Source organism: Calonectris borealis, chromosome 3 (genome assembly GCF_964195595.1).
Source record: "Calonectris borealis chromosome 3, bCalBor7.hap1.2, whole genome shotgun sequence".
In the NCBI taxonomy this organism is placed as follows: Eukaryota; Metazoa; Chordata; class Aves; order Procellariiformes; family Procellariidae; genus Calonectris; species Calonectris borealis.
Window position 1 is genome coordinate 89,026,821 of NC_134314.1, and position 1,081,177 is coordinate 90,107,997.

At 40.5% G+C, this 1,081,177-nt stretch overlaps 11 protein-coding genes across 31 annotated transcripts; 4 read left to right on the forward strand and 7 right to left on the reverse strand.

Moving 5' to 3' along the window:
- The first annotated feature begins 245 nt into the window (after positions 1 to 245).
- On the forward strand, positions 246 to 304,298 carry KIF26B (kinesin family member 26B). The gene is made up of 15 exons (XM_075146579.1): positions 246 to 308; positions 572 to 973; positions 93,921 to 94,454; positions 123,134 to 123,300; positions 196,860 to 197,043; positions 239,825 to 240,031; positions 241,617 to 241,710; positions 243,757 to 244,019; positions 246,858 to 247,041; positions 251,668 to 251,827; positions 280,295 to 280,457; positions 281,587 to 285,019; positions 298,524 to 298,726; positions 300,120 to 300,270; positions 302,092 to 304,298. The coding sequence occupies exons 1-15, from the start codon at positions 246 to 248 to the stop codon at positions 302,238 to 302,240; spliced, it is 6,357 nt and encodes a 2,118-aa protein (XP_075002680.1). The 3' UTR covers positions 302,241 to 304,298.
- A 16,605-nt stretch (positions 304,299 to 320,903) lies between these two features.
- On the reverse strand, positions 320,904 to 758,162 carry SMYD3 (SET and MYND domain containing 3). The gene is made up of 12 exons (XM_075146580.1): positions 757,854 to 758,162; positions 704,036 to 704,099; positions 696,811 to 696,918; positions 695,663 to 695,720; positions 690,210 to 690,346; positions 408,159 to 408,226; positions 405,568 to 405,670; positions 396,903 to 397,013; positions 374,019 to 374,106; positions 370,374 to 370,548; positions 328,031 to 328,139; positions 320,904 to 321,622 (listed from the first exon to the last, which is right to left on the reverse strand). Exons 1-12 carry the CDS (start codon positions 758,015 to 758,017, stop codon positions 321,521 to 321,523), a joined length of 1,287 nt encoding a protein of 428 aa, XP_075002681.1. The 5' UTR covers positions 758,018 to 758,162; the 3' UTR covers positions 320,904 to 321,520.
- Positions 758,163 to 768,560: 10,398 nt separating this feature from the next.
- TFB2M (transcription factor B2, mitochondrial) lies at positions 768,561 to 779,587 on the reverse strand. 2 transcript variants are annotated; one of them, XM_075146591.1, is made up of 8 exons: positions 779,190 to 779,587; positions 778,114 to 778,202; positions 777,027 to 777,180; positions 776,480 to 776,628; positions 774,846 to 774,935; positions 772,439 to 772,501; positions 770,989 to 771,140; positions 768,561 to 769,585 (listed from the first exon to the last, which is right to left on the reverse strand). In XM_075146591.1, the coding sequence occupies exons 1-8, from the start codon at positions 779,512 to 779,514 to the stop codon at positions 769,399 to 769,401; spliced, it is 1,209 nt and encodes a 402-aa protein (XP_075002692.1). In that variant the 5' UTR covers positions 779,515 to 779,587; the 3' UTR covers positions 768,561 to 769,398. The 2 variants fall into 2 exon arrangements, with proteins under 2 accessions (XP_075002692.1, XP_075002693.1); XM_075146592.1 differs by lacking the exon at positions 772,439 to 772,501.
- Positions 779,588 to 779,615: 28 nt separating this feature from the next.
- CNST (consortin, connexin sorting protein) lies at positions 779,616 to 832,591 on the forward strand. 9 transcript variants are annotated; one of them, XM_075146582.1, is made up of 13 exons: positions 779,616 to 779,775; positions 780,470 to 780,628; positions 781,645 to 781,741; positions 793,907 to 794,344; positions 801,183 to 801,388; positions 805,977 to 806,007; positions 808,583 to 808,669; positions 809,145 to 809,259; positions 811,811 to 811,832; positions 812,010 to 812,106; positions 817,488 to 818,365; positions 826,184 to 826,319; positions 827,631 to 832,591. In XM_075146582.1, exons 4-13 carry the CDS (start codon positions 793,957 to 793,959, stop codon positions 827,834 to 827,836), a joined length of 2,166 nt encoding a protein of 721 aa, XP_075002683.1. In that variant the 5' UTR covers positions 779,616 to 779,775; positions 780,470 to 780,628; positions 781,645 to 781,741; positions 793,907 to 793,956; the 3' UTR covers positions 827,837 to 832,591. The 9 variants fall into 9 exon arrangements, with proteins under 9 accessions (XP_075002683.1, XP_075002684.1, XP_075002691.1 ...); XM_075146583.1 differs by having other exon boundaries at positions 779,652 to 779,775; positions 780,385 to 780,628; XM_075146588.1 differs by having other exon boundaries at positions 779,653 to 779,775; positions 780,547 to 780,628.
- A 22,306-nt stretch (positions 832,592 to 854,897) lies between these two features.
- Positions 854,898 to 865,213, forward strand: SCCPDH (saccharopine dehydrogenase (putative)). The gene is made up of 12 exons (XM_075146597.1): positions 854,898 to 855,159; positions 855,413 to 855,525; positions 856,441 to 856,521; positions 857,002 to 857,131; positions 858,455 to 858,504; positions 860,071 to 860,201; positions 861,042 to 861,159; positions 862,299 to 862,418; positions 862,536 to 862,592; positions 863,124 to 863,235; positions 864,050 to 864,131; positions 864,598 to 865,213. The coding sequence occupies exons 1-12, from the start codon at positions 854,949 to 854,951 to the stop codon at positions 864,701 to 864,703; spliced, it is 1,311 nt and encodes a 436-aa protein (XP_075002698.1). The 5' UTR covers positions 854,898 to 854,948; the 3' UTR covers positions 864,704 to 865,213.
- A 126-nt stretch (positions 865,214 to 865,339) lies between these two features.
- LOC142080715 (saccharopine dehydrogenase-like oxidoreductase) lies at positions 865,340 to 871,005 on the forward strand. Its single transcript, XM_075146598.1, has 5 exons — positions 865,340 to 865,599; positions 865,853 to 865,965; positions 866,881 to 866,961; positions 867,442 to 867,571; positions 868,895 to 871,005. Exons 2-5 carry the CDS (start codon positions 865,924 to 865,926, stop codon positions 869,005 to 869,007), a joined length of 366 nt encoding a protein of 121 aa, XP_075002699.1. The 5' UTR covers positions 865,340 to 865,599; positions 865,853 to 865,923; the 3' UTR covers positions 869,008 to 871,005.
- Positions 869,931 to 887,670, reverse strand: LOC142081228 (protein ELYS-like). The gene is made up of 17 exons (XM_075147918.1): positions 887,617 to 887,670; positions 880,363 to 880,453; positions 880,187 to 880,276; positions 879,884 to 880,024; positions 879,006 to 879,110; positions 878,145 to 878,238; positions 876,479 to 876,602; positions 876,303 to 876,359; positions 875,627 to 875,773; positions 874,655 to 874,842; positions 874,338 to 874,482; positions 874,112 to 874,243; positions 872,803 to 872,950; positions 872,566 to 872,716; positions 871,927 to 872,034; positions 871,248 to 871,428; positions 869,931 to 869,984 (listed from the first exon to the last, which is right to left on the reverse strand). Exons 1-17 carry the CDS (start codon positions 887,668 to 887,670, stop codon positions 869,931 to 869,933), a joined length of 2,010 nt encoding a protein of 669 aa, XP_075004019.1.
- Positions 887,671 to 887,879: 209 nt separating this feature from the next.
- LOC142080713 (protein ELYS-like) lies at positions 887,880 to 938,216 on the reverse strand. Of its 3 annotated transcripts, none has more exons than XM_075146596.1 (36): positions 938,110 to 938,216; positions 930,764 to 930,890; positions 929,291 to 929,544; positions 925,976 to 926,156; positions 925,023 to 925,230; positions 923,616 to 923,732; positions 922,551 to 922,635; positions 918,037 to 918,187; positions 915,951 to 916,083; positions 915,682 to 915,863; positions 914,671 to 914,732; positions 913,602 to 913,730; positions 911,386 to 911,476; positions 911,210 to 911,299; positions 910,907 to 911,047; positions 910,029 to 910,133; positions 909,168 to 909,261; positions 907,501 to 907,624; positions 907,326 to 907,382; positions 906,650 to 906,796; positions 905,700 to 905,887; positions 905,383 to 905,527; positions 905,157 to 905,288; positions 903,848 to 903,995; positions 903,611 to 903,761; positions 902,972 to 903,079; positions 902,295 to 902,475; positions 900,825 to 901,022; positions 899,118 to 899,550; positions 897,165 to 897,267; positions 896,150 to 896,256; positions 895,305 to 895,489; positions 891,342 to 893,184; positions 890,421 to 890,554; positions 889,909 to 890,015; positions 887,880 to 889,260 (listed from the first exon to the last, which is right to left on the reverse strand). In XM_075146596.1, exons 2-36 carry the CDS (start codon positions 930,882 to 930,884, stop codon positions 889,068 to 889,070), a joined length of 6,828 nt encoding a protein of 2,275 aa, XP_075002697.1. In that variant the 5' UTR covers positions 930,885 to 930,890; positions 938,110 to 938,216; the 3' UTR covers positions 887,880 to 889,067. The 3 variants fall into 3 exon arrangements, with proteins under 3 accessions (XP_075002697.1, XP_075002694.1, XP_075002695.1); XM_075146593.1 differs by lacking the exon at positions 938,110 to 938,216 and adding an exon at positions 937,964 to 938,091; XM_075146594.1 differs by lacking the exon at positions 938,110 to 938,216 and adding an exon at positions 932,946 to 933,458.
- Positions 938,217 to 961,808: 23,592 nt separating this feature from the next.
- Positions 961,809 to 990,119, reverse strand: SRD5A2 (steroid 5 alpha-reductase 2). The gene is made up of 5 exons (XM_075148144.1): positions 989,836 to 990,119; positions 966,848 to 967,011; positions 964,828 to 964,929; positions 963,630 to 963,780; positions 961,809 to 963,058 (listed from the first exon to the last, which is right to left on the reverse strand). The coding sequence occupies exons 1-5, from the start codon at positions 990,117 to 990,119 to the stop codon at positions 962,992 to 962,994; spliced, it is 768 nt and encodes a 255-aa protein (XP_075004245.1). The 3' UTR covers positions 961,809 to 962,991.
- A 45,370-nt stretch (positions 990,120 to 1,035,489) lies between these two features.
- Positions 1,035,490 to 1,063,584, reverse strand: MEMO1 (mediator of cell motility 1). 5 transcript variants are annotated; one of them, XM_075146599.1, is made up of 10 exons: positions 1,062,823 to 1,063,044; positions 1,051,180 to 1,051,261; positions 1,048,773 to 1,048,841; positions 1,047,394 to 1,047,507; positions 1,046,741 to 1,046,853; positions 1,045,240 to 1,045,351; positions 1,044,135 to 1,044,277; positions 1,042,879 to 1,042,955; positions 1,037,270 to 1,037,374; positions 1,035,490 to 1,035,933 (listed from the first exon to the last, which is right to left on the reverse strand). In XM_075146599.1, exons 4-10 carry the CDS (start codon positions 1,047,441 to 1,047,443, stop codon positions 1,035,802 to 1,035,804), a joined length of 732 nt encoding a protein of 243 aa, XP_075002700.1. In that variant the 5' UTR covers positions 1,047,444 to 1,047,507; positions 1,048,773 to 1,048,841; positions 1,051,180 to 1,051,261; positions 1,062,823 to 1,063,044; the 3' UTR covers positions 1,035,490 to 1,035,801. The 5 variants fall into 5 exon arrangements, 4 of the variants coding, with proteins under 4 accessions (XP_075002700.1, XP_075002703.1, XP_075002702.1 ...); XR_012673091.1 differs by lacking the exons at positions 1,035,490 to 1,035,933; positions 1,047,394 to 1,047,507; positions 1,062,823 to 1,063,044 and adding exons at positions 1,038,867 to 1,038,965; positions 1,039,486 to 1,039,590; positions 1,063,393 to 1,063,554 and having other exon boundaries at positions 1,037,285 to 1,037,374; XM_075146602.1 differs by lacking the exons at positions 1,047,394 to 1,047,507; positions 1,062,823 to 1,063,044 and adding an exon at positions 1,063,393 to 1,063,584.
- Positions 1,063,585 to 1,071,868: 8,284 nt separating this feature from the next.
- On the reverse strand, positions 1,071,869 to 1,079,454 carry DPY30 (dpy-30 histone methyltransferase complex regulatory subunit). Of its 6 annotated transcripts, none has more exons than XM_075146621.1 (7): positions 1,079,294 to 1,079,454; positions 1,078,699 to 1,078,770; positions 1,078,567 to 1,078,614; positions 1,077,085 to 1,077,227; positions 1,072,792 to 1,072,839; positions 1,072,565 to 1,072,601; positions 1,071,869 to 1,072,163 (listed from the first exon to the last, which is right to left on the reverse strand). In XM_075146621.1, the coding sequence occupies exons 2-6, from the start codon at positions 1,078,732 to 1,078,734 to the stop codon at positions 1,072,586 to 1,072,588; spliced, it is 291 nt and encodes a 96-aa protein (XP_075002722.1). In that variant the 5' UTR covers positions 1,078,735 to 1,078,770; positions 1,079,294 to 1,079,454; the 3' UTR covers positions 1,071,869 to 1,072,163; positions 1,072,565 to 1,072,585. The 6 variants fall into 6 exon arrangements, with proteins under 6 accessions (XP_075002722.1, XP_075002725.1, XP_075002724.1 ...); XM_075146624.1 differs by having other exon boundaries at positions 1,078,458 to 1,078,614; positions 1,079,294 to 1,079,318; XM_075146623.1 differs by having other exon boundaries at positions 1,078,334 to 1,078,614; positions 1,079,294 to 1,079,318.
- Between the last annotated feature and the right edge of the window lie 1,723 nt (positions 1,079,455 to 1,081,177).

Below are 1,081,177 nucleotides of genomic sequence, written 5' to 3' on the forward strand. Positions count from 1 at the left end.
TTCTGTGAAAACAAGGGTTGTAAGGGAATGAGAGGCAAGACAATGAGGAAAAACCGATCGGGAGAAAACCCCGTCCCCAAGCGTTTTCCCGAGAACTGAGGGTGTTTTAGGGCTGAGCGATCCGTCGGAGGCGGCGGAGGGAGCAGCCTGCCCGCTCCGCGGGGGACTTCCCGGGACCGGCTATTCCCTTCGGATGCGGACTGGGAAACCTGTAGGAAATTCTCCCGCCGCGCTGCGAAGCCACCATGAATTCAGTGGCTGGAAATAAGGAGAGGATTGCGGTCACGGCGCGGAGCCGAAAATACGGGGTAAGTTGTCGGCGGAGGGGCGGCTCGGAGCGGTGCCTGCCGCCGTGCCGGGGCTCCTGCGTCCCTCGCCCGGCGGCTACTGGCGCCGCCGGCTATCGCCCCTCCCGGCCCCGCTCAACTTCCGCGGCGTGGGGCTGCGGCTCTGGGCGCCCCGCGGGGGCGGGCGAGGCGCGGGGGCCGCCGCGGGCGCGGAGCGTCCGAGCGAAACTTGCCGGCGCCACCGGGCCTCCCTGCCTGACCCGCTGCTCCTTCTCCCGCTCCAGGTGACCGACCCCTGCTCCCCCACCAAGCCCGCCGCCCCCTTCTCCCCCGAGAGCTGGTACCGGAAGGCGTACGAGGAGTCCCGGGCGGGGAGTCGCCCGGCCCCGGAGGGAGCCGGCTCTGCCCTGGGCTCCTCCGGCACCCCGTCCCCCGGCTCCGGCACCTCCTCGCCGGGCTCCTTCACCGGCTCGCCGGGACCCGCCTCGCCCGGTATCGGCACCAGCTCCCCCGGCTCGCTGGGAGGCTCGCCGGGCTTCGGCACCGGCTCGCCGGGCTCTGGCAGCGGCGGCGGCTCCTCGCCGGGCTCCGACCGCGGCGTCTGGTGCGAGCACTGCAACGCCCGCCTGGCGGAGCTGAAGAGGCAGGCGCTGAAGCTCCTCATCCCCGGGCCCGTCAGCAGCAAGGTGAGCGAGGGGCCGGGGCGGACAGCAGCGGGGGGATCCGTGTGTATTTGGGTTCGCCCCTTCGTGTCTTGTTCCCTTTTGCCATCCTCTCCTCCTGCTTCGTGTGGAGCAGGGTGCCTCCGTTTCCGGAGGGCTGCCAGGCTTCTGGGGGACCTCTGACAGTCCCTCAAGCTTGCTCCTTGCCTCCCCCTTTCATTGCATTGACGGTGGTTTTGTGTTGTTATTTCCCGTGTACTTGTTCTTGTTCCCAGTGAGGGGCAAGCAAGGGTGGGAATACCACGTGGGAGTCATTGGTCCCTTCCCCTTTTGCCCTCTTTGATCCCTACAGGATGGATTTACAAAATACCCTGGGACTTGGCAGCCGACTTGGTGGTAAGATGTGTATGGTCTGATGCCCATGGTTTGTACTTCCATTGTGGGGACAGGTGCAGCAGAGACCCTCCTGTAGCTCCAGGTTCAGATGAGGCATTGAAATGCTGTGTGAGTCCTAAGGTTGCCCAGGGAGGCTGTGGCAGACCATGACATTGAACCTAGCTCTTCCGGGTGCCGTTAACATACGGACAACTTGGTGATGCTTCTCTCTCACAGAGAAACACTAGATTTTTTTTTTTTTAATTCTTTTTTTTTTTTTCAATAAGACAACTTAAAAATACTTGAAACTGCTGGACCCTGAATATTGGGTTAAATAATCCTGTGCCTAAAGAGCATGTAAGCATTTCTGAAATCTGGCCTCAGGTTTTAAGAGTTGGCTGATCATGGATAGAGTTGGAAGTCTGCTTTTTGCCTCTGTTGGGGAATCTGGTACCTCCAAAGGCATACTCTGAAATTCCTTGGTTTTGTTTTCTTTGGCATTGTTTTCTGTTTTCCCTGTTTGTTGTGCATATAAAGATTAAGGCTAACAGCCCTAAAAGAGTGACCAGCAGCCTTTGGCTGACCCTGTGCTACCAAAATAGTAAGCATTGGGCTCCTCCATAGCAACCCTGTGAGTGTTGTATTGTGAATGGGTCTACAGCTCCCAGAATGTAATACAATGCAATTTTGTTTGCCCTGTTGGGTCCAGGTACTATCAAATGATAATATTTACTCTTCCACTTCAAAGAGTTTTCATCAGTGGTTATGATAAAGAGGTATCATGGAAAAGAGCCGACTGCTGAGAAAGAGTCCCTGGTATTGCTGTTGTGTTGTACTCTCCATTATTTATTTATGTGCCGTGTGAGTGGGAGTTGGTGCTCTCTTGAACAAAAGACTAAAGGGCTGGTTGTTACCTTGTCTCAAGAGCTGGCTTAACTGAATTATTCATGAAAAGGGAAAGGTGAAACCACCAAAAATTAATAGTCAATTTAACCATATTAATACATGGTTGATTCCCTGGAAAGTGGCCCTGTACAAAAATCTTCACGAATTTCAGGCTGTGTGATTTGGCAGTCATTACCAGCTGTTGGGTATAGGTGGGAAATTACTGATAAAGATATGGCAGCCATCAGAATAACTGAGATTGGGAGTGTAGGGAGGATAAAATATAAGCATCAAGGCTTTATATCCCTTGCACAGTGTTAGAAATTGACAGATTTTGCAGTCATATAAAGATTTGTACAGGCTTCTCTTATTGTAATAGTGGTAGTTTTTGCCCATACTAGCTGTCCTGAGATGTTAGCCTCGTGTTACTATTGTTAATTTTTCTATTCTGTTGTTCATGTAGTGTAGCTGATGGTGTTGTACAGGCCAATCTTTATTCACGTCAGTAGTAAGCTTTGCTTCTCCATTTTTAGCCCCCTTACCTGTGCTCTTTTTCTTGTCTAACACCTCCTTTCCAAACCTTCTAGTTGTGTAGTAATGCCATTTACAAAACCATTGCTATCCAATGTGTAGATGTGGATTTAGGGGAAAGAAGAGAGGCACAAGTAAGGTGGTCTTTGCGGAGCTATGGTGACCTTCTGCTCTATTTACTTTGCTTAATAGTACTTGCAGGCTCAATACCGTTGAGCTACTCCAGCCTTTTGCACACAATTCCCTTCCGCGGATGGGTGCTACCTGCCTGTGGCTATTTGCAGAAGCATCCCTTTCTCTCATCTTTTCTGGCTTATTTATAACTGTTAAGAACTTTCTGGGCTTGTGATTTCTGCCTTTAGCAGACACTGCCGAGCACAGTGAGGCTTTGGTGTGGGTGATACAGGGTACAAGTATCATGGCTAGTACCATCGACTTCTTTGTATTGGGTATGCTGTGCTGGTCTTGCGAGTTTGTTGTTGCTGGTATCCGTGGGGTAGCCTTATCAGTGTTTGCTTAGGGGAAGGCAGGGTGTTGGCATGGGCTCTGCCAGCCAGCTCAGCCAGGGCCTGTGAGCTGCCTTTGCAGGTGCGTGCCACAGTAATGCACTGAGGTTGCCCTCTGAGGGTGAGATGTACAGGGTCTCTTGCAAGGATGTGGAAACCTGACACATGCCTGGGGAAAACTTACTTCAGTTTGGATTGAGGCTGGAGTCTACCACGCTGTGTTAATGTAGCTGGCGTTTTTCAGGGTCCTGTAAGGTTTGCTCTTGATTGCTGCTATGGGAATAGGTTTTCGCGGGGCTAGAACTGATCCTGCCACTGAGTTCAATGGAAGAAGGAGCAAATCACATTCCTGGTTCTGGATATTCCCTCAGAACTTGCAAAGCATCTTACAATTCAAGACTGTGTGCCCAGTAGGGCGCAGCTAATTGGTGATATGCCTTTATTAGATACATTTTTAAATGTTCCATTTAATTGTTCAGTCATCTTCTGGTCAGTTAGATTTAGCTGACTTACACGATGATTTTTGTTAGTGCTGTTGAAAACAGCCTAGAAATTTCATTAGCATTATAAATATAGTCTGTGGCACCTGTTTCACATTTATACTGTATTTAGAAATGCATATAACCCTGGGTATTGTGTATTGCAGAACAAGCAGCATATGAGGGTATCTGTGTTTTGACACGTATCTAGTAGGATACTGGAATTTGCAATAACTTACCTGAATGTGAACCTACATTGATGTTTTCTACAGTGTGTAATCATGTAGAGGTTTGTGTATATCTGCAAAGTGTAATTACTGCATAAACAGACCAGGCTTTATGCATGAAGCTATGTACTGAAGCTTTTCATTTGATACAGAAAAAGCCACACTTAACCTAGAGCAAACTGCTTCTGACTAGCTCATTGTTAGTGTTGAGGTGTTGAGCTTTCAGTTTTAAATAGAAGCATTCTCTCCTAATACGTCATCAGGATGAAAACTTGGGATTTGGGGTGTTTTTTTGGTGAGGCACAAAGGTGAGGAATATAAAATTATAGTTGTGCTACTTTATTTTAACCATTTAAAATGCCAGCTTCCCTGCCAATTACAAAAACGCTAAAAGCTTGTTTTTTTCCCCTCTTGTGATACAGATGTGACTTAATGATGTACAGCAATTATCTGCATACAAGGGGTTATGTTTTATGAGAATGAAATCTTATTGTAACCCCTATGCAAAGCACGCCTGTGGGAAATCACTAGCACAAGTGGTTGTTATAGTTGCACATTGCAATTCGTGACTGAAAGGATCTTAGAGCATTTGGTGGCCATTGTTTTTGGGGTTTTTGTTAGTGTCAAACATTTGCATGATGATAAGGATTGTCTCAAAAATTACTAATATTAATTTTTTTTTTAATTTTAAGCTTTTTCTTAAGCTATATTTTCAGAAGGGCATCAGACAAAGTTCTAGCATAGAAGTTTATGTCATCACACTCGCTGTTTATCAGAATTTGTGTGAAATCTGATTGCCTTGAGTTCAAACCTGTGATATCATCTGGCTTCAATGGAACAATAACCTAGCAGGCATCTGACAAAAAAATGATCACTAAGTGTAATTGAAGAGTTGCTATATTTATGTGTATCAAATTATATTGTGTGTAAATAATCAATTGAATGCTAGTAAGAATAGTCTCAAGCTGGCAATTATAGATTTGTTAGTACAGGATTCCGAAAATCCTGAATACAGCCTTTAAACCAAGAGGTAACTTGAATGTGTAGACATGAATATCTGCTTGGGCATGTTGTGATTGGGTCAGGAGGTAAGGATACTATTTTAAGTGCTAGAGATCGATAGCACTGATGTTCTTAGGTGGTTTATATTCTGGACTATCGCCCTAGCTAAAAAGTCTATGCTTCCGAGTATAAGAATTGGGTAAATTCTGGTTTAGTACAGTGTGTCTGAGAAAGGGGGAGGGGAGGACTTGCATTCAGGGTACAGTTTTGTTTTCTTTTTTCACAAATTTACTGACGCTCTATCTTACTTTTTGTTTGCATGTTGCTGAATTAGCTGTTTCTATTTCAGAGGTGTTCAGTAGTCAAAGACTTGACTGATAATTATTAATAATGAAGAAAGCCCTGAAGCTGATCTAATGAAAAATAGGTTCCTTTTAGCTTGTAGCTACTTTAGAAACATTCCCAGTAGAGACAGGACAGTAATGAACTCTTCCTCAAAGCTTAGCAAGTGGCAGAATAATGGAATTTCATTTCCGTCCAGACCTTTAATTTGTGAACAAGCACGGCCAGTCTGTATGGTGACTTAATTCACTGTGCAAAAATCTCAGGCACCTAATCATTTCATCCCAACTCATTGTAATGCAGATAGGATTATTGCATTAGAGATGTGATTTTAAGTGGCCTGAGGCAGTAATTTGTCAGCATTTGGAAGGATTAACTCCATTAAAGTTTAGGCAACAACAACCATTCTTTTGTGTTGCATCACAGATCACAATACCAAACATTAAGCATAACTCATCTGCGAATCGTCTTACAATTGTATGTTTCCTGGCAAGTTGGGAAACCACAAGCTACTTCAGTTACCTTGGAATTACAGCTGCTTACAGAGGTCCAGAGGAGACAAACAGATATGCCTTCACCTCTGACGAATTAATGTAAACCCTTCTCTAGGAGCAGCTGGAAGTCTTGCTGTCTTGCTGCAATCCACAGTGTCAACATGTGAAATGATATAAATATTTCTTTCAAGCTGGCAAATGTCTTCCAGGTAAGGATGAAGATACTGTATATTAAAGACTGCTTTTTGGGAAGCTGTCAAAACTGTTAGCTCTGCAACTTTCTCCATGAGATCAAAAAGGCTCACCATTTCTGAGTGCCCTGGAAATTAGGAACAGGCCTATGATTATATTTAGTGAATTGAGACTATGGTGTTTTTCCTATCAGAAAAGAAAATACTTTTAGGAGACCATAGACAGAGCTGTTGGGGTGCGTGGCGGGGGGGGAGAAGTATTGACATTTTATCTGAAGTAAATCTCTAGGGAGGAACAAAATTTTGATCAAATTGTTTTTTTACAGAGACTTGGCTGTGCATCTGAAAACATTGTGTTCAGAAATATACAGTTAATGCTTAGTCTGTAGCTGGCCTCTTCATGCTGGGCTATTATTAAGTGACAAAGTTCCTTCAAGGTGCTTTATACATGCCATGAACACTGCACCGATCTCTAAAATCATCTTGTATCTTTAGATAGTCATCTTATTTTCCTAGAAGTAAATGTTGTAACATCACTAGCAATCTTGTATAACAAGCGCAGGATTTTGGCATATAATTTTGGAAGGGGAGGAGGAAGAAAGGGAGTCCGTGCTGACTTCCCCAGACAGTGTTAGAAAAAAATGTCACACGTTACGGGCCATTGGCATGTAATGGGATTCACGCCTGCCTCAGCAGATTATTAGAACAGTCCAGCGCTGTGTACGTAGGGTTGAAAGACATTTGCAGTTTTGCCACATCAGCAGCACATAACCTTTGACATCATATAATTGGGGTGCTTCCAAGCACTGAACTTGCAGCCTGCCACTGCAATAAACTTGACTGTCATGCTCTACATAACGATGTAGTAGGAACTGCAGCATTTTGTGACATTGGTCTGCAAGTCAAAAACGTGAGAGATGTTCTAAGTTAAATTGCTAGCTTAGATCTTAGCAAAGTGTCATGCTGTAGCTTGAGAGGCATGTATGTTAATAAAATGTGAAGAATACAAGCATATGGGCCTCCCCCCTGCCACTGGATAAATAATTCCTAGTCCATGTTGTTTGTTGCTGAAGCTGCAGTTCAAGAACTACCCCCAATTGCAGAAAAACAGATTGCACGTTTACTTTGAATTAAGCAAGCTGTAGTATGTAACAGCACCCTGATAAACAAAGTAGTATCCCAAGAGTGGAAAGTTCTAGAAGTGTCTTCCACAGTCTTTCCCATTACTGGACCAAATTTTGGTTGCACTGTGACACTGGTGGAAGTCACAACACTTAATTAAGGTATTGCTCTTCTAGAAAGCAGTGATAAATAACTGCAAGCAGTCTGTTGTAGTCACACATTGAAATGCTGCTTTTCTTTGGAAGCTTCAGCTTGCGTGTTTGAAAGACACGGCAATGTTTCGTTGAACAGTTTCTGTTAACATGGGGTGGTCGCTGGAGCGAGGTTGTTTTAGATGATCATACCATGGCTGCATTCTTATTCGTAGGTTTATGGAACTCAAATCCCTGGTGACTTTTGTTGCCCACTTTTATTTTCAATTGCCTTCTATGCAACTTTCTTGCATTAAACCAGGGTTTAAAAAAAAATAAATAACTATGAGCATAATTAAGCTGCTAAGAACTGTGTTTAGATCTCTGGTTTTGAAACCTGAAATATATATATAATCAGACACCTTCTTGGTACAGTTGTAATATCTTGTAGCATTTACAACAGGAATATGCATTTGCTTATGCTTCTTTTCCCTCCACTACCCTCTTTAGATGATATTACCGTATAGCTTAGTAATGTTTTGATGAGAGCGTTTTTGAGGTTTCTCCAAGTAAAAGCACAGACCAACACAAGATACTTAATAGGGCAGGGAAATGTTGACTGGACTGTCCTGAGCTTGGGATGGAGGCTGTTCAAAAGATCCTGCAAGAAATGTCAAATACTGAAAACTTTTCCTTGTAATAACATGAACTATTGCTGGTTACTTATAAAACCAGCAAAGAAGTGGAGAGGGAGAGGGAAGAGGTTGGGATGCGAACCTTGTCAGTCTATTGACTTACATGAAATTGGTCCTAGTCACGGGGTTCTTTCTTCAGTGAAATCAGCATGATTTCATTTAGGCCACAGGTCTACCTATCATACACCTCTAACCAGGGAATACTTGCATGCATATAAAGCAGCAGTCAGATGTGCTGCTTGGGCGGAGGAGGGCTAAGACATCCTGGCCCCTTGTGGGCTTCCCAACGTGCCTTTTCTTTCTCCTCTCCATATGAAGGTCATAAGTTAGCATCCCTGCAGGTCTCCTGTGTGAATATACAGTGGTTGCTCCCTGCCTTAGTTCTTATCAAAATGATAGATAGTGCAAACACTTTCAATAGCACTGCTTTCTAAACTCCGATCCTTTTGACTGAAAGGTCGGGGAGTGACTAAATGTGCCATTACAACAGGAGATGCGAGGAGGCAGTGATCTCTGATGAGAAAAGTACTGATGAGGGCAGCACAATGCATCCAACCATAACCTCAGCTGTAACTAGTAAAGAATATAGGGACTACTTTTTAATTACTTTATGAAAGAGAAAGTAAAGGAAAATATGATACCAGCTATACAAAATAATCAGTTTTAAGAAATTAGTGTGTTCAACTGCAGCTTGGATTTATTGTTGTGGTATCAGAATTCAATTCATTTTATTTGAAATAATACAGCGTAGTAAGGTTGTTAAAAGCTACTTACCACTGCAGCATTGGTGTGCTGCTTAAAATTTATTTTCATTCAACTGTGTTTGCTTTTAGTTGTCACTAAGACCTGCTATTCTGTTCAATCTGTACTATTAAATCATATAGTCTATGGTTGATCTTGCATTTCTTATATATTATAAAGTATTCTGTGTTTTCTGGGAGGGAAGAAAAAAGATTTCAGTCTGAAGAAACCTTCAGACTGGTTTCCTCTTCTCAGCTTTCCTCTGAAACTGTGTTCAGTAGTAGTCTTTGTAGAGGGGAGAGGGGGGGGAAATTGCCAAGGAAGTTCTGTTTGAGAGACCTGAGGGAACTGATGGGGTACTAAATTGGACGGTTTACAATTCATGATGAAAACAAAAGACTTCCCTCTTCCCAGAAGGAACTGGACACTTCTAGATTCATGTAAGTAAATCCTGTGTTGGTATAAGATTTTTTTTTTGTGTTGCATATTTAAACTTGTTGTGCTTGCCTATTAAACAAAGTAGGGCTAAGTCTGCTCCTTTTGTTTCCCTACAAGTAGGAGAACTTAACTTACAGGCCCTAAGGTATCTGCTTTGTTAGTGGCTGGTCAATGATCTTATTCAATGGATTTGGTGATTCAGGAAAAGAGTGTCAAATGCCTTTTAAAAATTATTTTATTCTAGTAAAAAAAATACTGCAAGCCAATGTGAGCGTGGCTCTGGAAAACATTTTAAATTTCTTGCTGGTGCTGTGTGTCAGAGGAACTGTGTATGCTGGAGATAGGATATCTGTATCCAGTGCAGTATGACTGATATAAAGCATCCATCCAGCTCTAGTGTATGTAGGAAAATCTTAAATTGGGAATACAGTCTGTTTAAGTGTCTTAGCTTCCAAATTACCTTCAAGTGGAACTTGCTTTATATGTCTTTGTTTTTTACAGATGTGTTTTAACATGCAGATTTTCTGTGATCTATTAATAACAAACATCTATTCTAACTTAATATTTCACCATGCCCCCTAAATCATAAATACTTTGACATGGTCATTTATTTGTGCCTGAGTATTCATAACAGCTTCTCTATTCCACGGGCTTGCACGGGAACAAAATTCGACTCACATGAATGTTTGGGGAAAAGCAAATGAAAGGAGACTTTGACATCCATCACAGTAAATATTTTCTTTTTCTGAAGAAAAAATGAAAATTCACAGGGGTTTGGGGGCTTCAGCTTTGTTCAGAACTGTCTGAGCAGACCCACCTTAGCAATGGAATTAATTTTCCCCAAGTTGTGTGTGTTTCATCCCCTCTTTCTCTCCCACCCGCATAATTAACTGAAGATAAATGAGGATTCAGGAATACAACCCCTCAATTTCTGTGGGCTGCTGTGTGGTTCTGTTAGGAATTGCCCATTCCTTTTATCATAGGCATACCTGAAGATATGAAAGAGATTCCTGCAGTGCTGAAGAAGATGGTTGCTCTGGAGTCCTTTGCTAAAAGTGGGGCAGAACTTGGCCTTTGCCAAGTTTGACATGTTTCTGTCCTGGCTCCTGTAAGAGTCATATGGGCAAGCTTCTGTCTTACCAAAGCCAAACTCAGACTTGATTACACTGAAGTTATTCAGGAAAGCGGGCTTCTGCCTTCTAACTGATAGCCTGAATGATTGTATGCTACTATTTCAGTTGGACAGTTTTATTTTTCTGTGCCTCTCAGCTAAATGAACCTCTGACCTGTGCCAAATGCTGAAAGAATTACCTGTTTACTCCATCTACCTGATGGACTCCAGCAGAAAGCCTAGTGAGCAATAAGGCAGTCTTGGCTTTAAGGTGCTGAACAGTAAGAATAGAAGTCATTACTCTTCATTTCTCTATTAGTTTCACTGCTTATTTAATAGAGCCGGGCAAAGAAAAACATTAATATCCTATTCAGCAGCCAAATGCACCAAATTGGGAGTTGTGACTTGTGCGTTTTCCTCTTTTCTAATGGGTATCATTAAAATTTAACAAGTCATCTAAATCATGTTAGTATTCCCAGGGTTAATATTGCTGAAATTGCTGGCATCATTCCCACAGGAAGAGTTAACAGTGGCTGAGGCTGTGTGGCTGGCATTTGTTGCTTGGAGGGAGGTGTTGGGACTGTAGAAGCCCTGGCACCAGAAAGGCACAATGAAGTCTTGGTGACAGGGGGCATTTGCAATACACATACATATTCTTTCCTATTCACCTCTGCCTTTTCACTCCCTCCCCCCTTTTCTCTCCCCACTAGTCCTAAAGCTGTCATTTCAGCTCATACTCGTCAGATTTCTAATGGAAATTCTTGACAATAAGCCTACATACATGTGAACCTAGAAGGAAGGCATATAAGTGTGCTAGTCAGTGTGAGTGTCAGATTTAAGAGATTGTTAGACCATAGATGGCTTTTACGGGAGGTGGAGAAGGCTAACAAAGCCGGAGATGCAATTAAAATGGTATTGTTAGAGAGGAATAGCTAGCTGCCTGGGCAGACTGAACATGGGGAAATGATGGGTAGCTGGAAGGCCATTAGTGATGGCTTTGTAAGCAGTTCTGCAGGGTGGTAAGCCTAAATCCAGAGCTGCTTTTTTAGCATGCCTAATAAGACTTCCTTTTTTTCCTGTGTGCCATATCCATTTTTGAATAACGGATTTGACAAAAATTCTGTGTATTTTGTTTTAGATTTAGAGGTGGGAGAAAGAAGTTATGGTGGGTGGGGTGGGGAAGATAAGAAGTTGGCTTAAAGGAGCTTTTGGGTACACTCTCCCATCACCATGAAAACAAAGCTCTGCAAGATTTTGCAAAGTTGGTTTTTGTAAAGTCATTGATCCAGTGTTCCTGAAAAGAGGCTGTTTGGCGAGGAATATGAGATGGGACAGGCAGCTCATTGAAATGCCTTCTCATTTTAAATGAACAGTTGGGATCTGGTTCTTATAAGTTCTTGATGAGAGCTCTGATATTTAAAAAAAAAAAAAAATCTTTTCAGAATTACTTTCCCCAATGCAATCATCTCTAATTGTTAGAGGTGTCTGATCACATGTCTCCTTTATCCTTGACTGGTGAACTGTTGGGTATTTGGCTTTAACATCATCATCAACCATAGTTGCAAGGGATGGGGGTAGGCGCTTACAGCAAATTGGCCAATATATTTTGGTGTCCTAAAGAACGTAAGCTGCTGTGAGAATAGGAAAGGCACACTGCAAGGAGAAGTACAGGGCTTTGAGAGGAGGAAGACGAGCTGTGGAGACAGAAATGAAGTGGGGCATGAAGTGTGCCTTGGTTGGTCCAGGCAGCAAAGGAACAGTGCTTCCATGGGAAAGGTGGCACACTGGAGAAGCAGGGAGAAATGGGTGATAAACCTGAGTTCTTTAAAAGGCTGAGCTCACTGCCACTGCCTTTAAAGCTTAACAGAAATACTTCATATGAAGGTTGTGTTTTGTTTTGGGTGGTGGTTGTTGTTGTTTTTCTCTTAAAAAAAGCCATCCCTATTGTTCTGCCCCCACCCCACCCCCAATAGAAACCAGCAAACAGCCAGAAGAGTAGAAGGCAGTTAAACCAAAGTTGCCTTTGGTTTAAAGCACTTCAGTATTTTTCGTTCTGAAATTAGGTTTTCCAAAGACTAAGGTACTGGTGCATCCTGTGAGCTAAGGATGTGGCTACATTTTCTTTCTTATATCAAATTCATTTGTTTGTTTTGTGTGAACATATAGTCACAAGGACCTATATGTTCTATACTGTCAATTTGAGATTTGGTATGAAACAAGGACTCAACTCATTACACTAACAGTTTCGCTCAACATAGCAAATAAATGACATACATTTTAGTGCACCAGCAATAGGGTAGAACTTGGTGTTCTGGAGTGTAGTTATGAATTCAGCCTGGCTTCTCCTTTCCCTGTGCCTGTCTCTGAAGGAAAAAAATGTTTGATTTTAATTTTTATAGTGTTGAGCTTACTAATTCTGTAGTATTATTATACTGGACACTCTAAGGGTGTGCTATTAAGTAGTAGTACTTGTTCCAAATACTTTGAAAGTAGAATAGAAAAGACTTAAGGTGTGAGAGGAGAGCTAAAGGTGGGGGGGTATACACGAGGGCTGAATGTACTGGCACTGATGGCTCTAAATGAAGCACTTCACAGACTGAAGTGCTTTAAATTGCCAACCTTCTTTGTCAGTCCTAGTTACTTAGTTCTTTCTAGCTTAGTCTGCCACTGTCTTGCCTGTTTAATATTCCACTTAAGTATAACAAGAGATGAAACATCCAAGATGCCTGTATCCTCCAGGAGTCAGCTCTACTGATGTGAATACTTGTGTTAGCTGTTTATAAGCAATGAGCTAAATAGGGGTATAAAGAGGAGGGGGAGAAGGGGAAGGAAAACTGTTGTGACTTCTCTTAATTTGCTGTTCTTTTTATCAGCAAAGGAAATAAATTCTGTCCCTTTCCTACTCCAAACGCATGCACTTTGGATAATAGGAATCGTTTCAATAAGCATACACTGCTAAGGCCCAGATAAGGGCTATTTCTGTGCCTGAAATATCAAGGACCAGAGTGTGCTATGTGGGGAGCTGGTGTGGGATCATGCTGCCGAAGAAGCAGTGTATAGTAATGTGCATGGATGACACTGATAAATGGCTCCTCTAAGCAAGCATCTGCAGCAAACTGTCAGTCTGAGACTTCCCAGCATACCCTAGACCTCTGCATGAATGAAATCTCTGTTGTGCCATTATTTACCCACCTCCATGTGAAATGAGAGGATAGGATTCATTGCTTCAGTGCAGCTTTTATATGACTTTGCTCTCTTTATGTATATATATGTGTATGTGTGTATATATTTCTTTTTCTGCACTGCTTTCTGCAGCAATGGCTGCAGAACTCCCCATGTCCTCTCACTGATTAGCCATACAGCTGTTTGAAATGGGACAAAATGGCTTTCAGGTAAAGGACAGGTCTTTTACTTCTGGAAGCAGAAAATGAAAGGTGTTCTATGTATTCTGTTCTCTGGCCAGACACATGTATAATTAAGGTAAGTAATAAGCATGGTTTGTTTTTTGTTGTTTTATTTTGTTGTGGTTGTTTTAGCAGAGGTTGTGATGGCTGAGAAAGAAAAGGGAAAGGTCTTGGATTCTTTCTTTTTCTTTTAGAATAATCATGATTACTGTCTTCAAAAGGCAGTGAGACAGTCTGCAAATCTATTTTGCACTGAAGTAAAGCCTCTCATCTTTTCCTTGTTACCACTGGACATCACTGATGCATGAAAAGAATTGGACTTGCTCTTTGCCTTTCTTCAATATGTATTTTTTTTACTTCTTTGAGGCGATTTTCTAGAATAACTTGTCATTGAAACTGAAACTCTGGTAATTTAAGCTTTGATGAAAAGGTCTCTTGAGATCAGGGTAGAATTTCTGGCCAACCTAGAAAAAAAACAATGTTTGGGAGTATATGCTAACTACCAGTACATAAAGATCCAGATAAGTTCCCTGCTCTTCTTAATTCAGCCAATACGTCAAACCTCAGGGCTCTGAGGAATGAACTTCTGGGGGTTTAGCTGCAAGGATATAAAATGGTAACCTCTGACAGAGCAGCAGAAAGGTAACACTGTGTGTCAGGGCAGAAGGACTTATCATGCACACGTAACTTAGCTACCAGATTACACTAACAAGCACCTTAGCCGAAATTTGCTTTCACTGGCAACGTAAATAAATCCAACAGGAGTCTGGGTGCAGCTGAGGTGAGGATATATGTCCTGTCCCACCACCCTGCTGTGGTGTTGATGGCTGTCCACAGCTGTCTGCTCCACCCTGCTGCCGCAGCCCTCTTAAATTGTTGCTTGACTATTGGAGCCCTTAGCTTCTTGCTATCTTAGCCTTTGCCCTCAGGCTATTTCTGTTTGTCTTGCTGGTTCTTTGTAACAAGCTTTAATATTTGTTTGCTCGTGATGTGGAATGGGACTTCCCCCCAGGAGTTTCCATAGGAAAAGACCTTTTTTAATCACTCAGTGGAAGAAGATGGATGCTCCTAGAGGTAGTCAGATGATTTGTGACACTTAAATGCTCATGGAAGTAGCAGGACTTCACACAGTTGCAAATACTCACATCAATGTGCCCATTACAGCAGTACATGCATAGATGTCATCTCAGTGAAATGTCTGCTTCTTCTGTTTTTACAGCTGAGGAGAGGAGATAGAGAGGAACTTGATGTACTAATTAGTTGCATAAAACAGAGTCCAGGTTTCTTACATGTTTGTGTTCTTGACTAATGGGCTTTTTCCTTTATTGCTAATGTTGCCCATCTCATTCTGCAACAGCTCTTGTATGCTGGCTCAGTATTGGCTCTTCTGACTGTACAGAGAGGAAGAAGGGAGTTGTGGTTTGCATTTCAAAGCTGTCGGCCTTAAAGGGATTGGAATATGGCAGTTGAATATATGGTAACTAATTACCCAGTTATGACAAAAAGTCTTTTAGAAAGACCTTGACTTCTGATTCTGTGATTGGTACCAGAAGCTGGCTGTTAGTTTAACCAAAAAAAAAAAACAACCCCAACCCCAGCTAACAGGGCTGGGTGTGTTTTTGTGACATTCCCCCACCCTCCCCACTCCCCCCCAAAAGAGTGTTTATTAATTCTCTTTCTTTTTTCCTTCTACCTTGGACAGTTCATATCTATGAATAATTTAATTGTCACTGGCTGTCTGCTGTTGTGAATGGCATGCTGTTAGGTATTCTGTATTCATGTGGTATTTGTTAATGTTTGTTTTGTATTCTGTCTGCCTCTCTGCCTTTCCAGAGATCAAATGGATGATGCAAGGCTTGACAACATATAAATGCTATTAAACTGTATCTGAAAGAACAGAAAGGGGGCCTTTGTCATTTCATTAGTTAGAACATTAATTGGAATAGATTGTTCAGTCTTTTTCTTGCCAGTGGAGAAGTAAATGTTTGTGAAAGCATTTTTCTACTTCTCAAAAAGTTTGTTTTGAGAATATGTCTAGAATTTATAAGTAACAGTTTGTACTGGCTTACATGGTATCTCAAATGTGTTCCTTCTCTGTGTTTCCTATCCCTAGATGTTCTTTGTTAGTGTCATTATTCACAAGGTTTAAACGGCAGAAATAGCAGTTTTCAGACTTTAATTCTCTTCCTCCTCATTGAGGGGATTGTATTGCTTTAACTGCTCTTGTCATGATACTTGTCAAGCAAAGAAAAGCATCTATAACTTTTTTCTGATTATATCCCTTCTGATCCAAACATAAGCACTATTATTAGTATTCCAAACATTTATTTAGGTCCTGTCTGTAATCCTCATGACCCTCAGATTGAGACCCTGAGAACAGTAAGCAGAAAGCACACCCCAAGCTACTCTGCAGTTTTGCCAGGTGAATGGGAAACCAGGCTAATGCTTTACTGCAATTCTATAGAGTGATCTCAGGGATGAATGTCCCTTCTGAGAAAGCTTCATCCTTCAGAAGAAACATGCTAAGAACAAGAAATAATAACATTTGCTATGATGGGTAAATCTCTTAATGCCTGCTTTCCTGCTGGCTGTTACATTAATAGTAACTTTTTAAGGTAACATTGAAATTTTTAATCATCCACAATTAAAGAGTATTTGAGCGTATGCTGCTGCTCTAACAGCCTCCACTTTTGTAGATATTTTGGCCAAGTTCCTCAAAGTCTCTCAGCTGCTGTTTATCATTTTATTTTTCTTGTGGTGCCTACCAGAGTCTGCTGCATGTTGCTACACTTCATAAAACTGTTGCATAGCCCTGTAGGCAGCAGAGGGTCTCTTGAAATGCTTCTGATGCTAGGTGCACCTAATGCAGAGGAGAGTAACTTTCTATAAAGCTGACCCCACTGTTGCTGGACGGCTGGATTGCAGGTACATGCTTGCTTTGCTTGGCCGATGCCTTGAGAGTCCAGTCCTGTAGTTCTTGTTCCTGGATGTCAGCCAAGTGGCTGTGGGTTCTGAGACTGGGCATCAGCTCTGCAATGTCTCTCGAGGCAGGCATGTTTGGAGACATGGTTCTTATTGTGGGCAGCACTGGATGTGCTGCCTCTTTGTCTGTGGAATGGCTTGTTAGGGTGCCTTTAATTTGAACCATCTGTGGCAACCTGCACACTCTGTTATAATACTGTTTTTATGTCAAACCTCCATCAGCATGCTGTGAGTGAGCTGGAGACCAGCATAGGAATTCAGGTAGAAAATCCACTGGAAACATTGCAGTGCCTGTACAATTAACTGGAAAATAATTATGTTCATTGTAAACTGTACATCCTGCAACCAGGCTCCATCTTTGTTTTTATCCTGGCAACTGTAGTGACTCCGGTGAAATTACAGGGTGTAAAAGGAGGGTGAAATGTATCTAGCTGTTCCAGTGTTTGTTAGAGGCCTCCCCTGTGTTGGGTGAAACAGCATTGGAGTTTGTGCTTCCCTTCATCATTGTCTGTTGAAGGATCCTGTCAGGCAGTCTGAGGCTTGTTAGAGCACCCAAAACATGGAGTTGCTAATTGGCTACAGCCCTGTGCTTTCTTTACATACTGCTGTTTCTCCTCCTGGAACCAACAAACACACTGTATACCTCTTCCCTTTAAAAAAAACTTCTATGCTGTTTTAACCTCTCTACCCCATTTTCTGCTCTCTGTTGATAATTTTCTTTTCCCTAACTAATGACTCACCTGCATAGGATTGCTGCTGGCTCTGTGATTATAGTAATTAACTCTCACCCTAAGGCAATGGCTTGCTGTGTTGCCTGGCAGCCAGGGTTTACAGAATGGATCAGACTTTACTTTTCCTTCATTTTAATCTTGTTATTGATTAGCAAGGAAAGCAACTTACTGTGAAAGATCTTGTCAATTTTCAGGTTGGCTAAGATATTCCAAAATCTGTTGCCCTGTTTTTCAGAGTTGCTGTGAATTCCTTACAACTTCTAGCAAACAGCAAACGTTTTGGTGGTTCTGTAAACAAGGCTTCTTAAGCCTGGCTTAAAGGAATTGAGAACTACAACTGCAATCACTGTCATAACAAATTTTTCTTCTGCAAGTTAGACTTGATTTTATAGTGGTGTTTAGCCAAGCCTTAGTATTGTCTTTTATTTGGTCGTAGAGAATAATAAAAATACAGTTTTAAGTGAAGGTAGGGCCTTGGGAATACATTATTGTCTTTAGCAAGCTTGCTCACACATTAATAACTAAAAGCAGATGTGCAAGCAAGAGTTTTGAACATTTAACAAAATGGGAGCAAGCAGTGCATATGTAGGTATCTCAAAGCAGGCTTTACTCTGCGTACCAGGTGTTATCAAAGAGCACCTCTCAACTAAATCAGAGGTGATAATGTGAACAAGCTGTCTGAATTGGGGTGACATGGCACAATCAAATCTTTATAGGGCTAACCACAGCCTGCTGAATTGGCTGCATGAGAAGAAAGGTAGATCTGCCTACAAACAAACACAGGGCTAATAAAGCTACAATTTGTTTTTGTACCCCCACCACCCCTTTTATTCATTCATTTACCAAATGTCAGCACAGATGGAAAATTCAAGTCAAGCTCACAGATCCAATTCTGTGGAATCGGAAAGGTGCATAGTACACCAGTGCAGCTCCCCTGGGCTGGAGTGTTGCCAGGCTTGATGGTAGACGTTTTAGGTTGGAAGAGACTCCTGGAAGTTACCTAGTCCAGCCTCCTCTTCAAAGCAGGGTGGACTTCAGTGTTAGATCAGCTTGTTCTGGGGCTCATGCAGTGAAATTATGAGCATCTCCAAGGCCAGAGATTGTACAGCCTCTCTGGGCTCCTGTTCATAGAATCATAGAATCATTAAGGTTGGAAAAGACCTCTAAGATCATTGAGTCCAACCGTCAACCCAACACCACCATGCCCACTAAACCATGTCCCTAAGCGCCTCATCTATATGTCTTTTAGATACTTCCAGGGATGGTGACTCAACCACTTCCCTGGGCAGCCTGTTCCAAGGCCTGACCACTCTTTCAGTAAAGAAATTTCTCCTAATGTCTTCTAATCTGTTGCCTTGCTTCTGCAGTCCTGTCCTCTCAAGTGCACATTCTTGCCCTGTCTCTTGTGCCAGTACTTACTTTTCTGACCTTGTGGTGAGCTTGTTAGGGAGCTAAGCTGGCAAAACCAACACCTTCCCCAAACCACTGGTACTAGCAAAAAGGGGACTCAATGCATAAAATGTTACTTCGTAATCAAACCTCATTTCACCTATGTTCTCCTTCAGTCTGGAGGTATTTTTGTTTTCTAGAGCCAAATATCTACACCCAGCTGAGTGATTAAGACATGAACTGCTCATCTGACATCAGAATATTTGTAAACACTATGACTACATATAGCCACAGGCAAATGATTTCTTCCCCACAGTTTATGACTGCATGATGAAAAAATGTACTTGTAACTAGAGGGGAAAAAGCCAGCCTTTTCATATACTGCATCTTAGTTATTATACTTCTGTTAGCATTCCTTATTTTTTTTTTTTGGTAGGTGATAGAAAAATGGGCAGAGGTGCTAATTTAATTAAGAGAATGCCTACCCTTAGAATTGGACTGAAGGCAGTGAATTGCTTGCTGCAATGCAAGCAGATGGACAAGTACAGTATTGACAGTAGTAACAGTCTAAATATAGTGTTTCATGCTCTACTTATGTGTGGCCATGAGTTTGCAGTGACAAACAGTGGATTAAATACCTTCTAATTGAAGAAGGTCTATAAGAAGGGAAAGGTGCTTGAAAACCATAAATGCATCTTACAGACACATCTGTGTTCCCCCTGTGCAGACTGAAAAGATGTGATTTAACCCTGCTGAGACTGAGGTGTTTGTGCTGGGCTGTCCTGGTGTCTGTCTCCTTAACAGTCAGTCCAATGCAGAAGGTTTCTTTTCTGCAGCTGTACATCATGGAGGCCTTCTACCTTGAGCTGCTTTTCCTAAATGGCAAAACAGTCTACTGCAGGGCACGTTGCCTTTAGGAGGGAGTGTGACAAGAAGTGCGTGGGGCTGCTCTTAGTTCTGTATTTCTGGTCAGCACTGGTAGTGAGCCGTTAAGCTCCTCTGAGACACGTGCCTTAGGTGTTGAGTATTCTCCTTCACCCCTGCCATGCTGTGCCTATGAGCAAAGAGGAATATCGACTTAATGAATCAAACACTGCATCTGCATTGCAACAGAATGAATTCATATTTGAGTGAGCGCTTGCAATTATAACAGAAATCCAGCATCACTTCTTAATTTGCAGTCACTGAAAGTTTCTGCCTTATCCTTTTAGTGTTCAGCAAGGCTGAAATCTGTGAGGTCTGGATTGCTACTTGGAAAGTATCAATGGCTCAGCAATTTATGTTCAAAATATGAATGGATGTGTATTGTAAAAGATGAGGACTTTTTGCTAAAGCACCATGAGACTTATTTAAGTCATCTGCATTTTAATCATAAGTGGGTTACTGAAAAAAACAACTTATTAGCCACAAAATAACACGTCTTGGTAATACCAGTTTCTCCCTGGGTTGTGAGTTTATTGTGGGATACCACTGCACTTCTCAAAATTATATCCTGGGCGCTTTACTGTGCTTCAAAACTTAATTTTGTTATAGCTCTCCAGTAGCCACAGCCCTTAAAGCTGATCTTGTGGTCCTGTAGGTTAAGATTTCTCTACTGAAGCTCATGGTCTTCCACTGATGCAGGGAGTAGATAGGAAAAGAAATTAGATTTCTGTCTTTTTGTGGCTGTTGTGCTGTTAATGAACTTTCTCTTCATTCAGCTGTGGTGGGGAAAAACGAACTAGTTGCAAGTCCCCTGGCTGTGACTGCTGATCATACTTTGGGGTTTAATACAAATACAGTGCTGCTTCTACCTGTTAGAGGTATTTCAACAAGCTCAAGGAATCCTAGGAGTAGAGTAAACATCGCTCTATTTCTCTTGCGTCACCCACTGCCCTTTTGTTAACACTTCTGCCCCATATACCCAGTAACTCTGTCTAAGTCCTTTTTGGAATTGTAGCTATTTTGACAAGCTTACAAAAAAAAACCCCAAGTTGCTTTGCAGAAGCTTCTTGGTAAAAATAAACTCATACCTCTAATTGTCAAATTTTAAAGAGATAGTGGGACTAATCTCAGACCTGTGTGCCAGGCACCAAGCAAGCATGCTTTTGAATTCACGTGATTCTGAGCTTGCTCTACCCTGTCCAGTCCAAGGAGCGAATCTGAAAGCTCACTTACTGCAACTGTTTCTTGGGCCAAAATAGTAACTCTGGACTGGCAAGGTAGAAATGAGCCCTGACGATGGCTTTCCCACTCTGAGTAGAGATGGATGTGCTTGCAGTGGTGGGAGCACTGATGTGGTAGAGGAACAAGGGTGCTAGGTACCCATTTTCTACCTGGCCAAATCCTCTAGAGCCGGGTCACCTGGGTTTGCTGGCAGAATTGACTAGTGTTGTTCTGGTTCCACAGCTGGCTGCTGTCCTGCACTGTGGGAGCTTGCCAAGCATGAGTGATGGGAAGAGAAAAGGCCAGGGAAGGATGGGGCGGGGGAGAACCCTGATGTTCTCTGAGCTGCCTACTTGTGCCAATGAGAATCATACTTAATAGGAACCTTCCCATGTTCAGACAGTTTAATTATTCAACATGCATTAAGACTTTTTTTAATATCTGGACTTAGTTCTAGTAATAAATACACTAGTTCGGTTTTGAAAATGCACTCAAATAATTCACAAGTATTAATGAATTATCCTCCAGCCTTTCGTCTGGTCTGGGGGATATATAACTAGAGATCAAAGGTATGGAGGAATGAAATGACTTGTCACAGTCGCACGGAGCCTGATAGTTCAATTCCCAGGACCTGTTTCTAATGACAAAAAGCAATGTGGCACAGTGAATAGTTGCTAACCTTCTATGTGGAAGCTGGAATTCTCTTTCTTGCAGTACCATAGGCAAATCATATGGCCTTGAACAAACTGCTACCTACAGGTTATTTTTACCTTTGTTTCTTTGCCCTGACTCCTTTCTCTCTCTACTAGGACTGTAAATTCTCATTGGGAAAAAGCTGTCTGTCTTTGTACAGTGCATGGCATAAGGGATCTTGATGTTTTTTGTTTGTTTGTTTTTAGCTGTTGCCTCTAAGTGCTACCAAAATATGAAACAAAAACCAATAAATGTAGAAACAGATTTTGTGTGTTACATTCTTTCAGGTTTTACTTTCTTTAATGTATTTTTGCATTGCTACTTTAGCTCTGTGGATGTCCGTAGACTTCCATAAAGCTTTATATTCTACATACTTGCATACAAAATTACTTTTTCCAGTCTAGTTGCTGGTATTTTACAAATTAAATGCTCAACAACACTCTTCCACCCTCTCTTGCTTACCTTCCTCTTATTTTGGATTACAGAAGAACCAGGGAGATTCTGTTTTGCTAGTCCTGCTCTGTGTTTTTCTTCTTTTTTTTTTTTTTAATACACTGCATATAAATACACTGGCAAATTTAAATTAACATTGACTGTAATTTACTGTTGGACCAGGACTGACTCCATCCTACTGCATCCTTTACAGAAAGAAGTGTGTGTTAATGTCACAAACACATCTCTCTAAAGGCTCTGTAGTTTTAAGCAGCCTGGTTGCCTGTGTAATGCTTGCTGACACTCAGAACTTTGTCTTCTAATTGTAGCAGGGCAAAATACAACCTCTGTCAGAGTCAGTGGTGGGTCAACGGAGAACAAAGGCAGTAATCAATCCAAGGCCTAATTAAAGGCAGTGGTGCCAGGAAATGATAGGGAATTCAACAGCCTGACACTCAAACTTCCCTAATTGGACTAGTGTTCTTTATAACTGCCCTGTGCCTCACTCTGTATTGCCCCAACTATGATAGCAGTATCTCACTCTGTGTTTAGTGTTTTGCTTTGCTCTCGAGTTCAAGGCAGAGATGGATAGAGGGATCCATTAGCAGTGATTGCTGTAGCTTTATATTCTGTCACTTCACTTTTTTTGTAAAAGCTCAGTTGCTGAATGATGGTTATAAGCAAGTTGATACTCTATCATAGTTGATACTCTCGTAAAAAGAGATGGTATGGCTAAGAGAGGAACATGCTGAGGCTGCTGCTGTTCTCACATTCTTCAAATGAGAGCGCAAATAAGGGAAATAATACTTTTGGATGGAGAGGATGACTTTGGTTCATTAACAATTTCATTTGAAGTGTTGTGGTTTCTTCTACTTCATGAAATTAAAAGGAACTCCCTCTGAAGAACTTCAGGCCAGAATAGGAGCTTAAACAGCAAGTATTTGTGACCAAGAAACAACATTGCTTTCTACATCCTGTGACTGTATGATAAAGTGTAGCAGTTGCGACAGGAATCTGAGAAAAATCCTACAAACCAGTTAGGAGTTCTCTGTAAGTGTCAGTACAATAAATATCTGTTAGCTTGAGATGTGCAATATGTTCTAGTTAAATAACATTTAACTAAAGTTCTGCGGAAAAGGATCCTGAAGAGCACCTTAAGCGCAGAAAAGAAATCCTGATGGAGTCTTCAGTAGCTTTGCAAAGAAACGTGTTTTGAGCATCAGACTGATTTGTTGTACTTCTGTGGAAATTTCCCCTCCCACACTTGATATTTTCTTGTCTATTAGAGGTTTCTGTACAACAGTGAGAAATAGTTAATTCTGAATTTCATGTTGAGAAAAAACTGTTTGGGAATAAAGTGGAATGAGTGTCTGGAAAAAGAATGGCAAGACCTAACCTTTTTTTTTTTTTTTGTACATGAAGCTCTACAGCTGGGGACAGGGAGAAGAGGAGACTGTAGGTGGTAAATTGCAGCGTGACAAAGAGTTGATATATAGTTGATAGCACCGTGCAGGATTTGATTCTGAATTTTTGCAGCTGTATCACTTTTGATATTCCCTCCTCAGCTATATAATAAAATGTCATAATACAAGCTAGTCAACCATAAGTAACTTCATGGACTTCAATGGAATGTTGCCCATGTAACATACGCCAAGATATTTTTGAAGGGCTGGGCTGTAGGCTAGGCTGTGGCATTAGTGTGTGCCTGGTAGCAGGGTGGCGAGACAGAAGCCTTCCTGTGTGCCAGCTGCCCATCAGTATCAGTGAAACATGTGCCCATTCAGTTTGCTTAGTAATGTGAATGCCATGTATAGTGGAGACAGAGATGTTTCCCTGTAAACATAATGAGTTGAGATATTTTTGTTTTCTTTTCAGAGAAATTGCAGGAATATAACCACATCTATCTAGTTACTCACTGGCATAGTTAAGTGAGCTACCCCTATGACTCTTATTCCCAGCTATGTTTTAATGGAGAATTGGATGTCATTGAGTAAAGGGATTCTTCACTGTGAAGTGGAAAGACCATTACAAAACAATATTTAAAATACAGAGAAATGCAAGCTACACTATTTGTGTTAATAGCACTTTTTTCATCCCAGAGCCATATAAATGTTTCAAGAAGAATTTAATTTTGTGTATAGGTGAAACAGAACCAAGGGAACTAGATAGTCTCCAGACACAAATGAAGCCAGGTCTGTAGTCTTTTTGCCATGTCTGCCACTCCTGACTGCAGAATGAGCTCTGTAGATGAAAGGGTTTGTTTTTTTTTCTGGTATAACTGGTGTTGATGACACTTCTAAACACTTTTAAATTATGCAAATCTTAAAGCAACAGAGCAAGTCTTACTTATACCAACAAATTTGAGCAGAGTTGTTCTCTAGTACCTAATGACAATAATGAAAGTTAATCCAAGTTTGAACTTCGAACCATTTGAAGAATAACCAATAAACACAACTAGTGAGTGGGCTTTCTGTATATACTAGAAACAGTGTTTCTTTATATGTTACTTTAAAAACTTGGAAATGTCTCAGTTGGTTGTTATAGGAGGTGTGGAAAACTCTCCACAGACTCGCCTGTCTCCTAAGCCGCCCAGCCTCCTGCAAATTATGTACCTTGCAGAGAAGCATTATTAATTCCAGTGGACTAGCCTGTGGCTCAGTCCAAATCTGTTTATAATCTTTCAGTACTGTGATATTGCCTACACCCATAACAAGGAAGGATCAGAGGCATGCAGAGGGGGAGAGATGGACCCACGTTTCAGTGTCATAAGTACTTTGAAAAAAGAACTACTTCCTATTGAACCTCTACTGTTTAACCTAGTCTAGTGACATAGGAGTTTTATCATTTTTCACAAGTAAAAAAACTTTAATAAATAGACCTACCCAACCAGCCTCTTCTCAAGAGATGGGATGCCGTTTTTTTGGTTCTACAGGGTATTCTGATGTTCTTGGTGAGATCCTTTTCACTAAGAAGAGTAAAGAATTTTGGGGGGGAAACAAACCCCAAAATACAATGAAATCATAATGTTGTATCCCAGCTGTCAAAGGCTGGTGCATCATTGTTTATCTTAGACTGATGATCATATTAGTATCTTTTTGTGGGCTCTAATAGGTCGCCATGTACTGGGACTTAATAGCATATTTGTGCTGTCAGCAAGATACTTAGCTACAGATCTAGCTGAGTAGCAGCTCCTTTGAGCAGAAGGACTATCTAAATTTAGGACTCTTTCTAGCTGGCAGGTCAATAATACAGCTCTGCTTCTATCAGGCAAGATGAGTTTTCCCGGCCTCATTCTGTTTTTCTTTGGTGCAGCGTGTGGCAGACGGATTTGAACTACAAGGTTGGCTGATGTACAGTATAGAATGCAGCACAAGATACATGTCTGCTTAAATTCTCCTAAATTTTGTGCAGAGAATAATGCTGACTGGAGGAAAACAGGATGAGTAGTTTTTTGGATAGACTTTAGAGGGTTTGCCAACTGCAAATGGAGAATTTTCTCTGGCTTTTGCGTGGATAGAGTACTTCTTCAATCGCAACTGAGTTTCTCCGATGCAGTGGTTCAAAGGCATCCATATTATGATTACTGCTTATTATTACTTACAATCTTTACATGTGAATTAAATCAGAAAGCCTTCTGATGGAGTGATGATTTGTCATCAGCAGCCTGCATCTGAGAGTCATGCACAATATTTATTTGATAGATGCTATTGTTTTGTGGTGTTAGGAAGACCTGCTGTTGCAAAGAGACCATATTGCTTTCTGCTGTTGCAAAGAGTCACCGGTTGCACTTCAAATTGCACTTTGACTATTTACATGGAAGGTTTGGGTTGTAACTGAATTTTCCATGGGCTAGTGGCTGTTTACCCCCTTTCTGGCACTGAGTGAAAGTGGGCAAATAAGAAATTTTCAGTGACAGAATGTGTTAGGTGAAATGCAACACAGGACCGAGGCTTTTGAGTGCCAGGACTTGGCCTCATGCTGGACTTACATGTTGGAATGACATTCACACAGGGCTATTAACTTATGCCTACCTTCTTCTGAAATCTTCCTTTTGAACTGGAAAAACTGACAAAATTGGTATCTTCTTTCTCATGTGTATTCAGATTTCCACTACATGCCTCCTAACCTGTATCCATTGCTGATGTTTCAAGCTCATCTGATTCCAATAATGTTTCTCCTTTCATTTGTGTTTGCTATTAAAAATCAGTATTTGCTGACACCTAGCCAACATTCAAAGCTGAAGTTCACTGGTGTGAGCTATGAACACTTGCTGTCTGTCAGACACAGTAGGGCATTAATTAAAGGGAAATGACAGACTCCTTAACAATGTTGTTATATTTTCAAGGCCAAGCTTAATGTTATCTAGCATGTTACATGAGATTATGTCATATTCGTAATAGGGCAGGTTAAGAGTAGAAAAAATACAGCTCATTGAAATTATTTACAAAAGTTTGTATACAATGTCATGTTCTTTCTTGCTTCATTAGTACTGGTTGAGTTGTCTCCTGCTTTGTTTTACCTTTTTACGCCTCTCAGGCTCCATCATGTTGGCTGTTGTATTTCATTATTTGCATCTCATGCTAAATGCTAAGTATCTGTGGAAAGCAGGGTCCCATTATGGTGTGCACCATGTACACAAAAGAAAGGACCGCTCTCTGCTCTTAAACAATAGCAACATCATTTAAACTAAGCAGAAAATCTGAGGGTGTCCCTCTGAGTATTTATTCTCTTGCTTGTGACATGGGAATACTGATTAATCATGTTACATCAGTAGTCATCCACCTAGACAGCTTTCTGTTTTGAAAGATTAGGATTATATTTCTAACACTTCTAAATACTGTGTAGCCCCAGAAAAGGGGTTACCAAACCCAGGATATGGTGTCTCCCTATGTTTCCAGAGCATGCAAGAAGACCTGTAGAAGGATTTTAGGACTGAGGCCATGAGATGGAGATGCAAATTTCACAGACTTGCCATGTAACTCTCTGCAGATTCCAATGCCTGAGTTTCACTATCTGAAGTACTACAAGCGAAGGACAGATTATACAAGGGCCACAGGAAACTTTAGCAGTTTTATGTTTTCTACAGAAATCTTCAGGTGAAAGGTGGTGTAAAACTTCAATGTGCAGTGGTTAAACAGTTTTATCACTCTTAAGTTATCACCACAATTGTAATAGCATAAATGGATTTGACGATTAAGTCACCATGAATAATTTGACATGGTAATTTAAAAAAAAAAAATTCTAAGTTGCAAACTGTAAACTCAGCTGCTTATTCTGCTTTTATTGTAGAAGCAAACGAGAGAAAATGCTGTTACGTAGATATAAACTTTCGCCCAAGTCCCTGAACTTTCAACGGGTAAGATATTGGAGGGAAAGAAAATGTTTCCTCAAATATCTCTGCTCCTTTTTCTCTTCCTCTAGGCAGCTGTTTTTATGACCATAGGGAAATTCTACCCTGCAAGGGTTATTCACCACCTGGATCATTATAACACTATAACTTTTAGGATGTTTCTACCCAAAGGCAAAAGGAGGTAACTTTGGTAAATGGCCTGTAATTCTAGGTCTTGCATCTTTCACCCTGCCCTGTGCTTAGTGCTCTCCTCTGTAGCCATGGGTGGGGAGAAGCCATTGGACTGAGAAATCAAAAGCAATGAAATGCTCTCACAGGTTGTTACCTTGTTTTCAGATTAGCTAGAAGTGGCAACACAATCAAACCCTTGTGTTTGTATTGTGACAACCTTTTTCTGGGGATTGTTCTTCAGTGAATAGTCAGTGTATATGGCTATAGCTCTGATCCTGCAAGCGATTGAACTGGCAGGCTGATTCTGTGCCAATGTGTCTGCAAAGGTCAGTAATGGTTCCTGGGTGTAGGTAAGTGGTTCTCATGCTGTAAGTGTGACTGCCAGCTTGACATGCCAGCAAGCACTTCATCTAGCCTTCCCCCTTCCTTGCTGCGGTGCTTGGAGCTTACACAATTAGTGCAGTGTGCTTCTCTTCTAGCAGTTCCACCATTCTTGCTGGCTCTGGGCTAGCTGTAATGTATGGGGCTTCCCCATGAAGCACTGGGGGGCTGGTCTGTATCCATATATGTATGCCAACTTGGTACCCTGTGTTCAGAGGCAGTGTAGTGCTGTGGCATCTGTTTTGTTGTTTGATACATCAGTAAGGTACATGGTGTGTGTGATATTCATATGACAGAAATGCACAAGCCCCCTCTCCTGCTTCTCGCTTTTGTGTGAACCACTGCATGGCATTTCAGCTAAATTCTGTAGTCTGTGGTCATAGGCGCATGACTCTCTTCAGTCTTTTAAAACCCATGGTAGGATGACTGTGTGAGGAAACCTTTGATTTGTGAATCAGTTTGCCTAGACTCAGGCACAGCTTGGTTCTTAATTCCCTGTGGTCACTTGGGCTAGAGCAAAAGGAGTGCAAAAGGGTGGAAATCATTATTCCATGTTTTGTTTGACACAGTCTGGTCCTAGTGCAAGGCAGCAGGGAGCACAAGATGCTCTCAACTTGAGCTGATTCTGTCATCAATGGTGTCATGTAATTACATCAGATTTTAATATTCAGACCTGCTGGATTTTCTGTGTTATTTTCTTTCAAATACCTACAAAATAGAGCCTTTTTTTTCCTAAAATCAGCACTGTGCTGAGCTTAACACCTAGTCTGCTGTTCAAATAATGTCTGGAGAAATTCTTAGGGCTTCAAAATAAGTTTTGCTTGAATGAGGATATCAGCATTTGGTCTGGTAGATATAGCTATAAAAGAAATACTTTGGAGGAAAGGTCACGTGAGCAGGGGATGAGTTGCCTTTGCCTGTGCTGTTTAAAAGAGTATTTCACATGCAATACTTTATCTGTGTTGAAAACAGCATTAAGTGCTTTATTGCCGTTATGGTGTGGGCAGCAGTAGAAAAGAATTACAGGGACTGGTAGAAGTGAGCTTTGACTTGACTTGCTGTGAATCACTAATCAGGTGTTGAGTGTGGGACTAAATATTAACACCTTTCAGGACACTAAGCACTTATAAACTCTGCCTTAAATCCCTGTAAAGGTACTTGGCATGGAGAAGGCAGAAGCAACTTGTTATCAGGGTAGGCATGCATTTGAAAAGGATTCGTTGATTTGAGAGGCAATTCCTAATCAGGCCCAATGGTGAGCTAAATTTCTAGTTCAAATGCAATTGTACGTCAGTAATACTGAACAAATGCTGTTTTTCTGGATGTTTGAAAGGAGTAGGTGATCAAATTGTACATGCATCCCACTTCTAATCTTCCTTGACCAGTAGAACTGCCACCTAGCAAGCCCCTCAGTGGTGGGCTGACCCCAGCTGGAAGGTAAGCCCCTAACCACTTGCTCGCCCCGCTCCAGCAGGCTTTTTGTATGACTGTTTTTTGTTTGGTTGGTTGTTTTTTTTCGTTTAAGTTAGTAAAACAGGAAATTGTGTACCAAATGCTTAAACAGATGTAGGAGATAGAAAGGAAAGGATGCAAAGCTTTATATGTTTTGTGTTTTTATGTTTTATTTTGGTTTTTTTTTAGTGTGTTTTATTTGAGGTTGCTTGTGGGTACAGATTGTAGATATCTGGTTTGTACAGCAAGTATAGGCAGAAAGCACATCTCCTATCTCTTTCTCATCTCCCCTTTCAAATATTAGCCAAAACTTACCCTTTACTACTTCCTTACTTTAAGTCTTGTAATTCAAGTAACTCCCATCGCATTTCTAACCCTCACTGTTGAATGGCAACTGAAGAACTTGGTACAGACAGGTATCTTGATCTGTCCATCTGCTCAGGTACTGCTACTTTGTGGAAAAAATAAGGCATATGAACACCTGTATTTGGAGGCACAATTTTATTTTTATCACCAAAACTATGTGAACAAGTAGAAGTAAAAAACCCAGGCCAAAGTCCACACTCAGTAAACCTACTTATCCCAAGCTGCTTAAAGCATTTATTTTGGGTGAACTTCTCTCACTTTAGTCCAAAGTTTGAAAAATGAGTAACAAAACTGTAATTGCCATTCTTCCTGATAACAGAGAACTAGCTGCAATTGCACAGAAAATATTGAGTGTGCCTGTGGGCTTTCTCAACATGCAAAATAATCCTAAACTATAGCCTGCCTTTATAAACATCAAATGCTATTACTGGAGAATCTATATTCTTTAGAATAAGCAAGAGGGCGTAAGAAAGGAAGAAAAGGGTCAAATTGCCTACAGTAAGTCTTGTGCTTTAGGAAGTGAAGGACTGGCAGGTTGTCAAAACACAGACGGATGCTTCTGTAATGTATGAACAACATGGCATCAGAATGAATGAACAGTGTTCTGCTTTTTCAGCCTTCTTCCACCCCCGTTGCGTTATTAGCTGCATTGCATAATTTGTGTGTGTGAAACATTTTATAAAGTCAGTATGGTGCTTGTCAAACTACCTGTCATTATCCCCCTTGTAAAGCAGTTATTCTGTCTGCTCCTGCTTTGGTCTGCTCTCTTCCCCTAGGGAGGTATAGCACAGCTGACTCAGATTTCAGTTTCAACTGCTGCCTAAAATTGTCCCTTCCAAAAAGCATTGATTGACTTTTGGTGAGAGCATCATTTGTAGAGCTGGAGATAGATCTATCGATAAGCCAAGACTTACGTGCTTTTGGACCAGTGAGAGAATGCTGGTCACGTTTTCTTCTTCACTTGAATGAGTCTATTAACTTCATTGAGTTAATTGAGTGCTGATAGGAGAGATGACTCTCTCCCTGATTTTATATGTCCCTTTTAATTTTGTTGTTTATTTTTATATCTTTAATTTTTTTTAGTTCTCTTATAAAAGTACTGTAAATTTTTGTTTAAAAACATGTATATTTTATGCTTTTTGTTGTCTTATTAGGAAATCCTGTTGAATGTGTTTGGGTTTTTTAAAAGTATTTAAACTCATGCTTGCAAAGACAAATTTTCATTACTGTTAAAATTTATAAGACCAGATTTTTATCTTGCAAAATTAGCAAGTGACAGTTGAGGAAAACTCCCTGCATTCTTTCATGTGTCTGGTTGTATCTAGGAGGGAATAGATGGCAAAGGCTGTGAGGCTTTACTGCTGATGAAACAGTTAGATGCAGAAGGTGAGTTTTCAAGTAATGTTTACTGAGTGTTCTAGGAGAGGGTGTTCAGTTGCAAATATATTTCATGCATCTATTCCCCTATAAATTACACCTATCATCTAAAAGCAAAATATTTTTACTTTCTCCTGAAAGTAAAATGCAGCTGTTTAATTCAGTGGCCTGAAGTTGCAGTTCTGAATTGCACAAAGATGAGCAGATTGTATTGTAAATAAAAAAAGATACAGCAAGACACACACAAAAAAATTGTAGGCAAAATTAAGTACCAAATAAATGTTCATCAAATTTGCCAGGTCTAGTTACCTCCATCTTTCCACTCTGACAGGTTTCAGGTGGCCTACAATGTCGCAGGCACTCGAGGACAGCTCCTGTCAGTGATGTGGGCAAGCCTCTGTGTGTTCCCATGTATGTGCAGGAGGTGAAGAAGTAGCCAGCTGCTCTCATTTGAGTTTATGCTTATTTCTGCTGTTGCTATTTCTGCCTAGGTGGGCATAACTCTCTGCAAAACCAGGGTTGGAAGTGTGTTTCAACTGAGGAGATTCTGACATTGTAGTGTATTAAAATCACAGAAATAATTGTCACTAACTCTGTGCCTGTAAGACAGATGCGTGCCAGCAACAGCCCAGGAGGAAGTAGGATGTGAGGGTGTGCATAAGGTCAAGGGGAAGGATAGGCTATGGGAATCTTCAGGGAGGTTGAAGGGACTGATGGGGTTATGCCTGGAAGGGTGAAGTGAAGCATAGAGCTAGGATATGTGTGGGAAAAACATTGGGTTTGGATGCAGCGTATGGGGAGAGGAGACAGAGGACATCCAGGTGCTATAGGGAATTTTCAGTTGCAGGTTTCATGTGCTGGCCTCTGCCCAGATTGCTGTGCCCCAGGCTAAGCTCTGGCTCCATTTGCTATAGATAAAAATAGACAAGCACTGCTTGTGGCACAGTCTCCATAGTAATCAAGGAAGCAGTGTTTGATCTTGTTGGGTAACTAGGTGTACTAGGTTGCAGGAGAGCTGATTGTTGCTTATGAGCTGAAGTACTGTCCCTCCAAACATGCCGTCACAGGGACTGAGCAGTTGGGGCTAGTTATTCCCTCGCGCTGCTGCAGAACTAGTGTTTTACTTGCCTGTTGCAGAGCAGCTTGTCAAGGTAATTCACAAATGGGCGTGCAGTGCTCAATATTATGAACCAACCAGAAGATTAAAGCTTAGGTACAGGTATTCTTGAGAGTTAAACCCAGCTACAATAAACCTCTTGAGTGAAAACAAGGCCTGGAAGACGCTTTTCTAGACCTGCTAAAATCAGTTTATGAAAGTGGCCCATCACTCTGTTTGTAAGTGCTGTCCTTAGTCTTTCAAGAACATTTACTAGTCTTCTCTAGCAGCAAGTTCATCTCCGAACTAAAGTTTCCTTTTGCTGGTGTGTGACACTTCTGTGTTAGTGTGGTACAGTTCCAATTCTCTCCTATAGGCAGGATGATTTTCTTGGCAATCTGTGATACAATTATATGTTGAAGCATGCAGTGAGGGACTATTTTTGGCCAGTGATAAAATGGCAACGATTGCACATAATTGCTGAAAACAATTTTGAATTTTATTAATGAGATACTCCAAACAACATCTTGTAGACTATTGTCTCAGTTAACAGCCAATTCGTAAGAGTTAAGTGTTATGTAATTTGCATTTATTTCCCCTATTTATATTGAAATGACACTTGCTGTCCATAATTACCCATCCTCCAGATACAAGTTGTTGCTTTTTAGTTGCTGTTTCCCTTAAAAGACGTGGAAATAAACACACCATTTAGAGTTGTATTGATTAGCCTCATCCAGGGTATAAATAGAGTTTTTACTATGCATCTGTTTCCCTACATTTTGGGAAGAGTAGCTGCAGGCACCAAAAATAATTCTAATAAAGATTTAAAAAGTGTTAAGGCTGATCACAGGGAAGTGTTTTTTAAATAGCATGAAATGGTGGTAGGGATCTCTCTGGTCCTGATCCAGCAAAGATTTACATATTTAACTTTCTGTATTGTGCTATCATTGGGATGACTTAGAGTAAAGAAAAATGTCTAAAGAATGTGCAGTAAAGAAAATAAAGTGAACAAATCTTAACAGAGAGGAAAATTCTAAATTGTCGTGTTGATTTGGGTGTGGTTTGGCTCTACTCATAGGAGGGACAAGCAAGTGTGTCTGCCAGTTACAATGAGGTTGTTGTGGAAGTTCTGAACCTGGTTGCTTGCATATAAGGTAAGGTCAAGAACATTTAACTCTCAGAAGTCTGTCAAGGAATAAAAAATTAATTGCATGTTCTACAATGAACAATTTCTCCCAAAACTTGTAATGACTTTACTGTTTACTTTCAGGGTGGGGCAGAGGGATAACTGCTGCTGATTCTTCACGTGTCCTGATTTCAGGTAGTAGGGCTCATCAGCACCCCCCACCCCTCTTTTTTTTTTTTTTTTTTTTAATTCCCTTCTATCTTCCTTGCAGTGAAGGTATGGAGGTACTATCCTCAGGGTGGCTTGGTCCAAATTGGTATGAGAAATACTCCTCAGTGATAATGAAATCAGCTCAGCTGAGTGTACTCCTATCAGCTGGCCCTGCTTTGGGAAGGAGGTTGGATCTGAGGCTTCCTGAGGTCTCTTTCAGTCTGAGGGGTTCTGTGATGCTATTCTGTGATTAATGTATGCTTTACCCACATGTTCTAGTGATGCTGAATCCAATCTGAGGAACAGGAATTATTCTGCTAGGTTATATGTAATGCTTCCCTCTTTTTGTAGCATTGCTTTAGGAAGTTTATTTTAGGTTGAAGTCGTAGTAGTCATCTGGGATCAAAACACTAGAAAAGCAGTTCTCCTCCAGCAGATCAATAAAGGAGCCTTTTATGTGCATTGTTTCTTCCCATAAATATTTCAAAATACTATAGGTGTGAGGAAATATAGTCTATTGCAGAAAAATGGAAGGAAGATGAACATTTCCACTCTTTTTCTGGCTTTGTTCATCAATACTCTTTGTTTCAGGATAGAGGAAACATTGAGGTAAACTTACTGTTTTGGGCTAACCCCCTGCCCAGTTGTTGCAGATTTAATAGAAATGCATATGGTCGAGAGATTTCTAGTTTGGTTTTGTCCCTCTTCCCATCAAATTGCTTATCTGCTTGGGGAGGTATTACTGTCGGTTTCCTGTAGGTGGTGTTAAGTGTTGTATAATGATGATTTATCTGACTGCAGGGGACATGAAGAGAAATTTCAATTAAGCAATTAATTTTTCATTTGTGAAATCCTAATGCTAACAGATACCTATCCAGTGCTAGAGGAACTCCATCCACAGCCTTGATGTTACTCTCTACAGGGAAAGAGCATGCAGTAAACCTCTGACACAGATCTGTCTCAATTACTGACCCTTCTTCAGATTTCTGTGTCTCTAGGTAATTGAAGTTGTGTATACTTCTACAAATCATATGTGTCTAAATAGTACCATAAGGAGTAGTTTATGGAATAATCCAACTATTTGCTTAATCAAATAAGTGATGATATTCAAAGATATTTTTTTTTTCCCAGAGGAAATGCTATAATCTTCTGATTCCCTAACCTCTGCAGGAGGAGCCGATACCTTAGTTGCTGTGGAATTCATAAGCTGAGTAGTATAGGCTGAGGAAAAAGAAATGAAGAACGTCTTTCTCACTTTCTTCAATGAGGTGCAAATAGGATGTGTCACTATGCAGTTCTGGTGAACAGCTATGTAGACAGCTGAATTTGTTGCTTATCTGATGAATTACAGGAATGTTTCCACAGATGCTACCCAGTGCAATTAAATATGGAAGGTACATCTCTCTCTCCCCTTTCTTTCCACTCTTCATTTGCTGCTAGCTTTGCCTTTGTGCTGACTTGCTCAGGAGGAGCAGAAATATGGGATTCAGAAATGCATTGCTCAAAATAAAAGCGTTCCACATAGTTGTTACATCTTTGAAGCTGATGATAAAAGATTTGTTGTGACTTTTTTTTTGCTTGTGAATGTGTGAATAAATTTGTTGATGAATTCTTGTTTGTGCTATCTCCCAACAGTGAGTTTAACAGCTCTTGGCCCTTCCCCTCTCCTTTAAACAGGACCTCAAGAGAGAGTAGATCTTGAATGAGCAAAAACGTAGCTCTTGTAGAGGGCTGGACTGGTGGAAAGAATGGACTGAAGCACAAAAAGTCTGACAATAGGGATCAGTTGATCAAACTTTAAACTTATTAATTTAATCATAGCTTCCTTCAGCTTTTCCAGAGGGCTGCAGTAATCATAAAAATAAAGGATTTCTTTCAACTTTGCAAGTAGCAACACTGGAAACACTTTAGTTTTTGAGTCAGCTTTGAAGAAACAATGCTATTAAACAGACCTGTAATCAAACAGACCTGCAAATAGTAATCACTGGGTGAGAAATTATGGTCTCTTTCAGGCATAGGGAATATCTAATTAATCCCTGAAGCTATGGGTGGGCTAGAACACACCTGCTGTGATGTCTGGAAGACGACACCTTAGGTGTAAAGGGGCAGGAGAGCAGGGGGATTAATCCTCTAGTTAAAAAAAAAAAAAAAATTAAAGCAAATCAAACCCCAAAAAATCCAAACAAAAAAAAAACCCAAACAAAATACAAACCATAGTATAAACTTTTTTCCAAGTTTATTGTAGAATTCTTACTCGTTTTTCTTTTGTAAAGGTCTGTTTTTGTCAGTTTTTGAGGAGAGGATTGCACCCAGATGCTACTTCACAGCATAAATATCTGTTTATCAAGCAGGCTTTAGGATTATTTTTATTAATAGACATTAAAGGCTATACATAGTAAGCACACAGTTATTGGTACTTGCAGGGGAAAATGGTAGTCTTCTGCACAAGGGACCTCTTTGATGCACTTACCTTAGTGTGAAGTGTGGTTTGGAGCCTTTCAATCTGTGGACTAGTTTTGACTCCTAAACAGACATGTGTATGCTTGCCTTATTTTTTTTTTTTTTCTTTTCTTTTTATCCCCCAAGTCTTTATTATGTACTCATAATATGAGTACATAGTATTATGTACCTCCTCAGGAGGTTTGCAGGTGCCAAAATGGCTTGTGTCAAACAGGAATTAACTAATGTGTAAAACACGAGTCTATGCCTTTTCATAGAAAATCTTAGTTTTTCTGTTTCCAAGAATAATATTCTTGGTCATCTAGTGTAACGTCATCTTGTCAAAGTTGAAAACTATTTCACTATTAAAGATAGAAACATCATCTTATTTGCAAGACTATTTCAGCTGTACTTGTGTTTGGATATGAATGTAAGACAAATCAGAAATTCAGAGGAATTTAATTCCTTTTGGGCAGGTATGCACTATTCATTCTGTGGTACACACCTCCTTTCTATCTCTGTATGTAGTGTTTAAAACAGTTCCTTGGATGCTCAGATCTGTAAGTTAAGCCATTACCAGTGATGGTATGAATTTGGAGTGAAGTAGGAAAGTGAATACGGGAATTGCAATTCAGGGGAATATATTCTCCTTAGTCTTTGTACTGTCGGACTGTCGTGGTTTAACCTGGCAGCAGCCAAATACCACGCAGCCGCTCACTCACTCCCCCCACCCCCAGCGGGACGGGGAGAGAATCGGAAGGGTAAGAGTGAGAAAACCTCGTGGGTTGAGATAAAGACAGTTTAATAGGGAAAGCAAAAGCCGCGCACGCAAGCAAAGTAAAACAAGGAATTCATTCACCACTTCCCATCGGCAGGCAGGTGTTCAGCCATCTCCAGGAAAGCAGGGCTCCATCACGCGTAATGGTTACTTGGGAAGACAAACGCCATCACTCCGAACGCCACCCCTCCTTCTTCTTCACCCAGCCTTATATGCTGAGCATGACGTCATATGGTATGGAATAGCCCATTGGCCAGCTGGGCCAGCCGCCCTGGCCACGCTCCCTCCCAGTCCCCTGCACATCTGGCAGGGCATGGGAAGATGAAAAGTCCTTGACTAGCGTAAACATTACCTAGCAACAACCAAAACATCAGTGTGTCATCAACATTATTCTCACACTACATCCAAAACACAGCACTATACCAGTTAATAGGAAGAAAATCAACTCCATCCCAGCCCAAACCAGGACAGTATCCACCCCTTATTCCATACCATTTACATCATGCTCAGGTCCCACACTATCCAATACATTCTCATTACCCACCATCCCCCTTCCCATCTTTTGATATAATACACAGATATAATTCCCTTAGTCTATGGACCACCCCTGTAAAATGTCCATAAAATATCCATAAATGTCCACAAAATGTCCACTGCGTTCATTTAGTCCATGACTTTGGGCTCCATCTGTTATGGTGGTCACTCAGGTCAGCAGAGGTGGTGTGTTGCGTGGAGTTACTGGGCACCAAAGCCAGCTCAGGTCGGGTCACTGCTGCACCTGCGTTGCTTCTTGTAAAGTTTGTCCTCCATTGGTTCAGGTGGTTCCTGCTATAGTAATTCCTATAACATGCAACTCAAATCATGGGTTACAACAATTTAAAGGTATATCCATTACAATGTCCACCCCTGGTCCCTTTGGGCCAGACCACAGGTTTAACATTGCAATGAACTCCTCCCCTTGCCCCTGCTCCGGCTTGGACTTATCCACAGACTGCAGTCCCTTAGGGTGTACCTGCTCCAAGTGGAGCCTTACCTATGAGCCACAGTCTCTCCAGAGGTACACCTGCTGCGGCACAGACTTGTCCACAACCACAGTCGCTTCGAGGTGTACCTGCTCTGGCATGGGCTTATCCAGTCACAGACGCCTCGGGGTGTCCTGTCCCGCATGGACTCAGCCACAGGTCACAGTCCCTTCGATTCGAGTTCATGCTGCAGTTCCAGCCTGTCCAGCACAGCAGCACAGAAGCAGCAGCGATGCCCTGGCCACCTGCCAGCCCAGGCACATCCCCATTGCTGTTATCAGAATGTTCCCAGGCACAGCACAGTAAGACGATAAGCAGTGCAGCAGTACAGCAAGCAGCGAGAGCAAAAAAGCAGCCACTAACGAGCACAAGACTCTAATACACATTAAGGCAAGCAAGCCCCATGGCAAGCACAAGAGCCTGCGAATTAATAGCTAAACAGCAATAACAGCTATAAATTCGATCTAGCACATTCCAATCAAACCTGTCGTTATCTCGAACCCTTCGTGCCCCACGTGCACTTCTGAAAAGCAAGATTTTCTCCCAGATAATCCTGTTGTACTGTTTTGTTTGGGAGAACAATTGATGGCTTGTTTACAAGTAGTAGTGTGCTGATATTTCTTTTAATTTTGCAATAGTTACATGCTCTATAAAGTTTAAAAAGGTTGGCACTGAGTAGGAGGTACAGCACCTGAAAATAAAGGAACAGCCCTGGATAGAAGCCCCATCGAAGCCTGCTATTCCAAAAACAGACTGGTCCCAAGAACTAAAGAAGTTGTAGGTTGAGTGATAAGACATCTACTGTACCATCTGTGGCCTGCTGCTGCAGGTTACTGTATCTGAGCAGTATAAAATAAGAGTTTAATTTCAAAAGCTTTAGTCACACTTTTTTTGCTATATACTCTATGGTTTTTTCCTTATTTTATAGAGTAAACTATTGAGGTTTTGTGTGTGGCTGTCCTCAAACTGCAGGTTCTGTGAAGGCTTGGGATTACTGTTGTGAAGTAATGTGTCCCTTCCCTAAAATCTTGAATCACAAATCTTCAAGAGCCTAAATCTGTAGTGGAATTGACAGTCTAAATCAGTTCTCCCTTTATTTATTGAAATAGCGTTATCTATTTGTCTTATAGCCATGAGGTTGCATACAGAGTACGTTTTCCTCTCTTCTTCCTCTGCTTTATTTGCTGCCCCAAGGGAGATGCGGGACCTTGAAAAAGAGGATTTGATTACATGAGCGAAGGAGAACCTGACCTTCAGATGTTGCATCCTCCATAACTAGGGGATGGGAAGTAATGGTTTAAGCATATATTTGATGGAAGAGAGATGTGCAAATCCTGCTTAGGGAGGCAAAACTCTTGTGCTCAATTACCGTTTTACCTGAAAGAAACTTGATGGCTTTGTCCCTGCTGTTTCGTTTCAGGAACAGTACCTGATGTGGCGGACAGAGTAATAGGAAAGAAACCCTTACAAAAGCTTTCCAGAAGCTGACATTTCATTCTGGGCTTTTTTTGTCTGGTTAGCAGCTGGTTTGCCAGCTCGCAATCTTGAGCTCCGGGTGTCGCACCACCTTCTTCTTTCCAAAACCCATCCTTTTATTCTACCTCATCTCCTCTAGCTGGTGATGTGTTTCTTGAGGTACAGAAGTGCTTACAGTTGCTGCTAATGATTGAGAAGTGAGACAGTTCTGGTGTGCTAGCTGTTATCTAGACGTAGTTGACATTTGAAATGAAGCTTTGTGATGTCAGCTCCAAGTGGTCATTAATCTCTGTGAGGTAATCCTCTGTGCACCAGGTCACCATTGTTCATGTGAAAATGAGCGCATGAAAGATGGTTTTGCAAGCATACTTCTACGTGCCCTTCAGAGCTGTTTTGATGCCAGTTTCAACCCCTTCATGACCATTAATGTGTGGATGTCTCTGGAGACTTAACCCTCATGGTTTCAAAAGTGTGATGGAATTATATATGTCTGAGTATTTCTGTTCAGCCTGATAGCAGCTCTCTTAACATGTGTTTGGGCCTAGGCAGTTAATCTATTTGTCAATACAAGGATCAGCCATTATTAATTTTCTGAAACTTATATACTCAAGTTTTTATAATAAACCATGACTCAGTACTTAAGTCAGGTTATCGTTACCACTGCCTGACAATGATTTCCAGACTTGAGCCTATCAAACACTGGGCTTCTCAGAGACAGCAGCTTGAAGAACAGCATTAAATCAGCAGATGAGAGTGCTAAAAAGTGTTAGACTCTTTCTTCTCTAAATACTGCAAGGCTACTGCTCAAGCACTTGTACCCCTTCTTGAATCTGAGGGCTTTCTTTTTCCATTTACTGGATCAATTACTTTTAGTTGGAGAAATAGTGAAATGTCTTTATTTGGAAATGGAGAAATGGTGTTGCATGTTAGCCTTGTCCTTTAAGGTGCCTGTAATGCTTCTCCTGGGCTGGTAAGCTCCACAAAATCTGCAAGTGTCCTCAATCTTTCATCAAATCACTGTTAAAAATATTGTGTAATACCGGACCCTGAGTAAACCCTTGTAGTGCCATGCTTCATGTTTTCCTAGCTTGATAGGGAATTACCAAGAATGATTGATCAAGAATCTTTTCAGCCAGCTGTGTGCTTCTTTGGCTGTAATTTGATATAAACCATACTTCCTTAGTGTACTAATGAAATATCATGTGGTATTCAGGCAGTTAAGTTGCACATCTACTAGTTTTCTGTCATCTTTTAAGTCATATATTGACTTGACATTATTTGCTGTCTGAGTGTTGTTATTCCCTACATGATTCTAAGTTAAATTTTCTTCTTTCATTTCAGTATTCTCATGGGTATGAAAGCTATACTGACCATGCCTTTTCATCGCTTCTTTTCTACAGCTAGTAATTCGGTTTGTCCTTTTGGGATTCTACCTATCCTGTATGAATTCTTAAAAACTACTTTATTCTTTAAGTGTTCTTGGTACATCTCATTAAACCATGCCAGCCTAAATATATTCTGTGTATCTACCTATATATTTTTTTTTCTATTTTTTTCCTGTTTTACAATTCCTAGTTCTTAATTCTGATAATGTGAAGCCTAAGGTAAAAGTAATTCAATCTGTGCTGTGCCATTGGGTTTTTCTCCACATTCTCTATTAACAGAAGACTTTCCGACAGTAATGGAATCTGTCTATTCTGCATCTTTTAACATACTTCTAATTATTAATCTAACTTACTTATTGTCATTTTTAATTTCTTTTGGTAGTTGTGACTCATACTGTGCCTTAGCCTTTTTGGCTTTTGTCTCTCTCTGCTTGTACTAGTCTCTTTACACTGACCCTTATCAATGTATCTTTGTTTGCATTTTTGTACCACTCCTTTTTTTGACTTTTAAGATCCTGAAAGAGCTCTTGATGAAGCCTTCTTGAGCTCCTGTTATATATCTTGACTTTCATTGCCAGAAGAACATTTTGCTCTTGGGCCTTTTAATGCTACCCTCCTACAGAAAAGAGCAGCTTTTCATTTTTCCCTTCTGAGTTGCTTCCTATGGGATCACAAACTCCTTTGCCTCTTTTTCCCCCCTTTTTGTACTCATTGTTGCAGGATCTCTTCAATCTAAAATGCCTTTTATGCTTAGAGTCTGGCAACTAGAGGCATTTGTTGCAAAGGGGGTTACAAATGTGATCACTAATTTTGATATAACTGACAAACTAGGGTGACTAGAGGCTGAGGGAAACTTGAGCCCGGAAGGGCTCATGTTACTCGAAATCAGATTAAATATCTAGAAGGGGAGAAACTCTCATGCATCAGGGCACAAATGAACCCCTAAATGAATTGGTATAGAAGAGATGGATGGACCATTACTGTGATCAGATACAGCTATTTCTGTGCTTTGCTGATAACCTGAGGGGTGGCAGATTGGTGTATGGTCTGTCAGAAAGAGGAGAGAAAACAATTGGTTCTTCCACTGTCTGTCAATATGTGTGTATTTTTGGGATAAGGATTAAATAATCATAATAAACATCAGTGTTGCTACTGGCTGTGATAGGGAATTATTTCGTTTGGGTATGTGTGAGCTGCATATGGGATCAGATGCCAGTATCTCTAATGGTGGTGTCTGTAGAGAGGAATTTCTTTCAAGGCTGGTGGAGTTATTTTAAATCTATCCTTGTAATAATTCATTTGGCTTATAAATGAAATATATGCAGCTGTTTCTAGAAAATACATATGTGTGGGGACAGATAATTAAAGATGCAGTAATTTTCACGGGGTAGTTGGCCTGTGTTTGCCAGCAGGATTGGCTTCATGCTTATTGTCCACTCTAATATTCATGTCACAGACAACTGTAGTTGCATGACTACTTAGAGCACAGAGAAGCTGAGCTTCCTCAGTTGATGCCATGTCTGTGTTTGTCAGTATGGCAAATAGGGATGGCAGCTTCAGCCACAATACTGCTCTGAAGTTCATTATTTTGTCAAACTCTTTTCTGCTTAAAAAAATACCAACAGTCCTTCAGCTGCTTGTTTGTTTGTGTTTTTGTTTTTAAAACTGTTTAAATCATGTTCTCATAATACCTAAAGTTTTTTTAGTTTTGTTTTTGTTTTTTTTTGTGTGTGTGGTTTGGTTGGTTGGTTTTTTTATTGTTGTTTTTGGTTTTTTTTTTCTTTTTTTAAATCTGTCACTTGGTATATAGTACATCACAAACTTCAGAAACTAGGAAATCGCTTTCCACAGGACCACTTTTTTGTTTTGGAATTTCTGTTTGATTTCATTACCAATTAACAAGATGTTTTGCCTATGTTTTTAAGGGCGTTGCTGTGGATGAAGGGGCGTTATGCTTCTTAAGCATGGTCTACTGTGAGGCAGACAGACCACCCATTTTCAAAACGTTCCAGAGAACAAAAGATGTTCATACTGACAGATCATATGTTCTGTCATTGTAACACCAAACTATTAAGTAAAACTGTCCCTTAAGGCAAAGCATTTCATTTATTTTCCTTTGAATGAGTGACTTGTTTATTAAGATATACTAAGTGGCTAAATCCAGATTGTACTGCAGGCAAGGAAAATTGATTTATCACAGCTCTTTGATATTGGATGTTTTATAGTTAGTGGAATTATCTTTAGTTTTAGATTAAGGAGAATACTTTGATAGGAGCAGTTGGATGAAGAACCAAGTCCTGCTCTAGAATATGCAATGTGTTGTTTTTAAATTCTTTCACTCAAGAAGTTGTAGTGGTGACTGATGAGATTCTGACAATGGATGCTGGCAGGAATGAGCAAGGCACATTGAGCAGCACGTGCATACCTGTCTTCATCAGAGCTCTTATACTGAGTAAGGAAAAAACTTGGCATTCTTATGCAGATACTGGATCTTCTTTTGGGGAACGAAGACAGACGTGATCATGCTGAACTCTGCTTAAGTACTCTCAGTAGGGGTCATCTGGTCAACATGGACTGTCATTAGAAGATATGACATTACTTTTCTTGGACTGATATTAGTTGTTTCACTGAGAGGTCAGAAGAGATGAAGGGGGAAAAGGGTGAACTGAAGAAGGCAAAGAAAGGAATTCTGTGTAAGGCATGGAAGTGTTTGAGAAATTACGTGCTTGTGAGTGATTGTGGAGGTGGGAGGTAAAAACGTTCTCTGTGTCTGCATTTATGTCTATATGTGGGATCTCGATCTGTCAGAAGAAGGGACTGAAGCTCAGGGAGACAGTGGGCACACAAGAATTAGTGGTAACAGTTAAAAATCAAAAGAAAGTAAAAACCCAGCACCAGATGGTCTAACCTTGTGCAGTGCTACTCAGTCATCTCGTGGGGACACATGGTGCTGATTAAGCTTAAAACTGCAAATAATGATATAAATTAGCTGGGTAGTGGTAGACTGTTTATGATCCCTAGCTTTGCAAGATTTTGTTACCTCATCTGAAAAACATCAACTCAGACAATCATGTCTAAAGTTTTTGGGAAATGGTTTAAGGAAAGCCAGTGGTAACATTGCTAATAACTTCTCCTCCCCACCCCGAGACCTCCCAATCTTCCCCTTTCTCTCTTTCCCTTAATTCTCCTCTGTTACTCACTTTTACACATTCTGTAGCTCTTGGCACACTGTAACTGCTCATGGGTTTTCATTCCATCTGTGGACTTGGGCTCTGTCCTCTAGACTCTTCACGTTTGGTTTGGGCATGGCTTTGTGACTGAGCTATGCCACCGAGATTCGGCAGTAAAACCTTCTCTGACAGGCTGTGAAGCTGAGAAAGCCAGCGGTGCTCAGCCTCATTTCCTCCATCTGTGAAAAGCTGAAAAAAGGGTGGAATGAAGTATTACCTGTCCTGTTTTACAGGGATTGCAAGCTGCCCAAGGAAGGGGTGGTCTTTAGCTGAGTGCTTGAACAGTACGTAGCACATGTGCTTCTGGCTTTAGCTGATTTCTCTAAACCATAATATAACTGATGATGATAATTTGTATCCCTTGGTTCTAGATAGCAACAAGAATTATCCAAGGAGGGATGAGATTTAGAAGTCCCTGTTTGCAGACAGCTAATACAGCCCTTCAAATATTGTTGTAAAATCTTTCTAAAACTTGGACCAAAGTCGACACCCTAGCTGTGCTGTGTGCTATATGTTGGAGCCTGTTAATTCTGACCAGTATGTGCTGGGTATCTTGCTATGTAATCCCCCCCGACACCTTAGCAAACAGAGGTAAAGCCCAAATCATTTGGCTGACAGCGAATATGTCCACAGCAATTGTGTAGAAATCAGGAACACGCTCGTTAGTGAATACTAGTAGGCTACAGCTTAGCTTCCCATTCGAGACATTTCCCTGTAGCCCACATGTATTTTATCTTTCTCATTTGTTCCTTTGGGGTGGTGGGGGTGGTGGTGGTGGGAGCAATAATCTACAGAGCCTCCTGAATCCAATTTTTTTTCTCCTCCCCCTTCAAAAGTCTTATTTCCCCAGTAGATGCAGACACAGCCACGTGGTCTAACTACAAAATAGATTGTAGTCAATTCTGCCATCTGCTGATCTTCTGGCTGCTTGCCACCATGCTTGTAATATGTGGCTAAATCCAAATCAGTTGAGGACATCAGTAGGATTCGGCCTGTGCTATAGGTAAAGAGAGGCAAATTGTGGCCTGGCTTTTGATAAAACAATTATTTTTGTGCTACTAGAATTATTCTTCATGTTCTAAATCAGGATTCACAGGCAAGAACTGTATGTGTTCCTGTTACAGCTTTATTAACTATGTCTTATTAATCTCTTAATTACTGCTGATTGCAAAAAATGGAAACTGGCCAGCGTTTTGAATCTGAATGTCCTCAATTGCTGGGGAATATAGGCAGTAAGAGGGGATTTAATTAAGGGAGTTAAACTTTGCCTGTATTGGTCTCAGGACATACTAAACTTGCTTCTATTGCAGTTTGGGTACAGCTAAAATTTCAGCAATATATTATTTGTGTGATGATGATTTGGTGAGGGGGGCCTTCCAGAAACAGGAGATCTCGCAGTATTTGCAATATTTGTGGTTTTGTGGGAAAAAGTAAAGAACAGAGTGGAACTGTATCCAGCTGTTGATTTGTATCTGCATTCCTAGTCCTTGCCTTGCCCTGGGTCCCCAGTGCTTTTCTGAATGTATCCCAGCACCAAAACCTACCTTTTGGGCCAATCTCTCCCAAACCATTGAACCATGAAGATGACAAAGATGAGAAGAGGAAACCTACAGTGAGCCTGCAGTAGATGACTTACGGAACATGCTATAAAGATACAATACTGAAACAATCTCTGAAGATACACCTCCTTCTTTTTTTTTTTTTTTTTTTTTTTTAGTTTTTATATTAATTTTTCATATAAAAGAAACTGCTACTGTGGCTGCAGTAGTCAGGATGGAAATGTTCTCAAATAAGCTATGTGATATCAATCCTCATTTTTTAGGACAGGCTGATCAGTAGAGGAGGGAGGAGGGGAAAAAGTGACTTCTGGTATATTGCACATCAGGCTGCATTTTAAGGGTTTTGCATCTTCCTCAAGAAGAGTCAGTTGGTTAGAGCAGAAGTTCTAGCCATGTTTCTGGTGTAGCATTTCTTACATGGTATTTCTAATGCTATATTTTAACTCCTTTTCAGTGGCTGAATGTGTATAGAACATAGAGAAAGGAATGTCCACTGGAATATTTAAAACATATGCATGCTGGTGAGTAGGGTGTGAGAAGGATTTCAAAGAAATGGGGAGTACAGTGATATTTTAATAACAAACTATACCCAAGGAACATGCTTATTGAGGAATCTATCTATGAGATCTGCTTAGAAAGTGATATCTTTTAGTCTTGAATTCCCGTATCTTGTCTTTCTTGCTGCCATGTTATTCTTTAAAGTATCACCAATAACTGCAGGTAACTCCTGCCTTTGGAGAGTTGAGGCTAAGATTAGAGATGCTCATCGATGCTTTTTCTGTCTTTTTTTACATACTGCAGTTTTCCAGCAGAGGCACCTGGAAACTCAACAACAGGCCTGGCAGATTTTCTTTCCCCTGGATTCCTCTATGAGTTGTACTGTGACGGCCTCAATTTCTGCCAGGCATGCCTTACATAAAGCTACCAAAGATTAGTGTAAAAGCAGAAGGAAGGCTAGAGAAAGGTCTGAGTAGGCATCAGATAATGACAAAATCATTAGAAATTTTAGCCTCCAATCCTGGAAGTACTTAAGCACATGTGCTTTATTTTATGCACCATGACTAACTGTAAGAAAAGCAGTGGGACTCCAGAGACCCTGATGCAGTGCAAGGGAGAGACATTACATAGCTTCGATCTGCAGTATGATTTTGATCCGTTAAATGGCACCTACTTTGCAAAAAGTTTCTCTACCTTCTTGCATCACGCCATGCTGATCCCTTTGTGTTTTAACTGCAATTCAAAGAGGACCTGGAAGTTGAGGAAATACAAAGCAGGGGAGTGTTTCTTCCCAACTGTGGCTTTCCAAAGACACTTTGTGCTTATTGCTTTCCAGTTCTAGATAGCCCCTCTCTTCCCCCTTCTTGACTGGAGAAGCCGAAAGTTACCCATTTATTAACAACAGTTCACATTCCTGGTGAAAAGACCAGATGTAAGTTAGGGTGAGGGAAGAGAGCGAGTGGGTATGAACTGAAGAGGTTCTTGGGCTCTGCAGTAATTCAGGCTCTGGCTTGGGTTACTGCCAGCCACTGGGGGTTACAGTGCTGTGGGAGGAGAAAAGGGGTAGGTATACAGATTTATTCAGCAGTTAATTCAAGTGGTTTGTAAGCTTTTGAATGGTGAGCAATCAGCCCAGTAGGGGAGCTCTTCCACTGTGTCTTGTGATGCGCGCTTGCTATTAAGTGTTTATAACAGAATGAAAGCATGTTGTGTTAAAACACTGTGTACTTAACAAGCAGCATGCCTCTTAGCTTATCTAACAGACATCCTGTGTTTGGTTGGAGAAGTATAAGAGGTCAGCATGGCCTTTTTTTTTTTTTAATAATGTTGTTTAAATTCTTGTTGACCTCCATCCTCTTATGAAATAACTGAAAAGCTCAACCCACAAATTCAGCAGCTTTTCTTAAAACTTTAAGTGGTTCACTGACACAGACATTGAGAAAGAGGGCATCAGTGTCTCCTTACCATGCCTGAATGCCAGCCAGTATGCATAGCTTTTATTTGAACAAGGTTCTAAATATAGAATAGATTTTTAAAGTGGCCTTTAAATAATTGGGACTTGTGCCTTTTCATTATTATTTATTTATTTATTTCTGTTTGCAAGTACAAACTTGTTTGTCCTATTCTCTTCTGTGTCCATACTCTTGGGTTGTGTCAGGAATATTGAGCTTATGACTTGTCTTACCAAAGCCAAGCTTGCGAATGTATGATCTGGGGTGGCGACAGGATACATTAACTGAAGGTATTAAATCTTAGCCAAAGGTGCTTTACCTAAAATTTTAACTGTACTGTTGTGTTAAATGAATGTAAATAAAACACAATGTCTTCTAAAGTAGTGTGACCTGAAACATCTTCCTTTCTTGACAGATGTTTATGGCTGTCAGGATAGGTGGTGGCAAGATGCATATCTGGGATACAGGAGAGATGCAGTGTGCTTTATGAAGTATTTTAGTGGTGAAATGAGTAGGTGAGGTGCTATATAATTGTATGTCCCCAAAGATGGTTGATATGTAAGTTTGGAGACGCAGGGTAACAGGAAGAGTTCTCTAACTAAGAACTTAAAAGGTACAGCGCTAGATGCGATTAAAGAGGTGGAAAATAGTAAATGGATTTTTGCTGGTTGGTTTGTTTTGTCCTGCTACATCTTGTGGGCTCCTTCCTGCTATAAGCAAGCTGAACAAAGGAAAGAGTAGTGGTCAGCCCACCAACATCTCCTGTGCTCAGATGGGGAGTTTCAAACTATTTTTCTAGACTTTCCTTCAGTTGGCTGCGGGCACAAAGCAATTCTTTAGCTATAAGACTGGTGTTTAAGGACTGGGAAAGGGGCTGAGTTTCTGGGAAAAGGAGAGACCTATTTCTGCAGAGGAGTTGCCCCAGTGCAAGCTGGTCTTCCAGCTGTGCAGCTGCCAGGACTTGTGTGTGTTGTGAGGGAGGAAAGAGAGGCTCATGTCTTCTGACTCAAAGATCGCAGGTTTCTGTTTTGTTGTGGGAACAGGCTGGCAGGTCCTGAAAAAGTACAAGTCCCTGCTCAGAGGGTCACCGTCATTTCTGGGACCATGGCTGCAGCAGAGTCTTTGTCACCTGGTGCAGGTAAGAATTGCATTTGACCCAAATCTTTGGAAAGCACTACTGCTTCAGTGAATACTATGTGAAATCTGTTTCGGTATAGATCAGGTATACAAGGGAAACGGCTTTCTCTTGCAAGCCTTCATTTTGTTCCCCATGCAGCAAATGTTATGTTCCTACTAAATGCTAACACCTGTTGATAATAGACAGGTATCAAGCCTTCCACTGGTTCCTGTACAATGTGAAGGTATGTTCAAGGCTGCCACACCAAAGCACCAACCATATAGTAAAATATTTACCTCCTTACAGCTGTGTTTTTTTAAGAAGTATCTACTTTTGCCTTCAGAATCCATGTTTCCATCATACTGAATTGAACGTTTCATAGAATAAAAAAAAAAAGAAAAAAAAAGAAAAAGCTGTTTCAATACAGCTTTCCAAACAGTAGGTACCAAGCCCACTCCTCCTTCTTTTATCTGTAATACTGAAATACTTTCTACAAGTCATTGGTGCCAGTCATGTCTTTGCACTCTTTAACCTCTGGAGAGCTTATTATTGAAAGTCTTTTCAGTAGACATGGCAGCAGCTGCTAAAGAAAGTACGTTTTTCTTGCAGGTAAATGAATGTTTACCTGCAAGAAAGTCAGTCCAGCATTTCAGAGCCAGAAGAGTCTTGGGTGTTAATAGCAAGAGTTGTGAAATATGCAGCCAATCTCTGAAATAATTCCAGATCAAGGCTGAGCATATTGAACACTGTATGTAAACAGTAGTATTTGTGTTGGAGCTGGATCAAAGCTCTCTTTTCCCCTGTTTTAAATGGCTAAAGAATGAACAGGCTAGTGACTAGAGATTAATGTTCATTTTATTCATTTCAGGTCTGCTTGATTAGCAGCGGGCCTTTTTTCAAACTTCACCTGTTTCATGTGGGGCTACCAAACTGCAGGGTCTGCAGGTTCTGCAACTGAGTTTTCAGGGTAGCAACAGACAGCATTCAGTAAATATGATTCTAGGGATTCACTTGCAGGAGAATATGCTTCAAAATAAGCCAACGTACTTCTTCAAAACTTACAGCTGATCTTTTGCTGTACTGAAAAGCTAGCTGCTTCTTTTTTGCCGCCTTTTTGTCTCTTGGCTCATTGCTGATCCAAGATATTTTACTTCTTACTCAGTGATTTAGTTTCTTTAACAACCTTTACTAGGAAACTTTCCTGACAGTGTTTTTAGAAATATAAATAAATGAGAAATTGCTTGCAATTCATTCACTATTTACATGCTGAGGAACTTGAATAGATGGCAATAGTAGGCCTTGCATGGTCTGTATTGACTAGCATGTTATGCTGTACAGCTCTTCCTGTAGTCTTCCTCCTGCTACAGAATACACTTGGGTCCAGCAAGCCAGCGAGAAGTGTTTTCCTATGTGGGTGGAGATCTCCACAGCTGACGCTGCTAGCAGAACATATTCCCGTATTTATCTGGGGAATCTGATCTTGATCTGAGGTATTTGTGCAGGGCAGATGTGTGGTGCAGCCTCCCAGTGCTGAGGCTCAGGACGAGCCTGTAGAATGGAAGCTGTGAAAGTCACATAGCACCCATGGCACACCTATGGATAATGCTACGCAGAGTCAGGATCAAAACCGGGACTAGGACCTGGGGTAATGTGTGAAACCTGCAGTGGTCCCTGAGGTAAAGCTTTGTGCACTGACTTTTGTTTCCCTCTTGGTAAGGAATGGAAATAGGACATGTGATAGGTTAAACTGCACACAGTAACTCCATTATAGAGTTCCTTCTAGACTTAATACTGGCTTTACCTGGTATTTCTACTCCCTAAAACATTCTGGCATTGGCTCCTCCTTCAGAAAGAGATTGCTCTCCTTCAGTGAAACCCCAGAACCACCATAGCACCAATTCACAGATCTGGTTTTTTTGCTAGTTTATGGTTTTGTGTTTGGAGGTTTTTTTGTCCCCTCAGCTTTTTCGTTCTTGAAGTTATAAAAGGAGAAAAACAAACTATGTCAAACAACAACAAAAAATTAAAGCAAACCACAGTTGGTTTTGTTGGCCCTTTTTCTGAAGCAAACCTGGCATGCCTTCTACCTTTGAGAAATCTACGTGTCCTGCAGAAGTCTAGGTTATAGATTTTTTTTCTTTTTTATCAGCAAGATTTACAGGTATTGTAACCTGTTGGTGCGAAATATAGATCCTAATGATCAGTTGGTCTTTGATTAAATATGAAAGGATTTAGTCCCTCCTGTGTTAAGAACATTGGTATTGACTACTAAGCAGAAATACTATTTTGATTTTGTTTAAAAAACCAACCAACCAAACAAACAAAAAACAAAAAAAAACCCCAGAACCAAACCAGTCTCTGTCCTTAAGACGTCCTCTGTTACTAGATATAGCACTGGGGAGCATCAGGAACTAGTCAGTATCCCAAAGGCTTGCCTGCTGGCATTTGAAAAAGCAAACCACTCTGCAACAGTTATCGTACGTCTAAATCCCCTTTTTCTAAAGTAAATAAGATAGTTTGGCTTTCATTAGCAGATATAGGGAAAGGTCATAATGGAAGTGATAAAGGGATGGTTTTTAATGGATTTTCTTTCACTGATATGGTTCTATATAGGTTTTTAGAAGGGAGAGAAGAGGAGTGCTATAAGTCAACTGTAACTACCAGGTTGTAATTCGGTGGGAAATGCCACTGATGGATCTTTTTCCTTACACACATACTCTATAGTTGGAACAAATCCTGAAGATAAATTTGGCTTCCTGAAGGGAAGTATAAAGATCTGAGGGCTGATTTACAGGGCAGCCATAAAATACTTGAGCTTGTAGAGTTTCAAGCATACTCACAATTGTTCAGAGAGATCTACCAGGTGGTGGCAATGTCTTACATGGAAAAGAACTAGCTAATTAAAAATGTGACTCATGGCAATCCATAAGATATTCATATTTGTTTAGAAGAGTTGCTGTTCGTAACCTTTCAAAGAAGAGATCACGAGAAGGAAGTAAAAGAAAATATGTTGAAGATCTGATGTTTCATCTACGTTGTACCTGTGAGTTTTATGTATTTTTTTTTTAAATCAGAGAACACACTGAAGGTATTATGTTATTTACAGACCATACAAATGCCCACTTGCATGGAGGTTTCTGTTAGAACTGTTTGATAATTAGGTACAGTTTTGTGCTTGTCAGTACGGACTTTTCTCAACATAACTGCTGGGATGTAAGAAACAGGATAATAAAAAGTTGTTTTGAAGTCAGTTATTTAAAACTACATTCTGTTTCTTTCCATAAGGTTCAAGAGTTCAGAGCATTCTTGAGATAAGTGTAATACAAGTAAGATACGTTGTACATAAATGTGCTGTTATAATGCTGTACCAATTATTGTAAGTAACGAACTGGAGCAGAAGAAGAGATAGCAAGTAGCATGGAAAACATAATTTAAATATTCAAAGGAAATTTATGAGACGTTCTGGTCACAAAGTGTAAAAGGATGTATTTCTACTGGATGTTTCTTTCAAGATACTATTCATTTATAGCACTTACTTTCACCTCTTCAGAAGAAGAGGCATCCTATTCCTCATAGAAAGAGAGGGATTCTGATGGAGCACGTTGTCTCTACCAACAGAGAAACTCTTATGTAATGAACTGAGCGTGTTCAAGGATCTCATCTAGTTGAAATGCTAAGTCTGCTCAAGCTTGTTATAATGAATTCAGAAAGGTATTTTGGCATATAGTTCTCTGAAAACTGGTGGATCTCGGGTGCCTGTATGCTGGCAGTTTTAATGGGGATCTGTGTTGGAGGACTGAGCAGAGTTTGGATTTGAAACCCACGCTTGTGGCTTGTCCTCTTTTCATTGGAGGTAACCAGTAAGGAGCTGCCAGTACCAGCATGGTGAGAGGGGGAGGTATAGGTTCACGCGGTACAAGAAACAGCATCTTGTAGTAATTCTTTATCACTCAGAAAGCTGTTCTCGATCTTTGCTTTAAACTCTGGGTACTATCTTACTGTAGTAAAACCTTCATTTGAGGAGAGGAAATGGAAACCTCTGAACTAGTATGGTATTTTCTGCTTAGAAATAAGATTGAGAAATAAGAAGTAAGACCAAAGTCTTTGGCACATTAATAAGTTACTACACGTCATCTGCTCTGCAGTGATTTTGCACATGTTCTCACCAATGCATCTGTCTTGTGGGAAGTGCCGGTAGGGTATGAGTTAAACCCAGCAGTGCAAGGTACTCCCAGTACTCCCATGAAGAGACCTCAGAAGAGCTGATTTGTGATCACTTTAGGCCTCCCTTTAGCAGCTTCCCCCCTTCTCCAGCAATTTGTGATAATATGGTGTCTTGTGCGTGGGTAAAAATCTGGATATAACAAAATATTAAACCTGGAAAAAAGTTATTTAACTGGTGGTTTCAGGGTCTCTTTTGGAGTTTTCTCATCATAGCTGGAAATGTTTGGCAAGACTGGATTTCTGCCATTTCTGCTCTAGTGGCTCAAGTCTTTGAACTATTTATTGATGTTTTCTTGTCCCAAAGAGGATGGTCCACAAGTGAATGTTTATTGGAGGCACCCACGGTGTCCCCTGGCTTGTGCTTTCCCAGGTTGCTGTGACTTCTGCTTCCAAGCTCTGAATCCCTGTTTTGTGTGTACTAGGCGAGTTCCATTTTGAGCTTTTGTTTGAATCTTAACCTTTCATTCAACATTCATGTGGGCAGGTTGACGGGGCCTCCAAAGTGACTTTTTGGGAGTGGAGTTCCATAGGAAATAGATTGGGCTGACTAGGACGTGTCTGAAGTCCCCTGGTTGGGAGAGCAAGACTGGGGGAGGGAACCCTACTATGAGAATGCAGTCAAAATCATTCTCGGCAGAAGGTGCCCGTAGATGCGCTCTGTGTGGATGGTAGGAAAAAATACTTACTAAAACCTCAGCAAAGGATTCTACTGAGTTGTTATTACAATGGCTTTGGTAGATTTAACCTTGAAATTTTGTGTTTGAGAATGTAAGGCTAATTTGTAGGATTGAGAGAGACTTCAATGACACCTATCTTAACTCAGCTGTCAAAAAGACAAATTAACCCCTTTCCAAAATCTTTCTTATCATTCATCACTTCTGGTTTAGTCTGAGAGCTCAACTACTCACTTTCAGTTGCCTACAAACACACTGCCTGTGTATGATAAGGAGGCATTTGCTAAATCATTTTGGGAAATGAAAGCTAGAGAGATTAATTTTGGTAACCTTTTGGTTAGTTTTACAATCAAGTGTCTTTTTTATTCCCAAAATTACAAGTCTCTTACAATACACAATATTTACTGAAAAAGTTACAGTAGTTCTTAACATGAATGAAATATATGTCAAACTAAATTAAATTTATTCTTTGGATATTGCAAGCCCATACCTATTCCTTCAGGGCCGAAGTCTAGGAATAGATCTAGGAGTAGAAATAACTTGTGAAGTTCCATAGCTGGTTGAGTGTCCAGCATTGGTCAGTACAGGCTCTTGTTGGTTAGTTGTTTGTATCTGAAGTGGGGAAAAATAATTCCATTGTATGTAACTTTTCCCACTTCCTCTGTTTCTCCCTTATTGGGAATGAGCTGCATTGAAGAACAGTTCTTATTTAGGGCTGCGTATCGCTCAGGTTTCTCATGGAGCAGAAGCAGATGGAGGTGGGTTTTTTATTTTGTGGTTTTGATTTTTTTGTTGTTTGTTTTTTTAACTATGAGACATTTTTTAGTACTGCATAAATTCACATTTTCCGATTAATTTCTAGTAGAGTGTTAGATGTTAGTTTAGATCTCCCTGTTACTATGGGCTGCTTCTTAGTCTTTTTACATTTTAATAGTGTATATGAAGGTATAGTTCTACTTCTTTGCTCCTCTGGTAAGGAGGCAAGCTGGGAGTTGCTTTGTTCTTTGCTGTAGTCTTTGGCTATTTTTGAGCTAATAGACAGGGAAGCTAGAAGCAACAAAAGTTTAAGTTTGTGGAGAGTTTTACCACATTAAAACCAGTGTAAGAAGAAAATAAAGTCTCGGAAACTTAGCACGTGAGTATATTTGTTTCTAACTTGAGGGGCGAGAGTGTGGTTTGGGCAAATTACTTGCTATGATCATGCATTGCTCTTTTGATGCATCGGAACAGAAGCTCAGAAAGACAGTTTAGAAGAAAAGTGAGATTATTCAAGTTTGAAAAGAATGGCGGTGTCAGGAAAAATGATTGTAAGAGCAGTTCAAGAAAAAAAAAAATCAAAGAATGAAATATTACTGAATTATAGTGCTGTAATTTTTTAACCTATTGCCACAGACTGCATTTCAGTCTGTGCATAAATTTTAGTGCAACCCTCTTCATATCTTTTATGCAGACAGGTTTTCAGTCACCCGAGTTGATTTAATTATCGTGGGATAACATTCTCTGTTCATTCCACTCACTCCCAAATATTGCTTTTTAAAGTTGCACTTAGCCTTACAGGTAAACAGCAAACTGTATGTTTCATGATACCTCTTGCATGCTTCATGCTATACTGATTTCATTGAATCTGCTTGCACAGATAAGTACTTGTCTGTTTAGGAGCTGCTGTAGGTAAGCCCAGAGCATTTGGCATTTCAGACTTCAGACTTCCGCTGATGTACTTATTTGGACGTGAATATGAAGTTTTGAAGTCAGTAAGCATTCTGGATGTGGTTTAAAAAAAAAAAGTGAGGACTCCTGCTCTTAAGTTTGAGAACACTTTAGAAAAAACCCTGAACTGCTCTATTTTAGAGGGCATGATGTGTTCTAAAAGACTGTTGGCCCACTAAAGATGCAAATCTCTAACTCCTGTGTTAGAAGAAAGATAGACAATGTCTGTGAAAATGGACAATCAACGGAGCTTGCATGGGACAAAACTTCTTCCCTGATTCTGTTATTGAAGGTCATAGGTTGCTTTTTAACCACTTTTGCACAGTGTCCTACCTTGTAACATGAATGAGAGAACAAATAATGTCAAGAGCTGCTGTACCAATGACTTATTTCCTTCTCCATAGTTCCAAGCAGTTGGTTTTGGGTTTGTTTTTATTTTTCATTGTTTCCCTTCTTTAGTATTTGAATACATGAGCTTGTTCTGTTTATAAACTCTTGGATTTGGAAAATATCCTATGTCATAGTTCAGAGGCCCTAACTTGTAGCTGACAGAAACTTAAGAATAAAGGAGAAATAATTCCTTCAGTTTTGCAGTAAGAGAAATATTCTTGGCTATTATTGATGGAGGCTTATCTCAGGAAGTTGTACTGGAAGAAGTTTTAAAGTAGGCAAAAACTTTCCACAGCTTGATGTCATGATGACAAGTACAAAAGTCGCCAAGTCTTCAAAAATCAAAAGGCTGACACCATGAGTACCAACATCCATAATATGACACTTTAATTATTAAAAATCTCTTTAAAATTTTGCTGTTTACCAGTGTTTGTGTGTGTGTGAGGAGGAGGGGTGGGGATAGTGTTTAGCTCTTCTGGAAGTTTAGTACAGTGACTCTGAAATAGCTCTTACCACGTCCTGGTAGTGTCACCACGTTAGTCCCACACAAGCTCTAACAAATGCCGTTCTCCCCTGCAGCCTCCCCGCTGCTCTCCCAGAGCTTGTTGAGATCTCAGGAGGGGTGGGCAGCCACTGGTTGTTCCTCCTCTGGCAAACGACAGGGCTGAAGGGAGTTGTCTTTAGGCAATCTTCCTTGTCCTGCTTCCCCTGGCTGGCTCTGCTGGGCAGAGAAGAGGAGCGCATGTTCTTCCCTTTTGCAAGAAGGGAAAAAAGCACTTCCCAAAACCTGGACAAAGGATCAAGTTCTGCTGGATCAAAGTGTCTCTATTGACTTAGTGTGTTTAGGGGACTTTTTTTTTTGAGGGGAGAGTTAACAATGTGAGTGCTTGAATGAATAAAATACCTTTAAAAATCACAGGACAACTTCACCAAAGTCGTCTGACAGCAGCTGGAAACACTGATGTACTTGGCTTTACAGTTACATCAGAGGCTGTTCCTTGCTGGTGGCTTGCTCTGGTTTCATGATTAGGAGGCTATTAACTGATTGTATAGTCTCTGGTCAAACTTAGATTAAAAAACCAAACCAAAACAATTCACCCCCCCACAGAAAAAACCCCACCCTCAAACAACACTTTTTCTGTTTCACAAAGAAATGAGTCAGTTGTATAATGAACCATTTTTGTCACTTTTAAAAAAACTTTTTCTGCTTTTTTATTTCTCTTCATTTTCCTAGTTTAATGTAACGATTGTAGCCAAGACAGTTTAACCAGGTTTGCTTGAGCAGTGAGATGATTCATTAATAAGTAGGTGGGCTAGAGAGTCAGAAAGCTACTAGGGGAATGGGCAAGGACCTGAAGAATACCAAGACAAATCTTTGCTTATTAACATCAGGTGAGAGAAAGAGAAATCAGTTTCTGAAGAAGCAGGTCCTTCTTAGGCCCTAGGTTTGTTTTTGCCTCTTACTCACTGGAGGTGATAATTAACCCAGTCTTAAAAGGACAGTAGTCATCAGATCTAGCAGAGAAATGGCTGTCATATGAGTGTGGACACTTTGTTCTAGGTGGGGAGACACATTTGTCAGAATGTGTCTCGCTTGAGAACTAGTGGAAGTCTTCATTGCCTGCTCTGGTTGGGCCATCTCCCCTATTGCCCCATGGTTTCTTTAGTGCCTGAATAAACCTAGTGCTTTAGAGTGTCTCAAGACAATTTGGCATCAGTAGTCTGTTCAGTGAGTCCAGTCCACACAGATAATTTCTCCAAATAGCCACATTTCCCTCGGGATGTAAATTCTGAACCTGAATTTCCCATCATCTCCTAAGCATTGGTGTGCATATGTGTACGTACTGTGTGTGTCTTTGTGTATATGGGTGTTTATAAAATTATCAAATGGATAAGAACAACAACAAGAAGAGTATATATATTTGTAGTCTGAGCAGAATTACCTACAAATGGAAGATCCAGGGATTTTTTTCGTATTTGTTTGCCATTAGTGTTTTCAAGAAAATACTGTGTTCTAGTGAAAACCTACCAGTTGGTTTTTCATATGCATACACATAATCCACTCAAGCTATTCCCTATTCACCTCATCCGACTCTGTTCCCTCCTTCCATTTAGGAAATTCAGTGTTCTCTAAAGCCCAGATAGGGGTTATCAATCATGTTCAATATTAGGTTACTTGCAGAAGAGAGTCATTACCTTTAATGTGTAATAACTGCGCCGTGAAGCTAATATAATAAAATCCAAGAAATGTAATTTAGAAAGGCTTCCTGCTCAAGCTTTAGAAAAAAATATGTTATAATCCCATCCTTAGGGTCACAGAAAATCTTGTTTATTTTATTCCTTCTACTTTGTTTGTGCCTTTTGGGGCTTCTTGCGGAGTAATGCATCATCTGCCTGGGATGGTTCTCAGTGTGGGTCTGCTGCATTCAGCTATTTCTGTAGAAACACCCAAGAATACTTTCTGTTGTAGTATAGCTGCTGTGCTAAGGGCTGCTGCAGCATAGAGAGCAACTATTGCGTTGGATTGTGATTGTAATGGTCCTGCTAAAAATCTTATGATTTGATGAATTGCAGGGAATAGGACTATGCTGTACTTCTGACATAGGCGTGAATGGTGCCCAAATGGAGATACTGGAAAACTGGAAAAATAAAAAAGCTTTTTGTGTTCAAACATATTCCCAGGGAAGCAAATGGCTGTTTTTTGGAGTGACTTCAGTGGGAGGGAGGGTCAGGGTGTGGAGCTGCTGTTACTGCTTTTGTGCCTTTTCCTTTGGCTTTGTTCTCCAGTACTGACACACTAGTGTGCCTGGGTGTCCCACCAGAAGGGAATAAGATAGTGTCAGCTTTAGGAGGTGGAAGAGTAATAAGGAGATAAGTAGCAAAGGAGACTTCTCTGTCTTGGGAAGGGCAGTGTAGCCCATCTCACTTTTGTGAGAGATTCCCAGCTCTGACTGGATTTCTCAGGAACAGTTTAATGCAGTGGTTCAAATTTTTTTTCTTCTTTTTTTTTTTTTAAAAAAAAAACCAACAGTGGCAATGGCAGATCCTAGCTCTGTAATTTTAGATTTTAACAGTGTTTCTCCACTCCTACAGATATGATTGGTAGGTGTCCTTGAATGAGGGGATTATTCCTTTTTTTTCCCTCAGCATCTTGGATTAATATTCTGACTCAGCTCCCACAATTCTTCTCCCTTCATTTACTTTTGCCAAATGTTTACCTTTTCAAAAATTCATTTTAATTTTATTTCACTATTTCTCCCTCTTCTGGTGTCGTGGTTTAACCTGGCAGGCAGCCAAGGTTTAACACTATCCCAGCCGAAACCAGGACATCTGGGTACCTCCCCACTAGGCTATATGCAGTTCTAATTACTATAATCAAAATCTGAGCAACAGCAGTTTCTGCTAACTTGATAAATTCAGTTTTCCGTGGGGGAGTTTTCAATAGGTATAGGGCTTCCATGAACTATTCTCTGTAGAATTAAAGACTGTAGCCTCCAGTTAGTGTGTATGTCTTTTGCTGTGATATATTTTGATGTTAAGCTTTTAATGGGGAGCCTATTCTTTTCTATTGGAGTATGTTTCCTCCTGCTGTTGTCTCCAATTGTACATATCTTGGAAAGCAAAGCAGCCTTGTTAGGTAAAGATGACCTTCTTTAGACTTAGTCCTTCATTTCCTTTAGGTGTGCATACTTATAACTAAGTGAGCAGCCATGCGAAGTAATAAAATCAGTCAACTGAACTCAAGTCTCTTTAAATCTAAAATTATAAGTAAACAGTTAATGGAGTTTACAGTACTGGTTCTCTGTATTATTAGCAGAGGTAATGATCAAGGTTTGAGAGGGAAATCTATTTATTGAGGATTTTACTCCAGAAGAGGACAACGAAAAGCATGAAAGCTAACCAAACTTCTGACCCATTCCTGCATGAAGGCTTTGGTCAGGTTATGTGGTACCAAGGTGCCTGAGGTAAGTCCCACTGGAAAGGAGTGGACTGGTGGTAAAGCTTCTAACAGAGTTTTGCCACTTCAGCTCACTTAATATTAAACCCTGAAACTTGATGTTTCAGCAGGCAATATTAGGAATTCTGCTTCTTTAATAGTCTTACTTGAGTACAGTGGTATAAGTTTGTAGTTTCACTGAATATTTCTTTATGTAAGTAGTTTGAAAGAAAACTGAAAGAATCTTGGATTCTCTCTGTCTATGGGAAATGTCTCTCCCCAAAGCTCTGAAAAAATAGATATCAGTTAAAAATAGAGGCAGATGAATATACAGAAATCTCCCCTCTTCCTTAGTTGTAGTTCTTCCCATATGTGTAGCCAAAACTTGGAATGAACTTGCTCTTAATATTCTCATGATATTGATGTTGCATTGTCTCTGGACACTGAAATAATCCAGTAAATGTGCTCTTTGCTTAAGTGCAACTTTAATTTGAAAATCACATCCATAGCAGTTCTCAGAAATCCTATTTGAAATTATTAAGCATGATTGCTCATGCTGGAAATGCCCAGTCAGACACTAGAAGCTATTTCAAGTGACTCTTCTAGCCAATCTTTGTTACCCAGCACGGGTCAGAATTAGAGTCTCTGGACATCAAATACAGTCAATACATTGTGATTATTCTGTGGATAAGAATCCTGACAAAGCACTATGGAATAAATTCTAAAAGGAAATCCTAGCTGATATACCCTAGAAAAATGTGAAGTAGATTTGTCAAATTATATCTGTTGTGAATTAGTGTCTTGGCTTGAATTAATAAGAGAAAATTATCTAGAGACTATTATCTGGATGAAACTTGTTGATGCAATGTCATATTTGATCTATTAAATATCTTTTTCCTAATACTGCACCTACTGCTAGTCAGCAGTAGTTAGATGTTTCTTATTTTTCTAGGCTAAAAAAAATTTCTCTGAAACTACAAGGGCCAAACTTTGCTTCTCACTGTAATAAAATAAATGTTGCATAAGTGAGAGAGCAAATCTGCTGCCTATGTATACTCGAGTGGTTGGCTATCAGATTTTGCCTAACTAGAAACTGCATCTGGGTAAGAGCACTAGTGTTCGGGAAGATGTTGCCCTGTGATGAATCCTGACCCAATACTGGGGGAGGGGAGTGTGTGCGTGCGTGGAGGGACAAATCAAGATAGCTCTATTTTGCAGCAAATTGAACAGGACTGTGACTAAGTCTGTATTTCCTTCAAAGATATTCTGAAATTTGTCTTAACTGCTTGTTTATGTCCACTGCTCTTACTTGTCATGAAACCAAGTCACCATAGTCGCCTTAGTCTCAAATCATTTCAGTTTGTCCTGGGTTTTGCCTGTGTGCAAGTCAGAGAAGATGATGCCATCCAGTGTATCCTGCGGCTGTTTGGACTAGCGTTGATTTAGCTCCTGTTTCCATGCCCCATCTTTAAGATTTCTTATCTTTCATATTACGTTGTGAACCAGCTGAGATAGCTCATCTTTCTCAGAATAAGTCCCTGCTGAACTGGTTGGGATATCCCAGTGCTTAGATGGGTGGCTGGTACTCAGGCCCCCAACAGACAGCTTGAATGGGAAGCAAAAAGCCTTCAATGAAGCTACAAGTTGGTAGGAGATGATGCGAAAAAGTTTAATCTAAGAGTAAATCGTGCAGTCAAGCATGCAACTTCTGCATCCTGATTTCTGACTCATAGCATCTTTCTGTGGAAGTATTCTATAAGCCATGAGTTCTCCGAGGGGACTGAATGTGATCACAGACAGCATTATTATTATTAGCGCTGCAATTTAGGAGTAACATCTCTCACTTCAGTACTCCTCTTTGGAGAGAATGAAGTTCTAAAGTGAGATACACTGTCAGAATACTCTTGAATTGTAGTGGTAACTGGAGATCTTTGCTCTACTGACACCCATTTTAGCTCTGACTTTAATTAGGGCTAGAAAGAAGATGGATGTAACCAGTTTAGATGTTAAATCATTAATAAGAAGAATGAGATTAACTGTGCTTTGTAAAAGAATGTCAGTCTGGAGGTTTGCCATTTGATGTGTTGTTGGAGAATTTGCCCACTGTAGTTTGAAAATTAGTTTGCTGTGGTTTTAGTTTTTAAAATTAAAATAGCTTGTTTGCAAAAAGACAAACCTTGTAAATAACTTTCCTTAAAGGGATGTTTCTTGTTTTCTTCAGGCTGCTGCCTATCACTTTAAAACTGCATAGTGGAGGATAGTGTGCCTTTTTGTAAGTTTATTTTATGTGGAGTTTTACTTACTGTGTACAAACCCGCAGAACAAAACCAAGACTTGTGTAAAACTAGATAGCCCTTGTGTTCATGTATGTGTGTCTGTGAGGTTTTGTGGTTTCCTCTGAAATGGAAACTGGACGTAGAAGCCAGTATGCTCTACTGCTGTAACTTGGCAGCAGGGTGTCAGGCAGGAGAGCCTGTGAAACTGGGAAATAAAATTTTTCTCTGAAGGGAGAGTAGATCTAGGGTTCCTACTCTCTTGTTCTTTTAATATCATTCTGCTTTTGTTTTGCTTTAAGAAAATGATCCTGTGGTCTGTTTACTGTGGCCAGAACTTCAATCAAGGAGAGATGGAGGACTGGTAGAATGCCCACCTATGGTGCTCACAAACACAGTTTGGATTTGTGGTAAAACGCAAATGACACTAAAATTCTAAGTCTTAAAAGTACACTTACTCAAAGAGGATGGCTTTTACTTTGGACTCTTAATGGAACTGCAATGGCTTAAGCAAAACTGGTTTAGTTGCATAGTTTAACCTTGTCTCTGCACCTTACAGTTTCTTTTAGCTTTGTGTTTTCTTGCAATAGTTTTGCACAGTGCTGGTTAAGATCTGCACTGGGGATAATGGGAATGGAGGCATCAGTAGTGTCAGGAGATGTGGGCACAATATAACCTAAGGCAGCCAAAGAAATGTTAAGTTGAGCTGGTTGCCTGATTTTTATGTTGTTAGATATCTGTGGCTAGACTTCAAATATATACACACACAAAGTGGTTCTGCTAAGCTGAGTTTATTATTTTTATGCAGGTCTATGTAATGTATTAGTTCATTGTCTTAAGATCACAGGAGATCTTAAACATATGGAGCATGACAGGGTAGTGTTAGCAAATTCTTCTTTTCTTTTGCTTTTGTTAGGTTTAAATTTGACAGTGATTCCTGAGCTGTGCCTCCCAGTGTACTTGTTAGTGATTAGAGTGGAGCGGTACAGTTCTGTTGCACTGTCTGTCTCCAGCTGCCATTCACATTAAGAGAAAGCCACACACATGATGTGCTTGCCTAATGTCAATCTGTGGTTCTCATCATCTCTGGGCTGTTACAAAATTATGGCTTGGAGAGATACCGACTTTGTGCAATAGGAACTGGGTAGGGAATGTGTCTTCAAGATCCTTCCAATAAGCTATGGACTGTCCAGTGAAAACCTTTTGGAAGCCTTGAATTGCTGCGTTTTATATTTCTCATGATATGGAGTTAAAAAAAAAAAAATTATTCCTGTGAGTTTCACCACAAGATTTATTTGAGCCGTTAGCTGTTGTGATGAAGGTGATCCCTGAAATCTTCAGCACAAGCTTGGTAACAGATGACTTTGTCAGGACGGTATATTGGATCTGTTACAAGCAAATGATATATGACTTGAACAGATCGGGTTTGTCTTGGATTTTTGTTCTCTTGTAGTGCAAATCTTGTTGCACAGTCCTTCACCTGATTATTTAATAAGGACAGATACACTGGAAGTATGTGCAACATGTTCACTAGGGTGCAACAAACATTAAAGGTTTAAATTTTTCTAATTTAAATCTAGATTTTCATTTAAATCTGTTGACAGTGGAGTTCTTGACTGGGAGACAGAAAAAGAGACTTGTCATGCAGTTGATACTGCTTTTAGTAAAGCCCTGCTGTCCCATTGGGCTGATTGATCCATTTCTTGCAAAGAATAGACATGCAATGGGCCTGGGCTCCTTGCTCTCTGTTTCTCAGTAGTGGCTGTCTTGTATTTCTTATTGAAGGGAGCTGGGGTGTTGGAGTGGGCACTGCTTTGGCTCTTTGTTACATTTTAAAAATATGACAAAACAAGAAAGAAATACTGATTTTGTATTCCTCTTAGAAAAGTGTTGTTTTCTTTGTTTGTGTGGTAGTCCAAGGGAAAACAGCAGGACAATGTTTGTGAGCCAGGCAAATGGGATTTGTTCTTTGAATTTGTAACAGAAATACTTATAGCTTGAGCAAAACCAATTAAAGTATCTGATCTGCTTATGGAGTCATCAGATTTTTTTTTTTTCTTAATTGATAAGTAAAGCTTGGAGCAAACTTCAAGTTTGGAAAGTATCATGGGAACTGGAATGAATATAGCTTTTGGTAGGAACCAAAATGTGATTTGATCTAGTAGCCTTTCTTTCCTATTATTTTAATTCTCAGTATTGCATTCAGGGAACAAAATGAGTCTTCCTGTGGGTTATTCATCACCTGTAATTTTCCATAAGTGTTTCTCAAAGTCTCCTGGAGTAACTGTTTTTGTTTCACATATCAAAGGAAGTGAGATCAAATCCTGTTATGGTGTTCTTTTCCATCAGGTTAGCTGAGTTTTCTCATTTTGGAATAAAGTTATGGGGGGGATGGGCAAAAAAAAAAAGTAATATCCAATCAGCAATTGTTTGCATCTTAAATATTCAAAATAAAATTGCATCTTGCTAAGATGAAATAAGAAGGGAAATCTTGGAGAAGATTACATATGAAAGACATCCCACAAATATTATGTGCATGTAAATGTGCTCCATGTGAACATTGCCATTAATGGGCTCAAGCAAAGAACCTCACTTGTGCAATAGTGTGTAGGTCCTCACTCTAGCCCTTAAATTCTCCATTATAGAAGAAACTATTGTTTCTGTAGCCATAAGAGGGCAAACTGCTCATGCACAACCCATCTGGCCCCTGACTACCTGGGGACTGCTGATTTCCTTCCCCCCTTCCCCATACAGTCTTTTTTTTTTTTTTTGAGCAAACTTTTTGTGGGATAGTGCCATCGTCAGAGCAAACTTGCTGTAGGAGGTGTTGACTGAACTCCTTGGTGTTGTGGTTTAACCTGGCAGGCAGCTAAACAACACACAGCCCCTCGCTTGCTCCACGCCAGAGGGATGGGGGAGAGAATTGGGGGAAAAAAAAGTTAAAATTGTGGGTTGAGATGAAGACAGTCTAATGGGACAGAAAAGAAAGGGATAATAATGGTAAAAGAATATACAAAATAAGTGATGCACAATGCAATTGCTCGCCACCCGCCGACTGATGCCCAGCAAGTTCCCGAGCAGCGGTCGCTGTCCTCCGGCCAACTCCCTCCAGTTTATATACTGAGCATGACGTCATATGGTATGGCATATCCCTTTGGCCAGTTTGGGTCAGCTGTCCCTGGCTGTGTCCCCTCCCAGCTTTTTACTGGCAGAGCATGGGAAGCTGAAAAGTCCTTGAGTAGCGTAAACACTACTTGGCAACAACTAAAATATCAGTGTGTTATCAACATTATTCCCATTCTAAATCCAAACCACAGCACTATACCAGCTACTAGGAAGAAAATTAACTCTATCCCAGCTGAAACCAGGACATTGGTTGTTGGCAATTCAGTGTGAATTTTATCACTGTCTTGGATTTGCTGTGTCCTTTTGGAAGTCCCATTCTTGAGGGAAGCACAGCAACCTAGATTTGTCTCTGGCTCTGGTCGCTTTTGTACTGTTCTTGTGACATATAGCCATAAGCCCAGTTTTAACTGACTAGTAAAACTAAGTTTACAGCTGTGTTGTTGAGTGGGTGATGTGCTAGCAAGAATGCCTAAAATACAGTCAAATCTGTTTTTTTTCTTCTACAGCCTGTTCAGAGACTCAGTGTTTGAGAAATATTCAGTGAAGAACTGGAGGGCACATGCCAAAGAAGCGCTGTACCTGTTTCCTTCAAAGCTCTTCCTTTTCCCCCCTTGCCTCTGATCTGTCCTAGTATTTTGTGCAATAAAAGGAAGGCATTTCTTTGTGAATTAGAATTTTGCTTCTCATTACTGACATTTTCTCTTTAAATTTTAATCTGGTGAATACGTCCTAAGAAGAACCAGTCTGATACCCAGTTGAGTCCTAGCCTGCACATCACAGGCTGGCTCTTACATTGGGACAACAGTGGTTCCCAGGTATTTATGGTTTTGAGAGAAGTCAAAGGGCCAGACCAGAACATGTAAAGTAGAAATGTAAAGTAGAAAGAGTGGTGGTGGTGGGGATGAAATTGCAGCTTAACGAACTGTGGGAATCTTGTTGACTTTTCCCAATGATGTGGCAACTGCCTGTTGTCTCAGAGCAGGGGCAGGACCCCCTGCCTTCTGAGCCGAGGCATGTCCACAGGTGGCCGGGCTGTGTTCGGCATGTGGTAGAAAACAGATTCTGTGAACTCTTGTGCCGTTTGCAAAGTACCTACTTAACTCAAAGTTGATGGCAATTCAGTGCTGTTTCTTGAAGTCTTTTGCCAGTTACGTTTACAAGAAGAAATCTCGGAGACTGGCTGTCAGTTAAATCCCCCACAAACCCCCCCCATTTTACAGCTAATCTTCCTGTTTCAGAGGCATGTTTCTGTACCCATTCCTTCTCCCGCTTGAGAGACAGTCAGTAGCTGCCAGATGCTAATAAAATTGTAAGGGATGGAGATGCTGAAATGGCATCCCTTTGGTACAACTAGTGCATCCAGGGGCAGCAATAAATGCTATCTATCAGAGGCAGGGAACCATTTCACTCTAGCACAGATGGTTTAGTGTAGCTAGAGGAGAGGGGGGAGGATAAACCCCACCTGAGGGCCGACAGGGGAATTGTGGGCATTGTAGCCTTGCAGTTGGGATATAGGATAGGGCAACATCAGGGAGATGTGACCTGCCACAAATAATGCTCCTAGACTTTAGGTGGGATTTACAGCTCCGTATTTGTCTGCCTGGGTATATGATGTTCAATGTAAATAGTAACCTATTGAACTGCAGGAGACAATGTGTTGCTTGGCTGTGCTGCTTGCTCAGTTTTCATAGGAAAAAAAAAACCACCCCAAAACCAAACCAAAAAACCACCACCACAAAACTCCTCTTTTTGGCCATGTGCCATGCATAACAACCAGGCATGAAAGCAGCTTGGCACCAAGGACTGAGAGTTTTTCGTCTCTCGCCAATCCGTGCATTTTGAGGTTTCTTTATTATAATGTCTTTTGTACTCTGTGAGATAATTACTATGCTAACTTTGTTAAAAAAGAAAGAAAGGAAAAAAAACCCAAACAAACAAAACCCAAACAAACAAAAAAGAAAAATTCACACAGTGACTCCTTTTAACAGGATTACAAGGAGCAAGAACACTTCCTTTTTGTGGCTGAAAACACTCTTTTTAGCCTCCTCCTCTGCCCACTCAGGGAGGACAAATTAAAGAACATCTACCAGGCTCCATGCATCCTTCCCAGATCTGATTCCTGAGACCTCTCTCGAGACCTTCTGTGAAGGGTCTCCCTGCTGCAAGGGAGCCTGATTACTCTGCAGAAATGTTTCATGCTTCCAAAGTCAGGTGCTAAGCCTCCACCACTGCAGGAGAAGACGACTTAGAAACAAATGAGTTTTTAGTGATGAATGATAGAGACCAGGCTGATGGGTTTCCATTTTTATCTGCGCTTCCCTCCCACCCTTTCCCCAAATTTTTGCTGCTGTTATCGCCCACATCCAGCTGGGATTTGTGAACAATTTGGCTGGCTCTCAGCCCACCGTGGTAGGTATGGCTGAAGCCAAGAGGAATGATTTGAGAAGAGGTGCAATAAGAGGAGAGGCTGGTGTGTGTAGAGGTATTTTTCCAGTGGGAATTATTTCTCCTCTGCTTCTTTCTTGTGCCCTCTTCCATACTTCTCTCGTATTTTTGGCGCCTAGAGATCTATGTCTTTAAAGCCACATACAAACATGGACAGCCACTCTACTCCAGTAGCAATTCAGCAAAGCCCTCTTCATAGTGCTTTTTACAATTCTGTAGATAACCCTCCTTGATTAATTTTCCATTTCCATTTCAGAATTTCAATTGAGCTGCAGTTGGGTATAGAGGTAGCGGCCTACTTGCCAACACTTTGCCTTCATCCTCTTATATACCAGAGCCAGTCTATCTTCATTTAACTTTGCTATGTTTTATTTAGACTGCAACATAACCCTGCAAATTCCATAAAACAGGCATGTTTTATTACCCTTGTGTACTTCGGGATGCTGCATTTTAGCCAGTGGTAACTATGTGGTGCTGCTAAGAAAGCAGGGCAATGGAGCAACTTGATGAGAGTATGTGGGTAAGTTCACAGACAGGGTGGACACATAGGCTGATTGAAAGAGTATATTTTTATTATTTAATTTTAACTTCTTGTTTTCAAGTGTGTAGGGCTGTATCAAATACTGAACTAGCAGAGACACCATTACGGCCGAACTCAACTAACTTTTCATACTAATAGTTGGAGGGTTCATTGTCCTGACCTCCATCCTCTGTTTTTTGGGGTAGCTGAGCTCTGCTGGGGAAGGGCCCAGGGTTGCAGGTATCATGCTGCTCAGTAATAGAGGGGAGCTCTGCAAGTAAGCATGGAGGATGTGAGATCTTGGGCTGCTGAGCTGGCAGTAAAACTGTCCCTTAGGAAAGTGGTGCAGGTTGCTTCTTTCTCTTAGCCTTCTCAGCACCAATTAGTTGCCCTGGTGCCACATTTGGAGAAACGTGGGGGATAGCAATTTTAACTTTCTGCCTTTTCTAACCATGCCATCTATCCATAAAGACGAGTAGAATCTCGATCCTTAATGTTGCTATGTCACACTTCTGGTCCTTAATGCTGCTCTTCCTGTTCTAGTGTGGCAAAAATGATAGGCTTAGGTTGTAAGATGTCTGAGAGTGCAATGCTCATCTCCCTATGGCTAAATATGCCATTGCACACAGATAATTTCAGTTTTAACTCCTATTCATCAGGTCTTCAGTGGTGACCCAATATTCAGTAGCATGGTTTTTTTGTTGTTGTTGTTTGGTTGGTGGTTGTTTTTTTTTTTCTGTTCCTTTTCAGTACCTTGGATTCCCAGGTTATTTCCCATCTGAGTATTAGCTAGGCCTGCTCTGTTTCTAAAATCAGGTAAGTTGGTGTAATTTGCCCAGCCGTAGGCAGCACTGGGTTGTAGGCTCTGTATAAAGATGCTTATTAAATGCCATTTTTCCCATTTCCAAAAGTATTCCACTGTGAAATTGAATTATTGAAGAGCTGCATATAGTCTGAGAAATAACACCCAAACTGTAGAAACAAAAGATGTAAGAGATGTACTGCTGAAGTTTGGCCAACAACATTTTTAATACGAGGATGTTGTGTCACTGTAGAAAGATGGAGTGGCTATTCCTTGCAGTTAATATCAGCCTTATACTAGGGGATTGTTACCAGTATAATGCTGTCTGTTCTTCAGAAGGTGTGTAGTCAGAAATGTATTAGCTGGGAGCTCTATGTGCTAGTTGAAAGGATCTCACTTAGTCCTGCAGAACGCACGTTTTCATAATGGAGGGCTGAGTGGGTCCTCAGAATTTCTTTGGGATATGGGAAGGCTGGTTTGCTTTACATCTCTGTGGGGCAGGTCAATTAAAACTGAGTTTTAATTGAAGCTGTACCAGCTTTTCCAGGCAGGGCCTCCCCCTGCTGCCCCATACTTACACTAAAAATGACGCTTGATTGTTTTACATCATGTGCAATTACCAATATCTATATCAGATTTGCACCAAAGGGTGACAGTGTTTCTAAATCAGAGTGGGAACATGGCAAAACTACCTTGTCAGTCAATACAAAGGTGCAGAGAGACAGAGTAAAAAGCCTAACATCACCCAAAAAGTGTTCTGTGTATTCAGAAGCTGATAAAGATGATGCCATAAATGGTCATCTACTGAGCAGAAACTGGGAAATGCCAGTATCAGTCAGAAATGTGGTGCCAAACAGAAGCATGGGTGAGTTTTTTAGAGCTAGTTATTTACGTCTCTTCCCTCATTCCCTTGATGTTAAACTGAGGTTTGGTCTTAGTCTGATCTCTCCTGTCACGTGGATTCCTATTCTGGCATCCTGCCTTTTGAGGGTGATCTAACCGTCCCGTGACCTAAACTTTCCTCTAATCTGTATCAGCACTGTAGTTGTTAGAAATATGTGGATGCCTATCTTTTCGAAAGCTTTTGAGATTGGGATCCAAGCTTCTGGTCTGAAGGACATCAGCACTTAGTGGTATCCCTGCAGCAGAGGCACAGGAGTACTGGCATCTGCTTGTGCGATTCATGGGCCACGTGGCTCCCAGTCACACTTGCAGGTTCAGTAACCACACTGAGAGCAGGGAGTGATGTGCAGTAACAGAGAGGGGCAAGGCTGGCTGCACCTTCAGCTTTTTTCTCAGCCTGGGTACCACTTAAACTGCAACAAGGGACCAAATGGCCAAGCAAAGGCTGTGGCTGTACAGTGAAATAAAGGGGTGGCTGTATCAGAAATGGTGTACCTGCATTGACTTTGAGCTAGCTAGTCTGGAAGATGATAACCAAGGATAAGTAATAGCGTGGACTTCAGAGATTACTGCCCAGAGATGTGGGGGATCCTGGTATGTGCTTGGCTTTATAACCCTGGTTAAACACTGCAGGTCCATGAATCATACTAATTTGAGGCACGTAACTAAATTCTGTGCTTGCATTAGTACAGTCTTTTTACTGGCTTTCTACAGTCGGTAGGAGGACCATGTCTGTTGGGTAACTGAGTTTAAGGCACCTTCTGAAAATGATTCAGAAGACCTCACATCTGTGTGTGCTTGTTTGAGGAGCCGGGAATGATGATGTTCAGTACTTCAGTGCATGCATCCAGATTTGACAGGATGAGCTTTAACTGAGGTTTGTGCTGCTGCTTCTTCGTCAGACTGAAGGCCTGTGCTGTTAGCATTGGGGCAATGTAAATATCTTGCCTTTGTTGCTGTGAGTCACTGTGAATAGCAAGCAGGGTATATATGCTATGAAACAGAACACACCTGCCTACATTTTTATCAAGTGTTGTATGAACAGCTTTGCTTTTTACAACTGGGACAGGAAATTACGGATGGCTGTTAATTTGTGTTTGCAAGTTTGATGAGGACAAGCAGGTCATCAGTAAATTTCAGATCAAAATGCTAATCTTTTTCTTGTCTTCCTGTAAGTAGATGCTGAAGTCCCGACATTTGTAAGGGCTCATCCTGTGAATGATGCTAAAGCTGAAGCAGCTTCATTGTGCTGAAGAACCATGATAGGCTGTTAATCCACTGCTTTTGAGGACAGGAGTGAAAGAGACCCATTCAGAAAGATATATTGCTTTCAAGGATAAGCCCAAAGAAAATCAATCCACAGCCAGCAGAAAAGGCCACTTCCATGTTGGTTGGAACTGCGTTTATCCCAGAAGTTTTAGGCATTCTGGTCTGTAAATTACTGTAAATTTTCGATTTTACAGTGATGCTTTTTATACAATAGTGCTGTTTGCTTTACTGTTTTTGACTATTGTGAGGGTTTTTGTTCTATGGGAGTGTGTGTGAGGGGTGTGTGTGTGTTTTTTGTTTGTTTGTTGTTTTTTTTTCCTTCTTCTATGCTCCTATGTAATGTCTATATTACCTGGTATGTGTTTCCACCTCCCAGGGAACCATCACCATCTCATACATCAGATTTGCTGTGAGACTATTGTTTGCTTCAGAATTCAGAAATCTATATTTAATTTTAAGGTTTTTACTGTTTTCACAGTAATTATTTTCTTTTAGCAAATTAAATGGCTTTGGTGTTAACGAACGGTAAATTCAGAGAGGACAAAGAACAGAAACACTCAATTTCCTTGTTGTTTGGTATTAACAGAATAATCTTCCTACCTTAGCTGAAGACAATTGATGACCTTGTATAGGATTTGGAATATATGGGTTTGGTTCCTGACTCTGAACAGGCTCTCAGTTTAATCTGGCTGTGATCTCTAGATGTTTCTTGGATATAAATAAAGCTGCCAGAGCAATGGCAGGTTCATCCTCTCATGACAGAGACTGTGTTCCTTCTCCTGTACCTGTCACTACTTACTTGGACCAGAGGAGCAGGAATGCCTGACTGTGCTTTATTTTCTAATCTTTTTTCAACGGGAAGCCCAAGGTTGATATTCAACCTGCGGGCTAATGGAAAAAAAAATTACAAGTGTGGTGTTTTTCTGTCATCTCAAAGGTGCTGCACCACTTCTATTATTCATGTTGGTTATTCTGAGCACTTTAGTGGGTATAGTTTTTTGGAATAGCCTTCTGGTCATTTAGGAACTGGGTAAGTGAGCCTAGCCATAAACCATCCTGTTAGCCATTGTTCTTCTACTGAGTAGTAGGCGGAGTTACACTTTAGTGACTAAGCTGATTTAAAGAATGAGAGCTAACAGATAGAAATCACGTTTCTTTTGTACCTAAGCTAAGTTGCCTCTTTTCTGATTTGTGTTTCACAGTACTGTATGATTCTTCAGAACATAAACATATGCTTAGTGTAGTGTTCTCAAGAGCCCCTTTATCTTGGTGATGTCTTTCAAAGTGAAAAAATGGTCAGAGAATTGTAAAGTAAAAGTCTGAACTGAAATAAATTGGCATAGTCATGGACTTTATCTTGTGCTAGGCTGATTCCTAAAGTTTTATCTGTGCTTCTTTTAAAATTCCCTGTGGAAGAAAAAGGTATACTATTTCTTTTATACTGTATTGTTTTGTGAAGTTTTCTTCTGTGAAATAAAGTAAGTACATTTTTTCTTTTTCCTTGTATTAACTTTGACCTTGTGTCTGCATAGATGCTATGGGAAGTCATATGGAATGCCCCTACTCTGGGACAACATAAGCAGAGCTGATCAAGGCAAGGTCTTTGTGCGTTCCTTTCCTTGTGCTTAAGGAATTCCAGGCTGGGGGTTTGTATTAGGAATTCATGTAAATAAACCACCAGCAACAATTTTGCATTTTCTGTGGAGAAAATGACTTAGAATGTATCTCAGTATTTCAACCATATTATGCAAAAATTACTTGCAGTATTATGTTCATTCAAACCATTTGATGGATTTAGGGTATTTTTATAGCCAGTGGAGAAAGGCACAGTCCTCCAAAGGTGACTACAAACTCACTCACTCTTAAAAGTAACGTGTCTTCCTCCTCTAACTGTAATGTGGGCTTAAGCTCAAGTGATGTTAGAGTATCCCATCTTTGTATATCCCCTCTTCTTATGGCTTTATGATGCTGTCCAAATACTGTTCAGATATGAACTGAATTGAAAGCTTTTGAGTCATGTTGGCCCTTTTAATGCCTGTTGTTACCTGTCCAAATTCTTGGTTATACTGCTGTGTCACTGAGGAACTGCTAATACTTTTAGATGTGTCTTTTTGAGAATATGTGTAGTTGTCAGCCTTTCAGGAGAGGTGAAAACTGTGGTAACGGAACTATGAAAGTCACAAAATCATTCAACTTCACTTGCCACTGTGCCCCAAAGCCTGCTAAGTGTGTGAACTGCTATGATTTAAAGATACGGTTCTCAGACTCAGCATTAGATGAAAAGTGTGCTTGTACCAGTAGAAACCAGTCCCAGGTATTCGTCTTTTATTAGCGCTAATAAAATCATATCTCCAAAGTAGATGGACTTGTTATTGAGGGATCCCTAATTGAAGGAGCTTATCACAGATTCCAGGTCAGGAAGGCTAATGCTTTCTGTGCTGAACTTTTTATGTAACGAATGAGCCTTTCCTTTGTCAATAAAGTTTCACCTTGCTGACTGTTTTGATTTTCTTTTCCATTTACTTCAACTTCCTGCATCAATTCCATTCACACTTGCTTCTTGTTTTCCCCTCACCATGTTGAGTTTCTGGTCTTCTATTAACAGCCTGCTTCATAAGACACTATAAATCTTACTGTGGATGGAGAAAAGTGGATATCTCATCAGTTCATTCAGGGAGTCTTGACAGGGGGAAAAAAATGTACTCACCCCACACACATAAGTGCTAGCTGATTTGCCAGCTGGGCAAGATCTGCCTTTCAAGTGAGGTATAATTACTTCTAGCATCTAGTTTTGTGTGTAGCATGGTCTCCCTCTGTTTCCTGATGCCTGAGCTTTGGTCACTTGTCAAATGCAGTGATGATCTATATGGTAACATAAGAAAGAAGAACTTGCAGTGTACCCTTGTTAGTCTGGGTTTGTGAGACACTTAACTTTATGTGAGATCAAAGCAGAGAACTAAAACTTTATTTTAAGTTATGAGTGTTTATCCAGTAGAGGAAATAGCAGAATTTGAGGGGTATCTGTTAGCTAGTCTGTACTGCATGGAACATAGCTTGGGAGGCATAAATCTGTATCTCTCAGCTTTTATATATACCTTAAAGGTTTAAGTTGGGCTTAATTTTCTTCAAATTAAAAGGTGAAATGGTGTGCATAGAGAAGTGCACAATGCACAAAGCCTTCAGTCTGATTTATTTCTACTATTGCAGAAGCATTTCTGCTACTGCTGAAGCATAGCTTCTTGGCAATGTAACCTGTCCTCCCCTCTTTGCAACAACTTCTGACAAGATACCATATCAAACCTGGAGTGCTCAGTGCGTGGACTTAGCATAACTACAATGTTAATTAAAACTCTGGAATAAAAACTGAAGATCCAAGACTACTCTTTAGAGTGAAACTACAAAAAGTGCTTATTTTTGATGGAGACATAGCCCTTGCGCACCCAGCTTGAGGATGTCTCAGTAAAATTCATTGCAAATCTCCCTGCAACCTGTTCCACATACAAAGTCATTTCTTTGACTTGGTTTTCTCTAATGAGTATATTGCGATTTGTATGGTGGACTTCTGTTGGTATATATACCTGGTATGTCAAACGAAATATTCATACTCTATTTCATGTGCTCCTTCATCTGGGGAGAAGATGAAAACTAACAGTTTAATTCACAGCTGAAAGATGCTTGCATACTGCTCTGGCGAGTGTAGTAGAACTTAGGCAGAACAAAATGTCCAAATATCCATTTTCATAATGTCTGCTCTCTAGTGCTTGTGTTTCACTTAGATCAACACCCTTCATGTATTAATGGTACTGTTTCTGTGCCATACCTAAAAAAATAAATTATCTGTTAAAATCTTCATTGTGCGCACAGCTGAGCTGGCAGGATGTTGATTAGAAGCTGTATTAGTAAAAATGAAAATCTTGAGCAGCAGCACTTCCAAAGTTATGGAGCTCTTCAAACTATGCCCCAATTGAGAGGTTGATATTCATGAGTGGTTTTGAAGAAGCAGACACTGAGGAAACAAATAACTAACTGGATGGGATTAATTTGCTCAGATATTTGATCAAAGGTTGCTTATGTAAGGAGAACCTGGTGAAAGAGAGGGCCCCAGGAATTTGCTTTTCTATTTGTTCCTTTTGGAAAGGGAAAATAAAACGCTCCAAGAACCTAATTTTTCCCAATTTAAACTTCTCTAATTTTAAACGAGAACATGATTTTCTCCATTTTGCAGAGAAAGTGGAAAAGGGAGTTAATTCTTAGCATGCAGTGATCTTCTAGCATTTCCTTGTGTGTTCCATTCGCTGATAACAGTTTTAAGTGCCATATACAAAGCAATCCTATGTTTTATGGGAGGGGTTTTTTTCATTGACAAAAGGCTGGAAAAAAGTAAAGTTGTTGCATATTTGTGCAGTACTTATAGAAGAGTGGAAGAGTAAAGAAAAACTTGGGGCCTTTGTGAGGGGAAAAATGGAAATTGATGCAGTCCCAGAATTTGGTTCTAATGAAATTAGTGTGAGCAAGACCAGGCCCTGAGCGTTTAAAAGGATATAGAGCACTTTAAAGACCTAAAAACCTGCTCTTGTTGTCTGACTGCAATGCAAGTTGTTTATAGTTAGAGGCAAAAAATTGGATTCTTTCTTGCTCTTGCAAGATTTAGTTTCTTTCGGTTAGTATTTTACATTAAAAAAGACTAATGTGTTTCAAATTAGGGTAATTTGAGGTTTTGGATAGGAGCTCTCTAATAAACATAATCAAGAAAAGATGTTCCATGGAGTAAGTCACATAATATCTGGATTTGTTACTGTGCTTTTCTTCCCTGTTTCCCCCACCCAACCAATGCGAGAATAGTTTACAGTTATTTTTAGCTTTATAGGGTTTCTATTTTATTTTAATTTTTTTAGCCACTTACATATTGCAGTGGTATCTTGACTTCTGAAAAGTTTCTGGTAGCTGGAAACCCTAGGGAGCTCAGAGGGGCAGGAAAGGGGGGGGCGGGCAGTAAAGGGAGGGTGGGGGGGTTCAGCACCCACAGCTGTTTGTCCATGTGGTGCTCCTGCGCTCTCCGAGAGCAAAATTGAGAGAATGGTATAGCAAATATCTTTTGAAAACTGAATTTTGTACTTTGACATCAAGGCCCACTGGTCCAAGTCAGGGAGCTCCACAGCTGTGAACAGGGTGCCATGGGTCTGCAGCGTGGGTACCTGGGCACCTTGTTTGTTGGCCAGTCCTTTCTACAGCTCAATGGTAGGTATGACATCCATTTCACTCCCATGGGATTTTCTGCATACAGGACTGCTGTGACACCACTTAAAATTATCATCTTGGCAGTTTCTTATACTATTTACTTATGTTTTCACAGACTTGTCTTAATATGAAATGAATACAGAAGACAAAGGGACAAAATTTCTGTAGGTTACTGCATGTTATGAGCCATTACAGCTAAAATACGTCCCTCCGTGTAGAAATGCTTCATAGCCTTGTACAGCTACGTGAGGAATCACCAGATTTCAGACTACTTGCTTTACCCTAAAAAATTCTTTCTATTTTAGACATTGCACATAGCGGCCTAGGCAACCTGTTTCTTGGATTTATCTCAGGAGTGATGTACTAAAAGCTGCAAATGAAACATGACATAGGATTTACTTTCTGGGGATGAGACCTGAAAGGCATTTTAATGCGTTGAATCAAGAATAGGCTTAAGACTTAAGGCAGTGTCCCAAATCTAGTGGGATCTGTCAGCAGGACGATGGCTGCTTCCCACCCAGGCAGAATATTTACCAAGGGGCTGTACTGCACCAGTTTGTACATTTGCTCCTGTTTTGGAGTGTGCCCCAATGTATTTGACAGTAGACATGATCATACGTGTTCTGAGCCCAGTTTGTACTGTATATAGGTGATCTCTGCTTTGTCACTGTAAAGGAAGCCTGAGGATTTCCTCTTCCAGGGAAGAAAGGGAGAATGGCTTTTAGTAGTGGCGATTGCTGTGATGAGTCTTCACATTGGCCTCCTGGGTGCTACCATAGCGAGTATGCCTAAAGACAGGGAATCTCTAGGAATCATGTCCCAAATGGTGGTTTGAACTCTGGATGGGTTTTGCACCTTGCTCAGTTTGCTGCATCTGTTCTGCCAGGTACCATAGCCTACACAGAGATCTGGATTGCTCCAAAAGAAACAAGAAAAAGTGTTAGGAGCTTCCATCTGAACATCAGGAAATGCTTTCACCATGTGGGTGACAGCCTTGGCACAGGTTGCCCAGAGGGTTGTGCAGTCTCCCACCTTGGAGATACTCAAAAGCTGTTTGTCTGGACATGGTCTTGGGCAGCTGCTGTAGGTGACCCTGCTTGAGCAGGGGGGTTGGATGAGACAACTTCCAGAGGTCCCTTCTAACCTCAACTGTTCTGCGATTCTGTCGTTTTGCTTCCCTCACTCAGATTCTACCAAGCATTCTTGGCTCAGTCAGAACTGGGGACTGGGGCAAGGAGCGTATAGGAAGTCGATGTTTTTGCGTTTTCTGTTTGGGGCTGGTGTTGTCAGGAAGGAGCCAGAATTATTTCTTCATTGAACTGCAGATTCCCTTCTTGACGTTAAAAACACTTCTAAAAGTGATTAAGAGGAATAACTTGTACTGTCTTCAAACCTTTGCAATATATTTTTGTATTGTCCTCTGAAAGCTGACTTTATATATTGTTAAGTAGCAAAGGAGATGTTCTGCGTCAATTTTTTAAATGCTAATATGAACACGAGGAAACTAGCCATAACAGAGTTCAGGACAGAGACGTTTCAATGCTTATTTGTCTGTAAGAGCACTGGGAACACCTTACGCATCTGACATGGCTGACATTGCTGCCAAGAATAAATGTGAAAACGATTGCTTACAGAGCCTGGCTGGGAACAGGGACAGGCGGTGGGGTGGGGAATCAGAGGTTCACATCTATTCTGGAAGATGGTGTAAAATGTTTTAGCTGTGCAGGTATAACTCTCCCTAGAAATAAAATGACCTTAATATGCAGTAGTATATTCAATGTTTAGTTTAAAAAAGAGAAGCCATAAAAACTCTGAATGTGTATAAACACATCAAACTTGTTACAGTTATATTTGCACTGGATACCAAGTGATGTCTCTGTAATCCTTCTCTTTCTGTGTCCCTTAAGTTCTGCATAATAAATTCACAAAATGCTATAGAAGTGGATGCCAAAAAAGGTCTCTGGTGGAATTTTGTGAGCATGCCAGAAAACATTCTATGGATGGTAACATGGGAGAGTGAGTTAAATTACAATACTAAATGCAGGGTTTAGTTGAGAACACCAAAAGCATTTAAAATTGGGGGAGAAGGGGAGGGAGGGGGAGTTGGACTTCCCGGTAACTCTAGACTGCCAGTCCCTATGGTAATCAGTGGAGTCCTCAATGCAGACTCTGTAAACATTAATAAAACGAAAAGATTCCAGTGTTCTAGTATTGCTTCCGGAAAAACCTTGAAGACCTTACATCTAGCTTGTGTAGTGTTGATAAAACGTGAAATAATTTCAGACACAGACTGTGAGCTGGAGCCACAGTTCCGTTTATTAATATCAAACTGTACAAATGGTTACAAAAATAGCTAAATTAAAAATATAGTGAGCGATTTGATTGTGCAATGCAACTATATTTCTACCTGTAAACTTGAAGTATGGGTAACAAAAAAAACCCTCTCCACTTTAAGCATACTAAGTAGGGCCACAGTATGCTTCCAAAATGATCTGTTGGCATATAGGAATCAGGTCCTCACATACAGCTCCCAGTTTGCAAGTGCAGTTTGTTTTTCCTGTGGGACGTATCTAGTATTCCTGCTAGCTTGAGTAGTGCAATGTCCTAGGGCTCTTGTGCCTGTGATACTCTGCTCATAAGGAAAAGTAAATACAAAGTAATGAGTGGATTATTATAAGGCAGTCTCTATCCTTTGCCCAGGTCCTGACTAGAAGGGCTGACAATGGGAGATTCTGTTCCAGTTTTTAAATATTTTGATTACTTGGTGACTGCCTCTTTCTTTTTTTTGTTTTTTTCTTCTTCCCCTTTTCTCCACCCCCCCCCCCAATGTAACAAAGCCTGTGTGATCTTTGAGGAGAATTTGTTTCTTCTAACTTAACACATGGAGTATCTAAAGCTAGGCCTCAGGCTTAAAGGTAGTGGCGGTGAATTTCAAGAAGCCGTATAAGGTGGCAGTCTCTGATTTCGAAGTCTGGTCTTGGATGTATTAAATTAGGTCAGCTGAAGTGGGGGACTTGTCTTTGGTTGTGTTGATGCCCCATGGTGACTGATCATTTCCCGTGCAAGATTGGTCATGTTCAGAGGTGCATGGCAAGAGCCAAGTAAATGACACTCCTGTGCCAAAAGGGGGACTTGTCCTTCTGACTGGTGGTGCTGCTGCACTTATCAGCCCTGGCATAAAGCAGCCTATACGTGATGGTGTCCAGCAAGGCCTGGAGAAAGTCAGGTTCCCTGCTCAAGCCACTGCCCTCAACAATTAAGATGGATTTCTATGAGACCATTGGATTAAGGCCATAACATCAAGGCATGCAGAAGGTGATTTCTCTCACCAGCTCCGAGCTCTGCAGCCTTCCCCCACCTTTCCTGTTGCAGCCTTCATACTTGCCTTGCTCCTCAGGAGCTGCCTAACCTCGGCTGCATGGAGAAGGAAAGGTGGTGGTGGCAGCACTGACTTCACCTGACCCAAAACTCCTTCACGCCCACATCTGCTTGTGGTGAGCTAGACTTTGGGCTCACAAGTCACACAGTGATGGCTGCTCAGCAGCACACCTTCTGCAAGAGGAATAGATAGTATGTCTTGTCTTGCCATGCCTGAAGGTAGACAATGCAGCTTCTGAGGAGGTGGAAAGCTGCTCTGCTAAGTCCTGTTGGCCTAAAGGGGTGCAGCCTTACTGCTGTGTGGAGACAATGGTGCAGCTGCCTTGGCGGTTGGGGAGGCTCTAATAAGTGAATCCTGGTGGAACATGGCTCTGGGGGTTTATAACCGCAAGATACAACCTCATGTTTGGCAGTCTTTCTTTGTGAGGTTATGTGGTGTCACTGCTGAAGTGTCCATGTTGCTCCTCGTGGCTTATGTGAGGGCTGCAGGCACCACGGCCAGGTTCCAGATAATGCTATGGGAGCTGGCTGCAAAGGGCAAGCACAATGCTTCGTATTGCCGTGCTTTGTGAACCTAGCCTAAGGCCACAATGGCACCTTTAATCATTGCTGATCTGCTCAGTCTCCTTCTGCCCTTCCACTCTTGCTCTGTCTCCATCTCAGTGCGGCTCTTCTGCTGCAGCATTAGAAATAATGAAGTTTGGTGCTAATTCCAAGACACTGTGCTCCTTAGCCCATGCCTCATCTGCTTCAGGGAAGAACAAAGCAATCTCTGAAGGAACTGTCCAGGTCTGTGTGAAGCAGAAGGAGTAGAGGTATCGATGAGAGGTAAATAGAGACTAATATTAAATTTAAATTAATGAGACCCAGACTCTGGAAATGAAACTAAGGAAAATAAGGTAATGCAGTGGTAGGAGAACTTTCTATCTCACAATTTAAGCTGGATTTCTTTACTCTTTTCTTTCTGGATATGTAGCTTTCAGCTATTCCGACAAAAATAAATTTAAGCTAGTACAAAAACAACTGCTTGTTTACCCCTTCCCTGCACTGTTCTTCCTTGAAACGTCTTTCCAGGGTGATGTTGACACTATTCTTTTTTTCTTTTAGAATCTAAATCCAGATGTCAGCTTGTCTGTCAATAAATAACAAAGTAGATTTTTTTTTTCAGGTTGCATGAATTACACAGGTATGTAGATTTTATAACGTGTTTACTAATCAGTGGTTGCTGAAATTCTTACAGGGTGTTTTAGGAGGCTACTGCGTTACTTTACTGATCATAAATAATTTTTGTTTAAGGAGGTATATCTAAGTTTTCTTAAATTGGGTCTGATTTCTGAATCTATAGAGCTGAATCAGTACGGGAGAACCTGGAGCCTGAGTTTACAGAGGGTTGCTCTGTAAATAAATTGCAGGAGATGCCCTTAGGTAGGGAGAGAGGGTGGGTAGCCTTATTCACTGTATTTCAAGAGCAGTGCCATAGTGGCAGTGGCTACCTCTAGAACTAACAGCTTCATCCGTTCAGATGCCATTCCCGTTTCCCTATTGATTGTGTATGACTGGGTACACAAGGAGCCCTGTATTAGTCTGAAGTCATGATCAGTGTCTTTGATCTTTGCAAAGGTTGGAAGTCCATTCTCCTCCCCCCGGTTAGAGAGCTTTTCAGCTGACACTGTAACCTGAGGAACATTGTATTTTGGTTTGAGGCTGGCTAATGTTACCAGGCTCTACTGGAAGCTTTTTCTCCCTCCTCCCCCTTCTTTTTTTTTTTTTTTTTTTTATTTTTTTTTATTTTGCATGGCTCACTTGGGGACTATTTGGAAAAAGATTTGTAATCTTAGCCTTCATCAGACCACACAAGTCAAGAGGCTGATCCCCTCTTGGGCTTGTCAGCAGTCGGCTTATTCAGGATAGAACGTGAGCTGTGGTGAGAGTGGGGGAGGCATGTTTTTAGCCCACACTTGTAGATTGGTGTCATGGGGGGGCAGCAACACTGTGCTGTTTGGCAGTGAGGGCTCATTATGTGCCTGTCCCCTGTGGTCCCACAGCAAGGGCTTGAGGCTTCTGTTCGTGGTGAATGGATGCGGGGAGGGGAGTGCTTGGCCTCCTTCAGCTCTGAATACTTTCATTGAGACCGTGGTGAGAATGTTTTCCAACTGAGCCCTGTCGCATCCTCCACCATTTGAATTGCTTGGGAATTTGTGAGGGTGTGGAGGACGGGATACAGGCTGGGGAGGCTGTGGCAGCCTGGGGTTGCACAGTGTGAGTTCTTTTGAACAAACCCAATAGTCCTGAACTGAAACAATGCCTACTTTTTGAGTTTGGGATGTTCTTTTTTAATAGGTGACAACAACAAAGAGGTTATTAGCTATACTCCAAAGCTCCCCTAATGTCACAAATCTGACTGTAAAGATATGTATTGAAACAGAGCATTTACCATCCTGGAGAAGTGTCATGGTAAATGTTAGACCATGTTGCTTGCTCCTGGCTGTAAGTGTTCAGAAGCAGCAAGGCTCCTGACCAAGGCCCGCACAATCGTATTGTACTCTATACCAATTTCAGTTGGCTTCAGATCCATGAAGGTTTCCAAGTGATTCCATGCCCACATCACCAGATGCCTGGCAGCCAAGTGTGACCCATCAGCCTCTGGACCCAAGGCAACACCTTCCCTCAGAGCAGCCTTGCACCATGCAGCTGTGTCGGCTTGAGTCACTGCTGGTGTGGTAGGTGCCTTCTGGATCACCTTGCAAGGGAGCAGCCAAAAGCAGGTCCTTTGGCATCTGCAAAAGCTACAGTGAGTGGAGTTGGAGCTCTCTTCTTCTCATGTAAAGCCACACTCAACAGCCCGACAGCTTCCATCCTGACCACAGCTTCTTATCTTCCCCACGCATCTTCCTGCACTCACCAGCCCCTCAAACCCAGTCTCTGTCACCTACCCTTGGCACAAAATACCAAATCCACTGCAATCTCTGCTTCAGCAGATGCAGATAGAGTCTGCTGAATTGGAGCTGAACATATGCTGAGGTATACAGATTTGTTTATAGTTTGTGTAGAAAGTCACATATAGACACAGTTTAATGAAATTTAGCAGACTTAAGAGAAAAAGGCTGTGTGTTACGGGCTTGTCATAACACACATTCTACCACTTGAACTGTGTTGGCATAGTTAAGCAGTGCAGCTGCCCCAAGGCTGCAGAACAGAGCTTTACCTGGCGAAAAGGTGTCCCATGCACTGTAGTTTATCCTCATACTGTATGTAAGACAGTCATGACAGTGTAATTCTGTTCCTAATGAGAGTTGGCAGATTCTTGTTACTTTCATTAGTTTTTTCAGGATCTTGTTTTTTCTTCTTCCTCCCCTTTGCATACTCCAAATATTTATACCATGCTAACCAAACATAAGCTGATCTTGCAACTGGAGTTGAAACCTGCAAACAACTTTACTCCTGAAATTATTCTGGGCTGAAAAGCTGAGGTGTGCTCCTGCTTCCTGCCCTGTATACCAGGTGGAATAAATGTTCTTTCATGGCTGCTCTAATGCCCTGAGATTTCTTTGATGGCATGGAGGTTGGGGGCACTCAGCACCCTCTAAGATAAAGACTTTAACTTCTCTGGTGCTTTTTTGTTTGTTTTCATATGTCTGTAATATTTTTGTACAAACATAAAAATGGTATCAATATATCTACACTATTGTACATGAGAAATGTGTAGAATATGGGGGCATCAGAAGTGATAACATTCTAGAGAAGTGTATTTACATATACAAATTTCTCTTCCAAAGAAAAACCTTTGATATGTTACATCTCATTTTAAGGGTTCCAGGGATCACAGGCAGGAATTACAAGTGATTCCATGCGCACAAAAGAAATTAAGCAAAACCATAATTAGACAATTTGATAATGAGATCATTAACAAGCTCTTAATATAACTGTGTTAATGGAAACAGCTATAAATACAAAACTATATCTCGTTACCGTCTGCTGTTACATCAAAGCTGAGGAGCTTTCACATCCAAGCGTAACCCATCCTGAGATAACGTAGAACTGTTAGAATAAAATTTCAATGGGTTGCGCTGGCATTTTTCTTTTCTCAGTTCACATTATTAATAAAGACAAAACCAAGTGCTAATAAAAATAATGAGTCATGTCATGCACATCCAAAGTGGTAAGTATGGTATCAATTAACCTGAAGCTGGGATTAGTGCACAGAGTGAGGTGGAGCATCACGGCTGAGGGGCAGGAGAAGGGTCAAAGGGTATCTGCTGGGTTTGGGAGCTGTGCACCTGATAAGCCTGGTGAGCCTGAGGCTGGCCTGTAAAAGGCTGTGCGAACCAGGGGAGGGAGCATGGGCATTGTATTGCTGGCAGGAAAGGAACAGGATGGTCGTCCTTTTCCCTCTCTGAGGGAAAAAGGGTATTTCCAGGAGACTGAGTCACTGAAATGTAGTTTCATCTTGGATACGATGGGAGTTTGAAGAATCCTGAGGCAGGAGCAAGCAGGGTAGCCCCTTTGTGGGTGAATGGCTTGGGGTGAGAAGGAGGTGGTAAATGGTAGCGGGCCAGATGTTACTGAGGGGGAAAGATTCAGCAGATCGAAGTGAGACTGTGAGAGCCTGTATGGCTAGACAGCAGGGGACATTAGCTGCCTGTGGAGCAAGTGGCTGTCGGCACCTGGTATGTGGCTACTGTTTAAAGCAGCAGCCCGCTGCAGGCCTGGTATGTGTCAAGGAGGATGTTTCAGACAGGTGCTATCAAACCTCAAAGCTGCTTACAGGATGCTCTTATGCAACTTCTGACCACCCAAAACACAGCATGAAGTCTTTTGGGAAAGCAGGGTGGCATACAATACATTAATAGAAATGTTGTGATCTTCCTTCTAGGTCAGCAATTCCATATCTTTGCTGACCCCATCAATAGACCTTCAAATTATTTGTATCAGAAATTAGTTGGGAAAAAAATAATCCTTTCACAGATCATTGCTTTGATTTCTCCTCTCCCCCTCCTTTGTTCCCTCCAGTTCGCACCATCAGCTTCAAGTAGGTATCTCATCTCTCCCTGCAACCTCAAGGGCTGCACAGTGATCTGGGACTGTTCTCCATGGTCTTAACTAACCCTGCAGCTTTCACACTGCCCACTTACTTGATCCTGGGTGCATTCACATGAAGGAAATAGCTCCTAAAGAAGGCATGTAACAGCTCTGCAGATGTTGTCTTTAGTTCAGTCAGGATAAAAAGCTGGTGGAAATCCCCTGTCAATACTAGCGTGAGATGTGACTGCTGCTGAGTGATAAGAGCAGGTTTGTATGCAGCTTGGAATGCTCCACATGTACAAAGATTTGAGAATCAGTGCAGAGGGGAGACTCGATCCTGTTTCCAAATTACATTTTTAACAGTGTTATCTATCTAATACAAAATAGAAACACAGAGAAGAGGCAAATACATTTCAATTTGTCACGTGCCTCTCACTGTGAATGTGCATGGGAAAGACTTCATTATTACTGTGAAGTGACTGTTGTCTTTGTGATATACTTTCCGAGTGGTTAGGAAAAAAAATCATTCTCTGTTTCCTAGATGTCACCCAGATAAGCTGCATCTGATTTGAATGAAGTGGGCAGGATTTTACTTTTACTTGCAGTTTTGCAAGATTAAGATTACTTGGGTTGCCTGGTGTTTTCATATTCAAGGACATGAAAGAAAGTCAACTTAAAGTGTGAATTTCAAATAGCTTTGTTAAACTGCAGTAAAACTCTTCAGGTTTTAACTGACCATAATAAGTGCTATACTAAGGCTTGCAATGCTCTAATTCTAGTCAATCCATATCCTTGACCTTCCCACCTCCTCTTCAGTCAAGTTGAGAAGAGTGGAAATCTGGTAGTGGCAGAAAAGAAACTAAAGAGACCCCTAATGAGTGTTGCTTAAGGAGATCATACCCAAGATGAATGAAAGGTAGCTCTGCTGAGCCAGGTTGGAACCTCAGTGTGAAGTGGAGAAATTGGTAAAATTGTTTCCAAAAGCTGAGTGAATTTAAAAAAAAAAAAAAAACAGACAAACAAACAAACAAAAAACCCCCAAACCAAACAAAAAAACCCAAAAACAAAACAAAAGGAAGATTGGATATGCAAAGGCAAAGCTCTTTACCCATTGTAAAAGCCACCAATAACTCATATCAATCTATTGTTTTTTTTTCTTTTTGTCCTCCAAAACAGTGATCTTGCATGCAGTTTAAAGATACTGACGTTTCTTAGAGCGGAGAGAAAAAAGTAAGAGTGAGCATGCAGAAATGTTTTGAAAAAACAGGGTACAAAAGCAAGCTGAATAGGACAGAAAATTTTTGATTCTCTGATGCATGTCAATTGTAGATGTGCTGAAGCCGAACAGATTTGATAAAAAATGTTACATACTGAATAGCTCTTTTGAGAATGCTAAGTTATGAAATAAAAAACACAATAATTTTTCTAAATATTGTTTGACTAAAATAAAAGGGATATGATTCTCATGTTTGAAAAGCAATTATAAGAGGTTTCATCTTGCTACAAACCCCTTTGTAAATCAGTAGAACAGTTAGTATATAGGTGTCACAAATACTGTCCTGACCTTCACGTTTGTGATGTTTAGTTACCATTCTTTAGGTATGACAACTGTTTGAGAAATCACTGGTTACAGTGTCAATAGTAGCTCAGTGCTGGCATTGATCAAAGAACGGTAATGCTCTTCTCACAGGAAAAGCAAGCTAGACTTTGAAAATGTGGAGGTGTGTCAGAACAGTAATTGCTGCTGTAGCCTGGTTACTCAAAGGGGTTCAAGTGATCTGTTGATTTGATGCTTATCAAAGCTTGGAATAATGGGGAAGTTTGAAAGGATCAAAGAAAAACTAATGTTATTCCAGTATTTTAACAGGTCTGGCCCATGTAATCATAGGTCAGTCATGCTTCGTGCTTATCCCAGATGGGCTTGAAAGGGTGGGTAACAGGATATCAACAATAAAGAACATTTTTTTTGTGAATGGCAATCAGAAGGATTTTATGAAAAAAAGATATCGTCACATTTGCCACATTGGTGAGGAGTGAGACTAAATATTTGGTTGATAAAGCTAACCGTTCATAAATTCTTGAAAGCATCTCATTCTAACAATAGTTAGGTCAAATCTGTAGCCGGCCCCTAGTTGACTGAAGAGGCAGCAATAGCAATTGAATTCTGTGTGGTGACTGGAAACCTGAGCAAAAATGCATCTGTGATACATCTGGGTTGCATGCATGACACAAGACTGCTTATAGCAATGATGCAGAAAAGTACTAGGGGGCTAAGGTGAATAATCAGTTGAACACAAGCTCATAGTGTGCTCTGGTGGCTAAGAAAGCAAATGCAATCCTTCAACATTCAGGCAGGAAAATACAAAGCAAGGAGGAGAGAATGGAGTTGCTGCTTTTTAGAGCACAAGAGGCAAGGCTTCTGCAATTCTGTATTTGTTTCTATTCTTTGTGCTATAAAAAGGGTGCTGACAAATTCTGCCCCATCGGCAGCAGCTGAGTTTGTCTACCACATAGCTGTAGAAGCTTCCCTCCAGGATACCCTATACATGCTGTGGCCACAGATTCAGTCTGGGTTGCAGAGCTCTAGACCACTGCATAGCAGAGCTCATTGGGAAAGGCTTGGATTTGCACCACTGAATGTATATTTAGATTTTCCTGCTGCTATTTCATCTCTTCTTCCCAATCCAATTAAAAATCTGGCTGCCGTCTAGCTATCAAATGCTAACACAAACACCTGTGTGCCAGATGTGTACAGCTGTAAGTCCGTCAATGCTGATCCATCATCAGAGCCATAAGCCAATCCATGGAGCAATTAGAAAATACTTTTTGTTTTTCCCCTTCTTCTGTCCCTCCTCCCCATTTTTAATCCTCCTATTTCTTCAGGGTTTTCTCTCTTCTGCTTCCTGCTGCTGCAAGTTTGTAAGGTGAGCCTTGCTCAGACTTTCTGTCTCTTTCAGATAAGAAAACAGAGAGCCTAAACCAAAGTAGCACATTTTTCTGGCTGCAGAGTGGCTGGTTTGTACTGACAAATGTTAAATTATAAAAGTCCAAATGTCAGTAGTATGTGCCAGCTCAAGAAAAACACCTTGAAAATAGTAATGTTGTGAGAGCTATGCCAGACAGGATTAAGATTTGATTTTTCCTTCTCCCCGTTCCCTGAAAAGAACTGGTCCCCTAGACATGTTCTGGAAATACTGACTGTAGGACAGGGAGCACTCTCATGGCCTTTTTGGAAGTTGAAGGCTCAAGTCAGCAGCAGAAAGCAGTTCTTCAAGTTTGAGGGACAAAAATGGTAATAGTTAAGAGGTAGGATATGATAACACTGCAGAGGTTTTTACTGCAGTTGGTAAGACCGTCTCTTTGCAAGGGCTTGCTGGAAACAGGCTAATGTAAAAAGCCTCTTTCTTATTCCACTATGCTTTCCTCATGACCTCTGTCTCTTCTTTTGCCCACGTTCCCTACTTACAGCTCTCCAGTCCAGGACTGCCTTCTCTCTTCTCTCCCCCATGTAATAACATTGCTTATGGGGGGACGTTTCTGCTGGGGAAAGGAGAGAGTTAAAGAAGGACAAGAGGGAAATATGTTCTCCTTTTCTAGCAAAGGAGATGGGATAGTTTCATTTGCTCAGCTGGGAGTGGTAATGGATGGCTTATATGAAGAAGACATGTTTGGCGTGAGGGAAGTGGCAGAGAGAGTAAGGCAGTGTGGTCTTGCCCAGAGAAGGTGTCAAATGCTATGTCAGAGCAATAGAAAAAGGGAGGCCACCTCACTGCCCCCTTGGTCTTGCTTATGTGCAATTTTTGCTTTTACTTACCAAAACACTGCTTGTGCTAGCGGAGATCCTGCCACCTTAGATAATTTAGATGATTCAGTATTTATTTAGCAAAGCTAACTGATTTTTATCCAAGGGTTCCCAGCTTAGTTTGATGGTACAGTGCTACTAATTTATAGTCCTAGTAAGTATCCTGTCATGCTTATTTGGGGAAAAACTCCCATTGACTTCAGTTTATTTGAACAAACTTTTGCTTTAACAGAAGTGGTGCCATTGTAACAGTGAGGAGCTGTTTTTCAACTGTTGGGGCTCTGGAATGCTGAAAACAGCAAATTTCTGAAATGTACCCTAGAAGATGATAGGATATGTTTAAGTTAGGGTGCAGAGTCACTTGGAAAATAGCCCAAGTGCCTCTGGAAAGTATATTTACAAGTATAATCTCTTTATTGGGCTGGACAGTACACCCTCAAGAGAGAAAGGAGAACAAAGGAGGTTTTTTTTTTGTTGTTTGTTAGTTTGTTCTAAATAGAGATCAACCACAGACTAACAGGATTGTGTTTAGAGCAGAGATGTTTGCACAGTCATGGAAAACCATGTGTTTTTTATCAGGGTTAAAGCTTCCCTCCTACTAATGTTTCTTAATTAGTTCTTCTACTGTGGAGAGTGAGTGTCTGGAAAACACACTTCTTCCTGGGCAGAACTTTGATCGTTGCTTTCCCCTACTTCTTCCCTCACCTTGTGTGATGGATTACATACCAGCAGTCATTGCTGTCTGGACCCTTTCAGAAACAAAAGAACTCCATAAGTGTTCTGTGAGCATCTTCAAGTGGAAGCTGACCTCTGTGATTTAGTTGGTATTGACTGCTTTGTTTTTCCCTGAAGAGCTATGAATAATATTGGTGTTGAAGAACACAATTTGATAAGACAGTCTTGAGATCGATTGTATAGTTCGGTTTTCTCTGAGGTAGAGTAATGACATAATGTTACAATGTCTAACTTGTGTAGGCTATAGTCGACCAAATCAAATACAGTTGTGCACAGAATCTTAGAGAGTATGTCCTATATTAGTGTCTGCCTGCTGTATGTTTGCAAAAAAGTAGTACGCGTATGAGGTATTTGTATATGAATCTATAATCAGCTAGGTTCCATGTAACGTTGTCGTGGTTTAACCCCAGCCAGCAACTAAGCACCACACAGCCGCTTGGTCACTCCCCGCCGGTGAGATAGAGGAGAGAATCAGAAGAGTAAAAGTGACAAAACTCGTGGGTTGAGATAAAGACAGTTTAATAGGTAAAGCAAAAGCCGCGCACGCAAGCAAAGCAAAACAAGGAATTCATTCACTACTTCCCATCGGCAGGCAGGTGTTCAGCCATCTCCAGGAAAGCAGGGCTCCATCACGTGTAATGTTTACTTGGGAAGACAAACGCCATCACTCTGAACGTCCCCCCTTCCTCCTTCTTTGCCCAGGCTTATATGCTGAGCATGACGTCATATGGTATGGAATAGCCCATTGGCCAGCTGAGCCAGCCATCCTGGCCACGCTCCCTCCCAGCCCCCTGCGCACCTGGCAGGGCACAGGAAGATGAAAAGTCCTTGACCAGCGTAAAGATTACTTAGCAAAAACTAAAACATCAGTGTGTTATCAACATTATTCTTATACTACATCCAAAATATAGCACTATACCAGTTAATAGGAAGAAAATCAACTCCATCCCAGCTGAAACCAGGACAAATGTGTAAAAGTGCAAATTGCTCATCCTATTTCTTGCCGGCCTCTCTGTCCACCAGTTGAGCTCTGCCTGCTTGCATCATGTCTCCTTGTGAGCTTTGTGCAAATGTATGTGTGAAGCACTGTGCTTCATGCTGAAAGTTGGTTGTTTGCTTCCTCTGTTGAGGAAGATGGGCACCAAGCTGGGTAGCAGGAAGAAAAGGATTATTCTGTTTGTAGTCTGCTTTCTTAGTGATGGAGTTAAAATGTCATCAAAACTATACAGCAAGGTACAGATTCACGAATGGAGACAAAAAAGAGGAGGATGCTTCTGCATTACCTTACATGATCATACAGTAGTGCCGTTCCCTCTCCTCCATGAGGTCAGGACTGCATTTACCCTGGTACAGCTCTCTGTGTTCTTAAGTGTTTCTTAACCAGTGCCTGTTTGCTGGGTACATTTTCACTGGGTAAAGCAAGAATTCCTCAGCATACCTGTCTGACGGGTCTCTAAAAAGCAAAACTTCCTTCCCTCTTCTGTCTTTCCCATGTGGGCTTTTAATTCAGGACCAAAGACGAGGGATTAATTACTAGCTGGTTACAGAGGAGAAGATGAACAACCAAACATAGCTGGAATTGGTGTTTACTTGAGCTTGAAAACGCAAAGGTAATGTGAAAAGGCTCCTTGCAACAAAGCTTGGAGTGCGCTCTGTTTAGTTCACTGCTTGCCTTGTGCATTTGTGCTATGGTCTGTGTTGTGACTGATCTCCTGAAGCTTTCAGACCTCTTACATGCCTTCATTTGTTTATTATAGGAATAGGAGTTTATAGTAATGCTGTTTATACTAAAGATGGGTGAACCATTACAGCAATAAGAGAAACCATCGTGAACCTTTGCCCTGAACTCAAACCAAACTCTTTTGCGATTTTTAAAGTTCTTTTTCAGTTTTCAGTGTCACTGTGCTTTTGTTCTGTCAGGACTGCAAATGAGTGCCAAAATATAAATGGTATTTCCAGTGTCAACCTCAGGCTTCACAAGCAAATCTGCTCTCATGCCAGGGAGTGTGGAGTTTCTTAGACCTCACAAGTTTCAGTAGCGAGTATAATTTTTCCAACTCCCGCTGCTTAGTGCAGCTAACTCAAAGCGCTTATCCAGTGAGGTTGGCCCATTGCTGTTTCATATGGGACAAGATACTGTCGTATGCCTATGGGACAAGATACTGTTTATTGAACTAATAAGCATTCCTAGGGGAATGTGTGCAGATGATTGCTTGCAGATGAAATACTGAAACAAAGTGCAGTGTAGCTGCATTTCCCTGCTATTCAAGCAAGGGTGTAGTGACTGTCCAGCTTTGGCCTCCTTCCTGCTAAATGTGTTGCAAGCCTGTTAGCTGATTCTTCTGTGAAATTATAGTGGAGCTGCCCAGTGCAGAATAAGAAAGTAAACTCTCTTTTAGGCTCTATCAGTTTTGTTTTGAGAACAAAATGTGATTAATGTGTTTCTGGAACCTGAGTTTCTCCAAATTTATTTGCTGTCCTGTAGGCTTTTCTGTTTCATGTTCCAGACTTGGATCCAGTGTTGAGCTATCCATCTAGCAGAGTCTGATAGATTAGTAGGGCCAATCTTGGGAGTAATCAATTCAGGTTATGCCTGTATTCTTCCTTTCTGCTCCTGAGGAGGAACAGTCTTCCTTCCCTCTCTCTCTCTGTTTATTGTTGTATCAGAGAATGATCTGATGTTTGTTTTAACACCGAGATGAAGCTGAATTCACTGCTGTCCAGCACTCTTTAAAGTTGGTGTGCTACTTGAATATTTATATCATGCTGACATTTGCTTACTTTAGAGAAGGCTTTATTTCCTTGGAGTATTTATCATAGTACCCAGGAATTTCCATGTTGAACTGCTGCTGGATCTGAATATTGTATATAATTACCTGGGTTCAAGCCCAGTTGCCTAAGGGCAGTTAACTTCCATGGAACAACAGCTAGCTCTGTGCCATTAGCTGGCTGAAGGAAGAGCTGGCAACGATTTTTCCTGGACTGATGTGGAGCAGCCTGGAAAGAAGACGCCTCACAACACCTCACTTCAGCTATATAGGTAGCTTTGTCTAGCTCATTATGGTAAAAGTACTGAGTCCTTTCCCTGCGTACCTGGCGTTACGGATGGGGTGCCTATATCTGATGTGATCTGTTGACCTAGTTATGGTCTGGGATGGAAAATAAGATTTGACATCTTTTACATCCTGTTTTTTCCCCTTGATTTCCACCAGTCCCCTTCCCGAAGGTTAACGGGGGAGGGTTGGTGCAGAATCCAGTTCCTGCCTTCCTGACATACTTTGATGCTCTGACCCCCTTGTGCATAGAATAGAAATGACCAGGTTGAGGCTTGATCAGATCTCAGCCTCCTGTTGTTTCCCATCAGCTTATATGACTCTCTTGGGCTTCTAGGGCTAGAGCTGCTCTTTTGCTGCTGTGCATAAAGAGGCACCATGATTTATGAATCAATTAATCACTGCATGCTGAGGAGCTGTTCACGGTAGTTAAACAGTGAAAATAAAATGCTTGAGTATATAATAAAGACGGATCATCATGAATATGACCCTCTACCAATGAATTCTCTCCCTCCCTATATTACAACCCCCTACCCATTCTTTCCCAGCACAGCCAAACTATCAAGACATGAAATTTGTCTATCTTGGATGGCATGGGGGGTTCATCAAATTACTTGATAAGGGTGGTGTCTGTTTGTGTGATTTCCACCTACACACACACACACTCTTCCAGTCTGATTTTAGTTCGCTGCTAACGCTGATAAAGCCACAAAGATGAAGGGGGGAGGGGGAGATTTTGATACTACTGACTGTAAATCTCTTTGAGCAGTCACAAGAAAATCCACCAATAAGTCTCCAAAACTTAAGGAGGGGAAGGTGAAATCTGCCCGGCCTGGTCTGTAAAACCACAAAAATGTGGTGTGAAATTTCCAGGAAATATTTCTATCACATAACTGTCATTTGTTTGTTCTGTGTAACACACACATCATTGCTGTGCATTTCTAAAACTGCACGGTACTGTAAGAACTAGGCAAGTTTGGTAATAAGCCCCTGCTAAGACTGCTGTTTGGCTTCACAGCTTACTGAAGCACTTTGCAATTTAGGTCAGCATTCAATGACTGTTGTCAGATCAGGGTGGCATATTGCTCTGTGGAGAGCACCACTGACATTCAAAGATCTACCTGGGAGGTAAGGATGTGAGGAAGAGGTTTTTAAACTGGATCACATGGTTTGGACCAAAACTATGCTTTCCATGAAGAACATTATTCATTACAAATTATTGATCCTGTACATGTTCTATTTTCTAAATAAAATTATTGTTTTATTTTACATTATCAGTAGATACACAAAATAGTGGTAGAATATTTCATTAACAGAAAAGGTTTTTTCCTGGCTGAAAAGTGTGTTCTTGGTAAATGAAATGCTGAAAAGCTCTTGAAAACTTTATTAAATATCCATCTGTTTTGAATTCTGAAAAGGCTTTTGGGAGAGTGATGGTACTTCTGTTTTTTTCATTTTTTCTTTATGGGCAGGCATTTTTGTTGCAGAGTATTTCCTGGATTTTCTGAGTACCAAAAGCTGGCACTGATGAGTAGATGGATTTGTGAACCTTGCTACAAGCCCACTGGTTTTAGTAGGGTTGCTCTTGATCTCACCTGTGTAACTAAGAGTAGATTTCATTCAAGCCAGAAATTAGGTGCAGTGGTGTGAAGCAGGTTAATTCATTCTCTCTGCCATGCATTGAAGCTTGCAGTGGAATTATAATATTTGCCACTTATCTGTAAAAGAATTTTTTCTTTCCAACACAGTCTAGTTTCTCATTTTTGTTCAGCTCTGCTGCTGGCATATGTTGACTGTATCTAATGACCTTTGTTTGCATTCTAAGCTTATCTCATAAATTGGCTTTTGAAATGCACAATCAGCAGTAATAATGTTTCACTGTGGTGACCATGGTTAAACATTTCTCTCCTGTTCCCCCCCTCCCTTCTCTGTTTGATTTTTAGGACCCAGGTTTCTCTTCGGTGATTCATGACAAACTCCAAGTTCCCAATACCATTCGTAAGGCATGGAATGAGAAGGACAATAGATGTGATGTTTGTGCCACACACCTGAACCAGTTGAAGCAAGAGGCCATTCAGATGGTGCTGACCTTAGAGCAGGCTGCCAACTCAGAACATTACGATGCCTCCCCAGGCTCTCCCCCACCTCTCTCCAATATCCCCACGCTAGCGAGTCCCCGACACATGGGCAGCCTGCAGCCCAGGGACTGGGCATACATGCCTGCTCCTTATGCTACATCTAATTATACAGGCTTTGTTGCCAACAAACACAGTGGAAAACCCAACAGTCTAGGAATTGTCAATGGGGTGGAGAAGAAAAATGGCTCTCCTGGACACCAAGCCAAGGTCAGCTTTCAAATGGCCACCAGCCCCAGCAACGGTAATGTTCTCAACTCTGTGGCTATCCAGGCTCATCAGTACCTTGACGGCACCTGGTCTTTGTCAAGAACGAATGGCGTCACTCTATATCCCTACCAAGTAAGTATTTTAAAATAACAAAACATGTTCATTTTCTTCCCATCAAATTTGCATTGGCATGCTAACACTGCTTGCTCCTCTTGGGGAGGAGTAGAGTCATTCACATAGTGAGCACCAGAACGAGGAGTGCTATAAATTCTGTTTTCCCTGATAGGGGATTGAGCTGGGGGAGACACAGATTACAACCAGCATTAATTAGAACACCTTTTATTAATTCAGCTGCTCTATTAATGATAGAACCAAACTGTTGTTTTTGTTGATAGCAGATAACTGCTCACACTATATAGGCAATTATTCCCTTGCATGGTTCACACTCACTCTTGCTCATAATAGTTGGTTGGAGCAACAGCTGGGAGGCCAACCATGCTTGTTTACTCACAAGAGGAAAGCATCACTGGTGCACCAGTGACTTCTGGGTGAGTGTTCAGGAAGTTTGGTTCATCATGTGTGCATATGACCCTATAGCTTTTGTCTAATTATAGCAGGCACTACCTTCGTTGATGTGTTCTAAGTTACATACATTCTTACCGATGCTAATGTGTGCTGGTGGCCTTCTGCAGATTCGGCTGATTCTTGGTGTTTTGATTTTTACCAGTTCTCATGGATTCACCAGGTCCACTAGTCTCCAGAGCTTAGCAGTTCTGGGGAGATTTTCAGGTACTTCTCAGCATGTTCTTTTCTTCCTCTTTTTGGCCTGCTGTTTTCTGGTACACCACACCCATAAGCACCTGTAGAACCCATCCACACCAGCTTGCACAAGGGGCTTTTATGACAGGAGGTAGGCTTTCTGAGGCACTTAGCTGCAGGTGGTGGAATTTTCTGAGTGCCCAAGCACTGGCAGATTGCAACACAAGCCTATTCTTTTGAGTTCTCCCAGCCATCCCTGCTGGCTTCCTTAGGCACATAAATATGTTTGGAAGTTGGTCTTTCTACTGAGTTATGAACAGATTGCAAGGCAGATCCCTAAATTAATATTTAACATTTATCAGTATGAGAGCAACTGACATTGCAGCCAGAAAAAAACAATGGTATTCATAAACATTAAGATATTGTCATGCACCAAAGAAGACTTGGTAAAACCAGAAGTGAACTACAGTTATTTTATCTGGAAAATATGTGACTTTATAGTTTTGTGGATCTATGCTCTAATGAACCTGAATCACATTTGAGCAGGTCAGTATGTGATCATAGTTCGATCTAAGAAAAAAAAATCTGATCTAAGTTTGATCTAAGAAAAAAGCCTAAACAAAGAATGCACATTAAGAAAACTGAATAATTATTATTTGTATTAGGAAAATCAATTCAGTTTTATTGCATTCACAATCTTTTAGGTTCATCTCCTATGAAAATGTGTTTTGTTTACTTTTTAATAGTGGTTCATTTTGTCTTAAAAATATTCACTAAGGAGAATCTAATATTCAAAACTTTCCAGACTGATCCTGTAATTTGGCTCTAGTTAGATTAAGGGCTGTTCCCTACCATTTCTCTCTCCTTTCAATAACCTTGAAATAGAAAAGTGAAAAGATAGCACCTGGATTCTGGTAGCAGATTCGCCCTCTCCCCTCCCCTCCCCCTTCCTCTCAAGCAACCAAAAAAAAACAACCTCAAAAAAGCAAACAAACCAAAAACCCCCCAAACCTAGCAATGTTGGTCTGTGATGGACTGTGTTGATAGTAAGTTTTACATTCTCTTTAAGATGGCAACCTTCAAATGTTGAAATTCTTACTTTACTCAAGTGTCACATTTAATTGTCCAGTCAAGGAATAATAATGATAGCTTTTGTCTTTAAACATGTTGAAAGAATTTAGTGTTTGGTTATGTAGTATCCGTATCAGACTGGGAAGTAAGAAGAAAAATTTTGGGAAGTAATTTATTTGAGATTTGAAGTAGTAGGGAGAGGCAAGCTTTGCTTTTTCTGCTTTTGTGTAGAGAAACCAATCTTATTTGCTACACATTTTCAGAACATCTTAGATCTCTCTCCCATATAAATATATTTTTTGTTATGCACTTACTGTTACAGTTACAAAACTCTGCTAGGGAAGAGCACTAGGAAGATGAATCTGTTATCTCATCTTAATTAGAATCCTTCTTGATTTGAATGTGAATTAAAAAAGAAGTACTAGCTACTTACTTGTGAATGTCTATATATTAATTACATTTTCTTGCCTTCTCTTAAGAACAGTGATTAGAAAAACCTCACTGTGCATTAGCTAAGAGGAATAGAAAATAATTTATTGGGATAAAAAGCCTTGCACTTCACACAGAAGTACAGTACCCTTCTACATCATAATCTTGTTAAATTGATATCCAGGGAGAAGTCAGTCTCATGGCTCTAGACTTAATGGCGTCTGTTGTAGACACCTCCCATTGTAAATTAGCTTTTGTTAGACAGTCTAGATAACTTGGCAGAAATGGTTGAGTATCTTGAAAACTGACTGTATTTTCTGCCTTGAAGTATCACCAAAAAGAGGAAACATTAGTTTGGAAGTGACATTTTGTGACTCAGAATTGACTCACAGCAATATTAGGTACCAAGAAGTATTCCTACTGTTGTAAGTTCAAGGATGTTGCTCCCTTCCTAGGATATTCCCCTCCAGACTGCCTAAAATTAGAACGCTGTTATGGGGGATGAATGACAACTTTTGTTTCAGTTCTGGCGGATAAAAATAAACATAAAAAAATAAAAGGAGTGTTGTGATATTGTAGGGCTCAGCTGTTGCAGTAGTGTAGGGCAAGTCTTAAATTACATGCCACTATTCAACTACTTTTGCAGAAAGCATAATTGCTTGGAGTAAGTAAAACAAAATGTGAATACTACCAGATTTAGTAATTTATTATATGTTTACAGCCTGAAAAATAGAAGTAGTAATAACATCTTTAACTGGAGATGCATGTCAGATGTAACAGAACCTTTCTAATAATTTCATGGAGGCGTTATGGGAAGTCATCAATGGATTCTCCTAAGGATAAGTCAGAGAAATAGCTGCTAAGAATTTGTTTAGGCAAAACTGGTCCCACCTGGAGATTAGGAGATGGAGTAGATGACTCCATCGGTCCCCAGCGGCCCTGTTTTATGTGATTCCATGTTTAGCCACTCCTTCACTAGACAGAAACAAAGATCTAGTTTCAAAAACCTGTGATATCCCCTAGGCCTGGCTCACAAATGAACAGCTGATGCTGTTTTCTGTAAGGGGCTGAATCAAATTTTGCTGGTAAGTGGTCCTCTTGCAAAACAGGGAATCAGAGGCAGGGAAAGGGAATTGACTGAGCTTAAATAAAAAGCATGGCCTGTTAAAACCCTCCTACAAACACTGGAATGCTGAAATGGTTACCTCGTCAGAGTAGAAGTGACCCTTTCTGTGGAATACATGTAGGAAAATACCAGCCAAAATTTCAACAGAATTTGATCGAGAGTCTGAAAATTGTGCTCTTTCAGTCATCAGCAGGTAGCGTTTGTATTCCCTGGGGATCTGTCATGGTTTAACCCCAGCCGGCAACTAAGCACCACACAGCTGCTTGCTCACTCCCTCCCCGGTGGGATGGGGGAGAGAATCAGAAGAGTAAAAGTGAGAAAACTCGTGGCTTGAGTTGAAGACAGTTTAATAGGTAAAGCAAAAGCTGCGCACAAGCAAAGCAAAACAAGGAGTTCATTCACTGCTTCCCATCGGCAGGCAGGTGTTCAGCCATCTCCAGGAAAGCAGGGCTCCATCACGTGTAATGTTTACTTGGGAAGACAAACGCCATCACTCCGAACATCCCCCCCTTCCTTCTTCTTCCCCCAGCTTTATGTGCTGATTATGACATCATATGGTATGGAATATCCCTTTGGTCAGTTGGGGTCAGCTGTCCCGGCTGTGTCCCCTCCCAACTCCTTGTGCACTCCCAGCCCACTCGCTGGTGGGGTGGGGTGAGAAGCAGAAAAGGCCTTGGCTCTGTGTAAGCGCTGCTCAGGAGTAACGAAAACATCCCGGTGTTATCAATGCTGTTGCCAGCACAAATCCAAAACACAGCCCCATACCAGCTACTACGAAGAAAATTAACTCTATCCCAGCCAAAACCAGCACAGGATCAGACCTTGTTTTAACACTTGTAAAGGCTTCTGTTGATCTCCCTATCACTCGAAGGGATTTTAGTCCTTCCCTGCTCAGAAAAAACTCATTTAAATTGGTGAGGTTTTACCTGAGAAGGGCTGCGATTATTTGTGCAGCTGCTAATGCGAATTACAGGATACCACAGTGTTAAGTACATTTCTCTTGCCTACTGGTTTTTACTAACACTTCTAAAGAAGAAGAAACCTTTGAACCTGGGGTACTAATGTAGGAGCCAAAAGTCCAAATACCTTGATGAAATGTTTGCTTCTTGTAGTTTTTATACAGAATGTGATAATAGATTGAATGCACAACATTTTTATTACTTTATTATCCAAAGCTGCTAAAGTAGCTAAAACAAAACCACCACATTAAAGAATAAGATAGATTAAGATAGATTTGAGTCCTTAGTAGTTCAGACTGATTTAGGGTTTGCTTTCAAAGGGAAAGGAGTTGAAAATGGTGACTAGATTAAGCAGGTTACACTAAATCACTTCTTCTGGAGTAAAAGCGCTCCATTATTTAGAAGTAGTTGTTCCTCTTTAGAATGGGCACCCTCTTTTAGCCTAAATTAACTGCATGGTTCTCGCATGTTGGTGTGCCTCTAAACCAAAAGCACGGCATTAACTGCATTGTGGTGTGAGATGCAGAACATAAAACAGTGGGCATTTCCTCGGTCCTCTAGTTACTTTCCTGGATCTGCATAAGAATCTTTTCATGTCTTTAAATAGATTATTTAAAAAGACAAACCAAAAAAATTTAACACAGCGTGTTTGGTGGATTTGAGTGACAGGAAGGTAAGAAAGAAGCAGAGAACTGGAAAAAGCCAACTGTTCCAGGAACAATGTGGGCCATGAAAAGGAAGGATGGGTCACAGAAAACGTGGCTGTTGATGTGGGTGAGCACCTCCTGCTCCAGACCTTGAGGCTGTGAAGTTTGAATTTGGTAAGGAAAAAGATAGTGCGTGTAAGGATTTGAGTAGGGGTATTGTGAACATAATGATACTCAAAGAAAAAGTGTTCCTTTCTCCCCTGCACTTAAAAAGACCAAAACCTTTTGACCAAAAGTTTGGAAAATGAGATCTTAAACTACTGAGAGCCTCTTGGCCCCAGGCGTAATGATCTCAAGCCTATTCAGAGAGTTATCAAAGGCTTTGTTTGTGTACAATTCATGAAAGCCTACAATACGTGCTTTCTGTTTCCTCTTTATGTATAATGTATGTTTAGAAGAACACTGTTCTCTAAGAAAGTACCAGCTTGTTCTGGAGTTTTGCAGTGATGAATGATTTGTTTGGAGTTTGCTTAGGTCATGGCTGTCTCATAACACATCAGTTCTTTCAGGCACAGGCTTTTAAAAAGAAACTGGTAATGATCAGAGTTGGGCACAAGATGGATAGTTCAGATACAAAGCCAACGCCTGTGTGGGGGGTATTCTCATCCAGTATTTTGATTCCAAGCTTTTTTCCCAAGTCTCTGATGTCCAATTTATTTCTCTTCCACTTGCTGCTGCTTCTGTCGCTTCTTAAAGCGTTCAGCAGGATAAAGCTAAAATGTTAATGATTGCTACAGCAGTGCCAGGGTAATTTAAGTAGCTTCTAAACCATATAATGCAAGGTACAGAAATCAAGTTATTGCTCCATCTGTAGACTAACAGGTGTCTTCTATAATTATTCCATGCTTCTGAGAGCCAGACCTATTTTGCCAAAGCATCTTAGCAACAAAAGAAAAGGAGATTTGTATACTGTCTCTTCTAGTACCGTGTTCTTATGTGACCACACACAATTCAGTACGAGATACCTAGTGCAGGAGGTATTTTGCCTTTGTGCAGTTAGGTTTTGGTCCAGAATTTTTTGGATGGCTTATGTTTCAATAGCAGTTCAGTCACTGAATGTATGAGATCCACATTTGAGTGTGATGGCTCCCTAAACATAGTAGAAAACTTTGTTCCTATTACTGCGAGCTCATGAATGATAATGCTGAACAAATGTGTGCAAACTCTTGCACTGGTGTCTTTTTTTCATTGTGACCTGGACTCCAGCAACAAAGTAACTCTTTAGTGAGACTGTAGGCTGAAAGTGCAGGAATTTTATTTTCAAAGTTTGTTTGACTGGGCCAAGAAACAGATTGTCAAACAAATTCATTGGCACTGAAATTATATCCCTGCTTAATTATCTCTGTTGCTCTCATCCCCCATGCATTAGTTATCTCTGAAGTAGCTTTCCTCTGACTAAAAGACTTTTTAAACCACATCGCTAATAATTAGATATGACCCTGCTAAAATCAGTGTATGTCATCAGCTGACATTTTGCCATGATTGTTTGATCATTCGATTTGTATATTACAGGAATCGGCTATTTGTATTTCATTCCTCCTGTCCACCCCCTCAACTAACAGCCCAGTTGTATACTGATTCTCTAATAACATCAAGAGGGGAAACTGAAGTCTATGTGAACTGTAGGAGGGGTTTCTTTTTTGCATTACTCTGGTGTGATTTGATCTCTTACGGCATTTTTATGCATGGCTTAATGACCTTAGAATCATTACTTGTCCCCTTCATGATACTGGGGTGACAAAGGGAAGAAAGAGGTAAGGGGTATCCCATGGACTGAAAAGAGCTAAGTAGGCTTATCCTATGAGTATGAAAACCCCATGACTCAACTGTGATGTGAAGAAAAAGTCTGTGGACTATTAGAGGAGTGAGTTAATCCTGTAAATTAGCAAAAGCTAGAAGATCACAATTAGTAAGGATTTGGAGTCTTGGTTTCCTCCCCTACTCTGTAGCCTAGGGATTTTGTCCATGTGTGAGACTAGTTTCTTTTCTGAAATAATGGCTGTGCTGATTGCTTGCATCATTGAACAAAAGTATAAACTGAGAGGAGGGGAGATGTTTTAACAGTGGGAAAAATGATGTAGAGATGGGATGGGGAGAGGGAGAAGACAAACTGATACATCGACACAAAATTGTCCCTTTGTTTCCCACTCTGTAAGTAAGGTGGCACAGAATCAGAAAAATGTTCAGCTTCTGCTTTATTTCACAGTTCAACAACATAGAGAGTTAAGTTAAAAGATAGCCAATTTGGAAGTGAGAAGAGGAAATATGCTTTTTATGCAACGTATAGTTTTGTGGAACTTATTGCTGTGGAAATAGTATTGAGGCCAAGAGCTTAGGAAAATTCATAAAAGGATTAATGCTTATATGGGCAATAAAAAAAATCCCTTTTTTCTGATATTAGGAGAAAAAAAAAGTAAAAGATAAATTTCCATATAGTGTAAGGCAATTGGTATCTTCTATTCTATGGAGAAGACTTCCTTTAAATACATCCAATATATAGCTAAGGACTAGAATTCCTGAAACTACCACTGAAGCTTTCCAGAACAGGTGTAACTGGGCTGACTGGGAGAAGGGTACTGATGTACTTAGTCAGCTCTTAGACTCTGTCTCTCTATTCTGAAAGTGGCCCTTGAGTGGCAGCTGGAGACAGAGCCTAGATAAGAGGCTGAACCTGGTGAAGGATAAACACCAGATGACTGGTGCTGTGTTTTGGATGGAGGCCTGTGATGAACAGATTAGTGAAGAGAGCTTTTCCAACAGTTTCAACAACATTGCCAGAGTTCAACGTAAGTGTTGTACATTTCAGAATTCTTTTAATATTTTTTTTTTTATTTCTTACTCAAGTGTGTGAAAATTCATGGCTTGTAAAAACTCTCTTGGGTTGAATCATTTATATGAGCAACATGTTGGTCTTTAAAGCTGCATAACGATTCAGTCCTGTGGCTGATATTCCTCCTGTATCCTGCTGTTGTTCAACATCTGTTGCAGGAAGAAAGAAAACAGAAATGTACGAAAACAAGGGTAACTCATTCTAACTGAGAAGTGGAAGGGAAGGAGGGGATGACAAAAGAATTAGGAAGCAAATTTTTAGGAGTTTCCCTTTAGATTCCCAAAGGGTGCCACTCGAAGACACAAATCAATGTATTGTCTCCTTGACTGAGTCATTTATTTCTCACATCATTTTACATAAATGGGACATAGAATTAAGAGTAGATTTAGGAACATCATCATAAATATTTTCTTTGTTTGCTTTTTGTAAAATCCTGTTCTAACCTTTGATTTTGCTTAGAAAAAGATTTGGGCTTTTAAATATGAAGAATTGTATTAATGTGCAAAAAATAAATTGACAAAGCCTTTTTCTTTGATGCTATGCTGTGCTTTTGGGAAGCAAGGAATAAATAGCTAGAGGCTGATGTAACTCTGAAATGTGATTCCACACAGCTATCATGTAAAACCATTGTTTTCTTTCCTCTAAAGTGTTTCTGAAATGGCATCAGAAATGGAGCATCAAATTCTCTGTTGGGACAGCTCTCTTTAATTCAGGTGGATCTGACTTAAAGTGATTGGTTGTTCCCTTATATTCCAGAGTACTGTGAACTTGAAGTGGGTGGTGTTAGATAAAATATAGTCGAGGCCAGATTCTCTTCTGTCTCACTCCAGGATAATTGCTTTACAGTTGTGACATGGCTACATCGGTGTAATAGAGATAATAAAGAGACCAACATCAACCCTGTAAGATCTGACCAGCCAGAGTGTGAAAACAGCTGTGGTGATGGGAGTGAATATGGTGTCTGGCACTCCAAGTGGGCTCAACTGCCCTTTGGGCTGGTGGGAAGCTTTCTTTTTCCATACACTTCTGGTCTGACCCCACGCTGAAGAGTCTGTTGGAACTGCATCTCTTGACAAATGAAAGCAGAAAGTCTGATTGTCCAGCAGCCTTTGAACTTTAAATGTGCCTAGCTGTATTTTATGAAGAATAAGGAAGGATTACATCTGTAACGTTTCTGCATTTCTTACAGGGGTAAGAAAAAGTCCCTCCAGCTAATGAAACCATCTTTTAAATCTACAAACTGCTCTGAGGAGAAATGAAATGCACTTCACCTTTCACTCCCACCTAACCTCTCTAGCTGAATTCAGAACTGCTCCAAAGGGGAAGGGAAGGTAATGAGCTCTCATCTTCCAAGAGGTTGGTGCTCATTGTGCTTAATGTCACCAGCAAATCTCAGCTGGAGCATCTGTAGCTCTTCCTTGTATGGGAGCACAAGAGTCACCATCACTTATGCCATTAAGGTATCTGAGGACTTCGGTTTTATAAGCCAAAAAAGTCTCATGTCTGATTGGTAGATGTGAACGTCAAGTGACTAAGTTGCAACCAGTGCAAGGTAACAGTTGTATGGGTGGGAGTGCAAGTGAAGCGTTTCTGTTGTGATAGCTCTTTGAACCAAATACGTATGTCTGTCACGCTTTACTTCAAATTGTTTGATTCTTTTTTGAATTTGTGAAAGTGGAATAGATATGTGTTTATAAAATAGCGGCTAAATTTATGCACAGGCTTTTGGCTAATGGGAAAGACAGAAAAAGAATTAAAGGTTGGAACTATGCTTGATGAAATCACTTCTGCTTCTCCTAACTTCATTGTGGCTGCATAGATCTACAATGAGTGCAGCTTGGTGTCCCTGGATAATTATAAAACACACCTGTGATGTGAATTCTGTAATTTCTTTACACCTTTTACTGCACTATCTATTACTTTGCAAGAAAGTCAAGGCTATTACTAAAAGCAGAGTTTAGGCCTAGTTTTGAAAAAGATTTCTATTTTAAAGCATATAGAGTGGTATTTTCTTTCCTGTAAGAGACAGATAGCTGATAGATAGGGTTTATTATGGCTTTTCTTCCTTACAGGTTTTAGGCTGCTGGAGCTAGACAGTGTTGCTGGATGTAAACACAAACCATAAGCACAATCATCTCCTTATTCTTGTACATTTTATTCTTATACATTTTCTCAGTTACTGCAACATAAAAGATGGAAAATTAACTCAAGCATTATTAAAGAAATTATACAGAACGCATCAGAAGAAAATGTATAGTAATGAGATATCATCAGTTCTTAATTGATCCATCTCTCTGATCCCTGAAGACTTTGTCTGAAGTTCATTGCCAACGTGCAGGAGGTGAAAATGGATGCGACACGATTCTCAATTGTACCATACAGGTATATCACGGCAGCGATCACAGACAGGACTGACAGGGCAAATGTGCTCAGAAAGCTTTGTGTACATTTGGACCAGCTTCTATAAAAGTCATTGTGAAGAGTCTTGCAATGTTAGGCAGGTTTAGCGGAGGCTTAGTTTGAAAGCCTGTGGAATATTTCGGATTTTTTTGCTTTGATGTAATGTAAACCAACACTATCATTGTTTGTCCTGTTCAGCAAATAATACAACCAGCTACTATTCAGGTGACTTAGGAGAACAACACAGCTAAGGGTTCCTGGCCACCAGGCCTCTCTGACAAATTACAAGAGCATCAGAGGGTGTCCTAAAGCTTATCTATTTTATTTTATTTTTAGGTGTAAATGCTAAACGGTTCAGACTTGGTGATCTTAAAGGTCCTTTGCAGCCTAGATGATTCTATGATTCTGTAAATAAACGTTCAAGTTGTTTTCATGTAAATAAGTGCTTTGGCGGGAAAAATCTAGTTCTCATGTTACCAGCTTTTCATTATTGTCTGCCCTAGTCAGTCATCATAAGGGTCTTCACCTCTGTAATCCTAAATGCTTGGAAGTGCCATTTGCAGCCAGGATTTAGTAGTGATGCTGATTATCTCCTGAGTGTTGTCTTGCACTTCAGAGCCTTTGTAAAGATCCTTTTAAACATTGTCAGAGACCAGCTTATCAAGGTTTATTCCCACTTCTATACAAGTAGGTGAAAGGCAGACACCTGGCGTGATGGTAGCTAGGGCTAGATCAAGGTTTCTGGAAAGGGGCTTGAGACAGGGGTTATGTATGTGTAGGTTATGTAGGTTATAAGATTTTTTCCCAAACTCAGTAATGTGGATTTCTCTGCATCCTTTTCCATTCACTGCTCAATGACTTTAATCATATATTGTGAGTATTTGCCTCTTCTCCCTGCCCCCTCTATACTTTGTCTCTGAAGCAGGGAGAGTCGGCACTGGTTCAAGGGGCTGTTAGTTCTGGGGCCTCTAGGCGTTTTATGATATAATGAATATGAATAATATGGCACCTTATTCCTCATATGTTCTCCAGTAAAGGTGGTTTCAAGTGTGGCAGTGGAGGCTTATTATCGCTTGGTTTCCTTTTGAGTGTGAGAGAGTGGGAGGGCACCTATTAGTTACAAATACTTAACAGAAATACTGGAAAACAACTGATTGCTCCTCAGTATCCCATTTTATCTGCTGGACAATTTTATATTATTCGTGAGAAAAAAAGATCTCTGTTAATGCTATTGCTACTAGTATTCTTGTGCCCAATTTGAATACATTGACTAGAAATGTCTCTCTGTAATTTCTTGGAGAATCCATAGATGGTATCACAGAAAGCCAAAGGATCCGTCAGTAGCCACAACTCTACTAGAGCAAGAGAATGGTTTGTGCTTAGGTGATTAGAGAATTTGTTCCAAGACTTTTTAAATGTTGCATGGACATGGACTGGGGAAAAATGAAATTCTACCAGGAAATGTAATGTGAACTCAGTTGAAAGAGAGCTGGAGTGGTAACTGTGTCATATTTTGGAGACTTTAAAGTCCATTCCTGTAAAAGGATCCAAAATACTTTGAGCATCAAAACTAAACCTTGGCCATACATTTGAAGGAAACAAACTTTATTGTCCCATGCAGATGTATAGGAAAGTGGAAGGATATGCCTGAGCTGGGTGGTCTACAGTTTGCAAAGAGTTGAGAAAATAACCTTTTCTTCTGTTACAGTCAGGACAAAAAGGGCCATCTTATAATTTCATACGTGGAAGTTAGATTCCCCCCCCATTCCCTTCCCCTGTGCCTGCCTGGAAAAATCAATATCAGAGTGGATTATGAAACAAAGAAATTATAAGGGTTCACAACAGTTTGGAAAAACTCTGGAAACAGAAGAGACTGACTGAAAATATCTTGCTGGTTGATTGTTTTTTATCTTCAAATATGGCTTAAGCTGGAATTTTTATTCAGAGTTCATACACTTTACCATTTACAACAAGCTGCTACTGTGCTTTCTGAAAAGAAAAAACTTAAAAACAAGGGCTTTGCTTTAGAGGGATTCACTTGAAAGCATGCCCTTGGGAAAGAACAAGACTATAGAAGTTTTAAATTGACCTCTGAAGTTTTTTAGGTTTTAGCATCATGGAAACCTATTCTTTCAAAAACCTTCCAAGTCCAGGATATATCTCCCTTGTTGTTTGCCTTAATTCCTAATAAAAATAGTTCCAGCAAATACTAAAATCCTGTCATCCTTGTACAGTGCTCTGTTTCCTCCTAGGAAACCTTCCGTAATACTATTTTGCTGCAAAATCGAGCTTTGAAACTGTAAACTTTTTTTCTTGAACTTTCATAATCATCTATTTCTGTTGAATAGGACTGAACCCTGTGTGCATGAAACCCACTGTCTGTAGGGGACCTATGCAGGAATGGGTATTTCACAGTTCTAGTCCTCCGGGTTGGTCACAGGATAAAATGCACCCGTTTCACGTGGCTTCTGTCGTCATTGTGAGCAGAGCAACTTAGTGGTGGGAAGTATTTGGAGAATTATCCCTGAATTTTTGGTTTAATGCATAAATAGTATGGAGAATTTAATGGTTTAATGCATAAATATATTCATTCCACTTATGATTTTTTTGGGCATGCTTGGTCTGGTTCTTTATTTGTGTGTGCTTGTATTTATGTATATACACACACAAATACATCTTTTTCTTCCACTTCATTTCCTCTAGGAAAGATTCCTATGTTGCTTTTCCAAAGGAAATTGATAAACTTCAGGATAGATTCTGATCTGAAATCAAGTTCGCTCCATTGGTGACAGAGCATCATCATGCCTTTTGCTTTTCGTAACTGTGTGTCATTTTGCTGATAGTAATAAAATCAAAGAATCAGAGTACACCGAGTTCTGAAAGCTAATGTTCTAGAAGGGGGAGTGTTTCAGCCCCTCTTAGGAATACACACTAAGCAGCAGTTCTAGAAGTCTTTCAGGCTTGGTTCGTTATTATCCTACATATTGAATAGTGCTCTACATTTTGGAGCTAGTTCATGCCCGGTTGTATTCCCTTTGTCCTAATGTAAATGACTGCGCAAGATGACTTAGTAAATGCCTACAGTATACCTTGTGAAGAGATCGTGAGACCTTTTTCTTCAGTTATGCAGATTACAACACTGCGCTTCCACTGACCTGTCATCAGTGATCCTTCTTTTGGCATGTCACTGTGGAGCAGAAAATCAGTCCATGATGCTGTATTAAAAATGAATTAAAATAGAATAAAGACTTCCTTTCAAAAATTGATTTAAAAGTAACTTCTGAAATGTTTACATTACCAACCCAATAAACAAGTTGAAGGGGAAAAATCCAAAAAATTTCATGTGCAAATAAAAATTCTCTGTGGAGTGCTGAAAGCCAAAATGAAAACTGAAGATAACCATGAGGCATTTATTACAGTTCAGAATGGTTTACTAGAGTTTAGGCACCATTTCAGATGATGAGCCTGTTTGTTGTTCTTATATTTGGACTTCATTAAATGCATTTAATTAAATCTATTGTAAATCTGTTTTATTCCCAAGGGGCCAGTTAATGTAAGCTTGCTGTTTGCTTATAAAAAATATCAACCAACAGTTCCTGCACTAAATTTAATCACTATTTATTTTTAGACCCTAGTGAAGTGTGTTTTGTCAGTTTATTTAGTTTATTGTGCAGACTCCTTGGGGCAATGACTTTTTGTCTTTGTTTGTGTCCTATGTAGAAGAAAGTATATATTCATTGTTGCTGTGTGTACAAAAAAAAAAAAAAAAAAAAAGGGGGGGGGGAATAAGTGGAGAAGTGTCGTTTGAACGTTATTTACACTGACTTTTATGAGGAAGCAAGAAATGTAGCTATAAGACTTGACTGTATACTTTCAGACAATTTTCTTAAGCTGATATTCTCTCTTAACCTTCTGGCTTTTGACTGTTAAGATATTTTAAGTTTTCCAAGTAGTTTGTTTTATTGTTCTCTCCTGTCACTTAAGCTGCCAACAAGAAAAGTGATCAGGGTATGTAAAGGAACAAGAAGAAAAATTAGCAAATGTTAGTGGTAAAAATTAGGAAATAGTAAGGCTACAAGGAGGCAGAAATTGAGAAAATTACAAAGGCCTTAAATGATTCACAAAGTACAGGTCTACCTGAGATTAATGTACTACAGAGACACACAATAATTATAACAAAAACTGGAAGAAAGTGCTGTATATGTACTGTGAACAAATTTTGCTTTGAAAAATATACACAAGGTGTATCTATGAGTAAAGTGTAAATAATTGGCAGTATTTACTGTGCGCACTGCATTCTAAAGTTAAACACATTAGGTAGTAAGAAGCCTAAGACTTTGCATATGACTGTCATTTATTTGTCTTTTACAGCCCTTCTTCTAGACAGGAAATGGCTGATACAAGATCATTAAAGCTGTATGATATCTACCCTTGGTTTGATCTAAGTTCTGTTTTACTGGAAAATAATCCTTGATGAATCAAGTGGCTATTTATTTGTTCACCCAAAATTCTCATGATAGGTTATAGTGATGGAAATTTAAAGAATATCCTCTTTTGAGGAATGGTTGCCATTTGCTAATGCTGCAGGTTATGGATGTTCAATTGTTCCCTCTCCTGCCTTTTCAGAAAGGGCTGCAGAGCACAGCTAGACTAGAGCCAGTGCCTCTTCTGCTCTATTATTCACTTTTCAGAACTGTACAGTTCTGAAAAGATGCATGTCTGTAGTTCATATCTTCCAAACTGATCACTGATTTTTTTTTTTTTAATGCCACCTGAGAAAAATAAAGCAGTTATGTGTCTCTGTGTTGTCTAAAAAGAAGAGTCATCTAAAATCAGTGGTGAGGAGAAAATACTGTTTTTCATCTGACCTTATTTAGCTGGTCAGGAGACATGGGGATTGGTATTAATTACTCGGTCTGCAAGTGAATGTGCGCTAAATTCCAGCTGAGAATGGACAGTCAGCATGCTTAAAGTTCTCAGTGTACAAGGGTCCTGAGGTGAAAAGTGGGAGTATGATCTTCATACGGTAAAGCACTCATAGTGAAGATGGGTTATGATGGTTCCTGCAGACCAAAATCCAGATTACCTATACTGGGGAAAGATCATGTGTGCGCTTGAATTAAATGCTAGGTCAGCTTCAGCTAATGAGATGTTCATCTAGCTCCTGGAAACCCATGCTCGGTTTGGATTCCTTCAAGACTTGCAGATTGAAAATGACTGACTGAAACAAACAATTTGGACTGAAAACATGATAGAAGTTGCAGCAAATGAGATGATGCAAAGCCACATTTAGCTTGGAAAACAGAAGTAGACTAGGAGTATATGTAAAAAGCTGAGAACATGTTTAGTGCTGTGCAAGAAATATCCATCCCATTCAGAAGAGTACCGTAGCAAGTGCGTAGCCTGATGCTCACAAGCTGACCTCTTTGCTGTGCCGTTGAAAGGTGACCAGAACACAGAGAGGCCCAGTTCCTAACGGTTTACAGTATGCACCAACAGAGCTTAATTCAGTGTTCAGTTAAGGATCTGCTCCTCTTTTTGCTTTCATTAGCTGAGAGGGCAGTAAATCTAGAGCAAACAGAAGACAACATAACTTGGCACCTCTTCAACCTATAGAATTCACTGCAGGAAGTAGCCTCCAAGTCAAACGCTTATAGTTGAGTGATTTTTATGACTGCTAATAACAGCTGTAGCTATGCAAACTAAGGTAATAAGGCATTCAAACCTATGCCTTAAGGCATTCACCTTCAGGGCCAGGAAGGAACTGTTTCTGTCCAGCTAGTGGTCTCATTTGAAGGCTCTTCTGGCACCTTTTGAATTCTTTTCATGTATTCCTGTTAAAAATGATGGTGGTTGCTGTCATAAAATAATTTTAAAACCTCAGCAGGACATTTTTATTATTAACATGAAAGTAAGACAGGTGTTCGTGTATTGTGTCAGAGATTAGAAAGACCAACCTTGTTAAATTTATAGAGAGGTCACTCCTGCTAATGCATAGCTTCTGCAGAACTGTGTGTTTTGGTGGGGTTTTTTTTGTTGGTGTTTTTTTTTTCCTTTAGCAACTGCATACTGGCTCCTCTGGAAATTAGACAGTTTCATGGCAGCTCCCATTAGCACTGATAACTGTGAAATTAGCTATTGCCACATCCCCATGTTGGTACCATGAAAGAAGGAACACCTGCAAGGGACTATTAATAGGAGGAACAGAAAAGGGGAAGGCAACTACGTAAAGCCAAAGGGCAGTGCAATTCAGCATGACTGTTACATTGTGAGATGGTGCAAAGGTGGAAGTTTTCAGCCTGGAAGTCGAGGCTCAATGCTGTTTCCCTGTGGTGAAAAGAGGAACGCAGTATTGTTAGGCTTTTGACTTGAGAGGTTGGCTGGTGTCGAGGTCTTGCAAGGTATTAGCATTGAAAGAATATGCTGTTGACTTCTGAAGAATGTATCAACATCTCTGCTTGTGGGAATGAAATAAGAGCGTTTCCTAGGTAAGTCCAAGGCTCGCAGCTGGAATTCAACCCCCTAAAAGTGCCTTTCTTGCAACAGCACTCTGCTGGTACTTCTCTTGTTTTCACTTCTGCACATCTCCAGTGCATTTTTGGACCAAGTAATAGCCAATCTCTTGTGCTTACATTTAGCCCCACTGAACCCTTTTGAACATACAGGGTAACTTTGGAACAGATCTGCATTCAGCCTTGTATAATGGCTCCTATTTCGGCTATCCTAGCCTAATCGAAGTCTTAGGACTCAGACACGTGATCAGCTTGATTTTACTTTTTAGCAAGCTTACTAATACATGGTAACTGTGAATGCATGTTCATAGTCCACAGCAAATTCAAGATAATTTGACTTGGTTTCTTTGACTTAGGTCTAGAAAAGTGATTGTAAGATAAATCATTATTACCTTGCATTTGCCACAGGCTAAGTATGTGCATGTGGACAGCTGTTATGACTCAGCACAGCAACTTATTTCTGTGCCTGAGCCTTCATAACAATGTCAGTTAGTCAGCATTCGGAAAGCAAACTGCCTCCTAGACAGCATTACAAATGAAGAGTTGAATGGTTCACCTGAATATGTGCAACTTCAATGATACTCATTTCATCGTGAGCATTTAAGCTGATATCAACATTTTAAGAGCTAAATTTCTTGCAGAAGACTGGGTACTTTGCAGTTCTAAACGCTTCCTGTGGAATCGACCCCAAACAGAGGAAGCAGAAAAGATGCTTTCTTCTTCAGGAATGAGACAAATTGCTCTTTTTAAGATGAGCGATCTTACTGGAATGCAGGGAATACACTGGAAGATGTGTTGTATGATGCATTGGTTAAGCTAAACTGAAATGGAGGGAAGGGACACATCAACTTAATGACTAGACACTAAGATCTGAACACAGTATTTCTTTTTTAAAGATTTCTTTGCTGCCTGCAGGTTTCAGTGGATTTTCTGAAGAGCTGAGAGTACTTGGAGCCTTAGCCTTGTCTTGAGAGATGCAAATTTAACAAAGCATTCAAATGTGCACCTTAAGTTTTATTCCATTAAAGGATGGATCAGGATATACAAGACTCTCCTCAGAGTCCTTTCAGATGATGATTTGTTAATATTTTATTGAGGCAGCAAAAGAGAAAGCTGCGTAAGCAGTATTAACAATCATTGGTGTCGGAGGTTAATTTTTATTTAATCAGTTTTTAAAAATGTACTTGTATGTGAAGATGATTTAGGGAAGTGTATGGAAAAGAATACTACAGAATAATTCTTCAAACTTAGAATATTTGATGAGTTGAGAAAGATTTCTCAGTCTCTCTCAGCTTAAATTTCCCAGGTTTCTATATTGCTTGGTCCCAAATGTGCCTGGCTTCTAAATGAGTTGACTCTGCCCTGCAAGCACCTCTTTTCTGTTTGTTCAAAAGTTCATGCCTCATGCAAGATTCAAGTCCTCTGATTCCTCCCTTTATAAGGTACATTACTGATAGTCTTACAACCTAACATACAGAGAAAACAATTTGTATTATTGTGGTATCTGCCAGCTCTAATATAATTAAACCTTTGGCAGCAGTTTATAGAAAAGCTGATATTCATAATTTCTTTCTGATGGGGAAGCTACTGGAATGGTACCAGTTTCTAAATAGATTCAAGGCATTTGCTAGGTCCCTGGGGATCAAACCCATGCACCTTTCCATGAGCAGCTGGGTAAGAGACGCATCAGACATTTACTGATCTTACCCCCCAAAAAGGTCAGATCTTGAAGTGATTATGTGTGTGGGCTGAATTTGCGTTATGCCACATTCTTAAGCAATAATCATTGCAGGAATCTCTAAGCCTGTCAGATTTTTTTTGTACTGGAAATGAAGTAGTTCTCCCCCCCCCCCCCTTTCTCCTCATGTTTTCATGGTAGAACTTGATCATATGTCTTTTAAATAAAGACTAATGATCCGGTTCATACACCTATGTGTGGAAAAACTAATGGTGTTTTTTATTGCTTACTGTCTTTCTAGCTATAGAAAGAGGTTGCTTTCTGGGTCAATAATGCCATTTAAGTTAAGCCCACATGCTGACACACTCTGGTAGCTTCTAAAGCTGTTCTTGTCAACTGACGAGTGAAAGGTCAATGGCTTACAGATTGTTGTTTGTGATAGGGAAACAGCTACAGTAAGATTTGAACTTCTTATGATGTCTTGACGTTGCTGGCAGGTTGGTAACTGATCAGAGAAATGAAAGTTTGTTTTCATAACAAATGTATTACTCTTGCAGACAGTGAACTAGAGAGACTGGTGCCTCAGCTTCAAAAGTACAGTCACTTCATTTAGCTGCTGCCCCATGTGTACAGACAGGCAGAAGTCAGACGTGCTCATCTTTTCATAGTCTGCACACAATTTTCATTGCTACACTAGTTATTTGAGTATAATTAGCCTGGCCACTGAGGTCTTAAAAGGTAGCTGATTCAACATGGGATTACAGCGTGGTCGCTGAATCTGGATGTATGAAATCAACTTTAAGCGAGCCACACAAAAGAAAGGCCTTTTCTCTTGTAAAATGTTACTAATCTGATAGCAAATAAAAGTCAGAGTAGAAAAAGATCCAATTCATTTCCAGCTGCACAGCTTTATAATGTAGCAGCAGGATATACAGGTAATTAAGAGAATTAACAACTTTATTAAAGTAGATTTAAAAAAACTTCTGAAAGCTAGAGGCAGCCTCAGCTTTCCCACAGATTGCCATGTTATTGTTGTCTTCTTGACGAGAAAGGAAGCAGTTTTATTGTGTTGCTGCACAGTATCTTTTTGCGTTGCTGAAATGCCTAGAGGCACAAAATTGAGACTAGAACCTCCTTGCTAGCTGCTGTTCCTATTTTTAATTTGCGGAGTAAGTATGGGAGTATGCCAGCTGGGAAACCTTACATTGCTGTTCTGCCCGCAGAGACTTGGCTGGTGGAGCTTCATGAATGAGAGGCATATTTGGGTCTAGGTGATGGTGCTTTACTGCTTTACTCACAAGGAATAGCTCACAGGGGCCTGCCCATGGGGAGTCTGCTTTACTGGGAGAGCTCTGGGGTATGGAGGGTGAGCAGACCTGCACCTCAGGGCAGGTGTCCTGCCTGTGACATCTTTGGGGAGGAATAGGAGAGGCTGGCGTGACCCTGAATGGACATCAGAAAACACTGAGGGTGTTGAAGAAGGTGAGTTATGATAGCTATTGTGTTTCTGTAACGAGGTAGGGCCTTTACCTTTCAGAAAACAGTTTAATAATGAAGTAGTATCCAATAAATAAAATTTGCAGGCTATGTCACTCAGGCTAAAGGAGCGCTGCAGACTACAATCTACAACTTCTGTACAATGGTAAGTTCACTCTAGGTAGATATTTGCTGTCCTGAATGCTTCAGATCACATAATTTCTGCTCCTCTCGTATTTTTCCACTTCTTTGTTTGCCTTTCTGCGTAATAAATATATCAGCACAAAATGAGAGAGCAAGAAGCAGGCTTGATCAATACCATTTCAGACTCAATATACTGATTCCTTTTGATGTAGATAGAGTACTAACTATTCCTTCCATGGATTACTTAATTCAGGAGGGCGTTGGCAAACTGAGAAAAGTGAATTCATTGCTAAGCCAGATCAAAATGAGCCTATATCCTTCGCGTCCCGGTGGTGGAGGTTGCTTGGGAATGTGCATCAATTTATGTTTACCAAGTTATGGTCTGTATGGGAATTTGCTGATCAAGCAAATGAACCATTGTCACAGGCTTAATAGAGCAGATTTCCTGTTTTATAATAAAGCTTTCATTGTTGCCAATGCAATTCTTATTTGGTATTGTTTTTGAGGAGAGTGTACTCAATAAGTAACTCACAGATTTTGAGGCAATACTGTTGCTCTGTATGTTTTTGATTTTTTTTTTGCTTGTTTTGCTTTGCTTTTCAGTTCAAAAGCTAAGGCACGAATGTGCACTGAGTGAATAGGCGAAAGTAAGAGGGAGAATACTGGATGGCTGAGAAAATAGTGTCATTATTTACAATGGAAAATACAACATAAATTTAAAAAACACTGTTTCGTAAGGCAGAACTCAGGAGGAAGAATCAGAGGAAAATGTCTTACAGTAGAGAAATCCATCACTATTTGGATCTCTGATCAGCTGTTGGATCAGCTTCTAAGTAGCTGTTCTTAAGATTAAGTGATTTGTTGTAAAACATTTCATTTAATGGCATGGGCTCTTGATTGTGAAATGGAACTAACTGTATCATAGCAGTTTTGATGTGCCCATGTCTGCACAAATTGGGATTTCATCTCTGCTGAGGATTGCACTGGATCAGTGTTAGACAGCTATCTTGTTTATAGAGGGATATGGGATGTGTCTGTAACAGTCAAAGGTCATCTTTCTTTTGGACAGTAGGAAGCTGGAGGTTGTAATTAAGCTCTAGGTTCTGTGATGGTAACTAAATAATGTTTAAGTAAAAATAGTTTATACAGTCTGACTCTTCCTTGTTAAATGCAAAGCATAATCAGCATTCTTGCCATCCCAGTGATTATCCCTTTGAAAAACCTCACTCACTCTAAAGGTGTACTGTTTTTTGTTTCAATACAAAATCTGTATTATGGTAGCCCCTTCTGCTAGATCAATATTTCAGATTTTGTTTCAGATTTGCAAATTTGAATAAAGCAGCAGCAAAGCACACCCAAGGACCCTCCCTAGAGTTTCAGTATTCGCAAAGAATAGTGAGTTGCCTTTGCTAAGCAGTATTCGGTATGTCTACATCCAAGAAAGAGACTGAATGCAGCAGACATTATGCATGTCCTTTTTCAGCCTGTTCCTTGCAGAACATATTCTTTTGACAGGAAAGGACTATCAGGAATTGCTGTGTTGCTCTTGCTCACACAGTGTCTGTATCAGCGGTTGCAGTGATCTCGACCTATAGCAGCTTAGTATTCTGCTATGAGGGAAAAGGTCATAATCAAATGGCAAGATGCTATGACTATGCCAGTGCCTTTAGCTACAAGAACAGGCTACCATTCCAAAATTATTTCTTCTAAAGGACAAAATTGTCCTGAATAATTCCTTAAATGTCACCTCTGCTGCAGTGACTGATTTGTGACAGATGCAGAGTATGTCCTTGTTACTTTGTGGTATATTATAGATGACTGACTTAGCAAATCCTCACCACTTTCAAGTGGCTCTGATTGAATGGTGTAATTGTTCCTTTTTGCCCTGTGAAGGATGCATTAAAATTCACTTGATAGTTGTGTGGGCAGCATGAGATTCCTCTTTCCCTCTACCCCTCTGCCCCCAAACCCCTACTTCAGTTTACTGGCAGTTCAGTAAACTCTCTACCAGATTTACCTCAAAGCATTTGAAGCTGTATTTAACAATGACATTTGAAACTGACTCTTAAGTATTTCCCTTTCTATTTTCATATGCTAATCTCTCCCAACAACACTCCAAAATTATGAAAATGAAATATAGTAAATGTCAAATTATCCACATTTCTCTTTTTCTTTTTGGCACTCAGCACAGTGGATCCGAGCTGTCACCTTGTCCTTTGAATGCTACCATAAATAAATTTTTGCTGCACTTTTTTGTTACTGCACAGAACTTAATGCATAACTTGCATGTTAGGCAAAAGGGATAAAGTCAGTATTTCCAGAGGGGGTCAGATAAAGTAGCCAAGTTATAGGAAGAGGACCTACTACTTATTGATACATTCTCTTGTTGAGAGATGCCTTCTCTAGGTGAAGTAGGACTTTGATATTCCCTTCATTAAACTCTCTTCTGCTGAAGAGACTCAAGAAGTGTCAGCTCTTGCTTCGTTTGTTTTCTGATGCTGCTTCCTATAGGCAAGTTACTGTAATTCCTCTGAAATTTGTAGTGGCTGGCAAGGTTGTGAAGACTTAAGATTTTTATCTTGTTCTGCAATCTACCACACTATCACATCAGACAGTGAGCTCTTATATACTAAAGAAAGTGGAAAATTCTTTGAGTTTTCAAAATTAATTTGTAAATTAGAGTTCTTGCCTCAACCTGTAAGAATTGGTAAGAGTAGGTCAAGCCCAGGAAAAATAGGGTCATGTAGTTTTCAGGAAGGATTTGGTATTCTATACATGTGTCGGAAGAAAGACACATGTGAATGATATATTGTGAGATGCCTCTCCCAGTGCTTGTTTCATCACTCCCATAGACCAGAAACTAGGGTCCTTGAGCCAAACAGGAAGAGTAACTTTATCTTGTTATGACTGAGAGTAAACTGAGGAGCCAAAAGGAGTTGGACAGAAAGTAAAAGATTAATATTTTAGAAGAGTCGGAACACCTGATTGTGCGTAATGGAAAACTTGAAATAAAGCTGCTAAGTTTGTGTTCGAAGCAGGTTTATAAGAATTTATGATGTTTTTGGTGTGCTAAAGCTTTGAGAGAGGTATCCTTTAGAGCTTCCCTCAACTCATCCTTTAAAGAGGGGGGGTATCTTTCAGAAGAAGCTTTTTCTTGGTTAAAGTAGACATTTGCTGTCTAAAATAAGTCAGGAAGTAATTTCGTCAGTATTTATTGGGCAGAAAATTCAATGCTGCTCTGAATCGAGAGTGGACTGCCAAAGAAGTCATTCATGAGTGTGTGTGTGTTTATGAAAGAGAGCTTTCTACCTTCAGTTTCTTGTACCTAGTGAGCTTCTCTCCTGAGATTTAAGATCTCTGGACACTGAGGATTGCTTTACAGTGAATTTGGACACAGATTTGTATCTTTAATTTGGCTTCAGACATGGATACATTTCATACATATCTGCATCCAGTTCATTCATCAGTCATTGACGTTAACTAGTTTTTGGGGATGTTCCTGAATGCTTCACTACCTCCAGAGCAAAGAGTGTTTCAAATCTTTCATAAATGCTAACTTCCATTTGTACAGTAATTTCAGTTGGGAGTCCTCAGTTAAGAGCGTTAGAAACATTAACGATCTTGGCTGTAAAATGCCCTTACGTAAATATAATTAACCTCATACTGCATGATGGCAAGTCTTATGCACCCAGTGACTAATTGGAAAAGGAAGAGAATCTAGCCTGACTGACACCTGTGGTTTAACTGCAGAGCCATCTTTCTCCTATGAAGTAGAGTATTTTAATCATGACTTATCTCCAGCTCTTGCTGTATACTGTCGGAAAGCAGTGAAAGAGGAGGTTAATGGATGCCTTGCTTTTATGAGACAGGAGAAAAAAATGGGGCCTTGGGAAGGACATCTGTCTCGTTCCATGTGCACTTAAAAGGTTTTTATTGAAGCATGAAAGGTTGCGTTGTTCCATGCTTTGTCTTTTTGTTGCTTATCCAGGCAGTGATGTGCTGCCAACAATTCAATAAAGGAATTTCTCAAAATATATCCTATTAACTTATCTTAAACCTCATGTATATGGTATGTGGGTACTCACAGAAGAGAAGGGAAAGAGAATCGAGGAATCTATTCTTCTTTTCCCCGTTAAATCCAGAAACACTATCTAGTGAGCGAGACAGTGACACTGAAGAGGCAGATTTACGTGAACTGTACTTGTCAGGCATACATTTGGGGGGGGGGGACGGACGACGGACGGGAAGGGAGGGGGGGAGGAAAAAAGAGCCCAAGTTTGTTAATGTTCAAAATGTGATTTTTCAACTGTCTTTTGAACTGGGATGGTAAAAAAAAGTAGTTCTCTGAGAGCTTTGGAAAAGTCTGTTCTATGAGTGTTTTTCCTTAAATGCCTGATATATGCTGGGTGCATTTACTCAAGCTGTGTATGTGTGAACTTCAGTGAGCAATGTCAGAGGAGAAAGGGATAATTTGGTACTGTGACCTGAGGACAAAGTAAATGAGATGGTAAGATTACCTCCAAAGCCCACTCTTCAGTTCGGTATAATAGTTTAAATGATTTCTATACTCTCCAATCTATGAGGCAAAAGAAAGAAATGCAATAGAACTGACTCGAAGTCAGTAGTCTCTGGATGTATGAATTATCTGGACTTCTTTCTGCCCACTACTTTATGTATATGTTTTGAACTCTGGGAATAAATGAGGATTTATTAGTCAAATATTGTGGACGCATGTCTAGGTGTCTAGTGGGGTACTCTGCCTGTCGATTGACCCAGATGTACAAATTTGTGCAGTATAAACAATACTCTGGTAAGTACTGGACACAAAAAAGTCTCCAAGCCTGGCCCAGAATTTGGCATAGCACTGTCTTTGCCCTTCATCTCCACTGGCTGCATGACCAAAGGAACAATTCCATAATTAAACATCAAGTTCTAGTTTGTTATCCTGTTCTTGCTTTGATATAAGGAAAAGATAGCAACAGAGTGAGAGTGAGCCCACAGAAGTAACTTGTGATACTGCAACACTCAAAACTCAAGCAGAACATCAGTATCACACGGTACTTCTGTGGGCTTTGACCTGTATAACATCAAGTGGTGTTGCAGGCTTCCCATATAAGGAACAGTAGAATGTTTGAAATTCAGGGAAATATTTCAGCTTTCATTGCTTCTGGAGACATTTCACTGTTGAAAAATCCCACTCTGGCAGACAAAGTAATCAAGTGCTAAAACTGGAAACCATTCCTGGACCATGGCTTAAGCCAGTTCTTATTTTGTCTTAATTTGTCTATGTCTTGTGTTAGGTAAACCTGTTTCCATTTTGGTAACCCTGTAATACACTGTCAACTAACAAGTGCCCTGCTGAGGGCAGACAGTAGATCAATGGATCGCAAGGACAGACAGTATGTGCATTTGGGAGTTTAGTTCTGAGAGAGCTCACGCTGGGAAATGGGTTTTTGCCCAGGAAGTGTGCCAGCGTGGGTAAGGAAACCAGGCGGTGGTGCTGGACCCTTAGGACCGAGAAGGAGCTCAAGAAGCCCAACATGCCCCATTATGAGTGTCCATCCAGGGCAGCTGTGGGAGGGCTCTCTGACAGAGAGAGAATGCTCTCTGACAGCATTCATGTTTACACTGGAATGCTGCTTTTCACAGATAATACGTCAATATCAATGTCAACAGTAGCTTCCCGTTTTCTGCAACAAAGCAAGCTGTGTGAACCAACAGGAAGGAGAGCTGCTGCCTCTCCAGCAAGCTCTGGTGGTCAGTACCACACAGATGTTTTGCAGCTCCCAGTTTGAGCAGCTGACCATCCCTGTAGTACTTGGACTGTTGTGTAGGACACATGATACCATAGCAGTACTACTGAAAAGCCTAGATTTATATAGAAACAACCCCATTCTGCATTTGTCCATAGTATATGCAATTGCTAAAATGAATTTTATTTATCTCTCTTCTCTCTCTGTCCTATGGTTAGTGTGGTACTCCACAAATACAGAATTTGTAAATATGTTTGATTATTTCCAGCTTCTTATTCAGTTCCTTTGCATTTTACTATAAGAAAACGTGACCTAAATACAGGCTTTATAAGATCTTCATCCCCATTTATTAAAAAGCATTAACATTCCATTTGCTGACTAATATCTATTTCTCTCTGATATCTATTTCTCTCTGAGTGCATAGGTGAGGGCGAGTGGTTTATATTTGTATCTTTCTAAAAGAATCTCATGTCTCTCTGGTGAGTGAGTATTTGATAATTTTGGAGTGCTTGTATTTAAGAACTAGTTATTCAAAAGCTCATGAACCAAGCATCAGCTTTTGAGGAAGCTTGAGAGTAATACCTTTCAGGAAGTGTCCACAATCAGTTTGAGGCTTTTTATTGCTGTTTGCTCTGTGCTGTTCATATTAATAGGACTTGTGGATATGGGCATGGATCACCTGAAAGTCCCTATAATTGCAGAAACCACTTAGTTACTGCTTTTATGCCCACGTCATGATGGATGTTTTCTGGATGTCCCAAACACTGAGATGCACAAATCCGTTCCTGTTTTGCAGTTGGCTGAAATGCCTCTCTCAAGCCTTACCATCTTGCAACTTTAGCGTATCTGACACCAATAGAAATGTGCTGCTCTGGCTGTGGAAATTCGTATTTGGAGCTGCAAATCTTTATTTGGCAGAAGATGGGGAGATTATGATTGCAATTGAGATTGCCGTTGAGATAAGTCAACTCATCAACTTCGTAACTGCTATCAGGTTGCCATGGAAGTGAGTAGCACTTCCTGGTGATGCTGTCAGCAATGGCAATTGGTTAATGATGGTCCATCCCTAATTTCAGATATATGAATTGGATGGACTAAGATGAGCTTAGGTTCGTAAGTGTACTCTGGTCTGAAGGGAGAGCTTTTTAAATCTGTCTGCTTAGCAGTTCCCAATGTGGTAGATGATTAAATTGGTTTCAGGATAATTTGAGGGGATAGGGAAGAATCTTGTGCTAGTTCACTGCAAATATAAATAACTGACTTAGCAAAAATTATGTAAAATTTGAGGAAATTGTTTAGTGCATTCAAGTGTATTGGATGCCCCAAGTGGACATACTTAGGTTAGCAGAACACTGAAGAACAAATGTGTGTTTGCCTGCATGCTGGAAATGTAGGGAGGTATCCTGGCAGCCGGCCTAAATTCTTGTGTTTTAATAGTAGTATGAGATGATTTAAGTCCAGGATTTCAGCTACAGCCTTCTGAGAGCACTGCTCATTCAATATAGTGAATCAGTAAATTAGAAAGGCTCAGTCTGTGACTGACATGATAGGGGCATTTTCAGCAATTTTTACTGGTTCCTCATAGCATAGAGTGGCTAGTTTAGCATTCCTGTTACAGTTGATTGGCCTAAAAAATATGTAAAATAAGGATAAACTGTTAGATTATCTTCTCAGCCATAGTAGAATGGGTAGCAATCCTCTATAAAAGAAACAGAGATGGCTTGATAGTTGGTCTAAAAAATGTTGCCATATCACATGTCTTTTCCCCTCCCAAACACAAATCACAGTTCTTCAACTTTGCCTTTAATAACTGAAATGTTTAACAGCTGGAAAAAAGCAAGCCTAAGCGGAAAAAGAACTACAGGATGATCTCAAGTACTTTTCTCGTGTGCCTCGCAAGGATGTTCTGTTGTTACTGTGGTGATAAGGATAAGCATGAGAACTGAAATCAAACAGGTGAGAGGCTGGTTCTTGCAAACTTTTTGCAGGGGGAAGGAAGCAATGCCTTGGACGATTGCTAGCAATAATCTGGGAGGATTCTTTTTAGGCATATGTTGCAATTTTGTGACAGCGCATTGGTGAACAAAAACTATTTGTGGTTGAAATGAAGGAAAGAGGAAAGGGAAGTTGTTAGGAATTGCATGAAGTACAATAGATGACATCACACCATTGTAAATTCGTGCAGAAGTAATAGTCAAGAAACTGAAATAAAAGTTTTTTGGAGGCGCTTCGATAGGGCCGACCCAGCTTTCTCCGAAGTCAATCAAGATCTTTCAGTTAATTTGAGGAGGGCTGGGTCAAATCTGACTGAACTCCATTTCTTTTCCCAGACAATGAAAGGCTGAGATGAGGCTTCCTAACGGGAAAAAATGTTAAATGGGCCATCAGAAGAATGAAATCACGGGATGTTTAAAACCTTTTAAGAAAGCCAATGAAAGTGAGCGGTAATGATTCCAGTTTTCCAGAGAGATGGTATATATTCTAGGATCCCAAGGGACTCCTTCCTATGCTGCATGCTGGCTTTTCTGGAGAAAGGTCAACAGAAAAGCTTAATACACTAGTGCTGTATTATTTTATAAAGGCAAACAAATGTATTTTTTTCCCCTGAAGTAAAATATAAATATCTTGTACATATCTAAGCTGTCTCTCTTATACCCTGAGGTAAAACCGAGCAAGGATTATGGTTTACTTTTTCTTTTCCATATGGATGGAAAGCCATAGACACTATTGACGTTTCTAGTGACGGGATGAATTTATCCCATTAGTTTTAATACAGACAAGGTTAGAGCTGAGCCAAAGTACTGTAGATTAGCGTGACAGAAGCAATAAGCTTGTTCACAGAGCAGCAAAGATGTAGTGAATGAAATGCCTCTCTTACTCCATCTGCAACCCAGAGGCACTTCTAGATGAGGAGGGGTCAGCTAGTGAGCTTTAGCTGATGACACTTTTGTTTTTTTCTGTCTTCAGATATCTCAGCTTATGACAGAGACTAGTCGAGAGGGCCTGACTGAAGCAGCATTGAACCGCTACAATGCAGATAAACCTTCCTTGTACAGCTTCCCTGCTTCCCAGAGCACATATGTTGCCAGTGAAGTATCCACAGGCACCTCGGTGGCAGCATCATTTTTTGCCAGGTAAGAGAGATTTCTCAGATTTTCCTTCTCTGGAAACATAATTTCTTTCAAAGGAGATGATTCTATAGCGAAGAAGTGGGGTTGACAGTCTATAGCACACGTCGAAACATGGCGTGTTTGTGATAGATATAGATCTATCACAAACTTGCTGAGTTACCATGAAAATGTTGTCTAATCCACCTGTATGCATTTGTCTGTAAGATGGGGATGATACTTCTACCCTCTTCTGTAAAATATCTCTTCAACTCTTGCGTTCTCAGAATAATACCTGATTTAGTGACATTTTTAGAGGGGTGTATCCCTGAATGAGAAGGGCCCATCCAAGTAATTTTCTGAGATAGGCAATTAATTGTAGACCTAACAGGAGGTGGATAGTTCTGTTTGGCGGGCAACCTTCAGGCTTCTTAATTGAATTGTACTTCCATCTAGGGGAATTGTCAAGATTTCCACTTTCAGACTGAAAAGTTAAGGTTTCTCATTTCAGTTTCTGGCCCTGTCATGCCGTTGAATTGACCTGAGGGTCTAAACTCAGCCTTGGAACACCCTTTCTGTTGAATATTCAGCCAATGTTTCAAAAAATCTCGATGAGATAAAGTTTCATTAAAAACATCTTCTGGCTATCTTTATTAATTTCTTAGTGAAAATGGTTTGTTAAATGGGCATAGCAGCTAATAAGTGAAATATCCATTATCAACAACAGAAATATTTTTTTTGTGCAGAAATATGCTCTTTGCAGAACATAATCTTTTTAGCCCACTTGAATCCTTATGTAACTGAAGAAGTTGAAATAATCCTTGTCTTTTAATGCTTTTCAATAATTAGAAGATTGACTTGGGAAGAGTCGTGGAAGTAATGAAATAGCAAGAGAATAAGCTGTTTTTACGGCACTTTCAATCCACTCTAGTGAGAGATCTGAATTTCAAAACATGGAGTGAACTTTTGAGTGAACGCCTCAGGCATATTCAGATTAACTTCCTACCCTTTAGAGAGCCAACTATTAGGAATTCCACATGATTCTATTTTATTTTAAAGGTGAATGGAAAACTTACAAAGTTCTTGGACTCTGTAAATCTGGAAAGAAGATTTTCCTCTCTATGTCTCCTCGCAAACATGAGGACTGCATATGTTCAATCAGTGTCACACAATAAGTGAATAGTGTAAGAGGATTAATGGTAGTATTTCAGAAGACCCAGTGAACGTTGTTTGGGGCAGCTCTGCCATTTTTTCTTTACAGATGTGATGCTGCAATAGCAAATGTGAATGATGACAGTGGTCTTGATTTGCTGCCCTTTTCTGTTTAACTGCAGGCAGTTTAAATTAAAATTGCTGAATGTACTCATATGGTAATATCTAACCGGAGTGCAGATTGGGATTAGCACATATTTTAGCATGAATTGATTTATGAAGATGGCTTAACTCATTTGTTCTTCATTGTTTCACTGTTTATGCTGAGAGAATTCATTTGCTCTTAATATACTCTGCTCAAATGTAGGAAACTAATTAAATTTACTCAAAATCCCTAGTGTAAATCACAGCATTTTAAGTAGAACTCTGTTAGTTTCTAGCTTATGGTGTGAATTCTTGGGTATGCTTGGCCCAGCAGAGATCTCATGTTTAGGCTGTTTATTTTTAAACTGTAGTAAGCAAGACAAAAATGCCTGATTTAGTTTGGGGTATTGCATAATTAGATTAATATCACTTATATAAGTCAGTTTTGTTCTGCACTTCGAGTTATATCATCTGCTGACAGTTCAAGCAGCAAATCCAAGTCACTTGTTCACTGCTTGACCTTTTAACAAGAAAATCCACAACTTGTTTTCAAAATGTGGATCTCTCATTAACTTGTGTTTTGCATCTTATGTGTCTGTTTGCGTTTTTGTAAAGTTGGGGTAAGAAGCGTAAGAACCCACATGTATGCGTATTACAAAATACGAAGTAGAAGGCAGTGGTTGTCAAACTCATTAACATGGTGCACTGTTTACAATATGAAACAGTCATTCCTACCAGGCATATAAATTCTAAACTTTTGCTTTTTCTGATTGTAAGTGGCACACGGAGTGGTGACTACCAGCTGTGCCTGTTTTTTTTTGAACGTGTGTCACATACAATGTTTTCATGGTCAGTAAGTAAGAAATCATTACACAGCCAGGGAAATTTGCTAATATGAAGCTGAAGCTGGAAGTAGAAAAGTAGAAAATATTCTCTTGGAATTTGAATAATGTTCCACAGTATTTCACTCTAAGTTCCCTAACAAGCAAAGCAAACCTCGGATGAGGCTCAGATATAAAAGTCATCCATCATCAGGAAAAAAACCCAATTAAATAAAATACTATAGTATGGAGGAAATGTCAAGGCATCCATGGGAACTTTTGGTTGTAATTACTTGAGAAACATCAGGAGTGGAATACTGGGAGCTCATAATTTTTCTGTTCTCAGGCACTATTAGTCCAATAGGGATACTCACTTGACTGGCCTACAGCTGGCATTGAGCCATGGAGAAGTGTCTGAAGGCCACAGTGACTCTCAATCTTTTGGAAAGCCAGGAGACTTATCAGTTGTCTCAATACTTGACTGTTATGTTTCATGATCTATAGCTGACATATTTCAAAGCCAGCTAAAACGGCTGCAACTTCTGTGAATTGTCATTTGTCGGGACATCGCTGCAAGAGAACTTATGATATGTCAGGATTCCCATGGGACAGAACTTTTGCCTCCAGTTTGGATCTTTGTCATAAAAAGCACTGCATTTTTGGGCCATCGCAGTCTAAGGTGTATTAGCCTCTTGCCTTGTGTCCTCCAAGCACAATGTAGGAGTGTGCCACCTCCAGTTAAGGGAGAAGTATATACCGGTGCTGATGCTGCCAAAGAACCGAGGGAAGGACCTTCTGTTGCTTGTCTCCCTGGTGTCTCTGTGAAGCTCTAGCAGGTCAAGGGGTATTGTACTGAACCTTGTTCCTATCTATGTTGGTTTCTACATGGAGAAAATGTCTGGGACTCCTGACCTCAGCTTTGGCCTGACGACTCCATAAATAAACCTGCTCTTCTGAATAAAACTGCTCTGTTGTGACTGGGCTGTAGAGTTGCAATAGTCTCTCAAAGGGTGATAGCACGGTGCAGGAACTAGAAGTCAAAACTTGGACCAGAGCCTTTCAGTTGCCTTATGATACCTAAAGGGTATCTTGGTACTGTTCCTTGTTTGCCCTGTCACAGTAAGCTTGCTTTCTTGAAGAAAAACTTTTATTGCATCAGAACAAAGGAGAAATCTTGGGATCTTGGTACTGTTCCTTGTTTGCCCTGTCACAGTAAGCTTGCTTTCTTGAAGAAAAACTTTTATTGCATCAGAACAAAGGAGAAACGTAAAAGCCCATTTCACTTTGGACCTCAAAAAAGGTAAAAATTTTTGAGGAGGAGATATTTTTAAATGGTAGTCTTGAAAGTTGTTTCCTGTTGCTGGTCAGGAAGTGTAACAGTGTATCTTGAACAAAAGCCCGCCTCAGTCTGAAATCAAATATAGTCGTGTTTGGATTAATTGAGCCTAATGGGAATATAGATAATCTTGAAAGTAGGCTGAAAAATCTGTTCTAGGGATCCATGTGTTTATACAACTTAAATACGAAGCAGGGCCACACAATGCTCCTGTTGTAGATGTAGCAAGGCATGTTTTTCAAATGAAATGCAGAAATGTCCAGATTTTTTAAAAACTTCTTATTTTGAAACAAACTAAAAATAGAAAACCTTAACTTCATGTATAACTGACATGTAGCTACTCAGCATGGGATAAGCTCTAGTTACAGTTACCTCCATTCTTGGAAAAACTGCTGATGACCCTTTCCATGCTCATTCCCCATCCCCGTGTGGTTTGGCAGTTGGGGGAGGAAGAGATGAGGCAGTGCCTTACTACCAAGAGGTATTGTGAATGTTGTGTTCAAAATGCTGCTGAATGCTCCACAGATTTCCCTTCCACTCCTGAGAATCCTTTTTGAATTTTTTTAAAAATTCTGGTACATATTGCATGAACTACAAAGCTTATATGAGGACACTATTTGTGGGACCCTCTTGTTAAAGCCACTGTGCTGTTTCAATGACTTAGCACGCCAGAGACCCCAGAATCTCATACGTCACTGTTTTTTGCACACACGTGATAAACTATCAGCTTATCACACAACTTTTTGATGTTTGCTGTTTTTCCTTATAGGTGCAATATTATGTGACTTTTGTTGAAACTTAAAGTAAGGAGCTAGTCTGCACAACGTTTCTGCTTATGGGGAAAATTTTTAAAGCCCAAAAGCTTAGAATCCAGGAACACCAGGGCTTTTTCTTAAAGACTGTATATTGTTTTAAATTAATCATACCATTTGGAGGTCCTGGCTTGAATTTTTTGGAGGTCAGGGGGAAGTTCACAAAAACGAACTTTTCCTGGCATTGCAACAGAGGGTTTGTCAGAACATGCACAGCAAAAACCGGTAAGAAACAGAGGCAGCAGCTAGTAGAGAAGGAAATGGGTTGGAGTGGGTATTCCTGTGCCACAGAGCCTAGCTTTGGCTTGGGAAGCTCCATGGGAGAGACATTTGATTTGTGTCAGTAGCCCGGCTGTAACTGGCGTAGCTGAAGCATTACACTAGCAGCTGTGGAGCCAGGTCAGGAATCTCTTCTGATACTCCTGTAACTTGTGTAGGTGCACAGCAGGCCGTGTAGACACACCCAGGGCATCAATGCTGCCAAGGCCTGAGAGACCTCTCAGGAAAGAGCCTGTGAACGTTATCAGAGAGTGAAAGCTGCTTGTCCCACGCTCTGTGCCTTTCTGAAGAAAGTTCTGTTGAAGTTTTGAATGTTTTTAAATGGTCTGAACTGCAGATGACTCAGATGACAGTGTTTCTTCATACTGAAGAGTGGTGGATGCAACAGCTCTTTCAAGCCATGCAGTGGTTCCCTAGTTTAGGGACTGCTTGAGAAGTCCTTGATGTCAAATAGTGGTGACCTCAACATCCCTAAATGAAAATTCTTTTATGAGACTTAGGTGAAAACATATTTTTGGTTTCTTGCTGTCTAAACTATGCGGTACCTAACAGGATTTTCTTTCATTAGCTGAACAAACTAAATTTAACGATTAAATTGTGGCCAGTCTCTCAGACATTTTGAAGAACTATACATTAACAACTCTGATCAGAATTTCTACTCTTTTCCCTCACCCTTATCATATACTGCATAAGAAATATGTAAAAAGAAGAATGTTAAGATAAAACATCCATAGACTGTCTTTCAGTAGGAATGCTGGCAGCAAGTTTTAAAACATCTGTAAATCATTTTCACAAATATTTCTACCTTCAAAGCCTGTCTTGGGGCTGATTAGTAGGGGAAACTTCAATCACAATGATCTCAGTCAACCTCAAAGACCACGAAACAAATATTTAAAATTGGCACCTAGGTTTAAGTGCACAACTTCGGGGGCTGTTTTTCATACTTGCTCAACATTCATCAGAAATGTAGGAGATCTATGTTCATAGTCACTGCTTTTCTGTGCTCCCCATTGCTGTGAAAGCCCTAACTAAAAGGCCGTTTCTACTTCCTGTTATTGGTGTTATTTCATGTGTATAAAGTAAATGCCAATCAAAAGGGAATCTTGACTCTCCTGAGCCGAAGGTGGCTGGCAGTTAGGGCATAAAGAATACTCTTTTCTATGGTTCAATGTAAACAAAATAAAAATGTCCTGGCAGGAAAGGCTGTGTGAGCTACATGCTTACAGGAATAGCCAGTGCCTAGTAGTGGAGACAATGATCTGATATGCAATAAAAAAATTAGGACTTAAGTGCCACATCTGGACGAGGGAAAGCAAAGGTATTTGAATGATTTCTATCTTGGGTCCCAAACAATTTCCAGTGATTTTTTTATTTTTCAAAGCTGACACATTCCCCATGGCACTTTTGTTTGAATCAGTTCCTATCTTTTGATTACAAAAAAGTTTAGCAACAAGATTCCAGACTAGGTCCATTTCTAACAGGAAGTGTGTAGGGTACATGTCTGAAACCATGGTGTCTGAAGCTTTGGATACTTGCATGCTGCCGTTATTTAAACAAAAACTTAAGAAAATGTATGCACTTTTAGACCTGGGTTGGAAATCTAGTTGTGATATGTTTAATTTGGCATTGGGCTGTAAACAGAAATAATTTGAACCTTCATGCCAATTAGATCCACTATGTGTTGGCTGCAGATTAATAGCTTTCATTCACAGCTTAAAATACAGATAATGGACCTTGATTTTTAAACAGGATTTTGGGAGTGATCCATGGAGCTGTAAAAAGAAATAAGCTAAAATTACCCTTAGATTATTGTAGAATACTATACTTGCAGGGGCATGCCATCTGCTTAGCCTCAAAGCACGTAACTGATAAAAAGGATGTAAATCCTCCCTCATGTTCCTAGTATCAAAGTAATCCACTTTAGATATAAGAGGCGTTTACCTTAAGTTAAGAAATAGAGTTTTCTGGACTAAGCATGTTTGAAAACTAATTATTTAGAACAATCTAAAGTAAAAGATTACTATGCAGGAACAATTTATTGACCATTGAACAGAGAAATTAAAATTCCAATCCACAAAAGGTATGCTACTTTGATGTTATGTCTGTATTGAAATATGCTACACCTGCTTCCATGCACTGCACAAGGCGAGTGTTTTCTGATCTGCACTTGCCCCACATATGGTATGTTTTGTATTGATGGTAATGGCAATCACTGAATAATGTCATTATTAAAATGGTCATCAAGATTTGGAGTTTCTTGTGTAACTAGCCTTTCACAGTCTTGAGAAATCTTGATAATTTTCTAAGTAAAGTTCCCCTTTCCTCTCTTTTTCTTTAGAAAGTTTTGAGATATTGTGTTGTTTTTCTGTGATGCAATCCCCAAGTCCATCTTATGAATATCTGGTTCTGTAAAGCAAAGGACACATACCATGAAAGTTTTTTTGCTTAAGAGATTATTTTAAAATGGATGTCTTGTCTCCTAAGTATAATTCATTATATTAATTGTTTCTAACATATATTGCCTGAAAATCAGTATCTGAAAGTTTTTCTGATTCCTGTAAGAATCTGTGATGCTTAGTTACAACTTTTTGTTTCTGTAAATGTGAGTGCTTTGCATCATTTTCATTTTTACTTTTCTATGTACACAAGTTTGTGAACTTGTGTCTAGAATTCATTTGCCCTATTAATTTTTACATGATCAGTTATGTTCAATTTTTAAATTAAAAAAAATCATCTGGGAATACAATACATTTATATATGCTTTTCCCTCCTTTTTTCTGTCTGCTTATTTTCTCAAGTACAACTCCATGAAAATTTATGGTAACCAGGGACTCCATTAGCTAGTAAGCAAACACAGTCATCTCTCTCAGATCCTAGAGGCAATAACTGATTATATTACAATGAAAAGGGCCAGTAATGCAAACACTTACTTAATCTGCTTCATGCAATGTACATGCTTTGTAGAAGCTCTAAGTGCTACGTAGCCTCTGTCGAGGCAGAAGGAGGTAACCAAGACACTTCCTATCTTCGGTAGTTAGCCATGGGCTTTGTCCGACGTTTCTGAGATGTTACCTTAGCTTAAAGTTTGCTTTCTCTGTTTGTACCTCACTGACTGCTGCTGTTACAGATAAGAAGCTTTAGACCTGTAAATGACTCTGCTGGCCCTATTCTTGCTGCAACTTTCATGTCTTAGATGTTGTATACCGATAAATGCTTTGCATTGCTGGGAAGAATATTGGATGCTGATGATATGGCACTGACGCACTGATTATTTTAGTGGTTTGCTAAGGAAGGAGGCAATTTTTCATGGATTTGTATTCCTAATTCTCCTTGGTGATTTCAAGCATTCAGTGTAAAAGTACCTAGGTGTATGGAAGCTGAACTCCTGCTGCTCTCCATACACTGTGCTTAACCAGAGGTAACTTCTTCTCGCCCCATCTTGTGATTTCCTGCTGTTTTCAATAGATCGCGAAGGGGGAGGCTAACTAAGGGTAGGTTTGGCCTTCTGATTTCTAAGAGGGCTTCTGAGGTGCCAGAGTACTTGCTACATGAACACCTGCTCCCCACTGATTTAGGAAAACTTAAAAGGAACTGAGGCTATTTCCTTCCCTCGGCACTGCCTTTCCCTGCACCTGACATGTACGTTGAGAAAAATTGCTAGCAGCATATGCAGTAATCCCTCAGCACCTGTTACCAAAGATTCCTGGTGTTTAATCTTGCCTTTTACTGTTAGGGCAGTGGAAATAAAAATGGTCAGCATTAATCTTCTGACTTCTAGTATAGTTGTGACTGCTAACTATAGTATAGGCAACCTCATGTTGATTTACTGTTTTGCATATTTCTTTCTTCCCTTAAACCTTGACATAAAAGTTCTGATTTATAGTGTCTCTATCTTGGCTTGCGGAGAGAGAAAGATGAATTGATGTAGTTGCACTGTCTATAGCAGAAAATTATGTGCACCACCAGTTGTTTTTTCCCTCTGTTTTTAACACCATCAAACTAACCTTCGCTCAAAGAGATCATAAATCCATAGTAACAAGACTTTTTCCTAAACACCTGGAAGTTCAGAATGGCAAACTTTTTATTCTGCTTTCCTATTACAAGAAGTACTGTTACAGTGCTGCCCCAGCAGCCTTGAAATTCCAGCTGTGGTTTACCCTGTCTGTAGAGTTCTCCACCGCCTGCTCAAAGAGTCAGTGTTTTCTTAACCTTGAGAGCTATCTGTTCAACCGCTGAATGGCTTTTCCTTACAATTACCAATGAATACAGACCATTTCAGTTTTCCTTGCTTATAGAATCAAAACTCCAACAAGAAAATGGGTTGAAATGTTGAAGTATTTGTTTGTTGCCAAATAATTTAACATTAGGTAGACAACTGCCAGTTGGGCTTGTATATATGCATCCCTGTGATGTGGTTATAAAATATGATAAGACCACGGTATACCTGTACACATGACTAGGTGGATTGTAGCAAATAGAGATTTAGATCCTCACCTCTTTGCTCAGCTGTAGATCGAACATGATGCCCATCTTAGAACTGCTGTCCATTGGCATAGTTCAGTCAAACTATTGGTTTGGTCTCTTCTGAGTAACTCAAGTTCAGGATTACACGCATGCATTGCATGCAGGACAGGGGCTCCAGACCTTTCTAGCACGCATCTTGATTTGACTCTACTAGTTGTCTTTCAGGAGACAGACCTATTAAAGGATAAAAAAAGAAATGAATGTACACATTTAGGAAATAAGTAATTACAGGAACATTGCAGCTAACAGAGACAATTTTCCTTGTGAATGCATTTCTTGAGATTTCATGACTTTGGGGTATAGCTTTAGAAGTTTTCTTATGATTGGGGAGTTCTAGAGGCTTTTTCCTCAAGTGCATTTTCTGTTGTTTAATAAAGAATTGGCAGCGATTTCCTCAGTCAAAGTGTTGACAGGGTCTGCCTCTTCTATTCAGCTGTCTATTTTCAGGAAATCAATAGAGACTTCATTTCTTTAAGATCTCTATTCTTCTGGCTAAAATTGGTCAATGGATTCAAATGTCCTTTTAGGGTATAGTCAGAGAGATTCTCGTAGATTGTTTATTAGTCATCCTCATTTCTTTGAATAACCAAGCTAAAGACTATTGCTGATAACTAGTGAAGCAATCTTTGATTTTATTATCCCAACAGTCATGAGAGAAAGGAACCAAGCTAGTTACTCTGTTGTGAGAATTACAGCAATAATCTCTTTGAATCTAAGAAAGAATGCCGAATAAGTGAAAACTGTGGAGATCTAGTCAAAGACAGAAAAGACAATATTAACAGAAATTTTGTCTGTTTCTTTTCTGAATACCTCTTTGTATGCAAATACAGGGAGAAATCAGTCAGCCCTTCATTAGAAAGGAAAAAGTACACAGAGAGAAATTGGACAGCATTGTGTCTCTTGTTCAAGCCATCTGTAAGCAAGCTGAGTTACTAACCTGTCCAGGATGGTGCATATCAGCACTGTATGAAAGTTCAAAGTTGCCTATTCCTCCTTTTGCTTTTTATTACTGAAAGAGAAACAAATTATGTGAATCTAAGCTTTCTCATTGCAATAGCTATTTCTTTTCCAGCTCTCCTATTCCACCATGTTTGTCCCTTTCCACAGCAGCAGCAACCTTTTATTAAGACAGAACTACTTTAATTCTGCTATGTGATGTTGTGAAAATATCTGACTAGTTGTGCAAGGTGAAAGATGTTGTGAGTTATGTCCAACTATGTATTTCTAAAATGTGCCAAGATAGCACTGTTCAGAGATTCCCAAGGGCCCCACGGCCTTTAGTTCAGGTCAGTTGATTAGCCTTGGACTTCCTGTTTGAACCCTGCTTATTCTGATTTGTTTTGGTTGTCTCCATAGGACACTACGCAATAGGGTGTGTGCTCCAAAGCTGGCATTTCTGTCGGCCCCAACTATTACCTGTCACGAGTGAGACACAAACCATCATGAGATAAAGCAAAAGATAATTTCTTGGATCTTTGAGTTGTAAGAATCTTCAGGTTTCACACACTCAGATTCTTGGTTGGTGTTTTTTTTTCCTCTCTGCATGCATGAAGGTCAGAAGTGGACTTGCATAATGAAAGCTGAGAAAAAGAATCCTATGATTCCACAAGTTGAAGAGAAACATTTTGTATTACAGAACTCAGGAAATAATGTTGAGAACTGATACGAATGAGGAATACATGTATCTTCTGAATCAAGCTATGCATGGGAATGGGACTAGAAGGAAGGAAAACAAAATAAAACTCTGAAAAGGAAATAGAAGTATTTCACTAAGTCATGAAATTCTGGGAGCATCAGTGAGCTAATATGCCACTATTTAAGGGTTTAGTGGAACAATCCAGGTCTCCAGGAACAATACTGGACATGACACTGATCCAGGGCAAACAGGAAAAATACCTGCGATGGGATACAATTAAAAAAAAAATTTAAATATTGCAAATGAGTTTAGGATTATGGAAAACAGGTGTTGGTCATACTGGCTTGAAGTGTTTTTGCTGAGGTGATTACATGTTTAGTTAATAAAGTACAACTGATACAATACAATATATGTGGATTTCACTGAGCTATTTGGGTTAACACCCTGTGAATTATTGATTAATACTTCACAGCAATGCGAAACAAATTGGAAATGCATTGAATAGACTAAACTAGATGAAATTATGTATTATGTTAAATAACTCTGCTCCTGTTGGGATTCTGTAGAGATACAGAATGCCATAGGGCACTAACTGGAAAAATATTGTTAAAACTTTCAGGTAGGGTTGGGAAGGTTGTTAGTAACAGATTGCTTAGTCATCTGGGCCAACAATAGGTGTTACATCTGTGTCAAATGTAATATCATAAATCCAATAGTAAGGAATGTAGACCACAGAATAGGGGCCTATGTACTGAGAAGCGCTTACTGGAAAGGATCTGTGTGTCATGGTTAATTAGTTGCGTATGAGCACACAGTGGGCAGGAGGGCAAATGCAACTCTTGAATATCTGCAAGAATAACAACATACGAAGAGAGACTGGGAAGTTGCTTTAACTCTGCATTAGGAATAGACACGGCCACTGCTAGAATACTCTGTCTAGTTCTGATGTCCACAGTCAAGAAAGATGCTGAAAAAATGGAGAAGCCTCAGAGAAGAGACATTAAGATGATTAAAAGCTTGGAAAACATGCCTTCCAACAGCTTGACTTTAGTTTATCAAACAGATTTAGAGAGAGATGTGTTGACAGTGTGCAGGGAACCTCTGCAGGGAACAGAAACGTGATACTAGAGGACTCCAGTCTAGCAGACAAAAGCATGTCAAGATGTAATGGCAGGAAGTTGAATCTAGACAAACTCAGAATTGTAATGAAATGTGCATGGTTAGGAAGCATGTTTAGGAAAGGGCAATGACCTGCTGAAATGAACAAGAGTAGCAGAGAGTTCTCTTTTAGTGTATGTTTTTTAAATTAAAATTGATATTTGAACAAAAAAGGCTGTAGTTATCCACAGTTTCGGGGGCTTTAAGAGATTTAATGTAGGGAAGATCCATTGCTTTTGCTACGTGGGAAGTTACATTAGAGAGTCATAATAGTCTCACTTAACAATCTGGAAAGATATACTCACTTGTGTGTGAAGGTGCAGCAACAAGGAATAGTATTTCTGCTCCTCTTTCAGACAGCAATGCTGTAACAAAGCACAAGAAAAAATTGCCATGAAGAAAGAAGTAAACTATTCATTTTCTTAATTTAGCTAGAAGTGATTACGAAGTAAGTCTTTTAATTGATGTGTTTTTTGCAGATGAACTTCCGAGGTTTTTGGATTGGTTTGTTTGTTTGTTTTTAAACTGCCAGTATCTGGAATTTTCATTTTTGCTTCTTTATGCAACAAGATGTGGGAATCTTTGTTTCTTTCATAGCTTCTCTGGGCACACATCTGCTTTAGTGGTACATTGTTTTCTTGTTCTTTTGAGATTCCATCCATTTCTTGTCTGTTTCAGAAAGTACATCAGTATATATAATTAAAAAAAAAAAAAAGCCTTCCTAAAGTTATAAGTGCTTTACTTTTTCCTTTGCCTCTGGGGTTGAGGATGTCAGTCAGCAAAGGTGGTGGGCGTTCATTGCTGACACAAGTAGATCAGTAAAAATCATATGAGTGGGAAAAGAGCATCCGAATATTTTGACATATAAATTAAGAGGAGAATTTAGCAGCCAAAGCTGAAATAAAAAACATATTGTATCTGAAGGCAAAGGCTTTGGGGCAAATGTCTGTGCTTTAAAATTACTGAATTGATGAAACCAATGCAAAAAAACAAAAACAAAAAACAAACCCAAATAAAACAACCAACCAAAAAAAATCCCAGCTGTTCCACTTGATGGCTCATAAAATCTGAATAAAGTCCTTCAAGGGCTTTTTTTATAGGGAGAGACTATTCTTTGTATGTGTAGTTATGGTAGCATCTGGTTCCCATCTCTGGGAATTCAGAGAATCCACAGGCACCGACATGCTGTCTGCTGCCGAGAAGTTCTACAACACAGATAAACGCTTCAGACAAGTGTGCAGTACGTAATGTAATTGTCTGCAAGCTGGAAAGATGTCGGGGTTTGCTGGGAGAAGGCAAAATCTGAATCAGTAAAGTTTGATTAACATAAGCATCCCTTGCATAAAATTTCCTTTGTTCACCTGTGAAGAGTGGACTGATAAGCTAGCAACACCTGAGTCAATAGGATTAATCAGTCAGAGAAGGTAAGCAAGGCATACCTAAGGCAAGAGGAGTCCGTGAGTTTTCACAGAGGCTATATCCTTCACAGAGGGTTCAAACAATGGCATTGGTAAACTAATTGTCAACAAATTTGAACAGGAAATATAAAGGGCCTTTTATGAACAATCACATTGGATTTAGTAACTGTTGAATGACAAAGGAAAGCAGAATTTGTCTCAGTTATTTCTGGCTCATCACATTTGTCATTCTAATGCCTTATCCTTTCTAAAAACAGGATTTGTATGTAAGAAGTAGTCACATTGTTATCTTATGTGAAATTATATTACATCGTGGTAAGGTTTGTTACACATTATTGACATCTGGTATCACAGAAAGCAAAATCTTCAGGATGCCTTGAACATGGGCACAGCGCTGATTTTTTGGCTTATGTTGTGCTCAGCACATTGTTTTTGCTTGAAGAGTAGTATGATAGAGCAAATAGAAAGGACATAGAAAAATTTTGCTTCTCTTATGGCTGGAGATGGACTCAACCTCAATAAGAGTCAAAACCAAAATGCATTTAAGTACAACTCTGTGCTTGAAATGAAGCTTACCTTCATGCCAGGACACCTGCTTATGCACATATATATACAGAAGAGGTGATATCCTTTGTGCCTCAGGGAACCACCATTGTACTGTGTGAATATGCTTGACCTTTGTATAATAACCTAGAGGTCAGTGCATTTCTCCAGGAAACTGGAGAACTGGGTTCTAGGCATCCCTGAACCTAAAAAGAGTAAAAAATGACAGCTCAAGCAACCCAAAGGAATGTCTCTAAATAATATGTGAGGGTGGAATAGCTCCTCACTCCAAATAACGTCAGCTGAGGATGCTCCACTATGTAGGGAGGGGTGCGGGATCCTCAGGTCCGCTGGCAAGATGATCAAGGGAGCAAGCAAGCCCTTCCCTGGAGAGCAGGGCTGGGCAGGTGCTGTAGCCGTCGTTCTCTTCCTCCAGCAGCCACATCTAAAAGAAAAGAGAGGTGCCAGTCATTATGTGTGACTTTATGACTACACCCAGAAAGAAATTTGGGGCTGTGACTCCCTTTTCCACACAGGTGCCTAGTTCTGTGCTACAAAAGTGCTGTGGTCTAGGAAAGAGACATTATTTCAGAAATGTCTGTCTTCAGCACTTCATGTGGTTTAGCTTATATGTTTGCAGCATGCCAAGCTAGGCTGATGTTGAGCCAAGTGCCTTAATCTTACTACACTCTGTGTATAGAAATTTGGTACTTAATCTGAGGTTTTGACTTTCCCGTTAATAGCGTTGCTAAGAAATTGCCATGCTTAAGGATGGCATGGATCTAGGCTGAAGTTTACATCTGAATCTGAAGGGTATGTTCAGACTAAAAGTTTCAGGTTTAATTTGCATTAAAAATAACAAGTACATTGTGAATACAAGAACCAGATATTCCTAGAATAAAAAATTCAAAATTGCTGAAGAGACCAGTTTTCCAAGAGCACTGAGATGGGGATGATTCAGGAGCCTAGGTCCCATTTTCAGAAATTATTGAAGTGCTTGCGAGCTTAAGTAACAGTGACTACCACTGGAATCTAGATTCCTGCACATCTAGGTAACTTCTGAAATTGTACCTCTGAAGTGATTTTTCAGTACTTTTTCAGTATTTCCAGGAGGCAGATTTTATAGCTGTGTTCTGATTCACATTTATCTCTGGTTCTGCCATAAAGCACTATTCTTCAATTTTGAAAGTTATGTTTATTATTTAATTCCTAACAAATAACTACACTTAAACCCCAAACACATTATACAATGTTAGCTCCAAGGGACAATATCCTAAATGAAAACAGATCCTTTTCTTTTTCTTCATGCCAGCTCTTTGTTTAGCAGTATGGCAATTGCACACACATAACCCAGATGTTCATGGAAACAAAATTCCTCTTTAATTTACAGCAGAATCTGGTTTTATCCCTTGCTGGCTTTGTATTTGTCAAACACACAAATGTGTAAAGTCTTATACTCAGATATGCTACAGTAGTATTTTGCATGCCTCTTAAAAGCTGATGTTTGTAAAATCACAGAATAATTCAGATTGGAAGAAACACCTGGAGGTCATCTAGTCCAACTCCCTGCTCAGAGCAGGTCCAGTTACATCAGGTTGCTCAGGGCTGTGTCTCATGGAGCTTTGAATATCTCTGGATGGAGTTTCTACAACTTCTGACTCCCTGTTCCAATGGTTGGCCATGTTCATGGGGGAAAAAAATCTTTATGTATAATTGGAATTTCCCATGTTGCAATTTGTGTCTTTTGCCTCTCCTTCTGTCCCTGTGCATCTCCAAGAGTGAGTCTGGCCCTATCTTCTCTAAATCCTTTCATCAGTTGTAGACAGCACTAAGAGCTCCCCTTCACCTACCCAAGGCTAAGTAAATCCAGTTGTCTCAGCATCTCCTCATACATTACATGCTCCAGCCCCTGACCATCCTGCGTGTTCATCGCAGTGGACAAGGAGATCATTGTCTCACTGGAGAGAAGATCATGGAGATACGCCTTCAGTGAGATACTGTTCTAGAAGTATAAACTGCTTATATAGGAAATCTGATTATTGTGCAATTCAGCTTTTGCTGGGACTGGTCTTGGAGGTCACGCTCAAAATCTGAACTTTAAGATTCAGGTTTTAATCTCCGACGCTAACTATATTTTCCATTGTTTTTACCTGAGCAATAATAGTCAGGAGAGACTGAACTGATTATATAATTGGTACGAAGAGGTGTGATTTCAGATTTTAGATGTAGTGATTTCTATAGCTGATGTTTTCTCTGCTCTTCTCATAGTGAATATGGGTAATACTGTGGAACACCCATGGCAGTTCATTCGTATTTGCTTTGCAAAGTCTTTGGCTGGGAGTCAAACAGCATTGACAGCCCGAGCCTCTGTTTCACATACTCAGGAACTATTAAACATTGATGTTTCATGGAAAAAGCCATCATCGCGGACTGTGCCGACTGGGGCACCAGATGATTGTGCAGGCCGCAAAAGGGTTTTCCCCTGGAGAGCTTTTTTTGTGCGGGCTGCTGCTGAGGGCTAAGGGGGGGGATGAAGGCTCAGCCAATGCCAGGGTCTTGTCAGGGGCTGGGGGGCTCCCCGTGGCGGGGGGCAGGGCAGGGGCGGGCAGCCAGGGCCTGTCCCACCGCCCAGCCAGGAGCAGCCAGGGACACCAAGGCAGCCCTGTGCATTGGGCTCCTCCCCGGGGACAGGCTGAGGCCAGGCCAGGGTGGGGGCCCACGGGTAGGCCCCGGGCAGCGGGGCCCACGGCAGGACAGGGCTGTGGAGAGCTGGAGGCTGGCCCTGCTGTGGCATTGCTGGGGCAGGGAGTGATAGCCCCAGGGGCTGACATGAGGTCTTGGGCCGTGGGCGGGGAGGGGAGCTCCAAGGGGGCTGGGCAGGACCTGTAAGGCCTGTGGGTGTCCTCAGGGCCCTGACAGACCTACAGTTGGGGCTGGGGTTAGGAGAAGGGCAAAGCCCAGACCTGCAGTGGGTGTGAGGCTGGCAAGGGGGTGCGAAACAACAGTGCAAGCTGTGAAAAGGTTTCTCCCCTGTGAGCTTGTTCATGTGGGTCACGGCGCTGGGGGAGCTAAAGCTTAGCCAAGGCCTAGAATTAGGGTTAGAAGGCGAAAGCCCAGGGCTGCGTCTGGCATGGGGCTGAAAAGGGGCTGCAAAATCACAGAGCAGCGTGCAAAAAGATTTCTCCCTCTGAGATTAGCGGAGAAATTTGGCTGAGAATCCAATTAATATAGGGAAGGGGAGGAATTGCTTCATTGCCTGCAAAAATTACCAGACTGTAAGCATCTATAAGATTCTCAGGGCAAATCTCAGTCCTGTGTCTGTAGCATGTGAGAAACAGGCCAATAATTAGACCTGTCTGAACTGTGATTTTTGTTGGGCTGCTTAGTTTGTTCAGCACTCTTTATTTTTACGCTGGAACTAGTATAATTTCAAACTTCTTTGACTCCCACTATGGAGGGTCAGCAGAGATGAATACAAGAGTGACATTCATCTCCATGAACCTTACTGCATTGGCAACTAACTAGTACCACTCTAGTTTTCTTATTGCTTCAGCTACTAGTGAAAGGGGGAATAGAGAAGAGTCAGGAAATTCAGCCCAGGCACAAATCATTTTGCACACAAGCCACAGAAAAACAGCAGCAAGTGCTAATTATGGTTTTTAAGTTGAGCATTTCCTCTTTATGTGTCTGTTTGCAAACAGCAAATTCCCTCCACACCCACATAGTTGGAGACACAGAGGTTATACTGGAGCATGCAAATACATACTTGTCTATAAATTGACTTCAGACTTTCCTCCTTAGGATGGGTATCAGAATAGGAGATTGTTTAACTTGCTCAGTGAGTCTCTTTTGACTAGCTCGATCTGCCTAGTTTTACCCGATACATTCTGGCCTGGCAAGCACAGGAAAATAAATGCAAAGTGGTACAGTGCTCACAGAGCATCCCTGTTCACCCTCAATTCTCTTCTTCCCTACTTTGGGGAGCCTGCTGTCTTCTGGCACTTGCTTTTACATCTTTATGAGCTCACAAGTCTTTAGTCAGTGCCCCACCTTGAGCTGGAATTTTACTGTGGACAATAGTGGGCATAATGTTATTATTTAGAATTTTTCCGAGAAGGGAAAAAGTCGTCTTCTCTTTCTTCAGTCTGTTGCTTCAAAGTTGATGTTGCAGCACCTGGTAAGTTGTACTTGTGCCCATGAGACCTGGCTGGCACCATCTACTCCCTATGCCCTGGTTTTTCAGGAAGAAAGGAACACAGAGTGCTCCCACCAGGCCCCTGGTCTGGATGCCAGCACAAAGGGCTGAGACAGCTGGAGAGATGAACTGCTGGGTTAGGGAGAGCTACCTGGCTTGGCGGCCAGGTGACTCAGCAGAGGAGCTGTGCTCAGCTGCGCGAGGACTAGAGTCTGGTATCCTGTAATGTATGTATTCTCTGGAAATGTGCAGGGGATGTTCTGATTCTCACTCCCTTTCCACCAGCGTGGATACAGCTCCTGAGAAAATGTAGTCGTCTGGCCATGATATTCCCTGTATTTTACTAAAAAGTCTGATAGAAGAACAAAGCATGGTCAAGTAAAGGACAGCTTTAAACATCCTTAGGAGCAAAGAGAGGATGCGGTATTTTGTGCTCTCCTATATAAGCTAGGTCTTGGGGATTCAAGGGCAAAAGAGCTCTTTTGTCTCCAACTACTTCCTCTGTGCTTTGATAGGCAGAGAATGATTTTTTTGTTGGTGCTTCTGCACCACTTTCAGTACATTGATTTGAAGTTCATAGTGTTCGTAGCAATATGGCCAACAGCATTTCATTAGAGCCCAGTACAGATGTCTAACAGTTTGACCTTTTCTGATTCATATGATGCTCCCATTACATAAATCTTCCTCCTCTGAAAGGATTTCCCACCTCTGAAGGTTTCTTATGGCCTGTGGGGATTTTTCAACCTTTTGTGGTTCCCCAAAGTCATATCTCCCAACTCATCTTACTATTTGCTCCTGTTCTGCTGTTACTGTTCTTGGCTCCTTCTCCATTGGTATTTACTTCCGTATGGCTCTTAGTTCATTAACTTTAGGACACTGAGAATCAATTTTTGCTGTGTAATCAAGTTAAGAAATTCCTATCCCTCATCTTCCCCAGATGCTTACTCTTGCCTTGCCTTGGCTCTACACCTTCCCGTTGATGGTGCTGATGAACCTGTGGGCCGGCCCAACATGCTACACTATTGAATGACCAACGTTAAGAATAGCCCTCCAGCAATGTTAAGGTTTTTTTTAACCTGAATCATCCAGGGATTTTGTTTACAGCACTGTACTACAAATGGTTGTTTCAGTACAGCTGAAAGGGGCAAAAGATTGCGGTGGGGGCTAAAATGAGAATCTTGTAGGAGAGAAGAAGGGGTGTTATCTCTAACTCCATCCTGAGTTATACTGTTTTACCTTCTAAGGCATGAACCACATGCCAAAACATGTATTGTTTCGTAAAAGCAACACAAACATTTGGATGGCTATTTGTATATCTCAAAACATGCATGCTACTTGTTTAAGTACTGAAGTGTAATAAAAAAAATCACTTGGTTGTTAAATTGTTGATGCAAGCTGCACAAGAAAGGATGTTAGCCAATTGCCAACCTCCAGTTTAAGATTTGGGTTTGTCTAGATCATAAAGTAACTGAGATTTGAATCCCACAATACCTGATAATTTGTGTATCTGTACAGAAAGGCTATCTTGGCTTTGTTTGTTCAAAAGAATTTGTAAACCACTGTAAACAGTAAAAGCTTGAGAACTGGTGCTTTCAGTCATATGTAAATTCTCATGGTCTTGTTACAATTTATGGTTTCTAAATATGTGCAAATTATGGTTAGCAAACAAGTCTCTAAATGATGACTGGTGAGAGAGAAGAGTGAGCCAAAAACATTCATGGAGCTTATTGAATTAGTCATTATAAATCGTATACATGTCAAATGTTGAGTTTTGAGTTTTTTAATTCATCAGTCAAGACAGTGTTACCCTGATTGTTGCTGAAAAAGCAGTATTTTAAATGACTCCTGTGATATGCCTAGGTAGCCACAGGAGGTGTTCAGAGTGGCACTGAGTGTTTTGTGGGATCAATTTTCCTATCATTTAGCACCAGAAATTAGTCTTTTCCTTCTTTCTGATTTTTTTTTCTTTTTCCTCTCCTCCTCAAATTCAGTAGGGTTCTATCCAGCAATAGCAAAGCTTGCCAAGAAGGTGGATGTGTATGGCAGTGGAGTCCTTCAGGTCAAATTGCGCATGTGCTCAGTATTCTGGTGGAGTTTTTCTGCAGGGATGTGGCCGGGGAACATCAATGCAGGTTGTGCCCCAGAGTCCTCAGGGACATCGGTGCACTTCAGGCATTCTGCAGGCTGGCGGGGATTCACCCCCTTGCCTTGGTGAGGGACGCTTGCCTGTTCCTCATGTGCTGTGAGGATTCTCGCTCCTGTTTTGCATCTTCCCCCCAGCTCTGTCCACCCAGCAGCCATTTCTGCAAGAAGCTCTCTGCTCTGCCAGGGGGGGTTGACTTGCTTTGTCAGGACTGAACAGTGAGCTTAAGGGTAGATGATGTTTGGTTTTGACCTGCAGCTTCTACAATGCAGTTCTTCGCTGTTTTTTCCAAACTTCTCTACCATTTTGAAAGCACACTGTTGCTCATGGAGATCCAGTTATGCACCCTGTAAAACAGAGCAGCATATTGAAATTAATAAAGATTAATTAATAAAGAATTAAAAGAAGGCAATATAATTAATGCCAGTCAACATGAACTTATGGAAAATAGCTCTTGTCAAAATGACTTGTAATCTCATCAAAAAGAAATATCAAGTAGAGTTGATTAAATATAATTGCATTGATGTGAAATTGGGTAGCTGAGGACTCTTAAGTCTACTGGGTGTGTAAAGAGAGGCAATGGCTGGGAAATAAAGAAAGGCTCAGAGTTGAAATAAGGTCTTTACTATGAGGACAATTAACCTTTGCACACTGAAGACTGGTAAAAGCTTATTAATGGTGATTTCTATAAATGTGGAATTTCTATAAATGTGGAACATCGTGGCCTGTTATATAAGAGAGCAACCATGGTGATCATGATGCTCTTTTCTGGGCGTATAAACCAGCAGATCTCAAAATGAGGAGGCACTGAATGTAGGCTGGGGGAGGGTGAGAGGATGGTGGGCGCATCTTGCGGAAGCAGCAAGGAAGTTGTAACTGTGAGTCAGGGATGGGGCCAGGAGAAAGAGCCGAGCTGAGAAGCCGTGCACTCTGAGGAACGGTGGAGCAGTGTATGTGCTTTTCAGTGAATAGGCATTTATGTTAAAATTTATGAAATATTCAGTTTGCAAGAATGTTTTTCTAAATGTCTCTTAATTGCACAAATTCTCAGTTGCGAAATTATGGATCTCACACTTCCACCTATTGCCATGATGCACAGTGCTTGATATTTGACCATTTGACTTCTTTTCTTTCTTTTTGAGTGATGCTATTTGTATAGAAAGTTTCTGCTGAACAAGGGACATACCAGTTGCACTAAAAAGATAGAAAAAATCATATATCTAAATATTTGGTTACTGCCACTTTTTATTTGCATTAAATAGTACCTTTTACTACTAATGCACCATTTAAATCTGTGGAAAGACGTTGGTCTGAGTAAGACATGGTATTCAAGCTTCATCACTTTGAGAACAGCTACAAGAAGTGTTGCCCTAGGATAAACTTCAGTGAAATTGAGCTTGGGAGAGCTATGGAGATTCCTTTAGGGCACAATTACTTCCTTTCTACGCCCTTATTCTAGGTCAGATTTAGAAGCTTGTAACTTACTTCTGACTAACTTCCAACATCATGTTTTAATATCCCTTAAGCATTTCAGTTGCACCAACTAACACAAAGGGGATAAGCAGTCCTGGAAGCAATCCCTTTCTTCCACCTTCCTATCTAGTCCTTGCTTACCTCATCTGATGAAAATAATTTTTTTTTTTTTTTTAAAAAGCTTTCCCAACAGAAGTCTCCTGTACTGAATGCTGACTTTGCATCAGTGTGAAGCTAGTTAGATGACCTGCCGAGAACAAAACAAGCATAATTGGTCTGCACTGACTGGGAACTATACAAATTGCAGCCTTAGTGTGGCAAGAGGAATCTGAAACACAAACTGTAATGTTTAAAACGCAAATTGATAGGCTTGCCGTGTTTTGCTAGGTGTGATTGCCTTTTACTAACAGGTTCTGAGGAAGGGGAGTCAGCCGGGTGCGCTCTCTGCTATACACTCCATCTTTTAGCAAGCTCAGCACCTCAGTGCCACACCACTCAGGATGATGGGGGGATATTTTTTGTTTATGTTTTTTTCCCCTGCTGTGGTAATAAAGATGGCTTCTACTCACCTGTAATATGAGCAACCTCATTCAAAGGTTCAGAGAGAAAAATATTTGCCTGTCAAACAGTTTAAGACAGTTTTGAACCTAGAAATGGTGCAAAGCCTTTCTTCATTTCCGATTTTAATACATCTAATGAACTGAAGCACCTCAGAAGTATCAAGCCTGTCTTTAGCAAGGCTGTTATGCTCCTCTCATGTTTCCAAATGTTGTCGCCCACTTCGCCTCCCTCTGGTCCCTCCCTGCATTACCCAGATGGCAGAGTGCCTTCCACACTCCTCAGGACCTCAGCAGAAGTGCAAGAGGGTGCTACTGGGCCTGTGTCTGAACATCAGAGCTATTCTAATTTCTTACTGTGTGTAGTATGTGGAGTAGAGGCCAAGGGAGATGTCAATTATAAATTATTAATAATAATAATTAGCAGACAAAATCTTACCCTATTTTGATATTGATATGAGTTTTGATATCAGCTTCACTGGTCAAGTTTTAACCTAACAAGAGGGCAGACCTGTTTGCCTGTTGTTTCTTAATCCATGAACAGCAATACTGATTGTTACAAAAGGGTACTGTGGCCAAACAGGTGACTAATGACACTGCCATCTAACAGTGGAAAGGTGATGTAAAATGCAGTTTATCATTATAGCTCATTCACCACGCTGTGGGCTCTGCTGCTGGAATCAATGAGGAGTCAATGAAATTTAAGTCCTTCCTTGGTATTACCTCAGTTCACATGCCAAATTGCATGTGTCTCTCTTGCTGCTGAACTTTATACTGGTCTTGCATTATTGCCATCATTGCCCTGCTATTAGGAGTTCATGATTCAGAAAACCTCCTGTAAAGACAGGTTTTCTGAACTTAAAAGGATGTGAAACATGCAAGTTAGTCAAATCAGTTCTGAGATGTTTTTGATTATTTTGTCAGCTCCCCAGTTGCCTATACAATATCTGTCCCTTCTTTTTCAACTGAATGAATTAAAATAATCAGTAATCAGCTCAAAATTGTACATGGGTTCAATTTTAATCTTCTTTAATCATCATAAATCTTCATTCTTGATGTTTCCCAAGTAAAATCAAGAAAACTAATACTTGTGGTAAAAGGCTTTTGTCTTTTAAATATAGCTGTGGACAAAATTGTACCTCTGGAATAAATGTGCAGTTTGTCCAATGGTATTCTGTACTTGTCTCCAAAAAAAGAGCAGAAATGTTCCATCTGGGCTCTGTACTTCAAGAGTTGCAATAAAAATGTATATTACTCTAACCTCAACCTGAAAAAGTAAATATGCCGTGTAGCCCTTCTAAAGCTATTTCTTTTAACCTCTGTGTAGCATATGCATATAGAGATATTCCTGAAAGCTGTATCAGCTGCACTCTTTTAAAAAATATGAAAATGCTGAAGTTTTAAAAAAAAATGCACATTGTCGTTCATTTTCGTAAATAACTGTTTAGTATGGGAATGTGTTTTCTTTATAGAAAAAAGGTATTACTGGGTTTAGTATTTCTGTTTGATTGAAGGTTTTTGAATCATTTCAGGAACGTGGCCCTAGACATCTGATATCAGGATAATTAAAAAACTAGGACAAAATTTGAACCAAATTTTTTTTCTCTCTGCATAGTATACTGGTGCAAGCACAGACATTATTAGATATGAATTATCATCCTGGAGTTTTGATCATCAGGATGAAGAGGCTGATTCAATCGTCTTTGAATCTCATAGTTTGTAAATGGCAAAACATCCTTTAGTGTGGCAGCCCACCCAGTGTGTTCAGGCATTACTTCTGGTCTTTGACCTGGATGAGCATCACCTCAGAAGCACCTTTTACATGAAACTTTCAGCAATTAAGTATACTTGGGTTTACATATTGGTATATGTGCTTATGCTGGGGGTGTGAACAAATGCATTTTGCTTCTGTGGGAAGTGAGTAAATGTTGGTTTACTTATTAGACTAAATCCAGAATTTTTAATTGAACAAATATCACAGATTATTTTTGGCAGTACCTGGACAGGTATTACAGAGTGATCCATTTCCCACTGAAACCAATAAAAGTCTTTAATAAGATGGAAGCTGGGTCATGTTCTTTGTAAGGTGTCTGATAGCTGTTAGGTGATATTTATCACTTTTAAAGTAACATCAACAGATATTGCACTGCTTTGGATAAGGTAACCTCTTAGCCAAGGGCTTCATCTTTCTGTTTTAACCTACATGGACTAAGTCTTTCTTTACTTGCAGAGAAAGAAGGCTTTAACTTTGCAGAAACATTGTAAAAGAACACTCTCTGAGGCTATAGCTGATAATTAACTGGATGCCAGACAAGGTAGTTTAGATAATAACATAAGAAGAATTCGTACTCATTAACTCCATATTCCTATTAAAATCAAATTTATTTTCTTTCTCTCTTTTTCTTTTTGGCATTTGATTACAAATTGTACACAATGTCATGGGCCACTGGACAGTCATCTGAGTGCAGCTTGCTCTGAATAAATGATGCTGAACACCATTAGGCAAGCCTCATTCCTTTACAGAGATAATTTTAATTAAATTTCAATTGACCTAAAAAAGGAAAGAAACTAATTAAAATTATTAAGAGGTATTTCAGTTGACATAATCTGTCAGTGAGAAAGAAAGAAAATCAATCTGCTACAGAGTTTTCTGGCACCGTTTGTACTCAAAGCCTTTGCGTTATGATCTTTATTGACAACTGGAGGGGAAGGAGTTACCTAATCAGTAGTATCAAATCAATACTTTTATGCACAAAGCATTTCTGAATAGCATTAGTGGAGTGCCTTTCTCTGTTAAATAAATGTTAGCTCAGTGTTTTCTTAATGCATGATTTTCATCACGTATATTTAATGCTGTTGACACAATTCTCTTTGCTGTTCTTATGCACCTCCTAAATGTCCCTGAACCAGTGGCCATGGTAACCCTTACTCACTGTACATTAGGTTATCTCCAACACTGCCTTACTAGGGCTGGTTGTTAATGAGCATCATTTGCTGGTTCACTTGTACAAGGTCATTCTTAATTTCCTTCTGGTTTTAGTATCAGCTCAGCACTGAAGAATCTCAGCCCTAGCATCCCTAGGGTGTTTTTTTTGTCTAGGGAAAAAAAAGAATGTGTATGTATTTAAATATAAATAGTACAAATATAAATAGTATGATGTTTAGCATTTCGCTGATGTGTCATCTTATCTGTTCGCTATTTATTTATTCATCTTTTTATTGTTGAAATATGAAATTTTACCAATTCATGGCTCTGCACTACATGTCTGGGGCCTCTCTGTATACATTCTAGTTCTGCAGATAAGATCTGAAAAATGCTATGGATTTATTGCCATCTGTCTGCCTGTGGGCTAGTGTATGGTAAATGGAGTGCTATTTGTGTATGATTATATAGTTCTACCCTTGTTGTTAATACATTAATTGTGCATCATTGTTCTACTAACTGACAGACCCCTATCTGACTTCTACAACGCTTCTAGGCAGCGCTATCTGTATCAGTATGGCTTTCAGCAGAGCCTCCCTCGCAGCTGGGAGGTGACTTACTGAGCAGCAAGAAACCGTGGCCAGAACTGCTGAGTAGTTGGACATTGTTTGCTTTTTAAAAATGCAGTAGCTTGGAATTAAGACTAAAACTATTAAGTCTTCTGCTGCATTGGGAACTCAATTCCAGTTTTGTGGGTGAGGCTCTTGCTGTTTAGTCAGCTGAAATGAAAATTAATGCAAAGCATGAGAATTTAGTCAAACACCTTGTTATTTTAAGGGTCATTTTTCCTCCCAGAATCAACAGATTTGCAAGTTGCTAAATGGGAGATGACCGTAGAAAAGGGCTGTTTGGCCCTTTTCTATCAGTTTACAAATGTACAATATTTTTTTGTAATTGTGGAGCCTGCAGTTTTTGATGGTCTTAAGAAATTGTAACTTACACCAAATGACAAGTTTCAGATTTGCACAGCAATTGTGACTGAGAGTATTAGTGTTTGCCATATGTGATAGTCACTTATTTTTGAAGTCATCGTCAATATATTTACCATGTTAAGTAACAACAGGCTGATTCTCTGTCCCACATGAGTAAGGTAGACTGTGCTTTACATTAACAAACTATATTAAACTATATTCTTGCTGGACTTCCTCTTTATCAGTGCTTGCTCTTTGTGTGTATTCCAAATCAGAGCCATTAGCTGTAAAGAAAGAAATATATTTTTACTACTTTTAAGTCCCATTAGCATTACAGAACCCATAGAGCCATGGGAGAGTTTCTTTGGCCCACGCATTCCTGTTTTCCTCCAGGAAGCACAGAGCTGTGTGTGCACCCTTTGCACGAAGGCAGTAGGCACAAGGCAGCTCACCTACACCAGAGCTCCCCTTGGCACTGAACAAGTGAGTCAGAAAGGACACAGTTTTCTTTCAGCTTGAGCATTTTGGGTTGGCAATAGGAGAATAAAATCTTGTGAATTTGAAAGCAGGGTTAATTTGCTCAGGATAATTGAAAGACAGTGAAAAAGGAACTTCATGCTGCCTCTTTTAGCAACATTTCAGAGTGGAAACAGCTGGGGGGTTCAGGGCTTACCAGTCTGAATGATATGCAAAGAAATTAAATGGTGCTCGAAACACCCTGGATAGCTTGTCCTTTTGTGGTACAGGATATTTGTTTGAAAGTTATTTACTGGGCTTCCTCCTCCAGCCATTTCAGTCCCAACTCAAAAATTACTTACGTAACCATTTCTTAAAGGGAATAAGAAACCACTTTTGGAAATTAAATTCCTAAACAGTGCTGCAAATAATTGGGTGAGACATACTGCGTCCTCTAGTTCTGGCTGGGTCATGAAACTAATTAATAATTCTGTTGCAAATGACATGTCAGCTGGAGAAAACGGCACTGAGAAGCTGGTTACAGGTTAAATATTTTTTATCCCTAAACGTCATGACAAACCTGCAGTAACATGAAGTAATCAGGCTGGGTTATCACTACTTTGTGAGCAATAGAAATGTGGTTTCTGGACCAAAGAAGAGAAAGACAGACGAAGGGTAATGTTTAGACCTGTTTTTATTGCATCTGAAGAGAAAGCTGCAATTATACTTAAAAAGTTGAAATTTTCACTTTAATTAGCAGCAGAAACTGATTCATGCTTCTTTCCATGTCATATGGTGGTATGTATGCCATATGCAGTCATCATAGTTTTTAGTCAGTGATCTTTGATCTTTAAAACTAAAAAGACTAAGTACAAGACAGTGAAACCTGACTGGTTTGTGAAGTCACTTTGCAGAAAAGTGGCTAATTCTCTTGACAAAGAAAGGACATGTTTCAGTGTATATATAATGTCTGCTCAAAAAAACCCCATGTCATATTTGTAAGGATAAATAGTGTCTGGAATGGAATGTGTGAAGTAGTGATCCGAGTTTTTAAAGAATAGGCGTAAAATGGAAAAAAAATTCCAGCATGCTGCTACTTTGTGCTGTTTTCCATCCATAGATGGTGATGGAATACTTCCACAATGTGCCAGTGTTGGCACAGCAGCGTATACCACCCCATTTCAACCACCATCAAAATAATCAAAATAAGTATTTGATTCAGTGTCAAGCGATGGTTTGGAAAGAATCTTCTCTATGTCCAGAGGGTGTCCAAAGATTAGTTTTAGATGCCTACAGAAAGCCCACAAATTCATGAATGGCCAAGCCATAAATAATAAAAACTGTATTTGTTTCAGGGTAATGAGTCTTTTAAAGACAGAAAGAAATCACAGAATAGTTGGTTGGAAGTGCAAAGTGCTGTGTTCATTTCTCTTTGTAATGGCTGCTGCCTTAGCATTGAGCTGTGTTAGCAGAAAGCTGTTGACTGGGTTTATTTAGGTCTGCTGGTGAGCGTGAGTTGAACAAGCACCAAAGTCAGTGCTAGAGAAGAGGAGGAACTGCAGAGTTGGAGTCAGGGGAAGGAAGAAAATAATACTTAAAATCTGCAGTGAGAGGTGCTGAGGGCAGTTGGCAGTTGTCTGTCATGAAATGCCCAGTGTCAGGTGACTTATAAGCATGGTGGCAAACATCATTAACCTGTGTCCAGGTGGGATCCTATGGTTCAACCCCGCCTAGGGGTGCTCCTTGGATCGAGGCCTAGCTGCTGCTGCCTGTGATAGAGGGACATCTTGGTTGTATTAGGCACGAGAAGCATCTTCCTGCTGAGAGAGTAGGTTGACTGTGACCCAGAAGTATCCATTAAGAACAAGTATCTTGTTCATTCACATAGCAAAAAAGGAGATAAAACAGCAAAAGATCTCTAACTGTATTCTTACTGAGATCTCCTTTCCTTGCAAATCTTTTAAAGTTAGTGGCTTATCCTCCCACTCATAAGACACAGTCCAAGCTGCTGCACTGTTCACGTGATGATATTAGGATCTTGCTCAGGCAGCTGCTGCCATTTGTCTCTGGCTCTCTTTCTAGCTTGAGGGCTTTCATGCATTGGCTTCCCCTGCATCCTACATTCTGGATTTGCCGTGGAAAAGAAGCTGCATCTGAGGAGACTGGCATTTTTTCAGTAGGTAGCTCCTCTTTTCTCTTGTTCTGCTAAAAACCCTGATGTTCTTTCTGATAACACCTTACCCCTGTTTGTTTCCTGCTTCTTGCACCTTACAGCTTCCCGTGATTTAATTCTGTAGGGTCAAATAAATTGCTGTCTTGATCTACCTTCAGTGTAAAACTGATATGCAGAAAATGAATAGTGATCTGATCACCCTTGTTCTCTGCAGGACAACTGTGGAGAAAAATGTTTCTTATAATAATGCACTCTGTACAGAACAGAATGTGGTTTAAAGACTGCTCCAAATATTATGAACAGCGGGGTCTTTGATAGCTGAAGTTCGAACTCTTGTGTTGCCCTACTTTTGGGTGCTTTAACCAGATAATCCAACTAATTTTAATGTAGTTTTTAAAAAAATGAAATATGCTGTACTATATATTTGGTACCTCTCTCAATGACAGCAGTCAGGTTCCCAAGACAATTCAACAGACGACAAATCATTCTATCAGCCTGCTGCAAGGTGATGCCTTTGGATCTGCGTGTGTTGCTGGAATTGTACGTGAGCTGAAGTACTTGAACCTCTGTCTGTGTGAGCTCACATTTTTAGTTTCCATTGAACAGATGAAACCAGGGATATGTATGCACTTGCCTCTGTAGTTGTCTTATCTTGTGGCTTTGTAACAGTTTCACACTGGAGTATCTTGTGTTCCTGGTGTTCCCATTCTCTACTTAGCATAAGCATGTTTGAGAGGAATAAAAGCCAGTTGCTTTTATAGTATTTTCTTAGTGAAGCACACTCTGCATGACTCAGTAAGGCACTACTTATTTTTTATACCTCAGGCTACTAAAGCATGGACTTACATTAAACACTCGTTGGAGTTTGTAGTTGGACTTTAAAATGTTGAGCACGTACCTCAGTGATTTCTGAACTGGCATCTTTCAATATCAAAAGTGTTCCTTTCAAGGGGGACATCAAGTGAAAAAGAGCATCAGGCAATGGTTTCACAAATTGGTAAATTTGTTTTAAGGCCGTCTAGAACCAGATGAAAAACACCAGGTAAATGGTGCAAATCAGTGAAATGACGTCACGCCATTCTGCCAGTTCATGTTTGTTTAAGGTACGTGAAGGTAAGTAATTTGCCCTTGTAGGCTTTTTCAACTAGATCGAGTATAATCTGTCCTCCCAGCATTCACAGAAATGCCAGCATGAACACTGTATCTAGTGATTTAGCGAGGTCAAGAGAAATTGTATGTTTTTCTCCTAGTTAGAGCAAATTGTACTGCTGGGTAAACTGGGAATATGCAGACGTGGTATTAAAGGTTGTAGAACCATGACTGTAATCTTTGAGGATTAGAGTAAGAAAATGTGGAGGCTCAATTATGATGTCATAGAAAAAAATAACTTGATGAGCTGACTCAAACTTTTGTGTTGTTCACCCATTCCCAGTTGGGACTGCATGCCATCCTGGTGGTACACACCCACAGAGGAAACTGGATATGTCGCAAAGCCCAGGCTAATAAATCTGCTGGGCTTATTAGCTTGGGCTCTACAGCGGCACCACAGGAGGCAGCAGGAGGGATGCAGGGGTAAAAGGATGCTGATGAATCAGCAACATGACTCTTGTGGGATGAGGAAACATCTGTGAAGCTTTTCTGAAAATAAAAGGTGAGAAAACCAATACCGTCATGGATATTTGCTGACATTATGAACTTTCACACACCATTTTGTTTTTTCTTTGGTGTGGGTCATGGTCTGCTGCTATCACAGCAGGGGTGTTTAACAAGTCCTAGTAAAAGAGAACTGTGTTTGTGGAAGCTGCGGTGCAGATTTGATAGGATGTTAGGATGGAGAGGCAGAACAATCAATACACTGAGACATACCGTTAGGCAAAAATGAAGTGAAGATAAATATATTTTTTCTCTTTGATACAGAGTGAATCTTTGTACTGGGGAGCTCAGCTGTTAAATAACTTGCATTTTACTTCCAGGATAATGTCTACTTTTGACCATGATGGTTTCAGAACAATCTCTCTAATACACTGTAAGACACAGTGGCTGAAAAGGCAGTGCTAAGAAATTGGTAATCCTCTCTGAATTGCAGTCCTACTGTGATAGTGTTTAGCACAGTGCTCTTGCTTTACATTTTTTCCTTTGTAATATATGCTTCACTGGATTTTGAAAAATGCAGCAAAAGCTTTGAAGATGGATAACACGATTCCTTTTTCACAACACCACAAGCCTGCATTGTGGATGCAAGAGGCAATGAAGTATTCAAGCAGGAAACACATTTAGTGGATAAATGGGCAAGACATCTGTTCAAATGTGTTTTTAACAGTTGTCCAGAAGAAGCAGGATGACAATGCCATAGTACTGAGACTTTTATTGCTGTCAGACCCTATCCTACAGGGTCCTCTACTTCTGGTTTTTCGCAGTGGCTATTTGACTTGGCAGCCTCATAACAGGCCAAATTAGTTCTGAATAAGACTATGAGAAAGTGCCTGTACTGCCACATAGATTTTCTGGTACTCAGCCTCGCGAGTTCAGCATAGACAACTTGTGTGGGCTAGGCCAGAACCTCACAGAGACGTTGCTGAAGGTTGGGTTAGCAGTTTCAAACACCAGAACCAAAATTGTCAGATGCTATTTTTTCTATTACAAGGCTATAGTAATTTTATTAACAGTTTATTTAAAACATAACTTAAAGACTGCAGTTTGATTTCCAAAGTCAGAGACTAAAATGAGAATGCTTGATCATTTTGTCAATTTACAGAACATGTCAATTATTAATATACATGGAACAGAGATGTAGACATAGAAAAATATACTTGTACACCAACTGAGTTATTCCCTTCTGAGTTCTTTTTGGTGGGAAATTATACAAGATGTAATGAAGTCTTGGAGTGGAAATCAAAGAAATGTCACCCTATATGATTGGGTGTAATGGCACCAAGGGAGCCTGAAAGTATTGTCTCAATTTATCATTTCCAAGACAAGCGCCTTGTATTTTAAATGAAGCAAGAAAGCCTTCAGAAATGTTCTTTCAAACAGCTCCACTTCTGCATTTGTTATTTTCATAGTATATTTGAATTCTTGGCTTTTAAAATATCCTTCTGGTTGCATTGACTCACTGCTGGTCAATCATATTTTTCCAGCTAAAGAAAGAAACTAAAAGTTCCCTTCCCCATTCCCTTCCACTCTCCACCAAATAAAAACCGCTGACCAAAAATGTTGATTCTTCCTTAAGAGTTTTGTCTGACTGAGACCCATAGAATAAGGGTCAGCATGAACGCCTCTGGTTTTTTGCCAGCTCAGTATTTTCTTGTGCTAGTATACCTCATATCTCATTGTGTCCTCCTTTTCACTGGTAGTTTTCCATCCTATGGTCCATTATGATAAGAATATTTTAAATTATTTTGTACTTCATCATCTCCTATCAGCCACTAAGGTGTAAAAAGTGAGCTTTCATGATTGTCTTTTCCTCCTGCTTCCCTTGTGCCTTCACTTGCACTTCTCTTTATAAAAACCTACTAAGATATGAAGCTAAAATGAGTTATTTTTCTGAAAACTTTCCACTGCTCTTGTGCACATTCTCCTCTTGGATTGCTTCTGGGGAGAGCTGGGGTATTTGTTTCATTGATTAAAAAGTCCTGTAGAATTTGGTAGAGGGCTATCTCCTATTCATAGACTTCTTAAAGCAGCTCATGGGATTTAAATAGGTAATGCCTCTCTGCTATAGAATTCAGTTAGTTACACAAATATTTTTTTGAACTTTCCTATGACCCATATGTTGTTTAGAGTAATTTCTATAGAGTTTGTTTAATTTCTTTAAGACTTTTATTGGTTTCACCCTTATTATATTTGATGGGAATTTCCCATGAGAAGAGGATAAAAAACCTAATGAAGTATGACTTGAAAAAAATACCCTCTAGTTGTATACATTCTTTGTAGAAGAAAAGTAGAACTGTGTCCTTAATTGGTAACATAATAAATAGATGTAACTGCCTGCATTCTCTTAGGCTTATACTGTATTTGGGAAAAAATGTGAAATTACAAATGTTTTTCAAATTTTAAAAAGCTTACTAAAAGTAAGTGGTGAATTTTGTGGTCTGTTGCACTTTCCTCTGAATTTCTGAAAGCACAGCATACAGTGTCCTATCCAGTTTGAAGCTATTACTGACTTTTTAAATTTAGTGAGAACTTCGAATTGTGGATGGGAGCACAAAAGAAATCTTTATCATACGGCCCCTCCATCCCTTGATACAAATGTACTCTGTCTCCTGTACTCCTAGCTTATATTGCGCCTTTGTTGTACATTCAAGTAATGTACAACCAAGCTACATCTCTGGAGCTGGAAGAGCAGTGTTTTCTGTTAAAATATTTCACATATATTTGTGCATTGCAGCCAGTGATAATCTGTGACACAATAGTTAGTGCTTTTCGTTGATCTAGGATATGATAATCATATTTTAGATACCATTAACATAAAAGCATAATTTGTTTGGCTTTGCTTTCTTTTTAAGAGAACTAATTAAGGGTTGCTGTAACTTTCTTTGCATCTTGGACGTTGTGCAAAGCCCGCCATTCGACTGTGCATGTGGGCTGAAGTAGAGGTCAATATGCACATACTGACTTGTTTGAACTGTAAGTACGGCTTTCCCATATCAGGTTTAGAATTTCCAAGGCAAACCTGAGTACTGAGGTCCAATGACTCAAGACTCTCTAAAGTTGTCAGGGCATTAGACAGTTTTTGATACCTTATAGAAACATATCTAGTAGAGGAAAACACATAAACTTTACCCCTCTACCCTGTGTTTTCTGTTTATGTGGAGACTCCAAACCCTGTGCTTCTCAACACACTTTTTATACAACACATAGGTAGTGTTTTCACATAATTTACAGTCCCTTCAAGTAATAAGGTTGCATGGCCAATTAATCTGGAAGAGAAAGGAAGAAACTTACAGAACATTTAACATGATAAAACTTTACAAAATCTACAGGTGTAGGAGAACATTAAGATTTCTCAACATATATGATACTAATTCAGTAAAAATGTAGAAGACAGTTTTGTATAGATCCTATATGGAACAGCCAAGCACAGAAAGATCAGCAGTTCAATATATCCACCTTCTCTCATGGGAAAGAAAGCCTTTGAACAAAGAGAAATGCAATGATTGCAAGCCTACTGATACTTTAACATGGGTCAATTGGGAGACTAAAATGAAAATGTGCCTGTATCTCTGCTGGTTGAAGTTCTTTTGTCTCGGGTTTTCTCCTTTGATAGGATTTTGTTTCTGCCACCTACGGCTTACCCTCAGTACTGAGCATTGCTGAGGATGTGTGCCATATTGCACTACTTGCATTTTCAATGTCAGTATTCTTATGTGATTGGAGAAGCTAGAAATTGAATTGGAAACCTCAAGTGAAAAGTCAGGCAGAGATGCTAACATTATCACTATCAGCTCTGTATGCTTAATTAGAAGTTCAGTAGCAGATTATCATTTACTTTACCAGTGTCAAAACCTTCATTAGAAATGAAACTGTGATGAAGAGGAGCGTGTGGCAAACAGAGTCTGTGAACCATAACTAAGGCCTGTTTATCTGGGGCAACCATTGGAGAGAATGAGAGGAGAGAAATGCTGGGGCTGGCGTTACACTGCATGAAGGAAATAATGAATTTAAGTTGGTACTTCTATGGAGCTGTTGAAACGAGCCTTCTAGGGGGTGGGGGTAAGGGGGAGGGAATGGTTTTCAAGACATTATGCTTTTCAGTTGCTGCCATTTCCTTTTTCCTTAAAACAAAGAATTTAAAGATTGGACAGAAACAATAGTACAAAAGTCCAATGTAGACCCAGTGCCCAGATACAAACAGCGGGATCAAGGTGAATAATGTTCTGTATCTGTGAACCGTGGATGGGATTGGGTGATTTTCCTCACTACGGGGATGCTATGTCACTTTCCCCCAGTACCATATTTGTAGCTGAGCTCCATCTTAGATGTTCAGATATGTTCATATCACCTTAAAAAAAAACCCACCCCGAGCTTTAATTGTGAGAACGAAGGAGTACGGTGTGTTGGGGCCTGACGTGACAGAGCATTCCCAAGCCTCAGTGAGCAAGTCATCCCAATGTGCATGCAAAGGCTTGCAGACAGGCTGGCTCTGTTAGCTCTGATAACCACAGCATTTGCATTTTCACCCTCAACTGCCGAGTTACTCCAGTGCTTTTACATCAGGTAACTTATTTAAATAATGCTAACAGACAGATGAGGAGCAGTCACTAAAGAAGCTGTAATGGCTTAGGTGGGTAGAGGGAGATTTGTGGATAAAGATATTTAAGGAAAGCAGATTTTAGTTAATATCATTAACCACTGGATACAAAAGAGATGTACTGCCAGGCAGTTTTCATTGTGTTTTTTAGTGTCTCTTCTATCTATGGTAGATCTCTGGTGTATGTTAGCAACAGCAGGAGATTCCTGTTTTCCCTTAGCACGGACTGTTATATAGCGAAGCAATTCTGAACAACAGGAAATGCCTTTTCAAAATAGTGAATGGCAAGAGCTGGGTACATGATTTGGATTTCAATTCTGCTCCTAATGCTAACACTGCTACTAGCTTCAATGGGAGCATTTTAATACAGACCAAAATAGAGGAGATAAGACTTTCTTCTTCTGAATGAAGCAGTGCACGTGGACGAAAGTCTTGTGGCAGTGTTCTGTGAGCAGATGTTGTGTAACTGCGTTAGGCAATGTGAGAAGTAATGGCCTTACTCATTCTCATTGCTTGTTGTTCTCAAAAATCAGCCTTTACCTGAATACTACTGAGATTACTGTTAAGAAATGTTGTCCCAAATAAGCAAGCATGTGTTCTCCAGCCCTGTTTGGGGATTGCCTTTAGTTATCCCCAAAGTGAAGTGAATTATCATTGGAGCTGTGGAGATCTAAACTTACTAATTTTTTCCCACTAATTGATTTAAGCAAGCAAACTTAAGTCCTCCTCTGTACACTTCTGTTCCCAGAGAAGGCTTTGCCTACAAATGCATCAAGAATATTAGCTGAAGCCTGTTGACTTGCAGAGAGATTTGGTTGTTCCCTTTGCTTGTACCAGCGTGAGGAAGACTGAGAAGAGCAGACGACAACACACCAAGCAGGCAAAAACCTGTATCCAAAAGCTGTATCATATCTTGTTGGTGCCTGGATAGCAGCGATGCCCATTCTTTTTTGCAGGTACCTGTGGCCTGAGGTAGTGTCTCCCCTCACATGACTGAACACGTTTCCATCCCAAGATCAGCCTGTAGGTTGCACCCATCATTTCACAATGCCAACCTGTGTCTTGTTCATATAATGGATGTGCATCAGGCCACGTGACAGGGAGAGGCAGCAGAGCCCTTGGGGAAGAGAGTGGCCAGGAGTTGGCTGATGATGCCAGAACAATTCATCTTCCTACAGCCCACTCCCTGCCCCTGGCTGAAGGCCCTGGAGGAAAACAAGTGTGGCAGGAAATCATCTGTAGGTGGATGCATTGTCTTGACAGCTTGGCCCTTGCCTGCGGTCTGTAGGTGTGGTGTATGCTGATACCCTGGGGATCATTCCTTTCTTAGGCTTTTTGAAGTTTCTGGATTGGTGGCAGTGGTGTGATGATGAGAGTGCTGATGATGCTGGTGAGGGGAAGAGTATTTTTTGCTGAACTAATAGTATCAAAGGTAAGTTCAACAGAAGTAATATGAATAGCATCTGGTCTACAACCTGTTAACATATTGAATGGCTTGAGCATGTTGGCAGTGCTTTTGATATTATTGCCAGCAGCTTGTCAAAACTGACTTGATTTTCTTTTAGAACCCTAAGAAAAATATCCAGGAGTACCTTGTGGCTTCTGTCGTCCTCAAACTTCATCACAGTAGAGACAGGCTCCTGCCCAGCTCTGGGATAGAAAAGCTAAGTTGTTACATTTTCAAGCATCTGTGAGCTCCTGAAAGTGCATAAAGATGCTCTAGCCCCAAGTGATAGAGTAGGTAATTTCTTCATGCTTTATAAGCATGTGAAGTGGATGCCAAGGATGTCAGCTTTGCTGGCATGCCCCTGCCTTTGTTTGTTTGTTTATTTATTAATTTTTTTTGTTACTGCATGCTGCATAATCTGTACACAGCTGGGACTACTAGCCATTTTCCTTAGTCTTAGCTGTGAAAGCAAGCTCTTCAATGAAATTTCCCTTTCCATTGGCAAGTTTTTCAATTTTTCCATTTAATGAAAAAAGATCCCATATGTGGAGAGGAAAACATTCTCCATGCGAATGTGTTCGGTATGTTTTGTTACAGACCATATATAGATGGCTCAAAATGTTTTTTGGACATAGACACTTTGCTGTTAAAATTATGATTTTTTTATCATACAAAAAAATATCTTAGGCAAATATTTGAGCATGTTTAAATGCATGTCTAGTGCATTTTATGGTTCATGCCCAGTAAAATTGCGTTTTACAGTCATCTTCTGTATTGCAGTAGATACTACTTGTAAGCAAGTAGTGCTTAGTAGTGTCATATTGTGACTGATTTGGTTTTCATGCATGTTATTTAGCTATCTGGTAACATACGTATCCTGTCAATGTTCTGAGTACCTGCACAGGGTTTAAAAATGAGGCTTAGAGCTGTCAGCCTTAGAAGACTGCAAGAGACTTCTGCAGTGAATGAATTTTTTTTCTCTAAAGTATTTAAACAATACATGATATCTCAACAGAAGGTGTGGGCTCATAGCAGTACTTGCTGAGTGAGTTTCTGCGGCCTGTGTTATGCAGAAGGTCAGACAGGATTGCAGGATGATGCTTTTGACTTTAATACCAAAAAATCCCCTCTATAATATAGCTTCTTCAGAAACTTACTCAACTCCTCCCTTCTCTTTTGCAGAATTTCACAAATTAGGCCTGTATTATTGCATCCCACTGTTTTCATACAAGCTTTAAAAAGGCAGATTCATGCACAGACTGTGCTTTGAAAGGAGTGTTTGTATGCTTTTTATACATTTGGCAGTTGCCATGGTTAGTTATTGTCAGTATAACTCAGTTTACAATATAATGAGCTATTTTTGGGAAAATTCATTTGCTGCAGAGCATGAGTAGGTGCATATGAGCTTATGCACACACACACACACGCCAGCATATGCCGGCACATAGCCATTTACACCTGTATGTGCTCCTGTCCCAAACACCCAGTTTTAATGATAAGTTCAGTGAACTGGCCTGTTACTTTATGCATACGTGTTTTGAAAGGAATAACCATTGCTTGCTGTATTTGGAAACTGTCCCTGTCTTACAGCAAGAGGTATTATGTGGCTCATGAATGCTTCTACCAGCATTTAACATAATTCTGTGTTATAGTTGATTCTCCATTACACAAGATAAGAGGGGAACTGAAACACCCTGAAAACCCAGATAATGCAGTACTAAGGGGAGACAGCTGAGTGACCATTATGCACATCCACGATTTGGATAGCTTTGTGCTGGAGCTACTAATCCAATGCTGACTTTTGCGGAGCAGATAGGAGGCCAGGGTTATTTGCTCAGGCAGAGTGGGCTGCTCTTCATTGCAGCTAAGATGATTTCCGAGAACCTACAGATCTAGGAAGCCTTGCCTGAGCAGCTCATGTGGAGGCATGTCAACTTGGGTCTAGCTTGTCTTGTTAGCTCCAGGTATCCTTCTGCGACTGGGTCCAGCAGGAGCTAATACCTTGTACTGTACTTGAAGGGCACTCATGGTTGGTGTTATGTGCCTAGTGGAGCACCAGGGCTTGTAGCTGAGGTGGGCCTGGGGTGGCAGGGCAGAAAGTCCCTTTCAGAGTCTCTGCATCTGTGCTACTATTGATCTGAGATGGTTAAATAGTCCTGAAATACTGAAAGATTGACTGAACTTAGAGTGGTGGACTAAGCACTAGCAGCTTTGGACTCAGAAAGCCCATTTTGTTACTTGAGCTAAAGGAATTAGTCCATTAACTGTATATAAGTGATAGGTTTTAATACTTTTTAAATTCAGCCACTGGAAGGAGAGATGTGATCTTGTGTATTAAAGCAAGTATAGAACAGAAAAGATTTCATTTTGGACGTTTTGTAGCATGCCTTTATTTCCAGAGCAGCTGTGAACAGGGCTTGTCTGAAAATCAATGTGTGTAGATGTTTTTGATGAAAATTTAAAACATTTTATTGCTGTCTAAATTTTATATTAGATTTTATACTTTATATTAAGCTTTTTTAAAGAAGTAGTAACCCTTCCTCTCTCTTCCTTTAAAAAAAAATATAAAAAGAAAGATTTGGGTCAAAAAATTGATGCTGGAAACTAATTGGAACTTTGCCTGCGTCATCAGAATTGTGATTTCTTCCTTAATCTTTTATGTGGGCTAAGTTCTCTACCTTGACTAGGTATTATTGATAGTACAATGCTATGTGTGCCTTCTGTGAAGGAAAGATGTCCAGTAAAAGACCGCAACCATTTACATTTCCGTAAAATAAAATTTTGTGTTAGATCTCTTACACAAGAATTGTTTTTGACCAGCTGTGCTTACAAAAGACATGGAAGAAAATTTAGGTCCTCCCAGGAGGAATTTCTCAGGCATTCCCTGACTGCAAGGAAAGCTGAAGGCATTGTACCAAATAGTGCACAATTGCAGGAAAGGGGTAAAGAGCCCTATTTTTTGTCTCTCTCGAGCACTTCAGAGGCTTTAGATGTTATGTCCTTGGCAGTCCTTGACACTTTAGATATTCCCGGCGCACACAGGCTGTTCTGGAGAGCATCCACTCAGTGATAACTGCTGAGGATCCTGGCAGTATTGTTCAGTGGAACAAGGCTACAATTTAATCTGAAATGAGATTTCAGATCATTTCTCCATATGCGTGTTACGGATCATTCCACTGTATTGGTTAATTGTGGTCTAGAGATGTAATTGGAATTCTGGAAACATAAATTAGTGTCATCCTCAAAAAGAACCAGAGCAAAGTGACATGTTTTACTGGTTATTCCATTTAGATGTAATGTAATTTCAGATACTTGTAGGATTATAACATTGAGGCCTATAAGTGGCCTCAACATAGATTCTGTAAGTGGCTAGATTGGATGCTTGATAAAAATTAATATTGAGGCAGGCCTTTCTTATTATTATTTTGGTCTGAGGCAGGAAAGATCCTCTCAGACTTATGTCTGAAAATTCCCCAAAATACTGGTATTACTACTTCACCGATCATTCAAACACAAATCAAACAGTATTTTAAAATTTGAAAAATTAAGAGAGTAATACAAACAGCTTAAATAAATGTTGTGGTTTTTTCCACTCTTTCTTTTCTTACTATGGCATGTAGTCTGAGCTCTGTGTCCACTGAAATAGACTGTCATGTAGTTAACATAAGAAATAGAAGTTGTCAATCCTGCTTCAAATTCCAACTCAAGTTAACGAAACAGATAATTATTTAAAGAAAAATATAGAAAAGAAGTGAACAAGTAGACAATGATGTGCATTCCTCCGATTGGTTTCCCTAGTTCCCTTTCTATAGTATATTTGATTGCGCTGTCCATCAAGCACGGTATGACAAGAGGAACAATTGGAAATGAGAGAAGAGGGGACCTGGGAGCACTGCGCACGAAGGTGACTGGGAGAGCCAAGGGCAGGGAAGTGAGTTCAGTATTTTCTTTGTGTGGTTTCTGTCAAGCGGAGTTCTGCTTAGCGCGCTGCCGCGCTCCTGACAGCTCCCAGGATTCTGCTCATTCTCATCCTAAATTGGTTTCTGCAGTTACAAATCCAAGAGGAAAAGTAAAGCTACTAATTGAATCTAGAGGCTTTCTGAGTTGGCTCACAGCTTACTCCAGGGCTGCTGAGTGTCTACTTGCAGGCCATAAGTAGGAATGAGCTTTCTGTTTACAAACAGTGCATTTGGCTTGGCTGAGACTGCCTGTTTTTAAAAAAAAAAAAAAGTTGAAACGGTAGTGTCATGACTTATTTGAAACATTAAATGGTATGTAATCCATGGAGGCAAGACTGAGATTTTACCACAGTGGGTTATGCTGCAGTCTAAACTCACTGTGCTTGCTTCATAGGCACATTATCAAGGAAAAGATGCAGAGTTGTTTTTAATCTTAAGAGCAGCAACTGTTTTCTGCTTCTAAGATTTACTGTCTTGAAGCCCTGAACAGTGCAGGTAGTATTTTCAGAGTTCAAACAGCTGGCTTGAAAGAATAAGATAACACTCCAGAAGTGGGAGTAGGAAGAAAACCAAAGAAAAAAAACCTCAGTGATGAAAAAATAAGGCATCATTTTTGCTTAGTTTCACATGAAGTATATGGTCTGATTATAGGTTTTAAGACTCTCGCTTCCCTTCACTGAAGCTCCCCTGGCATCAGTGCCTACCGCTGAGCCCTGTGTCCTGCCGTGGGGACAGGGGACTGGTGGGCGCTGGTGGTGGGTGGCTTTGCAGGGCAGCTGCCCCTGCCTCCTTCCTCCCTATCCTTTCCTGCCTCTTCTAACAGAAGGCGCTTTCTTCCTATTTTTTGGGCTAAAAGAGGCAGCGCTCAGTGCTGAGGCAGGCGTTTCCTATCCGCCATGTTGAATTCTCTCTCTGGGCGACCAGCTGGGGTCACGCCAAATTGATCTGAATGGGAAAAAGTGATATTTTCACATGCTTACAAACTTTGTCCTTTGGCATATATTACCAAATCCTTAAAACCTCCTGACACCCCCATCTCCCACAGCCTGCTGTTTCCTTATGGACCTCCTGACCGTAGCATGGATGTGCACGGGCCCGAGCAATGACAGGCAGTTGCCTGTGCTGCTCAAGAGTTAGCGTGGGCATTTGGCACTCCCTCAGAGAAGGCCTAGGCCTAGTTCACGGGTTAGCATAGACCAGAGATCATCCCCAGTGGCTGTGATTGGATACAGGCGCCCTGTTTTAAGGGCTGAGAGCGTTTAGCTGAATGCTGTACCAGCTGGTCTTGAGGCCAAAATACGATTCCTTGCCCATATTATGTACAAATATAGGCACAGCGGTGGGTTTCAGTTATCTAAGTGCAGGTGACACTGTAAGACTTGTGCTGACGCACCTTCTGCATGTGCTGCAGGAGAGGACTTTTGTTCTGGTCCTGGCCTGATTCGGCTCTGGCTGAAGTCTCTGGTGAAATTCCCTTTATCTTTGTGGTGGAAGCGAAGTTGTACCACAACCAAAAGCTTAAATCAAAATAGCACCCTCATCTGCCGTGTTTGTCACTACAAGATTTTTTTGTTTTTAAATTCCAAAGGATTGTCAGGGTGTTCTTCAAATGTGGAATAAGCACACCGACTGGTGAATGCTGATGCTCAGCAAAACACCTGAAACTGTCTTTTGGCTGAAAGAATGCTTCACTTAAGAGATAAGGACTGGATTTCTAAAGGTTTGGTTTTAAGTACTTAAAACAGCAGATTTAAAAGGGTATACAAGTGTGTCCTAAGCATTTTTGGAAAAAACTCACCACTTCCATATTTAGTGCTAGCCACTTTTTACCTCTTGTGAATCTGAAAATGAGGGTTGTGTTTTCTTTCGGTATGTTTACAGTGCAGTGAGGTACACAATAGCGCAATAGAAAAAGAATTAGTAGTTACAACCAAACCTTTGGCTATGGTGAGAGCGGTCATGTGCCTGGGCTCTTTGCTTCCAGCAAGAGGTGGACAAACTGGGAACAGGACAGAGGAGAGTGGTGAGAACGATCATATCTAGAAAATAAAATCTCCAAGGATACACTGAAAGAAACAGGGCTATTTAAAGAGGAGACTGAGGAGGGATTCGATAATGCTTTAAAAAAAGTAGACGATAACATTTCCACCACGTTTGTGATGAATGGGACAAATTATAGCAAGGATGTTTCAGATTGCACATTTGGAAAACTTCCTATATAATAAGGATAATGGAACACTGGGGTAGATGGCCTAGGAAAGTTGTGGAGTTGCTATCATGGGATGTCTTTAAGAGTAGAATGGGCAAGCATGTGTCAAAAATGGCATAGGTACAGTCAACTGTGGTTGGAAAACTTGGATCTGTCAGTACAGAGAAGATTAAAACTTTTTGAGCCAGTTTTTCACAATACAAAATAAATAAATATGTTCTATCCACTGAAACTGTTATTCATGTAAAGAAGTGACTGGAATATGAAGACATAACTGAGGGAAGCTTGTGCTTAAGAATAACATTATTGCAGCTTTTATTTGGCTTTGAGTGGTTTTACACTGTGGCTGTCTAGAAAGAATGATTTAGATGATGCAGATAATTGCAAATGGAATTTTCTGCAAACTTTTGGCAAATCTGTTCATTCACCATGAGTGGATTTTGCTGCTGAAAGGTTTTTCCATGTGCAAAGGGAGTTCATGATGAAAGATTTCTGTGTGAAGGAGTTTCTGCAGAGGGGCTGCTCTGTTTTTCAGTTTTGGGAAAGCTCTGCACAGAAAGTATCTTCCGACAGTGAATTGACTGTGGATGCAATATGCATTAGAATTTCAGCAGATAAATAATTCTGGATCAGGCAGGTAATGTCAGATCCAGTGGAGAGTAGGGTGCTCAACAACAAATGGCATTTCAACACACTTTCAGTGCTCCTTCATGATTTCTTTTTCAGTCAGTTGTCTCTATTTGCCTCTACTGTGATTTATAATTCACATCACTACACTTCTTACCCTGGTTCTCTTCATATGTTGTTGTTGTCTCCTTGCTTTTGTTCCTTTTCCATGTCCCCAGTGTAGTAGGCTCCGAGTCACTGGCGTACCAGATGCCATGATGTCCCCCTGTCCCTGCATTTTCTCTGAATACTGCTTGATTCCAGCGCTAGCACCTGCAATCCAAACCTCAACGGGACTGGATCAAGCTGTGGAAAAGCATGTACTAGGTGAAGACGACCTCTATAGTTAGTTGTGATGTTTTGAAGTTATAGAGGGCTCACTTGAAAGTTCATTGTTTAGTTGTCAGTGGCTCAGGAATGGAAGTACTAACTAGGATAAAAATCAGTGATTATGTATGTTCCTGTTCCTGGTGGGTGCGCTTATGAATAAATATTTGGTTGTCTAATCATGAAAACTAAATATTTTACTTCTTGAGATGTGGGCATATATTTGATTAAGGAGCCAATATGAAAGAAAAAATTAATTTTGAGTCAGAAAAAGAAAACCGTTTTCTTGAAAGACAGATGTTTTGGAAAAATTATTATAAAGGGCAGCAGATACTTAGAGGTGCTTCTGAATTTGAAGATGTGGAGAAAACCTGCATGTGCAACTAAGAACAGAAGTGACAGCCTTGTGATGTTCTGCAAGTCTCTGGAGGAGGCCATATTAGTTGTATGCTGTAGTATTAAACTAATTTGTGTGTAATGAAGGATGTTCTTACTAAACCAGCTGCTGAAATTCTCAATCTGAGAAGCTGAACTCATACAGGCGTCAGCTTAGAGTAGGAGCCTAATATAGATGCTCTCAATGTCTTTTAGAGGAGTTTCTCTCTCTCCACAGACTTCATAGAAGCTAGAGATACTATTTGTTTGGACAGCTAAATCAGGTTCACGTGGTTCAGTATTATGTATATACCTAATTGTTTTCTATGCACTTCCCCTCACTGGAGGTGACATAGATGTGAATTTATGGGCAAATCTGAGAAGGGAAAAGAAAGTTCAGCATTTGGCACTCTAATTATTTGTTGCTGCTGTCAGAACTGCCCTTCTAAAAGGAGCCTGACTGTGACTTTTGGTATTGGGCTTCTTTCTGGGTTAGAGCATGTCTGTGCTGCCTGAGGGAGGGCCCTCCTCTAGTTGTATATAAAGCCCTTGCCCAAACAGCACTTTCACCCTTTTAAACTCAGACAGTATAGTGAATTGTGTGGGTCTGGTGAATTCACTAATAGACCAACCAACATACAAGCTAGACCCAGTCTAGTCATACAGTGTAGCTGCTGTTTTAAACCTAAGGCATTCCCAAATGAAAATATTAACAATTTTAATGAAAACTCTTAAATAATGTTCTTCACAGATTGTAGTTAGAATAGTTGCCTCTAAACAGTGTCTCCAGTCATTGCTGCTACATTACTCATTGTAAATTTTCTTTCTTTTCCTACATTCTTTTCAGAATGTAAATTAATTTAGATTATTATAATCAGTTGCCTCAGATCCTGCCAATTAAAAAAAGAAGAAAGATGGAATAGAAGTATTGTTTTGCAAGTCACAATTAGATATCTTGCACTGCCTTAGGTTGCATTTCTGTTTGTTTTCCTAATTTCCTGTGAATACAGTTTCACATTTCTCTTTCTTTTCACCTCTTTTATCTTTCAGAGGGATTGTCAGCAGAAAATTCTAATCTAATTATTCCTGGATCATGTTCTTGCCATGGAATGCCTTCCTTGCCACAGAGCCCTTTGATAGGCTCCCCGTGGTATTTCTGGCTGACATCTTCCTAGCCCTGGAGTTTTCCTATCCACATCCTGGTCATGTTGTTGAGGAGAAAGTGTAGAACAACCTCTTTCACTAAAAGACCTTCAAGATCCATACACGTTAGCTTTTATGTGGCTTGACTGGTGAACATGAAGTGCTGCCTGTACCCCCCTGCAATACAAAATGTCCTAGGTCCGCTATGGACTGTGGCTTAGAACAGCATGTCTGAGTAGCCAGATGGTGGTCACACTGTTACAGCGCTGTCATGACTTACTAGGTATTGCTGTGGTCATGCCTGCCAAATCAGAGCTATGTTCTTATGACACAAAAACTGCATCAGCTGATGAAGCAAAGGATGCATCACTACTTAGGCAGAGCCAAAGTAGTATCAAATGGTAAGAGTTCCTGCAGAACAGGATACATGCTGGCATGTTACCAAGTGGTGGTGAGTTGGTGTGTTAGGCAGCAGTTGTTGCAGAACAGAAATAACTTCTGGATCAAGTTCACGCTTGTTTAGTTCACTGTCCTCTTTATAACGAGCAGCTTGCAGCTTCTGAGGAAATGCAAGAAATTTTGTGGGGGCCAGGCATAAACACATCTTCTGACTGCTAGTACAGCACTGCATGCTTCATTTGATCTAGGAGTCTTGAGTAAGTAGCAATCTGTGCATCAGCAGCTTGGCCAGTCAAGTGGTGCGGTGTCTTCCTGGCCAAGACCAGTGGCTGCACACTGTGACTGTTCTCTAACGGACCAGGGCAAGGGAAGAAATACCCTGCAGAAATGAAGGAAATATTGTGCGTGCAAGTCCTCAGCTAGATTGGAATGGCATTTCTTCAACAGTCTGGATTTAGTACCAAGGTTTGCCATTTCAGTAACTCAACTGTAAAGAACGTGTTAAGCTGTGAACGGTACTTAATGGCCTTTCTTCTTGTTTCTTAACCTTCATTATTTAATATTCTAGTTCACAATAGATTTTCAGCAAATAAATTACCCAAAATTTTGATAGAAATGTTGAAAAAAAGCTGTAAACATTAGTTGGAACAAAAATCTTCATTTTGGAAAAAGCCTTTTTTTTTCCGCAAACAACAACAAAGCCCAGATCACTTTGTCAAAAGGACTTCTGCAACTTAGCCAACTGCAATAGAACAATTGCTGGAATATATCTGCGTTGTATATTACAGTTGGCCACCTCATACTTGTAGACAACTCCAGTCAAATTGGAGAAAAATTCTGTAGACCTGGAAGGTAGGATCTAAAAAAACCTTAAGAGATTTTTTTACAGAGACAGAGACTAGCACATGAAAGATAAAATATGGCATGTATCTGAAGGTAAGTCAGAGGTTAGTGACAGTGAGCACAGGCACAGGGTATGTCACTAACATTTGGACTTTGTAATATAAATGGCCAGAACAGTCAGGTTTCTGCTAGAGAAAGAAATGTTACGCCAGCAGAAGAGAATATTTGGTTGATCTTTGACCCACTATTAGATAGTGAGTAAAACATTAAGAGTGTCAGTGAAAAACAAGGTCCTTCACTGAGGGAGTAGTCAAGGCTCCTCTAACTTTGTCATCTTTTTGGCATACTCTGACATTGTAGCACCTGGGAAAGGATCTGTTGACCTGTCAGTTAACTTTGGATCCAGTAAATTTATCCTAGGTAGTGCTTCGTCATTTCAGCCTTGTCAGAGACATTTTAGTAGCTATGGACACCTGTGGACAAGATACAGCTCCCATACTCTTAGCCAAAGCTGCTCTGTAAGAGTGGGAGTTGTTTGTTTGATAAATGTTTTCCATTGACCACGAGGGCTGCTCAGCAGATGAATATTTATGTCACCATCTCCCGTCTCGCCAGGCTTGTGATTTGCCTTCTCTTGCTACTTACGTTGCAGAGGTCTGTCTAAGCTTTATTTACGTAGGTGTGCGCCGAAGCTGTGGGAGGAATGGGACAGGATGCTCCTTTGCCTTCACACACTGAAAGGAGAGAAGTTAATTCACATTCCCTGCTCCCTGTTTACCTCTTCAAGGGTACAAAGCATCCCAACGGGTGAAGAAAGGGATAAGAACATGTTCTTCACTCACTCTCTCAACATGTGCTGAGCCACTAAGAAGGATTGATTCTGTGGGAGGTAGGATGTGCCCCATAAATATGTGCTGTACCTGGTCCCCAGTCCTTGCCCCTATACCCATCTTCCGAGTTAGTGTGATTCAGAGCCATCTCCTTAGCATTTCAGAACTTTTAATGGTATGAGCCAAAGCCACTGATACCAGCAGTGAATCCCTGTTGTTTCAGTGAGGCAGATACTAAAAATCAGTATTTTCGTTAAATACTAGCTGATTACTAACAGCATTAGTTGCAGCAGGGTACTACTGTTATTTTTAAAAAGTCAGGGTTTTTTTACAGCCAACACTTACAGAAGGCGCCCATGGTGACAGAACTGTTGCATTTCTAAAAATAAAGTAGGGCAGTAGTGAGACATAATTATGCCTACCTTGTTATTCGAACTAAAGTATACAGCACTGAAAGTGCTGTACTTGGAAAGAAAATTGATTCCTAAATATCAGCCTATGAATTGTCTCAAACGTATTGGCTTGAGCACAATACATTGTTAATAGTATTTAAGCCAGATTTTAGGTATTTCAATGCTTAACATTCAGTAGCTTTAGATACTACTGAAACCTTGTAAAAACCATTCAAAATTTGGCCCTTTTATTACTGCAAAAGTGAACATTGAACTAAATTTTGAAAGAGACCAATGAATTTAAAAGAAAAAAAAAAAGACTAAGAGAAGTGAACACAGTTTCAGATGGAGGAGAAAGCCAGCTCTTAATCCTATTTGTGGGCTTTGCTCCAGTTGGGTTAGCCATGTGGGTAAGGGAAGCAGGATTTGGCACTGGGAAGCAATAACGCCGAAGAAGACATAGGGACGGAGAGATGCAGTATGCAACAGCTAAACTATATTCTGTATTTCCAGAAACACTGGGATGCAGAAAGGAGAGTTCCCCTCTCCAGTGTTGTGATGCAGGAACATGGGGAATACTGGCTGCAGTGTTGTGAGAGAGACTGAGAAATCGGGGAGTTCAGAGGACGGGATTAAGAACAATTAACGAGTCCTAATAAAAAGGACTAAATGTGTATAGTTTGGCTAAATGGTGACTAATGTGGCCTGAGGGATAGAACAGCCCACAAATATTTGAGAGATGTAACTCCCCCAAAGAGGGAGAGAAGAATAATTATTTAGCATAAAAGATGAGTTGTAGCTGTAAGTAAATGGAGGAAATAAAACAAAGAAAAACTTAATCTGAATATTGGGAACAATTTCCTGAATGAGAGTTCAGTTATTACCCCCTGGAATAATCATCCCAAAGAAGTGTGGGAGCCTGACTTTTCCCTGTATTAAACACTTGGCAGGAAAAATACCACACACTGGAGCAATCTTGGTCTTAGCGTGAGAGAAGACAGGAGGTCTAGGAGTCCACCAGCCCTAGGCTCTCTGAAGGAATAACACGTTCCTGGGCCCGTTTTTCTTCCCTGATGTTTGGGGTTATTTCCTCTGAGAATCAGTTCAAATTTCGAAGTGTATCGGCAGATATACCTGTATAGATGCAGCTGCCCTGGGCAGGATGAAGCCCTCGTGTCACGGCAGGCTGGGCCCTGGCTGCCTGGGGAGCAGCTCTGCAGAAGAGGACCTGGGGTCCCGCTGGGCAGCGAGCGGGCACGGCCCGCAGTGTGCCCTGGCAGCGGGGGAGGGCAACAGCGTCCTGGCCTGTACTGGAGCAGAGCTACAGGTCGAGGGAAGTGATTATCCCTCTTGCCTCAGCGCGCATTAGACTGTGTCTAGGCACTGTGTCCAGCTTGGGGCCTCCCAGTGCAAGAGAGATGAACAAGCTGGGGGGAGCTGAGTGGGGACCACCAAGGCCCTGGTTTGAGCAGGGGGATGGACTAGAGACCACCCTTCCAACCCGAATTATCCTCTGATCCTATGCAGTATCAGTCTGGTTTTGCTAGAGACAGTGATGCGCATCAGACAACCTTTAGAAGTTTTTGTAAGAACAGTTTATTCCAGTTTGTTTTACAGAAAAGTATGAGATGTTGTACAAGCTTAGGAAAAAGATGAAGAACATTATTGTGGTTTTTTTAAAAAAAAAAACCTGTAAGTGTCACCATCATCTTGCACTCCTAATAATATGTACGATAATAATGTCTTTTTTTCTGTTGATCAGGTCTTAATGTCTTTACTTTGAACAGAACTTGTGCTATTGGGCTACACTGATACACTTTTTTTCTTGGGAAAGAAGGGAGCCTCAGAGAAATTGTAAACAGCATCAAATCCTTGAGACAGTTCTGTCTGTCTAAGCCACAGTTGTGTCTGAGGAGTGTGTGGCTTCCCCACTGTCCTGGTGCTCCCTTAGTGACATATTCCTGACGCTGCTTTCAGTCACATCCCCTTTGTGCTGGTGATGCCACTGGCAATGCCTTTCTTCTGAGCGGACTGTGGTGTGCTTGCTGTGCACGCTGCATGTGATGTGATGCTACTGGGAGCTTACGCAAATGCAATCACTCGAGGTTCTTGCAGCTGTAGGGAGATGGTGCGGTGTTGCTCAGAGTGTCTCTTTGCTGCTAGGAGGGCATGCTTCGCTTGCTCTGACATTCTGCCTCTTGTGCAAACATTTATAACTAAGCCAACTGAGTTTAAAATGCTTTAACATCTGAATTTTATGCAGGTGTAAACAATTAATGAGTTTGCAAGCTAGTGAAAAATCAGGCCTCAGGTCCTCAGGCCTGCCTGGTATATCAACGCTGAGCAGGCTCCATCGTTATTTGAATAAGGAGACATGCAACAGTGCTTCTAAAATCTTAGGAGAGTTTTTGCTTTGCAAACACTCTTAGATGAAACTTAGTTAGAGAAATGAAATTGAAAGTCACATTATGGCAACAGCTGGGAGAACATTAATGGGCTGGTGAGAAGATAAAAGAAAGGACCATGGTGGCACAGAAGAAGAGAGAGGGGACACAGGGAATCACTCCTCATCACTCTTCTGGCTACACTTTGATTTCATGGCACAGTTTACTGACCCCTCTCCCCCTTCCTTCCCCTTGTTGTGCCAACATAACTCTTTGTGGGTCTGTGTTGTAAATTGGATCACTGGTAGGCTAAAAAGGCAGCTCTTCAGGGGTGTGCTTGCTCTCCTGACGTGACAAGCCGTGACCAGCAGGGCAGCAGAGATAAATGCAGTTCATCTTGGCTGTTACATGTGAGCCTTGGCTTTGGCACTGAAGTACTTGGACTTGCCCTTTCCATCAGCCATTCCAACAGCCCAGGTTTGCATGTATACAAGAGAAATACATGATACAGCTACTTATGTTTATGTGTACTTTGCTATGTAAATTATATTACCTCATTTCATTACAGAGGTAAAAAGTACATTCTGTGCATGTGTGTATAGTGTACATTTTAAAGGCTTAACGTCTTCAGCTCTCTGCAAGGGAATCGGTGAGTTACAGGTTAAATGGAGTCCCAGCAGATGTTCGCATCTCTCTCTGCCTCTCCCAGTTACACACATGCTGTGCGTCTTGGTCTTTCACAGCCACACTCACACGTTGGATAGCACGGAAGAGAGAAACGGATGCAGTTTCTTTCAGAAAGCTGCAGGGAGAAGTTTATAACGTGCTATTCAAAACCTCCTATAAATGAGAAACTTATTGCTAGAGCAGGTACTTTGTGGGGGGGAAGTTACCGTGAAATTCAGTCAAGATGCCTTCTCTGATGAAGTCTGTTTGGCAGTGGTAGCGTGTGCCCGGGGAATCATGACTCTTCCATTCCTTCTGGCTTTGCACCATCCCTGTGGATTTGGGGATCTTTATGGCTGTCTTTCTTCACCTCCATACTATTGCACTTCCGTGAGGGAAGCTGCAGCTCTAACCAGGAACATCTGAGCAAAACATTTTATCATCAGACATGAAGAAAAGTTTCTTGCATTTGATTATTTAGCCATAATATTGTAATGATAATGATGGAATGCAAGGCAATGTAAGTAATGTGATTACAGTTATTTGGATGGCGAATCCAAGGAGTTTTATTACCTTCTTTGCTTCTTTTATAACTTTCAATATGCCCGTTTTAAAAGTATAATCAAAACAATATGTTTCCTTGGTTTATACATTAGTCACTGTGAAAAGTCCCTAGCATTGAGATATGCAGATGTTTTTTCATGAAGGGAAGGCTTAATATTACATGTGAAAGACGTGCCTAAATGGGTCTTTCTCTTTTTGAATCAGCATACCAAGGTCTAACCAGTAAAGCATTACATTAACCTTCAGTAATATTCAGTTATTGTAATTTGCTATATTTATTTAGATTTTTATTAGCTGACCTAACTTTCATCCTTTCATCTTTTTTCTCCTATTTTAACAGTCATTTGTGGATTAGGAGGCTTTTAGTTTTGTATCTAATCGGGATAAAGAGTGGGATAAATTTCAAGTTCTCCATGAACCAGCTGCTATGAAATCATACAGAAGTATGTGGAGTGACACTAACTTAGATTTCCTGAAAATCTGCCCCAGATGTGTTGTGCACAGTTATATGTTAGTGCCTAAATTATGTTTTTTTTCCTTGAGGTTTGCAAAGTTTCTCTGTGGCATTGCATTTCTGGATAAGTACTACTTCTGATCTATACACCTGAGCAGCATTGGGAGAACCAGGCAGTGGTTGGTTGGGGTAAAGCTCCACACACCTGGGTGGAGTCCACACAATTCCTCTAATTCTCATCAGGTTAGTAACTAAAGCTGTATGAACAATTGTTTTTTGGTTTGACATCGGAAATGAAAGCAACAAAATTCTGGTTTGAGTTAGACACAACATTCTTTTCAATCTGATACAGATAATTTTATTTCTCTTTCCATGTATGCTAAAGCTTAAAAAAATTACGCATATGTGGTTTTAAGGCCCTGGTCTTTTCGAAATTCTAGTACATTCCACGGGTTTCACTGGTCTTTTCGAAATTCTGGTACATCCCTTCATCCTAAATACTGTTTGTGACCAAAGCTATTAGCCAAATTCTAACCCCTAACCTAGAAACCTAAGAAACTGAGGACCACGTACTGCCCTGTGTTACGTGTCTGTGCTAGTAGAGAGAAATGACAGAGGGAGCGTGTTACCTCTCTGCACCAGCAGCTCTGGGCAGCACTGTAGCACTCGCAGGCTAAGCTGGGGTAGTGGCTAATGAGCTAGCTGGTATACCACAACCTTGAGGGACCCTTCTACGGTTCCAGCTAAATTGTACATAGATAGCTGATGCTTCACTCATTAGCTTTTGGGCAGAAAATGCTCCTTTGCCAAGGAGCAGCCACATGTCCCCTGCCTCCCTGAAAGTGTCTATTCCTGCCCTGAAGAATTCAGACCAGTGTTAGCGGCTAGTGCCTGTGAATACCATACACTGACTGCCGCCCTCATCTCTGAGCTTGCCATTTGCAGCGAAAGACCTATTTTCCCCTTAGCTTTGGAATGATTTAGAAGTTATGTAGGCTTAGTCTCCATGGCACTTTCTTCCTCTAATTCGACGTGCAAGAACTTATGTAACCAACATTATTACAGACTAATTAAAACTAACAGTCTTCAAATGGTCACACATACTTCTTTATACTTCCTTTGCTTGTGGCAATGTGACAGACGGTGTTCAAGCATCCAGAATAACTGTGCTTGCTTCCTGTTATATAAGCTGACTCCTTAAAATAGACTACTGAGAGATTTTTTTGTGTTGGTGCTTTTTTTTTTTCCTCCCCCCAACCAGCTTCACAATCTCACAGCACTGTCCTCATATAAGGCAGCGTGACTGCCCTTCTGCTTCTGCTGTAATCTTACTTAATCTTGGTGGGAAAGAACATGAAAATGAGCTTTGTTTTTGTCATTCCACTTTTTCCTGTGGCATCAGATAGAGAAGGGGAGATGGCATGGTCACATGCCCTATATTTATACTTCTTTCATTACCAAATGCGTTGCTCTTGAATTTCTCATGATAGTGAGTTTATCTGCAGCAATGGCAGCCAGCCTCTCTGTGCTTGCGAGCCATTTTTACTCCCAGCCAGGTGTTCAAGGGCTGATGCAATTCAGCCATGCTTGAAAAAATTCTGCACTTGCTTGGTAAATAATGATAGTGTAATCATGTCTTGCCCTCCTAACACACACCATGGTAACCCCAGTTTGGCTGACCGCTCCACCAGCCAACTTCCCTGTGAGCCTCCTAACAGTCATGTTGACAAGCTCCATTCACAAGCTGGTTGTCTTCTGTTCTAACATTAGGGCTTTCTGTAATCTCCTCCTTCAAGAGAATGAATATTTTCTGCTTCCTTCAGCAGCAATACATGTCATGTATTGCAGACATATGTCATGGTATGGGATCAGGTCCACAGACAGGAATCCCTTTAATAACTCGGAAAATGCCTGTTCCTGAAATTTGGTCAGCCCCTTCAGGTCCCATTAGTCTCCATAGGAGCTAGAGGCATGCAGCACACATCACAGGAGGTGCTTAGGTCCTTGCAAAACTGAACTTGCACAGCAAATTTATCATACATTCAGAAACAAGTGATCTAAGATTGGCCTCTGTGAGCTTCAGAGCATGATCTTATCTCCTGAGATTCATTGAAACTACCCCTAACATTATTGATTTGTATTCAATGTGATCAGAGTGTGTCTCCATGCAGCGTTAGAGATGTGAAATATAACTGTGCAAAAAGGCCCTGCAGATACACTGTTCCTCCTGGTACAAAATGCTGTCTAATTACGTGTCACATAGTCCGTGGGTCTTCTTTCCAGAGTTAGAGAACAGAAAATAAATCCAAAGGGGAGTATTAACGTGCTCTAGCCCGAGGAACAGAACGGCAAATGAAAGTCTAACTTAGTGCAGTGGGCAGGAGCTAATAATAGAGTAAGGACTGTAACATCACCCCCAAATGGGCATCAGCGTGTTAGTGATGAGCTGAATGCATTTCGTCTGCCTGCTGTGTTTCCAATATTATTTGATTATGGGGCAGTAACCAGACAAAGCAAAAAATAGGTAACACGACATATATGTAAAATAGCTACAAGAGCACATAATGAAATGAAAGAAAAAAGAAGTCCGTGATATTGATGACTGAAGGAGAGAGATCTGTGGGCTGGTAGCTTTGTCTGGCGCAGTGTTGTGCTGTCCTAGCACAGGTGTGAAGCAGCGTGATGATGTTTGCCCGAGGTAACAAGGCCCCGAATTGACTCCCTGTCCTGTGCTCCACAGCGCTTCTGTTCTTTGGTTTGTGCATGCAGCACTGGTGTGGGTGTTGATCTGTACAGGGGAAAGTGAACTGGCTGTATTGCATGTGTGTGTTTACATATATCTACAGCAGTCATTTTTGTTGTGGGGCATATTTCTTCTTGCCAAAATAACTGTATCAGTACAGCTGCTCTTGTATAATTGCAATTTTATCATTAAGTGGTACTTTACATTATATTCCCCTATTCCCCTTGCTGTTTGGGAATAAACTGTAGCAGAATAAATACCTTCACACTAAGGTTATTTGCTATAACCATACTGCTGAAATTACAGTGGGATAACTTATGTTTAGACAAGGACAAAAAGGAAGGTATTTATATGGCATAAGTTAAGGCTTGTCTGTCCATATCAGCTTTACAGTGCTTTTGCACATTTCTTGTGGTGTAAAAAGGTTGTGTTATTAGCTACTTTAAGCTAAAGTATTTCCCCCCCTCTCCGCCCCCCAATATTTGTAGCTTTCTGAGTTGTAACATTAATACTTGAGTGAGGCTACTTCAGTGATGCCCACAGTTTATGGTGATGTTGCAAGTGGACAAAACAGAAGATTTACTAAAAATAACCTCGGTTCTGAGAGCATAGGAGGCCGTGCGGCTGTGTGCAAAGCTGTGCAGAGGAGTCCCCTGGCTGCTCTATCAGCCTCGTTCTTCACTGGAAGTCTGATGGGTCCTGTTCAAGCCAAAGGACTGGTTTTAAACTCTGGCTCTGTGAGAGGATACAGAGTGGTTTTTTTGGTTATGAGAAAGAAAGGTGGTATGATATGCTGGTATCTGCACGCAACCTTTTAGAGAGGGCTGATTGCAATCTACATTTGCTGGGTATTAGGGCACAGAAGAATCAAGGTGGGAGGATGAAGAGAGAGTCTGCCTGAGGCTCCTCAGAGAGTACTGCACAGTTTTGTTTTGAGCCCGGGAGGCCCGAACTGATAAAGCTAGGCAGCTTAAATAAGTCTCAAATGGATCAATACCTTACAGATAGAATGTAGTTTTTATTTTGATCCTCCTTCAAGAGGAGAACGTTTTACTCCGGAGGAGCTGGAGAGTTCTTTCATGCAAGGAGGTGGCCCCAGACATGCCAGATCAGGTGGGCTACTTCATTTTAACTACACTACCCACTCAGTAAGTTTTCCATCCTCTTGTTTAAATCAGATAAAAGCATTTCAAGTGAAAGCAGAGTCTTGTGACACTGGAAACTAAACTCCAAGTTTTATTTTCTGGCTAGCCATTGTGTTAAGGGGTTTATGATTATTTAAAATGACCAATATATTGGATGTGTCAAATTTTCAGAGCATAGTGATCAAATTTTCAGAATGGAAAACAAGGGCTTCTCTTGCTGCAACCACAGGGTGAGGGAGCATGTGGACTGCTTGTGCCTTGCTGCAGGTAGGACAAAAGGAATAAATTCATCTCTCTGTTATCTTCTGGTCTGGAAAGCAAAGTATACTCAAATTTTTCTGTATGCAGGCTGTGCTTTTCCAGATAACCAACAACCCAGACTGCAGGGCATCAAACATACACAATGTATTTTCTCAAAAAAATGTGAAAAGCTACACTGCTATAATTCTGATATCAGCTGATGGGTTTTGGTCCTTCCCCAAGGCCAAACTGATTCCTTGTAGTATGCTAGGCAGTATAAACTCTAGGCCTTCTTCTATAAAGCCCTTATTCTGAAAAAATGTCCCAAAAAGATGAACTAGCATTCTTGAGAGGAACCACAATGAAAGAAGTTTGACTAGAAAGCTCTATCCATGGAAAGATGAGGCAACTGAGCTTAGAAGATGGACAATTCTGGAAGAAGATTGCATCCATCTGTTTCTTGTAAGTAGAAAGAAGAATGCTTCAGTTTCCAAGGTCAACAGTAACATAAATTGTGCAAAATTGGATTGATTTTTTGAGTTAGCTGTATAAAACCATTTAAGATACTTGAATCATAACCTGTTTGGTGGTGGGTTTGTAAAGAATATGTTGCAATGTCATTTACCCTGTAATGGGATGCATAAGTCGTCTTTGATCAGTGAACAGTTTCTTCATTCAACTCCATAAAAAGTTGGATGCAACAAAACTATAAGCCTCTGTGAGGTGTGGAAGCACAGTAAATGATAAGGTGACTTTCCCTTGGGTACCATCCACTCTCTGTAGGAACTGCTGTGGTGCATAAGCTATTTGCTGACCTCCTCCCGTATTTCTCTAATCTAAGGTAGTCTATATTGTTCCTGGTATGGCCAAGGTTTTGCTTTGAATGTGTTGCAGTAGTGCACAAAGACATCTGTGAAATCTGGAGTTCTGTCTCATTGTATTACACAGCACTTGTCAACAGTGTCAAGTTAAGCTACAGTATTTGATCAAGGGCCCCATTGATTTAATGGGGTGCCTAGCCAATGTCCAGCTGTATGCTCATAGAAGAAGCCACAGCATGTGACTGATTTTCAGAAATTCAGCTTAAGTGTTTTTATCTTTGACATTACAGAGATACTGTTTTCTGCACCTTTATAGGTGATCTCCCTCTCTCTTTCTCTCTCTCTCTCTGCTTTTCCTGCCTGTGCATTTGCATCTTCAATTTCAGGGGCTGACTTCTACAAAATGCATCATTGTACTCTCTTCATTGCAAAGGGCTTGATTTACCACCACTGAATTCCAGGCTTCTGTTGATGTATTCCTTTCAAAGCAGTAGAGATCTACCATTCAGAACTAGAGTACTGCAGTGCTGAGATTGTCCCAGGTGCTGTCTTTCTCCAGTTCTTCTTCTCCTGTTCTCTGTCTGGCATAAAAGAAATATAGCAAGAAATACAATTTTTGTCTTATTCTTAGGGTGCTATATGACAGGGGCCAAATTGCAGCTGTTTGTTACAGAGAAGAGAGATGGTAGGATCTGGCTGCAGGCTGCCCTGCATCTTACTTCTTGTGTTCATAAGCTTTTTCTGTACAGCAAATGGGAGAGCAGGATGAAATGTATTGTAGAATCATATAGGTGTACTTTAGCAACTACAGGAATTTCTGAGGTAGGTGTGCAGAGAAAGAAGTACTGGAAATGTTTTCCAAGTCCAACAGAAAACTGTCCACAAGATTCCTAGCTTGACATTCTGGTTTCCTGACTATGGGATATTTATGAAGGAGGTAGATGAACCAATTTTCCAGACCTTCTCATCAAAGAAAGAACTTCTGATGAAGGCAATATAGTGACCTGATCTCTTGTGTCAGGGAGCTGCATTACTAAGTGAGAGGTCTCTTTTGTAATTTTGTTCCTGTTTTTTCAAGTATTCTTGGGGTTGTTGGTAGAGGTAATTTTTAGTCTACTGTTTGCTTTGATGATGAGGACCGGGATTTTTAGAAGAATATGCTTCGTACCAAGATGCTGTAACATAGGCGATGTGCCTTTTCATAGGATTGCACCAAGCAGTAGGTGCTGTGGGTCAGGAACCTATGGGTCGTTGGAGAGGGAGGAACCAGAAGACCCCAGCGCTGAGACAGCTGACCCAGCTTTCAGTAGGCCAGCTGTCCAGGAACAAAAAGCTTCAGGTGCAGACATCTCTGGGAAAGCTTCAGGTATTTATTGAGCATGATTTGTCTTGTGAAAGACAAGGAACAGAAAGTTTATCATGCTCCTAACCCTTGACTAGAGAATGGTGGAGAAAGATGATAGGATGGCAAGAGGAGAGCTCAGAGTTACGGCTGAATCTCCCTGCTTGGGAAATGAGCTTTCATTCTGACTGCACCAAGTGAAACATTCATGCCTAGCTCTCATTAGAGCAAACAGCAATATTCTGGCCTGCAGGTGATAAAAATACATCACAACAGCAAGGTCTGTCTCTAAAAAGAAAGAAGACGATTAGTTTTCTGTGCATTTTAAGAGGGGAAAGATTTTTCTGGCTAATATTATTGCTTGTATTGGTCATACCTACCATGGACCCATGTGTAATGGTTTAACCTGGCAGGCAGCCAAATACCATGCAGCCGCTCACTCACTCCCCTCCCCGCCCCTGCAGTGGGACGGGAAGAGAATCGGAAGGGTAAGAGTGAGAAAAACTCGTGAGTTGAGATAAATTAATAGAACAGAAAAAGGGAAAACAACAATAATAATGATAGAATATACAAAATGAGTGATGCACAATGCAATTGCTCACCACCCGCGCTGACCGATAACCAAGTAGCGATCGGTACTTCCTGGATCACGCCTACCATTCATATACTGAGCATGACGTCACATGGTATGGAGTATCCCATTGGCCAGCTGGGCTGGCTGTCCTGATTATGTTCCCTCCCATCTTGTGTACCTAGCTCAGTCAGTAGGCAGGGGAGCTGTCCTTGGACTAGGAGGGCACTTAGCAACAACTGAAAACATCAGTGTGTTATCAACATTCTCCTCATACTAAATCCAAAACACAGCACTAGGAAGAAATTTAACCCTATCCCAGCCGAAACCAGGACACCATGACACTCAGAGACTGCAGTCCCTTTGTGATCTGGAAGAGCAGACAAGACCCTTGCTAATTCCTCTGATTTCCCTCCCCCCGGCACCCGTCAGTCTTAGCTGTATTTTATCAATACTGAACATGAGTTACTGGCACTTTATTCAGGTGAAACAGGTGCGAATATGGGTATTATCAACAAATCACAACAGAGATTGAGATCCAAGTGAAATCAAACAGCAAATACATTTCTCTGTCTTCTTTATATGTGACAGGTTGCATTTAGAGAAACACTTTTGGCATAAAGTTTTGAGCCATTGTAAATAAATTATTTCTTCATTTTTAGAGGTATTTTCAAAAATTTACTTTTGCTAAGAAACAAAAATACATGTCAAATACTTGTTCAGTTTAGCAGTATGCCCAACTGTCTGAGAAGTGCTTTCAGAACTGAAAATTAATTGGCTTTCACTGAAATTTGTACAGGTAATAAGCAAAAAGCTGCAGACTAAAAGTTTTATACCTCTTAAGTTCTGCTTGTTGGTGCCTGTGCCCACATCTGTACAGTTCATTTCTTTCTGGCAATGTCTTACTACTTTGTGTGGTATATTTAATTTCATGTTCTTTTCTATTTCACTTTACTGGAAATAGAAAAACAAGAACAAAAGTTTTGTTTAAAAAATAACGGTAATTGCCAACAGTAATAGTGTTTTCCAGTTTCATAATTTTTCATAATAATTCATTCTGCAGCATGATTAAAGTAGGTTAAATATTAAGGTCAGCTCCCAAAGGAGGTCGAGTCTGAGCTAGCAGAATGCTGAGCATTCCTGCAAGAGGCTGGGCGCATAGGACTTCCCCTGCAAATGGTAGGATATGAGGACATTTAGTGTTGTGTAGAATTGCTTCCTGAATCTTCAGTAGATAAAGATAGAAGGTCTTATAACAAAATACTGACGTGAAATTGGGTGAAATTTTTGACAATTTTTTTTCCCAGCAAGAAATGTGGATTTCATTCAAATTAAATTACTTTATCAGCTTCCTCCAATTTAGCTTATGTCCTCCCAGAAAGTAAATAAGAATCAAGAAATTTTTTAATGTGTTTTGGTTACACCCTTGCAAAAAGAAGTAGTTATTAACATTCTCAGTTTGAAATTGTCATTTGACATTTGCTTCAATTATATTTAAATTAATATTCCAAAAATGAAAACTTTAATTTTGGATTGAATAAATTGCTGAGACTGATGCTAAGTGATTTTGTTGAAACTTTTCAGAGAAAAGATATTTTGAAAGAAAAAATAAAGCATAATATTTTACTGCTGTCAGAATTTTACTAGCATTTCTTTCATAGCATCATTGGATCAGAGAGACTGGAAGGGGAGAGGCTGGAAGGGACCTCAGAATGTTTCTAATCCAGCCTACTCAAAGCAGGCTCAACTCTGAGGTCAGAGAGGTTGCCCAGGACTTTATCCATTTGGGTCTTAAACCTCCCCAAGGACAAAGACTGTACAACCTCGCTTGGCTGTCCTCAGGGTAAAAAAACTTTTCCTTATACCCTGTCCAAACTTCTCTTTTTACAACATATGCCCATTAGCCCTTGTTCTACTTCCATGCCCCAGTTTGAAGAGCCTGACTAAGTCATCTTGGTACCCTCCTCATAGATACTGGGGGGATGCTGTCAGGCACCTCCAAAACAACCATAAAAAATTGTGTGAATCTGCTGAGGAGATCTAGATTAAATTACTATTTGCCACTGTTCATTAATTTCTTTGTGCTTCAGCATATCTCCATGAAGGTGGGATCATAAAATTTCTTCTTTTGTTTTGTCTGTTTTGCTTATAAGCTGTTGGGGCTGGACTGATTTTAGCATGTGTGCAGTCTGTTAAGAGGGGGACCTCAGTCTTGGACCTTAGCATATTATACATAGTAACGGTGATAGTCTCCAGTAGTTGAATACAACTTGTCTCAAAGAATTATCACTATCTCATGGTAGTGACTTAAATAAGTACAAGACAAGACTAACAGGAACTCTTAGAGGAAATATTTTTTACTACGACAGGAGATTGCTTGTCAGAGCTGGGCTTAAGTGCGTTAAATTTCAGTGCATCTGCGTTGTCAGAATAATTTACCATTTGTATGCTGGTGTTATTTTAAATGTGCTGGCCTCCAAAATATTGATGAGGCAAAAAACCTGTAAAGCTTACCTGCCTTTTGGCCTTTTTATGTATCTGTTTAATTGTTCTGCCAATGGGAAAATTAAACAATGACAAAATGGACTGTGTATCTGTGTGCTGGCTGTTTTTCCTCCCGGTGTTATGAGATGTTTTTGCTGAATGGGACAGAGATGAAGCAAAATAGCTTCACACAGTGTGACCACACAGTGTGTGGTCAGGCTTTAGCATCCAAGGTAATAGAATAACTGTAATCGTATAAGCTCCATAAAACTTACAGTTAAAGAAATTGCTTTATGTGATTTTAAGGACTGTTATTAAACGGCCAGCAGTTTATGGGCCTCTGATTGCAAAGCTTCTGTTAGTCACGTTTTTGAGTTGTCTTAACCATCATTACTTCTTGCTTGAGGAGAGTCAGCTAGGGGCTGGCTAACCAGGAGTCCTGTCCCATGGTTTGAAGTTTGCTAGGTTGTCTCAGACATGGGGAAAATCTGTTTGCCAGCCATCCCTGGTGGTACTTTCAGGAGAAGACAGTGTAACTGTACATCTATGCCCCTAATATTTTCCAGCTAACACTTGAAGACTGACAGATCTGCGTGTGTTTCTTGTTTTACACAATAATAGTACAAATATAAAACAGTGCACATCTCTTTTCTTATTACTTGGTAGCAATGCCGTTATCTTGCAATCTAAATCTTTAGTATATATAGGCAATACTTCTTAACACCCAAAGCTTGAGCTGGACGGAGCTTGTTTCTGACCTTTCCTTGAAAGATCCTAGTGCTCTTGCCCTCAGCTCTGTGTGACTGAAATTAAGGCTATTCTGGTCTGTGGTTGTCAGTATCCTGCCTATGCAGTTTTCCCACGGGACTTGAAGATGCATTGCCAAGTAACCGTGGCAGTAATTGGTAAGTGCTTACATTTGAATTTGTTTGAGTTATAGTAAATGTAGCTGGTTTTCTTCCCATATTAACTAGTGCTAAACATCTGATTTTATTTTATCCAAGTATAATGGTTCAGCTTGTTTCATGCATTAAGCATGCAGTGACACATATCCGACTCATCCTCAGAGCTTTCCAAGAACGGGATAATGCTGTGAGCACTGTCATCTGTCTGACTACCATTTCTTATAAAAGCATTTTTCAGAGAAAAAACTAAGCTAAATTAAAAAAAAAAACAACCTCTACCCACTCTTTAAAAAAAACCTGACTAGTGATTTGTCTTTTGTGTTTGAGTGCTGAACATTTTCTTACAGTTGGGTCCTTCTGCTAGTCACCAAAATCACTCTTTTCTCTAAAAATGCAGGTTGATTATGTGTGTCTGCAGTCAATAACACAGCAGGAGAGGTGAATCTGGTCATTTTTATAGTGTGTGTAGTGACCTGGACCAGTAATGCCTAAAATTTAGGAATACTACTAAGAGGAGAAGAGAATGAGGAGAAAAAGAAATGGAAAGAAAGTAGAAATGATCTTTCTCTAGCTAAACGTATCAAGCTATTGAGTCAAGATGTAGTTTTCTTGATAGGTACTATTGAAGGACAAGGGTATGATTTCTTGTAGAAATTCCAAATGTGATAGTTCATTTGATTTGTTACTTTTTTGGCCAGCATTACCTCTACGCATGAGAGCTAATTAATGATCCTGTTGCTAAAGACAGAAGGACATCTCTCACTGAATCAGGGTTTTTCAGGAACTTTTAGATTACGTAGAAAGATCTTTACTGGAATACAGTGATACCTGGTGAAGAGAATCTTGTGGACCAAACAGTAATGGCATGAGAAGTGGATCTTGTCATATCCTTCTCTAAAACTGGGAGTTTCACCCAAATAGAATATGTGTCGAATATGAGTCCTCTGTCCTGCAATATGTACTTGTGTAGGACTTTGAGCTTCTCATTAAGCTATCATTCTTCAAGCATATTTATCTTCTTCATTTTGGTGCAACTGAGGAGCAGCTCTGTTGCCAGTGGATGTACACAAGTTTGAATGTAAGAGCAGGTCTGAGCTGTTAATTTCACTAAGATTGCCTGTGTGCAACAAGCCTCAGATTTTATAACACCTGTCCTGAATAAAGTTCGAAGCCCTGTTTTGACTTTGTTGGAATTAAATAAGTTAAAAATAATGAGTTTCTGGACAGTTAAAATACTGTTCCAGGGGAGAGCACAGTCACTAAGGCACCGTGGCCAAAACATCTGAATTAACCACCCAAGAAGTGAAAGATTGCAGCCTGGGACAGCTTTATTGTTGCTATGAAATTGAATGCATGCATAAAAATAAAGAGAACAGTAAGGGGCAAGCGTTTACTGGGCATTAGAGAGATGTTTATTATACCTTCTACAGCATAAGCAGAAAGCTCAAATTATCTCCAGATTTTAAAGACATTGTAAAATAATTAAACACAAATACTAAGAATCTTACTAGAACTACAAATCCAGGAAATGTTCCTCTGAGGATTCTTATTTCATTCTTTACATATCTTACTAGGCTGCAACACCACAGCCCTGGGTTTGGCCACACAGAGAATTACAGTGGAGTAAAGTTGCCCTGATTCTCGTTCGCAGCTTGAAAGTCCCGTTGGAAGGCAGGGAATGTGGGCTAGGAAGGGACATGGCAAGCCAACTGCAAGATTTGTCTCTCTGTCTTTTTGCTTTCAGTCTGGATGAGAAAAACTGTTCCCTCTAGAGGTACGAGAAAAAGCCCTTGGAGGTCATTCTTGCTCTGCGATGGAGCATGCTTCTCAGGTGGCACCCCGGCTTTGCAGCAGATGGTGGAGAGGCAACCTGTCCCCTTGCAGCAGAGCACAGCTGCTAGCTTGTTGGTTAAACATCCTGTAAAGCATCTCTGTTCTCTTTGCTTTAGAAGATGCGAAAAAAGGCATGGCACAAAGGAAGCCATGGCTTCTGGCCAGATCATTGCCCTCCAAATAGAAAGATGAGATTTTGCAGGAACCCACATTTAGTACTACGTGCCTCAGATTTTAAGGTCGGGGAAGTGCTTGCCACAGTAATTCAGGCATATTAGCCATGTCACATAAGTATGATTTAGAGCACCCTTTGGCATGAGCCAGTTCAGGAGGTTACAGCAGTAGCAGCCAAGCCAAAACAAATGTGAGGAAAGAAGCAAGGGAGGGGAAGGAAGTATGCAGACAGGGCAGTGGCAGGTATGGAGCCTCCCCTTTTGGTGGTAGTACTCAGGTAAACTTGGCTGTAATGTCACCCTAGTGAGCCTGCATCACCTATACAGGTGATTGGGAGAAACAGAATCACTTTTGGTGATGACTCAGAGAAGCTAGCTTGGATCCCTAGAAAATTAGAAACTGTGAACATCCCATTTAGTGTCCTGTGTCCAGTTTGTATAGGCAACATATAACTGACATAATTCAGTAACTAAAGATCCTGGAGAAGAAGCAACTGTTGAGTGACCCTGTGTAACTGAAAATCAAGACTGGCTTTTCTCATAGAAAAAAAGCCTGCATGGTTGTAATTTTGCTGTATCCCATTTGTTTTTACCTTACAGCTACATGTGGACCTATATGATATGATGACTCATTTTATATAAACATATTTACCCAAAACAGAAAATACACTGCGAACCCATATTTGCAAACATTTGAGTTGGAAATAATCAAAACTAATGGCAGGCTTCCAGTATATTTTTGTTTGACATTCCATCAGTTAACTAAAATACTATGCAGACTACATTTTACTTAGTAGGTGACAGTCAAGAATTTCGACTTTTTCTACAGGAAGAATTATGACTAGAGTTTAAAAAAAAAAAAATCATCAGTAGGGCTTTTGTTTTGAGGGTGAGACTAGGTAATGGTGTCTTTCGCTTTTAGGTGCCCAACCTGAGACCATACGATATGAGTGTTTCACACTGGGTAGCCAACACTGTTGGTCACAAATGTAGATGTATTTTATAACTAGTGATATATCTGCACAAATATGCCTAGAGAGTTTGTTCAGAAGACTGATTTCAAAGCTAAACTTCTATCTATTTTTCAACCCAGCACTAAGATACAGCAGGCAAGGCAGTTTTGGGTAAGTAAAGATAGTGTTTTAATTACTGGGGAAGATCATTAATCTCCTTTTGGGCTTGTCAAACCAGAACATCCTCTGGTAAGCTATCCCTTGCATATAAAAAGTTCATAGCTTACTCCTTGAACAGTGCACGCAGCGGAGAGTATTTGTCTTAAAATGAAATTTATGCCTTCAAACATAAAAGAAAAATAGATTTTTAGTTTTAATGAAAATTGCAGATATTTACATTAAAGTTAGCTAGTACATGCCTGCTTAGCCTCCACATCTTGACAGCCATTTTCTCTGTGGCAAATATGATATGAAAGTGAGCATATTTTCAATTTTTATTTTGACACAGAAATTGATATGCCAGCTCACTGGCCCCTGTGATCTGGAATTCTGTTTCCAAGGGTGATAAGTACTGGGTGCATCATAGTGTAATATGAAACTCCAGTAATGAATAATTATACAGAGATATGCACCTAAGGAAATTTCTTCAGATGTCAGCAGTGAAGGGGCGTGTCAGGTACTGAAGCATGAGAGTCAGTGTAACTTATCAATGATGATTTTTGCTGACACAAGTGTGAATAATATTTTAATTATTCACTTAAATGTCTAATCTCCTTCTGAATCTAATGAACCTGCTGGCCTTACGACCTCTACTTTGACAGTGTGTCGTAATGTTTTAATTTTGCCTTAGATGATGTGTTGGTGAAAAAATAATTTCCTTTATCAAGCTAAATAGGTGTCCCTTGAATTTTATTAGCAATGTCTGTTTTCTTACTTAAGTGAGAGGAAGTAAATATGCCATGAGTTGGCATAGCCAGGCTCGCTGAAGTTCATGATCTCATATGAAATTTTGCCAAATGAGGTCCCAGTCTACTCTGTTTGAGCTGGAGGCACACGAGCGTTATGTATTGCAGGGAGGCTTTATTTATTGTTCTTTTCTTTAAGTGCTGTATCACATCATTTTGTTTTGTTGTTTTGGTTTTTTTTTCCTACCCTGACTATTGCTTAGTAACAAGTGGATGTATGGATTTGTCCTCAGTTTTTGAAGTTGCTTTTTGTGAGCAGCCAAAGTTAATTTAGAAACCATGAATTTTCAAATTGTTCCTTCCACAGTGCTTCCTTATGTATGTTGTACTGTTACCATTGCCCAGTGACTTCTCTAAGCAAGGTATTTACAGAGCTTTCCATAATGCCTTTTATTTTGTCTAAAGGGTTTCACCAACTTCATTCTTGTATTGCTTATAAGCAGTATGAATAATTTTCTTAGCAGAGATCTTTGCATCAGCCCTAGCAGTGCCTTTGTTCTGTATTAAAAATGGATTATTTAATCCATTTCTGTTCATTCCTCTTTCTAGACGAGTTTCCAAAGAGCATACTTTGCCCCCTCACGTCTCAGATTCTTCATTTCTTCAATGAATCCCACAGAGGATTTTCAGCTTTCAGGAAGTTCATATCAGTCATGAATTGGCTTCCAGTGTAGGGAGTTAGCTCTGCAATGAATGTGTTTGAAAATCCCAGCCTGCCCATGGATTTTTAAGGGAAAAAATGTATCACCATTTCTGCAGAGGCAGGAGGTGAAAAGCATTCTGACTGCCCAAAGATATACCTTATTAAACTTGTATTTTAAAAAACAAAAAGCAGACAATGTCATTCCAAGAAATGACTTCAGTCTTTGCTATGGATCAGGTGGACATTCAAAGCAGTTCCCCTTTCCTGCCAGCAATCCATCAGTTGTATTTGGATTGAACTTTAATCATCTTTCTAATGTGCCTCCTGCAATCTCAGATCTTGATCTTGTGATTATTTCCTCTGCCACAGATCTTGTAAGCTTGCAAAAAGTCTCCAGCTGCTTCTTTACATAGGGACTCTCAGAAAAAAATAATTGAAATTAACTGAAGGTGTGAATCCAAAGTATATTAGCTAAACTGGATTAAATCTGCATTACTTTGGAAGATAATTCAGTAAAATGACATTAAAGACAGTTCTGTTGTGAATGAGTGTGTCCACACAGTGGCCTAATACAGTTTAAATTACGCCCTTCAAAAATTTAATTTGGATCAAGTTCCTTGTGTGTCTCTGTGGACACAATCCCTACCACAGCCGTACCGCGCACAGCAGGGAAGTGGTTTGCATTGCACTGGTGCCCACTGCGCACCCCTGCATCGTTCATAGCTGATACCACTTGGCTCAAGTGGGCTGTAACGTAACTTGGAGTATGATCAGCTTATTCTAATACATAAAGCCATGCTGCCATCATCGCCATTACCATTACTGCAGTAGTATGCATAGTCTCAAGTGGAAATCAGAGTCCTATTATACTGGATATTAAATGAAAACACATTAGCTGGCTCCTGTACAAAGAGCAGAGTCTAAACAGCTGCTGGCTGGGCTGGGCAGGCCCTGTGCTGCAGTGGCATCAGGTCTCCCAAGGTCCAGCCTGGAGCTTTGCCTGAGAAGTCTGGTGGTCCTCAGAGTCTGCATGGGAGAGCCAGGCCTCTGACTTGCCTCGAAAAGTAAAATGTGAGAATTTCTAACCTCCTATGCTAGATCACAGGGCCAAATCAGCTTCAGCTGGCATGGCCAACTGTGTTCAGAGCAATGCTAGCCACCCAAGCCGAATGATTTTACTCACACAAATGTGCTCACAAGAAAGCCACACTGTATATGTTTGTGTCATATTGCAGCCTACATCTGGTTAAAATATCCTTCTCTTCCCAGATAAATGCTGTGGGAATTACCTGAGGCTTATTGCCTTTTTGATCCCCTTCAAAATTCAGGGCTTGTAAATTATTTTCTAGCCTGCCATGCATTGATTTTCTCTCCTTGGGGAAAAACAGAAAACCCCATGAAGCTGTGAGATATAGTTTATTGCTTTTTTATACATTTTGCCAGTTGCAGACCAAAAATATAAAGGAAAATGCAGGTTCTTCCATTTGAATGTAATCTCAAAGGTTATAACTGTCAAACTAGAATATAGTTCCAAGGTTTTGAAAAGGCCAGGTACCTCCAACAATGTTTTTTCTTTTAAGAAAATGCCAGCTATGGGCTTGGTTGGGTCAAGAACCGACAACCAGGCGAACCCCCGCCTGGCCTCCCTCACCTCAACCTTCCCAGTTGCCCTTACAGAACAGATACGGGGCTCTGGAACTTGAGGGCCAGACAAACGAGGACGCAGATGAAGGCTCATCCAGGGGGTTGCCCGAGGCGAGGCAGTCAGCCCCACAAATTACGACTGCCTCTGCTAAGAAAAAAAGGAGGTAATTGTCATAGGTGACTCCCTTCTGAGGGGGGCGGAGGGCCCAATTTGCCGGCCAGACCCATCCCACAGGGAAGTCTGCTGCCTCCCTGGGGCCCGGGTGAAGGACATTACTAGGAAGCTCCCTGGTCTGGTACAGGCCTCCGATCACTGCCCGCTACTGGTTATACAGGCTGGCAGTGAGGAGGCTGCGGAGAGACGTCCCGAAGGGATCAAAAGGGACTTCAGGGCACTGGGGCGACTGCTGGAAGGATCGGGAGCACAGGTAGTGTTTTCCTCGATCCCTTCAGTGGCAGGGAGGAATACTGAAGGGAACAGGAAAACTCATTGGATAAACACGTGGCTCAGGGGCTGGTGCCATCAGCAGAATTTTGGCTTCTTTGACCACGGGGAGGTTTACACGGCACCGGGCCTGCTGGCGACGGACGGAGTTCAGCTGGCTCACAGGGGGAAAAGGATTCTCGTGTATGAGTTGGCGGGGCTCATCGAGAGGGCTTTAAACTAGGTTCGAAGGGGGACGGGGATAAAACCAGGCTCACTAGAGAAGAGCCTAGGGGTGGCATGCCATTGTCGGGGGAGAAATCGGCAGCCCAGCTCAAGTGCCTCTACACCAATGCACGCAGCATGGGCGGCAAACAGGAGGAGCTGGAAGCCACTGTGCAGCGGGGTAGCTATGACTTAGTCGCCATCGGAAACATGGTGGGATGAGTCGCACGATTGGAGTGCTGCAATGGATGGCTATAAGCTCTTCAGAAGGGACAGGCGAGGAAGGAGAGGCGGTGGGGTAGCCCTGTATGTTAGGGAGTGCTTTGACTGTCTAGAGCTCGATGATAGTGATGATGAGGTCGAGTGCTTGTGGGTAAGGATGAGGAGGAAGGCCAACAAGGCAGATATCCTGCTGGGAGTCTGTTATAGACCACCTAGCCAGGATGAGGAGACAGACGAAATATTCTACCAGAGGTTCGCAGAAGTCTCACAGTCACTAGCCCTTGTTCTCGTGGGGGACTTCAACTTCCCGGACGTCTGCTGGAAATACCACACGGCAGAGAGGAAACAGTCGAGGAGGTTCCTGGAGTGTGTGGATAACTTCCTGACACAGCTGGTAAGCGAGCCCACTAGGGGAGGTGCCTCGCTTGACCTGCTGTTCACAAACAGAGAAGGACTGGTGGGAGATGTGGTGGTCGGAGGCCGGCTTGGGCTTAGCGACCATGAAATGATAGAATACTCAATACTTGGTGAAGTAAGGAGGGGGGCCAGCAAAACCGCTACCATGGACTTCCGGAGGGCGGACTTTGGCCTGCTCAGGACACTGGTCGAGAGGGTCCCTTGGTCCTCAAGGGCAAAGGGGTCCAGGAAGGCTGGACGTTCTTCAAGAAGGAAGTCTTAAAGGCGCAGGAGCGGGCTGTCCCCATGTGCCGTAAGAAGAACGGGCGGGGAAGACGACCGGCCTGGCTGAACGGGGAGCTCTGGCTGGGACTCAGGAAAAAAAGGAGAGTTTATCACCTTTGGAAGAAGGGGCAGGCAACTCAGGAAGAGTACAGGGTTCTCGTTAGGTCATGCAGAGAGGAAATTAGGCAAAAGCCCAGCTAGAACTCAACCTGGCCACTGTCGTGAGAGACAACAAAAAATGCTTTTACAAGTATATTAATGACAAAAGGAGAGCCAAGGAGAATCCCCATCCTCTATTGGATGCGGGAGGGGAACGTTGCCACCAAGGACGAGGATAAGGCTGAGGTACTCAACGCCTTCTTTGCCTCAGTCTTTAATAGTCAGAGCAGTTATCCTCAGGGTACTCAGCCCCCTAAGCTGGAAGGCAGGGACGGCGAGCAGGACAAACCCCCCATAATCGAAGAGGAAGAAGGTTAACTGGGGAGGTCCCGGACGACTGGAGGCTTGCCAATGTGACGCCCATCTACAAGAAGGGCCGGAAGGAGGATCCGGGGAACTACAGGCCTGTCAGCCTGACCTCGGTGCCGGGGAAGGTTATGGAGCGGTTCGTTTTGAGGGCGCTCACGAGCCATGTCCGGGACAACCAGGGGATCAGGCCCAGCCAGCACAGGTTCATGGAAGGCAGGTCCTGCTTGACCAACCTGATCTCCTTCTATGACCAGGTGACCCGCCTAGTGGATGAGGGAAAGGCAGTGGATGTGGTCTACCTGGACTTCAGTAAAGCCTTTGACACTGTCTCCCACGGCATTCTCCTAGAGAAGCTGGCGGCTCACGACTTAGACAGGTACACTTTTCGCTGGGTAAAAAACTGGCTGGACGGCCAAGCCCAGAGAGTTGTGGTGAACGGAGTTAAATCCAGTTGGCGGCCGGTCACGAGCCGTGTTCCCCAGGGCTCAGTTTTGGGGCCGGTCCTGTTCAATATCTTTATCAATGATCTGGACGAGGGGATCGAGTGCTCCCTCAGTAAGTTTGCAGATGACACCAAGTTGGGCGGGAATGTTGATCTGCTGGAGGGTAGGAAGGCTCTGCAGAGGGACCTGGACAGGCTGGATCCATGGGCCGAGGCCAATTGTATGAGGTTTAACAAGGCCAAGTGCCGGGTCCTGCACTTGAGTCACAACAACCCCATGCAACGCTACAGGCTTGGGGAAGAGTGGCTGGAAAGCTGCCCAGAGGAAAAGGACCTGGGTGTGCTGGTTGACAGCCGGCTGAACATGAGCTGGCAGTGTGCCCAGGTGGCCAAGAAGGCCAATAGCATCCTGGCCTGTATCAGAAATAGTGTGGCCAGCAGGAGCAGGGAGGTGATCGTGCCCCTGTACTCGGCACTGGTGAGGCCGCACCTCGAATCCTGTGTTCAGTTTTGGGCCCCTCGCTACAAGGACATGGAGGTGCTGGAGCGTGTCCAGAGAAGGGCAACGAAGCTGGTGAAGGGCCTGGAGCACAAGCCTTATGAGGAGCAGCTGAGGGAACTGGGACTCTTTAGTCTGGAGAAGAGGAGGCTGAGGGGAGACGTCATTGCGCTCTACAACTACCTGAAAGGAGGTTGTAGCGAGGTGGGTGTTGGTCTTTTCTCCCAAGTAACTAGCGATAGGACGAGAGGAAATGGCCTCAAGTTGCACCAAGGGAGGTTTAGACTGGATGTTAGGAGAAATTTCTTTACTGAAAGAGTGGTCAGGCCTTGGAACAGGCTGCCCAGGGAAGTGGTTGAGTCACCGTCCCTGGAAGTATTTAAAAGACGTGTAGATGAGGCACTTAGGGACATGGTGTAGTGGCATGGCGGTGTTGGGTTGACGGTTGGATTCGATGATCTTAGAGGTCTTTTCCAACCTTAATGATTCTATGATTCTAAGAAGTGGTTTATATTACACCTATCAGCTTTGTAAAAGGAACAGCAAATGCTGGAGAAGCATTTAGTGGCAAGAGCGGTAATGGCTCTGTCAGTTAACTTAGAAAATAGTTTTTAGGAAATGTATTTTCACCCGAGGTGAGTCAATGAGACCAGATGTATGACCAGAGTGGGTGGAGCCACTGCCTATATGTAAGATTGGACTACTGAGCTTGACAACAGGAGTAAATTTTTCAGTATGTTTGGCCAACATTTGTATTTTCAGTTGTTGCACGTAGTACAAGATTTTGCTTAAAATAATTTTATAGTGAAGCTATGATATACAGAAGATCTTGATTCAGCATGACAACATAAAAGTATTAGTGACAGACAGTGTGGAAGCTGAAATCATTGAATCCTCTCAAATCATTGAAATGTTTCTAGGAAAAGGAAACATTGATGCTTTTTGCTTTGGTTTTGACCAACACATTTTGATTATGTTTTCTATGAAAAAGAAAGCAGACTCTTAAAAGAGAGGGCCAGGTTATGTACTGCATTCGGTAGGCTTGAGGGAAGGACAAGGACAAGGAGGTGGTACAGAAGCTTCTGAGTCGTAATTCTCTGGTAGGTCAATTAAAATCTCCTAATGTTTTTCTTTTATTAAAAACTAATCTATCTGGAACTGCTTTGCACTTGCCATAGTCTAAAAGAATACACACTGGCAGTGCACACATGACCACCTGACATATGGCAACTTCATGCCCAGCAGTAATTTGTTCATGTGTCTGAGACATCTGATACAAATACAAGGTACTTGCATACTGAAATGAGTCTATATATATATATATTCAGTCTTTTTTCCCTGACTCCTTGGGATAAAAGAATGTAATTACTTTTGTAAGTTCAGTGTTGGGTAATATATACTGATACCAGTGTAATGGAGCTAAAGCTTCTTAAAACTTAGGAGGATTTAGAATTATTGGTCTTGACTGCCACACTTCAGCAAGGTAAGAACAGCTACTGTCAGCACAGACTACTTTTATGCCTGTCTTAAGTCACAATTTGACTGCCAAAGCAAACAACATGAAAGTAGCCTCATGAGTTGTTATATCCATCTCTCCTTTGAAACAGTGCTCCAGCTGACCTGCTCCGTTTAAAGTGCTCGTTCTACAAAAGGGAATCGGTGGGACAGCATGATTAATATTAACATTATCCCTGGGCAGTGCAGAACGCACAGGTGTTGGGACAAAACAGCTGCAACAAAGGCCAAATGTTGAATTGTCTCTCAAAATAAAACATTTTGCAAAACAAAAATACTGAATGTTTCTGTTCCAGAAAAGTTTAGCTTTTTAATCAAAGTCTATACAAACGTCAGCATTCTTATCTAAGAATACTGTAGTATTAAAACCAGTTTTCATTGTTTTCCCTGCTTAGTGGTTAATGCAGTTGTAGTTGGTATGATTGTCTCCATCTCATTGCAAACAGCAATATTTTCATTGGTCACCGTTTGTTCGGTTTTTAGACTGGCTTATGTTTTAAGAGGTGATAAAAATTTAAACCAGCTAGTGCAAGGCTTCTTACACCTTAGCAACTTCACTTCAGCATTTAATACTAATTAACTTAACAGTGGCTGCTTACATCCAAACATTGCACAAGTATTCATTTTCTAATTAGAGCCTTATGAATGACAAACAATTCTGTGTGAACCATTTGGTGGCTGAACTTAATTTTAGAACAGAAGCTGCCATATAGCTCATTGATTTAATTGGAGGTTTTGGAGCTTTCTTGCAGGCTGAATTGTTTCAACAGATGAGATAGTAACAGAGGCCTGATTGCAACCTTACTTAATGCAGACTGTGTAAATTTGGAGCAACTTTGTGAAGTCAGTGGCGTTAAACTAGTAATAATGAGTGAAGAACCAGAATTATAAAACTGTTGGGATCAGAGAGGTCAAAACTGAGACCCTGCATAAATAGTAACCTGATAAATACCTTTATTTATTCTCGACTGCTTCTGTTGATGAGTTTGGTGTTGTTTTAGCTTACTCTTGTAATTTCTCTCACAGAGCTGCTCAGAAATTGAACCTGTCTTCCAAAAAGAAGAAGCACAGGCCTTCTGCATCATCTGTTCCTGAATCTCCTCTCTTCTCTACCAGCTTCAGCAGTATCCTGCAGACTTCCCCACCGCCTGCACCACCATGTTTGTTGAGAGCAGTCAGCAAAGTGAAAGACACCCCCGGTTTGGGCAAGGTAGGCCTTGCGAGTGTCACTAAAACACTTGTTTTCTTTCAGAGAAGATTTTATCCTTGTGCAAAGGAAATTGGAAGACCATGTCCTTTCTTGGTTGGCTTTACTGCAATTGGTCCATGGACATGTCTACAAAGGCCTAACAACATAAGTTACTTAATGCAAGTGAACTTCTAATGAAGTTGACTTAAACACAGCCAGACCTAATTGTGCAGCAGTCATACATTTCAAGGCCCAGTTACACTAAACACACCTGCATTGGGACCACAGTGCTACTAGGCAGTGATAATGTCCATTCTGCTAGGGTTTCTGGAGCAGTTCGTCTCTGGCTGCGTTTAATCTGTGTAGCAGTTGCTTGCTGTGGCATATTCTGGGTTCCTGATCCCTTTGCTGTCCAGACTGGTGTCTTGGTTGGACACACTGTAATTTGCTTCTGGCTCATGTTTCCTGGCTTTCTTCCAGTACAGTCAGGACAAGGCTGGGCCATGTACCTGAACGAAACCCATGCTGATAGTAATGAATTGCTCCTTTTTCCTTCTGTCATGTTATTTCCTCCCATTCTCCATAATCATACCCTCTTAAAATGCTGTTTAGATATAAAAATCTAAAAATACTTATAATAGAAAATGGCTGAGGCGATGGAGAAGGTGGCTATATAGTTTGCTGTTGCTTTGTTGTTTGTCTGAGTGGCGCTTCCTTTTTCCCTGTCACAAATGGAGAGCCTGGCATATTACATCTGGGAATACACACATGCAGTTATTGAGGACAGCAGTTTGCTTTAATCAAGGTGGTTTCTTATGCAAGCATCTGTGTGCGTGGCTTTTCCATATGCATTGAATACTGAGCAGTGACAATGAATTCGGCGAAAATCTTTGTGTTTAGAAGAGGAATTGTAATGTATGATCTAGGAGTGCTGAGGATAGGATGGACTTCCGAATTTTCATTGTGGATTTTGGATACTCAGTTTCTTATATTGTGCATTTCCGATGTTTTTTTTTTTTCAAAGAACAATGGTATTACTTTCATGGATGGTTTAATGCCTGTTTGAAAAGCGATTCCCTCCACATAGGGCTTTCTTCCTTTTCTCTGGCCTGGTAGGTGGGAAGAAATGTACAGATCTGTCATGATCTTATAAAAGTTAGTAATGATGACTGACTTTATTGGAAGGAGGAGTAAGCTTGAACCTGTTCATTGTTTTAAGAAGCTGCTATGGAAAATATTTACAATAGAAGCCATCCTCAAGATTCGTACTCTTCTGTGTTTGGGACAGGTTATATCTGAATAAAAATAAAAAATCCATTGAGGAATAATGAAGGCTGTGTTCATGAAAACAAGGGACTAATTTCCCTTGTTGAACTGTGTATGCACTTTTCCTGACTATTGGTTTTCACCCTTCCCAACAAAAGGATCTACACACACACAGATACAAACATAGCTCTGTCAAAACACTGCAAGCTTGATCTGAACCTTTCTTACTCCTCTAATCTTTTGTTTCCAGTGGACAGGGCCTGGGAAACAGTTTTGCAATGTGCCCAGGCAGACCTATGATTTGCTTCTTCATCAACACCACGTACCCGAACAGGCTCCAGGCTTTCCAGCTGTGTAAGACTGAAATTTTACAGTCCAGCCAATGAAGGAGGATATTTCTTTTCAGTTTACACTTACCATCCCATTGCTATCAGAGTATATGAGAAATACCTAAGAGGTTTTTAAAAATGTTTTAACACTTGCTTCTCCAAAGTAGTAAACCAAATTAGGTTAGTTCATATAGTCAAAATAGAGAAAATTCTTTCTTTTCCACATTTCCATTAGCAAAAATATGTCTAACCTGCAGTTTCTGGAATTCAGTTTAATTTTTCACCTCTTTAGTTTCTTCTAGGAGTCACCCTATAATTATGACCTAAAGCTCATATACTTTAATCAAAGTTTCCCATTAGTTTACCTCTGTAGCACAATTTTCATTTTAATATGTCAGAAATGGGTGCGAGGCATAATAAGTAAATAACTGCAGGATAACAATGTAATTTATCTGTCAGACTGGGAAAACTGCAGATGATGTAATGGAATTGCCAGCTTGTTTGCTTTTAATTTTTATTGTTATTTATATATGTTCTGTTCAGTTTAGTTGGCGTATGTTTTGATAGGAGCATGCTAAAAACTACGTTACTTTTCTCAGCATTTTCTCTCATATAGTGTTTTCTGTAAGGGTATAAATTTGTAAAATGTAGACCCATTTGGAGGAAGCGGCTTCAGGGAAGCTAAGTTATTTTCAGTCACTTAGGGTTTTTTCTGGCTTGTGTTTAAATAGCATTTTACCAGCAATCCCAGCATGATAAAACTCTGCTTCACTTTGGGTTTGCGTAGGCTGGGCGATTTCTAACATGACAGTTTGTTACTGGAAAGTCTGGTTCACCAGAACTGGAAGGCTGGCCATTGCCAAGGACTCTGGATTTCCGAGACCCCTGGGAACAGCTGCACACAGATTGCCCTGGGAAGGGCTTCCTGGAAGGCAGGCTCTTCGCTATAGGGCTGGGAGCCCCGGCACAGAAGCTGGATGGCTTGGTGTCAGCTTGAGAGCTGTCAGTTTGCCAGCGTAGGTGGGTACCAGGATGCTATGGGATAGGAAGTCAGATACTTCAAGGCTTAGACTTTGAGGTTAAATTTTATTTCACAGTTTTCTGAAATGAACTTGCCACCAAACAGTTGTCATTTTATATTTTCACTTCTACTAGAAATTTCAAAGACTCTACTTCTCATTGCAAAATTGATGGCAATGATTTATTTAAAATTGTAGAGTTTCTCAGCTGTCATGTGCAAGCATATAATTTTTGTGTGTGTGAGTTAAACTATGAGGATTTGCCTATCAGCAACATATTTAAAAGTTAATTAGCAGCTCAGTTAGTATGGATATGGGTACAACTGAAGAGTCTAAACTGACAAAGAGAAGAGAATTGGAGTATATATTCAAGTTGCATGCTTCACACCTTTTCTTACAAAAGGCCTTGCAAATCAAACTGTACCAGCCTGGAATTTGGAAGAAGTATTATTTGAAAGCTAAAGTTCAGCTTCACAGAAGGAGGAACATGATATTAATAATGAAATGCTGGGACTACATAATCACCATTTTATGTCGATGTTAGATACACCATTGACCCTAGCAGAAATACAGCAGTGTCAAAGTGAAATAAAGTGGTAAAGGATCAGATTCTTTGCTGCACTCATTTCTGAAAAGCTTTCCCTGAAGTACAATAAAAGGTTTGTGACCATGTTACAAATATATTAGCAGTGGTGCAGGTCATAACATACACATACACGTGTGCTTTGGGTTTGCATTTGCTGGCAGAGGGAGCTGATCCTGGATGGTAGTGTGGTATTCCCACAGTTGTTTCCTGAGAGCAGAGAATTTTCTTTTGTGCTGAGTGACAGTCCTGCTCCATAAACTGCCATAGCTTGAGCATCACTTTTCCTTCTCTCTCGGCTGTCTTTGAATCATCGTATTCTGAGAGTGGCAGATTGCTTTCGCTGGGTTTACACACAGAGTGCCACTGTCCTGGATGACTCCATGTGCAGTTTCCCCAAGTCCCGTTGTTTTCTGGAACATACTCCTTAGGTCTGTTTTGTCCTTTCTGACAATAAGCCAAGAAACATAGCAAAAAGGCTTTCCATGCAGAAATAATGACTTATTCCATGACTGCACTCAGATTAACTAGTGTAAGGGCATTCTAGTAAGGTTGGCTTAGACTTGCTCCCCAATCTGCTTCTCTCCTTCTTCCCCCCTCCTCCATTTTCTGTCAAACAAAATCAAAACTAAACCAAGACTTCTGATGAAAATCCAAAATGTTCTTTCTGTGAAAGATGTTGTTTTGCTGAATCCCACATTACCCCTGAAAAACAGCTTGTATGAAAAATTTTCTGCTGGCTTTAATAAATAGGTTGTTTTCAGGTTGCACAGGGTTTAGGATGAATGGATGTGGTCTCCATGCTTTCTTTCATTTATTATTTTTCTGTGTGTAGTCTTATAAAACTCTGTCACTGAGAGGTATTTGTTATGTTTGGGCAGAGATTAGTTTACTTTTCCTTATATATTTTTTTTTGTTTGAATTGTTGTTTGTTGGTACTTACTAATCTGAAAATAAGATAGCAATGTTTGTGCTTTAAAGTGATCCTTATGCAAAAGGTTTCTACCAGGGAGAAAGAAGTCACCATTAAACCTTCTTCGGGAAGTCATTTCAACCTATTAGCAAAATGGACTGTAATTTGTGATACTGTGTTTACTTTTTATTTTTCTGTAGCACTCCTGCTTGCAGAGCCCAGCCCCATTTTGCTAAATAATGTATAAATTCAGATCAAAAAAACCTGTTTCTATCCCAAAGCACTTATGATCTTAGTGTAGGGAGGAAGACCAGACAGACAGAGAGACGGGAAGCAAGAAGAAACAATGAGGTATTATCGGTCATCTTGATAGCAGTGTCCACAACCCATCAGCAGTCTAATATTAGATACCCCTTGTCAAGCTTTGGTAGGTGTTGTAGAAGAGGAGATTATTAAAATCTTTGAAGGGGGAGTAATAGGTTACACTGCAGATGCTTCTGAGGAGCCCTTTCCAAGTGTGTAGGGCAGGGTAGGAAGCAGCACAGAGGGGGGTTTTGAGAGTCTAGTGAGTGAGGGAGAGATGCGGGAGCCAGTCTCCTGGCAGGGGCTGAGTGCGGAGCCTGGCTGGAAAGGGCCGTGAATGGGAGCCGAGCCATGGCCGAATGCCAGGAATGTCCACAATATGCTGGTAGGAGACTGGCGGTGTGAGAGACACTCCTGAGTCATACACCTTTCTCCTAAGGATCTGTGTCACATACTAAAGAAGCTTCAGTTAAAAATAATTTTTCAGTGCCTGGCTGTAAGAATTTAATCTTCCATTAAAGCACAATATTTGATTGAAATAAACCTAAAATCTACGATTCACTTTACGTTAGTCTGCAGCTTACCTTTTCCTCACATTGATTTGCATAAAACTCTATCTGGAAGCATCAGAAAGATTTTGTCTGACCTGAAAGTGCCTTCGCCAAAACAGTGGAGAATTTTCAGAGGCAGTCAGCTGTGTCATTCCTTCGACTTTTTGTGAATGTCACTAGGAGCTGGTACCCACTTCCTCGAGCCCCACTGAGGGTTACCACCGTAAAGGCTAGCTGGTGAATATCTCGTTTGGTGAAGGAGAACACATTTGTGTGGGGACAAGTATGATACTCCTTGCCTCTTTGGAGGCAGGTGGTCCACAAAGGCAGAATACCACTGATGATTAACAGGCAGTGTCTTATGTCTTTGGCCTAAAAAAGGCAGTGGTAGTATGATTGTAAAAAATCAAAAGATGGTCTTATGTCATACCATCCCACTTTGTATATTGATCATATAACTTGCAGCTATGCTTTTGATCCAAGTGGCAGTGCTTTGCAGATTTTTTCCAGATAGGGAAAGAGATTATGAAGGGAATGGATCAGGTATTGTTAGTGCAATTCAGTTCCTTTACAAGGAAGTACAAAATCTTGAATGCCAACAGGGAGAAGCAACCAAAGGCAATTTTCCTTCTTACTCCACCAGGTCCTTTCAGCTAGGACTTCAATGTCTCTTTCCTTCCTCGGTTTAAGGGCATTTCTTTGTCCTACAGTACCAACGTTTGTTCAAATTCTTCTCCCTGTTGTTCTTCCTGCCCCTGCTTCTCCACTTGTGCTGTTTCTTGTTTATATGTACCCCTGCCAAAAATAACAGTGAAGAAAGCCCTGCTGCCCAGGCAGTTCATGTTTCTAGTAGCTTCAGAACTGTCTTCTGGGGGGGACAGAAGTGTATGCCAATGCTTTGTGTTTGTGAACTGCTAGTATTTCAGCTATCCACTGCCTTAAAATAGTTCATTGGACTTTTCACTAAGTAGGGCAACAATTATTGCACTGGCCTTGACATGCTTTAATCCAAGCTACAACAGCACAATACGTGTGTTAATAATGAGTAAGTATTCTATTGGCTATAGCCTGTATGAATCATGATTTGAGTAGTCTTTGTCAAAAGATGTTTTCAATAGCTGTGTCAACTCTTAGTGCAGTGGAAAGTAAAGAGAGATTCTTAGACTTATGTGATTTGCAAAGTTGATTTGAAGGGAACAAAATTGATGCACGTCTTGATTAAGCCCAAAAGATATGGGAAACCTCCTTTTTTACTATCAGAGTTTGCATTTTGACTAGCTGATTGGTGGATGTGAGGATTTTTTTGGCAACATTATGGTATACATTAAGCAGGTGTTTATGAAAATCTGTGTTAAGGTCAACAAAAAGCCAAACACAACTTGCAAAATATGGTCTGTCTGTCACTTCACTGCCATCCCCTTGAAGGTTTTTCAGAGAGAATCAAAGAGGTTCTCTTTCCTTTGTAAAGCAGAGGTTCTCTCTCCTTCATCACTCAGGTATATAGGAGGAAAAAGTTAACGGTTAGATGACAAATGTGATTTTAAACCCTTTATCACAGAAAACAGTTTCTGAGGTGAAAGCTGGTTTTGCCCAAAGTTACCATGGTTACTGAAATGGGAAAAAAAAAGGACGATCCCTTGAGGCATTTAAAGGAGACGTATGTGTTCATCTTTGTTGTCAACATGATTGTTGTACAAATTAAATAGTTCCACTTGGAATGAAATCCAGGTGGCCTTTTGCCCTCCAGATAGTTGCTGAGAACTGGGATTTTCCTCACCAAATGTACTGTTTGGACCTGGCAGAGGCTTTCATGCTCTTTGGCTAGATTCCTGCTAGGCGGGCTTTTCTGGGAGGAGTTTTAATACCTTAAGCGGCTTTAAGAAAAAGGTGAAATTAATAGAAGTTGGAAGAATTGCTATAAACAATAATCTTTTACCTCCCTCCATCATATCTTCTATGCACACTTAGTTTGTCTTTCTCTAAAGTAAAGCTTATCCTGAATGTGGAAGTACCAATCCAGGCATGCCAGAAGTCAGTCAGATTACATTTTGGTTGGCTGTGATGTTTAAAGAAAGACGTATTTTAAAGAAATTCCTATGCAGTCATGTTTCCACAATTTAGAGAATGGCAATAATTGCTGTTCCTTCTTTTTGTGAAGTGCAGAAGCTGCTACTTCACGGGAGCTAGAAGCACATATCAACCAAGCCTGCTAAGGGAAAACCTGGCTCATTGCCTAAGCTTTACACCATGCAAGAGAGAATTCCTGCATGGAGAAGCAGGGCTGCATTTCTGCCATATAATCTAGCCAGCCCCTTTAGGAGGGGAAGATTAGGTCTCACCCCTACCTATTAATGAGCCAGTTTAAAGGCAGTGGGTCTATTTTGGCCCACCTGCAAGCCGTTAAAAGCTTAGGAAGTGGCTCCACAGTTCGTGATATGCTGTCATTCCTGATAATGGGATTCCTAAGGTCAGTTGGCAAGGAGCAGACCCCAGCGAGAGGAGCTCATGGCAAGTGTCTCCTGGAGCACTGCAGATGCAGGCAGCTAAATGGAAGTGGACACCAAGGAATAGGCTTACATCTGAAATGGGGAAATTGAAGGCAGAATACTGTTGGCTGTCCTTACATCTGACTCCACAAAATGGAGCAGTTCTGCTGTGTGGCATTAGGAGTGCACCACCAATCTGGGCACCATGTGGTCAAGCATGATACTAAGGTATCGTTCTCTTCTGTTAATTCCTTCGCCTCTGCTGATTTTCCATAAAATAAAGCCATCTTTCAAACTAGTGGACATCTCCCTTTTCATTGGGGGGGTGAAAACAGAACACAGAAAGTGAGGTTTTTCTAGAGAGTAACTTACAGTCCTTAAATGAAACCCTTGGCTTTGGGAAAAAAGCATCTCTTTTCATATGTCATAGAGGAAGACTTGTACCCTAATCTGAGCACCAGCTAATGGTGATAGCAAATACGGGTAAGAGACTGTTGCTCAGTAAATGACTTTTTTGCCTCGAATACAAAAAATGGTGTCCTCCCCTTAGTGACATCTTCCTATGTGTATTCAGAAACTGATGAGAGAGCTTGTGAGCACGAGAGGTGGATGGAGGAGATCGCCAGGTGGAATTGAACTGGACAAAATATCAAAAAGGCTGTACCTCATTTTGATAACATTTCTTATTTCTGTGTTAGAAGAATCAATCCTTTCTGTGATTCTTTTATAGTACATTTCACCCAGGGAAAGAGCTGTAAAGCCTAGTTTTGTATTGTTTACCTTGGTCTGTTTTGATGAATTTTCCTGTAAACATTGAGAATCAAAAGAAAATTAGCTTGCTCAAATCACTTCAGGCTGGTGCCACTAGGTTTTCTACGTTCCTAAGTGACTTTATTTATACAGCACCCTCTGCATTGTCATAGATGCATGATTTTATGCCCAGCAATCTATAAATTTTAAGTTAGTTGACTGTATTCTTGATTGAAGTCACTTAGTGGCGTGAACGACCATCATTTGTAGACATCTAGTTGGCTATGAGCCTTATACACAAGGCCCACATGGGTCAATTAATTTGACTGTTTCAATGTTGTCAACCTAATGAAGCTACAGAAATCTTTAGTAAGTATGCTTTAAACATATTCTTGTGTTGTTGAAATAGTATGACAGTTCAGTGGCCACATTTTAAAATCTCTTAAACATTGAAGATTATGGAATTTGAATGAAAATGACTGTATTTTTCTAGAATATAAACACTCATTGTTTTTAACACTTTGATTTCCTCAAAGTTTTTCTGAGCTATTGTATTTTTATTTCCTTTGCTTTTCAATTTAGGTTGTACTGCTAGTTGATATTTTGGGGCATTATGATAGTTCTAATTAATCACTTCCACTTCATTTCTAAGACTTTCAGTAGTACTTTTTGAAATGTCCCCTTCTTCCCTGCCCTCTTCCCCACGCCTCTCACCCCATTAAATTCATTTTTAAATCCATGAAGAAAAGGTTAATATAAATCAGGACAGTCAAGATGAAAGAAACTGAAAATTACAAGGGTATTTCTCAGACAATGCTGAGGAAGGAATTTAAATCCTGAATACTTTGCTAGACCTGGGATCATAGTAAGTTTTCTGAGATCTTATACAAATTGCAGGCACTGTACTTTAAGCACTCAGCTGCAGGCCTTGTTACAGGTTTCTTTTTCTTTAAAACTTCCTAAGGCTCTTCTCCTCCCAGCCTTTTCCTTTTGTGTTTGACTGCTCTCAGCATGTGTCTGAGAGCAGTGCTCAGTGGTGCAGGCGGCATGGTGGCACTTCAGGAGGCTCCACCGTAGCACTGCTGTAACATCATGGGCTAATGATTCGGCTGAGCCTCTTGATTCAGCTGCAAGGTTATTCTGCTTTCCGTTATCCTAAATGTCTGGGCTTTACCACATTTCTCTAGTACAACATTAACTTAAATAGATAACCACCTCAGCTGAGGAAGAGCCTAGAGTGAACTGTATTTTAATACTGAGAATACCATTAGATGTATCTCTTCTCATTCACCATCTCCCCCTTTTTTGCCTTTTCCTATGGGAATCAAACCCATTTCTGGGAATATCTCTTTGGAGACATTTATCATTTTTTTGTGCTTCTTTTATGAGAAGCCTGTCCCTCCATGCTCCAAGTAATTATCTCCCTATCTTTTTCCTCACTGTCTAGTGCCACCATTATTGCACTGCCTTAGGCTGCAATTCATGTTGCCAGCTTAAGTGGACTGATCACTATCCTTCTGATCTAGGCTGGTCATATGAATTCCTCCCATGGAAGAATGGAGAAAAGTGCTACCTATATTAGGATGGGCTGACTTGCCTACCAGATGTTCCTTTCTTTTTCAGTTGATTACAGAGGCAACCTAGAGAGCTACCTTAGAATGAGATATCTGTGTTTTGGCTGGCTCAAGTAAGCTCAAATGAATCTCTCCCTGAGTAGGAACACAGTCTCTTCTTGTGTTCTGCTCTGAACCTTTAACTTTAATAGAAAACTAGCTACTGGAAGATATAGTAACAAGATGCTTGCAGAAAGTTCTAGATACTTGCATTTCTCCTCCAGTTGGAAGTCTGCATCCTCTGCTTTCCAGTCTAAGAGACACAGAGGCTCACTATAGCAGACCTGCATGCAACTGAGCAGGTTGCATAAAGCAACCAGACCTTCAAGTAAAAGGACCAAGCAGGCTTTTGCACATTTGGCCTTATGCAAACCAAAGGAAATTTGAACTGATCTTTATTGATTTAAGGACCGGAGACGTTCAGCTGTACTTTTGCCAGAATGGATCTGTAAAGCTGGTCACAACATGCACACTCATTAGATTAGAGCCTCTGGCCCTCAGATGCCTAGATTTTCATTGCTCTGTAATGTGACCTGTGAATCGCTTCCAGTGAGGACTCCTTCCCAAAAGAGTAGGCAGTGTGGCTTGGGGTTTCGAAACATTTAATTAGTGGATCTGGATTCCTGATACCAAATGCCATTTCATTTTCCAAATGTAAATAGACTTTTTCTTCTATATTGTTGCTAAAGTGATGAGCAGTTAAAAGATCTTTCATTGGATAGTGAGATATGAAATGCCAGGTGTGAAAAGCAATACTTTAATGTTCCAATTGTTATTTATGAAAGAATCTTTCTATATAGTAAAGGTGAAAACAAAGTTTGAAGTAATTGACCTGTTTGATCTTAAAAAAACAGGAGTTAGGTTAATACATTTTTAAGGCCTGTGACCTTCAAAACCCCTCCTATAGCACTCAGAAGTGAGAAATGGAGTGGGTCCACCTAGATGGGTAGGTATATGTGTAATTCACACTATACATACGGTATGTACATTTGTATCTAGAAACATATACAGGTGCATATATATAGGTGTATAAATGTATTCATCTTCCTCTCTTCACCAGTACTGTGGGAATATATAGGAAAAAGCTATATATGGAGTTTCTGAGCAAGTTATCTGAAAAAATTGGAAGGCTAACTAGCTATAGGCTTGCTTTTATTTATAAACTGGCAGTTCTGGTTTTTTTTAAGAGAGCACTCAACATTCCCTTAAGACATTCCCAGTAACCTCTCATGGATTCTAATCAAGAATAATATCCTTATTCTTGCTTAGCTCAGTCCTCTACATTACATGTTTTTTTTTCTCTTATGAGGTGACTGAAGATGCTCATACAAATAGCAGCATTTTACATTAAATTCTCTAGGTATCTGTGAGGCTCTATTGCATTTCTGTAGATCCCAGTTGCTCTCATCCATATTAATTGCTGCTGGATTTTTCCACAGATCTGCTCAATTTACAATGTTTGTACTGAAGGGGAGGCGCTTAGTTAGAAAAAGATGTGGTGTCAAAATGTGGTGTGTATTAAAATGCCAGGAGGAAAGCTGTACAATAACCTTTACAGCATCACGTACTCCATTACAGAAACATAGATGTGGGAAAACTTAAAAACTGTTGATCCTTTGTTCCCTGCCCCCTTTTCCCACAGAAAATATGACATATGTATTTCAAACTGTGTAGTGTGAGCATAATTATCTTTGCTTTAATATCTTGCCCCCTTCTTTTCACCATTCAGTATTGCTGGAGGTTTATCCAAATACAAGTCTTGATTTGCAATATAAATCTGTTCTTGACTAGCTCGGCCACAGCACCTGAGCCCATATTCTGGAAGCAGCGTGGCTAGAAAAGCTGCCCTCCCTTCCCCACGCACCCCCCAAGAAAATACCTTAAACATTGCATTTTTGTCAGCGATGAGGAGCAGCGCTAAGGTATGTGCTGGCGTGAGATCTGACAAAGGCACCGGGATGCATATCGCCTGGCCACACAGAAGGGGAAGGCATGCACCCTGATTGATAACAGCGTGTGCAGATGTGATAAACACAAGGAGGCCCAGGCTGCTTTTGGGAAATGGAATAGCAATGCAGAGGAGGAAACGGGATTCCCTCAGGGCCTCGTACTCCGTGAGCGGTGGGAATCATGAATCTCCTCAGATGGGAGGGAGTTATTCATCATAAAGACTATTATGCCGTGCAAGGCATTGCTGAAACAGAACACCACCAAGCTATTTCCTATCTTATCAGGGTGTATTAATAATAGAAGTACAAATTAAAAATAACTGGATGGGCAGATAAGCAGAGTTCTTGAGATTAAGGGGATCGGGAATTGCTTCAAACAGTTAATTGCAGAGCAGCACGTAGGGGGAAATTTGCCTTTGCTGTTTTGCCTTTATTATTTTCTTATTCTTCATCTTATTTCTGTGAGCGTTACTTCTAGGGCTTTTACGTAGACACTAATAGGCATAATATTTCCTCAAGATTTCAGACTGTTCTTTTTTATCTCCAAAGAAATGAAGTATCTTTTGCTGATCCATCTAATTCAGTAGGGACTAATAATGCTGAATAAAAAGAGTATTCTGGTTATTACCCTTCCTCGACATAAACCTCTTATCATTTTCTCCTCCCACTCCCAGCCCACAATATAAAGGCAGACAAGACATTAAAAGTGTCAAATATTCAGGCTTCAGGACGAATTGATGCAGACTCTTCCCTGGAGGTTTGTAAGCTCCTTCTGGATTGCAGTGGCATGAAAACCCCAGCGTCCATGAGTCTCTTGAGGTGTAATAGCTGGGCTGGGCAAAGAGAAACATGAGTGGCTGGTTCTCTGGCACTCAATAATTGTGCTCCCCTCAGTCCTCTCTTGCACAGCCTATGTCTGTCAGTCACTGACCTGGCAGGGTTTTACCTGATCTGGGGCCTCTGCATGGTTCTTTTAAATAGAATTAAAATAATGACTCAGAACTACTCTTTGGTCCCCTGCTGGGTATCAAAATGTGCCTCACTTAGGGCATGAGACTGCTGTCGCTTTGATTTCAAGTTCTATTTGCTAAGCAGTTTTCAGGATGCTCAAACTCTGCTCTCAATGAAATAGGTATTGGAGCTAGTGCAATGTGCAGCCATTTCACACAGCTCCATCCAAGCCACACTGGCCCACTGAGAGATAAGACTATCAAGGGAAGCCCATTTGACTGAACGCCCAATACACTATTGGAGCAGAAACTTAGCAAAGAACTGCAGCACAACTATTACTCCACTGTTTTTCTGGAAAGCGACATCATTTGTGAAACTAGCAATATGGGAGCTCAGTGTCAAAGACTGTAAATCATATGTCATCCTGCTTTTAACATGGTTTTAGTAGTCCAAAAAGCTTTTGCATGTAATATTGTTATTACTGAAGAAGTCAATCTACTGTGCAGAATAGTTCATCACAGTTGGTTGCTACAGGAATATTCTCCATGATTTGTCAGATTAAAAGGGTGCAGAAAGCTGTTGCTTAAATATTGCTTTCTTCAGTTACAGGAGATAGGAAAGTAAGTCATTTGGAGGGGAGGGGATGAGAGAGAACTTGGGGGGCAGGGTTGGGGGCAAGGACAAAAGGATGTATTATCTGCACACTGATGCTGAGCTTTCTGTGCATGCCATTAGTATTGCAAGTGTTCAGCACAGTTTGATGGTTAACTTCTGAAATAGTACATCGTTGGCTGGTCACTCTTCATCATTCAGGTTGTACTTCCACTAATGTAAATGATGTAGATTAGAGCTGCAGGGATGAACATAGCAGTAGGTGAATTCACCAGTTTCGTGCTTGAGGTGAAGCAATGAACATAGGTAAACTATATTGGCCAAATGAGAAGTGGGCCATTTACCTTTGCTTACTCTTGACAAAAGCAGTGTGTGGGACATTTTCATCTCGTGAACTAGATGACTGAAACACTCTGAGTACAGGAATTCATGTGGATGGTGAAACTTTCAGGATTCATAGGCATTTTTCAGAAACTGACAACAAACTGAGTATCCATGATACTCCTATCCATGATACTCATTACCCATGATAATAGCTGCTGTCATGCTATTAAAGCTTATCAGTCCAAATCCAGATTCTCTTGCTTTTGTTTCCTTCCCGGAAATGATTCACAAATGTTTTCCATCTACCTATCCATGTCTCTGACATGCATCTTATTGCCTCTAACTGCCATTGATCTCTTTTGTTTATCTCGGTTTTGCTGTTGCACCTCCATTAGCTGGGATGGTCTTCTCACCATCACTGCATGCTCAGCTGGCCTCTCTCCTGAACCTGCGATAATTCTACCTGTGCCTGTTCCAGTCTGAGCACTGCATCTTAAATGTCAATGTTTCTTCTCATTCAGGAAGGCTTTTTTTTTTCCCTGATGTGATTTACATATGCATCAGTAAATGGCTTGCTTTTTTGTTGCATCTAAAGGGAGGAAAAGGGGAAAAAGGAAAGACATGCAATCAGTTACCGAAAACTAGAGTAAAAGTATAAAAATTGAAAGTGCTCTTCTCTCCCTTCATTAAATTCTCGGCCAATAATCACAAAACAACGATTAATGAGATAATCCTTGTTTTAAGTCAGTGTTGGCACCCACCATCTCTCAAGGCTAGACTGTGGTGTTTTGGTCAGGGGACTAAACAGATCTGCAAAAAGTACCACAGAGGCAGGCTATTAATATTTTCTTAGAGATTTTCCAGTTACTGTCTAGACAGAAAATATACAAGGTGGGTGCCTGCCCTGAATTTATTTTTTTTCCCCTCACTTTTTCAAGGAAGGTTTGTAAGAGCTGAAAACACCTGATAGGCTATGAGAGTTTTCATAGGAAGCCTTGCATCTCAGTGGGTTTTTTGTGATTTTCTGGGGTTTTTTGTGTGTTACACAATGATTTATATCAATCTGTCTTTCCTACAGAGTAGTCCCTCATGTTTCAACTCTTTTTTTCCTTTATATTTCAGTTCTTTTACTACTGTGAGATAGAAGAGCATTCACCAAATTCTCTGGCTCCCTTGGAAATCTTTTAAAAATACACTACTAAGTAAACATGTCCATTACTTAGTCCAGGATCAAATGACCTGACAAGACAGATAAGGCAAAGTTGTGGTAACATGCTTTCTCTCTCCCTTGTTCCCGAGACCTTAATCCTACAGCACTGCTGCCCACCCGTATCCCTTGTTCATCTCCTTGGAGGAGTGTTAGCATCTTCCTCATAACTGGCAGAGACAAAATGCACACAGCCTTACATTGCAACGTGCTTACTTGTTTTGAAGTAAATGATTCAAGTCCAAATTTGTAATGGTTGTTCAAAGTCCAGCTGATAAGAAACTCAAACTGTGAATAGTTAAAGGCTGGTAATTGATTTTGATACCTTCTGGAGACTGACCTTTCATACCTCATAACGAGCCATGCTTTAGCAAATTGTGGAAATACAACAAATAACTAAGATCTGAATCAGAAGCTGAATTGAGTATTCGTCATGTAAATGTTACCATCCGAAGTGAACTTCTGTAGGCCTAGATATCGAAACAGACTTATGAATGGAACGCAAAAGGATGTAAGGCTCTGTAAGAATGACTGCTTTCTGAAACAATATGAACCAAATTCAGCTACAGCTCTCACAAGCAGAAGGCAAATGCTGAATTAAAATGGTTGTTTCATGAACACTGTGTTCCTGCTGCTGGGATTTTAAGAACAGAAAGATAAATTGTACAATTTTTGCCTGGCCGTGCAAGCCTAGGGGGATGTTCGCAGATCTGCTGCCCTTGTACCCACCCAGTAATACCACACATAACATCAACACATGCGGTAACTGGAGTTCAAGGATTATTTAGGACACCGGTCACCCCACAGTGGGCAGGGGGCCCTCCAGAAACTGCCTTTTCGTGTGTGAGGATGTGCAGGAATTCTGTTCTTTGGATCCCCAGAGAGATGTTATGCTGGAGAAATCAATTTTTCAGAGAGACCATGGAAGCCTGTTTCATTTTAATAGTTTGTATTATATCCCAAAATGGAAGCAGAATGGAAAACTCTCTTAAAAGGAGAGTTTTAGGACCTGGTATTTTCAAAATCCAGGCAGCTAGACATTCAGAGCAGTGGAGGGAAGGCTGTTGGTGGTCTCTCAGTGAATAGACAAATAGATCAGGAAAACCAGTATGTGAATTAGCAGTCTTGACCGAAAGCCCAAGATTAAACAGGCACAGACACTAAACAATTCTCTTGCCCCTTGAAATGGCCGTAGTCAAATAGAGCTGAGGTATGTTAATAGGTAAACCGATCTGGATACAGTTTATGCAGTACCTGGTCTGTTTAGAGAAAGATTTTGGCCTCCAAAATGGTCAACATGGCATCTTCCGTAGTTTTTAATTCACTTCATTAAAAAAAAAAAAATTACAAAAATGAATCTCGATTTATGCACGTTGGGCAGGCTGCAATCATGCCTTCAGTTCACATCCCAGTCTGTGCATGCAGAAGTCAAACAAAAACACCTCTGTCATGCAGTGGTGCCTTTTAATTTACAGATAGCTGCCAGAGACTACATCAAGTTCAAGAGTATAGGGGAGGAGGAGGAAGGATGAGGAGGATTATGGACTGGGAAGAAGAGCTTCATATTGAGTAAGACGTTAATTTGCATTTGCTGATATTTAGTTGAGCTTGAAAGTAAAGGCTGTTGCAACCCCATAGTATAAAAATGCTTTTGCTTGTGCTTTTTCCCCCTGTTAAGAAGCCAATTTGTCTGTGTTTTGCTGATCTTAGAGATAAGACAGATAGGGAAAGAAGTGAACCTGCCTTTCAATTCAGACTGAAAGAAACCCCAGTGTTACTCCTAGCTCCATCAAGACATGCCTTTGTCATCATGGTTCAGTTCTGGTCCCTTTGAAGAATTTCTGTTGTAGGTGTTAAAAATGTCATAAAAGAATGAAGGAAGGAAAGTAAGAAAGAACTGGAAATTCTTAGACCTTGCCTGGCTCAGAACTTTGCCTTCACAGAAAGTACACAAGGTGGTAGATAAATCATTATTGCAGATTAAGCAATTATTTTATGTTGTTGTTTAAATTGCTTTATTTTATCAGTTATGTTCATCAGACCCTTATATTTGTGGATCTGTAAGGATGTCTCCTGCAATTCATGGGTTTTCTTTCCTTTGAATTACTAGGGAGCACAAGCAGATGAGACACTACTAAAAAACTTAACTGATAATAGAAGGTGGTGTAATTTAGTACAAATCAGATGCAGAATACAGTTCAGAAATTAAAGCAGTGTATTGTGATTATGAAGATTTCCTTGGAAAGAATTCTTATTTTTCTTTTGACCGTGTGGATTTTTTTCCTCTTTAAAAATAATTGTGGTTAATTCAGCTGATGAGGTGCAGAGGGAATACAGACTAGGTGAAGGAAACTGACAGGAGCAGTACCAAAAGTCCAAATGGAGATGCACGATGACTAGTGTGCTGTGCTCATCTTCTTTCTTTTGTTGTTGTTTTCAGCTGCTCCATATCACAAATACCCAGTATTTTTTTTGTTTGGTCATAGAGAGGTTACAAGGATGCTTCTGATGTATTTGCATTGATTCTGCTTTAAGCCACTGAATATTGTTCTCAGAGGACATTCATTGCTATGTGCTTCTGACAGACAAAGAGAAATAATTTCCAACTGAGAAATTAGGTGCTTCTGAGGACTAGCCTTTTAGAATAGTGTCTGCAGTCAGAAAGGCTAATCGTCCAAATGATAGACATGCATGGTTGACTTTCCTCTTTATGCAGCCTTGATTGAGACACGATGATCATGCTGCTGGCCTTTGCGGTGGATAATTTTGTTAGAACAATGTCCTCCGGGAAAGGCTTTTATACAGCGGGCATGACAAGTGTGGCAAATTGCTTACAAACCCCAGACCTAGAGGCTTCTCTTTCTGGAAGCTGCCAGCCCACAGTACAGCAGTGCTACAAAGCTGGAATTCAATAGCTGTTTCTGCTGCTGTTAAAAGTGTCACTTTTTTCTTAAACTCTTTGCTTATTTTCTCACAAGGCTTGTTTTCACAGGACCAACAGGTTTGGGAGGCCCAGAGTACATGAAAACAGAACCAAATGTTCACAGTGAGGACTGCTTGTTGTTATACCAATAACAAGAGAAGCGATCACCTCCTAATGAAGTGAAATAGGGCACTATCTTCTTTCCATTCCATTTCTGATACAGAAATTTTGTCTGTGGCAACTGCAGCCTCTGTGCCCTCTAGTTTTCTTGCTTTTATCTTTCCTATTTCTGTTGTTAACCGACAGCAGCTGCCAAAAACATTATATACCATTGCATTTCTTACGTACTTTATAGTAGCTGCAGCACAAGTATATAATTTGTGATGTGCTGGTCTTCTGATCTGTGTATCTTCTGATATGTTTCGTGGTGGTGAGGGCTCTTGTTCTAATTGCTTATAGTCTCAGAAGCAGAAATGGTCTCTGCGGTGAAATGAAGAAGCAGGGCATCATTACCACAATGGGTGACAGATCTGAAAGGATTTATAATCTAATTTCAATTCATTAATGACTGTGATATTTAACTCTTCCAGCCTGCCCTTTTACTAGCTGTGTCTAGTTTTCTGGACTGCAATAGCACTCTTACTCTGCAGAATACAGCCCCTGACTACAGCTTGCCCCTCATTGCCTTATGTCTTTGCTTCCAGGAATATGTTCCATCCACGTCGTCTTCCTTAGTGCCACTTTTTCACTCTCTCACGTTCATCGCGGGGCTGCCTTCCATGTTGTCTCCCTTTTTTGGAATCTGTCTTTTCCTGTTACACCAGTCTGTGCCTTCATTCCCATCCAGCTTCCCCCAGCTGTCCTGCTGAACTTACTCTGTTACAAAAGGGGAGGAAGATGCCTGAGCCGCAGCAGAAGACAGTGATTGAGTAGATCAGGGCAGAGCTCTGTGAGAGCAGCTCTGCTGATCGGTGCTTATTTACATCTGCTAAAGATCTGGTGCCTAAAATCTTAGGAACTTGCACCTAATTCATCATGTCTTATTTTCTTTATAGATAGGGAAAGTAGACAAGTACTCTGGTTACGTGAAAAGAGGCATACAAAAGAACTGTAATTGGTCCAGATGCCATTACTGCAATATCAAATGTCTGTATTAGCTGATATTTGAGATATTGCTTGCTAGAAACAGCATTTTAACGGACTTATCAGAGACAGAAGCTTCACATTCTCTTCCCTCCTGCTCAGCTAATGCTGCTGCTCACTCTGTGTGGGCCAGAGTGGGGCTACCAGCTCGCCCTTACCCTCCTTTCCTGATTTCTCTCTGCTGCCTTCTAATGTGAGGATCTGCTACTATTTCTCCCATAATGCTTTTTATTTCTGCTGATGCCATGATCTTTACTGTACCTTTAGGAAGTATTTATACATTTTGAATTACATTTTACTCCCACACTGGTTTCTCTTTTCATAAACAAGCCTTATAAAAATCTCTGCTTTGGGCAGTTACATATAAATTTGATCCTTTTGTTTTGTTCACAGAGAGGATAAGGTAAATGATGGATTGCATTAATAAAAAAAAAGTGTATTGCTGTATGTAAACTGGTCCCTTATGGTATAATATACCTCTCTTCAGCCCTGTATCAACAATGTGTTGAACAAGGCATTCATTTAGAAAAGGGGAAAAATATCACCTAGCCTGAAAGTTCAAGCCTAGAGTTAGTACAACACAAGTGTTAGTGAAGCATACAGATGCTTCTTTGTCTAAACAGTGTGCCAAGGAGAAAAAGGCCAGAAATGACCCACCTGGAATGTGGAAACTTTGGGACCATAAATGAAGAACCCCATTTTCACTTTAACAAAGAGTGTGTTTAGAGGTATGCTCATTATTTATTAGTGTGTTCACCCAGAAAGCAACACAAAAGCTGAATAGGCTGTTCTAGCTTATGCACACAGTGGAACATGACAGAGTTCTCATGCTTTTCTGTTGAACATAACTGTAGATGTTGTGTCAGGATGCACGCTAGTAATCCTAGAGAATAATCCAGGCAAATCCTGGCCTCTCCCAGCCCACCCCTCCATCAAGAGAATTGTTGTCATGTGGAATTAAAAGTACTCCTGAAATGACTTACCATGGCTGTTACATCATGTTCCTATTTGCAACCCTCTGGAGGTTATCAGCACAGTTAATTGATGTGTCATGGATATTCTTGAAGTTAACATCACAAATCAAAGTATATTTATAATATTGGTTTAGAAGTCAGATAGTTAGAAATGTGTACATATTAAAAAAAGAAAATCCTCATCATTCAGCCAAAAAAGTAATGCTGGATTTTCTGTCATTAAACTGACGGGATGTTATAGCTGCTGTAAATAATAGTGACTGCTAAAATCTTTTGGCCTCCCCAGTGTACAAATCAACCAAACATGGATTAACTAGTTTCCTTTGATGTGGTTTGCACTAATCCAATACCCTCTGATAACAAGAGAAGGCCTTTAATTAGAACATTTTGGTTTCTTTTCTGTGTATGCTATGGCTTTTCAGAAAACACTCTTTAGCTTTACGGAGTTCAAAGTCAAGTAAACTTTAAAAGTCTATTACCTGAATGATGCTTGGGGACACCTCTGCAGGGCATCACTGGAACCCTGGGGCTGGATGCATGTGCCTTGTGGCTTGGATGAGAAGTAGTTTGAACATTACCAGAAACAAGATGGACAGATTGCTCCTTCCCCTTCCTTAGACTGGGAAGTCTGCAGATGGGTGGTACTGTGCCACATTCTCAGTCCCCCATGTGCTTCACTTCATACAGGAATGATGTGAGGAATAACAGGGGCTCTAGGCGGCTCCTGACTTGTGTTTGCACTATGTTTTGTTCTCAGTTGCAAGAGCTGAAGAGCTGCAGGGCTGCTCTCACGTGCTTTGAGTGGCCCTGCTGGCAGCCATTGCTTTTGCCTGAGAGTTTTTGGAGTGGTGCATGCTCCTGCAGCATTTCCTGTGCTCATGGCATGCCTTTGACACAGTGATCCCATCTGGGGCTGTCCATTGGGAATACAGATTTCCCAGATATGCTGCTCTGTGCCTTGGGAGCCCCGTACATTGTGGGTATTACATGAATATTTGGATTCAGCAGCTCAATGACTTTGTTGTGCTGCTGCAGAGAAATACAGAAACCAAATTGCTCTCCGAGGTTGACAGGCAGACAGACCGGCAGCAGGCATCTGAGTTTTGAATAGTTTCGTTTTCGTGTTTTAACAAAAAACAAGATGAAAGTTATTAAAGGTGACAAGTAGTAGAAGACAGGTTCTTTGGCAGTTTCTGCACTTTCATCCTTCCCTAGATGTCATTATGTTCTTCAACCAGTAACCACTTTACTTTCTGGTAATGTCACCTTTGCTCTCTTCTGCCCCTTTTGGTCATCAAATTTATGGCAAAATGATTAGGGCTTGGAGGGAAAGAGATGGGGAGAGACAGTAGAAGATGCTGAACAGGAGAAGCAGTAGTAAGTTACTTAACTAGAGTACAGGCAGGCTGGGGGCTGAATAGCTTCATGAATTTTCCTGTAACAAAGCAGAAAATTGCCCATCAACACGGATGCCTGAAATACCTCTGAGTTCTTGCTGAGGATGGAGAAATGTTTAACATCTAATAGCTAATATATTCTCAAAAACCTCAGAAGATGACTCTTACATAGCTTGTGTTTGGGTTTGTTAGAATTTTCAGTGTGTGTGATTAGCTGAACCCTTTGAAGGTTGGTGTTCTTCTCAGAAAACCAGGCTTGCTTGTATTTAGCAATTCTATATTTCCCCACTTTGAGGCAATCAACAGCTGGTCAGGGAGCACCTTGACATGGTTGCAGTGCTAGAGATGTGCCAAAAAATTTTAATGGAGTTTAAGATTTAAGCAAGATTGTCAAGTCTCATGTGATGCATATGAGACTGACTGCAGCTGAACCTCATCTCAATCTCCCCTATGGCCAAGACTGCATCTCCTAGTTTTGAAGCCTGGTGAAGCCTGCTTCCCGCTTTCTGACCTGCTGACTGATGTGCTAACTAGCTGTGCCTGGTATGTTGGGCCAAGGAGGAGGAGAGCTGCGGCTGGAGCAGTACATGTTTCATGGACTAGCTCTGGGGCTCTTGCCCTACGTGAGCAGACGTGCAGCCGTCCCATGCGCACAACGTGCTGGTATGTGACTCGGCACATGGAGTTTCATGCACTGGAACAAGAGAATGATGAATCTAACCAGACATCTGGTTCTGACTCCCTCAACAGACATTTTACACTCTCAAGAGGTACATTATACCCATGTGGATTTTCTCTTGACTACCTAAGCACGCACTTACAGTCCTTCACCGCATAAACCAGTCTTCTACATCATGAGGCTCTGTTGCAGAACAGTAATGATTTGAGCAGCTGGGAATCAGAGAGAGGAGGAAGAGTGAGGAGGGAAAAGGAAGTTACATCTCTGTCTTAATGAACACAGACATTTTTAAAGACTTTACTGGGGAGAAAAATATTTATTTGATACACAGTAATTTTGCAGTGCAAACGATCATCTCAGATGAACACATGCTAAAAACTGACCTCTCCATTTCTTCCTTTTTTTTTTTTTTTCCTTTTTAAAATACATTTGGAACCTTTTGAGAAGGCTGTGTATAAAGGTATTGAAACTCACAGCTTGGGGGAGAGAACATTGATTTTATCATTTTGTGTAGACACATACATGCACAGACAGAAGCCAAGTCACTGAAATAGTCTGTAACAAATGGATCTGATCCAGAAAAGTCTATGTAATTAGATTAGCCTTTGGCCTGGCAAACACTTCATAAAGTTCCATTAATACAATGTGAGAGAGCTAGTAAAATAAAGAGGAATTTATCATGGGCTGAAAGTGGAAAAAAAAACCCCAATGCTATTCTTTTTTAATTTCACGGCAATGAATCCACTGGATAAATATATTTATCAGTTGGTCACAATAAGGGTGTTAAACTAGGAATGCTCAACCAACAATCTCCGTATTTTTTAGAGCAGTATTTTAAAAATCTTTACAGCTCTCAGATGAGACAGATTTTCCTTCCATCATGCACTTAAAATTGATCTTTAGTGGCAATTATTGTTGTTGTTTTTATCTTTGCCGTCAGTTTGTTCAGTGTTGTTGCAATGATCTTCTCTTCTAAATCAGACTGGAAAAACAGATGACATACAGGACCAGGTTATGGACCAGGTCCAAATGACAGGAGGAAAACAGAGTCTGAGCTGTGGCATAACACATGGGTGAGAGAGCAGAAGCTTTGGCAGAGCACAGCAAGGGCCCACCTCTGCTCCTATTCCTCTAAAGGCAACAGGAATTTTATCACTGGCTTCAGTGGCAGCCTAATTAGGTCTCTGAAGGCTTTTGAAAAATCCCCCTTGACATCTGATGACTGTTCCCTGCGGTGTCAGTGGAAAAAGATGCATCTTCTGTCAGTGCAAAAGATGGCTCCATATGGAACTTTTTTTTTCACTACAAATTAATATTCTAGCACTTCTTTTGTCACCGTGTGGCTGAAGAGAAGTGCAGCCTTGTCCATGAAATACAGCGTGAGTTTGTTAAGAACACAGACAAATGGCACAGTAGGTTAATGCAATAGTCTACCTCTAGACATCTGGGTTCACACCCTTGCTCAGACCTTGTTTAAAAATGAGTTTGTAGTCCCAGAGGACTCTTTAGCACACCTCATTCACAGTACTCCTGCATGTTTTGGCAGGTTTCCATCTCTGGCCAGGAGAGGCTTAGGACTGGAATAGCAGTAGAGCTTTTCCAGGTGAGAAATGAAGAGTGCTGATAGAGAACTGCAAGAAAACTGTTCAGGCTGTGTCTATGGCGGATGAATAGAAATACCACCAATCCCATGCAGCATCTTTGGTGCTTGTTTGGACACTTCCACAGTGCCATTTGTTCCAGGCAGTTACAGTTCTGCACCTTTATGCCTTCCCTGTGTGCCTGAATGATACTGTAAGGAAGGTGAGATCCTGCAACTTCTGGGACTACTTAACACTTACTCTTTCAGTAATTTAAGGAGTAATTTTGAAATTTGAGGCTATGTTGAGCAATGCCTTACTTTTAAAAAAATTAGTTCCGTAGAATTTATCAGGAGAGAGTAGTATTTAGCCTGATTAAGTGTTGGATTGTCAGATGCTGAAGGCAAAGAGACAATCTTTTCTCCTCAAGATACTGGAGTATCTTGCAAAGTAATTAATATTATGTACCTAATGAGTCACAATAGTAAGGCCGAGAGAATTAAATTGTATATGAATGTGTAATGGAATGGAGTGAAGGAGGAGAAATCCTGCTCTTGAAGGCACTGAGCACAGGTGGAGATGCAAGGACATCAAATAGATCCATACAAACTCATGAACACAACTACGTATATTTGGCAAAGATTAGGTCAGTGGTCTATACAGTCCAGTCTCCTGCTGCCTCTATCAAAGGCCATTGCCTGGTGATTTAAAGGACATCTAAAACTAAGTTGCAAACTGTGCAGCAGCATTGGCTGGGAAAAAGGAGAGGGAGGATTCTTTACTAACACCTGTGGACAACGGGGGTGACATGGTGTGGTTGATTATTCATAGCATCCGCTTGGGACGATAACTGCAGAACAAATCCTGTTAAGGTCACACCATCATCCAGACACTAAAAAAAAAAAAAATAAACCCCTTAGAGTGTTTACCTTAATAGCCTTATGTAGTAATGAGTACTGCATCTTGAAGGGAAATGCTTGGTATTATCATTCCTAGAGTTACTTTCCCTGCTTGAGAATTCAAAGTGAATTTTTTATTTAAGTATTTATCATGGGATGTTAGAACTAGAAAAGCCAGCTTCATCTTACTGTCATTTAGAAACCTTTCCCTTACTATAGTCCCCAGTATTTCAACAGCAAAGTTCCCAGTGTGTGGAGGGTAGCTGAACCTCAACATAGGGATGATGTCCCATTTGGGGGGATTATATTACTGGCCATACAGATGGAGAAAGTGTTTCAAGTGTTTGGCCATGTGTAGGCTTTCTTCCTTCTCTTCACCAAGGGCATCAGCAGGGTTAAAGTAATTGGCTGTGTTCAAGCCCTGGGGGAGATATTCAGCCCTTGGGGCAATGGTAGTCTCCAGCTAGCCCTTCTCTTTCTCTTCTAAGGAAAAAGGTGGTGGATGAGACGGAGGAGACTCGAGGGCTAAGTCCAGCCTCCCATTCCCAGCCCCAGATATGCTCCTTTTTCCAAAGAGTTTGACTATTGTTTTTAATAGTTTCCTCTGTTGCGAGGGACCCAATTTTTGGGGTTAATCTGACCATGATCTTCCTTTCTTACTTTTGTTCATTCCTTCTAGTGAAACCTTTTCTTCCACCAGAAAAGATCCTGTTAATCTTCAAGAGTTAAATTGACTTAAACAAGTTGAGGTCCTATGATTACCTAATCTGTCTGAAAGATAGTTCGTGGATAAAGTCAGTGGGCCAGGATTTCATCTTGTACATTTTGGCTTGTCAGTGCACAAATATTGACAAATATTTTTAAAACATTTTAAATATCTACCCATCATTTTTCTTTAGAGTAGTTCTGTATACTACTCCTCTACATTTTTATTTTTATGCAAGAACTATTTGCAAAGGGTTTATGATACAGATTTCTACATGCTTTTGTAGGTTTATATGTGAAAAGCTTTTCCTTTGCAGACTCTCTAGAAAATGTAGGTTCAGGATAGTATGCCTTGTATGCCTACAGAAACCTAAAAGTTTTCTGCACAAAAATGTGTTGGCTTTTAGGCTGGATTTTGGGGGTATCTTTTTTTTTAACTCGTCTTGTTTCATATTAAGATAATGAATTGTTTTTATTAATGGGGAAATGTGGTGAATGTAGTCTTTGCTCTGAGTGTGCATCTCTAGAGAGAGCAACGAAGTGTAGATTAGCTCTACAAAATACATGTTACACTACTTCAAAAAGATCATATAATTGTGTGATTAGAACTCTTTATAGATATCAATTTGCTCAGTGTTATTTTCCTCAGTTTTATGGAATCTAATTTAAAGGTTTTAAAAAATAATTATTTTTTTTCTACTGGGATTTTCTTAACTCTTTAGGTACTTAAGTGTTTATGCCCAGTTAGTAGGTCTAGTTCTACTAAAGCAACAACTTAATTATCTAATGTCATTTTTTGTATTAGTAGCTGTATTTCAGGATAGCTGCTCCCTGTCAGGTCATGCTAGTTCCCAATATTAATCTAATCGGATTATTTAAAAACTGATGGAATTGGTTGAAAGTTGAACTAGCGATTGAGCTAAAAATAGCTGAAGATTTTTCAATCAGTTTTTGTTTGGTTGTTTTTTTGTTTCTTTGTGTTTTGTTTTTTTTTTTTCCCTCCAAAAAACCAAATTTGGGTTGACAGTACTCCATATGTATGGAGTATTTTCATTTCAAAATTACTTTTTATTTATATAGTGCATCATATAAACTACATTTTCAAAGTATTTTTAAAGTCAGTGAGAGGAAAACATTTTTAGACTTCAGTGAGAGGAAAAGACTTTTTAAATTAATCCAAAATAACTTCAGCATTTCTCAGAAAATTTCAGTCTTGCGGATTTTTATTTCTATTCAAAACAAAATCGTATTTTGAAATATCAAAGTTTCTGTCCTGACAAAATAGAAATTCTGAGTGTTGGATCTTTAAAGATGTAATTGAAAGTTGTCAAGTTAAAATGTATTTGTGATTTCTTGTAACCAAAAGAGCTTCAACTGTATATGTTGCAACAAGATACAAATTTTCAATTTAGATATGTGTAAGTAAGAGTCCTTCTATTACCAAGGGAAAAAGAAGGCATTTTGCAAAATACACTGGCTGATCTGAGTTTGGAAATTTAACTTCAGGGAAATAAATGCCCCGTTGCAGAGGTTCGGCAAAACAGGCTTTGAGTTCATCCCTGCCCTTTTGGGGAGAGCGAACTATGTTTTATGGCTTTTGTAGATATTTGCAACAGTGAGTATCAGTTGCTCGAACTGAGTGGCTTGATCCAGTTGCATCTGTATGGTCTATAGGGGCTGAGGATCTCCATAGGATCCAGAATGCCTTCTTCGCCTGCAGTGTCTAAGATTTCCTATCTGATGAGCTGAGGTTTGTTCCAGTCTTCAGAGGTTATTAAAGGTGATTAAAATATATCCAGATAAGAAGTTTTGGGTTCAAGTGGTTTTTTGAGGGTCATGTTAATATAGCAGTCTAGATGTAATCTGCTAGGTATTAGAAATATCTCTCCTGTGCTAGGGCTATAGAAAATAATGGCATCCTGAAACAGCAAATAAGCCACCTTTTTCTAATGGAAATCACTGGAGAGCCAAGGTAGCTGATGCATAAAGCAGATTCCATGTAACATATTCAGGCATTGGTGTACCTCGTTAATGATAGAAACTTTTCTGCCAGGTGAGCTAGTGGGAGGAATTCTGAGTTACTCTTATCTGGAAGTCATTATAGATTACTGACATTTTCTTCCTCATGCCTTTGTCCATCTGGTCACTTGCAATATTTCAGAATACATTTCAAGGGATGTTGCAGTCTGTGGATGTTCATGCAGAGAGACATAGTAAATTAGACTTACCGTGCATGTCAGTGAGCTATACAAAAAAGATTTGAACCATAGACCTGAATAGTTTGGAAAGAGTTATTATGATCTGTCAAGTCAATAATTCACATTTTAGAAAAGCCCTCAGTATAAATTTACAGTTTGGATTCATTTTATAACCTATCAGGCCATTAATCAGGGCTTTGTAAGGTCCCCTAATGCAGTTTTATATAATCTGTATTTTTATGTTTTGACATGATGGACTGTAACAGCTTAATTAAAATAATATTAAGAGGTTTACTGAATCCCACACTATCCAAGGACATCCAGAGATAGTCACTCCATTGAAAACGTACCCTGTTCTGTCTTGGTACTACACAGTGAATGGGATACGTCCTGAAGCATCTTGACAGAGACCGCATTTCTTGCAACATCCGCGCAAACTGGTAAAAATTAATGACAGAATGCATTTCATTTACTTTGGCAAGTTCATATGCAATATTCATCTTACCAAAACTTGTATTGAATATTAGCTAATGCGCATTCACATGCAGTCAGGTAAGATGTGCAGCATTTAACAGAAATACAGTAAGAGCAGTGGTATAGACAAAGCTGCGTGTGAACCATGACATATTACCATTTATTAGGCTTTATGTTATTGAACAATCTGAATCAAAAGCCAGATGCAAATATACCCAAAGTTGAGATGCACGCTGTCCAAAGTAAGATCTATCTCCCAATTTTTTCTTTGCATAGCGAAAATACTATGTAAGAATGAAAGATACTTGGCTATTAAAGAAGAAAGCACAGAGCTGCATGGTTTGCAGCACTAACAGATGAGTGTTGTGAGGATAGTCTTTAAAAAAATGAAGGGCTAATGTACAGCTATAGTACTGGACAACAAGTCATAAAGGCAGCATTAGAAGTGCAATTAAAAACCTGTATTGTTAATTTTTCACCGTCATAGTTGTCATAATGCCTGTGTCTGTACCTGAGGCTTCCCAGCTAGACAGATTTGTGGTCCATTCTGTCTAAATGTGGTATTGTCAATTCCAGGAACTATTTGGAAGGATTTTATGTACTGAAAGAAGTGAGGAAAAACCAAGTTGATCCAAGTTAGGGCTTTGGCTCCACCAGTGAAAATCTGAATATTGTTGTGGTTGGCATAACTCTCATTTGGATCCTGGCCCAACCCTGGCCACACTCGCTTTCTGTGCATCTCACATTTCATACTGATGCATATGATCAGTCTGTACTCAGGCAGTCCACTTACTTCAAGACATACCTTTTTCAGGCTTTGTGGTATAAAACCATCCTTCACCAGAGAAGCAGGCAGTAGAGGTGTCTCCTTCCCTACGATACACTGCTGGTTTAGGATTATGTTTAGATTTCGAGTTTGAATATTTCATCAAGCTTCATTCTATGCTGCACATTAAAAATCACTCTGTAAGTGTTATTTGTTGTGGTATCTTCTCCCTTTTATCTTTCTGATGTATTTTACCTTGCTTATTTGGTCTGCCTATGCTCTAATCTACTGTGGGAAGATGCTTAAAAAAAAAAATCAAACTCCCCCCCTTTTTTTTCTTCATTAATCTCTCTATTTTGTGTTGAGTAACAAAATGTTACAAGGCATCAAAGATCATTTCTTCCCTGATACTAAGCTACAGTAGTGACAAGCATGGAGGATGAATTATCTTAAAATGAAAGATCCCTTTATTGCTCAAGAGAAGGCTAGTTGCTTCAACCATTTGTGAAACCTGTGCACTGTTACTTTCATAGCCATTGTCTGGCATGCAGTGTCACCCATGACAAATAGCAGTGTTACCGTAGAAATTTTTGTAGTAGATGGAAAAGGACTGTTTAAAGAGATGCATTTCAAAACAGATTAATAGGTGTAATAGCTAGGATATCTCCAGTAGTGTCAACAGAGATGCAGTGTCTCTGCAGGAATTGTTACCCACCAAGGGCACCAAGGCCTTTGCTGAGTGATCTCAGTTTTGAGAACATTGCATCTCATGGTTGACTCAGGGTGACATCATTGTGACCAAACTGAAAATATAAGATCTTAGAGAAGATGAAGCAGCCAGCTCTGTCACCCACCTCTGAGAGAGAGGGGATGGAGCCATAAAATTGTTGCCTGCCCAACCTCACCAAGATCATCCGCTTGTTCTTCTCCACCATCAGATCACTCTGCATCAGAAAAGAGAGAAATCAAATTGTCAGTGTTGTTCAGGCTAGCTAAAGGTGAAGTCTCCTTGAACAGCTCCTAAGGGATCAAGAGCTTGATCTTTAGAAAGTAAGCTTACATGGCTGATGCAGTCCCCATCCTGGTGATAGGTGCAATGGAAAGAGCCTTGCTTGTATATGTCCAGAATGAGATTATTCTTAGTTATTTAAATAGCATGCCTAGAAAACTGATCACACTAGACTTAGGATTTGACAAGGAGGGATCACTTTGCCACTTACAATGAAGTTTTTAAGCCATGCAGGACTAAGGTGAACTTCATTAAACCTCTGTTTTCATCATCTTGCTCATATTTGTCGACAGTGATTACAGCCCTTAACTATTGCTATTCCACTTACTGCTGGATGGAAATTATCAGCAAAGGACCTGGAGTTGCCGTGTGCTTCTCTGTTAGATCATTTGTTAAGAAAAATGAAAGCTTTCCATAACAGTCAAAACTGCCTGCTCCTTTGATAGATGCTTCATCTAGATATCAGGAAGAGAGGTAAAGTGCTTACCATTGTCTTAGTTTGTAACGTTTGTCCAATTGCCTTGTTAATCTGAGTTTTTGAGACCCCAATATAGATGCCTTTTTGCATTTGTATTGAGCAGCTCAGCCCGTCTATGGTTACAATGAGGATTGTTTTAAAGGTGCACCTGGAAAACAAGATAAAATAATCCTGTATAACTAGCAGCTTAGGGACAAAGTACTATTATGGCAAAGTTTTGCTTTAAAAATGCTCTGGTAATGACCATTGCTTTCATACTCAATAAGTCCTTATTTTGTGTTTTGGTAATGGAAAAAGCTAATTACACTCAAGACAAAAAAACATATTTGCAGGACTCAGCAAAGTTCGTTTTTATAGTTCCTGTGGACAGCAGCTGCAGGCTATCAGCCTGGACTCTTGATAAATGGTTTTGACATTTCCTACAGACACCCCTCACGAAAAAGGCTTTTTCTTTATTCTCAAATGTTGAATTCTGCATTATTGATCAGGTGCCATTCATTAAAGGCTGCTACTTGCTAGAAAGAATTACACAGTCCCTAAGCTCCACACAGCATAATGAATTATTCCGTTGATGAAGAGCAATGTTAAAGGAATGTTAAGGTTGCATGGTTGAGCGCTCAAAAGTCAGGAAATGGCAGTTGAGGTTGAAGATGATGGGAATTTTACCTGAAGTAAGATTGCAGAATTAAAGCTGAGGGCATGTACAAAGACTACTAACAAGCACTGGATATTCGTTCTAGGGCAAGTGGTTAGTTACCTGATCTATTCACAGATACTGCTGTTATTTATTACGGCGTTTAACAAGGCAGCAAGCCGTGGATGAAATTATTAGTGGTAGGGGTCACTAGGCAGATGGGCACTTTGTTGGCTGTTTCTCATTGCTGTAGAGTTGCATTTGTCAAGGAAGAGGGTCAGTAGCAATGTTATGCTGTATACTACAGCTGAGGGTAAAAGAAGTTAGTGGCTCCCTGTGACGCGAGGCAAGTTTCATTTGTCAAAGTACTGTTTCCATTTAGTTCTCACCTGGGGGCTCCTGTTTAGTTTTCTTTCTGTCTTTTTTGTTTGTCTGCCTCTCTGATTTGGTATCATTTTGCTTCTGTTATTTAGCTAATTACGTTCAGTACAAAAAACACAGGAAAGCATTACAGTCCTGATATCTTGATACTGTGATCAGACAGACCAGGATCAGTGCTAAGCGTACCGTACCATCCTCTTTGCCTGCATACCTGGATTTCTTCCCATGGGAACACAGGATGCAGTGGAGATGAGTGCACTGTACCTGAAGTCAGATGCATGCCTAGGAACCAATATCACAGAGTACAACACAGAGATCATTTGCACCAGCAGCGCAGACTTAGCTAATATGTCTTTGGATTTTTCCAAGTAAGTAAGAGCATCCTTGTACCAGCAGAGGCTGTGTTTGCTGATCTCCAGCTTTTAGGAACAAATTTGCTCAGACATATGACTTCCTTGGATTTACTTTCCTTCAGGGGTAAGAGTCAGGTTGTAGTGCCTTCTAGAGGCTACTGAAAATCCCAACATGATGTTCAGGACTCGTTAGAAAGCAACTGAATGTTAGGACTGGGGAGGGCATTTAAAAAAAAAAAAAAAAAAAATCTGAGGAAGGACAAGCAACCAGAGCCTCAGCAACAGGTTCTGGAGGAGCTGGGAGAGGCAGCTTCATGTACTGTATGTACCCAGGGGAGACCTTTCTGGGGCTCTCCTCTCCCCACCCCCGAAAGGAGTGACAACATCCCACAAATGGCACTATGAACACGCCCAAGCCCAATAATGTCCCCAACGGGCTGTAGATTTGATTCAGACTGCAAGTTGGCTCATCGGAGCCTGTGGCTCTCTCCTGATAGTGTAAATTCCCCCCAGTTTGTGTCTTGGTAGGATGCAAGCGACATGTGAGCCATTGCGGATATTGGCAAAGCACAGCTTGGAGGGGACCAGTGGGACGTCAGTGCAGCCCACCTCAGTGGGAGGCTCACAGGGCAGATTGTTGGGTCACTGTTGGACATGAGATATTACAGAGTTATGTGAACCTTAAGATGCATCTTATATGGTCTTGTCTTCTATTCTCTTGTCCCAGGCACAATAAATAATCCTGTTTGTTTCACAGACATGCAGAATCAAGCCCACCATAAAAATCTGTTCCACGGATTTCTGTTAAAGCTCAACAAATGCATTTTTAGTTAGAGATAATATACAGCATTACAAATGGATCTCATTAATTCTAAGTGACTGGATGCTTGGGCTCTGTAGTTATTGTGCCTGCCAGTACCACTGCCAAAGATAGAAGCATGCGGGTAGTATTAAATAGGATACAACATGAAAGAAAAAGTAAATTTAATATCAGGTTTACGCCCTTGTAAACATTACAGCCTACAGTTATGGGATAAGAAAGGGAAGAAGTAGTGTTCAGGTAATCTGTTTAGGTAAAGCAAGCCTTTCCTAGGATCTTAGATGATTCATTTATTCTTGTGCCTTATTTCTGCAGTTGAAAAATGAGCATAATTTTAAATATATGTCTTAATCCTGTCAGAAGCCTTTGCAAAGCCCTGTAGGATCTTCAGGTTCACTATCAATATAAATCGTATCATTGCTTGGATCCAGGTTTTATAATTTTCTCCTTTTTCAAGTTTCCTTTTGTTGGTGGTTGTTCCTAACTAAGGTCAAATCCTTATCTCATATACTTGCAGGTAAATAAGGAAATATTACTGAATTCAATGACGTTATAATGTATTAAATTTCTCACTAAAGCGTCTAGCTCTAATCCTTGAAGTCTCTGCTGATTGTTTCATGCAACATATGGCACTGGAGACTGGTTATACTCCCCTTCTGGAGACTGGATTTCTCCTCTGAAAACCCAAGCACATATTAGATATCTCACCTATATTGCCTAATATGATAATTGTGCCTCCCTCCATTTATACTCTCTTTAGCAATGTGGTCCTTGCTTTCTTTGGAATTCTTTTCCTCCCCATGCATTCTCAAATCTTTTTCCTGGTCCGTACCATGAGCCGTCCCTTTTATTTACTGGCTGCCATTACCAATTGCCACTCCAAAGCTTTGCACATCTTTTTCCATGCTTATCTGCATTAAACTGCAATTTGTCACTTCTTCTGGCTTGGCTTAAATAATGTAAATCCTTCTTATCTGATTGCATCGCTACTCATTATTTATGGTGCTATGCCATACACTGTTATGTGCAGACTGCGGAATCTTCTTTTGTATGCAGTCATGGAGATCATCTTTATAAATAATGGAAAAGCTTACAATTGTGATTATACATCTTCCGTGCAATACCTGTATATCCTTTGTTTCTCTAGCACTGAAAAGACATCTCAAAGACATGCGTAAAGGAAACTTTGTCTTTTATCTGCATTCTTTCCATAGAAATTCTTGTTTCCTTAGACAAAAAAAACAGAGCGCCTTGTTCATCTGGGAGTTCCTGTTCTCCTGAGAATGTATAATGCAAAGCCCTTGGTGCCACCCATTCTCTAATTAGAGATGAGATGACCTGCCTGCTTAAACTTACCAAGCCTCATCCTGTGCACCTTTTTCACAGCTTCACAAAAAGGGAAACTGGGGCTCTTAGAAGTAATAGAGCAGACATAATTATCAATGAGCATGCTTGTGATATTGCTACTGTTGATATTGCTACTGCTTTCTATCAACACCAGTCCCTGTGGCAGCCGAAGCAGTACAGTCATGTTTTGCTGGAAGGGCAGGTTTCTGAGAGGAAACTTTGAATGAGTGAAGCAAAGTTCTCTTTAGTCTTTCTGCACTGCGGCACGGTGTGAGCATGGCCTATCAGAAAGAGCCAGGTAACTTGCCACTGCCGGCTCCCTCCTCCTCGGGGGCTGATGGCAACCCTGTGTAGGCAGCAAGAACGACTACAGCCTTGTCATCAATCACGAGAGCAGAGAAGTTCCTTTAGGGAGGCTTGCCTCGGTGGTGCCGCAAATGTGTTTGCTGGGTTTTGTGGATCCATCTGTAGGGTCTGTAGATACCAAGCCAGGCTGGAATATAAACAGAGCAACATATGGCACACCACATGCTTGGGAGGCCACTACTGCACCACCTGAGTTTCTTGTATTTAACTTAAAGAATGGAAAACGTGGCCAAGCTGTGCAATGCTCTGTGGCTGGGACTATGTAGTAGTTTAATCCTGGTAAGCAGCTCAGCCCCACACAGTTGCTCGCTCGCTCCCCCCCAGTGGGATGTGGAAGAGAATCGGAAGGGTAAAAGTGAAAACTCGTGCGTTGAGATAAAGACAGTTTACTAGAAAAACCAAAAGGTGCGTGCACAAGTAAAGCAAAACAAGGAATTCGTTCACTACTTCCCATCGGCAGGCAGGTGTTCAGCCATCTCCAGGAAACAGGGCTCCATTGCATGTAACAGTTATTTGGGAAGACAAGCGCCATCACTCCGAACATCCCCCCCTTCCTCCTTCTTACCCCAGCTTTATATGCTGAGCATGACGTCATATGGTATGGAATATCCCTTTGGTCAGTTGGGGTCAGCTGTCCCAGCTGTGTCCCCTCCCAACTTCTTGTGCACCCCCAGCCCACTCGCTGGTGGGGTGGGGTGAGAAGCAGAAAAGGCCTTGGCTCTGTGTAAGCACTGCTCAGCAGTAACGAAAACATCTCTGTGTTATCAACACTGTTTTCAACACAAATCCAAAGCATAGCCCCATACCAGCTACTATGAAAAAAATTAGCTATCCCAGCTAAAACCAGTACAGACTATAAAGGAAATTAAACCGGAGCAGGAAATGTTCCTAGGCACTGACACTCAATCATCCATACTCCTGCATTGTTAACAAGGTCCTTGGCATGGTTTTGGACCATTACACTGCTCTCCCAAATGATTCCAGGCACAGTTTTTAAATTAGCATGGGCAAAGGACCATCTTGGCAGACCACTGGATACTGCCACACCATAGCAAAGGATGAGAATTACAGGGAAGGATGTTTACTAGATAGATACTTTCTCTCTAAATACCCTTTTGAAAAAGTTGTATTAAGTAGAAAAAAGGAAGGGGGGAAACTCTCTGTTCTAAAAGGTCACTGAAGTGAAGCAAAATATCTGTTTTATTTTAAAAAATAAAGAGATCTGACACCAAGGAAATGAGGAGATCTTGAAATTCATGGCAGCCAACTGTACTTGCTACTCAGCGCAGAAAAATAAATTCTTATCAGAGTGAGAGAAGCAGAGCAAATTTTTGCAGTAGTGCATTAGAGGCCTAAGTAAGGCATCTGCTGACTATACCAGCAGGTGCATTCTTAGATATCTGCAGATCCACTGCAGGGAAGACAAGAGTTGCCAGCTGATCCCATGTTGTTCATGCTGGGATTGTCGAAGGCTGTTTTGGTTTGTTCAGTTCTTATGAAAATGCCACTAACAGTGATGTTTAAAGACATTCTCCAAAAAAAAAAAAAAGCTGAAATTTCATCCCCTACACATGAGTTGAGTTAGGCTGTTGTTGGCACTGTCATAGATGCAGGTATGCTTCTGTGGATGCATGTGCAGGTATGTGGAGAATGTCAGAAGCTGGGAAAGATCTTCCTCCTGCTTGAGGCAACACGCAGACTGCCCCAGCTATGCAGGTCTGAAATGCAGGCTTCCCTCAAAGAGATCAGAAGGAAGCAAAAGGAAAACCGGGAACACAGTCTGTTTGTTGCATGTGGGGAAACTTAGGGAAAGGTTGTTTCCATAACAAGATGGTCCTCGTGTCCCTTTTATTATTTATTTTTTTAAAGAACAGAAAAAAGTTGCAGTGCTCTATGTTAATCTAGTAAATGCTGAAGTAGCAATGTGACAGCTGAGGGACTGGGCTGATATACATGCTGGTTTCAGACAGTGTTGGTGCTCAGCACTGTCTTTCAACTGTACCAAATTACAGTGACAAAACTCAAAACTACAGCTGACACAAACAAGACAAGAGGTCACTGAGCCGTGCCCTGTGACCTGAGCATATTTCATACCAGATTTTACTGAATTTACTAATAAAGTTCCATCATCCAATTGAAAAAGGATACAATCCTGATAAGGGCAAGTTCTTTGAATAATATGATTGGTGTTTGGGTACAGTACACTTCCACTACTTCCCATTATTGCTACAAGTGCAAATTGGTTTAACTGCTGTACAGGATGGGGTTGATGAGCTGGTAAAGTTTTAGCAATTACACAAGAAAGAAACAGGGGGATAGTCATAAAAAAGAGGAGACCTGCGAGCCCTAATGGTATTGCTTTTTCAATTGTTTTCACTGCTTTTCCAAAGCAGCAGTAGCCATAACAGCCATTTCCACAAAGGACATGAACGATCAGGCCTGAGCGTTTTCTAATTTGTGCTAAAGCGAAGCACTGAAGCCTACAAGAGTTACCTTTGTGAAAACAGAAAGAGAGCACAATGAGGTCTGTTTACACATGCTTCCTGACCAGCTTACACTGGCATAATTTACCAGAGGTTGGGGGTTTTTTTTTGTTTTGTTTTTTTTTTTTTTCCCCCAAAACTGACCAGGAGACTTCCATTAAAACAACGTCCACTCATACAATTCTGTATTTGTCTCATTCTGGCACAGTCCATTTATCTTGACCTCCTAGATTTCATTTTAGCATGACCAGTTAATTGTCTCATGATCTGTAACAAAGATCCTTCAAAATGCTTAAAAGACTGTTTCCACACTCTGGGCACTACAGAAAGGCTTCTAGCTTTACATCCATCATGCAAAAGCATGTATGTGCATAAGTGTTTGAGATGTCGTAGATTTTCTTGTGCTGTAGTATTTTGTGGCTGGCTACAGCAAAAATGCATGCCTGCCACCATTATTTACAACTGTAACTGTGAGAAATTACAAAACCCACTCTTCATTAACCTCCAGTAAGGCTGTTCCTGCAGCCAGTGATTGCCATTACATTGATGGAGTGCTAATACAGCTCAATAGCCCCGGCTGGCCTGTTTTGCCCGTGACTGCACCGCAGCTCCTGCCTCCCACCACTACCCAGCACACGTCCAGCAGAAGCTGCTCAAATGATTGATGAGAAAAGCAGCTCATAAAGGCAAGCAGAGTGCCCAAAGCAACAGCTGTCTAGCCCTGTCCCTGCAGTAATTAGATGAATGAACCCCAAACGAAATCTTACAGGCAAGAGTAGAAGGAAGTGATAATATCCCCAGTGTCAATCTCAGATTGCTTGTGTTGCCTCATTCCAGCCTCTGTTTGTAGTTCTTCGTGTTTGATACAGATTTGACGCAGCTTACCTCTCCCACCTTCCGTGCTCTTTTCACTGCTGGTCCTCCAGACAGAGGCGGACACAGGAGTCACGGGAGTGTCAGTGGCTGGGGCTGGACTCTTGTTTTCTTTTTTTTCCTATGGCACCAGTCCTACTTTGCAGAGCATGCTGAATCTTTGTCCTTCTCCACAGAGTAAGAACATAACAAAAGGTCCATGGTAGGTCACAAATCAAGTTGAGCTGGGGAAAAATCCTGCCATTAGCAAATTCCCTCTTCAAGAAATAGTTGATGTGTATATAGGGATGCACTAGATAAAAAAGGAGAAGGCAAAGGAACATGGTTCAGGCAGCTGAAATTGTAATACAGCTGATTAAAAGGTCTGTGCTTATTTTTACCTTACAGAAGCATAGTGATATTACAGCAATTCCCCTATATCTTCCCTTGATGCTACTGAATGGTACCCATGAAGGAACTCTTCAGTGCCAATAATTACAATTTAGAGAGAAATTTATGAAAAATGTGTATATATTACATTTTTATATATATCTTCAGAAAAATGTGTATACATTTTCTAAAAATAGTGTATAAAATTTAAATACACACACACATGTATGTATAAAATAAATACATATACAAAAATACAAAGAAACCTTGCTGGGGAAACCTAAACAGTGCAGTTCTGATTGCGCTTTCGTTTGTGGCATTGCACATCGGGAATAATATTGTGAAATTCAATGACTGTAAAAGTCATTCAAGAACAGAACAAATCTTTGTAGGCAGGAACTGCAATCCAGAGAAGCAAATGGGGGTCCTGTTGGATTGAATAGTTGTCAAATGCAATCCTGTGACCTCACAGGAGAAAACACATTAAAAAATGCTTCCAGCATGAGCAGAATTAAGAGGTGAATTTATATCCTAGAAGAAGCACAATAATGATGCAGAGCAAGTGACCTTTTCTTTTATTCTCTCTCTCCACTCTTAAGCTGGGGTAATTCTTGCTGAGTTCAACCAGGTTTGCATGAGTGTAAAATTACATCAAAATTAGGCCCAGGTTGTTTGTTTTACCAACAGCACATGTCTCGAGACTGCTTTCATGTTTCCCCACAGAAACAGTCAGAGGTGCGTCTAAGGCTGGGCGCTGCCAAGACCTGATCACTGGGATTCAAATAAGAATTTCTGGCAGACTGAGTGGTCCCATTAATCACAAGTGGTATCTCTTAAACCCTTCAATTACAAGAGATTAGTGGGAAACTGTAGCATTGGACTAAAGGAGTAATGACACATAGGAAGTGAAGCAGAAAACCTGCTTTCTTCTTTTTACGGAGAAGTTTGGTTTACAGTTTATTTAAATATAAATTGCAAGCATAAAGTATTAGAGTTCTTAAACTTCACTGTTCAGTTAGTTTCAAATTAACCGTACTGTATTTCTGCCTTCCCCAGAGCAGCACTGTGATATTCAACCTGTCTGTTCCTTAAATTGAACTGAAGTCTTTTAAGTCCATTAAGTTCCTGTGCTATCCCCATAGCTGGCTGACTTACGTTCGCCCATCCTCGCACTGCCTCCCCCGTGGCGTGGATTGCCGGGGCCAGCGTGGACTCTGAGCCTCCCCCTGCTACCCCAGCTATAAATTGTACGAAGGACTGTGAAACGGCAGAGCAGGAGGCCGTGGTCTCCCAATGTTTCTACTGCTGTAGCTTAGGTGATTTACTCTTGTCATAACCACTGTTGGGAAATGCTTTGCACAAATCCTTGGGTTTAGGTTACATGCATAATAACGTTTAGTAATGGAGTGCCTACCTAATGGCAACTGCCAGTCCTTTGAGCCCGGTAATGTCTGAATGTACCCATATGCCTTGCAGTGAAGTAAGCTGTGACTCAGCCCATTGTACAGGTGGGGAGTGTGAAACACAGAGATTGTATCACTCTAGTTCACAATCGTACTGCATCTGTGCACAGCCGTTAGGAGGGGTCCTAGCTCCCCAGTCTCAGCCTGATTCCCAGACCACAAGCCTGCCTGTCTCCTCAGAAGATACATCGAGCTCAGACGTTTTAAAATCTGTTTTGGTCTGCCTAGGTTATCATGCCACAGTTCTGTATGCAGTTCTGAATCCCGATATGTGCTTCTCAGGGCTGAAGGTTGCCTGTTACTTGCCTGCTTGTTGGGTTTTCCTATAGTCACAGCTCCCACGGCATACAGTGGACATGTATTTTGCACAGCCAGGATCTAATTGTCTTCTCAATTAATGTAATGTAAATCAGGAGTACTTTGAAAGAGTTACACTGGTGTGAAACTGGCCTGGGAGTATACTCTAAGGTCTACAAATAACCAGATGAGTTCAAATAATCTATTGCTACTACTTGTGTTCAGTGTCCATCACACTCATGCACCTATCTTTATTTTTGTTTTGCTGAAGACTGTCACACAGATTTGTTTGTGCTACTGAATTTGGACCAGGGCCTGTGCTGCCCAGGAAGAGCATTTTTATTACGCTTACAGCAAAAAGAGTAACTTTAGACAGCCTACAATGTGGGCATCTACATCTCAGGTAATCATTTAAAATGCTTGCGGTGGTATAGAGAAAGCAAGAAGCAGTTGTGGAGTGCAACTCATCTTATTGGAAGGCAGGTCTATAAAACAGACTGTGGGAATTACATGCTAGAAGGGCCTGTTTCTCTCTCTTGTCCTCAAAGGGGTCAGACAGCTGGCTCGGATAGAAACAGCTCCTGCAGGATGGTCTTAACGGAGGTGAGAGGAATTATCCACGATAAGCGGTGCCAAGGGGCACAGACATCTTCATGCCAGCTGCAAACAAACTAGCTTCAGAGTAAGAAGTTGTCCAGCTATCAGGATACCCACATGTAATCAATATGATATTCCTCTGCCCTAACATACACGAACCATTAAGTCTCAAAACAAAAATCCCCAGTGCACAGGAAATACAAAGGTTCATGGCAATAGCAGTATTTTTCTTCAGAAATGTCTGTATTTGCCAGAGTTGGGGAGCCAAATGGTCAGAAAGTGTATGCTGTTAGACAACTCCTGGGACTTCTGAGATGAGCTTGTTTTTTATAGCGGTTCATTCAGTTTATCTGATGCTAGTAAATTTTTAGGATTTCAGTTAAATTGGTCTTTTACTCCAGGGAAAGAAAAACCTGATGCCTCAGCTTCTGTCACTATAGCTGTTGGAAGTTAGGAGGATTTGCAGTATTACTTCAGTAAGAAGTGACAGGTATTAATCTGATTTTGTGCAAACAGGTTTAAATCAGGACCCAAGCCAGTGGTATTATACTGTAACAAAACTGGTGTAGCTGAAGTTAAAACTGAATGCCCATACAGTTTGAGGCCAGACTAAGAAAGGACTCTTAGACTGCCTGTATATGAAGGGTTGTTAAATTTCACACTCTAGCCATTCTCCAAAACCCAAAGAAACTTAGCCCTAGGGTATTCAGTTAACTCTCCTTTGCACACAAGGATCAAGGATCTGGAGGACATGGATTCATAGCAGCCAAAAATAAACGTAAACTTACAGGGAAATAGTTTTCTAAAGCAGAGCAAGTTTTTTATTTAAAGTACTTGAAGAATAGCATTTATTTTGGTTTCCAGCAGATCAGCCTAATGCTTTTGATATTGGCATCTGTTTAAATATGTGGGACACTGTAGAAAAAGCCAAAGGCATCCAATGTTGAAAACAGGAAAACAGATCAAGACTGATATTGCTCTTTGTTTTCTTGCTCCTCTAGGATTCAGCGTTGTACTCCCTCCCTTCCCTGCTAACTTGACGAGTGCCTCCCTTCTGAGTTTCCAGGAGACCTAGAGCTGGAATAAACATTCAAACCTTGCCTAGTTCATGTCGACTGACTGAGGGTGTTGGCTGCCTTTGTCCTCAATAGAAATCAGCTCTGCTTAGGGTTGGGTTTAGAAGAATGCCTTTGGCAAGATATTGGAAGTGGCTTTTTCCAGTTAGAGGTTAGGTTTCATAAGCAGCTCAGCTGAACAGTTGAGAAGAGAACCATTCACACCCAAGCAGTATTTTTCCTCTTTCCCTCAACTAATTGTGTAAAACTGAATCACGTGCACAGATTTGTGACCATTTCACCATCTAATGATAACTTGTTTTCCCAGGTTAAAACACGTGGAGTCAAATTACTACTTTGACTCACAGACATATAGAGAAGACATCTCAAAAATACTGAATAATCCCAATTCATCTCTGGTCTCATTCTGTTGTCTTCAAAGGAGTTGTGTCAAAAATTAATTTGCCCAGATTTTACCTCTCAAAGCAGCTGATTTATTTCCATGTGGGATGAGTTTAGGCCAGCATGAAATGAGATCTACATACAAAGAACACCATTCTCAATGAGGCCAACAGAAACTGCAGCCTCACCTAACTTTTAGGGCCACAACCTCCTCCCAGGGAGCATCTGCCATTCCAACAGCAGATGTGCTCCCACCCTGTGCTGAGGTGACCCTTTGTGGTCACTTGCATGCTAACCGTGGCAGAGTTCGATACAAGTGACATACACTTATGGAGTATTTAGATAAAAGTTCTGTCTGGTTGGTGCGGAAGTCAGTCTGCTCTACGACAAAGTGCGTGCAGGTGTGGCTAGAGGCAAGAGCTGGCAGAGAGGTGATGTTTGCCCTTCAGAGTTCAAGAACTCATGTATCTGCAGGTGGTGAATTTGGGGAGAACCAAAGCCAGACCAACTGTCATCAGTTTTACTTACATCTAAATTGCTTACCAACTGGGCTAAGGATGCAGTGTAGCCTCATTAAATCCATGAAGATGTATTTTTGTCTTAGGAATAACATCTTATTATGTAGCCATTTAATGAGTTGTGAGCTAACATGTTTTAACAAATCTTTTATCGCTTATTACATTCCACTCCCTTGACGATAATTTCAAAATCTGACTATTAAAACAAGGCTCTTTTCACAACTCTTTGATGATGACACTTAGAACTGAGCACTTCATCTGTTTGCATTTGGATTTGAATTGGAAAGGTGTAAATTACAGATCTGGCTTTTATGTGCTTGCTTTATTGATCAGACTACTTTGTAGAAACCACAGCAGTTCTGATAGCTTAGCAGTCTAGATTACCTTTCAGCTTTCTTAATTGGGCCACTGGGGTACAGTTAATTTTCAATTTATATTGAGAGTAAGACTAAGTGATGTAATACCTCATCATTGTACTTGAGTAACATCGACACTAAAACACCATGATGTACCTTGTAATTCTAAATACACAAGTTGCTTGTTGAAGTAGATGGATATGAGTTCTGGCTTTATTCACTGTGTATTTTAGGCCAAATTCTGCCTATAATAATTCCTGTGTCTTCACTGACTTCCACTGAGACACTAGCTACAGCAACCAAGTATGATTTGATTGAGTGTAATTGGAAAGTTCATTCAACATACCAGTCTAGAGCATCCAACAGACTAATCAAATGTGGTCATCTTTTTGTGTATTTGCTGACAGGTCAAAGTCATGGTGCGCATTTCTTCCACGCTTGCCAGAGACACGTCTGAGTCCAGCTCTTTCTTAAAAGTTGACCCCCGTAAGAAGCAAGTCACACTGTATGACCCATTGGCCTGTGGAGGTCAGAATGCTTTCCAGAAAAGAGGCAACCAGGTTCCACCCAAGATGTTTGCTTTCGATGCAGTTTTCCCCCAAGATTCATCACAGGTAGGCAACATATGATCAGAATAGTTATCTAAACAATAGCATGCACCAGAGCCAAATTCGTTTCTGCTGCAAGAGTAGTACTTTCAGCGGAGCTAGACCAGGGCTGAATTTGGTCCGCCAATGTCATTAATAATGAAATGAGTTTATTAAATTGTATCTCAATAATTGTGTGCTTTCTTTGTTCTTTACTGTAAATAATTGCTCCTAAAATTATATGTGCAATAAATGTGCTAAATGGTTCCTAGTAGGCAAATCCTTAATATCAACAAGTTATTGTATATTATAAAATCTTATTATTTGTATATTATATACAGCAATCTGATCAGAACTGTAGTTCTCTCATGCAGTCCTCTATTCATTAAGAAGTCAAGGATTATTTATACAGTGTTCTATTGTACAGTTTACAATAGGATGATGGGGATTTTAGTCTACAAATCTTTATTCATATGTATATATTCAGATTTCTTATTTTTATTAGACTACTTTGGTTTGATGAACTATATTACCCAAATGTCATGAGGAGGACAGTAGAAGAGTAAAGTAACATTGCAAAGTATAACTAGAAAACAGTACTGTGAGGCTGCTTCTGTACGCATAAACTAAACAGAGCTAGGACACAGGGCCAGCTAAAGCACTGTCATGTGATTGTATCATTAGGCCAGTCCCTGACCTAGTTCTGGTCCAGGCAGCTAGCACCTCCCAGACTAATGCCTGGTTGCAGTTCAGGGGCTGGCCTGTGAACAGTCACTTTCTTGGCCCGTTTTGTTTACTATTATAGAGGTAGTCTAGAAATACCCATGAACTAGGTGAATTTACATGATTTATTATCAAATGCGAAGCGCTTCACGTAAAAGCCTAAACTGCGAATTCTGATTTGGTTTCACCCACTATTGATAGGCAGTTGCTGCAGAAGCACTGTAACCATTCAGCCTGCTTGAACCATAAATCTAAGAACTCCCAGGGTAAATTTGTGTGTTGTACTTCTTAAAATACTGCTGCAGTCTTCAGGGTGGAGCCTACTGCTGCTAAAAGCTAAGAAGACTCATAATAATGTAGAGAAAAATTAGGAAATTTCACCTAACTAATACCAAAGAAGTTGTTTGTTCCCCGTACTTTACTTACCGACCTGCTAGTGGAATTGCATTCCATGAGTGGGCAAATAATAGAGCCTGTAAAAATTCCTCAGTATTTGATTGTTTTTTAATTAAAAATGTATTTTTAAAGTCCCCTAAATAGGCAGTTCTAACAAACCAACCACATCCCCTTACAGTATGTGTATTTTGTTTAACCCCACAAAGGATATTGATGCTTCAGCAAATGAAACTTACTTGACACAGGGCAGAAGTCCTGCTTCATGTGCTTTCACAAGTAATGTCATTCCCATCAACAGCTTAGATCACATGAATGAGACAAGCAGGATTAGACTTTTTGATACTTCAACATGCTATCTGGAGCACTGTTGACATTATGACCATTTTCCAGTAAAAATACTCTCCTGGTTTTCCTTATTGTTGTTAATGGTTTTCTTTTCTTTCTTTTTTTCTTCTTTTTTTCTTTTTTCTTTTTTTTGAAATACCTGTGACAGGCTGAAGTATGTGCTGGGACTGTGGCTGAAGTGATCCAGTCTGTGGTTAATGGGGCAGATGGCTGCGTGTTCTGCTTTGGCCATGCCAGGCTTGGTTGGTATTGTTAAATTTCCCTACTCATGCAGCAAAGTGAATATTTTTAACCCAAGATTGCTAGTACATTAAATTAGGGAAAACAAACTTTCATTTGTCTGTGTGTAGTAATTGTATTTGAAAGTGGTACACTCTGCATGACCTTGTACTACACCTTGACCTCTCGCTTACACATCTATTCACTTTGCATATTGTCTAAATGTTGGACAGCATGCTCTTTGAAACAGAAGTTATCTTTGAGTTGTTGCTTCATTCCATTCCCTATAACAATTTTTAGCACTGTCTTCAGTTGTTAATGAATGATCCAACAGTGATCTACAGTTTTACAAATGTGCTTGGTTTTGGAGACTGTTTGCCAAAATACCACTTTTATCAAGCTGTGTAAAGGCTGTGACTATCCACTCAAGTACTTGATGTTTGTGATGGCACTATTCAAGTGCTGTGACTGGGCACTCAAATAGTTTGATTTCTATTCTATTCTAATGGTTAACTGAATGTTACCAATGGATCAAAACTCACTCTTTGCGAACACATCAACAGCATTTCAGGTATTCATGGACAGACAATAAAAAGAAGAATCATCATCATTAACAACTATTCTTTTGAAATAACTGGATTTCAAGTGTAATCATATATTTTGTTCATACTTTTCTAATAGTATTTTGAAAATACTGTCTCTTTAATGAAGAGGGTTGTATTGTATGTGTGCAATGATCTCCATTCTTTACTGTCTCAAAGAAACACAGATGTACACATAAAACTGAAAAGGATAATTCAGTTTTTCAAGTGATAAAGAAGATCAAACTGTATCAGACCATGATTATCCCAAATTATAGGCAACAAAAACTGGAGAGTACTGAATGCTGCAATGCCACCAGCTCTGGTATAATGAATGGAGCAGGGCCACTACTCCAACTAACCACAAGGCTCCCCTGGGCCAGGCAGGAGTAATGCTAGGATGAGCACTTGGATATTTAACCCCCTGTGACCTGCCAAAGGCGAGATGCCAAATGAGATGGAAAAGAAAACCACCAGATAACGGTGTCTCACAAGTGCTACATGTCCTTTAGAGAGGCAGCCTACCTAGGGCTTTGCTGGAGCACGAGTTGAGTCTCTGCAGTTGCTTTGTTAACTGCACCACCACCATTCCACCAACTGCGGACACACCCAGACCTTGCCGCAGGCGTGTGCATAGAAATATTTTCTTGCTGATCTTTTTCCACATGGATTCAACATAAGAAATGAAACAAGGTAAAGATGCCACAAGTACTTGCCAGAAAGGATGTATACCTTTGTCATTTGGCTTATAAATTTAGGAGCTTCAGAAAACTTGTTTAAGAGCATTATATGTAGTGACACTTAAAGCAGTGTGATAGTACTCTGTGTCTGTTCTTAATCAGCAAACTTTTATAGCAGAGTCAAGCCAGAGCTATAATTGCAGAGTCAAATAATAGCAAACCAGGGGAAGGTTTTGACCCAAATGAAGTATTTCTTGGTATGGACCCACTTATGCACCAAATGACCATATGCACCTGGTTTTTTTTTTTTTCCTGTATGAAGTTACATCTTTATGATCCTGGGACCAGATTTATGTCAATCCCAACCCCAGCATATGAAGCATAATATAGTGCTTTGAAGTAAAATGGTATTCAAAGAATACCACACCCACAGTATCTAAAGCAGGGACTTTTAGAGACCATTGCACTCCTGCTCTGCTCAATTCCCCCCACTACTCACCCACATCAGAGGCTGCAGTGTTGTGTGGTAGGGACCTGCAGCACCCTGCCTGGGGAATGGGGAATGTCAGGGGAATGCATGAGGCAATGATTTTTGAAAGCAGGTCAAGATTTCATCTGTCAGTTTTAAATACTCTCTAGTTTCCATGTACTATTTGTCTGCCTGCCTATGTTTCTCCCTTGCTGACTGTCCTTATTGTAGCAAAGAAGTTGTTTTCATGAGGCTGTGCAGGATAATCTCTCTTGGCAGAAGGCCGAAGGTCCTGGGAGTAATGTTGTTATCTTTTCTCCATCTCTCTGTTCCTGACAGGGAAGTCGTACACCATGATCGGGAAGGATGATTCCATGCAAAACCTTGGCATAATCCCTTGTGCCATCTCCTGGCTCTTCAAGTTGATTAATGAACGCAAAGAGAAGACAGGAGCCCGCTTCTCAGTTCGAATTTCTGCAGTGGAAGTGTGGGGGAAAGAAGAAAATCTGAGAGACCTGTTGTCAGAAGTGGCTACAGGCAGCCTGCAAGATGGCCAGTCCCCAGGTGTCTACCTTTGTGAAGACCCTATTTATGGCATGCAGGTGAATCCAAGGTTCATTTTACATTGAAACAAGCAATGTGACTTTTTTTTTTTGAGCTATTGAGATGGTTCAAATTCAAGAACTACCCAGAGCATAAAGTTTATAGACTTGAAGTGTTTACTTTAAAACATGCAAGAACTTTATGACCTGCAGCTGCAGGGCCATCTGCTCTCCTGACCTAAATATTTGTACCTCTAGTATAACTGATGTTGAGCAGGGGCTTGTGTTTGCAATAAGATGTGAAAACATTCAGTGCAAACAAAAATTCACCTCATTCTTAAAAAAAAAAAAAAGAAAGTGTGATCTCTCTTTTGTAAAACAACAAGCTAAAATATTTACAGTACTGCACAAATAGCTGGAGGCCATTAATATGGCTGTTTATCTCTTTATAAACTACATTATTTATAGCACTTGCATTAACCATGTTGTAGGAAGCATTAATCGCTACTTATTAATTGCTGCCAAGAAATAAATTCCTGAACTGGGCAAGCCAAGAATAACTCGAACTCTTCTCAGGTTTGGAGGTTTAGCGGGAAGGAGTAACGGGCTCATATATTTTCTGGGTAACCACTAGGAAGTCTCAGCAGCTCAATTTTTTTTCCCCTCTTGGTTTGAGGCCTATTCTTTCATTTTGCTGTCTATGAGGGAGTGAATCTGATTTTTGTATGAGTAGATGAAGACGGAGCAAACCAGCATGATATAGCTTGAATACATTCTTTCAACCTTAAAGGCAAAGGCTGCTTCCATCCAGAACCTGCAGAGCACTGCCTGGAGGAAGGAACAGACCTACAGTGTCCTGTACCCTATTTCCAGCCCCAAGCATCTAGAAATCATGACTCACATCCACAAAAGTAATGAATCGTGAGATTTTAAACAACAAGTAATAAATTTTGTGTTTTATCTCTTTCTGGTTTAAGCCTTTTGGACGTACTTAGATCATATTTTCCACTCTCTTCCATTCTACCCGAGGACTACAAAGTTGCGTCTTGGTTTTAAATAACAATTAGCGCTCTCATTCTCACTTGACTCCTGGCTTTAGCGCTTTATGAAATACTTACAGTATCACAGGAAATCTCACCCTCTGGTATCCACGAACGGGTGCAGTCTAGTGAATATAAGATGGGAGACTTCAGTCTTCCCGTTGGGGTGATAGATGGACCAGTTAAGATCTGAATTAGCATATGTATGTTATGTATGTTACATAACTATGTAACAACTAGCCTCTCCTTTTCTTTACTAAGGTATTTAAGCACAATAGCAATAATAATAAATATCCCATTATTGTTGCTTATTTTCATATAGATACAGACAGAACAGCAGAATTGTTTTAGATCGGTGGAGAAAAGGTAGCTCCCTGAGATATCTATGTATCTCTGCAGTGTTAAATACTGAATTAAATTGCAAGCAAAAAAGCCTTTTTATGTGTGTTTACAAGACATAGCGACATTCTGGAGTCATGTGTCCTACACCAGAATTCTCAAAATCCTCAGATGAAGAGAGGATATTATATTATAGCCATACAGATACGCAAAATCAGCAGCGTGTATAGCAAATGAATAATCACCATATGTCATACTGTCTGTCATTGGGCCTTTCCAAGTATGCACATTTTCTTGTTGCTTACATTAGTGAGATCAGCCCACAGACTGGCCTGCCTTCTGCTTGCCTTGTTAACTCCTTCCTGCCCCCCACCCTCTTTCTAGAGAGAGCTTAGCCTGTCACCCCATCCCATGCAGAGCCTCGGCTTTATCCCTCCTCAGGCTGGTTAATGGTCACAAAGAGAAGACAGGAGCACTGTCTTCTTTAGGAAAACTTAACTTCTAGCTGAATTACATAGCAGGCGAACAGACCCTGAGAATGGAAGTTCCTCGCTGTTCTTACGCCAGACAAAACAAGTCTATCCTACGGGCTGTGGGCCAGCTCTGCGTACTAGCAAAACTAATGCCATCAGATTGCGCAGTCACATGTCCCTTCCACAGACAAACTAATCTTAGATGACATGAAACATGCATGCATTCCTAACGTTATGGGGGGTTAATAATATCTGCCCTCCTATGCTGTCTGTCACTTTGGAGAGATAAGAGCAGGCTGGTGACTGGGATTGAGGTCCAGCAAATGTGAATGTATATACATTACCTGCCTTGTTCCATTTAATGGATTGCCCTGGCTTGTGAGCAGGTGCATAAGCATGTGGTATGAAGGGGCAAGAAAAAGGCTTCTCTTCTGTGCTGCTCCCCACATGCTATGGGGCTGAACACAAGCTTCAGTCCTGTTATTTCGCAGATTTATTTGTGGACTGCTCCCTTCTAACACTTTCTGAAGGGTAACACATAGTCCTACCCCTGCCAGTCTCCACCAATGTTGAATTTGGGATTGATGTGTCTTCCACAAGTTTTTTTTTCACTTCTAACCATCAGAAGGACACAGTGATTGCCAGAGACAGCAATGGAGGGAAAAAAAAGGCAGTAAAAATAATGAAAATAATGAATAACTAATGAGCATAAATAGCTTAAAATTCTGGGAAAGTGAAGGAACAAATTTATGCATCTATCCAGCCTATAGGACGGTTTCCAGTTGCTGGGTTTACGTGTTACAATTGCCACCAGAGGTACCCTGAGTGAGAACCCTCAAAAGCCTGGATTCAATCGTGGGGCTCCTGGGGGGCATGGTATTGCCACTGCCAGTGTCAGGAGGGTCTCACTCCATCGGGCACCTCCTCCTTTTTGGTCCCATCAGAAGCCAGCGTACCCACAGTGTGTGTTGACTGCGGGAAGTTGTCTGGAAGTGTTGACTTGTGTGGGAGTTTATAGGTCATTTCTTCCTTGTGTTAACCCGCAGCTTCAGAATCAGAGCGAGCTCCGCGCCCCTACAGCAGAGAAGGCTGCCTTCTTCCTCGATGCCGCCATTGCCTCGCGTCGCAGCAGCCAGCGCGACTGTGACGAGGAGGATCACCGCAACTCCCACATGCTCTTCACTCTGCACATCTACCAGTACCGCATGGAGAAGAGCGGCAAAGGCGGAAGTAAGCTGTCCCTTCGCTCCCTTCTGTGTCCTCCAAGCCTGCCTGGAAACTGGCTTTAAACAGGCCTATAAACAATATTCCTAAGTGGTGAAAATTAGCAGAGCTCTCCATTCAGCATGAGGTAGGGCCATTCATACCAGCAGACTGTCCAACTGCCTGGTAAAGACCCACCAAAGGCCGTTAAAGGCCACTGGGGATTATTACCATCACTTGTCAATTTAGCTGCAGTTGTGGAGATACTAACAGTTAGTCCTCAGCGCTGAGTGGGCATCTGTATCTAAAAAAAAAAAGTGCTTTTCAAATTGGCTTTTAGTATTATCTTTGCTGATAGTGTTGAGGTCATGGATTAAAATGTTATGGCGACGGGAATCCCTTGCCACCGTACGTTAGCTGTTCCTCTTCGACATCTAAATAGGACAGCGTGTGTGGAAGCTGATGTTGGCAATGCGTAAACTGTACCTTTTCTTGGAGATACATGGTATTTTAGTTGCTGGCCCAACTACATGTGCACAAAGGACTCTCGTGGTTCTTTGTAAAGGCTCTGGGCTTTTCAAATTGGTTTGCTCCCTCTCTTTGCCTCTCTCAGACGCTTTCACTGGCTTGTGTCTTTACTTCCATCTCTTACTTGTAAATGAGGAAAAGATGCTTCCATGCCTACTTATATGTTTTTATAATTTTCAAAGGTTTCATTTGACTCGCACCATTTATATTTTTTCATTGTATTTATCTTCTGATTCAAGTCTCCCAAATTGGAGATATACAGACAGGGTTTTTTTTTAGGAAGTTCCAGCGATAGAAGATTTGTATAATATAAGAAGCACCCCCACCGAAAAAGAAAACTTTCACGTTAAAATTCTTTTTTTTAAATAATCATTTTTTAGAGGGAAAAATGTTTGTTTGAAAGACACCAGAGGCCTCTGTTTCTTTAAATTTTGGGGCTTAACCAATTCTGCAGAAATAGAATATGTTTCAGCTCCTGGCTCTGCATAGGTTATTTGTAATAAGGAATAGATTGCAAGTTATGATGTGTAGTGGGTGAGCACCACTGCAGTTTAATGTTTCAATGCAGAAAATTTACATTGACTGTACTTAGAATATAAGAGAGAAAACGAGAAAGTTGCTCTAAATGGAAATGCAGTTTGCATGTGTTTAAGTAATAACCCCTGTGGAATTGGCAGGCAGCAATCTCAATTAACTAAAGGTTTATTAATTAACCACCCTGCGGTGGAAAGGAAGACTGAATGCTCAATCGGCCTGGTTCATAGGAATAAAGATGGCTGATTTTGAGAGAATTATTATTACAATTATTTAATGCTCCATGCTTTTTACTGCATGCAAGTACATGAACACACAGTCCTTTTCTACTATTTTCAAATGCAATTAATAAGAGGGAAAAAATATTTTCCTGTGGCTATAATGACTCATTTTAAAAAAAAGAAGACATGATCCTGTTGGATTATAATATGGCATGCTTTGCCCACTTCTTGTAGTTATATCTTTGTCTTGTGGTCATACCACCTCCTGTCTTCAAGTTTCCATATCTGAGTGGCCTCACAAGCCAGGCAGGGTCAGATCTCACTGATAATTGAAAGAGGGGGGAATTTCAGCTGCTCAGAAAGGGCGCCTAGTGATTATCACTGTCTCCTGCTGTAATGAAGGACTTTTCAGAAAACAATGTGAAGATAGGAGAGATATATAAATTCCAGCAACAGGATTAAAAAAGGATAGGAAAAAGAAAAAAAAAGAAAGAAACCCAGCTTCTAAAGGATAAGAGATTAAAGGTTTGGCTAACGTATGATTTTGGTACAAAATGACTGTTAGAATAATGCATTGTGCTGTACTTACCTCCTTGTTAGGTTCATTACCAGGAATGTCATTAAGCAGGCTTAGCACTGTTGAAATAAATGGTGTAGTTGCCAGGCACATTAGTGGAGAACTTGCCTAACACATAAATTCATTTTCAGATCAAGCAAGTGGATCTGCCATCCTAAAAATGTCTTTCTTTGACTTGTAAATTAAATAAGAACGAAAGATCTGATAATTTCTCTTATTGTGGATTTCCTCAGCCTGTGTAATAGGAATATGTGTGGAAACAACATGACTAAGATTTTGAAGGATAGTGATTTCTTTCATTTTCTTTTGTTTCCCTAATGTCTGGTAATCTTAGCAACAGAAATATTTATTACATGTAATTCATTAAAGTCATCTGCAGTCATTTTCAGTAGCAACTAAACATATTTCCTCGTTTTTCTAAGTAAATCGTTGGGGGATACTCAAAAAAGGTAATTTCGGCCTTCTGAGGGCAGCAGTCTTAGAGGACTCAGGGACTCTTAAGTCTAAGAGTTTTAAGGACTCTTAGAGGGGAGGCAAAGGTCCTCCATGAGCAGTTCAGAAGAGGTGAAGGTGCAGCTGCCTGGACGGTTCCCCAGGGAAGCCTGACTTTCTGCAGCAAGTGCAGGAGCCCGTAGTGTGTCTGGATACTTCCCCATGAGAAGTATCCCACCACTTCCCACCACTGAGAGCACAGTGGTGAAACTTCCATGGACATGTTTAATGGGTTGTCGTATAATCTGGGGACCGTTACAGCATTTTGAATTTCTAGCCACTAACATCAGTTTTAATCAGACATTTATTCTTCACTGCTGTTTCATGATACTCGGCATGACTTAACCAATATCGCAGTATAATCTAATACATGGAAGTCCTGTGTTGCCTAATACCTGATGTAGCTGAAGCACTCACAGGACTTAAAAGAAGCAGAAGTTACTGTATTTTAACAATTGTTGACAGAGATGCTGGCTACATTTTTGGAATATTATTCTCAAATCCCATAGCATAAACCGCTTTCACAGAAAAAGTCTTCTTTCTTCTTTCTTCTTCTCTCTTTCTTCTTTCTTTTTTCTGTCTCCTTTGCTTTTATTTTCTTATCTTCACTTCCTTCTCTTTATTCATGTTTCTTTTTTCTTCTATCATAAAAATCTTCCTGTAGTTTTATTGTTGTTCGTTTTAATTAGCTATCACCTACAACTGAAACAGAATTATAGAATTATATACAACACATTCTACAGAAAGGCTTTATATTTTTATAGAAAGTTTTGCGTCATGCAAGATACCAGGTAGTAGCAATAAGCAGTGAGCCCTGTGTTTTGGAGTGCTTACAGAAGGAAATATCTCTCTCCTTATTTTGTCAGTGTAGGTTAACATGTTTTAAGTTACAGCTAATAGTTATTTATACCTTTAGTAGCTGTATGTTTTCTATACATTTTTCATAGTAGATTTTCTATGAGCAAAGCTGCAAAATGATATGATCGTGTATCACCTTTTTGTCAATATGTAGAAGTTTTACAAGTATCTTCTTCACATATCTATGTAAATTTATTTCCTTCTACCTCCTACATGCCTGTATACCATGGCATGGTACCACAGCTACTGAATGCAGGGTCACTGAAAAAACGTGCTTGTGGTTGATAAGACATTTCCAAAGCAATGAAATGTATCTGGAAACTTCATGTCCCCATCATGTGGTTGCTCCCATCGCCATCTTTGCTTGTGAATTGGTCTCCCCCCACCGCTAATACTTTTTTTACCAGATGCATAAGTTGAAGTGCTGTGTCAAAATGACTGTGAATTTATTTGCATAGAGGTAAACTCGGATGTGAAAGTATTTCAACTCCTGTTTAAGTTATGTTTGTATCTTCCAATAGCGCTCTTACCTTTTGAGTTAAGTTCCTAAAAGTAAAACTTCCTTTTCCTACGGATGGCTTCTAAACTAACTCTTGAGAATAGGGAGGAGTGGTCAAAGAACAGATGCAAAAAAACCCAGCTAGGAAATGGTCTTGGGATAATAAAGAATTAGAAGCACTTCTGTAAAGTCTACATAGTCCTCATCCTAGGTTCATAAGGAACCATAGGTTTTTAAAGAGAGCAAATGTCTGTTAATCATGATCTTTCACTGGCAGCATGTTTTCACTTTAAATGCAGTGTGTTGATACAGAGTAAACAAGAAGAAAACCATAGGGATCCACTGCCAGTTTTACAGAAATTTTTTTCAGAACAGAGCAGCTTGTCCACAATCCATTACCCATGGCATGGCAAATCTTTTCTTAGTCCAAATGATAATGTAAAAGTATATAGACTTAAAGCAAAGTTGAACGTCCCACAGACGCCACAGGTTCTTCTGAAGATCCAGTATTCAAGATGGGAAAGATAAGAGAAGCTACCACAGGATCACTGCTCACCAAGTAGCAATTCCCAGCCTGTAATTTTCTGGACAGAGGATCCGTAATGACAGAGGCAGAAACAGAGCCAGCTCAGGTACAGGTTAATAGAGCTATATTAAAAAAAAAAAAAAAAGCACAGTGGTGACTCCCACAGAGTTAAACCTGCAGCAGCGGGTGAGTACTGAAAGCCTCGGCAATTTTTAAGCAAGTCTGGAGTGGACAGCAATGTACAGCAATAAAGGCTGACAGTGAGTTAACAGGACCCCTACAGTTTGTTGCCGCTAACACGAATTAGGAAAGGTTTCTGGATTGTTTCCTCTTCACAAGTCGTGGCGAGTCTTTTGCTTTCCTGGGAAGCTGCTTTTGGAGGCACATGCTAACTGCTTGCTTTCTTTGTTTATGGCAGTGTCTGGAGGTCGCAGCCGCTTGCACCTTATTGACCTGGGTAGCTGTGTGAAAGTGCTCAGCAAAAACCGGGAGGGAAGCTCTGGCCTCTGTCTCTCATTGTCAGCACTGGGCAATGTCATCCTCGCCCTTGTCAATGGAAGCAAACACATCCCGTACAAGTAAGTGGTATTCTGTGTTGCACCTAATGAGGGGATGCCTGCAAGCAGCTTGCTTGTCTGGGCCTGAGGCAGACTTGGGGTAAGCAGTCTGCTGGGGTCAGTGCAGCCCTCCTGAGGTACAGCAAAACCTGCCTAAGGTTCAGTGACACCTGATCTAACCTTACATCTGGTAGCTACACTGTATTTGACATTCAGGTTTCAAAGGAAGAAGCCTGCTGAAATAGGACCCAGGTGTCTTAAAGATCTTAAGGCTTGAAGTTCAGCACATTACAGTTTTGTTTTCTAGGACTGTTCAAAGATTTCTCTAATGTTTCAAAACATCTGAGAGCCAGTTTCAGATTTGCTCCACAGAGACCAACGTTGTTGCCATAATGGAGCACTATACAGAAAATAATTTTGCTGTCCGTTGTGTGGAATTTAGTTTCTTGAAAATATATGTCACAGTGAGCATGCATGTTTGTCATGAGATTCTTTCTGTGATCCAAGGTTACTTTGTATTTTATTTTTGTGTGATTTGAATCTCAGTGTCAGCCTTTCACTTGCAAAAAAGAAGTAGGCCCTTCCAGTCACACTAGACAAGTGGCCTTTGCTACTGCAGGGAGCTTCTAGGAAATTAGAGGAATTGCTTACTTAGTGGGTATATTTTATACTCATTTCTCTTCATCGTTGTCTCACCCCATTTGTCATGTGTGCAGGTCTGAAGGCAAGTTTGGATTCATTACCCAACCCAGACAGTCACACAGCCTTCCTATTGAGAAGTTTCTGATTTTGTGGATGGTATTGCCTTTCTCTAGCCTAAAGCTTAGGGAGTAGCAACTATCATCACAGGAATGGCTTACAGTAGCATCTTGTAATCAAATTGCTAATGAATGTCACCATTCATGAAGGACATGTATGAGATCTGGAGTTAGGAACAACAAGATGACATGAAAAACGAACAGTCATTCACAGAGCATATTTCAGTCCATACATTTTACCCTTTTTATCATTTTAAAGGCTGCAAACATGATTATTTTCTCATGTTCTTCAAGATTGCAAGGTATTGACAAGTTTTACATCTTTGGTTTTGTCTTCATTTTGGAAAATAAAGATTAATTGAGTTTGGTTATAATTTTATTTTTCTTCTATCATGTATTTTCCAAAACTATTTGGCAGTCTGGGCTTAAAACATGCTCTCTGGAAATATTCCTGTTCCTGGAGCTCAGTCAGACTGGAATTCAGTTAAGGGCCAACCAAATTTGTTCGTTTAAATCTTCATGAAATGTTTTGTGGATCGTGCACCTAGTCATAGTGTGAACTCTGCACTTCACAAAGTGTAGCTCAAACTATGCTTATCAAAAACCTGTCTTCCTTCCTGTTGGATTTTATGGATTGAAGGGAAGGCCAACTGTAGGAATAGAAAAAATGATGTTAATGATGCTCCCTAGGCTAGAACTAAACACACAAGGAATAGTTACCAAATATAACAGCTGTCTTTCCTGGCAATGCCTGACTGGGAGAAAAGCATTACCAAACATGTCTTCTACTTGCTGCACTACCAATCTCTTTCTGCTGTGATTCCCAGCTGTTGCACTTCTAAGCTTACACAGCCAGAGGTGCCAGCACACTTGCTCATCAATGTTTCTGTACTGCTCTCTTCAGGCCAGCATGTCCTCTTGAATTTGCTCCTATAAGAGCAGATAGTATAGAGTATAACTATAGAGAAGTGATTTGTCATCTGTAAATCAGAGGCAATGTCTCTTGTTTCTAAGGAGGACCTTTAAAATGTAATTTGAAAAACATGTTGGCATATGTTGGAGCAAATTTTGTCCACTTCTTGCTGAGAAAAGTGCAGAAAGCATTTTTTCCCAAATGTGATCTATTCACAAGCAATGGAAATAAGAGTCTTGGTGGCTGGGTGAGCGCAAACATTATCTACTCAGTGATCCGGCAGTACAGATGTGTGCTGCTCCTCAGTGGAGAAGAGAGGAAGGAGGGGGAGGGTTGTGTGCTGCATTGTAGAAGAGGCTGAGCATCCCATAGACTGATGTGATATGTGTTCAGTAGCGCCTCTTGTTTAGAGCAACAGCTAGCCTATCTAGCGGAGATCATTTCCCTTTCTTTAGGGGTGTTCTCTTTCATTGTTAAGGATAAAATTAAAATTTTGTTAACTGCCTTTTCTGAGTGAGACCAAAGGAAAACAACGGAAGTGTTTTCGTATGTGATAGCACTGCATGTTGTCTGTGTGGTCTCAGCAAATTTCCATAGAGCAGCAGACAAAATGGAGCATCTTTTCTTTATCTGAGCTATTAAACAGCCATCAAGTATTTTATGGCAGCCTGTCAGTAGGCACTGCATGGCTTCCTGGGAGCCCGGGAACTCACAATTTCATAGACATCAGGTTTTCTCTTACTGCAGAAATTTAGTTCTTTAAAGTCTTAGAGGCTGCAGGCTCTTAAACTCCCTTCAGTGCTGTACCCCGCTTTATCTCCACGGGTAGTAGTTGTAGGGAAAAGCTTGTTCAGATTCATAGCTGGTATAAGCAGATGCTCCTGCATTGCTTTCAGTGGACTGTGTGTTTATGTCAGGGATGAATTTGCCTCTCTGCCTGCAGTCCCTATGAAAAACACACGCTGGTGTTCAGCCCATTTTGCATTTTTTTTTCCTTACTCATAAGGCTAAGCCATGGAAGCCATTAAGTTGGAATCTTTCTCCCTTGGGAACACTGCCACCCCTCATCCCCCCCCCCCCCCCCCCCCATTTTGGGAATAGTAACACAGATTGACACTAGCTTTAGCAGGAACTTGTCTTCTAAAGTTCTAAGAAAGTAATGTAGAAATTCTCAGACATCAAACAATACAGGTTGATATGGTTTGGGATCTTGTCCTGCATTCAAGTTAAATTCCACGTGGATCTGAAGAATGGGCAAGAATCCCTATAATGGGCAACCACATGCAGCTAATGAGTGACCAGGCTGTGATTTCTGGGAGTTTGTGTCTTTCACATATGTACTTATAATCTCTCTCTAATATCTCAGTGGGTTATCTCTTTGTCACTATTAATGTCCAGACTTATTTTGAACCTTACTAAGCACATCATTCTGTCATGGTATGATCAGTGTGTTCTTCCAGCTCAGTATGTTATATAAAAATAGAATTTTTAATTTGACTTAAATACATTGCCATTTAATGTCACCAGTTTCTTTTGCTCTTGAGTTACAAGCAAATCTCTCAAAAGACTGGGCAAGAATTATTTTCTCTGCAGGAATGTCAAATATCTTCATAAAAATTGGAAGGGGACACTTGCAAGCCCAAGGAAGAGCAAGGGAGTCAACTCCTGCCCTGACCAAGTTTGACAGAGCTAAGATCTGCTACAGGAGGAGGGTTTTGCTAAGCTGCAGTAATTGTTAGTGACATTTTATTTTTTTAAGAGCATTTCAGCTTTACATTAGTGCTGCATTATCTGCCTCTGATTTCCAAGATGAATGTGTTTTAAACCCTCAAATGAATACCCATTTGCACAAACTCCAGATACTGGTTTATATAGCTCACTATTCAAAAATTACTCCAGTTGCTAGGCAACAAGGGTGGTGATAATTCATGGTAATACTGTTTTGGAAATAATCATTTTTACACATTTTAATGACTATGAGAATGTAAGAAAACTGTTTAGAAAAGTGCAAGGCTGTATGAATTTCTCTTTCAGAAATTGTTGCTTGTTTTATTTAATAGGCTTCTCTCTTAGTGTGCTATCTCAATGTACTTGTGTTTCTGGAGGCATCCTATATTTTGAACTACATGCTTATGCTTATCCAAGGAGGGAGTCTTGTCCATAAAATAGATGGGCGTGAGTCAAAAGCATGAATTTTATTCTTGGCACTTCTGCTTCTCTGTCATACGGTTGCAGTTCCTCACAGATTTTACATGCTGGTATTGGGTTTTTTATGCTATCTGTAGAAAATAAAATTATGTTAAGTGACTGGTACAAGGTTGCACAAGAGGTTTAGTGGCAGAGTCACCATGTTTTAAGATCTAATCTGGTGCTTAAACCATGGGCTAATCCATTCTTTCTTTCTGCATGACCTTTGGAAAATTATTTATTTCCGTATTTATTTATTTATTCCCATTTATAAAACAGCTAGAAAAAAATCAAGTAGGACTTTGTAAAGGGCATTCAGACTTAGCAGAAAGCATTTTAACTGTTGCTAGGACTCTGTTACCTTATCTTTTCACTTCTTTTAGAGTTAAGGACTCACATAGATGGTCCTAACAGGATGCAAAATCTGTTTTTTTTTTGTCAAGGGTAGACTATTATTTCTTTTAAGTGAAGAGGAGAAAAGGGAAAGTGTTGGATTATAGTATGTGGTATAAAAGATGAGCCTAAAGAATATGCTGTATATCAGATATTTTCTTTAAATTGTTAGTTAATTATTGGAGTAAAAATGAAAATGAGGTTTGGATCGATCCAGTAATTCAGATTCTTTTCTTGGTTAAATGGGTGTATCTTATCTGCAGGTGTTTCATTCATGTAAAAAAACTGTGTGAAGAGAACTGGGATCCCAGGTAGCTTTTGTTTATATGTCTTGCCTTTACATTTATAGCATGAGTTAGATTATTTTTCTCCAAAGAAATATCAGTGAAAACTTTTCAGGAAGAGATAAGGAAAGCTAGAAACAAGTTCACAATACAATTCTTGTACAATAACTAGTATTAGAACTGGAGATTTTATCCTTATTTGCGAGCTTGTACTAAGTCTTAGTTTTGTGGGATTCACACAACCGTGTCTGCTTACTAGGCCCAAGAATTTAATGCCAAAATTGAACTATATGCCCAATGAGCAATCTGTTTATTGATTACTTCATCAGCACCTAAACCTGAAATAGTGTATTTTTTTTAATTGAGAGATTTCAATCACTTTTGCTTTCCACTGCTGCATCTACTAGTCTTCTGTTCCTTGCTTTTGCTTCTCCTCAACGAGAACATGGTACAAAGACCACAGAAACCCTCAGAAAAAATCTAGTGCTGCCTTTACTCCAATCTTTCTGTGTTAATTTAGTATTTAATATATTAGAAGTGGATGAAGAACTGTTTTGGTGTTTTACTTGTGGAAATGTGAGAGCAGATGAAGGAGAAATAAAGAATGAAAATGAGGACATGAGTGACAGCTGAAACAGAATCACAGGACTGGGAAATGGCCCAAAATGAATGGGCGAGCTCCAAGAGACACTGAGATTACGTGTAGAGGAGACAACAATCCACAGAGAAGAACTGGGAAGCAAAAGAGAAAAAGAAACGAGCCCATTCAAAAAGAGGAATAAGCCTAAGAAATACCCCTGAATGATCCGATTGTAGGAGAGTAGTCAATAGAGATTTTGTTGAATGTGAAATAGTTCCTAATTAGCTATGAAAAACATGAGCTGCTCAGGAACAAAAGAATTTTTCCATGGTGTTGGCAGCCAGGTCGTATGGACCAGAGCCTTGGCGAGCAGACAGAGAAGCCGTTGGAGCAATGCCGTATTACACCAGCTGAGGACCTGGCCTTAGGTGCACGCTCTTTGACACTAGCCAGAGTGCTTTGGCAACATGGAAGAGCAATGCAGTTGCTGGCAAGAGGTGAGCACTGAAACACTGTCAGCACAGATATGATGAGGACTTGGAGCATCTGGCAATTACTTTCACTTCTGGGGTTTTTCTGTAGCTAACAGTTTTGCTAGGTTGAATTTCTGACAATTTTCTTCTTTATTCCAGGGAATTACATAAAATAGATGGAATCAGGGATGCACAGTCTGTAAATGTAGGAAAACTTCTTACATTTTATTAGAGTAATTTAATCTGCAACTCAAGAGCATGAGGATAACAGATTTTGCATGCTCCAGCAATCACTCTTGTAGTGTTCATCAACAATGTACTTATTGTAGGACGGTTTGTACAGCTGATAGTGCAGATTTGAGCTTTATCTGCACACTTCTTACAGTACTGTGTTTCATCATCAAGCTAATGAGAGATAGTAGACAAAATCCTCAAGGAAAGCTTCAGTGGAGCTGCCTTTCCCCAGCTTTGGGTTTTCAGCTCAGTCCTGCCAGGCTGGCAACATGATAATTATTGGAGCAGAGGTGTCCGCGTGCATGTGTAGTAGATACAAGCGAGTGTGTTGCATTCACTGAGTCTGATCCCCTGTTACACCAGTTTTACAACAACCCTCAGCTGACATGGCTCCATTCTGCACAAGTGTTCAAGTGGGAAGAATCAGGCCTCATCAGCTAGCTCTTTTAATGCTCTTTGAATCACTCGATGAATGACCGCTTTACAGATACTGTAACAAGCAAATAATGATGGACTGCAAAATGAAATGAGAAGGGAAGTGCTTGTGGTTTATAGTCAGATTTAATAGCAATTACTAATTGCATTTAAATAGCCATTCCTATTAGCAGCAGATAGCTGCATCATGGAAGGACGCTACTTTGGTCCCAGGCCAGCACAGGCATGACTGGTAATGAACAAGCAATCCAGTAGCGTGCAGATATTGCTGAAATATAACTTGAGTGGGACCCAAATAGGCCGTTGTGCTGATTTCATATACAAATGAATCTGTACTTAATTCATTAAAATGCCATTTTGAACCTTCAGTTAGGGTATCCAGCAGTTTATTCTTACCTGTTCCACCACTGGTTCAGGCTCGATTGAACATTAATACATTTTCTCCTGTGGAAATAGGGTGATAATTCATTTCATGTATAATTGAACAATTTTTAAATAGTAATATTCGTGGAATAACTAGCTCTTGTGCCATGCAGCAAATTATCAAAAAGAATGTAGTAATATTTATTAGCCTTACTTCATGTTTTTGGTTGTCTGCAGTTTCTTGAATAGTTGCATATGGATATGATCTGTGAAATTAACTTTCGTTTCCCTACTGATCCTTCTTTCCCTGCACAAAACCAGTGTGACTCAGGGCAAGAGAGCAGAGACATCCCACTGCAGATGACCAAAGAAAATAGCTTTTCTCTGTATAATGCCAGTATGTAGCCCCTTGTTTGGAGTTGGGCATCTCATTGCTAAGAAGAGGTTACAGGCTGCAGAGAATTTAAAAGAGAAGAATTATGAATGGTCTGAGATGAAAGGGTTACTCGCCTGGAAGAACACCGTGACAGAAATAAAGCTTCATAGCTTGCAGGGAAAAGGAGACCTCTAAGAGGGGAGACGACAACTACTCTGTAGTATTTCAAGGATCTGAATACACGCAGGAGGAGAGAATTGTTTCTGGAGAGACAAAGTGGCAGAATGATTTCTTATCCCTAAGTAATGAGACAGAGGAATATATACTTGAAAGCATTCTAGCAGTGATTCCTGTTAGTCAATAGAATAACTTCCCAAGAGCTGAAGTGAACACTTTATTGGTAGAATGATTTAAAAGCAAAATAAACATGTAATTAACAAATATTAATTAACAGTTATATAATAAACAGTTCCAGATTGGGTAGGGTCTAGGCTTATGCAATTTCAGAGTTCGGGGGACAAATCTTTAACAATTTTCATTAGCTTCCATTTTGATAATTTATTTTCGTCCTTGTTTGGAAAGTGTTTGCACATTGCAGGCAGTTATACAACTAAACAATAAAACATGTTCTAGTGTGTCTACTAGAATCTCCACTGCTTTTAGGAGTCTGAAAACCAGCAGTCAGCTGGATTGTTACACTTGCATGGCATCAAAGAAATCCAGAAAGTCTCAGTGGTGTCTTTCTCAAGACTCTACCCTAGCAGGGATATGGGATGTCCGTCTGTGCCCGATGATTTAACTCAGTTAACCACTTTTCTTCCTTCATCATTTACACTTTCTTTTTAAGGTCTCTTTCTCTTTGAATTGCAAAATCAAGCTCTCCCAGTGCTTGATCCAAAATTCCCTGTAAGTCAATGGAAGTCTTTTTATTGGGCTTTGGCTTAAGCCCACAGATTAGAAAACATGCTTATATCTAATTAGATGAGATAATCCTCAAATCCTTGCTAAGGGATATTGTATACCATAGTTCATGTTCAGTATTTGATGATTAACAGCTTATTTGTTGAAAGAGGCAGTATGTGGTTAAGTGTTACCTAGTGATGAGTTTGGGATTGCAAGGGACGTGATTGATGGAATTGGTGAATGTGAAAACTGGAAATGTACAATCATCTATTGACTGGTTGTAAATGGGTCTGTGACCATGAATTTGGAGCTTAAGAAGGTTGCACAGGAACCTGCCACATAAATAGGCACAAGCAGGACTATTTGATTTTCCTCTTCAATGTATATAAATAGTATTTGTGACCTTAACTTAAAAAGAAACAAAAACTTGATTTACATTTTCTGGGAAAATAATTGAACAATTTTTATGCATACTCCGTCTTTGCTTGGACTCTATCTAACACCACCTCCTCAATGGAGTGACAGGCCCTAGAGGCTTTGAAGAGAATTGTGTGATTGTAAATGGAGAATACTTCAGCCAGTTTGTCTTACTGCTTCAAGACCATTTGAATGGCATTGCAACTGCAAGGTGTTTTTTTCCATACAAACTTTTATTGAAGTTCTTATTTTCATAACATGTTTGAGAGGAAAGCAATGAAGACAATCCTTTTGTGCTCTTTAGATACCAGCTAGCTTCTGCTGGGTGATCAAAGTTTTCTGGCTGGTGGTTGCCTCCAGGCCTGTACACAATGAACAGATGTGAAGTGAATTTTTTAAAATATGCATTGACTTTTTAGAATTAAGCAGGCTGGTTAGAACTGTCTTCTGAGGTATTAAAATTATCTCTCTCTCCTGCTGCAGAACAAACTTGTTAGATTATTTTAATTTTTAAAATTGTGTTTGTTTATAAATGCCATCAGGTGACATGCTTTCTAGCAATATGTGACAAGACTCAGTAAAATTAATTTCAGACAGCAAGTTTAACTGTTTTAGCTGTATTTTGTCTCATCTACCCCATCAGCAAAACTGTTCTACCTCCCATACTTAAAATTATTTTCCAATGGGTTATTTTTGAGGGGTGGGGGGAGTTACTAAATTGTTTCTCTCCCTATTCCTTAGTTTGTGCTCTTGGGCAGAAATAAAGCTTCACTCGTTTTGAAAATCAATGACAAAACGTACGTCCATCCTGTGAGAAATATCCACCCTTCTGGCTCCCTTTGGTACGACTGGTTCTGAACAGCAGAGACCTGGGTAGCAGAATGATAGTGGCAGCTGTTTTGGGTGCTGTTACAAACCTGGGAGCTATGGAGGTACAGTCGTCAGTCTCTATAAATAGAACAAAAGGAGAAAGTTGGGAGCTGTCATAGACGTGAAGGGATTTTTGGGCTCGGAAGGGGATGCACAATGTATTACACTCTTTGCAGGAGTGGGTGCTCTCACTGATTGAAGTCTCTATCCTGCTGCCCTCACTGTAGGCAGCTTGCACAGCCTGCAGCTTTCCCAGGTGTCCTGCCTGCCTTCAGCAGAGCTCCAGAGGGCAGGGCTTTCGCATCGCTCCCGTGTCGCGTGTGCCAGTCCCGTCGGGCAGCTCAGACGGCATTAGGCGCCTGCGCCGCTCGACTCAGAGACAGACGGAGAACAAACGAGGGGAGCCACTTATGAGGTGAGCTGTTAAAAGCACCTCATCATCTCTGTGCAAGTGGGACCTGAATCTCCTTGGAGCAGTCTTTTAAGGATTGAACACAATTTTCATGTCTGCCTCCAGCTATAAACAGAGTAGCAGAAACTTTTGTGCTCCTAGACCGTGTTTCCTCTCTCTTGCAAACAACAGTTTTCACAGGCTCCGGTGATGTGCTTTGAAGTTACACGCATGTGCAAGAGGACAGGAATTAGATGCAGTATCCAGATCTGCTCCCCAGTTGGCCAGTACTGCATAACAAAAAAAAAAGTTTCCAAAGGTATGGTGTTAGAGAAATAACTGCACTTCTTCAGAGAGGGAGAGAGAGTATTCTAGGAGCTCTGTATATTCAGTCAGACCATGCCAACACGCACCTCCTGAATCCTGCTCATCTCTCTCATGTGCAGACATTGCTGGGGTGATGGAGGATAGTTCTCATGCCAAAGGGAAAGGAGGGTAACTGCTGTAGTTGTGATAGTTTACACTGATGTGAAAGAGGGGCTGGTGGAGGACCAAAGCTGAATAAGATTTGACTCTGAAAATACATGCCTGTGAAAGAGAACCCTACCACATTGTGCTCCAGTGAGATTTGTGAAACGCTCCTATGCTTTTTTCAGCCAAGGGTTGAGGCAGCTTACTGTGGAGTGTGTTTTACAGAAGAAATGAGGGTGTGCTTTGGTAACCTTTAGGATCTTTGCATCATACGGAATATAAAATAAGCCTGTTAAGCTGGTAACAGATTTTCTTTTCTCTTCTTAGATGACTACTGCCATTTTGGATGGCTATGTGCTGTGTAATGGCATTATAATCAGTGGCTTTTATTGGTTTTGAGCTACTCTTGATTGCAGTCCTCTGTGAGCTCCTTCACCTGGAATCATTTATGTGTGTGTCAGACATAAATTTCAAGAAGGTTACACAACTGGCAAAGTCCTTTGTGTCCATTTGCAGGTGGCGTGCAGCTCCCCTCACGCTCATCTTTGCGGAAGAAGCCCCATGGCGATGAGGGTCGTGTTTGGAGCTGCTCTGGCTGCTGTGAATCTGAATCTGGGTCTCTCTACTGTATATGCTCCCAGGGGCTGTCACTGTCTTCCCAGCAGGGTCAGGGCTTGTCCAGGCAGGGACATGATGCTTCTGCAGCACTGTAGCAGAACTCCTCCAGTCTCCACTGGTATTACAAACGCATATGTTAGGTGTACTCTGAAAATTGAAATGGATTTTTTCATCCTCCTAAGAAAATTCATAGTTTTGCTTAAACTTTTCTACCAAAAATCTTTTTTCACAGAGGGATAAGACAATGAAAGCGAAGAACTACAAGCAACTCAGTAGGTTTATCTGACAATAAACTGGCTATTGGAAACAGATACCACAATAAGGTTTTCTTTACAAATTGGCTCATTTGATTAGAGAATAATTTACATTGTTTAATACGTAAGATTTTGAATTTTCTCTGATAACGCTATTATGTCACACCCATACAAAAGATAGTATAACCCTTAAAAATACATTTTTAGTTCCATTGGCCAGGTTCCATCCATCGATAGTGCTTCTCTGTGGAGCGATACCTGATTCTTTTGAGGAATCACTGCTTCACACTAATAAACTGTTACTATGTTTTACTATGTTTCTCATAGTAAATTAACATCTCCCAGCCCCGTGGTCTGATTATGTTCATATTGAAACATTTCTGGCAGCTAATCAGCAAACCTTTGCATATTTAAATAGAGAACATTCTTTTGGGAGATCTAGAAAGATGGGCAGAGAGCGGCAAGTCTTCACTGCTCTTGCAGGTTCCAAGAAGGGGAGTCCTGAGGGATTCTTGCTCCTTCTGCCCATAGTAGGAAGAAAAATTCCCTACCACTATATTTAGGAAAAAAGTCCAGCTTCTGGCTGATCAAAGACTATGCACTTATTGTGTTAAGGTCAGGGCTAGATGAGTGTTGAGAACTTGCTCAGCATACTGTCCTCTGCCATTATCCACGTTTTGAATTGCACAAGTATAGACCTGCAATGGACGTGTTTGAGTGGTTGATTTAGAGTCATAATTTGTTTTTCGAGGCATTAATGTGCATTTTGACCATCTCCAGTTTTGACTCATTCAGAGTAGGAACCAGTAAACGCAGGGCACAATATTGGTATTGTTGGATGAATCTCGTAGTCTTCAGAAAAGAAACTCCAGCACAGTTAGATTGCAGGAAATCACATAGTCCCTAAAAAGTGATCTTGTGCTGTTTCTCAAATATTTCTGTCATTGCTCTCAATCTGTTTATATTAGTTATTAAATATAGAATTTTTATATACCATGATGCCCTTAATTTACACAAGCTTTACAGAATGGGGATCAGATACATTTTCCTACCTGTTCCTGCCTACATCTTTACATCTTTAATCCTTTGCACTCATTAACAAGCAGTAACGTTATTAAACATCCTGTTCTTTTACTTTCTTTATCTCCAATATATTTCAGAAGTAATTTTTAGGTATCATATAGTTCTGGCAAATAACTGTGAAGCACTCATTGTCACTGCTGCAGTATCTTTAGGCCATGGTTATTCAGAATCTAAATTCTGGCTGCAGTTTCTCAAATACTTTCATAATCTCAAGCAGTTGGGTGAGAAAGAGGCAGACATAATTGAAAGCCACATTCCTGATTCTGAGGCATTCCAGGGGCCCAGCACCCCATGTTAATCTTTCTGGAGGCTTTGCTGGCAGCAGGCACCCCAAGATGCCTGTTGGGTCACCCTGCTGCCCGACATCTCCACAGGACACAGTGCACAGTGCTGTGACCGTGTCTCTGACACGACCCCTCTACCGGCAGCAGTCACATCCTTGGCAATCCCCTGTGGTAGACTTGTAGGAGACCCACAGGAAATAGCGCCTTGACTGCTGTCTCAGTGACTGTGCTCCTAAACATTCCCTGATACTATATAAGATGCTCTTTTACATGGTGGAGAAGGTCTAGAGATGTGTGAAGCTCTCACCCTTTTCTGTTTTCTTTTATATTTGCGAAGTCCGAAAGGGAATGGTATATTCTGCTGTATTAATTGATTAAATGGCATCTATCATAAGATAAAGAGATCAAACAGAATTATTTTTTCTCCCGTGTTACTGTTTAAAGCTCTCGATTCTGCTCAGATCATTAGCGTATAATTTTCAGATGAGCTAGCCAGAAGGTCCCTAAGTAAAAATTAGTAGAAAAGATTAGCTAGGAAGGCTCGACTGGTAATGAGCTGTTGCACTATGGTAATGTGCTAGGTTTATAGTTCATATCTAGCCCTAATCAGTGATAAGTGCAAGTTGTCAGCATTTGATAGCTAATTGGTGTTTCTTGGAATTACACTGCAACAAAAACACTGAAATGAAAATAAAGCTTTTCTTTATCTATGACAAGTTAAGAGTTAATTATAAATGCTTGGGTCAAATACACCTCTTAGCTACACTATATGCAAATCTGCTGCACTGAGGGAGGTATAAACTTCTCTAGTCCCTTTCGGGTCATTATTAATTTTTTTGAAACTGGTACAGTAGCAGCTTTGAAAACAGAACAGGACCTGTAAACCATTTGCTATGTATTTAATATGTCATACATCACACAAAAAAATAACTAAACCCAAACTACTGGAAAATATTAACAATGCAATAATGACTTGAACTCTCTTAACAACCCATTTGTTATTGATTGTATTTACTCTGTGTTCATTTGAGAACTGCTGTCCTCCCACAGAATTAACTGGACATAAAATCATAACATGGATCTGAAAAATTGTAAAGCAGGAATAATCTAAGCCACAGGACATAAAAGACTTAAAAGCCTGGCTAACTTGACATCTGTGAGCTGAGATTTTTGTCATTGCACAGCTATAATTAGGTGGCTCTAATCACTCTCATAATGCTAATATGGGAAATGTCCTGTCTGTCCTCAGTAGCCGGTGGTGGGAATGACTGCTATGCACAGTGTTGTGCTTCAAAACTGTGAAGCCTGACAAGCTCTGCGAGCAGGACTGGCTCCGACATGCATGCTCCAAGAGGTGTTTAGCCACCTCCTAAGAGGATGAAGCATAACGATCACACCATCTCATTGCTAGTCATCCAAATACTTTTTTTAATTGGCCATTTAATTGACCATTTCCAATCAGATTTTACACAGGGACAGGCCTTCAGATATCTGAGGTCTGTGCAAGACTCCTGGGACTGGGAGAGGAACAGAGCAGAAGCAGGCTGGGCCATGAAGGTGTGAAACCAGCAGTTACCTGCTCCATTGCATGCTGGTTCGCCAACCAGCTGAGCCTAATGCCGGCCAGCCAGCGTGCACAAGCCAGCAGGGAGAGAGGAAGGAGCCGCAGCTGGAGGAGATGAGTTAGGTGGGATGTGGCAAGGTGAGGTCATAGGGACTATGCAGAAGTGGGGACAGCAGAAGTGTAGGAAATGGAGGAACACAGGACACAAACCCACAGGAAACTAGTCTTCATTAATTCCTCTATTCATAGAACGACTTGTTCGTTTATTCAGATCCTCACCATTTGAAATGCAATTAGATGAATATATTCTCCTGCTGAGTAAAATTCATACAGTCAGCAGACAAACTCCTCTCGAAATGATTTGCTCATCAGTGTGTATGGAGGAGGAGGGATAGAGAGAAGAGAGGAGCTTAAATGAGTTCACTACTAGATTGTCTGAATTAAGTGATCAATTTTTGTTACTGCAATAGCTGCAAAAGTTAACACTGAAATGTTAAGAAAGTCCCGCTACAACAAAAATTCAGTATTAGCATTCAGATGTTAGAGGAACAAATCCTGAAGGCCTGAGTTAAAACTCACTTCAGAGTAAATCCAGACAACAGGTATTGCTTTCTTGGGGGATGAGCCTTGAAATATCTTGACTGTTCCCAAGACAGGGAAATCTGGAACAGCTGTCCGTGCATTTAAATTCAACACTCCTCCCAAAATGGGGATATGTTTGGATACAACCCTCTGGATACAACCCTCACCCTCTGTTTTATGCAGACATGGTACCTAATGTCTGAATTTCTAGGTGAAAGAACAGTGGTAAATGTAATCCGTCTAGACCTGAGTAAATAACTGAATTAGTGTCCCCTGAGAAATTATTAGTTAAGCTGAAGAAGACAAGGAGCTGTAAGATGCATCAGATTGTGAAGACTGATGAGACAACAGTAGCTAGCGTTGAAGTGGGAGTATCAGAGTAGAGGGAAGGCCACCAGGGAAGTTCTTCAAGGACCAGTTTTGGGAGAGATTTTATTTAGTGTTATTATCAGCAGCCTTGACACACAAAGCAGGAGCACGCTAATCATAGTGGCTGGTTACACAAAGCTGAGAGCCATCATCTGTACAAAGACAGATCAGAACATCAGATGGGATCAGCTGTGGGACCTCCAGGGCTAGAGTAACACAAATGGCACTAATGCAAGGGCTTGCCCTGATGGACTGCTAACAATTTCTACTGAAATCTGGGAGGTCATCAGCTAGGAAGGGGGTGGGGTGTGTGTGCTGGTTAGGCATATTGGCTAATGAACACTGATGTCCACAGGTGATGTAACAGTGAGAAGGTGGTGAAGTCTGAGGGGGCATTAGGAATGACAGCAGAAAAATAGTAATGCCCTTATGTAAGGGGCTAGTGATTCCTCTCCTGGATGCAGCTGTGGTCATCCATATAGATGGAGGATGAATTCAGACTAAAACAAGTGCAAGAAAGGCTGGCAAGGGGAGCAGGATAGCTTTTCATGTGAGAGAAGATTAAATGAATTTGGCTTGCATACCCAAATAGAGTTAGGGAATAGAGAGAGCATGAGAAGGAGTGTAAGTGGTGTCTGTACATGCGGTAGGGGCATTCCCATCTCTGGGGAGTGAAAGCAATGGAAACAAAAGGACCATAGGCAAATAGGGGAGTAGGTGGCTTCCAGCATGCCACTCTGAAATGAAAGTGTGTGGGGACAGTGCTAGGAAGCCCTAATGTTTTTAAGGATGGGTCTTCTAAATGCTTAAGGAGAATTGTATGATTTCTTTGTACTGGGTAGGGGCAGGGGCTGACAATTCATAGTTTCTTCTCACACCAAGCATGATCTTTACTTTGATGACATCCCACAGGGATCAGGCTCACAGGACCAAACAATGCATTTCTCTTTTGTTCTCCTCCTTCTGTGGTTGTTGTCCATACGCTCTCCTTAACAGAATGACTGTCTTTCCTCTTGGCCTCTCTTGTGTCTACAGACACATCAACCAGGGCTGGGTTGATCGGATGCTGAGGAACACTTTTCCCCATCCTTAGGAGATCACAGCAGGCATGCAGCGGGGATGCAGGAAGGAAGCTGCAGAGCCTTGCTGTAAACCACTATAACCTAACACTAAGAACCTAAGAATGGCCAAATCTCCCTCTAGTATCCTGTGTCTGTCTAAATTCAACAGCAGATGCCAAGGAGAGATTGTAAGACTAGAATGAGTACTTTGCCAAAATATTCTTGCAGCCTCAACTATTTTCAGCTGCAGGAATTCCTGAGCTTCAGCAGCGGCTTTGTAAACAGAAGGGGGACCTTCCAGGCACATTGTAAATGAGTCCAGTTTGAGGCTTTTTGAAGACAGTTGAAGGTTGAAAGGAGCTTTTTATTAAATACTGGCTCAGCTTGTCTTTGAAATTTTGTTTTAGTGCTTCTGGGGTTTTGCACAGCTAACTCCTTAATAGAGATCTTTTTATTATTTAAAACTAAATACATACAAACACTAGTAGTTGTATATTGCTTTCTGGCACTCACAACTCTGTTCTGATTACCAACCTGGTGGAGAGGCAGCTATTAACATGGAAATACTTGAATTTACAGTTGATTTTCTGGGCATAATAGATACCTATTGAACTCTAAAGCATGCTCTGGTTACCTCAGGTACAACTGCAAGCTATGTAACAACTACTAAATGGCAAGTTCAGAAGAGTTCCTTTCCTTTGCTATTACAGGCTATTAAGAGATCTCTGAAGTGTCAGCCATATAAGAGCCTATTGAGGAGCTTGTCTGATTAATGGTATTGTAGTGGGCAAAATAAATAGAAGAATCCATTTAAAGGGGGAGCGAAACTTCAGATAACATGAAAAATGCATGTGCATTATTAATTTTTTAAATTGCTGCACAGATGAAGATATATGTATCTGATACAGCCTATCTCCAAATGGTTTAAATAGCAAATGTATATACATTAAAAATCATTATATATTGATGTGGCCACTTTTACTTACAATGCGTAGTACTTGCATGGAGACTGGGGTCCCTCGGGTTTTATTTGGAGTCCTCTGTGAATAAAGTATGATGGAGTGTGAGAAGGGTAAAAGAACCAAACATTTAGTTTTCTTGTGCCTGTGTTTATAGATGACAAAATTCCCACTGCCCTGCAGTAGCTGCTAGATTTGGCCCTATGCTGCCAAAAATGTCATCATAAAACTGCTTGTGGTTCCACGGTTTAACTTCAGTGCCATGTATTTGACTTCAGAAGAAGCTGTTTTATTCATTATCTCATGTGCCCTGTCACTACATCTGTAAAAGCCCAATTCAGCGCCTGCTGAAGCTTATGGGAGCCTTTCTGTATAGACTTTAGTGACAACTGGGTTCGGACCACAGTGCCGTGGGTTTCAGTTCATCAAATCTCAATTTTGGGGCTTGTTTTCGGACATCACCAAAACCAGGCACAGGTAGAGAATTTTTCATCTATGATATTTAATTGCCACGCAAGATCAACATCATCACCATCACTGTTGTTGCTCAGTCTGTCTCATCACATCTCTAAATCAGCCCATTGTGCGAGTAGCTCAGCCCATCTGTGGATGAAAGTTGTTGCTGTCTGATGGCCATTCGTTTTTATGTGAAAGGAGTTTTTGGTCTCTCTCCAATTCCTAACAAGTTCACCCCGCCCCTATTGACTGTTGGCAGTACAAATATAGAGGCCAAGGACTTGCAAGCCAGAGAACGCTGTGTTCATCACATTCTGCAAACATCGTTGCAGGTGTCCAAGAAACTTATTTTGACCCTGAAACTATATATTGAATAGTAAAGCAAATGGAAGTGAAGTGAAACCAGCTTTCTAGTCCATTTTGCTTTTTAAAGAAGATAGGTGTAAAGGAGAAGCTCAGCTTTCTTACTCGTCTCAAAAGAGAAGGAATGTGTAAAGTTAGACAGCTAAGTCCATACTTAGCCACCTTATTACATACACAGATTTTTGGAAGGAGATGGGCATGCACATTGTCTAGGATCTGTACATATTACTTGTGCATGCCAATACAGTATTCCTAAATAACAGTCATGGGTTTTTTAATTCCTAGATGGTTTGGAGCTGAGCAACTGAGGCCAGTGTGTCCCCAGCTGATAAATGGGAGATGACACAAAAAAAATTCCCCCATTTTGGAACTTGCTTCACCTTGCTTGATTCCCATCAGGTTAGCAGATCACTTGGCTGCTGCAAAGTCCATCTTCCTTGCCAATGGATAGGGATTGCTTCTTTTAGCAGCTTTTAGCAGTTTCATGCCTTTCTGTGAAGCAGAGTTTGGAACTGTATGTGAAGACTAACTTTAAAAGGTAATAAATTGATTACCAGAGGTGGAAGCACAACTTGTTTATTTTTATAAACTGACTGTTTATTTTGCTTTAATGCTGTTAGTTTAATATTTTCACTGCTTTACTTTGTGTTTTGATAGCTTATAGTCAGGATCCACTTTCATATGAGTGCATATTTTTTGGTCTATTGATCTAAATGAACAGTTCTGAGAGCATCAGCATCGAGAAAATAATGTTTCTAACAATTTTTTGGATGTCTTAATTTTGACATCCAAAAGTGTATAAATACTGGCTGAAAGTTCCCCTGAGGTTGGGAATTTCTCTCATCTGTGTGCTTTCTCTAGTGTGTTCAAGAGGGGAGTTTAAGGAGTTTCAGTCTTGTTTCTGTGGGAGCACAAATAAGATTTCTTTCCATCCACCCAGCCATCAATTCTCACAGCATTTACAGTGACTTACTATCTTTAAGGCTTTTATATTATTTTCTCAAAGTCTCTTCAAATTGGCCAAGGCTAGAAGTTTATTGCTGGAGGCAAGCCTGTGCGCAGGTGCATAAGCAGTATGAACCCTTAAGCCTAACTTTCTTTGGGAATACGTCTAGTGAGTGGCATAGATGAATTGTATCATTTTCATAATATTAATGACAGCCAAAGTCTGCCTTCTGTTTTCTTTTTTCCTTTCTGCACAGGAGTGTGTGCACTTTCACTGCCCTCTGCTATAATGCTGTGAGCTGAAGGCTCTACGAGGTCAGCATATAAAATCTTACTTATCAAAATGCAAAGTATTTTGCAGAGTGACCTTCCCAGTTTCCTAGAGATGTCATCTATTTACGCTAGTAGCAGTGCCAAGTGCAGTGGTTTCTAAAACTGAACAGCAGTCAATTTATTTTCAGGTACCACTCCATTTGGGATTGCAATTAGGATAACTAGAGCTGCTCTCCAGCACAGGAAACTGGGAAGGTCACGCTGCCAAATCGTTGGCATCTTGATGAAGGAGTGTAAACTACTGCTGTTGCTGCTGCAGATCAAATGAGCCTAACCAGAATGAAGTAATTATGAAACCCTCCCAAAAGATCATGAATATTCATGGATCAATTACAAACATTTGAAGTTAATTTTCATTTGAGGAAATAACCCTGCTATTCCACTCTCGGTACACATGAATCATAACACTCCTTGCAAGCAAAGGGCAAAGCGCTGTTGCTTGCTGCTCGGGCTCACGGGTGCCGCTGCACATGCAGCAGCGGGCTGCCTCCAGCCGGGCAGCATGGGAGCGCTCGGTGCGGCAGCGAGCAGCCTTTCTGTCCCCCCTCCAAATCGCCATGCTGTACGCACCAGGGAGGCAGCCGAAATGGTCACCTAGCTGCTTGGGATGTGTGTAACACAGGAGTCGTGCCAGTCTCGTAGGCAGGTGCTTGTTTGCGCTGAAAGGGGAGTTGAGGTGGCCGCTGCCCTGCCCTCTCTGCAGGGGCTGTCACCAACGGTGGCTCTTCAGCACGTGACCCCAGCTGATGACACTGGCAGCAGCTGAGCTGCAGGGAGCTGAAGCCTTCTGAAAAACAATGCCTTTGCTTAGCCTCTTGAATGCAGAGTGGAGAGCCTCGCTTTAATCAGCCGTGCTCAAAAATAGCAGCCTGTCCCAAAGGCCCAATCCTGCAAACTACTGCTTGACCCTGTGAAGGCGGTGGGAGCTGGGGGCAGCAGCGCTGCAAGCAAAGACACCGAGCAACGGGAGCAGATCCTGCTCTTCAGGCTGATGGAGGGGTGTTGGAAATGCCCTCGCTGGGTGTCTCTTTGCTGTGCTCGTGCCACTATTAACCACCAGAGGGGCTGGTTTGAAGGTGGTTTCCAGAACGTGTCCTCAGCAGATTGTCAGGGGATGTTTCCTCATGCTTCTTCCTTGCTATGTGTTTTCCCCTATCACTGCCCTATAGGCACAGGCGCTGGCCAGCCCCTCTCCACTCCTTCCCTTCCCAGCGCTCCCGCTGTGCTGCCAGGGCGCAGGCAGCCTGGAGGAGAGGCAGGCAGGCTCCTAAGCTGCTCTGGTTGCTATTCAGCAGCAGATACGACTGTTGCCTTCTCATATAAAGCAACCAAATGGCTTCATAGAGATAAGCTGAGCCAAACTTGTGGTTGCCATAATGCTTCCAAGTAAGGGAGCCAAACAAGGAGGGGTATGGGGAGAGGGAAGGCTTTTTCCTTCCCTTTGTGAGTGTACCTTGGTAGGAGTTAGCACAGAGCCTGGCCACATGCAGAGTCCTTAAATTATTTAAAATCTGGATCATTATTGGTTTTAACGGTGGGGATTTTTTTTCTCCTGTAAATCAGTCTATTTACTGCGCAGGTTTTCTTAATCAGTGGCATTGCTGGTTTTGGAGAATCTGGCTTTAACTCCAATATATAGTTGCTGAGCCTAATTAGCTCCCCGGATTAATTGAGCTTCTGTTTTTCAGCTAGAATTTATTAGGAGTTGGCACTGTAATGAGACAGACAACTAGGATCCTTTTCCTCTTGATTATCTTTGAGCTTTGTTTGTGTGGTTTTAATGGTTGCTTGTGAATGATGTTTGGCTCTCTGCTGCGAGTTGGAGTACAAAGGGGAGAGGGATCATTTTGTCCATTTTCAGTGCAGTCCTCTCTCTGAAACTGTCACTGGTCTCCAGCAGAGCTGCCCTCCCAACCACCTCCTCCCTCCCACCCCAACACTTGCTGTTGTCGTGACTTTAAAGTACATCTGGATCTCTGAGTTCTCATTTGAGTAACACGTTGACCTGTAAATAAGGGTTTATGTCTTCAGTTTGATGTTGCCAAAGTGTGAAGTGCACCTGAACAAAACCACGTAAATTCATGTAGCTGGGACAAAGACTGCGAGGAACTTTTTTCTTTCATTGGTTGAATTATTTAAAGATGCCCGTGCTGCTTTAGCTTCACTGGTGGCACCAGGCAGAAATGAGAAGATGGAGGGGCCATCTTTCTGTGTGCTTCCCTAGGGGTGGTGTAGCAGCACGCAGCTCAGACCTGGGCTGGCAGTGTCAGAAACCACATGCTCTTTAATAAGTAGGTAAAAGTGAAGCTGGTGTGTGATAGCAACTGCTTTATTGTGAGACAGTTTTACTACAGATAAGCTTGAATTGGTAAGATCGGTCAGCAGGACCTCCAAAGAATGGGGCGTTTTATGTCATTTTTGGATAACATACTCCTTGGCTGTTTTGTAGACTGTTGAAATTTCATCAGCTTTGGGAGCAACTTTTATACAAAAGCTACAGCTCTTGAATGAGCCCTTTTTATGGTGAGAGGGACAGTCTGTTTCAAGGAGTCAGAGTAGCTGCAACTGTTGGCACTCTGTCCTCCTGTCATTAATTTTCTTTTCTGTCTTTGGTGAAAAAAAACAAAAGATGCTATTTTGTGCATCTGCCACATGCTCATGTATTGTCACAGGCACAAGGATTGTTCTGCAATATGAAATTTGCATAGTTATGCTCTTAAAAGTCAAGAATTATAGGGGGGAACCCCCTACATTTTATATACATTTTGTAATACTAGAGTTCAAATAAAAGTCCCTGTTATCCCATACTTGGCTGCAACAACACTTTTCTCCTGCTCTTGACTGCCGCAGCGTCACATCCCTTCCAGATGTGATTGTGATTTTCCCAGTACGTGAACCTGAGCACAGTATCCCCTCACTGTAGCCCTTTCAGCTGGCTCCCCCTTCCCCCCATGCAGTGAGCACAGCTTGCTGGGTTGTTCTAGTGTACTTCATATAAGATAACTAACTACAGTGGCAGTGGAGATTTCCACTTTGCTTAATTTTCCCTTTAAGGCTATTCAGCTTCCACCTGGAACGAGTTCATTATTTCCCCAATGCCTCATTTCACCAGGTGAAGGATTCCCCGGGTTAAAGGTCCAACACGTTACCCATCTTTCTTCAACTGCCTCGCCTCGTTCTGCTAACAAAGCCAGGCTTACATGGCTGAACCACTGAGGGCTTTATCACTCCACCTGGCCTCGTTTTGCCTGTGCCTACACACATTGCTCCCATTTCCTCTCTCCCTCTATCAAAATTATTAACAGAAAGGAAAGACATAGCTAAGCTAAGTTCATCATGAACTCAGCTGTTACACACCTGTAACATCCGCTATTGGGTTTGTGCCTTTTAAGCTGTAAACTGTCTTCTGTAGAGATTATTTCCATGCAATAAGAGCCAAAACCAAATGGAGTATTTATGTGGTTCCCTTGTTATGCAAGCATTTATTACTATGAATAAAGCAGTGCATCGGCACAAGGGAGCAGAGTTAAGACTTCATGATCAAAAATAACTGCCATAGTTACTGAGATTTTTCCTTTGACATACCTCTATAAATAATTAGATTACAAGACACCTCAGGGCATACATCATCTGATCCTGTAACAATAACACCTTGAGGGAGTTGACAACTTTCTCCTTTTGGCCAAGTGCCTGGGAAGACACTAAGGTATGTGATTAATAGAGAGCACAAACACACACCATTGCACGTCCTAAAGCTTAGTTATAATACTGTATTGTATCCCTTGTGGAGTGTTATTATTTCTATTCCTGATGGTGCTGCTGTTGTAACTGAATAGCCAAAATCCTCATAGCAATAGGGTGAGAGGAAAGGGAAGACAAAGAAAATATTTGTTATTAAGGTGGGGGGAAAAAAAACCCAAACAAAGCATATAATATAATTGGTTAAATAATTCCACAGAAAAATCATTATTCCAAGACTTTAGCTGGATCTTCCTCTCCAGTATTCCCTCCTTTGGTGGAACAGTCCTGCGTTTGCCTCTCCCATACAGGGAGTGAGATGCTGGGCAACGAAAACTCCTGCAAATTTCCTGAGCATAATATTTATTCTTATTGCTTCATTTTCTATTCATGAATTCTATTTTGCAGCCCTAAACAAAAGCAATTACCATTTGCCTCTTTTCTGTGTAGCTCACTTCAAACACATTGCTCGCACGGATTCTCATAAAGCTAAAGGACCTGACAGAGGAATATCCAGGAAGGCACTGCCCATGCTGTGTGCCCTCACCCTGGCCTGTGTCTCACCTGGGCAGCATGATGCAGTCAGCCATGCCAAATTATGTCAGATTACGGGGTTCCTCTGCTGAGTATCAGTGAGCAGGTGGGGGGACTCGAGTGGGGAGAGTGGCCTTGGAGGTCGGGCAGTGACAGTGGAGGACGTTAGTGGGAGCAAGAGGTGAGGAAAGAGGAGATTAGTGCTGGGAGAGTGTTTAGCAGTGATGCTGGAGGCTGGCAAAGTCTGGTGTGGCTGTTAGACAACAGCAGGATGAAATGGAGCTCTGCTGGGCTGTTTAGGTGAGGAGCTGGGGATGAGGATCATGGTATGGGAATGAGAATGACTAAGAAGGTTGGATGAGGAAAGCCCAGGATAGACACTGATAGAGGAAAACAGGATTGTCTGATGAGAGAAGAGTATGGCAAAAAGGATGTGAACACATGAGAGCACAGCTCTCCTACAGCACAGGAAAGATTTGTGATGCTCCTGAGTCTCACTGTTTTTCTACAGGCAGCAAATACTAGCAAAACCTCATGGTAAATTGAGAGTCATGTCCTCCTTCACTACTGCTTGTCCATACAAAAGGTGGCAGCCGGCTGCTGCTGCCAGCTAGTCAGCTAGTTCAGCAGCTGAGGCTTTTTAATACATAGGAAGATTCCAGGCTTGCTGATGTCTCATTGAAGTGTAAACACAAATCCACATGAAATTACACAAAGTAGGTATAATAAGAGCATTCAGATTGTGAAATCAATCACTACAGGGGCAGGAAATGTCAAAATTAAGGTTGTCCTGGCAAACTTACTTTGGCCTCATGGGCTATATATTGTGTTGTCTTTGCACGATTCCACCCCCCGCCCCTCAGTTATCATCTTTTTCAAGGCAGACAAAGGACCTGCTTTAGAGATGAATCAGGACTGTACAGTGATGTCGTCATTGTCAATAAATTCCTTCCTTAATTTGTAGCAGAAGTTGGAAGGCATATGGAAAATGGGGCCGAGGGCTGTGGAAAAGAGGGAGATATTCTGAAGGGAGCTGGTACCACCTTCAGAACTGGCTCTGCCAACACGTTCCTAAAATTTTTAGATGGGCTATTAATTGTATGTTCCTGGGTTTCTGGGTACCCAGACTAAGAACCAGCTTCCCCATTTCCTCTGCAAGAGAAGTCAAAGTTAGCTGTACTCTGAATATAAAAGACTATATAATGCTCAGTACTCTGAAAGATCAGTGTTTCACATCAAACACCTATACTTAGTGAAGTCTTCAATGCTGCAGGTATTACCAGAGGATTATATACGTCACCTCAGAGGCATTCATCAGATACTGCATTGATGAGCTCCACAGGAAAAAAAAAAAAAGAACCTTTGAAGAAATCAGTCATTCTGGATTCAGAGCTGAGTTTGTATAGTCCCAGCAGTAGATAAGGCACAAGTCCACACATTAAAAGGCAAGGATTAAATGAAAGACTGAATAACTTCTTGTTCAGTGAGCACTGTTTATCCTGTGCAGTGATTGAGGCAGGGGTCTAGTGGAAAAGTAGTATCCAGTCATGAAATTAAGGGCTTTGACTTAATGTACATAGGCAAGTGGGATTTATGCAATTTCCAAGGAAATGTATCATGATCTTGAGTACTTCATTCTTCAATGTAAGATTCTGTATTGTTTGAATCTGAGTATAATTAATCATTCATGAGGAAGGAAAATACATATATGTATAAGAGGAGCATGAAGATGTACATTTTTCCTTCTTACTGAGCAAGTGAAAGAACTAATTTACACTGATCCCAGTTTGCATGGTGACGTCTCAGAAAAGAAGAAATAGAGAATACTGTGCTCACTGCAGCACTACCACATCTCTCTTTCGGGGATGTTTAATACCTGCTAGGGTTCCTTATGGTAACTATTGAGAGATTCAGAAAATAGCACTATAAGTCCTCGAGTAGCTGCTGTAATGTGAGAGGGTAGAAATACAGAGGAGATAAGGGAGCAGCATGGAGAAGAGAGCGCTCCTCTCCATGTGAATGGCTGCTACACCATGGAATGAACTGGAGCTTTCTGCCTGGCAAACTGCACAGTTATTCCTTTCTGGATCCTCTGTATCCCACCTGCTGACATACTTCCTAGAGACATCTGAATTTAGTTTCCTGCCCCCAGGGCTCCTGTCTCTGGACTTTTCCAGAGATAGAGCTTTGCATACTTTATTTTGGGGTTTTACCTGTGTGGGATGTATGAATATTATTTAGTGGTATTTTGCCGTAGCCATGATGATCTAAGGAGTTAGGCTAAGATCTAAGAAAAGGTTTACAAGTAAGGGTAATGTATTTTATTAGATGAAGTGATGCAGTTAGAAAAATAAGGTAACTTTTAAGCACTGAAAAGGCTGCAGAATTGACTTACTGTTATACAGGCTTTGGAGTCTGAAGTGTGGTATCCTGACCCCACTTTCATTGTTCTCTGTGTATTATATCCCCACATTCATGATGGGTTATGGTAAATTTCCTAAACTATAAAAACATTAGTGGATGGGATAGAAATATATTTAAATAGAAATATATTTAAAATCAAGGCAGGTATATAAAATGGGGTCATCGTGCTGCTCTGGCATATCATTTTATTGCTCTTGGAGCAGAACAGAAATGGACCATTAGCATTCCTGAAGATCTCCCATTTGCTATAAAGACATCGGTGCTTTTCACTATGCTGCTGTGAGAAATCTGCAAGCCAGCTTCTGCTTAACACAATGAGCAACATGCACCCAGGAGCAGCAGCCCTTCTGTGAGCTTCTTCAAAATTTCCTGTGTCTTCGTTTAGTTTGCACAGCCAGAAGATCAACAAAGGTCTTCCTTCTCAAAGCTCTCCCAGTGCAGAAGTGCAGACCTTCTCTTTGTAAAACTTCTGCTTTCATAGGAAATTTTGCTTTTGCAAGTACCAGCTCATGAATCACCTAATGAAACAATTCAGAGCCTTTCTTTTTTTTCAGGCAGAAATGCCATGTCAGCATTCAGAAGAACAAAGCATCTACTTTGTGTCTCACACTGTCTGTCAAGCAAATTTCAGTGAGACAGCCAAAATATTTTACCAATATTTTACTTGATGAGGATAGGGTGAGTTAAAAATTAAGCCACATTTTTCTGTTATTATGTTCTCTTTGATTTTCTTTCTTTCCTTTAGAAGTTGGTAGGTGCTATTGTGAGAGATCAGTGAACTTGTCTTATGATAGTGTCCAGAATTGACAAAAATCTGTTTAGCAAATTTCTTCCTCTTTATTTTATTTTTCAGTGTACAGTAGTGACATGAGGCTAGTTATTTTGTCTGGGTGCAAAGTGAAGTTGATGGTCAAGATGCAGACTATGCTGAATGAACAAACTCTGAAATTAGAAATCAGTGTTGGCTGGGCTTTTTTGCTGCTAGGTTTCAGGCTTTAATCCTAAACAAACCTGCCCTTTAGTTCCTATCTGATATATGTCAGAGGATCATTTGAATTATATGTATTGTCATTCTTCTTGCAAGTGTGTATTTCAGTACAAGGCAGATGGCACAGATTATTTTATATTCATAATGCATATACCTCTAGGAGAGCCACGCCACAGTGTGCTGATGCTGGCTGCATGGGTTATGTATTCTCAGGAGACCGACATGTTCAGAATGTATTCTTTTGCCCTTTCCCCTGTCGTCTCATGTTTTCCTATGATAGAAGCACTAGCAAATGAAAGGCTTGTTATTGATTTCTGTGCAGATGTTAATAATTTCCGAGTGGCAGTAACTGATGTACAAAATTTGACATCTTAATTATTTCTTGATGGAAAGGAGGGCCACTAACCTGAGATACAGCAGCCTATTAACTCTGGATCTGTGGATTCAAAGCAGCCTTAGGTCACAAGTGAAATGAGTGAGGCTGTCTCAGTACAGTCTTTGTGGATGTTTGTTTGCTGCTTAAAGACACCAGACTGTCTTCAATGTGTCTGGAGCAGATGGAAGCAGAAATCCTGAAACAAAAAATGTTTTACTTTCAGTATTGCTAGCCTAGCTGAAATCGCAAGTACTGGAAATCTCAGGAGAAGCACAATTTATGAACTCCCCAGACTTATTGCTAGATGCATCAAAATATGCATCCTAAATGCTGTTGTTTACTCAATCAAAAAGAGAGATTCAAGAATTGTGGTGTTTGTCTGTCAATCCCATCCAGTAGGCATAGCTTCAGTTCCCAGAAGTTGCAGCTTTATGCAGAACTCTGGTGAGCTGGAACTGTTAAGTGGATGACCAAGGGCACACATGCACCATAGGTCATTAGCAGATATTGAACAGTGAGCCCCAAAAATCTGATCACCAGCCACTGAAGGTATTGCTATCATTACAATAGTGAAAGCAATTCCTTTAGCAATAGGTAAATGCCAGGCTGTTGCTGTTTTTGCTTTCAGCCATATGTAACTATCATCCACAACCTTTAGTGTAGGAGAGGCTCTCTTCAAGAGGATGCCATTTCCCAACTAACCATCCAGTTGACCTGTACACCTTGTAGCTAAAGCTTTCTTTAAAAATTATATCGAGCATTTCTGACTACAGGATTAGATGATCACCACAGAAGCGTTATATATGCATTATTATGCTGTTAAAATTCATATTCTTAGTCAAGTCACAGACAGTGCCACAATAAGGCATCAGCATTTCAAAAGCTATCCTATGCTGAACAATAGAGTAAATGGCAAGAACAGAAAATTCGATTTCTGCCTCAGTGGAAGAAAAGATCTAATATGAAAGAACAATTGTGCGAAGTCTTAAGGCTTGATTGTTTTGTATTTCACCAGCATCATCCAAATTAATTTCAGTGATTTAACTATTATTATTATTGAGTTACCCAGTGCCCTTGAAGGCAAAAAAAAAATTTGGGTCCTCTAATCTAATCCACTACCCTCTTGTCCTCCAGAGCGGGGCCAGAGTTTGCTTGCACACTGTGAACTGGAAAAGGGCAGCAGTTTGATGTTTGCTGCAGCAGCTCCTTACCAGTTAGTCTCCAATGCTGGTCTGCATCTCTGTATTGGCAGTGGTAACAGTGCAGAAGGACTAAGGCCAGAAGAAGACAGAAAGGGGGAACTGGGAAGAGGAGAGAAGTTTAAACTGTAGTCCAGGGTCTTTCAGCATGCTCAGCTGCAGACACAACATAGTGCAAACCTGAGGAAGGAAACTAATTAGGATTCCATTAAAAAGAGGAGAAAAAATCTTGCTGAGACCCAAGTCACATCACGATGGTCAAAGTGAAACCTTGCTCGCTAATGTAGCCTTAATTCATTTTATTTTGCAGAGACAGCAAGCTCACCATGTTGCTTCGGGAGTCCTTGGGGAATATGAACTGCCGCACTACAATGATAGCTCACATTTCAGCCGCTGCGGGGAACTATGCTGAGACGCTGTCCACCATCCAGATTGCATCAAGGGTCCTCAGGATGAAGAAAAAGAAAACTAAGGTAAGACAATATATAACTCCCTTCTGGTAATGGTGGAGGAGGGAGGAAGAAGGTCCCTAAAGGATCCTTGATGGGGTAAAGCAGCATGAAACAAAATCAGTAATCAACTCCAAAGTGTATGGGGTTGTATGTACCCTGTCCTAGGCAAGTGGCTTAGAGCACATCGCAGAGACTAGGGGCGGGTAAACGCTTCAGCTTCAGATACAGAGGAGTGAGTTGAGACATATCTGCTATAGCAGGTTTGTAAGCTGGCCTCATTTAATGATATAGCTGTCAGAGAGCATTTATTTTCAGTTATGCTCTTACTGCTAATGAAATAATAAGGAATGAAACTGCTGTAGAGTTAAAGGAAATTGGGATTAATGAAGAATTAGATGCTTCTCGGAGAGAGGAGGAGCAAAATTAATGCAAAGCAGTGTGTCCATTGCCAGCATTGATGCCCCTTTTATTCCCACTGCTTCTAAATATGGGTGATAGATTTTCCAAGAAGTAGAGTGAGGATGGGCTGTATCCACTTTCGTGTTTTAAAGTCCTGGTTCCTTCTGTACAGCTTATGGTGTGAATTGGGCACAATGAGTGAATTTTATGCGTTTCATTTAAATTGACAGCCTATGGATTGACAAAACCTTTTTTGTCAATGGATTGAAGAGAGACAAGTGAAGGGATTCAGTCCACACACCATCACAGCGGTGTGTCTCAAGAGACCTCTAAGTGCATGTTATATAATTCCACACACTGGTAGTATGACCAAACAGGGATTGTCTTTATTTTTTGTGCCTTATTTGTGTCCTCTTCACACACACACACACACGCAAAATCAGCAAAGCCTTTGCCAAATATCTGATTTCTTTGGCCTGGCTCAATTAAGGGAGGAATCCTAATCCATTTGTTCAGTAGTTTTTTTTGGAAGTCTCATGATTTCGAGTGGGCGACACAGTGGGGGCATTGGCTTCTCCATTGAACACTGTTGTGTGTTTGTTGTAGGACTGTGGATAAAAAGCTTCAGAGCTCTGTGCCTTAGTTTAGAGATTTCCCAGTTTAGATGTGACTGTGACCTTTTTGCGTATGCACTTTGTGCAAGGAGCTGTTTGCAATGCTGAAATGTCATGGTCTCTCTCTCATATTGCAGTACACATCGAGTTCTTCTGGAGGAGAGAGCTCTTGTGAGGAGGGCAGGATGCGGAGGCCAACCCAGCTGAGGCCTTTCCATTCTAGAAACACTGTTGACCCAGACTTCCCTATTTTGCATTTATCAAGTGATCCTGATTATTCGTCCAGCAGTGAGCAGTCGTGTGACACCGTGATTTATGTTGGCCCGAATGGCACTGCCCTTTCTGATAAGGAACTGACAGATAATGAGGGTCCCCCTGACTTTGTTCCCATAGTTCCTGCTCTGCAAAAGACCAAAAACGAGGGCAGGTTGGAGGAAGTTAGTGAATCAGGGCCCAGCACATCTGAAAGAGACTGCCTGAAGTGCAACACCTTTGCAGAGCTCCAGGAGAGGCTGGATTGCATAGATGGCAGTGAAGAGACCGACAAATTTCCCTTTGAAGAGATGCCTGCTCAATTTAGCTCAGACCAGATGTCTAAGTGCTCTGTCTCAAGCCAGCTGGCAGAGCTTACCCACTTACCAGAGTCAGATAAGGAAGATACGATGCCAGAATGTCAGCATCCTGATAGAGAAGCCAAGGAAAATATAAATGCAACACCCAGCAAAACTAAGAGAAATCACTCCCCTGTTCCTTCTGGAGCTCTTACTAATGTTTCAACTCCCTCTTCTCCCAGGAGTGTAACAGGCAGTTCTAGTAAAGAGCTTAGCTCTTGTCAGTTAGCACACAGCACCAGCTTGCAGAGCAGCAGAGAAGGTCTCAACACCTGTGGATTTGTGGAAGGCAAACCTCGGCCAATGGGTTCGCCCCGGCTTGGCATTGCGAGCCTCTCGAAGACATCCGAGTACAAGCCACCAACTTCTCCTTCCCAGAGGTGCAAGGTCTATACACAGAAAGGAGTCCTACCCAGCTCCACTCCCCCACCAGCTCCCCTGAGTAAGGATACTGGGGTGACACCTAGTGAATCTTTATTGCAGCCAGAAATCCGGACCCCACCTGTAGGCATGAGCCCTCAGATCATGAAGAAGTCGGTGTCCTCCAGCAATGGGGAGTTTGAAGAGACCGTTCTTGATGAAGATCAGCAACAAAGCATTTCTCCAGAATCCAAGAAGGAGATTCTGAGCACCACCATGGTGACTGTGCAGCAGCCATTAGAGCTGAATGGAGAGGATGAGCTGGTGTTCACCCTTGTAGAAGAGCTAACCATTAGTGGGGTCCTTGACAATGGGCGCCCAACCAGTATCATCAGTTTTAACAGTGACTGCTCTGTGCAGGCTTTGGCCTCTGGGTCTAGGCCAGTCAGTATTATCAGCAGCATATCTGAAGATCTTGAATGTTACTCCAGTGCAGCTCCTGTGTCTGAAGTCAGCATCACACAGTTCCTTCCACTTCCAAAGTTGGGCCTGGATGACAAATCCCAGGATGATGGCAGCAGGCGCTCATCCATCAGCTCATGGTTGAGTGAAATGAGCACAGGGAGTGATGGTGAACAGTCGTGCCACAGCTTCATAGCCCAGGCATGCTATGGGCATGGGGAAGCAATGGCAGAACCCCCTGTCTCCGAGTTTGCAAGCACCATACAAAGTGCCAGCATGATTTGTGTAAGTGACAAACAGAAGCCAGTGACTGACAACATGCTTATACTGTCGGAAATGGGGGAGGAAGCTTTCGGCAAAGTGCCACCCATCAAAGGCTGTAAAATATCAGCTCTAGGGAAAACTACAGTCACAATCAAAAACACCGCAAGCCTCAGCAGCTGTGAAGGCTACATCCCAATGAAGACAAACATTACTGTGTATCCATGTATTGCCGTTAATCCCTTCAAAGCACAAGACACTGATGACGCTGTACCGGCAGTAACTGCAGACCCAAAGGTTGCTCATCCCCATGACGGGAAAGAATCCAGTGCTAAGAAGGATATCAAATTTGAAGACCCTTGGCTGAAGAGAGAAGAAGATGTAAAAAAGGACAGCTCTGGGAGCAGTGATGGGCCAAGGCCTGACATGGCTGCAGTTTCAGCCAAGCCTGAGCACAGCACAAAGCAGTCCTCAGTGGACAGGTTTAGCAGCAGCAGCGGGGACACCTCTATCTCCCCAGGATCTGACAGTCTAAAGAGGATTGTGGATGGGTGTGAGGTGGCAGCATCTGGCTCTGCAACCCAAAGCCCTGTTCATTCCAGTGACGGCTTGAAGAATGGCAGCCTCCCTCGAGGGCTGCTGAAGGCAGGCAAGCTGGAGGAGCCTGACAGTCACCTCCATCCTACTGCCACTGACACCAGCGGAGTCAGCTCTTCTGCCCTCCCCCAGTTTTCTAAGGCTAGCCTTGACAAGAAAATGGCCTCTCCCAAACACTGTGTCCTCACTCGTCCCAAAGGGACTCCTCCTCTGCCACCGGTGAGAAAGTCAAGCTTGGATCAGAAGAACAGAGCCAGCCCCCAGCACAGCGCAGCCAGCAGCACCACGAGCAGTCCCTCCAGCCAGCCCGGGTCCTTCCTGGCCAGCTTCCCTGAGGAGCTGAATGCCAAACAGAAGGGCCCTGCCATTGACAGCAGTGTCAACAACAGCAGCAGCAAGCTCTTCAGTGCCAAACTGGAGCAGCTCGCCAGCAGGACCAACTCCCTCGGGAGGTCCACAGGAAGCCACTATGAGTGTTTGTCGCTGGAAAGAGCAGAAAGCCTGTCCTCTGTGAGCTCCAAAATGAGCCCTGGCAAAGACACCACCATGCCTAGGGCTGGAAGGAGCCTCAGCCGCAGTGTCATGTCCTCACCCACCAACTCGGGCCTCTCCCAGTCCGCAGGTGCCTCCCCGAAAGCCAGCCAGTCGAAGATCTCTGCAGTCAGCAAGCTCCTGCTAGCGAGTCCCAAGGCCCGCAGCCTGTCTGCCTCTGCCACCAAAACGCTCAGCTTCTCGACCAAGTCTCTGCCTCAGTCTGTAGGGCAGAGCTCTAGTTTGCCTCCAAGTGGGAAGAACATGTCCTGGTCAACGCAGTCCCTCAGCAGAAACCGGGGCTCCAGCCTTGCTTCCAAATTGCCCCTTCGGGCTGTCAACGGGCGGATTTCGGAGCTACTCCAAGGGAGCGCCAGTGCTAGAGTCTTACAGCCTCGGGGAAGCTCAGAGGCAGACGAGCACGGGGGCCTTCCCGGAGATGAGAAGCCAGCTGTTCACATGCTGCCTTCACCTTACAGCAAGATCACCCCTCCTCGGAAACCTCACCGCTGCAGCAGTGGTCACGGGAGCGACAACAGCAGTGTCCTGAGCGGGGAGCTGCCCCCCGCCATGGGGAAGACAGCCCTCTTCTACCACAGTGGGGGGAGCAGTGGCTACGAGAGCATGATGAGGGACAGCGAGGCGACGGGGAGTGCCTCTTCAGCACAAGACTCCATGAGCGAGAACAGCAGCTCTGCAAGCGGCAGGTGCCGAAGTCTCAAAAATCCAAAGAAACGATCAAATGCAGGTAAGCTTGCGGTGGTGTGAAAGAGGGATGCAGACCAAAGCAGATAACTAGTACATGGTGGGGGGGCTAGCCCTACAGGTGAGCTAATTCAGTACCAGCTACATCTCTTAGCAGAGAAGCGAGGGCGAACGTCATAGGCTCCGAGTTTCTTCATTTTGCAACATGCACAAATCCTGTGTGGTTGCGTTGCCTTTGCAGTGGAGTCTCCCCCTCACCTATTTCACTTAGGTTTACTTCACATGAACAGAAGAACATTTATCCCTGAAACTGGTTAGTATTGCCAATGGCAGCCACATTCAAGTATTTATTTATACAAATATTCTTCTGATTTGATTCCAGAAAGATGCCTTTGTGAGGCGGTGAAATGTAACTGTTATGCTTAAGTACTTTGGGCACAGACTCCCCTCTTGGTATGCATGTGTTTCACCAGCACAAGACCAGAGTCTTGCTGAATAGCAGTATCTTTTGCTCCTTATGTGCTCTGCATGCCCAAAGATTCAAGCTGAAACCACCACTGAGTTCCTTCTTCCCACCTAGAAGGTGGAACAAAGTTGTGCCCATGCCCCTTGAAAGATGTTATCCTGCCTCTGAGACTCTTGTTTTTTAACTTTGGAGTTATGCGTCCTTCTTTTCCCAGTAATTTATTGATAACAAATAATAAATTATATTAATAATAATATATGGGAACTACTGCACTGAAGCACTTGCAAACCTGAAACCTTTTTAGTGATCATAGAAAGGATCAGAAAGACTTCATCTTTGTTCAGATATAATCCCCAGTAGTTTTCACACTACGTCAGGACTTTTTAATTAGATGGCAAGAGCTTCGTGGGTCATACCAAGACTCTGTGCAGTTGCAACTCGTACACCTTACCACCAGAACGACTTTCAGAAAATTGCAGGACAGGGATGAAGAGCATCCATCAGCTGGTCACCTCACCTTTTTCCTGGGCACTGTTTTCCCAATCTGAAGTGCGAGTCCTGCCTAACTTACTTTTGAAAAAAATGCACATTGGCATTGGAACTGGTGTGCACAGGTATGTGAAATATCAGTGGCTACTTATCCAGCAGTAGCGCTGGCTGTCCAAAATGTGTTATTCCCATAGAGTTACTAATTCACCAGCCATTCCCACTTGCTGGGATACTCACCTCTGGGATTCATTTGCAGTGACCTAACTGAGTAATGCATAACTCTTCCTTTCTTTATGCTCTTGATTGTGGTAGTAGGAAGAACATGTGCAGAACAGATGTGAATACAATAGATACCACTATTAAAACCATATCCGTAAGTGCATGGCTGATTGTACCTGTTCAGAGGATGCATCTGAAAGTGATCACTCTACACAGTGCAAGCATAGACCAAGTGATGAAATAATCTTTCTGAAGTTAACTTTGCATCCTATGAGAAAACCTCTTTCCTATCCCTTCAGTTTACGTGGCAATAAATTGATTTTCCTCTTTCTGAGGAGCTGTTCCTTTAATAGCTCCTTTCAAATACAAACTTTTTAATGGTAACTGGCAAGAAAAAGAAGGATGATTTGTATGTTGTGGAAAAGGAAAACAAAGCTGTCTGCAGAGATTGCATTTCTGGGTGTATACTGTCGACTGGATTGTATCTTGTGGAGAAGCTGCCCATATGATACGGACTTTTTCCAGAGGACATTTAGATGAAAAAAATTATCAAGTTCTGTGAAAACAGGCAGCTGTGCAGATGAGGGAACAGAGAGAAAATTGCAATGTAGATTTGTCCTTATTAGACACTACAGAACACACACCCCCTTCCCTGGGAGATATACTGTAAAAAAATACTCTGAGAAGAGCTTCAGGCAGAGCCTGTGGATTCTTTAGGCTCAGAGTTCATCCCAAACCTAAATCAGTAGGAGACCAGGATCTATTTACTCTGATGCTCATAAAACCCGTTGTTTCATTTCACTTCTCTCTGCTTAGATGGCACATTGGAGGCTAGACAAGGCTGGAGATACGTGCGAGGAAAACATTGTCTTTGTGTTGTAATTACAGAAGAGCTTCAGATCTGTGGGTTGTACTTTATATCAGGGTTATATTTTGGCTTACAACTTCGGCTTTTGATAACCCCTGTGTAGGACTGAACATTGTGTCAGTGGCTGTGAAAAGGGAGTTAAGAAGAGAGGAGTGTTTGAGACTCAGGTTTCTGGTTGCTCTTGTAGCAGTCAGGAAGACACATCTGGAGAGAAGAGGCTTGTCCATGGTCTAGCCAGCCTTGGCCTACCTGGCAGAGCAGTGACACTGGTTTGTCATGCTGTGCAGATAGGCAAAGGCAGAGAGTGAGAGGGGGAGCAGGAACCTTTCCTTGGTGGGAAACATGGAGAATCTAAGCTTTGCTGCTTTTTTACTGCTGTGTAACATCTAACCTGTGTTTTTCACCAAATACAGCTTTTTCGCTGGCCGACAGATTAATCTTTTTATTCTAACTTTTTGTGTAGTTTAGTTCTTCTCTCCCTGGTCAGCAACACTGCAGATATCTACCCGTTGCTGGACCTGAATCTCTGAGGTGGAGGGTTTTCAGCAGAGGGCCTGTGTCCCTGGAAGTTGCCTGCCCTGGTGAGCTCAGCATAGCCTGGCACGTTGACCTCCCTCACAATACTTTGCAAAGCTTCTCCCTTAATTCAGCCTGTCACCTGACGTGGAGAGATTCCAAGTGTGTTATTTCTGATACTTTTGAGCGTGATTCCCTATATCTGCAAGTAATTCCTGTATTGTTTTGAATGAGTTGTACTTGTATTTGTGTATAAGTACAACCAGGGGTTTTATGCAAATTAAAAAAAAAAAATAATCTTTACTACCTTCCATATCTCTAGCAGCAAACCACTGCCCAGAAATTAATAAGGCTTCGCTTTCTTATAACCCAGCTCCTGTTTGCATTTGGTCCTGCAGCAGTGAAATTATAATTCTGTTTTGATGTGTTTGATAATAGTATAATTTTTCACATGTCAGCAGATTTATGATGGCATAAAACCAGGATTATGACTTCAATGCAGGAGAACATGAAGGAGGAGCTGAGATATAAGGGAGAATAGAGCTGTTCACAAATATATTTTTATTGCATAATAAACAAAAAGAATGAAAAGGTTTGCAATCTTTCATCCTCCGTAATATCTCCTTTCTATAGGTCTATAGTTCTAGTGTGAATATTCTCTCTTAAGGAACACTTTTTAATGAAAAAGATAGCAGACAAAGGTTCTGAGCTCTTAAAAGACAGATATTATTTTAATACGTAGTGTCAAGAGCATTGGACCTTTCCTGATTTGCGGTCACAGATCCACTGTGCTGTAATGGATATGGCACTATAGATATGCTCATTTCAGGTCAGGCAACCTTGTCCACTTTATTTATGATTATTATTAACAGAAATGCTAGCTGTCAGACACGATCAACATGAATCAGCCCAAGGCCCCTGTAAGAGGAGCTATAAAGAGTCTTTAAGAGAATCACCAGCAGCCCTGTCAGATCTCACAATTACTTTTGAAGTTCTGACACATTGGAGAGACATCATTTTTTTCTTGAGATTAAGATCTTGTCTTTCGATGCTCTTAAGTGCATTATTTGTATGTGTAGGTGCTCCTGCCCTGGATGTCATACATGAAGCATCAGACCTACATTGACAGCTTTTGAAAGATAAAACTAGTTCATATCCTTCAATGTTAGCCTTAGGTTAAATTTTGGGCTCTGCCTGGGTACCTGTACGTGTCACAGACAGCCCAGTATTGTGTGTATAAAATTAAAAGAAAATAATAAAAAAAAATTTGCCTCTTGCATTCTGGAACCTATTGAAAAATCATGTGTTTACATCATGAAGCACATAAGCCTTTCCCCTGAAGCTAACCTATCCATTTAATAAACATTCCCATCTTTCTAGCATTTAACATTAGTCCTATAACATCATGTCAGCATATATTGCCCCAAAGTGACTGCTTATGGCAGAAACAGAGCTATTTAGCCCTGATCTATGGATGTACATTTCAAAGCTTTGTACAGCTGCTCTTTAATCCACCCTGTGGTGTAAGTATTATTCCAGACCCCATTTTACAGATGGAGAAATGAAGGCAGAGAGCTTTACTGACCTGCCCAATGCCTACAACTAAGTGAGAGCCAGATCCAGGGTTAAACTGCAGGCACCCTTGACTCCTACCCCCAACCTCAACTGACTTGGCCGCACATCCTCCCCTGCCCTTGCTGAGCAGTGGAGTGGGGGGGGCGTCATTTGTTACTTTCTTTTTGTGGCAGGCCTTCCTCCCTGTCTGCCCGCAAGCGTCTGTGCAACTATGTTTTCTGCGATTTCCTTGCTCACTCCATTAGCCTTTCCCCTGTAAGAAACATTTGGCATCTCCGCCATATTTCTGGCTCTGGCTCTAGTCTCCGCGCTCTTGGGTAGGCAGTGCTCTCCTGAGCAGGGTGCTGAAGTGTTAGGGCATAGTTTGTACAGTCATCGCTAGCACCAATTATATATTATTTTTTAATTCCTCAGAAATTTCAAGTGCAATGCCCCCGTGCTGCTCCACGGAAAGGCAATGATAAGGATGCTTTTATAATACGTACTCCTGTATGTGATCAGGAAATGCATTCCAGCTGAACTCCGTTTTACCAAAGCCATATTTGTATCCTGGGAACACAACAGGTATGAGAGGGAGGCAGGCAGGGTGGCAGATTAGGACTTGAAACATCTATGTTTTATTCTCTTGTGTGCTGCTGGTTCGCTGTATCACCTTGAGCAACTCATGTAATTTCTGTGTTCCCTGGTTACCAGCTCATAAAACTAGATAATGGCGTTGTGAAAAAAGTAACAGCAGGCTCCTTAGATCAGAAGTGTTACCTACCTGCTTTCTGCTCTTCTGCTTTGGTTGTTAGCATCTTTTCCCCAGTTTAGTTTGAGTGTACATGGGAATTACTCTAAAATAATTCTCAATGCAAAACATGATTTCAGAGAGGCAGCTTTGGTGCTAGCTCCAGGTCCTGCCCGCTGTGAACTAACAGCAAAGCAAGAGCCCAGGCTCTATTGAGGTTTACCCAGTACAGCCAGACCCTGTTTGCATTCCCATGTAACGTGCATGAATGCCTTATTTCTGCCTTTTGCCCTCCTCTCCCACAGATGTTATTTACCGGTTCCTGCCCCTTACAATGTTTCAGAGCTGCCAGACCTGTAAGGAGACCTTCCATAGGGACAGCAGAACGGGAGGGGCTCTGAGAAGAGGCTTTCCATGGAGACCACAGGACCTTCCTGAGGCTGTTCTCTTTCCTGTTCCCAGTGGGAATAGGATTGGGTGCCTAAAAGAGTCCCCATCCCATATGACATCCAGTTAGACCTGAGGGCTGCAGTCTATCACTGCTTGCAGCGCTCTGCCGAGACGGGACGGATCTCTGCCAAGGAGTGTGTCTCCTTCAGTTTCTCTAGTTGAGGTTTTTTGGAGCTGAGTCTGAGCCTGGAGCTTTACTGGTGCTGGGGCTGGTGCCAGCAGGGTGAAACCCTCAGGGAAGTGCGCGGTGGCCCAAGCAGGCTTGGGAGAGCAGCAGGTATGCAGCAGCCAGCGTAATGCACCGGTGGGGACAGCCGCCTGCCGGCTGGCGTGCACGGACCAGCTCACAGGGGCAAAGACCCAGGACTCGGGCATGGGAGGAGGATGTGACCCCTGTGGGAAGGAAGAGGACTGTTGAAGAGGTGAGGCTTGGGGGAGAAAGTCCTTACACGTAAAGTGCTTTCAAGTTGGGTCAGTCTGGGCCAGTTCAGCCTTCCTGAACGTTGAGTATCAGTGACCATCAGAAAACAAAAATCTAAGGGATGCTATTGATAGTAAGGCGGAGTCTGGACAAGACTGGGGGAAAATCAAGGTTTCCAAATGCTGACTCCCTGAAGTTTAGACCTGTGCCTTGAGTTGCGGTTGTATATCTCAGCACTTGCAGGATCCTGCTCTTGTCAGGCCAGGATAGGATTGGCGTGCGTGTATGTGTGTGTGCACATGCTTTAATCTTCTTTGCATGGGGAATCTGTCTGACTATAGATAATTAAAGATTCCTGCTGCAGCATTTTACGGCTTTTGCAGTAAAGTTTCATGACTGCTTGCGGCTCTTCTTCACAGTACTGTTTCACCGCCAAAGCAGAGCAAATTGCTACATGATTTTAAACACTTTAATAAAAAGACAGACTGTTAAGACATGACAATAATTATCTACAATTAGAGTCCCTTTTTCTCTCTTACTTGTGTGCTCTGGGTTTCACTGGTGGGATGGTTTTAAAGATGGAGATTTAGAGTTTCCTGGAAAGCCCTGAAAACTCTATATTTGAACAAATTCACTCTCTGGAAGCGCTTAGTCCTGCCTACGAAAGCAGCAGAAAAAGCCAGAGGCTGAATCCACAGGCTGTAAATTATGAAAGTCCATCTCCAAACAATATTGCAAAGCATCACGTTTTGAAATGTGGCCAAAATGTTAATGATGAAACAAAACACCAACAAAAAGAGTCTGAGCTTTTCTTGTTGAATCCAAGTGAAAAGGAATTTGGGTCATGTTTAGACTGCCTAAGGCACAGTGTGGGGATCTGAAAGTTGCCCTTTGTATCACAAAGCCTTAGGGCATCTCCAGCGTTTCTACTTTAACTTGCTTACAAGTGATGGTAGCTAATTGAAATCTTGCATTATACCTTTACCATGACAAAGGATGTTCAGAATTATACAGCAAAAAGCTGTCTGCATGCAGGTGACCACTTTATGCATGTGACTGCTGGCTGGACAGCCCTGGGGGGAGCAGAGGGAGGGGAAGTGCGGGCTTCAGCTCCAATTTTTTTTTTGTTCATTAAAACAACAGCATTGATTTTCCCAGGTCAAAGCCAGGCCATTTCATGCAGCAAATCTGTGTTGAAAGGGATCAGAGTAATCATTTTTTACACGCTTGACTACTGCATGCCAGCACTGAGCTTTCAGCCACATGAACATAGGAATGATTTAGTAGAGGAAATGGCAGCAGGCTATTGTGCACGGTGAAGGCTCCATGTAACATGCATGACTGAATCGCACACCATTAGGCTGGGTGTAAATAAAACCTGCTCCTGACACTGCCACAGAATTAGCTCACTGGAATGCCTCCACCACTGTCCTGTCTGGAGCTAATGCTCTGGCTGCAAAGCCCCTTCCCCCGCCAGCCTTTGCCTTTGCTGCCCAAGCGACCGGCGCAGCTATTTAGTACTGTAGTAACAATAACCAGCTCCTTCAATAGTGCCACAATGCTGACAAATACCTGTTAAACCAAAATCCAGCCTGAAGAGAGATAACTATTTAGAAAAGACTCTTGTCGTTTTTTGCTAGGCATCGTGGGTGCTGAAAACTCACCCCCCCGTGATGAGCATCTTCCCTGGAGCGTCTCCCAGATTACTTGTCAACCTGCCACGCTGTGGGAGGGCTGCTTCCTGATCTGGTTTCAAGAGTGCTCATTCACCAGCTCTAAACTGCCCTGAAAAGCTCCTTTTAAAGTGAGTCGGTAATTGAGGAAGCAAGGTTAAGAAATGAACTGGGCGGGTAGAAAAAAATTAGGAGTAGGCTGTACCTCAGCATGTTCCTTATACCAGTACAGAAGCAACATATCTAGTATAGGTATGGATGGAAGGTTATAAACAAGGGTTGCTTTATTCCTATGTACAGCAAGCAGTGATTTCCAGCCTCAAGTGTCCTTCCACTTCTTACTGATTCACAACAGCAGGATTGTGTATAAGTCAACACAGAATACGGCCTGAATTATTTTACAGTGAGGTGGACATAGAAGATTTTCTTCTGAATGATGGATCCTGTCAGAGTTTCCCATTCCAGGTGTTCAAGTGCAACATGGTCCTTCCTATGTAATCTGAGTTGCCAGGATGAGCGAATTCTGTTTAGATTTTCTGGCAATAAATGCCTGGATCCTTTGGTGTTTGGAGTACTGACCTCAGGATGGGCACCCTAAATACTTCTGGTGAAGTCTCCACACCATCAGAGGGGCCTTCCACTTGAAAGCATTGGCAATGTCTTCAGTAATCGGGAGGGAAACTGTGCAAACTGTATGAAAATCCGAGGAGTGAATAGCAATGTGCTCTGCACTGGGGAAAGTGCACTATAAAATAAACTAGGAGAAAGGAGGTCAAAGGAATGGGGAGGAGTTGGTTCAGTCATGGACAATTGCCCATGAGGGCAGATCCCATTAGGAAATGGGAATGAGAGGAGAAGTCAGCATTGTGTTTTCAACTCAAACAAAGCAGGAGCCCTGTTGTCAGACAGTGAGGAGCAGCAGGGGGAACAGGACAAATAATCTTTCCCAGTAAGCAAACAGTTTGATGCTACATTTGAGGTTGATGCTATTGCTACTGGAAGCACAGTATTTCTTGAAAATGAAGTCACAGAAGGAATGGTGGGAGCTTAGGGGTACTGCTCTACTTAGCCAGGATTGCTTTTTGTAATCGTCTTGAGTTTGGATGGACTGTCCAGTGAGAAAAAAAAAATGCTGAACGACAGGTTCTGGACAGAAAGGCAATTTTAGCTCCCGTAACATTAAGTGCAGTGGGGAATAGCTTTGGGTCCGCATTCTGCCTTTGAGCACACACTATAAACTTCCAAAGTTATGATATATCAAGTTACAGTTTCATTTTCTGTTTGAAACATCTTGAAATTTCTAGGACAACAGTTGTTTTGCATCCAGTTCAGATGTATCCTGCTTTGAGGAGATATACATCACACTTCTTTTCATGAAGTTTTTGCATTTATACTTTTTGCCTTTATTTTTTTCACAGAAGAGATGCTCAGTCTGGAATGTGTGCTTGGAAAGCAATCTAAAGGGAACACTCCAAAATATACGGTACTTAAGCAAAACCAGACCTCTTCGGGTTTCTGGCCTGGTCAACACATGCTTTTATGAGCACACAGCCTTATGCAGTTGGGCAATTTTGCTGAAGTCAACAAGTCTTTTTACCCTTAAAGTTACCCTTACACACCTAGCGGCTTCGTCTGCGTTTCTAATACCTTAAGGCTTCTCTGGGGTTATCTTTGCTGAAATATGTTGTAGCTTAAGTGCCACTCTTCAGTCAGATCTATTTTCACACTGCACACCTTCACTGCTGTGTTACTCCCTTTATCTTAATTTTAATCTGGCCAAACTTTAACCTATAGCTCAAGATAGAGCAACAGATCAGTTGCGAAAGCAAATCTTGTATTCTGTGCATTTTCAAGGCTATTTCATAGTCTGGTTATTCATACTCAAGCTAGGCTTGAGTTTGAGGGTTTATTCTGAGTGTGGATAAATTCAAACCGAGTGAAAAACATATCCTCCAAGACATTTATCAAATGACATGTTGCTTTACATGCTGTAAAGCATGTAATGTAAAAGTTGTAAGTGAAAGTGTCGTTATTCTGTCCTGGGTTCAGCTTACAGGATTTCTTTCAGATCGATTTTTGGTATAAATTTCTTTTTTCAATGGAGGAATGAATCCCATTTACACAGCAGGAGGGTCAGCTGGTTTGCCGAAGTGCTGGGCAGGGTGCACGCTCCCCCAGACCCAGCTGGTGGGGCAAAGGCGGGAGGGACCTGCCGAGAGCTGCTCCTGCTGAGCTCCCGGGCTGCCCGCTGCCTTCGTAAGACGTGTGTGGGGAAGTAGAGGAGTGGTGCGCTATAATTCCTACAAAGCATTTTATTTATTATACAGTCAAAATTTATGAGATCCTAACCCCATCAAGTGCTACCAATAAATTTGGGACTTCAAATGGGTATTTGCTATGTAAATGGAAAACTGTATTCATTTGAACAATTTAATTGTTGTGTCTGTGTGTTGATATGGATGAGCAAGCTGTCAACTGCTTTGTGACATCACCCTGAAGCTCTGCTTTGGCTGTATCTCCTTACTGATCCCAGTTAAGGTGACATCAGAAAAAACAGAGGCTAAATGGGGAGGTCAGTGGCAGGAGTCTCCTGTCAAAAGGCACCGTTATTGTCTGTACCTGGACTAATAAATAACCTATTAATCAGTGCATGTTTAGAATAAACTAGATTTGGTTTTGCCTCACTGCAAAGATGCAGGAGGTCTTTCATTTCATTTCTCCCCAAAGCGCTCTAAACCTCAGATGAATCATCTCGAGTCAGCATTCAAGGCTCAGATAAAAAGACATCCCTCTTTATCTTTCTTCTCTGCCTTGCGTGCAGACGGACCCGCTGTGATGGGGCAGGGAGACCTGCGCAGACGGCTCCTGTGTCTCGAAGGAGCCCCTGGGCGGATGGCTGCAAGTCTGCCCGCCTCAGGCGGCTCTGCCCTGCCGCATTGCCCCAGTGCGCCGAGAGCCGGCAGCCTCGCTTTGTTGTGATAACCCACGGGCTATCCAGGCGTGAGCTCTGGCTAGAAAAACGTAATGAGCTCATGTTAGCACATCTCGTGCCGCTGCTGTAGCCTCCACTGCCTCTCCACCGAGGGGTAAGCACTATTAGCCGGAGCCTCAGGTTGGAGCCCTCCTTCTAGACCTCAGGCTTCTGTTTCTCAGTAAGCCAAATGGATATGAATGGGAACTAAATGCAAAAACATTTACCATCATCCCTGTAATTCATACTCTGGTGACATCTGTTTTGCTTTGCTCCAAATAAGAACCTGACGGTGTTCTCGTGGCAAGGTGAATCGGAGCCATCCACTTGCATTCCCAGAGTGTCTCAGACCTGGACTTTGGCTCTGGTTGGAGACGCAGTTTTTCCAGTGGGGATGGTTTAAAAGTGCCCCATTACACAAGAAGGTGGTGTTAACAGCCACAGTGGGGAAAAAAGAAAGAGGAAAGAAAAAAGGAAGAAAATCAAACATCACAGAAAAAGGCACTACCTTAGTCATAGTTCAGCTATGCATGGGAGAGCTGGACAGAAGGAATTTCCAGTCTGCTCAGCTGCTTTGTTGAAATGCTAGAGCTAGCCTGTAGGCATGGTGTGAAAGGAAATGTGACCATCAGTGCGGGGCACAAAGTAAAAAGAATTAGCAGCACTCGGCTGCATTATGCAGGAGGTGATGCTTGTAGATGTTCCTGGCTCTAAAAGTTGACAAACAGCAAAGATAGGAAGGAGATTGCTTTTACACTCAGTCAAAATTTGAAAGACTGTTCCTGTGAGACACCATGGCCAAAAGCCTAAAAAGTATTTTTAAAAGTATTTAATGCCTAAATCCTTTTGGTCTTGAGTGACACTAGGGATGTATTCAGTGCCCTTCACATCTAAGCAAGTAGAGGGCTCGTTTCCCAAGAGGGGCTGAGCCCGTTGCAGGATCTCTCCGTGCATGTAACAAAATTTAATAGTCCACCACTCTGTCTCACCTCCCTTCAAGTACGGAGCTCCTCACATTTTAGTTGCCGTTCTCTAGCATCGCTGACAAGAGTCACCCTTAGCATTGCAGTTTGATGGGGTCTTCCCAAGCTGTCTCTCTCTCGTTGTTGTCACTTTTTAGCTATGGTTATGGGTCAGGTCTTGCTTTTCCTTTTTTCAAGATCTGATTCTTCTCTTCATCAGGCATTTTAATCTAGAGCTTAACTGAAATGCATTCAAGGTAGATGAATGCTACATCGACTTCCAGTCGGTGGTACAACAGGTCTAAAATAACTCCTACTTGCTGGCATTTGTAAGGCTTCACTTGTTCTAGCATGGGCTCCTTTGCTGGGCTGCAGTTTGAGTAGTAACACAAGCATGATAGTGTCCCAGCATGGGCAGTCCAGATTTCAGGCCGTTTGGTATAAAGGGGCCTTGTAGAGCTCCCTGTCTATCCGCCTTGGCAGTGCTCTCCTTTTCTTGCATAAAGTTATCTCAGATGCATTCAAATAAAAGCTCTGTAGACTAGGCTTTCCAGCTAGACAGCAAGATAGACCGTTCTCATCCATTTTAGAGCTAACATTTACAGGTTAATTACTGGTTACTAACTGCTGGTTTCTAGCACAGACTGCTGCACTCAGAAATCAATGGGATAAGATGTGATAGTTTGCAACGTCAGCAGAGGAACAGACCCCCATGAATGAAATTAGACAATGCTTTGTTACTTGCAAATCCAAAAACTAGGAAATCAATAGATATTTTTGGTTTTGTTTTTTTTTTTTTAGCTTTCATTGAAGCACCAAGTTGGCAGACATGTTGAAGCTATTTACATTCAAGTTTCAATAAATGTAGTGCTGGAGATTCCTCTAAATGATTTTATCTTGTTTTTAAAATAAAATCTGCATGATCATTCTGCATCCCTTCCCTACTGGCATCAGTTTTGTTCTTGCAGCCAAGAGAGTCAGTTAATAGTTTCATTCAAACTTGCTGGCTCCAGCTTTTGTTTTTGGTTTCTCCCATCCCTTCTATTCCTGCTGTCTCCTAGGGGAGACCCAGCAGGAGCTGTCAGCTACAAAACTTTTTTTTTTAAAAACCCAGCCATTGCTCCGATTGTACTAAACCAAGCAAGGAAATGTAACCAGTTGTTTTTCTTTTCTGTGTGTGTCTGTTCTTTCTCCCAACAAACCATATGCTCAACCTCCTTACCACTGCCAGTGACTTATCAGGCCAGTGACGTACTTTTTCTCCCTTGCTTTACCTTAGGCCCTGACTTGGCAACTCACGTGGCAGATGCTTTCCATATGGCATAGGCTTTTTCAACCATGGTGCATTTTCAGCTATTGCAGTGCTTCCATCCGCCGTGCTGGTATTATAAAGCAGAGCGGGTGTGCCTGAGCACTGGTATTGAAGCAGACACAGTGACTAACCCTTCTGCCAGCCCATCATTCTTGCTGCTTCCTTGCCCATCACCAATGCTGCAGTAAGTGCAAAAACGGGAAATGTTTTAGAAGAATATTCTACTGAACAGAGACAAGGCTAACGCAACTCTGGTGGCAACCACCAAGCTTGGGTGTACTTACTGCAGGTGTTTTATCCTCTCTAGTGTTTTTACTGCTGTAGCCAGCCTACGTGGTGTTATGCAAAGGACTAGGTGGTGGTATACTAGCAGTCAACTCGAGCATAGTAAAAGAACTTGGGCATCAAAGTGCTTTTTGTGCTGTGATTAAAAAAAAACAAAACCACACCTCCCCTGGAGATGGTCTGTACAGAGGCTAGCTAATGCTTGTCCTTAGGCTGTAGGAGCCAACACTAGTAAAGAGGTAGGAAAGCAAAGCTAGACCAGTTCCAGCTTGCTGCTCTGGCCGTTCATTGGCATACCTGTACACATGGAGACCTGAGCCAAGGGAAGCAGGCACAAGCTCTGGAAACTTTAGGGTACATATGCCCTCTGAGGATCAAATCCTGGAATCAGGCACCAAAGAACATGTGAGGATCTGACTCATGGTGAGTGGGTACAGCACACCACAGCTACAGCTCACCCCAACTTCCATGGACTCCCTGGGTTTTTGCTCCATTTTCTTCTGTCAGTAAGAAGGCTGAATATATATAGTTTGTAGACATCTCTGCAGATGGAGCAGAAAGGAGAGGCAATAACTGTGCTAAGGTGAAATGGCAATTTCTGCATTTGCAGGTTCACAGAGACGGAGGCTTATTCCAGCTTTATCACTTGATACCGCTTCCCCAGCAAGGAAGCCTGCCAACAGCCCCGGGGTACGCTGGGTGGATGGGCCCCTGCGAAGTGGGCAGAGGGGGCTGGGGGAGCCCTTTGAGATCAAAGTCTATGAGATAGATGATGTGGAGAGGCTCCAGCGGCGACGAGGTGGGGACAGCAAGGTGAGTAAAATCCATGTAATTTGTCTCCCTCCTCCTCCTGGAGGGTGTAAGAGGAGGAATTCAGATTATGCAGTCAGAAATGTGTAGTATTGTATACGGTTAATTCAACAGGCAGCAAAACCTATTACCTCATTTAAGAGCAGTTATGACTCAAGTTATGCCTTCTTCCATAGCAGCTAACGGACATTGGTACCTCGCATTTTTGCCCCTTGCTTATAGTCTTGGCGGTTACTGTGCTCCAGCATCTCGTCACATCTGTCTTTCAAGGCAGCAATGGTGCCTCAAGTGCTTTGATGGTATTGTTTTCTGGATAGCTAATGTCTGCTCTCTAACAAAGTTGTTCCTGACAACCTCAGGCCTCCAAATTTACAAAAAGATCAGGGAATTGTAAAGGTCAGCTCTTGGGAGGTATGATTGGGAAGAGTATCTGAAGTTGGTGGAATACCACTAATTTTAGAGTAACTGTGGATATAGACTTTATTATTATTTTAAGGCAGTTTTTCCTCCTAGTCCCTGTCACTTGGTTAGGCTGTTTGTGATGTTGTTCTCCGATATGATTTTGTACGGAGAAAAACATCACTTGTTGGGGTGGGGTTTCCACTGCACTTCACCCACAGAGCAGGTTTGTCTACAGAGCAGAAGGCAGAATAGGGTTGGGACCTTCACACAGGCTTGGAGGAGGATAATTCTTCTATTGGGAATGCTCCCACACTAGCGAGGGTAGCACAGCCCTCACCGTGGGCTCACTTACTGCACGTCTTGATGGCTGCCATCCCTCAGAAGTCGTGCGAGGCCAGGCTGGGTGTCTCCAGACAGCCCTGCACCCTGTGCTCTTACTGTGCCTCATATCTTTAGAGAAAATATATCTTTTTTATTAACGATTGTGAATTGCTAGCGCTTTTCATAACATATTCCTTTTGTTTAAGGATGTTTTAAATTTGATATTGCTACCAGTTCTCTTATTTTATAATATGACTACTGCATTTCTTATGGGCCAAGCACAAAGATGTATTTAGGATTTTAATACAGCAAGCAATGGATTTCCTTCTCCCAAGAGCTTAGATTTTCTTAGCCAAACTTCTGGTGACAAAAACCAGAAATGTTTTGCTACAGTTAATCTGATTTCAAGATGCTGCCTGTTATTAATTATTATGGTTTATTATTAACTATCGTTGCAAAGTCTCCAAAGCTCACTGATGGAAAACATCAAAACCAAACAAAAGCAATAAAAATAAAACAGATGATAGATGATTTCATGCAGTGATTCATATGCTTCCAAAGTAAATGGCTCATTGTCAGTATTGTTGATTGGAAGATCATGTGACTGAATGGGTCTGGGTATTTCTTCTCCTCTTCACCTATTCCTTCCCTGCTCCTTTTTCCTGGTTGGCAGGAAGTGATATGTTTCAATGCCAAGCTGAAAATCCTGGAGCATCGCCAGCAGAGAATTGCTGAGGTCAAGGCCAAGTACGAGTGGTTAATGAGAGAACTGGAGGTGACCAAACAGTACCTGATGCTGGATCCTAATAAATGGCTCAGTGAATGTAAGGACATTGTTTTATTGCCTGGACTCATAGATGTCCTTTGGTTTATTTCATGGGGGGCGGGCAAGGAGGGGAGCAGAAATGTTTGCTAAGAATGAGATGTGAGCTACTCTCTTTGTAGACTAAAATGAACCGACATATGACCTAAGGGCAAGTTTTAGATTGACTGTATTTCTAGAACTAGTCCCTATAATTCTTATTAAATGTTGACAGTGGAACTGAACAATCCTTTTTGCCTGAGAGCTGAGTGTTGAAATGGTACAGCATTGTAGTGGTGAGTATTGCCATTGGTAGATTAACGTTCATGCGTTTCAGTCCACAGCTCCTGAAAATGAGATTTTTTTTTTTTGGCCTCAGATCACTCAGACATATGAGCAATATTATAAATCTGCTCTTCTACCACAGAATAACACTATGGAGCAAACTTGTCCCTTGGCACCAGTGGGCTTACATGAAAAATGAATTTGGCCCATTTTTTATATCTATAGATGTGTAAAGTTCAGAGAGCTTAAAGGGCATTCACATTCAAATGAAGAAGTACCTCAACACCTCAAAGGAAAAAAGATAAAGAGTACTGCAGTAATTGTACAACAATTTTTTGTATTAGCAAGCAAATGAGTTCATGTCAAAGAGTTCTAGGAAAAAAAACGAGCTTCAATTTATTTAGGATAATTGCAGGTGGCAAAAGGAGATCGGCTGGTGTGTTCTCTTAAAGCATCCTAACTCTTCCTTTGACAGCTGCCATAAGTTAAGACTAGATTGGTACATCCTGCAAAACAACCACAGTATATGTTTCAGGAACGTTATTAAGGGAGAGAGGTAAAAAGGACAGATTTAAAGGGAGCAGAGACTTTGCCATACATTGCCATCCACTTACTGTGTGATGCCTTTGCTTCTGATTCCAGTGTGATAAATGCAGAAAGCCTCAAGGATGGCACAGACCTCAGGGACCAGATAAGATGGGAAGTGCTGGCTCAGACAAGCACGGAAGACGCTGCCAGCTGGTGTCTGGCAGCATATGGGCACCTGTGGTGGAGTGATTGATGTGTACGCCTTCCCTTGCCCCTCTTGAGTGGTCTAGTGAGAATCACATGGAATAGGGAGAGGTGTGAGGAGCAAGGAGGTTAGAGGTTGGTTTCTAACTCTGAGTTCTGAGTTCAGCAAAGGACTTGCCCTCCCAGGGCAGAGCACCTATTTAAATCTCTTTCTGGCCAGCAGAATGTCTGAGAGAGTCGGTACATCTCATATACATGCCCCGAATAGGGATGACTTTAAGTATGTGCTTAGCATTCAGAATTTGCTTAAGCGTGGTGCTGAAGCAGACCCTGAATGCAAACAATGGAAATCATTGTAAACAGATTTAACTTGGCCTGTTTTACACCTTATTGCTGAATTTCCCCATGGTGTTCAACCTGTGTGTTCCTTATGGGCATGAAGGTTAACCTGAAGCCTACAGGTATTTTGTGCCAGCCAGTTTCTTTGCAGTGAGCCACGTGGTTGCTGGAAGAATAGTTCTGGTGGCTTTTCTTGGGGAAGGATGTTGGAGTGTGGCAAAAGGCTTCTGTACTTCTGGAGAGTATGGCAGAGCATATCGCTCAAGAAAGCATCCAATGCAATCTTAACAGTATTCTTCACCATCAGCAAGCTGCTGTGCCATTTTAATAGCCATTAAACAGAAGAGGCAATTTTTGATGACAATGGCAAGCCAGAGATAATATTGTATACTGCTGATGGCTTTAAAGACTTGAATTAGCTCTGTCTCTCCCGCCCACCAGCACTGGGTTTTGTTTGCTTTTCCTATCTGTGTTTTCTTTCCCACAGTTGATCTGGAGCAGGTATTTGAGCTGGATTCTCTGGAATACCTGGAGGCCCTGGAATGTGTGACTGAGCGTTTGGAAAACCGTGTCAACTTCTGCAAGGCCCATCTCATGATGATCACCTGTTTTGACATCACCTCTAGACGCCGATAAAGAGTGAACCTCAATTGAATTTCAATGCACATCTCTGCCATCCTCCTTTTCCCTTCTGAATAGCATCCCAAAGACAACAGAATGAGGATGAAGGTTGGAGTCAAGTCTCAACTGTGTGTATGAGAGATTTGCTTTACTATACAGAAGAGTAGTATTAAAAAAAAACAGGACGAGCGTGAAAAATGGAGATATAAGGTTGTTGATTCTCTTAGCCTAAAAGAGCACTTTGAGGAACCTTTAAGGACATGTCTGTAAATAAGAACTGCTGGCAGAAGACACTTCTTTCCCTGCGTTAGCTAAGGGAGGAGGAAAGGTGGTTTTAGGACTTCCATTGAGAGGTTCATTAAAAGAAAACCTATCCAGAAAAACTGTTTAAGTGCCTTGCAAATCTTTATTATCCAAACATTTATGTTCATACTTTATTGTGTACAGATGGTGCTAGTCAAGAAAAGAAAAAGGAAAAAAACAAACACACTTTTGAAATGTATTTACAGCTTGTTTTTCTCTTGGTGTTTTCTCCTATTTCAGACTTGCTGTTTCTAAGTAACTTGTGTTTGTAGAGATATTTCCTAATCAGTACAACATATGAATAAATGTTAACTGTCTTTTCTTGTTACCAGAGTAAGGCCACTCAAAGAGAAATTCAACTTTTCCAGATGACACAAAAAATATTTCTAGCAGTGAGTGAGGTTTGCTTGTATGTTCTTCTGTACTATCTTATATGCTGGAGGACACAGTAATTTTCCCAGCCTGTAGGTTCTGCAATGTATGAGAGAGGAGAGGTGACATTACCATGAAGTAAATACCTTTTCCATTTGATCCAACACTCATAACTTGCTTTCTTTTTCATGTATTTTTAGCTTTGTACTGGTTAGAGTTATGGATGAAGAGGCACTTTTATCCTAACCCAACTTACTGGAAAATGACTCTTTAAGCTGAGGGCTGAGGGTCCAAAAATGAGTGATCTGTTCTGTCTTTCTTTCTTGAGACTATGACTGATAAAATTCAGCTTCGCCTCTTTTTGACATATACCACTGCAAAACATGTTTTGGCAGTTTTTGGTCCCTGGCCCAGTCTGTCCATAGTCACAGATGTACCAGAAAAGCGCAGGCTCTGTTCAGCTCAGCTAGTCTGGAAATAAACGGGAGTCGTGAGTGAGTGGATACAGCACTTCAGGCATGTTGGCTATGGCATTTTCCTTATCAACACTCCAGTATTGAAGCCATGGCAAAATTCACATTGACATCAAAAGGACGAGGGCCTGTGCCTCAGTGCACATCCAAATGTTCTACTTGTTTGTGTCTTTATCTACAAAACAGTATGTGGGAAGGAACATCCTTTGTGTTTCTTAAAGAAATGTGTGAAATCTGCATTTTAATTACGTATGAGCATAAAGAATTATTTTGTTGAATTAGGTTTCTTCTTCTTTTATATTGAAATAAGCCCATTCACAAAAATTCCTCTCTCACATACACTTGTGCTACCTTCCTGTTGCTTATGAGAAAATAAGAGCATCATTTAACATATACTCAATATGCATCAATTTACTGTTGTACTTAAATGCAACTCTTCTTTTACCTGCACCGTCATATTAATGCCATCTTACAATATCCCAAGCAGTGAATCCCAATGGAAAAATAACCCTACAAAAATACTGATAGATTTTCTAGTGGTTACCTGAAAAAAAAAACTTAAAAAAAAAAAAAAAGATAGAAATAACATTTATACAGATTTATTTTCTTTTAATACTCTACAACTTGTAATAACAAATCTTATTCATTTTGTTAGCCTTGTCACTGTATTTTGTAGAAGATTCTTATATTCTACAGGATTATTTGGAGGGAAAAAAAGGTCCTATATGAAAGTCACTTTCTAGTCTATTCCACAGCATTTTCCTATCATGAAACTCATATTCCAAGTAAGTATTAAAGACATATGTCTGATCTCTCTCCCCTTCTCTCTCAAGGCAAAAAAAACCTCTGAAAAAAACCCAAACAATGCAATTTCCCTAGCTTTGTTTCTCTTTGTAATTATTTCAGTGGGGCTTGTTATGTATTGGTTCTGTTGAGACCATCTCTTCTCTACAGAGCCCCATGAATTCAGTTCAGCTCCACAGAGCCATGGGAATTGCCCCTTCCGTTTTGTGCTGGATGAAGACCTAGCACCCTTGGGATATGGAGTGCATCTTTCTTTATGTCCTTAGTCCCGCGAAGGCCCAGGTACACGCTGCCAGGTCACACAGGAGAGAGACTTTCACAGCCAGCTCCCATCTCTCACTCTCCTGCCTCCCCAGGTAGACCTGTACTGCTGTGATGCTGTGCTGTGCCTGTCTCCCAGGCCATGCCCCCATATTCAAAGAAGACCCTTCCTCGTCGTGCACATGAAATTAAGTGCTGCTTCTTTAAGCTTAAGCATTTCTGAAAATGGCTGTGTTTACCGGAAGGTGGTCATTGGGCTAATTGGGACGCATTGTCCTTCCTCTGCTGAAAACAAGCAGCCCAAAATGGGCATGTTGGGCTCCCTGGGGATCTGCAGTGAGATGGTAAATGGCAAGCGGTACAGTAAAAGTAAACATACACTTCATAGAAAGAAAGTGAAATCCTAGCAAATGGTGCATGCACAGAATTATTATCAAGAGATGCCCTCTCACATAGTCTGGGACTTACACAGAAGTGGTGACGTTTCTATAAATCAAGTAGACACATTTCAGAGCTATTGTAAAATATCTATTACATGTAATATTCCTCAGCATCATTAACTCAATTATTCATTGTCTCTAGATCTGGTACTTCTGTAGATTAGGAAGCATAACAAAAAGCGCATCTATCTAGCCATTATTTTAAAAAATAAAAGCATATGTTTGCCCTGTTTATCATGATGGACCAAAATTGATTCCTAAAGCCAAATGGATTATGCCAAGGATGAATTTGGCATACTGAAAATACTAACTGAGCAGAATCAGAGTGGCCATCAACACTCCCATCATACACTAGTACTCATATCCTAAAATCCATACTCATCTTCTCTTTTTTGACTTTCTGTCAGTGCATTTCAGAATTTGCCACTGTATTTTTGGGAATTGTGGTGGTTTAATGCATAAAAGGGAATGAAGATTTGTGGAGATTCGACATCTGTGAAATGTTTTCTCATTGAAAATAGCTTTTTACTTTAGAATTTACATTATTATACTTCAAATATCTGCAAAACAGATAATTAAAAGCATCAGGACCTTATTATGAAATTGATCTTAGTCTACAATGGCCAGCACTTTACAGAAGACCCATACATTTCTGCAAGTCATCCAGGAAGTCTCATTCTTCAAGCAATTGCCAGTGCAATGCTGGTTTTATCCTGATTTTTTAAAAGGCCTTAAGTTGCCCAAAATACACAAGAGCAACGTGAATGGACTGCTTAATTGTTTGCATGTTCAGAAATCAGTCTTATTTCCCTGGGACAGCTTTAGTAGGAAACAGCAATGTTAACATAATTAGGTTTGAAGGTTAATTCTTTGTTCGCATGTGTATCAGGAGATCACAGTTCTCCGTTGTCAGCATACCAGCCACTGGTCCGCATCCCCACCGCTGTGCTCCGGCGTGGGCAGCTGGGGCACTTTGGGCCTCATTCTGAGAGCTGCTCACCTTGGCATACTTATTTATACCAGGGACAGAACTTGCTTTATAGCCACAAAGGCAAGTGAAATCTTAGACTGGAGAGTTTGGCTGCGATCTGGATGCAGACATCCCACTGGCCTGCGTGGGCGCTCGCAGCAGGCAGACAGCCACAGGTCGCGCACCTGCCAGCTCCGGGCGCTGGGTCACTTCGTATCCTCGAGAGCATAGGGCAGCCCTAATTCCTTGTGCGTTTGTCTTAACGATGCGCGTCTTTTCTCCTACCATGCCTGCCTTGTATTTGCCTCAAAACGATTTCTTGTCAATTCGTTCCTATCTAAGCACTCCGACGTATTATTTCACAGAAAGGCAAGGAAGCAAACCGATACCCAGGCTTCCCTTTCTTAGCTCTTTACCGGGCCTGTTCTCATCTCACCTGCACTGGTATAACTGAGGGACAACTGCGTTAAGAGTCAGGAGAGTTATAGCAGAGTAAAGCCAGTTGCGCGGAAAAGGAAAATTCATCCACCTGCCATTTCTTTGGGTATTTGCTGTGCTGCTAGTTCTGTAGTCGAAGAATACACTCCTCTTATCTGTTTGATACCCCGCATTTGCCTAAGGGCCATGCGCAGGGCTATCGCTGAACATCTGGCCTCGATTCAGTCTTGGAAGACTCCCACTGCCGTACAATGTAATTTGTGAAACTTGCAGCTGCGTAAAATAGTAACTGGTAAAGAGCAATGGCATGATCCTCTGACATGAAGCAAGCAGTGAGAGCTGCAGATAATGTGCAGAAAAGGATGAAAGGTACACACTAATATTTTTTTCTTTCATCTCTGAACATGGCAATTATAGAGGCAGAAAGCTGGGAGTGATGCTGGGAGTAATGCACATCAAATCCCAAGCTTGCTCACAGGATAGACTCCGTCTGTCTTTAAGTGTTTTTTTTTCTTTTTTTTCATTTATCTCGATAATATGGTTTGTCTTAAAATAGCAACTATTACCTGTGGCATATAATTCAAATTTTGTGACAGCTGAAGGATGTAGACTCTTTTACAAACATCACCTTTTACAAATGTTTGTGATTTTGTTGCATCTTTTGTTCTGAGCTAAAAATAATCATAAAAATAAAGCATATAGGCATACAAACAAATGTATATGTACACAGCCTGAGAGAGACAGTCCCCTCACACATTATTGTGGGGAGGTGGCATAGCTGTTCACAGATGGCAACATCGCTCCCCCTTCCTCCTCCAAGGAGTACCTGTAAAACCTTTCTCCTTGCACTCACCAGGATGAAGCTGACTTATGCCATACTGTAGGGAAAACCTATGCTTGAAACACTTTCAAAGGCTTCTTTTAAAGGTCCTTTCTTCCCCATGTTCTTCAGCCTGTAAAGCCAAGTTGCTACAGTTCCCACGTAGAGGCTGTCATTGAAGCATTAAAGCCTGAAAAGTAATCCAAATGAGCTACTCTACATTTCAGGGTGTCATGAATTTAAGGGAAGATATTTTACAATCATGGCTGTTAAATACAGCAATTTCTGCATATGCGTGAGGCATGCAGCATAGTTACATCAATTGAAAGCCTGGGCTCTTAGCTTTCTATGTGAGAAAGCTTTCTGTCTAGTCCTAATACCTTTAAAATCGTAACTTGAAGCTTGTGCATAGCAGAAGCAAATACGATTCTCATAAACCAGAGGTTGAGCGACCCTCTGATGCCAGTTGGTACAGGAGGGATGGTTGCACAGCATCAGGGATGCACCAGCTCACTGCAGAGATCGAAGTGTTCGTATCGCTAAATACCGGTAGGAGGAGATGATGACCATATGGACAGGTGCTATTTCTCAAATCCACTGATGGGTGACATACCTTGCTTAATCCTCATCTCCTCACTGTCTTTGTTTTGTTACTCCAGAGGCTTTTGCATTGGCCACACCCAGCAGTTTTTGGAGACGCAAGCCTGGCCATTGCTAGCTATTGCAAGATTTGAAACAGGTTTCCAAATAACTATGGCAAACAAAACTGTGAATGATTTGTCAATGTAAAGTTAATAATCTCCATCTCTTGCATTTATTGTGCGCTCATCCCAGGGTTATCTGAGCTTCCATACCTGCTCTTGGAAATAATAAACCATTTTATTATTGTCTTTATCTTTTCTTCTTTCTCCTTCTCAAGCAAGCTTTCAAAAAAAAAACAAAAAGAAAAATCAATTTCCCTTGAAAAGGTAGCACCCTTATCTTAACCCCATTGAAGTCAATACGGATTTTGCCACCAGCTTCACGGACAGCAGACTTGTGCTCCCTTATGCTCCATTTTGAAGCTCACAAAGGGTGTGATGATTCTGCAAAGAATGGAGATGCTGAAAGTGAAATAGTAACATTCATCTATAATATTTCAAATAACCTTCAAAATCCTCCTGGACGGGAAATAAAATGCAACCTAAACCATCTTACTTTGAGTGGTCCTACTTAAGTACTGAGCAAACTTTATAATAATGGTAATAAAATGGTGCTTGAGGCAGTTTCAGCTATATTACATATTCTCTATATACTATAGATATGGATGTATTCACCCTCTATATTGTATATGTATGTGTGTGAGTATTTACATATGGCACACATACATATATGTTTTATGTATGCATAGATACTAACTTTTCTAAGTTTTACTGCTTTCCCTCCCATAGCTGAAACTGCTGGTTACTAACATCCACATCATATTCTATGTATGAAGGATATAATTTATTTGTAAACTCAGGATGTTCTTGTTTTATAGAGTTGCTTGTATTTTATAATTTATTTACACATCATGGTTGGAAATGCTTATCTAAGTGCTATGCATTGAAGTGTATGTTTGCTAAACCCATTTCACTCTGTCCGTGGCTATGTTCTTTCTCATTATAACAGTGGCATAAAATAGGGCTAAGGAGGAGACAAACTGATGGATACAGAACTTACGCTGGTCCCACCAGTGGGTAATTCCAGAAGAGGATGTATCAGTAGTAGTTATATATATTTTATCAACTAAATTTTATGGGAAAAAGAAAGAAAAAGAAAGAACAGCATGAGGACAAGTTCAAAATGTGGAAAGTCACAGCCATTTCCAAGTTGGTCAACAAATGCATTGATCCTTTTGCCATTAAAATTGTAAAGTTTATTGTTTGCTGGCTAAAAAATATCCCTTTTGTGGTATCTGAGGTGTGAAACATTGTCAAAAATATGATGTCTGGAAAAAAAAAATCAATCTATAGTGGCATTAAATGTTTACTTTTATCTTACCAATATATCTGCCTCCCTCTCCTGACTATTTCACTTTGGATGAGAGCATTGGCAGAGAAGGTGGTGCTTTTGCCCCACAAGAGGATGTGCTGTTATAATAGTGAGAGCGAGCAAGATCAAACCTGAAAATAAAACAACCGAAGGGGTTCTACCAGGCAAGCGTTGCTCAGAAGCAAATTCACCAGAAAACAACAATAAGGAATTGCAGGGTTTGACAGCAATGACAGGAACATAACAACCAAGCATAGCACCATTAACATCTCCTCTGCTCGTGTCCAGAAATGGAAAGAAACCAGAGTCACGGGGCCTGAATTGCCGGGCTTTTACATAAGCTGGTTATGCATACGTGCCTCCCGTATTAGCAGGGATTGCTCCGTCTGCATCTGTGAGCAAGGGAAAAATCTGAGACCAAACAAACGATAAAAGTGTGTTTATAATTTTCTATCATCTCTGGCAACTGTGTGTCAGATTTCTCTTGGCCACCGTGCAGGTATATAACACAAGGTCAGCGTAATAAAAAGAGTTTGTGTCCATTACTCAAGACATGCCTCTCCCTCAGGGAGGCGGTGGTGGCAGGTTCAGCTGACCCCTGAACTTCTGCTAAGGGGTGCGCAATATCTGCTTGCCTTTTGCTCACATTTGTGGTGTTCCCTCTTGATAATTAAGAGAGCGCCTCACTTGCAGGGCAAGATGCGAATTAGCTCTCTGGGCAAATCTCAAATGCCCATTGACACCTGGGTAAGCCCTGATAAGGACACTGTGCGCTTCCCATTGGAAGAAAACAACAACTTATTTCTTGTGGGGAAGAGAAAAAAGAAAGGATTTAAAACCACCTTTAAGACACATCATATGCTGGCAGATGATTCCCTCATATTCCCTACTTTAGGAGGGACATGTTAGCCTGCTAGGCACCTAAATATTTGGTTATCCGTTTGCTGAGCATTTAAAATAGTCCTTTCTTCCGTCTTGTTATTATGCCAGCTCGGTGGCAGAGCTAGCACTCACAGTGGCAGGGGATGCAGTCATCTACGGTCACCAAATGAAAAATACTGAGGTGGCTGCAGGGGCAAAGGCTGGCACTTAGCGAGGCGGTGTGGCGGAGGGGAGGAGGGAGTTTCTCCTCCTTTCTCCTCTCCCAGCAGCAAACCCTATGACTCCAGTACTACCTTAGCTGTTGCCCCTGGGCCAGTGAATTTGCATGCTGGTGCCTCTCCACAGTAGATGTAAATGAAGATAAACAGCCATTTCTTTCGTCTGCGGGCCGTTCAGAATAGCTCTGATTTGCTCTAAAGAGCTAAAAGGCTTATTGCCTGTTTTTGAGGTAATTTATCTTCATTGCTGTTATCATGCAGCCACATCAGTATTAAAGAGCCTGAAGTGCCTTACAGTGACAAAAACAGAGAAAAATGGGTTAGCGCAGTCCTAGACTTTGTCTAAGGCAGAACTGATGGTGAGGAACTCTATACGAGCTGAAAACAAAATCAATTCACTCTTGGTCAGTTCTGAAGCCTTACAGACCTCGGTGCTGCACACCTCTGGTTTGGGGCAAGACTGCCAGGAAAGGTTTCGGGCACGGAGCGAGAGCAGGGGCTCACACCTGGCGAAAGGCTGGTGTCCTTATGAGGCCCGCTTGAAATTGTTGGCGACTCTTGCAAACTAATGCCCTAGCCATGACCAAGTCTTAGCTTGTCTCTAAAACCAATAACTTGCCAGAGTAAAAATCAGGAGAGGGTTTAGCGTGGAACCCTGACAGGCCCCATCTCCCTATGGAGTCCTGAACAAGCTCCCCAACTCCTGGAAAACCAGGAGAAGGGGAAGTAATTGCTAAAGCTGGTTCCTCTCCCACATCTGCCCGCAAACCATTGGGGCTCCTGGGACCTCACCCTCATTTTGTCTGGCAGCACTAGCTGCCTGGAAGCCTCTGCGGAGGGAGGAGAGCAAGAAAATTCAGCTCCCAGTTTCTCAGATGAACACAAAATTAATGTTTAGTTCCTCTAGAAAAAGGCCATCTGTGAGTGGATTTTATGTTTTATGATATCTGTTAGTACTCTTGACAGTTGCCAGTCTGGCAGTTTTGGAGGCTGACATCTGCTATTTAACCACTGAGCAACGCTGTACTGGCTGTGACCACACGAATGCTCCACATTGCTCAAAGACCCCTTTCATAACCTCCAAAACCAAGAAGGTAGCTTCCTTCAAGAACAACCCTGGCAAGTGCTGACTGGGAAAAGCCCCAAGACAGCCAAAAATGGTCCATCCCCAATGGATGCTTGTCTAGGGAAAAGACCTGCGCTCATTTTCATGTATGTTTACGTGTCTCTTCTGTGGACGCTTATTGCACAGGTTTGGCACCCACGCTTTGCGTCAGATTGCGGGTTTCATGCCAACCAACTGGCAGCCAAACGCGTGCAGCTGTGTGCGGCTGGTGCAGATCCACATTTCCAGTTCTGTCTCCTAGAGACCCAAGTGCAGCCAGACGCGTGGGTGCGGTGTGCGGGACTCGGGGCTTGCTGCGGAGAGGAAGGCCCACACCTCCAGCGATGGAGGGCCTTTGTCACTCTGAAAGAAGCAGGGACTGTCCTTGTCCCTCTCTCATCCCCGCTCAGCTTCATTCTCTGAATGACGGGAAACCAGGGAGATGGGAGAAAACCTGACATTTTCCTATATTTAGTTTGTCAAAAGATGAATTACTCATTGTAGTTACAATAAAGCAGAGAGGGGGGGAGAGCAGACAAGCCACCCCACTTGCTGGGCTGTGCTCTGCAGACTCTTCCACAGCGGTGCCGTTGGATGCTCTCTGCCGCTCAGCACGGCCCCTTGCAAACTGCCCCTTGCAGCTTGCTTGAAACAAGAGCGCCCAGTGCTGCTGAAGGAGTAGCAGTGCTTGCACCCGCCTTGTCTTTCAGTGCCCCTCCGTGCACAGTGGCCCAGCTCGCTCCCATCTCTGTGCTTTAGCTGGATGCCCAGGGACACAACTATGAAGAGAGTCATGGCAGCTGCGGGAAGATTCATATCCCTGTTTTTATTAAAGAGCTGCCTGCTCCGAAACCGTATTTGATGGAAACGTCACAATACCCAGCAAGCGGCACCACAGGAACCAAGCAAGACACTGTAAACATCATTCTCTCCTAATTTCCAAGGACAATGGAAGGCTTCCCAATTAGGCGAATAATGAGAAAGATAACACTTCGGCTCCTCGCCCTGCGGCTGGTGACTCGTGCTGCCCCCGAGGGCTGGCGTAGCTGGGACTCACGCCTGCCCTGAGTTTCCAGCGGCTCAAAGAACATTTCTGAAGGTTATATGTAAAGCCATTAAGATTCTGTGAAATCCACAGAAAAGCTTCTGAACAGCCTCTAAGCCTCAGCATTGCAGACTTTACATCCATCGGACTCTATTCTTTCTGCTGGCAAGGCCGAGACGATGGGAGCACCAATCCTAGTCTGCTTGACAGTTAGCATTGCAGAGGCATGAAGTGGTCTGTCTAGAGTGGGTCAGCCACAGGAACAAACACTATGTGCATACTACATAAAAACCTAGCCTAGCAAAAGGGCTTCGCACCTGAAATCTTTGATGGGGATGCAGTTAGTGTGAGAGTACCGGGGCACTGAAATACTTCCACAGTGAAAAAATTGTTCTGGGGCTGATTTCTCCACCCAGTAACATCACTTGTGACTCATTCAGTGAAATATTTATTTATTGCCCCTCTGAATAGTTCCTGGCTTGCGTTTATGTCCTGTTAACAGTTTGCTTTCCAAATTTTTCCATATGTTTGCAATATACGCTGGTCCAAGAAGCAGGTTTCCCAGCTCTCTGTGGCAGGTTAGTGTAGACATCGAAGTCAAAGCCTGTGAGCCTCCCTAGGAGGTCATTGCAAAGCTACGCTTAGGTTTTTTTTAAGGTGCTTTTAAGGCCATTCTGAGCTGGCCGTTTTCACTGCTGCACACCGACGAGGTGTGGCACCAGGGCGGTGATGCTGCTGGCACACAGCCCCAACTGCTGCGGAGAGGTAGGACCGAGGGGAGACAAAGGGGAGGGCAGAACCAGTCCCTGTCCATGGAGGTGGGTGGACATTCCTAGACTTGTCAGCAATTTAAGAACAGAGCGATGGCAGGTGAGTTGCAGAGAGGATGAACGTGATGGTGCCTCGCTCGCCCCTGCAAAGGCACAGGACACGCAGTGGTTCCACCCGGCCGCAGGCCTGCGGCAGAGACACCGTCTCATTTTGGGATTCATTTCTTTGTCACACTGGAAGCAGAAAACCCACTGCGGCTAGCGGGGAAAAACCAAACAACCCAAACCCCTGTAATCTAATAGTTATGTCAAAGCTAGGTATGCAGATTTGGGATGTTTTTTCCCTTCCTCAAACAGGAACTTTGAGTAGCATTGACCCTCATGCTAAGCCATTTTGACCTCTTCATAAGCTAGCACCATAAAGTGTGGAGGCTGTTACACTGCCTTATCTTGCGGGGATTGTAAACCTTTGAGCTTTAAATTCCCCTGTGACCCTAGGAATTCTTCCCTGGCAAGAGAGACTAGGTCTGTCTTTTTTTTAAAGCACACACTGAGGTAACATATTTAAACCCAAAATAATCAAAGTGTTTCAGGTGGGAAAGCTGTAAACCCATTTCTCTAAGAAATCATACACCTGCCCGCATCCTAGAAGCTTCGCTTGGCTTCAAGGCCTCGCTGGCTGGCCAGGGGCTGGCCCGCTCGCCATCGGCCGCTTCGTGCGGTGAGTTTTTGCTGTGAGAAAATTCATACGGCACCCGAGGTGTGTGGCGGGGCTGGGTGAAGGGCTGGCACTGGGCGCTCGTGCCAAGCCTGGGCTTCTCTGCCTGGGACCATCTGCTGCCCTGAGGCAATTCAGGATTTCCACCGTTTTCATCTGGCAGACTGCGTAAGCTTTTTCATGGGAGTTGCAGATGGTAGAGGGAATTCAAGCCTGATGACAGCAAGGTTCGCTTTCCTCAGGTGCCTTTTGCAAATTCCCCCTCCATGGGCATCCACAGGCCCCAGGCTGCAAAGCCCTGCTCCGCAAAACAGCAGCGACAGCTGAGCCCGGCTCCCTGCCGGCACCGGGAAGCAACGGGCACAAAAAAGCTGCCGTGGTCCAAAGCCAACGTCATATTTGAAGACTTGTCCTGCTTAACTGTTGTTCTGTGACACTCACCAAGAGTGGAGCAGCAAGATAAACTTCATGGCACTTCATGGCACTTCAGAAATCTTTTTTTTTTAATAGAGCTTTTGCCTCTCTGTTGTCTCCCTCCTCCCTCCCCCCCCCCAACAGAAGCCGGACACTTAACATCTTTTTACAAGGGTAAAACCTCAACAGCTTGAAGGGCGATGGCCCCTGATGAGAGGCTGCGGAGCAGGACAGGAAGAGGGCGGTGAGGACGGCACAGGTTTCCCTGCCGTGCGGGGCAGGGAAGCGGGAAGCGCCCTGCAGCTCACGAAATGCTCACTGCGGCAAGAGGTGGAGGGCATGAACAAGTGCCCCAAGGCACCTTTGTCCTCTGCTGTGAAAAACGCAATATGCTCTAAAGTTGGCTTTGGCAGGTTGCTGCGTTCCCCACACGTAAAGGAAAGGTGTTTGCTGAAGGATCACATCAGGCAGGAGGAACAAAATCCCTGCCTTTATCTCCTTCAGCTCCTCATTTGGCTCTGGTCTGAATTGAGATACCTGCCAGCTAAACGACTGTCTGACAGGGCTCGGTCAAGGGGAAAGAGGCCCAGGTTAAAGCCCGTCTGGGTCGTGGGCTAGATTTGAGAAAGTCTGTACCTCTGCAGAGCTCTAAACCTACGTTGTTTCTGCAGCTCTGCAAACGCCAACCAGGGGCTTGTCAGCAAACCGGCCTTTTCCCAGCTCATGAGCAGGACAAGCTCCTTGCTCCCAGCACCCAGTAACCATCATTTCTTGTGACGTAGCAGCAGATTTTGAAGGGGTGTTCCACAGCAGAGAAGATGTTAGTCTCTTGATGAGCTTTCCACCACTTTGGAAGGACACGTTTTGCCAAGACTTTAGATTTGAATGGTAAAACGAGCAGCTTTGTGGCCTGGGTGTATCACCACAGTCATATTACACGGATTGCATGAAGAGCTTTGGGGCTCTGATGAAATGAACTTGGACAATGCCTATCTAAAGGATTTTTATCCATCTTCCCATCTACCAGCCATAAAGCAAGGCGGCATTCTTGCCTGGTGGCTGGCAGGCTGCCCCATCCCAGACCTGGGATCAGTATTCCTCACGTCTTTACGGTTTTCAGAGGCTTTCCTTTGGCAGTTTAATGCATTTTTGCCAATTCCCTTGTTTTCATGTTGAGTTGCAGTTTTTGACTTGAGTAAAATAAACTACAAACAAAAAAAAAAAAGCGCCCAGCAATCAGCACAGACCTATTTGCAGAAAACACAAAATCAGAATTTTTGTCTATTTTTCACAAATTATGTATTATCCCCACAGAAAATATTTGGTAAGGGGAAAAAAAAATATCCTCATTACACTCACCTTTTAAAATACCATTATTTATTGGTGCCTTTAGCCACAGATGTTCAGAAATTAGCATTCCCAACTTGTCATAGAGAATTGCCCTCATCCAGCATTCCTGCTAGCATGATGGGGAACATCACTCCCCAGTAATGGTATTTTGATCACGGTTCTATATAGGGTATAAGCTGGTTACAAGACGTTAATGACATTAAAGAGAATAGCAAAACAGACATTGCCAGTACCTCACTGAGGAATTTCTCCCCGGAGCTTGACGTGACTTTGAAAAGGAGACTGAAGTGCAACAAGGGCCCTTGCATCCAAATGGGCGAAATGGGATTGCCCAGGAGAAGCAGAAGCAGGCCCCCAGCCGTCCTTTCACGCAGTCCCCGTCACCTCAACTACTCCAGTTCCCAGACCACCGGCTACCCCTCAGCTGTACGGCTACAGCTGTAGGTATGGAGGCCAATTCCTCCCTGCGGCGGTGCGATGCCTGTGACTCTCTCCAAAGACCACAACAGCTTCTCCATCCTTCACTGTGGGCTCCTGCGGCGTGTTGCTGCCAGTGGGAGGGATGGCAGCTCCGTGACTTCGCAACACATCACTTGGGTGTCCCCAGCTCGGCAAGGGAGAGCACAAGGAGGATCAGGCCAGACCTCTCCTCTACCTGTTCCGTCGTGGGATGCTTAGCACCACACCTGGCACCTACTAAAACGGGAAGGCAACACTAAAAAGGCTTCATTAAAAGGAGCATCATTAAAAGTAAACAGGCAAGTACAGCACAGAGCAGAGCACGGGGCCTGGGGGAGGGGAGGAGTGGAGCTCTGCTAATTTTCTCATCAGACGCCCTTCTCTATTACCGTCTCCTGGCTCCTGCTCTGAAAGTCAAGTGGAATTGTCAAGAGGAATCACCTGTGATTTAAAGTGCAGCTTTCCTCAGAGAGGAATGTAAAATTGCCACCTTCCTATTCGGAGCCTCTGGGGACTGGGAATCAGAGCTGCTGAATTGGAGGGGCGGAGGAAAAAAACATTGCTCTTTCCTCCCGTCTCGTCAGCCCCACTAGACCAGCCCTCAGCTAAAACAGAGACGGGGCAGCTCCAGGTAAGGAGACCAGCAAGTGCTGCCTGCCCGAGCCCAGGAGATGGAGGGGAACTCTCAGCAAAGAGGAGGCTGCATGGTTATCCCTTTCCTCCTGTCCTGGGGTCAGTTGGAAGAAAGATTATGCTCTGTCCTGATTAAGGCATCTTTGGAGTTAAAAAGGACTCAGGCAGGATGCTTCAGCCCTGCCTGCTTGCTGTGAGTCCCATCAGAATTTGGTTAACAAGGAGCTGGAGTGTCTGAGACTAATGAAACTCTTGTGTGTATGTGCCTTTCTGTGCATGCCTCTCTCTGTAGCTATATAGAGATATATTTAAAAGAAGGTTAATTGGTCTCCTGGGAACTATAAAGAACTTGTTAGGTTCCTCTGTGTGAGTAGTGACTGTATGAAGCCTAATTACTAAGGCTGAGTTATTCTTTTTTGGAGGGGGCAAGGAATCTCTAAGGTCCTTATTAAAACCTACAAAAAGTCTAAAGAATGATGGAATTAGAATTGATTTGTCCATGTTTATCACAAATGCAGAGCAAATAAAAACGTTGAACTTTCCCCATGAAATACTAATGGGGTCATATAGGCATGGTTTACACATCACTGTTGGGGGGATAAACAGAAACCACTGTGCTGAACGGCAAGAATAGCCGACTGCAGACTTTCAGGTAAAGTGCACTCTTTATGCTTAAGGCAGGAAAAATACACACTTAGATGTTCTTGTAGGGCGCATTTTACAAAACAGCTATCTCAAATGTATTTTCAGGCTGATTAACTTTGTAAAATCAGAAATGGAAAAGAAAAGGACTTTTGTATAGCAACATGTACAGTGATAGGCAAGAGAAAATAGCCATTTAAAAAGGAGGAAAAAAAAAAAGAAGAGCCCTAACGTGGCTTTAGTCTGAATTGCCCAAAAGCACTTGCTTGGGATTTTTTGACTGTGCCTTAGGGTTTGCCGAAGTGCTGTGGGAGGAGACCAAGGCTGTCTCTACCTGGAGGAGGCATGGCTTAGGCAGCGGCAGCTCACAGCACTCTGTCCGTGTGTGGCAACTCAGTTTTGGAGGAAGGCCTAGGCAATGCCTGTAAGGACAAGAAAATACGATGATGCCATTCCATCCCGGGCATCCCGCAGTGACAAAGCCCAACTACGGACATCAGTCTGACCTGGCTGATTTGCCCAAGGTCAGACACAGTTTCTGGTGCAGCAGAGAAGCCAAGCCAGAACTCTACATCCATAACTGTAAGACCTTCCTTATTCTCCTTGTCTTATGGGAGATCTAATTCTGAATCAGGGAAAAAAAAAAAATCCTCGTAATTGGCACAACCTCTGTGAAAAACAAAACTGTTCATTGAGAATCTTGCAGTGGCGAGGGACTATTTGGAATATGCTCTGCAGGGAAATAGCCTCTGTATTTCATAAAAATGCTGTGTTAAAAAATAAAAAGCCTAAGAAAAGCTAGCTTGAAAAACCTAGCCATCAGAAATCAAGGTTGCAGCGAGAAGCAGAGAAAGGGCTGAGTGGAGGGACAGTTTTGCTGGCGTAAACCTGTGCATGACTCCACGGACAGGTTCACAGCTCTCAAAAATTGGTTCACTGCATTTTCTCACGAGTGTCTTTGTTCTCTGCCACCTCTGCTATGCACTGCAAGTTCTGTTTGCTGAGGGCCCAGAGAGTTTTTACTTCCAACATCAGGTCAGCACCTCAGCACCTTGAGGGTATGGATACAGAGAACTACACCATGCTTAAAGAAACAGCACAGTTTAGGGAACTAATTTTTTTTTTTTTTTTAAAGACAGATGTTTTGTTCAACTGGTATCAATTATTCTCAGCAAAACTGTAAAGTCCCCCATGTTTTTTCCTCTGTGTTGGTACTGCTTTTCTTCCAAACACATACTACAACGCAGTGCTCACGCTAAGTGCAATCTAACATTGTTGCTCCTGGACTAATTTAAGGGATAGTGACAAATCAAAAGTAATTCAAAATATATTTCTAAACCTTGTGGTGAACTCAAATTACCATTACTTTGCAAAAGGTACTGGAAAAGTCTCTGACCTGCTGGAAGCAAGTGGCAAGCCTGCCAGCATTACAGATAATGTTGCAGTCTGCCTCTCTCTGACTTTGGCATTTTTATCTTAGCAAGCCGATACCACCTGAAAAATTTGACAGATATTATTCTTGAAGGACGAAACACGATGTCTGTGCAAAGACAACTCCAGCTACTTTGAGTCTGAGCTGAAAAAATAAGATTACCTGATTTGAAATGAGTGCTTATCTAATGTTCCTTCCTCGCTGGCACGCTTGCTTGCTACCGCACTTTCAAATGATGCATTTAGCTAAATCTCTCCGCAGCCACCGGCCAGCCTGCTTCGCAGAAAATAGGCTGGAGTGGGAACATTGGGAGAGAAAAATCTGCCCGCAACAACCTCCCATGCAGCATCAGCGGCCCTGCTGGTGGTGGTAGCACATCTGAACCTCTAAGGAAACCGCTCAGTAAGTGACTGAAACCAACCAGAAAACTTGACTCTTTCCTTACCAAGCTGAAAGAATTGCAAGCTTTGCATCAACAGTAATGAATATAAAGCATGAATTACGCCCCCATACCAAGGAATCTCCGCAGACCAGCCCAGAGACGAAGGCCAGGCAGGGCAGGCAACATGGCAGTGCCCTCAAGACGCTGATCTGGAAACCAGAGCCGCAGACCAACCTGGGGCCAGTCTGGTTTCTTGCATTGCCCAGTGAGCTGCGGATCAGCTTCCTGCAGCCCTAGGCACGTGGCAGCACACTTGCCCTTGTGATGCTCTGCAGCCAACACAGCACGCTGTCATTGCACGACAGTCGTTGAACGGTTTTGCCTGTACATTTTCCCTAAGCATCTGTTACAGACCACTGCTGGAGAGACAATACCCGTGTAGTAGATCCTTCAGCTTGATGTAATGTGGCCTTTCTCGTCTGACATCAAGTAACTCTGCCCCTCCCCTAGTGCCCACCTTTCCCTGCTATTGCGCTTGGAGAGTTGAGGTGTCCTTGTACCAGAAGGCCCAGAAAACGGTGCTGCAGTTCATACATAGATGTCTCCGCACACACGAGAGCTGCTGGGCCGTCTCCCAGTATATGCTGCATAAACTAACGCATTGTCTTACCTTGCATTCTGAAGTCCCTTCCATCTGCAAATCTTAGTATTAGATATGTAATCATGAGATAACGTAAGCAACATCTTCATGCAAAAGCACATAATTTCTAATATGCATGTGCCCCTTTAAAACCAGAAAATAGCTCTTGAAGACTGGGTACTCCTAATGTTTTCTGATTGTCCATCAGTGATGCCATTACTTTGTCAGAAATCCCAATAAATGCAAAGGTCTGACCTTTTCCCCCAGACAACTTCCTTTTCGTAATAGCAAGAAGACCCAACCAAGCAGTGAATTTCTGTGAGGATTATTGCACTTCTTGGGTGGCTGATATGACTTGGCCTCTGGCATCAAGCCATGCTAGGTACTCCAGGAAGGCACCGCATTTCATAGGTTATCGCCTGCATGTTACCGCTGGGCAAGTGAATGCTCCATACGCTGGAACAAATTCAAACACTTTGAAAGGAGATATCTTCCTCAGCGTTGGCATTCATGTGCTGTGGCTGTAAATTACGCCCAGAGTGTTCATTTTCTTTTTAAATGTGTTCGCATCTCATAATAATTAATGGTGTCAAGTTACTGGTGTGAAAAAAGCCTGACTTCACCACGATGGATTAATGAAATAACAGTCATGGCTGGAGTAGCAGCAATAAATTGTTAGAGAGGAGTGACACACCTGAAGTGATACTTTCAAAGGCCTTAAATTATTTAGGTTTCAAAGTTCCTCATAAATATTTGGCTTTTGTTAACATTCGTTTCTGTGTTAAAAATGGAAGTCAGCAGCTCTGGCAAGAACAACTCTCGCTGATGAGCGTGGGGAAATGGGGTGCTCGTGCTTTCCAAGACATCCTTCTCTCCCCCAGGGATGACCTCCTAATTCAGCCGTCATCTGTAGGTCTCAGAGCTTCACTATTTGGGGAAGTGAAATCCAAACCCCAGAGGCTCAGAAAGGTCTAGGAACCACACCGCTGAGCTCATAGGTCCAAATCTCTCTCTTTTTGAAACTAGTATGACGTGAGAAACTCTTGAAGCAGTCAAAATGGGGAGAAAACAGCGTAAGCAATTTCCACATAGATACACTTTTGATTAAATTTTTTATTCAATCCATTTTCATATTCAATATCACAACATATGAAAGGCAAGAAGAAGAGGGACAGAACCCCGCAGATATATTGGGAGGGAGGCAAATCTCATTTAGAACATTGGGAAACTTATTTGATGTCAAAGAGCACTGGATCAGGCTTTTGGAAACCACACCTAAGGGCAAAGCAAAGGGAAAATATATATTCTCTCTACTTATACTATGTTCTGACATTAGATCCTCAATTGCTGGCATAAACCGGTATAAAAAATTGACTACCGATATCAATGGAATTATATCACTTTGTAACTGATGAAATGCATGCATTTCCCAATACTTATCAATTAAATTAGGTGTTGTAAATTGATAATTAGGTATCGTCAATTAGATTGTTCGGTAGGAAAAAAAAACCCTTTGAAAATTGCAGATATTCCTCCAAACATCAACTCAATTCAGATCATACAGCAAAATGAATAAATACTAAACATTTTTGTAAAGCAAGTAGGACCTAATGAAAAGACACCAAAATCATCAAGAAGCTTCCCAATGCAATAAAAAGCATTTGAATTCCTTTCTCCTCGAATATTTTGTTTTCCAGACTGGAAGTTTTCTTCACTGTGTTCTCATGATTGCCTCACACTGTTCCTTTATCTCCATCAAGGCTTGCATCAGGCTGTGATCTGTCCCGTGGGTGACCTTCATAATATTATAGGCCTTGAGGAGAGAATGGAAAGGGACACATTAGTCATTGTGCAGACCATACGGAGGGGTTGGTCACTGCAGTGGGGCAGGGATATAAGTTCTGCTCCTCAAGTGGTTGGCTTGGGGACTTGAATGCATGGCATAATAGAAATAGGAGTGAAGTATCCCAAAGTGTATAAATGATTTATCCCTGACAAAGGAGGAGCCACTGACGCATTATTCTTATGTATTAAAGCCCACGAATATGTTGCACAGATGGATGTTTGGAATAGTAGAGGAAGATGATACTTCTGCGCTGAGGCATGAAGGCCATTTTAAGATTGGTCAACTACAGCACCCAAGATTTTGATACATGATTTAAAATATGACTGTGACGTTCATGATGGTAGGAGAAAAGACATCAGAGATTTTTCCTCATCCCAAACTGAGGAATTGTCAAAACCTAAATGTAGCCTGTGTTTCAGTGGGTTCCTGGTCCAGTCAGCTGACAAAATTCAGCTAAATCAGCTTTGGATTGTAGAAAAAGGATCCTTTTGGAAATGTTTGAAAATGTTGAGGAAGGGGCATCATTTATATTGGAAAGATAAAAATAAAAATAAATATATTCTTTGATGGAATGAATGAAAGCCTACTTCCAAATTCTAGAGACTGGCAAGCATATGGAAATTCTAGCACAGTTTATTTTTGCTTCAAATTAGCTAATTCTTAAAAGAAGAGGGAGGCAGCAAAAGATTGAAAGAACAAATTGAAATAGCAGTCAAAACAAATCAGAGCGTGCAAGGAGCTCTAAAAAGAGTCAAGTATATTCTGAGCTACCACAATGCCCTACTACTAAATGATAAAATACTCAGTTAAAGAGAACAATGGAAATGCTTGCATCACCATTAGAAATGCCTAGGAAATGTGAAATAAAATCAGAAATCCTCAATTTTTGCATATTTCTATTTTAGTAGAAATACAAAGCTGGTCATGTTTTTGCAAAATGTTTGCAAGCAAGTCATAATTATACTCCCTGAAAAGACTGCCTAAATTGTTCTTAGTGTTCTGCTTTTCCTAATTTAACATATTGGGGAAATGTTGTAAAGAGTAGATCATAGAAGCATTTCAACATAGTGGAGTGTGAAATATTAAGCTGTACAAGAGCTTTTTTTGTTTTTTAAATAAATAATTGAAAAAGTAGTGTAAAAAGCAAGAATAAGAGCCAGTCCTTCCCTGGCAGAGACAGCGGGATGGAGAAAGATGAACACTTGCATGGTATAGGAATCCCTGGATGGTGCAGAGCAGGATAGCTGCAAGTGGCATCCCATGCGCGTTGCAGTGCAGCAACACGTAGCTGCGCCCAGGCTAGCTCGGAAGGGACAGGATCACCCCAGAGCAAGTGGCCAGGTGAATTGGCCATGGATCCAGACACACTTGGTGCACAGTGTTTGCATGCCCTGGCCAAGAAAGCTTGGGGGATTTATTGTGAAATGACCTGTGCTAAGAGCTGTGCATTTGGTTACATCTGAGTCGCAGTCGTGGGGCAGCTGACCTTGATCTTCAGCCTACCTACAGGACAGAGGTCAGGCTAGCAGTGATGGACCTGGACACCCTGATGCCCAGCCAGACATGTCCATATGGATATGCCTCTGTTAAAAAGCAAAAACCCTTAATATGAAACCTAATCTTGAGATAACGCTACCATTGCTGACTTCTCTCTCACCCCCAACATTTCCTTTCCATTTCCTTTCTTTCCTCAGTGTGGGAGATAAATGCACCCAGTCCTTACCCTTTTGTTTCCTCAGGGAGAAAATCATTCTCATGCAACGTACTGTCTCACACACTGCAGTACGAGTCAGAACCAGCTGCATCGAAGTCAGAATAGCAATGATGACTTCTGTAATCCCCAAATTAAACTGGCATTAAGTTATGTAGCTGTTTCTGCAAAGGTCAGTGCAAAACCGGGGATAATTTCACCTCCAAAGCAAGGAATTGTTTTACTGGGCAGAAGCAGGAACATGCAGGCCCTCTGAACACTCCCCTGCTCTCCTAAATCACACAGCTAACCAGCAGGGTCGAGGCTGAGCAGAGTCTTGTGGTCTGTGTGGTCTTCCTCTCAGCTAAAATAGCAAATCTAATTATGAAAAACTATAGTAATCGCAAGAGAGCAACACAGGCCAGTGTCATCAGCCACATACTGCCTCCCTGAAGAGTATAAACCCCATTAGATTAGTGGTATGGCTGTTGCTCCATGAATGCAAATGAAATGCAGCGCAGTCGTTTGTGCCTGATTTGCATGGGGATGGGTCGGGATGCCCGTCACCACAGCTGCGGGGAACTGTGAGCAGATGCAGGACGGCACCGCTCCATCACAGGGAAAGCAGAAAGCAAATGGCCACGTGCCAAAATGGCATGAGGTGAAGGCTAGCATTTCAGAAGGAGTATCTGTGTTTTTCCATCTCTCTTGATTGAAGGGGACACTTGTTAAAGCAGGCATAGGAAAGCCAAAAACTATCACAGTTACTGTCAACCACAGCTGGTAAACAATTGAGCATTTGAAGCAAACACCTAGAGAAAGGAGATTTCTTCAGTGTTGCTGTGAAACCTGGGAGGGATTTTACCCCAATTCCTGTGCTTTTTGCCTCCACACCAGGGATTACAGTAAGAAGGGAATCGGTATTGTAGCTATTGCAGGCCTTCATGAGACAGGACAGCCATGCCCACCAGCTCATGGGAGGACAAAGGTGCTCCTGCGACCGTGCCAGCCAAATGCAAGGTCTGCAGGAGAAACTGGCCGGTCAGCGTCATAGATGTGTGCATGCTCCTGCCTGCCTGCCCCCGTCCCCACCAGCCATCGCTCAGCGGCTGGGCACCGCTGCCCTGCTCAGGAAACTGCATGGGTACAGGCAGCCACCGCCGCAGCCTGGAGGATGGAGCAGCAGCCGAGAAAACGCGCTGCAGCGCTCATCGGCTCGCTTCGAGGAGACGACGCTCAGAAATGAAGTGATCTCCTTGAATCCAAGCCTTCTCCTCTGCACCCTGCCTGTCCTCCCAAACCGAGTCCAGCTCCACTCCGGTTATGGGCAACCAAACAGGTGAGCTTACAGCGCTGTGAAGGTAACAAATGACACCTAGCAAATATTTATGCTAATGAGCGCACCTCAGGACAAATCTATACACTTGCTAGGGGCTCCCGTGAGCTCCAGAGGTGCAGACCCGTCCTGGGCTCCTGCAGGAGTGCTGCTTCCCGGTCGAGAAGCTTTTCTCTTCACAAGACAGCTTGTGGCAACTTTTGTTATTACTGCTTTTTACAGTCATTCCAGGCTCTTTAAATTAGGTTTGTCAGACTGGGCTCCAGCTCCGGTCTTTTGCTGACAAAGGTTTTCCAGATCTATAATTTCATTTGTCCTCCCACCATTACATCTTTCATATATATGTGTACATAAATTTAAAAATAATACGTTGGTCATACAATAAACCAAGGGCTACCTTCAGGTTTTATTCCAGAAGTGGAGTATTGCCTCTCTGTAACACTTCTATTTCCAAAACGTGGCAAATTAGATCTGCAGGGCCTAATGTACTTTTAGGGGGTGATTTCATTTTAATGGGTAACATAAAGCCCTCCACATTATTTAGGCCTTCTTTGGGGGTGCAGGGCAGAGAGCTAAACCCAAAGGGCACTAAGAGTAAGGTGGTTATGATAGTGATTCATTTTCGGGTGGCACAGAGAGCAGCAGCAAGGGCCGGGCTGCAGAGCTGTGTATGAAGATCTACTGGTCTTACCAGACTGCGCATCTGTGGCAGGGAGGCTGTCAATCCCCAGCAGCTCTGAGGCTGTGCCTGATTAAACAGGATTTATATGAGTGAGGTGAATTTCACTCAGATCTCAATTCCTCTGCACCTTCCACATCCTTCTCCTTAATGCCACACTGGAATTACTCTGACGAGGGCTCCGACAGGGTGCTATTCAGTGTCAGAGTGTATTAAGAAGAGTAATGAAGCAGAGAAGGTAATCGAGTTTCTGCTCTGAGCATGCGGCATGCTCTGTTGACACATCTAATCACAAAGGGCCAAACTGTGTTCTCCTATAACTCTAGGACATTATCTGAGTTATATTAGGAATCACATCCTTTACTCGCATATATCATCTTGCTCTAATTTGTTCCAGTGTAGTCAGCAAGGAAGGGAATCAGTTTCAGACCTCATCCAAAGAAGCGTTGTGTCCTATGCTTACAAGTGGCATGGAGAAACAGGATGTCAGGAAGCTTTTCCTCCTCTCAGCTGTGCTCCCAGAGAGTGGGAGTTCGTCTCTCCCTGTCTTACACATGTGGGTGAAAAGGGGGAGGCTGAACAGGGAATAAGCAAAACCACAACAGGATTAGTTTGTAAATGGTTCTGCATCTCAGCTGTAAAGCACTTACAGCGTCCTTGCGGACCACTAATGGCTTGGAGACCACAGTTAGAGATGCACTGAGGTACGGCATAGAGCGGGAAGCAGCACCTTGTTCTCCCTTTTCAGGGAAAGAGGAGATCACAGCTTGAAAAAAGGTTTCTGTGTTAGGCGTTGCTCAGTATTCAAAGGATAATACAGTAGCAATCAGGCTTGCAATGGGCAACTTCTTCATTAAAAATATACAAAACCCCATCACAACTTCCACCTTCACTGATGAGCAGCATTCAGATGTCTCTAGGGGAATTCACTTCAGTTTAATTTAATGCAATATCATATTAGAAATGCAATTAGAAGAATGCCTGTTGATATATTGTGGCAGTATCAATGAAAATAGAAGCTCCTCTGACTGGGGTCTCACTCCACCTGCTAAAAAGGAAAGTCTGAATGTTTGGAAATTATAAATATTACAGGGGAAATAGCAGAGCAGATTACCTGGCACATGACAGATATATGACTTACTTCTGAATAATGCAAGGAAAATAGAATTGATTACTCTTCTGTCTGCTTTTTAATGATCAGAATTGGCCATAATTTAAGTTAAATATATCAAGTGAAGATTTAAGTTACCAAGACTTAGTAAGACTGGCATCTAATATGAAATATTATGAAATTTATGAAAACAAAAATATGAAAATAAATTATGAAATACTGATTTATTATTTCAACATGTGGAAATTATCGGTTATTCAGCTTGCATAATTAATCAGATGTTAAAACCAAATAGATATGGAGGTTGAAAAAAGTAAGTATAAAATACTAAGTTATCTAGAGAGTCATGACTGATACTAACTTCATAGGGGATCCAGGCAGGAGTAAAGTCACTTCTCCTCTTACCCCCAGTGCAGACATCCAACCCCTTCTATTCCAAGCGGCTGCCCTAACTCTTTGCCACAAGACTAGCTCTTCATAGAGTATGGACGTTAAACAAAGGGGACACACAGCCAACTTCTGCACTTCTTTGCAACACTGGTGCCAGCACTTGGGGCCCGCTCCTGCCCAGCAGCAACGGGCAAGTAGCTGGGCCAGGTGGCTTTCTGCAGCGCTCAGCAAAGGCAACGAGGAGGCTGTGTCAGGCACTGGAGGTGGGCCAGGAGACAAGAGGAGAAACCGCACGGAGCATGTACTGTCTTCAGGCCAAGCTGACCACAGGACAATCAATAATACAAGGGAATAAGCGTAAGACATCTTTGAGGGGAACTGGAGGCAGCACATCTTCCATGGGGAAAAAACATCCTAGCAGTGATTGAGGGCTTGAGATGGGAAGCGAGTGAGAGCCTACATCCTGAGGACATGTTGCACATGGAAGGGGATTCTTCAATATATTTAAGATGATACTAACAGCAATATAACAGCAGGACAAATAAGAGCCTGGGGTAGGAGGAAATTAATATAAAAGTCAGCTCAGGTACAAAAGGGATGGCTTAAAGCTGAAATGTAACTAGCAAAGCACCAGCTGCAAAACCAGATCAAAGAAAAGAAAGATGATGAATGATATAGAAATAGGAGGGATCAAGAAGATGCCTGTTGATTTGAGTGTGGCTCACAAAAAAATACAAGCATTAAAGGCAAAGTTCTCCAATCTGAAATCACAGATCCCTGACAGGGAATAAGGAGGGTAGAAACTGCAGCTCTGCTCCTGTTCTTGTACTTTTAGTGCTCCCAGATGCACTTTGCTATGGTAAGAAGGAGAGTATGAGGCACTGAGATATTTTTATCTCTGAGGATCTAATAGTAATTTTTCATCCAGGCACCTGCTATTGAACTGTAATTAGCAGTGACTGATACTGGAGGAAGTCAGTGCCTGAAACGCTGAGCCACAGTGAGCCATCACCACACTCAGCTGCAGCCTGGGGAAACATCACTGATGGAAAAAGCGGTGAGGAGTACCCAAAGGCGTGAGGTACAGTCAGAGCAGAAGGGAGGGACACAAGGCAGGTTCGGGGGAAGTGAGGGAGGGGGACAGAGAAGAAACAGTTCACAATACTGGCCTCTTTCAAGGTCTCCAGCGCTTGAGGAAACATATCTTGACTATACTGCAGTTTGCCCACTCGCATCAGCTGGACAGCCCTCAGCGGATGGAAACCAGGATAATACAGCCTGCAGAGAAAAAGGAGGAGAACGTGTCACTGTCAGCTCTCACCTTCACAGTCACTGCCTCTGCGGAGAGCTATTAGGGTGGGACTGCAAAGTCGCTGTGAATGTTAATAAGGTACTCAGAGAAAATTAGCTGCACTACTGAGAAGCATGAAATACTGAGGGGAATTAGCAAATTACTACTCTCCATCTCAGAGGAATGCCTTTAACATTATCCTGTTAGAAAGTGACAGGAGTGGGATTATTTAATTTGCTACTGTTGGATAATACAATAGCATTTACTGTACTTAGTGTTGCAAACAGAGGTCGTTCACAATTCCAGGTCTCTGGAGACGTATAATTTTAAGAGAAAGCTTCATCAGGGAACCCAGTCCTGGATCCTCCAGGACGAAGGAGAGGGACTGCAGGAAAAGCAGGTATGTCACATCGAGGCCACTATTTCTGAGGGTTTGCTTGCTGCTCCCTCAGTTGCAGAAAGAACAGGTGCTGCACGTTCAAGGAACATCTCAGATTTGGCTTGTGCATCTAGACAAGGTATCTGCTAGTGTGAGGATACACTCCCGTTCTTACCCAATTAATTTCACAGAAGCAGAGGTTTTCCATCAATCTCGTTGGAGTTAATGAAAACAGAACTATGCTCTTTTTTTCTAGGAAGTAGATGGAGAGCAACGTCATCATTAATTCCTCTCAAGATGCTCTTGAAGTGTCCATGCTTTCATGGTGACCACTCCCCATTTCCAAAGCCTGCTGGCCCTTGGCTCACAACACCTGGATCCCACCCCAGCCCTGTGTCCTGGACGTGGAGAACACGGCATCTCGGAAGAGCAACCTGGGGGCTGCAGAAAGCCATGGATGTGACTTGCCTGGAACTGGACAGCAGGAAACATGAGGTGAAGGGACACACCTGGAAGTTAAGTCAGCTGCAAAAGGTCTTAGATCTTTTTTGACTAACTACACAAATGAAAGAATAAAAGCCTTAAACATGACTCACCGAAGACAAACGTCTTATTTGATCAGACAGCATTTTATTTCCTCAAATACACCAGTGGTGTGCTTGAGGAGTGTCTAAAAAAATACACAATTTGTCACAACTGCAGGAAGAAGAGCCGAGAAGCTTCCCAAAATCTACTCTTTGAAGAATTTTTTTTTGTGTTTACACCAAACCTATGATCATCGGACTTCAGGGGAATTACTAATGAATGATACCTCTGCAGTCAGAAAGACACTTCAGTCTGCATGGGTATGATTAAATGCATGCTAAGACATTAAACAATGTAAATTTGTACAATGTATAGGAATCTTCTGATAAGTCTGCATGCAAATGAATGAGTTATCTTTCTCTATTATTTTTCAGTCATGAAAATGCAAACACGATTAAATACAGGTAATCGTTTAAATGGCAGTGTATCTGGCTGTCCTTTTACAAATCTCAAATGAAGATGTGTACACATCGTGGAAAATGTTTTCACACCCAAAAACCCCCTTTTTTGCTGATCCCATGCAGTTTCATTGAAGACATACAGAAACACATGGCAAGCATGCCTGGCAGGATGTCTGGAGCAACAGCTCTTGATCTGCCAAAGCCTCTTAGAAAGCAGCAGAAACCAACTCCTCAATGAGAATAATCTGTCCTGAATTGTCACAAGCACCACTTGTTCAGACCCCTCACGGGCTGCCGTTCAAAAAGGCTGGAGAACCAGCAAACAAGAGAGAAGAAAAATGATAGCACTTATCTCAGTCCAAACTGACCACTCAGGAACTTCAAGGATCCGGTTAAGCAAACACTGGAAAATTATCAGTAGGTTTATTTTTAGATTTTGTTTCTGGTTATTATATCAATTAACATGGTGCTATCTGCTACTAGTTAAATAGGGAGAAAATGCAACTAAGTCAGAGATTTTGGTGTGAATTAGCGAAGAGTAATAGAAATTGCAGTGCTAACACAGCACAAGTGGGAGTAGTGAGCACATGCACAACTCTGTAAAAATTGCATAAAAATGATGCTTATGTGATTGCATGCTTCTGCCCTCACCTGTGACTGCTGCAAAAGAAGGAGTAAAAAGGTCATTCCCCCTCCTCTGGGCCACCAAAATGCCAGGATGCCTGGGACCACGGTCACAGGAGAAGGAGCCAGGGAGGCAAAGACTTTTGCATGAGATGACAACTCATCTTTGCAGTCTCCACTAGACTGTCTCTGCTGTATCCTGACAGCTCTGATTCTTTTCCCACTGCTCCTTCAAAGCCTCTTCACATCTCCTTCGTTCCACACCTTTACCTTTCATCCTTTCAACCATCTTTTTAATGTCTCTCCTTTTCCTCTCCCTCCTGAATAACCAGCCCCATCCAAAATACCAACACAAACAGAGAACTTGGGTCCTGCCTCACCTGCAGCCACCGCAGGGACGGCAGCTCACGTGGACAAACCCAGGCTGTGCTTCAGTTCAGCAACACGGCGCCTGCTAAACTTCACACAGGTCCATCAGAATTCAGAATCTGTCCCTCCATACAAACAGGTTTCTTTCTATAGATCATACATTCACCTGCAGTCGATAAAGATTTAGAGTTGTGGTATACGCAATACCAGAGAAAACAGGTGGCAATTTAACAATGTCAGGTACTCAGCCCAGACTACCAGCCATAAACTAAAGCAAGTGAAAATTTAAGATGAGGACACAGAAGGAATAAGTGTGAAACAAAGGGCCCTGTGCTCATAAATATTTACAAAGCTGTTTTACTGAGATGATTTATGCTCTGATCTTATGCATGTACATAGTTACATTTTGCAAGCCTTAAAACTGACATTTGAAACAACTGTTTATTATCATATTCTGGAACAAATCTATTAAACTATTGGAACACCTTTTGTGGAAGCACATCTATTGAGTGAGTTTACTAGAGAAATCCAGGCAGCTTGCAGCTCTTCTGGGAGACGTGTAAGTTGGAAAAATGCTGCTAGCTTCTTCCAGCCATCCCTAGGATTCAGTATTATGAAAAACTGGGTATGGTAGAAAGAACTAAGACACAGTGTCAAGTACTTGTGAGCCAATTTATTATCCCCACACGTTGCTCTGAACAAAACAAAAAGTGGTTAAATTTAAGAATAAGGAAGACATTTACCAGCCAAGGAACTGATACCTAAAGACTGTCAACAAGAGACTAAGACAACTACAGAGAAATACATGCTGTAAAAGACGTTACAGCTTGGGAAGAGCAGAATTTCAATCTGAAAAGGATTTTATGAGATTTACCAAGGCCTGAGGGACAGGAAGGGGAACAGTAACATACTAAAAGCTGAAATAAAGATAGTTCTGTGGAGTGATGTTTCCCGGCCCTTGGCACTGGTCAATGCCCAGTAGGCCACTTGCCGAGAGAGATTAAACAGAATACAACAACTAACAAGTAAGATTGCGCTGTAAACAAGAGAACTGGAGGAGGCTGAGCAAGATCTGTACATTTTGTATCACATCCTCTGCTTATATAAGACAGCACAGCTTTGTTCCCATCTATGACCATCAGCATCCGTGCTGGCCTCTCTCTCCAGCCTGCCCTCCTGCCTATCAACCCAGTTTGGTGTCATCTGCAAACCTCACAGAAGTGTCTTCTGTTGCCTCCTCCAGGTTGTTGATACCGATGTTAAAGAGGACGAGTCCCAGGACAGAGCCCTGCAACACCCTACTGCTACTGTCATCCAAACAGGGTACGACCCGACAGCCATGGCCCATACTCTGTAAAGAAACGGCTGCTTCTAATACACCATGAGACTGATGATAGCTCCTCTTTGTAATTCAGCCACAAGGTTTGCCCTGATTAGCCCCCAGAGCAGTCACTAATCATATACTTTGTAAAGATAAAAAGATTTTTCTTTGTTCTATAGATCAGCTCTGAATCTCTTCAAGTAATCCCTTCTGTTATCATGTAAAGGACAATGTAAAAAAGACAACCCTTGACAAATTTTAGCCAGTTCCTTCTATTTCTTAATACTGTAGTTCCATTAATTCAGCTCAACTTATCTCCCATTACAAGGTAAATAATCAGAGCTTTTGTGTTCTCTTGTGAATTAAAGCCTAGTATTAAAAAAAGAGACTATGCAAAGTCACTGCCTTTTCTGATGCCTCGTATTTTAAAATAAATAGACACCTACCATTCCCTGTAAATCAGTCTGTGGGATTAACATTTACACTGTTGTCTTCAGCCTGACGTAATTAGAAGCAGGCAGGATTTATAAAATCTGAAATAAGGGATTAAAATGGAAATGTTACAAGGCTCTTTAATAGGGTGACATGTAAAAAGTGATGCTATACATAACTCTAAATTGGTTCGCAGTACCTTTTAGCGCAAGTAAATATGACAGCATAAAAGACATAAAGCAGTTTTAGGAGCTGCAGCAACAGAGAAGAAATTAAGGAGCGGCTCCTGGGCATCAGGAATGGTGGTGAGCAGAATGCAAAGGGGACAGCGTCAGCCTCATGACAGAAACGTACTCGCTACAGCTGGTGGAAATGTTCATCACAAAAATAGCGCCCAATAATTTAAACTGCCTTTTCTTTCTCTGACTTACTCTTGATTTCTGAACTGCTCAGTATTTGAGTATATTCATTAAAGCTGGTCACTGAGCTGCAGCCTAGGAATTATTTTTATGTTGTCCAGTTATTTGTTTTTTCATTACTCAGTGATGTGAGACTGGTCATCTAATTCACATGGTATTATTTCCACTCCTTGGCTGGGATGATCAATGGGTTCTAAATATGGGAATTACGAGAAACATTTTTAGGACAAATTTAAGGACAAATTATTATTTGTGCTAAAAAGTATGAAACATTTGGTATCTATCAACATTTCCAGGGAGGAAACAGTTATTTTATGAACAGTCAAAGAAATCATATGCCTCAGGAGCACAAGACAGGTAAACTAACTGTGCTCATGTAGGAACTCACAGATCTTAATGCCAAAGGGACTGTGCTGCAACTGTTCAGTCTGTACACAGAATTTCACATAGCATTTCCTGCTCCAACCCAGCAATTTGAAGCTGAAATAGTGATTAGCAATGCGCTATTTATAGAAAATAATCTTAAGCAGCTTTATACATAATTTGCTCAATATTAGTATTTTTTAATAAGCACTAGGCCTATGCAAGAGTTTTGCCTAGGATGGAACAAGGTTACAGGGTTATTTTTGGAGGAAGTGGGAATGTATTATTGATACTAAATGACTCTGTTTTGCATGTTAAGTATTACAAGTCTAGTTGGAACTGTATAATTTCTAAGGGCAATATATGTATATTAACCTGTGTATAAACTTTAGGGTTCCCTGTGAAAGCCTTCCAAAAGAATACTGCCCTGGCTTTCAAGTTAATAATGTGTTTTTTCCTGGCATAATAATGGTGTTAACCTGTTATTCTTTCTGGCTTCTCTTTCTTTCTTTTTCTCCCCCTTTCTTTTTTTCTCTTAACAACTCCCTATTTATCATGGATGACCAGATAAGTTTAAATCAGTTCAACACCTTAAACTCCCCTTATATTTTCTGCAGCAGCCATGTCATTTTTGGAGTAGCAGACTAAATCCTTTACCTGTGGCAGACCTGATATACTCCAGCTGCCCTGAAATGTTTATTGTCCGTTTTATCTCCCCATCACAGTGTCTCACTGAGAAGATCAAAGCATCAGTGAACAGTTTAATGCTGGCATCACCCTGTTCTATTTCTTCCCAGATTTGACCTCTCTCACTTGGATTTTGGGATCGGCTCCTCAGCACTAGCAGGGAAGTTTTCCTGGAGGTAACCACTAGTGCACATCCCTAAAGCATTACAAAAAAGCTTTGCCAGTGATGAGAAGACATTATTATTAGTAGAAGTTTTATGCTGGAAAATCTCTTACAAACTAAAGCAGGAAAAGTTACTTTCTGTTACTATTACATAAAACTATTAATTACCCCTAAGAGATTTATTCTTCTTCTGGTTTAACCAAATAACAGCAGAAAGTTGGCATCATTTTCTGAGCCAGCTGTGGTCTGATACCACTAGAGATGTGTAGACCGAACACCTCTGATCAGAGGTCACTTGGAAGGCTCCATACTCTTATAATATATCCTGGCTGTACATTTTTGCAGTCTAATTTACATGTGCTCTCTATCGGTATTATTGCTGTATTGGCAAAACTCTCGGTATCCCCAATATTGACATTTTCACCAGTGACCACAACTCATGGACAAGCGTCATCATACTAAGCACTAAAAAGCACAGCATGACAGCCTTTGTTTTGCATGGATAAGAATCGGAGGCTCAGGCAAATGAAGTGGTTTGTTCAATGTTACAGGAGAAAATCTCTGGGAAAGCCAAGAGTTGAACTTAGATCTCAATGTGACTTTAGGATGTTTTTTGGTTCATGCAGAGCCTCATTCCTGTGTCTATGCTGTCTGGTCTATCTGTCTGGCTCTGCCAATCCAAATGAAAGCAAATGTAGTTATACAGGCTTAAAAGGCTTGCTGTATTTTGCAAATGAAATGTAGAGACAGTAAGCCTCGTTTAGGAACTTTTGTGCCGGACTGCCAATTTATTTTTCTGGGTTTTTTTATTCTGCCCTCACTCAAAAAATGTCCTGTTATTTCAGTGAAATAACTGCCTCTGGAAACAGTTCAGGATTTACATCTCTGAAATTATGGCTCAAAAGATTTTTTCATTGCATCTGCATCTCATACTGTTCCATTACTATTTGTTTCAGTAATTTAACTGATGTGATCAAATAATCAATCACACTTCTTAATCGACTGAATTCTCAAGAAATGTTAGTTATCCATCTCAGAAATCATTTCTGTCTGGTTGCTGATCATTCTGCCATATTCCTTATGGTGTTAATTTATGTCACATTAAAATAGATATTGTTCCAGATGTTGGGTCTGCCAAGAATTTGAATGATAACTTTAATAAAATGACAAAGTGGAATAAACGGCAATTTTCATCTTGGCTCTTGATCTGTCTAACTCATCCACTTAAAATGCTGACAGTTTGTTTGAACTGTCCAAATGTTCTGTCTTCTTCTGGTGTTAAGAGATGATAAGGAAAGAAAGAGTGGTCAATCTCAGATGTAAGTAGGAAAAGATTATATATAGATTGTCCATGTGTCCTGGCTGATCTTCAAAACATCTTGTAGCTCTTGGTTTTTTTGTCATGAGTTCACCATCTTCACAGCTAAAGATGGTAAGATGGACTATCGCTGCAGATAGGAACATACCATCTCAATCCTTGCATAACCAGAAGAGTAAGAAATTAAGGTCAACAGTTTAGTTCAAAGGATTTATAAAAAGATTTTAAAAGCCATATAGAGTATGTTGGAAGAATGCCAGAATACACAAGACCTGTAGGAAAGACAGCAAAGGAAGAATGGGAAAGCTAGTTAAAGAGAACATTCATGGGAAGAGAAGTAAAATATGGAAGGAAAATCTACACTAGAGACACTGCAACTTGTGACAAAGAGCTTGGTGTCACCTTCGCCTCCAGCAGTGAACCTATGATGAGCTGTTGATGTTAAGAAAAATGGCCCACCATCAGTATCTCGTACAGCTGAGAATACAAGACTGGCTGCTGATACAAGCAATGCAAGTTTTCTTAGAGCAGATCACGAATCTACAGGTTTGCATGATCTCTCTCCTTCAGCCACAGAACGAGAGAGCGACAGGAATATGAAAAGCACTGCTGGATCCCTCATGGAGTTGCAGATAACTTTCCCCTAATTGATTCCCTCTGCTGTGATATGAGTCCCCCCAGTATCAGAGCCACACACGTCTAATTGCTATGAGTGTCAGTAAACTTCAGAGAGGCCACGCAAGTGTGTCTGCACGCGTGCAAGCACAACTGCACAAGGAAGGACGCAGCGGGTAGTATTGACATCTTCAGTGCAAAATGTCTTCTCTCCACTCGCCAGTATCTCAGATCACCTCGGAAGTCCGTTGTAATACAAAAGACTGATAACATGTGAGTTAGATCACTTGTTTAAGCAACAGTATCAAACTTGTTTCCTTTTCTATCATATCTCCAGATAATTCCCCAGGGAAACCGTCAGGTGCAGTGCAACGACTCTCTCTCTTTAGAGAGATGATTACAAATACCAATTTCAGATAGGAGGGCTGAAATCTGGAGAGACATAGTCATTTTTCTCATGACAGCTGTGGGTCAGGAAAGAATCAAAGCAGCATGTTCCTTGGCTGGATTTCTGTCACTTTCCACTTCTGGAGACTAGAGATTTATCGTTATTTTTATTATTTTTTTTGTACACATAGATCAGTGTTTTAGTAGGCATTTATATATGCAGTGATAGGTTCTGAAGTAACCTGTATAATTTGGGAAATAGATCTTGGAGTTATAATGAATATTTCTGTGAAAACATTAGCTCTGTGAACATTATGGTCAAAAAAGCAAAACAAGTTTTAGGATATTTTTAGGAAAAGAAAAGAGAGAAGTGCTGTAAAAATACATCATGCCCTTACATCTTGGGTATTGCATGCAATTCTGATTCTGTCTTCTTGGAAGAGTTCAGTAGAAAGGTATAGAGAGGGGTGATGAGGACAGTTAAAAGCAGTGCAATGAAGGCATATACCACAACAAGCCTGCAAAAAAAATGATTGTGGAAGGAGTTGACAATGGATTTATGAAATCACAGGCTGCATGGAAAAGGCAAATGAAGAATGATCATTGTCTCTCATAATACCCAGAAGATACCAGATGAGACCAATAACTGGAGGCTTCAGAACAAATAAAAAGACATTCTGTCTCACACAGACACTAGTTGAACCGTTAACCCAGTACCTCTAGGCGCAGTTGATTTTTTATCAAAAAGCAAACAGATAACCAAGTCCAAGTTCATATTTTCTTCTTCCATGACTACATCTTTTGGCATGTTACAGTCATCCTGTGATCACCAAATCTTCTTCTCTGTCTGCTATTTCCAAACGATAAGCTTCCAGCTTAGAACTGGTGGAAGACTGTGAAAGGACTCATAGGAATCTCCCTCTTTTTTTGATATGCCCCCAAACCTGCCTCTTTCTTACCCAGTTTCTTACCCACCTTATCATTTTTGTGCAAATGACTGACCAGAATGACGGTAACTCTGTAATACTCCATTACATTCTTCATAGAAGCTTAGCTGTGTGGTATTTTCCTTCATTTAGATTATATTGTCTTATAAAAATACAGTCTTGCATGATCCATTTTTAGCAAATCTATACTGTTTTTTTTACAGCATTTTCCACTCCTTTCATTTTTTTCTTTCTTCAGAATTTGACCTATATCTTTGAGTTGATGGCCCTCTAGTTCCCCCTTCTAAAGTACTATGGTTCTTATTCTCCAATTGTTTAGTGTTACCTCTGATGCGAGGTTGCTCTTTGAGCACCACTTTGGAAGTGCAGTGTACCATGTCCATAGCTAATAGTGAAGCTAAACAAATATAGAAAGGGATTGTTACTCTGCATCCGTTTAGGAAGATGGTCCTTTTTGCTTTGTGATATCTTGTGCCATTGTTGTTCTCTGAGTAAACACCTTCTTGTTTGCAGTAACTACCACTGTGGCATTGTGTTTACCAACAGGGTTTCAGGTTAATAGCAATATGGGGGTTATGGAAAAAGTAAGACCAACGATCTCTCCTTCCCTCCCCCCTGCCATCTTCAAACCAGAAAGATGCTGGTTCACTGTCATCCCAGCAGCAGACATGTGATGCAGCTCAATGCGTACAGGCTTCTGATTTGGTTGGGTAGCTGTTGAACGTAGTGGTATTAATCTCAATGTCCTGCCAACGTCTGGATGGCTCACCGCCTCATTTTTGACCACTCAGTTGGCTTCCAGACTCACCTCTCCTACAACTTTTTGCTTTCACCCACAGTGTTGTCACCTTTCAAAATTTGTCAGGCCTGTGCTTTACCAGCTGCCGTTTCAGTTTTCCTTGCTTCTTGGATACTTACCATCAATAATGACAGCAACAATAACAGCTGAAGTAGCATTTACAAAATTTAGTGACATTTGTATACATAAGTTGTTACCAGCGTGTCTGAACAGGAACTCCATTGCCTGATGTCAGATATCTCATTTAGATATCTGGCCTTACTCCTTGTGTCTTAGCTTTTCCATCTTGAAGATGAGAATAGTGATCTACTCAGTGGAGCTGATATAAGGCTAAATTCAGTTGTGTTTGTGAAGAGCTTTGAGAGTTCAATAGGAAGATTCTGTACAAGTTAAAAATATTGCCACTAGTTCTGAAAAGAATTACAAATCCTTGGTAAGCTACACAGTTAAAATGTGACAGCTAAACAAGACCATCTGTCTGAACTGGAGAACACTTAACTTCCATCCAGTTTTTCAGCTGGCTAGAGAACTTCTTGCATGACCCAAAAGGCATATAAATTGCTCCAGAGTTTCCTACAAAATAAAACAATCTGGAAGAAAGGGGAGGGGGGAAATAGCATTCTTTACAGAAAAAAGGAGACCTGCTATGAACTTTATGAAAAGCAATCATGAGCAATGATCTCTCCCAGGCTCTAAAGTGCTGCCTGAAATGCTGGCTGAATAAAAAGGAGGGATTTTTTCAGGTAACACCACTATGCGTCTTCATGGCATGGAAAACGGTGTGCAATACTTCAAAAGACCAAGGCATGCTTGAACTCTCGGTAATTGAAAGTAGCATGTTCACTGAGCAAGCATTTTTCAAGCAATGCCATGTTTGCTGTACACCTTGATTAATGAGTACTTTTGTACCTTGGCAGAACGGGCAGGGGGTAAAAAATTTTTAAGAGAAGATTGCTTGAGGAGGAAATAGATCCATGAAATGAATATTTCAGTTCATATAAAGTAAAGCAATTCTCAAGATTTCATGCTTTATGTGGTATCTCGTATCAGTAGCTAGTTTAGTCTGTGAGCTACTGTCTCCAGTGGCCAAATCCAACATGTACGTTACAGATAACAGAACATCTCAAGGCACTTTCCACTGATGTAAACTGGTACAATGGCACTGACTTTAATGCTTGATGCATAGACTGCTGTGGTCATATCACCTTTTGCTATCACATGGAACACCATGCTTCTACGAGCTGTAAAACAATGTCAATGTCAGCATCACAGAATCAAAACCAAATTTCCAGAACATCTCTCAGAATGCATAGTACTTTGGATTAAAAGATTTTTGTCTCACTTTTTGTTCAAATGTTGCTTTCTTCCCACAGTGCTCTCTAGGACAGAAAGCAAAGTTTTATGCCCAGATTTTGACTCAAGATTATTTGTGATCTCAATCCACCATTTTGTAATTATATGTTGTTGTTCTAAAAGATTCCGAGGTTTTGCAAAATTATACCTAGCTATAGTTATGTGGCCCAGCCACTTGGAGCTTGTTTAGAGATGTGTGAGACAGGCAGATAAAAGACTCTCCAATTGGCATTTTGCATCAAATTTCCTCAGTATGAGGTTTTGGACTGTGTTTCTAGATTAGGTCATTAGAGGTTCGTGTCTTGACATGACAAGGATATATTTCTACAGGCAAGATAGGGGATGAACTATTCATTTAAGGTAAAGTGCAATGCATTCAAGGTCCTACTGAATAAATCTCTTGAGTAAAAACAGAAACAAAGAGTTCCCAGACTGAAAATACAGGGCATGGTAAACAGGAACCCAGTTCCCAAAGAATTAGCTGTTTTTTCTTCCACTTAGTGGCTACTACATAAAAATACATGAAGGGTTTGTTGGAAGGGTAACATTTTCTCCAGTGATGGGAACTCCAGCCCTTGTGAGGAGAGCCATGGACTGGTGGCTGCCTCTCGGGGCCAGACCGCAAGTCCAGTGACTGAACATGACACTGAAGAATATGGCCAATGAGCCCACCAGGAAAAAAAAAAAGAAAAAAAGAAAACAAACAAACAAACAAACCCCTGGAAGCTGCACAGGAAATCCTGTGGAGTTACTTGACAGGGACCTGATCAGTCCGGGCCTTGCAATGGTACTTGCACAGGCCCCACTGGAGGCACAGACATCTCGTGTCCAAGCTCCTTTGCTTTCAGGCCATGGGTAGACATCCCGACGGTGCAGCACACTTCTGACAGGAACCCCCCGAAACGATCTGATAAATGTTTACCTTGCACCGCATTCGCTAAAGGCAGCAGGCACAAAGGCAGAGCTACAACTGCACTATCATGCCTAAAGCACATGAATAAACAGCTTGTCACAGGCTAAAATTACGAAACAGTGAGCAACCACATTTCTCTCTCAGCCAATTGTGAGGAGGTAATTAGCACATTGATTTATGGATGAGTGGAGGAGGGGAAATGAGCAAAAGAAACACATGTGGACTCTATCAAGTACTATTTTTTCTATCAAATGTTAGTTGTGTCCCACTGAGCTAAAGAAAGACTCTGTAATACTTGGCCCACAGTTCCCAGTAGACCATTTCTGCGCAGTGAGACAAGGTTCACGCTTCTAGCTCAGAAATAGTAGCCAGCACATTGGGAAGAGCTCCAGCAAGCTGTTGTGCAAGTGCAGCAGAGCTGCCAGGGTAACCAATCTACCAGTCCTGGACTACCATATCATCCTGTGTCCCAGGTTATACCCCTCTGTCAGCCAAAACCCTTTGGCATAATATTTACTGTTGGCTTCCCATTACACGTACTACTTGTGTCTGAGGCAGAACCTGTGGTCAATCTCACAAGTCATTATTTTTAACAGTAAGAAGAAATTCCCTTTTATCCCTTTTCCCAGATACTTGTCTCCTGTTTTCTTCTCTGTTTTCCCCTTCTAGTTTTTGTATCTTTCTTTCCTAGTTTCTCTATCTTTACCCTTACATTTTCTTCTTTCACTATTTTCTATCCCACCAAGTTGCTTTTTTCCCCTTTAACCTCCTCTCACCACCTTCTTATTCATCATTTTATATTTTTTCCACTCCTGGGTCCTGTCTCCCTACACATAACCAAAGTGGTATGTCCTGTGGAGGCTGATTGTTCATTTGGATGGGCTACATGCAAGACACACATCTTTGAAGCAACTGTTAGACCACTAACAGCTGTTTCAAAGTAAACTCCCTATATACACTGAAAATTACATGTTAAGACATGCAATGGTGTAGTGTGCATAAAGCCTCAGGAAACTACTCATTGATCTATGATACGTCTGTTAATCTCTGCAGCCTAAAGGGCATCTTTCTAAATTGGTACAAGAGGCAGCCATGAAAAGAAATCTGTCAATACTTTTTTGTGAGGCACAGGAAAACCACATACTGAGTCTTTGCTATTAAATATGAATCCATGGCATGAGGCGGGCATCAAAATCTAAAATGGCATTTACTTGCCTCGAGCAAAAACAAAATGTCATGGCTCCATCTGATTTTGCAAAGAAGCACAATGGGACCTCACCATTTGATTGTTAATTTGTGACTTCTCTGAAATATGGCTTAGATATCTCTTGGCTTTCATGGCATCCGTTCTGAGGATTTTTGTATCACTTCCAGTTTGTATTTCATGCTGGACCAGCACGAAATATCTCAATAGAGTGCAGAAAAAGGCCTCCGCTAGGTGACAGCTTCTCTCCGAGAAAAATGGGGGTCTTTCCTGGAGTCACCTTGCAGATGCACATCATGGCACTGCAAGCTTTTGTAATAAAAAGGACTTCATGCTCTTCCTTGGAGCATGACTTCACGCTCTTCCTTCTTTCTTTCTCTGCTCACAAAGGTACATCAAGTAATGTTCTTGATCTACTTCCTCCCCTTTTTCATAAGACTCTGTCAAAGGACCAGCAACTTTGACTCACATGAAAGACCTGTTCTTAGAAAGGGCTCTGCTAATTGCTTACTGGCTTTCTGCAGACTTTTTTGGACAAAAACTATGACATACCTTATCACAGTCCTTGATATTTAGGGCAGTTCTTTACATTGTCCCTTATCAGATGAACAGCTGATGAAAATTGTACCTTCATGTAAGAAGGTATATCGCTCAGTTCTGGCCTTTACTTGGTTGGGGCTACCATCAACTGCTGTCCTTAGCCATGAATCATCAGATCTGCTCTCATCCAGATCTGCTACGGATAGGCAACAGGGTGGACATGTTGATGGCGGAGCTCCTGCTTTGACTTTTCCGAGGAGCTTTGCCACGTGTGCATTTTACCTTTCCCAGGCATGTTCTAGATCCTATCCTAAAGCTGAATGACCACTGCTTTGGTGTTTAAGCCATGGTTTTGAGATCTAACATCCCTCCTCCTCAGAAAGCACCTGGATTACCGTTGCAATTTTTTGGTATAATTTGATTTTAAGTTAAAAGATAAAAATTACATGAAAAGGAAACCCGAAGTTATGCATTTCTAGATGCTATCAGTCTTTTAACAGTGCACTTCCAGAATAGAGGTAAGAATAAAGCCCACTTCTGAACAGAGTTATTTATCTACCACACAGCTGAAGGCTGGATAGTTTACCCATGTCAATGATGATTTTTATATGTTGCTATTAACTACAAATAACGCTAACCGTGCAAGTAAGTTTTGCAAAATACATATCTTTTTTCATTGCTGGTTTGAGGCATGATGCAGTAGATTCTTTAAAACTGCGGAGTATTAACTTCTCCGTGACATTTGTTTATGAATAGAGATGAGCCAAGAGGGAAATTTTGCTGTGCGTGGAAGTACACTGACAGCATGAACACTACTGTGTAGTAAACGTATTTCCACCATGACATAAGTAGTTTTAAAACGAATGCGTGCAGATATGTAGATTGCCTTAGCATTTAAAAATATGAGCCCAGACAGATTAAATATAACCATACCACAATTTTTTGGATTCCTGCATCATAGAATATAGATCAAGTCATTTCATACAGTATGTCATACAATATTATACAACACACAAGACAAAATGTTTTAAGCCAGTTTTATGTGGAGAAATATTTATATCAGAAAACAACCATTGAAAAAGGCTATCTTCCCCTCAACAGAGAAGCAATAAACGGAGCGGTTACTGGGTTACAGAGTACGGGAATGCCCTGTTTTGTCTCCACTCCAGAGCACATACACTCATCTGTTCTTTTTCTCTCTTTTCTTTTGGCAGTCTTGTCTTCTTGTTTCAGGAACAGCCAAGCCTCTTCTGAACCCTCCACTACCAAGTCTCCTTTAGCTTTTAGCATGGCTTGCCCATGCCCAAGGCTCCTTCACTGAACATCTTTCCTGTGTCTTTGCCTGCAAAGGGTTCCTGACAAGATCGCTAACCTCCACAGTCATCAGACTTGTTAATTGCATCACAAGCCTCATGCATAGAGTAGGGTATCAAACCTGAGACATAAGCTTGGTACACTATACTGAACTACTTCCATCACATACTGTCATTGCCAGCGCTTTTGTAGCATGACTCTACAAGCAAAATATTTATTTTTAAAAGCAGTGAATGACCATTTACATGAAGAATAGACTCCAAAAATCCCAGTAGTGAACAAACTGACAGCAATTCGGGCACTTAATACCTGTAGAGCAGCTTACCCAGTGTGTCTTTGTCACCCAGTAACCATCCCACAACATTGCTATTCATTACCTCACTGTACATGTATTACTGTATCACATTTAATTTTAACACTTCATTAAAAACTCCATGAACTCCAACAAATCTCTCTACCTTACAGATAAGGTCAACAACTCAAAATAGATTAAAGACAATTTACACATACTTTAAAGAAAGGGTGTTTGGTCAAACCTCAGTTCTACACTTGCCAGAGTACATGGGACTATCCCAATGAACCCTGAGTTGACTTGATTAGAAATTATGACTGCAACATGAAACACTTTTTGGATTACAATTTCAAATTTTAAGCATTTATAAAATGTGGGCAAGCACACTGATTTTCAGGAGGAGTTTGGAAATAACTGCAATTCTTGGGTAGACATAATTCTTCTGCATAATACGGAGTTAGACAGCTTGTCTACCTATAGACTTTCAAGGTTAATTTGAATTCGTTAATGGTGTGAATTTAAAGTAATCACTTCAGCCATGTTGTAGATGTTGTCACTGAAAACTAAGGCAGAGTTATTTCATATTTAGCTTGATTCATTTCCAAAGTAAATTGGGCCATACTGCATTAAATTGAAAAAAACACAGGTATTTGAAAAGATTAATTAAAGCACTTTAAAATCTATTTGGGTTATTTACCCTTGAGGCAGAAGCATTGGTCAAACAAAAACAGTATGCTTAAAAAACCAAAAGCCCATGTTTCTTCAGAACACTGGACCGAAATGTATGTAAAGATAAAATCCTATGATGAAGACCATGTAACTACCCTCTCTTCAGAATAATATTTGATGTTTTCTGTATGACTTGCTCTAAGTGGACAGGAGGTAGCTAGAAAATTGGATAATGTGGAGAAAAAAAAGACTTGTCTTTTCAGATACTAGACAAAATGGGGCAAGGTGCAAACAAGATACAAGAATATATTTGCATTATTAGGTTAAGAAGCTGGTTGCGCTACATTTTGATCCAAAATTGATGGTACAATAGATATAAGTTATGAAGTATTAATCAGAAATGGCATATTGTGCTTAATGTACTAGCAAATACTAAACTACCAACAAACACATAATCAGTTGCTATAGTAATTTGAGTCTCCACCTATGTCTTAAAAATTGTTAAGGGCTATGATGAATTTTGTACTTTACAAAATGTGTGCCTTCCCATAATCGTGTTTAGTGGATTTTCTGCACAATCCCCATGTGCATACTGCACAGATCACAGTGTCTAATAAGATCCAAATATCTGATTTGAATTTTTATTGAATGCTGACCTTTCCAATAGACATTTCATTTGTGTTTGTATCTAATGTATATATCGCGATCTCAAATATTCTACTCTGCTTGTGTTTAAACAGAAGGCAGCATGAAAGCAGTTCACCAGGAAAAATGGAAGCAGATCAAAAGAATAAAAGATATTTAAAGCAAAGTACAATAGTTAATTATTGCAAGCCTAAAAACTGGGAGCAATTCTCCCATGTGTATAAGGGCCAGTACAGGTCCTGTACATAATTAGGCCCACTTAAAGCACATTTTAAAGGCTTAGACAGGATTTATGTGGTGCATAAGCCTGGGGCTGTCTGCCTGCATGTGAATTTCATCCTCTATGAATATACCTGTCAAGATAGCCGAAATCTGAACATTAAGGAGGTTGTTAGCAGATCAAAATCGAAATTCTCAGACATTGTCACCTCAATTGTATTTGTCACTCTTCCCTTTCTCATAGGAAAACAAAGTGGTTACATGCACAAAGCAAGTGCAAGCAACTGCGGCCACAGTACTAAATTTTCTCATTTAAGCTGCCTTAAAGAGGAAGATGGATGGTGCTCTCTGAAGAAAAAGATTGTTTCTCTCTTTTGCTCTCTTTAAAGGAAGAGGTTTTAGTGTTACTCAATAAAATCCATTTCTATGTCAGGAAACACAGGGCAGGACAAATACTGTACTAAGCTCCCAAGATACATAAGCCTTCGATTACCTGTTTTGTTCACATAAATGTAAGACTTTAAATGCATGATTAAATTTCATTATATAAGGAGTTGGAATTTGATCCCTGATGAGCAATTATTTAGGATTCATGGATTCTTAGTATGAAACCATTCAATGGTTTCTCCATTCCTTTACATTTCTGCATTAGTCATCATTTCTAAGGAAGGTAAAATCCTGAAATCTGGAACCTCTACTTATCCCCAGAACGCAACAGAAAACAGTTCTTTTTATTTGAGACATGAAACATTTTGACAAGCATTCAATTACTTGATCCATGCTAAATTATGAAATAAAGGAAAATCTACTGGAATCATTTTCCTTGTAATTCCTGGAGAAAAGTCATAGATACTTCAGGTGGGGAATTAGCACTGAGAGCACTACAGAATTCAGGCTTTGCATTCTACTGGACTTTCTCCTATCAGATCCTATCTGATCTATTAATGATACCAGATTTGAGAAAACTTTTTTTCCCGATTTCATTTCTGGGCATTTTTCTCTGTATCTCCTTACATTTCCTCTCATGCTAAATTGCCAAAATATCACCATTGCCTCATTTAAATCCCTCTTAGGGAATTACATATTCTGCAGGGCCTGAAGAAAACAGAATCCCACCCTAGGAATCCTCTAGTAATCCCTGCCACTGGATTTTTTTGGGAAACATTGTATTCTGTCCATCTATCTTTCAGTCTGTGCACTGAGGTCATTTCATGTCTTCGTACTATACACTGCACTGCACCTTCTAAGCATTTGAGCACTAATTCCATCTCTATTCAGGAAAGCATTTAAAGTAAGTGCTTAAGCATCTGCTTACTTGACTTCTGTGGACCTTATGCACATGTCTAAATCCTTTCCAGAGCTACCTGCCGTTGCTTCTAAATAGTTAACAAATAATCAGTTCTGTTACTATACTTGAACGTGACTTTAGAAAACTCCTACACGACCATAACAGCAGGATTTATCCCAACAGTATATTCATGCTGTCAGCTGGATGGGAAGCTTAATCTTCCCAGGTTCCCAGTATAGGCAGTGCAGAGTCAAGGGCTCCTTGAGAAGGAAATTCAGAATACCTATTCACTCTGCTGAATATTCCCCAGCATTAATAATTCAAGATCACCTTATGAGCTCAGTTTTCTGTCATGTTGACTCAGACTCCTAACTGTGGGGCAATTTGTGCCACACTTTGACTCTCCAAATTGAAATGGGGATACAGAATGATTGATTTTGCCTGTAATTTACTAATCTTTGACACATATGGGAAGTTTCAGGACAGTGCATTTCTATAGGAACAACACATTTCCAAAAAGAAAAGCCACCTAACTGCAAACCTCCGCCTTATAAGCATATTGGATGTGCAAACTTCATCAATGATTGCACTTAATAAATGCTGTAGCAGTAAATGTCTAGCGACTACAAGCACAATCCTCAAAGGGCCACAGTTTCTAATTTCTTTGGAAAACAGACACAATCTACACCATGAAAAATTTAATTGCACTTTAATTACCAGTCAGCTGAATAGCATGAGATATGTATGCCTTCATTTTTTAATAGCTTCTGCCACTTCCAGCAAATTGTGGAAAGATATAATGGATGCCTTGAGTATTCTTTCTGTCTGCTTCTACCAAAATTAAAAAAAAAAGTAAAAAATTCAAAATGAAGATTCAAATTCTTCTGGATCAGTCATAATCCAGGAGGAACACTAGCAATAATGAATATGCATACACAAACGCAGCTGCAGTGTTCACATCAGTGGCAAGGTAATGCAAAAATTTGCCCCTTTGGTCGAGTTCTGCTACATTAAACTGATAAAAAGCTCTTGGCTGGCTGACTCAAGGTTGCTTCTTTGTTTTATAAGGTCAGAGCTTTAGCATTTCAAAAATATTTTGTATATTGCAATATTTACCTCATTTCCTTCTACAGAGATGTTGTAATCATTCAGGAATAGCACAGAATATTGCATATATAGAGAAACCCTTATCAATAAAAACATACCAGCATTTTGAAGGGTTTTATTAGACAGATGTATAGCCAACAAAAAATGTTAGGCTGGATACAGCGCAGTCTAGCCTGGCTTTTATACCACACCCCACATACAGTGGCATCTGAACAGCATACAACATGACAATATGTTGACAAAGTCTCTGTAGTGCTTAAATCTTCTCATAACTGAAAACAAATTTACATTAAAAAAGGGTTTCTCTTTAGAGTTATGGGGAAACAGGCAAACGGGTATGTCTTCATTTTGGCCTCAATGTCTTTTGTCCATGCTGACCTCAAGCACAGGAGAGTTTAAAAGTATGGCTGAATTATTTAATTCAATACATACTATTGTATTCAATACATTGGGGAATTAGCAAGAACAGGAAGTGTGTGATAGGGAGAAATTATTTGTCTATTCATGCTCATAGAAAGAGGATGAAAGGAAAATGTACGTGTGAAGCTTGTGTTCTTTACCATAATAGATTTGTTCGACCACAGGACACATGCATTAGCTACAAATGAACATTAGTTACAAATGTAAATATCCCTCTGGGGATGAGGAAATTTTATCTTTGGTAAATCTGTATCAGCACAGTAACATGGACTCTTTTTAAAATAATAATAATAATAATTATTATTATTATTATTACTACTACTACTACTACTACTACGTTTTCTATTTTTTAAGGGAGGAGTTAAATAGCTAAAGGAATTATTTGGAGAACCAGTGCTGCTCACTGTGATAAATCCTCACTGCTACTTTGCTGAAAAGATACATCACACAAGAAAAGAAATGTTTTCAAGCTACAGTACTGTCAAAACTGAAACATCAAAATGCTCCTACTTTGTTATCACATCAGGAATCAATATTATACTGAAAGTGTAAATGAGGCAGAACCAGGTATTTTCATTAGCAAATTACAGAGGAGAGTAAAGAACTTGAAAGGAACACCATATTTTCTCCATATGCCTTATGCCATATTATCCTATGTAGCATTTTATATGTCCTGTTGTGATGAAGAGTAACAATGAAAACCAGGAAAAAAGCACACGCTTAACTATGGATAAAGCACCTATTAAAGCAGAGTTATCAACTTGACAATTCAGTAGATAAGGAACATTCACTGGAAGCAAGTAATTTTGAGCTGCTTCTTGCCCTCAAGTTTCTCCTGCAATTATTATCATGAAGACAGAGTACAAAATAAAAGAAATCTGCTATGATTTTATTTTTTTTCTGACAGGTGTGAAATGTGGGCTTCTTAATATCAGAATATTATTTTTTAAAATAAGAACCTGGAAAGCCTTGATGTTTCAGTGGCACTTTAAAGTCTGACTAGAGGTTACAGGGAGGTTAATATTAGTCATCGCTTTCTTACTGTTGTGCTCCTTTATTCCCCCAGGTTTTCTAAAAACAGCATGAATTTGCATAGGCAATACAGGATTGAAGGAGCGTGGATAGCTGAAGAACTGTTATGTGAAAAGTCAGAAACATTAGCTGGTGTAGCACAAGTGTTTCTTAGAGGATTTGCATTGGAGAATAATATTCTTCCTGAGCGCTTGCTCTATTTCCCCTGTCCGGGATGACTAATCACAAAAGCACTGGTATTAAATCAGTTAGCAGAACTGAAACCCAGTGACATGTGTCAAAAGCAGATGAATTTAACCTTGCAGTATTCAAGAAATGGAAACTATACCCTGGGGCACGTTGGAGAAGTACATGGATAGTAATTATCTAAAAGGAGATAACCAACCTGGATTTAGAAAGCAAGAGCCTCCCTAACTAATCTACTTGACCTTTATCATGAGGCTAAAGACAAGGCTGATAATGGGCTCTGCAAACAAAAGAGTGTGTTTGTATTTTCAGGAGGTCATGTGGGCATACACAACAAATAGATGAAAGGGCTGAAAAGAAAATAGCTTTATAAAAAACTCTGAAAACTCATAAGAAAGCACGTACTGCAAGGGAACACATTTAACCCTCCATCGTCCACTGAAGCACATGCAGCACAATTGCCGCGACCCAACAGCAGCACTGCGGGAGCATTTGTTGCATCATCCCCATGGTAAGTTTGCACAGTAATGTAAACAGTAACCAGGGAGTAGTTCCACGGGAGCCGATGGCCCATTTAAATATAAGTAAAGGGGAAAATTATATATAATCTACAGGGATCTCAGTATAGGTCAAAATTTGATTTAACAGACTAAGCAGCTATAGTACATGAAATCCCTTTCTACACTCAGCTTTTCTTTTTTCATTTCTTTTTTTTTCTTTTTGTCAAGACAGCAGATGAACCTGGGGAAGGCAATGCTGGAGAAGGGTAACAAAGGTAAAGCTACTCTCCAAAAAAACATCTTTTTTGAAACTGCTTTTCTAGCTGATGCTTTGGGTGGGGGATGCTTGGGCCATAGTGAAAGTCTACCTTCTGACAACCACATCCAAAACCCACAGAAATTAATGAGGTTTGGACAATGTTCTTGCAGTTTCACTTCCCTCTAACCAGGTGCCAAGGTGCTCCTCTGTCCATTTGGAATGGAGCAGCCAAGCTCTAGTGAGCTGATTATTTTCCTCATTCAACTGCATGAGCAGGGGAGGTGGCTCCCCTCACTCTTCTCGGAAGATGGAGAAGATCCTCTGCTACCTTGGTTGGGGAAATGACAGTTTATGAAAGGAGGACTTTGTATGACAGGAACAACCTCCTCCTTCGAGAAAAGAGAAGTCAAGTTATAGGGTCGTCATCCTTTTTCCACAGGAGCTACTGGAAGGAGGACTGGTTTTCTGTCTCCTGTAGTAAAAGGAGAGGCCACCAGTGATGATACACATTTGTACTCTCAAGTTGCTGAGGTAATGGGGGGTAAAGAAGAAGAAATTACAGAAATACACACACACACACACACACCCCCCCAACTCATTCTTCACCAAGGAACAGAGAGAGAAGTAAAAGAAATGAAGATAAACAGATCAGAGTCAAAGCAGCAGCAAAGAATGTAAGAAGAATTTGGGAGAGGAAGGAATCTGATCCAAAACACCTCCCTGAGGTTAGCTACTGAGACAAAGAGAAAAAGAAGAACCTGAACTGAGGGATCCTAGAAGAGCCATACTGCCTCTAACACCAAATGTTCACAGGACTTTAAATCCCAGAATGAAAATGCATCATGCTCCTTCCTGGAACATTTTCTACACCCCCCTGCTTTCTTTACCGAGCAGACAGTGGCCATCATCAACTTGCATCCACAGGGTCATGACTACCCTTGCATGTTGCCAGTTCCTTCTTCTTAGGCAGATAGGGTAACAAAATATACCTGAGTCATCTTGCATGGTAGTGGGTGCAACTGATGAATCAATACAGCTCTCTCAGGTCTAATACCAGGTTTTGCAGCCTGGAGAGGAGGCTTGTTTACTGCCCTGACCTCACCCAAGTTAACTAAGAAATTTTGAACAGCTGGATTTTGACTCTAATCACTGTTGCTAGTGGTACCACTGGATCCAGCATAAACACATCACATAACTATCTTCTTGTCTTTCTTTCAGAATGTATTGCTTAGATGAAGTATTTTAGGTAGCTCAGGGAATTCACACTCGGAAGGTGTGAATTTCCAGGGCTGGGAACACAGAAGAGAGGTAAACTCGATCTGTAAACTAGACCATACAGTAAGCTAGATCCTATGGGTAAAGAAAAAAAAATCTTCTACAGAGAGCATTAATTTATTGTCGCAAAAAAAATCATTTTGCAAACATTTAAAGTATTTGACCATCTAAACAGCATTTGGAAATGTACACATTGCTTCTTTTTTCTCCTCATTTCAGAAGTGGGCTAGAAGCAGCACAAAATATTCTGTTCTTTGCTATGAAGTGGAACATACTTGCCTGCATTTTAACTGAATTTATCAGGTCCCTGATTTTGTTTCACAGTCAATGACAACTTGAATTCTACTGAAATAAATATTCATAGCATGCATATTCCAGTCATATGTGTGAATTTGTAAAGTTAAAGCTCAGTTCCCATAATTAAAGCCATTAGTAAGGATTCCAAGATGACTTTGTGCTTATGCAGAAACTTTCAGAAGTATTATCTCCATTTTTTAACACCAGCACTTGGCTGGAAGTGCCTTAATGCTCAGCTAGTATGGAAGCAAGCACTTTTACCTGAGGGATAAAACCTGAGCTTTGGGTTTTAAAGGTTCACGATACAGTCACAAAGTAAAATACTCTAAAATATTCTAAAATAAAATACATTAATTTAAAGAACTCCACCAAAAATAAACCTGAGAGAACTGCAAATATGCTCATGGCTGTTCTGAAGGCAAAGGAGAAATGAATTTTGGGAAACAAATTAGTTGCTATTCATTGCTTTCTCAGCTCTAGTCATAATTTGCTCTGTTCGGGCCCAATTCTAATATCAGTGACGGAGGCCCATAACCTCTGGCTGAGTTAAGTCATGTTGTGTGGGATTGGCACATGTTCAGTTGCTGAAAAATCATTACTGGGAACTACAAAATGCAAGATGGTGATATATCCTAATGCAGCAATTCCCAGGATGTGGTCCCTTGGGGATTGCTTTGGGTTATGCAAGGGTCTCCCCCTGAATCAAATATCTCAGTTTTAAATGTTGGGAAAGCATCCAAAGGTGAATACTGTCTGCAGCAGGGGCACCATCCAGGTAGTGGAAGTGGAGATTGTATTTGTGGGTAAACACAGAGGCAGGAAGGAAAACCCTGTGCTGATGCTTGTCATTCGTAGCTTGTGTTCTAAGAGAAAAAGGTTGGCATTTGGAAAAGAAAATGCATGCCTATAGCTGGGTGGGCAGGGGTGGGAAGGTGTCCTGAGATGGATAGGAATGTGGGGAAATAGGAAGATAGTGTTTAGTGTTACGTGAGATAGGGAAATGAGAGTCCAATGCCAGGTGGGAAAGAGAGTAGCTCCTGGAGATTTGGCAGCTGCCAAAACTGTCTTTGCAAAAAGAACTTGATGCTCCACTGCAATGAGTAAACTGATTAGCTAAAGCTATCTAATCAGTGCTAGGGTACCGCACAAACAGAGATGTTCAATTGTCATTGCTTAGTTACACTAATAGGAGAAACAAGCCCCCCCAAGTTTAAACGTTCCATTTTTCCCTGCTATACTTTCTCTCAAGCTACCTTTCACATCTGGAGGAAGCTTCCTATAAGTATCCATAAAACCACTTCATCAGCTTTCAGCAAATCCCTCATTAAAACTCCTCCTTGTCACGGTTCCTGGATAATGTCTAGATTATGGGGGAACCGATAACATGTCACTCATGCCCACCAGTAGTCAGATGGTCTAAGGCTGGAAAGGACTGATGTCCTGGTCACACTCTATCTTGTTGTTAGCCTGTCCTTCCCTGACCTCCTCCTGGCTTCATCTTCTTCTGTGACAGCTCAGAAAAGAATCCCTTTTTTAGCCTGATAAAAGATTTATGGAGCCATCATCTGTCTGTCAGTTCTTCTCTAGTAATTTCTGAATCTATTGGCCAATTTTAGCTAAATTTGGCAGTGAAGTAGAAATCTCAAAGATGTTTTAGTACTTTAAAAAACCAAGATAACCAAAGATAAAGATACCAATACTACGTTCCCCAAGGTAAAGAACACAGTGTGAGCTTGCCTCGAGATAGATATGACGGAATGCATGCAGGAAAAATATTATAAATTCTCCACTCATGGGAAACTCTGGTTTGTGCACTATAAACCCCATTATGCTGTCTCTCTAGTGAATTCTCTGATATGTAATAAGTAGTGCATGAACACTGCAGCATAGCTATCATTCAGTCAATCAGCATAAAAAGTCAGTCAATCAGTGAAAAAAATCTAATGGAAAAATAGGTCCCTTAGTTCTGGGGACCAGTGAACAACTCGCTTGCTGAGCGTTGGCATGGTGGTATTTTTCTTTTATAGCTGACATGCCACTGCCCGGAGCTTCTTACAGCCAGAAGTTGTCCTGGTGTTGCTCACAGCTATCATGAAGGACTTATGCATTAACAAGCAATGAAAGGCTACAAGGAACATACTGAGCTAGGCTCTGAAAGCCTGTGATTTGAGGAGTCCACCGACTGCAAGTTTCCAATGTGCTCATTGCACTTGTCTTCAGCCAACTTTTCTGTATGCTTGTACATTTATGGATAGCACTTCAGGGAAATCTGTGACTTACAAAAGGCAAACATTTAAATGTAAAGAAGAAAAACAGATCTCCTGAGTGACTGTTGTTAGCAAGCTGTCTTCAGGAGGAGAATAAACCAGACAACATTCTATGAAGTATGTCTATTTAATAACATTTTTTTCTGAAATAATGTAGTCTTCTTATTAGACACAGAGGGCTGGATATATCTTACATAAATATCACTTGACTCTGGTCATTGGTATGATTTGTATCAGCAGAAAGTTAAAGGTCAGGTCAAAGGGCACGCATAGGTTGGTGTCAGGGATGAAACAGGGCAACACGCAGTGACACAGAAGGCAGATCATGTACAAAATTGGAGATATTTTCACACTAGAGAAGGAACAATGGTGGCAGCTATTAAAAACAAGGCAGTACATAAATCAAGGCTTGCTCCTTCAGACTGTGATGAGCCATCCCAACACTTCCACTACTAAATATATTGCCAGTGTCAGCAGAGGCTGGATTTATTCTCACTAACTATTTACACTTACACTTACACTTACCCTTACACTACTCACTGACTTCATTTTCCTATCACTTCAAGTTAGATAGTATCATTACCTCTGGTCCCTCTGATCCACCAATCTCTCTTTGTCTTCTTTTTAAAAATATTTTTAAATCAAAAATCACTGTACTGAAGTCACTGAAAACCAAAAGCTGTGAAAGAGTAAAGAAGAGGGCAACAGTCACGCAAGTATCAATCTTCACAAAATTGGATACACAATCTTATGATGTTTGGGCCCCACATAATCTCCATGTGAAAAGTTTCTGAGAAATGTTAAGTACATAAATATCAGCTTTTTAAGGACTGCCATTCAAAAAAAGACCATAATTTATGACAAACTCCTACACTGCACAATGTGCTCTTCAAGAAGAGGAAAGTAATGTAGTCGGAAAGTAATGTAGAGGAAAGTAATGTAGTTTCAAAATTATTAATTTTAAGTTCCCTTTTCATTTCCCTGAACTCTCACTCAGTAGTTTTATTCATTGATGTTAAGTTAAAGAGTGATAATTAAAAAAAAAGACTTGATAATGTTTTTTCTTTGCATTATCCAAAACCCTTTTGCTTAGCAGAAGAGGGTGCGTTTTACAGTGAAGTGCATTCTATTGATGCCTCAAAAAATCTTCTTTGCTTTCTAAATCACTGCTTTGTCTGGGTTACATGATAAAATAATTTGTAATCTCCATCAGACTGTGAAAAGCGAGTATCTTCAACTCTTGAGAATAAAGTAAAATTGCAAAATGTGGCTACACTAAAATTAAAGAGCAGATGATGCTTCATTGAACTCAGGGAGAATTAAAAACATCTGTCAACATATCGTAACAAAAACTCCTACAGTGAACAAAAGTCATAAGTGCAGCTCTCTTACTTCCAGAGAAGTTTGCTAATTTAAAAACTATGTACATGAAAGAGAATCAGGTCTTGAATTTATGAAAGTGATCTTACCCATAAAGAACTGAGGAACAGAAACACGCTACAGGATCCACACACACACACATTCACGCAGTGGGTGACGAGTGTATGAGCACGTAACTGACTGCACTTCCAGGCACGTGAGAAAGGAGGACTTGTCACTGTATTGCTCCTGGATGATGAATCATCCAGCAATAAATTATTCCAGCTGACTTTTCCCAGGGATCCTCATTGTCAGATGCGACAGACACAGAGATGGAGACAAGCAACAGCCACTGCACCAGCGGTGGGGAATACGAGGGAGAGGTCAGAAGAGGAAGTTTCCTACCCAGCATGTGAGAATTGACAGCTCTGAAGATACTGGGGACACTTCCATATGACTCATCTACAAGCCGTCTACAGCTGACTGATCTACAACCAGCACAACAGATGAAACTCTAGCCCTAATGAAGCCAAGAGAATTTTGCCAATAACTACAACAGTGCCAGGTATTCCACCTGATGGCTTTGAATTTTTTCCAAACACATTAACCAAAGATTGTGTTTACTTTGATATATAAAAGAATGCAGACTTGACAAACCCTCTCAACTTTGTCCAGGCAGTGTAGTAAGAACTGCTGTGTATGCAATGACTTTTTTTTCCACATAATGTTCAAGTAACATTGAAGTTGCGGACAGGATTCAAGATTTTCCTTGGTTTTAAAATTTTCACCCCATCTTTACCATGGTAATTTTTTTGCTCTGTACATTAAAAATAAAACAAAATAATTAAAACAAACCAAATCAACAATTCTGTAGCACGAAAAGCAGTCAGAAAAGCAAATGTTTCCACTGATACTGTGCAAATTCTGTTAATCTAAAGCATTCATTGAGATGTAATATCACGGAGTACTATGCCTGTAAAATGCAGATGTTGAGCTCTGATGACATCAATTCTAAGAGAAATATAAGCGCAGAATAAACAAATATATTGGCTGCTATTTATGGCTCTCTTTCACTTTCTTTGTACCCTCTCCCTTTCCCCAGTGGGGCTGAGAAAGGGCTTAGCTTCTGCCCATAGTTGTGCCGCTGAGGTGAGCAGCAGAATGACAGAGTTCAACTAGTTGTGGGAGCACCAAAATTTAGTAAACTCCCTGTGGCTCGTGGCTGTTTTGCACCATAGTAAGATAGGTGTGAAGATTTTTCCCCGCCACCGGGACATTAAAAACTGCTTTTTGCTATGTGGACATTTTGGTGTCTATTAATACACTTGAACATGAGCTTAAGCTTCTCTGTTTATAGGCACTCTGTATGTGGCCTCTTATTTTCTACAAACTTGTAGGAACTTCATATGCCTGACATCTCTGTCTTTATGCCAGTTGCTAGGTAGCACTAACAAGCAAAGGCACAGACAACACAATCATAGAAGCTTCACTGACACCAAAATGCCTTTAATTTCTTAGCGGTTGCTGCAAGACCAAGCACTTACTGGGACAATGTATGGCATTCTTTCAGCATGTCCCTGACCCTTGCTGTTCTGCTCTCCTGTGCTCTGGGCAGAAAGAATATGCATGATACACTACTGCTGGGAAAAATGCAGGGTTTTGGTTTGGGTTTTTATGCAGCTATACAGGTTTCGCCATACTTTGCATAATTAAGATTCACTTAGGTTTGAAGAGGTATGATCTATATTGAGCCTTTCAAAAGCATGCTAAGGATGTGTCCTCCTATGAACAGCAGGTGCAAACTAGCTCAATAGAATATTATATACTATACCCTGAAGAACATATAAAATGCAGCCTTAAAGTTAACTGGAGACTGCAGCACACATAATTCACAAGAGTAGAATTATATTTCCAGAGACACATTTTAAATATTATTTCTTACTCTGCTCACCCCAAGCAAATTTCTCACAATCAGCTGAAACAAGATCTCTGCTACAGGTACAGAAATTCTGCACTACACAGAAAGCAAGACGTTAGAAATCCACATCCTCTTTTTTATTTTGGGAGACACATTGATTTGATTGCTTTCAAAAAATGGAAAAACCCCAAGCTTCTGAAAATCTAGCCTTTCTTTTGATTCCGCTATTAAGCTGATTTAGTTCAGTATAAAACAATAGAATAAATGTCAATGTAGGCTGTCTGCAAATTCCATGCCAAGGTTCAACTCGGTGCAAATTTTGGAACACAAAAATTAAATTGTCACCGCCACAATGGCACACAACTCAAAATCCATAAAGTAGTGACTGTGGTGAAGCTTTGCACAGATCTTTATATGGGGTTTATTATTTCTTCAGATTAGCAAGTGGTGGAGCTCAGAAAGTCACCATTAAGGATAGAAATGTAATGTCTCCCTTACATACATACCCTAGTGGAATTCAACTTGCAACTATATCCATTGTCAGCAAAGTTTTATAGTATGCTTCAACAGATCTGTAGAATGCTTAACATTTTTCTATGAAATGTTACAGTTTTGTATGTCATTTCCATACAACCCTACCTCATTTTTATAGATGCTATTGATTTATACTAGAATTTTAAGACATGCCTGCTATGGACTTAATTTTCCATTGAATTGTAATGAGACTCCAGCATCTTATTCTTTATGTTGTTGTAGAATCCTTAATCTTTTTTTCAGTTCCTTAGGATATATCCACAATGATTCTGCACTTTTTACCCATCTCGTTATTTTAGGAGAGAAGCATGCCTTTTAAGTAAAAGTCCCTTCCTGATGAATTTCTGTGCAGCTATTAACGTTGGGTTCCCCACCTGCAGCTACTGGCACCTTACTGAAAATTCAAGCATACGTGGCCTGTGTTTATTTAGATTAAAACAAGGAAGCATCCAACAAATCTGACAGAAGCTGCACACTTTCATGAATCAGTCTATTTTACAGGTTCCATCTGCTCTTAAGTGCTTCCCAGAGAACAAACACTGTGTCACTCTACCGCATGTTTCCATTGCACTATCCCAAACACACTTAAGCTGCTGACAGATTAATGCTTAGTTCACTTGTGGCATACATTCTTGGGTCCTTACACATGTTCTTATAAGGAAATGGAACTCACTAAGCACTTAATCACAAGTGGGGTAGTGTTATTGTATTGAATACAACACGCTAACTTTGTTTCAGGAACAGGTTAAGGTATCTCTATATAAGCCATTGCTGTCACTAGCACTGCCAAAGACCCTGGAAATCAAATGACTTTTGTCAACCTCAGTTAAACAAAAGCAAGCAGAAATTTGCCAAAGGGTAGCCCTGGGGGCTAGGGTTGAGCCACCTGAGGAGTGTGCAGAAATGGTCAAAGGATTGTGCTGTTTACTGGAATGCAACTTGTATGGCTTAAGCATGCACATATTTGCTTGAAGCCATTACAAATAGATCTTGATAAAATGACTGCAAAGGCAGGCAATAATAGGCAGATATAAAAAACAATAGCAACAAAGCTGATACAATACAAATACAACCCAACTTGCTAAAGACATCAGCAATCCAGCTAATTGTGAATTTACCTAGCTAGGAAGCAGTAACAGCAAGAAAAACTGGTATGAGTATATGCAAAATATACACCATAAATATCTGCATTTGTGCCTGGGAGAAAGGTAGAGTTTCATGGAGAATCCTTTACAACCTTACCTGATGTAAAACAAGTTCAATCAGTTCAGAGCAGCCAAGAATCTCACCTTGTCTTACGTTTAAATATAGGGCACAAAAAGGCAGGGATATTATTTTAGGGTGAATATCAGAGAAACTGCAAGTAAATTTTCTTCCACATTCAACCTGGTAAATATTTTTCTGGTTCTGACCTTTGAAATAGATGTTATAGAAGAAAACTTAATGCTTGACTCTCTAAGCAGACTGACCCCGCAGTTATATACACCACACCATTATCGCCAACAGTGAAGGCCTTTTGCCACTGAACTGTATGTTGCCAAGACATTCAGTGAAATCGGGATCCACAAACCACCACTGATTTCTACGGAGCTGTGTCCTTTTCATTTATCAGCAAATTTGTTGTCACTCTTCCATTGCTTAACTTAGCCGGGTCTGAGTACAATTCGCTGTGGGGTTTTATTAGTGTCACTGGACGCAGTAAATGGTCTATCCCTGGTGTTTTCCGAATGCAAAGGTCAGGCACAGTGACAGTCCTCACCACTGCGAACAGGAGGGGAAAATTCATGTCCCACTGCAATATCTGGAGTTGGTTGTTCATCGATGGACACAGTTTAACACATCAGAGAGGTACAACCACTGTACTTTCTTCTTCTCCTCAAAGTATCAGAAGACAGGAGTACATCCCTGGGACAATGCTGCTCTCAGAGCAAGGCAGGGGGTTGAAAGCATGGAGTACTTAATAAAATTAACAATTTTAGTGAAAGTCAATATACTTTTATTTGTGCCACAGCTTAATGTTGATGCTCTGTTACATGAAAAAGACCTTTCCCTCCCTGCCTTTCTTTCTCTCTACTGGCACAAGCAACCTTGCACAACTTGATAGCATCTCTTGATAAATATCCAGCATTGGTAGAGCTCACCTGCACTGCAAACATGCCAGGAAGACAATACGCAGATGAACTGAATCCAGACAGGTAGCAACAGATAAAGCTTGAGTATGCATTCAGGATGTTATCTTACCACAAGCATGCAAACCTGCTTTTCATCTCAAAATTCTGAGATGTTGAATTGGTAGAGGTAATATTACCCAACTTGGTTACACATTTTGAAATCCCCTGAAAAATAAAAGGCCTTACTCTGGTGCAGTAGTGAGACAAATATCTAAGATAACTTATCTCTAGCTATTTTCATGAGAGCAAGCAACTAACTAGTAGGACATTCCTCTGGTCATAAGTTACTTTGTGTGATTTTTTGTAAGATTTGAGAAGTTACACTATGTTCCATACGACACAATGTCTGTGTTTCAGAACACCTCAAACAGTACAACATGCAGCAATTTCCCATTCTTTCCAAGCAAGATCTCCAGTCATATTTACATAAACATTTTTAAAACATGTATTTTGCGCCACTGTCTAAAGTGAAGTTCTCCACAAAATGCTGTGGTAAATCTTGCAAATTCCCTCTATGTCAAGAAAATTAATCTCCTAGATGTTTTTCCTTTTTATGACTGTATATACTGAGGCTTTTGTTTAGTAGCAATGTAAGATTTAATTCCATTTTTCAAAGTCTGCCAAGCACACTATTGCATGAAAAGATTTTCTTTTCTGTTTCTCTTTTCTATTTCATCAACAATGAATCGAGCAGAAAGACCTGGTTTAGGATGCTTCTACTTGTTGGCTGTCAGTTTTGCCAGTTTTCAGAAGACTTCTGAAATGTTGGCCAGCCTTAAAAGTACATTAAATCCTTGGTGTGCATCATTCAACGTACCTGAATTAATATGGGAACGTGCTCATGATGTGGCTGTAATGAACACACTTTGATTCCAGAACTTTATCTTCACTTCTGGCAGCCCATCAACCATATCTTCCAAGAGCGCACTGCATGGCTAGAGAAAGCTGATTTTCCTCTTAGGAAAGTGTTTGCAACTGTGTCAGTATCTGTTTTCTGTGCCCTCTCTCTTTTTTATCTTTTGTGATGATGGGGAGAAGTTCAAAGAAAGGCTTTTCCTCCCTAATTTTGATATTTCTGGGCTTCTTGTAATTGTCCTTTGGTTGCCTATACTCTTCCCTTTCTCCCTTTACTGGTCACGTGTGCATTGCATTCCTCAGTTTTCCTCCAAGATGACTTTATTTTGTTTGTAAAATATATTTTTTTTATTATTCATTAGTAGACTTGCATCATTTTCTGAAGGTGATTTTTTTCTCTCAGATATATTTATCTTGCTCTCACTTTTGTCAGCTTTCATGGCCCTTTGGGCAGCGTACTTTCTGTTTCTCAGAGCCTTTTTCCTTGGTAGTGCTATAGTCTGTCTTTTATTAGCCTTCCAACATTTGTAATCAGTTACCGTCTTTGTTCAGCTCTCTACCCACAGTCATTTGCTTTTTGTTTCTTCCTTCTTACTTTCATCTTCAAAGTCACATTACTAAAGGTGATTCAGGCTTCTGTGTCTTGTCTGATGATGAAATGACAAACTGAATCTGAGAAAAGAGTATACTCCAGTATACTCAAGGGAAGAGAAGGGCATCTGGGAGAGGTAAGAGGGTGGGAGAGGAGAAGCACTGAATCACCTGCTTAACCATGGAATTGGATTATCTGGGGCTCGGCAGACATCTCAGGGTTAGGTACCAGCAGACAGTATTTGGGGTTCTGGCCTAAAGTAGATAGATTTTCTAGTAGAAAACCAGAGTGGAAAGGAAGGAAGCACCACCTTTGGTAGCAGCCAAGGGAATACATGCAGGAGGATTTTGCAGGTGAGCATAAGGTCACATCACACCGTCAACCCTTTCACTCTTAATTGCATAATCCAACATTTAGATGTTGTACAGAGAAGTAAGGTGAAGATTAGCCATTGACTACATTTCTGAAGGCCAGGAACGGTTGTATTTATGAGGTAGTGCAACTAGTGTTTGTGTAGCAGTCAATATTCTCAGCATCTCCTTGAGTAGTCCCCCATGGCATAACTCTGCTGCTAATTATATGAGGCAGAGTGTCCTAACATTGCTGTGTCATTTCTTATACCAGGATTAGATAATTTAGAACTACTTCTGATACCTCCAAATGTTCCCTGTATAGAAGGACTGGATTTTCTGGTTCTAGGGGTTAAGGAAAACTGACTAACAGACCTTGACCAGGTCAAGAGAAATATAGCTTACAGAGATTTGATATGGTGGACAGGAGTATGCATGAACCTGTTAGCCAAGGTAGCATTATGCACAAACTTAGTAAACACAGGACCTGAAAAAAAGGATATTTCTGGTTTTCAGGGACATCTGAGTACTGCATTCCTAATAAGATCTTCCATTACATTTTAGCCCTTTTACTCAATAACTGGTAAATTCAAGAGCCGGTGAGCTTGTAGTCTACCATCACACTAGTAAGTGTGTGGTCTCTAGGATTTGCTCACTGCAGTAATTTACCTTTTCCTCTCACCTGCATGTTCAGTTTTTTCTCTTCCTTTCCTGTCAACATCAGTCTGGGAAATTTCAGCTTTACTCAACATCACCTATTTTGCTGCAGAACCTCTCTGACCTTCATTCTCTAGTTTCCCTGCTAGATGGATCATCTCACTAGGAATTTGGTCATTCATTGGCACAGCTCTTATTTGACAATACATCCTTCAATTTTCTGGTTCTGCACGCCCCTCTTCAAAGCACCATCTTTCCATCACTCGCTCTCCCTGGCCAATCTCATTGATTCACCCTTTAAACAGACTCTACGTTCTTCAATTTCTTTACTCTCCTTATCTACTGCTCCTTTCCTCTTCCCTCCCTCACAACTGTGTTTTTCCTTTTCAGCAACTTTTCCACTTTTTCAATAGAAAAAATGATTGCTTTTTCATCTTTTTCAGCCTTTCTCTCTAAGGTTGCTTAGACTGTTTTCTTGCTTAAATACCGCAGTTTTCCTTTTTCACCACTGTTCACACCTCCACCACGAAGAACTCTTAATTGATTTCCTCCTTAGAAGTACTGCCAAGTCTCCACTCTCTGACTCCTCAACTCAAATTGACAATTTATTCAAACAAAGAAACAGATATTTTCTGACTGAAATCAGACTCTTCCTAATTCTCCCCCCAGAGAATGCATTGTTCCTTACAACTTCTCTGCTGCTATTTTCTGCATGCCCTCTCTTTTTTTGTCTCTTTCATCAGAGATAGTATTGTAAGTTTATCTTTCTTTTTTAATGATTCTCCTCCCCTTTGTCTCCCTTTTCACCATGACTTCTGCCTCTAAAATAGCTTTTTCAAAGCAATGCTCAGTTACTGTCAGAGGAATCCAAAACTCCACATATGCTTCGTACGTATCTATTTTTAACTGTTAATTGTTCCCTTGATATCACTTCCCAATCCCATTTTAGTTCAGGTTCTAACCAAACCTTTGTTTAGAATCTGTATACCATCAACTCCCCTCTTTTCTTCTTAGCAAAATTCACACAGACACTGTGAATTCCCAAAAATCGTTCTCAAAATTGTTCCAGCTGAATAACTATGCTGCATTTTTGTCACAACACACAGGTCTTTGTAATATCTACTCATGCATTTGTAGGTTAGTGTATGAGAGCTTTGTATTTGCTTAGTACATGTTTAATACTCGCTTCTATTTTATTGACATGAGTCTTCTAATTGGTGTGTAACAGCAAGCAGACTAATGAAAAGAGCTCAGGTAAGGGCTGCGTAAGTCCTTACTTTGTAGATGGCAAGTATGCACGTACAAAAAAAACCCCGAACGATCCGCTGATTACAAGACAAAGATACCAACTATTACTGCTTAAGTAAAAAAAGACAAAACCAAACTGAATCTTTCAGTTCTGGTAGGCAGGTAGACTGGGACTGAAATCCTTATTCTAGACAAAGCTTGAAGCCCTGAATGGTCTAACATCTTAATCTTAAAGAGATCCCACAGTGCAAAAAAAAAATCTCTACAGATGAAGTTATCATTGACAGAGAACACAGCTCTTTCAAGAAGTGTCTTAAAACACCTTGGAAATACTATGTGAGAGACGAAGAAATCAACACTTCTAGTTGTGTCAGAGAAAAATGAAACTCTGGGAAAATTGGTGATTTAGTTCACTAACATCACTAGGAGATCACTATCCATAAAATTCAGATTCAAACAGCTCTTGGCATAAGTGAAAGGTGAAACTAGAAACTAAAACTGAAACTAGAAGCTAAAACTGAAGTTAGTAAGCACCAGCATAAAAATATAGAGCTGCTGGATGAACACTGTCAGAAAAATCCTGCAGCAGTGTAGCTATTTAAGAAAGTCTTAGCCTACCTAAGAAATGTGGTATATACTGAATGAGGTACTGCAAATTAACACTGATGCTGTTGAACTTCTACTCATGTGTGATACAGAATATTGGACAACCTAGAGACATCAAAATTATGCCTGAAAAACAGCTGGCATGACTGGAGAGAAGAGTAAGAGATTTTACCCATATGCACAATATGTGAAAATGAGGAAAGGTAGATGATGGAGCACTTACGGGAGTGTGAGCTTACAGAAGTCACTGAGGATTACGCAGCTCAGGATCACTTTTGGGGACAACGTGTGGTTGTAATGGAAGGATACAAGAAAAACAACTAGAAAAGAACCAAAGAATCGAAGGCGCTGGTGCTATGCAGATGTACGTAGCAAGCAAGCAGCAAACCAGAAAATCCATTTCCTATGTGGGATTGATCAGGACACAGATAACGTAGGCACCCATCTTCAGACGTAAAGCATTTCTTTTTCTTTTTTTGGAAAAGGCTGTTGGGATTGGAGGGGTCTGGAGGGGAGGAAGTAGGGAGGAATGGAAGATAGGAGAGGGCTGCTGAAGTACTTTAAGGGATTCCTAAAGATATCAGGCCATGGACAAGCATGCTCCCCGTTTATCTATAAAATAGGTACGCTGAAGCCAGAAACCATGCAAATATTACTAGAAACACCTGTCTTTGGAATTGTCTTACCTACAATTAACCAGAGACAATATACTCTCTAATTTGTACTGAGTTTTCCTACCCATAGGGCCAACAAAGAAGAACCAACTAGAGTTTACAGTTTTCATGGTTTTGTGGTGTATATTTTTGTCCTTTCAGATCTGCATAAGAGATATCCAACCTTCTCCAGAACAGAAACCATCTTTATGTTTCTGATTAAAATAACAAATATGCAACAAAAAATTTTATGGTGAGGCCTGTATTATCTCACTTAAGGATATGTGAGATAAAGTGGGGATAAAGTAAGAACAAAGACAATTATCATACATCATATATATCCTAATTTTTTCAAAAGCTGTATAACATGACAATATACAGAGTACAGTGCATGCGAAGGTCTGACTTACACTAGGAGACACATGTTCAAGTTTTTGTTAGACTACAAATATAACATCAACAGTCTCTCATGAGGATTTCTAACTCTTTCATGAGCTGCAGTGGTTTGTAAAGATGGTCTGGCCTCCACTGATTTATGCTAATAGTGTCAGCTAATTTCATATAACTCACTAAACACAAGCAGTGAAGACTGATCTGCTATCAATAACCTGGGAGGAAAGTGGAGAGGTGATCTTGGTGCTGTCCACTGTTTCTACCTGCTTTAGCAGTTTGTCTCTACCAAGCTCTCTCTCAAGTGAGAGCTTGATTTCCTCACGTTCCTCTGTTGATTTCCTCACGTTCAAGGTGTACCAAGGCTACTTCGTGCTCTTCACTCGGTTTACAGCAACAGCTCCCTGAGGTTCCAATGACCTATGATGCCCCCAGCTTTGCACATTTGCACAAACACAACCTACTCTTTTAGCAAATGTACCTCGTTCTTCCTTTCACAAACCTCTGATGTTTACTTGGGACTACTATCTTACCATCTCTAGATGACAAATCAATGGAACCATTCATGACCCAAAAATGAACTCCTAAATCTTAATTCACACCTTTTTGTTTAGACAATGGAAAGAAAGGACACTCCAGCTATTCAGATTTTCCCATGAGCTGTATTTTTTTTAATCTCTTACAGTTCTTTGGTAAGATTTTTTTTCTCTTCTTTCCACACATTTTGCTCTAAACATTAGAGATAAATGCCTGTGGCCATTTTCTAAAACCCCAGAAAAGTGAGCAAGATATAGATTTTATTCTTTCTGTTCTTTGTTACATTCTTTCTTTGAATTGTTTTCTCCACCTTCACATTTCTCCCTCTCAGGTGATCCCTGAGGTAAGATTTATGTGTTCTACTGATGTTTTATGATTAAGACACTGAACTTGGGTCACTGAATTACTACTATCTGTAGGTTCAGGTTCAGAAACCTGCCAGCCACGCACAAGTCCCCAGGGGACCTCCCACTACTAGGGTGCCGATTGGTGTGGAATCCAGACTTTAACCCTTAAGCACTAGCATCCCCCAGTGGTCCTCTTTATCACTGCAGTTGACTTTTTTTCCTTGAGTTTTCTAGGTACTCTAACTTTCAATGTAAATGTAAATTCAAGTCAAGCCTCAGAACTAGTCAGTACTCAGGAGTCTGCTGAACTCAGTAAAGAACCATATATATTTGATCACAGGTAAAGATGAAAAATTTTCATTTATTTCCAGTCATTGCATGTGTTGTGTGTATTACAAAACACATACCTGTAAGAGCAGGATTTTTTTTGTAAAACACATTTGAAAAGAGGGGAAAATCAGACCAAAAGAAATTCAGACTCTTTACTGGAGAGCCTTTATGAAGAAGAGAAAATAGGTTCAGAGTCTATTCCAAGAATATTAGGTTCTACAGCTATTTTTGGCTTTTTTACAAGATCATGACTCATGGAAAAGATACCATAGCAACTATCAATTTTTAATCTGCCTTTTGATTGAAGTTCACATACTTAGAAACTACAGTCTATCATATCTATTGAATTAGAATTCTAAATAAAAAATTCTTGACTGAGATTTTGTTCACACAATGAAAATTCAACCATGTTCTCAGAAAATACTCAACAAGAAGCACATCCCAGCCACTGTTCCTAAACCCAGCTCTTTGCAAAACAATCCAAAATCGTGTTAACTGGGACTGTTTTCCCTGTTCCCTAAAAGACCTCAGTCTCTGAGGAAAGGCGAAGTAATGGGATACTGCAGAATGTCACTGGAAGGGATAGAGAATAGGAGGAGTGAGAAGAGCAGACAAATGATGCACGTCTAACACAAATATGGGATGCTCCCAGCTACCCAGCTCCCTCCCACACCAGAAGCAGAACAGCCACATCAGCACAAGCCCTGTATCGGTGCTGACTCAGCAGAGGGAGGATGGAAGGGGAAGGATGTGCAAAGCTGCCGGGGGAAGAGAGAGAACAGTACGTCTGCACAACACTTCTGTACGGAATGAAAAGAAGGAACTTCCTCTTGTTAATGTTGGAGCCCTCCAACATGCTGCAGCACTGGAGATGAAGGGTTGTTAATTAAAATAGCCCATCTGAAAATCAGTGGGACTTATACATTAGCTTTAAGTCCAGCAGGAAATTATGAGCAGTGCAGAACAGAAACAAACATGTTTGATCTCTCTGTATCAGAATCTCACCAGACCTGATGCCACAGGAGCCCAGAGAGGCGACATGGCTTTACCCAGTCCCTTCTGCTTCCTAAATCCAGCAGGTGCATGGTGGCACTTAGCTATTTCTTTTCCTCCTATTAGTCTTGTTGCAATAGCTGAGGACATCTAGCAGAGTTTTATAACAGAGGCATAGTTCCACTCTTTGTCTGCAGGGAAAGCACTGAATACTTGAGACAAGGGGAAAAAACCCAAACCCAATCCCCAGAACATAATGTGCCTTCTCTGCAAGTTAAGGGCTAAATGCTGGGGTCCTTCCTCAGAGGTAACGTAAGGGTAATCTGCCTTACTCAGTATCTCTGAATGTGATCCTTCATGAGCAGCAGTCTGCCCAGAGTGTGAATGTGCTGAGACATGACAAACCCATGTAACACCTCTTGCTGATATTCTGTTATTCTGTCGTTAAGGCTCATGAGGATTTTTGAAAGGAAGTTTATTTTTGCAAGCTGCTGAGTGCTGTCTATGATGTGGGGCAGCTTTCACTTAGGCAAATGTCTTAACTTTTGTTAAGGCTCTTGGACGGACAGACTATTAATGTCACATTTCAAGAAAAGCTGTGTAGATACATTTGGCTTAGGCTATTCGGTGAAAGTACATGTTGTAGGTTTTAACAAATAATGGACAGTTATGGTTCAGCACAAAAGGAGAAGGCAGCTTTTCATCTTGACAGCCGCCACCTCGCCCCTTTTTTGAAAGTTCTAAAAATATTTGAGAGGTCCTAAACAATGTTCCTCTTATGTTATCGTCACTACCTAAAACACAGAAGTTGGTGTTCAGTATGACAAATCAGTTTTATGTAGTTTAACCATCTGTCTCTGCCGGTTACATGAAGTGGATGATTCTGAAAAAGTCAGCAACCATCATAATGAAAACATACATTACGATACAATGTGTCACACAGCACTGAAAATTAATCCTGCTGCTAAAGAAATGGAAAATGCACAATAAACACATTACCTGAAATTAAAATAGTTTTTGACCAAATCTCCAGAGCCTTTGAAGTTGTAACAATGATTTCCTATTTACATGGACTGCTCGAATTCTCAGGTGATTCCCTGTGGAGAGCTATATGAATACTTTTTCCAGAGCTGAGGAAAGGGAAATAGATAGCTATAATGGAACCGCAGGAGCAGCCAAGCAGTAGATTGATTCAACAGGAGAAATTCAATGCATCCCAAAAGATTTCCTAGGATTTGCTGTCCTGCTGCTTAGGGCACAATTTGTTGTAATGAGAAACTGAGGATTTTGTTTCAGGTGTGTCATAGCTTGTAGTGATGACTTGAAGGTATAAAGAAAAAACAACAACTGAAAATCTCTCTTAAATAATGCTTTTGGATGAGAAGAGAACAAGGACAACCTCTTCAAGGTGCAAAAAAGGTCAAATATCTCATGTAAATAGCATTCCTTAAGAGATACTAATTGAATGCACAGTCAAACCCTTTCCTTCATCTCCAAACTCTTGTATTAAACAGCTTGACAACTACAGTACACTTCAGTAAGCAAAACAGAGAAAGCTTTATTAAATTATCTGGTAAAATTGCATTTGGTCTCACTGTAATCTCTGCTCTCAGAAATGTCTGTAGAAAAATCCTCAGCTTTCAGTTGTGAAGAACTGACTTAACAAGTTATAAAATAAAAAACAAGTGAGGTTTTTAAAAATTTATTTAATAAGGGAACATATAAACAGGCAAACTACTCTCTTCATCTGGAGCGTGCCACTCGGTAGAAGGCTGGCAGGAAGCATGTACTGCTGCAGTACTGCATAAGCCCTGTTTGAAAGGTTAAGTGGGACGTGCATGATGTGAATTTCAACCTGAAGAAATGTGAGAATTTGTAGGCACTCATGCCCTCCTCTGTGAGAAGTAATAGTCATTACGAACACTGAGCTTCTCTACAGCTCTGGTGTACCACAGCCTATGCAGATTTCTCGCTAATTATTTTATAGTGAAAGCTCTGAAATGCCATGTTGTTTCTCAAGTAAAGCCCAGAGTTTTATCCAGAAACAGGCTGCCAGATGAAATTTCCTCAGGCAAAATGCAGAATGCTGATGGCATCATGGTTTGATTAGGGAAGACATGTAAAATCTGAGATGTTTATATTCACAGCAGCACATATTGTTCAGCATTAGCATGCCCCTCACACTTCTCAACATCACATTATGTACTGGAACATCACATGGTGTAGAAGAACCAACGGAGAAGAAATGGAGGCTCCAAAAAATACCTTACCAAGAATGAACATTCATGCATGAATGACATTATATCTGGACATTCAGCACAGGTTTACATTTAGTTACAAACAATGCAAATATCCAGAACCCAAAGATTTGAGTCTTAGAGCTTTTAGAACACAGACTAAAGCAGACAGCACCTGCCCTTTCTCCACTAGATGACCAAAGTTGCATTACAGCTCCAGGCTCCAATCAATTTCATGACCTACCACATGAAGTAGGATCTCCCAGAGCATCCTTCCTTATCAATAAAAGGCCCAAACTCAAACTCTCTCAGCACATAGCATAGGAGCAAGTACTGACCAGGAGAGAAGAATAGCAAATGCTTCACCACCTCAGCCCCTTCCCAAAATAAGGACCTTTTTCATTTCCAGTTGAAACTGCATTTTGCAAGTTTTTTTTATTCTTTCTGTAACTCTAGGAATAGAGTAGACAGAGAATATATATTATTTCAGCCAGCTACTTGTCCCTCAGGCTTGACTGAGCTCAGCATAAACCACTGATACCCCCATGGCAATACAGTCTGAACCAGAAAGTCAGCTTCTAATCAGGGATGGGGCAGCATCTGAACACATGAAACAGTGAGGACCTAATATCAGTTATTATTATAGTTCCTTTTATAATTTTATTTCCTCTCAGCCTGACTGTGGAAGCAGAATGGGAGTTCTGCCTCATCCATTAACCTGGAAAGCAAGGCAAGATGTACAGCAAGACATAAAAACAGTAAGAAGCATCTAGACGAAACACAATCTTTGCTTTTAATGAGGCAGCCCCCTCTCTCCCCATCTTTGGAAACAGTTGAACCAATTACATCTCTTACCTGTATGGTCCCAGAGTCCTGCTGCCATAATACAAAGCTTCTTCCCAGGATTCAAGGTTGATACAGGCATCCATGGCACAGTCAAGCATTTTCAGCTGATAGATATTTGTGTCTGGAAGACGACCCAGAGTGCTGCTCAAGAGATTCTGGCATCTTGCCAGAACCTGCTCCCACTCTGTTATTAGCCTTAGTTAAAGAAATATCTTTAATCAAACAAAAATACAAGTTCTAAGTGTTGTTAGCAAGAAGTAAGAGCTACAGGGCATTGAGATAAAAAAGCTGCCATCATTCCAGACTCTGCTTCAATTCTTAAAAACATACTTGAACTCCGAAGTGGTAGCTTAGGTAACTATGCTTTGTTTACATTTGGCAAAACAATTGCTAAAGAAGGCAGTATTTCAGCAATAATGGGTAAAAGAAAGATGACAAAATGAAAGGATATTTTAATACATACAAAATAAAATTCAAATACTTTTCTTTAGCTGCTGAAACATTATTATTTACTTAAGATACTCCTCCAGATCTTACACTCAAGGGCAAGAACCCATAGAAATGTGTCTTAACAAAATGTCTCAGCAGCTAAAAAAAGAAATTTAATTTTTTGTATATTAAAATAATGACACATACTTTTAAGCTGCCCAAGATTTGGTTTAGAATTCTCATGAAATTAGAACCTTTTCTTGCAATTAATTAATTTTCTTTCTCCTTGAAACAGTTGTAAAAAGCATTGTTTTTTTTTCATGTACAGCTGCATGATTCATGCATGAGGAAGAAAAGCATCGCAGTTCTGATGTCTGAGTAGTTCAGGATTAAGGATCTTGGCAGTAAAGAAGATTTTTACCTCCAATGCTACAAGAAGATTTTTCGTGTGTTTGGAAGAGAGGAAAAGTAAGCTGAGGCTTGCATTCACTTTAGTTGGCTATTCCTTACCACAAATCACTTATTTTCATTACATTCTACGCTGGTTTGACTTCTCTGTGGACCAGATTCTTCTCTCTCTGACCACATGTAAGCTGAATACCAATACTCCCAGATTTTAAATGAGTACTGTCATCTGGGACTTTATGGGAGTCCCAGAATGCAAGCAGTCTAAACACCGAAAAGGTACCACACACACCAGTAAGAACAAATCAAATTAAAAAAAATTAGACTTATAGTAAGAGAAGTAATAACATCGTTTGTATCACAGTCCTTTCCATACAATCAACTCAAGGAAGTTCAGCAGTTATCTTCACATTACTGAAAAACTATTCACCCCAATCCAGCAATGGATTTAAGTGTACAATGATAACCCTGTGATGAAGTAATTAGTCCTTCCTGAACAGGGGAATATTTACCTACTTAAATTTAAAAATGTGACCACTATGTGGCTGGGCCAGGATTTATAGCATGGTTGTTACAAGGCTAAACTAATTATTTGTGAATTGCTCTCATGCCCTTGGATTGAAAGAACCGTATAAGGGAAGGAATGTGTTGTTATAAAATTGCACCTTAACCTTTATATCTCTGGCAAACATCCATGTATTCTTTACAAATGATTAAGGACAGACAAACAGAAGAATGAGGGATATTATTTCCACTTGATACAATTTTTGTAGAAAGTACAAAGCACTGACATTCTTGAAAGATTACCATTTTAGCTGATGCATAGTATTAGTCTGTCTGCTTTTACTTCTCATTATACTGCTTTGTTCACTCACTAGCATCTAATAGCAGATGTGCTATATTGCAAAACCTGTTGGGACCAAATTTTCAGGTACGTAAATTGCAAACTAGAAAACCCACTATCAGCTGCAACAGGACAAAAGAGAAGCTGGCTATCCTGTATCTGCCCAAGACCAGTGGAGCAGCCCTCAAGCAGCTCTGCTACTGTTGCGTGGCCTGAGATGCAGAGCAATCCTTTTCTCCACAATAATCCCCTTGCACTGAGCTTTAGCATCTCAATTTGTAGGCTTAAACTGGAATTTGGGTCTGAGACAGTTCATTCACACATATTTTTTCAAGTTCTCTAACTGCAGATTTAGCATTACAACGCTGTATCTGTTATAACCAGTAGCTCAGGTTTTGGAAGTCACTAACTTTCTCAACTGTAGGAACTGTTGGTTTAATTTACTAAAAAAATTACATTTGCAGAAACTAATGACTATGTGCCTCAGTCAGCAAGGAAGGCTTTGTATTCATTCTTGGCAAGTGGACAAAGGTCAAGACCCCTCTTCAGGTACTGCACTCGCCACTGCATGCCAATTAGCACTGGCATTCTGGTGCAATGGAAGGAAAGATGACACATTTCAAATAGCCCATGTCTGAGAACAGAAGCTGAACAGACAACAAGGACATATTTTTTCAACCAGTCCTGATACCTTTTACTACAATGTGTTTGATTCATTTTTAAATATCAGTTACATCAGTAATCTTAATTAAAGACCCTAGCAAAATTCAGTAGGTGCAATTTCTCCTGCAATTAAATATAGGAACATTAAATAGGACTAGTATTCTGGCTCCATACTTTCAGTATAAAAATGATTGCAACTGCATGTTGCATATCTATAATTTAACCTTCAGGTTAAAACATGGGCCCTGAAGTATAACTGAATGCCTGAAGATGTATTTCAGTATTGTCTGTCTCGATCTGGTGACTACAGAGGAACTTAAGACATACTAGAAACTATATGAAGACTAAAGTTAGATGAGATGAGTGTTTCCCTTTTGCTAACAAACAAATCTCTCTGGATTAGAAAGAAACAAATTCAGGGTTGGTTTTTTTTTTGTTACAATAAGAATTGTGATCACTTGTTTCCAGCCTGGAATATCACTATGCAAACTTGTTTCTTACGCTGCTGAAAAGGAATACTGGAAGATTTCATTCTCTCCAGCTCCAGAGAAAGCCCATTTTTTTGAAAATAGTAAGGCATCTTGCTACAATAGGCCAAATTCAGAGTCAGTGAAATTCCACTGAATAGCCTAAGATGAGAGAGGGATCAATATACTCATAGTCTTCTAGTAAAAATCTCCACCTCTCTTCTGCTCATCTTTTCTTGGTTGTTGCTGTTCACTAATTTTTTTAATTGGATTGAATATCTACATGATGGTCATTAGGCTCCAGTTCTGTTTATTAGTGCAAGATCATCTCATTCAATTTGCTTAATTATCAATTATTATTATTATAACTTATTATAATGATTCTATAATGCTTGCAGTGAACCTGACTGTGATTATGTCCTTGTTATTGTCAGGGCTGCGCAAAGAATGAGAACTTGGAAGTGTTCACAATGGGAGTAATGGGACAAAGAATTTAACAATGTTTCAGATTAAGCTTTATTTCATTTAGAAGTGGATTTATATGAAGTGGTGGGCTGTGATGGCAGAAGTCTAAACCTGAGCCAAAATATCCCTTCACATCCTAGGTACCTACTATCCCTGCCATGAAGCAGTTCCAGTCCAAGTAATCAGAGACTCTACTATTATTAATACGATTAAGAATATTACACCATTTAAACATCAAATGAATTAAAAATGCATTTTAAAACAACATAAAAATGTAAACCTTTAGGAAATAAATCTCAAAAGATGAACTGCGCACTAAGAGGCTGTCTGGATTGTTTTCACAACCGAATGACAGACTGTAGCCTGTCACTGAAAGGATACCTTCCTTTGATCTTGGATATCTCACTTCATTTACAGCATCTTTGACTTCTTTCCAGGCATGCTCTTCACCGGCCAATTTCTCAGCATCCTGGTTAATGGAAACAAAAGCATTTGATGAGAAAAACAGTAAACTGAGAATATGCAGTAATGATGAAAAACAGGGTAAAAAGATTACACTGACAAAAGCTACTTGTGGGGATTGTATCACTATTTTTTGTAAATACAAAAAAATTCATTTCACCTGGCATTCATACTCACCCTGTGTTTGTCAGTAAATGAGATGATATCAAGAAAAGTGAATGGAAACTTGGAAACATTAAATACTCAAACCAGATATTAGGTTTGCAACAAGAACTATGATCAACCAGAAAAGAGAAATAATAGCATGTGTCTTTTACTATCAAAATGCATTGAGCAGATCAAATTCTCTCAAAGACTTGCTACCTAATACTTCACAGATCCTCAGCCACACTGTAGAAAGGATTTAGCAAATAATTTTGATTAACCATGTGGTGATTATAGAGACTTCAAAAACTGTGAGAGGCTACCTTCATCCATCACAGTTATAAGCATGAGCTTACAGGAGAAGTCTACTACTCAGAAAAAGCTGAACTTCAGTTTTCTTTTATAACTCATTGGTATTTCTTCCCTATTCCATCAGATTCTATAAACAGCTATGTTTTCCCATTGCTTTGTCATAAAGAAGGCAAAAATGATTAATGGCTACAGCAGTACGAGAAAGTTTCCCTTTTCAACTCTCTAGCAGTGACTAATTGCACCTTAAGCAAACAACTTGGAAGAAATTTATTAAAGCATCTACAGACACAGTTAAGCATCTTGAGGGATTTCCAAAACATCTAGATATTCAATTTGCATCACTATAAGCACTTAAATACCTTAAAAAATCTGGCCTTTAAGATACCACAGATCATTATCTCTTTCTGTCCTTATAAAAGGCCCTGCTACTTGCAAAAGAAATTTGTAAGTGCAAATTCTTGCAGGAATATTTTAAATACAGTTCTAAAAAAATCAGCCTTCAGCAGAGGTGGTGGCCTGGAGATGAACAGAGAAGGTGTGTGAAAATCTAACCAAGCACTTTGTAACCAACAGATGCTCACTGGGCATCTCAGGAGTACCTCTATTAAAAAGCCTGTAATCTGTATCTGTCTGGAATTGCATAATTCTCTTATTCCACTGCTCCTTATTTACCACAAACTCAGAACAGAAAATATTTACAGTGAGGATCAGCACTCACTTTCATATTTAATTTGCAGTTTTGTCTTTCCATCTGCTCCATGAAACAGCAGACTTCTGTGTATTCCTGGGATGATTAAATCAAGATTGGTCTCAGCTGCCCCACCATTCTGTAGGGCCTTACAAGGAGGGCAGCCTGACCCCACTGCATTTTGCACATGTACTTCCCCTACAATCAGTTCTGTGATCAAAAAGATCACCTGGAAATAATTTTGTGCATTGCTGAATTTGCCACCAGAAGGCACAAGGCAAATGTTAGGACAAACAAACTCATACTGTAGAAATTTTATCAGCACAGTTACTGTACATACCCAGACCTCTTACAGCTTTGTGATAGACTTACACTGAATCTGTTAGCTTCAATGCAGCCTCTACCAGTTTTTATGGGATTACATCAGTTTCTGAATTCAGCCTGTTAACCTGTAACAATCTGTCTCTAAAACATCTTTGTAGATCAAGCGCTGCTCACTGATTGATCTAAAAAATAAATCTGGTCTGTAAGATACTAATAATGATGTCTGTGAAATTTTAGGTTGAAGGAGCTACCAAAAAAGAAAAATTCTTTTAAGCTATCCTTTCCCACTGGCCCAAGTATAATTCTCAGCATTTCTGTAACATGCTGGAAGCCTTACAAGTAAAACCTCAGAAACATGGGAATTGGGACAGATTTATAAGTGAAAGAAAAAAACCAACTATACACCAAGTTACAGGCCAATGACGGATGCATCATTAGGGCTCACTTTGCACACAGTGGGACTGATGGATGAATCAGGTTAAAGTGTTCATTGACACGGGATTAATCTTTCTCCTTCTTGTGCAGTCTTTTGAGTTGCTTTCCATTGTCTTCTAGAGTTTCATTAACAACACAAAGCAGTGCAAGTTTGGGGTTTCCTCTAATCTTTACACTAGTGCATAGGGTTAAGTCAACACTGGCTTCATATCCAGGTGGAGAATAGGGAGTGTCTGTTGGACCAATAATCTCCCAGCCCTCTCTGGATTCACGGTCTTTATCCCTTTTGTAAGGGATATTAGGATGGAGGGAGCTGGGCAGGATGCCCAGCTGGGAAGGATTTAAGTCACAGGTTTCAGTAAGATATTTTCTGTGTTCTCAAGGTGAGGCATTTGGGGGATTGGCTGACGTAAGAACAAGCAAAGAGCTGGCTAGCTGGGCCTTTTACACCTCTACTGTTCTTCATCAGATTTCCATACACCAAAGAAGTCCTGTCCTTTCCTAAAAACTCTAGTTCAAGGCACGGAGGCTGCTTCCAAACAGACAGCCAAGCAGGGGCTGCAAAACAACAAGGAGGGCTTGTCACTGAGAACGCTTCTGCCTTCCAGCCTAATAAGATTTTTCTAAGTCCGTCGTTTCTCCCCCTTGGACAATGCCTTGAAAGTCATGGCCATGTGATACGACTAAGCCAGCTAAAAATACAAAGCTGCCTTGGAGTTGGAATTATGGAAATAATTGAAGCGATTAATAGTTACACTGAACTGTTTAATTTAATCTAAGAGCATGGCAGTAACAGCTATGGGAGATTTGGCTTTCCACAGAGTAACACCCATTCAAAGCATCTCTTTTCAAAACATGTTCCCAGTCAAACCTCCAGGTGAGCAGAGGTTTGCTCCAACAATAAAGGAAGACAGGCGTTCTTCATCTGTAGAAAAGGAGAACCCTAGCTGAAGAAAAGGAAGAGGCTTTTGAAAATGAAGGAATAGTTAGCGACTTGTGCCTAATTATTTTCCTTATTTCTAACATTGACACTAAACGTAGGAGTTTCTTCTTCAGAACAACAAAATATTTGTGTCTTGGTCTAAAAAATAATTAGACTAGATAATCTAGTCACAAAAATGCATGACAACCTTATGATGGCTGAAACTGGCATGCTTTACAATTCAGCTTTTGCACATAGAGGCGTGCTGGAGAAAACTGAGAGTAGAAGTGTTGAAGGCTTATGGGGACAGCAGAAAACACAGCTGCAACACACGCTTTTCCATGGCAAGAACATAACCTCGCAATACTCTTAGTTACAATCCATTGGAGGCAGAAGTCTCACTGGATGTGCTAGCTGAACCCACAATCTAAGGCGCAAGGAAAGACAAAATTGGTCCTGTGACTTATTTTGAGTAGTTATTCCAGATGGAAGATGGTTCCAGCACCTGCTTTCCATTTACTCCAAGCATGTGCTTGTTCATTAAAAGGTGAGTTAAGATGCAACAGAAACATTTCAGTTCCATCTCTCCATTCTTCCAATACCATGGCAGGTGCTGCTACAGCTTTCTTGATAAAACATGCCTGGGGATTCATTACCTTAATGCTGAAGTTTTCTGGAAATCTCCATGGACTACCTACCCCTTGGACTACCTATCCCTGACTGCTTAGACCTGTTCTTCTAATCCTTTAGATGGAACAATTTCCAATCGTATTCGGCTCTTCTAGTAAAACAAGCTATATGTTAAACTCATTACACCTGACACCTCTCAAAAGAAGGACACTGTGTACCTTCATATCTTCTTTAATTTAGTTAGGGTACATAAAAGGCTCACCTACATAATTCAACCAGACAAAGTTCTAGCCTTGAAATCTATTTGGCTCTTCAAAATGGACAAATGCAAAATAGTCTGTAAAGCAAAATTTTCCTGCCATAAAGAACCATCTTTCCTTCCCTAAATTTCACAACAATTTCACTGTATAAAGGATTCAAGAACAAGACCAATTTTTTTTTAAATATTTGCTTGAACATCACAATTTCTATAGCTTGTAGATCAGAACATTAGTTGTTGTTTCTCTTTCAGAATACTTCCATCTTTTATATCCAATTATTCTCCAGACTTTTAAATTTGTAGATACTCATTGCAATCTATGTTTCAGGAGCCTGAGAACGGACATGATCAGCTCTGCCCAGCACATCCTGTAAATGCTTATAAAAATAATCTGTGGTGCACAATACACCACTAAATGTCAATATTTGCTTTAAATATTACTCAGTTTTCCACAGTTTAGGTTCCATTAGTGACATTTGTAAAAATGGAGCTATAACCACTTATAACAAAGCTATAACAAAAGACAGAGAAATAGGAAAACCAGAGGGTATCTGATGAGGATTATAATCTGTTTGCATAGCGATCAAATGTAAAATGTTCTGCAGTTCTGGCTTTAAGTGATAGGAATATTTATTATAAAAGCACCATCTCCTGAAACAATTACAGACATCAGCCACCACAGAAATGAGCATTTGAAAATGTTCACCTATTCCATTCCTTTCTATGCTTTTGCTCCCACGTTGTTCTCTCCCTATCTCTTCTGCTATTCTGTGTCCTGAACACATCCTATCCTTAACTGAACTCTCCTTAGAAACAAGTATAATCTTCAAAGTACAGATATATGTTTCTCCTTCCTTCCTTTTGCTTTCCACCACTCCTCTTTCCCTGACTACTCTCCTGTTTCTTATACTTCCTAAAAGTGCTCCCTACCTATTCATTGCAAGCACCACTGCTTTTACACGCAATGATGTTAGCAGTCACTGTTCTTTGCTATCCCAACATTTAAAATCCTGCATGTTAAAAGATTCCCACATGGACAGCATGTCTTCTGAGAGAAGATATCTCTCTTACCAAAACAAGCATATGCCAACCAGTCAGCATCATTGCCCCCTCTGCCCAAATGCACTCCCACAGCCCCAGCATTGCTCATCTGTAATGCACTGCACCTCCAAAAATCTCCTGAACATTGAAAAGGTTGATTAAGGGCTAGTCTTCCTTTCATACTTAGGCTACAGGATAGAAATAGGACATGGATTTTCTGTCCTCTCCACAAAGTTCATCTTTCTCCTTCTCACAGATGGAGGTAGAGAAACAAGCCAGAGATTTGCCATGGAGAGGAACCGTGAAGCACTCCCCGCCTCCCTCCACAGAAGGGAGAAGTGGGGACAGGAAACTCCAAACAATAAGTAACTCCTACACCTCTTTTTCTCCATCTCAGCCTTCCTCCTACAAGAAGTAGGTTCAAGGGCATCTTCTTTATGTGCCTGTTTCCAGTGTTCAGGTATCCAGTCCCACATAGGCAGAAATGAGCAAAGCTTTGTAGGGGGTATTGGAGTGCCAGGCTGCCCTGAGAGGAGTAAAAAACAAAGTCTAAAGCCTTCCATGACCAGTGTCTTCTCTTCTAAATACACAAATGGAATACAAGTGTGTAATGTAAGCACCAGCAAATGTCAGTTTTACAATGGTAAAAGCCTATAAACCATAGTTCAAACAGAAATTAGGGGTTTAATATGAAATATTATTGTGTATGATATTTTTTGCAAGAGACAGAAAAATCACACTGAATAATCATAATAGTTCCTCCTGGACACAAAATCTGTGACTATATAAGGATAATCCGGTGAGACAGCAGCATATAATTCTGTTCTTGTTCTCTTTTTGTAGAAGCTTTAAAAATATCTTTAAAAAGGAAGTTTTCTGGACTGTAATATTTTAACACTTTAAAAGCTACGGATACCTCAAATATCTGAACATTTCATATAAATTGCTGACCACGGCTTACGATTTGCTTAATTTCTAAAAATTTAAGTGGCAACTACAGATGTGCATCTGACATAACAATTCTGACCAACTTGATGGGTTCAAATCAAAAGAGGTTTTCTTAGGTTTTGTTTGGAAAAGGTGTCAGAAGAGCTCAGACACATTTAAATTAGGGCATGACATTTAAAACAGATCTCTGATACATTATGCTCTGAAAGCATAAATAACAATTTTCTATTTCTGATTCTGTTTAAAAGTGCAGCAACTACTGAATGTATGTTTCTAGTAAACTCAGTAACTCATTGTTTTATATTTGGCAGGAAAAGGAAAGCATTAAACGAGTAGAAGATATTGCAGATCTTCTGAAGCTTCACTTTCAGTAAGATGAAGAAAAATGTCAGTGAGAAAATGTCATATGGAAGCTGCTATACTGCAGCTAAACTGAATTTGTGACTTGAGTGCTTCAGAGCAAACAGGGTATGAGGGCCTGCCGAGCAATCACAGGTGGGTGCAGCTACAGGCACACACTTGAGCAGTTTCCCGAAATATCTGAGGTAATTTCTTATAAAACATTGTAAGTCTTTCTCATTTCCATAGATAATTTGTGCTCAACTTTGACACCACAGTTTTGTGATGGGACAGCAGTTTGTGATAGAGGACTGTATAGGTGAAGAAAAATGTATACTCACTGGGAAGCACAGATTATTGTGAAGCAAACTGTGGTACTAGAGTTTGACTCCACACTGGAACCTGGGTTGGATTTATATTTGTATACTGGATGAAGTTTAAACTCAGAATCAAAGGCCCTTCATCTGTTATTATGAGGGCTGTGGTTTATAGAAGCCTACAGCTTCAGTTGAGGATTTCACTTACCTTCACTCTTGCAAATGTACTTCGTTAAGAACTACAAGTATGTGAAACGATCACTGCACAGAGCTGTCATGATTCAAGATTTACATGTGATTTCTGAAGTTTCGAAAGCTCCCCTGCCCTGCCCCATGAAAAATAATGTCAGCTCCATAAATGCCAGTTCAGCTATCCTTTCCAATCCACATACGGCTGTCCTCACCAGAAGCCGAGCTGTCAGAAGAAAAGACCTTGTGTTTTCTATCATATGGCTCTGAAGAGGGTGGAAGGGACACACGGCAATTCCAAAGCTACTCTGTCTGCAGACAAAAACAATGTTGTGTTCCCTGTGAGGCTATTCAGAGGGGTGAACCCGACTTGCGAAAAAACTGAATTTGTACTTTTTATTTTTGAATTCTGAGAGACATTGCAGTTGGATGCCATATTGCAGATGTGCAGTGCATTGCTCAGTATTAGGCAGGCTGCATTACCTCACATGATCGATATCAGCTCTTCATGGATTACTGACTCTGGTGTCTGGAAGTGCATAAGAACTGCACAGGCTGGTAATACTCTAAATTGCAAAGGTATTGGAAAATTTAAGAGTTGTTCACACCATTCATGTTTAAGTGCTCTACTTAGGCATTCAAATCAAGATGAAGATTACCCCAGACCTTGTGTACAATTAGTGCAAAAAACCAAGCACCTTCACATGGTAGTATGAATAACCTTCCCTTAACGTTATCCAACTTAGTTACAACATTACAATATTTACTCAGAAATTTAAAAAGAGGCAGCAAAAACAACTGTGGGAAATCTATTAAAACGAGATGCTTTTAATAAAGAGAAAGTTAAGATCGGCAAGTCCATTTTAAGAAGTCAGTTAAACTTAATAAAATTAAATGGGACTAAGATAAGTTTATCCCAAGAACATCTTAGATTTAATTAAGTCTTGAAGTATAAGGTTAGAGAGGAACAGTTCTCAATCTCTCCAGCTGCAAGTCCAATATCTGTCAGGCTCTCAATTCTGCACACCAAAAATAGTAATTGCATTTCTGTTAGACTCATATTCCACTCTTATCCACTGCAATCCCACTTCAGCTATTAATTTCTGTGATTTTTTTAGACACACACATTTTTAAACAGCCTTTTCAAAGATCACTGCATCTGTATATTACAGATAATCTCATAAATGTTTTATAGCGAAGCAAATTGACATCCCTCTTCCTACGGACTCCCTTGCTTCTAGATTCAAAGGTCACATTAGCCTTCTTTGCCAGAGGAAAACACAATGTTTTCCGTTTCTGTTCAGATACCCATGCTGAGATGCATCTGACCAAACGTAGACATTTGGGCTACCCTTCTATTTGACAGAGAAAAAGAGGCACTCTCAGGGTGTAATTTGTATTATCCTAAAGCAGGCTCTTAAAATACGTCAGATGAATAACAGTCAAAGTGTGTCCATTTTTCTCCATTTTATCCATAAAGGAAGTCTAGAGTAACTAGCTCAGATGCCGACATTTACACTGTAGCTTTCTGAGACTTGGTGAAATAAATCATAGCTGTAGATTCCCATTTCAGATGTGGAACATGTGTTCTACCTTTGCAATGGTGGTGCATTTTATTTCAATAGGTCTAATTTACCAAGCAATTCCGGTTACTCTGTATTATTTACCTGTCCTCATAAATGTTTATTATTCTCTCAGTCTTTGTCATCCACAAATTTTTCTGGCAATGATTTTGCAATTACTTCCAATTCATTCATGAAAATGCTGGGTACTGTAGAAACAGGATTATTATGGACACTCTCTGAAACTATTTGATAAGCATTATATATAACTGATGATTATGGTGATTTAATGTTTAAGTGTGTTGTCAGAACAATCTTTAGAGTGTATATATATTTCGAGTGTATATTTATAAATTCCTGTAGTAAGAGAAAAGACACCAAAAACCCTCAAAGCTTTCATTACTCTCGAACATCACAGCCCAACTGAACTTCTTAAAGACCAATAATGCTTACAGATTAAGTGTTATTATTTTCTGTTTTAGATGCACTCTTAGTGATAAAAACCTAAGCAAATAACATTACAGGCAGTATTTCCTCTCTCAAAAAGCAACATATGAGGATGCTAGTCTACTTAGCAGGAAAGCAAGATAGTATCTAAGGGGATCTGTCAAAATATAAACAATACACAGGGCTAAGCAGCTAGACTTCACCATAGCATCTTGCCTGGACCTGGAGACTCTTCATATGAAAGGCACATCTATTTAACACATTCTGAAGTCATTTCAGTTAAGTGTTGGTCATTCTGGTTGCTAAGCAAAACATTTCCCACATTTATTTTTAAACTAGGTCCCTTAAATACTACTACTCCTTTTGGTGAAAGAGAGTCATAATTACACAAGGGCTATCCTAGTTCTTTTCATTGCCCTTTCTCCGTACTGTTTTACAAAATCCTTGTGCCGCGCACAGCTCGGGCCCCTGGGATTGATCGGCACTTTGCAGGCCCAAGACCCCAATGCCTACTCCCAGTCAAGACGATGGAAGTCGCGGTTTATTCCATGAGCAACAGGACCGAGTTTTGTGTCTGTGACAGCACTGCCTTTATAAACCTCCTAATTTCAGGAGCTTAGAGGTGACTGCAAAAATCCCATCCAAGCCGCATAGGTTACAAGCTGAAATAAAAATTGATTGGACCATGGGAAGAGCAATAAATAGAAGCTCATTATTTATCAACTCATAAAAGCCAGAGGATGGGACGAAGGGAGGAAAAGCAAAGGAAAGTACTTACAGCTTAGCATCAGAGAAATAGGGCCTTATGCCAGACCACCCAAAAATTCTTGGCACATTTGTAATTCCATTGTAATTTCCAGCATCAGTGCAAAAAAACCCTGTGGGTAATTTGGTTACCTGAGGAAGGATACTGTTCAGCCTAATCCCTAGCAACTGTGAGGCTGGTATTTCAGACTGTCTTAGACATTACACAGTTGTTAAGGTAATCTCTAGGTCTATCTTACCAAACAAATTGACAGCTATAAGGCAAATCTGCTTTATTCCTTAATTCTGAAATATGTACTTAAGTTTAAACGCATGCATAAATCCCATTAAAATTAATATTTATGAGAATGACTAAACACTTCACTAAGTAGAGGTGTAGTTATTTGTGTATCAAAGTTCAATTTATGCTTCAGTGATTTGAAGAATTTAGAATCATAGAATCACAGAATAGTTTGGGTTGGAAGGGACCTTTAAAGGTCATCTAGTCCAACCCCCCAGCCATGGGCAGGGACATCTTCAACTAGATCAGGTTGCTCAGAGCCCCGTCCAACCTGGCCTTGAATGTTTCCAGGGATGGGGCATCTACCACCTCCCTGAGCAACCTGTCCCAGGGTTTCACCACCCTCATTGCAAAAAATTTCTTCCTTATATTTAGTCTAAATCTATCCTCTTTTAGTTTAAAACCATTTCCCCTTGTCCTGTCGCCACAGGCCCTGCTAAAAAGTTTGTCCCCATCTTTCTTATAAGCCCCCTTTAAGTACTGAAAGGCCGCAATAAGGTCTCCCCAGGAGCCTTCTCTTCTCCAGGCTGAACAACCCCAGCTCTCTCAGCCTTTCTTCATAGGAGAGGTGTTCCATCCCCCTGATAATTTTTGTGGCCCTCCTCTGGACCCGCTCCAACAGGTCCATGTCTTTCTTGTGCTTAGGGTTCCAGAGCTGGACACAGTACTCCAGGTGGGGTCTCACCAGAGCAGAATGCCCAGTGAATTATTGGTTCTAACTGAAGATACACTCACATGAAGTTAGATATTTATTTTGAACACTAATATAAAAACGATTTAATATCTTAATGCATGATATATCACATGATAAAATGGTAGTTATAGTAATTATGGTTTTTTAATGTATACTGCAATGTAAAACAACAATATTTACTGCAGCATATATTTTCTGAATGAATGGGTGTGAAATACAGGGAGTTTAGGGTTTAGAAAAGCATATGCAACATGGTTAAGATCATACACAGTTGATCAATCTACTCTATACCTTAAAGTATTTGACAGATCTAAAAGTGAAAGTGGCAATTCCTAGAGCACTGATAAAAATTGACTGCCTAACTCACTAGCATGTTGCTTGAATATTCAGTGTCAATCCTCAAATCCACACTGACCAGTCTTCAAGTTTTTTAAAGTCATGAATAAAAAAAGGTTGAATTCATTTTGTACAACTGCAGCTCTTGACAGAGAATGGTATCTGGAGTTTCTGCCTCTAGAATTTTGCCAACAAATTTGATCGTCCCCTAGCTGAATATTAGTTTCATATAATCAAAGGAGAGGTATGCAAATACCTTTAAAAGATGGTGTTTTGTATAGTGTTTTAGTTGTTCCAAGAACTTCTACTTTGGAGAATTATTATTGACTATCCTCTAACTAACACCAATTTAAACCAATAGAGGTTCTTCCAGTCTTTAAGTGAAGCAGCTAGAAACACTCCATTAAGGCAAATGAGTGCTTGAAACAGTTTCCAGGACCTTTCTAGTACTCTATTATTCTGATTCAATAATACGGACATTTTAGTCATTGTCACAAAAAATAGGAAAATGGCCACATCCCAGAGAGTGAAAAGGACATTCTCTAAAATGTCATAATGTCATGGAAACTATTATAAGACCCTTGAATATTTCTCGGGGCCTTTATTTACTGTTTGAATAGCTATCATGCAGCTGGTTCCTGTTGACTGCCATTGTTCCAAGTTTTTACGTGCCCCGTGGTGATCGGCCAAGGTGATTCAAAGCAAGGAGAGGTAGCCTAGATCACAAAACGTGTACTGAAAGTTAGACATGCTTCCATGTTAGACACATGGAAGCAACTGTTTATGGGACCTGCTAGAACAACATAATTTGGTGATACATAATCTATATTGGATTTCCAATTTTCCAAAATTCCAAAACCAGTTCACGGTACTAGTAATCTATTTCTCCGTCTCCTGATAAGTACTCTCCACTAAGTACTTCACTCATCCCTTCAAAACAGACATACTGTTCTAAAATATTTTTCCCAGTCAGATGGATGAGTGTCACCCCTCTGAAAAGCATGCTAACTCAACCCCTCCTTTTTTAAATTTCTTCTGCAGGTGAGGGTTTGGGGTAGGGGAGAAGCAGCTCACTTTGCATGGATCCCCACCTTCATTAACCAAATACAATGTACTAGTAACTGAACTTCACAGTATCTTTCTCCCCTATACCCTATAGATTCAAACTACTATATTATTAGGCAGTAGCTGGAATCACATCAAAGGACTCAGAAGGACTTCTTTTGTGCACGGGAATGATGCAAACTTAACAAAGATGTACACTAGAAATATTTTGAGAGTAAAAATTTAGTTGTCTAGATATTGTAAAAGGAAGTGCTGAAACTTTAGTTTATATCCAACACTTGCCAGCGCTGACTAAGACAAAGATTCATGCCTTATCTTTTCTAAAGCAATATGATGCAGCAACATATTTTTCTTAATGATTGTGGTCAGATAAATCTCGAGCAGAGTTGTCATACACTGTTTTACCATGCTCCCCAATTCAAATCATTGTTTGCAGTGTAATCAATGGCTTTCATACAATTCACTGAGCAATCTTGTGGAAAATAACAGGACATCCTGCAATGGGACAACAAATTACACAGTTCTCTGCTGTAACTCACATGGCTGGAGTAAATTCAGCCTTTTCAATCCTGCTGCCTTTTACACACAAAAAGTTCCCATTCATGTCTAAAAATAAAGCTCACAAATGCAGAATTTATAACTACAGATTTAGTTACTGCATTGTTGTGATATTAATTAAATTACTGGCAAGAAATTGATATGGCACGTTGCTTACCATAGCAATCTTTCAATCCAAAGTATTCAGTCCGCAGTTCTACAGTCTCAAAAGTTATAGACTTCCTTGCGATTCAGATGAGCTCATTCTTGCTTTAATAGACCTCAGAGGATATTAGTTAAGGACTGGAATTGATTTAGGCACTGAAGAGCCTGATTTTGTCTTTCTCAACCTATGCTGCTTCCTACAAATTCAGCCAAAGCCCCAAACTTTGAAGAATTGCACTGTCAAAAAGAAATTAGAATGAAGTCATGATACCTGACGACCTTGCCACAGGGTCCTAAATCAACCAATCAATCAATCTTTGAAAATAAAATTAAAAATAAAATTTGGCTTGCAAAGAATGTCTAAAAGTTTAGAGGCAGCTGACAGGAAAGCTATCTTTCTTCATTTAAATAAGACTAAAGTGAAAGATGCACTTCCACAATGTGGCATGGGAAATAACAAAAATGTGAGTCTTTGTAGTAAGTTTCATACTGAGATATTCTAAAGAATAATTCGTATTTTAAATGTTACTTGGATAATGGGCATTTCTATATCTACTTTATGGAGGGAGATATGAAACATTACTTACCAAAGATCATAAAACAAATAGCAGCAAAAGACAACAACCACCACCATGTACTGCATGTGTAATATATTGCTCACTAAAAAGTTATATCTTTAAAATTGCCCCTGTGTGTTCCATGTGCACATACATATATACATACAATATTGCTTTTCCCATTAAGACCTGTTTTCGTCCAGTGTAGATACATGTCCACTTCACCACAAAAAGTAATTGCAGTGAAATGGATCACAGAATACACTGTTCCTCCTAGCAAGCAGACAGGCTAAGGAGATTGTTTAGTTCATAGATTTAACAATGGGGCAGATTACCAGATTAAAATCTGGACTACTAGATTAAATTTTTTTCCAGACTTTTTTTAACCCATTCTTGACCCATATAAAGTAAAACCGTGATCTTACCTCAGGGCCCACTGTGCACAAGTCTGCTTTACAAAACCACTCATTATTCCTCTCCTGTGATTGGAATTATCAGAAAACTAGGACAATAGACATAGCAATGAAGCTAATCTTTTGTTTCACCAAGCATTTACACCTACTGTATATGTAGTACTTCATTCTAGTGATTTCCAGGCATTGTATGGACAGTAATTGATCTCAGAAAAAATATACTTTAAGAAAGGTTTATTAGTTTTATTTTAGTTATATTTATTATTTATTAGCACAATTTTTCGGCTAAGGAAAATAAAACAAAAAGACAACAAACTGCCCAACATCTAAAGAAAGTATATAGTATACAATCAGGATGGCATTAGGAACCAGAAATTTGGAGTATGAAGAAAGTGTATTCAGAAGAGAAAGACACAGGATGCACTGATATGAAGGAGCATCATAGGAACCACAATTCTATGAAAGAATTTGTTTTTCCAGAATGAAAAAGGTTCCTCTGGACTAGTTTTGGGTGATGTCTTCAACAGGGAATGAGTTTGGAGATGACAAAAGCTTTTGCTGAAATTACTTGAAGATGGCCTATTGCAAAAAATTTCAGTGAGCCAATACAATTGTCTGCTATTTCAAGTTACTCACAAATTTGCTGATAAAGAGTCCTTTTCCATCTTGTTTTCTTCTTCCATGTTGGTATGACTCAGAATGTTTGTAGACTTTACCGTTGCTATTATTTATAAATCTGGCAGTATCAGAATCACAGCCACACTGTTCTGCAGGTTTTTAAACTGTACAGAGTAAAAAGAGTACTCACCCCAAAGAGCTGAGAGTCTATCAGGAGAGAGGAAGCAAAATATACAGCATGCCAGCAAAGGTTGAAGTTATAATCAGCCCATATATTGTTGATGTCCTGGCTTGGGCCTTTAAAGGTAAATGGTAAAATTCATTCCTTGTCAGAAAGGGATTTAGCTTACATCCACAGAACTGAGAAAAAGGTATTTCCACTCACTTTCTTTTCCTTTTTCTTTAAAATTCATAGCCCATTAGTTACAATATACACTTGGGAAGGCAAAGATCCAAGCTCCTATTTCTACTTGATTTGGAGCACGAATCTAGAAAAAAGATCGGGTGAACTGTCTGTATCCTGGACTCACCTGAACCTTATCCATTGCCTGAAGCACTGACAGAATCATGGGATCCCCTCACTCCATAGGGAGTGCTCTGACACCTAGGATAAAATGTCATTCTTGCTCTGATGCAGATATTATTTTGTCCACAGTGGAAGAACTTCAACAGGAGAGATTTTTGAACCCAGAAAATTGAATCCCAGTCAGTCCAGAAAACTCTGCAGTTTAAAGTTGCAACATCTTTTTTTCTGACTGAAATGGGATCTGAATTAAAACCTATCGTGTTTCAAATAAATTACCTAATTCATGGGATTTAAAAAGACTGAACATCCTGCAGAGTAAAAGAAAGTGACTGATAAACAGATCAAAAGGCATCCAAAATCAAGATTATTCCCTTAGGTACTACTGATATCAGAAACCACCTTGACAGGCTGAAACACACAAGACTTATAGCAACCTCAGTGAAAGAGAATTCAGAGATTCAAGTCAGATAAAGCAACGACTTGTTTCAATATATATTTAGAAAAAAAATTGTGAACTAGTCTCCCCAAAATCACTGCAGGAAAAGGAGTTTGGAAAATGATTTGTCTGATCTAGTCTTATGTTTTAAATTACTGCTGCTTCTCTCAGCATATTCTATCTTCTGTATGTTTATTTTAGATTGCTAACTCAGAGAGAGACTTTTCTTATTTCTGTTTATCATTCAGCAGAGACCAAATAGTGACTGCTATAGGAATGACACCGTCTGAAAAAAAGAAATCATAACAGTAATAACTAGTTCTAATGACAGTCCCAAGGAAGCTGGGTGTCCGGAAAGGGGGAACACTGCTAGCCAGGCACTTAAATGTAGCCGCTACAACCTGAAATAGTGATGAGAGCGGATTCCCTGCCCTTGGCAAAAAAGTGTTTCTGCTTAAAACATCTGCCAGAAGATTTACATGTCCTCTTAGATGGCTGGGTCTGAAGGGAATGAGATTCTGCTCCCCTCAGACGAGCAGAAAGCCAGACTTCTGGGAGAGTGCCGCGCTCCAACTCCTATGTTGGCTCAAATATGAACTTGGTGGACCAAATTGATACAAGTTTCCCTATTAAGGATCCCTTGAACAGGCAAGGATTCTGCATACAGCTCTGAACTCATGTCTATTTATAAGAACAGCAGTATCTTTCTGTGACCTTTGACAACCCAAGTGCGCACCAGCTGACTGCTGCCAAGTCGTGACCAGAGCACACTGAGGCAGTCCTGAAGGAACTGGGAGAGGTAAGTTGTCATGGAAAAATGATCATAGTCCATTTGTCACTATCTGTGACTACCCTTTGATGGAAAAAATTACGATGTTGAGAGATGGAAGAAGCCTCAGAAGTCATGTAAGAAATGCTAAGAAGCTGAAGAGATGATGCCTTTGTTAATGAACAAGAGAGCCCAGAAATTAGAAGCTGTTGCCTTGTTTTTTAGTGTCATTTTTGGCACTAGAAAAAAAAAGCCCTCTGTCCTTGGCTGTTTGGAAACATATCCCAAGAGGGTAAGATCCTCTGAAAGGGAACAGAGTCGTGTTAGACTGATTTCAGGAACTGATCCAGGGTTTATGTCACTACCAAATGTCTTGCCAGAAGGAAGGAACTGTTCATCAGCCAACCACCTAAGGAAAGAATCAGCATTATGCCCCAGTGGGCTGCTAATTACTGCCACTGGCTTTTGTAGGCACTGGTTATACTAATGTTGGGCTGAAAGGGTAGGTGGGTGAAATATGACTGAGCTCTGGCTTGACTTCCTTCTGCAGTTTGCTTCAAAAGGCAGTTCTAGTGGCAAAACAGTAAAAAGAAGACGAGGAATGAACAGACAATTTCTAAAATAAACTATTACAAACTCTATCTTTTGATAGGAAATGGCTTAAACCAGCATTTTGTTGGAACAAAGTCCTGATGTTTTTTTTTTTAACACACCCTTAGCACTTTAGTACTTAGCAAGTACCTTAGAATCATGACTAGAGATACAGAAGCTTCTACTTTATTCTTTGCTTTGATCAAGGGATTTTATGTTCAGTTAGCTATAGGAACAGACTTGTTTTCAACAATCCTATTTAATCCTTGCTTCCCAGGCTTCATCTTTTGAATTAATTTGGAGATCTCATCTCTCATATTGTACTTGGAAAACTTAGTGAGAATATAAATGCCTGAAAATAAATAAATATTGGGGAAACTGGGACACAAACTTCTGGAACTTGACAATTCAGCAATTCAAAAAGGCACTTCTTAACATATAATTTTGTATTTCCTGTGTCCTAAATACATGCTCCCTGAGGAGGGGTGATATTTTTGCACTAACACCAGTACAGTGATCTTGTATGAAGCTTTACATGCTAATTCAAAACAACAGTCAATAATAATATTTTTAATGTAACAATGCCTCTGTGATTCAAGCACATGTTCTTCAATGGTATTGCTGGCACCAAACATGATGATCTAAAGTAAAAATGTTGGGTAAATTCTATCCTTGGCCATATTCAAGCACCTCTCAGAAACTTTGGTGAGGCAAATCGACCACAGACATATGCTCTAGCAACAAATTTGATCAACTTACGTAGAGGACCATTTACATTTGATGAAATTCCTAAACTACAGTTGTGTTGTTTCCTAGGACAGGAAAAAAATGTCAAAACTTCTAGTAGGTTCAGGAACTCATTCAGTGTTTTTTTATAAAAGAGATGGTGGAAGCACAATACCAGCCAAAGAAATGCAGGTGACATTTTCATGTAGATATAGATGGTTTGGCTGCTGTTCAGGTGACCTAATTTTGAGAGTCCTTGAGTTGGAAACTGGACTTGTGATGTTCTCTACCAAAACTCAGGATGCAATATAAGTAAGTACTAAGCAAAGCAATAAACTGATTAAAGGAATAACATACTTACTGGCATTATGTTATTATTAGCTTTGGCAGCTATCAAATACTGGCCAAATATAAAAATGATTCAGATTCAAACCCATTGCTTTTGACCTTGTAATAAATAAAGCCTTCCAAAACCCAAGCTAGACTAAAATATTAAATCCTGGCTCCAAAGGAGAAAGACGACTCATAACGAAGTGATTCTATAAGCACAAATCTCCCTGAAATCCTTGGCTGAAAATGTAGAACATGAACAATACTCTGGCTCATGACTGTGGAAAAAACTGTTCTCCATTTAAAATGTTTGTCATCAATGTAATCCCATCTTTAATTATAAATAACGTAAGGGGCTTTTATGTGCTGGAATGGTAATACGTTGCCGAGAGTTCAGCTTTTAGGAAGGCACACATTTCTGAATTACAGTGGAGATTCATCTTAAAATGAAGCAAATAATAATGTATAAAGCTGTCAAAGATACAATGAACTGAAGACATTACAGCAGCACTGCAAGTCAGAAAATATTCTATGAGTGACTTTTAGAAAGACATGTTTTTTTCCCCTCTTTAGTTACTGATTTTTTTTTTTCAACTTGGGCCAAAATCAATTAAAAGTATGGTTTAGATTTGTAGCTAGTGCCATTTAATTTGGCAGTAACTGTACTGTGAAAAGGTTCACCTTAATCTTACCTTAACCAGTTTACACTGATGTGTTAGCACTTGCTACTCTTCCCCTGTCAAATCAGCAGCCAGGCTGCTTGACCAGTTGCTAAAAGAGATTGGCCAGCATTATGGTATGACCTCTTAGAATCAAAATGCAGCTGATATTGAGGCCCAGGCACCAAAAAGTATTTGAGAACAACAGATCCAGCTAGTTGCCACTGTTTGCCTCCATATTTTCTCATCCTTCATGCCAGGTATGCACCTGGATTATTCCACGGCTGTGCTCACAGTTGGAAAGGCAGATAAAAAACTACTACTCTATAGCAAGCAGAGATTCACTTCGAAGTCTTTTCATCAGCAGTGATCAGTGAGGAACGTTTGCTGTCATGATATGCAACGCAATTGTGACTGCACAACCACGGACCCCTCAATTTAGTCTAGGGCTGTGTCTGCTCACACTGTGTGTGACCCAACTTCAACTTCAACAGGGTCCCTGTGGTTGGGCTGCAGCCTGTTTCAGTATACTTAAAAATGCAGCCTTTGCCATATTACAGTCTCAGATCTAGACAATTGTGCAAATGAACTGTGTATACTTAGGCAGTGGTTAGAGAAGATTCTTATGCTGTATGAAATTGCTATATCTAGCTAAAAAGTCCGAGTGACTGTGAATTTTAAAGTCATTGCTGGTGTCGGAGTGAATTTTGCTGTTTTATATAGCTGTGACATGAAATATTACAGTAAATGAGAAATAAAGAATATTTCTTCATAGATAAGTTGCCTCTTAAATCATAGTTCATCAGAGAACTGAAATATTAGAAAAAGCCCTCGCAGAATCATGTAACCTAGAATGGCAAAAGAGCACTTTGATATACTACTCTTGTTTGTATGCATAGCTAAACTGTGTGATTGTAGTATGATGTAACCACTATCCGAGTTTAATCAATTTTAGCACAAATAACAGTGAAGAAGCAGTGACACTGGCTGTAAGATACATTTGTCTACAGCAGCAGCCAGAGAGAAATGCTTGAAGTGATCTGCATAAACAAATTTTACTGACAATCTGGATGTTAGTGTGCTGAAACCTACATAGTTGCAACTGCACTCTGCTACCCATGTCAGCTAGCACAGAAACGTAATCATGGGATTCTTGATTTTGTGTTTATATGTACATCATGGAGCAGCATAATTTATCTCACCCAATTTTTTCTGTCTAAAGTGTGGGTATTTACTTGAAGGCATTCCTTTAACCTCTTATATCCATTCCAGTTTTCACAGATTTCTACTGCATAAGAGTATGAATGAGCTGCTTGTCTTTTCTTTGGGTATGGAGGCTAAAAACTGGCTTAGATTAGATGCCTAACTAAAGTTAGGAGAAATTAGTAGCATTTTGTAGGCTAAATCTGTTATTTGCTCATGTAGATGTCTGAAGTTAAATGTGACCTTTTTTTTTTTTTTTTAACACAGCACTAAGACACCACGTGGCAACGGAAACTGCATAAAGCACACAACTAAACCTCAAACCATTCCACTTCAAGGAATTATTCTCATTAAAATAAATCCAGCACTTAAAACTAAAAGACCTTAGAAAATGCAGCATCTTTTTTTATTATCCTTTGGACATGAGAATACTCAGCAGAAGTATGAATTGTCATCTTCATGCTGCATTTGGGGAAACTGAGCAAAACAGAGCTTCACAGAACATTCACAAAAATGGTCCCTGATTTAGACAGACTGATCTGGTTTCTAGTCAAAAATCTGTTCAGTTCCAATTAAAATGGTAGCTTATCACTAATTATGAAAAATAAGGGCAGGGTCTTAGTAAACACAAAGGTTGCTTTTGAATAAAATTAATTACCCAAGGTCACTGATGAAGTCAGTAACTGACTTGAGAACAGAAACTTGATACCGTCTTCCTTCCTCACTTGGATATATAAGACTAAATGAACAAGCTTTTAGAAAATACAGCAGGAGACATGAATTTCATTGATAAGAAACTTGCAAAGTATTTTATAAATATGAGTAAATAAGCATATATGTAACTAAGTACTCATATATATAAAGTTTATATGAAGGGCATATAACGTATATTTCCCACAGGATACTCAGGATCGCTTTTAAAACACTACAAAAGATGTAGAATGAAAACTACAACAGAAATGACTTGACTTAGAGTTTTACTGTAAATCGATGTGTGCATCTCAGGAGTGATTCCTCTGCTTTCACTGGTCCCTAGTATGTGTTCAGCAGCTGGCAGGCACACTCAGTAAGGCTGGAATTTGGGAGTGACAAGAAGCTATGATCTCTCTAAGTGTTTGTTAGAAAAAGGATTCTAGCTTTTTTGATGAGATAACTACAACTGAAAAAATCCCCAACACCCAAGAACTTACTTTAAGGCATAAAGCATTTCTTAGCCAAAATGGAATTTGCATCTTTACCTATAACAAAGATTTATGAGATGGATTGCTGTTGACTAAGCTATCGTATTTGCAAAGCAATGTTGCAATATGGGAATTTACTGTTAGCTGATTACGTTTATTGAATCATAATGTTGAATCTGCCACCCTTGATGACCCAAAGTTGCAGCCGTTGCCTATTCTGTTGACAAAGACTTTGCCTTCTAAAAATTTTCCAAGATGTCTTGGAAATTTATCTCAGTATCAGCGGTATTTCAGCAGAGATATTATTGAATAATTTTGCCAATTGATGACTTTTAAGCATCTAAATCCAGCCATTCTGTAATTTAAAAAAACAGAATTTCCGAAAATATTATCTCCCACTATAGCTGCAGTGTTACATGCCTCTCAGCTTAACGACAGTGACTGAGATCAATGGAAAAAAAAAATAACCTGTTTCCAAGTTAGTCATGTAAACAGTTGTATTTATAAAATTTCTGTCAAAATTCAGAGAAATGAAATGCAGTACTATGAGGACTGCTGCAGATTATATCTAATCATCCCAGCCTGAAGCTGCGGATAAAGATGTCTTCTTCATAGACATCAACAGACAAACTTGACAGGTTCCTAGCCCTTCACAAACCTCTTCACATGGTAACAATGAGGAAACTACAGAATTTCAGAATGCAGTCACAAAAAGCTTTCCAAACATTTTGCAATATCATCCCCACAGGGAATTTTGCCAATGGGCAAAAAAGATCTATAGAATGTGAACTCAAACCAGAGTTAAAAATTTCAAAGAGAAAAAATCATTAATTAATTTTACCTATATATGAGACTATTGTTTTCATCAATATATGCACATATAATTTCACGACAATATTTTTTGATGTTGTATGTTGACTCTTAACAGTGAAGTGTACTCCAGCCTGCGGATCTTGTTTCTTCAAACATTCCGCATGCTGAATGGTCTTTACACCACTTGTCTACCCTTTCACAAACTGTTAAGCGATCCTTAAAGACTCTTTAGACTATTTATTTTTCTTAATTGTCACTGCATCTGTGGGGATGCCATTCCCCAAAACTAATCTAAGATTTCATGGCAGTTGAGTGAGCATCTTTAAAAGAAAGAAAAAAAGAGGTCCACCTTCTTTCACTGCCTCTGAGTAGCATTGCAGCAATCTTGATCGGGCACAGAAAGCTAATAACTTTTGCACGGACAGGAAGTAATTTAGCATTATGTCATAAGCCTGAAACTTTTCTATGTTCTCTTTTTTGAACTGCTTACTGATGAATCAAAGGATACATTATGTATTCAATGGGTGTACTTTGGCTTGAACAAAACTACACATACACAACTGTCCTACCCAACGCAGAGTTTAAACTTCAGTGATTTTTTTTTTCTTTTTTTGCTGTACAGCAATTGTTTCATGAATCATATCATGCTCCTTGGAATCACATTTTCATCAATACCTTTCTTACCATTTCTAATCTACTGGGAACACATTTAGCTGTGGCATGTGACTCACCCAAAACAGGCATTTGTGAACACAAGAACAAGTGTACATATAACTAGAAAGACAAAGTGCATAAACTGCTATGAAGCCAGTCTCATTTTGCATATTCCATTTGATCTCTCATCAGGCTTGGAGCCAAAACTATTCTGGCCAGGCTGTATAAATATGAAGCAACCCAGAATATCATTAAACCAGACTAAGCTGAACCCTAGTAAAAGGTCACACTGAACAAAATTTTATCTACTACAACTACTGACCTGCTACTTCAAGAACCTGTGAAAGAGATCATAAAAACTACAGTCATCCAAGGAGGTTCACCACTCTCTCTAACAACTGCTGAATATGTCTGGTAGTTCTTGAAAATTATTGATGGAGATGTTTGTCAGAATTAATTTAACTTTTTAAACATTTAACATTAATTTAACATTATTATGAGGATAAGCACAGCCTTCCTGTAGCATCAGACAAGTGGCTTCAGTTAAAGTTCCAAGATTATTCTTTTGAATAGGAAAAAAAAAAAATCCTTTCCTTTCAGCTTAAAGTCATGTTAACTCTCATGTTCAGAGATCCTTGAATCTCAAAATGATCTGAACCACATCTTGGAACTGAAAGTGGTTCCTAGCTTTACGAACAATGCATGTTTTAGCAAGAAATTCTTCTTATCATGTTGTCAACATTTCCTGCTTTTCTTTCCTTCATAGTTGTCTTTCATAGCAACATAAACAGCACTGAGGGCAGAGGTCATTTTCTTCTCTATTCTGGCCATTCAATTAGTAGCAAAAGATAAGTATTATGTAAAGGAAGGGAAGCTGCTGACAGGAAAATTCTGTTTCATTGGCAAGGAATTTCTTCACTCAACCTACCTTTTCTTGATTCTGGCAGAGAAGACAGTCACATTCAAAGCAATACTGTCGCACCAGTTGGTTTTGGCGTTCAATGGTGGGCATCAGTGATTCAATATAGCTGATGGTGAGCTGTGTGCAGTACATACAAACCCAGAGTTGGTATATTTTACAAAAATTCCATATTCGGTGTATGTATAGCTAAGGCAACATTTTTGGATACAACATTTTTCCAGCATAAAATAAAATTTTATCTTAACAGATGATTTCCTAGAAAAAATTGACGACTGTTACAAAGGGTGAAAAAAAGGACCAAAAATAATTTCCATGGAGGAGCACTTTTTCACATTTCCAGATCGATATTGTTTGAAATTATTAATCCCCCCAAAATTATCACTATTTCAACTTTTCATCCTAATTTGGAAGAAAAAAAGAAGAGAGAGAAAGGCAAGAGAGAGAAGCAGCTCAGTGTCTGAATTCCCTGTGCATGAAATCTCATTTTCTGTCTAGCTCCAAAGCTTAAGTGTGTATTTAGCACTGGTGTTGTACAACATCCAACTACCTCCAAAAATTTTGTCTCAGGGAAGCCCCTACTTTCTTGCAAATATACGTTTGAGCCTGAGGAAAGCTCCTCTTATGTCATACCCATCTTCAGTATGTCTTTGATGTTTCCTTTGTGACTAAGGAAGAACAAAAACATTGCAGTCAAAGTTACTGAAACTATTGACAAGAAGATTTATTAAAACTATAAAAGAAAATGCTTACATTTGTGCCATTTTCAACTCCTCATGCTCTACAGAGTGAATTCCAATGAACTACAGGGAAGTCTGTAGTTCGTTCACTTTGACGCCTGCCAGAAAGAATTTTACAGGGCTAACCATTTTTAGAGTTCTTCAAATGTTTAAAATGCTGAACAGGCACAAACTAATGAGAAGGGAAAGAATATAAGAAAATAACAGCCCAGCTCAGACCAGCATTCAGTCATACGTGCTATTGAGTGATTACACTCAACACACTTTGAAACACTCCAGAGAGGTCAGAGCTAAAAAAATCAGGTCACATTATTCCATCCTAAGCCTAGACACTTCAACTAATTGGGAGAATTGTCACATGGTTCTCAGTTAAATCGTGAGTGTCCCACTCAAAGAAATTACAGGAAAACCTGACCAATTTGTAGTAATGACTATTCAATCCATTGTCAGAACCTGCATTTTGCAAATTAGTGAGCATTCTAATTAAATGAGCAATTAATGAGCAACTAAAACAATGTCTGCATTTTTTCATTATTACAGTGTAATTTGATTACATATTGAAGGAGGACTGTATTAAAAGATGACTACTGAGATGGCAAAGTCAAGCATTTAAAATTATCATAAGCAGAAAGCCTGCGGGGAAAAAAAATATGGTCTCATAATTAAGGATTAATAGTATAATTAATGAAAGAGACAAATTAAAGTTCCACAGATAATAAAAAATTAGAAAACGCGAGAACTTTGTTAGGTTTTGCGTTCTATATAATGTTCTTCTGTCCCAGCTTGTGCGTGTCTGAGCTGAGAGGGGATTAGTTTCACCACTGCTGGTTTGCAGCAGAACAGTCTGTACTAATCATTTACACAGGAGCTGTAGGCTTCCCTCTGAGCTTTCTGTGGTGAATGGATGGAAATTGTTTTGCCTATTTCTTTTCCACTCTTTTCTCCCAAGCTAGGTCTCTTCTGCCCCATTCTCTCCAATCTGTCCCTCTTCTCATTCTCTCTCTTCTCTGCCCCTGGACATGACTATCATTTTCCAGTCTTATTGTCCACACCTGGTTATCTAAACCTGGTTTCCAGCCCTCAGTTCTAGCTCCTTACATAGCCATTCTTAGTACAATGGGTCAATTTTGTCATCCTGCCAGTCCCAGATCTGCCCTTCTGCCTCCTTTTCTACCTCATCTTACACCTTTTCCCCATATTTGATCACCAACACTCTTACTCTCCGAAGTTAACAGTCCTTCTTGCCCTACTCTGGTTTCTCAATCCCACCAACTTTGTCCTCATTTCTTTCCCCAGCTGGTCCAACTCTGCATCCTCCCTGGTGTGGTAAGAAAGATCTGTCTCCCTTCCTTCCCACAAAGCAGTTTCTGGTCAAGCTGTAGTCCTAACCTCATCCTTCAGCCATTCCAAGCCCAATTTCCCTCTCCCATCACAAGCCTCTGATCTTCATGTCTCTTTGCAACTCGCAAGTGGTTTTTGTCAAAATCATTCCACACACTGGCTTGTTCCCTTTCTCTTATCCTCTGCATAAACACCACTGGTTCTGACCTATGTCCTACTGGGCTTTAGGTTCAGGTGGCATCCAGCAGTAAAAGGGATTTAATCAAGTTCAGGCACAGTGCAAGACAGTAGGAATCTTCTGGGAAAAACCATTCATGTGAGATTAGTCTATTCTTTGCCAAAATACTTAAGACAATGGTTTAAACTCTATCATTACTGTTGAATCCATCATTAGGCAGGTTTCAGGTCTAATACTGCAAAACAAACACACAGCTAACATCAAACGTGCGTTAGCTATCTTCAGCCTACAGGCTTCATCCCTTTTTCTATTTTCATTTTTGGCTTCTCCCTGCCTGCCATGTTGCAGAAACCTTGGAAGCAGGAACAAGTTTGAAACCAGTAATTTCTTCTTCAGAGGTTACCAAACAGTTGTGGATATGAACAGTCACGTAACAACCTGCTCTGGATTAGAGCATATGACTGGGCAGAAGGAGGAGGACAAGAGGCTTCGCCACATTGATACCTCCTTTTAGCGTTCTAACAACTTAGGGTTTCTTTTTCTGTCAGAGGCCCAAGTCCAAATTCCCAGTCCTGCCACCAGAAATCTGTAAGTGAAAAAATGTTTGTAGCTGGCAGACTGAGTGGGAAAATGTAATTAGAATATTTAGAAACATGATCAACCTAACGGTGACTAAGTCTATACTAATCATTTAATCGTTTAAACATAAAAATTCTGTATTCAAGTCTCTCCTACACTTGTTTTAATTTTGGATCCCTTCATTAGATGCAAGGCTCATTTAACTTGTACATATTTAGGAAACATGCCCATTTATCAAAGGTTGTCTTAATGGTATTTGCATGTGGGATGTATGGTCTTAATTAAAACATTATTTCAGCTGACCAAAGCTTGCCTCTTTATTGCATCGCTTATAAAGAATGCAGTAAATCTTTTCCCCCGAACTGGAGAATATATATTAAATAACATTTATGAAGGCAGGGAATTATTTAACAGCCGTGAGACTTACTGACTCTCAAGACTTTCTCCTTAAAAATGCAGCACTGTCTGAGCCTTGCTTCTTGCTCTGACACAGAAATTCTTTAACCATGGGTATGGTGGTTAGTTTCTCATGTTCCTCATCTGCCAAATGAGGTGGACACAATTTTCCAGTACTGCCATGCTGCAGTGGACTTAATTTATGTTTTCTGTAACAGACTATAAGCTACAAAATTTCTAGACAGAGGATTCTGTGGAAATTTGAAATCAATTATTTTAATGCAAACGGCAGAGAAAAAAAGTGAGTCCTCTTGTTTTTGCACTCAAGGGTCTCAGGATCTTAGGGAGGGTTGTATACAAAACTCTGTTCCTGAGACAGAGTTATATAAGTGGTGAACAGTCTGTGCTCTTTCTGTTTTGGCATATATGATCAAAACGCCTTCTAACTCAAGGAAAAATTTGGTTTTAAAAAATGTAATGTGACAAAATGTAATGTGTCAAACATACACAGATATAAAACTTCTCCTCATAGAATTATAATAACAGAAATATTACATATCTTGGCTGAAATCTGTCACGAAGATAGATTTAATTGCTGGTCATCTGAAATTATGATTTGTATTTAGTATTAATTTTAAAAATTAGTTGTTCCGTAAGAGTACGGTCAGTTATGTGACTTCCTGCAGAAAGATACAAATTTGCTCTAACTGAACTCTGAAGCTGATGAGAAGTCATGCACCCATTCTGGAGCAGAACTGGACCTCAGCTAATACAACCTGTCTCTCAGCAGGACTAACTGATTTGAGCTATGCACTGAACTAACCACAGCTATACAACTTCTAATTGGAGATTAGGCAAAATAAACTCATGTCTGCCTGCAAAACACCAGGTAGACACAGTAATTAACAAAAAGTAAATTGAAATTATAGTACACATCTTGATGCTGTTTAAAGTGGTTGGTTACTTAAGGGTAGGGAAATGATGAAGACCTCTTCAGAGCAGGCTGCTTATCTCTTTGAGAAAGTAAACTAGCTGATAGGCTACCTTATCATTGAAGAAGCCTTGGTGATCTCTAGGTGAATAATTTTTGCTTTCTTATAATCCTTCCCCATATCTTACCTTTCCTTGCAATACTTAAATTTCATTTTTGCAAAGAAGAAAGTGCAAGAAAAGGAAATCTTTATACTATTTACTGTCAAAGTAACATCACCTAACGTTACAAAAGCTGTGATAGTCGGCACTACAACTAACATTACCTTGAGGAGCAAAAAGGTGTTATAATTAGTTTTGAGGTGCTGGAAGCAAGTTTCAGAAAGTGCTGTAGTCTTTTAAGTACGGATATATAGAATAAAATCCTCACAAAAATCTGTTTTTTTCTTCCTGCTATTAGATTCAACTATGCTCAAAAACCTGGTACAGAGTAGAGTGTACAGAGTGTTAGGATACCCTTTCTAGCCACCTCAACCCCCAATCTATGCACGGAGATCAATAGTTGCTTCCAAGCCTTGTCCTCTTTTCACTTCTTTTGTCCTTCCTCTGCTCCCTATCTGTTTCATTCCCTTTATGCCAGCTGCAGGACAGAAAACACTTAAATTTAGTGGTGATCATTACCTGCTGGTCAAGCACTAGAATTTGGGGTATTAGCATAGACGCATACCGTCTTATATGAATTATAACAGAGTCAGAGCAAGTATGGGGAAAAAAAAAAAGAAAGGCTACTAAGCTTGAAGGAAGTTTCCCATCAGAGCCAAATTTTCACTTTAAAAATTATACATTTAATGAGGATTATAAATGTCATTTAAACAGACAAATTAGTTGTATAATAATAGAAATGAAAGCTGTTGTTCTGAACATCAACTAAAGCATTCATTGGCAAAAGCCAATGGGAACGTAGTGTGGTTTTGTTTAAAATGGTAACTTTCTGCCCTCAAAGAGCATGCAATTCCATAGAACCACATTAGTATAAAACCCAAATAATATACCTAAAGATAAATCTGAACTTTTGGTTTCCGAAGCAAAATTTAAGGCCCAGACACTTCTCCATCTTGCCAACTATCAGTATTTTATTACGATTCCTGCAATACACTTTGTTTTCTTAAAGCTTCAACTTGGGAAACCATGCAATTATACATGAATCCCTTCTTTCAATGCCTGTTACAAAAAAGTAACATTCATGACTCATGATTTCTTAGAGCTTCAGGACTGGCAACACTGTCTTTGCCACAAAAAAGGCCTAGATGGCTAGAATTTTTGCATATGATTTTAGGAGCGATTAGTTTTCCAACAATACAGCACCATCAAATTTAGCACTTTCATTCTATTCAGGATTCTGGCTCAGGAGTCCTAATTTTCTACTGCCCGAGATACATTTTAGGATGTGAATAAATTTCAAAGCCCAAACCAATATTCAGTTAAAAACCACTAAATGCCACATGCCTTCCCGTCAAAAACATGCAAAGCCAACAAAATCTGCCTAGACATGAGACTAAAACTGAACTGAAACATCTTCCATCAGGACACAAAAACTTTTTGAGGTTCTCATAATCTTGCATGCTTTTTATCACTGACTTGATAAATATAATTACTGCATATAGCATGAGCACTCTAAAGTGTGATTGAGGCATAAATGTTATTCCCGAATAAATCTGCATCACACTGCAGCAGCTACATCCAATGTAATAATATCTGTTCTGGTTTACAACCAAAATCAGATCTACTGGTGCCTCCCTCTTTACATAACTGTGAGATGACCACAATGGCCAGTCACCTCAACTCCCTGTGTCTCTGTTTTCCCTGTGATTATAGGTGGTCAACAACTCCTTAACATGAGTAAATTGTTGTAGTGTCCTCTGATTGATAGAAAGCACTACAAATGTGCAAAAATATTTTTACTTCTCACTGGCCTAGTGAACAATCATATTGCAGTGGCTGATACTTTCCCGGCAAGGGTCCAGAAGCCCTATCATGTTTGTTCCTGTACGGATAATAAAGCCATAGTTGTCTTCTACTAATCTGAGCTTGACTTGCTACTTAGCTTCTCATTTCCAATATTTACTTTCTATTAATCATTACATAGGGGATCTCATTTTGTCTAAATCTAGTGTAAGTTTGAACAGGATAAGGCAGGTTTTCTACAGCTTATGATTATTTAAGTTTTCTTGTTGCCTCATGACTTGAAACAATGTTCATCTTACCACCTCAGAAAAGTCAATTTATTCGGAAAACCCAATCGGATTCCTCCCTGACATGTATTTTCTCTCCCATTAGCTCAAATCATGACCTCAGTAATATAAGTAAAAACTCAGCTCATAACAGGTAATGTAGTTTCATGTATATAGGTGTGTAAATTCAATACATGGCTATTAAGAAAACTGAGCTCACCCTACAGGCAAGCAGTAAGGCAGCGTGGAAAAGTTGTACCAAAGCTATCATGCAGAACACAAAATGAAAAGCGGTAGCAGTTGTGTAAGAGGAAAAGTAATTGGGTGTTGAAAATAATATTAAACTGCTGACTTGTACATACCCTCATAATAATTTTCTTTTGCTTCCTCTTCCCATAACAGATCTAAATTAATATTCACTTTGTATCTTTACTTTCTCACTTATGCCCATTTTCTTCCTTAGACACATCCTTATTCAAAGAAGCATGTACCTCAGCCTGAGACTTTTATTTCCAGGTATGTCAAGAGGGCACCTGCTTTGACACAGTGTATATATATGTAAAATCTTACATGTTCCTTAAGGCAAGTTTTCCTTTCAGTACCAAAACCAGAAGCAATAGTAACAACAAAGACACCAGAACCTGAAATTCTTTGGAAAATTCTGACTTTATTTTACTGTCTCATTGGAGGCAAAGTTTTTTAGAAAATATAATATGCCTGCATAAGGTGCAGTGATTTTAAAGCCTGTATTCACACAACTGCCGAAGTTACTGCAAACAAATTGGTCCTAGCTGCCCTGCTTTATAACTTACATTTATTTCCTGATTGCCTAACAAATGACTTGTAACTTACACCATATCTGTTTCACCACTGATTCTAACCTAGAGACTTCTGTGGGTTACATGCCACTAACACTAAGTCTAAAATTTGGGTCATAGCTTCACACCCGTAGCACAGTCTGCACGGTAGTCATACCTGCAAGGGAATTCTACTTCACTTCTCATTCCAGAACCACCCAGGGCCACCTGAGGGCCTCTCCCACTCTGTAAAAGCTGCTTGTTATAAAGAATTGCTTTATGGAATTTATCTAGAAAAAGATATTCATTTACATAAAAATAAGATAGCTTCAAAATTTAGAACTCTCATAATTAACCCAAATGCATCCTGGGAAGACATTAAAATCTACTGTATTTTTGAATAAACAACCCATCTTGGTGAATTGGGAAGCCAAGAGGAAAGTTATGGTATATGGATAAATTGAAGAAAAGTGTCTATAATTCCGCTTGAACAAGAATGCCAGACCGAAAGATGTTTACACTTAATAGCTCCACAAAAGTATATTGCATCCTAAAATATTTCTCTTGGCAAAAAGGTAAGTATGCAAAAGCGTTTGTGTTGGTTCTCCACAATATTTTGCCTAAAAAAATACTTTACTGTTTACTTATTTTGATGGCCTATATCTTAGAGAAAGAAGAAAACACTTCATAGGGAGGAAAAGAGATACTACCTCTAAATTAGAATATGCATGTCCTTCATCCTCCCAGAGTTTGAAGCACAGGCGTGAACCATATTTACATTAGGTCATGGTTTTGAAATGACCAACAGCTAGGGCTGCATAGGTCACTGGTGCATGCAAAGTTACATATATACATCACGTCTTTGCAGGCCTTACTAAGCAAATTCAATATTGCATTACTGCAAAAGACATTTACTTTGAAATGCTTACCTAGCCACAAATGATTATTTTCAAAGTAATACAAATGCTGTCATAAAACAAAGCTGAGAATACCTTAGATAAAATCAGAAATCTCTTGAAAGGGATATTTTGAAGTCTCTTCTAGTGAAATGGACAAGAAAACAAACCTTGTCTTGCTACTTTCACTGTCGATGAAAGGTTTACTACAACAGTATGGTCGCAGCCTGACAAATGCTTATTGTTGCAATGACTTAGTGAACACTGCATTCCACCCAGAAATATTGTAAGTGTTTCCATCAGGGTAAAGACATTCAAATACAAACAAAATGAAGTGCCTAGAGGAGGAAAGGAGGAACAAGAATTTATCAAGACTGCTAGTGATTTATGAGAAGTAATGATTATGGGGCCCAGGCAGTGTGAAGAGATGATTCTATTTATCATTTTCCCCCTGATAGCTATGTTCTAGAAAGTGGCACCAATATATCATCAAAATATTAAGCTGGTGGCCCTGCAGTCTGGAATTTATTTAGGGAGACGTCATTGTTGCAGGTGTCTGTGATGGAAGGGAGGACAAGTTAATTACCTCTTCACCAATCTGGATCTCTCGGACAGAGCGAAGTAAAAGCTGGTATCCTTCAAAAACGATCACGCAGTTTGGGTCACAGCTGTGGTTCAGTAAAGACATGCTGTGAGGGAAGTAGAGGGGGAGAAAGAGAGAGAAAGAAGTTTACAGAGGAGCCTCCACTGTCATTCCCCTTTAATCATTTAAAAGTAGCTAACATGATTACATCTGAAGTATCAAACAATTAAGTTACGAAACAAATAAAATCCCTGGTAAATCAACTGCTCTTGGTTAGGGGAGGAAAATTAATGCTTAGAAGATTTATATTCATTGCTAATAGGAGCCATTCCTGGATCTCTTCACGTGTTTCTGTCTTCTGTGTACTCAGGGTGGGAGGGAGGCAATGGCCTCCCAGTGACACTCCGAGAGGCCTGACTCGGGAGAGAGGGCAAGGCAGAGAACAAGGCAACCCGGACAGTTCAGAACAAAAGGCTAGTACCTTGGGACTCTGTTTTATTGCTGCTGCTTCAGCTCAGTTTCAGGGCACTAACCTCATCAGTTACCTTGACGATCAGTGGAACCACAGCTCAAAGGGGCCAGGAATCAACCTGTATTTCATATCAGGTAGACAATGGAGTATACTATGTCCCAAAACTGAAGTACTTGGTGTATAGAGCTGAAAGAAGAGATACAGCCATTGCCTCTGTTTTACGCATATTTTGGTCCAGCCTCTGTTCTTGTGGTGTGTGACAGCTGAAGCAGCACAGCTCATTGAGGAGCTGCTGCCACCCTCAAGAGACACACACGCGTGTGGATCTCCTGACACAGACGTGCCCTTCCCTCTTTTTTGAAGGAGACTGTTAAGAACAACATCCACAACGTCCACTATAGTCTTTTGAGTCCCATGTTTCATTAGCTGGGAGAGAAACAACTGACTTTGCCAGACCAACATCAGTCCCATAGCAGGTGTGGGGCTGATGGTTCTTCCCCTATGGGAATGACCCATTGAAAGAACAATTCTGGCATCATCAGGCTGGAAGAAGAATTTCTGGCTTATCCAGCTCCTGGCTGCCTTTATTTGCTTTCCTGTCTGCCTGATTCAGCAACTCAAAATCCCAACTGTTGTTGGCAAAATAGAGGATGTTGCCGAGGGTCAGAGCCCTGCACCAAACCACGTTTATTCAGTTCTTGACTCTTAAAGGAGCTATCAACAGGAGCCTGACTCTTTTGATATCCCTTCTGGCCTAATAAAATATCTGTAGTTAATCTCCACATGAACCCAGTAATATACACTGGGAGAGAGTATACATTTCACTTATTGTGAGATCACTGGGCATACTCCCAAAGCTGCTGGCAAGGTGATGCAGAGAAGGACCACAGGATTTTACCTATTTTAAAATATATTGGGATGCTGAAGCTATCAAGCCACGCAACAATATACAACCTCTTAATGAGACTAAATAAAGCACTTTTAATCAAATTTCATCTCACGGAAACACTAGTGGGTTTGATGACCATTTCATCTGGAAGCATATGAATTCATCTGGAAGGGCATTTGCCTAGAATTTGGGAACCACAGATTTAAGTTCACAATTTTCCCAGCTCAGAGTGATTTGCTACACTAAAACTCCAACTGCTCTGAACTGACTTGGGAAAAAGTCTCTTGCATCCCTTGGCAGTGCATTATCACAGAACATAGATAGCCGCTTTCTTCGCAGTCAGGGGCTTTTTTCAACCAAAAGAAAACATTTCACTAATAATAATGTGCCAAAATAATGATCCATTTTTCCCAAGTATGTGAAAGGATTTGTTTCCATTCCACTATGAAATGAAATGACTGTTCTGTACTTTTCATAACACTAATTCCCATGTCCTCCTAAGCATCTTTTCCTTATCTTTACCGCAAGGCAGGCCTCAAGATATTAAGTGTCCTTAGTCACATCTTACACGTGTGACATTAGTAGAAAAAGAAACAACAGCAACAGGCCCACTGAGGTATTGACAACATATTAACATTAACATTTTGCATTAACAAAAAATTGAGATGGTAAAATCTAATTTTAAACTATACATACTAATTTTCCACATTAATAATTACAGGTAACTAATTCTATGAAGGCAAAACCTTCCCTGGTACGTACTTCTTACCTAATACAAACAAGAAATAATAATAACAAATTCAAATATTAACATCCATCTCTCAAGGGGCTTATCTTTTCACCTTGCCAATATTTGTCTTTTAATTGCCAGTTCAGAAGTCTCTCAGCTGCAAAATATCTGTGTTCTAAAGCAATGCTGAACAGGTTTCCTCTTACTAGTCCCAGTCACATATTTTTGATGTCAGCATTTATTCTTACTTAGAAAAGACTACCACCTCCATAAAAATAAGATATAAAGATGTATCTTATTTAAACTGTTTTAACTCTGTAATCAGGAGTATTAAGAATGTTTTCAACTTGATCATATATTTTATTCTCCTTTAATTTATTTGCATTTCCCAGTTTCTCATTTAGACATGTTACCTGCTGCTTTGATAGCCCTTACAGCTACCTAGGAAAAAGGAAAAAAACTTACATAGATTTTGCCTGTGAATGAAACAGTGTCCACAGTACCTGGGAAACAGGCCAACACCAACATCCTGCATCTCTCCATTACTGATGGTGAAACAGTTACAGGTCACCTGTAAAAACAAGGGAAAAAATCCAGAATTACCAGAATCATTTGGAAACCCCATATTCAACTGAAAAAAACTTTCAAAATAAAATGAAGGGGCAATTGGTAATTGGATGGGAAACATTCAAGCCCGACACTGGTGCTCTTTCATTTTAGAGCAATCACATCTGGGACACACTCTCCTGTAAAACTGCAGTCAATTAAAGACATATTAGTATCCTGCAAAAATGTGGGGTTAAACACATGCAGAGGCTCTACTTTCCTGTGCAGAGGGGAAAAAAAAAGCCACCCTACACAGAGCCTGAGAAGCTCAGCACAGAGACAACATAGCAGATGACAGTGACTGCTGATGAAAAGAGTGGCTGTTTCCACGCAGGGACTCTGCTGATGCCAGGCTGTCACAGCACCTTTTAATGAGTACCAGTGGAGCTCAAAGAATATATGTGGGACAGTTTTGAAGTAAAGAGCAGCCTTGACTGTGGCAACCTGACATGGGCACAAATAAATACAAACACTGGACAATAGCGTATCTTTCATGTTATTGGTATTTTGGTTTGCATATAAGAGATCCCACAAAAAAGCACGTTCAAACTGCCATTCAAGAGAAATATAACCTTTCATTTAATCTCAAATATTCAGCTTGATAGCGTATCCTCCCCTCACACAATCATACAAAGCTAAGGTGGTTTTAGAAAGAGTGGAGAAGAATGGAAGTTGCTTGCAAGTAGATATAGCCCTACCCCAAACTATCAGAATGGAGTTTCTCGGTGTTCAAGATAGATCAGCACTTTGTAAATTATTAGCAAATACAATTTTCATGGGCTTAAACAAGTACCAGAACCCAATTCCTAATGTATTTTTTAAATATCTGAGGTTTTTTTGGAACAGCTGGGTTTGTATTTTTTTTTTTAGATAATCTGTTGGTCAGTTATCAATGACATACTAATAAAATATTTTATGTAGAAAAACACTGCATGATACTGCAAATACAGGAAAAGTCCCAGGTCTCTTCTGCATAACATGAGATTATTAATATCATTAATTCTCGTTAGAACAGAAAATGAGTTAGAGTAGGTTTTGGCAGACGTCAGAATGAGATTTGAAAGTTGCAGTTTTATCCATAGAGTAATTGCCCAGAACAGTAAATGCACACCTCTATTTTAAAGAGGTACACTGAACAATTTAAGAGTATATTTTATCCTATAAATTGACAAATTATTATTTATGAAAGCATTAACCATAAGGTGAAAATGAAATCCTCTTTCAAAATTTCTCATAAATTCTGACAGCAATGTTAATTTAAATAAATGTACATGCAGTAGGTCATGTGTTTTTTTAAATGGTTAGACAATACTTTGATTAGGCTATTATTTATGTAACCCATTCAAATGTTCCTGATCAATTACCAAAAGCATACATCTTAATTATTTCTTTCCTGCTGGCATTGGATATAAAGTGTCAGACAACTTCTGAGCAAAGATTACTCCATTTAAAGTGGCAATTATCCTGGTTCTAAAAATATTGACTTGATTTTGGTATTTATTGCAAAAACAACGCCTTCCAGGTAAAAGAGAAAGCAAGCCAGCATATGTGGACCTTAGCTCTCTCTAACGGATTATGAAGTAGCAGAGGTCAAACATCTCCTAGAACTAAATGAATCCCTCTTCCTTGCAAATCTCCTGTAAAACTGTTTATATTAACAATATTGAATTTTGATCACTATAGAGTTATAGAGACTGTTTCATCATTTTCTATTAAAGGTATGTATTCTGTTATGTGAAAAGTTTTACACATAGAAGTAGCAATAGTTTTACTTTTTCCTTTTCAGAAACATGCATTAGCTTTTTATACCATGATATAAGTGAAGAAAAACATGAGATGAATGGATGCTCTGAGATTCAGACATCAAGAGCATCTTTCAAGAGTAGTTCGCCATGAGGCACTTTTTAACCTCTCTGTTTTAGATATTTCCACAGTGTGCAGTTGCATCTTAATATCCCAGTGAGGTAGTGAAATATCATCTAATTTCTAATTATTTGCAGTTTCAAATATGAGACTGTGAATCCAAAGTATACAGATCTAAAAAGGTATTTAAGTACGTAAACACACACAGAAGTCTAACTGGTCCCATGAATTTTGAGCTACATGATTTTGCGTGCTATCCTGCCAAAGGCATGAGAAGTTTCAGGTGCTCTGAGGTTTGATTAACCTCCTAGGAGACAATCTTTCCCCCCCTTTTAAACTCAGATACAAAAAAAACAGTGATGCACATACAAAGTGTACTACAGATAGTAGCCTTTGTTATGGCTGCTTTTTGTCCTCAGCAAGTGGAGAGAGAGGAACGGTGGTGGTGGGAGTAAGATCTCATCATTTATCATTTCTCTTTTAAGAGGTTTTGAATCTCGAAGTTAAAGATCAGTCCTGCCAAGGGGAGTTCTGAGATTTCAATCCAAAAGTCCACCACAAGAGTTGATGTAGACCACACCTCTCAAGAAACAGAAGGAAGAAGGCATTTCTTTTACAGAACGCCTGAAGAAAAATCCATTTTCCTAGCTTCCCAGGATTCACAGATGTAGCTCAAATAACAGCTAAATCTGGAGTATCTAACACTGCTGTAGGAGAGCACAGGTAAGCTGCTTATTCCCAAGGCAATCGTTTACAGATCAAAACCTACCGGGACTGGAAGTTAACTAACTCCAGGAAAAAAAACCCAAGGCAAAACAAACAACTACTTTGTCAAGTATCACAGTTATTTCTTTCAGGTGTCATGGTCACCTTGTGCTGTCTTTTTTCTGCCTTAACCGATCCACCTTATTCTTTATACTACAATCAGGTTCTGATTCTCTGTGGTCCCAGATTTTAAAATAAGAAAGAATAAACAATTCTCGGCAATCTGTCACTTCAAGAAATGGGTTCTTTCTTACAAGGACACGGCCCTTGTCATCTTAACTCCTGCAGAATCATTTATCTCAGTTATTTAATTTGTGCTGTTATTCAGCTTGCCCCTTCTGATTCCTCTAAAAATTCCTTCTATCCAGCTATGCAGCACTAAAACTGCATATTCACATACGGAGACAGAATAGAGTACTCACAGAGTTTGTTTTACCCACAAATAAGGAAAAATGCCCACATATTTCAGAACTTCAAAGCTGCAAAGTCAAATTCCTTGCCATTTCTAAAATTTCTGAAATAACACATCTCCCAGCATGAGAACCAAGGGAAAATTCTCAGGGAAGAGTCACAGACTTTTCAAACCTCCGCAATGCGAAAATTACTTAGGAGTATCCTAGGGCTCTCAAGGCTTAGCATCACAGCCTGATTGGTCATACATTTCACTAACAATTTAAAGAATCAGTTGGCTCCATGGCAATAAATCCTGCAAGTTTATTTAAAAGGAACTGCTATTTCAAACAACAAACAATATTATATAAACTGATTGAATTAAATAAAAAGATCTGTTCTTTTGAGAGACTGCACATGTTTTAGAGAGGTATCCTGTACTCAGTAAGGTAACCCAAGTAGAAGACATAATCTTTCCCAGACTGGTAAACACACAGAGAGTAAACCAACTATACTGACTGACCATTATTCTCAGGCGTACTTTATCAGCAAACAAAAATTACTGCAATCTCTTAAATTTTATTTCCTCTCTGAATGACATATGAAAATTCCATAAATTTACCCCGTAAGGAGGTCTCTGTTCTCAAGATGTCTGGAGCTACTGTCTCAGCAAACTCTGTCTGTGCCAGACCCACAGTCTAGTGGACAGCCATGAAGATTTATTTCGGTGTTTGCATTTGACAGGGTATGAAGGCTTCAGTTTGGCAACTGAGTTGAATTCACTTTCAGTTCAGACCTCATTCATATTGCTTTATATTATGGATTTGCATTTGGGTTAAATAAAGCAGAATCAGACTTGATAGCAGGACATTCCAGATTTGGAATTTGGGACACTAAGACAATGAAAAGTGTCAATAAGGGAGTAAGGGAAAGAGAACAAGTCATTATTGGCTAACACTTGCTGCAGAGATCAAATTACAAACACCAGGACTTATAATCAACCATTTTGTCTCCACGTGTTCCTGTACGTTACTGCAACACAGTGAGGCAGCTCTTATCACACGTATAAGAAACCCTTACAAGAAGGACTACCAAAGAGTATATTGCACTGACAGGGTCAATATCATTCTCAGCTTTGATATACAATGACTTCAGTCATCTCTGTAAATGGTGTGTCACAGCTGGTGTATTCTAACCCACCACCAGGAAGAAAGCCATAGCTAACACTTTTTTTTTCCCAATCTATGAACCCAATGTAATGTAAATTAAAGATATAAAAAAAATCTTCATGGATTATTAAGTTTCTCATTCACCTCAAAGCTGGCTGGGTATTCCTGGTCATTGGTAAATATTTAACAAAAGATGCTGTAACCAGTTCTCACGTTAACAGGTTTTTCAAAAGACTCAAACATTATCCAGGAGGAAAGGGTGGGCAGTAAACGCTATGCGAGAGGCATACTAAGTCAAATGACCAAGACATACCCCAGAGACCTTCTAGCACCACTACATCCCACTATAGGTCTGCACCGATAGCTTTTTCCCACTCAAGGATGAACAGATACCAGGCACAGATGGTTGATAGATCTCAAATCTGCTAATGACTTCATTTGGCACATGAAGCACTAGAGCAACAGTGCTAAACTGTAAATGCACAGTATGCCACGGCAGTGACAGACCTGTCAAGCCCCTGCTTTGAGTGTATTTCACTCAGCTGCTCATGGCCACAGCCCATGACACCCAGGCTTCCCATGCAGGCAGAGCTTCTCGCTCTGAAACCTCAGCTCTGTTCACTGGACAGGGTATTGGAGAGGGAGAGAGGAGATGGGACAAGGCGGGAAGGTGTCTGCGACCAGAATGCTGTGCTGAAAAGAGCCCTGTTACAAGGCACATTTGCAAACTAGACCTTTGCGGCTTATATATACATGCTTGCATGTTTTACTAAATCAGGAACTTTGAATCCATTTCTACGTTGAATTGTACTTGGGGCCTACCTACTGGCTTCCATGGGAACCACAGAAGCAAAACTAGATGAAAGAGACATCAGAAGGATCAAAATAAACTGAGAAAAAAAAGGATTCTTTGGTGTTTTGTTCCAGGCAGAAATCAAAACATATTAGAATGGCTTTGGGAAAGCTTTACCTTACTTAGATTTTCAGACTAAGGAAAGGGGACAAGTAGTTAACTGTTTGCGATACTTGCTCAGAAGCCAAATTTTGCTGCAATAGCATGAAATTTGGATAAGTCACATTTCTTTCACACCATGACTGAATTCACAAATATTTCGTTTTACTTCAAGAACAATTCATCCTACTAATCTCTTGTGCCAAAACATAAATGTTTTGGCTGAATTAGAGACTACCATTACTTCAGAGCTAGTTACAGCAAAGATGTGTATTTCCAACTGTTTTCTTTGTTCTTCATCTTACGTCTTTGGAGATCTTTCTTCACATCAACTATCAATATTTCAGACCTTTTTTGCTATCCTAGCACATAAAAGTTTCTGACAAGTGTGCAGAACACAAGTATCCCTTGCAGAAGGCTGTCACCACTTACAAGGCAGTAGACCAGAAATTTGGCCTGACATTAACAGATGATTTAATGCAAGTGTGCTTCAGGCATCCCTTTTTAGTACTCAGCTAAGTGGTGCAATTTTGATTGGAATGGAATGAAAATAGGCCATGGCAAATTACCTCCTCTCTTCTTAACCCCACACATACTTCTCCAATCTTTCAAATAAAAATATTTAGCTATGCAGCTAAATATATTTGATTACTAAGAATTTCAAAGCCATCACTACTAGGACAAATGTTATGTTTGCTATGGGCACTTTTTTTGTTTTTTTTTTTTTTAAGTATGTGCAAGATGTAGTTACAAACCTGAGACTTGAAAAGGTAAAGCCTGAAACATGCAAAAATATTGCACTCTTTTGGTAAAATGAAATATCTTGAAGTTTTGTAGAATACCCATTAAAAGTTTTGTGCAACCTGTCCTAACCTTTTCACAAATTTCTTCTCTGACAACAGTCAGCAAGTCTCTTGTTCCCTTTGGTGAAATTCTAGCTTTTACCCAGCTCTGCAAATGTTATTATTATTCCTGCTTTTTGGAACAGAACTGAAATGCATCTATTTCTGGAGCAGAACTGGAGAGAGGGAGCTGCAAAGCCACTAATTGATCATATTACAGTACGTTTGCAGCATTTGGTATTATAATCGGAGTGGAGTAGAGGCATGACATCCTTCTCTTCGTCCTCATTTTCCTACTGGTAACTCCACTCCTGTGAAATGGGGCAGAGTTATTAACTTGATTTCAACAGCCACTGCATGCCCACCTATTGAAAATAAACTGCTTGTTTATTGAATGAGATCAAACTTCATGGGCATTCGGCAGTGGTTAACTGACTTTGTATTTGTTTTGCCTATTTTGTTACAGATAGCTGTTTATCTGCTTTGGAATGGTATATACAAAAAATAAATGTTGGACTTAATATGAAAAATTAGGTTGAGATTCAGTTATGGTTGCTGAAAATTACATAGGCAAAAGCAAAACATTAATGAATTAATCTTGTATAACTTCCAATAATAATACAGGCAGAATAAATTACTATCTGTCATCTCCTTCCATTACCCAGATGATTTCCTCATACCAGACTCATAACTGCTAGGAAGCCTGAGTTAGGTGAGATGAAACCTAGCCTAAATGTTTCAGAGTTTGCCAACTTTATTCTCACAGATGCAATATAATTCTTATTCCTTCTGGAGGTGCTTGTTGAGCTAGACCTTCAAGTATATTTACCTCTTGAAGCTCATCGACCATAAGTCTTTGGATTTGGTCTGTTGGGCTTAGTGGATTTTTGCCTCTCTTTCCTCTTCCCTTTTCATTCTTTTAACTATTGCCCAACAATATCTTTTCTACTTGGGGGCGGGGGGGAGGGGGAGGGGAAGTGGGGGGAAGATAAAAGTCTGGGGAAAACTTTTTTCATACCATTTCTTTAAAATTGTTTCCACCAGGAAATTTCTGAAAGCACAAAAGCTGAGAATGTTTGAAGAGGAGGAAATTTCAAAGAGTAGAAAAAAAATGAAATGTCTCTTCCAAAATGTGATGGCATAAAATGAGTATTTTTAAATCTTAAAAATTTAAACAAACATAAATAAAAGGTTTGATTTTGAAAATTCTTTTGAAAAGGGCAACAAAAACATTAATCTTGATTAATTTAGAAACATGGAAAGCATTTTTTTTGAGAAAAAACAAACATTTTTTCTAATAATTTTTTCGTAAGTAGCATGTCGTTTTTGAACCAGCTCTAGTCTCACTTTGCTACTTGAGTTACAACCTAATACACAGATGACTAGGGAGTTTTAGAACTGAGCCTAAGACCTTTTTTTCTTAGTATGGTGAAAAAACTACACAGAAACCACTCATCCCAGCATACGACACTGTAATCCTGTATGTGTCCATGATCACTGCAAAGCAAGGCTAACTACAACCTGCTTTGTTTTGTATTAACCAGAAAAAATATCAGGCTCTTGTAATGTTTTCACATCAAGGCCCAAAAGAATACCCGTATCACTGCCAGTTCCTTCCATTTTTCTTATGCCCTTTCCCTATAGATAAACTACTACTACTTTTCTTTTGACATACAGTTTTATAAAAAGGAATAAGTATTGTTCTTTTTATCAAATCATTAAAGCAAAAAATAATTTTAACTTATTCCTATCATTCAAACTGGGTGACAATTCTACTTCTAAAAATCAGTGGACCAGACATACCCTTTCATAAATCCATCACCGTCAGTGGTCTGAACTCCTTTCTTCCCACTAAAGGCCTTTGGAAATCAGCAAGTAAGGCAATAGGAAACATGTGCTATGTTCTTCCACATTGTTGGCAGATCAAACATCTGCTGAGAGCAGGTCATTTAAATTACATGCAAAAGTATAATTTGAAAATTATATGAGCTGTTCACAAAATGCCAATGCAGAATTTAATAAATAAAATACTGTCCTTTTAAAGTTTTTTAGCACTTGGTTAGCATATGCCTGCAAAATGCTTTTGAACTCACCCTTACTCCTTCCTTCCACAGAAAGCATATGAACAGTATTGTCAGATATGATGACTGATGCTACTTACTATAGGAGGTGTTCTGCATGACACAGGCTCGAGCTGCCCGTGGCCAGGGAAAAGGAGTGGAGTACCAGCTGATATTCATCAAATATATTAAGTCCAGGTGGCAATTAGAAGTTTAACAGGACAAAGTAAAACCGTGAAACAAAAAGTCCACTATGTATTTAATCCTGAAACACTGAAATACCCACACTGATTGCCTTAATGAGAGGTCTTTGGGGAAAAAAAAGGATAACTGTCTATTAAAGGCACTGAAGAGGTAGATGAATCCCGACCACAGTTCTAGACCCCTTTCTGACTGAAAGGGAAAACTGCACTGTGAGTGTGTGCGCTGGTACAGAAGGGTGAATATGACTATATCAGAAAATAGCAGGATACGATAAGGCAGAAAATATAAGTCAAACTCCATTTCCTCCTCAGGACAAAATAGAACAGTATTACACTTAAGGTAAAGATGTGATGTGATGCATAGAACAAATTAAATCTAAAGCAGTAATTTTAAGGCCTGTATAACTCAAGTACTCAGTATTCAAGGAGTTCTTGGATTTCCATAGGATGTGTGCACACTTAGTATCTCTGAAAAATCAACTCCCCAAGGACTTCCAGACAGCACTTTTTTTTCCTACATCTCTATTTTTTGGGCTATTTCAAACATTGCCCTGATCAGGAAACAGTTGAAATAATTTAATTTTCCAAATTCCATAACATTGGACATGTTTAGTCTCAACACAGTACATACGCTTCTAGTTACTGTGAGGCATAGCTTTCATGCTGATGCCACTCGTTTTCTCATTCCCATAATGCTAGTCTGACATTCTTGGACAATCCTATTTGATGATAAACCACAGTCAGTCAATGACTTCTAACAATACCAAAGACAATTTGCTAGCATTGTGCACTGTATTTGACCATATTGGGAAGTGACAGGGAGTTAAGTCAGGGAAAAAAAAATAAAATCCTGCTTTACTCCTTTGGATCCACAGGGTGCATTTGGCACCTAGGACCTAAACCAGAGCATCTCAGAGCTGCATTTCCCCTTGGTAGGCCAGGGTGGGGGATTTTGCTTGAAGAGGCTCTGGATGCTACAACCCGCTCCATTCAGAAATGCCTGGATAGTTGGTACCAAGTAAGAGGAACTTCCCTTTCACCTTTTGTTTGGATTCCTTTGGGACTTTTGAAAGTACTAGTAGAAAATAACTGTTTTGTTTCCCCAAGAGAAGGAACCACAGACATATTTTGGGTGGTTACATGGGAACAAGGTTTACACACCCACAATGCCTGCACCCCAGAAACTAGTAGAGAGGTCACCATCCCATCCATCAGGATTCCTTAGCAGAAGTGCCATTACTTCAACAGAACAGATAATAGCTCCCAGTATATTGTTCTACCTACAGCTGAATAGAACAGATTTTCCTTTGAAATAGCATTTTTCTTTATTGTACCAGATTAGTAGTAGTCATTATACAGATTTTCTGTGTCGTTACTATATGCTATTACTAGTTAGGAAAAAAAAACCTACATACTTGAAGGCAGCATTAAGCTACACTTTCATTTGAGTAAGAGCCACAGAATAAAGAAAATATAATTATTTACTCCAAAACAAGCTCATAAATTAAGCTCAAACAGAGAACTCTTAGTCAATGTGACATCAAACAATGAGTTGACAAAAGAACTGTAAAATAGCTACATATAGAGTAGCTTTTAATAGCACAGCTAGAATCAGCTTGCAGAAAAAGTCAGGAAAAAGCTGAACTCCTATGTGTGCTTCCTACTTAATGAATTCTCTTATGGTATACAGACTGTAAATTGGTGAGAAAATGGTCAAATTATTGCATTATTTGATCTTTCACTCATAAAGCAAAAAAAAAGTATTTAATTTTGAAAAGTCTCTACCAGATATCTTGGAAATACAGAAATAAAGGAAGGTTAGACAAACACTGTTAGGCTCACAGTTCAAATGCTTGTGGGTAGCTAACTGAAGTTCACAGACCTATATGTAATTGCTGTCTACAGGAAATACTTGCGTTAGCAAAAGAATTTTCTCTTCACTCCTTCACCTTTGCCCTTCCACAAACTCACCAGCAAAGAAGCCTCTTAAGAGCATTTCTGTGATGAACAGGACTTTCCCCACCTCTACAAGATGAACTAAATCTAACAGCCAGCAACAGAATCTGTCAACTTCTCAGAAACATGATTTTAGCAAGTATTAATTGATAAAGCATATACTTTTCTACAAATAAGCTTGAAACAAAATGATCTGCACCCTGTTCATTTGTCCTTGTTTAGACTCCACGTGTTTTTTTGAAGCTTGTAACACAAATAAAAGCACAAATTTTCACTTATATTAATGTAAATTTGCACTGACTTCAGTGGCATCAGATGAGTTACACAGAACAACAATTAGGTAGAAAGAAAGTTCACAAGTTGAACTAGAATTAAAATTTCTGTGAGCATTGAAATTGGGTGATCTAACTCCATGTGGTTAAAATTCTGTACGTTTCAGACAAAACAGACACTTGCCATTAAACATCTGCAAACTTTGGGTTGCTTAATTCTTAACCTAAGCTCTTCACCACAAATGCCTCAAGTTCACATTAAATACTAAAATAAAAAGAAGGAAGTTTTTTTTTAAAAAAAAGACAGTAGATGTGATATCATTAAATAGCCTGACTAGTCAAACTTGAAAGCTGAGCAAACATTTTAAAAAATAACATGCAATTTTGTTTCACTCCTTTTCTTCCCCTAGCTTGAGATAGCTTGAAAGGCACTGAAACTTTGCATTTATCAAAAATGTCTGTGTATTCCCAGCATTCAAATGATATACTGCCATTTAAAAAGTGACTGCCATAACCATGTATTCTTTTATGTGAAAGTGACACTTTTGCCCACCGACAAGTATCAAAATTTCTTTATAGGAAAAGTTGCATCATCTTGCCTCATATATGCAGGACCAGGAAAATAAATACCAGTAGTATACCCTGGAAAGCTGATGCATACCAATATGCTTTAATTTCATTTTTTTATCTTACAATTTTTAAGCCAAATCAATTGTTTTCATAACCCAGATTCATGATTTCAGAAACTTTAAGAACAGATATGATCTCCACATTTCAAAGTCCCAACATTCACTACAGTCTGAGAAAATTACAGTGGTGTTGTATTATATATTTCAAACAACAAAGATCGCCGAGATGGCTGCGCTGGCTTTACAGTTGATTCACAACACTCTCCTAGTGCTTCATGCTATTTTTTCTGATATGCAGATTCACTCTCAGCAAATCTTTATCTACAGTTTTCATACTCCTTACTCTGAGCTATTTTTTCATTTTGTGCAAACCAGATCTTTACGTATACCCAAGACAAGCAAACCAGCTAGACAAACTGTGATTTCAGCAAGCAACAAGGAGCAGCTGGCATTTCTATTACACCTGACAAAACCTGGGGTGACAGGAAAGAACATTCTAATTTTTGGTCACAACAATACTAGTATATCCTAGCAAATTCCTCATCTCCACCTCCAATGAAAACTCTAAGTTTATACCTCAAAGCTGTCTTAAAAACATCACAGAACTAAAGAAAGTGCAAAATTGAATCAGAAATATGAACCACAAGGCACGAGGTTATTCAAATCTACTGTTGCATTTCTCCTCACAGTTTGCATTTTGACACTGACTCTCCTCTTTATGTTCATACTGTTTTTACCCAAGCATAATGCCAAAAACCTAATGCCAAAATACATTTTTCCTTGATGAATTAAGACATTTAAAATTCAATGTTCTGGCTATGATTATTTAAGAGCACATTTTCCTTTCATCTAGGACTTGTTTCTCATCTGATCTGACTGCCTATGAAAATTTTACCTTTAAATTGTTATATTTTCATGAATAGAATGAGGTAAAACTATAAAGTAATTCCTAAACCCAAGACGTTTCACCCTAAGGATCCATTCATATTACAATAAGAATTTAAAACAAAAATTACAGCATCACACTAGGTAAGGTTTCATTGTTAGCTCTTGTTATGAGAGCCATATGAGAAAAAACAAAGTAAACTCATACCTTTTTTCACAAACAAATGTGGAAATAATTCTGTCTTTTATGTGCTATGACAGACGAGTAATTTGTTCCATTAATTCCTGTTTAAGTTACAATTAAAATGTATTTTTAAAGTATTTTACATGCTGTGCTAGTCTTAGCCATCCACCTCAAATATAAATCAGCTGTGTGAAATTATAAAATTGTAACCTTTAGGTCATCTAACAAGAATTTCAAATATCAAGCTTTCAAATACCAAATATTCCCACTTCTTTTTTTTAATATCGAGTTCATCCTAACAAAAATGCAAAACATTTTGAAAGTTTGAATCATGATCTAGCCTTTGTGACCAGTCTTTTCAGACTGAGTCCAAGTGTTTTCCCACAGACAGACAGCAACAGCACCTCCTCAGTGAAGCTGAAACAGGTGCCCCTTTTCATTGGCAAGGCTTCCTAGCCATGAATGAAGCGCCTACTTCTCTTAAACTTCATTGTTATTACTTTTCTGACATTTTGTACTCACTGTGGTAGCACCACATCAGTCTATTGAGCTATTACCACTTGATGGATCATTTAAATCAATCATTCAGTTTGTGTAAGATATTAAAAACACATACGTGAAAATTATCCCTTAGGACAAAATTTAGACTTCTAAATCTGTTTCTCCAAGCTACATTGCCAAACCTCCAGTTATATGTCCATGATTTTTAAGAAAGAAGATAAGAAGCAGGAGAAGGAAAAGTAACAAAAAGTATAAAATGACTGAATTACGTAAAAAGAAATAAAATAGAAGCCAAAACTACAGAAGATAATATATTCAAAAAACAAGTTCAAACAGATAACTTGCTTTTTAATAAGCATTTATTAACAGTTTGGTCGTGGAAAGGGTATGGAGGAGAGGACCTGGAAAGATATTAGTCAAGGCCAACGATGCTTAATTTCCTCCACCTGTTGCTCAAAGGTGTTACCATACCCAGGCCCCAATAGAATATAGGTAAAGATGGAGTTTTGTTTTATAAATTATTACACATCTTAATTCACTCAGCAGTTCTAAGCAGCAATCCAACTCTGACACAGTACTTGCTCATAAGCACCTGCTGGTGTGCTCTCAAAGGTGCCAGTGCGGCAAACGACAGCCAGCAGCAGTTTTTGCCTCTGCATGCAAATGCAGGGCTGAATTCAGCCCCGTGAAGCTGAAGCCTGTGGATCTCAAGGTCCCTGACTCCAACTACGCTCACCAATTCACAAAAACTGCCTCTTATTAACTAAGGACGCCTTTATCTGTGGGACAACTGAGGCTACATAAATCATATGCCTTGCCTTGCAAAGGGGGATGCATAAATACTGGGGTCCGTCCACTGACACCTTCTCACCCAGCCAGCACGTACACATGGAGATTGCACTTTCAACTCTCATATTGTAGGAATGACTTAATGAACGAGTACTGATACCTTGACTTAATAATGATTCTCTTCTGCTGCTTTATGAGTGAAAAGTTTAAGATTGTCACCTAACTTTGAACAAACCAGTCAGACATTTGAAGATGGAAAAATAAATCTTCTTGCTTTGCTCTTGTTTGAGAAAGAGGTCCTGCTTATGCAAGCACTTACAGAGAAGTTTTGTTTTCAGCTGAGCTTTCTCACTAACCTCAAAAGGGTGGCTCACAGGTTACTGCTGCCATTTCTTACTTGCTTCAGTAAGCCACCTGGAACCCTCGCCCCACGAGTGGTTCATCCATTCGCCTGAGTATTGCTATTCTAGTTATAACTAGTGTCTTACTGTATCTAAAGACCCTGCAACATGACTACTGTGAAAAAGGTAATTTTAACTTTAAAATTATTTTTTATTGAATAGACATGTGATTTTCACCCAGAATCTGGCCATTGGGAGGATTCCCAAAGCAGAATAGTCACCGACAGCCCCAGGACCTGGGGCATGAGATGGGAACATGACCATAACAACTGTGTGGGGCAGCTTTTTTACATGCTGCTTATTGGTAAACGTGTCACTGAGTAATACTTGACAATATTTAATGAAATGAATGCAGAAGTCTTATCAGAGGAAACATGTTAAGGTGAGAAACCAAGTGAAGCACGCTCAGTCTTGATAACTAAAGGATGATCTGTTTGTACCACAATACTTCCATGAGACTGGGCAACAACAGCAAAGGGCAGGAAAGCTGACCGGGCTTTCGGAGACCTGCATTAGTACCGGCATATGGGGATATAGAAGCAGGGATATTTTTGTCAAAACAAAAATAATGATTGAACTTTTACATAAAAGCCATTATTTAAAAAGCCCTATTTATACAAATCTGACAAATCTGCTCCAAGACATACAAAGAGATGATTGCAAAATAAAGCTCACTGATATTTACTCAGACTTCTCTCTGCCAGATCTGTGTGCATAACTATGAACATACTCTCATGTCACTTCACGTGTTTGCCTAAAAAAAGACATGTTATTTAACAATACGGTCTTTGGCAAAAATTTAGCCATAAAGCCACATATTTTGCAAACCAAGAATCCATAGTAACTAACTGCAAAATAATTGAACTTGGGTATTACCAATTTCAAAATTATTTCTAAACAAAAATGCTACATATTTGAATTAATAAACATCTGAGTCTGTACATTCCCTTCATTTCCATGAGTAAAAATGTTTATCCTAATTAGAGCTGAGAAAATAATTTTCAACAAATCATTTACCCTCCAAAAGCCGTTTCTGTCTTTACTTTTGGAATCCCTGAAAGTAGATTATAAATCTGACAAAACTCATTCAAAATCAGCTCAAATCTATCTTTCTTGTTGTTGCTATTTTTGAACTCAATGAACCAACCATAAATTAAGTAGTAAAAATTCACATTCAAATAATAAAATTGTGACAGTCGCTGAGTCTGCAGACACATTGGCTGACTTAAAAACTGAAAATACTGTAGCTTATTGTGATTGCATTGCAGCATAGATGCTAAATGTAAATCACAATCCCAAAGACAAGCTGGAAGAAGCCCTGCCCTAGAATAGTAGCAATTAATGGAACAATGAATCTTGGAAAATATTAATTCTTTATTTTTTAGCCCACACAGAAGTTGTCACCCAGATCACCCTGAGAATTATGATTTTGGGGGGAAATTTTTCTTTTCTTCTCCCATTATCACCTCATTATTGGAATAAAAACTACTTAATTGCTTTCTGAAAAGAAATCAAAAAATAATAATGCTTCAAACTCAGGAAGTAAAATAATGGAGCATTTCATCAGTAAGGAGGAAAAAAAGGTTACACTTTTGGAGATCCTTCCCTCATTGCAGCTTCTCACAGAGCTTCTTTCCTGCTTCTCACTTTGGCAATTCAGCTTTGTGACTACAGGTTGAAACCGGAGTTCAGCAGGCCAGAAATACCATTATTTGTCTGTATATCTGTAGCTTTATATTTCTATCTGTTCAAGGACATCAAACAATGTACAGATTAATAAGTTAAGCGTTATAACAGCCCTGTGAAGAATGGAAATGCAGAACTGAATCATAAAGAAGTTGAATGTAACACCAAGGCCAAGGGGCACACCAGCAGCAGTTTGGCATACAAAGAAATTTTTTTTAGAATCTTTGACTGTATCCAAAAGGTTTACAGTTAAAAAAGAAAAAAAACCTTAATGTTCTTTGGAAAATAACAGAAGCATAAAATCCGCAATTGAAATGGGATTCCTGGCTTTACACTTCCCCGTGGCACATGTTGATGATGCTGTGCTGCAGTACAGCTGCAGGCACAGCATTGGTCATGTTATTGGTCATGTTATGCCAGTTAAGGGGCCATGTATTATTTCATGTCTTCCATCTTGGCTGCGTGATGCTGTGACATCGGCTGGTAGTTCCAATGCACTTCCCCGGTGCATTTTCAGTCTGCATCTCCCTTCCTCCATTTATGCAGATTGCTGCATGCCTGTTAACTGCCATTACAGAGAGAACTCATGTTATAGAAAGCAAAAAAGTGAGCAACACAAAGAGGAGGGAAAGAAATCTCAGCAGCCAAAACCTATACAGCACCAGAGCACTTTTAAAAGCTCAACCATGAATCAGGAAGGGAAACCCCTGAAGAACTGGGGACAAGAGCAACCAAACTAGCACAGAGAGGCCGTGCAGCCCACCTCGTCCACTTGCTGTAGGGCATTTGCCATCCCGATACTGCAGCCTGCCTTGGTAGAGGTGATTGTGCCTCTCAGCACCTGCAGTGGTGACAGTGAAGGGGTGCCCGCTGCAGGGAACGGCTTGCCTGGGCCCCGCCGGGTGAGGGGGGGAAGCGGTGGCAGTGGGGGACTGCCATGTCTACACCCTCAAATGCAGGTGACTGCGTCAGGCTAGGAAGGCACCTAGGAAGGTACCCAGCACTAAACTTGTCAGGCCCCAAATTTAATACTAAAACCAACACAGCTGGTGTGCTTTTTGTGTGCCCTGTTAGAATCATAGAATCATAGAATCATACAGGTTGGAAAAGACCTCTAAGATCATCGTGTCCAACCGTCAACCCAACACACCATGTCCACTAAACCATGTCCCTAAGGGCCTCATCTACACGTCTTTTAAATACTTCCAGGGATGGTGACTCCACCACTTCCCTGGGCAGCCTGTTCCAAGGCCTGACCACTCTTTCAGTAAAGAAATTTCTCTTCTCCTGATGTCCAATCTAAACCTCCCTTGGTGCAACTTGAGGCCATTTCCTCTCGTCCTATCGCTTGTTACTTGGGAGAAGAGACCAACACCCACCTCGCTACAACCTCCTTTCAGGTAGTTGTAGAGCGCGATGAGGTCTCCCCTCAGCCTCCTCTTCTCCAGACTAAACAACCCCAGTTCCCTCAGCTGCTCCTCATAAGGCTTGTGCTCTAGGCCCTTCACCAGCTTCGTTGCCCTCCTCTGGACACGCTCCAGCGCCTCCATGTCCTTCTTGTAGTGAGGGGCCCAAAACTGAACACAGGATTCGAGGTGCGGCCTCACCAGTGCCGAGTACAGGGGCACGATCACCTCCCTACTCCTGCTGGCCGCACTATGTCTGATACAGGCCAGGATGCCATTGGCCTTCTTGGCCACCTGGGCACACTGCCAGCTCATGTTCAGCCGGCTGTCAATCAGCACCCCCAGGTCCTTTTCCTCTGGGCAGCTTTCCAGCCACTCTTCCCCAAGCCTGTAGCGTTGCCTGGGGTTGTTGTGGCCAAAGTGCAGGACCCGGCACTTGGCCTTGTTGAAGAGTTCATGTTCTCAAAACACTCGCACTGAGAGCTGAAATGCTCTGAGTCAGCTCCTGCCTCCCAGCAGAGAAAGGCACCTGCCCCTGGAGTGGAGGCTTCCTGGGAAGGGCCCTCACCACGACAGTCACCAGGAAGCCCTGAGGCTGTCACAGGTTTCCCTTGGAGCAATCAGAGCATAAACGTGGTAGAGCTTCCTGTCAGGGCCCTGAGGGCACAGTGGGCCTCTCCCAGGGCCTCCCCCCACCTGCCCACAGCCCAGGAAACCCATTTCAGCCCCCCGCCCGCGGCCGTCAGTCCCTGCCGCAGCAACGCTGCAGCAGGGCTGCTCGCCAGCTCCCCACAGCCCTGCCCAGCCATCGGCCTCCTGAGCTGGGCCCACCCATGGGCCCACATGCCGGCCTTGCCTCAGCCTGACCCCATCCCCAGGGAGGTGCAGGATGCCCAGGGCTGGGGCTGCCCCGGTGCCCCCCAGCTGCCCTGCTCCTGGCTGGGGTGGTGGGACGGGCCCTGGCTGCCCGGCTGCCCCGAGCCCCCAGGGGAGCCCCCGCCGCCCCCAGCACCCAGCCTGCGCAGTGCCAGTTTGCATTACTTGCTTTCTTCAGTGAATCAGGTCATGGCAAAATACTGCTATGAAAAGATTACAGTACTTAAGACATAATCACAACAGAAACACAATTATCCCAGCCTGACAGCAAATACTTTCCGTTCCTCCTCCCCACCCTCCATGATGGAGGAATACTCCCAACAAAATACTGCAGAAAGCAGGTTTAGTAGAAAACTAGTGCGTAAACAGATGTCTCCAAAACAGGTGTCACAACAAAACCACAGCGATTCTGGAAGAATTTAAATGCTTTTTTTTTCACTGAAAGAAGAAAATGTGACAAGATCTAAAAGGCTGTCTTCCTCCTTCCCCTTCTTCCATGAGGAAATAGCCCTCAATAGTCAAACTTCTGCTGTGACAGAAGAAAAACAACTCGTCATCAACTGTGTATTTTGCAAAATTATACTCTTCTCTGTACATTGAAAGCTTGTGCAGTTTCTGGCTCCTATACAAGTTATCTATAATGAATTTTAGAAAAAAAGAGAGCATTTTTTAGTCTGGAAGGTGAGAGAACTAATATATGTAGGGCATATATAAATGTATGTAGGAAAGCAATGCATGTGGGAAAATAACGTATGTAGGAGAACATTCACTGCTATTCATTTTCAGTGGACAAATAATATGAGTTGTTTTTCTTGGAGTCATTGAAAGTGCACAATGAAATCTATGTTATTTGCCACTTTAGGAGGAGCAGGTTGGGATGAATGGTAACTTATTTCCATGGGTTGTTTTCACAGTAGGCCCCAATTAGAGATTCTTAATTCAAATTCATATGCAATTTTTTAAAAACCATGAAAAAAATACATGGTCTATTTTGGTTTCAGATCATACACCCATTTGTTCAATTTTACATCGTATCTCAAAAATAATTTCAACAAATTTCTGGTACTCTGAAACCTTCATAGATGCTTTTACACGTATGCATACTGCTGTCAAAGCGTGCTACATAGCCTTCTGTGAATAATGCCAAAAGTACAAGGCTTTTTCAGGAAAATAAGGCAATTCTTGTATAGTCACGCTGCATTGTGCTTCACACAAATCATAGTCTCACTGGAAATATGAGTTTTCCATTCTGGGTATGGTCCATAAGCCTCAGTAACAACACCAAGTAAAAGAAAACCACAAATTCTTGCATGATTCACGCTGCTTTCAGGAACTCTCCCTCAGTCTTCATGCAAGACAGAGTTGAAAACAACTCTGTAGATGCCATGAATTTACATTAGCAGACCAGAAACTTCCTTCTTAAGCAAGTAAGATTTTATCAAAAGTATAGTGCTTTGAGTTAGATGGCACAGGGTACCCTGACCATATGTTTTAGCCAGACAATATGTCTTCTGGATATTATAACCAAAAGCAGCTGTGGCTTAGAAATCCAGAGAGATAGAATATCCTCCATGGGAAGGAGAAAATGGGTTTGACATTGAACACTTTAAGGATAATCTGTTAACTAGATTCAACTGATGGTTTGTCACAAGATGCCATATTGCAGAATCCAAGTATTTTACAGAAATGCTAGTCTCATACAATTGTTGCTGAGATACTGGAGAGCACATTTAACTTGAGCAATAACCTGCATGAGGTTTGGGGAGTTTTCTGAATTTTTTTCCAGGAATATCCTATTTGTAAGAAAATTTTTAGGATGAAGTCTCATTCTAAATTGGCATGAGTCAGGCACTTGGAGCTTAACCAGCTACATCACTACAAAGCACATCCAACATCACAAATAAAGACATTATCATAAAACTACAATAAATGTTTCTAACAGTGTTGCTAAACAGACTGCATATCACGCTATTGGACTAATTTGATTTCTCAGTTGCACTAATAACCGGAAGACCCCTGCACTAATGTAGCCATGCCTATAATGATTAGGCCCATCCAACTTCTGAGACCCAGTAGGTGCTTGGGTACTGAACCGGTTCCCCAGCTATGCATATCAGCACAGTTCAAGCAAATTTCACATGGTACTGTTACAGTTTATAGCAGTGAAGGATCCATCAGATAATGTTGAAAATGTAACATAATATGGGAGGAAGTTTGCTGCTTTCTTTGTAATGTTAAATATTCTACCTAGGTCCAACTCATTTGCTGAATTCTTTTTGTCTGAGATTCACTCTCATTTCTTTTTGACAGGAACCTCTGTTAAGGTTAGAATGAATTAAACATTATCACAAGAAAGAAAATGGCAATAAGAACATTAATTGGTAATGACAGCAGTTGCATGATAGCATCCTTTTCTAATGTGCAGCCGTACATTTGTCAAAATGTGAATTCTCTGCTCTGAGAACATTAAAACATAAAACCAACCAACTCTTATATGCACTTTAAGAAACATCATCAAATTGATCACATAAAAATGTAGAAGATTTATCACAGAAGCCCTTGACCTCTAAGACAGCTTTTCAAACCAGTTAACTTTCAGTCTTGAAGTAGAAAAATTTTGTTATGCTTATCTCAGACTGTGTGGGTGGATGAATGAAATCAAGCGTCTGTGAATCTCTCACAAAGATACGATGTCTCTGTTCTCAGGCTCTAACAGCATCTCTTGGTTTTTTAAACCAACATGCCAGATGAATGATACAGTTTTCACCATCATTTTAAATATGCAAAAGAATGTGCATAATTATTTTCTAAAAATACGCCAGATAGAATCTCTGTCTAGGTTTTTAAGCTGCCTAGCTGGAGCCCTACTTTGGCAGCACTCACTGTAGGATCTGAGCACTTCCCGACTATCAGCTTGCACTCTGTATTCTGGAAGCCCGTCTTGTCCCAAAAGCTCCCCCAACAGCACATGTCTGTTTATGGTCCCATTCTGAAAATCTGTTTCTTCTGAGAGTAACTCTGTGGCTATGCAGAGCTTCACCGATATCCAAGAAAACACTGTGCCTGTGTCAATCTGTGTGTCTTACATTGGATAAAGGAAACTTAAGTGACCATTCTGGTTCATGCCTTGCCCTTCCTTCTAAAATGTGCCAAAATTATATGTATATAGAACCATTTAGTAGGGAATAGCAACACTTCGGAGACTTCCAAGAAAATTCCCCTGTCCTTTGGTTGCTTCTCCATTTATTTTATCATGTTAGTTGCTGAATATAAAGATGTCAACATCTAACGCTGTTTACTTCAGTTAACACAGAAAATTCAAAGGCAGTAGAGAGGGTACAGAGGCCACACTGCCCCCAAAGACAGAGTGTTCAATGCCCATGCCAGAGCAACCATGCTGGTTGGTGTCCTGCCATGGACCTGCACTGGAAACAGAATCTAAAACCAGCAGCGGCCTCCGGTGTCATACACACATCCCTGAACAAAATTAATTTTCTGAAACGTCTAAGAGTCAAGTGTGTGGCCTTGTATTGACACTGTCAGATGAATCAGAGTTTTAGATAGCTTGTAAGCAACTTCAGACTTCGTTGTGAAAAAATAAAATTACCTAGGTATTTAAAAGAATAGATTGTAAGGTATGGTCAGACAATCATGCACTGCATTATGACTTAAATTAGCATTAAATTAGCCAGAGTTTACCTGTCATGAAATAGAAGCATGCAACAATCAGTTACTGCATCTCAGCTCAAGGGTGGTAACTTCTTAAGACATGCTAACTTAATCATTTACAATCATCTACTCACAATTCTAATTTACATGACATTGCTTCAGCAAATAGATTACGCAGGTTGCAAATGACCTGCAGGGATATTATTGTATTAGTTAAAATTTTAACAATGCAAATTAGGACAGGCCCTTGGCTATACACTCAGTCACAAATCATTATTCTAGTGGTGCAGAATGTAGAATACATAACATGCAAATAGGGATTCCAGAAACTGGCACATCAGTAAAAATATACCAGCTACTGCCTTCCTGAATTTTTTTTGCAGTGTCACACAAGAAAATAAAACAAAAAGGTAGGAAATATAGAAAGAGAGTGATAAAGAGAGTGAGTGAGAGAAAAGACATGATGTTGTTTGGCTGCAATGCTCACTAATTCTTGCAGTAAAGGAAGAGTAACTGAGAATCTGAGCACCAATTTTCAAACCGTTGGCTTGCAACATACTTCCTCTGTGGCTTTGGGCAAATCACTTACCCTCTTTGTGACCCAGAGCTCTGCATTTAATAGCAATAGTCTGATCCAACCCCACAGCTCTGTATCCCAGTTTTCTCTGTTTTATCCCTGTCCTGTGAGGATTGCAATACCATTTCATAAGAATGTGATGCAACAACAAGAAAAAGCTCAGGCCCTTTGTTCTTGTTTCCTAATGTCTTCTTGCCTTAATGTCACACCCTGTTTTCTGCAGTAAATAAGCCCAGAGTCAAGCTACAGCCAAACCTCTTGGAATGTAAAATCTATTCATCTGACATAAACCCAAACAAGCTAAATATCAGTGTTTCAAACATATCTGAACTGTTAACCATAATTAACTGACTTTGATTAGACTGTCTCATATGGTTGACAGACAGATGCCAATTTCTCAAACACTGTTTTGTAAAAATATACTTCTATATGAAAAAGATATCCAGAGGTCTTTCTTCAACTATTTTGGATAATTCTATCTTCTACTTTTATTTGTAAGAACAATGACCTTCTGTAATGTTCCTTAACCAACTGTGATTTTCAATTAGTCTAGAGAAGAAAACAGCAGGTTTTCTTAAATATAGCTTTACAAGGTAGCAGCATCTTGAGTGACAGATAGAATTACTACAGTTATGCTTATTGTAAATGAAGTATTCATCAGTGAAAGATTGTTTTAACTAAATTATACTTCAATCCAAGAGGAAAAAAAAGTATAAACATCAAACATTAAGTGCTTAAAGAAACTCTCAGTGGTTTACGGGAAGAATGGTACGAGAGAAAGTTCTCTTGAAAGAGGCTCTGAATCCTTGCTGCAATTTTACTTGCTTGTAACCAACTGAAATGAGGAGTTCCCTTGCCCTTAATAAGATCACAGAAATGTAATAATGAAACAATGCCATCACTGGGCAAACAGATTTTTTTTTACTACGTGTGGTAATGTGTGCGTAAGAAGTGATGAATTTGTATTCCTTCAAGAAATTGCTTATTAATGTGTCTCAAACATCCCCCAACAAAACTAGTTCATGTATTGAGAAGTAAATTCTTTAAGGATCATTTTGTCCTTGGTCTTTAATGCCACCAGAAGAAGTTAGGAAGAGGATAGTAACATCTGCTATCATAGGCAGATGTCCAGTACTGCCATGACTAAGGTCATCCTGTCTTCAGCATCTGAGCTATAATATTCAAAACCATCATGTGCTGGCATTAGAAGGACAAACGTTATGCTTGGTCTCTGCACAGGCTGAAAGGAGTCACAAAAAACTGTTAGTTTGCTCATCAGCACAGAACTATCTAAAACCTATCGGCTGTCCTGCAACCTGTGATGCAGAAAATCAACATTACTTCTCCATTTTCAGCATTAGAACAGTGGAGAAACACATTCCCCATGTCCAACACGTTAGCACAAGTTATAAGCCACAAGCATGTGACACAAAGCTCATGACACTCATGGAAAAACTCCCACTGACTTCAAAGTGTTTTGATCCAGTGTTTTCATATACAAGTCTGAGAGTTGATGATTTGCAGAAGATTAAGAAAGAGAATACATTTTCATAATATTATTTAGTCAGTTCTTTGGCAGAATAACATCTGCTCTCTGAAAAAGGAATTTTCTCCCTCCCATTCTTAAGGACTTTTCCTCTAATTTTTATTTATAATCATTATATTTTAATAGTAATTACCTTTGTAAAAAACAAATTATAATCCGTGAAATATTTGCTATACTATTAAACAGCATTTCCACTACTGCTGGTAGGAGACTGTTTTCTTAACAATCAATCATATATACACCAAAAAATCAGGGGAAAAAATACAATTTTCTGGGTTAAAATCATCTTCAGCAGATGAATGCTAGAGCAGTATTAAAAATGCCTACTGAACGAAGCAAAAAAAAAATTCAGTTGCCTGCATATTCATCATTACCACCCTCATTGTAGACCATTTTATTCTAGTCCAGAAAGTCATTCAAAGGCATTTATCACTACAAAAAAGCAGCACTAGGATGAACATCAGTGTTTCCAAGACAACTGTCTATGTTTTGATAGGAGATATATAAGGCCCATCTCTGCCATCACCTTCTACTCACTACAGTATCAACTACTGAGACTATTCCATAACATACATTCGCTCTCCATAAAAGTTGCAAGCAGAGTGGTGCCAGGTGGTGCTACCTGTTCAGCATCACAGGAAAATGCTAGTTTGAGAAATGTTCATGACTGATGAAGTTCAAAGCTACCTTTCTTTATTACAGTGTTGATTTCAAGTTTTAGACTTTTTTTAATTGAATGCGCATGGCAGGATAGTCACCAAGGAAAGACAAGACAACTCAACCGATAAAGGAAAGTTTACAAATTGCAAACTGGAGATGAAATCACGCTGATCATCTGAATGATGCTGCAACGTTTTCTCAGTCTTGCTCTATTTGCCTTCCATCTGATTTTTAACTGCTCAGCTATTGCGCTAGGACTTCCCAGCCTCATCCCTACACTAGGAATAACCCTTTCAGCTTGCAGACTGTCCTTCGCCGGTCACCTCAGCTAACTGGCTGTGGCACAAAGTGCCCTTGCTCTTCCTGCTCTGCCTCAGGGCACACATTTATGACCATTTCCTCCTGTGAAGAATAGTTCCTCAAAGACTAAATTGCACTTTATGGTGGCATGGGTACATTGAGAGAAATAATGTGAGGGACAGGCATTCAGTTGTGGCATCACCTTGACAGGAAATTCTGAATGCTGCAGGCAGTTAAAATGGAAGGATGTACTTATTTATTGAATGGTTATGAAATCAGTCTATCTCATAAAAGCACCTGTTCTGGAAAAACTCCTATCTGTGTTTCATTCAACTCCATAGGAACAATACAGGATGTTAACTGGATGACTCACCCATGCAAATGTATATCCTGCAGCATTAGGCACTGACATTTAACTGCACGGTATTTTTCCTGGTGTTCTGGTTGATTGAAAATGACCCTCAGTGACTCAGAGTTTAAGGATATGTAACTGCCAAATGGCTATATACTTATCAAGGAAATCAGATCACAGGCATCAGAGAGCACAGAACCGTATAGTCCGTTAACCTGTGCAGTAAAGGCCATGTGGTGGGTTGACCCCAGGCAGCAATGAAGCACCCACCCAGCACTCACTTCCCACCACCACCTCAGTGGCATGAGGAAGAGAATAGGAAGAGCAAAAGCAAGAAAACTTGTGGATTGAGATAAAGACAGTTTAATAACTGAAGGGAAGAGGAAAAAAACCAAGTGATGCAAAGGCAATCACTCACCACCTCACACAAGCAAACCAAAGCCCAGCCAGGCTCCCAAGCAACTGCTACCTTGGAAGGCACACCACACCCTCATCCCTACCCCCACCCTAGGCTTTTTTTTTGTTGAGAAAGGTGTTATGGCCTGGAATATCCCTTTGGCTGATTCGGGTTAGCTGTCCCAGCTGTGTCCCCTCCCCAGTCTACTCACTAGGAGAGGGCAGAGTGCGAAAAAGAGAAAGCCTTGGGGCTGCGCAAGTGCTGTTCAGCAAGAGCCAAAATATTGGTGTGTTATCAACACTGTTTTAGTCACAAATCCAAAACACAGCACCAACTTTCTGCTATGAAGGAAGTTAACTCCACCTCAGCCAAATCCAGTAAATCTGTAACTATTCTGTGTGCTGACAAACTAAGAAAAATTGCTGTCCTCTATGCTCCCTAGTGTTCTCTGCTCTTCTCTTCCACAGTTACTTTTACTCAAGCTAAAATGGATCACAGCTAAACTCTACAAATCTGACATCTCTGTTGCTCTCCCATGCCATTCCTGACTGCTCAGTAAAGCAGGGACATAACATTGCCATAATTATTTTCCCTTCCCATACGAGCTGCAGCTCACACCTACAGTGCTACAAATGATCCTCTACATCTGTGGGAGCCGAGAGACACTAAAGGTGTATGATTGAAGCAAATAAAGCTTTTTCATTTTTGCACCACTGCTTAAGTAACAACCATATCATGCATAAACAGCTTATTCCTTGATAGCTTGATAAAGAGCTTGATAGCTTCTTTAAATACAACAACTTCAACAGACTCATACTGGAGTCATTAAATGATTTGTTTCTAACTGGTTATATCCAACTACACACATTTATTAAATATCTATTTTTGAACATACAGATACTTAACAACAAAATAATTTTATTTCATTTTTGCTTTTTTAAAGTGAGTTTTAGCAGAGAAATATATTGACAAAATCAGTCCTGGATATAATTCCACTGAAATCAGAAGAGTTATAGAAGGCAAGTTTGGCCCAGTATATTATATTAAGGGTTAAATCAAGGCAATGGAGGATTACTACTTTCTTCGGTATTCTCTGCATAGCATTAGCTATTTTCTTCTGTTATTGCCTGTCTCTTTTCTAGAATATGAAAGACTTTCTCTTTTCCTCTCACTGTGTCTGCCTCCTACCTCACACAAAACCTTTGCTGTTTCCTATCTTTCCTTCTGGCAGGATTGAAAACATATCTTCAACTTTCAAAATCCAGAGCAAATCTTCTTTGCAGATTTTTCTGGTTTTGTTATATTTTTCTGTCATTCTTCCCAACTGTCAGGGACCACATGATAATTGCCTACTTCAGTTGCGTCATTGACACATTTCTTCGTCAAAGCTTTCAATGATGATCTGCTTATTCTTATTTCTTAGAACTTTTAATCTGTTTGCTATGGTTAAGTTTAAGGTCTCAAATTAATTTGGTTAGGAAATAGGAGGTGAATCTGTCTGACTCTCATTCACTCAGCACGCAAATATGACATTCAGCTGAGCTGTGAAAGCTTCAGATTTCAGATCCTTCATTCTGTCCATAAAAGGCCAAAACCTCATATGATAACATTTTTCAGTTAACATTTCACACATTAGAAAGCACCAAAATTAACAGGAGTCCAGCCAGTGATCTGTGTCAAGCTACGGTATGCCCAGCATGCTTGAAATCCAACATCTTCAGATATTTCTGTCTCCCATTTAGTTGGCATTGCATGAAGATCTGGGCTGCTCAAGGCATGTGTAGCACAGCAAGACTAACATCTGGAGTATACAAGTGTATCAGAGTTTAGAGCTGGAATTGCAAGTGCAGGTTGAAGCTATTAAAATCATTGTGCTAAAAATTCTAGCCACATGAAGAACAGAAAGTTTAAAGCAATTGGTCGCAATCTATTTTATCAAAAATCTTTTGGTTTTGGGCACTTCTCAACCTTCAGGGAAAAGATGCAGAAAGATCTACTGATGGGATGGTCAAGTTAGCAGAGGCACTTTTGGAAAAGTTTTGAGGGACATGGATAAATTCTTCTGCATTTGCACTCTTAGATCCAGAGCATATATCTTTGCAAAAGATAATGTTTTAATTCAGCCTTAAATCATTCCCTTACGGAAAGAATTGGGATTGAAATGTTGCAGTCTGTGTTTCACAAAAAGAAAGACTGGAGTATCACACGGAGTATTCTGTTTTTCAGAATGAGAAAAAGAAAACCTTAACCTCTTTTCCAGCTTTGGCAATTGCCTCAAAATTGTATCTGTAAACTTCAGTTTAAACCTTTTAGTATGTAGCTTCATGCCACTGTATGGTATAGTTCTAGCCACTTCACTGCAGTCTCTGCACATCAGAGATCTGTGCTTCATAATAAACACAGCCTGGAAAGTCTGCCTGAGTTAAACTCTGCTACACATTCATCAAAGCTCCCTTCTTTATTTCCTTTACCTTTGCCACATACAATCTCTCAAGTAATCAATATTAAAAAGTGCACATTTGACATAAGAATGTATGTCCTCTACACTTAGAAAGATAAATGTAACAGCAAAGGTTTGTAGGAAAAAAGTAGTATCTTTCATAAGAGTGATATTAGAGGAAAAAACAGATAAGCTTTTGATCATTTTTCCAATTATATCAGATGGTCTAACAAAAGACTACCTCAGCCTACAAACCTCAATTCTTTCTTTTGACATTCATGGCTACAACACAGTTCCTAAACCCAGGATCTCTCATAGCACTGTATGGTAATCACAGCTCAACACTGCAGTGGTGGTCTCATATTCTCCCACTGATATTGATGTATATATACTACTCATATTGAGTTGCAGAAGTAATGTGAGCCAAATTCTGCTCTTGCTTAGGACACACGCCGAGCTTTTAATCACTTTGCTATGATTTGTGTGATACTATTACAGAGTGGAAAGGCACCTCACATTTTGAATGTATTTCTGGACATTTTATGTAAGTAATGTATTTATCAACTTATATAATCACAGATCAAATTTACTTTCAAAAGGATTCCACCATTCTGAGACATAATTTCGTTTTCTGATTTGCTAGCTCATACATAAAGACTTTAGAGACTTTATTAGGACCTGTCCATAATCTTGATGTATCGTTTAAGCAGTATAAAACCATCTACCATTTTTACATAATCTTCCATCCAAAAGTATTTTAAAATTCACTACACAAGATTGTACACATGTCCATTGCTTGATGCTGAAATTTTTTAAATGAGAACTTATTGGAGCAGTACATCAACTAACGTTGCACAGGCTCCTTTATCGCAAAGAACTGTCACACTGTACCTCTGGCCTGGCCAAGTGGACACACTGCCCTCCAGGGGAAAGCATTACCCTATTCCTGTTCCTTCCTTCCATCTCTCCATTATACTATTATTTGCAAACTTTTAATGGGTTACATCATAACCCCTCTCCTCTCCTCTCCTCTTCCTCATGAGAAGTAACATAAAAAGTGAGAACTTTAAGCAGCAGTGTTCTCACCCTCTGCCACTTACTCCTCTTTACAAAATTATGAGTTTCATTTTCAATATAGTTAAATTGTACATCTTTTCACCTGATATATTTGGGCATTACTCTCTTTCTTGGAAATACCCTCTCAGGTATGACAGCACCCCCAAACACAGTAAAAAGGAAGGCCATTTAGGAAGTCACTTTCAGTACTAAGTTATTCTTTGCATTATTAATATGTAATACAGAATTTATACTCAAAGCTCCCAGTGAACTAGAATTGATGAGTCTAGTAACACGCATATTTACAATGAGTACTTCTCACGAAGTGTATGATTTATAGAGTTGAGTAGCAACTGTGGAGATGCTGTAAACAGGAAAAAGCCAGCCAAGCTAGAAGGAATGTGCTAATTAAAGAATACAAGTGAAATGCAAGTTAAAAGCAGCCAGATAAAGAGAAGGGAAAATCCTGGCCCCAAACAGGAAGGAAGGAGGGAGCGTACCCCTTGCGAGATTTGCATATCATATCCCAGGGCCCAGCCACAGCTAGCAGGGGAGGGAAACACTGATCCTTCGCGTCTCTCTTTAGTGCAGGTCCCCAGGCCGCCTTCCTATTGAAAAAGATCTAGGAAGGAAGTTGAAAAGAAGGACGGCAAAAGGAACAAAAGAGAAAGCGAGGGAGGGGAGCTCAGAGCAGAAGCTGCTCCAAGGGAAGGGCGGTTTCTTGGCAGCTCACTCCACAGATACAATCTAAGGACAGCCAAAGTCATTCCAGCCAAAACTAAGACATGGTGACTAAGGAAGAGGGTAAGTTCAGAGGCTGAGTAGGGGCATCACTGTATTCCCGATGGGTTAAGTATTTAAGCAAGGCAAAGTTTGTAAGTAAAGCTAATGCCTTTCCCTAGAACAACTGATACAGTGTGAAGGGGGAAAAAAAAGACAAGTTTTTGGCTATACAAGCCGTTCTTCAGGTGAGGTGCTGAGGTGTGACGTTTCGGGGCAGTGTGTGAGGAAGGACAGCGCCCTCAGCTCTGGCACCTGAGTGAGATGTCCTAAAAAAGACACAGAATTAAATCACAGGTATACCTGATCACATGCTTTCTTTTTTTCTCCCTTGCGTAACATTTTTTCTCCTTCTGTAATTCCACACCTAACCTAAACTTGACTCATTATTTGCTTTGACTTTTCCTAGCAATGTGAGTAATTTCCAAATAACCTTACAGATAGGGAACTCTCTGTTCTTGAGGAAACAACTATCCTGCTTACCCTAATTGCAGGTATACTCTTATTTCCAACACCTATTTTATGGTTGTGAGGATGTGAAGTGTGTCCTTCCCTCAAGCTGTAAATGGTACCACAGGGAATGGCAGGGTATGGAAGAAGGCTTTGGCAAAAATTCATGTGCCATCCACAAGCAACAGGTTCTGGGAAGATAGGCTCTACTCATAGCAATATCCGAAGATGTGAGAACAGGTCTAGAGTTTGGAGGCGCAGTGCCAAAGTCCCCCAAAGTCCATGGTGAACCTGCTGACTTAGGGGACTTTGAGTCAGGTCCTTAAATCAGATCCCATGTGGGAAGCTGCAGACAAATCCACGAAGCAAAACAGACTGACATTGCTTGCAGTTTAGATCTGAAATAACTCTGCTAATTTCCCTGGTTTTAAGTTGCAAGTGTTTCTTGGTATTCAGATCACTGGCTTTTCTCAAACCCAGTCTGCCAATAGTGGAAATGAAGCCTAAAGAGGAAGCACTTAAAATAATTAATAATCGTTATGGGCTGGGTTTAATTTACTGTGGTCTTAAATATTATCTGTGGTCTTGGAATATTTCTCTGAGGTTTACTGGAAATTTATGAACCATGGGAAACGACATACTGATAATGGAAGGAACAGACAAAAGCAAGTGCGTTTTAAAACTGCAGGATCTTAAGGAGTTTTTTGGTTTTCTTTTATTTTAAAAAACTTAAATCGGAGTTTTTTCTTATTTTGCCCAAACTCTGAAGCCTCAACAGAATAACAGACAGGAAAAATATAAATAAATAATGCTTTTGGCTTCTTATAGCTCTGTAAGGATCAAAATTAGTGAAGGTCTTAAAAGCCAGTTCTTCAGCAAAGGGAGTAAACAAATTAAATAACCATTCCACCATTCCCTTATGATATCTGTATTGTTAAATGGTCTCCAAATGACATAAAAGAGAAAATTTTCAACTGTTGAGGATCAGGAGAGTTTTTCAGGGTTTCATTTTAATTAGCTGAAAGCTAAGAATATGTCCCAAAAACTAATACCAAGTTCTTAGTCAATCTTTTCATATTTTTGCCATTAATTATTTCTGTTATGCCAGTGGAAAAACAAAGATACAGGCCCTAATCAGTGCTCCCAAGTGTTTGTTAATGAACTCTGAGGGGACCAAACAGCCATAATTGTCTTTCATAAGTGGAAACCTTCCTTCTAAAGCGGTTCTTTGTCTGCATATCACATCTTTGTATAGCGTAATGTTGCTTTTATCACTTCATTGCTTTTGTTACTTTTTCATGTGGGAAATGTTTTGATTAGATAGAATATACCTTCAGAGAATCTTCCTTATCTTTGACAATAGCTATTTCTGCATTTACAGCAATAATGCAATCCCCATAATCCTGAATTTGTAGAGTTTGCTCATTATTTTATCCTATTACCTTCACTAACAGTTATCATCCTCTAAATACATAGCTAGTTTAGCAATTATAATGACTGTATTATTACCATCTAACTGCGAGTTGTAAAGTTTGTGCCTAAAATAGAAGACTTGACCAGAATCCCAATTTCAATAACAGAATAAGGACACTCTTTAGTGACCTTTAGTATTTCATCTGGATCTGTGCCTACCATGGTGTTTCTAGACCAAGATTTTGATTTAAATGTTTCCCAAGAATGCTCTAAGCAAGCAAGGAGGCAGACTCTTTCTAACAGTTGTCTAACGTAGCCCACTTCAGGTTCTTTCACAGTATATCTACAAAACAATTGGATTGCAACTCACACAGGCGCATCTAAGCAAGTCAGATTAATTTCAACAATTAATATTCAATCCAATCCTAATAGCAGCCAAAGCAGCTGAACTGTGATACTGGCCAGCTGGCTGTGTGCAGGTGAGCTTGTACAGCCTATACTGGCGTATATGCTACGAGAGTTACGCTGCTTGAGTTCACTTGGGCAAGTTTATAGGGGCAATGCACATGTCTCAGCTAAGTGTAAATACATTAAAAAGACAACTTTATGTTATACATGCACAGGATGGGTCAAGGATGCTCACTCAACAACCTCAGATGACAGGAAGGTGCATGTAGGATTCTCTCAAGGCAGGAGGACTCCCAGACAGAATATAAATGTGATCTGGTAAAACGCTTATGTTTCTCTTTCCTGAAAAGAAGCACCTGCCTAGCATATATTGTAGCTGTCAGCTGGATCTAAACACCTGTACAGACCTGTCCATCACATAAAAACATTCTTTTGCTTGCATACTAGTTCCCAAATGACATATTATGCTTGCTCTTTGCCAGACTGGGTGTGAATGAATTACATTGCTTTGACTTTCCACCAACGCAGCCCTCTGCTAAGAATGCTACAAACAACAGCCATCACTGTTTGTGGGAATTCAGTCCCACTTGCATCTTATGTGGCATTTTTACAAACACGAACATTATCCGTAAGTTTACTGAGAAATGATGCAGACGAGACATAGGTCAAAATCTAAGCAGAAGTAACTGATCTCTAGTAGAGGCAATGAATTTCAGAGAAGATCAAGCAAGTGATCCAAAATATTCCAGGAAAGGGTTAAACAGCTTAGTTTCTTCCTGTTAAAGTGCATGCCAAATTGTAATCCCTAATCCGCTCCTCAGCATAATCTAGAAAATTTATAGCATACCATGCACTTCTTAAGCTTTCAATTTAAGTTAAAACAGAAAGCAAATGAGCACACACATAAAGATCTGTTTTGATATCTTCAGATGAAATTGTGGCTCCATTTAATTCAGTGGAAGATTTGTCACTGACTTATGTACTCAATAATGTAAGAAGGCAATTCTTTCACATAAAAGACTAAGCTTTCAGAATAAGGGTGAAGGGACTGGCTTTGAAACTAAATTCAGGATTTCTCATTACTTTTGTTCCTCTCCCTCCAAAAGAAAAGAGACATCAATATTGGTTAATACAATGTTTATATTTCTGTCATCCTGTTTTAAATCTAAAGTGAAAGGGGTTGTTCTAAAATTGCAAACGCTTCTTCCCTCCATAGAACTGTAGATCAAGGTTTGACATAAGAAAAGCATAACTCTATAGGGAAACTGAAAAATATTTAAAGTATTTTTTCATCATTTTTGAACACATGGAGTTCATTGCATAGATTTATTACTATTAATTCATGATGTATGCACTCACACATTTTTTATTTTTGTGTCCTGTTCCTTATTATTGCATCTGTGCCAACCTCCTCCTTTTTCTAGTGAACTCCACCTCACGTCAACTCTCTAGTTAATCAACACGTGCATCCGTCCAAAAGGTAGGGCAATGATGAGGACTGCAGCAAACACTCTTTGCTAGATGTAACTGGCTTTCATACAGTTAATGGTATCTCTCTCTGCTGAGTAACATCCTTTGTTGAGACAATTCATTGAGTCCGCTGCCGAGAGATGTTTCTTGGGAGTGGTCTGAGGAATGAGCCGTTGGAAAGGAGGCAGGCGTGACCTTGTTTTGCCTGCACACAATATTCCCTGTATAACCCTCAAAACTCCCCACCTGTTCTTGGGAAGAATGAAGACGACTGAATTGAGACTAATCCTAAAGAACACATTGAAAAACAAGTGAAAGTGACAACAGTTCCTTCCCCCCTTCCTTTGGTTTTAATGCTTTCTCTAAGTCTTTTTGTGCAAATGCAGGAGCATCCAAGTACTGAATTTATGCACTACAGAAATAATACTAGGCAATGTGACAGAAACTAGGCAATATCACCACAGAGGATTTTTGATCACATAAAGCAGCAGTATGATTCAATCAAAAAAAGAGATACAATTTACCCTTAAATAAATTAAGCCCAAAACTAATGTACACCAAAGTTTGAATTAAATTACAGAATGAGTCATATATAAAATAAAATACCAGGTTTGTGCTTCCAGTGGCAGCTGTGCACAACTATGGCCTTACTTTTTTATTTTAATCCTCTTTTTATTTTCAAATTTATTTTACTTTTTAAATTCATTCTATTTTAAAATTTATTAATGTATCCCCTGGAGCCACTGGGATTATATTATTGATAATTTCCACTAAGACACATAGTAAGTAACAGCCACATGCACATAAGCTTCCTTTTTCTAATGTGCATTTTCACCCAGCTTGTCTGCTGGTGTAAAGTGAGTGCATAGCTCTACTGATTCAGTAAAACAAAGCTAATTTATACCAGCTGGGGATTTAGCCTTTCTTGTTTCCATGAAGTCAAACAGTATCTCATAGAGCTGTACAGATCTCTTATACAGTATGTAACGGAAAATGTATAAAGCTCTAAGATGGCTGAACATTTCCTCAGAGTGCTGACACTTCCTTCCTGCTCATTTCACTTGTAAGACAGAAATAACTCTCCAATGACTTGACCTCTTCAAAAAGAAAAACTTTTCTGTGCTGAGATCTGCTAATCAGGTCAAATTGCAGAAGCAAATTTATTGTTATGATCCTCTGAAAACTGAAAACGATGAATAATTCCTTACCCAAAGGCCTGAGGATAAATTCTGAAACAAACACTCCCTGTTTTACATCAGAAAATCACTTTACCCATTTGATTTAATGTTGCTGGACACACATCACTGTCTAGTGAAGAACTAGTATGTAGTTACTTATGTTACATCTAGAAATTGCACCACCATTCGTCAGGATATAAATCATCAGTCTTTATAGTGTTTCTGCCAATGATACGTCTAGGCTCCAGGTTATCTGTATGACCACAAAGATAAGTACGTAAAAACAGTCAGTACTTAACAAACTTATATAAAATCAATGTCTTGCTAAATAAGCTTAGACATTGCATGGACATGCAGGTGTGCAGAGTCCTGATGAGACAATGTCAATACTGCGGGCATGTTGCCAATGATTACTCAAGCACCATCCCTGAAATGGATTTTCTTCTTGCAAAAGAACAATAGAGTGTTTCCAGAAATAAAGCAAAGGGCACAGTGCTGTCTTGGTTGGGCAGCAGGAAGAAAATATTAAATTATCTTATTTCGTCCATTGAAAAAGGAAACATCTATCATAAAAGGTACTTTACAAGATGGAGCAAATCATGTAATCTTCAAACACTGACCCTCGCAGAGGCCTCAGCTGTGACAGGTGGATAGTTTTGCCCCTTGAAATATGATTTATAAGAAATGCTGGGTTTGGCAGGCTGTTATAACATGTCATGGTGCTACTAAATGCAAGTCAGAAGTTCTGTATAATGCATTAGCATTCTTTCTTGATTGGAAACTACGCAGCCACCTGTCCTTGCTGCTATTCAAAAAAAGAAGACAAGGTAGTCATTCAAAAAATACTGGACTGACAAGCATTTGGCAGGGATGAATACCAGCGTATCAAAAGACAAGCACAGAACAAGAGCAATGAAATTGTTTTGTGGTCAAACTACTGATGTGAACTGCTGGGACCTACGCAAACCTCGTTTCTGCATCAGGTCACCAGTGACCTGTATCTGTCTCAGGCAAATCACTTGTTTCTGGGACACTGAGTTGTGCAGCAATCCTGCACAAACAAAATTGTTGCTGCACCAGTTGTTACAACTCTCACACAAATTACATAAGTACAAGAGCTACCAGAGAAAAAATTTTTAGCATTAAAAGGAAATCAGTACCTGGAGTAATATATAATTTGCATATTTCACAATCCACACCATTGGATGCAGTATTAGCTTGCAAGGATTCACCTTCTACATGTCTCAGTCTTAATTCTATCAAAAAATACAAGCCTGACTTTACTAATAATGCATCCTACTTGCACCAAACATCCATTTCTAACACCAAGAAACAAAGAACCAAAATTGTTCTTTTATACACACATCTGCATAAAGTTGATGAAGATATAATCACTTATTTCTTTCCTGTCTCAGTTCATGCTGTAGATAGGCTGGATGTGACCATTTTCCCCTTTTTCATTTCTTTACTTTTAAAACTATATACCTAAACACTGAAACGCGGATTCTATACAAAGTGTTACAATACTGTTGTTTGTTTAAGACTGGACATTTTTCATAGACAACAAACTGCCAAAGATTATCATTGTGACCGCTGACATTTCACATACTTATCCAGGTCCAAAGACAGGTTGTGATATTGATTAGACCATTTACTATGACGTGTTCTTTAGACATATAAAAATCGTATGTATCCCTAAAAGTGTAGCTAGCTTAGCTGTAATACAGTTTTCCTTCAAGTAATGTAAAACTTTCTAAAGAGATACAGAACCACTATTTACTTCCAGTATGCTCAGTTACTAGCCCATAGAGAGACCTGTTTTCATTGAGCTACTTATACGCTTAAAATGTGAAGCTTTTAAAAGGTGGATTTGTTGATAGAAAGCCAGTCATTAACAGTGAGCAAAGTGAAGTATTGCAAAGCTGTGTTCTAACGCACATTATGCCACATGTGTGGCAGGCCAGTTTTCTATGCAGAATTTGTAGAAGCAGCCAAAAAAATGTGAGAGAGAACCACGCTCTGGAGTTCTTCCATTTTGAAAACCAATAACTAAGTTTTCAAACTCTGTACACATCCTTTTAAGCCTTAAAATGATTATCAAGTCCACAGCAATAGCTTCTTTTTTCCTGAAAAAAGAGCACAGAAAGAATAAAACTTCTAGTGGACTCTTAGCTGAAACTTGAACTATGAATCACGTCTATAGTAGTTATAAAGAGTTCAACTAAAATTCATTCCCCCTATCACTTGTATAACACTGACACTGTGCTTACTTGTATACATGTAATATATGAACACATACCTTTAACAGATTAACTTATTAGTTACAATTTCAAAGTTCACAGTTGCTGTTTTTTGATCTCTTTATAGAGGGTTAGTAAAAAAGAGACTGAAAAGAATCCTACATGAGGAAAGCAAAAAGGAAATACCAGTGAACGGGGCCTCCTGTTATTACAGAGGAGACCAGATAAGCTGGAGGATAGCTAGGGTTGCAATCTTCTAGCCTGCAAAAAGCCCAGCATCATCACTATGTACACAACTCTTTCAATCTTTAGGGAACGATTTAACGGCCTTCATCTGGAAGTTTAGTCTGGACATTAGGAAGCATTTCTTTACCGAGAGGGTGGTCAAACACTGGAACAGGTTTTCTAGAGAGGTAGTCTCCAAGCCAAGGGGGTCCCCAGGCCTGTCAGTGTTTAAGAGGCATTTGGACAATTGGACAAATTAATAACATGCTTTAACTTTTGGTCAGCCCTGAATTGGTCAGGCTGTTGGACTAGATGATCACTGTAGGTGTCTTCCAACTGAAATATTCTATTCTATTCTATTCTATTCTATTCTATTCTATTCTATTCTATTCTATTCTATTCATCTCCCCTCTAACAAGCAGTAAGAAAGCAGTGGATCTAGCTCAAGTTCTAGCTCTTTTTTTAATTTACTTGTGCTAAAATCTTTTGAGGGGGTCACAGCTGAGGAAATTCTGCCAATATCACACTAAAAACTTCAGGCTTCACACTATAAAGCCTGGTGCGGTGGGAATCCTCTGAAGAGAAGTATTTACAAATAACAGTGTGAATGAAAGTTTCAGTGTTCTCTCTTTCATCAGCAGTTATGCAGATCACCTTCTGCTCTACCTCAAATATTGATTTATATTAATCATGGAAACTTCATGGCTTGCAGGCATGAAAGAAAATCAATGCAGTAATGTTCTTGTTGGTTTTCTGCTAGCCAGCACATTTGTGTGACGGAAGAGGGCACACAATGAAGCCCTTTGGTGAATCTGTAGGTAAACAGATGAGAAATGTGAGAGCAAAAATGCTGGTAGTGAATGGAAAGTAAATCTTTTAACAGCCCTAACACAAATATGCTTTGAATGCTGATTTTATTCTTCCATCTCAGAAGACTGTATTCAGTTTTCAGTATAAAAGAACAGCTCCAGGAACCACATTTCTACTAGGTATTTGGTACATTTCAGGATTATTATTCAGATGTTACAGAAAGACAGATCTCCTCTCATACTCTCCATACATAAAAATTGCCACAGTGAAGCTTACTTATTCAATACTAACAGTGCATTTCATTTGTACATACTTCTCCATAAAATAATAGACACAGTACTGTTGTGTGACTTCATGACTAATGTAACAATGTGCTCTCTAAAATAAAACCCTCCCTGGCCACATAGATACCTGTGTCAGAAAAGTCAGGATACTGGATGAACTGATATTTATGTGTCACTGGAAATGATATACAATAGCATGAAAACCAAAGCACAGATGCAAGCTGAATCATATATCTAATATAATGAGACTAAAAGGGAAGCATAAATTCATTTGAGCTGTGTGAGGTACTGACTCCTTAGACCACTCTGTCTCCTGAAATGCACAATGCCAGTGGAGTCAACGGAGATATTCCTATTTATGTTTGCAATGAATTTTGATGCAGAACTTTTTCTACTGAATTGTGGTTCACTGCTCTACAAGCTTAACGTACTTCTGCCTAAAAAAAGTATTATTATTCTGTGTCATTCTATAATGGAGTGTGTAATAAAGAAGATTATAAAAAGCCACTGAATTCACACTCTTAGAGTATTCCAAATTTCCCTTTGCATATAAGAAATTTCTTGGGAAGTCAGATTTCTTTTTGTATTGCACCAGGAAGGCAAAACTAGATGCCACAACTCAACTGCAGTTTTACATGCTAGAAAATGAACTACACAGTCAGTAGTTTGCATTTGTAATAAATGAAAGCAGAATCTAATTCTTACTACCAGAAGAGAACATAACAAAAGTAAAAGCATATATTAGTAGCATTTCAAGAAATCATAATATGGCTGAAGTTTTTCTAAACTAACTTCCAGTATTAATGAACGCACATGAATTTCAGCTGTTTATATTTAGTTTTCAAGGTTGTCAGATTGTCTTTAAACACCACAATCCAAAAGGGGAACCAAAATTAACATCACATTGTGAACATGAAATCTTTCTCTGCTGTAGAACCTACTCCACAAATGAACTATTTTCAGTAGTGCATTCCTCTCTCAATAAATTTTTAAGATTTGCAAGGAAAGGAACAGATACAATTTTCTAGTTCTCTTCTAGAAACCCAGGAAAGAACTATTATATTGTGTTTGCCCTGCTTAATGAAGCTGGAGTAACTCTCCAGAGCATATGAGCCTTATAAAAATTGTGAATTTGGAGAAATGTTGTCCTTGACATGTTGATTGATGTTCTTTCTATTGAGGTCTGGTTTTCTCCTGTGAAGTTACTGACTGCACTGCAGGTGAATAACAATCCACCAGAAACAGATAACAAAAGTGTAATTTTTAATGATTTCTGTGATTTCACTTTAAATCATCCTTCTCTATTAATTTCTGCTATCTATTTAAAGGCTGAACTATCTCAAAATTTTATTGGAATTTAAACAATTGGTAAAAGTCCTAAAGTAGTAATGCTAATACAGGCTTTAGAGGGGAAAAAAGCAACAAGAAGGAGGATTTAACAAAATATTTGGAAATTTTAAAAATAATTTTAAGCTACTCTGGAAGTTCAAAGAAGGTGGGTATGCTTTTTACGGAATTCAGTAAGTGGCAAAATTTATCTGCTAACATGATTTCTCCTTCTGTGCATACAGAAGCCCCACATCATGTGGGAAATCACTGAAAAATATTTTACCATGTAAAAACAAGACCCACGTGACATCATGAAAAAAATTTTTTTTTTTTCATCAAAATGCTTTACAGAATGAAATGTTGTGAATTTTTTTATTTGAAAATTTCAGTGTTTTTTCTGGTACTTTCAATTCAAACAAAAGTATTTTGACATTAAAGCCTCAAAACATTTAAGGTCAGTGCTGGAATATATTTCCCTGAGTCCCTATGTAATGCTACTTTTCAAGAAGAATAACTCAAATTCCATGTAAAACTTGCCATCCTCAAGCACTGGAGCCTGATGGGAGCTGTAGTTCCAGTGACTGTCACCTCACCTTCTCTCCCTACAAAGTCTGCGGTCAGACTCTCACTGTCTTGACAACTTCAGAATTATCTCTGTGCACCGGGAGAACTGGGGAGCAGGCAGCACAGGAGGAGTGAAGGACGAGGGAACAAACCACCCGCACGCAGCTCCCAGGAGGCACCAGGGCGGCACACACCAGCCACACAGACCTCAAACCGACCTGAAATGAGCCTTGGCCATTAAGCAAACTAAAATGTTTTCGTTGTGTTTGATTCAAGGCAAGACAGGTTTCCTTTCGATTTCCATGGCAGAATATTTGCATCTGAAGGCACGGAGAGGGAGCTGAGGTTATTGCACTTGATGACCAGAGGATACATGAAACCAGGCTTTCCAGCATACTGCATCTCGTGGAATTCATCAGTCGTGTTTCCTACCATGCAGGGCCAATCCTGCAAGAACTTCAGCTTCACACAGCAGCAATAAATCCTTCTTCACAACTAAATTCTATGTCTATGTAATTTGATCCAGTTCTACTGAAGTTAATGAAGCTGCAGAGATTTACAGCAGCAGATAATTTGGCCCAGAAAGAAGGAACCGCTAACTAGTAAGAGCAAGGGCTGGCATGACAATCTCAGCCAGATTCAACCTTGGTATTAAGTACAGAATATCTCCATTTATCTCATTTGTTCCTGTCACAAATGTATTTAGGAGAGTTCTACCTGATGCATAAGAATTTCTCTCCTCAAATTACTACATCGTGCATTGGAGCAATTTCAACACTTATTTCCTTTCAACAATTCAGATAATTATGTTTAAGAACTTAGAACAAGCTTACATAAAGTCGCTTTACTCTATTTATTATGTGACAGATACTGTATTACTCATGAGTAACCAGAGCCTGTCACATTGGAAAATTTCATGAATAATATGTCATATATTATGCATGCATGTATAGTTCAGCATAGTCAAATATAACCAAACAATTAATAAAACAAATGAAGAATGCATAATTGAAGTGCTAAATCTGAGAACTCAAAACTGAATTGACTAGCAGAGAATTATTCATCTGCCAGAAAATTATCCATTGTAAAGTAATCTGAGTGCACTCAACGAACCTACAGCCTTTTTAAAAAATTAAGTATTGCTATTATAAATTGATTATACTTTTTAATAGCAATAAATCCCCATGAAATTAGTTATTGCTTACCATAGCTATAGCATAAACCTTTTGAAGCAAACTTAGCAAATTGCTAGCTAATGCTAATGACCAATTTTGAAAGGGATTACTCCTTAATTACATTATATCATATACAGTAGTAGTCATAAGATAGGATCATTTTGATGCCAACTGCATCTTAACGTGAACAGTCTGTATTGGAATGAACACACTAATCCAAAATCAGTAGTTAGTGTAATTAGGATCAGCATGAGGACTACTTAGATGTGTTATTTTTGAATGACCAGGGAAAAAACCTTTGGTTTACATTAAAAAGATTATGCTCGCTTAAAAAAAATGTTAAACCATGAACGACTCCTCCCAAGTACCTAGCTATTGTCAGACTTCGGCAGTGTGTTTGCTCAGTTGTCTGCTTAATGTGACCTAACCACCAGGACATAAGGGAGCTTGGGACAGTCTTATTTTCAAGACAGACATTTGACATTTAGGAGTCTCCCTGAGTTACTTAATGAGTTTTTACAAAGGGCCACTAGCTTCTTTTGTTACAAAACCAACAACAACAAAGCAAATCGTATCTTCAAAATCTGTCCATTCTATATAATATGTCATTAATCACTGTAGCTATAGTATTAAATGCATATTTCAGAGTCTGATCAACACATGCGAGATTGTTTAAATAGATCAATGGTGGTTTTATCTGTGGTTCAGATGGAATGAAATGAAAAGAGGTTGACACAATTCCAGCATCTCTCATTCTGAAGGAGCTGCTGGACATGCTTTGGGCCCCGTATCAGGCAGAACTCCAGTGTGCAGAGGAAGTCCCTTTTAGGATTTCAGGTAGTGAAGCTCTAGCAAAAGCGGGTCTCTTTCAAGAAGCAGTGTCACTCTAGCACCTCCAAGAACTAAGCAGCTCGTGCCACAACAGAAGTGCAAGAGAAAAGGGAGAAGGTTATAGGCAGCTGCCATACCAACTCCAGCAACCAAAGCCATTCCCTCAACTTCAAATAAATTAAGCAGTCTCCAGCATCTTCTGCATACTCCACCTCATGCAATTAGGTCAGGAAGATGAACACAGGATGTCTATTTTTATGCTTATAGCAGCAGAGTCCCCAGAAATGGGGTAGATATCAGATCTCCCAGGCAGAAAGGAGGGCTGGTTAGCAAAAGGCAGTGGTGCCCTACAACATGCTGCATCTCAATACAGCCATTTCAGCCCACAGCAGGACCCATTGGTTTGGTGACACTGGCCAGTGGCTGCCGCACCACTGCCAGCACAGTGGCTCCCAGACAGTCTCTTCTTCCTCAGCAGGGTTGAAGAGCTGGTTTTAGAGTAGGATGGGAGCTCACTCTCTCCTGCAGATAACCAGATCCTCCCTAAAGCACAAGATCTAATGCGGAAGCAGAAGTGGCATTTACTCCAAACCTCGTTTCAGGCTCATTTGAGATTGAAATGCAATACAAATGACAAAGTATTTGTCATATATAAAGTAAATTTGTTAAAATAAAATAAAATAAAACCCACAACAAAATCTTGTGTAATGCCCTGTTAATCAAAACTGTTAAGGGGCTTGTAGTATTACAGCTGCAACTTGAAAATCATCTTTGTTCAAATTTCTTACTTATTTTTGTGCATAGTTAAGATGAGTAAAATCTCAAACCAGAGGGCTAACTATTTCCAAACATGCAGAGGTTTGGATCCAGATCTGAACTTTGTGGTTGGCCTTGCCTCCCTACTGGCTGGTGCCCAAGCCTCCATTACCAAGCACCCCAAACCGTGATACGGATGAGAACACGTGTGGGAAACTTTGCTCTTACGCACATATAACTCCGCAGTTGTCATCACTTCCCTCTGCACAGTCTTGGCTGCAAATCTGAATGAAGCCCAGTGGTGCCGCAGTCCTTTCCTCCCCCTCTTTATATTTGTCTTTTTCTCCCCACTTTGAAATATTTTTGCATACAATGCCAACTGAAAGCCCTCAAAGCTGGAATGCTTACTGTCACTTAGACTGTGCAAGGGAGGCAGACTTTTATTGGAAACATTCCCTCCCTTCCTTTTCATTTTTGCTGCTCCCACGCTGTTGTTGGCAGCTTTAGATCCGTATCAGAAGGAAAGCATGTAAAATGTATGCAGTTAGGCAGTGGTCCTGTAAGGCACTTCATGTGCACAAGTATCTGCAGCTGTGCACTGCTTCTGATCTGTAGGAGACTACATATGGGCACTGAGATCAGAACAGATCAAATCCCTGTTATTAAATGCATGCGTCTTTAAAGCAATGAGTCTTAATTCCTGTTAAGAGACTCCAATAATAAGAAGAAAAATAAATTATATTCGCCCCCAGCACAAGGGAAATTATGATTTCATTCTCTCTGTTCATGTCATACCAGCACAGAAATGCAACAACATAGAAGACTCATAAGGCCTACAGTGAGATGTCTTAAAATACTAAAGCACAATTAGCATTCAAATCATATTTACAGTTTTTTCCTCTCTAGAGCCAAAGGTCTTGCATGGCTTCACACTCTTGGTAGGCAGCAAGAACCAGCAGCAGCTAGAAGCCAAAACCAAGTGCCTTCAGATTCCTACATGATGTACATTTTTAACAGTAAAGATGAGGACCTGGGAAGAAATTAACAGGCAGGTTTTTAATGTCCAAGCACATTCATATTGAGTTTAGCTGTCTTACTGAAAGCAATCCGTATAAACTAAGGAGCACAATAAAAGAAAAGCTAGGTGATAATTAAGAAATTGCTATATACAAGTGAGACTAGCTGATGCAAAGGTCCACTTTGGCTTCATGCCCTGAAATCTTACGCTGTAAATGAAGTAAAAATAAGAAGTAGATATATGGAAAAGCCAATGGAAAGCAATGCTTTCTTGCAATTATTATTTTTCTTTCTTATATATGAATTGAGACAGAACTCCATGCTGACCTTTGAAATAGATGCCTAAAAAGTACAGCATTTTTGCCATGAATTTAGGAAACGTAATGTAAGACAAGAGTCTTCGGAAGGCTTAAGTAATAATTCACAGGAAATACTGCATTTCAGTCAAGAAATTTTACAACCAACATAAATTCTTAAGGGTACATACTTCACCTGGCTTATGGAGAGCTACCATCAGTACAAAACCCCACAGAATCATAGAATCATACACTCATAGAATCATTAAGGTTGGAAAAGACCTCTAAGATCATCGTGTCCAACCGTCAACCCAACACACCATGTCCACTAAACCATGTCCCTAAGGGCCTCATCTATACGTCTTTTAAATACCTCCAGGGATGGTGACTCCGCCACTTCCCTGGGCAGCCTGTTCCAAGGCCTGACCACTCTTTCAGTAAAGAAATTTCTTCTAATGTTCAATCTAAACCTCCCTTGGTGCAACTTGAGGCCATTTCCTCTTGCCCTATCGCTAGTTACTTGGCAGAAGAGACCAAGACCCACCTCTCTACAACCTCCTTTCAGGTAGTTGTAGAGCGCGATGAGGTCTCCCCTCAGCCTCCTCTTCTCCAGGCTAAACAACCCCAGTTCCCTCAGCCGCTCCTCGTAAGGCTTGTGCTCCAGGCCCTTCACCAGCTTCGTTGCCCTCCTCTGGACACGCTCCAGCACCTCCATGTCCTTCTTGTAGTGAGGGGCCCAAAACTGAACACAGTATTGGAATGAACACAGAATGAAGCAGTGATACACCTCAAAAGGTATAGACATTAGTAGAACCGTATCTTGCAGTCCTTGCTCATGCAGAAATCCCTACCGATATTTGGAGAAATTTTACTGATACAAATATTTTAGGGCGTAACAGAGAAGCTGGCTGTATGCTGAACAAAGGCCACTTTCTTTTTTTGGACTCTGCTTGCCAGGATACTGATACAACCGAGACTTTATACGTGTTTGTGGTTTTGTCCTGCTGTGATTTTCAGATTTGCATTATATGTGCAAATTTAGTACATTAGGTCTTTTATCCACAGTTGCGCGTAAGGTGTTTCAGGACATCTCTCCACCCCTAGAGGAGCCGGTTGTGCTTATGGCCATTGTGACTCACAAAAGAGTCCCCTGGAAGGGGCAGGCCTTTTGACTGACATTTTGAGAAGAAGCAGAGTCAATCTGATAAAGTTTCATCATACTCTGACCTGAGGCAAGTCACCCGTGACTGCCCCTCTTCCTCGCTCCTCCTGGGCTGTTTATGTACAAGCACCTGTGACCTCAATGTCCGCCTCAATCTGGGCAAAGGGCAGATTCACTTCTAATTAAATCGTTCTGGTCTTTTGAGAGCAGCAGACCTTTGACCAATACTTTTCTGGGATATTGAATCCAATCCAACCTACTGACATATGTACTCAGGGATTCCTTTTATAAAGCCTAGACATGTTTTTGTCTCCTTCTGCTGTGCAGGAACCAAAAGCACTGTCCTCACCAAGGAGGTAACTGGAGATGTCTGGAAGTTTTTCCTGCCTTCTGTCCACTGAAAGAAATCAGCTATTTCTTTGAACCAGTCTTTCAACCACATCAGCTTTTTCAATAATTTCAAAAACTTACGCCCCTAAGTTTCATTAAAATGGATAATCACAAGGATGGTTTATTTTGGCCAGCAGATACCCTACTTTATTTTATAATTAGTGTTGGTATTACAGAGTATGAAAAGGAACAGGCACCAAGTCACTGCCCTCAATTTTAATATTATAGCTAGCTGTGTATAATTAACTGCTAGGAGTTTTTTTCCTTTAGCAGCTGAATGGCTCCATCAGTTGGTGAAATTTATGAGAATCTTTTACATCATGTCAATGATCTCATGTAGATAAACTGATGCAAAGTATAAGGTTTCCAATGGAATTACACTCAAGTCAATAATGTCAGTCAAACAGCTATCATCTACAAGGAATATTCAATGATATATATGGAATAGATTGGTGATCCCTGCCCTAGCTGATCCCTGTGCTTCTAGTGAATATATAGATACAACAGGACACACATCCTGGCACAGTTTATGTATTTGTAGTTTTACTTACAGAAGGAACAAATCTGGACTATAACATTTAGCAGGGAATAAAAGAACAGCTGCTTTTTAATTATTTTTTAAATACTTAATTCTACATATATAATATGGAATTGATTTAGCCTAAGCAACAGTTAGTTTGAAAAGGCTGGAGATTTTTCTGGGGTCTTTTTGTTTTATTTTATTTCACAGTGTAGTAAGATCTTAAATTACAGATATGGGTATCTGACATAACATTATACCAAGCCCAGCACTTCACACTTTCATTTATATTTTTCCAGTCAGCAGATGGCCACTTACTGGGTGCAAACTCAAGCTTCCGCACTGGGGTGTATAAGACCTGACCTTAAAACCTTTACCTTTGGAGTGACATGGGCTTGGCACCCTTTAGTTACTTTCCTGCAATATGAGTTTACCACTGAGATTTCCATTTTCTTGTCCTTGTTATGAAATGCTGAGTCTTGGTGAGTTTGTATCGACAATACTGCAATTCTGCTATGAGTCTGATGAGAATTTCAGCTGATGATATATCAAAAGGTTCTCCACACAAGGAAGTATCCAACCAATTCACAGGTGACATAATACAAGTGTCTTTCCTAATGCTGATGTCAGGAATATTTTTTCACCTGAAGTGAGGTGGAGGCAGGCTTCAAAATCACATTGATCACCCCCTCTCCAAAACAGTGACATTTTAATTCCTGTATCCTCTGGTGTACAACTGATAGGCCTGGGCAATTCATCTGTGCTTTTCTGCCTTCCCAGTCTGCTGTTACCAGCTGTTTTTACACTGAAAACCAACTCTTGTTTGCAACTAGTCATATAAAATACGACTTAAAAAACCGTATCAGTAACAGTGAAGATGGTGATATGAAAATGTTAAACGCCAGACTGTTGTTGATTTCGGTATTTCATCTTTGATAAACAAGCTGGAACTCCTGAATTGAGGAAGCAGTAATTAGCATGATGGCTACCTCAGATACACATCCATCCCTGTTAACAGGTTGGTCGTGCTATCTGTTAAGAGGTGGTAATAGACTGCATTCTTCATCCTTATAACATGTAAAGTTGTATTGTGAAGATAAAACACGTGCAACTTGTGACAAATCTGCAAACCTCAAAGTTCTCTTGGTGGGAAGAGCCCCATTCACATCAAATGGACATTTATTTTTCTTAAATTCAGAAATCAGATGATGAGTCACCAAGTATTAGCAAAGCTATCTGAAGGCAATAAGAGAGTGGTGAATGGAACAGAGACTTGGGGGATGTCTTGAAAATGCCGCAGTGAACAACGTGGAACCATTTCTATTTGGCATATATGCCTATATTTTCTAATACAAAGTGAGATGGTAATGCCACATCCCCTCAGCAGCTTCATCAAGAAATAAAAATATGAAATAATCTTTACAATTCTCTTGTGTTGCTCCTCTACCTTCTCATAAAGCATGAATACTCTGCTTTTACCTCCGTGTTTAACAATCAGTGATGTTACGGTAATATTCACTACATTTTAACCTTATAGCAGTAAAAATAACTTCACTGAGGAATTATGAAGTCAACTTTAATGGCCAAATTGAGGATGTGGTTTCAGCTTCAAACAAACTTTTCTTGGGACCTATTTATTCAGTCACTACATTTACAAAACAACCCACAAAAACCTTTTATTCTTATTGGACCTTTATAGTTCCTCCCAATCTTTACTAAAACTTTTTTGATCGGTGGAATCAGTAGACTGAAGGAATTCTGCATTTGGATGTCATGATGATTTTGCCTGGGCAGTAAAGATCGGACTGTGCTCACATACATTTTTTAATATGAATTTCCCAATCTTTAAAAAAGGACTAGGGAAAAGGGAAATAAAATTTATACAAGAAAGAAAAGTAGCAAAGATGATAAAACAAAGGATTTACGTATGTCACACAGCTTTTATTTAAGTCTTATTTCTGATAATTTTCTGATGCACCTTTGTATAAAATCCATCATCATACACTCCTTTTCCCTGCTTTTGCTGAAACAATTGAAAAAAAAATTTGTGCCTGCCTTGTCTGAAAAAGCCGCTGCACATTAAAAGAAAATGTATGGGTCACTGAAAACGGAGTTTTATAATAGAACACATTAGTATACAAAGTACATTAAAATAAGAGGAAGCAAAACTGGCTAAAAGCAAATGTCATAATTTCATACTGTGGCACATCTGTGTAAAACAGAAGCCAGAACAACTTTGCAGGCTTTATAACCTTCCTATTAGTGGTTCTCAACACGCTGACTTACTGGCGATACATGCGCACAAACAGAAACTGCCACATCATTATCAGGCAGGCAAGTGAATGCATTACCTTCTCACTTTTCTCCTGTCCTTACCTAATGTCTCATCACAACAACCTCAGTAGCTACCACCGATAATTTGCCCTACTTCTTGCCTTCATCTGAAGCGCAACCTCAAAAATTACTGTAAGGAAATAACCATGGCCTGCCTGGCTGTGAGCTGAAGGCAGACAGGAAAACTGGCAAAAGGGGTATGCGCAAATGGCTGACCTTCAAAACAGCAGTTTGCAAAACACATGTGCTGCCACAAAATAATATTAAGTAATCTTTCCAGTGCTGCCACTCTTAGATTCACACTGGGACTAATCAATATTGCCCTGCAGCACGGGAGAGACATTCCCACATCCTCATGAAGGTTCCTGGATTAATTTAATTCAGCATAATAATATCACTAGCTTCAAAATAGATCAGCATACCCCATGGAGGTGGCAAGAAAGCAAAAGCCAAACCCGGCCAGACGCCCCAGCGTGTCCCCCAGCAGGGGACCCCAGGGGCTGCCTGGGACGGAGAGCACGGACCCCTCCTGCAGAAACCCTCCAAGGCAGAAGCGCTTTCCGGGCCAACGAACGAGACCGTAGGAAATGAAGTTCCATCAAATAAGTCAGCCTTCCCTCAACCCTATAGCTTTGTGGGGAAAAGGTTTTATTGTATAAATAAGGTTTAGCCTATGCCCATGAGGCATGGTGGGGCTTATGGTAACCGCCCCGGTGCTGAGGGATTCTTTTCCTAGCATATACCAGAAATTAGACTGCAGCACCTTGCGCCCCCTCAGTCTGCAGAAAAACCCCTGCAGTATTACCAAAACTAAAGAGGCTTGAGTAACCGGCATGGCTTCAGCCGCAGTCTTACTCCCTTCACCCCCAATGGGCTAATGACTGCAGCTCAGAGCATAAAGTATACACAATAAAGAAAGACCTCGAAGACAACTTCTTCCTTCCATGCCGCTCATTAGCTCTCTCTGGTGGTGCTCAGGCCTTGCAGCTCCCCGGCTCACAGCAGGAACTTCAGCTCCCGTGAGTCCAGTGTGTTACGACAGACACACTCCAGCTGCCAAGGCAGCACCTCTAATGGACCGGCAGCCTCATTCGTAAGCTCCTTCCAGCATTATAAAAATTAAAAACTCAGCTGATTTGGCATGCATCTGATATATTTCTTTCATACAAAAGCCCATCTGCAAATATATATATTTTAAATGTTCCTTTTTCCACTACTTACTTAATCCCTCCATAATTTGCGCTCATACTCTCTGAAGCACAGAAAGATCTGTTGTTCGTTTAAGAGCTTAAAATCCATACCAGTTTCTCGTAACTAAAACCAACACATTGCTGTACTCAAGCGAGATCTACTGCACAAAACACAATTACCCTATCAATTGACTACACATCAATAGGACAGCACATGATTAGACAACAGTAGGGAATCCTAATGATGCCCTGTGAGAATTGGGATAGTGCAAGCCTCTCATTTTCTGCTCCATGACGTGTAGATGAAAAGTACACTGGAAAGAATACGAAATGAACAGCAGTATTTCTGTGCACATCCGAACTTCATTTTCATGGGAATGTGGAAATGTAACGAAAGAGCAAGACCATGATTATCAGATGGAAGACAAAAAAACACTGATTGTAATGTCTTACTTAAGAGCACAATGACTTGTCCACTTCATTAGCCCTGATATTTGCAAAGGACTGGTATTTTCAAAGCGGCTGACATACACACTCACCCTCCAAGAATCTGGGGGTTCACCAACATCCACAGGTAGGCGGCAGATACACTGTGCCACAGCTCAAGGCACACCTCACCCGACTCTCCATGGAGGCTCACTCTGCAGCAATGCTGTTCCTCTCACAGAGCACTACAGTCAAATTAATATGGCCCCCCCAGGACCAGACATTGTGCCACAGCATGCTGCAAGGATGCTGACCAATTTTTATTTGTGTTTATTCCACTCCCCATCACCTGAGTAGTGGAGAGTTCAAACCATGCATAGGGGTTTTTTTAATCTTCTGGAGAAGAAAATTATTTTAAAATGAGCTATAAACCATGCTTACAAACTCTATTCATTTCAGCCCAGGACATATTAACATCCCAAGAGAGATCTGAATTTTACAGAGGCTGTCAAATTAACAGAAATACATTGATAAAGAAAGTATGTTCAGGGAATGTTAGTGCAGCAATAATGGTGTTAAGTGATGGCAAAGCATCATTTTGCTTATAGCAAAATTTCATTCTTGCCTGTTCACAAAAATAAATGCAATTTCTGCCACCTGATTTTTGTCCTTGCTTGATTCGTTCGGCATATTTTAAAGGGATTCTGTGGCTTTCTCTTTCATGTTCTTTTCTGGCAGTTTCTAAGAATGAGTACTTTACAATCTGCACCACTTAGAAACTCCCCAACAGAGCTGATCAGATTGCTTTGCAGTTTTAGGAAATTTAGTGATACATTCACCACGGTGCCAATCCAGCCATTATACAGGGAAATTAGGGAAGTCCTTTGTCAAGCCCGTGATATTTTAGTGAATACCTGCTATCTGGTTGTGTACTATCTTTCAGTAATCGGATTTCTTGACTGCTCCGGGTCTCGTGTCACACACTAAAGTAAACAGAGCTGTGCTTCCCTTGTTCCCTGGGCAGCTGATTTTGGGGGGGACATGCCAACATTATCAATGGGATTTTCCATACTAGATTAACCTCATAGTTCACCCTGTCCAATACCAAGTGACTAATGTTATCCATATGGTATTTTCAAATATTACTTATTTTGCCAGTCTCAATACAAACTAGTTTGGTTTTCTTTCTTGGCAACAGATGTGCGTTGAACAGGACTACCTCAACCTAATGAGTGAGCACTCTCTAAAACGTAGCTCAGTTTTTTCTTGTTAACTTCATCTTCTGCCAAAGCTTTGCTATCTCACTGATAAATTGCTATGCAATTCATAAGGTCCCTTCTTTCCTTAGTTTTTTCTATCAATACAATTCAGCAGAAATTAGTATGTTTTGAAGACTCTTTGGAGGAATTAAATGTTTGATTTAGCCTGAAACTTATTTAATGCCATGTCTGATGATGATCCACACCAAAGTAGTTAAAGTAAGGCACTTTTTACACTGCTCTAAGCTATAGTCAGTGAGGGACTGGGAGGGAAAAGACTGGGACATTTCTATCTTCCTAGCATGCATGAACATCTACTGTAGTTGCAAGCATCTGAGACCCACAGGTCTGGCTCAAAGCCACCTTTCCTTCCATTGCTCTGATTTTGTGGTGAAAAAGCTCAGGTAATCAGAAGGATCTGACAGCATATCTATCTTTCTAGTGTTTGCACTCACCAATGTAGTACTTGAGCAGTTAATGATAACGAGCAGTATACCAAAAACAATGTGCTTTGGCAAACATCACTTAGGACGCTTCTCTTGCAAGCTTTACACATATAAAGTGAATATTTCACTTTTACTTTGAGGAAGTAATGAAGCCTTTGGATCACAGACACTAAAACTACTCATATATTGAGATATTTATAAGCTGAAATAACAAGGGCCGCTATCCCATATTTTGGATGACCTTCTCAACCTTAAAGTGCCCATGACTATGTGATGTTGTTTGTACCCTGTCCCAAGTCATTCCCCTGTAAATTCAATTAGCAAAAATAATTGCTTCACCACAAACTGACTAAAAATGCCAAGACCCATTTAGAGACAACAGCAATCATTAAACAAAACCCATTTGCAGGAAAGCTGAAAGCATTTCCAATACTCATATGAGATTTAAAAGTAGAAGACACTTCAGAGTGCTTGAACTGCAGACAAAAACCTGTTTAATTTCAAAGGTGGCAGGGTTACTAATGCATCATCTACTTCAAAGATGGCAAAATAAATTGCTTTTTTAAAACATTGGCAGTCTCATCCAACATGATGGGAAATACCTAAGATTTACCAAATATGAAATGTAATGTGCACAGGTTGCTCAAAAGTTGCCTTAATTTGCATGAGTGAGCATAGCAAAAGGCATAACTTACCATCACAGTTAGGCTCAGCTTTGGAAATTGCTGTTCAGGCATGAACCTCAAATAGTCAAACCACAAGGCCACCTCTCCCTGTTTTATTCCATAATGCTGGAAAAATGAAGTGTTGTTTATATAGCTGGAAGGCTTTGCTTTATTATAAAACACAATAGGAGAGTAATTTATTTAATATCATTATTTAGCATGTGCATGACCATAGATAAACAGCAATCCACTCAAGAATTTAAGGCCTCCCCTGAAATATTTTTACAATCCTCTCAAAACCAATGAACTTTTGACTCAAGATTGCGTTTTCTTTTCAATAATTATTCTTCCTAAATCTATTAGTAAGCTCTGATTACCTCTACGCTAAATGCAATTAAAAACCCAATACCATGCACACAGGAAGGGCATATGCTTGGTTACTGGGATCCCAATTCTCAGGCTGAGCTGGCAAGAGCTGTTCCTCCATATTGAGCTTTACTGGCTCCACACAGCGATCCAATGAAGTCCCCACATTAAAACTTCAAAATTATATTTGGTTTATGTTTGAAAAAGTTTCCCTTGCATTTAGGAGCTCATATAAACACAGCACTGCATGGTTAACACTGACTGAGTCCCCAGACATCTAAGGTGTGCTATGCTGAGTCCTTTGGAAAGATATCTTGATGAGAAAATGGTCCCCTGGAGAGATTGAAGCCTAACCATTTTTATGTATCTATAGCTTACTCTAATAGCAAAATGAGAAATGGATCAGGTGAGCCCATAAGATGTTTTCAGAAGAGAAGCATATGGAAATAAATCATGAAAACATTCAAGTTTACCAACAAAGACCTGAAGCTTGGGTTACAAAAAAAAAGAAAAAAGGAAAAATCACTACCAGGAGAGAAGAAACTGGAGGCTAACTGCGCAGTTCTTTGCAAATAGCGGCTGTGTAAATAAATTTAGGCACATGTGTAGGTACACACTTTGTGACAAGGGGACTAGTTTCCTGCCAAGTCTGAATTTTCATCAGGGCAGGCAGATCTACACCTGATGCAGAGAGCCAAAACAAAAGCTCAAGCTCCACAACCAGTCTGAAATTGGGATGAACTGCTGCCAGGACATCAAGCGATAGGGCAAACCTTGGAAAAGAATGGTTCTTAACCATGATGGCTATTCAATATATGATGGCTATTTATCCAGTTATTGAATGTGTTTTACAGGGAATTGAAGTATTCCTGAAAAAAACATGACAATATTTAGGAACAAATGGAACTCTTACAGCCTTTTTCTACCACTTTCACATATGTGTGTGTGTATATATATAAAAGGTATAATACTTAGATCAGTGTCTCCAGCTTTGTCAAACAAAAGAAATGTCCAAGTAGTAATACCATTTTTTTCCTATCAACAAAACAAGAGGATGCTATCAACTTTCAGGAGAGTGAAGGCCTCATCATATTCCCCCTTCCTCTCCAAACTCACTGAACAGTAAATATTTCAAAGGGTTCAAGTTTGCTCACGCACTGTCTTTTCCCAGCTTTGCATAGTTGCTTTGAAGCAGCTGTCCTCAAATGATCAGATACTGAGATTTCTAATCCTGTTTCAATTTCTCAGGAAGACTTCTGAGTTCTGTTAAAGATTAGGGAACATTTTTTCTGTGCTGAGGCCTTCTAGGCATCTGAACAAGGAACGAGCCTCCAAATACATTAAATGAAGGTGACATTGCTGCTGGCCACGAAACCCCTTAAAGGAGATAATTTCCATTAACAAGAAAATTACAACAAAAATACATTATTTAAACCAGCCCTTATTATTCCATCTGAATCAAAAAACATATGTACATAACAAACTTCTACAACAGATTAAATAGGAAACAACTGGGATTTTAGGACTTGTGCTATATATGAAAAATGTTCCGAAAAAGGGTCAAAGTATATCGTGTGATGGAAAGTCAAATGTCCTGCACATTCCTTCCCTAAAACACTGTTATGTTTAGCAAAGGTTGCAAACAGCCCACTCTCAGGTAGGAAGTGTGGGGAGTGAATACTACTATAGTGGTCCTGCAGGCGGGTATTTGCTGCAGATGTGTACTATGCCAGGCAATTTAAAGTGGGTGAGTGGGTGCGCGCGCGCATGCGTGGGGGTGGGTGGGGGTGGGTGTGTGTGGGGGGTGGGTGGGGGGGGTGGGTGGGCATGGGCGTGGGTGTGTGTGCGTGTGTGTGCGCACGCGGGTGTGGACACATTTATGAGAGCCACAACACAACATCACGAAACACCGCATCTCACAGGTTCAGTGTTTCAAATTTCAGCTGGGCTGGCAGTGCTTGTTAGTTAAATTATTCTTTACCCGTTTCTGTGGAATGTTTGGTGACACACAAGACGGAGATTTTATTTTCTGAAATTAAGTGGAATGAATCCTAGGTGTTTGGATTACTAGTCTCATCTATATCTGGCCAATTTCTTCTCTAACCACACTCCTACTGTAGTTACGGGATTTTACAGGGGTACTGACTGCCGAGTTCATACCCACACAAAGGCTCCTGCCCAGAAGGGATCAGGATGGGACTGTAAAAGTAAAGGTAAGTGCCAAGATAAAAAGACATACTGCTAACCTTTAACTGTTCTTTTGAGATGTGATGCCATATGTAACTGGCAGGCAGGGTATGGGTAGTGCTGGTACCTGGAGAATTTCTATCCTAGCAGTAGATGCAGAGAGCACGCTGCGAGCCGCTCTCCCTTCACAGGGTGAGAGAAGGGGCAGAGAGGGGTCCTTCCTCTCAGCCAGAGAATTCAGAGATGAGATCAAGCTCTTCAACAGGGGAACTGCTACAGGAGAAAAGGTTACAAATGTACACACTAATGGCACATTTCAAAGTAGAAGAGATACAAGCAAGGATCCCACCCTTCTCCTTTGAGTGCCTGTACGTACAGTCATCCTGTGAACAGCTCCAGCCAGGACCCCGTGACTACAGCCAGGGGGGCCGGGGGGATTCACAAAGCCATGACGTGAACAAAAACTGAAGCACGGCCCCTGCCAAGTGCAACATTCCTCCTAAAACACCAAGAGTGACACGCACGGCAAAACTGTGACTGGCACTCCAGGCAGCTGCCCTGCCAACTACTCGGACATTGTGCAATGAAGAAACCATGAGTCTTGCTTGCTGGCCTTCAGGGAAGTGGGGAATCCCAATCTGTGACCTGAGAATGTTCCTTTACACAGTAAGAAATCTACTGTGGTGGGTTTTTTTGAGGAGAATAGAGGCCTGCTTGACCTCTCTGTTGCAGACACACAAAGGTGAGTGGTCCCTCGAAGGGTTGTGCTCCATCAATACAGAAACACACACCAGCAGTTCTGGTGCTGACAAGTTTCTCTTGAAGACCCACTTTGTCTGGTTTTGGAGCCCAGCTGACAAGAGCATAGCTTCCTGCCTCCCAAGGAACCTGTGCCAGAGAACAGCCCTGGAACCAAAGGTATTTTTAATTAGGTTTATTTTTGTTTTGATTCTAGGAGTGCTGAAGAGGGGAAATGTGGTGTAATGCTTTGTAGGCAAACCTATCGGGCAGCTGGGGATACCCCTCTTCATTTCTTTTTAGCTTTGGGTTTAAGTGCCATGCAGGATATTTAATTGTGATGTTTTCTTCTTCCAGACAGGAAAGCCAACTGGGTAGGCCCACTAGAGACCAAAAATTCTCTACCACAACCCTTGACGCCCAGGGGGATCATAACCACATACTTTCTGGGCCAAAGCCAGAAGCTACAGTATGAAATTAAAGAATGAGATGGGCAAACCCAGGACCAAAGTTATAAAGTAAAAGAATAAAATAGTACAAGTCCTCAAAAGCATTAAAAGACAACCTAAAGCAAATGAAAATCAAAATTTTAAAGGGTTGTGATGCATTTAACCAGTGGGAAAAAAACAGAAAGTGTAACACAGACAATAAACGGGAGGAAACTGAAATAGCAATGAGCGCCAATGCTCTTACTCTCATGTGAACCACATAGCAGGGAGAGTCCAGATTATGTGCTACAGGTACTACAGAGGTAAAAAAAAAAGATCTGAATTACATTCAGCAACGCTTGAATGTATATGTCCAAGGTATGAACACAAGCACATACATGAACCAGCTGGATCAGTGATTCAAACACTGGAAGGAAAACCAGGACTTCTGAACACTTGGTAATGATAATATTGTCTTGTTTCTTACTTCTCATTGCCTGTTTGCAAGCTACAGACCATGAAACTGCCAAAAAATGTAACATCAGAAGTTTCATAGATGACGAGACGGTTTTATAGTATTTACAGTCTGGCTGTGAGACAGGAGGAGATCAAAGCTAGAGTTACAGATCAAAGACACAAGAAAACCTCTAACCAGGGCTTTTTTTCATCAGAAAGTCACACACTCACAGAGAATTAGCATGAGTAACTAATAACCCAGGCTAGGATTAGTCAATCCAATTCTAGACACGCATCCCAGAGAGCTGTCCAAGCCCCCTTTAGAAACACTAGAGATAAATAGCCTTTTCTAGATCATGAGTCATCTCATTTTAAAGTTGCTGTCTGGTTTAGATTTGATGAATTGCATCCCAGCTCACTTTTGAACTTCTGACTGCAAAGAGAGTCAAAAAAACCTGCTTTGAAATCTATATCTATCTTTCAAACGTCTAAAATGACACAGGATAGATTCCACCCCTAAGGCAACGCACATTATGGTGAGCAGAAGTTTATTCTAGATGTTGAGCAGTGCCCTCAACATATTTGACAGCTTTTGCTATTTGCCTACAATTGTTTCCTAACAGCAGTGGTGCCTCATGAAAGCTCATAGCTCATCCAAGTCTTTGGTAGACTTCCATGAAGTTTCTTACAATCTAGAGCAGCTCAGTTCTGGAAACAAGCTCTGTAACAGTTATGCAACAGTGCCTCTGAATTCACCTCTTGAAAAATATGGCATGTGACAGTCATAAACACATGATGCTCTTGTCTCAGTCTTTTTTTCTCTAACAGGGTTTGGGCATTCTGGCACAGCTTAGCCTTATACAGGCAGATCCACCACACCTTATGACAAATCCATCGTATACACCCAATGATTTGATGTGGTAGAGTTTATGATATGCATTGTGGGTAAACATTTTCTCCTCTGATTTCTGGTTACTTATTCTTTTTTAGAGATGAGTATTCTAGTATATCCTCACTTTGAAAACTGCAGTTGTACACTTCTCATCATGGATAATGGTCAGAACTATCTGACTGAAACATCTGAAATGTTTCCTCCTGTGAAAGAAGGAAATTTGACTACATATCTGAAGAACATATTTGGACGCTAAGGTTTATTAATGGTTCTAAACTAAAGTGAAGAGTTTTGAAGTAGTACGTCTGTAGTATGCCTACAGATATAATTTGCAATGCCAATAATAAGGAAGTTCTACTTCAAAATGTGAACATAAGTCCTATCAAAGTTTTACACCAAATTCTTCCCCTGTCCTTCCTGCAGTCGTCACATTTTGTGCAGGGGACTGCATAGTTGCTACATATGTGGTACTCCCAGCATCCTCAAAATCTCTCTCTAATGCTGTAACTCACAGCTCTTTGGGTGAACAAATGGGGTTAACTTCCAACTGACATGAGAGCAGATCTTCTGTGACTTCAGTGTGAACATGTGACTGTAATTCTGCAGTCTCAGACTATGTACCATAATTAAGACAAGGTTTCAGAAAGGAAAAATTGGAGGAAAATATGCCATGAAACACCACTCAAAGAACATTGATTACATACTTCATCCTGTACGTAACAAAGATTTACTGTCCCTGGAAGAGGACAACACCTTTTGACCAGATGGTGTTCAAGACTCTATCTAGCTCTTTGGAAGAGCCCAAGGAGGAGCTCAGTTCTGAAATTGCTAATTCCTGATCTATCCAGCATGCTCCCTTTTCCCAGTTGAAGCTGAGAGAAGAGAAGATTGATCTGGAGCAAACCCAACTGATCCATTTTAAAGAACAATAAACAATAAGCCAAAGTATCACAATAGTATGAGAAACAAACCTGAGATCCTAGATGAAAGAACAAGTGTTATTGCAAATAGCACAACATACTGGAAACAAAAGATTTCTTCCAAACCCTAAGCTGCCAGAGAAAAGCACAAGATTCCAAATTCAGAGAGATTAGACGAGTATTTCAAATGAATATGAATAACATCTCAAGTGAGCTTGGGTAAATAGAGTGCCAGGTACCTGAAGACAGTCTGGCACTTGATCCACTCGAAGCCCCTCTTTTCCAGTACTAAAGGTCAGGACTTAGAAGCCTTTATCTACCTTTAGTAGTGCATGCTATTGCATTATTGTGGGAGGTGGAAGGAGAGATGAGGAACAAGGGAGGGATCAGCAGGGGAATTCCACACCTGTACTTTATCGTGAAAAAATACTGTAAGAGAAGGCCCTATACAACTTTGCTTGCCACATAACATAGCAGCTGGATCTATTTGTTTAAATAAAAAGTTTCACTAATGTTGCATCTAGAATTTAAAGAGGCTGAAGATTTTCCAGTAGTATGCTTTTATTCTGCTGAACGTTTTGATCGACAAAACAAGGGGCTACTTCAAAGAATTTACTCACTTCCTTTTTAGAAAAGGAAGATCTAAAAGAATATCTGCCTGTCTGTTTCTGCACAGGAACACTCAAGTACTTGTCATCTGGCAAGAGCAAGCAAAATAATGCTAAGTCCCTTCTATTTTTCATTCCTTCAGAGGATTAAGTTCAGAAATTAATCATAACATTTTTCAACTACAGGCTCACATATTCAGGAATAACAAAAAAAAATTTAAATCAGTATTTGACATGTAATTTTATGCTGCATTTTCAAGAGTAGCATGCTAGCAACTATAATAGTACAGAGACAGGAGTCATTCTATAAGCTGATTCTGAAATACTGCATGCACAAGACCAGCACAATAGTTTTGGGATTTTTTTAAGAGTTCTATTATTTAGGTTTGGGAAAATAAGGTCAGACAGGGTTGTTAGGTCATTATTTCAAAAGATAATTAAGAATGCAGGCAATTTCAATCTTTTTCATAGTAAGCCATATACTACAAAGATATGTTAAGACAAATATTTCAAATATTTGTAATATCAAGAAGCAATACAAGATTATTTTAAAATAAGGTATTAAAAAAAGATTATTTAGGTATATTGGTATTATAGGTGTGTGCTGGAACCCTACCTATGCTCAGCTTTGATTGGCATCCAAACCTGATGAAGACTTGTGAGCACTCAGGTATAGGCTTTGGCTAGACGATGGAGCACAGCAGAAGAGAAAATGAGACTTGCTATGGTCCTACCTACTCTGCAGAGTTCAGAAACCAGACCCATTCAGTGAGAGTCCACCACCCTCTATGACCCAATTCCTTCCCACTGTGTCCTGGGAAACCTTTGCAATGTGCAAGTCACCTTGCATCCCAGAGAGGCTCACCCTGGCTGCAACAAGATGTTCTGTGATATAAAGCGTATATCTTGGTTTGGCAAAGTGGGCACAGATCATCATTTAGGTCATGATTCATTTTTTAACCTTTTCTTGCACATATGTTTCATGGAACTGATAGAAACAGCTTGTGAGCCTCATGATTGTCAGTAGCCGCCCTGTAATCTGACTTCTAACAGCGACAATAGGGGCCACAGCACTGCGTCTTCAGTGACCTCTAATAATACTAAGCACAACTATCTAAATGTCTAAGAAACGCAGATTTAAGGGGTTATTTTAGCCAGTATTAAGGAAGCCAAATACCAGAAGTACCAAACTCTAAGGAAAATAGCCTAATGATTCACATTCTGGTCTCCTTTATATGAACCTTATTGAAAAAATCTGTTAAAGACTACAAATCTTTCTTTCCTAAAATTGAGAAGAGTGAATAAAGAATAAAATTGGTGCTAAATATGCAGTTAAATTTTTAAGCTTTATTCATATAACCTAAGTGCAAATATTATATATATCTCTGCAAATATTCTAGGAAATGCAACATGCATTTGAATTTTTAAGCTGTTATTCACTGTAGACAAATTCTGAATTCATCACTGCAAGCACTGGCATGCAAAAACTGAGCTATTCTAAACACATAAAATATTCTGAAATACTTCTTTTTCAATCTTTTCTTTTTGCTCTTTCTTAAGCAATTAAGACAGATTGGAGATCTAAACATTATTTTTCATAGGTTCATTTTTAGTAATAGCAACGTTTTCATTTCAACTTTTTATTTTGTCTATCGATTATGCTATAAAAAGAGAATAATTTTATTTTTACATTACATAAATTACAATACAAAAGTAAAAAATGTTTTCAGTAGTAGAAAAAATGAAATACACACATTCCTATTAACATTCTGATTCTGAAGAATCTGCATATCTCAATGTAATGTGTGCTGACTGGAAAGAAAAGCAGGCCTGGTTTTGAATGAGAACTATTGGAAGTAGGGCATGGACAATATAAATTCTTTCAAATCATTCATCCAATTATATCAAACCAAAGTGAGATAAATGAAAACTAGAAACTTCGCAGATAATATTCACACAGAAAAAAAGGAATAAATGCACTTATTCCTTTTTTGGTGCACTGGATGTAGTTGAAAAAAAGTCAATGGTCTGATTGGTAAGAACTTACATGTACTCACCAAAAAGACACAAAGAGTATCTATTGGCTTCAAACACTTACATAGTTGTAGAATTTGAGGAAATTTAACCAAAATTTGTTCCACTGATTGTAATGATGTTTTTTATATGCAGCTGTCTCTGTCAGATCCTAATATATTTTGAGGTAATACATATTTGAGCAAATTATCATGGGCTAAACTGAAATGTTTGCACCTCAGCTGAACTGCTGTGCCTGTCTTAAGTTTTGAATTGCCCACAGTGAAGCCATCAAATTATTTTAAAGCTTTTCTACACTTAGACCCTAAGTTCTTCGTTTTAGTTTGAGCTGACATCAAAATTCTTATAATAAACACGGAACTCCCAGAAGAAATAGCAGGAATGAGGGCGGATGCAGTATGGTAACGGACTGAGCATTGACTCACAGTTATAAAACCTGGATTCACTTTCCAGCATTACCTCTGTTCTTGGATTACCTTCAGCAAGTTTCTTCAGCTTCCTGCACCTCTCTTTTTTTTTTTTTTTAACATTATTTGCCTTGACTGTTTCCATTGTATCTTCCCGGCAGAGACCATCTCACATAATGTGTTTGGGCAGTTCTAGCACAGGATGGCACTACTCCAAATTCAAGGCCTTTAGATGCTACTGTAGAATTAGAATGTAAAAATAAAAGCTTACGATGTTTTCTGAGTGTTACCTTTTCCATCCTGAAGTGTCTGAAATCTACACGGAAAGCGGTTTTAATATCTCTAAATATTTGCTTGATTACTTACTACGATCTTATGAACTATTATGAGAAATGAATGGCGTGTGTTGAACTGTTGTTAAAAAAAGTTTTAAAGACATTTCTGCTTTCTTTTAATTTTTTTTAAAAAATGTCTTCATCAGCATCAGTGACTTTTTTGAGGGAAGGGGGGAGAGAATTGCATTTGCTTAGGTAAATCTGCTCATGTAGTTATCCCTTCTGAATCACTTGTCTTGGCATAATATTTTAAACAAGAAAGCAGTCCTTTCTTAAACAAGAAACATTCTCCTCAAAGTGAGAGTTGAGATCTCTGTCTCTCATCTCATTTCCTGTCTTTCTGGTTTTTAATCAAAATAAATGAAGTCAGTGCTTAAAACGGGTATTCAGTCATGTGAATATTGTGGAACTGGGAGAATATAGATGTTTAGCAGTAGAAGAGAGGCATGTCAGAGGTTAAATCCCACTGATCTCATTCCTCATCACAGCCAATGGATCAGATTCACATGATCTTCATGGGATCTCGCATAAAGACCACGAACCACATGTAGCCCCCTATACCATTCCCAACAGTAGGTACTGGCTATTCTACTATATAAAAAATTAGCTTTATATAATACTCCTAGACATCTAAAAAAAGAAATCTTTATTCTGCAAAGTGTTGAATGCTCTTGCTATAATCTCAGCAAAAACTCAAGCGCATAGTTCAGGGCTCAGCTGAAACAGCATTAGAGTGCTCTGCACCTGCCTGATCAAGTCTTAAGGCCACTGAATTGCAAACATCCTCCTATACATACATACACACACAGAAAGAGCAGGCGAGATATTTCCCTCTTTTGATAAAAATATTTCTGATATTTTTGTATCATACCGTCTCCAAAGCACTTTTAAATGACAAGTAACAATTGCTTAATATGAGCACTCCTAATGAAAACCAAGTAATTGCAACTCCCAAAGTGATAACAGTTAATATTTATTTCTTTAACCAATTTGAAATATTTTATCTCAAGTCAGTTTAATGTTCCCTGTTATCCTGCCTCTTTGAGGATGGGAAAGAAATATGATGCTCATGAGGCACACACACTTGACCTGTTGTAGGAGACCTGGCACAACAGCACTCTCAGGGAAGACTAGCAGTGCTCTTTCGAGTGTCTTCTTTTCACGAGCTCTCATGTTTGCTGGTTTACATATTATATTAAAGTTACAAGAGTTGACACAATCTTCCCATTAACTACTACCTGAGAATACTGCACAAGTATCAACCTGCTCTTTCCCATTGTGATGCACCAGCTTTATGGCAGTGACAGTCTGAGAACATGGCGTTCTCATTTTTCTGAAAGAGCCGGGCTTCCCAGCAAGACTGCACATTTCCTACATCAGGGGGCCTCCAGGGAACCCCCTAGGCATGTCGTTCCCATAACACCCTCGGAAAGATATGCCACATTGCATTATAAAAGTTGTTCTCTATCAAAGAGAATGTCATAACACCATATCAAGCAAAAGAACACTTCAGTTTTTTTAAACTGATATGAAACAGATTATTTTGAGCCAGTTGCATTCTTATTTTCCTACAATTTTAATGTAACAGATAAATCTTCACATAAAAAAAATATAGATATAAATATTTCTTCCACATGGAACTAGCCACTCAAATGATAAGAGAAAGCATGCCTTTCTTTAGTAATATAACATGTAAACATAAAAATCGCCAGCAGTAGTCAATGGTGTAATTAATGTATAATGAGTTTGCATTGCATTTTCCAATTTTTTTTTCTACTTGCAATCATAACATTGTAGGATTTTAACTTTTTTGTATTTATCTAGAGCAGTACTCTAGCTCTGGTTTCCTCTCTGTCTTGCAATCCACAGGGCCAACAAAGGTCAGTATACTCGGATACCGGGCAGCTGCCCCACCCCAAGATTTCCAACTGAGGGCTAGATAGTTTTCCAACCACAAACATCTCCTTCAGTTATCAGATTGCTTTTGCCATCCTTCCATTTTCACTCAGTAAATGAAAATTATATGCACATCTATTTTAATGAGGAAAAAAAATACAAATTGAAGATCTTGTGTCAGAAACCCAGTGGTTCAAGAAAGACACTTTTCTTTTCCTTCCATCCTCCTACTGTTTTAATACTTATTTCTCGTTTTCCCCTGTGTTCATTAAACTGTCCTGTCTATGGTAATATGGATCAAAGTCCACTCTGAAATACACAATCCTAATGCAAAATGATCTACAAAGAACTTCATAATGCTGCTTAATTTGCCCATCTTTAGGCTAAGTCGCCCAAGATACAGAGATATCATTCGTGTATCAGCTTTCCTAATGAGTGAAACTCAGTCCTTAGATGAGTCCATCAGAAAGAATACTCATCAAGGCTAATTTAATCACGTGTGGCTAATGTGTCTAAACAGCCTCCAGTCAGTGGAGAGAAAAACATTCATGACTGAAGCCTGATTTAACTGTTCTGAGTCCCTCTCTGGAGGACAAATGCCCTCTCCTCCACTGAGTACAGATGGAGCTGACAGAGAATCATCCTAATGTCAGCGTTCACAAAGAGCTCCTTCAAGTTTATCTGCTCATCTCTATTTTCCTTCATTCAGGCTAGTCTGTCAGACGACAAAACTGCTGCCAAAACTCAGACTCCAGAGGTCTTAAGAAATCTTTAAATAGTCTCCAAACCTCCAAAATGTATACATTTAGCCGTTTCTATCTGAAATTGAGAATCATGCATAGAAATGTCGTATTCCAGACATCAAAATCTCACTGCAGTGCAGCAGCCCAGGAGATCAAAATAAAACTATAACAAAAAGCTCAGATACAAACACAGAATTTACAAAGTAAACTAAAACCTGAGCATCTGGAAAAAAAATCTTCATATGCACATTTTTTGCTGTGCAGGTGACAACCACAGAACTTTATGGGATATAAACAGAGGTCAGCACTGTTGGACATACATGTGTATGTACGCCAGTAAAAGTTAAGACGTGCGTGTGTGTATTGACACACATTCACACATGCCAGCGAGCTCAGAAACACATTCGATGACATGACAACAGTGTCAGTGCACATTTATTTACAATTATAAGGTGGATTCCTGCATTTTATAAATTTCCAAAGTGACCAAAGAGCCGAGAAAGGAAGCTGATGCTGTGATGTTGATTGACATAGGGCCATCCCGGGTATCTGCACTGGGCGGGAAGAGGCAGGGCCCAGGTAACAAGCAGCCATGTTACCAGCTGCTTGTTACAAGCACGCAGTCTTTCAGAGCAGGCGTAGGGAAGGCATCAAGAAGACAGGCCAGACGTGTACAGAGAAAAAACTACAATACATGTAGGGAATCACGAGGAATGGACACCAACATTCACATAATAAAAGATTACTGATTACTCTTTGTTACTTCCTTGGCCCGTGTTACTCCAATATCCAAGGGCACCACAGTCTTGCACAGCATTGGCCTTCACAGCACGTGGGTGAGAAGTACTCCACTTCTTACGCAGGTGGAATATGAGGTGTGAGTGGAAAAGAATAAAGGAGGAGGGGGTCTGACGCAGCCTGGGAGGCGGCACTGAGGAGCTTGGCCAGCTGACCGACCTGAGATGAGAACCGAGGAGCCAGAGCATGTCTCTTCATTCAGCCCCTTGAAGAGAGAACCAGGGACTCACTCAAGTAAGACAAGGAGCAAGGCCCAAACCTTCATTTGCCTTGTGAAGGCAGAACACAAGGTACAGGAAGTACAGGATGATTTTAATCCCACTTAGATCTTCAAAATAGGATGAAAGCACTGCCTGCACCTGGCTGACCCTCCACAAACAGGCAATGGCCTAGTTATCCCCCAGGCAGTTGGGGCTGGACTCTGCTTTTCCACAGACAAAGGTACAAGAGAGGTCCCGTCTGCTTCTAGATGAAGTCTCTGGTTAAAAGCACAGATACTTTCACGAGTGTTTTGGATACTTTAGGCCTTCCCTGCATTGCTTCTATATCTACTGAGGTGATACAGTGCCATGGAGAGAAGAGAGGTGACCTGCCTGCTTTTAACGTGGTAATGTCCTTTAGGTGGAAAGAGGTTGAGGCCTGGAAGCACAGAGAGAAAGGACTGCAGATCACTCTAAATCCTAAGTGAATCACAACCTGTTTTATGAATATTATTTTCACAGGGATAATAATGAACTGAACTAGATTTTCCTATGGCACATGGAGAGGGAATTCTCCACAATTAGGAAGAATATCGTTTCCTTATTTGAAAGTATATAACATCTAATTTCCTTACTGCAATATATTATACAACTAGAAACACCAAAATAGGAGCACATACTGGCCATAAACTGTTCTTTTCAAAACATATCACCAGCCAAAGCACTGGTATTAAAGTTAACTTTAATCTGAAATAGGATCAGAATAAGGATCACATTTACCATGTTGTGTCTATTTTCAACTTTAAAGTTTTCAAAACTAAAATGTTTACTTTTTCCTAAATTTAAAAGCAGCATGCATGGAAAATTACATTCTGGCCAACACTGCTCATCAATCAAACATTTCAGGGTTTTCCTGGACATACAGAGCTCTCACTGCAATGACTCAGACAGATCTGAATATATTTTTTTACCCTGAATCAAACAGAGGACTTAATACTAACTAGTGAAGGATTACTTTCAAATTCTTCTTTTAACTCATTCCTCATTTTCAGTCATGTTTTCTCTGAGCTTTAAGAATGAATGTAGGCTATTCAGTTTCAATGAAACTGGCTGGATAATTCAACTGCATCACACATTTTGCATCAGACCAAATATTGATCCATGAAGAGATATTTTTGAAGGTCATTAGAAATGGCAAACTGTCATGTGATCTTTTTTGTTGCTCATTCACCTATTCCTATACAAACTGAAGTTACATTTATGATTTTTACAATTTGGTCCATACTCAATCTGGAAAATTATTTAGAAGAAGCACACAAAAATTACCATGCATTTAGGAATGTAAAAATATAAATCTGCACTTTTAAACTACAAATACACACTTCAATACTTACAGATAAAACAATATACTGTTTTATGAATTATATTTAACTTGTTTTTCAGAAAAGACAAAGTAAAAAATTCAAAAATTTGGGAATAACAATCCCACCACAAATTTAAGGAGCTGATCTTCCAAGAAAATCCAGACCTCAGCTGAAAACATGATCTTTAATGCCATTCCTGATTTCAAGGAAAATTAAAAGCATACCAAACTTCTTACAGGATTCCTCATTATATTAGGAACTCTGATGTGCTTTGTGAGAACTCAGTAAAATTAACAATTTTCAGCTTACAAACCTGAACTGGAAGCCGCCGCCTTTGTATATAATTTAAAAACGTTCAAAAGGATGTAACCCAGAGTTTAGATTCTGGCCTGGCAGCATTTCTCAGCTGCTTTATATGAAGTTTGCTGCTAGACAGAATGCAAAGCACTAAGGAACATCAAAAGATGGTTCTAGGATAAAAATAGTTATATTAAAACCTTTTTGGATATTTGGATGGGAGTGGGCCCCTCACAGCTTTCAACACTACCCCTTGTTTTCTTCCTCTGAGAAAAACAGGCCCATCAGCAATAAGTGTTCATTTTCATTAATCTGGGTAGAAGAGCTGCTGCTTTTTTTTAATGAAGAACTGATTCAGCAAAGATCCTTTACCCCTCTCCTCCCCCCCAAATAAACAAAACAGTTCAATTAGGCTTGGGAAACACCATTGTCTTGAATAGAGACTCCATGTTCGTTCACTGCCAACACAAGAACAGAAAGTTTGTGCAAATCTAAGACAGAGTTTGTTTTTTGTTTAAGAACTGTCGTTTTGTCGATGCTTTTAAACATAAGTGGTTTCCATAATGCAGTCTGTATATTAAATTACCAGTTTAGCTTTCAAGCAAAGTCTACTGTCACAAGACTGTTCTTCCTCCCATATGTTCCAAACTTCAAAGATTTTTCAAATCTCTGTTTTGGTCCCGATGCTATTCTATTGAGAACAGGCACAAACAGAATTTGTGGAACACAAAGGTAATGAAATTACAGAATCTGTCACTTTGATCTGTTTTCTTCAGTGTGCCACAGAAACCAGACACAGAAATGCAAATCTGAAGATAAACAGCTCATACGCTGTTGAAGCACTGTGCATTTTCAGCATTTCCTTTGTCGAGACCCAGCCTTGAGTGCGCTACATAGAGAAATGAACACCATGAAAAGCACAGATAGATCTGCTTGCAAGATACTTAACGCTGCCTGTGGGATAAACATTCATACAAATCAAGACTCCACTGAGTACACATAAATTAAATATATCATTTGGAAATAAAATAAACAACGATGTTTCACAAACTTAGAGCTGATCTGAGCAAGTGCAGATCAAGCAGAGTACAATCTGCTTAAGTTACAGACTTTATTGACACTGCAGCATTATCAGCAGACACCTGATTTCACCAGATGTGCCCCAGCTTCCATGCCACATACATTTGAATCGTTGTACAGGAAAGTCAGGATACCACTCAGTGAACTTAACTGGATGAAAATACAGATGAAGGCACAGGTTGATGCTGACTTTTGCTGAAGTGGTTTGCAGTGACAGTCTACCTGGATGAACTAACACTGAAGAGCCACTTTTTCCCTTCCACATGACTGGCTGCAGGGAAGTGATACAGCCCAAAAGCACAGGTACGCTAACCCATCCAAAGAGAGGGCACTTAGGCCACTAAAAGGACCTGCAAGAAAAAGGGACAGCTTCTTGTCCTCCCTCAAGCTAACTGGTAGTGAGAGGGAATATCATTCATTCCCAACATTTGTAGTCTTCAAGTCAGCTTTAGCAGATTGTTTTCTCTTCTACCTCAGACTAAACAAACTTACCAGCGATTCCATGATACACATGAAAGATGATTCAGATTGAATCACTGTGACCCCCAAATCAGTCACAACCTAAAAGTTCAAAAGCAGAATGCTCAGATCCAAAAATCTGATTGTGACCTATTGCCCTTTCAATATGAACAGTAGTATTAATGGAAAATTGGCAGTATTTTTTCAAACAACAAATATAAGTCTAAAAATCTCTTTCCTTATATCAAAACCAAGGCCAAACCAAAACTGCCTGGACCGCTTCTCAGTCACAGATCAAACCTAGTGTCCCTAAAGGTGATGTCAAAAGCCATCCCTCAAAGTTAGCTACATTAGATAATGACTATAAACAAGTAGATAACAATAGCTAAATAGCCATTTCCTTTTTGCAGCATGTTCTCACTGACATCAGTACATCTGCTTTTGGGAGCAGATGTCACTCTCTAGGATGTGAGGGTGCATTATCCACCTTGCACTAGAAATATACAGCAGCAAAGATATAGGATTCACCTTCCATAAGATGAAACAGCACAGCTGTTGTCAGCCCTGACTTGGAGAAAGCCTATGAGGCACTTTCTTCAATTTGTTCCTAGGACAAGATGGATATGAGGACTAAGCATATGGATGGCAAAAGTCATGTTTTTAGCTTTTCTGCTCAGCTGCACTGTCACTGCACAGACTATGAGCACAGTCGATTAGATCTGGATAAGCACTGCAAAAGGAATTAGATCAGCTAGGAAACTAAAAAATAAGCAGATCACACAGGAGGTCCACAGAGAGCAATATCGACTTTGGTCAAAACCCAGGGAGAAAATTTTCACACGTCTTTCAGTCTTACAATTTCATAGTGGCAAAAGACTGAGTCCCACAGTATGATCATTCCCTACTTTGCTGAAAATAGCTGCTGATAGCTCCACCATCAGAAAATCTATAGGATTGTTGTTTTGGGAAGCTCCTTCCCTCTCTGCAGGTCTTGGGCACCATTAATTCACACTTGCAATTTTGAGGACATTCTTTATCCATGGAAACGTCTAACAAAAGGGGACTCAAGTTATATGTATTTTCCCGTCACCATCAGGCAAGCACTGACTTACACACCAGCAAGGTGTGTATTTTTTCCCTGCAGCAAGCTTCAATGATCTTAATCTGACTACTCATTTTGGAAGCATCTACTTCAAACAGCCTATTTAGTTTATTTGAGATGTGGTAAGAAGGCAATTAGTGCATACTCTCAGCGTGGAACAGATTCTTTGCTTTTTCCTCTGACAAACTCATAACAATTCATATCTGTGGAAGCTGAAGCTAATCAAATTCAGGCTAGAGGTTTAATCGCTGCAACACCACACTGAAATGCAGAGGCTTTACCATTGCCTGATGCCTTTAAATCAAAGCTAGTTATCTTTTCAAAGATGTATTATAACTCACACACACAACCATGGGCCTGACATAGCAATTATTGTTGTGATTTGTTGTCCAATATTATAGAAGATATCACTGAAGATCATGGCTGTACCTCTGGCCATAGAACATTTTAATCTATGGTGCTATTCATTCTACCTTCACTGTGTCAGAAGAAAACGTAAAATGAATCAGTCTGGATGTCGACTTAAGTCACCAGCCTAAACATATAACAAGGACTAAAAAGATACAAACTCTCTTCATTTTAAGAGATTTTTGCTAGGATAGTTTTACATCTATTTTTACAATGTGAGTGGGGTTTTTTTTTGAGGAGGATGACTCACTTGTTATAATCCAATTGTATTATTGATAAGCAAATGATTCAAATACAACAAGTGACTGGAGTGACAATCATTACTAGAGAGTGGTTGTCTTGCCTGTTTACCATAAGCTGGGGAAAATCTGGCTTGTTTGGGAAGGAAGGGCAGGAAGTAACCATTGAAATGCTTTTAAAATTATTGCAGCTAAATCATAAAGGGTGTGTCCTTTTGGATAGCTCCATCCACAAGATGTGAATAGAAAGCAAAGAGACCTTTCTCCTCAAAAACAGTTAATATAAACTAATAAGCATAAGTGAAATTGATGGAAATGATTGATAAATTAGATAAAATATCATTACAATAAACTCCCCATAGAATTGAGGAATGTGAAATTAATAGTTAGCTGGCCACAGGCAGTAACAATTTCTGGTTTTTTTTCTGTAACTATTTCTGACATAATTCTATGACAATATAGACTGAAATTAAGGCCTATTTTTAAGTGATAGGGTATGGCCAAAATATCTTTGAAAATACTTAGAATACTTAAAAAATACTTTCTAGTTTGATTATCATTTGCAAATTCTCTTTGTTTGGTTTTATATTGAGTGGCAAGTGTAAAAGCAAGAATTGCATAAGAGCATTTGTGGAAGGAAAGGAGTGTCAAGAGCCCTTGAGCCCTTTGTGTCCCAGCTTTCCTCTTCCAATCAGCACCTGAAAAAAAAAATCGGTGCTTTCATGTTCTCCTAATATAATTTTTCTCCTCTAGAACATTCGCTGATAGCAGGTCTCCCAGACTCTTTAGTTTCTGTAACAGTTTATCTGGAAATGACTTTCAGAAATGATCCTACTTAAAACAAACAAATAAAAACCAGCCATCTGCTCAGGGCTAGAAACCATTGGATACACAGATACACAACACGATAAGCAAATAACTATGGAAGAAAGTTTGTGAGCAATCCAGCAAGCAAGGCATTCAACAAAACCACAAGAATAGAGCCACGAGGAATGTGGCTAAGTGAAAACCTCGGGAACAAGCATATGAAGAGGACAAACTACACTTCCTCCAAGTACTCTCCTATTCTCAAAACATTTACAGCCAGAGCCTTTCTTAAGCCAAGCATGCTTTCATGCATTTATTCATTCTCAAGAGAATACTCTCAAGAATTTGTGTAACCTTTTAATATCCACAATGTAGCAAGGATTTCCACTGATTAACAACATATCACGCAAAGAACTGGCTGCTTTGTTTTGCTTTGAATTTACCACCTGCAAATTTCATCATGTATCCTTTACCAGCCTTCAATAGCTATAACACTCTTAAGAAGGATAAATGCTGCTGAAGTCTAACTTGCTCCTCTTTCTTCAATTAGATTTGGCTGAATTAGACAACTAATAGCAAAACAATCCAAATCAACCACTCATCCCAAGTTTGCTTCCTGCATGATCCCTGAGGCACCAACCCCTGGCCCAGGGTTTCCCACCTTCCCCCAGAACAGGTATCATGAGCTCCACCAGCCACAGGGAGTCAGCAGGACTCAGACAGCTCTTTCAGGGACACTTCTGGCACCTATCAAGGCAGCGGCACCCTTCCTGTCGCAATCAAATCTCTTTCTCAGAGCCAAATTCAGAGAATGAGTGTTAGGAATAGCTTGCCTTGCTCCAATACAACAGCTGTACCGTAAGTACATTAAGAGTGGTGGCCACCTTTGCTCCATTCTCACATCGATCAGGAAGGCAAAATCTGCTCCCACTGACAGACCCTGCTTTGGCTTTTGCCAAGTTTGAATGCCGTGCTGTTACTTATTTAACTTTGGTACTTGCAATGTACACAGATAGATAATTCTGGTGACATATATCTTTTACTGGGTTAGAGACAATTAGAAGCAGATGGTAGCAATATTAAGTGTACCTGTAAAAAACAAGCGCCCTCTGTTCTAAGGTTCTGGTTCAGAGCTATCTGAAATCAAAAGAGGAGCTTTCACCAGTCTGAATGGGTACCGGATCGTGCTGTGAGCTCTTGGTGATAGTGTTCAAAGTTGCAGGCCGTGGATGAATGGCCTGGTCCTCCCTTTAGCACACACAGCAAGCACGCTCCTGGGTGATGCACCCTGTGCACTTGCACTAATGGGAGGCAGGGAGAGAGGGGACACATCCATACCTGTGCCTCTCTGGCGATGAGTTGAGCAAGTGTAAACTATAGATAGGACTCTTCACCCTTCACAGAAATCAGCATCACCTCAGGTTTGGAGCTGGATGACAATTTTGCAAATACAGTGAGAAGAAAGCACAAGAGCTGGCTCCCCACCTCTGAGCACTACTGACAAAATTCCACATCTACATCTACACAGCCCAAAATAAACAGACTTCAGTAACTATCCTGGTAACACTTCAGTGGAAGCCTCCATTAGGTTTGTGATGATCGCACTAACAAAAATCACTTTAGTAGCCTTCCTCCATTCCCCAGTTATATCCAACTCCTCACTTTCCATCAGCAAAGAAGTGAGACGGACCTTTACAAAATAGGGATATTCACAAAGTGCTACATTTGCATCCATCAGAAAGCAAAAGCACAGATAAGGTATGAGTCCCGCTAAATCAAAACCTACAATTAAAGAAACTGTTGTCTGCACTCCATAGTCAAGTTGTGTTTATACAGCAATTTTATCCAACTTGTCATCTCATCAGTTTTCAGACCTTCATATATGTCAGAGAATTCATTGCGTAGCTACATTATGCTGTCTCCTCAATTATTTCCATTAGATATCATTAATAGGTCATATTAAAAAGATCTCATTGTTTTAGAATTGTTTTTCTAGCTAATACTAAATAAAAATTCTTTATCTAAGCCAACATTTTAATGTTTTAAAACATTTTAATTGCATCTAGAAAGATTCCAGAAATTAATTTGGAAACACTTCTCCGAGTTGCATACTGCCTTTATGATTTTGCAAAAATTTACAATCAATTTGAATTAGCATTTACATTTAAAATGAAATGTGTCATAATCCAGTCTCAGTCCCTTAAAAATCATCAAAATTATTGAAAGAAGAGAAGTTACTCTTTTTTTCACTTCATCTAAGAAGGTTTTTTTCTATTCAGTAGTAGTATAGATACATATACTGTCCGTTCAAAGATGGGAAAATTGATGGAAAGTAATTAACAGCACAAATTAAGCTTTGCTATCACCCTGAAATGGAATGACTATCACAAGATGCTAATTAGCTGGCAAAGTATCAGGAAAGAGAGTCTGGCAAGGGCATTCAGAAAAAAAGAAAAGTACCAAGTTTTATTTATTACAATCATCCAATTTTTATGTGCTGCATGCCTCTGGCTCCTCTATTCAAGATATCTGTTTAAGGGTGGAGTGGCTGTTTCTTTCCTCCTCAGCAGAAGATAAAGACGGGGCAAAGAGTACATGCAATGTCAATCACATTTCTAAGTCAAATTCAGCCAGCTATGAGCATAATTCACAATATAAAGTAGTGATGATGCAAACCATAGAGTCTGGGCTTTGTTTTTTTTCTCCCACAGATGTGACCTATTCATCAGGCTGAATTTTGGGTATCTTCTCCATCTGCTAAATTATACAAACCATTGCATTTTCTTTGAGCTTCCTAGCACACCTCTATAGAAAAAAATGCTGCTCCTCCCCCCCGCCCCCAAACGCTGTCAGGAGCAGTGGTTCTCATTATTTCTATGCATGATCCATAACACAGCACCCAACGTGGCAGGTGGATGTCCTGTGCTCCCCCTATTAGGAAGAGAACAAAAGCAAGGCACCGGTTTGATGGTCTTTGGGACCTTCCTAATCCTTACAGGAACTACAGGATTCAACCCTAAAAAAGCAGCCAAATCAGCGGAAAGGGGTAAGAATCGATGTGCTATGCCTTTTGTTTGCATTTGCCACAGCTGCTTTCCAGTACATGTGGCTGGTCTGGCCAAGTCTGTATATACATAGTTTCTTCAGTAATTTACTGAAATAAAATAGGTAACGCGTATAAATGCTAAAAGAGGAAAGAAAACATTTGCTATACTTCTGGGCCACTTCTTTCCCCCTATAATTTCCCATATTCCCAAAACTCTGAGGATACAAATGCAGCCAGTGCAGCTGCCAGGACACAACTGAGGGATAACGGTATCTTCTGGACTTCAAGAGCAAAAAGCAAGAGCAAACACAGGCAAGGCACTCTCAAAATCTCCTACTGACAGGAGAGGAAAAGCCACATTTCCTACAAGGTCCTTCCTTGTGTATGTCTAGGAGTTTGTTTGAGACTAAAAACTACTACCTTCCCTGTCACTTTTAAAATGTACTGTATCTCCCTCTTCTCCCACCCATGTATTTTTTCAATAAATTACATATGTTGGTAATAGAAAACACAAGATACACAGTGTGGATTCCCAAATCCTTAGAGTTAATTAGTACTTCACTGAAGGGCCATTTAAGAAAAATGGACTTTTATTTCTATGACTAATCAGAGCAATGCTGTTTACAGTAAGGGTATACTGTGGATGCCTCTAGACTGCTTTTGCAATATAGAAGAAAAATTGGCAGCAAATGGCATATATTGGCTTGCATCCATGCTGTTCCAGGTTGGTTATATTTACACTGCTCTGTAGAAAGCAGGCCCCAGTGGATATGTGGAAACTATGTCAATATATCTGTGTTCAGCAGCCAGGGTTTCCTCTAAGAGGGAACAAGTTGGTTTTGTGCCAAGAGGAGGCCAGAAGACAACTGACACCGGACAATCAGAGAGCCGGGGCCACGGCGCAAAACAGAGAGTGAGCCAAAATGACAGCGTAAACACATCTGTGAGCTGTGTGATTTACTCACACATGTAAATCACTTTAAAAGATTTTGGAAGGACACCAATAACTTCAAAAATCATTTGTAATCTAATCACTGTGTGGGCATTTACCGTTACAGCACACAGTACCCAGGGTCATGGTAAGGGAAGTAGAGAGATATGAAGCTTTTCCTTCTGCTTTCGTTTTGCTTACTTTCTATGCCAACAATATTTTGTGCACAGGGAGTTTTGCTGTCCTCTCTCCACATGTGCTCCTGCAGTTCTGTGGGTCTTTCATCCAGAGACAGAAAAGAAAAACAACAGAAATCATTGACACAACGATATACAGCGGGAATATGAATGGCATCACATTAGGCAAAGCTATTACTTCTTGTTTGGTTGGTTTCAAATCAGCAGCATTTCACTGTGTCTCTTTTTAAATTAATTTTTTCCCTGACAGGCTTTATTTGTTTAATTTAAATAATTTACTTCTTCACAATATTTAAGGTATTTTATACCAACACAAATGTAATGTTAATCATTTTCCTTTCCTTTTTCTCTCTGAGTCCCTGCACTCTGTTTGAGTTCGACCAAAGAGTCAGTCTAGCATTCGACATGACTGCACTTACCAAGTAAACCAGCAAGAACCTGTTCTCACTGGACCACTATTCAAACTGATGTTTATTTTGGCACCAGTAGTTATGGTATGTCTCTGCTAACATAAACTACTAACTGCAATCAATAAATGGACAACAAAGTTCTCTTGCAGAAGCCATCCATCTGTTACTTACTGTTGAGGTATTGATTTGTATTCTGCACGTGTAGACACATTATCACATAATATACATAATACAACGATGCAATTACTGAAACTAAGAGCTAAATCTTCATTTGTCTCATAGGTTGGCCAAATAAAAATAACAGACTCGTGAATTCATACCCAAGCAGTATTAGCACTTCTATTTCCCCATTTTGAGGCCAAGAAAAACACACCCACATAAAACATACCTACCAGTATCTTGAGAACAACAATAGGTTTCAAAAATTATGGTATTGTAATAACTCTTCTTTCAGAAAGCTGATTAGACAATCTTAATGGGAGGTTCAGAATTTCAACAACAACAAAAAATCCTCTGCCTTGTTTAATGAGATCGTTTAATGAAGAACGCTCAATTACAGTTTTATGAAGACTTCTTCACATCCCTTTAATTGCTCTTTCCCATTCTAATTAACCTCTTGAATGCCAATCTAGCTTGCTTTCTGGCATGCCCATTACTATGCCTTTTAAGTGTGATCCAGTTACTCAGAGTACTAGCATGACGTACAGCACACATCCTCCACATCATGCATGATCCCCCCAAGGAACATATTGCAAAAGGCATGTCGCAGGTACCTTCACAGTACAGCCTGCTGTCTGGTGAGCTATCACACGCACACACTGCTTTCTGAAGAACTATATGCTTTACTCTCTGGTCTTAGCAGACTTTTTTTTCTTTAATCAAATATTATTAAATGGAAAGGGGTCCAATTCATTATTTTAATTAATATATTTCACAGATCAGCTAGTAATAGGAAGATCCACCAAACATTGTGCACTTTTCTCTCTCCTACAATGAACTGAAAGTCCTCTCTGATTGACTGAATGCAGATAAAATCTGCAGCATCTTGTCACTATTGCGCTACAAAGACAACCCTTATTCCAAGCTGCCTTTCAAGGACAAGCTTTTGGCTAATATTTCTGAGGAAGTAGTGTAAGTGATTCTATAGTGGGGAGACGACATGTATTTTGAAAACAAGCCAAAGATTTTATTCTAGTTAGAATGCAACTAGTAATGTTGAGATAGATGCCAGCAAATCTAGATCACTTACAGAGTAATGTTAAGAATAAAGCTTTTGTTAATCTTTTTTTTCCTCTTTCCAAGATAAACTACTACAAGGTTAAACTACTACTCCAAGACACTGAGTTTCTCTGCAATGTAAGAGAAAAATGTTGCAGGCAGACATGAAAAGTATATATAGTATATCTGTTTCCTTAGTTCCCACCTGAGGCAGGGCAAAGATTGCATGGGGGTAAGAAAATAATTCAGTAGGGGAAACTTGTCTCATAGCAAACAGAGACTAAAACATCTGCACTATAAAGAGACAGTAAATTGCCATAAGCAATCCTGCATTAAGCTACATAAAATCAAGGAGAAGTATAAAGACTGAAAATTCAGAGATTTCTGCGTAGGCAGAGGAGAGAAGTAGTCATGGAGGTATAAACAATCTTGCTGTATGTTTGGTTCTTCACATGCCTTCTCTGGTTCTTGTCAAGTGCCCCCGTAGCAGGAAGATCTCTGTACTCATAAATACACCCCTGACCATGACTTATATTGTTTTCAGTCAGACTTCCTTGAACTCAGAGTTAAACTTCTCTAGAAGAAAGTTTGCAGGCAACTATATCTCCCTCACATTATCTACCACCTGTGGACAGCTATTTTTTGTAAAAGCATATCAGTAATTACAAAAACAAAGTAAGTTAAAAGGACGGCTGCAAAACACAGTAACTTCCTGAAATCTTGTTAAAAACTCAATATGCTTTAAACAGAAGCTACAAAATAGGGTGAAATCTTAGCTGTAAGTCAACCAGGTACAAGCATCACACCTCAACCCCATGTGTCAGTCATCCCTGGGAAGAACAGCTTTCTCAATTATTGCTTTTGGCCCAGCGCAGTTTTACTGCATTTAGAGTATTAATTGCCATTATTAATCAGTAAACCAGTTTCATGAAAGAACATCAGCCTGGATGCTTATTTTGTTATGTTCTTGTTTTCCCCCAAGATAGACATTTCATAAGTGGAAAGCCTAACTGAGCACCTCCTCATTGAGCAAGTGTGTTTTGAAAGTCAGCCTCCATCAAATAATGTTCTGGCAGCTCTTACGCCTAAATGAAGATGTCAGTAGTGTCTGTGTCCAATGTCCACCTCCATTATCTTCTTAGAAATAAATGCTTTTCAGACCACACCTCTGATTGTCACTAACGTTTCCAAGCACCGCTGTCAGTGAAAGTGGCACCGGCCAGCATTGACAAGCAACGCACCAGGGACACATATGGTGGGCTGGAACGAATGGTGGCTTTTTGACATCCCCCAGGTATCTGGGTGGTTTGAGGGTCAGAGTCAGGCAAAAAGCAGTCCTAAGAGGACTCTAGCACAGGGGCTACAGGGAATTGCAATACCTGTACAACAAAAAGATAAAGGCAGAGCAAATGCAACCGTACAAAGACAGTACCTGTTTGAACATATCTGCATCTCTTAGACTTTAAAGTTTAAAGGAAAAGTATGTCTAAAAGTACTGCTGCCCCTAAGGCTGAGAGGAGCTGCATATCAGAGAGCTTGGGAGCCCTGAGCAACATGCTCAGTCTCTTCCAATTGAATTAAAGTTCACAAGGACACATAGTTCAAGATAAATTGTGAAGAACAATACTTCCTCTCCTCCCAGCTTTTATTTTTTAAGCTACACAGAACGCTATAGACAAATACAACCAAATTAAAAGTCCAGAAATGCCTTCCAAGTCTCTGCGTTAGACTTTACAGAAGCAGTTTTTAGTTTTCTTCCCCCCAAATAGAAACTAACAGTAAATGGGCATTTTGTGATACAAGGAATAATGCGACAGATTTAAAAATGCATAGATCACACATAGATCTAACTGCATAGATCACACACAAACAAATTGCAACTGCTATCAGAAAGTGGGTATGTTGTGTAACTAAGAAAATTTTTCATCTCATAATATTTTCAGTATAACGTCTGGAATATTCCAGTGTTTCTGTTATAAATTGATCTCATTAAAGTCCTGACCAAATCACTATTTATGAGAACAAGTCCCCCTTTCCCACGACTCCTGCTATTTCAAACAGTTCATGATTTGCTTCTTTAAATATCTTTATTTTTAAAGTTTTATTCATTTCATAGAATCACTGTATGTAGTATAATATCAAATAACCAACTTCTGTGGATTATATTTACTCCCAGGTAATGAATCAAGGCTTTCTCCCTTTTAAGAAGAGAGGGCTTAGGCCAACTATAGATTTATTGTAACAGGTTATTATTCTAATGTTTTTAATACTCTGAGATTCTTAATAATAGACGCATGTTACAGCAGAGCTTTTGCTTTATTTTTTCTACCATAATTAAAGAATACTATATGAAAACATAATTTATTTTTCTGACACAGAAATAAACAGGCTGACCACAATACACTGAAAAAGCATCTGCAATTAGTGCTGTGATTAAGGAGTCAATATGTATGGCTACTTTTTACAAAACTTACTGTCACTTGAGTAAGAAACAAACCATGATCACTCTAAACACCCAAAAGAAAGATAGCTTTTGGAGCCTGTTTTTAAAGTGCAGATTATTTGGCTTTTAGCGGTGACAACGGAGAACAATGGATAAGCTGTCACACCGTACCAAAACTTTCAGTTTTCAGTTTTAAGATAGTGATCTGCCAACTTCTAAATTATTTTGGAACAATCCACATAGAGGTTTGAAGAAGGAAATAAGGAAAACCAGAATTAAAATGGGCAAATAGCACATAAAACCAAAAATGGTCATGCCAAACCATTAAGATAATGAACTTCTGCTATCTCTTCTGTACTGCAGAGATAGACCGGAATCAAAAAACATTGCCAACTTCTATAAAGTTGAGAGTATGTTTTTTAAAAATGTAGCCAAAACCCCATTTACAGTGAAGATCATAAACTACATACATATTTCCTTCTGCAGGAATTACTGCTATTATACAAAAAAACCCCCACAACATCAGTCTTCTGGTAACAAAGTTTCTTTCTGTACTTTTTAAATTTTAAGAATTACTCACAAACCCTGAAATCTAAATAAATCATACAGCTGAGTGCAAATGAATGTTCATCCATATACTATGTTTCACAGTCATGAACTTGGGTACAGGACATGGGCAAAAATAAGGAAGTTTCAGTAGAACCTCAAAAAAATGCCCTTCAAGACTTTGTATAAACCCTCCCCGTATAAAACCAGATGCCTGTCACCAGCTGTCCCAGTGTAAAAGACTCACTGGAAGGCATGCAAACCTCACCAGAAAGTCTGGGCACTCAGTCCCAGTATCCTTCTAAGATCAGAAGGAAGTCTCACTGAAAGCTGTTTTTCTCCATTTTTTTCTCCAATCCTAAAAATGTCAGCAGAGTTTCTGAAGGAAACATTACTTAATAAAGGAAGACTTGCTTCTTTTCAAATACTTATGGAAATGAGATTGCAAAACATATATAGCATCCAAACATGAACAATGAGTTCGAAGTCAAATAACAATAGCACATGGCACAATTTACACTTACAAAGCCTTCCAGTTCTTCCAGACGCACAGCATTGCAGGAAAGATCCTAATCTGATGCAGTTAGTGTAATTTCAGGAATTAATCCAAGTTTTGAAAGCAATTCATTGGCATTCGGATACGATCCAAGTTACTTTGGTGTAAACTTCTACTAGCCCAGTGATCCCCTGGCGAAAGGACTGACGGTGGGACAGCAGTTTCCCCAAGGCACAGGGGTAGCCGTGCCCTCTGCAGAAAAGGTACCAGCAAACACCACCGCCACCACTTTCAGTAACCTCCTGTTGTCCTTGGGTCTCTCTCAAAATGATTCAATGATAGACGCAGCAGAGACTCAAGCAAGGATGATGTTGCATTTCTCCCCTCGAGACTCTGTTCTGTTCCCAGAAGAGGCATTTTACATTTTGCCCAGATGCGGGCTGTGCTTCTGACTGAGTTAAAGCTCCCGTTTCCAGACAGATCAGCATTGTCTAAGTGCATCTGCCGCAACTTGACATGATTGAGATACATCAAACCTATACCACTCACCCCCTTAAAAGATGCTGTTAACAAACTGAGATGTTTGCTTTTAAAGTGACCTGACTGAAACTGAAGTATTTTGTTTAGATTTTCCCAAAGTAAATAAAAATATTTCAGCAAAAGTGGGTAGGTTAACGTGAAAATTCAATTTTATTGGAATTTCGCTTTTCATTGTAGATGCACTGGCAGAAGGTTGCCAATAAAATATAAACTCCGCAATGACTGGAAGCGAAAAAACTGTCTGGATAATTCACTTTGCTAATCTTATTTTAAGAAACAATACTGAGAAATGGGAACTCAAGTCTAAAAATTAACAATGCGTGTAAGAAAACAACAAAACAACTGGTCTTTTCACTAATGCAAACATGAAATAACGAATACACACGACTAAAAGGACTAGAAATTGCTACCTCAGTGACCCATGTTGCATATGGGAGGGAGGGTTCAGCTTAAGCTTGGTTCCAAAAGTCTGGTCTATCCTGGCCCCACATGAGGAACAAAAGCAAGATATCAATGAGCAACACCACTTCTCCTAACTGGCCCACAAGAAGCACAGAAGTGGGGCGGCAGCCCCGACTCGGATCTTCCCGAGATATATCCAAAGGGATCTTGGGGAAGTTGAGGGTTTCCCTGATTCTCCCAAGAAAAAAAAATACAACAAATAAGCAGTGGCATGGCTAGCATCTATTCAAGAGTTAGTCATCTTCAAGCCTGCAACAGAGGCACTGATATTTTGTGTACCCTGGCTGTCCTCTGGCATATCCTTTTTTTCACTGTTGTTTATTGTCTGAAGTAAATCCCATTTAATCTTGTCATAGAAATAACAGTACTTTTACGCAAAAAGTTTATTTGTTAAATTTTGGTAGTACTAGCTTCCAGAGGCTTTTCTTTGGGACATGACTTTTCTTTGAGGCACATTGGCAGAAGGGAAAGCAAGTGGCAAGGACACCTGCAGGCACTTCATGCGTGGTGCTAGCAGGCATTCTGCTACCCGTCCGATTACAGTAACTCCTAAGACTAGATGCATCTTCTTCTGCAACAATTGCTTGAAATTTTGTTCCCTTGCCAATTTGTTTAAAAACATCCAGAGCTAATCAAACTTTTTTGTTTCTTTTTGGCTGCTTCCTTATCAAAATTTTACAAAACTTTAATTTCAGCCTCATGAGCCCTGCAGCTGTAAATTAATTGAATAAAATTTACAAACATTATGCACTGATAAAGCACTTTCTAGGCTTCTCCCTATTCAGTTCACTTAGCTGCTTGGCATGACAGTTTTGCTTGACATGAGTTCAGAGCCTCTGGAAACCTTCCTAATCCCACTCTCCACGACTTGTGCCTATTCATGGAACCATGTTAAACCAAATCCAGAAAATTAATAAATCTCAAATGGTTTTAAGCCCTCAGAAACATCCCTTGGTACACATTCCACCTTCTTTATATTGCAGGCATCTTGTTGCACAGAGTAACTCTTGAAAGACCTAAGTAGAAACCAATGTAGTCCACAAAGTTATTAACATTTAATAAAATATCTCACTTAAGACTATTGTGGGTTGAAGCATAATTGCATTTACTGCAGTCATTCTGAAGTCAGCTGTTTATGTTTCAGTGCAATATCTCCATGTCAGTGTTCAAACTAAATCTTTTCAACAGAATCACTGGATGACTTCTTTTATACTAAAGAGCAAAAAATCCCTTCTGCCCATATACTAATCCATGAAACCCCAGATCCTCACCATTTCTGTTAATGTTTCTGATTAGACCAGGAAGCACTACTCCTTACGCTGGTGCTGGTGGCAATCTAAAGTTGATTTCTTACGTTCTGTGCTGAAGTAGGAGTACAAACTATACATATTTCATTAAATATTTGACTGCATGGTAAAGGGGTTTTCTTATGTCTTTTATCTGTTTAGTGTTTTGAGAACAACTGTCAAACAATAATCTTTAGGTACTATTCCTACAATAGTCTTTAGCGACTGCTTGTAAAATGAAATCCAAGGAACTTCGAATCATTCTTCTTAGGGCTCACAGGAGAAGCATGTGGAAGTAAATATCCAGGGTGTAAAGAAATGATTCGTTACATGTAGGCATGAAGAAAAATATATACATATATATAGGTCAATGAAGTTTCAACAGGGATAAATTCATCCCAATAACTTTATCTCATCCCAAGCTTCCTTTCATTTCTATTTGTATGGGCAATTAACTACAAATGACACGACACTAAAATGACGTCAAACAACAGAAATACTACCCTCTTAAATGAACACAAAGTTTTCCAAAAGTATCAGGTGCTTAATGAAGGGAGGACCAGATGTTCCCAATAGTGATATACCAGAAGAAAGTTTCATAAAACCTTCATACAAGCAGCAAAAAAAAAAAAAAATCAAAACGAAGTCCATAACATAAATAAAATACTGGAATGTATGCAGGCATATAGCAGATGGGGAGAATACAAAATGTTGTTATTGTTTTGGCAGTCTAATCATTTTAACAGAATCAGATCATCATTTGCCTCAGACCACTAAATCTACAGATGTGATGATGTCATGAAACTCCAAGAAGGATTTGTAAATATATTTCAAAAAATCAGATCAGAGCTATTGAATGATACAAACAAAAAAGAACAATGCTTTTTTAGCTCATCTTATTCATAATTCAGTCAAGGACTACAACTGTCGAATATTTCATATATTTAAGCAATCAAAATCAAAATAAATTTGGAACCTAAAGGAAAAGCATTTTCAAAGGCATGGAGTCCTTTCCCCTATTCCCTGTCCTATTCCCACAGAAGGAAAACAGAATTTGGGCACCTTACTACCATTTTTGCTTTGAAAAGCTCCCACATGAATCAACTGTGCCCTTGAGACCAAGTATTTGAAATGCCTTCGATTAATTTTAGGAAGAAAAAGAAATCCAGATAAATTTAGAGCAACTGGTACAATAACACCCTTGGTGGGACTGACCACGTGGGGACACAATGTCACTGAACAAGGTCACCAGTGCCAGAGCTCCCGAGGGAAATACTGCACCAACGTTACTCAGCCGATCCCTGGTAAAATAAAGCAAGTCTCACCAAACAAGGAGAAAAAAAAAACAACAAAAAGATGATTGAATGTGAGGCAAGTTTCAAAATCCAGTCTTATTTAAGTCAATTTGATGTATAATCAAATTTGGGGGTATTGGTGGATGAAAAGCTGGACATGAGCTGACAATGTGCGCTCGCAGCCCAGAAGGCCAACCGTATCCTGGGCTGCATCAAAAGCAGCGTGGCCAGCAGGTCGAGGGAGGTGATTCTGCCCCTCTGCTCCGCTCTGGTGAGACCCCACCTGCAGTACTGCGTCCAGCTCTGGAGCCCTCAGCACAGGAAAGACATGGACCTGTTGATAAGAACCATATCACTATTGTTTGTTATTTACAACATATGGTTGCCCCTTTGCAAAAGAGTAGTGAATTGGAGGAATCGGCCAAGTTTTTCTGGAAAAGAGGATACTCCTTATTTTCTCCCAGTTTATTTTTATTTGCAACATGTGCACAAACTGAAATAACTTACAGAGGATTCTGCAAACAGTTGCCAAACCACGCAGAGACAATTCCAATAGTAGAAAGCCCAGATGAAATCGCTTTGTCCAGGCAGGTGGTCAGAAACCACTCTTTCAGCTTGTGATCTCTCTTTCTGACCTCAGCAAAGTGCCTTCCTGCACCATTTGCGCTACCTTCACGTGACCCTGTGTCAAAGACATGTCCCAGCAGGGACGAACATTAACTCGAAACACAGCGGTCGTTTTCCTTTCTCCCTGTTCCAGTTTAGCTCCCTTGTTCTGAGGACAGAATGCATAACATAGTGCTAAAATGGCATATTTTAAAAGTATTTCAGAAGATAATGATGCAGATGTAAAGCTGTGAGCTTGTTCTCCGGGTACAGTCTTAAATGTGGTAACCCAAATGAGTTAGAAAGATAATCACCCTGTGTTGCTCTGAGGAAAGACTAAGAGGGGAGCTGGTGAGCCAAGAGCAGGCAGCACACATAGACCTGGGGATGCTGCTAGAAATTGAGCACTGATGACTGCATAACTCACGGGTAAGAGTCTGAAGGCTTTTCAGATGATCAGAAAGTGAGCCACTGCACTGATAAGCGTGCACAAATCTCATCTAATGATGGATAGTTTTGCTCTAAATTATTCAGAGCGCGATGCACTGAAATTGTTATATTTAAATTAATGCCTTTGGAGGCATTTCCCACATGAAATACAGACATAAAGCATTTAACTCACATCAGTATTAAAGAAGAGGTAAAATTACACTAAAACTGAAGACCAGGTAAAAAAAGATGAAAGAAACTATATTAGGATGGCTTATTTTTCTATCTGTCTGAAGGAAAGAACAAATAAAAGAGAAAACAGGTAAATGTACTTAGAGCCGCATCATAAGCCCTGAGCACTTCCGGTCATGCAACTCCATCTGTGCTCTGACCTTCAGAGGGTGAGCACCAATTCCCCAGCTTCGCCTCTGCACCTTTAGAAATTATGCTGCAGGTACCTAATACGTGTTTTGTTCACCATCTTTTGGCCATGCAAGCATCATGAAGAGAACTGGCCTTCAAACAGCAAAAAAATAACATTCATTTCAGATTTTAAAACGACTTATTAGTGAAATAGAAACACTGACAAGTTTCAAATAACTAAAACAGAAATGAGATCTGTCTTTGGAATGACCAGGGAGCAAGAGGACAGATTGCCTATATCTGCCCCAAAGTGTCTTCATCCATTCCATGAAACACCATTTGTGAAGATAATATGAGCAACAACATCTAATACTCAGTTAAAAATCAAGTAAGAAAGGCAACATACTATCATATAACTGTAAATACTGCCAGAGGGATTGCATATGTAAGAATCAAGGTCTTTTGCAATTCTGCTGACAGATTATCACCTATTTAATTATTGAGGTCTGTACAAATTATGGAAAGACATGCAAATGTAATTAGGAAGGCTAGCCTTTTAACAAGAAGTGCTATAGGTAGTCAGACACTCATTGCTACTAGCAATACTAGAAGCTTTTTCATTAATAAGTTAGTTTGTAAAGACAATTTTTTTCAGGTGATGAAAAAAGTATGTAGAAACCTAATAGAAGCTCAGTGATGATTTCTGCTCATTTTAAGCCCACCCGTTATGCCAGAAAAATAATAAGCAGTGCTCCGCTTCGTTAGTCCCTTGAATGTGAAGGTAGCGTAAAGTCAAGGCTCCATACCTACATACCAGCAACAGGGAAAGTAGAGTATTATGTGTTAACTCAAAAGGCCAGGCAAAACATCACACTAAGGTCCATTAAGAAAGAAAAAAGAAAAGCCCACATGTGACGAGACCACTGTCCAGCTCCCAAAGCTCAGGCTGTAGCCAAACAGATGGGAATGTGACTTTCCACATAGCCCAATAATGAACTGGAATATTCACAGTGTTAAGTCTATCTTGAACAGATAAAATTAAATTAATTGGACTGTAGAGGTACCATCCCAATTCTTTGGGACTTTATGCACTCAAGGCTGCCCACACGTGTTCATTTCAGAATCTTAGAAAGGACTCCTCTCCTGGGTTTCTGCATAACAAAATAGTCTGGGAGAAAACTTTCTTGAGAGTAAGGGTTTAATGGCAGCTGTGTGATAGAAACTAATCTGCTTCCATCAGACCACAGCAGAAGTTAACAAGAACCAAGAAACCATATCAGAAGTGTCTGAACTATTTTCTTCCTCCTCTCAACCAAGGCAAAAGCCAAAGGGAAAGCATTTCTTCTCTTCAGCCCATGTGTCACTCAGTTGCTCACAGCCTATTCACTCAGGGTATGACAGGGAAAGGAGTGTGTTACAGGCCTTATAATTACACTAGTTTCATGCAACTCTTTGAACAATCATTCTGGAACATTTTTCTTTTTTTTTTTTTAGACAAAGATGTTGGAAACATCAAATCATTCTGCAGCAATGTCATTGAAGGAAACCTGACTTTGCCTCACCACATTAGTGGGTTCAAATAAACAAAGCTGAATGATATTTCCAAAACATAATTAACACAAATATGGAATCTCCATTGTTGAAGATATCTCACCTGGACAAGTCCCTGGGAAACCTGATCTCCCTGGCCCTGCTTTGAGAGGGGATAGGACCAGATGACCTCTGGTCCAGAGGTCTACTCCTCTGATCCAGAGGTCTACTCCTCTGATCCAGAGGTCCCCTTCAATCCTCAAGTACTCCACGATTCTCTGGTTGATTCTGTCAAATATATGTATAAATTCAATGCTTTTCACAGCAATAGCAGCACAACACACTCTGATATATATAGTATTCCTCTACACAAAACAAAACGCACAGTACAGCTTGCATTATGATAATAGAGGAACTAAATAGAAAAACGTTCAATGGAATCGTTTTTGTTAGGAGGTTTAACACAGTACAGACCTTATGTGAATGACATTTTCATAAAGGTTCCTAAGTTTATAAATTTTAGAATGTCTTTTCCATAACATTTTAACATCAACATGGATAAAGAATGCCAAGGTTGCGTTTTGGAAGAGGATGTTCTATTCTCCAATTAGACCCGGTTAAGAGTTGCAAGCAATATTGACAACTTTTGTTTTTCAGTACCATCAGTGGCTGCTAATACCAGCATCTTTTCACAGCAGGATCAATTCTAATTCTGTTAAGTGTCAAATTAAAAAACAAACTGATGTATGGGAATGAAAAAAAGAATACTCTGCTATCTGAATTTGAATTAATTATAAGGGGCAAATAAGCTATTATTGATTCAGTTCCATAATACTAAGAACTTGCCAGAGCTACCAGTGATCCAGAGATATAAGCATAAATGCTCATAATAGAAGCAAATCAATAATCAGCGTTCTGGTTTCCTAGCAAACCTTGGCTTTTATTTTGATGTTGCAAATTTTATGCTGTGAAGGTAGCTATGCATTTGCACAATAGGTTATGTACAATTTAGCTCAGCATCTTTAAAACCCATTCCACTCCCTACATACCCTGTTTAAATTTTAATTATTATTTTTAGCAGCCACCTAGTATTCACTGTACAAGTCCTGGACCTGACAAACCAGTGAAAGCAGGTAACCTTTTGCTACTGCTCTGATGTAAAGGATGTCTCAGTACACAGATGCAAGCACTGCTGGATGAGTAAAGCTTTGCTACGTCAAGAGCTCCAACAGCAACACTCAGAACCTGCTCAGAACGAGCATCTGAATAGGAAAAATGCATTAAATCCGGAATCTCTATTAATCTCTTGGCCTTCACTGAGCCAATGTAACAAGGACCTTGAACAAGGTAAGGCTGGAGGATTACACTCCCGACCTCTCAGCCTCACCACATAGTCTTCAGCAACAGTAAATAGCCTGAGCTCATACACAAAGTCTTCTAACAACTATGGAATAACCCTGTGACCCTCACCTGACTGAAGCTGATGAGGACACTTCTATGGGTGCAGATTACTCACAGGAGAAAGGGTTGCAAGTTTGTTTCAGCTATTGGCAATTTCCAATCATTTATCTTAAAATGTATAGGGTCAAATCTTAAAACTCGCCGGTTTTCATCTCAAAGAGATACCTGGAAAACAAGTATTTGTAGTGAGTCTTCAACTTGGCTAACTCTATGGAACAAGCACTGACAGACCGTTTCTATGATGAATGGGATTTAAATGGAGGCAGACAAAACAATTCAAGATCCATATACCTTGACATTTGCTGATAACATCTCTCTCCCTTCTTCATCTGTCCCCTAAATTTTTTTTGTTGCAAATGATTCTCAAAAAGAGCAACAAAACACTGCTTTTATGTCAAGCAGGATGAACCATCAAGAAGCAGAAACTGTGAAATTCCTCTGCTCCTGCTCTCACCAACATGTGCGATGCTGTCCCCAGATATAAATAACCAACTGTGCCTGCAAGTGGGAATCAGTTCAGCAATTTAAGAACATCATCACTTAAGTCCCTGCAAACTTTCTGATGAATGTAATATTTGCTAATTCTTGGGAGTCAGTTAGGATAATCTCAACAGTAGGAATTAAATGGTAAATGTTTTGGAGATCTGATAATTTAGTTGACATTTGTAGCTCAGTGTATTGATTTGTTATTTGTACAGTTTGCTAGGTCATGGATGAATGAAAGGCCACTGTGAACACTGATGCTGTTAAGATCTAGCACACTGCAGAACAAAAGGCTGTTTGAATTTAGACATCTCACTATCTTCTAGAGGAACTTAGTTCAATCTTCTAACTTCTGAAATAAAAAAAACCCCGCCTATATTATTTATTTATAATTTATGGAGTTCTCAGTAAAATCATAATTGGAACTAAAATTTGATCCTCAGATGAAACAAAAGAGAGAAAAGACAGCTCTTAAAATAGTTAACAGAAAAATCCTGAAGTATGCTTTTTCTACTAATGTTGTATATATATTATACCAACTACTTGCAGGAGGTGACCGGTATTAAAAATACATTTTAAAACTATATCATGTCTAACAGAATTTGAGATTCCTAAGTTGTTAAATCAAGTCATTTTATTTGCTAGTAATCCATAAATTAACTATGGATAAAAAAAGTCTGCTCTGAGTAATCACAAGTAGGTACTAACGAAAATCCCTAAACATCGCATAATTTTCAATAAAAATCCTGCATTGTCATAAACTTACTAACCTACCCAAAAATAAATGTGTAAATCCTAGCATTATTCAAGTCAATGGCAAGATGTCTATTGAATTTAACAGCAACAAGGTTTGAGCCAGTATTTTTCTAGATCTAGAAATGCTGAACATAATATAAATTCTGAGACTCTCGAGGACTTTAAAACCAACTTGAAAACAGTAAAAGACAGTTTTCAGTGACAAATTCAAATAAGACTATCTTAGGAAAACTAAAGAGAAAGAAGAAAAGAGCATATCTCTGTCATTTTTTTATATAATTAAAACCTATAAAATACACTGAATTGAAAACGAGAGCAGAAAATAAAGGCAATGATTAAATATTCACTGCAGGCAGACAGCAGCCCTTTTAATAAAGCTTTCATAGTCCAGCTGAGCTGATTTCCTCCACTAAATTATGTTGTTGTAATTTGGAAATGGTTCTGGCAAGAGCCAAATAGATGCAAGAAAATAAAGTAACATCATCAAATTTAAAAATAATTAAAAAAGAAATTTAATGAAGTTTGAAACCACAATATACTGAACTTCCCACACTGACACACAGATCGAATTACTATACCTAAGTACTATATTATTCTTAAGTATTATACATAACCACCAGCTCACATCTCTGGCAAAGTAAGAGAAATGTAGCCTGAGCAAAGAGATTCCCAGTTTGAGCCTGGGACAATGTAATTGCTCACAGAGAATCCAAAGGTCGACTATACCTTGGAAGTTGTGTAAATTACACCAAACATGGGTAAACCTAAACCAGAAGACAAGCTCCCTTTCCACCAGGGACCCTTCACACGGCAATGAGGACATGGGAAACTTGCCTACGTGCCTCTAAGAAAACTGCCAGGTTTCTAAGCTTCTTGATCAACTGTAACACTTTTCTTTCACAGACTCATGAAGTATTCCCTTGAACTATTTCCATTACTGAGCAGTAACTGATGTCCAGCAAATATATTAGGTGCCTCTTATCAACTGATGCAATCGTTATGTCTATTCTACTAATGGTGCCTCGGATCAAAATCTCATAGCACCTCAGAAAGATAAGGAAAGAAAAGAGAAGTTGTTGCCAGGGAACACAGAACTAATTCGGAGCACTCGAACATACACTTACACAGCAGTACTGGCTGCATGAGTCCTCACATAAGGAAAAACAGGAGGCCCAAACCAAAAATATCCTTTGGAAAAGGAATGAGAACAATTCCCCTATAAATAAGACTTCAACATACACAGGGAAAAAAATGGATTCACTTCCTTATAATAATTACAGTAATATACATATACCCCTTGCTAGTATTCTATATAATTTAAAAAGAAAAAATCACTTCCGTTCCCAAGGGGGAAATGGAAGTACTTTGAATCTCTCTTGATGAAGAGAGATAGAAATACTACCGCAGAATCAAACAGAAAGATCTTTTCCAGTTGTATAAAGAAGCAACATGAGCAACCGTTATCGTGAAAATTGCTTTTTATTGTTCATTTCCAAGCAGTGAAATCTGTGGCTAATGCGGCTGCTACGCAACAGCTGCTAATACTCGAGAGACACTTTTTGCTATTCCGATTCGCAGCGCTGCATCGCAATACTGAGGGAAGCACGGATAAAAGCAGGACACCACCAGGCAAACACACTTAGCTGCAAAACCCCTATAAACTATCCAGCGCAGGCACACATTAAGAACATTTACTTCTGAGGTTAATAAAACTTGTCTTATCGGACACTACAGTCAGTAAAGCAAATGACTACCAATGACATTAGAAATGGACTGCCTTTTGAACTTAGTAATACTTTTTACAGCTTTGTCTAGGAACAGTGATGCATGACATAAAGTCATAAGATTTTAATATACCTTGAAGTGCCTTTTAATAGTCTTTATAATCAGTCCTGTGCCAGCAGAAAAGATACAGATTGTAAAGGGCACGCAGTGTCGGGCATGTGCTTTCATAAATGTGGTTTACCATATCTTGTCTTCAGTTTCTCAAGATTTGAAAAACTCAAGATTCAGAATTGAAAACAGTGAACCTGCGTAATATTAAGAAGTTTAATAGCTGTACCTTAATATCCCTTTACCTCGCCAGAGCCACAAGGAGGTTGGGAAGGTACAAAGCAAAAGAGGTTGCGGAAGAAGTATCACAAAGAAGCACAGAGGTGCTCCGGTAATGCCGCAGACGGGCTAAGGCAAGCTTCGGATCTAAAAGCAGTCTATACATGTGGGGGCAGAAAAGCAGGGCAAATTTTTTCCATGCTTCAAATCCATTATGCTGCTATCGTGCCCCCTATGTAATCACTGAAACAAGCTCTGAATCTTTAGGTCTTTAAACCTCGCCGCACAGGTCAGACTCGCCAGGACCCATGGACCTGAAGATTCAGATGCCCTGAGGAAAGCCTCTTCTCTCCCGCCAAGGGGTTGATCTGGGTCTCAGCGCCCAGTGTTATGTTCAAACCAATGCGGTGATGTAGCAGGTGATAACTGGTCAGCTCTAACGCTTTCTGGTGAGCACACCCTCTTTGGGGCTACATTGATGTCTTTAGACAACACACTACTGCTGGGTCACCAGCAGGACACAGAGCTTGTGCTCCCAGATGGAGCTGGCAGAGGCTGCGGCTGCTGTGGTTATTTCGCAGCACTGTGACAGCAGTGCTGGCTGTGACAAGGATAACTACTGCGGCTGCAACAAGGATCCCTGCGGCTGTGACAAAGATCACTGTGGTGTCTCGCTGCAGGGCTGCTGGCAGAATCCATAGTGGAGCTCAGCGACACTTGCTCTGTAATCCCTAAGACAGACACGTTTACCCAGAAGGAGTTTTTCTAGTGTCATGGTTTAACCCCAGCCGGCAACTAAGCCCCACACAGCCGCTTGCTCACTCCAGCTCCGGTGGGATGGGGGAGAGAATCAGAAGGGTAAAAGTGAGAAAACTCGTTGGTTGAGATAAAGACAGTTTAATAGGTAAAGCAAAAGCCGCGCACGCAAGCAAAGCAAAACAAGGAATTCATTCACTGCTTCCCATCGGCAGGCAGGTGTTCAGCCATCTCCAGGAAAGCAGGGCTCCATCACGCGTAACGGTTACTTGGGAAGACAAACGCCATCACTCCGAACGTCCCCCCCTTCCTTCTTCTTCCCCCAGCTTTATATGGGGAGCATGACGTCATATGGTATGGAATACCCCGTTGGCCAGTTGGGGTCAGCTGTCCTGGCTCTGTTTCCTCCCAGCTTCTTGTGCACCTGGCAGAGCATGGGAAGCTGAAAAGTCCTTGACTAGTGTAAACATTACTTAGCAACAACTAAAACATCAGTGTGTTATCAACATTATTCTCATACTAAACCCAAAACATAGCACTGTACCAACAACTAGGAAGAAAATTAACTCTATCCCAGCCGAAACCAGGGCATCTAGCAAATACAGAAATCTCAAAGGATCAGGTATGTCCCCTTGAGGTCTTGAAGCTAACACTCCTAAGTTGGGTTACAGCCCCATCATGCTTGGACTGCCAAGGTAAATGCACAGCAACACATCCACAAAAATATTAATGAGGTCAAAGTTATACTGATGGAAGAAAAGAAGGGCAGCAGGATTTATTTTTTAATTTCAGGAGGACTTGTTTCCATCAGCTCAAGATGGCTCTAGGGCTATTGCCATTGACCAAGCTCACCAGCAGACAAATTTTCCAGTGGTTCTTCTAACATTTCAACTTTAAACAATTTCAGTGTCCTAAAAAAGCAGTCAATCCAGAGGCGGGTGCTTCTCAGTCACGGTGAGAACTGTATGATATATACAGATAGAGCCTGTAAGACAGATGTCATTCTGAGAGAAGGAATCACTCCAAGCAAAATGGATGACTTGGTCCTGACCAGCATTGTGAAGGATGGAGTCATCTGTTGCCAATCACCCCACCGACCCATGGAGAGTAAAACAGCCCCTGGACACAAAAGTTCACTGCAAAGGTTTGACTACTTCCTCAGCAGAAATGTCAGGTAAATCTGCACATTTCTGCAACACGGTGAGTATCAGCTCCTGCTCAGCACTGTGTCTACCACAACGAGAGACAATGGAAAGGAGTAATCTACAACCTCCAAGCTAAACAAGTTACTTAAACAAGCTCTTCAAGTTACTTGAAGAGACTAAAAATTTGCAGTTTATATAGTATGCTATTCAAACTTATGTCCTTCTTCATATATACTTGAGAACAACATTGGCAGCCAGTCACCAAATAAGAGATTTTTAAGAGAGTAAAGGAAGACTTTTTCATTTTGGGGGGAATGCCCAGAACTGCCTACTGAAAAAAAGCCTTTTTCTCCCCTCCCCCCCCAACACAATGGTATACGTATTTCTAGTGTTGGCTGTGAGACTATACAGATGTAACTGAGAATAAAATTAAACTCATTTATGCTATGGGTTGTTATGAAAGGGCACTTTAAAGGGAAGCTTCATTCTGCCATGTTTGGAAACAATATTGTCAATATTGTTTTGGATTCAGTGGGATGGAAAAATCTGAGGATAGGATTTGACCTTATTAAAGGACATGTATGTATTTATCCAAAAGAAATGTTTCACTCTAAGGTATCTCAATATTTTCCATGAGGTATCAAGCTGGTCTTTTTTAAGGCCAATGTCTTCCCCCCCTTATACCGGTATAAAGCTAAACTAGTCACTGATCTTTTGAGGAGAGTCTGTAACAGAGACCACAGATCTGCTTTTTACTTAAAAATGTGGCTTCCATTATAAACATCTATTTTCAGAGGCTTATGATAAGAGACTAGTTTTTGAAAATACTGGTATTTGGAACACAAGAGCTGAATATGCAAAAGAAGCTTGTTTGTTTTGCATTTTTGGTTCATAGGGAATCAACAAACTTTTACCTGAATGCAGTCTGCCTGTGTTGAATTAGAAATGCATAAAGCAAAATAGAAGTTACCAAACTTAAACATTATATTAACGTCATGTAATTATACATAGTTTCAATTTAAGAATATCAATCTAACTAGCAAATCAGCATCCTAAAATAAAAAGAGAATGCTATGATGCTGCCAGCAGTGTCACAAGGCTGAGAGTGTGAAAACGGACTGCCAGCAAGCAGCCAGCAGCCAACATGCTGTCTTCATGGTCAGGAGCACTCCTTAGCTGCCCGCGCAAGCAAAGGGAAGCCACCTGAATTTTCACCTTAGGACTCAAGGCAGCAGCTGTTACCGCAAAGACTTTCAGGTGAAGGAGCACTGAGCTCCAGCCATCTATCTGTTGCCCATGCAAGGCTGACAGAGCAAATGTTTTCCTGTTATTACAGCTCCTCCTGCTTGCTCCCATTCTCTTCATTTGAAGCTTTGCTGTCAAGAACCTGTTCTCATCAGAGCCCGCTTGCCATTGTTTTCTCAATGGTTTTGTGTAGCTTTAAGAAGCTGTAGACAAAGGGATCACTGCAAGAAATTGTCTAAACCAAATGCTGCTTTCTTGAACAAATAAAGGTCCATTCTACTTCCTTCTCTAAAGCAAAGGTGGGAAGTTACATTTCCTGGGAAAAAAACAATGTACAATCTAGACTAACACAATTATGGTTGTTTCTGTTGATTTCAGTAGCCAGGCAAGACATAGTATGTCCTTTGGGTTTTACAGCTTTGCTGTGTATGATGAAACCAGACTCTCTCAAGGATAATTACTGCCATCTGGTTCAACTTGCAGTCTTTCACCATAATAAAATTCTCACATTAGGTTTTTCTTTAATAAAACACGCAAACAAAATGCATAAAGTACTGGACAGCAACCACACTGAGTATTTAAATTATGCAGGTATAAATTATAATGCAGTTTCTAATGTGGTCCTGTAGGACCAGTCATAAATTTGTAGGCTTCTGTGAGGTAAACTGGGTTGTAATGTTCTTCATTTTCTTTAACATTATTGTAGAGCCTTATACACGTCTCCATTATTGTGGCTTGATATACTGGCAGCAAACAGTATGCTATATTTAGAATCATGACTTAAATTAAAATTTGCAAATATAAAGAGTTTAATAAATGTATATCTGGCTTGGGGCTAGTATGTAAGATAAACAATATCTCAAAAAAAAAAAAAAAGGTGCATTCCTTTGCCACAGTACAAAATCCTACTATACCACATTTTTAACACGGTACAGAAATTCAGCCAGTGTCCCTTACTCAGACTAAAATTATCAAATAGTACCTGAAGCAATACAAACTCACACAAATATGTGGTAACTAGTTAAAACGTCTGATAAAGATCTTAGAAGACCAAATGTGGTGCTGGCATTTCTCCCCTAGGAGAGACTTAAAGTCTAACCTGAAAAACTTTCTTAACACACATCACATTGCTTTGTCACAAACCAAACACTTCTTGTTCAAAACCACAATAAATTATATCTAAATCTAGAGATAGTAGAGTGTTCATATTAGCCAGTGAAATAAAGAGAACAGAAAATGTTGTGCTTAGAAGAAAAAAAAAAAGAAAAGGATTATAAAATTTCAAAAGTTAACCTAAATATATCTACATCATCTCTGCATAAGAAATAAAATACCAACTTCAGCTTTACTCCTGAGTCCTTCCTTCTCTTTAGAAAAGTGGGAGTATAATGTTACGTATGATGGAGGTTTTTCCTCCCTAAAAGCATTGCTGAGAATCTTAGGAAGCTATCAAAATAAAACTAACAGGATGGACTTATCAGTGGGCTTTAATAGACTGACCTCCACTCAGATAGGAAGTTAACAGACTCAGCAAACTTTCAGGCAGCACTGAGCTAGGGAGAGTGGCTGACATGGTGAATGCCAGAGCCTCAGTGCAGAAGGACTTCAATAAATCTGAGGATTGACCAACAGAAATGTCATGACCTTCAATATGCAAAATTCTGCAACCAGAGTAGAATAACTCCATAAACTGATACAGGCTGGGAAATACCTTACCAAGCAGCAGCCCTTAAGAACATGTCTGTCATGTTACAGTAGTTACCAGGCTGCAACAGTGAGTCCTCACTACGAACGAAACAAATTGCACGCTGAACTGCATTAGGAGGACCATGGCAGCAGACCAAGAGAAGCTAGTGGTGAGGCAGCCCTGGGAGACCCTCAGTTCAAGAGGGATGCAGAGAAAGCGGAAAAGGTCCAGCAAAGGGCCACCAAGGTGCCTAACACACATTCTCTATGTAGAGAGGCTAAGGGAGGTGGGCATGGTAAGTTTGGTGAAGAGAAAACTACAGGGTGATTTAATAACTGCTTACAACTATTTTAAGGGCAGTTATTTGGACACCACCACCACACTCCTCTTGTTAGTGCCAGGCAGCATAACAAGCAAAACAACCACACATAGCAGTTTCAGAGGTTAAAGTTGCACAGTTGGAAAAATATTTTCCCTAGCAGCACTGAAACAGGTTGTCAAACGGGTTGAGAGTTTCTGTCCTTAGAAAGGCTCATCCAGACAAAGAAATGGCTGATCTGGTCCTGCGCTGCAACAGCCCTCTTCCAAGCAGAAGCTTGGAACAGGTGGCTGCTGAAGGGTCTTCAAGACAGCATTTTTATGATTCCTTAAAGAGTTCAAAACTATCCCTCCATTCATTTTTAATCTACTATTTTACTGATCAGGTATTGTAAACATTGACTTTTTTCCTTCATTTCTACTAGATATTTCAATGCAATACATGTATTCACAGAACCCAACATTTCAGTACTTCTTTGAGCAGAAACTGTTCTTGAACGCGATCATGTGTGCATCTGCCTAAGCTGGAAATCATTTACCAGACTTATGGCACAATGTTAATTATTTTCTTTCTTGCTCAATTAAGTGGTGTTTCTATCCCTGCACAAAGATTTTGATTTTCTAGAAGAGCTATGTTGTTATACATTCACTGGTATCGCAAACTGAACATTAAGCACAACTGCATGAAATTTGCAAGAGCCCTGAAAATGCTGTCAGCATCACCTCCTAAGATAATGTCATAATTCTCATCATAATTTCTGTATTTGTTCAGAATGCACTGCTGAATTTGCACCAAACTGCTACATACAAAAAAGGAGGTATATAATCTGGGAAATACAGAACACTAAACACCACTTTGTTCAATGAAATTCAAATGTTCTCATAACTGACAAAGTTTCTGTCTTAAAAGGTAGCTTCTTCCTTAAATCTCTAACTAGGTAATGGTGTGTGTCAGTATTCAAAAGAGACGCAAATAGAATCATAGAATCATACAGGTTGGAAAAGACCTCTAAGATCATCGTGTCCAACCGTCAACCCAACACCACCATGCCCACTACACCATGTCCCTAAGGGCCTCATCTACACGTCTTTTAAATACCTCCAGGGATGGTGACTCCACCACTTCCCTGGGCAGCCTGTTCCAAGGCCTGACCACTCTTTCAGTAAAGAAATTTTTCCTAATGTTCAATCTAAACCTCCCTTGGCGCAACTTGAGGCCATTTCCTCTTGTCCTATCGCTAGTTACTTGGCAGAAGAGACCAACACCCACCTCGCTACAACCTCCTTTCAGGTAGTTGTAGAGCGTGATGAGGTCTCCCCTCAGCCTCCTCTTCTCCAGGCTAAACAACCCCAGTTCCCTCAGCCGCTCCTCATAAGACTTGTGCTCCAGGCCCTTCACCAGCTTCGTTGCCCTCCTCTGGACACGCTCCAGCACCTCCATGTCCTTGTAGTGAGGGGCCCAGAACTGAACACAGTATTCGAGGTGCGGCCTCACCAGTGCCGAGTACAGGGGCACGATCACCTCCCTACTCCTGCTGGCCACACTATTTCTGATAGAGAATGGCAGCCTTCATCTCTAAAACAGAGCATATGTGCCAGTTACAGACTGGTTTTGCACGGGCTTTGTAAAGATGAAAGGGATAAGCTTGGGGAAAAGCAGCAGAAAGCCCGTCACCGAGTAACCTTAACACAATGACGACTTACTGAAATCCTCACTGACTCGGGGCTGGGGGGAGGCTGGGCAACGTGTGCTCACCCCAGCACTGCTGAGCCGCTGGCAACCAGCACCTGGCTGCTGGTGCCCGCTGCCCAGCCCCAAGGGTGCCCGCTCCCCAGCCTAGCCCTTTCCTCCCCACACAACTCCTCATGCCTTTCTCTGGAGGCGGGAGTCACCACTGCCTCGTTAGCCTGCTTCTGGTTAACAACCTGGTATGGTTTGCAAATAAGCATAAGGTATTGTTTAAAGATGCAACCTTTGATGCCTCGGACCACACGGTCTGTCTGGGTTCTTCCTGAGGGCCATCCTGTGGCCAGCAAGGCTGCTGTTGGGTACTACAGTTAGGCAAAGGGAGGAGATCCTAATTGATGTTGTCCAGGAAAAAAAGTTTATATCTTTTTTAATTCTTTTTTTCAGAAACTCTGATCAGCAAACACCCTAACTTTGAAGTGGGAAATAACAAATGAAGAAGTCAACCACCACTTATTTGGAAATCATTGCAGCACAGGAGATGAAGAAACCCAACAACAGCAACAACAACAACAACAACCCACCCCGCAGAGGAAAGCTGAAAGGCTGAGGATGTCCTGGATTCTTTCCAAGAGGCAGGCACACTTCACGCTGCTGTAACTACGTAAAGGTGCTTGCTTGCAAGTTCAGCAATAAACTGAAGTCTGAATAATAAGCTTTGATGCAAATGCTTTGCACTGATTCTTAATTAGTGGAAGGAAAAAGTGTCTTACAGCAAAGAAAATCTCTCTGCAGGAGATCACAGGTATGTGTCTTATGCAATACACAACTGTTTATCCTTTACCCACTTTCATACTTCTTTGCCATTTTGAACTCTTAGTACTTCATCTAACCCAAACAAACATCAGTAGGCACAAAACCAGTCCTGTCTTGAGATCAAAATAAAAATATGACTTCACATGCAAAGCACATCATAAAATTTTTGAATTGAAGCATAATGGTTAATTTAAGTTAAATTGCTACAGTCTAGCTAAAATTATTAATTGAAAACTATTAAAAAATGGTTTAACATTTGACTATCTAATACTTGAAATATTGCTCAGAGTTAGCCTTTGTTTTTCTGGAGACAACGAGGAGCAATGAAAGTATAGAGAAGTTTCAAGGCATATCATTTTTAAATATGTTACAATAGAAGTTGACTGAGTTCTAAAACTAATTTTAAAAGTCCAGCCCGAATCCACTCCCTGTGGTAACAATCAGAGTTTCTGAAAAAAGAATTAAAAAACATGAACTGCTGATTCACTGGGTTTAAAAGCTTTGGGAACATTAAAAGCATGTGAATGAAGGAAAAACAAAACAGGGCGAAAGAAGTTCTTTGCTCTTTAGCCCCTTGAAAGACTTTGAAATCATTGAGCCTCACAGCAATGATCCCATCTGATGGCTGTCTTTTAAAAATGGTTCATTTACAGTATTAATAAAAATGGCTCTAGATAAGTCATTGAGCATGTCAAAAGACGAGGTTTCAGGGGCATCAGGCACTTGGCATGAATCACACTACTTTAAAATACCCAGGAAGGTGCTTGGTATTTTCTAGGGCTCCAACGCTTGTGTTCAGATGCATCACGGAGAAAGTGCCGGCTCCTTGGTACTTGTGCCAACGGGAACCCCCTCAGGAAGAGAAACTTAAACACTCTGGGGCCAAATGTTGCCAGTGCAGAGCAGACGAAAATGAAGGCAATAATTTCACAAAATATCCATTTCTTTGCTCATCAAACTAGAGATGGAAGATTTGTTGGGAGTGCAGAAGGAGCAGATTAGACCGAGGCTTGATTCATTTCCTAGCTGGTGCAGATTGTGGGTAGTTAGGATCAGGCGGCCGGAAGATATCGCGCTGTACGGAAAGATAGGACCCCCTCCCCTAATAGCCAGTAGCATTTAGGTGTGAAGTAAGCAGGCGGAAATGACGTCGTAAACCCAAGGTATATAACACCGTGTTATCTACCAATAAACGCCATTTGCCGTCCACCACATTGGTGTCTGCGAGTCGATGGCCCGAGCGCCCCGGGGAGGGGGGTCGCCGTGCCGTTCCTGAACCAGGTCGCCTCGCCTCACGAAGGCGACAAGTGGTGCCGAAACCCGGGAAAGCCCACCTGGAATCGGGTGAACGGTGGCCGGAGCGGCAGGACCAGCCCGGCGGGGAGGACGCTCCCGGACCAACAAGGAGGATGGAAGCTCTTGTGAAGGTCGTATCGCAATTACATAAGCAGTGGGGTATTGATTGTAGGCCCAAAGATTTTACCCTCGCCGTTGCGAGGCTTTTACACATTGGGGTCATTGACCAGCCGGTCGATATCCTTCACCCTGAAGTGTGGGATAAATGTACTAAAGCGTTAGCCGAGGAGACGATGTCCTCGGGTTCTGGGAAAAACCTTAAGTCGTGGGGGAAAGTCGTACAGGCTCTGCAGAAGGCAATACAAGAACAGGAGACTTAGACGGCGGCAAAGGACTGTTTGCTGGCCATCCCGAAATTGGGAGTCGGGGCAGCCACGCAGACTTCGCACCCCTTAGATGGTGATGATTCTGCCGAGCCTAAAGATCCGCCAGAGGGCGCCATGTCCCCTCAATCCCCGAACCCTGACCCGCTTACGGAGGCGCAGGAGAGAGCTAAATCCTTCTGGGGAGGGCTGGCTGAGGAAGCCAGGGGCGTTGCGAAAAGGATAGAGTCTGAGGAAGCCCGGGCTAAACCACCGCCCTATACGCCCCAAGATGGCGCCGAGCACAAAGGGGATGGGCGGGCCGAAGGTGCCCGCGGCGGGAACTGGGAGGAGGCGCTAGCATTAACAAGTGCACATGAACAAAAAGGGGAGGAGAACGAGAAGAAGAAAGGCGGCGGGAGTGGCCAGGAGGAGGAGGGGAGCATGAGCGAAGGGCGGAAAGCCAATCAGAGCGACCATCTGAAAAAATGCCCTCAGAGGGCAGGCTCCCCCCCGAGCAAAGGGTGGGGCGAACCAGAAAGGAGGGGCGGGCCAAGAGGGAGGGAATGGCTCGCCCGCAGGAGAAGCGGGCGGGGCTGGAGCCCGACAAAAAGGTATCAGAAACCGGAAGCAGCCGGTCAGTTGAGTTCCGGCTTCGGATCAGACACGAGCTGGGACGAGTGGCTCGTGACTGATCCAAGCTCAGAGGAGGAGGAAATGGGAGTACACACAGTCAAAAGCCAAAACACCTTCATCCAAAATAAAAACAAAAACCTCCCCCTCACCGACTGGAGGAAAATAAAGACTGCGTGTGCCGAGTGGGTTCCATCAGCCAGGCTAGCGTTCCCGGTCCGAGTGACGGACGGGGGACAGAGGGTTTACTCGCCAGTAAACCCTAAAGATATACAAGCGATCGTTAAGTCGATTGCAGATAAAGGCCTTAATTCTGCCATGGTCTCCACCCTCATAGATGGTGTCTTTGGGGGAGACGATATGCTCCCGTTCGATATAAAACAAACTTGTAGATTGATTTTTGATGGGGCAGGGATGATCGTTTTTAAACAAGAATGGGAGGACAACTGTGCGAGACAATTAGCCCAAGTGGCCGGGGCGGATCACCCGCTGCATGGTTCCAGCCTGCAGCGGCTGATGGGTACAGACCCCACCATGATTACCCCCCAGGCGCAGGCCCAGGGCCTGCGGGCCCATGAAATTATGACAACTACCCGCGCGGCTAGAGAAGCTATCCGCACCGCTTCTAGAGTTATTGCCAAGCCGTCGCCGTGGTCCACAATTAAGCAAAATGAAAGCGAGAGCTTCACGCAGTTTGTGGATCGCCTTCAGGCAGCGGTCGACTCCTCGACCCTGCCCACGGAGGCGAAAGGCCCGGTTGTTGCAGATTGCTTACGTCAGCAGTGTAATTCGGCAACCAAAGAGATCCTACGATCACTGCCAGTGGGGTCAAGTATCGCAGACATGATCAAGCATGTCGCAAAGGAAGAGCATCTAGCCCCAATTCAGGTAGCTGTTCGCACTGCGATAGCTAATGTGATGGCATGTTTTAATTGTGGTCAGGCGGGCCACGTGGCGGCAAACTGCCCTCGGTTGGGGAACCCGCCCACAGCGCTCCCCCCGCGCCAAAATCGACCGAGAGGACCGTGTTGGGCCTGTGGAAAGAAAGGGCATTTCGCCAAAGACTGCAGATCTAAAAAGCAGGGAAACGGGAAGGGGAGAGGGCACTCGGGCCGCGCACAGCCCTCTCCCACTTGGGACATAATGCCGCCCAGTTATGCCAACCCCGGATGGGGCACAACACCCCCGAACCCGCTGCCCCCTCAAGACACGACCAACTTTATGGCTCAACCGACGATCCATCCGAGCCAGCCCCTACCTCAAGGGCAGCAACAACCACCTCCTGGGGGCGAGACCCCAGGGTGGCCCTGGCAGTAAAATGCGATAGCCCGCCAGTGGTGTGGGGCATCTGTTCCCTCTATAATACCCTAGATGACACCACCATTAGTGTCCCCTTTTTGATCGACACCGGAGCAGATGTTACAGTTATTCCTGAGACAAACTGGCCCCCGCATTGGAAATTAGAAAACGCCCCCATGGTGGGTGGAGTCGGGGGGTTAACCCGGGCTCGGAAAAGTGCTCAACTAACAGCAATCACGCTTCACACTGAAAAAGGGCCGGAGAAAACCATTACTCTCTTCCCATATGTTATGTCAGGAGTCCCACCCCTGTTGGGAAGGGACGCTCTAGCCCTTTTGAAAGCCAGGGTGACAAATTTATTGTGAGGGCCACTGCCGCACACCCACTTCCACCTATTAGACTGACGTGGAAATCGTCCGACCCAGTGTGGGTCGAGCAGTGGCCCCTGTCAAAGCCTCGAATGGACGCTCTTCTTAAGCTAGTCGACCGCAAGTTACAACGAGGTCATATAGAGCCTTCCACTAGCCCATGGAACACCCCAGTTTTTGTAATACCCAAACGAACCGGCGAGGGGTTTCGTCTCCTCCATGACCTGCGTGAAGTAAACAAGAAAATTCAACCAATGGGTCCCGTCCAAACGCTGCTGCCCATGAACTCTATGATACCAGAAAGACAACCGTGTGCCGTCCTTGATATTAAAGACTGTTTCTTTTCAATACCACTGCATGAGGAGGACAAAGAGCGGTTTGCTTTTTCTGTAGTGTTCCCAAACAGCTCACGCCCCAACCTACGTTTCCAGTGGAAAGTGCTGCCTCAAGGAATGATCAACTCGCCTACTATCTGCCAAATTATAGTGGATCGCGCAGTAGCACCGGTTCGGCACGATGATCCAACTGCGACTATCATTCAATACATGGACGATATTCTAATCGCCGCGCCGACAGAAAATCAGGTAAACCAGCTAGTAACAGTGGTTTCGGAAACTTTAAAAACGAACGGGTTTGAAATCGCAGGCGCGAAAGTTAAAAGGGGACCATGTGTAACTTTCCTGGGGGTGGGGATCACCAGTTCTTACGTAACCCCCCCCCCAAATAAAAATCCGTCGGAACATCAAAACACTCCATGATATGCAGCAATTGGTGGGATCCTTGCAGTGGCTCCGTAACATTGTCCTGATCCCTCCTGAAATCATGGCCCCCCTATATGATCTTCTGAAAGGAAAAAACCCCTGGGAACAAAAAACTCTGACGACGGAAGCAATGAACTCTCTCGACTTTATCGACCAACAGGTATCGTCAAGCACGCTCGCCAGGTGGAACCCAGGTGTACCGCTTGATCTGTATGTACATTTCACGGAGGGCGGGGGAGTAGGGGCACTAGCCCAGGGGCCCCCTGAAAAGGCTCGACCAATACAATGGATAGTCCTGGGAAAACCATCACGTGCATTCTCTTCAGGAGTCGAGTGCCTTGGTAATCTCATCATGAAAGGCAGAAAACTCGCCCTAAGACACCTAGGCATCGAACCCGCCAAGATATACCTACCCTTCCGCAAGCAGCTCCCAAAGCAATCAGTAGCGATGTCAGAGTATCTAGCTATAGCTCTTGTTGGGTTTGGCGGAGAAGTCCGGTATGCTACAAAGCCCCCCTGGACTCAAATGCTAGCCATTGTCGACATTGACCTCCCACAGAAGATCATGGACCGACCCCAACAGGGACCAATGGTCTTTACAGACGCATCCTCAACAACCTCAACCGCAGCGGCAGTATGGCAATCTGGAGAAAAATGGCACTGCATTAAAATGACCGACTGTGCGCTTTCAGCCCAGCAGCTAGAAGCGATGGCCGTAGTACTGGCGTGTGGACTATTCCCAGAGGAACATCTCAATATCATGACCGATTCGATGTTCGTGGCCAAACTTTGCTTGGCCATGGCGGGGCCCGGCGTGTCAACATCCACAACAGCCCTGATGCTGGAAGAAGCACTTTTTTCTCGAAAGGGCACCATATCGGTCATCCACGTTAACAGCCACGACCCAATCAAAGGGTTTTTCCAAACCGGTAACGACAAAGCAGACGCCGCAGCGAAAGGATTGTGGACGCTAAGGGACGCCCGTCAGCTACACGAGTCCCTCCACATCGGAGCTAAAGTGCTAGCGAAGAGATGCGGAATCTCGGTCACTGACGCAAAACATGTAGTAGCCACATGTCCCCACTGTCAGAAAACACCACTGTGGTCCAGTGGAGTCAACCCCAGAGGTCTCAAAGCCTCCGAATTGTGGCAAACAGACTTCACGCTCTGTCAGTTGCTAAAACCCCGAGCATGGCTAGCAGTAACTGTAGATACATATAGTGGAATGATCGTAGCCACACAACACCTTAGAACCAACTCCAAAGCAACCATCCAACATTGGTTAACGGTTATGGCGTGGCTTGGCATTCCTAATCAGATCAAAACAGACAACGGTCCGAATTTTGTCTCCAAATCAGTTCAGGCATTTGCTTTGAAATGGGGTATTACCCTGACACACGGCATTCCGTATAATAGCACAGGACAGGCCATAGTCGAACGAGCGAATCACACTCTAAAGTCTAAATTAGAGGTGCTGGCAAAAACAGAAGGTTTCACCAGCGCCATTCCCCCGGGAGACCAAGCACGCCTGTTAGCAACTGCTCTTTTAGCACTAAATCAATTTCCTAGGGGGGAAGAGAAAAATAGCCCCACCCAAAAACATTGGGCCACTCGGGCGCTAGAAGAAGGCCCGTTGGTCATAGTCAGAAATGAGCTAGGAGAATGGGAACAAGGGTGGAGGCTAGTCCTTACAGGGCGAGGGTATGCCGCGGTCAAAAGAGATGGAACAGTTAAGTGGTGTCCGCTTAAGTCCATCAAACCAGACCTCCAGAATAAAACTAATAAAAATTGTGAGTTTTTCTCCACAGAACCGGATTATCGGACGCCCTCGTAATCCGTATGTTCCGGTAGCAGGAAAAGATGACAAATCAGCAAACGTCCTGCCCACACCTGAGAGTTCCGCACCAGCAGAATCCGGACAACGGCAACACAACCCCCATAAGCAGAGGCTACAATGTTTACACCCACAATGTGTAATCTTCATTGTAGGGCTCGTCACTATAGGACAAGCAGCATCAGAACACCATCCTCATCGTCCATTTAAATGGTCCCTTATTCGAGTCAAAGATCAGCACGTTATCGCTACTCAGATTACATCAGGTGCACCGAGCTTCACTGCCATTCTGTGTCAGCTTGTCCCGATGAACCCATGCTGGGAATACTCAGAATTTTATATGTGCCCCAGCTCTAATCCTGGGAAAGGTTATTGTAACTACCCTGATCAATATTTTTGCGGTCATTGGGGATGTGAGACCATAGCCCCTACTTGGATACCGGGTGACGGTAAGGATAAATACCTGAAAGTCCGGTGGGGTCCGTATAAGCGTTCCATACACCTGGCAGAAGCAACCCGTCCAAAATGGCAAATCGCTCGCCGGGGACATGCCCTGGTACAAGGGCCAAAACGACCGCATCACCAAGCTTGCTCATTCCTCTTTCCAAATGTTACCAACCCCCAAGAAGACGCTTGGCTTCTTGGGAAAATGTGGGGAGTAAGGTATCTAGAATCAGGGTCAGACAGAGGCGGTTTTATCCTCATAAAAAAGGAGATTGTTCCGAAAGATCCACTGCCAGCAGGCCCTAACCGAGTAATTGGGCCTAACCCGGTTCCTCACCCAAAAATACCTGACCCGACAATACCTGCACCATTGCCACATAGTACAGTAAGTAGTACCGAACTTATTGTACACACCAGCAGACTTACTGCACACACCGCCATAATTTCTGACTGACATTCTCTCTGGAAAATGATGCAAGCTATCTATCAGCTGCTGAACAAAACTAACCCCAATCTTACGGAGCATTGTTGGTTGTGTTACGGAATACGGCCACCCTTTTACGAGGCTGTAGGAGTAAATAACAAGCCCATGAGAGTAAATGGTTCAAATCCAGCCCAGTGCACATGGGACATAGAAAAACAAGGGATTACATTAGCAGAAGTAGTAGGAAGCGGCGTGTGCGTGGGTAAAGTCCCAAACCATAAAAAACAACTATGTGTTAATGAGACACAGGATAAAACTCCTGCAAAATGGTTAATACTGGCCGACAATACCAAGTGGGTTTGTTCTATTATGGGAGTTACACCCTGTTTGTCGTTGGACAAATTTGATGAATCCTCGGAATATTGTGTCCAGGTAGCTATAATCCCTAAAATCTTTTATCATTCCGAAGACTTTGTCTATGACTCACAGATTACCCCAGCACACCATCTGTCAAAACGGAAACTCTTTACAGCACTAACAGTAGCCACTCTAATGATCATAGCAGGGACGGGAGTGGGTACAGGAGTAGCATCCTTAGTGCAACAAAATAAAGAATTCAGTGCCTTGAGAATAGCAGTAGATGAGGACTTAGCTAGAATCGAACAATCAATAAGTGCGTTAGAAAGTTCAATTAGATCACTATCTGAAGTAGTGCTACAAAATCGGAGAGGGTTAGACCTAGTGTTCTTACAACAAGGAGGAGTATGCGCCGCGCTGAGAGAAGAATGCTGTGTATATGCCGACCACACTGGAATAGTGAGAGACACCATGGCCAAATTGCGAGAAGGACTGGAAAAACGAAAAAGGGAACGAGAGGCGCAGCAAAATTGGTTCGCATCATGGTTTAACCATTCACCGTGGCTTGCCACCCTGATATCTACCCTGATAGGGCCAGTAGTAACAATCATAATAGCATTGATCTTCGGACCCTGTATATTGAATAAGCTCGTGTCGTTTGCCAAGAGCCGGCTAGAACAAGTTAACATCATGATGATAGAACGCCGGCAATTGCTCTAAGAATGTTCTTGCTTAGAATTTTTTACCTACCTCTAGTTCTACCTCTAATTGCCCTGTTATTCCCTGTTACACCCTAGTTATCCCTTGCATTAGCGTGCCTTATATTTTCTATTCAAGTTTATAGTATATATTTCAACGTTTTTTACCCAAGATTATGATATATATCTCTTTAAGATTTTTACATTTAGCTAGTTTCATTACGCATAGGGAGGGGGGAAATGTGGGTAGTTAGGATCAGGCGGCCGGAAGATATCGCGCTGTACGGAAAGATAGGACCCCCTCCCCTAATAGCCAGTAGCATTTAGGTGTGAAGTAAGCAGGCGGAAATGACGTCGTAAACCCAAGGTATATAACACCGTGTTATCTACCAATAAACGCCATTTGCCGTCCACCACATTGGTGTCTGCGAGTCGATGGCCCGAGCGGCCCGGGGAGGGGGGTCGCCGTGCCGTTCCTGAACCAGGTCGCCTCGCCTCACGAAGGCGACAGCAGATGTGCTCATAACTCATCCTGCAGAGATGGAGTCGTTTCTACCAAACAGGTAGAGAGGTGAGACAGGAATCCTATAAATGCCACCCCAAATTGTCAGCTCAGAAACAGAGAATGAAAACAGACGCATGAAACAAGTCTTTCTAAAAGATCAAATCCCGAACAGCGGCTCGTGAAGAACATGATACATGTCAATCTCATGTGCAGTACTATCAAACTGCAGTACCTGTTACCGCAGTGGTTTCCCCCACTATCTTACGATCACCATGGGAATCAAAATCCATTTGGAGGGTTATGGGGAAATGTGGAGGCTTGTGCAAACAAGCAAGCCTGAGCATTACTATAAATGCCCAACAATACACAAACACAATTACAGTTTGGAAGTTAAAGAACTGAATTAAGAGTGCTGTCTGGCCAGAGAAACCTTATAAAAGACAATGGAGATAGAAAGCAAGATTACATCCAATTAGTTCACCAAAAAAGAAGCAACTCCTCCAATTCTAAGGCTGAATCATCATCAAAATTAGAAAAAATATTTGCTATTTAAATTTAAATCACTATATTTAAATTAAGTGCAGCTCTCTTAGAATTTAACAGTCATCTTTGGGAAAGGACCATAAATTACTAGGTACAGAAAAATACCTTACATAGCTTGTGACACAGGTCTTTGCATTTCTTTTCTCCATCACACATGTCCTGTTTATTTAATAATGAAGTAATAGTTGGCTTCTCATGGGGTTCATTTCATTACAGGCGCTATATTTTTGAAAGAATGAGAAAATGTCTTAGCACCTCTAAGATAGTCCTTAGAGAAAAGGACCTTATGGCAAACTACAGAATCTTGAGGGGATAATTTTACATAGGAAGCAAACAACAATATACATATATTTTACAGGGATCCTGGAGTACTTCAAAGAGATCAGATGAACAAATCAAGATCAGTTGGCAAGATTGTCAGGAGAGAGTCCAGAACCAGCATCTCCTGAGCTCCAAGTCCGAGCTGGGTTCCCAGGGTGAGTTACGCACATTTATGCATATTTGGAAATTCAGGCAAATCTACTGCTCAAGCATGCTGAATTCACATCTCTGAAAACCCAAGACCTTTTTTTTAACCACAGAATGCATTTGGGCAAGGAATAGCTCAAAATGCCTCTGAAATTAATTATTGAATTCCATTACTTTATAGAGTCTATTGTCAGCTGTAGGAATGCTTCAGAATTAGAAGGTAACAATTATAAATAAAAATATTCAGAAAAGTTAGTATATGAGAATTGCAGACGCTGATCCCACAAACACAATATCAAATAAAACTGTTGGAAATAACATTAGAAAAGTCTATGAGATTATTTATTTTGTTAAATATAACAGTTGGTAGAAATAATTGGGAAGCTCCAGTTTCTTCTTCATGTAGACTCATAAAGAATATCTCCATACTATCATGGAAAGACCAGTCCATGCCATTTTCCTCAGGCCAGAATAACAACTTCAGCGGGATTAGAAAAAAATTAATTAATGAAGCCTTTTTTTTTCTTCAAAAGCAAAATTGCTACAATCATACTTTTCAATTTTCTCAAAAGTTCCACATTTTTGCTTCATTTCTTAATTCCTTAATTTTACTGAAGTGTGTCGTTCACCATCAAACACGATTTCTTACTAAGAAGTATATTTTTGGCCAACATGTACATCTGAGAAAGTATTTCAAAGACATTTCTGTAAAAAACTTCATGGGAAGTGTTATACAAAAAGAAAACAAGTCTATTTGAATCCAATAAAACAACAACTTTCAAGTTTGTAAAGTATTCACAAAACCTGTTCCTTATTTTTAACCAGCCTTAAGAATATAATTTATAAAGATAACTCTCAGTGACAGTCAGAAACTGCACTGAGACCAAAAATTAACAGCATCACACAAACCTTTACTTTATATCTCCATCATCTTTCATTGGGTTCCTCTGGCCAGATCGCACTCTTACCAGCTTTAGGTCAGTGCTACCACAGCTATAGTTGTGCTTGCAGTGAACCACATGGAGACCCCACCTGCGAAGCTGTAATGGGCCCCAGCTCTGCAAGCTGGGTGTTGCTCTTTTTCAAACTTCTTGTTTGAAAATAAAAATTATCATCACCCCTGTATGTTCTTGATAAATAGATATTGTATAAATACCACAAGAAGAATTGTGAATATTCATTCACAATTTAAAGATGCATTCAGACCCACATTCTTAGACTAGAATAAATAGACTAGAAAGTCAGACATATGTATACATACATATATAAACATCTATGTGTGTTTATACATACATACACATATATCCCTGGGTATGTGGGAATCATCTACACACATACACAATGGAGATGCAATGCAAACGTGAAACTGCAAATGCACGTATTGTTTCTTAATACTTATCCTTCCATCAATTAACTTAAATAGAAATTAATACTAAGTACTTAAAATATTTGATACACACACTGACAGTCTCCAGGTTTAACCCCAAATTTGAACGTAAGATAATAGTCATAACTCCCACTAGCAGTAGCCTCTTTCTGTCATTTTTAACATCCAAAGTGTAAGAAAAAACTAATCTAAGCCTGGTTTTCTTTCTATATTCTACAGATAGTCATCTCTGGCATCAGCAGACTGAGTTTGAGCTTCACATTGATTTTCTTTTTTCCTGATATATACAGTGAAATTGAAATCCTATGCGTTTCTGCTAAATAAGGTTCTGCCTTAGTTAATAGCAAACTATGACAATGGTCTTGCAAAGAATTGGGGAAAGGGAAGCAGTCTTTTAAAATAATTTGCCAACAGCAGCTGTGAATTTATAACTGTCAATAAAATTGCTGAGGTTTTTATATGCACATTAACAGCATGCTTCAGTGTAAAATGGGATTCTTAATTCTTTTCACAGAGCATTAAATCATATTTAAGATTAAAAAAAAAATCCTTGAGCAGCTACTGACAGGTCCCCTCCCTATCAAAGCCACTCTGCTTCCTGTGTTTGTACTTTGTAGAGTTCAACAACAAGCTAATTGCAAAAGATTCTTCTCAAAATAAAATATAAAATAATAGGGTGTGACTACACAACATGTGTTGTTCTTCAGTTACTCCAAGCATGACTCCAGGAGACTGATGTGTTTTCTTGTAACGCCAGTAAGATGTATTTCAAAACGAAGGTAAGTCACAAGTATACGATGGTGCAGGACAGGGCTTCAGGTTCCTTCAGCTGCACGGGAAAATGTCTTTCATTTACTGTATACCTCATGAGAGGCCACCTTGCACCTTACACCGCGTGAGGATGCAATGATTAACTTGTGAAGCCGTTCCCAACCTTCTGTTAGGACTCACTCAGGGAAGCAGCAATGCCTGGGCCTCCCGAGAATTGCGCATTGCCGAAGTGTTTCTCAGTTCCCAAATCCCAGTGGGCACCAAGGGCACCTTCTTATCCTTGCTTACCTTTCATCCTATCCCTCAGAAGTAACATGGAACATATTAGCTGAAATCTGGCCCCCTGAGTTTATCTCGTTCCTTGAGAGATTAATAAAACTAAGTGACAATCGGAGCATCTCCAATACCTTGTCTACCTATCTTTCTCTTAACTTCACTGTCAGTGCAAACTAGGCACTAGCGCAGGAGCTGTAAGAAAATAAACCATGACTGAAAAAAAACCTGTTACAGCCAAAAAACTCTGTCATTAGGGCAATATATTACTTGCATTTATTTTATATTAACAAAATATTTCTACATAACCGTGGGACTTCCTTTTGGTAGGAATTTGACTGTGACCTGCAGTCTCTTTATCAGAAATCTATAAGAGGCAAGACCACAATAATTTTATGGCACAGCCAACGCTAGCAGTATGTAAATTCAGCGGCCTAACAGTGTTCTGGCCTAAAGACTTCATCTAATTTGGGATCTAGTTACACAGTAAGATCAAATAAACATCCCCAAACAGCTCCGGCGGTGGCACTTCCACCTCTGCATGACCGCAGGGTCACCGGTGCGTCCACTACCAGATGAAAAACACGAAGAGACCATGCACAGACACATGAGGATTAGGCTGGTGTTGGTGTGCATGCGGACAGTTCCATGCCGGCCACGGGCAGATCCTGCAGCAGCAGCGGCACCCCACGGGGACACTGTGTCCCCGCTGCCCAAGGGGAAGGTTGGGGTCCTGGCTGGAGGGTGAGGGAGCCTGGGCCAGCCTGGCCAAAGGGCTCGCTGGCACTCTGCCCATCCGCCGCCGCGTTGCGTGTTTGCCAGCCCGCTGCCCTGCGCCCGCCCCTCTGCTCCCGGGGCTCACAACAGCATTTGCACCCAGACCACGGGGGTTTCTGAAACGCGACCCCCAGGCGCTCGGCTTGCACCGCTCTCCTCCCACCCGACTCCACGTGCTGGCACAGCAGACGAGAGATGAAGCAGCACGAGTTCAGCTTCCCAACCTTCGCCAGTGCAAATGACAGCTTGAGTGACCCATTGTTATTGAACTGTGTTTTAATGAAATGCTAGTACTGTACACCACTACACAGAGAACATATGTGGCTGCAAGTGATTAATTACACTCTCGAAGAACCTAATAAGAGACTCTCATATTTAAAATACTTTATGGCAACTATTAACTTTTTCTCTCTAATTATCAGAGTAGCGATGGGAGTAATGCCCCCTTCACCTCCAATTTGCTTATTTTTCTTTTTCCTTCCCTCCGTCCTATAGCTTTGTTAACGGTAATTGTTGGTTCTGTGCAACAACCAACGTTATTTCTGTTTTTAATTTATAATAGATAAAATACATCAAGGCTGAAATCAAACCAAAAAGCTTCAATTTCATCAAAAATAAATATTTCAATCTTATTTTTTTCAGAAATGGCTGCCTTAGGAAATTCACATTATTTTATTTTCAGCACATTTCCAAAGAGAATGAATTTTAGCATTGTGACTACCTCAGGGGTCCATCTTCAGATGCTGAAAATGTTAAGCAGAAATACATCACCTTTGAGAAGTGCTAAGCATCTACCGTTGAGCGCTGAAAATCTGTGGTAGTGTACATACACAAAAGTACTGAAAATTCAGACCTATGTACACTAACTTCAGCAAGCTACATTCTGATACCATCCAAAATAGAAATACGATTTTTCACCCTGATGACCTGTTTGACAAGTACGGACAGCCCTATGTTTTAAATGGGGCTCTACACAGAAATCAATGGAATCGCTATTTAAGAAACGGCTTTGCTTGTCTGTGCTGGACCAAGTCTGAAACCAGAGTTATCGGCCTTCTGCGGTACCCTGACCCAAAAACACTGGCCAGCAGCAGAATTTCAGTACCAGCTCCTAACTGCTGAAGGAATATTGTTCACACTGAGGTGAAGTTTCATATTGATCAAACGTAACAAAAACCCATTTCATCTTTCACTAATTTCAATACGCTGCAAAAGACTTCAAGGAACATTGTATCTTGCCGTTACCGTAGAACAAACAGAGGTATTGTGTGTATATATAGATACACACACACATATATATACACACAATATATATATAAAAAAAAAAAAAGAAAATATATAAATGAAGAAGGTACCCACCCATTGAGCTGACCTTTCTGAATACTTCTTTATAGTCTCTCTTAATGCTATTTTCCAAAGCCAAACTATTCTCAAACTTTATTTTATACAATGAAAACTGACCAAAGCAGGAACAGAAAAAAGAAACTTTGAGGATACTAATCCATATGCCCCTAAATGTATTTATACCTTTCCCAAATGAGAGAAAATCAACCACACTCTATGAGTACATATGATTAATATCCATATTATAAAATTTAACCAATTTCAGGAAAAGGCGATTATTTCAGGCATTCTTAAAATTATTTTCAATTATACAGCAGGTCCATGGATCTTTGCTTTTAGCTGCTGAAGCACAGTCATGACACCTGGCTTAGCAGACAGCTGCGTATGCATTGCAGAGCTATAGGCACCGGCTTGTCTTGTCAATTCGCATGTGAGGCTGCTGCTGGTCGGAAGAGGACAGTCTGCTCAAGAACAATTATTTTGTCTTTCACCACTCCTGTTGCTGGTAGCTGCAGCCAAAGCACTTAAAATGTCATCTATTTGCTGCCATCTACAACCGTATGTCAGGATAAAACTAGATAAGCACAGACACCTATGGTAAATATGCTCGCCTTTGCAAGCCTGATGGGAGGATGCAAGCCTCGTTTTTGCGGAAAAGGAACACGGTGAGTTCTGCTGTTTCATCCCTCCAGACACGATTCGCACGCGAAATAGTGTGTCCTCAAGAACGAGGAGTGTAATGATGCTTTATTGCTTGAGAAAGCCATATGCCCCCAGAGAATTTGTGTCATCATAAGCCACGAGTAAGGCTGGTGGAGCTGGCTTTAGGCTCTAATAAAAGAGGTGGAAAAGAGGAGCTGAAAAAACACTGTGACAAAAGATGCTTTTGTTACATGTTGAGATGAATCTGAATCAAAATGTGTTCACAGTTATAATTTCTTCTAGAACTGGGAAAAATGCCAGTAGAAATAGCATGATTTTACTTTCCAGTGCCACTATAATTCCTATTCCTATCAAAGGAGGCTGAAAAAAATTGCCAAGTTATTTCATTAGGAAATGCAGCTAATTTACAGGCACGGTAATTTTCCCCCTACAAAATTGTATAATGAGCTTTAAAGTCACTAAATAAAGGGTCTCTTCTCCGAGTGATTATGCTTAATTTACACAGGAATTAATGGTGACTGGACCTTCTTTCAGAATAGCTTTAAAAGAGCTGCATTACAAAACCAACGTCAACAGCTTTGAAAAAAATCCTAACAGTCAATGGAGTAAAAAATACTTATCTTTATAACAGTGCATACATATAGGTGTCTTCATAAATATATTTTACAGGATAAGCACATAACCATTAAATCAGGTATCAGAATCCAGCAAACCTATAACGCTGATTTTATATTAAATTACTTGCTTATGCATTATGCTGATAGAATGTATAAAAAACCCTAATTAAACAGATGTACAGAAATGCCAGGGAGCAATACTTTAATCTTTAAAAATTGCTCTCACTGTATTCAATGCTAACTATTTATCTGTTTATTAGGTCTATTTTTATTTTGTTTTTTTTTTACTGGTTAGTTTGTCTTAAGAATGGAAACTTTGGTTTATACACGAGCCTTGCCAAATGTAGCCCAATTTTCACATAGTTAAGTAGTATCTAGAAAACCCCAGCATTTCCAAAATTCACGTTTTTTTGGGTACTTACATAGAAACTAGATATTAGAAGCCATTCCCAATAGCAGCTTGTTTATGGTCTCAGTAAGGTAGTAGATGTGCTAGTAGATGTGTTTGTCCCTAGCAAGTTATTAAATGAAATTAAAATGCTTATTGCAGTTACCAAAAGCAGTTGACCTTGAAGTTGTGGAAGCAGGAGAAATGCATTTGGAAGTTTCAATTCAAAAAACCTCCCCTTCTTCCTTTGTAGTATAGGAAAGAAATCCTAGTTATCTTTTCAACATACCATAGAAGGGAGATTCATAAAATTTCAGGTCTGGAAGGGGCCATTAAATCATGTAGCCCGTCCTCCTTTATCATAGTATTTCATAAGAGGTCTACAGATAATACAGAATCAGTGACATCTGTGAAAGTGATTAACAAAATCTAAGCCAAAATATTACAAGTGAGCAATACAGACCAAGACCTTGCTATCACAGCAGCTTGATTAACTTACACGAAATGAAAAGAAAATAATTTAAAAAAAAAAAAAAAGTAGTAAAAATGAATCAGTGGTATATAAGCCTTGGGAACCTAGCAGATCCATTGTGATTGTGACACCAGTATTTCCTCCGATCAAAATAGGGATGAAGCGGCATTTTTAACACATCATTACCATCTACTGGACATGAGGAAGAATGCAGCTCAGAAAGGAGACCGAGAAAGCGGACACCCAGACAGCAAAAGGGGCTGCCAGGTCTACCAGGAAATCCTATTAAGCCGTCTATCCCTACATCCTTCCTTCACCTTCACCCTCCTTACACCCATCCTAACACAGTCTGACCTCCCTCTGAAGTTTAGAAAATAACCAGTCCGAAGGTGTGAAAGTGGATCTGGTAACTAATGTACATCCCACCACCGAGCCATGAATACAGCCTGAGTCTGAAGTCTACCAGGAGTACGGCAAACTAGAGCCTGAGGCTTCTCTGGCAAGCGACACCCACGCTATCTAGTTTCCAGCAGCTTTGACAGAAGGAAAGCCTTGGATCATGTTCCTGACGCAAAGTTACAAAGGCTTTCTGGAGATGTTTTATCACCTCTCCCCCTGCCTGGAAGTCATTTGCACACTTTGGAACCAAATTTAAAGCTTATGGAAGACGGAGGAGAGCAACAAGACCAAAGAATTTGACAGTGACAATGGTTTTCTCTGATAGAGAAGTCTCTACTTCATCTGACAGAAATCCGTCCATACGTGGGTGGAAACATCTGCTACTGAAAGCAACTGCACATCTGTATGATGTATGAGTGTGATTAGATCCAATGGATGCAAAAGGAGCATATGCCTCTTGAATACAAATGTAGTAAAGCACCTGTAAAAATGCTTTTTAAATCAGAACCAGTATTTACTGAACTGACACAACCATTTAAAATAAATTAGATAATAAGCACTTTCAAAGAACACAAAATGAACTTACTAATACCTACAAAATGATGAGGGACTACTTACTGACAATACTGCCACTCAACAAAATTTGGACATCATGGTAGCTCATATAAACCCTTCAAACTAGAGAGTTAGATTACACATGAACTTTGCATGACCGCACATAACTTTCAGTAGCAACTGGATGACACTGGCCACCTCTGGGAGAAGAAGGAGTTGTCGTCCAGCCCCAGTCTTTCTCCTCCCTGTCCCAGATCAGGTACTATGCAGGCTGAAGAGTCCACCAGAGTGGTGGCAGCTCCCAGGGGCTGGCGGAGCACCCCCCCGCAGAGCCCACCCTATGCCATAAAGCCACAAACCGGTGTTTGTTGGTTTATAGATACTGTGCACACTGAGCACTGATCTGAGACTTTAGGGAGATCTGGGAACTGCTGCTCAATCTGTTTGGATCTGCTGAGCGACTTCAAACAAGTAATTTCACCCCTCCATCATCTCATTTCCCCACACACAGAAATGGGGTAATAACAGCAACCTCCTTTGTGTAGCAGTTTAAGATGGTTATTTATAAGAGGAAATTATTACTGCTGCAATTAAATCCTTATGAACTTCATCACATGTGTGAATAATAATGGCCCGGGAGCAATTTTTTAACCCATCTTCAGCATTACTAATTGAAAAAAACTTTGTTGGACTTTGTTATGGACTATGAATGTTTTTTACAGGGCACTCATCTCCTCTGCTTCTTTACCCTTGTCTTTTCCAGTCAGTTTTTCTCTCTCATTCACCAGCAGCCTCCCTAACACCGCCACACTGGCTTACACTTGTCGCGCTAGCAACTTCATGACATCTTCCCTCAGCCTTCAGCAACACTGAACTTCATTCAGCAATTTCATGAGCTGAATCATTACGTTGTTACTCAGACATGCTCAGGTATACGGAAAGGTGCTGAAGCTTTGCACAGTGCCTGGAGCAGGATATCGTCAAAACTCACAGCAACCTCATGTCATTCTCCAAAGTATTCAGAAGACTAAGACACAGCAACAATGACCCAAAACAACTAGCCGCTTTGATTTTTCTGGAGATTAATGACCACCTGTAAGGAAAGAGGGGCAAAGGCTTATTTATCAGCCATTGACCCCAAAGAGTCATTTTTGCTTTGGACTCATTCTTCAGGGTACATGGAAAAGGCGCAGCGTGTCTGTACATGGCTCTCCACAGTGTTCAATACGCAGCACTCGCCCTGCGACTAAAGGAAGAGGTTCATGCATCTCCACCATTAAAGCAAGGATCCTGACTCATCTTTTTAGATACAATCAAGATTTGGCTTTTTCAAAGGAAGAAATGCTAAATATGCATGAATGCATTTAAAAACTGGGCAGAAGCACCCATTTCATAATTCTCAGCTTTGCTACTCCTCACATACTAACACTCATCTTCCCAATCTGCAGAACGAGACACATTTCTGTGGTATTTTACCAGTACTAAGCACTATGAAAAGAGTAAGATTTTATGCAGGAACTGTGTTAGTGTAAATCATAAAAGTAGACACGCTATCTTTGTCCAAAATGGAGATGTTTTAACTCCATGAGGCAGTAAGCACCCAAAAAGCATAGGGTAACACTGGCTAGGTATATGTTAGCAGGTATTACAGACATATAGGAACTGGTCTAGAGAGCAAAATTTAGTGCTGAGGATCTGTCATCTCTACTGTACATATTTCAGATTTTTCTGTTTCTTTGTTTAAACTTCAGACTAGCTCTGCTTTGGTGCCTTGTCCTGAAGCTCACTTGCACCTGGAGTGCATTCAAGACTCCCTGAGCACATCCTCCAGTTTAGTTTCACCAAAAAAGAATCAAGTTCATGCACTTCAGGACTGCTGCTCAACCAAAACCAACCGAAGGGGATTGATAGGGAAATTCATTTCAGAAGAGCATTCCTGGTCTGAAATAAAACATGAATATAGATGCACTTGTTGAGACACTAATTTTTTGTGGTCCATTAAGTTTTGACAAATGAGCATATCTCAGTAATAACCACATGGAAGCTCATCACAGGAACAGGATTTGTATTTTTGTTGTAGCTACAAAAGACAGTGACTAAAACCCCCCAGGACTTTAAGTATATATATGCTGAATTGTTTCCTTCCACAAAAAGCTAAATGATTTTCAGCCTTAGTTTAATCACAGCTTACCATCTCGGCAGGTGCACCTCCACTGCAACTGGCTTATATCCTCTTTCCAAGATCCTGTGATTTTTATTGTCAAAAAGTATGCCAAATTGCACATGTTAGTCACAGGCCTGGAGTAGAGGGCATGGGATCCCGGGCACGACCAGCACACCAGGGATGCCAGCATCCCTACTCACAACCAGCCTGCGCTGCTTGGCTGAAGATGAGGTCCTGCTCTCGCCCACGTTCCAGGACACTCTGGGTGCAGAGGAGAGGACCTGAGCAGCAGCAGCGCCAGGGCCCTGGCAGCCCCCTTGCTCTAAGTGGGGCGTAGACATCACATAAGTTGGTTCTAGTTTGTAACTTGACAGTTTCAGCTTCAAAGTCAAGTTAGCAAAGTGGCTGTTGTTTTGAAAGCATTACAAAGCACACAATAAAGATAAAAATTTTTTTGAAAATTGTAACAGGGAACAGAAATTTCTCCATAAGCTATTAGTATGAATTCGGCCCAACAAACCACTTTGATCACCACTATGATTTAGCAGCACCTGACTGCTCAGTGACATTATCTTGGCAGTATCAACCCAGCCTACAGACAAGTACCCAACATCATCAAAGTCACCACTGAAGTTAGAATTAATTTGCACCATTGTGGAAAGGGCCTGCAGACAGAAAAAGGATGAAAGTCACAAAAAGAGGGACATCCTCTCATATACACCCAGATGTGGTCCCTCAGATCTTCCTCCTGAGGCACACTGACAAAACAGTGCAGAGAAGTTGCCACTTGTGCTGAAACTACAGTAATGAAGAGTCATGAAATAGTGAATGTGACAAGAGTTATGAAATCGTGAATGTGACAATTGCATGTTAAAATGGAGTCACACAGAGATGATCTGGTATTTTATTATTATTTTAATAAATACATAATCTAGCTGCTTTACTTAGATAAGACATGAAATGGGATGTGCTGGATCCAGTGTAATTATTTCTATTGACACAACCTGCTTATGGTTTTTGGTGCTATATGAGAGTAAATCCCTGCCATCTAAAGCCAATAGGAGACCTAATCTTGACTGCCTACAAAAGGGAGGTACTATACAACTACTGAGATAAAGGAAACAGGACCATTATTTCCATTGATGTTCAGTATTCTACATACCTTGTTATAATGCTGATGATACTCTTGGGAAAATGTGAAGCGTAATTTCTGACCAGAATTTGTATTGTTTCAGAATAAAGAGTACAACAGCAGAACAGATGCCAAAGGAAAAACAGCAAAGAGAAACAGTGCATGAAATTTTACGGTGAAAGGACAAGTGACCATGGCTGCTTCTTGCTGCCAGTGGAAATGAGGACAGACCTTCCTTTCCCACACTGTCACAGAGTCAGGAAGCCTGTCTGGGGAAAGTGCGTGGCAGTGCCCATCCCAAATCACAGTCAAGAGATTAATAGAGCGTGATCTTTCTGTTAAGGCTATCTTTAATTAATAGGCTCATCCAGAACAGGAGGTAGAAAACACTTTCAGAGAGGACAAATCTTCATTAGTTTCTTTGAAGAATTAATTTATTTTCAACTGCTTCAGCGTAGAAACTCCCAGGTAAAAGCAAAAAAAAATTAGAAATATTTTCATAAACTACATAGGTGTACTCACTAGTCACTTTTCTAGGAACTTTCATGCATGTAAGGCATTGCCTTGGCTGAGATCATTTGCAACAATAACAATAAACATAGTTCAAGATACAAGAATTTTCTTATACACAAGAAAATTTTAAAACATTAATTTTATCTCAGTTTAAATGACCACACTGTTGGAAAAATTGCACAAAATCTATTCAGCAGTTCAATAATAAGGGATATTATTTTGAAGAGATGCATCATATTTTTCATACGTAATCTTGTGATACATTTCAGTCCTTTAACTATAAAGCTTATTGTAATTATAGAGGCACAATGGTATCTTTTTAATAAGGCTGATTCTTTTTTCCCCTTTTTTTTTTCCCCCTGCTTATTACATTCAAAAAAGTCTCCCATGCTACTATTTCCAACATATTCATGGAACAGAACTTGAATTGAACCATTGTTAAGTCTCCATATTTCTACAACCTTTTTGAAAACATTGCCTCAGAAACAACATGCAGAACTGCCTGCTACAAATTTCTGAGACCATAACATCCTAAAATTTGTTGTTGCAGTATGACCTGCATATATGATGTACCCTGTTTCTGCTGGAAGGTGGAAAAATATGCTAGGAAATATGTTCCATCTTAGGAAAACATATTGAAAGTAACTTATGTAAAAAGTATAAAAAAACCACCAAACTAAAGTATTTCCGAGTCAATTAGCGCCAGATTTAAGATTTTTTACCTCTGCTGTTCAGAGGTAACCTTTTCAGCCAAAAAGACTGCTGGTGCTTTGAACTGGGATAGCCAAAGCGTGGTCACCAGGTCCATCTAGATTTTCTTAACTCCAAGCCTAACATGAGGCACTAGAGCTAGGATATCATCTCTTGAAACCCTTCCCTGCAGCTGTACCACGAGCTGAGTCTCTGCCAGGAAAAGCTGTAAATCCAAGACCCACTTCCCCACCCCCAACCAGACAGAACAAATAAAAAAACGAATGAAAAGCAACCCATTCATCCTTCTTATTTGACCATACCAGCCCTGTAACCTGCCCTCAAAAACTGAAATTATGGAAACACAGCAATGTGACCAACTTAGCACACAACAGATAAAATGGGGATGCAAGGTAATAATGGTGTCTCAACGGGCAGAAGGAATTCAGAGTTGACCTCTGTGGAGAATATGTAATTCCATGTCCAGATTTGGGTCTAGACAGTTTTAGCAGACACATATTATTTCTCTGTCAGCCTGTGTTTAAATGCGACTTCACATCTACCTCACTTTTGCATGTGCATGCACAAATATGTATTAGAAAAATCTTTGGGAAGAAAATTATAGTTGACATAGAGCAATAATCTTCTGGCAAAACATTTTACAGAAGACGACAGAAAGCAGGCAGCACAAGTAAACCTCTGGAGAAGATGCCATGGGAAAATGAGAATATATAGTCAAAGAATATCAGCAAATTAAGGCACTGGTATAACAAACACATTTGAATGATAAGAGTTTAAAATAAACATAGACTAGATTATAAACTTACAGGTGTTGTCAAGGTACGGTAAGGATGAAAGAAAAATCCACTGTGACTAAGGAAAACTGAGTTGTGTGATCAGTTGGAAAGAACAGTATGAATTCAAAATAAAAATGCTCCAGGACAAAAAAAAAGGACCTATGAAGAGAAGAAAGGAGAAAATGTTAAAAAATCCAGAAAAACAAAACACAAAAATCAAGGTAAGAATTGTATGGAGTCTAGCAATAACAAAAAATCTTCTGTGCTGGTTTTGGCTGGGATAGAGTTATTTTTCTTCATAGTAGCTGGTTTGGGGCTGGTTTGGATTTGTGCTGAAAACAGCGTTGATAACACAGGGATGCTTTAATTATTGCTGAGCAGCGCTTACACAGAGTCAAGGCCTTTTCTGCTTCTCACCCCACCCCACCAGCGAGTGGGCTGGGGGTGCACAAGAAATTGGGAGGGGACACAGCTGGGACAGCTGACCCCAACTGACCAAAGGGATATTCCATACCATATGACATCATGCTCAGCACATAAAGCTGGGGGAAGAAGGAGGAAGGGGGGGACGTTCGAAGTGATGGTGTTTGTCTTCCCAAGTAACCGTTACGTGTGATGGAGCCCTGCTTTCCTGGAGATGGCTGAACACCTGCCTGCCGATGGGAAGTAGGGAATGAATTCCTTGTTTTGCTTTGCTTGTGTGCATGGCTTTTGCTTTACCTATTAAACTGTCTTTATCTCAACCCACGAGTTTTCTCACTTTTACTCTTCTGATTCTCTCCCCCATCCCACCGGGGGGGAGTGGGAGAGCGACTGTGTGGGGCTTAGTTGCCGGCTGGGTTAAAACCACAAAAAAGTTAAAACTACGAGGAGGAAAAACACAGTGACTTTCTAAGACAATCAAATGCTCAAACAGCAACTGTGTCAAGTGCTGAGAGTCTATCAGTCTTAGCACAAGAAAAAATGTACCATGTACACTTATTAAATTCCAAACACTGCAGTGCAAAGCTGTATCACCTTTCACAGTATATTAACAGTACAACAACTGTCTCTGGAGAGGCTAGGAAGTAAAAAAAGCTGAAAATGAACAATCAAATTTTAAAGTTTGCTTGGACAGCAACTAAGTACCATACTAAGACTTTAAACTAATGAGACAAGTGATGTATACTAGAAAAATCGCATTTATTTTAGAACACCTGTGCACCCACAGAGGATGCTGAACCCTGTCAGAGCCCTGATAGTGACCCAGGACACATTTTTTTACCACACTCTGCGAGTATGGTCTCTTCACCATACTCTTTCCCCAGCTGAACAATAAGGATGATGACACTGGCATCTTTTAAGAACTGAGATCTATTAATTAAACTAGATAGATAAGAACTAAGCATTAATAGTATTTTCATCTGCCAAAGACAGGATAAGCAGAAGAGTCTAAGAAATATCTTGTGGCAAAAAAAGTTAAAGGGACACCAAGGTTTACGTACTGCATTTGCGTGTGATTCTTCCAAGATTACTATAGCTGAAAGGAGTCAAGAGTAAAAAAGAAACCCTCATTTGTTTATTTTGTTTAAAGTAAATATTTTTTGCTCAACTTCATTGAAATATTGCCTTGAGTATTTCTATTTATTTCTTCCTGCAAAAGATGAATAATACTTTGAGGAGAAAAACGTTGTAAACCCATAACATCTGCAAAGATCCTGGGCACAGATTAGCATCTGAAACAAATTTTATGGTATGACTAACTTCCTAGTTCATATATTCCCTTTAAAGAAAAAAACACGAGTTTAATTTGGTTTTGCTAAGTACAAAATATACTTACTGTAAATTGCTGACTAACAGGTTCTAAGTGCTACTTACCTGCAAAACAAACCAAACAAACAGGAGTTACTTAACAGCACAATAAACTGCACAGGAGAGTGGATATAATTTAGGTGGCTTGGTGGTTAATCATTCCTATTTTTAATACCAGTTAGATGGAAGAATGGAGTGAACCAAGGATTTAGTAAAAAAGAAATATAAATTAAACTCCATGTTGAATACTGTGATGGGCTGTGCAAAGCTCAGTCTCAGCAAAAACACCTTATGACTTGAACTTCACTGTCCCCAAGGTGATGGTGAGACTGCTGAAACGAAGGTCTCGCATAAAGACCTGCTTGCTCTGACTCTCAGGACTACTTCTGTCCCACCTAAGATGAGCCTCTGTAACACAGGATACCAGCTCCTTACGAGGTACCATCTCCAGCATGTTCCTTTTCTGGACTAACTTCACAGGAACCATGAACCAATATTGTTTATATTACACAGAATTTCACAACTTAAATACATGTATTAGCAAACTCCACTAAGGCGCTGTACGCGCTCACTGAGAGTTGAGTAAGAGTAGTCCCATTACTGGATCTCATATTGCCACATCTTGGCCTCATTTTTCTTTCAAAACTTTTTTCCTTCTGAAAACTATAAATGTAGCATCTGTTACTATCTTTGTTTCTATAAAAGATGACAAATTTGCAAGGTTGTAAGTCATTAACAGCAGTGTCTTTAGTCAAACAATGACAGAAATGTTGGTTGGAAGGAGCTTCTGGACGTTGTCTAGTCCAACTTCCCCTATCAGGAGTGCATTTTCATAAAATTAGATAAATTCTTGAGTTTAGTGTTCTTTGAAATAGAAATATCAAACAAGGAGTTAAAGGAACAATCCATGTTTCATGGGTGAAATATTATAATTAAACAGTTCTACGTATGTACTACAGTCAGACACCGCATCTTTTTACAACAGACACTCTATTATTGTGGTACTTAGAGATACAAAGGATTGAGGTTAATAGAGTTAACAGGTTGTTCATTTAAACCCAAAATTTGCAGAAAATTGTCTGAATACTCTTTGGCATGCAGCATCTTTGGCACTGTTATATCAAATATTGTGTTATTTATCCCTTAAATCACAAAATATATAAGAAGATGCCACAATTTTTTTAAAGTATTTACAGTCCACACACATACCAAATTCACATTTTTACAACATATACACAATGTCCAAATCCTAAATTCATAAACCCACCATGCATTCATATTGGGGTCCTGGCAGCTTCCATAATGGAGAAGACTGACAAGTGGACCAGAAGACCATTTAGAAATATCATCTATTACAATCCACCATGGCAATGATGGATTTTGCTTTCAAGATTTAAAAAAGAATACAAATTTGAACAATAAAACTTGTCAAAAACAAAAGCTATATTTTGGGAAGAAAAAGAAATAAATAAAAATCAGTGGGATAAAGACAGAAGCAGCAGTGCAGCCTTAAAAATGGCAAGTCATTCCCCCTGATAGCTTTGCCATTGATTATACCAGAATTCTTCTTCAATGCATTTAATCTCAGTTCAAAATTTGAAACTGGTCTCATGTGCAGTCTAAGTAAATCCAGAAAAGGCTCACAGGTATGTTCTTCTTTTAAGCCAGGTTTGTTAATCAATCATGCTAAAAAGTATAGAAGAACGGCAATCTTTAGATTTCTGACTATAAGCCCAACAGTTATTTTTCATATCTAGAATGCCCCTGGTGATGTAAGGAGATTAATGCAAGACACTATTCACAACATTGTGACACACTATAATTATCTCCATGCATGCCAGAAACAATTTTGACCACTGTGATAGACTGGGTACTATCCAAAAGAAACAAAACCAGTATAGATTTTAAAATATATGGGTACAAGTGCACTATATTTTGATAGCAGTGACAAGAACTTGAAGGAAGCCAAGGACAGCTGGGGCTGGGGAAAAGATGATGCCAATTTAATCTTTAAGATTGACAGCTCCGTTTGGGACAAGGAAAGCTGAGTGGATGTTATTCAGCAAGGGAAAATCACTGTGGAGGAAGAGAAGCTGTAGGAGTAATATATTAAAAATAAATATGGAACTTGAGGGCATGTTTAATGTAAAGCAAGCCAAATGCTTTGCTAAAAAATGAGGCCTTTGTACTCTTTTAAAACTATTACATGCTGAAAATGTGGCCTTTGTACTCTTTTGAAACTATTACCATCATTTTTTTTTTGCTCCCCTCAAGCTAAGTCCCTCAGCAGACATTAAAATAGTTGTAAATGGTAATTAGTATTTAGAAACACGTTTTACCATGAGAAACAGAAACGTGCCCTGAGGAGCTCAGCCTTGCTGCTCTGGGACAAACTCTGCCACCAACACCAACCTTGGGCAAACAACTTCCCGGGGCCCCGCACCGCTCTGGCTCCAGGGGCACACGCGACGCCGGTGCCTGCACCTGCACAAGTGCACTCCTGGGGAAGCCCAGGAAGACCAAGAAAGGCGCCAGCAAGTGACAGTGAAGGCTCCAAGTGGCACAGACACATGGGTCTGCAGCCCTTGTCACAGGGAGTGAGGAGCGAGTCTTCGGGGAACTGGAAAAATTTGAATTCTTTGTTGAACTGGCAAACCAGTTGGAGGGAAGGAAAAGCTGCTAGGAAAAGCTGGGAGCACCCTTTTTCTGCCTTAACCTCTCCAATTAAAGTGAACTCTGGAAACAACTGTGATTTCCCACGAGATCTAGCTCTGGTGTTTGCACAGGCCATTACTTACATGCTCTTTGTAAATAATCCTGCCCCAAGGCACACCACTTTAAGGAAGAACCAAGACTCTTCAAATCTTACACGTCTTCTCCAAAAGAAAGCTGACTGGCAGTTCTGCATCTGCTCCTACTCAACACAAGCAACCAAGTAGACTTGACTGGGCTTCACAGCCTTCCCAGACCTGCCTTTTCATAGCACCTCCTGTCCTGTTCTTCCCCCATGCACACTGGACAAGTTCTGCTTCAAGCTGGCCACAGAAACATGGCCAGGATTTGTCCTCAAGAATTTATTCGTACAAAAATTCCATTTATGCAACAGTTGCTGCCTTCATATGACGACAATAAAAAGGCACCAACAGTGCAATCTGATGCCATGCCCCTGAGGATCACTTAAATGACTGGCTTGAATCCTACCATGCACATTTCCCTCCAGGAAGCAGAAATATAATACTGTCAATGATTTATAGAGAGCTGTTGAAAAGCCTTTGCCAACCTCAGGAAATCAGCAGAAGTTATATTTTTAAGGGTTTAGAAAGAGGGGAAAACAACACAGAGACTGTAGGTGTTCTCTTGGTTTGCTCTTTGAAGCCATTAATTCATTGAACAGCTAGCTCATCACATAAACATCTGACATAGCTCAATGAGGCTACAAGATGCAAGGATGTGCTTTCAGTCAACAGGCTATAATTCATCTGTCACCTACAAGAAATGAGAGCTTTTCCCTACGTTTTGAACAAGCACGGCAAACCCGCACTGCTACAGGTTGCTAAACTCACAAAGGAGGGTCTCCAGGGTCCAGGTTTTTATATACATGTTAATCACATTAACAATGTCAACATCCACTGAGGTGAAAAGGAAAAGAGACGTTTCTGTTTGCACCATAACATATATCTGCAGAAAAGCTTTCCCTATAAAGGGTAAGGAGCATCCCTGTAGCTCTCCCTCAAAATTCCCGCTGTCTTCTACTGTAATCCCAATAGAAATCTGCAATATTTGAGCTTTATCAAAAATCTCTTATTAAAACTAACACCCTCCTTTGAGCCCAGAAGAGATCCTATCAGCTGGTTTCTCCCACGTATGCCCAGAGAGAAGGATGTATTCCTTTGGACAAAAAATATAAATACTTTAAGGTTAAATTCTGTTTTGGTATATATTTATGTAATGCTTATATGTTATTTCTCTGATAGGATATTGCATTCCTGCCTCACAAACACCCCCCCACATATACTATAACTGATCTACTTGGCTACACCTAAGTTTCGTACACAATAATAAGACTTACTGCCTAAATAGTTTGCTTTTGTTCACTTCCTAAACATAGTGTTCCAGCTTCCAAAGGTCCTGAAGATACCCCTAACTTCAAACACGTTACACACTATGGTCTAATCAAAAGCATATTGAAATCAAACTTTCACTGATTTTTAAATGGCATTTGGATCAAGTTTTTGGTGCTCAAAGAAAACATTTTTTCTCCCAGCATATTTCATTGCACTCAAAAACATTTAATCCAGTTCTGGCACTATCTCTTAAATGTAATTTTCCACAAATAATAATAAAAAATTCAGGATTGAAGCGGACCCTAAAAAAATAAACATCAATGAACTTGCATCCACTGAGTTAGTGTTTCAGTGTGAGTCAGAACTTTATTTATTACCACAGAACATCGTTCTCTCCATCCATAAACTGTGAACAGCAACTGTTATCCAGGTACTGGTAACGGGTAAAAAGGCTTATATTAAACCTAATGACTTTTGTGATCAATAGTATCAAAAATCAAAAATTGTTTGTAAATTAAATGTAGATATCTGTGTACTCTCATTACACCTGAACATTTACCATAAAAATGCACTTCAGTTCTTTTCTAAAAATCCTTACATCTCTTTAAGTTATGGGGCAAAATTCTATAGTTCTTACTCAAACAGATCATGAACTAAGTTTTGCTGGACCAAGGACTGTAGATTTTGGCCTCAAATTCAGAAGGGAACCTCGACAGGGAAATTATTCCTGCCAATAGATCTTTAAGTAATACGACGATTTCTGCTACGTGTCTGACTTAACCTAGGTAAGTTCTTCTCATGTGTATTGCAACAACTATTTCTGGTGATACAAACTCAGTTGATTAGCTTTAGACAATCTGCATCTCTTCCCTATAAACAAGTTCCCCTCCTTCATGTTGAAAGTCATCGGTGTCGAGATAAAAGCAGGTACATGAAAGCTGCAGCACTGTCGATCCCCTTGCTTTCAGCTTTTCCCAGTATGGCAATGCAACAGCTCCAGATTTCATTTTCAAAAAAATTCCATTCTCCAAACATCAAACACTTGTTCATGTTACAAGCACAAAAACTACTTAGAAAGAGTTACAATAATAGCTGTGATCATATGCACAATTACATTACAAGAAACTGATGGAAGTTTTGTTCCAGAAGCTTGCAAATTCGTATGGATTTATCCAATCTACGCTTTGGATAAAGTCATTAATCCCAACAAATAATTTCAGAAGCTCAGTGGTTGGTGGAATTGAAAGTCTGTGCTTGCGCTAAAAGGTGACATTTGAAATGCAGCAGATATGCCATTGTTTTTAGCTTTGCACATTAATAAAAACTCCCAATGACACAAAATACAATAATGCTGAGCTTTGCTAGGCAAAACCTGATCTAAACCAAAACAACGGGGGCTCATACAACCCAGTCTGCAGTTCCATTAATTCAGTGTAAATTCTCCTATGGATCAATCTAGTTCAAAGATTTTTCTATCTAAAAACTTGGAGTCACTGCAGCCACTGCCTTGATGCAAACACCAGTTGATTGTCTGTGAGACATCCCCTTTTTGAGCAGGCAGCTTCTGTTGCCTTTTCAGCAGCATATGCTTTTCCAAACCGTTTCTCATTCCAACTCTCACCAGCACTTTTATTTTGTAGTGTCTGCTTTTGATTTTTAAATACTGGAAAGGAAACTATTCTATTGATAACCTTCTTAATACTCTCCTGTTAAAAAAAAAATTCTCTTAAATACCCTTTAGTATTTCCATGCTTTTCTTTAATTTGAACTCCCATGTCACTCGTTGCCTCTCATCTGTTTATTGGCATTTCTGTATTCTTTCTAAGCCCTCTCTTTGTTACTTCTGGTACATTTAACACTAACCTGTTATTTTACACTAAAATATCTTTCTGTCTCATCAATGCCCTCACATTGCTCTATCCCATTGATGGTCACAAAATACGTAACAGTTTTAAAATTAAATATAAAATACAGAAATGCTGTAACAACTGAGAACTTCAGATCATGACTTGAGAAACACAAATACTAGAACCAGCTCTCAGCTGGAATTCACTTTAATTTAGTTTGCTTCAGAACCAGGCTGTCAAAAACGAAACTCTTAACAGGATTAACAAGCACTAACTCAACTTTCAATTTCATTATTTGGCTTAAATTGCTTGTAAGTGCATATAATGCTGCTAAATTAAACATATAATTGGAAAAAAAATCAGTCAACATTCTAAGAAAATGTTGTTTAGTCATGGAAATTTTTGTTTAGTCACGGAAAAATAGTGTGACTGCTCAAGGATAAGACCTGGGTTTGAAAGCACAAGGACCGAGAGTACACATTGAGTACATCTTATACAATCTCTTTCACAAATGTTTCTTCCTATAGGCTGCCATATTTTTATCTTGGGTTTCCTCAGCAGAAATGCACATGCAAAGCTCATGGCCGGTCGGCTGATATCGGTTGGCAAAGCCCCTCACCTAACGTAGGCTCACTACACTGAGGGTTCACACACACCCCCCGAGTAAACCTGACCTTTCCATGATGCGTCAAGTCTTACCACAGGTACACAAGCCCAGGCCAGAGCACATGAGCAGGCACCGGGCAGCACCCGGGATTTGCCAAGCCAACTGCCCACACGCTGCTTACCCTGTCCATGTGCTCGGGAAACACCGGGGCACGACAGGAGCAATCAAAATGTAAGCTTGCCTGTGCCACCACGTGTACTGAAATGACAGGCAAATTCCCCCTGAACAGAATGTCTACCCTGAAAAAAAAAATGGCATATTCAGCAAAAGTCAGTTTGGTTTTGTTTCTGTTTCACATATTTTTATAAACACTCTTTCTGAAGGCTGCTCTAGAGCCTCACTGCTTTCATGTTCAAAACCTTTTTCTAATTAACAGTCTCCATCTATCCCTTCCCATTTATACCTATTAGTGCTAATGCACTTACAGAGAGCAGTAAGATGCCTTTCAAAGTCTTCATTCAACCTGTCTGAACAAATCAAACTCTCTTACTCCTCCCTATTCCCCATAATCAATCATTTTCATAGACTTCCTTTGTACCTGCTCCATTTTGATTTCATGCACCTCTAACAGGACTTGAGCTACATTTAAAAACCATCCCTGGAAATTCCTGAGACAATAAATTTCAAGAGTGCATTTGCCTTTTTGTGGCAGCATCTCACTAGCGGTTGGTGCTGGTGGTTCATGGTATGGCTGAGCTGTATACACTGGTACCTACTCGTCAGTCATTTCCAGACTGGTGGAAATCACTAGAGCTGGTGACTCCCACTCTGTAAGCAGTTCTTGCTATCTGTCCCCCGATAACAACTGGACTCAAGTTGATCTGGTTTCCCTTCCTGAGCTAACTGACTGGAGGATACAGAGAAGCCAGAGCCAGACTCCTCTCAGTGGTGCACAGCAGTAGGACAAGAGGCAATGGACACATGTTGGGAAGTGGGAAATTCCAATTAGATATAAGGATTTATTTTTACTTTACCACAAGGTGGTCAAACACTGAAACAGGTTGTCCAGAGCAGTTGCAGATCTCCCTCCTTGAAGGTATTAAAGACTTGACTGGACACAGCCCAGAGCAACCTGATCTAATTAGATCTGCTTTGAACAGTTGACCCCCTGGAGGTCCCTTTCAGCCTAAATTATTCTAGGCTTCTTTTATTCCAGCTTCTCTTGACTGATGAACAACGTGACCTTATTTTTCATTTCTATTGCTGATGACTTCCAATATTGCCATCAACACATTATTATTCTACCGTTTGCTGAAGTCACTACTAGCAAATAATTAAGAACATACAAACAAATCAGCATTTTATGAAACATATTTTATGACACATATTTGCTACCAATAATCATGTGCCAATTTGTTCAGAATGAAGAGATGGATATCATCCACTTTTCTATTAGAATGAATTAAATTTTGTTACGTGCTTCGACCTCCAATGTGACTGTGGTCATTCCCACTCCGGGAGGTGTCCTATCTTTATTCCCATGTTTGGCATCACAGTCCTTACCTAGAGTTCAACATTAGTCTTCATTATCTTGATTATTAGCCTAAACTAATCCTAACCCATTTCTCATCATAGTAGCTCCATGTCGTCTTTAGTTGTTCATTCACTGCTGTCATTGTTACACATACGGTACTCTTTACATTTCTTTTGCAAGATTTAAACTAGTTCGGCGATTTCATTTTATCCTTCTATTTCCTGACTGTGACAACAAAGCTGTGTTTTCCATTTCCATAGGCTTTTTGTCAACTTCTCAATGTCTGTTTTGGAGGTGGTTTTTCATCCATGTAGATCGGGAGTCTTTCACCTTTCTTCCCAAGCAAGACAAAAAGAATTCAGGTTTTTCTACAGATTTTGCACCTCTGACCTGTGAAATTCTAGTCCTGCTCTATATTCAGCTCATGAGCACATCACTGTAGCTATCAGTATCAGAATGAGACTCCTTAAAGTTTATGCTTTCAAAATTAGAAGATAAAACAAACCACAGACCTACTTTTGTTCATCCAATCATTTAACTTAAGTAGCATTACAGTGAGGAGGTTCTCAGACATTCTGGCATGCCTTAGTCCAGTCTAAAAGAGCACAGTCCCCTGCTGGCACAGGGGCTATTAAGTAAAGAAATCTCTTATATACAGGAATAATTGGGTTCAACCATCATTCTCCAATATATATCTAACAAATAATAGGGCATGGCTTTTGTGCACATCATTGTGTGGCTGTGAATCAGAGTCATATTCAAGGAATATAAAATCACATATTCGTTTTGCAGTATTTATGATGCAATGTATGAACACAGGTGCTTGCTGAGCAATGATGAACGATGAGACTAAAAGGCAGACATCTGCACTGAATAACGTAAATAATTCAACTTCCATTTGCTCTTCAGAAGCGCTGAGGAGCTACACCTTTAAGCTGCAAATGCTTAACTCTATCAGCTGTCAGGTGCATGTCTCCCCTCAACAAACTGCAGGATAGAGGCTTGAATTCTTTCTGCTCAATTCATCACATTTTAGCCAGCGTGGAAGTCTGTAGTCCACCAACAGCATAATAAAATTAACCCGCCACACAGCTTTCACCTTAACCTTTCAGGCCAAGAAGCTAACCCTCCCTGAAGGCAAAGGAGCCTGGTCTTGTGATGGAGTCATAAATCCTCTGGTTTCACAGGATGCAGCCAGTTTGGCTACAAAGGCCATTCCCTGAGTGCAGGTGGGTGTCATACAGAGATACCCCCAATAAGGATTACTTCAGCTTGTAATAAGTGCTGTGGGAGTCAAGACTAGCACCGGCTGGTAGGAGGCAAAGTATCTGCTGTTATCTTCTCCTCTCAGCTCTCTCCAAGTACGCTTTCAACAACTGGGAGAGCTGGCCCTCATATTATGCTTTGTGCTGTGATCCTAAGCTGACTTGAGCCCTTCAGTACTCTACTTGACTTCATTCTGGTCTGCTAATTTCACTTGCTCCCAGCACTTGCAAGTCCTGAGAGAGCACATTTCTTAATATCTAAAATACAGCTATTTGAAATCATGCTGCCAAAATAGATGTACATACTTCTAACTTAAAGCAAAAGGATAACTAGCATTTTAAAAGTAAAACAAGAATAAGACAGGCAATGTTTTCCTGCTGACAAGTGTGTAAGACAACATAGCAAGACATGCTCTTTTGAAATGCAGGTGGGCTTTTATCCCTGCCAGTGCAATGCCAGTGGTAGTTCTAGATGTGGGGAAATCGACACCCCCAAATTAAAAAAAAAAAAGGATTTGCAATGATACAGCACAGAGGAAGCCTGGAGCAAACTGGCACCATGTAGAAAGTTGGAAGAGAGCCAGACGATTTACGGCCCGAGCTCTTTGGAGCTCTGTCTGCAATCAAAGCTCCTCCCCCCTTTGGTGGGAACTGCACAGGAAAAGGATGAATAGGAGAGGGTAGACGATAGGTATAGCCTTCATTGCACATGCAAAAGGGTACAATTTACAATCCCTTGAACATACAGAGGCGAAGCAAGGTTCACAATGCCTTATTATATTAAGCCACATTATGAAAATGACTGTTTACATTGGTTCATTAATGTTTGTACAAGGCTGTGAACATGCAAAGTGTTAAGTATCAGCACAGGCATCTGCATGGTCTTTCAACTTTGACGTGTTCATGAGTGTTGTAACAAAAGAAAATACACTTTAATCATAACAATTATTGCCCACGAAAGGTGGTGTTTAGCATGTTGTCTCTCTACATGATTTCTGACCATTGAAACTAAGTCAGACATTGGTATCATCAGCGGCTATTGTTATCCTGAGCAATTTATTTCTTCCAAAAGACAAAATGTGTGCAATCATCAGTGAATTAACAAACGCAACCCACTAAACTAGCACATTTGGCACTGCAAGGCTATGTAGGTGCTGCGTTGTTAGAATACCTTTAGTCAGATTTGGTACAATGCCCTGCATTGTACTACCTGGTGAAAGGGAGGTTATTTCTCAGCTTTCTACTTTTTCTTTTAATTTTTTAATTCTTTCCTAACTGTAGCAGACCTTAAATCAACATGAGGTTTTAGGAGGAAGTGCCAAGATCTATTGCCTAAAGCGAGTACCCCAACATCTCAGAAAGTCAGTTTTGTTTGAACGCCAGCTAAAGCAGTAAATGCTATAAACAGAAGAAATACATATCCTCAGCTCTGCTGGCTGAAAGAGTGAAAGCAAGGGGGACTGCAAATAAGTCTCTCCCCCAGCCTTCGTGACCTTGCAGGGCAGGTCCTTTTCTCCAGATGGGCTCTCGGCTGAGCAATACCTGCTCATTTCCTGGATCAAAGCAAATTCTACAAAGTCTTTCTTGATGCACTTTCATACATCTCTGCCTGCCATCCCGAAAGGTTGGCTGTGCCTCCCTGCCTCTCCCGGCAGCAGTCTGGCTGCAGAGGCAGGGCTCACCGTGTGCGCTTGTCAGCGCTGCTCCACCAGCCTCTCCTCCATGGGCTTCCCCAGTGGGGCTCGGGGAAAGGGCAGCCTGCCCTGCCCCCCAAAGGCATCCACTGAAAGGGGGGGGCGGGGGCCGGGGCAGGCTTCCCTTCTGCTTCTCAGCTACAGCCTTTTAAAGGAGCATATGGCCTGCAGCAGGCGGGAAGCTGTTAAACCTCAGGCAGGTTAATAATGAAAACCCTCGAAGACTGGTGTTGGGGCCAATCTCACTTAATACTAGTATTAATGACATTGGCGCCAAAATATAAAAGCAAACAAATAAATTTCCTGAGACCTAAATGTCTGGAGGCCTTGTCAATAGAAGGAGGATTGGGGGCTCACACAGCAAGAGCTGGATTATCTGGAGGGGTAATAGAAATGGGATGAAATTTAATAGCGGTGTGCAAGGTCAGAAGCTTTGCAACTAATAACAGGACTTTCTGCTATAAACTACGAGGTTGTCAGCTGGAGGAGCAACGTAGGGAGAAGTGTATTTGTAGAATATGGGATGTCTGCAAATCATCAACCGTGAAAAGAGTAAACCCATCAGGTGATGTATCCTCAGAAGAGCAAAGGAAGATTAATTCCCATGGTAAAGGCGCCTATGAGAGCTCCTTCTTTGAAATACTATGTACGATGCCAACCATGCTCCAGAAAGAGTCCTTCCAACCATAATAGGCTCAGAAATAGGCTGCAAAATTACCAGGATAATGTTTTGATGCAACAGGACTAAACAACCTCACCTTTTACCCTAGCAAGACCAGGACAGGAAGGATAGTATTCCTGTCTGGTTATTTAATACACACAGGTATAAATTTTAGAAGAAAATAAGAAAAAACATGTCTAGCAGCAAGGTTCTGGAAGTGCCTCCCCATCAGAGTCCCATCATCTTAGGTGGGGTTTGAAAAGCTCATAGAAAAGTGAAAGTCAGGGAAGTAAACTTGATGAAACAGGACCGGATTTACAGTAGGGAAACTACTACCTATACGCTACGTATTAGCAGCAGGTTGTTATCCAACACTTTTCTCTGTGTTTCTCTGCAGCAAACATCCACAAAATTTGTTTATTTTTTTAGCATTTCTGAATAACACTGGCAAGTTTTTTCTCCTCCATTTCTTCAACAAGTGCCAATAGCTTTTTTGCTTTCAACACCAACACTGTAATGGTGCATCTCTCAAAAACCTGAAGGCACGCCTGACAGCTTGTCTCCTGCTGTGCCCCACACAAGCTCTCTGCAACACAGAAAAGTAGGATGTGCCCATTCTGCCTTGCTCCAGCTGCCTCCTCTCAGCTGACTGTTATTATTTTTGTAATTTCTAAAACAGTATGGTGTATTCCTTCAAATCTGTGCTGTCTGTCACACTTCCCTAGCCTACAAATAATGCAATGTGCCACCTGGAAGAAATACATCGTTTGCACTGCTCTCTCCACCTAGATGCCGTTGCAGACACATCCCTTCCCATTAAACAAGACCACTTGTTGTACAGCAAGCCTGTCCTTAGCCTTGCACCACAATAATTGCTGAAGGATTATGCCTCACAGTCAGAGAGGAAAAAGCATGCAAAATACAAATCAGGCTGCTAAAAAAACTCAACCTTGTGAAAGACGAAATCGGTGACAAGAAAAGGAGGCTTGACAAATTGTATAAATAAGGCAGCAGCAAGTTTTTTGAGGAAAAAGTTAAAGCAAGTAAAGTAGTGTAGAACAGAAGAACATTCCTGATCTCAAGTTCTAAAAGCAGCAGAGACACAACACAGCTCCTCAGAGCTCTGCCCATGCCTGAAAGTGATTTCAGGAAGCTAGAAACATCTCATCAATGGTGCTAAAGAAAGTGGAAATTTATTCCATGTTTTCCTTGACAAGACCCACGCACTACAGAAACAGCTGCCGGGAAAGGACAGCCAACGGCTCAGAGCTCCAGCTTGGACAGTTAATAGAAAGAGCAGAAAAATAGTTAAACTAAATGGGCAGAAAAAGAAGGCCTTCCCTCGGAGGGACATGTCCTCAGTCCCCAGATAATCAAAAAGCAAAGGCATTTCTCAAGAGAGCTGTTTGCTGTTGAAAATTTTAATTTAATCAGATTAGGTTTGGTAAACATTTAAATAGAAAAAACAAGAGCGTTCTCATTTCTTTGGACAATACTAAACCTGAAAAGTTTCTATGCCCCTAAACCAGAATATCATAGGATGCTAATTTTGCCAGACTTTGCCTCAAACTCGAATGACAGAAAATTTCAAAATGTCCAGCTGTCCTGGGGAATGGAAAATCCAGTTTCCAGTCAGCTCTCTCAGGTGTCACTGACAAAATTAGACTTTGGACTGTCCCCACACCTAAGTTTTCTTTAAGTGGGCTCACAGCATTTCTGTCTTTCACCAAGAAAATATATGCATTTATTATATAACTAATGGCAGCCACTGACCTCTTCTGGGGCACCTTACCAGGACAGCTTCATTTTCCAGGCTGGAAACAAATGGTCCCTTCTTAAATGTTAGGTGTCATCTGCTAATCCTTGAATGTAAATGAACGAAAAGACATTTGCAGAACACAACCACAAGCAGGATCAATTCCTCCTCACACTATATCTATTACCTGGACTTCCCTTCAGTTTTCTAACAGCATCAGACTCAAGCCCAGTGCTCAAAGCTGCATCTAGTTTGTAATTAAAACAAGCAAAGGTTTGATTTCTCTTGTTCCCTCTGATAAAGCAGCAAAGGTCATTTTCACCTGCTCTAGGAGAACCACTTTAAAATTCCAAAGACCTTAAAAATTTCAATGTAAATGAGCTCCAAAAAAAGTTCAAGAGAAACAATTTCCCCACTTCTTTAAGGTTTCCGTGTTAAAAGACTTTCACAATGACTGCACATTAGAAAACTGAAATTGTTGCCAACATGAACACTACACTTAGATCACAATATGAATTAATGAGCTTGCTTTTCACCTTCATCTCCCCCTTCTTCAATGCTTTCCTCCCCCTCCCAAATAAATGAGCCGTGTTCCTAATAAAGTGCTTGAAAGGAAGGCTGGGAAATTTAATAATAAAAAACTCTCTGAAATTAAGTTTCTGGCAGTGCTTTAAAAAAGAAAATGTTATTACTTGGTCCTTTGCTTTTCCCCAAAGCAAATTTCAGTCCTTTGAGGACAGCACAAATACAAAGCAGATAATTTACAAACCTTTCATTCGGCAATTTGCCTGGTCCAAATAAGCAACTATAATAGGAATTGCCAACTGAGTATTTTAAAGATTCTAGTATAGGAAGAGAAACTGCATATTGCAGAAGAAGAAAGTCTCTGTCTAAACTATCAAATAATAGAATTTCAATAGGGAGCAAATTGTTGAACATGTTAATTTTCACAGGAAATAGAAGGGAGCATTAAGAACTGAAAACCCAACAATAATTGTTGGAGTTCTTATCATATAATAAGTTTCCTAATCTCAACTCTTTTGCCTTTGCTGTACTGAAGATGACAAAGGGGAAAATACCAAGAGTTTGCCGTAGACTATTCAAGTCCAGAACCACAAATGAGCAGATACACGGCAAAGCAAACCCAGACTTTTGCCTCTGCTCATGTCTTATCAAAAAGAGTTATCAAAATACTCTTGACAATTTAGAAAACTAAAAAATGTCAATTAAATTGTGAAAACTTAATCAGGAAAACAAAAGCAAGGCTAGTTCTCTAATTTTGCAACAGTGTCTTAGACTGTTTCTTATATAGCTCTCAAAGAACAGTGTACGAAAATCAGGCTCCATTGAATTCTCTGGGAATTTTCCTGTTGGGAAATTTCCATTAGGTTGGGATTGTGCTATAATGCAATACATACTGTAGAAATATTTATCAAGGGACCTACAGGCTAGATTTTCACGTCCTCTCTCGTAGTTAATAGTTGTATCATTTTGCATCATCATAAATGTGTATCATTTTGCAAGATTCAGGCCTTATTCCTTAATCACTTCCAGCGACTATTTTGGACTACTTACCACTCACCACCAAAAAGAAAAATGATTTTGTGCTCCGTCCCTCTACACTTCACATGCCTCAGACAGATGATTGGTTCCACTGACCGAGTCAAAAGAAATAAAAGGCTGAAGTGTGTGGGAAAGCATTTTCCTGTGTAAAAATACTAGGATTGTTAAGCTGGTTTGTTTTCAATACAACCATAAAATATCTTTGCAGGAAGAAAGTTTTTTATTTTGGATTACTTTGTTACTCAAGATGCATTGGTCACCTGAGGCATGCCTACTCGTCTTTCCAGGAACACTGCCATTTGTAGCTGTGGGCATATGTTGATTTCAGTATTTGTATTATATCCCATCCTCCTCCTCTCCCTTCACTATAACCATCTTCCTTCTTCTAAAATATAGCATGATACTTCAGAAAAATACACCAGAAAAGATGTATTCACAAAGCTGAAAAACAAACCCAAAACCAAAAGCCCACTTGGAGGCAGGACCCTCAATTCAGAGATATTGAGCACTGGAGGTTTGGCTCATGACAGCCTGCACACATGGATCTGGAAAGATTTGAAATATTTGGACACTGGTCTTTGACTAGGATAAAAATCGTATAAACACATGCTCTGGTTTGATGAGAGAAACAGAACTGCCATTAGTCAAAAGAGTACCTTGCACATACCTGTAGCAATCTTTCTGTGTCAGGCTCAAGGTCCACAAGCTTTGTTGAATTTGGCTGTTCCTACCCTTTACTCTAAAAAGGCTCCCCAGTCATCAACCCAACACCTTCAACAAGCAATGAGCTTCTTCCCAACGAGAAACAGGATGTCAGCTCAACCGTGCACAAGTATGTGCAATCCAGTCAGATAACGTGTTCAAACTACAAAGCCTCACGCGGACCACGCATAAATGGATGCAAGCAGGTGACTGTGTGAATTGAACATCACATACAGGATTATCCTTCTTCATAAAAAATTAATTCCACCAAACCAAACCAATGACTTCTATATCAAAAGGCACTAGATGATTCCTCTGAGCTTTAAAACTCTTTGGGTTTTTCCATCAGTTGTAGCCTTCCATGAGACTGAAGGATGATTGTAGGATGTATAAAAAGTTAGTGACTCCCTAGTTTCTGTCACGCTATGAAAGGTTGGCTACAAGCTTTTTAATCGTACTATAATTTCTAGCAGGAACACGCAAAAAGCATGTAGCACAGCATTTACTATAAGTAAAAATTCAACTCCTTTCCAGCAGAGTTCCATAGTGCAGTCAACAAGTCACTTCTAGCCTGCAAAACCTCTATATGTGGTTCCCAAAAGAATTCATCAACCACAGCCGGGCGTCAGCAGGACTGGCTGATTGCCTGGGCAGCAGCCGATACAGAGATGGCTTCAGCTGTTGATGGAGCAGGAATGAGCATCCAGGACCCAAAGACACAAGACATCCAGAACCGCCTGCCCTAGTCCTTCTCATGGCTCTGCCCAGCAGCATGAGGCCACTGCAAGATCTGACAGCCCGGGGCCTGTCAGAACAGAAGAACGATACAGCTGTGTGCACATCAGTGGGTATAAATTCAGCAAAAGGAGAAGCTAAATCTCCTTTCATGACTTGGTAAAAACTGTTTCTTGGGGACTTAAAAGACCCTCTCCTCCATGGCAGCCAGTGGTGGCACGATGCATAGCTCTGCTGCCCTCCTACGTAAATCAGAGTTGTGTAATCACACCTAAAGCAGAAGGTTGGTCCACTCTACTACAGCAAGACTCATTTCATAACACTTCCTTTGTTAATTAACCAGTTTATGTATACAGTGAATTTAATCCGACAGTCACGTAGCAGACATTTCTATAACCCAGTTAAGCCACAGAATATTCATAAAGTCATACAGATATGTCCAGGGATTATGTCCACCAGAGCACCGGTTCAGGAAAATACTGTCAATAGACAGTGAAAATACGGGGTGACATCTTCAGCTGGGGTAAGTTAGTGTTCCTCACCTAATGCCGGTAGTAAAATCCTCAGTGCATAGTAACTGAGCGTTTGGGCCTCTGGATTTTGCACAGGGTTATGATAATAACATACATACCATGGTTAGCTTCCTTGTAAAATAAAAATGGGCTGAGAAATTTCAGGATTGGATTTGGAGTTTCAGGTTGAAAACCCGTTAGGTCTTGTGCAAGTTTAGATTTGGACAGATCAAAATTTTGAAATCTATGCTAATGAGACCTTGACATTTACAGGCATGGAGCTTGTAAGACTTTTCATTTTTGACTGAGAAAAGTTGGGAAGAGGTATACGTGTATCAGAACCAGAAAGCTGGCTCTGACATCCATTTTGCAATCTGTATGTTGTCTATCCAACAACAGCAAAGCATTCAGATGGTTCAAAGGTACAAATTCTGACCCATTTTTCACATGCTGAGAAAATTCTATTGGAAATTCTGTTTTTAAAGTGGCCAGGATTTTCAAAAGTCTATGAATAATTTCTAAACAGCTTCTTCCAAATTTAGGAGAAGAAATGATGGATGAATAGTCATTCTTCAACTACTACTTTAAATAAAATTCAAGGTTGAGACAATACAAGTGAAACTTCAAAATACAGATTTTAAAAAGAAGTTATATATGCCAGAATTTAGGATTTAAATTCAAGCATCACTTCAACCTTAACTACCAGATCACTTATTTGATGTAATATTAATGCAAAACAATACCTGTTTTATTCTTTTACATTAACTGTAAATCTTTTAATCACATTCTTTACACAAAGCTTAGCAATGAAATATGCATAACTAATTGTGCTGGTTTTGGCTGGGATAGAGTAAATTTTTTCCATAGTAGCTAGCAGGGGCCTATGTTTTGGATTTGTGCTGAAAACAGCGTTGATAACACAGGGATGTTTTTGTTACCGCTGAGCAGTGCTTACACAGAGTCAAGGCCTTTTCTGCTTCTCACCCCACCCCACCAGCGAGTGGGCTGGGGGTGCACAAGGAGTTGGGAGGGGACACAGCCGGGACAGCTGACCCCAACTGACCAAAGGGATATTCCATACCATATAACGTCATGCTCAGCATATGAAGCTGGGGGAAGAAGAAGGAAGGGGGGATGTTCGGAGTGATGGCGTTTGTCTTCCCAAGGAACCATTACGCGTGATGGAGCCCTGCTTTCCTGGAGATGGCTGAACACCTGCCTGCCGATGGGGAGTAGTGAATGAATCCCTTGTTTTGCTTTGCTTGCGTGCGCGGCTTTTGCTTTACCTATTAAACTGTCTTTATCTCAACCCACGAGTTTTCTCACTTTTACCCTTCTGATTCTCTCCCCCATCCCACTGGAGCGGGAGTGAGCAAGTGGTTGTGCAGGGCTTAGTTGCCGGCTGGGGTTAAACCACGACACTAATGTTACTGAAATATTCCATATAATCAATTTCTATCTTGATTTCTCTCTCACGTAAAAGATTTTATCTGTGCAGCCATCTCTAATAGTAATGTTAAATGAAGAAATCTATGAAGGTTTATAGAAACCTCCTTTCCCCCTGCAGGAAATGTCAGAGATCTGCTGGATAACCCCTAAGAATAAGGTTTTTGCATGTAGATTTCTGATTCAGCTGCAAATAAATTGCTACAACATGTTGCCAAACAACTCCCTATGCTCTGAGAACTAGAGGAGGCTTAGAAAAAAACATCATCTCCACGCTAAGCGTGTAAGCGTGGAATGGTTAAAAAGCATCACCTTCTCCCTCACGAGAGCGACAAGGAAAGGTCCTTCCATGGCAGCACTGCTGGCATGTTTGAGACTGCGGTGGGGCTGGAGGTATCCAGGCCTCACTTGCTCCTACAAACGCCTCTTTCAGCAAGATCTGTTAGCACAGGCTGTTAGCTGTCTCCTATTCCGCAAGCAATGTAAAGCATTTTCAAAATCTTGTGCCTCTTAAACAGAATGGAAGACACACACTTTTCTTGGTTTAGCTTAACTAAAGCAGCTCCCTCTGACAAACGGATGGGTTATGCCTTTAAAGGATTAAATTATGCCACATAATAAAATTAGGTTTTGCCCTGGATAGACAAAGCCCTGGATAAAGCTGTTTTTTCCTCATGAATGGGAATTGTATGTTGATACCAAGAGCAAAAAGAGTTCAGTGAAAACTGACAATGTGTGTATAATCCTTGGATGAATTAGGAAAGCCAGAATCCATAAGCAACTCTGTGTAAGAAGGATTCCCAAGTGGAGAATCTCATCCTGAATGATGCTACTTTTCAGAGATGAAAGGGGAGTAGAAAGATATTATCCCTTTATACATTTTATTCATGCCTGGTGTAAAATAAAGTGGGCTTTTAAAAAAAACCAAACCGAAACATGTAGCTTATGGATCCACTACTGAGCTGAGCGGACCGTGCTGGGAGGAGAGCTGCTCTGCTCCTGAGAAGGAATCATTCACAGCTTTTAGCACCAAGGGGAAATACACAGTTTTTATGCCACCTTCCTGCAAGGTAATTAACAGGGACCTTCACCTTTACTCAGGTGACTTTTCTCTCCTTAAAATGTCAGAAAATGGCCTTCTCTAGATTCAGAGTGAATCCTGAAGTCAATAACCAAATACAAATTCAGACAGCATAATGTGGACTCCATATTTCTGGAGCCTGCTTCTGGTGTGCTTCACAGGACTCTCGGGAAGGTTTTGGCTGAGGAGGAAGAGCCGGATCTGGACCTTCTTTAACAACAGGCCACTCTACCATATGTCACCTGCTTTGACAACAGCAAAGTAGTCTGGGAGAAGCAGTACTTGCTCTTGTAGCACCATTTGAAGAATCGCCAAGAGAAGGCAAGCAAGGCAATGCAAGAAGGCATGGAAACAACCGCCAGGACACAGCTTTGACGCTGATGTCCCTGAAAGGGACGCAGGCTGTGCGTCCCAGTGCCGCGGAGGACACCTGCCTCCTGGCTCTTTGTGTGTATCAGTGCCATGGCGCGGGGCTGCTCTCCGCAGCTCAGCACCCCTCCAACCACTGCACCCTTCCTTTAAGTATTATTGTCTTACAGGATTACATTTAAATTACAGACCTCAAACTAACCTGGAAAGTTAAATCCTCTGGAGAGTGAGTGTAAATAGGATTACCCGTAACTCCCAGTTCTCACCCAGCTGCACCACCACGGCTCCTTTGACCGCTGCAGAGGAACAGAAATCACACAGGCAGAACAACAAAGGGCTTGGGGGCGTTATTTTGTTTTTTTCCTCTCAGGAGAAAAGGAAGACAGAGGTAAGAGACACTACTTGTTAATATTTTTATTCTGCCTCTTTACTTCTCTCTCTTCTGGCTTGTGGCATTTCACTGCTGCTGCTGACTGAGGTCTCCCACATTTCCCCGCAGAGGGGACAGCACATGCAAGCCACTCCGGCAAAGACCACCCTCCCCTTGGACACTCACGCTCCTCAAGCAGCTCAGTAGGGCTCTCCTCCTCAGCACCAGTTTTCATCCTTGTCCCTATCCTGTGGCAGGAGCAGTCCAGCCCAAGTCCTTCATCTGTGGTGCAATAAAAATCAGTGCTGCTCGCACTGCTGCTAAGTCACCAGGCAGCTTTACCTGGGAGCTTTCATACCATACTGATTGGAGTTTTCATTGCCTTCCTGGCCTCTCAGGCACCAGCACCTCAGCACCAGCACTTCTGCTAGGTTCAGGCTATAATGGCAAGTTTCTGGATAAGCAGAACTGTAATACTTCAGGGTGAAAGAGGAGATTTTTGAACAGAAAATGACTTCACCTGACTGCTTTGAGACGGATAGTATAGCCTTACGTTGTCAATTCCTATACTGATATATATGGGGAAAAACACCTTTTACATTCCTTTGAGAAAGACCTGCAGCAACCACCGGAGAATGGCTGAAGTTAAACACTCCTAATTCCACTTCGGTTCTGCATTTCAAACTTCAGAAATGTTTGGGCTAGCCAGTTCAAGAGATGGACTTTAATCCAAAGTCTGGATCAAGTCCAAGCCCAGACTAAAGATAGCAAAAAAACTCTGGGGTCCTTGGAGTTTAGTGTTCAAAATATCCTAAAACATCCTAGCTGTGGTACTGGCACTGACAGACACACAACCCTCAGAAATTGTGATCTCTTCATTAGACGTAATCCTACAGCAACTGAAGCTTTTCTCATGCACATTTCAGTCAATATTTCTTTAAAACCTTTATACCCACATATAAAGTGGGGCTGCTGTTTCAGAACTGCATCTGTCTTGTACATTAAGCAGCACTAAAGACTTCTGCCCATAGAGTTTGCTTGTTATTACCCTGAATCTCCTGACAATTCCCATATTACACTATATGGCTATATACTTGCCTTTATATATCTCTTGGCTCCTATTGTAAATGTAGGAACTTTCCTGTACTTTCCTGTAAATAATCCCTGTAGATAAAACAAAACAAAACAAAAAAGACAAAAGTAGCAGTAAAAATATCTTCTGTCAATACAAACAGCTTAGGTAATGGGCTAGACTCATTTCTCCCAGACGATGGGAGATGCCCCTCTGATTAGATTTCAGTGTAGTAGGAAGTAGACAATTAGATGATGAGACAGCATCTCCCACTCTGGGCAGACTGTTTGAAATGTTTTAACTGTTTTTTAAACATAACTTAATAATGAAGAGACTTGTTTTTCAGTTTTTAAAACAATCTACTTAACTTTTAAGTGCAACTGAATTCCCCATTCATTCCAGCGCTTAGAAAACATTTCTTTGTCTTAATATACACCATTACACAGTGATAAGCGCAATTTCCCATTCACTAGTGTTTATTTATATTTAATGCATATTTATCTTAAACTCCTCCCTCCCTTCCAATCAGTAAATTTTCTTTATAATTATGTGAACATCTTCTATATTATGGAGCATCTACACTTAAATTATTTTATGTTCTCAAAACATAAATAAGAATAATAACCTTGGTTTTGTAAAGATCACTACAAAGATCTTGAATCTGTTGAAGAGCGAAGCATGAGCCATAGTGTGTATCCCTCTTAAATCCTATACAAACTGTCAAAACTCTGATTTGTTAGCTCAGTTGGCTTAAAAAAACCCAAACAAACAAACAAAAAAACCCCACATTTTTTTTATTCATTCTCTTCGGTACATATAACCCAAGATGGCATTCTGTCAGACAGAGACAGCTGGCAGCAAGGTTGCCTGCCTCTGTTTTGCAGATATTTGTAGTTGCCTGCTATTTGGAACAGTCCCCAATCTTGTCTCACAGCAAGTCAGGTTGTGTACCCGGCTGGCATCAAGCCACAGCCATCATGGCAAACTGTAAAAGACACTGAAAAAGCAACAGATTTTCACAGAAAGAAAGAAAAAGAAAAAAAAAAAAAGAAGAAACTGGACTGTGAAGTGTAAAAAAAAAAAAGTTTAAGGTAATCAGAATGAAAACCTCTTCAAGAAGTTCTTTCTCTACCTCCGGATTTCAGAATATTATCTGGTTTGGTATCATCTGTCCTTTCAGTGCAAGCGCTACCAGCCTGCAGCTGGGAAAGCTGTCTAATCCCATCCTCCTGATTACATTAAGAGAATTTATAGCAGGACCTTGAGCTGTTACCTGATTCTAGACAGATGACTTTTAAATAATAAATGATTCTAGACAGATGACTTTTAAGTAATAACTTCTTTAGGGCACTCAAAACTACACAGGACTCTGAACAAGCCTTCAAAATAATTTTGAAGTAATGCATTTTCGAGGGAACAATTTCAACTAATCTTATACTCTGCTGAACTCCTAATTAGCTTTTACTCTGTTAACACACAGTAAGGACATGCAGAAATTACTATAGGCATATTGATTAATCAGCCTATTTGGCAACAGTTGGGGTGATGAAAACGTAAGTCGATGAAAATGGAAGTTCTGCACCCCAGCGAGCACGCCCAGCAGTGAGCTCAAAGGGAGCCCCGGCAGCGCCATGCCACCGAGGGAGGGACTCGGGCGCACCAGGCAGCACCACCTCCAAGCCAAACCGCAGAGACTCTTCACAGGGACCGCAGAGCAATTTATAGTGGGTCTTCAGCACCCGCTGCACCAATGTATGTGCACAGAAACATTCAGTAGGAACAGGGAAAGAAACCCTGTCCTAGAGGATCATGGATTTAATAACCACTTTATGCATTAGTGGCAAAGCCACAAACAATTTGAGCAGGCCGTCACCAAAGTGATATTATGAAAGCAGAGGCAGGAATTATGCAGCCATCGAAGGGACAGGAGTCATTCAGAAGTCACAGGAAACAGAGGGCAGAGAGCCATGAGAACTGCAGTGCCAACGGATAATGAAGAGAGAATTCAAAGTGAAAACAAAATTCAAATTCCAGTCCTCATATTTGGCCATGTTTTGAGCAGCAGCTGCTGACACTCACTTGCAACACAGGGGAAGGTTATTTTTAAACAAGAAACTTCCAAGGCTATGCAATTGTTCCTAGGAACTTTCACTATTTTGCAACATGTAAATCAGAATTACAAATCAGATTTGCCATTGGTACCCTGGATTGTTTTTTTCATGGGTTGTCAAACCATCTGCATCAGTACCTTTACCTACTGATTCACTTGTCACCTGTCCGAAAAGAAAACAACTTTAAAACTTTGATTTAATAGAGAGAGTAAAAGGAACCATAAAATAGCACATTATGAAAATGCCTGTTATAAACCCATTCTCACATTTATTGCTTAAGGGCTGGCAGCAGGTATCACATGCTCTGAAGCTGGTGAAGAATCACTTCTTTACTGCAAAGCTCATCAGCAATGTCAGACTCCAAACATCAGCATGGTTCATTAGTTATTTAGTCAGTCTAAAATCCCCAAACTTGGAATTAGTCTAAGAATGAGAGTACAGGGCAGAGACATGACAAAGACATTATCACTCATTTAAGAAAATGCTTCGAACTGGAGGCAGAATCACAAAGCTAGACCATGACTTTGGTACCTAATAACTGCTCTAATGTTAAAATGTCAGTTGACATGGTTTGTTAGCTGGTTTTGGTAGGGCTCCACTTACGTCTTTTTACTGATTCTTTCTCTTCTGCCATAAGATTAGAGTGAGATAGGGACATAATTTGCTCTGTCCCTACTTTGGAGATGGTGCAGAATGAATATTTCTGGATTCTGGAAGCATCAGCTGCCATTCAGAGTGGCAGAATTAGTGTGGAAGTCCACCTCAGTTTGCTTTTGTAGCTATTTCACTACCACACTGTCAGCTTTAGTCTGCAGATATTAGCTCCTTTGCTACAGGTAGCAATAGTAAATTTCAACTCTCCTCAACCATCTTTTCAGCCAGCACTTTTCCAATATAATTCTTGAAACCCTCCCTATGTTGATGGCCATTTTTGGAGACCAATGCAGGGAGCATTTCTTCTAACCAGGGAGACCTATTCCATAAATCTCCGTTTGCCCACCAGTCTCAAACAGTGCTGCACACCCACCTCGCCTTTCCCTTCTTCCCCATCTCCTCCCCTTTCAGCCAACAAAAAGTCCAAACTGCACTACGAGAACTAATTTTGATAACCGAACTTTTAAGCCATTTGTAGCACTAAAGGCAGACTATCCAGTGTGCCCCACAAAATTTTACGGGGCCTTTCTTCCACGGAACCATTTCTTCCACTCCCTCATCCAAGCTATAGACAGGAGTCTAGATCAGATTGCAGGCATTTTCTTTTTTTACGTGAATTACTACCGATGTTTAAATTGCACATCATATTCTCTTTCCCGTAGGCAATGTTTTAGCTGCTCTAGTTGTTTCCTCGTCATGCTTTTTCAGAACATAATGCCCCTGCAGTACTTCACAAGTGGCTCTGCAGTTTCAGCTGAATTTTGCACGTGCATCCTGCAAAGGCAGTCGCAGGCAGCACATACAGATGACCAAAACAAAACTGCATCGCAACACTGCCGCATAGCAAGTGAAAAAAGCCAGATGTGTCTAACTTCCAATATGCAACTGAATTATCCTGTTTAATTTTGAGCTTTTACATCATTTTCACTGTGCATCTTTAAACTTTATGGGATCCTAACACCATTCTGGCTCCAGAAATCTTAAAGGATTACTAAATGCTGCTGTGGTACTACCTTGCCTAAATCAAAAAGAGCACTGTTTTTCAAGTTTTCTAACTGATCACAGTCAGGAAAGATATAAACATAGCTACCGAAAGATATAAAATGACACAAAATGAGTCATTCCTTAGTCCCAGACTGCTTGACATTTACAAAATTGGCCTGATTTAAAAGGAAAAAAAAAAATTACCTTGAAGATAATTAAGCTCATAGAGTTATTACCCTGGGACTCACTGAAGAATGGTAAAACACTCCTTAATTCCTAACATGGCAAAATAGTCAAGATGCAGAACACAGTCCCAAAATCCTCTGCACCCCATTTCTATTTAAACTCCTTACTGTTTATTAGCTGCCTAACTGCCCAGCCTTCAACACACTGCTTGCTTCAAAACCCAAAAGGGGTCTGGGGCATTTCACAGCTTCACCTTACCCTGGCCTGGCTGGGGAGCAATCTTGCCACTGGAATTTTTTGACAAATTCCCAGAAAGGACTTCTCAGCTGTTGTACATCTGTGTCTGCACTTTTGACGCCAGACAAGGATCTAATTTCCCCGCTTCCCAAAAGGTTGTGGAGAAACAGCAGTTGCAGTAACACCATGCTTAAGCAATCAAAAAAAATCACAGATTTTTGCCATTTTCCTTGAAAAGGAAACAAGTGAAGAAAGCTACTAAAAATTGCAAGGATTTTTCTATGAGTAACAAAGCCGAGATTCCTGTTATTTGGCTATTGATTCATAACGGCTCACTTTGACATTTTCAAGCTTTCCTCTGAATCATAAAGGCCAAAAATTTGCATCAAGCAAGAAACATAAATAAAGTTAGCTGAACTTGCCTGTCAGTGGGCAGGAGACGATCCTTAGCTCTATATTTTATTACTACTATGCAGGGATCAGCTATACACATTCCTCCCATAGCTCCTGAGCACGTGTCCCACATGGCTCACCCAAGACACAGGTCCAAGAAACCGGGCACTAAATATCTGAGATCTCTCAATAAACACAGAATTGGCAAAAAAGACACTTTATTGCAGCTGACTGACACTTGTAACCCCAGAGACGGACCGCAAATTGCTGAAAACACCAGAGTGGTGAGCAGGACACAAATAAAACATTTTATTTGGCCAGCCTCTGTGGAAGGGCAAAAATAAACTAGTAAATGGAAAGATCTCCACTTGATGACAAATTACCTCCTGGCCCTGAGCCAGTCCACAAGCTACTCTGACTTTATTGTGTAATCACAGAAAACGTATCAGTTGGGTTGACAAAAGTTTGCTTACTGTTTTGGTACAGTGCTTAAAATGCTATCAGATCATGTTTTCCTCTCAACATTCATTAATGCTTTACCTGTCTTAAAAACTGAATAGGCAAACACGGTAACGATCCCCAGAGAGATTTCACAGAACTGAAGTGATGGTCTCCTTTCCCTCATCAAAATACAAGATTTCAGCTGCTCTAACAAAACCTTCACTATGATAGTATGAAGCTTCCCATGGTAAAAGCATGGCTTTCCCTGGGTTATGTTCACTCCATGTGCGCTAAAAACAATGCCCTAAACCCTATTTAAATATAGTACCAAAGTAAAAACCAATTGTGAAAATTTTAAAATAAAATGGAATAAAATAATAAAACAAAATCTTGCAGCAAATCTGCTCCCTGCCTGTACAGAGTCAGATCTGCTGGTTGAGGAGCAAACCAAAGCTTTTACTTCCACCAGCAAAGGTGAACCAGCTCCTTAACCCATGACTGCAGTTTCTCTGCCACTTTTCGTAACAACAACTTTTTAACTAAGTGCCGGCTGAGGCCACTTGCTGTGATCACGCCAGAAGAGCCGTTCTGCTTGCTGTGTCCTGGCAGCGTGGAAGGGTCTTGGCACAGAGATGTCCACATACAATAGCCACCACCTCCCCTCTCCTGTTGGACACCTACCTGCCTGAGCTTGCTGTGCGTATTGCAGGAGTGATGTGCTTTAAGCTGGGCAGGATTTCAGCAGTAGCAAGCAACCCCATTTACATGCCCAATTTCGTTCTGGCTAAGTCACAAATCAACTCTGTGGCAAGCATGGATATTGAGACTTTGTATTGATATTTTGGCTGGTCCTCAAACCAACAAGCAGTTTAGAATGCCATGAGTTCCTATTTGTGACTTGAGACATATTTTAAAGCACTTCTACGTATAAAAAGTTTGTTACAGAAACCTTTTGTTCTGAGGTATTTCAAATATTAGCTTAATGGAGAATCTAAAAAAGCAGAAGGCTATCTGCCTTTTTAAATAATTCCTAAAAATTACAACACTGTATTTGGTGTGGCTGTCATGAAATTAATGGATCTGTAGTATTACTTATACTCTAAATTAAAAAATTCCTTAATTACCCACAGATTTTCAGTACATTCAACAGTATGTGTTAAAAAAACTGAGTTCAAACTAAACTTACTATTATAGCCTTTGTTTTAAAAAAGAAAAAAAAAAGCAACTAAGTAAAGAGATTGACAATGAAATACAATATACTGTAATTGTTCATCTTATGATCAGATATTGCCTGTTAGGAATACAGTCATTTAAGAGGGCAGCACTTTTTCAGCTGCCAAGAATATGTGTGCACAAAAGGGAGTGCTGAATGCTCCCATGAATTTAATGATTCATCTCTACTCTCAGATAGCGACAATCTCCAAGAGCACCCACCTCAAATGTTTCCATGCTGCAAGAACGGTAATTAGAGAAAAGTCCAACCTGAACTCTAAATCCACATTTTCTTCTTTTGGATGTGGGAGCAAGTTCCCAGTTACAGCTTTGCTCATTTTCCATGAGAATTAAAATTTCAACACTAAAAGCTATAGTTTCTCGAGTGCAGAACGGCTTGAAAGCCATTTCCACTCTCTGACTCAGTCATCTTGGCAGACACCCTTACCTACCTGCCATTCAGAGCTACCACACAACTTCCACTGAAATGCCAAATCAGAATGATTCAAAATTAGCTTAATGCCATCTTTTTCTAGACTAGAACTATGTCCCCGAAAAGAGTATGTGATCTCATTACAGGATTTCGATGCCTACAAGATTTTTAGAATGAATTATTACTGATTAAGGTGTGATTTTGCATGCAAACTGCCAGAGGCGTCTGAAAAGCCCTGTTGTCACATGATGCATAATTTCCTTCACTATTCAAAACAAAATTAAACTTAAGTTCAGGTAAGCAGCAAAGATGCTTTCTTCAAATGCAGAAATGTTTTATTCCATCTTCTCTCTCTATTGTATTACTGCTTCCTGGAGTTGTTCATAACTTGTTTTTCACAAAGCTGTCTGTAGTTCGATAGTCTAAGTATACTCAAAGGTTCCCCTCACCCTCCTCCTACCCCTTTCATTTTCCTCCCCCTGCATTTCCTGAGCATTCATCTTTCAAACGGAGACTATTACAATGCCTCACCTCGACTCTCTTTTCAGCTAAAAATCACTAAGTGTTTCATGGTTTCTCAGAAATGGGTGCCAGCGCTCCGTCTCGCATTCCTGACCTGTCTGCACCGTACACGCAGCCCAAAACCACACGACGCCAACGCCGTGCAGCTGCAAGGCTGCATAGTGCGTGTGTGCGTGGAGGGGGGGGGGAGAGGAATTAAGGTAGTTCTTTGCCTTTTTCAGATACTTTGACAATGAAAGACAATATTCTAAAAGCTGATGTGGTAATGTGAGCAAACGACAGTCATATATAACTAGCTCAGAGAAAAGAGACTGGATTTTCTATTAACCACTTGAAATGTTCTCCAGTGGTAGCAGAAGACCTCTGCTAGGGAGAAAGTAATGTAAGCTGCAACTCCACCTCCAACAAATGATATTGTTACATATTCCTACATAACTATATAGGTTAGGATAAGACAGTCCAAAGCAGCAAGTAGAGCACGTCGTACTGCCACGCAAGCAATGTCTCCCAAAGTGCATTTTTGGGACCGTGCTGGTGCCATGACTGCAAAACTGGGGCCGCTGTTCTCAGGCACTACAGAAGGAAAGCAGTGGGCAATGTTTGATGTGAAGGGACCCAGCCAGGGGTTAGCATGACATTCAAAAGCACAGGTTCAATTTTTGTATTAGTAAAAAAAAGATTAATTGTAAATCGGGATTTACATACTGTGCATGTAAGGATAAAAAACATAAAAAACAGCTCAGCAAATAATCTGCCAAATTAGATTACAGAGATAAATTGTCTATAGATTATCCTCATCAAGGTATATGACAGCTGTAAAATCTTTTTGTAGCAGAAATTCAGGTTACTAAATCCTCCAAAAAAAGCCTATCATTGCTGGCTGTGCATCATACTAGGCTAGCTTTCGGCTGTGGTAGACTTAAAACACAGGAGACAGCTTTCATTTCTAAAAATCCCATTGTTATAGTAACCTCTTTTCAAATGACTCAGCATATTGTAATATACAATAATTCCACCTAATTACTAACAGAGCCTTGGGCCCCCTTCTGAGAGGGCAGCCGCAGCAAACTTGTATCCTCATGCCTGGAGGTGATGCAGGGCACACCGAACAGAGTACACCCACCTGCGCATTCCACAGCTTCGTCATTCAAACTATGGCACAGAGGCACGGCGGATGAGAACCAAAGCAGAACTGTAGAGCCCCAAGAAAGCTCATTATCAAAATGATCATTTCTTTAAGAGATAGATCTTCCCAGCAGAACCCTCAATCAAATGATACAGACTACAAAATGGACAACAGAATTCCAAAACTCAGAGAATTTACAGATATGATAATGTATTTTCCCAAGAATGAATATCCCTGCTTTCTTAATGCATGGAAATGGCAGCCGCTTCCAAATGTTTTCATTTGGAACGTCATTTCAAGTCAGTATTTCAGGCAATCCTTAATCATTTTCGGTGTATTTAAAACATTGCATTAGTGTCCCTATCTGTTTTGTTATGAGAAATAGGGTATAAAGGGTGCCAGCATGCAATAGGTCCTTCAACCGATAAAGAACTATGTTCTTTAATCAGTGTATGCGTTTTGCTTAGCCTTTTATGTCTAACCATGGGGTTTCTCCTAGTGTGAATCACACTAAAACAAAGCATTTTGTCTGACCTAATGAGATTATTGAACAGCAAATTCCAGTAATTCTTACTAAGTAAGAATTATTAAAGAAAACCCCCCTCCTGAATCAGACATCTCCTTTAGCACTAGGAATTCAAGTTTTCCCTGCTTATGCAGATGTTCTTCGCCTGAATTTCCATCCTAGCATGGCAGCAGCCAGCAGCTGGTCTCCTGTCTGGAGTTTGTTGCTTTGAATGCAGCCACTAGTGAATTACACACCCTAAATCTGACACAAATAGAGTCTTGAGATATAAGGAGTCATAAAGGAGATTTGATGGGCTTTAACTGCAGCCGAATGCTACACGAGGAACATACTCTGCAATAACATGTACAATTGTACGGATCCTATTTGCTTCCTTGTGATAAAGTGCCAGCTTAAGCTGCGAAAATTACTGTCATCCATCTCACCCCATGCATTCACATGCTTGGGAAGTGTAAGCGAATATGCAGCTACGTGTTTTGCAAACAAAATATTTCGCGTAAGTTAAAAAAGAGAATACTTTAATGCATTTCACAAGAAATGATCAGGCAACGCATGGAGGCCTGGCATGAGTCCAGCCCATCAAAAGCCATCAATCTGCTTCACAGACATTGAACTCTCCTGCCTTGCAGGCCAGAATCAGAACCACGGTACAAAGGTCCAACACCTCTGAAGTCAAAAGGGCAGAATTTATTCCTTAACTCAAAATTTTCTTTATTATATGCTACAAAGGCACCTCCTTTTCGCTATTTTTATGTGTGCTGACAGTATTTGTTCTCAGTCCTCCCACCAGATCTCACTGATCTCACAGTGTGTTTACACAAAGCTTGATGCGTGAGGAGCACACGGGCATATGTTCTATAACACAGATTTATAAATATATATACATTTAGTTTATTTGAACGTAAATAAACTCCACTCCCCCAGAACCAGTGTATACCATGAGAAAATCGTGTGTTCTGCAAAACAGCACTCGTGACTTTTAAAGACTGTTTTGTTACAATTTTCTTTTGATTTCAAGGAATATTTCTTTTGAAATATTTCCTTGAAATATGAGACATATTTGCATCATATATGTCGCATTTTCTTATTCTAGATTACCAGTTCTTTATATACTTCTACCACATTTCTATTTACATGATAGCTCTTTAAATCTAATAGTTCTTGCACCCATTTGTTGTTTTATCTTTAACGTTATCATCAAATTTTCATTTTCTACCTCTGGATCCTTTCTTTATCTACTTTGCCACAGAGATCATAATCCCACATTTTTAATTATCTCACAGTGATATTGAAGAATTTATTGCTGCTGATGTAATAGGGAAAAAACTAATTGATTTTAATAAAGATATGCTTGAATCCATCAGCTGAAAATTTGGTCTGATTTCTATAGGACATTAACTCAGCAAAACTCTTACAATCCCAGTCTCTATGCCTGATTATAAGACGGCTGTGCGACTTGCTCCTGTAAATCTACAAGCAGGAACAGGTTCCAAAATTTTACCTTAATAGCCAAACACTACAGTCTCTGCATATTGCTTTGTAAAACAGAATTGGGTCACCAAGACATCGTATGACTTCAGAGGGCCAGGGACCGGCAGCAATGTTTTCATTTGTCACATGGGATAGAACTTTAAAGATGGCTTTGCCTGGAACAACTGACAAGATATTTACAAAATTAAAGAAATAAAAGAAGGCTTCAAGCAAGACGAATTTCTCATTCTAATGGCCGGCCTACAGTAGCTTTGCTTACAAAATGGAAAGTATGCAGCATAACACCTACTTTTTAATTAGTCTCCATTGATTTTTTTTCTTGTATTATATGAACAATTCCTATAGAAGTTTTCACGAAGGTTTCTCAAACACTAACCATATGAGGAAGCTTATTATTCCCGTTTTACAAATGCGAAGACTGAGGAAGTAGGATTACACGTGACCCCACGTTTCAAGAAAACTTTGACATATTTGCCTGTCGTGTGGGCGCTGCCCAGAGGCCGCAGTGCGCACCCGCGGCTGCCCCCGGCTCCGGGCTCCGCCTGCGCCTGGCCAGTTGAGGGACGGTGGGACGACAGCAGCTCTGCTCGGATGGTAAGGGGAAGGCTGGCTCATGTGAATCCTGCAACCACAGGCAGACCTATGAATATTTCAGTTAAAAGAAAGAAGCATCTGTTTGATCAATAGAGAAGCTGCACAAGAAAGTAGAAAAGCGAGTGAATGGAGGGTAAGGAAATAATCCATTTCACACCTAAATACTCTTTTGGTGGAACATCCAGAGGAGGGAGAAGCCACAGGGAAACCATGGAGAAATGTTAAGTCAAGAGCCCAAAGCGTCAGCACAAGCAAGACCTGAAGCAGTGCATGTCACGACTTTTAAAAGGTTCAGGGCCTGGGCATAGTACCACAAATTAGAAAATCAAATAAAAGCAGTGAAGGAGAAATTATTTACTGGTTTTTTTTCCTCTGTGGATGCAGACACACATGAAGCGAAGAAACCTACATTAAAAATAAGGCTAAGTGATCTGTGAGAGAAGAGGAAGAAAAAAATAGAATCAGTCTTCAGTACCCCGCCAGCTTATACATTAATATACATAGAAAAAGCTTGGCAGATTACCATGGTTTCCTCAGGACCGCTGAGGGACCTGGCACACCAGCAGGAATATCGCCAGGACAGGTTGTTCTTGCCAGCTAGCAGGCATAGTGATTCAGCACAGGCTGTCAATTAAAATCTTTATATCACATTTTCTATCATCATAATAGCAGGCCAGAATTGATATCCAACAGTTAAGACAAAAAAAGTGGTTTTAATTGTTCTGAATTAACTGAGAGGTACTGTTTATAAAAGATTTATTAAAAGAATTTAAACAGAAAATTGGGGAAGGAGAAGGGAGGGAAAAGGAGCTGTTAACTTTAACTTGACCACTACCTTTTTTGGTTTTAGAAATATATACCATATAATATAATTACATGAAAATATTTCAGTGAGCTGTTCTTGGATTGCAGACACTACATATAACACATTTCGGGAACTATTTAGTGTAAATAATTAGTAGTAATGTTTCTCTTTGAGGATACCAGAAAGTGTCTTCAGATACTGGAGGGGCCAAGAGACTTTGAACTATACTCATCATCCCCCCTCAGGCCTCAAAGCTGGTGCTCCGGGTACAGGAGCACAAGGGATGTCCCCAAGGCTCGGTGCCTGGAAAAAGAAAAAGTAGTTCCTAAAAAGCAAGACTGCCCGGAAGAGGATGCCTCCCAAAGGCGGCAATATCAGCAAGAGCAGGCTCAGCAAACACAGACAAGCCTCCCAAGGCCAAAGCAACAAGAAGCCCCCACGCCTGGTCCCTGATTATTTGGGCAGGACTGACGCCGAACAGGCAAAGGCAACAGGAAGAGGCATTTTCCCCCAGGGATGACGAGGAAACCTTCAAAAAGCAACTTTGGATAATTATGGGTGGGCTGAACAGGACATTTTGTCCTCATAGGACTCAAGAAGGGTATGAACACCGGTATGATCCTTGCAAGGAAGGAAAGAGAGGAGGATGGAAGCGGAAAAGATAAAATCATTGCCAAAAAATCTCTGCTGGCTCCTTATCCCCCCAAGTATACATAGCAGTATTGCAGGGTCACAGAAGTTAGAAGCTTTCTGAAGCTAGAAAAAGAACGTTGCTGAAAATTTACATTTAATAACTGGAGGAAAGAACTGGCAGAGTGACTGCCAGCACTCACTGGGTAGGGCTGACAAGTTGTTTTAAATTGCTTTTCACCAGCACTATCAGTTGAACAGACTGGTGCCAAGACACCAGGAAAAGCTATTAGTATAATAGCATGTTTACACACTTCAGAGCGGTAATGGAAGGTATTGCAAGAGGGATTGACATTAATATGAAAAAACTCAGAAGAAAGGAAGGAAAAAGGCATGTGGATGGATTCAGAAGACTGAGTGGAAATACAAAGTTCAGGAAGAAAGAGTTTTACAGTAGACAACTGCATAGAACAGCAAGTTAGATCGTACACAAACAAAATATCCAGCATTGAGACTAACAACCAGTAAAAATATCCTAACAGAAAGATGCAGATTCATTGAAACATAACACATATTGTAAAAAATTAGTAGCAAAGTTACTCTTCGAGGATACCAAAAAGCATCTTTAGATACTGGAGGGGCCAAGAGACTTTGAAGTTTTTCCAATTTTTATCTTACAATTCATGTCTTTTAGACTGTCATGCAACTGCAAAGTTTTCAGGAAGCATCAGTGATAACTTTGAAAGCCACAATAGGATGAACAGAAATGATACGGTGAAAAGGAAGAAACATTCTTCATTCATTTTCTTAACTCCATCTTTGCTTTTGACTGACATATCACTCAAGCGTATACTAAGAATCAGTATTTATGTATTTAAAAGCACCTAAACTGAAATATCTCAAATTTCAAAGAGCTCGGATTCTAAACCTAACAGTATTCTAACAAACTAATAGTGTTCAGTTGCAACACTCCACCTCTTTTGGGAAGCACAATTCAGTTGAAAAAGGGTTATATATGTTTTTGTTATTCGAACGACTTCCAGTGGAACAAGAAAACAATAGGAAGAGCTGTAGAAGAATCTGTTCAGAAATTAGTAAAGTGATATGTGAAAAAAGTTTGTGGGGTTCAAGGACCTGCTCTAACTACTCCTGAAAGAAGAACCCAAAAGCAGCCATTCTTCAATAAAAAAGTCATAATTTCTGCAAATTTCACCTTCTTGTTGCTTTCTCTATTAATAAAGGAAACAATACCAAAATGAGTTGGGACTTCCCATGCATACCAGATTGAGTTCAGAAGGCAAACTGAATTAAAGCTGTAACAAAAATCCAGACCAAACGAGATGAACTATTCAAAATTTCAGTTTTGCAACACTGACACCTCTCTAGTGCCAAGTTTAAGGCTCTAGAGAGAAAACAGTTTCCGACCTTTCAAAAGCCACCCAACTTACTGCACTAAACATTGAATAGAATATTTAATAGAAATGTTAAATAGAAGCAGGAAGAAGTACAAGTAGAGCATTAGACAATAACCAGCTTAACCCATGGTGAAATAATGTACTGCAATAAGTTATTGGTAATCAGTTACAGAAGTGTAACTACTGACACCTCATTATAGAATTACTTTCTAGAAAACCGATGGTACACAATACAGCATACAAAAAATGTAAATAAATTCCCAACTGACACACAAAAAAGAATGCAGAAAGACATAATACCTCAAGTTTCTTAAGCCCTTAAAACATTTTTCTGAATACTTCCAGTCTATTCAGAATTTTATTCAGCTTTTAAACAGACCTTTAACATTCAGGTCTTTGTTACCACATATGTTTTTTAGTATGTGTCAGCACCTTTGGTATGTAAAAATCACTCTGCATTATGTTTTACCACATATTTCACAGTTCTTTGTTCCTTGCACCACAAACAGAACTGTGTTTTTGAAAACTCTCTAGACACATGCTGTACTTTTTGCAATCTATTTTCTGCAGAGTTGCTTTTAAACTAGGCAGCGCTCTCTCTTGACCACATAATAAATATGAGAATGTTAGGACACACTCAGAAGTTATTTATGCCCAATACCTTTTTTTGTCTGGTACGTAAATCATTCTTCACCTGAAAGTACATAAAGGCAATTATATTGGCTTGTGCTGAAAGCAGAAAAACAGCACATAAAATAATAAATAGCGAAAGAGGGTATTTAAATAGGCATGCGAAGTATGCTATACACATTAAAGAACATAATAAGAGAAATATGATCCCATTTTAGCAGAACCTACAGGACAGTAGGACTGCAGTAGTGTGATCTACCCAGAGACCTAGAACCTTACATTTGCCAAACAATAAAACAAAATAATAAATTTTGGCTGAAATAATAAATTTTCATCAATACAGCGAAACAAAGAGATGGCAGTCAAGATAATATCAGGAACTGCATCTCAACAGCTGTAGCAGTTCTTTAAAGAAGAAAAGGGAGGTGATTAAAGACCAAACACAGAGCTATGACTGAGCAATATCCTTCTTCATTAAGCTGGCATTATTTCGGATAAACTCTACTGACCACAGTACATTACTCAATAGGGATATTCCAGTTTTAGTACATCATAAATGATTTCTGAATTAGTATTTTAAGTGTGTAACTTACAGCTGGCCTCTGCAATCAATGGGAAAAATCAGACTTGCACAACGAATATATAATATTTTTTTCTTCTTCCTGATCCCGATCTGCCCCCCTCCCAAATGTCGGTGAAACACAAAGAGCAAAACCAACTTCATCGCTGTGGGCCCGCACCTCTGTGAAACGGTTCCTGCTGGGAAGGCGACCAGAACGAGGTCTGCGGTCTGTGCTGCGGGATCACAACCTCGCTTCGCAAACCGAGGAGCTGGCTCAGGATTCCTGATGTTTGTCCTGACGCTCCACCAGAAGAGTGCACATAAAATGGGGGTATCCTGAGCAGGGCCTGCCCAGGTCCCCGAGGCTGCACCTAGGAGAGGACTCTCTTGGCCGGACCACGGGGCAGAGTAGATCCGGCACAGCGAGGCGGCAGGCAGCGGGTTCAACACACCACACGGCAGCCCCTGCAGAAAGGCACCCTGTGCGGCGGGCAGCCCCTCGCAGCACTGCTTGGACTTCGTACCACGCAAACGCTTTACGTGACTTTTGCCGATGACTGACGCTTTGGCTGGCCGTGGATTGCTCTGGCATCTTTTCACCAATGCAGCACTTATATGTCAGCCCCTCTTTCACCGTTTTTAACTAGGATTTCCTGGAAATAATTTTCTCTTTTTCTACCTGTACTATTTTGCTCCTGGAATGAATATTAGGAAGCAGGCACAGAATAGTATTTGATAGACAGTCTGTCATGCCAACCTACACCACTTCTTTCAATAACACATAGAAACTCAGGTTTGTAATGGGAGTGCTAAGACAATTATAACTACAGCAGCTCAGACTATGATGCGGTAATATAAAGGTAACTGTGCCATTACCATAATTTGAAAGATACCGAGAGAGGAAAGAAGGGGGGGGGGGGGGGGGGGGAAGCTTTCAGGGTTTATTAGATGTTGGCACTGTAACGCACCTCCTTTGAAAAAATAGCACGCAGTACCATTCCCTGCTGACTCTAAAGCACAGTGACTGCGAGCATGGCTCACAATTACGGCAAACTCCGAAACCTGTCAGTCAAGGAACAGAGCTGCTAATGCCAAACAAAACAGCAGAAAAGAAGCTAGAATGTAAGAAATACGTTTTCTTTGCTCTCATTTATAACGGTAGTGGGGGAACTAACTACAGGGGGTGCTTAGCATATTTACAAGACACTACAGGAGGTTTTTAGCATATTTACAAGCAACAATGGCATAATTTTACATGCAGAAGTTTAAATATTGTAAAATCTGCTCTGTCTTTAGCTTCTGTGATTTAAGGCATCTGTAGCTACACCTCAAGTTGAAACTTTCAATAATTTCTATAATGAAAACTCCATGCTCTACTAACTCGTCATGCTCACAGAGATCTTGCTATGAATTCTCTAATACCAATAGGGCATTTTGGTTTGGAGTTTCTTTTTATTTTATTTTATGCTTTATTTAAAAAGGGGCAAGAAAAAGCTTTGTAATGCTTCAAAATAATATGGGGTTTTATTTTTAGACTTTGTTTTTGTTTGCAACAGTAAAATGTGCTGACACTAAAGATGCCTGCAGTATCTTCAGACAGTTGTGTCCTATTAAGCACCACTAAACACTGGTGTGCCGGGCCTTACCTCTTTGACAGAAATCAGTATATTTTCTATTCTGCTCTTTAGTCTTGGGAAAGGATACCTGGAAGTGGGTAGAAGGAAAGAGTATATGCCAGGAATGGTCTGTGTCTGGTACAAACTAGGTTGGGTGCAAAAACTAGACTGGGCCTGGCACAAACGGGAATCTGTTTAATCTGTTTTATTTCCATTCTCCAGCACTGGGGGAGCCCAGGGGAAGCAAGCACGCGCGGCGCGGGCTTACTGGAAACGACAACGCTCTGTGCCGTTTGCTTGGCAGCTGAACAGAGGTGGGGCTGAGGGGTGCCCAGCTGGCGAGACCAGCCAAAGCTGCCTCTTCGGCCACATTCATCTTATATTTTGCTACCTGAAAAATAAAACCTAGATTACATAAATACAGATCACACCACTCCTGATCTTGTGATTGATTTAAGAAATCGAAGGATCTAAGTAAGGATTGTGTGTTTGATCTAAAGAAGGGGCATTGTAAAATGTGTGAGCGCACTGACATACGGAAGACATCTTTCAGACAGACTGGAGGACCAAGTCTGATAGTTTCCCTCATAGGAACAGCACCTACAGGAGCCACAGCAGTCAGCAGCGTATGCTCACTGCCATATTGCAGGCTACAATCTTTTATAAGCTTGATCTATGACACGTGACTACAGCCTGTAGATAAAAATCAGTTTCATTCCTCCTCTCTCACTGTATTTTAACACATTTACTTGCAGCAAGACTTGCAACAAGCACAAAAAGAAAGATGAGACAGAGGACAGATTCATCCCCACCTGGATCTAGGAATGCAACTGAGGCAATTAATACAGAAATGTCACCCAGAGCTCTCCCTGGACAGGTACTCATGTCCCAAGAGTAATTCAGGCCACCCAAAATCAGCTTCAATAAGAAAAAACAAAGCCAGAATTACCAATTGTTTGAATCTGACACTAATTAACACTAACTAAAACATAATATTGTAATAGATTCTTTTGTAGACATTATTGGCTTTTACTACTTTATAATGCATTTACATCTTCTATAAAATTCTGGATCCCAATCTATACATAAAATTTCCCTCAATTTTTCCACTAAGTCTAATAAAAATTCATTATATATTCATGCAACCCAGGGAAATTTCCCAGTTACGTATGGTGGACATAGAGTGCAATTTACAATACTCACAAAATATGTTCATTCAGGGTCTTCGGTAAACATAATATCAAAAGAAAACCCAAATTTTCCATATTTGGGTTTCTTTCATAAAAGCAATGATTTAACATCTTAGACGCAGTAAGACACCGCAGAAGATAAAACCAGAAGTAGCTTTGTTATTTTTTGCTTAATTATGGCTCAGCTCTGAAGGAAGGTGATGAAAAAGAAAGGAGAGGTTCAGAGGTTAGAAACACTGGAGCTGAACATAGACCCATTTTCCGGTCGTTTTTGAAAACGTCTTTGAACAAGACAAAAGTGTGACACTTTGCTTGTGACAAAACCAAGGGGCAATGCATACCAGATCGCTCCCTCACACGAGCTGGAAGCAGCCTGTCTGCCCCCTCACAGCCCTCCAGCTGCCTCCTGCCACACTCCTAGCATCTTTCATGCCAAACCCAACACTCCACTGAAGGACAGGCTTTTGTTAATTCCCACCTTACATTACTCATAACAATACTGTATAAATGATGGGCCAAACTCTGCCATCACTTAATTCTGATTACACCCATTTCATTAAATTAAGGCAGAATCAAGTCATGGCACTGTATGTGTAGATTATCTAGCTGTTTGGGTTTTTAGCTATATATAGGAAGGAGGGTTTTAGTATCTGATGTTAAGGCACTAAACCAGATGCTTGGGTTACCTGATATCATAAAGTCAATAAAAAGAGGCAGGTGTCTAAGCAGATGCTCTGATTTCTCTGTGGAAGTCCCAATTAAAGAACCTAAGCTAACTTTGAGACCTGATATTCCATGGCATGTGGGAGCCCTGGCCCAACACACAGACGCGCGCACATGCATACTCCTACTGAAAGTAATTGTGGCTGCAAAATAGGACTTTGCCTCTAAAAATCAAGATGTTGATATTTTGTTGTCTCTGATGCAATTGCTGCTGCTGTTGCATCATGGTGGGAGCTGCGCTTCTTCATGCAGCTGTTTCTTTGTCACTGCTCTATTTTCCTTCCTTCTTCTTACATATATGACTGTGTGCTGATCCACAAACCTGAACAACTCGGAGCTCCTGAAAACCGATCACTTCCAGTGCCTGAACTACCATCATAAATAACTTGGATTTAGACCCTGCTGCAAAGTAACAAGACTGCCAAGTATTAAGCCAATAATTAATTAGCTGAGTTTAAAAATAGTCACTCTTTGACATAATAAATTGTAACTGGTGGAAACTGAGTCAAAGTCCACCTGTAATAAGAGATATATTATACTCCCGTAACTGTAACTGTTCCATACAACTCGAAGTGTGACAGTTAAGTATCCCTGCGTAGATAAATTCAACTATCTGGATTATTTACTACTGTAGTATGTATCACTTTGGTACTGTCCACATTACTTGCCTTTACTGTGCATACATTTCGTATTCAATGAACCTCCATATTTATGAAATGATTAAGTGATACAGGATCTTTAAGGCCCCTTACACAGCATAACACTTTGATAACATATGGTCTGACATATAATTATTTTACTCTCTGATTTATTTGTATGCTGTAAACTAAAAATATTTAGAAAGCTGTCTTCTGAATTGTGAATAATGGACTATAAGAATCTGGCATTATTGCTATTTTATCCAGGAAACTACTGTTATATGCAGCCTTGTCTCAGCCGTGTTGCTCTACTATGGATTTACCATTTTGTATTACTACACCTGGGGCAGTTTAGAATGCAATGAAAAGGGATGCATTCTGTTCTATTTTACTTTTTTTTTTTTGGTGTAAAAACCAGCTTGATTCAATTTCCATTCTTATTGCCATTTTTATACTGTGAAGTTAGATGCCTACTCTATCAATCCTCATGCAAATAGGTAATTTTTACTCACAAGTTTTTGTTGCCTCTATTTGAAGAGGCTGCACAAGGTTTACTCAGACAAATACGGCATGCCAGCCTGAGGCTCAGGGGAGGATTTCCTTACTGCAAAAATTTTACAGTTTTGAGAAAACTGCGTATAGAACACCACACACAGCCATGGGATGCACAGTGCCCTTCAGTTCATCCCTTTGGAAAACAGAGAAGCTGGCAGAGGTAATGTGTTGAGTTTTCAGACCCAGTAGTACATTGGAAACCAGCCCAAACTGAAGCTGCCTCCTTGCAGTCCCCAGGAAGTTATCTCTCAATGTATGCTGTAGCACTGGAGACAGTGCATCGACTTGCAAAATGATATCAAGAATCGTATTTGCAACACGTAAAACTTTACTTATACTAATATTCTAATACATTGTAAAATGACTTGTAAAAGTCATTTTTTGTTTTCTTTATCGCTGTTGAAAGATAACAGCAAACTAGTAGGACATACAAAGTACTTTCTTAACTTGTTGCAAAATGCCTATGGATACCTTTCCGCAAAGAACGCTACCTTTTAAGATTAATTTTAATGCATCCAAATTATATTCAAATTTCTGTAGGACAGAGGATTGAATACTACTAACAGGTTTCCTGTCCTGGGGGAATATGTCCAAAATCTTCTTCATTTAACAGCAGGAAGACCGTATAAATAAGAAAGATAATAGAAAACAATAGACTGAATACTGAATAGGGACATAGCACATATGCATTATTTACAAGGCAGAAGGTTTAAGTATTACAAAAGTTGAAACCAGCTCCCATATTAAAGAAAGGGATATTTGAGATAAGATATTATGTGACTCCAATACTATTCTTTTAGGACATTTTCAATTCAAATTCTATTCAGTAAGAAACACTGTAGATTGTGGTACACTTATGAACAGTAGTCAAAAACATCTCTTCAATTTTATCTTTAATATAGTTGGAATAGGGGAAAAATCCACTTAAATTAACAGGACTGAATAAAAGAGTAAAGGCTTGCAGAATCAAATCCTTTTGTTTCTGAAACCTTATTATCAAAATACGTAACAAGAAATTACCACAAAATGAAAAATATCTTGTGAAAAAGACTGTCACTGGTTTAAAACATTTGGACCCATCACGTTGGTTTCTGAGCAGGCACTCTCAAACCCACGTGAAATCTCCAGTGGGCAGGAGAGAATTACAGCTTCCACACACAGAGTCTGATTCACCGTGTTGTTGCAGCACAAGAGCGTTGCTTCGCTCCCTCAAAATGTTCGACCAGCTCTGTCTCTTACAGAAGTCACAGAGCAGAAGGGATCCTCTGCACCTCAGAGGATGAAGCAAAACCTTTCCTTTATTAAACTCCTAAAAATGAGGTAACGTAATATTATTGAAGGGGGAGAGGGGTGCTTGGTTTCTGCTGAAGCCCTTCAGCTAAATGCATCCAGGGGCAGGAGCCCCGTTCCCATGCCGGGGCTGGGCAGCCCCCCGGGAGAGCGCGGGCTGAGCCATGCAGCACCATCAGCCTCAGATCTGCAGGGGTTACATGTATCACATTTTCTCTAACACATATAGCAGCTTCAAAAGAGTTTCTGTCTTAGGGAGTAGGCTTTTCGTTCTGCAATGAATAAAAATAACTTATGCCACTGTCTCAACATAGTAGAAACTATAAAACAAATTGTTACTTTTGGCTGCCATGACATTGTATTTACAAATATCATTTTACATCTTTTTACCAATTCTATTAAAACACCATTTCATAATGTATTCCTAGCAGTGTAAGAATGCCTCCTATCCGATGAATTTTCAGATTTTGGTTTTTTACTGTTCAAAACGGGGAAAATCCTGCTTATTCAAAATGAATTTTAAAAAACTAAATAAAATGAAAAAACAGTATTCCGTATTAAAAAGAAACCCAAACCAGAATCGACATAGTATTACCTATTTTTTTATGAAGAGATGGTGAAAATCAGTAGCTCTACTAAAAAGATGCCTATACTTCATGGACGTGTAGAGTTCAAAAAAGATATGACATTCTTTGCTCCATGCATATACGGTAACATAACGGTAAGTGAGAACATTCATATTTGTGTATGAAATCCATAAACGACTAGAGAAAAATAAAGGCTATTTATATTAACATACAAGTTGCATAACAGCTAGCTATTTAGATGAAAGACATTCTGGTCTCTTTTCAGTCCACAGGATTAAAAAGATTTTCCTAATTAGTAAGTAGAATTATAACACTTTAGAGGAAATTTCTGCTGTATTAATATGGAAATGTTTCATTCCCTAAAGAGGAAAATTTTAAATAGTAAATAAATGTATAACTTCTAGTCATATTAACGTAGAAAGTGAAAATGCCTAAGATGCAAGGAGACTTGTCCTAGTATGCACATTAGCCATTTGTTTGAAGGCTGTAAAGCATTTCACGCTTCCCTCCCCTTTTAATGCATATTGCTAAATGTAAGTATTGCTCCATATCAAATGGCTGGTAGTTTTGAGTTGTTGTTTTGTTGTTGTTTTTTTAAAATCAAACTCTTCTGGAAGCTTCTTTTCCTTTCTTTTCTTAAAACCCTGCTCCATTTTGAAAAACAAGCAGTTTTTGATATGATATGATACAAGAACATTTACAAAAATCTTACTTCTATTTTCTCTGTATTGTTTATCTTTCTCTTCTGTCAATTCTCTTTCTTTCTCACCATTGTCTCCCACCACCACCTCATTTCATTCAATGGAGATAAACAAATAACCTTTCTCTCTTAAAAAAACACGGCATTGTTAACATGTGCTCTAATGGACAATTTAGAGACACTGTGTGAACAATGATTACTGACCTTCCTTTTCTCATGCAACTTGTTAATGAAAACGAGCTGCATGGAGAAACCTTTTCTGGGGTATCAAGACCATTTATGATGATGTACAGCACATTACATTTAATTGACACTCCTAGATTTTAAGTTTGCTGTAGAATGGCTATTCTTTCAAAGCATTCATTATTCATACAGAACACCGCACACTGCATCACAGAACCTGAAAATCTAGATTAATTGCCATATTAGAAATCCTGCTTAGTATGACGCAAGGGTTGCTGTTCTGGAGGAACAAAAAGCTATTCCTCAGGCTTTTGGCATATGTGTTTTTGATATTAGAGCATCTCCCTCAGTGGAGTACCTTATTTTCCTAGGCTTGCCCTGAAAATCCTGTATTCTTTAGCCAATGTAGGAATGATGACAGAAATAATTAAATTTGCTTCCTCAGCATCATGACATTTCACCAGAAACTCCAAGATCACAATCTGATGTCAGCAGTACAAGCTTTAATGATACCCGAGTACACTGCCTCCTGTTTTACGAGACAGAAAAAAAGATTGTAGGCGAACACTTCTCAGCCAGAGCTACCTCGGCTGGCTGTGTTGCACATCAAACGTAAAAAAATGTACAAAAATCTTGTTACCATTTCAGCTAATCAAATTCTGTGGCTTGCTGGGGTGTATATGCACACACTGACCTCTACAATGTCATGACTTTCAGGTTACTCATTGATTTCCAGGAATCAAAAATGCAATGCAAATAAGGAATTGCTAGTCAATTAGTTCTTATCACGAGCTCGCAGTCTGTGGTAATGGTATGACACGCGGGTCTGCATAACAATTGGAAACAAGCCTTTTCTAGCCAGGTAACTGTCCTCAAAGGCAAGACGTGTCCCCTTTCCCAAGAACAGATGTAGTCAGCAACATGATTAATGCCTTTGCGCATAGTACAAGACTGATTTTAACAGCTGTCAGCAATTTCAGATGGTATGGGCACTCCCTTCCCACTTATCCTATACACATGATACCAATGTAATCATGGTTTCAGTCCGCACACAGAAAGAAAGCTTTTTTTTTTTCCTCTCCTTATTATTATTATTATTAAGTTGCATCACTGCCAGCTAACTCTAATGAAACTATTTGGAACTTCTTTAAAACGCCTATTGTTTACCACACATTAATTTAATTTTTAAGAGACAGCTGTATCGTGCAAGTTGCAATTCTTTGCCTACCAATATATGTCATTAAAACGAATATTCATGTGGCATTTCCAGTGGCTTTGCTTAATATCAGACCTACCGGAGTCATTAAAAGGCTTGTCACCATAGCCCACCAGTGCCTCTGGCACTTGTAGATTATGAACTTTAACTCTGTCTGCAAGTGCTAATCTCAGCGTAAAATAGAAAAATAAATTACTGGCATCAATTATCAAAGTTTATCATATTCATGAGTAAACTGGGATTTTTATAGTACCTCCAGCATGCATTTAGCTTTATTAGAAGTCATAAATAAGTTACTCTTGACCGGTCCAAGCAAACAGAAAACCACTTTAAATGTATTATCATTTCTGTTTCTAGATTTCATGAAATTGCCATTATCAGCAAGCAGATACTCTTATTAATTCCAGAAATATTATCATTTATTATCTTAAATCAGGCTAGGTGCTGCAGAAGAACTTGTGTGAAATAGAGGCTCCGTTGCCTTCCCTTCTGTGGAAATTCCCCAGTGCAAAGGCCAAGCAAACACCAGTTTGTGTGGGGAAAAAGTGACAATCAATGGCTAATTAAAGGTCTCTTGATCCAGAGCGGTCCCCCCCGGGGAGTCCTTACACAATCAGTGTACAGGGTAGCACACCTTAAGATCGTGTGGGAAGAAAAGCTGCTCCCACTTCACACCCACCATGTTTGGGGTGTCGGGGCAGCCGCGGAGGGTGACATGGGGAGGGAGGGATGCTGTTTTGGCTGCCTGATGTTAGCAGCCATAAAGGCAGTCTGGTTAAAAGGGGAAAATTACTGAACAAAGTAAAATGTCTGCTGAAAAATACTGACAGAGAAAATGCCTGCCAGCCTGGGAGCTGTGAGCCTTGAAAACACCCTTGAAAAGTGCAGCTGGCCTTCCTGGAGTTCAGCTGAGTACCTAGAAACTGGAGACATCCTCAGATAACATTGATAGGCACAAAAATAAGGAACTGCAACAGCAACTTATCATCTGAAAAGGTGAAAAATAGTCTGGCAAAGGGGGAAAGAAGTTCTCTCCAAGAACTTCTCTTACCTTTCTTTTTCCTGAACAGGTTGAATTTTGCTCAAGCTTTCTACAAGATCTTGGACTCTCACCTGGGATGCCTGGCTGACTGCAGACCCTGTGACACAGACCCTCTTTCATAGAATCATAGAATAGTTTGGATTGGAAGGGACCTTAAAGATCATCTAGTCCAACCCCCCTGCCATGGGCAGGGACATCTTCAACTAGATCAGGTTGCTCAGAGCCCCGTCCAACCTGACCTTGAATGTTTCCAGAGATGGGGCATCTACCACCTCCCTGGGCAACCTGTTCCAGTGTTTCATCACCTTCATTGCAAAAGTTTCTTCCTTGTATCTAGTCTGAACCTACCCTCTTTTAGTTTAAAAGCATTCCCCCTTGTCCTGTCGCAACAGGCCCTGCTAAAAAGTTTGTCCCCATCTTCCTTATAAGCCCCCTTTAAGTACTGAAAGGCTGCAAGAAGGTCTCCCCAAAGCCTTCTCTTCTCCAACAACCCCAACTCCCTCAGCCTTTCATCATAGGAGAGGCATTCCATCCCTCGCTGATCATTTTTGTGGCCCTCCTCTGGACCTGCTCCAACAGGTCCCTGTCTTTCTTGTGCTGAGGACTCCAGAGCTGCACGCAGTACTCCAGGGGGGGTCTCACCAGAGCAGAGTAGAGGGGCAAAACCACCTTCCTCAACCTGCTGGCCACGCTTCTTTTGATGCAGCCCAGGATACAGTTGGCCTTCTGGGCTGCGTGCACATTGCCAGCTCATATCAAGTCCTTCTTGGCAGGGCTGCTCTCAATCCCTTCATCCCCCAGCCTGTATTGATACCGGGGGTTGCCCCGACCCAGGTGCAGGACCCTGCACTTGGCCTTGTTGAACCTCATGACATTCACACAGGCCCACTTCTTGAGCTTGTCCAGGTCCCTCTGGATGGCATCCCGTCCCTCGCCAGCACTCATCTGCAAACTTGCTGAGGGTGCACTCGATCGAAGTGTGTTACTTTATTGGTCCCCCTCTGGGCCCACTTTTGGGGTTGGTTCGGTTTGTCCTCCCCTCTGGCATGGTTTGGCCCCTTCTGAAATCTGTCTAATTTGCTTGGTACCAGTATTATATATCCATATAAGTAATTGATCATAAGTATATCCACTGCTATATTGTTGATAAGTTTGCTTCACTAATGTGAAGTAGTTTGTAGTAACGTGTAATAGCATATACCTACCTGGTTGGTGCTATAATATTGATTGTTGCTGTACTATTGATTGATGCTATATTACTGATTGCTTTAGTAATTCGTAATAGTTTGAGAGATACATATATATCTTAGCTGTACTTGCTAGTGGTGACATTTTGTAGTATTTGTGGTAATCTGTAACAAAGTAGAGAAATTTAGAGGATAAAGCCTCCATGTATTACCAAATCCTACCCATGGTCGCCATCTCTATACACCCGCAGACCGGGTAACCCTTTAGGTCGTGACACTGCCCCGCTCCAGTGCCTGCATACAGTGGGGAGGACGAAGTGGCACAAATGACCATGGAGCCCCCACCTCTGGTCGAGGTCTCCCTCTCGCAATAGCGCTTTATTAGCACAATCCTACTGAAAAGCGCAGGACAGCTGTCCTAGGTCAAACTGAAAACCTACGACCCGGTCTCCAAAAGGAGTCATAGGCAGGCATCTGGGCAAAGGTAAGAATTTGGAAGTGCAGTTAGTTCCTCCTAACTCCTGAGCAGTTCTTCCTCCTCCTAAAACAATGTCTTATACATGCTCCTGGGACCTTCTGCTGCCATCCCTTAGCTCAGCATATACAGAAAGATTCTGGGAAGATTTGTGAAAAGATGGGGGATGCCTTCATTAGTGCTGATGACCTCTGATGCCTCCCTGTTACATCTGTCTGACCTGGAAGAATAGAACAAATAATCCTGTATCAAAGGCCACCTGGTTTTGACTTAACTCAAAGTTGAGATAACGTCACGGCTGTGACTGCTGAATCCTTCATTCCTGAGTGTAGGTCTTCTTAAAAGCACTGCTCAGGAGGAAGAATGAAGATCCAACGTATAAACTTAACTTCGGCATTTGCTGACGTGGACATCTGAGTGACAGCTTTCTCTTAACACAGTGTTTTGCATAAAATCTCCTGGTTTTTAGAGGGGTAGCGGTCTTCACTGAATATACTTCGAGAAAGACAATCTCTGCATTTGTCTAAACAATACAAAGAATATGTATTATTTGCCACATCCTTAAAAACTTGGGGTTTGTACTTTTTTGTTTTTTCATACATGCCAGATTCCCTTCACCCTATGTGTAAGAGTTTGCTTTAGGAGGTCATTGCTCATGAAAAGACTTAGGCTCTCTCTGAGTGCTTACGCTGTAAATGAGCAACCAAGAGAAATGCAGCTATCTGTCGCTACCCACCCCGGCCAGAATTTTCCCATGCTCTGCAGACATGGTCAAGAAGCAAATTCTTGCTTCGTTTCATTTTAGGCAGCAAAATAATTCATTCCAAGCAGCCAGGTCTTTAAAAATACGAGTTTTTGCTGATACTCCGTTTTTTGGAAATGCGGCCTTAGTGTAACACTTGTGTGAAAGCCAAGAACTTCTGAAAATCTGGCCCTAGTGCACGCCAGTGCCAGATATACAACGTTTGTGTACACGTGTCTGCTGAACGTTCAGCACCTAAAAACCTGGGCATGCAATCTTCCAAAAGGCTGGCAGTAACCATCCAGGACATTTATCAGAATAAACAAGGGATCTAATTCAAAGTAGGCAGCTAGGAAGTGCTCTGGATCTCCAGCAGTCTATTTTACACAATGGCGGTGCAAATGTCTTTGCTTTTCATTTTGGTCATTGTATCACTGAACAACTAAACAGATGGTACATGAGCAGTGTGCAAAACATTTAATCCTGCCAGGGAAGGTACAGTAATACCAGCTGTTCTGGTCTGCTGACCTTGGTGGAGTTTAGATAACATTGAAAGAAAGACAAATATCATTTTACTCTCTTTTTTCCCCTCCTGAGTCCTTCTTTGGTCTCACTTCTACAAAATAGAAGCTAAACCTAGGAAATTAGACTAATATGCTATAAATGCAAGAAGCATTCCACACATTTTACCTCACCCACATATTAATTTAGTACTTAAAGACAGCAAAATAATGCAGCCTGTAGAGGGGCTGCCTCCACAGCCTTATTATCCTCCCCAGGTCTAGGGCCAAATCTCTGTACAGCGCATTAATTCTGACCAGAATTTGGCTACAGATAACTATATAAGCTGAAGCTACCAATAAATTATCACAAGTGCTCTTTCTCAGTTGAACTATGGGTGATGGACTGCTAGGAAAATAGGGATGCCCACCTTGCTTTCCTCTAAAGCCAAGCAAAGAACTGTAGCCCCTGAATAAGGATTGATAAGAGACATGCTTTGCCACCTGTAAGCATCCCTCGCTGGACAAAGAGGAGAGGCCAGGAACAGACAGAACCCTTGGGCCAGGTTTTCCAGCCAAAAGCACATGGCAGACGATGATATACAAATAAAGGGGAGTTAGAAATGCTCCACCTCCTGCACCAATACAAAGCTCTCGCTTTTGTCTTTGTCCCAAAGACATGCATTTTTCCTAATATCTTAATTCCTAGAAAATAAAACAAATTAAAAGTCAGAAACAACGAAAAGCTCATAAGCATTAACAGCTGATAAGAACAGTACAAAATTACAAAATAAGCCAAAGCTAAAAATTAAATTAACCCAAAATTTGGGGGAAAGGTATTTCAATCTACATTTCTTAAGCAAGCCTCATGACTTTTTCATACTTCAGATTGACTTTGCATGCACAGCTCACTCCTGCTTCTCTGCATGGGTTGAAGTTGAACTACTTGCATTTTAGATTGACAGCTAGCTGCACAGACTCTAGTTTTATAGCTTGCAAACTCTCACAAAAACAATGATCTTAAAAAATATTTGAGAATTTCAAGTTAGTCGGGAGCTCTTTGCAATGAGCACACACTGTACCACAAAGCTGGATTTAGCAAAGTGTTCTCAGTAAATATAGGAAAAAATCTTGCAAGGCCACATGGCTGTCACCAGACAACACTTCCCGCACACTTCAAGAAATCTCTGATTCCTGGGCTTGGGGTTTTTTTTTTCAAGAACCAACAAAAGGTGTTCTAACATCCCCCTTAGCTCAAGCTCTCCCTTACTGAGCCAATAAGCCTTCATTAAGCTACCTGAATTAGTTTTTAAATTAAGAGAGCAGCACATGTTCCTGCATACGAGAACAATAAGAGGCTTTTGGCAATGATCCTGCTCAAGTAATTATAATATTTTACATTTTTACACTGCCTTTCATCTCCCTGGGCCACAGAGTGCTTCACTAAACAGAGGGCTGCGTCCCAGTCATGTCACACTTCCTCGCAAGGAAACTGACCTGATCCAATGAAAACTGGTTGAAAACAGGAAAATGCTTCTACCAGGCAAACATACGGAACCTTAAAAGCAATGCCACCGGCTGACGTACGTCTCCTAATATCCTCTTGAAAGCAGGAAAGAGTGAGAATAAACGCAGTGCCATGCTAATGTTTAAATTGCAGGGGTAGCTCCTAAACAGCATCTTCAAAAGTGTCCAAAAAGTTACTTAAGCTGGTGTATAACTAAAAAAGCTTCAAAAGCAAAACTGCTTTTTAGCAGTGATTTTTCCCCGCGTTTACAGTTACAGCACTGAAAATCCTGCTATGGGTGAGGATACTCACAATGTAAGCTTATTTCAGCTACATTTGATTATGAAAGTGTTACTCAGAACAAAAGACCACATGCCAGTTCTCCTGGTGGTTGTCTGGTCTCCTCTCTCCACAAGCTGATCACATTAAAAAGTGTACCGCTATCACCACGCTGCCTTTCAAGGGTAAAAACCTGCTCTCTCAACCAGGAAAACCATGGATAGCCTACGTCTGGGTACCGCCTGTTGACAGCAGCAGTAACAAGTGAGCTCAACTACATCAACTGAAGCAAAACCACTCCCAACCAAAACATCTGAGAAAGCTGAGAAAGCCCCTGCTGCATAACGACGCAGACCTTGCACAATCCCCTGCGGGTCTTCATTTCTGACCAACAAAAGCCAGAACGACTGAGCGACTCCCACAGTCGAGGTCTCACAGAAAAACAGTGCCTGCGCCACCGCGCTCCCCCAGCATCCCAACGGCACACAAATCACAGCTGGGCTCAGTGTGGGGCCATTTTCTCCCAGGCTTTTTGCTATTAAACTGAAAGGATTGTTATTTTGTTTCGCGCTAACAACTGCAAAGTGTTTTTTTTTCCCCCCGCAAAGCACTGCCGTCCCTTAGCCCCCAGGCCTTACTGTGAGTGCGGAGCAGTAAGATCCATCAAGGAAACTTGTGATTTTGTCCATTGTGCTGGTCGGATTGTGAGCAGGGCTATAATGGGAGCCCTAATGGAGGTAATTCGTAACGAGCCACTCCACTGAAGTCACTGCGTTGTTTTGTCCATTTCGAATAGAAGGAAAGGAAAAATGTCAGCAGTGCTTCAGCAGCTGCTTCAGCTCCTTTTAGCCATTTGGTAAGTGAATGCGTACATAATTACACGCCAGAAAGGAAATGGCACGTCGGTAGCAAGGGAGATGCAGCAATCCTCTGTGTGCAGGAGGTGGCTCCGGCACTGGCCACAGCCGCTCAGGCCACAGGTCCACCAGCATGAGCGTACGCTCCTCGCACATGACTTACAGAAACAACAGGAGTTCAAGCCTCATCAGAGTTGCACTGGTTTTCACCCCAGCCAAACTTCAAAGTTTTTCTTGATTTACACCCATATGATATCAAAATGACCCCCACCATCTTCAGCTCGTTGTAAACAAAAAACTCTTGAAAGCCTGGCCCAAAATCAAAGTCCCTGAGCCTCTGGGGGGAGGCAGTAAATCTGAACCCTTGACAGAATCTTTTTCTTCAAATAATTACCAGTTGGGTTTGCATTTCTCATTCAGAAGCTTTCCTTCCAAGTAAATATGAGATTAAAAGAAACATGGTAAAAAGTGTGATGAGACAGAGCAAATTTAACTTCTGGAAATGAAACGCATGAAACAATTACAGAAAGAGGACTCACTCTGCTGAGAGACACCTCACACCCAGTGTTCACTGAGCTAACTGGGAAAGAATATGATTTGCATAGTGTTAAATTAGCGGTATAAATGTATGTTAATCATACCCAGCTGCAAGTATCTCATGAAGTGGTGTTGTAAAATATTAAAGATAAACTTGTGTTGCAAAATTTAAAGGCAAATCCAAACTTCCTCGAACTTGAAGCTTGTTCTCAGCTTGGGATCTTTATTTGGAGGGTCTCAGGCAGAGCAATCCCTGGAGTCTCATTCTCTCTAGTATTCTCCACACCGACCCACTACCAGCCTACCTCTGCAAAGACCTGCTCAATTACTGCTCTCAATACACTGGTTGCATCTTGCAGACCTTCCACCAGCTTTAGTTAAGCTCCAGATCAAACACAAGTGGCTTTAAAATAGTCTAAAGCCTAAGTTGCCCCCATCAGCTGCTGAGCTCAGTTAAGCATAGGAGAGTACCTAACCTGACTGCAGCTGATAGGTGCCATCATAATAAAAAAATCAAAATAAGGGTTTTCTAAATGAATTTCCCCAAAAGGCAGGGTTACTCACAACTACAGTTTGGGTTATAGCCAGTCTATATATTATAGGAATATAGAAATATATTAACTGCTGACCAGAACAGATGCTTTGTGGTTAGTTGCCTTACAGGTATTCAGGAAATACTTCTAAGTGCAGGTAAAACAGACGTTTTACATTAATTTCTGGTATTTTTTTGAGGGAAAATAAGATATCTATAAATTTCTGCATTAGCAAACCCAGATCATTTGCAGAGGCATATACATACCACTCCAGACTCAGGATAAAAAAAGCCAATCAAACATAAATAAAAGCAGAAGTTGAGATTCAGGCTTTAAGCCAAAAGAATATTACTTAAGTGATGGACTCAGCAAAATCTAAGATGTGATTTTAGAGTCTGGTGATGGCAACAAAAATGATGATAACTTTAAGGGAATGCCTTATGGTTTTCTATATCAAATTAAATGAGGATTTAATGCAAAATATTTGCAAGTGAGAGAAATGAGATATTCATATATTTTGTGCACATATATATAAATATGTAAGAAAGTTCATATGGAAAAGAAGGTTTTTGGGGTGGGTATTGCATGTGTATGCATTGTCTGTTGACACAAACACAAAACAGATTAGGAAAAATCAATACTCAATTCTTTTTCTAGATTTTTATCCACTGTAGTACACAAAAGCAATTTAGGTCCCGGCTGCACTGAATCCTTACTTCAGCATTTCTTAGACGAGTATATTTGTCATTCCCTCAGACAAACAATAGATAACAGGTGGCAAGTCAAGACTGTTTTATATTTAGTACATTTTAAAAATGTAAACAAAACACAAAGTTAACAGATAACCATTCCTGAAAAAAATACATTTAGTCTCTGATGCTAAAAAGAGCAAGAGTCAGAAAAAGCAGCAGCGATTATCAACCATGACCAAACCCACCTGTATTCCAGGAGTTCACAGGGCTTTCTAAAACCTAGAAAATGAGGAAGAAAGGCTGGCGACATGATTAGCTGCCTGTTTCAGAACTCTGAATAACCACTGCGTGTTCCAGATCACTCTGTGTGGAGGACATCATTGCTCCTCTGACAGTGATGTTGACTAGTTTATAGACTAAAGCTATAGAAACAAGAAGGATACTGAGTTTTATGCTGGTCTACAGAAGAGAAATGAAAATGAATTTTAACCACAAAGTTCATCAAAAGACTCTGGTCATCTCACAGGGTGAGACAGTTTGGGTGCTGAAATTTGGCTTCCGTCAAGTATACTATCTAACTTAAAAAAACTTCAAAATATGACTTTCAAGAGCTAACATACAAACACTGCTAACGCTGAGGGTATCTGTATCTACTATGTCAGTTCACCCTTATTTCTACTTACATGCTTAAACAGAAATTAATTCACATGACATAACACATTTTAACTTCCAAGATCATAAAAGCAAGCTTTAGTTTCCAGCTCTCTGGACTTCTGCACTTCCACATGGAGTCTGAAAGCATTTAGCAGCAAGACCCAAGCACAGAGCAATCTGCTGCAAGATTATTGTAATACAATGCTTAGACGTGAAATGTTCGGCTTTCTCCCTTTGGCCGCGGCCAGCAAATACACTCTGCCAGCAGCAGATCCAGGTTAGGATGCAACTGTCTCTAGTTACTCTTTCCTATAATTTCCATTTTTCTTCTTGGTAATAATCATACAATCATAGAATCATTAAGGTTGGAAAAGACCTCTAAGATCATCAAGTCCAACCAGCAACCCAACACCACCATGCCCACTACACCATGTCCCTAAGCGCCTCATCTACACGTCTTTTAAATACTTCCAGGGATGGTGACTCAACCACTTCCCTGGGCAGCCTGTTCCAAGGCCTGACCACTCTTTCAGAAAAGAAATTTCTCCTAACGTCCAGTCTAAACCTCCCTTGGCACAACCTGAGGCCATTTCCTCTCGTCCTATCGCTAGTTACTTGGGAGACGAGACCAACACCCACCTCGCTACAACCTCCTTTCAGGTAGTTGTAGAGCACGATGAGGTCTCCCCTCAGCCTCCTCTTCTCCAGGCTAAACAACCCCAGTTCCCTCAGCCGCTCCTCATAAGACTTGTGCTCCAGGCCCTTCACCAGCTTCGTGGCCCTTCTCTGGACACGCTCCAGCACCTCCATGTCCTTCTTGTAGTGAGGAGCCCAAAATTGAACACAGGATTCGAGGTGTGGCCTCACCAGTGCCGAGTACAGGGGCACGATCACCTCCCTGCTCCTGCTGGTCACACTATTTCTGATACAGGCCAGGATGCCGTTGGCCTTCTTGGCCACCTGGGCACACTGCCGGCTCATGTTCAGCCAGCTCTCAACCAGCACCCCCAGGTCCTCTTCTGCTGGGCAGCTTTCCAGCCACTCTTCCCCAAGCCTGTAGCGTTGCATGGGGTTGTTGTGGCCAAAGTGCAGGACCCGGCACTTGGCCTTGCTGAATGTCATGCAGTTGGCCTCAGCCCATCGATCCAGCCTGTCCAGGTCCCTCTGCAGAGCCTTCCAGCAGATCAACACTTCCACCCAATTCGCTGTCATCTGCAAACTTACAGAGGGAACACTCAATCCCCTCATCCAGATCATTGATAAAGATATTGAATAAGACCAGCCCCAAAAGTGAGCCCTGTGGAGCACCGCTCGTGACCTGGGTTTAACTCATAACTGGATTTAACTCCATTCACCACAACTCTGGGCTCGGCTGTCCAGCCAGTTTTTTACCCAGCAAAGAGTGCACCTGACTAAGCCATGAGCTGCCAGCTCATGCCTGCTTAGCATGGGAATAGCAGCCCCTCACACAGGTCTGTCACTGCAAGGAAGATTATCTGACCAGGCCTTAGGTCAACTAAGAGTATTTTTCTCCCAAAAATGATTTTTTAAACTGTGTTCACTTTAAATTGTGTTTCCCTTCTATCTTTTGAAAAGTGTCAACTACACCAATTGTGCATGTTATATCCAAATAACCAAGCATTTGCCTTTTGCCTGTATCATGGACCCTTTGATTTTTCATCCTTGTCCTGCATGAATGTATTCCTGTCCCCCTCAGTTTTCAGTATTCAGTAAGATGTGTATGAAATCCATGTATTACTGTTTTTCAGAAGCAGCTGAAATTGCAGCACAATGAAAAGAAAATGAGTCACAGCTCCAGGAGAAGGAATCCCCATTGAACAGCAAGGGCAAGCACACAAATTGGCTGGTACTGAAAATAAATAGCAAGTTGAAACACATGACTAGAAAGTCAGGGGATCGTTTTTGCCTTGAATAGGAAGCAGAAACAAGCAGGTGTGCTGTAGCATCTGCCTAGCGTGTTTTCACACACAGATTCAGATGAGAACAACAAAAGGGAGGACCATGCATCAGAATCAGTGAAAAGTTAAAACCAGAAGGAAGTTATTTAGGAGGTGCTTTATAGTCACAAATTCAGGATCCAAGAAAACAAAGATGACAAGGCGTTTAGCACAGCTTTTAGGAGAGACGCAGATACCTCTAAAACCATGTTGCCATGCCCTTTGTCTTAAGGCACTCTGAATGCAGAATACAGTACTTATTGTTCAGGACCTTGAGCAATGTAAGGATGGTTCACGCTGCTGAGGACTGACACCCAGCTCTAGGTGGATGCATTACTCCTATCCCTTATCAGTTTTGGCACACGCACCAAAATCTGAGAAAATTTTACTTGTAGTTGGAGGCAACTTCAGGTCTGTCTTGTTTCCCCACCAGTGCAATGGTAATGAATTTATGGGCACGGATCTGCCTGGTATTCCTAAACTTAAAACATACAAAAATTACAGCAACTAGTGAAAAACCAGAATGTTACCAAAACAGCTTTTCTTAATGGATGGGGAACTGCATAAAAGCAATCTGGAGATGACTACAGATTTTTTCAACATAAAATATCATAGACCGATGAGAATATTTTGCATTAAGAATAAGGCTAATGAAACAAAACAAGAACAAAGCTAACAGTGATAAAAGTTATGATTTCAACAATGTTCATTTAGCCAAGCAAAAATGAGTAATTTCAGGGACAGAAATATATGCACCCATTCCTCTCACATGAAATAGTACATTAGCACAGCAGCTAATGTCCAAAACTTAAGTATCACCTTCTTCTATTATTACTCCTAAACCACAGTCCCCACTCCCTGTGCTCTGTTTTGAACTGGATGATTGCAATTGCTGCCTCATCACTTTTTCACTTCTTCAAATCCCAGAATGTCATGTACTGCTTATTGGACAAAAGACATGCCTGGTTTAGTAAAATTATTCAACTTCCCTTTCCATATCTATAATAAGTAGACCTTCTGCTCCAAACACAAGAAAAGAGCTACACCACCATTATTTCTGTGGTGTTTGTGGTGCTTTAAAGACATCTATGCTCTAGAAGCTGAACTGAGACCTCTAAGACATTTCATGCAAGTCCTCCAGCAGCTGTCAAACGGTAATGACTTTTACAGACTGGGAAAGATTAGCTTTTGTCTTTTTAATATATTATCTGATTCTCAACTGAAATTAGGTACTGAAAACAGCCAATTTCTGCAGAATTCCTTTCTTTTTCTCATGGCTGAAGTCATCTGTACCTTTCAACACTTGAAACACTCAGTAAGAATTCGCCTTAGAAATTATTGAATGTCTTTTCAAAATATCCTGACCATAATCCACATGTGTAATACTCATTATTATTAATGTAAAGTACATGTATGAAGGAAGGGAGACTATACACCTTGACACCAAGTATTGCACTGCTCCATGAAACCGAAAAGGAAGCTATCGCCATTCATACCAAGCAACTGGTATGAACATTTCTTTTACACCACACCAACGCTACATTAAAGCATGCTTCAGAGCTGCTGGTTTTCTTGAGGGCACTACGCCTGTTCATTTCATGAAGTTTTAATAGTTGGGATGACAGAAACTGAGCTCTGAAATGTCCTCTTAGACATAATGGAGTTACTCCCTTAAGCTTCATGACTGAAATATATTCAATGCCAATTTAAAGGAAAGATAGTTCATAAATATAAATGTGTATTTTTTTTTTTTTTTAAATACACAGTAATTTCTCTGTCCTACCTCAGAGGTTCTTTCCTACCTTTCTTCTGGGGAGGAAAAAGAAAGAAATGTACAACATAAAAAATATAAGTAATCTTCATTATAGAGAACATTGTTCTTGATTAGTACAACACTTAAACCCCACCTGATGAACTGATTAACTGGAAACAAAGAAAAGACAGATATTATGCTACACAACAGAAACTAAAAGAACTCTTGTAAGGGACAAACAATGAGATCAGGATTGTTATTAACAGAAATACATTGCAAGGCCTGCTTCATAAATACTTGTGTATTTATGTTTATAAAACATCTGCACCATTAGTTCTGATGAAAGCATAATAATGACTTGATGGGCAAATTAATAATCAGCGTGCATTGGCCCTTATGTGGGTCCTTAGAAAAATACATTTTCTGTTTGCAAAGCTGCAGCTGTATTGAAACCTCATTCCTTCTTAGCACACGCATTTCTCTTCTGAGTATATAGATGGTATTATTGTGTAAACTTATTTAAGAGATCAAATCCATTCCTCTGGAGCTGTATAAGCTTTAAAAATGCCTATCACCAGACAAAATTTCCACTTTAAAAATATCTGAGTTCCCAGGCAAAGCCATTTTGTTTAGAGCTTACATTATTAACTTTTTTTAAAAACTGCAAATGCTAGCATTGTAATAAACATAATGAAAGTCTAATAATAAATCTGGGCATGTGTGTTTTCTTTATCTACTGGAGTTCAGTCCTGAAAACTTCCCACTACTTTCACCAATGCAGCAGCTCAGACCTATTTATGGGGCTGTCCACAGCCCTAGAGCTCTCACCGTAAAGCTCTACGTGGTACTGAGAACATCAATCACCTCATGGACCCTCAGCTATATTACATTATATTACATTATATTACATGGAATTACTCAAATGAGAGCAAAGTTGGGAAGAAAGTTTGCCGTATGCTGATTAGTTAGGAAAATGAAACCAGAATATCTGTGGCTAAAACTACCTGGGGTTTCCTCCTGCCTCCAGTTCCCCCCCAGCACTCAGTCCTCCCGTTCCCTCCTTGGCTGTGGAAGTAGGCACTTCTCAGAGTAACTAAGGATGCCCTGGCTGTGTCACTCCTGGGACACCCCAGCTTTCCTACTAGAAGCCACAGCTGCATACACGCTGTGGTACAGACCATAAGCCCAAACCAGCAGATCCAGATTCATTTCTTCTGAAGAGATCTTTATTTCTTTCAAGCTGTGGGGAGAACAGCAAATTCTCCCTTCCCCCAAAGGAAAAGGCAGATCCTCCCTCCTACATCCAGAGGCTAAAAAAAAAGCCTGCTCACAACCTGTGAAACAAAAAAAGACAAACTGAAGACTATCACAGATCTCATTACCTTGTACTCAGTATCAACTCCAGTGATTTCACCTCATATTCTCTAAGTTATAGAGTTAATTATTTGTAGTTTAAAAATTGGGTGGGACGATGAACCCCTTTCATCTTTTATCTCTCTGCTTCATTCACATCCCCATGCCAGAAGCCATCACAACATATGGCACACCACAGAGTAGCAAAACAGTGTTATTTTCACCACTCTCAATGGCAAAGATCTTCTGAAACAAATGCTTTTGCATACATTTGGCCTTCTAAGTCTGAGGTCTTCTGGAAGGAAATCACCACACTTTAACACCCTGAACATGAATTTTCAATTGACTTACCCAGATTGCTCTCTCACTCTTTGCCTGAAATAAAATATACTTAATTTTTAATTGTAAAAGCAAATAACATAAGTAAGCACATTCTGGGAGTTAAGTATAAATGACAAAAACATATGTTACACCAGTGTTTATACAGAAGCATAGATCACATTTCTCTAAACACTCTGGTTATTTTCTTTCTAAGCACTGATACAATCCTTTGAAGAGGAATGATGTTTCCTGTAAAAGAAATACCACAAAATCATCCTACATAGCTGGTTGGACTAAAGTACTCTAAGAACCAATAAGTCTTGCAAATGCTACACAGCCCACTGAGCATGAGACTGAGAAGACCTGGGCTCTGCTTTCAGCCCTGTCGCTGCCTAAGGAGCAGCTACAGCAGCTTTTCATAGGAAAGTCTAACCTTTCTATGCCCCATTTCCACACTGCAGAATGGGAATAATGAAATTTTTCTTTACAAAACACTTTGTGATCAACAGGTGAAAACATAGTAATACAAGCCTATTTTCTCCAGTGTGTCAAGCTTTCTCCATGCAACCTCATTTGTATTATTCATGCCTGAAGGATGCAAGAGAAAGACGCTTTAGCACCGCGATGCTAAAATTGTTCTTCTTTGCTATTCCCTGCTGCTGCTGTAGCATATTTTGTTGACAGACTCCAGTACGGCTGGTGTTAAACAAACAGGAATGGTACCTACATCTGCTCGGAGAAGGGTTGCCTAGCAACTGCCATCAAAGGGTGTTTTACCCTCACCGATCTACTGTAAATTAATAGAAATCTCTCTACAATATTCTAACACCTTATGTTTTAGTGGTTATATAAATGTTTTATTATTATTTTGTAGCTAATGTGTTTCATTTTGTGATTTGTTTCAGTCAAAAAACAGAGCAGCCAGAAAAGGTCACATTACGAAGCACAAAAAGGTTCAGAGACTTCTTTGATGTAAAAATATTCTTTGACAGCTCATTGCGTTTATTTACTATACCCTTTTCTTCTGCCATTTCAGAATCTATTTCAGCTGCCCCACGGGAGCCTGAAGCCATTAGCCTGAATTATCATTCTGAATGCAAATTTCACAAGGTAACACCAAATTGTGAAGGTTTTGATTCCTGTAGTTACTGAGCTGTTTTCCCTTTAGAGAGGTTACAGGTCTGTTATTTGTTTGCATATTAACAGCAATGATTTTCAGTATGCCTGACATTACAACGTTCATTTATCATATGTGTAATAGCTAAATACCAGAAGACATGCTGCAGAGTGCATGTCAACACACAAAAAAGAAATTAGTATCTGAGATACTAAACAGGCCATGCAAGCGAGGGAACAATCAATCAAACATGGAGTAAAGAAAGCTGGTAGAGCCTATTCATTAGGTTTTAGCAAGTTCCATTTCCAACCATATTGAACCAGGAGCAGAATTTTGATTTAAAAGGCTTTTAGTGAAGATCCCAAACCAAAAAGGCTGGAACTTATTGGTGAACGTTAAAGGTCCCATACTCTTTTCATCACAAAAACAACTATCTTTGGTAGTAGGAAGGACCAAACAGGTTGGTAAAACCCAGATGTGCCTATATACTTCCTTTCTTCCACTACATCCTGACATACTTTTACCAGGTCTGCTTCTGAGCCTGAAAACGCCCTGGTCTACAGCCAGCCCCCAAAACAGCATTTCCTCCATTTGATGCAGCTGCCCTTAGCTCTCCATCTTCTATACCACACATACTGTTCATGTGTATTAACATGGTGCGCAATTTTTTAAGTTCCTCCATCCACTGTCCCCTCCCCCAACCTTCCATATATTAATTCTTAAAGGGAAAACGGAAATCTGCTAGACTTGGGCATTTCACGGGATAGCAGCTAGTGGAGCAAGATGTTAAACAAATGGTAACGGAACAACAAAACCAAGCATGAAGTAACAGATAGAAGAATATACTTGTACTTAAACAAAAGCTTACACATTTTGTTATTTCCTGGGTCTGCCTGGACCATTATGGGAGACAGCTGTTTGTTTTGTCCATAACTATAAAAACGTGAGGAAGTTGAAGGGCTTTGCTTAGCCGAACCCTCCACACCTCCCCTTCTCTCTCCATGTCAGTGCCCTGTGCTCCATGCAGTCCAAGACCAAATGCAACTCTAGCAAAAGCAGCTCCTGGATTTTTCTGCTGTGCCTGTCTCTGCTGAATTTTAATGTAAACAGCATTTTATCCCAAGTCGGGAATTCACACAAAACCAGCAACACTGTAGGATGCAAGATGGACTTTTGGTTCTTCCAGAAACTACTGGAGGCTTGAGTCATGCAGTTTAGCACTGTCTGTGCTTATACCAGTTTTCATCCTCTTAAATTAAGCACTATATTTGTGCAGCTCCCTCAGCAGAAGAGCTGGGGCACATATAACAGCTAACAGACATGGCCATAATTAAGAACTACAGATCACAGAAGCCTGACGTAAGATTGTTTACTAATTGCACAACTCTCTTTAAAATTTACTTTGAAATCATATCTAAATTCTTTAGAGTTGGGGGCTTGTTTGTTTGTTTAAAGAGGCACATTAAATTACTACATTTTCAATCCAGGAAAAGTATCCGTGGTAACTGCTGACAAAACTCAGCTTGAAAATACATTTTTTCACAGTTGACTTTTCCAGCCTGGAGAGTCCTAAACTGGTGATCAGTTAGAATGGAAACTGCTCCATAATTTCAATCCTTCTTCCAGGTACCTAATTCAGATTTACCACACCTTAATGAATGGAGAGGGAAGAATTTGTCCAAATGTAAGAGCACCACTGACCTACAAACTGGCACTGATGTTCCCTGCTCTGTTTTCCATTTCTTTTCCAATAATTTCTACTTCTCATTTTGAGGTTTTGATTCTCCCCCCTCCCTTGTACATCATTTAAGATTTCTCTACACTGAATTTGACCCACCATTAATCACCACAGCATGTAAGCCTTTCCTGTATCATGTATGAATATGTTGTGCTGCATGCACCCATATTGGGACTTCACTGATGCCCTCTCTCCTTCGACCGAACTGACTAATCCACCTTTTCTTTTTTCTCTATCAACCAATGGATTATTCTCTTACTTCATGGGAATTTAACTTCTTTGAGATCCTTTAATGAGAGACTCCCCTTGTCCACACACTTGCTGGGACCATCAGGGAATTTCACTGATTCCTGAAGCATGACTTCTCTTCACAAATGCTGTGTTGGCTCTTCTTCCACATGACCTATAAATTCCCATAAATTATGGGCCACACGCCATAAATTTCACTCTTTACTACCCCTATCCACTTCCTCTGAAATACTGGTTTGTGATTTACCTTAGAACTACTTTTTTTATTTTATTATTTTTTAACTAGCACGCCTCTTGAAGTCGCAAGGTAACAAAGTGATTTTAAACAAGTGGTTGCACACTAAATGGTTTGGCCATTTCTTCACGTTCCTAGTAATGAGGTCCTGTGAATTTTGCCATTGGATCCACACCTTCATCTACCAGCTGTTCAAATTGAAGCAGGTCTTTCCTGTAAATGAGAATGAGTTGGAGCTAATGCCTTCTAGCATGTTTTTCAAAATGCTAAAGAAAATTTTGCACAGACCAGCCCCACAGCAGCTAAATTTATCTTATTTATGTAGTTCTTTTACAAAAACATATGCATAAACATGAGAGTCATAAAAGCTCAGAACTGGTGGAGAATCTTCTACTGAGATAAAAACTAATAACAAATTAATTATAGCAAAGACAAAAGGTAGCACTAATATCTTGGAAAGATGCTTTTTGTTCTTTGATCTAGCGTAAAAGACTAGCAGAAACACTTCCTCAGCACACAAACCAGCTGAAACAGAATTCTGCAAGTTATTCATCCCCCAAAAAAAGCTAGCAAATATTTACTTGTCTCTGTAGCCAGCTCTACCAGACTCTGTCTCCTCCCGAGACAGGACTGCAACTTGGAGTAAGTCCCTCAGGCGCTGAGGCTTCACCCTGTGAGGAGATGGGTAAGGACAGAGAGGTGCTGGGTTTTACTCCTCCAAAACAGTCAGCCGTCACAGCTGGGATGGCTGGAGAGAGATCATAATGTAAGACTGGTATAGGCCAAGAGCAAACTACTACACACGCGCATAGCAAGAGAAAAAGGGACAAAGTCATACCTCAGAGAGTGCCTCGGTGGCAACACGACTTCCGAAGGCTTTTAACGGTCTAGTAACACTTAGTAGCTGTACTGATTCAGAGCTGCGCTCAGAAACAAAATCTAGCCTTTCCCTTTGCAAGAAATACATTCGGAGACCTAAGTTTGTTTAATGAGTACTAATTCGTTCATGCAGCTGACAGCTGAATTTCCTCTTCAATCTACATTATATTGCATGTCACTTTTGTTGGTTTCTGGGGAAAACAGGAAAAAAGAACAGTCCTTTTTTAAAAACAAAAAACTATTCATGATGAGATTGACATGAAAGAAAGTTGTTTCTCATCAGTAATTGCTTCCCCCTGGGCTTGACAATGTTTACAAAGCTTTTTCTTCATATATGACTTGACCTATCATGAATTATAGCTGCTGCTACCAATTCCACTCCTCTGTGCACATAGAAAAAAAGGCTTGTTATCTCAATTTTGTACTGTAATTAAATATTTTCTGATGGCATATTATTTATTCTTCCTCACCTGCCGCTCTCCTGGCATTTATACATCTCCAAATATTAGCAGGCAATTAAAAAACTGTTATTAGCAATATTAATTTCCTAAGAGCTTGTTTGATGCAAGTGAGACAGGACTGAACTGCTTGACTGCAAGAAACAGATTTTTTTTTTTTTGTATTAACCTTTTTTTTCCTTATTTGTGCATTATCTAGCACCTTGCAGTCTTTGTCCACAATCAAGGCTCTTAAGCAGTCCACGAGGAAATATGAAAAAATGAACGATGAGCCAAATTTATCACTAATCTCATTTGACCAATATAAAACTACCAAAGAGCGAAGCAAAGTATTAAAAAGAGAAGAATATGTATAATTTTGTTATTTTACATTTTTATCAATGTTTTGCACTTAAAAAAAAAAAAATTCAAAATAAGCTAGAGTTTTCCACCAAAACCAACTTCAAAGATAAGTAGGACCTGTTGCACTAAAAGGAAAGCCAAGATCAAACAAAACAGGAACTCCATATTTCAGACATTCAAACCTAATTGTCTATATGATTCTTTCAGAACCTCAAGGGTTTTTTCTTACTCCTCTTCTCTATATACCAAGAATCCTGATTCTACTACAGCATAATTCAGTGCAGCCCCTGGAAATCACTGTGTGTTGGTACCAACTGAGAATTTGGCCAAGGAGATAAAAAAAGGGTATTCACACACAGACTTAACACAGTGTGCTTCAGAGCTGCTCAGTAAAAAACCCTCAACCGCAATCCTAACTTGCCACATTCGTACACTTGACAACTTTATGACAGTCAGCCTGCCATTTTGCATCTTGCTCTGTATTTCACATGATCTCCTGCAGGAGATGGGCCACAGTAAGCACCCCCATCTCCCTTCTCTGCTCCGCCAAACAGCAATGGGGAGCTGCCTATCCCTTCGTGAGCTCGGAAGCCAAGGATCAGGCAACTCTCTAGTATTTCTCAGTCAGGAAGGGCACCAGAGGTCACAGCCCTGGGGATTGCTCAGCGGGGTGTGACAAATGCAGAGGGAAGGGGTGAGGACAGACCCCGATGGGCACGGGAACAGGAAAAGCCGGCAGAACTGAGAGGGTATCCATTTTGTTTAGTGTTTTGCTTAAATAACATTGATGAGTAAAAGAATCCACTAAAAGGGCTTTGGGTCTTTTTACAGATTTCTTTTTACAGAGAAGATGATTGCAATGGCCCCCCATGACCACCCCGTGTTGCGTGGGTGCTCACGGCCCGGGGACAGTGGGGGCAGCACGGGAGGGCAGCAGGAGCACCCAGTCCCCGGTACGTCTCGGCAGGGACAGACCAAGCCACACGCAAAGCTTTGCGACGGCTTCAGGTATGCACAGGGGGACAAGCCAGCAGCTGTTCTTCCCAAAAATCATTTGCTGATCTAACAAACCAAGTTTAAAAAGACATTAATATATAGATCAACAACAAACTCTTTAGAGGCTCCACAAGCAAAGTACCTGTAACCGTCAATAAGCATTTTGCTTTATTATAGACAATATGATTTGACCTTATGTGCCCAGTGTACTAATGAAAAATAAATTGTATACTGCATAACGATTAGTGCACACTAACATACTCACATTGGTTGCTAAAGTTTTTTTTAATCCAACAAGTCAGAAGTTTTCCCATTTTGTTAACCCATGAGAAAAAGGAATTGCCTTGGCAAAGGTAATTAACTTGGGCTTGAAATGCATCCGAAAGCCAGGATCTGCAAAACACCTTATTTCTGACTTAATGTTAATTTAAACCTAATCTATTTGTTTTTAAGGACTTGATCCAGGCCCTCTGATACATGCTGGACTATAAATATATTGAAAATAACAAATTTTGCCAAGGGCATTTTATAGGCATCCCATAGCAGAGCAAATTTCATCAACTTCCGTTAAAATATATAAATGAAAATATGCATTTTGTAGTTCATGTAGTGTAATGTAGTTAAGACACTAATTAGTGTTCCTGACAAATGGTGAATTTTGAGCAATTTAAGGTACTGAAAATATTTTCATTTATTCTCTACCCTTACTACTCTCTTTTTCAGAAATAAAGCTACGTACATTTATGTCTATTTTTTTCCCCGCCACAGAAGAAATAAATTAACAGCATCAGGAAAAAGGGATTTTACAATGAGTTAGTATTTATCACACTAAACCACTAAGACTTCTTGCTCAGCTGGAACTGTGCACGTTCCCAGATGGTGTATTGGATTATAATTTCACAAAACGAGTTTACTCTCTCAACAGTTTCTCTTGCAATTTCTTCTGAAAAGTCATCTAAATACTTCCACAGTCTCTGTTCCTACTCCCTGTGGAGTCTCCCATATCTTTTCTATATGGCATTATTTTATTTTGCTATCATGGAATAATTATATGTAGGAATTATGCTACTGAGTTACTTCTATATGATTTTTCTTTTTTATTATGTCATTATAATATTTATATTAAGCTCTTTAGAAGTCTTTTTTTTTTATCCAACACCTTTCACATAGTTCATTTTCCCTGTACCTGATATCTTTAATAACTAAACCTGTCTTGCTTTTTCATGGTCCTTTCTGAAGGACAATGAAAAGCAAAAATTTTTCTATGTTGACACCTAGGTGATCCAAGATTTAATCAGTATTAGCAAAATACTATATCTGAGGTTATTCAACATCTATAAATACACCAGCTCTCTCACCAGGAAACAAAAACCCTCCCCTACAGGAGACCTGCAAAAAGACTGTAAGACTTTCTGCTCTAAGGAGAGAGCAATGTGGCAACCTGCAGCACAGGGTCAGGTGCCGACCCTTGACCTGTTGGATTTTGGCGCTGAGTGCCATCCCTGAGCTGCAGCCTCTCCTGCTGCAGAGGCGGGAGACAGCGGCAGACCCACTTTGCTTCCACCACGGTACCTGCTGCCCACGGCCATTCGGTGTGCTGGCGGTCGGGGGTTGAGGAGGAGGGTTGGCCAAGCAACTGTCCCTGGAGCAGATGCTCTCACCTCAGACTGACTCGTCTAGAGAGAAACGGGGCATTAAAGAAGTTTGTCACTCGGTGGCCTGCTCACTGGTCTGGCACCTGCGACCACCACCTCTAGGTTAGGCAGAGCAACAGCGATGACTGCAGTGTGGCAGCAGGGCAGGCGCCCTCCTACCCAAGGTGTTCCTCAGCACCTTAGAAGGAAGAAGATAACATGCCTTTCCGGGCACGGATGGTGTCCCAGGACACTGGCGAGTTAGAGGAACAGCGCTGTGCTTGGAAAGGTTTTTTTTTTCCCCTAGTCATTCCATAGTATCTTGTGCTTACCTTTTAACTCTGCCAGAAAGGTGTTTGGAAACCCATGCAAAGCTTGTGCATTGCCAGCTGTGCTCCCCGGCCGAGGCGCAGGAGAAGTGAACACAGGCGACTGCAGCTCCCCACCCTGAGGACACGCAGAAATTGGACAGCGAAATTTCCAAAGCTGGAAGAGAGGCCTGGTTCAGGCCATATTCCAGAGGAAGCCAAAGGCGAAACGGTGTTGCAGCCTCTCACCGGCGGAAGGCTGGGCGCAGGGCCGCGGAGGGGCAGCACCCTGCGGCCCAACCGCACGGCGCCCGAGGGCCAGACTCGCCGCAGCACCTGCAATGCTTCTGGAAGGCAGTAACAGTGGGAGGCCAGAGACGGTCCACGTTTACCCCCAACCACGTCAGAAACCTGGCACCAACCAGATTCGTGAAACATGAGCGAGGGGGGCACCCCGTTAACCCTTCTGAACAGAAATTTCTCCTCAGACGGATCACCCACAGAAATCCCCATCTGAGGCTCATGACACAGAGAGAAATATGCTGGCATGTACTATTTTAGAGATTAAATGGAACATTTGATTCCGCACCTTACCTGGAGTCAGGATAAATATATCAGGGAAAAAAAACGGTTTTAGAGCTAAATTAGCAGGTTACATTGCTCAGAGCATAATGCAATGTTACAAGAGGGCTTTATTTGGCTTTAAGGCTTGTCAGTGGCATTACGCAATCCAACATCCAAGGACTTACATTATCCTCCCTTTGTTCTAAAATGAAGGCTTCCCGCTGATTCATTGAATTTGTTTGCACAAGTGGAAGGAAGCTCGTGGGTACTCTTTGGTGGTGGGACATTACAGCTCTAATGTTAGGTCATCACCTCCTGGTAAATTGGAATGTGGCTTGTTTTGTTAAAACCTGACACTTTTTACACATTTAAGTAGTTTAAAAATGGCATTGTTTACTGCGTACGTACGTTTGACATACCTCAAATAACATGTGATCCAGTTAACACGACTAACACAGCAGTTACAGTGTTGCAGTGACACCTTTGCTACTGCAGACCTCTTAAAATAACCCATTTTTGGAATTTGCATAGATGATGAAAAGAACCACAATTTCTGAGAAGCATCACTCTTGTTCCCAAGAGATAAGTAATGAAGCGAACGCAGCCATATAATCTCAAAATAATTCTGCTAAGTGAATGCAAGCAGATTTGATATCAAGCTAAGTCTCTCATGTGGTTATAACCACTGTGAGGATGCCTACTGCTTCTAGCCAGTCAAACATCATTACTGGTTAATGACAGAAGGACTCATACTTACAAGGTTGCTTGGCTTTTACTGTCAAACTTGAGCAACACCTCAGATGGTTTAGTACGCACTACATATTAGAGAATTTTAAAAAAACCCAACACCCTACAATCTTAATAAAAGTGAATCAGTAACCAATAATTACTGTTCCACTGTAATCTCTATTGTCCTTCCCGGACATGGAAATGAGAAAATAAGGTAGCAATATTTAAATTAATACACTATATATATACTGACTGTGTGCTGCTCTTGCAAAATCCTGCAACAGCCGAGCTATTTAACCTGTCATTGGAATTGACACACTGATCAAAGCACCTGGAACGCAACGATGTTTTGAAGAGGAGCTGTGCTTTCTCTTTCTTTCTGCCTTACCAGAGCTCTGGTAACTCATCTGTAAGACGTATTCATGCATTTCTCCGTCATTTACTCTTTTCAACATTTTAATCTGTTTACTTAATGCAACACATCAGCCTTCATAAAAAGTCTAATGAAGAAAAAAATTAAAAGCTGTTTGAAATTCAGAGATTGGAGTTTAGTAAAAATATGTAAATTTATGAATCAGTAAACAGATAAAGCTACTTTTTAGTTAATAAGTGGAGTTCTTCGGGATTTTTGTTTTTCCTCATGTATTTCATGTATAAGATGTCATATTTTATTAGCAATGGTTCAACCCATGAAGGCTGCATATTGGAACTAGTATGTATGTATACATTTATACACCTATATATACATATAAGATACATATATATACACACATACATATAAGATACATATATATGCCTATACACACACATATATATGCACACATTTCCTATATATACCCAAATGTACTAGAGCATTTAATCAAAGCACAAGAGGAAACAGGATATATATGGATTTGTAGATCTGAAGAGCAGTCACTGACCTGGCACGTAACTTTTTCTTTGGCTGTTTGTGAACATATGCACTCCTTGGATGTGAGTCATATGTGGGACTATATCACAAACACACACACACAAAGTAATGCATCGTTCACAAACTACAGACATTTCATATCTAAGCATTTCTGGAACAGGACTGAATCCAAGACATTAATACTACGGGAAAGTTCACTGGAGAGGCAATTTAACAGACTAGAATATATCTTTCTTAAGATACTTTCCCAAATTATCCTGTGCTATTTGCTAAATGGACAACACAATATCGCTTGTGCTCCCAGAGAGTCTCCCGTTAAGATCCAGAGGTGAGAAGGGCGAACATCAGGCTGTGGTTATATAGTCATCTCAGACACAGACATGGCTTTACGCCGGCAGTTCAAGCCCACCCTTTCATTTTAGAGATGCATAGCAGAGCTGATTGGGAAAACACATTTTTTCAAACACAGCGGAAACAAGAGTAACCAATTTTGACATAGCTGGAATTTCTGGTGCAGCCAAAAGTCTTTCAACTGCCTCAAAGTACTCCATAACCTGGAGCTGGGAAATACAGCTGGGGCTTCAAAGATCAAAACACAAAGGCATGCTCTGCTTGATTCAGTTCTGGGACTTCAGGCCATATCTTCCAAATAATGACGTTTCTGCTATAACCAGTTGGTTATTAGCTATTCTGTCTCTCTCCTCGTCTCTTGCTCACTGTATCTGGCTTTTCCCTCCAAAAGCCATCCAAGCTTTATGGGTTGAGAAAACTGCATGGCCGCACACTTAGCACCACCAAAGCCCCAGGCAGAGCAGTCAGAAAGGCTAACATAAGGGTCTTGCCAAAACCACAGCTCATACAAGCACTTTGTCATCCACTTCTGTGCAAAGTCAACCAGGACTGCCCACACGACTGCTGTGAGGTGTTTAGGCTAAGCCACCCAGGCACCGTGAAGCAAATATGGAGAACCTGCACCCTGGACCCGGCCGGCACTGGTGGGGTGAGAGCAGGAGGCAGACAGGCAGGGACACGCGGCTGGTCACACCTTGCCCTGCTGCTCTGTCTTTAACCATGCCAATTTCTCCAATGACGGTCTTACCTCAGCCCCTGAAGAAACATCAGGTTATAATATGGGGGGAAAAAAATCACTAACGGTAAAGGAGTTTTGGTTTCTGTAAGACAGAAATTCCTGTCTAGTCTGTCTACTTCAAGCGCAGGTGGATGCCGCACACAGCACTGACCGCCTCACCAGAGACAAGTTATTTTTTTTCAGTTCACCCTGAATGGAGTAGAGCAAACAGGTAACATTCAGACATGCAGCTGCAGAAGAAACCTGTAGCAGTATATTGACGTTCATCAAAGTAATGAGTTAAGAGAGTTAAGAGTTCAGAGAAAGAGCATTTTCTGGGATTATCTTCCCCTAATCACTGATCAGAAACAATAGCTGTTTATGAGAAAGCTGACACTCTCACAAGTTTGGCTGCCTGCAGAGAGCAAGCACACTTTTTCTCTCACTGTCTCTCTCTCAAATACTACTTTTTCTTTCCCCTCCAGTCACCCCCCCTGATTTTGCATTCCCCCCTATACGGTTCTTTCTGCTAGGAAACATTTGATTACATTTTCCTTTGATGTTCCAAGTTTTCTTTAAATTCTGCCTGGATTTTTTTGGCTCTTGATTCTTGAATTTGCCATTTCTGCGAATCATGAATTCAGAGACGCATGAACAACCTTACTTGACAGACGGTGTATTATGTTACTTCTCACTTTCCTCTGTTATCTTACATGTTGTCAAATCAGACTTCACATTATGTCACAGCTACTCTTTCTGAATGGTTAATTTTTCACTGAAAGTTACACAGATGGGCAATTATTTTAAGGCTTGAATACCTGCCAACAATTGTAGTGGCATAAAGCTGATCCCCAAAGCCCACACAACCACAGAGAACACTAAAAACAGAAGACAACACTGAATGTAAATTATACTGATTTTTATGGATGGCAGAGTTAAAATGAAAAAATTTCACACTATTAAAAAAGCCTTCAATCACTACAAATATATACTTCTGTATATATGAACATGCAAAATTGCACATTTTAAATCCCCAAAGAATAACTAGAGAGAACCAAACCAACCTAAAGAATGAAGAGGTTTTATTTATTTATGTATTTTAAGATAAGCATACTACTCATGGGAGGAGTAGGGTAACCATCCTTTAAAGTCCTACATGTATTTTTCTATAAAAATGAATAAAATATACGCACTACTCTTGAAAAAGAAATGTCACCTAAAGAAGTGGGAAGTGGCCCACTTTGCTTGTCCTCTAGGTTGACAGCAGAATGGCCAGTGACTAATAGTTCCGCTGTTAACTATCTGTTACCTATACACTGAAATTGGGACAAGAAATATGGAACAACTGTTTATTGTGGCCGCCTCCTGTTGCTAGCACACGTTGATTCTGCATCCTGCCACTGTTACTGCTGCTGTAAGGGTGCAATGTGGTCCCACCTACAGAATAGCCCAAGGCAGAACTGAGATCAAAAGAAATCACCAAGTTTACATCTACGTCCACCGTGGACAAATATAACAATACACATACAAGAGCTTACCTAAGTATACAAAGTCATACAGCACCCAGCCAAGCCTGGCACTGGTAAAATTGCCTGCTGCCTTCCCCTCTCTCCCCTAAAAGTCCCACAAAGTTTTTATCAGTTTTCCAAAATTATTAAGCAAACCACCAGAGGCCCTGAAAAATGTACATTGAGAATTATGACTTATTGGTTTGCACAGGATGAAACAAAACAGCGATAATAGGGATAAAACAAGATAGCAATCTAAAGCAGGCTTTCAACAGAAAGTGTTGCCATAGAGTGGTCCATGCTTCAAGGTCCTCAGGGAGAAGTCTTTGATTTCCTGAAGAATCATTTACAGAGAGACACAAACATTTGGTTCCAAATCCATAAATAATTAAAGAAGTTAATAATTAAATACATGAGCCAGTCTTGTCTGAAAAGAAAATTTAGAAACTGTTGCCAGCACTTCTTCAATGACATTGACTTTCTGAAGCATAGTACAGACTTCTCTCCTGTCTTTGTATTCCTTCTCCGAATGGAGCGATGCTAAACAGTGAAAAATGGAGCATGTGATGTTCCGCAGCAGACCCAGAAAAGGCTGGGTGCTGAGCCACAAATTTCTGGGGGACTCTTCATGTTACCAGGACTTTCATGCATACTCTAGTAGTTAATACCACCAAGTGTCACCTCCATAAAATGCATACCAGTAGAATCAAAGGGAAAGAGAGTTCAGGAAAACTGTAAATATTTCTGAACAGAACAAACCCTGCTATTATTTGAATCACATGAAATAAATAATTTTCCTGATTTTAAAATAATTTTATGTTCATTTTTTTCCACATGATTCTCTTTCCTTCTCTCCACTTCTTTTCTACAAGTTTAGAGAATGCATGGCCTTACCTACAGCCTCACTCTCTGTTACATGTTTCCCTACAAAACCCAAATTCAGTCACAGACTTCTCAGTAATACGTAACTGTTCAAAAGGCGCTGCTCAGAACGAAGACAAAAATTCTATGAAAAACTTAATTGTCATTCATTTAAAAGCTTCTTCTATCATTCAGGTTAAAAAAAAAAAAAAAAAGACTGTAACCAGTCATCTAATGTTTTACTTCATTATCAAGCAGGTCATGTTTGCAGAATGTCTACTACAGAATTTTGAGGAAATCCTGACATTGATTTCAGGCGCATGAAATTGTGTGTTCATACACGGACACACGACCAGCCCTGGAGATCTGTAAAGATCCTCCCTTGGCATGAGCGTCCTACTAACTAATTATGGTCCATAAGTAAAGAAGAAAGGAATGAGAAAGTGAAGGGATACACTGGAACATGTCAGTTAGCCATTTACGATTAACAAGGCCAACCATAACAATATGCTCCAGTGCGAAGTTTTAAAATTTCATTTCAATAAACTAATTAAAATAGATGCTGCTGCAGAACAGCTGACTTCATAAGCCACTCGTGGTTCTGATTTCGGAGCATGCAATAATTAAAGATATGTTTGGTAGCTGCTGCAGAGATTTCTTATTTCCAATAGGAGTGGAGTTAATTAACCTCTGTCTTTCCAAAAACATTAAGAATGAGGAATAGCCTTCTAGACTGGTGATTTGGCTACATGCTAAAACTGGTTTATTAAAGCAGCTTATCTATTTACCATCACACGAAGTACCAAAGGCACATTCAACACTTCACAGAGGAAGGACAGACTCTTCCTCTCGCTCATGGCTACTTCACCCAAACACAGTCCCCAGACTTGAGTGGAGGTATTAATGGTAGTGTCAGTCGGCCCGCAAAGCGTTCAGTTTTGGGCCCCTCACTACAAGAAGGACATGGAGGTGCTGGAGCGTGTCCAGAGAAGGGCAACGAAGCTGGTGAAGGGCCTGGAGCACAAGCCTTATGAGGAGCGGCTGAGGGAACTGGGGTTGTTTAGTCTGGAGAAGAGGAGGCTGAGGGGAGACCTCATCGCGCTCTACAGCTACCTGAAAGGAGGTTGTAGCGAGGTGGGTGTTGGTCTCTTCTCCCAAGTAACAAGCGATAGGACGAGAGGAAATGGCCTCAAGTTGCGCCAAGGGAGGTTTAGACTGGACGTTAGGAGAAATTTCTTTCCTGAAAGAGTGGTCAGGCCTTGGAACAGGCTGCCCAGGGAAGTGGTGGAGTCACCATCCCTGGAGATATTTAAAAGACGTGTAGATGAGGCCCTTAGGGACATGGTTTAGTGGGCATGGTGGTGTTGGGTTGACGGTTGGACACGATGATCTTAGAGGTCTTTTCCAACCTGTATGATTCTATGATTCTAAGACTATACATTTTGCAGAACCATAAGCTCTGTGAAAGAGTTTACACAACAGATAGGAAAATGAACAGTAGCCAGCGTAGAGATAGGTGGCATGAGAAAAAGCAGTGTACTACAGGGGAAATCAGGCATGTGACAAAGAACTAAAAAAATTTCATCAGGAATTAATGGGAACTTTTCTTTTACTACTCCCGTTCAAATCAATGCAGAAGGGTTCCCTAAGCAGATTGCCAACAGGATAGCGCCGGCCTTACAACTAGGTGACTGCTAATTGCTACCTGGACTGAGAAAGATTCTCCATTATTTTAGTACTTGAAAGAGAACTGGGTTAGCAACCTCTGTATAATTAGTTTCCTAACAAGAGAAAGGATTTCAGATGTAGGATGCCTGGGGAAAAGGGAGAGAGGAGGGCTCACTTTTTTTTTTTTTTTGTTCATTTGTTTGTTCTCTTTTCTCTCTGGTGACCTCCCCCTTATTTTCCTACACTGTAAGGGGGAAATGATCATTAATGGCATAATGCATGTTATTATTCATTAGCATTGCTTTACTTATGTTAACCTATTCTATTCTTCTTGACTTCCACAATTCTGCCAGAGACACTCACTATACATAAATGTATATGTATATAAATTGCCATGACAGCTTTCCTGCAGAAGAAAACTGCTACTACAGCTGACTGAAAAATTTCCATTAAAACAATTTTCTACTACAGTATGTCTTTGAAAGCGCTGTGCTTTTGCTAAATATTATGGACTAATTTAAAATAACACTCAAAGTGTTTTTTCTTAAATCAAAATACTTTATTGCACAGCAACGTCTGTTGTAAAACATATTTTACGTTGCTCACTCATGAGTGTTCCCAATATTCATTCATACCATCACTGATAGTGGACTTCCAGTGATAGCCCAGAATGACAAGATACCACAATCACTTGATTGAGTATTTCAATCAAATATTTAGACTGTACCACAGCATCAAGCATGTCAAGAACTGCTACTACTTTCATGACACTCAATCTAAAAATTTAATAAATGTCAAAACTAATTTGGTGTTGAAGCAAAAGTTAAGTTTTCTCAAGTTAAATCTTACATATTATTTTATCTCCCATTTGCAGTGGGCTTTGGAAATATTTCAGTTTTGCAAACGTGCAATCAATGCAAAGTGCCTTCTCCCTCCCCTCTCATTATGTTGCTTCAGCTTCTCTCATTCACCAGAGCAGAACCCTCCAGCAGCTTATCCCAGAGCAGAAACCACCAGCAGCTTATCCCATCTCACATATGCCTGTCCACCTCTACAGAAAAACCAAAGCACCAGCCACACAGCAACTGGTCTCTCTCTCAAGACAAGGGCCTACAGAAGGGAATTATCCTCTGCATCTATGTACAGACATGCAAGGCAAGTGTGGAAGTAACTTCAGTCCTCCCTTCTTGGGCTTCTCCAACACAACAGCAAAAGCCACATACCACATACTCTAAATGACTAATGCCACTCAACCATGAAAGTCCTCCTGGAGAATGCTGGAGAGGTAAGAATAAGGATAAGGTTTGGGATAAACAGCTATTATCATATTTTACAGCCAACGGTTTATAAGCCTCTTTGGTCTACTGGACATTTCAGTGTTTTTCAAATCTCAGAAATCTTCCAAGACTTCATTTCGTAATACCTAAAGTATATTCCAGGAGTTGGAACATACTAGCACTGAAGAAGAAAAAAAAAGAAAAAAAAAAGACAGAGCGAGAAAAGAAAATAAAGATTCATAGAAAAAGCAAAATAATAAGAAAAAAAATCTCATTTCATTCAGATAAATGTCAGTATTACATTGGCAAGCAGTCTGAAATTTCTGAAAGCATCGCAGGACAATGAAACCTGAAAGACAAGGGGAAAAACTGCTGGCCTACCAACATTTTGCTGTCCCCTATTTCACCTCCCTGGATGGCAAGAAGCCTTTAGCCTATTGTGTCGGGATTTGAATGGAAAAAAATTTTCTGCCAAGTCCCAGCATCTGTAAAAAAGACAAAATTGCAGAACCAGGATCTAATTCTGTACTGATTGTCGATGGCCTTAGACACAGATAGCATACAATTCTAAGCTCTTTGGTCCGAGAAAGTTACTATTGTAGCATTTCTCCATATGGAGAGTTTATGAGAGTTTCCGGTAAGCTTTGGCAAGTGTTTCCTGTATAACATATGCAGGCTCATCTATCACATAAAAGTTTTGAATTAATGACACAACAACATTTTATAAAGGAGACAAAATCCATTTCATCTTCCATCTTTCCTGGCAACAGTTGTCTTTTCTAATTTAAGTCCTTCATTCAGTGATCAGGAACTACACTGTCATTAGCTAAGTTTCACATAAGTGCAAACAGATCAGTGATGCAGATATCTCATCTTTTACCGTTACTGTCTGAAGTTCCCAGTCTTTCTCCAGACCAGTTAACAAAAAACCCAAAAAGCCCTGATTTTTTTCTTTTTTTTTTTGTCTCAAGAGAAAATTGCTACAAATCATACTGTCCTGCAATGAATGAAACGGTGAATGCAGAAAGACACTGCAAAGCTAAAGTGCATGTGTGAAAGAAACAGCATTTCTTTTCTAAGAGCATAACACTTCTTTCTAAATACTGTCTAAAAGTGCAGCTTTTAGGCTCCTTGCATTTTTTATAAGAAAAATATTCTATGAAAATGTGATCCTGTAAGCAGCAATTCTAATTTATATAGCAGAAGGCTTTAAATGCCTGTCTACATTTAAAGCTGTGTTCGTTTAATGGCCAGTCAGCTCATTCCTGCTTTGACTATCTCTAGAGGGGAAAATGGATTCTCATTAACAATTCTCAGGTTGGGAGAAACCTCTGACCTATGCACAGGGTTTAGCAAGGTTTGCTTTCACTGCAACAGCTACAGATGGGGGCAATCCTCAAGAGACTTGTTCCTGCTGTTCTCTTCCGATTAAGGAACCCTTTGTATCTCCTCTGCTTTTTATCACCCAAAATACAGCTCTCGTCAACAACCCCAGGAAAGAGACATCTAACTTTTTTTAATGTTTGGGTTTTCTCTCCAAACACAAGGCCAGAATATGAGGATTGGATCCAGCAAGGTTTAACTGTGAAGAACACAACACCATGTAACCCCTCTTGGTAAAAAGTTAGCAGGGTACTAGGAAAAAAGAGCCAAGAAAATTCTTGAAGTGGGGGGGGCGGAATGGGCTCTTTATACAGAGACACTCCATGATCTTTAAAATATAATCTGAACCATGAAGATAAACAGAGCCCTTCAATAATATACATATTCCACATCATCACCATCGCTACTTACTCACATGTAGGCTAAACTTTCGTGTATTGTTCTGATCCAATATCTGCTCAGCATAACATTGATGTTAATGGTGCTCCTCCAGTTACACTTGTATTATGGAAATGAAGGGTGCACATTATGCCTTGAAAAAGTATTGGATATGATGTTGTTTCTGTCACGCATATGTTTTGTTTGGGGGCATGTCTTTTTTCCCCTTTTTATCTCCTTAAAAAAACAACAATCTTTTCTTCTCATGGGGTAGAAACTGGGAAAGCTTCCTTTTAATAGGAAAGATTAAACTGCCTCCTGTAAATATTGTTTCTACTACATCTATGGCTATAATAGAAAAGACAATGAAAAATAATGGTTGAGCTTATTTTAAATACAGGAGGCTTTGTCTTACTGGTTGTAGCCAGAGGATGCCATAAAATAAAATAATCCCTTAAAAACGCCAGTCCACAAAAGTAGTCAATAGACATCACGATAAGCACTTGCTAATCAATAGTGATAAGTCAGTACAATTTAGCTAAGAGATGTTTCATCAACAACTGTTTTTGTAATACCTAACTCACTAGCATAAACGTATCAGGCCAATGCTGTAAATAAGAAAGCTGCTTAGTGGATTACAAGACAGCAGGATGAAGGAATGGGAGAGCACCATACCACCCCTTACCGCTCATGCTGAGATCTCTTCTGTGTTTTGCAGAAGAAAGATCTGCTGTAATGCTAGAGCATACAATTATTTTTAAAAAGTACAAAAATACAATATTCAGGGAAATCCTCTTATTTTAGAAGAATTGTGCCTGCTCACTAAAAACAAGCCTTCCCTAAGTGGAAAACAGGTGGTAGGGGAAAAAATAAAATGTATAAAATTGAAAATTATGGTTAGTAAAGATAAAATATGAAATGTATACACTCATGAGATTGCTATGCTGTACAAAAAAGATTAATTACAGGCAATCATCTCAAGTATCTGGAAAACTAACAGTATGTCCTATGTGTATTTTATTGCTCACATTTTACCATTACATGAAGTCTTCAAGCTTTATTCAACGTATACTGCAGATAATGAGCCCTTTACCTGGACAAGACCTCCCTAGGGACAGTCCTCACTACCAAAGCCTTATCTTTATATGAGAGGGGAGGACATGTGGAGAGACGACACTCCTTGTCAAAAGCAGCTGATCACTGCAGCACGCTGATGTGCTTTCAGAGAATGCAGAAGAACGTCAGCTCCCAGTGCTCCTGGGACATCTGAGTAACTACAGCTTTGATTTCTCTAACAAAGAGGAAGAGAAAAAATAAGAAAGGAAAAGTTATTTACCAGACTTTTGCTTCAAATAAATTGAACTGAAATGGAAACACCCTCAGGTTGATCTTTTTTTTAAGCATATTCAAACACTTTCATAGCAGAAACCTTATCTGTGTGTGCAGACTTCAGCATCAAAACACTTTTGTTAGGTATAAACTCAGTCTGCAAGAACAAGCCGCCTTCTTTGCCTGTGACAAATGCAGTGGTTCTTTACGCCTATCCATGCCACATAGTGCTGTAGAGGATCCTAGCCCCATCACTGTGGCCATGTCACCTCTTTGGGCTCACCTTGGTTTCCCCTTTCCTCTCCACTCTGACACAGGCTCCTTGACTGCCAACGTGCTCTCTGGCGTATTCTCGTTTCTCTCTAAATCCCTGATGTTTTGATTCCCAGTTTGCCAATGACAGTGAGGTCCTTTGCCTATTTGTTAAATTTTCAAATCTGCACTTTCATATGCGCCTTAAGGAGCAGCAGTTCGCTTTCTAAGGCTTTGCTATCACCGTGTAATGCGCTGACCAGTGCTGTGTCTCACTGCACACTCTGAAGGACAGGATCAGCCACAAGAATCTTCAGCTGTTCCCGGTCTCCCAGGCCCACTTCAAGTAATTTTTTTTTTTTTTTTTTTTTATTTCTTGTTTCTCATCTTTTAGGTGGATTCTAAGCTTCTAACAAAGAAATCTGTTCTTAAAGGCTGCTCCCTTTAAAGCATCAAATCAAAGTCAAGGTCTTGGGGCCAATTGCAGGCAGGGATTTCGGCTTGTGGCTGCTGATTTAAGATACTTAGTTCTGTCACAATAACAGCAAGTTTTAATACCTGCATAACTTCACTGCCAAAACAGAGAATACCTGTGATTTCTCAGACACCTAATAAGTTAGGAAGGGGTTTGCTGGAGCGCTCATTTTAAAAAAGTTAGTCACCTACTTTCAACCTGGACATTTGGGACAATCAAGGGCACAGGTTCTAGGCATGGAAGGTATCACCTACTCTCCAAAACGAAGGCCACGGTCAACCCTCCTGACATGGCCAAGCCTTCAGCACTAACGGAGAAGCCTGTCTGTGCAATACTGCTATGAGGGAGACGGTTCCTTGACAAATTTATGAGAAACATCAGCATCCCTGCCTTCAGTGGGCAAGAAACACTTACCCAATTTGCCTTCCCCCTAAAAGCCACAGCACAAAACAAACACCTGAAGCCCCTTCAAACAAAATAAAGCCCCTCAAAGTACACCTGCCTCTCTGGAAAAGTTGAAAGAGCAAATCACATTAGTGAGGATATTAGTTGCCTGAAGTAAGATTAGTTAATTGAGAGCCACACGAGATGCTCTGTGCATCTAAAACAACCTCGGAGGCTGGCAGACATGACACAGACACAGGACCTGACAGAAACCGGCAACTGGGAGCCAGGTGGGACACTCAAGACCATCTCAAGTGGCAATGGACGCTCAGGCTCACTCTGCAGCATCCAGCCCCTAACATGTTACTCAAAGTTTTCAAGTGCTGCAACAAGAGGAAATTAAGAACCTCTGAAATAAAAGAAGGGCTCTGTAGTAAGGCTGTCAGCCCTCACCTCTGTGCGCAGGAGGGCAATGTTTGAAAGAGATCTTAACATGGATGGGCTAGCACTTTGTGTCTAGCTGCTCTGGTCACAAGAATTCAGGTTTGTTGGATTTTTTAATGGCTTTTTTTAACAGTGTAGCTACTCCTCTGATAATGAATCCACTGTGTCCCTTTAACAGAACTCCTGAACCATGCAAATATGAACACTAACACAACCAAAAGTTATTTTCCCTTTTCTCACACCCTCCTAGACATCTCCCTAAAATTAGACATTGAGGAGCAGAGACTAGGACATGTGATGTTTCCTAGTCTCTCACTCCTTGCAAGTATGCGTATATTGGATGCAGCAGAGAGGGAGATAAGGCAATTCTTCAGATGCATTATAAATTACTCCAGAGTAAGAAAGCAAAAGCAAGGATGAAACTAAATTCCTCCAAAACTTAAACAGATATGTAAAGATACCATTTATAACATTCTAGTGATAATATCTTCTGCATTTTAATGCTCCCCCAGTTAACTGAGGAGATGACTCTTTTATCACACAGTTGACAACTGAAGGTGCTTCATGAACGACAATTTTTAGAAAAAATATGAATTATATCTGAAACACAATATACCCCAAATCCCAAAAATATTCACTGACTTTTCACTGCTAGCAATTATATTTTTTTAAAGAGAGTTCTAAAACAAGTTCCTATAATTCCCTATTATAGGGGGGAAAACAAAATCAATTGAAAGTGATTACCCTTCTGCTTTGTTTGTTTGGGGCAGGCGGGGTTTGCACAGTGGTGTTGACTGGCTTTTAGTCAATTCAATATAACTTTACTATGGCAACAGTTGCATCGCTTCATATCACGGAGTCTTGAATGAAAAAATAAAACCAGCACCTCCTCCTCCTATCCCTGCACTTTGATTTTCTTGGAGGTGGACTTAAAAGCCTCTGCTTCCCAGATTTCCACGCCAGTGAGCCTATGTATATAAGATTTCTACCTGATTGAGAAGATTGTTCCTCTTTACAATTAATCTAGTAAAAGCATTTTGCTTTGAAAGCTCCTTTGTGCTACATGGTACATTCAGTGGTTAGGGGGTTAATGCATGAAATGGATCACTGGGCTGAAAATAAAAATCACTGTTAAAAAAATGTGATACCAGGAGAATTAGGCACAACATAATACTGTAACCACTGAGAATTCTCAACAGTAAAATAAAGCCTTGTACTCCCAGCATTTTCATTAGTTTTCCAGTAGTGCTGGACGCAGTGTGAATTACAATGAGCTAGAAAGCAGTGGTTGCTCTCTTTAAAGAACATGTACTGTATAGGGGGAAGTCATTTCTTCAAATCATAGTGTGATGGTTATTGGTTTGTATATGCTGGTATGCATTTTAGCACTTAGAAATTATATTTCTCTCTATTACTGAATGCTGCATATAGCCTGCAAAACAATATGTGTTAGCAGCTCTCAAAATGAACCTCATTGTAAGGTAAATATTTGTTTAGAACTATGCACAGTGATACAAAGCTGTAGAAAGAGCATGTTGCACCAAATCTTTCACTGGGAGGATGTTTTTTAAGTCTGGACAGGAGGTACTGTGATTTCATTATGACAACTGAGAAGACAACATTAAGAAGATGACTAAAAGCCAAAACAGGACAAAAATTCAGGTTGATATAAGCTTCTAATACAGAATGTTATTCTACCGGTAGTTAGCTATTCATCAGAAGAAAAAAAAAAAACCACTAAAATAAACTGATTTGGGCAAGTAGAGCATGTATCTGTTGTGGTTTAATCCCAGTGCAGCCCAAACCAGTATAGTATCGTAACAACACAGATCATTTTGGAAAAGAGACAAACACGCTTATGTGTACAGAACTACTAGTTTCTCTGCCACCACTACTTACATAGCTCCATAGCTCTTTAAGAATTCATCCGCATTTGAAGGAGGATTTGAGCTAGTCCAGGTTTCAGCCTGAACTTCCCAAAGACTCATTTGGGGAATCTACAGCTATGGGTCAAAAAAAAAAAAAAAAAAAAAAGATATGTGCTCTCCGACCATTTGCTGTGCACAGACCTTTATTTTCAGCTGTCTGACATTATCTAGAAGACCAAGCTCAGACCATCCTGCACAACCACTGGAAAACCTGCGCCTCTCATTCTTAATAAACCCAACCAGCGTAGACAAAATTGTATAGAGCCTGCAATACGCCACTGGGAGGGCTCTGGTATGAATTCAGTGGAGTGTGTCACATGCAGAACAGTTTGTAGCCAGTATCCTTTCTCAGAGCCTAACTTGATTCAAGTCCCTAGGTCTCAGAAAGCCTGAAAAAGTGCTAAAAACCAACTGCTTACCTCCTAAACGATTACCTATAGCACATTATATGGACATTTTGACATCTTCCACATATGGTGAATTGCAATGTAATTCACAGAAACATTGAGGTTGGAAAGGACCACTAGAGATCTTCTAGTCCATCTCCCCCTGCTCAGACAGGGTCACCTACAGCAGGTTGCCCAGGACCATGCCCCGTCAGGTTTTGAATATCTCCATAGATGGAGATTTCACAACATCTACAGGCAATCTCTTCCAGTATATGATCACCCTCACTGTGAAAAAGTTTTTTATTGTGTTCAGATGGAATTTCATGGGTTTTTTATTTGTGCCCATTGCCTTTTGTACCGTCAGTGGGCACTGCTGAGAAGAGTATGGCTCCCTCTTCTTCATTCCCTCCCATCAGGTATTTATACACATTGATAAGATCCCCCCGAGCCTTCTCCTCTCCAGGCTCAACAATACCAGCTCTGTCAGCCTCTCCTCCTCTGACTGATGCTCAAGTCCCTTAATTATCTTTGTGGCCCTACAGTGGATCCACTCCAGTAAGTCCATATCCTTCATTGACAGGGGAGCTCAGACCTGGATAAAGTACTGCAGATGTGGCCTCACCAGTGCTGCACAGGGAGGAAGGATTACCTCCCGCAACCTGCCAACAACACTCTTCCTGATGAAGCCCAGGATGCTGTTGGCCTCCTTTGCCATGAGGCTGTATTGGTGGTTCATGGTCAATTTGTCATCCACCAGGATCTAAAGGTCCATTTCTGCAGGACTGCTTTCCAGCCAATCAGTCCCCAGCACATATTGGCGCTTGAGGTTGTTCATCCCCAAAGGCCGGACGTGCACTCACCTTTGTTGAACTTCATGCAATTCCTGTTGGCCCATCACTCCAGCCTGACAAGGTCCCTCTGAACGGCAGCACAACCATCTGATGTATCAGCCACTCCTCCCAGTTCTGCATCATCTGCAGACTTGTTCTCTCCACCTTTTCTTTCAATCATATACACTAAAACAAGTAGTAGAGATTTCTACGTGAGCAGTGCCAGCCTGGCTCTGGAAGCGGATGCAGCGCCGTGTCTGAGCTGCTCAGCGCCAGGGCATGGCCTCCCTGCTCAGACACGGCGCTGCACCAACGTCCGGCTCCTGGGCCCCGACCCAACGCCCCAGCACGAAACCCCACAGCACACCATGCCACAGGCATGCAGGCGCGGCGTCTTGACCTGCAACATGAGATATAAACTACTGACATTTTATTAACATTTTGCCTCACTGTTCATACGCTCTCTAGTCGGCTGTACTATAGGGTAAGTAGAGGCACAGCATTTTTTGGATTGTTACTTTCAAATTTTAATGTTACCTCCAACACTGTCTCATTATCCACCTTCTTTTGATGTGGCACTGCCTCATTCTCAGTAAAAGTGAGGGGTTTTTTTGTTTGTTTGCTTTGGTTTGTTTTTTATTTTTAAGAAAAGGAAGTAAAACCATATGATATTTTTCCTGCAATGCTTAAAGGGAAAGACTTGCCTTTAACCAGCTATGCTAATAACAGAAGACTCTAAAGCAAGCAATTAACAAGCATTAAAGCTTTTTTCCTAACAAACAATCTGATATTGTCCTCTTGAGGATTCGTTCTTTTTTTTGCCAAAATGCAAACAGCAAGCAAGTCATTAAGATAAAATATTTACTGAAAAAAAAAAAATTTCAACAAGTAATAATCAGATTTGGTGCTGTTTTCTGTTTTAGAGCATGTACCTTTAGATACCAAAACTTTGTTGGACTTCAGTGGCAATGAAAGGCCAGGAATGCAAGGTTTAGAACGCTCCCACATTTGCTGTTTTCACAGGGACCACCAAAGTCATGCAGCCCCTCTGAGCAAGAGAGAAACGGGGATGGGTGAGGCAGGGAACGGACACCATATGATCTACCGTGTCTAGACCTGCTACAGTTTACTCCCATTTCAGAATAGCAAAGGTCAAGACCACCAGTTAAACCACTGGTGGTTTCACATCATGAAATAAAGATCATCACATCATCAATAAAGATTCATCACATCATGAAATAAGGATCTGCTGCAGTTAACCACTGGGTTATTTCATGAGGAAGATTCACGTGAATTAAGTTATGAATGAAGTTATTGCTCATGCGCAGACTGGCTGGACTGAACAAGGAGCAGATGATCCATCTGCAAGGTTTGTCTCACCTCTCAGAGGCAGGAAAGCCCAATGCACTCCGTGGTCTGCTGACCTGGGTTCTGAGGCCCCCACGCACGTGGATGCACTGGCATCTCTGGTGTTATAGGCAGTCCACACCGCTGGCTTTTCCTCCAGTGGGCACTCCCCAGCCAAGCTATCACTATTGAGGAAGCTCATGCAAATATGATAACTGTGAGAGCTCCATCCTCCTGCCAAAGTCGTTCAGAACTCACTGATGGGTTTAAAACACTCCTGGAGAAGGAGGCAGCAACATGGAGAGATTAAAAAAAGCTTTGTCTTCCTAACAAATCGGGCTAATATCAGCCAAACAACTATGGCAAAATAAGGACAGAGGAAGTACCCATAGCTGACATGCTAATAGCAGATTCTCTTTGAGATTACAGAAATCCAGCGTACCTAAAAAAGCAATCCTGATGAACTAACAAGCCACTATATTTCACTTCAGTTACTCTCCACACCTCAGAGGAACAATTTTAAGACCTCATCCTACAACCCTTATGTGGAAGTAAGGCAGTGTCACAGTGCCACTGAACTCCAGCACAGCAGGCCAAGTGAGGGTCACTTTTTCCTTGAAACACCCGAGGACTGCAGGGCAGAAACACAACAGTGTCACAACTACCATGTTTCAAATGTATGTTTAAAAGTTTGGCTACCCTGGAGCGAGGCATGGCAGGACATGCTGCATTCCCATAGAGAATCACAGCAGGAATTTGTAACGTGGGTACCAGTGGTGCGGTATGTCCCCAACAGCGACGCAGCAACACCTCCAGGCTCCAAGGCGGTCCACAGCATTACTGGTGATCGCTAACAGTCAGGAGCTAGGATCTCGATCTTTGTCCCACCTGAAAATCCAATCACTTCACCACTTCTAAATCAAACTCAAGCCCAGTCTTAAGTAGCAAAAAACCTATGGATTGACTTTTTTGTGTGTTACCATTGCCTATTATGGAAAAAAATAATAAGCAATAGATTAATATGTTGCATTTAGTGAACCACTCAAAAAGGTTGGTTCTGTCAATCACAAAAGATGCAACATTCATTAACTGCATAATACATAGAAAACTTCTCATTTCCAATTAAAAAACATTGCCTAGGACTTCATGAGTTTTTCAACAAATGTTAAGAATAAAAAAAAGTGCATATTAAGGTAATCTGTTAAGAGTACTTATTATGTTTTTCCAGGTGTTTAGTGTGATTGGAGTACTACACATTTGCATAACTTTTGGATTTTCTAGACATTAAGAGAGAAGCAAACATAAAGAGAAGCCTGTGATTTATCAAGTGGTTTTTCAGGAAGGAAGAGTAATTTTCCTTTACAAGCCATCTGTACAGTTCACCATGTAAATAAGTCTCTGTTCAAGACAACAGAATCATATTTTACTTGTGGGTTTAACATACACAGCACATTCCCACCTCAATTCTGTTCCACCACCAGAGGACTCATTAAGAACTATCAATTAACACAACAGCTACACTAGCAGGCAGAATAATGAAAGGACATTTACACCTAAAAAGGTTTTTTTCCCCTCTTTTAATTTTTATTTAATTTCAGGGGGGAGTGGACAACATATTGGTATACAGTTTATGGATGTTTCTACCAGAAGGCTTCTAGTAAAGACAAATTGTGATCACCTTCCTATGGCACCTCACTAAATCTCCTGAGCCTTTATTTATTTATACGGAATCCATCACTGCAAAGTCTAGGAGCACAAACAGATTAAATATGCTCCCTGCATGCACCCAGGCTGCTGTCGTTGACAATGCCCAGGAAGGCAACTGTAGATTCTATTTTCTCTTTTATCCCTTCAAACCTGAGCACAGCAGGGAAACTGTGAACTGAGTTTTCCTTCCTGAGACTAAACCATGCTATTTACTGAACGTCAGTCACAGACCAACTGATGGAAGCTTGAGCTGTGGAGAACACACCTAAGCTTCAAACCTTTCGTTTTCCTAACACCTTGATACACAGCGACGGAAAGACAGAAAACCCCCAAAAAGCTGCTTGGAAAAGAAAATTTTAGCTAAAAACAGTTTACTGTTTGTAAACTGCAAGTATATTCTTTTCTTCCAAATACAAGCATCTGCTTTCTCCTGTAATTTCCTTGGCATGGGTGCCCTCTACCAAAGCGCTTGCAATTGATGCACTTCATTTTAATGGCTTGCAACTCAGAGCAGTGCAGTTTCAACACTACCAACCCACAGTGACACAAACAGAGCAGCCCAGGAGATCCTGAATCCATGGAAATAAAAAGAAGAAAAGATGACTTTCCATGGAATTCTTCTGCCTACGGTATGAATTAGTATATTGATAAAGCAGTGGGGTCACAGACCCCTCTCCATCATATTTTTCTCTGTTACAGAGAAATTCAGTGATATGTCATTCCATGTACAATAAATTGTCTTCGGTGGGCATTTATTTTTCAGATAAACACTAAAAACCTCATCCCTTTCAATAACCAGGCAAGAAATTGCCTAATAATTAGGTAGTGCTTTTTATAGTTTAATAGCCTGTGGGATTTAGGGCTTCTACCTTCTCTGAGACTGTCACACCTGTGCCCTTTTAGCATTACATAGTAGCTTAGTGTTCTCATTAGAGTCCAGAGATTAATATTAATGAGACAGATTCTCACTCGAGGCATGCTAACTTACATGACTTTAATTTAAATTTTTGAGTGCAACTGATAATGAGAATTTACCTTTATTACTATTATTTTTAAGAGCTTTCAGTTTCTTTCTCATATCAAATGATATCAGAAAAAATTCAACCTCGATTAAAGCCAGGACAATAGTAATCAGTTCCATACAACAACAGAATTGATATTAAAAGGAGATTTCAGAGTCTGGAATCCTTTTCTCTTTGAGGACAGATGAGTTGGTTTTGACTCACGTAGGCAAGCCTTGAATAAGTAAATCATTTGTAAATACAGGGGTTGAGGAAGCATACTACTTAAGATTATCAGAATTGCTAATTCAGGCAGCCTTGTAAGAGGATTGCGATTACATGGTAAAAATTATTTTTCCTGTTATCTACAGAAAGGAGATAGAATCTAGCTTTGCAGATTGGGTTTTCTGACTGTCTCACAAGGAAGGAATTATGATGCAATTTGAGATTTAAAATTTCAGTCATCTTTCAGGGATTCTCCAGGAACTCAATATAATGCAGCAAAATTTGCTCTGCTGAGAAGAAAAATCCACTGCAGAGTACCAGCGTATTAATGATTATAGATACTGCTATATACAGTAATACTTTGATTGCTGAATCTAAACACGCAGATCAAACACATAGGGACATTTGAGCACTGCCTCTGTAGCAAAATTAACGGGTTCTTCTTCTTGGGGGTTGGGGTGGTTTTTTAGTAACAGGGCACGAGAAAGCAGGCTTATACAATCACAGAGCCTATCAGACCTCCTCCCAGCTTAATTTGACTTCAGCTTAATTTCACAATTTCAGCTTAATTTGACAACAGAACAGCGGTCTGGAAGACATCACATTTCAGCAAGTTACAGGAAAATCAGAGGCTGGGCAAAACAAGAGAAATATAAAAAATTGTCCCTCTGAGGGAACGTCAGCGGAATGACCATATCAGCACTCTGGCTGGACACAGGGCATGCTGCCTCTTACTTAGATGACCTGGAAAAGACGCAAAATGCAATAGATGAAACACAGAGCAGTTTCGGACCTAATATTCAAAAAAAAAAAGTTCATTTTTTTTTTTAACTTTTAAGCTTTTTTGCAGCTGAAAGCCTAGTTTTCAGACAACAGAACAAAATTCAGGGTGCAGCTTGATTCTGCAGCTGTGCACCAACACTTCTGAAATACAGCAGCTCACTGTCCTATTGAAAGTTGTTCTAAGATGGATTCTTCTCAAAGCCAATACATCACAGGGTGCTGCCAGCCTAAAAGAGCTGGCATTTCCCAGCTCCTTCACATGCACTAAATTTAGGAAAAAAGGAACTTAGAAAATTGCCTAAGCTGGCTCTGAAAACATTTCTTTTTCTATTTGGTTCACCAAATTAGTTCCTTCACATAATTAAGACTCCTAGATTTGGGGAAAACATCCGCTAACTATAATTTGCATATTTATTTTTTTTTTTATAATGGCCCAAGCTCAATTTTTTCCTCCTGCATAGGCTTCTGTACTTTGCAAAAAGTAGAATGTGTAAAATATATTTAAAAGCCTACAGTAATTTTGCAAATAGCTTCATGATTGGCCAAAAGGTGACAGGACACAGCAACTGACATGGCACCTGCTCTGAATTCAGGTTATTGCGCTACCACCATAGCTATACTGGATTGTTTTGCATTATGCCCCAGTGGAACCACAATGAAAAATTAGCTGTTCCACATTACAAATTACCTTGTTCTCAGCTACAGCAGGTAATGGCATTTCAAGGTGCACTTACAGCATAGGAGTGGAGGGAGAAAAAAAAATAGGTTAGCCTGTGTGCCTCACAAACTCGCTCTTTCTCTAGATTCCATGATTGCGTTTGTAAATAATTCAGATTTGCTCTCTTACTTTGCAAAATAATAAAACTACTTAAGATCTAATGAGAAGTTTAATTGTAAAGTTCTTGGAGATCAAATAAAAATACAAAGCTTGTATGCAAGCATAAGTGAAGGGTTTAGTCTTCTCACTATCAAGAAATAAGCATTTGCATAGTCAGGGAGATTAATCCTAAATTCACTTTTTGTTTTGCCTAACCAACTCCCAGTTAAAAAGCACTTCAAACAAAACAAAACAAACCAACCAACCAAAAAAATCAATATGATTTTGGTACTCCAGTAAGTAAACCATGAAGTGCATCCTCCTCTCAGGGTTGTTACACCCAAACTCCTGTACCGTCCACTCATTAAAGACAAAGGGCTGACGGCTATCCTTTTCTCTCGCACACTTGTCACATACCATGACATGCAGCTGATGAAGTTGTCCAAATTTGCTAGTCACGGCCACTGCTGAGGGCTTTGCTCCCTCTCCCCCACCCCCCGAAGGCCCAGCCACATGGTTGAAGGAGCACAGCACCAGCGCAGCTCAGCACAGGAGGGGCACGGTGAGAACACCACCAGCAAAGCACGGTGCACTTGTTTGGGATGGGAGCAGAGAGGGAGGGAAAGGAATGGTCGGGATAACAAGGACAGTCAGTGTTATGGAACGAGCCTTGACAGGACATGAATGATGCAAAAGAGGAGAGAAACAGAACTGTACAAGCAGAAAAAAAATTAATAAGATCCCAAAGATAGAATTAGGGGATCAAAAAATTAGCAGAAGCCTGAAAACAGAGAATGGGAAGGGAAAGAATACATAGCCTTCAATATTTTAATGTTGCATTTACATGTGAAAAGGTACACGGGAGAGCACAAAAGATAAGAGACATGAAGATGCAGAGAGACGGGGCAAAGGAGAGGGAAAAGCACTGCAGCAGTGAGAAAAAACAGCTTCTAATGGTCACAGGTAGCAAGGTTTAGAAATTTCCTCATTTAAAGAAAATATCCAGACATCAAAACCTCTTTGCTTTGTATGCTGACAGTTGTTTAGCACCAACATGGTTTAAAACTACCAACTCACAAAATATGCTGCAGTATCAGGTGGGAAGTTTTCTGCACTTGAGTTTGATTCTTCCAAGACACACATGTTAATAGGAGCAGGCTTGGATAAGTCTTACAAGTGTTTGTGGCATGCCTGGTGGGATTAAAAATGCACAAACAGGCAGATTTGGCAGTTTCCTTCCTCAACCTTCCTTCCTTTTCCAATGGAAAAACCTTTTCTGTCCCAGGTTTCTAAAACCCTGCAGCAGCTCCCTGGTACGGCAGAGCTCCAGCTGGCACCTGGAACCCGGGAAATACAAGTTTCTGTGAGCACAGACCTAGCACCTTCACAACCAACAAGTCAACTAGAAAAACTAGAGAAACCACCCAGGAGCTGACTTCTACGAGCAGAAGAACTGGCAGGGATGGCAATGTGGCAAACACACTGCAGCACCAGCAAGCAGCAGATGTTTGTGCTCCAACACCTTGGGCACTATACACTTGTGATGAGCAGAAAGTCGTCACTATTAAAAAAGAAAAAAAACCCATGTATTTCACCCTAAAACCTTGATACTTGGAATATTCATGTTCAGAGTTGTAGAAAAGTAGTTCTCTGAAACTACCTTGGCATAAATCTTTTTTATAATAATTTAAAAACTATTTTGAAAAATTTTTTTCCTCTTCTCCACTGTGCTTTTTCTTACAGAAAGCAGTATTTGGTTAATACAGGAAATACAAATCAATCTTTTCATTCCAAGATTCTGGCAGTTGGGTAGGAATGAAGGCACTCAATGTTTGAAACAGGAAAAAGGAGTCCATAGGACTGGCCAAGTATAAATCAGGGAAGGGGAACCCTGGGTGAGCTGCAATTTTGCTCGGGCATCTCACACTTACCAGACAGCATGCTAATGTGCAAAGAGTGAACTTCCTTAATGTTGCTAGGCAGATCCGTGCTACCTCTGACTGCTGTGGATGGGGCCAGGAGGGTAGTACTGCACTAGGACAGTGCAGCGCTAGGCATGATTTCTGCCATTCTGAGACAAATACTTTTAGAATACCTCCTAGTTGTTAAATGGACCATAGAGCAGCATGCTTTAAAGTTTCTGGCTTAGTGTTACCATGTGCATTTCAATAATAAACTATGCTACATGTAAAAGCAAAATTTATAAGTCACATCTTAGTGGTAGTAACAAATATAAGGAGTTATAATTATTAAAAGCCCAGGGAATTGCAACTGCAGGAAATTCAGACTTATGGTTACAATTATTATATTAAAAAAAAAAAAAAGAAGCTATTTAAGAAACACAGACCTAACTGACTGGAAGTGAGGCTGTAAGGACACAAATAGAATAATAATTAAAAAAAGTATAGCATTGTTAAAAAAAGTAATTGTAATCTAATGTACGTTCAAACACTAAAATTTGCTTTATCACAGTCATTCTTTTACTACATAAAATCCACAGGAAATTAAATCGAAGGTATTCAGATGCTTTATATCTACCTAGTTTTTCTAACTTAATAATTTCTATAACTGACTCCAAAATTCCTAATTTCCTAATTTCCAGTTATAATTCTTACTTACAGAACAATTGCATAGTATCATTTTTTGTTCTTGGTTTTTACGCTCAGCTTCAATGACAATCCAAAGTAATTTTTTCTAGGGGATTTTAAAGACACTGTTTTTCTTTAAATACACGATCCACATAAATAAAGTGTCTTCTTTTAAATTTACAGATGAAGAAATGCTAGGAGCTTCTTACTGGCAAGGAAGTAAGTACTCAGGTTCCTTTTTTTGATCCATCCATATCTGTAAGTCTAAATCATATTAAAAATTAAATTAGTTATATTATTTAGCACTGATGTTTGTCTGAAACCATCAATTAACATTAATCTTGTTCAGTTACTCTACAGAGGATCAATCCTTAAACTTCCTTTCAATTTAACTTTGTAAAAGAGTAGAATTCAGGCTCACCACAGAACTACACAAGATAGTATCTCTTTGACTTAAATATAATAAGGGCTAGAAATACAACCCACAGCTCTCAAAGGCTGATAAATGTCTTTTGGCATCACTAAAAACGTTAAGCTTTCTTCACTTCTGACTTGTATTGCCCACCCATAATTAAGAATTATGTTAATAGAGCTTTATTAAAACATACAGGAGCTCACAAATGCACAGCAGGTGGTGCAGCGTAACACTAACTAAATGCAAACGGCAGTCCTGTAATAAAAGAGAAAATAAAAGACTTGCTGAAACGTTTGCAATGGCAGCCTCGCTTAGGATTATAGATTACAGAACAGGCTGCTCAGCGAGGCTGTGCAGTCTCACCGTCCTTAGAGGGACGACTGGGTAAAGTCCTGAGCATCCTGGTCTGACCTCAGAGCAGACCCTGCTTTCAGCATTGAGTTGGGCATAAGTTATCCTATGATGCTATTTTACCTTTTCTAATTTATCTAGGATAACAGTTCAGCTGATTCTGATGTTTGTTTTCCATTGGTGATGGTCTCAAAAAACCCCCACCAAAAAAAAAAAACAACACCCCCCACCACCACCACAACCTCCAAACCCTACCAACAACACAGCACCACAAAAACTTCCAAAGCTTTAGAAGACTTTTCAGCTTTTCTGTATGACATTAGATGTTAATGAATAAATGATATTTTCTATTATACAACCAGAATATTTCTTTAAGCCAACTCTACAACTACAAAACCAAAAGACTTCTATATAGACTTTTATTTGTTTCTGAACAACAGTCCCTGAACCTGAGTAACTGCACAGCAGCCCAGAAGGAAAAAACCTTCCCAAAACAAATCAATAAAAGTGAGTAACAAATAAAAATAAAACCATCTACATAGAATGGCTGGAGTGTACTGCTATGGAGACATTTTCTTTTCCAAGCAAAGAGGGTCCTCACCAATCAACTTAAAATGACACTCCTTTATCATGGTTCTCACGCCCACGTCACAACACAGTGAAAGACAAAGCTTTTCAGATGTTATAGAAATACCGTACTCAGACGTTGCCATTTTTAGTAGGATCCGTAGCATACTGAAGTAGCAATCAAATCTCAGTAATCACAAATGCTGTCAAGCAGTAGTAGATGACAAAAATCTCAAGTGTCATCCTTACACATTAGCAATGCCACTTTGTCACCAGCCTTGAACAAGTAGTCAGTGACGGAGATCTTGTTACAACACAGCAAAGAATAAATAGGACTCTAACAACATACCGGTACAAGGAATTAGTGAGTATACTCTGCAAGGAACCACGAAAAGTCTCTTTTGGATTGTCTCTCTCTCACATACTGTTCTGGTGCTTGTTCTAAAGAAACCAGGAGTCTCACGAGAACAGCTCGCCTCCTCCAAACCCTATTGTCTAAGCCCAAATTTCCAGGTGTGTAATATAAATCTTGACACTGTGGTACAAGTGTACACAAAGTTGGACATGGAAGGGAAAGAAGGAAATGAAATACTGTTTCTAACTTAACCGCTCATATTTTATGCAGAGACATAACACCATCAACCAACTGATCAACGAATTTTGCTGCTGTTGCAGAGTGAGAACCCCACTGAGCCGCAGTGCTGGGAGCCTCTGCTTCTCAAGGAAAATCTCTTATCAGGAGTAAGACAGCTTCTACTGTCCCCTTAGCACCTTCTGAAGCTAAACCCGACCCCCATGTCTCCTCCACCTATTTTCTATTCTGAATGTATATCTGAAAGCAGAGGAATTACCATGCACAAGAGCTCTTGAATGCAGTGAGCACAGCAAGCCAGAAGCCAGTGCCCCACAAGGGGAAGCAGCTGCTTTCAAAACTTGGATGGAGCCTTTGCTTCCCTCTAAATCACAGCCCCTCCCGACCCCTACCTCCTGATAGCAGGTGCAATTTCCCACCTCCAAGGTGGCTGTGAGTCCCCAGCCACAGTGCTCCAGGCCAGCCAGCCCCATGGTGCTCAGAAGAGCTCCAGCAGCCACAGGTCCTAAAGCCATTCTCAGGGGGACCTCCTTCCCCCGCAAGCTACATGGTATAGTGACGTTAATAATAACTAAATAAATGAAAAAAGAGAGGGTGATGCAACACATCACGCCTCACTCTGAGTGCTCCTTTCATACCTGAAAGCAAACCCTTCCCTTCATTTCAAAGTCAAATTGTAATCTGACCTGAAACTAAACCCCAAACCCATGTTCCTTCAACTCGTTTTCTACTCCGAATAAGTAGCAGAAGCCAGAAAAAGTACGACACACAAGAAAACACACATGTAGTTTAAAACTCCATGCACACCTAGAAACTCTTTTAAGGAGATTTATTACGAAGTACTACTGCGGATGTACCAAAGCAATGCTCACCCCTGCAGGCAGAACAGACCACGTACTTTTGGAAGCGTGCTGCTCACCACCGAACCTGCAGACTTTTTAGTCAGCTAATGTGGTTTCTTGTAACAACTGTTCTCTTTTAAGAATAATCAATTACCACCATAAGGGGAGATGATGTATCTGGGGAGCGTTTACCCTTTAGTTGTCAATCACATTTGGTAACTCTCCTAAAAACTGCTCTGTGTTTTCTAGCGGGCTGAGTGTTGTGCAGGTGGTTGGTATGCAGTCTGAGCTTCAGGCCCTGCACAGTACAATAACAACTAGCTTTACAGCATCTAGCTTTCCACAAATACTACACTCTAGCTATGGGAAATCTATCACCACCCAGGGAATCTGAAAGTAAGCAATACTGATCCTTAGCCAACTTAGTGGTCAACTCCTGAATGAGCAACATCCATCAGGAAGGTTTTAGTGACAACAAGGCAGACAGTCACCACACCTACCACCACCCTAGAATTTGACCTAGAGACCTTACAGAAACATGATTTTCCGTGGTTTGCCAGATACTAGAGCTCAGCAGAGTATTTCATGGCATTCTTAGAGATTCATAACTTTTTATAACCCTGACACTGAATATTCAAGGCTATTGTTACAATGAAACAGATAATAAATGATAAACTATATAGTTTATTGGTAATTATAATTTATTAGTCACTGTAGCTTTTAATAGTGTATGTTGGTTAGGTGTAAAAAGCATTGTTTATCACTATGCTCTATCATAAACCAATTCCTTTTCCAACCAAGCACTCCTTGTGACCGCAGCTCATACAAGCTGTCATTTGACAATAGAAGGACTTTGATGGCAATAGCATTTTATGGACTCTTTACACTTCTCCCCTGTTCCCAGCTGTAATCTTTGGTCATACAGCACAGGATGTTAACCATTATGAAACAGAAAAGAGAGGGACTCAGGTTAAAAACAATTTGGGGGAGGAGGAATTTTTGAACACTTTCTCGAACAATTTATAGCAGAGTTGCTGTAAGCAGCACAACGAAGTCTGCCCCAGTACAGCAGGTACGGACAGACAGGGACAAAGGAGCAGAAAGCTTTGCGTTGGCAAAACCATTGTATCACTGAGTTACAACCACCACCGCATCCAGGGAGAAGAGTGACCTGTGGCCAAGGTGTTCCTCACGGTAACAGATGCTGCTCAGGAAACGGACAGCAAGTCACTTCTGCTTACTGAAATGACATACGCACACAAAACATCAAGTGCGTCAAAGCAACAAATCCAGTTTTTGTTTTAAGATTGGAAAACTGGCAAAAGAAATGAATGGCGAAAAATATGAAAACAGTTTTTCAAACCAGTTTCAGAGGGCATCTATGAAATGAACACCTCCAAGTGCAACTTCTATGCTATGCAAAGTGGTAGAAATAACAAAAAAGAGAACAGAATTAATATAGACAGAGATGAATACGATGAGTCTATATAGCTGTCTTGGGAAGAAATGACACCTCACAAATCTACTAGACTTCTTCAAAGAAATCATCTAACTTACGGAGTGGATGACTGTGATTTAGCTGACAGCCTACCTGAATTTCCAAGAAAGGTTTTTATAAAATTCTTCAGTGAAACTTCTCCCTCCCAGAAGCTGAGCCTTCATCAAGTAGGAGGAAAAACCTTCTGGCAAATCATTAAGTGGTTAAAGGATACAAAATTATTGTAGAAATGGTCAATTTTCATAATGGGGAAAGGGTGTTCGGAGTCTCACATGCATCTGTGCCAAAACCTACACTGTACAAAAGGAGGTGAGCTGGCAAAGTCTGCTGACAATATAAAATTATTCAGGATAGCCAAGTCCTAAACTGACCATGAATACCTGTGGAATTTCTATAATGAGCAACTGGAAAATAAACTAGCAGATGAAATTCAACTTTGATAAATGCAGAGTAACACATTTATAAAAAATAACAGTGACAAGGCACACACACACTATAGTGGGCTTTAGAGTCCAAATCCTGACACCAATCAGAACAGAGATTTTTCTGTCTTTGTTTAAAGTTCTCTGAAAATATCAGTTGAAAGCCAAGCAGCAGTGAAAATGGCAAATTACATGGTAGGTGCAATTAGGAATGGAACAGAGAACAAAACAGAAAAAGGTCAATATGACAACCAATAACTTCATAAAGCGTCCATTTCTCTAGCACAGCATGTGGCTGTGGTCACCCTATTTCAAAGGGAATGTAATAGAACTGGAAACGTTACAGAGGAGAGCAACACTGCCGATAGAAGTTACAGAGTGATGTCTACACAGAGAGAAGCTCAACAGACTCACCTTGGAAAAAGACACCTCAGTGTGATATGATGCAAAATTACTCCCGGAAGGGAGATGATGAACAAATACTCATTTTCTCACATATGAGAAATATAAGGCAGAATAGGAATATCATGCAGAATGTTCACAACAAATTAAACACCATATAAAGTATAATCACATTACAGACTGCATTTCTGTAGGATGCTGTAGAAAATAAAGATAGAAAAAAAAAGCAATTAAATTAATTAATTTAAGTGGAAAAAAAAGTAAATTTAGACCTCAAGCGAATCCACATTCTGCTTCGAAAGAAAACGACACCATACAGCATCCTGGAAAGGTACCTTGGAGGGAAGATAATTTTGTATTTGTCTTGAAGTATTTCTTTCCGGTCACTATCAGACAAGCGAGTGGGCTAGGTGGATTTTGGCTTGACCTAGCACACCCGTTCTTATGTTCTGATTGCCCCATCCTCACCCCAGTGAATCCCACCCCTCTGACATCCTCCTTCAGGGCGCAGAAACAGAAAGCTCATCAACTCACTTGTCCTGACCTCCGCTCCTTCATCTTGCCAGCGGTTTCCAAAAGGGCACGGGGAAATCCCTGTGTAAATTACAGAGGTGAATCCTAAGGAAGAAGAGTAAATCCCCTCACTATCCTCTGACATGTTTCATATATCAGTAAGCTGCTGCTCTCAGTTTCTTTTGTAGTGCAACTGCTATCACTACTGGCATTAACTACCACCTTTGCTGACACTTGTAGACAGGCCCCACAATTCATGACCACCAACAGTAATCTCCATGAACAAGTTCAGAAAATTGTGCTCATCTCTCCCCATACATCAAGAGCCACAACAAAGAGACATGCGTGTCGGCAACTTAAGATGTCGGAGGATTGGTTCTCCTGATGAAAGCAGCACTCCTCTTGTCTCATGTCATTTTTATGATTCAGTGTGGTGTAAATAATTTCAAACAGTCAAATAATTGGATACCCACTCCTCTTTGAAAAAAGGTAAAGTAGCCGTAAAATGACAGGACACTTGAGAATTATGCCAGCCCTGCCGTTATCAATGGCATACATAGATAGCATTTCCATTGCAGAACTGGTACACAATCACAAAGCAAAAAATATGAAAGAAAGGCTACAAAATACAAACAAGGAGAAACTCCACTCGTATTTGCCTGCATTACCTAAGGCTTGTAATGATGTGTGAGGAAAGTAGGTACTTCACAATAACATCTGCCAAAGTACAAGCAACAGGCAAAGTGATAGAAGCAGGTAAGAGAGTGGAAAAGCTCTTTTTGATATCTTATGGCATGCTCTGTCTAGTATGCATGACCAAGCTCTTTGCCTTTTGTTTCTAACCAAGTTTCCCTCTGTGCCACTCTGGACAATGCTGTCATTCTCCTGATTACTCAAATCTGTAATCTGAGCATAACCTCCTGTTAAGACATACTTCAGTTTACATATCCAAATTGTCACTTAAGTCTTCGAAATGTTATGTCAGTATAAGTCACGCATAAAGAACAGAAATGAAAAATTTTTAAGTCATTTTGTAGTTTCATAATATCCATGCAAGATTTACATAATAACTTACAGAAACTATACAGGGCATGGCTGTATCAAGGGAAGCCATGCATTTGAATCCTCCTCCAGAAGGCGGCTGTCATTCCATACCACAGTGTGATTCACTGTAATCGCTAGGATGGCAGAGAAAAACAGGACCATAACAAGGGCATCAGGGAAAGCAGTAGGACAAACACAAAGTTTAAGAGAAAGATAAAGTTCCCTTAACATCATCAGTAGAAACTCCAGCAGAAACCGTATCTGTGAATACAACTGGAGTTGGAGAATTTCCATCCTTGAAGATCTTTTAAAAAAGGGTCTTAAGTGATTTACCGATGAAGCTTAAATCAGCCACATGAAAAAGTGGTTATTTGATAACTACCCTGAAATAGCTAACATACAGTCAACAATATCACATTAAAAATAAGGGAAATTCATAACCAACATAATTTCAAAATACTAGATCAATTTGACAGAGGCAGTATTAAATCAATTAGTTTTTTAATATTGAATATCATTGTGATCTTTGGAGCAAATTGATAATATTTTCATCTTCTGTATATCGTAGCATTAATGTTTTAATTTATAACTGATTCTAAAATGCATCGACTAAAGCAGTAGTTCTAATAGAATAAAATTTTTAAACTTCATTCTGTCAGTAATCCATCATTTGATCTTGATATGGCCAATAAAACTACTTGCAGAAATAGAGTTTCTATTTTCTCCCATCAAAGCTACATAATCTTCAAAGAAAGACATTCACTAAATTGAGGAAAGTCATCAATCTGCAAGTTTTAATAAATGTGTATCAGACAATCTCGGAAGCAATGAAAATTTGAAAAAAAAAATCAGGAAAAATTAATAATGCTGGAGAGAAGGGATAGTAAAAAAAATTAGTTAGTAATGTACAAGTTGACCTTAGGAAATATAAATAAGTGATCCCTTTTCCTCTTCACAGTTTTCTTCTCTGAAAACTGCAGCAGAGATTATATCTATAAAATAATCTAATTAACAATACAAACAGCAGGAATATTTTTTGCAGCTGTCACTTAAAAGGAAACTTATTGGATGTGGATACCTGCCTCCAATTTAGAAAGTTAACGGGGCAACACACATGTATAGCATAGAGTTGTGCTTTGAATCACTGCAAATGCACCTGTGCATTCGTGCTTATCTGCTTTGTCCTTGAATGCAGACCGAGCTATGATTTACAAACAATAGTTTCTGGGCATACCAAATAGTAGAATAAGGAGGTAAAACATGCAAACAAAACTATAAAACGGCTACTGATGTCACCCAGGAAATCTGGAAGAACGTGCCATTTTCAGATAGTTGTGCTGAGAGATCTTTCTCTTATTCTTTCTCTTTTTTTAACTACCAGAAATATCAACAGGAAAGCAGGATCTTAATTGCTGCTTCACAGTTCTTCTGTCCCTGCAGCTTATTCGTCATCTAAATTCATGACTGTAGTTTGGGATATCACCGTTAATTGCTTCAGAGACACTGAAACTTCAAAAAGTAGGTGGTTTTGAATTGATGCAGGAAATTAAGCATGGGAAACAGAGCAATTCCTCAAGTCCAAATTCATTAACTGACATTGTTTAAAGCAATTCTCTCTCTCCTGTTTTCTGAGCTTTAAAAAATTATTATGCAATACAGTAATTACATATGGGCAATGATAATCTTTAGGCTAACATTTTCAATTTTAGTTACCTACTTCATGCTTTGGAAGCAATGAGGAAGAAGCTAGCAGCATTATTCTCTTTCATGTTTTTTAGCCTTCCCACACATTTCACCACTGAAACAAGCCAACAGATTTGGTGCACAGTGAATTCTGTAATTTTTTAAATTTTGACTTCGCATAGGGAATACTACGCCACATGGAAGAAATACTGGCTGTAGGGAGAGGCATGGCAGTACCTTTTCAGCTCAGGTGACAGACACACACTTTAGATCTCCCATCATTCGCATTCTTATCAATGATCTAGTACAGGATGGAAAGTGGAAACAGATAAATGGAAAGTGGAAACGGATACCTGGAGTACTGCATCCAGCTCTGGAACCCTCAGCACAAGACAGACATGGACCTGTGTCCTGATTTCGGCTGGGATGGAGTTGATTTTCTTCCTATTAACTGGTTTAGTGCTGTGTTTTGGATGTAGTATGAGAATAACGTTGATAACAAACTGATGTTTTAGTTGTTGCTAAGTCATGTTTACTTAGTAATATTAAACCACGACAACCTGTTGGAGCAGGTCCAGAGGAGGGCCACAAAAATGATCAGCGAGGGATGGAACGCCTCTCCTATGAAGAAAGGCTGAGGGAGTTGGGGTTATTCAGCCTGGAGAAGAAAAGGCTTCGGGGAGATCTTCTTGCAGCCTATCAGTACTTAAAGGGGCTTATAAGAAAGATGGGGATAGACTTTTTAGCAGAGCCTGTTGCGACAGGACAAGAGGGAATGCTTTTAAACTAAAAGAGGGTAGATTTAGGCTAGATATAAGGAAGAAATTTTTTACAGTGAGGGTGGTGAAACACTGGAACAGGTTGCTCAGGGACATGGTAGATGCCCCACCCCTGGAAACATTCAAGGTCAGGTTGGACAGGGCTCTGAGCAACCTGCTCTAGTTGAAGATGTCCCTGCCCATGGCAGGGAGGGTGGACTAGATGACCTTCAAAGGTCTCTTCCAATCCAAACTATTCTATGAAAGTAAAAATTGCAATAATAGTTGCAGATGAGAAAGTTATTATAGTGTGCAGGACCAAAGAATAGTGTGAGGCACTTCAGAGCACACTAAATGAACTAGTAAAGCAACAGCAAAATATACTCCATTTTGATGAATGCAAAATAAAGGAGAAAAATGACCACCCAAATTATCAACTCGAGGAGGTTGGCAATGGCAAAAAAAAAAAAAAAAAAATCACTGCTCATCAGCAGTTGTGGTTAAAAACTAACAATGATGTGTAAGGAATACTATGGCAAAGCACATGGATTAAAATTTAAAGGATATTACTGAATTAGTGGATGAAAAACAAATCGTAACTATTACCTTCGGAAGGGAAACCTAAAAGTACACGACATTGCGAATGGTCTAGAAACCAGTCATGAGCTTCTCATAATGTAAGAATAAAGGAATTCTCAATTTAAGAGAACACTCAAAAGAAAGTAAATTCAAAATGGATAAACCAAATATTCTCCCCAAATTATGTGATTAACACTCATTTCCACCAAAAAGTAAGCAAAAAGAATTTAACAGATTTCAAGGCAGGAATGGATATTCGGGCATTTATCAGTAATATCTGTAGGATCAAATTAATTTATAAGAGAGATGTTAATCTTCCTTAAATCAATTGCTTGTGAAAATAAGTCTACTAAAACCTCATCCCTTCTTTTAACAATGTAGCTAGAGTTGATTACTCTTGGAATTGGTGATGGCTGTAGATGGTGACCAGATCTAAATTAATTGGCTCTTGCTATGATTCAGACATCCATTTCCATGCTCACTGCAGGATCTTCAACAGCTCAGAGGCAGAAAGGGAAGGAAAACATGCTAAAAATCCAACTTGTTATCTTCAGCAGAAGTAACAGAAAATGTTTCTTCAAACTGCCTTTAGAAATTTCTGAACACTTAGGTATTTTATGTCACATGCTTTCAAAGCACAAAAACTTTTAAAAATGCTTATTAGAGATGGCATTACAAAGATAAGTGATCACAGATGAAGTTGGAAGGGCATCAGTTCGTACTGGAGAAACCAGTCTGCACACCCTTACTATACAGTTTAGGAATAGGAGCTCATTAACAATGTTTTACCTTGAAGTGCCAGAGAGTATGTTTATGGACAGCTACCGTCGAGCAGTTAACAACACGTACTTTGTTCATGTGTCTAAATCCTTACCCTCTCACAGCTTGAAATGGCTCAGTGAGGTTTGTTGTTGGTTGTTTTTCTTTTCCTTCCTTTTTCAGATGAAACTCAATTTGATATTTCAACTTCAAAAACATTATGAGAAAATGAAGATAGTTTCATTACTTGACATACCTCTCTACTGAAATAAACTGCAACAGAAGAGTTGAATCCAGGTTACTGTACATCACCAGCATCCAAATGCACCCATTTGAAATTAGTTTTAAAATTATTTGTTAAGCTGAAGAAAAGTAATTTAGTCCAAATAAAAGCAGTACAACGTAGCTCACACTGATTTAGCTAATGTCAACCATAAACAAATCTAGATGTCTTCAAGTAAGATTTTTCACTAGTTTAATTAAACCAATTTTTAGCTAAATTGAACAACTTCTGTGCTGTTCTTTTTCTTATAAAATGACTAGATGGGGAGAAGTTGGCACCCTCAGATTTGTCAGAACGATAACGACCATCTTAATGTAATAGTTCATTCCTGCTCTGAAAGAATTCAAAAGGAAAAAACCCTCAAAATTTTCTAGTGCTTACAATTGGAAAACCTCTGAACAAACATAAAGCACAGAGAGATAAGAATGAACTAAAAAGCCTTCAGTTTACTGGATCAATAATGCTTTACTGCATTCTCTTATTAACCAGCATACAGGTCATTCTTTCTAGCAATCCCTTTGCTTTGCCTCTGGTCTGCAAAGGCTGCTGCATAGAGAATGCTAGATTATGTTTATATTCATTATTAGTTTGTACCTCTTCTCTCCTTACATATTTGTTTGTATAGCTGGGTAAACTATGGACCAAATCAGTGGATTTCTCCTATGAATTTAATTCAAAACTGGAAATAACTAATTTATGTCATCAACGTAGTGACACTGCCCTAAGACAGATTTGGCTTTGCTTTGTTTAGTTTGGTAGGAAATATGGGCAAATGCTGAAAAACACAAGGTCATGCAAATTACTGCTAGTAACAAAGCAGTGTCCTATTGATTTTCTTCTCAAGACCTCTAATGCAATTTGGAATATACCTCCATCACACAGAAATGTCATCTTTTTCCATAAAGCCTGTACCTTTTTCACCATCACATGACGCATCTTTTACATACAGAGAAAAACTGAGAACACTTTGTTCTTGCTTTAGAAATAAAACTATTATAAAACTAATTGTTTAACAACATTAAGGGCAAAATGAGAAGCTAAAGCCAAGCAGAACACATCACATGTACAGCTTCACATTAATGAAGAAGTTTTTCTTCTTACCAGTTCAGGAAAAAAAAAAAAACAAACCTCTTCAGAGGGCAAAAAGGAATTCAAAGCACAGATTTCCTTAAAGGCTTTTCCTTTCAATAAGGAATTTACCCCAAAGGCTGCAGAGTCTGTCAGCATCTCTTTTGTAGCTGCTACCTGTCGGAGTGACCCGGGGTCGGAGTGGGAGTGCGTACCCAGGGTCGGAGTGGGAGTGCGTTCCCAGAGTAATGACGAATCCCAATATGGGCATGGTCATTCTCCTTTTAGTCAAACAAATATTCATCTTAACTATCTTCTTTTATCATATAACGTTACAGTCTACAGGAATTATTTACACTACAACACAAAGATCAATTCTACATGACAAAATAGCATACAAACTTAGCTCTTCTAATACAAAGCTTAACTTAACACTTCTAATACAGATCTTAACTTACTAAACCTATTTTCTTAACACTTCTAATACAGAGCTTAACTTAACACTTCTAATACAGAGATACAAACTTAACACTTCTAATACAGAGACCTTTCCTGTTCTCCATTACAGAGTTCATTTTCCTTCAAAACCTTGTTACCTTGTTACCTTGAAAATACTTTGAAACATTTCAAGATGAAGCTTCTGTGACTGAGATGCCGACTGCCCCATAACTAATGTATAAAGTTCATATAACTTCCCTGTGGCTGCTCACCTGAATTGTCCTCCGTCCAGCTCAACAGGGGTACACCACTGGATATTTCTGTTTCCTTTCTTCAAGACCTTCCTTCCTCAGGCGTTCCTTTTTCGGTCCCTGTTCGGGTGCCATTTGTGGTGTAAGATAGCACAGACCCTCACATATATATGCGCAGCAATACTGGAGCCTCTATCATAACAGGGCAGTCCCACAGTCTCTCTCTCCATTGCCTCACCCTTCTGTCTCTCTCCGTTGCCTCTCTTAAATCTTCCTTCCAGCAACGATCACATGTCTGCTCACAATTCCCTTCACCTGTTTTGGCTCTTGAATCAGCTGGTACTCATTGCCTCTTGAATCAGCTGGTACTCATTAGGCCACACCTCAGGGTAACCGCAAGCAGCATTCCTAACTGAGAGCTTTTACATTTTGATGTTTACAGTTTCCTTACAGAAGGGACAACTAAGCCAGGTGTTCAGGTCTTTTCTCTCCACAGCTACCCAAGATAGTTTTAGATACTACCACTTCTGTCTCACATCAAGCTACACTTCCGAAGGATGTGGGCTGGCATGTAGGATGTCGGGATAGTAACTTTTTATTTAATTTTAAAATGGCTAAATTTAAATCATTAGTTTAGCCATCATCTTAAAGCAGAGAGGAAATCAATTTGCCTTTCATATATTTGACTAAGATTACTTAAAGAGCATCAGAAGTCATAATAAAGGACTGTATTACAGATGATACAGATAGATAGATCTGATTTGGCACAGCAGGGGCCAAAACATAGAATCATAGAATCATTAAGGTTGGAAAAGACCTCTAAGATCATCGAGGCCAACCGTCAACCCAACACCACCATGCCCACTACACCATGTCCCTAAGGGCCTCACCTACACGTCTTTTAAATACTTCCAGGGATGGTGACTCCACCACTTCCCTGGGCAGCCTGTTCCAAGGCCTGACCACTCTTTCAGTAAAGAAATTTCTCCTAATGTCCAACCTAAACCTCCCTTGGCGCAACTTGAGGCCATTTCCTCTCGTCCTATCGCTAGTTACTTGGGAGAAGAGACCAACACCCACCTCGCTACAACCTCCTTTCAGGTAGTTGTAGAGCACGATGAGGTCTCCCCTCAGCCTCCTCTTCTCCAGGCTAAACAACCCCAGTTCCCTCAGCCGCTCCTCATAAGACTTGTGCTCCAGGCCCTTCACCAGCTTCGTTGCCCTCCTCTGGACACGCTCCAGCACCTCCATGTCCTTCTTGTAGTGAGGGGCCCAAAACTGAACACAGGATTCGAGGTGCGGCCTCACCAGTGCCGAGTACAGGGGCACGATCACCTCCCTATTCCTGCTGGCCACACTGTTTCTGATACAGGCCAGGATGCCATTGGCCTTCTTGGCCACCTGGGCACCCTGCCGGCTCATGTTCAGCCGGCTGTCAACCAGCACCCCCAGGTCCTTTTCCTCTGGGCAGCTTTCCAGACACTCTTCCCCAAGCCTGTAGCGCTGCATGGGGTTGTTGTGGCCGAAGTGCAGGACCCGGCACTCGGCCTTGTCGAACCTCATACATTGGCCTCGGCCCATCGATCCAGCCTGTCCAGGTCCCTCTGCAGAGCCTTCCTACCCTCCAGCAGATCAACACTCCTGCCCAGCTTGGTGTTGTCTGCAATCTTACTGAGGGAGCACTCGATCCCCTCATCCAGATCATTGATAAAGATATTGAACAGGACCAGCCCCAGTACTGAGCCCTGGGCTCAGTTGGCAGCTCATGACCAGCCGCCAACTGGATTTAACTCCATTCACGACAAGTCTCTGGGCTTGGCCATCCAGCCAGTTTTTCACCCATCAAAGAGTGCACCTGTCTAAGTCGTGAGCTGCCAGCTTCTCTAGGAGAATGCTGTGGGAGACAGTGTCAAAGGCTTTACTGAAGTCCAGCTCGACCACATCCACAGCCTTTCCCTCATCCACTAGGCAGGTCACCTGGTCATAGAAGGAGATCAGGTTGGTCAAGCAGGACCTGCCTTCCATGAACCCATGCTGGCTGCGCCTGATCCCCTGGTTGTCCCAGACATGGCTTGTGAGTGCCCTCAAAACGAACCGCTCCATAATCTTTCCCAGCACCAAGGTCAGGCTGACTGGCCTGTAGTTCCCCGGATCCTCGTTCCGGCCCTTCTTGTAGATGGGTGTCACATTGGCAGCCTCCAGTCGTCCGGGACCTTCCCAGTTAACCAGGACTGCTGGTAAATGATGGAGAGCGGCTTGGCAAGCTCCTCCCCCAGCTCCCTCAGTACCCTCGGGTGGATCCCATCCGGCCCCATAGACTTGTGAGTGTTCAGGTGGCGTAGCAGGTCATTAACTTCTTCCTCTTGGATTATGGGGGGTTTATCCTGCTCGCCGTCCCTGTCTTCCAGCTCACGGGGCTGAATACCCTAAGGATAACTGCTCTTACTATTAAAGACTGAGGCAAAGGCGGCATTAAGTACCCTCAGCCTTTTCCTCATCCTTGGTGGCAATGTTCCCCCCTGCATCCAATAAAGGATGGGGATTCTCCTTGGCTCTCTTTTTGTCATTAATATATCTGTAAAAACATTTTTTGTTGTCTCTCACGACAGTAGCCAGATTACGTTCTAGCTGGGCTTTTGTCTTTCTAATTTTCTCTCTGCACAACCTAACGAGATCCCTGTACTCTTCTTGAGTTGCCTGCCCTTTCTTCCACAAGTGATAAACTCTCCTTTTTTTCCTGAGTCCCAGCAAGAGCTCCCCATTCAGCCAACATATATCTGCTTAAACCATTAGGTCCAAAAGTGTCTCAAATATAGTGTCAAAAATGAGCGCTAAAGGTCTCCAGCCATTAGATAATCTTCCCAAGTAACTATTTTTGCGCACCTTTGGCTTGACCTTAATGAAAGCATGAGCTTCTCCAACTCAGATCACAGCTAAAAATCCCAGGACCTCACTCAACTCATGGCTCCTCCAGAGACCATACCTGCTCTGAAATGAAGAGTGAACTGCTCACTGGAAGTTATGTCAAGCACCAATACAGTTAACCAAGATTACTTCTGAATGTTGAAGGTCAATATATGTTGCTATGTTTTAGAGAAGATGAATTCAAAAGTCAGGATGCTTTCTTAACAAAACCTGTCAGTCACAGAGCAGAACAACTGCTGAAAACCCTACCTGAAACCCAGTTTGTCAGCACCCACCTTCATTGCTTCTAGACACCCTCCTACCCAGTGTGTCTCCTTATTCTCTTTCTGTTGTCTTCTCCTTGAGCAGGTATCTTTGAAGCCTATTTGATGGGAGGGGCTACGGACATAATTGAATGCTAATATCCAGCACCATTGCTCTCCCCCCACACAGGGGGTTGTTTCTCGGGTATATTATCCTATTCCAGTCTGAAGGACCATTTGGCAATATTGAGCAATGCAATGGCAAATACCTTCAGCATTCTGGTCCCCTAGTTTTCCTTTAGCCCATTTCATTTCATATTTTCACCAGCATATAGCTTCCTTGTGTTTCTGAGGGAAGCTCACATTGCATAAATTCAGCATAAAAACAAGACAAGCATTCTCTATGTACTGAGAATCTTCTTACCCACCTCAGATGATTGCTTACTTGCTTTCTGGGTCCCTATTAAGATGAATTCCCTGGCTATTGCCCCAAATATAACTGATGAAGATCGAGAAATGAAGTTTTAATAGCCACAAAAGTCACACATTGTTACTGCTGCCTTGTAGGTCCTCTGATTTACACAAGCACAGCCCAGCTCCTGCCTCAGTCATTGGAAGATACTGAATCAGTCACTTGAAATAAGCCATCTTCCAGCTACAAAGGTGTAAGGGTGCGTACTGGTTGCTGGGGACATGGGGCTTTTGTGATTTTAATGTGCGTAGTATTATCTTCCGTTTTCTTGTGCGACACTTCTTTTACTCAGCAGTATAAATTTGGGGACACTATCACTATCCTAGGTATTTTCATATATAGAAATGCTTCTTTTTCAAAGTTTGCAGTGAAACATCAAACTCTTGAGAATCTTTTGACCTTCAGAGTCCTTTGCAAATTGTTTCTCAGACCACCTACCTTATTAGAGCTGATTTCAAAACAAATAGAAAAAGAAGTTCCCACATACCACCTCCCATCCTGTGGGGCATTTTATGCACCGGGGGCTTATATACATTTTAAAGCAACATTTTCACTTACAGACAGAGTGGTTTCCTGCTCGTTGTTACTACATGTTGTTAGCCCCAAAGTATGCAATTATCAAGTGATTGCATCAGAAAACCTGCTGATTATAGCAAATTACTTCCATATCATTGAGAGTTTTGCCAATTTTGCAATGTATTTTCCTCTTGAACCACATCTTGCAGGCACCACACGATATGCCTGACATATGTTCTGCAAAGCAAAAACCTCTGCAACAGAGCACTGCTTGGGGCATCTTAGGTCATGTACCATTTGATTGGACATTGAAGGTAATAGCAGGGGTTGGAACAGGAATTCAAGAGTCTTAACAGTTTTGGTGCTCCTTCCCACTTCCCCTCTGCAGAAAATACAGCAGTCTCCCCTAATACACAACACTGGCAGACCCTGGCCCATTTTGGGTCTCTGAGTAGAAGCACAAGAGACATTTGTCCAGAAGTCTTGTTGCTGGAACTGCTGAAATCAAAGCCATACTAGTTCAAGACACTCGCAATGCTAAGTAAGGAGCTGAAATCTAAATACTCCTTACGGGATAAACGTTACCCTTCAAAGGGAGACTAGCAGTCAAGAAAAGAAAGGTTTCATCCTTCACAGAAGATAAAAATGGAGAGCCACAAACAGTTCTGAGTAAGCAATCCTGTTGCTAAGACTTGAGCAAAGATGAACACACAGCATGTGAGGACAGACCTTGAAAGGCTGGCTCCCAGTACACTTAACACAGTGCAAGAGCATAACAGAGGAAGGAACTGATGAAATATTGGGGGAGAGGGGAAGACAGCTCTAAATTTTTGTTCAAGGGTACTACTGACTAGAAAGAGTAACGATTTAGGACCTGTGTCCAAGACTTGTAGATCCATCCCAGGGGAACTAGGTTGGCAAGAAAAGTATTCTTTTGTTGTCTGTCCAGGAAAAAAACCACAGGTGCCAATGCAGACACGTAAACACATGGAATGACATGAAGGAGGCAAAGAGCTTTGAATTGTGGCAGCTCAAAAGGGACAAGTGAGAGAGGCAGCAGCTCCCAGCTGCTTTTTGAACTAAGATTTATCAACACACCTACTCTCTAAATGCAGGAAGGAAAATGGGACTCAACACTTGTAACATACTGCAAGCATTAGCAATCCTTCAACCAGCAGTTTTTCATAAGCTTGCCAAAGCTAACTTTATAATGGAAAGTCAGTCAAGAGGCACAGAATCGACAATGTAGTTTTTAAAATGCAATACAGTTTGTCTCAAAGTGGTCAAAATTAAATTATTCCATTTTGTATCAAACAAAACTTCACACAAAATCATTTTAAGGAATACTACATTCTAATGGGAAAATGTTTCCCTTCAAAGTATTTAAAAGTGAATAAAGCTGTATTCTAATTCATAACTTCTTTCCAGAGAAACATGGCTAAGTTCCTAAGTCCTGATGAATCTTTTAGAAATGTATGCATGGACAGAGGTATTTAACGTTTGTACCTGAAGTCCCAAAGTTTGGGGAATCTTGCACTAGCTTTAGATACTAGACATGGTCAAAATCATCAATACAAATATCTGAGAAATGATGACAAATAGAAGCAGAAGTTAGGTCGTCACCGTGAATTTCTGTGTATTCTAATTAGATACACTTTAGTAATGCATAAAGTCATATCCACTTCAGTTACATAACCTGCTGAGTGTGATAGAGTGGAAATAGAACTACAGAGAAAAGCAGGAGAAGGAATCAGCTTCCAAAGCAAAGGAGATTTTTAAAAAGAAAAAAAATCAAGGCAAATTCAAAGCTGTTATATTTTCTGCTGCTGCAAACACAGTCGTAAAACTTTCCAGTAACATGATGTTATTCCAATCTTTCAATCTTGAAATACATTATGTTATTTCAGTCTTGACTGGGCAACAAGTTTGAATAAAAAAACAATTTTTGAATGTTCCCAATATTATGTTTCCTCCTATACTTTCATTATAACACAGCTCATTGTAACCCTGGCCTCAGTTACATCATTACATTGCATCAATGATATTATTAAAACTAATATTTGATCTATTTTGAACTACGGTGACTAGGAATCAGAACAGAACAAAAAAGCTGAGAAAAAAACCAAAAAGTTATTACTCCTTTTCAAAATACTTCTGTAAATATCATCATTTTAACACTCTTATTGTTAATATTAGTTAACAGTATTAACCAATATAGAACAAGTTAAGTTTAGTAACTCTGCTGAGCTCAAATGTCTCACACGACTCTTAATATCCACTCAAGAGTTTTAAAATTCACAGGGCAAAGAGCCATCTACATACTTCTTGTGAAAGAGTGATCAAATGCAAACGAAGAATCTCTACAGGTGTCACTATTGAACTAACAAGAAAGTTAAACCTTTCTAAAAGATATATGCTGTCATTTACTTTTCCCTGGAATGCAAAAATAGATGCACTTAAGTACCTATTCCATACATGCAGTACGCATCAAAGTGGCAAGGAGTGCAAACAGAAGACAAAGCCAGATACCTGCAGAAAAAGCAACTCCATGAAAAACATAAAGCTAACAGGGACTCTCCTTATCTTACCAGACACCTATTTATTGTTTTTCCCTATTTCATCTTCCTCCTCCCTTCTGCTTTTGTATGTTAGACATGCTTACCTTAATGAATGACTATGGCCACTCATGATCTCAGGCAAACACTAGAAATTCAAAAGCACACCAGTGGTCCTAACGAAGTCAATGCAGATTTCTTTATGGGGGGAAGGAAGGTGGGAGGGATATGAAACTTCAGTTGCTGGGTAGCCTCTATACGTATACCAGTGCTTCTACCTTTGAAGAACTTGACCGGAAGACTTTCATGTGCCTACATCAGGTTCAAATTTTTCAGTTTAAATGTCAGTCATCACAGAAATTAATCTTTTTCCTATCCTATTGTCCCTATACTTTTTGTAATGTGTCATATACACATTTTTTGGCAAAGTGTCATATACGCAATTCACATACTCTTCAAGGACGAAAAACTGAAAATATTGTGGGAAATCAGCAAAACTCCAGAAAAGGTCATTTGTTCATTTATTTTTAAGAAAAGGACTCAAACCCCAAATCCAGCAGGAATAGCAGAGATGGTTTTAGTGGCTGTCTACCAAGTTATATACACAGTTTATTTGTAGTCTGATTATACAAGCGTCACATTCATTCTAGCTCCTAGCAGTTTCAATTTCCATTGGTACTAAACTGACCCCTGCTGGCATGATTTGTAGTTGTTGAAAACATTTGGATTTTTAAAAAGGTATATAAGGATGGAAACAATTTTTTTAATGGCACCCAAAAGTGTGCTAATCCATCTCCTTGTACAAATCTTTGTAACCCAAGGAACTCACAAAATTAGTTTCTGACGTGATCCAGAAAGGAGCAATCAGAGTACAGGGAGGAAAAATGAAGGCAGACATAAGATTATGTGGCTATTCAGCAAGTCTGTGTATAAGAGATAACACTTTCTCCCCAACCTTAAAACCAGATAAACTCTTCATAACAAAATGATGTCACTTAAAAAAAAAAAAAAACTATTAATATAGTCATGCATTTTTGAAGTTGCATTATTTGAGGGTTAAGATAATAAACTTTTTGGGGGTTTAGTATAATGTTAACAGCGTGTTGAAACTGACGGGGTTTTTTTGGAGATTTTTTTCTCTGTTAGGTTAGTTTTTCCCAGAGAATGCTCTCATAAGGATGCTGTAGAGTAATAAAATTTCTCCACATGGATCCCATAATGAAATTTTCTCAGAAATCTTAACTCAAAGGGAAAGCTGATTTTGTGGGCCTGGCCCAAGCTTCAGCATCTCATGCAAATAAAACTATTCATCAGGAGAAAGGTCACGTGAAAGTTGAGAAAGCGCTGTCATATTTTCCTACAGGTCTTGAAAGTGCTTCTTAATAGGTCTGATTGCATTTCTCCCCCATTTCTTTTTCTGTCAAATTCCCTTTGTCGCTATTCCCTGCCTGCTAAATGGCAGCCTCTGGGATGCACAGAAAAGGCAATCCAAGCCAACACAAGGCTTCTTCTCATGCATACACACACATGTGTAAACGGGTTGGTCCATGCACCTTTTTTTAAAACAAATCAAAATAAATAGCACCTAATTCTTTCCATAAGTCCATAATGAACATGGTCACTGTGATGAAACAAACGAAGATGTGTGCTTCGTACCTGTTTTGACAGGTACGTCAAAAGTGCGTGCTTCGTACCTGTTTTGACACTGAAAACTGTTAGACAAAGAAACTGAACCCACAAACAGCAGAACTCAGAAAGCCTAGTCTCCTTGGCTTTTATTCACATCTCTCTCTGCTTCAATTATCTTGTGTCTATTACTATATTGTGGTGGCCATTCCTTAGTGAAAACACTAAGAGGTCTCTTCTCACCTACATGTGTATTTTCACAAAACTTGTAGTGATAGCTTTGAAACCTCTGTCTCTCTATTAAATGTGGTGATGAGTTGGCAGTTCTAAAAGTTATTGGGGAAAGGAGAAATTATTGTCAGACAGACAATACAGAGCATCATCAACTAAGTCACATATATCCTTAGGGAACCAAGCCAAAAATGGATGTGAATTGAAAATAGAGACCGCGAAAGAAGGAAGAAGGAAGTAAGTTACAGAAGAAAAGAGCTAGAAAGTAATGGTGGGCGTGTTTTTTTTTTCCTTAGGACAGAATAATTAAAGAGAGTGGCATAACAGCACAAAGCAACTGAAAACGTTGAAATAACAGCTTGGGAAAACATGCTCAAAAACTACCCCACTTTTCACAGTACCTGTTTTTTCTGCATCCTGTCAAAAAGAATTCATTTAGTCGTTTTACTCATACAATATTTTAGTCCTTTTAAACAATTGCAATTGTAGCATGCAAAGCTATATATGCTTGGAAAGAAAATACTGAGAACAGCAAGATGGGGGATGAAGTTTAATTTAATAGACAATACAGACTAACACTCTGCAAAGACACTTTTGGGAAAACTAGAAAAAGAAGCAGCAACTTTGTGAAGTAGGCTTTTACTCTGTTCTGATTTACCCCACCAGTCTCAGGGTAGACTATTATAGACATATGTGCACACATGTCCCCAGTAACCTATAGGCAAGCTGTTGTATACACGTTTGAGTGTCACATGCACATGTGTACAAAGTACAATTATAAAAAGCTTCAAGAATATATCTGAAACATTTGGATAGCTGGGATTGATGAAGTGTCATTTGTGGACATGCACATATTTTAGATAATGCAAAGCAGGTACTAAGTCCTGATAACCAACAATTGCTCAGGCATTTATAACAATCCCAGATACAGGCTAAAAGATATGACCACAACCCTGTAAATGAGATTTAAAAAGACTCTTCAGCCAGGCTTTATGTTTGTTGCTGTTGTTATCTTTAGGTTATCACATCTGTGTTTGGACATTCTGAAATATTACCTGCTTTTATTTAGCATTTAAGAATATTAAGATTGACAACAGAGAATTAATACACACTCAGACAAGGAAATGTTATGACTAAATTATTAGGATGATCTAAAATCCTACCTTAAACGAGGATTTTCTTTTTTTTTTTTTTTTTTTTTTTAAGATGGATACAAACGCTATGAAGACTGTATATAAGTGCCTACATATATGCTTTTTAGTCAGAAGAGGAACATCTTAAAAAGTGAGAAAAATACTACTTCGGGTATGGAACTGAGGTGATCCCTATGCCCATGGGACATTTTTCCCCCACAGCTGGCACCAGTTATGTACATCCATTCCTTCCCTTCCTACAGTATTGAAATCAAAACAAAGATTCAAATGTAACTATTTAAAGAAAAGGGGGGGAAAAAAAAACTTGCTTTCTGGCTAGACAACTATTCCTATCCACCATTTTGTAAGCTGCCCCAGCATACACACTTAAACATAGTTATTTAATTATTTCTTGGCTTCTCCAATTGATAACAAATTTTTGCTGGTTCTTGAAGACTGAAAGTCACTCCTGCAAATCAAAAATGGTTTAGTAGAAAAAGAGAACAGTTTATTAATTTATTATATTGTACTTCTTTGGGAAAGCATGATTTCAAGCATTCATTTACTTTAAAGATACAGTATTCAGTTTTACATCCACAGTTCAATAATCAACAGATTAATTCAGTTGTATTCACTGAGGTTATCAGCCAGCCAATGATAAATTATACATGCTTCTTCATTCAAGAGACACATTTTCTACTCCACATTTTGAAATTAGTAATACTGGACATACGTATATCCAGTCTCATACACAATTAGGAGAAACACATACTACAGCAAATCAGAATGTCCTGCAGGATTCTGATTTTCCTGGGCAAATGCTTAAGTAATTCAGCACATAAAATTTGTAATTTGTTTGCAAAGTGTGCAGAAGTACTGAAAAGATCAGAGAGGTTCAGATTGACATTCTGTTTTGATGAAGTGACACTACCTGTGAACTGCCTCTTTACTAGACCAGGCTGTCTAAAAAAATTATTCCAGGGATTATATAAAGAAGCAAATGCCTTTCGTGCATACTCTGGGTTTTTTGCAATGCCACACTCCAAACTAAGGGAGGATAGTGACAAAACCTATGAACCTCCTTAAATTATATAATACAAGCTTGCTGCTGTCACTTACCAGCTGTAAATTTCTTCCAGCCATGTGTCAACCTCATTTCTACAAGGCAAATATTTTATATTTCTAAGCATTCAAGTGGAACTGTATGTGGTGTGCTACAAGGAAATGAGTTAAGAACACTCTAAAGTAAACTACTGTAGCTCAAGGAAAAAGCCAAAGCAGAGGGAATGCATAGTGCAAAATAAACTATTAAAACAAACAAACAAACAACCCCCTCCCCCTTAATTCCATGTTAAAATTTTGAACAAGCAAAGAATTAAAGACAGAGTGACCCAACAAGTAAGAGACGGGTCAGCAAGAATTCTAGCTTGCATTATTGATTTTTCAATATACTCAGCAAATACATTTCTGCCTCAGTTTCTTCATCTGATCAATATGAGTAAAATACTGAAGAATTCAATAATAAACAAATTAAACAGGAACATTCTAAAGATACAAATAACATTTCAAACCATTCTACAGAAAAAACAGAAGTTTAATATCTTTCGTCCCTGCTTTGTCATCTTGCATCTTCTATTAATCACATACTAATTTAAAAAGTTAAAGACTAAAATCGTACATAGTAACATAGGTTCATATAATAGGGTGCTGACCTTCTGAATTATAGAAACAGAAGAATTCTGCTTATGACATGAAATCTATTTCAGCTACTTAGTTGAGAAAGCAAGACCTCTTGCCTATTCACTCAGTTGCATAAGAGGTTAAGCACCTTGCTGGAATAGATAAGCCTTATTCCTCAAACAGATAAACCATGTTCGGAAAGCAAACGCAAGCTTAGGTTGCCCATACTGCAACTCAGAAGCCAGGACTGCCTTGGCACTGGGTCCCAGCTAACCAACCCTGATCAGAGAACAGCTCAGGTTCACTTCCATGCTGATAGTGCTGGTCACAGAGCCTCCTATTTCGCTAGCTGAGAGCTTTACAGGAGTACGTTCAAAGCTGCCTGCAAAACACTGTACCAAAATGCTCAAAGTCATCTCTTTGGAAAGGCTAATTTTGCTGAGGGTATCAAGCAAACTTGAGTCAATTAAGGTCATTTAAAAAAAAAAAAAAGGCACACAAATCAAATCCGACAAGTACCTGGTCGAATCATTTTCAAACATTTAAGGATAAGACACATTTAATTGGAGAAATTTAAAGATTGGGTCAAATTCTCAGAAAAAAATGAGCAGTAAAACTATATTTCCAATGCTTCCTACCATCCTTGTGCCCTAAACAAGTAGAGCAGTCTTCACTATACACTTGTAATAGCACTATTTGCAAACTGCATACCTTAAATATAGTTTCTTAATAAACTATGTCTCTTTGTTTCTACTTTTGAATACATATAAAATACAGTTATCATACAGAATTGGTAACTGAAATTCAATGTTTTGTTCTGTAAATTGTATTTACATGTCCAGAGCAGTGGTATATAATGGCAGAACTTGCAGTGAAAGCCTAATTTGTGATTTGCGTTTAGCCAGAAGTATAGACCACACATTTGGAGGCCATTAGGAGTGTAAGAGGCTCACTGCACCTGGTTCTCTTCATGATCTAGGTCTTGCTGCTTATTTATATGTGGACTTAGCTCAGTTTCAGATAAGGTAATTTCCTAAATTAAGATGAATAAATAATGATTCTTCAAAAAATGCAGCAATCTTTACAGATGGTAAGAAAGGCAGATGAATGCTGAGAAACTTGGAATACATCACATTAAAAATACGTAAACTTTTTGCTGACAGAGTTGGTAAGAGTTGGTAAGATAGCTTAGTCAACACAAATGCCCATATGTCTAGACCACTGAGTACAACCACAATTTGCACATACAGCGTGAGTAATCTATCTTATTCCAAACTGAGCAGGCACAAAAACATTTTTGACCAGAAATAATTTGTCTTACCCACATAAATACGCCACACTCTTTAAAAGTCAACACAGCTACTCAACTGAATAAGGCAGCAGGATTTGGCTTTTTTGCAGATGTCTACAGATTCTGTTTTAAAAAGCCTTTTTCAGCTTTCTGAGAATTATAGTTTCCAGTGTTGATATGGCATGATGACTGCCACATCTCCTTTCAATACCAAAGATTAAGTCTTCAACAGACCAAATCCAGTAAGGGGACCAGGTTTTAGTGGGGTTCCTTTTGTTTTCTTTCTAACGGAAAAGGCTGATCTGTAAATTCACAGTTGCTGCCTGTGGAGGTTTGTTTAGCTTCCACAAGGACGTCAGTTTGTTATTCACAAGACTATCAGCAGAACGAATGCAAGAGATACATTCATATATGCAAATTTGAGGACAACCTTTCGGAATATTCAGTCAACTGGCACATATAAATGGCTAATGTGGATTTTTAAACTGCATGTAATGGATAAATAACTGCTTTCTTGCAGTTCAAACAGCATATCAACAAGAAGACTATCTAAACAATTTTAAGAAATCTGTAGGTTTGCTTCTTTTTTGCTTAATAGCAAAAGAATGGATTTGGTAATGGATAAAGTTCTCAGCAACTACAAATTTGAGACCACTGAAGTTATGAGTTGTTCTCAGAGGCTCATAATTCTTCCATATCAGTCATCTGTTTTGGCTGAAATTTTCCAAGCAGACCGTCTGATTCAGGCATTCTTTTTTGGGTGAAGAATGAGATCAGTGGGGGGGGGAGAAGAGAAGTGAAAGATTTAGGCAATAATATCTCAAACATTTTTGAGGTTGATAGAAATACTTTCTTTTGCCTATAAAAGAAAAAAAAAAGCTTATAATTATTTTGTTGGGTTACTGTAACACTTCTACACGTCAAAGTAATGATAAAATCTGTTAGAGGTGTCTAAAAATAATTCACCAGAAACCAAATTTATAAGACTTGGGAAAAATGCCAGCATAAAAAACTTCAGTACCAACTTGTTAGAGCTGAACTATCTTCTAGTTCTACTCCGAATATGCATTAGCCTCTCAACTCCTGTGGGTGACTGAAGATGTATTTGCCACTTTTGGAGAACCAACAAGTAACTGGCTTTTCATGGGACCTTCCTTAATTTACTCACCTTGTAGTTTTTGAGAACATATCATTATGTTGACTAAATCAGTGCAAAAGAGCTATTGCTATTGCACTTGTTTCAGTGAATTCATACTAATCATGATCATTGTTAACATTCAAGCAACACTCAAAATGCACAAGAGATCATGTGTTTCAGTTTACATTCCTACTGCACCTTGTTGAAGTTCCACTCATTAGTCAAAGATGGGCAAGTCCAATCATAAAGTCCAGGTGTTTAGGCCCTGTACTAGTAAAACCTGACTAAAAGAAATCTCAATCTCTTGCTAAAATCCCAAACCCTGTAGATTCAAAAGGTATTTACATTTCTCCCTTTTTGCAATGACTCTTCCAAGAAAAGAAATATATACAAGACATCCTAAGCATAACTAACGTTTTCAACATTGATTAAAGAAATTATGCAGAAACTGTAGAAAAGCAAACTAATCTCTGTTATATTGCCAAAACTGTTGTTTTTACTTTCTGTAAATACACTCCTCAGTTTAACCATAGCAATAAGAATGTTGTTAAGCTCTTTTTACTCAGTTGAAACTTTTTAATACCACAGGCTTTTTGTATTAACAAGAAAACACTAATGTTATATTTTTGCGATGAGAAATTAGACAAATACTGCCAAAGAGCTCAATAAAGAAGCTGACAGATATAAATCCAAGACACTGACATTCTGAGAACACTGACAGGATTTAAATATACAGCAGCAGACCCTGGGGTCATGATACCGACTCTACCTGCAAAATTAAAAGATTTCGACCTTGACACCAAGGCGGGATGAAGCCACCAGCCCCAGACGGTTGGATTCCCTGGGCAGCAAAGATAAATTGTGAAACAATCAAGAGGCACGCCAAAGAGGGGGAGGAGGAAAGGACACGAGGGATATGAATTCATAAAGGCAGAACAAAGACGAGGCTCAGAGGAAGCACAGAGATTTAAAAAATGGCTCTCCTCACAAATTTTACAAGCAAAGTTCATTTTTGCACTCGAAGATGTGCTCTTTAGCTTTAAAATTTTCCCAGCTTTCAATCATATTTTTTAAAAGATTTGTAATGGCATTTCTAAATGCATCAAGGCATTTGAGTTTTTATAACTCAAACCACGCTGACAGAATACACACTATATGGCACGAAAATTGAGTAAGTGGTTTGGAAAAGGATGGCCTAACACAGAAATCTGCTAAGCAAACCTACCACTTCCATGTGAAACCAGCAAGGAGCATCTCTCCTATTTTTACCACCTCTATCGTTAGAGCTACATCATATTTCTCCTCAGCTCTTACCACCTTCCCAGTTTCATCACTTCATCTAGTATCTTTTCTTGTTTTCTGCCTTTTTTTGTATCACCCTCAATCATAACCTGTAACCTATATATCAGCTCTTTTTGTTACCCATTTCTTGCACCCCATGCTCTGCTTTTTCTCTTCTCTCCCTAGCCCACTTCCTACTTTATGTTTCCCCCCACAACAGTTACCTATATTTCACGTGGTGTCTTTTTTTCCTGGGAAGCAACCTCTTCAAATACTTACTCAAATCCCACTCTCTTTGGCTGGCTCTCTGTTACTGGCCTCCACTTCAGTGTGATCTCCTCTTGCTTCGCTGCCTGACCTTCAAAAAAAATTCTTGCAGCTAAACACAAAACCTACTACAAATATTGTACCTCATACAATCTGTTCAAAGACCAGTCCAGACTGCAGCACCTCAGCAAATGTGACACCTATGATCTTTCTTTGTACTGAAATTCTTTTGCTGTGCAAAATTCCAGTTTCCATTTAACATAAAGTAGTCATTCCTTATTTTCTTCCAAATCCTCTCCTGACACAAAAGTGTGGGCGCAAGCCTTGTGGCTTGCCAAGTGCACAGACTCGTTTTCAACCCCTAAGATACGGGGTGGGAAGGACAAAGGCAAGAGGTGGGAACAGGGACTGAGGAAGGTTGGCTAAAGCCCACTGTGGGCAGATTCCTAAAAAAACACCCGAAGAGCAAAAGCCAAGTTAAATAAAAACCCAACTTATTGTTGTATTTCTTTCCCAAATTTAAATCAGTTCACTTCAAAACCTATGCTATAATATTTTATACTTGAATTTTGCAAAATACACAGGGGAGCATCTAGTTCTGTGCCACTGGCTCCTTTGAATGAGAAGAAATTACAGTTATACTGATGTAACTAATCTGCATTCCTTTTGCCTGATGATAGCTGTGAAATCAACAGTTAGCAAAAGAGGTCATGCTCCTACTTTCCTTAGAAGCAGAGCTCCTGATTGCTTTCTCTTTCTTACACTTGAGGAAGTAGAATATCATAATAAGGCATGCAGGAGCAAATGTTAACTCAACCTACAGTGGTAGAGGAAACAGAAGCAGCGCTGGCATCATCAACCTTGAGGCTTTAAAATGTGTCTCGACAAATAGGTCAGGAACAAAGGATACACGTGGATGTGTGCTCCATTCCTCAAAAGTTGGGAGCATAAAAGCATTTCCATTTGTAGATTCACATACAGCCTGCACACCAGCACATGCACAAATATACACAGCCCTTCTTTAGCTACACATATTTTGGTACTTGGAAGGAAACTGTTAGGCTAAATATTTGTTCCACTGTGTTCTATCTATCTTTTTCTTCACAACAAGTTTAATATACAAGATTATGCAAATATACCAACATATCAATTTTGATGAAATCCTGTGATGGTCTACTTAAACTATCCAGGCTTTGCAACCTCTTACATACAGTTTCGACATTGCGCAAAACCAAAGAATGATGAACTATTGACTTAACCACGCTATAGCTTCATATCTTGTAAATGGTTATATGCTGTAAATAGCAAGTGAGGAGTCTGCAATAGTTTCAGCTCACACAATCCACAGAAAGTGTCCATGATTTTCAATACAAAATTATGCTTGGACACAGAATAAAAAATTTAAATGCAAAAACTCAGAACAACCAATCAGAAAATCCTGAAAAGGGGTGACACTGAAGACAAATGCAATTTTTGTTGACCTAAGCAGCTTAGAATAATTCCTTTGAGCTGGAAGAGCACATAGCACCACGTGGGGAAAGAGAAGGGACTATCCAGTTCTACAAGTTCATGGCCCATGAGAAACTTCTCCTTTCCCTTAGTCAGTACAGACATTCACCCTCTCAGTGCTGGGAACTCAGGCTTAATCCTCAGGACCTGACGAGCTGATGTTACTGTGGAATCACCCTAAAAAGTTAAAGATGCTGAGCCCGAAACCACTCAGGAATCTAGCCTTTCATATAGTCCTGGTAACTTATTCAAACCAGTCTTGATAACCATCAATGTCTATTGCTAGTTTCAAGATAATTGATACTTTCCTGAACAATCAGGGTGCCACATTAGAATTTGAAAAAACAATTTTACCATTCATTACAGCAGAGGAAAGTATGTAAATGCCATCCCTAAAACATTACAGACTACAAAACAAATGAGCACCATCCCAATTTTGCCAAGCATGATTTCAGTATTCCTGCATCTGAAAAATTCAGGAAGTAAAATTCATTACATCTCAGGATGCCTATATATTGAAATAAGCCATCAGTGTCTCACTCTGCTGGTCCAGTAACTTTACAATAGATACATAAATTGATGTCATTCTAGCAAGACAGAGGTGATAAACAGCATCTTGATAAAGGATGACCCCTTACTATCAGACTAATTACAAGAAATGCTGAACCAGTAGCATAACAGTAGTGAAGGTGTTGAGCCATGTGAAACAGCAAACCCCTTCTCTTTTCTCAGCTGCAGAAGTGCAGCCGAGGCTCATTAACAGTGGATAAAATGAAGATTCATCACGCAAAAGAATTCTCACTTCATCATAGGCAATTGTTTCTGTTAAAATAGAGTTAACTATATTATGTTGTTCAGCTGGTTCTCAGAAAAAGCAAGGCAGTATCATAATGCAAACTTTATTTTGTTACATTCTTAATGTATTATTTTGTTTTAAAATGCATGCTTAATGCCTTAGCTTTTAGAATAGGTACGCTTAATGCCTTAGTTTTTATGAACACTGGAACATACTGCCATTTACAAATATTGTAGCATATAACACTCTACTACGGAAAATCCTTGAGGCAGAACTTATCAGAACAAGTCAGTATGCAAAAAAAGCTGGTTATATCCTTATCTTTTCACTGTAAGAGGCAAAGATTTGCATTGCCTATTTTATATTTGCCAGCAAATTGACATTTAATATTTTGCTAATTCTTTCTCCATCAGATAAGTTTCTTGGCAAAAAAGTGATACTTTGTCATCTTTAAATGTCAAAATTCCATTTACTTTTTGGCTTGTAAACAGTGCAGGTCCATAAAATCCAACTGTAGAGGGTTACAGAATCTCTCTAGGATTAATTATGCTTTTAATTAAATTAAAAGATTCCTCCTTACGTGACCTCCATATCAGTCCCATATGCATGTTATCTCTTCTCAGGCTTGTCTCAGAGGACAACAGACTCCCCATTACAGAACTAGACCGTTTTCCCTTTTGTTGCATCTGCCAAGAGGCTGTTTGGAATTTAATTGCTGCCCTTATTTATGAATTATAGCTGCAGGAACAGTTGTTTGTGTGACAAATATTCTATGAATTTGAATTTTTATTGCAATGGTTATTGTAGGAAAAGAAAAGAAACACAGTAGGTTTTTGTTTTGTACTCTGTTTTTAAAGACACATACAATCTGTCTTATAATTAATTTTTACATGTCCAAAACCAACTATTGTACCTGAATACTAAATACCGTACACATCTAATTTAAAATATGCACAAACATCTGCATATGTATTTTATGTACATATAGACATATGCACACGCACAAACTTTTTGAGAAGCTAAATATTCCAGGGAGGTATCAGCAAGCCTAAATAGATTTATACTGGGGGGAAAAAAAAGAAAAAAAAAAAGCAGTTATCCAGTGGATACAAAAAGAAGAGACAAACTGCAATGGCATGCAGCACTGCATACACAGCAGGTTAAAAACAAAAACAAAACCAAAAACAAACCAAACCAACAAAAAAAACCAACCCACAAATATTGTTCATTAAACTTCTCCAGTAGAGGCTGAATAAAATAAACAAATCCCCAAGACTGAATTAGACATGGTCTCATTAAAATGCAAAGCACATGGTGGAAGATAAAAACTATAAACAACATAATGGGGTCCTTACGTGAAAGCATGTTTGCAATACAATTCTAGATAACACCCCTTTCCCTTTTTCGTTCTGAGCAGTCATAGCAGCAGCATTAGTTTCTTACGAGCCTGTCACAAAACATGAGGGACAGGAAATCAAACAACTGCCCGCTGATGAAACAGAAGATAGATTCATGACAAGTAGCAATCTTTCAGACCCTAGCAGTGTTTCTTAAAAGAAAACAAATGGGAATAGGTCAGCGCTCTCCCACACACACCACCTTTTCTTAACGCAGCTTGATTCACATTTAGTTTTGGCTTGGCACACTTAGTTTTATCATAGGCGACTGAATGGGAAGGTGGGAAGTGGCATCCATCCCCCACTAAAAACCACAGAGCACATTGTCTTAGCTATCTGTAGAGGTCAGCGAGGTACTGGCTCATGAGAAATTATCTGCTGGGACGCGTACTGACAGTATCAAGGATGAGGAGTGCTCCTCTGGGCCGGCCATCACCTCCCTTTCCCTGGGAGGGCACCCACATCCACGGGGAAACCTGCAGGTCCAGCACCACCAGCAGCACCAATGCAGGCTTCCACGCGGGGTGAACAAGAGCTGGATGGTGCAGCTTCTTCCACAGATAGCAGTGAAGAGGCACGCGATACGATCCTCAAATTTAATTTTCAAGATTGGGCGCATATTGGTTAAAAATAAGGCTGGTACAAGACACAGGGATGGATGAAATCCCTCATCAGTTTTTTAACTTATCCAGGCAATTTCTGTTTATAACAGGAGTGTCAGAGTAGCAGTAAGGTCAAGCAAGTTATTATTAATGAAGCCTCATCGTAGAACAACCGGTCTGAATATCTCTTAATATGCTTTTCATCTGAGAAGTCTGTAGAGCAATGACGGAAAGGCAGGGCAAAGGCAGGGCAAAGGCAGGGCAAAGGCAGGGCAAAGGCAGGGCAAAGGCAGGGCAAAGGCAGGGCAAAGGCAGGGCAAAGGCAGGGCAAAGGCAGGGCAAAGGCAGGGCAAAGGCAGGGCAAAGGCAGGGCAAAGGCAGGGCAAAGGCAGGGCAAAGGCAGGGCAAAGGCAGGGCAAAGGCAAACCCCAACACACAAATCCAACCCTCTCCAGACAAGTCCCACTGTTCAGGTAACTGCAGGTACTGTCTCGGGCACTGACAAACTAGTGTCCACCTCAAGATCAACTAAGAGATGATACAAATGGAACAGACTGTTATCACAAAGTGATGCTCTGCAGACAAAGGAATAACGTATGGAAAACTAATGAGTTTACGAGGACTCATTCTGCAAAGCAAAAGATAAACTTAATTTCTTGTACATAAGATTTCTTCATTTTAAAATGAATTTTAAGGTGGGACGTAAAGTACCTCTTCCTGGAAAAAAGATTTTTGGCAATATATTCAATACTCCTCATTTCAAATTCTTACTCAGGACTTTTAACCACTTTCCTCATCCAAGCTGTCAAAGCCCAACAGCTTCCTCTGCAATGGCTATTCCTGTCCTACCAAATGACTCATCTTTTAATCTAATGTGCTGAACAGTTGTCTAATGGAGTGGCATTTGCTCCTTATGCCATTCATTACCTCTGCATTTTGACTGAAACAGGGAAAGATGCCATTTGTGTTTTTTCTACTATGTCTATCACTCCAGCATGCAGATGCCACCTGCATTATTGAAAATCAACTTGACTGAGCACCAAAAGGCCAAACGTCTCCTCCCTCCTCCTAATTGATTTGTTCTACTCTGCAGGAGCGACCATTTAATCAGGTGTCTTCCAGGAGGATGACACTAACTATTCTGCAATTCTTTTACTGGAAAAGCTTATTAGTTAGATATGAGACTGTGATGTGTCCTAGAAACACTGGTACTTCAGTCATTCTTGAGCTCAATGTCCAAGGACTCCCCTACTTATCCTCCTCACACTGGGAGGTGTTCATGCTAGATCCTGCCCATATTTACCATATTTACCCATAGGTATCACACAGATAGGCAGAAAGGAAAATAAGACTTCAGGAGATGTGATTTCACTCTGCTACACGTTGTCAGTTGAGGATTACTGCCTTAAATCAGATCTTTTCATGGACCAGTACTCAGTGCAAACTCTGGTGTAACAGACTCTCCTATTAGTTCCATTTTCAAAGCTAAGAGGAAGTCAGAAAGTTCTTGTATAAAAATTTCTTTTTCAATTCAAGGGTCATTTCAATACTGAAGTGCCATCTGTTCATCCTGTAATGAAACTTTTTTTTATCACTGCATATTTTAAAATTAATGTCATTATGGGAAAAATAACAAATACATGAAAAGCAGTTGAAAATATAATTTTAAAATACTGAGATAAATTTTCAAAAATAATTTTAAAGAGCATGGAGGGATGGAAGAAAGCATATTTTTTAGCCCAGGAAAAAAAGGAAAAAAAAACCTCTGTGACTTCTTACAGCCATCTGGGTATCTGATAGGCAGTAACTGAAACCCACAGAGCACAAGATATAGCTTGGCAACCAGAGAAAGATGCTTTCAATATAGGGGGGGGAAAAACCCCATACCTCCTATTATTCATCCAAGTTATTTCCCATCCTAATGGTACTTCCTGCCAATTCTCAAAAATATAGCTTGTCTTTGGACAAATCTCTGATTTCTGAAAACAATGGCATAATTTGGAAAGCAATATAAAAGCTACAAAATGCAGAGTTAAACATTGTTTCTGTAGTAACAGTAGTCAACCCTCTTCCTCCATACAGCTTCCAGAGGCTCCCTGCTGGACTGTCATCGCCACGCAAATGTCATTTGATTCTGATCTATTTTGGTACAACAATAAAAATACTTTCTTGGAAGTCATGCTAACCTTATCAGAACGCAGTGGTCATGTACTACTACACTAGGAGAATGTCTTAAAGGAAAGGAAAGGTCTAAACTGTTGTCAAAAAGAAGACTTTCCAGCCCAAATCTGAGGTTTTTTCCTTCGGTATCGAAAGAACAGCCCTTTTTTATTTTGCAATATCTCAGGCTATAATAAAGTTTCACATTATAGCTACAAGAAGAGCAAATAAATACATCACTTTTTAACATAAGGGACACATAAAGAGAGCAGCGCCAGAAAAAGTAAACATATTAAGGGGTTGTTTCTCTTTCTTTCTTTTTTAACATCTCTCACAGAGTGAATTATTCCAATAACCTGCAATCTAAACCTCACCAGTTTCTCGTAATTTGCCTGTGAATACTTTTCTTAACCTCTTCATTTACAGATTTTTCCCTCAAATCTATCTGATAAGGAAATGGCAATTCAAAAACACTACAGAAAAGAGGGAAACAAATGGCTGAAGTGTAACGCATACACTTATTCTCATATGCTCATACAGCTACAGTTCGCTGTTCACCCAACTTTTATTTCCAGGGCAAGTATTACTATTTTTAAAATTACCTCTGTCCGCTAAGACAGAAGAGGCTGAAAAGGCCTGTTCTTACTTTTAACATGCTCATGAAATTTCACCCAGAAGCAGCATTCAACCATAGCAGAACCAAATTACTGAAGTTCTCATTACATTCAAGGTGGTGCAGTCATGGTTGATATATGAGTCTGTCACTCTCAGCATTGATTTGCAGAGCTCTCTGAATGTCTCTCAGCAGTACAGTCCCCTTAAAGCATTTTTCCCTTCTCTCTGCTATACATCATAACTCAAATTGTCAAGTCTTATATAAATTTCCTTGTTACATTAAAAATATTTATCAGGTAAATCATTACGTTTTAGTTATCTTCTTTCTCTTTTTTAAAAAAAAAATCAAATCACAGCAAATAAAAGAAGAATAGAAAAACAGCTGATGCAGCAATATAAAGCTCTCATGACTGTCATGATGAGGAGTATTAAAGAAAAATATTACAGATATATTTTGCTGAACTGTACTGGTTAAGAAAAAGCTTTCTTGTGTCCCATTGCAGACATTACTTATGTAAGCAGTATGGGGATCAATGTCAATGAATCTTTCACTAAACATTTCATGCCCTCTAACTCTCTTCTCTATGTAGACTTACAGAGTAATTCCATCATCTGCAGGTAAAATACACACAAAATGTATAATCCTCCTATTTCTTTTAAGATCCAGCATCTTAAAAAAACACTGCTTTATTGTATATATTCATAAACAAAACATATTAAACCCATAAAATCATTTTTCAGCAAAAGTACAGCATGTAAATTCACATGAATAATTAATGACTTCGTAGAATTTCCTCACAGAGAGAAACTGCATCAGTTTAGTTCTACATAAAACAAGTTGTTAAGAAGCATAATCTTCATGGGAGGTACGGAAACTGCCCACTCAGCATGTTTACCAAACTCGTATGTGCCTGCACTACATCTTCAGTAGGTAATCAAATAGAAGTAGGTCTTGTCAAAGGCCAGATGTATTCAGCTGACAGACTGCTCTACTCAAGAAGGAAGGCAAAGCTAGTGTTTTCATTTTCTTTTGCCTATATAATACTGAAATTTAAAAAAAAAAAAACAAACACAAAAAAAACCCCAAAAAACCCCCAAAACCACCACCACAAGAGAATAAACTATCAGTATAAATTTTTGCCAGCACTGATTACTACAGCTGGCATACAATGGTGCTCTAGCAACAAAGGCCCTAGGCAAACACACAAATTAAACTATAGGGTCTTCACATGTATTATTGTTTATAATCATTCCCACCCATGACTTTGCTTATGAGACTTTTTTTTTTCTCCCTTACAATTTTTGGTCACTGTCAAAGAGGGAGGATGGGGAACAGAAAGAGAACTTACCTACAATTGTTGCCACTCCATGAGAAGAACTGGTCCAATGGTAACATGAAAGTATATTATCTAAAGAATATTTACTACTAATTTTAGTATGACTAAATCTAATTTCTCTTTGTAAGTGGAAGTATCTGCAGTTCAAATTCTCTCTAAAGCAAGTTCGGGATAGGACTGAAGTCTTGCTCAAACAACCTTCTACTTCATCAGTCCCACCTTAAATAGCTCCATTAATATTCCCCTCAATAAAGCACCATAAAGCTTAACATTTTTTCCCTTACTTTCAAAAACTCCCTTGGCTTTCTCCAGCCAAAACCCATCTCAAATTCTAGTTCCTCTATAGCAAGCATCCGTTTTTTCCCGCCACTTCACAACTACTGATTAGTATGTTTCATTTAAAGGAATCACATTTAACAAGAATGAATTCTCAACACCTGGGTCATTATACTTCACTCAGAAATATCAGTATGGTCAATGAGATTTTTAGCAAACAGTTAGAATCAGATCTTGAAATCCCTTTGTTTTTCACAATGTAGGATTCCTGATGAATAATTTTAAAAACAGGAAGAATGCTCTATTATATGAACCAAAGGCAAACATATGAGATCCATTAACTTACTGACAGGTCATCTGCAAATTAATTATAGCAGAAAGCACTGAAAAACAAATGCACTAAAAACAAATGCAAGAGTAATTCTAAACCATCAAGATACAGTCATGCCCGAATTTATAATTATGTCATGGTTTAGACAAGTTGTAAATCCGTAACTGTTAAGGACTGAACTTCCAACAGCTACAATATTATAACTTGGTTAGAATTTTTTTTAATGAATTATCTTCATATTTCATTATAGAAGTTCACAAGTTCACCTTATGTGACCATAAATAGCAAACTGTTTACTTTCTCACTTGCTACAAATTAGTGTTGAAACTGGTAATACAAGGTAGGAAATAGTTAGAATTGCTATTTTATAAAATGTCTGAGATACCTGGGACTACACCCGACGTCTACCAGCGCTCTACTCTGCATTGGCCTAAAGCAATAGTACCACTGAGGAGTAAGGCTAATTCAGTATTTTCCACTTTCAGGCATCAAGTTTCATCTCTATAATCTATAATCAAGCAGTGCATGAGAATGAATTAATTCTCAACACCTGGGTCATTATACTTCATTCAGAAATATCAGTATGGTCAATGAGATTTTTAGCAAACAGTTAGAATCAGATCTTGAAATCCCTTTGTTTTTCACAATGTAGGATTCCTGATGAATAATTTTAAAGACAGGAAGAATGCTCTATTATATGAACCAAAGGCAAACATATGAGATCCGTTAACTTACTGAAAGGTCATCTGCAAATTAATTATAGCAGAAAGCACTGAAAAACAAATGCGCTAAAAACAAATGCAACAGTAATTCTAAACCACCAAGATACAGTCATGCCCGAATTTATAATTATGATGCCACCTTCATGCCTACTTTTTTATTTATTACTTTCACAGACTTTGAGACTGCTAAATTCTATGACCTGCTTTTCCACCTCATATAGATGAGGCTTCCTTTCTCTGGATTAGTTTTAGCGGGTTCAGACCCTGAACCATCCTTCTCTTTTTGGTCAGTTGAGTGTCAATGCTGCGGCAAAGAAGACACAACTATGTGGTTAAGGATGGCAAGAAAGGGAAACCACAAGTATCCCCACTTCGGTTTGACTTACATAGTGATGGAGTCATGCTCTCGGGTATAGTTTGCCCCTACAGATAAGCTTTATCACCAGAAGAGGTGAACGCCTCCAGCTCAGTCCTCCAGCCCAGTCTTGGCTGTGTTCCGACTCCCCCTTTACTCTCTCTAGGATCTCACAGTCCCCTGAGTGGAGGATGAGACATTTCCACTGGCTGACAATAGCAACGCACCCCACCACACCCTTTGGAGAATTAGTTTTCTCTATCAGCAATGCTTCACAGCTAGATCAGTTTAGCATTAAGGATGATAGCACCATCACGCTTCTGCTCGTTTCCATTTCTGGCTTAGGTACCGGGGGTCTAGTCACATAAAATTCACCAAATAACACCTTCTCTCTCATCAGCCTGGCCCCACTAAAACTATGACTCAAAAATTCATAGAGTAATAAGAATTCAGAGACAAAGATACTGGACAGTTAATTTAGGGTCAGCCATGCAACCTCAACAGCCAGGCCAGATGCTTTGTTTACACAGCACAAACCCAGTACAAGGCAACAGCCCAACACGTGTGGGGGTCCTTACGAGTCAAGATTACCAGCACAATAAAGATTAAGTAGTTTTTCCATGACAGACTTCATCAATCTTTCAGCGCTTCATGATTTTATAGTCACCTATGAAAAAATCAAACTTAAAACCAAAGTATTGAAGTGACACCACAATGGTGATTTGAGTACAGGCTCATCTGGAAACATACCCTGATAATTAATCCCTTGTGAGCAAAAGTTGTTTTAGTCCTATAACAAGATAATTGAAAACTGTCAACTCCACTCTGATATAATTAAACAACATTAGATCAGTATCCAAAAATAATATTAATTTGGTAGCTGACTGGCACTTTTTATAATATCTGCATTCACCTGAAACCTCTTGAGATTCTTTCATTATAGTGAATGCATTAGAAATCTAATTGAAAAATGTGCTTTTCAACAGAGTTTCACTTTGTTATTTGAGATTTAGAAATCAGATTGTGAGTGCAGACTATAACTTGCTGTCTCTGCTATATCAAAATCATTGATCATGTTTGCTAGAAACACACAAATCAATACAGCACGTATAGATTGTAATAGACTAGAAATATCGAAGCATACTTTGTATCCATAATAGAAAATAAAGCTAATTCAGGTAGCTGAAGAATTACTTTTTTTTTTTTTAAATAGAAAGAATGTTAATGGTGGGAGGAACACACGCTTTCAATTGTCTACCAAGGACTGATAGGAGAAAAACAGACTGTTGAAATAAATCTCACTTTTTCTGGTGGATTTGTACGACAGGCTGCATTGCATGCTTCAGAATATCCAAGTTTGGGAACAACACATTTTCTGAAGCACCAACAAGAAAAGGAATGAAATATGGGAAGATAAATAATTGGAAATAGAATAATAACATCTATGAAGAAGCTGGCATGGGTTCATTCTGGAGCCTCTTATGGAGAATGAAATGAAAATGCTAGAAGGTAAGGTGATAAAAAAGGAAGACTGAAGCAACAGCCGAGGGTAAAGTGTCTTATTTTACCTCTTCCTCTTTTTAAGGAGTCACATGGAGATGAAAGAGGTCTGTGTCCAGAGGTATGAGACGGTAAAGATAAGGAAGTTATTTCAGCTCTTTGAGTGAGTTTTGAATAGTTTGGAAAATGCACAAAACCTCCAGTTTCTCCTTTTTTAACCAAAAAAGCTCACCTATCCTGAGCATAAATATACTTTCCCATAAGAAACCTGTAAGGAATTCAAATACGGTGTCACAGTGGCATCTACTTTACTTTCAAATTTCCTTTTCCTTCTTCAGTTTTTTAATTTAAATATATCACCCAATGAACTCGGAACCAACTTGCGTTGCTGAGCACTCAAAACATTAGGTAACATAAAATTCAAGCTATTATATCATTCTAATTCTGTTTGCTTTACAGAAATTGTATACGGCTTCTCAACTATATCACATTTTTCCTACATGCCCTCTCATAAAATGCATTTACATTGAATCATACATAAAAAAAATCATTTAGATGTTACTAAATGATGTTGACTGGTAGCACACAGTAGTACTAAAAGATAGTCCTGCATTTTTGTTTATTTATTAATAACATCAGATAAAATATTTGATACAATATGTGATCTGTGGTTAAATACATATTGCCTTCCTTCATAAATAAATATACACAGAAGATTAAAGGAATGAAGTTGAAAGTATTTAATCAGGCAATGTTTAATAAGAAATACAAATTATTGGGGGAGAGGTATTTTTGGTTTTTTTATCTTTGGGTGTGCTTTTCTCATGGTCACATTTGTACCATTTTCAGATTTTCGGGGGAGAGGGGAAGGGGGAAATTGTTTATACTATTGTAAAAGTTCCCAAAGACAAATAATTTTTTCCTAGAAAAGTTAAATGTCATTTTATCATTGTGTTCACACCAATGATTTCATTTTGCCTTTTGTTTCCCCTGTTTGCGAGTGTTTGGGGAGAGAGTGTTTGGACAAAAACTCTGTCTCCTTTACAGGCAGTACCTTTACAGATGTAAAGGGGTCAGGATAAGCTTATGAAGCTATTACCTCATATGCTTTATAATAAAGCTGTTATGCAGGATTTTCCTCAAAATTTAAATTAAACATAATAAAAAAAAAATTAAACATTAGCATTCCTGTCTGGCAAGATCAACTAGGCAGAAATGTCATGGTTTAGACAAGTTGTAAATCCGTAACTGTTAAGGACTGAACTTCCAACAGCTACAATATTATAACTTGGTTAGAATTTTTTTTAATGAATTATCTTCATATTTCATTATAGAAGTTCACAAGTTCACCTTATGTGACCATAAATAGCAAACTGTTTACTTTCTCACTTGCTACAAATTAGTGTTGAAACTGGTAATACAAGGTAGGAAATAGTTAGAATTGCTATTTCATAAAATGTCTGAGATACCTGGGACTACACCCGACGTCTACCAGCGCTCTACTCTGCATTGGCCTAAAGCAATAGTACCACTGAGGAGTAAGGCTAATTCAGTATTTTCCACTTTCAGGCATCAAGTTTCATCTCTATAATCTATAATCAAGCAGTGCATGAAAAATCATTAGTAAGCACATGATCAGCACAGTAGAACTGTGCCCTGTCATAACACAAAACTTGAAATACTTGGCCAAATACCACAGCAAGTGTAAACTGGCATATTAAGCCTTTTTGTCTTCCCTGCTCTTTTAGATTTTCTGTGACTTCTGACCACATTTTAAGCATCCACCATTCTTCACTCCCTACCTCCTAAAATATAATTTATTAGAGCATTTTGCACCAAAAAGGAGAAAAACAAATCTGAGGGGGGAGGACTTCCCCTGTGTAGTTTAAGAAATAAAAAGCAAAACCATGTAATATGTCACCATAAAATGCATGAAACACACATTCATAATACTCATGAAACTGGTCATGTCTTATAGGGATCTCATGAACTTCAGACAGAATATCAGTACTGGAGCATTTGCAATCACTTGTTCAGAAGGACAAATTGAATTGATCTGCATCCATATAATACGGCAACACTTTAAAAGAAGCATTAAGTAGTGGCAACCATAAAAGAATAAATTTTTGACATATAAACAGTTCCCAGCAGATGGCGAACATATTTGCTCTCAGCAATTCCCATGAGGTAGCTACAGAAAATTGCAGCCCTCCCTCCCCAACAGAACAATGCAAAGTTTTTATGCCACTCTTCAGTTCAATAAAAAGACGTAACTGGTATGTTTGAAAAGAATTGTGGTCAAGCACAGTTTTACTACGCTGATATCATATAATCCTTTCTTCTTTCAGACTGTCTTGTGGAAGAACAGAGGGTTGCAATCATTTCTTCAGGCTCGAAGCACATGAATCAGACCTACGTCTTTCACTGGAGCTCCTGACCTCGTGCATGAATACGGCCAGAAGTCGGACCAGATGCAGCTGGCTAAGGCTGCTAAGGCAAAACTGAAATACCGCCAGAAAATTGTGGAAATCAATCAGAACAGTGGGAGAAGATTATTTTGGTGCTTTTGTTTGCCAGCCAGTCCATGATTTCTTGTACAGTACTAACAAAATGTAATAACAGTACAGAGCCTTGCTCTGAGGTAGAGCAATCGAGATGCAGCGCCATGGCTTCTACCAAGGCAAACTTAATAGGAGCAGTGGTCAGGTGAAAATGATGCAGAGAATACTGTTCCTGTTATTGAGCTGTAATCGATTCCCAACAGGACAGATGGAAACCTTCCTCTACCTGAAGTACATACACGATTGGTCTTTTACAACAAATGGATAATAAAGAGAAATGCCAGAAAAAGCCTACGTTTCAACCAAGTGATACATGTGCACGTGACTCTTCTGGGGAAGAATTAAACTCCACTTCTTTTCATACAGGATCACACCTAAGGGTTTCATTAATTCTTGAGACACTCCCATCCAAATGGATAGCCATAAGTTGTAAGCACTACTTTTTTGCCTCTTCCATTCCTACAAAGAAATCTGTAAGAAAAGACAGATCCATTTATGTTCATTGCTACGTTTACCCAAGACTGTCACATCAGGAACAGGTTACTGTAACATAATCCAGCCAGACTACACAAGGTCAGCTAAAAGCTGAAGCCAGTGCAAGAAAATAGCTGCTTGTTTAATTTTGCTATATGCTGGCAACACAATAAAACTTCTCTGTAGATTGGCCTCTAGCGATACACTGCTTTTCAGATGGCATTTACTGTTCAAAGCTCTACACAGGTTACCATTTGCTTACTGGCAAATATCCAGCTAACACTCTAGCTAATATCATCCGTCTTTAAAGGAAAAAGCACTAATGTTCAGGTGTTTTCCATGAGATATCCTCGACTTCAGAGCTCACTTCTCAGCAGAAGGCAGAGTCTGCCAACTTTACCAGCACCAATCTGCATTTTTCTCTTTACATGGGAGGGAGTGGTGGACACAGGGCTTATTATTGAAATTGGGTAAGCATCCTTGCATGAGACTGTCAAGGTTTTCCTTGGACACGATGTGAAGATGTAGTGTATTTTTCAAAAAGTAACTGGAATCTTTGCCTGTTAGATTTTGAAAAGGAGTAAATCTCAAACATATATTCCTCACTGATGCTCCTTTCTTGCTTCAAAAAAATATTTCCATTTCTATCAGGACAAAAAGCTACTTTTTTGAATTGCCTGCATAAAATGACTGTACAGGCATGGATTTATGATAATACAGAAAATTTTCCCAGACAACTTGATTATCAGGAAGAACATCAAAAGATTACTTATCTCCAAATATGATCTCAGCATAAATTTAGTCAATCAACCACAAAAAATGAGGATACTGTATTTTTCGGACTTGTTCTATCTCCCTCTGATGGTCTCGAGTCTACCAAGAAATTGTGCAACTTCTTCATATTTAATCCCTTCTATGATGCCAAGATTTGCAGGTTTAGAATAAGCTTTTATACAATTATTAAATATCCCTTTATTAAGCAGTTTTAAGTGACTTCCTAATATAAAAGGCTTACATTTGCACAACCCCATGATTTGCTATCACAATAACTGGAAAAGAAGTTACTTAAATATTTTGGAGAGTCTTAGCTCTTTTCATTTACATTTGACTTCATTCCAAATAAAACATTGTAGACAACGTCTTCATCTAGTTATGCAAGTAAATAGCAGCTAGTCTCATCTGAAGAGTTACAAAGAAATCGCTTATGGGGAAAAATATTATTATTAAAATGTTAATATAATTTTAAAAACAATGTCTAGATCAAGACCATTCATAGTATTTCTAGGACTATAACCCCACAGAAATGTTAGTTTGTAATTCTCCACTGTAAAACACCATCATCTCCGTGCTCTGCCCCCAAGCGTACATAACATGATGTGAAAAAAGCTGGACATAAAGACACACACACACACAATACCTCTGGTCTTCATTAATAACCAATGTTGGTCCTCTCACCAGTACCCAAAATTAAATCTTTAAATCCTAGAGAACACCTTAGGAAGGAAAGTGCCCCAGCTATGGGGACATAGCTATAGCACACATGACATTTTGGTCTTCCTAAAATGGCTCTCAAACACTTCTGCAGCTTCAGGAGAGAGCAACAAGAACACTTTCATGTTGCCTGTAACAACACTTCTGACAGCAAGCAAATCAAAAGTCTGCCCAAGTTTGCTCAGATTGCTCATGACAAATCCATCATATCATAACCTGTTTTGCTGCTACTGTCTACTGAAACTCAGGAAGTTCGGTTATTTGTCTGCCTTAGAGGGAAAAGAGAAAGAAATCCAAAATGTTTTCAGGGGAATTTGGAATCTGCACTGAATATTAGGATATCTCAGACCAGCTATAGGAATAATAGCTTCTTTAACTCTGCAGTCTTCAATTTGCCTTGAAATTAGCTGTCACTGAATCATTACCTCTGTTTCTCAAAGAGAGTTTTAATGCTAAGTCTAACCTGTCTCCCATCGTAATCTACTGTCAATTCTGAATTGTCAAAAAAAAAAAAAATCTGTACTACCATGACCACGTATTTCAAAGGAAGAATAAAAAAAATTACCTCAAAAGACAGAGTACAAATTTAAACACAGAAATTAAATTATTTTCTGTTTCCTCTTTAGTCCACATGGCTCTCAAAGTACAGTGAACAGAAATGGAATTTCTGCTCAATGGAGGCTTTAGAAGGATCATGACTTTCATATATTTATTTAAAAAATAAGTAAAGAATTGTTGAAAGAGAGTAACATTCCTATTCTTTCTCAAGAACCTATTAAGTTAAAACTTTAGCTTCAGGGTGAGTAACATACAACTTCTGACCTCCATGTCCTTGTTGTAAAGAAAAGTAACAATAACATTGTCAAATTCGAATAAAGACAGTAGCATGAAAGGTCTTCCAAGCATTATGAAAATACTCAACCGTAATAAGATAGAGTGCTGTGGTAAAGTTAGCTGGGAGGAGGAAATATTCTGTTTTAAAAGCTAGTATGGCAGAGAAGACAAGGTTTTCTACGTACTGCCTGGTTTAAATAATTCCTTTTGTTACAAAAGTCTTCTGCTTTCTTCAACTTTTTATTTACAAGAAACTAAGGAAATGGAAACTTTGAAATAAATTAAAATATATCAGCTTCTGTCTCTCTTTCACCACAGAAATAGAATAAGATTTTAGTCCTTACTCTATAAAAATCCCTGTAAGATCGTCACTTCAAGCCCATAAGCAATTTCTGTTACAGCAGAAATATGTGGGTTTGGTAAACTGAGGATGCGATTTACCGGGTAACTTTCCCACATAAAAATCAAATGCAGATCATTTCTACCCATTGACCATAAAATCCACGTTATTAATCAGCTGTCCTTTTGCTAGCAACCATTATACTTTGTTTCAAGGAAAAAGGTGTATAGCCTGCAGTTCCTAATGCAAATTATTACAGCTATCCACTGAAATCAGCAAAGCTATCTGAATTTCTATCAGTTAAAGATTTTTCACATGGTATGGAGATAGCATATTACGGTTCAAAAATGACCAGCGCACATAAGGATAAAGATTTACAATGATCGCTATAATTTCATTCGTCCATTAAACATCCATCCTGTATCATAATGTGACCTATTTAAAAGATTTTTAAAAGCATTTGAAAGGCATAAAATTTAATTTCACTCTGTCAGGGAGTTTCAATTCTTATTCCTATGAACGTGAGTTCCAATACAAGCAGGTATATCAGAATTCTCACCTTAAGATAATTTTCCCCCTAAATCCACTGCCAGAGGTTAATCATTTGAGTCTTGTTCTCCTTTTTCCAGCACACTAATAAAATGCAACTTCAGGAATCTCATACAGGGATTATCTTTTAAAATAAAAAGATTTGTGAAAAACCCTGACATTAGGAATAAGGTGAACTATTGGCTATTTTACTTGCAGGCATTTTCGTAACGAGATTCAGCAGGTCTCAATCAATTCTGATTTCAAATCAAGATAACAAATTAAATATTATACAATATTTAACATTCTGCACCAAAAGACACTGATGGAGGAGGTGTAAAATGGAGAAAAAAGCAAGCAGCCCAAACTAGGTGTACCAATATAGTCAGAAGATGGTGTTAAGGTTGTGTTTTGTAAGCAAAGTAGGGTTTGGATCAGCAATCGGTGGAACAAAGTAACCATTTCAAGTCAGATCTCATTGCTTTGCTCACTAATATGGAGAAAAATCATTCATCCCTTCTTTTAAAGAGTGTTTGAAAAGGCATGAGGAGTTCCAGAGGTAGGCAGACAGATCCTTAGGTTTCTATTTTGATAGAATAGGATTGGCAAATCACCAGTTAAGGACAGCTATTCCAGGTCTAACCAAAGGTCAATGTGCAGCACAGTATCATGTTTCTGACTGGCCCACACCAGATTCTTTGTGAAAAGGAGTAGTAACAGCACAGACATAGAGGGATCTTTCCACTGATACATCCATCCCAGCACCCACCGACCTCTGCCTTAGGAATTTCCTGAGCCAAAGGCTGTATTCATCTTAAAAATGACAGTGACGACTTTTTCAAATCAGCAGATCAGCAGTCACACCAAAGACATGACAAATCTGATGTTATCTTCTTCTGAGGGAATTAGGCCTTACCTTTTAATCTCCCAACTTCCTACCCGCAACTGACAGTACAACAGCAACACAGCACTAGAAATACAGGATGAAATGGCTCCCACAGCTTCACCCAACTTGAAGACGGATGAAGTAGAGAGATCAGATCAGACCAGCCAGGTGGTACCTCTGATGAGGGGAAATACTCCAAAGTCCAAGTAACAGCTGTCAGGGTAGACCTGCCAGCCCGTAACTTGTCTGTAGCTACCCAGCATTTTGGATACCGTACATATGGACCAAAAATAAGTAAGTGAAAAATCACCAAATGAAAACCTTTATATCCTCCTATACTCCCTCTCTTTCCCTTTTTCTGTCTCTTTTTTCCACAGCAGGGAAAGTGATGATCAGACACGCGAATGAGTTGCCATACTTCATAGCTCAACCACAGCAGCTCTGCGCAATTCCTCCCAACCCCAAGGTCAGGTGAAACACAGCTGCTTAATGCTCTTCAGGGAATGCTCACAGTAGCTGCAGAGCACGGCCAGCACCTGGACCACGCCTCAAGACTCACTCGGGTGCCTGCGCCCTTACCCTAAACTCGCAGCCGGACAGCAGAGCTTCCCTCCACCCAACAGGAGCTGCTCAGCCGCCTGAGAGACCTTCAAAACAACCCGTGTCTCTAACCGTGCAGACTCAAAGTCCATCAAGCCTTTTAGCCTGACTCCAAAAGTGGCCAACAGGAGCCAAGGGAAGAATACATGAACATCCAAGGCTTCGCTGATTTGCTTCTCAAGGACATTGCAAGCCAGAGGTTGTCTCTCTATACTATAAGTGTTTTTTTCTTCCATAGTTTTAACCAACATAAATTATCTAATAATTTCACTGTTATAGGAACACAGAAACAAGAGATTCAGTTTTGATTAAATTTCTTCTGTACCATGCAATCTTATTTACTTATTTGAAAATAAAAATAATTAAAAATATTCTATAGCATCTCAGAATCTCATAAATCTCTTGGTTTGTTTGGTATAGTAACCAAGCCAGGGAAAATCTCCACATTCAAAACACTGAACTGTCTACGTGCAAAATTTTACTGCTTTTTTAAAGGACTTTGTTAAAACCATTGTGATACGATCCGAAGCTTGTTTAGTGCGAAATGCTAGATAAAATGCAACTGTGACTGGAACTCAGGGCCTTTTCTCTGATATCTCTTTACCTGAAGGTAATTGGAGAATAGGAAAAGGCCACCTACCCTTCTGCCTTTCTTGCTCCTTTTCCCCAAGTATGCCAAATAGCTTCTTGGTTTTCCACTATCACCTGAAGAACAGTTAGCATTTTCCTAATTAACATAGGGGAAAAGGGTTGGAGTCAAACATATGAGAGTTTGTTTTTTCGAGTTCAAGGTTGAGGAAACACCAATCTTTTATTAAAAAAAAAAAAAGTAAATCATTGCATTAACATGATTAGATCACAATATACTGACCCAGTTCAGCATAATTTATACAATGTTAACAGGCCATTAGAGACACCAGAGTTTTGATGTGAACTAGTCTTACTCCTTTCAAATTGTTTAGTTAAACAGCACAAGAACAGAGTCTCTCTTAACAAAGCAGTTTCTGTAGGCAGCGTTTAAACACCAGTCATGTTATTCGAAACAATCCAAATTGGCCTGCAAGAAGTTGACATAGTCCCTTTTTAATAAAGACAAATGAGCTTGAAAACTAATCTATCAAAATGGATTGTGTTTAATCAAAAAAGGAAAAGTCGCCATCAACAACATCCCTTTAAAGAAAGCCAAAAAGTCCGCCAGCTTTTAAGTCATGCACAGTAATCTACTGTATCCAGATTTCCAAGGGCAGTCCCAACTCTATAATTACCCAGTAGTCACAACTAGTTTTCCTGACAAAGCCGAGCCTACACAGAAATACCAATTATAATAATTTTGTATTGAGATTATTCTTCAGTGTGTTTTCTAATGCTAAACCAAGCAAATTTCAGAGAAATACTGAATGCCAAAAGGGATTAAAACATGAACAATTCAATCCTAGATCATGTCACACATGATCAACATTTCCTGTTTTCTAGCTCAGCTTCCACTGAAAGTCAATGATACATTTTAAATTATATGAAAGAAGAGACCCATTAAGTCTTATGTCACTTCTGTGACAACATACTTTTTAAAGGGCAGAAATAACTCCACTGCACCCATAAAATTCATGAGGGATTTTGCTGAAAATTTCTACATCATGTCCTGTCTAGACTTAGCTGCTAACACTGTCTTCACAAAAGCAGTTAACTGATACCAAACCACGATAAAGATAAATTGATCATTTTTTATATCTTGTTTTATCCCAATATACTAGTTTCTTGACACACACAGGGTAGCATTTACCCAAGAGTAGAAAGCAGTTGCAAACAATGCTAATATTACTTACATGATGGATTTTCTGGTAATCCAGTAACACTGCAAGAAGAGAAAATAAACGCTGCAGTGAAATGTCGGCTTTATTTTATTTTGAACCATATAAAAAGTCCCCTTTTTTAACCACACTGAAATAATCTTTGGATTGCCTCTTCTGCTCTTTTCAATCCTTTCTAGCCCATAGGAGATCTGCCCACCGATCTGTTCTGCTTGTAACAATGCTTTCCTGCAGCCAGCAATTCCCACAGGACGCATTTCTGTTAAGTGTGGTATTACCAGGCTCATTCAGACAGACCCAAGAGAAAGTCATTTAGATCCAAAGAGAGAGACAGATCTTTCCTGTAAGAGCAGCAATACTAAAGCTGTTTATGAAGTTTTAAGTATCACGATGGCCCTCTTTCTCTTCTGTGAAGAAGATGGTGTGTTTCAGCTGAAAAAAAAACCATCAATTTAAAGTCCTTGGGAATTCTTCTGTAATAAACCCACCACTCAAAGAGTCATCATTCTAGCTTTGACTTTACATGTGTATGAGACAGAACCACTGGAAAATTATAAAATTACTTTTAAAAGCTTAATTATTTATTTCACTGCCATTGACCTATTAAAATTTCAACTCTCCATTTGCCTGGAAATAAGTAAAAAACAAATACTTTTTCTATTTAATTCCAACAACCTTTTCAGCTTAGGCACTGCTAGATCCTTACATTCAAGCGAGTTCCAGAAATCCCAAAAAGCACTCATTTATTAAAAGAATTTTATTCAAAGTATTTGGGTGTGTTCCAAAAGCTATTTAGCTTAGACAGGTAGGCTGTTGGCAACAACTGCTGAAGCTTAAAATATGAGATATCAAGCAAGGAGCTTGTCTCACATTAGAAAACATAAAAGCTAATTGCTTCTTTTAACTTACCAACTACTAGAAATACATCTGAAATAATTTTTCATGGGTAAAGTCCATTAATACAAATAACTGCATAACCAAATTCTGTTTACAGGGTGTCTTTTATACCACGTGATAGTTATAAATGGGTGAAACCTAGCTCAACTCTTTTAAACAGTGTATTTTCTATCCTTTATGCTTTTGCATAAAAGTCTTCAAACTTATTTCCCAATTATTCAGTCGCAGAACCTCAAAGCACTCAAAAAATGGAATGCGTAAGAGTTAATTTGGGCAAGGTTTCAACCTCAGAATGAAGGAGTAAGTAAGCACATTTTCTTCTGCTGCTTTTTCATTCTCAAAAGAAGCTATCAATGATAGCTTCCTTGGCAACAAGACGCAAACATATAACATCACTGATTCAAACAGCTAATCAAGGACAGATGTCTCAAGAGACTATCAGAGCAGCCTTCTGCATTTCCAAGCACGTCTTATTTTTCTTCAAATAAAAATATCCCCTTAGCTAGGAAATCCAGTGGCATTCTGAAAATAAAGACAGAATTCATTTTCCAGTGCATCTTTCTATATTTTAATCACAGGTTCCCTCCCTCTTTGAAAAGACAGAGCAGAAGCATTTGTCACAGCCATATGGAAGCATCAGAGAGCAAGAGTGTTTTCGTGGGAGACACTTTTAAAGCAGTTTTCATCCTAACTTCCAAAGTACACTAGCACTTCTGTAAGATGCTGAGTGCCTTAACTTATAATGAACACATCAATAATATTTTCAAAGTGATTTCAGAGTGTTCTGGCATAAGATCAACCTTCATGACAGTTATAAAGGTCTTCTCTTAGGGATTCAAAGTTCACATGTTCACTTATACTCTTCTGTAAAACCCACACGTACAGAAGTCGTGTGTGATCTGTAAGATTCCAGTTTCATTTTACCTAGAAAATGCATCCTACATTGAGTGAAAACCCCAAGCAATCCTGATTTCACTTACCTTTCTTTTGCCTAAGAACACACTCCAGTTACACGTGTAAAACAGTGATTACTGAAAGCTTTTTATAGCATAAGACTATGGTGTAAGATTAATTAGTAGCATTATAATAATAGTAGTGCTAATTAATTAATCCTAACCTATAGCAAAACAGTATGAACAACGCTGCTAGCGTTAACAATTATTCCATGGTGTACATCTCACACTGAACACACTTGCATTGTGCTGAACATAATTCAAATATAACATGCCCCAAAACACAGAAGAGCTAAGGCAGATATGTGGAGGGAGATTGACTTACCAAGACAGAATGACATGTGAAGATGCAGGCAGCATCTGGCACAAATCAGCGTGGGAAAAATTCAAGTTTAGCTCCCCATTTGTTCCTAAGCAGCAATGAATACATTCAGATCTTGTCCCTGATCCCATGAAATCAATGATGGGAATCCTGATGATTGAATCTCAAGTACTGGAATCTCAACACACAAGGTTCAACATAAGGCCACACGGTGGGAATGGATACCCAAGTCATATAGCACATACATGCCTGGGCACATGGTCCCGGGACAGGCTTGTGCCTCAGCACACGTGAGCACGCATCAGGGCAAGGTCCCCGGAGCCCAGATGCAGCTGGAAGTTGTGCCTTCCAGCAGGACAGCCCTCCAGCTGCACAGCAGCAACTCCTCCAGGACCCCACACAGGAGGCATCAGGAGACTCCCTAACCGTGTCTGTATCTAGCACAAGGGGTATGAGAAGATGAATATTACACTGTAAATGCAGGAAATGAATGAGTCTTAGTGGTGAAGCATGGAGGAGAAGGCAGAACAGCATGCCCTGGCACATGAGACTTGAGGGTCCACCTCAGGGAGGTCAGATTCTGAACCCTATTTTGGGGGGTTTGGAGACCTCCTGAAGATGCACATAGTGCATTGCCGTTGGTGGTAGCCCCTGTTGCTTGCCTTTTGTCAAGAAAAGGGCACACCCAATCGTGAGGAGGAGAAAGCCTGTACAGGTATAATCCAGTCTGCCAAGGCCAATTTTCCTAGAGTAAAATTTTTGAATGCATAGGCAAAACCAGAAGTTGCAGAAATCACCCCTACCTCTCTGTGCTGGTTTTGGCTGGGATAGAGTAAATTTTCTTCATAGTAGCTGGTATGGGGCTGTTTTGGATTTGTGCTGAAAACAGTGTTGATAACACAGGGATGTTTTCGTTACTGCTGAGCAGCGCTTACACAGAGCCAAGGCCTTTTCTGCTTCTCACCCCACCCCACCAGCGAGTGGGCTGGGGGTGCACAAGAAATTGGGAGGGGACACAGCTGGGACAGCTGACCCCAACTGACCAAAGGGATATTCCATACCATATAACGTCATGCTCAGCGTATAAAGCTGGGGGAAGAAGAAGGAAGGGGGGGATGTTCGGAGTGATGGCGTTTGTCTTCCCAAGTAACCGTTACACGTGATGGAGCCCTGCTTTCCTGGAGATGGCTGAACACCTGCCTGCCGATGGGAAGTAGTGAATGAATCCCTTGTTTTGCTTTGCTTGTGTGTGCGGCTTTTGCTTTCCCTATTAAACTGTCTTCAACTCAAGCCACGAGTTTTCTCACTTTTACTCTTCTGATTCTCTCCCCCATCCCACCGAGGGGAGTGAGCGAGTGGCTGTGTGGTGCTTAGTTGCTGAGTTGACACTCTCAAAATTCAGAGAGAATAAGTCAAGTGGAATTGCAAGCTAATCTGCAATCTCGGCCAGAATGGTAGGTAAACATCACTATGCAAAATTATCTTTGAGTTTTAAAAATCTTTTTTCAGGCATTCTGGATATAAAAATACATTGGTTTTCTCTCCATTTAGACTTAATTATAAAATCAGTGTTACTGGGAGAACAGCAAAGCTGACTATTTAAACAAAGCTAGTTACAGTTTTTAAAAAGACCACATGAACATTGTAGGATCCCATGGTCAGATCTTTTACTGTATCTTTTTTCCTGAGAACTCAGCTTTACTTGGAACAGTAAATCAAAGCCACTGTGCCTCATTATTCTAAATTCCACTATTTATCATTACACGAATTTAATCAACGTCATTTGCTTGCATGAGCTAGAACAGCCACATACCCTCCCTCTCGAACATCCTCCAAATTCTCTGTGCAATTTTGATTCTAAAGAGTGGCAAGAGCCTTCATATACTCAGGGCTTCTCATTTGCTGAGTGATGAGTACTTTTGTTAGTAGCACTGTAGTGACAGGTTAAAGCGGATGGAGAAGATTTTATTGGTCTAAAAGAGTTGTTCCTTTTTCTGCCGTAAAGAACTAAGACAATTAACATCTCCCCACTGAAATGGCAGGAGATGTACAACAAATACCCACTGGAGAAAACTTGCCGAACTGCAGGTACACACCTTATTTCATATTCCTACATGAAAATAAATCATTAAATGAGACCCAAGGAGATTCCTAATCACTAATAATACTAATTACAGAATTATCATCAGACAATCGAGCATTCCCCACTTAATCCTAGCTGAACTAAATATCAGTTGCCACAGAAAGACAGAATGTGACACACTCCTACCTTCACACCTTGGAACGCTGACTGTGAGAACTGTGGAATTAAACAGTTCAGGAGAAGGCAGTAGCTAAGTACAAATTACTGTTATTATACGCTTGCTTGATCCAACAAGCTTGGTGCAACAAGCTTCATCTTACTTCTGCCTATGCACCATCTCTCCCCTCCACCCTAGCAATGCAAAAATGTAGTCCAGGGAAATCCTCCTCCAACTGCACACTGACAATAAAACTCAATCAAGTGTGAATCAGCAAGACAGAGTGATTAAAAGCATATTGTGACATATATTCACAACTTCCCACTTCCCCTTATCTATAGAGGTTAACGCTAGTAAAATAACTAATACAAAATATGATGAACTACACTAATGAGTAGGAAACCCACCAGCCCACTTTCCCCTCATCAGCTCCATTTCTCACACTTAAGCACATTCACTCAAATTTCTACAAATATCTGTATTCTCATCCCAAACAATGAAGAGATGCTCTGGCAGCAAACGGTGCTCAACTGTTGTCTCAAAGTTAACTGGAAAACATCATGTTCTCACCTAATAACCAGGCTTGTTTTTCCTCTTTCTGTGCCTTTCTCATGAGACTCCGCTTTTCCCTCATCCCTCTCATCTAAAAATGGAGTGACCAGAAAACTGAATTTGCAAACTTAATTTCTTGTTAATCTACAACATTTAGACAGTAGTAAAAAGAGTTACTAGAAATCATACAACTGTGGACCTACTAAATTGGGTTGGTTGATTTGTTTTTATCATGGGCAGGATTGCCAGCATAATTTATATTCCTTTTGTTGTTTGTGGTGCAATTCCTTGATTATGCTTATTCTTCTCCCAAACAGTAGGCTACTTCATGGTCAAAAATCTCTCACTGAAAACATGCTGTTTACAGCTTTGGACACTCCCTGCTCTTTTGATTCGCTCTCCCAGCAGAGTCGCAGCAACAGATCACAGTTTCTTCCAGAATACACAAGCTAGCAGACACAGCTCTATTTATTTGGCAGGGTTTCTCTATATTTACACAATTTGTATGGTTACGGAGATATGTTATCTCTCTGGCCTCGTACCCACATACAGATTTGCTTTTGTCTTTCTAACACAAGAACATGCACTATGATTCATTATCTACTGGTATCACCTGCAGCAGCAGGAGCCATTGTGAGACACCACCAAATCTATCTAAATTCAGCTGCTTCCAAGATGATGCAAGTATTGCAAAGAAGAACCATTAATGTTGTACAAGATTCTGCTGTTATAGAGTACTTTTTGTTTCCAGGTTCTTATATTCTCCAATTTTGTGCCATGACAAGATATTACAAGGATAGTTAAATAAAGATAGGAAGCGTATCCATTAACATCTTCATTAAGTCAAGAAGTTTTTTAGAGAACTGTGTAAAGTTAGAGTTAACCAGGAAAACACATTTTTCAAAATTACAGTTAACACAATTACCCCAAATTGCTTCAATTTTTTATACCTTGTGGTTCATGCATGTGAAGATGATGGTACAAATCTTGCTTTAATTCTCAGCAGCCGCTGTTAATTCATCTCAAGAATATTCTTTTTACAGGAGATGGTTAAATACAATTATTCCTGTTTTAACTAACAGGAATGATCTGTACAAAGATATTAAGACAACAAGCTGAATTCTTCTCTTGGTCATTCCTGCCATCAGTCAGCTGTGGAGTCAGCCTAGTTACATCCTCCATACCTTGTACCAGGTAATGGTACAAATTTTGGTTCTGAGTGTCAGTTGCTGGCAAACTGACAGAATGGGGGCAAACTGGTGAAGTGTTGCAATAAGCTTTACCACTGGAGCTTATTTTCGGAATTGTGGCTTTCAGTCAAATGAACTGGAACTTACATCAAAAATTACTAGCTGATTGTCTGATATGTCTAAAAAGTTAGTTTAATGAAAAAAAAATTGCTATGGAATGAGAAACATAACGATCTTGTATAATTAACACAGCAAATGCTGTTGGACTTATATCTGTCATTGGTCCAAATCCACTACAAAAATTCCAACACTATCATTATATACTCAAGACAAGCTGCTTCTTCAGCCAATATGTAACATTTTATAAAGCTATAGACTAGACATATTTCTCTTTTTAAGAACACAAGAAAATACAGTCAACACATGCAGCATTAATTATAAAATTTAGGGAAGTGAAATCTCTCATTTAGAGATGCTCATTTCAGATTCATGTCATTTAAAGTATCACCAGGATGCTGGATATTGTCTCAAGTTAAAAAAAAAAAAAAACAAACATATAAAAACATTTTTAAAAGTTGGACATTTAAAAGCAAAATAAGTGATTCTATACTGTTACAAGAGTTTCTCACTATCAGCCTGTTTATGGAATTTTACCTCGTACTCTGTAAAGTATAAAAACAAACATGACTCTTCAAAAGATTAGACAGCACAAATGCACACAGTGCAAGTTGCTGTTTTAAATACAGATTTTTTAATTTGAGTACAAGCTTATTCAGTAAGGCTGAAATGACTACAGAATGAGAAACATGTCAGCATTAGTCTATATGATTTCTACATAGCACATGAAATCAATGCTACAAACGGCAAACAGTTTGTGCACCTCCCTCCCTTCTTTACTATCTTCCCAGGCTGGAAGCCCAAACAGGTAAAGTATTTTTCACCCACAACACTGAATGAATGTTGACAAACCAGTAGGCTGACACTTCAGTATTTCTACCTATACCAGTAGCAAATACATAACCACATCCTGTCTATTTACATGAGGAGCGCAGACAACTCTGACTTCAGTGATCTTGTGATGCACAGAAATATCCATCAATGAGTGAGTGTCCAATCCAGTTTCCTCTGAAAGTTGAGTGAAACCTTGGCCTTGATGGTAATGGAAGAAGAAAGAAGATGAATTTTATACTTGTGAGTACAGGCAAAGCACAAGGTTCACTGACAGACTGAAAAATGAAAGCTAAGTGATCTCAAGCCAGCTCACAGCGTATCAGCGCTACGACCACTTTGTGACTGCTGCTCACCCACACTAAAAACAAGATAGCGGATCAATTAGACTGCGATCCTGATCCAGTATGACTATTGTTTCTCCATCTTATTTCCACAACAAACTTAGGAGTGGTTTTAATGAAATAGTACACCCAAAAAAAATTTTAACATCACAACTACAGTGTTAATAAACCAAAAATATATATACTCGTATACTGGGGAGAAAAGACACTTTTTAGAACTAAATTTCATTTAGGTAGGTATCATTTAATTGACACCCACTGAAATGCCTATGTATGACAGAAGTCGTCTCACCTTCTGTTGATACTTAGACTATAACAGCTATTTAGCTTTATAGGATACCTTAGGCAGACAAAGTTACCCTCATTTTCAGAAAGGTTGTTATCTCAGCTGCTTCAGAGCAAGTCAACAATAACACCACAAATACGTGGTTCCCCATCCTATATTCAAAGAGCATGGTATTTTTCAACAGACTATGGTATTTTTCAACAGACTATCAATCTACTCCAACGCCATTCTGGAAGGAAAACAATTTTTAGCCTTTTCATCTATTAAAGATGTTAAACAAGTCTCAGAGCTGATTAATAATCCTGCCACACAGAATTCTAGCTCTGCTCACAGCCAAAACAAACAAGCAAAAACGCTTTAAGCAACCCCACTGCAGGTCATCCTTAAGACAAGGATAGAACAGTTTGCTGCCAACAGCATTACAAGCAGTTATCAGGCTTATCCTCCTCAATTAGAGGCTTTTTAAATGGCTGATAGAGGATGTAAGTGTTTTTAATTTACTGCTCAGATCTTTACTAAACGTCTCCATGACCTTGTTTCATGCTGGCTTTTTCTAAACATAGAAGGTGCCTCACCACACATATTTTTGTGCATGTACTCCAATTGCCTCAACCACTAAAGCTTTTTATCATTACTGTTTCCAGTTCACTTCCATAAGGGTGCCAGAAAAGAGATTGATGTATATCACATGTCAGAGAGCATTAGCTTTTTAAGCACTGTGTTTTGTGGATATGCTCTGAGCAGCATTAGGCAAAGTAATGGTAATTAAGTCCCTGGCCACCTGGATCCTTTTCAGTTCTGCACAGCACTATCACAGTTCTAGACCTAAACCAGGAGGAGGGGGGAAAAAAAAAAAAAACCCACAACTAAATAAAAAAAGTGAGTTGCAAAATAGCCTACACTACCCTGCCTTTATTTCTCCAGACTCTTTTCTGTCTTCTTATTACTTCCAACTTAGCATGACAGAAAAGTGTCAACTGAACAAAAGTATACACACTTTCCTCCCTCCCCTCCCCAGGACCACTCAAGGCAGTAACTTTTCTAGAAGCTTATGCTTTTCAATCAGGGCTGAATTAACCTCCTTAAAAAAATAGTCTTTTCTCTTCCCTACGCCCCACCCTCCAAGGACAAAGCTTCCTTTCCTACCACACACAACCAAATTATTACAAATTCTACCCAACCGTTCCTTGGTTTAGAACTCTTCTACCCTGTTATCCACACCTGGTGTTTGTTATACTAGGTAGTTTGTAAAAACAGATGGTGCACACAACAACTACATGAGGGAACCCGAATTATACCATAAGCTCAGTTTGAAGTGTTGTAGTCTTATGGTCTTACTTTCACTGCACCAAGCTTTGTTAGCGAAAGCTTGTATTTTAATTGTAACCATGCTGCTCTAAATTCAAATCAGATAGGATGGTAAAAGCCTTGTTTCATGGTCTGGTACAATATCCTATTGCTCTTGAAGGTAACTATTGTGACTAAAAATTAAGATAATTGCTATGGAAAATTATCTCCCCAAATTATAATTCAATGGGGAAATAACAGGAAATAACTAAACCTGAAAAATCACATTAGACAAAAATCACTCCCTGTAAAGACGCAACTTTCATTTGGTGAAGGAGAGAGAGAAGAGTCTTCTCTGACTATTTATCACCCTCATTCTAGAGTACTGCTGCAACATTTCTTCCCGTTTTATTAAAATTTTCACTATTTTGTCTTTAATTTCTATTTCCATTGCTTCCAAAGCTCATGCACAGTGGTTGCCACTTCCTCTGCAATCTTGACTTAAAGAAAGAACATCTAGTTAACCAAACATAGTGAATCTTAGCAGCAGTATAGAACTACTTCTGCAAAATTAAAAAGATACAACCTAAGACGTAAGCTCTTATTCACAACTGTTCCTATTCCAATTGTCTTTACACTTACTCACTGCTACATTGTGGAAACAAGCAGCAGAATGTGACTGCTACGCTGTGCAGTAGGAGAGGTGATTTCATCCTGATTGCCCTTATAGGTCTCTTATGAAAAGACAGCTATATGACCATTCTCTATTAGCCTTGATTTTCTTCCTTAGAAATAATATTGGTCTGCTCACAAGACAACTATAAAGATTCATTGCTAAATCTTCTTGAGCTTCAAGTTATTGAGCCTTATCGGAAGCACTATGCAAGTGAAAAGCATTATTGCCATTTAATAAACATACCAAAATCATAGGCAGAGACAAATGAAAAACAAAAAGGTCAACTTCAGATTTTCTGCTTACTTCTACTCTTTCAAGAGTAACTGAATAGACGGGAGAATGAGAGATAGCAGGCAGACAACCCTGTGATCCCAGACCAAGTAAGTGAATTGTTAAATAGCCCCAAGACCTTCCCTACCTTTCCTTGCTACAAGACAACCTCCTGACTTTTCCCCCCCTTCCTGTACTTATGAAAAATCACCCTTCCTCTAAAGAGCTAAGATGCTGAATGAAAGTTATGCCAGAAATTAGTCTGCATCATGGACATCTAGTGCTGTACTCAACTCCAGGGGTCAAACAGCTCTGCCCGTTAGCTGACACTGGCTCATCCAGGTGTCTGCCAGGCTGTCTAACAAACCCACGGGAGCTGTTTTGGCAGGACGCACGTGTGGGCACCTGAATCTTTCTAATGTCTCAGTTACTGGATCATCGCAAAAAAAGTGGATTTAAAATGCTGAAGTCAAAGTATGTAAACAATAAAACCCAACATTCAAATAAATCTTGGCTGTTTGCCATGCTGCATGAACCAGTGCATAGTTTTCTCCTAATACATTTAGCTTTTCCCATTTCCTTTGGTTTTATGTACTGCAAAAGCAGAGGCTGACCTTAGCTTATTCCCCTCTTGCTAGGTAAGACAGCTCCTCAGAATCAACAATAAATGTTAGGAAAGTGATCATTCATGTCTTCTGAAAACAAATATGAAGGTCTACCAGAATGAGTTTTGTTATGCCCCTCTGGAATACACTGGAAAGAGAGTACAGAAAAATTATTTAGGCAGAAAAAATATTCCTGATGTTCACAAGTCAGTTCTTAACAGCTGTAAGTGTGAAGCTTTCAGTGGCTTACAACTACATGCAGAGAGAACAGGAGAGAGGACACACCATGTCCATATTCCCACCAAACAAAACTTTATCAACAGAAATACTAAATCAATAGCACTTTAGATAAACAGATAATCACAAATCTCATGTAAAGGACGTAAAGATGGCAACAGTCAGAGAAAAAGGTTCTGATATAGTTTGATGAGCAGGAACATACCCCTCCAACTCTAAAATAAAAATAAAAGAGTCAAGAAGATTGACATAAACATAATTGTATGTTGAACACCTAGGCTTAACCACTGTTGTTTCAGGTATAATGATTTCTGGAAATTACAAGACTTTGGAAATTATAAGAAAAAAGAACTATCAAAATGAAAAGGTTTTTGCAAAATAGTTTCCTGGGCCATGACTAAAAATAAATTTGTCAGTACTGGCCTGGTCTTCAATTTACCATAAACACACAAGTTTGCACGAGACAGAGTAGCAACGTACATTAGGTTTGAATTACATAAAGAGCAATGATGGATAAACACAAACTTGGTTTTGTCATCTCCAGAAAGAGAATTTCATGGCCTCCTAATCATAGGGAAACTGAACAAATGTATCCACTTAATTAGATTAGCAAACCTTGCATCAGAAAGCAACCTTCACCTGTATGCCTTTAACAACTCTTAACTTGCTCATAACTTTACTCTTAACTTTATCCTAGTATTTCTTTTTACTTTCTTGATACAAATCACTTTCATTTCCCTGCTAACATAGATTACTAAGTTAACTAGTGAATCCTAAGTAAAAGTAACCTACTGAAAGTGCTGCCAAAGAATATCTTGACCAGGCAGACATATCTTGTCTTCACAGGTCTTCTCAGAAAACATATGCTACCTGATGCCTATAAGATCTGAGGGAGCAATGGGAAGATCAAACACAATTTTTCCAGTCATATCATTCAATGAGACTATTTCCTTCAACTTGCACTTAAAAAGATACCCAAATAGATTACCATAATTTAGTATTCGGACTTTACAAAGGCCAAGTGACACTGCTTAACTCCCAGTTCTCTTCTGCCTATGCAGATACATACCAAAACCCCTTTAACAAGAAGACTTTTTTTTAAATGGTACTAATACCCTTTATGTTGAAAAGAAACTCTTTCAAAGCATTGAGTGGAATAAAAAGTAAGTACTGAAAACTTAGAAGAACAAGTAAAATATATTTAAGCTTTGATAGGAGGAATAAACAAAGGATTTTAAAGACACCAGGGCACTTTGTCTCTTGAGGGACGTACCTCTGCACTTCACAGTAGCCTCCTGACTTCTTCTGAAGCTAAAAAAAAAATCAATTATACCAGCAGCCTAAACAGACAACCGCTCTTTTGGTTAAAACTGTCTATGGGTACACAGAGACTAAAATACAGCATCAAACTTGTACCTCTTCTTCACTTTAATTTCAACTTCACAAACCTCAAAAAAATGAAGTAGAAAAAAAATTAGTCTGACATATAAAAGATGCACTTGTGTTTCCAATGTATATGGATACTGACTTTCTTTTTCATCCTTACAGATGATACATCCTTTCAGACTTACAGCTCCACACTTACTTAGACCTGTTTTTACTCCGTCATTGATGTGTCAATTCTAAACTAACCTGCAAAGGATAGAGTAGGACAGCTCCTGAGAAGGGGGTGGTGGGAAGCACACCACCTGCATAAAGAGGCATATTCAGCTCACACATATACAGGTGTGTGACCTCTCCAGTGAACTGAGCGAAAGCAGCACATCTGCTTTCAAAGTAGAATCTGCTCATAAGAAAAAAGTGGCAAGATTGGAACTGAGGAAAGATTAAACCTTTCAGAAAGCTAAAAATTCTCTCTCTAATCCCTATCACCCCATGTGCAGTTAAGATACTATCCAGAAAGTGAAATTTTGCACAACAGAAAAATTAGGGAGATTGCCATTTAAGGAGTAAAGTATCATCTCTGCGCTATGGGGTTCCCAAGAATCTTCAATCCAGCATCCTTTTCCCAAAAGTTTGTTATCAATTGTTTCATCAAAACATCCTTTAGAAACCCTTTCTTTTCCAAAAAAAAAATCTGTTTTAAAGTTACTAAACTGCTCTAGAAGTCTGCCATGTTACAGTTCATTAAATTTCACTGGATTTTACCTTACTATTATTTAATGACAGAGGTTGCATATATCTTACTATTTTTATAGATGTCAGGATCTGAAATTAGGAGATCTTTGAAATGGCTACCATTTTATCTAACTTCCGAGTCTCTTCTTTTTGTTATTAATTGCAAAAAAAAAAGTTTTCAGACAATTTCAAAATGCTCAAAAAGTCAATTCTGACATAGTATGAGTACTTGCAATTCTATGCAAGACACCAAGTCTATATTTGGTCTAAAAAAAGAGTCATCTTAGGCCTGATTCCAGCCAGTGGAGTCACTCCTAGTTTTACAGTCAACACGGTAGGTACAGATTTCATTCAATGTCTTAAGTAGTTACGTGGTTCTGTCTGCTATTACGAAAAGAGCCATAAATGTATTCAAAAAATTTTAATTCTTTATCCTGCATCCATTAAATGTCTCACAGGATTCCAGGCCACCTCCTCACACATGTAACTGAAAGCTGAAGAATAAAAAGCAAGGACTGATTTTATCTCAAGGTTATAGAAACATCATTAAACCATAAAACCATGCTGTCAAAATTTATCTTGACATTAGAAAACGTCTCAGTGGAGTTAAAGCCTTATCACGTAATTAACTGCAGATAATTCTGTTTAATACTGAGGATCAGAATTTAAAAACAGTCACAACCTTGATAAATGGCATGTTAAATAAACTGGAGTTTCCAAAGAGTGATCAGATAGCAAGAATGAAAAAATCCAACTCCAGCTCAAAGGACAGTTGATACAAAAGCAAATTGTCTAGTAAGGACAGGGCAACACTGTCAAAAAGGAAGGTACATTACCCTTCTGCAACATCTCCCCATCCAGTACAGCTGATATTTTCCATAGGTCTTACGCAAACTAAAAATACATTGGAGTGAAATTCTGTTCCCATGGAAAGAAATGGCAAAACTTTCTTTGATTTTCGATGGGATGTTTCCACAAGTTTGCACTCAAGGAGACTCTCTGCCCATTAAGTGTCACAAGCAAGTGAATAAAACTATAATTAATTTTCACAAAGACAAGAGCAGTGGCCAGCAGAGAAGGAGGACTGTTTAAAAGAGCTTCTGAAAAGCTCTTTTGACCTAAATCAGGTTGGAGATTTTCCAAGAACTATCTGGAATTTTGTCATCTCGCTGCAGGACCGTTTTTCTCTTTTGTCTGGCTGTCTGCTTATTTTCCTTCTTGAGGATGCAGCATCAAACAGAATAAAAAATGACCTTTGACTGGATCTTTTTGTGGCATGCAATGAAAGAACTGATCCAAAAAAGTTCAATGTTAGAATAAGCACCTACTGAACTTGAAAGGAATGTTGGAAGAGGTTGGGAAAACAAGATTACATCTTGAAGTCATGTATCTGTAGTATTTCTTTATTCTATGACCACACAGAGAAGTCATCACAGCTGGTCTTTTTTAGAGTTACACTATAGAGAATATACCGCATAAGTCTTTTATCATGAGACTTTACCATTCCAAAGCCTTAAATTTTACCTGCTGGGAATAAGCATCCTTACTCATCTTAAGGAAAAAAAATCAGTATTTTTTCCATTAACATTCAGCTTATCTTCCAAAAAAACATTCTATGGGAGTGGCAGAAAATGCCTGCTGCTACTTCACAAGGGATGGGGGCATTTTAAAACCATATTTTGATATAATGCCATATTTCATAACACACTCATCTGACAACCAAATTGGGAAGGCTATAAACTACCACATGGAGAATTAGAGAGTGACAATAGAGCTTTCCAAAAAGCATTGTGCTTGGCAGAACTTCGAATGAGATACTAATTTACTCACATGTAAAGCATATGGGTATTTTTAGTCAACAGCTCCTTTCTGCCATCCAACTCACCTGTTCAGTCAGATTCTTCTGTCCCTTCTGTCAATTCTTTTTATTATTAATGATATGAAGTACCTGTACCCATGATAGGTCTATATCATTTGCTCTCCATTTCGCTAGGGCAGACTATCACACAGACTCCGTAAAATGAGCAAAAGAAGGAAACAAGACCTACTTTAATGGTCTGAGAGCCTCTGAATTTCCAGAAGAAAAAAAAAAAGCAACAACAACTTAAAAACTCAGTACTTTGCAATACATTCAATAGGGTAGGGACAAATTCACAGTCAACATAAGGAATACGTTGAGTTAAAAATATCTTTGTAATAGCAAAGCTATAGTGGGACAAATATCATTAACAGGAGCATTCCTAGTTCTCCAGTTAACAGGATATGGAGCTGGGAAGTCTTGACTTTCACTCTGCCCTTTGATGCCCACTTGCATCACCTTGGTGAAACACATGGGAGGGAAGAGGAAGTGCACATATGTGCAGATGCTTGTGCATGCGTGTACATAAAAAAATTTTAAAAGCTTCCTTATTTTCTTCAACAGTGCTCCAATATATTCAGCAACCATCACACTGCTCCTGTAAAGCCACCATGGCCAGCCTCCATCTTAAGCTTAATAATAAGCTTATTATTGCACAGAAGGCAACAACATTTGTAAAGAATTTCTTTACAAGCTGTGACTCAGTTCAAACCGGTTAGGCAGTGATCATCTTCTGATACACAGCCTTATCTTCAGCTGTACAAATTCTCTAAACCAGATAACACAGCATGCGTATTTTATGCGAAATGCATCTGACAAAGTTCAGGCCAAACCAGCGTGCCAATACAAGACAGTAAAAGTTTGAGTGGAGACTAGGTAGCGCATAAGGTTTTTATCTATGAGTCCTTTTGACTGTATGTATTTCAGCCTGCGTGGTTTTTCAGGGAAAGTTGTAACTTTACATCACAGCAGTCTAATCACCAATAAAAAAAAAATCCAGAAAAACAATACAGTTGATTATATTACTCCTACTCCTTCTGTCCATAGCAAAAAAGATTCCACAATTGTGCAAAGAGATAAAAAAAAGGTAAAAAATCTTATATTGCATTTTTATTTTCTGTCTTTAAAAGAGGTTCTTCCTTTTGTTTATATCAGAAGAAAAACATCTGAGAGTTTGACTTCATAAGAAAATGTTTATTAAAACAACTAAAACATGCATGAGTTAAGATAAATTTTATGGCAGAATTTATCAATCAATTAGAAACCAAAAAAATTAAATCAAGTTAAAACTATGAGTATTCTCCATATGAAGTACTTCTGCAGCCTTGTTCAAATGAAGCTTTCTGAATTAAAAGCAATAAAAATATGTACAGCAAAAGCCAACAATATTTAGTTAGTACCATAACAAACATTTTACATATTATGGAAATTAATTTCAAGTACTTTACATGTAGCCTTTTAGAATAGATGATCCACGTGGCCCCTAAGAAAGCAGTTTGTGGGATACAGTACTGGCAGCACCACCCATTAGCACATACTACTAAATGACAAAAAAGAATGCAAATATAAGATATTGTACTTTGCAGAAAAATTCTAGGCTGAAGAGTGATGCTATATGCTCTTTATCACTGTGGAAAAATTACTTAGGTGGATTGACTCAATTGTTCTTGAACTTGTTTGTTTTTTAATGCAGCTATTTTTTCCCAGGAGCTTTACCATGATAATTTAAAAAGGGAAAAGAAAAATTATCCTCTGGCTGCTGCTTTAATTTTGAAGTGTTACAACTATATAGAAGTTATACTTCTGCTTAAATACTGACTGAATAGAAAAAATAAGTAGTTTGATTTCACTTTGTCATATATCATATTCTGGATGTATCTACTGAGCTCCCACTCAAAAATAAATCAAGAGCACAAGGAAAGGATAATTTATGAGTTGTCAAAAAATCACATTTTAACACTTACTTTTGTGAAGATCTGAAAAAAGTCAATTGCAGGTGGCAATTGAGATGCATCCTGGATCTCTGTTTTCAGATACAGTTGCAACGTCTGCGTAAGGTGCCTGAGGCCGCCTTTCATTTCTTCACTTAACTGTTCAATATCTTAAGGGGAAGGGGAAAAAAAGTATATCGTGTCATAAACAGAACCTTTCATCAACATTTTGAAAATATCCAATGGCAGCCATACAGTTTGGACATTTCCAGTCCCAGAATTAATCTTGACAGAGGGCAATTTTGACAGAGGGCGGACATTTGTCATTTTTGTGACAGCTACCTATCAACATACAGAAGAGTTTATCAGGTTGCTACTGCCAAATCATATGAATACAATGATGAGTTAAAGATCAAAAGCCAATAGATAAAGCAGATGTGTAAGCAGATGTAAGACATTACATACAAAAATTAGGCATCTGGGTTTGTAACATTAAAAATGTGCTTGAAAGTTTATGCAGCAGTACCTTCCTCCTTGCAGCAGTGCATATTTTTATACTGTATTCCCCATAGTCAGAAACACTTTGTGCTGCCAGATCAAAAGGGAAAAGGAATACTTCCAAAAGGGAAAATATTTTAGAGACAGGTAGTTTCATACACAGCAGCTGGTAAATGGAATGGATATGGAAGAATATCAAGCAAATATCACTTTATTAAATACTAAAGCACTGTTATTCATGCTTTATGGATAGGAATCCTGAAGCAGAAAGAAACATAGTGCCTTATTTTCTAATGCATGACCTGATCATGCATGCATCAGGTCACTGGTAACATCGAAAGTGAAACTCAGCTGCCCTAGTAAGCTCAGTGCCTGATTACCTGCTTCACATTTTCTTTTTCCTGCCAGTTAGCACAAAATGCATGAGGCCTAAATGAAGAATGTGAAGGTGAAGAGATTCAAGCATCAGTCTATAACAAAGGGCAAAGAGGATTATTATACACTATGAATCAATTTCATCTCTGCATAATGGGGAATTGTTATTTTATTTTAAAAATCTATCCTTAATGGGAATGGAAATAACCTTTTATCAAGAAAGCTTCTTCCCTGAACTTTAGATCCAAACTTGTTGGCCTGCTGGAAGGACAACTCAAGATCTGTGTTCCTCTTTAAAGCTATCTCCTAGTTACTCACTTAAAAAGAGGATGCAACTAAAGCAGATGTCACTGGGTTTGGTTAAACAGCTGTCTAGTGTGTACGATACTTGGGCTTCTGTGCTCTATCCCACCTGCCACCCCTCTGGTTGAAGGTACTGGCTATTTTGTAGGTTGTGAATTGGCTATCACGGAGTTTCCATTTCACACACACCACACAAGTGAGCTGCTTTAATAATCTCCTATGAACTACTTCTGGCAGAGCACTAAATGCTGGCTTACTAAAATGGCCAGTACCCATGGTTAGCTACCAGCCAGGAGTCTTCCAGTGGAACCAGCTACAATTTGCTTCTAGTCTGGTATGGGTTTCCTTATTTGCAAACTCTTCAGTTCTGCTTAGACTTTCTCTAGAGCCACTGAGGGCCACCCTGGTTAGCTGAATGATGCAATCCTACCAGTACACCGTATTATGGCAAATGTACCCCTCTTCATGCTACATACAGAGTTCGAGAAGCACCTATATTATCTATCATATATTATTTCCATTTCAGCATACTGGAAATATGCTCCAAGATCTGCTCCTATTCCAATGGTCAGTCGTTGCTGCTGAAATGCCATCTACAGGCCATGCCTGGGGTGACTCTGCAACGTGCTGAGCAAGCAATGACTCCAGAGGAATCTTAAGGGTGGTCTGTCCCTACTAGGGTTAGGGAAGGAGAGACATGCTCTCCCAGAGCAATCAGATTCAGCTCCTCACAAAGTTCAAATCAGTTAGTACTAAGAATGCTGAGATATGCCCCTCCATACCTGGCACAAAGCCTATGTAATCAAAGTATTTGCCTTTTTTAGCTACCCACAGCACTACCCATGTGCATCTTAACAATGTGGACATTTGAGGGTGATCTTGCAAGCCTGAATGAATGCACATGTTAGAAATCCAGACATGTGTGCTCTTCACAATGTATGGAAGTCTCTGGTATAGAAAAGTATCACATCTATGAGGACTGTGTCTTCAAGAAAAGCAGCAAACTTTTAGATGACTGGACAACTCAAGTTTAAAAAAATTTTCTAAAAAAATCATAAACATACACTTGCATTTCTTATATCATATTCCTTTGAAACTAAAGATGCTTTTTCCTTCAAATGTAATTTTTCAAGACATCATGTCATTCATCTGAAACTACCTGACGCACATTGCAAAACGTATTATGACAAAGACAGGAAGGCATGATTTGCTTCACTATTAGCAGATAAAACACCTCTAGAATGGAGAAGAGAAATCGTGTAAACAGCGCAGTTTAAATGGACACTGCAGTTTAGGACAGATGTGAACAAAAATACCGAATCCAACTGGAACTTCAGGGAGAATTGACAGAGGCAGGAGCAGAATGCAATTATCCACGTTGGAATCTGTCCAGGACATCAGAGCTAATGAGCCCAGCAAAAAGTCCCATGGAATCTTTAATGGCAAATCAAGACCTGGTTTTCACAGCACAGCAAGAAGCCAAGCCAAAACCAAAGTGAAACAAAATTTGTGCATGTTTTCATTTTGTGTTTTTAAGAAACTTTTTTCAATTGTATAAGAACCCTGGTGTGGGAGAGAAAATGCTATAAAAGGCCTGTGGAAAGTTTTCTAAATAAGGCATGGGGATTTAATTATGCATCTCTGATACTAATACAAATAAAGTATCAAAAAGTCTGCCCATAGTACAGCACACAAACTCTTTTCTGCATACTGAATCTTGGTAAGTGAAAGCAAGAAGTAGCAAAGTAACAATGCACACAGACACCCCTGCCACCTGATCTGAGTTTCAGGGTACACAATTAATTTGAAAGAACTATGGAGCTGGGAATAGAACTTTATAAAGGGCTAGATGCCTCCACGTATTTTTTTTTTTAAATATATGCATTACATATTTTATCAGATAATTATTTGATATGTGTATAAAACTTTATATGGTTTTATTCCGTTTATATGTCACCCACACTGAAGATCACCCAACCATATAAAGTAACATTGAAAAGTAATAGTATAAAGGAGACTCAGACAGCATAGTGACAATAACAATTTTCAAATATTTTGGACAAGGCGAAAGAAAGGCGAAAGAAAGGCGAAAGAGGAGTATCAATTAGAATTCTATCTGTCATATTTCTGATTAATGTTGAAACATGATATCTTATATCACACAGATGCTTCCTGAGAAGTTTTTTTGCTTCAGAAGATCACATCTTGTATTTCTAGTTCATGTGATTCCCTCCAATGAAATCTTTTCCCCTATATACTTAGGCCTCTAATGAAAAATTAAAATGCTTTTCTGACTTTCCTATGGATTCTACCAAGTACCAAAGGAAAGTAAATTCTTGTCAACACCATCTGTAAATTGTGCAGTAAATGGGAAAAATGTTATGAAATAACAGTAGCTTTTTGAGGAGACAGAGGCAGCAAAAATCACCACAGCTACTACAAGTTGTCATACGATCCCAAAACACTCTTTTGGACTATTATAACTGCAAAACCATAGACACTGTCTATTCACTCTAGCAAGGAAGCTGTGAAAACAGCAAAAGGAAGGAGTTAGCCAAAACCTTTACATAAGATTATGCAAGCATCATAGGCCATTTGTACTGTAATCTGTAAAGTATCAACTTTGGTTAATGTCTAGGAATCCTGAACACCTTGCGCTTTGGAGTTAGGAAGATTACACAGGAAGTGTTATTAAAGCTCTTAGAGTAAATACAGATGAAACACTAGATGTGGATCTCTCATTTGCTTCCTCCTAAATTAACTTGCTAAGGACCAGCTGTTTCTGTATTAGTGAGAGGACAATCATCCCACCTACATCACAGGCCATATCATCATTTCCTTCAGAATGAGAATTTTAGTAGAAGCTTCCGGCCATTTTACAGGTTTTTGTACCAGTTATCCATTGCAGCTCAGGCCTGTTCAATACCAAGCTTCTCTCCAGACAACTCATCACACTATTCCCCTTGTCTCCAGTCAAGTCAAGGGAAGCTGAGATTATCTCCTGAGGGGTACTAAGAAACCTCAGTTTGTATGGAATTCTCAGTTACACAAAAATCTTTGCCTATACTAGATAAAATTGCTGTGCAGGCAATCAATATTTAATTTTTCAAAGGAAGCTCTTCCCTTCCCTCCAGTTCCTCCAGTGCCACTGTGCAACCAGCCGCTGGTACAACAGAGCACCACAAAGAATTGTTTCCCTGTATCTCAGCAGTGCTATGAAGCATAGAAGTTTGTAGTCTTCATCATTTTAACTTCATCTGAAGCATCTGGAAACGCTGCTCTTAATTCAGATATTTATCTAATTCGCCATAAACCTTTGTTACACGATTTGAGGATATCCACGGCAGAAAATCCTGATGTTTTAAATTATTGAAATGCATTTCCCTCTATCCCTTTTAATTTGTTGTCTTATTGCCCTTGCAGTTTGGGAGAAGGCAGCAGAATGCCAGGATGTACAGAAGTAAAACGCAATACTAGTTATTGTATTTTTTTATGTTTATGTGTTTTTTATTTCTACCTAACTATATCAATAGATCAAGCTGGTTTATAGCCAAAGCTCGGAATAACACTAAAAAATGTTGAGGTAATCAAAATATTCACATTACTCTCTAGAAAATCCCCTTAAGCAAGATACAAGAATGAACTAAGGATGTATTTCTTCCATTATAAGTCTTTAACCTTTAAGCTACCGCAAAATCTGGGAAAAATGTTTTCTATTTCAACATTAGCTCTGCTGAGAGATTATAATGAGCATCCTTTTCCTACTCAAGCAGTTGAAACTTATGAAACCACAAAAATAATATCTGCGCAATTTTATCTTTTTTTCTCCATTGAAAAGTCATGTAGAAGACAGACATACACATATCCCTTGTAAATTTTAGATTTCTCTCCTTTTTCTGGAAGTTATTTTGAAGCTTTTTGCAACAGCACATACATATTAAAAAAAGTAAAACCTCAATGTAAACAATACATGCATTTTTTTAGATGAATATAAAAATATTGGCACTGTATGTAATAAGGCAAACATTGGCTACATTAAAAACTGAACAGGCAGAATGTACACTGTGAAATGAGATAAAATATTAAAGCCAAAAAATCAGGTGAAAGTTTTGCTTGAACAAGATACACATGTTTTTTCTTTGATCTTTGAAAAAACTGTTCTTCCCCACAGAGGTTTTAGCAGGTTTTGTCTTTGATTCTGTTGTTCTACAGAGCGGACCTTCAGAAGGCAAGGTGCAAGAAAATCAGATGGCTATTCTGTAAAACAGAACTGGGAAACATTTCCTGCAATATGGTTGGCAAATACTTACTTGACTGAAGATCTGAAAAAGAGTAGAGTCTCTCAGAAAGGCATACTGACTGTCTAAGCTGTAGAGAAAAACAGATAATTAACACTTACATAGCATGCTTTATCTTGAAAACACTCTACAAGATTGATTATTCAATGTGATACACCTGTAAGATAATTAGGTAAGGCTAACAACATCAAGATAAATCTGGTCATTCCATACTTGCTGTAAACTATCATAAAAATACTTGGTGTTATAATACTTTCCACTAATTTTTTTTTTTTCCTTCAGCAGCTTACCCTTAGTAATTTACTTTGGCCCTTCACACTATAATTGAAAGCAATTTATGAGGTTAGCAGTCTCAGATGGCATATGACTACAATTAATGCACAGTATAGCTAGGTACATATTTGCCCTTTAAAAACAATCATGCACATGCTCTTCCCAACAATGTATAAATTAAGATATTAAATGATATTTTATCACCTCAGACCACAACAAATGCACATGTTTTATCTAAGATGGACATCATCATGGCAGGGTCAGCAAAAAAATGGGCAAATCCTTTTTGATTTAAAATCCCACACAGTCATAAGCTGCTTAACCTAACAGAAAATTTAGTCCACATAAATTAATCAAACCATGGGAATGTCAAACACCCAGGACTTACAAGAATGTTTAGAAAAAGAAAAAAAAAATGTAATTGAGATTAAGAGAATCCAACATTGAAAGCATGGCATTGTGCCCTCTAAAGGAAGGGCTAGCTAACAGTGTTTCTGTCCTTACCACTCATCCAAATAAGGCTGAATGAGGTACCCAATGAAATTAATGGAAAAGCACCAATAACTTCAGTAGTATCGAATTAAAAAGTGTCCCTCTGTGATTTCCTTCTAGGCAGAAGTAAGTTTAGAATGCTACCACATAGTCATAGGAAGAGAAAGTCAATAAACACGTCCCTTGAGCTTAATTATGTCCATTTTAGAATGTCTTGATCCTTTCAGCACTTCTGCAAATTAATCGGTAATCTTGTAATGCAACATGCAGTCCAATTTTGTTCAGCAATCCCAGTCACTTCAGCTTTCTAACTCTTAATTACATTAAAAATGTAGAGAGCAAAAGTATTTATCTGAATCTGCTACATTGAATAAATCTAAAGGAATGTCACTTACTAGTTTAAAAACAATCCTGCCAGCAAGTCTGACAGAGTCTGGAGGAAAATTAGGCTCGATGCTCTTAAGACACCTGCATTCCTGCTTGTGGTCCAGCCAAGCTTCTTTCTATTAGGATTTTTTAAAAAGGAAGAGAAAGAAAAAGCTGCATGTTATTTTACATAAGATATATCCTATTTTTTATATATATACACACATATATTTTTTATATATACACATACTTATTTATATACGCACACAAACAAACATGCTCAGCCTCGCCATGGGCTGGACCTGGGGATCCAGAACCACAACGGCATCACAGCCATTGAGCTGGGCTGGGAGGAACGGCTGCAAAGCTGAAAGTCAGCTCCAAAGGACCAGGAAAGGGACCTTCCTCGGGTACTGATGTCCACTGACTCTGGCAGCCTCCAACACAGGCAACCTTGGATGCCGACTGCCAAAGAAACAGCAGCACACATGCTTTACCAACATAGTCTAAGACTGCAGCTATAACATGAGTGTTGTGGAAAGGGACAGGCTGGGTTATCCACTCAAACCAACCCCATCACGCCATTCCCTCCTCTAACGTAATTAATTGTGTAATTGATACTATGAACACTGGAGCTACAGCAGTGCAGGTTCAGGACACAACAGTATCACCATTATGCTACCCCAGAATTTAACTTTACCTTTAAGAAAATCTAAGAGAAACACAGGCAAAAAACTGTATGATCGAGCTCCCAGTCCAGTTCCTTGTCAATACAAACCTTACTTCAGCCTGCTTCAAGCTACTGTCTGACAACATAGTTCGTACCATACTTTTTTGAACATTGTCTCTGATGCCTTTAATGCACAAAAGGAACGTGTAAAGATAGAATGAAAACTGCACAGAAACCTAGAAGAAATACCTTCATTTTTTGTCCCATGTTTCTGCTATACAAATCATCTTCTTTACCTTTATGGAACATGCTATAAATAGCATCATCAGCTTAGTTCAAATTGATATCACCATTCCAGCTAGCTGAAATTTTTATTAGATAAATAAATGGGCTCTGATTCTCATTTCTTTATGGTAAGAAGAGATGGAGCTGCATACTTCACAAGATTGGAGGGAACTAGAAGGGATGCTAAAATTTCCTCTACTATCTTAATTCCGCCAACATACACAACACTCTAGGCAAGCGTTCACTCAGCAATCAAGACCACAGAGGCCTTCAGAGTCTATCCACTTCACCAAAATGTTGCTGCTCTAAAGCAATGGTCAAGTTTTCCATGCTGCAAAAACTGTCCCCAAAAACTGAGCTGATGAGGCATTAATGCCCATGGCTGGGAAGACTGGTGATGATATTTTCACAGTTCAGACCAGGAATGGGCGCTGTAAGCAAAATTTACCAAAATAGAAGACTGAAACAAAAATATTTTAGTTGCATGTGCTACCTGAACCTGCAATTTTTGTTTCACGGGCCACTTTTATTAGAGTAGTAGACAAATACTAACACTTCCATAGCAGAGAAAAGACAGGATGACAAAGTGAGGGAAAGTTGCTATATATCGGAATATGTCTTCCCCACTCCCTTCCTTGTCCCCCCCAAATCAGTGTGGAAAAGCAACAAGAATGAGTCTTCAGCTAAAGAAACATGTTGGAAGAGACAATGAATTTCTGATCGCCTTTTTTTTTTGCCTTCTGTCTTTACAAGCTGAAAATTCTGTTTATACTTTACAAAATCTCCAAGCCCATATCATTAACATAGTACATATTTACACATTTTATTTATATATTCACAGTGTATTTTGAAGCCACCCAGCTGTTTCAAGCTCTTTTAAAAAGCAAATTGAAAAAACAGGGCACAACAAAAAATTGCTACAATGACAAGAACTCAGAATAACCAAGGGCTTCTGAAGGTGACATTTTCTCATAGATATGCAGTAAGGGAAAAAAATGAACTCAGAAAAACAGCTTCTGTCAGGTAACTGCCACACAGAAAATGATAAAATGTCTAATATAAAGAAATTACATGTTCAGCAATAAAAAAAAAAGAGGGAATGGCAGTGATATGTGCAAGTGCACATCACACCTGTAGATGCTGACATGCTAGTTATAAAGATTACAAAGGCTATCACACAATTTTTTCTTAAGCTGCATTTAAGTGGGGGAATTGTTTCAGGTAACTAGGTTTCAGCACTAGTAGCATTTATTCTATTTCATTCAGGGTTTTTCTTCCCCTTTGGCTTACACATAATAAATAAGTTGGACTTTTTATTTCTTTCAGATACATGGGAGATTTGCGATTTCATTTCCTTTACCCATAATTCTACAAGGGGGAAAAATGACACCAAGAAGGCATTAATCCAAATACAGTTAGTGTCACATGCTGTCTGACAAATAAAAGTTAGTGCTGAATAGAATTATTCTTGTCTAGAAGAAACAAGGTCATGCTTGTAAATGTCCAGACATCATTCTGTTAATATAATTATATTGGCATTTTTATCCCACTTAAACTAAAATTGTTCTTTGGAGTAACCCTTTATCTGTCAAATTTTTTCCCTACATAAATGTTGCACAGAATTTTAAACATGCTGGAGGTGACATCAAAATGATTAATAGCTTACTCAACCAATAATGCCCTAATGAGATGAGATATGCAGTACCACATAGTATCATATGCCACGTTCCTTTGAGATTTGTTCTCACGTGAGAACCCCAAGTTCAAACACACGCCTTCTGCAAAACAGCGCTTTGGCCGAAACTGATGCCAAAAAGGAATTAGTCTGACTCCTCTGCAGAAGGAGCATTGGAACGGGGACTGCCATTCGCTTTCTCCCAACTGGCCAGGGAGAGGGGGAAAAGCTCCAAATTCATTAAATATAATGAAATTCAACAATATTTCTTCTCACTACCCATACAACAAGGATACAAATTACAGAACAATATGAAACCATGAAGATTTGTGACCCTGGAGAGACCTACTTTTAAAGTCTGTCTCTAACAATACTTATTGGTGGGCTTATATTAGTCCCACAGTTCTCCGTGGGAGGTTTTCTTAACCATGTGTATCCTGGCTTTCAGTCAAGGTTTTTATATCCCATATATATATTATATATATGTTTTTATATATATGGGATATAAATACTACAGTGAAGAGGTACGGCCACCTGGTACAACCTTTCTCCCTCCCTGTCAGGGAAGGTCTTCCCATTTTGCAACAGATTTTTTTTTTTTCCATTAGAAATGAATGCTACCAGGAGGCGGCAAATAGCGCAGGGCAGTACGCAGCCCTCCTCCTCCAGGCTTCACTATGCTTAGTAACTCAGAAAGAATATCCCTCCTTTCATCTCCTCCCAAATCATTGTCTCTCATTCAAGCTCAATGTATCTGAAGTGCAATTCCTCAGGCTTTACCCAAGTGAAAAGGGTCAGCACCCACACGGCTTAGGAGATAGTGCAGCATATAGCTGTTTACTGGTGGCAGCTGAGAGGCTGCCCCCCCGCACCAGCACCACACAAACACCAATGCATCACTGGGTTTCACTGGACAACCCAGGCCCAGGATCACCTCCTGGTGGCTCAGGGCACGGGCAAAGACTCCTCACATCTGCCAGGAAGGTCTTGCGTATTTTCAGCTGAGCTGTTTTGCCAATGTGTGTCCATTCTTGCACAGACATATACTATCCCTGACTCCCAATGGTCTCTAACCCCATGAAAGATCCTAAACCAATGCTTATGAAATGAAGGTTTCCCTTATCTCCTACGCAGAATCAAAAAAATGAATACTTCCTGCAGATTAGTCTTTAACTGCTTTTCATTAGCACGTTAGAGCTTATAAAAAAAAATTTCAAAGTGGGATATTTTTTCATTGGAAGGTTTTGATTTGTTAAAAAGACATAATTTATAATTTCCAAAGGATCATTCAAATTTTTACAGAATGTCTTTTTTTTTTTTTTTAATTAAACCATTTCAATAACGCTTGATAATGGCACATTCTGAATTCTTCCTGAAGCGACTCTCCCATTTGTCAGGCATTATCATCTGATTCACTGGTCTCCAATCTATGGGAGACATTAATAAACATTGCCAGGGGAGATCACAGCAGTGATTACGAGGAGCAGCAGACGTGGTAACTCTAAGTTTGGAGGGACATCCAGCCAACATAACACTGCTAGAAGGCAGCTCCAGGAAATTGGGCATCAACAAGTGCGAAAGGGGCTACAATAGAGAAGTGTCGAGGAGAGGCAAAAGGCAATGAGGTCCAACTGAAAAAAAAAAAACAAACCACGTTTAAAAGCAAAAGGTCTACATATACTTGATCCTGAAATCAGAATTCAGTTGAAAAAGGTCAGCCCAAAGGATCTCTTGTGATAACTTCCAGTCCCACATTTCTAATTTTTTTGAAGTAAATTAAAAGTGTTAAAAGTGAAAGCAGACTGCTTCAACTGGCCTGAAAAACAAATAAAGGGAAATTTTTAAATGGCACAACTCACTTGAAATTTTCAATATTGACATTATGGAGATTTCTACAACTGGAAATTCTAATTCCCATATAGTTTTGTTCAGGAGTCCTGGCTCTGCCCACATATCTCCTTAAAGGATAACAATTCTCACAGGAAGTTCCAAAAATGGAAACATCTTTCAAAAGACTATTTCTTTTCCTATAGTTTAGCCCGAAGACAGTTTTTCTCAACCACCTGACATTTTAAATAAAGTGAAGATTTTTACAAGATATTTGCAGCTTTAAAAACGGCTCATTTTGGTACATCCTAACATAGAAATCCCCCGCTGCATTTACTTTGAAGTTTCCATCACAAAGTCCACCTTTATGCTAAACCTAGTTCATCTACTCAGATTAATCTTTTTTTTAAGTCAGATTTTTATATTAATTCTGATTTCATTTAATGTATTAACCAGAAAACTCCAGACAGCTTTTATGCCTAAGCTAAGTGTTTTAAGTTGTAGGATTCATTTAACGCACATCAAAAAAATAATCAAATCATTCTGCAACTAAGTGTAAATTGCAAATCCAACCGCACAATTTGCATTTCGAAGTTACCTGTATTTATAAAACTAAAATAGTCCTGTTCTGCCAATATTCACTTTTTTAAAGTGGGTGAACTGCAATTTTATTTAATACTCTGCTGTTTATTTTGTTCAGCAGTTAGTTCAATTAGAAGTGCACATATTAATGAATTGCACTAAAGCTACAGAAGCTAAGTAGAGCACAAAGCCTTTGGCTTGGCCAAGGAGAGCTTTTCTAACAGCTGCTATAAAACCAGAACTGCACAGTAGTTTAGCTAGTTTATCAAAAGAAATATGAATTAGAGGACAGTCCTCAAAAGCAAACAGATCTGGCTGGTCTCATTTTTACCTGGATCATCTGTCCTGAGTTGTCAGTCCCAATAAATTCACTGTTTTGACCAGAAAGCAAGATTTTTTCAGTTAATCTCAATTATTATCTCATATCACAGAATATTATACAATATTAATTCAATATTAATTTATTTATATTAACAGTTCAAGATATTATGTAACAGTAAATACACAGCATTTTAAGTGTAGATTATTTTTAGCAGCAGTAGCCTGTCTCACTGAAATCAATACCGACAACTGTGGATGGCTTCAAGCACACGAACCCTAGAGCTGGAAGCACAAAGCAAAGATACCCAACATGGCTTCAGGAATGTGAATCCTTCAAGCACGTTCACGTAGTTGTTTTCCCCAAGGAGGAAGCCCTATTTCCTAACATCATTGCTACTACCCCTAAGCTGGAACAGGGTATTGTATTACACCTTGAAGATTTGCCCGCACAGTCTCATTTGACATTAAAGACTGGCCAATAGAAGCTTTACCAATTACTCTCCTGGCAGATATTTGTTTTAAACTTACCTTGCAAATACTCTGGCCTTTTATATTCTTCACAGTCATATTTTCCTTATGATTTCCCACAATAGATCTATCTGTGGCATTATTATTAACGCTACAGTAAGCGCCTAATGTACGCTGCACACATTTGCCATACAATGAATCAAAATGACATATCTTCCTCCTTTCTCCCTCCATGTTTTAATCCCAAAAAGGAGGGGTTTCTGGCATGTTGAGAACACTGCGGATTATACTAAGGCAGAATTGTTTATAGATGCGCATTACTGAATATCAAGGACTTAATTTTAAAAGTTAAATTCATATACATTTAATAGAGTATCATTACTAGTCCGTTTTGACCATTAGTTGGTTTTCTTCATTTTTCTCTATTTAGAAAAACAAACGGAAATCACAATGCAAAGCGAAGAGGAATCATTTAAAAATTCAAGGGTTCTGTGAGGTCACCCTCATGGTTCAAATCTCAGGTGCCTGGTTCTCTGCTGTGTTAGACTTTACACAGTGATTTACCCTCGCGTGTCCACTCAGTACCACGTCCTGCCAACTTCTCCACATGTGCTTAAGTGACAATACAAGCCCAATATAAAAGCTAAGGTTTTAAGTTTGAACACCTTTAAGAACTGTTTCATAGGATAGAATCACAGGATAATTCAGGTTGGAAGGGACCTATGAAGATCTCTAGTTACAAAGCAGGGTCAGCTCTGGGGCCAGACCCAGCTCAGAGCTTTATCCAGTGGGGTCCTGAAACCCTTCAAGCATGCACATGACACAAACACCCTGGCCAGCCTGTTCCTCCTCCTGTCCTCTGGGCGAAACAGCTTTTCCTTATATCCTATGTGAACCTCTCTTCTTTCAACTTAAGCCTGTTGTCCCTTGTCCTCCTGCCAGGCACCACTGTGAAGAGCCTGGCTCCATCTTCTTGATACCCTCCTCAGAGATGCAGTTTTGCCCAAGTCCTTCTCTTCTCTGCACATTCTTGACCCTTTTTTCCTCTTAAAAAACTGGAATATATACTTTACCATGATAAAAATTACTCTTGAAATACAAATTGTTTTACTGCAAAATTGACTTAGAGCCCTCAGCCTACAGCCAGCAAAGCTGAAGAATTATTCCTCCCCCTCTAACCAAGCACAGCCAAACACCACATGTTTCAGCTTAGTTTTGTCTATTGCACTCATTATAATCTTATATTTGCAACTATATAAATATTCAAATAAAACAAGACAGCATGTTTACAGACTCTGTCCATAACTACAACTAAGAAATTGCAGTATGGAGGTATGAGAATGCGCAAAATGCATGGAGACCCTGTAAATAAATCTTCAAATGCCTGTTTTCTTCAACCCTTTATAGCTGCTATTTTTCATCTTACCTGACAAGATTTACCACAGTATTTAGCAACCTTGCACTGAGAGCATCTATGCAGATGTTCATTCCTGTTCAGGAAAAAAAGAAAATCAGTTATAAATACAAATAGAGCTTTTTATTTATCCTTCTTACATAACTAGCAATTTTCAAATATTCCAAGGCAAGAAAAATATTTGAAAAACAAGAGTAGTCTAAAATGCACTGTTAAACAAGAAGAAATGATGCATGGTTACATTCAAAGCTATATTCACAATCCTTTACTCATGTGACTCAGCACCTCTGGGGCCACTTTGGATCAACACTAAAGATATCAAACGTGTTTTTTTTTTTTGCCATATAGCTATAACCCCAAGGAGTTCGATTTTGTAGATAACATCACAATTAGAGCTGTGCAATACAGCTGGTTAATCTATCCATTATCTGTCTTGAGTCTTGTCTTAAGCAAGCATCATTATCTGTCTTAAGCAAGACCTCGCTATGAACCTGCAATTGTGACATCAAATTATAACTTTATAACAGAGTCTGAGGTTGACATGTCAGCAGAAATTTCTGTCTTAAGAAACTACTTCTGACTGGTGGACAGTGAGACCAAAATAAAAATTCATTTAGGGGGAAAAAAATAAAAATCTAGTGAAATCTAGAAGGATAACCACCAGAGCTATGTGTCACAATCTAAGGTTAAAAGCACCTCCTGACTCTAATACCATTTCCTGATGCTGTCTTAGCATACAGTTATATGAGTTAAGAAAACATCACTGAAGTTCTGTAAATTTTTGGACACTAAGGAAATATTAAACGTGAAAGCACACACAGAGCAAAACTTACATCTCAAATACGCGAGTTCAAGTAAAGAGGCTTACTTCAGATGAGTAGAAACAAGACATAGATTTTGATGCTTCCCTCCCCTCCTATTTTCCTGTAGAAAATACTGAATATGTTGCATTATTCAGGTAACACTGGGTAGTTTTCCCTTTGATCTCTTAACGTGCAAAGTTACTTAAATGCTTTATGGGCTGGAAAAACAGTATAGACTTGTTGTTGTTGTTGTTAAAACTGAAGGCAGGAGAGTTACATTACAGATACAATTAACTGGACTGTATGGACTGCATAATCCTTATTACTTCCTCTCATACTTACTCCTGGCCATCCCTCTGACCTTAACCAAGCACAGCACCTGGCTGGGCGCCACTGCTACCTTGTGTGCACGCGGCTGAAGGCAGCTCAATTACACCCAAGGAACTGTCACCGTGAACTACTCCTCAGCACCCCCTTCTCCGTCCTTCTGCAAGGCAAGGAAGGAGGTACGTGTCAGTCACGCCACTCTCCCCCTCAAAAGGCAATTTTAGTAACGCAATAACATGAAAAAAAGCTATAGTGCCTTACATTTAGCTGCTTCTAATCTTATTATACAGAATAATTCAGCCTTCCAATTTAATTGGGAGATAACTAAGTGTCTAACACAGCCCATTTCGAACTGAAAGGGCAAGTTCAAATGATCAGATGAAGGACCTTTCTCTGCAAGATTCCTGTGTCTGCACATCGGTACTAGGTGTGCTCTTTTCACTCGCATGCCCAACCGATGCGACTAAAACAAGGCGTAATTCTCTGTCTCTGCTGACACCAAAATAAAACTCCTCCGCTGTCGTCAGTAATCTAGAGGCAGCATACCATATACTCAGACTCCCAGCTCAACTGCTTTATGACATGACCTTTCTTCTTTTACTTACACAAAACTCAGTTGTCCCCAAATTTTAATTTCTATGGGTGACTTCAAAATGTTAGAACACTCTCCAAAGGCCACATCCAAAAAAGCCAGTTCCAGCGTGCCACAAACCTCTAACTAGAACTTCTGGATGATGAATTTAGCCCACTGATTTCAGCTATGACACCAAAACTATCAGGAGTAGAGGCAGAACACGAGAAATACCATGGAGCATCCTCTAGCAGAAACCAACCTCTCCTTCCCCTCAAGTCCCACAAGTGGAAAAGGTATTTCGCTAATATATCAACGTATTGCTGTGTTTGAATTATTAAAAATAACAGCTTATGCACTATCTTAGGATTCTTATAAGCATTTGGGAAGTTTAGATAGCTGCATTGGTCAAAGATTAAGAGGAGCATTATGTACAGATCATTACAATCAAGTAACAAACTTTTCACTTCTACTGCAAAAAAATCACTATTTTGTTGCACAATATTTTGTAGGCATTCCTACTAACCACCAGGAGAAAAATAAATTAGAAATATTTCAGACGTAAGCACATGTTTTGCTAGTGTCGTCTTTACCTTCCTACCTGCAAAGCCAGCCCTGGAGACTGAAAAAACTAGCAACTGTTTGATTCCTATAAACAGAATTTAGAATCTTGTACATGCACAATAGGTTTTTTATTTTAAGGTGCAATGCCTGAGAACAATTCAGAGCTAGAAACAAGTGTGAAATCTTCATTTTGCCAGCCGGGGAGAGCTGCTTCATTTTCAAGGTTGAGCAATGACACAACTTTAGCCAGCCTGTGACAGAGGAGCACGTATTTCTCATTCTAGATTAGAAGCTCATGTCAGAGTAATTTTGGGAAGAAATACGCTTCAGTGGAATAATTACCGTAGACAATAAAAAAGAAACAGAAATGCTGTTTGGATCTGCTCATTGATTTGGATATCAGAAGCAGTCCAGGTATAAATATATGCTCATAAACTACGCATACAAATTCTTCCCCGCCAAGACAAGTTTTGACACGTCTTTTAATACTAAGCAGCACATCGTATCAAGGACATAAAAGAATCATTTATAAGAAATCCACACCTTCTTCCTAGACATTTCACAATTAACAGGATAGATGAAAACTTTTCTGAAGCTAGACCTTTCAAATTACTGAAAGAAGACACTACAAGAACTTTAACTTGTTTAGCTATCACTTTATGACCTTTCGAGTCTGCCAGTGAACCATTCACAACATCGCAGGCAATGTTACCACTAAAAATCTGCCTACTGACCTAGAACAAAAAAAGAAAGCCAAGCACCTAGAACTTTGGTTTGGTGTTCGGCTCCCCACACGCACAGCCGCAGCCCTCGAGACCGTCACTTGGCAGCGTGCCCCTGTTGCTCTTTACAGGTCTGTTTTACATGGCTGTACAGAACCACAGAGAGGTCACGAAGGAGCTTTCAGCCTCTCTTTTTCTAGATACCTCCTTTGCATTCAATATTCTATATCCATGCTAGCAGTCTCTATCAAACTTCTCTTAATCGTTATATAGTATTATCTGAACGACTAGGTGCTCGCCCTACTGCAGAATGACTGAGCAAAACTGTTTTGAAGGCAGACTTTTATTTGTTCTAAATGCTATTCATCAAAACACAGTAATGACTTAGGACTTTGACAACAGAGCATTTGTAACTTTACTCCCATACACATTAAAGTACCAAAAAGTCTCAGCAGCAACAAGTAAAACAGATTCCCAAAGAAGTGTAAATATAACTTTCTGGAGCCAGAATTTAAATGAATGAATGCCCATAACTATCAGAGAAGTCTCTCCTACAGATTTCACGTTCTTCCATCAGAAGGCTAGATCCAACAACTTTAATATACTGCAAGCATACCTTGCCTTGATATACCTCTTGGTATTTTTCCAAGAGATGCCAGGGTTTACTGGAATCATTGGTGTTAAATCACCAACACTTACTCATTCTTTCTTTTGTAAAACAATTAGTGGACCTGTCGACACAAAGCACCAAACTCCTTCAGCACCCACCGAAGTTTCAATACTTTACACGATTATTTCCTTTGTATCCATTGTCCCTAAGGGTTAACGATGCTGCAGTAACAAACACATACACACACAAAAATGTAAGGACTATCACTTAAAACTTGGATTTTTGCCAAACTGACACTACCAGTCAGATTATTTGAATAAGGTGACTCTCTCTGCTGGCACCGTATAATGAATGAACTATCCATTCATCTTTTGGGGCTTCTTCGAATGACAAGCAGATGTAGAATGCCTGTTACAGAACTGAATAGTAAAGCTTTTGATGAAATCGTTGCTTTTTCTTCCAATCCTCTCCTCCCTCTTGGACTAAAAAACTTCCTTTAGATTTATAGCATCTATGAATCTTGCTACATGACTTTTTAAACATAGAAGAGCATGATCCAAAACACTTAATCTGAATATAAAGAATTCAAAAATAAGATTCATGTATTCATATATACAGAATTCATGTATTTTAGAACATTTTAAAAAGTGAGACAGTTTGCCTAGTTTATTCCTGTCCTTCTCAATATTTTATTAATGTTATAGGCTTTATTGAAACAATTTTAAAGTCACTGTCAAATACTCCCATGCATTTCTCATTACCTGTAAACATCACCTGGAAATAGTACCAGGTTACTCAGAAGGTATCTACTGCATCTCACCTAATGTGACTAATTTTATGGATGAGAAAATGAACAGAATTTGTTCTAATGCATTCAGTAATACTTTAATCTCTGAAAAAGTTTCTGCTGCAATAGAAAATGAAAGAAAGATGCAGCAATTGAAAATAAATTATTAATTTTCCAATACAGCTTCAGCAAGATTTTCCAAACGACCACAACCCCTTATGAAACAGCAAGCACAAGTGAGGATCTTAGCCTGTACTAAAAAAAAATCCACAAGAATAAAGTAAGCAGGGGTTGTCAGTTGTCCTCTAGCACGGTGTTACGTTCAGGTGAAGAATCTTTACCCTGAGGAATTTGGATATTACTAATTCTTTTAATCATTACTGTTTACAAACACTTATTTATAGAATAAGCTCTCCCAATGCATACCGAGAAGGCAAAAAAATAAACCCAAATATATAGGTGGGTGGGGGAAGTCCCAAGGGATTGATATGGACAGGAGACAAAAGAAAACCTATGAGATAGGGAAAAAACTAGCAAGACAGTTCATCTGGAAGTGGGACACACACCCTCCCCAGCAAAATAACTTTTTTTCTTTTGGCTTTTTTTAAATTCCTTTTTGTTAAAAGTACGAGAAGAGCAGAGCACTGTAAGGAAGGGCTGACAACAAGCGGTGAGGCAGCCGGGTCTATGGGAAGCTGCTCCCAAGTATAAGTGGCAGCACGGGAGACAGCCTGAAAACACATGGCTAAAATCCTAAGAACGTGCCAAGTCTGAATCACAGAGTGAAGAGGTTGACGAGGGTGTGCCTGGACTGTCAGGTCCTATCAGAGCCACAACCGCACTCTCACAACGTACAAAACATGCGTCCTTTTAAAAACATCACAAAATACTTCTGTTTGCCAGAAAAGGGCCTAATATAATTTAAAAAAAAACACAACAAAACCCAACCAAATACAATTAGACTACTTAATTTATGATGAAAATGCATCTACACTTCTCTGCTGATTGCAGGCACTTGACTTTCAGCCCTACTCACAAGATAAGTGTCAGCTATAACAGAACATTTGATTACCAGACTGAGCTCAACACTCCTTCCTATGCAGTTCATTCACACTTCTGCTTCTGCCACAGCTTGCAGGACAAAAGGGCAATCTCACACAATTCCCCTACTGCATTTTTGTTGTTGATACTGTTTTTCAGTTAATAATCCAGCCCTATAATACATGTAACAAAAGAGCGGCTCTTTCAGACGCATGTCATGTTGAACTAATTTCCTGAACAAATTCTTAGACCTCTGCAATTCAGTCAAACATGTCAAGTGCATAAAGTCTACTTGGATTTTCTCAAGTGTGTGCATTTCAGTCCTGTCACAAAGTGAAAGCGATCAATACCAACAGTAAGCAAACATGTCATTCATCATTTTACTAATATGCTTCTGTCTTCTACTAATAAAAATAAAGATGCGAATAACAAACAGCCATTTTAAATTTGGTAGATCTGAGACCAGAGGGGTTATGTTAAATGCAATTACAACTTTCTTTCCTCACCTCTCTCCCAGAAGAAGGATAACGCAGTGTAGCAGCGCAGTTGGTCCCCAGCTGTTACCCCGCTGCTGACCCAAGAGGGCACGAGGCACTGCAGGTGGGGGGGGCATCTCCAGCGTACCAAAAGCCAGAGCACAGCTCCGAGGACAAGGACGAAGCGTGCTGGGGGCCAGGCGGCAACAACCCCAGGGCGTATTCCTCTGCAACATTCCAAATCCAAGCCCTTGGCAAGCAACAACTGTCCACAGCCAGCGAGCCATGCCCACAGCAGGGGTTCCCAGCCCCCCCGGTGCCCTGGGTGCTGACTCAGGGCAGCTTGGCAGGCTCAGGGCTTCCCCCCTTCTCCCCTGCCAGGGCCCCGGAGCCGCTCTGCAACTGCGGATCAGCAGGAGGAGAAGCCATCCTCCATGCGCCCCATGCCCATGGCCCCCGAAATAAGGCTACCAGGCTTTTCTGCCCTAAGGTTATTGCTCTTGGGTCCCACGTAACACATTGGGTCTGGGCAAACAAGAGTACAACAGGTAAGAAGGCTTTGAAATCTATGTCTCTAAAAGTCATGCAAAAGTCTCCCATATTCTCCACTTGCACACTTCAGTGTGTTGAGTAAGTAAATGAACTAATCTCTTTTAGCCTAAGAGCAGCACCGGGGAGAAGTAGCTTTCTGAGAGGTAGCAAGAATGACAAATATTTAGAGTTAAAAGATAGTAACTACAGCTAACCATCAATGATCAGAGTCAGTTATTCAAGCGAGAACTAAGACCTTTTATATAAGAAAAACACACCTACTTTATTTCCAAATATAATGATCATCTACCTTACACCTGAACATATTATACAAAAGTAGCATCGCATTGTCCAGGTAAATTTAAAAAAAAAAAAAAAAAAGAGAGAGAAAACATGAATAACCAAAGCACCTGGCCTGTGACAAAAGTTTAGTTAAGGCATTTGCACTCCCAAGCACACCACCTACTAAGACAAACAAAAATGGAGGTTATTCAGGATGACTTGCCATAACTTAAGTCTTGGCTTCTGAAGTCTCACATGCCACCCTCAACGCCCACATTTGCTGCTGCTTTCTGTAATTCTTGTTACACCCAGCCATATATTTAACACCCTGAAACATTTCTGGATACATTCTATAAGGAAAAAACAGAATTCAGATGAGGGGAGAGAGACGATCCTTCTGCTTACAATGGGCGTCAGTTCTGTTCAGATTTTACAAATATTGTTTTTTTACATATGCATTATCTTCATTTGGTTTTAAAATATACACTGAATAGGTAATGAACATGCTGGGTCATATGACTTCAGCTGACAGGAGGTTCTGGATGGTATTTTGTGTCTGGTTTTGTGTGTTAGGTATTATCTCTCATAATTTTTTTCTGCATCTTGATTTTTATTCTGAAGAATAGCTGGTCTGAAAATTGTGAAAAACATTTCTGCAGTTATTTCTTCATTCCAGTATCATATTTTCCGACAATTTAAGTTGGATTTTTAGCTTTTTCTTCTTTTGGGGGTTGCAGGAGCCAGAATCAAGGCTGGAAAAACAATAAAAAGACATCCAAAAGGGTAGATTTTCATTTACTCCTACGTAGAAGCTAGTCGTTGTGTTCACACAGCGATAGCAGCGCTAAACTCTGATAAGACAATGTTTATTTTTCAAAACTTCTTTGCACTATTTTGAAAAAGACTGGATTTTTAAAAATATCCACTACTCACAGAATGGTGCAAGATTCTTCACTGAAACTGAAAAGTTATCTAGAGCCACAAAGAGATGATTCTCCTTTGGTTAAACTGAAAAAAAACCCCACATTAATTTTCTGAAAATAGAGCCACTAGAAGCGCAGTTTTTATTCTGATACAACCAAGAACAGAATTATACACCTCTCCATTAAGCTGGTAACTGATAAAAAATTTCAGATGCAGTGCTTTCCAATAAAATTAGTGAAGAAACTTATAAGAAGAAATACCTAACAATATGGCCCACAAACACGCAAGAGATTTAATCTCACCTTTGATTTCTAATTCTTCGTTCAATATTTACCTCTGATCCTAACCTATGCAAGGAAATACAAGAAAATCTCTCTACTGAAAACCAGGAAAAGACTTCAGAAGTCGTTTCAGTAGTACAAGGCCCTTTAACTGAAAATGGTGTTCAGGAGAAGCACTCAGCATCTCCCAAAACAACCCCTTTTTGTTCTAGAAGACAGACTAGCTTTAGAATAAAATACCTTTTACATTTATATATGTGTATGTATGTACACACACATAGTGTGTATAAATATATACACACATACATACACACATGCACACTTTATCAACATGCATAATGAATAAAACAAATGCTATCACGACAGAAATCAATAGTTGTGTGAAAATACTGTAATTATCCTCCCAGTGAAACTTACAGCTATCCTCCACTGAGAGCACTGAAGCAGAAACAGCAAAATTTGGCTCCGAGAGCACAAGGTAACTACTACAAATTGTCTCCTACACCTACTTGTCCTGCAAACCTACTTTGACACAATTTCCCTCAAATCAAGGCAATCTCCAGCGTTTGCCTGCAGTCGGCATGCCAACATGCCTCCAGCAATTTCAGGCTTAAACAGATTAATTTCAGTCACACAGCACATTCATCCCACCTTGGGATTTTAATCAAAGAAGAAAGCCAAATACTGAGGAAGACTAAGATTATATTTCATGATATGAAAAGGTCATATCTATAAATTAGAAACATGTAAAAAAAGCTACATGCAATATTTTTAAACACTCATTTCTGGAACATGTGGTTACAATCCAATGAAGCCAAGTATAACAAAACATCTCATCTTTCATTTTTCCCTATAAAAATGATAAATGCATTGTTCATTAATCTGCTGTATGTCCAAGTATTTTTTTCTTTGACCCGTAAGTCAACATTCCACAGAAAGAAAGTTGTTACTCTAAAATATCATACTGCTGTAAACATTTACATCCTGCTAGTATTACCTCCTGGATCACATGGATCTATGATTTTCAGTGAAATATAATCCCCTCTGACCCCCTCAGAGAGGAATAGCTTTATCAGCTTTTTTCCTTCTTAGCTCCTTTCCCTTCTTGCCCATATTTATATTTTTAGGATACCCATTTTTTAGAGGTCCTGCAATGCTTATTTACTTGCTTTTCTGCTTCCAAATATGAACGGTTACATCTGAAAATCCTTTCATTCCCTATGGAACACTTTCCCTTTGGAAAGTGCTGAACAAAAAATAAAATATTTCAGGCAACAAACTTGGACAGACATAGCAATACAGCTGGGCTCAAAATAAATTGTGGTGCATTTTGTCTCGTAGATTTAGAATTGGGTAAGGAAGTACATCAAGTTAACCCCTCATTTTCACCTGCTTAGCCCTGATGTTCAGATCACACCCAAGTTAAGATACAAATGCAGGTGACTGGAACAGGACAGTCAGTTCTCCTTACTTATAAGCTGAAGAACCCACAAAGCTAGAAAACAGGAGTGAAATGCAGGAAAAAATGTATTTCTATCACAGAGCAGAGAGGGCTGACGACAGAGAAACAGATTCACACATATACTGGCACAGAGCCCAGAGAAACAGCTTGTTTCCCCTTTGCTCAGGTGTAATCTGATATTGTGAGGTCTTACAAGATATCCAAAGCATTCTTGTCATGAACTGGACGCTCATAAAATCCCACTGAGGATTTTTGCATTAGAAGAACATGAAGATGTTCCTGACATCGGTAACTCCGCTTCCCGCCTCCAGCCAGCCCTCCAGAGCAGGATGGCTTTCTGCTGTACTTGTTCCTCTTGGAACTTTAAATGCATGTAAGTTTCCCTCAGACAAAAGCATTTCTGATACCGAGTCTAACCTTCACCTCTTAGAAATGCAGACTATTCCTGACAGTACCACTGTTTACTCTCCTAAACTATTCTACACAATTACAGCGAAACCTGAAGAAAGATGACTTTTAGCAGATTTACAAACACCTGTAATAAAATTACAAATAGCTGCCCAACCAGTTCTCTCTCAGTCTAGCTGGATGGACAGTCTTTTAAAATTACCATTAACACACACCTTCCAACTTTTTTTTAAACATCTATTTTTCCTTAAATCTTCAATAGTTCATCAGTTCTTTTCCTGTCATTTTGTTATCTCCAGCCTCGCAGGCATTTTGGTTTTCTTGCCATTGTTTGTATTTTTTCCCTAATTTTCTCCATGTTTCAACAGCTTTCCTGTTTGGGAATCTCCTTCCCCTTTTCTAGACTACAAAGGCCTTGGCTTTTTGCTTGGAGAAGTCTCACTTTGTTCCCTATCAGCCCCCAAAAGGTTTTTATCTGCCAATAATTTCTGTCCGAGAACAAAACAAAACATGGCTTGGAAATGCTTGAAAACAGTGGACTTTATAATAAAGCACAGTGCCAAATACCCTTACTGAATGATGATTTTTCATTTTACACTCCTTACGGCAAATTTCATTTCACATCAGGGTGATCACATTCAAGCAAATGATCTGAGAACATTTTACAAATTTTCTTCCTATCAAGTGCTTAAATAAAATCTGTTATGTCACATCTCTCACTTCTCTCTCCAACAGATTCTGGATGTCAATATGGAAGGGACATCTTCCCTTCTGTCTCCCTCCTTTACGTGTCGCCAAAAGGTAGATTTCGTGGGTCCCACTCTAAAGCTTAATTTTGGAGATGTTCACCAGTAAGAATGAAGGAATTTCATATTAGCACTGGGACAGCAATGTTACATAGAAATTACTCAGAAAATGCAGAATGTATGTATTTTTAAAATATTTACTATTGACTTCTATAAGGCAGTTAAAGTCAAATTGTTATTTTTGTTACAGCTGCTTTGCACCATTAGTAATGGAAAGCAAGATCTGTAATCAGGACTAAGCATATAATAGCTAGAAGTTGAAGTTAAACCTTAGAACTGCCCTAAAGTCCATTTATAATGCCAGATTGACTGAAAGAAATCTTACTACAAAAAAAATGTAGTCACTAAACTTTTCACATTCCAAACCATAAAGTCCTAGAGCTGAAAGACTCATTGGAGCCTCCATCTTGTTCTCAAAGACCTTTGTATGGTTCTCCCGCACGTCAGTTAACCTGTTTGTACCAAAATTCCTGCAAATGTCCCCAAACTCAGCCTCAACCACTGCGGGCAGAGTGCCTACGGGAAAACATGGGCAGCACACGGTGCTGCCCAAGAAAGCAGTAAGCACCTGGGCATCTAACAGAGCAAAGGTCCACGCTGCTCTGTGGCTAGCAGAACACCACCCGAACGGCAGAGAGCAAATGAGGGTATGTGAGCTAATAAGCACTCCCATAGCTACGTGTGCAGTGAAGACCCAAGTTGCTTTCAAGGCCTCTGCTAAATATTCCACTGTAACGAGCACAGAAATACCAAAGTTGAACTGTGTGATGATATTTGTTCACCTCTTGCTTGCTTCCACCCCCACTTCATTTGGTGTCAATGCCCCTACAGAAGCAGGACGAGGTCCTGAACCCATTTCTTGCTCAATACTTGACATCGAAGAGAGTCACAGCCATTATGGAGCTGGCCAAGATGCTGCGACTACTGATCTGAGAAAGCTTCTGCAGAACTGGAGGCTTCCCACTCCAAAATAACAGCCAAGGAAATCCATAAATCAGTTCCACATCACCTAATGCTTACTCTCTGTACTCTGGTGACATCTGATGGCTAAAAGCGTAATAGATGTTGCTTCAATTTCAAAGATTAGTCATCCAAGTTTCCCTTTTCCATTTAGTAGAGAAGAAAAAAAAGTCAAAAGAAATGCCTCTAGAACTATAGTGACACCTATATCTTTTCAGAAAAAAGGTAATTATAATTTAACAGCTGAGAGCACTAGGGTTAATTTGCCTCAGTCCACTTCCCACCCATTCTACACATCAATTAGTAAGTAAGCAAAACCTGTACACCTTTCATGGTTTCCAAATCTGTCCATTTCCAACAGGAAGATCTTTAAAAAGAAATTGGCCCAATCATCAGCTTCAGAACAAGCTTTCCTGCTGAAGAGTTAACAGTTTGACCAGGAAGGCACCTAACGCCGGGAGTAACCCTGAAAATTTCAGTAGCACTAAATGACATGCTTGAAGATACGCACATGCTTAGGCATGCCTGGAAATGGCAGCGCTCTCTCACAAACTAGTTCTGTTACTACTACTGCTACATTCCTAACTGTAGTCAATACTTTCATAAAAGATACTTATTCCAATGAAGGAAGTGTCCAAATAATTTAGTGTCTCCCAGAAACTACTCCTGATTTTAGAGAGGGAGCACAGATAATACTTGCAAAAAACTTTTTTAATAAATTCTGTTGGAAATGTAAAAATGGAAATAAAATATGGGCAGCTTTCAGAATTCAAATAACTCTTGAACTAATTTTGTTCAATCTTAAATTTTTAATAGAAAATCCCATGTATTTTTAAATAAAGCCTTCTTCTAGCTCAGTTTATTACGCAATATAATAATGATGTTGCATTAACATCAGAAATAACCAAGTGCTTTTTAAAGATCTGAAGCCATTATTTTCATTAATAGAATCAATTTCTTAATTAAGTCATGGGAATTTCAACATACAACATGCTTCCTCACACTTAGCTACTGGTTCTCATTCCATAGCAAATGTTGAAAGACGGAGGAGCTGCCAAGCCATAACATCTGTCATAAGATGAGAGATTGTCATCTACCTTCCTGCTGACTTGTCCCAATCACAACGCATCAGTGCACACATTTCCATTTCAAAAATTGCTACCGATATTGAAGAAGCTTCAAAGAGGCATAGACACTGCAAGGAGGTTTGAACTCATATGGAGAATCACAAATTGATATGGATTAGCTGTGGATTTTGCACAATTATCCAGTTAAAATCGGTTTTTATGTTCCAGAAAATACTACTTTTACATCACTGTAAGTCTTCAGTTAAATCTCATTTTCTCCATGGCCAAGAAACGCGGGCCTTTCATCATCATACTGTAGCTTCAGTGATGGGTCATGAGTGAAATCAGATTATTTGTTTCAGTTCAACAACCATGGAATGAGACTTTGCAGAGCACAGTATGAGAAAATGAGAAATATGTTATTCCTTATTTGCAAAGGAAGAAAGCAAAGTTTATTGTGATGGGCAAACGCTGAGAGAGAGCTAGAGTTTTTGTTAGTGTATGTCAGTGCTGATTATGGTTTATAGATATCAGTAGAAGTTAAATAATCAACAGCAATGCTCTGCTTTGCAGAATAAAAGAAATGCCAGCAGTACATGTTTGAAAAACATGAGCCTCTGGTAATTTCTAAAGTCAACCATGCCCCAAATCAATGAACTGAAAAAGCATGTAGGAAGGAATGATCCATCACAATCACACTGTTTTGTAAAAACTTCACTTTCATTAAAATTGCAAATAAAAAATTTTTTCAAGTGTGTGCATATACAGGTATATTTTTATTTTTATCCATATATACAACCTCTCTTGGCTTTCTTATTCCTATTCTGAATTTTTCATCTCGTATTTGCTACTTCCTCCTATGTCTCATGAAAATGTTGCACTCCAATTCATCACTTTTTCTGAATATCCACCACCACGCCTGCAGTAACACAATCAAACTTGGAAGAGGTCCCTTACCAGCTCGGGCACCCGCTCCCTTCAACAGTCCTGCTGGCACACACACGAGTGGCTCATGCATATTAGAAAGGCTGGTACAGTGTCAGAATGATCTACATAAACCCTACATTTAGCTTATTTTACTGCTTGAACGCTGGTTTCCAGTCAAACTTTACATCCAAATCAGAGACTTTCCCGTTATAAATGGAGGGAGGGACAAGTGTTCTACTGTGCACGCTTCACTCAAAAATGTTACAGCATGCCAACAACTTTAAGTAGCTCATGTTAAGTCCCCACTGTTGTTACATGACTACAATAGGTACTTAAGTTAAAGCTGATTTGAGTATTTCTTATGAAAGCATCAACAAGCCTTAGTTGTAAATGAGAGGTGCAGAGAAAATACTCCGCTGCGGGCCAGCTGCAAGAACAAGCACCTTGCAGACTGCGAGGCAAACACCTGGCCTCTGCATCCTGGTTGCTTAGGCTGTGCGGGAAATACTGAAGTATTTTGTGTTTTTTAAGGTCTGAACAAAAAAGCAAAGTTGAATTGTCAGTATAAACAGTAGGAGATGCAGGTTTATTTTGGGGTTTGGGGATTTTTGTTTTGTTTCGTTTTAATCAAGAGGCTGGCTCCTTTGTTCACTTAACTTGGGGTTATTCTCAGCTAGTAAGTGGATTGAAGCCTCTGATTAATTTCACATAGATCATTAAGACAGTTAAAAGAACCCAAACCACACATAAAATTTAAGCTGAATGTAAGAACTCAACATGAAAAAACTCCACATCTCCTTTTGGTGGACTCTTCAAAACCTGAATACACCGTCTGAAAAAGAGATCTGCTACTTCTCGGTGAACGCAGCTAAGGGAACACAGCTCTGTCATCTACAAAAACTAGTTCTACTACTAAAATATTTGTGTGAAGAAAACAAACTCTTTTGCATTTACAAGTGCTGCTTGTGGAAATCACCTCTGCTAAAACAAAATAAAAACCATAAAAACATTCCAACACAGGAAGGCCAAAAATAATGACAAAAAGGTGAAGAATACCTTTAACTCACCACAATGCAGCTACCTATTACCATGGCAAAATTGAGCTTTGGAGGAGACAAAATTTCTTGACAGCTGTCGGCTCCAGACCATGCAACAAAATTCCCATCAGCCAAGGAACCACCCATATTTCAAATCTGAAATCTATCCTCTAGACGATCCATATTGTTTGCGATTATTTATTTAACTTAAAAGTAAATTATATTTCAGAAATTACATGTAGTGCATTTTCTACTGGTACGATGGCTTCCACACTGAACAGGTTATGTTTAAAAAAACGTATGTTTGTTCAGGGCTGTCACGTAGAAAAATTACGTATTTCAATTAAGCTGTGTTCTTACTTAGAAATAATTCTTGTTTTCTTCTTAAATGCAGATTGAATTTACAATCTGCTATTACATAGGTATTTCAGATGTTCTAAAACAACCTCACTTGGGGGACTGAGTAGTGGCATCCCTTCTGCTGTGCACTAGTGTTACCAAAGTCAGGCTAAGTACATGCTGGTTACACGACAATTAACCAAAATTTGGTTAACTTCATATCAGTAACCCCAGGATTTTGTAGCAATTCTTCATAACAATTCTTTCACAAAACCTGAAAAGCTTGCATTTATTTTTGTATATATATATACAAACACACATGAGATTTTTCCAAACTCAGCCACTTTAAATGGGGAGAGTATACCGAAGACATTGACACAGAATAATTTGCTGATTCAAGGACTATGTGTTTGCACTTCGTATAAAGATACTTTTTCATCCAATTTGATAAAAAATTCCCAACATGATACTAAATCGTTGCGCTGCTGAAGGTGAGGCCTTCTGCAGGAGACAAAAAACCAAGGCTCTGATCACTGCATTCATTTAAAACAAAAATTAAAAAAAAAATTACAAGTTAAGGTTTTTGTTTGGGTTTTTTGGCACACACACACCCCTCACCCCACTCCCGCCCACCCACCCACCCCCACCCCCCCAAAAAAAAAACCCAACATGATAGGCCTAGGACTGATGGATCAATCCACACATACACACACAAACACAATCTTTTTAAATGATTTTTCTGCATTCCTCACCCTAAACTATGGGTTAGGTAAACAGCAGCAATGTCTCACCCCATAAGAGATAGCAGAAATTCCTTAACCTACCTGACTGGGAAACTGCAAGTTTCACATTTGTAAAGACTTTTAAAAACCTTGGATGGAAATCCAGATTACTGCATGTTTGGTATTAATCACTCTTGTAAAACTCATGAACCTTGAAAATGTCTGTGAACATTTTAAGCTAAAATATGGACTGAGCTTCCAAGACTAATTTGTGTTGGCAATGTTCAAGACAGAATGACAAACAGATGTTCTAGGTCTGTCTGAAAAACTAAGGGATTTGGGGATAAAAGTCTTCTGAACGATTAATGATATTGCCAAAATAAATAAATATGCAGTCATCTGCTGAAACTAAATATATATAAACACAAAACCCCAAACCAAAGTGTATATCCTATGAAAATACCGAACAGATTAACATAAGCTAGGCTGCGCCAAAACTGTTGATTTAGGACACTAAAAGAATGTGTTACAACTCTCTTTTGGAGTGAAAATATGACATACTTAATAGTACCACCACATACTAAAAAAAAGGGGAGAAAAAAAAGAACCACTGAGACTTGGAATCTGTAAAATACTGAAGAATGAATGACTCTCAAAATCAGAGCCTCAGCTAAGGATAAACAGATAACAGATTACCAATTTATTAACACTTTTACGTGGCCTTAGAAGGTGCTTTTATTTTCACAGGGACACTGACTTTGAAAAGAAAATTAGACTTTAAAAAAAAAACAATATAGGAGGAAGTGAAAATATTTTAGAATGCTGGCAAGAAAAAATAAATCCTAAATGCAGTACATCATTACATTTAATTTGTGAAGTATTAAAATAACATATTCAGTGTACCCTAAACTAATTGCAAATAGACAAATTGGCAGGATAAAGCGTCCTACCATCCTATAATGCTTATAACATTTAACTGGAATTCTTATAAAGACATAAACCAAAAAGCAGCTTAAGTCCATTTTTGTACTGATTTGTGTGTTTTTAAAAAGGAGTTACTCATTTTTGGATCTCTTCTACTCTTACAATTTGCTCATTCTGCGTAATTACTAAATACAACAACTCTCGTAGCTATGACTTGAAGAAACCAAGTTCCCAAACACTTATTTGATTTAGAGTTAAAACTGTTCAAGCACATTTTCTAAGATGACAAAAATTCTGTTTATGAAAGCATACTTACGATGTATACATCAAAAACATTTACATATTAGCATTTTCTGGTGGAAAACACATTTGTTGGATGAGTGGACAGCTGCAGGTAAAAATACTGGATAAAGGCAACTATGTAAATGCAAGGAGGAAAACCACAGATTTCTGGGAACGAGAACTGGTGTTTTCTCCAGTGCTGAATTCTGAGTCCAGAAGACAAAACTTACGTAGTAGAGTACCATCACCTTGCTCAGCGATGGACTTCTCTTGTATCACTGAAGTCTTTGACAAAGTTTTCATGGACTATACTAGTTCAGGATGAAGGCAATAGTAGAAAAACAAGTTACACAATTGGGCCAGTTTCTTCCAGCGAGGATCGCTCTCCTCTGACCAGTGAAAAAGTAAATTAGCATTGACACCAAAATCATCGTCTCTAGGTTTCAGGTCAGACCCGAGTAGATCAACTATGCACTAATGCACTGCAAAAAACACTGTCTGATGACGTTACTTGGGGCAAATGGGGGGCATTTATGAGCTGCAGCCCCTTGTGCTATGACCCAACTGAAACCAGCAGTCAACCCAGCAAGTCTAAAGCTTCAGGCAGCTGCGGTACTCTCCAGACAGTTATTCTGCAGCACAGACACACATTCAGATCTAAATTTTGTAACAAGAATGACCCAAACCCTTAATTTGATAAAAAAAGTCTCTACAAACACTTCAGCACTAATGGAAAGCTGTTTTAGTGATCACTATTCATAAATAAACCATCTACACAATGATAGCTAGGAAATAGTCCATCCTCAAATTTAAGACTCACCAACATGTTTGGCAATAACTACTAAAGCTACAATCATGTCTTTGATTCAGGGACTGGGAAAACAAAGGAAAAGAGAAAAAGCAGGTATAGATTAGACCAGCCTAAGAAGGGGAGCTTTCTGAAGATTTTCAATTCAAATTAACAGACAAGTTTTGTGGGGACCATTCTCAGGACCCCTCGTAACTCCAAGGAGAAAACAGCATGCAGCTGTGGAAAGATGCTTACACCACAACTCAGCATAGGAGATCACAAAACCATAAAAAAGTTAGATTGTGCGAAAGCTCTGGAAGTTGCCACGTCCCACCTCCTCTGCTCAAAGCTGGGCTGACTTCAGAGGCTGCTCAGATGTAACACAATCAGATGTTTTGCTTAAATGTAAGCGCCACTGAAAATCCCACAATCATCAACTCTGCTGGTCTTGCTATACATCTATCTATCCATCCCTTTGTAATGAGTCCAAACCATTTATTTGTACTGGTGAGCAGCTACCAACATGAATTGGGTCACCGATTCCTTTTGGTGACATCCAGGAGCCACCGACACTTGAATTGCCATCACTGGGATCCAGCAGCAAGTATAGAGAATCAAAGGGTGAGTAGAGGAACAGAGCAGAACACACTTGTGAGAGCTACTGGAAGAGGTCATTATTTAGCATCAATAAGCATAGGTCATATACATCACCTGAAAATCCAGTTCTTTCCAACTCTCTGAAGACTCAATAAAGGAACACTGTATCAAGCATACACCACACATTTTCACAGTCTCTTTCCACACAACAAAAGAAAGAAATCTTTTGCTAAAAAAAAAAAAAAAGAAAAAAAAAAAGAAAAAATAAAACCAAAAGAAGCAGCAGAAGAAAAAAAGCCCTTTATATTATCCACACATTCAAGAATTATATTGTTAGGGAGAAACAGACAGAAAAAGCGGTAACTTACAGCACATAGAGCCCTCATTATAAAAAAATCAATGAACATATTTACTCAAAAAATAATTCGGTAGCTATATATAGCAGAGATTCCATAATTTTTTGTTATATAGCCAGGAAGCTTACTACGTTTAAAACACAAACCCAAAATGCTTGCAATAACCCACTGAATACAAAACTTAATAAATGTTAACAAAAGATCGTAGCATTCAATAACTACACAAATACTGTTAAAAAATAAAGTAGTTCTTCATCTGCTGAAATCATTGAGCAAGCCCATCTGAAAGAGGATGGGACATCCATATACAATAACCTTGTGAGTTCGTGGCAGAGATTCCTCCATCCATCATACCAAAAGGAAAGGAAAGGTTACACAGGTTAATAGATACAGAATATGCATGATTGACTTCTGTATTTCACTACACACACAATAACTTCCAATGATCACTGAGCTGTTGGAAAGTTTGTATGAATCCATGCTTTCTTCATGTTCAAGATATAAAACTATGAAGACATTATAATTATACAAATCCTCACTACAGTACATAATGTTAAGACAGTATCTGTTTACAATAAGAAGCAGAGGGCGAGCATAGCCTTAACTATAGATGCTCAAATACAAGATGCAACCTCAAATCCTATATTCTCACAATGAAAGTTGTATTTTCTTATACGATATTTACAATTATGCAAGATAGCTTTCTGCCCAAATCTTCCTCCTCCCCTCACTTTGGCGGCGGGGGGGGAGGAATTTTTATTTTCTCCCCTGCAGCTGATCGCTTGCAGGTTCAATTCTTCTAAAGGTCAGGGTTTCCAAGCACTGAGCAAATGAACCTCTAAACAAATAGGTATAAATGAATTTCACTCATTTCATTGTTTTGAGTTCTGTGCAACTGGTTATTTTCCACAAACCTGGAAGAGGCATTGAATCAGCGCCATGGATTCTTGAAAATTTTTAAGTACTGTGGCATTGGTGTCAATTCTGAACTCACATCAACAGTAGGAGTTTAACTTTTATTTGTTTGGCCAGCAACAAAACAGAGAATGAAATAAGAAACAAGGTCAAAATGCCGAACAGACTGCAAGGAATGAGGCAAAGCCGACAGGAAAACGATGCAACCCTTGAAAATCCAAGCTCAAAAGAGCGCAGGGGCAGTGATTTAGGGGAAGAGCCACAGCAGTCGGTTGCCTGCCAGCATTCACAGGCTGGCCCCGGAGCAATGGCACCTGCAGCTCTCTGCCTTTCCACCACTGTTCAGTATGCAAATATCAGAAGAAATGCTTGCAACAGTACACATGGACGCACGCACCCTGCTTGCCAAGGCCATGCTGCCTCTCCCATTTCCACAGGAGCAATTTGGTGCCCCCTAAATTTCTCTTGCAGCCACTGCTGCCGCAAAATCCTTTTACGTGCCTGAGGCTTCAGTGAGCTCAAATACCAACAGCATCACCAAGCCCTGCCAGTGGCACTGGCGTTACACAGGAGGCAACTAAATTTAGTGACTACAGAGGGAATCGCTTTAAAGGAAGACAAATGTAGCTAACCTGTGAAGATCTGAAACTTAATGGAAGACAAACTCTAGAATAAACACTCGCAACTCACAGTAGTAAAGCAGACTCGCAGATAGTCTTTTTAGGCATTTCATCTCACCTCATTTGTATGTTATCCCATGATGTACTTTAATAAAATTTGGCAAGAAAATCGTCCAGCAAAATAACAGTTGAGCTGTGTTTGCATGCCCCGCAGGAGTCACACAAAGACCAATGCTCTCACTAATGTATATAAATGACTGCCTGAGGGCTGCACAGATGCTCCACTGTGCATCTGCACTGATGATGTGGTCATTTTGAAAAGCCCCTTCCCAATCTGTTACAGAATACCTGTTTCTAGTTTCCTGACGTGGGGAATAAGCTTCACCATCAAATGGCTACTGATAATTGCCTCATGTTCAATCTGTTATGAATAAAATGCATGATACTCCTGCCTCACTTTGAGGAACAGTTGCACATAAAGCAGTTGGAGAACTGACAGTAGCATTTAGATAGATGATAAACACGGCAATTTAATACACTTTAGAGCTTGCACTTCAGTTCTTCTATGCAAGTCGTGTGGCTTTTAACAGCTGATAAATTTTCCCCTCCAACATGGCTCCAACCATACTGCCTGTGAGCACTAATTATGGAGTAATCAATGTTAGCCCGTACTCCTTGCTAAATGGTTTACAAAGAACGAATAATAAAAGCCTACTGCAAATGGAAACAGATTACCTTATTATCATAGATTCTGGGTCTGCGTTCAACCATTTGCTATCAAAGATATAAGAATTAATCCACAGTAAAATTTCTTTGCTCTCTCTAGTCAGATAGAAGAGAGAACTGGGCATTTGCTGCTTATGCATACAGAGTTGAAAGCAAGAGTTGTCAAAGATAACCTTCATCTAGCGGTGAGATGACTAATAATCATAAACAATACAAAGACAATTTAAAATTTAAGATCACAGGGATCACAGAGAATTGTAGCACATATCACTGCTATTTCCGCATTATTCCATTTGCATACAATGATTTACCATAACCCAGGAGCCAAAAATGTCCCCTATAATACGCAAAGCTGCAACAATACATAAGAATGTTAGAGCAAACCATAGTACCGACCATGTCCAGGCAAGTGTTCAATACTTTGGTTTTTAAAGCATCTTTTTGCTTAGTCTCAAAATCATAAAAGCTGTTAAAAATATACCAGATGCTGTAAGCAGCAGAAAAAAACTTGATACAGTTTTACTGGAAGAAAAAAGAAAATGATAATTTAAAAAACTATTTTAAAATACAGTACTTCTGGAGAACACTAGAGGTGTTCTATGGTGTATTCTGCAGATGGGAAATAGTATTTATGATGGCAGAATTCAGCCCTATGACTACACTCATATTATTGAATAATCTTTCCTGGTTTGCTTCTCTGCTTTTTTAAAATCTTCATTATAACTCTCCCAGCTTCATACACTCAGGAGTTTCTGAAAACAAAAATCCATCCACAATGAACCTTTTTCAGAATATTTCATCATTTAATTAATGATGAATAGGGGGAAAAAAAAAAGTTGTTGACACTTTAATAGTTATTGGTTCACTCAGCTTGGAAAAGTCAAAATTTTCATTGGTATAATCACTGCAAAAGGAGGAAATGGTATGAAAGATAAAACATTATTACAGTTGCTTCTGGTCATTTTGAAACTGCCCCTGCTGTCCACCCACAAAATTGTAACCTTAACTGTGAGTGCCTAATGCAGATCCCACATTACAGCGGCTGGGCAACTTACGACATGAGCAGGGCTACTGAAAGTCAAAAAAAGTGTCTAATCCCATATGCTGAATACCACAGGGAAACGGAAATACCAGCATATGCTTTAACAGGATTTGCCCGACTGACGGGAGGAGCATCACTGTGACAATCAGCACCACAGCCCAGGCCGATGGTCAGCAGCTTGGCCGCCACAGGGACACTGACTTGCCAGGAGGGCCCCAGCACCAGCAATCCCAGGGGCACTGGCTTTGGTCAGCAGGGGTAGTGGCCCAGAGAGGCAGGGCTCCACAGGTTCAGTCCTTTCCATTGCCCCGCATCCCCTGTCACCATGGTTGAAAGGTGACAACTCTTGAGGGTTGCTGACAATAACCTCTTGTCCTGTGCCCTCAGGTCTGGAAGCCTGGACCTCACCTGTCTTTGTGCTTCAAGAGCCACAAACCTTAACCCAAGGCCAGGAACAGATTTTTAAGCCTCTTCAAGCTAGAAAAACTTGTTTCAAAGACAAGAAAAACAAGAAAGACTATGCCATGGATTTCACACACTGTTACACTACACCTCGTCATTTAATTTTTCAGATGCTCTGCCACTCTTATCTTCAAATGGAAGGGGGAGGGGGAGGAAGAGAAAGAGTCTCTTCAAACAACAAATGTGACTTTTACTGCTTCCTACACTGCTCGTTTCAATGCTGTGTTTGTTTCCATGTCTGGCAATACCATTTAAGTAGCATTGGGTATCAAAAAGCTTTAAGGGAGGTGCCATGGAACGGGCAGGCTCAGAGATGTCCCACAGCAAGTCAGCGCAAAGGAGACGGATGTGAAAGGGCACCAGCTTGCAGAGAGGTCACAGCTCAGAGCTACGAGCGTCTCTGTAACGAAGGGAACGGGCACGCAGAAAGGAAAGAGAAGGGGAGGGGAGCAGCACCATCCTGGTGCAGCAAAATACTGCCAGCCCTTCTATGTCCACTCAATGAGCAAGCAGAAACTGGTCTCGGGTAGAAGCACTGAACTCTACCAGTGCGATTTTGAAAGGGTGGCTGGCTTTTTATTGTGCCCACAGTTCTGACACAACTTTCCCGTCTGTCTGTCTGTCTATGCACTCACACACACCTCAGTGTTTGCAGGCAAGGTCCTCCTTAGGGGCAGGATTCAGAAGCGCTGCTCCCAGGTGGGAGAGGGATGGTTCAGCTCCCTGAACTATGAAACAGGTTGTCCTGACAGTCTATTTTTATTCTGCAAAGGTTTGGTTTTGCCTTGATCATCTTTGATTATTTTTTTTTCTGTACAGTTTCCTTCAAATGTACATGTAGATTTGGATTTCACAGAAGCTGATGATGAGTCAACAACTGAAGGTGATAAAGCCCAAACTTCTGTCAGAAAAAAAATAATGTTGATAACATGACTATCTTGTAGAGGATAGGAACAATTTGCAACTAAACTGAGCTTTGAATGCAACTAAATTAAGTACCCAGCTGCTATATAAAAACTGTCTTAGAATAATTACATTCCTACTCCAAAAAAGAGAGAAAATGATTATTTGAACATATATCTGGATGTCACTGAATATTTTTTAATATTCAATATTTTAATGTATATGCGTACCAGAATCTCTCAAATATTTACCATCCAACCACTCTTGGCCAGATATGCTTTATATATGTAAAAGCTATAAAAACAATTTAAAAGGCAATCTATTAAAGTTTCCATTGAAAATGGTGCACAATTTCTAGTTTTCCTGCCTATTTACCCATCTAAACATGAGACAGACAAGATAACATTGGCTCAAAACACAAACACTGAATGAGATAAGACACATTATCATCACACTTGTAAATTTAAAGTGAATGAGTTCAACAGCAGTTATACTGTACGGAATAAAAGCTATGTGTTATATTCCCTTTTTGCTGTAAGAATTGTTACTACAGTGATGTTCTAGTCATGAAAGTATTATCATTTGTAAATATTAATTGCAGGCATAAATAGCTAAGGCCAATAGCCCCAAAATAAACTGGCAATTATTTTTTAACCCTTTAAAAAATTTTCAAGGGATATTACTTAATGTTGTGCCTGCTGATTATAACCTGAATTTTTTTTTTGCTCTGTTTACCAAAAATGGGTCAGTCATAGGGTAATTTTTGTTCAAAAATAAACACACACCCCCAGACATGAATATGCATGTTCTGTTTCTTCTCAGAGATTTTTCCTCCTTTTTCTAGGGACAGCAGCCCAGCCAACCAATTAAAACAAAGATTTAAAATGGCATTTGGCAAACACATAACTTTTGGTTTTTTATAAAACAGTGATAATATTAAGAACAAACACATTGACTATGAGCTACACCCTAGAAAGCAAAAGTAAAGTTTCTGATAATCGATACCTAACTAGCTTTTTGGAAGAATCACCTGTGAACTTAAAATCACCTTGAAGCTTATAAATGTCTTGTAAGATTGTTTGTACTATCAAACCTATCTAATAAGGGCAAAGTGCATGGTGACCACTGTCAAATTAATTGTTCAATCAAGAATCAGTAAGTAAAAGGCATTAGCTCTGTTCTGCTCCATTGCATACAGTTACATCTTTGATAACTGCCCCGTGGGAGTTTATGGATCCTACATGACCCCTGTCGAAACTCAATTGACTTCTTCCCTGCAAATTCTATTAGAATTGGTCCCTGCATCACTGCCCACAATAATCAAGAGCAGAGAGCCTGATTTATGTATAAGCATTTTGTTTTAGTCTAACTCAATAGAATATAAAATATATGAGGTTATGAGATGGCTGTTTAAAAAAAAAAAGTCAACTGCATCCCATTCTATACCACAAATTAGAAAGGAAGTTTTAAATCTCTAATTTAAAAAACTGGAAATGCTTCAGGAACAAGGGAGAGGGGAAAGGAAAAAGAGTTTTGTCTAAATATTGGCCATTCGAAATGTACCAGGATCCACAAAAAAAAAACCATAAGCAACTACTATAGTGTGCAAATGTAATTGTCCAATTGTTCTGAAGTTTACGTACAGCAAGAAGCATTACTTTTACAGAATTTAAAAGTTCCTAATAGGAGCAAAACTGATTAATTTCTTGAGAAAGCATGTGCTATTTACTAGCAAGTTTAAAGATCTGGGTTAACCCTTTTTCAGAGACTTGGAAACCCCAAACAAAGAGCGCATAATTCTTCCTTCATTTTCTTGAAGTTATTGACATTCCTCAGCTATAAATAGTTAGCACTGTTCAACTATTCAGCTCAGCTCATAATTTTAAGACATTAAAACTGACCAACAAAACCTAAAGTCTTCATAAGACATAACATAGAAAAGTGGTACAACAAAGGCACTAAATTGAACTGTAGGTATTTCTTTTCCATTATTATCATTTTACTCCTGAATTTCTACAGTTTAGATCCTCCTACAAAGAAGGATCCAAATAGCTTTATATATAGAAACTACTTTCATAATTATGAAAGTTCAAATAAAATCTGCTGGAAATAATTATCAAGTGATGAGCAGTACATGCTTACAGAAAAGCAGCAGATAAATTTATTTAGCCAAAATATCATACCTGTGATACATGGGACAATGAAAGCAAGAAACACATCAGCTATCAATTTTTTCATGGAAATAAGAGAGTGACTGAAAATAACCTATCACCATACTAAAAGTTCAGGAGGTTACAATGAAGATTGTAGAAGTCAGGATGGGCCCATTCTCAGGAATGTTTACACTTATGGAAAACAGGCAATATAATACAAAGCGCAAGAGATTAGCAGACTACATCAAAAACATAAAAGCATTTAACCTTTGCTTGTTTAAATGCACTTTGGAGACTATTTGAAGCCATGCAAAGATATTCAGATTTCAAAGAGTAAACACTTGAACTAGATACCAACATAGAAGCTCTTGAGGAGTTAAGCAGCCAGTGTAGAACCTGAAGGGAACACTTTGAAAAGTCCTGATCACAGGAACCATGTACCTGCAATGTGCTGGTTAGAAAACTTGCAAATACAACCAAACTGACATTGAGAGCAGAGCCTTGCATAGGCCAACTTCACTATCTTGACAGCAGAACCCCTTTGCTGGTTTGTTTTAAACAGATAAATCCTTCCAGTAAATGCAGTAGCTACATTATAACTGTAACCAGAGAGCAACCAATCTCCCCGAGATTATGGAAAAATCCACACACTTCATTAATCATGTAATTATCTTTACTGCCATCATCCCGACCACTAAAAGTCAAGATGCATCCCTCAACCAGGCTTACTTCAGTGTAGCTTTGTGAATCCAAAACTCACCTCTCTAAATCAAAAAGACATAAATTTGGATTAAAGACCACAAAAGTCAGATTCAGATAAATACACACTGGTTGTCAGAAAGCCACATATTCACAGTGAGTTTTTCTTTAAGAAGAAAAAGTCTTACAGGTTTCTAGCCAAAATTTGCAGTACCTATAAGAATGTAAGCATACCCATCCAAAGAATTCGACATTTAGCCTTCCCTCAATGGTGCACAGGAACTGCAAAAAAGATCTTGGAAGATCTGACCAGATCAGCTAGTTCATAGAATCATAGAATCATTAAGGTTGGAAAAGACCTCTAAGATCATCGAGGCCAACCATCAACCCAACACCACCATGCCCACTACACCATGTCCCTAAGCACCTCATCTACACATCTTTTAAATACTTCCAGGGATGGTGACCCAACCACTTCCCTGGGCAGCCTGTTCCAAGGCCTGACCACTCCTTCAGTAAAGAAATTTCTCCTAATGTCCAGTCTAAACCTCCCTTGGCGCAACTTGAGGCCATTTCGTCTCGTCCTATCGCTAGTTACTTGGGAGAAGAAACCGACACCCACCTTGCTACAACCTCCTTTCAGGTAGTTGTAGAGCGCGATGAGGTCTCCCCTCAGCCTCCTCTTCTCCAGACTAAACATCCCCAGTTCCCTCAGCCGCTCCTCATAAGACTTGTGCTCCAGGCCCTTCACCAGCTTCGTTGCCCTTCTCTGGACACGCTCCAGCACCTCCATGTCCTTCTTGCAGTGAGGGGCCCAAAACTAAACACAGGATTCGAGGTGTGGCCTCACCAGTGCTCACCTCCCTGCTCCTGCTGGCCACACTATTTCTGATACAGGTCAGGATGCCATTGGCCTTCTTGGCCACCTGGGCACACAGCCGGCTCACGTTCAGCCGGCTGTCAACCAGCACTCCCAGGTCCTTTTCCTCTGGGCAGCTTTCCAGCCACTCTTCCCCAAGCCTGTAGCGTTGCCTGGGGTTGTTGTGGCCGAAGTGCAGGACCCGGCACTTGGCCTTGTTGAACCTCATACAGTTGGCCTCGGCCCATCGATCCAGCCTGTCCAGGTCCCTCTGCAGAGCCTTCCTACCCTCCAGCAGATCAACACTCCCGCCCAGCTTGGTGTCATCTGCAAACTTACTGAGGGAGCACTCGATCCCCTCATCCAGATCATTGATAAAGATATTGAACAGGACCGGCCCCAGTACTGAGCCCTGGGGAACACCGCTCGTGACCAGCCGCCAACTGGATTTAACTCCATTCACCACAACTCTCTGGGCTCGGCCGTCCAGCCAGTTTTTTACCCAGCGAAGAGTGCACCTGTCTAAGCCGTGAGCCGCCAGCTTCTCTAGGAGAATGCTGTGGGAGACAGTGTCAAAGGCTTTACTGAAGTCCAGGTAGACCACATCCACAGCCTTTCCCTCATCCACTAGGCGGGTCACCTGGTCATAGAAGGAGATCAGGTTGGTCAAGCAGGACCTGCCTTCCATGAACCCGTGCTGGCTGGGCCTGATCCCCTGGTTGTCCTGGACATGGCTTGTGAGTGCCCTCAAAACGAACCGCTCCATAATCTTCCCCGGCACCAAGGTCAGGCTGAGTGGCCTGTAGTTCCCCGGATCCTCCTTCCGGCCCTTCTTGTAGATGGGCGTCACATTGGCAAGCCTCCAGTCGTCCGGGACCTCCCCAGTTAACCAGGACTGCTGGTAAATGATGGAGAGCGGCTTGGCAAGCTCCTCCGCCAGCTCCCTCAGTACCCTCGGGTGGATCCCATCCGGCCCCATAGACTTGTGAGTGTCCAGGTGGCGTAGCAGGTCATTAACTTCTTCCTCTTGGATTATGGGGGGTTTATCCTGCTCGCCGTCCCTGTCTTCCAGCTCAGGAGGCTGAGTACCCTGAGGATAACTGGTTACCATTCTTCGGCTACCTACATAGAAAGATGCTCTTCTTGAAATACTTTCTTGGATAACAAACTTCTCTTCCCTTGCTCTCTCTCACGATAAGCAATCTGTACAGGCATTCGTGTCGCACCCAGCCAAGCTACACACACCATCCATCACAGCAAAGCTGCAGCACACACGGTCAATTAGACCGTTGGCCAGCATGCCGTGACACCCCACTCAAAGTAAAGCACACGCACGCCTCCAGGCAAATTTTTCCACCTAATGCTTCATCTCAGCAGTTTCAAATTGTGCATCCTAACAGCTCTGCAGGACACAGAGGGGCTTAGCACACCCTGAGCTTGGCAGAATATGCCTTCACATGATATCACTGTATTTCCTGCTGTAAACTTAATTAACAAAGCAGAAGTTTGTGTTCCAAAATGCAAGCCATATTCCAAGACGAAAAATACCTAGGGGGAAAAAAAAAAAAAAATATTTCGAAATCTAAATAAAAGTATAAGGGCCCTAAAGTAAGGAAGGGTTTATGAAAGCTCTCATGCTGGCATGAATTTCAATCCATGTAAGGTACAGTTACTGAGACCAATTGGGAGTAAGATTAGAACAGGAAAACAAGAAAAAACTTGCATATTTGGACATCTTCAAATTACTTTAAGTATCATGGATAGACCATTCTTAAAAAATACCTGCCACAGACATCTGCCATACATGGACAACAAACAACTAAAAAAAATCAGCTTGGATTTTTTTTTTTAAATCTGCCTTGCAGAGAATATTTATGTGGGCTTATTAACTGCACTGCTACCAAGCCTGCGGCACACAAAATATTTAATATATATGCAAAACTTACTACTTTAATTGAAATAAAAAATAAAATACATCTCCTAAAAATAAGCTAAGACCATATGGCAAAAAAACTACCCAGTGTCTACATATGACCATCATTACAATCTTTAGAAGATTACAGAAATATTTTAGACTGCCTATGAATCTTGGAATTATATCCATTTACTTGGAAGAGCTTACACAATGATGGTAGTGGTTGCAGGATGCCTAGAAAGAGCCTGTCAAAATTTCTCACTTATAGTCACTACTGTATTTTAAATACTCTAAAGAGTGATTACAAGTTTAAACCCACCTTTTAAGGACAAAATCCTGCCTCCGTGGAAGAACTCTGATATTTCACATCAATTAGGAAGTCAATCATTATGTTCTCACAAAAATAGTTTTCTTAATGAAAGAAATTAAAGGAATATTCAATCTGAATAGATTTATTGCCCAGGACTAAATACATTACCCAGGATTAATGTACTTAACTTGAAACAGAATTACCTTTTTTTTCTACTAAGTACACCCCTGAAAATGTCTCCATTTGTAATAACAGATGGCTTTTCATCAGAAACCATAGACAAACAGTCTCAAGTCTGTTTTTTAACGCAGAACTATATTTGAAATAACAGTTGCATAGCAAAAGAAATTCTAATCCTTGGATAGCAAAGTTTGCTCCTGCAAACTAAAGCCATTCTTTCTAAAGCAAAAAATACTCATGGGACTCCAAACCTCATCAGCCAGCACTCAGTGGTATCAGGGCCACAGATACCCAACCCGGTGATTAGCACCGTGTGCTAATATCATAGAGGCTGCATCACTGCATGAATACCTGACAAACAGCTTGACAGCTGAGTGATGAAAACCCCACAATTTAACAGAAGTGAACCTACTATCAGCACCAAAAGATTAATTGCAACTTTAAAAGAAATGTTATTCTTAGCATAGTACACCATTTCAGTCACTCTACACTATTTGAAATTTGAGCTTCATTCTACCAAAACTACTTCACCCTTTGTCTTTTGCCCCTCCTGGAACCAAACCGATCCAGTTTTCGAGTTCAAGATGCATACCTTAGGCAGTAATGTAATATTAATAGGCCTTAATTTTATTTCTGCCAGTTATTCTTATCTTCAGTTTCCAAAAAATCCTGAATTTTGAGCAAACTTGAAAATGCTGTACATTTCAAATACCTATATTTGCATGCATTTAAAAGTTACTGCTTATGCTCAGAAGCAGACTTATAACATAAATACCTAACTCAAATTTATAAGCTAACAAAGTTTGAAACCTAATCTTTATCCTTTATTATGTTTGTTTACCTAAACACAATACGAAAGAGTAATTGGAAACCATAGTCCAGCTATTTGTCACTATTCTGCACACTGCAGAAGCACCTACCAGCCCCATTAAGTGCTGTACTGCAGGCACCTGGTGAACAGTGTAGCCCCATCGCTGAACCCTTACCAAAACAATACCCTGCTGGTTTCTCGTGAGGAAGCCCACTTATTCGTAACAGGAACACAAGAAAGAAAGAGCTCACTCCTCATGTGGTTTTGAAGAAATCAAAATTGTCTCCTCTAGTGGGACAGTGCCCGTAGTTCAGACTAGTAAAATCACTGCATGTGATGGACTATGAATACTGATAACTTGCAGCTATAAACATGTCTGGGAGGGCTCCCCGTAATCTTTGAATAAATTTGCATATATTCTCATTGATCTGGATTATTTTATAGAACAGGACAACCATAGCATCATCTTGGATAATAATTCCACTAGGAATTATTTAATGTCTTTAAATTATTTTAAATGTCTTAAAATTATTTAATGTCTTTAAAATAAGACACATACAAACTACCACAAAAATTCATATTAAAAAAAAAACCACAAAAATTCACAACTGACTCTTGGGAAGAAAGGATCCATGCAACATCAGATACAGCTAAGGAAGTTGTAAAATAAACATAAATTAACAAATAGACCCAGGACAACTTGCATATCATGAAGCCTAGATCCAACATCTAACTGAAGTAAACTCCAAGGTTTGTACCCTAATTAAGAAGAAACAAAACAGGGTTTGTTCTGTTTCTTGTTTACTATTAGCTACACATACAGTTTCTGGATAAAAGGGGAAAGCTTTGGGCTTTTAACCACACTGGCCTGATGAGAACAGGCAGTAGAACAAGCAGAACAAAGCCATCAATCTCACCCTGCCTTTGGGCTACCAGCTGCTGGTGGGCTGCAAAGCTGCAGCCATGATGCATATCCTGGTTCTTTAGCTCTAGTTAGTTACAGCCCAATCAACAAAATAGGTCTCCTTAGACCTCCCTGCAACCATTTCTTTTGTGTCATTTCTGCATTAATCTACCGCAATGCATTTTTTCGCAGTGTTGTTCTTGAAGGCCAGCTCAAATTTCCTCTTATTTCAGAATACTGCAGCCAGGCTGCTGAGGGGAATGGGTTGGTATGTGCAGTCTACCTTCACTTCATTGACTGCCCTGGTTCCCAAACATTTCTGGATGCAATTACAGGCAACTGGAAATCTGTGCAGTGAGCCAAGACAGATGCAATGTTCACACTGTTCTTCTGAAAGGCAAGTGACAGAATTAGCCTTCCCCCATCAGTCATCCAATCCTGAAATAACACAGCACGATGGAACAGCACACGGCTGAAGTGTATGCTGCAGTCCTGCAACTTCCAATTAAGATATTAGTGGGGTGGGGAGGGGATGTTTGTGTATCTTTAAGGCACACCTTTAAAGGACACAGGAAACAGATGGATGCATAGTATAGCAGGAGGTCAGTAACATATTCTGCCTTTTTGTTTTCTGGGTTCGCTGGTTTTGTTGTTTTTTTTTTTTTAAAAAACAGATTATGATCTGGGGTGCCACTAGGCAGCATGTTAGAGGGGACATTCTGACAGCTCCACATGGGGTAGCATCCCATCGCTTACTAAAAGCAGTCCATTCTCTTGGTAATCAGAAAACAAGCTCACCTGCCCTCTGCAGAGGCAAACAGTGACAGCAGTACCCATCACATGGTGCCTTAGCTTTCAGTTCTTGAGCTCACCCTTCTGCGGACCCCTGCCCCACAAAAAAACATTACCTTAAGAAGCCAGGCACATTCCTTTTTAAAAACATATTTCATTTTGTTCACAAATAAGATTGCTTTTGCATTATTTTAACCTAGTCTCTCCTACACTTACAGCATGCAACTAATAACAGCTGAGCAATACTCTCCCCCTTATAACTTATTAGTTAGTGACACATGACCCTCACCAGAATTGTTACTCATTTTTTGATGTTTGGTTTTTCAGCAGAATAGGATTTGTTTCTTTTTAACCACAGAACAGCTGAAGAATACGTGATGTCAGGTCATCTCTTGTTTCATGACGCAAACTAGTCTGAGGAAAATGTCACTGCAGGATTAAAAATAGTCCTGAATTGAAAACTAAAGCTAAATGAAAGTTCTGTTCTTCTCTATGGCATACTAGCAATTTTTTTTTCATCTGGTATGTATGACAACCATGAAGAAAGAACATCTTTTAACTAGAAACAACACTGAATTGACTCTGGCAGAAGCTAAGACAGAACTCTTGCAAAGTTCAACTCCCTTAAAATCCATACACATATAAAAGATATCTGTCAGCAGAAAGAAAAACAGCTGGCAAAGTCTTTTTTTATCAAATAAATCTTTCCTCCTGCAAGTGTGTGTCACATGATCAGATAAATGTTCCACTATACTCTCTATGCTTTAAATTAATTCTGAGCCACCCAAAGCCTTTCATAGAAAATTCTATGATCGCAGAAACGATCACATAGAGACAAATGATGTAAAACATACTCAGTTATTCATAGCAACTGCAGCTGATGTATATAGATTTTGTGCACCGCCTGTTACAACTGAATGTGGAAGACTGCAATACCGTCTAATATTTTCTTAATAAAAGCCACCATTTAGACTTTTTTTTTCAGGTCACAGGTACACTTGTTATTCCATATAATAACAGCATATGTAAATTTTGTATTTTATATAACATGAAGTGACTACATCAGTGGACAGGGGAAGGGCTATAGATGTCGTCTACCTGGACCTCTGTAAGGCCTTTGACAAGGTCCCCCACAACATCCTTCTCTCTAAAATGGAGAGGTATGGATTTGATGGGTGGGTGAGGAATTGGTTGGATGGACGCATCCAGAGGGTAGTGGTCAACGGCTCAATGTCCAGATACAGATCAGTGATGAGTGGTGTCCCGCAGGGGTGCCCAAATTGGGACCAGTACTGTTTAATATCTTCATCAATGACATAGACAGTGGGATCAAGTACACCCTCAGCAAGTTTGCAGACGATACCAAGCTGAGTGGTGCGGTCAACATGCCTGAGGGACGGGATGCCATCCAGAGGGACCTGGACAAGCTCAAGAAGTGGGCCCGTGTGAACCTCATGAGGTTCAACAAGGCCGAGTGCAAGGTCCTGCGCATGGGTTGGCGCAACCCCCCGTAACAATACAGGCTGGGGGATGAAGCGATTGAGAGCAGCCCTGCCAAGAAGGACTTGGGGGTACTGGTGGATGAAAAGCTGGACATGAGCCGGCAACGTGTGCTCACAGCCCAGAAGGCCAACCGTACCCTGGGCTGCATCAAAAGAAGCATGGCCAGCAGGTCGAAGAAGGTGATTCTGCCCCTCTGCTCTGCTCTGGTGAGACCCCACCTGCAGTACTGCGTCCAGCTCTGGAGCCCTCAGCACAAGAAAGACATGGACCTCTTGGAGCAGGTCCAGAGGAGGACCACAAAAATGATCAGGGGGATGGAACGCCTCTCCTATGAAGAAAGGCTGAGAGAGTTGGGGTTGTTCAGCCTGGAGAAGAGAAGGCTCCTGGGGAGACCTTCTTGCAGCCTTTCAGTACTTAAAGGGGGCTTATAAGAAAGATGGGGACAAACTTTTTAGCAGGGCCTGTTGCGACAGGACAAGGGGGAATGGTTTTAAACTAAAAGAGGGGGTTGGACTAGATGACCTATTGCATATTGATATTTGATATTCAAAATGGAGACTTTTTTTTCAAAAAGCAGAATCTGCACAGCTTTTTCAGAGCCTCACTCAACCTTCATGTTTTCAGTTCTTCATAGTCATTTTGTTTCTCATTAGCAATTTCATTTCTTGGCTGGCAGAGTAATCATCAACTGCATCAAGCATCAATAGCCAGACCAAGCAAATAATTATTTCTTAGACATGTACAGAGCTTTAGATTATAGCTAGTGTCTACAGAAGTAGTTTTAAAAACTTCAGCACTATAAATAAGAGACTCGTTCCCGATTTAAGACCTCTAAAATTGAGCATCTTCTAGCCACATAATGGCCCATATTCATTGTTCACATTCTGCTAGATAATTCCCAATAAAACAGATGTATCATTTGAAAATAACTTTGCATTTCAATGTTGAATATGCTTCCTCGTCTGCCAGAAAGATAACTACAAGCACTAAGGGTATGTTTACATCTTGGGGAGAACCTGCAGATTAAGGCCAGTGAGTGTCTGAACACAAGGAACCAACCCCAGTTTACACAATCAGCACGACTGGACTCCCTCCTCATCTTTCTGTTCTGAAATTTCTGTTCCTTCCCCAGTTGGGCTGGGTTTTTCGAGTAACCCTCCAGAGCTAAGCTCCAGAAAAATGTCAGCCATCCAGTGTCATTGTCGTGGTTTAACCTGGCAGGCAGCCAAATACCACACAGCCGCTCATTCACTCCCCCCCACCCCCAGCGGGACAGGGAGAGAATCGGAAGGGTAAGAGTGAGAAAAACTCGTGGGTTGAGATAAAGACAGTTTAATAGAACAGGGAAAAAAAGGGAGAATAATAATGATGATGATAAAATATACAAAATGAGTGATGCACAATGCAATTGCTCACCACCCACGCTGACCGATAACCAAGTAGCGATCGGTACTTCCTGGATCACGCCTACCATTCATATACTGAGCATGACGTCACATGGTATGGAATATCCCATTGGCCAGCTGGGCTGGCTGTCCTGATTATGTTCCCTCCCACCTTGTGTACCTAGCTCAGTCAGTAGGCACAGGAGCTGTCCTTGGACTAGGAGGGCACTTAGCAACAACTGAAAACATCAGTGTGTTATCAACATTCTCCTCATACTAAATCCAAAACACAGCACTAGGAAGAAATTTAACCCTATCCCAGCCGAAACCAGGACACATAGGATGGGATCAATCATGAGGAAGGAACAAAGAGATTTAAATACAACTGCATCAACAGTAACAAAGGTAAGTTCTCAAAAATCTTCACTTGCTATTAGGTAAACAAAAGGGCGGGGGGGAGCATCTGAAGATACAAATCGATAATCTCTTCCATTACTGAAAACCTCTCAGCATTTGGCTATTTAATATACAAACATTCAGAAAAAGTCTGATGACTTTTGGTACCAAGAGTGATCCACAGTGTTACACAGAATAGATCACAAGAGCAGGGAAAAAAACAACTAGACCTTCCTTATACATTCACTGTACATAAATCAGGCTTTAAAATTAAAACTTTATTTTCTAAGCATCGAAATCCAAACCCAGAGTCCAAATTTTAACCAGAAGTAACTTTAGTAAATGAATTTTTTAATAATCCTTCGGTCCTGAAAAATGCTGCAGGCTTATTGCTTCAGGTCTTCTGCAAATAATAGAGGAAGAATTTACAAGGAAAAAGCAAAAAGTTAAAGGGGTTAAATAAAAATGCAATACCATAATATATGGAGATCTAAAGGATTTATTTCGCTTGTGCCAGGTGTATGAAATGCACATTTCACCAGTGCTGTAACAGATGTTCTGAGTATACTTTGAAGTATAATTTTCTAATTCACCACAGCATCTTATGGAAATGACATAGCAAGAGTAAGCATTCATTTGAACTCAAGTTTCAGGAAATGAAGTGAAACAGCACAATCCTACAACATGATGCATCTCCTGTACCTTATGTCTAATGTCTATTCACTTCAAGAGGAGTTGAACACCTACACACCTCCTAAGGTCAGAGCTTGCGTTCACAGGGAGAGAGAGCTACAAACTTAACGTTCGCTGAAAAATCTGTTTAAAACTGCAAAAATATCTCCAAAATAGAGTATAACTTCAAATTTCAGATGAGCTGAGGTATGTGGAAGGCATCAATCAAAATTACTGTTGTAGAGCACCAGCTCCTATTCTCTTGGAAGAAGATACACAACTGCACTCTGGCTACCTAAAAAACAAAACCAAAGTATCATCAAGCTGTAATTAATTTAATTTTGGTAGTTTTCACTTGCTTTTCTTGCTGCTGGCTATTTTGCAAGTGGGTAGACAGACTTCATTTGATATTTTGCCTTTTTTTTTTTTAAACTTATCTATCTATATGCATACACAGAGAAATTCAACACCTGTCAAGAAAGATGGAGTTGTCTTAGGTCCTACAGCCGCAAGTAACGGATCAGTCACCAGCACAGCTGAGGAAAAAAAAAATCCCACAGAATTATTGAAATAAATAATCTTACTTCTTATCCAGAGAAACTGTAATTGGGATAAGAGATTAATATATTTGCAATTAGGAAAACATTGGGCTTTACATCAAGAGCAGCGCTACCATAACTGTAACAGCTTTTCCATAAACCCTCATAGTGCCTAAAGATCTGTTAATGGGACAGGTCGCTTTACTATACGCACAATACACTACGCATATCCAATATGTAGTAACAACATACTGACACTTGTGGAATGCTTTTCTCTTCCCAAACACACTCCATTTGCAGTCTGCATTTCTGATGTGATTAAAAACACTCAAATAGTTCAGAACCACAAATGTGAATAAATATTCAATCTTCCCCACACAAAGGGAAAAGGGTGACTTCCATATCACCAATTCCTACAGATTAGACTCATGCACACTTCTAAACCACAAGTTAAGCAAAATTAAGCCTGGTGGCTTCTGTGTGAGTTCAGCAGAAAAATGAGAGCTAAGAGAGTGTTTTTGATCAAGTTGCCATTCATATCCTTGAGAGTTAGAAACTAACTCGTTATGGATGTTTACAACACATTGTTACATCCTACCTAAATACTCTGAGTCTGGCATTGTTCTTTTCAATGAGCATCTTTTCGGTGAAACAGAGTATGCAATTAAAAAACCTGAGCACACTACTAAGCCTTTTTAGACCCATGAACTTTTTAAATGTTGAGTATTTAACGGGAGTTTAGGGGAAAAGTAAGACAAATGCAACTAAAAATTGTTGCTTAGGAAAAAAAAAGGCAAACAGAATAGTTTTTTGTCTGACATAGGAAAGTAATTTTTTTCCTGGATAAGTCTTGTGTTAGGCTAATTCTAGAAATAAAAAAAAAAGTTATTATAAGTCAGGCTTTCTCCAGACATATTGACTTAAAAAAACCAAAAACTAAAAACCAAACCACCCACCACCCACACTATAAGCATTTTCTTGCCTATATGAGCAATGACGCCTTTTATTAAGGCCTTTTTTTTTTTACATTTCAACTTCATTTCCAGTTATAAAAACAAATTTTTCCCATTCTTTGCATTTTTCTTATTTTAGTCATGTTAAATTTTTGTTGACTATATTCCCAGGTTAAAAAAAAAAAAACAAACAAGCAACCTCTCCTCACATATAAAACAATTAAGTGTTGGAAAACAATCATACAAAAAAGCCAGTCTTAAAATAAAAGCATGACTCCTCCTACCCTCGCACCAACGTATGAATCAGCAGACACTACCGTATTTCATGTGGTGAAATTTCTTTTTTCCTTCCACTAATCTAATGTAGTTTCAGATGAGTGTATTGTAAAGCAATACACAAGATAACGTTTTTAATTGTGTCTACCACAATCATGTCCATTTACTTCCTCTTCAAACTGCACTGATCCTTTCAGATATTCATTCCTGGGCTGCTGCTACCCATGTTCAGCAGGAACAGCTTCTCCTCACTAGGGCAACATGTCCTGGAAAAATTCATCTTATTGGGAAACAGCTTTGTTTACATGACAAACCAGGACACATCAGCCCTCCCTAAGGGAACTCTTTGGCCCTGGAGCACCCCGAAAAACCAAGCCCCAGACGGTCTTGGTCACAGAGAAGCCCCAGCAGCTGTTGCAGGGTACAAGTGCTGAAAGGGAACCACAGTTCCTGAAGACGCTCAGGGCCAGGCTCTGTTTGTAGCATGTAGTCCAGGCACAAAGCGTGGAGCACCTGACCTCCACACGGAGCACCCAGAAATACCTACCTTAGGACTACCTAATTATCACTCCTTGGATGTTTAAAGCAAAGCACAAGAAGAGCAGCTGCACTGACATCCCCCTACCCCGCGGCAAAATTAAGAAGCTTACAATCTTCCAGCATGAGGAGGGACGTTTGCTTTCAAGTAAGTCTACTGCTGGAACAGGCTAGGGAATTAAGCTGCCTAACTGGAAAACAGCGCTCCTCATGGACAGTGCTATAGGAACTATAATCACATCAACATACAATGTTTATGCTTACTGTAGATGTAAAATGAGAGTCAACTTTCTGTCAGTGAGGCTTTGTCAACACACAGTTATGCAAAGTAGATGAAAAGCCTAATGTGAAGCAAGAAAAAATAGTCTAAATGTTGTAAATTTTTTCCAGTAACTGCTATGACATTTTTAAAATAGAATAAAATGGAATTTTTGTATGAAGGATTCCTCCAAAAGCCTGATATTGAAGCCATTACCATACAAAGCTTTGTGGTAAATCCCATTAAGTAACAAATTGACTTAATGGCCTACCACCATCATATTACCTTTAGTATACAGCAGTATACAGTGCCAACAGTAACCTTACTGCTATAATAAAACTTGTTTGTTAAACATATCCTCAGTAACTGTACAATAAAAATCAAGAAGAAGGAATTAATGGATTTTTTTAAAATTAATTTAATCTAAAGTTGGTTGGGAAATAACTTCTCAAAAATAAGAACTACATTACTTAGAGACTGTTAAAACATAATTTTCTATTTATTTCAGCTAGAAGATAAGCTTAAGAGAACATACGGTTCTTCCAATTAAAATTAATCCAGCTTTTTGTATTGCATAAGCAGCATACATGTGCATAAAAACAAAACACACATGAACAAATAAAATGCACTTTTGGAAATGACTAGTTGTAGGAGACGTATGAGTTCAAAAAAATTAAAACCTTTTTCTCTCTTTATTAGAAATTCTGATAGGAGATAATTGCAGGAGTGAGTCCACAGAGATTTTGTTGTTCCTGATTGTGAACTCACATCCTCTGCAGCAATAAACAAGACATACACGTCAAGGACAGACTTTACTTCGTAGGTACAAGCCTGGGAAAAACTAGGTCATTTATTTCCACCACTTGGAACAAATAGTAAGGAGTCATCGCAAGATAAAGCCAAAACACCTGCTCTACTAAAAGCTACTAAAAGTTTGTGGCAAAATTGGAAGCATTTCAAAGCTGAGAAAAGTTTCTAACCTCATCTGCTTGCAGAATGGGGCAGGATGGCAGGGGAGGAGGAGGTTTCTGTTGCGGAGACCTGGGGGAAGGCACAGCCTGGGATGACACTACTAAACCTACAACCACCAATTAAACATTGTCTTCAGGCAACAATTCTACACAATGAGCTTATGCATGCATTATGGTCTGTAGCTAAGTTATTATCCGCAATAAACTGATAACCATTCATTAACTTGTGAGCATAAGAGACAACTGGCAAGCTATTTCATGCCTCAAAGAATTTACAGCAAAAGGGAGAGAGGTAAACACACAGTACAGGTGACTTTGTATCTGGAAAATAAAATGAATATTTATAAATGCCGTTACCTTCCGGCTGTAAAATGGATCGACATTGAGATGTCCCAACAAATACAGTTTTTAAAACTTATACTGAATCCTTATGTGCTATCAGGCAGAAAAGCAAGCATAATCTTTCAACAAACAGCTATTAGTAAAGTACTTTTTAGTAGAAATTAATTTTATAATTAAAGCCTTTATGAACAAATGAGTACCAACTACGTCCTTCACAAGCAGCCCTAACTACAAGGGTCGTAAAATAGTATGTGTACAGTTACAGCTTATAAGACTCCATGGGGGGAGGTTAAAAAGAAGATATGAAAATTAAGAATTAGTAAGTCTACAGTACAGTTGTTCTGAACAGACGTATTCCCGAAGTCACAACTCCCAAGGCAATCTCTAAGGACGAGGAATTTGGCTCCATAATTATTTCTGAAGCACTTGGGAGTTCTGTAAATTATTTCATCTGCCTCAAAGCAGATTAACAAGGGAAGGAACGCTGCAAGAGAAGTGACCAGAGCCCTACACTAGCTCCCCCCAACAGAAAGCCAAACATCACTGTATCCTGTGCACACGCAACGCTGACAATGCTGAGAGCTACCTGTTCAAAGGCAGAATGTGTCCTTCAATAATTCAGTTCCTCCTGAGACTCAGGAACAAGGTGAGAGGCTAAAAACAACTTTGAAACAGGATATTCAGAATTGCAGGTAACATCCACGTTCATTGGTATGGACGTGATACCTACGTGCTCTTCCACCACCAGGCAGTGTAACCACCCAGATGCCACCACTGCAAACAGCCCCAGGGTCTCCAGCTACGTGTCTAGCGTTGCTGCTTCCAGCCCACAGCTCTCCTGCCTAAATACAAAGACACAACTTTCTACTGCCCAGCCCAAAAATCCAGTTCCCTCCACACTGGTTTGCATACAAGTTCTTAGAGATCTTTTCCATTAAGAAATCCTGTTCACTTAAAACACTTTTATCCTCTCCTTAAGATGCTTCTCAACTTCAGGAAATTCAAATCTTGTACCGAAATTATGAATCTCATCCCAGACCTGTATTTTCCACTTCCCCTTCATTCTTTTTAAATGTTCCCATAAGTGACACAGAGAAGCCACAGCCTTATCACTTTCCAGGGAAAATAAAGACTGTAGATCTCACCTTTCAAAAATTTCTCTGAGATTTGGCTCCAAAATCTCTCTGAGATTTTTACACATACATGCAAAAATCAGAAAGCATGTTTCATAACCCTTCATACCATACATACATTGTTACTTTTGCTTCCATCTGCTAAATTCTCTCTTCGATTTGGTGATTTGTATCACAATATCATCCACGGCAGACCAGTACTTTAAAAGACTGACATGTTTTTCGTTTACAATCAGTTTTTCCTAGAAATATTTAATATCCCTTCTGCTTAGAGCAGCTCTCTAGGTTATGTGTCCTGAGCCCATCTCAGGTAAACAATTTTTCACACTGACATTTTCTTTAATCTGTTGTAATTCAGATTCCATTGGCCTCTCTTCTGTTTTTCTATGTTATCAGTTAAGCTGCTTTTTTTCCACACGTACACTTTTTTCTTGGCCCAAGGACAAGCAAGTTTCACAGCTTTTGAAGCTGGAAGGAACCATCATATGATCTAGCACCATAATATTCTGATCTGGCAAATTGCACAGGCTATAAATTTTCCCACAGCAAAGCTTTCAGATCTGGCAGAATTAGGACATATTTTAGCGATTTTAAAAAGCCGTGTTAATTCTAAATATACATATAAACTTCTTGGTGTAGGACTTTTTCCTAGTGGTACTATTAAATTTATAGCAGATATGCCTTCTGCTGCCTATAATCACTTTTTAAGATGTTCAAGTGAGCTAAGGTCAAATATTGCCCCTAAGGTGATATACAAACATATAATTAAAATATTTTCTATTTTACATGCTATCAATAACTTCTAAGTATATGGGTGAATGCAATAAACTTAAAATCTCTCTCAAATAGGTAAGCAATGAAAGACCTTATTCAATTTCACAGATGAAGCCAGCGACAAAACAAGGGCTCTAATCCTCTAATCCTAATTATGTATCTGAACTACACCGTCATCCTTCATCTGTTGTGTTCCTCATACATGAATTAAAATATACCCATCAGCTAAGAATATCTTCAGTTTCATACACGAGCAAGAAAAATTAAAAAGGAGGCGAGCGCTGCCATTCTTTGCTTTGATTGACCCCCTGTCCCAAGTTGTGTTTCAAAGATTGTCTATGAAGGCTTTGTCTGGTGGCAGAAGGGGAAGAAAATGACAACCAACCCTTACAAGTGAGAAATTTTACAACAGCCTCTTCAGATAAAAACATAAGTAAAGTGACATGTATTATTGCAAAGAGAATTTCTACAAAGGCAGTGAACAGGAACAGAAGGGTAAACCTTTCCTGAAACACTGAATAAAACAAACACCATAAAAATAAAATTATTTAAGTCTTGATAAATCCAGTAACTTCCTAATCAATGAGAAGTTAGTTGAATACGTATCTCAGCACAAATGCACACACCACCTCCCACACATTTATTTATTTTTAATCCTAAATCCTATAAGGGGCATTAACTCAGCTCAAGTGCATCGAGCCTGTGTTGTATTTTATATATATGCCACAGGATTCTCCAGTCAGCACACTTTTCAGGAAAAAGGTGAGTCCAGTAAAACAACCCCACCCCACATTTCCACAAAGTCTTTAGAGGCATCCAATTGTTTTGCATACAATGCTCAGCATGTCTACACTCCTCATGGAGTTTCATTAAAAATCTAATTTAAGTAGTTTTGACTTATCAGAACACACAATAAGGCACTAACCACATAAAATAGTTAGTGGAATTCAATCAAAATTACTGCCAAAGCAGCAAAGGCTATTAAGTGGCAGCAAACCCCACATATGAGCAATATACAGACTGACTGCATGTCTAATAAAATACTAGGCATCTATTAGAAGTGGCAAGATCAACTTGTTTCAGTAACTGGGTTGCTAACTAAGAGCCTTTATAACTCTCTTGCTATTATTATGTCTGACCTGTCACTCTTTTTAGTGCTCATCAGCACAATTCATCTACTGTCTCAGTCAAAGAAAGGGACATTCTTAGAGTAAGAGATACTATTCTGTGCTTATTTTGGAGAATAAAACCAAAACTACAGTCTTTACCAAAAAAACCCCATAATTCTATAATAGATTTTATTAAGGATAAAATACACTTCATTGCTGTATCTGGTTTGCACCTGATATCATATGTATCTTGTGTGGATTACTGCACAGCCTCTTTTTTTCCTGAGGCAAAAACTTCAGATAAATCTATCATGACATGTTGAGTTTCATACAGTATTTCAAGGAATTGTTTCCACAGCTATTCCATCTGTTATACAGCAATATCAATTAAGAAGATGGTTTTAATATGGCAAGTGGATAAGATCTGTAAAAAGCTGAGTAGCCAGTCTCATTTGCTAAAACAACATAGACACTTATGAACCTAAACCCCTGAAGTGGTTTTCTGTGCCACTTCAATTTTTCTGTTTAATCTTTCAGGCTGTTTTTACTTCCTCAGAAACCTGGACTAAGATACTTTCAATAGCTAGTGGACTTGGAGTCAATGCACCACAGCAATCAAAGCGAGCTAAACAAAGTACAGACCCACATCAATACTCACCCAACGCCTAGAATATCCAGATCCAGTCTTTGATCAAAAAAATCTCAGTTTTTTTCAGAGGAAATTAAACTGCAGTGCACTAGCCTGGCACAAACCTTTCTCATCCCATACAATATACAGTAAAGATTCCTAGCACAATGATCTGCAAAGTGGTACTTAAATTTACTCCTCACACACGGACAAGTTGCATAGAAATGGAAGAGGTAAAATTTGTGAGATACACTTTTATACACAGCAAGTGTTCCTCAGTACACACCACTTATCCGTGGTACACTCCTCCTCTCAGAAGGAGCTGCAAGCTCTATTCCCGTGATGGAAGATAGCAGCCAGGCTACAGCAAGAAGAAGAAGAGATACTATAGTTTGTCTTATCAGGGGGAAGAAGTACTTAAAAAAAAAAAAACAAAAACACCACCACAAGACGGCACTTCAGTTTGAACCCTTATGACAAAGCGAGCTGCTTTCAAGCTTTTCTTGACAAATAAATAAAAACCAGTTTCTGGCCTTTGAGAAGCATGAAATACACTGAACAAAGATTTTACATAGGAAACATACATAGTTTATTCCATCTCAACATTTCCTGAGCCAAATCTTTCTTCGAGGGCAATGCTTCACAAAAAATCTTGTCTCAATTTCTCTCCCCCTATTCTACCATGATCCTTCCCACTACCAAGAACCACCACAGAAATCATCTTTTCAGGTCACTAGCACACACTCCTAGCAGTTGAATGAGCCATTTGAATTAAATTGTATGAATGAGCCATATTCATCTGAATCGTAAGAAAGGGCTCACAGTTGATACGTGTTTTTACTCCCTCTTCTTTCTCAATGATGATCTTTTGTTCCTTTTCTGCACTTCTACATCACAACCACTCCTAATCACACCCTCCTAAGAAGTCCTTCTCAACACACTTGCTGGCTTTTTTCCTTTGAATGCTGAAACTTGATTACGCAGGCAGCGCACAAACCCTACATGAATGCCCAGGCAAGCCCTCCCCAGTGAAGCCAAAAGTTGTATTTCCTGCCTATTGACTGCACGATCAGGTGCTCTGATACTCAGAGGTCAAGAAGATTACATATATATTATATATATATATTATTTTTTATATATATATTATTTTTATATATATAAAAATACTCAGTCTTTAATTTCACTTAAGCTTGAGCAATCAAGCTAACAGCAGAACAAGCCCTGACCTGAAGGCAGCTAGTAGCTAAGATGATAAACAGGAAAGCTAAATATAGCTTGAACAGGGGATTACAGCTTGAGTTAGTATAGGAATTACTCACTGGTGTTCAACCAATGGTGCCACTTGGTGCCGACTCTACAGTCATCGGGAAACCCTTGGGAATGATTCAAAATTTTACCTTGGCCTCTAAATAAAATCTCCCATTCAGCCGCAGAGGTGTGCTGTGAGAATTACGACTGCAGGAATTAAGCACAGATCCCGAGATAAATAAAATCAGTGACAAAAATAAAGTCAGAAAAGTCAAGACACTCCTATGTAATCAAGACATCAGCCAAAAAGAAAATATTTTCTTTGTGGTAAGAAACAACTGAAAATGTCTGCAGTGTTTCTTCTACTAATTGAAATTAATGGTAGGAAATGCTTCTGGGGAAGTAAAATATGGCAGAAACACGACTGGGTAAAGGAATGAAGGTGGGGCCTGATTGCCCAGGACTGACCTGGGCTACAAGACAGAAAAAATCCTCCTCCACACTAACAAGCCAGTCGGTCCTGCACTCCTCAAAGCCCTGCTTGTCCTGAAGACACCCATAAGAGCTTGGAAATTCCCCTAACTGCCCTTTTTAAGGTTTCATTTTTAGCTACAGCAGACTGAAGTCTAGCTACTACAAGAAGGCACAGCCCTGACTGTCCAACCTTGACCCATCCCTTCAATGGCCACTTCAGCTCCGCTCTCCCCACAGCAATAATTTGATTCAAGAGCACTGAAAGATTTTTATATTTTGGTAAAGTATGTTTTCTGCCAGCTTATTTCCCTGCACCAGTATCATAGGTCAGATACGCAGCAAAGCTGCCAAATGAGAAGCAGAAGGAGCATGCAGGAAGGAAAGCAAGGATTCGGGAGAGCCATAAAAATAACCTGCACTTTCAGCAGCTTCTAGACAGCACATCAGGTAGGCTGTCTCACAGATCCGTACGCCACTTCAAAACATGAGTGGGTCGGATAGAGAGACATGCCAAAAATTTTATAAGCCTTACCTATGTAATTTTGAATAATTCAAAACAGCTGTTGTGACTGGTTCTGAAGAAGACTATAGATGCTTCAGGAGAAAACAGCATCATCCCATACACCATGCAGCCAAAAGCACGTAGTGGCTTTTGAGTACAGCCACAGTGGAAGCAACCACTAACAATTAATGAATTCCAATGCCTACGGACAAGACATCATTAATAGTTCTTAAAGAATTTAAACAATAAATTCCCTAATGCAGTATAAAACTTTCAGCAACTTACACAAAATTAAAAACTTTCTCAGGAGATATCTGAAACTAATTGTGTCATTACATATTACAGTAGCTAGAAGTTACCCATACTTTAATCACCTATGTTTTCCCTCGTAGCACTAATTTTAATTTTGTACTTGCACAATTACAATTCACCACAATTTTCATCAAGAAAATACTAAAGATAATCCAATTCACAAACTTATTTTCATGGCTTTATCATTTACCACAAGCAAAGAATATTCATGCAGAACGTATTAATATTTTAAAACATTAATATTATGGACTGCACTATGCAGAAAAGAAATATTATAGCAGGTGTGGATTGCAGCTACATTGTAAATCTAAATTCAGAAGAATTTACAAGATGACTACAACTTAAATTGTCAGTCACAGCTTGACAAGACAACAATTTTGATATAATACCTTTCAAATTACAGAGGAGTATAAGCATGGAAACTGTAAACACAAAATCACAACATGGTAAGACCCTTAGGGACTTGTAAAGCATGGCTAAACTTAAATTTTCATTTTCCATAAGTGACAGACACGGCAATAAACACTTGACCTGGGAGAATTTATTTTTAACAATGCCTCTCCCTTTTCTATTTCTTCTATTATTAACAGGGACAAAGCCAGGTTGGCAGCAGAAGGCACTAACAGCAGCCTCAAGACCGCAAGGCAGGAGAAGAAGGGAAGAAGGAGATGGGCAAGGACCCACACTTTGCCTAAAGCAAACCCAGAGCATCCAAAGCAGTAAAGAGGCATGGAACGAGGACCAAAATACTGCGCAATGGAAAGGAGAGGGTTTACAGCAAACAGAACCTGAATTACATTCCCAAAACAAATCTCCAAGAGAAACAGTCGGTCGAGGAAAACACCTACCAAGGGATATTCCTAACAGGAACACAGGAAAGTCCTGACCACCCTAAAGGGTGCTGTGAGGAAGGCAAATCAAATCAACGGGCAGGCGAGGACAACTTAGTATGAATGCTATCCTGAATGCCAGAGCTTCCTTCTTCCCCACCTTCAACCTGACTCTGAGCAGAAGGAAAGGGAGATGGAGTCTGCAAGTGTAATTTCTGCTACAGGCTTTATTCCTTAGACAAGAAGGTTCAGGGCCTTCTCTGGAGGAGATACTGCAGGAAAGCACAGTCAATAGTCTATTCTTTTCACTCTCTCTTGCAGAAGATTTTCCTGGCAGCATGGGACAGCAGGCTGGAAGCCCCTTCTCCTATGGCTCCAGCTGGCATGAGGACAGAAAAAAGCATTTCTATCCTGCTCTTTGTAAGGTCGCTTCAGCCTTTGCTATCGCAGTAAGATGACATGGGGGAGGGAGAGTATCTTCTTAGGAAAATGCTATTTTTTTTTTTCAGCTATTAGTCCTTCAGCTACAGATGGAAACATTTCTGTTGGTGGTGGTGTGCCATTTCTCAGGTCTTGGGAAACATTCTCACACATCTACACTGAACCTGAAATTCTGATTCTTTGTATGGCTCATGTCTCACATACAATTTTGTTTCACATCCTTTACCCTTACTTCACACAAAACCAGATATATCAAGAGACTAGAGCACTGCAATTGCACTCCTAACTGATTAGTTAGAAATGCTACATCAAGTTATAGCATACAATTCCCAGGATTATCCTACCTTGGAAGCACAAAAACATACCTGCTCCTAACAGTCACACTGTTTTGACACTGTGATTACCACTAATCAGATATAATTTGTTTATATTGCTCTACTTCACATGAGGTTATGCATCTTGAAAACTACTGGAAATCTGTTTAGAACTTTGACTGTCACTGAAGGGACATGAAACACACCATACTTATCACATCTTAAAAATGCTATTGCCAACAAACTCATGGCACCAAATCATGCTGACCAACTTTAATTCATTTTATGTGGTAAGTCTAAAAATTATTTTTTTTATATATAAGTTTAAGGAATTTTAAAAACCTTGTTATTCCAGTCTATTAACAATCATGGAAATACAGTAGTCTACAAAAGGAAAAAAAAAGCTTTTTATATAAACAAACTATAAAACGGGGGTATTGTTTTATATCTAAAATATATAACTATAATGCTTAACAATCTTCATTTGATGAGAATTCATTGAAAGTTAACAATCAAAGAACATATCATCAAATAGTAGTTTTCCACATTTTAGTATTCCTGTAGAACAAAATACAAGTATACCAGGAACACCTAGAGCAACAAAACAGTATGTTTTCAAGAAGCTAGCATAGTTTTAAAGCTATCTCTATATCAACCAGCAACAGAAGTATTTTTCAGAGATAAATGAGGAGACGGTGTAGATTTTATAGTCTCATGCATTACTAGAAGTCTCATACTCATATATGCTAAACTTCTATCTGTGTAAAGAAAGAGCATCCCTTAGCTCACACCTCCTAATCACCTAGCACGGCTGGAAGCAGCAGAACTCAGGCACTGTGCTAACGGAGACGCTCTCTTTGGCACTTAAGGAAGTATCTTAGGTTTATTGGTGAATGACAGCACTTTCATGGAGAAATCCCCATTGCTACAGAGCCAAAATAACCAGCTCCTCTCCTCTCCCGACCTCCCAATTGCCAGTGAAAGAGGTACACTTGGAGGGTTAAGGGCTAGCTGTCCTCAGATAGAGCTGCGCTAGTCCAAGCCAGGGCCGCAGTGGTATGAAGGATCATACAATCACAACCATCCCCCTCATCACTCTATGAATCAAACCCTGCTTCTATCTACTTAAAATACTCCACACTGTGGTTATAACACAATGGTATTTTTGGACCTTCAGGATGCCATCAACCTAGGCACTCCATACTTTAACAATGGTATGCCAACTTTCATTATGATGATAATAATAATATAATGTAATAATAATAATTAATAACAACATAAACCAGCAGCTAACTTAAGAGTGTGTCTACGCTGAAGACACAGTACTGAATGCACAGTCCTGAATGTGTCCATTTGGCTATTTTTAAGCCAGGTGAAGTAGAGCAAGGAGCATACACTTGCTGGCCTGTGTTTAGCACTTTGTAATCGCCCCACTATTTACCAAATTCTTGGTTATATTTCCCATACTGCAGTAGTGGCTGCTGCCATGGCTAGTTTACCAACAGTCCCAACTTAGATGTCTTTCCTCTCTCTACGTACATTGACAAAAGCTGCAGTCATACAAAAACACATTCATACTTCCCCTTATCCCATTACCAGAGTCTGAACCTCTGATCTTACCCAAACAAGAAACACTTATGTCTTTTATTTCATAGTCTATATATAATGATGTACATTACCTATTCTCAAATATTCACTTTTCTTAAGTGTCTCTTTCCTTTAAAGGCATAAGTGGTATAGCATTTGTGAATAGGCTAGTGTTACCTCTTTTTCCTACTTTCTCTGAGACACAGATTCTAGAAAGTTTGTTTGCTTGTTCCCAAGTGTCAACCAGGACTTAAGTTTTCTTGCCGTGGATTCCTGTAAATACAACCCATCATAGAAATGTTCTGTAAAAAGCAAACAAACACCAAAGGCGTAACTGACTTTCACCCTCATTTTGACTCCTATTCTATAACAGACTGGGTATATTTTCAATTCAAAATCTGAAAGTCAGACCAAGCAGTGCCATCACTACCATGTACCTTGCAGAAAACTCAATCTGCAGGGATTAATGGCCGACAGAACATCGAATACACAGAGGAAGAGAACTGCCAAGCACCGAGATGCCACTTCTGCATTCACTTATCAGATAATGAACATCTTTAAAAGCCATGTAAAGATTTAAAAAGCTGAGCAAACCGAGTAACACCACCAGATAAAATGGACAGCCTGACAAATCAGCGTGTGCAAGCAAACTTTGCAATGTTAAATTGTGCTACATTAAAAGTCAGTACTGATTTAGGATTATTTTGTTAGTAACTGTTGTTTGAAGTAACTGGCTATATCCAGATTTTAACGGAACTTCTAATCTGATCAGCTACATAAAAGGAAATTTTAATAAACCATAAAATTAAACAGAAAGGAATATTAAAAATAGCACCAGTTAATGGCAGAAAAAGAGGTCAAATAAATCTTTTCCTTTAAATTTAAAATTTTGCATAGAAAGTTGAGAATATCAGTATTTTCTGATCTATTTTGGTATCATCTATAATCTCATGTAACCTTAACAGCAGTACTCTAAACATATAAGCAACTCAAGTATGCTAGTGTTTGCAGTACTTTGCTATTTTAAAGAAATAAAAAAATTCAATCATCACACCCCACTTGACTATACTAACAGGAAGCCTGGCTTCTGACCCTGGCAAGACAATAGACACCATAATCAAGAGTAAGATCATTAATCACCTGGATGAATAAAATCTCCAAGGAAAGAGCAAATATAGCTCCCGTGAAAGGACAGCCTCCTTTTCTAACTTGCCCGAGTGCTGTGAGGCTTTCAACACACCTATGAATAAAGGGGACCCAGTGAACATAATAATTGTGGACAGGCTAAATTAAGCTAAATTGACAGGGACCAGAAGAAAGGTCATTTTATGGACTGATAGCCAGGTAAAGGATAGAGAAGAAGAAAAAATAAGGTGTAACAGTCACTTTCCAGAACAGAGAAAGGTGATGGAAGCCTCTGGGGATCACTGGCAATTAGCTTTATTCACCATCTTTATCAAAGTCCAGCAGAATGAAAAATACAGTGAAATCCCCTAAGTTTGTAAATGAAACAGCTTTCTTTACCTCCTCAATCCTGCTACATAAGCCTATCCTGAGCTATACTGCCACTGACCCTACCTTAAAGAGGTATTAAAGTATGGAAGAAGCCATACAGAACATCTTTTGTTAGTAAGAGAGGAAGAATCTCTTCTATTGCTTTCCTCAGTAAGTTGTTGGAAGAAGATGCTGGCCATCCAAATCTTGTCAGACTTCCATAAAAGCAGAAACATCATGTTTTTAGCCAGGCACTGACCCTAACATTACAGATGGTACCTTCTTTGCGAAAGACTATCATGCAACACAACGTCATGCATTCTCTCAAGATACTGCTGCCATAGAAATACACACTGTCAAAAAACACTTTTCTTCTTTATCAAAATTTGTATTTCTGAGCAAATCTTTACTATGTATCCTACTTCAGGACAGTATTTTTTTTAATTGCTAATGAAATATAATTCAAAACAGCTGTGCTATCATATTAAATCAGCTATAGCAGAATATTTTAGCCCAGCCTTCTATAAAAAACATGAACCTATTAATTAGAAAATACAGGATTGTCTCTGAAGTAAGAAGAAGTCACAAAAGCGGAGACAGTTACCAAAATTTGCCATCTGGTCTACACACAACATAGACCTAATAACAGTGACCAAAAATTTTAACTTCATTACACAAATAATACCAACAGCCCAATAAGGTAAGGAAGGGATGTTAGTCTTTCTACTGGTAGATGCACTAACTAACTAACTATTGTGTGTTATATATATAAAACACTTCAGTATTTTAAATCCACAATAATATTCACTTAAATTGAGTTAAGACTAAGCAGAACTACTGCACTAGCTGAGCTTTCCTCTCCGAATCAGAGCAGCAAACTCTGCCCCCAACAGCCATCCTTACCCTGCTTGGCTACCTCAGACCCTCGCTGTAAGGGCTCAGCCAAGGTCACAGGGTAAGTCAGCAGTATAGCAAGTCTGTGACTCCAAAGCCTGGTGAGACCATGCTGCCTCTCAGCAGGCAGTCCACAAATAAGATATTCTGCACATCATTACCCATCTTCTGGCTCACCCAGCACTTCTCACACAGCCAAAAGCTGCATCCAACAACATTTACTACTACAAGCTGGGAGAAAAAACTAAGTACAGAATTACACTTCACAATGTGAAGTCTCAAACATTAATTTTATATATAATAAGACTGCTAAAATGCTAAATCAATGTCAAGCACAAGACCTTTTTTTTTTTTTTTTTAATTTGTGTTCCTGTACTGCCACCTAAAGATCAGAGTGAAAAGCGGGAACAGTAGTAGACAATGTGACTTTTATCTGTAGTCCTGGAAATGAGCAGTAATGGTTTTTCAGATACCTGGCTTTGAACAAAGATCACACTGCGTATTAAATGAAAACCAGATTAATGAAACAGTTCAATTGCACATCCCACGTCAGCAGTACTTCACCATTTTTCTAATTCCCATACATTAAAAAAAAAAAAAAAGAGACCTATGTATGGATATATGTATCACTCTCTAATTTAACAAAGTCTGTTGAAGAAGAAGCCACTGCCTTTAATTAGGTGAATAAGAAGAAAGTCAGCTTGCACAGTCTTTAACTATAAACTCTGTCTAGCCATAGTACATTTTGCAATGGAAGCTAGATTGGTGGAAAATTATTTTTAACTTCCTTATTTAACTTTTTTAATTTAACTGTTATCACTAGAAAAAAAGACAAACTTTCACAAACGCATAACCTTTCATGATGTATCAGTTGGTAACACCACTATTTCTCCCAACAAACCTTGCCCTGGTTACAGTTCTATATCCAAACACTTCAGATTAATTTTCATTCCACCCTTTGCTGCACTCAGCCTGAGTTCTGAAGTCTGCAGCCTCTCATGATTTGAAGTGGAAAAGGTATAGGCAGTCACCACCCTGAAGGACTCTGATGTCACGAGTCAGACTTCACAGATATATTAGCTAAAAATCTTTTTTTGGTTTTGGTTTTTTTTTATATACTGAGGCTAGATGTGTGACGTGGAACACATTGTCAAACTTTTCTCTGGGAAAATGAGGATCACATTATCATTTCTTTAAGCAGAAGCTGAGATGCCCTGTAAGGACATGAAGCAAAACACGGGGAATGTTTCAATAAACAAAACATCAAATACTCTCAAAAAGAAACAAACAAAAACGGCAAAGCCTAGCAGTATTGAATTGTCTCTTCTTCAAGTCTTGGTAATTATACATGGGTTTGGATTACCTACCAATGCTTCAGGTATTAATATACAGATCTCCTACAAACAGGTCTATCACAATCTATCTTGCTGGAAAATTGCTGAAGGGTAGAAAACAGTTATGTTGGTTTTTTTTAAACAAACAGAGAAAGCTACTGTGGGTTTGTCAATTTTCACTTGTAAGGATTTAGGGGAAGAAAGCAGGCATTTATTCACCGCGTGTCTCAAAACCACATGCTCCTTACACAGGATAAACTTGGGGAGGCGATAGGAAACTCAACCACCTCACGCTGCCTGTTTCATGAAGGCTGGTGCCTTCTGTCGTCACCTCTACGAATGCCCAGGGCAGAGCATTACGCAGCAGGGAACAGCGTCACAGTCATACGGATGGTTTCCTTGCGGGGCTACGGCGGATGAGAACTTTATCCCCACCACAACAGGTAGTTTTGAGCAGGACGGGGGCAGCCTCACAGTGCTCACCGCGGCCCGTTACCCCCCAGCACCCCCGCCGCCCAGGTCGGGCCTTCGCCCCCCGAAGCGACAAGCCACCCAGCAGCGCTTCGCCGCTCCTGCCCCCGCCAGGCTGAGGGAGGCCTCTAAGGGGAACCTGGCGCCTCCAGCCACCGACAGCCCGGCGCGAAAACGCCGCCGAGCACCGGCAGAGCACCGGGCCACTGCCGGCTCCTGCCGCCCGCCCGCAGCGGAGAGCTAGCCCAGGAAACCTCCGACCAACCTTCCCGCGCCCGGGAAGAGACGCCCTGTCAGAAAAGCCTTTAAAAAACGCCCTCACTAAAAAGAGCGGCAGGAAGCGGCAAGCCGCGCACCTCAGCCCTGGCGGCAGCTGCCCGCCCGCCCCCGCGGCACACGGCCGCCGACCAGCCGGCACCCCCCTCCCCGGAGAGAGAGACCACCGCCCCGCCGCGACCCCAAGCCGGCGCCACCGCGCTGCCCCGCCTCCGCGGAAGGGGCGGCGCTGGCCGGGCGGGGCCGGCGGGAGAAGCGGCTGCAGCGGCGTTTTCCCTCCCCCCGGTACCTGCGCAGGCAGCGCTCGCACAGGCTGCCGAGCTGCTCCTTGGTGACGACGTAGGCGAAGGGCTCGGCGCGGTAGAGCAGCTCGCCAGGCCGCACCCGCCGGCGGGAGCGGAGGCCGCTGCCCTTGCCCGGGCTGGGGAACCGCTCCAGCGCCGCCGGCTCCATCCTCCCGCCCGCGCCGCTACAGAGAGAGCGCGAGGCCGCCCCGCCTGCCCGCCGGCGGCACGTGACGCGGCGCTGCCGCCGCCATTTTAACTCGGGGCAGGGGCCGCCCCCGCGGCGGGCAGGAGCCGGCCTCCCTTCTTCTTCAGGCGTTGAGCGGACGTTTTCAGTACTCGTTTTTCCTGGCCGAGGCCAGATCTCTCGCCTGTACCGAGAGGCCGCGGGGCAGAGGGTAGCCCTTTGCCTGAAGGGAGGGTTAATAATACGTTTCCATTAACGCATCACCCTGTGATGCTAAACAAAGTGATTATCAGTGTTTCTACGGCCAGTTACAAATAAGGAGTATGTTGGAGTTTTTTCAGTTACTTTGTAACTTTGTGGGTTGGTTGGCTTGTTTTTAAAGTGAATGAGGCAGTGTGAAAATCTCTAATCATAAATCTTGTTAGCCACGAGACTGGGGACCCTTCTGACACATGCCTCGCAGCTGCCGCAGTCCGGCCTCAGGAGACACCTGAAGCGATATAAGGTCCCACTGCCACATTAGCCTTGTCCAGCACCATTCCTGCTTCATTTCCATACCGACCCAGCCTCAGCGCTGACACGGCAGTGGGAAAAACATACATACGAAAATAAAAGTGGCATGAGGATGCGTGGAGGTTGCATACCCACATCTTTGTATTTAATGAAGTGAACTTACCCAGGCCCTCCACTGCACGGGGGTGGGTGGCCCTCCTCAGCCCCAGCCCGGGGCCGTGTCCTCCAAGGGGCCACAGGAAACCAGAAGGCCCCTGCAGCTGGGTGGGTGATGTGCATGAACGCAGCAAGTCCGCTGCATCCTTCAATGTACCGTGAAGGGAAAATCATACTAATTTCATACTCACACCCAAGGGTTTGTCAGCAACTTTTCTTCACTGATGCAGCATTGAAACCAGCATAGAGAAGTCAGATCTCAGGCAGGGGCTTCACAGTATGTAAACGCGTTCATTGCAGAAGTATATATACCTTTCAGTTCATTATCTTGATCAAAATATTAAACAGTTTGGTTCACAAAGGAAGAGATACAATAATGATGTCAAAAAAACATCCCAAGCTAGCAACTGGACATATTTTCTGGATCTCATTGTGATCTGAATACAAAGAAGTATGGCTGGGCTGGGAGCTGCTCGGCACTCAAGCTCTGGCAGTGTGTATCCTGGGAATGCACCCCATACACCAGCTGCATTTTGTTAGTCAGTCAGAGCCATCAGTGAGAGGCACCAGATAAATGACAGGGGAAAAGCAAAACACTTGCACGATTAACTGCAACAGTGATGCTCAAAGCCCATGAGTTGATAAGTGCTTTCCGAATGGGTCTACGTAGCTTTCATTCATTTATGAGATTACACACATGATGCAGGCTAAATATGCTAAACTGCAGATAGACTTAGTCTATTTTTCTTTATTATGCCTATAGAGGGAGTTAGGGCTTGTGTTTTGGAAAGGAGTGTTGAGTCATCCTGTCAAAGAACACTGAGAGACAGACCTAACAGTTCTGCAAAAGAGATTTTCATTTTTAAAACATACTCAGTTTTGTTCTCAATAATAATTATTTCAGTCTGCAACCATTTTCATCCAAGTTGCAACAGGGTAATCAGAAAAGACAATATGCATATCCAAAATACTGCTGTTGGGAAGAACCAAGGTACTTCAAGGTACACACACAATTCCCACAGAAAAATGTATTTTGACATTCACTTAAATGCTGCAGTGACATAATTCATTACCTAAAAAACTGACAGCAATCTGGCTGCTAGTTAAATAGTTATGCACATTACTATGCTTATCTTTAGTTCTCCTAGCAAATTTTTTAAAAGTGTTCAATTACAGTGATATTGTGAGATAAGAATTATCCTTAACAGTTTTTAAAATACTAAACGACTACCTCTGTATTTGCCTTGTATGCTTTACTCCTTCACCTATTTAATCTTCTGCATTTCCCTGTCTATGCTGTTTTACTGAGTTTCTAAGCAGGCATTGCCTATATAACATAACATAACCTGTAACATAAACAAACCGAGTAATAACAGAAATTAGTGCCTATCCCTTGGGTGGATAAACTTAAGAGATGAACGGTCAAACAATATACAAAAAGCCTGAACTTAAAGTCCTACCCATGAACTGCAGAAAGTGCACTCAGGGAAGAGCTAATATGAGCATACAATACCAGAGGTAGCTTTCATTATTTTCTCATTTTTCCAAGTCAGGTTTTCTCACTCACATGTCCCATAACACAACAAAATTTCATAAAGTATAAAAATGTGTCTGAGGGAACGACAGTCTTCTTTCACACACACACAAAATTCACAACCTTAGAGAGCTCAGCTACTCTAGCAAAACCCCAAGTATGAATGCCTGAAGAAAGGTGCTTTCATCATCTTGGCATAAGTTGTACAGTGAAATAAGCTACAGAAGCCCAAGAACAACTTTTGGCTGACATTGCATTTCAATTGATATGACAACGTAATTGTAGTAAGAGGCTTTTCTAATATAGATAAGCTTTTAAACACAGCATAAATGTTTTCATTGATGCAGTGTTGGATACATCTACAGTTTATAACTGGTCTGCCTAGGAGAGCCATTCAACAGTCTTTGAGCAATGGCGATCAACTGAACGCCCAACTCTGATGTTTTTGGAAATGTCAGTCTGAATTTTCTGAAAAGCATAATGATATTATGGCTCTATATTCCAATAAGTGGTCATTTAGCCCTTGACTATATTTAGTTGAATTAATCCCTGTTATTAGTATGGGGTTTTTATATGACCAAGTCATTCACTGACCTAGACAGGTCAGACTTCCCAACAGCTATTTGAAATGCATGACACATTCTGGACAGAAGCAGCTGTCAAGGCATGTAATGGAGGCACTTTTGTGGGAAATATCACTTAATTACGGCTGATGCTGCTGAATTAGTCATACTTCCTGCCGGTAGATGAGCCACCGTAGTGGAAGTTTAGCTCTTCTATCTCAAGACAGCATGTTTTACAACATGAATTTACAGAAAGAATTGCAGTAATGAAATAATCCAAATTCTGCTCTTCAGTCATAAACATGCAATACCCATTCCAACCAACATAGCATAAAACTGAATTTTTCTGGGAGCAAAATATGGCTCAAAATCACAAAATGATAAATTCTGGATTAGTGCAAAATCTGTGTCACTAATGGCATAGAATAGCTATCAAATAATTAGTTGAAAGCTTGTAAGTACAGACAGATCTTTTATGAACACATAGGAATCACATGACGAGGTCTCTTCACTTCTAATGTTGGTGTGCTAGTTAAAAATTGATTCTAGAATGTAAAATTAAAAAAAAACTCACTGCAGAAGCATTCTAAGCACAAATTCATAATAGATTTCACTCATGGTTACATAGATTTTACCTGTTGATTTTTTATTATGAACTTCACAAAAACTTTCTACTTTTATTTGATCTTTCCCGACCTCAAACGCATTAATTTCCTTCAGATGGCAGAAACAAACTTCTGAAGTTCATCAGCATAATTTCTTAGGTGTTTGTCTATTTGGTGTCTTATCAGTAGGATCAACTACATCAAGTGTTAAAGTCTTGCTTACATTATGAGTAATTGACTGTTCCATTTGGTGTATCTTAACTACCCCTGATTTCCCTTGGGCTTCGTATGCTTGCTGCGTGTTGTGTTCTGTCAGCTGGGGACAGCCAGTGTGTCTATTTTTAGCAGTGACGTGTTAAACAGCATACACAAGGAAAGATGCAATAGCTATTGCGCAAGGATACAGTGTGAGTGAATAAACATCTCCCACTGACTTGTTGTCCTTTCTGGAAAAGTTACTTATTATTTCCATTTTCTCAATGTTTACAAAAGAAAAGTCCAGCCTTGCTAATTAAAGGCTTGCAAAGCTTAGATTGGAGTTTTTAATCTAGAGCCCCACAGATCACGTTTAGCCTGCCAGAACAATTAATTCAACGTGTTTCTCAGGAAGCCTCAGGTTCTTCCTATCACACTTACACATCTTAAACTACACCACACAATCTGTTTCTTGAGTTTTATGTTGATATTTCTATCAACATTATCATTACTACCTGCAAGGCTAAGCTGTAATTATTAAAATGTCCAATGCTGAACAAGCCTAGTAGCCAGTATATGTACATTCCACCTTAACAAGCCCTCATCACATCATCTATTGTGTTAATTAGTACAAGGTCACAAACCCTTCTTCTCGATCAAAAGTGAACTGCTAACTATAGAATCCAACTTGACTGATCACCTAATTCCAAGTGGCAAAATTTCTCATTAACTGGGCATCATAAGGACCAAGTTTCTTTCTGTTTGTATTTGTGTTTGCTATTATTTTAACATAGTTAAGTAGTAAAACTTTAGGCAATTGACATCACAGTCATGTAATTTTCCTTTCCATGTAATTACAGGCAGATGGATGGCACAAATGATGAGGGCCATTAGAAAAGACCTAGCACCTCTGAAGTTACAATCAATATACAAACTATGATATATTGGTGCTTTAATATGGCATGCCAAAAGGCATTTTCTTGGCAACTCCTCTAAGAAACAGTATTTGAAGAGTGGGAGCAACACTTAAGAGTTCTGCTCGATATATGTATCACATATGGTTCATGTTTTAGAGGTACATGAATTAAATGGGTCTTGGGAAAAAAAAAAGGAAGAAAAGAAAAAAAAGAAACAAAAAAAGAAACCACAACCCCACAGTCTGGAAATAATTGAAAGGAATATGCTATACTGTGGACCTTCTATTAAGTATGTTGTATGCATGCTGTAACCTTCATCTCATCCAAGATCACAGATTCAAAGACAGGAAAACATAGGAAGAAATAAATCTGCCCAAAAGCTTGCAGTTAAATAATGTGATTTCAAAAATCTACTACTTTGTATCTTATATATAAAGTGTCATAACACAAAACTATGTAAAAAACAACTGAATTGTGTCGGAGTGACCAGGGGTCGGAGTGGGAGGCGATCCCGGAGTAATGACGAGTCCCAATATGGGTATGATCATTCTCGTTTATTTCAAAATACTGCGCTACTTTTATAAGCCAGCCACACTAACACGCGCACCTACGAATCCTCTATTGGTTTACAGTCAGCAAGCACACGAATCTTAGTATACACAGATTGGTCAAAAGCAGGTGTCCATGCGAACGCTTTCCCCGCCTGCATTCCGTTACCTAATCTACTGATAGTTACATTCCTCAGCCTGCTTCCCTATTCTGCTATCGCTTCAGAGACTCTAAAACTACAACTGCTCTTTAGCAACCCTTTGCCTTATACCGTTGTTAACAAATCCTCAGTGCTTGGAATGTTCATAGGATGTCCGTTATTTAATAAAAATCCTTCCACAAATCCCCCTTTTTGTTTTTGAACAATCCAAGCACTAGAAAACATTTTTTCATAGACTTCCCTAAAGATTGTTTAATACATGATATTATACATGATACCGTTATGATCAATATAACAACTATTAACAAAATAAACAATCCTTGTTTTATTAAATCTCTTACCCATCCATTTAGACCCCACGAATCAAATATCCCTTCCAACCAAGAATGATTTTTAGTTAATTTATACATGTTTTTCTGTAACTCCTGTAATTTAAGATGAATAGAATTAGAATGATCGGATAAATTCATACAGCACATTCCTTCAAAGTCCTTACACCCATGCCCTTGTGCTGAAAGTAAAAAATCAATAGCTGCTCTATTCTGCAATATAGCATGGCGTAAGCTGTCCTGATCTTCAAGTAAGGCTTCTATAATTTCTGTTGTAACGTTGGCCTATTTTTCGGCCCAACAAGCTAATTTCCCTAGCTCATTTAAAGCCCTCGCTGCTGCTGCCCCAGGAACAAATAGTGACAAGAACACGCGTTCTGTAGCACTAAGCAGTGTCACTTTATCGTTGCAGTCAGGAGGGAGGCCTGTGGTACTCCTCTTTTTTCAACTGTTTGTGTTAGTTGTTAAATTCTTCCACCAATTCTCGCCTGGTGCTAATAATGTCAATTGCCCTAAATAGCATGGGCCTCCAAAAATATTTGCTGGAATGCCTTGCCAGGCTCTATCACCGCATATTAAAAAGACTTCAGGAGGCAGAGCTTTTGGTGTACCGTTATTCCATATATGTAAACCCCCACGCGTTTCAGCTCCAGTGGCTCCCAAACTTCCTTTGGTGGCAGTTGAGTGTTTTTGTAAAAAACCTGATTGCTGCTGTCGTCTTGAGGGGGCATTTGTTTCTGCACACGGCCTCTCCCCGCGCTCGATTTGAAGTTTCCCGAACAGGCCTTAGTAGCATGGGTATTTTTTTGACACTTATCACACCATACAGTAGCACGACAATTTCGCTTGCTATGCCCCTGTTCCCCACAACGAAAGCAGTTGCCTTTAAAGGCTTGGACTATTCCTGGAGCGTGTCTCTGCCTAACAACAGCTGCTAATGGTTGTACTACTTCTTTGACAGCACTTTGCACCACGGCTGCCATTGACTCATTTTGTTTTTGAGCCCCCGCTCTTTCCACCCGAGAAAGCATTTCTTCTACTCCTGCCCCTTTAGGCAGACTGGCTAGAATGGCCTTGGTAGTTTTATTGGCGTTATCAAAGGCCAAAATTCTAAACATTTGTTGTTTATTGTCCTCTCCCAAATCTGGGTGGTTCATTACTACATCCCAAAGCCTATCAATAAAGTTGTTATACTTCTCAGTTGCCCCTTGCATCACCGAGCTAAAAGAAGGGGCTGCCGCTCCTGGTAAGCTAAGAAATGCATCTAAAGCAAGTTTAGAAGATAGGTGTAACATATTGACAGGAAAAGTCAGTTGGACATTTATATCCACATAACACCCCCCACCAATGAGCATTTCCGCTGTGACTCCATATAATGGATCTCCTTGTTGTTGATGTTGGGCAGCAGCATTCACTGCCCTCTGGGACCATGACGATCCCCATAACAAAAACTGTGTAGGTGTCAACAGAAGCCTCATTAGACTTTGGCAATCATGGGGACACATCAAATCAGCAGAAAAAATCCAAATAACGATCTGTCGTGAAGCTTCCGATTTTACGCCATACTGCGATATAGTATTTTTGGCTTGTTGTAGAATCCTCCAATCATGTGGTTCCCATTTTCCTTGACCGTTTTCCTGTACCACGGGAAAGGCCATGGGGCCAATGTTGGAGGCAACCCCCCACTGTCCTTCCAAAATAGCATCCCGAACAACTCCACTCCATCGGCCGGGACGGGTAGCTGCGGTAGGTCCAGAGAAACAGGGTGGCAAGTTGTCTCTCGAACCTGCGTTTAACCAAGGTTCTCCTTTTTTCTGAGTCTGTATAGTTATTTCCTTCAGTTGTTGCACGACCTCTTTTAACAGCTTATTAGTACTTTCTAGTGAAGTTTCCCCTTTTTGTCTAGATGGCGGTGTGGCAGCACCGGAGGAATCATTGGAGAGTGGCAAGGGCGGGTTGAGAGGAGGGGCAGAGAGAGGAGGGCGGCACCCTTCCCCGCATTGAATTGAGGGGGTGGGTGGAGCTGGCCGCTCCTCCCCCTTCATGCTCAGCGGTTGCTCTACCGCTTTCGACTCACACTGCTGCTGTGCTTTAGCCCCGGCAACTTCCGTCTTCTTCGGCAGAGATGATATTGTCGGGGAAGATGGAGAACATAGACTATCGGACACTTTAACCTCAAAGTCCTGCTCAAGTCTACCGCGCAATTCGGCAACAGACTTACAGGTAGACCCCGTCATACCCTTCACAGCAGACAGCCCAAAAAATTGCGCGATAGGTCCCGCCTTAGGTTCCATGCTCTTAGTCTTTTCTGATATGGGGTCCGGAGTAAGCATCTGAGCAGCCGCACATGCCACCTCCCGTTCAGCTTTCATAGCTTTTAACGTTTCCAGTACATCTCTCCACAATTCTCTCACAGACTTAATCTCCTTCTCCAATTTTTCATCACCTTCAGTAGTCTTCTGCCACATTAGTTCCCCCAGCTCCCGCCATTCAAACACAGAAAACAACGTGTGAGTGTCCTTAAAATGTCCCAAACGTTGTCCTAACTTAATTAGCTTGATAACCTGTTTCACCGTTGTCTCTATCCCTCTCTTAGAGAGTATACCTGCGAGCAACGTAGCAGCTGCCTCACTTTCCATGATAGCAGCTCACCCTCTGGGAGGCAGTTGGCCACTCTGCACCATTATCTATTCTATTTGAGAAATAGAATAGTACTTCTCCCAGCTGCTTGTTTCCCACTCCCCTTCTCTTGCTGCTTTTACCGCAGTCTCGAAGAATTGTAGCTTGTAACCATCGACCTCTGGGTTATGGGCCCAGCACGTTTCCGCATCCTCTGCTACCAGATGTCGGAGTGACCAGGGGTCGGAGTGGGAGGCGATCCCAATATGGGTATGATCATTCTCGTTTATTTCAAAATACTGCACTACTTTTATAAGCCAGCCACACTAACACGCGCACCTACGAATCCTCCATTGGTTTACAGTCAGCAAGCACACGAATCTTAGTATACACAGATTGGTCAAAAGCAGGTGTCCATGCGAACGCTTTCCCCGCCTGCATTCCGTTACTTAATCTACTGATAGTTACATTCCTCAGCCTGCTTCCCTATTCTGCTATCGCTTCAGAGACTCTAAAACTACAACTGCTCTTTAGCAACCCTTTGCCTTATACCGTTGTTAACAAATCCTCAGTGCTTGGAATGTTCATAGGATGTCCGTTATTTAATAAAAATCCTTCCACAGAATTGTGGCAACATTTTCAAATGTTGGTGCTAGTTTCAAAGTATTTTTTATTACATACTGTATCTGGCACAGTAACTCATTCACAAATTAATGCACTTTCAGAAAAGGGAAACTTTGCTATCCCACCATGATAGAAAAATAATTCCTGTAAACCTTTTGGTCTCAAAGTTAGCATAAAGATCTTCTCTTCTGAGAAGGTCTAGCATTTTAAATTTTGAGTGAATCTACGGTTTTGTTTTCCTTTGAATAGCACTTTTGAGGGTTATTAAACTGAAATATTAACCTAAATTTACATACTGTTTTCCTAGTTGCAAGTTCTGGTTTTGCATTTACATGAATCAAAAATAACTGAAGAGATGTTGGCTCAATTTTCCGTCAACATATTGAGGAACATGGCAAAGGCAGATGTGCAAAGGAAAGGAACACAAGTAGTACATGGTTGGTTAAAAATCATAACAAAAATGCATGAGAAGCCTTTACATACAATTTAAAATTTCAGTGAAAGTTTGCATTCAAGATTATCCTACAGAAACTGTAAACCTGCAACAGTAGGAAGTACTGAGTGGATAGCATCAATTAATCAAATCCATAGACTTACTTCAATTTCACTCCCCCGTGTTTATTCACGTAGACCAGTAATTTTCACTTTTTTTTCATCTCTTCCATCAACACCAAAACCATTTTTATAATGACAGTCATTGTTCTCTTCATTTCACATTTGTGATGGGGGCTATACATATTGCTTACATTTAGACTTAATGGCAGAGTTCTGGTTAGCATTAAATATCCTAATTTCAAGACCCCAGTTACACAATATTCCTTCCACTTACAGACTCCTGCTGCTACCTTGGGAGTCTCCACATTAGCTCAGCAAATGCTGTTCTCCAACAGCATCAAAAAATCACAGCAATTAATTTTCTTTTTTTCAGTTCATGTTTGAAATGTTATCAGCAACACAGTTAAAGAAGTTTATATAGACAGTGGTGATCTTGTATTTTACGCATTGAATACTTCTCCTGATATGTTGATACAAGACATCTTGCCGCAACAAGAGCAAGGTATTTAATTCAAGGTGAAGGGGGAATCAGCCCAGGAGACACTGCATTCTTGTAGACCAGTAGATAAGAGAGTTACCATCTACTGAGATTGAAAAAAAGTGGAATTGCTTCTGTTAATGCAAGTTTGCCATTCATGGTCAATTTATAATGCAAGTTATCTGAAATAGTAAGAGATGTAAACAGAAAGAAAACCTCAAATCTTCACGACCTACACCAGAACACCAGTAATGCTCTAAGACAGGCTGCAAATTAAACAGCCTTTCCAGTAGTTTCATCATAACAATATTACAAATGCTTATCAGCAGCTTAAATAGCTGCAGCCTACCTAACAGAGTGAACTGAGCCTGCCTGAAGTCAATTTTTCTTCTGCAGCAGGAACTGCAGGAGGAAGACAGAGATGAATGCTTGTCACATCTATACCTCACACTATGCTTAAGAAATACAATTCTGTGTTTGCATTGTTTTGGTCGCTGCTGTTTTCCAAAGCCTGAAAATAGCTCAGCTTTTACCAAAAAGGCTCTGCCAAAAAAGCATATTTTTGGCCACAGCTCTTCCCAGAGGAGACGGTATAGAACACAGAACCATACAGTCTGCCAGCACTATTGGACAACAACAGAACAGTTACATGTTAAGACAGGAAAAGAAACTAGGAACAGGTTGCATTATAGAGTACTATGGCTAAAAAGAGAATTTGAATACTGTAAGGTTTTGAAGGAAGTTATTTTGTACATATATTATACATTAAACAAATACATATTGACAAAGGTTGCAGGTAAGATGATATTTTTTTTTCCCCAAACTGTTTATACAGCACTGAATGTGCTGGTGACTTTGGTTTTAGACCTAAAATAAGATAAAGCCTATACGCACACAGGTGTTTGCATATTGTAAACTAGAACAGGCTGCCCAGTGTTCTTACCAAATTTTCAAAAGAAAGAATTGTTACGACTTTTTTCCCCAGAGATATAACTGTTAACTGTTTGTTAAAAAAAACCAACTCTCAGTAGATATTTTGTAATGCTGTCATTACCTTGTCTTCTATTAACCCACTACTATTGATTTATTAATATTATGTTGACTTTAGACTGCAAGGTTTTTAGATCAGGAGACAATATAACAGATTCACTGGCTGTAAAGACTTATGTATTTTCGGAATCTGTCAAAGGGCATTCAAATCACTGAGCACTAAAATACAAACCACACAAATAATGATATTTGGTCAGTTATTTTTTTCAAATGTTGAAAATATACAGCAGTGTAACAAAAAGTTCCGTTTAAGTGGTACATCCAAAACCAGCAGGTCACTAATATACTCCTGGAAAAAGATGCAAAGCTTGTCCATTCTAGATAGGACTGTGACAAAATGACTGAATCTGTTACTTTCATCCTGTGTAGAAGGGCTCTTGTTACTTGCTAAATTTATTTTCCTGTTTGGACGGAAATCATGTAGCTAACAGAATCTCTGATTTTATTTAAATCATTTCTTATCAAAGTAATCTTCCAGAAGCAAAGGTGATCTTCCAAAAGACAGCAGCTTTAGATTTATAAGTTTATGTTTCTTATACTTTCCAAGACTTCATCATGGAACCAGGTTTCAGTAAACATATTAGAGTTTTGCAAAGCCTCAAAAAGACGTCTATAGTCTTCTGGGTATAAGTTACGTGTTTCAGCATTTTTTGGAATTTCTAGCTCTCTCAGTAATTTGCCACCGTTGTCCAAGCTCCATGAACTGAAACAAACAAACAAACAAACAAATCATAATGGAGCATTTCTTTCTGTGAAAAATTAAAGAGCAAGAAACAGTATCTGAAGGTCCAGTTCACTCTTTTCGCAGCTTCTAGAAGAAGTTAACATCTTCCTACAACACAAGTTATTTTCAATCCATACTGCAAACAGGAAGAAACCTCTGCCAATAAGACATATAAATACCAAATAAAGCCCCCAGCAGACATAGACAGTACCAAACCACATACGCCTCCTCATTAGAGGGTGGGTGCCCTCCCTCCCGCCTCTGCCCCAACTGCGTAAGTCAGTAACAGGCATTACAGCATAAAAGGGGTTATTCTTCAATGCCTGGAAAATTAAAGCCAAGGTGATCTTCAAGAAGATGATTCAGTATAGCATGAGTTAGTGTGACTTACACCTCCCAGATATTTTCTTCTATATATAAACAGATGTATCCACTGTCTCCCCATCTGCATCATTGCTATGAAAACTAGACCTTTTATAAATGTGCATATACATTAACTATTTCCCAGACAAGAAAAGGGCATATAAATACACAGAAGATGCACATTAGAAGCCTTCAAGGTTAGCGCCACTTCCTGGCCGAAGGATCGAGTGGAGATTAGGTACATCACTGAGCTTTAAGAAAGAAATCCATTAAGGCTCTTTGCACTTGTCTTTGCTAAATGAGTTACTGGAATTTTTTTTTTTCCTTTCTGGAAATTAACTTCCATAAACCACTAACAGCAAATGGGAAATATATTTTCATTAACAAGTTGAAGTCAGTGCTTTCCAGACTGCAAACACTTCCTATTTATGGGAAATGGAAATCTGCTGATCATAAAGCAAAGTGAATAACTCCAATGTAATATGAAAAAGAATAATTGAAGAGAGTTGCATAATTGGTAAATAAGTCTAAAGCCTAATTTTTTAATTAGATAGGAGAAACCCATTTGAGGACATCCCCACTCCACCGTCAATAACCTTCAGCTGTTTTCATAAGCATTACTTTGATGTCTGTTATAAACTGAAACTCTTTCTCAGCTTTTAATTTCTATACCTGCAAAACTTTTGGTAACTTTATTATTATGTCACTTGCAGATACATGACCTCACCTCCATTAGAGATACAGACAATTACTGCGCATCTACATTCTAAATACTTGTCGACCTTCCTGTCAAACCTCAAGTTTTTATCATGTATGAATACAGGCCAGGAACAGTCCCCAAAATATTGTGTTGTGGGTTGCAAAAATGAAATCTTCTATTCTACATGTAGATAATTAATTAAAAAAAAAAAAAAGCTGTATTTCAGCTGCAAATAAATACTGCTTTGAGAACATATTTTAATATTTTCCTATATTTCTCTGAAGAAAAAGTATAAAAATTGTAATTCTTTCTTACTTACTTTAATCTATCAGTAAGTCTAGACCTGGGTTTAGCAAAACATTGTTTCACCATGAAAACAAAATTAGCTGAATTTGTGGGCTTCAAGCCTCCTGTAAAAAGATTTTGCTGAGGAGTCAGTCGTACCAAACATAAATGGTCATTTGGCAGCCACTGCAAGAAAAACAAAACAAGCAACTGAAAAGTCATTTTTAAGACAGTGTCTGTCTTTAGCTAAGAGTAAGTGTTTCATCTGTGCCACCAGTAACATTTCTTAAAGAGTTTTAGAAGTCTTAACAAGATGATTTCATTGAAAGCTGAGGCTTTAAAATTTTGTTCTAGAACAAAGATGCTTTACCTCCTCCCGCCCCCCCCAAACAGGAAAGGAAATAGGAAACAAAATAGACATACTATCACTTCCATTTTATTTTTGTTTTTTAAGACTGAACTTTCTTAGTTGAAATAGACAATACAGGCTTAATGTGAGTTTTCAAGAGATTATATAGCCTATAGTGTTCCTATACTATGCAAGGTATTAGATCTACCTGTCTTTTGTATATAAAGACGGAATTATTTGAGTGTAACACTAAGACAATATTGCAACTTGAGGATTTTATTAAATTGGGGGGCTGGAGTCTTTAACTGAAATAAATGTACTTCTGTGTTGACAGCAATGGATATATCATCCAATGCATCTCACATTTGTACTTCTCCTTAGGCTGTCGCAATACGTCTTATATAATCCACCTGATATGCCTCTCTACATGGCTTTACAGCAACACACTTAAGTGTGTAAGGCACACCCAGTCACTTATATTCATTTATAGTCACTTATATTGTACAGTAACATTTCAAACAACACTCAATATACTACCGTAGCAGTTTTCTGGGGAGGGTAAAACCAAATATTAAGTAAACATGCTTTTACATTATTGGTAGTAAATAGAAATATTCTTATATTGTACAAAGGAACATCATTACTTCTCTAGAAGAGAAAGTAAAGAACTTTACACAGTGTATTTTTCCACTTCTCAAATTTAAGCTTTGAGAGTCACACTTTTCAGCAATTAACTAGCACACTGGAATCTACACTGGACATGTGAATAACCATTTTAATCAAAACTGTGGTAACACTCGTTTTGTTCAAGCAGGTAGATGTGACCCTGTCAACAACTGAAAAAGACTTTACCTGTTCACATCCCTTTATGCTGTTTATTCACCATGTTTTTTCCATCATAGATAATAAAGATACTAGTTTATTTCAGTTTCTAAGCTAATAGCAAATCTTCACTCCACTTCTGATGCATCTACATGCTGCCCATAAGTTTTAATTAGAAGAAAACTTCTTAAAAAATACACTCTTCACAGCCCAAAAATATATGTGTAAATGCTGTTATAAAGTTATTTTAACCTTTAATTAAAAGTGGTTTAGCTGCATCTCCAAAAGGAGAAAAGTGCACAATCAATCTTACCCTGCTTTTTGGTACCGCCAGTCCCCCATTTTTCAAATTAGTTACAAATGATGACCAAGGTTCCTATGGGAGGGAGCAAATATATTACAGAATTAAATTGCTTTGTTAGAATTTGGAAAAACATTTACCATCAATCCTGTCAAATTAGAAGTTTAGCCCCATTCTAAAATTTACTTTAAAATCATGTAAATACATTAGAACTAGGGAAAAAAAAAGTCAAGTAATAAGCACACAAAGGCCAGACTGAAAATGTTACTTAATCACATTCCTGACAAAGTATCTACATAGCACTGGTAAATTACTTATAATCAAATAACTTCTATATATTACCATACATTGGTGGGGCTACTTACTGGTTTCAAGTTCAAAATTTGAACCAAAGCTAAAAACTGACAGCTGACCATAAGAGCTGCTGTACTGAGTCCAAACAAAAGTCCCACCAGCTCAATAACTCGACTCCTGAAGTAGCTACAAGCAGATGTATAGCAAACACTGTAAGACCAGGGCATGCATATGTAACAGGTTCCTTGAGCATTATCTTATTCTTCAACACCTTAACATTTACCTTAATATATACCTCGTGGCATAAGGTATTTGGAAGACAATAGACAATGAAACTTTTGATTTTAGATTAGCAAAACATTTGAACTATGAAGGTCGGTTCCCAGAAAAACAGAGCACAAAGATACATCTAGAAAGCATAAAGCAAGTGAAAGTTGGTGGCCATGTGCTCATATGGAGGTGGGGGGACATCATAAAAACTTTTTAAAACTAAACCATAGCGTGTTTGACAACGTAAGATAGTTATTGACTAGCAGGAGAAGCAGGCCTGCCTGGAACATAGAATCATAGAATCATTAAGGTTGGAAAAGACCTCTAAGATCATCGAGTCCAACCATCAACTCAACACCACCATGCCCACTAAACCATGTCCCTAAGTGCCTCATCTACACATCTTTTAAATACTTCCAGGGATGGTGACCCAACCACTTCCCTGGGCAGCCTGTTCCAAGGCCTGACCACTCTTTCAGTAAAGAAATTTCTCCTAATGTCCAACCTAAACCTCCCTTGGCACAACTTGAGGCCATTTCCTCTCGTCCTATCGCTTGTTACTTGGCAGAAAAGACCAACACCCACCTCGCTACAACCTGCTTTCAGGTAGTTGTAGGGCGCGATGAGGTCTCCCCTCAGCCTCCTCTTCTCCAGACTAAACAACCCCAGTTCCCTCAGCCGCTCCTCATAAGACTTGTGCTCCAGGCCCTTCACCAGCTTCGTTGCTCTTCTCTGGACACGCTCCAGCACCTCCATGTCCTTCTTGCAGTGAGGGGCCCAAAACTGAACACAGGATTCGAGGTGCGGCCTCACCAGTGCCGAGTACAGGGGCACGATCACCTCCCTGCTCCTGCTGGCCGCACTATGTCTGATACAGGCCAGGATGCCATTGGCCTTCTTGGCCACCTGGGCACACTGCCAGCTCATGTTCAGCCGGCTGTCAACCAGTACCCCCAGGTCCTTTTCCTCTGGGCAGCTTTCCAGCCACTCTTCCCCAAGCCTGTAGCGTTGCATGGGGTTGTTGTGGCCGAAGTGCAGGACCCGGCACTTGGCCTTGTTGAACCTCATACAATTGGCCTCGGCCCATGGATCCAGCCTGTCCAGGTCCCTCTGCAGAGCCTTCCTACCCTCCAGCAGATCAACACTCCCGCCCAACTTGGTGTGGTCTGCAAACTTACTGAGGGAGCACTCGATCCCCTCATCCAGATCATTGATAAAGATATTGAACAAGACCGGCCCCAAAACTGAGCCCTGGGGAACACCGCTCGTGACCAGCCGCCAACTGAATTTAACTCCGTTCACCACAATTCTCTGGGCTCAGCCATCCAGCCAGTTTTTTACCCAGCAAAGAGTGCACCTGTCAAGCCGTGAGCTGCCAGCTTCTCTAGGAGAATAACATAAAGGCACCAGGACTGAAAAACATATTTCTACTGAACAGAGCTCAGGAAGTCAAAAGCATACATGATGGCAAAATGCAGAGGACATAAAGAGCAGACTGTGACAGATTGGAAGAGCAGTCTTCTAGTCTCACACAACCCCTAGCAAGATGGAAAAGTCTCATCTGTTGTGCAAAATCTCTTTCTTATCTACCAGCTTCTGAGAATAAATGTTTTTGAGTACAGTGGCTTGTAATGAAAATACTGACATCATATTTAATAATGACGCTGCTTAAGTGAAAGAGTTTGACACAAAACATGACTGTTTCAGGTTTTTATCCAACAGTTTTCAATAGTTCTTCAACTAATTTAAACGTCAAATTAGCTTCCAATTAGTTTACGATAGTAAAACACCATAAACCCTTTTCTAAAAACATGTCCATAGCATTAAATCATGTCAGCTGGTACAAAAAACTTACCATGTGCAGTAGCTGTATTTCACATCCTACTTGCCAAAGTACAGTAAGTGCTTGGTAAGCCCTCGCTTCCCCAGGCTTTGCTGTTAATACCTAACAAAATGGCAAAGAAAGAGCATTTTTGTTGCAAAAACTAAGATTGCCTCTTTATCTAAGCAAAATCCTTATATATATAACAAGTGGTAAGAAATTCATAGTTAAGTCTAAAATTCCAAGGTAAAGTTACATTAGGCCTCAAATACATACTTTGTGCTATTTTAATACATCTTGTCAGAACTCATGTTTAGAAGACATTATGGCAGTCTAAGTATTTCTTTGCAGGATAACTGAAGCGTGTAGGAATTTCCAGCTTATACTTTCTGGTCCCTTTTAAGGCAGAGAAGCTTCACACAGAAGAGAAACAGGAATCTTATTTTGTATAAAAACCATAACATGGGCAGAGTTACCAGCTCAGACTGATTAAGATAATGTTCCCAATAAGACACACAAGCAGAGTAAGCCAAACATCAGGTGACTTCACTGAACACTAAGCAGCTTGCGCAGTCATCATCCTGATCAATATCACAGATCAGACAACCTCTTAGGGCAAGAAAAAAGGAAAAACTTGTGGTTATTCTCAAACAGGGCAAATAAAGAAGTAAAATGTAGCAGGGCGATTTAACTTCTCATAAGAGATTTAGAGACCCTCGTCATACGATCAACCAAAACCAAAAAGAAGGTTCCAATTGCTTTTACTTAGGTACACAGCTCTCATTTAGCAAGGTTCACAATAAAACCAGAAAACTTAAGAAACACAGTGACTGCATTAGATGAATAGGCTGCCCCCTATTTGCTCAAAAATCTGGCCACTAAAAACATACCATTTAAGTGGATATTTCAGTGGTGTCCAACCTGTCATTTTGCAGAATATACTTAAGACACTTAATTTTTTTCAGTAACGTGTTAGACACAACACAGGTGTGTAAGCACACCTGGAAGTCTTTGCTTACTTCAAGTAATTAAAGGTTTGGGGCTCTGTATGAACCTCACAGTTTCACAGAAAGAAAAGGTACCCTTGAAATATAAGTACAGTTCTAGAGGTTTGGGACAGTGTAAATTAGGAACACATAACCCAGAAAGTTGCTCTGCACCTTAGTGTACAGAACCTTAATGAAAAGGTGTGTAAATCATTTATATTTTGCCTCAGTTTTTTTCAGTACTGCATACAAAAGTGGCTCAAGAGAGCAAGTGCATCTCACTGAGTATGGTATTTAGTAACTCTGAATCCTCTTCACAGGGCGTTTTGAATTCAGTCTTCATTGACTATTACCTGCAACTAATAAACAATTTTGTTGCAAAAGCACGTTACAGAATTTAAGCACCTCACAAGTTACAATGGAAAGCAGCTAGTCTGCTGCGGTATACCCTTCTCAAGGACCAGCCTTCACATTTCTAAGTTTTATGGTTATGTGACAACAGAATGTTTCTTGACAGTGCAATTACTGCATAAAGAGAACAAGTAGGAAACAGACAAGACTTAAAAATTCTGGCAGAAAAAGAAATTCACTAGCAAAAACATTAACTATACAATATAAATGTTTTTGTGTTCTGTGAAGCACTACTTATTCTTTACTACCTGTAAAATCTCTTACACATACCTTGTACTCTTTTTCACTTATAAAGATGTTGAGTTCTACTCTTCCATATCTGTATATGGAACTGCATTCATACAGGGCAAAAAGAAGCCTCCAAAGTGTGTTCCTTTCCTTTCTTTGTGGTAGGATTCCAAAAATTTTCACAGGTACATCTGTTTCAATAGTGTGTAAAAGTATCTTTAAAACTTTGCAATATGTACTAGACAATCTCATTAATGCTAATGTCTAAAATACAAACAATTAAGAAAAGAAAGTCTGTCAGCTCATATTGTTCAAGAATGAATACAATTCAAGCTTTAGTCACAGCTAAGCCCAGTTTGCATTAAACTAAACATTTAATAAAGACAAGCAAATAGCTGAGATCTTGTATTGCCACAAGGGTTTTTTGAAACTACCAAGAACCTAATAAACCTGAAATGTAGGAAATAATATCCATTAATCCAGCATATATATTAAATAGAACATATACCTCAAGCAAATCCCAAAGATTTTGCCAAACTGCCTATGCACCCTGCAAATGTATTTGTAACGTGTGATCGTATACATATACCTGCCCTCCAAGGAACTGCTGCTACACCCATGGTTTCAAAAAGTTTGTCAGAACACATAGCAGGTGGTTTCACTGTTCCAGTCACCAAAGGATCCAGTCTGAAGAAGTCACCATAAATTACCTTTAATTGTCCATCCAGGCTATTCTCTAGGGACTGAATAAAATTAGTTTCAGTTGAAGAAATCTGGATGCAGTAACCTGTCTTGCCAAACACCCAACCCAAACAAAAAAAATGTTCAAGCACTACCTAAAATTGTTACCCAGTCAACAACAGTCAAATTTCAGAGCTGCTTCTCACAGCTGATAAAAAGAATAGCTTCCTTCATTGTGCAGAGCATTTTGACATTTTTGTGCTCCTCAACTGGAGCTTTAAAACACATTCTTAAATTAGTAAGATGTTCTGCAATGTTTTGCAAAAAAAGCTATACTCAACTGAGCAAACCACTGCATTTAATGATTTACAACTGGAATCCTTCATATATGCAGACAGAATGCCTTTTATACACATTTTAAGTCAGGTGAGAGTCTTTGGTTCCAAACCTCTGCTTTATGGCATTGCAACACAATCCTTCCAGTGAAATTCTGCAGCCCTGTGTCTGACCACCTTTGAATACACGCAAAGCCAAGGTGAACAGGAGAGGACAACAGACATAAGTATCTTAATATTACCAGTCAATTGCAGGACAATAGATTAAATAATACCATGAGATAATCAGAATAACCAAGACTATTTATTACAGATTTCTGAAAACTACATACAGACATCTTGCTCAAACATACACAACTACAATGACTCTGATTAGTATTAGCCTCAAATTTATGCATGAAGCTATTCATAGGAAGACTATGAACTTGAATTCCTGCATACATAAAACATAATATCAATTGATTATAAAATAGTCTGTTGCTGAACGTGCAACGTAAAACCAAACAATCCTTACTATTATTAAGCATTATTTCAGATGTTACAAGTAACAATCACAGGCTAATTCCTTTTTGATCCAACAGTTATTACACAGTTGTAAGTTAATTTCTTATTTTCCCTTTAATTAAGTATTACAAATGTGCTACCCAATCAAAAGTGTACCTGTAAGTTTGGAAGAAAAGCTGAGTTACTTTCTAGAGCTATCACTCTAACACCTGCATTGAGCAGAGTTCGGGTCAAGATTCCAGGACCTGAAGGGGGAAAAGGAAAAAAAAAAAAAAAAAAAAGTGCATTTTTTCTAAGTGGTTTCCTTTAGTGATTTTCCCAACACAACGCTTGGGACATACCACCTTCAACAGGAGATAACTTGTGTTTGTTTAAACACGCATGGCAACAAGAGTCAGAAAAAGGATTTACACGCAGCCTGCCTGAGATTGCTCAGTGAATTACACTAAGCACAGCATTACAATTGGATACTGAGGAACATTAGACATAATGTTTCAAGTATTTCTACTACTTTTTCTTCTGCCAACTGAAATATACTTTGAAACCTTACCAGTATTATCTCTACAGGTAAAATACCCTCTGCAGAAATGTAAAAAAACCATTAAGTAACTGCAGAGGGCTAGCTATGTAATGGCCCACAGTCCTAGGCGTGCTTTTACTGACAGAGATAAAGTTTGCCTACAAACCCAAAAGTACTACCTGGACAGAAATTTACATCTCTACTTACTCTATAGCAAAGTTTTAACACCAGTGACTCATGCCTCCAGACTGAGCACTCATTCATTGCCCCCAAAGCTCTGCATAAATGGACCCGCCGCCGCCTGCCCCAGGCATGCCGCGACACCCAGACGGCCCTACCGGTCGCCAACGCCCGTCCCGGGAGGACACACCAGGGCGGCGGCCGGCGGGTCGGGGCGGCCCTCACCACGGATCCCGTCCCGGCGGGCCCAGGCAGGGCCGTCACGCAAGGGAGCCGCCACCCCCGCCCGAAACCCCGGGAGAGGCAAGGCCCCGTCCCCTTCCCTCAGCACCACCATCTCCCCGCAGGGCCGGGGGCCCGTTACTGCCGGTGGCGAGAGCGGCAGCTCACGCTGACCCCGCAAGGTCACTGGTGCGCGCCGCGCAGCGCCGCGTCCCGGCGGCCCCGGGGACGGCGAAGCCCCGGAGGTGCCCGCGGCCGGAGGGCAACGGGAAGGCGGGTGGAGGACGGCGGGAGCCCGGGGGCAGCTTACCGGGCGCGCATTCGAGCAGGACGGGCTGGGGGCCGGGGCTGGTTCCGCCCTGCAGGCAACGCTGAACGGTGCGCGCCAGCTGCGGGCAGACGATGAAGCGGCGAAGCGGCACGCCGGGCCGTTGCACCTGCTGCATCAGCCGTTCCGCCTCCGCCGCCTCCGGCACCCGCAGGCCCGGGCTCTGCCACTGCCCCGCCGCCCGCCTCGCCGTCGCCCAGCACGGCGGCAGCCCGCACAGCAGCGGCCGCAGCCCCCCCGCCAGAGCCGCCGCCAGGAGGCGGCGGCAGCAATCCGCAGCGCCCGGCGGGGTCCGGCCTGCAAGCATCACCACGCCGCCGCCACCGGCCCCACGCTAGCGAGCACCGGGTGCGCGATCGCCGCGGCAACGGGAGCGTCACTTCCGCCTCTCCCCGGCCTCTCTAGCGCTCTTCCGCTCTATCGTCGGAGCTCTCTTGTCCCGCCGTCCTCTCTATGGTGCCAGCCCTGCACCGCCGGGAGCCTGCGGCAGCGCGGCAGGACCATCCCCCTCGCCTCCACGCCATGCCGGGTGGCGGCTCCCGGCCGCCCGAGCCGCAGCGGTGCTGAGGTGAGCTGACAGGGGCTTATCCACAGGAGGAGGAGGGAAAGGGGAGATGTTTTCCCCGGTGCCGCGCACCGCCGCCGCCTTCCGCTTGCCACGACCGGGGGCTATGGGGGGTGAGGGCCGCCGGGCGGGCGGCGGGAAGGTGCCGTCCTCAAGGCGAGGCGGCGGGGACGGCACCTTCCCGCCGCCCGCCCGGCGAAGCTCCGCCGTGAGGCGGGCGAGCGCGCGCGGGCGGCGGTTAAACGGCCGCGGCGCGGGGAGGCCAGTACCGGGCGGGCTGAGCTCGCTGCCCGCCTCAGCCGGGATGGCAGGTGCCGGCGCTGTGGCTCCTTCACCTGGAGCGGTGGCCCTGGGGGAAACTGGAGGGATAAGACGTGTGGTGGCCGTTGGCCGTTCAGGAGGGCGGGGGGGGGAGGGCTTCGGCCGGCAAGAAAGGCTCTGCCGGGCGCCGGTGGAGCGATGTCTGCTGGGTTTGTTGGTGGAAGTCCCAGGAGCTACGTATTTAGTTTGAGGTTTGCCTGGGTGTTTCATGGGAGTCTTTGATCTCCGCGTCTGCAGCTAAATAGTCACTTCGGGACTCGGTTCTTTGTATCGCCCTGCCGCCCTCAGCAGGTGCAGGATCCTGCTCCGGCAGATCTCCGACATCAGTCCTTGTTGGCTTCTTTCTGCCCGATACCGTCTTGCAATTACATTTTAGGTAAAACCAGTAATTCAATAGCAGCGACGTTGTCCTTTCAACAATTTCCCTAATGCCTTAACGAGAAATAACTTTAGGACCGTCTTCGAAACATATTCAAGTTCTGCGAAGCTGGAGTTCATTCTTCAGGGATACTGTGCTAAAACCTGTCGGTGGCAGGTGAGTGGCCGTGCTGTGATGGAGTTCTGGGGAAGCGGAGGGGGAATCCTTCCAGAGGTGTTTCCCTGCCTAGTTTGTGCAGAAGGCAAGAGTGATCTGGCAATCGCAGGATAGGCTGGTCTTCAAATTAATGGCTCAAAAGTAGACTTTCTGTATGATTTTGTGCAAATTGTTTAATTTCTTATATCTTGTTTCTCTGTTTGTAACGTGAGAAATTAACATGTGCCTACTTACTAAACAAAGCCATTGTGTTTGACATGTCTCTATTAAACAGAACCTGGGACAGAAAATTGTGGCTTTGCTATTCTCTGTTTGGCGGATCTGCATGTGGCATGAAGAGGGGCTGGCTGAATTTAGGAAAGATTGCAGATGCCTTGTCGAATGCAGCAGTTCTTCATATCTGCAATTTATTTTTAAACACTCTGCTTTTTTACACTGAGTGCTGTAATAGTCTTCCCTGTGCCTTAAGGGAAATGGACAGACTGTTCAGCTGGATGATGGGATAGACCTCAATCCATTTTTAAACTGGACTTTATGTTTTTAATAGCTTTTTTCCTCTCTTACTAATTAGTCTGATAATTCAGTAATTCATAGGACTTCTAGAACATCAAGCAGAACTTGGTTCTCTTAGTGCAAGTGTTTAGTAATGTCCTAATTCAGCATTCCTTATCAAAGTTTATTGGTAGCTGTGGCTACAGAAAGGTTAGGTATAGTTACTATATTACTATGTTGTATTCCATATATTTTAAGGTTAATTAGAGAATTTTGGAATTTCTTGTTGCCAATCAGAGCACTCAGGAGTGCTAGGGTCATCTTTGGATGGGCTGTTCAGAGTAATTGAGATTATTCAGAGGAGTGATTGCTAAGTAAAGCCAAAATGCCGTGACATTCTTCATACACTGGAAATTATACACTTTTCTTCGTATTTTTATTTACTTTAGTTTAGCACTTGCCTGCATTGAACCATAGATCTCTATAGGATAAATTTATGATTTTTTTTTTTCCCCCCCCCCCAGAACTGCCAGATACATACTGAATCTTGCATGCATAAAGGACTACCTCTTTCTGACCTGGTCATTATCCTTGAGAAACTGTTGAAACCCTAGGAAAATGGTAAGTTTTGTACATTTTTTGTTTAGAAATTACAATGCAGAAAGTTGTTTAATACATTAAAGTGTATCTCAAGGACATTTGAACAGTTATTTTTAAGTTAATGGCTGATTGTGGCATATATTTTCTAGTTTAATCCAGCTATTGCCACATGCAAATGTTTGAATTTACAGTTGTACCTCATATAGCCTTATGTTTTTGTAATTTAAGTGCATTGTTGAGTGCTCTGAAATTATTGTTTCCTCCTAATTATTGATTTTTGAAATAAATCAGAGAAGCAATCAAAAGGGTTATGTGTTTGATTGGATTCCAGCCTATGCTTGAACCAAAAGAGCTCATTAGTTGTGTGGGTTAAAAAGATCAGTAGAGAGATATTTTTCTTCTCAATGGTTCTAAATGTCTTTTGCATTTACTTCTATTTGGCTCCATTTAAAATTTATTTTTTAAATTAATATTAAAGCATTAGTCTTCTAGAATTACTTTACTATGTATTAACCACATAGCCGTGGTAAATATTGACAAGCATTTCTAAGTAAGGGTGAAAATTGCAGTAGTATGTACGTCTGGATCTCAGTTTTTCAAAATCTTATGCCAATACTTCATTTTAAGTACAAATTCAGTAGAATTCCCATCTTGCACAAAAAAACCCAAGAGGTATGTGAATGGAAATTTGCACGATCATAATTTTTCTGTCCTGGTAGTGATACTTATCATTAGAGTCTCCTGTTTGGCTCAGAATACAGATTAAATTTGTTAGCATATAATTGTTTCAGAAACTCTTTATCTTTCTATTTTATTCACCATATCCCATTTTATCATTAATTCACTGTAAAATTTAAGATTTACTCTTAATATTGACTGTTCTTTTTTTTTTAATTATGCATATATTGAAAGGCTTAGCTCTTACAAAATACCACCTCTAATGTGAATTTTTAAAAAAAGCTTACAACAGAACTGATGTTCAGAAAGAGCTGAAAGAATCATTTAAGCATATTAGCTTCAGTAATGTGAAAATAAAATAACGTGCTACATGCTTGAATTAGCAGAAGTGTCTCTGTGCCTTGCCGAGATGCAGGATGTCACAGAATTATCATTTCCACTTATTTTATTCAGCATACTTCAATAATCTTGTTGTAATACTTTGGATGGTGACCAAGGAAAATAGTAGAAGTGATAAGAGATTTCTTCAAAAGTGCTGTAAGTGCTGTGCACTCAGGAAAATAGTCTCTAGGAAGAATTATTTTTTAAAAATCAGAGAGTAGCCTCATTCTTTTGTCCTATTTCCTTGTCATCGCTGTCTCCCATCCCAAGCCCATGCATGCACAGAGGAAACATCCCAAGGGCTGAAGTAGCATTTAATCCTATGCCACAATCTAGTTTGAGATCCAGTAAGTTTGCAACCTGTGGGTTGTATTGGACATCTTCCTTCGAAGTGAAAATTGGTCTTTATAATAAGGTCAGAATTTTGTATTTAGAGCCGCTATGCTCTATAAACCTTAACTTACTGCTTTTCTATGTGTAATCTGTTGACAATGAAAAATGGCTGGACGCTTGGATTTGGTGGGGTGGAGTTTTTTTGCTGTTTGGCCAAGCTATTTGTAGTAAGGGAAATAAGAATCCAAGGTTCCTTGGAAGCCTGCCTGCTCCATGTGACAATGTAGGTTCCAGCCTAGCGCTGAAAACCTGATTAATAGGGAATTACTGCCCATTAAAAGTGGGCTAGATCAATTGTGCAGATCACTGGAGAGTGAGTGCTCAGGTACCAATTAAGTGAAACTATCAAGTTAGTTCTCCTTTGAGATAATTTCTGAGCACTAAGTGTATGGTCATGTATGTTAATATAAGCTTATTTGAAAAAAAAATTATGTTAAACCACTCCTCCTTTGCTATTTTTCGATTGTAATAACATGCTGTTTAATAGGAAAGCATTTTCACACCAGGTGCAGATTGACTTTGCAGCCTTACAAACACTGCAGCAAAGTTCACAGCTGACAAAAGAGCCATTCAGCGCTAAAATAAACATTTTTAAATGAGCTGATGCCTTGAATTTTGTCCCTACTGATGCTAATAACAGTGTCCATGTCTTATTTTCCCTTATAATGAACACTAAGCAGCAATGTTTTTGACATTTTCAGTGGAGAGGCAAAGGGTTCTGTATGTGAAGATTGTTGCATAAGCTGTGTATTGTAAGGCATTTTGGCAGGGGTACAAACTTTCTCACTCTGTGCTATATCTGTTCTGTGTATGCAGAGAAACTCAGTCTCTAGGGCTGTCAATCTGGCGTCTTTCATCAGCACTAAATTTACTGCAAATATTTTTTGTGTGCATGCAAAAAAAAGTGCTATTAAACCTTTGTGGACAGGAATAAAAATATTCAAATAGGTGCACCTTCTGTTTACTTCTTTCACAATTCCTCTTCATTGAATTCTGATGAGCACATTCTGCTGACTCTCAAATTCACTCAGTCTGTGTTTGTATATCTTCTCATAAGTCTTTATTTTGAACGCTTTGGCAATGTTATCTTGCTCAAGAACTTGTCACGCTAAAGATTTTTTTTACTCTTTTTTACTTATTTCTTTACTTACTGTAAAACTGTGATGTCTTTGAAAATGTGTTGCTAACTTACAAGGAAAGTGTAGAGAAGAAATAATGTCAAGTATTTCTGTAGACAACTCTTGGTGTGTTGCACGCTTGCTTTTTAGGAACAGAGTTGCTTAGGAGCGTGAAGTTTTTCTACTGTTGTTCCAATACATGGCTCCATTTGTCCAAACTGAATTGCTAACATGTGGCCGTATAATGTGAGCTTTAACACTGCTTTTCTCTGTCCATGGGATTCATTTAATTTTCTTGTTTCATTTTGTTTGGAAAAATTATATTATACTGCAGGGCAAATTGAGATTAATTAAAAATAACTTTGGGATTTAAAAAAAAAAACCAACCAAACTAATCCTGCTATTTGTTTTATCTTTGTAATATGAGCACGTTAGGAAGATTTTTAGGTTCACTTAATGAATATGTCATTGAAATAATATGGAAATTTGTTGTGTACATTTTGGATGTTCTTTCCTAATGGTTAAAACTTGGAATTTTGTGTGCTTTTAGCCTCAAAATGAGGGCATGATGATCTTACCACATTAGACCAACATTTCAGCTGGACCTGCATCACAGTTCAGGTGTTGTTCATTCTGTTGTAACAATGTTACAGCTGATTAATGGCAAAATAAACAAATTGGGGTGCATCTGTCTTGAAACTTCCAAGTTGGCAAGTCCTTCAGTAATATTTTGGCATGTTCCTTTATTCATGTCTTTATAAAATAAAGCTCTGCACATTCACAGTGCAGAGCTTATACATTTGATCCCAGGAAAATTTTATGACAGCTGGCACATAAAATTACCCTTTATCCAATGTTGTTTTGATAGCTGCTTAGTTTCTTATCTGGATTTCTCTTTTTCTTATGGAAGACTATTAAAGTCTACTATTTTAGCACTGAAATATGACATCATTAGTGCAAGGAGAAATAGTAATCATTCAATGTCTCTATAGGCTGTAAATCTCCTCCTGTCTTGGTATCATTTAAACTATCTTGGTTTGGGTTTTAAGTGAAATTAGTTTTTACCCTCTTGCAGTACTGATGCTAGGTTTTATTAATGTTTGTGATATTTGGGACTTGCTAATGGAAAGATGCTTTTTTAAATGGAAACTACTACTTAAAGTGGCCTTAATAATAAGAGTTTTTTGAAAAACTGATCTAAAACAAATTACATCTCTTTACAGGCTTAGGTGTTACAAACATACATTCAAATTCTGATAGAAAAACTGATAACTGTGTGCTTCAGAAAACCTCTCCAAGATATATTAATCAAAAGTATGTGTAAATTAGTAGAGGCAGCTCAGATAGCCAGCATCTATTTACACAATTAGAGCTGAAATGAATTACCTTAATAGCTTCCTGTTGGAAAGGGGAGAGTTCAAACAGCACTCAAGGCTGAATTCACCACTGGGTTTAAGTGGTCGCAGCTTCATTAACTTCAGTCAAGTTACACCAGTGATTAATTTTGGGAGGATTGTGATTTGTTTAACATAGACCTTCTGGTTTATACGTGATTTGAGTTCTCACTCATGCATTTAAGGGCAAAAAGCTTGCCCAAATTTAAGTGTCTGTTTTGAACCTCTTTACAGTCCTTGTATGGTCCCCTTTACCAAAATATCTGTTTCACAATCTTTTTAATGTATTCATCTTTGTTACGTCCCTGTGAAATAAAGCAGTATTTTGTAGTTAAGAAGCACATTAAAGATGGTGTGACAGTTTTACCAACTTCATGGAGGAGGTTCAGACCAAAGAAAAGATTTGATCCAGTCATTTGTGTCTGACACTGAATAATGTAGAAACTAGACCATCTTCCTTTCTGAAATATAAAACCAACTGATGCAACATTTTGGTAGAGCTGACGGATATTCTAGTTTTCTAATCATGACAATTATTGAAGCTCTAACAATTAGTTCTGTTCTTAATTAACCTTGCAGTTGGACCCGCAGGTTTGATAACAAAGGGACCACAAGTATGTAATACTTGCGGACAAGAATTGTTTCATAAATTTTATGGACAGATTTCCATTCTATTTGTGGTTGCTTCTGGCCTTGATATGATTTAGGACCTAACAATATTTTGACCATGCTAATTTTCTTTGTATTGATGAGGACTATAAAACTTGCTTATCCCTCAGGTGTAAATTATGGAATTCAATCTCACTATGAAATTAAACTGTCAGAAAGTCTTGAACACTCTTGTTTCTTCAGATGGGCAGTTTTTAGATAATTGCCTCGTTCTTCTTGCATCTCCATTTCAAGGGACTGTATTCTATCATTTCTGCCTTTTCATATATGCTTAAAGTTGTTACCTGAGATCATGAGGGATTTTATATCATTGTGTGTTTTTTAGCTACCTCTTATGAGGTGATAGGATGTATCAGCTTTCTTAGGTCCTTGTAAAGTAAAGATTTGGATAGCAGTGAGCTGAGCTGGTTAGTTCTCATAAAAATACTCTGTACTGATTTGCAGGACTGGGTTCCCCCCCTCGCCCGCCCCCTAAGAAAAAAGTACCCATCCTAGAAAAGATGCATAAATTTTGTCTAGTAGGAAGTTTTTAATTTTTGTTATACTTTGTAATCAAACTTGTGCACATTTTCTGAAGTGTAACAACAATCAGGAGTTGTTCAATTAGAAGGAAAATAATAAAAATCAAAAAAGGCAAATTACTTCTTCTCGTAAGACTTAAAAGGAGATTTGTGCATCCAAGGCAGGACCAGTTACTCATAGGTTATTCCTGACCAATGTTTGTCTAGACTGTTTACGAAAGTGCTGCAGTGATGGGGGTTCTCCATCCTCCTAGAACAGTCTATTCTACTGCCTTTCTACCCCTACCTGAGATATGTTCTGGTGTTTTGCAGCAAACAAGGACAAAAAAAGAACATATCAAGTGGTGAGGTCCCCTTTTATACTTATACCATTCAGTGAAATTTGTCCTAGTGGAGCTTGAAACCCAAAACTTTTCAGACACTTGGGGGACTGATCATTGTGTATTTTGAGTGCTGAAAAAGAGCTTGATTGTGTGAAATTTTTGTCTGAACTCTGTCATATGTTCTAAAAGATACTATTTGTTCCCAGACAAACCTCTTATATTTGGCTGCTGACTGAAACATATTTTTATAGTAATGTTAAATGTGGAAGAGTAGATTATGCCTGGCTGTATATGTTTATCATTGTTTATTAAGCTGTGAATAAGCAGTATGACTAGGAAGCTTAGAAGTTGAAAATAGCCTGTGGAAATTCCTCTCAAAACCTCACTATTCCTGCTGTTTATAGATGTAAAGATCATCATGCCTTTAAATGCCACTGCCACTTGAGAAATGTCAGTTCAATGTCAGAAAGTGCCAAACCACCAAAGTGTTCATGCTCAGACATTTTTGTAAATTCAGTGAAATTAGATAAACCACTCTAATGCATCTGAATACTTCTTGGAGGACAACAGACTTAACACGTTTGAAGAGATAGACTTCCTAAACCACGTATCTGACACAGAAGCAGAAAACATGTATAAAGATATTTTTACCCCTAGTTTCAAAGCTGAACATAGGGCAAACTGAACAGTCAGGAAATTCTGTCATAGCAAGGCTATCCAGTAATGGGATTGTACATAAGACTATCTTGTGAAATGTTAAACTACTAATGAGTCCATGCTATAAGACAGCACAACAGCATGGAAATTTTTTTCTGCGGAGATGTCAGGTTGGATAATTGAAGTATGCACTTAAATATTTTTATTTCCCTTTCTGTAGAAACAGCAGAATTCCAACTATTAAGTGTTGCACATAAAACACAATGCAGAGCAGAATTTTGCTAGCTGGAAGTGGTCTGGTTTTGTGAGATGATATAAATAAACGAATTGCCTACCTTCTTTATCTGCTGTCTCTTTCCTTCTGCAGCAAATTGTGCAATGGTCAAGTACATCTTCAACAACTAGTACTTTTCTCTGTTTTTTTCCTTGGCTGCGGTGAGGCAAGGGCACTCTGAAGCAATCTGGTGATAATATTCCAGGTTTCTTTAGGTGTATCTTGGCTTACGTATCAGCAGAAGCAGCAAACAGTTGTAGAGAAATTGCACTTGCACTTTCTCAAAAGAACATATGGGCTTTTTGTTTATTAGGTCCTGTAACAGCATAGTAGGCATTATCCTTTTTCTTGCAAACTAATGAACTTGTAATGTATGTTGTATGTAACTTTTAGATAGTGCCATGTAGCTACTCTGTCATCTAGAGTTTCCTCTAAATTGCTGCATCTTCATTTTGGTAGTAAATGTAACTGTTCATAAAATGAGATCAACGTTCTTTCTTGTATGCGGAAATTAATGTGCAATAATAAGAATTTGCAGTACATGTTTTGATTTTGTATGGCCATGATAGGTTTTCATGTTGGTTTGTATTAATTTGTAGAAGATTATTTATCAATATGAAATGAGATACTAACATTTAAATGTGGTCTTGTAATGTGTCTTTACACCAGCTATCAGAAAGCTCAACAGATTTATTCTTTTTAAGAAATATATGGCTTAGGTTTAGTCATTCTTTAAATTTCAGTGCTTCTACAGTTTTCTTTTTTTGTTCTAGTGGTAGAAGCACCAACTCTGTAAAGATAATGGTTTGAAAAAAATCCTGTTTCCTTTTCACAGAATCAGTGTGAATTTTTATTCTCTAGGCCTTGTCAAGTTGCTTGTATTTAAAAAAAAAAAAAAAAAAAAGACAAAACCCCTGTAACAATATAGAAAATTAAATTCCTTTAATCCTAGGTACTATCTATTTTCTACCTGTCCTTAAACTTGAGACTTCCTTCATTTCTTCTTTAAAAGGATGGGGATTCCACAACATCTCTAGACAGCCTGCTTGATTGTTTATATGGCAACCTTCTCTAGGCTGAATAACTTACCACGTGTAGTGCTGTCCCTTCCTCTCTAAAACCCTTACCTCACTGTGATCTAGGTTCTCCTATTTGTGTACATCTTGTTTTGTGTATATAGTGCACAAAACAAAAATACACGGCTGTAATTGATTAGTGTCTGGTAGGATATAATGAATTCTCTTGTGCCTGTAACACTTGCCGTATTCTATCTCAGGAGGAAAAAACACTTGGACTCGCAGTCAGTTTTCTGTTTGGTATCTCTTTATGAGATGCTTTTCATCACAACAGAATGACTGGTTAATCCTTATTTCATATAGATGCGCTTCATTTATTCTAAAAGATACGGTGTGTTCTGTTTGTCTTAATGAATTTCATGTTATTCCTTTTGGAGCACTTACTGCTACAATTAATTTTGAATTAAATCCTCAAAAACATTTATGACTGCTTCTAACTGCAGATTTTATATAGCTGTTGTGTTTTATCATCAAAGTTAATGAAAAGATTGAGTAAAAGCAACACTGGGAACCAATCTGAAATGCCCATTCAATTTGAATAGAGCAATATAGGTGATATAATAGGGAAACTGACTTTCAAAGAATTGAAAGACTTAAATCTCCCTAATTAACACGAATAGTTAAGTGGCATGGGAATGAGGGAGGGAAAATAGTGTCTTTGGCAGAGGAGCCATATGATGGCAGTCAAATGGAATAAAAAAATGATTTGCCGTAAACTTTTTGAATGTTAGAACCTTTTTAGCCTTTTGCCAGCAGATACGGTGTTATGATCTTGATCTTTTCTGTAAGACACTTCTGAGATCAGTAAATGAAATACTGTGCTATATATTCAGTAAACATTCAAAAATTACTAGCTTTTCAGGATAGAGGAGCTGTGTTAGTATGAGGGTTTGGAGGGAGGGGGGTGTTAGTTGTTTGTGGTTTTGGTTTGGGATTTTTTTAATGCCCTCTTCAAATTTCAGCTGTGCCAGGTCAGGAAAGATGCCAGTTCTTCCCTTTTTTTCAGAATACAATCCAAACAACTGTATTTAAGGTTTTGTTTCCTTGGTAAGGACAGATCGAAGGAAGGCTCTGTACATACACAAAAATGAGCAACTAAAAAAGTTTTTGAAATTATGTGAAGTTATATGAAGTACATGAAAGAGAACACTGAAGAGCACGGGCTTTTTAAAATTGAAATTGACCTAAAATAGAAGTGAGTACCATGATATTTCTGTAAGGTGTGTACTGTTTGTCCTAAAGCAAACAAACATACAACTCATTTCTTCAATACACACTTTGTCTTTTAGCCACTTGGCAGGTATTTTCCATCTTATTTTTGATTTGTGCTATAATCACCATGACTATATATGGCAATTGCATGAATCTTTGTGGCAACTGGAACTGAAGCACTTTCATTCATTGGCACTTTTTAACAGAGGTCAGCACAGTTCTACTCAGTGTTAGCTTTTTTTCAATTTTGGGCAACTAGTGAAGGGGGGAAAGATGTGCCTAGGAACAAACAAACATTTTTTCTTAGCATGTTGCTTGGTGTACAATTCATTTCAATGGCAAAACAGTAGATACAGTAACTGCATGTTAATGGTCTGTTAAATATAGTTCAAATCACTAGTGAATTTAATTCCATTTTTGTTTATAAATAAATGTTTCTACCTGTGTTTTTAGACAGAGCTAAAGTTTATTCTCACAGTATTTAGCTTCCCTTTGGTACCTGCCTGGTGCCTTGGTAAAGTCAAAAGGAATGGCAGATGGCAACACTGAAAACTAGGAAGGGAAAAAAGTTTCATCTGGGGGGTGGGAAAATCCTTTTAAAAGATCAAAGCCTAGACTGTTCTAAATTCTTTGAACTAGCTCTTTCTGGATGTTCATTCTCTAAGGAGTCATACGGGTTGTAGAAAGGAATAGATTTTCAGGGCTACTTTTACTTGGCAAAATAATTGAGTTTCAAACAATAAACCAAGAAATGTTGATCTCTGCTAGCTGCAGAAACAGCCACATGTTAAAAGGAAATGAGTTAATATTTTCTATCAAAATGTTAGCTTCCTCTATAGAAAATGTTACTTGTCAAAAGCATCTTTTCCTCATTTTGCACAATCTAATAGGAAGCACCTTGTTCAAATTCATTCACATTTCTGTTTCCCTATGATAGCTGTTGAAAGGATAAACTGTTGTCTACTGATACAAGCAAGAGAGTGGTGGTAGGACATCCTGATTTTTAATTATTGCTGTTAAAACTAATTCCCTGTTGGCTTTGGGCAATTTACTTCAACCTCTTTTGTTTGACATATCATTTAATCTATGAGCTGGGGAGGGCAGCAGTAGTTGTTATTTCATACGCTAGGAAGAGTAAGAAGTGAACCTTTCAAGTTTAACATGGTGTTCGGGATTTTTTTTTTTAATGCTTTAGAACAGTTATCATCAATAAATCAACATAACTATAGTGTGGGTGTCTGTAAAGAATATCTTCTAGTTCTGATTCTTGCTGGTCTGATTAAAGTTCTGTCCTCCTTTTAACCTTCCATTTCATGTTCAACTCTCTTTCAGAGAAAAGGGCTTGATTAAGGAGCATCCGTCTAATGAACAGATGCATTCTCCAGATACCTCTCTCCTCTAGAGTTCCCTTCTTTGTCTTTCTGGTGCTCAAGGAAAGCCAATTCTCTTGTTTGGTTGCCAAAGGAAAACACAACCTGCATCTCTAGTGTACAATTCATTATTCTTCTAGAATAGAATAGAATATTTCAGTTGGAAGGGACCTACAATGCTCATCTAGTCCAACTGCTTGACTAATTCAGGGCTGACCAAAAGCTAAAGCATGTTGTTAAGGGCGTTGCCTCTTAAACACTCGTGACCACCTCTCTAGGAAGCCTGTTGCAGTGTTTGACCACCCTCTCGGTAAAGAAATGCTTCCTAATGTCCAGTCTAAACCTCCCCTGGTGCAGTTTATATGTTATAGGATAGGCAGTATTTTTCATTAGACTGGTATGGCTGGAAATGGTTAACAGGTTCTTCAGGTTGGAAGCAGAAATGGAGTTGTCCTAGTTGGTGCTGACTTTTGCCTTTGTGTTGCCCAGCTGGTGGTGGTTTGTTGCCCTCTGCATGCTTCCCTGGAACTCCTCACTGTCTGTTCATCTCGCCTGTACTTTGTGTGCTTGTCTGTGAGGATGTTATTGGAGACTCTGTCGAAAGCCTTACCAAAGTCAAGCATCCATTGTTCTCCCCTCCTCTGTTGAGCCAGTCACCTCTTCGTAGAAGCCTATCAAGTTGGTTAAGCACTATTTACCCATCATAAATCCACGCTGACTACTCTTGATGACCTTCTTGTCCTTCATATGTTTGAAAATGGTTTCTAGGATTACTATATCATCTTCCCGGGATTGAGATGAGGCTGAGCAGTCTGTAGCTTCCTGAATCCTCCTCCTTGTCCTTCTATAAGATAGGAGTGACATTTTCTTTTTTCCAGTCCTTTTAGCAACTACAAAGGTTGTGGAGGAATAATTTTGGGAAAATCTTTTTAGTAATCTTTAGCAGAAATATGTTTCTGTGTATGAAGGAAAACCTGCTTATTCGCTAAGACATTTTTTCATTTTTTCTGCAATTTGAATTCTTCTAGCAAGCAAAATGAAACATTATCTTGCATATTTAGTAAGTGTGTATTTCAGTTATTTCAGTTGTATATACCAGGACATAAGACTGAAAAAAGCCTGGTGAAGACAGGTTTCCTAAAATGCCTTTTCATTTAAAGGAAAGGATAGGAAGCTGCTGTGTGGAAGAGGCTTGTCTAAGCTCTTCTATAATACAAGAGTGCTTGCTGATTTTTGGCTTTACTATTTAAAATGTGTGAGCTAAATCTAATGAGATGTACATAATGGAGCTGTATTTCATCTATATAGTTGCTAAGTTAACCCGGCAGTATTGCCGTGCTTCTAAAAGCTAAAGATAGGAACTGATATAGTAACAGACCTGTGTAAGTACCATGTAACTCTGCTGCTAAGAGTTACCCTTTTTTTTCCTGTGAATATGCATAATTGCAGCATTGATTAGAGTTGCATGTTCACAAAAAGGGAAAGTTGACCCCTGCAGAGAGTAGGTGAGGGATTAGGTTTTTTTATTAACAAACCACTTGCTTCTGTGTATACTGGAGACACGTTGAATGTTTTCTTGAAAATAAAGTGACAATCTGAGTCAATAAGCAGGTTCTACGTGCATCTAATTCTTGTAACAGAGTTAATCTATCTGCGTATTTGATGCGATACCATCACTGACAGAATTAAAAGTTGTTCTGCTTTTATTCCTCCCTGGTTTATTTTTATTTCAGGCAAACTATGATCTTATGTGACAAGAATGCTTTTGTTTTAGTCATGGATTTAAAGGGGGTGGTGGGGGTGGTTTCTGTTTATCTTTTTGTTTTTCTCGTTACCTCAGCTGTAACACTGTGAGCACTGCTGTAAAGATCAGCTCTGCTATTGGTCAGGTAACTGTAACCAATTGGATGAAAATACAAGTTTATAGATAGCTTTTTGTATGTAGATATGCTCTACTTAAAGACATACAATGGGGCAATGGATTACTGTTTGACTTTCCCTATACTTTTAAACTGTATCACTTCACTAATGTGATTCTTTATTGGCTGGCATTAAGTATGAGGTTATTTATCCATTATAATATACATATTATAAATGCTTCGTCTGGTTTTATATTTTAGGTCTAAAAATATTTGGAGGGAGATTAAGTGGTTCAACAAGTAACGCTCTAATGGATGACAGAGAATTTCTGCCAAATGATCTACAAATAGACTCAAAGGACAGTCTTCCTGCTGACTATAGGGTGGAAAGTTTAGCATCTCATTTGGTTTCTTCAGCTGATGAAAATGAAAATCGACTTGACAATGATGGGAATGAGGTTCTGACCAGTACTAGCATTGCTATGGGACGACAGGATAAAGGTGAGCAGGACAGCATCAATAATAATGAGAACATGGACAGTGGAGACTGTACCCCAAGCTGTAAGGAAAGTGAGACTGAGAGGAGATCTGTAAATGTCCATATGGACCCCCAACTGGAGGAAAAGCCTATTACAGAAAAACAACCAGGTGGAAAAAGAAGTCCGAGAAGCAAAAGAAGCTCCAGTAAAAAATCTAAAGGTACTTTATAAAAAAAAGTTTTTGTTCTGTTTACTTAAAATAATAACACTGTAGTTCTAATCTGTGAACTAATAAGAAAGATATATTTTAGTTGTCATGCTAATTATTTTTAAAATTTCACTAAAGGGTGGTGGGGTTTTTTCAGAACTGTTAATAGTCCTAAATCAGATTCAACTCTAGATGTTTTCACCTTCTGTGTTTAAATGTTGGCTGTGTAGCAAATAGAACATATCAAGGAAGCACGAGTAGAGGGAGGTGCTTCAGTATGGAAATTGGGCTGACTTCCAAATCAGAATAGCCAGAAATTCAGGCAATATGGTTTTGTTCATTTGAACATTGTGCTCGAGTGCAAGATTTTGGTGTCTTGATCTAGTGTCAAGATTTGAAATCTTGGTATGAGTACTAAATAGCTTGATCTTGGCCTGCTGTTGTCAAAATTTACTTACATTTTTCAAAGCTTAATAGATAGTCCTAGGATGTGCATTTTGGGTAATTTGTTCAAAAATGTGCTTCTACCAATTTTTGATGTTACTTCTCCTTTAGATCTTTTGGATATGAATTGGATAAGGAAAACGTAAATGTTTATTACATGTTCTTATTTGAGATGCTTCTTCCCTTTTTGAATGAGTAGGATTTGTCTGCATCAACACAATGTGTTATTATATTAGGTTTTTGCCATAAATCATATGTGATTTATGACAGCTTATGTGTCATAGTGCTGCAAATACATTAATTAAAATCAGTGTGTTTCATCACATAGGTATCTTTGAAAGTTACTTGGAACAACTGAATCATGCCTGCTTTTTTTTCCCATGCGTTTTTTTTTTTATCTAAAGACTGAGAAGATGGGGAATTTGGCTACTTAAAATAGATAATTTTAAAATACAATTTTCCTGCTAAATGGTGAGTCTTTAATGGCCTAATCTGAAAACTGGTGATGATCTTAAAGGATTATAAAATAGATAAAGAAGGGAAAGGAAGGAAGCCTTGTATTCCATATCTTGTACATATAGGCAAAATTTAGAAGAGAAAAATTATATTTTATAATAGAGATAAGAGGATCCTGAAATCTGTCTTTATAAGGAGAATGAGTTCTCATTAAATGATGCAGAAAGTCATGAAGTGTATATTTCAACTGTAGATTTAATGTTTAAAAATAGAAGAAAATATTTACTTAAGAGATTCACGGAAGTAATTGAGAACTAGTCATCTGCATGATGGGAATAACAAAAAACAAGTTGATGAAATGTGATACAGATGTGTCGACAGAGGTATCTGAAGCACGATGAGAGAAAGAAAAGGAGAAATTCACCCAAACACTGAAAGTTAAACTTTGCTTGTATTCTCCCTCCATTAGTTTGTATTCTTGTTGATAAAAGCAATCAACTGATGCAGAAGTACCACAAAACAAGCTGTGCACAGTAGATGGCAGTTTTAAGGCAAAAAGCAGAAATCTGCAATATAGAAAATTTCATGGAAAAATCTAGAGATGTACAATACCACAACAGAGAACGTCCTGCCTGCAAAACTCTTAAGACTTTTCTTGAATTCCTACGAACAAACTCTTACTACTTTGTTAATAATGAATCTCGACTGTTATAAAAGGAAGATCAAAATATAAAGTTATGTTATATCTCCCATTGATTATGGGCTAATTTACATTTAGCTTTTTAGATATTCTCACATCATGGTTCTCCTGTTTTCACACAATGCAGTGACTGTGTCACAATTTCTTGATGTTGCAAATGTCTTTATTTTAGTAAGAATCTTCCACTTAACACCAGCTATTTTAAACTTCCTGAGTATCCCTTTACATAAAAGAACCAAACCAGCTTTCTTGTCTTTATACCAACTCAGAGATAAAGGAGAGAATAATCAAACCAGAGTGGAAGATCCCTGAGTGGGTGACATCAGAGCACCACACAAGCAAGCTGGAATCACAAACTAAATACTTGCATGGCATGTATTATGCTGATTTTTTTTTAATTATTTTTAACTATTGAGAAATCATGGATGAGTTACTTTGACTCATAGCTAAAGAAGAGATTTATGAATCTTCTTCTCTTTTCCTTTAAGCAAACCTGTTAGGATCACTGTTAAATGTTGCCATTCTGCAAAAGATGACATTTGACTTAAAAAGCATGTGGTTCATATTCCTTCTCTTGCTAGTGACTAAAGCAATGAACCTGGAATATGGAAAACTACATTTTACTTATTTTCATTTATTTGGGACTTGCTCAGCAGAAGGTTGATGATCATTAGAGAAGCCAATCTTCTGCTCTGGACATATGTTTTTACTCCAGAAGAAAGAGCAAGTACTCGTACTTGCAATGTGTTTGAAACCCTCTAAATATTTGCCTTTAAAGCAACAACAGTTATAAGTTTGATGATTATGTTTCTGCATATGCTTGGAATGTGGTGGAGCTAGAATTATCCTAGCTTCTACAATCAGTAGACTGGAATGCAAGATTAAGAATCACTATATCTGGTTGAAGACTCACCTTGATATCCTTCCCCTGACAGTGGCCAAGAGAGGATGGGTAGGTAAGAGTATAAGGACAAGGCAAAGAGGTAGTGATTTGTTTGTGTATTCTCCTTGCCATCAGCAATTATCCATTTAGGACTGTCCCAAGTGGGAATTGATAAACTTGAATAGTTTACAGTGAATTTGTCACCTGACTTGCAGTTGTTTTTTGAGTCCATTTCGGTGTCCTGGAGTAAGTCGTTCCAAGATGTCACCTATGCATTGTTTGAAGCAGCACCTCCTTTTACCTGTCTTGATGCTGCAGTAGATGTATTGGGGTGAATTGACAAGTAGCTTCCAGATCCCAAATTTCTCTCATGTTCTTTTTGTATACTAATAATAGTTTTGAATAGACTATGATTATATCTGTTTAAGGAGGACACTGGTGATCAAAGAAGTGATGTAAATTTAAATTGGCAAATTTAAACTTTGGTGATTATTCATACTTGGATTCCGTGTAATGAATCGTACTAACTTTAATGCAGTAGACATAGTGATTCATTGAAGTGTCATCTGCTTCAATGTATTTTTCTAAATGTGGACTTCAAATTATCCCCGTTCTCTGAAAATAATTTCATCTTTTTCCAAAAGATCAGTCCTGGCATAACTAGTAACTTAATATTGTAAAATCACAGTGTGTAATTCCTTAACGTAGTATAGCATGGTAACTTGCACTTAATCATTTTTCCCCAAGTTAAATTCTGCAACATACGCTTTTCCTGTAAATTACTCAACTTATTTCTTAAAGCGGCTTGAAGGTGGAGAAAGAAAGTGGAGTGGTTGGGATGGATTTGGTGTTGCAGCAAATGAAATACATTAATATAATCTATGAATTATATGAATTATGTGAAAATTCAAGCAAAGTTATTTTATTTAGGGTTCTGTGCCACACTAGAGATTTTGAGCTTGCTCAGTTAGTTATATCTTTACTGCCAACACTGCTGTCTTAAAATCTCTTCTCTTAAAAATGAAATATTTTTTTAAAATACTTGCTTGTGGTTGTTTTTGGTTGGTTTGTTTTTTTAATAGTTCTTGAATGAATCAGTCTGAACCAGCTTTCTGGTATTGAGTACCAAAGAATGTTTAGAAAAAAAGATTACCGTATCTTTTCTGTACTAGAAACTTCTGTTACTGGTGACTGAAGCTAGTGCTACTAAATGTGAAAATTAAAAATTCAATTAAAAAACAGAGGACAATATCCATAATTTTATTTTGATAGCAAATGCCTCATACTTGCACCTCTGACTCATTCTCAGGCAGGTGGCAAGAGCATCTTAATTTCATGTACTTGCAGTACTGACAAAACAAAAAAAGGTGAGACATTGAAAAATGCGTTTGTCATTTTTATTCACAAGGTCTGTCAAAATTGGATCTTTTTGCAAAGATGGGGCTGCTTCTGTGAACTCAGGGAAATTTTGAGAAAGTTTGTTTCTCGCTGTGTCTTAGGAAACATTGGCACACTCAACTGGGCATAGAATATGTCAGTTGAAACCTCTGTGAGTCTGGCAGAGCAGAAGCTTGAACCCAGCTCTCTGCCACATTCCTAGTGAGTGCTCTGGCCATTGGAGAACTGATATCTTCTGTGTTTTTTCACATTTATTTTCATAAAGGCTTTGGTTCCATTTTGGTATGGAACTAAATATCAATGTATGGAGTAAATATCAATGCTCTGCAAAGTGAAAAAACGTGCCTCTTAAAATATCAGAAATATATGTAAGATACCAGTCTTTAGTGAAAAAAAAAATCTGCTTTGGACAGTAAGATTGATTGATCCCAGGAAAAAGCAGTGTTGTGTGCCCTTTTCAAGAACATGGAGGAGAAAAAAGTAAATAGGGATCTTAGCCCATAACACCTTTATGATGAAATAGCATTACTAAGTGTTACTGCCTCAAGAAAAGTTCTTGGTTATAGTGCTACTAAAGCACAAATGCTGTCTCGTGTTTAAAATAGAACAAGAATTAACCTGAACGGCTGTAAGGCCTTGTTTCAGAATCTGGGGAGTAATTTGAGGGCAGAATTTGATTCCAAGTGAGTGACAGCTCAACTATATGTAGGAATAATATGCAATTTATGAACTATGTGTTAGCAACAGTACCAAAATAACATTAAAACAAAGGTTTTCTCATGATAGTTGCTATTGAGCATCTTTCAGTCAACATTCATGTGTTGATATGACAGGTGATTAACAACAGCTTAATAAAGTGCAGTTTGAAGTGATGTCTCTTTTTCTGAGTGAAAAGGTTTGCCAGAACATGTGGACCCTCTTTTCTGGTTTCATGATCATGTGCTGAACAGAAAGCTATATTTTTAAAGACAGCCTTAATTCCATCTCTGAAAGTACTTCCTGGTTTGTATCTTGCATCCAGTTATGTTTCTTGTTGCTTTTGGCCCACAGCAAGCCCAAATAAATACTGGAGAAGCAGAGACATGCATTAATATTGAAAAAGCAATGTTAAGTTACACCCATATTTTGTCTGGCAGTAAGCCCTGTGAAAATAGCCACCCACAGAGGTTATTAGTACTCCTGACCTGGATAGTTTACTTAATAAAGAGTTTAAAATAACCAAAAATAGAATGGTGGAGCCTTCAGTGGACAAGCTAATGCCTTTCTTAAGCCTTAAATCTTAAACCTGAATCATCACTATAGGGTTTCAGTTGCGATGAAGACAAGGGGGTCTGAAATATGCTGAGTGCCCAAGCTGTAAAAAGAGCCAAAGTGCGATGGTTACTTGAAACAGTGCCCCCACCTGTCCTGCTTTTAAGTGATAACATGATTTTCAGAAAATGGGTGTAGCTGTGGAAGAATAACATACTCATCATAACTTGAGTTTATGAAAGTTTATTGTGCATATTTCAGTGGCCAAATTCTCTAAATTGTTTAAAAAAACTACGGGATTATTTTTTTTAAAAGTTCAGTCCTATGTAAATGTTGTTTTCAAATTCAGTGTTGTTTTCAAATTCAGTGTTGTTTTCAAATTCAGTGTTGTTTTCAAATTCAGTGTTGTTTTATGAAAAAAAAATTGTTCATTAATTGGTGGAATAAGCTGTAGTTTTCTGGTTACTCCTAAGACTGTGTTATAGGAAGCCATCATTTATTGTTTTTATTCTCTGATCTTTGTGAAAAACTGGTCCAGTCTGTATATGGGTAGTTGATTTCTCCCACTACTACTACCTGCTCTACACTTTCTCCCTAATCTGATTTAACATTTCCTGATAACTATCATATTCATGATCAGCAATATACTACAAATACTGCATTTCTAACAATAAAATGTGGGATTTGCACCCAGAAAATTTTTCCTGTAATATTTTTATACTGTGGTGCTTGACATTATCCTTCATTTATGTTGCCAGTCCTCCACCTGCATGTCTGACTTCCTTGACTTCTATAAAATTGGAGACAGGCAACAGTGGACTGCCAAGGAATGTACCATGGAGAACCTAGTTTTCTGCCTAGCAAGGAGTTCTGGAGGCTAAGTTTAGTTTACACATCCATGTGTCATTGTTACCGACGTAGATCACCACTACTGGCTTACTCCCTGGACTCTCAAATAAACTATCCAACTATCTAGGGAAATCTTCCTTTTCACTCAGCAGGACAGTTCCCCTGGACATCTGTTCCCCACAATAGAATCCCCACTGTCATCATCTGCTTCTTTCTATCCTTTAAGATCCTGTCGTCACTGTGAGGAGCCACTGTGTTACCACTGAAGAACAGGTTGAATTCTCCTTCCCTTCTTCCCTCCTTCCCTCGGGCATCTCCCTGTACAAGGTCCTTGGCAGGAGGGAAGAGACAAACTTAGAACCTCATTCACACTCTCCTCACCTACCTTCTTTTTGCCCTTTTTGAGCAAAACTGTGTTGCAAACAACCCTGCTTTCTGTCTCTGCTGTATTACAATTCAGTCTTAACATAGAAGTTTGTCCACTTGGATCTAAGTATTGATTTTTTTAGCTGATACTGTAGCAATAGTCATAACACTTATTATTTTAGGTCATCCTGGTCTCTTATTAATAACTCTGTAGAACAGTGTAGACTGGGGGGGTGAGGGGGTTGCCCCAAGTTAGAGTCAGGTCTTTTGTACAGAAGTGTACAAAAATACCTGATGTGTGTTACTGTGTTTTTTCAGGTACGTGAACTGACACTGAGACAGACCTATCACAACTAATTTTGACAAGACCAGTATTTTATTTACTGGCAGGGATGTTATTTAAGATACTAGGTTTTTATTCATAGCTTTTGTATTGAAATTTCCTTAAAAAGCAACTTGACGTATTTTTTGAATCCTAACCTATGTACTTGTTCTTTTTAAAGGAGTTCCTACAGTGGGAACCACAGCAATCAAGGAGGAAAATACTCTTATTACAGATACAGATTCTGTGCATGCTGAAGGTGCTGTTGAAGCAATTGAAAACTTGCACCAAAAAGAACAAAAACAAACGTTGCAGTCTCTTTTCTGTTTGCTCCGTGAAGAGGTTGAGCAGATGGATTCAAAGATACTGCCCCTGTGTCTCCATCAGGTACTTCCTATGATTCTGGGGTGTTGCACACAATTTTGTTTTTATTTGAGACCTTGATTCATTAGGGAAAAATACATTAATTCAACATATGCCAGTATTCAAAATAGGACAGGATATTTTGATGTATAATAGGTGGTCAAGGCAAGTATCTTCTCTAAGGTCTTCTAACATATGTTAAATTATAAATTGCCTTGAAAGTATATTTGCAGTTAAAGGAAACTCTTAAGGATGGGTTTTCTAATGCCCCAAATGATGAAATTCTAGTTTGGCAGGAAGATTTAGGAAAATCACTCTTCAACATACCTTAAATATGGTTTGTAAGACACTGGTATAGATACAAGACCGCTGATGTCTAATTAACATTTTAAATCTGGAATTATTTTTACTGTTGCAGACTTCTTTCTAGCATGAATTTCATGCATGAATGCTAAGATTCAAGGTTTCTTAGTACATACTTTTTTTATAGCACAGTTGCCACACCTGCAAGACCAAAGGAAATACTGTGTGATTTGAAAAGCAATCTTTTTTACTAACTGGCCAGTATGTTTTTCTTTCTGGAGATTATGATGCAAGATGAATATGTTGATAGGACTTGATGCAGTATTAATTTATAGTTTAGTTGTGTCAGACTAACAGTGGACTGGAAGACTTTTTGTTTGGTTATGCGCTATATATATAGATACTATACAGTGTCTGATTTGACTTAGTTGCATTATCTTTATTGTGGAAATTTGGATGATTGTGTTATTTTAAACTTCTAAACTGTGATGACAGTCCTGCATTCTTACTCTCTGATATAAATGAGCGATTATATTTGAGAAAGAGGTTTCTCTTTAGTATTGCAAATTATGGATAATTTATATTTGACATAGAATTTTAAATTATCTTTTTTAATTTGTGTTTGAGTGAAGATATTTGATACCATTCCTTAATTTATTTGAAATTCAGTATTAGGGTTAACCGTTTGTATTTTTAGCCACACCGAATTTGGTGGTCATTCATGAGTCAGTACAAAGGTCTGTTTTGGAAAGCGACACAGTTAGGGCAAAAACTTCAAAACGCTTTACAAACATTAAGGAGTGTCATCGAACATGATGGAGGTGAAATCTGTTTGCTGCTTTTTAAATGAGGAAGCCAAACCCTAAGGGTAATAACCTTTTGAAAGTCATACAGGAACTGTGACAGAACTGAGAACAGAATCTGCATTTCCAGATTCAAACATGTAATCAAACACCATCTCTTTTTTCCTGAGAAGTATCAAGCATTTTGAATGGAGTGTTTGAAAGAAAGCTAACAGAACTTACAAGGATCATAACACACTTTTTAATCTGGGGAAAAAATAAAGGATTTTAAAGATAGCATTCATGTTTTCATGAATAAAGTGAGTCTATTAAGACTTTTTTTTTCCTTTTCCAGTGAATTAACCTGTCATCTTCAGTCTTTCTTTTTTCAGGTTGCTAATACAGCCTGCCAGTAACTTTCTTTTATGCCAAGTCTAGCAAATACTCTTCTATCACATTCTCTTTTTATTTTGTATGACAAAATTCAATTGAAAATAAAGAGCTGTGTCAGATGTTCTGGAGTATTAACAATCCATGTTGTTAGTGGGAAGCCTATATTAAATATTTAAAGGCTATGGGATGTTAGGGGCTGTTTTAAGAGTTAACTTTTAATTAATTGTAATTTTTTTAATTAAATGTAATTTTTTTCCTGTCTTGAATGGGATTCATGTGATTTGTTTAGCATTTATTACAGAATCTAAGAAGTACTTACATATATAAAACATAGATACAGAGCTTTGGCAGCTGCAGAAATCCTTAGGAGACTACTGTGGATAGCAGACAAAATGTCCAAATAAAGAACCTTAAAAGTTACCTACCAGTTCTCTTTTGGAGGTACTGGGCTCAGAATGGTCTAGTGGTTGTAATAAGGCTGAGAGACAGGAATACGCAACTTGTAATCTAGACTCCTCTATCAAGTTGCTGTCTTTTTTGAGCAATCATCTTTAGACTTTTGTAAAAGTTCTCACTTGTTAAGCCCTTCAAATTATGAGTGCCTAAATTGATATGCCCCAAAGATTTTGAGACTGAATGTTTGTGTGCTCCCACAGAAGTCATTGGAGTATCAGCTATGAAGTGTCTCAACCTAAATGTTCAGGTACCAGGGTACCTGCAATTACCGCACACGTTTTGCAAGCATGGCCCTTGCCACACCATGCATGGCAAATAGGAAGACTGCCAACATTTGCTGTCCCTGAAGATTGATTAGTTAATGCTTGTAAAGGTCACTGGTACTATAGAGTTCTGTGGAACAAAACATTTTTACTTCTGAGGTTTATATTTTTTGTATTTAATTGCATTTACAAATAAAGCTATCAGTATTCCTCAGCTTTCTAGGAAAGCCTGCCCAGTTTTCCAGCAAGCACAAATAAGTAGTTGTTGTTGTTGTTGTTGTTGCAAGTCTCAAAGATTACTTGTCTACCACGAGGAATTGGAAGAAAAATGTTTCAATTACCACGTTAGCTTTGGTGTTACACCTTCTCCTTTCCAGGTATCAGCTCTATCCTTTCTATGATACTCCCCACCACCAACTCAGAGTCAAAGTTAATTTCTGATTCTGATTAGAAACATGCTAATTTTCTGACTGTCTTTGGATACTTGCTTTCTCTGAGCTGGTTGCATGGACTAGTACAATGGTGTCTTTGCCCTTTTAGTTCAAGAAATAATCCTTTATGCCAGTTTGAGGTGGGGCGGGGGGGGGGGTGGAGCCAAACCAAAAAACTGATACCTTTACTTGATTAACAGAAAAAGTATTTTTTCTAACTGATACCTCGACTTTTCTTCTGAAAGTTCTGCCACTTCCATGCTTGTAATTTTGGCTTTGAAATAGCTGGTTGAAAGCAAAGGCATCACTAGGAAGAGGATAATAAATCTATTTCAGTAGTCTGCAATTAAAATATGTAGTTTTGATATAGCAATAACTTGGTATACCGGAACATAATTTCCTCTTATGTTTGCATGCCCATGTTCTTGGTTTATACACAGCTTGTCAGTGTATAAACCCTTGGTAAGCATATATTGACTGTTCTGTTTTGCAGTGATCTGTTAAAGATAGGTGTCATAAAATTACCCAGCCGGGGTGAAGTTGTTTTTTAAGATGTTGCAGCTAGACATCTTGAATGCTTAGGCATAGAGATCCCTTGTTCAATTCCTAGCCATTGGCTAAGATAGCAGCTATAACAGCAGCATTTAATGTCAGCTTACACATTTTGTTGAGCTGGAAGCGCTGGAGATTGACTTTGGTGTTCAAGTATTTTGTATGTAGTCTGTCTTATGTTTCATTTTCCTGGTCCTCAGTAACTGCTTTGGAATTATTTTTGTTCCCTATCTTAAACCTCCTGAGCACTTTGAGCTGTAAATGCAACAGGGAAACTTTTCTTATTTCTTGTGTCAACTCCTTGGTATTTCTTTGTTTTGACATACCTGTATTAACTCTACATCCATCTAAGAGAACAAGTCTTGAAGAATTGTTGTGATTTTTAGGTGGTGTTTTTTTTTTTTTCCCCCAATGGTCATCTTTGGCAGAGCTGTCTTGTTACAAATCCAATTTTAATTGTTCTGTTATAGAAATGTCAACCTAAGGAGGAAGAGCTGCAGGTTTGTTCTATGTCATAACAACTACAGTGCAAATCAAAGAACTGCCATCTGGCTTAACTCCATGGTTTGCTCTATTGTTGAAGAGCTTCAGATATCAGGATGTTAGGCTTAGTGAACTAACACATGAGATAGAGGATCTTTAAATCTTTTTAACACAGCAGAGCAGCTTCAGGAAAGGAAGTGGCAGAAGTCTGCTGCAATGGTATTGTCTGGCTTCTGTGAGTGGCTTAGGAGTAATACAGAAAAAGATTAAGAACTTGAGTTCTCTTATGTTTACCTCATTAATTTAAAATAGTCATATTGTAAATATTTCAAATTCTATGTATTTGAAATATTTGTTGTAATTATTTATTGTAAATAGGATATAAACAGGAAGGTCGTTGGTATGTCTCTGATGCTGTGATAGGCGATTTTTAGTGTCTTTTATCCAAAAATTGTTCTTTTCTCATCAGTCAGGCACCCTCCATTCCTCCATTTTATCACATTGCACTGTAATGCTCGGGAGAGCTCAGCAATGATCTTAATTTGGTCAAATGTAAGGAAACAATGGTCAGTAACAGAATTCAAACTCTTCAACTCATATCAGTAAACACAGTATTTCTGTTCTAGGTCACTTTAAAACTTTCTAATATGATCATTAAAAAAGTTTCTGAAATAATTTTTTGTTGTTGTAACAAGATAAAACCTAACTAACATTTGGGCAAATCCATTTGTGTGAGAGGACTTAATATTTCTTTGTTGTTTGATATTCTTTTTAAACATCTTTCCTAGAATAAGAATACATGTATTTAGTCAGAACATTTGTATTTTACCCAAACTAAATATGAACCTGCAAAACAGATGTTTAAAACTATAATTAAAAGTTCATATTATATCCTCACTACTCCAATGAAAATTATAGAATCCTAATTTTTCTTTTTTTACTTTTTCAGATAGCTGAGACCTATTTTCAAGAGGAGCAATGTATCCTTTTACTTGTAGAAATTGTTACGCGATATTAAAATAATCTGGCATGCGAAAACATAAAAGACAAATGCTTTACCATTGACTTACAGGTTGTGGGTCAGGGTTAGAAAGAAGTGAACAGCCATAATTTACCCATGAGTGAATATACAATATGTTAGCAAATCCTTCTTAATCAGACAGCTGTAATATGAGTTAAGTAATAAATCCACTTCCAAAAGCTGTACTGATACGATCATTAGTAGTTATGCACAAACAAGGAAGTAAGAAAATATTTTCAAAGAACTTATGTTTTTATAGGATAAGTTCTGTTCTAAGTATTAGTAACTAGGAATATGTCCAGTCTAGATAGGGTATGTATTCTGTTATATCAAATAGGGCACTGTTACAGGAAGAACAAAATTATCACAACAGTTGATTAGAATATGTACTACAAGTGTCTAGATTAGAATAAAAATACCAAATACACTGAGCTAAGGGAGATCAGCAACCTGCAAACAGTAGCAACATGTTGTTTGGCAAATGCTAATTAGTCAAAATCATATTAAGGTAGTTTGAGAAGCTGTCATAGGAAAATATGGGTAATTGCTTCTGGGAACAGCTAGTTCAATGGTCCAGTTTATTTTGACTTGTTCCTAGATAATACAAATAAGTTTGGTCAAAAAGTTACTATAGTTGAACTGCTGCTAATTACTCTGATATATTTCAGTAATTGTGGGAGAGAATAATCATATTAAACCTTAAAGTGAAATTATATTTGTAGAAAAGGTGGACTGGATTTTCCTCTGTTTGCTTTTAAGGGAAAATGATCTGACTAGAAAAAGAAGAGGCAAGAGTGGTAAGCCCTTAAGGTATATGTGATTCACTAAGATGCGTCATAGATTACAGAATCTGTGCATACAGATTATTTCTTTATTATGTAATTTGTTACAAACAAAATGCAGCACATAGGCAATTGTAATGGTTAAATAACAAAACATAAGAAACCTGGAATGGTATCCTTGAAACCTAGCCAAATTATATTATTCTGTAGTACAAAACCAGAGAAATAACTGTCGCAATATTATAAAAGCAATATATAAAATAAAATATCCATCACTGTCTTAGACTGTACTCCTGTCTTGGTCATCCTAATTCAAAAGCATCCATCAGAAGATCCAAAATACACAGCACAAATTAAAGGCATGGAAAAATTCTGCAGTAAATTATGGCTCTGCAGGAGGAAATACAGTAAATTTAAAATGCATTCAACAGTATGATAGAAAGACAGTTTCTCTTTCATAGAAGTTGCTTTAATTGAAGGGCACTGTATTTAAAGCTGATCAAAGGAAATATTTTTAATGCAATGTACACCTGATGTGTGGAATTCAACACCACTATATAATGCATATTTATGAAGGATATCTCCCTTGTACTTGCAACCATCAGTTTCCTGAGGTTAATAAAGAACTTACTTGATCATGTTGCACTGTATTAATTATCCATGACAGGCATTTTAATTCATCCAGTGTAGAACTTCATATTAACAATAATTCAGCGTTTGTTGCTGTCATCCTCTAAGGCTGTCTCTCTGATCTGTAATTCTGTTTCTAATAACAGATTTCTTGAAGGCAGGGAATATTCTGTCCATTAATATTGTTGTTCATAAGCCATGCTATGTATATGTTGTATGAGGCTAACAAGTACTGGTTGTGTTTTTGTAATAATTACTCCAGTATTTTAATTAGCATGAATAACGAAAAATGTTTTTTCTATATTACTACAAACTTCATTCACTGTACTTCTGTCTTCATTGTACTGTAGAATTAAATGTCAAATAGCTGGCAAAACATGGCTTTAAATGGCACAACTAACAACTCGGGCTTGATAGAACTAGAATTATCCAGACTATTACAAAATATATAGCTATCAGTACACCTTTGTGAATGTTTTGATAACCCTAAGGGAGGGGAAAGAGTTCTTCATATAGAAGAAAAGTAAGCAGAATCTTCAGAAAGAAGGCAAAAAGTCAACTCAGCTGTCCAACAGTGTTGTATACAATACTTGAAAAGGGGGAGGGTATTTTTTGAAAGTTTGAGTTGGGGAAATTTTTTAAATACTGTCTCTCTTGAGCTGGTCAGTAAAAAGGAGCCATATTTTCAGTTAGTTATGGTTATTGGCATATAATTGTATTTCTTGAGAGATGCATACTGGTATTTGTATAATTGTTTTGCTTTTCATTTCCCAGAGATTCCATTTTCTGATAAGAGTTGTCAGCATAATAACATTTTGCTTGTTTATTTTCTAGAAAAACTTTTGTTGGACTTAAGGCATGTGGGAAGAGGTAACTGCTGAAGAGAATAGGATTTTCATTTTTGGAACTTTTCTCAACTTATTTTTCTCCTTACTTGCTGTTTTCATGTCTGCTATTATTTTCTTCCTTGCACAGAAATCTGGATACTAGCCATTATTCATTTTGATTCAGTTATGTCAAATTTCAGGTACATAATGATTGCCCTTTCAAATATAGTGCCAAATATAAATAAATCATAACATGTCCATATATGTGTGCATTTTTCTTTAACCTTCCGTTCAGATGAGAAGGCAATGAAGTTCATTCAACTTGAACGACTGTATCATGAGCAGCTGCTTGCAAATCTTTCTTCCATTCAGGAGCAGTGGGGTGAGTACAGGCTAAACTAATATGGTAGAAGAAAGAACTAATTTGTTTTGTATTTCTAAATAACAGAGTATACATTTTGCCAGCTTAAAAATGTTACATAGCAAAAGCAGCATTTATATCAGAATTTCTCTGAGCTTGTTACGAGAAAAGTATTCCTGCTTTAGATTTCTTCTCTCACATTTCATGAAAAAGGTGCAAATAGTTTGTCATTCTTTATTCTATTAATTGAGACTGTGACTGATCCACAGTTGTTTTGAGCTTATTTTTGGTTTAGGGTTGGTGAATCTGATGTGATGAAAATAAAGTGTGTTGTGAAAAAATACAGTGCCTTTTTGCATGGTCTGAAACAAGATTGTAGAGCATACACAGAAGAGTTGTCAATATTTCTCTATTAATTAGTTTCATGTATATGTTTATGTTAAGCAAATACTACTTTTATAATACTTTGAGTAAAAATTATTTTGATTTAATTTAGAAAGAAAATGGAAAACAGCAGTTCCTAGTCCAGTTACAACACTGAGGAATTCAGCTAAAGAACTGAGTGGTGAAGAGCTGGAAAAGCTTACTAGAGTTTGCTCTTCGCATCAACAGTAAGTATAAGAAATTATTATTCCTTTTCCAGTACTAATATGTTAGCGCAGCTGTTGTCTACTTGCAGTATAGGTGTTTTAAAATAGTCAATGTCAAAATAAAAGGTGCATCCCATTAACTTCAATGAATTTGGTTGTAAAGTGGTGGTTCTTTTTGATATGTAACTAAAATGTTTCCGTTACCATCAATTTTCAGTGTTTTAATATGGTTTGAGGAATGTATAGGACTAGATCTGAACTGTTTTCAGAAAATCATTAGTTTGCCAGAAATGGAGTTTTGAGTTTTAGTATCTTCAGCCAAAGTAAACAGTGAGTAGTGTTAATTTAGGAAGAGGGAGACTGTAGAACTGATGATGGTGCTTGTGTCTAATACCTATTGTTTTAGTCATTGTTTTTAAATGCAATTGCCCAGCATCTCAGACTGCAGCACTCAATCTACCCTATAGGATTTTATTCCCAAATTTTCCACATCTTAGGACAATTCCCTTGATGCTTTAAGTCACTCTTGTTATCTTCTGTTGATTTCATATAGGTTGTGCAAACATTATGAAGCAGTGATTCTGTCGCTCCCTAGTGTGGCAGTATTCTGAAAAGTTGTGAAATCTTAGTTCGTACCTGCTTTGCCTGATTCATCAGCCTTCTGAATCAGTGTATCACAGTATCACAAACTTCTGGACAGTGCCTAGGGTGCTCTTCTGGGTAGTTACACATACGGGGTTGTACCCAGCAGGAAGGAGAAGATCTGTTATTTCATGGGTGAATATCCTACCTACTAGACATCGAGTTTAAGGGACAGAGGAAAGGAATTACACCATCTGCCACTGAAAAATGATCAGCCAACAATAATAAGGAAACTAACCACAATTAAAGGCTGTGAAAAGACCAACCTGTGACAGGGGAGATGCTCTCAATCAGATGGGGAGAGAGAACTTCTTCAAATACATTTGCATTGGCTTAGTCAGTCTGGATGTAACAAAAGCCAAAATACCCCTATTGTTCATAGAGAGTATGATTTGGCTTCCCCATTTTTTTTTCTTCTGGGTGACCGTACAGAAGTTTGGAAACACCCAGGCTGACTGCCAGAACCAAGGCAGGGATTGTTTATTTGTAGTCTGAATGTGCTCAGGAGGGAGCCCCTGGAAAGCGTACTCCTGCATTTCCACAGGAGGAGGAGGCAGCTCTAGCACCGTAGCTGCATGTTTACACCCACAGCCTGCTGCTACTGAGAGATTGCACTCTGAGTGCCTACAGGGTTCCTCAGCCTACATTTCCTTGCATGTGACCTTGCAAGCCCACAGAAAGATTAAGATTCAAGTCTATTGCGATTTATATGCTGCAACTAGCAGCACCTCCCTATTGTCACCTCGATTGTCACCTTCTTGAGAATAACTCTGCTTTCTCCTTCTAATTCTTCCATGCCGCCCCACTTCAAAATACAAAATTTCAGTTATGTAACGTCATTCCCGGTTCTGAGAAACCCTGCAATTTGATAAAAATTAAGGCTTGTGTTCATTTGCCATGATTAGTTCTCTGTATTTGATATTATAACTCTTCCAAACTCTCTAGGCAAAAGCCTATTTGTTTTTATTGTTTCATATTTTTTTTCCTAAACTTTAATCTTGATTTGTTTTGTAATTAAAATTATACTTAAATTTTTAATGAATAACATGCAGGTCTCAGAAAATGTGAGCATTTTGCTTTTGTAATTGAAAGTAATGTAACTTTTTCTGATACTCAAGGTCTACAGCTACATACTGGACATGTTTGTTCTTTAAAGATAGTTTTGAGTGTCCCTTATTTGAAGTTTAGATGGTAAAATTTAAAAGTCAGTGCAACTTCTAAAAGTTTTTGTCAGAGAATATGAACATCAGTACTTTTCCCTCTTGTGCCGCCTACTGTTTTTTTTTTTCAGTAGCTTTAAACAAAATGCTCAACATCTTATCTTCATTGCTGTATGAAAGGTTCAAGACAGATTGTGCGTTATAAAACACATTGTGCATGAATCTCCACACCGTTTGCAAAGTCCATGCTGACTGTTAGCAGTGCTGACTCACCTGTGAATCCCAGTGGAATCAGTGGGAGCTGCTGTATCTTACAGTACCCAGAAAACATGTCCCAGTGTAAACAGTCTGTGGAGAGGGAAATATGTTTTGTGGGATTTTTTCCATTCCTCATTCTCTTATAGTGATCAGTATTTTTAATACTAGTAGATACTGAGTCCTTACATGATTTTTAAAGTTGGTAGAGTTCCTTCTGAGCATAAAGTTTTAGAGGAATTTAGATTGATAGATATGTTGCAGTAAATTTTCTTTTGACTGCTTTCTTAATTAGGTGGAGCAATGTTTGGGCTAATTGGTCTTCTGATGATATTCATATATGGTACAGATCCGTGCTTGAAAGTATGTTAGCATGCTGACACTGTTTCAATGTAAGAAAAGTTCTGTGCTAATATTAGAGCAGAGCAAAGGCTTATAAGATTTCAATGACATTTGTTATGAAGAATGTTGCTACTAAGTTGTTTAATTTATTCTTTTTTTCTTTATTGCTGCAGGCCACAGGCATCCAAAAATAAGGTAAGAAGCTGTTTAATTGAATTCTGCTTTGTCAAAAATTGCTAATATATTTTTAGTATTATTAGATATAATCTTTCCAGTTTAGTATAGAAACTGTTTGAAGTTCAGATGTCTCAAAAAGTCACAGTGTTCCTGTTTGATTCCAAAAATTACAGGAAATACTATCATATTTTACAGCTAGTAGCTGCAGAAAATACATGTGAAAGCGGTTGTTTGCTTCAGTTAATGGCATCAAAAAATTTAAAGGAAAGAGAAGCTGCTGCTTTTAAATCAGGTATGTGTGTGTATACATGTGCGTATGTTTGTTTTAAATATACTGTAATGACATATTCCTATAAATACTATGAAGCTATTTCATTTGAAGCTACAGCATTTGTTGGATTCCCACAGACTCATCCATTTGTGCAAATTTTAATTTTTTTCACAACTGCACAATGGACGTACTATGCAATTTTAATTAGTCATTGACATTCAGAATTGTAATTGAAGTAATTCTAGCCTCCATCAAAAAAAGGTCTTTTAAATGTGCATGCATTTATAGCAGCCTACATAAGCTACAAAATCGTGTAAAACTAGAGATAAGATACATAACTTGTAAGTATAAAATATAAGGTAAACAATCTAATGACAAAGATTCTGAGTTGTGGCAATTCAGTATACTTAACAGTACTAGTAACTATTTTAAATGACATACAATATACTGCTTTTGAGACACATTTTTCTGTAACAGCACAGAAAATTAGGAAGCTTTTGGGGGGGTCCTGAAGCGAAAAACATACTTCAGTTAATTTTTGTTAGTACACGCTTTTATGTCAGCTTCATTTTCTTCCTCCTGCCTTGGGCAGTGGCTGTTTTGTTTGAGTAATTTGTTAGAATCATTGGGTTCTTAGGAAACATTGACAAATTAATGAATTGTTAAAATGGAGACAGAGTGGGAAAGAGCATTGGTAGACTACCAGGCTGTGCGTTCTCTCTCCTCTCTTTGAGCAAAAAGTTTCTTTTTTTTTTGCCACATTCCAGTTGCCAAAATTGGCCTAAACTGAGTACCTTTCCTCAAAAACAGCTAGAATTTCTCACAAGATGAGGATTGGCCTAAGTGACCTCAGGAGGTCCCTTTCAACCTAAACTATCCTACAAGTGTGTATCAGCCGAGATGTTCAGGAGAATCAGGAATTAACAAAGATACAGAGTCACAGCTCTCTACATGTGTTGATCCTCCTCATCTTCATCCTCTTTTACCATGACCCTTATACTGCCTTTTCTCTGTGTTTGTTCTTGTAACCTAACTAAACACAAAACATTGAAAATACGAAACAAACGTGTTCTTCAGCTCAGAAAGCAGATCAAAAGAACACAATGCTTTTTATTTTTGGATGGTTGGAAATTCCCATGGAAAAAAATGAGACACTTAAAATTTTCCATTGTTTTTATTCCAAGTGGGAACAAAAGCTTTCAGGAGAGCAGAATTTCTGAACATTGGAAACTTCTGAGTTAAGGAGCATTTTGTGTCAATGTTAAAATACTGTAGTACAACATCTAGACATATTAAACTTAATGTGGAAGTAATTGATGGTGTAAATGGACTTTTTTCATGCCTTTCTCTTAATGTAACTCTTGTCAAAATGTCATCAAAATCTTTGGGATCCTGTGAAATGTTTGTAAATTAGTAAAGCTATGTCATCCAATAGAAAGTGGTTCTGCTGAGAACTTTCCAGCAGTGCTGAATACTTTTTCGATACAAAAATAGGAATATTTCAAGCCTAACTCAAGTTTAAATGCTTAAAATTTGCAAAAGATGCTTTTCAAAAGATTAGCACATTCTTGAGGAAGCAATGACTTCTCACCCTGACAGGTCTCTTCATCTGTTAAGGCAAGTGCATGGTCAGTTAGCTACTGCTGCCCCTCACTGAGTCAATGTGTCAGCAGCACAGGGCTGACTGTTTTTGTTGCAGTTAGAAGGTTTTGGGTAGGGAAGGCATCGGTATGAACTAATACAGAAATTGGACAAAGGTGATCCATAACTCTGAATTCGTTTACACCACTCAGTGCTGTGCAAAAAATATTTGAGCTGTGGCTGCGTGATCCAGCTCAGAACTAGAAGCAATATGGCCATTTGGGGCTGGTTCTTGATTTTTGCCTGAACCCCAGCAGAATCCTATACTATAATAACCATACAGTTCCTCGTATTGAAACTAACCTGTTCAGCATTAGCCTAAAAGCATAGGCCTTCTCAGTGAAAACTTAGAATGCTTGTCATCTGCTTTTTGGGTGGTTTTTTTTCTCTACATCATGAAAAATGAGAAGTAAATGTGTAATCTTTTTCTTCTTCTCTTAGAAATGTATCTGCCAATCTGCAGGGAGAACTACTTAACTCACTTAGCTGCTGGTAGTAGAAGTTTGACTTGCAGTAAGACAGGAAAAGGAAATTCTCAAGTGGTTTGAAGACTGTCCTTCATATGAATTCATATGCCCAAAATAAGAATTTATCTAGCAATTATCAATAAAAAGTATTAGCTTATACATAGAGATATATATTACATTGTAGAGATTGTTGCACTGTACTGTGGTAGCATCTTTGAAGTAAAATCACACTTCCTTACTAATCTAAAGCAAAAATTACTCTATTGACTTATTGCAGGCATTTGGGAACATAGTTTGAGCCTCTGTAGGCAGTTGATCCTAAGAATTCACTATTCCTCTCTCCTGGGAATATAGTGACCAAGAAACAGCTTTATAAGAAGCTGGCTAATCAAGATTCCTGGGAGAGTCACTGAATTAGTTTTCTGCCCTTCTGAGCAAGGGTTGTGAATGGTCTGTTCTGTTACATTTTCCTGTCTGGCAAATTTTCTCTTTGAGTCTACCAACGGAGAGAACTGGGCCCTTAAAGCTATGTGTGTGTATTAAAAAATGAGATACAACCTATGTCCATTAATTTCTTCAGTTTCTGACTGAAAGCCTTAATAGCCTTAGTGTTAACTGAAGATAATCAAATTCATGTGTTTCATTAAACCTTTTATAATGAAATGATGAATTTAATAAAACCCTTAGCATAAGTTTGCAGTGTGTACATATAGACCTGTTTCCAAGGTGGGGAGAAACTGCTTATACCCTGTTTTCTTTTAGGTCACATGGGATTTGTTTTTAAATGGGAAGAGGGACAAAGATGGAGAAGTGTGAATTCTCCACTGGTAGAATGCCATAGGTCAGTACTCTCTCTGCTAGGCTGTCTTGAATTAACAGGATAAAAAAGTGGTGGCTACGGGTTTCTGTGATGAACAAAGCAAGCATCAATTTTGAAGTAACTCTGGGGAAAAAAACATTTCTTAAATTACCATAAGTGCTTTCATTTCTAGAAAATTTTCAGTAGACACTTTGTTATATCTCGTGACAGTCAGATAAAAATTACTGCCGCGTTGGTGGGTACATCTTCATTTAACTTAGTAGGAAAAAGCATCTTTTCTAATTAAGTGTTCAAGTCTTTGTCTTCACTTGCCTTGAGTCAATAGTGGGCATGGGTTGTCTCAAGCAGGTGTTTTGAAGTAGGTGTAAAGAAAATATTGAAAGCTGCTGAAAATTTGATGTGGAATGTAACAATGATCGTTACATCTCAGTTCCCGTGTGTCTATAGTTAGATAACAATGCTAGGATCATTTACTACTTTCTTAGGAACAGAGCCCTGAGCTCAAGGGCCACCTTTCATGGTAAAGAATTCGATTTAATTTCCGATTCCGTTTAATCTTCGTTGCAATTGGGGCTGCCAACAAAGATGCCTGTTGTAATGTGGATGTATCCACTAGGGAAAATTGTCAGATGGTAACAAAATCTTGTACCAATAATCCAGGCTGTATTTGAACTCGAGACCTATATGTGAAGGGCTCAGTATCCCGTTACAAATCCCTTGAGCTATCTACTCATCTGTGTCTAATTTTCAAAAAGTCCCTGTCTCATACCCATTTCTTCTCTCAGTATTTTCAGAAGTTAGGCTCCCCGTACCCTTCCTTATCTGTTAATGGTGTTCTGATTTTTTTTCTGCATTTTGAGATGGTTGGATATTCTCTTCAATTTCCAAGCCTGTCTTTTCTATGCTACCTTGTATTTCATTATCCTTTAAAATGGGAATAGTTTAGAATTTAATAAAACTGTTCAATACAATGAATTAATGCAAACATTTCTTTAAAGACTAATGAATGTGACCCTGTTTCATGTGACAAGTTCAGGAAATTGCTCAGATTTTAAGTGAGGTTTTAACAGGTGAAGAAGGATAAGATTGGCATAGAGATCTTCAGACATTCTTGTGAGAACATATATAATTAATAAGGTGTCGCGAAACACTGATCTGGGATCCTGCCGACTATGCCAATTTGTCGCGAATGAGTGGTTTACAGGCCGCTTAAAACATCACCGTCCAAGGTATTAGCAGCAAATTATTTTAATAGAAATTTATAATAGTGCGACTTAACAGAATTCAATGGCAAGGTTCACTCTATCACTTACTACGTGGATGAAGTATACAAAGGAGAATCAAGCTAGAATTGAGTTGAAATGATTTATACAGACACCAAGGACAGAAAAGGGTAGGGGAGACCCTCCTGTTGAGTCACGAGGTTCAGAGTTAGACCCCCTTGCTTTCCAAACTCCTTCTCAGAGAGGAGTCTAGGTGCGGCTGGATCCAATCTTAGTCTCAGACTTGGACAATGGTTTATGTCTAACCGGGATTATATGTGCAGCAGTCTATATATATTTAGCAGCAGTCTAAGGTTCATTCACAGTTTAAAGTGAATCACAAGATTTTAGCAGCACTTAATCATTGACTAATTTAACGTTACAGAGTGAGTTAGTAGAGTCTACTACAGTCACTACAGTGACTTAATTACAGATTATGCTTACTATTGGTTATCTAAGTCAATTCACACACACACACACAAAGGCCCAAAGCTAGATAAAGGTACCCCTTGTTTCTCTCTGAAATTTCAGATAAGAAAAATCAGTTTTCATTTGTATTGTAAATGTGAATACAGAAATAAGCTGTATCCGATTGCATTTTTTAATATGTAAACTGATTTACATATTCAAAAAGCAATATCTTTTTATGCAGCCCATTATGTAAAATATTGTAATTGGATACTTAATTTAGTGTTAACCAAAGGAGGAGCTAGTTACCCACTTAAAAGAACTTAATTTAAAGTTTCTTAGTATGATTTCCGCTTCTTTAAAGGAAATGCAGATATCTCCCTGTGTGATAGACACACTAGCATCAAAATACAGCTTTCTGTAATTAAGTGCATTTGTCTGAACTCCAGGCCTCCACGAGATGCACTCACATAAAACATGCTTTAGAAGAAATGTGGCTGTTCAGAAAGATACTTACATACATACTGTGTTTGAAGTATGGAAGTAACTCTTTTCAGGAGGGCACTAAAGCATGTGCTTTGCCTGCAAGAATTTGTGTAAATATTTTGCTGAGTCAGGAGTCAGCTTTTCAGACTACTAACGAAACTTTTATTCTGACTGCAGCACGAAATACCTGCCCTTTATGGGAGTGCATTTTAAAGCATTAGGTTACAATGTTATCAAATCACAGTATACTCTTTCCCCTCTGGGCTGATGCTTTGAATCATTTAAAAACACTGGAACTGTTTTTCCTATTGCACTTAGGTACTGAAACTTGTCCTGGCGTTGGACCAAAGAAAGAAGATAAACAGCTGAGCACTAGTTCTCCAGGTGAAAACAAAACTGAGAGACAGACAGAGGTAGCAAGCCTTTGGGTAGCTGCAGGAAAGGACCACATGGAGGAGCAGCACTGCAGTGCTGAATCAACATTGGAGCCACACACCCAGTCCACAGGGACAGTGGGCAGGCCTTCTTCGGGCTGTTTATTATCTGGGGATGCCGGTAAAGATAACAGTTTGCAGCTGAGAGAAAGACAGCTCTCTAAAGATGCGGAAGAAATAGAAGGCACAGCTGGGGAGCCTGGAGTGAAACTCCCTCTTGAGCCAATGGTAGACGCTTTGGTTTTAACAGATGCTGATTATATGCCTACTGATTTGGTTCCTACTGATAAAGATGTGCAAGCCGATAGAAATCTGCTCAGCTCAAAACATGCTGCTGGCTCTTCAGAAATTGCTAGTGGCCAGCTTGGAAATAGTGATTTAAAGCAACAACAGAAACAGCCTGATGATGATGATGAAGAACCTTCGCGGGACAGAACTGCATCAAATGTATGCTCTGGGTGTAATAAAGTGTCTGAGAATGAGAGTACTGCCCATTCTCGAGTGTGCAAGGAAATACAGAGAACAGCAGGACAGGAGGAGAAGGTAAATAATGAAGAACAAGAAGATTTATTTCTCAGATTTTTAAATGGTAACATAATAGACATTGAAGAATCATTTGCAAACTTAGCAAACCAAGAGGACTTTGACACTGTTCCAGATATTTCACCTGAACAAGCATCTTACAGCTCGCTGGAAGCTTTATCACTAGATGACAGCTTTTCTTCTCTTGATGAACTTGCAAGAAGGATAGAGATTGCTGAGGTAAATACTGTGAATCCTATAAAATCTTCCATGTTTATCTCAATTAAAATATTTTAGATATTACTAACTTCAAAATGTGTTAAATATTCCTTCATATATCACTCTCTTTAATCTGAAAAGAACTCTATACTTATTTAATTGTTCTGAGTTAATTCAGAAAAAAGTTTTTTTGCCTGCTTGCTTCCTTGACCAGTAGTGCTTTGTGTTTCTAAAAATTAGATTGATTTTTACATATGAGTGTGAACACCGCTGTTTTTTTATTCTGATGGAGACTGTTAGGAGATGGCCTGACAATTCCTGTTAAATCACAATTTCACATCAGAGATCTACATAATGCCTATGATGTAACATGTGGTTCATTTCCATTCATAGAATAAAATTTGCTTTTCTGTGCCTCTTCCATATAGGTGAGAACTACATATGTAATAAACTCTGTATATGGATATATGGGCTTCTAATTTTGCAAAGTTCAGGCAGTTTTGTTGTTCAACCAAAACTAAGAAAGAACAACTAAGCCTGAACCCACCTTTCTGAAGCACTGCTGGTAGGCCACAAGAAGGATGAGTGCTTCATAAGCTAAATTGCTCTTCTGAAAATACAGAAGATTTATTGCTTTGGGACTTCTTTTGGAGAGTGTGCTATGACATCTCTGCTTTATTTGCCTTCTGGTTTTGGTGCATTTGCAACCATGGGACCTTAAAAGCTTTTTCTTTAAGTGAAAAAATGAGATTATTGTGAAATGATGTGATTCCAGATGCTGGAGGGGGAAGACTTGTAAAAAGGTATCTTCTTAGTTCATCTCTATTTTTAATGCATTTAACAATACAACATCCCTTGGCAATAAAGTAACAGTACTTCTCTATAGATCAGAAGCTAATGCAGAGAGACCAAGAACCCACGATCACTCAAGGACAGCAGCCAAACAGGGAACTAAATAGTGGGGATCCATGCTGATGTTATTACATGTTTGGCAAAATCTCCAGAGCTGGAAACAGAGCTGGTTTTTCTCCCCACCTAAAGAGCTTCTTATCTTCTTTCCAAGATCATTCATCCTGACCTGTCCCTAAAACACCTTGTCTTTCTGTGGGATGTTAGGAAGCATAGCACATACCAGGACTGAGGGCTATATGCGCAAAGCTGTACACAAGCTCTTGACAACACGCAGATGTGGAAACCCATATACATGTTCATACATGCAGTCAAACTTTTGCACTAAATCCATTGGCTTGTGTTCACTTAGAGAATGGTTTTGAAAAAGTGCATTTTGTTGACAGCCTGTGCTAAGCCCATATACATGTATAACAGAAGAGTAATTTAAATATCATCCCTCAGGATTAGATTTCTTTTGAGCCCACTGAAAGTTCAGCATTATAAGCTACAGGAGAGAACTGTTCTGTTTCACATAGAAAAATCCTAAATTAATCCTATAGTAATTATTTTTAAATTGCTATTTTTGTGCCATTTGCATTTAGAGGATGGGATAGGAAGCAGCATATTGATACTGTTAGAAAAATTATGCTTGTATTGATTGGCCCAGTGACTGATGCTGATTCTTTACAGGTAATCTAGATTCATTTCTAGTTTGCTATCCTGATGCTAGGACTGCCGGTACTCTGATGGCCAGTTGAGTCTCTGGAGAGGAAAAAGTACCTTGAGTCTTTCCATAGTACTTTTTCTGGCCATATAAGGCATAATATTGGCTGGCACTGGTGGGAGTCTTTTTGGATTATTCTTAGCAAGAGACCTGAGTTGAGTGTGAGGCAGGGGGTTTAAATCGGGGAGAAGAGAAGAAGGGTTAATCTCAATACCAGTTAAAATTTGTAATATGCAGCATCTGGGGCTCTTTTGCAATATCTGAAATTTCTAGGTGCAGCAGGGTGAGTTAAGGACAGCATAGCAGCTTGTATTTTTTCATTATAAGCTTATATTTTGTTTTTCCCATTAATCTTATCACCTATCATTACCCTAGTGGTTGCTTTTCAGAAGTGGTGAGCACCTACAGCTTCTGTGGAAGACACCAGGAATTGAGAGAGTTTGGCACACCTGAGAAAGCAGCACTGTTAACTTGCTTTCACTGATGTTGTTTTAGTGCTAAAATAGGATTCCACTGATGTTTTGACAAGCAGACTGATCTTTGCACCCAGCCGTAACATTTCTTCCTTTCTTGTCTTCCTGAAGCCTTTGAAGTTGTATTGTTCAGGCTATGGCCATCTAATAAGAAAACAATGTTTTCATACAGTAATTGTGAAAGAAATACCTAGAAATGCATTAGCAGCCACATGAATGAAATGAAATTAATTACATGAAATGTACCAGTGTGACAGTAAAAAAACCAAAACAAAAAAAAACCACAACCAAAAAAAAAAACCAAAACCAAACAAACAAAAAAAACCACCACCATAAATCAATTTCACTGTTATAAAACTTATCATGGAGTGAGTATTTACAAAATCGCCACAAATAAGTTAGAATGGAAGGCAGAAGTAAAGATTATTTTGAAATAACCCAGGTACAAAAATCATACGGTGGGACAAAATTTCATCAGTATTCTTCAATGGAGTCCTAATATTAATTTATTGTAAATGGGCAAGCGTAAGTACTTGTGTATGTATTTAGAGTTAGGAAGTTTTGTTTGACCCTATATCGAGATCAAAGAATCATCTCATGTAGTTCTCTAATTTAGACCCTTTATGTCACTTACTTTTAGTCTACCATTTACAATAACTAATTACAAGTCTGAAAATCCACTAAATTCTGACTCTGGCTTTAAATAATTGCAAAACCAGAATAGTACTTTACATATCGTACAGTCCCTTATACTGGGTATTTCTTCACTAGTACAAACCGTGCATGACAACATGCAAATGATGGAAAATCACTGTCATTTTATAGAAACTAGATTCATACAACTAACAGAGCTTTGAAGCACAGTCAGCAGTTGGCAGCAACAGATATCAGAAGTGTATAACCTCTTCTTAGATCTCTTTGCTATCATTTTTGTGAGAATGAAATGACACACCAGCAAACAAATTGTAACCTCAGTAATGTAAGTTGCATTTTGCCATACGAAATAAAAATTTATGACATAAACTTTTTATCTGAGTGATGATTAGGGAAATGAGTAAAATCTTAACGTTTTTCCTTATTCAAAAATTATAATTAGAAATTTCTTTCAAAAAGCAAAGATAGCGAGACTCTCTACCACAACATAAGGTAGTAGCTTTTGGTTGGCACTGTTTGTACACCAAGACTTTTAAAAAGTACCGAGTATGTACTGACTAGCAGCTGATTTGATTGCAGAAATGAAGTCTCCACCTATCTGTACTAGGTCTGGAGACAGTGCCTTGTTGAGACCCCCTGTTCTTTTGTATGGCTTGGGTCCTGTAGTTTTGAGTTTGCAAGAATTATGCTTCCGTATGAAATGCTTACATGGTATCTGAGCTATTTATTGCTGTATAAAGGAGCCCCGGTATTTGCAGGGCAAGCGTATCAGCAGAAAAACGGTTGGAGTCTGATGCTGTGCTATGAATACTGAATCTGCTAAGTTAGCTCCTTTTCGAAGTCAAATTATTCATCTATCTAATGTATTTTATTAGCGAAGGGGTTTGTCTACTGCTTATAGCTTAACCCAGGGCAGTCTTGCTTTTTGTCATTTCGTCGTACAGTTATGGATTACCACTTTAAAGAAATCTGGTATTGCTAGAAATAAAACTGTAGGCCTTTGCCGAGTAACTGAATAAGGAATACAGCCCGTAGAAGAATATACAAACAAAACTCCTCCTTGAGTAGTTCTCTGCATTCAGACTAAAATACTTCATACAGTGAACTTTTGTTCATAGATCCCAGTTTGCAGTGCCCCTGGTTTTGGGGTTTTTATTTACTTCTGTATGCTACAAATGATTCCAATAGTCAAGTTTAATCTGTTTTCTCTAAAAGCTTGAAGTAAAGGACCTTATTTTCATAGTTTTGGCTAATATGTTTATAAATATATACATACACATCATATTTGGTGAAAATATGCATAATGTAAGAAGTTTTTTTAATATTTTATTAGCAAATGCTGTTTTAAACAGAGAAGAGACAGGTAGTTTAATTAGAGCTTATTTGTAGTTGGTTTGCAGCCAGGATATTAAACTTTATCCAAAAAAGTTTAAAACTTTTCTGTGAAGCAGAATCACTTTGTATTAATAGTGGTAAAAAGAGAAAAGCGAAAATATTTACAGAGTTTCAATTAACCAACAGTCATTGCTGCTTTCCCTTTTGAGTGTTGGTCAAAATGCCACCACATACCTGTATGCCATTTTCAGTTTGTGTACAATACTTCTAAAAGCTCCGGTCAAAAGATTTTGTGAAAGCCAGCAGAGCTGAGTGAGTAAGCTCAGTTACATAGGTGCTCCAAGAGCATCTTTTGTTAATTATCTAACTTAGAATTAAGAAAATGTTCGATGTTTCAATAGGGTCCTTTATGTAGCTCTTTCATGTAACACAGAGCTGTTTGCAGTGCAGCCTGGTGCAAGGCTACATTTTTCCTCCTGTGGTTCAAGTCAAGCAAAGGCTTGACTTGTGGTCAACTGTATTAACCACAGTTCCCTCATTAACTTTCAATTTAAATAATGTATTCTGCCTTTTAAAATTCCTCCTGCCTCCTAAAGACTGGGGTGAAAAACTTCAAGTCTTGCATGGCAGTTAAGTCCCTCTCCTTGGATGTTTAATTAATGGGAGATGGATCTAATACAATCAGTTTATATATAGCTTTGAAATCTTTCTAAATGAAAGGTATGGTAGAAAACTACATTTACAGTTGTTTTAATTGAATGAGATTTTATTTGTAGCAAGATGGACCCTATTCTTACATGACAAACTTACAGTAAGTTTTTATGATGTTTAAGTTTTTATGACTGAAAATAAAAATAAAATGTGGTGATGTTTGCATTAAATATTTTCGAACTGCAGTTGAGAATACGGTAGAAAAGAAGGTGTAAATATTGCTTTATGCAGAATGCCGTATGTTTGTATTTGTATTTGCATTTTAACAATAAACTGTATCCTGATCAGGAGGCATAGCTTTGTAGGTCCTTTGCAGAACAAAACAAAAACTTTAATTATGTGAGTCATGAAATTCAAAAGCAGATGAAATAGTCTAGGTATGAGTTACATATCATGTAATGGGGACATTCTTAAAAATACAGTCTATGGCTTTTGTTGGGACAGGAGAGTCTAGCCACACTGAGTTTATTGCAAAATCAAAAGCCCTTGCTCCCCCTTTTTAAGCAAAAGATGATGTTCAGAATAGAGAAACCTCTGCTGTGTGGATTAGTTCTTTATACATTTAGAAGTAAATCCTGAAACACAGCCATGTAGTCTGACAGGGAAAGTAAGTGAACCTCATTGTAGCAAGGCTTTGCTTTGCAAGCCTTTTACGTAACTGTAATCACTGAAACACACATTTCCACATAATCCTGTCAAAGATAGCCCTCTGGTTTTAAGCTTGGAGAAGACAGTGCTTGTGACACAGTCATTCAAAAACTACCAAGAGCCAACAGACAAAATGAAATTACTACTTGCAGAACGGACCACCACATACTAATCTTCGGGCAGACTGGTACAAATGCCCCGCCGGCCCTGGGTGACATTCCCACCAAGTGCAATCCAAGCCACTTGATAACACGCGTGCCAGGTGACAGCTAGCCTGCTGCGTGGGTGGTGCGGGAGGAGCCATTGATCCTCTTTATGAAAGCAAAGCCGTACACAGAAGCTTAAAATAATCTACTCTTTTAAAGGACATAATTTCGTCTCTGCCCTCCCAGATAAATAAGTCAAATTAATGCACTCTTACACGATCCCCCTTCCTTGTCACAACAAGGAAGCATAAGTGTTGATTTTCTGTCTGGCCTGATAAATTTTCATGGCAGTCTGCAAGGCTAATTTAACAATACCAGTAGAAGCTTCACCCCAGTACACTTGTCTGTTGTGATGAGACACTTGCAGGCTATTATTTCTGGCTCATTTGTGCCAAATAGTGGTCCTCCATATGTTAACTTTGTAAACAATTTCTTTCCACCACCTCCACACTTTCACTACTTTGTAAGTACTTCATCGCATTGTTTCATTAAATAATCCATTCAAGCTCTTGAGCAGATAATCAAAAGGGAAAGTGAATATCAAAAGGGGAAGTGTAGCAGAGATCAATTTTATCCTCTCAATTGTGATTTGGGGAAAAATCGTTAGACTGTAAGCATATACCCACAGTGACCAACTCTATGAGTTGTTCAGGGCAACATTATTTGTCCAGTTGAGGGCTATAAAATACTGCCAGACTAGAGACCTGCAAATGTAATTGCCACATTTACCAGTTAAAATGTTGCAAATGCCCAATGCCATAGCTGGTACAGTGCCTATTGGATTGTGCTCTGTGTTTCACTGTGTTCAACGCACCATCTCTCCAATTACAGCATGCATCGATGCATTATATAAGCTTGTAGCATGAAGCAAGTTTAGCGGCATAGGTTATGAAGCCACTTGTTTTCTGTTTTTCTACAGCTCTTACGATTGCAATGCAAACGAGTTTTATGCATGGTCTTCTAACTTGATTAGATTATGGGGAGAGTTAAGCAGTCAGTTGTCTGCAACTACAGCGTTATCTGGAAAGTTACTTTTTTCCACTTTGAGTTTTTGTGAAAATTATAGGCATTTGGGGTCATTTCCTACACAGATGAGTTGCAAACTCAGTTGCAAATGTAGTATGTTTTCTTATCTATAATATACATTATACAAATGTATACAGATTACTTTTCAATTTAACAAATTGAAATTGTTATTGCTGATCTACAGAATAAGTTTTTAAAAGTGCCACTCAGATTTCTGAAGAGATGACTAAGACTTTTTTTCAGGTAAAGATGATCTCAAGATAAAAAAAGGCATGTCTAAATATGCTTCCTATTTAAATTTCTGTTTATATCTAGCACACTGGGAAGTGCTTGCTTAGGAAAGCATTTTTCTCCCGATACTTCCCCTACCTTCATTTCTCTGATAACTAGGAAATTACAGACTGCTCAGGCTGGTGTAACATCCTAGTATGGCTTAGCATATACTCTTGCAGCTAAAACAAGTGCTGTAGCAAAGGAAAGAGAAGTTACGCTTTATTGATTTATAGACTGTATCGCTGTTTGGGTGACCAGCCTGTAGGGGAGGATTTTTGAACTGCTGCTGTATCCAGAGAACTTATTACAATGTGGAGCTGGAATCTATCCAGAGCATTGAAGCTTTTTTTTTCCCTGGTGTTATCTCTTTCTGGTTTTCTGGCCCCACTGTAGCTTGTTGTCCACCCTGGGGAACCAATTGCAATGCTGGAAAATTAATCTCACAATAAGTGTTTGATAGTCTCTGCGGGATTATATCTTTGGAGAGGCAGCAGCAGTGTGTCATTGACTTCTTATTGCCCTCTGATGATGGTGTTTTTGACACGAACCCTCCTCACCGCTTCCCAACCCATGTGATTTAATAATCTGAGCTTACAAAGGAACTGTTGCAGTGAATGCAAAGCATGATCCAGACAGTAAATGCATGTGTATTTAACTTCAACAGCAATTAAGGGCAAGTAGTGTCAGCATACAGTAGAATGATACTGCAGCTGTCCTGCATGTTAAGGAATTGATGTATTCAAGAAGGAGGTTTCAAAAGTGCTGCAATGTTTAAGAAAAGTAGAGTGGAAACCATTTTTTAACTGTTTAGCTCATTTCCTCCTGAAAGTCATTGTTAAATAGATCTCATGCTTGGATTTCTCACATCTCTTGTGCCACTCGCTGTCTTTCCTGATAGATTGCCCCAGCAGAAGGATTGGTGTCTATACTAAAGAAGAGAGATGACAGGGAAGGGAAAACAATTGCTCAAGTCCAGCAAAGGCAAACAAAGAGAAGAGTGCGATTCCAAGAAATGGAAGACACATTGGATCAAGGTAATTTAACGCTGTTAATTCATGGGTTGCATCCTTGGAGTGCAAATGATGTTGATCTTTTTGCTTACAAAAGCAAAGTGGGCGTTCATTGTACATACTGTTTTGGCTTTTTAAAACTTAATCAAGTAATAACTGAAGGTGATTGATCAAAGATTATTCTATACCAGGTTTGGGTAAGGAGGCTACAGAAGGATATAATAAGTACACTTCTGTTTTAAAGCTTGGTTGAGACTGAAGCCAGAGGTTTTTTCCTCTGGCTGAATGATTTGCGAGTGACATCAAATGCATGCCCTTTCATTAATGTTTAGAGCTTAGAGGTGGGAGAGGAGGTGTAGGCTTTCTCCCTAAATCTAATCTGTGTAGGAAAAGAGTGATGCAAAAGAAACAAGTCTGTTGTGCTGTGTCCACAGGTAGCTTTCCAACCCTTTCTAGTAGACCATGGGATTGGAGGGTGTCAGATTTTAACCTTGCTTTATAATTAAACATCCATATATATATATAGCTGTCGTTAAATTTGGCTAAACACCTTACTGCCTTTTTGATGGGCTAAATAGCCTCATAAGAAATACAATATATTATTTTGCTATGCTTTTCATGGAGTTTAAGATCTCTATTATTCAAACTAAAGATATGTTAAGAAAAATACTTTTGGTTACTAGTGATAGTACTTTCTATATCTACTGTGTGTGCCAGCCACTAAATGGAGATCTTTAATGCTTAAGAGTGTATTAAGTGTGTCTCATACACTGAAAAGAAAATACATTCACTGCCCAAAAGGGAGCTTATCCCATCTTTTATTTTAAATACACAGAATAACTGAGATGTAAAATAACCCTTCACATTAGCCTACCCTGAAGGTTTTGCCTGTATCCTTACAGTCAAAATGTGAGAGTAAACACAAACAGTTCATGGTAGCACAGTCAGTGTCAGTACAAATGAAGCAAGAATGTTTCCATTTGTTTTAGTTTCAAAGCTTTCATTCATTTCAACTATTTCCATGAAATAGGCTTTGGTTGTGCAACATTCTCGTAGTTAAGTGTATTTTGCTTCAGTGTGGAATGACTCTGCAAGTGATATCAGCAAAGACAGGTGCACAGGTTGCAGAAATGGAGCTATATAATTATTTAGGTTTCTGAAAAGACTGGGTAGAGAAACATACAGTTCCTGGTATGTATTATGGTCACTTTGACACGGTGAGCATTATTAAGTGTGTTTACCTCCTGACCCATTCATGGTAAAAACCTATCACAGATTTTCTCACACACGTTCATATCGCTTTGTATATCATCTTTTCTGCTCTTATCTTTACAGATGAAGTAGCTGGTGGCTCCTGTATTTTGCTGATCCTGCTGTGCATAGCAACTGTTTTCCTTAGCATTGGAGGAACTGCATTGTACTGCACCTTTGGTGACATGGAATCCCCTGTGTGTACTGATTTTGCAGCCAACATGGATTTTTATTATACCCAGATATTGCAGCGTATGGAAGAACTTAAACGCTGGATAGCCTTCTCTTAGTTGAAAAGAGCGGAGACAGCAAATTGAGAGCTCACCAATGGTTACTGGAGAGGGTCGAAAAAAATTGTGATTTCAAGTTCTCTAACACTTGCCACCTGCAGGTGACGTGTATTTGATGATGTACTTATACTTTTACTTAGAAATCAAGAAATTCTAGTTTAGCAATCAGGTGGCAAAATGTTCACATCTTAAGCTGTAGCAGTGTGGTATGGGAGAATAAAAAGTTATTCTCTTCACCCTTTTGAGAGTAGGCAAGTAGCTTTTCAACAACTTCAGCAAGTGAAGAAGGAAGAAGAAAATTAACTGTCTTCTATACGCTCTCCCATTGCCACACATTGTGTAAGCAATCTCTGGAAGCTTAGTAAAAGGACAGCTTTAATTTACAGCTGTTTGTGCAAAGGTGTTGCCTCCAGCTATCATGCAATAAGTCTGTGTTTTATGGAAACATTATTTTTCTTCTAAGTCTTAACTATTTTTCTCCATTTTAATTCTCCTGGTGAGCCATGTAATTATTTGAGTGGAGTGAGAAGAGTGCAGCGGCATTCACAGAGCCCTCATTTGGTGATTAACAGGCTGACCCTGTATCTTATAGTTTATGGTAAATATCATGAGTGGGATAAATCTGCTGGCAGATTTCACTAAATTTCCTGGAACTTTACTCCCAGTATTGTGTGGGCTGTTTTAGAAATGGAAGGTTAACAAAAGAAATCATTGGTCTCACTAAACACAGGAACAAAAGTAAGATGTTTAGTAAATTATTCATGTTAAACAGTAAAGTGGCTTTGGCCAATTTTAAAGCACCTGGTAGCAGGTGTGGGGCTAACTGGGTTTTCTGTCCAGCTATGTCACTGACTTGCAGTAACCACTTTGTGCCTCAGCTTCTCCTCCATAAATGGGGAATAATGATCCTTGCCGTTGTGAATATTTATTGCAATTAGGGCTCATGTCTGATTCATCCCAGATGAGTGCACAGGATCACTGAACTGTGTGGCTGCAGCCTCTCTCAATGAGTGAATGCTTATGTAAAGTGGGACTGATCCAACAGAAGAGATTCAGAGGCTCACTGCAGATCTAGCATGTTAGTAGTCCAGGGCACTCGTTCCAGCAGATAAAGCACATTTGCATCTATTTGCCCTGCGGTTCTGAGACGTGTATTGTCAAATCTGTTCTTTTTCTATCAGCGATACAAACAAATGTAACTCAGTTCAAAGAGTCACTTTAAAGGGGTATTTCTATCACCTGGTGCTCAGCCCTCCCTGTGTGGTATGTGAGAGAAACACTGACATGACTGCGAAGGTGAGAATTGGATACACAGGCCTTTGGCCCACACTCTGGTCAAAATGTGGCAACTGTTCTTGCACAGAGCACAATGGCCTAGCCCTGCTGAAGGTGTTAGTGTGAAATGATTCCTTTACACCTCAGGAAACAGCATTTTTGAGGGGTCCACTTCACTCCACTCCATGATTTCCTGCTTACTAACGTTGTATGATGCAGTGTGTTCAGGTTTAGAATATTATTTTGTAAAATACTATGAAATGAAATCTTCAAGATATGCTCAGAATTATAACATTAAATGATTACGCTTTCTGGCATTTGCAAGCAAATTGTCCCTCTAGTGAGCTTGATTGTTCCTAACGCACTGTTATACTTAACGGGTTTTTAAAGTGAAAGTTAAAATCACGTTTTTTTCTAGAATAAATTGCATGTATGATTTCTCTTTTTGTTTTCACTGCGGAGGCTTAGTTTATTTATGCCTTAGGGAGCCTCATGTGCAGCTTTATATTAAACTAGCAAATTTAAAATGCCCAAATTAATGAAAACTTTTGCTTTCAGAATGGAACTTGAGAACGGTCTTTTGGTATATTTTTTGTTTGTTTATCCTCAGAGTATTATAATGCTAATTATAATGGGCTAATCTAAAGGACAAAGGGAAAGACACTTTTGTATTTTAAAGTGTTACTGGCTGGTTCAGTTTATTATTTGAAGTCTGGGTTTGTTTATTTATTTAGTTTTTCTTTTAAAGAGAATCTTAATTTTCTTTTTTGGTAATTTACTCACAGAGTAATTAAAAAGCATGCATTCAGTTAAAATATGTATTTATAGTGACTATGTAGTTAGAACGTATTTTGGGTTTCTGTAACTTTGCATTGTTTCAGGATATTGTTTATTCCTAAAGAGACAACTGTTGATTTCAGCTTAAAAAAATCTTTTTAAGTTTTTGTGCACTTCATCACCAAAAAGATCAAGAGGTATATAGAGAACTATTTATTCAAAAGTATATTGGATATGGAGATCAAAGATCCTCTACTTCTAGGTTCATTTAATTAAAACTATTTTAAAATAATTATTTTATTTAAAACTATAAAGCTATTTAAAGTTAAAGCAATTTTTAACAAGCAGTTCAGTTTAAAATCAGTGGTCCAAATCCTGGTATGTCTGCTTTGTGCTATATCCCCAGCGCAAAGACTCACTAGTATCAGCAGAACTGCCTACAAGAAGATCATGAAGAGGCTGGGCACCACTTTACCAACACGTACCCGATGCAAAATGAGCGGCCAGGCATTCTGTGTAACTCAGCTACCTTACACTTGGGTTGTAACTTGGAGCATCTCTCCAGCCTTCACAACCTATGCCAAGGTACCACACCTGCAAAGTCTCTCAGGATTTGAGGGAGCAGAAGGGGCACATACGCACAAGCTGCCCGGCTCCTGATCTGAGCTGTTCACTCCTCAGTTGCAACCAAGTGGTTGAATCTGGATCTAATTTCTGTTGGCATTCCTTTATAAAAAAGCTGATGGTACTAATTCTTGCTTCGTGTGACAATTTTGTTAGTGCAAATAGTTGGCATGGTCTGTAGTACATTATCAAACTTGCAGCTACCAACGTAACAAAATTTGCTTTGCATTGAACTCCAAAGAGTGTGTGGGTAGGCCTGATGTTGGCCTTCCTGTATGCTCTGTTCTCTTTAGATTGCTAGTGACATTGTTTCCGCCTGGGTGACCTGAGGGGTTAGGATCTTACAGTCAGGTAAATCCAAGGTAAAAGCAATAGTTGATTTGAACAGTTATTCCTCTTGTCTGAGTATTTTAAGGTAAAATAATACTGAGCAACAGCTAAGATTGTTATAAGTAGGAAGAAAACAGAGGAAAAAGGCTCCCTCGCACCTCCCCACTTTGTGCATCTTAAAGCCCTTTGTGTGTAAGTTTTTATTTATTCTGTTTCCTTCCCTGCCAATGTCTTTATGGCTGTTCTGGTTGGCAGTAGGGGAAACATACTACGCCAGCGTAAAACCATTTGTAGTTGGTAGGAAAATTCAGGGAATGGTTTGGTACTTGACAGTAGTTAAAAGTCATTTCTTAAAATATGACTGGATTTCAGGCTGATAGTGTATCTTCAGAGAAGTTGTGGCCACTTAATCACCTGCAGCACTCTACTAGAAACCCCAGTTTATTCTTTGAGCGTAATTATTTTTAAGAGATTCTCGCGATAGAGCAAAACCAACAAGACTTTTGATGTAGATTCAGCATACGCTGCCAGAAAGAGCTTTCTGATGACATAATTAACACCCTCACCCCAAATAGCATAGACTACACCAAGAAAAGCACTGTGCTGTAGTGTAGCCACACTATACTACAGACTTGTTTTCAAAACAGTGTCAGTAAGGAAGCAGATGCTCCACAGCCCAGATATGCCAGCAGAAGTTTGTAATCTAGACACAGGCCATGTTTTAAATTTTTTTCGATATGTTTGCTTTCATACTTGGAAAATGCATAACCCTGGTGACAAGCAGTAGGAAGTAGTCTAACAAAAAGGGAAACTCTTGTTTAGGGTTTTTGGGAGTAAAGGGCAAGCTTGAACTATCAAATAAGCAAAGTAGATTAGAAGTCCAGACTCCTGTGTGACTGGGTACTATTCCACTCAGTAACCTAAAGGGATGTTACCCTTCTAGGAAAACATGTTTGCCTACTTTGTACTGTAATGTAAAACCAAGATCATCTGAAAGGACTAGTAACTATTTGTAATAAATTTAACTTAAGCTTCCTTTAGCAAAAGGAGTAAATAATTGTGTTTGAAACCATCACCCAAGCTTGTAATTTAAATACTGTAGCAAAAAAAATAAAAACTGTCCCAAAGAAAATATATGAACCTTTTTGGTACTGTGATTTCTAAATGTATAAAAAGACTGAGAAGATTTTCTGTGAAATTCAAGTAAATGAGCAGTACCTCCAATAAGAATTTCATGGTCCAACCCAAACCAGAATGGAAAATGAGGATAAAACGGATAAGGTTTGGTTTGGGTTTTGGTGTAATGTAGTTTTCCTCAGTGGGTTGGTTTGTCTTTGCTTTAATAGCTAAACGAAAACCCAGCTTCCTCACAGAGCCTGGTTCCTCTAGACAGGTAGGTTCAAAGTACTAAAATGTTGCCTTACTGCATCGTTCTAAAAAATTGACAGGCAGCAAGTTTCAGAATTGCTAGTAACTGGGTGGGTAACCTGGATAGTGGTCACAGGCCAGTCTGCTCTTTGAGTTCAATTAAATAAATAAATAATAATTTAAAAAAATTCCAACTCAACCCAACTGAGCAGCCTCTGATTTGAACAGGAGCATGCCAACACTACATTTTGCAACATCCCCCCCCCACCCTTGGCTCTTCTCCCAGAAGCCACGGAATGAGGCCAACCAGAATTTTAGACTGCTAAAAAAGTAGTGAAATCCTAAGAGAAAATGAGGCAGTTTTATACATTTTGGGGTTTTTTTGTTATCTTTGTGTTGTTTTCAAGTTGTTCTTCGCAGTCAGAAAAATTGAGAACTGCAATGAAAAAGGAGAAAAAATAAGAGATTTTCATATAACTTCATTGAAACTTGTGAGATAACATCTCACAGCACCAAAGTAAATTATAACATAATATCTGGCAACCTGGAGGTGTGGCCTAAGAGTGGTCTTTATGTGTAGAAGTAAACTGCTGTTATAAACAGTTCTTCTGTAAAGACTGACATCTGGTTTCAGGAAGACAAGCAGCTGATCTTCCACTTCTGAGTCTTCATCTGACTCCTGACCAGGAGCATTGGTAATCTTGAGGAACCTGGATGGGCTTCCAGAACTGGTCAGTAAACTCTTTTGTCCAAAAGACAGGCTTTGCCTTAGGCTTCGGCTTTGTATACACAGCTGTGCTGATTCAGTGCTACTACAGACTGCGTTCACTGAATCTGTCAGTCACTGCTTTCATTCCCTGGTTCTCCTCAACAACCTTCATGTGAACAGTCTCCCATCCTGCCTTTATGAGGAGCTGCTGCAGTTTCTATCCATGTCTTCATCCCAATGAGTCCCCATTTATTCCTTCTGTCTTCCTCCCTCTTTACCATTTCTTTCTCAGTATGAAATAGCATGTGTTCTATCATTCATAGGATCATAAGGCAACTGAGTCAGAAAGGCACTCAGAAAGTCTCTAGTTGAACCTTCTGCTCAAGGCAGGGTCAACTGAGATCAGACCCAATTGCTCAGGTCTTTATCCAGTCAGGTCTTGAAACCCTCCAAGGATGGGACTGCACAACCTCCCTGGACATATTCCACTGCTTGGCTGTCCTCAGGGCGAAAAAGTTCTTTATACCCAGTCTGAACCTCTGTTTCAGTTTGTTGTCTCTCATCTCCTGACATGCACCGCTGTGAAGAGCTTCTTACTAACCTCCTCATAGTTACTGGAAGGCTGCTAGTATGTCCGCCAAAGCTCTCTCTTCTCCAGGCTCAACACTGTTTTCCAGCAGTGTCCTGGTCCTTCTTCCCACTTTCTTGTCCACAGCATCTTGGATAGGGATCCAACATTCTCCTATTAGGGATCCTGTATGCTTCTCCCTTTCGTCTTCCACCTTACATTCTCAAATTCAGTATCAAGATTTTAAAATCAGTAACGAGGCCACAGGCAAAACTGAAATAGCAATGACAACTACTATTACATTAAAAACTGACGATGACACTCACTGATTTGTTACTGTGTAGCAGTGATTTCAAAACTTACGCTGATTCTTGTCCTACTCTTAAACAGCTGGTGTTTGAAGGATCACATGCTGACTTCCATCTGCCTTAATGAAATAATCTAAATATTTTTCTCTAAAATAGCTACCCAAGGAAGCCTAAAGTACTTAACCATAAAGTCCTTTTTTAAAAAAAAAGAAATTTTAAGACATTGCTTCTTTGAGGCTCCTTTGTATCATTTGTGATTTGTATTACTTTGAATTAAATGTCATGGTAATTCTTCCTTGGCATAACGTGAGCCTAGGGTTTACTGCATTCAGTAATGTCCAAAAATTGTGGTCATCTCTTGAAGAAAATTATGATAGGGAGTAGATGTGTGCTGTTTTACAGAGTTGCTCTGTGACAGCTAAGATGTTAGAGAATTTATATCAGTGAATTTCAGCTATAGGTCTGATTCTATTTGGGTTCACCCTGAGCTTGTTTTTAATGGCAAACAGGCTAAACCAAAAAATTTAGAGACCGCACTGAAGCACACCCAAAATTTCAAAGGCATGTCTAATACCAGACTAAAGTGCTCCGTTAATCTAAAATTGCTGAGCTGACCTTTCTTAAAAACAAGTTTGAATCCAGCTTCACACGACAATAGATCAGTCAGCTCTCTTCTTTTGCTTTTTGCCAAGAAACTGTCTGGCAAAGTGTCATCTTTTAGCCAAGATGGGCCCCTGTTGTAGGACTCATTTGTTAGGCTGTTGGGGAAGTTTCCAGTAACGCTTCTGTCAAATGACAGTTAATGATTGTGTCCCATTTCATTGCCTGGCATTGACAATGAGTTTAAGCCCCACTATTGTGCTTTCATAGACTGATCAACTTTAAAGCTGTTACCAAAAACAACTTTCAGAGTGAGTGTTATAGGTTTTTTTCATGAAGTGCCATGTGGTGAGTACTGCAATGAGAAAGCTTTACTGGTTTTCACAGTTTTGCCAAAACATGACCAGGTTCCACAATTGCTGTTTGTAATGCATGGAAGCCATGCCAATGCAGTCTTTCCTATAGTGCGCCGCGTCAGCTGGTCGGTATTCGTTCTGTTCTCCTGAACTGGCAGCCTTGCACAAGAAGGTAATGGTTGCATCACAAGTGGCAGTGAAAGCATATATGCACTAGAAGTTGAGCAACATGAAGATATTGTTACTTCCCCACATAAACCTCACACCTAAAAATGTACATTTTTTTTGCTTTCATTTAGGAACCATTCATCAGTTTTCCTTGACATCTTTTTATTAGAGAGAGACAGCATTAAGCCAATTCCTCTGCTTCTTCTCCAGGAACTGGAATTGGCGCTTTTTGCCAGAGATAACATGAATCTTGCCACTCATATGTGATGCTGAGAATCCACATGCTTGTACAGCTTAATACTTCTGGCTTTTCTGCCAGAATTTCTAATGAAATTGGGAGATAGTCTCTGAGGCTATGAGAATAGCAAGATTATTTTCATGCTACTTTTCCTGAGCTAGCTGAATTCAGTGCACTATAGAAAGGACTCGCAGAAAAGAAGAGAGCGAAAGGTTTGAATCACTAAGGATCTATACAGTCAATTTCAGTAAGACCAAATGTCAGTATCTACCATCATAGAAACTAGCAATGTTGCTTCAAAAAGGCCCACCATCATTAATAGACAAGAGTATATTTGAAAAGAGTTACAAAGAAAAAAATTATATACTGAGGTTTCTCAGTGACTATTCAAAGATCAGAGGCTTTATATAAAAGCTAGTAAATGAAATAAGGGGAAACAACTTCTCAAGGTTATACAAAAGTAAAGACTGAGTATATTGTGAGCAAAAGGGCTGCAGAAAGAATGTAATAAAGACCTTTGATCAAAGATGATATAAAAATTTTACTGGTAAAGGATGAAAAATATCTCTGATGATGATATCTGTGAGTCATGGTGGGGTTTTTTCAAATCAGATTTTACAGAAACAGAAAAAAAATGCACAATAGTTTAATGACATCAGGGAAGAGGGGACTAACAGTTAAAACATTTCTGAATTCTTTGTAGGACTCCTCAGGAGGAATTTAAGTGGTTTGTCACATAGCAGGAAGAAGCAAAGCAGGACCAGAGCTTATAAATCCTATCTTCTGATCTTTGGTCTGGTCCCGATCCCCACTAAGACAACACAGATTAGGGAAGATAAATGAATACCCTGTTATTTACATTATCTTTGACTTCACACAGCTTTGAAGACTTTATTCAAAGAGATTTTTAAATTCTCATAAATTTTGTGGTGATCTTAAGGAATAAAATTGATTCAAGAGATGAATTTCCTTTCTAGTATGCAGCACAAATGCCATGTTAGCGTATTTTTAGTACTTGATATCATCATACCCATGGTAGCTGGTTGCTATTTACATGTATTAAAGCAAATTGTAGCAACAGACCACATGGGAACACATAGTATATAATAGCAACTCCTATCATAAGAAAATGAAGCTCAAGCTGTCTGTAGTCACTTTGTGTTTCGCCATCTAACCCTTGCTACTCATGCTCTGTTAACTACCAGCAAAGTAACAATGCCCAGCAGAGCAGGCCCTATTGAGAATCCTATTAAAAAAGTCAAGCCACAATCTCGCAGCTCTGCTGGGCTTCACACAATACCTATTGCTGTGCCAAGAGTGAGGAAAGAAAGCTATGTGGAAAGAAGTAGCGGTCACCAGATTGTGCCTCCCAGCAGAAATGAAGTTCTTGTGAGGCACAGAAATGTTTTGACCATAAAGTGCATGTTGTCATCACTGTCTGCAAATGTGAAAGATGAAAATAATTTCAAATGTTCTTGGCGTCCCTCAAAATGCCTTTAATAACCTTTTTTTCCTGTCAATTTTTGTATTACTGAAAGCTTTTCCTTCGTTGAAGACAAAGAGGAAAATTAAGCAATGGTAAATTTTTTTTTTAATTTGACATGCACCGTCTCTTACATTTTTCTATAAATAGGGCATTGTTTTCTGAGCCAATTCACTGCTGGGTAATAGCCCATGGTTTACCTACAAAGGCAAAATAGATGACCATTAGCAATAAGCGACTCATGTATTATAAAACAGTCCCATTAAAAAGAACCATCTCTATCGACTCATGCAGTAGGATGATGAAACAATATTTTCAGTGAACTGGCTGAATTTTGCAATGCGGAGCAAGCCTTCCAGAGCCCACCCACACTGACAGTTCAGTCTGGCACTTTTGTCTTTGAACTGGCACCTTTCACAGCTACGATTTCCCAGTACAGAGCAGCCAGGGAGGCAAATATTCTTCCCTTTGCTCCTTTGACCTCTGGGAGGACCAGCAGCTGCAGGTCTCTCAAAACCAAACAGAACAGCCATGCTTGTCTATGAAGACCTCTAGAGCTTCAGTCGTGAAACTCCAAAACCCACCCGTCTTTTCATACGCTCCCCGCAGCTAGAGATGAGGTAGGCGGTAAGTGCCTGTAATCAGTCCATATCCATGCAGGCCTGGAGAGCTGCTCTTTGCCACATAATTCCCTCTGTAGGAGAGCAGCAGCCATGACTGCGAGTCAGATGTTCTGCTAGCAGGAGGCTAAGCAGTGTCCTTCAGGACTGAGCCTGACATTGTATTGCCCACAGTCCAGCATAGAAGAGACTGCACAGTACGTCCTGTGGTCCTTTCAGAAGTATTTCAAAGTAATTGCTATCCTGAGCACTCCCCAAAATGCTTTAAGAATCTAAACCTGCTGATCTTTCTTAAGTAGGAAGATGTAGTATGAGGGACTGAAGGCTTTAGGATCCCACAACGAAGGCATAATGGAAACCACAGAAATACTTGCAGAAAGTTTTGAATGGAAGCAGTGCTGCTGAGACTGCCTCAGGATTTCAAGATCATTCAAATATGAACAAGAAGGGCAGACTTCAGATAGTTTCTTAATAATCCTATCGGCCCCTATTAAAATTCATTGTTAGATCTTCATGAGCTGAGGTATTTACCTCAGCAGATCTCACCGAGATACTGCTTTTCAGCACGTGTCATGATTTCCAAGGCACGCGTGAGTAAATGGTAAAAAAACCCTTTAGTAGGGGGAGGGGAAGGGTAGGTCATGTAATTAGATGAAAATAGGTCATATGACTGGGATTTTCCTTGTGATGAAATACTCGTTGCTGCCAATTTATTCAAATTGGGGAGGGAGAGAGGAGGAAGGGATGTAACTGTATTGTCCTTTCTTCAGGCTATTTCTTGTTTCTCATTGTCTCTTGACCTCAAATATCTCATTCTACAAAAAAGTCACAGACTCCTGCTGCTGCTGCTTCTGTTACAGGAAGAAGCATTGCTTTCCTAAAGTAAATTAGTGGTAGACTTGGCTTGAAATGTCACCAGGACTGCATATCATCATAAAAAGAAGTTATTTGCTTCCTTTTGAGTTTTCCTCCTTAGGAAGAAGAATTTTATTTAGGTGTACCACACATTTCCAGTGTAACTACATTTGAATTTCAAAATCGTCTTCCAACCAATAAATGGCCTATGCATGATACCTGTACTTGGCCCAACTTGCACTAGTTTAATGTACACTGTAGAGCAGCCTTCTCTCAAATTATGCAAACTTGTTGGCAGAGATCAGGTGTTCTATCTTTTTAAGGCAATACCTCAATATTTACAAGAAAGCCTTCAAACACTGTAGTTAAATTAAGTGCTGATCAGTCACTTCAAGTGAATGGTGTCATAAGCAGAACCTGATGTGGAGGAGGCATTTTAACCAAGACCTGAATCCACTCATTGAGTAAGGAAGGCAGAAAGAATTCTGCATAGCTTCCCAGTGACAGCACGAACAGGAATCCTTGGAGACAACAGGATATGTTAATGTAATTAAAGACAACATCATAATACATAGGTACCAAAAGCCCAAATCACAAAGTACAAGCAGCCTTATTTCTGGGGTTTGAGGCATTGACTTTACAATCTTAATAAATAGTGCTCTTCAGAGAAGCAGCAAGAGAGATGCATTACTTGAAAATAATAAATAAAAGCTCCATCAAAATCAGAACACTTTGAGTATTAGGCTATTTTCTTCCAAAACAAAATCATAGCAAAATGGGAAAAAGCCTTTTGATAGTCTTGCAACATCATCTCTAGCTAGAGCAAAGCCAGATTTTTATCTGGCTTTGCTCTAGCTAGAGATGATGTTCTCACAACTGTTCTTGCACAGAAATTCTTGTACAGATTTGTTATTGATCTCCTAATCTCGGAGGTATGCATTTTACTACTATTGTAATTAGTGTTTAAAGCACATGGGGTGTCAAACTACTTGATGGTGCACAGGTCCTGACATCATGAGGCTTCTGTATATGCTTCACTTCTAGTATATGTCCACATCTCTGTAAACCAAAGCCACCGAGTACACAGTCAGACCTTGCTCCCCTTTCTTCCACCTCCCAGGTACATGGTTCTTACCTGGGGGGAATACCAGCGTAAGAGCAGCCCTGCTCCCCAAGCGCTGCACTTCTGACCCATACTTTGACAGGACATGGCTGCGCTGTAAGGGTGCTTAATTTCCCTCCCACCATTGCAGTGCAGCCCTGTAGAGGAATTTCATTTTCAGTAGATTGGACACCTACCTAAAACTAGTAAAATGCTTTGAGACACTCTTGACTAAAAAAAAAAAAAGAGCTAAAGAAAAGAAAAAGACCTTACTGTTATGATTTGACACCAACATGATTTAATTTCAAGCTATCTATCTTATATTTTTTCAATAAAAGACATAATGAAAGAATTCCATAACTGGCTGCTATAACTTTCCTGTTGTTTCTGTATCTTACTATCCTGGTGTAAATTTTATCTCTTTGATTCTTATAACAGTGTAGTTCAGAAACTGGAAAACAGCATGACGCTGCCTAATTCCTTTTCATGACACTGACATCCTGATTACTGGTTTTTCCCTTCCAGCTGGGTTAGCAAGAGAGGCTGGAAATCTATTTTAATAGCAGTTTTTAATTTTCCTGCAATTCATCTTTTTCATGCTGGCTGGGTAATTAATTTGTTGTTGACCTAGTTCCAGTTATGAAAGATTAGACTATTCATTATCACAGAAGTTATATCCTTTGGCCCTTAAAATAATTAGACTTTTTGAAAAGATATGCTATAGATTACTAACAAATGTTACAATATTTTGCTTATTGAGTTCCTTGTTTCATATGAAAACATTTTGTTTGTACACAGCCTTGATGATGATTCTTTTTTAATTGTAAGGTGTAATTACCACCAGGAAGGGTGACACTAAAATTTAGCCATGAACTAATATTTGATCGGCATGGCACATGATGTTGTGGTCACAGATACCACGGCTTCATTGCATGAACGTTTCCCTCCAGCAATACTGAGGCAGAAGCATCATCCACTGTAATCAGAGGTTTGAAACCTATGTTGTGTAATTGGTTCTGCTACACTGTGCAGAATGAGTGTCCCTTTTAAAAAGTGGAAGAAGACAGAAAAACAGGTTATCTGAGTGATTCTTGCTAGCTCCCTGCCTGTCCTGCCATCCCCTCTGGGTGACTGATTCTTGCTTGCTTGCTCTCACTTTGGCAGTCCCGGGAGGAGCAATCAGTTCTCTCAAAGCTTCTTGGCAATTTGTCCGACTTCTGACAGGTTGTGGGGAGGAGCTGGATCCAACTGACCTTGGACAAGAGGTTGCAGCTGTGAGGGTGATGGCTATGACTTTTTTGGTTCCACCTATAATGGGAATTTGCCCCGGTTCCATCAATGCGTGACTAATTTCCTGGACAGCTGAGCCAGCATAAACCTCTGGTGTAGGTAAGGGAAATGAAATTGTTACTAGTTATAAATTCCAGTGGACTTGAGGGAAGTTCAGCTTTTTTTGACTGCGCTTGAGATTTGGATGCAGGCCCAAGGTATTGCTGCCTGGCCAGAAGTTTGGTGGAATCTTGGACAAATTCCCAAAGTGCCTCCGGAAGGTTTCTAAGGTGGGAAGATCCACAGAGCAACATTCCTGGAGCTGCTCAGGAATGATTAATGATGAAGTCTGTCAGAATGCCTTCACTATAAATGTTTCTGCTGTTTTCCCTTCTAAGCATGTATTTAGAAACAGCCCATGGAGACCTTTGTGCCATCCATACCCAGTGGAGTCCTTTGCCGTTCTGTTTGGCTGCCGTAGGGAACTATGTGAGTGTGGGAGAGAGGCAGCTGTATTTAATAGTGAAACTAGCTCAGCCAGGGAGAAAGCAAAAGGGCCCAGAGGAATGGGAGGGAATAAAACTGAAAACACTGCAGCTATGCCTTTTGGATTTGAATGAGAGAGAAGCTCCTCGTGGGCCTTATTTGTAAGGGTCGTTTAGGGCTATCCTTTTTGCAGTCCAGAAGCCTTATCTGCTGCTAAGCGATTACACAATATGTTAGTTGAGATTTCAGACAGTTTATGCAATCAGTTGCTTCTAGGAGACTGATAATCAGAGCTGAAGGCCTCCTGTGTGTGTTCTATTCCCAACTCTTCATATTTTATCCCAGGTCCAACAGTATTTTTGTAGTCTTGACTAATGGGTGTATATTCTTACTAGGGTCCGAATTTTTTAATATAAAAATTTCTGTCCCTAGTGGCTATGGAGAAACAAATATTTTAAGAAGCTTGAAGACTCAGAAATGACAAGTTAAATATAAAAAGCCTCATCTTCACTAGCTTTGTTTTTACTACCTATTCATTGTATTTGAATCTTTCAGGGTCAGTATTTATTGTCCATTACAATGTACACAGATACTACTTGTTTATATCCATAAAATAGTGTTAAATCATCCACTTAACCAGCAAAACAGATATTGCAAAGATTAAGAGGTTATTAAGATGTCTTGCATCAAAGCCCAACCCCAAAGTCCTTGGGAGATCCTCCAAGTCTTATCTGAAGAAGATAAATGCCATGCACACAGGAGGACTTTTTAGGTATTTGCAAGAAAAATTTTTGAAAGACACTTGTGAAGAATCAAAATGAATTCCTGGTAATATGTCGCCATGTCAAAGTGAGGAAATGCCCTCTCCCTCCTTGTCCATCTGTAAAATGTGAGTAACTCTGTGAGGTCATGTGGTCCGAGTTCTTTCTGCAAACGTGCCTCTTCCAGGTGGACCAGAGAGAATGTAAAGAGGAAGCAAATTAGAAGAGGAAACAAGTGGAGGATGGAGACAGAGGGATTGTCTGTGCCCTATGACTCTGGGCACAGCTCGATGGCTTCCAGGAACTGGAGGAAGACAGAGGGAAAAGCTAGAGACAATCTTGTTTAAATGAGAGGCCAGATAGAATAGTGCCTTCTCATTGTGTGTACATCCTCAGTCTTATTTTTGGCAGAAATTACTATTTTCACTTTCATTCCTTCTCTCTTCTCTGCTGTCCCTTCAAGAGAGAGAAAATGGGGTAGGTGTGTGGGCTGATGGTTTGAGAGCAGAGTATTAAGAACTCCTACAAAAGAAAGTTAACCGTAATCTCTGAGAACGCTGATAAGCAGACACCTCAAAAACAAACAAGCATCCAGATTTTTATTTCAAAACAAATGTTGACCTCTGTGCAGCAAGTACTTTCCCAACTGCTGCTTCAAAAATAGAACCTTTTACACACTTTGCCTTCTTTGGATTTTTCCTATTCCCTCCCTACTTACATGAAAAGAAATAACGACAGCTCTGCAGTCCTGACCCTAAAGACGGAAAGCTATCCTAAATAGGACGGAGCACATACGCGCAATCCACAAACCAACCTCAGCAGAATATATAAAGGGTAAATCGTTAAAAACCAGAGGTGGCACAAGCGAGCGGTGCCGCCTGCTGGCTTTGCGGCAAATGGGCTCAGTTCTCGGGCACCAGAGACCGTGTCCCCCAGGATCATTACACAGGGGAGCCGTGCAAGCGAGAAGAGAGGTCTTGCATTCCGTGATGCAGACTGATGGCTGCAGCTGAAACAAAACTGCTTGAAGTAACGATATTCCTTGTTTCCGTCTGCGTATGTTACAAATCAGCCACATAAAAACAGAGCAAAGGATTGAAGTGTTAATGAGAAAAATAAGTCCATGTCACGTGGTTGTAATAGCTGATAACAGTACAAGTCTGTTCCTCAGATCTAAGCAATGCTTAGTGATTTCTCTGCTCCAGCTGATTTCAGTGCACAACCATGTGATCACCAATTTATCTCATTAATGCTTGGGAGTAAATTTCAGGTTATTTGTAATGTTCTCTGAACCAGACATGCAGGTTTAGCAACTCTTTTTAACTGGCAATTCTGATGAGCATCTATGGCCTGTTTTCAGGTGACTTACATGCTTAAATCCTAATGAGTTATTTTTAAGCTAAAATGTCCTAGTTCCAGTTTCAGCTTCACCTGCTGGACCTTGTTATTTATTCCTATAAGGAAGGTTGGTCATTTTTCATAAAAAGTAAAATTCCAGTCTGTTGTATAAAAAAATTAAAGGGCAAGAAGGACAACCAGAGCTCTTAATATTTACCACAGGTATGGAACCATTATAAGATATAAGACACTGAAATAGCCTTTCTTCTGTGGGGGCAGGTATTGCTGTTAGGTACATAATGAAATGTAAGGGCCCTCTGTCTCCAGGCCCATTAAAGAGCCTTTGGTGGTGCTACATCAGCACTTACTTTGTTTTAGTGATATGTTGTTTTTTGACAAGGCCCTGGCATGCTGCCATTAACTTGGTTTTATGCCTCTCTTGTGTTTTCATAGCCGCAGGCCAGATGGTTTCAGCATTATATGCTTCCTCTGATATGGAATCTGAGCACGGTGCTCCGAATTACGTGTAAGATGCCTTTCATTCCACATGCTATATTTCTTGTTATGTACCGCAGTGCATTCAACGTTGGTCATTTCAGCTAAAAAACAAACCTAGAAACTTTTGCATGTTGTAAGCAGCATGTAGAGCTGGTGACTAAGCACAGATGCCAATGTGTTGGAATTATTATCCTTGGAAGCCTCAATTACCTCTGGATCTGTAGGATAGGCTACAGCAACTGCTTCGAAAAATTCCATTCAAACACTTGCTGCGTGATCAAGTGGTGAGCTAGCCTAGGAGGTGGAGAGATAGTGCAGTGGTTTCTACTACCACAGCCTTTGGGTGCTTCTTCTCCTTCCGAGATCTTTTGTAAAAAGAAGTGAACAAACCTCCTGTTGGTGAGCCTATGACGAGCCTGATGTGGTGGACAGGGAAATATTGCTGCTGGGTAATGTTAAATGCAAAGCTCCAGTTCTTCATTCTCTTCCTCACTTGGGTAAATTAACTTCCTCTACAGCTTTCACTCATCCTTGGCTGATGGGATAACAACTCTCACCCTGCTCTGATTAACTTTATGGCTGCTGTCATGCCCACTCCTCAATGTGTACCTGGATTTGAGAACTCTGGAAACAAAGTCCAGGCAGGGCAGCGTGAGGACAGGAACTGTGAGGGACCTAGTTCTCTGCTGTACTCAGAAGGGGGTAGGACTGTGAAAGGTTGTTAGTGGCATAGATCTAGGAGACAGGGTTTTTTTTGGTGGCGCAGGAATTTTGGAAAAGGATGAATACATGAACAGAAGTTAATTTGTGGTTGTGGCTAAACAATGCAACAAAACGTGGTCCCACAAGCATAGCAGAATTGGTAACAAGCCAGAGAACAGTAATGCTGATGTCCACAGCCTGCTGTAGCAGTAGTGCCTAGGCAAGAGGTTACAACCAAGACAAGGGTCCAGTATGCTACAGAGACAGGTGAAGTAAACTGTGTACAACCTCACAGCAAATCACCAGTAGAGCTGGAGGACACACTTACGATGACCACAGGACAGCTGAGTGTTGTTTTGATAAAAGTATTCCTTTTTTTCTCCCATTGTGGGGGAAAACATAGGTAGATGTGTGTGCAGGTATGAAGGAGCTGGAGCAACACTTCGTAGCTTCTGTAGCTTAAGCTCATTGCACAGAAAAAGGTCCCTTCCATTCCTCATTCCAGGAGGAAATAATTAAACTGGCAGGCAGAGAAATGCCATCAGAATGAACACACATGTCTCAAGCCACATGTTCCATGAGAATTTATTTTTATGTCTGTTTTAGCTTTTAAAAAATTTTACTTTAAAACCTGAACAATTTAAAATATTTTTTAAAGTTTGCAAAGGGGATGTTATTGGGGGAGGACCCCAAATCCTGAGACTTAAATGAATTGTACAATCTCCTTTTTAGGCTTACAGTGGCCATGTTTTAGAGTTCATATGTCATGTAGAAAATTGAGCAGCCTGAATTTTTAAAAAAGTTAGTGATTCACCCATTTGCTTATTCCATAAGATAGCAAGTGAGCTGATCCATATGCCAGCCTTATTTCTGACAGTTGTTTTGCATTCATGATGGCAAAAGCCCTCTACCACGCTCCCTTCTGTGTTTTAGAAAATATTTATGTTACCTGCAGTAGGAAGTTATACAAGCCTGCTGCTTTTGTTTTGCAAGTGCTTTGGAAACAGTTTCAATTTGTCTCTTACACCATTAAAACTGCATTTGTTCTTTTTTACTTTTCTGGAAAATTCTGAAGAGAACAACTTAGCTTTGTGAAGCAGAATTTATGTGAACTCTTACAGGACAGGTACAAAGATCCTCTGCCTGGTTATTTGTTTTAGAAATATTTGGGTTTGAATTTAGCTATTCAACCAATAGGTACATGGTAGCTGGTAGTGACCTTTGAGCGTACAAAACCAACACAACTCACTAGAGGGAGCTCAGACACAGTTGCTGAGCCTAGCAGGAGCTACTATACCTCACCCTGTTACTTGTCTTGTCGGTAAATCTCTCCCGTCGATTAACTTACAGTTTCTGTGTGGGCAGCTACATTGCCTGCAGTACAAAAAGCGCAGTAAGCTTTCAACTGCAGATAATTTGCAAATCATACTGAACTGGGGCAGGGAGGTCTCAAACTTTAATTTGCTTGTCAGCATTGGTAGATATTAGCGGAATACGTTTTTCCAGACCATAAAAATGGGTCAGAAGAGGTTTGTTTCCCCTCCTGCCTGCCCCTTTCCCTCCTAGTGCATTCCTTCCCCTTCATTAGATCCTCAGATCCATGTACTGACATCCTTCTGCTGCATGTCCTGCTCCGACAAACTGGTGTATCTACCTCAGGCACTCTACTTTCCTGTCTGAGTAACGCACCTCGCTCAGATCCCAACCTTTCGCCTCTGCCCATCTACTACGTGCCCCCAACCTAATCCACTTGCCTACCTAAAGCACATTATGTTTCACCGACACCCTGTGCTTTATCTTATTCTTTCCCCTTATCTTTCCTTGCTCCTCCATCCTGAGCTGCAAGTGCATGTTCAAGCACCACTTGGGTTGCTGCTGGAAGCGTTTTGAGAGGAGCGGTTGAATCCACTATGTGCAGCAGTGATGTTCTGTTGACTGGCTGTAATTGCTGTTGTGAAAGTGTTTACCTAAGGTTCAGGAAGTGATTAATGAGTAAAGACCTTTATAAATGTGCTTCCCTTGTGGTCAGGTAGTTATCTGCCACCAGGCAGTCCTCCCCACATCATGCAGTCGCTGTTCATGTGGAGGTATTTGTTCTTGTTCAGACAAGAGTCAGCACACAGCAGACTTGCAATCCGCTACTGCTGCTACGTAAGCTGATTTTTCCTTCAAAAAACACTTGTAAAAAAGTTTGTGTGCCGCACCTTGGGAGCCTTTTTGCTGGAGAACACTAAAATACTAGTATGAGTTAGAAAAATCATCCAAACCACCTCAGACAGTCTTAGGCACTCTGCTAAAGAGGACGTGCTACGGGAGGAGGTCAGAGAAGAACAGATTGGGGCCTTTTACTCTTATCACCCTGCACATGTTCAGCCACATAGCGAAAATGGTTAATACGGTCAACTCATGATTTCATCTTGAGGCAGGGAAGCTTTGGTAGGTGGCAAATAAGATGGTGTTACTAAAGTAAAGCCTTACATAACTGATTCTCAGTCCAGGTTAGATACCTTGATGATCCCAGAAATTCAGAAAAGTGGGAGACAATTGTCTCTGTGTTGGTAAGGGAGGCTCTGTCCTGACAGAAACCGATGCAGGGCTCTCTACGCAGGCCTTGCAAAGAGTCACCTGGGGTGTTGGAGGTATGTCAAAGAATATGGCAAAACGTGCTGCACTGCAGATATTCCCCATGTTGTAGGACCATTTGGTTCTTTACTATTTCTCAAAGTTCAGTTACTGGGCCTGCACGCTGCTGAGCAGGCCAGTTCTATAAAATGAGGGGAATTTCCTGTCTCTGCATTGCATTCTGTGTTTTTATTCCTTCCATCCTCACAGTAAATGCTACATGTGCTGACTGCTCAGCTCTAAATTCAGTCCTGAGGCAAGACAGTGGTCTGAAAGCTAAACTTCTGCTTTCTACAGAATGAACAAAAGGATATAGTTGAACATTCCTGTGGCAATCCTCAGAAAACGTCCTTGATGAGATGTATTTGATGTGAACAGCAGATCTGGGAAAATGTGCCCCATTCCAACATTATAGACGCTGGAAATCTGTTAGGATCTTTCCTATGAGGAAGATGGAATACATCTTGCCTTTGTTTGTATTACAGATAGATCTAAATTCAACTGCGGCTGTCTGTGAGAAGCTCAGTTAGAGGCTATTGAATAGTAGCTACATGGGGGACATAGAAGAAGCAACTTGAGCTGTTGCTTCTCACCTGTATTTCAGCATAGAAATACCTCTGCAGGGTGTGGTGGCTGAGAGCACAGGACATTTGGCATTCTGCTCTCACCCCCAAAACTCTGCAGCAATTCTCCTGCACAAAACATCCACACAGAGCAAGAGCAGCTGCACAGAAGTAAATGGTGTGCTCTCTTCTCCCGCTTTCTTTTACAGGAGCAAGAGGGAGTAAAGCTCCACCACTTCACCATTTCTTCTCCCCTTATTAGGAATTCCCTTCCCTTCAGTCTCTGACAGTTCGTGAGGATGTAGCATCAGTGAGAGAGGGTGGCTTCAAGGGGAGTTATGATGGCGCAAAGGTTTTAAAACTTCTGCTTGCAGAATGTGTGTGGGGCGTTGCACTAAGCTGCTATAGTTTCTAGGATGTAGATCAGAGTTTTGTGAAGGACCATCTCTCCTAACTCGTACTGTCAAGGAAATGGGCAGTGAATAGATGGCCTCACACAAGAGCTGTTCAAGACAGTACTGGGAAAAAGAAAAGTCTTTGGAGGTCAAAAGATGGAATATATGATCAATTCAAAGACAGCTACAAGGGTTTTGAGAACAGTAATAACTGTGTACTTCAGCTGTGATTTATAAATGTGACAAAAATAAGTGGTCATGGTTTTGCCAATGTGTAAAACTGGACAATCTGAGAGTCCTTCTTTGCGTGTGAACAGACAGTATACAAACCTGAAAGAAGAAAAGTACTTGTGGATACTTTGCATGAACACTGACAGAGCATTCAAATGCACTGAACAGAGGCATCTGGGTGTGGGACCAGGCCTTGGCTGGTCCCCAAGAAGTTCTGTAGGCAACTAAAGTCAGTAGAGTACAGAGAATAACATCGAGGAACGGTATGTTTTTGCTTGCAAGCAGCTTTAGCTAATTAGAGCATATAGGTATTTTCCCTTTATAATGACCTTGCTTAAATAAGATACAAGGAATCTTTTAAGAACTATTAGACTCTGTTGTTATATTCACAACGTAATTGAGGGAAAGGTGGCTAGAGAATTTACAATTCAGTCTAATACTGAAGACTGCAGACAGTAAAAAACAGGCGATCTAGCTAGACATGCGCTTATTCTTGCTGCGACGTATGGCTTCCTCACAGTTAACATTCTGGTGCCTTGTCCCACCTACTCACACACTCAGTTTCACATGTCCTGTCCATTGGCACTCATCAAGTCACCGGTCTCATTCTCCTATCAACACCTCCCTTGGCTGTGAGGAATGGTTTGTGCTGGTCACGCTGCCAGCCACGTTTGCTCAGGTGCGCACCTCTTTTTGTATTCCAAGTCCTTCACCCTCCACCCCTAGAGGTTACATCCTCAGATATTTGCAAAGCGTTATCATGCCCCTGTAGCTATTTTTAGCTTAATAACATATACCTTGAACTTCGGATTTTTCCTGGAAGGTGTCTCCATTCCTACTCCTGCATAATTCATTATTTCCTGGATGATTTTCTTGGAACTGTCTGCAATTTGTCAGTCTATTCATTGTAATGAAGTGGCTGAACTGGAATGCAATGATTTAAATGAGACTTTCAAAAGGAGACAGATTTTTATTTCCTTCTATGCAATCTGATGCTTCTACATTGCTAACATCTCCCACATTTGCCATCCACTGGGCAAAACATTTATCCCTGTTTCTTTTAGCATAGCTGTATTCCACGTTTCAACTTCTCCGGTATAGATTAGTTTGCATTTTCTGAATCCTTTCACTTTTAATTTCTTAGCTGCCTTTAAATTATTTCTCTGCAACTATGGGAGAAAGTTTCAAATCTTTAATTGTTATCATCAGAATGACTACTGAGCTGTGAGGGAGGGCAGAGTACCTGCAGTCCCCAGCAAGAGCACTCTGGCATTTAACTCTTTATGTCTTAATTTACTGTGTGGCTTCATTTACTTTTATTATAGAGCATTCTAATGCAACGTTGGTTATTATTTAGTGGCATCAGAAAAATGTGCTCTTCCCTTACACTTCCTTGTTTGGTCTCCAGCTACTGAAAAAACCTGTACATTTATCAGTCTTTTCATACCTGTAAGTGTTTCAAGTTCAGTGTGAGAAGTGACAACTGCAGTAAATATTGAATGAAGAGCCTGAAGTCCAGTGGCAATCAAAAGCTTTTACCTCTGCCGTACTTTTATGGGTTAATGGTGCTTTCACTTTTCCTTTTAAGAGATTTTTTAGAGTGTATATGAATGGGAATGTGTATACAGCTTATTAAAAAATAAAAGAGTGGGATCTGCAGGTGTCATAGGCTGCCATCTGTTGTTTTATAATCTCCCAATTTAGAAATAAGCAAAATAGGTGGAAATAACTTTGTTTGTTTATTACTTTTATTTGGCTGAATATATATTTGGTTGAATATATACATGTATACAATATACATATTACATATGTGTATGTATACATATATATTAAGATGGTCCTGCACTTGGATCACAACAACCCCATGCAATGCTACAGGCTTGGGGAAGAGTGGCTGGAAAGCTGCCCGGCAGAAGAGGACCTGGGTGTGCTGGTCGAGAGCCAGCTGAATATGAGCCGGCAGTGTGCCCAGGTGGCCAAGAAGGCCAATGGCATCCTAGCCTGTATCAGAAATAGTGTGGCCAGCAGGAGCAGGGAGGTGATCGTGCCCCTGTACTCGTCACTGGTGAGGCTGCACCTCGAATCCTGTGTTCAGTTTTGGGCCCCTCACTACAAGAAGGACATTGAGGTGCTGGAGCGTGTCCAGAGAAGGGCAACGAAGCTGATGAAGGGTCTGGAGAACAAGTCTTATGAGGAACGGCTGAGGGAACTGGAAAAAAGGAGGCTGAGGGGAGACCTTATCACGGTCTACAACTACCTGAAAGGAGGTGGTAGTGGCGAGGTGGGTGTTGGTCTCTTCTCCCAGGTAACAAGTGATAGGACAAGAGGAAACAGCCTCAAGTTGCGCCAGGGGAGGTTTAGGTTGGATATTAAGAAAAATTTCTTCACTGAAAGAGAGCTCAAGCATTGGAACAGGCTGCCAAGGGAAGTGGTTGAGTCACCATCCCTGGAGGTTTTTAAAAGACGCATAGATGTGGCACTTAGGGACACGGTTTAGTGGTCGACCAGGCAGTGTTAGGTTTATGTTTGGACTTGATGATCTTAAGAGTCTTTTAAAATCTAAATGATTCTATCATTCTATGATTTTTTTTTTCCCCAAAAAGGTTAGGTGATATTTTAATTTTGAAATAAAATAAAAACAAAATAAATAAAGCATTACTGAACTGCCACATGTGGCAAGCAACTCTCTGTTGGATTCTCTGCAGTTTTGAATTTCAAGCTCCTCTTTTTTGTTGCAGTCTGAATGGTTTGGTTTATTACAAATTCTTTGTCTGGGGTGGCTTTTTGGAGCCTATTGCCTCTTGATTATAAAGTAATATTCTGCATAAATTAAGGATAAGATACGCCACAGCACTAAGAACTGTGGGCTTTGTTCCAGAAACATTTGTTCTCATGGTCTTACAGTACTGAGTAACTATTGCAGGTACATAGATGCCTGCCTGGTTTTTTTTAATCCCTTGTATACTCACCCACATAATTCTTCATACCCTGCGGTGAATTATCCATGCGCTGTTAATCAACCTTATTTCCCAAAACCTCTGCCTACTCTTATGCACTATTTTTCTTGTGTTTTGTAGTAACTTTTGCAATGATGCAAGCCAGTGATCTCATTTCATCCTTTGTGAATTACCATGTTGTGTTTAAAAAATTGCCTTCATACAGCATTGTGCAATTGATATCATATTGCACTCTTTCTGTTACCTTATTACTATTTTAATTAAAAAGTACTCATGGAACAACATCTGCATTTCCATACTCATGAACAGTACGCTACAGTACAGTACATAAAAAGTACGCTAAAGTTATAAATGACTATAAAAAGCTTTACCACAAAGATTCCAAGAAATATATAATTATTGATAGGAAGGATTTTCTCAGAACATCTACTGTATGAATTGAAGGGACATACAAGTGCTCTTATAAACGCTTACACAGATTCCTCAGATCCTGCCAGAGGCTCCAGGTGGAACAGGAGAAGCTAGCAAAGGGAGGCATGCCCCTTTTTATTTAAGGAATTTGAAAAGATACGGCTTGTGTGTGTGTGCACGCATGCGCTTGTGTGCTTCTCTGTCCCAAAGAAATTGGCAGGGACCTCTAGTAACTGAAGTTATTTTAGACTGAGGCAGTCTGGCTAAAGGAGGCTTTAAATGAAGTACCGAAATCTTTAAGTATCTCTATGCAGATACACATGGAAAAAAATAAGCACCTTCAAATCTGAAAAACAAGATTTTAAAAGAAACAGCAATGTCTTTTTTTGTGAGCTTCTAAAGCTGATTCAGGTGGGAAGCTCCTTTGCAGAACTGCACTTGGCAGCAGATCTGGCATTTCTTGTCTTCCTATTGGACAAGGAAAAACTGTAAATCATCCTACTGCTTTCCCACAGAACAATTTTTGCAATCCTGCGTTGGCGACACTAACTAGGGAGACAGGTTAACCTTTGCTTTTCGTCAAGACTGCTGTAAGCCTTCCATTTAAAATCAGAGCCTTGACATTGCCTTGATGTTTGCTATTTTGAAACCTACCTGCCTACTTGTAAGTTTCACAGGCAGGAATGTAAACTGGCTTAGAGACTTTGCTTTTTGTTCTTTTTTAACCCAGTGAGCTGGAGTGAAACCGGAGATGCCTGCAAACAGAACTCTTCCACTTGCCAACCACAAGTTTCTCTCGAGAAAAAATGAGTCGGAGCTACCATAATGATATTTTGTGTAAGCAAAAAAACCCCAGGTTTGCCTTGTGTTTTGATGCCCCTCTAGTTGGTTTTCAGGTGTCCCTCTGCAGCTCTGAAAGCCCGATTTCTTGCTTGTGTAAGCCACAATTTACATGAATTATCTTGCTCCAGCAGGTGTGTTTTAAAGAAATATAGCCGACATTGAAAGCGTAGATGACATCTTGAGAGTTGTGGATTGATAAGCAGGGTGCCCAATTTGGTGTAAAGTTTCAGTCACCGAGAGGAGACAGGGTTCTCAGCACTGCATACTAGCTTGTGCTTGCCAAGCCACTGCCTAACACCACAATGCAGGTCTTATCAAATACACGTGGCCCAAGGAAGCTTGTGCAGTCCTGATTCTTTACAAATGCTTGAGTCAGAGTCATAGATTTATAAATTGCCTTGTTTTCTGGGAGTGACAGGGGATTAGATGTGAAAAGGGGATAATATGAAGAGGGAGAGAAGGCAAGAGAGGCAAGCTTCTGGAGGAAAGGGATGAAGAAAGCAGGCTGAGGATCCCAGCCAGCCCTGCAAGCTGTGTCAGAATCCCTCTGCAATTTGCGGGCTCCTTACAGTCTCCGGTCACTGAACAATTTTAAATGTTAATGCAAAGTCTGAAGAAATAACAATTTTTGTTAACTTCAAATTGGGGGAAAAAATACCTATTTCTTATTGTTGCCATGTTTTTTCAAAGCTTTTGCAAAGGAGAAGGGAGAGTGGAAGACCAAAGACAAGTGGCCTCAAAGAAAACATACTTTACTTTAAGAAGTGGTGCCAGAAGAGAAAACTTGAGCATAGGAAGAAAGTAGCTCAGAGGAGTTCAACAGTATTATGAGCACAGCTGGAAATTATCCCAGTGTGTAGGAAGGACAGGAAGGTAGTAAGAGACCAGCTTGACTAATGAGATGTTCAGTGACCTCAAACACAAGAAACTGGTTTTGCAGGGTTGCTCTGTAAATCAGATCAACAAAATGATCTGGATTAAAAAAGAACACAAAAACCGCCTTTGTCCTTCCCTCCCCCACTCTTTGTTTTTTGTCAGACTGAGTTGCCTCACTGATACAGCTGATAGTGTAGGCCTACAAACAACAGCATCAGCCCTACTCAAGGAGTTGATGCTGACGCTCAGAGGTGAGGATCTACTGCTGCCTCGGAGATGAGATGTTTAGAATGTATTCAGAAAGGACATTAATCTTCAATACAAATCTGAGATGGGAAAAGACTGGCTAGGCAGCAGTGATTTGAAAAAACCTCTGAGGTGGAACAGATCATGAGCTGCAGGTGCATCAACAATGTGACACTTGCAAAAAAAAAGGCAAATGTTTGGGGCATGTAGAAACAGGGGTAAATTCTGGCACATCACATAACCTTCTCAATCAATTCAGCACTGACAATGTGAATGTGGAGCCTAGTAGTGGACAGTAGATTTCAAGAAAAATGTAAACCAGCTGGAGAGAGTTCAGGGGAGAACAGGAAAAATGTGTGTATGAAGTGGCCTGTGAGGAAAGATCAAAAGAGTCAGTGCTTTTTAATTGAGGGAAGACTGAGAAGATGCATGGGATTAAATCTTTTACCAAAGTCCTCTAGAAAGAGGAGAAATAGTATGGGGCTGAAACTACAGAAAGTGGAGATCTAGCTTCTTGTCTCCAGCCATATGTATTACAAAGTGGAGGAGGAGATTGCCTGGGGAAGAGTGTGAAAGCATCTATCACTAGAGGTTTTAGAACAGGTTAGACAGGCATCTGTCAGGAAGGGTTTAGATATGGCAGATGCTCCCTGGGAGAAAGGGCCAGCGAGCAAGATTCACGAGGTTGCTTCCTGCGTGACTTGCTGCGAGCCTCTGGAATCCAGGTGAGCAGCCTGGCCACAAAAAGCACAGAAAACATGACCATACCAAACTGCGCCGTGCAGTCGCGAATGCTCCTTACCATCGTGCCTTTGCTGGGTCACTGCTTCTCCCCATCGCAACGGGAACTTCAAATTTTGCGTTGTTCTGCTTTTGTTCTTGAGCGAAACATAAACATTTGCTGTAGTTGGGGGGGAAACAAGAGTATTTCGTTTTACTTCCAGGTAATTAAGGTTTTCTTTTTGATTAGTGGCAGTCCTCAGTTCATCTGTATTACCTGTGCTGAAATGCTCATGGCAATAACTCATAGTAACGAGCCATGCTCATTGGGAGAGATCATGTCTGCTGCGGGACCAATATGATGGCCTCTCTCCACAAACGTTGTTGCTTAAACTGCTGGGCTCCAAAACCGCTTGGCCATAGCTTGGTATACTTTTATTTATTCACGGTATGGTAAAAATCCCCTGAGAGATAGAACCTCTCCCTCCTTCCTAGCTGCTGGAATGAGAGCAAAGGTTATTTCTTCCCCGGCAGGGCCGAGGGCTGAGCCGCCGCTGTCCCTGGCGGTACGCGGAGCGGCTGAGGGCCTGCGTTGGGAGCGAGGCAGAGCTGTGCCACCGCCGGGGCCCGGCAAGCCCAGAGCCCCGAGCGTTGCTCGGCACCGCGAGCCCCCAACGCCCGTAAAGACCGCCCCGCGAGCCGGCCTCGCGCACCGCCCCCGCCGGCGAGGGGCGGGGCCTGGGCGGGGTCGCGTAGTACCGGCCGCTGCTTGGCGCTGACGGGACTGCGGTGGCTGGAGCGGTTCCTCTCGCCATGGCGGCCGGCGGCGGCGGGGCCGGTGCGCCCGAGCGGCCCTACGAGCTGGTGGTGTTCGGGGCCTCGGGCTTCACCGGCCAGTTCGTGGTGGAGGAGGTGGCGCGGGCGGCGGCCGGCGGGGAGCTGCGCGGCGGCCTGCGCTGGGCCGTGGCCGGGCGGAGCCGGGAGAAGCTGCGGGCGGTGCTGGAGCGGGCGGCCGAGAGGCTGGGTACGGGCCGCGGCTGCGGGTCGTGTGGCGCAGCGCGGGGGCGGCGAGGCCCGCGCGGCCCCGCCGTCCCAGCCCCGTCCGTTGGGAGCCCACACCCCCGGGCGTGTGTGAGGGGAAGGGCTGAGGGGCGAAGCGGGGCAAGCCCCTCGGCGTGGGGGCTGCGCCGGGGAGGTGGCGGCTCGGCCCGGGGAGGGAAGAGACGCGCCCGTCGGCGCGGCGGGCGGTGTCGGTGACGGCGGTCTCCGGTGCGCAGGGAAGGCGGCGCTCGGGGCGGAGGTCGGCGTGCTGCTGTGCGATGTGGGCGACGCGGCCTCGCTGGCCGCCATGGCGAGGCAGACCCGGCTGGTGCTCAACTGCGTGGGCCCGGTGAGTGCGGTCCTCCGGGCGGTGCTCCCACGGCGTCCGCCGGGCGCGGCTCCCGGCAGAGCGCGGCTCCCGGCAGAGCCCGGGGCGGCGTCAGCCCCTCCGCCGCCGCTCCTCGGCTGCGTGCTGCCGGGCTCCCTGCTCCTCGGGGTAGGGAGAGCTGCGGCGGCTACCGGGAAACCTGCCGCTGGGCTCCGGCATTTCGGGAGCCCTCCGGATGAAATGTCGCTTTCTGAAATTGAACCAAAAGTACAACCGTGTGCTGCAGTCGCCTAAAGATTTCCCACCACCGTTTCTGGTGGTGTAATTCCCGGACAATCCTCGCTGAAATACAGCAGGGTTTTGTTTTTTTTTCCTCGAGTCTTTCACAGGCAGCGTAAGAAGCTGGTTGTGAAGTGGGGAGGAGTTTTGGGTTGGGCCACAACGTTTTAAGTGGTGCTAGGGTTGAAAGTAGAGCTGGAAAAGCAGCCCTTAGACTCGCTGTTTTAAAACTTTCAGCGGCAGCATTTCCAGCACATTCAGAGGGGATCAAAGTACGAGAGCTGGAGGTTGGGTCATGACAACGTCTTTGAAATTAAGAGTATTGAAGTAGAGAATACGCTGATCATACGAGTGCAATAAGGGTAAATTGAGATTAGATATATTGAGTTGGCCGTGGTGATCCTCTCTTGTGAGAGAAATACGGTGGAGCAGTCTGTGCAGCAAACTCCGTTATCAGTGATGAAGTTTGTTACGCTGTTCCTTCTCCCTGCCCCCCAAAACAATACAGGCACTATGACATATTTGCCCCACTTGGCAAAATCCATAGCCATCAAGCGTTTCCTTTGATTGTAGATACATGTGTTAGATAAAGCACGTTGGGCGAGTTGTGGCCTGTGGGGTTTATTTTGTTATGTGTGGTGTTCTTTCCTTCTATAGTATAGATTCTTTGGCGAGCCTGTGGTAGAGGCGTGCGTTGAAAATGGTGCAAACTGCATTGACATCAGTGGCGAACCCCAGGTATGTGACAGTAGAAAAATGCTACCTTGTATCAAGGATCTACTGAAGGAGTATTTGTTTAGTATGTTTCATGTTTCTGCTCATGTTTTTGAACACGAGGACAAATTCTGCCTCCCGATCTACAATTTGAAGATGCATTTATTATTTTAAAGAACAACGGTGTATATTAGTTGTATAGTTTTCCTGCTTTTAGACACGAGCCTCTCGGGTTCTCTCTGGAAATCCAAAATTTTTGAATTCTGCTTTAAGTGTCGGTTCTGAGTCTACGTAGGAATTTTGTGTAGATCACGATTCTTTGCACTGCTGTGACACTTTCATACTGTAAAGCAGGAGTAATATGTTTCTATCATCTTGAAGACGCTTGTAAGGGGTTTGAAGTGTGTAGGGTGCTACGATATGACAGTAAAGCGCTGATGGCTAATGTTGGGTGTGGGCAACCGTGGAGTTCGGCTTAAAATACTTTTTCTGACTGTGTTTTAGTTTCTGGAAGGAATGTTCCTGAAATACAACGAAAAAGCTGCGGAAAAGGGAGTATATGTCGTTGGAAGCTGTGGCTTTGACTCTATACCAGCCGACATGGGAGTACTGTACACCAGAGACAAGTTGAAAGGTGACTTAGTTAAACTAAGTGTGACCTTATGCTGAAGGAGAACCAGGTGATGCTTTCATCTGGTTTCCTAGAGCGGCAATGCTTATGTGGAAACTCTTTGTGTCTCTCTTTTTGCCTGCCTTTAGCAGCTGACCAGTTTCAGCCAAATCTGTAGATAAAAATTTAAAAGTAAATCATATTCCCGTTAGATTGGCGAAAATTGGTCATTAGGTAGAGGAGGGAGTCAAGGTCACGTTGCTCACGAAGAGAACAGAACCGTCAGTTGTCAGCAGCGGGCTGTTGAGCCAGCGCGTGGACATCCCTAGGCAAGCCTCAGCGCACGGCCTCTCGTGCAGGGAGAATCTTGTAGGGAAGAGACGGGGGGTCAGGAGGGCTGTGGAAGGGGATCGCAAAGCAGTGGGTAATCAGGTTTCGTAAGTTTTCTTTTTCTACCGCAAAAGAAGAAGAAAACAGAGAAGCTGTTGCACTAGTGTAAGTAGATAGACAGTGCCATCCAATGCCTTTTTCCTTAAGAGCAGCTAGACAGTAACTGAAAGAGGATGAATGTATTTGAGAAAAGATGTGAGATGATTTAATTCTATGCAAATAGTACTTGATGCTAATCTCAAATGAGGCTACTTTGTTCGTCAGGTCTGACTTTCAGTTGGAGGGGCCGATAAGAGTATCCAAATGTTTTGCTTTTATCTCTTCCCATTTTGACTTCGTGGTATTATCACCTGTCTATCCAGTTGCTTGCTCCATTGAACTTGCCCATACAAGTACCGTTCTACAGTCTCAGAAGGAACCAGCAAAGCCAAACAAAGCAGAATTTGGAGGAGTTGTTTTGTTTTGCTGTTCATCACAACTAAGCATTCTTTGCAAAACACAAGCTATGCTAAAACTAAATGTTTGAGGATATCTTAGGTGTTTCGGGGGGTTGCGGGTTTGTGGCAGTTAAGGTCTGCCAAAGTCCGTAAGTCCATCTTGGTTTTCACAGCCTACGTCCTCCTTTATTTTGAAACTTGGAGGAGAACTAAATATGGCTTTTACGATTCTTTTCCTTTTTTTTTCCCATTCATTATTTACGTTATCTCATTACTTAGATAAATGAAAAATGTCTTGAGTAAAGGTAGTATTAGTGACCCTTTCTGAAGTACTTAAGAAATTTGATGCTTGCTAACTAAAATAGCTTAATCTCAGTTCATTTTACTTTGAGATACAGATGTGACTCTGCCTTTGCAACTAATAATGTCAGTGGCCTGCTACTTGAGTCTACCAGAGTGTACTCTGGCTTTATGGACTAGTGACTGTATATGCCAAGTAATGTTTTCTCCTTCCTTAAAGGTACCTTAACTGCTGTCGAAAGTTTCCTGACCGTGAAATTTGGGCCTGAGGTTAGTTGGTTTATACCTTGGAAACGCAGAGGTATTTGTGGTAACATCGCCGTAGGCCATTAGAATAACTGTCATTACATTGATTCAGACCACGGAGCAAGCTGGCAGGTCTTTCGTGATGAGTTTTAAGATCTTTAGGAGCTGATAAAAGTATCCCAAGCAAACACCCTTTTGTAAGGTTCCTTTGCATAGGCTTTCTACCTAAAGTTTGTTGTGTTAAGCTGTTTCAAGAAGTGCTTAGTTTTTGCAGAGGTGTGGGAAGGATTCATACACAAACAAACTGTAGCAGATACATAGCGTGTTGCCAGTAATCCTAGTGTTTGGCTGTTTGCTTTTCTTGTTTGGGGCGGGGTTTCAATACACTGTAATGCATATAATCGTAATACGTGTTTGTAATAATTGTAATAGTGTGTAATAGATGTAATAATTCTAAGGTCATTACTAAAATAATGCAGCGATGACCCAAACCAAGCCGGCGTTGGTGCCCAACACTCGAACATACTGCTTCTCCTGTCCTGAGTGCCCATCTTGACAGATGGGGCCCAAGTCATAGCCTGTTCCTATGAACATCTGGAGGCGTGGAGGAAGCCCATGGAATGGGGGAGTCGTATCTATCTGTTAAAGGGCAGGGGATAATACTTAATGAGAATGTATAAATCTGCATGGTGGGTATAGAGATGGTCTAAGTATGTAGCATAAGGTGTAAGTGTTGGTAAGAAGGGATTGCAGTAATGAGAATTAAATACAATGGCATGGTTAGAAGATATGTATGTCTTAAATTATGTGGGACCTGAGCATGACGCACATTGTATGGAATAAGGGGTGGAGATTGTATTGGGTCTGGCTGAGATGGAGTTAATTTTCCCCATAGGAGCCCTCATAGTGCTGTGCTTTGTATTGATAGCTAGAAAGGCGTTGGTAACACACCAGTGTTTTGGCTACTGCTGTGCGGTGCTCGCACAGCATCCAGGCTGTCTCTCCAACATTCCCCCCCGCCACCCACTGGGCTGGGGTGGGCAAGATCCTGGGAGGGGACAGAGCCAGGACAGCTGACCCAAACTGACTGGTTATTCCATGATGTCTGCTCAGCAATAAAAGCTAACAGAAAGGAGGAGGGGTGGGGGGCATTCGTTATTGTGACGTTTGTCGTCCAGAGCAACCGCTATGCGTCCTGAAGCCCTGCTTCCCAGGAAGTGCCTGGACATTGCCTGCTGATGGGAAGTAGAGAATAAATCTTTTGTTTTCCTTTGCTTCCACGTGCGGCCTTTGCTTTTGCTTTATTAAACTGCCTTTATCTTTACCCACGAGGTTGGTTTTTTTCCATCTTATTTTCTCTTCTCCCTGTCCTACTGAGGAGGGGAATGATAGAGCGGCTTGGTGGGCGCCTGACATTCAGCCAAGGTCAACCCACCACATTTCACTATACTTTAATGTATGTAATCATAATACATATATGTAATAATTGCAATAATGTGTAATATATGTAATAATTCTAAGGTCATTACTAAAATAATACATGAAACCTTTAGATACTGAATTAATTACTGTTTCATGGTATGTCACCAGGGTTCTTGTGCACATGATGGGACCTGGAAGTCAGCTGTTTATGGCCTTGCGGATCAAGACAACCTGAGGAAACTTCGAAAAAAGATAGGCTATGCCCCTGTTCCAGTAGTTGGTGCAAAACTTAAAAGAAGGTATAAGAGGCGTAAGATGTGCAACATGCTGTCTTCTAACAGTTCCAGTATTTATTATAGAGATGGTTAACATATTATTGAATACTAAAAAGATGCATTTAGGGCTTTGGTATAATAGGCGGGTGTTGGTCTCTTCTCCCAATGGCTATCTCTTCGTCCTGTCGCTAGTTAGGATGAGAGGAAATGGCCTCAGGTTGCGCCAAGGGAGGTTTAGATTTGACATAAGGAAAAATTTCTTTACTGAAAGAGTGGTCAGGCCTTGGAACAGGCTGCCCGGGGAAGTGGTTGAGTCACCATCCTTGGAGGTATTTAAAAGACGTGTAGATGTGGCATTTAGGGTACATGGTTTGAGGGGCAGGTGGTGTTGGGTTGAAGGTTGGACTTGATGATCTTAGAGGTCTTTTCCAACCTTTCTGATTCTATGAACACGTAGATGCAAGTCTGATATTGAATTGAAGATAAGTTCAGTTTACTGATTTGTTCATATTTTACTGAAAAAAGAACATGTCTCAGCATTTACTGGGTCTCCAAGTTAACTTGTTCTAAAAGACTTTTAGTGACATGGCAATCTCTTGAGTTTGATTTCAGAAGTGATCAGTAGAATGGAAAAAAGAAATGTGAGGAGAATATTATTTTGATTATCAAATTCATCCTTGCTGTAGCACATGGCATTTTGAGTTGAGCCAGGGATAAATTTGGAGTGGTTTGCTTTCAGTGAAAAGAGATAATGTCATAAAAATGCTTGAGAAAAAGCCAGTATTGGTAGGGCCGTTATGATCAGTTTTTCAGTTTGTGTGAACATGTGAACATTTTTTCTGACTTTTTTTTTTCCTTTTGCAGAGGACTTGTGTTTTACAACCAGGAATTCAAAGAGTACTCCATTCCATTCATGGGATCTGATGGTTCTGTTGTGAAACGGTCTCAGCGTTATTTGTACACAGAGCTGCAGGAAACACCTGTAAGTTACTGTTATTAGTATACTATGTCTTTATTACTATTTTCAACAAACCTTTCCTTTATGGAATAATTGTCCTTAGTGCAGATCTGTGTAGCAGGGTTTCTGTTGTTAGGTAAATAGTAATGAACTGTGATGTGCTTTTGCTCCTGTAAAGAAGGCGGCTTGTTCTGTTGATCACCTTTGGAAGCTGCTTGACCTGATGTGGCCCAGGTTCTTCTGGGTACACTGGCCTGTTTCATACTGCTTGATACTCTGCCTGATGAGCTTGCTTATTGCTGCTAGCATAATAGTTATGAGAGTCTCTTGTAGGGTTCTCATGCTGTCTGATTTCTGGGTATGTATTTGTAGGGAATGGAAGCCTTGAGTCACAGAAATATTTGAAAGGTAGGCTTCATGATTTTCGGGAATGATAGCTACGTTAAATTTTGTTCCTGTGCAGAGGCTTTTTTTGTTGTATCAGTAGAGCTTACAAAAGCTCTGAAAATTACTCAGAGAGAGAAAAAGCTCTCCATCTCCCTCGGCTGCATCACATTCACCATCTTTATTATCAGGCAAATCACATGCAAACTGTTGCTCTATTGCATCATAGCTGTATTGAAGATGGCCTGATGGATGTAGTTCACTACTGTACGGTGATGTTTCAGGTGCTTCTGAGGTTTGTGCCTTAACTGCACCATCTTCAATAACCTAAAGTTAAAAAATGTCTGTTAATGCGTTATTAATTACCAAATAGACAAACTTCAAACTGAGCTAGATGAACCTGAGGACATTGAAATGCTGCTTTTCCTTTCAGATCACCACTGAATGTAAAGTTAGAAACATACAATGTACTCTCTACTACAGATAAAAGTTTATCAGATACCAAAACACATCTTTCTTTAAAGTTTTCCACTCTTGTTTACCATGCTCGCTCCCTCGCCATTCTGTAGTTCTGTTGTCTTCTCAGAATGAATTATGAAGTGAAGCATTATTCAAAGAGTTGTTTAGAACAAAGACAATTGTTTAAGGCGCTATTTAAACAGCTGTCTATTATAGAAAACAATTGCATCCTAATTTGGAGGTAGACTTATTTTTACCGATGAATTGATGCAAAAAATTTTAATGTAAATTCTATTACTGAAAATATGTATCTGCCTCAGGTGCAGTATGGCGCTTATGTGAACATAGGTGGTCTTGGCTCTGTTATCAAGCTGATGTTTGCTGGCATTTTATTTCTTCTTCTTGTGAAGTTTAGCTTTGGAAGAAAACTTCTGACAAAAGTAAGTGTTCAAAACACAAAAGATTTAAGTGTTTGGAGATGTTTTTTTTCCCTCTAGTTTACTGTTAGTCTTTTTTTTTTTTTGTGTGTCCTTTCCCCACCCCGCCTTATTATATAGTACCCGGAATTTTTCTCTGCTGGACGCTTCACAAAGAAAGGACCAACCCAGAAACAGGTAATTGACTGTTTTCCATCACAATTATTGAATAAATTTGTTATGGTAATGGTGGAATAGTAATCTAGAGTCAATCTTAGTCTTAAAGAAATAATTTCTAAATGCACATTGTGGGTGCCTGTTCAGATAGCTTTGAATATTTAAATAATCATGCCTTCTGCTATTAGACATCAAAGTATGTGGAACTCATATGAGAAAAAATGGATCATGTTGCTGGGTCTGATGTATTTACATGGATGGCTCACAGCACTCGATCTGTCAAAGGTGATGACAGAGGGAGGCTGAGTAGCAAAAACCCAGGTCTGAAAGCACTGAGAGAAGAAATGGACTTTAGAACAGTAGCAGATCCAACAAAGTGGAAGTGATTAAAAATTTAGATTAGATTGTACCTTTTAAGCAACAACTCAAAATAACTACTGTCATGTTTAGATGGATCATAGTATTTGGCATAATAGATAATTATATTTACTACTTGTGCTTGCCTGATGTGAGTTCTTGTTTTGGCAACCGCACTCGTCTTGTCCACTACAGATGGATGGAACCTCTTTCACAATGACTTTTTTTGGAGAGGGTTACAGTGAGGGACAAGATCCCCAGAATGGCAAACCAAATGTAAAGATCTGCACTGAAGTGAAAGGACCAGGTACCTATGTTAGTAGCACCTAACTGCTTTTGCCTCACATTCCCTACGCTAAAATAGGTTTATGATTCCGCTGCTGTTCTTTTTGCCCTCGAGGAGCGCTTGCAACATGGACAACGTCAACAGCCTTTACAGAGTATTACTTTGGATACTAGCATTTGTTGTGACCTGTTTTTTGAAATAGCCATTTCATGTGCGTTCTTGTCATTCTCTTTCCTTAGACTTTCCCCATTCCAATTTTCATTTTTGCAGAGTAGAGCAAAGGATAGTTTTCAGTTGTTATAGCCTGGACTTACTACTTGTTTATTTCCAGTCCCCTGTGAGTGAACGTAAATAGATCTGGCACAGTATCATTTCTAGCTATTACATACTTGAGTTCAGATCATTCCTTTAAGGGGAGATGACACCTGAAGTAAAGTTTGGAGACAGCAAGAATGTATATTCAGAAAGGAGTTAATGAAGCATAGCTTCTTTAAATAATTAGAGATGTAGCTGAATGCACCAGTCTCACAGCAAAAGTCTGAATTTAAGCACAGGATGGGGAAAGCTCTTGCTGTAATGGAGAGCCCTCTATCACAGTGAGGTGATCGCTTATCGTCATTGTGTGATCATAGGCCTGTATCTGAAGCAGTATTTGTCCAGATTAGATCTTAAGGACTTCACCAGCTACTTGGGATGACTATTAGGTAGAAAAGCTGTTCTTAAATGGGGACGGCTGTTTCATTGCCGAAGAAGTTATTCTTCAGCATGCTGTAGGTAAGAGCAAGATTACATTCTACATGTCAAGACACTGTACGTTGTTTGTTTTTTTTGCCAGAGCCTGGCTATATTGCTACACCAATTGTAATGGTTCAAGCAGCTGTATCTCTTCTGGAAGATGCAGCTTGTCTGCCTAAACAGTAAGTACTTTCCCATGCAGAACAGCTTGATCTGCCTTAAAGCTACTGTGTGCGTACGTTTCTCTTTGAAAATACAGATCTGATAACCCTGTGGATTTCTGTGTTACCTCACCCAAATGGCTGTGCAAGGGAGATAATTCACCACAAGCTGATTTAAAGCCACTTACTCTTTACCTGCCTTTCAATTTGAAAGGATGTAGTCATCAGTTTTTAGTAATGCTTTTGCAGCATCTATTGCATCAGTATCTATATTTTCAGTTAATGGAATGGTTTCTATCGAGTTTGCTGGATGCAGAAATGAACCTATGAATACAACCAGCTTGCCAAATTCCTCATTTGCTCTCCTTTGGGACAAAGTGGCTTCTTCCTTCCTTAGGCAGGGAAAACACATCTTTGACTTCAAAAAAAAAGGTGTCACTCAATCACTGTACCACTAATGTTTTTCTCTTTTGATTTTCATTAACAGGGGTGGTGTATATTCTCCAGGAGCTGCCTTCTCTAAAACAAAACTGATTGATCGCCTCAACAAACATGGTGTTGAGTTCTCTGTTATTAGCAAGCCTGAAGTCTGAAGTCAAAACATAACTGTATAAACTAACACCTTTCTTGGGTCTAACTCCAATAAAACTCATTTGGCTGTAAAAGCCCAATTATAAAATAGTTTCACTGGGCTATTGTTGACAGCAGAGACAGAAGAAAATTTGATTTAAAAATCATTATACTATTTGCTATACTGAGCAAACCCATAAAGGGTATTGAGTTTTAATTCACAAGCATACTCAATCAGTGACTTACTGCGTACTAGTCCTAGAATTTTATTTAATCTCTTTCATCTAAGTTTTAAGTTACTGCTTAATGGAACCATAATAGCATTTGCTTCACAATTAACCACAGCCTTCTCGCTTCACCCCATTCCCCAACTGCTGAAAGCAGGCAGGTCCTGGATAACAAGTGCCTCAGCAGATGATACCACTAGTTACTCCTCATGCCTGTTTGGGATAGGTGGTAGTACTTTGTGGTGGTCTTCCTTTCAAAGCCTTGGTGCCCGTAGTGAAATAAAAGAGTAGTTGTTGTTTCTCAGAGTCTAAGGAATACTTTGGTCTTTTTTTCCTGGGTTATTACAGAGATCAGCTGACTCTCTACTGTTGTCTTGAGGTACGCCAACTTTAATCTTTACTAGCTTGCCTGTAGTGAGCTGTGCTAAGGAAGGAGAGAACAGAAAGCGCGAAGAGTAGGCTTTGTCAATATGACCATGACCAGCAGTGGGGCGGTTCCTCTCGCCATGGCGGCCGGCGGCGGGGCTGGAGCGCCCGAGCGCCCCTACGAGCTGGTGGTGGTCGGGGCCTCGGGCTTCACCAGCCAGTTCGTGGCGGAGGAGGCGGCGCGGGCGGCGGCCTGCGCTGGGCCGTGGCCGGGCGGAGCCGGGAGAAGCTGCGGGCGGTGCTGGAGCGGGCGGCCGAGAGGCTGGGTACGGGCCGCGGCTGCGGGTCGTGTGGCGCAGCGCGGGGGCGGCGAGGCCCGCGCGGCCCCGCCGTCCCGGCCCCGTCCGTTGGGAGCCCACACCCCCGGGCGTGTGTGAGGGGAAGGGCTGAGGGGCGAAGCGGGGCAAGCCCCTCGGCGTGGGGGCTGCGCCGGGGAGGTGGCGGCTCGGCCCGGGGAGGGAAGAGACGCGCCCGTCGGCGCGGCGGGCGGTGTCGGTGACGGCGGTCTCCGGTGCGCAGGGAAGGCGGCGCTCGGGGCGGAGGTCGGCGTGCTGCTGTGCGATGTGGGCGACGCGGCCTCGCTGGCCGCCATGGCGAGGCAGACCCGGCTGGTGCTCAACTGCGTGGGCCCGGTGAGTGCGGTCCTCCGGGCGGTGCTCCCACGGCGTCCGCCGGGCGCGGCTCCCGGCAGAGCGCGGCTCCCGGCAGAGCCCGGGGCGGCGTCAGCCCCTCCGCCGCCGCTCCTCGGCTGCGTGCTGCCGGGCTCCCTGCTCCTCGGGGCAGGGAGAGCTGCGGCGGCTACCGGGAAACCTGCCGCTGGGCTCCGGCATTTCGGGAGCCCTCCGGATGAAATGTCGCTTTCTGAAATTGAACCAAAAGTACAACCGTGTGCTGCAGTCGCCTAAAGATTTCCCACCACCGTTTCTGGTGGTGTAATTCCCGGACAATCCTCGCTGAAATACAGCAGGGTTTTGTTTTTTTTTCCTCGAGTCTTTCACAGGCAGCGTAAGAAGCTGGTTGTGAAGTGGGGAGGAGTTTTGGGTTGGGCCACAACGTTTTAAGTGGTGCTAGGGTTGAAAGTAGAGCTGGAAAAGCAGCCCTTAGACTCGCTGTTTTAAAACTTTCAGCGGCAGCATTTCCAGCACATTCAGAGGGGATCAAAGTACGAGAGCTGGAGGTTGGGTCATGACAACGTCTTTGAAATTAAGAGTATTGAAGTAGAGAATACGCTGATCATACGAGTGCAATAAGGGTAAATTGAGATTAGATATATTGAGTTGGCCGTGGTGATCCTCTCTTGTGAGAGAAATACGGTGGAGCAGTCTGTGCAGCAAACTCCGTTATCAGTGATGAAGTTTGTTACGCTGTTCCTTCTCCCTGCCCCCCAAAACAATACAGGCACTATGACATATTTGCCCCACTTGGCAAAATCCATAGCCATCAAGCGTTTCCTTTGATTGTAGATACATGTGTTAGATAAAGCACATTGGGCGAGTTGTGGCCTGTGGGGTTTATTTTGTTATGTGTGGTGTTCTTTCCTTCTATAGTATAGATTCTTTGGCGAGCCTGTGGTAGAGGCGTGCGTTGAAAATGGTGCAAACTGCATTGACATCAGTGGCGAACCCCAGGTATGTGACAGTAGAAAAATGCTACCTTGTATCAAGGATCTACTGAAGGAGTATTTGTTTAGTATGTTTCATGTTTCTGCTCATGTTTTTGAACACGAGGACAAATTCTGCCTCCCGATCTACAATTTGAAGATGCATTTATTATTTTAAAGAACAACGGTGTATATTAGTTGTATAGTTTTCCTGCTTTTAGACACGAGCCTCTCGGGTTCTCTCTGGAAATCCAAAATTTTTGAATTCTGCTTTAAGTGTCGGTTCTGAGTCTACGTAGGAGTTTTGTGTAGATCACGATTCTTTGCACTGCTGTGACACTTTCATACTGTAAAGCAGGAGTAATATGTTTCTATCATCTTGAAGACGCTTGTAAGGGGTTTGAAGTGTGTAGGGTGCTACGATATGACAGTAAAGCGCTGATGGCTAATGTTGGGTGTGGGCAACCGTGGAGTTCGGCTTAAAATACTTTTTCTGACTGTGTTTTAGTTTCTGGAAGGAATGTTCCTGAAATACAACGAAAAAGCTGCGGAAAAGGGAGTATATGTCGTTGGAAGCTGTGGCTTTGACTCTATACCAGCCGACATGGGAGTACTGTACACCAGAGACAAGTTGAAAGGTGACTTAGTTAAACCAAGTGTGACCTTATGCTGAAGGAGAACCAGGTGATGCTTTCATCTGGTTTCCTAGAGCGGCAATGCTTATGTGGAAACTCTTTGTGTCTCTCTTTTTGCCTGCCTTTAGCAGCTGACCAGTTTCAGGCAAATCTGTAGATAAAAATTTAAAAGTAAATCATATTCCCGTTAGATTGGCGAAAATTGGTCATTAGGTAGAGGAGGGAGTCAAGGTCACGTTGCTCACGAAGAGAACAGAACCGTCAGTTGTCAGCAGCGGGCTGTTGAGCCAGCGCGTGGACGTCCCTCGGCAAGCCTCAGCGCACGGCCTCTCGTGCAGTGAGAATCTTGTAGGGAAGAGACGGGGGGTCAGGAGGGCTGTGGAAGGGGATCGCAAAGCAGTGGGTAATCAGGTTTCGTAAGTTTTCTTTTTCTACCGCAAAAGAAGAAGAAAACAGAGAAGCTGTTGCACTAGTGTAAGTAGATAGACAGTGCCATCCAATGCCTTTTTCCTTAAGAGCAGCTAGACAGTAACTGAAAGAGGATGAATGTATTTGAGAAAAGATGTGAGATGATTTAATTCTATGCAAATAGTACTTGATGCTAATCTCAAATGAGGCTACTTTGTTCGTCAGGTCTGACTTTCAGTTGGAGGGGCCGATAAGAGTATCCAAATGTTTTGCTTTTATCTCTTCCCATTTTGACTTCGTGGTATTATCACCTGTCTATCCAGTTGCTTGCTCCATTGAACTTGCCCATACAAGTACCGTTCTACAGTCTCAGAAGGAACCAGCAAAGCCAAACAAAGCAGAATTTGGAGGAGTTGTTTTGTTTTGCTGTTCATCACAACTAAGCATTCTTTGCAAAACACAAGCTATGCTAAAACTAAATGTTTGAGGATATCTTAGGTGTTTCGGGGGGTTGCGGGTTTGTGGCAGTTAAGGTCTGCCAAAGTCCGTAAGTCCATCTTGGTTTTCACAGCCTACGTCCTCCTTTATTTTGAAACTTGGAGGAGAACTAAATATGGCTTTTACGATTCTTTTCCTTTTTTTTTCCCATTCATTATTTACGTTATCTCATTACTTAGATAAATGAAAAATGTCATGAGTAAAGGTAGTATTAGTGACCCTTTCTGAAGTACTTAAGAAATTTGATGCTTGCTAACTAAAATAGCTTAATCTCAGTTCATTTTACTTTGAGATACAGATGTGACTCTGCCTTTTCAACTAATAATGTCAGTGGCCTGCTACTTGAGTCTACCAGAGTGTACTCTGGCTTTATGGACTAGTGACTGTATATGCCAAGTAATGTTTTCTCCTTCCTTAAAGGTACCTTAACTGCTGTCGAAAGTTTCCTGACGGTGAAATTTGGGCCTGAGGTTAGTTGGTTTATACCTTGGAAACGCAGAGGTATTTGTGGTAACATCGCCGTAGGCCATTAGAATAACTGTCATTACATTGATTCAGACCACGGAACAAGCTGGCAGGTCTTTCGTGATGAGTTTTAAGATCTTTAGGAGCTCATAAAAGTATCCCAAGCAAACACCCTTTTGTAAGGTTCATTTGCATAGGCTTTCTACCTAAAGTTTGTTGTGTTAAGCTGTTTCAAGAAGTGCTTAGTTTTTGCAGAGGTGTGGGAAGGATTCATACACAAACAAACTGTAGCAGGTACATAGCGTGTTGCCAGTAATCCTAGTGTTTGGCTGTTTGCTTTTCTTGTTTGGGGCGGGGTTTCAATACACTGTAATGCATATAATCGTAATACGTGTTTGTAATAATTGTAATAGTGTGTAATAGATGTAATAATTCTAAGGTCATTACTAAAATAATGCAGCGATGACCCAAACCAAGCCGGCGTTGGTGCCCAACACTCGAACATACTGCTTCTCCTGTCCTGAGTGCCCATCTTGACAGATGGGGCCCAAGTCATAGCCTGTTCCTATGAACATCTGGAGGCGTGGAGGAAGCCCATGGAATGGGGGAGTCGTATCTATCTGTTAAAGGGCAGGGGATAGTACTTAATGAGAATGTATAAATCTGCATGGTGGGTATAGAGATGGTCTAAGTATGTAGCATAAGGTGTAAGTGTTGGTAAGAAGGGATTGCAGTAATGAGAATTAAATACAATGGCATGGTTAGAAGATATGTATGTCTTAAATTATGTGGGACCTGAGCATGACGCACATTGTATGGAATAAGGGGTGGAGATTGTATTGGGTCTGGCTGAGATGGAGTTAATTTTCCCCATAGGAGCCCTCATAGTGCTGTGCTTTGTATTGATAGCTAGAAAGGCGTTGGTAACACACCAGTGTCCTGGAGATTCGGAGGGAGTTGCTAGGGTGTGAAGGCTGGAATTGAAAATAGACTATGGAGCAGTCCCAGGAAAACCAGAAGCAGATGTGGCCAAAACATTAGCTCTCTATGAAAAGAAATAAAAGCATTTACATTAAAACCAGTTAAATCTTCAAAACAGGAGACTTCCCTTGTCAAAACTATTACTTTAAATTACAAACTGAGTTTGTACCAGCAGAGAGGATGAAGTTTAGCCTCTGCACTGCTCTTTTTCCAAAGGTACAAAAATCTCAATGATAAAAACCCATGCTTTTTGTGTTTCTTTTGGCTTTTTTTTTTTTTAAATGCCAACATAAAATGTTATTTTTCAAATTAATTTCCTGAAGAAACAAGGATATGGCATCCTGTTGTCTGCAACGTTATCTCCCATCCCAGTCATTTTTGCAATTTCTACACTGCTCTTCTAAAAGGCATACAACTTCAGATGTCATCCCGCATACGGTGACTGCCGTGCGAAATGGCAATCAGCAAAGCAACAGCGATAGCTCATTTTTTCACTGATTAATCAATCCGCACACTAGACTCAATGAAGTGACACTGCTGTAAAAATACCTACACATCTTCGTCTAGAAGCTCGTTCAGGTCTTCTTACCTCAGCTCAAAAAAGATTTGGCATTATTGAAAGGGTTTAAAAGGAGGATAATGGAACTAGCTTAATGATATGGACGATACTTAGTAAGAAGAAAAAGGCTGTAATTCAGAGAGATCACAACTATTTTGTTCAGGTAGGCAAAGGCAAAAAGAGCAGCACCAAGAAGATAGGTCAAGCGTTATTTCCCCGCATGATGAGAGTTTGATGGCAGTGAATGGAAATACCGTTTAACACAAACAATTAATAAGTAAAATTACTGCAAAAGCCATCACTGAACTTGACAGACGCTGACATCACTTAGTTGTCATTCACTTAACTGGATTAAGAAACTGAAGCATGTACATTCTTGCTTGCAGGTATGCAAGTCAAACTACACAGAGCTATTAAGCACTTAAGTAACGAGATGGTTGAGCTACAAATTGCATCTTTAAGTACCTAAGTATATTGAAAAGTCCAATTTTAACTTACTTTGTTCCATGCAATAAAAACAAGTGTATTTCACAAAGCTATGGGACAACGCGCATACTGCAATTAAATTAGAACTAAACTTGCCCTCTTCAAGACTGTTCCCAACGTGCTGCTGCCAAAAGGACTGTATATACAAAGCCACATGCACACTGGAAGTATTCCACAATTCGAATCCAACAGTTTGTGTTAAATACTTTGGTGGTTTCATTTTAAACGACGTTTACAGGCTTTTGGTTTGGTGGGTTGTTGCTGGTTTTTTAAAATACAAACCTTAACCACAAGAGGAGTCTCTAGTAAATTCAGCTCTGAGGCTCTTGAAAAAATCTTTTCTGAGATGGAACCATGCACATTTGATTTCAATGGGCTGGACGCCATGAACGAAGTAGAAGCTCTGCATGGTGACTGTGCTGCAGAACACGAAGGAACAGGACGAACCACCGAATCCAGCAGTCTGTTAAGATACACAATTTAAAACACGAACATAAATAAATAAGTGAAAAAAATCATGCTGCATTCAAGAAATCTGAGATGATACATAACAAACACCTTCAATGAACAAGAAATACGGGTGAACCCTCCCTGTTGGGGTGATGTATCACGCCCATGAACAAGTTACAGGCATTTTCTTTCTTTTAATTATTTCTTTACATTTCACACTTAATTTCCTAAATCACTTCCGCTGAGGCAAGAGTAATCCAATGTTAAGTTGCACAAGTGATGTAATGCTCATGTCAGAAGAACATTCATCTACATTTCAATGCTGGGACCCCTTCAAATTCTCCACTTAGTGTGTCCCTAAGTTGACCTCTTCTTTTACAGATACAAAACTAAATGCAAACAAAACACTTTGCAAACACAGAAAGTATATACACACACACATATGTACACATATATATACACATGAGAAGCAACACCTTTCTGAAATACTCATTCTCTAGATCTACTATACCTTGAACATTTTTGTGAAAATTTGGTAACTGGTGTCCCAAGAAATGCACCGGGCAACTCTGCATCAGGGAGAGGACGTGTTATGACTGGTGGTTCTGGAACTCTAGGACTAGAATTAAAAGGAAAATGTAACTGGCTTTCGTTCTGCTGAAGTCCAAACGTACCAGAATTCAAGGTTATTTCACCATACCACCTGTAGGAAAATCATCTGACAACTACTAGCCTCTTTTCTGCTCTTTATAATGCTGCCTATTTTTAAGTAAAAAAGGCAGAAACGAAGCAAAAACTGGACAGGAAGTGGTAAAAAGAAAGATTACTGTTTGGTCACACAATCAAGTCTACCAAAATCCGTACGCCAAAAGCTTGATGGTAATCGTAGTTTGAGTTTCAACTATCTTAAATTTTGCAAACACATTTACCATGACGTAAATACATATATTTGCATAAATAAGATTATCATAGCAGAAAAACTCTCTCTCCAAATATTACTTATGATATATTGATTCTTACATGGTATATATTGTACACGCAAAAAAGCCAAAGCCTTCCCTCCAAAACACTAACATAAATGAAATGGATTTTTCTCTCTCTTCCTCCAAACCTGTAGCTCAAGACTAAACTTTGTTAAAAGGCTGCTTACCTATCATACTGTGAGAAACTGGTTTTCTGCTCATTTCCTACCCATACTTCTCCAATTTTGGACAATACATTACTGATGAAAGTTGCTCTTGTATGCACGTTTCCTGCATTAGCTTGTTTTGTTACTGTTGATAACGGCTTTGGTCTGGCGACTGTAAAGCAAGAGGGAAAAAATATCAGCCTTGTGTAATCAAAGTGATGGTTAGTTGTCCATTATATTTCCTCCCCTAAAAATTACCTTCTCTTAAGACCGATGAAGGCAAATGGTAAGGCCTGGCTCTCTCTGCAGCCAGCTTCCTTTGAACTCTCGGAAGGATCTTGCCATATTGGTCTAATATAGAATTTCTGGCAACTGCTCTCTCTCTCAAGCGAGGATCACGATCATTCTGATGAATCAAAAGCGTAAAGCAAAAAGTTAACTAGTTATAATAAGTTCGTGGCACAGAACTATCTGTGCTACTTCTAATTAGTGAAGAAATTTCCCCTACAGATAGAGTAAAATACACAGAACAGCAGCAAGTTCTACCCATCCGCACACACCAATTTCACCTGGTATTTTTAGCAAAGTGGAAGGAAGACTAGAATAACAACAGAACCTGCAACTTTAACTTAAAACTATACTGGCACTCTGCAGAACCTTATTCTGATACACGTGTTATCACCTGCAATTTTCAAACGGCTTACAAAATAGCAGGCTTTCCCTTGTTTTTCCTGAAACACCAATGTCCAAGATGGCTGAATAGACAGGGCAACTGCAAATTACGTTGGACAAAATGATGTATTAAAACAAGTAAGAAAAAGCCACCTACACAAACTTTCCCGCTGGATGGAAGTTTTCAAATGCAGGATGTAAAACTTCCAAACCCACCTTGTAAGTTTGATTCACTGGAAAAACTATGGTTCCAGAAAAAAGCAAATGCAGCACAGGTTCGTAACAGAAGTTCCCATAACACAAAATTTAATCTGGCTATTTTGAGAAACAGAACTTAGATAAGAATTTCTGTCATAAAAGTGGTAAAATGAAATTGCAGAGCTCACGCTACAACTTGAGGAATTAAGGAAAAAAAAAATGACACCATGCAAATTTTACCCATGGACTGGCATCCAGACTGCTCTCAGCTAGAAAAATGAAGTCGCATGCAAGATACAAGAGATGACATACAACGTACTCTTCATTCCACAGAAAGGAGTGACACAAACAACTTTCAATCATCTAACCCATACATAACACACATATCTGCATAACGGAATGATAAGACTGGCTGATAAAAAAGATATATATTTATTCCTCAGATGCCAACAAACTATTTTAAGTGGAGTCAGCAATGGTCTCTAACATTTAATTTGTAACCTCACAGAGTAGCTTTGGAATAGGGAAATATTTTGTTCAACTTTGAGGTTCAGCTGTAACTTAAGGTGTAGAAACTTATTCCTAGTATCTCAAAGAACGGTATAAAAACCAAAGCAGGATTTTTATGGAGTACTATCAAAACCGGTTAGTAACACCCAACAGGAACTTGCACACTTGACAGAACTTTTACGCTTACCATGAGATGAACCTTCACTGACTGATTCAACTGTAGCGCTGGGATATAGTTGGCACGCTGCAGATGGTGGACTAAAAGAAATTCGTGGTTCTGAACACCAGCATTGGTCTGTAAAAACTTCTCCAAACACTCCTATGAGAAATAACACATTTCAAAAATCTATTATGACTCTGCCTCTTCTCTTTTCAAAGAGACGATTAAGATTTGTTTTCTTGTCCACGCTTACTTGTTCAGTGTCTGTGAAAGGTAGCTTCAGCAAGTCTTCCATTAGTCCCATCTCCTGACAGATTTCATACATGTGTTTTAACAGCTCTTCTATGTTCAACTTAGTGGTGTGTTGCTGCAACAGACCCCACGCCTCCACCATGCACCTGTAATTCATTTTTTGGAGACGTAAAGGAATATTCATAGTATAACCAAAACGATGCCCCCAAATTATTGTATTCAAAGTTTAAAGGAGATTTAGGGGATCGTGATATATAGTATTTGTTCTCCACTTTTCACAATATTTGAATGCCAAAACGGTGGGACATATTTCTTTACCTATTGGACAACAACACAGTGAGGAAAAGCCGCACTTCACTACTGCTTGACATCGATGGCTTCATCATCTGTATGTATCTGAGGGCTCGCCTATGCTCTCCTTGGCACATGAGGGACTGAATAATTCTCATATGTTGCCATGACACGGTTTTGATTGTAGCTGGGTGAAAGAGCAGGGCCAGTGAATTCTGTAGAAGTTAGAGATCAGGTTTATTAAGACATACACACATGCACGCACGCAACAAAAGTATTCAAAAGTTTCTTAAGTAAGGGTGAATGTGTGTCAAATAAACTGGGATGACTTACTAATGAAACACCCGACACAGGACATGTAAATAAAAATTCTTAAGCATTTGCAGAAAAAAAAAAAAAATCAGTTACCCGCAGAGAAAAAAGTGAGTGTTTTAAAAGGAGGAATTCACACTTTTCTAGGTTAACCAAACCTCTCTACACAAACACCACTTTTTCTAAATACATTACTAAATAAGAAGTTATTCTCCCAGACAAACAGATTATATTAACATTGTGACAGGCAAAGAACAACCTTCAGCATCAGAAAGAACATGAGTTAGGTTGAGAAGTCACTTTTGCAGGCTTCTGTCTCAAATCTTGCTGCTATGATCGTAGTTTTAATATTTAAAGCACCTAAAACACTGCATTCGAGAACGTGCTCAACTGGTCTGCTGAAAACAACCTAAACGGGTGGCTTTGAAAACTCAGATATCAAGCATTAATGAAGTTGATTTCTTCTTTGTTTTAATCAATTTCCTCTCAAAGTAATTAAAACAAAATTTCAAATCAAATTAAAACAAAAATCAAATAATTCATTGCTGAAGATGTCGTAGCAGTATTACAAAAAAGCTTCTAATGTTTTATCACCTGTTATTAGCTAAGCACCATTTTTTTAACATCATGTTATAGATTACAGCTGTGTACTGCAATGTATGTCTAACTAAACCGTAACATACTTACTTCGTAATCGTTGTGATCCAGAAGCCAAAAACCTTGAATAAGCTTAACAAGACCCCACGGGATCGCAAAGGCAGTTGGGAAGGAGTCGATTGAAGTTTCTCTTTTATTTGGAAAAGAATGCATGATATCTAGCAGCAAGTAAATCGTCTGATATCAAGCGTCTAATTAAGGCTAATACCTTTGTAAGGCCAAAAATGTATCACATTACATTTAGAAAAACAGAATGAAATAAGAATATAAAAGTGGTAGGAAGCAGACAACACTAATGTGTTAGTCTTGCCATTTTAAGCTATTCTAACCTGAATAGTCAGGTCCTAACCACAGAATTGCATTCTGAATAAATAACTGGAAAGACAGACTCTTGGATTTCTGTAAGGCATTCAAAAAGTTTAACTTTAGATATTTAAATACTTCTGTTATAAACTCAGGCTCCCTCTTTAGGCAGTGGAGCTACCAGTTGGACATTCGAAGCATTTGAACATCCACTGCTTAATTATTAAAGTAAACATATTCTACAGTTGGTTTTTTTCCTCATTTTCAGAGTACATGAAACAATGTGAATTATGGTGTCCTTGAACACAACTTAAAAAATGTTATTAAACCCGTAGGTGACAAACATTTAAGAACATTTATGTGCATATACTGAAGGTGTAATGAAAGTAACTAGAAAGGATACAATTGCATGTTTGTAGCTTTCTTCAATGCTTTCTAGCAAATAGAGATCCAGCAGTGCCTGAAATGAAAAATTAAGTTTTTTTAAAAACTCCTGTCTTTCATAAATCAGTGGCTTTTCCGGGGGGGGTTGGGGAGGTGGTTTTTGCTGCTGTTGTTTTCCGTGAACATGACACTCACATGCAAACTAGCAGGTGGGTACTTCCCAGTTCCCCCTTCATCTCTCCGCCACAACTTCTCAACTTGGTCTCCTAACTGGGAAACCATTCCGTCAATCATCAAGCAGTCAGAATCCCATTTTCCTCTGGAACAAAAGGTAGCAAGGATTTGGACAGAGTAAAACACTAATTCCAGCCTCTCAGTGTAAACAGATTTCCTCCAGTCAAACAAAAAAAAAGCTGCCATGAGTCAAAGAAAGTAACAAACATACAAAGGCATGATTAGGACTGGAATTGCATGTGAAAGAAATCGCTAAGTCAGATGAAAGAAGTTCGTTAGATCATACTCAATTATTAAAGGAGTTCAAAATAGAAATCCTAAAAGCTCTCATTAAGTGAAAAGTTGCAACGGCCCTTCGGTTTTCAGGTTTTCTTTTTTATTGTATTACTTGTAGTACAAAGGAAGTATAAACAAAGTTTTTTAAGTGCCAAAAATAACTACCCTCATACTGTCTAACAGAGGAAACCTAACCGTATCAAAATACCAGGACTCTTCTGTAACACTAATCGAATGCCTCAAATTGGGAGTGTTCCTATACACAGCTCTGAGACAACATAATGGAAATTTCAGATTTTGTTCTCAGCATCTCACTTTCGCTACTGGGAAAACAAAGTTATTTTCAGAAAGCTGAGCGTACAGGTCAATTCTAGTATCATCTTAAGCGGGATCTATGTTTCTATACACATACCATTACACTTATGGATGGCTGAACTGTTAAAAATTACATTCTTCAAAAGTCCATCACAGTCTTCTGCTGACTGCAACGCCACCCTTTCACTTCCCGATGATAAAAAAAGCACAAAAAGCACACTAGAGGGTGTTTGCTTCTAAGGAACCCATGAGCCTGGCTGTAAGTTACTTGAGAAGTAAGCTAAGTAAGATGAACTTGAAAGTCAACGCCTAATACACTGCAGCTTCCACCTGAGCTCATCTTGCAGCATCTTGTTCACAGAGCCATAGCCTAAGTTTCTTTAGGTCAGTCTTTAGTTTTTAGTACAATTTCCAAAGAAAAATCTATTATCGTCTAACGCAAGGCATACCACCTATATGCTAGCAAGCTAGTCCAGGAAAGGGAGTTTACATTAGGAAGGGACTTTTATCCAATAGCCAGTAGAGTGCTAGGTGTGCCAACTACCTGTAACTCTGACTATCTTATTAAATTACACAAAGGTACTTGTGAATAGGAGATTCAGGCCAATACAATTCTTACCATCTATTACTAGTCAATAAGAGAGATGGTTTTTTTTTTTTTTAAAAACGTGCTTTCTTCTGCGTCCAAAACGATTGTTCTGGGAACGCCGTGCTTTGCTGAACTGGAGATGACTGATCCTATCCTAGTCACATGATCCTTTTCAGTAGGAACAAATTACACAGATTAGCCAAGGAATTAAGTACGCTACAAAAAACGATGATACCAACAAACGGTACCAAGCAGAGGTATATATAAACATTTTAACACCGGAAAGCAACTTCTGTGTTCAACAGAACACTTGCGCCACTGAAGTTAAGCGGATGGCCGGCAAATGCATTAAGCGTAGCAAATACACCTGTTGATATAAAAGCCATTCACTTCCACTTCTGAATTTGCAGTGGAACCAGTGTTCCGGAGTTTTCCTGTAAGTCTTACCTTGATAAACGCTCGAGTTTCTGTCGATGACCAGTATAGTAGCTCTGAATCAGAGGATAATTGTAGAAAGGTCTCGACAAATGCATCTCATCATCTACAGGCAATAAAGCAAAAGCAAGTTAAGGAAGTAATAGCACGTTTTTAAACTAACATTTTTGAGTAAAAAGACAGAAGGTCACACACGCTAAGCATCAAGAAGCCTCCAACTCTGAAAGAAGCCAATCCTGTTTCTGCCTTTGCTAAAAGAGATGTAGGCACAAGACTCAATTCCTTCTTGTCCCAAGTGCCATTTCAAGTTTACAGTTGATGTAGCATTCAGAACATGTCGTGTAAACTGAAGCTCACTATAAAACAAAAAAATTCTCAAAGGGAAGGGTTTTTTAAACGTGTCATGTGAGCATTTGTAAGACAGTTAAGGCTGACAACAGAATTTATAATCCATCCAAATAAAGAAGTATTTCCAAGGTGTATTATTTCCCTCATGCAATAAATAAAAAGTTCAAAACACGCAGGTAATGCTTTTACCGTAAAAACAACCATTCCAGTATTTGTTGCTTAATAGTTCTTTGTTTAAAATCCCAAGTATTTCAAGCTGTGGACGTAAGCAACTCCTTGAATCAGAGGCTTATGGCTACTGCTAAAAAACATCCAGGAAAGAAACTGCTTGCATTACTCTACACTACGTACCTGAAAAACCTGTAAAATCTCAGTTTCACCAACAGATCTTCAGCACACGCTGGCACTGAACCAACACGACTTGTTACTGACGAAACCTTTATAAAAGCATGGCTAAGCCTGCGTTCACAGGAATCACTCACTGCACAGTCTCCTTGTTACAAATGTATTGCAGTTTAGGCTTACCTAAACCCTCTGGAAGGAGACTGGATCGACAGAACCAGATGACCACTTGTGCATACAAAGAAATGAGGCTAGTTACCACCTGCTTATTTGTCAAGTCTGCAAAACCTGAAAAAAGGCATAAGAGGACTTTTGTTACGCAATTCCTTTCATTTTACAGAACTCCCTTCATCAAACTCCATAGAAAGCATAAAAATTACACGGTAGAAATGTTTGTCTTTGCATTTTTCACTCTGTATCACTTCCTTATTTGAAGAAAACACCCACAATCACCACCAAAACAAAAAGCAACCCCTACAAAGAAGCAGATTCACTAAAGGTTAAAATAAAAAAATAAAGCCTGAACTATTAAAATGCACTCATGAATAAGACATCTGTTTTTCACAGAGCAAAGATTTTTACTATAGCAAAGGGATATTCCTTTTTTTACTCAATATGCGAAGAACAATTTATAATATAAAAAGCCATAGAAACTCACGTCACTTCTTTACAAGTTACTCATTTATGCATCTCTCATATTTTTTGGTACTTTGCAACACAGTATTTGCATGCAATTATAAACTGCTAGCTAAGAATTAAGAATGATTTTCAGCCTTACCACATTCAGTTGCTGTCACTTCAAGCCGGTTGCTTACATAGCTGCTTGCTGAACGTAGCCTCCCCTACCCGCCTGCATGAACTCCACAACAAACTACTTCCCTGAACTCAGTGCCTAGGAAGTGGGAGTCCCAACGCCTCGGATTTAAGCCCCTTCTCCCAGCTAAATTCGACCGTCTTCAATCCTCAAAACCAACAAAAGCTCGTGTTTCCACCATTACAACCCAAGCGTAATTCCAAATCTTAATGAAACATGCCAAAGATTCAGTAATACTATGACAAACCTTTTTCAGTAAGCTCTTGTGCTTCTGTCAGAAAGCAGTTTAAGACTGTGCTAAGGTTGCTCAGAAGCAACTGGCAGTGCTGAAGAGACTGTAATATCTGTGGGTCAATGAAGTTGCAAGAGCCATCGAACAGCGGAACACCTGTTCAGGAACAAATATTAACCCATCAGCCTACAGGGCAATTTCAGAGTTTCAAAGTACCCTTAAAGAACCGCGTGCAATATCGTATACCGGCAGATTACTGGATAAGCTCAATTAGAAAGAGTGATTTTATGGTTGCAGAACGACTACGCTAGTACTCACATATTTGCTCAAATTCATCTTTCGTATAGATCACTTTGTTCCATGTCCACTCAAGAACAAACCGTAAATTAGCAGCAGAACTTGGCTGCTCTTTAAAAAAAGAGAACAAAAAAGAAATGAATCAACCATTTCAAACTGAAAAATACATAACATAAAAACAACAGAAGAACTATTACCTTCAGATGTCCAATGTTTAATGCATCCAGTCAGAAGTTCTAAAGAACCTGTCTGGACAGCAGCCGACAATACTGCTTCTAACTGCTCCTCCTAAACATAACAGACAAAAGAAAACGAGAATCTCACATACTTTCACTATCTCAACTGTCAGCTGTAAATGTTTGTTTCTACCTGTATACGCAGACATCACAAAGTCAAGTAGTGGACATGCAACTAATTCCACATTCTTTTTCTTAATTCTAGCCACAGGCTGGACTGCTTGTTGGTCTGAGGAACACGCTAAGCTTTTCCTCTGACATTTCAGCTTACTGAAGGCTAATTCTAATCTTTATTTGCATGCCTCTGCATTATAGCCTCAATGTGATATTTCCGTATTTTTCTGAAAACTGGTTTCAGACAAGGAAACTCACCAAATACTACTTACGGTGGCAAACAAAACTCCAAGCCAAGCTTCTGGACCCTAATTCTGAAATTCGTCTTACTAGCATTCAAAAGAAAGCCCTGCTCAAATGCCTAACAACAGTCTCTGAACGATATAGTCACAAGTCAGCCAAGGTTATTAATAATTTCTGGATTTCCCAAGCTATTTCTGAACTGGAGCTGACATCAGAACATCTAATTTGAATGTAAGGGTCTACATCAGGCTTGCAAAATAAGCAGTCTATGGGCTAGGTCAACTTGCCAAGCGTCCTGGTTTCAGCTGGGGTAGTCAATTTTCTTCCTAGTAGCTGGTACAGTACTGAGTTTTGGATTTAGGATGAGAGTAACGTTGATAACGCACTGATGTTCTAGTTGTTGCTGAGCAGTGCTTACACTAAGTCAAGGACTTTTCAGCTTCTCATACTGCCCTGCCAGCGAGGGGGCTGGAGGTGCACAAGAAGCTGGGAGGGGACACAGCCAGGACAGCTGACCCAAACTGGCCAAAGGGATATTCCATACCGTATGACATCATGCTGAACAAAAAAACTGGTGGGAGTTGGCCGGTGGGGCGCGGCCGCTGCTCAGGAACTGGCTGGGCGTCGGTCAGCGGGCGGTGAGCGATTGCATTGTGCATTACTTGTTCTGTATATTCTTTTAACATCATTATTATTTTCCCTTCCTTTTCTGTCCTATTAAATTGTCTCTATCTCAACCCATGAGTTTTACCCTTTTTTCTGATTCTCTCCCCCATCCCACTGGGGGGGAGTGAGCGAACGGCTGTGTGGTGTTTAGCTGCCCGACGGGTTAAACTGCAACACCAAGAAATTTATTTTAGCTACCACACTGTGCAGAAGTGTTATTTGCCCTAACACACTTCCACACATCCGGTGAAGAAGCCAGTAGACAGGAAGATGAGGGCAGTGGGAAGACTGCTCTCCCCTTCCTACTAACTGCTCCGCTGTATGATGACTAGCTAATTGATCATTTAGCTTAGATCCTCCCTGGGTGAAGATGGGCTGTTCATCACAAAGGCTGCATCTCTCATGAGACTCTTCAAATGAGAGAGAAAGGTCGGTGCCCTGCAAATGGAAAACCTATGAAAGACGGGGCTGAAAGTCACTATGGTGGGATAAAGCAGATAGAAGGTAGTGGGTGTCATGAGATAAAGGTGATTAAGGTGCTGCAGCAACAAGAGAGCAGCCTAAGAGGAGTAAATTGGGCTACTGTGGCACAAGGCAAAGGCTACAGAGGTGAAGATCTGCTTTGAGAGGATGCAGATCCTGCCCAGGTGCAGGACTTTGCACTTCCCCTTGCTGAACTGCATGAGGTTCCTGTCAGCCCATTTCTCCAGAGAGACGGTCTGTATCAGAATTCTACAGTCAAGCTCATGTCACTCAAGTGCAGCCTGCAGATTGTCTTGCAGAGTTTGTGCGGATGCTCCACAAGCTCTCTGAGAAGCACGAATCTACAGCAGAAGGTGAGAGAAGAAAGAATTTCAGCTCTCTATCCCAACAGCCCCCAACAGCTAAGATCCTGTATCTGATGCAGACCATAGATTTGATTCCTCTTTAAATGAAAAAGCAAACAGGGCCACTCTGCATTTTGTGTCTGCATAAACTTCTGTGTGTTCATTTTATGCTGCATCTAACAGGACTAAATTCATTAAGACCTCTGCTGAACAGTGGAAAGAGTGCCTGCACACTACACCTCTTTGACTTGGATGGTGATGACCACATGAGACTGACCGCTGGTGGCATTCATGGTAGTCATAGCTGTTCTCATCTTACTCCCTTGTTCCATTATTCCCTCGATCTGTGCCAACTGGTGGGACCACAGGTCAGGGGGTGAGCGAGTGAAGAGTCAGCAACTGAAGTCAGGTCAGGGGTGACAGAGGCCCGTGTGTCTGCGGTGTCAGCAGGTGGGGCGGTGAGGGTCTCCGTGCCAGCAGCTGGACTGGGTCCACAGTCATGGGGCCAGGGAGGGAGTGGGGTGGTTGTATTTTCCCCTGGCCATATGTGCACGTGTAAATTGCCAGCAGAGTTGAGGGTGGGGTCGCCCATGAGTAGGAGGAAGACTCAGCGTCTCAGCCAGAGGCGAGGGAGGGAGCCCAGGGTCTGGGCACAGACAGTAGCTGGGCTTGAGGCTGTGCCCATCTTCTGGGGCTCTGCAAACGTGGCTGTGCGTGGGAACCTACAGAGTGACAGCACGCCTCCAGTGTCACTCGTGAGCTTAAATTGCAACAAGCCGGAGAGGAGGCTTTCGGTGGGTCACCATCGTGCTAGATGAGGGGTGTTAAAGGCATGGCCCCCTCTCTGGGAGCCTGCGTAGCCAGCCATGTTGTTGTCAGGCATGTGCGTGGTGCACGCCCAGCCTCGCTACTGGCCTGACCTGCAAACGGGGAAGCAGCAGCCACATCCCCAGGTCTGGGACTGAGACACCCCCAGGTCTGGGGTGCACAGGGCTGGGCTCCTGCGGCCAGGAAGGAGGAAGCCCTGGGTTAGCAGATCTGTAACATCCCTTCACTACTTGGCAGGCACTGGCGTCAAAAGTTAAGCTTCGCAGTAATAAATCCACTAACTTCAAAAAGAAACCTGTTCTGTAACAGTAAGACTATGGTCAAGATTAGAAGTGAAAATAAAAGTCCAGGACACGATTTTTTTCCTCTGCCCAAGCAACAAGAACTATCTATAACAGGAGTAACTCGACTTCAAATAGGGGTTTGCATTTCCACGTTGATATGGCGAGCGAGATGGGAAGGAATGCATTTTCCCTGTTGTGTTTATGACAGGAGTGCACAGTGGATGATGTCAAAGGAAAACAGAAACATGTTCACAAATGGCACCCTCGCATCGTTTCTGCTGGCACAGAGCTGGGGAGGCTGGTTAGGGAAAACAAAGTGCTCTTTCTTAAGGGAAGTAACACAGGAGCAAGTCACACGCAGCTTTCAGTAATCAGGGTGGTATTTTTGTAGACAGAAGGCACTACTGCACGGGATTGAAGCTTTCTGCTTACGGCAGTGCTAGAATCCACTGGACTACAAGCGCAGAAGCATGCTGATGGAGTGGGAGCAGCCAGCAGCCACAGCAGCTGTAGCGCAAGGCTAAAAACGTCGCTCCTGCTGTGTAGGAGAGGTATGGCACTATAAAGCTTCTGCACCCTATAAAGGTGTACAGGAGAAAGCATTCATTTTCTTTACTGAGGTGCTGGAAAGACTTTCTCATGAACACCCTGTGCAAGAGCGAAGTCAGGAAGCATAACGGAGATTAAAGATCAGCTCACTTTATGGTAGGTAAAGGAAGATCAGTGTTTGAACAGTTGCTAAAAAAAAAAAGGATCAATTAATTACACCTGTGACAAATTATCATTTTGGGGTTTAGCTGTACGACATCAACTTTTTATTCAACATTATTTTATAGGATCCACTATGACTTGTACTGTCAGTTGCTCCATATAGTCACAGTTTCTGTTTTTGCTAATTTGAAATGAACTGAGTCTTCTAAAGTACAACCTGGAAAGATCTTGGAAATAAATGACACTGTGCTAATTCCACCTGGTACTGCTTGTTCTTTTCCCAATTCCGGGTGGCTTTGAAGAGCTCTTTGCACACAACGGGCACAAGGCCTCTGCACTGTATCCGATCATCAAATAGCTCTTCCCTGAGCTGGTCTGACCGTACACCAGCAGCATAGTGTTATAACCTTGCCAGGCGTTCTCCAGCACTCCTTGACCAAGACCACAGAAGACCTCTCTCAAAAATGATCAAGTGCACCCTCTTCATAGATGAGCAAGCAAATGCATACACAAGCACTGCTGCCCGGCAGGAGTGCCCCCACTAACAGTTTAAATTAGGAATCAACATTTGCAAACACACTTGAAAATAATACCGAGTTCCAGGATGACAGAAATGTAGATAAAATCTGGATAATGCTTCAAACCACTAAACTGATAAATGCCAGTCATTTGCATTACAGTTACACGAATGTTAATAAAGGGAGATAAACAAACTGACCAGTCTACAACTGTGTATTAGCTAAAACTGCTTTTAGTTGGTTCTTTGAATAAAATCTTACCTGGCCTGTGTAACTGTTGGATCCTGCCGAGGTGAGCATACCATTCTCGTCCTTTAGGAAGCCCCTATGAGACCAACAGGCCAGATGAAAAGGGAAGGTTTTCCTGTGCCCTGGATTCCATGCTTGTGCTGTTGGAGTTCATAGAAATCACACACCTACTTCCTGCATCCTTCTCTGTGTATTAAAATTACAGTTGTAGTATCAAAATACAAGCAATCAGTCATTCACTAATAATTCATGGTTTAGACTGAATTTAAACCAAGTTCAACAGCAATGCACACCACACCAATGACTGCTGTGGGACAAGCTGCCCGCTCTTGAACCATGCCAGGTGATACACAGCCAAGGAGTAAGAGACCTCAATGAACGGACGCATCAGTGACCGTAACTTGCATTTTTCCCTTCTACCTCACATATTGGTCATCCGCGTAGCACAGTGCATTGGGAAACGCATTTTATTTTAGGAACAGCTTTAATTCAAAAGGAACCACAGTCCATTTATCTCCCAGCATATCAAAGAGACTCATGATCTTTACTACTTTGGTGAAAAAAGCAGTCCTGGAATGGGAACCCAGAGGTTTTGCACATAAGACAAGTACAAAGTACAAATAAAATAAGAAATAACTGCTATCTTATTACTTGAAATTCTATTATTTCTTAGTATTTTCAGATTGGCCTAGGCTAATAGGTTACAAATATTGCCTGACAACTCACAAGGAACTATGGATTGGCTTCTGCCTGGAGCTTGTTTTTTTCCCCACCAGAAATCAACAACTAAGCTATTTATGATCAGTTACGTGGCAACTGATGAAATTGCAGCAAATAAATTTATTGTGCTGACAAGCCTGAGAGTAGTCTTCTGTGAGAGAAAGTTCTGACGGGGGATTAAATGACTTAGTTATCTGCAGCCTTATTTGCACACCGGGTATGTACAAATATTAAGGTAAACAAACTAAATCAACGTGAATCAATTAACGCTTTAAGCACCAAGCAGCTATCAAAAGTAACATGGATTTGCTTTAATTCTCCTTCAAGCTATAACTTGGAATGAGTACTTTCATCAGCCTTGGCTTCTAAACATTTGAAGAAGAGAAGTCTTATGAATATTTGTATTACCTCTCTGAGGTCAGTCAGGGAACCATTTCTACTGAAACATTTCTTTTCTTGACAGATTCCCTTCTAACAACAGCCCATAATCCTATTAACATTCATTCGACCTTCACTAATACCTCCTACTATATATTTCCTGAAAATAAAATCTGCCATTACAGCTATTTTTATTCTTTCTGAACGGTGAGAGTCTGCTATCCCAAGGCAGTCAGCCTTCCAGTGGAATTTTCTCTGGGGTTATGGCCCCAAGGGTACAGATGCACATTTAGCTTCAGCTTTTAGCCATCTGACATTAGATCAAAGCAGATGCATCAAGATACTCTTGAGAAATCCCAGCTCTTCTTTAGGGGGAGAAAAACACACACCCCTTGAGCAATTAAATTCCCTACAGAAAAACTTCAGAATTGCTGTGTTTAGTGATGAACTGTACTGAAGTAGCTCCTGGGAAATTCTCATCTTGCTTGCAAGAAAATTGCTGCTCTGTGCCCCTAGAGCTTTCTGCATGCATCCACCACAATGATGCATCACCCCTCTTTCTTTCACAGGCCCCTCATGCCCTTCTCTGGCACCATGAATATTATCTTTCTCTCAGATACATATCCAAACACCAGCAATTCTCTATTAAGACTCCTAGCCTGCTCAGCCACTTGCCCCCAAGCCATTTTAATCTTTTAAAGAAGCACTGCTCACGCACTGGATCTCTCTCACCCTGGTTGAAATGATCTTTTCCACTCTATCCTTCACATATCTGTAGCAAGCCTCAAGAAAAAACCTCAAGTAAAATCTATTTTCTCTACTTCATTATAAACCCATCCTTGAGTTGCCATCTTGACGCTGTTAGCTAGCTGCTGCTCCTTTTCTCAGGCTCTAAATAAAAATTCCCAGTGCTTGTTTTTGCTTCCATTTCCTTCTATGTTCTTCAAGTTTCTGAAATCCCATTCCTTGTTCCGCATTATGCTTACACTCCTATTCTTTTTAAACTGCTCCCTAGGGAAACTGGTCAGCACCCAAGAGCTACACACTCAATCTAAGTAACTGAAAAAAAAAAAAAAAAGAGGAAAACATTTTAACATATAATTGGATTAAAACTCCTTTAAAGTAAAAAATTACTAGACTATCACAAACTTTGAGGAAGTTATTAAATCTCTTGCCAATTTTCTTGTTATTACTATTGCTTTCTTTTTTCCCTCCAAAGCACTGCCAAATGAGGATAACTCAGCTGAGCTGGTTATAAAATAAAGAGGCTAAAAATTACTACAAATTATCAATGAAATTAGCTAATATCATGGTTTCATTTGTTTTAATTGATTTTCATACCAAAAAATATACTGCAGGTATAAGTGACAGAAACATGTTAAAACCCTATTAAGCAATCTTCACTAGCGTTTCATCAGTCAATTCTATTTGATCAGGAATTGGACCATTTTATAAATACTCTTGTGCACTACACAAAACGTCTATTCAGATTTGACGTCCGTTTTCTTTTCCAGTTTTGAAAGTTTGATCTCTTACTCCATTTTTTGAGCTATTCGCTGCATTTCTGTAAAATGTGAATTTAAAAAAAAAATTGCTAGAACTTCCCCCCCCTTTCCTCTTTGACCATATTTATATTGTAGATCAAGTACAAAATACTCAGCGTAAATAATTACTAACCTGACTGTCAGGTCTCACTCGAACTGCCACTTTCACTCTGTCCACATTTGGCATTTTTTAACCTTTCATTCAGTCATGAATACTCCCAAGGAGAAAAATATCTAAATGCACGCAACTGCTTCTCTAGAATGACCAGTTCTGAGATAGAAAAATCATGGCCCCAGAAGAAACTTCTTTTACAAGCTTAGTCTGTTATTAATACATTCATCCATATTGTACAAGGTATTAGTTAACCAATAAATTATTTCTTAGAGTAACTATAGTAGTTTTTACTAATTGAAAAGTTTAATGTCAGGTTCCACCATTCTGTAGCCTGCAAAGTTGCATCCATATATAAATTAACATACATAAAAATAATCCATTGTCTAAAAGACTGCACATCAAAATAGTACTTCCATGTCTGCTTTTAAAAGAATAGTTTTTTGAATTTATTTTTACAAATTGAAGCTTTATAGGGACATTTACTCCATAACCCAAGATTACTAATGAAATAATTATTCAAAAATATGGTTTGTAACTAAGAATTCTGTACATTTTTGTACCTTTTTCAGACTATCATGTTAGCTTTACCATCAGGTTTTCAGTGCTGTGATATGCAGGCTTCAAATATTGCAAAAATATGTTTACAGACAATAGTTATTTCAATTACAGTAGCATCCCTATTAACCTTATGAAAATAATTTTGGCTCAAATTTCAAAGTATGTGGGTAATATCCCTTTAAATTTGATATGCTATTGTAACCATCACACCCTCTATACAGTTAATTATTTGCTGACAACAAATTGTAAAAAATAGTGAAACATCTGAGGTGTGATCTAGTTTTATGAACTAAAGAGCAGCTTTGCCAAAGTTTAAGACAAATACAAAAAAATATTGCACAGCTTAAAATACAATTGTTTACATTCTGACTTCAATACAGTACAGCTTAACCGCGAATGTAAGGAATTACCACTTTGTATTGTGAGCCCAATTTTTTGTGCCAGAAGGTCAAACATCATTTATAAAATTCAAACTAGCATGTTTTAAATGTTTACTTGTTATAGGAGCGCTAAGCAAACTTTTAAAAAGCTTAAAAAGCTTTTGGCCTCACTTTTGAGGGTCAGCAACTCTTGCAAACCAACATTAAAATTTCAACCCACTATTCCCTCAAAAAGCTATCAGACAGTAAGCACATTGTGAAGTATACATTTTTATTTAACATTCCTAAAATAAGCTGTATTTACATATTATATAAATGTATGAAGTCTTAATATAAAATAGAAAACTGCATTGACTGAGGAAATCACACTCCATATGGAGTTACTTATTGAAGACCATTTGTTTATGAAATTTTACAATAATTTATATAAATTATCTCTTCCAAATTAGATGTTTTTTTTTTCTTTTTACTAATCCACACAATTTTGATGACTTTACAAACAGTGGTGTACATTATAAACCTAAAAAACAGTTACAGCATCTTCCGGCGCACAACTGGCTTTGGAAAATTAGACAGTCTTTTTTTGTTCTTTCGTAGAGTCTTCTCTGCCGTGTCTGTGGTTTCTTTCTGTTTGCTTTTTGTTCCATCCACTGGACTTCCGAAAGGAGAGATGAATTTTATTTCCACTGGTGGAGGTGACCAAGAACCTTCTTTTCTTGTAGTTCTGAAAAAAAAGAGAAGTATCAAATTGATTTTTTATTACCAACAGTATTAAGTAGAGGGAAAAAACCCTGTGGAATTACAAAATCAATGCCAAAGAATTATTTATGGGCTGCTTTGAAGATGGGATCAAGGCAGAAAAGCCTTGATCCCAAGTAAGCTTCCTTTTGCTTTCATTCCTTACCAGACTATCCCAAGCACTCTCAGTCACTATTCATATGAGCTTTTAGAGCCCCCCCACCCCAGCTTTTCAGAGGCAAATGTCCTCAAACAGTTTTCCAGAAGGAACCAGAAAATATGTCCAGAAACAAGTTCTCTTTACTCATTGTCTGACCCCCTCCTGCCTTGTATGGGGAACTAAAGGCCACAAGCGTGTGGTTTCATAAGGTGGAATAAGACAATATAAGAGCGCGCCATCATTGCAAAGAGTAGTATCCACTTCCCTTTTCTATCCCCTCCCTCTTCTGTTTCCATTAGAAAACTAAACCGTTAAGTGGGGAAAAAGGTGCCTATTAGACCTGCAAGCTGGACAGGCTCGAAAAGTCAGAGCAGAACTGCACAGCCAAGCGAGGAAGAGGAAGTTAAGTGGCTAACAGCTGAATCACTACCACAATAAAGGAATGCGAATAAGCGTTCAAAAAGAATTTCATACTTGCTTGCTTTCTTCACTTTTGATTTTGCAGTTCTACCTCTCTTCAATTTTTGCTTTCCCACAGACTCTACGGATTTGGTATCCTCTTCCTCTTTAGTTGGAAGCTCCTATGTTAAGGTGACAAAAACCTTACTCATGCACAAGTTCTTACACTTCCACAGAATACAAATGAATGTTTCTTTTATGAAGAAGTCATCACAAAGTTACTTCCAAAAGCATTACAATTTCTCTCCGCAAAAACAAACCATCCATCTCAAATTATTGTACCATCCTAAACGTTCCAATTCTGAAATTAACAGATTACACACCAAGTAAATTTAAAGAAAGCCATGGTGCCTTTTGTTAAAGGCAAAGCAATACTTATTAATTCTTGACTTACATAAATTCAAAATTGAATTTTGTAGCTAGTTTTCATGAAGGAAGTTATCGTTATCATTGATTATCAGTTAGCTGATTAATTTAAAGCCTCGAGCAAAAATCAAGAACATGAGACAACTAGAGTTTTTACTTACTGGTTCTTTCACAATTCGGGAAATGCTAGATACATTTTTTCTCCTTGACCTCAAAAGAGGGGGTGAAAAGACAAATTGAGAAGACAAGTCCGGGTCTAAATCCTTAAGCTGCACAGGATGGTCTGCTTTTCCAGCTAAAATGACAATGTATTGTTAACATGCATGTACATTATACATAAAGGACAGTGATGTTAAATTACAGCTGATAATCAAGAGCACAATAGCTTCCTGAAATAAAAGGTCCAATCAGGTTTATAAACACTCAGTGTGGAGGTATTTTTCCCCTAGTAACTGTCTCTTGGGATCCATTCTTTTACAGTAAATTGTGAAACAAGAATAAGCCAGTGTAGTAATTTTACCTGCACTTACATAATCAAAGATATTATGCTCAAGCGGCATCAACTGTCCTTACACATCTCAAAAATAAATTATTATCACGTGGTCTATTAAAAAAAACCTTATGTGCAGTAACTTCACTAACAAAGTATATGCCCACTAAAAACAATCACGTAATTAAACCACTGTGTAGTTTGTGGCAAGATGCAGCTCATTTTAAGTTAAAAACTGAACAGAATTTGGAAGCATGTCTCCTTTATTTCTCCGCTGGGGGGAAGGGATGGCTATCACATATTAACAGATACCCTCCAGTTTTCGAAATGGATAGAAATTAAGCTCATGACAAAAATTCAGATTAAATTTCATTTCACTCTACTCGGATCACCCTCCTCATCTGTGGTTCCACCACAACTAGCCAGCCAGTAATGTAGAGTTCAGGAAAAAAAAAAGCATTGCCTCTTTCCAAATTTTTTATTTCGCATGGTTACACTCTTTACTATGCTTAAAGCCATCCTTGCAGTCTGTTTAACGTAGCTTACAAAACAGCAATATGCCCTATTTTGTGTATGAACACAATGCACCTACCTTTAAATTTCTTTGTCATCTTTGTGAGAGGAGGAGAGAAAAGGAAAGACTCATTTTCCTCAACAGACAGTTTCTGATGCATGGCAGTTTTGCGGGATCTCGTTCTTGCAATACGATCTGTTAAAGTTCTTGATGTTTCATCACGTCCTGATGGGTTTATGTCTTCAAGCAGCAAAGGACTGCCATCAGGTCCTTGGGGGAAGGCCTCCTCCCCTGTGCTCTCCTCCAATATTGATTGCCTCTTTCTGCCCCGACGCCCTGTCCTCACCATAGTCCTGGGTATGGTTGATTCCTCATTTGGCTGCCCAGGTGTTTGCTCATGAGTATCTGTTTTTTCTGGTTTAGCATGTGGAACTCTTCTTGTTCGTCTCCTAGGAGTACCAAGGATTTCCACTTTCCCACCTGAAGGTACGTCTTCCTGAGCAGAAATAGATTCTGTGTCTGCCCGGAGATTTTGTGCCCCCTTCCTAGCACTTCTTCTAGGAGTGACAGGAAGTTTAAATTCGGTTTGAGGAAGCGATGATTTAGACAGATCAAGGTCAGAATTTTCTGAAACTTCTGATGAACTCGTCTTTCTTCTTCTGCCTCTTTTACCTGGCACAGGTAAAAGGAGTTGGTCACTAGGCTGAACCTCTTGGTCCTTGACAATATTTTCAGTAAACTGTAAATTAATGCTTTTCAGTTTTCTTGCACTTCTGCTGGGACTGACTGCTGTTTTTATCTTATGAGCAGTGTCAATCTGGCCAGTTTCTTCATCTCCTGCTGAACTTTTTCCTCCTCTAGTTCTTTTGGAAGTAGCAGAAGCAATAATGCTACTTTCGGCAAGAGACGTTTCCTCAGCAGCCTCTTCCAAGAGTTCAGATGCAGCTTCCTTTGCTCTCCTTAATCCTCTTCTTGGAGTAACGGCTATGGACTGCGTACTGACGGACAATGTTTGTCCATCAGAACGGCTGCTTTCTACTTTTTCTAAATGAGTCGGTTTAGGCTTCCTACCTCTCCTAGGAGTAACAGGCATGACAGGTATTTGCTCATCTGGAGCATTTTCTTCTGTTTGAAGACTAGAAGTCGCAGATGTTTCTTTTGTTCGCCTGGTACTTCTCCTAGGAGACAGTCCTAACAGAACTGGTTTGTCCGTCTTCAGTAGTTGCTGATGGCCTGCTGATGGAATACTTGGGCTTCTACTCAGTTGCCCCCTTGCGCGTGTTCGAGGAGTGATGACGTACTCTACTTGATGTATGCTGGTTTCATCTTCCACGCCTTCTGGCACAGTTGTTAAGGGAGCTTTTGCCTTCGGGAATCTAGTTACCTTTTTACCTATGGTTTCATGAATAGATTGCTCTACAACTTCAGATGTAAATTCTTTACTTCTTGTGTCCTTGATTACATCCAGTAAGTTCTCAGCAATAGCTACCTTAATGGGTTCAGGCACATATGGGAGCGTCTCTGCAATATTTTGAGATTCCTGATCACTAGTTACAGTGGACACTGAGTTTGTAACATGTTCTTGGTTTTCAGTACTTCCTAAACTGTTCACGGGTTTTTCCTCTGTTGTTGTGCCAGCCGCTTTGGAAGCATCTGCTAACGTAGGGTCTCCCATCTCCACTTCACCTTCTTCTCCTTCCAAGACTAAAGTAAAATTACTCTGAGATATAAAAAGCTCTCCATCTCCCTCAGCTGCATCACATTCACCATTGTTATTATCAGGCAAATCACATGCAAACTGTTGCTCTATTGCATCATAGCTGTATTGAAGATGGCCTGATGGATGTAGTTCACTACTGTACGGTGATGTTTCGGGTGCTTCTTCTGAGGTTTGTGCCTTAACTGCACCATCTTCAATAACCTAAAGTTAAAAAATGTCTGTTAAGGCGTTATTAATTACCAAACAGACTAACTTCAAACTGAGCTAGATGAACCTGAGGACAGTGAAATGCTGCTTTTCCTTTCAGATCACCACTGAATGTAAAGTTAGAAACATACAATGTACTCTCTACTACAGATAGAAGTTTATGCATTTAAGGGACAGAGAACAGAGGATTCAGTTTATGCAATCACATGCTCCATTTCTGGTATTTCTGTTCATGACTAACAATTTGCCACCACCCGTGAACAAAGTGAGCAGTTTTCCAATACGAGCTGTACACACAACTGGCAGGAATCATCACATTGCAGTACTTTCTGGACTGACTAATCCACACAGAGTGACCGACTCTGCATCTAACACAGTAAAAAACAATTATGTCCCCGAAGTTTAAAGTTTCAGTCGTGATAGTTGTGACCGCAACACTTAGTCAAACTGGCCAGGTATCACATCTGACAACTCAACACTGCGCTTTAAGGAATCACTTGGATTGCATGAGACAACACACATATTCCAAATACCTCCATCTCATGTGTTGTAGTGCCCTGCACTGAGCAATTATTCTTTCCTTCTAGATTCACATGAGATATTCAAGCTTCTATGTTGAGAACAAAAGGGGTATCTGTTACGTACGTCAAGTGACTCAGATGGTCAAGACAATTTAATCACTGTGTGAAGACCTTTGCCCAACCCTCTTAAATTATAGTGCTAGCCAACAATGGTAGAAGGAAGAAGCCACTCAACAGGAGTCTCCATAGGATCTGCTTATTTTCTTGCCTCCTGCATTGTCAAAAGTTGCTAAAGCATCATATTATAGCAACACGCCATGCTTCAAAACTAAATTCAAGAAATACTAGTCTGCATAAACTCTCCTTTCATGCTTACAAATCTACGAACAAGAAAGCAGTAAGTTGTTTGTCCTAAATTCAGTAAAGGCAGATGAGCCAAAACCAGACGTTTACCTATAAATCAGTAAGAACCAGTTATAACGAAAGCAGAAAAACCTTCACTGTACTGCTACATGAATGACTGCAGAAGCTTTGTGACCATCTCAGGTACCTGCTCCCTTCTTCCCATCACAAATTTTCTCCCATAAGTGATTAATGCATTCCCAAGTCTATAATCATCTTCTCTACAGCATTGATGTACAGTGATGTACAGTGATGACAATGCTGAAACAAGCTAAGTAAGTGGCTGCCTATTTAACTTCACCTGAAATCTGGGACACTGAAAAGCATCTTCTGTGACTTAAGACCAATCCATTTGTGGTACACCTACCTTTCAGTTTGTATTTCACTCTAATTATTATTAATTCCTGTGAGTATGGTCCTACAGGAAATGAACAGTATACTCTATACGGTACTTAGAGGACATCCACAATGAACCCAAAAAAGTCATCAGCCCCAGGAAAAGTAAGAACAATGGGGAAAAACCTGGGACAACCGGAGAATCTCTAGTTCTAATTTTCAGTCCATATGAACAATCTTTTAAAATTCGTATTTTACAAAGTTATATGTTAAAAAACCCTGTGTTTTTACAAAAACAAACAAACAAGAGTTTTAAGTAGCTGGAAATATCTTGACACTGAAATTAACTCATTACTGGGAATTCTGTTTATGTTAATAAGGAACAAACAGTAAAGGATCTAAGCACCTGAATCATTCTAAAAACGAGTTTGGTTCCCACATCATTTTGTCATTTGGTAAATGGCCCCCAGTATCAGAAAGCTGCACTCCCCAACTTTTCTTATTGTCTTTAACATTAAAACTATTTCTTTTTTAAGTCAAATAAGAAATGTTTAAGTTTAGTAAACCAAATGAATGCATGGTTAATTTTATAAAGTAGTTCAGGTATTTTTTTTGCACTACACCACCTCTCAAAGGTCCAAGTCTTGACAGGTTCTATTCTGTGTTATAGGTACAGAAAATGCATAGGATAAAAACATATCTGCCCTTATGTAATGAGGTTTTAACTTGTGTTAACCAGCTAAAGAAACCGAGATGTTTTTGTGTGCCTTCTAATTGTCAGTAAGACAGGACTACCCTCAATTTGCAAAGTTTTTTCTTTCTATTTTGTAGAAAATGGGAAAATAGTTTACTTACATTAATCTCCACAGTTTTAGGAAGACTGTTAGAAACAGTTATTTCTTCCTGCGGAAAAGGAACATTTTCTTCAACTTCAGCTGCTTCTAGGTTACGTTCTTTAGGTAAATCCATATGCTTTCCCTCAAGGTGATTTTCTGAATGAGTACTGACCACATTCTCACTGTCAAGGATACTTATCACAGCTGGAAGAGATTGATATAATTTTAACTTAACTGCTATATAAATGACGCAGGTTTAAGCAACAGGAAGTAACAGAGAGAGCAGGAGCCAACAATACAATAATAAAAAAAAAATTAAAATAATAATAAAAAATATCTAAAATTTAAAAAAAAAAACAAAGAGGAAGGGGAAAATCAGCTGGAAAGTCCATAGAGAAAAAATACAACAGAGGAAAGGGCGGCTGGAAAAGCACACTGATAGCTAGTTATTCTTCACAGCCTGAATACCGAGGATGCATCATCTTTTAAAAGAATAACTCAAACAGCAGATCCCATGGCACACAAATTAGTAGTGGTGTACAACATTAAAATAAATACTGATCTCTCTTCCTAATTTCTCAAGATCTTTATCAAGAACAGCAACATTCACTACGCATTTTCTACATAGACTTCCTTTGAGGAGGTTATTCCCTCTACAGTCTAATGAAGTAGCTAGTTACTAGCAGTAACATGCTAGTACTACTTCAATCTGAGACACCTATAGCAGTATGGCAAACTACACATTTTACTTCAGGAGTTCAGCTACCTTAACTCACATAACATCTCCAAATCCAAAACACAGCCCCATACCAGCTACTGTGAAGAAAACTAACTCTATCCGAGGCAAAACCAGCACATACATACATTCACTGTCTGCCTCCGGGGATTCAGAAAGCTGTGGATTTGTTGCAAGTGGTATGGTTTTTTCTTCTGATGCAGACGACATTTTGGACTCCTGGTGGTTTGTTTCACTTCATGAACAGAAAAAGAGAAATTCATCATAAAGCTTCAAAACAAACATCAAAGAGCTTTACAAATTACTTTCTCACTGTAAAATCTTCAAGTTCAAAACAGAAAAAATTAAGAAAAATTAGAAATTCCTTTACCAACATACCTACATTCAATTTGTGACTCATTTTATGCAATGAATCAGGTACTTAACATTCTTCCCAGCTATCTAACACTAGATAATAACATAACAGAGTTGTGTTAAAGAATAATACATTATTTGCCTTCTGCAGAAAGAGTGCAACTGCTATATTGGAGGTTTAGAACAAACCGAACAGAAGGTTGTACCAGTGTAAGTTACCACTTGAAATTAAGGGTTATTTCATTGCTAACATTCTGTCTTTATCACCAAGCAGTTGCAGCTTTTAAAGTATCTGGTGAGAAAACTGCTTCCCTTTCCATAAACAAATAGATGCTAATTGAGCACACACAGAAAATAGAAATTAAGTGTATAAAATACTGCCAGAAAGTATTCAAACCCCAAAATAAACCCACTAACATCACAGGAGTCTCAGGTGTAATTTTTAGCTACACAATTTCCAGAGAAAAGCAGGGCTTATGTTCACAGTATCTGCTTAGTAACCCTCAAACTGTAAAAAGATTTGTATAGTCTGTTGAATGAAGTCTTTGTCACCATACTTTGGGGTCTGCAATGATTTGAGAAAAAAAGGCTTAAACTGACAGCCAGTCCATGTGACTTACATTCATGCCAAATTAGTTCTGTTCACAGACAGAAAGGAATAGAAAAGCCGTTATATATAAAACCACAGGAAAGAACCAATACCAGGTCAGAATCATAGTTTTCAAACACAGGAAAGCCAGCAGTTACATATTGTGTGAACCCAAGGATGTATCTATTTTCTAAACTTACCCTTCGCTTGCAGTCCCAAAAGTAGCAGCCTCAGCAGCTTTAAACACCAATTTACCATCCTCAGGAAGGGTAAGACATTTAGCGTTTGATTCTTCCACAAACCCTACAAAAATAGACAGATGGATGACTTGCCTGTTGCACTTTTCTTGTAAAACGCTCATATGATTGTAAAGTGAGCCTTTACGCATTTCATCTAGGATAGCGATCTAACAAAATAATGCTACCAAGACTTCAAATGCACAGAATGTCTGAATTCTTCTTTCCAGTAAAATGAGAAATCTGATGCATAATTTCAGAAAACAAAATGACTATTGATACTCTGTTTACAAACTAAACTTGATATGTTACTGACCTAATACATAAAAACTTCAGAAAACATCCCTCCTTCTTAAAACTGAGTAGTAAGTTTTCTTATTTCTCTTTGGATATTTATCTCATTCCAGCAATACTTCTTTCCTTTCTTGACTCCATTTCTCGTCTTCTACAAGAATGCATCTAAGGTCTTTTCTTGTTCTTTTCTCTAATGATCGACTGGTGGTGTCGAAACACAACTGCTTGCTAACCTGTTTTTATCTCAACAGGTTCAATTTTAGAAACATCCTCCTTCATTGTTTCTACTGTCTGCTTCCTCCAGATCCAGCAATTACCTTTGCAGACAGTATGCACGACTGGGATAATTTTGCTAGCTCTGGCCAAACAAGAGCTATACTGACTGCCCTCTAATGCTTCCAGAGTACTGGAAATTGTACAGAACTGTTTGTACCATAGCCCAGCAGTGACAAAGTTTCTTTATAAGGTTATTCTTTAATGATTAAGACTTTATAATTATTTTTAATGAAGAGCACCTTTGATTTCTTGTCCAAAACCAAGACATCTGAAACACGACAGGCAAATGTTTTAACCTATTTTACTAGAAACACTCAGATCTGGAGAATCCCTTTTACCCATGTACATGCAGTCCCTATCTGGGCACTCCTGTTATTTAAAAAGAAAAGGAGCTGAGGAACTTCAGTAGCAACAATCACTCTCCAGGAGCATTTCAGACTTAGGGCTGAATCAGGATGCATATGATGCACTGATACTGGAGTACACACTCACTTGAATGCTTTCAAGACCTCAGACACAGAACTCCGACACTTCCATACGTGTCCCAGGAATAGCAAACTTTTCTTAGAGAGAGTTGAACGGACTGAGCTCTGTTTGTCAAATACTGACTGTATCTGTCTTTGCACATCTTCTCCCTGTTCCTGCACTACTTTCATTCCCAGCTCTTCATCACTGCTCACCAGCTAGTGAGCTACCTCTCTTCTAATCTGCCAGCAGACTTGCTCATATGAACACATCCTCAGCAGATGGACTGGCTTGAATGAGTTGAATTGAGCTGAATTACCAAAGACCAACTGAAAGGTTTGGAAAAGGCTGCATAAGCTGTTGAGCCACCAAAATGAGCAAGCATAGCTGTAACGAGAAGCAGATACACAAGCAGACTCACTTCCAGAAGAAAACTATTTAACTGAGCACTAATGAGGTGGTTAAAAAAAACAAAAAGAAAAAGGAGAACAAAAAAAAAAAAAAGAAAACAAACTACCTAGTCAAAGCAGCCATACACTAAACTTGCTGTAAAAAACCTGCAGCCTATACAAATACCCCTAAAACATAACCAGAAGCCTAAGTTTTCAACTTGTATCCCTCTCAAAACTCCCACAAATCACTGCTGCCTCTCAAATGCAGTTATATGCAAGAAATGCCAGCCAAAAGGAGTATACATTCATAATGTCTACGGTACCTAAAAAAAGGACTCAAAACACAGTGGCAATTTTAAAAGCCTACGACAAGGAAGTGCCTAGGACACTTGTGAACGTTCACCGTTAACTGTTGCACTCATCAGTACTTTAACATTTTGAAGACATTTGAAAAATTCAGAAACTTAGGTTATCATAGGATGAAACACACCAGCTTCTTTTCTTAGTTCTGATGAATCTGGCTGTTCCATCTGGAAAGGTTTATCTTCAACCACTTCACTGTCTTCTTCCTTCTCTGATTCTTGAAAATTGGCAGTTTCTTCGGTGGAAGAATTAGCTGCTTTAGCAGCTATGAAGATAACATCATCTTCAAAATCGCCAGGTGATTTTGCATCATGATACTCCAAAGTAGTTTGGTCTGACCTGGCAGAGAAGTTACTGTTTTCTTTGCTGACATCCATTTTCTCCAAACCATCTCCAAACTCTTCCATTTCGGAAGACTCTTCCATTTCAGCACGATCATCCTCAGGATTGCTCAGAGTAAACAGAGTTGTTTCATCTCTACTTTCAGACCAAGCATCTTCCACCACTCCATGATGATGCTCAAATGAAGCTCCAGACAGCGCTTTATCATCTTCTGTTACCTTTTTTTTTTTAAAAAAAAAAAGTTCACAATCAATAACATGCATATGCTCTTTGTCAAAGCAAGACAAAAAAAAAAGAACAAATATATACCGATATATGTAACTTTTACAAGTGTCACCTTAAAGATGCTCCAAAATTAATTCTCATTCTAGCACTATTTTAGCTTTTAAAGCTGCGTGTAAAAATTAATCATACTTTTGACTGCCTATGGTGTTTCCACGACCTTGGAGAATTAAGATGAAGTGAGTCTTGTAAGTGCTTGCTTATACTGTCACCTCAAGGCTATTCATTGGTTTTGCCACTGTGTTTCCAAGAAGAGGGAGCTTTGCACACCTAAAACCATAACTCAAGATTTCTCTTTTTTTTATGCTTGCCTTTTCAACTTGTACGCACTACTAAAATATTTTAGTGTTCACTATGCCCGTAGCATGGAACAAGTAAATGAATCTGGCCACACTGCATTATTAGTAAGCACTTCATATAGGAGAGAGACCCTCTTGTTACAGTTGAGTAGCTCTTTATAACAGGTATAATAAAAACAGAGTACGACAATTTGTTAGTACCTGTCTGGAAAGCTCATACATGTAGATCCTAGCACATGCCCCTGTTCTGCCCCTGATTTTGGTATGTTATTTTGGCAACTGCATGATGAGCTGAATCGGGGAATCCAACTGACAGAACAAAAGGGAGCAACTTTCAGATGGACCAACGTCATTTGGCAGCTATACAAATGCTACCCCTGGTGCAAGGCAAGAAGCAAAACCGAGAACTTTAGGGCTACAGAACAGACAACAGTACAGCTCTCTTCATCAGGAGTCTATTTTTGCCATCATTTAAATAAACACAGCCTTGCGAAAAGAGAGACTGAAAGTAAATGCAGCTCATGACTTTTGTTGCTTTCAAAGATGTTTAATTCACAAAGCTTACAAACCCAAACAACTGGCTCCATCTGTAGCCCTTACCTTCCTGCCATACCACCATTTGAAAAGGTATAGCGGGAAGCTGGACAATTTGGAACAATCACCACAGCTCCTAACAACACTTGAGTAAAAACCATCAAGGTCACTAGCATTTATTATGAATATGTTCCTGCAGGCACGTGGTGTTACAGAAGGTCTAACATAACCTTTTTTGACCAAATTCAAGTCTGCCATTCTGATTTGCAATTCCAATTCTCAATTGAAGGAGTTTTGGCAAACTTTAAAAAAATCTAAATCAAATCACAGACTATAAAGACTTAACTGTAAAAATCACTAACTACATCCCAGCTTACCCCAACAGTCCATTTTGCATTCACATTCTCTTCCCTGAAAGATATCCTAGGTTCCTTTGCTCGTAGCGGAGGAGTAACTGATCGTCCTGGAGATGCAGAGGGAGTTGCTAGGGGTGTGGTGCGAAGGCTGGATCTGAGAATAGACTGTGGAGTAAACCCAGGAAAACCAGAAGCAGATGTGGCCAGAACTTTAGCTCTCTATGAAAAGAAATAAAAGCATTTACATTAAAACCAGTTAAATCTTCAAAACAGGAGACTTCCCTCGTCAAAACTATTACTTTAAATTACAAACTGAGTTTGTACCAGCAGAGAGGATGAAGTTTAGCCTCTGCACTGCTCTTTTTCCAAAGGTACAAAAATCTCAATGATAAAAACCCATGCTTTTTGTGTTTCTTTTGGCTTTTTTTTTTTTTAAATGCCAACATAAAATGTTATTTTTCAAATTAATTTCCTGAAGAAACAAGGATATGGCATCCTGTTGTCTGCAACGTTATCTCCCATCCCAGTCATTTTTGCAATTTCTACACTGCTCTTCTAAAAGGCATACAACTTCAGATGTCACCCCGCATACGGTGACTGAAAACACTGCCGTGCGAAATGGCAATCAGCAAAGCAACAGCGATAGCTCATTTTTTCACTGATTAATCAATCCGCACACTAGACTCAATGAAGTGACACTGCTGTAAAAATACCTACACATCTTCGTCTAGAAGCTCGTTCAGGTCTTCTTACCTCAGCTCAAAAAAGATTTGGCATTATTGAAAGGGTTTAAAAGGAGGATAATGGAACTAGCTTAATGATATGGACGATACTTAGTAAGAAGAAAAAGGCTGTAATTCAGAGAGATCACAACTATTTTGTTCAGGTAGGCAAAGGCAAAAAGAGCAGCACCAAGAAGATAGGTCAAGCGTTATTTCCCCGCATGATGAGAGTTTGATGGCAGTGAATGGAAATACCGTTTAACACAAACAATTAATAAGTAAAATTACTGCAAAAGCCATCACTGAACTTGACAGACGCTGACATCACTTAGTTGTCATTCACTTAACTGGATTAAGAAACTGAAGCATGTACATTCTTGCTTGCAGGTATGCAAGTCAAACTACACAGAGCTATTAAGCACTTAAGTAACGAGATGGTTGAGCTACAAATTGCATCTTTAAGTACCTAAGTATATTGAAAAGTCCAATTTTAACTTACTTTGTTCCATGCAATAAAAACAAGTGTATTTCACGAAGCTATGGGACAACGCGCATACTGCAATTAAATTAGAACTAAACTTGCCCTCTTCAAGACTGTTCCCAACGTGCTGCTGCCAAAAGGACTGTATATACAAAGCCACATGCACACTGGAAGTATTCCACAATTCGAATCCAACAGTTTGTGTTAAATACTTTGGTGGTTTCATTTTAAACGACGTTTACAGGCTTTTGGTTTGGTGGGTTGTTGCTGGTTTTTTAAAATACAAACCTTAACCACAAGAGGAGTCTCTAGTAAATTCAGCTCTGAGGCTCTTGAAAAATTCTTTTCTGAGATGGAACCATGCACATTTGATTTCAATGGGCTGGACGCCATGAACGAAGTAGAAGCTCTGCATGGTGACTGTGCTGCAGAACACGAAGGAACAGGACGAACCACCGAATCCAGCAGTCTGTTAAGATACACAATTTAAAACACGAACATAAATAAATAAGTGAAAAAAATCATGCTGCATTCAAGAAATCTGAGATGATACATAACAAACACCTTCAATGAACAAGAAATACGGGTGAACCCTCCCTGTTGGGGTGATGTATCACGCCCATGAACAAGTTACAGGCATTTTCTTTCTTTTAATTATTTCTTTACATTTCACACTTAATTTCCTAAATCACTTCCGCTGAGGCAAGAGTAATCCAATTTTAAGTTGCACAAGTGATGTAATGCTCATGTCAGAAGAACATTCATCTACATTTCAATGCTGGGACCCCTTCAAATTCTCCACTTAGTGTGTCCCTAAGTTGACCTCTTCTTTTACAGATACAAAACTAAATGCAAACAAAACACTTTGCAAACACAGAAAGTATATACACACACACATATGTACACATATATATACACGAGAAGCAACACCTTTCTGAAATATTCATTCTCTAGATCTACTATACCTTGAACATTTTCGTGAAAATTTGGTAACTGGTGTCCCAAGAAATGCACCGGGCAACTCTGCATCAGGGAGAGGACGTGTTATGACTGGTGGTTCTGGAACTCTAGGACTAGAATTAAAAGGAAAATGTAACTGGCTTTCGTTCTGCTGAAGTCCAAACGTACCAGAATTCAAGGTTATTTCACCATACCACCTGTAGGAAAATCATCTGACCACTACTAGCCTCTTTTCTGCTCTTTATAATGCTGCCTATTTTTAAGTAAAAAAGGCAGAAACGAAGCAAAAACTGGACAGGAAGTGGTAAAAAGAAAGATTACTATTTGGTCACACAATCAAGTCTACCAAAATCCGTACGCTAAAAGCTTGATGGTAATCGTAGTTTGAGTTTCAGCTATCTTAAATTCTGCAAACACATTTACCATGACGTAAATACATATATTTGCATAAATAAGATTATCATAGCAGAAAAACTCTCTCTCCAAATATTACTTATGATATATTGATTCTTACATGGTATATATTGTACACGCAAAAAAGCCAAAGCCTTCCCTCCAAAACACTAACATAAATGAAATGGATTTTTCTCTCTCTTCCTCCAAACCTGTAGCTCAAGACTAAACTTTGTTAAAAGGCTGCTTACCTATCATACTGTGAGAAACTGGTTTTCTGCTCATTTCCTACCCATACTTCTCCAATTTTGGACAATACATTACTGATGAAAGTTGCTCTTGTATGCACGTTTCCTGCATTAGCTTGTTTTGTTACTGTTGATAACGGCTTTGGTCTGGCGACTGTAAAGCAAGAGGGAAAAAATATCAGCCTTGTGTAATCAAAGTGATGGTTAGTTGTCCATTATATTTCCTCCCCTAAAAATTACCTTCTCTTAAGACCGATGAAGGCAAATGGTAAGGCCTGGCTCTCTCTGCAGCCAGCTTCCTTTGAACTCTCGGAAGGATCTTGCCATATTGGTCTAATATAGAATTTCTGGCAACTGCTCTCTCTCTCAAGCGAGGATCACGATCATTCTGATGAATCAAAAGCGTAAAGCAAAAAGTTAACTAGTTATAATAAGTTCGTGGCACAGAACTATCTGTGCTACTTCTAATTAGTGAAGAAATTTCCCCTACAGATAGAGTAAAATACACAGAACAGCAGCAAGTTCTACCCATCCGCACACACCAATTTCACCTGCTATTTTTAGCAAAGTGGAAGGAAGACTAGAATAACAACAGAACCTGCAACTTTAAGTTAAAACTATACTGGCACTCTGCAGAACCTTATTCTGATACACGTGTTATCACCTGCAATTTTCAAACGGCTTACAAAATAGCAGGCTTTCCCTTGTTTTTCCTGAAACACCAATGTCCAAGATGGCTGAATAGACAGGGCAACTGCAAATTACGTTGGACAAAATGATGTATTAAAACAAGTAAGAAAAAGCCACCTACACAAACTTTCCCGCTGGATGGAAGTTTTCAAATGCAGGATGTAAAACTTCCAAACCCACCTTGTAAGTTTGATTCACTGGAAAAACTATGGTTCCAGAAAAAAGCAAATGCAGCACAGGTTCGTAACAGAAGTTCCCATAACACAAAATTTAATCTGGCTATTTTGAGAAACAGAACTTAGATAAGAATTTCTGTCATAAAAGTGGTAAAATGAAATTGCAGAGCTCACGCTACAACTTGAGGAATTAAGGAAAAAAAAAACCACACCATGCAAATTTTACCCATGGACTGGCATCCAGACTGCTCTCAGCTAGAAAAATGAAGTCGCGTGCAAGATACAAGAGATGACATACAACGTACTCTTCATTCCACAGAAAGGAGTGACACAAACAACTTTCAATCATCTAACCCATACATAACACACATATCTGCATAACGGAATGATAAGACTGGCTGATAAAAAAGATATATATTTATTCCTCAGATGCCAACAAACTATTTTAAGTGGAGTCAGCAATGGTCTCTAACATTTAATTTGTAACTTCACAGAGTAGCTTTGGAGTAGTGAAATATTTTGTTCAACTTTGAGGTTCAGCTGTAACTTAAGGTGTAGAAACTTATTCCTAGTATCTCAAAGAACGGTATAAAAACCAAAGCAGGATTTTTATGGAGTACTATCAAAACCGGTTAGTAACACCCAACAGGAACTTGCACACTTGACAGAACTTTTACGCTTACCATGAGATGAACCTTCACTGACTGATTCAACTGTAGCGCTGGGATATAGTTGGCACGCTGCAGATGGTGGACTAAAAGAAATTCATGGTTCTGAACACCAGCATTGGTCTGTAAAAACTTCTCCAAACACTCCTGTGAGAAATAACACATTTCAAAAATCTATTATGACTCTGCCTCTTCTCTTTTCAAAGAGACGATTAAGATTTGTTTTCTTGTCCACGCTTACTTGTTCAGTGTCTGTGAAAGGTAGCTTCAGCAAGTCTTCCATTAGTCCCATCTCCTGACAGATTTCATACATGTGTTTTAACAGCTCTTCTATGTTCAACTTAGTGGTGTGTTGCTGCAACAGACCCCACGCCTCCACCATGCACCTGTAATTCATTTTTTGGAGACGTAAAGGAATATTCATAGTATAACCAAAACGATGCCCCCAAATTATTGTATTCAAAGTTCAAAGGAGATTTAGGGGATCGTGATATATAGTATTTGTTCTCCACTTTTCACAATATTTGAATGCCAAAACGGTGGGACATATTTCTTTACCTATTGGACAACAACACAGTGAGGAAAAGCCGCACTTCACTACTGCTTGACATCGATGGCTTCATCATCTGTATGTATCTGAGGGCTCGCCTATGCTCTCCTTGGCACATGAGGGACTGAATAATTCTCATATGTTGCCATGACACAGTTTTGATTGTAGCTGGGTGAAAGAGCAGGGCCAGTGAATTCTGTAGAAGTTAGAGATCAGGTTTATTAAGACATACACACATGCACGCACGCAACAAAAGTATTCAAAAGTTTCTTAAGTAAGGGTGAATGTGTGTCAAATAAACTGGGATGACTTACTAATGAAACACCCGACACAGGACATGTAAATAAAAATTCTTAAGCATTTGCAGAAAAAAAAAAATCAGTTACCCACAGAGAAAAAAGTGAGTGTTTTAAAAGGAGGAATTCACACTTTTCTAGGTTAACCAAACCTCTCTACACAAACACCACTTTTTCTAAATACATTACTAAATAAGAAGTTATTCTCCCAGACAAACGGATTATATTAACATTGTGACAGGCAAAGAACAACCTTCAGCATCAGAAAGAACATGAGTTAGGTTGAGAAGTCACTTTTGCAGGCTTCTGTCTCAAATCTTGCTGCTATGATCGTAGTTTTAATATTTAAAGCACCTAAAACACTGCATTCGAGAACGTGCTCAACTGGTCTGCTGAAAACAACCTAAACGGATGGCTTTGAAAACTCAGATATCAAGCATTAATGAAGTTGATTTCTTCTTTGTTTTAATCAATTTCCTCTCAAAGTAATTAAAACAAAATTTCAAATCGTAATTCATTGCTGAAGATGTCGTAGCAGTATTACAAAAAAGCTTCTAATGTTTTATCACCTGTTATTAGCTAAGCACCATTTTTTTAACATCATGTTATAGATTACAGCTGTGTACTGCAATGTATGTCTAACTAAACCGTAACATACTTACTTCGTAATCGTTGTGATCCAGAAGCCAAAAACCTTGAATAAGCTTAACAAGACCCCACGGGATCGCAAAGGCAGTTGGGAAGGAGTCGATTGAAGTTTCTCTTTTATTTGGAAAAGAATGCATGATATCTAGCAGCAAGTAAATCGTCTGATATCAAGCGTCTAATTAAGGCTAATACCTTTGTAAGGCCAAAAATGTATCACATTACATTTAGAAAAACAGAATGAAATAAGAATATAAAAGTGGTAGGAAGCAGACAACACTAATGTGTTAGTCTTGCCATTTTAAGCTATTCTAACCTGAATAGTCAGGTCCTAACCACAGAATTGCATTCTGAATAAATAACTGGAAAGACAGACTCTTGGATTTCTGTAAGGCATTCAAAAAGTTTAACTTTAGATATTTAAATACTTCTGTTATAAACTCAGGCTCCCTCTTTAGGCAGTGGAGCTACCAGTTGGACATTCGAAGCATTTGAACATCCAATGCTTAATTATTAAAGTAAACATATTCTACAGTTGGTTTTTTTCCTCATTTTCAGAGTACATGAAACAATGTGAATTATGGTGTCCTTGAACACAACTTAAAAAATGTTATTAAACCCGTAGGTGACAAACATTTAAGAACATTTATGTGCATATACTGAAGGTGTAATGAAAGTAACTAGAAAGGATACAATTGCATGTTTGTAGCTTTCTTCAATGCTTTCTAGCAAATAGAGATCCAGCAGTGCCTGAAATGAAAAATTAAGTTTTTAAAAAACTCCTGTCTTTCATAAATCAGTGGCTTTTGCGGGGGGGGTTGGGGAGGTGGTTTTTGCTGCTGTTGTTTTCCGTGAACATGACACTCACATGCAAACTAGCAGGTGGGTACTTCCCAGTTCCCCCTTCATCTCTCCGCCACAACTTCTCAACTTGGTCTCCTAACTGGGAAACCATTCCGTCAATCATCAAGCAGTCAGAATCCCATTTTCCTCTGGAACAAAAGGTAGCAAGGATTTGGACAGAGTAAAACACTAATTCCAGCCTCTCAGTGTAAACAGATTTCCTCCACTCAAACAAAAAAAAAAGCTGCCATGAGTCAAAGAAAGTAACAAACATACAAAGGCATGATTAGGACTGGAATCGCATGTGAAAGAAATCGCTAAGTCAGATGAAAGAAGTTCGTTAGATCATACTCAATTATTAAAGGAGTTCAAAATAGAAATCCTAAAAGCTCTCATTAAGTGAAAAGTTGCAACGGCCCTTCGGTTTTCAGGTTTTCTTTTTTATTGTATTACTTGTAGTACAAAGGAAGTATAAACAAAGTTTTTTAAGTGCCAAAAATAACTACCCTCATACTGTCTAACAGAGGAAACCTAACCGTATCAAAATACCAGGACTCTTCTGTAACACTAATCGAATGCCTCAAATTGGGAGTGTTCCTATACACAGCTCTGAGACAACATAATGGAAATTTCAGATTTTGTTCTCAGCATCTCACTTTCGCTACTGGGAAAACAAAGTTATTTTCAGAAAGCTGAGCATACAGGTCAATTCTAGTATCATCTTAAGCGGGATCTATGTTTCTATACACATACCATTACACTTATGGATGGCTGAACTGTTAAAAATTACATTCTTCAAAAGTCCATCACAGTCTTCTGCTGACTGCAACGCTACCCTTTCACTTCCCGATGATAAAAAAAGCACAAAAAGCACACTAGAGGGTGTTTGCTTCTAAGGAACCCATGAGCCTGGCTGTAAGTTACTTGAGAAGTAAGCTAAGTAAGATGAACTTGAAAGTCAACGCCTAATACACTGCAGCTTCCACCTGAGCTCATCTTGCAGCATCTTGTTCACAGAGCCATAGCCTAAGTTTCTTTAGGTCAGTCTTTAGTTTTTAGTACAATTTCCAAAGAAAAATCTATTATCGTCTAACGCAAGGCATACCACCTATATGCTAGCAAGCTAGTCCAGGAAAGGGAGTTTACATTAGGAAGGGACTTTTATCCAATAGCCAGTAGAGTGCTAGGTGTGCCAACTACCTGTAACTCTGACTATCTTATTAAATTACACAAAGGTACTTGTGAATAGGAGATTCAGGCCAATACAATTCTTACCATCTATTACTAGTCAATAAGAGAGATGGTTTTTTTTTTTTTTAAAAACGTGCTTTCTTCTGCGTCCAAAACGATTGTTCTGGGAACGCCGTGCTTTGCTGAACTGGAGATGACTGATCCTATCCTAGTCACATGATCCTTTTCAGTAGGAACAAATTACACAGATTAGCCAAGGAATTAAGTACGCTACAAAAAACGATGATACCAACAAACGGTACCAAGCAGAGGTATATATAAACATTTTAACACCGGAAAGCAACTTCTGTGTTCAACAGAACACTTGCGCCACTGAAGTTAAGCGGATGGCCGGCAAATGCATTAAGCGTAGCAAATACACCTGTTGATATAAAAGCCATTCACTTCCACTTCTGAATTTGCAGTGGAACCAGTGTTCCGGAGTTTTCCTGTAAGTCTTACCTTGATAAACGCTCGAGTTTCTGTCGATGACCAGTATAGTAGCTCTGAATCAGAGGATAATTGTAGAAAGGTCTCGACAAATGCATCTCATCATCTACAGGCAATAAAGCAAAAGCAAGTTAAGGAAGTAATAGCACGTTTTTAAACTAACATTTTTGAGTAAAAAGACAGAAGGTCACACACGCTAAGCATCAAGAAGCCTCCAACTCTGAAAGAAGCCAATCCTGTTTCTGCCTTTGCTAAAAGAGATGTAGGCACAAGACTCAATTCCTTCTTGTCCCAAGTGCCATTTCAAGTTTACAGTTGATGTAGCATTCAGAACATGTCGTGTAAACTGAAGCTCACTATAAAACAAAAAAATTCTCAAAGGGAAGGGTTTTTTAAACGTGTCATGTGAGCATTTGTAAGACAGTTAAGGCTGACAACAGAATTTATAATCCATCCAAATAAAGAAGTATTTCCAAGGTGTATTATTTCCCTCATGCAATAAATAAAAAGTTCAAAACACGCAGGTAATGCTTTTACCGTAAAAACAACCATTCCAGTATTTGTTGCTTAATAGTTCTTTGTTTAAAATCCCAAGTATTTCAAGCTGTGGACGTAAGCAACTCCTTGAATCAGAGGCTTATGGCTACTGCTAAAAAACATCCAGGAAAGAAACTGCTTGCATTACTCTACACTACGTACCTGAAAAACCTGTAAAATCTCAGTTTCACCAACAGATCTTCAGCACACGCTGGCACTGAACCAACGCGACTTGTTACTGACGAAACCTTTATAAAAGCATGGCTAAGCCTGTGTTCACAGGAATCACTCACTGCACAGTCTCCTTGTTACAAATGTATTGCAGTTTAGGCTTACCTAAACCCTCTGGAAGGAGACTGGATCGACAGAACCAGATGACCACTTGTGCATACAAAGAAATGAGGCTAGTTACCACCTGCTTATTTGTCAAGTCTGCAAAACCTGAAAAAAGGCATAAGAGGACTTTTGTTACGCAATTCCTTTCATTTTACAGAACTCCCTTCATCAAACTCCATAGAAAGCATAAAAATTACACGGTAGAAATATTTGTCTTTGCATTTTTCACTCTGTATCACTTCCTTATTTGAAGAAAACACCCACAATCACCACCAAAACAAAAAGCAACCCCTACAAAGAAGCAGATTCACTAAAGGTTAAAATAAAAAAATAAAGCCTGAACTATTAAAATGCACTCATGAATAAGACATCTGTTTTTCACAGAGCAAAGATTTTTACTATAGCAAAGGGATATTCCTTTTTTTACTCAATATGCGAAGAACAATTTATAATATAAAAAGCCATAGAAACTCACGTCACTTCTTTACAAGTTACTCATTTATGCATCTCTCATATTTTTTGGTACTTTGCAACACAGTATTTGCATGCAATTATAAACTGCTAGCTAAGAATTAAGAATGATTTTCAGCCTTACCACATTCAGTTGCTGTCACTTCAAGCCGGTTGCTTACATAGCTGCTTGCTGAACGTAGCCTCCCCTACCCGCCTGCATGAACTCCACAACAAACTATTTCCCTGAACTCAGTGCCTAGGAAGTGGGAGTCCCAACGCCTCGGATTTAAGCCCCTTCTCCCAGCTAAATTCGACCGTCTTCAGTCCTCAAAACCAACAAAAGCTCGTGTTTCCACCATTACAACCCAAGCGTAATTCCAAATCTTAATGAAACATGCCAAAGATTCAGTAATACTATGACAAACCTTTTTCAGTAAGCTCTTGTGCTTCTGTCAGAAAGCAGTTTAAGACTGTGCTAAGGTTGCTCAGAAGCAACTGGCAGTGCTGAAGAGACTGTAATATCTGTGGGTCAATGAAGTTGCAAGAGCCATCGAACAGCGGAACACCTGTTCAGGAACAAATATTAACCCATCAGCCTACAGGGCAATTTCAGAGTTTCAAAGTACCCTTAAAGAACCGCGTGCAATATCGTATACCGGCAGATTACTGGATAAGCTCAATTAGAAAGAGTGATTTTATGGTTGCAGAACGACTACGCTAGTACTCACATATTTGCTCAAATTCATCTTTCGTATAGATCACTTTGTTCCATGTCCACTCAAGAACAAACCGTAAATTAGCAGCAGAACTTGGCTGCTCTTTAAAAAAAGAGAACAAAAAAGAAATGAATCAACCATTTCAAACTGAAAAATACATAACATAAAAACAACAGAAGAACTATTACCTTCAGATGTCCAATGTTTAATGCATCCAGTCAGAAGTTCTAAAGAACCTGTCTGGACAGCAGCCGACAATACTGCTTCTAACTGCTCCTCCTAAACATAACAGACAAAAGAAAACGAGAATCTTACATACTTTCACTATCTCAACCGTCAGCTGTAAATGTTTGTTTCTACCTGTATACGCAGACATCACAAAGTCAATTAGTGGACATGCAACTAATTCCACATTCTTTTTCTTAATTCTAGCCACAGGCTGGACTGCTTGTTGGTCTGAGGAACACGCTAAACTTTTCCTCTGACATTTCAGCTTACTGAAGGCTAATTTTAATCTTTATTTGCATGCCTCTGCATTATAGCCTCAATGTGATATTTCCATATTTTTCTGAAAACTGGTTTCAGACAAGGAAACTCACCAAATACTACTTACGGTGGCAAACAAAACTCCAAGCCAAGCTTCTGGACCCTAATTCTGAAATTCGTCTTACTAGCATTCAAAAGAAAGCCCTGCTCAAATGCCTAACAACAGTCTCTGAACGATATAGTCACAAGTCAGCCAAGGTTATTAATAATTTCTTGACTTCCCAAGCTATTTCTGAACTGGAGCTGACATCAGAACATCTAATTTGAATGTAAGGGTCTACATCAGGCTTGCAAAATAAGCAGTCTATGGGCTAGGTCAACTTGCCAAGTGTCCTGGTTTCAGCTGGGGTAGTCAATTTTCTTCCTAGTAGCTGGTACAGTACTGAGTTTTGGATTTAGGATGAGAGTAACGTTGATAACGCACTGATGTTCTAGTTGTTGCTGAGCAGTGCTTACACTAAGTCAAGGACTTTTCAGCTTCTCATACTGCCCTGCCAGCGAGGGGGCTGGAGGTTCACAAGAAGCTGGGAGGGGACACAGCCAGGACAGCTGACCCAAACTGGCCAAAGGGATATTCCATACCGTATGACATCATGCTGAACAAAAAAACTGGTGGGAGTTGGCCGGTGGGGCGCGGCCGCTGCTCAGGAACTGGCTGGGCGTCGGTCAGCGGGCGGTGAGCGATTGCATTGTGCATTACTTGTTCTGTATATTCTTTTAACATCATTATTATTTTCCCTTCCTTTTCTGTCCTATTAAATTGTCTCTATCTCAACCCATGAGTTTTACCCTTTTTTCTGATTCTCTCCCCCATCCCACTGGGGGGGAGTGAGCGAACGGCTGTGTGGTGTTTAGCTGCCCGACGGGTTAAACTGCAACACCAAGAAATTTATTTTAGCTACCACACTGTGCAGAAGTGTTATTTGCCCTAACACACTTCCACACATCCGGTGAAGAAGCCAGTAGACAGGAAGATGAGGGCAGTGGGAAGACTGCTCTCCCCTTCCTACTAACTGCTCCGCTGTATGATGACTAGCTAATTGATCTTTTAGCTTAGATCCTCCCTGGGTGAAGATGGGCTGTTCATCACAAAGGCTGCATCTCTCATGAGACTCTTCAAATGAGAGAGAAAGGCCGGTGCCCTGCAAATGGAAAACCTATGAAAGAGGGGGCTGAAGTCACTACGGTGGGATAAAGCAGATAGAAGGTAGTGGGTGTCATGAGATAAAGGTGATTAAGGTGCTGCAGCAACAAGAGAGCAGCCTAAGAGGAGTAAATTGGGCTACTGTGGCACAAGGCAAAGGCTACAGAGGTGAAGATCTGCTTTGAGAGGATGCAGAAAAGCCTACTGATGAAAGGAAAATGAGGGGAAGCGGTGATGAAATTGTCAGGTAGAGCTGAGTAATTGTTTACCACAGCCCACGTCCTTGGAAGCAAGTGACCATGTATAGTGCAGCAAGCTGATGTTTGCAATAGCTCGCATCCGAGCGAGGCATCCTCGTCATTATCTACTGCACTGTGCTTAATGCTTTGAGAAACTGACAGGGGTGAAGGTTGTTCTGAGGGAAAGATGCTTTCTGTGGCGCGTGACCAGCACTGACTGCACGCTTCCTTGTGCATATCTGTGGCACGGAACTAATAGATGCGTCTCTAAAGACGGATCTATTAGGGCTGTTCCCAGACAAACTCAGTAGTTTAGATTTAAGAATACTATTACTTCTGCTAACTAAAGTCAACACCCGTATTTCAGTGCAACTTGCAAATAATACGAAAATCAGATTATCATGTCTTGTAGCCTCTACAGCCCTGTCAGACAAGATGGATGTACTTCCTCCTTGATCCCCTGGTATGCACTCACCTGACTCAAACTGGATGGCTGGACATCAATTAGTCTTGGAGACAGCAAGCCAGCTACAAGACACCTATTGTAGCTATCCTGAATGGCTTCACTTATTGAAGGACCAGCTTTCTTTAAAAAATTCAAGGTCTGAAACATCAATCAAAAACCACAGGTTAAGACAGCATTATTATTCAATCACTAAGGTTCTGAATAACCACTAAGAGAAATAATATAAATGTTCACTTAAACTGTCAGAAAGCTGGTATCAGTAATATGCTTTAGGTTAGCAATCTGAGTAAACATTACTATGTAGAGTCTTAAAGACGGCAGCCAAACTAACAGTTACAGCTTATTAAAAAAAAACCTGTAAAACAAAATATCAGCCCTTGCAATGCTTAGTTAAGCTTATTTTCTAGCTTCTCTGTCAACACACAGGCCTTTCTTTTTCCCTGAACACTGACACAAAATACATTCTATATAAGCTAAAACCAACACGCAACTTGAAATCACACTTTGGAAGACCCTTTCTATGCTTGCTTGTGCACAAGCTATCTATGTTGGAAATATTTAGTGAGCTGAAACTTAATTCAAAATTATTTGTTACAATCAGTGCAGTGGCTTGGAAGTTATAATTTGGCCACGTTTGGGAGAAAAAAAATTTTGTTTCTTCTTAAACAGTTAAATAATTTTTCGTTTTCTCCATTCTGTCATCCTTTTTCAAGTTAATCAGGGATCAAAACCTTAACTCAAGACTATGCAGGCAGTTCGACTGATGGGTAATTAAGAAGTAATGGCTTTCCCCAACTTCCGCAGCGTTTTTGTTCTTGCTCCTAGAGCAACGTTGTATTCCTTTCTAGACATCCAATTCCTGATCATGTTTCAATGGGAGACAATGGTAGTTTTACAGTCCCAAGAGTGGACCTAAAACATTACCGTTTGCATAAAACTGGCAGGATACAATTGCAATCATGCGTGTGGATGGGCAGGATGGGCATAAAATGGTCTCTGACACTGAAAGCAGTGCAATAAAAAACTTAGAAAAGGTACATCTCTTGACATTCTCAATAAAGATACAGTAAAAGATCACCTCCTTCTGGAAGCCGGTGCAAGTCATGTGAACAACTCCAGAGTTCAGCAAGCACGTACCATCTGCAGAAACAATGAACGTTTGACAGCATTCCATGCTCTCACAGTTATGTTGTAACCAGTTTACATTTTTTAAATAGCATTTTTTAAATAGGTCCTGTTGGAGCGGGTCCAGAGGAGGGCCACAAAAATGATCAGGGGGTGGAACACCTCTCCTATGAAGAAAGGCTGAGAGAGCTGGGGTTGTTCAGCCTGGAGAAGAGAAGGCTTTGGGGAGACCTTATTGCGGCCTTTCAGTATTTAAAGGGGGCTTATAAGAAAGATGGGGACAAACTTTTTAGCAGGGCCTGTTGCGACAGGACAAGAGGGAATGGTTTTAAACTAAAAAGGGTAGATTTAGACTAAATATAAGGAAGAAATTTTTTACAGTGAGGGTGGTGAAACACTAGAACAGGTTGCCCAGAGAGGTGGTAGATGCCCCACCCCTGCAAACGTTCAAGGTCAGGTTGGACAGGGCTCTGAGCAACCTGATCTAGTTGAAGGTGTCCCTGCCCATGGCAGGGGGGTTGGACTAGATGACGTTAAAGGTCCCTTCCAACCCAAACTATTCTACGATTCTATGGTATCTGGAAAGATATAACTGAAGTACCCATTTTCTTCATCAGATCACTTACAAACTTTTTAAAAAAAAATTCCCGTGTGTGGAAATTTTAGCCCTGGTGCTATCAAGGTGCTGTGCTTTGAGCTTCAGTTCAACGTAATTTCATCTTATAACCATCACCACTTGGCTACGTTACAAAAGCACCAAAACCCAAAACTCAGCAGACTGTCAGATATGTTTCACAATATTAAATACTTTGTTAGTGCAACGTATTCAGAGTTGGGTTTGTGGGGGGTTGGGTTTTTTTGGTTTGTGTTGGGTTTTGAGTGACAAACAATGAACAAGAGAACCAATAAATGCCATCTGACCTCAGTTTAAGCTTATCACTATTAAAAGCAGTGAAATACCTACCAAAATTATAGGTGCTTGGATTAAAAAACTGCTCAGGTGGTGGATAAGAAGGAGGAACTCCCCGACTTAGACTCCGTTCATGTACCAGAATATCCAAAATGAGGTTTGGAGAAGTCATGCTTATTACAGTATCCAGTGACCACAATGCAAAATAGGGGCAATCATGAAGGAATTCTTCTGGCCTTAAAGAAAACGAGTGCATAAGCTAAATGCCGACTTTCAAATTAATTATTTGTAGGGATATTGAAAACAACTTAATAAAAATCTACCTTAGTGAATCTGGCATTTGAGCATGATACCAGCGATTAATGTCAAATACACCCAAATAAGTAGATGGTTTTCCCTGACCATAGGTATTCACTTGCCAACTGAAGATTGATACACTGGTGTCAGGAGATATTACTGTAAAAGACAAGACATTGTTTCTTACTTGTAGAAAATATGGCATATCTGATATTTTTAAAACACCACTTTCTGTTTTGGCCTAATTCTGTTCTATCACTCATAAAACACAACACTTACTAAGAATAACAAAAAAAAGAATTACGAATAGCAAACATCTCTGTGATAGGTTTCAGTCATACTGGCCCTTTTTCTTGTTCAAATTGTATCAGTTCTAAGCCAAATCAAATACACAATTACTAGCTAATTCAGTTTTCCGTACATTAAGGGTTGATCAAGATGTTTAGCTAGATGAGTAGTTTAGCAAAAAAAAAAGATGCTAAGAACACATACATTGCTGCTTTTAGAAAGCATACAAATAATTATCGTATACACTTGTATCACTCAGCAGGCATTATTAATTTCCAGATTTGACTCAATTACAAGTTTTAAGAATAGCTCCTTTCCAACATATTCAGAATGAAAGAACACAATTATCACACAAAATAAATACTAAAAAAAAAAAATCAAAACCAACAAACCAGAAATTGGAATAAAGATTTTCACATAAAGCATTCACAATATTATACTCAGTATGTTCTCTCAATAAGTGAGATGGTCTGTCTGCTCTGGGGAGAATGCATTCTCCAGATGTAAACAAAGTATGTGGTATATCATTTACCCTAATAGAGTAAGGAACAAGAAGACAGTTTGTTTGGCAAAATGTTTCTCTGTTCTCTGTTGAATGGTGCCTCAACCACTTCCCTGGGCAGCCTGTTCCAATACTTTTAACCCTTTCAGTGAAGAAATTTTTCTTAATATCCAATCTAAACCTCCCCTGGCACAACTTGAGACCATTTCCTCTTGTCCTACCACTTCTTACCTGGGAGGAGAGACCAACACCCACCTCGCTGTCACCACCTCCTTTCAGGTAGTTGTAGAGAGCGATAAGGTCTCCTCCCCTCAGCCTCCTTTTCTCCAGGCTAAACAACCCCAGTTCCCTCAGCCGCTCCTCATAAGACTTGTTCTCCAGACCCTTCATCAGCTTCGTTGCCCTTCTCTGGACACGCTCCAGCACCTCAGTCTCCTTCTTGTAGTGAGGGGCCCAAAACTGAACACAGGATTCGAGGTGCGGCCTCACCAGTGCCGAGTACAGGGGCACGATCACCTCCCTGCTCCTGCTGGCCACACTATTTCTGATACAGGCCAGGATGCCATTGGCCTTCTTGGCCACCTGAGCACACTGCCAGCTCATGTTCAGCTGGCTCTCAACCAACACCCCCAGGTCCTTTTCCTCTGGGCAGCTTTCCAGCCACTCTTCCCCAAGCCTGTAGCATTGCCTGGGGTTGTTGTGGCCGAAGTGCAGGACCCGGCACTTGGCCTTGTTGAACCTCATACAGTTGGCCTCAGCCCATCGATCCAGCCTGTCCAGGTCCCTCTGCAGAGCCTTCCTACCCTCCAGCAGATCAACACTCCTGCCCAACTTGGTGTCGTCTGCAAACTTACTGAGGGAGCACTCGATCCCCTCATCCAGATCATTGACAAAGATACTAAACAGAACTGGCCCCAAAACTGAGCCCTGGGGAACAGCACTCGTGACCGGCTGCCAACTGGATGCAAATGCAGACATAGGTTTGAACAGGGAAAAAAATCAGGTAACATTCCTAAGCAATGGAGGGAATGATCTTACTGTTCAAAGACAACAGCTGGAGGAATAAAACAACTGACAAGCATTATACAGATGACCCCACCATACATCGCTATAGCGTGTCAGCAAGCATAAAATAAAACCTATTTTTTTCTTTAAAGACGACCCACGAACTTAAGCACTCAATTTGTCTCTTTAAATAAGCCCAACAAGCTAGCCTATACAGATATTTAAGACTTTCAGACTGTGGGTACAGAACAGCATTCATTGCTTAGATTCCAAAACACTTTCTTTTAGAATAGCCAAACACGGACATCAGAACAAACCTTCATTAATGCTATCCTCTCTGTCAACATGGTTGCGAAATTTTTCTACAGTCTGACAGCTGAGTAATTTGGTATTGCTGGTCTGTCCTCTCAAGGGAAAGACTCCACCCGTGAGATCTAAACTGTACCTTTCGTCACAGTATTCCAAGCCCTGGGGAAAAAATAAGAGAGAAAAGGTTATTTTGAGGTAAAGACATACATTGTAGCTAAATATGAAAGAATGCATATATCTAATATAAGATGCAGATCATATTGTACATTTCCCATGAGCTTGTTTCTGTTGGCAAACAGAAACTACATCTGACATGCAAGAGAATTAAGTGTCAAATCATAACGGGTAAGTTTGGCTGTAAAGGCTTTGCATATTTTCAAAATCTGGCATTTCCCTAATGTTATTCAGTTCTAAACATGTTTTGCAGAATTCCTTGCACCATCAACATTTCTTTACAAACCTAAATATATATCTACAAAGAGATATCTGAAATAATGCAATACATGCAAAGCTCTTTGCTCCACATCTTAATTACAGAACTGATGAAGTTAGTGAAGTCATGGCATTACAGCAGCTAAAGCTCTGTCGAGAGCTATTATTTACAGGCACACCACTGGAGTGAAAATGCATCTCTCTCTAGCAGCTATGAGAACTTCTTACTGATTAACAATCTTCTTTCAAATCACGTAAGCTTTTACCAGCTCCTCCTCTAATCTCATCAGAGACTCATGGGTGAAATATCCCTCAGTTCCTTCACCAAGCACAGCCAACAGCAAAAGGGGAAAATACAGAGGACGTGGGATGCACATGGGCAATGGGTTTAGGATCATGAATTACTACAGAGTCAGCAAACTACTTTAAGATATACAGAAACCCCGGCAGGATTGTGTTGCACCTCCGATATCACCATTTTCTAAGTAAGCATTAACCAAAATACTGTCTTTCCAAATACAGCATTTGTTCAAACAATGCAACACATGAATGTGTGTATTGTGGACAAATAGTAGCTCTACAATTAAAAAAAAAAAACAAAACCAACAACAAAAAAAACCCGCAAAAAACAAACGAACAAAAAAACCAACCCACCACCAAACAAAAACCAACCCAAAAATCGATCGTACCGCATTCTGCCCAAGTTTCCTAAACTTTCAGAGCTCTAAAATGAATCAGCACGACACAATACTTTCTCATATAATCTCATATGATACATCTAATTCACCTAATCTGAGAAGAGACAAGCTCTCTCTTAACCGCTCTAGGAAATACTACTAATAAATATCAAGGCTGTCAAAAAAAAAACCAACCAAAACAACTAAAAAAAAAAATTTAAGTTTTTCATTACTAAAAAGAAAAATGCTAAAATTTGCTCTAAAGCATGTACAGTCCATTCTATTTTAGCAAGTAACTTTGCAAATAACAGACATGTGCAGAGTAGATGAGAAAAATCTAAACCATCTCTTTGAAAAACTAACATGAAGCCTAAGCAAAGAATCTCATTCTTATTACAGAAATAATTTTAATAAAAGATGTTGGGCTGAACAAGAAGTCCACCATTCCAAAAGACCGTTTCATCAGATAAAGTAGTAAAACTCCATAAATCTGTCAGAGATGAATTTTAACCACTAGAAATTTCAACTTTTATTCATATACGAAGAGCCAGTCCCCCCCCAAAGTTAGGGCAGAGGGGAAGGAGAAAATAACATCAAACGATTCCTGCTAAGACAACTTCTGAAGCAAAACAGTATATTTTACATTTTCCACACCAGGGCAAGCAAATCTAAGTCAAGGAAGTCCACTATATGGAAGATGTTAAGTAATGACTTTATTGACCAGTAAAATAAGACGACAGTTTTCAAATGAGATGCACTGGTCAGACTCTGATAGGAAAGTAGAGACTGTAGACTCTGTCCATCCGCAAGCACTGTGTAGGACAAAGGTAAAGGTGTGCTCCATGACCATGATTGGATGCACTAGATTTAGCAACTGCTGAGGTGATGTAAAAAAGATTTTTGAAAGCATAACTTAAACATACCGTTAGGTTAATTGCTTGAGCACAGACTTAAACCAGCCTTGAAGGCAATGGAGACAGAATTTTGATGCTCATTTATAAAAAGACACTGCCACATGTTCCAGAAGTTCTATTTGTGACTTTTTACCACGATACAAAGTCAAAGATGCGCTGTTTCCTAGCCTCAAGCCTGATTCCTGGAAAGTAAAGCACTGCTGTAGCAGAGAAGTCTTTCAAGCTCCTGTGAACTCTATTCAATGAACAAGGGTCAACAGTAGATTCCTCCTTGTTTACTCAAACTTGGCCTGGCAATTGGGAACAACTCTTAAATGTTCTGCCACGGAAGATGGACAAGAAACTTGACTCAGCCAGTCATGTAGGCAGACAGCCATGTAGTACTGACCAATCTGTGACTACAAGGAAGTATTCTGAGACCAAAAGTGACCACCGTAGAGCACAGATACTAATGCATCTTTTGGGGGTTTTTGGCAGTTGGGAGTTGGTTTGGGGTTTTTTTTGGCAGTAGGTGTTATCAGGTCTTAGTATGAAGCTACATGTGTAAGTGGCTCATCTGGAAGCTAGCTGAAGAACCTGTCTTTCCTCCCCAGAGGGTCCAGTTGTTTAGTTCTCTCTTCAACTGCCTTGTAAGAATGGTTCCTATTTCAATCTTCCACAACGCTCATCACAGGGAAGCAGAAACAGCAGGGGAGTAAAACATCTCTAATCCAGAGACTGGTGCCTGGCACCTCTTATAAGCCTGTGAATGTATTAGTGCTTGCATAGTCTGTAGAGGGTTAAAACTCTTACATTAACTACACCACAGCTTTCTCAGGTCACAAACATAACAACATTATTTAATCACTTTGTGTGCTTCTTTTGAAGAGTGTCAGCTGGGATTTCTAGCAGACCCATATTTAAAAGCTGCTGAAACATTTCAACCCTCTGAGGTGAAAACTGACACTCGTCACATCTTATTCAGGAAAATAAGATGACCAAGACAAAGAATTGCCAAATAGTAAAAGGTCCCACATTTTAACATTAAAGTGTTGACACAGAACAAAGTAGCCACCAGAGACATGGATATAGACAACTGGCTTTTTTTCCAAAGAAGCACACAGTACAAGGTATTGTCTTTGTCACTGCTAAGACTGTAGCTACAAATAACTTTTAAAAGAGGATAAAACAAAGCAGAAGTTCAGAAATTAAACTGGAGAAAGCTTAAAGAAACTTCCTCCTATCAACCTGCCAAAGTGCTTAGAGCACTACAAGAGATGCAGAAGTGAACTGCAATGAAAGCCCTTTTAAAATTAAAAAACCCAATCAGGGTTTGTTCTGTTCCTCTAGAGCACTGTATATTTACGTCATTAAAAAGCCTGCACATACAGATACAGAGATGACATCCATATTTAGAACACGCTGAATCACTTGAAGATATTTATACCTTGTCACCATGATAGATAATGCATTTTAAAGAAACACCACCTTTTCCAAACACCTAACCTTTATCTATTCAAAAGCAACATTTACGGATGAGGAAGGAGCTTTCCTATATATAAGGAAAAAGGTCAGAATCTAAACTCATTCAAAAAAATCAAAATACACTGTCCCTGTAAAAACAGAGTATCATGATACAAGAATCACCCCTATTTCATTCCATACCTGTTGAGAATATGCAAGAGAAAGTATCAAGATAGGAGGAAAGAATTGCTCTGAATTAAGATTGCTTTCCCCTCAAAAAGATTTTGGAAGAGTTTCAAGCATACTACTGAATAGAATTATACATTATACAGATGCATCTTGTATCTGTCAGGTATCTGAGATATACTGATACCTCACCTATATTTTAAACACACCACCTTTGGAGCCAGTTCTAAAAAATTATGTATACTCTTCTGACCAAATCATACCACCATTTACTGTCTTTACATATTTTGCTGGCTTTAAGAGTAGATTTCATAGGTAACCCAGCCAAAAAGCAGAAAGAGTTATCTTTATACCTACTAAGTTTCAGGATCACCACTTAAGAGACACTGTAGCTACATTTCATTTGAAGTCCTGCTGACAGAGCTCAAAAGAGAAACAAGACTATAAAAGCAAAGAGCAGAAAAGAATAAAGCTCTATGGCCGTATTTTAAGAAAGGGAGACAGACAGAAGCTTATTTAAGTCTGCAGTTTGGTTCAACAAAGCTATTCAAAGCCCTGTCTTCTCTTCCTTTAATTTGCCATTAATTTGGTGTTTAAATGAAGAATAATTTTATGTGTAAAAGCCACTTCCTCTTCAGGAATTGAATTTATATGGGCTCTTTGCAGATGAATCTAGCTGGAACACATGACACTGCAGTATAAAATTGTATGACTTGTTTTCAAAAAGTACGGACAAAGGCCATGCCCAAAATGTTTTTTTTTTATAGTCATCTCTGAATTTTGATGGTAAATATTACCCCTGCCAACTTAACTGATATTCACTTAGAGAAAATTACTATTTTCATCCTTTCACATACATGCACATCTTACCTCATACATGGCTTGTCCTGATGCCAAGCGTTTTCTGTCACCAAATGCTAACTGCAACAGATGTAAACTCACAACATCACCTTCACTGAAAAAGGTATAAATTATGAATTGATAATTGATTACAAAGCTGCTTTAGAGTCCTCATTATCATTTTATTAGATCTAGACCGAAGCTTTCTTAATAACATGCTCTTGCTGAAAAGAAAGACAGCACTTCCCAAAACATGATAATTGGTCACGTTTAGCCGCTAAAACATAAAGGAGGAAGTTCTGACACTAACAGCTTCAGGGGCAAATGCTAACCATACAATTTAGTATGTTGTATGGACTAAACATTGTTGACAATAGTTCTTCACAGTGAAGAGTTCTCGTTCAAAACCGCTTTAAAGTCAAACTTAAAGAGATTGCCACTCTACAAACAGCTGAGCTGATTAAATAGCTTGCTGATGCTGAGAGAGAGATCGATCTTTCTCCCCTTCCCTTCCCTTCCCTCCCCTTCCCACCAAAGTTCCAGTCCCTCTCTTGCATACACTGCACCCTTCCACATACTGATTTGATTCATTAGCCCAGCAGGAAACCATTCTGCTGAACAGTGATCGTTCTCTGCCAGGTGAGCTAAACTGGCTCATGGAGGCTCCAAAGACGGCTAAAGTTGGCACAAGGTAATCGGCAATACTGTCGCCTCCCTCCTTTAGGGGCAGCAGGCTGTTACATGTTTAGTGTTCTGGATCTGCAGCCTCAACCACTTTTAATGGTATTTTAATACCATGGTGCAAATATCAAACAAATCATGAAGCAGTCATCAAGAAACAAAGGAAATCATTCAAGAATGCAAGCACAAAAAATATAGCCACTGTTGCTTTGCCTTCTTTCAGAAGGTAGGAACTAGTAGGTCCCTCTTTACATCTGTTAAATCCTGTACAAATTGCATTGTAAGCTTAACACCTTCCGTACCTGAGAGAATCTCCTGCACAGCTAAATAAACAAAACAAATATACGTCTTAACTGTATGTGAACAAATATTAAAAAAAATTAATTCAGTGGCTTATAGTAAGTTTTTATTCACCTTTCTTGTGTAGACTGAACAGCCCACAAGTAGCAACAATTGCGAGGATCATTCTCAGGCTCTTGAAAAGTAACAGCATAGACAGGAATCCTTCCTCCTTCAAGCTGAGAGTGGTGTCTACAGGTTTAAAAAAAAAAAAAAGAAAAAGAAAAAGAAAAAGAAAAAAGGTGAGCCTACTGGCCCTAACTATTTGTAGAAGGGTAGAAGCATCTTCCGAGAAAAGAGCACCTTACATGCTTATCCTCAAAGTACAAAAGGTCATGCTTCCACCTCAAACATGTGAGTCAAGGAAGGAATCCTTTTTATGCAACAGTCAAGAGGTGAGGAAATTACTGTTCACCAAATGCCTTAACCTGGCGTTATGTCCTCCTCTGCCTGAGGAGGAGGAGGAAGATAAATGATTACTTCAGCTGCCAGGCAAAAGATTGTTCCTACTGTAGCCTACTTCAATACTGAACTTAAAACGCAGCGTATCTTTTGAACAAATTTAAAACAGCGCCAAACAGACGTAGTCCCAGTAAAGAAATGAGAAACTATGTGAGGCATTTTTCTTCCAGACTTCTGAACGTTATCTCTACCTTCACGGTCTATTCTTGCCACCTAATTATTCCTCCACACTCTATTTATGCATATAATAGTTTCTGCTCAGTCACTGCAGATTTGCTTAAGGGAATCCCTCTCTGAATTTGGTCAAATATTTCAAGTGAGATTGCTCTTTGGCAGATTCAAAATCATCTCGTAATTCTTCTATTGCTTATGAATTTACATGTCCCTTATTCTCATCTCCAAGTGTTCCAAGCAAAATTTCATTCACACGCATCGTTGCCTTGGAATGTGTCAATCTCCTGTTTCGGTCAAGGCTGAAATGTAGGAAAGGATGTATTTCCAGGCACAGATCAGCTATTGATTTTTCATGTCTCACTAGTTTCAACCTGGACACTTTGAAGAACATTATCACCAAAATCACATTATTAACATACTCAAGCCTTTCAATGTATGCCCTAATTGTAGGAACTGGTTCTGAAAAATAATTTTTAAAATCTGTTTCATTGAAATGTACACATTTCCTGCTTTCACTGAATACTACTGAGAGAACAAAGTGTCTTATAGAAATCGGCTCTATCACATCCTAGCTGCTTGACATAACCCAAAGAAGCACGCTTTCCATAATTCCTCAATCCACAGGCTCAATAACGAAAACAATGCTAGTCCATTGGGGAGAAGACGGTCCATCTATGATCCATCTATGACGTAATAGTTATTTCAGAAGATGACTTCTAAACCTTCCAAGATTATACTTAAAATTTCAGACCCTGAAAAAGTTCGCTTTAAATTAACATACTTCCTTAAGCAAAAAAATGAGACCCCTGCACCTCCAGGCATGGCCACATGTAAAGGCCTACTTACTCCTTCTTCAAAGTTTTCATATTCCACAGTGACAGGTAGCCATCTGAAAAACCCACAACGAGCTGATTGCTTCTGCTTATGTAGCACAGGGTTGATATTGCTGTTCCCGAAGGATTTTGTAATTGAAAACAGAGATGTCTCCCTTCTCTGGTCACAGTTTCTCTTCTTTGTGGAACTTCAGCAGGAATTCTAGTGACGACTTCTAGATCTACACACACAAAACCATGCAATAAATGAATGTGTAATGCCATTTAGGGTGCACTTTAAACACTGATGTGACAACATGTATAATCTAATTCTACCGTCCCAGGCAAAATACCCATTTACGCAACATTTTTTTTGTATTTCCATTTTGTATGTATTCAGAGAACATAAGGACTCTCTGATTGATTCAAAACCAGGTAAAAGTGTAACCTTCATAGACAAATTCTTCTTGGACTCCGTAAATGAGGAGTTTGGGCCTCATGATGAAGCTATTTGAAGTGACATCAACTCCTGAAGCCACTGTTGTAATTGCCAAAACAGCGTATGCAATCTGAATACACAAATGAGAGATTTTGTTCATCCAAATGCATGCATTTTAATAAGTCAAGAAAATTGACTTAAATTTTCCCCAAGTCAATTAACAGAAGCAGAAGACGACTCCCAAGAAATAGGGCACAACTTCCTGTCAGGCAGCTGCACTGACTCAGATGGTAAAATTCCTACACCTCACTGGCAAGAATCATAGTGACGTAGGCATCTTGGTGGGAGGGGGGCATTTATAACATTAGGAGTATTAAGCCACTCCCATTTTTAATCAGTTCAGGACTAGACAATGTCAAACCGCCACTTGTAATCAATAGTTACAAATGTCTGCGCACTAGTATCTTCTATTATCTAAAGTGGGATGTTTATTTAAAAGATACAAGGTTTCTTACTCTTAAATTCAAGTTTAAAAACTGCAAGCTTACCCGATGCTTCTATTTCATTCTGACTGCAAGATAAATCATCCAAACAAAGGTCAACCAGAAGTAGGTGACCAACATCTGTAGCCACTGCTGCCACTCCAAAGAGCCATCGCAGACCCTGATGTAGATGTCGAGTGCTCACACTGGCTCCTCCGTGATTAGTTATGGGTTCTATAGCAGTTACCTACAGGAAAACTACAAGTTAATATTTAAGCAGTTTGACAAGCTAAATAGATATCATTCAAAAGTGAAGCCAGAATTAGCACATCAGAAACAAGAAAGTAAATACAGGATCATAAGACTTAAAAACAAAGCATTGTTTCCAATTATATCAAGAAAAAAGAAAAAAAAGAAAAGCCCTGTACAAAAACCTGTTACAGCCTTCCGTTTACCAGATTTCCTACAGTTATGTAACTGAATTAACTTCGGCTTAAATAGTGCATTCTATTATTACAGCTTACCAATTTCCACTTCCTACTTAGAAATAACTAACTCTAAGAAAACTTAGAAAACCAGTTATATGCAAGAAACTTTATCGTATTTAAGGGACTTAAGTAAGAAAGACAAAACTAAATCTAGTTCTCCCACTGTTCACAGCCCATCAGCACTGTGACACAGTCGTATGCCGCCTTTGCCAAACAGGTACTCGGATTAATCGTGGCTGTAAGTCAGGCAAGGCAGCGGTCAAGTTGCGTGGGCATTTCCATGGGAATGAAACATTTTTAGAAAGTGTTGAAGGGAGATACTAGCTTAGTAAAATTTACACTAGCTCCTCATTTAGAATAAAAAAATCAAAAATCAAATTTCCAGTCTTCTCTGCTACTCAAAGGACTATCAAAAGCATTTTGATTATTCCAATTCTTGCTGCTCCACAACTTGATGACTGTCATGAGGAAAGCAGAAATACTGTACATATCTTGCTGCAGAATTAGCCAAAGTTCAAGTGTTGCTTCTAACTTCTTTTTCTTTTAAGATTTTTTTCCTTGTACAACTGGCTCCAAATGAATGTTTTCCATTTTTACATACAGTCTTCCAAAAATGTTTCCTGGTTTTAACACTTCTATTTTTCACAGAGAAGCTCCTGAAACTGCATATTTTTCCAGTGCACTATGCACTGGCTTTTCATGTTCTCCTAGACTATTGCCAACTCATTCTGGGACTGAACAAAGAAAACTTTTCTCAGCTCACTGAATCTGAATGATACCCTTCTGCCTCATAGAAACCAGGAAAATTTGAGAAAATACCGTTCAATAGTTCTGAAACATACAATCATTATAAAGCAATATGATCTAATTAATGTTTTAAATTCAGATTTGCTTTTACGAGAATCCAATTCAAATAATACTCCATTAACATTTTCAGTTTTCTGCTGCATTTCGCATGTATATCCAGAGGACAATTAGAGATGCTCCCACAAAAAAAAAATTATGCCAAAATTCTAAGCTTGTGAGTTTGGTTTTTTTAACTCATTCCTTTACTCTCTGAATGACTACACCTCTATTCTTACACTAAAAGGCAGTCACTATAAACACCATGCATTAATACACTAATGGCTTGACACCTTGGGCCAGAGTTACTCTAAGTTCATGTTAAGCTGTACAACTTTGTTGTCTGCAAAAGATATGCCCACACAGAAAATAGTCCAGAAATTAAGGTGCTCATTAAAGCCTTAAAGCAGTAATGACAGAAACTGCAGAAAGCGATGTTAAGAATAGGTCCACATTTTACTTTTAAAAATAATCAGTGTGAAAATCAGAGAAACATTCAGGCAGATCATAAACCCAAATTACACATTACATAATATGCAAGTATGAGTTACAGAATAAATTCAAAACATGGACAATGGCCAAGTGCAAGTTTTATCTACTTGTTTTTGCTTACCCTTACTCCCACTCACAACTCAGAAGTTAACAGTCCAACTAGCAATACCTGTGTGCTGTCTATCCTGATCTAACTAACCTAATAGCAAAAAGGAAGGAAGCAAAATGAAAGCAACAGACCAAACATGCTTGTAATCAAGAGCATTCAGGGCATAAGAGAAGAAATTCAGATAAGCTTTGCCTTTATTCCAGAATTCATAACCTTTATCACACAACAGCCAACTTTTCCCCCCAAGGCTTCTTCATATTTTCTCCTGAACCATTTTTTGTGGTATAGAAAAACTCCCTAATACAACTTATAGTTATAAATACATTCTATTTCAAATCACTTCTGTAGACACAGATTCGGTATGTGATGTGATCCTGCTTAACCCTTCCTTTTCCTTACTTAGATTTAAGAAATAAAACTTAACAAAGCTATGTCATTTTTCACAAACATATTTCACTTATTGATTATACGCTTATGTCAGCACACAGCGTGCCTTTCCATCTAAAACTCTAAGATTTATCATGATGATAGGCAAACTAACACAGAGGAGCACCAACCCAACTCATATCTTTTGAAATTATCACAATACAAATGCTTACTACACTGTAGCATTACAAACAAACAAAACTCCAGCTGTATTCTAGCAAGTCAAACCAAATCATGTTATGCAAAGCTGAGTAATAAGTATTTATTTATTTCTTGCAGCTTCTAAGATGATAAAAATATAATGAATCTTGATGTTCTATTAACTTACGCTGATTCTTGTTTACATTAAGATAATGAGACTAGGGGACATTACATCACTTGAGTTCATGGGTCACAAAAGACAGAAAAAAATAGTAGCATTACTCCAGTGTATCCCATCTACACAAACACAATATTCAATAAGCAGAGATTCAAGGACTGCAGACTGAAAGTCGATCTTTCAGCAATCTGTCAGATAACTCACTAAAGGCTCTTTTCTCCTATCCTAAGTCAACATAAAAATGTGTTCTGCTTGCTAGTCTGAGATTCATGGGAATGTGTCCAAGTCATTTACAGCACAATTATGGAAGTTTGAGATATTTTAAAGTCAGTGTTTCTGACAGAAATTAACCATTTAGGAAATGTATGTTTCAGACACTTTAAAAAGTGGGATTTTTTGCTTTTTCACTCTGGCCACAGAAAGGTATTTTTCAATGCCTTTTTGTGGAGGTGGAGAACTACATAACTATGTGCTCTACAATAAAACCAGAAAACTTGTTTCACTAGCAGTAAACTCCAAAGATAATGGTACCGTTAAGCCCAAGATTTTACATCAAGGCTCTCTTGAATGGATACTCTGAAGTGACAGTATGTTAATGCAATATAGAAAAAATACCTCCTACAAAGAGACGCTCCAAAGCTTTTCCTGAAACAGGATTATGCAGCACCTAACAACATAGGTTTCTCCGGTTAAAAGGTACCTACCCTTCCTGGAAGAACAACTGCTTTAACCACTCTTGATATTCCAAGGTCGTACAGACAGAGAACACTTCCCTCTGCTTCTTCCAACCCAACCAGCAGTCCAGTTCTCTTCTGCCAGGAGAACTCCTTTACCACACGAACAGTGGGAGGCTGTTCAGTTACTCCACTGAAACGATACGCAGAGAGCCGCTCTCCTGTCACAGAGTTCACTACCTCAAGTTGAGGACCACACGCCAACCATGCCAGGCCATTTCTCCCTGTAAGAGAAAAGAAAGCTGACTATAGCAAATTTCCAACGGAAGATTGAAAACAACTGAAAAAAATTGCAGTCACTGCCCCTTTCCTTCAATGAAAGTACCTAACAGAGGAAGACTGACTTAGGTAAGTCTGGTCAATCGTTTAAAATCACCCCCATGGAAATCTGCAAGCAATACGTCTTAAAATTAACAGCCTTACTATTTTGCATTTGTACATGTCATTCCTGCACTGAAGAATTTTGATTGTTTGGGATAAAGATTACAACATATTGAGCTATAGTCTTTATACCATATTCGGCTTGTTGTTGCTAGAAATCATCTAAATACGTACAGGAACACAAGTCTTAAAGCATACTTCAAATATAACAAATCTGAGCCAATTAATTTCTAGTTTATTAATTTTACTTGGCACATGCCTACTTTGGGCAGGGATTTGGACTTCAACAAGAAATTATCTGAAAATGGGCACTGCATTAGTAAATTTAAACTTTTACACGTGCTAATTACAGAAAGAATTTAACACATTTTGTTTCACGGAACTACTTTAAACTCAAAGAAAGTATTAACCCACTTACTGCACTTACAGTCAGGTAGGTAGATTCTACCTGGTCTTAACAGGAGCTTGGACATCCAGATAGGCACCCAGCTCTACTTTCAGGTCACCTAGAAGTCAACTACCTAATCTGCTTAGCCACTTCCAGCAACTCTCACTGGGTACTCATCTGCATCCTATTAAATACTTTGGAAATACGACTGCAGTGCTTAACAGTGCTATCCTCTTCCTTCTGTTTGTATTCAGGCTAGAAAAGAAAAAAGCAGGGGGGTTTGCCTCTGTAACATTGTAGAAGAACTATTTCTGCATGTGATGTTATGATGGTCATAGAGCTTGAGGTGGTGCAAAGAAATACAGCCCAAAACAACACTATTACTTTTTTGAAAACTGCCTTTTATTTAATTGGAAATTCAGGAGGGCTCACTGACTCAGCATGTTTAAGTAAATTATTTTAATAGCACAGGATTGGTGCAGGTTGTTGTAATTTCAAAGTTTAACTATACTAATGTTTGAATATTAGCATTTTTAATAGTTAAAACATCCTTTTTGTTCTCTCGAAACCTGATGCATCTTAACAGCACCAACCTGACACAGTTGATACTATGACCCTACGCTTCAGGCAACAATAACTTTCTACCAAGACCAAATTTAAAGGAAAATGCTCACCTCCAGAAAACTTCCCGCACAGCACAGAATCCAGGGTTATCTCATCTTCCCCAAGTGCCTGAATAGTCACCTCTGGAAACTGCAGCAGACTGCTCGTTACCTGAGCCGTTAGGTCTCGCATTCTTTGCTGTAAATAAAGAAAAAAGTGCAAAAATAGATTCATGTCAGCCATAAATATTTTTGAGATTGACAGACGTTTCATCAGTATGCAGAGAATAAACTCTTATACATGTCCTGTAGCTCTTTTCCTTAAAAAAATGGTACTGAGGACAGTTTTGGATCTCACAGCAGAGCAAAAGGAGAATCCTTTGCTTTTCTGGTGCCTACAAGATCACCAATAAAACGTGACGCAGAGGTATTGACAAGATAAGTAACAGGAAGAAAACCAATAGACTGAGTTCAAGACTACGCACATAGGTTAGTAAGGTGTGATCTGAGAAAAATCGTATTTTAAAAAGCTTCTCAGTAACAGGTGTAAGTTTCCATTTGTCCTTTGCCTTGATTTCATACTTTATTTTTTGTCCGTTGTCTTCTAGTAGATTTCATGCATCATTTGTGTCTTGTTCACTTTTTGCATGTTTATTTTGAACTTTAAGGAATATTAAATTCTTAGCTACCTTCATTCTCAAATTCTTTCAGAAAATGTACTGTTGGTATTTTCACATTACAAGCAATACAGACTTTCATAGCTCATCAATGAGATAGTAGTTTTCCATAGATTTAGGATGTAAACATAACACAGCACTTTAAACCACTGACTTTTTCCTATACTTAAACCCTCATATTCCTTATTCCAGTCCTTTCCTTCCTATTGCCTGTCCTTATCACATCTCTGCTTTATTTGACAAAAATTTCTAGGCCTTTCAGACAGTTTCCACACTTCTGTAGGTGCTCCACAAAGAGTTCACGTTTCGGTATGTCAAGATACGATTTTTTTGTGGAAAAAGTTAAAAGCTGAAGTGATTTACAAGATCGAATAGGTGGCTAAATAAGAGAGATTCCACACACATGGAAACACAAACTACTTTAAGTAACTATGTTTCACAAGTTCTGTGGGTTACTGAAACAGCCACTGGAAGACAAGACAGATTTAATTCCCCTGTTCAAATAGCACTGCTTTCTTCAGGAAGTCTCAAAAGGAAGACATTATATGTAGTTCACTCTTCCTGGGTGTTACACATGCTGACCAACTCAGGCATCAAACAGAACCCTTACCCTATGCTACAAAGCAGTACAGCCAGTCACTTAAACGTGCATACAAAGCATACTGCATTATCTGTACCACACATGTTCTCCTGCAAATAAAGTTTTAGGATTGTTTCCTCCAGCGTTCACTAATAACCTATTTTCCTTACAGCATAGGAGGTTACAGCTAGTTTTGAAGACTAGACTCTAGGAGCAACACAAAGTGATTAAAGGGAAATGTTTATCAGTAAATACAATTTATATGAATTGTACTTCTGTGGAGAAAGATGACGCTCTAAAGCCTGGGCACTGGAATCTACTGTATTTCAAGTCACAATCACTCTGTTTGAGAATATGGTCCCATATCTTCCGCCAGCATGAAAACGACGAGCACGTGAAACACGGGAAGTGTAAGTCAGGGTCCCCCACTAAGCACAAGTCAACATTTTGAAAAAAAGGTTACCAAGAGCAAAGCCAGTATTGCAGGCCGCTGCTGCAGCCAGCCAGCCTGACCACTCTGCCAGCATTCACAACTAGCACAGATCAAGTTCCAAGTGGGACAACTGATTTGCAGCAGTTTTGTTGGGTTTGCTGTTTGGTACTTGTCATCATTTCAAAGTGACAGCAGGATGAACTTTTGCACTGCATCCAGGGGCTCCAGAGAGTAAAAAGCCCCACAATGTGACCAGCGTTCTGGCTTAGTTTAATTGGGATGATTTAATGAACGTGTTTTATGAGTAACCCATAATACCAAATACTAATACAGATATATTGGGTTGGTGAATAGCATCTCTGAAATGTTTCAGTTTGTGCCCATTGCCTCTGGTCTTGTCACTGGGCACCACTGGAAAGTACTTGGCTCCGTCTTCTTTGCACCCTCCCTTCAGGTATTTATACGCATTGATGAGATCCGCCCTGAGCCTTCTCATCTCCAGGCTCAACAGTCCCAGCTCTCTCAGCCTTTCATCACAGGAGAGATGCTCCGGTCCCCTCTTACCATCTTTGTGGCCCTTTGCTGGACTCTCTGCAGTACCTCCGTATCTCTCTTGTGAGACTGGGGAGCCCAGACCTGGACACAGCACTTCAGGGGTGGCCTCACCAGTGCTGATTAGAGGAAGGATCACCTCCCTCCACCTGCTGGCAACGCTCCCCCTCATGCAGCCCAGGATACCGTCAGCCGCCTTTGCTGGGCACATTGCTGGCTCATGGTCAACTTGGTGTCCACCAGGAGATCCGGGGTCTTTTCTCCCAAGCTGCTTTCCCACTGGGCAGCCCCCAGCATGTATCTGGTGCATGGGGTCGTTCCTCCCCAGGCGCAGGACTTTGCACTTCCCCTTGCTGAACTGCATGAGGTTCCTGTCAGCCCATTTCTCCAGCCTGTCAAAGTCCCTCTGGATGGCAGCACGACCCACTAGTGTATCACCTCTCTTCCCAGTTTTGTATCATCAGCCAGCTTGCTGAGGGTACACTCTGCCCCATCATCCACACCACTAATGAAAACATTGAACAATTAACGCCCTCCCCCCCCAAAGTAGCCTATTTTAAAATATTCAGTTGGTCAATCCGGCTTTAAGGGAGAACACGGACTATGACAACGTATATTAAGGAATTTTAGAAAACAGCACAAAACTCCAAAAAGAGCATATATGACTCTAGTGAATAAAAAAATAAATCTTTTTTGTAAATAAGCATGGACACGTCTGAAAAACAAGTCTGTAAGTACTTCATGATTACTAATGTATCGTAGTAGCAAGATAGCCTTAAGAAAAAGAGTGAACAAGTATCCTCCAGTAGGGCAGGTCATAGCATTCGAGAAAACTTCTCATCTGCATGCTCGCCAAGGCATCACCCTGAGTCACCCTGCCTTTGCCACTGCCTACCGGGACAGGCCAAGAGCACCGAACTTTGTGTGGCCAAATCAGAAATCACATTTCAGGATACTTTACTGGGGAGATTTGAGTTTAAAAACAAACCACTCACCACCCCAAACTCCCCACCAAATCAGAAAGAATTCTTCTCTGGTGGAAAGGTCACACCTTGACACACTGTAGTCCTGTCTACAGTACACATCAAATGTGCTTATCAGTCCAATACCACCAGAAAGAACCATTACATAAGTAACACTCCAACACCTGGACCATTCATGTAACTTTAAGTTTAATCATGCCGCGGTTATTAACTGCGTATAAAAGCACGTGACAATGCTAGAGCATCAGGCATGCCCAGGTTTCCCCTAGTAAGCCAATGGGCATTTTGAACTTTTTTTCCTAGACATCTGGCTTGGCCATATGGAACTAGGAAGATAAAATCCATAGTAAATTATGAACAATACATAGAGTGATCTGGCTATTAGGCTGTTTTACTTGCATCATTCTGCTAAGTTAAACCCAGGATTACTGGGAAATCAAAATAGTGGGAAAGTAGTGAGATAGAGGTAGGCTAAAGGCATGGAGCCTCTCCTTTAAGAGATATATCCAGCACTAACTCTATTTCTGCGCTCTTTGAAAACAATGACTACAATCACATTCCAATTTCTGTCTGTTAGAAATCAGATTAGTGTAAAACGCCACAGGCTTACTCCATGTTCAGGGGTAAACCAGAATCCAACCTCCCAGCCGCATCCTATACCAAAGAGGTCTGTGTACAAGTTGCCAAAATCACCGTTCTTCTTCACCCTAGGTACTTAGGACTTCCAAACACCATGAACTGTTTCCAAAGACAGGACCATGCCACAGGTCATAGACTGATGATAGATTTTGGGATTAAAAAGCTCCAGCAGGAAAAAAAAAAAAAAAATCTGAGAAATTACACATTCAAGCAGAATCACATACAGCTAAGTCAGCTTTCTGGGATGTCAGTTTTGACTGATGGGAGCACATGAAAATAAAAGGCTAACAGTGTTATGGGCTTACTGAAGAAAAAGCTGAAGATACGAGTTCACAAAACATGTTGACTTCACTGTCACCAAAAGAGAGGCCTTGCTGCCGCCTCCCACGGCTCCATTTGCTCCTTTGTTCTGCTACTGTATTCCTGTGGCTTACCTTGCGCTGACTTGAACACTTTTTAGAGCACTTGATGAGCCAAGTTAACTCCCTAAGCAGACAGGAAACTAACCCTGCAGAAAAGCAGGTAGTTTTCCACCAGGTTAGAGAGTTAAACCGGCTCACGGAGAGAACTAGCAAGCACAAAAGTTGGCACAAGCAAGGAGGCAGGACAATGCGTTGGGAAGAAGGAGAGGGAATTCGTCCGTCTCCATTTTGTGGCAGTGAGCCATTATGCTAGCTCATACATGTGTGAAACTACACACTGAGTTTGCCCGGAGAGCTAAAAAACCCTTGACTTTTAGAAAGGACACTACCCAAGACACAGTCAGTCAACTTTTAACGCCCTCTTGCACGTAGAGACCCACTATCTCACTGAGAGAGGCTGCAGCTGACAGGTGTCATTCTTTCATTCAGCCAGATGTGGCAGCTACAGGGATTTCAGGGAAGCGTTCCTTGGTGATCAGAGAACAGATGACATTGCGTGACACTATTGAGATGATATTTTCTAAGGAAACAGGACAAAGAGTGGGAAGAAGCCAAAGAAGAAGAAATGGAAGAAAAACTAAGTTCTTTTGAGAAAAACAGCATCCACTTTGTTGAATTAACAGGTAAAGATAACAATTATAGAATTTTTTGAATTATCACTAATGTCTGGTTCAATGACATTTTCCCCAGAAAAACAGGAAGCAACTCACAAGCATTGGAGGAGCCGTACATGGAAAAGACACTTTCTGCACCTTAGTAGTCAGGTTCAGTGAATTAGCACTTTGCCATGTTTTAGCCCTGCCGAAAGAGGATTTAGCGAGTGAGTTAGCAGCTGATTCAGTGAGTACCACTGGGTCATTTCTTTCCCACTCAGGCAGAAAACCTCCTCCAATAGTTCAGGCAAAAACCCTACATTCAATCCAAAACCTAAGTTTTAGTCTAAAAAGCCACTAGCATAAGAGAGACGGTCTCTATCAGAATTCTACAGTCAGGCTCATGTCACTCAAGTGCAGCCTACAGATTGTCTCGCAGAGTTTGTGCGGATGCTCCGCAAGCTCTCTGAGAATCTACAGCAGAAGGTGAGAAGAAGAAAGAATTTCAGCTCTCTATCCCAACAGCCCCCAACAGCTAAGATCCTGTATCTGATGCAGATCATAGATTTGATTCCCCTTTAAATGAAAAAGCAAAAAAAACCAACACAGACCAGAATTTGACACTAGAGCCAGTTTACCCAGCTGCCTCCTGTGGTTATTCGGACTATACTTTCATTCAAGAGTTGCAGTCCCTGTCTAACATGGCCAAGCTAGCAAAAGCTCCTAAAGTCAGTTCTGAAATTATGCTCTTTTTCACATTGCTTGGTGTACCTGGACAGACAGACGTAGGTGCTAAGTGTCTCAGTACAGAACACACAGGCAGCTTTCCTAATAGAGGGAGACAGTCGTTAACAAGACATTTCCAGCGTACCACAGCAGTATGCCATCACACCGCTTGCCCCTCCCAGCACAAATTCTAGAATCACAATGAAGAGAAAGGCCTTCCAGAATCACTGGAGGTCATCTGCACCAACCTCCCTGCTCCAGCAGGGTCACCTACAGCAGGCTGCCCAGCACCATGTCCAGATGGCTTTTGAACATCTAATTCTGAAACATGCTTTTACAAACAGCAGCCTGACAAGCTGAACTGCAAGAACATTTGCAACACATGCAACAGGCCCAGGTTTTTGGTGACTCTCTCCTACCAATTTAAGTATTCTCCCCACCACACAAGCAAAACAATACCACACCAGCAAAGGGTTGTCACCATTATTTCCCTAAAACTACATCCGACAGCTTACTAGACAGAAGACACAAAATTAATAGAAGCCTGATTAAGTCCATTTCACTGTCTTAAAAAAGCAAACCCCTGGCAAATCAATGCAGGAAAAGGAGTTGATGCAGTCAGTGAACGAGGAGCTGTCCTCAGCAGAACAGGACACAGTACTGTGTGCCCAAACACAGTACTGTGACAGCTGCCAGCCAAGACTGATACAACCATCCAGACTGATGGGCCTAAGACAGCACTTGAACAACCATGTTTAGCCATACACCCTAAACGGGGTTCCGCACTCCCGACAGAATTAAGCCCTTAAATTTCCCGTAAGTTTACCAAACACGATCAGGAAGCAATTATTAGACCTGAAAGACTGACATCACGCTTCTCTCTATTGGTAGAAGCTCCAGAGCTGGAGTCACGGTTTATTAAGGAAGAAATCAAGCACTTTTGTTTAAGTCAGCAACTTTGCTGCGTGATGCATGCTTCATGCAGAAATCAAGAGACCCCCCACAAAACGCGCTGGATTTCTGTAAAGCTGTGTTCTCCCATTAAACCCAGCCCTCTTCCCGCGATCGCCGCTCGACGCAGACAGCGAATTTCCCGCCTCCTCCTGGAAAACGATACCGAAAGGGGGGAAAGAAAATTAGTAGAAATAACAAGAAAAACCCTCCAAAAAGTGACCGAAGGAGTGAGAGGCCGGGGCGTGCGCCGGCCGGGCAGGACGGAAAGCTCCCGGCGGCAGCCGCCACATCTCCCACGCCCCCCTAGCCTGTGACGGCCGCCTCCCGGCTGCGGAGCCTCGCACGCTGCCGCCGCCGCCTCCCATGTGCGCTGCCCAGGCCGCGCCGCCAGCCGCCCCGGCCTCCCCCGCCCCGGCCGGGCCCCGTGTGGCGGAGCCCGGCGCCGCAGCCCAGGGGGTCACTTACATAAGGGGCCAGCCAAGGCGGCCGGGCCCGCCCAGGGCCCCCGCCGGGCCCGCGCTGCGCCAGCGGCGGCGGTGCCGGCCTAGCCGCCTCAGGAGCACCCGGTACCTGCTGGTACGGGGGGCGGGGAAGGCAGGCAGGCAGGCGGGCGGGCGGGCGTCGCGGGCGTCGCCGCCGCCACCTCCGCCGCCTTCTCCCTGCGCCGCTCCCTCCTGCCCCCCCACCCCAGCCCGTTTTTCCCCCGTACGTGCCGATGAGGGCGGCGGCATCTCCCGCAGCGGTTACAGCGGTTATAGCGGCCTCCGCCGGCCGCGCCACACTCGGTTCCTGCGCTACCGCGCCCGCCCCGCGCCGTGCCGCGCCGCGCCGCTCCCCTCCCCCCGTGCGCGGCACCCACCTCGCTCGCTCACCCGCCGCGCGGGGGGCGGGGCGGGGGGCGGAGTTCTCGCGAGACCTGCCGCAGCCACCGCGGGAATTTTCAAATTCGCGCGACACGGGCCTGGGCAGTGGCGGCCTCCGGACTACGCGTCCCAGCATGCCGCGCCGCCAGCCGCTTCCGCTCCCCGCCCCGGCCTACTTCTGGTGCGGGCCGGCTTCGCGCGGGGCACGCCGGGAACTGTAGTTCCTGGCCTATTACAGCGCATGTCTTCTTAGCGGGGTGTAGGGGAGGCCCCATTTTGCCCCGGGGCCCAGCGGCCACCTCAGCCGCCGGGGAGTCTGGAAGGGGGGCGATCCCAGAGCCCACGGGGAGCACTCCCACCCGCGGCAAAACCACACGCCCTGCAGAGCCCACTCTTGTCCCACAGCACCTCACCCTGTGGGGCCGGGCCTGCCCCCTGTCCCGCCAAGAGGGAATCCGCCATGGCGCGGAGATGGCTGCTCGGGCCAGCCCTGCCTACACGTGTCCCTCTCATCGCAGGGGCCGCCTGTCCTCCTTGGGGCACTTGGTTGCTGCTGAAAATGGGTTTCAGAGGAGCTCGGCCCACCCCAGGCGCGAGGCCCTGCTGGCAGGGGCAGCGTCCCTCGCCACTGTGCTCCACTCCCGGCAAGCTTAGCCTGGAAATCGAACTCCTCACTAGTAGGTTGCAGGCTTGGTTTGTGGTTTTTTACACCTCATTACAGACTCTTGCCAGCATAGCTGTTTCAGCAACAACCACAATCTTGGTAGTGTCAGTGAAAACTCAAGAGAAGATGCAACCATCTTTCAGTGACGCTTAAGCCTGGTACCAGTGTGTGAGGTGTCTATAAAGGCAGTGGGTCTGTATTAACATCCTTCAGCAGCCCGAATGGGGTTTATGCCAGGAGTATTGCTCATGAAATATGTTGTCAATGAAAAGAGGACTTTGTACATTTTGTAAATAAACAGGTTTCCAGGCATGCTTGATTCCTGGTCTCTAGTTTATTGCAGTTGTTCCTACTTGACTGCAAAGGTCTAAACAGCAAGGAAGCAGAAACGTATATAGACGTCAATGAAATAATACTGGCAATTAAAAATTCTTAAAATGTATTTGCTCTAGACACTAGATAAAATTTTAGACTAAAAAAATACCCATATGGCAACATAAATAAGCATTTCTTTACAAATAGAAACCTTGCCTATCGCATGCATTCACCACTGAAGAGAGGGCAGATGGAGGTACTTACCTGTACAAAACTATTCTTTACAACCGTCATGATGATAGTTCTTTGTGTCCATTTGCCAAGCTGAGTCATGACTTTCTTTCCATTTACTTTACAACACAAGGTACGTGTCACCATTACCTTGGCAAGGTACTTATTCTTTTGGGTTTTGCCTCTTGGAGGTACATCAGCAATGTTGGGAGACAGAAGTATCGCTCTACTTGTGAATTACTGTTCGTTGAATCCTCGTTCATGACTTTTGATGTTCTGGATGTTCTTTCAGTTAGGATGAGACGGTGATAGCAGACTGATGTATCTCTTATGCAACGCTGTTTATGTACAAAGAATGAGCAAAGTCCCACTTTCTTGTACTGAGCAAGAATTAGATGACAGAAGGTATTTCCAACCCCCTTTCCATGTAAGGGTTACCGCTAGGACCCCATCTTTTTCTCTAGGTAGCCAAGACCTAGACATTTTGTTCTTTTTTATTATGTGTATTCAAATCTCCATCAATATGCAGAAGACAGTTTTTAATCAATCTGCACATGCCTGTTCAGAATATGGCACTCCTTTTATTTTGGCTACCAAAAGAGCTCCATTTCTTCTATACTTATCTTAAACAAAAGAAAGCCATTAGCCCTCTCAACTTTAACAGTGCATAGTGCACAGTGCGCTAACACACTTAAATGGCAGCCACCTAATTTCTTTTACATGAGTGATTTGCTGTTGTCACAAGTTAAGTAAAGCTCACTGAACTTACAGTAGTGCCTGCAGCATAATTTCTTTTCATCCCTCAGTTTAAACTAAGGGACTAAGTCTTCTGTTTTCAACTTTAGAAACAAAAGGAGAGAATTTTGGTCCTTGGCATTTTAACAGAATTTTCACTTTCATGCTATTTTTTCTCCAACCCACGTAGTATCTTTCACAAAGAAATTCATTGTACATCGCATTCAAGATAATTTTCATTACAATTTACAAATTGTCCAGAAAATACCAGAGCTATTAAGTGTCAGTCCAGCAGTTTAATACTTACCTTTTCTTTCACACTCCTACATGCATGTCCTAAAATACCCTACAAACAGTAAGAGTGAAAATCAGAATACAAGCCAGTTTGCTTTCCAGACCTCTTCAGCGCATCCATAATTGATTTTGGAGCAAAGCAGCTAAACTTTGAGGCGAATGTTTAAACCTACAACACAGTAATACATGCTTAAAAAGGTTAACTGAAAAAATAATGAACAAGGTAATAACACTAAATGATCCTACTTGAGATTCCTGTATACTTTTTCAGAACAATAGCTTCTTGTAAGTAAGGACTAATCTGTTTCCCATCACAGCAAGGTCTCCCTGTTAGACTCAGTAAGGACACAAATTTATTCAACACAAAATTCAGAAGAAAAAAAACTCAATATAAAACATTTCCACTGAACACTCTAAAATATAGTCTATGCAAACCATCTAAGGCGGGTGATTCAAAGATGGCTAGCAGACACACACCTCTTTCTTCACCTCCTCTTTCCCAGGAGAGGAAGCCCCTGACAATATCCCAAACTTGGCTGATAACTGCTTGCCCCCTCCGCATCCTGTCCCTCTGGATTTTAAAGGGGTAGGCTATTTAGCCTAAGTTTTCATCTTATTTTTAATAAGAAAGCTTATTTAAAAAGCCACACAGTTAACATAAAATTAAGGTTACACTGTTAGTCACTGAAAGGAGAGAAAGTAAGTATGAAGTGAGAAGTGCAAGTCTAATGCTACCCCTTTGAGTGTATGTATTGTAACATGGTCAAAACACTCTTTGACTTTAAAACAGACATTTTCAGATATTAATAAACAAATCTGCAATGCTTCTGAGAAGTGGCAGGATCATCAAAGGAGTGACAAATACATTCAATTTCTCCCAGCACTATTAACAGCATACATGATCTCTAAATTAACAGCTGTGCCTCTTAAGGTTAAGTCTACCATTCTTTACTATTACGCAAATGCTGATCGTGACTCGGTGGCTGCTGTTGCCATTTTAGATCTATTAATTTGTAGCATATGAGAGCGCCGGTCACGGAGAAGGAGCCCACTGTGCCAGGCAGTGGAGTTGTGTGGGACAGCCTGGCTCCTGACCTGACCGGGGAGGCTGTGCACACAGTCGTGAGGCGTCGGTGATCAGTATTTGCCTGCACAAAAGGAAGCCTAACCCTTGTCAAGTGTTTCTTGCGAGGAAAAGGGGAATTCTGAAGGTGTGTCAGTTTTGCAGCTGTGTGCGGGCAGCTCCTCCCAGACAAGCTGGGCAGCGTGACGCCCGCAGGGCTGCGCACGAGAAGGTACCGAGCGGGTGATACCACCGGCTGATGGGGGATGGCAGGGCTGACTCTGTTACGTGTGGGAGGCTGTGGTTGAGACAGGCAGAGCTGGGGTGGACTGCGGAAGGTCTTGAAAGTGAGGACAAGTGGCTCTCATCTGATGTGACAGAGAGTAGGGAGCTAGCGGAGAAATGCAAAGATAGGTGTGGCGGCACCGGAGGGCCAGCTAGAGCCATATCCTTTGCTGAGGCGTTTAGAGTGATTAAGTGCAGGACAGGGCTGCATTTATTAAGGGCAGGACAAACGCTTTGGCAGTACGCACGATTCAAAGTGGCAACAGCTTGGATGAGAGCCTTGGCTGTGTGGATGGAGACAGAAAGTCTTCGTGTCAGGAATTATTTATAGAACAAACCTTGCAAGGCTCAGACATGGCCTGAATAAGGACACAGGGAGAGGTCTGGACCAAAGAATGCCCCCCCAGTTGTAGGCATACGTGAACATTGGCTGCTGAGGAGCAGCATGATGAAGTGGTCTGGTTTAGCCGAGCTTGAGCTTGAACTGAAGCGAGGCTTATCTGAGCAGGCACCAGAGAGGTGGGCAAGGCTGTTTGGAAAGAAGGTCTGTGATTCATCTTGCCCAGTTTTAAGTGTCTACGGTGGAGTCATCAGCATCAGCATCAGAGCCACTCAGCTGGGCTCCCTTTTTAGGTAGGGGAGGGAAACAGGTTCTTCCTGCGTGCCATTCATCTGACCTGCTTTAGATACCTCCTATAGGATTAGCTGTAAAGGGAGTCTAGATGGCGTTGCAGGTGGAGACACCCACACTCTACCCTTTTATTTTTGGTCAGGTTGACCTCACCTTGAGAGACTGATCTGAATAGAGCACTGGATCTTCAAGTTGCTCAGCAGCTCAATTTATGTTTGTGGTTGGGATTACCCAGAGATAAGGCATAGAAGAGAAAGAGGACAAGGACAGAGCTTTATACCACCCATGCTGGAGTCTGGCGAGTGAGATAAAGAGGAACCTCCAAAAGCCATGACGATTGAGTGAGGGGAGAGAAAGGGGAGGGTAGAGCTGTGAAAGAGAGGGAATAACCTCACAGGGAGGGAAGCTCAGCTGACTTGTGGCAAGTGCCTGACAGGCGAACGGAGATGTAGGGGAGAGCAGGGGCTGCCTAAGAGGAGGTCGTTCAAGGCTCCCATAAAAGCAACGCTGACTGAATGCAGGGGCAGAGGCCAGGCAAGGGAGAAGGAGCCCCAGGAGGAGGACTCCAGGCTTTCACTGAGCTTACGAAGCAAAGAGAACTGAGGTGCATGTTTGTATTGGGTTTGCGTGGCAAGGTTTTGGTAGCGGGGGGGCTACGGGGGTGGCTTCTGTGAGGAGCTGCTAGAAGCTTCCCCTGTGTCTGACAGAGCCAATGCCAGCCGGCTCCAAGACAGACCCGCCGCTGGCCAAGGCCGAGCCCATCAGTGACAGTGGTAGCACCTCTGGGATATTTAAGAAGGGGGAAAAATGTTACTGCACAACAGCAACAGCAGCCAGAGAGAGGAGTGAGAATACGTGAGAGGAACAGCCCTGCAGACACCAAGGTCAGGGAAGAAGGAGGGGGAGGAGATGCTCCAGGCGCCAGAGCAGAGGTTCCCCTGCAGCCTGTGGTGAAGACCATGGTGAGGCAGGCTGTCCCCCTGCAGCCCATGGAGGTCCACGGTGGAGCAGATATCCACCTGCAGCCCGTGGAGGTCCCCGCGCCAGAGCAGGTGGATACACCTGAAGGAGGCTGTGACCCCATGGGAATCCCACGCTGGAGCAGGCTCCTGGCGGGTCCTGTCAACCCTTGGGAAGAGGAGCCCACGCTGGAGCAGGTTTGCTGGCAGGACTTGTGACCCCGTGGGGGACCCACGCTGGAGCAGTCTGTTCCTGAAGGACTGCACCCTGTGGAGGGGACCCACACTGGAGCAGTTTGTGAAGAACTGCAGCCCGTGGGAAGGACTCGCGTTGGAGAAGTTCGTGGAGGACTGTCTCCCATGGAAGGGACCCACACTGGAGCAGGGGAAGAGTGTGAGGAGTCCTCCCCCTGAGGAGGAAGGAGCGGCAGAGACAACGTGTGATGAACTGACCGCAACCCCCATTCCCCGTCCCCCTGCGCCGCTGGCAGGGAGGAGGGAGAGAAAATCAGGAGTGAAGTTGAGCCTGGGAAGAAGAGAGGTATGGGGGAAAGGTGTTTTTAAGATTTAGTTTTTATTTCTCATTATCCTACTCTGATTTGATTGGTAATAAATTAAATTAATTTTCCGCAAGTCAAGCCTGTTTTGCCCGTGACGATAATTGCTGAGTGATCTCCCTGTCCTTATCTCGACCCACGAGGCTTTTGTTATATTTCCTCTCCCCTGTCCTGCTGAGGAGGGGAGTGATAGAGCGGCTTTGGTGGGCACCTGGCGTCCAGCCAGGGTCATCCCACCACAATGTTTAAAAGAAAGAGAAATGTATAAAGAATAGTTATTGGGGAGTGGGGGCAGGGGAGAGGTTAGTTATTTGTAAACAATAAGAGAATTAACAGAATCAGCCAGAGAAGGGAGAGCAATTAAAAAGATAAAATGAGAGTGAGGTAATTAAGGAAATGAGAGAAAGTGGAACCAGGAGCAAGCAGAGGAGCAAGAGGACAAAAACAAGGGAGAGAGCTCTGTGTCTGTGGCACCAGCGAAGAATTGGAGAGAGGTAAGTGGATGTGAGGCAGTGTGGGGGGGTCCAAAGTCAAAACACTGGAAGAAAGCAGTAAGATCCTGTGCAAATAGAGAAGAAGGAAGGAAGGAAGATGCAGTGAAGAGGGGAGATGCTGCAACTGAAACTGTACGCAAATTGTATGCAAATTGAAAATGTTCAGCTAAGCTGGAAAAATCAGGCTGCTTGGTGTACAAGATGTCGTCAGGTTTCATGCAGTCAAGATTGTTGCAAACCTAGTGGACTAGCTGTATTTGAAAGCTAATGTTCTTATTTAGCTAAGTTAATGATTGCCAAATCTAATTGTTAGGGCTGGGTAAGGAAGAAGTGGAGTCCCAGCTGCAGCAGCACAGCAGCTCTGCCACGGGGCCCCTGAGACGCAGGCACTGACTCAGCTGCTCACCGCCTGCTGCTGTCCAGCTGCGGGTGCCTGGGCGCCGGGTGCTGATGCGCCCCATGGGGGTACCCGACCCCGGCGATACCCCCTCCCCAGAGGACTGGGCAGCCTGAAGCACAGCGCTGGGTGCGGGGACGGGCTCCAGCACCGCTGCCTTCCCCTCTGCTCTGGGAGAGCTGGGGGAAGAGCCCAAAAGCAGTTTTTGAATTACAGGGAGCCGGAGGTGGGGCTCAGGCTCCCCGGTGGCGTCCTGGGCAGCACAACCTTCCTTCCAAGTCAATAAGTCGATACCTAATTACGGGTGAGACTCGTTAGCACGGTCTGCTGCTTTGTGCTGCCCTGGCACTGCTGTACGGCTGTTGCTCCGCTGTACCCCGTCGGCATCCACTTTTGCCTTTGTATTGCATTCGAGTATCTGCGAATCTGCCTCAAAATGCTGAAATGGAAAGTGATGCATGTTTGATAATATTTTTTTCAAATATTGTGCAGAGCATACAGTAGCATGCTCTACAAGCCCTTCTTAGTGCTCACAGCCTGAAATTTTCGGTAAGCTGTACCAAAATTAAGCAAATCCTTAGATGAAGTAAGCCCTGTGTTAAAATGAAGTTCAGACTGTAAGCACATATCAGGGACGTAAAGGTGAAACAAAGAAGAAAATGCTGCAGTGGTGTAATAATTATTTTCAAGCACAGGATTGTTTATAAATACAGGATGCTCAGAGATGTGGTTATACTTATCCAAATATGTAATTACAAGGATACAAGTTTAAAAACAAGAATTAAATACTGCCTTTCAGTAATTACATAGGAGGAATCTGTTTGGAAAACATATCCCATGTCTTTAAAGCCAAATATTAAAAAGACTCAGACATAACAGACAGGAGTTCGGGCTGTTTGAGAGGTTTCCTTGTGAATTGTTTCAACTGAGAATTTTTTTATTTAGTCTGTTTCGTGGTTTTAAAAGACTAATCTTAATTTAATTTTCTGGATTCAGAATGCCTAGTTATGAGATACTAGCAATCAGTTCTATACATTTTTTACTCTTAAGTAATTTATAAATATTCTCAGTCTTTAATTCTACTATATATTTCATTGGGAATAAATATTTTCTATTTTTCCTTTAAAATGGTATTAATTCTGTTGTAGGGCATTAGTAATATTACACACTAAAAGCACTAATTAGTGCTTTTCAATATCAAAACCAAAGTAATTAGAAACTTAATGAACCAAAAATAGTATAACGGGATCTCTTGTATTCTCCACTAGAGCGGCAGTAACTTAATATGAAGAGAGGCCCTCCAGAATTTCCCAGAGAAAGAGAATATTAAATGGTGGTTGGAACTGCCGTTGCTAGAGTCATGCAGCCATTAAAAAAAGAGAGAGAGAGAGAGAGAAGTGTCTGCATTTCAATTCAGGCAGAAAAAGGGACCTTAGGAGACCTTGAAAACTGCTTTCTTGAGCAGCACACTGTGTATTAGTCGCATCTTGGTTTCATCTGTAAAAAATGTTACAGCTTGATCGTCAGAGCTACTTCCAGCAGCATTTTATGCATTACAAAGTTACATATTACGAAGTTTTGATTTATTTTTTTTCCACTGGAGGCAATTGTTTGAAGCCTAGACATCTTCCTCTTGCTGATTTAAAATGTGGCTTTTCTGTCCTTAAATCAAGTTGGGACAGGAAGGTGCTTTCTGGATCTGATCCTCTGTCACCCCTCTGCTGTGGGTGGCGATTGGGGAGGTACTGTAGATAGCAGGTTTGGTGTGAGCTGTGGTGCTGAAAAGACCTGTCTTTGCTCTAACGCTTAGTTTGCATACGTGTGTTCCTAACTGAGCAGCAGAGAGGAGACAAACGCTGCCAGGTCTGGCTTCAGGGAGGTGGGAACCTCTCAGTAATATTAGTAGCTTGACTAATGCCATTCAGGCTTTTAGTTTCATAATTTAGGCACACCATATCATCTACTTAAAATCTACAAAAAGCGGTCACTTAGAAGTGAGCAAATGAGGGATTTCAAATATTTTACATTTCCCACATAAGCAGTTTTTTTCTCCTCAAGTACATGCATTTCTTCACAATGCAATAACCTTCATGTTAACCCAAATTAATATTGTTCTGCCAATAGCAAGGCTGAGAAGGAATGCAGATGTACCTTCAGGGGAGATGATTGCTTCTAGAAACAAACTGGTCATTATGACAGGATTTCTCTTATGTAACTTTGGCCGTATGAAAGATGAGTATCTAGTTTAAGTGTGCCCAAAAGACTGTTTTTCTTCAGCTATGCTGACTGATCCATAAGTCAGATTTCCCTTGCTTACAACCCCGCAGTGCCCTGGACCGTACACCTTCCCACCTACAGCACCACTGCCAATAAATTAAAGAAGTCATCTGGGCTCCCTCTGTAGCTGGAGGAAAGGGTATGCACTTCAGGAGACCTTGTTTGTCCCATCGTGGGAGAGGCGCCTGGGTGGGTCAGCCCGAATGTCCCGCTGGGGTGCCTGGGTCTCCCTCTAACATTAGAGGGAACCTAGACAAATTGCAGGGAAGCGCGCTTCACTTTTAGATAGCTACCGATGGCTGGGGGGAATCGCTCTCTTCGTCAAGGGTTGGGAAGCTGCTGCTGCTACACCTTGTTTAGTGCACAGCCAATTAAATCTTAAAGCGAGCTTCTCCCATACGTTGCGCTTGTTAGACTGCTCTAAGACCTTCCAATTATCCAGACTGATCATGAAATGAAAGGCAAAATAATTCCCCAGACGCAGGAGTCTCTAATTATATATCACAGTTCTTTATGAGGAAGTTCATGGCCCACATTTGTTTACCCTTCCTTTTATGTTTCTTTTTAGGTTCTTGCAGGTAAAAGTAGGTGGTTGCTTCAATGTGTCTAAAATGACCAACATATCAAAACAAACGATGAGTAAGCTGTGCTAACGTGGATATACCTTACACCAGTTAATTCAGAGCAGGCAGTTTCTTTCTTTTCAGTTTTTTGTTAGCTGACCACACAAGTTCTCCAGCAGCGTTTCACTTGCCCAGCCTTTTTGATAACTGACGTCCCTCGTTGTGCAACGTAAAGGTCACACAACAGAAGTACCCACCAGTCAACAAAGTGGGACGTTCACATTCTGGTAGTAGCTCTTGGTCTGCATTGCACATCTTGGGAAAATTGGGGTTTATGGTGTAAACATAAATGGTGTAAACGACAGATACTCCTTTACATAGGAAAGGAATAGAGTTCCTGCGTAGCACGTGTGCAATGTGGCTGAATTAATCGTACTGTTCGAGCGTGAAGGTTTGTATGCCTACGGTTTTGCTGATAAATCTCAATGGTCATTAGCCCCAAATCAAGCTTTTCCCATGAAATAAAAAAGAGAATTTATTCAGCTCTGAGGTTGCATTTCTGGTTTCTCTTACGGCTCTGGTAAACTCCCATCACCTTTCATATTGAAACAAAGGAATAATGACTTTGCACATTTGGAAAAAAAGAAATTAATCATAAAGAGTAAGATCTTAAAATCTAACTTTGAAATACAGTTTCTCCATGATTTCTGGTGCAGAGGGATTTTTAAACTCAGTTTATGCAGCACAATAGCAACAGGCAGTGCACTGGAACTGCGAAGTGGGTTGCTATGCTGAGGTGCTGCAAACTAGCCTGCAGATGCTTTCTGAGGTCTAAAATAAAAACACTCCAATAATGAAGAGGGAGGTTGTTTTATTGGCACCAAAATCACTTTGCTGACTACAGCTTGTTATCACTATGCAAATACTGCATGTGTAAGGTGGTTTATACCGTGTTCAAATTTGGAGTGCCCTAATTTAACACAACTTGAGCTGTGAAGGGATCAATTTGAGATTGTTGGTCTTAGGCATTTTCTTTGGTGGTTATAGTATCCGTGTGTGACCTTGGGTCAAAATACCAAAAGGTGTAAACTAGAAAACTTGGAGGCAATCAAATGCAAACTTATGTAGCGAAAGCCCGAATGCTGGAAAATACAACCTGAAAAAGGAAAATAAATCAGATTGGCTTCTTTTCGTAGGGAATATGGTCATATAGGTTGAAACGACTGTCAAGTACAGATTTTTAAAAAACGTGCAGTACCTAGCAGTTCCTCTCTAAGCGCAAAGCAAATTGTAGAAGTTCCTCATGGCCGTGTGCAGGGGAGCGCAGGATATCCGTGTTTCCTCAAACCATCTGCAATAGACTGGCTCTTGAAAATATTTGAGAGAAAGAGTCATTTCCCTGTGCAGGTAGGGCTTAATGTCAGTATGCCCAGCTGTGTGAGAAGCACTGCTGAGTGTGAGTGACTAATACATTTGCCAGCACAGCAACAGCGATGTCTAATTTATTGCTGTGTGGGCTGTCTGGGTAGCTCAGCCCTGCAGCCTTTTATTCTGCCAGATGCTGATCACCTCCTGAGAGGTGCTAAGACACTTCATTTGTCAATGGGTGCTTGGCGCCTTGCAGAAAGTGATCAGCGCCTTGTTGGGTTTGACCCACCAGTACTGAAAAATAAAGGTTATCCATCCTCTTGCGTACAGAGACAGCTAACACAAAGCCCGTGTCCTTGAAAAAGCCACTGTGACCTGTGTGTGAGCAATTTAGAGGAGGAGACATCAGTCAGTCTGCTGAATCTGCTCATTAGCTGCCGGAACAAAGATTCACTGTGAATAAATAGTCCTTTTAGCTTCTCCTACTCCACCATTTCAAAGCTAGAAAATATTTTTCTGGAAGTGGCATGATGGAAATGAACTGAGTGCCACCAGCTTGAAGGTCTCCCCGGGCAGCTTCAGGCACGGGGCAATGCCCAGTGGGGCTTGGAGGGAGGCTGTAGAGGTTAGCCCCCATGCTTCGCCCTCCTGCCTGGCTGCCCCTGCCCACGTGCGTGGGTTGGTTTGTGCTGGGATCGTGTCCCTGGCACGGCTGGGGCAGTTCCCAGCACTGGCACTACCTGACCTGCTTCTTTGCCTGGGGCTCCCAGGGGTCTCTAGGGAGGGGTCTTTTCCCTGCCAGAGAACCCCATCTCCACTAGAAACTGCATCAGCAGCTTGTACCATGCTAATTAAACAAGTCAGTGCAGCTTTCAGGAACAAAACGGATGCTGATGTCCTACAAGGAGCATTTAAAATGAGTTTTTTTGCCAACTTGTGTTGCTGTTCCTTTGCTGATTGTAAGAAAATATTTCTTTTAAGTGAGGAAACAAACAGGTACATTTACTATTTTCTCCCTTCTGCTAGCAAACGTTTCTGCTGCAGGTTGTATGGCTTTCAGCATCAGCCAGTGGGAAAAACATGGGGTTCCCTGAAAAATGCTGACAAGGAAGTAATTTATTTTCTTGTTTCTTTGCCCTCTCCTTGCACTCTAAGCCTCAAACAGCAGATGAATCTAAGAATTATTTCAATAGCTCAATAGGGACGCCGGGCAGGGTGCTGCCTCGCTGCCGCCAGTGCCTCCAGCAGAGCCAGCTCCTCCTCCTGGGTGCCACCGCATGCAGCATGTCTGCATGGGACTGGCCATGCTGCAGCACCGTGGCTGGCACCCTGGTGCCAGGTAACTACATGGTATTTAACTTCTTCCCGTGGAGGGTTATTTCCATCCAGAATTTCATAAGATTCAGAAAAGGACTGAACATTTAAAGGCCAGAAGGGATTTCCAGAGCAAGGAAGAAAAGCCAGGACATGTGCCCTGTTAGACATCACCAGTTGCATGATCGACAACTGGTTGTGAGCAAGTTGTATGATTTCACTTACAATCACTTATATTACAGCAGTGTCTAAACCAGCACCAGTCAGTGAGAGGATTCTGGTCGGGGATCTCACTGAAAGCAAGTTTTGCCTGGTTTCGCTATGTGACTTGTCCTGCAGTCCTAGAGGAGATCCCAGATTTCTTTGCAGTCTCCCAGTCACTTCAGTCTGCCCCTGGCTCTGCTGCTGCTGGCAAACAGGCTGCTGAGCCCTTTTTTTTTTGGATGTACCGAGCTAAAAAAACTAAAAGTTCAACAAGTTTGGTCTAGATGCACTGGCTGAGATCAGAGTCCTGTTTCATTAGGCTTCGTATAAAGGTAGGATTATACTCAGCCTGTGTCACAAAGTGCTTGCAACTTGACAAACTGGAAGGGAAAGAGCTATAATGAGAAATGCCTTGCCAAAATTCATGCAACAGATCAAATGCTGAGCCAGAAACATTAGCCAGGTATGCTAGTTCCTGCCATCACTTGTTCGAGTAAACCTGCTTCAAACTGGGTAGCAGGTGGATCTGTGTATTTATTCATACCAGTGGCCTCTGCCTCTTAAGAAATATGCTCAAAAATTACATGGCTAAATTAAATACACTTTGGAGGAATTGCTGGTCCCTGCTGAGCAGCACTTCAGCCAAGGAACAGCTCCAGCAGCAGCTGCTCGTGCTGTGTGATTAACATCACCTTCCTCGAATTTTGCAAAGCTAACAGCGTACAAGGACCTACTGAAGGGCCAAGTGGCACCACTGACTTCTAGTCCACATTTGCCCCTTTCAATAGAGAATTCTACCTAAAAATAATCACTGTGACTTGGCCCTGGCTTTGGAGAATAAAGATGCATAGATTTTTCAAGCTATAAGAGGCTAATTCAGTATTCTAATCCTTCTTTCTGCATGAGAACAAATCACTAGATTTTACCTAGTCATTTCCACATCAAGATTGTGAATTTTGGTGTGGTACTGCATATTACAGTATGCATGCTAGCTAAGCGCCTCTCACTTCAGCTGGAATTAAACCATGGGGGTGGGAGTCCTCCTCCCCAGCCCCCTGCCCTTCTGAGTGAATGTGGTTTGTCAAAAGTATCACAGATTATTTTCTCTCCTTGCATATGTGATAGATTCTAGCTGCTCTGCACCTTCCGCTTTATTAATCAAAACGAGCTCCCTGTGAAGGAGGATTAGGTCTAGACTTTGCTTTTGACTGTGTTGCCCATTAGGTCTGCCAGAAAAAAAGTACTGCTGCAACTCAAGAAACATAACCCTGGAGATTGATGCACTGGATCCCTGGGCTCGCACTTAGAATTATGTACTTAAGCGTTCTGTTGTGGTTAACCCGGTGCATTTTTAATAAGGGAATTCAAAGTCCTTAATACTAGTCAATCTCTTTTAAGACTATTTTGCAGTAAGCTGATCCAAATTGTTTCGCTTTAGCCTGAAGCCTTTTTGGACAGTACAGGATATAGTGCAATGTACTGGTGAGACAGACAGAGGGACGAAGGTGAGGTCCTCAGAATCAAAAGGAGAGAAGCAAGGAACCGAACTGTGGAGGTTACATACGGTGTTAAAACCCCACAGCCAACTGAGGGAAATCAGGAGTGATGCTGAAGATGGTAACTGAGCAGCAGAAGAAAAATCAGAACTCAGGGGTTGCCTGTGCTGAGAAGGTGATTTTTTTTCTGTGATACATAGTAATAGGGATTGGGTTTGCTCAGCAAAGGTTTAACTGCCCTGTAGGGCTAACGCTATATGGGTTGCTGGTTGCTGTACTACCCAGGCTACCTTGACAGAGCTTCCCCTGAGAAAACTGTTCTTGTGGCCATGACACTGAACAAATATAAGAAAAAGCTGTGTGCAGCACCAAAATGATGTGTTTCCATCTACTTCGTCAGCTCAGGCAAGGAGACGTCTTATTTCTGAACCAGACAGAGCTTGCAAATGTCTGCCAGCAGCAGGGAGCAGAGCAGGCGAGCCGCCGCGCGCAGGGGGCCCTGCCGTGCCGTTTAATTGTCACAAGGCGGGCATTTTCTCATGGCTTAATGTAGAACAAATAAATAAAGTTTCTATCAAAAAAGCGACTTGCTGCCAAGAGGGAGAAGGAGCGCAGTTGTTCGTACAGCAACAGAAAAGGACTTGTAGGAGGCCGCGCCCTGCCGAGTGACAAGCGGTGCTGCTGCCCTTCTTCCTTGGTTAGTGAAAGGGACAGGTCTGGTTTCAGGGCCATTACATCTTCATGTGGCCAGATTATTCTTTTTTCTTATTTGGGTGCCGACCATGGGAAACGAGTTCGATTCATTGCACAACTTTTACCATTTGGGTTTTTTTTTTGTTTGGTCTGTTATAAAATTCTGTATGGGATGAGCATCAATAGGGCAAAAATTACACTTGCCAGAGGCAACAGCTGTTATACTTGTGCTTGAAGGGGAAGAAAGAAAATCTTTTTGCAATGACTGCCAACAACTTCTTCGTGCTTTTTGGATAAGAGTGAAACAACAGCTGGTACAGACACGTGTTCCTCTCCCTCCCCATCTTGCATTATTAGCAACTGTTTGTGCAAGTCAAAATAATAGTCATTTACTGGTAATAAGTAATTTTTTCTGAAAATAGTTAATTTCTTACATGTGTGAACACATTCTCAAATTGAAAGATACAAATTAGTCATGGTAATTTTATTGAAGAAAACGGGGTTTTAGGCTGTTTGGACTGAAACTTGCGCAGCATCTGATGTTTATGGCTATAGCAATAACTCATTATATTTTCATCAAATCATTTGAATGAGAGGTTAGAAACTTGTAATGCTCTTTCTGAGAAACTAGTAACGTGACAACACTCTGCATTAAGCAATTGCAGCATTGCAGTTGGTAGGAAGTGAGGCTGTCAACATCTCCTCAGACTGAGGGACAAAAACATCACCAAAACACACTTTGCTGCTATTGAGAAGTCCTTCTGGTGAAGAGAAATAAAAGACAATACCAGAGGGTTTCAAACCCAGCATCAAGAGCAGGTCACACGCAGTGCTTGCCCCAACTCAAGCAACGTGCTACTGATGAGCTGCTCCTCCAGCCGCCTGCCTTCTTCAGTCCTTGCTCCTCAGAGAGGAACAGGCCCAAAACACCTTTGCTTTCGCCATTTCCACTCAGGATAATGTATCATTGCTTCTGTTGCCTTCCTCAACTTAAGGAAGAGGGGGGAAAATAAATCTGTGTCCTATCTTGGGTGCATGTATTTTTTTTCTAGGAGAAGGAGTCTGCTTTACTCTTCGAGCTCTTCTGAATATGTTTCTTAGCCCTTCCTGCCATTTCACATGATAGCAGCTGGGCAACATGTTTTCTTACAGAAGGACTGTCTCCAGCAGGACGGGGAGAGCATTGCATCCACCTCTGGAGAGCGAGTGTGCACCGGGCTCTCACAACAGCTTCCCTACAACAGCTCTGGCTGGAGGGTGGTACCAAGAGCTGCTTCTTGCAAGGATCAGCTGCTAAAGCTGAGCAGTTCTCTAGGCTGGACGAAGCCTCCACAGGAGGTCCTTCCAACTCCCACAGAGATCCCTTGAGCAGGTGTCATGGGTGGTCACCGTGGTGCATTAATCAACCACAGGACTATGATGAGTCCCAGTGTGATACAGACAAGAAACAAGGTAAATATAGTTGTCCGATGTGTCAGGCCAGGCATTTGCAGTAGGCTTTGGTGCTATCGCATAAAAGCAGAGGTTGAGCCCTCGCCTGCAATCCCGTGACTAAGCCTGGTCACTCGTGTTCAGGGAAGATTAAGTCAGATGGAAGCAGGTGAACATTTGGGACATTTTTTGGCAGAGGATGTGCTAGAAGGTGCCAAGAAGAAGTCACTGCATCTTTTGCCGGGGTCGCTAGTGTGTGGGAGGGTGTGCTGGGAGCCTCTCCAGCCCCACCACTGCCTTAGTCGACCACACCAGCCCTCTGTGATATAAGGCAGCAGTGGGCCTGTGAGCTAGCTCCACCTCTGAGTCATTGCCCGGTCTCCAGCATGGCCGTGAGTCATCCCTCCTTGGCTGTTCCTCCTCTCAGAGTTTCAGCACGGCAGAAAACCCCAAACAAAAGTGTGTTGGGCAGAGGAAGCGTGGTGCTCTCGTCAGAAACTGTCACACGCTCGCTACCCTCCTGGGGGATGACCAGGCAGACTCACTGCTGCGGTTAAGATCTTTCCCTCTCTGTAATGCACTAATTGCCCAGGGCATCTGGCATAATCAAAACCATTCCTTTGATTCACTCAAATTCCAGTTTACTCAGTTCCCAGTCACTGCTTCACCCAGGGGAGCAGGGATGGCTGGGGCTAGCGAAGAGCTCGTCATGTCCTCTGAGCAGCAGCGTGACGCAGTGTCAGTAGACCTCAGACAAGATGTGCTCACATCTAGAAAAACTGAGGAAACGCGGTGTGATGGCACCGGCTGCCCTGTAAAGCCAGGGCTTGGCCAGAAGTTGTGGATCGGTTTCACTGAATATATTGGTTGCGAATTAATGATAACGATTAGTTAGATATAACCAGATGATGTCTGGATTACAAGGACAGAAGAAATTTAGACAAATGGGTAAGTTTGGGGCAGCATCAGAACCCACCCTATCTTACAAGGAAGCCCGATTAGTAAACTTTTTCTTGGTAGCCTTTCTAGCCAGGAGCCATTCATCCAGTCTGGGATAAGTCAGAGATAGTCTGGGTCTAAACAGAGCCCTGGCCAACAGAGAGTCCCAGGGGACTCACAGCCCAGCATCGACCACTAGCATCACCCCACTTCAGGGAACATAACACCGTGCTCGGAGCAAGGATGACGCCCTGAATACACGGAACTGTCCACTGCTACCCATCAGAGCTGATGTTAAAGGTGCTCCTTCATCCTTAGGCTGTAGAGCTAAGTCTGGGGGTGACTTCTCTGGGCAGGGAGCACTGGCCCTACCGTTGCCTTCACACCATCCTGAACTCCCTCCTCAAAGTCCCCAGTGACCTTCCCAGCCATGTGCAGGTAACTTTCCTGTTTCTTACTGTCATTGAACCTGATATGGAGCTCCTCATCCGACCTGGGCTGACCTCCCAAGCAAGCCGATCCTGCCACAGACCCCCTGCCCTAGTCCAGGAGCCAACCCTTTTGTCCCTCCCAGGGGGTACAAGGAAGTCGCCCCTCTGTTCGCCTCCTCCATGACCTGCTGCAGGGTGGAAATTCATCTCTCTTCCAGTCTCTTCCAACTTCACTTGCTTTTAGAGCAGGAAACTCCGTTAGATTTCTTTCCTCCACTGGCTTATATTCACCACCTGAGACTGGAGGCTGCAGGCTGGGTAGGCGCATAACAGAAGTATGCAGGGTACAGGCTTGCATCTCCCAGGGTGGCAAAATCCCAACTGCAGCATCCCAGAGAGTCTGAAGCTCAAATCCTCCAAATGGAGGGCAAATGCTGAGATCCATTTTAAAGGCAGCAGAGGAAAAGCCTAAGAGGGGTGAAAAGAGATGGCAGGGCATCGACTCCATGGGACCAAGCCACAGCCCAGGGACTGCCAGCTCAGGTGGCGTCTGAAGGGTAGTGCTGGACTTGCTGACACAGACCCAAACAACACAGCAGGCATTTCAGAAGACTTCAGAAACCTTGGAGGGGATTAAAGGAGAGGAAACTCTTCAAGGAGGTTGTTCTTGGCACATGAACAAGAGAAAACCAATGCAAACTGTAAGTTAATCAAATGGGATCAAATGGTGCAAGGTTTTGCCGCCGCGGGATGCTGAGGGAGGAAGAGCTGTGTGGGTTGGCCTCCATCCTGCCAGAAGGGCAGATACTCTCAGCTGGGCTGCAGGAGTGGCAGTCTCTGCCTGAGCTGGTGGCTAAACCAGACTGGAAAGCATTACTCTGATAACAAAAAGAAGGGAAAGGCATAGGGGTACAAACTCAGTCTATTCTACTCCCCCATGTAGGTAATGCATTGACAGCCCAAGACCTAGGCAGAGAATAAATTCTGAAAGTACCAGTGAAACAGCATCTCAGTCAGAAACAGCGGAAAATGGCAATATTGCTTTATGAAAAGAAGCTTGCCTGAGTTGCTATGGCTAACACGTGGCTGGGTAGGAACAGTGCTGAAAATCACTGGCTATAGGCCACTAATATATCTGAACAGAGAAAACACGGGTGAAACCAGAGCCTTGCTGAAGTCAGGGAGAATTTCGCCATTTGTCGTGCTGCGAAGTACCGGTTGCCAAGCCTGAGTTCAGCCCAATGTTATTAGCACAGCTCCAGGGCGTCCATCTCAGTTTTGGGACAGTCACCTCACTTTGCTGTTTATGACTTTGTCTACAGGTATGTTAATAACCACTTGGGCTTGGGCTCTAGCTTGCTGGCTGTGAAGCCGAAATTGTATCACACATGAGAGGACTGCCTGACATAGCTCACTTAACACCCCCAGAAACATTTCTCAGTGTGCGAGGACGCCAGGATGCGCGAGGGTAAGGTTTCACCCCGCCGCACAGAAGGCAGGATTAGTACGTTCGGTGCTGAAATACACATTTTCCTATTTACTACCAGAGTGCCAGTTCTAAATTCCCAGCAGAGGGAAAAGAGGATTTAGACCGGGCAGCTCCATTGATGCAAACATATTTTAATTCCTCCAAACCAGCTTTTTATCCCAAGAATGATGTTTGCTGGTATTTTAAAATGGTCTGTAGGCCTGCCGGAGCCAGCTTCCCACATCTCTAGAAATCCACCATGAACAACGTTTTCTTGGTTTCCTCTACTTGAATGCCTTCCAAGTTTGTAATTGGTGAAAGGACAGGTTTTCTGTTCCTGCGGGGATCTGAAACACAGATTTTCCGGTCAAATGCCAGAGATACTATTTTGGCAGAGGCAGATTTCCAAATCATCTGCAAGCTGCTCTCTTGCCGGGGAGATGGGAGTAATTTCAGGAGTTCCCGTCACAGAAAACAGATTCACTCAGGGCTGCGTGTGTGTACCTGGCCACGCTGGGCGAGGAGGGCTTTGCTCTGGTGGAACATCCCGAGCTGTGGCAGTCCCCTATTAGGGAGGACAAGGATGAGGAAGATGAGGATGAGGAAGATGAGGATGCGGATGAGGATTCTCCCGGGGTTACCGGAGAGAGGAGCTCGCCTCACAGGTGTGATACCCAGCGCCATGTGGGCAGGGGGAGCCCGTGGCCAGCTCCCAAGGGGCGGTGGGCACAGCATGGGGGCACACGGGGCTCGTGGAGCTGCTCCCCCTCTCACCACTCGGCCGGGCAGGGGAAACCCACTCCACCCAGACTCGGTTAAGGCCCAAGCAAGGCTGTGTGAACCCATTAAAATGAACCCCTCAGCAGCCCCCTCATCTTTCACCACACAGCGTAAAAATGCAACACGCCCCCATATAGTGAAAGGCCTTTCCTTGTGGCAGCAACACTGCAGGGTGAAAAAAATTCAGCCTGAACAGAGGTGGTGTGTTTGGTATGGTAGGGAAGTGTGACCGTGGCAATATTATGTGTAATCTCACACGGCAAACTTGGGAAAAGTAGGCAAGTAGACTGGAAAGCAACCTGGCAGGTGCCTGTGATGCCGGAGCTGGTATGAGAAGTGTTCAAATAGGATAAGTCAGGTTCTGGGAATGACACTGCAGGTCAGAGTGCCCAAACACAGCTGTCTCCTACCTGGCCATAAGCAATGCATATGCCAGTAACGGATGGATGTGCGGTCACTGGGGTGTACTTCTCGCATCCCTGTCTCCCATGTGGGATTGTAGGCTTCCAGCTTGGGTGTTGTGAATCACTGCCTGGAGGAGCTAATGTCTCCACTGACTCTGCTGGTGGGGAGAGGCCTTGGCACCTAGCTGAGAGGCATGGTGGTGGGATTATTCCAAACGTTGCATCGGTTAAGCTCAGTCTGTTCTCTTCTGAATAGGCAGAGCAACCGAAAATTGTGTCTTTTTCTTTTACCCTTTAGACTTACAGCGCTAAAGACAGGTTCATTGGGCAGGCACTTGTATCCTGTGGTAACATAAACCGGAACCAGACCTGAACGTCTTCCTTTACTTTTCCAGGTGTTACCATTAGGCACTTCTTGATGTCTGCCCGCCGACTTTGCTCCCACAGAGATCAAACTTGCCACCTCTGTTTGTAGTGAATAATGGCATATTCTTGAGCAGCTCAGTGGCCATCAATGCCTTTACTGACAGAGCATGGTACTACTCATGCGGAACCGGCAGGCCCTGGCCCTGGATTAGTATCAGATGTTTGTGTTTCCTAGAACACGTTACTCATGCAGGGACAGCAGTGTTTGGGTTTGAGAGGAGATGTCTCTAGAAAAGCCTGCTCTGAGAAATTAGACCCCAGAGGTGGCAAAAGAGAGGATATGAGGCTTCCAAGACTATGCTTGGATTTAAATGAGACCCTATGGTGATTTGCATTAGAAAAGATTTTGTTAATTTGACAAATCAAAAACAAGCAGGCAATCCCTTTGCAGTCAGCAAATGATCATAAGGTTCAATGGGTGACATGTATTGGCCTTTTTCTGTGATGAAATATCACAGAAATATCTCCTTAAGATGCATTTCAGTGCATTTGGATATCTTATATGTCATTAGAATGTTTTGCAGTATTATAATAACCCTGTCTCCCAAGAATATGCAACAGGCTGTATCTTATTTGTGTTATATCGGTATCTACAGGTCTTAACTGAGTTTGGGACTGCTTTGCCAAGTACTACGAAAACAAATCCTAGCCTTCAAGACCATTTCCAGAGACAAGCAACAGAAAGGAAAACAACCCCAGAAATGGTGAGTAACTTGCTGAAGTTCATCAGTCAATCAGTGACACCATCGAGAGTACAAAACAGATATTCTTGAGCCCAAGCCATTAGAGCACTCTACCTACCCAGGGAGAGTTCCTCGGTATTTGTGGTTCCAGGACACACCGTGGTTTGGTATTTCTGCAGAAACATTCAGAGCTTCTGGCCAAGCATAAGAGACTTCATGTTCCAGGAGAGTAATGGGAGCAGGAGTGCAGCTCTCAGATGAGTGCTTTTCCTGAAGACAGTCACTCAAGGGCCAAAATTGGGTTTTTTTGGCGTTTTGTGTAAATATATTATGTAAAATACATACTTTAAAACAATAGCTACAAATGCCTTACATTGCCTGGAGCTGGTTTTCTATTGTCTTGAGTGACCTCTCATCTGAAGCATGGACCAAAGCCAGGCAAAGGCTGAAGTGTGTGTGGCACATAGAGACGGGAACGAGGACTGGCAAGTGCCATTGTTCCCCTCTTTGCCTCCCAGTGAACAGTGTTTAATTCTGTTTTCGGTTGTCAGAAGAGATTAGGTATCTAAATTCTGGTGTCAATAAGTGGTCTGTCTGATCACTTAGGTGCAGAAAATGCGTTTCACAGAAGAAACTGTCAGATGCATGATTAAGGCATTTGTGCATTACCACAGCGGTATAGCGCATGTTTACGGAAAGTCAGCTTTTGAAAAAAGCACTTGAACAATACAAAAATAATTAAATTAACAAGAGTCCTGGGGATAAAGGATTAATTTTCCCAGCAGGCTGCCAGCGGGGATGAAGGCTGGGTTATCAACTCCACGTAAGAGAGGTCTTTCTAGCAGAGCGGCAACACTCAGAGCTGTCCTGAGGAAGGCCCTCTCCAGGGGAACAGCACCCAAACATAAATGTTCCTCAAAGATAGATGAAAACTAAGATGTGAAAGATTGAAGGAAACTAAACAGAAAAAAAGTATTGCAAAAGGGGGAAAAAAGGAATGAGCTATTATTTTAAATGCTTACCAGCGGAGAACACTTCTGTTAGCTTCTGGCAGAACAAAAGGACATTGCAAAGAAAGTCAGAAAAGCGCTGCTTTTCAAAACACTTTACAGTCAGCTCTGAAATCATATGTGTACATAGCCTCCAGACGCTTGAGCAGAGGGATATGAAAATGTCTGCTGTGCTTTTTCCCCCAGAGACAAGGGGAATATACTTTTCCTTATAAAAATAAGGGATGATGAAAGAAATTTCTCAGGAGCGTTGTGGCCCCAGGTGTGCTGCCCTGGGGCATTCCCGTGCACAGCGGGGCAAGCTGGTGTCCCTGCAGGGAGGGCAGCAGCCACCAGCCCCACAGGAGAGCTCGACATGGGGAGAGCCTGTGTCTCCTCTCCATCACAATGAACTGCAGTTGTTGCTTGTAGGGGGTTTAAAGTGCATGTGTGTCGCTCCTGCTCTCCAAAAACGCCACGGGAGGGGGCAGGAGGAAGACAAGCTCCTTTCCTGCCTGCAGCCCTTTTTCATGCGACATGTCCAAGGCCCATGACAGAGAGGATGGAGCTGCTCCTGCAAAGCACCCAGCACCTCGAGGCACCCTGTGCTCGGCTGGTGCAGGGGTGCCAGGCTGCGGGGCCTCCCGACCTGCAGGCAGGCCACCTCCCACCTTCGGCCAGCACCAGTTCTCCCACCATGATCCCCAGCTCCTTGCAGTGGATATCTGGGCCTGGGACTGACAGTGGCAATAACGGTCCATCTGGTGCAAATATTAAGCAAGACGAAATAAATACAGGGAATAGTCCTGTTCTGGCAGGAGAGGTAGGTAGGAGGGACAGAGAAGTCCGCACAAGCCCTGTTCTGCTCATAGGGTGAGGCAGAGCTTGGTCCCTGCTCTCCCCTGGCTCAGAAATAGATGGAGGACACAGCACCTAGGAACACTGGCACCCACGGGCTATTTGCTCTCTCATCACTTGCGAGGCGTTTGGGGGAAAAAAGTGCAAGGAGGAATCGTCAAGGAGGGGCTGCTGAGGCGGGGAGCTCTGGGCACCGCGGCCGCTGCTCACACTCAGCATCCGCTCCCTGGAGCATCCTCCCACCCGGCATCCTCGTCGCCTGCAGCCCTTCTGTCCCTGACTTCACACCCAGCAACCCCCTTCCCAGTGTGTTTCCAAACGGAGGATTTAAATAAGGAAACAAAAGGAAAATATGTTTGTGGTGCTGATGTGAAACTCACGGCCCGTGCAACAACAATTCTGCTTGCGCCTTATTTCGCCCCTCCCTTACCTTTCCCTACACGTGGCAAGGGGTCCAGCTCTCCTGTGCGCTGTACAGGGACTAGTGCAACGGGACCCAGCCTCAGCTGGCTGCTCTGCTCTGCGGTGATGAAGACAATTAATAATGTGAGCAAAGAAGGGAGGGTTTGCCCAGAAGGTAGAAGCCAGCATGAGCAGGACTTGGTAAGCAACATCACAGAGATTTGTTTCTGCAAACAGTAAGTTATAGGCTAGCACAGCTCTGTGTTTTACATAAATTTTATTGTGTTTTGGAGAAAATTGTGTACAGTCAATCAGGTTACTCCAGCAGCAGGTAGTATGTTTAGTATGTGCGGTCTGGTCTTTTTCTTTCCAGCTGCTCAGCGTAATTCTTAGCAGGATTTTATGCTCTAAAGGGTAACTAAAACTACCAGCATCCGTGGGGACATCTCTTCCTCTTGGGGTTAATGACATTTTTTGGAAAATTCCTAACTATATTCTGAAATTAAGAAGAGACATCCTGTGTTTTTGTGAAAATTCAATAATATCTCTGTATCATTTCCTAACATGAGTATCTGAAAATGTTCTCCGTAGACAAAATGTACTGCCAGTGTTGGAGAACACTTTCTTCAACACAGAGCTTTTTATTTGTTGTAATTTTTGTCATACATCACCATCTCCTCAAGTCTTTTTGTGAATAACAATTGAGTGTTTTTGAACGGACAAATTTTTATTCTGAAAAGAGCTCTGGTTTTGTAAGAGAAAAAAAATCCTAATGGAGCTGCAATCGCTTTAACAAAGTACACTTTAAAAAAACCCTGACGGCTGAAGATTAATCATCTGACAGTGAGGAGAGTGTTGCTTAAGGAAGGAACACAGACATTGTGCTTGTGAGTGCCAGCTTAAGATACTTCCACCTCCGCGTACTTCTCATCGCCTCTGTGCCATGGCACACTGCTCCCAACCTTGTGCCGACACAAGTATCCTCTTGTTGCATTGTGGTTCTGGGAGCTAAGCTGGCTTTTAGATGAAAAATAATGGGCTGAGTTATTTTCTTGACAAAGTAGAGCAAACCCCTACTCTGGTTTAAAGCGTGGCAACCCCTAGGGCAGTGCCGGTAGAGTGAGGGCACCTGTGCTATGGCATGGAGGCAGGAAGGAGCAGCTGCAGAAGTGCTATAAATTGGTGTGGCTGCTGAAGACTTTCTCTGAAGTCATGGGCTTACTTTCTACTTTTCTGCATCAGTTTTTAGCCAATGCTTTTTCTCTGATGTCAGTGCAGTTATATATCCATTTTCCATAAGCAGAACTCCACTGACAAGCAAACGTGTTGTTTGGGGAGTCCCTTTGCCCACAACTATCTGCAATTTCCCCTGTAATTAAAAACAAGAACTCCAGTTCCAAGTCACCTTCTTGTCTGTTACAATCCCAGGTTATCATTTGTACAATCAATTACAGGCAGACCTAACATTAAAACCAGGAATTGAAAAAAGCCCTATAAAAACAGAACACAGAGTCCATATTTCAATCATTAAAAAACAAAAGGAATCAAGGCTTTCCTTGATTTTGGATAGTCCGTAAATGTCTTGAGATAGTACCTGAAAGAAAATAAGCAAGAGAGTGAACCTGCATACATACAAGGAAACTGCACAGTTTCAATACAGCTCAGCTGAGGAACCTTACAACTCCTCCAAACTGCCTTGCTTTGTAACCTCTGTGTGTTACTCTGCAAAAGAGCATTCCGAAACTATTATTTAATTAAGTGAAAGCTGATAATACTGTTAAGGTTCTAACAGACCTAAGTAGAAACTTTAGGAATTCAGAGCAGGGGACCATATCTACTCCAAAGGACTGCAGAGTTGCAAGGGAACCCTTAGGAAAGGTTCACATTTACAAGGCTCAGTAAAAAGAGGCTTTAACACGGTGGAAGCAGTGATGTAACTCGTGTCAGTTTAAATGACTATCATTCAGGCCCACTTGACTCAACAGGGGCTCCAGCCGGCTGCCTGACTTTCACCCAGTCACAAATAAGTGGATACACTTCTTGTACATAGTATTAAATTTCAATCTTATCTTGAATCCTGGCCCTGCTCCTTTGCCCCTCCCTGGCATTTTGCAAAGTGCACTCCAAGAGCAAGCAGCAGCATACAGCAAGAAACAGTTTGATACCTGTGATGGTGATAAGCACGCGGCCCGATGCAACAAAGAGTAAAAAAGGCAAAGGCGAAGGCTGGTAGGGACCAGGTTGCTATGGCAAAACCAAACCATTCCACAATTTCTCCAAAGTAGTTGGCTCCAGAAACATAGGTGAACAGTCCCCCTGCATCGACAGACAAAATATGTAATTTTTACAGTCATCTCATGTACATGGAAGGTTCTTTCCATAAAGTCAGCAGCAGAATACGCTATCTTTCTTATTCAGAGCCCATAACAGCAACCTAAACCCACTGCCCTGAAGCCAGTGGAGCCATGCCAAAGGAGGATCTTGCGCAAGACTCCTGTACAAGTACAAGAATCAAAGGTGATTCTAACCCAGAGGCTTCCAGCACTTCCACAATTATTTATTTTCATATGGTAAAGGACTTAAGAAAGCCCATTATTAGATTTAAATTAAAATTATTAACATTAGTCAACTCTCTTCAGGCCCTAAAAAATATTTTGCAACTCCACTACCTTTGGGGAATGCAAAATCTGGATCTCAGTTTTGCATCTTAGCTAATCACAACATCTACAAGAGGCAGGTAAGTATTGGAGGTGAGAAACTCTGGGGGAGAGATATTACCATCCGTAACAAGCCAGCAGAAGGAGCCAAAACCAGAAAACTCCTGGATCCCCATCCATATTGCTCTACAGAGCTAGACATTTCCTGGTTCACTGCTCTGGCCCACGGCCACTCTTCCTCACCAAGACCCACCTTGAAGGAGATGGAAAGGAAATTCTGCATCTTGCATCCTTGGTGTTATTTTTTCACCCTAAAGCTTACACTTTGAAACTCCCTTTTGCAGTATAAGAAGTCCATTACTACTTCTTCCTGGGCATGGAGAAGATATTATTTCTTTTTTTGCAGCTGCCTTTTACGAGGTTAAAATGCTCTTTCTATGTCCCCCTTCAATCTTCTCTAAATTAGCCAGCCCATTTCCTAAAGCCTCTCCTCACAGCTCCTGTTTTCCAGATACTCTTGTTGCTTCTCGTGGACTGTCTGCAGCCAGCTCACGCTAGTCCCTGCAGCTCAGAGGGGCCCTGAACCGAGTACCTGTGCGATACTGGCATCTCTGCTATTATTGTCGCTTTGCTGTGCATTCAGTCAGAACACATTATCTATCCTGCTGCCCTACTTTCTCCAAGGAGGTGGGGGATAAGAATATACCTTGAGGAATCTTGTAAGTGACTTCCCCGGGTTTCCTCAGCTGGCGCAGCAGGAGATCACTGTGAATGTTGATTCCCATTCCCAGCAGAAATAAGAGGAGGCCTAAGAAACAAACAAGAAATGGATCAGAAAGACAGCTCTGCCTAGTTATCCCTACTTAAGCACATATGTAGGGTTTATCTTTGGAGCAGGCAGATAGGAGACCTAACGTGAGGTGGGTGGATTCTTTTTCAAGTCAAAAGATGCGCTGCTACTGAGAAGGCTACTGAACACAGGAGGCTGGTGACAAATAACCCTATATCTCTGTGTCAGTTGTGGGATTGCAGTCCTCTGGGATCACCTGCATTGGATAGCTTCAGTGTGGAGAGCAACTCTGGACAGAACGATGACCATCCTGAGCACACTCTTTTGTTGGTGAGACCAGAGCTGGTGTGACTTTCAGCTGGTGTGAGAACTTCCCAGCTGGCCATAGTCACCATTTATTGAACATCAAGGAGGGGCACAAAGTGTACCCAGCTGACACTGCTGGGTGATGGCAGCCAGCCACGGCTGTGGACGTTACTGCAGAGTAACCGCTGGGCTGTGGGCAAGTACCATGACCCTCATTTTACAGCTGGGGAAAGAGGAGCACAGAGAACACAAACTTATCCAGCACATCACCGGAGCCGGGAAGGGAACCTACACCTCAGCGCAGCTGAGTCCACTGCCAGCGAGGCTGCTTGGACATGGGCATGGGCTATGGGCATGCACATGGAGCGGTTCCTCGCTGAAGGATGCTGACAGCTGCTGGCCAGAATGATTCATTGACCGTACCCCATTTAGCTGAAAAACTAGAGGCTTTTGATTGAGAAACTCTGCAGGTGACATGCCCCACATTTCATGCCACATTAGACACTGAGAAAACCACCTCTGACAATGACTGGGAAGCAAGGAAAGAAATAGAGGTGGTGTGTGCTATGAAGTATAGAAAAAAGACCAAGTGCTGATAGAACCTCAACACTTCCAGTAGCAACAGAAAGTTGGTAAGGGTCTGTAGGGCAAGAATATACTGTTTGTTTTTTATTTAATATTTCAAGAACTGCTAATGCTGATCTCCTTTTTGTTTTTCATTAAATATCTCTTTTATTTATCATGCAAATTATGTGATGTGGTGTTTTCTTTGTTGGGTATGGGAGCTCTTACTAAACAACGTCCAGGATTTTTAATATGTGATGCTGTCTGAAAAGACTGAACTTGCATCCACAGTCTGAAACAGGGTACAGAAAGTACCTTGGTTATTTTGTACTTGTCATATCCAAAACGTTTCCTCAGACCTCCATGTTAATCTTCATTTCTATGTGTGCATTTAAAAAACCTCCTCTGTGCAGCACCAAATGTGTAATGCCACCTGGCTGCTCTTGCTCAGTTATTCTCTCAGGGATTTTACAGGGTGAAATTCAGCTAGGCTATTAAGTCACAGAATATAAAGGAACCATATTAACATACAACCAGACTGTGCATGATCTCTAATCTTCCCATGCGCCCTACACAAGAAAAAAGAGCCCTTTGTCTCTAAAGCCTCATTTATGCTGGGGTTTTGCCCTTCTTTTCTCTCTCGGTTGGAATAGCTGCATCAAGCGCAAAGCTTCCTGGCGGGGAAGAGAAGGCCACAGTTTGCGCTTGCACATGGCCACTGCTGAGTGGACGCTTCTGGCTGAGCAAGGGCACATCCCCGTTCAGCTGAGGCCTGAGGTTGCATCTCCACAGCCGGTAGCAGCGGGAGGCTCTGGAGTGGTGTCAGTAAAACAAGGCTGGTGATTTGAGACTAACACATAACATCGTACGCCTTCAAAGGTGGCTGCCTCGCAGAAAAAAAAAAGTCACTGCACATTTATTTATTTTATCTGGGCCAGCAGGAAGGTTTTATGCTGATTTCCATCACAACTGATTTGACTCGTGTTCAGTGAAGATTAGGACATAATTCAAAATGCTTACAAATTACTTGGAGATTAGATCTTGGGAATCCTGCAGCTGTAATTACCTGATGTAAATCTGATGTCGGTGCACCAATCGTTTGGATATTCAGCGCAGTAAATCAGGTAGTACCCCTGGAGGAAGCCATTATAGATACAGAATAACGTGCCAAAGAAAAGCAATTGCAGTGGGAAAGGTCTGCCTCTAGTGAAGAAGGGGTAAATAAATGTCCTAAGGTAGATAAGAAAACAAAGTCAGGACATTACGCGTGATAACATTGTATTTGCAATTTCTCTGCTGTAGGAAAAAAGAACTTTAACAAAACGCAAAATATAAAAAAGGTCAATAAAGATAAAAAAATGGAAAACAACTGCAACAAAATAGGATCAGCAACTAATGGGAACAAGAAATACTGCAGATACCCACATTTTTCTGGTCTTTCAGGATTGCACACAAGGTGGGAAGCTAGAAACCTCATCCAGATTCACTGCCGCCTTGGGAATGTCCCTCTGCCTTCCTTCTCCCTTGTTGGTAAAATGAGGAACTCATGCCCACAAACGGTATTTTCGTTTTAAGACCTTGCTGTAATGCTGCAGAGGGCCAAGCAAAGGATGCTGTGGAGGCACACGGGCATACTGATGTTCAAACCAAAGTAGCAGTAGAGGGACAGTGCCAATTACAATATTGATTCCCCAAATGAGCGTTACTATGCCATAAGCACTGTGGAGGAGCTTTGTTATGGAGAAGACATTCCTGATCCCACTATGAGGACCAATCCCTGAGGGCTTTAGCCCATGGTGGCAGATGGAGTTGAAGGCAGTGTCAAGACCCCTCTGGCTCTCTCATCCCCCGCAGTATATAGCCTAAGCTGTAATCCCCTTTCCCAGCCTCTCCCACTCCACTCAGAGACCTCCGCTCATCTCCAACACACAGCAGCTCTGTCCTGCTCTGCTCAGACACTTCGACGCAGAGGCAGAGCAATGTTCTTGGCTGCTTGGGGGAGCTGCTTTGCCTCCAGTCCCTGCCTCTCCTCCATGCTTTCAAACTTTTCCTTAAAATAAGAAAAGCTAAACCCCTAAGTTTAATATGCTAAACACCAAGATTTCCATGCAGCTCCAGCACCTAGGGCTTCCTTAGACAAAAGCTGTGCTAACACTAGCATTAACGTGTGTAGGAGCAAATAATTTGTGTTTGTATAGTTTTAATTTTCATATACCTTTGGTTCAGGTGGGTGTATACCTCTTGACACTTTGGACAATCCATATCATCCTTGGGAGAGTGAAATGGAGAAGTTATATTCATATTTGTTAGGTATTTTCTTCCTTGGCCAATTAAGTTCTGTGTGTGGTAAAATCTAGACTCTTCATTTCTTTCTTTTGCCCTCTTGGGCTTTCAATGGTGCTCATCATACCAGTATATGAGCATTGTTGATAAATAAACCACATCCTGGGTTGCCAATATCAACTTAAGCAAGCTGAGGCATAAAATGTCATAACATTATAAATCTAGATTAAATCATACTGAGCATATCTGAAAGTGAGTAAGCAGAGTACAAGCGACAACATGTTAATGTATTCACTGCTTTCCAAAGCAAGGTAAGACACATTTCCAGCAATTAAGACAGCTGTAATGCAGAAGTGCTAAATATTTCTAAATATAGTGAAACCTAAGAGGTATGGAAAATATTTTTCAGACAGTGGTACCACATTTGTCATATTTATTACAGTATGGAAAGGAATGCTCTTTGGAGTAATGTTACAAATAATTATTGGTTTTGCCCTTCGGGAATGGGATGCTGGGGTTACGAGTAGGCGAGGCGAGGATTTAGCAATCCGACCTGCCTGTCGAAGTAATATTGACAAATTGGACCTGAAGAGCTATGAGAAAAAGTGGGAAACTTGCAGATGGAAACTTGGAGAAAGCAAATATAGTATAGAAGAGAGAATCATATCAAACCACACAAAGTGAGTTTAGGAGGAGAATTTGTACAGCAGACTGGAGTGGGACTTGCACTGCTTTATCCTTTGTCAAAACCAGTTATGTTTGAGAGTCTCTTAATTTTTACAGCTGATGCAAACAGAAGTTTCTAGCACGAGCTGGCATTTCTCAGCTCCCAGCAAAGTTGATTGTTGCCATGGTGCTTCCCGATGTTGCTGTTACAGGATAAAGGTTATAGGCCTTTGAAAGGTGACTTATCCTGCAGTAACAGGAGGGCAAAAATCAGCCATAGACCTATCTACCGTGGATGCGGTGGATGCAGGACAGAAAGAACATGGATGCAAAGTAGAAGTGCAATCGCAGGGGAGCCAGGAGGCATCAGCTTGGTTTTTGTTGAGGGAGTGAAATCCTGGCATCGCTGAAATCCCGCCTCAGAGCAGTTTTGAAAATCCAAGTCAGGATTTCATCCAAGAATCTTTGTTGCGGAGCAACTTCTCCAAGGAACTCTCCTTGGGTCTGTAAATCCAGAGGCCAGATTTGCTTCTCTGTATCTGAACAATGCCCTAAGTCTTTGTTTTAATACAGCGCTTGTCAGCTCGTACTACAAAGCTACTTCAGGGTGCACAAACTATTCTTGATGGGTTTTGAAAAAGCAACAGAGATAAAGTGGGGACATTTAATAGGTTTAAATATTCCATGGAAAAGTCTGCGTCTCTGCTGGAATTATTTTGCAGTGTGAAAATCAAAGGGGGTCTGAAGGCCACCATTTTAGAATAACAGAACAAAAACTGACCTTTTGGATTTAGACCAATGACAAATTTGACCTTTTTCTTCAGTGCAGTATTGATGACTAATCCTTTATTCCTTTATTATCTTTACTGGCCAAAGGCACTGACTAAAACATTGCCAACAGCTTCTTTTAAAATGAGTGAATAATAAATTATTCATCATCTTCTCCATCATTTATTTTCCAGAAGAACAGGTTTTGAAGAGAAAATCATTTGACATTGCATCAAATTTCATCCTAAAGGTATTAGTCAAACTCCTTGAAAACTCCAGAGACCGTCACCCGAATGGGGTGAAACTATAGGTTTGTTCTTCTTTCCACAGAAGGTGGAAATCTTTTCACAAATATTACCATCATCCACTAAGAGTGGGCTCTCAGTCCTCCTCCAACAGCTTGTTAATTGGAGGTGTTTATGCTGCTGCTGTGTCTTCTCCTCCCCGGGGCCCAGATGCAGTAGGTCAGATAGTAGCAGCTCACGTTTTCCAGTCTGGAAACTCGAGGTGTTTCCAGTGCTTATGAGGTCTTTCACACCTGAGGCAACTGGGTCAGGGGCTCAGGGCTGGCGGCTAAGAATGGGGGGCACCTGGCTCCCTCCCACCCTGTGGGTCACCAGCCTGCTGCTTATCTGCCCATCTAGCCCTCTGCCACCAGGCCCTCTCCTGGGTCTAACTGGGATGAAGTAGGGGCCAGGAATCGGAGATGTTGCAAAGGCGGGCAGGGCTGTTGTGATGCCTTCCCTTTGAAGGCAAGTGCTGGCCATAACCCGGCTTGTCCTACCTGTGCTTGGGCACTGTCTGAATGCCCTGTGACCCTGGCCAGCCTCCAGAAGAGAGTTATGGACTTCTCCTGATCAGGGCTGCTCTGAGTCCCTGCAGGGATTTTTCGGCACCCCTTGGAGGATGGGGGGCAGGGCCTGCCCTGCATCCCTGGTGGGGATGAACCAACATGCGGAATGGTGCCTGAGAACCATTTCCACACAGTCCGGGCTCCACAAACTCTGGTTCCTCGCTTGTCCCACCCAGATGTAAAAAAGGTGAGGAGAGCTGGTGGTCCAACTGAGGCCAGGCTGCCAGGCCCCTGTGAGGGCGATGCCTTCAGGGCCCTCGCAGCTCACGTGTACACTGAGCTGCCTCCACGGCCGGCTGGGGCCGTGCCTTCGAAAATGCTCTGCTGAGCGGTGGGTATGGGTGCAGTTGTTGCAGGGGTCACGCAGGCGGGCGAGCCGTGCCCCTCCTGCAGGGGAGAGACACCCTGCTACATTGAGAGGTCATGTTGCACCTCCTTTTCTCACTCCCTGAAAACTCCTTGCTGAGGTGCTGTCTGCAATTCTCACCGCTTTATTGGCACCTTCTCAACCAAAGGCCTTTCTAACTCAGAGGACACCTCTCTAGACTCTGCTGCAGCTCCCTTCTTAGGGGGGTGCTTCCAGTTTTCTTAGTTTGTACAAATATCTGTACCCCAGGTGATAAGCAAAACTATGTGATTTGTGTTACACTAACTACAGACCAGTCAGACCTGAAAGGACTTCCCTGCTCTGAAACGGTGGAGTTCCCTTCGATCTGTCTTGTGCACAGGTTGAAAAGATTGGTGTCCAAACATTACACCGACCTCAAACCAGTTTTATTTGCCCTGACAATTAACAGCATAGGAGTCTTTGCCATAGGTTGTCACTGGAATCACATTGCTGGGGAGCTGCTGGCATCCTTGGCATACCTCACCACTTGGATGAAGACTCAAGATGTTCACAAACACGATGGACTTCTGCCTGGGGTTTCTGTGATGTCCTGCACAAAGCCTCTAATTATTCTGGAGACTTACGGATGTCAAATGACATGTCTCAAAGACATCTGCTGCTGAAGAGTCTGTGCTAAAATCTGCACATACTTTCTCTTTTTGAGCCCAATCCTGTAGGTTATTTGTAGATTGCACTCTGAGATAATTTTTAACTTTCACTATTTTTGAGTTGTGTTACACTGATTCTCATTGAATACTTATAGAAGACTGTCAAGTCTATTCTCCATGTATAGTTAACACCAGGGCACAATCTGGCACCTAATTTTCCTGTGCCCAATTCAAAATTTTTCAGTTATCCCAGATTGGGTTTAAACAAATGTACCAGTTAAAATGTCAGTTCCAAGCAGCAGGCAATCTTGCTATTAGTTCAAAGAGAAAGTAAAACAAAACACCCCAAAATACTTTCAAAAGTGAAACAAAGCTCCCCCTCCATTTTAACCCTCCCTTATCATGATGTCTACAGATGCCCCAGCATCATAAACCGAGGTAGAGCCTCCTCACCCCTCATGTTCCTTTTCTCAAACATCCTACCCTGAGATGCTTTGCCCTTCCCCGCTTACTCGTATGGACTCTGCAGTGGCCCGAAAAGGTCAACAAGCCAGGAATATTTAAACAAGGAGAGCAAGTAGGTTATTAGCAGCCACTTGTACAGCGCAGGGTGGACCGTGTCCCTTTTGTTAAGAAGGTGTGCACAGTGAGACATGTTCTGGCACAGCCTCGGGAACAAAATCTGAGCTACGACCCAGGTCATGCACACACCAGCAACGCTGGCAGGCAGGAATGCTGGACTGGCCGTTAAGCCTCTGGCAATACCCACTACAGGTACAGGACAGATGGCAGATCTCTCGACCGCAGTATTGCAGTTGTGTCTCATCTCCTGATGTAAGGAAGGCTGTCAGTTCAGGAGCTGAGCTTTTTTTCTGGAGCTGATGTCTAGCTGCAGCTGCCTGCGGAGCCCGCCGGTGCAGAGGGTGCGCAGCGGCTGTGCATGCCACTGGGTGACTGCCAGCTGCAGGGCATGGTCTTCCTCGCTGGGGCTGGGGGCCGCTCCGTGCCTGATTCCTGAATCACTGGGACTGTGTGAAACCATCAGATAACTGTAATCACTTGCTGGTCCACGGCCCAGTTTGTAAACTCATCTTAAATCATTGTCCAGTGACTGTGATGGGAGCAAGAGAACTCCCTTTTTATTTTAATCATGCAGATTTACAGATCTAGTTATGACTAACACAAAGTTGGAATCAGCTCTCCTTTCCCAGCCACATGCAAAACATCCTACTTCCATGTTCCTCCAAAGATCTTTGGACAAACTTTTGATGACTATAATTTAAGAAACAAGAAAGCTAGACATATTACCGAAAAGCTTACAATTCAGCTGTATAAAACAATAGTAAACCTGTCATGTCAGGTCCATTTCCAAGTATTCTGTCTCAAAAAATTTGCTCAATCTACAATCCTTGGGCTGTTTGTGGCCTAATTATGAAATTCATCCAACCTGAAGCCTGTTCATAGGGACACTCTTTCTTTGTGGTCTCTTGATAGCAGGTTGAGGGTTGGATGAAGACTTCTGGCAGGAGCACACTCATCTTTCCTGGGCAAGAGACGCAGGCACACACCCGATCAAGGGATGGGAGAAGGACTGAGGAAACCCTGAGACAAATGGCACCATGCTTGGGTTTGAGGAGTTCTTGAGAAGAAGGGCAGTGGAGAGCAGAAAGTCTGGGCAGCACTGATTTAAGGCAAAGACAGCAGAAATGCAGAAGGATTCAGTGGCAAAATAAGATTTATGTGGGAGAGACTGCCATACTGAACCATTGGGGCTGCTGAATTTGGACTGGAGATTTATGAGAACAGACATATTAGAGATAAAAGATAACATACAATATTAGGAAAGAATTTATTTGGGAGAGCTGAATAGCTGTGACCAAGAGTTTTCATACTGAAAGGAAGTAAGTTTGAATGCAATGAAAAGAAACGTCTGTTAAATGCAATATAGAAACAACATTGAAGCAAAGAGCTCAGTAGGACTGGGAGAAGGGGGATAACCACAGGTTACAGACACAGGCAGGTCCTTTAATAAAGAGAAGAAAAGTCTAATGGTTTGGAATACATATTCATTTTCATATATCAGAGGATAAATAGTATTCCATTTAAGAAAGGCAGAAGGCAGCAGCTGCCCTGGGCAACAGACCACCTTTTACTGCACTTTCTTTTGAATAATCTGATATTGGCTTCTGCCAAGAGAGAGTATTGACTGTGAAAGACCTCTGCTCTGATCCTGTGTGGTAACTTCAGGGTTTCATGATGTCTCACGACTTATCTAACAACATTACACACACACTGAACAAGTTAAAAATGATTCTTCCTTGTCACTGGTAGAAAAGGCACTGAATCGTGAAAAGCATTGATCTTTTCTACTGGCTTTAGCAGGTATAGGAACAAAACCCTATACTTCAATTATTATGCATTTTCTAAAGGGAAACCAAGAACAAAATTTTTGGGTTTGGTGCATTAACAAGCTGCATCAGCAAGTCACAGTCCGTCAGCAAGTTACACTCAGTATACATTTACATTGGTATATTTGTTTCTCAAATGTTTCCATTTTGGTGTACAAACACCAAATAGGTCTTAAATACCCTTAATTACAAAATATTATTTTATTTATATTTGCTATTAGCTAACCACTTATTTCTTCCTTTTTGTTTGTAATGTGGAAGGAGATATGAATGACAGCTGAACTAAACATCAGGCGACTGATGCAAGAGCCTAGAACCAGCTGTTAATATCTTTCTTGTCATCACCTGCCAAACTGGGAAAAATAATTGGAAAGTCAGGGATTTGTCTTTAAAATATTTTGCTCTTTCATAGGCAAAGAAGTTAAAGTGAAGCTAATAGAGCAAAGGAAATATGTCCTCTGTACAGATCCCTGTTGAAATCAGTAGCATCCCATACAGACCCACAGTTTGTCCTCAGACTCTACACAGCCAGGATCCTGGAGTCCAGGATGTACGGCATGACGGACCTTTTGTCTAAAAAGTCAAATACTAATACTTGTAACAGCCTCCTTGACCTGGAGTGCTATATATCTACAACAGCAGGAGGCAGAACTCATTTCTATATTTAACTTAGGTAATCCTATTTTCTTAAAATACGTTTGTTGAGTGAAGGAATTGACATAAATAGGATATATTATAGGAGAGGGATGGTAGCAGCAGCAGGTGTCCCATGTCTTGACCTTAGTAAGATTTTTTACACTGTCTCACATATCAATCTTATAAGTAACTTGGGGTTTCCTGGTTTTAGAGGATGTTGTTATTTTAAGGCTGCAAAATTGATTGATAAATTATAACAAGGTATAGTTAACAATTGTTCACTATCAAACTAGAAGGATATTTTGAGAGAGCTTCTGCAGAAGACTTTTCTGGTACTACTCGGGTTTTTTTCATGAATGATATGCCTCTGGGGAAAAAAATAATATTCCTAATGTTTGTAGCTGGCACAACTCTGGCAGATGTTGAGCACACCAAGAGTGAGGGCTAGAGTTTACAATAATCTTGAAATACTGCTTTCATAGTAGATTTGATTCAATAAAGACAATGGCAAAATACTACACTTGGGTAAGACTGACCAAACGTCAAAGACAAGCTGGAGAACAGGCTGGATAGTAGAGGGAGTGCTGGTAGGTAGCAAACTGAGCTAATGATGTCAGGCTGTTGTGAAAAAGGCAAATGTTAAAATGTAATGTGGGAACGGGAGTGCTGTCGGATACATCTGAAGGAATCTTTCCCCTTTGCATGGTGTTAATAGGAACTTAAATTATACTGTGTCCAGATGAACTCTGCACTTTATAATAAAGACAAGGACAAAGTGGAAGCAGCCCAGAGAAAAACAACTGTGGTCTAGGAAACGTGACATGTAGAAAGACTGAAGGACTCAGGGTTGTTTAAGCTAACTAAAGAAAACCAGTGGAAGACATTATAACAATGTACAACTGTATAAAAAGTTGCTGCAAAGAAGAAAGGAGTAAAACATTCTTCTTGTCTAGCGGGAACACAATAAGAAGTAACAGGCTAAACAGCTGTATAGAAAATGCAGCTTAGACATTAGGGAAGGACAGAGAAGCACTGGAACATACTAGCTGAAGGGTTGGGGGAATCTCCATCAATGGCAGTTCTTAAGGACAGACCAGACAAACGTCCATCAGGAATGGCATACACAGTCCTTAGACTGATCATCTTTCCTTATTCTATGTATTTTACCCAGCAATTGGAATTCTGGGCTGTTGCAGGCTTGGTCATTGCAGAGCACTGGAGCTCATGGAGTTCTCCCCTGTGCTAATTTCATCTGTACAGGCCAAAACACTGAGAAGAAAATCGAGGACTATATGTGGCCAGGAACTGTCTGGGAATGGGAACTTGGAGCTATCTTGGTGAGAGAGAGGCTCTGACAAGAAGCCGGGGTGTACGGACGAGATCTGGAATTACCTGAGCAAAAAAACTAGCACGAGCAAAACCTTTTGCTCAGGCTGCAGACTGAACTCAGTGCCAGGCCAGTTATCTCAGTTGAAACCCTAAATAAACTTGTCCAGATTTATACTTGTATGAGGATTAGAGGACAGAACAAGGGTCAACATGACTAGATGGATTGTGGTGATGACATGTGCAGATCTCACAGTGCTTCATGCTTACCTCTACTACTTGATAGTATCTAAAGGGCAGCAGTACTTAAAGATTATGAGCATGTTTGTTGTTTTATCTAAGCAGTGGTGTGTCAAAGGCTTAGCCAGCAAAAGCATACATTTCAGCAAGGTACCTCACTTTTCTTCTCCAGGAATAACCACTTGATATTTATGAAGACAGATTACTTTGTTCCTATTGCTAAACTGTGGGTGTCTGCCAAAGGCATAAAATGTGTGCCAGAGTAACTTAACCAGACACTACGCTATGCACTTCAAAAAGCTCACTGCTCCACTGGAGCAGAGAGTTCAAAGAGTTCACAGAGGCTGAGAGTGTGAGCAGAACAAAAGGACGCATCTACATTAAAAATGGTACAAAATTCAAGGATGCACAAATCTGTGCTCTTACAACTGCACTTAGAAAAAGTGTAATTATTTTCCATAAGTGGTTCACATGGGGCTGAGAAATGACCAAAGGAAGCCAGAGATTTGGTAAGCTATCCCTCTCCAAAGCTAAATCTTGGTCAGGCTGTATCCGACCAACATACACTAGACTCTAGAGTTGCAACTAGAGTTGCAAGACACATTGCTAATAGTCTTTAAAATACTCTTAACTGGCTTTTTCCACTCTCGTAATTCCTTCTTTTCCTCTTTTATGTCTAAACTCCTGCTCTGTCTCCATATTGCTCTTCCAGCCTTCCTGACTTGGTCCTTTCTTTGTCCTTCCTTCTTTAGATTCTCACCTCCTTTATGGCTCTTCATGTGCTTTTTTCCCAGTTAGGAGTTGTCCCTCTCACTGCCCTACCACTGCACTCTGCCTCTCTTTATTTTAGTTCTTTCACCTTTGTCCCTCTCCCTTTGCATTTATAGCTGTGTACCTTTAGCAACAGGATTGCTCCTCTTGGGTTTCCTAACAGGTCTTTGTTCCCTCTGCAGCAGCTTTTCTGGATCCTGTAGCTGGAAAGGACTCAGCAATGACACAGGATTAGTATGGTTTATATTGACCTGTACATGAAAATGCATCACACTTCCTACATTATTCTACATTCCATTGGCTTTGCACTGCCTCCGTAGTGTCATGTTTCAATAAACTACAAACTCTTTGCATAATTGGGACATATAACAGCATTCATCTACACAGTTGCTGCAACAGAAGCTGGCTGTTTGTTCCAGAGCGACGTTGGGCACCTGTGGACATCAGGGGAGGTGCAGATCTCCTGGGTGTCCTCTCTCCCAAGTGCCCATGCAATTGGTTTGTGTGAGGGAGGAACAGGCCAGGTACCTGGTGGTGGAGGGTTTCCAGTGCCAGTCTCTAGCTGGGGAGCATGTCCACCCTCAGGCACCTGTGTTCAGAGGCAGAGGCAGCATGCTCACTGCTCCCTCACACAACGAGCAGGCTCCCAGGTGCTTCGCTGGTCGGCCCAAGCAGCCATGTCTGGCAGCAGGGGTCACAGAGCAGGAGCCATGCTTTGGGGCCACAGGAGACTGAGGTACACATCTAAGGACACGGGTGCATGAGGTGACAGCCAGCTGCAGGAGTCTCACCCTCAGCACATGAGACTTGACACATCTGGGTTGTTTATTCTGCTACAGGAAGTAGTTTGAGATTGTAAGCTATGTGTTGCTGTAAAAAAAAAATCTGTGAGAAAACTGAGGTGGTAAACTAAAGCAGTTTCTCTCTAGCTCTGTTTTATAGATGCTCCTGTCAAAAACAGTTCTGAGTCCTGCCTCTGCTGAGAGTCGTCTTTCACCATGCAGCAGGGTAATGGTAGAAGGATTTTTGACCATTTCACCACAGTCCACAGAGTTCAGAAGTGCAGCACCAGGTCATCTTCTTCCTTACGTGTTACTATGCAAAGAATTGCTCTAAGAAACTGAAAGATTCAGCAATAAACCTCTGCAGCAGTTTAGACTTGTTGTGTGTTCGGAAAGTCTTCTTCATAACTGAAATGGTCAGAAACACTGCATACATTTTCTTCCAAAATGGTAAAAAATGTTAAAGCTGAAAATTATAATTTCTAAATCCTTAGGCTCACATTTTGAAGAACATTGGTTGAAATGTCTTACATTTGGAAAGGTAGTAATCCAAATTCTTCTGAACCTGTATGACCTCATGGCATCTGTGGCAGTACATACACATAGAGAGGAACAGAACTGGAAATGGCCAGGTCAGGTCCTGAGTTTGTGCTCACATTAAAATGATCAGAGGACTTAATATCTTCTTTTTTTTTGTAAGGAAAACCGCTACTCTGGGCTGACTCTGAGTCACAGACATCTTTGCTCCCTCCCAATGTGTCAAAAGATTTCCTAACACTGAAAGTTGCCAACTGAAACACTCAACACACAGAAAGTGTCAGTATTAAAGTATCCCTTGATCCTTGGATTTACCCTGATTCTCCCCTCTCACATCATCTCCTTTTCCCTTCCATTTCTTCTCACTCCTGCCCCACCTTCTGCTGTGTTTTTAACAATTCTCCTACTTCTCCTACTTGTCCCTTCCTGTGCTACTTTGTGCTACCTTACCTTTTTATTTCTTCCCACCTTTCTAGCCCTGACTGTGTTTTTTATTTCTCTGCATTCAAGACAACTTGTATTTTCCTAATCCATGCTGCCAGGACTCCAACTAGGAGACCACTTCTTCCCTGTTGAGTATCCTACCAGCCAGAAATGCACGAAAAGTCCTTCTCTGCCCCTCCAGTGCCATCCTGGACAATTCTTGGCTGGATTGCAGGCTTACACACTTTGGTCCTGCTTATAGCCTCAGATGAACCAAAGGAACTGCTCTGCATGGGCAGACTCTAAAGATGTTAGCTGACAAACTTTATGTTTGAATAGATACAAATGCATTTCTCAGAAACAACTTCGCCAAGTTTAAATTGCTTTTCCTGGGAACAGCTAGAGACACATCTCTACACTTCAGTCACCTTAGCCCAGGCCAAGTTTGAAAGCATGAACACATAATGTAAATACAATGGCTTTTTCCCTCTCCCTCATTGTTTACAGGAGCATCAAAGTTTTATAGATGCACATGCATTGTCCTGCCCCAGATGTGTGACAGGAGTCACTGGAAGGTTTGCTTAGGACAGCAGTGTTCAGAGCTTTTTTGATGCGCGTTTCTAGCAGGAGACCACGCTAATGTGACCAGACTGCTTTAAGTAGCCCAGCTAGCTTATTCAGAGCTCTCGTTAGCCTTCCTGCCCCATACCAAATGATGATATGAAGGCCTAGCTCAAGGGGTTTTGGCTTTCCAGGAAAGCCGCCCAGCTCTTCTTTACTAGTACGTCAAAGTGCTGCAGACCGTCACTCTGCCCCAGGATCCGCTCCAGCATAGTCCTGCCTGGGAATTGATCTGCTCCTTAACATCTCTGATAGGCAAACCCTCTTTCTCTAGTAGACAACACGTCTTTCTGCAGACAACCTTGATACAGTGACACTTTCCAAAGACATTTCTGGGAGGCAGTCTCCCAGCATGGAAAGTGTTGGATTAAGTTGGTGAACTCTAGCACAGTTATAAGCAAAACGGTGTCTTATGTATCGCAAAAGTTAACTGTGGGTGTTGCTACTCTATTACATGTTTATAAAGAGTAATTAGGAAAGAAGAGGTCAAAACCAACTTCCTTCAAATGTGACCTTTTTTCATTGCTATTGCAGGTCACATTTTGATGCGCCTTTCTAAGAATGGTGAAACTTTCTCCTCATCCTTAGGTATTAGTATGGTAGCAACTGGTGTTTCTAAAGTTCACAGCTAGATAGAATTTAGCTGGATCTTAAAATGAATTTGGATCTATAGAAAAATATATACATTTTTCTTCTTATCAGTTGGCTTTTCCCATCTTTCTGCACTGAATATTTTAACCTAGTTTTATTATTAAATAATTTTAATGAAATAATTTCATTGCTATTGTTGTACCTATGAGATATTCCAAAAATAATTACAATGTCAGCTGAGGGGTCAGCAAAAATTAACACAGCTCTTCTGTTCAAATGGGTGTAGATATACATGAATTTAATTATTTGACCAAATTCAGTAAGGATCACCCTGCTGATAATTCACCTGCCACATTTAAATCAACATCTAGAGGGAGAGAAGGATACTTCAAGGTGTGTAACTTAAGAATAGCCTCTTGACTTACAGTTTGAAAGTATTTCTTTATTATAATTCTTCTTGAAGAAAATTACTTTAATTTTGAAGGAGATACCAAGAATATAACTTACACCAGGGGAAATAGGTGCAGTGTCTGGGATGGAAGTTATTTCATAAATTTTTCTTCTTAATTGAGCTCCCCAAAACTTAGAAATTACCTAATTGTATAAGCTTTTGAGTATGCAAAGGGGCTTGTGAAAATTTGTCCTTTTGTCAAACTATATTTATTGGCTCAATAAAAAGATGCTACCTCCCCCCATAATGGCTGCCTCTCTTATGTTGAGAAATCAAAAAAATACACTTGTGGACCTTGAAAGAGCAAGCAATAACAAATTTCCCACTGTGCATGTGGAATGAATCTTAACACTTTTCCCTTGCTTTTTATTTCCTACTTAAAAGAGCAGCCCTGATAAGGGAATACTACAGACATCCCATGATTAAAACAAGTAATTTCCTTGTTTGGTAAAAGCATTATTACTTTTAAGTAAAAACATTTACTGAAACTCCTGTATATAATTTAATCTTTTCTCTCTCAGTCTTAGTATAGCCCTTTATAAACCTGCTTTTCCAATATCAACAGCAGGAATCTGGTAATGCGAATCCAGATCTTCACATCCTCATCAGTCTTATCAAAGCTCAGTGGAGTTCGGTGCTCAGAATGTATCTTCCAATAAGGCTTTAAATTCCCAGGATATCAAGTGTTGTAACTTCCTCACTGGGCCCAAACCTCACATAGGTGAGATCAGAGGGACCTACTTGTGCCTTGGTGACAGCCTCGTGGCTGGGACTTCAGGTCTCTGCCCTGGGACTGCAGTTTGAACAGCTCTCAGCAGAGCAGCTGGGACTGAGCACCCACCAAGCCTTTGTATATTTATCAGTGACAGGCAAATAGGAGTGACAGAGAAGTTTCAGAGCAAACGTGAATACCCCTTTAGCTATGGCCCTGCTCCAGGTAGCAGAGATGCAACAAAGAGAAAAAACTTCTGTGACCTGCTCTGTGTGTACTGTGCTTCCCTTTACTTCTGGAGGACAGAATAGACATTCCATGTATGGAGCTCAGGCCAGTGGACTGACTGCAAGACAACAAATGTCTGGAATCATGAATTGTAATACTGTGCAGCACACAGGCATACAAAACCTTCTTGAACAACCAAATTAGGGAATTACGGCCTTAGGTGGCATAGTAGGAGCGGTGGGTATGACGGGGAATGGAGAGCAGGAGCATGGCACACAATAATGCCTATCTGGGAAGAAAACCTGGAGTATAAATACAAAACCATAAAGGATTGTAAAGCTGCCTGATAATGACAAAATAGCACAAATGAATTGGCATCAGATAGAAATATACTGTTAACAGGCATGTTGTCTTGAAAAGAAGTGAAGAAAGATAAAAGTCCTAAGTTATTTCTGCAGAAATTCTTCCAGTCCACGAGATAAAAGGAAAAATTATGTGGGTACACTTTGGGCTGGGCAAAAACTATAGGTTTCTTAATGTTAGCCCGCTTTCCAATGGGAAAAGAATGTATAGATAGGATTATTTGTACTAATAATTAGGAAGGCAATCAGCTAGTATTCTATTATGAGAGCATAATTAGGAAGGTATTTAATAATGCTACAGGAGACTGCAAGGAAGCAAACTCCATACCAGCACTGGCTACATGAACAATTTACACTTCTGTGGCAAAGCATACAAAGAGATATTTTTGTTGACTATTTATACATTAATTTGAGGAACCTGAGTAAAAATAGCAATGAATCTAGTATTTTCACTGAAGAGAAGAAATTAGATACTAGTATTTACTGAAACTCACAAGGATGAATCGCAAAAAGTTAAACTCATTGATTGGGGAGCAAGGAAGGCATGAAAGAGGGAGAGCGAATGGCCAGCCTCTGTTAGGGATATCGCTACCCGATCTAGAGTTACTGGTAAGTCCGAACAGCAGGAGAGAGGACACAAATGTATTACTGTGTAGCTGGTGAAAGCCAAAAGGAATCTGGTTAGGGTCTATTGCAAAGCACTGAGGTGAAGAAAACAGAGAACAGGATTTGTTACTTGTCAAATACCTGCATGTTGTGTATTGGGAGATTAATGGTAGAGGTTTCACGAGGCCAATAATGAAAACGTCTTTAGTTATTGACACTTAATGATGGTGATTTTCTAAGACAAAAGGGTAAAATAACTATTTGTATGGGGGAAAAAAAAAAAATCTCTGGATTGAATCTGGTGGTTATTATATGGTCTAATTATATTCACTATTAGCAAGGAGAGTACTACTTAGAAATACACAGATATACTTCAAACCTAATCTAATCTCTCCGTTTATCCACTTCGTGTTTCAAAAAAACATAACTAAAACTCCTTATGAGCCAATACAAAATACCTCTAAAAATTATGAGCAAATTAATTTATAAATGACTTACTCTTTTGGGGCCTGCATCCACCTGCATTTCTCTGGAGGCCTGAGCCGCTTTTCTCACTGATCGCAAGTAGGCACACCTACATGAAAAAATGATCAGCATGTCCAGGTAATGCTGCACCCACCTGACCAACCAGGCAGTACAGGTGGGCTTAAAAAGGGGACTATATGAGCCACATTCTGCAGAGCCTGGGGAGAGGGAGAGTCTTTTTCTTTCTCCCCTCAACTTAGTTTTGGAAAGAGAGGAATTGGCCAAAAGAAATGTAAAAAACTTATGCAGGGATATTGTTTTCAAATGCTCCTCGTTTCCCATTCTTTTGCCATGAAAGCCTGCTTTCCCTGATCTTTTTAGAAAGATGTCAATTTGTAGAAAACCAAAAACAGGCACACCAGATGAGTGACCTGCAACCGAAAGGGGTCTGGGGAATCCAGCTGCGTCTGAAAGAGCAGCCTACTTAATGTCTGTCAGATTTACCTAAGTGCACTGCAGAAATGAAAACAGCAATTTTTTTTTATATATACTGACAGAGTAAAAGATTATGTTTCTGATTGCAAACAAAGTTGCAAGAGAAGAAAATAAATAACTAAATGTAATTCTAGGTGGTATTTGAAACTAAAATGCCTCTTTAAATTGCTGGTGCCTCAGCTACTATGGGCAGCAGAGTGGGGGGCAAATGCAGCACCCTGTCTTTTACACCAGTATCTTCAGGATCAGCTTTGATGGTCAGTGAGACAAGGCCTTTCCCCCCACCACTGTGCATGGTGGCATCTCGTCTGCTCCCTCGCCACTCTGTCTTTCTCACTTCTCGGAGAAATGCAGCATTAAGGTTTTTATGGAATTTAATTGTGATGGCTTCCTCTCATCATCTTATATTTTGTTTCCCACCTTTGCTTTTTGAAGCTGGACTGCAAAATGGAAATGCAGCACACTCTTTCATGTGGGCACGAATGACACCGCAAGCCGGAACCTGGGCAGAATCAAGGAAGACTGCAAAGCCCTGGGGGTGCAAGCGAAAAGTATTGGTGCCCAAGTTATCTGTTCCCCTGGGAAAACATAATCCAGGAGTGCAGCACAGGCTGGGATCTACCTGGCTGGGGAGCAGCTCTGTCGAAAAGGACCCCCTTGCACCCATGGACAGCAAGTTCAATACGAGTGAACAGTGTGCTGCTGCGGCAAAGCTGCTGCGGCAAAGCAACAGGATGCTGGGTTTCATCAACAAGGGCATCACCAGCAGAGATAAAGAAGCCATTATCCCACTCTACTCAGCGCTTGACAGGCCACCCCTGGAATACTGTGTTCAGTTTTGGTCCCCACTATGCAAAAAAGATCTGGACAGGCTGGAGAGGGTCCAGAGAAGGGCCACAAAGATGATCAAAGGACCGGGAAGCCTGCCATATGAGGAAAGGCTTAGAGGACTGCGTTTGTTCAGCCTTGAGAAAAGAAGGCTTAGGGAATACATGTTCCAGTATTTAAAGGCTACAAAGAAGATGGAGACTCCCTTTTTACAAGGAGTCACATGGAAAAGATGAGGGGTAATGCATACAAGTTAGTCCTGGGGACATTCCGATGGGACACAAGAGGAAAATTTTTCACAATGAGAACAATCAGCCATTGGAATAAGCTCCCCAGGGAAGTGGTGGATTCCCTAACATTGGACACTTTTAAGATTCAGCTGGACAGGCTGTTGAGCCATCTCGTCTAGACCATGCTTTTGCCAAGAAAGGTTGGACTAGATGATCCCTGAGGTCCCTTCCAAGCTGGTATTCTATGATTCAAACAGGCTTCTCCTCGCCACCTGAAGGCTTCAGTTGGCATTCTCACTGTATTCCTTAACCAGCACAGCCTCTCTAGCAGGAAAGCCTGTATTACAAACTACATTTCAAAGCAAAATACTTTGTAAGTCATTTATCACAAGAAGTATTCCTGTACATACATCTTACGCCACTCATCATTTTCAGCTCATGGCCACCTTTCCAGAGAGATTGCATATACAGATGGCAGACTTGGCATTCAGTGCTTTTCTCACTTTCTTCCTCCTTTTCTCTGCCTTCCCACCGCATCAGTTTTGGAGGCCCTACCATCACAGGTCCTACCTTATGAAAGTGAAGAAGCTATAAGCTTACCTAAAAGAGATGTGATAAATTCAGATTTTTATAGGATGTTTGCCTTAGCACCATAGAGCATTTGGATTTGATTAAATTCACACCATGCTGCGGTAATAAAGTGCACATTGAGAGATGAAGAGCTGGCTAACTAAGGATAGCAAACAAAGAGGCAGGGGGTGGGATTGGGGATTCCTCCCTTCCCTTTCCTCCCATCAGCAGCAGTAGCAGTCTGCCTTTAGCCCTTCACGAAAGCCTCAGGGAACGCACTACCTTGTGCTTGCCACAAAGAGAGAGGCTGCTGCCTAGTGGTGGCAGAGAAAGACGGAGAGCGTACTGCTGTCACAGTTCACCACAGACCGCTGGACTGCTGCTCCTTTTGCCAAGGCGGGATGGGGGAAGGTCTCGTGGCTCCATCCACCTCCCTCTTGCATACTCTTGGGCAGCAAATCTTTGTACCAGACTGCGCTAGGGGAGGGTTGGCTCTCTGGCCAGCAGTTGGTACTCAGATGACCATCTCCCTTCTCTTTCAGCAGTGGGCTAGATGGGAGCACACCACCTGCCAGACCTGGCTCACAGGGCTGCACTGAGCAAGCAGAGAGGTCCTATAAGGTCCTGTCAATGAGGAGCCATCAGCAATAACCCAGGGAGTTTCCAGAAGAGGATTAGAGTGGTCCTTACAAAACTCCAGCATATTCCTCAACGACCTGACAATAAATACAAAATTACCACTGATAAAGCTGGCACATGACACAAATGCTAGACAAGCGGTGAACATCAATGTGGGTAGAACGGCATTACTGAGCACTAAGCCCATACAGAAAAGTTACTTTAAAATCAAAGAAATGGAGCCATACAAACACAACCATTCCTAAGCAGTGGTAGATTGTAACCTTGGTTACAATTGTGGTTATACCAGCTCCAGGGTGCTCAAAGTAGCCTGGAAACACAGGTCTTCCTAGTGTGACTCCAAAACAAAAAGCACTCTTCCGATCTGTAAGCATGGAAGTAGCACATGGGAACAGGAAGGTGACGTTGTCTCTAGATACGCTACCACAACTCTGGTATTGTATTCTACATCCAGCACTGATGTCTTCATTTTAAAATGGATGTAGGAAAAAGAGAGGGAAAAAGCCAAAGAAATTATCTGAGTGCTGAGGGAAAAAAAATGTCTTGCATTGAGGGCCTTCAGCTGTGGTTCAATAACATGATAAATCTGGTGTAGGATACCTCAGATCAAATAAAAAATGTTGCAGCTACTTGACACCATGTGCAAAAGCAGGACAATTAATTTTGCTGGTTTAAACCTGTTCCTAAATTTATGAAAAGGTAATTTTATCCTGACCAGCTTCATGCTGGACGAAGTATCATGTGTCTGCACCACTCCAACTCTCTGTCAGATCAGGTAATGTCTAGCATAAAACCACCATAAAAACATAAAACCAGCATAAACACCATATTATGTGCAGTAGCTAATTCATCAGAAATATGATCATATGCTCCTATATTATCTGGATCACACTGGTGCAGATGGAGGACCTGACAGCTCTGTACAAGAAAATTGAAAGATGGTCTGATTACTGTATAAGTGATATCATGGTAAGAAAATACTAAAGGATACTAAGGAGTACTCCAAATTAGCACAGAGTGAGAAATAGTAAGCACTACTGGGAAGAAATCGAGGCTAATCAAATTCAAGCAAAACATATTAAACACATTGTTTAAGTGATGGTGAAAGAGTTCAGATGACTACACTACCAAAGAAAACAGTGGATTCTCCATAGAAAATGATGGGTCCTCCATCTTCTGGGGTCTTCAGATCAAGACTTGAAGTTACTATGAAATACATGCTTCAGTCAAACACAAGCTACTGGGGCAGCACAGCTGGTCATAACACACAGGAAGGCAGAATAGCTAGCATAACGGTCCTTTAAAAATCTATGTTTCTCCATTATGGACTATATTGTCCTTCTGAGCATACCTCTAATCAAAACTTCCCTTCCGCATGCATGTTTGGTGTAATAGATGAGACAAAATTAGGAATGATAAAAGCTTCCCTGTGGAGAGAAAGAAGTCACTAAATTATGCAACAATATATGAAGAAACTTTTCTCTGTTTCATACAAACATAAAGGAATGCTTAAATATAGATCTCAGATAATCAGTAGTAAAAGTAGGAGTAGATTAACAAAATATATTTATAATTAAAAGTGGAACAGCTTTATTAATTTCAAAATTTTAAAGTCAGAAAAACTGCAGTAGGCTACATTCATTAAGTAAATGTAATTTTATTATTGATCAATTGTATGTTTTACTTCTTATCCTTGCAGTCAAGCTTAATTACTGAACTATTTAAAACTGTTGTTAGATTATTTCCGCTAAAGATAATAAATTGAAAAAATATCAAGATAAAGTCTGGCTGTTACATCAAAGTACTGAACATCTTTTCAAATGCTATATGCTGATGAAATGCCCAACCCAGTGCGACCAGTACCCCCTGCTCCTAACCCCTCGTAACATGGTTAGCATAACCAATGCCATTTTATAAGGCAAACAGCCATAATACATAAGTGCATTGATCACATATCACCCCCCACTTCTTTCTACCCCTTTTTCAACATTGCAGTAAGACGGTTTGCCCACCAGCATTGTCGCCAGGATGTGGTGGCACGCGTTATGGAACAGGGAAGCGTAACAGCACATGAGATACTACCTATAAAATCCAGCAGCTGCAAGTGGGCTTAGACAGGAACTGCTGCTGGATAGCAAACCCTGTGATCCCCCGGTAGTCAGGCGTCTTCTTCCTCCAAGGACTGAGTGAGTAACTCATGTTCTTTTAGGTAAAGTCTGAGTCTAGATTACAATTACTATATCATGTGCTGATCATTAAGAACTTGACCCGATCTGCAGAGGGTCCAAGTGGTTAAAAATTCTAGGTAAATAAAAATTCTAGATAATAAGAAATCTATGCAAATTATTAGAAATTCTGTTTAACTGTAAGCTATCCTAATTGCTAAAAATTCTGTGTAACAATAAGCTATGCTAACTGCTAGAAATTGTTGATAACAATAAGGTATGCTGATTGTTAAAATTTTTATGTAATAATAAAGCTCTAATTATAACCACAACCCTGTGGCCATTGGTCATTCTACCAAGGATCCCTCAAAGAATCTGCCTGTCCCAGAACATCAGGTGACACCCAGAAAAACTCCTAATTTGTGATTTTTTTGCTTTTTTACATAACAATAGAGCACTAACATTTAATACAACATTTCAAATATTAATTGATTCAGTAGAATCTCAGAATGGCTTGCATGAGAAGAGGCTGCACACTGTAAGAATAATACTGGAGTAACATGCAGTATTAGAAGCAAAATTGTTTGTTATACAGACTTGGTTAAAATGGGGGCTTTCATTTTTACAAGAGAAAAGTATGCTCCAGCCACAGATGAGAAAACCCCCAAATTATTCGAGAAAGAAAATGTATGAAAACACAGTGCTTCTGCCTGTCTAGCAGTAATGTTGAAAAAGAAGCTACTGACTACCTACCCACTGGTAGGGTAACATTTCTTTCAGTGGTGTAGTGGTGCTCGTTGATTTCTGTGTTTCTGAAATGATCAGAAATTCTTGAGAATACCAGAACGCATTAAATTAAATTTAGTATAACTACATATAATTAATACATCTAGCTTTCTGGGAGCTAGTTATAGGTAGTGACTGCCAGCTGACTTAGTGCAGCAAAGAAAAGACAGTATTAGTGATAATGCATATATTTCTAACATAGTGGTTTAGCACTTTAAACCATTATGTTTTAAATTTATCTACAACAGCCTAGAGTTTCTATCCCTAAACTGTCTGTAGAGATACTGCAGATAGATTTTCAACATAGTGATTTTGGTTGAGTTGCAAATAATAATTTCTGACCAATTATTACATGAATGTTTTCTATTTTTAGGAAGCAAAATAAAAAGTAGAAATAGAAATTGGGGTAAAAAATGGCAAACCAAGTCAGAAAAAGTTTTGCCTCAGAAGCTACATAGCTCTTTACTGCGTAATGGCATAACGTTGTCACATGCACTTGCCATTTGTGAAAAGCCATTTTTTTCCATGAACAGAGAACCAAAGTCAAATCCCTCATTGGAAAGAACTCCATAGAAAATGGAAGTGGAACAGAAGATAAAACACACTCAGCTCAATATGTCAGAAGATATATTCCGGTGATATACTCCAGAACCAAGTCCCACTCACTGCAGAACTAGGTGACAGTTGTAGAGCTATGTCACTTCAAAGTTATCACCAACAGCGGGTCAAAACTCTACTGTTTCTCTGAGCTCCTGATTAGTAAATACAGAATTAATTAGAGTTACAGCATTCATTGACATCTGATATGACAGTTTCTAAAAAAAGAAAAAGACAAGAAAAAAAAAATAAATTGGTACTTTGGTAGTGAAGTGATAATGACGAATTGAGCATAAAGAACCAACTTTTGTGTTGTGGTACAGAAAGCCTGCAGTGACTTTGTTTTTTCCTGTGCTAACTGCACAGCAATGCGGCTCATTCAGTCCTTGCTCTCCCACTGCTGTAGTGGTTTTGCATTCGGGCCATCCTCATGCGTGTTCCCAGGGCTTGCTTTGGCGGCCGGCGCGGCTCCCGGCGCCGCATGTGCTGCGCTTCTCCTGCCCGCAATAAGCACTTCGCATGTTCCTTTACATAATATTTGGATTAGTTTCACCCAAAACTTTGCTCCAGCTTAGCGAAACCTCGTTCTATTTTTTTTTTCAGCTAAAAATCCAAAGCATACATCCTCTCCCCTGCTTCAAGCACCCGAGTACCACCTGCTCCTTCCCCCGGCGGCCAGGACGGGGGAGAAACGCCGACCCGACTGGCCCCTACGTTTCGAGCAAAGCCCGGGGGCGCGGATTAGCTGCTCCCGCGCCCTCCCGTTGGCGATCATTAGAAGGACCGCGTCTCACACACGGCAGGCAGCGATGCTGCGACCAAGACCCAGCCCTACCGCCCATTCCCGCAGCTTCCCTTGGTTTATTAATCCCCCCGTTTCCCGAGGGGAGGCCGCAGCTTTTCGCAGCCGCCGCTCGCCCCCGGAGCGCCGCGGACCGGTGGCGGGGCGGCTCCGGGCGGCGCCGCGGACAGGCGGCGGGGGCGGGGGGAGCCGCGGGAGCCCTGCCCGGCGGCGGTACCTGTAGAAGTAGTGCCAGCAGAAGAGGCAGCAGAGGAGGCGGCAGCCGAGCGGCTCGAGGCGGGGCGGGCTGCGCAGCGCCAGCAGCAGCGCGGGCACCAGGAAGGAGGGCAGCTCCTGCAGGAACCAGGCGCAGCGCGCCGGCAGCCGGCCCCGCGGCCGGCACAGCCGCTCCTCGTGCTTCCCGTAGCGGGACGGCACCCGGAGGTACAGCGAGAGCTGCAGCAGCGCCAGGGCGCCCAGCAGCGAGCTGAGGGCCAGCACCAGGCTGGGGAAGCACTGCATGCTCGGGGGCGGGCGGGGGCGCCGGGCAGCGCGGGGCACCGAGGCAAACAGCCCTCGGCCAGCGCCAGCCCCGGCCTTATTAGAGCCGCGGCGGTCACCCCGCCCCGCCGCGCTGCCTCCCATCGCCCGGGCTCGTCAGAGGGCGCAGCCCCTCTTGCCGGCGCGGGCGAGGCGCCCCAGCCCGCCCCGAGGGGAGCTGCTCCCCGCGGGGCCCGCTCCGGCCCCTCCCTCAGCCGGCCCGGTTCGGCCCCGCGGCCCGGTGGCGACCCCTCCGCCGGGCACGGCCCAGGGGTGACAGCGGCGGTTGGCGGGCGGCGGTTGGCGGCCAGCGCGAGGGCGGTCGCTGAGGGTCGGGGAGCGCGCGGGGGCGGCGAGGCGGCACCGCAGGCGGCGGGCGGGCTGCCCGCGGCGGGGGGCGAGGCGACAGGCAGCGGGGCGGCTCGGGGGCGAAGGCGCAGCCCGGAGGTGTGGGTGTGTGGTTCCCAGCAGGAGGCAATTGCTCCCGGTAAGATGGGAGCGGTGGCGTTTCCTTCCCTCTGCCCCAGGGAGGTGTTGCAAGGCCTGGCTCACCACGGCCTGGCAGTCCCACCCTGGGTCGCTGGGTGACTTCTGGGTCACCAGACACGAGGCTGTTTGCAGGCCGTGAAACGATAACTCGGCCTGCAGTGCTGCTGTCACTGAAAATGGCGTGCCATGGCTCTCCTGGTGATCTGTGATGTACAGCCTTCTGGTAGCAGGGAGTGCCACTCCATTTGCGTGCAGGTGGAGAGTAAAGGCAGAGGTGCTGAAGGCCAGCTGAAAATTAACAAATGTAGATGCCCCTGGTAGGACCAGGGAAACTCAGTTCAAAACCCAGGAGTCTGACGACTCCAGCTTGTATTTGACATAACCAGAGCTTCCTTAAACTTTTTAAGTGCCCTAGGTTTTAGTAAAGATAGCTGTAATTTAAGTCCTAGCTTTGCAGTGTGCTTGGAAGCCCTTCAGTCTCAACCACGTGAAGCAGTTTTGACAACAGTTTGCCTAAAACTACAGTCCAGGAATTAGGCTTTTCTTTTCCTGTTCCCTCAGGGATCTTCAGTCGGTAAGGATTGTCAGGGCGTTGAATGAGCAGGAGCCCTAACAGAACATTAAACTCTGTATTGTTACTGGCCATTACAGTGTATCACCTCAAGGCCGTGAATTACCCTTGCATCTGTGTCATTTTGCAGCTTCACTGGGAAAGCAGTTGGATCCAGCTCCACAATGGATTGGATGCCACACAAAATGCTCTTGTGGAGCAGAGGTGGTAATTGCTTTTTATTCAAGGTCTGAGTGGTGAATGTGCTAATCTAGGATGTGGGAGACTTGGGTTCAATTGCCTCCTGTAGTCTAGGAGGCCCTTGTTCTGTTATGTTGGCTTTTCTATGGGGCAGTTACTTAAAACAGAGGAGCGGAGCTCTTTCAGCCATATAGAATTTCTCCCTTATCCTTGTAGAGTGTTGTAGTTGCTAAGGTCATGTTCGTTGCAGTAAGTAAAACAGGTCAAGACTTTTCTGGTCTCGGAGATGTGTGGCATATTATGGCTGTCAGCCACATGCCAGAGCACTCTTCCCCCACAGAAGATGCCTGTCTGCCTCCAAGCTGTCTGCCTCTATGCTGCCTGCTGGAGACAACCTCTGGTACATGCCATCTCCCAGCTGTGTATAAAAAAAAAAGGCTAGCTGGTCTGGACCAGAACTGTGCTAGGTATGCTAGCCATAAAACAGTATAGGCAATGGGTGGCTAGTGGCATAGGCATCTGTGTGTGAGAAACAGTTCTTGGCTGTGAACCATCAGTGGAGGAAGGTGCCCGTTTCATGAAGCAAATCAAAGCTCACTAGTTAGTTGGGGATGATTGTGGGAATCACTTCAAAAGTATGATTTGCATTCAAACTAAAACTACAAAGGAGGCACAGCATAAGAACTAGAGGGGGCTGTGATGTCAACCACAGCAGTAGTAGCTTCAGGTAGTCCCCTGCTCATCATCCTGGTTGGTTGAATTCAAGTTGAAGGGGCCTAGTTCTACTTGTTTCCAGGGGAAGACAAATGGGGTGAGAATTCTTCTAATGTTTAAAAAGTGAGCTAGTCACATAGAAACCATTTCCAGTCCATGGAGAGAAGGAGGCACTTTTAAGGTGAGATTCATCTCATCCAAAGAGGTAATAAAACAGATGAATGAATCATAACGCAGAAAAGCCTATTTCTCTCCATTGGCTCTAAAAGATGTCTAGACAAATATGTCAGGAGAACTGAATCCCGCTCTTGCTCTATAAGTTAGAGCTCTGAAGTAGTTTCTGTGGACAGGCACTCCTCTAAGTTAAGTACCACAGCATTTATGTTTGTTGTTCGAAACAAAGACTGCATGGTTGTTCATCACATTCAACCGCTGGACGAATCTTCCCCTGAGAATTCCTTCTTGCCTAAGTACCACATCAGGGATTGCGATGAGAAAGGTGAAAGCAGTGCTGCAGAAGCATTCTTTGTATGCATCAGTGGGTTTTGAGAAGGCAGCAAGGTGCAGTGCTGAAAGAATGTGGTTTGTAGAGGCTCACCAAAACTTTATTTTAAATCAAACTGTATGTGGATATTCGTTTCACTAGCCCAAAGGAGCACCAGGCAGTAATGAATCTTGCCCTGAAATTATCTCGAGCCAGCACGATCAAGCTACAAAACATAGACCATTTAATTCAGACTTTTTCTCCTCTGGTAAATTACAGATATTCTGAATGCTTTTTTATGTCTCAACAGTAAATAATTCAGTGGGAGTAGTTGTTGGAAAAAAATACTTCAATAGTAAAGTGTTTGCAGTCCTGCTGAATTTGAAGGGAGAGGGAAAAAACCTACAGTCTAAGCCCTGTTTGCATATCTGATAAAACTTCAGAACTGGCTTATTTTATCTTCGAAGAAAAAAACCCAACTCTTCTGAAGAATTGGATTGTACAAAATGTACAGGCGGTACAAAATGAGGTATGTCAGAGGTATAAATTTATAAATAGGAATCATCTGGAGAAAAACTGTGGGTCATTTATAAATGCAGACGTCTGTGGATTTAAGAGGCTTTTCAAAAGAAAATTATAGATGGACATCAAGGTGGTTTTGTACTACTGCAGGTCTCTTCCCTGAGTTCAGGAGGTAGCCAAGAATCAGTATGGCCCACTGCAGAATTCCAGAATGGCTGGAGTGTCGCATTCCAAAGCACAGCCTGCCGCCTTCTGACACGCCTGTGCCTCCTCTGATCCCATGGTGTATGTCCCTGCTCTGGAAGCTCTGGGTGAGAATGGAATGGTACTGTTTGATTGCCTTTCTACGGTCCAGAGAAGTTTCTTACCTGAGAGAGCTCCTGTAAACCAGAATCAGAGCACAGTGGAAGTTAGAAGTGGTCTGTTACTTTTGCCAAAAGGACCTGGAGCTTGGGTGTAGAGGGTACCATTAGGTGTGCAGTCCTTGCAGTTGTACATATATAATGTTTAGGAAGGGCTGCAGGATTAAGTTCTGAATGAGAACTCTCAATAAGATGAACAGTTGCATAAGGTAATTCCTTAGATCTCCCAGAAGTTATATGTGCACTGGTGCAATTTTGAACAAATATCTTTCCAGTGCTGACATGAATGTGGCTAGACTGAAGTTAAGAAACATTGGGAGCCATCAGCTGCTGTTGACACTTTGTTTTACATCATATGTATCCTGTGCTGAATAAGAAGCTGTTAATTTCCTCATGGTTCATTTCCTGTTGTGCTATCCTCATACATTTTAATGCCACAAGAGCACAGAGTTAATAATCTGGTATAGACATTTCCCTCTCACTCACAAGTAGTCTTTTACTGCTTAGCAGGAATTGTCATGTACTGACATAAGAAGCTGCATGACTGTCACTTTGCATCACATATTAGATCCAGCAGGTGAAATTTAAAACATTTTAAAAAAGAGAAAATTATTTTTCATTTTCTTTCAGTCAAAGAAGTGCATAGGAAGGGTAGGAACCAAACAACATGGTTTAGTGGTTAGTAAAACTACATTTCTAAAGGCCTGTTCTGTGACTTGTGCAAGCAACTGTAGAAAAGCAATTAGAACTGCAGAAGTGTGCATTAACTTGGCCTGTGAAATTTAATAAATAAGCTGCTGCTGTTGTTTGTACTCCTAACACTGATGGAAGTGAGAGAATAGTTTTGAGGAAGACAGGGCAGATTACTCCAGCAGGAGGCATAAATCTCTTGCAGGATTAACTTTAACCTAGTACACACAGAGTTTTACAGCAAGTCATTTTTAATAGTGTGTTTGCATCATTACTGGGATGAATATAAAAACTATGACAAACAAAAGCCCACAAACAATAGGGGGAGACTTAGTATTTTAAGGCTGGCTTTCCTTTTACTTCAGATTTTCTTGAACAGCATCTATATAAATCAGCCACAAGATCAGAATCTGAACCCCAGTTCTCTCCTTTAGTTCATCTTATTTTATCTAGTGACAGTCTTGCTGTGTTGTCTGGTTTTCGTATTCTGATCCCTGAGAACAGTTCTTTCAGCAGAGAAGGAAGATGATACCTTTACACCCACTCTGCCCCACCTATTCCAGTTTGTTAGCACTAAAACATCCTAGCCACTGAATGTTACAAGAAGATGAGGAAACACACTCAAGTTAACTGTCTGGCTCATTGAAGCTGAGCCAAAGAATCACAGAATGAAAAGCAGGGGGAGCTTGAGGAGCACAAGAGAATCTTCCTCATCTGGTGTCTGGTGTAAAGCATTGAGCCCACACAGCACAGAACTGCAGTTTCTGTGCTTACCAGAAGCTGGGACATTGTCGTTGCAGACAGTCTGTCCTGGGAAATTAGCTGTAAACTCTTAACATGTTTCTCCTGATCTCACCACATATTTTCAAAGACTTCTTGCTTGGCACGTCCCAAACAGGAAGGCCACCCTCTGAAAAATTTCATGTGAATGCTCCAAAGCTTGGGGGTGCTAGAGCAGCTCAAAGCAAATGTCACTATTTTTTTAACGTGGTCAGTTACTTTCTTTTCAGAAACAGTTGAATTGTGGCTGACCTTTTCCAAAAACTTTGAGTAGGCACCGAACTTGAAAACTGCAGACTGTATGGTTAGAGCTGGCAAAGTTATAAACAACGTAAGATGGGGCCTAACAATGGGAAATGCCAGGCATTGTTAATGATCTTTGGTATTTTTTCCTCCTACCTGCCATGTATGGAAGTAACAAATGAGGTAGAGCAGCCCCTGCGCTGCTGCGTTTCCCTCCCTGAATCCCAGCAGCAGGGGTTACCACTGTACCGCTGCTGCTGCCTGCCCAGCCTATGACTCAGTGGTGTGGGTGGTCTGAGCCAGCAGCGCATGCACCCTGTGGAAACTCCGGCTGTGCTGGATTGCAGGGCAGGTGCCTTCCCTGGAGGTCCTAGGCCCTTTCCTGTTTTTCCTGCCTGGAGTGTCCCACAGCTTCCAGCTGATGCAACTGGGTTTCTCCTCCATGGAAATGGAGAGTCCAGGAAGGGGACAGGACCCGGACAGAATAGTGGTGGTGTCCTTATATGGAGTTGGCTGGGTAGTAAATTCTGAGTACCCAGGTCCTGCAGATACATATTTATGCCTCAGTTGCCTGCGCAGGGTCTGTTTCCAACCATGTAAGTAAGAGAGGTTTTGGGCTCTGAGCTCTTATGATGGTTAGCAAATCCAGAAACAGGAAATTTGATGAATACTTTAGGTCTGTGGCTTGCTAAACATCTAGCAATTGTTTTGTGTAACTGGGAGGCATGGAAAGTTTTCTTTCCTCACCAACAAGCACTCACCTTCCTAGCTGGCTGCACTGTTTCATTCTGCCTGTTTGCTCTGCACTGAGGCAGCAGTCCCGCTTTGGCTTCTTTGAGCCACTCCAGTATCCAAATTACCTCCTGCAGGCTCTCCATATCTAAGGAGACTCCACAGGTAGAGTCTGAACTGCAGCAATCCTCAGATGCTAGAAAACCGTAGGTAGCCTGCAACAAATCAGGGTAGCCCAAGCCCTTACTCACAGAAAGACAGAACGGGCTGCTTGGGGTAATTCAGTGTGATGCACAAGACCATTGTCATTAATATCTTTTTATGATTGTCTGTTTGTATTATATAGTATCTTGAATGCTCAGAACTGTGATAGCACAGCAGTATTAGTGTTTTGCTTGTCAGTGCTTTATGGCAAATCAGCTCTAAATTGGGTCCTTGCGGCAAAGACAACTGATGGTATCTTCAGTGCATTAGGGGGAGTATTGCCTGCAGGTGGAGGGAGGTGGTTGTTCCCCTCTGATTAGTACTGGTGAAGCCACATCTGGAGTGCCGTCCAGGTCTGGGCTCCTCAGTGTCATAGAGAGATGGAGTTATTGGAGAGAGGCCAGCAAAGGGCCACTAAGATGATTAAGGGACTAGAGCACCTCTTCTATGAGGAAAGGACAAGAGAGCTGGGAGTGTTCAGCCTAGAGAAGAGAAGGCTCAGGGGAGAGCTCATCAATGCATATAATATCTGAAGGGAGGATGTAAAGAAGACGGAGCCAAGTACTTTCCAATGGTGCCCAGTGACGAGGCGATGGACACAAACTGAAACACGGGATGCTCCATCTGAACATCAAGAAACACTTTTTCACTGTTAGGGTGACTGAGCACTGGCACAGGTTGCTCAGAAAGGTTGTAGAGATATCTGTCCTTGGAGATAGATATTCAAAAGCCATCTGCACATGGTCCTGGGCAGCCTACTCTAGGTGACCCTGCTTGAGCAGGGGGGCTTGGACCAGATGACCTCCAGAGGTCCCTTCCAACCTCAACTGTTCTATGATTCTGTTAAATTCTGTGGCAATTTCTTTTAAACTAAGGTAGGGAAGTTACCAGGTGAACCGTTTACTATTTGAATGTTGCTAATACATTTATTTCAGTAACTGGATGGATTCTCTGCCAGAATTACAAGACTTGAATGAAGCTAAGGTCTTCATGTAATCTCTTGATCCTAATATTTAGGGCATTACGACAAACCTCAATTAAAGTAAAAGTTGCAATAAAATTTAGATGATAATGCTGTATCACTGATAAAAGTTGTTTAGTTTGGGCGAGTGCATAAGCCTCATCTAAATCAGGCCCAAAACAACCATTAGTGCAGCAGCTGGCATGTGAATTGCAATCTTGAAGTGTAGCTTGGCGTATGACCTGTCCCATTAAGAGGAATGGAACAGGTCATATCTTTCAGTGATGATACTCCAGGCAGTCTGCAGACTCCTGGACCTATTTTGCAGGCAAACTGACCCTTGCCAACACTAACTGCCAAAGCATGCATTGTAACCCCAGCTGAGAGTTATTTGGTTTAGGCCAAAACTGTGCCAAGGATCATTCTAGCAACTTAAGAGTTGCCCTCTAGCGCCATTCATGGCATCGTCCAATTCAGCAGAGTAGATGGAGCCAAAGGTTGCCAAAATGTATTTATTTTTAATGAAAGACTAGATTCCTCTACACCAGTCTGAAGCCATTAACAGTTTCTAAAACAAATTTGGTAGTCACAAAATCAACATGTTATTGTTTGTTAATTTTTTAAAGAGGCGGGACAATTGACAATTTAGTAAGTCAAGTCAGCAGAGTACAAATAGTGAAAGAGAAATTTCTCCTTGAACCATATATCTGAGCAAGAAGAGTAATTATGGGTGTCTGTCATTCCAACCTCAACTTCTGCAGAGCCACTGAGGCCCCATCTGTTGACTCTTGGAACCTGGATATCCTCCCTCCTAGCTGGCAGGATAGCTCCTTGCTGATTTTTGGCATAACATCTTTTGCAAGTTTGTTCTTCACAAACTATGTAAGATCAGCACCTCGCTTACTTCTCTAAAGCAAATGTAAACAACTGTTTCAAATAGATTTGCTTTCTCTTGGTGAGACCTAATGGGATGCCTTCTAAGATGAGGACCTTTGTTTCCTGACCTCGCATGAAACAGAGCGGAGTTCTGTTTTCACCTTCTCAACTCTTTCCACCCTCCTCTGAGTTACTTTGGGTACTTTTAAATCCATATGGTATTTCCAAGTGATAGTGCCAGTTACAAAGGGAATTCTGTTTCTAAATCTGCCATTGACATTATTATAAAGAATGTTTCCAAAAGTGCTGAAATGAGCTAATAAATTACTCTAGAACTGAAAAAAAATCATACAGCAATATTTTAACATTACTTGTTTTTTAAGATTGAGAGATGACTTTATATATGTGAAAGTACCTTCACAGAGGTAAAATACTTGGTGCTAAATGACTCTTTAGCTTATCAGAAAAATGTGTAGCAAAAAAGAGTGTCTAGAATTAAAAAACAGCCAACAACAAAAAAGTCATATATTTTTAAAGCTGGAAGTGACTATCGTAGAATAAACTTTCAGAGAGAAGCAGTTGATTCTCCATTGCTTAATGCTTTCCAAGTAAGACTGGCTGCATTTCCAGAAGGTATACTTCCGGTGAGTGTAATATACTGAGTTCAATACATGGGTAGTTGGATAAAATAAAGTGGCCTCTGTTAGGTACTCAGATAAGGTGAATTAAGTTCTTTCTGGCCTTGAAATGAGTGAGTCTATGAGAAGCAAGAAGAAGCCATTGCTGGATCTATTAAATCCACTTTTGTTCTGATTGTAAGCATGAGCTTATGAAGCTGTACTGCTCATACCAGAAACATTGTTCACTTCTTTGGCCATTCAAGAAGTCAGGATACAGTCTAGAAATAAAGTGCTCTCAGGAACAGTGTGACAAGCTAACAATACCCAGCCACCTGTCATATGGGGCATGAATGAGTTTCTCCAGCAGAAGCCAGTAGAGGCACAAAGCCACCAACGCAACTACCAACACATACACTTACCCAGCCTCTAGAGTTCAGCTTTTCACATACTGCATTGAATGGTTCAATTAGATTTGCAGCAACAGTGAAGATAATAGATATTAGATTATTTAAGAAAGGTTATGTGATCAAGTAATCAGGTGGATTGTTACATGCTTATGGTTATATACCTACTTGTAAATAATTGAATCTGTTTAGTTTAAATAGGGCAGTGGTGACAGTAAAGACTGTGCAATGTAGAAGCTGGAAAAACAGTCTTGTTTGACTTGGTCTGCTAGAAGCTGATAGTCTTGATTATACCTCTAATTGTTTCTTGGTGTATTTTGTTATCCTCACAGTTTGTTTTAATTTTGGTTCATTTACCATTTGGCACTGATCTAGTAACAGGACACCACATGTTGCTGTGCTGTGACTTCTAAAAGCCTGGCTGGAGAGTCACTGCTTGCCAATTTCTACTAACTTTCACTTCTGTCAATATAATAAGCAGTGGATAGACCATAATGAAAGTATCATGCAGAATGAGAATCAGTTGTGTCTGGCAGTTATAGTAAGAATCTGGGTAACACACCATGGGGACAATAAAAGGCACCCAGATCCTTGTGTTACCTTTACACAGAAATCTGGAAAAGCAATTAGATTTCTATCATTACAGCTGAACATCTACAGTCCAGCATCTGAAGTGCTAGCAGGAACTGGAGGAGAGACACAAGGAGGGTTGGTCATGGATTGAGCAGAGAGCAGTGGCTGCTAGATCTGCAACGGATAAATGTGAGGAAGGAAAGGTGTGTGACGTGGGGGCAGAGCATCTGTGTACTGAACATAGGATTAGACGTGTTTGTGGATTCAAGCAGAACATTTGAAGTACCTGGTATGAATTGTTCACTACAGGGTTACCAGGTGACATGATGTAGCCGAAAGGACTGTTTTCTGAACTGCAAGCTAACATCAAACACTATGGCTTTTTTTTATGTACATGTCTGTGGTTTTCGTATTTTAATCAGCACAACATCTGTTTAACATGCGCTTAATGTCTCTTTGCTACATGCCTCCTCCCCGCCCCCATAAATTCATCGTAAATTCATTGAGATTACTTGGAAAGATTCCTCTTGACTTCAGAAAGGTTGAATATGGCCTTTTCTTAGGTTTCAAGGGAATATTATATACTAGTCATTGGCTACCATTTTATGTTAGATTTAATCAGTACCATTCATGAGGAGGCCCTGGGGACATGTATTTTCTCATATTGTTTCTTCAGACTTTGCTGTTGTCCTAAGTATATGCTTGAGCAAACAATAGAATTTTAGCAAAAGAAAGAATGTTCAATGTTTTACCCAGCACTTGGGAGATCTACATTCACTTCTCAGATCTGCCAGAAACTCCCCAGGTAGTTTTGAGCAAGTTATTCAATAACTTTTTCCCTCAGTCCTTGGTTTGTGAAATGGCATTTATAGCACTCTATTTGTAAGAAGGCTAATGTGTTCAGGACCATGAGTTTCTTGAACACTACAACACTACGAGCTACTTGCTTAAAATAGACCACAAGGAACTAAACCGAAGAAAGTGTGCATCACCACCCTGCAAGACCTTGTCATTAGCAGCAGTGCTTCATGGCACAGCCCGTACATGTGCCTTGGTGCACAAAGCAAGCTGTATCGGTGATGAAGCATTTCTGACTTCACAGTGTGTGGGGCTGACATATTCCTGGCACGACCTTAAACAACATGGGCCACACTGATTTTATGACTCTGCTATTGAAACGTAATTCTTTTATTTTACCCCTGGCAGTATTCTTTTAGGAATAGTTTGTCATTGTTCTTACTTATGTTATAAGCAGCTTTGGTTGTTCTTCTATTTCAGCATTTGCCTTTTGTGTGCTTACAAGCCTGGTATAAAAGTAGTGGTAATGGAGGGGCCATAATACTATTTACCTCTGTTTTGCCAGGCTGCTTTGACTATTGTACCGGAAGTAGAAATCTCTATGTTCAGTACTTCAAGCATTTGCTTGCTTTCTCATTGCTCACTTTCTGGAACTGCTGAGAATGCCTGCCTAAGGATTGGCTGTAGCTAAGGGGTGTGTCAAGCTTACACTGACTGTTTAGACTGCTATTTTGTTTAATGTGCTCCTAGTGTGTCTCACAAGAGTGTCCAGAGACACCGTCCATCCTGCTGTCCATTTGGGAACCACAAACAACCCCAACTCTTGCAAGAGCCTTTTTACTCCACGCTGATATCCTATATTCCCTGCAACCGTGCTGCAGAGCCCTGGGTAAGGTTCACTGCCCAATTCCTTTCACTAACTCCCAAGCACTTGTAGCAAAGGTGGGGTGAGTGGAAAGGAACAGGAGGGAAGAAGCATGTGAACCAAAAATTGCATCTCTGGAGTAGTAGCTTTAAAGCCACATTGTTCCCTGTAAGCAGATTTCCTCCCATGTACAACAGGGTTGCCAACAGCAATCCCAGGAGGCTTGGCTTAGCTTGAACAGCTTTCCTCCTATCATCTCCCTATCAGCTGTGCTCTCCCTCACAGTGAGCATACAAACCTGGTCCAAAACCAGCACAGCTCAACAGGACACTGAGACTTGGCGTGGGTTGGGGGAAGAGAAGAGGACATGACCTCTTCTTGGGGGTATTCTGGCAACATTTTCTTTAAATGAAAATTATCTCCTCCGTGGTTGGAGGCAGAGACTTGCTATTTGGGAGTACTTGAACCTAGGCTCTGTTTCAGAAATATGGCATTTGCCATTGTCTTGAAGATCCACATACATTTGTTCAAGTTAGAATATTGTTATCATTAAATAAAGCTAAAATCAAAACTTACGGCTTTTATTAAAAGAATTAGAATAAGATCAACATGATTCTGGCAGAATTAGAGGACAACTATAGCTGAAGTGCTGACCTACATAAAGGAAAAGAACAAACAGAGCATTTTCACTTGGTGTCAGTGACAGGAGAGAAGCAACCTTGCCTGCGTAAGCCATATGCCAAGTCCCATAACTTAGAAGTTCTACATATTGGCAAGCATACAGAACTCATACACTTGTAAAACTTAGCAAATGTCTACTTCCAGCTTTATAGAAACTCTAAAAATGTCTAATTGTAATAACAAGTGGAATATGAATTTGAATGGACTAAAATTAAATTTCTAAAACTAGAATGAGCACTTAAACTAGTGCATACCCAGGAACAATTTGGGATAAATTTTAGTTTCTCTTAGGAAAACATTCTGAATTCCTGTATTATATATCAAAGTAGTGTATATTTTTACAAACACACAGGCAATTCAACATACATGAAATTGTAAATATGTGTTTCTACATGATGCTTTTAATATAAATCTCATCAGTCCCACTGAATTTATCTAATTGTTTACTGTTATCAAGTGAGTGGCTGACTGACCTGTGGACTTGCTGTATTGACTTGGTATGAAACCACGCCTTTTCCTTGCTATAAGACAGAACGGGTACAGAAACGTCTACTTTCTTTGGACAGGCACAGACTGGCTGTTCAGTCACCAGCCAGCTGTCTGACTACATATGTCAGCTGTAGTTTAGTTAATGCACATAGCTAATAGATAGCTTCTGGTTGCATTAAGAACTGAATGAGAACTGATCTGCGCACAGGATAGAATATGAACTGGAACCAGTTCATTACTCTGGAATTAAAAGACTATGATTGGAAGCTTTTGGGAAAAAATTTGATTTAAACATCGCATTCTAACTTGAACACTGAAAAAGACAAATGTTTTCATGTGGAACTGAGCTGCTGCAAAGGCAATCAGCACAATTAGGATCTACAGAGTCATGGTAACTGAACATGCCTTTGTTGCTTGAGTTGATGGAACTAGTGTTACAAGTAGCAGGTTGATTTTGGTGTTGATCTGCTGCCTGCTGAGGAGGGGTGGAGGCACCCACACTGCTGTCACACACCATAGGTGTTTGGGAAGCTCCATGAGATGGGTGAGAAAGACCCTACTTAATTTTCAGGCAGGGGATGGAGGCTGTTCAGCCATTTGGTGGAGATCAAGTATATTCAGCCTGCTGGGAGGGACTAGGCCATACTCATTACAGGCAGGTGTTTGGCACATTTTAAAATGTTTCTAAAGAGCATACAAGTCATCTAAAGTGTGAAATTGGGACACAATTCACTATATTGCAGTAGGGATTGGCACCAGGATAAATCACTGCCAAGTGAAAACTGCCAGCTCTAAAACTTGGAGTTTTTTTCTCTATTCAACAAACTAGTTTTAAGAATATTCTGTGAGGGAAAAGACATTCATTTTCCCTTCACCTCATCCTCAGAAAGGCTGGTATCTTTCTCAGAATGAATTTTTGAATGATTTTACTTTAAATTACCATATTTTAACTAAAATATTTTGGTTCTCCTAAAACTGGAGGGAAATGTATTGTTTTTCCCCTATGAGTGATGTCCCCAAAAATGCTGACCAATTCACCTATTCTTTTAATCAGTCTTAGGCAAATACCAAGCAGGGAAAATATAGGAAGGAAGAAAATAGGGAAGTGTCAGCACCATTAAGCAGGGGCACTATTATCGGCACTGCTTATAATGGCTTCTGGAATAGTGGAAACAAGCTGGATCTAAATATTTTATTTAGGCAAATTAGTTTTCTTCATCTATGTTATAATATGAACATTTGAACGGAGAAGAGATACTGCTGAAACGTTACAGGCAACTAAAAAGGAACACAGTAGTAACTGTGGATTGTTTTTTCCTCTAGGGAAAAAAAATACTTTTACTGATATTGTCCCTTGTTTTTCCAATTTAACCCATTTTTTTAATCAAAATAATTGGAAAGAACTTAGCTGCTTTCTTAGGGGTTGAAAGCAAAATATGTAAAAATGTCATACTGATATATATCCAAGCTTGAGCAACTGCTGCTGCAATTATTCCTGCCTCTGCCATCCCACAAGGCCTTAGCTTGCCTAATAACAATGTTCTGGCACAGCCTGGGCTGAACGTCCCACTTTTCTCTGAACATTGTTGGCATATGCCAAAGAGCTGATGGAGGAACTTATGAAGGATCAGACTCTATCATAACAACTTGTTGAGGGGTCTTTCTATGGAGACGTGCCTCCCCATTGGCTTCTTCCCAGCAATCACAGAATGCTAATATCAGGAGTGGTAAAGCATATCTGGGAAAAAACCCACTCCTGAAAGGCACCAGGTGGTGTGACAAAACCAGTGAATTGTATTAGATCTGTACAAAAAAATAAGAATAATGTCATCTAATCATCATCATCAGAACATCTCCAGTAGAACTCATCTGACAAAGGAGTGTTAAATTAGGGCACATAACAATGGTACAAGAAGTTTGCCAGGAGATTTAACTGGAAAAATGCCTTTCCATTTTCAGGCACTCCCCACAATGGCAAGAGCAAAAAGAAATTAAATTCCAAAACCGAAAAAAATTAAGGGAAAATAACATTTTATCTATGCTGGCAGTTGGCTAACATTGTTATGCCGTGTAACTATGTGGTTTCTCTGTTCTGGTAACCCCTGCCTGGGCATGGCCTATATAGAAATGCTTGTTGATCTCATGAGTCATTCCCAGGAGATGGCAAACATGACTAAAAGACTGGAAGACAAGACACAAGCTACAGGATGAGAACCAAAAGAACTGGAGGATGATTGAAAAGCTGTCAAGAGAATATGTGTACAATGACTATGCAAGGAAAAGGACATGAAGAAAAGATGCAGAATATGATCACAGCACCCTTTTGCTTCTGTTTCTCCATAGCTGCTGCTCCTGTGCAGGGAATCCCTTGCAATCCCACGTAGAGCTGAGGGGGGAGACAGTTGTCTCACTGGTCCCAGTCCCAAGACAAGGAGACCCCTGGCATATACCTACCATTCTCCATTACACACTTTAGTAAGCCGTACAATGGTTTGCTTGGCTCAGAGTTGACATTGTCTTGCTATTTATGAAATCCATAAAAGCTTTTTGTTTATTGAGCATATGTTCTTGTTTAAAAGGTTTATTGAAGCACACTCGTCCTTCATAAAACATGTGGATGTCTTTTGGGACGGACAGTCAGATTTTTAATGTCACAGGAGGTCATATTCAATTACAAATACCATAGCATATTAACAACACATGTACAGCAGCTTCAAAATTGATAATGTGCCATAACAATCTATTAAAAGTTCATAAAAAGGGTTGGAGGCTTTTTGTGACTCAATGCATGAAGAAGTACTGGGGCACATTTAATGCTCCAGCACCCTGCTTTTGAAAACAAAAGTGTCTCCAAACACTTGCCCAACTGACAGAGGCACTGAGCAGTTACCTCTCCTTCTCTCCTTCTGTACTCTGCTAGGAAGAGCTTTCTGCTATTCTGCCACCCACTAAGTAGGCATTTGCCTTTAGAAACTTCTAAAACACAATATGCATTGGTAACACAAGGCGGAAATTTCTCAAACGCTTCAAGCCATGTCCTGACATGTTTCCATTTTTCTTTCCCTCTTCCAGAATTCATGGTCATTCTTCAGACATCAGTACTGTAGCTCAGAAGATATTTTTCTCAGATTTCCACTTACTGAAAAGCCTATCACCCTGAGAGGGATAAAATCAGATTTCTCAAAATAACAGTACTATTAACATCCATTTAATGTCTACACTATGAAGCCATGGAAAGTGGGGGGATGCAATATTTATGCAACCAAACTAGAGTTTTGAAACATCTTGGCATCAGAGACTATTTGTAGACCATGTAGCTTAAAGCAATTCAGGGAGAGAAATATGGAAATATTTTCAGGTTCAGTTCAGCATTTCAACAAAAGAGAAGCAAACGAAGAGAAAAAATTAGTCAACAAAAGTCAATTATGCATTTCAAAAGAACGTTTTCATTTAAAACATGAAAAAATAGTATTAATACTAGAGCTGCTTAAATCTACAAAGCATAAGCTAATATATCATTCAAATTTAAAAAATAAATCCTATTTTTCCTAGATTTTGTTTTGTTGAAGAAGCCACTAATCAATTATTTGTATAGCTCTATCTGAGGCTGGCCCCTGTATCACATTTCCTGTTACTTTTGTTTCAGTTTTAACACCTTTTTTGCACTTTTGTACACTCCATTTTATCATCTCCATGTCATGCTGCACCTTTCCTTTTAAATAAAAATATTGAATTTTTTTGCTTACTTTGAATCTAGCTGTGAAAGATGATAAGAAGAAGATATTTTATATAGATGTGTGTGTGTTTGCTTGGACAGCAGAGATATTCTCAGCTATGTTCTTTAACAACAGTTCTTGACCCAGAATTCTGTGTAAAAAAGCAGCATAAAAGTTGGCATTGAAAATTAATTCTACATTACCAAAAACAAGTTTTAAAAACACAGCAGCCTATTCTATAATGCGTTATTGTATTGAATAACTTCAGCCAATGTGGATTGTTGATTTTATGTTGTAAGCTTCTGAGAGGTGAAAAAATACACTAAGCATATTAAGATAAACTATTACCATTGATTTATTAATTTTAAAATGTGGATCAGTTGGCAAAAGATCATTTTCTCTTTCTTGGTGCAAAACTTAATAAGAACAAATTGTAGTAGATCTAAGCACTTGCTATGTTTTGTTTGTTAGCACAAAGCTTTGTCTTCATTTCCTAAGGACCAATTATACATACATTCAGCCATGGTGTCACTGAATTTCCATTTCTGTCAGTAGCACAATCAATTGAAGCATCATCACATTTTTGCATTTTTCTTTGTGGAAGAAAGAAAAGCAGGTTTGGCAGTAAAGGAATGTGGCAGCAGAAAGGTTCACAAGATAATAAGAGCTGGCTGAAAACCAGGACTGTCATTGTGCCAAAAAAGTAATTAAATTGTTTTTATTTCAAATTTCAAATGTGTTTTAAATTTAATTGCTGTTTCAGGGCAGAATTTCTTTGCTTTATGTAACAGCTAGTAATAGTGAGTTTTACTTTGGAAAAGTAAACTTGGGTTTACTTTGGGTTTGTTAAGACTCTTATTTTCCTTACCATAGCACTGTCGGTATGGACTGAATAGGGTTTCCTTTTGTATTTTTCCATGCTCTTCACTTGTTTGAAAAGTGCCAAAGAAATTGTCATTTCTTGAGAGACTGGCATCTAATAGTCACTGTTACAAGTGAAATGTTAAAGAAACTCCTCCTCCACATAGAAGTTTAATTTTTCTAATTGCAGTAATTTCTGTGATGTGTACGGTAGGATGCTCAAGTAAATTTGAGAAGACTTCCTAGCTCTAGCAGATGTTAAACATAGGGTGACTTTACATCTTTTGTTTGTTTCTGAAGTTACAGTGCTTTTAAAAGTATCTTCTTCTGGATTCTTAGAAAACTCTGAGAAAGTCTGACCTGAGTCCAGCAGGGATACCTGTGTGGGAGGAGGCGTTGGTGTACTTCGGCTTTGTATTCCTGTTGCCTGGAGCAATGATTCACAAAATACAGGTACAACATGCTGGCTCCTGTGGAAACCCTGCTGACTCCCTGCCTGCAAGCCCCTCCATGGGTGGCCTTGCCGGCGGGCTGTGGGGTCCCAGGGCTGCCCAGGCCTGAGGTGTGGGGACAGAGGTGGGATAACGCAGTGACCACAGCCCTCCATGCTGACCAATGGACACTGGTGGCCCTTGGATCTGGGGCACTCTGGCAGCCGAGCTGTCCTAGACCCATGTGGCTTTACATCCCTTTGATGAAAATATTTTTTAGTCAATATTCCTTCCCATGTCAGAAGGAAACAGGTTCCCCCTCCAAAAAATGAATTACCTCTTCCGGTCATCACTATTAAAGATGTTGAAAGGAGTGCAGGAAAGCAACACGCCATAGTGCCACTGGATGCCAGTGAGAAGTGGGTACCTAACCACTCGAGGTGCCTTGGAAAATCCCAGACAATTACGAAATCAAGTGACACTCAGCTGTCATCACACATTCCAGCAAAGGCTGTACGTCTCTCATTTGCAGGCTCCAGACTGTCTCTAACAATTTGTGTCTCTCTTTTTAGCATGGGAACAGTGCTGCTTCAAGGAATAATGACACGTTCCTGGTACATTACAAAGTAAACCCCTTGCTGCTCTGAAAGCGCCCATGGCCTGCCATGTGGGGACAACAGATCCCACTGAAGATAGGTTCATACTCTGGGTGTCAAAATGTTTCTCAAGGACTGGGCTTCCTGTTCAAGCTTTTGCTATATAACCTGGTTTGCATTTTGCCACTCATTTTTTCCATTCTTCTCCTGCTAGCTATTTTTCATGAATATCTAGTCAGCAGGAACCTACCCTACTTCAATTTTACAAGAATTTTGACAATTGAAATTCACCCTGTCATGTGTTTCAAAGCAAATCTCAACAATTCTTCATCTATTCCTAGCTGTGAATTGCCCAGACATCTGAACCAAATTATGGCTTCAGCTGGCAAGAACAGGAATTTGCTCAATGCAAATCAATTGCTTCCAAAGGGTTTGTTTCATCCATGCAATATTTTTAAATGCAAGTTTGAAGACCAGATTGGTAAGAACTCTTTGTGATCACTAATTACCAACTAAAGACTGTGATTTCCTCCACTATTTTCAAAACAGATGGAAAATTAATTTCCCTGAAATTTCATTTTTTAATGGGAATGCATCAATTCTGATGCAAAATTTCAAAAGAATAATATTGGAATTACTTAAAATGAAAATGGGAGATTGCAGCCCAACTGTCTCAGTTTATTTTGAGCCTTCTCATTTCCCTTTCATTGTTACACTGCAATTTTTTTTAATGTCAGAAATTCTGTTATAAGGTGGTTTCTGTGTTTTGGATACATTTTTCTCTTTGCAATTTTTTATCCTACATTTTATTTATTCATTTAAATTTTGACTTTTCATCCTAAATTAGAATGAAAGCAAGATTCAAAATCCAAGAATTTGTCTTGGGATTGAATTACTTTTTTTCACTATCTTAGAATTTGATCACAGCTGAATCATCCAAGTAACAGGCCTTGTATCACACATCAGATTCCAGAGAACTGACTGCAGTTCATCTCCAGACAGATGCACTATCTTCATCTCAGGCTGTCTGAACCTGGGTTAGTACCCATCTGCCATACTGAGGAACTTTTAGTGAGGGCCCATGTGCCTTTAGGCAGATGGAGTACAGTTATAGCTCATCACCGATTTCAGCTCTAGGGTGCCTTCTGCCAGCCTTTCCTTAGGATGTGAAACACCATATTCAAGCTCTCCCAGGTACTGAAACTAGTGGCACAGGTCACTCAGTGCCCTTATTGCCTAGTCTCATTTCTTGGAGATCCACCTATGCAGGGGAACTCACATCTTATCACTTATTTCCTCCAGGATAACAGAGTAAAAAGGGATGCAAGGCAGGTGCAAAAAAGGATGCCTTAGCCGCTTTAATATCCTAAGAAATTATACACAAAAGTATCCTAAGCTGTGCTGTCCCCACAGCAGGTCTCATCTCTGTCTGTAAGTCTGAGACAGCAGACATAGCAAGAGCTGTGATGGAGACCTTGCTGTGCTGTAAAGCCCCATTTACAATGCCCTGTGGATACGCACAAGCTCACTGAAAAGAAAAACACAGTTCTGCAATGACTGTTCAGACCCTCAGGGTTTGACTGTGTCCTGCATCTTTTTTTTTTTATTGGCATCTCAGTGTCTCGATAGTTTGACCCGGGTTTCCACAGAAGAGTTCACATCTTGCTCAAATGTTGTTCTTTATGAACTCGTTAACAACACCTTGTAAAGTCTTGTGAAAGCAATACTGTCAGATGCACCTCATTAGCTGTCCTGACAGCTGAAGCCTTAGGAAGAGACCGGATCCAGCTGCCATAAATACCAATGTAAACAGAGTAGGGGCTGCCACGTGTGCAGCCAGAGTGAGATGGGGTTGCTGGGATGGCCACCCATGCCCAGAGGTGGAGTAACATGAGCATCGGCATTTCTTAGCTCCTTGCCCTCTCCAAGTTGGGATATCATTTGAGGTTAGAGGAAACCAGGAAGTATAGGAAGGTTGGGATGCAGGTCCCTAAACATAGGTGTCTACTGCTGTTTTATACATAGGACCTACATGGGCTTGTGCACTGCAAAGAGACGTAGGGTTTTATATGTCTCTCTCCCTCTCTAGGGAGTCAGTCCCATTTGGCTTTAATCCATCTGCACCAAACTTTAGCCACACGCCATCCCTCATGCTTCACAGCATGAGTCCCCCCATCAGTGATAATGGCCTCCTGGTGCCAGATCAGGTGCTCATCAATACTCTCCCTGCGTGTACGGGATCAAACCTTTCCACATCATGGCTTATCTGCCAAGGATCGTCATTGAAACAACCAACAGAGGTCGTGGCTGGCAGAAGGAATGGTATTTGGTGACATCACTTGCATTTCTGTCTTTCCAACCCACCTCAGTGTTTTGATTGCCAATCTTGAAGCATGTGGTTATTCTCAAACCTATTTCAGAAAAACAGTTACACTAATCATGGATTTAAGAGCTATTAATTAATTTACTTGTTGCTGCAACAATAAGGTTTAAATTTAATTTGCTCAAGCAAATCCTTGTACCAACACGTCAGCACCATGTTTTAGCCAACAACTGGTGAAATGGCTTACCTAGATCCCCAAGGCAAATTTCTAGCATGTTATTTAAGAATGAAGGAATTGCCACATTGAAGAGGGTCCAGAGTCCTTTGGCCTCCAACAGCAGCTGGTGCTGGGTGAATCAGAGAAGCCCTTCAATTGGCACTCCTCCACGCACCCAGGGCTTCTCTTGACATGTGAGAGGTCTGATTTTAATGGCAAGGCCCAAGGATGCTGCTTTAGAATCTTCTCTTGTGATTAATGTTAATGATATTCTCCACATGTGTCCACTCAGTGTCTAATTTCTGTATGAGTTGTGAGTTGTTGGTCTGAGTGACAACTGTATTCACAGAGGGTTATAACTCCGAACTTGGGAGCAGGGAATCAGGGATGCTTTTGGTCTCACCATGCTCTGAGGAGGATACGCTCAGTTGTTTTTTGGATGGATCTGAAGATGGCATGGGGGTAAATTTGTTTCTGGGTTTTACCTTGTTTTTCTTGTCTGATCAATGTATTGTGGGACATGTCTCTATACCTAAAGCCTGGCAACTGGAAATGATAGAGGCTGAAGAGAATTATAGCTGCTGTGCGTGTTGGGCCAGTGATGATGCTGGGGATTAGTGACTATCAGCCGTTTTAGTTTCAGTAGTTTGTCTTGGCAATTGGCTCCTTTTTAGCCTCTGTAAAAAGTGTCTTGTGAACAATTCAAAGTGTGGGTCTCTGCAGATATGTCTCTTTAGAGACACTCTTCTTTTCATAGTGCACGTTCCAAGAGACAATAGATTTATGTTTTGTGCCAGAGGTGCGCTTGGGTAAAGACAATTGAACTGACTGATTTACTGAGTAGGGAAGGGAAGTTTTTCTAGTTGTGGTGTAGAGCTTGCAGCTCTGGCTTGATTTGATTTCTGTTCAGGAAGTTATTCCAGGTTGTTTATTAGTGTTTTGAGTTCCTCTTTTGATCAACATAATCTTTTCTTTAATTAACATTTATGTTTCTTCCATAGGGATAATTTGTTCTTTTGGCAAATTGTTTAATGACTGACCTTTTATTCTGGGGGAGTGATCTGAAACACTCTTAACTAGATGTTACATGAGAAACATTTGGAACTGCCTCCTCCCTACTCAGTGATTTAGTCTTGGCTGATGTTTGATGACATTTCCACCCTGAGGAAAGACAGTATAACTCACAGCGTTTTGGTGCCACTCTCTTTGTGGCTCATTGGACAGGTTTTAATGCAACGGTAGATAATTTATTTTCTACCTTTATTGTCTCTAACAGAGCTGTAGACAAGAGTTTGAACTGGTACTTCATAGCTTGCGTTTTCTTTCAAATCTTTTCCTCCCATGACTTTCTAAGACTCACCTTATATAAAACATATAATTTGGGATTTGTTGGGATTTCTCCTAAAGATATGGGTTTGCTTTGAGGGATGGTTTTTCCTCCTTTAAGCAGTTCTGGGAAGTAGGAAAGAGAATATTAATTTTCTGTAAGAAACACATGGACTAAACAGCCCTGGGTCTTTGCCACCATGTGGAGAAGTTCTGGGATCCACAGAGCTAACAAAAAACCCTTTTGATGAAACTTAGGCAATATCAAGAGTACAGAATAGCAAAAAACAATCTTATAGGAGGTGTGGGATGACAAAGTTTGGGGTAAGTGGTCTGGACTTGGCTCCTGAGCCCCCCAAATTTCTCCACCATCTCCCTTCTGCCTTGCTCTGGGCTAAAGTGTGGGACAGAGAAGGCAAATGGCAGTGTCAAGGGCCTTCGGGAATCAGCTCTTCTTGGACCTACATTTTGCAGAACGTGTGTCCACTGGTGACTCATTAGATCTCATTAAGATCCTCACAATCTCTCAGCTTTGGACCTGTAAGGATTGGACAGGAGTTGATTCTCTCCACATTGACCCTTGACTCAAGCAGGTGTGTTCCCAGGATGGCGCCCAGCACTAGTGGTTTGCCACTTGAGTTTCATAAGATCTGTTAGTCTCATATTTCAGGCCATATGAAAGAGACTTGGGGAAAAGTTTTGCCACTTAGTTATCACCAGGCCTTTATCCTGAGGCTTAAGGAGATATAGAGGAACCTCTGGGGGATGAAGCAGTGAAGGGTTTTGTCCCTTCTCTGGCTGTCATCTTTAGGCAAAGAATTTGGCAAATAGACTGCAAACTGTTTGTGGTTTGGCTATGAACTCTCATTATTTCTCCTTTGTTCTCAGTTGGGTTTTCTCTCTGGAGCACGCAACTTTTGCCTAAAACACATGTGATTCTTCCACTGGGTTGATTTCTGTTGATGGTAGATGTGTTTTGATTATGGGGATTGAGGGTTCTTGGTCTGTATTCCAGGTGCTTTTGGAGTAAAGGCTGCATTTGTCTCCTGTGTTCAGTTATTGTGTAACGCCTAGGAAATGAGACAGGGCTTGGCCCTCACTGAGTTATTACAGTCTCTTTTTAACTGAGTCTTGGTTAAGAATATTGTGAAATTGCCTTTCTGGTCTTTTCATTTTGCTCATTTTAGGCTGCATCTGAGTGAGCAAAAGTATCTGAAGCAGGTATTTGAAAAAATCAGTATCAGCTGCAAAGGAGAAAGTTTTCACTGTGAAATAGGCAAAGAATGAGTTAGAAATTATTCAGATAATTTAGAAGTTTTGAAGTGGACTAGGACTGATAAGCTTCAGCCTGAGATCCTGAAGATCTGATGGAAGTAACCTCCGAATGATGCAACCTCTGCAAACTCACAGAGGGCAAACAAGGTGGTCTGAAGATGACAAAATGGAAAATGTAGTGGATAACTTTAAAAAAGTGTAGGATGGTGATGGGAAATTATCAACTGACCTGAAAAGGAAATTTTCACTGAAACGATCTTGATGGAAAAAATTGAAAAAACTGTATCCAGAAGACAAAGAAGATGAGTATCAGCTAAGACAGGTTTGTCAGGTATAAATAATGTTAAACCAGTTTGCTTTCCTTCTACAATAGGGATAACAGGTCTTGTGGAAAGGGCAAAAGCAAGAGTTTCCACATTCCGTGGTTCTTGCCAGGCCTTCCTTAGCACTGTTTCGTTTGATATTCTTATTATTTAGGGGATATTCTTATTAATTTAGGGAAGCATGGTTTAGGTGAGTGGTTTTCAGTCTTTTCTAATGTAGATCCACAAGGAAGCTTACAGTGCTCCACAGTAAATTTTATTTACTGAAAATATGCCTACTTCTCTCTGCTACATTTCAGAAACCCCTTAAAGGTAGCCCATATCAAAGCCTATAAACAATAATTTCACAATCACTGGTTTACACAAAACTACCATAGGGCCAGTACAAAACTGGTTGCACACGTGACTACAAAGTAGCCACTGGTGGTCCACTATTAAAATGTAAAACATACGGAGGTGGTTTCTTTGGAGTCTCTTCTAGGTTTGCTCTGTCACTAGGTAATGAACCAAGAGTACATAGGTCTCTAGAGTCACAAATCATAGGTGGGAATGCTATGAAGCATTCTCCAGAAAACTATCTGAGAGGATTAATAAGCTAATTGAAGAAGCTGAACTCATATCAACAGTGTGGTTCTGGTGGCAATAAAGCAAATACTGTTCTTGTAAAAGCAAGACTATAGATTGCAAGACATAAGAAATGACCATTCTGCTCTACTCAGTGCTTGGTAACGACTCAGCTGGAATATTGCCTGTGCTGGTCTGGCTTACATCCCTGCAGATGGAGAAAGTCAAGAGAAGAACAGCGCAAATGACTAGTGATCTAGAAAATATGACTTAAGAAGAAAGATTGAATGAACTGGGTTCTCAGGCCAAAGGAAAAGAAGACTGAAGAAGTCATGAAGATCTTTTTTATGTTCTTAAATACATATAAGGTTGCTGTACAAAGGAAAGGAATAATCTGTTTCCCATATTCACAATGAAAAATAAGAGGCTTAAGTTACTGCAGAGGACATTCAAGATAAACATTAAGAAAAACATTACAATATTAAGTGTTACAAAGAGGAGCCTGTGGGTTCCCCAGTGCTGCAGGTCTTTGAAAAACAAGTCTGTCAGGAAAGGTGCAAGTACACATGATGCAGCCTTAGAGCAATGGACCGACTGGTCTCAGAAGTCCCTTTACAGCCCTTATTTCTAGGAGCCTGTGAAGTTGTCCAATTTAAGCTAAGATAATATCTGATAGTGGATTTCAGCCAGCCCATGTGGCCAACTGTCTCCAGCTTAAAGAGACAGGATAATTTACAATAGGCAGTTCTTTATAATACTGATTTATAGTACTACAATCAGGTTTGTATATGATTTTACTTGAAAATGACGTAGATGAGACTATTTATAAATCCAGATTGTAGCTGCTATTTGTTTTGCACCTGGGTTATATTTCAGTTATGTCTTATATGTTACGTCTATAACTCAGATGGGCATAGTCCATCTGAATAGCTTTTATAATCAACAAACTTTGTTGCCTCACTGTTCACACACTTCTGGTTGTTTATGTATATGCTGAAGTGCACAGGCCCTACCACTGGTTCCTGAGGGATTCCACTGATGTCCTTTCTTCAGTGATAAAACTTTGTTTTCTATTATTCAACCAGTTATTAATATGTAAAATTATCTTCCTTCTAACCCCCTGTCAATTTAATTATTTTTTAAAAGCTTCAAAGGAATCTAACACACATCATGACTTTTCTTTACACAGTATGGGACCTTTCCCAACATACCACATTTATTTATGTGACTACTTCTAGTCTTATCCTGTGTCATGTCCCTGAGTGGAAGTCAGGTTGCTGATCTGTTTCCTGGATTAAAAATTAGTGTCACATCTGTCATCTCCCATTCCTGTGGCACCACAGCTGAGGCATTATGTCTGGATGGGTTATATATCCAAGTAGTAGTTTCATGACTTTATATCTGAGTTCCAGCTATACTCAGAACTCCGATATGAATATCTTCTGGCCCTGCCAGCCAGCCATTATTCATATTATCAGTTCTGAAGTTTCATTTATTCATTCTTTAGTTTTAGGAAGTTTCTTTGCCATAAAGAAGGGCTAAACTCCAACACAGTGGACACCAAAGCTTTTCTGCTAACCTTATTGCCATGGCCTGTTACCTGTCTTGCTTGCTTGCTCCTTTTACGCCTTGGTATCATATCAGTCCCACAGACTCTTGACTGGTTTCTGTTAGAGGAAAATACATCATGCTGGATCTGACAGCTCGAGAGAGGTGAGGCTGCCACAACTCCGTGCCCCGGGTCAAACCAGTAGTGAGGCTGAAAATGTATTCCCGGTAGCTACACGCACACAAAGCATCCCAGGTTACCTAATCCCTGCCTTTTCCCACCTTTGGTTCCTCCCCTAAACATCTTGTAATAAGTCATGTGCAATTCCAAACTGCTCTTCCCCAGTATCCCGTAATGTGTCCTACAGCCCCAGACAGTGACTCCCACAGTCCGAAAGGAGATCCAGAGAGCTGCTCCCGATGACACCTTGTGATGGGTTTCAAGCCTGGACACTGGGGCTGAGGTCCTCCTGGGACAGCCCTAGGAGGGGCCCAGAGAAGTTGCTCCCTCGTTCCCTGGGGATCCTTGATTTGGGTTCCCACCTGCAGTTGTGCCTCTGTGCTCCTCTGGCATGTGGAGATGGGCATTTGGTGGGCTGATGACCCCTGTGATGGGCCTGAGAGGAGCTGGGCAGGGTGCTACATGCCCCTCGCCCCATCTCTCTGTGCTCCTTTGTGGGTGTGCAGACAGGCTTTTATTATATAACCTAACAATTTCCTGCTTCTGACGTGTTTAAAAACATTTAATATTAGCTTTTCCCTTTAGTGATGTGCTCTTTAAAATCTTTCATCTGGCCCAACTTTTTTTGTTTTCACATTTAACTTCACAGACATCATGCTTTATTCCTTGCTTGAAATAACCTCTCTCTTTTTTTTTTTGTAAACTTTTGTTAGCTTCTGCTGTTAAACCACACTGACTTCTTTGGCTTATCAGGGGTCTTTCAGAGTTTTTATTTATTAGAGAGACACATTTATTCTCAGCTTCTAAAATGGTGTCCTTAAGCAACCTCTGTGATGTTCTTTGCCTGGGAAGATCATGGAACAGATCCTTCTAGAAGCTCTGCTAAGGCACATGGAGGACAGGGAGGTGATTCGAGACAGCCAGCATGGCTTCACCAAGGGCAAATCTTGCCTGACCAACCTAGTGGCCTTCTATGGTGGAGTGACTACATCAGTGGACATGGGAAGAGCTACAGGTGGTGTCTCTCTGGACATCTGTAAGGCCTTTGACATGGTCCTCCACAACATCCTTCTCTCTAAATAGGAGAGATGAGATACAGATTTGATGGGTGAGCTGTTTGGTGGATGACAAATTGGTTGCATGGTGGCACCAACCATGGTTGGTAGTGGTCAACAGCTCAATGTCCAGATGGAGATCGATGACAAGTGGTGTCCCTCAGGGGTCCGTATTGGGACCAGTACTGTTTAATATCTTCATCAATGACATAGACAGTGGGATCGAGTGCACCCTCAGCAAGTTTGCAGACAACACCAAGCTGAGTGGTGCAGTTGATACACCTGAGAGACAGGATGCCATCCAGAGGGACCTGGACAAGCTCAAGAAGTGGGCCCGTGTGAACCTCATGAGGTTCAACAACGCCAAGTGCAAGGTCCTGCACATGGGTCGGGGCAACCCCCTGTATCAATACAGGCTGGGGGATGAAGGGATTGAGAGCAGCCCTGCCGAGAAGGACTTGGGGGTACTGGTGGATGAAAAGCTGGACATGGGCCGGCAATGTGCGCTCGCAGCCCAGAAGGCCAACCGTATCCTGGGCTGCATCAAAAGAAGCGTGGCCAGCAGATCGGGGGAGGTGATTTTGCCCCTCTGCTCTGCTCTGGTGAGACCCCACCTGGAGTACTGCGTCCAGCTCTGGAGCCCTCAGCACAGGAAAGACGTGGACCTGTTGGAGCAGGTCCAGAGGAGGGCCACAAAAATGATTGGGGGGTGGAACACCTCTCCTATGAAGAAAGGCTGAGAGAGTTGGGGTTGTTCAGCCTGGAGAAAAGAAGGCTTTGGGGAGACCTTATTGCGGCCTTTCAGTACTTAAAGGGGGCTTATAAGAAAGATGGGGACAAACTTTTTAGCAGGGCCTGTTGCGACAGAACAAGGGGGAATGGTTTTAAAGTAAAAGAAGGTAGATTTAGACTAGATATAAGGAAGAAATTTTTTACAATGAGGGTGGTGAAACACTGGAACAGGTTGCCCAGAGAGGTGGTAGATGCCCCATCCCTGGAAACATTCAAGGCCAGGTTGGACGGGGCTCTGAGCAACCTGATCTAGTTGAAGATGTCCCTGCCCATGGCAGGGGGGTTGGACTAGATGATCTTTAAAGGTCCCTTCCAACCCAAATTATTCTGTGATTCTATGCCTATAAGCATATTATCCTCAGTTTCCTTTTAATTTCTTATCAAACAACTTCTTCATTTTTACATGAATCTCTTTTTTAAAAAAGTTTTAAGTCATTATTGTAGGGTTTGTGTGTGTGTTTGTCTTTTTTATTCCTGCCAGAAGACTGGATTTAATACATTATGATCCCTTGTATGGAGTACTACTTAGTTACCTACTGAACCACATGCATTGCTCAGGACTGAATCAAGAGCTGTGTCTTTGCCGCAGATCCTCTAAGGTCATGGCTACAGTGTGACTTTAAGTACCTTAATTAGTTTGTGCCACCACTGAAGAGAGTGGTCTTGCCTTTCCTCCCTGCTGCCGTGCCTTCCCTCTGGATCAGGAAACAGAACTAACTCAGTAAAACTGTGACACTTAATAGTGCCATTTAAAACCTGCTGTCTTTCACTTTGGGAACAGCGTGTTAAGCGGGGAGTTGAGCCGTCAAAAGCTCCAGCTCAGCTCCCTTTCAGGTTTGACTGAGGCTGAAAGTGCTGCCAACAGCAAAACTTTAAAAAACATGGCTTAGGCTCAGCTCTGGTCCAGGTTCCCGGTCCCAGCTTACCGCAGACCCCTTGGGCAACACGTCCTTTATCTGTCACTTGCCATACTTGAGCAAGAGTGCCTATAACTGGTTTCTAAAAAAGCCAGTATAAAAGTAGAGCAGGTTTATCGGGAAGAGGTTCAGCACCTGCTGAAGGAGCAGCCTTTTGCACTCTTCTGCAGTTCTCAGAGAAAGGCTTTGGCCTCTGCAGCTAGTAATTTTATTGCAAAGAGAAGGAGATAGAAAACACCACACTAAAACATTACCAGCTTTGCCAAAAGCACTTGAAAACAACTTCAAAGAAGGACACCCCCCTCCATGCTCAGAGTGCAAAACATCCCTTTGTGGGGAGTTAAACCAGACCAATGAAATGGGGGAGAGACACCTTCTTTGATCGTTTGTTGCTCAGACAAACTCCTCAGTAACAGTTTCTAGGTTAATTAAATGTTACTTTGTACTGACAACAGCTGAGCTTGTGTTCAAGTCTCAGAATTTGTTTCTGTGGCTGAAAGCTTGCACTCCCTCATAGTCACAGTATAAGACACAAACCTTACAGTTAAGTACCACACAAACATAACAGCAAACAGCAAGGTAGGAGACCTGCCTTCCTGGCTTAAGTATTAGTAGAGGGGGAATGAGCTTCCCATGTCAGAGAATTGATTATTTTCTCAAATTTAGAATCATGAATGCATAACTCTCAAAATCCATTTCTTTTCTTCAAGGGAAAGAAGCATGCATTCAGTTTTTATGAACTTTCCTCTTTTTCAACTGGTCCATGATCAGATTGACTCAGTCTACTCACTTCTCTACACAAAGGAAGAAATAGGGAGGGAAGAGAAAACAAACCTTGCCTACTCCTTTTACAATTAGGAGTAAGAGGAACAAGTGGATTACGTACGGAGGGGTCTGGTGGCTCTGTTACTTTCCTGTTGCTTTGCCATGTCTGTATGTCAAGTCTTGCAAAGCTTAATGGTAGTACAAAATTCCTGCTGTCGTGGGAAAACCATTATTTCTATGAAGTGCTACTTATAGTCTGTCTGATATAGTTCCTGTCATAAGGGAATACTTAAGACAGAAGATCAGCTGTTACTTGGGCAGCCTCTGCTTTACCTGTACTTTGTTCTGGGCAGTTGTTCCAAGGATTTCAAAAGGCTTCAAGTACAGGAATGAACCGAGCTTAAAAGTATTGGTAGTGCTATCAATGTCAAGCCCCTATATTGTCAAGCCTGACTGTGATTGCTACCCCTGGAAAAGTGCTTCTTTCTATAGCTAGAGATACCACAGGTAGCATCAGATCCTGTGGTGCAAATACTAACTAATGCCCAACAGTGTCTCCAGAGCAGATCCAATGCAGCCAGATCTGGGGAGGTTTAAGTGACAAATGGACATCAGGGTCCTAATTTCTGAAATGTGCATATAGTGAAGCACATACTAACTGAGTTAGCATATGCAGGGTAGCCCTATTCACAGAACTGCCAACTACACAAGTCCAAAAATCACAAATCAGGCTCTTCCTTTATATAAAGGGGCTAGTTCTAAAATAATGACATTAAAAAAGAAAATACCCATGACCTTTTGCTTGTTTGAACCCTTTAATCAAAACCAAGTAACAATTTCCATCTTCTCTCTGGCTCATGACAGCTAGAAACTGAATTATTACTTTTAATCAGTTCTGGGATTGTCCTGTGTTCCCTGGACTGTGGGAATCAGAGCTCTAAGAGACCCTCTGGTAGCATGATAATTGCAATAAAATGCCTTGGTTCCACAAAGCACACCCTTGGCAGCAGAAGGGCAGATCAGCTTATGAATTTCATTCTAAATAGCTGTTGGATGAAATTCTCTTCTCCTTCAGTTATTTAAGTTTAGGAAACTGTGTGCCCCTCCAGGGATGGGCTCAGACCATCACACCACCAAAGACAGTCCTGCTTTTGGCTTGACCAGCAAGGGTCACGGAGAAACATTACCGGGGTTTGTCCCCACTACAACGCAAGATTTCTGCTGTCTTTGCACTTGGGAAGGTGCAAACAGCTGACAGCGCGGCTTTCACGCAGAACCTTTTCTAATGGGGCTGCTCTCTTTTAAAGTATCTGAGTGCTTTGCAACTCTTTTGAGCTGGTATTTCCAGAGAGAAGAACTGCAAGTCAGCTTTTAAATCAGTACGTGTGGAACGAAAGCCTGCTGATGTTGTGACCACCACTTGTGTTTTTACATAGAGACACTGAGCTCAGGACATCTATTTCAGTGGAGGTGAAGTGCCAGCAGTTTTTACTATAAAGGTGATAGATGAAGGTAAAATGATGAAGGCTGTGAGCACATGGCCAACCTCAATAACTCCTATTCAGTTACAAAGCACCTGTGCCTTTTCTCTGTGAGGTTTCTATCAGGGCAGTTTTATTCCAAGGTAATAATTTTAAGTATCTGTCACAGGGTCAGGAGCCACCTCCCTTGGGCAGAGGCAGTACAAATGCAGCTCTCCAAAGCACAAAAGAAGAGACCAGGCAGAAGGAAGTATGACTTAGAAGGCCAGTGAGGCTCCAATCTGTGTTCCCAAAATTATTTTAGATTTTCATCCAAAGACTAGAGTGCAATGTGTAAGCAGACCTGCCCTCTGTGCCCCGAGTGCACTCTCTCATCCCTCAGCTACAGGCTCTTCCTTGCTGATTCTCTCTGATGTGGGTTTGAACGTCCTCCAGCTGAGAAAGGCTTAAAATGCATGTGTCTCTTTTCCTTTAAAATTTAGGCATTACCACCAATGCCTTTTTTTTGCTTTTGAAGGATGCAATGAGCCTTGTTTCGTTCTGAAAAGGCAAGATGTTACCACCAGCCCTCAAGATAGGACGAGGTTTGGGTGCCCAAGGTCTGGAGAAGGGCACTAACTCTGGGCCTTTCCCAGTACGTCTCCTCGAGGCTCCCTGACCCATAGTATGCCTGGTTTCCAATCCTATTTAAAGGGTGCCAAACTTCCCATCTCCTGTATCAAAAGTATGAGCTCCAGGTTCTGGCATTCATGTCAGTAGACCTGACTGACTGTGGCAGCCTCAGGAGTTTACAGACAGCCGTGCAGGCAGAGTATGATGGACCACGGATCCTCTTTCAGCTCCTCCGATTCACAGGCCAGCAGCCTGACGGTTTTCCCTCAACATCCACCGCACTGTGAGGCTTGGCTTTGAGCAGGGCAGCCTGGAGCTATTTCCTCTCACTGCTAGGGAATAATCATAGAGCATTTAAAAGGAAATAAAGTGTGTTCTAGAGCCTTTAAAATCATCCCATTGAACTTTAACAGAAACGATGCTTCTGCTATCAAATACTCCATGACTAAAATACCACCAGAAAATACTTGTTTAGTGAAATTATATATTTTAACAGCTTGCTATCACATAGCAAGAGCCTGATTAGTTTCCTTTTTAATAAATTACCTAAGACTTTTGCATACAGATTTAAGAGGCTAACCTGACTTGGAAGTCTCAAAAGAAAAAGCACTTTTTTAATGCAAAGCAGTCTTGTCTAAGGATTTAATTTTAGGACACCGTTTTTGTAGAAAAAAGTTTACCATTGCTAAGAAAACCTTGTGTATTGTCACTCTAAATATAGATCTGCTTGCTGGAGGAATACTGAATACTCTGTTCCGATCTTCAGAACAAAATAATATTTTTACTTCAGCGTGAAACAATACTCAAACTTCAACCCCTTCATGGTTCAAGGTAAGACAATCATCTTGTCCACTGCAGACAGAAAGAACTTTTTCTGAACTGACATAAATAATGTTTTGTTATTCCAGGACAAATATAAAAATGGTATTCCTTCTCAGGTTGAGTATTTGATGATGCTAAAAGAAGAAAAAATAACAGATAAATGTTTATTTTGTCATAGACAAAGTGTTGCTTTATTCTCTGAGCACGACATCACATCCAAATAACATTTCAGATTCCCAGAGAAACATAACAACCCAGTCAAGTTCCCCAAAAATCCAAGGGGATTGACCACACAGGCCACCATGGGAGTGGGATCATGCTCTGAATATGGCAAATTCTGTGTTTTATTAAAAATTCCTGTGCAACTGTGTTGCAGGGCCTCTCCAGCCTTTTTAACTTTTCTGAAGATGATGCCTGCACAAGCAACATTGCTCCATGAGCAGCAGGACTGATAAAGCCTGGTTTCACGTGGATTCACCTGCCTACTTCAGCCATTCTGCAGACTTTTTAGAGGGTCCCCATCTCCTCCTCCTCCCTCTTCTCCAGTAGCGCAGGCGCGCAGCCCTGCTTTCCCCTGCTGCGGCTGTGCTTGTCTTCCTCCCACGGCCTTCTCCAGGCGATGCCCTCAGCACCCCCAGCTGCTGGGGCAGCCGGCAAGAGCTTCAGGTCTTTGCAGCAGGCTGGGTGAGTATAAAGTTGCTAGTCTGGTGGGAGAAGCAGCGATAGTGGTCCACCAGCATCCCTTTAAGTGTTGCGCTGAGCCAGGCACGCTCGGAGCCAGGGTCTTCAACGCTCTCTTTCCACCCGGGATGCCCTCCCTCGTACCAGAGACCAAGGCAGATGCTGATATGGTACCTTCCTTCAGTACAAGCCAGAGCCTGTGTGAATCTGTCTGTCAGGGATATCGCACTTTGTTCACAGGTTTTTTTCCTTAGAAATATTTTACAACTATGAAAGGAGAAAAATTGCTCATGCCATCGGTTCTGTCTGCAAACTCTGTCCCACTTCTTGGCAGTGGAATTTATTAGTGGTGCTTTGGCACCATCATGCACTCCCAGGATGAAAAGATCAGTTGTTTTAGTTGTTTCTAATGAATATACAATTTTAAATAAGTTTTCCACATAAATTAGGCTTTTACACTCTTCAGGAGTGCCAGATGGACAGAGCCATCTGTCAGAGATTAACACTCATTAAAGGACCACTTAGTATTAAAAAAAAATAACAATAATGTAGCATTCCAAGAAAATTTTTGCTTTGTACATTGGTTGAACTAAACAATTGCATGTGAAGCTGCTCTGGTTTTCAAAGATCAGCATTTATGACTGCTTGTATAATACTTTACTGAATTGGAAACAAGAGATCATTGGATGATTAACCCATTTTTACAGCTTACGGACATTTTTGAGGGTCTCTGTTCTGGGATGATGCTGCAAATGCTGCAAAAAAAAATGGAGAGCGAGAGACAGCACAGCCGTCATACAGCCATGGGCAAGTCACAAGCAAATCGGGTTTGTTGCAGGAAAGGGTGAAGCCCTGAACACAGTGTCTTTCCCTTTGAATTGAGAACAAGAACCTGTATAAAAGTTAGCAATAACATTGTTTAGCTGATGAGCATTGCTGTTATCCTGCAGGCTCTGTCCTGGAAATCTCATTCGTATTTTCCCTCCTCACTCTCCTACCACCAGCCCAAAGCCTTGCACCTCTCTCCCTTTGCACCACGGGCTGAGGGAGCGGCCCTTTGGCCATGACAGCCCACGCTGGGGCCGTACTCCTCAGGCCACCGCACCCACCTCCTGCCTTGGGGACTCTTCCCCCTGGCCTCCCTTTCCAGCCACAGCCCATTTTGCCAACCAAACAGTGGTGCCTGGGGGCTTGCAGAAGCTGTCCCCCCAGCAGGGCAGCAGCCGAGAGCGTGCTGGTGCTGCAGCGATCAGCAGGAGCACAATCCTCCGAAATAAGGAAAGGCAAAAGGTAAAGCCCCAGGTCTCCAAAAGCTCAACCTGCCTTTTCAGTGTTAGCAGCGCAGGGTAATAACTTCCTGGCAGGAACTTGTTACAGGGGGTTTGGCTTGTTAGGTGCAGAGATTTGCGTAGTCTCTGCATTATGTTATACTTTATGGCCACTGGAGGTGGGACTTACTGAACCAGGTAGTCCTTTCCCTTCCCACATTTCTATCACTTAAATCTATCAATGCCAATAATGACAGTGTTTAATGTATTTTTTTCTGTTTCCACTGAAAGGGTCAAGTGTGATCAGACATCTGACAGAATTGCCATCAAAAGACTGAGATTTCAGGGTACTAAAAAAAGAGAAAGCGATCTAAATTTATCTAGAAAGACCACTTAGATGAATTCAATGTTTTCAAACTGGTTGTGCCTAATGAAATTCTCCATAGGTATTTCCACCATTAGCAGAAGCTACCTCAGAGTTGGCTGAGGCTACTTGAGAATTTGGGGAGGGTGACCAAGGTCACGCAAGACTGACCAAAGGCAAACGGAATGCCTAGCTTTATAAAGGGGGGACAAGACAACAGGAGACCAGTTGGCTTAACTTCAGTGCCCAGAAGAAACACCGTAAGAACAAACGAGGCTACTTGCAAATACATGAAAGATGCCAAGCAGATGAGTGATGGCAAATGCAGATTAACGAGGAACTAATATGAAACCCATTTCAGGTTTCTCCTGTGGGAGGATAAAAGTGGAAACCATCATTCTATGTGAGCAAGAGATGTGCTTTGACTACAGTAAAGCTTTGGCATTTTCTTCCATGGAAAGGCAAAAGGCGTGCTTATAAGGGAAGATGACTTGGGTCAACGAGACACTATTGTAAGGGAAGTTCAGAATTGATTAGAAAACTTGTTTCAAAGAGTCATTGTCAGTAAATCCCTGGTCAAACTGGAAGGGTACATCAAGCATGGATTTCACTGAAGCCAGTCTATGGTACTATACTGTATCTTCATTAATGCTTTGCATACTGAGAACCTGGAGTACGATTATTAAATGTGCAGATGATGACTAGGGTGGAAGGACTTCCAGTACACAGGAGACAGCCTAGGAATTAAAAATGTTTTAGCCAAACTGGAGAAACTATCTAAAAAACGGAAGGCAGTTTGATAAGGACAAGAGAAAGTGCAAACCTGGCATGGGTTTCTGGATGAGCAGACATTTGACAAAGCATCACCTGGTTACACAGCTGTTCTGTTGAATTTAGGTGTCACAGCATGTGTCACAGCGCCTTGCTGCTGCAAGGAAGGGTGAGCATCCTACTGGGTAAACCACGCAGTGGTGAGATGTGTGAAAACATGAAGTGATACTCCCCCCATTTGGCACCAGTCTGGCCTCTGCAGAAATGAGTCATTTGGGATGCTACAGTTTGAGGAAGCATTGACCAGCAGCCTGGAGGAAATCAGCAAGAGCAACTCGTCATGGTGTAGGAAAGGATGGAGAGAATTAGGGCTGTTCCTGCCAGGGAAGAGAAAACTGAGAAGAGATGCAATAAGGTTTTCACAATCAAAAACAGTAGCTGCAAAGGAGATGGGAGAGTCTAACAAGTCTGCTGGGATAGGAAGACAAATGGGATTAAATTGCAGAGAGACAATCCCAACTCAAGTGCCCCCCAGGAAGGGCAGCAAAGCCCTGGCAGGACTATGGTGGGGGGCTGTGGGTCACCACACCAGAGGCTTTTCATAGACACATTGGAGATACATCTGCCAAGGGCACTTCAAGTGTGTGCACTCTGAATGGGAGATGGCGTGACGGACCTCCCAAGTGTCACACAATATAACACTGCTATCTCTCCAAACGCCTGCAAGCAAGAAAAAGACCCTGGTAGCTGTGGAGGTCACTAACGTTTCTCTCTTGCTGCTACCAAAAGGAAGTCAAGTACCATGGTTTCTGTTTTAAAGATGAGGAAACTGAGGCACGTATCCTTGCTTGGGTGAAAGTTTGGCATTTGGTCAAGCACAGAGCCGAGCAAGAAAGCTGGTGCACTCTCCTCCAGAACGTGCAACCCCGTCGCCAGGGATCTGGTGGATCAGTCGCCCAGCTGGAATATGCTTTTTGATAAAATTTTCAAGATTAGAGCCAGGGCTCATTTTTGTGTCTATGTTATGTTGCTCAGGGAAATAGTTAAGAAAAACATTGTGTTTCATTTATAGAACAGTTCAGAAAAAGTTTAATCCCTTTCATGAGGTGTATGCATAAGAGAAACCTGAAGCTTTCATTGCATTTCATTTATCTGTAAAATTGATGCATCCCTCTTACTTTCAAAGGGGTCTTTTCTCCCCTGTAAATTTATTTCTAGAGTTACACATTGCAGAAGGTGATGTATTTGTCTGTTATGCCAAAAGGAAGAGGGCAGTTAAAATAATAGACTTCATTCTTCTGATCTGTAGATGGGGGGGCTGAAGCGGCTTTGACCTCCTTTGAAAAATCTCAGGAGGGCAGAAACTGAGAACTATTCCTAAAACATCCTTACAAAGCATTTTAAAATCCCTTCGTGAAAAATACTCCATGGCAGTGACGATATCAGTGCCTAACTGCTGTAACAGCAGGACTGCAGCCAGCGGATCAAGGGATGCAAGTATCCCACATCACACCTGGACACTGTGTCCGGTTTTGGTCCCCCAAGGTCAAGAGGAACATTGAAAAACTGAGGACAGCCCAGCAGGGTTGGTGGCGTAAGCGCACCAAGACAGTTATGGGGTTGGAGGCCTTGGCATATGAAGAAAGGCTGAAGGGATTGGGTTCATTCAGCCTAGAGAAGTGAGGGCTCCGGGGGATTTCGGTGCTGGAAATGTAGAGATGATGAAGGCATGCTCTTCATGAGGATGCACTGGATGGGCAACCAAGTCATTTCAGGCCAAATTTTGTCTGCGGACGCAAGAAAAACTTTTCCACTGTGAGACCAACTAAAGGCTGGGGTAGGTTGCCCAGAGGTGTGGTGAAATTTCCCTAGATGGAAATATGCAGGACGTGGCTTGGCAATGCCCTAGATCACCTAACCTAAGGCCCTGGTCCAACACACGTTGGCCCAGCTGCTCTCTCCGGCTCTGGCCAAGCTGAGCTTTCTTGTTTCTCTCAGTACAGCGAGTTGCTGGAGAGTCAAAGAGGCAGCGTCTTAACAAGACTGTCTCTTACCTCTGCTTTATCTTTCCTCCTATGGAGATACAGCTCCGCAGTAGCAACAGCTGGCAGCAAAAGGGCATCTTTAGCATCCTGTCAGCTACGCCCATGCAAAGCAGCTGTATACCACACAGACACAGTAGATAAACCGCCCATTTTAGCATACATCTCCCTGCTACCAGAGGTAGAGCTACACCAGTGCGATGTCTGCAGTGGTGTGTCTCTGGAAAGGACTAGTGATGGCACGCTTCAGCCGTACGAGGTGCCAGGGCCTGGATGCTGGATGCTCACCAGCGGCAAAAGCAACTCAGCAATGAAAAGTGAAGAATATGAATTTCAAAACGTCTTCATTGGCCCAACTCTGTTCCAGCTGGAGTAAGTTGGAAAGAAGTGGACTTTGCCTTTTTTTTTTTTTTTTTTGTCTTTTCCAGCCTGACTTTTTAGTCCCTCACCTTCTGACTTCATTTTGGAACGCTGCTTAGTTATAAAATAAGCTGGATCCAGCCTGAGATTTCTCTCTCAGATAAGATGAGTTCAGCTAAAAGAAACTCTAGTCATGGAAAAGCTCATATGTCAAGAAAAAGGAACCTAGCAGTATTTAAAAGAAAAAAAAAAGGAAAAAAAAAAGCAGCAGCTTGGCTCCTATTCCTTTTTTAATGAACAAAATAATCTTGTAAAATCAACTGGCAGATCAGATAAAGGAAACTTCTGCTTGGGGTTAGAAAGCATAGACATTTGTCTCCAGATACAATTTGAGTGCATCTTCTTCATCTCTGCTTTTGTTCCACTGCACGAGCTGCCAGCAGTGTCCTTCCAGAGCCTCTCCCCAGGTTGGAACCCCTTCTCGAGCAGCTCCGTATCTCCTTAAGAATGTGAAGTTTGATCCGTCTCCTATTGCTTTCAGTGAGAGCTTGGTCAGACGCAGACGTGTTTTTCCAAACTTTGTGAAAATAAGTATGTGTTCAGAGGTAGGATGCCACATATGCGGCCCAGTGGGTGCCCCCCTGGGTGGCCAGCCCTCCGCGTGCCAGGCCAAACCAAAGCAGATGGACCAAAGCCTGGGGACCATCCTGCCCCTGAGCGCGAGGGTGGGAGATGCCACGGAGGATGCTCATATCTGCCCTGCTGCCCCCAGCTTGGGTGGGGCGACAGCTCCAGCTGCTGTCTTAGGCCCACTCTGCTGAAACCTATTAGACCTTTGCCACCACCTTTTACATGAACAGGAGCGCATCCTTAACAATTTACCTGCAATGCCACTTGCAGTGGAACTTGGGGGAAACCTTTCCCTTTCCTCACGCAACTCATAGGGTGAGAGTAGGTTCAGCTTTTGGCCCAAGCTCCCACCTCACCCCTAACTGAACAACAACCTTCTTGAAATACCAAACAAACCAAGTGAAGTAATTTTGGCATGACTTGTGAAACACTGAGAGATTACAAGAGAGCAAGAAGGTCCATGTCCAGAAACAGAGCTTGAGGTGCACCATCGCTTTACTCTGAATGTTTGCTTATAAGCTTTTTCAACAAAAATATTCGTATATAATAGGTGCTGTTGCCATTTTTTACTGTAGTTTGTGACAGAGATAACTCCGTAGGTGATGATCTCCAATGTAAATATCTTTTCGTTGTTGTTGTTGTTAAGGATTTTTTTTTTTTAAAAACACAGTATTGTGAAGGGACTGTTGGAAAAGGGGCTTTTGGATTTGGCCACAAAGTTCCAGGCGAACAAAGTTTTCGCCTGGAAAAGGAAAGGGTCTAACTGATATTTTAAAAAAACCAGCAACTGCTGCTGACTCTCTGGGGCTGGAAACACGGCCGCCCCGCGGGGGCACGGCGGCGGCCCCCGCGCGGCGGCTGTGCGCTGCGGGCCAGGCGGGCGCCGAGGGAAGCACGACACTGACACCTAGTGTCGGCCAGGCCTCCCCCTCCCCAAAATAACTCCTGGTTAGACACGAGCAAAAACCACTGAGGAAAAACCTTCTTTCCAGTATACTTTGCAATGAGCGCGGCTGAGGAGGGGCGGCTGGAGGCCGCCGAGTTCGGCTGGCTGAGGGCAGGGCTGCCCCGCGCTCGCTAGTACGGAGCCGGTGCTGGCGACGGCGGCTGCGGCCGTACCTGGCCCACGGTGGCAGCGACTGCAGAGGTACCTGGCCTGCATTTGATAGGGTCATTGACAGCTGGAAAGCATGTAGCCAGGAGCGAGAGAAGAGGTAACGGCAGCAGGAAGTTCCCATTTTCCAGTCAACTACTGTGCAACGATGGGAACACATCCCTGACCCCCAGCACTTTCACTCAGTCTCGTACAAGACATCGCTTGCAGGAAAGCAGACTGTTCAAGAGTTCGTTCTCTAGTACGAGCAAAGGCAGTTTTTCAGAAGACTTGCTGATCAGAAGAGACTTCTCTTGCACTTCACGGAAAAGGCCCTTCCCTCTGGACCAGGAGCCCTGAGGCCACCCCGAGGACGACCCTGCTCCTGCGAGCCCCACTAAGGGCACCCACCTCTCCAAGGGCTCCTGCTGCAGGTACAGAATAGGAAGCCTCTAAACTCAGGTCTGTCCCAGCCTTCGTGAGGAGGTTAACCTTCTGGTTAAAGTTTTCCCTACACTTCCCTACACATAGAAATATGCTTACACATTCTTTGAGTTTTGGGGGGATATTTGTTTTCTTGGGGGATTGTTTTTCTTAAGTGAACATGAGAATACTCTTGTTGTTTCTATAAAGTACAGTTTTACACCTGCCACAATATATGTTATCCGCTTTACCGGAATTATTTTCCCACATAACCCCAGTGCTTTGGAGTTGATTTGCAAATACATGGGGCGTGTCAGTAATGTATCCTGCTGCCCTGCCACCCAGGTAACTTCTCTGATGGATGAAAAGCTGAGCATGTAGCAGAGCTAAGTGCTTATATACAATAACCGAGTCAGTTTACAGTTTATTTCAGAATGGCTTAAAAGCAGCATTTGGTTACATCTCAGCCCTGCAAACAGAAAACCATTTCTTAAAATGCAGAAAGTGTGATTTCTCCCTGAAAGCAGTTGTGACACCAGTCAGCATTTCCAGACCAGCCATTTATTGCAGACACCTTACTGACAGGTTGTTTCTAACACCGGCTCTTTAGACTGTGATCATAAAGGAAAATAGATTTTTATCATTAAAATTATGCATGAGCAACATTGATTCATCACAAGTGAGCTTAAAGGGAGCTTAAAGGCTCACTCTTCAAATCTTTGTAACAATTCCTGGAAACAAATGGAAAGTCATTTAAGTATCAGCCGACACATCCCAGGGGATGCCTTTCCCTACCTGTCCCCGCAGCCCAGCAGCTCAGCCAAGCCCCTGCGGCCCAGGCATTAAGATGCTAATACTCCACTTTGTGCTGCAAGAGTTCAGCAGAAAAATGTAATAAATGCTTTTTACCTAGGAAGGGACTCCACCCAAGAGCACTGCTGTTTTCAGTCTTGTGAAGCTGCAGTCACAGGCTCAGGAAAGTAATTTCTCACTGGTTTAAAATTCACTAGAGAAAAAAAGAAATCCGAGATGTTTAGGTTTGGAGACTTCCTCATTTAATGCTTAACACAATATTTTATTCCTCTTGTCATTTAGGTCTTTGTCATATACTGAAGTCTAATGTTTCATTACCAGCTTCCCTCACAGTGGATTTGAGGCCCTGGATAATTCTTTAATGGGATTTAAATAAAACTACTTGAATTCGGATATATTTTTGTTTGAAAACAGTAATTAAATAACTTTGGTTTCACAAGCTTTGAAAAAGGTATATAGAACTGTTTGTGGGGAATACATATTTACATTAATGTTAACGGGGATCACAGGGCTGAGATAATTATTTACTTCTCTTAAATGCACCAAGAACCAAACACATCAGGTAAGGGGGGTCTATCTGTCACCTTTGCATAAAGGCCAAGACACCTTTATTTACCTGTAACTTAAAGATATCAGCATAGGACTCTCACCCTTGAGCTTCAACAAACTGAGCTAGACTTGACAAAATACCTCTAACATTTCTTCTCTTTGAAGTCGCAGTAACAGGCTGCCCACCACTGCATCCACCCCACAGCTGCACTGGGCAATATTCTGCAGCATGCCAGCTCCCAAACAAGATAGCAGAACAGTTGCTGACATTAACTTGGAAAAGCAACCATTTTCTTCCCCATCTATGCCCATCCTCCTCATCTCTCTGCCCTTCCCCAAAAGATCCAAGTCTCTACCAAAACCCCCCTATCCCTCAACCAACCAAAACCAAATAACAGAAGCAAACAAACAAACTGACATTAGAGATATCACTACCATGGCATTTTTATTCCTGGGGTATAGCAATGGAAGAGATGTCCCAGACCCTGGCGTCGGGGAATGCACGTACTAAATAGGTACCAGACAGGACAGGAAGAAGCCAATGCTGAGTTTTCAGCTAATGCTGGAATAAGATAACCCCCAAGTGACACCAGGCATCTGGAAGTTGTCTGCAGTATGCATGGACAAATTGTTTTCAGAATTGGACAAAATCAAATAAGAAAAAAAATTTGAAATAAAAAAAGCTCCAGAGACAATTAGAATAGAGGCAATAGATTTTGCATTACTGAAAGAATAAAGTCAGTTCATCCCTACAGACCAATTGCAAATGATGTTTTGCAACCCCCTATTGAAAAGGCCATCTGGCTGCACTGTGGGCCCTAAACCAAGACATCTCACATCTTTGGGGTGCACTAAACTGGATCCTGAAATTCAGTTTTTCTTCACACTGAAGGTCTTTTCATAGGCTAGCTTGAAGGCTTAATTTCAGAAAGTTTCTCACAGAAATAAGAAGGCAAAAGGTCACCTACACAAGGGATTTTAAACATTTCTCTATGAATGTAATAGTTTGGGCAATTTTTGAGAGCGGATCAGATGCTAGTTAGCACACTGAACTCAGCCTGAGGAAATAACAATCGCAAATCATGATGACTGATGTAATTTGAAAGCAAAGCTTCCTTTGATGCAGAGGAGAGCATTTTTCCTGAGGGAATAAGGGGAAAAGGACAAACGTGAAATGGAGAAGCCCTACACCAACCACCAAAACGACATGCCAAAGTACAGGGAGACTCTGTGTGCAGGCGTCAAACAGAAACCCCCCATTTCAGTGCTGGAGATATCAATTCCAAATTCTCCAGTAAAGCCTGCAGCAATACCCAGAACTCCCAGACACAGCAGTGAGCCCCTGCGGTTTAGAAACAGCAAGAGCTGGGTCTAAAAATGCCCGGGCAAACTTGGCATTTCCAAAGGCTCCCAGAAAGGAGACTGCACTGGAGTAAGAGTTCAGTTCAAATAACAACACTGGATCAAAGCCACTCAAGTCATGATTTTTAAAATAAATAAATAAAGCCAAGCGGTCGTTATGAACTGACGAAGGCCGAGAGCTGAAGTAGCTACATCCAACCCACGCCATGCCGAGAGCGCCCGGGTGCGGGAGGGGCACACGTCCTCAGGCTCGGTGAAAAGCGAGGGGTGGCTCCCGGTGCCCAGGGAGGCATTCACCCCCCAGCCGCCCGACGCTGCTTGCGCCTGCGCCATCTCCTGCTTCTGCTGATTTAAACCCAAAGCAGCAGCAGACCTACTGCTCCATTTCAATGTCAAAAACATTAAGCTGAAGAATTAAGAACTCAGTAGACAGTACTTTGAAAGCACTTTTTAAAGACAATATTTAAAAAATTAAAATCCATAAAGCTCTTTTATGAACAACACAAGAACAGAAAAAAAAAGGAGCAGTTTAATCAACATTTTCACACATTGAACATTTCTCCAAAATGCCAAAATTTTAAAGTGAGAATCATGTCCCTCGCTGGATTTATTGCGCCAGAAGAATGGTCAAAGCTCAGTCATCCTACACATAGAAGAAGTGAATAGAATTGTGAATATTCAATATTGTCTAAACCAGTCACTCTTTGTCCCAAAATGCTATATTCAAATGCTTATTTGAGTGAGAATAAAATGTGTGGTAAAGCTAAAATAATGAAACTATAGTCCTGAGTGAAGGTCTTTTCAGGAGTTTGTTATTCTCCTTATTTGCCTTTTCTTCTGACACCTTTTAAGCTGACTCACCAGGAAACTGAGCACTGAAGTCAACTCCCTCCAACCCCACCAAAAAATCAAGACCAAAAAAAAAAAATTGAGTTCTTTGAAATCAGGTATTTTCTGCTCTCAAACAAACAGGGTTTTTACAACAAATCCTTCTGAAGTTAGAGCAGATTTCACAAAGCTTTAAGTTTCTCTCTAAGTGGGCTTCTGAACTGTCATTGCTGGTTATTATTAGTAGGCACAGAAATTCCCGTTTTAATTAGAAACTTTATTTTGAAATACATTACACAGTTTACATGTGAAGTGCTTTCACTGTAAGATATTTTGTAACATTGTGCTGAGCAAAATGGCTGACCAACTTCCTTGAAGCTCTTCCAGTTATGTTTTGTTTTTATTAAAACTATCTTACAGAACACTAAGAGGCAACTCGGGCATTTGTATTCGGAAGCTAATTACTATGTTTACCTTAGGGAGAAAGCATATACTTAACTGTTCCAATTAACTGTGTGTTTCAATAATGACATTAAGCATTTGGCATAAGACTGAAAGAAACCCGAGTCCTAATTAAACTTGTATTCACCAAAGATTAAAAAAAAAAAAAAAAAAAATCAACCTTCATGATCAAACTACTTTTTTAATAAGGCACAGTCAGACAAGTATTTATGAAGACTGGCTACCAGTTCAGTTTTACCTGCACAGCCTTCCTGCTGGTCTGTCAAAAGTAATCTGAAAGTTTTTTTCCCTGTCTGCTGCTGAAACTTCTCAAGAACAAGGCAGAGCAATAAAGCAACTAAAGGAACGGACATGCAAAGGAGTTTGGCATTTGGGATGGATTCTGAACATCTGCAAAGTAGTTCATTTTGTAAATGGAGTATTCACCGTTGTTACTAAAATGGTGGCCAACTGTGATAAGGAAAATAGAAGTGGTACAAGTAGTGCCTGTTTGCAAAAGGGTACTTTAATAGAAAAATCAAGCTGTCTGGTACGCTTTCAGGTAAAGACTTTGTATGCAGCAATTCCCACAACTTTCAAAGATAATCTAAATTGAATTCTGAAATTCCCCTCTGCCACCCAGACAAGCTGAATGTACCAGGAGGCTGCTTGACATCAGGTAAAATATCAGGGAATGAAATCTCCATTTAGATAATGAGCCAGTACTGCCATCCTACTTTGCATTTCTTATTAGAACAAAAGGAAGTCTTCAGGAATGATAACAACTCAAATAATTACATCATTATTTTGGCTAGAAGAAAGTTCAAGAACTCCTAAGATGTGATGATGCTTAAAGAACATGAAACAATTCTACCCACAGTCAAAGAATAAAAAAATTAAAAAAAAAAAAAAAAAAAAAAAAAGAGAAGCCTTACCTTCCCCTCCCAATTAAATCTTTGAGGAATAATTGCTTGAGCTTAGCACTGTATGGCTTCTGTGGCCTATGAATACTTGATAGATACTCTAAGAATTATAATTTTCAAGCTACTGTTTGTTTTCAATTTTAAGTCATTTCAAATAAAAATACTGCATCCATTTCACTTTAATAAACAAACTGAGCATAAAATCATTAAAAGTGTATTTCTGATACAAATTTGTATCACATACTAAAAGATACTATTTTATAGATAATTGTAAAACAAAAAGAATTAGAATATACAAAAAGTTTTTAAAATTCTTTTGCACAGCTGAACTCATAGTGCAGGTTTAAGATAAAAAAAATCTGTCAATGAAGTAGTCATAACAAACGTTGAATATAAAATACATTCTAAAGTATTTTACAGAATGGCTGAATTATCAAGCGTAAGAACTGAGGATAAAGGATGTTAATGACAAGCAGCCACATACAAAACACAAAGCAATAAGTTTAAATCAGACTATTTTGGTTTGTGTAGCCCTTTATTAGCAACTAAAATAGAAGATATCTGTTGTACATCATGGGTAGTAACTGACTATACTGGAGTTTTATTATATTCTAATACAGGATCATTTATAAATGCGTTGTTTTCCTTTTTTTTCTTTTATTAAAAAGCTTCCACCCCTTTTTCCGTTTACAACTTGCAAAACTATTCTGAAAGCTGAGTACATGTGCACAGGTCTGCAAAGAGTGCAAATTTAGGATATGGTAAATGCTTTACATGTTGTATTTGTAAGGACTGTCTGCCACCATGCCTTCATAGCCATTATCTTTCAAAAAAAAAAAAAAAAATCAATCACAAAATGTTTCTATACCAGCCTTCCTTCCGTTGTCCTAAACAAGAAAGCATTTTTAAACGAGTTGAAACTAAGGAAGGACTACACCTACTAGAAAAGAAGAGAGTTCTATTAGTTTGAGGTTTCAGTATACCCAAAGACCAGGGACTGTATCTTTGTAAGGGCTAGGCTGGGACCCCGTATACAGAGTGTGTGCAGGTGCCATCCCTGAGCATTCAGCGGTTCAGTGGACCATAAGTGCTCCAGCTGCGTAACTCACTGAGCTGTCTTGCCAGTTTCGACACTGGCTTGACTGAGCATAATTCAAAAATGAAAAGCTCATATTCATTCCATTCTTCTGGAGCTCGTTGATAGCCTGAAGAGAGAAAAGAAGCTGTTTAAAAAAGGTATCACTGAAATTATGACATTTTCTAGATCTCAGTCCTCTCCCCTCACGCGGAGGTCCTTGCACCGTCTCTCATAATAACATAAGCACCTCCGAGTAATTTGTGGACCTAACCTGTTCCCGTGCCGTTTCATTCACTGACACTCCCCCCACTGCACTATGTACATGCATGCAGTTCTATGAAGCAATACTAAGCAACCTTTCAAAATAGATCCTTTAGAAACAATGCTTTCAGTTCCATAGGGAATTTATACAGAAACACAGATGTAACAGAAAAAAAATCCAACACTATTAACACTTTTTAGATCATATTTCTTCCATTAAGGAAAAAGAATGTACCAAGATAATTTACTAATGTGTGACAACTGGCAAAAGTGAATGAACAGAATTTAGCTCAGATTCACTGCAAAACTAAGCGTTATCTGAGCTTAAGAGTTGGATGTTTTTGCAGAGTTGTCATAGTACTGAATTTTGCTACATGCATCCCTGATATTGCTCACACAAACTTTTATAGACTCCAGTTTAAAAGGTTCCTCTAGATGTTCTCCATACAGACTACCTTTCTAGTGAATTAAGTTTTCCCTTTTAAAAAAGTTAACGTTTTCTGTTTCAGATCTGAATTACAGTAAAAATACAGTGAGATTCACTAAAGCAATAGGACAAATCTGCAGCACTCCAGCAGTGCCATAAAGCACCTGTGACCCAGTTTAGACAACTAAGTTAAGGCAGGTTTATGTCTGCACTGCATCACCAAAGCAGAATATGGTAACTAGAAAGTACCAGTTAATCTGAATTCTAATTACCATTAATTTATGAGTTAACGGTGCACTGCACTAATATTTACAGAGGCAATCTCTCATCACATTTGCAAAACTCAAAAACGCTGCCAGACATCACAAGGCACTCACAATAGCTAGCTAATAGCAATGCAGAGAAAATATATACGTTTGTTAAGTACCAATTCAAAAGAGTAAGTACGTACTTCTTCAGGGAGATGGATTTATTTGTTTGTTCGTTTAGGGCCAAGAGAAAGTGAATGATTCTATTTCTATTCTATTGAAATTCAAAAAGAACATGGTACCTCATCTCCCTCAGGGAATTGAAAACCCTCAGCCCTTGTAAGAGCTTACATTTGTCTATATGCAAGACATGGAAATTGGAGACCAAGTTGAGAACACTTGGAAAAATAAATTAATTCAAGACATGCCATTTTAGAACTAAGGAATACTCCAGCAATATTGTATTTAAAACAAATGTAAGCATTTTGCTAAAAGTTACATTTTTCAACAAATCAGAAGTTACTTACGTTTAATAATACGCCAATAGGATGTCTTCCACATATTGTATTATGGTATTTCTTCAAGTAATTGCTAAAAGATACAGGATCTAGCTGCTCTATAATGCTCATACCCTGAAAAAGAATCCATAGCAATGATTACTTCACACATTCATAAGCAGTTGTTTATACATCACCTATTTATGACACACAGCATACTTCAGGAGGAAAAAACCTCTACTTTGTATCAAGGGTATCAAGGGAATCCCAGCATGTGAGCTCTAGCTTGTAGTCGTCTTGTTGCCATCCCTTGCCAAACTAAGAGTGCAGGAGCTCTTCCAAAGCTGTCAACGATCCACAGATCTGTGAAGCTATCTTTGCAGATACCAGTGGAGCTCACGTTAAAAAAGCTCCTCCCACAGACTACCTGATCCCCACCTCCAAGAGTGCCCTACTTCCACAGGATTTTGTACAGCAATAACCAGACAAATTTACTAAAAGGGCAAAGCAGAAAGAAGTTTTGCCTCCATCTCTTCCCCCTGGTAACAGAGCTCAGGGCTGAGCACTTGCCTGGGACTTCTGGATGTCCAAAAACCCTAGACAAATCGTCAATATACACACATGCAATTCAAGCACGTAGCAAGTGTAACATCAGGCATGCAAGGCAGTTGATCTGGGCACAGGCTGACCATCTGCTCAGAGCATAAAAAGCAGATCCAGAACATCTCTAAAGCACTAGAAAGTTGGTGCACAACAGAAACATAAGAGTCAGGAGACGATGCTTCCACTTTACATGAGGCAGTCACATATATACATCCTTTTCTCCACCCACAGCGAGACCCATGATCCCATAGAGTCCTACTATGAAAACCAGAACATGTATGGAAAACAAAACCTTCCACATATACAAGCATCTGCATTCTTAAAAATCCTACAACTCCAGAGGCAGCCTACTCTTGCCCCATCCCACAGAGCAGATCAAATACAATGAAAGTAGTTTAAAGCAAGTCTAAATCAATTATTGTCTGGGTTTTATCATGGCTTTGCTATTTTGCCTGTATTAGACTCCATCCTCCTTGTGTTTTTCCTTCGTCTGAAAATGATTAATTCCCTTCACCAGGTACACGAGCTCCAGACACTCACTAATTCAGAAAGACACATAGGTGTGTTTCTTACATGTAGCTGATGAAACAGGAAGGTTTTCCTTAGAGACTGGAAAAAACCACACACTTTGCATGGGAACAATGGGAGGCCAATATCAGAAAGGGAGAGAATTTCTCCTAAGGTTTCTGCGATTGCCCCAACCCCTTCCCCTGCTTTTGAGAAAGTGTGGGTGATAAAAGGAGAAATCACGGTGCAGGAAGCAGTCAGTCAGTCTGAAGTCTCCACCTCAAGAGTGAAACCTCTTGAATACTCTGCAAGGGTGTTGGCTGATCTGGCAGATACGCTAATTATTCAGACTGGATCACAGCTTACAATGGAGGAGCTGGAGATTCCCAAGAGTCAGGGAGGATTAGAAAACAGCAACCATAACCACCACCTTTGTGTACTTTTAATTAAAAACAGACATAAGATGAATTCATAAAGAGATAAATTTTATGGAAAAATAAAACCAAACTATGCTGACCAATTGCTGGCAAGAGCTCAGTTCTTCCAGGGTCATGGAGAGGGTGTTTGGACCCCTGGCTGGTAATTACAGCTGTTACTCACTCCAGATCTACAGAACCTAAATGAGTGCCAAAAAAATAAAGGTAGCTATTCTCTAACTAGCAGTGATTACATAGATATCATTGCATTTCTAAAGTTTAAGCAACATGTCTTTGAACCATCCATTTACTTGTAAATTGTACATGTCAATACACAGCTAAAGAAAGCAGAACCAAACTTAACTATATACTCAAGTGAAACTAAACACGCATAAGGCACTTATTCAGATACTGCACAGCTCATAAGAATATATTTTATCCATTTGTAAACTCTTTCACGACTTTTTAAAAAATGAAAAAGGCTGCTCAATTGAGAGACTCATTTTATAGCTGTAAGTCACTGAACATACTGGGCAGAGGCATTTGAGCATTTGTCTCAAATGAACAGACGTGGATTTATCAGAATGCCTGGTAAGCTTATTTCAATGCACAGTTCAGCACTGCAAAACATTTAGAGCTATGCAGTTCATCCTAGCATATCCAGAGCTCCATACATCACAGATTGGAGAAAATCCATAGGAAATGGGTATTAACACATACCCTATAAGCATTCAGCTGTACTGAACTTTTCAATCTTTTGGATTTAAAAATCGTTGTGGCAGAGGAGCAAAGACTACCAAGCTTGTTTCTCAGTCTAAAGTGGTGCTGAGGAACAAAGGAAACATTTTCGTCAGGTTGTATTTTATTTTTCTAAAAAGCAGAAGTATGAAGCTAATCATTTTCAATATTCAAAATAACTCAGCTGGGCATGGTGCAGAACAGAGTTAAAATACACGACAAAACCCACATGATAAAAATGCAAACCATCACACAGTTCTGCAGTTTATCACGTGGTTATTATGGCACCATATAGAAATTGCATATCTCAGTTAAGCAGACACTGTAAATGGCATCTACAATATCCTAGCACAGCGCACTTAATACGATTAAAAGCAGTTACATTCTTAAATATCATCCCCTATAGGACCAAGTATCTACAAGCTTAAAAACAAAACAAAAAACCACCAAAACCCCAACCCACAGTCTTATTTTATACTATACTCCAATAATCCTTTGGCCGGTCAAGTTTAAGTTTGCAATCAGTTACTTCAGCTGCTTCTTCACACTTAAGAAAATATAAACTAGGAGCATACTTATGGCAGTAGAAACAAACTTGGTCTTAGCACTAGCCAGTCCAACTATCTTTGCATGTGTGAGTCACTTGGACTAGCAGATAAACAACCAACAAGAAAATTACTGGCTGGGCGCAGCAGAGAGAGCAGGGAGCTGGGCACCCAGGCAGAGTCATGGTCTTGCACTATGCCCAAGCTAAGAAGCCTTCCCAGGCTGGAGCACTGTGGAAGGTGCTGGCACACCGTAGCGGCACCGCAGGAGCCACCAGAATGCAGCAGCTCATTAGAGCCACCTGAGAAGCAACACCTGCTTGCACGGCTCCTGCACAACAACTGCTGGCTGTGCCTGCACAGCTCAGTGCCTGCATTATCCTCCCCCTTCAGCATTCAGGGTAACAGAACCCTCCTATTGACTCAAGTGAGGCGTAAGGTTTCACAAATAGATATAAAATGAGCTATCTGGCAGTGAAGATTGAAGCGAGCAGCCTGCATTTTCTGGCTAGCCATAATCGAAAAATAATTACTCTTCAACGACGTCTTACAGAATACTTCCCCACTTTTATTTAAAAAGATGGTGGGTATCAGGTTATGATACACAAACAAATTAGCGCACATCAGCTGCTCAGTTAGAACTCTTCATTTGAGGATTCTTCCCTAAGGTACGCCTATTAACCATGGGGCTGTTTACTCCTTTCACCGTCACTTCACAAGGTGCACTCTGGTACCCCCAGGGTAGGAGAGTGGTCACATTAAGAGTTACCATGGAGAAACAGATGTCTGCCCAGCAATATTTACTACTCCGTATTTTTTTTTACGCTGGAGTCTAAGGGCTCTAACTTAAAATCACAGCAAATAAAATTTCTCACAGCGGTTACCAGGTTAGTAAATCTTCAATGCCCAAAACATTTAGTGTTGTTTATGCACAAGCCAGGAAAACCATTCACGCATCTGTACTTAAGGTCCAGTTTAAATAAGGAAGAGACCATTTTCCTCCCACAAGGCATTTCTAAGGAAAAGTAATTTCATCTTAACCCAGAATATCTTCCTGCTTACAAAGGCTCAGCTGACTGCTTTGCTACTTAGGTCCAATAAAATTATTGGGTCAGTAATAGCAGAGGTTAAAACCTCTGATGGTTTTAGTACAGTTTTGTCTCTATCTTAATGCTATTTTCTCTGTGGAGAGGCCCAGTGGTTACAATACAAGTTTCTTTAGCATGCCAAATGACATTAAAAAACTCAATATTTATCTAAGGAAACAAGAAGTAGCTGAGTGGGGCATACAAAATTGAATAAACTCCTTCCGAAAGCTGGAGAAACATGACAGGGAGATCTTTGTGGCATTGTGGATGGCGTCCCAAGTGTACCCACAACACTGCTAAAAAGAAATTTCCAAAATTCACCGAAAGCAAGACCTACTCGGCACAGAGTTTGAATACTGAGTCATACGTTCACATATGGCACAATATAAACAGGCAAAAAATAACAACAGTATACTGCTACGCAGCATGTTTAGTTTTCCAGTTAAATTTAGGATTGAAAAAGTATTTTCACAGTTATTTAACAGTAGACATCATTTTCAATGTTACAAAAAATGTCATTTCCTTTCGGCTGAATAACTACCAAAAGCAAGAGCTGGTGCAGCAATGTATTCACTAAAAGTAATTAAATGCCAAAGTCCAGTCTTTCTACAAGCTTTCACCACAGAAATTAACAAGAGGGAACTAATGTTTGCTAATGCACCTTAATCTGCTCTCCTGCAAAAACACTCTGAGCTGCAAATTCTGGGACTCTGTAGAAAAACACTTGTCTTTATAGAGAAACCTCTCAACTGACAACAAGAATTATTAAAAATGGGATAAATAGAATGAAGGCAAATTATTTACTGTTTCCATCCCAGCGATGAATAGTGGAAAAACAGAGAGGTTAATATGGATACACAAAGCAAAAAACTCCAAAGATCTCTTTAGCAAGTAGGATTTATTCCTTCAAGACAAGGAAAAAGATTAACATGCCCCGAATAACAACAGTTCTCTCTTCTGACAGATTTTACAGAAGTTACATAAATGATCCAAACCGTTTTAAAACAAGTTTTAAGGTTACGTATTTCCAGAAGAATTACTTCTGTTCTGTGCCTTAAGTATAGTCTTGAACATTAACACAATTTTTTCATTTAAAACGAAATCCGTGGCTCCTGCGACTGCAAAGAAGATGCATCATAATTGGCATCATGATCTTTATGTATTTAGCATTCCTTTCAGCTGTTTGCCAAACCCAGAATGAAGTGTGGTCTACTGCTTTTCCCCACCACCTACTACAGAGTAAGGGGCGGGGGGAAGACTACTCCCAAGGCAACGGTGACTTTCGTTTTCCTGAGCAGCACAATCCCCTACAGCCTCTCCTCCTCAAAATGGATGTTGCTGAAACCATTAGCATAATCACAATGCTGTTTCGATATGCAGGTATCACAGCTATCAAGCCTGAACTACTCGATTCATAATTCTTATTGCTTCTCAAAAACGCAAGAGGGTATGTGGACAGGAATTACATTACACTACGGCATTTTAGGTAGGCGAACATGCATTTGTTCTCACAAATTATGCTTACTAGATTATACCCGCAATATAATGTGCGCAGTCACTAAAATGGAGAATACTAGCTAAAAACAACAGCTAAGTTCTTATTGTGGTAAACAAAGGAAAACTATACATTCAATAAAATAGCTAATCTATAATATTTTGTTAGAGAAGTTTCTAAAGTGTTCAAAGAAATGTAATGTACAGGAGAAATTTGTTAGTTAGTTCCACCAAATCTGAAAACTTACCATTTTATCTAGGTGCTCAATGGATCTATAAATTTCTCCTTGGGATTCATCATAGTAACTGTAACGGAACCTCTGACCTTGAAACAAAAATCATGTATAAAATAAAAAAGGGAAAAATCGTAGCTAAAACACTCCCTAGTACTTACTAAATAATTGAAACTCTAATATTTGTCAAGTAGTAATCCTCATTTATTTTATACTTTTTAGCTCCACTCTGGAAATTCTAGGGCAATCATCAAAGTAGCAGCCCAGAAGCAAAGCAAAGTATACATGACGGGCAGCTATACTCCTAAAGAAAAACCTACTATGTAGAACTGACACTGCAGTATCATTTATTAATTGCCTGTTACTGCCTTGGAATCCAATTCCATAAATTAAAAAGTAAAGCAACATTTCATTTCGCTATCCCTCTTGACAAAGTCACCCCTGGAGTCAGGCTACTTCTGCTTGCACAACAATACCCACAGTAAATGAAGGTTAAAAGAAAAAGTTCATGATAATTCGATGAACAGTTCTAGATGATTCATTAGCCACAACAGAACCCAGATCGTTGTTACATACCTCCACCTATTCCACAATTCAAAGACAAGTAAAATATGCACTTAATTACGTAAGTTGACCAAAGATGACAATGAAAAAAGGGAAGAAGGTCTGTTGTGTAACATAAAACATATATTGCTGAAGCAGTCCCTTTTCCAGCTATTATCACACTTAAAAGAAAAATAAAGTGTTAAAGCAGGACAGAAGTCAAGGCTTCTGGAGTCTTTATAGCTCTGCCACCAAGATGAACTGTGATAGCTCTGGTGAATTGGCATACATACTCCATCTGCTATCTTACCCAGCAGTAAAATGTACAAAACTTATTTCTGTCAGAGGGATGTTGCCATGTCCAGTGAATTTTTAGCTAATTAGTTTTGCAAGTTGCTTTGATGTGCTTAAAAGAAGAGTAAAAAGAGCAAGACACTTCAAACACTTATTTCATTGCAACAGACAGTAAAGAGATGCATATAAACCCATACACCTTCATCATTTATTTCCTCCACTACACTGAAAACACATTACTACATTAATATTTTTCATCTCTTGTTCCAGATTAAAAAAAAAAGAAAAAGCCTTTTTTAGCTTTACAAAGACATTTAAGCTTCAAAGATACATTTACCAGAAGTCAAGATGTTCAATGTTTAATAAAATACACTATTTGAAAATCACTACAAAACATTCATTATACTGTTATAATGAAGAGATGTGAAACTTACCCCAATGGCAAAAGTCAGAAGAAACCACAAAGAGGTTACTAGGATCAGCTAGGTATTTACTGAAGAGTTTTCCAAATTCCTGCTCTTTTGACTCACTCAGTGCTCCGACCAACACAGGAATAATAGTAAACTCATCCTTATGGCTTATAAGCAAAAGAAAAGAGATTGTAATTCAAGTAACATCTGAAGTGTTTCCAGGACTTCCTAACTGAAATTGCAGAATGTTTTAAGAGGGCACTATTGAATTGAAGATACAGTTAATTTGATAAGGTCATACTAGGAAGTTGTTTTAGAACCTGAAACTACTTTAATTTAAGAAAACAAATAAGCCCCCCCCAAAGAGTATTTATCTTTGCTGCGAAGTGAAAACACTAGGCAAACAAAAAGACACAATGAAACCAGCAATAAAGTAAGAATGAAATTCTCCCTGTATAGATGCTGCACAAATGTTGGGTAATTTTCCAACATATATGAAAATGCTCAAGATAGCACCCAAATGTATACTGATACTCCAGGTAAAATTACAAATACTACGGAAGAAAAGTTAAAAAAAACAGGCAGGGGAAAAAAAAAAACCACCACAAACTGACAAAAATTGTCACCTATAAAGAAAAATTATTCAAAGTACTCATCTGAAATAGCAGGCGTAAACAGAACCCTGATTTCAAAATTAGTATTAAGGCTCCAAACAACCTAAAATCCCACAGAAAACACCTATTAGTATTTGAACTTCTTTCAGAGATGCCTTGCAAAAATGGAGAAGGGAAAAAAAAAATCAGCTACTGAGAAAGATTAATGAAAGCATGTCTAATATTAACTCTATTAAGTTAATATAAACATGTAAACTTGTTTATAAGGGGTGTTCCAATTTCATCATTCAGGCGTTTGCCCCGCTCACAGTTTCTATTACAGCAACTAACCCTAGTCTCTGACCCCCTCCTCCCAAAATTTTTATTGGGGGGTGGGGGAGTGTGGGTATTATACACCATATAGGGTATTATATACCATAAAGGGTATTATTACTTCCTACTGCACTTAACATGTAGTTCAAACATTTAATGCACATAATGCTCATTCTTGTAGAAGAAGTAGTTAGCCCTAGTACCTTTCCATGGCTTTAGCAGTATAAGGCAAATGCATTTCAATACTGTGTTCATCTTCATCTGTCTGTAGGGACATACGCTCAAACATTCCAGTCTTCCACAATTCTCCATAAACTGAAATGAATTAAAGATTAATTTTTACTACTTTTTTTTTTTTAAAAAACACTGTAAAGCAAGCTACAGTGCATCTTTATCAGAACAAGCCCACTATAATGAATTACTTGCCTCCAAGGGCTGATATCATAAACCACTTTTTTTTTTTAAATAAAATCAGGATTAAAACTATGTTCAAGTCATTAAGATACAAACATAATTGATTTGGTTTACAAAATAAGTGTGTTAAATCAGTGACCTTGTTAGTATATTGATAAAAATTTTCAGTTATGATACAAAATTTAAGTAACACAAATAAAACACATTTGAAAATATGCATGCATTTGCCCAGTCACTGAATTCTTACTTTCAAAAAGTATACCATCATATGTTTAAAAAAAAAAAAAATTGCTGATCAGCTGAGCCATTGCTGGATGTGTTACTATTTAATACAATTTATTATTAGCTGAATCATGAAATCTAGAGACAGCGAAAACTGAAGTAATCCACATTTATAAGTTATCTTTTCTACTCTCAAGTGTGCTTGGTGGCATGCAGAGTCATCTCTACATTTCAAAAACTCTCCACTGGATGAAGAATTTGATGTAGGGCTGTACATCCTTCTCCACTCCATAAAGGAGTTCTACAGAAACCGAAACATTTGTTACCTAAGGAAATTTCTGCAGGCGCTATGTAGAAAGCCTGAACTAGTTTGCTTAATCACAGTCATGATGAAATAGCAATACATCTGCACTAATTAGCCCTTCTGAAAAAGGTATTGTATTATTTAGGTATACCTCAAAACAGATGAAAGTCAAAATATCAAATTTATCTTCATCGCACCTTTAAGCTTAGTCTGAAAGGCTGGTATTTCATGGACTAACAGTTTTTAAGTTCTTTAGGTACTCTGCCAGTTAAGAAAAACAAAGTCGCATGCAATAATGTATCCAAATAAAAGCAGCTTTTTGTTCCTCTATTATTCCTCTATTAGAAATAAACTCAAACCAACTAAAGTGCTATCCTTTTTTTTTTTTCAGACAGTATACTTTGCAGAATAATGGAGCAGGTGTGTAGTGGGCTGTTATTCAAATGTAACACTTTTTAATTTTGAGATCCCTTTTAAAGATCACTTGTCAAGAGACACACACTCATAACGGAAAAGATAAGCAAAGACTGAGAATTCTTTACTTGCAGCAGCAGGAGAGACATTAAGGTTACATATAATATAGCAATGCCTGCAACCAGCAGGATCTTTCAGAAGTTACCTTTCATTGCAGGAAAACCAGATTTATACCTATATGCACTTGAAAGCAATGAAGTGCCCAACAAGAGAGTCCTCAGCACTGCAGTACCACAGTTAATACTCAAGCCTCAGCAATCTTCAAGATGTAAGCTTTATCAAGCACTTACTCTTTTGGTCAATTCGGAGATCATACAGAGGTGTTCTATAAATGTCCACACTGGAAAGTGCACATCGGGAAAGGGGCACGTGATGGGAAGGCCCAAGAATGAAAATTTTTCGGCTACAACAATTAACACAAAAGCCCACAATTTAGACAACTGCAATTGTACAGAGACTTGGTTTAGAGTAACAAGTTTAATAAAAACGTACAAAGTGATACTTTCTGGTGGTTACCAATAGTTTTACTATGCTGTGTGTAAGACCACAGATCAAATCCATGGCTTAGCCCTGCTTGGTATCTCAGAAATGATCATGAGATCAGTTCAATAATGCTTCCGATAGCCTTGAACCTCTTAAGCAGGTTATGTATCAGAGGGCACTCATCAGCTAGAAATCTGTCTGAATGGACTCATTTGGAGGCTGAATAGCCCCTTTGAACAGATTTTTGGATTCTCTCCTTGGACCAACACAACCATCAGTTACACACCACCTTCAACTACAGGTATGCGCCCTCAAATGAGGATTATGGATTTATCATCTATTCAGAGCTTTTCACTTATTTACTTGATTAGCCTTACTTCAGATTTCACCAAATTAAAATCTAAGTTATTCTTAAATGCTGTTTTTATCCAGCTGTTGCACCAACAACAGGGACTTGGACCTGCACATTCGTAGCTTTAGCTGATACTGCAAGCTTTCACACGTCATCATGATGTTATTTCAAGTCCTCAGTTCCTGGCTCTTGATTAGATGTTAAGGGTCTCCTGCCACAGGACTTAAAGAAAAGAAGAAAAAAAACCTATAGGAAATGCAGCTTTTCAGGTTCAGGATCATATCATCTTGCTTCTGGCACTGAACTAAAGGGGTGGGAGACATGTAAAGATTTTTTCTTTTTCCCCTTACATGTGGAGTGCTATAGCAAGCTATACTAAAATACTAAAACTTTTTACAGAGCTCATAAAAACAAAATATCTAAACGTGCAATACTTCAGCTGAAAGATGAATGACTGGCCAATTCTAAACATCCCATGTGGTAAAATAGCAAATGATCCAGAAAGTCCAATCAACTCCACGTCACTGAACCTGCGGAATGCAACTTGTTCTAGAAATTTTAGAAAAACTAGTTATCTTCACTTTGTTTACAATAGTCAGAAAGAGTCAAAACCATTGCCTTTGGAGAGCATTACAACATGCTATCTCATAAGCAACCGATAGACATAGCCAGGCTTTATATTAACATTGCAAAATACATACTTTTGAGTAAATACTGGAGATGTTTAAAATTTTTGTCATTTAAAAAACGTTGCAGTCAGCAGAACACATAAGAATTATACTCCTTTAACCTAGAATAACTGGATTCATATTTTCAGAGGCAGGCACAGACTACAGTAGGGTGTTGTTTTTTTTTTTTAATTTTTCTTTTTGTTAAACTGTTGTGCTGTTAGAAACACAAGTCCATTTAAAATTATTACAGCATGAAACTTTCACTAACTTCAAATATTATATATACACACTGGTCACTTTGTCCACAGCAGAAGAGAATCCTGGTAGCATTCAGCCCATAATCCTGCACTGAAAAACCAATGCAGAATCACAATCAAGTTTTTTAACATACTTAAAAACCGAACACAACAAAAAAGAAACAAAGACAACCTGTGACCAGTAAAAAAAAAAAAACACAGCTTGGGCTTTTATAAAAGCAGTGGAACATCAAGCAAATAAAGTAAATTAAATGTTATTACCTGCAAAAAGAACACTTTTAACCCCTTCCTTCTAAAAAGTTAGTTACCAATAATTCTCAGTAATTTTTGAAAATACTGCTTTACATTTTCATTTTCAACAATACTACATTAATTTTTTCTTTTGTAACATCCAAACAATTTGAACATTTATAATGTTAAAACAGAAGGGATGCATAAAAGAGTACAAAATTAAAATTTGAGTATCTCAAAGTGTAAGAATGTAAAAAGAACATTCAGCTTCTCAGAAAACTGCAATGGCATTGCCTTACACTTTGTAAAGAAAAACATTTATACTTACGTAATATTAGGATCCACTTGTTTGTAAGCATGGGCTGCACAAGATCCACAATAGGTATATCCTGCATGGCTGCAAATCAAGGTGTACAAAACGTTAACATGTTTGATATTGTTTAACGTCTTAAATATGTTGATATTGCTATTAAATGTTAATATCTTAAATGTGATTTGTCCCCAATGAGCTAGAAATAGTAAGAGTGATCCAAAAATCAACTCCTGAAACAGCTGGAGAGCACTGTTCCAGTACTGAATGTACGAGGGACGTATTTGTTAACGAACTACTTGAAAGTTAGTAAGTAAGCCTCCAGATCAAAGCACCTTTCGTCACTTGTAAAAGATACTAGTAGGCAGTCTACACAACTGCATATTATCAGAAGCTCATGATAATGCTAAGAGTGCAGCCAGGGGACAAGAGAATAGCAAGCTGCTGGAGAAAGCTCTTCTAATCACACTCCAGTAACTGAATACGATGACAGTAGAGGGGTCTGGCAAAGAGAAACTACACGTTACAGCCCATAAACAGAGAATTAAAATGCTCCATCATTGAAGAAGAATACCCCAGCAACAGAACAAATAGGCACAAGGAAAGGAGTGGAACGGAGCACGGTAGCTTTTACTGCAGAGAACGCGACATATGCTTTATCATTTCCTATCACTCTGGCCTGGAGCCTTTCTCGACCCGTGTTCCTGTGTGTGCTCCAAAACCATTCATAATTATTCTGACGACTTGTTTCAAATCTTAAGACCCATTCCCTTCAAGACTGTTAAAAACAGAAGATTCAGTTTATAGTGTTAAAAGCATTAATTCCAGAAAACGTTCATTCCCCAGGGTCCCAGGCCAAGTGGTGGAGAACAGCTCACGGTCACTCAGCAGCACGTCCACAGCAGAAGGCCATGCGCACATTGCACAGTGCTTGGGCCACATCACCTCTGGAGCTCATCGGTGAGCCTAGCTCAATAGTTATCATTTATTGAGTCAAGTATGTGCAACAGCACAACCACAGCTTCCCAGATGGTCTTTTTGTACAATGACACTGAGAATGACATGTGCTCCAAGTCCTGGGACATATAGGATATTTGAAGATACGAGCTCCCCATTGACAGCACTGGAGGATTTTACATTTATTTATATGTATGTATGCATACATGCATATATACACATCCACAGAATGACACCTGGAGCAAGTCATCCTCAAAATTACCCTGGGGTTTTACTTCAGTGTCACTTACCTCACTCATTCTGAAGAGCTCAGAAAGGTACTAACATACAGGCTAAGGGCATAAACAGGAGACTGGAACTTAGTGAACCAACAAGGTATGTTATATGACAATGTCAACAGAGCCTTCTGAAAGGTTCCCTCTGCTACAGGCTTTTTCAGTCTTTCACAAAAATTAGCCATATCCCACTTTACAGGTGGGAAAACAAAGGCACATGAAATGAAACAATTTGGTGAGACCACGGGAAGACCTTCACAGTTCTGGAAAAAGAACCCAGGTTACCTAATCCGCAGCTGAAAGGCCTCTTTCCAGACATTCCTGCGAGAAACACTAAGGCAGATCTGAGACAATTTCTTCTGCACATTCAATACTATTATGGAATACTTCAAACATTATGTCAATGCATATTGACATTCCTTTCCAGACATTCCTGCGAGAAACACTAAGGCAGATCTGGGACAATTTCTTCTGCACATTCAATACTATTATGGAATACTTCAAACATTATGTCAATGCTATGTCAGCACAGGAAAAACATAATTTTTAAGGTGCTTTTTCTAGTGTTTCCTTCCAACTCACAATAAATTGGAATGACCAACATACTTTTCTTATTACATGTCTCAACCATCTTCAGTAAAATGAATTCTATCTAAATAGTTTAGATGATCCCTATTTCTCCTGTGGACAAAAAAACCCAAACAGAACCAAACTAAAATAACAAAAGTAAACCATTTTGAATAGCTGAATAGTGTTTCATTACTTTTGTTTTAAGCTTTGCTAAGTTTTGATTTGGAGGCAATGTTGGTGTTTTGTTTATTTGTTTTGTGGGGGGTTTTTTGGGGTTTTTTGTTTTTGGTTTTTTTTAGTATGTGTAGCTGTTCTATACTAGAAGTGCGCTGAAAGAGCTGTCATCTTTAGACTACCACTCCACTAACACACCTCTTACCTGTCTTACTGGATCACAAGTGAATGTTATGTCTTCAGTCCATCAGCAAAAGGAAACTAATCATATACCAAAATGCGCACAGATTTCTTCCATTACATGCCATATCCAAAATAGTTATTTAGAAACCACATGACATTCCTTTCAAGCTAAAAGTTAGCTTTTACCAGTTTTCAAAATCACTCAAAATAAAGAAGCTTTTAACTAATCAAGTATTACATATACTAAAAACAGATTTCAAACTTACGGTGCAATAATGGCTCTAGCAGGTCTCTTTGTGGACTGTACTTGAGAAAGCCAACCTTCTAGTTGTGCATTCAGCTGGGGTCCTATGAAAAGACAAGGAAACACTGAAGCCATAAAAGAATCTAAAACACCTCAAGAACTAACAAATAAAGTCCAAAAGTCCAACAGATTTAAAATCATCTTAAACATCAAAGCATATGTTTAAATCTCAAAACAAAAAAAGCAAACCCAACACGCCTGTAATATTGAAGATTACAGTAGGAAAGTCTCCTGGTCCAGGAAGTTCATTTATTTCACATCCAAACACACTTACTGTTTCTTGCTCTGTGGGCTGATGCACATACCATTTCATCATTAGAAAGGATGGCTGCTGATGTCAAAAGAGAGGCTAACAGATGATTGATTACTCTGGTAACCATATTTGCAGAATTCAAAAGTAAAAAGTTAAGATGACCTATTCTAAGAGAGCCCGATATGGGAAGATGATATAATACAAAGCCCTTACATACTGACATGATAGCCAATGGCTATGGTATTTAGTCCTTTATTATTATCAAGCAAGCATAAGAGCAGAACACAAAGCACACTGTAACCTGGAAAAACTGTAAATACACAGGAAAAAGCTAAAAGTGAGAAGACACCATGCTTATACTCACGCCTGAACAACTTCTGATCAATCAACACATGCTATAAGTACATAAACTTCTTGGCAACATTAGTTTTGATAATTGGTCAATCCAATGTTTAAGTTTTTTTTTTTTTAAACTAAATCCTGTACCTCAACAAGTGGCAAATATTCTCAATTCAATTAGCTGACAGGTGATAAAAATGCCTTCTAGAAATATAACATTAAAAAATACAGTTTGGTTATCTCCCCATCACAAAGAAAACTTTTTGATGTAAAGCTATTCCTGAAGAAGCAAGTCTGGCAAATACAGTGCAACATTCTGTATATTAAAGAACACAAAACAAACTTTCAGGTAAAACTCATTCAGTTGCTATTGCTACCAGTAGCATATCATTAACAAAAAGAAAAATAGATGCACTTTTTTCAGTTGACACGATGCTTTTCACAGAACTGTACGTCAGCAGAGTTTATCTGTAAAGTATGGTGCAGTAAGATGCTTTTCTTCTACCACGCACATTGTAGATCTTTGTAGCTTCCCCGTGCAGGTGTAAAACCACCAGCTGCCAGGAAAAGTCAAAACCAAATTAAATACCTGAAACTATTTCACAGCTATGTTCCAATCAGCCCAGATCTCAAGCTGAGAGCTCTCCAAAGAGCTGACAAGAACTACAGAGAACTAGAGCAAAGATCTCAACTTTTGCAGAATCCAATAGTCACTCACCAGTGATAGCCAAAAAGCTTTCTCTGGAAAACCCAGGGGGTGTCACAGCCACCGTTTTTTATACAAAACTTAAATTCATGTGTTTCGCGAAAGAAAGGATGACTTCCGTGGTTGTAAAAAACCCTACCTTCTTACACAAAGGGGGTGAACTAGTGCAACGCCATTTCCATAAGCCTACAATCACCTTGAATGCCTTAGTTGCCATCTACAGCACTGCTGTAATACAGTGACTTTGTGAAATGATGAAATTGTCAAAAAAAAACCCACACCGATTTTTTTCTGCTGATTCTCTTGCTTGGGGAAATTACATGCAGCAGAGACATGCCATAGACATCATAGGATAATGACATCTTAGAAAATGGGGGCTGTTGGGGAAGCTAAGTAAAAATAAACAGATGTCTACTTCCATCCTCTTTCTAAGCTACTAGGAGACTCACTTAAAAATTTGACTTCCTAATTCTCCCAAAGTGTGTAGAAGGATAAAGTACTTTCTGAATGAAGCTCTTTAGGAGGACACAATTTTTTTTCTTTTCAAACACCTACTACCCAGAGTCTTACACAAAACATGACTCTGCCCCACCTGACCTCTTCTCTTTGAAGAAGATCCACAGGCAGCACAACAGCAGAAGGGCCAGAACCTCTCAAGCAAAGCAAGACAGCCTTGGGACTCTCTTCCCCAACAAGGCACGGTGCTTGGCCTTCCTCCGTCCCCTCTTTAGCATGGATTTTTGCTTAAGAAGGTGGTTAAGGCGATTTGTCTTTGGTTAAGACGAATCAAGTAACTTGCTGGACAGTTTAAAGAAAGTTCAGCATCTCTAGTAATTTCCTAAAATTCCATATGATTGTTCAAATCTGCCCAAAACTTCTGATCTTACTCTCTGTAATAGCAGAGTAAGATGCCCAGGTTTGCTTAATCTGCTATTATAGACACATGCTGACAAAGCAACAAACATTTTTTTCCTAGAGTCAGTAAAATAACAGATCTGTATGACCCAAGGGATGAAACTTCTGTCAGTGTTTACTTAAGGACCAGGTAATACATATGCTTTCAGATTTTCTTCCCTTTAATGCAACTACAAGGTGCCTTTTTAAATCATTAACTCTGACCTAATATAAGTTTCCATATCAACTGATACTTATTTGTACTATTTTAATGAAACGTAATCAAATCTCTCTCTCCAAATGACTAACGGAAAGAGAGAAGAGTACAACGTATCCCCCTGACCTTTTAGCTAAAAAACCCAAACCAAACCAAACCAACCCAACCAAAAACCATCAAACAGCACCCACATGAACTGACAGGACTATAGCCCAACTGCAGCTTCCTATGCTTACAAATAATTTAAGGGGGATAGTCTAAAACTGTAATTTTCTTGTTACCAAATTGACATCAACTTTTTGTTGAAGTGTTCAGAAGGGTTTTTCTTTCAATTTCTCAAACATGACAGCGCTTAAGGCTAAAGTCAAAATATTTGAATTGGAGATACAAAATATAAACAAACCCACATTATCACAGTAGATATGTTCTGCCATACGGAATTGTATTATAGGAGATGATAGAGCTCTTCAATGAAGAGGTCTAAAAGTAAGTTTTGTTCATATGTAAATTAAGTTAAACTGGAAAAAAGTCTTTGCAAATAGTCACTGAGATAACTGCAGTAAATATCCATCTCCTAAGCTGACAAGCATGGGCGAGGAATAGCGCTGCCACCTATGGATCCTCCTGCCGCAGTGGTGGGAAGCAGGAGAGGTCCCTGCCCCTCGAGCCGCAGGTGGGACGCCCAGCTTGAGAAAGCTGGCAAGATGAGCGCAATGGGTTTTTTAAGGCTAACCCATCCAGAAGGACAGAAAGCCTTACGGATGCAACTTCTGGATGCAACAATCAATACACTTTAGCATTAATACTGTAAGATCAGACCTGTTATTGATTAAAGGAAGATTAGGCGGCAAAATATGAGCTTCACTGAAGCACATAACATCAAGATGTGCATTTCAATCCTATGAAGTAAGGTATAAATACAGGTATGTAACTAAAGAATGCTGACATCATCTGTGGATATTTCACATCCTGTTTTGTTTTGGAAACCGGCAGAAGTTATGCCAAATTAAAAATAATTGCAAGCACAGACCAAGACTCCACCAGACAAATTTATGGATACAGCTACAGGCAGAATTTATTCAAACATCTTGCCTAAAAGGATAAATTATTTTTACAATCAACATTGTCCCCCCCACAGAACACTAAAGTAAGAAGGAATTCTTCCATGTTAAACGCATGCCAGTGTTATCCGATGAATAACAACACAAAGACATCTGGTAGTCACACGCTTAGGTTCATCACCTCAATTTACAGCTGTCGCGGTCCAGGCATTGTGGGTTAAGCCAAACCAGCATATTCTTTCCACAGCCAAGCTCACCATGAGACTGAACAGCTTATAGGCCAAGTGTCAACACAACATAATGGGAACTTGCCCCTGTCCCAGCAGCCACCATAACCAGTGCAAAACCTACCTTTTCAGATTGGTAAGGAAGACATGGTGTTTGCTCCAAAACCTCAGCCTCAGTGAATGCTTCTTTTACTGGAAGAGCATAAGCCTCAACCAAAATTCTGAGCAGCACCAGGGAAAACTGCGCAGGTCTCCCTCTGCTATTGCACGTGTACAGCACTTGCAGCAATGCAAGTAATGCTGGAGCACAGTAACAGTAACAACACTGCAGTGCCCAGCTTTTACACTTTCACTTAACAGCTTTTACTTGTCTAAGCATGTCTCCTACCCTACAGGAGCCAACATTTTTTTCTGAGCCTTACTCCTTTTACCTTTTCATTACCTTTACCCATAGATGAAAAAGTCTACACCTCGAAAATACTTCTAATAAATATTACAACATATGAACTAAGAAGTAAATAAGTCTTTATTCTTCTAGGGTGTTAGAAAAATTAAGGTAAGGAACAGTGAAACCTTGGGGGCTGGCACACAATTAGTTTAATAACTGGAACTAAAGGAGCTCCTGTCTCCACAACTTTGAAGGTGAATCCAAAACATTTAATTCAACTGTCAGGCAAACTCCAATCTGAGTTAGAGGACTAACTAGTTTCTCTTCTTAGTTAAAATTGCATAAAGTATAATGATTATTTTAAACAACACAGGTCCCACTTGAAAAAAATCTTTGTTTCTTACTGCAACAAAAGCCAAATCCTTGAATAAAGAACAAGTTTCATCTGTGCAAAGACAAGGATGTGTCAGGAATAGAAGGTGATTTCCAAGAGCTCATCTTGATGAGCACATTCTCTACTGCTAGCATATACTCTCTTCCAATACTGAATACTGATGAAACGGTGAAATCAGCCTATAAGCAAGGCAGAAATTTACTTATGCAAACTATAGGACTGAGGGGAAAAAAATTAAGACACAAATAAAGATTACACTGATGCTACATAAACTCCTATTATATGCATTGTAAGATGAACATAAAACAGCAGGTAATGCTTGAATGGGGGAAAATAAAACTGAAGCCATAACAGAAACATTGAAATCTGCTTTGGTGGCAGTTCTCACTTGCATGTCCCAATTTTCCACTGTTCCACTAGCTCTTTTATTTCCTTTATTGAAAGTTATTAGGAAATACGTAATCAAACTATAACTCCACTCGTTAAGAATATCAAACAACATGCACCTACCTAGCTTTATAAAATACCTTCCCAGTTAGGTCATTCAGAGATCCAGACAAATGACCTTCTGTTTTATAGCTCTGAAGAAGTGATTTTGGCTCTAATACATCCTAAATGTAACCTGAATTTATGAAAGTATTCACTAGGTGATACTTGCAGGCCTATTTTAATAATACGAGGACTGCACCAAATGTAAAGCTTTTTTCAGTTCCAATTGTACAGTAAAAGTTGAATCTACATTCTTTACTTGATTCTGTATCAGTATCTTGATTCTGACTGTATTTAAGTGATTCAGCTGGAAATAGTAGCCTAGAAATTGTATTTTGAATTATTCCAGGATACTTTTGCAGTATACAATGTTAAATAACACAGTCTGCATATTAATATTGTGTTCCATGATTAATTCATAAAAAAGCCAGCAATGACACATCCACTTTCCCCATAAAATGTCTAAAAAAGATAGAAGACCAAAGGGAGAGAAACATTATGTTTAGTATTTAACATTGCAAATCAAATACTTACAAATTTGCAAGACACTATGATTAGTTGTTCACAGATTGCAAGGTAAGAACTTAAGTTAATAGTTGTATTTGCAATGCTCCAGCTAATGTCACAACATTAAGATTTCATGATCAGTATATTAATTATCCTGCTACTGCAGAAAGCTCCTTTCACTACAACAGAGATCAAGTCAAAACTTTCTCTCATTTCAGTGACTCTCACATGCTTTTTACATTTTTCCCTGGATCCATTTGTCCATGACCATCCACAAACATTACTGGTACATTGCATTTATGAATGAGCCGTGAGGAGTTATTCCAATTTTCAGGGAACATGCCAGGGTTCTTGGCACACCAGAGTTAAGCACTCTCAAAAAAGACTGTTTTATGATATAGCAACCATCTTCCTCAACCCCACATCTGCATTCATAGCCTAACACCACACAAGATTGCATACATTATTTCCTTCTAGACACTTCAGCTATTGCAGGGACTCAGATCCAACACACTGCAGAGAAGGGTTTCTGCTCTAAGTTAAGGTAGGATGCAGCCACTCTGAAGGTCAGTGAAAGACATCCCAGCAGCAGCATTTGCCCTCAGAAACTATGGGCAGCAGACCTGGTGAACAGATTACACATATTCAGCAACATCACGGCAGAGCAGAAACAGCTGTAACTGATGCACACACTTTCTCTGATGCTGATGAGAAGTTCCAGCTCGTGCCAACAAGCACACAAGTGCTGGGATTACATTATTATTCATGAAAATGGAGACTTTTATGTTACTCTACAGGGCCCCCAAGCCCCAGAAGGTGCAAGTGAGAAAAGATGTACTATCTCAGAATCACACTGCTATTGCACATTGAAGCTGGCTACCTCAAAGAGCTATTAACAGAGAGCTAGTGGGTTTTGGCATCAGAAAAAGCAGCATTTGGTACAAAGGCAGTAAAAAAGCATTAGTGCAGGTCTTATTAGGGATTACAAAGGAGTAGAAGAGACTGCAAACATGCTAAAATAGTGGCCAACTTTGAAAGAAACATCATTTCTAAACAGATCATTCATGGCACATATCTGCCTTTTCATTTATTTTCTGATCTGCAGAAGTTCTTCGAAGTATTATCCTTTCCAGCTGACCTTGACACCACCATGCAGACCTCAGCCCGAAAGACAATGTCTGAACATCTCTGGCCACATGACAGCCAGTTATTCAGAAGTTCTGGCATTTCTTGTCCAAACAAGTTAGAAGCTTAATCCTTACAAATGCTAGCAACAAGATTTTAGTGCCTACCTGCTTTGGGTTCTTTTACTTACAAGCCAGGACAGCAGAAAATCAACTCTGAACACAAGAGTACCATGAGGTTTAAACTCTCTTCAAACATTTATGTGGAGACAGACCATTTACTTGGCTCATCATAAAAAATAGCTTTGAAGACAATAAGCGCAATGGCCTTTCAAGTCAAAACACATTTTCACCAATAAGTATATGGAAATTAAGGTTCTCCTAGTTCAAACAACTTGGCATAGGCTACCAGAAAGCACACGTCTGACCACTATGGCTTGGTCAAGGAAAACAGGGAAATAAGCCATACCTAATACAATGACAAACTCGTTTTGCAGGGCATTTTTCAGATCGTTGTATCTGAAACGATGTAGTATCATTATTCACACACACTCTCAATTTGATTTTACTCACATAATTTGGCATAGCTTACTAAAAACCCTTTGTGTTTTGTCTGTATCAGCATGCCACTGACTGGGGAAAAGTTGAGACAAGAAGACTTAGCAAACACTTTAATAAAGAGTGGTACAGTATTCAATTAGCACTTCTAGGAGCCAGGCAAGGCAGGCCAGCTGCCAGTGAATAAACCGTGTTAAGCGCTCTAATGGGTGACATCTCACTGGTAATGGCATGCTATACAGGAAAAAAGATGCACACACACTAATGTTTATTTTCATTTCAGGAACCTATGGATTGATTCCCCACAGAACTGCCCAGCACTTACAGAACCTATTCACATGGAGGAGTAAATCACGAGTGAGCATCCACACCCTGTCCTGCAAATAGTCCATGCTCAGGATAGCATGTCAGTCCCGTTATATTTCAGCTGCTCCTTTTGTATCTAGGAATGGATCTGTCCTGCATTCAAAATCACGGAAAATTATGCCATTTTTGTTTCAAGTTCTTAATCTTCCCCTTCCCCCTGCTGGTCAGAATCAATTTCTCAAGAGGTCTGGATGGTAGGTGGTTGAATTAACCCAGCAGGAGTAGGACTTTCTTCCAAAAATAAATCACAGTGTAGTATTTTTCACCACACAACACTGACACTTTTTTTTTTTAACAACCTACATGACAGCAGTGCAACAGGGCGATACTTTTATTTACATGGTATGCCTTTATCTCATTTTTGCAAGTGTTTTTAGCAGCTACCATGCACCAGGTTGCTAGTCCACAGAAGCAATGACATGCCACATATCATTTTTAACCTTTTTAAAAGCAGACATACAGATCAAGGTCTGCAAGTGAAAAAATAGGTTACTTAGACCAGTGGCCTACTATCAGCAATGGTCATAGCACTATTTCAGTTTGGAAACTCAGCTGTAAAGCTTCCCATATTCAGTGCTGCTGCTAAGTAGGAGGAGGAACAACTGACCAAACAGACTTCATTGTTAGTTTGCTGCCAGACAAATGCTCCACAGGTCCACATCTAAAGCCCATTAAGATGCTACACACACTGATGTGGAACGAACGTGAACTTCCCACACCAAAAATTCTAGAGGAGAAGGTATGACGATAATTTTGGTCACATTTTTCATACTGAATCCAACTGCAGAAACTTCCTAAGGAACTTGCTTTTTAAATTTTTCTTTACAACAGCATATTATGGATGAACACCACAGGGGAAGTTAAATACAAACATGACCGTGAAGCCCATCTTCCCCTCCCCACCCCCCTTCTCAGCTTCATCAAGTGAGCAGGAAGCAGTGAGCTTTCTGCCTGGGACCTCACTTTCCCTCTAATAACAACAAAGTTGTTTGTTTATAGCTAGATGTGACATTCTAACATGTGAACATGCCTGGATGTGCATAATTGCACAGCCAGTCTCACCTGCTCTAAAATGTTAATTAGCATCATACAATTAGGTGATGTATTTCCCCTAGAGTATAGTGCATGTTTATATTTTCCAAGGCAGAACCTAAACAGTGCACATCCCATAGCTGGAGAAAATAGGGGAGCAAGGGTCACTTTCAACTGAAGCAATTGCTGCCCCACAGAAACGAGCAGTCTCTAAAGACAAGAAGTGGTATTTCTTCTAAACCCTCTTACATACATTACATTGACCCTCCATAAAGAGTAGTAGCTCCCTCTTACTTGGTTGTGGCTTCACCTCTGATATTGCTGCCACGCCTGGAGCGCAGAGGAGCCAGCTAATCCAGTTCAAGGATATATCCTCTGGCCAGAAAAGCTGGTTTGCATTCTGGATCCATCATTTGTCCTCCTCCCCCCTCAGCTGGCTTCGGCCCTTCTCTCCCAGGGCTGACTTCTACAGCCAGATCTTGCAGATACTTTTTTTTTTTTTTTTTTTAAGCACAGCAATGGGTGCTCTACTTTTGCAGTCAACCCCCCCGCAATCCAGGACGCCATGCATCATCCTGGATGTTTTGTTGATGTTTTACCCTCAGGTACTAGGCACCTCGGGATAAACTGCCACTTAAAAACCTCATCCTCACACAGACTCTTTAAAATGCTTTCAGATGTAATGATTTTGAACACATCCTTCAAAAATCATGTTTCTCATTAGCCTTTCAGACAGGGTCATCTTACTATGGAGCAGGATGAGGGTTTCCAGGGCATCTGCTTGCCTTGTGTAATCAAACTCAGCTCTGTAGAAAGAGAGCAGCTTTCAGGAAACGCGAAGCTTAAATGCTAACCAGTTTATATATAACCCAGCAAATCGCTTCTGGGCCGAGACGGTAAGCACGAAAAGAGTAGGTAGGAGGACTTGACAACACAATCCCCGGAGAATCGCAGGAACGCACTGAAGAACTATCACAATTCAAACTCTAATCCCTGCCTCAGCTCCATCCTTCAAGCTATGCAGGTTGAAACCACGTGGTAAAATCCAGACTTTCTTCAAGTAGTATGATTGAGGAAACAAGCCTATGTTACAAGTCTGAAATAGCAGCTGACATGTGAGTTTGGCCTAAAATACAAGATTTAAAGTTAAGTCTACGGCGAACACATACCCTGTTGATGCCCATTTGTTTCCTCTTGCGTTTTGATGGACCCTCCTAAATGGCACACAAAAATCAGCTTCCAAGCAACGGGTAGTCCCCGTCTTGCTGAACAGGGAGAACTCCTGCTCTCACATACCCTACGTAAACAGCACAAGATAGTCCTATAGGAAGAGACATAAATAATGCTCTTTTCTTGTTTAAGGAAAACCCTACAAAGGAAAACAAAACACACTTCCTAAAACTCCAGCCTATGCAACATCAACCACTTACACACACTCCCACTCCCCCCCCCCCTCCCCCCCCCGACACACACTGTAACAGTTACAATTTAACTTGTCAGAAGTACAGTCACCATAACTCATTACAACATGATTCAGTTTGGGTTTCTTTCATGCAGTGTAAGTGTCTGGGCAACCATCCCACACCTCCTCAATAAGCAATACCCAGAGGGCTGCCCAAAAGCAACGGGAGCAACATGCTTTTGGATGTCCTATTACAGACAAGTAGTACTGGCCAAACTAGTCACACAGACTTACCAGGGTGTAGTCTCACAAAATTACGCACTGAACTTGTGTAGAAAAGAAAACAGCAAAACACAGCATCTATGCCTCTTAAATTAATTATGAAAAAATTACAATCCTTATTTGCAAGTATCCAGCAGTAACTTGGTATGAAGTCCAATATCAAACCAACTACAAAATTTATGTGTAACGTCATCTAGCCATTCCACATCGCAAATCAATTTTCTTCCCTATTCATAAATGAATATACAAATAGCACAAGCATGTTGGGAAGTGTTACCACAAAGCTTCAACGTTTTATGTCTTTGCACGTGTTTAAATCTATATCTTTGACATGATTTTGTTTGCTTTCTGTAAAAAGAGTACTACCTACCTTTCCAGACCATTGGAAAAAAATGTAATTGCAAGCTATCGATGCTGGATGAAGATTTGAGACCAGTTTTGTAATGGACACAACAGTTACGTTTGGAATATTAACTCGGAAGGAAAACAATCATCCTCTATTGTTGTCTCGAAACTGCCCACCCACCACTTGAAGCCCAGCTACTTATCTCACAATCTGCCTCTCCCTGTGTTACCCTCCTCCCTGCATTTCTTTTCTTCCCTTTCAATTTTTGCCTCATACCTTGTTCATTAATTTGTGGAGGAGAGGGGAAACTGCACCTATTATAGCCAAGAGAAGTGTATGACTTTTCACATCTAGTTCTTCTTAAATGTCAGTTTAGGATCCTGAATGTCTCTCTTTTTTTGTTTTTTTTAACTTGTATCCCTCCCCTCCCTCTGAACTATTATTTACGACAGCCTCTTGTTCATCTAAGCTTGTTCACCTGCAGTTTTGCAACAATCTTTACTCCTGAGGCCAGTAAAAGGCCATCCCTTACAAATCTCCATATTAACAGCTTGGAAAATACAAATGTGCACCCTATCCACAGCAGAGTTCTGCCCCAAAACCCAACACAACTTATTTCTAAACATATGTGCTATCAAGCCATTATTACAGGTTTCTATCTTTTTTTGGGAGGGCGAGGGGTGCGGTAGTCCTCCCTCCAATGCACCATGTCTTTCTTCTATTCTTTTTCTGCAAATACTACATTTTCAAATGAACAGAGCCCATTCTGTACTACCGCTTTATAACTTTTCACTACTACTAGAGAAAGCGCTCTGGAAGAAGAGACAGAAGCTCATCTCGGACTACAAGAAGTGAAATAAACCTTTTTTCCCTCCACCCCATCACTTGCCTTCTAACCCTGCAAAACACCCCAGACAGCCTGGATTCTCTCAGGGGAAAAAAAAAACAAACAAACACAAAAAAAAAAAACCAAAACACAAGAGCACTCCAAAATACCGAAATCTGTTCGTGTGCTCTTACATCGGTTAGGTGCACCGTTCGGTACGAAGCACAACACACGGGCCGGCTCTGCCACCCCTGCCGCCAGACACGAAGTTGCAGCACTGCGCGTCCCTACAGCGGGGGCCGGCACGCCAGGAACACCCGGGGGGCCGATCCAGCCTTCGCCGCGCTCAAACACCGGTTTTCCGGCGAGAGGCGCCGCTGCCTCGGTGCAGACAGCCGGGCCGGGCCGGAGGGACCAGCGGCGGCAGGCAGGCGTGCTCAGCTCCCCGAGACGCACGCTGCGGCCACCGGCTGCACAGCGGTACCCCCTCCCCGGCTCTGCCCGCCACCCCCGGCCTCCCGGGCCGCTCTCCGCCGGCAGCCGGGCCCGGCAGCCACCCAGACCCCCACCCGCCCGCCGGGCGCGGGTGGGCCGCTGCCCCCGGCCCCCCCTCGCCCGCCATGTGCCGGCCGCGCCGGCGGGGGCGGGGCCGTCGGCCCCTCCCCGCGCCCGGTACCGGCCCCGGCCGCGGCCCCGGCGGCGGAAAGTGCTGATTCAGCCCCCGCCCCCCGCCCCGGCGGCGCTGTGGGCCGCGGCGCCGGTACCTGAGGCTGTGTACCAGCTGCCGGCGTGGCTGGCCTCCCGGCAGAGCACCCGGTTGGACATCTTGGTGCCGGAGCCGCCTATGGTGTTCGGGGGAGGCGGTGGGGGACGGGCCCGGGCGCGGCGGCGGCGCTGCTCCCCCTCCTCCCCCGGCACGGCCCGGGCCCCGCGGGCGGAGGCGGCGCTGCCGGCGGCGCCTCCGGGCGGGCGGGCAGGCGGCGAGCGGGAGGGGGGCGCGCGGAGGCGGCGGGCGGGGCGGCGCGGGCCGGGGGCGCGGTGCCGGGCTCGGCCGCAGGCGGTCGCCCCGCGGGGGGGGGCGCGGAGGGGGGGCGCGGGGACAAAGCCCGAGGCCGCCGCCGCCGCCGCCAACTCCGCACTAGCAGGTGGGGGGGCGCGAAGAGAAGGAGGCCGCGGCAGCAACTGGGTTTGGCCCGGCTCGGCTCCCGTGGACTAGGGGCCGCACAGGCGCCGTTCCCCCATTGGGCACGAAAGCAAAAGCCTCGCCGCCATTGGCTGCCCTCCTTCGCTGTTCCCGCCCACCGCTTTGACAAGCCCGGAATGGAGCGGCGTCGCCTCGTGGGGGAGGGGGGGAGAAGGCGGGGTCCGGAGGGAGAGTCCCCCTCGGATTGGCCGACCGCGTTGCCGTGGCGATCGCTTCTGGCCTCGCTGATTGGCGGGGCTGTGTCTCCGTGGTGGAAGGGAAGATTACGAGCGCAGGTCAGATGAGGGGAGGCCGGTCGGGGGGGGGGGGGGGCGAGCGGGGGGCGAGGGGGAGCTCCGCCCCGCGCCCCCTTCCCCCTTCCTCCCTCCCCCCCCCCGGGTCGCGGGGCGCTGGCGGTTACCCTCACGCGGTGCCGCCGTTGGGGGCGCGCGGCCGCCGGGCCCCCTCCGCGCCTTCGGCCCCTCCGCCTCGGCGGGTCAGAGGGCGGCTGAGGGGCGCGGAAGCGCGGCCAGCTGCTGGAGCCCCCCCTCCGGCACGGCGGGCCCCTGCCTCACCGGCCGGGGCAAGAGGTGAGGGTGGGCGGTGTTCTCGGGAGCGAAGCGGCGCTTTCTGGTGCCTGGGGTTGCCCCCTTGCTGTGAGGAGAACACAGTGCAGCCTCCCGTGCCTCCTCTGCTTCCCCCATCCCCGGTGCGGGCTGTGGTAGCAGTTGGGATTTTGAGGGCTCGAGGGGCAGAGCATCGTCTCCCAAAGGCAGCGGGTTCGGGCTGAGAGAACAGGGAGTTTGCTGAGCTGAAGCTCCTTGTTTCTGAGCTAGCACAGTTCCTTTCTTACGCCTCCCCGCCCGTACCGTTGCGTCTTTGGTACCGTGGCGTGCAGCGAGGGCTGTGGGAGTACATTTGTGTAGAAGTCTCCGATTCTCCTCAGCTAATCCTTCCCCACCCCTTTAATTTTTTTATTAGCTTGGTGAATGAACTGCTGCCATGGAGACATCAAGCATAGCTCAAAATAGCTAATAAGGCAGAACTGGAAAGGGGAGTATGGCCAGTACAAAAGGGGGGAAGGGAAAAAACAATTTTAGCCACTGACGTATGAGATGCAACACGGAGAGAGGGAAGCCACAACAGGAGAGATGAGGGGCTGCAGCCATTAAGGTAGTAAGGCAAGACTGATGCATTGTGAGGTGGAAAATGTATGGGCCAGGTCAGGAAACATATTCTCCTTCTCCCCCTTGTGTCGTTTTATTCTTCAAAAAGTCCTCCAGCCAGTTATAAATGCATGCAAAATACGGAGCTTTTGTTATTTTTTTTTAAACAGTAAAACAAAGGAAACGGGGGGACAAAGGCATTGTTTGCAGTATGTCTTGAAGATCAAAAAGGCTCGTGCTGCAGAGATACGGCTGATGTCATTTTTATCAGTGAGAATCCTCCTCTGCACCCGTGACACTGGCCTCCCAATGCAGCTGAGGGGCAATAAGGACTGGAGTCTCCAATTAATAATATTTGTAATAATAGGTTGTCATGAGGAAATGGGGCCTGACTATCCCAGCAAATGTCTAATGTTTTATGTAGCCTTCACTACTCTATCTATCCTTATAGTATTCCATTGTTATTTTATAAATAGTGTGTTGAAAAAGTATTCCATTGTTATTTTATAAATAGTGTGTTGAAAAAGGTTAATGTGGATTATAACTGCTGCCTAGACTGGAAGAACTATCCTGCCTGACTGCTTTAACATAAAATGATATTGGCAGTTGTGATACTCATTTGTAATTCTCAAATCTTTTACATAAACTTCAATACTGGGAATAGTTCCTGAACTAACTACTAATCCCTCAATAAAGTTAACTAAATGCAGCAGAGGATAAATTTTACCCCATGGGGAAAAATAAATGTTGTGATTATATATTTACAAAAAAGGTCATGCCAGCATATAGTTCCAAGTTTTTGATGCACTGTTGTCCCATGATCCACGAAGAACAGTTACAGGAGACTGCTAGGAGGAACATCTTAGGGGAACTGGAGGTTAAAATAATTTTTAATTATCTGGTATTCCTTTCTACCATTCAGAGGAAGAGCTTTCATCTCTTCTAAGCACTTACCCTCCAATGAAAATAAAACACAAGAACTTCCAAGTGGTAAACTAGATGGTTTAATGAGTAAAAACATTTTACAAGTATTTTCTTTTAAGTTTACTACCTTTCTTTAGTGTTTTTTCCTCTTCAGCTTGCCTTTTAAAATTTCTTAAATATACTACTTTTTTTTGTTGTTGTTGCTGCATACCTCTTGGGCTGGATCCCTTTTCTCCCTGTGCTTCCTTTTTAAGTTTCCTTCTCCCTTAACCTTTGTTTCCTTGTGTGTCATTTTTTCTCACCTAGATTAGGTGTAGATTAGGATGAAGTTATCTAATGTGAACATAGTATCTGTACAGATGCAGCTGAGTGTTAGCAGGTCATAGAAAGCACAGGCTTTTTTGCTAATCCTTAGATTGTGCCATGTGCCACAAACACTGCGGCAGCCTGTTTTCTGGTGAATCTCTGTCCTTCTCTGTAATCCACCAGCACTCTCGATCCAGAGCCCAGTGAAGCTGGAGGACATCTTCCTCAGTTTCTGCCTGTTCCTGCCAAAGCTTGTCATCCATAGTACTACAGGAGGAATTTCTGCTATTTCCACTGGCAAGGGTGACAGTAGGATTTTTTTCTTTGTTCCCTATCAAAGGTGGATGTAGTATCACTGAGCGGTGTTTAGTGATTTGTGGGTTCCTCTTTTTAAACTTATAACTATCACCTCCTGATCATGGATTGTTTCTTTGTTTAAGGGCTGGTGACGCGCTCCCTCAGTACCACATAACGTAAGTGAAAGAGGCAGAAACAGAAAAGCAAGCAGCTCTTCAGTTAAATAGAAGATGGTGATGCTGGGCTTCCTAGTGCTCAGGACATGGAGGTATGGAAGTGTTCTAGCTACAGGCTGAGAAACTGGGCTCAGCTTTCAGTGAATGCTGTGAAGCATGGTTTAAGTTGGGAGATCCTCCTGCTTTGTCTGTAATTCTTCTAAGCACTGTTTGTACAGGGAGAAGTAACAGGAGCACTTATCTGTTCAGAGCTATTTCAGTCATTTTTCCCTGAGGTGCAGGGAAGGGTTGACATAATGCATGGACAATCCCCCAAGTCAGCATACCCTTGAAGCACAGACCACTGCTACACATGTGTGTCTGCTGGCAGTTTATTCCTTACCTGGAAGAAAAGCATGAAGGCAGATTGTGGCAAGAGTGACTTGCCAGTTAGTGTGCCCTTAGCATGCAGGGTTTTCCTTGAGTAACATTCTGTGCCCAGCTTGGGTGGCTGGACCAGCTTTCAAGGTCTGTTGCTTTCTTGGTTTTTGCTCTTATTGTCCTCTTGCACATGGTTTATTTTACCTTCTTTCCTATCGTGTTTTTCATATTGTCCACTTCCTGTCTCCTCCCTTCTCAGGAAGCTGTTCACTGCCACTGTTGTTCTAGGTTTTTCTCTTTACAAACTGCCATTCTCCATCTGAGAAACCTGCTGTTCCTAGCAGTCCTTCCTTCGACTGTTAAAAGCAGCCAAACTTCATAGTCCTTACAAAGGAAATATCTCCACTTCCTGTATAACGTAGTAGCATCAGAGATAATATCAGTGGGTAATTATCCATCTTGTAAATACCTCAATGTACACCAGAGAAAAAAGAAGGCCATACACTCTCCAGGAGATACTTCTCAACTCTCCATTAGCCTTTTAGCAATTTAGGCTCCTCTCAGAAAACTGGTTTATTATGCAAAATTGCAAAGCAAACTTTGAGAATAGAGATAAAAGCACGTTGGGAAGATGAATATGACACATTTCCAGTCAGTGTTGCACTAGCACTGCTGTAAACTGCCCTGTAGTTACTCACATAGCATTTACATTTTAAGTCCTCACTTAAAACTGTATTTGAATAGTGAACATTAGCAGAAGCGGTACTGATACTTTTTTAATCATGGTAAAATGCTTCTTTCTATAACAGCTGGCATTCTGTACTTCTGTGATCTAGGCTATGTAGTCACTCTTAAAATGAATTCTGACTATGAAATAGAATAGGGAACACAAGCTAAGGCTTGGCTAAGAATAATTTGTTACATAATTAGTACAATGGTAAGAATAAATCAAAACCTTTTTTCTTTCAAGCATGGTAGGCACAGGGATTCTTCTCATGTGTTTCCTTTCCAACCTACTGGTTTCAACTGCTTGTATCTTTCAGAATTTTTCAGATTTTTCATTTGTTTGAAAGCAGCAGTTTTATTTCTAGAAAGCCTGATGGGGAGGGAGAAGTTCTTTTGATTGGACTGCATTTACAATAGCAACAGCACTTCAGAAAATAAGATGGATAGCTCAAAGACCTGTACTGATTTTGGAGAAAGTCCTCGATAAATCGGAGATGCAAAAAAAAGATCTGGCAAGTCAAACTGTATTTTTAGGTGGTAACAGGCTTCAGAATATGAGGATGTAGAACCCTTTGATTAGAATTGCTTTTAGTGAGAAATCCTTTCTTCTGTCACTGTCTCCTTCAAGGTAAAAGATAATGTTCTCGGTGAAAGCATTTAAAAAGGCAGACTTCAAAATACTGCATATGAGTCATATATAATTCTTTCACGGTTACTGAATAGTAACTTCTGGATATTGGATCTAAAATAGTAATCTTGGAAGCTGTGCTGTGGTGTTAACCAGGTATTCTGTTTTATTTTCTGCTTCATTTTACTGCCCTTCGGAGCATATACTGACTCAGTTATCTAGGGTAGAGTGGAGAAAACTGGAAAATAATTGTTCAAGAAGCAAGAGATAGTGGCTTTCAGCTACTTAGATGTGTTCTGTCATACATCTAAAGTTGCCATTTTCATTTATATCTTCAAGCTTTTATTCTACATCTATTAATAACTTGTAGCCCCTTACATCTATTCTCCATTTTATTGATGAGTTCCTCATTTTTATAAATGTAAAATCACTAGGGTTTTAATTTGTACTTCAAAATTAAATAAATTTATCTTGAAGCCCTCAGAACTGGTTTTTTCCTGTGGAAAAACAGTCTTTCTTTCTTTCTGGGTGAAATTGGGATAGCAAGCATCTGTCGAGTCTCTTTACAGAATTTTCATTGTTTTGTAGTGGGAAGAGTTTAAAACAAGTAAATGCTTTGAAAATTTGGACTTTACCATTACTACCCTAACTTGGAGAACTGGATTATTCAGATATGATCTGATTATTCAGATAGTAACTTGCTATCCTCTTGCCATTACAGAGTATTCTCTATGCAGCAGATCCTAATTGGTGAAGCCAATTTAACAAGTAAAGGAACATGGTTGCACTTTTCTTGTTGATTTGTCATACCCTTGCAAGAATCGCTAAGATTTATTTTTTAGAGCTGATGAGTTCACTGCTGCTAGTAACATTTCAACTTACTTTCTTGGAGGGAGCTGCCCGGAAAAGCTGCTGTAGTAAATCTTCTAACATCATCACCTTGTGAGCATGGCTTTTTCATTCTCTTCAGCTAGCCTAGATGGGAAGACAATAGCAGGTGATACTGTGTACCAAACGGTGGCACCCACAGCTGAGTGGGTGGCATGCTGCTGGCACGGACAGCTCACCTTAAGACTGGTACTCGTACTTTGAGATTCTAGATTGATGCAAGAGCTGTCAGAAACCCAGCGTGTTTACAAGCTTTCATGCAGCTGCTTGGAGGATGTTACTGTATGCTGAGAAATCTGATTGTATTCTGAATTCAGGCATGGTGATATATTACAGGAAAATTGCTCCATCTAGGGAATATTAATAGTTGAGCTGTTTCTTTTTGTATGGTCTTGCACAAATTCTCAACATAGAAATTGGGGATCAGCATGGATTTTTTTTTTTCACGTGAAACAATTCTTACAATCTTGCGATGTTGTCACCTATGGATGAAACTTTGGAATGCCGCTTTAGCAATAAAAATAGCAGTACCAAGTCTTTCTGGTGTCTCCTTGTCTTCACTTAAATGTTATTATTCATTCCAGAATGTCAAAACACTGTTGTTAAAATCCTTTCAGTGTCTTTTTTTAAGTGTCAGTGTTTGATGGAGACTGTATTCACCACAATGCAATAGAATTAGTAATCTCATTCCACAACTTTTCTACATTTCCAAAATAGAACTTTTTAGGCTTGGTTTTGGGTTTGCAGGTTTCTTTCAATTTTTTTTGTTCCTCAATCTTACTGCTCTTGAACTACACTAATTCCATGTTTCCCTCTTAGCATATTATGAAATATGTAAAGTATTGAGAGCCTTCCTACTAGGAGTAACAGCCAGATCTCATTCCAGCCCCTGCATGTTAGCAGACAATTGAAAAGTTTTTTCCTCTGAAGGATCTATCTTCTGGCCACTCTTACACCCATGTATCTAAGCTATTAAAGAAGAAAAGCTATGTTAAAACAAGTTAAAACAAAAAAAAATCTTCCGATTACCATAAGAAAGTCATCTAGATGTCGGAGAACTAAGGGAAAATATTATTTGTGCAGTGGGCCACCTAAGATACTGCAAATACAGTATGTATCTTTTAAGTCACTGAAGGAACAAGTCAAATGAGAGTCCCAAGTCTCTTTTTTTTGTGAATTTATGCATAATTACCAAAAAAAGCAGCCTTTAATGTCACCCAGAAAAAAACTCCAACCCTTGCAGCAAAGAATTTAATTTACAACGTTTTAACTACTTGCTATGTTAATGCAATTAGCTAAAAAACACAGAATGGAGATGGTAATGGTAAGATGGCAATATTGAAGTCTATTTGAATAAAAATTTAGGATTTTGATTAATGAAGCAACTGTTGGAAGCCAAGTTTACCATTTCTGTGACTGTCAAACAAATTATGGTCATTCTCCTGGTCTATTAAAAACGGGGCTATGCTTAATCTGGATTCCAGTATCCAGTACTAGTGAACAACATTGATGATGCTCCTTGTTACAAGTTTCAGAAAACAATAGGAATTCTGAGGGCTGTGTCTAATTTCTGTACCCATTGCCAATAACCTAGCGAGCCAGTTCTCCAGTTACAATATTCATATTTTCAGAGCTTTGCTAGTATTTTTTCGCAACATGTTGTTTACTACCTTAATTCTAGCTTTTTCTTCCGATCCCCAGTCTTCTGTTGCAGCTTCTTATATTGTACCCTGAGGTCTGTGACCTTTACCCCTACTGAGATTACAGGAAAAATAAACAAGGGGTCAGAAAAAGATGTTAAGAATGGGAAAAACAACAAAAAAAGAGGTGTTAGTAAACCCAAGGGGAAAAAAAAAATCAGAATACTTGGTATTTTACTGGGTAGATTAGGATTGTTTTGGACATCAGGAAAAGGGTGGTCAGTCACTGGGACAGGCTCCCCAGGGAAGTGGTTACGGCAGTAAGCCTGTCAGAGTTCAAGGAGCGTCTGGATGATGCTCTTGGTCATATGGTTTAGAGTTTTAGGTAGTCCTGTGAGGCAGAGAGTTGGACTCGATGATCCTTATGGCTCCATTCCAACTTGAGATGTTCTATGATTCTATCTTTGATAGAGAAAGAACGTTCCAACTAGGGGTAGCAGTACAGAGAATTGAATTACAGAACCCTTCTAAATCCCTTCAAACTTCGTTCTGTGTTTCAGTTAAATCTTCACACCAGTCACAGGAAATCAATGACAAATGCTGAACAGCACACCTCATTAATGTAAATATCTGAAACATTGGACACTGTCTGCAGGTGATGTGTTCAGCTGCTGAATCTGTTTGTTTTAACTAAACCCATTTCCTGGTGTTCTGAAGCAAGTTCTCTCCTCTCTACTTAAATCAATACTTCCTCAAAATAAATTCTAACTGCTCTTAATTTGTTTGCTTTCTGTTTAGGCATATTGCATGCGGTGGGTGCTATATAAAATCAAATTAAGTTATATACATTATCACCCATGTGATTCCCATAATAAATTGTTCCCCCTTTGTTTCACGCGTTCAGGTGATGTAGCCCCATGGAATTATTCAGACTTTCATCCAGCAGTGAAGTTTCAGTACTTTATTTTGAAAGTCTCTTAATAGCTAGTTTAAAACAAGTGAACAAATTAAATGTAAAGTGTTCTTTATTAAATAACTCAAAAGGTAAAGCAAATTCTGCAATTAAGAAAGACAACACCATGGTTCCAAAGGATTTTTACAGCAGAAAACAAATTGCGGCAAATGAGCATTTCAGTCTAGCAGCCAAACTGTCCTCAGTTTTATGGAGTTAATTTCGGTCCTCAAATTGTGACTTGTTTTTTAAAAGATACGCTGCTAGAAATTCAATGGGATTTGGCGGTCTGTAAAGAAAAAAGTAAATCAAAAGCAATTATTTTTTGTTATATGAAATTCGATAGCTGAAGAACTAATCTCCTTCCCTTAAAAGCAACATAATTCCTCCCAAACACTTACAAACATTGATTTAGGGATGACCAACTATTGAGAGTCACCCTGTAAATTTCCAGTTTATGTCTGATGAGAAAGTTTTTAATAAGGAGTCTTAGTCACCCTTGGTTCAATGTTACTAAATTGCTAGAACAGTTACACACCTAGAATGAGGGTATAGTCTGTAAGCATAAATACTGTATGCACATCATTGGCATCAATGAATTTGCCTATTTCTTTAACTCATGCTATATAAAGAAAAAGTTAATCTGTCAGTGCTTTCTTGATTCATTTTCTTCAAATGGTTATTGTGTAGCTTTGTGCATTAGTGCTGTTTTCATGGTTTCTGGGAACTGAAACGAACACAAGAAAACGTCAACAAAAACTTCAAGTTTGAGAAGTGCTGTAACTTGCACATAGTCAATAATAAACACTTTTGATCACTGGCCTTAGTCCATAGCTTTTTTTTAAAAAGCTCCTCCAGCTACAGTGCATGAATGCTGCTAATCTGGATTCTGTCTGCAGAATAAATTACAAACTTACTTATTCCACACTGGGTCAGACCAAAGGTCTGGCGGTGAGCAAATATGCCTATAAAGAGCATAAAAAATGGAAGTAGTGCACAAAGATACTTCTCTGGACCTTCCTTTTGGCTTCCAAGCATGTACCAGCTTTCTGACCTAGCACCTTTAATAGTCCTGGGTGGATTCCTCTACAACTTTGTCCAGTTGCCCCTTGAGCCCAAATAAAATGTTAACGTCCTCAACCTGAGGCACAAAATTATATAGTTTAATTATGTGACCTGTGAAGGATCACATCCTTGTGTTCATTACAAATTTGCTACCCGATTCACTTAATTTGATTACTGTATCAGAAGAGATAATAAACAATCCATCCCAATTCATCATCTCTATGCTATTCATGATTTAACAGATTCCTAATATATTTTCTCACAGAAGTCTCTTTTCTAGGTATCATCTATTCAGTCACTCCGTATACAGATAGCGTTCCGTACTTCTGACCACCTTGTCACACTTTTTACTTTTTCACATTCTACCAGAATACAGGGGAATTGGAATTACGCACAATATTAAAAATACAAGAACATTATAAATTTAAATAGTGACATGATGCTTGTTTTTACCCCTTCAATTTTTAAGTCCTACCATTCAGAATCTATTTTTGATTGAGTAATGCACTGACATAGACATTTAACAGTTTAAAGATATTTTTTCACAAGGGTAATTGTCAACTCAGAATCTATAATTTTGTCACTAGCATTGGGGTATTTATTGCCCTCTTAGGTGCATCATTTTCTGTTTACTTGTATTCAATCTTTCACTTTTTGTCATAGTTTCAATTTTTCATAGCAGTCTTCCATAGTTTGACCTTGAGTTTATGAAGTTCCTGTGCAATTATTTACAACCGATCAACTTAAAAAAAACCAAACCAAACCAAACAAAACCAAAAAACCAAACAGAAAACAAAGCACAAAAACCCCTAACCTACTCTGTAAAACTCAGCATCATTAACAAATTTTGCCAGCCACTTCTTCAAATTGTTATAAATGATCCTTTTCAGGATTCTAGCGTTGAGCTCATTTCACCATGAAAATTCACCATTTACTTCTACTCTGTCTCGTATCTTCCAATCCTCATCTATTATCCTCAGGGTACTCAGCCCCCTGAGCTGGAAGACAAGGACGACGACCAGGATAAACCCCCCATAATTCAAGAGGATGAAGTTCATGACCTGCTATGCCACCTGGATGTTCACAAGTCTATGGGGCCGGATGGGATCCACCCGAGGGTTCTGAGGGAGCTGGCGGAGGAGCTTGCCGAGCCGCTCTCCATCATTTACCAGCAGTCCTGGTTAACTGGGGAGGTCCCGGACGACTGGAGGCTCGCCAATGTGACTCCCATCTACAAGAAGGGCCGGAAGGAGGATCCGGGGAACTACAGGCCGGTCAGCCTGACCTCGGTGCCGGGGAAGATCATGGAGCGGTTGGTTTTGAGGGTGCTCACGAGCCATGTCCGGGACAACCAGGGGATCAGGCCCAGCCAGCACGGGTTCATGGAAGGCAGGTCCTGCTTGACCAACCTGATCTCCTTCTATGACCAGGTGACCTGCCTAGTGGATGAGGGAAAGGCAGTGGATGTGGTCTACTTGGACTTCAGTAAGGCCTTTGACACTGTCTCCCACAGCATTCTCCTAGAGAAGCTGGCGGCTCACGGCCTAGACAGGTACACTCTTCGCTGGGTAAAAAACTGGCTGGACGGCCGAGCCCAGAGAGTTGTGGTGAACGGAGTTAAATCCAGTTGGCGGCCGGTCACGAGTGGTGTTCCCCAGGGCTCAGTTTTGGGGCCGGTCCTGTTCAATATCTTCATCAATGATCTGGACGAGGGGATCGAGTGCTCCCTCAGTAAGTTTGCAGACGACACCAAGTTGGGCGGGAGTGTTGATCTGCTGGAGGGTAGGAAGGCTCTGCAGAGGGACCTGGACAGGCTGGATCGATGGGCCGAGGCCAACTGTATGAGGTTCAACAAGGCCAAGTGCCGGGTCCTGCACTTCGGCCACAACAACCCCAGGCAACGCTACAGGCTTGGGGAAGAGTGGCTGGAAAGCTGCCCAGAGGAAAAGGACCTGGGGGTACTGGTTGACAGCTGGCTGAACATGAGCCGGCAGTGTGCTCAGGTGGCCAAGAAGGCCAACGGCATCCTGGCCTGTATCAGAAATAGTGTGGCCAGCAGGAGTAGGGAGGTGATCGTACCCCTGTACTCGGCACTGGTGAGGCCGCACCTCGAATACTGTGTTCAGTTTTGGGCCCCTCACTACAAGAAGGACATGGAGGTGCTGGAGCGCGTCCAGAGGAGGGCAACGAAGCTGGTGAAGGGCCTGGAGCACAAGTCTTATGAGGAGCGGCTGAGGGAACTGGGGTTGTTTAGCCTGGAGAAGAGGAGGCTGAGGGGAGACCTCATCGCGCTCTACAACTACCTGAAAGGAGGTTGTAGCGTGGTGGGTGTTGGTCTCTTCTGCCAAGTAACTAGCAGTAGGATGAGAGGAAATGGCCTCAAGTTGCGCCAAGGGAGGTTTAGATTGAATATTAGGAAAAATTTCTTTACTGAAAGAGTGGTCAGGCCTTGGAACAGGCTGCCCAGGGAAGTGGTGGAGTCACCATCCCTGGAGGTATTTAAAAGACGTGTAGATGAGGCCCTTAGGGACATGGTGTAGTGGGCATGGTGGTGTTGGGTTGACGGTTGGACACGATGATCTTAGAGGTCTTTTCCAACCTGTATGATTCTATGATTCTATGTGAAGGCTTTTTCTTTAATCCCACAGCAACTAACTCTCTTTAAAAGCTTTTAGTGAATGACTGTGCCAGAAACCTTTTGGAAATTTAAAGAGACTGTATCATCTGGATTCTTGTTTACGCGTGCTCACTGATTCCTTCAGTGAACTCCAGAAGACCTGACAAAAGTGGTGTTGACTCTTCCCAAATATGTCATTTATCCATATCCTCACTATCCTAATTTCTACTGAATTCCAGGCACAGTCATCAGATGTACTGGGCTGTTCCCTGAACATCTCCATCTTCCTTAGAAAAAGAAATTAGCATCCATTAGTTACTTTCCAGTGCAATTTTAAGCAGAAGATTACACAGCAGAGCTGGTAGTTCAGCTTTTTCACCCCTGAGGTTTTAATATGCCCAACTGAATAGCCAATTTGACCGTGGCAGTTTGATACTGTTAGGTTTTTCCCCTATATGTTCCCCAACCTCTTCTATCAGTGTTCCAACTTCACTCCTGTGATCAGTCCCCATAAAGAACAGCTCCTTCCATAGTGAAGAAAGATTAAAAAAAAAAAAGTTTGTCTTTAACACAAGTATCCAGGCTGTAAGTGTGGGGTGTCCATCTCAGGCTGTGTTTTACATTCGGTCTGCAACAGAACTCCCATAGATGTCAACTGAAGATCAGCACGCTGCTCAGGTGTACACACGGGGTGTACCTTCCTAGATGCTCTTTTGTGTAATTAGCTGTCGATACAATGCAGTTCAAATTCACAACTTCTTCTGAGGTTAAAACACTGTTGATGGTTGTTCTGGCTGTAGGTACTGTGATGCGATTATGGTCATCCATACCAGCTTTTGATAATGTTGTTTCGGCAAAACTGAGAAATGGTTACAGGCCATATGACTCACCAATAGTTCGGATACACCAAAAGGCTAGAAATTCATTTGGATAAGATGAACAACTGCTTGCTATTATTGAAGAATACCCTTCTACATTGACTGATACGAGATTTGGGGCACCTTGACAGCATAATCTTTACTCAAAGGATAAACTATCAGTTTGATTCTTACTGTGTTGACAGTGCAGGGTCAGCCTCATCCTTTAGAAAGTGTTTTAATCTCCGACAAAGAGGCATGTCAGGCCTGATTTGTTTGTCTGTCTGTCTTTTAAATGGCAGGCAGAACTCTTTATAATTACACACTACAAAATCTTGTTCAAAAATCTTGTTCAAAACTAGAACTTCTTGCCTTGCTTCTATAAGGTGAATTATGCGATAAAATTAATTAAAAAGTACATTTTTCCCTCCAAACCCTTTGCAGTGGCATACCTCATTGGAAGATCACGAATTCAGTAACTAACTCTTATCACCTAAGTGAGGAACACGTGGTCAATCATAGTAACTCATAGGTTCACAAACCTGTTATAATGACTTTCTTACAACTAGCAAAACCATGTCTGGTGTGCGAGGTCTGAAAAGGTGACATACCACCCAAGTTTCAGACCTACTTTTTTTCCTAAAAACAGAAGGAACATTGAAGCATCTTACCTTTCTTTTGCAAGAACAGCAAGTCCCTGTAGCAAGATAGGTACAACTGTCTGATCCAAGTAGGCACGCGTGGGTAACGACTGAAGATCCACCTTCTGCTTTGATGTTTTCTCTGCATTTATTTTCTCATTTTCTACTATCCTCTGAAGTAGAAGAAAAAAAGTGAATGAACATTAGTAATAGCGGCCACATCTGCTATTGTGAGTGCGAAGTACCCATCTCTCTGCAATTCACTAGCAATAGCTTCTTTACATCTCTTAAGAAAACTTAAGTGCATATTTTTCCTTGCACAAAAACCTAATCCAGAGGAGCCCTCTGTTAAGTTCTCATGTTTTGGGGAAACAATGTTAGGAAGTCATAAGTTTTCTAAAATAGAAGACACCCAATCTCTATCATTTTTATTTCTGCTTTTGCATTCAGATTTAAATTCTACACCGAGACAGGAATGACTACTAACAGAAGCGGTCTCAATGAAATGGTTCCTGCATGCACGCACTTCTAACACAAAATGCTAAAAGCACAAGAAATTCAGGAGAAGTCTGACAAAGGGGACTCTGTTAAAGTCAAGCACTTTGAGACCATGCTTTATTAAAGTATAGATGGACACTTTAAAGAAAACATATGCAAAATGCTTCCTGGTGCCTTTTGGTCAAAAAGTGCTGAATCATCTTACACCATTAGCTGTAGTTAAAAAAGGGTACCCTACCACTGCCAGTAAACCAAACATATTCAACACAACATACACACATCTACAGATATGGGACCAATGTATCCAACGTGTTATGGTTCTGTAGTGGAAGTTAAGGCATACAGACAAGCAGTTATCAGGGAGATGAGTCACAAAGGATGTTTAAGAAAAGCTGCTGCGAAAGTTTAGCATACAGTAGGAGCTTATAATGGAGGGAGACCGAAGGCATTTCTTTAATAAGGAATAGGAAATAACTGTCGTAGAGTTATTATTCTAACCCACACTGTTACCAACAGCGGAAAGAATGGATTGTGTCTACTCTTTCTCAGCCTAAGTAATTAAAGACAGCTTGGATTATTTCGATCCAATATTTCTATTGACAAGAATATGAAAAGAATCCCTCCCTTTGATACTTCTATAGAAAAGCCATCAACTCCTCCTGGCCCCCTCCCTGTAATAAAAGGCTATCTGGCTTTTTGTGGCATGATATATTATATAGATATACATAAGAGAGAGCGATAGAATAGATAACGATCATAGGATACTTCCAAAAAACCTCACCTTATTAAAAGGTTCATTATTTACTTCAGTACCATTTAGTATAGTGGAAGCAACACAACAGAAAATATATTAACAGCCAGTTATGCAAGGGACTAGTTATCTGTTGGCTCAGTTTCCACCTAACTTTCTTGGGAACATGACGTTTGCTGAAGTGAGACTCAAGACTCAACATGCTTCCCCTTGGACAGGAATGTGACCTCCACTGTACTTCACAGCAACAAAATCTTTGTTACCTCTACGTTTTCAGTGAGACCGTATTCAGAATGGGGATTTTCTGGAACCTGTAAAATAGTACATCATCAGCAAAGTGAAAACGCTCCTTCTATGCATGTAGCATTATGCACATAAAACACTTCTTGCAATACCTGCGGCTGTCCCTCCATAATCTGCTCTGCCTCCATGACTTGGAAAGTGGAATTTGCTGGGCGTACAGTAATCTTGGAAAGCAACAGAAAAACTGGTCAGCAGGCTGAGACGAAGACCAGCGTCAGCTGACTGATATTGCATCACTTGGTTACTAAGGCACGATTACTAGCGAGCAAACGGAGTTGCTCTGTGCTCCCCCGCCAAACTTGTACGCGTTTTTCCCGCACACAGAACTGAGACGTGTCTAAAGGCTCGCGTTACGTCCGCTGAAGAAAACGGCATCGGGATTAGAAAATACGGGATTCGTCATTTAAAACAAGAGTCCCCAGCGACGGCCCGCTCCCCGGCCCGGCCGGGAGCGCCCGCGGGAAGGCGGAGACACCCCCCTTCCCTCCCTCCCTCTCTTCCTCCCTCCCTGCCCCGCACGCCTGCCCTCCCGCCGCTTTACAGCGCCAGTGCCCCGGGACTCCCGCCGGCGGGACCGGGCTGGGACTCCGCCGCACCGCGGGCCATGTGCGGGCGCCAGCGCGGGGCACCCCAGCCGTGCCCCAACCGCCCCGCGGGGAAGAGGCGACCCCCCCACGCCGCTCTCACCCGCCGGTGGGTCCGGAGCTCGGCGGGGCGGGAGACCGGCGCTGTGGCGGGGCACCGAGAGCCTCTCCACAGCAACCGGAGCCGCTGGCGATGTCGTAAATTGTTTTGACGTAAGTGAAACGGTCGCGCTGCCGCCGCCAAGCCCGGGCGAACTGCGCCTGCGCAGAGTGGGGCCCCGCCCATCCCTGGGAGCCGGCCTGAGGGGAGGGGGAAAACAGGTGGGAAGTTCGAGCGGCCGGTGAATGATGTCATCCCTGGGCGGGGCCTTCTCCCTCCTCAGCCCCTCCCCATTGGCGGGTGGGCGCGTGGAGGCGGTTCGCAGGGCGGTGCGGGTCGCGCAGCGGTTCTTCAATCGTCAGACAGCTGGGAAAGAGGAGCCTCCGGTTGGGGGCAGTGCGGTGGCAGCGGCCGCGGGGCGATTGGCGGGGACTGGCCGGTGTCGGTCCGGCGTTTGGTAAGGAAGTCGGTATTACGCCAAGCGGCTCCAACTGAGGCTTTTTTTTTTTTTTTTTTAAGGTAATTTTCCTCAGTGAAGCACAGGCTCTGTCCTGATCTCTGTTAAACGTTTTGAGGTGTAGCCCGAGGAGCCTTTACCAAAGGCCAGTTGTGGGGGAGCAGGCAGGCGATTTCATTAGCAGGTACCCTGTCAGGACTAAAACTGGCGGGATGTTTCTGTTTTCCAAACAAGCCTTTGAAAAACACTGGCCCTTGACAGTTTTGTGGTACCAAAACCTACTGATAATTGATAGAGTTTGATGTCTGAGGAGCTCACTGTGATGTTTGTGCAAAATAACTTCGCTGAAACTAATTTTGAACTGAAAAGGGCGTTTTGTAAGTGAAACAACCTTTCAGAGCTGTGCACAGTTTGCTGTACAATGTTGGCCATTAATTTTGCCCAGTTGTCTCTGTGTTGAGAAAAATACAGCTGCTCAGCTTTCTGTAGGTATCAGCTTTAATCATCCTGTCTTGACTTGAAGCTATCAAGAAATGGAAAATCTGCTTCTTTAGTTGTTGTTCTGTTACAAATTGCACCAGTGTTTGAACATCTTTGCCAGATTTCTTTGTTTTGCTTTCATTAGGAATTAAATGCTGTGTCTGGTAACATGGTTTGTGCTAGTAGATTAAAAAGGCCTTTAGAATCTTTTTATTTTTGGCTTGAGAAAATAGTTATATTCCTGTAGACTACATTTTTTTTTTGAGAAAATAAACTTTTTTTTGTTTTACAATAATAGGTCTATTCCTTTTTCTGTCTTCTTGCTGCAGTGGTAGCAATGCATATGAGTGATCTAGCTGATGCTCTTAAAAGATCAGCGATACGGAGAAATAACAGAAGATGCCATGTTCTGATTACATTATGCTCTGATGTAATAATCTAATTCTTAATGGTAATGATGAAGTGTGTTTACATCAGTGAATTTGAAATAATGTTTACAGAGCTGACAGTGTTATCAGTGTGATAAGCAGGCTTAAAAACTGTGATGCAGTCAGTCACAGATTTGATACTCAGCTGAAGGACTTGGAATTGTAGCAGAACTGCATGCTGTCTTTGTGTCAATTTGAACATCTAGTGCTGGCAAACTTAGCTGGTGTTGAGGAAGCTAGGTGAAAACACAGAAGGCAAAATCCTGAGATTTCTTCTAAAACATAAACAAAAGAGGAATACAAATAAATTCTTAATGTGAACAGGTGAGGGTGAAGAGGCTCTCTTCTAATTTTTCATCATGTTCTAGCAATGACATTTTAGAGAATTACATTTAGAATACCTGAATTTGTTGTAGCAGTGGCTACAAAGGAAAAAAAATCCTTTTATCCCTAGCCCTGTTTCCCCATTTATACATTCTCTATTATATTCAGTTTTTGCAATGATGACGTGTTGGGAGTGAG

Bases quoted from the DNA above. Each gene is read 5' to 3' on its own strand.
- TFB2M (XM_075146591.1), bottom strand. From the start codon at position 779,514: ATGCTTGCAGGCCGGACCCCGCCGGGCGCTGCGGATTGCTGCCGCCGC. The intron at 777,181-778,113 runs GTACACTTTTGA...AATTTTATTCAG, and splicing joins CTTTTCTTCCAAACTTACAG to TCCCTAGAGAATAGCCTGGA. The intron at 772,502-774,845 runs GTAAGTTTTTTG...TCCCTCCCATAG, and splicing joins AAATACAGCTACTGCACATG to GAACCTTGGTCATCATTTGT.
- LOC142080713 (XM_075146593.1), bottom strand. The intron at 897,268-899,117 runs GTGTGTTTCATC...CTATTTTTGTAG, and splicing joins AGAACTAAGAAAAGAAGCTG to GGTTTGTGGAAGAATCAAAC. The intron at 896,257-897,164 runs GTAAGTTTAGAA...CTGTTCATGAAG, and splicing joins TTTGGGACTGCAAGCGAAGG to TGAAACAAACCACCAGGAGT.
- CNST (XM_075146582.1), top strand. From the start codon at position 793,957: ATGGATGACAGAGAATTTCTGCCAAATGATCTACAAATAGACTCAAAG. The intron at 801,389-805,976 runs GTACTTCCTATG...TTACTTTTTCAG, and splicing joins TGCCCCTGTGTCTCCATCAG to ATAGCTGAGACCTATTTTCA. The intron at 809,260-811,810 runs GTAAGTATAAGA...TTATTGCTGCAG, and splicing joins GTTTGCTCTTCGCATCAACA to GCCACAGGCATCCAAAAATA.
- LOC142081228 (XM_075147918.1), bottom strand. From the start codon at position 887,670: ATGCCAAATGTGGACAGAGTGAAAGTGGCAGTTCGAGTGAGACCTGAC. The intron at 880,277-880,362 runs GTAATAGTTCTT...CTTTTTTTAAAG, and splicing joins TAAACATTGGACATCTGAAG to AGCAGCCAAGTTCTGCTGCT. The intron at 876,360-876,478 runs GTGAGTGTCATG...TTTTCATTTCAG, and splicing joins ACCCACCTGCTAGTTTGCAT to GCACTGCTGGATCTCTATTT.
- DPY30 (XM_075146620.1), bottom strand. From the start codon at position 1,078,734: ATGGAGGCAGAGCAGATTATGGAGGGACAGCCGCAG. The intron at 1,078,615-1,078,698 runs GTATTGCAAGAA...ACTATTTTACAG, and splicing joins TTATGGAGGGACAGCCGCAG to GTTCCAGAAAATCCCCATTC. The intron at 1,072,164-1,077,084 runs GTAAGATGCTTC...TTTTCTTTACAG, and splicing joins GCTGTTCTTGCAAAAGAAAG to ACCGCCAAATCCCATTGAAT.
- MEMO1 (XM_075146602.1), bottom strand. From the start codon at position 1,063,453: ATGTCCAACCGGGTGCTCTGCCGGGAGGCCAGCCACGCCGGCAGCTGG. The intron at 1,046,854-1,048,772 runs GTAAGTATAAAT...TAATTGTTGTAG, and splicing joins CAAGTGGATCCTAATATTAC to CCGAAAAATTTTCATTCTTG. The intron at 1,044,278-1,045,239 runs GTACTAGGGCTA...TTTGCTTATAAG, and splicing joins ACTGCTAAAGCCATGGAAAG to CCATAAGGATGAGTTTACTA.
- SCCPDH (XM_075146597.1), top strand. From the start codon at position 854,949: ATGGCGGCCGGCGGCGGCGGGGCCGGTGCGCCCGAGCGGCCCTACGAG. The intron at 855,160-855,412 runs GTACGGGCCGCG...TCCGGTGCGCAG, and splicing joins GCGGGCGGCCGAGAGGCTGG to GGAAGGCGGCGCTCGGGGCG. The intron at 856,522-857,001 runs GTATGTGACAGT...ACTGTGTTTTAG, and splicing joins ACATCAGTGGCGAACCCCAG to TTTCTGGAAGGAATGTTCCT.
- LOC142080715 (XM_075146598.1), top strand. From the start codon at position 865,924: ATGGCGAGGCAGACCCGGCTGGTGCTCAACTGCGTGGGCCCG. The intron at 866,962-867,441 runs GTATGTGACAGT...ACTGTGTTTTAG, and splicing joins ACATCAGTGGCGAACCCCAG to TTTCTGGAAGGAATGTTCCT. The intron at 867,572-868,894 runs GTGACTTAGTTA...CCTTCCTTAAAG, and splicing joins CACCAGAGACAAGTTGAAAG to GTACCTTAACTGCTGTCGAA.
- SMYD3 (XM_075146580.1), bottom strand. From the start codon at position 758,017: ATGGAGCCGGCGGCGCTGGAGCGGTTCCCCAGCCCGGGCAAGGGCAGC. The intron at 408,227-690,209 runs GTAAGTGTTAAA...TTGTTTTTACAG, and splicing joins TTTTTCAGATCTTCACAAAA to GTGACCTGTAACTGTTTCAC. The intron at 374,107-396,902 runs GTAGGTTGAGTG...TCCATTAACCAG, and splicing joins TCTGCCAGAATCAAGAAAAG to GATGCTGAGAAATTGGCCGG.
- SRD5A2 (XM_075148144.1), bottom strand. From the start codon at position 990,119: ATGCAGTGCTTCCCCAGCCTGGTGCTGGCCCTCAGCTCGCTGCTGGGC. The intron at 964,930-966,847 runs GTAATTACAGCT...TTTGTTTCTTAG, and splicing joins CGACATCAGATTTACATCAG to GCCTCCTCTTATTTCTGCTG. The intron at 963,781-964,827 runs GTATATTCTTAT...CTGTCGATGCAG, and splicing joins CACTTACAAGATTCCTCAAG to GGGGACTGTTCACCTATGTT.
- KIF26B (XM_075146579.1), top strand. From the start codon at position 246: ATGAATTCAGTGGCTGGAAATAAGGAGAGGATTGCGGTCACGGCGCGG. The intron at 197,044-239,824 runs GTAGGCCTTGCG...ATTTGCTGACAG, and splicing joins ACACCCCCGGTTTGGGCAAG to GTCAAAGTCATGGTGCGCAT. The intron at 251,828-280,294 runs GTAAGTGGTATT...TTTATTTTGCAG, and splicing joins AGCAAACACATCCCGTACAA to AGACAGCAAGCTCACCATGT.